The 961,231-nt window shown below is 41.9% G+C and overlaps 1 protein-coding gene across 1 annotated transcript; it reads left to right on the forward strand.

Moving 5' to 3' along the window:
* The first annotated feature begins 46,194 nt into the window (after positions 1–46,194).
* THSD7A (thrombospondin type 1 domain containing 7A) lies at positions 46,195–809,416 on the forward strand. The gene is made up of 31 exons (XM_033931006.1): positions 46,195–46,690; positions 170,990–171,062; positions 266,564–267,086; positions 462,920–463,751; positions 501,273–501,518; positions 519,930–520,111; positions 549,581–549,649; positions 570,032–570,187; positions 573,456–573,659; positions 622,103–622,294; positions 653,965–654,199; positions 662,807–662,922; positions 678,754–678,886; positions 682,004–682,107; positions 696,006–696,200; positions 704,552–704,815; positions 729,936–730,114; positions 737,083–737,088; positions 740,179–740,312; positions 747,417–747,570; positions 752,790–752,931; positions 764,143–764,258; positions 768,609–768,726; positions 770,618–770,763; positions 776,639–776,813; positions 779,456–779,629; positions 781,709–781,804; positions 782,852–782,934; positions 785,555–785,765; positions 801,524–801,611; positions 807,317–809,416. The coding sequence occupies exons 3-31, from the start codon at positions 266,927–266,929 to the stop codon at positions 807,399–807,401; spliced, it is 4,995 nt and encodes a 1,664-aa protein (XP_033786897.1). The 5' UTR covers positions 46,195–46,690; positions 170,990–171,062; positions 266,564–266,926; the 3' UTR covers positions 807,402–809,416.
* Positions 809,417–961,231: the final 151,815 nt, after the last annotated feature.

Consider the following 961,231-nt stretch of genomic DNA (forward strand, 5'->3'; position numbering starts at 1 on the left):
AGATGGAGCAAGATTTGGTGAGTAGGGTAGATCGGTGTTTCTCAACTTCTTCAAGCCAAGTACCCCCTAAGTCTAACAAATATCAACCAATTACCCCTGCCCAGGCTCCGCTCCTGACCCCACCCCATAATAATAGTACTAATAGTAATGCAGTTTCTTCCATCCATTTTTCATATACACACAATAGAATCTTATTAATATGTAATGGAAACCTCAAAAATATTTTTAAAAAAGTATACTTATTCAGAGAAAATGTTAATTATTTATATTTGAGGGTTTTTGTTCCCAAAGAAGTTGAGGCAGATGATTTTAAAATATGCAATGTCATCTCAGTAACAACTATAGAAAAACAGAAAAATATAGTGGAAAATATAGACAGCAGATATACATTTTCAAAATGGGCACATTTATTACTAAATTGAAAATAAAATCATTTTTCCTACCTTTGTTGGCTGATGATTTCACGAGTCTCTGGTTGCACTGACTGACTGTATCCAATATTTATTTCTGCATCCTGCATGCTTCCTCTCCTCTGGACCTCATTCCCTTCCCCAACCAACATCTCTCTGTCCCTCCATGAGTCCAACATTTCTCCCTCTCTCATCCCCTGGAGCATGTGAAACATTTTTCACCACAGGCCACCAGTCCCATACCCATTTCTTCTATCACCCCTCTCCAGCATCATGCCACATATCTCCCTCCATTACTATGTCCAGTATTCCTCCCCCTTCAATCTGTCTCTCTGTTCCCTCTCCACCACCATATCCAACATTTCTCCCTCTCATCTTCCCTATGCATTTCTACCTCTCTCACTATGCCCAATTTTCCTTTCTTCCTTTCCCCATGTGCCACCATCTCTTTCCCTCTCACACACTCATGGCCAACAATTCTCCCTTTCTATTCCCTCCCTCTTATGTCCCAAGTTAATGCCCCCTTCCTCCCTTCTGTGCTCATGTCCATGCCACCTCCCTTCTGAGTCAAGTTCGTGCTTCCTCCTTTCCTTGCCTTCTAGCCGTTGTCTTAGAATTGTGCCCTTCCAATGTCCCAACGCGCTCCTACTCTCCCTCCTTTCAGCCTTTGTCCCAGAAGATTGTGACCCCTTACTTTTTCGAGAAGCACTCGCTCCATCTGTCTTCAGTGGCTTGGGGGGGGGGGAGCGCAGGCAGCGATTCACACGCTGCACATGACTGACCCACAAGCCTTCCCTCCAATGTCAGCTCTGATGTAAGGTTTCCAGGTCAGCTACGTGCAGCGTGTGAAGTACTGCAGGATGCACGTCCCTCCAACAAGTCGCTGAAGGAGCGAGTGCAGCAAGGAGGTAACTGGGAACCTCCCCCCACCCCACTGACCCAAAAGGCTTTCCTCTGATGTCAGCTCTGACATCGGAGGGAAGCCCTTTGGGTCGGCTTCGGGAGGGAGACAGGGAACCCCAGCAGCAACTTCAGCAGGTGGGGTGGGCAACAAGGAGAGATGCTCAGCGGTTGCAGCGCGACGATGGATGGGTGGGAAGGGAATATTCACAGCAATCATGCTGCATTCCCCCAGGGGTACATGTACTGCGTGTTTAGAAACACGGGTAGATGGTCTATGCTAGGGTTCTCTTCAGTAATAAACATCCAATAATGCACCCAGCACTGCACACATCAATACAATGAAGCATAGATTATGCCAAAATATTGGAGAAAAGACCTTGGTGTCTAATAGGGGTACAAAGTTCCACAGCCACATAGACAAACCTACCTCAATATGCAATTATTGAGTCAGGAAGACACATCCTCGATCTAAAAAACTCCAAAGATAAGTGAAAATGCTTCTCATCTAATTCAATAACAGTTGCATAAATATCAGTGCCAAAACATAGTCGCACTTATCTGAAAAAAGTTGTCTTCATAGTATTGGGCTGTAGAAGCAGGAAAGACCCGCAAAGTGCAGCATAAGCTGAGTGCAAAGTGGTCACTCAATCTTCACTGCTTGCACACTTCACCACGATTTCCAACAGGGCCCCCTGTTTCGCTAAAGCTTTGTCAGGGAGCTGAGCGTTAATCATCCAGCTTCATTGCCTATTGTAAAATGCTAGGGTTACCAGACGTCTGGATTTCCACAAACATGTCCTCTTTTTCGAGGACATGTCCGGGGGTCCGGGCGACTTTTCAAAACCTGGGGGGTGGGGCCTTTGGGTCCGGATTTTTGTTCCTGAAAATCTGGTAACCCTAGTCTATTTACTCAAACCCCAACTGCATCAAAACATCCATCGTTTTACCAGCCTTATGAGCAGGTGCATTCTCTTGCAAAAAGAGAACTCCTTTTCGTAGCTTCCCTCTCCTTTTTTCTTTTAATGCCTCCTTTAATTGGCGCAGCAAGTTATAGTAGTATTCTGCATTAATGTTTGGCCCCTTGGAAGATAATAATAGATAAATAAACCTAAATGGAGGAAATGATCTCATAAACCACTAAGGGAACATGTAAGTTTTCTCCCTTAAATCATGTGGTTATAGGTTTCTTTCATCGATCAAAAAACCCCCATAATTTTTTTGTTTTTTTATTTATTTATGTTTATATTTTTGAATAAAATTTATAAAGTATGTGTTTCAATAAATATAATTAATATGCAGAAAAGAAAATATAACTTATCTGCAACTGAAGACAGGTTAAAGTGCTCAGGTGCTCCAATCCAAAAAGTGCAAAAGGCCAAAGCTGAAAAGATATTGCATACAAAGGGTTAAAGTGAGGAGGCAGAGGTCCAACTACCCCAGTTAGGGATCCTCTTGGCCTCCTGTTCAGGGGTTTTCAGACTTTTGTCAGTCTCTTATGGAAAGCCTATTTGACTTGCCCAGCGAGTGCTGTGCTGCCTATGAGCGTGCCGGTCTCAATTTAGGAAGAGTTACATCCCTGGCAGGCTTCTCCGCCTCAGAACAGGTCGTCTCCAAGTGGCATTCTGAGCAGGTCTGGGAGGACTCAGAAGGCACTTTACATGCCTTTATTATCTCAAGGATCTGCAGCATCCTTGGATAATTTAGGGTCCCTGTCAGAGACCAGAGGTTAGGAGGCTATGGCTGCTGTTGATCAGAGAGACAAAGCGACTGCGGTGGCCTCCTTCATGGCACAAGTCTTTCATACTAGATTATGGTGTGTAGTCCTTCGGAGCTGGAGGATATGTCCTCACTTGATTGTGAAAGGAGTGGATTATATGGCAGATGCTCTTCATTACATCATCAAAGTCATGAGTAAGGTATTGGTGATTGCCGTTTCTGCCTGCTGGATGCTCTGAATTAGGCAATGGGCAGCCGATTCAGCCTCCAAAGCTACTTTAATCAGATTGCCCTTTAAGGGACATGTTTTTTGGCAAAGGCTTGGATCACCGTCCTAAATCTCTACCTGACAGCAGAGTCCGATATTCCACCGGGGGTGGCAGAGGCAATTTTTGTTCCTCTCGGAGATCCTGCTAGTTCTCTTCCGGTTCCTTTTCCGAGAGACCCTCCCAAGGGTCCAGACAGAGATATGTCAATTTGAGACAACAACAACCCTCTGGGTCATGCGTTGGCTCAGCCACCAAAAAGCAGCAATAATTCCAGGTTGACTGCCATGCCTCCTCGCATTGGCGGGAGACTGTCAGCTTTCTGGAGAGAATGGGAACAGGTCTTAGACCACTGGATCCTGGATATTATTTGGATGGGGCACTAGATCAAATTTTTTTGCCCCCTCCAGATCTGTTTCTTGACTCCCTAGCCAGAAGGCCAGAAAAAGAAGCTACAGTCCGAACGACAGTGCAACGTCTCTTGGACAAACAAGCAAAAGAAGAACACCTCGCTTTGGAATGTAGAACAGTACAACAATAAAGGCAAGGGAGATGTCCTTTCAACCAAACAAAATCTTTATTAGTAAAATAGTCCCAACTAGGATCCTAGTTTCGGAGTTTACATACGCCTTCCTCAGGGGACACTATAAAAGCATAAGATTTGACCAAGGCAATGCACTTACCTGCTTAATTGTAGGTACTATTGTAGATCTTAATTGTAGGTACTTAATTGTAGGTAGCTTAATTGTAGGTACTTCTTAGATCTTGTGTAATTTTTCAGCGGCTTTCCTGTGAAACTCAGGTCTGGGTAGAGGGGTTTAAAGCAGCAAGTTTATCACACAGGTAACACAGGGTGTTTCACACAGATTTGTGCATTTGCAGAGCCACTGAAAAATTATACAAGATCTAAGAAGTTTTGCTGGGGTGCTATAGTACATGCAGCTAAGCAGATAAGTGCATTGCCCTGGTCAAATGTTATGCTCACTGTTTATGTGAGGGACTTGGAAATGTCATGATGGTCCCTAGTAACAACTAGCAGTATGTTTAAAAACACAAGGTTGTGCACAAAAATCTAAAATAAAATAATGTTTATTGAAAGTATAGCCTATAAAAATAAAATAATAATAATTTTATTCTTATATACCGCCAAAGCCATGATAGTTCGAGGCGGTTACAACGAAGGTGCTGGACAAACAACGAAGTGGTCACAATACGAAGTCATCGAATACAAGCTTACAGAATGGAAGAAGTGGAAAGCTATAAAATTCTTAGGTTACAAATCTTTGCTGTTAATAACCCAGTTTCTTTGCATAATCTGTATTACAGTATTATAATTTGTGTACAGTGCATGTTTCAGTGTTATTGTGTTCATTTAGGAATACTTACCTAGGCATTCATGCAACTAATCTGTGCCTTCCCTGTACTCAGGTGCAAGTGTGTTTTCTGTAGGGATAATCATATAATAAAGAATTGTTTTCAGGATAGTGTGGTCATTGCCTATAAACAAATTGGAAAGCAAAAAGTTGTTCTCTGGGATTTATTATTTATTGCCGTGCCCCCTAAACACCCAAGTGTTTTATTACAAGTAATTATTATAGCACTAGCAAAAATTTCAACAGTGTCATTCTGGACCCCCACCCTGTTGTTTATTTCCTGCACCTGCCTTCTGTCTCATTGAGAATATTCATCTCCAAGTTTGTTCCTTAGAGGCCAGTCAGCCCTTTGGGCCATGCAGAGTTCTTCATTACTAGTGTACTGTGGAGTGCTATTTGAGCTTATTTGATGCTTCTGCGAGCATGTTTGTTGCTCTGTTTGTATGGTCATAGTGCTTATGTTTCTGTATTTGAGCAGAACAGACTTGTTTAATTGGCGCAGCAAGTTATAATAGTATTCTGCATTAATGTTTGGCCCCTTGGAAGATAATAATAGATAAATAAACCTAAATGGAGGAAATGATCTCATAAACCACTAAGGGAACATGTAAGTTTTCTCCCTTAAATCATGTGGTTATAGGTTTCTTTCATCGATGCTTCTGCGAGCATGTTTGTTGCTCTGTTTGTATGGTCATAGTGCTTATGTTTCTGTATTTGAGCAGAACAGACTTGTTTAATTGGCGCAGCAAGTTATAGTAGTATTCTGCATTAATGTTTGGCCCCTTGGAAGATAATAATAGATAAATAAACCTAAATGGAGGAAATTATCTCATAAACCACTAAGGGAAGTTTTCCCATATCCCTACTTCACCTATTTCGGTAGAGCTCTTGCTTGCATGGGTACTAACTGTAGGTGGTAGTAGAGCTCTCAGTGAAATGCCATATATACTTGAATATAAGTCAATCTGAATATAAGTCGAAACCCCCATTTTCCCCCCAAAATGAGGAAAAATGGTTGGCTCAAATATAAGTCGGGTGGCTTAATATTCAAGTGTCCTGCCCTGCCAGGTTCTGCACTCAGCTCCCCTCTCTGCCAAGTTCTGCATCCAACACCTTTCCCTCCCTGCCCTGCACTCAGTCCCATTCCCTACCAGGCTGTGAACCAAGACCCCTCCCTGCCAGGCTCTGAACACTGTCCTACCTTCCTTCCCTGTACCCTCTTCCCCCTAAAAAGAGCCAACCTCATCAGTGATGTCACAATAGCTTGATTGTCCCATACTGCTCTCTAAACCAACCAGCATATCAACCCTTCCCCTTAACTTAAATCACCTAGAGGTAGGCCGGGACAGGAGGGATCATTCCCATCTCCTGCCCCGGCTGACACTAAAATTACCGCCCTCCCTCCTTCCCTCCCTCACGTACCTGTTCTCTGGTGGTCCAGCATGTATCCCGCGCTGAAATCCTCCTGGGCCGGCATGCAGGAGTGAGCTTTTCATGTTACTGGCCGGCCCTGCACCGCTCCTTGATAGGCTGCCGCGAGAACCACGAATCCCGCGAGAACTTGCGGCAGCCTATCAAGGAGCGGTGCAGGGCCGGCCAGTAGCACGAAAAGCTTGCTGCTGCGTGTCGACCTGGGTATGCCGCTGGCTACTACATTTACAATCTTTGGGAGGATTTCAGCGCGGGATACACGCTGGACCACCAGGGAACAGGTACGCGAGGGAGGGAAGGAGGGAGGGTGGTAATTATTAGTGTCGGCCAAGGCAGGAGACGGGAGGGATCCCTCCTGTCCTAGCCTAAGAGGCCTGCAGGAAGTCTGGGAGGGTTTCGGGTGGTCACTGGAGATGACCCAAATATAAACCAAGACCCTCATTTTTGGGCCAATTTTTTGGCCCCAAAATCCTGGTTTATATTCGAGTATATACGGTAGATGGGATACATAAAAAAAATAGAGTAGATTCCTTTTGCAAAGACTCGTGGCTATAGGGGGATAACCTGCTTGTTCAGAATGACACACCTATTTACTGGAAAAGATATTATCAAGGTAAGAACATAATCTCTTTTTGTTGCCATTATAAAACAGGCCAGGACAAAAGGTAAAGTGAGTCATTGGCACCTGCCTTTTTCCCAAACCCTTCTTATATTTTGTAGTTTCTTCATTCTCTGGTTGTCTGGAATTTGTTTTGATGGTCTTATATCTGTATTTCCCACTTCTCATGTTGCACTTAAGAATCTGAGACATTTTTAGTTAATTTTTATTATTTTTTTTACTGCTTTGGCTCCATCTAGTGATAGTTCTAACCCTTTATCAATATGCCACATTGTTAACTTGCAGCCTTGCAGAGTACACCTATTTTGCTATCTCAGCTGTTCCTCAACATTATTTTTCTATCATTTCCTAATCATCATGTTCTTCTCCTTTAATCTCTTTATGCACTTTGTAGTATCACCTAATTGTGATGTGGAAAATTTATATCGAAGTCATCCTTATCAACTACTAATTTCTGCTATCCCTTTCTCTCCGATAGAGATACTCTATGCTTGGCCTTTGCTTTCTTGAATGCAAGTATAGTCCTTGTCTCTACCACTTCCAAAAAGAGGTTGCTCTACACTCTTTCCTTATAAGATTAGATTTTTCCTAAATCTCTCCCTTTCGCCTTTGTCTATACTTCCTCATTCCAAAGCTTCCTGTGAATTGTAAAATATTTGCTTTCTTTGCATCTAGGCCATACAGATCTTTTAAATGTAAATCTTTTATTTTGTATGTTAATATGTAACTCGTCCTGGATAAGGGCAGGTGAGAAATAAACAAACGTCTCTATCTTATCTCCCCTCTCCCACCTTTCTTCTATATATGTAGAGAGATCTTTAAAATAGTCCCTATACATTTTATCACAGTGATACTGATCATTTTAGTGGCTACCGTTTAGACCAGTTCCATCCTGCTTATATCTTTTTTTAAGGTATACATTACATGTAAAATAGTAGAAATGTAGAAAACAGAATGCAATCTACTGTAAGGCCACAAGGTGGCATTTGTCTATTTTAAAATTGAAGGAAAATGTTTTCATGTGTTGCCTCTGCTTTATATTGTGCTTTAGTTTTATGGGTTTTTTTTGTTCAGTTACTAATCATTTTGAGATCAGATTTATTTCCCTTTCTCAGCCTTTAACAAGATAAAAAGCCCTATATACTTTATTAAGTTCTTTTTTAGATTGAAACTTTCACTTAAGTATTTTAGAACGTTTGGTTTATAACACAAACACTAAACTCTCTTAATAAAAGTAAGAATCCTTACTTAAACTCCTTAAATAGGCCAACGATAACTATAAGCAGAGAAAGATGCTCGACTAGAGATGAAGACTTTAATTCTCAAGAACCCAGAGGTTAACTCTGGGTTCTTGAGAATTAAAGTCTTCATCTCTAGTCGAGCATCTTTCTCTGCTTATAGTTATCGTTGGCCTATTTTAGGAGTTATAACACAAACACTTAGAAGTGCGCTTAAATATTACATTTAACGTTTCCTGTAATTAAGTAATTGATATTAAGCCCCCCTTTTACAAAGCCGCACTAGCATTTTTAGCACCGGCAATGGAATTCTATGAGCATCGGAGATGTTACTGCTGCGGCCGGCGCTAAAAATGCTAGTGCAGCTTTGTAAAAGAAGGGGGTAAGTTATTATTCTTGTCCAATAAGATTGGAAACTGGTTTCAACCTAATTTTAAAATCTGAAATGAGTAACCTTCAATTATCAAGGAATGCATCTCGATCTGGTTTGAAACTGATCTCAAATGCATCTGACATCTGTGTCTTGGAAAGCTGCTCTTTTGCTACCCTATGTGTGCAACCACAAAATGCAAGAATAAAAAAGCCTAATCAAATGTTACATCTTGATATTTGAGGCCTTTATTTATCAAGTGTTACCCTGTGGCGAGAAATTGAACAAATTAAAAAAAAACCTTAGTCAATTAGAGCTATTATTTTTCAAGACCAGACTGATTACATAACAGTGCTAGAAGTTATAGTTTAATTCTATTTTATTTTGTAAAGTTGCCAGATTATAATCTCAAATAAATGTACAAAGCACCATAGTTCATATGATACACATGTATTATATTATGCAGCAATTGATTGATGTTGCAGAGCCAAACCTCAAAGTCAGAGAGCTAATATTGTTTTTTAGATGCAAGGTGATCTTTTATGTTTAATTTTGCTGACTTAGCAAATGTCTTTTTTTATTATAACAGTGGATGTCCTTGGATGAAAGCCTTTAGATAAAGATTACAGCTAAAGCTATATCAGGTCAAGGATGCTCATTTATTGGAAGAACCAAAATCAGATTTCATTTGTGTTTGGAATTCCATTCCTTGTTTGTTTAGCCTGCACAGTTTCCAACATTTTGTTAACCAATATCCTCAGGTCAAGTTCCATGGCCCCTATCTATTCATGTTACTCTGCATTTAAAGTCATAAATCAGAAGCCAAAGATGACATTAACCTATATCATTTCAACAGAAATCCTAAGACACACATGGTTGCTATTATAAAGGGCAGGGTTTTCGCTGAAAGTGCCAAGCAGTGGAGGCACCAAACACTTAAAATGCAAGGTGAGCTGTGCATAGTCAACCCCTTGCTCCAGAACTATATACAGTGGAACCTTGGTTTACGAGCATAATTAGTTCCAGAAGCATGCTCGTAAACCAAATTACTCGTATATCAAAACGAGTTTCCCCATAGGAAGTAAGGGAAACTCGCTTGATTGTGCAACACAAAAAATGGAAGTCAAAGTGAAAAGTGACTTCCATTTTTTGCGTTGCACTGTCGGCTCGTGATTTTGTCTACACAGGCGTTTGTTTTATACCAATTTAAATTGCAGCTATCTTAAACCTTATCAACCATGAACCCTTGAAGAAGGCGTGTCGGGTCCCTTGGTTTGTAAAAAGGTGATATCAGTAACTGCATTAAATATTTGGTACAATAAACATAGCCTGCATCTTGTACATATCATTGTGCAGTTTTCTTTTGTTTTTGCACTGCATACCCTATTGGATTTCTTTTGTTGTTTGCCTAAGTCACAAAAACCCACCTAAAGTCACCAGATAAGCACTGCAGACACAAACTACAGACCCCCACACACTACCCCAGTGATCACCGACGCCCTCCCCCCTCCAATCCCATAAAAATCGTAATCACGCCTTTTAAAATTCAGCCTCCAGACCATCATCATCTGGCAGCCTGGCATATGAAAGCCTAGTCGACCTGCACAAAGGCAGCTTAAGTCGTCTTGTGGACCCATGGAGAGGAGGACCCATGCCCATAAGCCACTGTAATCACTGCATTGCTGGTTAAACACGTGTACTCCCCTAAAAAAAAAACCATAACCCTTTTGTACTGCCCTATAAGTGGCTTCTGCAGTCATAAGGGCTTTTGGGGTGGTAGATAGGTGGGTCTAGGTGATTTTGGAGGTGGTTTGGGGGCCTCACCATTATCTATAAGGGAGCTGTAGTGAGATGAAGACATAGCATCCTTTTTGTGAAGTTCACAGCAGTGCCCTGTAAGGTACCCCACTATTTAGATGCTATGTCTGGTTGTCCAGTCCATCACTTTGTAGGCCACTTCTACATCCAAAAGGTCTGTTTCTAGGCGTTTTTGCCTTGGGATGAAAATCTATAATAATAAAATGCTAAGCGTGCATGCGCACTCTTACCGTGTGTTCCCTGAGATCTGATCTGTCGGGCTGTGGCCGGTAGGAGTGCGCATGCACGCCAGACAAGCCTCCCTGCTCTCCACCTTGCGCCGCTGCAGTGGGTCCTCTCACGAGACACACCTGCGTCAGAGAAGGATTCCGACGAAGGCGGCGATCGTGAAGGGAGCCACCGTGGCACCTTCAAAATTAAAAATAAACTTAAGCCAGAAACGGCCCCACACTCGCGGCTCGGCTTGGAAGAGGCGCTTGCGCCAAGTAGAAGAGGCACTCGCAGGCGGCTGAGGCCCGCAGCCAGTCTGGGAGAAGGAGAATATGTGCACGATGAGCTCACTGGGCAGAGACGAGGCGCCCGCTGTCCCAGCATGAAAGGTTCCGTGGTATACAACCAGCATCCCCGGTCCCCAACAGACCACCACGTGCCTGCAACAAAATCTTCAGTGAAAAGACTGCAGGAAGGGGGCGGAGCTCCTCTGCCAAGTCTGTCCCGGCAGGAACCTACTACCTTGCCACGTGAAGAGGGGAGGTGTGCAAGCTCCTACAGAGCCAGTGAGAACTTTTGGGGAGGCCACGACCCCTGTGGGACCTCCTACACACACACACAAGTTCCGACTCCTTTGGTGAGCCCTTTAGGGTCAGGGAAATAAATCACTTTGAGCTAGCACTGGGAAAGGTGTGATTTTAAATTCAAATAAATAAATAAACAAGCTTTTAATTCTCCAGGTATATAGACAGGGCAGGATTAATTCTTCGGGGAGCAGGGAAGAGGGGCAGGGGGAGTATGGAAGAGGTGCTGCTGGACAGGGGGAGCAGGGAAGAGGTGCTGCTGGACCGGGGGAGCAGGGAAGAGGGACAGGGGGAGCACGGAAAAGGTGCTGCTGCACAGGGAAGTGGGTTGAGGGAAGGGTATGCTTCTGCTGCTACTGCACAGGGAAGTGGAGTGGGGAGGGAAATGCTGCTGATGAGAAAAGGGGGCTGGGGCTGATGGGAGAAGGGGGCTGTGGGGGAAAAATGGGTTTGGAGCTGGGGCTGAAAATAGGGGACATGTGAGGGAAGGAGGCTTTACTAGCACCTGTTAATGTAACGGGCTTAAACACTAGTGTGGTATAAAGATGGACAATGTAGCAGCTTGGACGATCATATCAGCAGGATGTATAGTTAGACGATTTTCAAAATGGAAAATAATTTGGACGTATTTTTAGAAAATGTGTCCTAAGCTGTTTTTTACTTTGTATGACTTGCGACTTGGACGAAAAGGGACTTAGACGTTCCTTTCAATTATGCCCCTCCACGTGCTACTTCTTATTCCTTATAGGAACCCATGACCTAATATAGATGGTACTTAGCTTGGAGTTTTCTCTGCCAAGCATGATAAGTGCGGTACGACGGAGCATCTCCATTTCGCTCTATAATTTTCAAAAGAGCTTCTTCGGGATATGGGTTATCTTATAATTTCAAACCAGACTCTGCTGATAGTGTTCACTGACAGTTGAAAAGGTTATTATAAAAACAGTTCTAAGTAAAAGTAAAAAAAAAAAGTGACCAGCTCGATCCTGCACTTATCCATATTTAGAGCTGGCCATATTTGGATACTGTTCCCTCCTTTCACATATTCGCCCCTCACATGACATGCTTAGACCATCTTTTTAAACAATAGTCCTTATGGAAAATTCTGCTGATACCTCGATACGATGTTCGTTTGACTGTAAGCATTGTATTCAGTGTCTCAGGAATGCCCCTCCCCCCATCCTTTGAGTCAGCAATACTTGTATGTGCACACAGTGTTTGATAAACTCCTTCTGGAATTTTACCAGTATTTCATTTAGTTTTCCATTTCCACTTTATTAATATTTTCTTTATAATGTTACTTCTTTAGTGACCCCTTTCTTATTAAAATTATATAAGTAATAACTTTATAGTTTCTCTGTTGTTATCTAACCATACCTGATTAAATGTATTATAGCCTATTCAAGTGTTATACTATTTAAGTGTTCACCTCCTCTGTGTTATTCTGCAATAATTAACACCATTAGAAAATATTAGTATTTTCATTTCTTACACCCCCACATTAAAATGTTTCATTGTATTTATTGTATGAACAGTGTTAATAGCTGTGTTGTTTGATTGTTCTAATGTGTGCCTACTAAGGTGTTTCATTTGGATTATGGTGACATTTTGAGTATCATATGAATATTCTTCCTTGCTGCTTCTTATGATGTCATTTGTATTCTCACTGCATTTATCATATCTGTTATATGATTGTTTTACAGTGCTGTTAGATAGTTATGTTGCTGATACTGTTTCAATGTTAGCCCTATTTCTAGGATTCCATTTCCACCCCACCACTAAAACTGTGTTCCTTGTAATTGTCCCACCACCCAAAGTTTCCATCCCTTCCCAAAGATTACTTGCCAAAATTGCCACAACACTTGATAAACTGCTCTATCCACAAAAACTACCTCTTGCAACTGCCCTACCCTATATCCAAGCAACTGCCTACCAACCTCTAAACTGTCCCACCCCTCAAATACTACCCCCTGCTGCCGCCTCAGAAACTACTCCATCCCTAAAAACTCTCTCTTCTAACTCCCTGAAAACGGCACCATATGCTCCCCCCCCCCCACCCACCCACACAAGTGACCTATAATCCATAAACTGCCCTCTCTTTCCCTAGATGAAAACCCTGTCTTCCTGAAAACCAGGGCTGTGGAGTCTGAGTCGAGGAGTTAGTCGGAGGAAATTTCAGGTACCTGGAGTCTGAGTCAGAAGTACAAAAAACTGAGGAGTCGGAGTCAGAACATTTATCTACCGACTCCATTTTTGAACTTGGCATACCAATCATGAGTGATTCTTTCAGCTATAGCACCACTATATACACAGCACAAATGTTGCGAGCAGCTTCTGCAGCCTTAGAACCTTGATTAAAAGCAAAAAGAAGGTGGTGTCGAAAATGCTCATTCTCTCAACTTGACATTCCATTTTAACGATCTGAAAATTAACCAGTGCTGTGTAGTCGAAGTCGGAGGAAATTTCGGGTACCTGGAGTCGGAGTCTGAAGCACAAAAAAATGAGGAGTCGGAACATTTATCTACCGATTCCACAGCCCTGCTGAAAATGACCCCACCACCAATCCTGAAAGTACATCCTAACAACTGCTCTACCACTCCACAAACTACCTCTGTAACTAGGGTTACCATATGGCTCCAGAGAAAGGAGGACAAATAGAAACATTTGGGTTTTACTTCCATCGTGGAAGTAAAACCCAAATGTCTCAATCCATACTCCTTTTTCTGGAGCCATATGGTAACCCTACCTGAAACTGCTCCAACACCCTGCAAATGGCCATTACCCCCAAAACTACCCCTATTATAGTCTTGCTATCCTGTAAACTGCCCCCCCCCCCAAGCTCTAGCCTATGAAGATGTCCTACCACCTCTAAATCTACCCCACTGCAAGTACCCCATCACCCTGAAAACACTCTTCCCCCCCACCCTACCACACACACCCTAAAATGAAACTATCCTTTATATCTGTCCTAGTACCCTGTAAACTGAAGTTTTCTAAATTTGGAAGGGGCAGAGGAGAAATAAAGCTCCCTCCAAATAGCAACACATCTTAAGTTACTTTTCTTGCCTGATGAGTTTGGAAACTGGGTTTGAACAGATATATATTCAGACAATGCAGATATAAACATTATGCGAGTACACATGCACATGTAGACAAGTTGGAAAGAACTCCATGGGCTATGCTCTGCATGCTTTCCCCACCTGCTGTCATTACATTTATAATAGCACATGCTGCTGTTAAAACACCATCTGGTAGTTGCCTCCCCCACCTCAACAAGAGTACTGTCATCACATACCAGAGCAGCAAACAACTATTCCTCCTCAATTAATTTTTAACAAGCTGGCCCAGACTCCAAACTGTGTCTGTTCTTTATGTTCCCTGCAGCATTGGCTGCTCTCTCTAACTCCTCCAGTAAGAGAAAAATGATAAGACATGCAACGACATCAACAGCTAGTGAGTGCATAGGTGTTTGTCACCTGGCTTTTCTACTTGGTGATCATTGGATTGTGGGATTTAATTCCTATGCACTGGGCATCGTGGGAACCAAATTTTCAAAAAGGTTGGAAATGCTAAACTCAACGCAAGTGAATGTTCCAAGGTTAGAGTATGCTCAATATTGGGGGTGCTGAAGCACCCACAGCACCAGCAGAGTTGGCACCTATGCTGGGCAAACCACTTCAGAGAATGGTAGCAGGGCACAGCATGGCATGTCAGCAGTCATTGGCAGAACTGCAGGGCAGCAAAGAAACAGGACATCATTGAATGATGTTGGTTGCTGGGCCAGTTCTTGCACTTTATTTGAATACTTGCTTCTTTTCTGTAGTCTTTCCATCTCTGTCTCTGGGTAGTTCCTATGTCATGGCAAATTTTTTTTTTTTAGAAATTCTTTATTCATTTTACATCTTACAACAAGTGTATTTGACAATATCATTTAAACTTATACAATATCACTTGATTAACTTTCATATACAACTTAAGTTATAATATTTAACCCCCCCATCCCCACTATTTCAAATGTGATTACATATATAACATCTAATATAATAAAACGCTAAGCCGCGCATGCGCACTCCCACCTGCGTGCGTCTGTTTTCCGTGAGATGTAGGGCACCTTAGGTAGGAGTACGCATGTGCGCTTACGTCACCAGCCGCCGATGCCTCCACAAGCCGGGACCGCAGCCAGCCGCCGATCTCTGTTCCTCCAGCGGGCGGGCGGGTGGGGGGGGGGTGTCTCGGAGGAGAGGGATCGCGGCCGCTCAGCGCCCCCACCGAGTAGCCCAGCAACTTTCCGCCCCGGCTCTTAAACTGACCTGAGTCCTTTGCCGCCCCCTCCTTCCCTTCTCGCGGGCCCGACTACCTACCGGGCGATTCAAGCAGCGTGTGCAGCAGTCTTCACATGCTGTTTCGGGTCCTTCTACTGCCCTGTTTGCTCTGCCACGTCTCTGATGATGTCATCAAGGACGTACCAGAGTAAATCAGGGCAGTAGAAGGGCCCGAAGCAGCATGTGAAGACTGCTGCACACGCTGCTTGAATCGCCATGTGTAGTCGGGCCCGCGGGAAGGGAAGGGGGGGGCGGCAAAGGACTCGGGACCGCATTTGTAGTCAGGAAGGGAAGGGGCAAAGGACTCGGTACCGCGTTTGTAGTCGGGAAGGGAAAGGGGGGGTAGAAGATACGCTAATGCTGCTGCACAGGGAACTGGTGTGGGGGGTGGGAAATGGAGGGGGAGGGAATGCTGCTTTGGACAGACAGACAGAGGGAGGAAGAGAGACAAAGAAAAGAAGAAAGACACAGGGACAGGGAGATACACAGAAAGACAGAAAGACAAAGGGGGCCAGGGACAGAGACAGACAGAAAGAAAGACAGCGGGAGTCGCGTCAGGAGGGGTGCGGGATGCGGCAGAGGGAACTTATCCAATGGGTGCAACTGGGCGGCTGTCGGGAACCTCTGATCAGGGGCAGAGCAAGGTAAGTGTATCATAGGGATAAGAAGGAGGAGGGGGGGAGAAAAAGGAAGGGACGCCTACTGCTGGACAGGGGGAGAAGGAAAGAGGTGCTGATGGACAGGGGGGGTGAAGAAAAAGGAACGGAGGCCTAATGTTGGACAGGGGGAGAAGGAAAGAGGTGCTGCTGGACAAGGGAGAGGTAAAACAAAGGGAGAAGGGCTGCTGCTGCATAAGGAGAGCAGTGAAGGGGTGGTGGTGGACACAGGGGAGGTAAAAGGAAGGGAGAATGGACAGGGAGAGCAGGCAAGGGGTGGTGATGGACAGCCAAGGAAAAAGAAAGAAAGAAAGCGGCTAAGGAGAGAGAGAGAAAGAAATAAAGACAGACACACACACACACACACATATATTCTAGTTAATGTAACGGGCTATAAGACTAGTATTATATAATCTTTTCTGTTTGCCTAAACGTTTAATAATAGATCCGAAATCCCCCCCCCCCCTCACTTTACAATTGTACCAATATGGAAAAAATGATATCTACTCATCACAAAATTCCATTAATGGATCCCAAACCTCCTGAAATTTATTAAAATTTCATTTTTGTGTGGCTAAAGTTCTTTCCATTTTAAATATGACACAGAGAGTTCCACCAGAAACTGTAATTAAGTCTGCTCTAATTTTTCCAATTAAATGTAATTTGTTGAATGGCTACTCCTGTCATAATAAGTAATAACATTATTATTTGAAGAAATTTGACTTTTTTCCCTCATTGACATTCCAAATAATATAGTATCATTTGATAAAGCCACAGGATTTTCTAGTAAACAGTTTATTTGGCCCCATATCGATTTCCAAAAAGCCGAAATGAATGGACAATAGAATAATAAATGATCTAGAGTCCCAGCTTCGAGATGACAATGCCATTAGACTTAGAGCTATCTAATTTTTGTAAACGAACAGGGGTCCAGAATTCTCTATGTAACAGAAAAAAACAAGTTTGTCTCATAGATGCTGACATTGTACATCTCATCTTCCAAGACTAAATTTGTGGCTATTGAGATGCAGTAATTTGATGCTTTATCTCAATGCGCCAAATGTCTCTCAGACCAGTTTTAGGTTTTTTATTCATAAATCCAGATATCAATTTATACCATTGTGCGGCCTGGTGTCCCAGAAAGTCTACCTGAAAGCATAAGAATTCAAAACTATATTGATTATTAAGATTTTTCCATTCAGGGAACCCCGCCTAAATAGCCTGCTTCAGTTGCAACCACTTATAACTTTGTGATTTCTCAAGACCAAATTTATGTTGCAACTGTGGAAAATCAAGCAGTTTACCATTAGATATAACATCATCTAGAATCTGTATACCGGCCATCATCCAATGCTTCCAGATGACTTTAACTCCGCCAATTTGAATCTTGGAGTTGAGCCATATAGTTTGAAACGGGTGGCCTGCTGTGTTTCAGGAACGAGCTGGAGGATTAGGTGAGTGCAGCTTAAAGAGGGGGCCGGGGCTTTGTGTGCACAGCCATCATCTGGGAGTGTGTGAGGGGGGCAGTGAATCTTGGAAACACCAGCTGGGCTAGGCTATTCACTCCCCATGGGGGCTTTATGCGATGGTGGAAGGAGTTTGTAGCATCAGTTGTCATCACCCCGCCAGGAGATACCTGCCCCACCCCCACCCCCTGGCTCTCATCACGGCCCTTGCTTTTAGGGTGGTCAACTTTCAAAGGCTATTTTGAGGGAGGGTTTTGTAGCGTGTGAGGTTTGAAAGGAGGGAACAACTGAAACGGATCCCTGTTAGTCTTTGATTTTTACAAATCATAAAAGGGCAGGACCGCCGGAGGAACTAAAATAAGGTTTGGGGGGGAGCCCTCTTCTTGCCTTGGGCTGTGGGGGCCTGCCTGCCTCAAGGTGGGGGCCCTGCCTGCCTGCCACTAGGACTGCCTGCCCTGTTACAGCCTGCCACTAAACCACCAAAGGAGGACAGGGTATAGAGCCTGGCAGCGAGTGGGGACAGGGTGCAGAGCCTGGCAAGGAGTGTGGGGTTGGGTGCAGAGCCTGGCAGGGAGAATATGGTTCAGAATATTTTTTTTCTTGTTTTCCTCCTCTAAATCTAGGGTGCGTCTTATGGTCAGGTATGTCTTATGGAGCAAAAAATACAGTATTTTTTCTGCAGCCCTCCAAGTACCTACAAATCCAAAATGTGGCCCTGTAAAGGGTTTGAGACCACTGATCTAGAAAATAGATTTTGAAAATAGCAAATTGGAAGAGTTTGTTGAGAAAAATGTTCATCTGCCCCTTTTTTTAACATTTTCCTTTTTTGAAAAAGCCTCTAGGGCTGCGGTAGAAACCTCTACTGTGCTTAGTAAAAAGGGGGGAGGGTTAGTTTGGAAATATGTATTCTTATGTCTGTTTGCTTTACTATGTATGTTCCCTTGTAAATTGCCAAGAACTTTTGATTGTGTGGTATATAAGTGTAAATAAATAAGGCCCCCTTTTATCAAGTTTTTTTCAATCACAAACCGCTGCGGTAAAAGCTGCAGTGCTCATAGGAATTCTTTGAGCGTCGGAGCTTTTACTGCAGCAGTCTGCAATAAACTCTTATGCAGCTTGATAAAATGGGGCCTAAATAATTTACCCCCTCTTTTACTAAGGTGAGCTATGCATTCAAGGTCTTAGCTCCATTTCCATGACCTTTTCTTCACTGGCTTTCCAGTCTTGTTCACCAGCTTCGGCTACCTCTATTTCCTCAGGCCGTAATGACTTCCAGGGTCTTTAAGCCTTTCCATAGCATCCTGGCTCTGCATTAACATGCCCTCAATTGGGTAGCCTATTGACACCTGTAGATTTGTTCTCTGCGAGGGGTCCTTTCTCTCCCTCCCTCTCCTTCCTTCCTGCTCCTCCTCCTCCTTTCTATAGGAGTCCTTCTCTTGGGCCCCTCTCACCTTTGAATGGCAGCTAGTAATTTAGGATATCTAGAACCTTCTCTTTGGTGTCTTCCCTGTTCGTAGCAGACACTAAAACACCTTTTGGCCCTGGAGATTCCACTTCTGATTTTCTTCCTTCCCTTCTGAGCTCTAACTCCCTCCTGAGGAGGTTCCCTTATTCTGCTCCAAATAGGAGGATGACCCTAAGTACTTCAGGTCTGCAGCTTAAGCACCACAGCATGCTAATTGATTGACTCATGGATGACATAAGAATCCTTACCCACCTACAAAATAGATGTCAGTAAGTGTTCTTGTGATAACTTAAAAAATTAGTCATGCATTAATGCAACATCGAAAATAAAGAAAATCAGGGGGTTTACATTTGATGGTGTTTAAAAAATGACCTTGGCGTGCAGGAAAGACCCCTATAAAGGCATACTAAAGCCAATTCTTTTTCTTTTTATTCATTTTCATATCCATATCCATACCACAGCTTAGTAAAAGGACCCCTAAGTTAATGATATATACAGCAAGTATATGAGAAAAGGGTCATGGGTAAAATGAGCCATGGGTCTTTTAACATGCTTATGCTGTTCACATCAAAATTATCCACAGTAATCATCTCAAAGTGCAAGGGCCATTTAGAATAGGGGATCCTCCCAAACCCCTAAAACTAATAAATTATGCCCTACTGGAAACCATAGGAGGGACCTATCTAGACACTACCAGGTCTACACACTGCACTCATACAAAGACCCACTCATTCACTTAACAGACAAAAAAACAACTTGTATGTGTGTGGATGTAAGCAGTTGGAGCACTTGGAGAGCTGGTGTGGTAGGCTGGAATCATTCCCTTGATGCAGCTCAGCGAAACGGAGGTTTCCCCGTCGGGAAAGAGTGGCTGCGGGGCTAGGCAGGCTTGCACTTTTTGGATGCATGGAAGACAGCCTGGACACCGTCTGCAGCTAAGTGTTTGTTTTTTTCCTGCTTACCATTGACTGTGTTTGAGACTCATATACCGTATTTTCACGCATATAACGCGCGCGTTATACGTGTTTTTACCTACCGCGCATACCCCTCGCGCGTTATACGCGTGAGCGCGGTATACAAAAGTTTTTTGTAGTTCCCACCCCGCCAGACGCCCGATTCACCCCCCCCAGCAGGACCGCTCGCACCCCCACCCCGAACGACCGCTCGCACGCGCTCCCACCCGCACCCGCATCCACGATCGGAGCAAGAGGGAGCCCAAGCCCTCTTGCCCGGCCGACTCCCCAACTCCCCGACAATATCGGGCCAGGAGGGAGCCCAAACCCTCCTGGCCACGGCGACCCCCTACCCCCACCCCGCACTACATTACGGGCAGGAGGGATCCCAGGCCCTCCTGCCCTCAACGCAAACCCCCCTCCCTCCAATGACCGCCCCCCCCCCCCAAGAACCTCCGACCGCCCCCCCAGCCGACCCGCGACCCCCCTGGCCGACACCCCCACCCCCCTTCCCCGTACCTTTGGTAGTTGGCCGGACAGACGGGAGCCAAACCCGCCTGTCCGGCAGGCAGCCAACGACGGAATGAGGCCGGATTGGCCCATCCGTCCCAAAGCTCCGCCTACTGGTGGGGCCTAAGGCGCGTGGGCCAATCAGAATAGGCCCTGGAGCCTTAGGTCCCACCTGGGGGCGCGGCCTGAGGCACATGGGCCCAACCCGACCATGTGCCTCAGGCCGCGCCCCCAGGTGGGACCTAAGGCTCCAGGGCCTATTCTGATTGGTCCATGCGCCTTAGGCCCCACCAGTAGGCGGAGCTTTGGGACGGATGGGCCAATCCGGCCTCATTCCGTCGTTGGCTGCCTGCCGGACAGGCGGGTTTGGCTCCCGTCTGTCCCAACTACACAAAGGTACGGGGAAGGCGGGTGGGGGTGTCGTGGGGGTCGGCCAGGGGGGTCGCGGGTCGGCTGGGGGGGCGGTCGGAGGTTCTTGGGGGGGGCGGTCGTTGGAGGGAGGGGGGTTTGCGTCGAGGGCAGGAGGGCCTGGGATCCCTCCTGCCCGTAATGTAGTGCAGGGTGGGGGTAGGGGGTCGCCGTGGCCAGGAGGGTTTGGGCTCCCTTCTGGCCCGATATTGTCGGGGAGTCGGCAGTCCTTCGGGGTGGGGGTGCGAGTGGTCCTGCCGGGGGGGGGATGTATCGGACGTCGGGGGGGGCATCAGGCTTTCACGGAAAGTCAGGGCGGGTGAACGGAGAGTCGGGACAGCGCACGGAGAGGCGGGGCAGTGCACGGAAAGTCAGGGAGGGTGAACGGTGAGTCGGGGCAACCAGAGGAGAGTCGGGGAGGGCGAAAGGAGAGTCGGGGTGGCCAGAGGAGAGTCGGGGCGGGCGAAAGGACAGTCGGGCAGCATGCGCGTTATACGCGTGAGCGCGGTATACAAAAGTTTTTGTACATAAAATCGTGGTTTCTGCGCGCTATACCCGTGTGCGCGTTTTACACGGGTGCGCGTTATCTGCGTGAAAATACGGTATATGCTGCTTGCTTTACTCACATCTTTTGAAGTTTTGTAATTTGGCGTGCTAGAGTTTTTTTGAGGTGGTTTTTTTGAGGTGGTTCCTACGAGGGCTACTATAGTGTTTCTCACTGTTGAGTGAACTGATACATTTTGGACCTTGTTTAATGGTTGTTTATAAGTGGAGTTTTTTTGCCATATGAAGATGAACTGAGGCTTTTTCTCCAGTTTTTTTTCTTGTTTTTTGTGTGTTAAGTGAATGAGTGGGTCTTTGTATGAGTGCAGTGGGTAGACCTGGTAGTGTCTAGGTCTCTCCTATGGTTTCCAATAGGGCATAATTTATTAGTTTTAGGAGTTTTGTATGTCCTTCCTGAGATTTTTTGGGGGTAGTTACACATGGATCCTCCCAAACCCTCTGTCCAACATAAAAGAAGCCACTCTGGAGGCTGGCTAAAACTTCTATACTACAAAGGATCCCTATAGATGCCACCCTGTCCCTAAGCACCCAGAGCAAGCATTCCAGTTTCCCTGGATTCTTATCCTCACATTTCATCCCCCCAGAACAGAATCAACCGTCAGCTGGATACTGATCCTTCCTCCTTGCCCCAGTCCATTGTAGAAGACCTTTCCATATTCTGATTTCCACCCTCCCTCCCCCACAATGAGAGTAGAACAGGTACAAGTGGATCGATTTTTCACTCTGTCAAAAACTACGAGGACAAAGACTAAAGGACACTCGATGTTACAGGGAAATACTTTTAAAACCAATAGGAAGAAATATTTTTTTTCACTCAGAGAATAGTTAAGCTCTGGAATACTTTGCCAGAGGTTATGGTAAGAGCAGATAACGCAGCTGGTTTTAAGAAGGGTTTGGACAATTTCCTGGAGGAAAAGTCCATAGTCTGCTATTGAAAACAAAATGGGGGAAGCCACTGCTTGCCCTGGATCGGTAGCATGAATCGGTCGGCCGGCATGCAAATGCTATCGGATCGCACACGGTTTGAAGGTTTAATGAATCTAGGCCATTGTCGATATCCCAAAAAATCTAATTAGCTGGGTGTGTCCAAAAAATTAAGTTGATAACCAAAGGACTAAGATAATAAAAGCTAATTAGCTCATTAACCTTTCTTTTTTACTTGTTGCATAATTTGCGTTCAGATATATGCAAATTGAAATGCATATGTATATACATAATTTGGCATGTTTTCACTAAATCCTAGGCTGCCATTTAGGATTCATGCTTGAATGCTGGATGATAGCAGGTTTTACTGACTTTTCCTCTATATTTTTCAAAATAAAGATGATGCATCTTTCATGCCTGTTACTGTAGATTATTCAGTATATCATGTTAACACCTTAATGAGATCTTCAGAGGTTTGCTTACTGGACAGGAAAATCATTTAAAACCCTGCTCTACAATTTCACGTAAAGATACTTTGGAGTGCTTTATTGAATTTAGATTTCCAAGAAAAGGGGAATCAATAATAGACACCTGTAACAGCAGTGATGAATTTAGCATGTTATAAGGTGTTCAAACAGCGAAGTAAGGCTGTTAGGGCTTCACTGTCTAGAGATTGTTCAGAGTATCAGATTGCCAGTTTTATGGTCCTAGTCTTAGGCTACTGTGTTTTGTTCTAATGTATTGTATATCTTATTTTTTTTCATAACCTTTTGGACTATAGAATAGAGATATGACCGAATAGGGTTTAACGATTGTAAACTTAAACTCAGTCAACAACTTGAGAAGTTTTTCAGTGGGCAGGACGTAGGCTTCAAATCATGCATGAAATCTACACTGCCAAACTCCTAGCCATTCCTTGGACTTTTTTTTTTTTTGTCTATCACTTATTTATTCTGCTTATTGTTTTTTTTCCTAGGAAAATAAAGTACACTTCCCCCTCCCCATTCGCGGTTTCCCTACTCGCGATTTCACATAATCGTGATTTTTTTTTGGGGGGGGGAGGAGGGAACCCCCCCTCCCATATTTTTGTCTTCCCCCCGGCATCCTGGCCTTACCTGGTGGTCTATCTGGTTTTTGGGGCAAGAGCGATCTTCCTACGCTCCTGCTCCGTGCAGCTAGCCATTAAGAAATGGCTGTGGACTCGTTTGGGTGAAGGAACCCGGATTCCTTGGGAACTCTCGGCGCGGGAAGCCGGGCGTCATTGAGCCCGGAGCAAAGGCTGATTCCTCCCCAACCCGGAAGCGAACTGGAGCAAGGGTCAGAGGTAGTCCTTCCTCCGAGACTGGGAAGTTTGGACACCTCTGGGAGAGGGGTACCTGCACGGGACTCTCTGGAGGAAAGAGCAGGAGAACAGGGCCATCTTAGTCCCTGCACCAGAGAAGAGGTGAGAGACGCTCCGGGAGGGAGAACTGTTTTGTTTGGGGAGTTGAGGAAGCCTGAAAAAATTGATATGGAGGCGCTCTGGCAGGCCATAACAATCATGGATTCCAACCTGAAACTTTCTTTGTCTGTTTTGAAAGTGGATTATGGATCTGTCCTTTCTAAGGTGGAGCAACAAGGGTCTATAGTAACTAATTTACAAGAAAAATTGGAGAAATATGAAGAAGATTTGGGACAAATGAAAAGAGTGGAATTGGAAAGGATTAAAGAGAGCTCCTATATTTCACGTAAAATGGAGAATTTTGAGAACCAACTACGGAGGAATAATTTGAGAATATTGAATTTTCTTAAATGTCCTATTATATCACCTGTGGAAATGGTAAAGAAATATTTTCAGGAGACCTTGGCCATTCCAACGGAGAATTTACCTCCAATTGTGAGAGCCTATTACCTAAATATTAGATGACCACTGGACGAGTCTACTCCTATTGGAAAGCAATTGGTTCAAAATGTGGATATGGATTTAACAAATTACTTGGAAAACTCCCTTGAGGTTGTGACTGATAGAACTACCTTGATGCTCACAGTAGCCCTGGAAAGTGACAGGGAATTTATTTTGCGTTTGTATTTCCGTTATATTAATGACAAGTTTTTGGGCTCTAATGTACGAATTTTTCCTGACTTAGCTCAGAAAACCCAGAGATGTAGGAAAGAATTCTTGGCCTTAAACCAAGAGTTCTTGCTCTGGGGGCTACATTTCTTGTTAAATTTCCATCAAAATGTTATGTACTATTTCAAAATAAGAATTTTTTTTATTTTTTGAGCCCAAACAGTTACTGGAATTTATTACCTCTAAAGAAGGTGTGGTACCATGAATAATTAGATATGGCCTTCCATATGATAGTGAAATGGGTTATCTTATGTTGTTACTCTAATAATTTAAAGTTGAATTGAATTTATTTCTTTTCTTGATCTCCAATATTGTGGGCTAAATAAGAGTCAATATTACTTGTTTATAATAATATTTGTGTTAATTTTATTTCTTCATCTCTGATCATTATCAGGTTATCATTGTATACTTGTACTATTATAAAATTGAATAAACAAATTAAATAATAATATTTTGTATGTTTTCTGTTAAGCGCCTAGGTTTAGGCGGTGTATAACATTTTAAATATATACATTTTCTTTTAAATGTGCATTTCAGTCCTCCTGAATCTCCTGTTTATTTCCCTTTCCAAAATGAAAATACAGATTGCAGCCTTTGTATTTAAATTAGCAGCATTGATACACATAGGGCTCCTTTTACAAAGGTGTGTTAGGGCCTTAATGCGCGGAAGAGAGCATGCTAAAATGCCACACACGCTAGCCACTACCGTCTCCTCTTGAGCAGGCGGTAGTGGCTAGTCATAATGCCGTAGTGGCAGGTCATAATGCCGTTGTACAGATCCATGGTGAGACCCCCATCTGGAATACTGTGTACAATTCTGGAGGCCGCATTATCAAAAAGATGTGCGGAGAGTTGAATTGGTTCAGCGAATGGCCACCAGGATGGTCTCAGGATCTCCCGTATGAGGAACGACTGGGTAAGTTGCAGCTGTACTCACTCGAGGAATGCAGAGAGAGAGGGGAGACATGATCGAGATGTTCAAATATGTCACAGGCCTTATCGAGGTGGAAGAGGATCTCTTTTTCCTTAAAGGATCCACGGCAACAAGAGGGCATCCGTTGAAAATCAGGGGTGGCAAATTTCATGGCGATACCAGAAAATATTTCTTCACCGAAAGGGTGGTTGATTGCTGGAATAATCTTCCACAACAGGTAATTGAGGCAAGCAGCGTGCCAGATTTTAAGAAAAGATGGGATTGGCATGTGGGATCTCTTCATGGAGGTAGTTAGGGGTGGGCCATTAGTGTGGGCAGACTAGATGAGCCGTGGCCCTTTTCTGCCATCATGTTCTATGTTTCTATGTCTATGTTTCATGTTCTAATCTGGTGCATGTGCTAAAAATGCTAGCACACCTTTGTAAAAGGAGCCCTTACTGTTATTGTTGTTAGATGCCATTGACTCGTGTTTGAGTCCTAGTGACTTCATGAATTGCAGATCCAAAAATAAATCAATTTTGGGCTAGTCCAGAAAGGTCCTCCAACATCATCCCCATGGTTGTTTTCAATGTGTCCAGCCATCTGATTGCAGGTCACTCTCTTTGCCTGGTTCCTTCGATCTTCCCAAACTTGATGTCCTTCTCCAATGATCTTTCTCTTCTGACGATGTGACCAAAATAAGTCAGTCGTAACTTCATCATTTGGGCTTTGAGTACCATAGCTGGTTTGATCTCTTCCAGAATTGATTTGTTAGTTCTTCTGGCAGTCCACAATATGCATAAAATCCTTCTCCAGCACCAAAGCTCAAATGAGTCAATCTTCTTTCTGTCTTATTTCCTTACTGTACACATACACATACTGTAGGTTGGCAAAATGGCTGACATACACACGTAAGTTATGACATACCAATTTATGCCTTATACTCACAAATGTCAGTACTTAGGAGGAAGTTATCAATATAGGCTGTGGTTAAAATGAGTTATTTCACTGTTTACCCCAGATAGACTCCTTAATCAGAAAGGGTTTTTTCACTCTCTGGAAACTTCGATCCATTAGACCATATTTTGATATGTCAGCATTTAGAATCCTAGTACAATCCCTCGTACTGAGTCAACTGGATTACTGTAATATCGCCTATTTAGCAATTTCCCAAAAGAATATGCGACGATTACAATTAATGCAAAATGAAGCAGTCAAACTGATTTTCGGGCTGAAGAAGTTTGATCATGTGACACCTTACTACCAACAGCTGCATTGGCTACTAATGGAGGCACGCGTAAAGTTTAAGTTCGCCTGTTTCTGCTTTAAAGTACTATACGGTCTAGCCCCTACATACATAACTGACCTTTTCTCCTTCTCAGCCAACAGACATAAGAGAAGCTCACATTTGAACTTCGTTTCCCCTCCAGTTAGAGGATGTAAACTCAAAAGACACCATCAACACCTTTTCTCACATCAGGCAGCATTATGGGGTAAAGATCTAGAACAATTGCTTACGCCTACTTATGGGGAATTCAGGAAACGCCTGAAGTACCTAGGCAGCTGACCCGTACAACTCTTTCTCTTCAATAACTGTTCCCTTGAGCTTTTAATCACTATCTTTCACCTCTATTAAGTTCAATCAATTTGTACCATCTTTTAATCTTTGTAAATCGCATACAACTTCACGGTCCTGTGGTATATAAACTGTTATTATTATTAGATTTCATTGCATAAAATAGGACCTGGACTAAAATAGCATGAGTAATAAAATAACTGTCTCACATTTATAACTATGCCCCTAAGATGTGTAAGTTGCTAGGTTTCCTTCCTTGATTTTTCCCACATGCATCTTGGTAAAATAGTGCACCCACTGCCAATATCAGCTAATGCATGTGCACTCCTGTAGGTATTTTGGAAAAAGCTCTACATCAGCAGGTCCTTTTCTAAAATCCCACCGATGTCTGGATGTCTCAGTTCTGATATCTATTTTTTTTTTTAAGTAAAATGGAGCTCCACATGTTCAACTAGGGATAGTTGAGAGTCTATTTGACAAATAATTGAATATGCAGCAAAGGTAGGAAAGGTAGCGTTCTGTATGCTGGATGGAGGAGTTTTCTTTCCCGGTAAGCCGTAGGCAAGAATTAAAAGTAGTATCAACAGTATGATAGTAGTTAATGCAACATTATGAGTTTGTGCGTTTTGTGAACATTGAGTGCTGTGGGTTATAATGGGTGGCTTCTAAAAACCCTTAAAGACTCTGTGACCAATACTGTCCGTACTTAATATCTAACAAAAATTGGTCCACAGTCAACGTTTATTCAAAACAGGAAGAAAGATTGAAAAGGACAGATTGCTAATAAATGAAAGATCTAAAAAAACAGTTATATGAATGTAACTATAATCCCCAACCCTTAAACCAGATAATGCTGTCAAGTTTATTGTGGATTTGTATATATTTTTGTTTTTTAACTGAGGTTTTTTTATATTTATATATATATTATTTGTTTTATGTTATTTATTTTTTATTTTTTATTTATTTAATGGACATCAGTATGAGCCATGTAAAAGGTGCCCGGTATAAGGCTCAGGCAGTAACTTTGCGATGACTAGCATCATCCAGATAATATCTGGATAAAGATTGCTGCCTCATACATCATATTTGTCCATGGCCAAAAAACAAATCCACAGAAATAGAAAAATAAATCACCAAACTGTCCCTTGCAATCTTAAATCCCCGAGATATGGCATATAACCTCCTAAGGGTGAGTTAAATAAGGTATCTGTGGCAAAAAAATGCTATTGCTGGAATAAGATGTTATTTAATATAAATAACTGGAAAAAGTGCTGATGAAAAGATTGAAATGTTCAAAACTTGAATAATGAAAAAAAGTGAACACGCCCAAAAAGAACAGAAAAGAAAAAATGAAAAAAGTGACAAAAGGTCCAAATATTCGAAATCACATCCTTAAAAGAGGGGACTAAAGATTCATGCAGTAGGATAAAAAATGACTGGCAGTCAATCCATTGGATCTGAGTAAAAAGCGCTGAACAAATCCAAATCAATATATTTCAAAGTCCAACAGTTCATATGAAAAATTCAAAGAGAACATAAATTCTATAGGTCATCACTTGAATGCACATATGTCCCAAATTAGAAAAAATGATGAATACTTAGCTTCCATTCACTCAATGTAGAAAAGCGAGTGTTTCTGAAATCAATCTCCACTCGCAGGAAATCTCCACTCGACAGAGCTCCGTTTCGTACACCTTCGTCAGGAGCAAAGATCCTTGGTGATCTAAATCAAACGGCAAGCCTACAATAAGGCTGTCGGATAGGCGATGGACATTTCAATCTTTTCATCAGCACTTTTTCCAGTTATTTATATTAAATAACATCTTATTCCAGCAATAGCATTTTTTTGCCACAGATACCTTATTTAACTCACCCTTAGGAGGTTATATGCCATATCTCGGGGATTTAAGATTGCAAGGGACAGTTTGGTGATTTATTTTTCTATTTCTGTGGATTTGTTTTTTGGCCATGGACAAATATGATGTATGAGGCAGCAATCTTTATCCAGATATTATCTGGATGATGCTAGTCATCGCAAAGTTACTGCCTGAGCCTTATACCGGGCACCTTTTACATGGCTCATACTGATGTCCATTAAATAAATAAAAAATAAAAAATAAATAACATAAAACAAATAATATATATATAAATATAAAAAAACCTCAGTTAAAAAACAAAAATATATACAAATCCACAATAAACTTGACAGCATTATCTGGTTTAAGGGTTGGGGATTATAGTTACATTCATATAACTGTTTTTTTAGATCTTTCATTTATTAGCAATCTGTCCTTTTCAATCTTTCTTCCTGTTTTGAATAAACGTTGACTGTGGACCAATTTTTGTTAGGTTATAATGGGTGGCATGATTAGGATTGTTTTGTCTTTGTAGTACTCCTCCTGAAGAAAAGGGAGGGGGGAGGGTTGGTGAAAATATATCATTTCAGTTATGGTGATTAAGGAAGTACCTGGAGCAGCTGTGAGGGCCATATTACCACCATATACCAAGATAAGTTGTCTCTGTTTCCTATTGAGGAGTTATTGGTGTTGTTAGAACAAATGTTCTATAGTTATTGGTGGGAGAGACTGTCAACACGCTATGATGGTCTCTATACACAGCTACTCTGTGAATTTTCACTGGGTTATAGTTGTGGGTCTGAGCGTTCACTATTAAGCACATATAATATTGTGAAGGGATTACCTATATATGTACATATTTTGGTATTTGATTAATGAAAGTAAAGATTATTCTGAACATGTCACCAATACGAACATTTGTCTTGTGTGACTTAAGCCTCTCTAAATATTGTATATATTTAATGTAAATGGGAGATGAGCTAATATTGGTGTGCTGATAGCTCTCCTGGGGTTAGTTGAATTAATTCAGATTGCTTTTCATTAAATAAGCTTAAGTCTTTTTTATTTTTGGGAAGTTTTACATATATGGCATGTTATAAAATTAACCCCATAAACAAAAACATACAAAATATACCAGACAAAAAGAAACTCCTGACGGCAAAACTGTAATCCGTTCTGAGCTCTTTGAGGAGGACGGGATATAAAACCAACTAAATAAATAAATAATTATAAGCTGAGAAATGCAGACATTATCATACCACCAAATAGTCAGTCTAATGATCATATGCACAAAGTACCAACCAAAAAAAAAAAAAAAAAAGGAACAACCAGTCAGAAACAACCCATTCAAAAAAAAAAACCTGGCCTGATCAGCTTCACACATTTGCTAATTAAAAAAAAAAATCATTAATGAAATACCATGATGCGCATTAATAAAATAAATGATTTATGTGCTGATTCATTTTTTAAGTCGAATGAGGGTTTAATTCACATAAACCACTACATAAGCTAGGAAATTTTAAAACTTTTTATTAACATTCCCCCTCCTTTACTAACGCATAGCGTGGGATTTAATGCCGGCAGTGGCGGAAACTGCTCTGATGCTCATAGGAATTCTATGAGCGTCAGAGCAATTACCGCCGCTAAAATCCGCACGTGTTAGTAAAGGAAGGGGATTATTTGGTTTTGTTTCTTTCCTAATTTGTAGTTGCTTTCCTTTCTTTTCTTTGCTACTTTTTGTAAAGGTGATATATTAAAACTAATAAGCCATAAACCACATTTTTGTTATGATGAAAAAAAAGGTATCTTTCAAGTGTGACTGGCAGTTCCAATCCTCCAAGGAATGCCTTGTCTCCTGGGCACTAGCACCCTGTTACAGACATGTTACATACACTTAAAAATCTCCCCTCAACTTGAGTTAACTTCATCAGGAGGTGATGCCCTCTATAATAATAAAACAAACAAAATATACAATGTGCATTAAAAAAAACTATGCATACATTTTACATGTATCCAAATCTGACACTATCAAACTTCATTAAATGCTCACAATATTACACTTTCAGATTCAACTAATACCTTTGGGGAAAACCCCCCCTCCAAATCCTTCTGAATAATATCACTGTTGGCGGTGTTTAAAACAACTGCTGGCCAGTGCCCTTATTTAAACACCCCAGAACAACTATGATGTGCTTAATTGCTCCCCCCACTCTCCAAATCAACCACTCACATTCACCACTGCAAATTATCAAAAAAATCATCAAAAAACTAAATACACAACCACTACTACCCACCTATTACATTCATACACCAACATCCCAAATCTCCATCAACCCCAAACAAATTGTCGGCAATGGCATCCTCCTGAACAACAAAAGTCAAACCACACCCCAGCTCCGGCCCCCCCCCCCCCAGCAGAAACCAGCTGATCCAGAATCATCACCCACTCACCTTTCTACCCAATCTATCACACACCAATACTACCCATCTAACACACTCATCCTGTCATCTCTCTAACATATATTTTCCCATAAAATCAAAACTCAACAGTGCCAGGAATAATATTGATGCAGACAAAGAAATCACTCTAGCTGGTGTTTATAAATGTGCTGTATCAATAGTATATACAGTGTTAGATGACTATATGCTCAGGATCATGGAGGTGGTAAACGGGGGAAAAACCCCGGCACTACCGCCTCACCGCCCAATCATCGCATAAGAGGACTATCATCAGTGAATTTATATGTTAACTTTGAATGCTCAAAAAAGCCAAGGGCTAAAGTTCTTAAACTGTGTACGTCGTATCTTAAAAAAAAGGAACACAGCAACTTATCTTTCAGCTTGCAGGTTCCGATGTGCCACGTTTCACTCCTGCTTCAGGGAACCCAAGGAATTTTGCAAAAGATTTTTCAATAGTGGGCGAAAAAGATTCAGAGTTGGATTCTTCTTGCCCCAGAAAAAAAGTTAAAATTTATTATGAAGTGTTTATTGGTGCTGATTAAGCCTTTTAATTGAGTCAGGTGCCTAGATTCGCTAGGTGTGCCGATCTAGGCGCCTAAATTTAGATGTCATTTATTGAATCTGGGCCTATTTGCATATAGGGCACACTTTTCTTAAAGAATGCATTCTATATTCACATGCACACTTTTTCCTGATAGTTAGCGCATGTGGAAACCATCAGGAAAGAGTGCTTTAAAAATGTAACCACCACTACTCGTATTTACAGACTGTTTTGAGTAAGTAGATTCCTTTGAGGGCAGATGTTCTGCTCTTTTCTCAGGTTGTTACTCAGGGTCTAGAGGGGGAAATTTGTTACTGCAAAAAGCCTTCTTACTGGCTAGGAAGTGTATTCTTTTCTTGTGGCGTCAAGCTGAGGTGCCCACCATTACTCTGTGGAGAAATGAAATGTTTACCTTGTTAAAATGTGAATATCTGGATGTCCGAAGGGGTGATCCTGGTCCATGGAGGAAATTTATGAGAATCTGGGCTCCTGTTTGAGAGGGATTGTCCCATAGAGCTAGAAGTTCTCTTTTGAACTTTTAACACTGGAGTGCTGGGGTGGGGGGATGAGGGTTAGGGAGGGGAGGGGAGGATCTTTTGGTGAGGGATTTGGATCCTTTAGGTCTTCATGAAGGATTAACACGGATGACCTTACTGGTTCTGCTATTGTTTGATTGTTTTGTTGTTGTGTTTTGTATGTAATTCAAAGAAAATTTCAATAAAATTATTATTAAAAAAAAAAAGTAACCACTACTAACAGGAATGATAAGGAACAAGATAACACCCTCCATGATACCCCAGAATGTGACTAAGGTTAAGAACTGGTGCACAGTGATTAACCCTTCTCTGTCCTTAACTAAGGCATTTTTAAAATAGAAATTGGTTATACCTTGTTAAAAGATGTAGCAGATGATGAATTGGTTTTTAAACAGCAGTTAGCTACCAAGATATAGACAAAGATGTAAGAAAATCTTTTGCTTAAACCGATTAATTAAATCACCACTAATGGGTAGATGCTCCTTTTCATCTAGCTATTGTTTAATGTTGGTTTTAATACAGGTTTCCTAAAGAAGAAATAGCTTTTTCATTATTAAATGACCAGGCTGTGTGTGTTTCCCATAATGAAAATTTATCCATTGAGGTTTCCATTTACCTACTCACTTATTCAGGAGATCAATACAAGTGTTGAAATCTGCTGCCCCAATCTATTGAAGGCACTGATTATTTGACTTTTAAATGTAAATGATTAATTATTAATGCTGTTTTTGTTATTCCAGAAGATTTTTCTATCCCTATTGTCTTTCAGCACAATCAGAACTAGGCTTCTACTAGGCTACAATCCTATGAACCTTAATTCAAACTACCTGGGGTGCCCCCTACCTCAACCACCTAGTTTATCACACTGACAGTCAGGGGCAAATTCTATAAATGGCGTCCCTATTGTAGATGGTGGTAGGCGTCCTACTTCTGTCTAACCAGCCAATTGGTGACGCACGTTTAAAAAAAAAAATAAAAAAACCCCAAGGCAGGCAGCCTATATTGTAGGTGTTTTCGCAAGCCTAGGGAGACACATAGGGCTGTCTAAGCTCACCCAAGGCTAGTGTGAGCATGGTTTCGCCCGGAAGTAGCCTTAGGTGAGCTTAGGCCACGTTAGGTGCCTGAAATGTAGGCCAGAAAAATACTGGTCTACATTTCAAATAGACACAGCCGCTAAGCCGATTGCGGCAAGAGAATCTCCTTGTGATCAGTTTAGCTGCCACAGCAGGGAACCCATTCCCCCCCCCCCCACAAAATTGGCCGGCAGGAGGGATGCCCACTCCCTTCTGCTGGAAGCCCCCCCCCCCCAAATGTCTGTGACAGGAGGAATGCCCAATTCCTCCTCTCACCACCAAGATGTCCCTCGTAGAGTATGACATGGGAACTCAATTTCCCTGTCCCGTCCCCGTGAGTTGTCACTGTCCCTGTCCTTGACCTATTCCTGTAAATTCTGCCTTAACCACATAAGCCTCAAACACTTATGATTTGAAACTGTTTGAGGCTTGTGCAGATGAGGACAGAGCTTGCAGGAATGGGACAGGGACAGGAAAAGAATTCGCTGGGATAGCATGGGAAAATGAGTTCCTGTGGGGATGGAGAAAATTTTAGCCCTGTGTCATTCTCTAATCCCTTGGCAGGAGGGATGCTCACTCCCTCCTGCCACCACTCCATGGGAGTTGCCAGAAGGGATCTGGCCAATCAGAATCTTAGGCTACTCCCAGTGTATCTCGCTTGGCTGGTTAGACACCAGTAGGACGTCTACTGCCGCCTACAATCGGGACGCTGTATATAGAATTTGCCCCTCACTATCCAGGAGCCAAAGCAGTAGGTATTCATCTTGGGTCTGACCTCTAGATGTCGCTGTTGTATGATGGCTGAACCTCCATTTCTCAGGAGATGTAAAGACAGCCTCTACAGCATCTCTGAGAAATTATTTCTTTCTGAATCCCTGTTTTCACTACTGTCTTATTAAAGGTATATATTGTATATACATTCTCAAGCGGATACATTTTCTATGTGCATTGGAAATTATGGGCTAGGTTTACTAACTTGTTTTAATGCATTAATATACACTATTGTTATTGAACATGAATTATTAACACAGACCCATTATTGTCAAAGGGGACTATTTACTTATAATGTACATTAAAATAGCAACAATGTATGTTAAAGTGCAATAATGCATTAATATAATTAGGAAATCCAATCCTGTGTTTCAATTGTATAATGCATTTAAAATGTGTTCTCTGTTCTGCTGACACATGTAAAACAATAAGAAAAAGAGCAACTTCTTTTTCTTCTTTTCTTTTTTTTAAGTTAGTACTATTTCTAAGTTACTATGGGGCCTTCCTGTTTATTGACATAACCTATTACCACAACATGCATTAAATGCTGAATTAAACTCTTGGAGGGTAATTTTATAAGAGGATGTCTAGGTTAGTAAGGCAGTGAGGCATCTTTTTTGCTTATTTTATAAAGACACATAGACATCTCTGTGTCTTATAAAAATATTAATATAAATTCTGCAGAAATCGTGCCTGGATTGAAGGTGCAGACATTATGACGCTCATTTTCAAAGCATATGGACATCTCAAAATTCTAAAATGGAAGTTCATGTGCTTGAAATGTCCAAAGTCCAATTTTGTAAAGGCAGAATAGGGATTCCAACACTACAGTACATCCAAACAGTAAGGGACTATGCTCTGGCGGGAATCTGGACATCCAATAGCGATAACCAAAAGGAAAGAAACATCCATGCAAAAAAGAGGACATCCTTATTTAGACTTATTTCAGGAACAACAGATATTCTCTAGAGGGATTAAGGCACGACTCCTCCTTAATCCCCCACTCTTTGCTGTCCACTTTCTCTTTCTCCTGAAAGTAAAACAGGAAGGGGATGCCAGATATTATAGGGATTCTTAAGAGAAAAAACAGGTCTGACTAGTCTAGTGTAGAGGTTCTCAACACGTGGTATTGTGTACCCTTAGGGGTAAGCACTATGCGGTCTCCTGCCTCCTTTTCTGCTTAATAGCCGCTTGGGATCCCATGCCCTCTTTCCTGCCCGCCAGCCTCTGCCACCACTGCCGCTATCTCTGCCACTGGGGATCCCATGCCCTCTTTCCTGCCCGCCAGCCTCTGCCACCACTGCCGCTATCTCTGCCACTGGGGATCCCATGCCCTTATTCCTGTCCACTCCCCTCCACCAAAGCCGACCCTGAAGGCTTCCCTCTGATGTCAAATATGACAGAGGGAAGCCTTCCAGGTCAGCGGGGGATCCCAGTTACCTCCTTCCAGGTGGGCTGCTGCTCCTTCCTGCCTTTGGCAGCAGTTGTTGCAGCTGCTGCAAGTGGCTGACCCAGAAGCCTGGGGTCCTTTGCTAGGCTGGGCCCAACCCTGATGATGCAACTTCCTCTGAGGTGGACCGGCCTAGTAAAAGCTCCAAGGCTGCTGTGGCAGGCAAGTTACAATAAGCAGTGCTGCTTCTAGTCGGAGGGAGGGGAGACAAAACTGCGGCATCTTAACTCTTTTTTAAAAAACTGTGAACATTCCAGAAACAGAAAAATGCCTACTATACTAAAATATATATGATACCTTCAAGCCTGATGGCTATTGAGCCAGTGCAGTAGGTAGTTCCTGGAGAGCTCACAATTACTAAAACAAAGAGTTAAAATGGGATTTGAATCTGGATCCCTTGGCTTACACTTCACTGTTCTAAACACCAGGCAGACCTTCCGCTCTGCATGAATGTCTGTGTAGCCATACAGGTTTATCTATGTTGTATATCCTAATTATTTTCCAAGGTTAATCTCATTGCAGATTCTGATCGCAAAGCCTGATTTGGTATATACTTTCTCTAAGCCTAGGTCAAACACCATGGTGCCTCTCCATAGAGTACATGATGTATGATGGTCAAAATTTTGTACTCAATTCAAAATTCAGTGGGCAACCAATGTAATTTTTTTTTAACTGGAGTAATATGATCATACCTTGATACTGCAGTAATTAATCTCACAGCTGTATTCTGTATCACCTGCAAGGCACGAACACTTGCTTTAGCAATGCCTAAAAACAATATATTACAAAAATCTATTTTGCTGATAACAAGACTTTGAACCACGATTTGGTCTGACTTTTGATAGAACCCTCATCTGCATGGATGCTCCCTTGATCAAATGCAGAATATGATTTTCCATTGACAGGTGACTATCTAAATAAACATCTAGTAATCTCATACATGAAATAACAACCAATTTTGTATTTTGTAATTCAACTTCTTTCACTCGCAATAAACCGTCATCATGCCCAACAAACATCTATTCTGTTTTCTCAGCACATTTTCATCCATTCTCCCAGCTGTTTCTTTTCTGTGCCGTTCTATGAATTTCCATTTGGACCCCCAGACTAGATTCCTTTTGAAACTACAATAACTAGTACACTTTCCCTAAAAGTGACCTTTGACTTTTCATGCCACTTCTGCTGTTTCCTGTAGTGACTAGTTACCTAAAATTCAGAAAAGTCACGTATGCTGTCTTATTTATTTATTTTATATCTAAAATTTCTTAACTGCCAATAACTAAGCGGTTTACAGTGTAAAAATATTCACAACGACTCAAAGAACAACATATAACGATACTTTCAGTACACACATTTCACCCACTAAAAATAGCAGGGAACTATAGTAGGATTACATATCATCGGTCGTTAATGACTCAAGAGCATTGTTCGTAGCTCAGATTCTTCTTTAAACATCTTACTTGAATATATTTGCAAAAAAAGAAAAAACTCAAACTACACAACCTTTACCAGCTAATAGTGAATGGAAAATTCTTTTATGCTTTAAGTCTATTAATTTAAAAAAATATGTGTGCAATACATTGTGTTGCATAGATAGCTAGTTGCTATTAAATAGATTTACATCAACTACAAAACTCATTAAATACCTCCTGAATAAAGTCTGGTGACAGAAATGAATATCAATGTGGCAGTCACTAACACCTTCCAAAGCTACATAGCTAATAACAGCTTTATTAAAATGGGAAGGGCACAATTTATCAATGATAGGCAAATGGTTAAATTGCACGAGATTACTTCATGCACTAATTTGCTTCTTAAACAGCATTTATCTTTCATGAAAAACTTAATTTAGGCCCTGCTGTGCTAGGGCACCCAAGGCAGAGTCCGCTGATAAATGGTGCAGCAAACTAATTACTATGGTGCAAAAAGTTCTAAGAAAAATGACTGTACCTTAAATAAAATTTGACAGATAGGCAAACGCTGGCCCTTATTTACTATTTGATTTCAATGCACATTAAATAAGGCAAATTCCATTATTCTTACTGGAACCTATTTGCTGTCCTCAATTTGTAAACTTGCACAAAACTATTCCTTTCATAGAAACATGATGGCAGATAAAGGCCAAACGATCCATCCAGTCTGCCCATCCATTCTCTCCTCCTCTCACTAAGAGATCCTACGTACCTGTCCCACGCCTTCTTGAATTCAGACTAGAGGTCTGCACGGGAACAGGGATCTTGGGAATCCCCCCTAACCCACGGGACTCCCATGGGGACCCCCCCTCTGGCCCACGGGACTCCCACAGGGACTCGCTTCTAGCCAACGGGACTCCCACGGGGATGGAAGGCTTTGAAAGCAGGGTTCGTCCATATAATATAATGGACACGTCAACCTTAATAAAAGAGGGGGTTTATAAGTTAATTACCTGAACAGAAAACAAAAGAAAGGGTTCCACAAAAGAGATTCCACAAGGAAAACAGCAGCGCAAATACAAAAGAAACTGGAATTGATGATCCTGGCAGAAGTAATTGCTGCTTTTTATGGGGACGGGCGGGGATGGAGATAATTCCTTGCGGGGATGGGTGGGGACGGAGAGGATCCTGATGGGGACGGGTGGGGATGGAGAGGATCCTGGCGGGGACGGGTGGGGATGGAGAGGATCCTGGCGGGGACGGGCGGGATTTCTGTCCCCGCGCAATTATCTAATTCAGACACAGTCATTGTCTCCACCACCTCTACCATGCATCTACCACCCTTTCTGTAAGAAAGTATTTCCTTAGATTACTCCTGAGCACATGACCTCTTAATTTCCTCCTATGCCCTCTCATTCTGGAATTTCCTTTCAAATGAAAAAGACTCACATCATACGCATTTATGCCATGTAGGTATTTAAACATCTCTATCATATCTTCCCTCTCCCTCCTTTCCAACAAAGTATACATATTGAGATCTTTAGTCTGTCCCCATACACCTTATGACGAAGACACTGACCATTTTAGTAGCCTTCCGCTGGACCAAACTCCATCCTCTTAATGTCTTTTAGAAAGTGTGGTCTCCAGAATTGTATACAATATTCTAAATGAGGTCTCACCAGAGTCTTATACAAGGGGCATCAATATCTCTGTTTTCCTACTAGCCATACCTCTCCCTATGCACCCTAGCAGCCTTCTACCTTTCGCTGTCATCTTTTCAAATTGTTTGACCACTTTAAGTTCATCACATACTATCACACCCAAGTTCCGCTCCTCTTTCATGCACAATAGTTATTCACCCACTAAACTGTACCGTTCCCTTGGATTTTTGCAGCCCAAATGTATGACCTTGCATTTCTTAGCATTAAATCTTAGCTGCCAAATTTCAGATCATTCTTCAAACTTAGATAGGTCCTTCCTCATGTTATTCACACCATCAGGGATGTCTACCTTATTGCAGATTTTGGTATCATCCGCAGAGACAAATCTTACCTGACAGCCCTTAAGCAATATCGCTTACAAAAATGTTAAAAAGAACAGGCCCAAGAACTGAACTTTGAGGCACACCACTGGTAACATCCCTTTTCTCAGAGTGATCTCGACTGAACACTACCCTCTGCCACCTTCCACTCAACCAGTTCCTGACCTAGTCCTTCACTTTGAGACCCATACTGACGGCATTTGTTTTATTTACTAGACACCTCTGTGAAACACTGTCAAAGGCTTTGCTAAAATCTACATGCATCACATCTAGCACTCTCCCTCTATTCAATTCTCTGGTCACCCAGTCAAAGAAATTGATCAGATTTGCCTGACAAGACCTGCCTATAGTGAATCCATGTTGCCTCACCTCCTATAATCCACTGCTTTCCAGAAACATCACTATTCTCTGTTTTAAATGTGTTTCTATCAATTTACTTGTCACAGAAGTCAGACTTACCGGCCTGTAGTTCTATACTTCTTCCTTACTTCTACTTTTGTTGACAGGGACCACTTCCACCCTTCTCCATTCCTCTGGTACCACTCCCGACTTTAGATAAGCATTGAAAAAGTTGAAAGTATTTGTGCTGGTATAAGTTGTCAATATGCAGCCACTAAATAATTACAAATTGTATTCAAGAAAAATTATATTTTTGGGGTAAGGCTAATGTTTTTTTACCCATTACCACTTTAATATTAGTCAGTAAAAGGCTTGGTAGACAACTAAGGGATAAAAGGGGTTCTCAGGGAAGACAAGGCCATAATGGAGAGATTGAATGAATTTTTTGCCTCAGTCTTCACGAAGGATGATGTGGGGGAGTTACTGGTGACAAAAATGGTATTCAATTCTGATGAATCAGAGAAATTCAATCAAATCTCTGTAACTGGATGATGTAAAGGGTGAATTTGACAAACTGAACAGTAGCAAATCACCTGGACCAGATGGTATACATCCCAGGATTCTAATAGAATTCAAAAATGAACTTACAAAGCTATTGTTAGTCGTTTGTAATTTTTCTTTAAAATCCAGCATAGCACCCGAAGACTGGAAGGTGGTCAATGTGATGCCGATTTTTACAAAAGGTTCCAAAAGTGATGAAGCTACTAAGTAGATTTAAAACAAACCAGAGAAAATATTTCTTCACACAGCGTATAATTAAACTCTGGAATTCATTGCCAGAGAATGTGGTGAAATCAGTTAGCTTAGCAGGGTTTGAAAAAGGTTTGCATAATTTCCATAGGCCATTATTGAGATGGTTTGGGGAAATCCACTTCTTATTCCTAGGATAAGCAGTTTAAAATATGTTTTACTACTTGAGATCTAGCTAGGTACTTGGGACCTGTGTTGGCCACTTTAGAAACAGGATAGTGTGCTTGATGGACCTTCAGTCTCTCCCAATATGGCAATTCTTATGTTCTTATATCTTTCTCCTTCCTTTCCACATTGTGCTTTTAAAGAATACTAGTGTAAAGTTGGCATTGATGTGCACCTATGCCATGTCTATGGCTGGCATAAATATGAGTGCCAAATAGGACATTTATACTTTTCAATTGCAATATTCTATAAGTTAAGTGCATGAATGTCAGCCCGACCTATGTATTGCCTGTTCCTCTCCCATGTTAACTCCCCCTTGCATGTGCATGCTAAGCTACTGTGTTTCCCCAAAAATAAGACACTGTCTTATATTCATTTTGGACCCAAAAAGGGCACTAGGTCTTATTTTCGGGGATTTCTAATTTTTTTCATGTACAATGATCATCTCCCCTTTCCTCTCCTCTATCTCAATTATTCCTATTTCCTTTCTCTCTCTGACATGTGCAGCATCTTTCCTCTCCTCCCTCCCATCCCCTTGTTCAGAACCCTTGCAGCTTCTATCCCTCCCTCCCATCCCTTGTGCAGCAGAATCCTTGCAGCTTCTATCCATCCCTCCGTGTAGCATCTATCCCTCACCCCCACTGCTGCCATGCACCCCTACCCCTTCACCTCCATCTCTCCCTCCCATCCGAACCGCAAGACAGAAATAAATGTACCTTAAAACAAACCAGCAGCATCGACAGCAATCTTGACATGCTGCCAGTATGTTATAAGGTACATTTATTTCTGTCTCACGGTTTGGATGGGAGGGAGAGATGGGTCCGGGGGGAGGGGGGAGAAGCGCTGCTGCTGGCAACTAGGGTTTATTTTCGGGGGTAGGGCTTATATTAAGACCTACCCCGAAAATCATGCTAGGGCTTATTTTCGGGGTAGGTCTTATTTTCGTGGAAACATGGTATTTGCATGCTAAGAGTAAAGACTAACACTAACAAGCCTTTTCACTAAGCTGTTTTAAGCAGCTAACACACCATTATCAGCATGGGAAACAGTAGTGCAGGACTGCATTGCTGTGTAGTGCACTAAAACAGGAGCTTTTGCAGTAAAAATGCTGTCATAGCTTAACGTGGGAATGGGCAGGGTATGAGCATAATAGGAGCAGGAAGAGGTGAGGCTGGCTGGCTGAGCTAGTGCACAGTTCTTTACTATGCTCTACCTGTCTCAAATGCTGATAGTCCAGTTGATCTTACCATCACTTCAAGAAGCAGCCAGTGCAGTAGCTCCCAGCAGCATATCACCTGACCCCACCCAACACCATCACAAATACTTATGCGGCACCCAACCCCTGACAAGTTCCTGAGCCCCCTCCATGACAGAATGAACCCCCAATCCAATAGTGCCAACAAAATTTGGCTATCCCCTTTCCCAAAGCCCATCCTTTACTCTTTACAACTCTACCCCCTGCCATAGCCCAACCTTCCTCTGGGACTTACCCAAGGGTCAGCATTGGTGTCAGTGATATCTTGGGTGGTAGTGATCCCTCTTGTTGCCTGAGTCAGTTTGCCATCCACAATGGTACTCATGACTCCTATCTGCAGTCCCATGGTACTACTACTAGAGGTCATCCTTCTGTAGCTGGTCCACTGGTGGATTTGGGGTTTGGTTCTTTGTTTTTTGGGGGGTCTCAAATGGTGGGTTGAGAGATATGTGAAGATATGACCTCTCACCTCTATTGTGCCTTCCATATTTGCTTTACACAGTTTACTCTCAAAGAGACAAATCATAGTACAATTAAAAATATATAGTTCACATTGAATGGAAGAAAAATTAGGAAGACCAAAATAAATGGCATTGTTCAACAGCTGGAAATTAAACTCACTGGTATCGACATTCAACACGTTTTAACTAGCTAGAAATGAATCCTGGCCAGTTAAATTGTCTATTCAGGGCTATATGGTCATTTTCAGTGACACTTAACCAGTTAGCATTGCTGAAAATAGACAGTTAGCGTTGAATTGCAAACCAGCAGACTTGACACCTGGTCAGTGCTGATATTCAGTATGTAACCCGCTAGGTTAACCACATAAATGGAACCACATATTTGGCTGTCTTATCTTTATATGGCAACCCTTAGCTAGTTAAGTGATGAATATCAGAAATAACCAGTTAGGCGTAAGCTGGATCCATAAAACTAGATATTCAATGCCAAGTCCAGACAGGGCCTGCAAAACACTCGCCAGCTGAATATCACTCCATTGTCTTCTGTTCTCCTCTCCTTATTTCTCATCTCATCGGTATGCTCCTCCTATCCATATCCTCTGTTTCAGTCAGTCACTCTTCTTATTCCTCTTGGGAGATTCATTAATTCCTTCCTCCTTCTTCTTGTATTTGTAAAGTATACTTTATGGTCTCTTTTACTTGTCTAGCTCTTGGGCGGTAGGAACTCAGGTGACTGGGAACAAGTTTTCTTCACTCTTGTCCTAGGCCGCAGCCAGCACCTGGACCTTACTCAGTAGGGAAAGCCCTGTACCCCTTTAGGCTAGCTTGACAGAAAGAAGGTAAAAGAAAAACACTTTTTGCTCTAAAAGTTTACTTCCTTGGGCTCTCTTTGGCTAGAAAAATTCTCAATAGTTATACTATTATACAAGGGCCTAGGAAAAGCAGTACCCGTGCCATTTTTGTGACAGAGTAAATCACTAAATATTTCTTAGCCAAAGGGCAGTTAGTTCTCTGCAGCAATTACTAAGATTATTAGGCCCAATTTGATATGTAGTAGTAGCATCAGCACCTTCCGGGGATCCACCAGTGGTTCCCATTTGATGTTGTTTCTCCCCACAGAGAACTGGGTCTGCTGTGGCCAGTCCCACCTTTGGCAGTGCGCTTTTGTGGACCAGCTGTCCCAAAGGCAGAGATAGCAGGGAAACTTGGAGACCCACTAGGAATGCCACCATTTTGAAGTCTCCAATGACCTCCCAGCCCTACTCGACATACTTCAAGGCACCTAGTAAGGTCTTTTTTAAAAAAACATATCTTTATTGAGGATGGCAAACAGCCCAAACAAGCATATACATCAGCGAAGGTCTTGATGCTGTTGTAATCCTCTTTGAGGTGCACTGGGTGAGCCAGTGGAAGAGACAGGTACGTGTTCCTGTTTGTGATCATGTGATCACTGAGCGATTATTACCCATCATTCTCCACTCCCCAGGTGCTTTTGGTATTCGCTAGGCTCTCCTAAAACAACAAAACTCAAAGACAGTTAAACACATCCTGCTAAACATTTCTAAACACGTGACCAAGTCCCTCTAGATCTTGTTTACTATGGGTCCTCCCTGGACTCCATTGTTCTTGTGGTCATTTCAGGTCCTCTCTGACCCTCATTGGCCCTCTGGGTCTGTAGTCCCGCCGGTCCCTCCACCAGTCACTTGCCAGATCTTTGGCCAATGATCTCCCAGGTCTATTGGGCTGCTTCCTCATGGGCTCCTCTGGCAGATTCTGGTGCCATTACTGGCCTCTCCGCCAGTCGCCACCAGTCCCGCTAGTCCCTCTACCAGCCAGTCTTTTTTAAGCACCAGTGTAGCTTATTGTATAAGGAACTCAGATGAGATGTTGGAGGGTTGATCAAGTTTCACTAAAGCATCTGCAAAAACTTCTGACGCTGCCTCCTGTAAGATATTTGTATATAGGGCAATTAAATCAAAGTAACAAACTGTGACAAAGCATTAACATTGGCTCTATTTTCCAAAAGACAACAGCATATGAGATGAATCCAGCTTAAATGATTTAATCTTCCTGACCTCACTTTGTAGAAAGACATCTATAAACTTGGATAGAGGCTCTAGAATGGAACTGCCTGCCCTGCCTCGCCCCACCCCGCCCTGAATATGCCCTCATGCAATTCACAGAAAAGTTCATGCCTTCTTGTCACCACTCATATCTGTACATGTGTGATCCCTGAAAGTAATTTTACAAAACCCCTTTCTTGTGCATAAAAAAGGAATTTATGTATGTGGTTGGGTAGTCAGCCTTGAAAAGAGCAAGTTGAACCCCTTGCAGTGGGCATAGAGTATTTTGGTTCAATGTAGACTGTGAAAGCCAGAGCCAGTTTCAAAAAGTGTCTTCAGTCAAGAAATATAGTGAAGGGCATGGACTTGGGAGCTCCTGATTGCAGGGAAGGATTAACCAATAGGCCAAGTAGGCACATGCCTAGGGCCTGAAGTGGTCAGGGGGGCACGATGAAGGAGGGCATCAACATTGTTTTTTCCAAATTGTGATGGGCCCCTCCAGCATCGATTGGCAACGTGGGCCCCACCCCGATTGGCAATGCGCCCCCCCCCCCAATTGACGGAAAGTAAGACAACCAAGCAACGCGGGTAAGAAAGGCATTGGGAACTGTAATTGTGCAAGTGGTGCTGCTTGCCCAAAGCTTCCCTCTGACGCAGCTTCCTGTTTCCACCTGGGTGCATGGTGGGGTGGGGTGGGGCAGGGGGCCCTCGACAAATTAATCCTGCCCTGCCTGATTGGTTGCTAGTGACAACAGACATGAGCCATCTTGGCTGAGAACATTTTTGAAATTAGTTGGCTCTACTATAGTGGACAGCAACCAAGGCATCTCGGTTTATTATCTGCTTGGAAATTCAGGCCATTCAAAAAGCACTTTAAGTATAGTATACCTTTAGCCTCTGGTTCAGGGCTTTGCCTAACCTGCAGGTTAAGCAAAGCTGTTTTGCTAAAAGCAATCTGTCAATATGTGTAACTGGGTAACTTGCGGGTGCTAATACATACAGTATGTAAATAAAATGAACTCAGTGGTTCAGAATTCAGAGATGTATATAACAGCTTGTACAGGACACAGAACAGCATAAATACAAGGGCAAATAAAAAATTAAAGGCAATTGTTAAATTACATGATAACTGGAACAGATCTAGCGAAATGCAACATATGTACTCGTGCATTGCCTGTTAGATACTTCATCCATGCGCAGTGAAAAACAGGGATGCTCCATTGCAAGATTGCACCATCAAAGAACAACGTGCAGTAGTGCGCTTTCTTTGGGCACCGGGAGTGAAACCTGTGGAAATTCAACTTTGGATATTGACTCAGTAGGGATGTAGCACCGTGAATCAACAAAAGGTTTACGAGTGGGTAAAAAGGTTTAAAGCGGGAAGAACATGTGTAACCGACAAAGGTCGTTCTGGTTGCCCATCAACACTGAACACACAAGAGCACATTGACAGGGCGGATGCCTTGATTAAAGAAGACTGATGGATAATTGTAACTTCCTGGGTAACTGACCCAACCTCTTGTAATGTAATCCGACCTTGAATAGGTAAGGGCAGAATAGAAAACCTGATTAACATAACATAAAATATCTGAGAAAACAGGCACTAATAAACTAGCTCAGATACACATCTTCTTTGGTTTAAGCATCCAAAAAGGATCTCCATTCCTTGGCCATCAATAACTATAGAGAAGAAAAGGTTCAGTTTTGCTTTTTTTTTTTCTTCTTTCTAGCTTGTGGAATACCAATGATGTGATGTCACTTTCTTGAAGGATCTACAGTATTTCTGAATAGTCTGTTATGTTAGTACTGTAAATGGTATGGTGTAAAAGCCATGTGGCTAGTTAGGACTGAAAATGGTAGAGAAATAACTATCATAAGGACTCTTGGAAGGATTTTTAGGATATCATGACCTGTTATTTCTTTTCCAGTTTGCAAGGTTTTTTGAAAAACGCAGTAAAAAGTTTTAAAAATGAAAAATGATATGAAACAATCTGGAATTCGATCTTTGACACACAGATCACATATTTAATTTTTCTAATTTTCTTGATTGATATAAGACGTGGGTGTATTAGCGTCATGCCCCTGATGACATGTAACCTGGCTATAAAAATGAAGCTTCAGCAGTGGGTTATTGTGGTCCTTCTTGGTGCCTGAACTTTGGGGAGCTGAATGAATACAACAGCGGGCAGGAGGAAGACACCTAACAAGTATAACAATTTGTATACTCTTTTTTTTTGTTCTGTATATTTCTTCCATTGCAAGAATAACGCAGGCAGATCATCCTTAAGGAGAGAGTGTGATGACCTAATTTTGGCATCAAGCCCAGCAAAGACACATCCATTCAGAGCAAGATACAGCCGCATCCAGCCTAGGAAGACTTTTATTTCCAAGTTATTTTCAGCATTTTGCGTAACTCCAATTTACTTGGAGGGTGAAGTTTCAAGTTCATTCTTCGGGAACTGGAATGTTACTACCCCTGAAGTCAGACAGGGAGGATCTGCCACCCTTGGGTTTGGTAGCCTCTAGTCGTGCCGCACCATAAACACGGATTTTGTCGTCCCCGGTGAAATCTGCGGGCTTCTGGATTCACTATGCCCCGGACATCGCATTGATCTTTTATCGTCCCGGCCTCCAGCTGCCAGGACTTTCAAGGTAAGGAGATAGAGCAGCCTAATAATTCCCACTACAGCGCCTGCAGCATCCCCTGGAGAAAGGTGGGTGGAAGAGCGTGTGCGTGTGTGGAGGGCGGGGGTGGGGGCAGCAGAGTGCATTTAGGACCAAGGAGACATGGCGGAAAACTAGCTCTCAGAACTCCAGCCCAACTTCCGGGTGCAGCTGGGTGCAGACTCCCCTTCCCGGGACTAGGGCTGCAGGGGGCGGGGACGTAGCTGCATTGCGGCGGGAGGGGGGGGGGAGCAGCAAAGAGACCTTGAGGCTGCACCGACCCCGGAGGATGGGGACGTGGTGGAGGAGGAGCTGTAGTGTCGCCCTCCCTGGTCGGTCTGGGCAGGATCCTAATCTAAGGGTTCCGCCCCTGCCTCAATCCCTCTCCCTGGCTTTTACCGGTGCCTGCGAGTTGGGACGCATTTTTATATTATTCCGTGGCTTTTTTTTTTTACCTTTGACCACTTTGCAGAGATTCATCTTGTGTTCTCATTGCAGTAGATGCAATAGGCATAGAAATGAGCACGGTTTAATCTTGAAACCAATTGTAAATGCATTTGTATTTCCATTTTCGTCCCAATGAACTCAAAGTTTCACACCGTGTAAGGTAGTTTCGTTTCCAGGTGCATTAAAACATGCGGTAAGTCCTTGCCTTTTTTTCTTGACAGTTCTATCCCTTGTCTCTTTGTAGTTCTTTCCCCTTTCTTGCAGGGATAACAGTGCTAAATTGTTCCTGAATCTTCTATTTTGGGGTGTATTTTCTGTGTTAAAGCTGTTCTAAGTGTTGACTATTGTGGCCAACATAATATTTCCTTGCCACTAGATGTGTGGTATTACCTATATATATATATATATATATATATATATATATATATATAGGTGTGTGTGTGTGTATATATATATATATATATACACACACACATATACTAGTGCTTAAGCCCGTTACATTAACGGGTGCTAGTAAACCTCCTTCCCTCACATGTCCCCTATTTTCAGCCCCAGCTCCAAACCCATTTTTACCCCCCCCCCCAAGCCCTTCTCCCATCTGTTCCCTTTCAGCCCGAGCCCCCTTTTATCACCAGCAGCATTTCCCTCCCCACTCCACTTCCCTGTCCAGCAGCACCTCGTCCCTGCTCCCCCTGTCCCTCTTTATTGCTCCCCCGGCCCAGTAGCACCTCTTCCCTGCTCCCCCTGTCCCTCTTCATTGCTCCCTCGGCCCAGTAGCAATTGCTCCCCCGGTCCAGTAGCACCTCTTCCCTGCTCCCCAGGTCCAGCAGCACCTCTTCCCTGCTCCCTCTGTCCAGTAGCACCTCTTCCCTGCTCCCCGTGTCCCTCTTCCCTACTCCCCCGGTCCAGCAGCACCTCTTCCCTGCTCCCCCTGTCCCTCTTCCCTGCTCCCCTGTCCAGTAGCACCTCTTCCCTGCTCCCCCTGTCCCTCTTCCCTACTCCCCCGGTCCAGCAGCACCTCTTCCCTGCTCCCCCTGTCCCTCTTCCCTGCTCCCCTGTCCAGTAGCACCTCTTCCCTGCTCCCCCTGTCCCTCTTCCCTGCTCCCCCCATCCAGTAGCAACTCTTCCCTGCTCCAGCAGCACCCCTTATCTGTTTCTCCGGTCCAGTATGCAGCGTTGTGAGCATCGCGGCTGGCTTTTGCTAACCTTGTAGGCCACCTTGCCCCTCGGAAGTACGTTCCCTCTGACACAATCGCATATGTTAGAGGAAACGTTCTACTGAGGTGCTGTGCGGCCTGCGAAGTTTGGTACAGCCGGCCGCGATCCTCATGGGAGCAGCGCCCGACCCTCCTCCTGGCAGCCGCCGCCAGCGCCGTTCCGCGAAGCCTTCCTCCTGGCAGCCGCTGCTCCGCACCGCCTTTCATGCGCCTCAAGCCGCCAAATACGACCAGGGAAGGCAATCGGGGCGGCGAAGACACGGGCAGGGAGAGAGCTTGCCAGCGCTTTCTCCAGCGGTTAGTGAGTGAGGGGAGTGGCCAGGGTGTTCCCTGCCGCCGGGTTCTAAAATAGAATCCGGCCACGGATCAGAAAACACGGCGACAGGGAACACGAAACCCTAAGTGTGCATGCACGTTTAGGGTTTTATTATATAGGAGATATTATATAGGAGATATATATATATATATATATATATATATATATATATATATATATATATATATATATATATATATATATATATATATATATATATATATAAACATTCTTTTTTTGTAACCAAAGAATAAGGAAGTCATATTGGTAGTGAGGAGAAGGGACCAATACAGACAGCACTGTAACCCATGTCCATCCAAACTACATCTACGATTGTAGCACAATTTTCCTGAAGGATTGATGTCTGCCAGCTAAAAACACATCCACATTGCCTTCAATAAAAAATAAATATAATTAATAAACTAAGTTAACATATGAAATGGAAATATGTAGGCAATAAAAGAACATAAGAGCTGCCTTACTGGGACAGACTACAGGTCCATGAAGCCCAGTATCCTGTTTCCAACAGTGGCCAACTTAGGTAACAAGTACCTGTCAAGATTCCAAAGAGTAAAACAGATTTTATGTTCCTTACCTTGGGAACAAGCTGTAGAATTCCCCACATCCATCTTAATAATGGCTTATGGACGTCTCTTATAGGAAGCTATCCAAGTCCTTTTTTAAACCCTGCCAATCTAACTGATTTTACCACACTCTGGCAACGAATTCCAGAATTTAATTACATGTTGAGTAAATAAATATTTTCACCTGTTTGTTTTAAATCTGCTACTCAGTAGCTTCATTACATCCCTCTCCCCCCCCCCCCAGTCCTAGTATTTTTTTGGAAAGCATAAACAATCAACTCATATCTACCTGCTCTACTTCACTCAGTATTTTATAGACCTCTTTCATATCTCCCCTCAGCCACCTCTCCTATAGGTTGAAGAACCCTAGCCGCTTTCATAGGAGCTAATTTTTCAAAATGATTGGGGGTGATGAACTCATAGCTCACAACAAATTCCCCCACAGAACAAAGAAAAAAAGGGGGGGAAAATACTGAATAATGAACAACTATCTTGTAGCTAAATATCAAGGGCCAGGTTCTGCCACTCTCTCCTCCCCCTTGTAGTTTGTCAGCATCATACTCTCTCTCCCTCCACTCAGGCCATTCATAGCATTTTTTACAACCAGTCCCTCTTCCCTCAGCCCATCATCTACACCACACTTTTTCCTCAATATTTTTCACTTTCTTTTTCTTCCTTGTTCCTCTTTGTCCTTTTCCCCCTTCCCTACTACATTTAGATACTACCTCTACACTTTTTTATTTTTTCTCCTTCTGCACAGGCATACTTTGATGTTTTATATTTGGGGACAAGGAGTGTAATATCTCTCTTCCTGCTCCACACCCTAAATCAGGGCTGCTCAATTCCGGTCCTCGAGATCTACTGGCAGGCCAGGTTTTCAAGATATCCACAATGAGCATGCATGAGAGAGATTTGCATACCAAGAAGGCAGTGCAAGCAAATCTCTCTCATGCATATTCATTGTGGATATCCTGAAAAACCTGGCCTGCCAGTAGATCAAGTTTCAAGTTTCTTTATTTTTGATATACCGTCTATCATAACAAATGTCTAGACGGGGTATAATATAAAAAGATTGTAAGGGATAATTAAAATGGGTAAATAAAAGCAATATTTTATCAAATATTAAAAATACTAGATGAATTTGGATTACCGTACATGAAACAGAAGGAAAGTAGGGGAGGGAAAGTTTGTTTAAAATACATCGAAGTAAAATTAATAAAAAAGGACGGTAAATGGGAGGGTGGTAAAAACATTAGGAGGTGAATCATTTCAAAAGAAGTATCAGATGTTTCAAAGCTTCACATGAATCAAGGAGTTAAGAGGCTGAATCTAGTACCAAATAATAAAGGCATTTTTAAAGAGGAAGGTTTTAAGTTTGGCTTTAAATTTTTCCAGGGAGTTCTCTAATCAGACGTCTAACGGGAGGGCATTCCACAGAGTGGAAAGATGGATTTGCGAGTAGTATCGTAAAATAGTTCCCGTATTGATGGTATGGAGAATAAATTTTGATTATTTGATCGGAGGGTCCTGGATGATGAATAAGGGATCAAGAGTTTTATCTATGAATGCTGGTTGGTTAGAGGTTTTTTTGTTTTAAAAGTGAGGAGGAGTATTTTATAGGAGAGACGATGAGTAATAGGTAGCCAATGTGCTTTGTGGAGGAGAGGAGTGACATGGTCAAATTTTTTTGCACGATAGATTAATTTAACAGCAGTGTTTTGCAATAGTTGTAGATGACGGATTTCTTTCTGGGTATACCTTGATAAAGGGCATTACAGTAATCTATATTTGAAATTACTAGGGAGTGAATCAGGATATTAATTGAAGAGGGATAAAGAAAAGAAGAAATAGAACGGATGAGCATAAGCTTATGAAAACTTGGCAGCCCTGCCCTAAATCTTTTAACCCTGTTCTGTTTCTCATTTCCCTTTGACCCAGCCTTCTATTTCCCTCCAATGTACTTTTCCCTAACCAGTTGCTTTTAGATGCAGGTTTAGCTCATCCATCCCTTCACTGCTTCCCACTTCTTACCCCTTCCTGTCCCAACGCGACCCTCCTCTTCCCTTCCATGTCCTAACACGCTCCTCATCATCCCCCTCTATTCCGCATCACAGATTTGTGCCTCCTGCGGGTGTTTACCTCCTCTGCCCGGCTCCTTCCTCCCAGCCGCACTTTTCTTGGCAAAACCACGATCAGCAGCTTCTGCACACAGTCTGCTGGTCTTTGAAAAGCCGCAATTGGCAGCTCCTGCACGTGGTTCACTGACCAGAAAGCCTTCCCTCTAATGTCTGCGTCAGCCTGCTGCTCGCACCAGCATCGGTTCTTTCTCTTACATTACTTCCTGGACCCACACTCATGAAGTGACATCAGAGGAGGAGCCAACGCTGGTGTGAGCAACAGGTTGGGGTTGCTGGGGGTGTACAAACCGGGAAGAAATCGGGTTTTTGATACCTTTAGAAAATTACAATTCTTATTTAGTGAGTTTGTACCTCCAGTCTTACTTTACATGTTGTGTCGGTTACCTGACGCAGATTCGAAACGTGGCACGTCGGAACCAGCTATTTTTTCAAAGATAAGTGAATAATTTCTTTGATTTTTGCTATTGCTATTAAGAATCAAGCATAGCTCTAGCAGCTAGCAACACAACAGTCTAGTATTCAAATCTGATAAATCAGTATGTACTGAACACTGCAATGATTGGTGGGTGAGGCGGAACACTATGCCTTCATATCTCTGAGCAGAGTTCTTTGTACAAGATTATATATAAAGGTTTATGATTACATTTTTATGAAGTGATCTTTTCAAGTAGTGACTTTTTTCTTTTTCAAATAGTTTCCTTCAGTCACTCTACTGCATCCATTTAGTGGTTGAGTTTGTTACCCTTCAGTGTATTTTTTGACTGAATCCACTAACAGAGGCTGTCCTTAGATTTGGACAAAGAAAATTCCTCTATATAGGAACAAGTTTTACCACTCATATTTTTGTTTACATTAATTTCTGAATATGCATAAACATATTATAACATACCCAATACCCTTTTTCTAATTCTCAAACCTTAAATCAAACCATTTATCTATTTCAAGAGAGCCTGCATTTGTTTTCAGCATCTGCTGAAAAGTTCATGTCCCTGTCAGCACAGAAAAAGAAGGAGGAGCTATTCCCCCCTGCTCTGAGTCTCTCAAAGACTGATACAGTGTTTCAGATTCTAACTATTTCCAGATGTTGTTCTCAGATTTCTCCTTAAAGGTTCTTCAGGTTTAAAATATATAAAATTATGTTTTTCAAAACCCACTCTCATGTTTAGTATACCTTCACACATCATTCATACCATCCATCATTCATTCAGGGCCCCTTTCACACACAACATGGTATACTGCATTCATACGAGACATATAACTATCTGTATTCAACAATGTGAAACCCTATATCTTCCACAAGCCAGGCTGAGAGGTCTGGTATTAATTAGAACCATGAGGCTCAAGGCTGGAAACTGAACAAAGACACAGAGAGGACAAAGAAAAGCAGAAAACCAAGATGGAGTTCTTTATCCCTCTAGAACAGTGGTCTCAAACTCGTGGCCCGTGGGCCACATGCGGCCCACCAGATACTATTTTGAGGCCCTTGGTATGTTTATCATAATCACAAAAATAAAATAAAACAGTTTTTTTATCATATGTCTCTTTAGCTATAAATTACTAAGACTTAGCCAAAAGGAAAGACTTATAAACTATAAAGTGTTTTACCTCATGCAAAATTGTCATGTCTTTAATAAGACATTAACTGGTTTTTTTTCTGAGGCCCTCCAAGTACCTACAAATCAAAAATGTGGCACTGCAAAGGATTTGAGTTTGAGACCACTGCTCTAGAAGTATGTTATGCATTGCCTGATTTCCTCTATGATTCTGCCCCACCTAACACCTCACCCAAATAGTGAATTCCCCTTTTCCTAGGCTATATATCGGTTTCCTGCTCTTTTGTTTATCATCCTGACTTTTTCAAAGTTTTAAATGTGTTTGCATATGTATAAGACCCTCTGATCAGGACTAGGAAGGTCTCTGTCATGCCCTGCTAACGCTTCTGCGTCGTGTGCGCCAAACCAGGCCTCTTCAAACTTTAGTTGCCTTAAATAGAATCCAGGGGATAATGGGCATTGCCAGAACTTGGAACACAGAAAGCTGAATGTAGCTGAATTAGTAAAGATACAGAGAAGGGCACCCAAAATGATTAAGGGGATGGAAAGACTAAAGAGGTTAAGGTTCTTCATGTATGAAAAGAGATGGCTGAAGAGAGAAATGACACATCTATGATATACTGATACTAATAAAATACTAAGGGCTCCTTTTACTAAGCTGCGTTAGGGCATTAACGTGCGGAATAGTGCACGCTTAATTTGCACACGCACTAGACTTTAACGCCAGCATTGAGCTGGCGTTAGTTCTAGCAGCGTAGCGCGCGGTAATATGCTGCATGCACTAAAAATGTGCACCTTAGTAAAAGGAGCCCTAAGTAGCACGTTTAAAACAAATTGGAGAAAATATATATATTTTTTTTTTCAGCCGATGTATAATTAAGATCTGGAATTTGTTGGTGAAGGAAGTAGTAAAAGCTTTTATTGCAGCTCATTTATAAAAAAAATTGGAGACATTACTACAGGAAAAGTCTGTAAAAAAAACAACAACCCCAAAATATTATTAAAGTGGACATGGTGAAATTAAATTATCCTTGGAATAAGGGGCATGGGATCTTGCTACTTTTTGAGATCCTGCCAGTTACTTGTGACCTGGACTGGCCACTGTTGATGGACTTTGCTCTGACCCAGTGCAGCAATTGTTTTTTTATGTTCTTATATTCTTAGTAAGTTATGAATCAACTCTGATTTAACAATAGATGCTATACAAGGTGCAAGATAAAATATTTCACATCTCTAACAAAAACCATTGCTAGGGAAGCTTGCAATGAGCAAGAATTTCAAAAAGACATTGATCAGGAGCCTGACAGCTTCATGAAAAATGTTCTAACAGAAGCAGTGAGCAAAGTTGAACTCTTGCAGCAAATGGCATTACAAGACAGCAGCTGTACCAGATGCACAGGAAACTGGACAAATCCATGCATTCAAACATATCTACTGCAAGTGAAGTGGCCACACGGGCTTGTTGAGTGGCTGTTTATCAGAGGAGGGTAGATAGGACCATGAAGGGGATGTGTGGAACAAATGGGTTTTGAGATTTAGGGGGTCATTTAATAAAGCTTTTTCCACAGTTGAAGCCTGTTTTATATGCAGAAAAGGGCTTTTATGAAAACGGGCAATCACATTTGCATATAGAATGTATGCACTTGGAAAGTATTCCCAGGATATAGTTTGGGCAGAACTGGGAAGGAGTTGTTCTTGATGAGGAAACTGACACTTGTCAAAGTATTTTGATGCATTCCATTTTCATTTACTGGTTCAGACACTGCGGTTACATCATTTGCATTATTGTAATATTATTTATTTGGACTGCCAAAGAATGATTTTAAGAAAACTTCAGACTGTACAAAATACTGCTATCAGGTTAATTTTCTCCTTTTCTAGGTCAGATCATATCTCTCAGTACTATATGAGGGGGTCACTGAAAAGTTCTCAACCCAACCAACAAAGTTCGGGTAGTGTCCATCGAGGGCTGTACACTTAGTCCAGTGATTTTTCCACTTTTTTTTGTTCTGTTGGGAAAATATGGAACAGAAAGAGTGGAAAATCGCTGAACTAAGTGTATAGCCCTCGATGGATATTCCCCCAACTTTGTTGGTTGGGTTGAGAACTTTTCAGTGGCCCCCCTCATAAAAGCCTGCACTGGCTTCCGAGAGGAAGATTTTATTCAAGTTTTATTGTTTTCTGTTTAAGATTCTGCATGGGGATGCCTTGTATGGTCTTGTGCTTTTTCCATCTGTCACAAGATATCACTCCCTGAGATCTGTTTGTTCTTTTTATTTTCTCCCATTGAAATTATTTAATTTTGTCCTTTGTTTTCAGGCAGCGCAAAGATGGAGATTATTACCACCCCATTTGATGGGTGGTTCGAATTATACAGTCTTTTAGAAGCTTTGGAAAACATTTTTATTTTCTAGGTTTGCGCTATGATTGTTTGATCATTGATTGCACATTTTGTAATTTTAGTATGTAGCTCATGGGTATGCAAATGTCTTGTACAGGGGCCATGGCCTCCCCCCCAAATTGCTGGTAGCGGTGTAACAGGGCCCGACAGGGATCCTGCAGGGAAAGAAACGCCTCTTGTGAGGCTGCAATGGCATCTTGCTACCTGCCAGGGCTCCTGCTGGTCAGCTCCCTCTGCCGCATCCTTTCCCCATCTACTCCTCCCATCCCAACCCCGCCACATGTCTACCTTAAATTTCTTGTAAAAGCACAGTGCCACCCTGACACAGGACCTGTTGTCTTATCTCCACTGTGGCCCACCATCTCTGACAACTTCCTGTTTCTGCTGGGGATGGCTGCAGTGGAGAGAAGATGCTGGGCCAGCGGCAGGGCGGTGCTGTGTATTTACACGAAATTTAAGGTAGACACGTGATGGAGGTGGGGTGGGTGAAGGAGTAGATGTCAGGGAAGGGATGCAACAGAGAGGCTGACCAGCAGGTACTCTGGCTTGTACAAGATGTCGCTTCCACCAGAGTGCCGCTTAGAAACAAGGCCTCACCCAAAACATTTCAGATTTGGGGGAGGGGTAGAAGGGAGCGAGGGAGCGATATAGGACTTGGGGAGGGAGTGGGGGAAGGGAGAGATGTTGGACTCAAATGACAGAAGGAAGGAGAGATGTGAGACTCAGGCATGGGGTAAGGGAGGGAGGGAAAGATGTCAGATTTGTGAGGGTCAGGGAGAAATGGACTTGGGGATGGCACAGGGGGTAGAAGGAGAACAGGGAGAGGTGGAAGAGGGACAGTGAGAGATGGATTTGAAAGAGGACAGAGGGAGCAAGAGAGGGAGAGATGGAAATGTGGAAGGAAGAAGGGATCATGGAGAGATGGTAGAAGGGAATGAAAGGGAGAGAGAGAGAAAGATGGCAGACGGGGAAAAGGGATAAATGGATGTGGAGGGGGCAAAATTGGGGAGAGAGAAATTATTTGGTGGAGAAGGCAAGTTGGGAAAATGGAAAGAGATTCAGGGGAAGGGCAGAAGGGGGAGGGATAAATGGACAACTCAGGGAGAGCAGAGGAGGGAGAGGACAGATGGACAGGGAAAGGCAGAGGGGATATGGACTCGGGGTCAGAAGGGTGGAGGGAAGAGAGACATCAGACTTGGGAGAAGGGAATGGAAGGGCAGAAAAAAGAGATGTTGGACTTGGAGGGAAAGAGAAAGAAAGACAGGAAGGAAATGCTAGGTTGCAAAGATGGAGTAAGCAACAAGGAGGGGAGATGCTAGAAATGGTGGATCCATGTGGGAAAGTTGTCAAGGAGATAAGTGAACAGAATAATGAATATATGAGGGTAGAAATGTGGTAATGGGAAGCAGATAAAAGGGAATAGGAGGATGAGAGAAAGCTAGGGGATGATAGAAGGAGATAGAAAGTTGATTAGATAAAAAGTGAAAAGGAATAAAGCAATGTTCCCTCTAAATTGTGTGGCTTCACACCTTTTGGTAGTAGGCTGGTCAGCCAGCACACCAGGACCTCTAGCCATACTCTGCTGCTGCTTTCGGTGGCTTTCTGAAGAAAAAAGTGCAGCTGGAAAGAAGGAGGGGGAAGCCTACTTGCATGTCTTAGAGCTGGCCAGAACAAAGGTACACACCCTTGGAGGGGGGAATAAACTTGGCACACAGAAGAGAGGGAGGGAGAGACGTACATTGGGTCACAGAAGGGAGGGAGAGAGAGGGGCATGTTAGACCATGGGAGGGGGGCACATTGAGACACAAGGAAGGAAGGAAAAGAGTGTGAACTTGGACAAAGGAATGAAAGAGGAAGGGGTCACAAACTTGGGACACAGAAGGGAGAGAGGTAGCACAAACTTGGGGCAAAGGATGAAGGAAGGAAGGAGGAAGGGGCACAAACTTGGGGCACAGAAGGGAGGGAGGGGTCATGAACTTGGGACATAGAATGGAGGGAGGTAGAGAAAGAGATGCTGAGATAGGAAAGGGAATAGAAAGGGAGAATTGTTCAGCATGGGTGTGAGTGAGAGGGAAATAAATGATAAACATGGGGAAAGGAAGAAAGAAGAGAATTGGGCATAGGGAGGAAGAAAATTGTTGGGCATGGTGGTGGGAGAGAAGTGAGGTAGAGAGAGATGAGAAGGAGAAATGTTGGATACGATGGTGGACAAGGAACAGTGGGAAAGACGGAAAGGGATGCAAGAGGGAGGAAGAGATGTATTATAGTGCTGGAAAGGGGTGATAGATGGAGAAATGTTGGGCATGGGGCTGGTGGGCAGGAGTGAAAGATGCTGCTTATAGTCTAGGGAATAAGAAAGGGAGAAATGTTAGATGTGGCAGTAGATGCACCCTCAATCTCGATCTTTCACTCACCACTCTCTTTGCAGCAAGGGAGGGAATGAGAGAGAGAGATGGTAGACAGTGAGAGAGAGGGAATCATTGCACATGGGGGTGGTGGAGAGAGCAAGAAATGCTGTGCAGGGGTGGGGAGGAAAAAAAGAGTGTGCTTTGTATAGTTTAATTTTGTGGTTACCATTATGTATTGTTAATAAGATTATATTGTGTGTATATGAAAAATGAATGGAAGAAATGACATTTATAATTAGTTCTATTTGTATGGGGGTGGGGTCTGATGAGCTTGGGTGGTTCTAGGGTGGAGATTGGGCAGGTCTGAGACAGGATCTAGGGTGGAGTTTTTGGGCCTACCCAAACAAAACAGTGTTCCGCTGCCTATGAGTTACATTGAACTTGGTTGTAGGTATTTGCGGAATAGAAAAATAAAATGTTATCTTACATAGACTCTTACCCCTGGATTCTGCCTATGGTGCCCAGATTTTTGCTCGCAAGTCTGAGCTACATGGGCAAATTAATTGCATGCAGAACTTCATGTCATCAATAACTGGGTGTTAACACCCATTTATTGATGTTAATTGGCACACAATAATACTTGCATGTGCATCTGGCTGTGAAGCAATACTCCTGACTCCCATAGCATATATCTCAAAGGGACTGACTCCCATAGCATATATCTCAAAGCAAATATTTAGCTTTTGCCTATGTGGTCTAAGTATTTGCTTTTAAACTACTCAATATGAATTAAATAAGCACAATATCTTAAGTACCGTAAATGTAAGAAAAATAATAAATAAGACCAAGTGACGATCCGACACATTAAGCCTGAGGCAGTGAGAGTATTCGAGTCCAAGGTGATATCGTTGAGGATCTGGGTGATAATAGACATATCAACGGCATTGGTGGTTGGTGTCTAGTAACACTGTCACGTATCAATGTATGATTAGATTCACCGTAGAAAAATATTAAGAGCCATATTTAAAGCTGACTCACTAAGGCAGAGACACTATCCAGATAAAGATAGTGCCTCTGAATATTGCATCAGAAAAGATGAGTGGCACTGATCTGCAGATACAGACACAAAGCAAATAGAGAGCAGACCAAGTGCACCAAGTGATGAAAGCAACAGGATATTTATTCAAAGCAAGATAGCACTGCTATATTCTATCTTGCTCTGAATTAATATCCTGTTGCCTTCATTGCTTGGTGCACTTGGTCTGCTCTCCATTTGCTCTATGTCTGAATATTACATTACAGTGAACATTTGTAACCAGCAAATATGTAAGGAGTGGAAATGTCCTATAAAGTCTGATAAATTAAATTTTTTTCTCATAAAAGTCCTTTTATTCATCCCAAAACTGAAAGACTCGACATGTACATGTTTCGGCCAAGACACTTTTTTACCTCGTATATGAATTTACCAAGAAGGTCCAACACTATATCATCGACTAGGAAGTCCTTCCGTTTGAGGGTAAATTAATTCATTTTCAAGACTCTCAAGACTCCAGAAGCAGGCCGAAACATGTACATGTCGAGTCATTGAGTTTTTGGATGAATAAAAGGACTTTTATGAGAAAAAATTGAATTTACCAGTCTTTATAGGACATTTCCACTCCTTACTTTGCGTCTTTGAGTTTTGTGGATTTGGTTCTCTTGTTCTTTGTTCTAACCAGCATATACTCCACGAGCAGTTTGGCTTACATCAGGATTCCCCAAAGTCCCTCCTTGAGTGCCGAATCCAGTCGGGTTTTCAGGATTTCCCCAATGAATATGCATTGAAAGCAGTGCATGCACATAGATCTCATGCATATTCATTGGGGAAATCTTGAAAACCTGACTGGATTCGGCCCTCAAGGAGGGACTTTGGAGACCCCTGGTTTACATACTAAGAAGTTGGGCATACTCAAGAATCCAATTCTTATGTGCTGTGTTGCATTTGCTGCTTTGTAAAATGTTGCACCTATGTTGCATCTATGATGCATTTATAAAATAGACTTTAAAAGGTGCTTTTTTTTTTAGACCTATTACATAGTTACCCTATTGCAGGGATCTTAAAGTCCCTCCTTGAGGGCTGCAATCCAGTCGGGTTTTCAGGATTTCCCCAATGAATATGCATTGAAAGCAGTGCATGCACATAGATTTCATGAATATTCTTTGGGGAAATCCTGAAAACCTGACTGGATTGCGGCCCAGAAGGAGGGACTTTGAGACCCCTGTTCTATTGTAACATCAAACCCTTCCAGTATGGGTGGTGTTGAGGGTGACAATAATGAATGATTAGGGAATAACATTTTTGCTTTTAATGTTTTATAATAAACCTTTTGTTTTATTTCAAGATATGCATATATAAGTAAGAAATTTAATTAAATGTGCTGAAGGACTGAAATACTCTTCCCATAGCAAAAGAGAGGCCTTAAAGTTAAAAGGAGCTAGTACCGAATGCGAAGAATAGAGAGCTCTCACATCTATTCTACTTCTGTTGTATATTGGAAAGCCAGCATAGAAACACTTCATTGGATGAAATGGCTGAAGAATAGAGAAGCATAGACTGGTCTAGTGACCTCAGAGGACCTTTTGTCCTGTCCAGGGTAATAGACCTCGAAGGCTGATTGAAAAGTAATGAGACTGCCCCTGTTTTCCTTTCCAGGAAGTAGACATGGCAGCACTGTGCTGGTTCTTGTGAAGCTCATGCATCGACAATTCTGAACTTGCGTACTCTCACATACATGTCTCCAATTAGAAAATGAATGGTAAAAATTAAAGAACTAAGGCTGGTACTGGACAGACTTGCATGGTCTGTGTCCCATATATGTTGATTCAGTGTAGGATATGCTGGGGAGGGTATCAATGGGAACTTCACTAACTTGAAACATGAGGATGTTACTGGCCAGACTTTACGGTAGGTATCCTGCAAATAATGGGCTTGGTTGGATAGGCTGGAATGAGCTTGGACGGCAACTCCAGCAGTTGGAACCTAGCACAGTACCGGGTGGGCTTTACAATCTTTGGCCCATAAATATCAAAGAAAAGAGACAAGTTAATCTAATCATGTAATTTTAACTGGACTATTTTTTTACTTTCCAGTTCAGTGTTGAAACATTTTATTAATTTGTCAATAAACAAAATGTCAAGTAAAGAACATGACACAACAAAGTAGAACATTCCCCCCCCCCAGTCCACCCACCCCAATTACCTCTCACCCAAAGGATGAATGAGTATAACTAATGGATGGACCATCCAGGTCTTATCTGCTGTCATTTATTATGTTACTGTGTTTATTGTGAGTTTGGCATTAGAGAGTTTGCCATGTTATTTGATGGCCATTCTAAAAACTCTACCAAATATTGGAATTTTACATTAAGGAACTCTATCATAAGAACATAAAAATAGCCTAATATCTTTCTTCATGGAGACCAATCCAAGTCACAAGTACCTGACAAAAACCATAATAGTAGCAGCATTCCATGCCACCGATCCAGGGCAAGCAGTGGCTTCCCTCATGTCTGTCTCAACAGCAGACTAAGAACTTTTCCTCCAGGAACTTGTCCAAACCTTTTTTAAAAACAGCTACATTAATTGTTCTTAACACATTCCAGAGCTTAACCAGTCTCTGAGTGAAAAAAATATTTCCTCCTATTGGTTTTAAAAGTATTACTCTGTAACTTCAGAGTGTCCCCTAGTCTTTGTAAATCTTGATGCAGTAAAAAAATCAATCCACATGTACCCATTCTATACCACTCAGGATTTTGTAGACTTCAATCGTATCTCCCCTCCCCTCCCCAGCCATCTCTTTTCCAAGCTGAAGAGCCTTAACCTCTTTAGTCTTTCCTCGAGAGGAGTTCCATCCCCTTGATCATCTTGGCTGCTCTTCTTTGAATTTTTCTAGTGCCACTATATCTTTTTTGAGATAAATAGAATGTGGCAGATTGAGGGATTTTTCCTCTCTGAGACTGCTGTTATACCTCTGGGCAGCAGAGGGCACCATGCATTTGAGAAGGACTACAGGTCCCAGAGGTTATATGAAATTGTATGTTTGTGTCTTGACTCTCCTAAAAATACAGGTCAGCCTGCCCCACCAGGTGGTCTGTTACAGAGACCAGAACTGAATGCAATACTCAAGGTGAGGTCATACTATTAAGTGATACAGAGGCATTATAACATTCTTAGTTTGGTTTACCATCCCTTTTCTAATATCGTAATTTTCATACTATGAGACGCATGTAACCATAAGATACACATAGGTTTAGAGGAAGAAAACCAAGAAAAAAATTCTGAACCAAATTGTGTACTAATATATTTAATAAAATATACCAGGCTCTGCACTCAGCTCACCCCCCCCCCCCCCCCCCCGTTCCCTACCCTCCTTGCCCTGCAAGGCTCTGAATCCAGCTCCCTTCCCTGCCAGGCTCTGAACCAAGCCCCCTTCCCTACCAAGCTCTGCACCCAGCCCTTTCCCTCCTTGCCCTACCAGGCTATGCAGCCAGCCCCTCTCCCTGCCAGGCTCTGCACCCTGTCCCACCACCCTGCCCTATACCCCTCTGTTGATCTAGTGGTAGGCTGTGACAGGAGGGATCCATTCCGGCTGATTAAATTTTTACACACACACCCTTGCTGGACGGCTGCCTCATCCTATCTTGCGGCTAGTGGCATACAATGCAGGAGCGAGCTTTTCATGTTCCAGCCTGACCCCGTGCTGCTCCCTGAATGGCTGCCGTCAGTTCTCATGGAAAGCTCGCTTCTGCCGATACACCGCTGGACCACCATAATTTAAAAAGGTACCGGGGTAAAAAATTGTTATATTCACTTCATAAGATGCACAGACATTACCACCCACTTTTTTTTGGGAAAAAAGTGCATCTTATGGAGTGAAAAATATAGTAATCCCTAGCATCTTGTTTGCTTTCTTGGCTGCCACTGCACATTGGGTAGAAGGTTTCAGCGTATTGTCTGCAATGACACCCACATCTTTTTCTTGACCGCTGACCCCCAAGGTGAACTCTAGCATCCAGTAACTATGATTTGGATTATTCTTCCCAATGTGCAATACTTTGCATTTGTCCACATTAAATTTCATCTGCCATTTGGATGCCCGTCTTCCTGCAGTTTTTCACAGTTTGCATGCGTTTTAACAACTTTGAATAGTTTAGTATCATCTGCAAATTTAATCACCTCACTCGTAGTTACAATTTCCAGATCATTTATAAATAAGTTAAATAGCACTGGTTCCAGTACAGATCCCTGCGGCACATCACTATTTACCCACCTCCATTGAGAAAAATGGCCTTTTAATCCTACCCTCTGTTTTCTGTCTGATAACCAATTCTTAATCCACAATTGAGCATGGCCTCCTATCCCACGACTCTTTAATTTTCTCAGGAGCCTCTCATGAGAAACTTAGTCAAAAGCTACATACATACATACACTACATCAACTGGCTTGCCTTTATCAACATGTTTATTCACACCTTCAAAGAAGTCAAGCAGATTGGTGAGGCAAGACCTCCCTTGGCTGAACCCATGTTGACTCTGTCTCATTAAATCATGTTTGTCTATATGTTCCATGATTTTATTTTTTCTAATTGTTTCCACCATTTTGCCCAGCACTGAAGTCAGGCTTACTGGTCTGTAATCTCCCGGAACCTTTTTTTAAAATTGATATAACATTAGCCACCCTCCAATCATCAGATACTACGGATGAGTTTAGCTACAGGTTACAGATCACTAACAACAGATCAACCAGATCAGAATCCTAGATACGAGAAACATGACCTATTGGCAAAATGGTTAATGAATGAGTCAAAAGCATGCAAAAAAAGTTCAGGGTAGTGTATGTAAATAATTATCTAATAAGATTTGAAACAATATACTATAGAAAAAGCTAGAGGAATATTACAGCATTCAGAGATGATCAAGAATCTACCTTTCAAAAGAACTGAAAAATGTCTTAAAATCTTGAACTTCTGGAAGTTGAATCAGCCAAGATGTATTCATATTTCCCAAATACTTGGATACTACTCATGGAATGAGCTTCATTCCAGAGATGATGACACATGACCTACAAGAGAAATGGATTTCACAGGATTCACATTGTCTTCTTTCCTTTGCTTTCTTCTCAAAGTTTATTTGTAACAGGGACAGAAAATGAGCCAACCTCCACTATACACATATGTGTAGCAAGTGCAAAGCCCTCTAAGAATGAGAACCCAACAAGATACGATAGCACAAGTCGGCCTATATTGGTGAATAAGACAGTTTTATCTTCCACGGTGTTATTCCTTGCCTTCCACTTTTCTTCTTAGAATGAACAGCAAAGTAGAAGATCCAGCAATCCAATTCCCTTTGAATTTAGAAAGAAATCTTGATTCTAGAGAGAAATCTGTCAGAGAACATAAACACTTTTTTTTTTAACTGTTATGGCATCTGCTTCAGAAGTTGCACTTCCACAAATCATCTTGCTAGAGATTGTAGAACAGCTGTTACAAACATAGAGTGTGACAGCAACAAACATATTACTGATTTACACCTAGACACTGCAAAATACAACTCAAAACATGGAAAGGAAAATGATAGAGAGGGCATTATCCCAGGACAAGCAGGCATGATATTCTCACATGTGGGGTGACGTCATCTACGGAGCCCCGATGCGGAAGCATTTTCAAGCAAACTTGATTGAAGATTTAAGTTTGCTCTGCTGCTCCACGCATGCGTGCCTTCCTGCTCCACTAGGGGGTGCATCCCCTCGTGGTCTCCAGTTCAAAATTTTCTGCGAGCCTAGAAGCCGTGTTTTTCAGGCTCTGCCCCAACTGCCTTCTAGCACCGCGATTTTTTCTTGTTTTTTCACGATTAAGTCGCTGTGCGCGAATTCCTTACCTTTTTACTTGATTCCTGCTTCGTTTTCAACGACCCGGAGGCTTCCGGGTCCCCATGGCCGCGTGGCTAATCGAGCTGCGGCTACTTTCGATTTAATGTCCCGGCCTTTGACCGGCTTTAAAAAGTGCACCCGGTGCGAGCGGCTCCTTTCTCTTACAGATCCGCATCGCCGGTGCATCCTCTGTCTGGGGGCGACTCATCCAACCGACTCCTGCCCCCAGTGCGCTATTTTCCAAAACCGGGCCCTCCGCCGAAGAAAAGCCCGCATGGCGGATCTCTTCAACCCGGACCAACCCTCCACCTCGGCCTCGAGGTCGGCCCCGGCCTTGACCTCGGCCCCGGATACCTCGGCATCGCCCCGAGACTCGACCCCGAAGTCCTCGGGACAACAGAAAACCTCGGCCCCGGGTAAGTCCCCTCTTCCCTCTTCAGGTTCTATAACAGCGAAGAAGCCATCCTCGGGGACAACGGCGACGCATGGCGGAAGCCCCATGCTTACAGCCCCGTCTAAGCCCTCCAAGCCTTCGGGCCGTGCCTCCACCACACGGGAATACTCTGATACGAGGTTGCCCCCGGTGGAGCGCACCGAGGCAGTGGACATGCCTTCGATGCTGTCCGTGCCCGTCTTCCAGGACCTACTCCGAGCGATGATCACGTCGGAGCTGTCCACTGCAATGGCCCAGTTTCAATCGGCCTCGACCTCGAATGTGCCAGACCAGCCTGGGCCTCACACCGAACAACCTCGAGGAAAGGTGCGCAATCCTCGCCGCATCCCATCCTCCTCGGACTCCTCGCCGAGACGCCCGAGACGTTCCCCCTCCGCGGACCGCCGAGGGGCAAAACGTCGGGCTAGAACGACAGAAACCTCGAACCGCCGTACCTCCAAGAAGGCCCGAGGTTCACCAACCCTTCGAGGCCGTTCTCCCACACCTCGTACGGGACCACTAAGGGTGGCTGAGTTATCACTCTCCAACCCGCGCATCCTCCGAACTCCCCCTCGGACGTATTCTCCGAGGGAGTCCGGATCGAGGTCACCAATCCGACATCGATCGGTACCCCTAACCCCGGCATCGTCTCCGAGGTGCTCCTCGAGACGCCGAAGATCGACAACCCCCGAACACTCTCACAGTGCTTCCCCAACCTCGGAGCATGGATCAGAGCATGAACCTCGATACTCGAGGGAAGCCTCCTTATCCTTCTCCACCCGACGAAGGTCTCGCTCCCCGACCCCGCACGGGGCCCCGGGGACATCTCGCCCATCCTTCACTCGCTTTGTCCAAGACATGGGCCACGCATTGGACTTAGACCTCCAGTCCGACTCCAGATACTCGAAGGAGTACCTGGCGGAGCTGGATATGCCATCACTGCCCAGAGAGTCCCTTCGCTTACCACCTAACCCGGTACTCCAACAGGCCTTCTTCAGGAACCTGGAGACCCCCTACATGGTCACGGCCGTACCCTCCAAAATGGAGGCCAAGTACCGCACAGTACCTTACCCGGGATTCGAGCAACCACAGCTCTCCCACCAATCGCTGCTAGTGGAATCCTCCTTGAAAAAGGCTCACCCGTCCCGGGTCTCAGCAGCGGTCCCCCCAGGCCGAGAAGGCCGAACCCTGGACAAGTTCGGCAGGAGACTATACCAAAACGCAATGATGGCCTCTAGGGTGCAAAGCTACACTTTCACCTTCACATCATACCTCAAACACCTCATTGGACTATTGAGAGCCTTTGAGACTGACCTACCGGCCTCCCGGCAGGGAACGTTCAGCCTGCTTTTAGAGTCCCTCTCCAACCTGCGCCTTCATCTATTCCACGCGGCCTACGATGGCTTCGAACTCTCCTCCAGAGAAGCAGCCTTCGCTATCGCCATGCGCCGACTAGCTTGGCTGCGCCTGGTCGACATGGACCCCAACTTACAGGACCGGTTGGCTAACCTCCCCTGCGTGGGAAAGGAATTGTTCGATGACACTATCGAGGCGGCGACAAAACGCCTCTCCGAACATGAACGCTCATTTGCCTCCCTTGTCCGGCAAAAGCCCAAACCGCCAGCACCCAGGCCATACAGGGCCCCTCCGCGCCGCTACCCACAAAAGTCCACCCCTGCTTTCTCGCGGCCCCCACCCAGACGTCCGCAAGCCCATCACAGGGCCATGCCCAAGTCTCAACCGCCCGCGACCACCAAACCATCCCCGTCCTTTTGACGGGACACGCGGAAGGGGGCGGGCCCCCTCCGCCATAGTCCCAGGCCGCCTTCCCATCGGAGGTCGACTCAAAGCCTTTTACCCTCGCTGGGAACAACTCACGTCGGACGCATGGGTCCTTGGCGTGATCTCATCAGGGTACTCTCTCAACTTTCGGGCCATTCCCCCGGACAATCCCCCAAGGAATTGCCCTCCCAACCGGACTCAGCTACCTCTACTCCTCTCCGAAGCTCGAGACCTGCTTCGCCTGAGAGCAGTGGAGAAGGTCCCCCCCGACCAACGGGGGAAGGGCTTCTACTCCCGTTACTTCCTGGTACCGAAAAAAACGGGAGACCTACGCCCAATACTAGACTTGAGACGCCTCAACAAATTCCTGGTACGGGAAAAGTTTCGGATGCTCTCACTACCAACACCCTACCCCCTGATCGACGAGGGCGACTGGCTCTGCTCCCTCGATCTCAAGGAGGCGTACACACATGTCCCAGTGCACCCCGCTCACCGCAAGTTTTTGCGTTTCCAAGTAGGGGACTGGCACCTACAATACCGAGTCCTCCCCTTCGGACTAGCATCATCACCTCGGGTCTTCACCAAGTGCCTCGTGGTGGTAGCAGCAACCTTACGTTCCCAGGGCCTCCAGGTATTACCCTACCTGGACGACTTGCTAATCAAAGCCCCGTCCAAGGAAGGGGTTATCTCAGCGACCCAACAGACTATTACCTACCTACAAAGTCTGGGGTTCGAAATAAACTTCCCAAAATCTCAACTACGCCCCTCGCAGTCCCTACAGTTCATCGGGGCCACGCTGGACACGGTTCGCCTCCGTTCCTTCCTCCCCCCTCCGCGCCTGGAGGCGTTAGTAAGTCTGAGCCGAAGGATCTCTCGGCTGACCTCAGTATCAGCTCGACAGATGATGACCCTTCTGGGCCACATGGCCTCCACCGTCCATGTCACACCATTCGCCCGCCTCCATCTGAGAATCCCTCAATGGACCCTGGCGTCCCAATGGCGTCAAGACCGGGACCCGATCGACCACTCCGTGACAGTGACTCCTTCATTGCAACGATCGCTCCGCTGGTGGGCCGACTCTTCAAATCTTTCCAAAGGTTTGCTCTTCCTCACCCCACCCCACAGCAAGGTACTCACCACGGACTCGTCGGAGTACGCTTGGGGAGCCCATCTGGACGGCCTACGCACCCAAGGAATGTGGTCAGCACAAGACCGTCGCTGCCACATCAACGTGCTAGAACTTCGGACCATCTACCTCGCAGCTGTAGCCTTCCAACATCTGCTCCGCGACCGAGTGGTTCTCATCCGAACCGACAACCAAGTAGCGATGTACTACGTAAACAAACAAGGGGGCACAGGGTCTTGGCCCCTTTGTCGGGAAGCCCTACGCCTCTGGAAATGGGCAATCTCCAACAACACCTTCCTTCGGGCAGTGTACATACAAGGAGAACAAAACTGCCTGGCGGACAGACTCAGCCGCCTCCTCCAGCCACACGAGTGGTCACTACACTCTCAGGCCCTACGAGTAGTGTTCGAACGGTGGGGGACGCCTCAAATAGACCTGTTCGCGTCCCCTCACAATCACAAGCTGCCTCTCTTCTGCTCCCGGATATACTCCCCGGACCGACTCGAGGCCGACGCCTTCCTCCTCGACTGGGAGGGAAGGTTCCTGTACGCGTTCCCACCGTTTCCTCTGATACTGCGGACCCTTGTCCACCTGAAAACAGTACAAGCCACCCTGATCCTGATTGCCCCTCGCTGGCCACGCCAGCCGTGGTTTTCCCTTCTACTTCAACTCAGTGTCAGAGATCCACTGCCTCTGCCTCTGTTTCCCTCTCTACTGTCACAGGGTCAGGGTTCACTGTTACATCCCAATCTTCAATCTCTTCACCTGAATGCTTGGTTTCTCTCCCCCTGACTGCTCTCCCCGTGTCTCAATCAGTCAAGGAGATATTGGAGGCCTCTAGAAAAACCTCGACGAGAACCTGCTACTCCCAAAAGTGGACCAGATTCTCAACCTGGTGCTCCTCCCACAGCCAGGACCTGGTGTCGGTCCCCGTCCCCCTGGTCCTTGACTATCTACTTCAACTATCTCATTCCGGCCTAAAGACCAACTCCATTCGAGTACACCTCAGTGCGATTGCGGCCTTTCATCAGCCCCTGGAAGGGAAAGCCCTCTCGCTCCATCCCTTAGTCACTCGCTTCATGAAGGGTCTGCTGAACATCCACCCCCTCTCAAACCTCCCCCGGTGGTTTGGGACCTTAACGTGGTTCTGGCTCAACTAATGAAACCTCCATTTGAGCCCCTAGACAAATGCCATCCAAAATTCCTCACTTGGAAGGTAATTTTCCTACTCGCGCTCACGTCCGCACGGCGGGTTAATGAGCTACAAGCTCTGGTAGCGGACCCACCCTTCACGGTATTCCATCACGACAAGGTGGTACTCCGCACCCATCCAAAGTTCCTACCTAAAGTAGTGTCTGATTTCCATCTCAATCAGTCCATTGTCTTACCTGTGTTTTTTCCCAAGCCCCACTCTCACCCCGGAGAAGTGGCGCTCCACACTCTTGACTGCAAAAGAGCGTTGGCCTTTTACCTCCAACGCACTCAGCCACACCGGAAAGTCCCACAACTGTTTTTGTCCTTCGACCCAAACCGGTTAGGTCACCCAGTTTCCAAACGCACCTTGTCCAACTGGTTGGCCGATTGCATCTCCTTTTGCTACGCTCAGGCTGGTCTCGCGCTGCATGGTCGAGTAACGGGACACAAAGTCCGAGCGATGGCAGCCTCCGTAGCCTTCCTCAGGTCCACACCTATTGAGGAAATCTGCAAGGCTGCCACGTGGTCTTCGATTCATACCTTCACCTCCCACTACTGTCTGGACTCCCTGTCCAGAAGCGATGGCCGGTTCGGCCAATCGGTGTTGCGAAATCTATTTGCTTAAATTGCCAACTTCCCTCCATCCCTCTTCAGTAAGCTTGGAGGTCACCCACATGTGAGAATATCATGCCTGCTTGTCCTGGGATAAAGCACAGTTACTTACCGTAACAGGTGTTATCCAGGGACAGCAGGCATATATTCTCACAACCCGCCCACCTCCCCGAGGTTGGCTTCTTGGCTAGTTAAGTGAACTGGAGACCACGAGGGGATGCACCCCCTAGTGGAGCAGGAAGGCACGCATGCGTGGAGCAGCAGAGCAAACTTAAATCTTCAATCAAGTTTGCTTGAAAATGCTTCCGCATCGGGGCTCCGTAGATGACGTCACCCCACATGTGAGAATATATGCCTGCTGTCCCTGGATAACACCTGTTACGGTAAGTAACTGTGCTTTATCACCTAAAGTCACTCCAAAGTGCACTGAAGGATATAAGTTTCCAAGTTTATTTAAATTTTGTTATTCTGCTTATCATACTTCTAAGCGGGGTATAAAAATATAAAAGCAGGGGTGATACATACTTGTTGTTCTAGACCAGGAGCAGGCAATTCCGGTCCTCGAGAGCTAAAGCCAGGTCAGGTTTTCAGGATATCCACAATAAATATGCATGAGATAGATTTGCATCTCAAAGAGGCAGTGCATGCAAATCCATTTCATACATATTCATTGTGGATATCCTGAAAACCTGACCTGGCTCCGACTCTCGAGGACCGGAATTGCCTACCCCTGTTCTAGACTGACTTACAAGGGACATGAGGTTTGGGAGGGAGAACTCCATCGGACAGTGAGACATTTAAGGCGAGTGCAGTATGGAGGAATTCTGTCTGAGAGAAACTTTAGAGAGAAGGGTTCATACATCAAAGGATGGAAGATCCTGCTCTAAATATGTGAACAAAATAGTTAAGCAGTGATGAGCCAGGGGCTATCCAGGTGGCTTAGTGTCAGTCATGCATGCTGCAATTTTGAAGGATCCAGGTTCAATTCCAGTTCGGGTCCTCTGCACACCGGGTCATCCAGGACCAGAAATATTGTGGAGGATGCATCACAGCCCCTTTGGTAAGGGAGTATAGGAATCATAGTTGTTTTTCAGGGGTGCTACTTAGTGGCCAGGTTTGAAACTCGTGATTTCAGGGCTTCAAAGGGATCCCTATTTCTGCAATGACTGGGCCTATAGCAAAATGGAAGGGATATAAATTGAAAAACAAAAAATATGACTGGGTAGTTAAGAAGGAAGGATCTTAGCTTTGTAGTAACACACTGGTGTGGTATAATTAATATGCAGGAAAAATTAGCATACCATGTCTAGGGGTGAGTTACCAAAATAAGAGTCCCATTGAATTTGTGAAAATGATTGGACTAATGCGAGCTCTGAAACTGATGGAAAATAAATCTTTTTGTGTGTGTGTGGGGGGGGGGGGGGGTAAATAATAATCAACATACAATGAAAGATAGCAAACAAAACTATTTCCCCGGCAATAAATAAATCTGATTTTTTAACTGCGCTAATAATCTCAGAAAGTTATACAACTGTGATTCCTAAGAAAATTTAGTTATTCAGTTATTTAGGTATTCAGATTTATTAACCACATTTACGAAGAGATTCAACCAAGGCAGTGTACAGCACAAGCGACAATAGGGAGCTCACACGTGCCAATTAGCCTAACTTCCCTGAGCCAGATATTACTACTGGCAGTACTGTGAAACGAGTAATCAAATAGTAAAATTGAGTGTCAAAGCGTTCCAGAACCAACAGCTTATCCAAATATTTACTAAATGGACCTCAAAATCAAAAGGATGCAGCTCCCTGAAGTACCAAGACTTGAGAAAGGGAGACTTAGGGACTATCACTGGTCTGCTCCAGACAAACAGACAGGGAGAAAACCCAGAATGGGGAAAAAAAAAACCTCCCTAGACTTCAAAAAAATCAGGCTTAAACTTCAAATATAAAAGGTTCAAGAACTCCCGCCATTAAGGGAAGTAATCATCAGGAGGTAAGTTGAAAAAAACCCAGGGAAGCAGCTTATAAATAAGTGTTCTGCCAATTCAAATTCAAAACAGCCAGATGATTATACTTAACTGGAAGAGTTATGACAGACGGAATTGCACATTTTGGTGCGGAGTGTTTGGGGTCTAGTATGACATTCAATAAGGTGTGGAGCCCATTGACTGCATATGTTTAATTGCAATAAATGTTAGGTATCTCCCTTTTTACAGATTCCTTACACATCCGGGGGGGGGGGGGGGGAGTGAGGGGAGGGGAAGGTATTTGGGTTTGCTAAACGTATTTATCTATAATATTGTAATAATATATGCATGCACAGTGTAATAGTTATGTGAGGAAGGGAGGAAGAAAAGGATTGGTAATGTATTAATTTTGTGTATTTTAAGTGCGTTATGTATAATGCTCATGTTTAATATATTTGTATTGCACTGTCAAAATTTGAAAATCAATAAAGAATTTAAAACAAAAAACAGCTAGTCAATGCAAAAAATGTGCACTTAGTTTTACTGCAGTCTTCACATCGCTGTCCTGTATGGTGTAACACACGGCTTTCTAACCACAGTTCAAAAAACGCCATAGGCTTCTAACCACAGTCCAGGCAGGAAGTTCAGAGAACGCTGTCAGCTGCTTACAGCCCGGGGCTGCTTAACTAATTCAACAAGAGAATCCTTGTTTTGCCATGTTTTTGCTGCGTCAGGAAAAAACTGACCTCTCTGCTAACAACTGCTCCTACCCCCCATTGCCTCGATTGGACCACTGGGAATCTGAGGTAGGCTCCGAGGGGCCTATCAAGATCAGGGTGGTTGAGGGACATTCCAGGGGAGATGTTCTGTTCCTGGAGTGGGAGGGTGTTCTTGATGTCATGGGCTGGGGAGAGGGGGAACTGAAGGAGGGAGCTGTTTGGGGGGTAGGAGGGGGGGAGTCGGAGGTCTCAAGGAGAAGTGCCAGTCAATATTTAGCTGGGGCCTGCATAACTGTCTTATGTGTACCTCAGCTGAATATTGGCTGGCCCTTGCATAAGCTCCAGTGGCTCTCAGTGGGAAAATTACCCTGGATATTCAGTGCTAGCACCTGCACATTGCTCAGCACTGAATATCGAGGGCTAATGTAGCTAGCAATAAGCAATGTTTAAAAAATAATACTGACTGCCACTGTCTGAATATTGGTCAGCCTTTTTTTTTTCCTTCAAAAGAAAGATTCCAAGCTAACCAAAACCATAGGAATGACCAAGGCTCACTCTGTGGGTTACTGATTAGAGAATGACTTAGGGACAAATTTTTCCCCGTCCCCGCCTGGAACTCATTTTCCCGTCTCATCCCAGCAAGTTCTTTTCCTGCCCCTGCCTCATTCCTGCAAGCTCCGTCCTCATCTGCACAAGCCTAAAACGTTTTTAAAATCATAAGTGTCTGAGGCTTGGGACAGGGACAGTGACAAAACTCACAGGGACAGGACGGGGAAACTGAGTTCCTGAGGGGACGGGGAAAAAAATTGTCCCCTTGTCATTCTCTATGAGTTCAAGGACTGTCCCCATTCTCAGGTAAGATGGATCTCTCTCTTTCCTCAGATCTAGCTGGTTTAAAAACTGCAAGCCAAGGTGATCAGGAATATGATTAATGCTTTTTTCCACTCAGCTAGAAAGGTCAGAGTTCGCCGGTATATGGGTCAAAGGTATAACTATAAATCTCCTTGTTCCTGTAGCACTTGCAATCACTTTTGCAGTATCATCTCTGTAATGGGACTAATATTCTTTACAGAGAGGCTAGAATCCTAATTATTCCTGATGATGACAGGATGTCTGTTGGGTGCAAACCCACTCATTCCTTAGGGTATTTGATGACAACTAGGTCAGGAGCAGCTTCTCTGACTAACTGAGGTTCTGGATCTTTTCATGCATTGTTCAGGAGTTTGCAATCCAGTTCAGTATGGTGGGTGGTCCAGACTTCTCTATTTAGGGTAGAACTGGAGTAGATACAATGTTGCCTCCTAAGGTTGTTCAAACTATTAACAGCGGTACCTGGAGTGGCCCGCCTCCTGTTACTTAACACCCCTTCCCCCGTCCTTGTATACCTCTAACTAACCCCAAGAAGACAAAACACACCTTAGTTGGTAAATACCTGGCCGCAGCCCTGTTTATTGAATAATAACATATTCAAGAATTCAAGATAATTAAATATACATAAGTTAACAGCCAAACCAAAACATTGACAAACCCCATAACAATGGTATCACCATTGTTACCTGATCCCGAGCTACCCTCCGAAGTAATTGGCCCCTGACCCCGCCATCCAAGCTAGGGTCTGAGGAGTGGCATGTCCCACACATGCCCCATTATCCAGGGTCAACCGACCCACCGGGCACGGCTCCCAGCCGGCCCACCGCTCATCCCTTGATGAGCCCCAGTAGCGAGTAGCTCGGGATACCGCACCCCATCCATCCCACGCACCCCAACCTAATGGGCGGGCGGGTGGGAACACAGCCTCGGAGGACCAAAAGGTTTAAGTCCTCCGAGCATGCTCCCTTTGTAACCCCTCCCACCCACAATCCCCCTCGGCTGCGACGCCCCGAGGGGCGGAAGGGGAAGAGATCCTGCGACCACGGACCGCCCCCCTTCCGCCCCCCCCCCGCTCTCTTTCTAACTAGCCCGACGGGCGACTCGGCGGGCCACCCAGCCCCGCGTTAGTGTCGCCCGTCGAGACTAGCTCTCGGGCTTGCTTATTGCGGCTGAGATCCTCACTCGCTCCAGGTCCACACAGTGAACAATAGACAAAGATGCTATTTGTGCTTAAGACAAGTAGTGCATCCTTGTTAGCTCAGCACATCTTTCACACAAAAACTACAAACAGGGAATTTTGCAGAAACCATGACAGTATAGCTCAGAGCATGAGCATAAGTTAGGCCTCAGGCCCATACAGGTACCCCAGAAAACACGTATCTCTAGATCCCAAACTTGATTCTGATTGAGTGGGAAGACCCAAAGGATCAACTGGAAATGACCAGGTGAAAAAAAAAAAAAAAGTAAAAAAGCTGGGAGCTTCACTTCCATTCACAAACCCAGCGGTTGACTTCCCAATAAAGACTCTCTCAGCTCGCTTCACTAAACGGAACCTGTAGAGAAAACCAGAGACAAAATGAAAGTGAAATGTACTGTAAATATGAAAGATACATTTGTTAATTATCATAAGAAGCCAGCTTCATCATTGAAGAAAAGGTTAAAAAAAAATGCTGTTATCCTTTAACCTTTGACTTATACCATCTGCAGAAAACTGACCAAATCAGTAATATTCAATTTATGCGGTCAGTTTCAGGATATATATCTCTAAAAGTCTTACTGAGTCAGACTTAACAAACAGTCTTCTAGGACTGCTAAGCCATTTCGGCAAAGAACCTCTTGCCATGACAGCTGATATCCATTAGATGTTTTACTGTTTCACCATCTGAGAGCTGAAACCCGTGAGTGCAGAAGACAAAGAGCTTCATACAAGACACTACAGACTTCCTGAACAAATTAAATAATATCAAGCAGTTACTACCCAGTGCACTTCTATTCACAATCCAAGTTTCCAAGTTTATTCATTGTTTGATATACCGACCATTGACAAGTATCTGGTCGGTTTACAATGCTAAAATTTAGGATAAAAATAAAAAGCCAAAGGGGGCAATATATAAATAACATAGGTAGTGGAGAAGACATAGGGCTCCTTTTATAAAGGTGCGCTAGAAGTTTTAGCGTGCGCTTAGCGTGTGCTAAAATGCTGCGTGCGCTAACCGCTACCGCCTCCTCTTGAGCAGGCGGTAGGTTTTCACGTAGCGCGCACTAATCCGGTGCGTGCGCTAAAAACGCTCGCGCACCTTTGTAAAAGGAGCCCATAGACTAGTTTGAAACAAAAGGAACTGGGGTGAGGGTAAAAGTTTAAATAACATCGAAGTTATATTTCTCTTATTATTTGACAAAACTCTTTCATTCAATATGGATTGCATAAAAATATTGCCATTATAATCAGTGTAGAGAATAAGTTTATGTGCATATGGTCTGCTTTTCTGTCGCAGTTCTTGAAGTTAGGTATGTTGCTTCAGGTTCACACTGTGCGTCCATGGCAGCCTGCAAATTTGCAAATCGGCAAGACTAAAAAATGGCACCATCATCTGATTTGGCACTTCACGGACCTTGCCTTAGTCCACAGCTGGCTAATCTACAGAAGAGTTGTCAAAACAAACAATATTTCAGCAGGTGAGGAGATGTCTCTGCTTCAGTTAAAACTAGATATTGCAGAGTGTCTACTAAATGCAGGCAAAACAGGATGCGCCCTTCACTCACTGTTGATGTGGCTCATCAAGCAAAGAAAGCAAGAGGACCAACAGCTGCAATTCCATCAACTGCAGCTTCACACACTGGCCTGTCTTTGACGACAAGAAGGGAAGATGCAAGTACCTACATACTAACCTAGTAGATGACGGCAGATAAAGACCCGAATGGGCCATCCAGTCTGCCCAACCTGATTCAATTTAAATTTTTTTAATTTTTTCTTCTTAGCTATTTCTGGGCAGGAATCCAAAGCTTTACCCTGTACTGTGCTTGGGTTCCAACTGCTGAAATCTCCGTTAAAACCTACTCCAGCCCATCTACACCCTCAAAGCCATTGAAGCCCTCTCCAGCCCATCCCCCACCAAACGGCCATACACAGACACAGACCGTGCAAGTCTGCCCAGTACTGGCCTTAGTTCAATATTTAATATTATTTTCTGATTCTAGATCCTCTGTGTTCATCCCACGCTTCTTTGAACTCAGTCACAGTTTTCCTCTCCACCACCTCTCTCGGGAGCGCATTCCAGGCATCCACCACCCTCTCCATAAAGTAGAATTTCCTAACATTGCCTTTGAATCTACCACCCCTCAACCTCAAATTATGTCCTCTGGTTTTACCATTTTCCTTTCTCTGGAAAAGATTTGTTCTATGTTAATACCCTTCAAGTATTTGAACGTCTGAATCATATCTCCCCTGTCCCTCCTTTCCTCTAGGGTATACCTGGGCTGTAAGGGCATCCCAAAAGTCAAGTGTGAGAAATGTGATGTCTACTTGTGCTTTACCCCAAAGTCTGTTTCCAGAGCTTCCATCAATAATACTGAACTAGCTTATGTGGCTGCACAAATATGTAGGTGTGGGGGGCATAGTTGTGCATTGTTGGCTTGAAGCAACACACCTAAAATTCTAAAAATTTACAAAAATTAAAACATTTTAGGAAACAGTTATTTCATGTTGCATTTTGAGTATATTTATGGGTTCAAAATTTTTTTTGTGCGTCAAACTATACATTTGTGCAATATAGGACTGGATCAGCTGATTGTGGCTCTGCTATCCCTATGCTGGCTCGGCTGATTGACAGCTCCAGTGAGTCCTGCTGGCTCAGCTGTTCAGGCTACCCCTTACTGGCTCAGCTGATCGCAGCTCGGGAGCCCTGATCAGAGGAGCCAGCAGGGCTGTCTGCAGAATTTTTTTAAAAAAAGCTGCTTTTGTGAGTGTGTTGTGTGAGTGTGTGTCCCGTGCTGGTGTTATGCGCAGGACATACACTCATACACTCACAAAGCTATGGCAGTTCCAGACCTACCATATAAAATTTCCCTGTAAGAGTACATTCCCTTCTCTTTCCTTTTGAACATTACAAGGAGTGGTTATTTAAATACTAATGAGCTCCTTGTAATACTTTTGCATAGGGTTCACAGTGGCTGCTATGGCTATTGGTAGAAGCCCCAAAGAATCCTTTTGAGCACAGGAAGTAGAGGTTCATTGCAAGTAAAACTAGTTTCAACCACTCTTATTTATTTAAAAAATTTGCTAACCGCCTGTTCCTAAGCGGCATTACAAAAGTAACATACATAAAGTAAAACAAGCATTTTTTAAAAAATTATTTATTCATTTTAATAACATACAAAAATATAACAATTGGCACCAAATAACGGCACTTATTACTAACAATAATAATATAAACATCTATTCTCCCCCCCCCCCCCCATCCCTCCCTCCCAATCCGGATGTGTGTAAAACTCAATAAAATGGAAGGCTTGGACTATTGATTGGTGGATACAAAATCTTCTAAAGGCCCCCAAATCTTTTTAAAATTTTTACCATAATCCTTTATTTCTGAATTCATACGTTCCTATCGATAAAATGCTGGCCTACATTGTAAGTCGATATGGCCGCTGAGCTTATTGCAGCAAGGGATCTCCCTGCTGTGAAAAGTTTAGCGGCCGCCCATCCTCCAAACGATCACCAGCAGGAGGGATGCCCAATCCCTCCTGCTGGAACCCCTCCCATAGATCATGGCAGGAGGGATGCCCAGTCCTTCTTGCCCGGCAAATACCCCTCCCCCTGTAGATTGCTGGCAGGAGGAATGCCCAATTCCTCCTGCCGGAACTCCACCCCCTAGATCATGGCAGGAGGAATGCCCAATCCCTCTTGCCAGAACCCCAAACCCCTGTAGATTGTGCCAGCCTCCCGGAACCCCTCAAATCACCCCACCCAGACCCCCACACACACTAGAACCCCTCCTAACCCTACCCGAACCCCCCCTCTAATCTTTTTTGAAGACTAGATGGATGGGTCTTCCCTCCGTCCATCTGGCAGGCTCGCCTCCGTCACCAGCATAAATATCCATCTAGAAAATAGGTTTCAAAAATAGTGAATTGGAAAGGTTTGACAAGAAAAACATCTCTCTGCCCCTTTTTGTCACTTTTTGGATGGTTTTCTTTTTTGAAAATGAGCCCCATATTTTTCAATGAAGACTACCATTAAAAATGTATTATTATAGCACTGGTCCCAATTTATGCAAGGAGATCTAGTTAATAATAACTGAGGTTAACAGTAAAATAAAACATCTTATTCCTAGTTGGTTAACTATCTTATTTTCTCCATTCACTTTCCATACTCTCTAGATACGTCTTCACAAGCACATGATACACACTTCACACTATTCCTACAAAATATCTTTATTTTTCCTAGAGCTATAATCAAAGTTCTCTTTCCTCACAAAAGACAGAACCAGAGTGAAAGATGTATAATGTCTCAGAGCAGGGGGTACGCTCCACTCCACTCCACTCCACTCCACTTCTAATTCCTTCAAGAACAGTTGGTGAAATAATAGCAGCACCAGTACAGAAACTGTGCTGTGTGGTCTTTTACACTCATAGGCTCTGGACACAGGCAGCCAAAACTAGGCTTCTCTCTGACTGAACTCCAAATACCTTGACGGAAAGAGGAGATTGACTTCCTTCACTCAAAAACATCTGACTAGAAGCTTCATTAGCAACATGAACCAGTAGCCTGGACCATACCATTCTGGCCACTCCTAGAGAGAAGTGTCATTCTAAATGGTTTAATTTTCCTGCTATATTTTCATCTTATATTCTCTACTGGGAGGAACATAGATCTAGTTAAAGGTTCTATAGGCTCCCTTACATTAATATTATATTAACAACTATAGTAATTATTATTCTTGATATAATTTCATTGTATAATTAATTTTCTAGTGTGTTGTGATTTATTCTATAATAATAGTTAGGAACAACCATATGGTTTTCAGTCTGTGTTGCCATATGGGACAAATTAATTTTAAGCTCCTGCTTTGTGCTAAAGTGAGAGGAGAACTGTTAAGATGTATTAGTAAGTATATGGAGAAAGAAAAACATATTGAACCACAGTGATTTTTCATGGCATATAAAGAACAGCAGTGAGGTAGCTATGGAAAGACAGCAAATTCTCTTAGGTTCTAGAGCCACTGACATATGAGACCTTTCATAAGAGATTGGATAGGAAATACTCATAATGAAGTACTAGACTACACGAATGGTGTTTTCTAAGTACCGTATTTTCACGCAGATAACGCGCACCCGTGTATAACGCGCACACGGGTATAGCGCGCAGAAACCACGATATTATGTATAAAAACGTTTGTATACCGCGCTCACGGGTATAACGCGCATGCTGCCCGACTGTCCTTTCGCCCGCCCCGACTCTCCTCTGGCCACCCCGACTCTCCTTTCGCCCGCCCCGACTCTCCTCTGGCCACCCCGACTCTCCTTTCGCCCTCCCCGACTCTCCGTGCGCTGTCCCGACTCTCCGTTTACCCGCCCTGCCCTGCCCCCCCCGGCAGGACCACTCGCACCCCCACCCCGAAGGACCGCCGACTCCCCGACAATATCGGGCCAGAAGGGAGCCCAAACCCTCCTGGCCACGGCGACCCCCTACCCCCACCCCGCACTACATTACGGGCAGGAGGGATCCCAGGCCCTCCTGCCCTCAACGCAAACCCCCCTCCCTCCAACGACCGCCCCTCCCCAAGAACCTCCGACCGCCCCCTCATAAATGCTTTTATTAGAAGCTTATGGCTTGCCCACTAAATATCCTCCCTTCTGGAAGACACAGCAGAGAGTCTAATAAGAGCCCACGAGATACAAAAGTTTTTCTACATAGTTCCCACCCCGCCCGACGCCCGATTCACCCCCCCAGCAGGACCGCTCGCACCCCCACCCCGAACGACCGCTCGCACGCGCTCCCACCCGCACCCGCGATCGGAGCAAGAGGGAGCCCAAGCCCTTTTGCCCGGCCGACTCGCCGACAATATCGGGCCAGGAGGGAGCCCAAACCCTCCTGGCCACGGCGACCCCCTACCCCCACCCCGCACTACATTACGGGCATGAGGGATCCCAGGCCCTCCTGCCCTCGACGCAAACCCCCCTCCCTCCAACGACCGCCCCCCCAAGACCCTCCGACCGCCCCCCCAGCCGACCCGCGACCCCCCTGGCCGACCCCCACGACATCCCCACCCCCCTTCCCCGTACCTTTGGTAGTTGGCCGGACAGACGGGAGCCAAACCCGCCTGTCCGGCAGGCAGCCAACGACGGAATGAAGCCGGATTGGCCCATCCGTCCCAAAGCTCCGCCTACTGGTGAGGCCTAAGGCGCGTGGGCCAATCAGAATAGGCCCTGGAGCCTTAGGTCCCACCTGGGGGCGCGGCCTGAGGCACATGGTCGGGTTGGGCCCATGTGCCTCAGGCCTGCGCCCCCAGGTGGGACCTAAGGCTCCAGGGCCTATTCTGATTGGCCCACGCGCCTTAGGCCCCACCAGTAGGCGGAGCTTTGGGACGGATGGGCCAATCCGGCCTCATTCCGTCGTTGGCTGCCTGCCGGACAGGCGGGTTTGGCTCCCGTCTGTCCGGCCAACTACCAAAGGTACGGGGAAGGGGGGTGGGGGTGTTGTGGGGGTCGGCCAGGGGGGTCGCGGGTCGGCTGGGGGGGCGGTCGGAGGTTCTTGGGGGGGGCGGTCGTTGGAGGGAGGGGGGTTTGCGTCGAGGGCAGGAGGGCCTGGGATCCCTCCTGCCCGTAATGTAGTGCGGGGTGGGGGTAGGGGGTCGCCGTGGCCAGGAGAGTTTGGGCTCCCTCCTGGCCCGATATTGTCAGGGAGTCGGCCGGGCAAGAGGGCTTGGGCTCCCTCTTGCTCCGATCGCGGGTGCGGGTGGGAGCGCGTGCGAGCGGTCGTTCGGGGTGGGGGTGCGAGCGGTCCTGCTGGGGGGGTGAATCGGGCGTCAGGCGGGGTGGGAACTATGTAGAAAAACTTTTGTATACCGCGCTCACGCGTATAACGCGCGAGGGGTATGCGCGGTAGGTAAAAACGCGTATAACGCGCACATTATATGCGTGAAAATACGGTAATAGCCAGCTGAAGTTCATTTTAAATTAACATTTTCAAAAAGGCATCCTGGTCAGAATTGGGTCATCCTGCTTATAATGTCCAAAAAAACAAACAAAACAACCCCTGTCCATTTTACAGCGAGTTTTAAGCAGGAAAAATGTTGAGGTTTCCTATTCATAAATGCAAGAAAATAAAAAATCAAACCTCCAACCCCCGCCCCCCCATTTACGAAGCCACATTAGGCTTTTTTATTGCCAACTGTGGCGGTATTAGCTCCAACACTCATAGAATTCCTATGAGCGTTGGAGCTAATACTGCCACGGCCAGCGATAAAAAAGTCTAACGTGACTTCGTAAAAAGGGGGGAGGGGGTAAGAGCCAGCCTAGAAGGAATAAATATGTGGCAGGGATGGGGGATGGGGGAAGGGATAGAGAAGGAGGGAGCATGGAACTCATAGAATTCTATTCAATCCCTGTATGCGCATGTGTCTCAGTGTGTGGCTGTGCATATGGCTGCATGTTTCTCGCCTCTCTATATGTCTGCAACTGGAAGAACAGAGAAAGAGAGAAGTCTGAAAGAAATAAATCCCTGTTATTTCAGTTTATCAATGTTTCCATGTTATAGAAGCTAGAACTGCTTCTCCTGTAGAAATTGATTTATCTATTTTAGGGGAGATTTTTTTTTTCCTCTGGCACCCCCTCCCCCATCTGATCTAGTCCATTATGAATGTGACATTTCTTTTCACTGCGTTTTTTTTCTCACTCTAAATTTGATCCTGTTCCATTATATTTTCAGTGTTATTTTTCCTCCAGTAGACAACTACAGAAACAGACATTATCAAACACTACCCTTCTCTACCACCACCAACAAAGACATTTCTCCCAGTAGAGGTGGTGGAGACAGAGACTGTATTTGAATTTAAGACAGCGTGGGACAAGCATGTGGGATCTCTTAGGGAGAGGAGGAGATAGTGGATGCTGGACAGACTGGAGGGGCCATGTGGCCTTTATGTGCCATTATGTTTCTATTTATTTATTTGTCTAGTCTGAGTATATGCTTCATCTAACACTTAAACCAAGTTAACAATGCAATAAAAAAGCCAATATTTAGTCAGCAGAAGTTAGCATTTATTTAAACACTGACCACTGAAAGCTAAATTAGCCCCAGATATTCAATGTAGAGCCATGTCTTGAATATTGTGACCAGGCAGACAAGAAGCATGCCAAAGTCGCAGATAAGCCCGGAGAAAAAGTTAAAAAGAAAACCCGGATGGGATTGTATAAAGGGTGTCCTAAGGGAAATAGGGATGATTCTCAGGTTGACCACAAAGGGGAGCCTGAAATCTCCAAGGATCTCCTGGATGAGCAGTATCTAGGTCACCACTGGAGGAGCCCAAGAGCCCCAGGCAGGTATGCTGACTCATGTAGAATAGGGCGTGCCCCTAGAGTACAAAAACCAGCAGCTGAGAGCAAACAGACAGACAGGCAGGCTAGGGAAAAGGTTCAAACCTTTCCTCCCTGAGAGTCTCCTCGGGCCAAGCAAGGGTGATACAGCCTCACCTATGGAGGTGCAGGAAGCCGGAGAAATGCTGGAGGAAGCCTTTTCTGATTCTGATCTCCCCATGGAACTGGACAACCTGCCTGAGGAAATAAGTTCTGGTAAAGAAGCCATGGAGGTTGGTCTTTCCACCAGCTGCAAGTCCCAACTGGATTGAAACAGTGAGTGTGTTTTCAGCTTGCTTTGTTTGAGAAAGACTGTTTGTGGAAGCTGAATCTTTTTGGGATTTTGCTTTTCTTTTCTTTACTGTTTTGCATTTTCTGTGAAGCTGATAGTATCTGTTTGGGAGAGGTTTGCTGTTACCTGGGAGGGCATTTTGTAGGCTATATTTTAGCTAAATGAAAGCAAACCTAAGGCACTCTCCATTGCCTGGCAGTTTAGTGAAAGACTGCCAGAGGCTTCACTTTGAAGCACTGAGAATAGGGTATCCAGTGCCTTAAACCCTATTGTTTGTTTGTTTTTTATGAACTGAATATCCTGCTTAGGAGCAGGCTGATTTAAATTCTGAGGTGAGCACAAACTTCAGAGGTGTGAAATAAGAAAAACACTTTGGACTCTATATTTGAACTGTTTATTGCTCTTACTTTTTGAGTTTGGACTGTTTGCAGTTTGATGGTCTACTTACCTGTTCTGTGGAACTCATAATTATCCTGACTTTTGTGTTTTGGAAAGAATAAATCTGAGACATTTTGATTTATTACCTTTTTGGAACATTGTGATTTTTGTTTTCTAATTGGTGTCAGTTCAGGCCTGCAAAGTGTTTATTGTAACCACTTGAGGTGCTGTGGAGTCCCGGGCGGACCACAGTGGTGGTCACAATATGCAGTGCTGATAGCAAAGCATGCACAGCAAGCTGCTTTTGGCCAGCCTTGGGTCTTCCCTCTGCTGTATCCTGCTAACAGGAAATTGCATCAGAGAGAGGTGGGATGTGTCAGAGAGAAGACCCATGACTGGCTAAAAGCAGCCTGCTATGCATGCTGTTGCTACCGGCAAGCAAGATCATGTTTAGAGGGCCATGGAGGAAGGAAGAGGGAGGGAGAGAGGAGAGGGAGCAATGCTGGACTAAGAGCTGGCGAGAGAAGGGGAGATATTTGGGACCAAGAGAATAGGGGGAAAAAGCTTTGGATCAGATGAAGCACTGGCGGTGAGCTCAGAGGCTGGGAATTTATCTCCAGCACCCTGGGTCATAGCTTCACCTGGTCCAATGCTTGAACTGGCCTTAGTGGGTATATGGCTAGGGCAGGACAGGACAGAAGTCTACAAATATATTCCCTATTTCGTTCAGAGAATCCATGTGAAGAATGTGTTGTAGTGGTTAGAGCTATAGCCTCAGCATCCAGGTTCAAACCCTGTGCTGCCCCCTGTGACTCTGGGCGAGTCACTTAATCTTCACTGCCCCAGGTATATTAGATAAATTAGCCCACCAGGACAGATAGGGAAAATGCTTGAAGTACCTGTATGTAAAACTGCTTCGAGTGTGGTTGTATAACTACAAAAAGGCAGTATACAAGTCCCAATCCCTCCCCCACCCATATATATCACAAAAGATAAATGGAGGGATTTTCCCTACATTTGTTCATGACAAAACAGCAGGTGTAAAAGCTGCCCCCTTACCACATTTTACTGGTTATCTCCCTTATCACGGCTTCTTCTCTGGGAATGTTCAACTCTCCTGATCATCATTCACAATCACACAACTCCTTCCCTTGACATCAACCTCCTGATTATATTTTCCCCCCATGAGGTTACATCCTAAACATATGTTCCTTTTGACCACAACCCTCATCCCAGAATCCACTGAGAAAAAAAAAATATCTGAAAAATGGAGTAACATGAGGTTTACCCCCTAATTTGATATATAGCATTCAAAATTGCACATGGCAATTTGGGCATGTGCCCAAACTGTATGCACAATTTAATTGCTTAATGCACCAATTAGTGATGAAAATAATTGGAATTTACACACGCATCTTATGCTCTTCTATAAAGATGTCACTTGTGGAATTGATTAATTTATTATTTCACTCGGAAAAATATTTATTACTAAAAGGGCCTGTTATAGAGTGACTTCTATAAAGATGTGCCATACATTTTTCCGACCTGGATCTGAAAAGGGGTGTGGCCATGGAAGCGGCATGGGCGGGACTTCAACATGCCTGACGCAGATTGGAACACATACTCAGCGACAACCAGCAGCAGCAGGAGGATGTTAACATCCATAAAGGGAGCACGACTCAAACAGATGGTATCGGAGCCCACTAGGGCCCAGGCGATCCTGGACCTGATACTCACCAACAGGGATAGCGTCTCGGAGGTCTCGGTAGGAGATACGCTAGCCTCCAGTGACCACAACATGGTGTGGTTCTACCTCAGGAAAGGCTTCCCTAGATCAAACATGAAAACAAAGGTACTCAACTTCCGAGGCACTGACTTTGAACGCATGGGAGATTTCGTCCATCGGACACTGCAGAACCAATCTACGACCGATAATGTGGAGGCTATGTGGTCATCCCTGAAATCTACCATACACGAAGCAACAAGCCTCTACATAAAATCAGTAAATAAACGACGGAGAAACAATAAACCCCAATGGTTTTCTGCAGAAATCTCGGACCTCGTCAAAGAGAAGAAAAAAAGCATTTATTTCCTACAAACGAATGGAGAAAAGGGAAGCTAAACTAGAACATATGGCCAGGTCTGCAGCGGTCAAAACGGCAGTTAGGAAGGCCAAACTTGACCGGGAGAGAATTGCAAGGCAAAAAGAATGAAAGTTCAAAAAATAAGAATGAAAGTTCAAAAAATATTTTTGTTGGTTTCCTATGTTTATGGGAATTTTCATTGTATTTTTTTCCATTTTGGGAGCAATATTGCTTTGAGTGGCTTATCCACTCATGTGCTAAGGGTCCAAAGAGTGTGAATTATTTATGGAACAGGAAAAAAAGGAAATTTCTAGGGTTTTTTTCCCGTCATTTTAGGCAAAAAAATGACACAAGGGAAATGTGATGTTTCCCATGTTTCAAATACATATCCCTAGAGGCAAATACACTTCTAACTTTTTTTGTGTGGGTGTGTTCAATAAATTTTTATTAGAATTTTCAAATAATAACAAATGATGGTAAGGCTAGTCTCAATTGGTGCACTGGTCTTTGACCTAAGGGCCGCCGCATGAGCGGACTGCTAGGCACGATGGACCACTGGTCTGACCCAGTAGCGGAAATTCTTATGTTCTTACACTGAAAGAGGCACTTCTAGCTAAGGACCCCTTTAACTAAACCATGTTAAGTGCTAGCATATGCTGAATCCAGGGATAGCACCTAAGCTGCATCTGTGCACAATTGCAATGAGGGCCCTCCCATGGGAGGGGCATGGGCAGGTCAGAGGCATTCTGGAAAATTGCACATAATATTACAAAATTCCACAAATAGTATAAGGCCTTGCCAGCGGTATAATAAAAGATGGTGGGCAGACCGCTCTGGGCGCCATCTTGGTGGGGGCGCCGGTATCTCTCCGTCCCTCCACATTCATTATTAACACTAGACGTCAATTTATTTTTTCTGTAACTGCTCCTCAAACTTGGAACGATCTTCCCATTTACCTGCGGAATGAGCAGAATTTAGGAAAATTTAAAAGCAATTTGAAAACATTTCTTTTTAAAGATGCTTTTAATATTTAATTAAATAGTTCTTAATTTGGTGATGTTACTGTGTTATGCTACGTGTTAATTGATTTCCCTAATGTATTTTTCCTTTGTTTTACTTTTCTTTATCAATTGTATTTCTAACCCTTATCTTACCCTATGTCATGAGTATAAAATATTATGTATTAGTTTTTACCCAATGTTATTATTTAAAGTTTGTTTTGTACTGTATTGTCCTTATTTGACTTTATTTAATATGTTCATCGCTTAGAATTTGATTAAGCGATTAATCAAGAAAAATAATAAACTTGAAACTTAAAACTTGAAACTTTACCTCTTTAAATCTTCGCCAGCATGAGCAACTTCATAAGAACATAAGAATAGCTTTGCTGGGTCAGACCAATGGTCCATCTAGACCAGTGTCCCGTCTTCGTGGAGGCCAATCTAAGTCACAAGTACCTGGCATAGACCCAAATAGTAGCAGCATTCCATGCTACTGTCCCATGTCTGTATCAACAGCAGACTATGGACACTTCCTCCAGTCTTGTCCTACTGCTTTCTATAGTTTTTGCCATTCAGACCCATTTTAATATAGCTAGTGGCTTTAAAATCGGTATATACTATGGGCTCCTTTTACTAAGGTGAGCTAGCGTTTTTAGCGCACGCAGCAGATTAGTGTGCGCTAATACCGTGCTACACGGCTAGAACTAACGCCAGCTCAATGCTGGTGTTGGCGTCTAGCGCGCGCGGCATTGTAGCGTGTGCTATTCCGCGCATTAATGCCCTAACGCAGCTTAGTAAAAGGAGCCCTATATCTTGGTGCTCCTTTGTAGCAAATTCATCTCTTTTACAATTGTGGTATATTTAGTTTTTCAATATACTAATCACATTTTTTTTTTTTGCCGTTTAGTATATGATCACTATCTTCTTTTTTCCATCTTCTTTTCACCTTTTTTTCCTTCGGTTTATGGTCAACTATGTTTGTAGAGCACATAGAACACAATCACTTATCACATGTTTCATGTGTTTTCCACTTATGCGCTTTTTTCATATATCACTCATTCATTTGCATCTTCTTTTATTCTTTCACATATTGCAGTTCACTATTCATTCACTTTTTTACTCATCTATTCATGTTTTTATATATTTTTTAGTATTCTACATTCAAACACATATATACTTTTATAAGACCCCCCCAAAGACAGCTTTCGTAGCCTAAACACAAACAGTGTTGGGTCCATATTATTGACAGATTTTACCTGCATCACCTGAAGAGCCTCTCATCTGTCGATCCCCTTACCTGCTGGACTTTTGCATCAAGAACCTCAAGAACATCCATTCCATAGTGTTTTTGTTTTAGTTTCCCTTTTGTTTCTGTAGAACCATTGGTTGTTTTCCTTGTTTTTGACAAATTCTTTTGGCCCATAGTCTTCACTCAGAGTCTGCCTAATTCCAGAATAGAAGGGATCTATCCTCTGTTGTGTCTCATAAGTTGATGTTTGACTTTCTTTCCTGGCACTGCTCACGTTGGCCTGACTCCCCTCTGAAATCCCTTCCTGGTCATGGGGCCAGGAAGTAACGTCAGAGGGAAAGCCAATGCGGGTGCAAGCAGCAGGCCAGAAAAGTTGCTAATGCTTGTGAAGATTTAAAGAGGTTCTGGGGGGGGGGGGAAGGAAGGTGTGAATATGGCATGGGGAGCACCACCATCCCAGGCGCCTCCTACCCTCGCTACACTATTGGTCCTCATGCCCAAAGTTGGGCTTGGAATTCTGCAACCAACGGTAATCCTTCAGCACCCTTTATAGAATAGCACATGATGCCATTTACTGAATCTGGTCCATCATGTCTCTACAATACACAACAGACATGAGAATATAATGAAGCAACAAAGGGGGAAATTTATATCAGATTAAAGGCCTTGATTCATAGTGCTTTGTTCCCTTAGACATGGAATGAGAGAAAGCCTGAGTGAATCTAGCCATAAAAGTGTTACTAGATATAGTGGTGTATAACAGCACATTGTAGACCTAACATAGGGGCCCTTTTACCAAATGGTGTTACGGTAAGCTTTTACCATGTGGTTAATGCATAAAAAAAGGCTACCACATGATTACATTAAAGGGTTTCACTGTGGTTTTTTTTCCTGTTTCTGTGCATTATGAACTCAGTTCTGTAAATGATGCCCACATTTGGGCACCCAAAAAATACATGCTACGTGCTATTTTGTAAATGACACTCAAAGCTGGTTTCCATTTATAGAATAGTGCTTACGGCCAAGATCCGCACCCATTTTGGAGCATGAGGATTTACACCATGCAGATCTCTATAACATTATGTGCAAATCCTAGAAGTGCACCTGACATAGAAACATAGAAAATGACGGCAGATAAGGGCCATAGCCCATCAGGTCTGCCCAAACTACTTACCCACCCCAAGTCTACTTTCCTAGAGATCCCACTACTAATGATTGATCTCCTTAACTTGACCCTCTGAGGGATCCCACTGGGCATCCCATTTGCTCTTAAAATCTGGCACGCTGTTGGCCTCAATTACCTGCACCGGGAGCTCATTCCAAGGATCAACCACTCTCTCGGTGAAGAAATACTTCTGGTGTCGCCATGAAATTTCCCGCCCCTGAGTTTGAGTGGATGCCCTCTTGTGGCCAAGGGTCCCTTGAGAAAGAGAATCTCCTCTTCCATCTCGATACGGCCGGTGATATACTTAAACATCTCGATCAGGTCTCCTCTCTCCCTACGTTCTTAGAGAGAGTAGAGCCGCAAATTTTTCAGCCTCTCTTCGTATGAGAGATCCTTGAGCCCCGAGACCATTCTGGTGGCCATCCGTTGAACCGACTCTATTTTCAGCACATTTTTACGGCAATGTGGCCTCCAGAATTGCACACAGTATTCCAAATGAGGTCTCACCATGGTTCTGTACAATGGCAATATGACTTCAGGCTTCCGGCTGACGAAACTTCTGCAGATGCAACCCAACATCTGTCTTGCCTTAGATGAAGCCTTCTTTATTTGATCGGCAGTTTTCATGTCTGCACTGATGATCACTCCTAAGTCTCGTTCTGCAGAAGTCCTAGCTAAGGTCTCGCCATTCAAGGTGTAAGTTCTGCACGGGTTTCTGTTGCCGAGGTGCATGATCTTGCATTTCTTAGTGTTGAAGCCTAGCTGCCAGGTCGAGGACCAATGCTCCATCAAATGCAGGTCCTGTGTCATACTATCGGGCAAATTGCCGTTGCTCACTATATTACATAGTTTGGCATAGTCAGCGAATAATTTTATCTTACCTTGAAGCCCCTGGGTTAAGTCCCCTATGAATATGTTGAAAAGTCATTGACCCATGCAGTTAGTGTTTCTCCTAACCCCATCGATTTCATTTTGGGCAAAAGCCTGTGATGTGGGACGCTATCAAAAGCTTTACTGAAGTCTAGGTACACGACGTCCAGGGATTCTCCCAAGTCCAGCTTTCTTGTTACCCAGTCAAAGAAGCTGATGAGATTGGATTGGCAGGACCTACCCTTGGTGAATCCATGCTGACTGAGATCCCGTAGGTTCTCCTCATCCAGGATTGCGTCTAATTTACATTTGATTAGTGTTTCCATGAGTTTACATACTATTGATGTGAGACTCACTGGTCTGTAATTTGCAGCCTCTGCCCTGCAACCCTTTTTGTGCAGTGGAACGACATTAGCTGTTTTCCAGTCTAAGGGGACTCTCCCCGTACTTAGGAAGAGATTGAAGTGCACTGATAACGGTTCTGCTAGGACATCACGCAGCACACGGAGCACCCTGGTGTGTAGATTGTCCGGTCCCATGGCTTTGTTCACCTTGAGTCTTGTCAGTTCGTAGTAGACCTCGCCGGGTGTGAACATGAAATTCCGAAACAGGTCTTCCATGCTTTGCCTTGACTGCAACTGCGGACCGTGCCCCCAGTGCCTCGCAGGTGAAGACCGAGCAGAACTATTCATTCAGTAATTCGGCTTTATCGGAATCTGATTCTGCGTAGTTCCCATCTGGTTTTCTAAGGTGTACTATCCCGTCCATGTTCCTTTTTCTGTCTCTAATATACCTGAAGAAGGATTTGTCCCCCTTCTTAATGTTTATTGCCAGAGTTTCTTCTACTCAAAGTTAAGTTAGGCACTTAGATCAGGGTCAAAGGGCCTGGCTAACTAAGCTCCCTTCTCTTTCTTCCCAGACACCAAAAAGCAATTTTGCAGAAATAAAATTCTCCGTTTTGACATTGCTTCAGATCATTGATTGAACCATATCCACGTCATTCTCTTCATGGTTGGGCTGAGAACTTCTCAGCACCTCCTCCTGGGTGCTCTCAGAGACTACATGCTTTATGCTTCAGGCAAATTATTTCAGAAATTATTTCAGAAATATTATTATTGTGGTACAGAAGAAACCATGAAAGACTGTGGGTGTTTGGGCTATTTTCCTGAAGGAGAATGGATTTTTCAATTTTCTTTATCAGTCACTGTAGTGTTTCTCTTAGCGTAATGTCTTTTGTCTGCACAGTGTGGTCAATGCTGTGTCTCACAGTTTTCAGTATTTCTAATGATCATCCATATACCATGTTTAATATATAGTCCTCAAGAAGATCTTGCTGATGACGCAGTGCAATGCTGTTTATAGATCTACCCCATAACAATGTCTGCTTCTGTCTATTGCTTTACTCAGAGTGAAATATTTACGTTTGCACTATGAACATGTCATTTCTATATTTATTATATATGACTAATGGGCAGTAAATCTAGCAATGTTTGAAACATAAGGGAATTTGAGTTTTGGTTTATCACGGTCCTGCCATACTTGGATGCTTTCTTCATCTCATGCTACAGGACACAAATGTGCCATCATTTCACTCACCTGCCCTGGGTATTGTATAATAGATGTTCAGATTTTCCATTCATTACAATTTCAGCATCCTCTGACCTCTGAGACCCTCTATTATAAGAGCATACAACTGGGAGAAACATCCTTCAAAGCAGCAGGATGTTGTCTGCCATGAAAGTTAATTATTCTTAAAAGAACATTCTGTGTTTCAGATCATTTCTCTTAGCTCTCGGACTGAATTCTTGAATGAGGAATCATGTTTTGAAGATGGTATATCATCACTGATGTAAGATCATAATGTAATTTAGTATGAAAGTATTCTGAATTTCTCTAACTCTCGATGTGTGTATGTATCCAAAATCGTGTATAGATAGATAGATATATTTATACACGATTTTGGATGTTTATACAAACATCCAAAATCATATATATACATATATGTGTGTACTATAGGCTCCTTTTACAAAGCTGCGCTAGTGGTTTTAGCGCATGCACTGGATTAGTACATGCTATAGGGCACACAAGCCAAAAATCTACCGCCTGCTCTAAAGGAGACAGTGGCGGCTAACATGTATGGCAATTTAGCATACGCTATTCCACGCATTAAGGCCCTAGCGCGGCTTTGTAAAAGGAGCCCTATGTGTGTGTATGTGTATATATAAATATATATATACAGTATATATTTTAGTCATATATACAAATCTAATCTTCAGAGTTTGGGGCCTCTGTCAGAAAGGTTTTCCATCCATTTGCTAGCTTTTTGGTGTCTGGGAAGAAAGAGAAGGGAGCTTAGTTAGCCAGGCCCTTTGACCCTGATCTAAGTGCCTAACTTAATTTTCTTAATTGGCCCTGATAATTGAAATAACCATTAAAATGAATTAAAAATCCATTTAAAAATTAATTCGCTGTAGGCACCTAATTCAATAGGTACTGTTCCTACTACTTCAAAGGTCGGCATCTACATCAAGGCGCCTACCAGCAAGTAGGCATGTTTAGGGGCAGATTTTAGTTGTGGTTTGACTTAGGCACCAATAGAAGTCTATCTTAAGTGTACTCATTTAAGCCTCACCATGTTGTAGCGGTTTTCTCACTTTTGGTCCAGAAGGGCTCAATCTCAGTTCATGGCTCAGAGACATAAACTTCAAGACATCATATATAAGGCTGACGAACTTAAACTAATGATCTTGAATGGCACAGAGAAGCAGTGCTAAAGTTATAGTACAAATAAGCATGAAACATTTGTCTGGATTTATTTTTAAATGATGTTACGTCATCCAGTCCTAAATTTCAAGGAAAGCAGTATTCATTAGTAGGGCCATTTCAGTAAAATCCACAGATATCGGAATAACAAAATGATGTCAACAGCATAAGAAAAGTACGTATCCCCCTTGGTTGCTACATATTGCCCGTTTTACTGATAAGCAAATTTAAAAGAATGGGTGATAAAGGTGAGCCCCGGGGAACACCCCGTCTTATACACCAAGCTTCTGATAATTCACCCTGCAGAGAACCTGTATTAAAAATCCACCAAACCATTGCAGGACACATGTCCTAACAGGGCTGCCATCAGAAATTTCTGGGCCCCTTACTGAGCAATCCTATTGGGCCCCCCAAGCACCCCTTCCCCCCCTCCGACCCCCCCCTTCTTCAATGGGACGAATACACACATACTTTTCTCTGTCGCCGTACTCTTTGACCAAAAGATTGACCAAAAGATTTGTAAGCCTGCAACCACGTCAAGGTAGACTCTTTCAGCAGGGCCCTAACTTAACCTAAACTAAACTAATCTATACCTATCTATTTTAAACTAACATATGTCTAATACTGAACTAATAACAAACTAACAAACATCTGCATAATAAATAACTAATAAATAATAGTGCTAGTAGCTATAATTCACTTTTGAATGTAAAATCTCAGTTAAGGATTTCTTTTGATCTTTGTAGGTCAGAAGTAGATCACAATTGCACAATATTTTTTGTAAAAAGTATTAAATGTGTTTTTATAAATACTGTAAGCTTAATAAATATATCAGAAAAAACTACACATCTGAGCGCATATCTGAACATACACATCTGTATGATCCCATCCTCCTCTGCTTGCCTATAGCTGCATCATGCATGTTAAAAATGTACGATATATTGATATGTGCACCTTCCTTCCTTCCTATCCATCCTCCTCAGCCTGTCCTTACACATCCACAGCTGCATGTTAATGATGATGTATATGTTAGGATGATAAATAAGTGCATATGAGCACATCATTAACATGCAGCTATGGATGAATATAAAAAAGAAACAATATTCTGTACAATTGTCAATTTATAAATCAGCGTCTTCTCCCCATTCTCTCTTCCCCATTTCCCTTCAGCGTCCTCAGCCCACTCTCTCTCCACTTTCCTTCAGCACACGCACATAAAAACAAGCAAGTAATTTATATCATTTTCATTCTATTCATTCATAGAAATTAAAGTCTAAATAATGCCAGTCACATAACAAAACATGATTTTACAAAAATAATTCCCTGCACAGTCAAGCCTTCAAGGAATACTAGATGTCTTTCAGCAGTTCCCCTCCCTCCCTCCCCCTTACCTTTGTGGCCAAGTCAAAATGATCTACCAACAATAAAATTTTAAAAACACAAAGCACGTTGTACGCAGAGAAAATGTTAATTATCATTTATATTCTGCGGGTTTTCAAAGAGGTCAAGGCAGATGACTTTATGCAATGTCACCTCAGTAACAACTATACAAAAATAGACAAATATTCCCCCTCCCTTTTTACTAAAACGCGATAGCGGTTTTTAGCGCAGGGAGCTGCGCTGAATGCCCCACGATACTCTCAATGCTCATAGGCTCCCTGCGCTAAAAAACGCTATTGCGGTTTAGTAAAAGGGGGCCATAGTGCAAAATATAGACAGCATATATAAATTCTCAAAGCAGACACATTTTGATCACTAAATTGAAAATAAAACCATTTTTCCTACCTTTGGTAATTTCATCAGTCTCTGGTTGCACTTTATTCTTCTGACTGTGTATCCAATATTTCTTCCCTTCTTTCAGCCTCCTGTATGCTTCCTCTCCTCCGGTCCTCATTCCCTCCCTCCCCAAACGTTTTCTTTGTTTCACCCTGCCCCTTCTTTCTTTTTCTCTCTCTCCATACCCCCTTTCTTTCTGTATGTCTGTTTTTCTCTCTCACCCTGCCCCCTTCTTTCTCTCTCCATACCCCCTTTCTTTCTGTATGTCTGTTTTTCTCTCTCACCCTGCCCCCTTCTTTCTCTCTCCACACCCTCTTTCGTTCTGTATGTCTGTCTTTCTCTCTCTCTCTTTCCGTGCCCCATTTTTCTTTGTTTCACCCTGCCCCCTTTCTTTCTTTCTGGCTTCCTGTCCCCCCTTTCTTTCTTTCTCCCTCCCCTCCTCTATGCCACCACCATTGGGAAAATGCTGCCACCGCCACTAGGGAATAGGCTGCCACTACCGCCATCGGGAACAGGCCGGCGCCGAGTTCGCCCTGCTTTTCCCTGTGGAGCCGGCCAACTCTCGCCACCCGACGTCAATTCTAACGTCGGAGAGGACGTTCTAGGCCAGCCAGGCAGCGATTGGGTGGCCCAGAACGTCCTCTCCAACGTCAGAATTGACGCGAGTGGCGAGAGTTGGCCGGCCCCACAGGGAAAAGCAGAGAGAACTTGGCGCCGGCCTGTTCCCGATGGCGGCGGTGGCACTCAAGTGGCTAAAGAGCCGCAGTTTGCCGGCCTAGGGAGAACACTGGAGGGTGGCCAGCTATGCACCCCCTTGGGACGTAAACCTGGAGCGGGGCGGATCGCGCCCCCCCACCCTGGTATGCCACTATCTGTACCTCACTCCCTCCCTATGACCAAAAATTCTCCTTTCTTCTATTCCCCGTGTACACAACCATCTCTTTCCCTCCCTTCCTCTCTCCCAAGTCTTCTGTGTCCAAAAACCCATTCCCTCCCCCACCTCAGCATCTCTTTCCCTCCCTTCCTCTCTCCCAAGTTCATGCCTTGTGTGCAAAACGCACTCCCTCCCCCCTTTTGTGTTCCGCGTTTGCCTCCCAGCCCATCTTTGCAACTTTCTCAGCAAAACGGAGCTCGAGCCGCGAGGCTTGTCTTCTGTTCCCGCCTGCCCTGCCGCGCACAAATAGCCGACTGGAAGTATTCTCCGACGTCAGCACTGACATCGGGGAACACTTGCGATCGGCTATATGTGAGCGGCAGGGCAGGCAGGAACAGAAGACGAGCCTCGCGGCTCAAGATGTATTGAATTCTGTGGGTCCCCCGTCCAGCTCTCTCCTATCCATGTGGGGCGGACCGCCCCTCCCTCTAGACTGTGGCCTAGGACCCTGGGGGAGCCCGGGCCCCCTGTCAGCTCCGGGCCCCTGAATGCAGGACTGGTGGTACTGCCCTGATGGCGGCCCTGTGTCCTAATGCCTATTGTACTTAATTTCCCCAATAAAATGCCATGAATAACTAAATCAAATACTGCTGATAGATCAAGTTGCAGAACAAAGACATGGATATCTTTGTCTAAATGACTTCTAACAGTACTGTTAGTATTGTCTTTGTACTATATAATATTTGAAAACCTGATTGCATGGGGTCTAATATATTACGATGGTTCAAATAATCCTGAAATTGACTCACAACTATAGCTTCAGTAATCTTAAGAAAACTGGAAAAAAGATTTACTCGTGCATCATAATTGGAGCCAAGTACAGCCCTTGTGAAGGGTAATTTTATGACAGCTCCTAGGCTAGCAGCATGTATAAAGAAACATATATTACATCTATATTATACAGGCCAATATATGCCTACTGTATGTGCTTCTGTAAAATTAACCCTCTGGAATTTACAACTGCTTGGAAGCTGGTGCAAATGGCCCTTCTGTTCCTGTATGAATTTATATATGTGTAGATCCAATTTAGAGAGAATGTAGAAATTGGAAATGAGAAATTCAGGTCAGGACTGTCAAATTCCAGTAGCATTTTAGAAAAGAATATGTCCATGTAGAGGCTTTTCTAAAACATAAGCAATAATGAAGGTGTACGTACCAGTTGCATGCATCAGGAGCAACCGTTTTAACAAATGTCGTCTAAAAATCAATGAGTGCAACTTATATACAGCAAACGGTTATGCATCTAAGGGTTGGCATGCATATCTATAAGCTGGTATTTCAGAACTTAGATATGGATATGTTGATACACAACACGACAAACAATCCAACAGATCTGCAGTAAAGAAGTCAAATGAACAAACCAAAAAAAAATACTGCAGAAACGATGTACAAGGAAGAAAAGTCTTATCTTTATTGTAGAAGATTCAATGTAGCATTTCAAACAAATGGTCCTCTTGTATGAGTACAGAACACTCCGTCAGGTATCCTAAGGGAAAATGGAGTGACAAAGGAGTGCTCCAAAACACAGACTGTGTTGGTTCCTGTGTACTCATACAAGAGGACCATTTGTTTGAAATGCTACATTAAATCTTCTACAATAAAGATAAGACTTGTATTCCTTGTACATCATTTCTGCACTGTTTTTCTTTGGTATGTCTACCATTTTGGCAACCTACATGTCTAAATGCTTGCAAGTACAGAGTCCGCAATCATTGTGATAAGGGTCATGCATTTGAAATACTGCCTTTCTGTGGTACAAGTAAAACAGTTTAGATATTATATGTAGGTACTTTCTCATCTCTAATTGACTCCAAATTATTATAAAAATAGAAACTCTTTATTTGCAAGCATATAAATAAAAGTAAAAGTAAAAACACGAATAGCTGAGAATGATGTGCAAATATGAAGTAGCTCAGGCTGAAGTAATAGACTGTTCTTATCAGAAAATTAGTCAGAATAAATGCACACAAGCTCTGGTTTAGGTCTTGCAATCAACCCTCCTGCTGTTACCCTTTAGCAATAACAAAGCTGGCATACAACCTGGATGTAGTTGAGGGTGACAGACGATGATGACAAGCTGTTCTTTATGTTCCACACTGAAGAATGAGTGGAGGAGCTGAGGTGCAGGTGCTGGTTATAGCTTGAGACCTGAAGATGGAATCAGCTCAATTTTAGAGCTGTCAGGGGACCTACATAACACCTATGGCCTCCTAATATGAATGGCCCCAATGATGTCAGCCCCCACTATACAATTCTGATAAAGACCCCCTGCTCTGCGCCTTCCGATATTCAAAACTATTTAACAGATGAATATTTGCAATTAGCAGCTAGCTGCTAAGAAGCTATATTGCGTGACATAGCTAACTAGGCACATATATTCAGTGTCAAACCAGTTATATTTAGCAGCTAAAAAATAAGCCGTATAAATAGCTGTTCTGTCTTTAGTTGCTAAGCAACTTAACTGGTTAATGCTGAATATCGGCATAACCAGTTAAGTTCCTGCAGCCAGAAACAAAACTGGATATTCAGTGCTGGTCACTGGAAATGACCCAGCACTGAATATATGAGCTTAATGCCAAAAGCGCTGCCCACCATTGGTTGAATATCAGGCTCTCTGACCTCAGAAACAATATTTACGTCACTGAGGATACAGTTCCTAGAATCCAGGAAAGTCTCCAGCAACAGGAACCACAATGTCTAGAGTAAGTCAATCTAGTCTCTGTACCAGAGATTCAGGGCATCAGCTAAGAAGTCCAGAAACAAGTTCTAGCAGACGAGTGAATTCAGGCTAAAGTTCACCCTGGATTATCGGGGCTCTATTCTTGCAGAAGCTTGTCAAGCCAAGCTCTGTTTTATAGCTATATTGGCAGGGGCCTATATTTTGTTCATACTGTCAGATGAAAAAGATCATTGGAGAAGGATATCATGTTTGGGATGATCAAAGGAACCAGGCGAAGATGGCTGGACACATTGAAAACAATCACTGGAGGATCTTTCCGGACTAGCACAAAACCGATTTCTTTTTAGATCTGCAATTCATCAAGTCCTTAGGACTCGAACATGAGTCAATGGCACCTAACTAGGCGGGGTCTAGACCCCCTACAAAGTCAACATTCAAAATTAGTTTCAAAGGCTTATGAGCTTTCTGATGGTTTCTGCTTTCACATAATTTGATTTATTAGTAGTGTTTATACACAGAATTAGTTGACATAAGAACATAAGAATTGCTGCTGCTGGGTCAGACCAGTGGTCCATCGTGCCCAGTCCACTCAAAGACCAGCGCCCTAACTGAGACTAGTCCTACCTGTGTACGTTTCGATTCAGCAGGAACTTGTCTAACTTTGTCTTGAATCCCTGGAGGGTGTTTTCCCCAATGACATACTCCGGAAGAGCGTTCCAATTTTCTACCACTCTCTGGGTGAAGAAGAACTTCCTTATGTTCGTATGGAATCTATCACCTTTATAACATCTTATGCATCTATATGCCTCCCTGAATAGCTAACCCTGTTATAAAATCTTCCTGTCAATTTCCAAGCAAAGAGAATTCCTAATAGCATCTACATTTCTTTTAAATAGAATTTATTTCAAAGAATCCACCCTACTAATGACTCTTATTAAGGTTTACATTAATACGTTATATTTATATGTTAATAAGGTTAATACGTTAAAACAATTATGCATAATTATTACTTCTATGGATGGTTAGCTATTTCAATGTAGGACAATATACGTTAATTTGCTTCCAACACTAAATAGGTGTTGTGTCACAGTAAAATATTTAATGATTTTTGTGAAAGTCAATTAAAAAGACTAATTTGAGAGATTAGTATTGATCAAGGGAAAACTTAAATCAATATGAAATTTTGAGGATCAGTAAATTTTGTAATTGATAGATACAGAGAAAGATACAGGGCTTCACTAGTGTATAAAAGTGTTCTGGAAATGGAAAAAGCCCCCACAAACAATACTAGTTTTTCTCTAAAAGCTATTTTAATCTTTTCATCGTTCGCCACAAGCACTGAACATTCCATTATTATTTTTTTCCAGATGCTGATATCATAGTTAATTTGGGACTCTGTGAAAGAGCAGAACAACAATGTATCCCGTTCCTAACTAAAAATAAAACTACCTCCCTTTTGTACGAGGTAGCACTTCAGAAATACCATACACATGAAAATAATAGAGCCTGGGTCTGTCATGAAACCTATTTTGGAGTCAAGAATTTAGGGCCCCTTTTACAAAGCCATGCTAGTGATTGCTGCACAGCAATTCCTATGGGCTGTGCCGCATTTTCTGCACCGGAACTCTACCGCGGCTTTGTAAAAGGGGCCTTTAATAATTTTTCTAGCAGCTCCCTCACATTCCCTTGCATGCTGGGGGCAAAAGTGCTTAAAAAAAACAAACCTGAAAATCGGAAATAATTTTGTGCTTGATGAATTTCTTTGGTTCATATGGGCTGACATATTGGAAACAATCTATATATATAAAATCGGAGGTATGTATGTGTGTATGTGCCGCGATCACGCAAAAACAGCTTGACCGATTTGAACGAAACTTGGTATCCAGATCCCTCACTACCTGGGATGATATGTTCTGGGGGTCTCGCGGCCCACCTGCACACGTGGGCGGAGCTACAAACATAAAATCAGATTTCACCCATTCATGTCAATGGAAAAAAATGTATAAAGCTGCCATTCTCACAGTAATTCAAAAACGGCTTGACCGATTTGAACGAACCTTGGTATGCAGATCCCTCACTACCTGGGGTGATATGTTCTGGGGGTCTCGCGGCCCACCTGCACACGTGGGCGGAGCTACAAACAGTAAATCAGATTTCACCCATTCATGTCAATGGAAAAAATGTAAAAAGCTGCCATTCTCACTGTAATTCAAAAACGGCTTGACCGGTTTGAACGAAACTTCGTATGCAGATCCCTCACTACCTGGGGTGATATGTTCTGGGGGTCTCGCGTCCCACCTGCACATGTGGGCGGAGCTACCAACAGAAAATCAGATTTCACCCATTCATGTCAATGGAAAAAATGTAAAAAGCTGCCATTCTCACAGTAATTCAAAAATGGCTTGACCGATTTGAACGACACTTGGTATGCAGATCCCTCACTACCTGGGGTGATATGTTCTGGGGGTCTCGTGGCCCACAACTCTATGTTGCTTGCTAAAGGGTGGGTTCACCCAAGAATTTATATGTTCTTGCTCCAGGAGGTGAAACTAAAAATGTTGTTTATAATCACGTTTTGCGTTAGTTGTATTGTATTCATTTTGTCAAATATTTCACATTATAATTTGAATATTGTACTTTTTATTAAGCTGTAAAAAAATAATTTCATTCACCACTATAAAGTATCTTTATTTGAATCCATTTACAGTGTTATTGCTATAATTAAATACCCGTGCAACGCCGGGGCATCATCTAGTATCACATATAGGTGCCAATTCACAAAAAGAAAAAGATTTTAAAAAAAGTAGGGCTTGATGTTCAAAGGATTTAGAGGGGAATTCATCAACAGGCGCTAACTGCATCAGCGTGTGCTAATCAAGTTAGCACATGCTAATAATTAGTGCAGGCTAAATGTTAAAGTTGCCATTATATTCCTATGGGTATCTTTAGCATTTAGCACACACTAATGCAGTAGCACCTAGATGAATTTCCCTCTTATGCTCCTGAAATTTAGGGTTATGCTCACAAATTGGCTTCTTTGAAAATTTTTCTTCAGCTGAGTACATAAATGTTTACTCAAAATTTCACTAAGGGGTAGATATTCAACGAGGGGCATTTTCGACAGGACATCTAAGCCCAATTCAAAATGTCCAGAGTTGGATGTCCAAAATATCAGGCCATAATCAAAAAGATCTCCAGGAACACAGGTGTTTGGAAAATGAACTAGGTAAAACATTTACAAAATTGCCGCCTGTATCCATATGTATTCCTTCCTTCCCCTTGCACCCCTAATGATTCTTTATCAGTAAGGGCCTACATTGCCAACCATTAGCATGACTCCCACACACAGACTCACTCTTTTTGTGGGCTCACTCTTTCAACACAAATGTAGTAGATAGAGGGGGATATAGGCATGGTTCCCCCTCTCTATGGTTCCCTACACCACCCACCAAGTAACTCAACACATCTGCTTGCTGCTGTACTAGGCTTCCCTTTAGCAGATGCTGCTGTTCTTGAGACAGTTATGTGCTGTTTTATTAAGATCTTTGGGGAGGGGGTGAGTGACCTCTGGGTGGGGCAAGTATGGGAGACATACCTTTATGCATCCAGTGGTCATCTGGTCAGTTTAGGTACCTTTGTGGTACTTGGACACTTCCAAAACAGGTCTAGCTCCGGTCGTCTAAGTTCCTTCTAGGATGTCCTATGAAAGGTTTGATTATTGCCACAAAACATCCAAGTTTAAGCAAGCTCAAAGCACACCCATAACATGGCTCCCAATATACCCCTGAACTCTAGATGCACAGCAGGTGGAACATTTTATTTTATTTATTTATTTACCACTTATATTCTTAGTGATTTACATTCAGGTACTTTATCATGTTTCCCTATCTGTCCCGGTGGGCTCAAACTCTATCTAGTGTACCTGGGGCAATGAGGGGATTAAGTGACTTGCCCAGGGTCACAAGGAGCAGCGAGGGATTTGAACCCACAGCCTCAGGGTGCTGAGGCTGTAGCTCTGATCCCTGCACCACACACTCCCAAGACTCCAAATATTGCTGACAGTATTAAACTTACCAGTCAAGATGCCTTTCCCTTCCCCCTAAGCTGCACAGCACCCCCACTCATAGCACCTGATAATAAAATGATTTAAAACACTGGAGATGTTGAATCTTCACCTATCTCTGGCCATTTTCAGGCCACAATTCGTAGAAGTCTCTCTAGCATTGGCCTCAGTTACCCAATGCTGGATTTGGCTAATCTTCTTTCAGTCTCTTGCCATTTGTGGGACACAGAAGTCTGTCCAGCATCGGTCTTAGTTCCCACTATTGTCTAAGGTAACACTCAACAGCCATATTGTGTTTCCATAAAGTGAATTATTCAGAGAGAAATATGGGTAACAACATTCATTTTTAGAACAGAGAGGTAGCATTTTGATGTTTCAGCTGACTGCCATGACAAATGTTTTTCCCCTCCTTTTTTTCTGTTAGTTGATCATTCTGAGATAGTAAAATTCCAGCTGATGGTTTTAATGTCTAAGATAAATGCTGCTGTTAGATCTGACCCCTTCCAATGGCTCATATAATCTTAGGGGTACAGTTTAAATAATGACTGCAGTCAATACAGTACATGCAATAAATTCCATTCTCCTCTGCGTGATTTTTGAAGCTGACTGGGAATGATATTGGAGCTGGTGCTCTCCCTATTCTCAAATTTGTTTTAATTTAGTGCCAGGACTGATAAGCCAATTTCCCTGTATTCACATCTAGCATTTCCTTTATAGAAAATTAGCTAGCCTGGAAGGCATAACCTTAGTAGGAACCTCTGCACAGTATGTTTAATTCACTTTAAAAGGTGGCTGTTAGTGGGTAAATTATTGCTTCAGTCTTTTGTCATTAACAATGATGTCCAGTTTACAGAACAATCAAGAGAAATGTTTAGGGATGCTGCAATTTAGTAAATAAGCAGCCAAAAAAAGCAAACAGGATGGTTAACAAGACTAAGGGCTAGATTCACAAGGCCTACCCTTTGCTGGCCGATCCGTGGCTGAGTCTTCTTGGGCGATTGATTCAGCAAGCCTCCTCATGCAAATTAATGCAATCGGAGGCACGCCCCACAGTCACTGAACGGATTGCTGCAAAGTGATCGGGACGCATGTGCGGACCATCATATTTTCCTTTAGATGGTCCACGCATGCGTTGGCTCTCTGCACAAGCTTGGGAGGGGGAGGGAGAGGGGGAATTGAGGAGGCTAGATCCAAGGCAAAAGGGACAAAGCTAGGGCAAGTCAACTTGGATGCAAGGCTGGGCCAGCAAAGAGCACAACCATGTAGATGCCCTAGCCAGAACACAAAACCCACCCTGAATCTCCTGCTCTCTGCTGCCCTTCCCCGCAGTGCAAGCCTGTGGTTTTAAAGTGCAGCTGCACTGCGGGAAAGGGTGGCAGAGAGCAGGAGAGTCGGGGTAGCACTTTTCTCCACAGAGAAGCAGGCTTGCTGCTTAAACACACGAGGCAGTCAGAGAGAAGGGTTTTTCTGGGCTGCAGGGCTGGTATTTCAGCTCGGGAGAGAACAGGAAAGGAGTGAGCGACTTGTCCTCACCAGTCGCTTGGTTTCAGATTGGCCAGCCCAGTCGGTGTGCCTGAAAAATGGTGGTTAATCGCTGCTTTCCTAGATTTACCTGCCATTTCCTTCATTTGCATGCGCGGATCGGGTGTGGACATGATCGGCCGGAAGGTTAGTGAATCGAGTCAGGGTCGCAAAGGGGTTGCAAACCGATTGGTACACGATCATTTTGCTTAGTGAATCTAGCCCTAAGAATGGTATAATGCCCCTGATTCACTCCATGGTGCGACCTCACCTGGAGTATTGTGTTCAATTCTGGTCTCCTTATCTCAAGAAAGTAGCACTAGAAAACGTTCAAAGAAGAGCGACCAAGATGATAAAGGGGATGGAACTCCTGTCATATAAGGAAAGACTAAAAAAGTTAGGGCTCTTCAGCTTGGAAAAGAGACGGCTGAGGGGAGATATGATTGAAGTCTACAAAATCCTGAGTGGAGTAGAATGGGTACAGACTATCGATTTTTCACTCCGTCAAAAATTACAAAGACTAGGGGGCATTTGATGAAGTTGCAGGGAAATACTTTTAAAACCAATAGGAGGAAATTTTTTTCACTCAGAGAATAGTTAAGCTCTGGAACACATTGCCAGAGGTTGTGATGAGTGGATAGCGTAGCTGGTTTTAAGAAAGGTTTGGACAATTTCTTGGAGGAAATGTCCATAGTATGTTATTGAGAAAGACATGGGGGAAGCCACTATTTACCCTGGATTGGTAGCATGGAATGTTGCTACTCCTTGGGTTTTGGCTAAGGTGAAAATGGGCTATCGGGCTTGATGGACTATTGGTCTGGCCCAGTAAGGCTATTTTTATGTTCTTAAGCCTGATTTTGTATCTAGTTAGAGAAAGGGACATTTAAGTCTGGATGTCCAAATTTGCTGAGTGTTTTACAAAGGAAGTAGCCCCTGAATTCTGTATATGGTGCCTTAAATTTGCATGCAAATCAGTGCACACAGCCAATTTGCATAGATAACATAATTGATTAATTGGCTTAATCAGCGCCAATTGGCAATTAATCTTGTAAATTATGCTAAGTGGTACTAATTAAAAATTATAGGCAGCAGAATGGGTTTGTTTTTTTTGGGGGGGGGGCCACATAAGCTCTGCCCAAGACCTGCCTAAGCTCCACTTCAGACCCTGCTCCCATAATAATACTAATTGTAATACTATTTTTTCCATTCATTTTTCATATATACACACAATATAATCTTATTAACAATACATAATGGTTAACCACAAAATTAAACTACGCAAAGTACACTGTATGTTTCTCAACATTCATTCCTACCAGAACACCTGGCCTTGGTCACACATGCAGAGCACAGATAACCCCTATTCAAATACAGAACCACAAACTAAAAGTACTAATATATATAAACAAAACCCTAAGATGTGTAGGAATGATGCTGGATACACAAGACTCAGAGTGGGATGAGGCGACAATAATGGATGGTCGCTCACCCTTTTATTGAAAATCTTAGCTCTCTTAATTACTTAGCTAATGCTTTACAAGGTTATAATTTCATCATGCATATACAGTGTGGATTATACCAAGGTATCTCCTTGTTTACATATTTAATGTGTTTCTCAAAGTTACTATCTCACATGACATCTGAATACATACATTTCTGATATGTCTAAAATCTTACTATAGCATATGACAGTCCAAAGGTTATAATGCATGCTCCTTAAGCTCTCTTGATTAGCCTTAAGCTCATGGCCTGCTTTGGCACGTAGGCATGCTGCCCATATAAGGAATACTAAACAAGATAAGGGTATGTGTGTGTCAGGTTAATATGTGGCAAGAGTCTTGTGACAAAAGGTAGGGGGGAATGCCTCAGCATTCGGTCTCAAGGTACAAACCTTTTTCCTTGCTTTGTCTACGTGGCAAGAGGGAATGAGAAAGGAATTATACTTCCTTCACAAAGCCTCAGATCCAAACCAAGGCTCAGAATTCAGTGTGCTGACCTGGCCTGTGTTTGGATCGTCATGCCCTAGTTCAGAAATGCATCCCTTCAAAGATGCAAGACTGCATGTAGTACAACTCCAGAGAAACAAATGCATTTCTTCCTGAGCAGTGCAAAATATAGACAGCAGATGTAATTTCTCAAAACTGACACAATTCAATCACTAAATTGAAAATAAAATCATTTCCCCTACCTTTGTTGCCTTGTGATTTTGGTTTTCAAACTATCTTTCCCAGTCGCTGGCTGCATTTCCTTCTGTCTGTGCTCTTAACTGTATATCCAGAGCAACCTTATCCTTTTGCTGTTTTTCTCTCCTTCATTTTTTGCCATGCATACGTCTTTAGCATTAACTTTTAACATTCAACTTTCTTCCATTTTTCTGCTTTCTTCTCAAAATCTACTTTTCCATGCCTTCCATTCCCATCTATCCAAGTGTACCATCTCCTCCATCTTTCTTCTTCCTATTCCCATCTGTCTCCGGAAGAAGCCTAGGGGCATTTTTGCACATACTGTATAGTATTATTTTCCTAAACCAAACAACTAGAGGTTTTACTTCAGGGACTAAACACAGGGGCTGCATGCCTCATATCCATTTTTTTGTTTTAATTATGATCATATGAAACTTTTTATATCATGACAAGCAGTTGTTTTTTTTAATGGCTATTACTGCTCGTTAATTAAAATAATTCCATATTACAAAAACACCATTCCAATTAAAAGAATGATTTTCACAATATATGCATATTGTAAAGCTTTAGGCATATTTAAGTGATAATGTTGAAGCTTCCATAAAGCACAACAGTGAAAAATCTTTCTCCATTGTTTATACACAGTATAATTGTACATTAACATCTATAGAATTACAGATCTTGTAGAAATGTGTTGCAGAAATGTTTGGACAAATATCAAAACCGTGGATGATTTTTTTTTTTTCATTTATCGTTTAAAAAATTTGTATAAGGAAATGTTTTTTTGCCAGCTGACTACACATCTGAAATTAGCTCTGTCTGAGAAAAATAAATCTTGGCACTTTTGCCAAGAGTCTGGTGCAGGCTACAACAAGAATTCATTTAAAGATTTTGAGTCATCAAGCTGCAATGAGCTTTGGCTAAACAAAACAAAAAGACAACAACCCAGAATCCTTTTAAAACAACAAGATCATTAGTGCGATGCTAGGCAGATAAGACATTTCTGGAGGGAAATATCTCCAAATTGTTTAATTTTGCATGTACCATGAGAGGAACAAATCTGACTTTAGACCGGAGTACTTCATATTGGAAATGATCCCAAGCTTTCAAATTTCTTTTATTAACGCTTGAACTGTGCCAATATTTACAGACAACATATTGATTATTTACAACATTTTGTAAGCACATTCCCCTCAAAAGAGGACACCCAAAATGGCGCATAACATATACCGTAAGGGTAAGAAAAACAGTTAACTTGTTGGCTCGATGTACTACATTGCATCACTGTATTAGCACAAGCTAACAAGCATCGGCACACATTAGGGGCTCCTTTTACAAAGGTGCGCTTAGTGCACGCTAAAATGCCGCATACACTAGCCGCTACGGCCTCCTTTTAAGCAGGCGGTAATTTTTCAGCTAGCGTGCGCTATAGTGCGTGCTAATCCAGTGCGGGCACTAAAAACGCTAGCGCACCTTTGTAAAAGGAGCCCCAAGTATCTCAGGGCGCATTTTATGCAATGGGAACTATTTACTAATAAAAAAAAGAACTGTGGTAGAGACGTTCCTGAAGCAGTCTTTTTTATTAGATTAATCAATTGTAGCAATATATTATTTGCGAGGCAAAATCCACATGTGGACCCAACACGGTCTGTGTTTTGGCTAGACCGCCTTTCTCGGGGACCAAGCGGTTAAGTGAATGGCGAACCTGCGCTGCTCTCGGACCGGTGGGTTCTATATTTTTTTCACCCTTCACTTAACCTCTTAGACTCCCGAGAAAGGCAGTCTAGTCAAAAGACGGACCGTGTTGGGTCCACACCCTCTTAAACACACGTGAGTAGAGCAGCCATTTAGGAAACGGCTTTTAACTCCATTCAAACACACAGACATTTTATTTCCCATTCCCTTGTCCTATCACTGAAATACTTTCATGTTTAAAGTTATAGTTTATAATTTATTAAAAATTTGATAAAATGCTTTTGTTTCCTATTTTAATTTCAAAGCGTTGTACAATTCAAATAAAAAATAAATAATGAACAAAAACAATACAGCAACAGACATACTAAGGGGGGGGGGAAGGAATAGAACAAAAAGGGAGGAGTGGGAAAAGTTTTAAAATTGATAAAAAATAAGAATGTATCAAGATTGTATAGGATACATCAAGATTGGATGGGATACATTAATCATATGTATCTTTAAAAAGGAAGCATTTTAAGCTGCTCTTAAATTTAACCAAATTTTGTTCTACTCTTAAATGTAATGGTAGTGAGTTCCAAATAGAGGGTGTTACAGAAAAAATGTATGAGCGACGAGTGCCGATTATTTTTAGAGATGGAACATTAAGGGTAAATTCTAGGGGGATCATATGGAATAAGAAGTCTGTCAATAAATGCTGGTGCGTTAGTCTGTCGGGTCTTAAAAGTAAGGAGGGCGATTTTATAAATGATCCGATGATGAATGGGAAGTAACAGAGTAACGTGATCATTTACTTTTTTTTCTGATGTGAAGAAGAAGGGTTACCTTTGACAGCTCATCATGAAATGCATTTGAGTTAGTCCAATAAAAAAGGTATCACCTTATTTCCTTTGTTTTTGTTTTATTTCTTTATATTACCTATTTTTATTTAAGATAAATGTAAAAACTTTGGTTTTGCTTCTAATCTCCACAACACAGATTTCTGACAGGTGCTAACATGAATTCTGTTGAAATCTAAATGTTTTAAGCCCCTGAAACTCCATAAAGGGGCCCAATTAATTCTCAGCAATTTGCATAAATTCAGGATCCATTTGAAACCTTAGCACAATTAAGCAGCTTCTTAAGTCTTCTGGGCATAAATTTATATAATTTTAGCATCAAAGGAAGATATTTTATAACTAATTTTGTGTAACTGATGTCAATACAGGTCTCTGTGAATGCCGCTTCTGGGATCCCTGCATCTCCTCTGTCTTCCTAGCATCGTCATGGGCACCTTCTCTCCCCTCCCACAGTTGCACATGCATGATTGCACCACCATGGGTATTACCACAGCACCCCTGTGCTGCTAACTCCAGGTCCCCCTCCTGCCCTGACAGTTTTTTAACTAAAATTTATTAAATCTGGGCTTTCCCAGTTCTGCTCTTCCCAGCCCAGAAGTGTTAGGGCTCACCACCCATCCACAGCTTGCGATGTCATCTCCATACATGTGCGATGATGTCATGCGTATGCATGGTGATGCCCTGTACGACTCCAATGCTGTCTGCCTCCTCGGTCCTCTCCTGCACTAATCTCCCGGCCTGCCCAACACCTTTCATGGCCCAAAATGGCCACGACCTACAGCCTCATGTGACTGCTGTGAGCAATGCAGCAGTCTCGCACAACTGCTCCCAATGGCTCCCAACAGCCTTAAGGTACTACAGGACCCTCATTCAGATAAAACAATTAACCCTGGTTACACTGGAACATGTAATGAAATTGCCAACACTATTTCTCATTTCTACCCTGGTTACACTGAGGTAACTCATGAAATCATTTCCAGCTGTATCGGCTTCATGCCTTCGCACCAGATGTGGACCAAATACCTACAGCAATTCTGGAAAGATTGTTGAGCTTCATTCAGGATGTCTGAGCTGTCTTCTGAGGTCTGCTTGGTGCCTATGGAAGTTCTACTGTATGGGCTAGGCTGGAAGCATTTTTTTTTTATTTTTTTATTTTAGAGTTTTTGTCTGAGGTGGATCTGATTCTTGATTTCATTGCTTTCACTTTTGTTGAGGGTTGGTCAATACATATTGTGCAGGGTGCTTTAACTAGTTTGTGCTTCTTATACAGATGAAGGACAGGCTGATTTTATTTCTGCCTTTCTGGTAAAGAAATCATTGACCTTTGGTGCATTCATCTGCCTTAAGTCGAATATGCACGGCCACCTGAAGCTTTTGTTTCCTATTTTAATGTCAATATGTTTGACCGAATATGAAGCTCTATTATTTCAAGTTTTGTGTTTTATGGAGTATTTCATGTCAATGAAATGATTGCAGCTAATAAATGGGATTTGGGTACACAGAGTTTGCTGTGTAACGATGTGCTGTTGTTGGCCTCGCATGTCTAGTTATGTATTAGGCAATCCAAAACTGACAATAGGGAAAACAATCTTGGGTGGTACTCTTATTAAAAGGATTTGTTACCTATCCTTCGCACCATGCATGCTCTTGGCTTTATTTTGGTTAACACATCAAGATTCCAGTTTTCAGTGTTATTCAGACAGTATCTTTTTTTTTAGGCCTTGTTTGCTGTGAAGGAATTTGGGACTCATTCCTTTTGGATCAGAGCTTCTACTACAGCACTGGTTTTGGGTGCTTCACCCATGCTGATTAAAGGGGTGGGTTGCTAGACTTCTGTCAGTATAAAGAGTATGTACAGGTTTGACACATTGCTGTATTTATAGCATGTATTTAACTAACTTTTTTAAAAAAAATTGTCAGTTTCTGTTCCAGGACTATTACCTCCAGAAATAGTGGTCTGACTGTGTAGACATTCTTTCATCTTATGGGCTCAAAGGACAGCTGAACAATCTAGGTGGGGTCCTCAGTTACACCTGTTGGAATGAAGATCTGTTGGCTTAGATTGCATTGCATGCTCTGGGAGCAGTTATTACGTTCTCTTCTGCCAGCCCATTGTTTCTCCATACTGACTTTCTTTTAATTCATTTAGGAGGCAATTATCTTTGTTCCATCATAGGTGATAAGGTTCAGCTCCTTCTGAATATTTTTCTCCTAATCCACGATCCCTGAAACAGGCTTGAACACTCTTTCTTTGTAAACTAACACTTCTTTATTGGAGTATTCAAAATAGTAAACACAGATTTAGCTTCAGGAGACAAGTTACCTTTGCAGGATTCCAACTATTTTTGGGTTTATCTCCTCAGTTTCAGGGCCATTCTTTGCCCACTTTTCCTCAAGTCTCACTTACTACCAGGGGCTTCAAGCTTTTCTCTGTGTCCTGGCTCTGCATTGACTTCATGGTCCTCCTTGCCCTTGGATGGGTAGCCCGTTTACTCCTGCAGCTAGTTTTCTGTGAGGATGCTCCCTTCTCTTACTCCTTCTTCTCTCTCTTGGCTGCCCTCTTATAGCCACTGTTCCTTTCTTCTCCAACCGCTCCCTTGGGGCCCCTTCCAACTTGAATGACAGTAGGACATTGACAGTATCTGGGATTTCTAACTTCCTTCAGAGGTTCCCTGATGCTACTACAAAGGGGAAAGAGAGCCATAAATATCTTAGGCCTGCAGATTAAGCACCACACCATGTTATCTGGTCACAAATCATTCCCAAACTTGTGTGGAGAATTATGTAAGGGGACATAGGCGTTGGAATGGGGGAGGCCACAGGGGCCGTGGCCTCCCCCCAAATTGCCACTTTCATCATCCCTGGACATCCAGAGGTGCAGCGAGCAGGAGCGAGTTTTCTGGCTCCTGTCCTGCTGCTAACCCGACCGTCATATATCCGTACTTTAATGTACATATGTTTTATTTAGGACTTCTAATCTTAGATGTTTATAAATTGTAAATTTAGGTATATATTTTCCAGTTAGAGGTTCTTTAAGGATACATCATTTTGGTACGTAGTGGTGTTTTCATATCACAGGTATTATTGCTAGGTTCTTTTTCTGGTGGAATCAAATATTTATGTTTCTATCACTTTGAAAACTTCAGTTCAGAAAGGGCACACACATTGAGCAGAGGATGCAAGACAAACAAGGGAAAGGGACTTGTAGACTGCCTTTTTGTAGTCCGACAACCACACTCAAAGCAGTTTTACATACAGGTACTTCAAACATTTTTCCCTATCGGTCCCAGTGGACTCGCAGTCTATCTGATGTACCTGAAGCAGTAGAGGATTAGGTGACTTGCCCAGGGGCGCAAGGAGCAGCATGGGATTTGAACCCACAACCTCAGGGTGCTGAGGTTGCAGCTCTAACCACTACACCACACTCTCCTTGAAGGAGTGAGAAGAGTGCAGGCAAGTGATGTTTTTCCAGTGTTTATCTAACAGCCGTCTATTTATTTTTGATTTGGGGCTGTTTTATTGGTGTTTATCAGTTCAAACCTAAAATAGGAAATACTAGTTAAATTGCATTCATTTATACAGCTGCTCAGTGAGGAAGCGACCTATTAAATGTGGTACAATGACCTTCATAATTGAGTTCTGTGATTGATCACAGTCATTCTCAACAGACAAAAAGAAAACCCACTGGTAGATATTACTGTTATTTCTCAAGATAATAATGTCAGGGATAATGAACTGCGGTGCTTCCCATTGGTCTGATGCCAGTGGTGAGATATCATCTGAATCGGTGCTTATTTCATTAATATGTCTAATTTGCTCTTTCTTAACTAGGTCCCTTTATTCTGTAAAGGAAAAAGCAAAGGGCGGGGGGAAGGGGGGGTTTGTTTACAGAGCATTTTACTGATAAATCTTAGAATCATAGGGCTCCTTTTACGAAGGTGCGCTAGGGCATTAATGCGCGGAATAGCGCACACTAAATTGACGTGCGTGCTAGCCGCTACCGCCTCCTTTTGAACAGGCAGTAGATTTTCAACTAGCGCGCGCTATAGCATGCGCTAATCCGGTGCATGCGCTAAAAACGCTAGCGCACCTTCGTAAAAGGTGCCCATAATTTCAAGCGATGATTGTAAACTTTACCTTGCCATTTTACCCCTCCTGAAATGTATCAGAAGGTTATCCTAGATTTTGATGATAATTGTTCTAGAATCGAAAGAGCAGATGGCAGCCCCACTTGTACATCTGATTATTCCATTTATTCACCACTTTTATAAAATTGATATCAATGTGTTCATAAATCTTGGCATGAAATGCAGGATTTACGATTGTGACTTTACAGCCCATTTCTATATGTGCATTATAAATATATATATATATTTTAAACATATTTTAAACATATTTTTATTGAGAATGGCAAACAGCTCAGTCAAGCAAGTACAATCAGCAAAATAACAAGAACATTACAGAAGGAACATGAAAAGCATCAATAATATCAAATTTATGAACTTATGAATTTAATAAGATTGAATCCAATTGATTGTTTCTTTTTCACTGATTTTTGAAGATTTTTTTGTGATTGAATTTTGTGGGGATTTCAAACATACCTTCCCCAGGAAGAGACTTGGGTGCTCTGGTCGACCGCAGCGAAAGGGCGAATAGGATGCTAGGAATGATTAATAAGGGGATCACGAACAGATCGGAGAAGGTTATCATGCCGCTGTACCAGCCCATGTTAAGCCCCACCTGAAATACTGCATCCAGCACTGGTCGCCGTACATGAAGAAGGACACAGTACTACTCAAAAGGGTCCAGAGAAGAGCGGCTAAGATGGTTAAGGGGCTGGAGGAGTTGCTGTACAGCGAGAGATTAGAGAAACTGGGCTTCTACTCCCTTGAAAAGAGGAGACTGAGAGGGGACATGATTGAAACATTCAAGATACTGAAGGGAATAGACTTAGTAGATAAAGACAGGTTGTTTACCCTCTGCAAGGTAGGGAGAACAAGAGGGCACTCTCTAAAGTTAAAAGGGGATAGATTCCGTACAAACGTAAGGAAGGTCTTCTTCACCCAGAGAGTGATGGAAAACTGGAATGCTCTTCCAGGGGCTGTTATAGGGGAAAACACCCATCAGGGATTCAAGACAAAGTTAGACAAGTTCCTGCTGAACCAGAATGTACGCAGGTAGAGCTGGTCTCAGTTAGGGCACTGGTCTTTGACCTAGGGGACTCCGCATGAGCGGACTGCTGGACACAATGGACCACTGGTCTGACTCAGCAGCGGCAATTCTTATGTTCTTAACTTATACCGGGACACCAGCCTAATTTTAGGCAGGAGCGTTTACACCAACTAAAACCTGGTGTAATTTCTCACTCCTAAATTAGGAGCGGATCCCTGTTATTCTATTAGGGGCCATGGAAATTGGAAGAATGTTCCTGCTCCACTCCTGATCCACCCATGACCCTCTCTTGGCTTTGCTCCCTTTGTGGAGCCATGTGTAAAATTTTTGCAGACCCTGATGCCCAAATTTACACACATGCATGTAAATTAAAGCAAATCTGCCCCGCAAATCAGATCCTCGAAGGACTCCAACTTTAGGAAAGCAATAAAAACATACCTCTTCCCTGCCCTAACCCACCTAATTTCCCTGCCCACGACCGATGGATTACAAAGAAATGTATATTGGTACTAGATCTCGGTATGTGTCGCTTTAGGATAAAAACTTGCATTGATAACCTTGCACTGTAACGATGGCAAATTGTAACCTGTTACCTGCATATTATGTATGTTTAACCCGTAACCCGTTCTGAGCTCTTAGGGGAAAACGGGATAGAAAACTAATTAAATAAATAAATAGTGCTAATAATTGACTGTTGGAACCTAATTATCTGTGCTAATTGACTAGTTATTCAACTAACTCCTGCATGTGCCCACATTTGCGCATGCAGGACCCGATACTATAAAGGACACATAAAGATTGTCATGCCTAGCCGATCTAGGTGCCTAACTTGATTATATAAAAAGCTTTAATCAGTGCCATTAATTGAAAATTGCAATTAAATCACAATTAATTAGTTAGTAGGCTTTAGGCACCTACCACTTTGAGGTAGGCGTCTACTCCAAGGTGCCTATCAGAAAGTAGGTGTGGTTAGGGGTGGATTGTGGTTGGATCTTGGGCGTGCTCTGACTTAGGCACCAGTTTGCTCCTAACTTAGGCACACTCATTTGGAACAAGGAAACCCTAGCATCAATAGAGCATGCCTAAGGTTTCGATGCCTACCGGTGTTTAAGATTGCTGTAGGCACAGCTAGGTGTAATTCCATAAACGGTGCCTAACTTGTGATTGATACTTTCACTCCTTTTTGACTCCCTGTTAGGTGTTATTTATAGAATCCAGGTCACAGTTCATAGTACCATATACTGAATAGAATCTGGGGGATTATGTACAGGTACCTATTTTGTACCTGGTGCAGTGAAGGGTTAAGTGACTTTCCCAGATTCATAAGAGGCTGCCGTGGGAATTGAACCCAGTTCCCCTGCTTCTTAGGTCAATGCACTAACCGTTAAGCTACGCCTCCTGTTAGAATCATTTATTTGTATATTTGAGGTGTCTCTTACAAATTACAGTCATTAGAGCATAATGACTGCCACTTTCAAAAGATAATCTCCAGAATTTCCTTGCCTTCAATGTCTCCTTAGGGGCAACGTGCAAGGAAGAATATTAATAATAAAAAAAATAATTCCCTCTGAGAGATTTTTCTGCTTCCTGTAAGCCTTGCACATAATAGCATGAAACCCAAGAGCTTTAGTAATCCAACAGTCCCACTAAAATTGATCTCAGAGAAATGGATAACAAGCAGAAGAATGAAGTGCATTATATTTATAACATTTACTGCTGTTATAGAAAAGAGAACATTAGCTAGGTAGCATGAAGCTCTGTAGAAGCCTGGGGAGACTGGTTGATTGCTTTCTTTCAGTATAAATCACATAAAGATGGGGTATGTGTAAAGCATGACAGTTGTGTCTGCCCGTATTTATTTAGTTAGATTTGGCTGACACTTTTTTCCAAAGGTAGCTCAAGGTGAGTTACATTCAGGTACAGTAGCTTGAGGACAGCAGGTCTCTTTAACTAAAGCGAAGAGCGGCCTAGCGGACATTTCAGCGTGTTAACTGCTGCACATTCTTATTTTACACCGACATGGGCCATGTTAATGCTTTACCAGGGATGACCAGCCAAAGACAACTGTAAAAGATTCTTTCTTATGGACCTGTATAAGATCTGATACTGAGATAAGCACCCTCTTTCAGAGAATTTGCTGAGTCAGCTTCTTTCAGGACTTGAAGCTGAAAATCCCAGCTACGTATTGCTAGGCAAACAAAAACTTTTGTCTTTCCCCCCCCCAGAACTATAAAATTTCTATACGGCTAAACATGAAAAATAAAACAAAGACTAAGGCCCTCTTTTACTAAGGTGCGCTAACTTATTAGCACGCGCTAAACGCTAATGCGTCCATAGACTAACATGGACGCGTTAGCATATAGCGCACACTAATTTGATTAGCGCGTGCTAATCGGTTAGCCCACCTTAGTAAAAGAGGGCCTAAATCCTTTGTCTCATTAATTCTTGCCTATATATACTGTATGTTCAGTATTTTTTTTATACTAGCCTCTACTATTTTACCTGGCACTGATGTCAAGCTCACCAGTCTATAATTTCCTTGATCACCTTTAGAACCCTTTAAAAAAATTGGTGTTACATTGCCCACCCTCCAATCTCCCAGTACCATACTTGATTTTAAATATGAATTACATATTACTAACCATAGCTCTGCACAGTAACGTAGCAAGGGTGGGAGGCACCCGGGGCAGTGGCACCCTCCTCACCCTCTTCTCCAACCCCCTGATCCTTCCACCCCACCCACCTTGTGTGCTCCCCTTCCCTTCCTATGTGCCTGTTTAGCTTCCCCCATGTGAGCAGTATCTTTAACCTGCTGCCCGTGCCGGTGTCGGCTCTCCCTCTGACGTCACTTCGTAGTCTTGGGACCCAGACATAACATCAGAGGGGAAACGCTGAGGTTGGTTTGAGCAGCAGGATGGAGCTGCCCCTCACGTGGGTGAAGAGCTAGAGGTATGGTGGCAGGGAGGAGTGGGAAGCAGCGGGGGGGGGGAGGGGAGAGGGCAGAGAGGAGGAGAAGTGCCAGTGCCCCCCCTCCAAGGTGTCACCCGGGATGGTCTAACCCCCCCCCTACTATGCCACTGGCTCTGCAAGTTCATTTTTCAACCCTATCAGTACTCTGGAATGTATACCATCAGGTAAAAGCTATTTGCTACTCTTTATTAAATTGTCCCATTACATTTTCTGTATCATTTTCTCTACCATAATCTCCCCAACCCCCAAATGTCCTGTCTAAATTAGATTGTAAGCTCTTCTGAGCAGGAACCATCTATTGTACGGCTGCGTACGCCTTTCAGCGCTTTAGAAATAATAAATAGTAGTAGTAGTAGATTTGCAGAGATTGGGGTGTTGATGGTGACTCCTCTCCTACATGATAAAGGGGATGGAACGTCTCTCGTGTGAGGAAAGACTAAAGAGGTTAGGGCTCTTCAGTTTGGAAAACAGATGGCTGAGGAGAGATGATTGAAGTCTACAAAATCCTGAGTGGTGTAGAATGGGTACAAGCGAAACAATTATTTTACTCCATCAAAAATTACAAAGACTGAGGGACAAAGTTGCAGAGAAATACTTTTAAAACCAATAGGAGGGCATATTTTTTTTCACTCAGAGAATAGTTTAGCTCTGGAACATGTTGCCAGAGGATGTGGTAAGTGCGGTCAACGTGCATTGGTTTAAAAAAGGTTTGGACAAGTTCCCAGAGGAAAAGTCCATAGTCTGCTATTGAGACAGCCATGGGGGAAGCCAACAGTTGCCCTGAGATCTATAGCATGGCATGTTGCTACTATTTGGGGTTTTGCCAGGTACTTGTGACCTGGATTGGCCACTGTGGAAACAGGATACTGGGCTAGATGGACTATTGGTCTGACCCAGTGTGGCTATTCTTATGTTCTTATAAACACAGAGGACCCAAAGAGGAACAGATATGGGGGTCAGGAGGAAATTGGTTTACAAGGGCTTACTCTCCAAGGGGCTCTTTTACTAAAGAGTGTTAAGCCCTAACATGTGGTTAGTGCACCAAAAAAGGCATACCACAAAGTATGTTGCAGTGTTTTGCCTGTGGGTGCACTAACCCCTAAATACTATAAATGGCATCTAAAAAAATGAGCACCAATCAGAACGGTGCTTAGTACAATCTATGAAAAGTACTCGCCATATATGGAATCACATTTAGCACCCATACACTTGACTAACATTTAGGCATACCCATTTAGGCCAATGAAAACCAGGCCTAACTACCTGGCCTAAGTTGTGTGTGCACTGGGCATATTCTATAACTTTTAGGAATGCCTAAGATCCTCCTGTGTTTCTCCCCTGGTCATGAGGTTTTCATCCTGGCTTGAATACAAGTACTCATCTGGTCATCTGTCCATGTGGGGACCTCCAGAGTAAATGGGCACAATTGACAGTTAAGAACATAAGAATATAAGAAGTTGCCTCCGCTGAGTCAGACCAGAGGTCCATCCTGCCCAGCGGTCCGCTCCCGCGGCGGCCCATCAGGCCTAATTGCCTGAACAGTGTCCATGACTAATTTTGTAACTGCCTCTAATCCTCTCCCTATTACCTACCTCTACTCCTATCTGTACCCCTCAATCCCTTTGTCCTCCAGGTACCTGTCCAGACCCTCTTTGAAGCCCTGTAGTGTGCTTCTGCTTATCACATCCTCCGGTAGCGCGTTCCATGTATCCACCACCCTCTGAGTGAAAAAGAACTTCCTGGCGTTTGTTCTAAACCTTTCCCCTTTCAGTTTCTCCAAGTGCCCCCTTGTGCTTGTGGTTCCCCGTAATTTGAAAAATCTGTCCCTGTCCACTCTTTCTATGCCCTTCATGATCTTGAAGGTTTCTATCATGTCTCCTCTAAGTCTCCGCTTTTCCAGGGAGAAAAGCCCCAACTTCTTCAGTCTGTCAGTATATGAGAGGTCTTCCATACCCTTTATTAGCTTAGTTGCTCTTCTCTGGACTCTCTCAAGTACCGCCATGTCCTTCTTGAGGTACGTCGACCAGTACTGGACACAGTACTCCAGGTGCGGGCGCACCATTGCACAATACAGTGGCAGGATTACTTCCTTCGTCCTGGTCATGATACCCTTCTTAATGATGCCCAACATTCTGTTCGCCTTCCTTGAGGCTGTGGCGCACTGTGCTGACGCCTTCAATGATGTGTCTACCATCACTCCCAGGTCTCTTTCAAGGTTACTCACCCCTAGTGGTGATCCCCCCATTTTGTAAGTGAACATCAGGTTCTTTTTCCCTACATGCATGACCTTGCATTTTCCTATGTTGAAGCTCATTTGCCACTTTTCGGCCCACTCTTCCAGCGTTGTCAGATCTTTTTGGAGGTCTTCGCAGTCCTCCATGGTTTTGACCCTGCTGTATAGTTTAGTGTCATCCGCAAATTTAATAACCTCACATTTTGTTCCCGCCTCCAGGTCGTTGATAAATATATTGAACAGGAGCGGTCCCAGCACCGACCCTTGCGGAACTCCGCTCGTGACCCATTGCCAGTGTGAGTAATGGCCTTTTATTCCAATCCTCTGTTTCCTGTCCGCCAGCCAGTTTTTGATCCATCGGTGGACCTCCCCTTGCACCCCGTGGTTCCATAGCTTCCTTAGCAGTCTTTCATGTGGTACCTTGTCGAAGGTTTTTTGGAAGTCAAGGTAAATGATGTCTATAGATTCCCCTTTATCCACCTGGCTGCTTACCCCCTCAAAGAAGTATAATAAGTTAGTGAGGCATGACCTGCCCTTGCAGAAGCCATGCTGGCTCGGCTTTAGCTGCCCAGTGTTTTCGATGTGTTCCCAGATGCAGTCTTTAATCAGCGCTTCCATCATCTTTCCCGGGACCGAGGTCAAGCTCACCGGCCTGTAGTTTCCTGGGTCTCCCCTTGAGTCTTTCTTGAAGATGGGCGTGACATTTGCTATTTTCCAGTCTTCCGGAATCTCTCCTGTTTTTAAGGATAAGTTGCATATTTGTCGAAGTGGCTCAGCTATTTCGTTCCTTAGTTCCTTGAGTACCCTTGGGTGAATGCCGTCTGGACCTGGCGATTTGTCGCTCTTTAGCCTGTCTATCTGTCTAAGGACATCCACTTTGCTCACCTCTAGTTGGACCAGATTTTCATCCTGATCTCCTTTTACGATCTCCTCGGGTTCCGGAATGTTGGTTGTGTCCTCTCTCGTGAAGACTGACGTGAAGAACTTGTTTAACCTGTCAACTATCTCCTTTTCCTCTTTTACCACTCCCTTTCTTTCTCCATCATCCAAGGGTCCCACTTCCTCTCTTGCTGGTTTCTTCCCCTTGACGTACCTGAAGAATGATTTGAAGTTTGTTGCTTCCCCCGCCAGTCTCTCTTCATATTCTCTTTTTGCTTTCCTAACCACTCAGTGACACTCCTTTTGGTGTTTTTTATGTTCCTTTTGGTTGTCCTCTGATCTATCCTTTTTCCATTTTTTGAAAGATGCCTTCTTGTCATTTATCGCCTTTTTCACTGCATTTGTTATCCACACTGGGTTTTTAGTTCTATTCTTCTTGCACCCTTTCCTGAACTTGGGGGTGCACAGGGTCTGTGCTTCGTGCACCGTGTCCTTAAGTAGGGTCCAGGCTTTTTCTACAGACTCCATCTTCCTTGAGGTGTTGTTGAGTTTCTTTCCCACCATTTTCCTCATGGCATCATAATTCCCTTTTTTGAAGTTGAGTGCTGTCGTTGTAGTTCTATTCACCTTTGTAGATCCAATTTCTAGCCTGTACTGGATAATGTTGTGGTCGCTGTTTCCTAGTGGGGCTAGTACCGCCACCTCCTTGGCGGGTCCCTCTAGTCCGTTGAAGATTAGGTCAAGAGTTGCATCCCCCCGTGTTGGTTCTGTGACCAGCTGTTCCATAAAACAGTCCCTTGTGACCTCCAGGAATGCGGTCTCCCTCATGCAGTTTGAGTGCTCGATACTCCAGTCTATTCCCGGGTAGTTGAAGTCCCCCATCACCACCACACTTCCGCTTTTGCATACTTGCCTCATTTCAGCCTCCAGATCCTGGTCGGTTTCTTCCTTTTGTCCAGGTGGGCGATAGTACAGACCTAATTTTATGTCTGCTCCAGAACCTCCGGATAGCTTAACCCATAGTGATTCCAAGTCATCCACCCTTACTGCTGTTTCCATCCTGGTTGAAGGTATGGAATCCTTTATATATATATATAGCGCTATTCCTCCACCCTTTTTGTGTGGCCTATCTCTCCTGTAGAGTTTGAACCCTGGCAAAGCCACATCCCATTCATTCTCATCGGTCCACCATGTTTCTGTGACTCCAATTATGTCTAGGCCCTTTTTGCTGGCTAAGACTTCCAGCTCTCCCATTTTAGCCCTTAGGCTCCTAGCATTAGTGTATAGGCAGTGTAAGTCATGGTTGTTCGCCTTTCTTGCTGGTTTTCCTTGTGGTTTGGCTCTCCTGGCGACCCCCTCATGAGTTGCCAGTCTCCAAGCCTCGTCCCGGACGTCCTCCTCCTGTGGGGTGTCTGTTTTGTCTTCAGCCTGTTTCCCCATTTTTGGTTCAACATCCTTGGCCCTGGTGCTCTGCATTGCGTCCTTAGCTCCTTTACCCAAAAATTCCCACTCAGTCCCGATCCCTTTTTTACAATCTCCTTGCCCAGTGTCCTTGGCCCCCTGTATTGTATCCTTAGGTCCTTCTTCAAAAAATTCCCACTCAGTCCCGAGCCCTCTTTTACAATGTCCTTGCTCAGTATCTTTATTTGATACTTTTGTCCGATGTGTCAGATCGACTGTCGGCTTTCCCCTCTTCCTCAGTTTAAAGCCAAGTCTATGACGCTCTGGACGTTGCGTGCCAGCATCCTCATCCCAGTCGTGCTCAGATGCAGTCCGTCTCTCCTGTAGAGCTTATTTTTTCCCAAGAAAGTTGTCCAGTTCCGAATAAAAAGGAAACCCTCCTCTTCGCACCATCTCCTGAGCCAACCGTTTATTGCTTATAGTTCACTCTGCCTCCTTGCATCCGCTCTCGGTACTGGCAGGATCTCCGAGAAGGCTATCTTCCTTGCTCTCAGTTTCAGTCTCCTCCCCAGGATCCTGAACTGATCAGTTAGCGCAGTCCTGTTGTAGTTTCTCCTGCTGACGTCGTTGGTTCCTACATGGATTACTACAGCTGTCTCCTCCGTCTCAGCCCCTTCCAGGATCCTCTCGATTCTGTCGATGACGTCCTTCGTTCTGGCCCCCGGGAGACATGTCACAAACTACATGACAGCACTCCTTATCATTCTGATTTTCCCTCTTCCAAGGGGCCGCTGAAAAGTTCTCAGCACAACCAACAAAGTTGGGGCAGTCTTCATCAAGAGCTATACGCTTAAAGGCAAATTCTATAAGAAGCGCCCAAAAGTTAGGTGCCTAATTTAGGCACTGTTCAGCGTGATTCAAGTAAAATTGGGTGCTGTTTAATGAATCACGCTAGCGGAACCTATTTTGGAGGCACCCATGAAATAGGCCTGCTCTAGGCACAACTAAAAGTTAGGTGCTTAGCTGAGCGCTTAAGCACGCTTAAGAGCAGTGATTCTGCAACAAGGCGCCTAACATGTAGCCTATTTTTTTTGAAGGCGGCCTAAACTTTTAGAGGCGCCTTGTTACAGAATCGCGCATTTTTGATAGGCACCTATGTTTCAATCAGTGCCGATTAAAAAGCTTAATTGAGCTTATTATTCAATTTAGATAGGCGCCTATTTAATTGGGCGCCTCCGAAATAGGTGCCTAACTTTAGGCGCTGGTTACAGAATTTGGGCCTTAGTCCAGTGATTTCCATTTTTTTTTTTTTTCTTCCTTTGGAAAAATATGGGGAAAAAAGTGGAAAATCACTGGACTAAGTGTATAGCCCTCGATGGAGTTTGTCCCAACTTTGTTGGTTGGGCTGAGAACGCCCCTCATATATCTCTGCCCAGGCTATCTCCAATCATTCTTCCATGATGATATGATATTGGGAAATCTTCAACACACGGCAGGTTAAAAATCACTACCATGAGGCGCCTCAGGCATTTCATGGTAGTTATGGATTTTATTTTGGAGGCAGAAAGTAGGTGTGCACTGTGCTAATCAGTTTGTGCGGTTACATTACTGTGCACTAACCAATTAGTGTGTGATTAGCACGCGAGCTCTTATTACCTAGAAAATAGGTGCTTGTAAGTGCTTATGCACTCATGGGAAATTTTTTTTTTTTTTTTTAATTATTGATTTTTAATCAAAAACAGTGTCATACAAATGAAAGAACAAAAGACATTCCACATATTACACTATTATCTATACAGGTAACATAAATATCATTCAATAATTTTATTTTCCTGCATATAATAATATCATAATATAACCTAATATGCAATACAAATAAAGAATAAAGTTACCCAAATATCACTATCAATATTTATTCCCCTCCCTCTAACCCCCACCCCCCTGGATGTGTAAAGATAAATAAACCAAAGAAAATAAGAGATATGATGAAAATATATTATTATGTTTTTACAAATTTAGTCAATGGGCTCCAAATTTTATTAAATACCTCACTGAAGCCCCTACATTCTGCGTTAATTTGTTTGTATCTGTATGTAGTACACACATTCACCCACCAAAATGTATAATTCATTCTATCATGGTTTTTCCAATTACTTGTAATCAATTGAATGGCTATACCTGTTAGGATCATAAACAGACGACTTATATTTATCTAGAGTGGGTTTCACATGTAAAATTGTTCCACAAATTATAGCCTCATGACATTGGAACATTAATACATGACAATTAATGGGAATAATGAAAATTCAGCTATTTTACTGTTGTGTTACAAGTGGCTTCAGCATGCAGGAAAGACCTATGATGGGAATAGCACTGGACACGTTATAGCGCAGCTTAGTAAAAGGGCCCCTAAGAGTACAATGTAATGCATATGAAAATGGTATATTTGCAAAAGCCAAAGCATGAGATTTTGTTTTGCAAATCAGGCTTCCTGTGAAAATAAAAATGCACATAACCCATTTGCACATTATTTGTTTATTAAAACCTTCTATACTGCTACTAATGACTGGGGAATCAATTCAGAGTGGTTTACATGAGCTTCAGTAATGGTGTGACAATATATAAGATATGATGAACATCTATAATGGCGTTACGATACATGAGCTTAAGTAACGGTGCCGAGTAATGAGCTTTAGTAGTGGCATTATGCAGAGTCAGAGTGTTTCTGTGATTGTTATCCATGCATGAGCTTCAGATGGTGTTCTTTGATAGTTTTGGTGCTTTGGGGCATCATGATATGGTGCATTTACATATCATTTCAGGGCATGTGACTTGTCCTTTTACCTAGAATCCCGGTTTGCAAAATAAACTTGTAATTTAGTAAACTGGGCTTTTCCATTGAGTAGGCTTAATTTTTTAGCAGTTGTACTGGTCATCTCCTCAGTAAATAAACCTTGCACCTCTTCAGTAGTGATCACTGATTCATTGCAACGTTTGCAACTCTAAACAATGAGTTACATATAATTTATTCACCTATCTATAATTCAGAGGGGTAATAGACCATCAAATACTCTGTTAGCTTTTTTATTATTATTATTGCTTCTATTTTCATTTCCTCTGGAAAAAAACCCACCAGATGCATATATTGCTTATATTTCTGTCATCATTATGGTATTATTCAAATTGCAAAATGTTCTTACAGAAGTGACTTATTTAGAGACTCCACTGTAGGCAGAAGAACACAGCGGCGATATTAGTCATTTTTTTGATGTACTTATCGCACTGATTATGCCAAGATTTCATATTGTACTATTAGTCATCGCATGCAGATGGTTTTATTTACCAGATATTGTTTCTAAATAAATAGAGCCTGCTTAGCTGCTCAACTTGTCTTTCCTTCATCAGCACCATATTTTCTAGATAAGGAACAGCATGGGATTAAATAATTGACAATAATGAGCAAGGAACTTAAACTATTTTTCTCCTCTCCCAAAAAACAAGACTATAAAATTGTTTTTGAGCTAGTTGCAGTGATTTATTTCTGACATTCAAATTTGCCATTTAGGATCCTGCTTTGGCTGACTGCTGCTTCTCTAATTAACCCCCCCCCCCCTTATTTTTTTTATTTTTTACAAAGCCGCGTTAGACTTTTTTTTTTTTTTTTTTAATCAATGGCAGTATGAGCTCCAGTGTTCATAGAATTCCTATGATCGTCGGAGCTAATACAGCTGTGGCTGGCAATAAAAAAAGCCTAACACGGCTTCATAAAAGGAAGGAAGAGGGTGAGTTTTTGAATTTTTTTGTTGGAGAATGTAGTAAAAGTAGTCAGCTTAGCAGAGTTTAGAAAGGCTTGGACAAAGCCCTGGAGGAAAAGCCCATAAACCATTACTAAGGCAGAGATAGGGAAACCGCTGCTTATTCTTGGAGATAGGAATCTATTTTTTAGATCCTGTCTGGTGCTTGTGATCTGACTTGGCCATGGTTTGACACAGGATACTGGGTGTGATGGACTTTGGTCTAACTTCCTTTGACAATTTATATGTTCCAATGTTTGTTTATAAATAATAAACAGAAGCCAGGATTTTTTTAAAAAAAATCTTGTGTAATAAGAATGTTAGAAAGCTGCTAGAACAGCAGCTTAAAAATTTGGAGATTGGGAACTGAAAAAAAAAAAAAAGGGCTGTGTCCAGCTAGAACCTGATCCACTGGACAGTGATTTATTCAGTCACATATCATAAGCATTATGATCATCTTTATAATTTTTAGTGATAATATTGCTTGTGTTAAGAAACAATTTGGGTGCATCTTGGAGAAAGTCATTTAAAAATAAAACCCAAAAGTGCAAGAATATGGAGGTGTGGTGTTTCAGGGAAGCCATGTTAAAGATTATTAAAGATGTTAAAGGTATTCGCTATGCAGGCAAACCGAGAAAATCCCTTCTCTTCAGAATCACAGGTCTTTGGAACGACCTTACTACCGCGCTGCGGAACCTGGCTCCCTCCAATTATTCCGCAAGCAACTGAAAACCTGGCTTTTCACTAAAATGTAATTCTATCCCCCCTTACTCTTCTCTTCTATATATAAGTTCATGTAAATCTTTTTTTTTCCTTCTCTTCCTATATTTTAAGTTCTTGTAAACCGTGCCAAGCTCCACAACATCCGTGGAGATGATGCGGTATATAAACTTAAGGTTTAGTTTAGTTTAGATTGCAATTTTATTTGCAGACAGTAGAGATCTGTTGACAGAAGGGGAGGACCACCTACAAATGCAATTGACAGAACGTATCAGGCTAGTCATAGGTGCCAACTTTTCACAATGAAGGAGTTTACTGAAAATTGAGACCGCTCAGAATCCACTGAAGTCACAGAGGCTGGTGAAGACTTGGATTTGAACTCAGCAAGGAAAGTAGGAAAGTGAACGTGATAGGTAATGACGATAGGGTACAGGTGTTCATAGAAGATGACATTTTGGAATATGTAGACCAATATCGCCTGGGAAGAGTGATAACTAAAGATAACAATTATAGCAAGGAAATACAAAGAAGAATCAGAATAGCAAGTAGTTCTAAACTAAACTAAACTAAACCTTAAGTTTATATGCCACATCATCTCCACGGATGTGGAGCTCAGCACGGTTTACAAGAACTTAAAATATAGGAAGAGAAGGAAAAAAAAAAAGGTTTACATGAACTTATATATAGAAGAGAAGAGTAAGGGGGGATAGAATTGCATTTTAGTGAAAAGCCGGGTTTTCAGTTGCTTGCGGAATAATTGGAGGGAGTCCAGGTTCAGCAGCGGGGTAGTAAGGTCGTTCCAAAGACCTGTGATTCTGAAGAGAAGGGATTTTCCCGGTTTGCCTGCATAGCGAATACCTTTAACATCTTTAATAATCTTTAACATGGCTTCCCTGAAACACCACACCTCCATATTCTTGCACTTTTGGGTTTTATTTTTAAATGACTTTCTCCAAGATGCACCCAAATTGTTTCTTAACACAAGCAATATTATCACTAAAAATTATAAAGATGATCATAATGCTTATGATATGTGACTGAATAAATCACTGTCCAGTGGATCAGGTTCTAGCTGGACACAGCCCTTTTTTTTTTTTTTTTCAGTTCCCAACTTCCAAATTTTTAAGCTGCTGTTCTAGCAGCTTTCTAACATTCTTATTACACAAGATTTTTTTTTTAAAAATCCTGGCTTCTGTTTATTATTTATAAACAAACATTGGAACATATAAATTGTCAAAGGAAGTTAGACATCCTGTGTCAAACCATGGCCAAGTCAGATCACAGAGAGGAAGGATAATTTATACCTTTGGGCGGGTCTGGTAGAGTCAGGACTCGAGGAGTTATAAGATAGTGGGATTAAGGGAGGAAGGATGCCGTGAATGATCTTAAAAGCCAGGCAGGAGCATTTGAAATGGATTCTGGAAATCACTGGGAGTTCTATTGCAAGCCTGACCATAATATGGAGGAGCAAAAACACTAACACATTAGCCAAACTGCACATGTCTACAATGCTATATACCTGCAAGTCTTGGATTCTAAAAATGGCTCCTGGCCAGTTAAATAGCATAAACTGGATAAGTGCTAATATTCACTGTGAAATGACTGCTAAATATTAGCGTTTATGCCCAAATTCTATAAAAGATGCTTTGGGAGGGGGAAGACCCATCATTCTGAGCACGCAGCCCTATAGGCAGGAGGAAGTGGACTTCCCTCCTGACGATTTGTCATCCGAAGGTGCGGGGGTGTTTGGGGATGTTGGGGGGAATCCAGGAATGTCAGGGGTCCAGGGATGGTGGGGGACATAGGGCTCAGTAGCTCTTTTTTTATTTGGTTAGTTGGAGGCGAACTGGAGGGGATTAGTGCCTGAGAGGGAGAGTGGAATCTCGCTGCCAGTTCAGCTGATCCTGATGTTCAAAGCAGATGGCTGTCTCAATAGGGGCCCCCCCAAAAAAAATATCCATCTGCTTAAAACGTCTAAATAGCTATTTTGGAAAGGCAGAATTTTGGTGTTTTATACTGCAGTGTATTTAAATAGTAAGGGGATATGTTGAAGGAATATTTTTGGTAAGACTAGATTCAGCCCAAAATTAGGATCTCTTACAGCAATAATGGAACGAGAAGAGACATCCAAGTCAAAGATGTTTTTATCTAGACCAGGGGTGGACAACTCTGGTCCTCAAGGGTCAGAATCCAGTCGGGTTTTCCCCAATGAATATGCATTGAAAGCAGTGCATGCAAAATTGATCTCATGCATATTCATTGGGGAAATCCTGAAAACCCGACTGGATTCCGACCCTCAAGAACCGGAGTTACCCACCCCTGATCTAGACCAACTGAAACAGGTTGGTCACATAAAAGGTGCTCTGATTGAACAGCTGACCACAGGATAGATTAATGAATGAATGTCCCAGTGGTTACTGTCCCTCTCCCTCTCCCCTGAAAATGAAACTGAAAGGTGATGTCAGTCTCTATACAATATCAGGTATTACAGCATTTTTGGCTGTTTGGCTGACATTGCTACTTGGATGTGTCAATACCATCTGAACCTAAACATGTACAAGACTTAGGGCTCCTTTTACTATAAGCTGCGATAGCATTTTTAGCGCACGCAGGATTTTAGCGCGCGCTAAACCTGCACTACACAGCTAGAACTAACGCCAGCTCAATGCTGGCATTAAAGTCTAGCGCAAGTGGCAATTCAGTGCACGCTAAGCGCGTGATAAAAACGCTATCGCAGCTTAGTAAAAGGAGCCCTTAGGGTTGGACTGGAGGCATTCAAAATTTTAAATGAAGTTCTAAATAAGCAAAAAATAAACTAGAAATAAATAAACATTGCTTATGTAGACCAGTAAAAAATAAACTTATTAAATAAATTCACATCATTTCAGTATTTTTTTTAAATACAGGACTTTAGAAGTGACACTCATTGGACCAAAATGGCTGAAGTGCTGTTCCACCATGTTTCGTCACTAGTCCCGTTTAAAAAAAAAAAAATTTTATATAGAAAATTTTCAATGTGCAGTAAAAGTGCTTAGATATTCTTGATGCAAAACGATTAACTTTTCATTTCTCTATAACTATATAGTTTTTCAAATATTTAGTTTAGTAGCAGAGAAAACTTAGCTTTGTGGTCGCGTCGGGGAGGGAATGAAATAGCTGACACGATAATGTTTCACCACTAGGGCTGTTTCAAGGCACACTTCCCCCTTTTTCTTTTACTGCATTACTCTCTAATTTAAATAGGCTGCAAATCACATATGTGCTACAGTAATCAATGGGAAAAGGAACATGAAGGAAAGTACAGATTTTTGCTTCCCTCTGGGAAAACTACAGTCATAATGCAAAAGAGGATAAAGAGACAATTATATAGATGTTAAGGAAGACTCAGGTGTGCAGAAAATAAAATAAATCACATCCCCTCTGTACATTTTGGCCCTGATTCTGCAAAGTGCGTCCCAATTGTAGGCAGCTGTAGGCATCCTATAGCTGTCTAATCAGCCAATCGGGAGGTATGTTTTCTAAAAAAATGCTCCCCAGGCAGGCTGCCTATATTGAAGGCGCCTCCAGGAGCCTAGGGAGGCCCACAACCTCACCTGCTAACTCAAAAAGATCTTAATGATCTGGTTAGAGACTTGTCACTGTCAAAGGAGAAAGCAGAATTGCTGGGTTCAAGGCTGAAGCAATGGAATCTTTTAAGACAGAACAACAAAATATCTCTTTTTCCGTGATTGTCACATCATCCTAGCTTTCTTGTTACCAAAAAGACAGAAACATTTGTTTCTGTACTGATATTAATGGTCTAATGCGTGAACTGGGATATGAACATGTTTCTGACGAATGGAGACTATTCATTGATTCAAGCAAAGCAAGCCTTAAAGCGGTACTTTTACACAATGGAAATCAGAAGCCATCTGTTCCTGTTGCTCATGCAGTTGGGTTGAAGGAAATGTACAAGTCAATGGAGACACTATTAAAACTCACACGCTATGCAGATCACCAGTGGAACCTCTGTGGTGATCTCAAAGTTGTGTAACTCCTTCTGGGTCTGCAACTGGGGTACACAAAATAGGTGTGCTTCTTGTGTCTTTGGAACAGTTGTGATGATGCCAACCACTACAGGCAGAAACAATGGCCAAACCGAGATGAATCTGTACCTGGCAGATACAATGTGAAGCACCTGCCGTTAGTACATCATGAGAAAATCTATCTTCCAGTACTTCATATAAAATGGTCTGCTGAAAAATTTTGTTAAGGCAATGGACAGAAATGGTGATGCATTTTAGCACCTAAGAGGTACATTTGGTTTTGCAAAAAGTGAAGCCAAAATCAAAGAAGGTGTTTTTTGTTGGACCCAAAATCGGTGAACTGATCCTTGATGATGTGTTCAAACAAAAGCTGAACCCAGCTGAATCAGCAGCTTGGGAAGCATTCATGCTGGTTGTTCAGAATTTTCTTAGTAATCGCAGATCAGAGAATTATGCTGAGCTTGTGCGAAAATGCTGACAACATATCAGCTAATGGGTGCCAGAATGTCACTTAAAATGCACTTCTTACATTCTCACCTCGATGTCTTCCTACCCAATCTTGATGATGTCAGCGATATGGGCTTTGAGTGACATAGCCAGTTTGATCTCTTCCAGAATTGGTTTGTTAGTTCTTCTGGCAGTCCACAGCATGCATAAAATCCTTCTCCAATATCAAAGCTCAAATGAGTCAATCTTCTTTCTGTCTTGTTTCCGTAGTAACCAGTTTTTGCAACCCTAATTCACCACTGAGAAAATGAGTGTGTGAACAAGTCTGATCTTCGTTTGGAGTGTTATTTCCTTATCTTTGAATATTTTGTCGAGAGCCTTCATTGAAGAGTAACCAAGTGATTTTCATGCAGAATATTTCTTCCCTGCTAGTTGCTTCTTTGTTTATGAAAAAGTCCAGGAAATTGAAAACCTTTACAACTTCTTTTCTATCTCCTTCAAACTCAAAATCTTCATCATTTTCTGTGTTCATGATTTTTGTTTATGTTCGTTTCTAATCCCATGCTATTACTTTTAGCTTTGACTTTTCTCCGTAGATTCAACATGCCTCCTTTGCTGCTGGTGATGTGCGTTGTATCTGCTTTGCGCAGGTTGTTTATATTTTGATCACCAACTTTGAAACCAATGCTCTCTTCTTCCAAATTTGCTTTTTATGAAGATGTCTACGCTGTAAGGGCCAAATTCTATAAATGGCGTCCTAACTGTAGGCAGCGGTAGGCGTCCTTCCGCTATCTAATCAGCCAATTGAGATGCATGTTTTTTTCTCAAATAAACACCCCAAGGCAAGCTGCCTACACTGTAGGCTGTCTCAGTTGAGGGAGATGCATAGGGACAAATAAGCTTGCCCACCCCTGAACCCCCCTACACTTATTGAACCACCCCTGAATCCCCACCCCCCACACACGCACTGTCCGCAGCAGGAGGGATGCCCACTCCCTCCTGCTGGCATCCCTCCTGAACCACCCACCCCCTGAAACATGACCCTCCCACCTCCCAAAGCCCACTTGGACCCCCCTCATCCCTTTGAAAGGAAGGCCGGCCAGAGGGATGCCTATTCCCAGCAGACTATGGACTTTTCCTCCAGGAATTTGTCCAAATCTTTTTTAAAACCAGCTACATTAACCACTCTTACCACATACTCTGGCAATGCGTTCCAGAGCTTAACTATTCTCTGTGTGGAAAAAAATATGTCCTCCTATTAGTTTTAAAAGTATCTCCCTGTACCTTTGAGTGTAACCTAGTCTTTGTAAATTTTGAAAGAGTAAAAAATCAATTCACTTTACTTCCATTTGGCTGCAGGGACTCATGATGCGGATCCTGAATATGCATTGTGGGTCGTGGCTGCTGGTCCAGTTGAGGCCTGGGTCGATGTGTGGATCAGGAGCAGGGAAGAGCCAGGGTAGGCCTTGAATTTCAGGTTGTGGTACTTTTCACGTGGTTTGCTAGCCCATAGAGGTAGAGGTGAGCTAATGTTAGGACCCAGACTTTGCACTGCGGCTTGGTGCCAGGAGTTGTGCTGATCTAGGGGCTTCAGTCCCCTGATGCGTTTTGTGGGGCTGCGGCACCTGGATGGAGTGGCTGTTTTGTGTTGTGTGGAGCATGGTGCTCTGGGGGTGGCCTCCATTTGTCTGCCTGTCGGTCTTGAGCCAGTGGAGATCCAGCTGGGAAATTTTGCATTGTTTTGTTTGAGACCATAGGGAACTTCAGCATAGAGTTTTGTTCAGTCCCCACAAGGAGGTTTTTAAAATGACAGCTCTTAACTCAATGATAATTATAGATTATTCCATAAATTGGGGGCAACAAAGAATAACATACTGTGTCACATGGATTCCCAATCTAAGGTTATTCAGTGAACAGAGGAGACATGTGGGGACATAAGGGATAGTGAGGAATGATAAAGAGCTTGGAGAGCTATCATGTATTGATTTAAATATCAATGTTAATATTTGCAGTGAATTCAAATTTATCTTATGCATATTCATTAAGAATCTACTGAAGACTGGATTGATTGAGAGGTTCCAAGGACGTGTTTGAGAGTTACAGTGAAGACTGAGGACTTTCCCTGCACATATAAATTATTGAAATTATTGAATTATTTTGTTATTGGTTTGAAGTGATTCCATAGTGGTTTCCACCCCTGCTGTGCCACCTAGAACTGGGTTGAGATATTTTTTCTTTTCTTTTTTAGTGAGAGTTACAGTAGACATAACCATATTTCTCTTGCATAAACATGACTCTTTAGATTGTATCTTCGAAATGTACTCCTTGGCTACTTGAATTAAATTAGAACTGTGAAATAACACTTGCAGGCAGCTCTGTTTAAGATGTAGGGCATTTTTGTGAAACAATCAATTCACTAATTTATAATTTGCTTCCTCAGGCATCACTGAACTAATTGCTGTGAATTGATTTAGAGTTGCTGAGGTGTTGTGAAGAGCTTTCCAGTCTGAATCTATTGTACTTGCTGGGGTATGTTTTCAATACTCTTGGCTCTGAAAAGCACCACACATGCAGTAATTCTCTGCCTTCCGGCATTTAAATTATTTGACAGATAAATGAAATCAAATAACCTTTAAGTTATTAAATAACCCAGGAAGTCCAAGGGTAAGAGTAGAAATATACACTACAAAACATTACAGGAATGGGCTGTTTGCAAGTGACAACGGACATACCAATGACAGTTTGGTGACATTTCATCACCTGACACATAATCACTGAGGTACTTCATCACAGAGTCTGTTCTTCATGTGACTCTTCACTGGATATTTCATCATGTATTTCAGCTAAACATATTCAAATTATATGCATGGAAAATTTGCAGCAGTTGTGGGGGGTGGGGATGCAGCACACCCTTTTTCTCCCACCTAAATATAAGCATCAGCAAAACTTCTTACATATAAAATTTTCACGAGGCTCATATTTACATACAGAAAATCAGTGTTTTCAACACCAAATGATTCATCATGTGCTGAAAGCTAATGTACTCAAATTACATGTGTGGAAAACTTACGCAGCCAATTGACCAAAGATATTTATATTTAAATAGCATATATCACATAATGCACAATGAATATGCATGGAAAATGCACACACAAGTGTGATGAAAGGTCAAAAGATCACCATCAGGCAATTGCATACCACATATCTAATCTAATCTTCTATTTGTGCATCGCTCATACCTATACAGACTCAAGGCGACTGTGAAGAGAGGCAAGAGGGGAGAGGATGGGGAGGGAGGAGAGGAGGGAGAGAGGGGAAGTGGATAGGTAGGAGGGAGAGGAAGGGGAGAGAAAAGAGGGGGAGTGGATCACAGTTGGATTGGGGAGGAAGCAAGGTAGTATCTTGAAGACCTGAGTAGATAAAAGAGGAAAGAGAATCAGAGGTTTCCGACTTCAGTATGTTTTTAATGAGGCTCATATTTAGGCATAAAATAAAAGGAGCCAATGTGTGCTGTCATTTCAGGTTTCCTTTGGACACGCACACAAAGAAGATGCAATAACCTGAATCCTCTCCCTATTTTGCTGCAAGTTTTCCACATATACCCTCAAAATTCTGTATATGGGGCTAGATTCACTAAGCAAACCGATTGTGTATTGATCGGTTTGCAATCACTTTCCGACTATAGCTCGATTCACTAACCTTCCTCCAGACCCCATCTGCATCCGATCTGATCTGCATATGCAAATGAGTAAAAAGGCATGTCAATTTCTTAAGGCATCGATTCATGAATCCATTTCGTCCAAACCGACTGGCCTTTCCGATCCAAAAAGTTTTGACTGCTGAGGACCAGTCGCTTTACATCCTCGCCGAATATTCCTGCCTAGCAACTGCCACATGTATGTTAAGAACTCCATTAATATATATATATGTATTCAGCAAAAAAAAACAAAATATATCTCAACTTTAAATATATGTAAACTTTCATGTACATAAGTGTTAGAAATATTTTTTTGATTTTTTTGGAATGTGCATAGCGAGCTCGGGAGTGAATCTTGGATCTGTAATGCACATGGCGAGAAAATCGTGGATTAACCCCCCCGCTCTCCTTGCACATTGTACATTTCATTTATCAATGCCAAATTTTTTTTAAAAAATCAAAAATATCTTTTAAGGGCCAGCTATTCCTCTCCCCCTTCCTTCCAACTAGATTGTCACGTGCATCTGACGTCACGGGGTCGCCTTTGGTTGCTTCGTGCTTCATGGCAGAAAGAGCCGCACAGCCTCCTGGGATTCGTAGGCTGTATATAACAGCGCGTGATCCCAGCGCACTCAGCTGCTATTAACTGAGAGGTTGGTAAAAACTACAGTTCTTATATTGCATTTTTTACGACAACAATGCTTTGAGGTAGGTGCATTCGGAGCCCGCCAGTGATGTCCGTGATTAAACCCCGCCCCATTTCTACACAGTGAATTCCTAAAGAGCTAGCGCTTGCATTATGTGCTTCAAAACCAACAAGGATACGGTGTGCATGCGCGTCGATCGATGGTAAAGCGAGACGTGTGCGCGAATGGGGGCGTGTTGATGATTTGATCTTTATGAGCTTTACTGAATTGATCGGCCAGAATAACTTGGAAACAGATAGAACATGAATGGGATCGATTTGTGGACTTTAGCAAGTGTAGCCCTTAGTGTCTTAAGTTGTACACACAAAAATTGGTGTGTACAGCTAATTTGTGTGCATAGCCTAATTGACTGACCTAATTGTCACCAATTGGAAATTAACACCTCATAATTGACACCATTGGCACTAATTAAAAGTTACACGTACATCTCAGAAAGTTCAATTCTATACATAAAGAATGCGCCAGTTGCAGTTTGTGGATTTGAAATGTGAATTTGAAATGGAGACCTGGCCAGGAGTGGATAATATGTGAATCATGGGCTTTCCTAAAAGTTATGCACATTGTAATAGAATATGCTTGATTTGCTCATTAGCTTCTTTGACTGGGTAACAAGAAAGTTGGACTTGGGAGAGTCTTTGGACGTCGTGTACCTGGACTTCAGGAAAGCTTTTGACAGTGTCCCACACTGCAGGCTGCTAAGCAAGATGGAATCGATGGGGTTAGGAGAGACACTAACTGCATGGGTCAATGATTGGCTGAGTGGCAGACTTCAGAGGGTGGTGGTTAATGGTACCCTCTCTAAAACATCGGAAGTGACCAGTGGAGTGCCGCAGGGCTCGGTCCTGGGTCTACTCCTTTTCAACATATTCATAGGGGATCTGACTCAAGGGCTTCAAGGTAAAATAACACTATTCGCCGATGACGCCAAACTATGTAATATAGTAAGTGAATACAGTTTACAGAATTATATGGCGCAGGACCTGCTTACATTGGAAAGTTGGTCCTCAACCTGGCAGCTAGGCTTCAATGCTAAGAAATGTAAGGTCATGCACCTCGGAAGTGGAAATCCATGCAGGATGTACTTCTTGAACGGAGAAACTTTAACTAGGACTTCAGCAGAATGAGATTTAGGAGTAATCATCAGTGCAGACATGAAAACTGCCAATCAAGTGGAGAAGGCTTCATCTAAGGCAAGGCAGATATTGGGTTGTATCAATAGAAGTTTCGTCAGCCGAAAGCCTGAAGTCATAATGCCATGGTGAGACCTCATCTGGAGTACTGTGTGCAATTCTGGAGGCCACATTACAGTAAAGATGTGCGCAGAATTGAATCGGTTCAACGGACGGCCACCAGGATGATCTCGGGGCTCAAGGGTCTCTCGTACGAAGAGAGACTGAACAAATTGCAGCTCTACACTCTCGAGGAACGTAGGGAGAGGGGAGACATGATCGAAACATTTAAGTACCTCACGGGACGTGTCGAAGTGGAAGATGATATTTTCTTTCTCAAGGGACCCTCGGCCACAAGAGGGCACCCGCTCAAACTCAGGGGTGGAAAATTTCATGGTGACACCAGAAAGTATTTCTTCACAGAGAGAGTGGTTGATCATTGGAACAAGCTTCCAGTGCAGGTGATCGAGGCAGACAGCGTGCCAGACTTTAAGAATAAATGGGATACCCATGTGGGATCCCTACGAGGGTCAAGATAAGGAAATTGGGTCATTAGGGCATAGACAGGGGGTGGGTAAGCAGAGTGGGCAGACTTGATGGGCTGTAGCCCTTTTCTGCCGTCATCTTCTATGTTTCTATGCTTCTATGTTCTAACTTGGACACACACATTTATGCCTCGTTTTAGCTAGCCTAAATGTGTGTGCCCAAGTTATGTGATGCACACAGGTGTTAAATATGATTCCATAAAAGGTAGATTTACGCTAAGCAGTATTATAGTCGGCACTGAATTTTGGGGCAATTAATATATAGAATTGGGGGGATGCTATATAATATGAATTTATTTTGCCTGAATATATGAAGAAGTGTCATATGATGAAATATCTGTGGTCGTGAGGTGTCATATAATAAAGGGGCAAATTAAGGTGATGGAAACACTTTTTCTTTGCCTAAGTATGCCACATTTTATGCATAAGAAGGTTTTAGCATGACTCATATTGAGGTACAAAAGAACAGGCACAGATGTGTTTTTCTTTGAACATTTTCTAATTCCACTATATATATAGTGTCCATAACTGTGTGCCAATAGTCAAGGTGAGGGCGTGTGTATCTTAAGGAATACTATCAGATGTGTGCATTGATTCACAGATCTTGGTGTACCTTCCTACACCTGCCATTGACTTGGTATAAGCAGGCACCTTCTTTTTGGCTCACCAATGCAGGATTGCGATAGCATTCTGTAACAGCATCAGGGTGCCCCGGTGTTGTTATAGATCTGGAGCTTCCCGCACTGCATCTGGGCATTGAAAAGGAGGCACCAGTTTACAGAATTTCCACCATATTCAGCACCACTGACAGCACCTGTATAGGAGCACTGAATAGATGTATTAAACACAACTAGCATTTATATTAACATGGTGACTATTGTTACTGAATATTGGCCCCAAGGTGATTTGTTACTAAATGCTTGATATTGAAATTAGAAATGCATTGATTTTTCTAAGCGACTTTCTTTGTGTCAGCACAAAGACTTCATGATTAATAAATGAAACCCAGAAAAAAAAAATCATAGCATGGTCTGACTTTTATAGTTTCAGATTTCCATTGATATTTCAGACTTGATACATGTTTATTTTATTTCCCTAAGAGCTAAAAGGCCCACAGTATTCTGCATATCATTAAAAGGCTGTTTTTGCGACATGAAATAATACAAAATTTAGAAAAAAATATTTTCAGGAATTGGATGGAAAATGATGGTTTTTATTCATAAAAAACAAACAAACAAAACATAAGATTGGCAAGCTGGTTGAGGCTGTGAATTATTGAGCGTGCTTAATGCACTGGGATTTCACCGTTGGGAGCAGTTTCTGAATCATTTCCAAGCTGCAGAACCTAAAAATTGTTCAAACCAGATGGTGGAACAAAGAACTTTTATAAATTCAGAGTTAGAAGATTGTGCTGTTTTCTGTTCATTTACTGAGCGAAATGAAAGATGTTATTCCACAAAGGATTTAACACTAATCGAATTAGTTACCTGAATCCTGCAGCCATGAAGAGAGGGATCCATATTGACAGCACAAGCATGCTTACATTGTAGTGCAAAATTCTGATTGTACTTTGAGGTTAAGGATGAAGACTTTGTTAACTAGATTAATTTTTCCCCACCATATACTATAATCCAATAATTGTTTTGTTTTCATTGGTGCAACTTTATAATTATAAAAATATAAACACAAAATCTTTGTTTTTCATAGCATAAATGTACTCCTTTTTAGCTCTGAAATTCCATGATAGAATAATAATAATAATAACTTTTATTTGTATACCGCAATACCACAAGCAGTTCAGAGTGGTTTACAGAGGAAGAGACTGTACATATACAGTGATGTTACAGAGAATATTGTCAAATACATTGGTAACAAATTTTAATTACATTAGTGAGCCGAAGGAGGTTGGGCATAACCGGAAATATGTCGGAGATACAGCAGGTAATGCAGTGATATAGCAGGGTAGGAAGGAGTCAGAGAAATTTATCAAAGAGATAGGTTTTGACTGATTTCCTGAAGGATTGGTAGGAGGGTGCACATGAAATGAGGGTAGACAGACAATTTGCCAGCTTGGAATGACAGTGTTCTATCAAGAAATCTCTTGTATACACAGCCCTTCAGGGAGGGGAAGGCAAATAGATGGGCATTATGTGTGCGAGTGATGCCAGGAAATACAAAGTGATGCGATAGGTAAATTGGGGATGAACCAGTTATGGTTTTGAAGCAAAGGCAGGCGAACTTGAAGATGACCCTTGCCTCCATTGGCAACTTTTTGAGACCATAAATGAGACGGATGGCGGTATTTTGGATGATTCTCAGACGTTTGATGGTTTTCTTGAAGGATCCCAAATATATGATATTGCAGTAATCCAAGGTGCTCAAGATTAGAGACTGAACCAGCAATTGAAAGGAGGTGAAGTCGAAGTAGTGCTTTATGGTACGGAGTTTCCAGAGGGTGCAAAAGCATTTTTTAACCTGAGCGTTGGTATGGTCTTCAAAAAAGTCAAGCATCGGTCCAGGATGACTTCAAGAATTTTAATGGTGGAATTGATTGGGTAAGTTAGTCCGTTTAGGTTCAGAGAGGTATTTATTAGTTTATGGTTGGGACTAGCGAGGAAAAGCTTAGTTTTTTCTGGGTTTAATTTTAGTTTGAACTGTGTAGTCCATTGTTCTACCATAGTGAGAACAGAGGAGGTGAGTTGTTCAGTTTCATGTGTCAGCGAGGTTATGGGGATGATAACTGTAATGTATGATTTCAAGTTTAAATCGGAAAGCATGTGTCCCAGAGATGCCATGTAGATGTTAAACAGAGAGGGGAGCAAGGAACAAGAAGAACAAAGATACCATGTAAAATCTTAAAAACAATACATAAACACATAAACTGAATTCTAAAATAAACCGGGAGCCAATGGAGAGAGAAAAGCAAAGGAGTCTCATGGTCGAATTTGCTCTTTCCATAGATCAACTTCGTGGTGGTATCCTGAAAACCTGATTGGATTCCGGCCCTCGAGGACCGGAGTTGCTCATGTCTGAGTTAGACACAGCTTGTGCGGATTAGTGCCTCCTTATTTAACAGCTGTGTGCCAAAATGCAGGACTCCATTGTTCTATAATGTAGCATTTAGAATACTGTGTACAATTCTGGAGACCACACCTTCAAACAGATATAAAAAGGATGGAGTCAGTCCAAATGAAGGCTATTAAAATGGTCAGTGGTCTTCATCATAGGGCGTATGTGGACAGACTTAAAAATCTCAATCTTTAGAGGAAAAGCGGGAGAGGGGAGATATGATAGAGACATGAGTCGAGTCTCTTTCATTTGAAAGGAAGCTCCGGAATGATAGCATGAAGTTAAGAGGTGAACGGCTCAGGAGTAATCTAATGAAATACTTTTTTACAGAAAGGGTGGTAGATGCATGGAACAGTCTCCTGGAAGACAGAGACTGTCTGAATTCAAGAAAGAATGGGATAGGCACGTGGGATCTCTTAGAGAGAGAGGAAGAGATAATGGTTACTGCAGATGGGTAGACTGGATGGGCCGTTTGGCCTTTATCTACCATCATGTTTCTATGTAACTGCCATGGACATGATGCTAAGCCATGGTCTAACCTTTTCCATAGAAAGGGCTGAGAGCTATCACAAGATTTTAGGCTAATTTTGATTCTACAAGCATACCGTCATCCAATAGTGCAACATTATGCAGGTAAGTGCACAAAACATAGCCACTACATTCCATTTCTGCCTGTCAGCACACCTTTTTGCAAAGTATCAGATCTTTTTTCTAATTTTCAAACCAATATAAAAATGGGAGGTGCATTTTCACCAGTAACATGCATTTCCAATGTGCCTAGATTTTCAGGGATGAGCTGGAGCAGAAATGTGCCATCTAGAGGTTTTGCCACCACTGAGTGTAGAAAAAAGCTCCACTGGGACAGACCGAAGATCCATCAAGCCCTGTATCCTGTTTCCAACAGTGCCCACTCAGGTCACAAGTGCCTGGCAAAATCCCAAGGAGAAAACAGATTTTAAGTTGCTTATCCTAGGAATAAGCAGGAGATTTTCCCATGCCATCTTAATAATGGCTTATGGACTTTGGTTTTAGTAATTTATCCAAACTTTTATGAAACCTTGCTAAGCTAACTCATTTCACCACATTCTCCAGCAATAAATTACAGAGTTTAATTACATGGGATGCATACTATCTGAAAAGTTGTGAAATGTTGAATATCGTTTGTTATGGACTATGTTGGCTATATATTTTGTCTTTCCTTCACAATAAAATCAGATTTGAACATAATAATTACATGTTGTGTGAAGAAATATTTTTTTCTGGTTTGTCTTAAATTTACTACTTAGTAGCTTCATCGTATGCCCCCTAGTCCTAGAATTTTTGGAAAGAGTAAACAAGTAATTTACATCTACTCTTTCTACTCCACTCAGTATTTTATAGTCCTCTATTATATCTCCCCTAAATCGTCTCTTCGCCAAGCTGAAGAGCCATAGCCACTTTAGACTTTCCTTATCCCATCCCTTTTATCAACCAATATTTGCATGCACGAGTGTGCGCACATGCGCATCAATGTGATCATGCAGGCACATGCATCACAGCAGAGTTCATGAGGCCTGAACACTCTCATCTGAGGGTATCTCCTGTGGGGCCCTCCATGACCATTCTGTTTCGCCTGCAACATAGCTTCCACCACCATCAGTGCATCAAGTGTATCCATCACCTACCACCATAGGTGGGTCCCACTATCCCCATAAACATCACTGTATACCTACAGCTACCACATGCATACCTCCTAAGACATATACGACATCAACAGTACTTTCTCAAGTCACCTCACACACACATGTTCCAGACACTCACAGGTGGCACAACCAGCACTCATTCTCCATCTCCTGACACACAGTGCAGACACACAAAGAAAGTGCAGTGACACTGAGCATAGTGACTGACTGCGGGTGGAGAAGGAGTGGTATGGTGGGCAGGGCTGGTGTTAGGAGAAGACAAACAGAGCAATTACCCTGGGCTTCCATGTCACTGGGAGGGCCAAAACTGCCTGAAGTTGAAAGAGGGATAATCTGCAAGCAAACTTTGGGGTCCCTTAGCATCTGTCCTGTGCCCCTTCATATCTAGCACCAGCTTTGACAGTGAGTGAGATACAAGAAGAAGGTAGGAGGTGTGAGGTCTGGCAAGTATGGGTGTGGGTGTGGGAGCGGTGGCAGGCAGAAGCAGTGGCGTACCAAGGGCTGGGCGGGGCAAGGTCCACCAATGGCTGAGAATGTTGTACGGTGGCATCACGAAGGGAGCGGGATATAGCCAGATTGGGAAGGTGTTCCTTAAAGGACGCTTTTGCCGCTCCCACCAGCTTCTTAGCCTTTTTTGAAACATAGCAGTGGCATACCAAGGGCGGGGGGAGTGTATATAAAAATTGATGGGCCCCGGGTATCACATACCCTAGGTACGCCACTGGGCAGAAGAGCAGGGCTGGTTAGGTGAACATTCAGACAAGGACACAGACAGGTAAAGCACTCGGCAACTCTCCATTGGTTCAAACAAATGCTCGCTTCTTGCTCTCCAATCTCCAACACAACCAAATTGTTAGTGGGTCAAAAGGCAATTTGTTTCTCACCTTATCCATTTTTAAAGCAGATCTAAATCGGTCTGTGCTTCGGGATGCCAAAAAAAAAATCATTTTGCTATCCATTGTGGCAGCAGAACGTGCATCCTCTATCGCCTCCCATGTCATCAGTGGCATAGCGAGGGTCAGAAGAGCCCGGGGGGAGGTGCCCCTCCCCCACCATCTTCTCTGCCCCCTGCCCTGCCCCCTCCTGCCGCTTGCCCCTTTCCACGTACCTCTTTAACATTCCCAGTGCGAGCAGCAACCCCAACCTGCTGCTTACGCCAGCGTCAGCTCTTCCGATGTCATTTCCTAGGCATGGGTCCAGGAAGTGAAGAAAGAGGATGTCTTGATTTCTGTGACTAGCATTGTGTAATGCTTTTTTTAAATTTTGTTGTGATTATATGCGCTGGATGTTGTGCTGGCAGATGTCCATCCATCTCTCTATTATGTTGCTTTTTGCACTTCGCTCTTTTTTGAAAATGGGCCCTATGACCTCTGTACTAGATGTTGTTAAATAACATTAAATTAACGGCATAAATGACATTTTAAAGGCAATTATATAGCTACAGATGTAGTTCAGAGTATTTGTACTCATATTACTTAATTTCTACATATTTCAACTCTGATTTGATTTAGGTAAGACTCACTTTAAGCAGTTTCTGGAGATAGCTTTAGATTCAGCATGCAAAACTGCATAATTTGGTCAGTAGCAGTTTGTAAAGTTTCAAAAAAATAAAAATCTATCCCTAAAATTGACTTGCCCTATTGCCCTAGAATAGCCTAAGAAATTTATTTTATCTGGCACTCCTGAAAAGAAGATAAGCCTGGAATTCCTTATAGTACTGAAATATTATTCACTTGACATTGTAAGAGTAGCTTCTAAGAAAACACTTTTTTTTTCTCTCATGAAGGCTCCATTGTATATGTCTTTTAAACAAAGACAGAGCTTATGAAGAAACATTCAACATCTTATTCAGTGTTAAATCTGGGTTTCACAGTCCCTCTATCAGAAGACAGGCATTACCCTCTGGACTTCTTTTCCTTTTCAGTATGACAAATGCCTCTGGTAACCCCCCAGGCTGTTTTCATACCTCTGGTTACTGTTGCAATGTGACTTTCCTATAGGGACTTCTTTAGGAACCAAAAGTTGATCACATCCTACTGAAACATGAATTATAGAAGTATACAATGCAGTATCCAGGAAGGATCAAATTATAGGGGGTCAAAATATCTTTCCAAGTATTGTGGTTTGAGTAAGAGTGAGTAAATTAGTGCTGGATGCAAAAAAAAAAAAAAAAAATCTGAATTGCTATGGTAGGAAAAATCAAGGTTAACCCTTTCTTTTATATTAAGATGATCAGGATCTTCCAGTTCAGTCCATGGGAGGAGATTTAATTTAACTTAGGGCTCCTTTTATCAAGCCGTGCTAGCATTAACCCCTGTGCTGGCCTGAAAACTACCGCCTGCTCAAGGGAGGCGGTAGCGACTAGCGCGGCCGGCAGTTTAGCGCGCGGTATTACGCACGTTAAACTGCTAGCGTGGCTTGATAAAAGGAGCCCTTAAATTTTCTGCTTTTTAAAAGAAAATACACAGTGAATAACAGTTACTAACAGTAACTTAAAACATCAAATACTTAAATAGACAATTACATTTACAATCAGCATACAACTAAAATCTTCTAAAATTAGGCAAAATCTGTATAAATTCCTGTAATAAATGCCCCCCCCGCCTCTACCATCCCACCCAACTGAGCACCCTTCCAAGCTTTTAGGCAAATGCCTGCTAGAAAAAAAAGTGCTTGCCAAAATTGTACAGAATCATTCTGCTCTCTCAGTTCATATAACAAATCATTCCACAATAAAGGGGCCAATCCACCTCAAAACTGTTTCCGTGTACCCAGCTATCAGTTGATGTACCCCAGGGTTCTGTCTTAGGTAGGATAAGGTTACCATATGGCTACAGAAAAAGGAGGATGGATTGAGACATCTGGGCTTTACTTCTATTGAAAGCAATGGAAGTACATTTCCCCCTCCGTATTTGCGGTTTTCGCATCTACGGATTCGCTTATTCGTGGTTTTAAATCAAAAAATGCATTTTCATTTTTTCAGGCTATTTTAAGCCCTGTAAGCCCCCCCTTAAGCCTTACCTGGTGGTCTAGTGGGTTTTCGGGGCAGGAGCGATCTTCCCACGCTCCTGCCCCATGCATATCGCTCACAGGAAATGGCTGCCTAGAGCTCCCGTCGTAGTTTCGAGAGACGATGGGAGCTCAAGGCAGCTATTTCCTGTGAGCGATATGTACGGGGCAGGAGTGTGGGAAGATCGCTCCTGCTCCGAAAACCCGCTAAACCACCAGGTAAGGCTTAAGGGGGGGCTTACAGGGCTTAAAATTGCTGGGGGAAAGCGGGGATTAGGGGCAGAACCGGCCCAAATTTTATTCATGGGCCAGCTCTACCCCTAACCACCGCAAATACGGAGGGGGAAGTGTAAAACCCGGAGTCTTGGTCTCTCCTCCTTTTTCTGGAGCCATATGGTCACCCTAGTCTTAGGACCTCTTCTCTCTCTACACCTCCCCTCAGTGCCCTGATCTCCTCCCATGGCTTCCAGTATCACTTATATGCTGATGACTCCTAGATCTATTTCTCTACACCTGAAATTTCACCTAAAGTCCAAGAAAGTCTCTGCCTGTTGGCTGACATTGCTGCCTGAATGATCTGCCATCATCTGAAACTAAATATGTCTAAGACCGAGCTGCTCCTTTTTCCTCATAAACCCTCTGCTCCTCCTCCTCTATTCTCCATTTCAGTAAATAAAACTGTCATCGTTCCAGTCTCCTCTGCTGACAACCTTGGAGTCTTTGATTCATACCTCTCATTTTCTACACACATCCAACAAACTGCTAAGGCCTGTTGCTTCTATCTCTATGACATTACCAAAATTCACCCCTTCCTCTAGGAGCACACTACCCTTGTCCACACTTTTGTTAACCTCACACTTAGAGTACTGCAATCTACTTCTAACTGGTCTCCCACAGTGCTGCCTCTACTCCATCTGTTCAAAACTCTGCTGCATGATTCATCTTCTACCAACCTCGCTACATTCATGTCACCCCCTCTCCTTAAATCACTTCACTGGCTCCCTATCTGCCTTCACATACAATTTAAACTCCTATTACTAACCTACAAGTGTGTTCATTCTGCTACCCCTCAATATCTCTCCTCTCTCCTTATACTGTACACCTCCCAGAGAACTCCATTCCTCAGATAAGCTGTTCTTAGCTGTATCCTTCTCCTTCGCTGCCAATTCCAGACTTTGTTCCTTTCATCTAGCTGCCCCCTGTGCCTGGAATAAATTACCCGAGTTTGTCTACCAAGTCCCTTTCCTTCTCTTGTTTAAAAGCAGCCTGAAAGCCCACCTTTTTGATATAGCCTTCAATCCATAACCCTACTCCCCACTGCCCTCTAACCTAGCCAGCAGATTAACCATTCTCCTAACTGAACATAAGAACATAAGAACATAAGAAGTTGCCTCCGCTAAGGCAGACCAGAGGTCCATCTCGCCCAGCGGTCCGCTCCCGCGGTGGCCCATCATGCCCATTGCCTGAGCAATGGTCCCAGACTATCCCTATAACCTACCGCTACTCTTATCTGTACCCTTCAATTCCTTTATCCTCTAGGAACCTATCCAAACCTTCTTTGAAGCCTTGTAACGTGCTCCGGCCTATCACAGCCTCCGGAAGCGCGTTCCATGTGTCCACCACCCTCTGGGTGAAAAAGAACTTTCTGGCATTTGTTTTAAACCTGTCTCCTTTTAATTTTTCCGAGTGCCCCCTTGTACTTGTGGTTCCCCGTAATCTGAAAAATCTGTCCCTGTCTACTTTTTCTATACCCTTCAGGATCTTGAAGGTTTCTATCATGTCTCCTCTAATCTCCGCTTTTCCAGGGAGAACAGCCCCAGCTTTTTCAGTCTGTCAGTATATGAGAGGTTTTCCATACCTCTTATCAGTTTAGTTGCTCTTCTCTGGACTCCCTCAAGTACCGCCATGTCCTTTTTGAGGTACGGCGACCAATATTGGACACAGTACTCCAGATGCGGTCGCACCATTGCACGATACAGTGGCAGGATGACCTCCTTTGTCCTGGTCGTGATACCCTTCTTAATGATACCCAACATTTTGTTTGCTTTTCTTGAGGCTGTGGCGCACTGTGCCGACGCCTTTAAAGACTTGTCCACCATCACTCCCAGGTCTCTTTCAAGGTTACTTACCCCTAGCAGTGATCCTCCCATTTTGTAGCTGAACATCAGGTTCTTTTTCCCTACATGCATGACCTTGCATTTCCCTACATTAAAGTTCATTTGCCATTTTTTGGCCCATTCTTCTAGCGTCGTTAGGTCCCTTTGCAGATCTTCGCAGTCTTCCACTGTATCCATGACATCCTGTTTGTCCGTCTTGTCACATTTAGATTGTAAGATCCTTTGAGCAGGGACCTTATTCTTTGTGACTCTGTACAGTGCTGCGTACGTCTGGTAGCACTATACAAATAATTAATAGTTGTAGTTGTAGTAGTAACTATAAAATGTGCATGTGCCAACCACGCGCTAAAATTTGTTTTTATCTTTTTTGAGAGGGTGTAACAAGGGGATGGAGACTGGACATGTGCTAAGTGATTAACACAGAAATACCACATGAGCCCTTACCACCTACAAAATAGGTGGTGGTAAGTGATCATGCGATAATTTTTACCATGCACTAATGGCAACATTAGAAAGTGGCCATTACCTGGTATTCTATTTTTGAAATGTAACTTATTTTCATTCTTCCTGGATACTTTGGGGTTCTCTGTTGCTAATATTATAATGAGGGGGGGTTTGCTTATTTTTTTTTTTGGGGGGGGGTTCTTCTTCTTTCTTTCCTCTTTTCAATTTATCTTTTTTATAAAAATGATGTTTTTTCCTTAAGCCCTTCAGTTTAGATTGTCAGCTCTTCTGGGACAGAGAGAGTAGTTCAATGAGCCTATTATATTATTAGTTTTGTAAACCACTTAATACTTATGTACAAGTGGTATATCAAATACAACACAATAAAGAATAGAAAATTGGCCATTTTACGGCTGCAGTAAAAATGGCCATGGCATGTAGGAAAAACCCTCATGCCACTTTTTACTGCAGCTTAATAAAGAGACTCCTAATTTCCTGGGATAGTCATTCATCCAGGTCAGAAATAGTCTCCATATTGTAAAGAGCATAAAGGTCAAATTGTATATTATCTTACCCACATACTCTATCCAGATGATCCTTTAACTGATCTCTGACCCATGTTTTAGAGACTTTAGACAAAATAACTTGTCAATAAATTTCCAATATATTTATATGAATTTTATCTTTCTTTAAGGTAGGGTCATCTTGTGCCTGCAACACTTCTGTGTATTCCCAAAAAGCCAAAAGACATTATATCAGATTTGTGTGAAACATTATTCTACTTTATAGGAGATGTTTGTATGCCTATACTGGACATTAGGGCTCAGGTGCTCTAAAATCACCATTAAAATCCTGTGGGTTGCTATGGTGCAGGTAAATTGTACGATTTGGAAACAGCGATCAATGTTCAAACAACTTTGCATGCAAATGAGTTTCATGGAGGTCCGCTGTAATCCCATCCGATCAGTCATAGGAGAAAGCAACAGACACATGCATAGAATAGCTATGTCAATTGATCTAACTAAACCTTCTTGACTCCCCAGATCCTAATGCTTTTTCCAACTATCAACCTTGTATTCTCTCTGGGAATGCCCAGGCCAATTCTTCTGTAAACCACCTAGAACTGAAAGGTATTGGTGGGATAGAAGACACCAATGCAATGTACTGTAATCTATGTTGCAGGGACACATGAGCATCAATCATAGACATGCCTATTTATAACGCTTCATTAGAACACATCATAAGAGGGGGGGCACAGAGAACTTAACAACAAACCGGTGCTTTTTTCTACACTGCTTCGGTGGGACATATGCAATTGGCAGCCCCAGACCAGTCAGTATACGCCTTTAATGGACTCACATGAGACACGTCGTTAACATACACGCATGAGAAGCATTCTGTATACAAGCATATATTATATGGTCCCCCAATCCCATAATAAGTATGTTTATGAACTTCCACATGCAATCAGTGGCCCAGAACTACCAGTATATGCTTCTAACACACGTGTTTCAATGCTACCGGCACCTCCTAACCTGTCATTAATATTGGATCATTAAAGGCCGGCGTTTCATTTTGGGCATCATCTGGCATTGGTCAGAGTGCTCATTGTAATACTGATGAGCTCATTGTAATCCATTTAAACCATGAAAAAGACCGTGATTAACAATTTTGGCATCGGTAGCTGAAATACTTTGATGCTAAAATGGTTGAAACTGGTTTAGCTTCAGTCGTTCAAATACAAGGTGAGTTGTGTGCATATTGGCCCAGGACTTTTTAGAGATGGGTTAGCAGGGCCTTCATTTGTAAAAAATATTTGTTTCATATACAGTATATATGTATATATATTATATTAACTGAACATGAAACAACTATGTAGAAGGTATTTGCTTTGCTTTTCAAGCATGCGTGACTTTTGTACCATAGTGAGTTCATTGAACTCAACTTGTTCAAGCAAAGTCAGGAAACTGAAGGAGTTATCAATATGAATGTTGTTAAGTGATATATAAGTTGCCCTATCAAGCCAACACATGAGCATCCTGAAACGTTTATTTATTTATTCAATTTTCTGTACCGTTTTCGCAGGGGAGCTCAGAAAAGTTTACATGAATTTATTCAGGAATCCTATGAGCGTCGGAACTGTTACCGCCTCAGCTGGCACTAAAAACATATTATGGTTTTGTAAAAAAAGGGAGGGGGGTAGATGGTTCCTTCATAAAATCTGCTTCAATGTTAAAAAAATTTAGCGTGGTGGAATGAAATTATGGAAGAATGGTTTGATCCTTTACCTGCTTCTAGCTTCCATGGCCCTTTGCTGCTCTTCATTTATTTAACAATCATTAACAAGTCCAACAAATGACATTTATTGTCTGCATTGTATGCTAGATCAGAATTTAACAAAATCAATTTGAGGGAAACCAGCATTCTACAAAAATGATTTACTTCTGAACATTTAAAATGGCTCTGAAGAAGATTAGAGTCTTCAATAATCATTCCACTAATAAATCAAAAAGTGTCTCACCTCTAATTGCACTACTCCCCGATGGGATGCACAGGATTAAAAATGAGAGCAACCAATTATTTCCTCCGGACAGCAGGTATTCCCACCCTCTTGCATCATTAGGTTGTTTCTGCAATTTAAATTGAGACTGAAAAATAATCACAACTCCTCTCCCTCCGAGCAATGCAGAATGTTGAAACCTGTAGAACATGGTAAGGACAGTGATAATCCTGCTCCCTCTTGGATCCATATTTCCTTAAGGAACAAGAACACAACTTCTCTGACACAGTAAAATCTCCATTTATCAAAGCCTTGTTTATTCTAGAATGGGTGTTAATATAAGTAGGGAAGTGAGATCAACTTCTCCCTCCTCCCCCTTCCTAGGGTTACCATATGGCTCCAGAAAAAGGAGGATGGATTGAGACATCCGGGTTTTACTTCCATTGCTTTCTACTGAAGTAAAACCCGGATGTCTCAATCCATCCTCCTTTTTCTGGAGTTATATGGTAACCCTACCCCTTCCTCATTATTCCCCCTCTGACTATCCCCTACCAAAAAGGGGTTTTTGTTGATTTCCTTTTCCACTTGTATTTCCCTTCTCCAGAACTCCTAGGACAGGGGTGTCAAAGTCCCTCCTTGAGGGCCGCAATCCAGTCGGGTTTTCAGGATTTCCCCAGTCTCCTTGAGGGCCGCAATCCAGTCGGGTTTTCAGGATTTCCCCAGTGAATATTCATGAGATCTATTAGCATACAATGAAAGCAGTGCGTGCAAATAGATCTCATGCATATTAGAAACATAGAAATAGACGGCAGATAAGGGCCACGGCCCATCTAGTCTGCCCACCCCAATGACCCTCCCCTACCTATCTACTTTGAATAGATCCCACATGTCTATCCCATTTGGCCTTAAAATCAGGCACGCTGCTGGCCTCAATAACCTGAAGTGGAAGACTATTCCAGCGATCAACCACCCTTTCAGTAAAAAAGAATTTCCTGGTGTCCCCGTGCAGTTTCCCGCCCCTGATTTTCCACGGATGCCCCCTTGTTGTCGCTGGACCCTTGAAAAAGAAGATATCTTCTTCCACCTCGATGCGGCCCGTGAGATACTTGAATGTCTCGATCATGTCACCCCTCTCTCTGTGTTCCTCGAGTGAGTATAGCTTTAATTTATCCAGCCGTTCCTCGTACGGGAGATCCTTGAGTCCCGAGACCATCCTGGTGGCCATTCTTTGGACCGACTCAAGTCTCTGCACATCCTTGCGGTAATGCGGCCTCCAGAACTGCACACAGTACTCCAGGTGGGGTCTCACCATGTATCTATACAATGGCATAATGACATCAGGCTTACGGCTGACGAAACTCCTGCGAATACAACCTATGATTTGCCTTGCCTTGGATGAAGCTTGCTCCACTTGATTGGCAGTCTTCATGTTCTCACTTACGATCACCCCTAAGTCTCGTTCTGCTTCAGTTTTTGTTAGGATCTCACCATTAAGGGTGTAAGTCCTGCATGGATTTTTGCTGCCCAGGTGCATGACTTTGCATTTTTTGGCATTGAAGTTGAGTTGCCAGGACCTAGACCAGCGCTCCAGTAGTAGTAGGTCGTGCATCATGTTGTTGGGCATTGAATCTATGTCCGTTGTGCTTTTGCCCACTACATTGCCCAGTTTGGCGTCATCGGCGAATAATGTCATTTTACCTCGCAGCCCTTCCGCTAAGTCTCTTATAAAGATGTTGAAAAGGATCGGGCCCAGGACCGAACCCTGCGGCACCCCACTGATCACCTCTGTCATTTTGGAGGGGGTGCCGTTCACCACCACCCTTTGAAGCCTACCTCCAAGCCAGTTCCCAACCATTTCGTCAAGGTATCGCCCAATCCCACAGAAATCTTGCTCAGCAACCTGCGGTGTGGTACGCTATCGAATGCTTTGCTGAAGTCCAGGTATACAATGTCCAGGAACTCCCCAACATCCAGCTTCCTCGTCACCCAGTCAAAAAAGCTGATCAGGTTGGATCCGTGTTGACGGGAATCCCGTAGATTCTCCTCGTTCAGAATCATATCCAAATGGCGTTTGATTAGAGTTTCCATTAGTTTGCTCACTATTGATGTTAGACTCACCGGTCTGTAGTTTGTCGTCTCCATCTTGGATCCTTTCTTGTGGAGTGGAATGACATTAGCCGTCTTCCAGTCCAACGGGACGTGACCAGTACTAAGGGATAGATTTAAGAGCGCGGATAGCGGTTCTGCCAAGACATCACACAACTCTTTGAGCACCCTGGGATGTAGGTTGTCAGGTCCCATTGCCTTGTTAACCTTAAGCTTGGACAGCTCGCAATAGACATCGCTCGGTGTAAACTTGAAATTACTAAACAGGTCAACTGCGTCAACCCTTGTCTGTAGCTGAGGGCCGAGTCCCAGCGCCTCGCGGGTGAATACTGAGCAGAAGTATTCATTTAGCAGTTGGGCTTTTTCCGAGTCCGTTTCTACAAAGTCTCCTTTTGGTCTCCTAAGACGTACTATCCCACCTGAGTTTCTATTTCTATCATTGATATACCTGAAGAAGGATATATCCCCTTTTTGGATGTTCTTCGCTAGAGACTCATCCATGCGGAATTTGGCCTCTCTAACTGCTGATTTGACGGCTTTTGACTTGGCCAGATAGACTTCCCTAGAGTCCTGTTTCCCTGATAGTTTGTAAGAGATGAATGCTTTTTTCTTCTCCTTGATGATGGCTGAAATCTCCGCAGAGAACCATTGGGGAAATCCTGAAACCCCGACTGGATTGCGGCCCTCGAGGAGGGACTTTGACACCCCTGTCCTAGGACAAATCCTGACTTACAGCAGAATGCTGCATCAGTTCACATTTCTTCAAGTAGGCATATTTCCCCTCCCTCATATTGCAGATTTATCCACTGACATACTTCCAGCCCTATAACAAAGATATATCCAGTAAAACTTTCCACTGATTATGCACAACCAGTGCAAGGCAATGCCCTTTAATTTCAATGTAGAATTGCTCTTCAACATTTTCAGAATATAAGGGTAATTCTAGTTTTAGGCAGCAAGGAGCCATATAAATGATGGTACCAAGTCATTTACATGTGAAACTGCCACTCACAAGTATAAATAACCTTTTATAGAATACAGAATGAGAAAAGTATGCACCATGGCAGAGCTTCACACTTGTATATGTGTAAATGACTAGAGTACTATAATTTATGCCCATTCTTCCAAACATCTAGGTTTGGACATTTATACTGGCAACAGTAGTAATTTTTACTATTTTCAAGGGGGGAGGGGAGGTTGTAGGTAAAAAAACAACAACAACAAAACACTTCAATGTAAGCGCCATGACCTATGATGGATAATGTAGATGGTGCCCAGAGTCTTGGTGATAAGGGGGATCCAATGATGTAGCTAGTCTATAAGCTACTATTAAGATGGACTTGGGGAAATCCATTTCATATTCCTAGGTAAGCAGTGTGAAATTTGTTTTTCTTCATAGGATCTTGCCAGGTACTTGAGAACTGGGTTGGCCACTGTTGGAAACAGGATACTGGGCTTTATGGACCTTCAGTCTGTCCCAGTATGGAAGCTCTTATGATCTTATGTTATGCTAGTCCAGCTGCTTGGGCACAGTGAAGCTTGCTGCTTCAGACCTTCCCCTTCAGCTCATCTTGCACCCTACAGTTCAAGATTTCCCCTAACCATTTTCTCTTCCTATACACACACTCTCACCAGCCTCTCCACTCAGTCAACCTGCCATCATTTTATCCGCAATACCTTTAAGTTGTTTCTCCCTCCTGATTTGTAAATACTTTCCTGACCCTTCCCAGACTTTTGCCACAGGCACGGCCTCTGGGACAGATGTTCAGCATCATGTGGCTCTTGGTAAGCTTGATCGGTGTGGCTCTTGGTAAGCACTGGAGTCGGTGCAAAGAATGGCCACCCAGATGGTCTCGGGACTCAAGGATCTACCATACGAAAAACGGCTTGACAAATTACAGCTATACTCGCTCAAGGAGCGCAGAGAGAGGGGGGACATGATCGAGACGTTCAAGTATCTTACGGGCCGCATCGAGGCGGAGGAAGATATCTTCTTTTTCAAGGGTCCCACGACAACAAGAGGGCATCCGTTGAAAATCAGGGGCGGGAAACTACGAGGTGACACCAGGAAATTCTTTTTCACTGAAAGAGTGGTTGATCGCTGGAATAGTCTTCCACTACAGGTGATTGAGGCCAGCAGCGTGCCTGATTTTAAGGCCAAATGGGATCGGCACATGGGATCTCTTCACAGGGCAAAGGTAGGGGAGGGACATTAAGGTGGGCAGACTAGATGGGCCGTGGGCTCTTATCTGCCGTCTATTTCTATGTTTCTATGATCCATGTGGTATCCAAACTTCTTCACAGTCTCGTAAGAATAGTATGTATGTTGTATAACTCAAGCTTACCAAGAGCCCAAAACACCCGGAAGGGTCCTGCTTCCCAATATGTGGCTGAAATGGAACTGCTGCACACCACAGAACCCACCAGGACATATTTTGGCCAAGTCATAAAAAATGTCCCAATATAGAAAACTGTTAGTTAAAAAGAGAGATATGTGATAGAGACTTATACATCAGCCAGTATAACCTATGATCCCTCTAGCCAGGACTACTCAATTCTGGTTGTTGAGGTACACAGTGTGACTAGGCATGGCTGGACTGATCCAGGGACCAAGTGCAGGTCACACAAACCTCATCCGAGTGAAGGCTAGATATTTGATATTTGGGTAGCTTGGGGTAACCACAAGAAAAGGTTCAAAATAGTCCAGAATTTATATCAGATAAAAATTAGCTTTTATTCAGTTTAACACATAAGCATATGTACCCTCCCCCCAAAAAAATAAACAAACAAAAAAACAACCTTCTGGGTTCTGTATATCCAAAACATAGGCAAATATCTTTCAATGCCAACCTAGAAAAGACTCAGCAAAATTTGTTCCAACTTCACAAAACACTTGCTTCTGTCCCTTAGCACACTTTGCTTCCTCTGAAGCTTCAGGCCAGAACTTAAGTGGTTGTGCTTGATCACCATTATACTTACACTTACACTTACACACACACACACACTTGCACATACACACACACCATCACACCTGAGACCCCAACTGGCTTTTAACTTTCACAGTGTCTTTTACTTGTAGTGCCTGTTTTTACATGCAAGCTTCTTTTTTTTAATATATTATTTATTTATATGCTTTTACAAATTGTTAAACAACAATGTAGTGGTAATAAAACAATTGAAAAGAAAAGAAAACAAGTGAATTTAAAAATTCCACAAAAATAACTAAATTCAAAGTCCACAACCTGAGGAAAGAGGATCCTTCACCTCCAAGGGAAGTTGGGTTTCAGGAAAAGTTCTATCACATTAAAGAGAACAGTTGGATTAAATTAATTAAGTATCATCCTGGTTAAGAAATTCCATGGGGGGATCTGAAGCTTTACCAGCTGCTTTACCCTCAAGAAAAAAGTTAAACTGATCAGGATCATAAAATATATATCTAGTATTCTGATGGGTAACACAGCATTTGCAAGGAAAACATAACTTAAAAGTTGCTCCCATACTCAAAATTGACTGGCGATAAGTCAGGAATTTCTTCTGTCTAGCTTGAGTCCATTTCGATACATCAGGAAAAATTGAGACTTTTGAACCATGAAATTCTGAATTATCAGTCCTATAGAATAAACGAAGAACTGCTTCCTTATCCTGGAGAAAGATGAAGGTTACCAATAAAATTGCTCTAACCATTACTTCTTCTTGTTGAGATGTTTCCAGGATAGCAGTGAGATCTAAGTCTCCTGCTATGGTTCTTTTACCTTTATCCTCTTTAGGAATATTCAAATAATATAATTTTTGTAACGGTGGCAAATTATTTTCAGGAAATTTTAGTACTGATCTTAAGAAGGAGTGAAACAGATCTCTTGCCGTTTGGAATTTGGAAATAGGAAAATTTGAAAGTCTAAGGTTCAGACTCCTATTTGCATTTTCCAAATATTCCAATTTTCTAATAAGTAAACTTTTATCCTTCAATCGTAAGTTAATTGAAGCCTTCACTTCTGTCATGGATTTTTCCAAATTGTCTATTCTATCGGATTGTTTTGAAAATTTCTCTTCAAAAGTCTTAAACTGAATATTGGTGTTCTGGACTGAAGTGACAAAATGAGAGCATACCTTATGCAATGATTCCAAGCCACTCCAAATAGCCTCCATGTCTATAACTTCAGGTCTTATTAAAGGAGTAAGCAAAGTTGTACTGGGAACTATTCCACTGGGTTCCACCTTCTCCTTCCCTGCTTCAATGCAGGCTTCCGTTCCTCCATCCTCTAGTGTCGGCTGTAAGAAAGTCGGCAAGCTGTATACCTCGTCCGGGGTCAGAGGGGAAATCTGCAGCGCTGCCGGAGACATCAGCTCCGGAGCCTCCTATGCTGCTAACGGTGTCCCCGACTTCATCCCAGGGCGAGGAGGAACACCAGGTCCCATCGGGCTGAGCGACATCTCGCCCTTCAAGACCAAGGTCTGCCCCCCTTGGTCTGCGGATACGCCCAATCCAACTGGGACGGCATAGGAGGTAATTGCCATCTGCCGTGACGGCAAAGAGACAGAAGAGACTGGGAGAATGCCCCTCTGTCTTCCCCTGCGCTTAGGCATAGCAGAGGTAAGAAAATAGAAACAAGTGGAAATTTTTGCCAATAGCGTACAGGAGCCTCTCGCCGACGCGACTTACTCCATCACCATCTTGGATCCTCCCCATTGCTCTCATGCAAGCTTCAATTGACAGGCATTTCTTCACAGCACAAAACAAAAACACCAAAAAGTAACAGTTTTGCCTGCTTCTAATCAATCTGGCTTACCATTAGATTTACTTCCTGCCTGGCTGCCTTATTTCACCAAAAACATCCATTTATAACCCTGGTTTGCATAGCATTGCCAGTTTTGGTTCAAACTCAAAACATTGCTTTTAAGAAGCCAATCAACACAGCAGGTTTTAGCACATTTCCATTTGTTCATAGCTTGGAGTAACTGCATAATCCTCCTCCATTTCACAGGAGCTCAAATTATCCTCCATTTCTATATCATTTTCATTAGCAAACAAAATATCCTCCAAATAATAGGCTCCTACCTGTCCCTGCTGTGGTAATGGAACCTGCTGTAGAGGTCATTATGACTTCCTCAGTCCTGTAAGTAGCTCTCCAAGTTTGTGACTGCCTCTTACTGTTGTGAACTCCACCCTTTTCTCTACCAGCAACTAAGTAATTACACTTGAGTGCAGGTATGCTCCTAGTTCTAACTGCTTCAGCATACTGGTGCTAGCTAGGCTGGTTTAAACCTGTTCTAGGTTTGATGGTGACTGCAGCTACTCCAGTTCAGGATTTGGATTTTACCCATCCCTGCCTTGCTGGTACTTGTAGTTCAGGGGTCTTAAAGTCCCTCCTTGAGGGCCGCAATCCAATCGGGTTTTCAGGATTTCCCCAATGAATATGCATGAGATCTATGTGCATGCACTGCTTTCAATGCATATTCATTGGGGAAATCCTGAAAACCCGACTGGATTGCGGCCTCAAGGAGGGACTTTGAGACCCCTGTTGTAGTTCTACCCCCCTTTCTGTAGCTTGCATTCTAGGAAAAGATAAACAGGATTGAGGAGTTTCTGACTTCATTTGTGGGCTGTTTCTCCAAGGGATTTTCTTTGCTTGCAGTGTTCTAGGTTGTGCAGTGGGTCTAACAGATGCAGGAACCTGGGCCACCTCATTGGGCTTGGCTTCTGTCACCTGACACTGCACATGTTCCTTTAATTTAACTTCATGGGGTCTTCCCTGTGACAACAGGCAGGCCAGGTTTTCAGGATATCCATAATGAATATGCCTGAGAGAGATCTGCATACTAAGGAGGCAGTGTATACAAATCTCTCTCATGCATATTCATAGTGGATATATTGACAACCTTGCCTGCTTGTGCACTTCAACAACCAGAATGGAGTAGTCCTTACCTAGAGGGATCATAGAGACATATAAAGCAAGTGGACCTCGATGACCAGAATTGATTATCTCTATTCTACGAAATAGAGGGTACTCCTGAGTAGAATATACCACATCCTGTTGTTGCCATCAGTTGTAACAAAACAAGTAGTTGAGATTATTTATCTGGACTGAGAGAGTCTGAATACAGTACCCATATACCAGCAATGATATTCAGATATGATGTAGTACTCAGACTCGTGTCTGGACAACCCAGATAAAGCTAGGACAGTCCTTTTGCTATCAAAATTTTATCAGGATAGTTATCTAGTTAGTGAACTGAATATTTCCGCTAACTGGATAACTCCTGGCTCTGCCCAGACTCTACCCCTGCCTGGATCATCCCAGCTATGCTTGAAAGTGTCAAGGCCACCTGGCTGTATTATCAGTGTCACTATGAGTGGTGTGCGGTCAGGACCTTCAGGGAATTCACTCCAGCTCCTAAAGGCCCTGAAAGGACTGCTCTGAATTTTATTGATTGAGCAGGCAACAGGCAGATGCTGCTCAGCCAATCAAATTCATATCAGTACTGTCAGGGCCTTCAGTGGGGTTTGGAAAATCCCCAGTCCAAGAGCCCTGCTTTTTTTTGTTTGTTTGTTTACTTTTTCTTTGATGCAGTTTGACTGGTTGAGCAGGCTACCTAATCAACAAATCAAACTGCATCAAGCAAAAAGTAAAAAAAAAAAAAAAAAAAAAAAGCAGGCTGTAGAGCTGGGGATTCACTGAATCCCCTGAAAGCCCTCACCACACATCACTTGTCACTATCCAGGTAAGTGCTGCTGCAAATCTGGGTGTGACTCAGTGAGTGGAACTTATCTGGGTAGGGGCTGCTGCGATGAGCCTTATTTCCAGATAAGTCCAACAGGCCCAATAATACTAAGGCATTCATTTTCAAAGCAGATGGACATCGCAAGATGCCTCCAAATAAACATCCATCTGCCACCCAAACATCCAAACCTTTATTTTCATAAGGCAGGATTTTGACGTCCTGCATTTCAGTTCATCCAAATAGCAAGGGCAGATGTTGTGGGTGTGTTTAGGGCAGGACTAGGGAAGGCCTAAATTTAGGATGTCCAGTCAAACATGAAGCAATGACCAAGTCAACAAGGAAGGGTATCCTAAGCTAGATCTGTTTCAATCGTGTCCAGGGTGCTCTGGTTCACCATTTGGCCACCAGAGGGACTAATGTGTGATCTCTTCTTGCACCTCCATGTATGCCTACTGTATTTTACTACTGTATTTTATATTTATTTTATTAATCCCCCCACCCTTTTTCCAAAACTGTAGAATGGTTTTTAGCGCCTGCCAAAGCGGTAACAGCTCCAACGGTCGTAGAATTCCTATCAGCATCGGAGCTGTTACTGTCGGGGCCGGCACTAAAAACAGCGCTACAGTTTTGGAAAAGGGAGGATGGGTGGTAAGTTTCTAAACTGTGAGTTTGCATAGACTTGGTCTTGACAGAAGGGGGCATGCCTTTGCAACATATGTGGAGATAAAACGGTGAAAGCTTATCATTTTTTGAAGGAGTCTCCTTTAGGCAACTGAAAACCAGCATAGAAATACATATTAATTTGTAAACAACACTTTCTAGCATTGCAATCCTTCCCAAAATGGAACAACCATTTTCTCAAGCATAAAAAATGACCCTTTTTAATGAATGAAGGTTTATAAATAAGGAAGTCTCACTATAAGAATTGTAATTTGGCATGAATCTGCCTTCTATGCAATTGAAAACAGGAATAAACTAGATTTGACCCCCTAAGTTTGTCATTGAATCAGGAGCAAGAAACCACACTAGCTTTCCAGTGTAAGTCTCCCATAATGAGCCTCTGTTATCAAAAACTGTTGCCAAAGGCTTTCATTTTGTCCTTATGATAATGATCGGATGTTTTAAAGTCTGACACACAAGCGCACACACACACAGTTATATAACTGGACCTGGGGCTATGTCATCTTTTAATATTCTTAATTGCCTTATCTGCCTCACTGTAATGATAAAGCCTTTAACATTTTCACTTTTCCTCTTAGCCACCAGGAAAATATTTAGCAGCCTTTTGGATTAGTACCGTCTGCTTTCTAAATAGTGAGACAAAGCACATTTGCAGTGAAGTCCTCATGGGACTGGCCTCAGCTGTCACTGGCTTTCCAATGCCATCCCTCAGGGAGCCTGCTGTCTCCTTGCATTTCTGTTTAATTTTTATATACTTATTTAGCTTCTTTCTGTGTTTCCTACTTTGTCTATATAATGCATGGAAATGTAACTAAAGCAAAGCCTGTATGCCTTTCTTTCAACAAAATCCTGGTTTCTTTATCTTGAACCTTTATTTTTCTTTTGTTTTACTGCAGTCAGTCCATGGGGCGGATTTAATTAAGTACAGGCAAATTTGTTCAGCTTAAATCCAAATGCCATCTGGACTGTAGGGGAGAGGGCTGAGATGATGTCAGATAATCAGAACTGATCTGGGACAGTTATAGCTGGTTGAGATGATATGTTCATATTTGCCTGGTTGAGATCTTTCTGATTGGATATAGAGTTTCATATATTATACTTAGAGGCAAAGCATTTGGATGTTTATGCTGTCTTAGGCAATTCAAACTAGTTTGTATTGGTAGATATTTTTGGACATTTTAGCCAACTAAACTCAATTCAGATTTAAAAGAAAAACTAGGTCTTTTACGATAACAGCTAGTGCACATTTTACAATGCAGTAGACAGTATGGGGCTCATAATTAAAACTTAAACACGTCTAAAAACCCGCTCAAGTCAGCACTTGGATGACCTAAAAGATAGGTCATCCAAGTGCCATAATTAAACTGATTTTCTGGACATGTCATGGGACTTGTTAGGCCTCTGAATCCCACTGTACACCCAGAGCTAAAAGGGGCATATCTGGAGGAGTGGTTCGGGCAGTATGTGGGCAGGATGGGGGCTGACCTAGACTTAATCATTCTGCAGGAATAATCAAATGTTTTACTAGACATCCTGGATGAAATTTAAACAATGTAAGTTAGATGATGTAAAAACAGGTAAACCGTATTTTTCACTACATAAGACGCACTTTTCCCCCCCCAAAAAAGTGGGTGGAAAAAGGATGCATCCTATGGAGCGAATACCCCAATTCCCTCCCCCCCCCCCTCCGTTACCTTATTTAAATCGCTGCCTGCCCCTCGCCCGCCGCTGCTGCTGGTCGCTTGCTGTCAACAAAAGTACAGGAAGGGAAAGGCCAGGTGGGTGCAGTGATTGCACGCCACTGGCCCAGAAGCCTTACCCTGACATCAATTCTGACATTGGTGAGAAGGTCCGGGCCAGCCATTGATGTTGGGGGTAAGGCTTCTGGGCCGGTGGCCTGCAATTGCTGCATCCTCCTGGCCCTTTCAAGCAATTTCTTCTGTTTCAGTGCCATGCTGCTGAGTCAGGAGTCCTATTCTCCTTCCTGGCTGCTGCTTCATCGATGTGTCCTCACAGCGGCAGCAGCAGGAGGTAATTAAATTGGGCGGGCAGACGGGCAGGTTTGGGGGGGAGGAAGAGGACAGAGGCTGGAAGGTAGTGATTGGAATATAGGAGAGAGGAAGGAAGGGACAATTGTTGGGCCTGAGTTGAGGGGGGGGGGGGGAGAGATGACAAAGGCTGGAAGGCAGTGAGGGGAACATAGGAGGGTGGGAGGAAGGGATAATTGTTGAGCCTGAAGAAGGCAAGAAATAAAGAAATCATCAGACAACAGGGGAAGGAAGAGGACAAATGCTGGAAGACATTGAGGGGGACATAGAAAGGAGGGAGGGAAGAAGGAACAATTGTTGGACCTGAGGAAGGAAGGAAGAAAGGAAAGAAAGAAAAAAAGAACCAATTTAGTGATCAAAATGTGTTAGTTTTGAGAATTTATATCTGCTGTCTATATTTTGTACTATATTTGTCTATTTTTCTATAGTTGTTACTGAGGTGACATTGCATATTTTAAAAAGTCATCTGCCTTGACATTTGTGCCCTGTCCATGCCTGCCCTATGTCCTGTCCCTGCCCACCCTACCATTAGACCATCAGAGGGGGGACAGGGTACAGAGCCTGGCAGGGGGGGGGAGGGACAGGGAACAGAGCCTGGCAAGAAGTGTGGGGTTGGGTGAAGAGCCTGGCAGGGAGAATTTGTTTCAGAATGGGGTTTTTTCTTATTTTCCTCCTCTAAATCTAGGGTGCGTCTTATGGTCAGGTGCGTGTTATGGAGAGAAAAATACGGTAAGTGCCTAAAAGGTATCCAAAGTGACCAGATAACCACTGCAGAGACAAAGTAAAGATATTGCCCCAGTGTTTACTGACCCCCTCACACCCCCACAAATATCAGAATAAAAAAGTACATACCTGTCTCCAAAACATCAGCACCTGATATAGGAAAGCCTAGTAGAGCTGCACACAGGTTTCTTAAATAGCCTGGGGGTGGGCTAGTGAACCACAGAGAGGAGGACCCAGGCCCATAAGCCACTCTAACCACAACATTTATGATGGAACATGTGTGCCCATCAACCCCCCCCCCCAAAAAAACCCACCCCAAAACACAAAACCTACTCTACTGCATATAGGTGCCACCTGCAGCTATAGGGCTACTGTAGACAGGTGGGTATAGTGGGTTTTGGGGGGCTCATCATAACCTATAAGGGAGTTATGGTGATATGTTTATGTGGCACCCTTTTTGAGAAGGTCACAGCAGAGCTTTCTAAGGTGCCCCACTGTTCTATGGCCATGTCTGGTTGGCCAGTCCATTACAAGATTGGCCCTTCTCATGTCCAAAAGGTCTTGTTCTAGGTGTTTTTAGACTTGGACAAAATTTTGGTCGAAAATGTGGTATAAAGATGGACCTTCTGGCGGTCTGGATGAATATTAGTCTGGATGTCTAGATAGACGATTTTTTGAAAAAAAACCTATTCTAGACGTATTTTTCGAAAATGGGCATTTTCCCACTGCTGACTTTGGGTGTCTAGTGCCATATGTCTGAATCAGACTTAGGTGTTTGTTTTGATTATGTCCCTCTATTGATCCTGTGCTAGCTGCTTAATCTGGATAAGGGGAGATAGTAGGTATGACTTGGTCATGGCCATTGGTGACAGCTACCTGCAGTGTTTGACTCAGTCTGCATGGATGTAAAATAATAGTATCTCTCTATATAGTGCACTGGGAGGAGGGGGCTGAAATGGCATGTGTCTGTCACTTTTGGGTACAGCATATGCATTCCACTAGTGGATGAACACACATGTGTAAGCCGGGGTTTTTTTAGAGCGTTTAGAGATCTCCTAGGTCAGTGTTTTTCAACCTTTTTTGGGCAAAGGCACACTTGTTTCATGAAAAAAAATCACGAGGCACACCACCATTAGAAAATGTTAAAAAATTTAACTCTGTGCCTATATTGACTATATATAAAGTAATTCTCTTGAATAGGAATCAAATAAACACAAAGAAAGTATTTTATAATGCTGCCACAGCCAACAACACCGTTGGCGGCGGTGGCACTCAAGTGGCTAAAGAGCCGCAGTTTGCCGGCCTAGAGACAACACTGGAGGGTGGCCAGCTGTGCACCCCCTTGGGACGTAAACCCGGGGTGGGGCAGACCGCCCCTCCCCCTGGTATGCCACTATCTGTACCTCACTCCCTCCCTATGACCAAAAATTCTCCTTTCTTCTTTTCCCCGTGTACACAACCATCTCTTTCCCTCCCTTCCTCTCTCCAAAGTCCATGCCTTCTGTGTCCAAACACTCATTCCCTCCCCTCAGCATCTCTTTCCCTCCCTTCCTCTCTCCCAAGTCCATTTCTTCTGTGTCCAAAAACGCATTCCCTCCCCCACCTCAGCATCTCTTTCCCTCCCTTCCTCTCTCCCAAGTCCATTTCTTCTGTGTCCAAAAACGCATTCCCTCCCCCACCTCAGCATCTCTTTCCCTCCCTTCCTCTCTCCCAAGTCCATTTCTTCTGTGTCCAAAAACGCATTCCCTCTCCCATCTCAGCATCTCTTTCCCTCCCTTCCTCTCTCCCAAGTCCATTTCTTCTGAGTCCAAAAACGCATTCCCTCCCCCATCTCAGCATCTCTTTCCCTCCCTTCCTCTCTCCCAAGTCCATGCCTTCTGTGTCCAAAAACGCACTCCCTCCCCCCTTTTGTGTTCCGTGTTTGCCTCCCAGCCCATCTTTGCAACTTTCTCAGCAAAACGAAGCTCAAGCCGCGAGGCTTGTCTTCTGCTTCCTGCCTGCCCTGCCGTGCACAAATAGCCGAACGGAAGTATTCTCCGACGTCAGCGCTGATGTCGGAGGGCAGGCTTTGCTTAAGCCCTCCCTCCGACGTCAGCGCTGACATCGGGGAACGCTTGCGATCGGCTATATGTTAGCTGCAAGGCAGGCAGGAACAGAAGACGAGCCTCGCGGCTCGAGATGTATTGAACTCCGCGGGTCCCCCGTCCAGCTCTCTCCTGTCCACGTGGGGCGGACCGCTCCTCTCCCTAGACTGGTGGTACTGCCCTGATGGCGGCCCTGACCGTACGGCACACCAGGCAACATCTCGCGGCACACTAGTGTGCCGCGGAACAGCGGTTGAAAAACACTGTCCTAGGTAGCTGTCTAGAATAAGCCTGGTTTCAGAGCTTTCCCCAGAATATAATACATTTAATCATCATTTGTATTCATTTTTTTTCCCAAAGAGGTCAAGGCAGATGACTTTAAAATATGCGAAGTCACCTCGGTAACAACTATAGAAAAATATACAAATATAGTGCAAATTAAAGACAGTAAATATAAATTCTCAAAACTGACACATTTCATTCACTAGCCACCCCCCCCCCCTTTTTTTTACTAAACCGTGATAGTGGTTATTAGCACAGGGAGCCGCGCTGAACACTCCGTGCAGCTCCTAATGCTCCCTGTGTCTAAAAGGTCTTGTTTTGGGTGTTTGGGACTTGGGTGGTGGTTTGGGCGATTAAACTTGTGAACTTAGAGGTAGGTCATAAAAATAAAAAATAAAAAAAACACCTCATTTTGGACATTTTTTTGAGAGTAGACATTTCTCTGCTGCCTAGTTTCTGCGTCTAGGGACATAGGCCAAAAGGGGACTTAGATGTATCTTTTGATTATGCCCCTCCACCTCATTATCTTGAGAATCGATTACTGCAATGCTCTTTATAAAGGTATAATCCAAAAGGAAGAAGACTACAAATAATACAAAACATGGCAATAAAACTTCTAACAAAATAAAAAAAATATGACCATGTAACCCCACTACTAATAAAATTTCACTGGTTACCTGTCTCCTATAGAATAACCTATATGATCCTATTATTAGCCAGAATTCATTAACAGATTGTTAATCCCATATACACCTTCAAGAACACTTATGGCTAGATTCACTAACCTGCCTGATCGGGACCGATCCGTGTCCGATCTGGGCAGGTCCGATGGATTCTTCAACCTCTAATATGCAGGTGGTGGAAGGGCAGGAGAGATTTGGGGCAGCAGACAGGAGAGATCCAGATACGAGCAGGGCGGTGATTCAGGAGAGAGCAAGGTGGTAATTCGAGGCAGAGAAGGCAGGAGAGATCGGGGAAGAGCAGGGCAGCGATTCAGGGTAGAGCAGGCAGGAGAGATCGGGGAAGAGCAGTGTGGCGATTCAGGGCAGAGCAGGCAGGAGAGATCCGGGGAAGCAGGCAGGAGAGATTTGGGGCAGCAGAGAGCAGGGCAAGCAGAGAGCAGGGCTTCAGTGGAGCTGGAGAGTCAGAAAGACGTTTGCGGCTGGTCCCCAGCAGTCACTTCTTGGGTTGATCAGCCAGCCCAGTCGGTTTTAAAAATTTTGTTGGTGAATCACGTCCCCGTCTACTTTGAATGTGCCGAGCTCTACGCTTGTGGAGATTGTGCGGTATACAAACCTAAGGTTTAGTTTAGTTTAGTTTAGTTTCCCCTCATTCGCATGCACGGATTGGAAGCGGATCACAGGAGAGGTTAGTGAATCGGGCCGGAGGGAAATCTGGTCACAAAAAAGGGGTTGCAAACCGATCGGTACATGATTGGTTTGCTTTGTGAATCTAGCCCTTAGATTGCAAAATCAGAATCTTTAAGTAATACCCTCACCACAACAAATAATTTATGATACTACATGCTCCTCCATATTCTCAGTCATAGCCCCACAATTATAGAACTCCATGTCTTCTCATCTCCATGAAGAATCTTATATGGACAGATTTAAATTGAATCTGAAGACCTTTCTATTCAAAGATGGGTTCGATTTATAAGCTTTATTTCTGGAATTCATGAAGGGTTTCAGTCCTGAGTTTCAGCAAACTGGACTTTCTGGCTAACCTGCCTTTGATGAATTGCTGTTTTAAAGAACTGCCAAGGAATGACTTTGCTATTTTATGTTGCTTCTTACTCTCTTAACATTAAAAGACTACTAATGTTCATATAACTGAGTTAAGTGCTTTTTATGAGTTTCTATGTAGAGAAATAGCATCCTTTCGATGCCATGAACTAGACCAGCTAACATAATTTTGTCTATATTGCTTTTATGATCTTCTGTAGAGATCATGGGGCTAATTTATGGAGTGTTATTACTGGCACTAATATGACTTATTAATATATGGATGAATGTATGGTAACTTTGCTAGTACCTTAATTAGCACTGGATGTTGCAGGAAACACTAATAAGGAGGAAGAAACACTGGCTTGAACTGCATCTTATTAGAACATTTAATGGAAGGCTGGACAAACTGTTAGTGAATACTAATGAACAAAAATAGAAAGAATAATTAAATAGGTTTTTTAAAGGTATTTATCAAGCAAAATATGGAGGAAGATTAGTAAAATATGGAGGAAGATTAGTAAAAAAAAATATGGAGGAAGATTAGTAAAAAAAACACAACAAAAAAACACATGATATTACAAGCATCTTGTAATAATATAATTTAAAACTGATTTTACTAAGACACAAATCCTGCAGAGTAGTAAATAGTACAAATAAATTGATGCAGCTGTGATTCTGCCATTGGTGACTGAAAAACCACCAGTGCAACATTACAGCCGTCAAAGGTTAGAGCTACAAATTTTTATCCTAACGTGACACATACCGAGATCTAGTACCAATGTACATTTCTTTGTAATCCTTTGGTCATGGGCAAGGAGTTAGGTGATGAGGTATGTTTTTATTGCTTTCCTAAAGTTGAGGAGTCCTCTAAGGGATCTGATCTGTGGGAGCAGTCGATTCCAGTGGCTTGGTATAAAGTTGGGGTAGGTCTTCGGTTTGCAGTTGAAGGGCATGACCAGGGAGCGTTTTGAGGCATATTTCATCCTGGGAGTAGAGGGACCTGTTTGGCACAAATGGAGGGAGCCATATGTGCCATGACGTGCAAAGATTTGAATACTAGCTTCAGGTCCTTGAAGACACAATGTTTGGCTATGGGCTGCCAGTGAGTCGCAAATAGAGCCTGGGAAACAGGGAAGCAGGCATGGAGGATTTTTAGAAGTCTGATTGCTGTGTTTTGTACATTCTGGAAACATTGTGCATTCTTCACCATGAGACCATCGAATAGCGCATTGTAATAATCCATGCAGGAGAGTACTAAAGTATAGAGTAGTTGGGTGAAGTCAGACTCTGAAAAGTAGTTCCTTATTTTTCAGAGTTGTCACAGGTAGTAAAATGAGGAAGATATTACCTGAGAGATATGGTTGAAGAGCGATAGGTTGGAGTCAAGAAGTATTCCTAAGCTGCATATTTGGTCTTTTACAGTTATGGTAGTCAAGTCCCAATGCAACGAGGGACGGACGTGGTTGCAGCATTCTTTGTGGATCCAAAGGAATTCTGTTTTGGAGGCATTTAGTTGCAATTTGTTAACGGATTTTGATTTACAAGAGGCAATTTAGGAGTTTTGTGATTTGGGTGTCCCAATTTTCTCCTAGCGGTAGGTATAGTTGGATGTCATCTACAAAGGAGTGAATCTGTATTTAGTATTTGTGGGCTATGTCTAGGACAGATCAAATGTAGAGATTGAATAATAGGGGAGATAACAGAGCCCCCGGTGGAACACCATATTTGATCAGTTTCAGTTTTGGTAGCTCGTTGTTGAGCAGTATGCTTTAGAATCTATTGTTCAGGATGGAGGCAAACCATCATAACACAGTGTCTCGGATTCCAATTTCAGAGAGCTGTGCAATGAGGAGGAGATGGTCAATAGTGTTGAATGCCGTGCTGAGATCCTGAAGCACCAGAAGGATATCATTACTCTTATCCATGAGTTTCAAGCAGTCGTCAATGATGGTTTCAGATGGTTGGTTTCAGAACTGTGGAATTTCCTGAATAGCCCTATTAGTAGGTGTATAGGGCTACTTGTTCATCGATGAAGGAGTGCAATTGGTTTAACACTGTTTATTCTAGGATCTTGGAGATGAAGGATAGGTTGGAAACAGGTCTAAAGTTGCTGAGCATGTTAGGGTCGAGCGAGGGTTTTTTCAAGATTGGTCTGATGACTGATGACTTTGCCTATTTGTAGAGAGGTATTGACGAGAGGAAGGATGGAATCTACATAGGCATCTTTCACAAACACTAGGAGGCATGGCGGACAGGGGTTCAGATTGGAGCTGAAAGGGCAAATAATGTCTAGTATCTGGGCGATATCATTGGTGGTCTAGTGGCGGTATTTAATAGTTGTTGGGAGCAGTATACTTTTTAAGCCTCTAGGGTAGACTTTTTATATTCTTCTTGCAGGTAATTCCATTTGGACCTGTTGCCATTAAGCCTGGATTTGTACCATTTCCTTTCTGCTTTCCTTAGTTCTTAAGTCATCAGTAAACTAGGGGGAGGAGTATTTGTGGGGATAGTATTTGATCTCTTTGACTGTTGGTAGCCCTTTATGTAGGGTTTTTACCTCAGTATGCCAGTCCACAGCAATCTTATCAACAGATTCAGAACTGGGTTTTGATGTTCCAACTAGGTTGGAAAGGCTTGTGGAGAGATTCTATAAACTGATATCATCGTTGTTGTATATCTTTTTATGTTGGGTTTGCTTCCTGGTTGACGGTTGATTCGTTGTGTAGGTGTGGTTGAATATGATCAGACGGTGGTTGAACTAGGTCACCGGTTTGGTGGTTACAGCCAGGAGTTCCTGTGGTGAGTGGAGTATCTTTTTGAATAAAAATTAGGTCCAGGATGTGGCCCACAGAGTGAATTGGCGAGTGGACCATTTATTGAAGGTCTAGGTCTGATAGTGAAGTGATAAAGTCTGCTGGGGATCCGGTCTCATTTGGGTAGCTTGCAAAGTTAAAGTCTCTAAGTATAATGACTTGGTTGTATGTGATGACCAGTTTGCTAAGGACAGATAGTAGGTCATCTAAGATGGCCTTTGGAGAGTATGGTGTTCTGTATATCAAGGCGAAAGTTAGGTCTCTGCTGTGACCCATTAGGAATGTAAGGCACTCTAGTGTGTCTCATGTTATGGTGTCTATCAGTCTTGGGTTGAGGCTGGACTTAATGATAGTGGCTATACCTCCACCTCTAATGTCACAGCATGAGCAAACTATCACTTGGTATCCTGGTGGGCAAAGTATACCCAAGGTAGCTCTGTCATTGTCTTTAAGCCAAGTTTCGATAATCAGAAAGATGTCCCAGTTATTACCTGTGTGGAGATAATTTAATATAGTGTCTTTGTTATTTACAGATCTTGCATTTGCCAGTGCAATTATGAGGTTGTTGGGTGTAGATAAGTGTGTGTGGGGTGGGGGGGGGAAAGGGGGGTAAGTGGAATAGGCCTAAGGTGGCAGGGTTTGTGTGTTAAGGATTTGCTGTGGGGGGAAGGTGACAGGTCATCATATCTACCTTGGCCTGTGATGACTGCGATGGAGAAATATCTACTGATAGGGAGAGTAATTGGCATGAAAGAGGAGAACAGAGATTGTGGCATCGAAGGTCAGTGTAATTGAAGACATTGGAGGCAGTGTAATTAACAATGAACATGGTGGCTAGGCTTGGGTTACAGAGCCTTTGAAGGATTTGGTTGGGTAACAGGTGGTTGGGTGTTGAAGGTGATTGGTGGGTGGGTGTATATATATTATGTGAGCCTAGGGGTGGGTGGGTTCAGTGTGGCTGTGGAGACTATCTCAAGAGGTTTTGGTTTGGTTTTCTTTTTTTTGTTGTTTATTTATTTATATCCCGCCCTTATCCAGGGCGGGTTACAAACTTACATACAAAAATATTAAATTACATATACAATACAAACCATATCCTAGGAGCTAGCATATACTTTGTCAAGGAAGCATTTTTCTAGAAGTAAATATCCCTGGTAGAAGAGGCATAATTAGGAGAGTTGGGGCCTAAACAGCATACCTTAGAAAACAATTTAGTACTAACAGTACTAACCTCCTATCCCATGACTCTCAAATTTCCCCAGATGTCTTTCATGAGGTACTTTGAAAATCCAAATACACAATATCAACTGGCTCACCTTTATCCACATGTTCATTCACCCCTTCAAAGAAATGCAGTAGATTGATGACGCAAGATTTCCCTTGACAAAATACACGTTGGCTTTCTCTCATTAATCCATGCTTAACATAAGAACATAAGGATAGACTTATTGGGTCAGACCAATGGTCCATCAATCTCAGTAGCCCATCCTCACAGTGGCCAATCCATGTCACCAGTACCTGACAAAAACCCAAAGAGCAGCAACATTCCATGCTACTGATCCAGGGCAATCAGTGGCTTCCCTCATGTCTTTCTCAATAAAAGACTATGGACTTCTCCTCCAGGAAATTGTCCCGTAGAGATATCTGGTATGGAAAGGTAGATCTAGGAGTCAAAGATCACCCTGAGGTTGTGAGCTGAGGGAGGAGGAGAGTGAGACAGGAGGGGAGGTGAGTTTAGGTAGAAATATAAGGAGTTCAGTTTTAGCCATATTCAGTTTGAGATGTTGGTGAGACATCCATGTGGTAATGGCAGGCAGGCTGAAATTTGGGCCTGAATTCCTGTAGAGATATGTGGTGTGGAGAGATAGATCTGGGAGTCATCAGCATAGAGGTGATATTGAGATACTGAGAGAGCGGGTATATATGGAGAAGAGGAGAGGGCCCAGTAGAGAGCCACTGATAAACAGTGGGATGGCAGTAGAGGAGGATCCACCGTAATATACACTGAAAGTATGATGGGAGAGATAGGAAGAAATCCAGGAGAGAATAGAACCCTATTTTGTGCTTCCTTAGATATGTTTATTTCTTTGAGTGTGTTTTCCCTTTTTTTCCCCCTATTATGCCATCTCACTGTATTTCTTAGTACAGTACAAGAGTTGTCTTGTAAATATACTGTATGTTAAAAGTATTTAAATTAAAAAAAAGAAAAGAAAAGCCATCTGAATGGTTTTGCACTTCTATTTTTGATACAATCAGAAGGCTTTTATGCTGATAATAGACAATTATGAGAGCACAAGTTTAAGTGCCTGATTTTCTCTGAGGCTTTTCTTTCTGATAAATCAAAATGTATCATTTGTAATGTGTTGATGATTTGCTTTTGGAGCACTATTTAGTGAAGCTGTGGCTTTACTTGTGCTTATGAGTCATTAATTACATATCAGTAGTCAAGTTAATTCATAAAGGGGCTAATATTCAGGCTTGCAGTAATCAGTGGTTTTTGAGCCACTGACAGCCATGGGCTGAATTAAGCCTGAATATTTAATACCATGCCATGCCCAGACACCAGGTCAGTGCACTCATGCAGAAGTTAACCAGGCAATAGTTGATCTTCATCAGCACATAAAGTTAGGAAAACCTTTCTCTTATTAATTGTTGTGGTAATGTGATTGAGGGTGTGTCTTAAATCTGTCACAAACAGTGATATATGCAGGGTTTCAAGCAAAAGTTAAAAAAAAAAAATTGCTATGACTCAACATGTACACCCTGGTTACTTCACAGGCTTTGGTATGGCTCTAGTTAAGTCTCTCTGATTCTTCATGTATCACTATCAACACTCTCTTTCTAGGGCTGGCTCCCATCCTAGCTGAATACAGTGACTACTAACAACATCTTGGGTTCTCTCTAGACACCCCCCAAAAGTAAGTACTTTTTGAATACGATTCAAGGTTATCTCCTGCCTTGAAAGTCCATTCCACATAAACTCTGGTTTTAAGCTTGAGCCACACTGCTTTCCTGATCCTCTCCTCAGCTACTATAGCTCAGCTTAGAAAGTAGTCCTCTTCCCTTGGGACCTCTACACTGTCTGAGGGCATTTAACTCCAGTCTGATTTGAGCCCTTCCCCCTTGACTTAGCATCTGACCTGTCATGTCAGTGCTACCTGCTGTAAGGTGGCTTAACTGTACCATCAGTGAGGGAGCGCTTTTAGAGGCACCTGTTGCTATGCTACTCTCTCCTTCACAATATCAGTTAAGTGCCAGCTTCATCTATGAACCTTCCTGATACAAAGTATGATCCTGCAGGCTTAAAACTAGGCTGAGTAGGCCTTCTGCTAATATTCAGCAGACAGAGCCAAAATTCAGTGGCAATGCCTGGTTAACTGTTGCTGAATATTGGCTCATGGCCTGCTCAACCTGGTTTAAACAGGTAGAGGCCATGTTGAATATTGAAGGTGTTTAAATTTTGGTCCCTTTTTTTTGTTTTGTTTTTGAATATCAACACTATACATATAAACGAAATTGGAGGAAGGATAAATAATTGCTCTATTATTAACATCTGGATAATTCAGAGCCTCATTCCCTCACTACTGTATAACTCTTCTTCAGTTCTCAGACAAATTTCCAGCTATGAATGCTTGCCTAGGAAACTATGGTTTTCTTGCAGTTTATACAGTTGCAGCATGTTCAACATTAGACCATAAAAAAAAAAAAAAAGTAGAAAACAGGAAACACATTAACAAGAAGGGGGAATTCTCACAACTGGAATTTACATAGGTTATTATGATGGTGTAGTTTGGACTGAATAGAGGCTTGAGATGTATATGCAATTCTTTGATATAAGAAATGCATATACACCGATATGAGACACATTTCCACCATCTTTAGAGCAAATTGACACTATAGAGGCTGGATCTGTATTCTATTTTCACTTCAGTTGTCTCCATTTCCTCCCATGCAATATGATGATTACAAAACCTTCACTTTATCCCTTAGGCCTGGATTCTCAAAATGGCGCCATTCAGAAGGTGCTGGTAGGCACCCAACAGCACCTAAGTTAAGTGTTTTAATTGACCATTAATAGGGCGATAACTGACCGTTAAAAAGCAATTAAAAACTAATCAAGAAAAAAAAAGTAGGTGCTATGAGGCATCTATAAAAAAAGGTGCCTGAATCGAATCTACACAGATGTTTACTAGTGCCAAACATCAAAAGAGACATGGTTATGGGCAGGGTTGACATTTGGCACCACTAACCTCCTCTTCTATTAAACTGCGCTAGTAGTTTTTAGCACAGAGAGTTGTGCTGAATGGCCCGCACTGCTCCCGATGCTCATAGGAACTCTATGAGCGTCGGGAGCAGCGCAGGCTATTCAGCGCAGCTCACCGCGCTACAAACTCTAGTGCAGTTTAATAGAAGATGCCCTAAGTTTGATTCTACGTCAAACACAGGCACCGGAAATGTAGGCTTGTAAAACCCTGGCCTACATTTCCAGCACCTATCTTCAACACAGGTTGTGATTTTCAAAATGGTGCTGTCGTTTGAGTGACGTACATCAATGCCATTTTTCCAGGCGTTGACCAATTCCAGCCCTGTTTTGAGAATCCGGGCCTTAATGCCCATGCCTCACAGGTACTTTCAAATAACCAACACTTTGAGGGGTGCAAATGAAACACTAGACTTTTAGAGTGTTTTTGGAAAAAAAAAGTCACAGAGCATACTTGAAAACTGCACATTTTTTGTTGAATGTTTTGTAGAATTCATACAATGTCAGACAAATATGTTTGTGATTTATAAAAAGTATCCAGCTTTAAAACTTTTTAGGCAATGAATGATTTTTGAAGAGTATCTAGTGTGTAAGTTTTAATGACCTGGCATCATTTTGCAAAGATTTTTGAGTTACAGCCCCGCTTTTATAGATTTGCCAATTATTCTTGGTTTTTGTGTTGGAATCAGAACTTTTTTTTTGCTAGAGAATACTAGCATAACTGTCGTCATAGCTTTTGCATTGATTCTATATAAGATGTCTAAAGTTAGGTGCCTAGTTCAGCATGCTTAGCTAATCTAGGGGCCTAACTTAATTTTCTTAAACCCCTCCCCCCCCCTTTTACAAAGTCACTCTAGTGGCTGCTGCTGTGGTAACTGCCCTAAAGCTCATAGTAATTTAAAGGTCTTTGGGGCATTTGCCACATGGCAGCCAGTAGCGTGACTTTGTAAAAAGGTGTGTGTGTGTGGGGGGGGGGGAATAATTATCTCAATTGGCACTATTAATTGAAAGTGCCATTAAAATGGTTAAAAACCAGCTAATTATCTGGTAGGTGCCTAACTTAAGAGCACAAGAATAGCCTTACTGGATCAGACCAATGGTCCATCTACTACTACTACTAATCGCTTATACACTTCTCTCTCGTCATTCGCGGGGTTACGTGCAGAGCCGGATCACGAACGCCGAAAAAACCACAATTATCTTGCTCTGACCCACCCCCACCTCCCTGCCGCCTTCCCGGCCTTACCTGGTGGTCTAGAGGGCTTTCGGGGCAGAAGCGATCTTCCTACGCTCCTGCCCCGTGTAGATCTCCATCAGGAAATGGCTGTAGGGAGTTCCCGACGTAGTCTCGAAAGACTACGGGAACTCCCAGCAGCCATTTCCTCATGGCAATCTGCACGGGGCAGGAGCGTAGGAAGATCGCTCCTGCCCCGAAAGCCCTCTAGACCACCAGGTAAGGCCGGGAAGGTGGCAGAGAGGAAAAAAAGATGGATTTTTGTTACATTTTTTTATTTTCCCCCTCCCCAGAAAAAATTGTGATTATATGAAACCGCGAGTGCAGGAACCGCGAATGGGGAAGGGGAAGTGTATAGCGCTGAAAGGTGTACGCAGCAATGTACATTTTGACATTTATAGACTGTCCCTGCTCATCTAGCCCAGTATCCCATCTTCATGGAGGCCAATCCAAGTCACAAGCACCTGGCAAACACCCAAATAGTAGTAGCATTCCATGCCACTCCAAGGTAGGCACCTATTCCAAGGTGCCTGCCAGAAAGTAGTCATGGTTAGAGGTGGATACCTGGTGGATTTGGGACATGATTTGACTTAGATGCCTAATGTAGGCCCACTAATTTAGGCCAAGAAAACCCTGGCCTAAATGGGAGTGCACCTAAAGTTTCAATGCCTACTGGCACCTAGGACTGCTTAGGCGCCTAGCGTATGATTGACAATTGCGCTCAATGGCGTCTACCAGGCTCCGTTATAGAATCAGGGCCTTAGTACATATCCTGGCACCTATATTTATCCCGTGTGCTTTAGTTTTAAAAATTAAACATATTGTTTTGAAGTGAAGACTGTTTATTTAAAAATTTGGACCCCGCTTACACCTAAGAGACTCGCATAATACATTCATAATTATTAGACATTTGAACAATAAATAGACCATACTTTAAAATGCACTCTAAAAAAGAAGCATAAACCATCTTTCATTTAAAAAAAAAAAAAAAAAGCCTCTACAAATAGGGTTGTTTTCAGCACCTTTTTAAATTTTTGAATATCAGAAGTGATCCTGGCAGGTTGTTCCACAAAGGCACCCCTGCCACTGAGATTACAGAAGATCATATTTTAGCATAATGCACTGTCATTAATTCCTCACCAGTGTCCCTTCTGATCGGAGACTATGATTTGGTTGATATATTCTTAGCAGCTGACTCAAAAACCAGGGAATACTCTTTGAAAATCAGCATATGTTTATAATATGTTTATACGTTTTTAGTTGCTGCATGTTTTCTCAGACTTTTTTTTGCTAGTGAGTGATTTTGGTGGATAGTATTTATGAAACGATTTAATTACAATCAAATACTTAATTTATGACTGGATATCTAGTGCACTGAGTTTCTTCCCAATGGAATACTACTGCTGCAATGTTCAGCTTGTGCAATTTGGTGACTAATTACATAATGAGCATGAGCAGAGATAGAGGGTTAAAAAGGTTAATAGAATATTATATGAAGCATATTGTGTGCAGTTGATGTACATTTAAGAAATAATGTATTTATGAAATGAAAAAAAATATCATGTCATATTTTATAGGTCTCTGCCACTGGTGCTCGTATCAGTGGATTGATATGCAATCTGCAAGTGCTATGATTTTTTATTAGCTTTTTGCATGGTGAAAGTAAATGAAAGAACTGCTTAGGGAAAAATGTTTGATATCGCTTGTATTGGATCCTTTTCATATGTAGCTTAAAGCACAGATTGATGATTACAGAGGTCTACTTTTATGGAAAAATGTCAGATAACTGTAGGTTAATTTAAGAACACAATGTTACGTAAATATAGAACTGCATGTCCAAAATATGAAGGAGCTTTACAGGGCTGCCATTCTTCCCTGCATGTTCATTCAGTAGGAGTCCTAAAGTATCGGTTTGCTAAAGGCAAATCACCACGCTCTAGTCACATGTCCTACGTTTACTGGCAGTTTTGTGGTATGAACGAATCATCGGAGCTCACATGAAACATGACAAATTCACACAAAATCTTGGCTCCTACCTTCTCAAGCAGCATCTCACAGATGGAACAAAGAGGCCTTTAACTCCTGTGGGCTTCTCAAAATTCCCCATCTTTGTTCAGAAATTGTGGCTGCATCACTGACTCACTACTGCGAATATTCCGATTCCATCTGACATACAAGGTTTGCTAGATTAAACTGATAGCTTTGTTTAAAATCTATTCAAGGACTGTTATTCACTAAGGCACAGCATATAATGAACTTCTGATATTTATCTGCCTTGTGATTGGATAATCTTATCTAAATTCAAAAAGCAATTTTTGTGAATGGAAATGTTTAATAGCAAATTTTTTTTTAAACGAGTGTAAACAGTTACACATTACAGTAGGGAAACATATTTATTACAGTTATCAACAGTGCCTATCTAATTAGAAAAACTAAACCATTCCCATTTCATGTCAATAATGGACATTGATGAAGGAAATCCATGAAGAGGTAGTCAAGTGAAAATAGAGGGTGATTTCTATTAAACAGAGAAATGCAAGTCAAAACAAATGAAAACCACTGTCAGAAATAGTGTCCATAAATAAATGGATGTCAAAATATAAATAAACTTGAAAAAATGTTTGCAATCTAAATTTTTGCACCTGGAGCAACAGAAAATTTTAACCCCCCTTTTATAAAACTGGGATAGCGGTTTTAAGCACAGGCCAGCACGCTGAATGCTCAGTGTTGCTTCTGTCGCTCATAGGAACTCTATGAGTGTCGGGAGTAGCGCAGAGCATTCGGCGTACCGGCCTGCCCTAAAAATCATTATCACTGTTTTGTAAAAGGGAGGTACTGACTTGCCCAGGGTCACAAAAAGCTACATTTTGAGAACTGAATCTAGTTTCCTAGGTTCTCAACCAAGTGTAGTAACCATTAATCTATGCCTCCACTTTAGTATTAGGGTATTCATCCACTAGGTTTCCCAGCACCATTTTGAAACTGGTTCTGGAAGGGGAATGAGTGACTCCTTTCCCAAACCCACTACTGCAAGTAATCGTATAGAATTTACATAGAAAAAGGCAGTTTTACAGGCATTTGCATGTTTTGCATCTCATTACTCTTACCCTGGCTCACCACTGGACCAGCAGGGATTAAGGTAGACCTAGGGAAGTGACTTACAGGCCATTCTCGTTATCTGTGCATTCCTTATGTGTAATTTCGCATATCCATAGTTGCATCTATTGTGACCAATATTCCTCATTCACACTGCTATGTTTGCATATTCACGGACCTGCTCTTAAAAAAAAATAAAACAGCTTTCTTTGCTTTCATTTTCACTTTGCGTCTGGTGTTTGCTTCTAGATATACTGCTACTACTAATCATTTTTGTAGCGCTACTAGACTTATGAACAATTTGAATTCATAAGTATTTGGAGCTTGTGCAGATGAGGACAGAACTTGCAGGGATGGGGCAAGGACAGGCCAGGGATGGAGATAGATCACGTGGGGATGGGGTCAAATTTGTTCCTGTGTCATTCTCTATTCCTGGTTCTACCTTGGAGATTAATATAATGACTCTTAGATTTATACCGTATATACTTGACTATAAACCCATCTGAATATAAACTGAGGTAACCTTCCCCCCCCCACAAAAAAGGAGAAAATAAGGTTGACTCAAATATAAACCAAACTTGCGTCAGTCTGGCAAGGTTACTGTGAGAGTGAGTGGCCTAGTGGTTAGAGCTGCTGCCTCAGCACTGTGAGGTTGTGAATTCAATTCCAGCCTGCGCCATGTGACTCTGGGCAAGACACTTAATCCCCCCATTGCTCCGGGTACCACAGTTAGATTGTGAGCCTGCGGGAAAAGATAGGGCAAGTACTTAACCTTTTCCTATCGTAATAAATTTTACGTTACGCTGGTTCCAATCGTAATTATTTTAGCAAAGTTTTGTATTATTCACCGTTATCATTTACGGCTATTGTAAACACAATGGCCCAATAGATGGGACAAATGATAGGTAGAAGGTGTACTGTATGTCCCATGCCAAGGGACATACGATGGCAACGACATTTTATGGAATGTCCAGTCATCCGGGACACACGATATGAAAAGGTTAAGAGTGCCCGATTACTATTTAATGTATTATAACCACTTTGGATGAATCTCTTCATGTAAAGGCATAGCAACCATTGTGAGAAATCACATCAGCTATTTTGAGTAGTGAGACTGCACAGGGCAAGAGCATAGGAGGATCATTCTTACCCTGGCTCACCACTGAACCAACAGGGATTAAGGTAGACCTGGGGAGAGGCCTATGATGGACCCGAGAGGGAGGAAACTCAAATATAAACCAAGACCCCTATTTTGGGGCCATTTTCATTTATATTTGAGTATATATAGTGATTTCCCTTCTATTAGATCAATACTTGTTCCCTTCCATAGCCACCAGCGGGACTAGGAAAAGAAAAGACAAACCAGAAGGAATAGGTGCTTGATCTTACTACCTAAGAACATAAGAATAGCCTTACTGCTTCAGCCCAATGGTCTATCAAGCCCAGAAGCCTATTCTCATGGTGGCCAATCCAGGTGCCTAGTACCTGGCCAAAACCCAAGATGTAGCAATATTCCATGCTACTGATCCAGGGCAAGCAGTGGCTTTCCCCATGTTTTTCTCAATACTAGACTATGGAATTTTCCTCCAGAAAATTGTCCAAACCCTTCTTAAAACCAGCTACACCATACGCTCTTACCACAACCTCTGACAATGCATTCCAAAGCATTGGAGCTAATACCACCATGAAAGGCAATAAAAAAAATACTAATGCGGCTTCATAAAAGCGGGCATAGTCCACTAAACACATTCATATTTAGCGACAAAACATAAAACAAAATATATCAAACTATAATGCCACCATAAATAAGTCAAAATTTTTAATTTCCACATCTTTATCATTCTGAGGAAGGAAAGCTTTACCAACCAGACAGAGGGAGGACCTGTTCGTCTGGCCATCTATTAAGGTTAGAGGGGGGTTGGAGAGGGTTAGGGGATCCGGGGGGTCCAGGGGGTTCTGGAGGGTGAATTTGGGGGTAGGGGTGTGCTTGGGGGGAAGGGGGTTTGGGGGGGGGTTGTCCGGCAGGAGGGATTGGGCACCCTCCTGCCAATGATCGCGGTGGTGGTAGAGGGTTTGTCCAGCAAGAGAGACTGGGCATATCTCCTGCCAATGATCGTGGGTTCGGGGGTTCGGGGGGGTTTCTGTCCGGCAGGAGGGATTGGGCATCTCTCCTGCCAGTAATTGTGTGGGTGTTGGGGTGGGGGTGGGGTGGTTTGAGTCTGGCAGGAGAGATTGGGCATCTCTCCTGCTGGGGAAGTTCGGAGGGATCTTGGCAGGAGAGATTAGGCATCTCTCCTGCTGCAATCATTACCGGTGCAGGGGGACGTGTTGCCTGTGCTACTGAGCTGATTGTGGCAGCCACGATCAGCTCAGCGGCCCAATTTGGAACTTATACCTGTTTTGACTTAGTCTAAGTCAAAACGTATAAGTTCCATCTGGGAACCTGTCAAACCTTTTTGGTTATGGCTGCCAGACGACTAAGTCTAGGTCAGCCCACCTCCCACCCTATCCACTCCTCCAAAAACGTCCCTTTTCACTCTGGGCGTACTGAGGCAGTGGAAAGACCTAAGCTGATTTTAGAAACGTCTAAAACCAGTTTTGATTATCGGTATTTGGACGATCTGTGTTTTTGATCGTCCAAGTACTGACTTAGGCAATTTTTTGTACTTTAAAAAAAAAATTATTATGAGCCCCAGAGGGTATAAAGGACAAGTCCACAACTGGGTGCATCCATTTAAGAATCCCTGAGGGAATATGATAGGGGCCAATTCTGTGATGGCATCTTGGTTCCCGGATTCCATTATAGAATATTAGGATAATGCAATAACAGCATGAGCAAGATTTGCGTGTCTGTAATGGATGCATGTGTGCTACATGCTTAAGTAGAAGCCCCATCCATGTTTCTCCCATGCTGCACACATGTGCATATTCCCTTGAATTTATGTACTATATAAATTAGGCAAGTACTCTAATACAGAATAGTTTTTAGGTGACTGGCTGGCACTTTTGTGGGTAAGAATATATTTGAATGCATAAATGCTAGTATACTGTAAATTTATGTACGCAAGGGGTGAATAAATGCAAGCATGTAGATTATCATGCTCATCAGGTAAAACCTTTTTTGTTTCTACATTTTATATGCCTCAATAACAATTATATTCTATATCTTGTGGGAAAAGATATAATTCTAGCTTTTCCTGTAGTTAGACAAGAGACCGGTATGCCAAATTACACACAATAAAAAGGCAGGTTTTGTGCGTTTCTGTCGCTGTTAACATACACTATTAATCCTTTTAGTGTATTTTCCCACAAATGATATTAGTGCATGTACTATTATTTTCTTGAATTTTCTTTCAAAATCATTGCTAATGAGTGATTGGAATGCGAAATTAGGCAACACAGCTCATTATTGGAATACAAAGTTAAATTATGTATGTTAAAAGCTTTCCAACAGCAGCATCATAAAAATTGGAGTTCACCTCAGGGAAGTGATAAAAAACCATTTTGTGATAAAAAAAAAAAAAAAAATCCATAGCAAGAGAACTTGTGTTATGTTTCTACACATCTCATTTGCATATAATGGTAGGGCAAAACATAACATGCAGTAAATTGAAATAAGACACCTACTTTTGTAGACTTTACCTTAGTACAATGCTTTTCAACACAACCAGCCGCATCAGGTTTTCAAGATATCCACAATGAATATGCATGAGATAGATTTTACATACTAAGGAGGCAGTGCATGCAAATTTATCTCATGCATATTCATTGTGGATATCCTGAAAACCTGATAGTACTACTGAAGGTGTGCCACAAGGACTGGGTTGAGAAGCATTACCTTAGTGCATTGGTTTTTAGGTGATCAGAGTCTTAATTCTCTCAAAAGGCTACTTCAGAAAATGATGGCAACTAGAATTGCTAAATGACTCCAGGTTTTTCCAACAGGTTTCATTGGGTCCTGGACTTATCTAGTTGCATATATGGACTTGGAGCCTTGTTTTTCTTATAAGTTGCGACAGGGAAATCAGAACTAGAGGTTTCTCTTTGGAATGGGTAAGCCTAGGAATGGATCAATCCTAGTGAGCACATTTGGAGGCAGCTGGTAGCCTAATACCTACTTACTGTAAATTGAACATAAAATTGCAACAGGATGTAGCTTTCCTGTCATAACCCCAAATAGAAATGAACACTAAGAAATAAGGGATTCAGGATTTGAAGCCGTTTATCTGGATAACAACAACCATTATGCATATATATGGCTCAGATGCTGCTCTCTATGGATATTTATTTATTTATTTTTTAAAAAGTTATATTCTGCTTATACCTAAGTGGATTACAACAAAAAATATAGGGCTCCTTTTACAAAGGTGCATTAGGGCCTTATCACGCGGAATAGCGTGCGCTAAATTGCCCTGCGCTAGCCGCTATCGCCTCCTCTTGAGAAGGCAGTAGTTTTTCGGTTAGTACGCGCTTATCCGGTGCGTGCTCTAAGAACACTAGCGCACCTTTGTAAAAGGAGCCCATAATAATCATAAGATAAAAACACCCCCCCCCCTAGTATAAAGCACAATAAAACAAAACAAAATAATATATAGATAACATTTCCATTAATCATTCCTTCAGTCACTGCTTCTTAACCACTTAAAAAGCTTCTATAAAAAGAGATGTTTTAAATAATTTTGTAAAACTCTGGGACTTCCATGCCACACATGCTGTAACTCATCAACAGATAAATGCATTGTGTTCTCCGATCTTAATGATCAACGGGGACTGATGTAATATCACAAATGAAAGATACCACGGTATTCCTCGGTGAATTGCTTGAAAACTTAGTACCAACACCTTAAAATCTACTTGAGATTTAAAAGGTAGCCAATGCAATTTTTGTGGTAAAAGTGTCACATGCTCAAATTTACTGCCACCAAAGATTAAGCCCCCTTTTAGAAAACTATAGAATTTCTATGAGCATCAGAGCTGTTACTGCCTTGGCTGGTGCTAAAAACCACAATGGGGGGGGGGGGTGTTAATGTGCTGCAGAATTCTCAACCACTTGCAAGGATCTACATTTGTATGATTTTATTTATTTATTTATTTAGATTTTTATCCCGTCCTCCCAGTAGCTTAGAACGGTCTACAAGTGAACATACACAATGGAGAGTAATTAGACATATAAGAAGTACAATAGGTTTAAATGTTTGGACATACAAGACTGTGTAGTCATTTAAATACAGGGAGTATACAGCAAATTAAGAGTAGAGTTTAAGTTTAAGTAGTTTAGTTTAAGTACAAGTTATTTGAGTTTAGATACAATTTGTCAGAGTACAGACTAAGAGAGGACTGCTGAAATTTAGGGAGAGTATAGACAGGGGAGAGAAGAAAGAGGTGGGGCTTAAGGGGGGAGTAGACTGAGGGTGATCTTTAGTTGAAGAGGAGGGTCTTTACCATTTTACGGAATGTCAATAATGAGTTCTGTTGTCTGAGTTGAGAGGGGAGTTGGTTCCAGAGATGATGCCATGCCCAAATACAGTGCATTACAATAATCCAGTCTTTGCAATACAACACTTTACACATGACAAAAATCATACAGGGACAGCATTGGTTCTAATCTACTCAAAACCACATCTGAAAAAAAGCAGATTTAATGACAGATAAAAATAAATAAATAAAATTACTAAAATATTTTTTTATAGAGGGGGGGTGTTAAAAAATTATCAGCCACGGGTGTCACATACCCTAGGTCCACCACTGAGTGACACTAGGTATTGAAAGGTAGTTGTCTGTAGTGTGTATGCTTTCAAAGAAGAGAGTTTTTAATTATTTTCAGAATCTGTTGTAGAATGTTTGAGGAAATGTTCTGATTACCTTTTGACAGTGTCTTGCTAACTAATTTGTATTGCCCTTGTTAATTTGCACTATTTTTCTCTACCAGGTTGGCAACTGTGCTCTCAGCACCCATATCTGCATCAATTGACTGATACAGTGAATCATGTGATCTTGTTGAAGCACTTAAGGGCCTTTTAAACAAACTGCAGTAAAAAGTGGCCTTAGCGGGTCATTCCTGCACGCTAAGACTGATTTTACCAGCAGGGTGAAATGGCTAATTTTTTTTTTTTTCTATTTTCACTATTAATGTCCATGTGCTAATTTTGCCATTAGGGCATGGCCATTAGCAGGTGAGCCCTTAGGGTCAAATTCTATAAAGGGTGTCTAACTTACCCCCCTTTTACAAAACCGTGGAAGCGGTTTTAGCACAGGCCAGCATGCTCTGTGTTACTCCCAACGCTCATAGGAACTCTATGTTTTAACTTAGGCGCAATTCTGTAGTAGTCGCCTAAGTGTGATTGACAAGAGAGATCGTGATGCTATTTACAAAATTTCCCCCTTACCGCCTATATAAGAACATAAGAATATAAGAAGCTGCCTCCGCTGGGTCAAACCAGAGGTCCATCCTGCCCAGCGGTCCGCTCCCGTGGTGGCCCATCAGGCCTATCACCTGTGCAGTGGTCCCTGACTATTCCTATAACCTACCTCTACTCCTATCTGTACCCCTCAATTCCCTTATCTTCTAGGAACCTATCCAAACCTTCTTTGAAGCCCTGTAACAACATGCTCTGGCCTATCACAGCCTTCGGAAGTGCATTCCATGTGTCCACCATGAACCCCATCCCTAGACAAGAACCATTGAACCTATACCGGCTGAGTTTATTGATGCACTATAGAGGTGAGGTGGTTAGTCAAAAGCCATGTTTCCCAGGCACTGGCCTAAGGGAGGATCTCAAGGAGCATCAGGCAACAGTGAAAACAGAAGCTAGCAAGGGTCTTATCAGCTACTTCTATGCTCAAGGTCCTGCTGCATCTTCATTTTTCCTGTCAGCAGTATTTTTCCTGGTATAGATTATACATAAATCTGTAGAACATCATGTTCGTCAAACAGCTGGTATGAGCTATGGATCACATGAGTAGGAGTGGCACTGGCAACAGCATGGGTAAATTAGAGAAGCACTAGGTCTGTTGCACTGTGAGCTGCACTTTTTTGCTATCAGCCCAGAACTGACTGCCTGGGTGGAGAGCAGAGGGGGCACAAATTTAAACACTGGCCTCTGGGTGCTGGAGGTCCAAGATATGCTACTGAATTATAGTATTCTATCAGCCTGCACAGGTTATACTCTCATTAAACAATTTTCTTAATCATTCATATTATTATGCTTATTATTTTGATGCAGATGTAGTTAATGACCTCATATATAGACTGTGTGACCCCTTTTATCCTACAAATGCATTCACTCAGCTGCCCCTCATTGTCTCTCTTCATTTTTCTTCCCCTTTATCCACTCCCCCCCCCCAACCCCCATGTTCTCTGCTCAACTTATAATTCCCTCCTATCTGTGCCCTTCTCTTCCTCTACTAACTCCAGACTCTATCCTTTCCGTCTTGCTGTGCTGTATGCCTGGAACAAACTGCCTGAAACCCTATGGCGGGCACCGTTTCTGGCAACATTCAAGTAAGAGCGGATAGCGTAGCTGGTTTTAAGAAAAGTTTGGCAAGTCCCCGGAGGAAAAGTCCATAGTCTGTTATTGAGAAAGACATGGGAGAAGCCACTGCTTGCCCTGTATCGGTAGCATGGAATATTGCTGCTCATTGGGTTTTGGCCAGGTACTAGTGACCTGGATTGGCAACCGTGAGAACGACTGGGCTTGATGGACCATGGGTCTGACCCAATAAGGCTATTCTTATATTCTAAGCTCACCTCTTTGAGACTGCTTTCAACTCCCAACTCTTCTCCTTGGGTTCTGCATCCCCAACCCTCAATGTCATGTCTGTCTGTCCAAGTCAGATTGTAAGCTCTTCCATGCAGGGACTGTCTGTTTAATGTCAAAATGTACAGTGCAGCGCACGCCCTTCAGCACTATAGAAGTGTTAAATAGTTGTACTAGTAATAGTATACTAGCTTTTGTCTTATATTTGTATGTCAAGGACAATGAAGTTGGGGGCTCATGAATAATTAGATGCATGTGGACACTATCTCAGGTAATCATAGCTAGTATGTTCTATAACAGCTGAAGTCCTCAGCTGCTGCTACACAAAGGAAATGTCGGATGTAACATACAGCAGTAGACTGGCCAGGAAGTAATAAATGCATGAATTACTGTCCTGGGGTGGACACCAGACAGGAAAGATTGCAATGTCAGTACAACCGTGATGGCAAAAGCGGCTATTCATCATTGCGTTCATCTGCTCATCTATAATTGACCATCAACGATGATTCCCTAAGTTACAAATCTTCTTACCTCTCTTTGTTTAGGGATCGCTAATCAATAGAATAATCTCTTAGGGCCTGAGCTCTCAAAGACATTTTCTTGACCAACCAGTAAAACTTCCCTCTTGCCACCATTAAATCTTATCTGGTTTTAATTTAAAGCATGGTAAGGAGTTATGGCAGTAGTAGGACTGACCTTTGCATGTTTTTGAATCGTGTAAACTGATTTCCACCATTATATTTATCACACGGTATGTAGGGCAACTTATAAACCTACTCAGAACAATATTTATATTCCTATAGCATTCTTTGCTTTATCTGCGAGCATTGCATTGGTTATTGTATTTTTGCTGTGCTGAGTGATTACACTTTTCAGTTTTGATTTTATTTGCAGTATTTCATGCACATTCAGAAATAATTTAGCATAGCCAGTGGCTTTATTTGCTATAAAATGCCCAAAAGTGCCTATTTAGAGGATATATTATAAAGACAGTTAGGGGTAGTTATCAAGCTGCTTTATAATTATCCCTTGTATTTGCTCCTTAATATCGGTTGAAAGGCTATAATGCAAGTTTCAGTAACATAACATAGTGTTTTTTGGGGGTCACCATGAGATGCGTACTAATGAGATGCACAGCATTCAAATGTGTGCATAATACCTCATAACTAAATAAAATCCATAACACCGCTGTTATAGCTACAAAAATAATTCTGTTTTCTTGTCCTTATAAGAAACCCAACTCTTAGTGGTAGTACCATGAGCTAGGGCTCACCAATACTATTTTAACCCAGTGCCAGCAAGGAAGCAATGAAAAGGGACCATTCCTACTCGGATCCCACTATATCCAAGGGAAACTTAAAAGGTTAGCCCCAGTGGCCTATGTATAGGTAGGGGGCCAAATTGGGGTGTGTATGTGTGTGTGCATATTTCTAGGGGGGAATGACTTCCTTAATAGGTTCCAAAGGGAGGGAGCTTTCAGGTAAGGGAATATTTGGGAAAGCCTCACATTGGAGATAGCTTTAGAAGAGCATCTTACATATAGGGGGAGAGGACCCTTTGAGAGGGAATTGATCAAATTTATTCATAGCAGTTCAAAATTTTAATCTAATGCTATATAATTCCAGTGTCTTCAGCTGAATGTGAGAGGCACTTCAGCGCATTCAATGCTCGGCACATAATTATGTCACAATGCAGCAGCATGTATCCTAAAACCGTTGAGGCTATTTTGATCGTGCTTGAGGGGTGCAAAAATAAGATGATCAAGTGATTCTGAAACAGTGACTGGCTCAGGCTGACAGTACATGTAACAGTCTTTGTTATTGCAGTCACAGTCGCACGACACCTGACTTGCACATAGTAGAACTGTGACCATTACAATTGTGATGCATTTCTTTCTGCTGTTTATGAATGAATGGAAATTGCAATAAGCTTCTAAAGTGTGTAATGAATCAACAACATTTTATGGACAATAGAATGTCATTGCAGTTATCCATTAAAATACATGTTCCTTTGTGGTTCAGTAGCATCTTTGATTCTCAAATTTTGTATGATATAAAAGCAGTTAGTCAATCAAAGAATATTTGGGCTCTTTTTCAATTAACTTTTGAGGGTAGATTATTGAGGGTAGAATGAGTTAGAGCATATTTTGGGCAATCCTGGCTTGGATATTAATTACTGCAGAGGGCTTCAGTACCTCTTAATTCTCTATTGTAATTATATAGGGAGCCTTTGGGTCTCTCCAATTTCTCTAAGTTTATTGGATCTCTAATGTTAGAAAAGAAAAAGCGTAAAAACTTTATAAAATTATAAGAGAAATCAATGGAGAGCAGGAAGTATCCTTTGATGATATTTGGTCAGCAGATCTGAATGTAAATCCCGGGAAAATTGACTAGGCATTTTCAGCAAGATATGTCGGTATCCATTTGTCAATCTACTTATTTTATCTTACATAGAGCTTATTAGGACCCTCTTGCACCTCCTTTATACATGTCCTAACCTACAAATTTAGTGGTCGAGTATTAGGTCCAGAATTCTCTCTATAATACATATGAATAATAACTTAACTCTGTCTTATAAATCCTTCGTACTCCTCAAACCCAGATATCTCATTACCACCATCATTCAAAAAAAAATTTTTGATTTTATGATTGCATTAGCTATTCACCATATTATATCTAACTGGAAGGATAACTCTAAGCTTAACTTTCATGAATGGTGGAATCACCTTTGCGTCATCAGGAAATATGAAGAAATAATAGCATTCAAACAAAATAATATAACTAGTTTCACTAGGATTTGGGCTCCTCTAGATGAGTTTTGTAAGGATTTAAATGTTAATCTCATATGATTCCATTATATTTGACTAGAGAGTATACAGCATATTGTATTGTATTATTGAATTACTAGCTGATGCCCCGGCATTGCACGGGTATTTAATTATAGCAATAACTCTGTAAATGGATTCAAATAAAGATACTTTATAGTGGTAAATGAAATTATTTTTTTACAGCTTAATAAAAAGTACAATATTCAAATTATAATGTGAAATATTTGACAAAATGAATACAATACAACTAACGCAAAACGTGATTATAAACAACATTTTTAGTTTCACCTCCTGGAGCAAGAACATATAAATTCTTGGGTGAACCCAACCTTGAGCAAGCAACATAGAGTTGTGGGCCGTGAGACCCCCAGAACATATCACCCCAGGTAGTGAGGGATCTGCATAGCAAGTTTCGTTCAAATCGGTCAAGCCGTTTTTGAATTACTGTGAGAATGGCAGCTTTTTACATTTTTTCCATTGACATGAATGGGTGAAATCTGAATTTATGTTTGTAGCTCTGCCCACGTGTGCAGGTGGGCCGCAAGACCCCCAGAACATATCATCCCAGGTAGTGAGGGATCTGCATACCAAGTTTCGTTCAAATCGGTCAAGCCGTTTTTGCGTGATCGCGGCACATACACACACACATACACACATACATATCTCCGATTTTATATATATAGATTTGTACATTTTTGTATTTGGTATGGAAATGAGAGCAAAAAGTCAGATTTCTGCTAACAACAATAAATTATTACTAATAATGACTGGTGTTGCCATTCAGCAAATTACATATAATTGGAAGGATTGGAGGAGATTAAACTATAACTTTTGGTGGAATTCTTTATGCCATATCTATAAAATGGAAAGATTTATTGCTTTACAAAGGGGATACTTTAAGAAATTTCAGGATGTGTGGAAACCATTAACAAAATATTGTAAGGATTAAGTAATATTATTTCCCTTTTATTTATCAGTTCAGGATGTAGGGAGGGGGGTATTTTATTATTACATATATTATATAATAATGGAATATATGGTTGGGAGGGATGGGAAAGGGATAAAAATTTATATAATGTACCAATGATTGTTTATAAGTGATGTATTTATTGTTAATGTGAATGAATATATTTTACACTTAATGTAATTTTGAAAATGAATAAAGAATTATAAAAAAAAAAAAGAAAAATTTCAATAAAATGTTGTTACAAAAAAAAATATACACAGGGTTAAGTTCATTAAAGCAGAATTGCAGAGATTATGCAAAGTAAACATACAGTTATATTTACAGTAATCATAAAAAAATAAAACAAGAGGAGAACTTGTACCATTGTTGTCACAATTAGAACTAGTTTGGCAGTTAAGAATGTATTGTCAGTTAGCAAGAAGTATATATTCGTCATTTGTAGCCTTATCTGCTGACGTTGCTTCCAGAGCTGGGAAAATACACCGCGGGTCACAGGTCAAAGGTGTGATGGGTCACATGGGTCATGAGTCACAAAAACTGATCCACTGTCAGTTCTGGTTGGGGATTCAAGTATTGTAGAACTGTTGCCCAAACCCTCCCCACCTGGTGTCGGCATTCCTTGTGCATGCTGAGTTCGCACTTTACTCAAAAAGAGTCTTGCATCGGCAGCTGAAAGCCCACCCTTCATGGCAAAAATAACACTAGTGGATGGGAGGGGTTGTTTTCAGGCAGCAGATCTCTTAGGTTGGCAGGGCTTGGGCATCACTTCCAGCAGTTAAGGGTGTTGCAGTACTAGATGGGGCCTGAGCTAAAAGTCAAGGGCAACCCAGGCCCTCAAGTCCCCCTGTGGCTTTGCCACGGTTCTCTTTTGTTGTTTTTCCAGCATGCAATGCAAAATTCTGTTTATCATACAAACCAACAGTATGTGCAGAAAACAGAGATGAATATTCCACTAGTCTGCTTGCATATCCTTTATGGGAATAACAAATTGAGTCTTGCGTTACAAGATAGTTCATCATGTACTCTACATTGCACAAGGATTTTGTTGAATTGAGACCTCTGTAAAAAGCAGCATAGGCTTGCTATCTGTGCTCAGCAGAAGACTGTGTTTCAGCGTGTTTTCTTCCCTTCTCTCCAGAGCATTGCAAATAATCAATCCAAGAAGCTGAATGGTCTTGTGCTAGTTTATTTAAAATGTGTTGGCTAGTTGTCATTGTAGAGTGTCTTGGCACATTGTTAACCCTCATAATTTAGATATGAGGCATGGCTTGATACCATCTCAGCATCTGAATAACGTTCTCTCACATCAGTCAATTACTATGTTGCCTTTATGTCTTTGTCTAGGAAACAGATATATTGTTTCATACTTTTATTGCGAATAAATAACTAATTATTTTAAAGTGTGAAGCACTGGGCTAAATGTACCACTAGGCTTGATCGAACAGGGTGAGTACACAATGCATGGCTTTTGATTGTTTAAGGAATAGGGTGGCTTAGCTCCCGAGGTGCAAATTATCCGGTACTACAATATTCCTTTCAGACATCCAAGATAAAATTTACATATCTAAATTGGATCAGGCTGAATAGGTTTCCCTGCTGCTGCCTCTTCCCCTCAGCTGCACTCTGGAAAGGTGGTTCCAAAGTGTTGTGTTTTTTTTTTTTCCCCCTTCCAGTGCTTCCTTGAGAGCTTTCTAGCAGAAACTGTCAGTTAAATTGTTCGCACATATCTCATGAAAAACTAATTAACTAAATGATTGGAAGTTTGAGTTTTATTTGGTGTTCTCCAGATTTTAGAAGTATATCATCCATAAACTCGGTAAATACTGTGCACGTTTTCTGAAGCAATGTTGGGTTTCTAAAGTTACAGTATCCCACATTAAGAACCTTGGGGTCGATATTCAACCGGCAGAAGGCAGCTCACATAAGTGTTGCAGTCGGCACTGACCTTGGATAGTCAACGTCGGGCATTGAATATTTGTGTTATTTTTTGGCCAGCTTTAACTCAACTGGCTAAGGGAATATTCAGCATTGGCTTATTAACCTCTCCTCCTCCCCTTTACAAAACCACAGAAGAGGTTTTTGGTGCTGGTCGGCATCCTGAATTCTCTGCGCTGCTCCAACTGCTAACTTTTTTAGAACTTTATCACTATTTTAATTTCCGCCAGACCGTTAGTGTCATCATTTCCCTCCCTCCCTATCATTTTTTCCCTTATTCGTCTTCCTTTACTGTCATATATTGTATTTCTTCCCCCATTCTCCTTTAGGGTCTGTTTTTGTCCATTGTTCGGTGTATGTCCCCCCCCCCCCGTAGTGAGAAATTTATTACATGTTTTTAGACTTGTACATCGCTTTGTATTAAGATTAAGCGATTCATCAAACTTTAATAAAAGTTGAAACTTGAACGCTCATAGGAACTCTGTGACTTACGGAGCACCGCAGAGCATTTAGTGCACCAGCTGGTGCTAAAAATCTCTTGTGTGGTTTTGTAAAAGAGGAGGGAGGGGGGAGTAAGTTAATAGCAGGCAAAGATGGGACTGCTGTTTTTGTAGTCCGATTTGCCCACTAAACTTAGCTGGTCAGCACTGAATATTAACCTAATACTTGTAAGGGTACAGTCGTATATGTGCAAAAAAATATATATATCTTAAACATACTGTATAATAAGTTTAGTAGCAGGACTTCATTCATATCACATCTAAAAGACACCACAGACAAAAAAGATAAATACAAAAACAAAGAAAAACAAACCTCATACACAGGCAGCCAGGACTATACAAGTGCCCTGAGCCACCTGTATCATCACTGGTTTGAAAAAACTCCGTACATAAATATATAAATATACTTTCATTCATTTCATTTCAACAGTTCAATAATTCATTTTCAAAGTTCAATTTGTCTCATGCATCAAAATATGAGAGTAGAAATCCAATCTCTCTAAAACTAGTTATAAGGGCAACAGCTTGGTATCAATAGAAGCAATTCATAGTAACGTGGAACAAAAAAAGGTAGAACATAGAGGAACTTATCTCATATTGCAGCAACAATCATTCTTTCATCCAATATCTCACTTCCCCTTCAGGGGAAAAACTTTTTTAATTCTTGTTTCTTCTCATTGCTCTCACATAGCAAACTGGTAGAACTAACTCCTCTGGCTGCGGGCACAGGTGGCTTAGGGCACTTGTATAGTCCCGGCTGCCTGTGTATGAGGTTTGTTTTTCTCCGTTTTTGTATTTATCTTTTTTGTCTGTGGTGTCTTTTAGATGTGATATGAATGAAGTCCTTCTACTAAACTTATTGTACAGTATGTTTAAGATATATATATTTTTTTGCACATATACGACTGTACCCTTACAAGTATTAGGTTAATATTCAGTGCTGACCAGCTAAGTTTAGTGGGCAAATCGGACTACAAAAACAGCAGTCCCATCTTTGCCTGCTATTAACTTACTCCCCCCTCCCTCCTCTTTTACAAAACCACACAAGAGATTTTTAGCACCAGCTGGTGCACTAAATGCTCTGCGGTGCTCCGTAAGTCACAGAGTTCCTATGAGCGTTCAAGTTTCAACTTTTATTAAAGTTTGATGAATCGCTTAATCTTAATACAAAGCGATGTACAAGTCTAAAAACATGTAATACATTTTTCACTACGGGGGGGGGGGAGGGGACATACACCGAACAATGGACAAAAACAGACCCCAAAGGAGAATGGGGGAAGAAATACAATATATGACAGTAAAGGAAGACGAATAAGGGAAAAAATGATAGGGAGGGAGGGAAATGATGACACTAACGGTCTGGCGGAAATTAAAATAGTGATAAAGTTCTAAAAAAGTTAGCAGTTGGAGCAGCGCAGAGAATTCAGTATGCCGACCAGCACCAAAAACCTCTTCTGTGGTTTTGTAAAGGGGAGGAGGAGAGGTTAATAAGCCAATGCTGAATATTCCCTTAGCCAGTTGAGTTAAAGCTGGCCAAAAAATAACACAAATATCACTGCACAACAATTTTTTGGTTAAGTCTTGATTCCTGAAAAGTTTTTGGTGATTATGACAGGTACCAACTTGGTATGCTCAAATATGGTTTTGGTTTTACTGCATCACGTAAGAACTATGAGAAATAGACATTTTTATGTTTACTGACAATAAAATATATAGTCAAGTTTACGTTTCGCACAAGCGACTAAATGAAACAGAATTAAAAGTGTTTTGCTCCCGAGTTTCTTTTATATTCAGTGTCTGGTGCATCACGTTGTAGCATCCAACAATAGTCGGCAAGCATTGACGGATTCCAATTGCCCTGGTATCGTTTCTCCATCGTAGCTATGTCTTGATGAAACCTTTCACCGTGCTCGTCACTCACAGCACCGAGATTTGCGGGGAAGAAGTCCAAGTGTGAATGGAGGAAATGAATCTTGAGTGACATATTGCACTTCATTCTCTTGTATGCTTTGAGAAGTTTGTCTACCAGCTGAATGTAGTTTGGGGCTCTGTAATTGCCCAGAAAATTGTCAACAACGTCTTTCAAGGCTTTCCAGCCAATTTTTTCCGGCCCAACTAACAGATCTTCAAATCGCTTGTCACTCATAACATGTCTGATCTGGGGGCCAACAAAAATACCCTCTTTGATCTTGGCATCAGTTATTCTTGGGAACATCTGTCTTAAATAACGAAAACCTTCCCCTTCCTTGTTCATTGCTTTCACAAAATTCTTCATGAGTCCCAGTTTAATGTGAAGAGGAGGCAAAAATATCTTTGTCGGGTCAACAAGCGATTCATGTGCTACATTTTTCTGTCCTGGAACTAACTTTTTACGGAGTGGCCAGTTCTTTCTAGAATAGTGCGACTCTCTGTCTCGGCTGTCCCATTCGCAGATGAAACAGCAGTACTTTGTATAGCCAAGCTGCAGTCCTAGTAACAGAGCAACGACTTTGAGGTCTCCACAGATATTCCAGTTATACCTGGTATACTGGACATACTTTAGTAACATTTCCATATTCTCATATGTTTCTTTCATATGTGCTGCATAGCCAACAGGTACTGAAGGATAAACGTTGCCATTGTGCAACAGAACAGCTTTCAGGCTTAACATTGACGAATCAATGAAAAGACGCCACTCTTCCGGGTTGTGATCACAACCAAAGACCGAGAACAATCCTTCAATGTCACAACAGAAACAGAGACTGTCGACTTGTGCAAAAAATTTGGTTATATCATGATGCCGGTCTCGAAACACAGAAATTTTCGTACCTGGTGATAGCAAACACCATTCCTGCAGTCTCGAACCTAGCAGCTCAGCTTTTGCTTTTGACAGACCCAAATCTCTGACCAAATCGTTCAATTCGGACTGTGTTATCAGATGTGGATCGCCTGATGAGGATGGTTCAAAATCCGGGTCAATGTCACTGTTAGAACCCTGCACTGCAGTTTCTTCATCTGGTTCGTCTAAGGTCCAATCCTCTGGTGGTTTCGGAACTGGAAGACTGTCATCATGTGGCATGGGTCTCATTGCTGAAGGCAGATTAGGATATTCAATTGACTTCTTGTTTTTGGCAGAGAAACCAGACACATTAGTCAAACAGAAATAACAGTCCGTCACATGGTCTTTCTGTTCTCGCCATATCATCGGAACAGCAAATGGCATCGTCTTTCGAGTACCTCTGAGCCAGGCTCTCAGACTAACAGCACATGTCGCACAGCAAATGTGAGGCGCCCATTGCTTGTCTTGATCACCTATTTTGCAGCCAAAATACAGATGATAGGCTTTCTTTACAAGGGCAGTCATCGAACGTCTCTGAGGCGTAAGTGTATATTCCCCACAGATATAGCAGAATGTGTCGCGGCTGTTACGACACCGACGAGACATATTGCCCGACACCAAAACGTCTATAGCATCAAGCTTACTTACTGTTATATTGCTACAGCTACTATACTACTATACTTTACTATACTGATACTATATACACACACGGACTATCTATATTAACCAAATGAGCAGGATCGGTGTATGGAAGCCACCATTATAGCATGGTGAGACAGCGCAAGCTCGTTCAGACCTGCCCAGACATGCCCAGGATGTCATCTTCCATAAAACAGCTTCCAACCTGGCTAGATTTTATGCATGGACATACCCAGGCGGCACAAACCGTTGTTGATAAGACACTTATGGGAGAAAAAATTGTTTGCATCCAAATATAAGAAAAAATCACGACAAAATTGAAGATTTCTCTGAAATGGTACGTGATGGGTAATTTTTGATGTAATATTCATGATCAGCACCCAAAATTCTATAAGAAACACCCAGCAGTGTTCAGGAAGCAAAAACTTTGTTGTGCAGTTATTCAATGCCCGACGTTGACTATCCAAGGTCAGTGCCGACTGCAACACTTATGTGAGCTGCCTTCTGCCGGTTGAATATCGACCCCAAGGTTCTTAATGTGGGATACTGTAACTTTAGAAACCAACATTGCTTCAGAAAACGTGCACAGTATTTACCGAGTTTATGGATGATATACTTCTAAAATCCCCTGCCCCCTTCCTCCTTCACCAGACCCTCCCTTCCACACTCTCTACTTCCCTTATCTAGTTCGACCAAACCTGCAATTTCTGTTATACTGATGTAAATCTTCCCCTCTTTGCAGACAGTTGTAAATCGCTGTAATTTCACTGCTGACTATTGTAAATCGTTGTAATTTATCGTAAATCTGCTTGTAATTTGTTGTAAATCTGCTTCAAATTTTGTTGTAAATCTGCTTGTCAATGCAGATCATTTGCTAATTGATGTAAACCGCCTAGAACTCACTGGGTATGGCGGTATATAAGAATAAAGAATAATAATAATAAGTATGTTTTAGATATATATTTTTCAGCACTGAATATTGCCATTATCTGATTATCTTTTCAGCACTGATCATAAATATTCAGCGGAGATAACCAGTTATGCTATTTAACTGGTCAACAACCATTTCTGAGAATATCAGGGGATTCTATCTTGGATTCCATCTATTTTATAAGATGTACAACTTATCACATTTTTAGAAAAGTTGTGTGTGCATAAGAGAGTGCTTCCTTATTTGGAAGCTTTTGCCCCCAGTGGTAAGGGTATGCAGTCAAAAACTATTTCATAATGTTTCCCAAATTTATGGGAATTTTCATTTTTTGCTGTTTAGATTTCCATATTTTTACAGAAGCAATATTGTTATGACCAGTGATTCTCAGCCCTGTTCTGGGGGACCCCCCAGTCAGTTTGGTTTTTCAGGATATCACTAATGAATATTCATGGGACATATTTGCAATCTCCTCCACTATGTCTTCCACTACAGGTGATTGAGGCCAGCAGCGTGCCTGATTTTAAGGCCAAATGGGATAGACACGTGGGATCTATTCACAGAGAAAGGTAGGGGAGGATCATTAGGGTGGGCAGACTAGATGGGCCGTGGCCCTTATCTGCCGTCTATTTCTATGTTTCTATGTTTCTATGTGTAAATCTCTCTCATAAATATTTATTAAAACTAAACAAAAACAGCTATAGCTACAAACTATTCATAATTTCATAAATATTTAATCATTTATTATAATTTTATATTGCACCATCACATTTAAAAAATATTTTCAATATCATCATTCTATATAGTCAACCTCCCCAAAAATGAAGCCCACCCAATCACCCAAATCACTTAAAATTCATGAAATGTTCATTCTATCAATAATGTGCTGTTTTAAATACTTAGTCTTCTTCACTGAATCAATTTTCAATTGCTTTGCTTCTTCAATCACTTGTTCATAATATCTCCTCTGTTCTTATCACATCAGTCCAACCTGATCATTGAAGACAAATAAGCTCGACACAGTTCTGTGTTTCACCCTAAGGCAGGTGTAGGGAACTCTGGTCCTCGAGAGCCATATTCCAGTCGGTTTTCAGGATTTCCACAATGAATATGCATGAAATCTATTTGCATGCACTGCTTTCAAGGCATAGTCATTGGGGAAATCCTGGAAACCTGACTGGAATATGGCTCTCGAGGACCGGAGTTCCCTATCCCTGCCTAAGGCGTCATCAGGAGCTTAAGACTGAAGCAGACTCCACTTTTGCAGTAAACAGGAACAAGACATCCAAACCAGGACCTCTCTGTAGCTCAACCAAAGGCCTTAAAACCCAACTGACAGTGAAAGGGTTGAGAACCACTAGTTAAGAGTATGCACTCTTCTGAAAGAGCTCTCTAAAATGCCTACTTCCATTATGACGGTTTAGAAGTTGAAATGCTACTATTTACTTGTATAAAAGTTGTACATGAGCTAAATATCATATAATTTTAAATCTGGCTCTTGAATCACCCCGGATCCCACTCCAGTTGAGAATGCATACATTCTCGTTGTTCAGTCATTTGAACAACTAGATTTTAAGGCTAGTTTTCAAAGCACAGACACATAAAGCACCTTAGACGTCTATGGTGCTTTGGGGCCTATTTTCCAAAAAAGATAAATGTCCAAAAAGCAGCATAAACCAGAACTTGGACGTCTTACTAGTCAAAACATCCAAGTTGGCATTCTCAAAACAGAATTTCTAGATGTCTTTCTGGTTGTTTTGTCTCCAGTGCATCAAAATCTTAAGGTGGCATGTTAGAGGCTTGTTATGGGCAGCTTAGGGCTTGGACGTTTGCCAGGCATAATCAAATCTTTAATGAAAGGTCATGGGCTTTTTATAGACGTTTAGAGCTAGACCTGTTTTAAAAAGCGTCTAAATACTAAAAAGGTGCCCAAACTGACCAGTTAATTAATAGACGGATTAAGGTATGACTCTCCCTCCCTTTACTCCCCCAGTGGTCACTGACACCTCCCATCATCCAAAAATGTTTTTTAAAAAAGTACATTATTGCCTATATTACGAGGGGGTGCTGAAAAGTTCTCAGATGTTAACAGAGACATTTGAGCCCAGCGCCTTAAAGACATTTTCCCAGAAATGCCATCAGAGTCTACGCACTTATGCCACCTACTCTCACCAGATGCTGCTTAGTGTATATATTTTACTGTCATGTCAATATTGTAAATTATGTCATCTCTGTTCTGTCTTGATTATATTGTGGATGTACTTTGTAACCCGTTCTGGGCTCCTTTGGGAGGATGGGCTAAATAATTGAATAAATAAATAAATAAATGAATAAGTACTTATGTGAATTTCACATTAAAAGTCCCAGGTACAGATGACACCATATCTTGCTTATATTGTATGTGAGCCCTCAAAAACCTACTGTACCTACCTTAAAATGACACCTTCAGGCATAAGGGCTATTGTTGTGGTGTACAGGTGGGTACAATAAGTTTAGGTGGATTTTGGAGGGCTCACCATACAATATAAGCAAGATATAGTGACATCCATACCTGGGACTTTTAATGTGAAATTCACTACAGTACTTCTTAGAAGAGCCCCTCTGCTATGGTCAGCTGTGTGAACAGTTTATTAAGAATGCAGGCCGCCTAGATGAAAACTTGCTTTTTTTCATGTGGACGTATTTATATTCGAGAATGGGCAAAAGATAGACGTACTAAGGACCAAAATGTCTACCTAGGTCATTTTTTTAAAAAAAGAAGATAGACGTCCTTCTGTTTTGAGAATGGACATTTTCTTTACTGGATTTCTGGATGTCTTTCCCATAACATCCACACTCAGACATAGATGTCCTATAGAAAATGCCTCTCTTTGTGTCTAAGTGCTTTGAAAATGAGCCTCTTTATGAGGGATCTAGGTAACACTAAAGCCCTTACAGTTGAGAGTGAAATTTCTCATGTCATGTCCTTTCAGGGGTAAAATTATCCTGGAAGCAGTATAAGGGACTATAAACATAGGATTTTTCTACTGAGACCCTCAACTGAGATGTGCTCATGGAGGAGCTAGGTGGATCCTTTAGTTTATTTATGGTCCTTGTTGTGGAAAGAAAGTGAAGAGGTCTTTTTCACTTATTTTTGTTTGCCTTTCTACAAGTAGATTGAGCTCTGATATGTGGAGATCCTCAGGCCCTGTAGAGGTTAAGCCCCTTAAGATTACCGCAGTCAAAGGGAAAAGTTTAAATAGGGATTACTCTGGGCAGTTGCCAGAACAGAGTAAAAGCTCCCAGAGGAAGGGGCTTGGGCTGTGTTGGCTTGGATAGGAAAGCTCAGGAACCAAGAATGTGATGTAGAATGCTTTTCCACAGGACCAAAGTCTCATTGCAAGTACAGTGCGGAGACCAGTGGTATGGGCCTGGATTCAAAATGGAAAGTGGCATCCATGTTGAGGTAAAGTAGCCAAGGGTATCATCTTTTCCTGGAAGACCACTCCCTCTCCCTTACCACTGACATAATCTATTGAGGGTATTAAGATTCATCTGAAAACCTCTGCTACATTTTAGTGGTTACTCTACATGAGACCCTGAACTTTGATCTCCAAATCTCTAAAATATGTACAGTATAATGAAGATTTATTTCATTTCCCTAAAGCAAGTTCATGATTCCAATTTCTGCTAAATAAACAGGCTTTATGGATGCTCATACTTTCCCTCATAGGCAATCATCTAGACCAGGGGTGTCCAACCTGCGGCCCGAGGGCCCCATGAAATATTTTGTGCGGCCCCGGTTGAGTGTTTTCCTCTGCTGCCCCCGGGTGTTTACTGTCTTTCCAGCTCCCTCCTCTGTCTTGCTTCAGCATTTGCGCGTTTGTGCCCAATGTGGCCCAGGGAAGCCAAAAGGTTGGACACCCCTGATCTAGACTAAAGGTCCTCTCATCTGTGAAAGCTACATACTTTCTAAAATGCTGCAACTAAACTACTCTTTGGTCAATGTAATGTAATTTATTTCTTATATACCGCTACATCCGTTAGGTCAAGTCACTCTTCTTCTCCAAGAAGAGCATGAGCTGCTGGTCTCCTACAGAGTTGCATTCCAGATCTTCATATTTACACACAGGTCTTCAATGCAAGGCTTATCTACCTTCTTGCCTATTCTATTTATCATGTATCTACACCACCAAATTCTGCTTGTATTATCTTGACTGCACTATAGCCTCCTGCTTCAGTGCACTAGCTCCTTCCCTGAAAAATAACTTATCGTGTATACCTAAGGTCCAAACCCTCTTCTTAAATTCCCTGTTTTATAATACCCTGCTATTGGTGTGGCTTGGTTTGAGCTGGCCTATGCATCTCCTTCCTTCCTTCCTTCCCTCAGGTGCCTCTTATTATGTACCTCATTGATTGCAATTTAGGCCTTAAGGACCAGATTGTGTAATTGGTGCTTAAAAAAGACAGGTACCTAAAGTTAGGTGCCTATTGCCTGCCAATCACACTTAGGTGTCCATTACAGAATCATACTTAGCGGTGCCTAACGTAAAACCTAGGCACCTGTAATATAGGCCAGGGTTTTAAAGAAATATGAAGGTTGGCCATTTATAGGCACTGTTAAAAGTGACCTTAGTGCATGGAAATGACTTGTGCTTGGGATAGCATAGGCCACTTTTTAGCACCATTTATTAAAAGGGTCACCAAGTGTGGGGAAATAGGGAGATTGTGTGCCTGGAATGAATGGAGAATTGTGGATAGGAAAGTATTTGAACAGCTATTCCTTTTGTATCAACTCCTTCATTACCGAGTCATCTTTGTCTAGTAGTTTACTTCCCTCCCCTATTTCTTTTTATTTTTTTATTATTCTTTTTAATTTTTAATTTTAGCTCTGTAAACCGACCAGATACTTGTTGATGGCCGGTCTATCAAATTATAAATAAACTTGGAAACTTGGAAGAACATTAAGAATAGTTTAAAGTTTTCAAGTTTTATTTAAAACTTGATAGATCGCTTAATCAAAATTCTAAGCGATTAAAATAATTTTAAAAAATTTACAACATTTAAGGGGAACCAGATGACGTACAGGATTTACTGTTCCCAAAGGGAGAAGAGGGTAGGAACTACAATAATGAATAGGAAAGAAGAACAGTAAAAGTCAGACCAATGGTGCATCTAGCCCAGTAGCTCGTCCTCACAGTGGCCAATCCTGGTCACTAGTACCTGGCAAAAACCCAAAGAATAGCAACATTGTCCAAACTTTTCTTAAAACCAGCTATGCTTGGTTGAAACATGGCTTACTGAAGGAGAAGAAGCATACCTTTCTTATGCTTGTCCACCTGGCTTTTCCTATCTATACAATCATCGCCTCTCTAAGCGTGGAGGAGGACTGGCAGTTATCTTTCAAAACTCACTAGCAATAGGAATAGACTATTCACCAATAAACTCGCTAATCAAACATTTACAATTTACAGTTAAAACAAATCCTAAACTTGATATACTTCTCATTTACCTCCCCCCACCAGTTAATAATACAAATTTAGCTCAGCTTCAATCACTTCTCTTTGACTTTGCATCGTCTACTACAAATTCTCTGATTTTAGGAGACTTCAATATTCATTTTGAAGATCAGAAAAATAATTATACTATGGATATGCTCTCTTTTCATAATGATTTAGACTTATACCCATTATTAAATTCTCCAACACATCAAGCCGGTCATACTATAGACATGATTATTACTCCTTTTAATGTTAAAAATCTTTATCAATTAGATTCCTGTCTTCCAATCCCATGGTCTGATCATTTTCTTATAACATTATCACATTTCATTTCTCAGACAAAAACAAATACTATACAACAAACCATTACATATAGAGATTACAACGTTCTATCATCAGACTTAATTATTGACAACTTAGACTTAACCAATCAAGACTTGCAAACTCACTCTATAGAAGAGCTTGTTCTTCAATGGGATTCATCTATCAAAAATCTGTTAGATTTTTTAGTACCAGTTTGGTTGAAAAGGTTCTCTTCTACCTTTGTTGACTCTGGTTTCTGCTTTCCTCATTTTCTCTTTACTCTCTTCCTTCCATATGGCATCTGCCCTCTTTCACTGACCCATCCATCCACTCTATGCCCTCTCCCCCCTTACATATAGTATCTGCCCTCTTTCTTTGTTCTTACTATAAACTGTCTACCCTCACTCCTTTCATCCAGCCTGTGCCCCCTCTATACTTTTTATATGATTCATTCCAGCTTCACCTCTTTGTCCATTTTTGTCTCTTACCTTTCTCTGTCTCCCCCCTCTTTCTATACTCTGGCATGTCTCTCCTCTCCTTCCTACCTTCCCCCACCCCACCCCATGGTCTGGAATCTCTGTCTCCTTCTCTTCCATCTCTCTCTCTCAATTCTTATTCTCACCCCCCAATGGTTTGGAATCTCTCTTCCTTTCCACTCCCCAGGTCTGGTATCTCAATCTTCCCTTTCATCTCTCTCTCTCCCACCCAACCCCACCCTATGGTCTGGCATCTCTGTCTCTTTCCCTTCCCTGCCCCCCATGGTTGCATTTCTTTCTCCTTCTCTTCCATATCTCCTCTCATCTCCCATGCACTAGCATCTCCTTTTCTCCTTTCCTTTATATCCCTCCCTTCTCCCCACAGTCTGGCGTCTCTCTCTCCTCACCCTTCTCTTCTCTTTTCTTCCCTGCACCTACCCCATGGTCTGGCATCCCTGTCTCCTTTCATCTCTCCCTCCTTCTTCCATCCCTCTCCATGCTCTGACATCTCTCTCCACTGCTTCTCTTCCTTCTTTCCTCCATAGTCTGGCATCTCTTTCTCCTCACTCTTCCCTTTTATTCTATCCCAGCTCTTACCCCATGGTCTGGCATCTCTGTCTCTTTCCCTTCCATCTCTCTCCTTTTCTCTGCTTCCTTTTCCTCCTTTCATCATGGTCTGACACCTGGTAGTCCTTCTTCCTTCCTTCCTCGCTTCCAATTTGGTGGCTTTCTCCTTTATTTCTCCCTCTCTCCCTACCTCCAACCAGGTGCAACATTTCTCATACCTCTCTCTCTGCCGCTTGTTAGCTTTGGGCAACCAGCAGCGTTAATGAGCTGAACATGCTGCCTCTGGTGGATCCAGAAGCTTTTGCTTTGCTTCAACTTCCTGTCCCCGCAGAGGCAGGATGTTGCAGCAGAGTGAAAGCTTCCGGGGGCCACCAGAGGCAGCGTGTTCAGCTCATTAACACAGCTGGCAGCCTGAAACTTGATATGCCCATGTGGAGTTAAAAGTTCTATTGCATCTAATGTTCCTAATAACTGCCTCCCTTGGTACGCCACTATAGTAGTAGTAGTGAGTCTGCGGTCATGTGAGGTCCAAAAAATTGAAAGGAAACTCTGGAATGAGGGAGCATAGGATAAAGGGGGACTCATAAGTAACCTCAGAAAATATGTTTTCACAGAAAAGATGGTGAATGCTTGGAATGGCATCCTGGTGAAGGTGGTGGAACCAAAATTGTATCTGATTTCAAGAAAGCTTGGGACAAATATGTTTGATATCTGAAAGGAAGGGATAGTATGAGATGACATGGGTAGGCAGATTAGACAGGCTCCTTATATGACTTCATTTTTCTGTTTTTCTATTTTTTTCTACTTCCCTATGACACATTTGCATTATTAAGAGAATTGTAAGGGGAGAAGTTATCAATATTGGTCTACCATTGAGATAGGTTATTGTATCACAGGCCTCATTTTGTGCAATGAGAACTAGTTACTAATAATCTGAGTTAATAGTGAAATAACCCTTCTTAATGGAAGCCCACGTTGATAACTTAAGGGCCTCATAAACAAAACTTAAACACGTCTAAAAATCTGCCCAAGTCGGCACTTGGACAACCTAAAAGACAGGTCATCCAAGTCTTGATAAACCGAGTTTCTGGATATGTCGCAGGACTTTTAAGGCCTCTGAATCCCGCTGTGCACCCAGATCTAAAATGGCCATATCTGGAGGAGTGGTGTGGGTGGGATGGGGCCGACCTAGACTTAGTCATCTTGTAGAGATAATTGAATGTTTTACCAGACATCCTGAACAAAACTTAAATGTTATGAGTTAGACGATGTAAATAATTATAAGTGCCAAAAAGTATCCAAAGTTACCAGATAACCACTGCGGAGACAAAGTAAAGACCCCCCATACAATCCCCCAGTGTTCACTGACCCTTTCACACATCCACAAAGATCAGAATAAAAAGTACATACTTGTCTCCAGAGCATCAGCACCTGGTATAGGAAAGCCTAGTAGAGCTGCACATAGGTGTCATAAATAGCCTGGGGGGGGGGGGGGTGTTTGTAAACCATAGAGAGGAGGACCCAGGCCCATAAACCATGCTAACCACTACATTTATGGTGGAACATGTGCGCCCAGCAAAAAATAACCCATATAGGTGCCACCTGCAGCCATAAGGACTATTGGGGTTATAGTCAGGTGGGTATAGTGGGTTTGGGGGTATTTTGGGGGGGCTCACCATAACCTATAGGGGAGCTTTGGTGAGATGTTTATCTAGCATCCTTTTTGTGAAGTTCATAGCAGTGTCCTGTAAGGTACCCCACTGCTCTGTTGCCATGTCTGGGTGGTCAATCAATTACAAAATTGACCTCTCCCACGCCTAAATGGTCTTGTTCTTGTTGTTCTTGGGTGTTTGGGACTTGGACAAAATTTTGGTCAAAAATGTGGTATAAAGATAGACATACTGGCAGTCTGGATGAACAATAGCCTAGATCAGTGGTTCCCAACCCTGTCCTGGAGGAACACCAGGCCAATTGGGTTTTCAGGCTTGCCCTAATGAATATGCATGAAGCAAATTTGCATGCCTATCACTTCCATCATATGCAAATCTCTCTCATGCATATTCATTAGGGCTAGCCTGAAAACCCGATTGGCCTGGTGTTCCTCCAGGACAGGGTTGGGAATCACTGGCCTAGATGTCCAGATAGATGATTTGTGAAAAAAAATTATATATATTCTAGAGATATTTTTCGAGCATGGGCATTTTCCTGCTGCCGACTTTAGGTGTCTAGCACCATATGACCAAATCGGACTTAGACATATGTTTTGATTATGCCTCTCTATGTGAGTTGCTGTCTTAGGCATGATGAAAGAGTTGACAGACCAACTGTGAAAAACAACAGACAGATCCGCACCTTTGCTTGGTTTTTATCTGAATTCTTTTTTAAAAAATTATTATTTATATATTTATAAGATTTTCCATTTTAATACAAGCATTACTTTATACAATGCAAAAGATCCAGTAACAATATTCAATAAAACTTATAAAGAAAATAATAATGTCTTATTTAGTCCACAATTTAAAGGTCAAGAAAAGAAATAAACTTCTAAATAGTAATAACAAATCAACTAATCAAGGTCACGGCATTAGATTCCCAAATTACAGCCAGCTGGCAGGTCATACATTACTAGACATGGTTACCAATTTCTCTTTTGATCCAATAAATTCCAAAAGTTGTTTGGGCTTAAAAAAAATAAAATTCTTATCTTGAAAAGATACATAACACTTTGCAGGAAACTTAACAAGAAATGTAGCCCCCAGAGCCAGGGTTCTTGACCTCAGGGACAAGAACTCCTTTCTACGTCTCTGGGTCCTCTGAGCTAAATCTGGAAAAACTCGAACATTGGAGCCCAAAAACTTATCATTTATATGACGAAAATACATACGAAGAATAAATTCCCTGTCACTCTCCAAGGCTAAGGTCAACAACATGGTAGTTCTTTGAGTGACAACCTCAAGGGAATTTTCCAGAAATGAGGACAAATTCATATCCACTACTTTATCCACTGGGGTTTCTATAGGTGTGGATTCCCCTTGTGTTGTCTTTATATTCAAGTAGTAAACTCTAACAATTGGAGGTAGATTTTCTGGTGGAATGGCTAAAGTCTTCCGGAAATATTTCCTAGCTATCTCAATTGGTGAAATAATAGGACACTTTGGAAAGTTCAAAAATCTTAAATTGTTTTTCCTCAGTTGATTTTCAAAGTTTTCCATCTTACGAGAAACATAAGATCTCTCCTTAACCAATTCCACTTGAATCTTCTTTACTTCATTCAAATTATTTTCCTGTTTCTCCAACCTTTCATTCACATTAGTAAGAAGTACCCCTTGTTGTTCCACCTTGGAGAAAACAGTTCCATAATCTGTTTTAATTGTAGATAAAGTCAATTTGAGATTGGAATCCATGGCTGATATGGCCTGCCATAGTGCCTCCATATCTATCTTATCTGGTTTCTTCATCTCCCCAAAACTGATAGTATTCCCTCCCGAGGCACCTCTCACCTCTTCTTCCAAAGTGCATGGGGATTCTTGATGATTCCCATCTCCTCCTTCCACTGAAAGGTTTGATAGAGATGTCCCTCCAATGCTGGAATCACTCTCTCCCTCTCGGGACTGTCGGCTTCCAAGCATTCCCTGCACTTGTGCACTTCCGGGCTGGGGAGGAACCAGCCTCTGGTCCGGACTCAAAGTAGTCCGACTCTCTGCGCTGAGGTTCGCCGAAGGATCCGGGTTCCCTCCCGAAGTAACTGGGGTCGCCTCACCCATGCGAGCAAAAGCGCTCATTAAAGTAGACTGAATCAGCCGTTGAGGGGGTTCAGCCGCCGGAGGGGCAAAGCGGGAAACTCCCTTCCTCTTCCCCATATCGCCATCGGGGAAGAGACACCAACGCGAAGTCAGGTACTAACGAGCACAGAGCACGCTCAGGCATCCGCTCCCGACGCCATCTTGATCTCCTCTTTCGGCAGTTTTCTTTTTATCTGAATTCTTAGTTGATAGTGGATGCAAAATTCAGTTTTGCAGCATCATGGTGGAGACATGCTTTTGGAAAAGGAAGTACAGTATTCTTTGTTGATAACAAACGTAGAGAAGACGTGGCATAGCTGATGAAATTATACTAGTTAGTCTGAGGAAAGTTCAGTCTCTGTCAGTTGCCACTTAGGTCATCATAACCATTAGGGAAATTAGTGCATGAAAAAGTTAATTACAATAAAATAACAGCTTTTACTGTAGGGCACCAAAATCTTGGCTGTTCTCCTGCAATCTTTGTTAAAAGAGGGAGCCTATGTTTGCAAAGAAATCATTTGTTCTGCCTTAGTGAAGATAATTATTCACAGCATGCACTAACTGAATCTAATTGCAATACGAAATATTCAAACATTGCTGTATGGTGCAGCAATCAAAACCGAATCAGCTGGATACAATGAACATGTGCTTATTTTTCAATGTCATAAAAGTAAAAAGAAGATTAAAAGAATTCAAAGAATTCTACACTATCATAAGGAATTATTACAATATCATAGTTTAGTGAGCATATGCGTTTAATCATGAAGAAGTGGAACCTGCACAGATGCAACTCTTGCCACCACGTGGGGAAGTGTGCGCAAAACAAAATGCCATTAAGGCAATTAAAAAATGTAGGTTTCACCTGGAAAATTGGCTAGGTGCCACTTGGTGATGCCAAACTAAGGCACCAATTATAGAATCAGGGTCTATATGTAGAAACTGAAGGTAACTTCTACTGAATAAACATGATAATTGCTTTTGCATTATTTTTACAATTATATCTTTTTGAAGGTGCAGCCCCCAGAAATGTATACAATATTCTAAATGAGGTCTCACCAGAGTCTTATACAGGGGCATCAATACCTCCTTCTTCCTACTGGCCATACTATCCTTCTAGCTTTCACCATCACCTTTTCAACCTGCTTGGCCACCTTAAGATCATCACATACAGTCACATCCAAGTCACGCTCTTCTGCCATGCACATAAGTTCTTTAATTAAGGAAGAAACTAAGGATTTTAACACTGATGTTGTTATCCATCTGGGAACAAATGACCTGGCCAACAACTCCACACTTGCAGCACAGAAAGCTTTTCAGGAGCTTGGTGAGGGCGTGAAACTTTTTGTAAAGACTTTAGCTTTTTCTGAAATACTGCCTGCATATGGAAAAGGAGAGCAAAGAGTGAAAAACACAGAGGACTTTAATAGATGGCTCAGAGCCTGGTGTCTTCAAGAAGGCTTCAGGTACATAGGAGGATGGGGAAATACATGGAAGGACAAGAAGCTATATTGCACTGATGGGCTACATATTACTACAGCAGGAAAAAGAAACCTTGCAGAGAAATTTAGACAATATTTTTCTAGGCATTTAAACTAGAAGGTGGGGGTGGTGTATGTACGAAGGACAATTATAGAGACCACCCCCGGCAAAAGAAAAGATGTGATAGTAGTAAAGGCTGCAACATAAGCAATATCAGCAACTCATTTCTTAGTATTGCAACGGAAAGTGAAACAACACAAAAATCCATACGAAAAAGGAGATTATCGCTGAAAAATAGCTGGAAAGCGATGACCACAAATGCTCGCAGTCTAAGCAACAAAGTTCATGATCTGCAAGCCCTGATGTTAGAGGCAGATCTAGATATTGTTGCTATCACAGAGACATGGTTCAGTGAATCACATGGATGGGATGCAAACATACCGGGATATAATCTTTTTAGGAAGGACAGAGATGGTCATAAAGGTGGAGGAGTAGCTCTCTATGTAAAGATCAATATCCAAGCGACCGAAATGCAAGGGACCTGGGGAGAGGAAGAAGCGATATGGATTGCTCTGAAAAGAGAAGATGGAACTTCTATCTACGTGGGTGTAGTCTACAGACCTCCGACTCAATCGCAGCAAATTGATAAGGATCTGATTGTGGATATCCAAAAGTTTGGAAGGAAAGAGGAGGTTCTGCTGTTGGGAAATTTCAACCTGCCGGATGCGGACTGGAATGTTCCGCCTGCGGAATCGGAAAGAAGTAGGGAGATTGTGGATGCCTTTCAAGAGGCTCTGCTCAGACAAATGGTGACTGAACCCACAAGGGAAAAAGCGATATTGGATCTGGTCCTCACAAATGGAGAGAGTATCTCTAATGTTCGAGTGGGTGCTCACCTGGGAAGTAGCGATCATCAAACGGTTTGGTTTGATATAACGGCTAAAGTGGAGAGCGGCCGCACGATACTTAAAGTCCTAGATTTCAAACATACGGACTTTAATGCAATGGGAAAGTACCTGAAGAAAGAGCTGTTAGGATGGGAGGACATAAGAGAAGTGGAAAGACAGTGGTCTAAACTGAAAGCAGCGATAAAAATGGCTACGGACCTTTATGTGAAGAAAATCAATAAAAACAAGAGAAAAAGGAAGCCGATATGGTTCTCCAACCTAGTGGCTGAGAAAATAAAGGTGAAAGAGTTGGCTTTCATGAAATATAAAAAAAACCAAGAAGAGGAGAGCAGAAAGGACTACAGGGTGAAACTGAAAGAAGCCAAGAGAGAGATATGTTTGGCGAAAGCACAGGCGGAAGAACAAATGGCTAAAAATGTAAAAAAGGGAGATAAAATTTTTTTCAGATATATTAGTGAAAGGAGGAAGATAAAAAATGGAATTGCTAGGCTAAAAGATGCTGGGAACAAATATGTGGAGAGTGATGAGGAGAAAGCAAATGTGCTAAACAAATACTTCTGTTCTGTGTTCACAGAAAAAAATCCTGGAGAAGGACCGAGATTGTCTGGCAAAGTTACACGAGAAAATGGAGTAGATTCTGCGCCGTTCACGGAGGAGGGTGTTTATGAGCAACTTGAAAAACTGAAGGTGGACAAAGTGATGGGACCAGACGGGATCCAACCCAGGATACTAAGGGAGCTCAGAGAGGTTCTGGCGAGTCCTATTAAAGACTTGTTCAACAAATCTCTGGAGATGGGAGTGATTCCTGGGGATTGGAGGAGAGCGGATGTGGTCCCTATTCATAAAAGTGGTCACAGGGATGAAGCAGGAAACTACAGGCCGGTGAGCCTCACTTCAGTTGTTGGAAAAATAATGGAAGTGTTACTGAAAGAAAAGATAGTGTACTTCCTTGAATCAAATGGGTTACAGGATCCGAGGCAACATGGCTTTACAAAAGGTAAATCGTGCCAAAGGAACCTGATTGAATTTTTTGATTGGGTGACCAGAGAGCTGGATCGAGGACATATGCTAGATGTAATTTACTTGGATTTCAGCAAAGCCTTTGATACAGTTCCTCATAGGAGGCTGTTGAACAAACTTGAAGGGCTGAAGTTGGGACCCAAAGTGGTGAACTGGGTCAGAAACTGGCTGTCAGACAGACACCAGAGGGTGGTGGTTAATGGAAGTCGCTCAAAGGAAGGAAAGGTGACTAGTGGAGTCCCTCAGGGTTCGGTGCTGGGGCCAATCCTGTTCAATATGTTTGTGAGTGACATTACTGAAGGGTTAGAAGGAAAAGTGTGCCTTTTTGCAGATGATACCAAGATTTGTAACAGAGTAGACACCAAAATATGAAAATGGATCTGCAAAAGATAGAGGAATGGTCTAATGACTGGCAACTAAAATTCAATGCAAAGAAATGCAGAGTAATGCATTTGGGGATTAATAATAGGAAGGAACCGTATATGCTGGGAGGAGAGAAGCTGATATGCATGGACAGGGAGAGGGACCTTGGGGTTATAGTGTCCGAAGATCTAAAGGCGAAAAAACAGTTTGACAAGGCAGTGGCTGCTGCCAGAAGGATGCTGGGCTGTATAAAGAGAGGCGTAGTCAGTAGTAGGAAGAAGGTGTTGATGCCCCTGTACAGGTCATTGGTGAGGCCCCACTTGGAGTATTGTGTTCAGTTTTGGAGACCGTATCTGGCGAAAGACGTAAGAAGACTTGAGGCGGTCCAGAGGAGGGCGATGAAAATGATAGGAGGCTTGCGCCAGAAGACGTATGAGGAGAGACTGGAAGCCCTGAATATGTATACCCTAGAGGAAAGGAGAGACAGGGGAGATATGATTCAGACGTTCAAATACTTGAAGGGTATTAACGTAGGGCAAAATCTTTTCCAGGAAAGGAAAATGGTAAAACCAGAGGATATAATTTGAGGTTGAGGGGTGGTAGATTCAGGGGCAATGTTAGGAAATTCTACTTTACGGAGAGGATAGTGGATGCCTGGAATGCGCTCCCGAGAGAGGTGGTGGAGAGTAAAACTGCGACTGAGTTCAAAGAAGCGTGGGATGAACACAGAAGATTTAGAATCAGAAAATAATATTAAATATTGAACTAGGCCAGTTACTGGGCAGACTTGCAGGTCTGTGTCTGTGTATGGCCATTTGGTGGAGGATGGGCAGGGGAGGACTTCAATGGCTGGGAGGGTGTAGATGGGCCGGAGTAAGTCTTAACAGAGATTTCGGCAGTTGGAACCCAAGCACAGTACCGGGTAAAGCTTTGGATTCTTGCCCAGAAATAGCTAAGAAGAAAAAAATTAAAAAAAAATAATAATTTAAATAGAATCAGGTTGGGCAGACTGGATGGACCATTCGGGTCTTTATCTATCGTCATCTACTATGTTACTATGTTACTATGCTAACCCCTAAACTGTACCGTTCCTCCGGGCTTTTGCAGCTCAAATGCATGACCTTGAATTTTTTAGCATTAAATTTTAGCTGCCAAATTTCATACCATTCTTCAAGCTTCGCTAGGTCTTTCTTCATATTATTCACACCATCCTGGGTATCTACTCTATTGCAAATTTTGGAATCATCCATAAAGAGACAAATCTTACCCGACAGACCTGCAACAAAATCATTTATAAAAAAGGACAGACCCAAGAAGAGTACCTTGAGGCACACCACTGGTAACATCCATTTCTTCAGACTGATCTCCATTGATCACTACCCTCTGTCATCTTCCACTCAACCAGTTCATGACCCAGCCCGTCACTTTGGGGCCCATTGTGAGGAAACTCAGTTTATTTATTAGACGTCTGTGTGGCCATTGTCAAAGGCTTTGCTAAAATCTAAATACATCACATCTAACGCACTCTCTCTGTCCAATTCGTTGGTCACCCAGTCAAAGAAATCGATCAGATTTGTCTGACAAGACCTACCTCTAGTGAATCCATGTTGCCTTCGGTCTTGTAATCCACAGGATTACAGAAACTTCACCATTCTCTGTTTTAAAAGTGTTTCCATTAATTTGCTTACTACAGGAGTCAGACTTACCAGCCTGTAATTCCCTATTTCTTCCTTACTTTCATTTTTTGTGGAGAGGGACCACATTCGCATTCTCCAGTCCTCCGGTACCAATCCCGACTCTAGAGACTCATTGAAAAGGTCAGTCAGCAGAGCCACCAGAACTTCCCTAAGTTCCATCAATACCCTCGGATGTACACCATCTGGCCCCATTGCTTTGTCTACTTTTATTTTAGCTAGCTCCTCACAAACACAAGCTCCTTTGAAAATCGATCAGGTCTACCACTCCTCCATCCCTATTCATATTTGTCTTCTGTGGTACTGCTCCCGGTACTTCAGCCGTGAACATAGAACAGAAATATTTGTTAAGCAATTCAGCTTTATCAGCTTCTACATATTTCTTCCCTTTACCTATGAGTCTCACAATGCCTCTTTTGCACTTCTTCCTATCATTAATATATCTTTAAAAAAATGTCTTGTCTCCCTGTTTTTTATCATTTCAGCTATTTTTTCTTCCATTTGCATCTTTGCTTTCCTGACTACACGACCAGCCTCTCGTAACTTTTCAGATATTTTTGCCTGATTTCCTCTTTCTGCGATCTTTTGTAGTTTATGAAAGCTAACCTCTTATTCCATACCTTCTCAGCTACTACTTTTGAGAACCAAAGTGGCCTTCTTTTCCTCTTACTTTTACTTACTTGCCTCACAAAAAGGTTTGTCGCTCTTACAATTACTCCTTTCAGTTTGGCCCACTGCATTTCCACTCCTTTCAGACGTTCCCATCCAGACAACAATTCCTTGACGTAATCTCGATCCAAACAAAGTTAAGTTTTTTAAAGTCTAGAACCTTTGCTTTTGAATGAGACCTCTCTATTCCCATCTTAATATTAAACCATACCATGCAGTGATCACTGGCTGCCAGATGATCACCTACTGTAACATCGGAAACACTTTCAAATTAATTGGGTAATAAGCCATTAAATGATTGTGTGCTAACAACTAAATTATTATTGACATTATTTGGCACCCATTAAAATTTGTATAAGGCATGGCCCCTAACTCTACTAAAACATAACTCAAAAGGGGGTGTGGCCATAGGTATGCCAGGGGCATTTTGTAATTGCACAATACTGCCTCAGCACACCTAACTTGGGTGCCAGCATTTATTTAGTTATTCATTTATTTAGCCCGTCCTCCCAAAGGAGCCCAGAACGGGTTACAAAAGTACATTCACAATATAGACAGAACATGACTTAAGTGAAAATACAGACTTGGTGGACATAGCATAGTTGGATATGGCGGTACTTGAGAGAGTCCAAAGGAGAGCAACGAAACTGGTAAAAGGGCTGGAACACTGCCCATACGCCGAGAGGTTGGATAGGCTGGGGCTCTTCTCTCTGGAAAAAAGGAGGCTCAGGGGAGATATGATAGAGACCTTCAAGATCATGAGGGGCATAGAGAGGGTGGATAGGGACAGATTCTTCAGACTGAAGGGGACAACAAGTACGAGGGGGCATTCGGAGAAACTGAAGGGAGATAGGTTCAAAACAAATGCAAGGAAGTTTTTTTTCACCCAAAGGGTCGTGGACACTTGGAATGCGCTACCGGAGGAAGTGATCAGGCAGAGTACGGTACAGGGATTGGACGGATTCCTGAGGGATAAAGGGATCGTGGGATTCTGAGGGAGGAGCTGGGATGTAACACAAGTATAGAAAGCTAACCAGGTAATAAGTATAGAAACCCAATGGGTCGTGCATGTGCAAGACCGGAGGGTTAGGACTTCGATGGGAAGATAGGACTTCAATGAGAAACCAAGGTGGCAAGGGAGCCCCTTCTGGTGATTCAGACAGGTCGTGACCTGTTTGGGCCGCCGCGGGAGCGGACTGCTGGGCAGGATGGACCTATGGTCTGACCCGGTGGAGGCACTGCTTATGTTCTTATGTTCTTGATAGTGCAGCATTCACAGTACATGTGACACACAAACCAAAAATGTGAGGTGTGGAAGAGGGTAACAACCACAAATTAAGCACCAACAGTTGAGCAGCAAACACTCCAGGAAGCAGAGTGTTTGCTTCTCGACTGTTGGCACTGATGTCAGGTTCAGTGGTCCTGAGGCAGTGGTAGAATGCCATAAAACAATCGTTGACCTATTTTAAATTAGAACCTTCGATTTTTGTCATATATCAGTGTCCTGTCGGTAGAAAACATTTTTCAAAAGACGTACTAAAGGACAGTTTTTCAGTGGGTTCATGAAAGTTTTTTACGCCAATGATGGGTAGGAGGTAGGGTCACAAGACTCACCCAGTACCGAGGCTTTTTCTTTCATGTGCACTGAAATTACTGGTGTTTAAATTTGACTATATTGTGTGGAGTGATTTTGCTTAATTTGTGGACTTTCACAGTACAGACATAACATAAGGTAATACAGCTTTTGTGTTGTAGGTCTGAACATGGTTGATAGTATAGTGTTTGAGTTCCAGTAGCACAGTTAAGTTTTACTAGAAATGACATTAGAATTGTAATATGCAGCACATATAAGTTGTGCTTGGAGAGTATAGTAGGTAAGGTAGCTAATTAAGTTATATTTGGGGTGGCATTTTCATGAGGTTTCAGCAGGTGAACAAAGTTAGATGTGGGAACTGGCGCTAAACACAATGCTTCAAAGGGCAATTTTTTTCTGGCACTGAATTTTGAGTAGAATATAGAGCATAGAGCACTACTTCAGAAAACATCAGGATTTGCTCTAAATATCAAAATAAGAATTTAATTCAGACTATTTTATCAGGATCGTTAGAGATGATGTTCTCAAGGAACCATCAACGAGAAACAATATTCACCACATAACTTCATCAGTCCATATTTTTCTAAATTTTGTCTTAATTGTAATGCTTTCAAAATTTCAAATACGGTTCTTATTTTAGATACTTTTAAAGTTCAAATAATTTTTCAAAAGGCACACTTATCTGCACTTGCAGCAGGGGAGCGGAAACTGCCAACATGAACTCGTGTTTTGCTAAAATAGTCTGATTTAAATTCTTTCTGTAGATATATGTATTTTGATTTTGATATTTTACTAATTTTTAGTGCCATTTATAGGCATACGTTAGGAAATTGGAAGAATGGGGGCCGGATTCTGTATAGGATGCCCAGTCTCAGAAGCCATCAAAGTCTGCCTAATAACCTGATTCTTTAACTAGCATCCATTTCACAGGCGCCAGTTAGAGAACTGGGTTACCGCTGAGCTTATCATGGCAAAAGATCACCCTGCTGTGTTAAGTTTAGCAGCAACCCATTTCCCCCCCCCCCCCCGTGAAGACTGCCAGCAGGAGGAATACCCAGTCCCTCCTGCCGGAACCCCCACTCTCACCCTGAAGGTCGCCTGCAGGAGGGATGCTCAGTCCCTCTTGCTGGAACCCCCTACCCCCATACATCGGAATCTTAGGCCACTCCCAGTGCATTCCACAATGCACTGCAAATGGGGCCTAAGATTCTGGTTAGCCCAGGTGCCTAAGGCCCCCTCCTATGGGAGGGACCTTAAGTGCCTGGGCCAACCAAGAAGGGGTAGGCTCTCCATTCATGAGAAGGTGGGCCAGCTGGCTGGAGGCAGGAAAGATGCTTCCGGCCAGCCAACATTTTAAGGTAGAGGGGGTTCTGGGGGGCTGGGATTCTGGGGGGGGGGGCTGATGGAGTCTGGAGGAGTGGAGAGGGGATCCAGTGGGGGGATGCCCGCGATGTTCAGGGGGGGTGAGTTCGGGGATGGGGGTTCCAGCAGGAGGGACTGGGCATCCAGCAGGGGGGACTGTGCATCCCTCCTGCCGGCGATGTTCGGGGGGGGGGGGGGGAACTGGTTGCCACAGCTGCTAAACTTATCACGGCAGGGAGATCCCTTGCCATGATAAGCTCAGTGGCCATGTCTGCTTATAATGTAGGCTAGTTCACTACTTTGGGTCCTAACTTCAGCCCATGGAGTTTATTTAAGAGCCTCCTATGAGGAACTGTGTCAAAGGCTTTGCTGAAATCTAACTAAATTACTTCTAACGCACATTCTTGATCCAATTCTCTGGTCACCCAGTCAAAGAATTCAATCAGATTTATTTGGTATGATTTTCCTTTAGTAAACTTACGTTGCCTTGGATCTTGTAATCCTTCAATGAAGTAGACATTCTTCATTTCTGTATTAAATGAAGGATATAACATTATGTCTTCAATGTTTCCTGTCAAAGTTTTGTTACCTTTACTCTTCTGGGATTTTTCCATTAGTGGAAAAGTCTTCCTTCAGAAACCTAGGTCTGGGAAATGCTCATATGGTTTTGAAATTGTTTGTGGGATATTGGAGGAGGATTTAGCTCTTGCCTTTTCAATATTAAGTGATTCAAGTTGTGTAACATTCAGGTTCATCAGAAGGCATCTATTTAGGACTAGATCATCCATTTAATAAGTTGCAGAAAGCCTACATTTCAGCCACCTATCTTTGCATGAATCAGGTGCGATTCTCTAACTGGCATTGTCATGTGATTGACATGTGATCAGTGACCGCTTTTAAGGCAGCCAATGACATAGGCACTGGTTAGAGAATCTGAGGGTCACTTGACCAAGATGAACATTTTTTCTTTCAAATGCCTCCATGTATTATCAACGGTTCAGGGACTTATATTTAGATTAGAGGCTTAATATGATATTGGTTCATCTGTTACTCTGCAAATGTATGTCACTTTGAGCTTGCAGAATAAACAAGATGTGAACAAATAATGCATTTAAAAAAAATTAGATTTCAAATGAAGGTGATATTTCTTTATTATTTCCTTAAGGAAATAATGAAGAGATATCACCTTCATTTGAAATCTGAATAATTTTTAATAAATATATTTATTTGTTCACATCTTGTTAATCTTAAGCATTGGTGAAGTATGACATCTAGAGGCTATTAATACATTACTGTATCTTTGAAAGAATAGTCTGTGTGCCTTTGTGAAACCTAAATCATTTGCATAGTTATAGTTTGTACATTATTATGCACGCTTAACTAGTTAATACTCAGGTTGAATAGCTTTATAAGTATTCTTATATTTTTATATATTCTTATATATAAGTTCATAAGTATTCTTATATTTTTAAATCCTTTCTAAATGGAAGCTCTGTTTAAGGAAAGAATAGTGAACTACCTGTAATCAAATGGACTACAAGACCCAAGATAGCACGGTTTCACCAAGGGGGAATTGTGCCAAACAAATCTGATTGACTTATTTGACTGGGTGACCAGAGAATTGAATAGATGAGGTCTACCTAGATTTTAGCAAAGCCTTTGACTCAGCCCATTATAGGAGACTCATCAATAAACTTAGCAGGCTGAAGTTAAGACCTAAACTAGTGACCTGGTTTAGAAATTGATTGACTGGCAGATATCAGAGTGGTGGTGAATGGAATTTGCTTGGAGGAAAGAAAGATGAGTAGTGCAGTGCCACAGGGATCAGTACTGGGGCCTATTCTGTTTAATATATTTGTGGGTGATATTTCTGAAGGTTTAAAAGGAAAAGTTTCTTTTTTTGCAGATGACACCAAGAAGACATTGTTAGAAGAATGGTCTGTCATTTGGCAATTAAAAATTTAACGTGAAGAAGTGCAGACATGTATTTGGGGAGTAAAAATCCAAAGGAGCTGTATATGCTAGTGGGTGAGAAGCTGCTAAGCACGGACCAGGAGAGACCTCGGTGTGACAGTGTCTGAGGCAACAAAACAATGTGAAAAAGCAGTAGCTGAAGCCACAAGGATGCTGGGCTGCATATAGAGAGGAATTGCCAGCAGAAAAAGAGAGGTGTTAATGTCCCTGTGCAAGATGTTGGTGACACTCCATCTGGAATATTATGTTCAGTTCTGGAGGTCATGTCTTACTAAGGATGTAAGGAGACAAAGCTGTCCAGATGAAGGCAATGGAAATGATATCTGAATTGTGCTGTATGAGAAGAGGCTTGAATACCTGATTACGTATACCTTAGAGCAGGGGTGGGCAACTCTGGTCCTCGAGGGCCGGAATCCAGTCAGGTTTTCATGATTTCCCCAATGAATATGCATTGAAAGCAGTGCAAGTAAATAGATCTCATGCATATTCATTGGGGAAATCCTGAAAACCCAACTGGATTCCGGCCCTCGAGGACCGGAGTTGCCGACCCCTGCCCTAGAGGAAAGAAGGGATAGAGAAGATATGATATATAGAAACATAGAAACATGATGGTAGATAAAGGCCAAATGGCCCATCTAGTCTGCCAATCCGCAGTAACCATTATTTCTTCCTCTCTCTAAGACAGGGGTCCCCAAAGTCCCTCCTTGAGGGCCGAATCCAGTCGGGTTTTCATGATTTCACCAATAAATATGCATTAAAAGCAGTGTATGCACATAGATCTCATGCATATTCATTGGGGAAATCCTGAAAACCCGACTGGATTCGGTCCTCAAGGAGGGACCCCTGCTCTAAGAGATCCCACGTGCCTATTCCATGCTTTCTTGAATTCAGACACAGTCTTTGTCCCTACCACTTTTCTGGGAGACTGTTCCATGCATCTACCACCCTTTCTGTAAAATAGTATTTCCCTAGATTACTCCTGAGCCTATCACCTTTTAACTTCATCCTATGCCCTCTCATTCCAGAGCTTCCTTTCAAATGAAAGAGATTTGACTCATGCACATTTACATTATGTAGGTATTTAAAATTGTCTATCATATCTTCCCTCTCCCATCTTTCCTCTAAAGTATACATATTGAGATCTTTAAGTCTGTCCCCAAATGCCTTATGACGAAGACCACACACCAATTTAGTAGCCTTCCTCTGGACCGACTCCATCCTTTTTTTATATCTTTTTGAAGGTGTAGACTCCAGAATTGTACACAATATTCTAAATGAGGTCTCACCAGAGTCTTATACATGGCCATCGATACCTCCTTTTTCCTATTGGCCATACCTCTTTCTATGCACCCTAGTATCCTTCTAGCTTTCACCATCACCTTTTCAACCTTTTTGGCCACCTTAAGATGATCGCAAACAATCACACCCAAATCCTGTTCCTTTGTTGTGCACATACCGTGTTTCCCCAATGATAAGGCAGGGCCATCAAATAAGACAGCCCCCCCTTTTTAGAAAAAATTGTAAAATAAGGCACCCCCCCCCCGCAAATAAGCCACCCACCGATACCTGCGCTTACCCGAATCGGGTAGTACGGTGGGTGACTCCGTGTGCTCCCTCCGTCTACCGCGGGGGTCGGCAACCCGCGGCTCCAGAGCCGCATGCGGCTCTTTTCCACCTTTGCCGTGGCTCCGGCAGTGTGTCACGCAGGCGTGCATCTTACAAGTGCGGCGTCGCGGCGGGAAATAGCCATGCTGAGCAGTGAGCTCAGCACTAGACAGATGAAAGCCTTGCTTGCTGATTGGTCCGGCGGCCGTGCCGCCGGACCATTCAGCAAGCAAGGCTTTCATCTGTGTAGTGCTGAGCTCACTGCTCAGCATGGCTATTTCCCGCCGCGACGCCGCACTTGTAAGATGCACGCCTGAAAAAGAAATCATCCTGGCCGGGGTCGGTGTCATGCTCCGGAGATCTACAGCCTTCCTATCTCCCTCTCCCTTCTACCTGCTTCCGGCCACATCCCCTGCTCCGCGGCTCTCTTCGGCAACTCAGCAGCAGCGATCGACACAAGCTTCTGACGTCGGGGCCTACCCTCTGCGAGTCCCGCTTGTTTCAACTTCCTTTTTCCACAAAGGCGGGACTCGTAGAGGGAAGGCCTCGATGTCGGTAGCTTGTCTTGATCACCACTGCTGACAAGTTGCTGAAGAGAGCCGCGGAGCAGGGGGGTGTTGCCAGGTGCAGGTAGAAGGGAGAGGGCCAGATGCAGGACTCGTGGGTGAGGGAGCAGAAGAGAGAGAGAAAGGATAGAGATACAGAGGGGACATGAAAGGGTAAATAAGGCATCCCCCGAAAATAAGCCCTAGAGCATATTTTGGCCTTCCAAAAAAAATAAGACAGTGTCTTACCATCGGGGAAACACGGTACGTTCTTCATAAGTTCTAAACTGTACCATTCCTTCGGGTTTTTGCAGCCCAAATGCATGGCCTTGCATTTTTTAGCATTACATTTTAGCTGCCAAATTTCAGACCATTCTTCAAGCTTCCCTAGGTCTTTCTTCATGTTATTCACACCATCCCTGGTGTGTACTCTATTGCAAATTTTGGTATCATACATAAAGAGGCGAATCTTACCTGACAGCCCTTCAGCAATATCGCTTATAAAAATGTTTAAAAGAACAGGCCAAAGAACAGAATATTGAGTTACACCACTGGTAACATCCCTTTCCTTAAAGCAATCTCCATTAACCATTACCCTCCGTTGTCTTCCACTCAACCAGTTATTGACCCAGCCCATCACTTTGGGGCCCATTCCAAGGGCACTCAGTTTATTTATTAGACTTCTATATGGAACACTGTCAAAGGCATTGCTAAAATCTAAATACACCACATCTAGCACATTCCCTCTACCCAATTCTCTGGTCACCAAGTCTAAAAAATTGATCAGATTTGTCTGACAAGACCTACCTCTAGTGAATTCATATTGCCTCTGGTCTTGTAATCCACTGGATTCCAGAAACTTCACCATTCTCTGTTTTAAAAGCATTTCCATTAATTTGCTTACCAGCCTGTATTTCCCTACTTCTTCCTTACTTTCACTTTTGTGTAGAGGGACCACAACTGCCCTGTACCACTCCTGACTCTAGAGAAGCATTGAAAAGGACAGTCAGCAGAGCTACCAGAACTTCCCTAAGTTTCTTCAGCCCCCTCGGATGTACACCATCCAGCCTCGTCACTTTGTCTACCTTTAATTTAGCTAGCTCCTCACGAACACCACCCTCTGAAAATTGATCAGAGTCTACCACTCCTCCATCCCTATTCACATTTGTCTTCTGTGGTCCCATTCTCGGCACTTCTGCTGTGAACACTGAACAGAAATATTTGTTAAGCAATTCAGCCTTTTCTTTATCAGCTTCTACATATTCCTCCCCTTCACTTTTTAGTCTCACAATGCCTCTTAAATGCATTTAAATACTTAAAGGTACTAATCAATCTCTTCAAGAGACAGAGAAACAGTAACACTAGAGGACATATGATGAGGTTGTAGGGTGGTATACTCAGGAGGAGCGTCAGAGGTGGTAGAGGCAAAAACAGTGACTGAGTTCAAAAATGTATGGGATAGCCACAAAGAATCCTTGAACAAAATGAGGATAGCAATGACACCAAACACTACAGAACTGGAACAATAATTTCATTTTGATGAACAGGAATACAGGAGTGGTGCTTAAATAGCAGCCCCAGCAGTGAAGTTGATGCCGGACGGACTTCTATGATCTAGGTCCAGTATGTGGCAAGATGGATCGAGATAGGCTAGAGTTAGCTTGTACAGTGACTCCAGTGGTCGGGCACTGTGGCCAAAGCCGGGTGGACTTCTATGACCTGTGTCCCGTGTGCGGCAATATGGATGATCAAGAGCAAAAAGCGCTTTTATACCTTTTACCACATTCATATAGTCTGAAAACAAGTCTTGCTTATCTCAGAGGAGAGGGGCAAAACATATTATAGTGCAACATAGCAAGTAAAATGAATAATTACTGGATTGTTTGTTTAACATTGCCTCAAAAATGAATGTGACTGTTGGGCAGACTGGATGGACCACACAGATCTCTATCTGTAATCATCTACTATGTTACTATTTTGCTAATTGTCTCTAATGATCTGGGATGAAAAAGCTCTTTAGCGAGTGTTAACATTTTCAGCTGTAAACACAAGAAAACTATTGGCCACTACTTCATGCTGTTAAAATAATGAGCATTTTACACTTGGTTAATTTTTTAGTGGGTTCCTTTAGAAAAGGAGCACAACCAAAATCTATAGTGGAGGACTAGCTGAGTGGTTACACAAGCAGGCTGAGAACTAAGGTGTAAATCCCACTGACACCTATTTAGCCACTCATTTTTAGGTGCCAAAAAGTGCCTATTTAGAACCTGTTCTATAAAGGAGCGTAGGTGTGTACTTTTCTTTATAGAATACTATTGTAGCAGAGTGAATGCACACATATATTTTAGGCTCTAAAGTTAAAAGGGGATAGATTACGTACAAACCAGAGAGTGGTAGAAATCTGGAATGCTCTTCCGGAGGCTGTTATAGGGGAAAGCACCCTCCAGGGATTCAAGAAAAGGTTAGATAAGTTCCTGCTGAACCAGAACGTACAAAGGTAAGGCTAGACTCAAATAGGGCACTGGTCTTTGACCTGGGGGCCGCTGTGTGAGCGAACTGCTGGGCACGATGGACCACTAATCTGACCCAGCAGCGGCAATTCTTATGTTCTTATGCTTGAACATTTACACTAGCCTTAGAGCTGGTATAAATAATTTGATATCCAAATTTCATATGTTTTAGATTTTATTCCAAGTGTTCATTGATATTTACTGTATGTTAGTACATGTGTTTGTCTTAAAATTGTTTTATTTATTTTCTGTGTGGTTTTTATGCCCCTGATATAGGCAAAGTACCAAATCACAGTCCATGCTGAGCTTACATTTTTTAAGTCCTTCTTATTTACCCAGTGATCTTTACTTTAATTTGTCCAAGGTCCACTCAAATACTTTTTTTGTGCCATAGTTCATTATTAAGATATGAATGCAAAAGGTTCATTTAAAAGTCCTTTGTCAAGATGGGGGCAATATCTCAAGGAGTCACTAGCTACATGGGAACATCTGAGGGGAAGTGGACAAGCAGCAGGAAAAACTGGAAGGAAATGTTTAAAGGACAATAAGGGGGTAATAATAAAATAAAATAAAAAAACATCTAAAAAGTGTCCTAAATGGCTACTTGGACGATCAAAAAGCCTGATCGTCCAAGTACCCATAACCAAAGCTGTTTTTTAGACTTATCTAAAAAGAGATTAGGTCTTTCCCCTGCCACTAAACGTACAAAGAGAAAAGAGGTGTGCTTAGAGGAGGGGAAAGGGCGGGCAGTGGGCGGGAGGTGAGCCGACCTACACCTAGCCGTACAACAGGTATAACCAAAACAGTTTAGTCGGCACTTACACCTTTTTCACTTAGACGAAATAAAACTAGGTCTAAGTGCCGAAAAAGGGGCCACTGAGCTGATGGCCACTGGCGCCATAAGTTCAGTGGCCCGGCAACCTAACCATCGTGGCAGGAGAGATGCCTCATCTCCCCTACCGCGATGCCATCACTCTTCTACCTGAACTGCCGTGACCCGCGGCAGTTCGGGTAGAGGAGTGATGCCATTGCGGTAGGGGAGATGAGGCATCTCTCCTGCGGCGATGCATCACTCCCCCACACACACACACAATATCGGGGCAAGAGGGAGCTCAAGCCCTCTTGCCCCAGCCAACTGCGGCACCCCTGACACGATCAGGGCAAGAGGGAGCTCAAGTCCTCTTGCCCCCCCCCCGACTCCCCGACATGATCGGGGCAAGAGGGAGCTCAAGTCCTCTTGCCCCCCCCAACTCCCCGACACGATCGGGGCAAGAGGGAGGCCAAGCCCTCTTGCCCCGCCGACTCCCTAACTCCCCGACAATATCGGGCCAGGAGGGAGCCCAAGTCCTCATGGCCCTGGCGACCCCCCCCCCGCTAGTTGTTCGGGCCAGAAGGGAGCCCAAGCCCTCCTGGCCACGGCGATCCCTACCCCCACCCTGCACTACATTACAGGCAGGAGGGATCCCAGGCCCTCCTGCCCTTGACGCAAACCCCCCTCCCCCCAACGACCGCCCCCCCCCAAGAACCTCCGACTGCTGACCCGCGACCCCCATGGATGACCCCCACGACACCCCCACCCCCCTTCCCCGTACCTTTGTTTAGTTGGCCAGACAGATGGGAGCCAAACCCGCCTGTCCGGCAGGCAGCCAATGACGGAATGAGGCCGGATTGGCCCATCCGTCCCAAAGCCCCGCCTACTGGTGGGGCCTATGGTGCCTGGGCCAATCAGAATAGGCCTGGGAGCCTTAGGCCCCTCCTGGGGGCGGGGCCTGAGGCACATGGGCCCAACCCGACCATGTGCCCAAAGTCCCACCCCCAGGAGGGGGCCTAAGGCTCCCGGGCTTATTCTGATTGGCCCAGACGCCTTAGGCCCCACCAGTAGGTGGGGCTTTGGGACGGATGGGCCAATCCAGCCTCATTCCGTCATTGGCTGCCTGCCGGACAGGCGGGTTTGACTCCCGTCTGTCCGGCCAACTAAACAAAGGTACAGGGAAGGGGGGGTGGGGGTGTCGTGGGGGTCGGCCATGGGGGTCGTGGTTCAACTGGGGGAGCGGTCGGAGGTTCTTGGGGGGCGGTCGTTGGGGGGAGGGGGGTTTGCTTCGAGGGCAGGAGGGCCTGGGATCCCTCCTGCCTGTAATGTAGTGCAGGGTGGGGGTAGGGGGTCGCTGTGGCCAGGAGGGCTTGGGCTCCCTCCTGGCCTGAACAACTAACCGGGGGGGGGGGTCGCCAGCGCCAGGAGGGCTTGGGCTCCCTCCTGGCCCGATAATGTTGGGGAGTTGGGAGTCGGCGGGGCAAGAGGGCTTGAGCTCCCTCTTGCCCTGATGTTGTCGGGAGGGGGGGTCGCGGTTTGACATGGCAGGAGGGCTTGGTCACCCACCTGCCTGGATCATTTTTTGGGGGGGGATTATGTAACCGGTGTTGTTTTTGACAGACACCGGTTACAGAATCCAGCTTTTAGGCGAAGGACTGGCTCCTCCTTCGCCTAAAAGCCCTTCTGTTGGACGTTTGTGGCCTAGGCGTGTTTTTGTTTCATTATGGCTAAAAAGTGTAGATGTGCTGTGGGGGTACTTGTAGACGTAGTGGAGATTGGGCGTTTAGGCAGAGGAAGGCCATAATCAAAACATGGACGTTTGTTTTGGTTATGGACACTTTCCCTGCTTCTGGGTTGAAAGTTTAGGGACTTAGGCCAAAAGGGGACTTAGACGCTTTTTTTGATTATTCCCCTCCACACCTTTTAGTTTTACCCTGGAGAGTGGTATATCAAACCCCAAACAAACTAAACTGAACTACTTTATGGTCAGACTCAAAGGTATTGAGGAGGAATATATACGAAAGCTTATGTGAATGAAGTAGAATTACTTAACAAATATTTCTATCGAAGGTCAAGAGTAAGAACATAAAAAGGAAAACATAAGAATAGAAGTGAGGTAGACTTTAATTTTCAGAAAAACCTCTATTTATGAGAACCTAGCTGAAATAAAAATAGACAAAGCTATGGGGATAAAAGGGATGGATGTGAAGATATTGAAGGAATTTGGGGAAATTTTGGTGGCTCCTCTGACTTTTTAATGCTTCTCTGGACTTGGGAGTACCGTATTTTCATGTAGATAACGCGCACCCGTGTAAAACGCGCACAACGGGTATAGGGCGTGGGGAACCGAAATATATGTAAAAAAAATTTTGTATACCGTGCACACCCGTATACCGCGCATGCTGCCCCGACTCTCCCGTCGCCGCCCGACTCTCCTTTTGCCCGCCCCGACTCTCTTCTGGCCACCCCGACTCTCCTCTCCCCCTTGAAGTTCTGTCCCCACCCTGAAAGCCTGATGCCCCCCGATGTCTGATTCACCCCCCCGCAGGACCGCTCGCACCCCCACCCCGAAGGACCTTTCTCTGACGTCAGAGAAAGGGCGGGACTGCCGGAAGAGGAAGCAGCGCAGGTGCAGGGCTCACAGAAGGGCCGGGACCGCCAAGAGGAAGCAGCAGGATACCGGTAGGAGTGTCTACATGATGGGGGGGGTCGGGAGGCTTTGGGGGTGCGAGCGGTCCTTCAGGGTGGGGGTGCGGGTGCGTGCGAGCGGTCCTTCGGGGTGGGGGTGTGAGCGGTCCTGCGGGGGAGGTGAATCAGAGGTTGGGGGGGGGAACTATGTAAAAAAAAATTTGTACAACGCGCAAGGTTATGCACGGTTTATAAAATCGTGTATAACGCGCGCGTTATATGCGTGAAAATACGGTAGTCTTGGAGGACTGGAAAAGGGCAGATGCAGTGGCATAGTAGGGGCAGGCGGGGTTGAACGGCCAAGGATGCCATCTTGGTGGGGGCGCTTGCACCTCTCCTCTCTGCCCTCCCCATACCTCTTTGATTTTTCACTGGCGCCAGTATCATCTGAAACCTGCTGGTTGCACCAGCCTTGGCTCTCCCTCTGAAGTCACTTCCTGGTTTCGAAAGGTTAGATAAATAAATCAATAAATAAAAGCAGAGATCATGCCATGTTAAAAATGAATGAGATGATAAGATCAATATTGACAAGACCATATCATTAACCAAAAGAAAATGGATAATTGCATGATAAATGACTTCAAAGATATGAACTGATTGTATGAAGAAATAAAAACATAGTTGGCAAAGAGATACCTATCAGACATAATAACATTTCTGTTTTCCACCTTCCCACTCACTAATTAGCACTTCTGTTCTGCCACCGCCCGACCAGCATGTCAGTCCTTCTACCTCCTAACTTGAACTTTTGTTCCTGCCCCCTCTTCACTTAAGTCCTAATACCTCCCCACCTGCTAATATACACTTCTGTTTCTCATCATGCCTGACTGGCACTTCAGTCCTACCATCTCCCCATACAATGACCAGCATATCTGTCCCTTTCCCTAGCCAACTGACACTGTTCTTTTCCTGCCTGAAGCTGACACCAATGCTGTGTGTTGGGCTGATGTGAGCATCCTCCTGGAAAGTGGCTAAAAGCTGAACCACAGTTCTCAGACATCATCTCAAGAACCACGGTACAATATGACTCCACTTTCATCATAGGAGACCTCAACCTCCACCTAGATTCTATCTCAAACTCTCAAACCCTGAAATTCCTTGACCTCTTAAATGAGCTAAACCTCAAATCCTTGTTTCAACAATCCACACACGAAAAGGGTCATAAGTTAGATCTACTTGCCTCCTCCATTTCAGCAAAAAGCACAAGCTACCTAGAATTTAATTCCCTATCCAAAGTACATTGGTCAAACAACCTACTCCTAGAATTCACCATATTATGGAAAGAGATATCAATAAGATATATCAATAACCAACCTTTGGAGTAGCTTCTTATTGTAGAAACAATGTAGCCCCTGAATCATACTGGAATGAACGGATAACTCATTATTATCACTCACCCATCCCTGACCAAGACTTCCTGGACCACTGGAAAATGACCAATGAACAAGTCCTAAACAAACTAGCACTATTCAAATGCAGCTAAACAATCTGAAGATCATCAGAGAAGTGGTTTGACTCAGCACTTATGTCCCTAAAAAGAGCTTGCTGGCAAGCCAAGCGCTACTGGCGTAAGCACCTCTCCCCAGAAAACAAAACTAAGTTGCACCAGAAAACCCTAGAATATAAATCAGTACTGATACAGAAGAAGAAAGAGTACCACTCTAAAAAAATGGTGACAACCCTTCCATTCCAACTCTAAACAAATGGTGACAACTCTCCATTCCAACAGCCCCAGAATTAGCTAAATATTTTAAAACAAAGATTCAATCCACATGAGACCAGCAACCCCCACCAGTCCAGCTAGACCCACTGCAACAAAAACATCTATGGAAATACCAGCAGACAGATTTTGGAGTGATTTTGAAGAAATTAAATTCAGAGACTCAAAACAGCTTCTCCTAAAATACTCTAAAGCATACTGCAACTTCAACATCTGCCCACCTTACCTGATCAAAACAGCCATTCCACCAACCATAGGAAAAATAATCCAATGGCTCAACTGTCACCTAAAAATTGATCTTTTCCCCAAATCAGGAGGAAGAATGATCTTACCGTATGCACTCGAATATAAACCGAGATTTTGGGGCCAAAAAAATGGCCCAAAAGTGGGGTTCTTGGTTATATTTGGGTCAGCGCTGACCCACCTCTCTCCTGAACCTGTTGCAGGCCTCTGCCAGGCCTGCCGTGAGACCTACCACTTACACTACAATCATGTGACCACTATCTCAGGTTCTGAAAACTTTTAAAAGCATTTCTGTACCAAGACAGGGAGCCAACCCAGAAATAACTGAAATGGTAATTCTAAAAACCCATTTTTAAACAGTCTAATGCAACGATGAGCCAATAATGACCTACTTGAACTTGCAACTATGTATTTGTAACTATGACCTAACTGTATTAATAACTGTACTGATCTACCTATACTAGCAACTCTATTGAATGTCCATGTCAAACTGTCCATTGTAACTTCCTGGTTAACTGACCCAACCTGTTGTAATGTAACCTGATTTTGAACTGACTAGATAAAGGCAGAATAGAAAACCGGATTAACTTAACATAACATAACAACACAATGGATTCTATAATATTGATTCATATTAGCAGGGTTATTTTACTAAACTACAAGCACACAACCGTGTTAAGGAGCTTTGTAGTATATTTATAGCAACTGTTCAGTAAAGGTACATTAAATGGGTTTTATTTCTTGCATTAGGGGACCTTTCATAGGCGGAGAATGGACATGGATAGCATATTTTGATTAGCATGCTGCAAATAATATGTGATAATCGGCACTTTTGTAGTTGCTGTGGGACAACTCTCTGTCTCCTAAATAGGAGGTACTAAATGCTTCTATGCTAACTCAAAGCACGTTACCATGTGATATCTGGAAGTTTAACAAGGCACGTCTATTGGCAAATGCTGGAAATACTGCCAATAGTTACCACATTAACCCCCCCCTTAGGCAATGGCATTGAAACCCATCAATTCCCAATGGGCTTTGTTGTGATTACCGCGGGCCACTATGGTAATAAGCTTTGTTAAAGAGGGTCTAATTTTTCATCTACCGCACAGTAAAATCTCACACTAAGCTGAAATAACTGCAAATTTTACCAGACCTTAGTAAAAGGACTTCAGTATCTTTTTCTATAACTGTTGCCAGCATTGCTTTATGAATCAGCTGACTGATGTTCACTACTAAAATGTAATTATTTTTGGATGCAGGAGAGTTCAACATGTCTTTGGTATGTCTAGCCCTGAACAGTGTAGGATTGCGGAATCCAGAGATTATTTACCAGGAACAATTTCTTGTTATATGCAAATTTTCTATCTCCCATGTTCATAAGTATCTTCTCTAAATAATTTGCCTAGTTAAACTGTACTGGAACTAATGACACATTAAAGAAAAAAAAAAAAAAAGTTGTTACTTTCAAAGATGATATGTTCACTCATCAATCATTCATTGGGTCTTTTTTTTTTTAATAGAGTTTGTCCATCTGGCAACCCTGCACAAATGAACACATCCTTCTGAATGTAGATCTATTCACTCTCTCCCCACTGGGACCTTTCAGATGGAGTCCTGAAGAGCAGTAATGAGATTGTTACACTCCAGATGTGTAACTCTGGCAGAGACTAATAATTGTACCGTTTGTTTTCTGTAATCTTGTCTTGGAATATTTTTCCATTTATCCTTGTTACATATATGCTGTGAAAAAGCTGAATTGAAAGAGGTAGTAAAGTATATGTCTAGGTATGTTCATGATAGCATCTTTGTTTAAGCTAGCTATTACAATATATACATATCATTTTACTTATGGTATTTATATGCAGTAATATCTCACACAAGTATACTGTGTGCATTATAGCTTATAGTACATAAGAACATAAGAATTGCCGCTGCTGGGTCAGACCAGTGGTCCATCGTGTCCAGCAGTCTGCTCTCGCGGTAGCCCCCAGATCAAAGACCAGTGCCCTAACTGAAACCAGCCCTACCTGCGTACATTCCGGTTCAGCAGGAACTTGTCTAATGTCTTGAATCCCTGGAGGGTGTTTTCCCCTATAACAACCTCTGGAAGAGCGTTCTAGTTTTCCACCACTCTCTGGGTGAAGAAGAACTTCCTTACGTTTGTACGGAATCTATCCCCTTTTAACTTTAGAGAGTGCCCTCTCGTACTCTCTACCTTGGAGAGGGTGAACAACCTGTTTTTATCTACTAAGTCATTACCTTGAATGTTTCGATCATGTCCCCTCTCAATCTCCTCTGTTCGAGGGAGAAGAGGCCCAGTTTCTCTAATCTCTCACTGTACAGCAACTTCTCCAGCCCATTAACCATTTTAGTCGCTCTTCTCTGGACCCTTTCGAGTAGTACCATGTCCTTCTTCATGTATGACGACCAGTGCTGGATGCAGTATTCCAGGTGAGGGTGTACCATGGTCCAGTACAGTGGCATGATAACCTCCGATCTGTTCGTGTTCCCCTTCTTAATCATTCCTAGCATTCTATTCACCCTTTTCACCACTGCCGCGCATTGCACAGACAGCTTCATCGACTTGTTGACCAGTATTCCCAAGTCTCTTTCCTGGTGGGTCTCTCCAAATACCACCCTGGACATCCTGTATTCGTATATAAGATTTTTGTTACCGACATGCATCACCTTACACTTATCCAGTAGAACCTCATTTGCCATGTTGCGGCCCATTTCTCGAGCATGTTTATGTCACATTGCAGATCTTCGCAATCCTCCTGCATCTTCACTACTCTGAATAACTTTGTATCATCTGCAAATTTAATCACCCCACTTGTCGTACCATTTTCCAGATCATTTATAAATATGTTGATAAGCACAGACCCAGGCATCGAACCCTGCGGCACTCAACTGGTGATGCTTTTCCAGTCCGAGTATTGTCCATTTACTCCCACTCTCTGTTTCCTATGCTCCAGCCAGTTTTTAATCCACATGAGTATTTCACCCTCGATTCCATGGCTCGCAATTTTTCAAAGTAGTCATTCATGCGTAACCTTGTCGAACGCCTTCTGAAAATCCAGCTATAAAATATCGACTGGGTCGCTTTTGCCTATCTGCCTGTTTACTCCCTCGAAGAAGTGCAGCAAGTTCGTCAAGCAAGATCTTCCTTTGCTGAAGCCTTGCTGGCTGGTCCTCATCAGATTGTGTCCATCAAGGTGCTCAATGATGCGGTCCTTTATCAGCGCCTCTACCATCTTTCCCGGTTGTATTGCCACATATCTATTTAACAAGGGTGTGCACAGTAACACTCAAAGAAAGCATCAGAGGAATATGATATTTTATTGCATAAACATCAGATAAAACAGATTATATATATATATATTGAACTGCCCTTCACAATCGGGGGAATCCTTTTGATTGATAGATTGGCACAGTCCATGGGCTTCCCTTTGTTGCAACTGGATTCTCCAGGGAAAAGTCCCAGAGTTGATTCTTATATACCTTTTTTTCACACTACCTTTGCCTTGTCTAACACACTGCTGTCTCCACAGTAAACAACAGGTATCTCCCAGCTAGAAGGTTAACCGCTGTTCAAACTCTCTCCCTTATTGCAGTATACACACCAAGATTCTGAAGTAAGTTGTTTTGCAAGTCTGCTCACACACAGATGGTCCGGTAAACAAGGTTGAAGACAGCATCCACAGTATGCTCTTGGTAACAAAGTTGAAGCCGAGTTAAAAACAGACATGAAGATTCATACAAGTCCATATGCCATGCCCTGGCCATAGGCATAACACTGGTACTGAGGTCAGACTCACCAGTCTGTAGTTTCCCGGATCATCCCTCAAATCTTTCTTGAAGATCGGCATAACATTCGCCACCTTCCAGTCTTCCGGAATCCTTCCCGATTTGATTGACAGATTGACTATTAATTGAAGCAGTTCAGCTATAGCTCCTTTCAGTTCCTTGATTATCCTCGGATGGATGCCATCCAGTCCCGGGGATTTATCATTTTTAAGCCTATCAATCTGCCTGCATACCTCTTCTAGACTGACCGTCAACCCTGCCAGTTTCCCGTCTTCGTTTCCCGCATATAGCCTGTCGGCATCCAGTATGTTGTGTATATCCTCTTCGGTAAACACAGATGCAAAAAGTGTGTTCAGTTTGACAGCGATGGCTTTGTCCTCCTTTAGCATTCCCTTTATTCCATGGTCATCCAACAGCCCCACCTCTTCCTTTGTGGGTCGTTTCCCCTTAATATATCGAATGAACGGCTTTGAGTTTTTCACCTCCTTGGCTATTTTTTCCTCGTAATCTCTTTTGGCCCCTTTTACCGCATTATGGCACCTGCTTTGATGCTGTTTATGCTTTTTCCAGTTTTTGTCCGTTTTCGACCTTTTCCATTCCTTAAACAAAGTCTTCTTGTCTCTGATCGCTTCCTTCACTGCTACAGTGAGTCATGCCAGTTCCTTGTTCTTTTTCCTCTTGGATCCCTTGTCGATACGTAGTATATATAGATTTTGCGCCTTGGTGATTGTGTCCTTAAAAAGGGACCATGCTTGTTCTAGCATTTTTACAATACTTATCCTCTTCTTATTCTTCTTCCCCACCATGAGTCTCATCCGTTCGTAATTCCCTTTTCGGAAGCTCAGCACTGTGCCTGTCATTCTGGATCGATGTTTCGCCCCTTTGTCCAAGTCAAAGCAGATCATATTGTGATCACTGGTTCCCAGCGAAATTGCATTTCCTCTCGTATTTTCCTTGACAAGTTGTTCCAGGAAGCAATTGCCTACAGCATCCAGGAACTTGGGCTCCCTACCGCAGCTGGAGGTGCCTAGGTTCCAGTCTATCCATGGATAATTGAAGTCACCCATGATAATTGCTTTGTCTCCCTTGCAGTTGCGTTTAATCTCGTCCATCATTTCTCCATCAATTTCTTCGGACTGCCCTGGGGGTCAGTAGTAGATGCCAATCTTCGTTTCCGTTCCATTTGTTCCCAGAATTTTGACCCATAGAGACTCTAACTTATTCTTCATATTCTCTCCGTTAGACTCAATTCCCTCTTTGACGTATAGGGCAATGCCCCCACCTTTTTGAGCCACTGTGTCTCTGCGGTATAGCTTGTACCCCGGTAGCACAGTGTCCCAGATGTTTTCCTCGTTCCAGTTGCAAAAATAAAGTTTTCTCTTCAAAATACTTAGAAAATTAGGTGATATTTGGGTTAAGAATTCATTATTTTACTGCCAATAATATCAGTAAACTCTAAGATATACATTTTCAAAGAAAAAAGAACTATGCAGATAAAATCAGGCTTATACAGGTAGACTAGATGAGCCTAATAAGACTTTGAGCTGGCCATGGTTCTTATTGTTGAAAACCTGATTTAGACATTCCTAAACTGGCCCTTAGACATACATATTGCATGGACATCTAAATTCTGATTTTTACAAAGCCACATTCTGCATGTCTGAAACTGAAGAATATACAAAAGTTCCCCCGCTGTATCCAATAAGTTAATCGAAAAAATTGTAAATCAGTGCATAAAATATCCTGTATTATAAAGAAAAAATAATTGGAGTGAAAAAAAACCGAGCCCTCGGTTCTCTGTGCTTTTGTTAAGAGCACATGCTCTTTAAGGATCAAATATTTGAGATCTTCCACTAAGGAATCTGGTCACTAGGAACATCAGTGGAGCATAAGAACATAAGAATAGCCTTACTGGGTCAGACTAATGGTCCATCAAGCCCAGTAGCACATTCTCACGGTGGCCAATCCAGATCACTACATTCTCACGGTGGCCAATCCAGGTCACTAGTACCTGGCCAAAACACAAGATGTAGCAATAGTCCATGCTACCGATACAGGGCAAGTAGTGGCATCCCCTATGTCTTTCTCAATAACAGACTATGGACTTTTCCTCCAGGAACTTGTCCAAACCTTTCTTAAAACTAGCTACGCTATCTGCTCTTACCACATCCTCTGGCAACGCATTCCAGAGCTTAACTATTCTCTGAGTTAAAAAAAATTGCCTCCTATTGGTTTTAAAAGTATTTCCCTGCAACTTCATCGAGTGTCCCCTAGTCTTTGTAATTCTTGACAAAGTGAAAAATTGATCCACTTGTACCCATTCTACTCCACACAGGATTTTTTAGACTTCAATCACATCTCCCCTCAGCCGCCTCGTTTCCAAGCTGAAGAGCCCTAACTGTTTTAGTCTTTCCTCATACGAGAGGAGTTCCATCCCCTTTACCATATTGGTCGCTCTTCTTTGAACCTTTTCTAGCACCACTATATCTTTCTAGAGATAAGGAGACCAGAACTGAACGCAATACTCCAAATGAGGTTGCACCATGGAGTGATACAGGGGCATTATGACATTCTTAGTCTTGTTAACCATTCTTTTTTTAATAATTCCCAGCATCCTGTTTGCTTTTTTGGCCACCGCCGCACATTGGGTAGAAGGTTTCATTGTATTGTCTACGCTGACATCCAGATCCTTCCTGGGTGCAAATCCCCAAGGTGGGCCCTAGCATCCGGTAACTGCGATTCAGGTTATTCTTCCCAATATGCATCACTTTGCATTTGTCCACATTAAATTTCATCTGCCATTTGGACGCCCAGTCTTCCAATTTCCTATGGTCCACCTGCAATTTTTCATAATCCACATGCATTTTAACAACTTTGAACAGTTTAGTGTCATCTGCAAATTTAATCACCTCACTCATCATTCCAATTTCCAGATCATTTATAAATAAGTTAAATAGCACCGGTCCCAGTGCAGACCCCTACGGCACTCCACTGTTTACTGTCCTCCATGGAAAAAAATTACCATTTAACCCTACCCTCTGTTTTCTATCCGAAAACCAATTCCTAATCCACAATTGAACTTTGCCACCTATCCTATGACACTTTAGTTTAGTTTTGTGAGGAACTTTATCAAAAGCTTTCTGAAAATCTAGATATACTATATGAACCGGCTCACCTTTATCCACATGTTTATTTGTACCTTCATAGAAGTCAAGCAAATTTGTGAGGCAAGATCTCACTTGGCTGAACCCATGCTGACACCGTCTCATTAAATCATGCTTGTCTACGTGTTCCACAATTTTATTTTTTACAATCGTTTCTACCATTTTGCCCGGCACCGAAGTGAGGCTTACCAGTCTGTAATTTTCTGGCTCGCCTCTGGAGCCCTTTTTAAAAATTGGCATAACATTGGCCACCCTCCAATCTTTAGGTACTACAGATGATTTTAGTGACAGGTAACAGATCACTAACAGCAGGTCAGAAATTTCATTTTTGAGTTCTTTTAATATCCTGGGATGTCTACCTTCAGGTCCTGGTGATTTATCATTTTTTAACTTGTCAATTTGGCTCAGTAAATCTTCCAGATTTACTGAGATTTATTTCAGTTCCTCCGCATCATTACCCTTGAAAACCATTTCCAGTTCAGGTAGATCTCTTGTGTGTGAAACAAAAACAAAACAAATAAATAAATTCTCAATCCTGTTGTCCCATTCAATGTGTATAGAACACAGTATTGTTATATATTGTTTCAATTGCTAAAATTCACAAAAATCTAAACAGAAGTTTCAAATCCATATTCAAAAATACTTATCTGAACAGTTCCTCCTATATGATTTTGGAGTGCAAAAGAGCTCCGTTTCAGAGATACAATCCTTCCTCAGGAACCCATAATAATAGGAGAAAAATATGCATTTGTGTGCTACAAAATGGCAGATAAAGAGGGGGGGGGGACTTCCCCACATCACTTTATAGCAAATCTGCCATACCAAGCCAACTCTGACACCCAGAACTCCAACAATATTACAAAGATTCACCAAGTCCTAGAATAGCCATAAACAATTACACAGACTGACCCTCACTCAGTAGAAAAAGGATAAGAAATGTGAAATGAACAGATAAAAACAAGCCAGAATCTGCATGCAATGCAAAACTAGAGAAACTGGAGAATATTTTCTTCTTCACTGACCACATTGCCAAAGACAACACATTCTAAACTTTAAAGTGAAAATAAAAAGCTTTTTCTATCTTTATATGTTATTTTTCTACTGACTTTGCTCCTTTGCTTCATTGATCATTTTAAGTCCCTTTCCAAGGTCTACTGTCCATTTTCAATTTTTTTCTCTCTTTTTCTCCACTACATCTGACATTGATCTTTCTCTTTTCAAGTTTTACTCCTTTTTTCTCTTCTTAGACTCTTTATCTATTCATACCCCATGATTCTCTCTCTCAAATCACCCCATTCACATTATTATCTCCTTACAGTCACCTCTTCTCCTCCAGTTGCCAGCTATTTATCTCTCCCTCTGCTGCATCTCTTTCTTGAACTTTTCTTCACTCCTTCCCATCTTTGATTTGATGCTTCCATCTCCTCCCATCCAACCTCATCATATCTTAACCTAATATTTTTCCATCACAGTCCATGAACATTCTCTTTTTATTCCTTTTCTACTGAGGACTCTCATTTTATTTTCTTTATAATACAAGATAGTTTATGCACTGATTTACAGGTTTTATGTTAGCATATTGGATACAGTGAGAAATTTTTTGCATTCTATTGTTTTCCCTCCTAACATTGATTCTATTCCTGTATAGTGAACATGAAGAATATGTATCTCGAAAGAGGGTCTGGTCTGGGCATGTTATGGATGGAACTTGAATGGGCTTAAAAATGGATGTCCATTCCCACTGTAGAGGTAGAAAGGTATATTGTTGCCTCCTCCTGGAAGCTTTCTATGAAGCCTTCTAATTCTTTATTGCATTGTACTGTATTTATTGTATTTGATATACTGCTTGTACATAAGTATTCAGCAGTTTACAAAAACTAGAACTTTAGGCACATTAACTTCCCTTACTGTCCCAAACAGACTCACAATCTAGCTAAATTGCCTAGGAGAAAACATTATTTGAATAAAAGATAAAGGAAAAAAACAACCCATCAGAATACTGGAACATTGAATCTAGTAAAATAAGTAAATGTATATGTTGCATTTACAAATAAAGGATTGAAAATAAAAGAAAGAAGCAGAAAATTAAACAAAATGCAGCAGAGTAAGAAGAAATATTATAAGATGACATAAAATAAGTTCCAGTCCAAACTTCATTTTGGTCCAATGGAGCATCATAACCGCCATAACTTTGCTGCTGGCAGAGCTCTGCCCCCCTTTTACAAACATCAGGAGCAGCGCAGGGCATTCAGTACACCAGCTGGTGTTAAAAAACCACTTCTGCAGTTTTGTGAAAGGGGACGGGGGTTTATGTGAGATATCTATTTGGAAATCTTTCTTAGAGTCTTTTTTGTGTGTGTGAAAAAGTTGAAGAATCTGTATTAGACCCATATGTGCAAGCTTTAATATGTAAGATTTTTTGTTTTAGCAGCCTCTCCATACAGTATATAGGAGAGATGTTATCCATTAATTTAGGTCTCTCTTTAGTCAATAATTTCAATGGGCTCAACTGTTAACTGGATTTATAGGATTCTTTGAAGAGGTGGCTTAAAAGCTGCACTCATTCAAAATACAAACAAACTACTTGGACTTGGAAGCATGATTTATCATTAAAGAGAAAAATTTCACCTGGAAGAACTGGGACACAGCCCTCAAGAAGGGAAAAAGATTCTTGAGTAACACCAGAATAGGGAATCTCACTAGGCACATCCAATTATTTGGAATCTGGAGCAAACGGGAACAAAAACATATTAAGTGGCACCCGAGGAAAATATTTTTTTTTTCACACTGCTAATATGGTTGAAATAATAAATGGTTAACACTGTTGCCAATTTTGGAATTAAAGACCTAGGGTGGACCTCACGTGAGGGAGAGTAATAAAGTCTGAATCTAATCTGGGCTCTAGTAGTATCAAATGTTTTTCTAGGAGCTTGGAGTTCTAGTGGAGTATTATCTTTAATAAAGTTGCCCAACAGTAGAATCTAAAATTGTGAACTTCGAGTCCCCCTTCAACTTTTCCCAGAACAAAAATCTTTTGGGAGTTCCATGGTTTCTTTTGATTCCATGGGGCAAAGACCTGGAAAAACTACTTAGGCATACAAACAACTATGGTGAATTTAGGAAACACCTAAAAACATATCTGTTCTTGAATTACCTAGGTCAGTGATTCCCAACCCTGTCCTGGAGGAACACCAGGCCAATCGGGTTTTCAGGCTAGCCCTAATGAATATGCATGAGAGAGATTTGCATATGATGGAAGTGATAGGCATGCAAATTTGCTTCATGCATATTCATTAGGGCTAGCCTGAAAACCCAATTGGCCTGGTGTTCCTCCAGGACAGGGTTGGGAACCACTGACCTAGGTAGCTGATCCGCATAATCTCTCCCACAACAACCGCTCTTATATTCTGTTAGTCACTAACCTCCAACTATGTAAGTTCTACTCAATTGTAGCATTCTTTTTAATCATTGTAAACCGCATAGAACTTCATGGTCCTGTGGTATATAAACTGCTATTATTATTATTATTATTATTATATAAACAGTCACTGAGTTTCTATAATCTTTTGAAGAACATAGCAATATATCATTTAGCAAGGGTTGTTAATGAGCCTAGTATTTCAAATCCATGCTAACTTGCCTCCAAAAAGGGGAAGGGAATTGAAATCATACAATTGTTTAGCATCAGCAGAAAACAAGCAAAAAACAAAAGGAATTGACTCCAAAATATCCACAAAGAAGAAAATCCAGAGAAAACAAAAAAAAACAACTGTGGAGTGACGATGTTTCCAAATGGACTTTATTTGAAAGTGTGAAAGTTCCAAAGGTACACTAAAATCATCCACATAAAATAATTCCATCCACATAAAAGTAAATTATCCACATAAGAGCCTTAAAGGACCTAGTCCGCTAGGGATACAGGACCCAGCAGAAATCAATGTGCCAAGATGTCTCAAGGAAGACCCATACCACCTAAATTGCATTTATAAGTGTGAGGTTCACCCATGCTCTTCCCTTGTGTATGCTCCCCTTGTAAATACAAGCTAGATATATTAAACAGGTATTTGAAGGTTAGCATTTAGGCAGAATTTTGGCATTTGTTTGCATATGAGAACATATAACTATATAATGCCATTTAGCCTAAACTTTATATATGTAAAGGCCTATAAATGTTAGCACCAATTGGCATGTTAATTGCATGCCAAGAGTTGAAAATTGGATGGATAAGGACTGCGAATTGGAATTCCCTGCTAAATGCTGTTTCTTTCTCTTTTTTCTTTCTTTATTGTAAATATCCATATTTATTTAGTGATTCATCAATCCAACAAGGCTAGTGCCAACAGTAGTCTGGGATATAACCAGGGTTGTAACGTAAAGAGTATGCTAGTGGCTATATTAATGCTTGGCCCTTGTATGGTACATATAGGCCCTTAGGGCTATGGAGCTGCAAGTTTGGGTTATGGACGGCACATAGGGTTGAAGTGGTGGGTCCCTGGCATCTATGTGAAGCACACTGTGGTGGAAGGTGAGGGTGTGTATCAGTTGAGGGCTACTCTAATGGAGCTTCCCTTATGTGCAGGTTCAGCACATTGACAGTTCTGAGTTTCTTTGGAGTTATGTGCTTCTACTATGCTAACAAGGCTAACAAGAGTCACATATATGAGGCTATCTGGGTGTGATTGGTTGATAGACATGCTATATCTCCATCCAGATGGCCATAAGGCCTTAGATTCTAGCACGATAGGAAGATAAGAAAGGGAAAAGAGAAAAGCCAGGAGAACTCAGGCCTAGGGAGATGCTTCCACATCAACTTAACCCCTAAGGGGCAGCAATTGAGTGGAAGGGGGGGGGGGGAGTAGTCACATTTACACTTTTAACCACCAACAATGCTTCTCCTGTAGTCTGTGCTTGTGGAGAAGGACAATGAACATAAAGGATATGCCTGGACTTGAGCATCTGAAAGGTGTGGAAGGAGAGGAAGGAGATTCCTTTACTCTAGCAGCTACAGGGGCTTCAGGCTGAGGGACAGGCTGACCATCCCCTACAGCTGCCCTGTACAACAGTTTAACTACAGGGGAGGCTGACCAGCAGAAGGACTTTCTGAGGTTCAAGAGGCAGACAACTTGGCTGAAGTTTTACTGCATCTGCAGGCCATTAGAAAAGAGAAGCAGCAGGGCTTCAGAGGGATCCTGCATGAATACTCAACTGCAGGGCCTAAGGCAGAGTTATGTGTCCTTAAAAATGCTAAGATATATCCAGGGGCACCATAGCTCTGTACATCTAGCCCTACACTAGCCCAGACTGTACTGTAGTCCCTGGGGCATAATGTGGGTAGGGGAAGGTAGAGGGAAATAATATGGAGAAAAGTATGAAAAATATTTTTATTTAAAATATATACAGTATTTGTAAAGTTGACAAACTGTCTCATGATTGACAGTATTACATGTGTAATGTTGCAATTGTCTTGCAATAACCATGATGGCAGGTGACATATCAGTCAGGGTTCCTATTGTATGTTTGCCTTAGCTCCCATAATTTCAGGGGTTGGGAAGATTTTACCCACATTAACACAGATACAGAATTGACTGAACTGTATTGATAGAATGTCACAAAGCTTTGCAGGAATCCATCTTTGAGACCATTCTTGGGGTTGACATGCATGCTAGTAGAGATCACAGTGCCACATTTAGCTTTCCACTTTGTTCTCCACTAGCTAGAGCTGGCAGCACAGGCAGAGTGATAGTAACAGAAAAATGAGAGCTGAGTAGGTAGGAAAAAGGGGCTGATGCAAGCAATAGGGTTGGGTGATGACAATGGGGTATATAAGAAACTTGGAGCTGTGGGTAGGAGAAGAGGGCAAAAGAAAAGAATATATGGAGCTTGTAAAGGGGTCTTATGCAGGGGCTGGGGTTGGGGGAAGGAGAAGGAGAAGGGAGCTGGGACTTGGAGATGAGTCTGCTGTATGAGCTGAGGCTGATAAAAGGGGGCTTAGGACTTATGCAAGACTGAGAGATGGCAAACGGAAGCTGATGCAGGCAGAAGAGACAGAGAAGGGGGGTTTGATGCAGAGACCATGTGTTAGAAAGAGATTGATTCACAGGCTGGGTAAAAGGTCTGGTGCTGGGATAGTACAAAGGGAGCTCAGAGGTAACACAAGGGAACACTGTGGAGATATGTGGACTAGGAATAGGAGAAGTAAGAAAAATTAAAAAAACTTGGCAGAAGATAAAAACAAGGGCATATACAGGAGTTGAAGATGGAAGAAGAGAAAAATAGATTCTGAGGTTAAGGTGGAGGAAAGATAGGCTCGATGACATTTTATGTGTTGAGATGTGAAAGCCATTATATTTCATTTTGAAAAGGCAAGAATGTATGCTGCATTGCAATGATTAAATGGATGTTGGAGAAAGAGGTAGGGATGGATGTTGGAGAAGGAAGCGTAGGAGAAGAAATAGGGGGAAAAGATGCTAGAGTAAGGGAGAAAAAGACAGAAGGCTATCAAAAGGGTTTTCCTCCACAATCGTTCATATTTTCTTACTTCCTGTCTCAACTCCTGTAAAATTTATGTGTGCCATGGACGAGATGTACTAACCGAGGAAACATTAACTATCCATTCAGGAGCAATATCATCCAGTGTCTTCTTTAACAACCTGTACCAATCATTGGCCATCACAGATACATCGTCATTTTCATTCAATTGCTCTAGTTCCAAAATTAAATTATTTTTTAACAATATCAATATCATATTTTGGGCGTACTATCCATTGTACAGTTGGTTTCAAAGGTTATAAAAGATTTTCTGATGTTTGCAATATGAGTTGTACTGAGTGATCTGACCGTACCATAGGTTGTATTTCCGAGGGTGCTTTTAATTTTCATATCATCCCTGCAGGTATAAATACAAAATTCAAGATATGACCGGCCTTATGAGTCACTACTTATACTGTCTGAACAAAAGCACAAGCTTCTAACACATTGATAAAATCACAATCAATCTTATCTTCCCCTTCCTTTTCTGCCTTGTGGAACATTAAAGTCACCTACTAAGCAAAGAGTTTCCATATCAATCTGTAATTTCACTAACATCTCCAAGTCCAGTGAACAATCAGTACCTAATCTAATCTAATCTAAACCTTAAGTTTATATACCTGAGTAGTGGCTCGTGGCCAGTGCTGGTTATGGGACGGAAATGGGAATGGATGTTAGGAGCATGATAGTGCAGTATTTTTGTGAAGTTTTTCTACAAAAGCGCCAGTTTTTCATATGATTCTGGGTAATTCTAGTTAGACAAACATCTGTGTTAGTTAAGGACCACGCCCAAATAGAAGCATACGAAAAACAGGTGAATAAAACATTTAAATATAATGTAGCTAAGGCCAGAAGAAAAAACACACTAAAGATTAATATAAGGGAAAGAATGGTGTTTTCTTGTGTACTTTGCTGTTGAGCCAAATCATGGTGGAAATCATGATTACATGATTACATGGAATCCAGTTTGGGTTCTCTGTTTGGACACCATCTTGTGCCAGTGATTAGTTTTCTGCCTTCTTTGTCCTCTCTGAGTTATGTAGCAGCGTGATGTTAAGTAATACCACATGTACTGTAGACTGGCTAGGAAGATCAAGTGTCCTAAACTAAGAGATAAAATGCATTAAGTATGAATGTGTGCAAGGGGCCCCGAATGAACGAAGGAATGATTGATATGAGAGATATATGAAAGAATGGTGTGTACTTAAATTCTAATATTTTATATATTTTAAACCTGAAGAAACACTAAGGAAAATCCTGAGGCAACATCTGGGAGTAATTAGTGTCAGAGACTGTTGCTTCAGTCTCCAGCATAGGAAGGGGGGGCATTGAAAGCCCATGCTTATCACTGTGTGTAACATGAAGCTGTCAGCTTTCCTCTTCCAGACTAAAGTTACTGTCAATTTAGGAAGAGAGTTTTCCTTTAGGGCTGAGCATTTCTCAGCACCCTGTTAATAATTGTAGAATTCTTTTGAATATGTTATAATATTAATTCAGAAATCAAATGTACTGTTCTAAACTTTTAAACATGGAAACATGGAGGGATTTATTTTCCTTTGTCAAAACTTTTAAGACCACCTCTTTGGTGAATTGTCATTCGTTAGTATACTGATGATGACACTGAGCTAAAAGTTATATAATAGAATGTAATGAGATAGAAAAACGAGACCGTTAGGAGAAGGCCAGCATTTTGGCCACTATTAACGATCTCCCATTAGCGCAATTGGTAAGCAATGATGCTGTTCTTTTGATCTAATAATGGAAAAATAGAAACAATAATTCAATAAATCTTGGTTATAATTTTTAAAACCTTGCGCTGGTGTCATTTTGCATGTAGAATTATTTTCAAACCTGAAGCTTTCACAAATGGCGTCAATGACCCTTGCTCAATACCGCATCATCTCCATGAGAATGGAGCTCGACACGTTTACAAGAACTTAAAATAGTGGGTAGAGAAGAAGAAAAAGGATTACATGAACCTAACCTTCCTGGCGGACTATAAACTGTACAAATCAACATTTTTTTAAATTTGTAATCACAACATATTCTATTTGAGAGGAAGTTTCAGAAACAGCTCAAAACCAAGATCCTTTTTGAAAAAAATAATAGCTCCTCTATCCCTTCTACAGCTCCATTCCCAAGTATAAGCTGAAGGGCCGCATTCCTGCACCACTACATCAGAGTTTTGTAACCAAGATTCAGTTAGTCATAAAACATCATACTGTTTATCGTCTAATAAATCATATAGTAACATAGTTTTGTTCTGAATGGAACATGTGTTGATGAGGCCAACACATAGGGATGATTGTAATCATTCCTATCCGCATCTACAGCTATTTCTCTCAAAGCGGTTGTTCATCCCAAAGTCAAACGTTTATAGGTGGAAACATGAGCTAAATCTCCATACCGTCTTCTCCCTAATACTAGTAGAATATGACCCATGGTTAAAACTAACAGACAATAAAAACACAATTATTTGTAGATGCATTTCTTTGAGAAATTGATTATATGTAAGGATTGAAACAATTTGTTTTGTTTTTATCTTGTTCTGAATTTTATAATATTTTATGTATGTAACTATTTGTAAACCATTTTGGAATAAAACAATATATAAATTTTTTTTTTTAAAAACCCACCTAACCTTTCGCACTGTAAAATCTCAAGGTCAAATCGCTTCACAAATGTGCTTCGCAAAGATGCACCTTCATCTTGTGCCTTAGATGATGCACCGAATGGCAGCATGCCATTAGGTGCCTCGAATGAGTCAAGGCGGGGCTTGCTCACACACAGAACAGCACTCCAGATTACCAGGATCCAGCTTTCAGGTTTGGCTTGCTCTATTCTCCAGACAGTCTCTACCTGTTTTCCTAAGTTAACTGTTATCATATGTTAGTTGCTGAATTACCAACTTATGGCCAGATTCTCTAATATCGCTGGTAAAATCTGATGGGTCGCTTTAGTGGCCATAAACCTAATGATTCAGAAAAGCCATGCGATTCTCAAAGAACTGCACATGCAAATGAGATTCTTGGAGGTTCGCAGAGGGTTGCAAAATTTGCATGAGATCAGTCGCTGGTGATAGCAATCGGCACATGTGTAAAACAGTCCACAGAAAAAGGTATAAATGTGTGCATGTGCAGGGAAAAGCTATTGCTGTAGGCACGCCTACGAACATCATATATGCACAAGTTTATTAAGTTTTAAGTTTATTAATTTTTAATATACCGACCATCAACTGATATCTAGCTGGTTTACAATAAAATGATAAAATAAGAATAGGAGAAATGCTTATAAAAAGTAATGCTTATGAGTACATAGAGGACATTTGACAGTAACAAACATGATGGTGAGGTTAGAAGAGAGGGGAGGGGAGTAAGAGTACATTATTAGTGGTTAAGAAGAAAAAAAGGGGGTTGAAGGGAAAAGGAAAGAATAAGGGAGAAAACATTAGGGATGGGGGTCGCTTCTTAAAAGCGGTTGGCTAACTTGATGATGAGGAGTTCAAGAGCAATGAAATGCATCTTGAAATAGGAATATTTTTAGTTTTGTCTTGAATTTATCAATTAGTTTTTCATGACGAAGATGGGAAGGCAGAGCATTCCATAGAGTTGGAGCAACTACAGAGAAGTTAGATTTTCTGGTATGGAAGAATTCCTTGATTGAAGGGATGGATAGTAGATTCTGATCAGCGGATTTGAGAGTCCGAGAAGGGCAAAAAGGGAGAAGAAGTTTGTCAAGGAAAGGTGGTTGACGGGAAGATTTGATTTTAAAGACCAACATGAGCGTTTTGTAGGTAATACGGTGTGTGATAGGTAGCCAATGGGCGGCATGGGTGGATAGAAGGGGCGGAAAACTACCAGCAAACACTACATCATCGTGTCATTCATAGGCGTGCCAGTGTTATTGGATGGAGAGGAAGGGAGGGGAGGTGTAATCACTGACTTTCAACAAGCGCATATAAGACTTTAAGACATGTGCTCGAGATGCGTGGTTTTGATATTTTTTATGTGAACAGTGTGTTTTAAAATTTTTTTTATCATGAACCACAGCCAGATATATGCGCCTAAGACACGCTTTTCAAAGTACCAGAATCCTTGGACCAGCCATTAATTTTGTGTCATTAAAAGCCGGTGCTTCACTTGAAGAATCACCTGGCAATAATAGAGAATCACCTGGAGTGCTTGTTTAAAAATTAATGACTCCATTTTACTACCATTTTAATAGTAATGACCTCATTGTACTACATTTGCATGGCAGAGATGGAGGCTGCTAGGAAGCTGGAAAAGACCACAGTGAGCCGGCTGCAACTGCTTTAGTGACCATCATTAAAGGCACGGTGAGTTTTGAGAATCTGGCCCTCAGTAAGTAAGCATCTTTAGAACTTAAAGAAGTAGCACAAGTTGAGGTATATCAATCGATGGATTACTCTGCCTTAGCTGTGATATCAGTCCCATTGACATTGCCTCACATTTTGTGAGGTTCATAGCTGTCTATGTATCTTTTATCAACGTATAATCTCTTGGCTGCAGCAGTTTTCCAGCTGCTGAGGAAGGGTAAGCCATACTTCCTTATCTCACATAATAATGGCCTCGCTGTGCTAGGGCTGCCTGTGCCTTTCATTTTATTTTTTAGAGGCATAACATAATAGGAAGTAAACAAAGACAAATTTGCAACCTTCAACATGGCTAATTTGCTCTGAAGTCAGAATATTTAAAGAGGCAAGGATTGGGAATTATTAGATCAAGGCTGTTTTTCATCTGATGCCTGCGAAAAGCCTGAATCTGGGCAGAGTGTGTGAAATGACAGGCTTCCCAAGGGAAGCATAGGGAGAGTTTCTTCTTTCAACAACGGTAGCTTTATCATTTTATAAACTCTCCACAACGGTGATTTGATAAAATGCTTTTCTATAGTTTTTTTTCCATGCTTTCCTTCCGGTTCACAATAGCACTTGTGAGAAGAATATTCCTCATTGCTTTCTTTGGCTTTGCGTGCAGTGCATTTGATAACAAATTGTCCATTAATGAAGGCTTTATTAAACCCCTTTTCTGACACAGTTTGTTTTCTATTGTTTGAAACATTCTGACGGAATGAAAAAAGCAGAGGAAGAGAGTGAATACATTTTCTTAATAGCATTTTTATACTCGTGTCAAAATTTATTTTCTAGAAAGCTGGGAATATTTCAGGATTTGAATATTTATTTATTTTTAAAATTTATAACCTGCAACATCCTACAATTATGCATAGGGTACAATAGAACATAATGTGACGGGGCCGGGGGTATGCCTAGAACCAGCAACCTGGCTTCCGTCCCAGGCACAAGAACCAGTGTTCCCTATGAAATGACAACAGTGGAGAACAGGAAAAGAAACTATCCATCAACAGTTCACAGTTCCAGACTTTATTATTCAGTTCAAATTGCACTGGTTCTATATGCAGCCACACAGGCTTACTCTGATTTGGGGGGATATACTTAATACAAACACAGTTCACTTTTACATCAACTTTTATCAGTCAAAAAGGAAAACAAAAATATTCCTCTTTAAACAAGATCTCTTTTCCACAGTCCAGCTGCCATTCTTTGCTCAGTCTCTGCAGATTTCTGGTTCTAAGAACCTATATCCAGGTGCCTCTGAGGCCCAGGGCTGGCTCTGGTGGCCTCCCTTGCTCTAACCCCTCTCTTCCCAAGCTTGGCACAACTACTGTGTTTTAGCTAAGTGTTTGTTCAGGGAGCTTTTACCACCTGACTCCCTGAATTACAGATTCCCCACTGATCCATCCTATACTCTGGGCAGTGGGGCTGGGAACCAAACCACCCTTTGATCTGATAGTCTAAGATCCCACCCAATTGTTCCCTCTATCAGGTATATAGAATGTCAGGTCACTGAACTAACTTAAGGCTTCTTCCTCTTTCACATTAGTCAGCTTTGCCTATCCCCCTATGCACTATGCTTTACTTGCACAGAGGGATTCTGACTTTATTTCTTTTACTAACAAAACCTCACATTCAAACCTCAAACATTCACTCATTAAGCACTCCTTCATAAGGACATAACTGTTTCTTTACAATACGTTAGACCATCAACTGTTATAAACTTACATTCCCTTTCCCCCACAGTACCTTATTGACTCATGCTCAATTCAGACATACACTCTAGTGCTTCTGGGCTCCACTCCATTTCATTCTCCATCTCATTTCTCTCAGAGGTATCTTCTTCTATCTCCTCACCCTCTAAAACAGGGTACATTCCTCCTGAGCAGCTTTTGGCCAGCTCTGCTCAAAGAGTCCCTTCCTCCCAGCTAGTTTCTGCCTGGGAAGTAAAGTTCTGTCAGCATTGCTGTGTTTTGGGGTAGAAGGTTTGCAAGGTGAAGGCAGTGAGGCTGAACTTCTAGCCTCATGCTTCCTGCCCTGTGCTTTTGCTTTTGTGAGTTCTTAATTGGGCTTGATTTATCTGGCTATGCAATCTTCAGTTGTGCTCTGAGTAAGTCCTGTCTTCCAGTCCCGTCCCCTTCCTTAACTCTTGCCGTGTCAGATTCTGCAACTTCTATTTTAACCTGAGAGCTATCAAGGGATTTATAAAACGAATTATAGGGAACTGCAAAAGGACTTCTGTTCTTCTCTGTTCTGCCATACCGGTCTGACCTTGGCTCTATAAACAGGGTTAATGGGCAGGTTCTTTGGCTTAGAAATAGGCATATTTTCATTAGTAGCTGAGTTTAGACCAGGCTTTGAGCTAGTGACAAAGGTTTCCCTGTAGCAATGCAGTTTAAATACATACACATATACTTTGACTGTGGGCACCTTAAATGGGCCTCACATGCAGGAGCAGGTGGTAGATAAGGCAGGAGGTGGGTAGGAAACTATAGTTGGAAAAAATTAAATACAAAATTAAATCTCAATTATAGACAACATCAAAAAGAATTGTCTTCAAAATTTGTCAAAACTATAAACTTCCAGGCATAGTTCTGACCTCTAAAGGTAAATCATTCCAGAGACATGCACGTTAATTTGAAAAGACAGTGGGCCTGATTCTGTATAGGATGCGGATATCGGCAGCTGCCTAAGAAGGATACCATTTTTTTATTTTCTTACAAAGAAGTGGGTTTTTAGTTGTGCTCTTTTTTCTGGCAACACCAGCCAATGATTGTTTTCTATGCTCCAGAAAACAATTTATTTGGACAGTTTTTCTGCTCTCTATGCTTATTGAGTCTTTGAGGCTGCTTCCTTATATTGTTGTAAGATTGTATGCCACACCCACAGCAGGAAAAGAAAAGAATAAAATAAAATACACACTAGTTGCTTAAAGTTACACGCCATTTAAAGAATGCACTGGGAACTGTGCCTAACTTTGTGCTTGGCTATTTACACCAATAGAAATGTGGTGCAAATCCTTAGGCCTAAATTAAGCATGGATCCTACCTTATTCTATAACTATGCACGTAACTTGGAGGAACACTCCTGATCCACCCATGAACCTCCCATTTCTGCACTTCCTACCAATTAATTTAATTAAAACCAATTAGCACCAATAATTGCTCATTAAGACCACTATTATTGATGCTAATTGATTCATTATTCAATGAAAATGTGCACAAATTGTGCGTGCACTATAATTTATGCGCACAACATTTTGCACTTTTTATAGAATTCAAGGGTTGGTGTTTACTAACGTGGTGATAGCATAGGGTGTTGTGGGTGGAGAATGCTTACTGTGAATACACCAAGGGGACATTACTATTTCATAGGTGATCAAATGTATGTACGTAACATGTAAATATTCCCTCTAGGTGCTATTCTATAAATATGTACATATCTTGGATAGCACCTATTTGCAAGGGGTGTGTTTAGGATGGGGTATACCCGGCCCATATGCCTAAGGCCCCGCCCACAGGAGGGGCCTAAGCCTACTGGGCCTATTCCGGTTGGCCCAGGCATCTCAGACCCCGCCTGTTGGCAGGATTTGAGCCGCCCGGGCCAATGGATGGCTGGCCTGTCGGACGGACGGGCTTGGCACCCGTCCGTCCGACCAATGATTTAAAGGTAGGAGGGGTTGGGGGGGACATGGGGTCAGCGGGGGGGTTCATATTTTAGTGGGGGTGAGAGGTAGGGGGTGTCACCAGGCCAGGAGGACTTGGGCTCCCTCCTGGCCCCATCAGAATCGGCCGGTGGGGGGGGGTCACCGATGTCAGCGGTGGGGGGGGGGGGGTCGCAGTTCACCAGGACAGGAGGGCTTGGGCACCCTCCTGCCATGATCGTGTCGGGGTTGGGGGGATTCTGTAACCGGTGTTGTTTTTGACAGACACCGGTTACAGAATCCAGCTTTTAGGTGAAGGACTGGCTCCTCCTTTGCCTAAAAACTCTTGTTTTGGGCGTTTGGGAGTTAGGCTATTTTTAGGTTGATTATATGGTGTTAGTGTAGACGTAGTGGTGGTCTGGGCGTTTAAACAGCTGAACATAGAGGCAGGCCATTATTTTTTAAAAAAACCTCCTTATGGACGGTTTTTTTAATAATAGACATTTTCCCTGCTTCTACTTTCAACGTGTAAGGCCTTAGGCCAAAATGGGACTTAGACTTTTTTTTATTATGCCCCTCTGTATGTTTATATACCTGGCTATGAAGAAAAGTAGAAGTCTACTTTTCTTTATGGAATAGACTGCTAGCAAGCATCCTGATAGAATTGCCTTGTTAATATATGATAAATACCTCTTCTGTATTGTAACTATAAAGTTAGAGGTTAGGAAGACCACCGTTAACTTTGCATTTAGGGCCTAATTCTAATAATGATGCTTAACTTCTAGGCGCTGAGGAGCACAATTGTCAATCATCCGCTAGGCTCTGTTTATAGAATCATGCCTAGCTGTGCCTAAGCAGTCTTAGGTGCCAGTAGCCATTGAAACTTTAGGTACACTGCCATTTATGCCAGGGTTTTCTTGGCCTGAATGAGTGTGCCTAAGTTAGACATCTACTGGCGCCTAAGTCAAACCACACCCCAAATCCACCTAGAATCCGCTCCTAACCTTGCCTACTTTCTGGTAGGCACTTTAGAGTAGATATCTACCTCAAAGTGGTAGGTACCTACCGAGTTAGGCACCTACCAGCTGATTATTATCTTTTATTATTATTTTTTCTAATTATTTTTTTATGGTGTTTTCAATTAACAATGCCAATTAAGTCAAATTAAATAAGTTAAGTGCCTATATCAGCTAGGCTCGCCAATCTAGGTGCCTAACTCCGAGCACCGTTTATAGAATCTGGGCCTTAGTGCATTGTAAATTTTGCATTTAATATGCGGTAAGTGAAAAACTTTAGTAAAAGTATGAGTATGGGTCATGCATTTGATATGCCACAATGAAATGTTTATTTTATTTTGATTAGCTTCCCTTTTAGCCCGTTCTATTTACAAATTGTACACATTGGGTCTTTTCTTTTTTTTTTTTTTTCTTTTATAATTCTTTATTGATTTTTAAACAAGAACAGTGTTATATAAATAAAAGAACAATATATTATTGCATTCAGTCATAACACTAATATCTATATAGATAACAGAACTATCCTTCAATAATTACATTATTTTGCATATAATAATAATAATAACTTTATTTTTGTATATCGCATTACCATGGAAGTTCTATGCGGTTAACAGATGAAGAGACTGTACATTTACAGTAAAGTTACAATTTTTTGTTTTTGTTTTGGTATAGCAACATTTACATTTTCAGCGATGCTACATTTACGGTGAAGTTATTTTTCAGCTAGGTTACAAATTGCAGAGAGGTTACATTTGCTGTAAGTTACATATATATAGCGGAGTTCATACAGTAGTGTTACGGCGGTGATACATACTGCGGTGTTCGATAAGGCACAGCAGAGGCATTTAGTATGGAAGGTAACGAAGAAGGGGTGATTAGTTGAATAGGGTGATCCATTTTGTTTAACCATTTGGTGGCTGGCAAGATTGGAGGAGTCGAGAGTCTGAGGTGAGTCAAGTTCCGAGGAGGAGGAAAGGAAGAGGGGGGAGAAGTTAGAGGAATTTATCAAAAAGGTAGGTTTTGATTGACTTCCTGAACATTTGGTAGGGGAGGGAATTGGGGATGAGTGAAGTGAGGCATTTGTTCCATTTGCCCGCTTGGAATGCTAGGGATCTGTCGAGGAATTTTTTGTAGAGGCAGCCTTTCAGGGAAGGAAAGGAAAACAGGTAGGTGTTTTGTGTACGAGAGGGGCCTGCAATTTCAAGGTGCTCAGATAGGTAGATTGGAGAAGAGCCTGCTAGGGTTTTGAAGCAGAGGCAGGCGAATTTAAAGATGATCCTTGCCTCTACCGGCAGCCAGTGGAGTTTAGTGTAATAGGGGCTAACGTGGTCATATTTTTTGAGGCCGAAGATGAGGCGGACGGCAGCATTTTGAACTATTCTTAAACGTTTGATGGTGTTTTTAAAGGATCCCAGGTATATGATGTTACAATAGTCCAGTATACTTAGGACTAGTGATTGGATCAGAAGACGGAAGGAGAGGTGGTCGAAGTGGCGTTTAATGGTGTGAAGTTTCCAGAGGGAGCAGAAACATTTTTTGACCTGGGCACTGGTATGATCTTTGAAGGTCAAGCATCTGTCTAGGAGGACTCCAAGGATTTTTATGGTGGGGTTGGTAGGATAGTCTAGGCCGTTCAATTTCAGGGAAGTGTTTGTAAGTTTATGGTTAGGACTTGCCAGGAAAATTTTGGTTTTTTCGGTGTTCAATTTTAATTTGAATTGTGAGGTCCATAGTTCTACCTTGGTGAGGATGGAGGAGGTGAGTTGTTCCATCTGTTATGTGAGTGAAGTTAGGGGAATGATAATGGTAATGTCATCTGCGTATATGAAAGATTTTAGGTTTAAGTCAGCAAGTGTCCATGCCAGGGGTGCCAAGTAAATGTTGAAAAGGGAGGGGGATAGAGGGGAGCCTTGTGGGACTCCGCAGGGGTTGCGCCAGTGATGGGAGAAGATTCTGTTGCTGTGGACCTGGTAAGTACGGTTAGTTAGGAAGCTTGAGAACCAGTTTAGTACTTGGCCGGTAATGCCAATGGAGTCAAGGCAGTTGAGCAGGATATTGTGGTAATAACATAAGAACCAAGTAAATAATATAAAATGAAACCAAGTTACCTAAAATATCATTATCAATAATTCCTCCCAACCACTCAACCCCCCACCCTCCCTGGATGTGTAAAGATAAATAAACCAAGAAAAAAGTAAGACAAAATACAATATTTACAAATTGTACACATTGGGTCTTTTCAATAAGCTGCAATATAAAATGGCCTTAGTGTTGCCCTAGCCCATGTTTTTCTCTTGTACTAAAGCCATTTTTATTGCAGCTGTAAAATGACTGACTTTCTATTTTTGTCATAAGCGCATGCTCATTAAAAAAATTACTGCATTAGCACTTATCAGTACCCATTTTGTAGGTAGCAAGAGTTCATGCGACACATGTGAAATGATTAAATTTTCAAAGTTGATAAAACACATGTAAACTGTGAAAAATTGCAGGCAGGCCTTAGGAAATTGGAAGACTGGGCATTCAAATAGCTGTTGAAATTTAATGTAGACAAATGCAAGTGATTTACATCGGGAAGAATAATCATAGTTACCAGATGCTATGGTCCAAATTAGGGGTCAGCGCCCATAAAAAGATCTAGGTGTCATCGCAGACAATACACTGAAACCTTTCACCCAATGTGTGGCAGCAACTACCCACTGTCCTGCAGGCATAAGGGATATTGGGGTGGTAGGTACATTAAATTTGGGGGGGAGATTTGAAGGGCTCACCATATAATATACAGGGGTTATGGTGAGATGTGTTCCTGGCACCCTTAATGTGAAGTTCACAGCAGTGCCCCCTAGAGTGCCCCACTGCTCTGCTGGCATGTTTGTTTAGCCAGTCCATTAAAAATGCTAGCCCCTCCTACATGCTAATGGATTGTTTTGGACATTTTAAATATGGATCTTTTTTCAATAATGGCAAAAAAAAATTTTTTTAGATGTCTAGCTGGACAAAGCATCTAGCAAGGCCATTTTCAAAAAAGACATCTTGAGGGTTCAAAATGTGCATTTTCTCCAACTGATTTTTGGATGTTTTTCTCAAAATGTCCAAAGTCAGACTTAGTATAACACAGGAGACTCAAATCCACAAGCACAAAAGCACACACCAAGGAGTGGAAATGTCCAAAAAAGACTGGTGGACTCAGAGGTATTTCATAAAAATCCTTTATTTCTTCAAAAAAATTTTTTATTTCTTCAAAACAGTGATTCAGTGACTTGACATGCACATGTTTCAGCCAAAATAGCCTGCCTCAGGAGTCTTGCAAATCATGCGATAAAGTAAAAAACAGGTTTGCATAAAAGCATTCATTCAATAATCCATAAAAAACTGAAAAAAGCGAAATCTCAGTGCTGGAACCTGTTATTTACTTCATCGCATGATTTGCAAGACTCCTGAGGCAGGCCATTTTGGCCGAAACATGTATATGTTGAGTCATTGAATCACTCTTTTGAAGAAATAAAAAGTTTTTTGAAGAAATAAAGGATCTTTATGAAATACATCTGAGTCTACCATTCTTCTTTGGACATTTCCACTCCTTGGTGTGCGCAAAGTCAGACTTAGACATCCTATCAAAAATGCCCTTCCATGTGTCATTGTGTGTAACTGTTTGGGTGGGTCAGGGGCATTACAGAAAACTGCATGCAGTTTTATAGAATAACACAGATATGCATCCAAGTACACCAGGATTTATACCAGTTTTCAACTGATGTAAGTCCTTATGCCCAAAGATGAGCACAGGATTTGTCACCCCCAGGGCAGGATTAATTCATTGAGGGCCCCCTGCCCTGCCCCACCCTACCATGCACCCAGGCGGAAAAAGGAATCTGTGTCAGAGGGAAGCTTTGGGCAAGCAGCACCGCTTGCACAATTACAGTTCCCGTTGTCTTTCTTACCCATGTTGCTTACTTTACATCGATGGGGGGTGGGGTGTGTTGCCGATCAGGGTGGAGCCCACATTGCCAACCGGGGGGGGGGGGGGAGGAGGCTGCGTTGCCAATTCATGCTGGAGGGGCCCATCGCCGTTTGGAAAAAACAATGTTGATGCCCTCCTTCATCGGGCCCCCCTGACCATTTTGGTCCCTAGGCATGTGCCTACTTGGCCTATTGGTTAATCCTGCCCTGGTCACCCCCTATAAATTAGATGTCTATCTGGATAAAACATCTAGCTGAACCATTTTTGAGAAGGAAAAAAAAAAAGACTTCTAGCTGAACAAAAAACAATTTTGGAAAAAAATTTAGATGTCTTGTAGGTTTGAAAATAAATATTTTCTCCACCCGATTTTTGGACATTTTTCTCAAAATGTTCAAAGTCAAACTTGAGGTCCTATCCTATCGAAAATACCCTTCACCAAGTAGAGGGTTTCAATATATCATCAACAATTAAACCTAAATCCTTTTCCTGGGGTTGTGTCTCCTAATGTGGAACTCTGTATCATGTAGCTACTGTATAGTTTGAATTACTCTTCCATACATGTATCACTCTGTACTTGTTCACATTAAATGTCATTTACCATTTGGATGCCCAGTCTCTTGTGATTTCTTACAATCTTCTTGTTATTTAACATCTTTGAATAAATTTGTGTCATCAAATTTAATCACCTCATTCGTTATTCCCATTTCCAGATCATTTATAAATATGATAAAATGAAGCATCCCAACACAGACCCCTGGGGAACCCCTCTAATCACCCTTTTCTGTTTAGAATATTGGCAATTTAACCCTACTCTCTGTTTTCTCTCTTTTCACCAGTTTTTAATCCACAGTAGAACACACTGTCCTCTTTCCCATAACTTTCAGGTTTTTTCAGGAGTCATTTATGAGATACTTTGTCAAATGTCTTCTGAAAATCCAGAAACACAATATCAGCCAATTCATTTATTCACCCCTTCAAAGAAATGAAGCAGTTTGGCGAGGAAAGATTTATCTTGGCTAAATCCATGCTGGTTTTGTCCTATTAATCTATGCTTAGTAATTTTGTTCTTTACAATAATTTCTATCATTTTGCCCAAAGCTAGTATCAGACTCACTGGTCTATAATTTGCCAGGTCACCTCTAGAATCCTTTTTAAAATATTGGCATTACATTGGCCACCCTTCAACCTTCTGGTAACACTCTTGATTGTAAAGATAAATTACATAGTACTAATGATATTGTAATATAATTTATTCTAGTATTTCTAAAGGACTTACAAAGAAATTTCAAACCCTCCAAAATTGTGCAATTCAATTGCTTTTTAAGGTCAATAGATACACACGCATAACCCCATTATTAAAAACATCATTGGCTTCCAAAACTGTGTTGTTTGAGCATTTTTGGGGTTTTTTGTGAATTTTGTGACAGCTTGAGCAATTGGATTTTTTAAAATCTTTGTTTATTTTGGCCTTTTTTTTTGGGGGGGGGGTGTCAAGGGTGTGGGAGGGTTTTCAGATGTTTTGTAAAGATATGTTATTCTTGTTTTGTTATATTTTAATTGTATGTATTATTTAATTTTATTTTCTATGTTGCTTTGTTCCCCGCTTAGATTTGTGGCTAGGCAGGCTATAAATACTCCCCCCCCCCAACACTTTAAAATTTCACTTGCTATCTAGGGTTAGGCAAGGTTTATATCATGATTATGGGAACCCCAATCATTACCCTAACACGAGGGCCCTGATTTGCTGACACTCCTCAGGCCCCATCCCTTTAGGAGGGGCTTGAGGCACTTGGTCGGTGTACCCCAAAATAAATTAGGATATTCTAGGAGATGTCCGGGACCGGCACCTGGATCAATGGTGCCTAGCATCACCTAGTGACCTCGAAGTCCAGAAGTGGGCATTTTTAGGGGTGGCGCTGGACTTCGGCATCAATAGGCAACACTAGCCATGATTCTGCAAGGACCCTAGGTGCTAGAAATGAAGGTCTATAATATTCTGGCCTATATTTCCGGTACCTTGGGTTCTTGCTAGGTGCCAGTATCCCTGATTGTGAAAGTGGCGCCTGGCCATTATTGACACCTGACAGGTGTCACTTACAGAATCAACCCCTCTGCCTTCCTTATTAACATTTTTCATTTGACTTGCCATTCCTTATGTTTCCTATTATCATCAGTCGGATGCTTCTTCCATTTTCTGAAGAATGTTCTTTTAGCTCTAACAACTTCCTTCACTTTTTTTTGGCCTTCCTTCTGCTTTTTCTAATGTGTGGAATATTTATTTATTTATTAGGATTTATTTATCACCTTTTTGAGGGAGTTCACTCAAGGTGGTGTGCTACTACTACTAGTACTATTTATCATTTCTATAGTGCTGAAAGGCATACCCAACACTATACATTTAACATTCAATAGATGGTCCCTGCTCAGAAGAACTTACAATCTAATTTGGACAGACAGACAGGACATCTCAGGGTTGGGGGTTTTCTAGCAGAAGGAATGATATGATGGGTAAAAGTGAACAGCAAGAATAAGTCAAACATAAATAATAAATAATTACAGCAGTATAAAAAAATATTAAGATTACTACTACTACTATATTAAATACCAATTAAACCCTTCTAAAATAAATTAGGATGCTCTAGATCAGTGTTCTTCAACCGCCAGTCCGTGGACTGGTGCCAGTCCACAGAAAATTCTTGCCGGTCCATGCAGGGCCGGCGAGATCATGGGGAGCCTCCGACAGTAGCTTTCTCCCATCCCAGCAGCTCTCGGTACTTGCCAGCGCAGCAATTCACTAATGCAGCCTTGGGGCTTTTGCTGAGTCGCGGCTGCCTCTGATGATGCAACTTCCTCTTTCCTCAGAGGCAGCACAACCCATCTAAGGCTGCCTTAGTGAATCGCTGCACTGGCAAGTACGAAGAGCTGCTGGGAGGGGAGAAAGCCACTGTTGAAGGCTGGGAAGCTGCTGGGCAAGGGAAAAAAAGGGACAGCTGCTACTGGACCTGGAGAGAAGGAGGAGAGATGCTGCTGGGAGGGAAGGAGGGAAAGGAGTCTGGGAAGCTGCTGGACAAGGGAAAATAAAGGGACAGCTGCTACTGGACCTGGAGGGAAGGAGAAGGAGAGATGCTGCTGGGAGGGGAGGAGGGAAAGGGAAGGGAATAGAGTTACTGCTGGACAGGAGGAGGAAGGAAGGGAGAAGGAAAAAAAGAAGGAAACAGCTGGCAGGGAGGATAGAGGAGAGGAAGGGGTGAGACAGGAATGAGAAACTAGAGAGATTGATGATGGGAAGGGTGCAGCAGAGAAATAAGCAGAGAGGACAAAGATGCTAGATCTGGTATTTGAGAGATAAAAATGAAGAGAGCATTAAAGCTGGAATGAATCATGTAAAAAGGAGAGAGGGGGCGCAGGCTAGATGGAAAGGGGAGAGGGGCATAGAAAGAAGACACATATCATATGGAAGAGGGAGAGGGCAGACAGTGGATGGAAGGGGCAGATGCTGGATTGAAGAAACAGAGAGGGCAGATGCTGGAAGGAAGAGAGTGAAAAGAAGATGAAAGCAGAAACCAGAGATAACAAAAGGTAGAAAAAAATAATTTTATTTCTATTTTGTGATTAGAATATATCAGATTTGAAATATATATATCCTGCTAGAGCTGGTGTTAGACATATCTGGGGACTGCAAAGCTCAGGTAGTGCTTCTTTAGCTTCCAGATGGCTTAGGGTTCTCTCTGACCAGGAGACAGTTGACCTAGTTGCACTCCTCTAACACTATTCCTGTCATGTGTGACTGCGGTATCCTGTTAGCATATTTCTGTGTAGCATTCTGTAATAATTTTACTTATTCAGTTTTTTTTATAGTAGAGGGGATATATGTGACGGGGAGGGGAAACAGGGATTTTGTTGATCCTTGCTCTGTATTATTTGTAACTGAGGCTTGTACGGATGGGATCAGATGGTTTTCGGGGACCAAGCTCACGGAGATGGGATGGAAATGGTGTTTTTTAAATTTCAGTCTTAGTAGTTTGCCAGTCCACAAAATAATTATTTTATTTTCGCTGGTCCATAAGTGTAAAAAAGGTTGTAGAACACTGATCTAGATCAGTGTTTCTCAACCTTTTCAAGCTAAGTACCCCCTAAGCCTAACAAATACCAACCAAGTACCCCTGCTTAAGCTTCACCCCAGACCTGTCCAACCTCCATCCCAGATCCACCCAAACTCCACCCCTGACTCCACCCCATAATAATAATACTAATGCAGCTTCTTCCATCCATTTTTCATATGCACACAATATAATCTTATTAATACATAATGGTAACCACAAAATTAAAAAAAACCCAAAACACACTGCACACAGAGAAAATGTTAATTATCATTTATATTTGGTTTTTTTCCAAGAGGTCAAGGTAGATGACTTTAAAATATGCAATGTCACCTCGGTAACAACTATAGAAAAATAGACAAATATAGTGCATAATATAGACAGCAGATATAAATTCTCAAAACTGACACATTTTGATCACTAAATTGAAAATAAAATCATTTTTCCTACCTTTGTTGTCTGGTGATTTCATAAGTCTCTGCACTTCCTTCTTTTGACTGTAAATCCAATATTTATTTATTTATTTCTGCCTCCTGCATGCTTTGCTTCCTCGCCTTCAGACCTGATTCCATTCCCCAACCAACATCTCTCTCTGTCCCTCCAGGAGTCCAACTTTTCTTCCTCTCTTATTCCCCAGATCATGTGCAGCATTTTTCACCATTGCCCACCCGCCTCATGCCCATTTCTCTTTCTATCACCCCTCTCAAATACCATGCCAGATCTCTCCCTCCTTCAATATGCCCAACATTCCTCCCTCTTGCATCCCTTCAATCTATCTCTCTATTCCCTCTCCACTACATATCAACATTTCTCCCTCTCATCTTTCTATTCCGCATGCGAGAGCGGACTGCTGGGCACGATGGACCTCAGGTCTGACCCAGCAGAGGCATTGCTTATGTTCTTATGTTCTTATGCATCTCTACCTCAGTCCTCTCTCTTTCTATGCCCAATTTTCCTCTTTCTTTCCCCATGTGCACCATCTCTTTCTCTCTCACTCACACACTCAGGCCCAATTGTTCCTTTCTATTCCCTTCCTCCCTCCTATATCCCAAAGTTAGTGCCCCCTTCCTCCCTCACTTATGTCCCACATTCATGCCCCCTCCTTCCCTTCCTTCTGTGTCCCGAGTTTGTGCCCCCTCCCCCTCCCTGCTTTCCAGCATTTGTCCCACCCCTCCCCCTCCCCCCGAAGCTGCGCCAAAGCCATTTTTTAAAAAATGGTTAGTTCACCAGCTATCTGGCTTTCCCTTCCAGGAGGTGGGAGGGGAATCCAAAGCATAATACCACACTCTGCTGTATTCGGGAGGGAAGGAGGGATACAGCCACTCCAGGTGTGACACCACTCAGAGTTGGCCTCGGAAAATCCCTCCTGTCCCCAGTGCAACATCTTGATAAAACAAAATCTCTTAGCTTTGTTTTTTTGCTAAGGGAAAACTCAAGCTCAGAGCAAAAAAAAATAATAAAAAATAAAGGAGAAACCTATAGAACCCCCCCATACTCCAATTTCCTGAGCTATGACCACCTCACACAAGCTAAGATGCTTAGGCACCTATCCTTTGCAGGAGACTGTAAAATATTGGCTGTCACTGGACTGTACAGAGTAGTTTAGGCTCATCCTGAGGCTAGTGTTTCTAAGACTCCATCTGCTGGTAGGAGCAGCCTGCTTGCCCCCTGCTGCCACCATCATAACCCGACAATTCCATTTAATCATCTCCCACCACCGCCGCAACTCCGGGCAAGGAAGGGCCAGGCACGTGCAGTGATTGCACGCTGCCGGCCCACAAGCCTTCCCTTCAACGTCAGTTCTGACGTCAGAGAGAAGGTCTGGGCCAGCCAAGCAGCTGAATCTCTGACCAAAAAAACCCCTGTTCAAATCTAAAGTTTCTACTGGTCATTTAACACAAAACTGGAATGACCAGTAGAAGCTTTAGATTTGAACAGGGTTTTTGGGGGTCAGAGACTTTTTTTCCCCCTGTAGTGTAAGGGAGTTTTTGTCTCTCTGTTCCGTTCCCAGTGGCCAATGATAGTACATAACAGAGAAGCAGCCATGAATAGTCAAGGCATGATTAATCTATCCAATTGTGACTATTCAAGGCTGCTTCTTTTTACATAAGTTAAGGAACCCTTGTTCCACTATGCAAACATTTTTTGATAGCTTAAAAGATTGTCACTTATCTTAAAACATGCAATGAACCTGATGAATCATTCACAGGTCCAGAAAAAGTTTTGAAGTTGCTCCATACGTAAAAAGTGCAAATCGTGCAAAAATTCCATGAATAAAATGAAATAGAATCAGTTTCCTTATGTCAATGATTTTTTCCCCAAGTGTTTCAGATTAGTTCTCCAATTGTTTACCTGTTCTAACACTATGTCAATATTCTTTGACAGAATATTAACATAGTAACATAGTAAATGGCAGCAGATAAAGATCTGAACGGTCCAGCCAGTCTGCCCATTATTGAAAAACTATGCGAATACGGATGGGAGGTGTTACCTCATGCTCCCTACATTCCAGATATTAGTCCACCAGACTTCGACCTTTCTCCAAAGTTGAAACAACCTATGCGTGGACATTGTTTTGCATCTGGAAGAGCTTTTTTCTGCCAGTACCTGAGCCATTCGGCAACTGAACAAAAATGGTGTCTTGGATGGAACAATGAAGCTTCCCAGACTTTGGGAGTCGGTCATTGCAAAGCAGGGAGACTATATTGAAAGATTGTAAAGAAATACTTGGAAAAAAAAATAAAACATGTAAATTTTAAAAAAGTAGTGTACATTATTTATGAAATGACCCTCGTATTAAACAGAATCGGTCCCAGCACCGATCCCTGAGGCACTCCACTAGTCGCCTTTCCCACCTCCAAGCAAATTCCATTAACCACCACCCTCTGGCATCTGTCCATCAACCAGCTTCTAATCCAGTTCATGACTTTGGGCCCTAACTTCAGCACATGGAGTTTGTTTAAGAGCCTCCTATGAGGTACCATGTCAAAGGCTATGCTGAAATCTAAGTAAATTACATCTAGTGCACATCCTTGATCCAATTCTCTGGTCACCCAGTCAAAGAATTCAATCAGATTTGTTTGGCACGATTTACCTTTAGTAAATCCATGTTGCCTCAGATTTTGTAATCCATTAGATTCTAAGAATTTCACTATCCTTTCCTTCAGCAACACTTCCATTATTATTCAGGCTTCTGGCTGACGAAACTCCTAGGTTGCATCCGCAGGAGTTTCGTCAGCCGGAAGCCTGAAGTCATAATGCCATTATACAGAACCATGGTGAGACCTCATTTGGAATACTGTGTGCAATTCTGGAGGCCACACTACCAAAAAGATGTGCTGAGAGTAGAGTCGGTGCAACGAATGGCCACCAGGATGGTCTTGGGGCTCAAGGATCTATCATACGAGGAAAGGCTGAAAAATTTGCAGCTGTACTCACTCGAGGAACGTAGGGAGAGAGGAGACATGATCGAGATGTTTAAGTATATTACCGGCCGTATCGAGATGGAAGAAGAGATTCTCTTTCTCAAAAGACCCTCAGTCACAAGAGGGCATTCACTCAAACTCAGGGGCGGGAAATTTCATGGCGACACCAGGAAATATTTCTTCACAGAGAGAGTGGTTGATCCTTGAAACGAGCTCCCGGTGCAGGTGATCGAGGCAAACAGCGTGCAAGAATTTAAGAGCAAATGGGATGCCCATGTGGGATCCCTTAGAGGGTTAAGCCAAGGGAACCTGTCACCAGGAGTGGGATCCCTAGGATAGTAGACTTGGGGGTGGGTCAGTAGAGTGAGCAGACCTGATGGGCTATGGCCCTTATCTGCCGTCATCTTCTATGTTTCTATGTTTCTATATTCTAATAACCGAAGTGAGGCTTACCGGTCTGTAATTTCCCGCTTCATCTCTACAACCACTTTTGTGAAGAGGGACCAAATCCGCTCTTCCTGTCTCTAAAGATTTATTGAACAAATCTTTAAGAGGACCCGCCAGAACCTCTCGGAGCTCCCTCAATATCCTGGGAAGGATCTCATCTGGTCCCATAGCTTTGTCCACCTTCAGTTTTTCAAGTTGTTCATAAACACTTTCTTCCATGAACGGTGTGGTATCCACTCCATTCTGAGGTGTAACTTTGCTATCCAGTCGAGATCCTTCTCCATGTTACTCTTCTGTGAATACTGAACAGAAGTATTTGTTTAGCATATTTGCTTTGTCCTCATCACTCTCCACGTAGCGGTTCATACCTTCTTTTAGTCTCGTAATTCCATTTTTTGTCTTTCTCCTTTCACTAATATACCAGAAAAAATTTTTGTCTCCCATTTTTATATTTATAGCCATTTGCTCTTCTGTTTGCACTTTTGCCAGATGTATCTCTCTCTCTTGACTTCTTTCAGTTTCATCCGATTCCTTTCTGTACTCCTCTTAATGAGTTTTTAAAAATATTTTACGAATGCCAATTCTTTTGCCTTTATTTTTTCCACCACTAGTTTGGAGAACCATATCAGTTTCCTTTTTCTCTTATTTTTATTTATTTTCTTCACTTCACATTGAAACATTCTATAAGTTACTTTTATATGTCAGACATGCCCATGACCCACCCTTACTCTACCCACATTTAGACCCTTTGCATTTATGTAATAAGCAATGTTGGCACACACTGTACATTGTAGAAGAGTGCCTAGCAATTAAGTGCATAATTACCAATTAGTGGCACCAATCAAGTTTCCAGCTGTATTAATTACACAAGGCAACAACAAAAAAAAAATTTCGGAATCATCTGACAACACAGTATATTTTCTAAATCAGTTTTTCACACTGATTTCAAATCTGTTATTAGTTTTTTTTTCAGTCACGTAAACTTTTAAAGTTATGACTAATGTTAATTTATACCGTTTTAGCATATAGGGTTTTAAGAGTTGCAGCATCAACTTAAAGAAATGTTGCATTATCTTCGGTCCAAAGTCAAATAAACACAGCATAGCATAATTATACTGAATTGTGTCACTTAGCAACCAATATTTCTTCAAAAAATGCTTAGAGTATGATTTCTTTTTGTGAGTTGTATCTAGATTGTCGCACAACATCCAGCAGTAGTCGGCCATCATACTCTCATTCCAGAAACCTTGGTAGTGATGCTCCATTAACTGAATGTCCTGGTAAAAACATTCTCCTTACTCCTCACTCACCATACCAAGATTTTCCAGAAAAAGTCAAGATGTGAGTGCAAAAAGTGTATTTTTAATGACATGCGACAGCCAAGTTTCTGATATGAGTCAAGGAGATTCTGAACTACTTTGTATGAAGGAAACTTATGCTTGCTCAGAAAATTTTCCACTAACCACTTGAATGCCTCCCAAGCTACAAGCTCAGTAGCTGAGAATGATTGCTTAAAATCTTCATCCTGCATAACAGACTTGATCTGTGGGCCTATAAATAGCCCTTCCTTCAGTTTTGCAGTGTTGATTTTTCTTAACAAGATATTGAAAACCTGGCGAGTTTGCTTTACCCATGGCCTTTACCAGCCTGATATGAAGAGGTGGAAGAAATATTTTATGCGGATCAACCAATGGCATAAATTTCACACTGCTTGTCCCTAGGGGGTTATAGGTATCTCTCAGCTGCCAGACACACTTGACATAATGTTCAGCTGTAGATCTGCTATCCCACAAGCACATGAAACAGCAGTATTTAGTAAATCCTCCTTGTATTCCCATTAGCATGTCAGTGACCTTCAGATCACCACAGATGTTCCACTGGTGTGTTTTATAACTGATTGCTTCTAGTAAATTCTTCATATTCTCATAAGACTCCTTTAGATGAGCAGAATGGACAATTGGTATACATGGTTTGGAATTTCCGTTGTGCAGTGACATTGCCTTCAAGCTTCTCTGTGAAGAATCAATGAAGAGACACCATTCATCTGGATAAAAGCACAATGAGCCATTTACAGTGAAGAATGTTGTTAAATTATGATTCCTTTTTCTATAATGAGTTATATTAGCATATTTTGCAAGCAAGTGCTTTTGCTTAAGCCTTGATGCAAGAAGTTCTGCTTTTTCTTTTGAAAGATTTAGATCACGAATAAGATCATTGAGCTCAGTTTGTGTAAAGGTCTCTGGATCTGAATCTTCATCATTCACATAATCAGGATCAGATAATTCTGGTTTGTGACCAGCTGCTGCATCATCATCACGTTCCTCATCATGTTCTACAGAAGCAAGTCCATCTTGTGGAGGTATAGGGACAGACAGTGAGTCATCATGAGGAACAGGTCTAATAGCAGAATCAAGAGTAGGATATATAATTTTGTGCTTAGTTTTAGCTTGTGTTCACAAGGCAAAAGTAGCAATCTTTAATATGGTCTTGTGATTCCCTCCATATCATTGGGATTGGAAATGGCATTGCTGCCTTTCATCAATTGAGCCAGTCACGAAGTCCGTTGGAATAACTGGTACAAATGATATGTGGAACCCAAGACTTATCCTGGTCACCCAATGGACAGCCAAAGTACAATATAAATACCATCTTCAGATCTATGGTAATTGGGCGACATTGTGCTTTCGTCGTGAATGAACCACAAACATAATGGAAATTTTCTGGATGATTAGTACAATGCCTTGGCATGATAAAGACTGATATTAATCACCGTCTATAGCATAAAAAAAGACAACTGTTGTTAACCCTCCTTATATGTTTATCGTCCAATTAACGTTTATAATCTATATATATAAAATCGGAGGTATGTATGTGTGTATGTATGTGTGTGTGTATGTGCCGCGATCACGCAAAAACGGCTTGACCGATTTGAACGAAACTTGGTATGCAGATCCCTCACTACCTGGGATGATATATTCTGGGGGTCTCACGGCCCACCTGCACACGTGGGCGGAGCTACAAACAGAAAATCAGATTTCACCCATTCATGTCAATGGAAAAAATGTAAAAAGCTGCCATTCTCACTGTAATTCAAAAACGGCTTGACCGATTTGAACGCAACTTGGTATGCAGCTCCCTCACTACCTGGGGTGATATGTTCTGGGGGTCTCGCGGCCCACCTGCACACGTGAGCGGAGCTACAAACAGAAAATCAGATTTCACCCATTCATGTCAATGGAAAAAATGTAAAAAGCTGCCATTCTCACAGTAATTCAAAAACGGCTTGACCGATTTGAACGAAACCTGGTATGCAGATCCCTCACTACCTGGGTTGATATGTTCTGGGGGTCTCGCGGCCCACAACTCTATGTTGCTTGCTCAAGGGTGGGTTCACCCAAGAATTTATATGTTCTTGCTCCAGGAGGTGAAACTAAAAATGTTGTTTATAATCACGTTTTGCGTTAGTTGTATTGTATTCATTTTGTCAAATATTTCACATTATAATTTGAATATTGTACTTTTTATTAAGCTGTAAAAAAATATTTTCATTCACCACTATAAAGTATCTTTATTTGAATCCATTTACAGTGTTATTGCTATAATTAAATACCCGTGCAACGCCGGGGCATCAGCTAGTTATATATAATGAGCCTCATTACAAAAATGTTAAGAGTACCTGATTAGTATTCAATGTATTGCAAACCACTTTGGGTGAATCACTTCATGAAAAAGGCAGTTAATAATTCCCAATAAATACGGTAAATAGAAAACTAAGTAGTTGTGCTTGCTGGCTATCCATCTACAGATTTTACCTAATGGTGGGAGGCATGTACTTCTGTGATTGACCACAAAGCTGGGATCTTCTAGGCAACCACTGCCATCATCCCCTCCCCCACCTGAGGGAGAAATTTATGGAGTAAAGGGAGTTCCAGTGTGTAGGAGCCATCATGGGGCCCCCAAGGTGGTAGCCATCATTTTTTTTTTTTTTTACTAGGAGGCCGTAGGCACTAATGTGTGCTTACTGTTGCTTATGGAGCTAGTAGTCCTTGCTCAGAAGCCACATACCAACTGCAGGCTTGGCACATGCAACCCATATACTAAAGAATAAATTTTATTTTTTTTAGTGCCAGGGCATGTTTGGGGGCAGGGAGTAGTTATGCCCTGCACTAATTGGCATCGGTGTGCACTGATGGATTAGCACAGAATTAGTGTGGGAGTTCTTACCATCTACAAAATATGAGGGGGGTGCTGAAAAGTTCTCGGCCCAACCAAGACGAGAACAATGTGGACGTGGTTCAATCAACGATCTGAAACAATGTCAAAGCACAAAATTTTGTTTCTGTAAACTGGCACTTAATGAAATAACACTCTTTTCAGCTACAGTGGCAAGATAACGCTCAGAATTTAGGACGTTGGTTGGCTGAGAATTTTTCAGCAACCCTTCCTCGTAGGTGACGGTAAGGGCTCCCATGCTAATGGCCACAAGCTAATTTTGAAATTAGTGCATTGCCGTAAAGAGGGAAAGCCAAACTGAGGCCATTTTAAAGCTGCACTAAAAAGTGGGTAATCCACAGGCTAAAAAATAGTGCAGGCCACTTTTTAGTGCTGCCATGTTTGGCTGCTATAGTAAGCAAGACAGCCTCAGACCTGCAACATTTTTGAACAGAGTAAATTAACATATTTAGCCTTTGAAATATTATTATTATTATTATTGTTATTGCTATTGTTATTGCGCAGCAGAAAAGATGTTCAGGCCAGCATGAGGGCATACATTGCTTTATCATTCAAAAATGCACTCCTATGCATAACTTCTGTGCTACATGCACAAGATTTGTGACTGTCATTCCAACTCTATTGACATTCAATGGAGACAGTGCACGCAGATCTCATGCATATTTGTTGGAGGAAATCCTGAAAACCCGACTGTATTGCAGCCCTGGAGGACCAGCATTGGATACCCCTGCAATATATGATCTTTGATAAAGTCAAGGTTGTGAAATATGTAAAATATTATCATCTGTGCATCTAACATCATACTAATCATTTGAAAGAATCTCAGTTGTACTTCTGTTAGTTTTTGTGAATGCCTGCTTTTTTTTTTTCCTGGATTTGAAACTATAAATGGGAAGCGCCTGATTTCTGTGCTGGAATTCTAACGTCTAATACATTTATCCCCCCCCCCCCTCTCTTTCTTTCTCTCTCTCCAGCTGGTGTAAATTACTGCTGCTACCTCCCAAAGCAAGATAACCTGCTCAGTCAGCTGGAGCCCCCTGCGGACAGCTGTCTCTCTCAGCTGATGGAAAACTGCCACTAACCACTGAATGGAAAGAGGGGAGCAACAATCATACTCGCTGTAGCTTTAACTGTAGCAGCGGCCACTGCCGCCGCCAAGGACTCTATTGTTCCCTGGTGTTAAACAGTTTTTCCTTCTGAGCTGGCATGCACAATAGCTGGAGAAAACAATTTCCAGCCTTTTCCACACGTGAAGAAGCGCTGAAGGAAAGGAATTACTTGAGCCAGGGCTATCCATTGTGTTGCTGACCGAGACACCAAAACGGACCGCTGAAGGCATGGGGCTAAGAGAGGCAGGCACAGCTTTATCTGGTGGTCCAGGGGGGTTTGCTGCTTCTGCCCGGTGCTTGGGGACGCTCATGGTTCTTCTTATTGGGATCGGGATAGCTAAGGCACAAAGTGAACTTGAAACAAAAATTGTGTATCTGTGGAAAACCGGTAAGCAAAACTGAGTTCCTCATTCCTATTTCTTCACATGGATATCTCTCGTCGTAAGATATTGTCATATGCTTGTCCAGATTTTATTTCTTTATTGTGAGAAAATTATTGAAAGTATTATAGTGTGTTTATAGTTATAGTTTCTGTTTTAAAAAATAAAATATGAAAGCATTTTTTTTTTTTAAATCAGATAATCACTGATATGTTTAGAAATGTAATTCCACATTAATATTAGTGCTCGTGCAGACATTTATGTGTGAATGCAAAGATGAAAATGTCATTGAAAACCACTTTGTTTCTCGTAAACAATGCCGATGTAGAGAAACGTTGTTTTAAATATATTATTTTCTGCAGATGACATTTGTAATTGTCCCCACGTCACATGCAAATTGGCGTGGCATTAGGTGTGCTGGGTTTTGATTTAGTTAATATATAGGATGTGGGAAGCTAATTCACAAATGATGTCAGATTTCATAAGCAAGGAGCCAAATGTATGTGGGTTATAAGGGTTCATTGTCACAAGATGGATTATTATACTCTGTCTTTAGTGAATTATGTGTGCAATTTAATGGTTGTGGCATATCTGCTTAACTGTTCATTTTCCACAAAAGAAGTCCATTTTGGGGATAATTACTGGTGAAATAACATATTAACTGCCTATCATTCTGGACTCTGTTCATCTGTAGGATGGTGGTGCATGGATTAAATATAACTAGTTAATGATAGATGAGTATAGTGGCTCATGCACACGTAGCAAGTGAAATCATAATGTATTATTGAACCAGAAGCACTGGCCACTGTGAATAAAGCGGCAGAGCATCTGTATGGCAGTACAATTTCCCACTTTCAAATGTAAAGCAGAAGAACCCAGAGTAGTCAGACAAGATCACGTGTTTCTGCACAGTACCATTCTTGCCATATGATGCCATTTGCCTATATTGACAGGTTACTTTGTGAACAACTTAGGGACACCCCCCCCCCCCACCACCCCAGGTATGAAGAGTATAGCAAGATTGAACTATTTGAAATATAGCATTTCAATAGGACAGAGATGAAATGGTTTCTTCCTTTTAATTTATTTTGGAAATTCTTCATTTAATTAATTTGAAATACATATTGAGATCATTTTTTTATTTATAGGTTAGGATACTGCTTTTAGCACAGTACCAGAAGCAGCTTTTTGATATAGTTGTAGCAGTTAGCACATTATCTAGACAGAATAGCTTATCTATCATATACATGAACATGGGCTAAGTCTATTCCATGCATACAGAGTGCCCCTGGCCCCCTGCCACAGAGAAAGATCAATTTACAATTACACTGATATCCTGAATTTTTTAAGAGGCTGCTGCATTTATCCAGCAACTCAAATAAGAGCTTAAACTATAGCAGGTAAGCTTGCATAGTCATAGCATTAGCGGAGGAAAAGAAATTTAGTGAAAGGGCATTTGCATTAATAGTGATATGATGCACCAGGGCTTTGACAAATCAAACTTCTAGAAGCTTTTAATGTTTGTTTGTTTTTAAATTAGCCCACTGACTCTCTACCTCCAAGTCAGAAAATTGTTTTCCTTATATATTTAAACTAAAGTTTGAGTATGTTGTTTAATATGCAGTGCAAATATGTCTATATTTTTAAAGTTAAAAAAAATGGTTGAGTGGAAATCAGCAAAGGCTAGTTGCAAATGGAGTTCATTATGAGGAAAAGGACATTACCAGTGGTGTTCCTTAAAGACTGGTTCCAGATCTGGCTCTTTTTAATATTTTTAAGTGATATTGCAGAAGGGCTGTTCCTTTTGGATGATTCCAAAATCTGAAATAGGGTAGATACTTCTGATGGTCTGGATAACATTTGGGTCATGCATTTGAGCTGCAAAACCCCAAGGCAACAGTACAATATAGGGGCTAAAGTACTTCTGAGCATGAAAGAAGAATGGGACCTTGAGGTGACTGCATTTGGTGATCTCAAGGTGGCTAAATAGGTAGAAGAGGCATTGGCAAAAGCAAGAAGAATGCCTTGGTGCATAGGGAGAGAGATGGCTAGAATTTGAGGTGATATCACCTCTATATAAGATTCTAGTGAAACTCCATAAAGACATTTAAATGCCTCTGTGGCATAAATGCACAGGAGGCAAGTCTCAACTGAAAGGAAGCTCTGGAACCAGGGGGCTTAGGATGAAGTTAAAGGGGATATACTCAGGAGTAATCTAAGGAAATACAGTACTTTTTAGTGGAAAGGGTGGTGGATGTATGGAACAACTTCCTAGTGAAGATGATAAAGACTAAGACTACTATACTGTATATCAGGGGTAGGGAACTCCGGTCCTCTAGAGCCGTTTTCTAGTTGGGTTTTCAGGATTTCCCCAATGAATATGCATGAGATCTATTTGCATGCACTGCTTTCAATGCATATTACATTGCATTACATTACATTACATTAGGGATTTCTATTCCGCCATTACCTTGCAGTTCAAGGCGAATTACAAAAGAATTATCCAAGATGTATTACAACAAGAACTTACAAAAAAAAAAATTGGTCATTTTCAAAAAGAGTAAGAAATGGGTAAGGTTATTTGTTTGGGGTAGTTGGCTTTAGTGAGAGGTGGAGTTTGAGACTTGCGGTATTATTTCTTTTTTCAGAGTTTTCTTGAAGAGTATGGTCTTTATTTCTTTTCTAAAAGTCTTGTAGTCGAGGGATGCCATCAGTAGATTGGTGATTTGGTTGTCTAGTTTGGCTGCTTGAATGGCCAGGAGGCCATCATATAGATTTTTCCGTTTGACCTCCTTAATTGGGGGGTATGAGAATGGGGTGTGAGTTTTCCTATGTCTGGTTGCGGTGTTGTGGATGAGGCGGTTATTCAGGTAGTTTGGACTGTCTCCGTATAAAGTCTTAAATAGTAGGCAGTAGAATTTAAATTGTATTCTTGCTGGGATTGGAAGCCAGTGCGATTGGAGATATGCTTCTGTAATGTGATCATGTTTCTTTAATGAGTAGATGAGTCTTAGTGCTGTGTTTTGGATAGCTTGTAGTTGTTTTGTTATGGTTGTAGGGCATGGGAGGTAGAGGATATTACAGTAGTCAAGTAGGCCTAGTATTAAAGACTGAACTATGAGCTGGAATTGAGTTTTCTTGAAGAATTTCCGAACTTGTCTTAAGTTTCTCATGACTAAGAATGACTTTTGTATTGTTTTATTGATTTGCGGTTGCATGGAGCATCTGTCGATAGTTATTCCTAGCAGTTTTAGGGTGGTTTGTATGGGGTAGTTGATTGCGTTGATTTCAATGTTGGTTATGGTTAGTATTTTTTTGTTTTCTAGGAGGATGAATTTTGTTTTATCTGGGTTCAATTTCAGTTTGTGATCTTTCATCCAGATTGCTATTGATTTTAGTGTTTGGTATATTGTGTTCGTCATGGAGAGTTCAGGTTGATCGAAGGGTATGAGAATGGTAATGTCATCGGCATAGCTGTAGGAGGTTATGCCTTGTTTGTCCAGGTGAGAGCTGAGGGAGGCTGTATAGAGATTGAAGAGAGTCAGGGATAGAGGGGATCCTTGGGGAACTCCGCAGGGGTTTGACCAAGGTTCAGATTTTTGTTTGTCTGATTTTACATATTCACTGGGGAAATCCTGAAAACCCGACTGGAATACGGCTCTCGAGGACCGGAGTTCCCTACTCCTGATGTATATCTAAATTCAAGAAAGTATGGGACAAGCACAATGAATCTCTATGGAAGAGGAAGAGATGGTATGGATAGGAGGACTAGATGGATCTCTAAGGAAGAGGATGATATGGATGGGAAGACTGAATGTGCCATATGTTCTTTATCTCTGTCATTCATATATCTATATCCAAACAGGCAATCATTAACCCCCTCCTTTACAAAGCCACACTAACGTTTTTATTGCCGGCTGTGGCGGTAACAGCTCAGATGCTCACAGGAATTCTATGAGCGTTAGAGTTGTTACCGTGGTGGCCAGAGCTAGAAACGCTAGAGCGGCTTTGTAAAGAAGGGGGGTAAATTAATATAATGTATTATATTTTTTAGTAAGGATCCTCAGATGGCCAAGCCGAGCTTTCAACTTTCTAGCTCAGTTCAACTAGGTTTTAGAAAGTTGCTCATTTTTTGGAGTACTCCACTGGGGGGATTGGGATGGTCTCCCCCTTATTCCCCCAGACCTATGAATTATGTTCCCTTACTAGCAGATAAAGGCAGAGGCTTGAAGATTATGATAACATCATCAATATAACTAGTGGTGCAGCCAAGAACATCTTAGTATTTCCCTGCCTCCAGAAATGGTACAGGTGGATTGGTACAGGAACTTATCTTTTGTTCTTTGTTTTTCTCAGCTTTTGGTTCACATTCCCTGAGCCTTGATACAAGCCAAAGGGCTTGTGGTTAAAGTCTCACCATGAAATCTCCTCCTAGGATCTGAACCACCTACAGGCCTTTGCTCTATGTGCCAAGCTGAGTCAGGGCCCATGAAGCCAAAAAGAAGGTGTAAGCCCCCCTCCCCCCCACCTTTCCCTCATCCTCCCCATTAGCTCTGGAAAAAAGCATTGGGGTTTGGTGCTGTTTATTTCCTGATGGTGAATAAAGTTAAACAAAAACAAAAGAAATGGATGCAAAATGGTAGGATGAGATAAAGCTGTCTTACCCAGCCTTGCACAGGCAGGTAGCAGACCTATTGTACCTATACCTTGGGCAGCTAATTCTGGCATTTTGGGGATCAAGGGAAGGTCTACCTGTGCAGCTACACAGGTGTGGTGCTGTCCAGAGATTCACTCATGCCTGCTGGCTGGTAACTATGGGGCCTTTGTGTAGCAGCATACAAGCTGGTTTATTTTGTACTAGCTGATGCCCCGGCGTTGCATGGGTATTTAATTATAGCAATAACACTGTAAATGGATTCAAATAAAGATACTGTATAGTGGTGAATGAAATTATTTTTTTACAGCTTAATAAAAAGTACAATATTCAAATTATAATGTGAAATATTTGACAAAATGAATACAATACAACTAACGCAAAACGTGATTATAAACAACATTTTTAGTTTCACCTCCTGGAGCAAGAACATATAAATTCTTGGGTGAACCCAGCCCTGAGCAAGCAACATAGAGTTGTGGGCCGCGAGACCCCCAGAACATATCATCCCAGGTAGTGAGGGATCTGCATACCAAGTTTCGTTCAAATCGGTCAAGCCGTTTTTGAATTACTGTGAGAATGGCAGCTTTTTACATTTTTTCCATTAACATGAATGGGTGAAATATGATTTTCTGTTTGTAGCTCCACCCACGTGTGCAGGTGGGCCGCGAGACCCCCAGAACATATCACCCCAGGTAGTGAGGGATCTGCATACCAAGTTTCGTTCAAATCGGTCAAGCCGTTTTTGAATTACTGTGAGAATGACAGCTTTTTACATTTTTTCCATTGACATGAATGGGTGAAATCTGATTTTCTGTTTGTAGCTCCGCCCACGTGTGCAGGTGGGCCGCGAGACCCCCAGAACATATCATCCCAGGTAGTGAGGGATCTGCAAACCAAGTCCGATTTTATATATATATAGATAGATTGTGTGAAACAGGGATGGCATTGTGTACATGAAGAAGCTGCAGTGAGTGCCCAGGCTTTTCCCAGGAGCAGGAGCACATACTTGGGGAAGTCTCTATTCCTGTTGTGGCTGATTTTAGCATTTTAGCCATATTGTTGTTGGATTGCATTTTACCCATACAAGGTATGAGATAAATTTCCTCTTCTGGGGAGTGTCAACTTTGGTTCCTCTTCCTCTTCTGGAAGTGGGGTCACAGAGAAGCCAAGGAGACTTATTGATCCCATTGTCCCATCAGGGCCCCGTTAATCAGCACCTGTGACCACTGTATCCTCTAAGCTGAGCAGGTGCTCATCAACTGCATTGCTGCCAGTGGAAGGGTGCTACTTCAGTATTGTGTTTTCAATTGCAAGAGAGAGGAGGATTCACTGGAGACCTGTAGAGCTTGACAGTCTTTCACTATTGAAAAATGTGATAGTGAAACAGCATCATCCACTGGCAAGACTGTAAGTGGAGGACTCCTGCTCAGCTTTGAAGGAGCAGTATTTGTGACTGAATGTTAAAGACCAGTAGAGAGTCATTCTAGGGGTTGGGTCCTAAGATCCACCAGGGACCTCTGAACGCCAGACAAATTAATCATAGACTCCAGAGGTGCTGAGAGCTGCTGGTACATCCATTGTTCCTCTCTTCCTTTGCAAAAGATGTTTAAGGGGTGAATGAGTTTTCCCAGGAGGGGTTCTCCTTAAGAATCTTCTATCAAAAAATGGGTATGATCTCTCATAACAAGGATTCTGCATCCCCAGTAATGCACTTATTTGGTTAAGAGAGGTTGCCTTCCCTCATAAACCAAAGTTTGACAGTCTTTACAATTCCTTATTTAATTTTCCGTCTGCTCAAGGTTGTAAGAGCAAGAAATTCTTGGAACCTACACTAGCATTTCAGGCTGCTTTCTATGACAGGGAATTTAGGCCACTGTTGCGTAGTGCTTGCTCTTACAAGCACTTTGGAACTCAATTGAAAACTCATCTTTTTTCAAAATATTTAGTGAACTAATTTAAATCATCCTTAGGTTATGTTATTTTTAATCTTTTGTTCACCGCATTGAACTTACGGTTATGTGTTAGTGTTATGTGTTGTGTGTTAGTGTTATGTGTCCTTCAGTGGTGTTAGAGTCCACATCAGAGGACCTAAAAGGGCTTCTAAAAGTCTTCCTTTCACAAGACTCTATCAAGATTGGCGCTGGCAGAGTGAGAGGTCTCAGACTTGATTTTCAATGGGATAAGATTGATCATGGGAAAAGGTTATTCTAGGTCCTTTGGTGATGGTGATCACCAAGAGGGCAGTAAAGCTTCTGAAATATCTCTTCACCTTCTCAGTACTGGGGATAGAGGCAGCCATCTCCAGTGGTTAGGTGACTTGTACAGTACCGTCTTGACTACGACAGCTTTCCTTGTTCCTGGATGTGGTCCTTCTGGAATAAGACACAGTCTTTGTTTGTTTATTTATTTTAGAAATTTATACAATAGGATCACTTTTTTAAAAATCCATGATGCAGCAAAATCATAAAAATAGAAGAAAAGCAAAAGCAATCAAAGAGAAATATTTTTTCAGTTATTGACCACAAATCATTAAAAGACAAATCAAAGAGTGGAAACATCACAAAGGAAAACAAAGAAGAAAAAAGGAGCGACATCACTCTAATGTCACCAGTTCAGCCCACGATAACGAAAACGCCAACATGTTCCACCGAACAACAAAAGAAAAACCAAGAACAAAAAAGAGCTGTGGAAACAATGCTCTTGATGTAAAAGTTTATTAAAATTGTTTGTAACAGGTAAAGCTGATCCAAGTAGTGCAGGTAATATAAAGATCGACACAAATTAGACGACATATAAAGTGTGGTGGGCTATTGTTCTTTATATTACCTGCAGTGGTGTAGCAAGGGTGAGAGGCGCCCAGGAAGGTGGCACCCCTCCCCCACCATCTTCTTCGCCCCGCCCCCATCCCCATCCTCTTCTTTCCTGCCCCTCCTGCCATGCGTGCGCACCCCTTCCCTTCCCCTGTACCTCTTTCATGATCCTGGCACGAGCAGCAACCCCAACCTGCTGCTCACGCCAGCATTGGCTTCTGGTCCATCTCAGGATCCACTTTATATGTGCAAGTATTACCTTCCAAATCCTATATGGTGTCTTCATCCCTCTTGTCCCTGTATTATGGAATGCTTATAGATTTTCTTATGCAAGAGACACCCAACAATTCAAACTCTCCCTTCCTTCAGTAAAAGGAATCAAAGGAATCAAAAATTATAGCCAATCTTTGGTTTTCAATTTATCTCTACTTTGGAAAGAACTTCTTCTTATCTTAAGGGCCCTGGTCCTTTTCAACTTTTTCACAAATCTTTAAAAACTACTTTAGTTGCTAAACACTTCGGTAATCAGTCACATTAATATATTCTGACTCTATTTAATTTTTAAAATTTTTGTATTTCTTTTAGTTACTGTTAACTGAGTCGAGCTCTATCTTGGTTGAAGACCTGGTACACAAAGCTAAGTTTTAATTTAGTTTAGTTTACCTGGCTTGGTAGAAGAAGCAATGACATCAGAAAACGCTGGAGCTCAAGAGTCATTAAAGCTCAGCCTACAAGTGACAGCACAGGACTGGGTCCCAAATGAGCTGCCTGGGTCTTGCCTTTCCTCTTGCCCATTGCACACAGACAAGACCAATCCACAATGAGGTTTAGACCACCAGACTGACAGCAGGCACAGCTTACTCCAGCACCATCTTGTATCCAGTGGCATAATAAGGGGGGAGGGGAGTCCGCCCTGAGTGCCATCTTGGTTGGGGCGTCAGCAACCATCCTCCTCTCCGTCCCCCTGCTCCTTCCCTACCTTCTCCCCCCCTCCCCCCCACTGCTGTGCATGTGTGCCCCTTCCCTTCCTCAGTACGTCTTAAACGTTCCCGGCGTGAGCTGTGACCCCCAACCTGCTGTCACGCCAGCATCGGCTCTCCGTCTGATGTCACTTCCTGGACCCGTGCCTAGGAAATGATTTCAGAAGGAGAGCCGATGCGGGCAGCAAGTTGGTGATGCTGTATGGGAGAAGGGAAGGGGGTGCACGTACAACAGGTGGGGCAGGGAAGAAGCATGTAGAGGTGAGGGGGGCAGCGAAGAGGGTAGGGAGGGGCACCTCTCACTCTTGTTACGCCACTGTTTGTATCCTTTGTGGCACATATATGTATGACCATGTTCACATTTGTTGGATCTTGTTTGCCTCAGCTGATGCTGCCTCTCCGAGTCATACATTACCAAACTCTCTTTCCATGTTTGGCTGCTCTTTGGTAAAGATTTAGAGCAGATTGTAATTTTTTGGGGGGATCAAGCCTGAATGATTCTCAAAGAACAGGGCACAAATAACTACAAAACACCCCTGATACAATAAATTAAGATAGTTGTTTATTGGAAAAACCTTGTTATGCTCCCTAGCTTGTCCATGAAATTAGTGACATCAGATTGAAAACAAATTATAGAAAGTCTCTCTTTGCATAGGTCATTGTTCTAGCTCTCATGACTGCTAATAGCATGTCTGCATTTACTGCCACCTCAACAGCAGTAAGTAGTAACACGGCTGCATAGCACCAATTCCATCTGCTCCTCCTCGAGTTAGCTTTGCATCTCTGATTCCCTACCATGGTCAGAGTCCCCTCCCAATCTCCTTTGTGGTGGTATGATCCTCCTCCAAGGCACCTCATTATTTTGATCCTCTTCCCAATCTCCTTTCTGATGGTCTGATTCCCCCCAAAACTGATCTGCCTCTTGATCCCCTCCCTAGATGTCAAATACCCCAAGGAAAAACAACCTTCTATCCAGATCCTGCAACTCCACCCCAGGATCTATTATGTTGCCAATGGCCTCTTTTTCCATTAGACTTTATTATTATATCCATAGGCCTTTGTCTGGGTCAATGTCAGCAGCCTGGAAGCATGCAGTGATTCATCCTGTAATGAAGAAGTTCTCTCTTGATCTTTCTGTTCCATCAAGTTACAGACCTATTTCCAATCTTCCTTTTTTTTCAAAACTAACAGTTGTTTTTCCCCCCCAGCTCTCTGCTTACATTGTGAATAAGTCTTAGTTTCTTATATCCTTGCCAGTCAAGGTTTCAGTTATGATCACAGCATTGGAACCATTCTTGCTGCTCCTTTTAGAAAAGTTCACTCAGTGCTTTGGCAATGGTTTTTTAGCTCTAATTATTGTTAATTTATTTCTGCCTTCTTTGGTCTAATTGATCATGGTACACTATTAAATAGTTTAATGGAGAATGGAATCTCCCACATTGCCCTGCAGTGGTTCCCATTTATCCAATTGCTCATTTACTATCTTTGCTAGCTCTATTACATCATCAACTTTTCCGCTGCAATGTGGTTGGCCAAAGTAAGAGGTTCCAGCCCCACTGCTGCTTAATGCACTTCTTAGTCCTCTGTTCTTGTTTATTCAGGATTATGGAATTGGTGTGTTCTGTTATGCAGCCAATAGTCTTTTGATGCCTTACATGTGTAACCCTGGTCTCACTCACACTCAGTCTTTGGGCATCAAATAGCTCTTTGGATCAGGGATCCTACTTCTCTGAATTTCACATCATAACATCATTGCTTTTATGCTGTGGTAACCTAGATATCTACACAGCATCATGTTCCAAACCCTGTTAAACCATAGTTGGATCTCAAGCAAATCCTCCTGCCTAACTCAGATTCCAGTCCTCCTTAGTTTTCAAGTCCCTGTTGTTGACTTATTTTATTTCTTGGAGTTTACTACTATCAATTGTCATTTGCTGCCCATATTTCTTCTATAGTTCACAAAAGATATTTTTGTACTTTGACAGCTCCATTGTATTCCATCAGTTGATGATTCTACCTTATACAGTATAATGTAATTCAAACTTTATTGTCCCTCAACTAGATTATTGTAATGTTATTTTTTATGGCAGTTGCAGTTCTCACTTGAAACACCTTCAGTCATTACAAAATACTGCTGCTGGGCTTCTTTGTCATGCTTGTAGATAGATTCAGTCATACCTTTGCTTAGCTGCTCTCACTGGCTTTCTCTTTCATATTATAGAATATAATCTAAGAGCCTCATTATGATACATAAGGTTGTTTCATGGATAGTCCTCTCTGTTTAGCTTCTCAGATTACTCTCTACATGTCTTCCAGATTGCTCTGCTCCATGCATAAGCATTGACTGGTAGTCCCTGGAGTAGTGCGTGCTAGAATAAATTAAATCACACATTGTGCTTTTTTCTTTATTGGCTCCAATCTTTAAAACTATCTTTCATTGTTCTTGTGGTCTTAAAAAGTGTTCAGAAAACTTAAGACAGCTCTAATGACTTTTGAGACTTCCTATAGCATGGATAACACTAGGTAACCTTGTGGCTGATTAGGTGTTTCTACATTTTTTTGGTATCCGAAAAAACTCCAAAAAGATGGGAAGAGGCCCAAACAACGGGAAAAAGAAAATCTTCCCTAACCCTGAAACAGGGGTGAGAGGAAGAGACAGCTCGAACCAACAAACTCCTGAAATAACTAATAAAAGGGTTAATAATTTTTGTGATAAATGGGGAACCCTCAGTCACACAGCTCACAATGGGGACAAAACCCCTAATGCGCCAGCTGTCACATACATACACCCACAAGGGTGTTATCTGTGTTACATCCCTGGTCTCACCCGTGTGTAATCAAACATGTACCTGGTGCACAAACCAGTGTGCTAATGGTGCAAAATGATAATCAACCAAAAAAAACATGCAAAAAGGGTTGGAGCTGTTTCTGCCTCACATCCGAGGGTACAGAAGTGATCAAAATCAGCCACAAGGCAAGGGCGTGAGGTACAAATAAGCAGTCTAAAAGGTACTTAGCTTCTCCGTAGTCAAAAGCACAAGGCAGCACAAAAGGCTTGTCTACACTGGTCCAACGGAACTCCGTTTCAGGGGGCCGAAGAGCCCCCTTCCTCAGGAACCAACTGCTGAATACTGAAACCAAATCACTCAAACACCCGCCAGAATGGAACAGTTAAAAATGGCGTGAGCCCGGCGGAATGCCACCGCTAATACCTGCAGAACGTGTGACGTCATCGCACGTGATGTGATCACCGGGAACAACCCGGGAAATTCAAAAGTATATACATCTGCTTGTAAACAAATGGATATATTCATGCCAGAAGGAAATAGAGAAAGTTCAATGGCAAAATGCCACTCAATGTAGTCACTGAGCCGTTTGAAGCTCAGAAATCCAATATTGTTCTCTCCATTGTAGACGAGTCAGTCTATCCCCCTCGAACTCGTCAGCAATCTGTTCAATAATGCTCCATCGTAGATCTGAAAAAGAATGGTAATGTTGAATACAATGGGGAACCATAGCGGAACTCATAGACTGGGTGTTTATCCTGCTTCTATGCTCAATGAGACGTGTCCTGATGGTTCTCTGAGTGTGCCCCACGTACACCAGCTGGCACGGACAGATAATGATGTAAATAACCCAAGAAGATTTACAATGGGTGTTAGACTTGAGGGGATAGACCTTATGAGTGTGAGGATGAACCCATACCTCACCTTCAATAGTGGTTTTACAGATGTCACATATCCCACTACATTTACTGAGTCTACCCCTGTGATTCAAACTACTCATAGATGTAAATTTTGAGTGGACTAGATAATCAGCCACATTCTTAGTATGAGAATAAGCAATGCAAGGGTGGTCTTGAAAGATAGAATATAATTGAAGCACATGCCAATGGCGTTTGATACTGTGAGCAATATTGGCTGCATGATCTGAAAATATTAATTCGCAAATAGTTTTGGTGTCCTCAGAAGCGCTTGATTTTTGCAGCAATAAATCTCTATTGGCATAGAGCACCTGAGTATAGGCACGTTTGTAAAACATTGTGGGGATAACCTCGAGATCTAAATCGATTATACAATATTCGCGCTAGGCTTTTAAATTCATGAATATTGGAACATAGCCTGCGAATCCCGAGGAACTGGCTAATCGGCAACGATTGCTTCAGATGTGTGGGATGACAACTAGAGTAACTAAGGTAATTGTTAACTTCCACAGGTTTCCTATAGACTACATTTTTTGGGCCATGGCGGCTGGCAGTCTGATGGGGGTGGGGTGGTGATATGCACCTGGAAACATGCTGGTATAGCTATTCTCCATGACTTTTGATTCATGGTCTGTTTGAAAGGTGGTGAATCCCATTTACGATAAACCATAAGTCATATATGAATAGTGCTTTAGGTACCCTGATAGCACTAACATGGGTTAGTAATGGTCTTCAAGATATTTATGTACACAAGGAGCACATAAATGCAGGTGCTTATAGATCATAGAATTGCCCTTATTTTCCCTTGCATAGATCCTCAATGATAACACTCCCCCCCCATCAAAAGTAACTTATAGAAGTGTCAGTACCAAGTGTCAGTCACTAACTATTATAAGTGAAGAAAAGAATGATCCTTCAATAATAACTAATTCATATAGAGACCAATAAAATGTGGTAGAAATAGTCCCACTTGATACTAGTCTACTTAAAAAAAATTTCAGAGCATACTGTGTTGTGTTGCATTTGCATATTATACCTTTTGAACTCCAAAAAGAATCTGTAAATGCAAATGCTATGATAAGCACTAGCAGTGAGTCTGATAAGATATGTAACCTCATCATGGCTCTTCTCAACTTACTTCTTCACCCATGTAAGCTTTGTTGATGTTTACAATAGAGAATGACATGGGGACAAATTTTTCCCCGACCCTGTGGGAACTTGTTTTCCCATCCCGTCCCGGCAAGTTCTTTTCCTGTCCCTGCTCCATTCCTGCAAGCTCTGTCCTCAACTGCACAAGCCTCAAACACTTTAAAATCGAGGCTTGTGTGGTTAAGGCAGAGCTTACAGGAATGGGGTAGGGACAAATTTGTCCCTATGTCATTCTCTAGTTTATATCTAACAATTTTATGTACAGTATACATGTCTCTTCTATTTAAAATGATCATTCCATATTGAAGTTGTTATAGGTTGAATATTAAATACAGCTGATTAAATATGGGCATTCTTGTCAACATCAAAATTCTAATGCAATGTTCTTCAACCGCCGGTCTGTGGACCGGTGCCGGTCTGTAGAATTTTCCTGCCGGTCCATAGGGCCGGCATGTGCATCGGGCCCAAGACAGTGTTCTTCAGCCACCGATCTGCGGTGAGATCAATGTGGCGTCACCTTAGGGCCTGCTCCCTCTTCCTCAGTGCTGCAGTGCACAAAGCCACGGGCAGCATCTCCTATGCGCATCCCTGCACCCGAACTGGAAGCCTTCTCTCTGACATGCGCTAAAAACGCTAGCACACCTTAGGGTTTCGTTGGTATATATTAGTACTTTTAGTATTGTAGCGTGCGCTAAGCGCGCACAAAAAATCACTAGCGCACCTTAGTAAAAGGAGCCCATAGAGTCCCAGGCCGCAGCAGAAACCTCTATTGCGGCTTAGTAAAAGAGGGTCTATAAGTTTAAGTGCCCAAAGTTATACTAGCCATAGACTTGCCCCCTAATTCAAGTTTCAAGTTTATCTAAAATATTTGATATGATCGCAAAATCCAAATCCAATGCGATTTACATTAGTTAAAACTTAAGTTAAAATAAAAAATCCAACAAACAGGACAGCAAAAACTAGTTATAAAAGACTAATACATTTGAAAAGGGAGGCAGGAAAAAAAAAGGCTTAAATACAATTCCCCCCCCCCAAAAAAAGGGATGGGTAAATGAAACAAAAGGTTGGGGAACGTTACCCGCTTAATTTGTACTTGACAGTGTTCTTTGTCCAATATAAAGGTGTAAAATTTTGAGTGAATCAGTTGAATGCGTCCTTGAACAGCCAACTTTTTAGGAAACTTTTAAACTTATTGAGTAATTTTTCTTCTCTTATGTTGAATGGAAGCGAGTTTCAAATTTGTGGGGCTGTAACAGAAAAGATCATATCCCTCCTTGAATAAATTAATTTTAACGAAGGGATTACTAAAAGAGATTTTTCTTCCGATCTTAAGGATTTCACAGGGGTGTATATAGAACACTCAAAATTGGGTGCACACCTAAATTGTGCGCAAAGTTTAACTGCTTAATTAGCACCGATTATTGGCACTAACAATTAATACTAATTAGAAATAATTGGAATGTATGCTCACACCTTTATAGTCACTATTCTATACAGATGTGCACATACATTTTTCAGGGTGGATCTGAAAAGAAAGCATGATCATGGGTGGGTCAGGGGCGTTTCTAGGATTTGCACTTAGTGTTATAGAATTGGGGGGGGGGGGATTTGCATCTAATTTAGGCATGGGGATTATAGCAGGATTCAGTTGGGGTAAATCCTTGAGACCAATATTGGACATAGATCCCAGCACCAGGGGCTATTCTATAAACAAATGAAAAATCCAACAAAGGAAAAAACCCATGAAAAAACAAACAAACAAAAAATGTGGGATTGGACAAGGGACCCCCAATAAAGAACCAGGAAAGTAGATGAGTTAATTGATTTATTATATGAAGTCCACAAAAATTCAGACCCGACATGGCACCAAGTTTCGGCATCACACACGCCTGCCTCAGGGGTCACTTACACACTAGCAGTAGCTGAATAAATAAATTGATAATAAATCTATTGATTCACCTGCCTTCCTGACTCTTTATTGGGGGTCCAATGTCCAATCCCACTTTTTTTATTTAGGTATTCTATAAACGGCACCCAACTTGTAACACTGTTTATAGAATACCACTTAGCGCACGTTTTTTGGCACCCAGATTTGACCACCATTTACAGAATTGAGTCTTGGTTTAAACTGAGGGCACCTAAATGCAGCGAGGGCGCATGTAACTTAAAATATTCTTCTATGCTTCCTACCTGGTCCATCCAAGTGTATGCCCCTCTTGAATTTGCACATTGTGGCACTTGTGGCTTTATAGAATAGTGCTTAGAGCACTAGCACACAAGTGCTACATATTTGTGTACATATGTGCTCAAAGAGGTCGCAACCTGCAGACATCTGGATTGCAAAAGATGATTTATTTACACAAAATGAGCTTTGTTCCCATGGTTATCAAGGCCTTTTCTCTCCCAAAAATTGCCGGAAAGGAGGAGGCCTGGCCCTTCTCTATAAATCATTTTTTGATGTACAGCTTCTCAAAACTACTTTGGCTTGGCCCAAAGTTAGATCAGCTACCTCCGTTCATTCCACTGCCTTCTGGACCTTCACTGCAGATTGAATTCTTAAGCTAAGGTTTAGGCGTAATTATAGACGCAACACTTTCATTTACTGATCATCTTAACTCTCTAGTAAAAAAATGCTTTTTTAGCCTCCATATGTGGAGGAAAGTGAGATCCTGTTTCCACCAACAAAATTTTGCTGTCCTTGTTCAATCAATCATTCTTTCGAGGCTGGACTACTGCAACTCAGTCTATTTAAGTCTGATCAAGAAAAGTCTTCAAAGAATTCAAAGGTACTCGCCGCAAGAAACTTTACGACAACCTTCTGGCGACACAGGCAGCGAAAATTGACCCAACCGTCTCCAAACTGCTGACCAAAACAACAGACATCAAAGTTTTCCGAAAAGAAATCAAAACCCTTCTATTCAAAAAACACCTCCCATCATTCTAACCTCCATCCTACTCGCACATACATACTCCATCATAAATACCACCCCTTTAGTATTTCCTAGCCAACGCTTCAAACCTTACCCCCAAAATCATGATCAGAAACATAAACAATCTACCTCCAAATGTAACCAGACTATTTCTCCCTTCAACGCTATGCAAGCAACCTCCATCTGTAACCAGAATGTTTCTTCCCTCAACGTTTTGTAATAATCTTCCTAACCTGAATGTATTGCTATTCTTACCAAATATGTAAACTTGATATGTAAACTTGTTATGTACCTGTTATGTAAACTTCCTGGAAATGTCCAGTTTTCTTCTAATTTGTAATCCGCTTAGAACCGCAAGGCACAGGCGGAATAGAAATCTCTAATGTAATGTAATGTAATTCAGCAGATCCAGAATACTGCAGCTAGGCTAATCTTTGCAAAGAACAAATTTGACCATGTTTCACCGCTCTTGCTACAACTCCACTGGCTCCCAGTAATTTCCAGGGTCTACTTTAAATGTACCTGCCTAACTTTCAAGATGCTACATGGCAAACTTCCCCCTTTAATTCCTCTATTTTGGAATGCTGCGAGACCTGACATCACCAGATCTATCCAAAAGCTCAAATTATCTTTCCCCTCAATCTCTTCACTTCAAAACTACAGAGCTTTGGAATAACTTCCCTGCCCAGCTGCGCAACCTGGGCTCTTTCCAACTATTTCGAAGACACCTGAAAACCTGGCTATTTTCAAAAATGTAAATTTCCGCCTCCACCTACCACCAACTCCCACTGTACTTTTAATTTTTGTAAACCGTGTCGAGCTCTATATTTATAGAGAAGATGCGGTATATAAGCGTTAAGGTTTAGTTTACACCTAGTTATAGAATTGCACTTTAAAAGGAAATTCTCTAAAGGACACCTAAAATTAGGCTCCCAGATAAAACGTGCTAAGTGGATTTTATATCTCAGCAATTGAATGAGCAATTATAAAATATTAGCATAAGCCCACATTTAAGTGCCTAAGTTTAGGCACAAGCAATGGCTGACTTATGTGTTCACACATAAGTCTATGGAGTGCCTTTCAATTTTAACTATAATTTTGTAAACCACTCTGTTAATCCCTAACAAAGGGTGATACCGTATTTTTCACTCCATAAGATACACTTTTTCCATCCCCAAAAAGAGGGTGGTAAAGTGAGTGCGTCTTATGGAGTGAACACACCTCCCCCCCTGAATATGCTTCCCCCCTCAGAACCTTTTTAAAAGTTGTGGTGCTCTCCTGCCGGATGGCTGTCTTTGTAAGCAGAGCAGCGCGATGCAGGAGCGTGACTTTGTGCTTCCTGCCTGGTCCCGTGCCAACTGAGTGATTGGTTGAGGTCAGTTCATTTTTATTATTATTTTAATCTTTTTTTATTTTAATTTTTACTTTGAACACTTTTTTGCTTTGTTTTTCACGGACTCACCATTAGCTCATTGTTCACGGTTACAAACAGCTGACACGGTTACAAAGGATTATCGTGTTTTAATTGGACCACATGGAATAAAAGTGAATAACCAGAAGAAAGTTAAGTAACATTCCAGCTTCTGTTCCTATAAGCATGCTAAAAGTACCACATAAGTAAAGTTACAAATAAGATCAGTATGTATACTAGGAACATCCCTCCCCTTTAGAACCACAGAACTCTGGAACAACCTCACATCCCCGCTCATAAATTCAAACTCCCTCCAATTCTTCCGTAAACACCTGAAAACTTGGCTCTTTTCAAAAATCTAACACCTCCTGTTCTCTAGGACCCTTGTCCCTCTCTTTCTTCTTGTTCCTTTCCTATAACCCTTCATTGGAGTTCCTTTCTTCCTAACTCTGTAAACCGTGCCGAGCTCTACGCTTGTGGAGATGGCGCGGTATACAAACCTAAAGTTTAGTTTAGTTTAGTTTATGTCGGTTAAAGCTGATGGTATAAGAACAGTGTTGAGCGATAATGGTTCCTCAGTGACCGTGGTCAGTGCATTTGCTATGATTTGGCCGGGTAGAGGTGACTGAGCACAACACAACTATTTAGGAAAATATGACTAAAATCTAAAAATATAATAAAAACATTTATTGAACAAGACATTTAAGTTTGCATGAGTAACAAGTGAATGTCTAGCACATATTTATTGTACCCAAAAGTGTTATAGTTTATAGAATACAGGCAAAAGTGCTTATCTCAATGTTCAAAATCTCTGTGCTCTGTGGTATTAAAAACCTTAGTAGTTGCTGTAAATGACTAGTAGTCAATAATGGAGCCAATGCCACTCACCGTGTTACAAAGGTTTCACTTCCAAAAATAGTAAAAGATCACTAAAGCCTTTGGAAGTAAAACCTGAGCACCGTGGTAGGTGGAATTGGACTCAATTATTGCAGCAACTACTAAAGTTCAGTGTTACGTTGTTTTTGATACCATAGAGCAGTTCCTCTCAAACTAAACAGAGCAAATGTCTTTTGTGGCACACTAGGGGCTCCTTTTACTAAGCTGCGTTGGGGCATTAATGCGCGGTGTTAGTTCTAATAATATACTAGAAAAAATTCCACTATCACTTATTCAGAGAAGTGCACTCACTTTTTAGCTATAACGGGAAAAGGCCTCAGAAATGGAGTTGTCACGCTCCTTGCTCCAGTCATCGGCCAACAAAAACCCGTTTATTTAACTTTATTTCTAGAATGCTTCAATCTTATTCCATCATAATAAATTATTAACTTTATATTGTTTAAAACTTAGCTTATGTTCTAAAGCATTTTTATGAGTTTTCTTTTTTATAAAGCATTTTTATAGGTTTTCTTTTTTATAAATTTTCATGCACAACTCTATATTCACTGAAAACAGTGCTGTAATTGTAACTTAGCTTCACAGTGGTACGGGTGCCTCCCACATATGCCGCGTCAGGGCCAGATTCAGGGCATTCCAACAAATATTTACTACACTGTGCTCTTCAATCAGCTATTTTCAGAAAATTTGATCAATTCAGTCTATGACCGTGCATAGGCTCCATTTCTGAGGCCTTTTCCCATAACATTAGCATTCGCATTCCCGTCACCTGCAACTGAAAGCTAATCACCATCAATCAATAATCACACAACTCAGTTTTATTGGAATAAATATTTGGCCGCAGCTTTATTATATATCTGAATATTATCTTCACTTACAATGCAATCTGTGTCCAAAAACCAACAAACCCCCAATGCATATTTCACACACCCCAAGGGAGCTATTCGGTGTCGAAACTAGCTCCAGTTAAGTCTTTAAATTTATAACATTCCCCCAAACGGCCCACGGTGACGCAAGGCCATGCTTCCCCTCCCCCCCCCCCCCAAACATGACCCACGGTGACGCAAGGTCATGCTTCCCCTCCCCCCAAACATGATCCACGGTGACGCAAGGTCATGCTTCCCCTCGCAGCGGTATCGCATACGAGTGTCACATTTATTTATTTATTAACTGCTCATCTCCCAGATCCAACTGGGCCAAACCCCATTTTCCGCCACAAGCGGTGACAGCCTCGAGCTTGTCACCGCTCCCCCCACCACATAAGCTGTGGCCAACAGCTTTAAAACAAGTTTCCAATAAAATAGGCCAAACCTATGCCTGAAAGGTTGACAGCATCAGGACAATAATGTCCATGGAAAATAGCTGCAACAAACTCATGAGAAACTACTCTAAACCCCCACATGCTATCCATAACTCCAAAAGCTTAGTATTAAACCCACTCAATAGCAACCATGTCCCAATCCTCCTTACACACTCAATAGAGGACCAAACAAAACAAAAAGGGGTGGGGGCATTAGGGAAAACACAGACAGCAGACAACAGATCCTGCCTCAGGGGCAGTATGAAATCCTCTCTCTTTGCTGAACAAATGTCACAACCCACCAAAAGAATCATAAGGGAAGCAGAATAGAAGATTAGGAAACTGTCTTTGCTGGAAAAGAATTAGCAAGGGTCACTCCCAACAAATGCTCCATATACCTAACCATAAAATCTATAGTCCATGCCCCACTGGACTCAGAAACAGCTAAGAAAATCCTCACCAGCCCAATAGAATGGTAAACAAGATATTGCACATTCCCGTTACTCCACACACACACGTATAAAAGAATCCAAATTCCTGATCCTTCCAAGAAAGTGACCGGGGAATAGGCAATTGCATTTAACCTGCAGTCAACCCAACATCTCCAGACAGCTACCCCGTGAACACAATAGCAGGTCGAGAAGGTGCCAGTTTACCCACTCGATAATCTGCCCAGTGCTGCAAAAAGGCTAATCGCCAGAGCACCACTACAAGTCATGAAGTGCACACATCAGGCAATACTGCAAACAAATGTCACTAAACCCTCATACAAAAAACAAACAAACAAGTAAACCCTGCACATGGACACCAGATCACACGCACCCACAACCAATTTCATAACTTCCATAAAATCCCCACACCAGCAAATGTCAAGTGAACCATCTTCTAAAATCATCCTACAAACAAACAATACAGTACTAATAGAACGTGCGGCTGCTCCATAAGAGAAAGGAGCAATGCACCTCTGGCACCCAAAATTGCAGAAAATGAGTCAAACAAAGCAGTTTGGCTCTCGGCACCTATCCAGCGCCTTGCAGTTCCTCCAGTCTGAGGACACAAACAAAGCCACTTAGAAAAAACATAAGGACAGATAAAGACCAAAATGCCCAGCCAGTATACCCCTCCACAGTAACAATTAACTCCTCTCTCCCAGAGAGTCCATGTGCCTATACAAAGCCGTCCTGAATTCAGAAACTATTTCATGCATCTACTACTCCTACACCTACTGGAATTCCAAAACTATTTCATGCATCTACCTCACCTTCTGTAACAATGTAGCGCCATACCGTACTGCAGAGCCCAGCACTGCTGCACTGCATCCCCTGCCCTCTTACTTTGGATTTGCTGTCAAATAAAAGGGGAGTCATCTCATGTATAGTTAGGCCACATAGGTATTTAAACATCACTATTATCTCCTTTCTCATGCTCCTCCTCAAAGTATACAGATGGAGATCATGAACTCAGTTCCCATATGCCTATAGGACATAGACCATCAACCCTTGTAGTAGCCTTCCTTTGAACTGAACTTAAATGTACACAAAATTCACAAGGAGGTCTCACCAAAATTTGTAGAGGGGCAGCAAACTTCCATTGTCCTGCTGGCCATACTGATTCCCATGCATCCAAACATCTGTCTAGCTTTTGCTAGCACTGTTACAACCTGGTTGCCTCCTGAAGCTCATCACATACAATCACACCAAACCCGCACTCCTCATTCATACACCAAGGTCTTCACCCTTTAATCGCACCATTCCCTTGTGGTTTAGCAATGCAAATGCATGACCTGGCATTTCTAAACATGAAATCTGAGCTGCACAATATGAAGCCATTCTACAACTTAAGCCCATCCTCGTTAGGCACACCATCAGGACTGTCTGGTCCATTACTGCTTTGGCCTCCTACAACAATCCCACTTACATAATTGTGAAAAGAACAAGCCCAATAACAAACCTTCAAACACACTACCGATAAGTTCCTCCCTTGGCATAACCATCTCCTGGGACCACAACCCACTGATACCTTACTGACCAACTAGTTCCTGCCCCAGACCACCAGTGGAGCCCTCCATACCGAGAACACTGAATACGATATGCCTATGAAAATGGTAAAATGACTAAAATCAAAATACACCATATTCACCACACTCCCCTTATCTAATGCCAAGATCACCCAAAGAAAGTAAGCAGATTTGTCGATCCAAATCTGTCTCTAGTGAATCCCCAAGCTCTGTTGTAAAAGTGTTTCTATTGAGATACTCACCAATAAGTCAAAGTTACCGGTCTGTATATCCCTAGTGCTGCCTTTTCTCCATTTGTTGTGGAGGGAAACCATATTCTCCCTGCTCTATTCATGCATTACCCACTCCCTACTCTACAGAAGCAGTGAGAAGGTAGTCAGCAGAGTCACCAGAACTACCCCCAAATTCTTGCAGTACCCTTGGATGTACCAGCCATTCCCCTCGTGGTATCCACCCGTAGTTCTAACGAACCCTCACAAACCCAAGCCACTGAAAACCAATCAGGGTTTTTTACACCTCCTGCCCCAGTCACATGAGGTGTTTGTACACCCTCCCCCCCAAACACTTCAGCTGTGAACCCAGAACAGAAAATATTAGTGAAGAAGTCATCTATCTCTTTACCATCTACTACTTGTTGGCCTCTTGTACCCTTGGGTTCCACAATGCCACTTTTGCATGTCTTCCTATCCCTAATAAATCCAAAAATGTCTTGTCCCCCATCATTATCGTGGCAGATATTTATCCTTCCATCTCTATCTTTACTTTCCAGACTACTCAACCAACCCCCTCCCCCCCTTAACTCTATCCAATAGTGCTTCTGATGCCTTGCACCTTATAAGAACAGAAGAACAGAAGAATTGTGATACTGGGACAGACCAAAAGTCCATCAAGAACAGTATCCTGTTTCCAACAGTGGCCAACCCAGGACCCAAGAACCTAGTGAGATCCTATAATCCAAATTCTATGCCCTAGTAATAAAACAGAAATTATGCTGCCTATCATAGGAATAAGCAGAGGATTTCCCCAAGCCATCTCAATAAGGCCTTCTCTGTTAGGAGAGTACCCAAACCTTTTTTAAACCCCGCTAAGCTAACTGATTTCACCTCATTCTCCAGCAATGAATTCCTTAGATTAATCACATGTTGTGTGAAGACATATTTATCTGGTTTGTTATAAATCTACTACTTAATAGATTCATTGCACACCCCCTAGTCCTAGTATTTTTGGAAAGAGTGAACAAGCGATTCACATCAACCTTTTTCACTGCACTCCACTCAGTATATCCTATACATGACATACACAATAGGTTGTTACCCTTACAATAACTTTGTTTAAGTTTGCTCACCACTTACCTAGATGATTCCCCACTAACACCATAAAAACCTTTACCCTTTAATTTATCCAGCACAAATAAACCAAACCCTCAACTTTACTACAATGAACCCTCTCCCTTTCCACAGAGACAGACACCAAGAAATCTATTTCCCCCTAACACACACACCACACACCCAGAAAAACACCACAAGTACTTAATATGAATGTACCTGAAACACCAAGAACAGGTCATCTCCAGCTGAGCTAACAAATCAGGACAGCTGACACCATGCTGAATCACCACAGAAAAAATGGCAGACACATGAAAATCCAAGAGACCCAGAAAGGCCACAGCACAAAAGGAAAATTAGGAAGATGGCCCCTATTGACACTCCAAACAAAATTTTAAATCACAATACTGTGAATGCTGATGCCATACAGTCATGCAGCCGCTGAGCACATAACTATTGCAATGGCAGCTGCCAGTGCTCCTAAGCTCCCAGACATTGGAACACCAAATCTGTGAAGGCCACAAATCCACAACTCTGCCTAGCTGTAAAAACAAACACCTGAATGCAGCATCGGCACCTCCCAACTCCCTCCCTCTAACACCAGAATTTAGAGTCAAAGCCTCAAACCTATCTAGAAGTGCCCTACCATGTGGCACACAGACCAGCCAGTCACTACCCTCGTGAACTAAAGACCAACCACCTGCCAGCTACCCTAAACTTGCCTACTAAGAAACAACCTGGCAAAATTACACCTCAACAGAAAGACCTCTCTGTGTCACACAAAATAACCCCAACAGGTAAGTCCCTCTCTCACACACCGTACATTAGCGAGCAAACACCTTTCACATCCCATCTCCCTCACAGCCAACCCACTCTGCTCACTGTCGTGCAGACAGCGCTAACTGCAACTCCACACAGGGGACTGTTGTGCTGCCAGGCTGTGAAACCTCCACAGAAGAGCCCAAACTGCCCCTCTCCATTGCAGTCTCTGCTTAATCAGGCAACAAATCCAGCACCTGACAGACAAAATATCCTGCTCTGACTAAAACACAGACACAGAGAAGGTTAACAAGGCAAAAAATTATCTTACTCAAAATAAACCAAACTTCCTAACATTAAAATCACAATGAAGAAGAATATTTTTAGTAAGAATTAATATACTCTGAAGAGAATAATCTTTTCCTGAACAGACTACTCTACTGTTCCCCTTCCTCACAGAATTCACTCCAGCCTGCCACAACATCCAACCAATCACGTGACTGCTCCACCCCATCACCTTAGAAACCTCCCTAATCATTTTTCTTTCTTACAAGCTCTGTCTATTAACCCTTTCTTACTTCCTCTTATAAAATTGTCAATCCTTATTCTACAGACCCTTGATAACACCTCATATATTCCCCTCACTATCTGTCCCCCCTCCCATTTTACCCACACCATCATTCAATAAATATTACCAGCTCAGCTAATGTTATATCACACCAGATGAATCTGGTGTTCTTCTTTATAGCTAAAAAGTGAGTGCACTTCTCTGAATAAGTGATAGTGGAATTTTTTCTAGTATATTATTGGATCATATACTCCACTAGGGTTGGTTTATTTCGGTTTTAGTTCTAGCCACGTAGCACACGGTGTAACAAGTGGTAATATTCTGCGTGCCCTAAAAATGCTAGCGCACCTTCGTAAAAGGAGCCCTAAGTGGAGCAGATTTTTTTTGCGGCACATTATAATTGAAATTATAAAATTTCAAAACCAGCAAATAATTAAATTTGTAAGTTATTATTTAAAGTTCTTTAAGCTACTTATGGGTAATTGTAACAACAGTAAAACTAAAGTCGATAGAATAGAATTGCTCATCAATGTGATGATGTGTTTGTTTTTGAGTGCAAATTAACTCACAACATGGCTCAACAGTCGACAAGCAAACACACTTTTCATCATCCACCATCAGCAGTCGTTCTCTATTGGGGGTTTTTATTTCGATTTAGTTTCTGAAAATCCAAGTTCGCAAAGATAAGATGATCCCAACAGTAACAAAGCCTTGATAGTTTGCTACTCGAGTTAGGATAACTACTGCATTAAAAAACAAAACAAAAAAAAAACCCTATAATTACTTGTCATTAGTTTTCAAGGACCAATCATGTCAAAGAATGTTTGTCTTGGAAGTTGTATCCTTACACACACAGACACTCATAATATTGGCAGACTCTTGCATAAGTGATGTATATGTCATCTATTTTTAAAAATAAAATAGAATTCTGGAATCACACCTGGAATCTCTTCAGGGCACACCACTGTGCCATGGCACACAGTTTGAGAGACACTGGCATAGAGCAATACATTTGTAGGGAAACTTCAAAACATATAAATCGCCAAGCTGCAATACTTCAGGTTTTAAAAGAAGAAAATATTTGCTCTTCTGTTGAGTTTCTTTTGACATATCAGAAGTCGCCAACATAATGTATGGCATTACATTTTCTTCCTCCAAATTTTTCAGTATATTTGAAACATCCAAAATGTCCATCTCAAATGCAGTTTGTTTACGTGGTTGCTTCACTTGTTTCTTAAAAGCAGCTAGATAATATATTTATTTATTTAGATTTTTATCCTGTCCTCCCAGTAGCTCAGAATGGTTACAAGTAAACATTCACAATGGAGTGAATTGGACATACAAGATTATACAGTAAATTTAAATACTTGGACATACGAGACTGTGCAGCAGTGTAAATATAGGGACTATACAGCAAATTAAGAACAGTAGTTTAAATATAAGTAGTTTAGTTTAGATACAAGTTATTTGAGTATAGGCTGAGAGTGGACTATACAGAAATTTAGGCAGAAGATTAGAATGGAGAAAGAAGGGTAGAGGTGGGGTTTAAGGGGTTGGGTGTACATTGAGGGTGACCTTTAGTTGAAGAGGAAGGTCTTTACCATTTTGTGGAATGTCATTAGTGAGTTCTGCAGTCTGAGTTGAGGGGGGGAGTTGGTTCCATTGTTGGGGAATGAAGTGGCTGTAGGAGCGTTTGCGGGCGGTTTCTGAGAGGAGGGACCTTCCGGGGGGAATGCATAGGCGTATCTTTGTTTCTGAGCGGAGGGTGCAGGTGGGGATGTAGATGGGTAGCTTGGATTTTATGTAGAAGGGGATAGTGGCATAAATTATTTTCTGGTGAACAACTAGAAATACAGGGGAAGGGGGGAGGTGCATGGCAGGGGGATCAGGGATGGAGTTAGGGGGGAGCAGAGGTAAGGACAAGGAGGGGTGCTACCGCTTCCAGCGCCTCTCACCCTCACTACACCACTATTTCAGCTCCCACCTGCATTGCTGACAGCCCTTCACATTACTTTTCCTGCCTCATGCAGAGAGCCCACAGCTATTCCTGTTTTGCTCTTATTTTATTCTCCCAGAGAAACCAAAACCCCTTCACTGGAGGGGATGGGGCTTGCATACCACTTTTTCTGTGTGTGGTTACAATCAAAACAGTTTATATATTTTTTTAAGCCAGGTATTTATTTTGTACCTGGGGCACTGAAGCGTTAAGTGATTTGGGCTAAAGTCTCAAGGAGCTGTCGTGGGACTCAAACTCGCAACCTTAGGGCTCTGAGGCAGCTGCTCTAACCACTAGGTCACTCCTCCACCCACTAGGTGATGCGGTCTCTTCAGTGGTTAATAGTGGCTGCATAGGAGAGTTCCCAGTCTTGTTTTCCAGTGCCACTCAAGTGGACCCACCACACTGGCTGCTGGAGGATCTGAGGCTCTCTGAACAAACTGGCCAATCGGTCCAGATGCTGAGGCATTCCTGGTCTCGGAGGGAAAGACTTGGGTCTTACACTTGTGCTTTACTATGTCAAAGAGTATAGGTAAACGCTTAGAGATCTACACATTGCACCTCTGCCATCTTGAGCGTTACTTACTTTTTAATAGAATGCTTGGGTCTTAGCAATACATTTAATAAAGTATGGAGCCCATTGACTGCATTTGTTAACATACAATAATAGAGATATATCTTTTATTTCTTAGATTTCCTTACACATCCAGGGTGGGGGAAGGGGAGGAGAAAGTATTTGGAAGAGTTTAAAAATATTTAAATATAATATTGTAATAAGTAATATGATTTAATATATTAATAATTGGAAGGAGGGGGAAAATGGATGTTTCTTTAATAATGTGTGCAATATGGTGTATTTTATGCAATCTGTTAAAGTTATATTAATTGTAATACACTGTCAAAGCTTGAAAATTAATAAAGAATTAAAAAAAAAAAAGATTGTTAATGTGTAAGATGCCATGCCATGCCTGGCCCACCTGCCCACCCCCTATAACCTTCCTACCTGCCCACGCATTGTAACCTTCATGTGCCAAGTTTCTAGAATAGTAAATACAATATGCATCTTTAAGCCGGCTTCGGGGCCTTTCCTCTAGTGTGTCCTTCGTATGTAAAAAACAAGAAGTTGCATCAGAGTAGGTGGGATGCACCAGAGGAAAGGCCCTGACGTTTTTCTTAATCATCGTTGCTGTCACTGATGATGAGGTATGGAGGAATACAGGGACAATGCAGAGCATGCTGATGGCTCTGCCGGTCTTGCCCCTTCTAATGTGAATTTTCTTTTTTTTAAGGCACAGAACCAGCAGAGCCAACATAGCATGGAATAGACAGCCGCTCTGAACCCTTATGGCACATCTGTTTGAGCAGGAAGTGGTTTGATTGTCAAGGGCTATGAAAGCTGCGCTGCAGGACCAGGGTGGGAGGGCCTTCCATAAAAGTTTGTCCAGGGCTCAATGGGTGATTAATAATAATAATAATAATAACAGTTTATATACCGCAGGACCGTGAAGTTCTATGCGGTTTACAATGATTAAGAATGCTACAAGTTGAGTAGAACTAACATAGTTAAAGACTAGTGACTGATAGCTCTAGAGATCAGTTATTGTGGGAAAGATTGTGCAAATCAGTACCTAAGTACTTCTGGAACAGATGTTTTAGGTGTCTCCTAAATTCCCCATAAGTATTAGCAAGCATAAGTAATTGTTCCAGATCTTTACCCCATAACGCTGCCTGATATGAGAAAAGTTGTTGATGATGTCTTTTAAATTTACATCCTCTAACCCAGTGGTTCCCAAACCTGTCCTGGGGGACCCCCAGCCAGTCAGGTTTTCAAGATATCCCTAATGAATATGCATGAGAGAGATTTGCATACCTGTCACTTCCAAATCTCTATCATGCATATTCATTAAGGATATCTTGAAAACCTGACTGACTGGGGGTCCCCAGGACAGGTTTGGGAACCACTGCTCTAACCGGTGGAGAAACAAGCACCCCTGAGCCTGAAGGCACCTAAATAAATGCTCACCATCTGTAACAGTTTATTGTTTTAAGATGATACTGAATGTAATAGTTTTCCCCATGTTTTAATAGCAGATTATGGACTGTTTACTCCACGAACTTGTCTAAAACTTTTCCAAACCTTTTTAACCCCAGATATACTAACTGCTGTTACCACATCTTCCAGCAAAGAGTTCCAGAGTTGAACTATTTGTTCAGTGAAAAAATATTTTCTCAAATTTGTTTTAAAAGTATTACCATGTAACTTCATGGAGTGTCCCCTAGTCTTTGTACTTTGAAAGAGTAAACAATTGATTCACTTATAGCTGTCCTACTCCACTCAAGATTTTGTAGAACTTAATTATATACCCTCTCAACTGTCACTTTTCCAAGTTGAAGAACCCTAACCTCTTAAGCCTTTCCATGTATAAGAGGAATTCCACACTCTTAACCATATTCATTCCCTCTGAACATTTTTTAATTCTGCTATATCATTTTTCAGATATGGTGATCGGAATTGCACACGATACTGAGTGTGAGGTTGCACCATGGACCAATTCAGAGGCATTATAATATTCTTTGTCTTATTTTCTATCCTTTTCCTAATTGGACATCACTTGCTAATTTAATTGAACAGACAGGCAGGGGGCTGACGGGGTCAGACCTGTGCTAGGCTCCCAGGCTGATTTCAATTTATAAGATTAATGGTCAAACCAGAGGAGATGCTGCCTTAGGCTGTGTTGCAGAGTGCCTTTTCTTCTTCCCACATGGTGACATAAAACTTTGTTACATCCTGGAGAAATCTAGTAGGATGATAAAAAAAAAGGAGAAATTTACCTTTACCTGATGATTTTCTTCCTTTGAGTTTGCTACACCAGTCTAGGACCCACCCAGGGAGTTAGCTGAGTCCTGTGAGTTCTGAATTTCAGGATGCTCTTTCCTGTTCATGATCATAGTTTTCTTTAAAATTCTGAGGTCTAAAGAGTTTACAATACATTCCATGTGCATATAGGTTCTTTTAGTTAATTCTGTGCTTTGATATTAACTTACTGGGTATGTATAATGTTCTGCACTTTTTATTAGCCTTGAAAACTTAAAAAAGATTTTAAAAAAACAAACCATACTGGGTATGTTTCTGGCTGCATTACCTATTATACTGATGATGTCATTGAAACTATAATGAGTTATGGACTGCTGTCAAATGAAGACAAGAAAGCATGGAATTCTATCTTGACCAAAGAGGTAAAAGACAAGAAACCGTGTCTGAACATGACAAGATACAGTATTTACAACAAAAGCAGTGATGCAAATACTTTAGACAGGAAAATGAAAAGTGAAAGGCTGAAAAAGAAAAGGCAAGGCTGCTTCTAAAGTATGTGACAGTGGTGAGATGGATATTGAAGCAGGAAGTATTCAAGGAAGTGATATGGAGGTTGATGACTTCATACTTTGAGAAAAGACCGAGGCAGCCGACTTCATAACAATTCAACAGCAAGTGGTGGACACCTGGAACACTCGCCCGGTGGAGATTGCTGTGGAAACCACTGTTCTAGGATTTAAGGGCAAGTTAGATGCACATCTCCTCGAAAGGCGCATAGAGGGCTACAGGTGACTAAGTTTTTGGCAGGTTACACCTGGCTGGGCCTCCGCGTGAGCGGATCACCGGACTTGATGGACCCAGGGTCTGTTCTGGAGATTGCAGTTGTTATGTTCTTATGTTCTTAAAATAATGCAGTGCGATGAAATAACTGCTGCAGGTGACAGACTGAAACTATCAGACCACTCTCATTGTCTTAGCAGTTATTAAGTCTGGCAATTGTGACCTCAGCGACTTTGACATCTCAGAACAAACTATGTGCCGTAGAAGAATGTCTAACAGACAAAAAAAATTGCTGAAGGTGTTTTTGGAACTGTAGAAGAGAATCATTCACATTACACTGCTCTTCACTGGGACAATGTGTTTAAATATCATCTCAGAGAGTCTCATGAATGACTTGCTGTGCTTGTTTCTGCTGCTCCAGAACAGAGGTTCTTAACACATGGTATGTGTACCCCAAGGGGTACATGAACCACTAGTGGGGAGTACGTGGGGACACATGAGTCTCTGACATTCTTTCTTCTTCAACTGCCTGGTGGAGCTAGAACTGTCATTGCCGCCACCCCTGTAATTAATTTTGCCCTGCATTATGAAGCAGGCTGAGATCCTGTGGTCCCTGCATTCCCAACTATTCTCTTTCTTGCTTCATTGGTTTAGTGGCAGCAATTCATACACAGTGCCTGGTGCTTACATGAAAGCCTCTCCTCTGCCACATTGCCTTCTGTCAGAACTTCATGTTTCTGCTCGTGTGGGAAATGACAGAGGATGAGGCTTCTGGGTTTGCAGCAGGCAGAGTGTATGAATCACTGCCACTAACCTGTTGAAGCAACAGAGAGCAATGCTTGCTAGTTGTGAGTATGATTGGAGTTGGGGAGGAGGGAAGGAAGGAAAATTGTTGCAGGAGGGATGTGCAGGGAGACATGGACATGGGCTGGAGGGGAGAGAGAGCTGTTGCATGGGGAGAGAGCATGTTAGTTGTGAGTGAAGTTGGTGTTGGAGATGAGGGAATGTAGGAAAATTGTTGCAGGAGAGATGAAAGTGGTGAGAGAGGAAGAAATGAGTATGGACTGGAGGGGTGGGAGAGAGCACATTGTAAGTGAGGTTGGTGGGGATGGAAGGAAGGAAAACTTGTAGGAGGGATGAGATTGGGGTGAGGGATAAATGGACATAGGGTTGTGGAGGGGAGGGAGAAAAGGAGAAATGGATATGAGGTGGAGGGGAGGAGAGGGATAGATGTTGATCATGGCAGAGAAAGGGAGAGAAATGTTGGACCTAGGGAACAAGAGAGGGAAAGAAGGAGAGAGAGATATACAGCAGCTGGAAAGGAGAAAAAGTGAAAGATGTTGGATGCAGGAGCAGAAGGGAGTTGTGGATAGATGCCAGATAATGGAAGTGAGGGAGGGGAAAAGGCAGGAGGTAAGAGAGAATGGACAGGGAGATATCGGGAGGGAAGAGAGAAGGCACAGGAAGATGCCAAGTTAGGAGGGCAGAGAAGGAAAGAAGGAGCTGATGCTGGGCTAGAAGGGTGGAGGAAGGAAGATGCTGGGAATGGTGGAATCCTATTGGAGAGGCCAGGAGAGGGAGGAGAGGAGTGATAAGGAAATAAATGAGAGGATAGTTATTACAGAGGGTAGAAATGTGGTAATGGGGAGTAAACTAAAGATCAAAAGGAATGGAGGGTTTCTCTAATATTGCTGTATATGCAGAGTCTGACTTCTTGAGGTTTCCAGTTAAGATTTTTGCCTTCATATCTTTATTACTGATCTGTGGTCCATTGTTTCTTGTGTCTTGCATGTGTGACTAGAGTGTGGTATTCTGTTAGTATGTACTGTAGTTTCTGAGTAGAAATCTTGCAGTAATCCCATTGTTCTGTTTTCTCACTAGGTGCTATATTAGTACAGTAAAACCTTGGATTGCAAGTAACTTGGTTTGCAAGTGTTTTGCAAGACAAGCAAAACATTTTATTCAATTTTAACTTGATATACAAGCAATGTCTTGCAATACAAGCTGATGGTTCTTCTCTCTCTGACACTTCAAGAGTATAGTGACTGTTCTAAACAAGTAAAGACTTGCAAAACGAGTACATACAGTATACACGTGTCACATCATCACAACTGAGCCAATGGTTCTTCTCTCTCGGATGCTGTAGTGTAGTTGACTGTTCTAAATGAGCGAGGTCTTGCAATACAAGTACGTATAGTATTTTGTATAAAAGGTTTTGGGTTGTGGATCGAATTGTCTGAGTTTCCATTATTTCCTATGGGGAAATCTGCTTTGATATACGAGTGCTTTGGATTACACGCATGCTTTTGGAACGAATTGTGTTCGTAAACCAAGGTTTTACTGTATTTTAAAACCTGGTGTAATATTTACAACTGTGCATAAGGTTACTGTTCTGAAAGTTAATGCTGTTATGATAAGGTCCTGGGTTGGTTTATTGGCCTTACTGAGTTGATATCAAAACTTTAATATAGTTTTAGTTTGCCATAACATTAGACAGGGCTTTAGACTTTTTGAAGTAGCTGATATGTGCTGAGGTGCAAGAAGAGCCTATTGATCTTATAACTCCCAAGCTCATGAGACAGCAAAATCAACCAGCTCTCAGAGAGAAAAGGCTAGAGTGGCTGAGAGCAGGTGGGACGTGTTTGAGAGAGGGGCAGAGAGCACATTGTGAGAGAAGGGCAGAGGGCACATGGGCATGTTTGTGTGTCTGAGAGAGAGCAGAGCAGAGGGCACAAGGGTGCGTTTGTGTGGCTGAAAGAGAGAAGGACAGATAGGGCACATGGGTGTGTTTGTGTGTCTGAGAGAGAAGGGCAGAGGACACATGTGTGTGTGTGTATTTGTGTGTGTGTGTGTGTGTGTGTGTGTGTGTGTGTGAGAGAGAGAGTGTGTGTGAGAGAAGGGCAGAGTGACTGAGGGCAGGTGGGATGTGTATGTGTGAGCACTTGTCCACAATGAACAATCAGATGTAATGTTTCATTTTCCCAGAGAAAAGATGAAACTGTATTGGTCACTAATGACAACTTTTGTTGAGGTCTGCTGCCCTTTTCTCATCTTCTTATAAACAGGCCCTATCTAAGTGTCATTCTTCGTTTGCACTCAGTTTGTAAGAATGGCGCACCACCTGACAAGGGGCCAGTTTGTATGAGAATGAAATATAACAGATCATGCCAAATATTCCTTGGTCTGTATGCTAGTTTCAGTGACCTAGATTTTTTTTACGTATGTTGTCTAGTTATTTACTATTTAACACTAAAATGTCCATTTCAAAATCTCTGCTCCCAGAGCTCAGGGGTACTCGGTTGAAAAATTTGTGATCTAGGGGATACTTAGCTTGAAGAAGTTGAGAAACACTGCTCTAGAATACACAGAAGGTAAACTCTTGGGTGTACCAAATCTCTCTCTATATATATATTTTTTAAATTTATTCAATTTTCTATACCATTCTCCCAGGAGAGCTCAGAATGGTTTACATGGGTTTATTCAGGTACTCGTGCATTTTTCCCTGTCTGTCCCGGTGGGCTCACAATCTATCTAGTGTACCTGGCGCAATGGGGGGATTAAGTGACTTGCCCAGGGTCACAACATGCTACAGGCATGTTATAAGCAGATGCATCTTATGAGTTACTTGATCTATGGCAGCTGATGATAATATAGTGGCATTGGTCTTTGATACTACTGCTAGCAACAGTGGCATTAAGAAAAGTGCTACAAAACTATTGGAAGACAAAACTGGTAAGAAGCTCTTCTATTTGGCCTGCAAACATCATATCTTTGAAGTAGTTATTGGGGCAGTATGGAAGGGTCGGTTTGGTAAAGCTACAAGGCAATGAGAAGAGGGTATCAAAGTACACACCAAACAATGGACTAAAAACAGCACTAAGGAGCAGTCTATAAATGGCATCCCAATTTTAGGCAGCCTACCGCTGCCTAAAAGCCAATCAGGAAGCACATTTTTGAAAAAAGTCTCCTGAGGCAGGCCGCCTACATTGTAGGCACCTTCGGGAACCTAGTGAGGTGCTTAGGGCTGCCTAACCTCGCCTAAGGCTAGGCTTGGCCATGGTTTCACCCAGAAGTGGCCTTAGGTGAGCTTCAGTGTCCCTAGGCAAACCTAGGTGCCTATCTAGGCCAGTGGAAGGCACCAGAAATATAGGCCAGCAAAATGCTGACCTACATTTCTGGCGCCTTCAAGTAAACACGGCCACTGAATGGATCGGCAAGGGAACCTCCCTGCCATGATCAATTTAGCAGACACGGCACGGCTCCCCACACACACACAAAGACTACAGGCAGGAAGGATACACAGTCCATCCTGGGTCGGGACCTCCGAAACTGGCCCCCGCACCCCAAATGTCTGCAACAAGAGGAGTGCCCAATTCCTTCTGCCACCACCCTGCTGACACATCCTCCAGCAGAAGGGATGCCCAGTCCCTCCTGATGGACACCCCCTACCTCCCCCCATAATAACTGCAGCAGGAGGGATGCCCAGTCTCTTCTACCAGACACCCCCACCCCCATAATGACCGTGCTCAGTAGGGCCCCCCCTGTGAAAGTAAGCCACCGACCTCCCAGCAGGAACCTTCAGAGCCCAGCTGGAACCTCCCTGCCAAGCCCAGCTGGACCAACCCCCCCCAGCCCCCCCAACCCCCACCCTACTTTAGTAGTTGGCCGGATGCTTCCTTCAGCCTGCCCCTTCCCGGTGCATTGTGGGATGCACCGGGGAGGGTTCTAAGGGCTTGATTGGCCCATGCATCTAAGGCCCCTCCCATAGGAGGGGCTTTAGGTGCTTTGACCAATCAGAATCTTAAGCCTGTCTCCCAGTGCACTGTGGAATGCGCTGGAAGTGATTCCGATTGGCTAGATCCCTTAGGCCCCTCCTATACAGTTTTTCAACTTTAGATTTTTCTAGACAACCCAATTCTAATCAGTGTTGCTGCCTTTGCTTCTTACATACTATAATGGGTTCAGATATGCATGTGCATAGCCAAAAAAGGAGGTTGTTTTGTATTTATTTAAAACAAAATATTCCCAATTTTGGATATTCATTTGGTTCATTCAGCACATTTGTTGTTTGCAAGCTAGAACTGTATTTTGCCTGATTGTATGCATACTAATTCATAGTTAGGTGCATGTAGAAATGATTTTGAACAGCCCTAGATTTCAGTTACCTCCAAACCTGAAAATTCTGAGCTAGAATATGTAACACAATCTTTTGGAAACATTATATTTTGATGTAAATACACAAAAATGTTTGCTATCTTTAAAAAAAACAACAAAAAAAGCCTTTCCAATCTGTTCTCACCATTAGGCTAATCATTTGCACAATCTGTCAGATTATAGTAATACTAACAGATGGCTTTAGACTCAATATTTAATAAGTAGACTAATGTTGAAGCCTCTTTCACTCTTATGTATTGAATGACAGAGGGACAGATGGGTAAACCCTTGTTGGTGAAAGTTACTTTACAGCCCTTTCTTCTCTTTTGTGCAGAAAGCAACACTATAAATTATTTCTTCTGCTATCTACCTAATTTCAGGCCTCAGATTAAAAGTCAACAATTGAGTTTAGGAGTTCACAATACTATGAAAAATCACCATGAAAAATTCATTTTCTATCATACTACATGCTAGTAATTCAGAACCACTTAATTGGCAGATCTTTAAAGCTAGACTCTATTAATCCTGTATTGACAAATTAGCCAAGACTCAGCAACTTCACAGAGTGAAAATCAAGAGATAATTGGAACATGTTTGTTGAAATGACTTTGATTCTGTAGCAGCATTTTTATATATTTTTCTCTTTCTACCAAAGACAGTATATTCTTGTTCCCTGTCTAATCTGCTGTAAGCCTAGTAAATGCTTATCCTCAAACTCCTATTTTTATTCTTGTTGCTTTTAAGTAATTTGGAAAATTCTCTGGTTTTAGAATTTTCTAGGTTTGTGTGTGTGCATACAATATTAAAGAAGGCAACAATAAAACTTAAGCCTTGAATATCAAGCATATTCACCTGCAGTCTTATGTTAAGTAATTAATAAAAGAAACAGATCTATGTGATAAGGCTGTCTATAAAAATCACTGTAACAGATTATCAGAACCCTTTCCAAACCATGAAATACATTTTATAAAGTTGTGAGCATTTGCATCTCATTTCCAGCCTGGGGTTTCTTTGTTACTTCTCACATTTGCCCGTGGAACTAATTTTCTTTCCATTCACTGAAAAAAAAATTGGTGCTGAATGGTATTTTATAACGAGTATTCCAGAATCAGCACTCTTTACAGAATAGCACATAGAGCCAGGATCCATATTCAGCTTTGAGAGTGAGGTTAAAACCTGAAACCAAGTGTACAGTAAATCCTGGCATGCAAGTTGAGTGTTGATCCCCCAAAGTCTATTACACTGTATGCATTTTAAGGGAATGGCCTGACCTGCCCCTTTGTAGATCCACATGGAAACACTTAGGGGCAGATTATATAATGGGCATCCTGATTGTGCCATCTGACAGCTAATCGTGATGCACGTAAAAAAAAAAAAAAAAAAGATGCAGGCCGCCTACACTGTAGGTGTTTGTCACAAGTGCAGGGAGATGCCTAGAGACACTTAAGCTCACCCAAGGCTGGGCGTGGGTGTGGTTTCACACAGAAGTGGCCTTGGGTGAGCTTAAGCAGCCCTAGGCATCTCCCTAGGGCCATGACAGACATGGCCGCTGAGCTGATCACACCAAGGGAATCTCCAATCAGCTGAGCGGCTTCGGGGAGGACTGCTAGCTCAGCTGATCATGGAGAAAATACCCCTGCCATGATTAGTTATGCAGCTGTGGCAAGTAACCCCCCCTCCCAACACATTTGGCGAAATTGACTGAAGGGATGCCTACTACCTCCTGCCACTGACCACCTGAACCCCTCACAAAACAGCCCAGTGAGAGGGATGCCCACTCTCTCCTATCACCACCTCCTGAACCTCTTCCCCTCCCAAAGCAGCCAATCAGAATTTTTTGGCCACTTCCAGTGTATCCTACCATGCACTGGGAAGAAAGCCTAAGACTCCGATTGGCCCAGGTGTCTTAGGCCGCTCCTATGAGAGGGGCATTAGGATCTGAGCCAATCAGGGCCTTAGACCCCTCCACAGTGCATCCCAGAATGGACTGGGAAGGGGATGGCCCATCATTTTAGAGTGGCAGGACTGTCAGCTGGAGGGAATAAGCATCCCTCTGGCTGGACTTTCTTCTAACAGGTATGGGGGGATGTCGGAGGTTTTGGGGAGGAAGTAGTAGGAAGCAGTGGGCATTCTATCCTACTGGACTGCTTTGGGAGGTCAGAGATTCTGGGGGAGGTGGTGGCAGGAGGCAATTCTCTTGCCAGACTGCTTCGGGGTGCGTTCAGGGGTTTGGGGGGGGGGGGGCAGCGTCAGGATGGAGTGAGCATCCCTCCTGCTGATTTCACCGAACATGTTGGGAGGGTCCCCTGCTAAAGCTGCTCAGCTGCTCATGGAAGGGATATTCCTCCCCCCTCCCCCAATCAGCTGAGCTGGCAGGCCTTTCCAAAGCTGTGGAATCAGAGAGCCCTACTGGCTTAGCTGATCGGGGATTCCCTTGCTGTGAGAAAAACGACCAAATATTAGTTGGAGAAAATGCCCAATTTCAAACTTGCAAGACATCTTTCTTTTTGTGTGTGTGTGTGTGCTGAAAATGGCCAGCTAGATGTTTTGTCCAGCTAGATGTCTAACTTTTTTGACATTATCGAAAAAACAAAACAAAACCATGTTCAAATTAAAAATATCCAAAACAAGCCATTTGCATGTAGGAGGGGCCAGCATTTTTAGTGTACTGACCACACAGACATGTCAGCAGAGCACCCTAGGGGGGCACAGTTGTGAACTTCACATTAAGGGTGCCAGGTACACATCTCACCATAACCCCTGTATATTATATAGTGAGCTCTCTAAAACTTTCCCTAAACCTAATATACCCATATGCCTGCAGGTTTCACCTATATGGCAGTACAGTAGGTTTTGGTTGTCTCAAACTTTCTACCTCAAGTGTACTAATTAGGGTAGCTTATAGGCTGGGACCCCTTCTGTGCAGTCCACTGTACTGCTCATTAGGTTACTGAAGAAGCCTGATTTGGCGCATATTACGCAGAAGCGTTAGCAGGGCGTGACAGAGACCTCCCTAGTTCTGATCAGAGGGTCTTATATACATGCAAACACATTTAAAACTTTGAAAAAGTCAGGATAATTAACAAAAGACCAGGAAATCGATGTGTAGCGTTGGAAAATGGGAATTTCATATTTATGTGAATTGTTTGGTGAAGCAAGACCATAAGGGAAATCTGGACACATTTCTAGAGGTATGAAACTGCCTCCATGTTTCTTTCTCTCGCTCTCTGTCTGTCTCTCTCTCTCTGTCTTTGTTCAGGGTTTTCCGCCTTGAGCTTCATGGGAAAATTGATAACAGATGTGCTTAGGCCGGTTAGGAAAAGCATATTAGACTCCATATTCCAAACTTATAACATGTATTAAGTATGAATGTAATATATTGTGTTGGATGCTGGGCATCATAAAGAGGGGCATAACAACCAGGACGCGGGAAGTCATCATGCCATTGTATCGAGCGATGGTGCGTCCGCATCTGGAATATTGCGTTCAATATTGGTCGCCGTACCTCAAGAAGGACATGGCGGTACTTGAGAGAGTCCAAAGGAGAGCAACGAAACTGGTAAGAGGGCTGGAACACTGCCCAAACGCCGAGAGGTTGGATAGGCTGGGGCTCTTCTCTCTGGAAAAGAGGAGGCTCAGGGGAGATATGATAGAGACCTTCAAGATCATGAGGGGCATAGAGAGGGTGGATAGGGACAGATTCTTCAGGCTGAAGGGGTCAACAGGCACGAGGGGGCATTCGGAGAAACTGAAGGGAGATAGGTTCAGAACAAATGCAAGGAAGTTTTTTTTCACCCAAAGGGTCGTGGACACTTGGAATGCGCTACCGGAGGAAGTGATAAGGCAGAGTACGGTACAAGGGTTCAAACAGGGATTGGACGGATTCCTGAGGGATAGGGGGATCGTGGGATACTGAGAGAGGTTCTGGGATGTAACACAGGTATAGAAAGCTAAACAGGAAATAAGTATAGAAATCCAACCAGGTCGTGGATGTGCAAGACCGGAGGGTTAGGACTTCGATGGGAAGATAGGACTCAATGGGAAACCAAGGTGGCAAGGGGGCCCCTTCTGGTGACTCAGACAGGCTGTGACCTGTTCGGGCCGCCGCGGGAGCGGACTGCTGGGCAGGATGGACCTATGGTCTGACCCGGCGGAGGCACTGCTTATGTTCTTATGTGTGAAAGGGGTCCCGAATGAATGATATATGAATGATGCGTGAAGGTATACCTTTTACACAGATGAAATGTCTGAAATAACGTTTGAGAGTGATAAAATGAATATTGGATATGTAGTAAAAAGGTTATGTATATTCAGAAATGAATATAAACAAAAAATATGATTTCTGAAACTTTTAATCCATGTTAAAAGAAAGTTATTTGTCCAAATTTAAGGACAGCTTCTGTTAATGGATTGGCTGACAAGTAGTGATGTCATGCAGGACAAAAGGTACAAAATGAGGAGCAACGAATTATTGGGTTGAGATCTTTGTCAGAAAGGCCAGCATTTTGGCATCTTGTAAAGACCTCCCAGATGATGCAATAACCTTTTGAGGTCCATTATGACAATTAATAAAACAAAATAACTATTTTAATAAAATTTGTGTCATGTGTTATTTTCCATGTACTTTTTGCACACCTAGAGCGAAAGCTAGCAGCTTAATTGGCAACTGCTGCTTAAAGCATGCGCTTGTGTACCCATGCTCAGCTACTCCAGAAACTGCTTGCAGCTCTACTAGGGCTGGTCATAGTATCTGCAGCTGACATAGAGTCATATATGTACTGGTTCATGCAGATATTTGGGGAGTTACAGGAATTTACTGACCACTGGGGGGAGTGTGTGGGGGCCATATTTCCATCTCTCCAGTGGTCATCTGGTCAGTTTGGATACCTTTTTGGCCCTTATTCATTTTAAAAACAGGTCTAGCCCAAAATGTCCAAATTGTGCCCTGGACGTTTTGTAAAATAACCAAGTATCACTGTAAAATATCCAAATAGACTACCTTAATCCCACCCAAAACATGCCTCTAACATACCCCCTTAAGATTTAGATGCACTGGAGACAAAACAACCAGAAAAATGCCTAAAAAGTCAGTTTCAAAAATGCCTATTTGGATGTTTTGACTAGTAAGTCCAAGTGCTGGCTTATGCCGTCTTTTGGATGTCTATGTTTTTTGAAAATGAGCCCCCTGAGTGCTGCCTATAACTGGGCAAGTTAGGGTATTTTTGTGTCAATCAGCAATTTCAGTGCTTTGAATCTGCTAGAATGTATTTCCATGCTAAAAGCTGGATGCCTAATTAATGCTTAACTTCAGACTCCATTTATAGAATTCCCCAGTCCAGATCATATACTCTGGTCAACCTTTATATCTGGCATATCATCTTATTCCATATATTCCATGTAAATACTCTATTCCTCCCAAGTGTTCTCACTGTCTATAATTATCAGCCTCAAAACTCAAATTAGAATGCCTTAGAGAATCCACTTTCATTTTTCTCACATCCTCTTTCTGGAATACTTTACTGCTTTATATTCAGTTGGAGAATTCTCACATTTAAGAAAAATCTAAAGAGTATGCTTCCAACAATTTTTTGGAATGGAGATCTTGAGAAATGGTTGAGACACATTGCAAATGTCCTGTTTATTAGTATGCAGATTTTTGTTTTATTTACTTATTAATTTCTTTGGTTTTTAAATGTATAGAGGGGCATAATAAAAAAAAAAAAAAAAACTAAGTCCCCTTTTGGCCTAAGGCCTTAAACGTTGAAAGTAGAAGCAGGGAAAATGTCCATTATCAAAAAAAACGTTCAAAAGGAGGTTTTTATTGATAATGGCCTGCCTCTACGTTCAGTTGTTTAAACGCCCAGACTACCACTACATCTAAACTTATACCATATAATCAACCTAAAAAAAGCCTAAGCCACAAACGTCCAACACAAGGGCTTTTAGGCGAAGGAGGAGCCAGTCCTTCGCCTAAAAGCTGGATTCTGTAACCGGTGTCTGTCAAAAACAACACCGGTTACAGAATCCAACCCCCCCATGACATCGGGGAAAAAGGGAGCCCAAGCCCTCTTGCCCCACGATCCCCAACCCCCACCGATGACATCGGGGCAAGAGGGAGCCCAAGCCCTCTTGCCCCGTGGCACCCCCCGAACCCCCGATTACATTTGGGGCAGGAGGGAACCCAAACCCTCCTGCCCCGTGATCCCAAACCCCCCCCCCCCCCCGCTGAGTCCGATCCAGCCAGGAGGGAGCCCAAGCCCTCCTGCCTAGGCAGACCCCCTACCCATACTAAAATAGGGGCAGGGGGTCCGCCTCGACACAACCCCTCCATGCAACCCCCCCACGTCCGCCCCCCCTGAACCCCCAATTGGCCCCCCCCCCCCGCTGACCAGCGACCCCCCCGCTGACCCCCCCCAGCCCCCGTACCTGGACATTGTTGGTCGGATGGACGGGTGCCAAGCCCGCCCGTCCGGCAGGCCAGCCAGCGCAGGAATAGGGATGGATTGGCCCAGGCGGCTCAAACCACACCCACAGGTGGGGCCTGAGGTGTCTGGGCCAACCAGAATAGTCCTGGGAGCCTTAGGTCCCTCCTGTGGCACATGGACCCAACCTGGGGCTAAGGGAAGATATGATTGAAGTCTACAAAATCCTGAGTGGTATAAAATGGGTGCAAGTGGATCAAATTTTTTTTTCCTGCATCAATATTTATAAAGACTAGGGGACACTTGATGAAGTTACACAGAAATACTTTTAAAACGAATAGGAGGAAATATTTTTTCACTTACAGAAAAGTTAAGCTCTGGAATGCATTGCTAGAGGATGTGGTAAGAGCAATTAATGTAGCTAGTTTTAAAAAAAGGTTTGGATAAGTTCTTGGAGGAAAAGTTCATAGTCTGCTGTTGAGACAGACATAGGATGGTAGCGTGGAATGCTGCTACTCTTTGGGTTTTTTTATCAGGTACTTGTGACTTAGATTGGCCTCTGCAAAGAAGGGATACTGGGCTAAATGGACCATTGGTCTGACCCAGTAATACAGTTCTTATGTTCATAAGTTCTTTGAATCGGAGATCTTTCCTAATATAAATCTTTTGATAAATTACAGATAAAAATAAGAAATAACAGCAAAAAAGTGCTGGTTAATTGATAGTGTGAGGATGAAGTTTAGTGCAACTGTGCTTCTCTGAGTGGTTTTGCAGAAGACGGTCATGTGCTTTTTTTTTACTGTGAAACTTTTTAACTGGGAGTCATTTATGAGTGCAATATTACTAAGACTGAAAACCTCTAAAAGCACATATATATCATATGCAGAATAAATGAGTAGAAAGACCAGAAACATCTAGTATAATGGTAGCCTTTCTTGATTAGGCAATGCTAATTTCTCTTAGAACAGACATCATAGATTTATGATAAAGTAATAATACATCCTCACTGAAAGCTTTGTAGTCTCCTAGTAAATTACAGTTGCACAGAGTTGTCAAATGATGACTATTTTATTTCACAAAGATTTGAAAGATGTTCTGCCTCTTCCTTCTGGGCATTTCACTCGAGGCAACAGAGTGCATGCAATTATTACTGCTGATTGTTCATGTAGAGATTCAATCCCCTGGGCCAGATTTTGTCTGCAAGGCTCCGCCGCAGCTTTTCCTGTCAGTTTGCCAGATTGCCTAAAGGAGAAATTGAAGCCTGAAATTTAACATATAGCTATCCTGTAAGGGTCAACCAAACAATCTTTTGAAACAGAACCAGCTCGAGTTTGCTGCAGCACTAGTGTGAGCTTCCGGGGTTAGGATGAGATGGGACAGATCTGTTTTCTTTGGTAAGACATTCCAGGAGCATGAAATCTTAAAGCATATTTATTTAAAAAATGTATCACTTGCTTAAAATCCTAAGCGGTTCACATAATCACATTCATAATAATTCATCACATCATGAAACATAAAAATAACATCAATAAAATTAACAAACCAATGTGCTTTCTGCTCAGAATGTTTTGTGCTTAGGGCCATATCTAATTATCTTCAACAAAGGCCTGTACAAAATCAGGGGGCATTTTACAAAGCTGTGTAAAAAGTAACCCGAGCATATGACTGCTGGGAACCAGTCGTTTGGTGGTTTCCGACTACATATCCTGCTCTCTGCCCCAACTCAAGCACAAATCTCCTGCTCTCTGCCTCGAAGTCCTGCCGCCCTGCACTGCTCCTAATCTCCTGCTCTCTGCCCCGAAGTCCTGCCGCCCTGCACTGCCCTTTCCCGCCCTGCGAGCCCATGGTTTTAACCTGCAGGTTTAAAGCGGGTTAAAACCATGGGCTCACAAAAAAGTTTTAAAACCAGTTTTTTTAAAAAAAGGTTTATAAAAAAAGGACGCTGCCGGTTGAAACATGGTTTTAGGACGTTTTGGAGCTCTAAGGAGGGGGCTGTCCTGCGCGAAGACTATAAAAAAGAAAAAATCCAAAAATGAGAGCCAGAGCTGAATGCCCTATATTCTATCCCAGGGAAGAGAGGAAAACCGCAGAACTCCATGCAAACTGGCTTTTCTTTTTTTGTGCTTGCAGTGGCGTACCTGGCATGTGTGACACCCATCATTTTTTGGCACCCCCCCATCTTTACGAAAAACATGATTTTTAGTAACAAGCCACACATCACACATGAGTATCTAGGAAAAGGCAGCATCTTACATACTGCAGTGAGAAGTACAACAGCAATACACCCATTGTAAAACTAAACAAGCCAGACGAGTACAGATCAATCCTGCAGTCAATCCTAACAGAAAACCATGTCTTTTGAACACACAGAACACAGAAAACACCTTCGCCTAGTATGGAATATGTCATCACAAACTAACCCCTCCCCCTTTTACACAACTGTAGTGTGGATTTTAGCCATGGTGGTAACAGCTCTGATGCTCATAGAATTCTGAGCATCAGAGCTGCTACCACCACGGCTGGCGCTAAAAAATGCTCCACAGTTTTGTAAAAGAGGGGATAAAATAGAAATACATAGACAAAGGTTAAATTGAACCAGCAAGAAGCTGGACTCTACATACAATGCAATATCACAGAAATAGTGACACATGTCTCCTAAAGCAATAAATAAATAGAAAATTTTTGTTCTACCTTTGTCTTCTCTGGTTTCTGCTTTCCTCATCTTCTTGTTACTCTCTTCCTTCCATCCACTGTCTGCCATCTCTCTGCCCCTATATGGCATCTTCTCTCCTTCTATGCCTCTTCTAGAAACTGTATGTCTCCCCCTTCCATCTCTCCTTTCACCCCCATTGGTCTGGTATTTGTCTCCTCTCCTTCCCCCCTGCTCTGGCATCTCTGTCTCTCCGCTCCCTTCCTCCTGTTCTTCCCTGGTCTTCCTTCTCAATTTATTTTCTGCCTTTGTCTAAATTCTTTTTTACTATTCAGTCCTCAATTTCCCTCTTTCACTTTGTCTACCTATAGCTTGCCACCTCTTTCCCTCACCCGTTCCAGTAACTAACTCTATCCTCTTCCCTCAATCCTGCATGTGCCCTTTTTTCTTTCTCCTCCCCACTTCCCTCCAGCATATGCTACCCCTTTCCCTCACTCTTCCATTCAGCAGCTGTCCTTCCTCTTCCCCACACTTCCATTCAGTGTCTATTTCCCTCTCTCTACCCCTTCCAACTACTGTTCACCCTCTATCTCGCCCCTTCCATTCACTGCCCTCTGTGCTCTTTCTATCCAGTGTGCACCCCCTCTCTCTCTCTTCCATATGACATTTTCCCTCTTTCTATGCTCCTTCCATAAACTATCTATCCCGTGCCCCTTCTCTCCTTTGTACATGATTGATTTCAACTCTGTCACCTCTCCGTTTTTCTCTCTCTGTCACCACCCCCTCCCCTATGCTCTGGCATCTTTCTCTTCTCCTTTCTTTCCTTCCCACCTCACAGTCTGGCATCATCCCTTCCCTGATTCCCGGCATCTCTCTCCTTTCCTTTTCTTCCATCTCTCCCTCCCCCTCCATGTTCTGACATTTCCTCCTTCCTTTCCCCCTTCCTTTTCCCTTGATCTGGCATACCTTCCTTCTTCCCTCCATGCCCTGGCATCTCTTCTTCCCTCCAAGCCCTGGCATCTCCTTTCATTCCCTCCATTTGGGTACAGCAACACTCTCCCCAATTCTCTCCCCCTCTACTCCCTTTCCTCCTTCTGTCACCCAAGGTCTGGTGTCCTGAACTTCATCGGGCAGCAGCAGCATTCACAATTCACTGCTGTTGCCGGCTTCAGGCGTTCCTCTCTGTGGGGTCCTGTCTTCATGAAAACAGGAAGTAGGCAGGACCTGGCAGAGAGGAAGGCCTGAAGCCGGCAACAGCAGCAAATTGTAAAAGCTGCTGCTGCCCAAAGAAGGTAATGGCGCCAGGCCTTGGAGCACCGAGGCAGACTGCTTCTCCCCCCTCCCACCCGAACCCCCCACTGACCCTCCTATCTCTCCCCCCAAGTGAACCTTTCCGACCATCCCAGCAAGAGCAGCAAACCTCCCTCCAGTAGCGTCGGCTGCTTCGCGGCTTTCTCCTGCCGGTGAAGCGTCACTGATGACATCATCAGTGACACAGCAGAGGGAGGAGAAAGCCGCGAAGCAGCTGACGCTACTGGAGGGAGGTTTGCTGCTCTCGCTGGGAGGGTGGGAGCACGATAGGGACTGGGCCACCTGGGCACCCCCCTAAGGCTGCACCCAGGGTGGACCGCCCCTCCCAGCCCCCCTTGGTAGGCCACTGTGTGCTTGTGCTTTGATCTCCAGAAAGATCCGGTACCTGGCTAGAATAACCCAAAGGTTGGGGAGGGCAGGCGGAGAGCTGGATCTCCTGAAAAAACTGGACTGGAGCTCTTAAGCATGTGCAGATCATCTACGATGGTCTGCACATGTGTCGGGATCGCTAGAGAGCAATCTCGACAGTCGGATGGGGGCGTGATTCCGATCGCCCTCATTTGCATGAGGGTGATGAATCAGCCTCCCGGACATGGATTGGATCCGATCCATGCCCTTGTGAATCTAGCCCTAGAGGTTAGTATTCTGTCATCCCTGTGCATAAGTGCTAGACATACCCTTGACCTGTCCATGCTCCTCCCACTTCCATGCCTCGCTTGCAGTTATGTTTTACCCAATTTGCAGAATCTGAACCAAGAGCAAATGTGTAAACTGCCTATCAGTGCCAATTAGCATCAATTAATACCAGTTATAACCAATAATTCGTTGTTAATGTCACTTAGTAGCTAATTACACTATGTAATTCAATTTTATTTATTTATTTTGTTCCTGGGTAATAAGTGTTCTTTCTTAACTGACTGCCATACAAGTATAGAAAATGGCTATCGTTCCCCTCAAACTTTGCTTTTGTGACTAGGACATTGATATAGTATTTTGAAATTTATACCTTTATTGCAGAACATTCCAGATTGATTCCAAGTTGAGTAAACTTAGGAGTCCTTTAACTAAGACACAATAGGGTTTTGCTGTGCAGCAAATAATATCGTAGAAGTGCCGTACTTGCTGCTGCAGTAAAAAAAAAAAGATTTACTGTGCGGCAAATCAGATGGTAAGACTTACCGTGGTTGTGGGCAGAGATTGGCAGAGGAAGGGCATGTTGTGGACATGTGTACCCACAATGCATTGGTGCACTGTGGTAAAGGCATGCGGTGCTTCTTTTATATATGCACACAGTAGTGATATAAGTAGGATTACCAGATTTTCCTTCTGGAAAATCTGGACCCCTTAGACCCACCCCCAGGCCAGCCAGTCCCACCCATTCCTGCCCCATCACGCCGTGGTTCTGCCCTGTCATGCCCCTGATCCCGCCCCTAAACCCACCCCAGCCTGGCCTCCAATCTCACCACAGCCCCGCCCCCCCCCCCACTGCCTTTTCTTATCGGGCAGCACATCCGCGCATGTTGCGTATGATGTCATTGCGTTATATCCACACATGCGTGGATGCCCTTCTGCATGAAGGAAAGCTTTTAAAAACCTGGACAAAGTGCCGGATTTTGAAAAGTCATCCAGATCCCCAGACATGTCCTCAAAAGGAGGACTTGTCTGAGGAAATCCAGACGTCTGGTAACATCTTTTTGCTTTAGGATAAAGTGTTATTGTAGCTGTGTTGATAAATGTTTATAAATAGAAAATGGAAATAAGGTGATCCTTTTCATTGGACTAATTTTAATGCATTTTTTACTAATTCAGAGACCAAATCCCCTTCCTCAGCACAGGGATACTGTAACAGCAGTATAGTTTACTGACCTGAAGAAAGAAGTTTTAACCTCTGAAAGCTAATTAAGAAATGTATTAATCCAATAAAATGGTGGGCACTAAATTTTCTTCCCACCATATTTCCTACCCAAATGCAAAATATAAATTGGTGGGCTTCCCAAAGCCCTATTGGATGAAGATCTCTTCCTCTAGAAAGGAAGGAATGAGGGATTTGGGGGTCGCATAGAAGAAAAACTGTACACTGGCACTGGTATGGTAATCTTTGTTTTTGATTTTTTAAAATAAAAGAAATAAAGTATAAATAAAGAAATAAATATGAAAACAGGTAAATAAATGGGGGTGGGGCAGGAGGCCCAGTATACTTGTGTGCCTAGGGGCCCTCGAAGAATTAATCCTGCCCTGTATATGATGCCTAAAATATTGCTGAACAAAGAATGGCACTTAGTGCGATTCTATAAGATGTCTCTGAAGTTAGGCACAATTTATAGAATCACACTTAGTGCCGATATGCATGAGTAACATTTAACTGCAACCATTTAAGCCTGTGAAAACCAGGCCTAAATACCTGCACCTAAGTTGTGCGTAGGCCATTATGTAGGCGCCTGCCACAGTTGATCGTGCGTAGATTAGGCATATTCTACAACAGTGCACCTAACTTTTTTATGAACTCCCATGACCCACCCATGCTCCTCCCCTGGCCACGCCCCCCTTTTGAGATTCATACGCTGGAATTTACATGAACCACTTTATAGAATACACTTAGAATGTTGTAGGCGTAACTTCTAATCTGATAAAGGGGATGGAAAACCTTTCATATGCTGAGAGATTGGAGAAACTGGGTCTCTTTTTCCTGGAGAAGAGGAGACTTAAGAGGGGATATGATAGAGACTTACAAGATCATGAAGGGCATAGAGAGAGTAGAGAGGGACAGATTCTTCAAACTTTCGGAAAATAAAAGAACAAGAGGGCATTCGGAAAAGTTGAAAGGGGACAGATTCAAAACAAATGCAAGGAAGTTTTTCTTCACTCAATGTGTGGTGGACACCTGGAATGCGCTTCCAGAGGATGTAATAGGGCAGAGTACGGTACTGGGGTTCAAGAAAGGATTGGACAATTTCCTGCTGGAAAAGGGGATAGAGGGGTATAGATAGAGGATTACTGCACAGGTCCTGGACCTGTTGGGCCGCCGCGTGAGCGGACTGCTGGGCTCGATGGACCTCAGGTCTGACCCAGCGGAGGCATTGCTTATCTTCTTATATTAGTGGCAAATATTTCTTGTTAGTGCCAAATATCGGGCATTCACCCATGGGGTTTTTGTATTATGTATTTCTCATGTTGGCCTTCTCTTTTATGCTGTTTCTGACTGTTGTCGATGGCTCTTTTTGGCTGTTTTGCCCGTGGATGTTTGTTCCTTCGCAATTGTTAATAAAGATATTGGAAAAAAAAAAAAATATCGGCACTGATTAAGATTGTTAAGCAATTAAGTTGCACGAACAAATCAGCAAAGCACACAGATTTGTGTGTGCAACTTTGGTTACCCTGTACAGAATCAGGCCTATATTGCACACTCAAATAATGTACATTCTTTTGAAAGCGTGTAGATTCTTACCAAAAGCTTGCATTCTTAATTCTGTTGCTCCCGCAATGACATAAGGAAAAATAAAACAAAATGAACATTCTCAGAAATGATATGGGAAATAGAGAATGACATGGGGACAAATTTGTCCCCATCCCCGCAGGAATTCAATTTCCCCATCCCGTCCCCATGAGTTTTGTCACTGTCCCTGCCCCATTCCTATAAGCTCTGCCTTAATGTAATGTAATGTAATTTATTTCTTATATACCGCTACATCCGTTAGGTTCTAAGCGGTTTACAGAAAATATACATTAAGATTAAAATAAGAAAGGTACTTGAAAAATTCCCTTACTGTCCCGAAGGCTCACAATCTAACTAAAGTACCTGGAGGGTAATAGAGAAGTGAAAAGTAGAGATAGAGGAAAAATAAAATAAATAATCATTTTAACAAGACAGCATTGATCTAGATACTTTGGAAGGTAGAAGAGAGGAGAGAAAGGAATAGATGTAGAAGGGAGAACTGTTGAACAGTAGAATTCTGGAGAAATTTAAATGATAGAAATAGAACAAAACAAAGATAAAAGGCAAAACAATAGATAAGATTAAAGATAGATCATAAGCTGGAAAGAAAAATAAAAATAAAACTTAACCGCACAAGCCTCAAACACTTATGATTTTAAAGTGTTTGGAATTGTGCAGATGAGAACAGAGCTTGCAGGAATGGGGCAGGGACAGGAAAAGAACTCGCGGGGATGGGATGGGAAAACGAGTTCCCGCGGGGAGAGGGAAAAATGTGTCCTCATGTCATTCTCTGAGAAACAACATGAAACAATTTATGTTCTGGCTGCCCACCCCTAAAAATTAGTGCCTTTCTGAACAGTTCACCTAGTTGCCCTATTTTAAAATTAATCCCATAAAATATAGCATGTAGCACATCATGAACATTTTGCATTTTAACTTAACTGATCATGTGTAACCAGCTAGTGTTGAATATCATAAGTAAAGCTCCCTCCCTTCATTTCCACCTTCAGAGCAGGTGAATAATTGTGTGCTCCTTTACAAATTAGCATGACACAGGTGCATTTATGGATATTTCATATAGTTGTACTATTAAGAAATTATTCCCGTAATGTTTACAGATCTTTAGCAATTTGGAATGGTAGGCTTCTCAAATTATTTGACTCTTATATTCCAATGGTATTCAAGTATGGTCTTTGACTGTTGTTAATGTTTTTGTCATGCTTGTGTGGTTTTAATATGCATGTTTTTTGTACCTCACCTTGAAATAAGGCAAATTATAAATTGCAATAACTGAAATGTTTCAAAATGATCAAATTGTTAGTCCTTACCTGCACATTCATCTTTTACATATTCATTACCAGTATGCTGGGAACCAGTGGCGTACCTAGCAGATGTGACACTCGGGGCCCATCATTTTTTGACACCCCCCATCTATATCAAAAATATGATTTTTAGTAACAATCCACATATCACACAAGAGTATACCTAGGAAAATACAGCATCTTAAACACTGCAATGAGCACTAGAACACCAACACATACATTGTAAAATTAAACAAGCCAGATCCCGCACAGTCAATTGATCCCCTAGTCAATGCCAACTGAAAACTATGTCCTTTTCATACACACAGAACAGAGATACACCCTCGCCCAATAAGGAATAATCACAAACTAAAAATAGAAATATGTAGACAAAAGTTAAACTGAACCGCCAAGAAACCAGACTCTGTAACACCACAACACCACAAAAACAGTGACACATGTCCCCTAATACTGTGCAAAATATAAAGACAATAGATATAAATTTGAAAAAACTGATACATAACAATCACCACTTTACAAATTAACAAATAAAAATAAAACAAATAATGAGAAATAAGAAAATACCATTTTATTGGACTAATCCATTTTCCAATTAGCTTTCAGAGGCCAGTCTTTCTTCAGAACAGTACAGTATACTGCTGTTATGGTATCTTGTCCTGAGGAAAGGAGTTTAGTCCAAAAAATTGCCTTATTTCCATTTCCTATTTATAAACTTTTATCTATACAGTTACAATACTACTTGAATCTAAGTAAAGCAACAAAAAAATCTTTATACCTTTTGTCGTTTCTGCTTTAATCATCTCTTTGCTCTTTTCTTTCTATACAGCGTTTGTCCTCTCACCTTTCCACGCAACATCTGCCCTCTCTTTGCCCCTTCCACCCAGCTTCTGCCCTCTCTCTCTACCCCTTCCATCTACTGCTCACACTCTCTCTTCCCCTTCCATCTACTGTCCACCATCTCTCTCTTCCATATGGCATCTTCCCTCTTTCTATGTCCCTTCAATAAACTGTATATCTGGGGTCCCTTCTCTCCTTTGCACATGATTCATTTCAGCTTCACCCTTTCTCCATTTTTCTGTCTCCACCCCCTCCCCTATGCTTTGGCATCTCTCTCATTCTCTTCTCCTTTCCTTACTTCCTTCCCACTCCACACCATGGTGTGGTATCTCTATCTCCTTCCCTTCCCTCATGCCATGGCATCTCTTTCTCCCCCTCCATGGTCTGGTATCTCCTTTCTGTTTTTCCTTTCCCTCCCCCCCTTGAACTTGGCATCTCTGGTTCCTCTCCCTTGTCTTCCTTCTCCCTCCTTCCTTCTCTCTCCCCAATTGGGTGCTGCAGTAGCAGCATTTCTCTCCCCCTTCCCTCTGCAGCAGCAGCATTTCTCCCTCCTTCTCTGTGCAGCAGCAGCATTTCTCCCCTTGCCTAAAAAGCATTTCTTCCCCCCTTGCCTTGCAGCAGTAACATTTCTCTCCCTCTTGCCTGTGAAGCATTTCTCCCCCCCCTTCCCTGTGCAGCATCAGCAGCATGTCCCCCCTTGCCTTTGCAGCATTTCTACCCTTCCCCTATTCCCTGTGCAGTATTTCTATCCTCCCCCATTCCCTGTACAGCAGCAGCAGCATTTCTCCCTCCTTCCCTGTGCAGCATTTCTACCCTCCCCCCTTCCCTGCCCAGCATTTCTACCCTCCCCCTTCCCTGCCCAGCATATCTGGCCAGTTCCCCTGCTGAAAGCCGCAGGCGTCTACACCTCACTGATCTGCGGCTGCGTCGGAAGCCTTCTCTCTGACATCGTGACATCAGAGAGAACGCTTCCGACGCAGCAGCAGATGGCGCGTGGAACAGACTCCTGTGGCTTTCAGCAGGGGAGCTGGCCAGAAGCTGAGCAATGCTGGTGAGCACCTGCGGACACCTCTGTTTACTGTCGCTGCTGCTGGTTAAGGAAAGGCAGCAGCGGCAGAATAGGGAGGGTGGTCGGCTGTGCACCCCCTTGGGGTGTGCACCCGGTGCGGCCTTCCCCCCTTTCCCCCCCCCCTTGGTACACCACTGCTGGGAACTGAACCTATTGGCAGGCCTCAAAGGCCATCACTGAGTACAATTGCTCTATTGCCTTGGGTGAATCTCTACATAAAGAGTTCAATTCAGGGTCATATCCATTGTACATCAGATTCTATACCATAAGTGCCCCTGATTGTTTTTAGGATATGTTGCAATTATATTGTCCTACAAGGCAATTAAAATCAGAATATGCTATGAGATTGGCCCAGGATAGGGTATGTATCATTTCTCATGCAAGTATTGGGATATCTATGTTTTCTGTAGCAGCTGTGAAGTCTTGGAAAGCTCTTGACAAGACAGTTGCACCTGTGTAAATCTAGAGATGTTTAAAAAAACTTTTGAAAACATACTTTAGATGTGTCAGCATTGACGTGAATCCATGAGAGAGGTATTATGTATAGATTTCAGCTTGATTGGGAGATTTTTGGAAACTTCTGAAACATACCTACTCATAGGTGTCAGCATTTAAAGTGCTTCTATGAGAAGGTTTTATGCCTCAAATTTTGCTTGAAATTAATGTTTGACGTGTTAAATTTTTTGCTCATTTTGTATGTTGTTTGTAGACTGCTTTGGTTTGAAGCAATATATACATTGTTAAGTAAATTAATAAATCCCAATAAATTAACTAAGGAAACTAACACCCCCCCCCCCTTTACTAAGTTCGGTAGACGTTTTTACCGTGGCCTGGAGTGCAAATGCTCTGATGCTCATAGAATTCCTATGAGTGTCAGAGCTGCTACCCAGGCTATGGTAGAAACCTCTACCATGGCTTAGTAAAAAAGGGCATAAGTGTTTAGTAATAAAAAGTTAAACCGTGTCAAAAATATGCACAGCAGAAGTGATAAGCTAAAAAATATATTGCTACAAATGTGTGAAGATTTAAACTGCTTTTGAAACTCTGTGCCCTGGGACACAAAACAAGTCCAACTAGAAAGATATTTAGAGTGTTAAAGACACTGATACCATCATGATAATCCCCCCCTCCCCCAAGTCTGCCACTGCTGGAAACCTGGAAAGATTTGGCAGATGTAGTAATGAACATTAGAAATAAGGTTCTATAAACTGCATGCCTGCTAATTCTTTTATTAGAAATGGCACTGCCAGAGTAAATTCACATGACATTTCACAATTAACCAGCAGATTTAATTATAAACATTACTTATATTTATGCCCTTATGGGATTGCAGACCAGCTTTGGCAATTTATAGCCTAAAGTTTTAGTTAGCATTTTCAATTTTGCTAACTCCTTTGCCTTATAAAAAGATAAAACTAACGTCTAGTCATCCTCATTAGTGTCAGCTTCATGGTTTGCTTGAATCGCTAATTTTAGCAGGTCTAAAAATCATAATGGAAATTATGCATAAAGAGTAAATAAGAAACGACCCTCAGTGCAGCAGATCCTCTGGTCAGCTTTCACCTGTGGGTTTTGCTCTAATACCGTGACCATAACTGTGATAGTTTTGTCATCATTATTGCCTATAGAAAAGAACCCAGAAAAATTTTTTTTTTTTTATGGGGGTGGTGCAGCATAGGGCATGTTTCTAAGCTATGTTAAGCAGTTAGTGAGATTTTACAGTGCATTAAATACTAGCATGAGCCCATGCTAATGGCTAGCATACGTTAAAACAGCCAGCAGTGAGCAAAGTAAAATTCCTGCACTAGCTAACACTGGTAGGGGAGGAGTAGGCTTTACACGAATGGAATAAAGAATGGCCATCAGTAACAGCTAGTGTGCAGCTCATAACTCACTCACTAACTGCCACAACTGCTCATAATGCTGCTGCAAATACCACCACCTCAAGAGGAGACAATAGATACTGCACATCTATCAGCACGCCTGCCTCAGGCCGCTTCTTTGTTTGACCCCACATCCATTCCCCTCCATTGATCTTCCCCATTCAACATCCCTCAACTTGATCCCATTCCATACATCAATCCCTGATTCACCCCAATAGTCAGGTCTCCTTCAATTCATCAAGATCCTGTTCCCAATCCCCCAATAGGCAAGACTCCCTTCTGAATCTCTTCATACATCAATATCTAAACTAAACTAAACTAAACTAAACCTTAAGTTTATATACCGCGTCATCTTCACAGAAGTGGAGCTCGACACGGTTTACAGGAATTAAAAGCAAAGAAAGGAGCTCCAATGGAAGGAAGGAGGGCTTGGTAAACAGGAAGGGGAGGGGGGAGGGAGGGGGAAGTTACATTTTGGAGAAAAGCCAGGTTTTCAGATGTTTTCTGAAGTGTTGTAGGGAGGTCGAACTCCGAAGATGGGCAGTAAAGCTGTTCCATAGTTCGGTGATCCTGAAGAGGAGGGACGTTCCAAGTTTTCCTGTGTGGGAAATGCCATTTAGAGAAGGGAAGGATAGTTTGAATTTCTGAGTGGATCTGGTGGAATGAGTACTCGAGAGCCAAGATAGAGGAAAGAGGGGAGGAAGGATGCCGTGAAGAGATTTGTAGCGCATTTGTAGCGAACCCTGAGGAAGACTGGGAGCCAGTGAAGCTTAGACAGAAGAGGGGAGACATGGTCGAATTTGTCTTTTGCAAAGATTAGTTTAGCTGCGGTGTTCTGAATCCGTTGAAGTCTGGTGAGGCTTTTCTTTGTTAGGCTTAGGTAGATGGAGTTGCAGTAATCCAGTCTGGAAAGGATGATGGACTGGACAAGGACAGCGAAATGTTGCTGGTGGAAGCAGGATCTGACTTTCCTCAGCATATGAAGATTGAAAAAGCATTTTTTTACTAGGGAGTTGATGTGTTCGTTAAATGTAGAGTCAATGATGATGCCCAGAACTTTGCTAGAGTGTTCAAGCTGCAGAGTGGTGCCAGAGGGAAGTGGGATGAGGGAGGGTAGCTGATCCAATTTCGGGCCAAGCCAAAGAAGTTTTGTTTTGGTCTCATTTAGTTTCATTTGAACGGTGAGAGCCCAGGATTGGAGATTTGTTATGCAAGTTGAGATGTTGTCAGAGAGGTTGGTGAGGTTAGAGTCAGTTTCGAGAAGGACAAGGATGTCGTCGGCGTAGGTGTAAAGTGTCTCAGAGGTAGAAAGGTGGAGGAGTTTCAGGGAGGACATATAAACATTGAAAAGAATCGGGGATAGAGGTGAACCCTGGGGGACTCCGCAGAGTGGTTTCCAAGGGAAGGATGAGGTACCATTCATGTTAACGGAGTAGGAGCGGGAACGTAAGAATTTTGAGAACCAATCTAGGACTGTGGAATTTATGCCAATTTCGGAGAGTTGGAGGATTAGTATGTCGTGGTGGACAATGTCGAAAGCTGCAGAGAGGTCGAATTGAAGAAGGACAGCGAACTTGTTGCAGGAATGGAGTTGTTGGACCTTTGAGATCAAAGAGGCTAAGAGAGATTCAGTGTTGTAGTTGGGTCTGAATCCGTGTTGGTAGGGAAGGAGAATGGAGAATCTCTCAAGATAGGATGAGAGTTGGGTGGCTATGATAGATTCCAGCATTTTGGTCAGGAGAGGAATGTTGGCTATTGGGTGATAGCTGGAAGGAGTGGAGGGGTCCAGATCAGCCTTTTTCAAGAGAGGGGATAAGGAGATGCGTCCCATTTCTGTCGAAAATAGGCCTGAGAGCAGGGCAGAGTTTAAGAGTTTGGTGAGAGATGAGATGGCCTGAGCTGGAATGTTCTCGTATAAGTAGGAGGGGAAAGGATCTAAGGTGCAGTTGCAAGATTTTAACTTGAGGCAGAGTTTAGAGACTTGGGAGTCGGAAACAGGCTCAAAGGCGGTCCAGGATCTATCGGCTGGGATATGGTTGGCCTCGGTTAGATTAGGTGTGGAGGTAGTGAGCACCAGAGAGTTGTAGGCGGGGGTTGGGGGAAAGGAGCATCGTAAGGTAGTCACTTTCTCATTGAAGAATTTTGCAAGATCGTTAGCAGATGGAGAGGAGGGGAGTGAGGAGGAATCGTGTTTAGAGGATATGGAACGCCAAATATTGAACAAAGTATTACTTTGGTTGTTGGAGCTGCAGATTTTGTTGCCATAGTAGTTCTTCCTTGATTTTTTTAATTCGGTGTTGTAGAACTTAATGGAAGTCCTCCAGGACTGTCTATCCGTGGGGGATTTGGATTTTTTTCCATTTTCGTTCTAGTGTACGACATTTCTGCTTTAGTTGTCTGTGGAGAGGAAGGTACCAGGGGGCCTTGCGGGTGTAGAAGACCATTTTAGTGGATAGTGGGGCAAGGGAGTGGTAGGTGGTCTCAGAGAGGGTGATCCAATTGTGCCAGTTGGATTCAGGGTTTGGAGGGTTGTGGATGGTGGGAGTTAGGTTGAGGAATTTGGCCCAGAACAAATCGCTCGCAATTTTTTTCCGGAAGGTAATAGGATTGGAAGAATGAGGGGGGAGGGGGGGGTTCGAGGTGGGACATGAAGATGGGGAGGCAGAAAGTCCCTAGGAAGTGGTCGGACCAGGGGACGGGGTCCCAGCGAGTGTCGTCGATCGAAGCTTTGTATTCGGAGAGGTCGATGAAGCTGATGATGTCTAACGCAGGTCCTTTTTCATGGGTTGGGGAAGGAGCCGGGGGGAAGCCTAAAGAGGTGAGGAAGTTGATGAGATCAGATGCATCCTTGTTGGTAGTATCGTTTAAGTGAAGATTAATATCCCCAATGATTAGTAATCTTTGGAATCTGAGGAAGGCGTTTGTAATGGTCTCAAGGATGAGGTCAGAGGATTTGTTCCAGGAGGATGAAGGTGGGCGGTATAAAAGCAAGATACCTAGTGGGTACGGGTGGAGCTCATCATTGACAGAGGCTAGCATGTATTCTAGGGAAGCCTGGCTACCCTTATCAAGAAGCTGGACGTTGAAGAATGATTTATGGAGGAGTGCAAGACCACCTCCTTTCCGGTTAATTCTGGGAGAAAAGAGGCCTTGATAACCGTGGGAGCAGAGTTCATTTTGAGAGAAGAAGTCGTCTTTTGCGATCCAAGTTTCAGTGATGAATAAGAAACCGGGATTGAGATCTTCAAGAAGATCCTTCAGAATTTGGGTTTTGTTGCATGCGGATCTGGCGTTGCAGTATAGAGATGGTACTGGGGTGAGAGAGTCTGAGGTGGGGTTGGGGGGGTTGGCAGGGTGAATGGGCTTTAGGGAGGCGTGATTGATTCTTCGGGGGGGTTTTTTGGAGGGGTAGCTTCTGGTGCACAAAAGCGTGGGGATTTTGGCACCAGGGTAGATAGGACTGACAGTGATGGGGTTCAGTAGGTTAGGGGAGGGAGGATTCAGGCAGAGGGAGATATTGGAGGATGAGCAGATAAGGAGAAGAAGGATCCATAGGTGAGGCTTCATGGTGGGGATTTGGAGGGCTTTTTAGGGGATGGGAGACAAGAGTGGCGGAGGTTTGCAATTGAGGAGAGCGGGACGATTGGGCAGGACTAAAACAGTTGAATAGAATCAGGTGGATCTTAGTAATTAGGCAAGGACAAAACAGAAGGGAGGAATCTGGAGGACCTAAGCAGGGGTTAGGCAGTTGAAATAAAATCTGGGGATCTATAGCATACTAAGCAATTAAGTATAATCAATTGAGAAACAGAGCATAAACAGTTGAAAGGAATCTGGTGATCCTTAGCAGATTTAAACAGTGTATAGAGTCAGAAGAATCTTAGCCGGGCTTGGGTAGGGATTGTTGACTAAGTCAGAATGGAACTTGACAATTATGAAGAGATTTGATAGGAATAAAGATAAAAGTTGAGCTGCAGGAGGCCTCGGGTGGCGGAGCTGGACTTCCACGCGGCCCGAGGTATTCTCTCTGCGGCTGAGGGTCAGTCCCACGATGGAGCAGCTTCTGGTATCGGTGGAGCTGCCCTGCCGAGTTACGCTGGGAAGAAGGATGTCTTTTAAAGTCGGGTCCTCTGTGTCAGGAGGGGGGCGGAGCAGGGCTCCCACGCTCCTCTCTCGATGCAGGGGGGGCTGGAGGAGAAGGAAGGCTCCTCCGGTGGAGAAAGTCTTTCAAAGTTGGGTCCTCTGTGTCGGGAGGGGGGCAGAGCAGGGCTCCCACACTCCTCTCTCGATGCAGGGGGGGCCGGAGGAGAAGGCAGGCTCCTCCAGTGAAGAAAAGTCTTCTAAAGTTGGGTCCTCTGTGTCGGGAGGGGGCGGAGCAGGGCTCCCACGCTCCTCTCTCGATGCAGGGGGGGCCGGAGGACCTCCCAGTGATCAGCTCTCCAATTGAGACCCCCTACCCAATTCCCTACCATGCATCAAGATCTCTCAACTTCTCAGAGCTCCTAGATCAAAACCTCCCACCTAATCTCTATCACACCATCCCTGGATCAGATAACCAGTCCATTCACTGGTGATTATCTCCAACTTGCTACCCTTCCATACATCAAGACTTTCGCTTAACCAGGAGCCATCCATGATGGATTAGTAGGCCTGGGTGGATGTGGTCCCCCTCTATTCCCACTCAGTCTAGCTCTGGGTCAAAATAGCAGTCATTGACTACTAGTGGTATATTGTCTCCTTAAACGGAAAGCTGACCCCTAGTGATAGTATTACAGCTAGTGATCAGAGACAGAAATAGAGGGGGAACCATGCCCACTTGAGCCCACTATCACACTATGTTGCCCCCAAGTAAGTACCAAGGGTTCTTAGATTGTTCAGTGGGTAGATGAGGATCTGGTAGGGAGCAAGTAGGGATCTTGATCAGGGGATCCTGGCTAGCTGTGGTAGTCTTGATGTATGGGAGGGGAATTGGGGTCTTCATATATGGAAAGGGATTGGGTGGGGGACTTGGGTAGGGGATCAGGATGGAGGGCTTGATATAAGGATAAGGAGCAGAGGGTGAGAGGGGTCATCATTGTAGGGAGAGACTGGTTATCCATACCACACTGCAGTTTCTATTTGCTAGCACTGCATTATGTACAGTGTCCTGTACTATTTGGCATTGCATGCAACACTGCCTGTGTGGTGAATGACTGCCCTTTGCAGTAAATGAAATGCAGTTACATGGCACACTTCCTGCATTTACTACACAGGCTTTCCACATACCACACCTTTAGTTTTGTAGTTAAGGTATGGTAAGTGCAAAAATATAATTCTTTAGTCCAAAAAGTTATTCAATATGTCCAACTGAAGGCCCGCTCATTAGTGGCTATGGAAACCATCTATTCAGTGGAGAAAAAAAGCTTCAAACTTCTTAACGGCAGCAGTTTAGAAACAGTAAAGTAAATCTGCCTCGCTATTATCTTAGGCAAAAAAAAATTCCACTTTTGATATCACCAATAGTCCACAACATGAACCAGATGCCGACCATGTGCACATGCAGGTAACTTATCTGAAGTTGCTGGAGATTGTTGCAGAGATCCTCAGTACACCATCCTCCACTGGCTCCACCAGGTACAATAACTCCCAAAAATTCCTGACAAGGAACTTTGTTTCACTGTAGAAAACAGCTGCTTCAGGGGAATAAAGACTTGCGGAGTTTGAGGCTTTTTTCTCAGCTGACTAGGGGATTCCCATAGCCACTAATCAGCAGGCCTTCTATTGGACATATTGAATAATTTTTTGGAATAGAGAATTATGAAATGGATTAGAGCAGTGGTTCCCAACTCTGTCCTGGAGGACCATCAGGCCAGTCGGGGTTTTCAGGATAGCCCTAATGAATATGCATGGAGCAGATTTGCATGCCTGGCACCTCCATTATATGCAGATCTCTCTCATGCATATTCATTAGGGGTATCCTGAAAACCCAACTGGCCTGGTGGTCCTCCAGGACAGGGTTGGGAACCACTGAATTAGAGTATCCTCTGTAGTTACGTGCAAAAATTTACCATGCTTTAGTAAATATGCATTCTTTCCTCTCAGTTGCCTTGTTCCAGGAATGCCTTCTCAACCCCATGGGTAAAAGTGATTGCTTAGAGGCAAAACATGCATGCATTTACCATGTACAGTGTGGACAATAATCCAAAATCTCTTTTCTGTGGGTAAAACCGCATTTTATATGAACAAAGGGCTCCCATAATTGCTGTCCTGATTATTACTTATAAAAATAACTCACTAAGGGATCTTTTTACTAAGCTGTGTTTAGTGCTAGCGTGTGTCTAATTCAGCAAAAAAAAAAATGGAATACTGCAGGATGCACTCAGGTGTCCTGTGGTAACTTTGAAATGAGAGTTCTCTAATCGCACACTAAAAATGTTTCTATTTTTTTGAGGGGGGCTGTCAGTGGCAGACAGTGGGCATTCTAGTGCTATCCAGTTAGTGTATCTACATTACCATGAGATAACTGGTTAGTGCATGGATACCATGGGAGCCCTTACCATCTACAAAATAGGTGGCAGTAAAAAATGCTAATTGTAAAAAAAAAAAAAAAAGGCTTAATTGGTGCTCAAATTTCCCTTTTAGCACCAATCAAAACCTTCTCCCACCCAAACTTGTGGTGCCTATTCTTTCTGCTAACCTATGGTTACCATATAGCTCCAAAAAAAAGAGGACTAATTGAGATATCCGGGTTTTACTTCCATTGCTTTCAATGGATTTAAGGAGGACAGAAAGAGACATCTGGGTTTTACTTCCGTTGAAAGCAATGGAAGTAAAACCTGAATGTCTCAATTCGTCCTCCTATTTCCAGAGCCAAATGGTAACCCTAGGCTAACCCCAACACCTTTCTTACACAACCCTGATGATCTACTCCTAGCTGAACTGGAAAATTATAAAAAGGGGCATGTAGGGCGATTAGGTGGCGAAGCCAAATTATGACACTTCAGCTTAAAATACCTGGATGTGTACTCAAATAATATTGCTTCCCAAACAAACAAAGAAGAACAGAACGAGCACTCCTCTAAATGACACACAAAACTAAAGTAAGCTAAATTTTGGGTCTGCTCAACTGTACAATTTTATGCATGTAACTACATTTTAAAATGCTCCCCCTCCCTTACCCCTTCCTCCCCCCCACACACACATAGACATACACAGGCACACCAGTATGTGCTGTGTTTTCAGTTTCCCTGCCTTATTTGTCTCAAATTATACCAGTGTTCCCCAATTTGCATGCAAAACTTAATTAATTGACCCAATTAGTGCCAATTGACAATTAACACCTCATAATTGATGCTAAATTTCAGTAATTAAAAGTTATGCATACAACTCGGCACAATTATCTAAAAAGTATGTGCCAGTTTTAGTTTGCAAATTTGAAAAGGGATCATAGCCAGTGGCAGATCAGGGGTGGCTCATGGGTGTTCTTAAATGTTATGTGCATTGTTATAGAACATGTCTGATCAATGCACATCTTAAGTGCAGGCCTTTAGGTCTGGTTTTAGCTGGCCTAAATGGGCATGCCTAACTTGTCAAATGCAAACAGGTGCAAAGCGTGATTCTGTAAAAGATATGTGCACCTTGTAGAATCGCACTAAGCACCATTCTAATCAGCGCCATTTTGGGGGGAGTCTTATATAGAATTTGGAGGTATGTGCATCAAGATTTGCAATAGAGGAGAAAATACTTTAGAGTTGGGGTGCACAACTTCGGCCCTCGCTAGGCCAGGTTTTCAGGATTTCCCAAATGAATATGCATGAGATCAATATGCATACAATGGAAGCAGTGCAGGCAAATAGATCTCATGCAAATTCACTGGGGAAATCCTGAAAACCCGACTGGGCACAAATCATGGAAGGGGGTCAAGATAATCTGGGTGCACAGGCATGTTAAGTGCATGGCTGCTAAGAGCGTGCTTTGATCAGGTGTTGAGGTCAGGACAAACAAGAAGGGAGAAGTCCTGATTGAGAAAAAAGAACAGTGGCGAAAGTGGAGGTAGCAGTAGAGCAGGGCTGCTCAAATCCGGTCCTCAAGATCTACAGGCAGGCCAGGTTTTCAGGATATTCACAATGAATAATGCATGAGAGAGATTTGCATACCAAGAAGGCAGTGCAGGCAAATCTCTCTCATGTATTATTCATTGCGAATATCCTGAAAACCTGGCCTGCCTGTAGATCTCGAGGACTGGAATTGAGCAGCCCTGCAAGTGGAGGAAGTGCAGCAACAAAGTAGCCAGAATGAAGGAAAAGAAGTAAGGAAGATTCCAGTGTTAAAACTCACGGGAAGGAAGACAGCAGGAAAAAAAAAAGCAGCAGGGAGATGACAGAGCAGAGAAGTCTACAGGAAGACCCAATAGGGAATCCCCCATAACACTAACCTGCAATGCAAGTACAGAATGAGGAACAGGCAGGATTGTTTGCCAGATGTAGGTCAAGGGCATGCTTATAAATGCTTAAGTGCAGCCAAGAGGAAAATGACAAGATACTGGAGCACATTCTAGATAATTATAGTACTCTGTTTGGCAAAGAGTCAGTGTAGAAGTCTTTAGCTGTAAAACAGTGCCTCAGGAAAACTGGCAGCTCAAGTCAGCAGTTTACAAATGTTGCCTAGTGCCATAAAGCACATCCTGCATCAACACTAAAGCTGCAGGCATTCCGTCAGGGAAAAAAGAAACGGTAGGTTATGGCAGCCTCAGAGCAACACAGGAGGCAAAAACCTCCACTTTTGGAGGCTGCAGATCCTCTCCCTATTGGATCAACAAACTGACCAGGATCCATTTGTAGCCTCTTAGAGATACCAGATACCACTACTGAAATGCATGAAAAGAAAGACGCTTAGAGAAGTAGCTTACAATGTCCAATGCAATCTCCAGTGCCCAAGGGACTGTGGGGTAGGTGGGTGTGGGGGGAGGAGAGGGGAAATTCAATAAATTGTGCCCAGTGTTAAGCACCAAAATGATACTTGCTTAGATATTATTCTGTAACATGTATTCTGGACCAGCATCTTACAATGAAAGCTGAGATAGATGCTGTAGTATGTAAATGCCATTTCACGTTATGGAAATTATGAACAATTAGATCTTATTTCAAATTCATTGCTTTTAGACTATTGGTTCAGTCGTTATTACTAAGTCTTCTCGATTACTGCAATATTATCTATCTGACAGTCACTAAGAAAGAATTAGCAAGACTTATACTAATACAGAATATAGCATGACTATGTCACACCCTTTTATTGTGAATTGCATTGGTTGCCTATGGAAGCTCGGGTATTGTTTAAGTTAGGCTGTTTCTGTTATAAGGCTATTTATGATATAGCTCCTTTTTACCCGGTCAACAGATTTTCTCTGGCTTCATACAAACACAGTAGAAGAACTCATCCTCTGTTCAAGTTTCCATCCATCCAGGGTTGTAGGAGTAAGAAACTTCTTAATCATACTTTGGCATCTCAGGCAGCTCTTCATGACAACGAATTTCGAATATTACTGCTCACAACCCGTTCTTACAGACATTTTAGAAAACAATTGAAGGCCTACCTTTTTTCTAAATATTTGACTGACTAACTAACCATCTTATTTTATGTAATATGCTTACTTTTATAATTTTTTGTAAACCGCGTTGAACTTCTGGTTATGCAGTTAATAAGCACAATATTATGTTATGTTATGTTTACAGAATACTAATGTAGCGCACATTTTCCCTCAAATTCTGTAAAGCCTATATTGGTGCGCCTAGCCGATGTGTAAGTGCCTAACTAAATTAATAGGTTTAATGGGTGCTGATAATTGGCAATTAATGTCTAGTGATTGGCATTAATTGAAAGTTAGACACACAGCTTGGTGGGTGCAAAGCACAAAATGGAATGCACTAAGTCCAAAGCACCTAAAAGTGGGCATGGTTAGGGGGCAGATCGTGAGCATGTTTTGGGGTTATGTGCCTGTTTTAGGGCTACACTTCTCCCTCAATATTTGCAGGGGTTAGGGGCAGAGCCAGCCCGCGAATATTAAAAAAACACAAATAATATTTGGGCCGGTACTGACCCCCCCCTTCCGCCTTCCCCCGGAATCCCGGACATTACCTTAAGCCCTCTGAGACTCCCCGGAACCGTACCTGGTGGTCTAGCAGACTTTCGGGGCAGGAGCGATCTTCCTAGGCTCCTGCCCCATGCAGATCATTCATAGGAAATGGCTGCCGTAAGCTCCCGTCATAGTCTTGAGAGACTACGGGAGCTCACGCAGCCATTTCCTATGAGTGATCTGCATGGGGCAGGAGCCTAGGAAGATCGCTCCTGCCCCGAAAGCCCGCTAGACTACCAGGTAAGGTTCTGAGGAGTCTCAGAGGGCTTAAAAATAGCCCCCAAATTTAAAATCGATGTTAAAAAAAAAAAAAAAAATCACGAATAACTGAAACCATGGATTTGGAGGGAGAAGTGTATACTATCACAATTTCATGTTTGGTGGTTATTTCCACCAACTCCATATCTGTATATGTATGAAGAGCCTAGATATAAGGGAATGACTGACCAAAGGCAGAAAACCTGGTGCTAGCCATTTGTTCTGTAGGGGCAAAAGTCACCTATTGCAATCCATTGTTGAAAAACCAGTGGAACATAAGAAAGCCTCATGGTGCTTAACTGATGAAGGACTATGCATTTTCTGATTTCCCATGAGTGGCAGGTACCCCAGTAATGTGGTTTTATTATGTAGTGACTTCTACTGAGCTAGAGCTATTCATGTTATGCTGTTATATACACACTCTCCCTTATCAAGTTTCAAGTTTATTTAAAATTTCTTATACCGCTCAATCGGGCTTCTGAGCGGTGTATAATTAAAAAAAACAGCTTTCAATGATAAAACAAGGTTAGAACTTGACAATAGAGGGAGGGTTAAAAGAACAAAAATACAGACTTAAAAACGAACGGGAAAAAAGGGAAGAACTACAATATTCTAAGAAAAAAGAACAAATAAGAAGTAAACAATAGGATTGGAGGTTTCTTTATAGAAGTCGGTAAGTATTTAGCCCTTAGAAGGGCAGTTAAATTTCAAAAGCATCTTGGAATAGAAATGTTTTAAGCTTTGTTTTGAAATGGAGCAGAGATGGTTCGTCGTGAAGGTAATTGGGAATAAAATTCCAAAGAGATGGAGCAGTCACTGTTTGATCTTATCGTATTAATATGTTTTAAGGATGGGATTGTAAGTAGGTTTTGAGTCATAGAATGGAGGGCTTTAGATGGACAATAGGGGATGAGAAGGCTATTGATAAATTTGGGTTGAGTACTTAGACGCGTTTTGAAGGTAAGTAGAAAGATTTTATAACTAATTCTTTGTTCAACTGGCAGCCAATGTGCTTTGCACAAGAGGGTAGAAACATAGTCATTTTTTAGCATTAAATATTATTTTTATTGCAGTGTTTTGCATGATTTGGAGTCGCCTTAATTCTTTTTTTGTTATGCCTTTATAAAGGGCGTTACAATAGTTAATACATGATATCACTAGAGACGGAATTAGGTTGTATAAAGAGGGAGGTTCTAACAGTTTGGCAAGAGATCTGATCATTCTTAGTCGATGAAAACAGCACTGAACTATGGTACTAATGTGCAAATGATAAGTACATTTGCTATCGAAGGTGACCCCTAACAATTTTAAGGAGTTTACAATTTTAATAGGCAAGGAATTGAATTTGAGAGGAACCTGTATAGATAAACCTTCTTTGTTGGGGAAGATCATTAATTTGAACTTTTTCACATTAAGGGCCAACATATTTGAATCTATCCATGATCTGACTTTCTTCAGTTTCTGATTTATGAATGTTACTTTGGGGTCCTTTTATCAAGGCACGGTAGGGGGTTTAACGCGTAGAATACCACGCATTAAACCGCTTGCTGCGCTAGTCGCTAACGCCTCCATTGACGAGGCGTTAGTTTTTTGGCTTATCGCGGGGGTTAGCGTGTGATGAAATGTCTGACACGCTAACCCCCGTAGCGTGCCTTGATAAAAGGAGCCCTTTGTCTGGGTTATTAAGTTTAATTGGATGAATTAGTTGAACATCGTCCGCGTATGCAAACCAATCGTAAAACCAATGGATTGGCCTAGGGTTAAGAGTGGTGCCATGAAAATGTTGAAAAGAAGGGGAGATAAAATGGAATCTTGAGGGATACCATGTTTGTTTTTAAAGAATTCATAGGGCGAGGTATTAAAAACTACCTTGGATAATCTTTCTGTAAAGAAAGAGGAAAACCACTCCATAATCTGGTTTGAGATTTCAATTTCCTAGAGGCAAATGCAGAAGAAAGATCCAGTGAGATGAGCAAGACTGATTGGTGGTGATTGAGGTGGTAAAGTATCTTTATGGTCAGGGTTATGAGTGAAAGTTCAGTAGAGTGATGCTGGTGAAATCCTGTTTGGTTAGGGTGTAGAACCTTGGTTTTGTCGATGAAGTTAGCGATTTGGTAGAAGACAATTTTTTCAGTGAGCTTAGCTAAGAAGAGGATATTGGCTATAGGCCGATAATTTTATATTTCATGAGCACTGGCTTTGTGGTATTTAATCGTAGGATAGATGATTTTTTTGGTAAGGATCCGGAGGCTAAGCTAGACTTGACCAGGTCTAGGATGTGCGGGCCAAAAATTGAAAAGAAATGTTTCAAGAGGAATGGTGAGATTATCTGTTTTACTGTTTCCTATTGCGCTTTTTAAAACAAGAAGTAGAATGAAGGATGAATAAAGGAGAACAGAGTGGATGAAATAGAAAAGAGGTAGATTAGAGTACAAAGACAAACGATAAGTACAGTTTTGAGTTTGAGAATATCTGTGGGGGAAAAAAGTGATTGGATTAAAATGTTGGTGAGAAGAGTGCAATAAAAAGAGAAATGAGTGAAAAATTAAACTTTAATAATTACTCAGATGCATATATGAAAAGCTGAAAATAACTGTAAAATAAAGGATTCTCAATATAATAGACGTGTTTCATTCATTTAGCCATTTAAAAATGAATTGAAATCTAAGAAATTATTCCAAAGGATATTGGAAATAGTGCTACTGAAATTTCTAATTCTTAACACAGTACAAAAGAATCTATCCTTGAGTTACTGCAGCTTTAATTGTTCAGAGTGACTCACAGTTCTAGGTACATTAAAGTATCACCATTTTTGCCAGCAGATTTCGTTACTAGCCTTTTCCTGACAGAATGGAAGAGTAGCATAACGGTTAGCACAGGAAACTGGGGAAACTGGGTTCAAGCCCCACTGTGGGTAGAACATATGCATCACCATATTGGGGCAGACTGAAGATCCATGGTATGGCCAATTCAGGTCCAAGTACCTTGTAAAATCTAAAAAGAGTGAAACGGATTTTATGCTGTTTATCCCAAGAATAAGTAGTGGATTTTCCCAAGTCCATCTTAGCAACGGCTTATGGATTTTTCTTTTAGAAACTTGCCCTAATCTTTTTAAAACTCTGCTAAGATAACTGATTTTACAACACCATCTGGCATGAATTTCAGAATTTAATTGCATATTGAGTGAAGAAATATTTTCTCTAATTTGTTTTAAATTTGCTACTTAGCGGCTTCGTTCTGTGCTCCCTATGCCATGTATTTTTGGAAAGAGTAAACAGGGATTTAAGTCTACCTGTTCCTCTCTACTTAGGGCTCCTTTTACGAAGCCACGTTAGCGTTTTTAGCGCACACAGCTTTTTAGCGGCCGCTAAACCTGCGCTACGTAGCTAGAACTAACGCCAGCTCAATGCTGGCTTTAGCATCTAGCACGGCCGGCAGTTTTACACATGTTAAACCGCTAACGCGGCTTCATAAAAGGAGCCCTTAGTATTTTATAGACCATTTCTCCCTTCGACTGTCTCTTCTCCAAGCTGAAGATCCCTAGCCTCTTCAACATTTCTTCAAAGGAAAGTCAATTCATCCATCTTTATCATTTTAATCACCTTTTTCTGTACCTTTTCTAATTCCACTATGGGCTCCTTTTACTAAGGTGCGGTAGCGGTTTTAGCCTGCGTTGTGCCACCATTGAGCTGGCGTTAGTTCATGGTGCGTAGCACGGGTTTAGCATACATGGCAATGCAGCATGCACTAAAAACACTAGCGCACCTTAGTAAAAGAGGGGGGGTATATCTTTTTTGGAGGTACTATGACCAAAATGGTTCACAATATTCGAGGTGCAATTCACCATGGAGTGATACAGAGGATTATAATATTCTTCATGGGCCCATAAGGGACTAGGTGAGAATTGGGCCCCCCCCCTCAGAAAATATATACTGTATATCAGGGGTAGGGAACTCCAGTCCTCGAGAGCCGTGTTTTCATGATTTCCCCAATGAATATGCATGAGATCTATTTGCATGCACTTCTTTCAATGCATATTCATTGGGGAAATCCTGAAAACCTGACTGGAATACGGCTCTCGAGGACCGGAGTTCCCTACCCCTACTGTATATGAAAGTTTTGTAAAAGCAGAATTTTGCATACATTGTGAAATGTTAAGTCATAAGAGCAGAGTTTTTGCTATAGAGTCATATTCCTGGGAATGTTTATGCTTATATCCTTGATGGCCCATGAGAATGAAATATTATGTTGATTTAATTTGTTTACAGTTTCATTGCTCTGTGCCCTGATAAAGAAGCAAGGAGAACTGCTGGTTTATGAAATACACATCCTTGGCATTTGTAGGAAATAATATGAACAAAGGTTATTAAGCAATGTAGAAGGAAACGGGGGCCATTCGAAACAGAACTGCCTTTACATGCAGAATGGGTGATGGGTAAACAGGATCAAATGTGCTCTATTTTGTAATGTACTAGTGATGACATTTATGGGACTACGTCATCACATCAGATCACATCTAGTTGTAGTGCCTATGTTTAGGTTTTTTCCCTACCTGTAATGGGCTTTTGTTGACATGAAAATGGCGTGATTGATAGCAATGAGATTAATGACGTATTGTATCAGATGATATAGAAACATAGAAAATGACGGCAGAAAAGGGCCACGGCCCATCTAGTCTGCCCACACTAATGGCCCACCCCCTAACTACCTCCATGAAGAGATCCCACATGCCAATCCCATCTTTTCTTAAAATCTGGCACACTGCTGGCCTCAATTACTTGTTGTGGAAGATTGTTCCAGCGGTCAACCACCCTTTTGGTGAAGAAATATTTTCTGGTGTCACCATGAAATTTCCCACCCCTGATTTTCAACGGATGCCCTCTTGTTGCTGTGGGTCCTTTAAGGAAAAAGAGTTCCTCTTCCACCTCGATACGGCCCGTGACATATTTGAACTTCTCGATCATGTCTCTCCTCTTTCTGTGTTCCTCGAGTGAGTACAGCTGCAACTTATGTTGATTGACCACTGCTTGTGCAATTTTGATCTGAATCCTAATAAAAGGCACGAGGCTGGCAGAAAGACTTTGAGACAAACCTGAGGATTCAGTTGCCTTTAAACCAGGGGTGTCAAAGTCCCTCCTCGAGGGCCACAATCCAGTCGGGTTTTCAGGATTTCCCCAATGAATATGCATGAGATCTATTAGCATACAATGAAAGCTGTGCATGCAAATAGATCTCATGCATATTCATTGTGGAAATCCTGAAAACCTGACTGGATTGTGGCCCTCGAGGAGGGACTTTGACACCCCTTATTTAAACTGACCAGGTTCTGCCTTCTGAAAGCTTTCGTGGTTAATTACATTGATCGGTCTGTGCGTATGTGAAGTTTTTTCCCTCCCTTATGTCTCTGGGTTGCTTGTGCTGCTGGGATCACAACGCTGACATTCTCAGTTTTATTTATTTATTTATTTTTAAAATTTATATACCGTTTTATTCTAAAACGGTTTACAAATAGTTCTCTTTTCATGTCCTAATAATTCCTAACATTCTATTTGCTTTCTTATCTACTGTTGCACACTGAGCAGAGGGTTTCAATGTACCATCAATGATGATTCCTAAATTATTTGGGGGGAGTTAATCCCTAATATGTCACTTTGGGCTCATTTTACTAAGGTGCACTAGCGTTTTTAGCGCATGCAGGATATTACCGCGCGCTACGGACAGAGAAAGTACCTGCATGTAATAAATGTAAACCTCCTTTGGTAGTATCAAAGAAAAGGAGTATATTAAGAATCTAACAATAATAAATGCATCTAGTGACACCTCATGTTCTATACAATGATATAGCAACACGTATACTGTATATCTGATACAATATTAGATGATTCAGAGATATAAAGTGATAATTTTGCCAGAAGAGAGGCTCACTATTTCATAATAATATGCATTTATTTTCTCAATGCCAAGACAGATCTACAAATCAGTTGGTGAGGGGAGCATTGCACTTGCTTTTATCAGTCTATCAGGAATCATATGATGTAATAAGAACATTTCTGTGCTGACTCTTGAAATTCATTCATCTTGAATTGTGCATAGAAAATATTGCATCATATGCCCACAACAATCCTCTATCTTATTTCTGAAGTGGTTTGATTGTATTTGGAGCTGGTCTTGGTGGACGGTTATTGATGCAACTACTGTTCCGAGCTGATGACAATTTAATACAGTATATGATAACGGGACTCAGTGACCTTTGCTGCAATTGATATTGGCCTTTCTCTGTGTTAAGTGACCACTCAATTTATCTAACTTATAGGAAATATTGTGATTGCTGAATGAGCTGTCATACACAATGATATTTGCCATTTGTCTTTTAAAGATCCAATAGGCAATAGTAATAAGGCAAGGTCAAAGAGCACGACTTTGAAGATTTCTTTTTATTTTAAAGTTCTTTATTGTGTCTACTCATGGGCCCTGTTTATTTTTTGCTGTTAGTCTTTGTTTCAACTATGGTAAAAAAAAACAACAACCCACATTTCTTTGTTCAGGCGTAATTTACATTCTTGCATACTTAGCAACAGATGGAATATTTCATTACCATCCTTTGGAGCATCTTATAGAATTGTTAGCTAACTAAATGTTGGTGTACTATTATTCTTTCATCCTTGCCAACTAATTAACAGCATAACTGTAGGGGGCAAGATACTATGGGGTATGTTTGCTTAGCTGTAACAGGTGTTTACAGTGTTTTTTTTTTTTTTTATATCTTTATTAGCAAATAGGTAAAATATATATCAACTATTGTTTTACATAGCTATTTCAGATCCAACATGAATAATATGTACTAACAATTATCAAAGAGGTTATAAACAGCTAGTATGCAGAGTTAACATTTAGCACATACTAAGTGATGCATTAATGGGGAAATGCTATAACTGACTGTCTCCTTTTAGGTACTTAGGGCCTAACCAGCCAATCAGGACACACGTGTTTTTGTTTTTTTTAAACCTCCCGAGGCAGGCCGCCTACATTGGAGGTGCCTTGGGGAGCCTAGGGAAGCACGTAAACCTGCCTAAGCTCGCCTAAGGCTAGGCGTAGGTGTGGCTTGGCCCGGAAGTAGCCATAGGCGGACCTAGGTGCCCATATGTGCCCATACGTGTGGTAGATGCGTACAATCTAGGCCAGCAAATAGATAGGTTTTAATTGATTTCCTGAAGGATTGGTAGGAGGGTGAGTTGGAAATGAGGGTGGTTAGATATTTGATGCTTGGGAAAGAGGGTAACAAGGATGGAGAAGGTGGCAGTTCTTTCATCCTTGTATCTTTAGTCAAAATTTGTGCCTACCCATTGTCACAAAAGGTCTGATTTACTTAGGCTTGCCTCCTGTTTTATCTATAGGAAAGAATCAGAACAACACTGGGAAAAAAAAAGCTTAAGTGTTTCTGGCCCCTTTTCTTTACATTTGAGCTTCATTGTACTTTTTCTTATCTTTTCTTGAAACATGTTTTTCACAAAAGCTGGCTATGGGGTGGCCAGAGTGAAATCATTTTCACCCAGAGCTTGTCGGGTGCCTCATTGCACAAACCCATAGTAAACAATGTAGTCATTGTTTCACATTTTGCAGGATGCATGGGGGCCTCATTGAACCACTTTGCTTCCTGAAAAGTGATTATTTTTTTCCACGATCTTAGATTCCATAAGGTTGAGTCATGTCTGCACATCACCCTGAGCTCCACTGCAGCAGTAGTTTCCTATATTTATAGCACTAGGTTCAGATAAAATAAAATGTGATCATATACTGTTGCAATATTTTTTTAAAAAACCCTAAAGTTTAAAGCAAAACTTACGTTGGTGGCTAGTGCAAGAGCAAGGGTAGATGTTGGGCTGAATGGTCAGCAGTATCTTTAAGCTGCCATCCTTGTGAGGAAGTTGGGGTGTAGGGAATGAGGGAGGATGGACTGTAATTGTGATTGGAGGTTCCTGCTGTAAAGGGAAAGTGGGTGGGACTTGTATGCCACCTTTTTGTGGTTACACGCTCAAAGCAGTTTACATGGTTCATAGACAACGTGGAAGACAAAGGCGCACGCCGACAACTGAGCGCAAGACAGAGGCGCGCGCCAAAGAAAATTACTATTTTTAGGGGCTCCGACGGGGGTTTTTGTTGGGGAGCACCCCCAGTTTACTTAATACAAATCGTGCCGGTGTTGTGGGGGGGCTTGGGGGGTTGTAACCCCCCACATTTTACTGTAAACTTAACTTTTTCCCTAAAAACAGGGAAAAAGTGAAGTTTTCAGTAAAATGTGGGGGGTTACAACCTCCCAAACCCCCCACAATGCCCCCACAACGCAGCGCGATCTGTATTAAGTAAAGTGGGGGGGTTCCCCCCCCACGTCCCCCTGTCGGAGCCCTAAAAACAGTAATTTTCTTCAGCGCGCGCCTCCGCGCTGCGCTCAATTGTCTGCTCGTGCCTTTGTCCTGGCGCGCTTTTGACCTGACACCCGGTTTACATACGTACAGGTACTTATTTTATACCTGGGGCAATGGAGGGTTAAGTGACTTCCCAGGGTCACGAGGAACAGCACTGGGATTGATCCCACAGCCTCAGGGTGCTGAGGTACTAGTTCTGCCCCCAACCCAGAAGTGTCAAGTTGCAACACCACCATGGGGAAGGATCAAGTCACATTGATGAAAGCGGCAAAGGTAGCAAAATCTGTCATGGGCCATCGAGGTTTTAAAAAAAATAAAAAAAAATAAATTTATGGAGTTGCGGCCCACAGGTGGAGGCTGAAGTCATGTGACATTAAAAAGGGATGGAGGAGTGAAAGAAGTAATGGACCAGTATGGATGTATAGATGCATAGACTGGGGAGTGAAGAGGGATCCCACTGCTAGAATAAGACCGGTCTATGTGAGCCTAACAGTGATGAGTCAAAACTGCATGAGACAATCACACATGGACAATGCCGGGCAGACAATTGCGTGCAGGACGTCAGCGTACTGGATTGAAACACTATTTTAAAGCGCTCCGAGGGTGTGTGTGTGGGGGGGGAACCTTCCCACTTTACTTAGAACTGTTGGCTCTCCCGTTGGGGGGTGGGTGGGGGGGAATCTCCCCCATTACAGAGGAAACTGTAAATTTCCCTCCCACACCCCCTCAGAGCGCTTTAAAATAGTGTTTCAATCATGCACGCGATTGTCTTCCCGACATTGTATGTGCGCAATTGAGTCTATGCACCGAGCTTAATGCTAGTACCTGGAAATACAAGGGCTGCATAAAAAGACAAAACCATTTACAGGGCTATGCAGGCAAAATAAAGAATTTCAGATGCAGTTTACAGGCTATCAGTGGCACTTAGGGTTACACTGCTACTACTATTTATCATTTCTATCGCACTGCTAGATGTACACAGTGCTGTACATTAAAACATTCAAGAGACAGGCCCTGCTCAGTAGAGCTTACAATCTAATCAAACAGACAAACAGAAAAAATAAGGGGTTAGGGAGTTTCTCAAGCATGGGTGCTTTACAAGCAGGTGGGGGTTAGGAATTAAAAGCAACCTCGAAACAGAGGGCTTTAAGCATGGATTTAAACACTAGCAAATTGAGTATAGTCAGAGTATAGACTATACTCTGTTCAGGAGTGGATGGTAACTCCTGAACAGAGATGACGAGGAAGAGCAATTTTTAAGCAAGACATTTTTATTCCTTCCCCACTTCCCGGTTCATGCTCTACCCATTCTGCTAATGCCTTACTCCTTCTCAAACACTTCTTTTCCAACAGTATCTGACACCCTTAACAGCTTTAAATCTAGTAGCTCGTGCTTTTCCCCTGTTTTTATCATAGGAGGGAGTGTCAGTTGTAAGATCTGAAGATGCTGGTACAGAAAGAAAAAACACTGACTGGTTGCTCCTGAGTCTCCCACATTTCAAGGGAGTTTCTTGACTTTGATCAGAGGCTATCCCTCCAAATTGTGAGTCTCCTACTCATTGTGATAGATTTAACAGCTCAGTGAGGCAGGTGCAAAACAACGTTTGTGGTGTTAGTGATTCGAACCTTCACCATGCTCTTTCCATGCACACAGAACATAGATATAAGGTCCCTGGTCTATGGCTTACAATTCATTGGACAGTCTCGAGGTATACAGAAGCAATTGATAGATTAGAGAGGCTTACCTCTTTTTGGGAGTGTGTGGTGCATTGGTTAGAGCTATAGCCTCAGCACCTTGAGGTTGTGGATTCAAATCTCGCACTGCTCCTTGTGACTCTGGGCAAGTCACTTAATCCCAAAATTTTGGGAATTTCTAGATTAATCTCTCTTTATCCTATATCCTTTTATATATATATATATATATATATTTTAACACTATCAAGAAATACACTTCTTGTACGGAAATGAATAAGATATACAATTCCTATCGAAGGAAATTAAGTTAAAGAAAGTAAAATTATTCACGTGTTAATCAATATTTAAAGACCCATATTGATAAGGTCCAAGATTCTAATGAGTGAAATTCAATAAAGAAAAAAGGGAAAACACATCCTATTCCACAAAGTAGGCGGTCAACTGTTTGTGAATACAGAAATAATTTCTTATTAAGTTGTTGTTACAATTCCCCCTTCAAGACGTTTCATGGTTAAGAATCCTGATAGCTGAGAAGGTTCAAAGAATATATAGTTACTAGACTTATATTTTATGACACATTTGCACGGATATCGTAGAAGAAAGACTGCACCCTTTGCAGTCACCCCTGGTTTTAACAACAAAAATTGTTTTCTACGTCTATGTTTCTTTTGTCACATCTGGAAACACTTGAATTTTTTGACCCAGAAATTCCTTATGTCTGTTTTTAAAGTGTAAACTAGTATTGATTTTCATAAAAAAAAAAATAAAAGAAAGCTTAATGAGCACTCCCCAGGTAAACAAAAATGTATAAGAACAGGACAATAAAAATAGTAAGACATAGTCCACAAGAATGAATTAAAATGATGAAAAATTTTCAAACTTTTGTATAGCTCTGGTTTCCTTTAGTTTCTTTCATTGCAGGTTGCCACTCCTGCTATCTTTCTTCTGTAACTCTCCTTAAGTAGATGGGTCCTGCACCCTCACTGGCCTCTCTGCTCCTTTCAAGTTGCTCTTAGTTGACTGTGATCTCCAGCAACCCTGTTATCATTCAGCTAGCAATGATACAGAACAGTGTCTGATTTAGGGATGTTTTGTTTTGTATCATTTCCTGGGTCATTTCTGCAATGTTTGATTTATTTGTTTTTGTTTGGTCATTGTTCCATCATGCAAGCAAAGTTGTTGAGTGCACACTCATTTGCAAAAGTGTTCACTAGCATTCACACACAATATTTTCCACACCCTCTCAAAAGAGATGTAAAAAATTTAGCACCTTCCTTCATTCATTTTCTTAATGATCTGGCCCCTTACTTCTACTGGCAGGTTGTACCCCATGGAATTAAGGTGAGGTTTTAGTTTAAGATCTTAATTCCTCGCTGTCCTCTAGCACAGATTGAAGATCCAAGAGGGAGGGCAGACCAAATATAACAGAGGAAGAAGAAATAGCAGAACAGGGTTGGAGAGATTGAAAAGAAAAGGTGGCAGAGTGGAAGGTGGGAAACATGGGGTGTAAAATGATTGTTGGGTTAAAGATATTGCTGTATATACGGTTTATAGATCTATAGTATTGTTATTAAGACTGAACTTAATTAACAAATTTGAATTTAAGAAAAATGGGGCTAGCATTTGGAAATATGTGTACAAAAAGTGGTAGGCCTCTCTAATCTATTCAATTGCTTATAAGATTTAGGAATTAATAAATTAAGTAAATGAAATTTGTATGACAGGATCTGAGATAAGGGTGAGTGTGGAGCCAAAAGTAAAACTTGGCACAAACTATGGCTTATCTCTATTTTAGTTGTTTGGGAAAGGATGTGTGATTTTAATCTAAGTTTAGATGTTTCCCATTGAAAAGAAATCTGTTGTTACTTAGTTTAAATGCATATGCAGCTAAAAAGACATTTCCAATTTAAGAAAACTTATCTTTTGGAAATTAATCTACACTAGGCTAGGGTTTTTAGCGTGGACCAGTGTATTTACAAAGACGCTTGGAAAGGTATTGAAGAAGAACTCCACAGTTTCTACGATACTTGACAAATTTAATAACAGTACTTATAGATAATGAAAATCAACAAATGTTTTTATAATGTTTACATTTCTGCTTGCTTATATCAAATTAAAGCAGGGCTTGAATTAATTTTGACTTGTGTTTCCTTGAATTATAGTCACTATAATCATATACATTTAAAAGTCATGTTAATAACAAAACCACTAATAAAGTATGGATATAGCATGTGTTGTCAAAATGACCCCAGTGGGACTCATTGGTTGCAAAAATATTTAGGCCTTTCAGGGTTAAGAGTCAAATATTATTTATTTAAAGCTTCTATTCTGCTATTAATAACTGGGAGTCAATTCAGAGCGGTTTATATAAGCTTCTGTATTGCAACACATGAGTTTCTATATTGCTGGCATAGGCGTCGGAACGGGTAGGCCACAGGGGCATGGCCTCCCCAAAAATTCTCGGTTGTTTTATGTTTGCTTCTTCTTCCATTTTTGCCCTCTCCTCCCGCCCTTCTCCTGGGTGACTTGTTTAAATCCTGTTGGGAGTCTTCTGCACAGCCGCTGCACAGCGTCAGGCAGCAGGCCTGCCCCAGAACCCTTCATTCTACTTCTGGGGGCAGGCATGCTTGTGGAAGCTGCATGATGCCGGGAGGAGGTGGGTGGGAGACTTGGGAGCTCCTGGGCCCCTCCAAACGAAGCAGCGTTCTGTTGCCTTTGACTGGTGGTACTATATTTACTCTCTATATACTGTATACTCATCCTATATTTTATACTGCAATGTTAGTATCATGTACTATGTTCATTCTAAAACATACTTGCTTACGCACTTATTGCTAGTGTCATGTATCTTGTTCATCCTAGCTTTACACACTTAGCTAATTCTAATTATCTGTACTTATTAATCTTCTTCTCTGCATTCTGGGTATATCTTTTGTGATCACTCTTCCATCTTTCCAGAGGGAAGTTGCTAGTTATTTCCTCTTTGTTGCTACTCTCCCTGTTTGATTGCATTATTAGCGAAAGTGGTAATTTTTTCTTATTTGGCAATTCCAGTTAACATTAATATATAGTAAACCCCTGCAAATTTGCGGTTCGCAAATCGTGGACTCGGTAATTTGTGCTATTTTATGACTGCCACTTCCTGGTACTAAAGTCATGGTTATACCAATCAGAAGCTGCTTTGACACGCTATCTGGCGTGTGGATATTTTTCAGAGTTTAGCCCACTTCAGCTCTCCAAGATCCCCCCCCCCTCTAGTGCTGAGACTCTGTGTGATGGGGAGTACATCCCATCATGGAGAGCCGAATATCCCCAGGAGAAAATTCTCAGGGAAAGACAATACTAGAAAACAACCTGGGTGTGAGGGTAGTCCCCTAAACCCTTTTGTAAAGTTAGGGTGAATAAGGGAGGCCCTGTCAGTGGAAGGTAGCAGGTGACAGGGAAGGTTACATGGGAGGTAGCAGGGGTGGGCTATCCCTCAAACCACAGGTGACAAAATTCTGCGAGAAGTACCTAGGCACAAAATGTGGAGTGAAACATCCTGGGGGCAAAAGGCGTGGGGCAAACATTCCAGGGGTAAAATGTACATGGGACAAAATGTGACCTCATCTGCATAAGCCTCAAACACTTTAAAATCATAAGTGATCATGGCTTATGTCATTTAGGACAGAGCTCATAGTGACAGATCTTGTGGTGATAAAGACAGACCCCACGTCCATTCTGTACCAGCTATTGATAAGAAGTCTCTTTCTGACAAATATAACCACATACTTGTCCTGTAGTTCAGTGCAAGGTAAATGAGGTAGAAAACATGAAATCATGGTGAGACTTCATAGTTAGTCATTCAATTTATCTCATATTAAACTATAGGAACACAAATTAGATAATTATCTGCTTTGCTCTATAAAAAATCTCTTGCTGTACTCTCGAGTTCATTAAGACCCATCATAGACCGCTGCACTAAAATTTTTCATACAGAAATCAAAAGATTTGTTTTCAGGCTACGTATTTACCTAGGTAGATGGGCTGTCTGAGAACTGCTATTTCTTTGTCTAGTTGAAAGTACATTATAAAGGGGGTTACACAGCATGGATACTTTAATATTTGGATTGAGGACATGTTTAAAAGCAGGAAAGAGCACACAGAGACTGGATTTTTCAAACTATGGGCACTATTTTCTGGCAAGATATCAGGTTCTGGGACTCACTCAACTTCATTCTCCCTGCATCCACTAAAACACACGAAAAAGGCCACCAGCTAGATTTGGTAGCTATGTCCTCAAAAGAAACCCTAAATCCCACTATTTCATTATCGAACGGAATCTGGAACCATGATATCTGGTCCGATCATTTCACCTACTACTTTAATTTAATCTGGAACCAACCAAAAGAAAAAACTCACCCAAAGACAAAAAAAAAAGAACATCTCACAAGGGGCCACATTAACCCAGAGGAATACTGGACCAACTATGAAGCGCGAGATGAGTCTAATGAGGAGGACGAATTCTGGGAACAGTGGTCAAAAATAAGCATAACCATCTTAGATAAAATAGCTCCTAAACAAAATAGAACGTACCGCTCAAATAAATACAATAACTGGTTTGACTCCGAGCTATTAAAAATGAAACAAACAACACGACGTCTAGAGAGGATCTGGAACAAATCAGGTGAAATATCTGATAGGAACAACTGGAGAACAAACATAAAGAAATACAAACAACTGATAAAAGTAAAAAGGAAAACATTCTACTCATCCAAAATATATATATCCAACACAAGTTCAAAAGGAGTCAACACTCATGAACTGTTCAATCTAGCAAATAATCTATTTGATACCACACGCCACAGTCAATCCACGCACGACGCAAAACTTCCATCAGCAGATGACCTGGCACTACTCTTCGACTCAAAAATTGTGAATTTAAGGAACAATTGCCCAACAAACAACTCAGACGAACAGCAAACAGCCAACACACATGAAAATGAAATACCAGCGGACATGTTCTGGAACTCCTTTCAGGACCTAGAATGGAGCAACTTCATAAAGCTCTACAACAAGTATACCAAATCAAATTGCATCCTAGACCCCTGCCCCCCCCCAACATAATGAAAGCAGCCCCATTAGACTTTAAAATAACACTATGGACTCATATGTCCAATAATTTCAAAAACGGAAAATTCCTATCAAAAAATGGTCACATAATAATCACCCCAATTCCAAAAAATCATAAACTAACCCTAACATCAGCAACCAATTATAGACCTGTAGCATCCATCCCATTTTTCGTAAAAATAATGGAAGGCCTGGTACAAACCCAATTGATGGATTACCTGAATCAGTTCTCACTATTACACGAAACCCAGTCTGGTTTCAGACCGTTGTTTAGTACTGAGACAGTGATTGCAGCGATTCTAGAATTCCTACGTTACTTATTCAGCAAAGGTCATAAAGCCTTAATCATGCAATTCGACATGAGCTCGGCCTTCGACTTGGTAGACCACGAAAAGTTACTACAATGCTTAGACGCAATTGGCATTGGAGGCGAGGTGCTGAACTGGTTCCGAGGATTCCTCACGACTCGCACCTATCAAGTTCGCTTCAACTGCAATCTCTCTAAAACATGGAGAAACCCATCAGGCGTACCACAGGGGTCCCCACTATCCCCACTACTCTTCAATGTCTATATAGCTTCACTAGGTACGCAGCTGTCCCAACGAGGTATCAAAGTATTCAGTTACGCAGATGACTTCACAATCATCATCCCATTCATTGCGTCTCCCTCCGAAATCACCCCCAAAGCAACTGAAGCGCTAAACATGATGGAACAATGGACCACAGATTACAAATTGAAGCTCGATTCGGATAAAACTAAATTCTTTATAGCCTCGCCACAAACGCATAACATGACAAAATCTCTACACATTAACAATCTTGACTACCCCATTCAATCAACGATGAAGGTCCTAGGAGTAATACTAGACCAAAGTCTAACCATGAAAGACCATATAAACTCCCTAATCAAAAGAGGGTTTTTCACTCTCTGGAAACTTAGGTCCATCAAGGCGTACTTCCACACTTCAGCTTTCAGAATTCTAGTACAATCCCTAATACTGAGCCATCTGGATTATTGTAACATCACCCATCTGACAATCCCCCAGAAGCAAAAGAAAAGACTACAACTGATACAAAATGCAGCAGTCAGGATGATTTTCGGGCTAAAAAAAATCCGACCACATAACCCCTTCCTACAGACTCCTACACTGGCTGCCGATGGAGGCACGCACGAAGTTCAAACTAGGATGTCTCTGCTTCAAAGTACTAAATGGGCTAACCCCTAAATACATCACAGACCTCTTCTCATTCCCAACCAACAGACACGAAAGAAAAACACACCTGAAATTTGTCTCCCCACCGGCCAGAGGATGCAAATATAAAAGATATCATCAACAACTGCTATCGTATCAAGCAGCAACATGGGGTAAAGACCTAGAAAAACTAATTGCACACACGAACAATTATGGAGAATTTAGGAAACACCTAAAAACTTACCTGTTCCTGAAATACCTAGACAACGAACCAGGCCATCAACCCCCCTTGTAACATCATCATATACCAGAACTTGTAAAATGTTAACCCTAACCCTACACACAAACTGTTGGTACTATTATTAATGATGACATTATCAGATGCACACTGTTATTCTCTTCAATTCGTTGTATGTACAGCTCTATTCATTGTATCTACAGCTATTATTTATTGTATTTACAGTTTCTATTTAATGTAAACCGCCTAGAAGTCGCAAGATTGCTGGCGGTATATAAAAATAAAGTTATTATTATTATTATCTTCAGACTTTCAGTAACTAAACCCCTCAAAACATCTGTTCCAGACCTATATAGAGACCCTGTCATGATCAGACAGTACTAACATCCAGAACTCAAAGAGCAAGATCCTACCTTTAAAAGCCAGCATCCTAGAATACCAATATACTTCCTACTGAAAAAAAAAAAGAACAAACCAGACTGCCAAAGATCTCTACACAGAAACTAAACACTCCTGCAGAAAACAGATAGAAGCCTCAAATACAGAATAAGCAGCTACAAATCAGAAATATGAACTCTGAGAAGTCTGAATGCAAAATATAAAGTTATCTGGGTTGCACATTTCCAAAGCTGACATATTCTATCTTTGTATCTGGACATTTTATTTTACTAATCCACTTGATCCCAGCCTCTCCTTTCAACTCTTCTTATATCACTTTCATCTATATTCTTTTCTAGGGTCTTTCTTGTTTCTTATTTTCCTTCTTCCATTCCTCACTACAGCTCACACTGATTGTTCCCCTTAATGTTTCCTTCTTTGTATCTTTATTCAGTTTCCCTCTTTTCACGTTATGAGCTTTCTATCTTACGTTCTCACCCCTCTCCAGCTCTCATTTATATTACTCCATATCTCAATTCCTCACCAATCCCAGTTATTATTTGTCTTCAATTCATCCTGATATCCAGCATCCTCCTTCGTTCACTACAATACAATGTAATACAACTTCTTATATCCTGCAATTTTCAACAGGGAATCATTGCGGCTTAAAGCAAGATGGGTTACATTTGTGGTAAGGTGTTATAGAGATGCAAGATTAATATTGCCAGTTTCCTCATCTCCTTCTCAGATCTGTCCCTTTATCCTCTACCTCCCTCTAGTCTTCCTTATTCTTATACTCTTCCTTACTTACCCTGTCTTCCTCCATTCTGATCCTTTCTCACTACTTAACTCCCTCACTCCTTCTATTCTAACTCCTTCCTCTGATTCATTCTATTCTCTCTCCTTTCCTCTGCACCATGAGCCCTTTTTAACCTTCTTTCTTCTCTCATTGCCTATCCCCAATCTCTGCATCAGCCCCTAGCCCCCTCATCCCAGCCCCAGTACTAGCCCCATCTCCAAGTCCCAGCACCATTCTCTTCTCTCACCTGCTTCCATGTCAGTGTCATTTTGTATGTCAGCCCCTTGCCTTCAGACCCCTTCTTCCAGCATTAGATACTTTCTCCTACACTCATCTCTTAACATCTGCCTTTTCTCCCATTTCCATCCTCTGAATTAGCTCCAAGCCCTCTTCTCCCAGCCCTAGCATCAGACCATTTTCCAGTCCTACTGAGTCCAAGAGGGTTCAAAAGGAGCAGAAGAAGAGCCTTGAGCAGAGGAGACACAGTGATTGTTTTCAATTTAGAAGGGAAATTTCCAGAGGAAAGTCTAGAGACAATCTTAGTGTGTAAACAGAAAATGAATGAAGTACTAATTTCTTTTAAGAAGTATTAGAGCAAGAAAATATACACTGTGATTCTAATGTTTCACTTCCAGTGACATTGGCATCATGGGTGGGGTCCTATCAGCATGTTCATAGCCTCTGGGATAGGAATACAACAAACACACGCAAGCACTTCTACAATTCAAAGCACAGCAAAGATATAGAATTAGGAGCAGGAAAATATATACAGTCATTCTGTTGTCATTCTGTTGTCTCATTTCCAATGATGTTGGTGTCGTAGGCGGGGCCTTATCACATTTGTGGCCTCTGAGACAGCAATACAAGAAGTGCATGCAGGTACTTCTAAGACACAAAGCACCACAAGATATACAGTATCAGCGGTTAGACAGATGGAGTAAGTCCATGAACTAGCATTTTTCCCTCCCCTCTCCTCCATGATCTGGCATGCCTTCCTACCCCTTTCTTTTAAACCCTCCCTCCCTATCTGCCTTATATGTCTCTCCTAAAAGTTATCACAGGGCTTCACATCTGCTGTCTGTGGTATGCCCTGGAGACTTTCTCTTTGACACATCCTACCCACAAGGAAACAGTAAGTTGTGTCAGAGGGGAGCAAGACACATCAGAGGGGAAGGTTCTAAGGCAGTTAATTTAGGGGGAGGGGTGTTGAGAGAAAGGAGAACGATTAGAGAATGACACGGTGACAAAATTCATCACCTTTCCCATCCCCGCGGATAACCGCGGGAAATAATCCGTCATTTTCTAGTGTCTATTTCAACCTCGGTCCTTCTACACCAGCATTCTTCAAAGCAAAGCTTGCGGGTCAGTGGTTGTGTCCAATTATACTCTGATTCTTCCCTCTCTCCTTAAAGAATGACATGAAGATGGTTTCCCACGGTTATCCGCGGAGACGGGAACGGTGATGGATTTTGTCACCGTGTCATTCTCTAAGAATGATGATGGGTTAGCCCTTAGATTAGGTGACCCTTACCAGTGGACGTACCTGGGATTTTTTTTTTCCAGTCTCACTCATTGATAGCTATGCCCTTGATATATAGGATGCATTGTAAAATACTAAGAGAGCACAAAGAAGATATATGGGCTTTATTGAACGACCTATTCAATAGATTTTTGGACTGAAAATGATTCAGCTAGACTGAAAAAAGGAAGATATTGTCTGTTTCAGGATGAGCATTCATTAGTATTCATTGGGTTCATTCAAGTGTCTCAAAAGGTTTAGTGCAGCAAAATCAATTAATGTGCATTAACTTAAAAATTAACATTCATGCAATCAATGTGAACACATTAAAACATTCTAGTGTGCTTAGAGAACATTGATCAAAATGAATGTGCTTACCAAACCGAAAACACACACACAAAAAAAAAAAAATCACAAAAAAAACCAAATTAACTAAAGGTGAAATTTTGCTCAGGGGAAGGTTGGAAACTATTTACTTATTTTATTTTATTCATTTATACCCCACCTACAACTAAGCAGCTTGCATTCATGTATGTATACAATACTGTAAAACAAACTCAATTAATAATAAATTATCCACATAATACGTCACAGTAAACCTAACCTCAACACTAAGAAAACTAATGGAAGTCCTAGTGCAGAAAAGAATAATGAACGATCTAGAATAGATTCACTCTCCATTGCTTCAAGTATAAAATTAGAACTAGATATACTAATATTTTAATGCATGTATGAAGGGCAAGTCTGCTGTTTAACTTAGGCACCCACATTGTACAGGGAAATGTTTAGAATACTAGCACTTATGCACATATATGTTCACAGACCCATGTAAGTGCCTAAGTGCTATTTTACAAACACCCGTATAACATATATAGTACATATTTGCAAGAGGAGAGTACAAAGGAGGGAAGAGCACGGATGGGATGTAGGTGTGGTTCCCAATTAAGTAAGGAGTTTGGGGCAGGATTCTCAAAAATGCTGCTGAAAACTAGGCACCAGCAGGCACCTAGATCGTGTCTGCTGACGCCTAACTTGAATATTTTAAGTGGCTTAAGTGGTATGATAATTGATTATGCCATTAATAAACAATTAAAAATTGTTTTTTTTAAAATTAGGCGCCACTAGGCACCCTCTAGAACCGGCACCCGAATCCATGGCGCCTAAGGTGCCTAGCGGTGCCAAAGCCCAGAAATGAGCATGTTTAGCAGCAGTGCCAGACTTCGGCATCACTAAGTGCTGTTGGCCATGATTCTACAAGGACCCTAGGCAGTGGAGTAGTAAGGAGGTTGAGGGGGCGGTCCGCCCCAGGCATCATCTTGGTAGGGGCACGGCACCCGTCCTCTCTGCCACCTGCTTCTTCCCACTTCTCCTCCGCCACGTATGTACCTTCACTCCTCCCTTTCACCGTACCTCTAACTTTTCACCGGCATGAGCACCAACTCCAAACTGCTGCTTGCGCCAGCATTGTCTCTCTCTCTCTGTCTCTTGCTCTCTGTCTCTCTGTCTGTCTCTCTATCTCTCTGTCTGTCTCTCTATCTCTCTCTCTCTGTCTCTCTCTCTCTTTGTCTGTCTGTCTCTCTGTCTCTGTGTCTCTCTCTCTGTCTGTCTCTCTCTATCTGTTTCTCTGTCTCTGTGTGTGTATCTCTCTCTCTCTGTCTGTCTCTGTCTGTCTGTCTCTCTCTTTCTGTCTCTGTCTCTGTGTGTGTCTCTGTCTCTGTGTATGTCTCTCTCTCTCTCTCTCTCTGTCTGTCTCTGTCTGTCTCTCTGTCTGTCTTTCTCTCTGTCTCTGTCTCTCACATCACTTTTGGGTCCTGTGCCTAGGAAGTGATGTCAGAGGTAGCACCGACACTGATGCGAGTAGCAAGTTCATGATGCTGCTCGCACTGTGAAAATTAAAGAAGGAAGGGGGCACATGCACACAGCATGGGGGGAAGGAGTGGGGGGAGCGGATAAGAGGACGGGGGAGGGGCACCACTCACCCTTGGTGCAACTGACCCTTGGTGCCAGAAATGTAGACCTGAAAAACTCTGGCCTACATTTCCAGTGCCTAGAGTCCTTGCTAGTCTTTGATGGAAGTGGCTGCTGTGCGTAATTGACATGTGGCAGGCGCCATATTTCTAGGTGCCTGCTTACAGAATCAGCCCCTTAGTGAATACTGTCAGTTATGCATGTTCACGTTTAGGTGAAAGGAAAAAAGGGATGGGATTTCATATGCCACCTTTCTGTGGTTACAATCAAAAAAGTTTACATATATTCAGGCACTTATTTTGTAGCTGGTTAAGTGACTTGCCAAGGGTCACAAGGAGCTACAGTGGGAATTGAATCCAGTTCCCCAGTTTTGCCAGCTCTAGGTTTGGTATAACTGTGGATGCCTAGATGCTGATTGTTACAAAACTATAAACCTTTACCATTACATATAGGAACATTCACTTGTAATAATAGTGATTATACATGAGTGAATGGGGGGGGGGGGGGTACTTTATATGAACCATTGCCACCATTGTCTTGATTTTAAGTACTTGGCTGGTATTTCAGATTCAAATAAAAGTGTCAATTAAAATACATCAGTGTAAATATATCCGCCAAAGTGACTAAAAGGACTTGTATAATAGGCATATTATTAGCAATGAACATCAGGAACCTGTGAATATGTTATATCACTCCATTTAACACCATTTGCCATTCAAACACTTAGGTCAATAGCTCTTTATTCACAGATGCTAAATATAAATCTTAATGCAAGAAAATAGGAATTACATGTAAATAAATTGACTGTATGGAAAAGCCGACCCAGGAACAGAAGTCTTAGTAGATGTGGAGCCTTGTTTTTCATAAAATAAAGAGATCAGAATTGAACACATGATAAATCCCCTCACACGGGACAAAAAATTCAAAGAATCAAGTGAAAAGGCCAGTGTCTGAGCCAACCAAAAAGGGGGACATTTTATTTTTCTAATATTATCACTCCTTCAAAAATCACAATATAAGAAATAATGATACTCAAATTGAAAATAATATGTGGAAATGGAGGAAACCGTCAGATCAAATTTTCATCAAATGTGACATTTTGAAAGATCTTATCAGCACTAAAATCACAGAACTGCACTAAAAATAGCAGTAAACAAATGTGCCTGGGTAAGGGCATCATACCTCAGACTGTGATATAATAATCAGTAATGAAGCATTCAAAACCAGAAGAACTTCATAATTTTTCATACACTAGGAAAGAAGATATGGACAGTGATAACCAAAGGGAAAGAAAAATCATGATTCTTAATTGCAGAGGTGCTTTTTTGCCCTTAAAAGCCGTGCCATTGAATAATTATGCCAGAGAGCAGCAATTTTTATTGTGAACCTCAATGAACAGGCTCATAATGTCACCTCAGACAGCCATTAATTAAGAATGAATTATTATTTTTCTTCAGTGCCATACTATGGAAGGAGAAATGCCACCTTGAATGAATAGTTTCCTCTTTGCAACCTGACCTCCTCCCTTCTAGATGTGGAGGTGATAAATCACAGGCTGCAGGAACAGCAGGGATCCTTATTAATATCAACCTTCAGCTCTCTTGGCAGTCACAACAAGCACAAATGACATACTCGGAGGTCCTCTTTCTTCCGCCATCCATCCATCTATCCATCCATCCAAAAAAAAAGCATCTGAATTGCTACTCAGATGTTCTTCGGAATTACTGATCACAGAAATTCAGAGACAAATGTGAAAGTCTCATTCGTCATACTTTCTAAAGTATCTTTTACTGTAACCTAGAAAATATTATTCATTATCATTCTGATGGACCAGTCCAGACCAAAGAGTTATAAATAATAATAATAACAGTTTATATACCGCAGGATCGTGAAGTTCTATGTGGTTTACATTGATTAAAAAGATGCTACAGATTGAATGGAATTAACAAAGTTAAGAGTTAGTGATTAACAGTTCTAAAGATCAGTTGTTGTGGACCAAGATTGTATAGGTCAGTTACCTAAGTACTTCAGGAGCAGACGTGTTTTTAGGTGTTTCCTGAATTGAGTTATGTACTCCTATCAGTCAGTAAAGACAGAAACTTGGGGCTCCTTTTACACAGGTGTGTTAGGGCCTTAATGCGCGGAATAGCGCACACTAAAATGCCGTGCATGCTAGCCGCTACCGCCTCCTTTAAGCAGACAGTAATTTTTCAGCTAGCGTGTGCTTTAGCACGCTCTAATCTTCTGCGCGCGCTAAAAACGCTAGCGCACCTTAGTAAAAGGAGCCCTTAGATTCTAATTGCACAATCAGTATAACAGATGATGCAGCCAGAAATATTCATAGTATTTCTCTGCCTCCAGCAGATGATGCAGGCTGGTGCAGCCTGGTACAGCAGGATTTCTTCTGAAGTTCAAGTTTAGTTTTATTTCCATATGCTGTGAAATCATAACAAGATATCTAAGTGGTTTACAAAGTCAATTTAAACTTGGAGGGTAATCCTAAATGAGAAACAAGCTATAAAAATATAGATTGAGAAACTGAGAGGCAAACAAAGGAAAGCACAGAAGGGGAGAGAATTACAATTTCATGGGGAATGTGGATAATAGGGTAAATGAAGGTTGGAAAAAATGGGAGGTGATATACTACACAGAATAAGGCCTAAAGCAGTCTTGGTAAAATTAAATCAGGATGTGGGAAAGCTTAAAAGAAAAAGAATCCCTGGTTCTTATTGAAAGGGCATTCCAAAGAGAGGGGTGATGATGCTAAAGCATGTATTTCAGAGGCTGAGCCTTGGCTTAGACATTGCTCCCAGGGACTAGTCAATAGATCTTTCTCCAGTCTAGCAAGCAGGTGTTTTGTTTTTTTTTCCTTCAGGACCCCAAACTCTAGTCCACAGGTTTTGATTGTGTGGCCAGTTAGTGATGACCCAACGTCCAGTGGGAGTATTTTTATTATTCTCCCTTCCCCCTACCTTGCTTTATCTCTGGGATCCATTTCTCACCAAAATCTTTAAAAAAAAAGGAGGCATGATGTACTTTTTTCTGCTTTGCCTGTGGTAAAATTTAGAAAAGAAAGAGAAAAAAAAGAAAAGTGCTGTTAGTTGGATGCCACTTTTTAATTTAATTGAACAAGGAGGTAAGGAGTTGACTGGGGCAGGCCAGTGCTAAGCTTCTAGACTCCTATTAATAATTTTCTCCTCAGCAGGGTTCTTAGCCAGCTGAGGCAGGGTTCATGCTGGGAGGCAGACATCGCAGGACTAGATCCTACTGCTTCCTCAGTGGGTATCCCCATGTTCCTCCCAGATATAGTGAGGCTGCTTGTGGAGGTCAAGCAACAGACTCCGATGGCTTCTTCAGAGGAGATTATGATAATCATTTTCTCACCTCACCATCAGAATCAGGCTCAATGTGGTTTCTCTCAGAGTTCCTTGGGACTGGGGAGTTTCAGGGGGAGGAACTTGTGAAAAGCTAAATTGGGGTCTGGGACCCCATAACCAATTGTTGTAGAAGGGCTCCAGATGAGTTTAAAGGTTTTGCTCCTAGGCCTTTATTGAATTACCCTGGAGGCCATAATTCATGGGAGGCCCTAGTCTTATCTGGGAGCTTGATCCAATTTTGCAAGTGGGCCAGACTCCTCAGTGATAACTTCGTAGGAGTTTGAAGCTACATCCGGCATGTGAAAATCTCTAGACCACCTCTCTAGAGGGATTGATGTGTACAACAAAAGTGAGTCTGGTGGGCTGGGTCATGTGGTATATGGGTATTGGTCTCTGCAGGAGGCCTCCTGGAATATCAGTGGTCTGGAGGCTAGGGCTATTCACTTACTGCTCCTACAAGAAAAGGTGGTCAGAGTAGTCTGTGTGTCAATGCGATACAATGGCATTCCTCAACAAACAAGGCAGGATCAGGAGTATAACAGAGATAGAAGCATATTAGGGAACCATATGAGACACAAAAACGGGATCACTTCAAGGCACTGGGGACTTTAAAAAAATGCAGGAAAACCTATATTCTAGGACTGAGGCAAAACAGAACCTACAATAACAAGAATATCCCGAAATACCAGAAGAGCAAAATTCTGTAGCTACAGTACACAAGAGGCATAAGAACAGCCTTACTGGGTCAGACCAATGGTCCATCAAGCCCTGTAGGCTGTTCTCACAGTGGCCAATCCAAGTCCCTAGTACCTGGCCAAAACCCAAGGAATAGCAAAATTCCATGCTACCGATCCAGGGCAAGTAGTGGCTTCCCCTATGTCTTTCTTAAAACCAGGTACACTATCCGCTCTTACCACAGCCTCCGACAATGAGTCTTCCTCAGTATCTGGACTCTGGTGGGAAATCAGGATAACCATGCCCAGCTTTTATTTGTTACCTCCCTTTTATACTCCTTCCTCCTGCCATCTAAGTCAGGGTCCTCCAACTGCTCCCATTTGAGGTCATTCAGCAAACTAACATGCTCAGTGATCACCCAAAGAATCTCCTACATCCTACTCTATAACAGAGGCATTTTTAGGGGGTCTCATAAACATAGCCAGAAAGATAGGGTTGGATATGCAGAATAGTCTAAACAGCCTTTTGGGGGCTAACGAGGAACTTTTAGGGGCACTTAACCAGATATGCTGCTGAAAATAGCACCCAAGCCGAAACCAGCTATTTTATGGATGTTCTGGAGGTAGTATCAGCAAATAGCCAATTAAGTACTGATTTTCAGCACTTCCCTCCCCCCCCCTTTTTTTTTTTAACAAAACCACAGAAGTGTTTTTTTTGTGCAGGCCGGTACGCTAAATGCTCTTTGCTGCTCCTGACACTCATCGGAACTCTATGAATGTTGGAAGCAGCGCAGAGCATTCAGCACGCTGGCCTGTGCTAAAAACCGCTATTGTGGCTTTGTAAAAAGGGGGGGGGGCATTATCTAGCTAGCATAACCACATAAATAGGATCACATAAAATGAAGTCTTAGCACAGTTAAGTGATGAATACTGTATATCGATTAACCGGCTATGTTTTTTGCCACCTCCATATATCCAGAAATTCAATCCTGAACCTAGACATTTCTGGAGATAACACTGTCAGCTGAATATAGAGCCCATTCATGTATTTTTGAGTTACATTAGCTAATCAATTGTATATTTCCAGGTTGTAATGTCCCTTTTCCATCTTTCTTTATAAGGCATTAAGAAAATAATTTTATAATTGGTCACGGACTGAAACAGATGCATGCCTATTTGCAGCCTACCTTATAACAACACATTGATGCCTGTGTGCCTTTAAAAACTACTAGCGCAAGTCTTATTTTATTTCATTTTTTTGTTTTATTAGGTATTTATATAGAGGGGCATAATTGAAAGGGACGTCTAAGTCATCCAAAATAAAAAAAAAACAGCTTAAGACACATTTTCGAAAGATAAGTCCAACTTTTCTTGTTTTGAAAATCGTCTAATTATACGTCCTGCCGATCTGATCGTCCAAGCCACTAAATCGTCTATCTTTATACCACATTTTCGTCCAACTTTCCGTCCAAGTCCAAAACGCCTAGAACAAGCCCTGTTGGATGTGGGAGGGGTCTACAAAATGATGAACAGAACATGGCACTTAAATAGTGGGGTACCAAACAGGCACTGCTGTGAACTTCACAAAAAGGGTGCCATGTCTTCTCCTCCCTACAGTTCCCTTATAGGTTATGGTGAGCCCCCCAAACCACCTCCAGAATCCCCTAGACCCACTTATCTACCACCCCAATAGCCCTTATGGCTGCATGAGCCACTTATATGCCAGTACAAAAGGGTTTTGGGGGTGTTTAGAGGAGTGCACATGTTTAAGTATCAATGCAGTGATTACAGGGGCTTATGGGCTGCAAAACTAGGCTTTCCTATGCCAGGGGGCCAGGTGATGATGGTCTGGAGGCTGAATTTTAAAGTTATGATTAAAATTTTTATGGGGGTAGGGGGGGGTCGGTGATCACTGGGGTAGTATGTGGGGGTCTGTTTTATGTATTTGCAGTGCTTATCTGGTGACTTTAGGTGGGTTTTTGTGACTTAGTCACAACATCCAAGTTCCGTCTAGGCTCTATTGTAAAACTTTTGGACATACATGCTGTACGACTAAGTCTAAGCTGGCCCATGTCCCGCCCAACTCCCGCCCTTGACACGCCTCCCGAAACGCCCCCTTTAGCTCTGGTCATTCAGCGGCACTAAGAAGGCCTAGGTCGTTTAGAAATACACGTATATCCAAAACCCGTTTTTATTATCGGCACTTGGACGTTTTTGAGAAATGTTCGTTCAAGTGCCGACTTAGGCTGGTTTTTGGACGTTTTTCTCTTTCGATTATGAGCCCCATACTGCTTATCAAGGTTATCTAAGCAGTTTATAATCAGGTACTCAAGCATTTTCCCTATCTGTCCCAGTGGGCTCACAATCTATCTCATGTACCTGCGGCAATGGAGGATTGAGTGAAACTGCAGGTAAAAAGCACCCACATACTTTTCCACCTGCTTGGTAAGAACATAAGAATAACTACTGGGTCAGACCAATAGTCCATCTAGCCCAGTATCCCTGTTTCCACAGTGGCCAATCCAGGTCACAAGTGCCTGGCAGAAATTCATGTTAACAGCAACAATCCATGCCCATATTTTTGCATTTTCTGAACTACAAGCTTTCTGGTAAACAGTTCCACTGTTATGAAGCTGTGGTGAAGAATTCTCTCTTTCTAGCCAACTCTTAAGCACAGAATGTACTTGTAGACCAGGTGCATAAAATATGTTTATCATGTAAAGATCTAAAAACATAGCCCATTTAGAGCACAATGACCTATAATTGCATTGAAGCTCAACTGAAAGCTAGTGCAGAGTATTTATAACAGGACACAATGGGACTCATTTTCAAAACACTTCGACAGGCACATGAGCCACAATGTTCCATGTTCAATTCTCTCACTATATTCCAGTGCTGATATTCTATAATAACTGTGGTGTTTTACATTGTGACTGTGATAAACCCATGTACACTGTGTTGTGGCAATCCAGCCTTGACCTGAAAACAGACTGGGTCACTGGCAATAAGATCGGTTTGTAACACCTACAGTTGCAGCTGTCAAATTATATGTAATTGGCCAAATACGACCTGAGAAATCATAAAAAGGCTCTATTTCTCGTCTTGCAGTTAAATGGCAACACAAAGCCATTTAGAACGATTGGAATTCCAAACAGAGCTCCCTTTTCACTAGCTCTGAACAGTTCTTTGCTTTCCTTAAGTCTAAAAGTCAGCATAATGCAGTGAAAAGTAAATTTACCATCTATAGTTAATCTTATGCAGACAATCCTATAAAGTGGTACCTATATGGAGGCATGACAAAGAAGCACACACCCCTGAATTTTATCAAAACCATTCAACTTTGCATACAATACAATTCAGTATTTATATTCCACGTTTAAACCTCTCAGCTCTATGCGGATTACAAATTTGGGCCCCGTTTTATGAAGCCGCATTAGGTTTGGGTTTTTTTAAAAACGTCGGCTGCAGTAGTATTAGCTCCGATGTTCATAGAATTCTTAAGAGCAATGAGCATCAAAGCTAATATCGCTGCAGACAGTGATAAAAAAAAAGCCTATCGTGGCTTCATAAAAAGGGGTGGGGGTGGGCGGGGGAGTTAATATACTGAACAACAAGAGACATCCAAGAATTACATTAAAAATCCTAAAACTTTTCATATATTTCTACCTTATACTTCTCAAATTCAAATGTTTAGATATTCTTCAAAAACTAGCAAGCCAATTAGCACCGATAATTGGGATCTTAACAAGCAACTATTGAAGTTAATTGGATTTAATTAAAATTTATGCATGTAAATTTAGGTGTGGGATTCGTGCCTAAATTGTACATGCAGTTTCCAAAATGGGGCTAAGCAATGGGAGGGTCATGGGTGGATCAGGGTTGTTTCTGCAATTTGCATGTGCAATTATAGAATAAGGGATGATCCGCACCTAATTTAGGCACAAGGATTTACAACACGTTTCAATTGGTATAAATGGCTACACCTCAAGATAGGTGCAGTTCCTGGTGCTATGTACTATTCTATAAATGGTGACGCACCATTTATAGAATCTAGCCCTTAGCGCCAATTCTATAATGGTCTTAAGGTATGCCTGACCCAACAGATATTCCACTAGAAATCTTTTCTACTTAAAATTTCCAGCATGCATCGGTATAAAGTCTACCAGTCTATCGAATATCAATTAGCAAAAAGCTGGAACCAACTACCACTTACACTACAATCTTGTGACCTCTATCTCTGGTCTAGAAAACTTTTAAAAGAATTTCTGTACCAAGACAGGAGCCAACCTGGAAGTAACTGAATTGGTAATTTGTAAAAGTCTATTTCTAATCTGTCCAATGCAACTCCTGGGACATAATGATGAACCAAACATGGCCTACTTAAACTTGTAACTATGACCTAACTGCATTAATAACTGTACTGATCTATCTGTACTAGCAACTCTATTGATTGTTCGTATCAAACTAAACTGTCCATTGTAACTTCCTGGGTAACTGACCCAACCTCTTGTAATGTAATCCGACCTTGAACTGAATAGGTAAAGGCAGAATAGAAACCTGATTAACATAATATAGCCCTCCTCATGTTCATCCCTTTTTTTATGTTTGCCTTTCCTGTAATTATTGTATTTCAACAAAACTTACTTCTTATTTTTGTTTTAAGTCCTTAATTTGTCTTGTTGATATGTCCTTGTAAGTCTTCCCCTTGTTTTTAACATTGTAAAACGGATTTATGATAGGCATTTCAACAAATTTTAATAAAGCTTGAAACTTGATTATAGAAAAATAATGCAAAGCTTGAAACTTTAATACAATAACTTACATCAAGTCAATGGCAGGCATAAGCTGACATGCTTAAGTGTGCTTTGCAATGTGCACATCTGTTACTATCCTATGTGATATTTGCATTGCTAGATGCCCATTACATGCTCATATAAACAGATAATATTAAGGAGCATGCAGCTCGCCTGATATGCTAAGTGTCAAAGTTTAATAGGGTAACTCCTTTAATTGTGAAACTCCATTGGTTACCAGTTGATGTTAGGGCAATATTTAAACTGCACCTTGATATTATTAATCTTATACAGTCATGCTCCTGCTTATGTTACAATTGATAAATGTAACAAAAAGAAATTTTGGTGAGTCTTCTAAATGTCATTTTAATTCACTATCCAATCATAAACAAAGTTAGATATAAAATAGCGTCCTCAACATTGTTTACTTATTAGGCAACAAGATGGTAGAATTCTCTACTATCTACCTTGAGATGTTTAACTGATTATACGAAGTTTCATAAGTCATTGAAGACTATATTATTTCAAAAACTTATTCTTGATCATTGATGAATATGAGTCATAGGTTGAATATGAGTGATTGACTTTTGTAAGTTTTCCATGTGATTATTCCTGAGAATACTCCGATGTTCTTGATATAAACTGCTATGAACTCTTCCTAGAAGTTTATATCAAGAGCATCTGAGTATTCTCAGGAATACTGGTGGGTTATAAACGACAATAGTAGTATGAACACAGTGTGTATAAGAAGGTATAATATGAATAAATATATGATATATTTTATATAGATATGTATAAGTAGGTAGGTTGATTATATTATAGGCGAAAATAAGAAAGAGAATTGATTATGGTTTAAGAGGGCTGTATTAAGAACCAACTCAGAAAATGCTAACTCGGTAATGTAACACCTTTACAAAAGCACAAGTACTGATTAAGATTTAATAATGTATTGATTATGGTTTAATAATGTCTATATTGAAACCATGACAAAATTAAGAATATGTTCAATTTGTATGCTCAATAAACTTAATATATAATAACATGCAATCAAGAAAGACTGTACTGTAGAGATATCACTGTGGTTTATTTCATTAGTGGAGAAAAAGACCTCAGTGTCTCATTAGATTTCTTGAAAAAAATCCTCCGGACATATCAGCTTCAAAAATCAGTTTGAAGATGAGTGACACATCCTTGGTCTCAGAAAAACTTCAGTTGCTACTTAAGTTCTTTAATTGAGTTAAAACATGTTTGCTTCACTTCATAACATGAATGCATAATATTCTGAAAGCACCTGAATATCTTAGCGAAAACTCAAAAAGAAAGAAAAAAAAGCAAAAACTTATCTGCCACAGGGGACACTTCCATACAGGTCTTCAGCAGGAAGAAACAAATTTTTATTGAAGAAAAGTCAAAAAAATGGCCTCAGCATTTGAATCTTCCTCAAATAATAAAAAAGTATGTTAAATATTTTTGATATACTAGAAATAAATGAAACCCTAGCATTCCAAACCACACCCAATGTTCTAACAAAATGCTTTTTAAAGATAGGATGAGATTAGATTATAGAGATAAATAGAGGAATCTGTGAAGTGTTTATCCACAATGCTTCACATTGAAATGTACACTTATGCCTAAATCTTGAATCAGTAAAGCTAAAGGAGACAGAAAATATTAAACAGGATTGGGGCTGGTACTGACCCTTGATGAACTCTGCTGTATATGACAGAGGATAAATAGCTAAAAAAAACAATTATTTATTGATACTTGAAAAGTACGACTAGAAAAATGAGATTGAAACCAGTTTATTACCATCCCAATGGCAATGAATGTATTTATTTACATTATTTATAGACAGCAAATCTACAAATTCTAAGCAGTTTACAAAACAAAAACACTCATATTAGAAAAGAGAAAAATAACAAGACATGAGGATATCAAAAGCTGCAGTTAAATCCAACTGTATTATCAGTACATCTCTACCAACATCTCCATGATAAATAATTTTATTTAAATCTTCATTAAAAAGCTTCTGTGCAAAAACCAGATTGAAATCCTGCTTGATGAGGATAAAATGCATTTGTTGAATTCCAGAACTGTGCTAACTGTTGTGCCACAGCTTATTCTAGTAATTTGGCCATAAAAGGTAGGTCAGAGGACCTGGCAGAGAGATTGTCCAGGGATTTACACTACAATTGGTGCTCCGCCATGGTCTGAGAATATCCAGTCCTTTATGGAAGCACTGAAAGATGCAACCAGGAGACAAGCCTTCAGACTGATTTCTCAGGCATATTCCTCAATTTCTGCAGATGATTTTGCAGCCTTTGTGGGGATTCCAGTAGAAGATGCTGTAATAGGAGTATTAGATCAAGGCTGGCAAGCAGGTTCAGCTACTCATATGGTAATGCCTAAAAAGCCAGAAAGTGCTCCAGTTGCATTAATTCCAAATGAGCAGCAGCTGGCCCGATTGACTGATTGCGTGATTTCTCTTGGAAACTGATGATGTCTTGTGTCTCCCTCCCCCGTTCCTAATTTTGTTCCTTCCTGCTGATGGAGTTCTAAACTCAGTAATCTTCTCGACTGAGAGTGTGTGTTCAACTAAAGGAAAATGTTTGAGATTGACCTGTAATTGGCAAGGTCTAATCTAAATTTGATTTCTTTCATAATGAGCGAATGATAGAGCATTTCCAACCATCATAGAAGTCTCCTTCCAAAATTAAATTTAATACGTTCAGAAAAAATTGTTGCAAATGAGGGCCAACCATCCTTAATCAACTTTAGTGTGGAATGTCATGAGCTAAGGGAGAGGTACTATGCATAAAGCTGAGTTTACCTAATGAAAAAAAAATGTTAGTTAAGAGAGATGACATAGAGAACTAGTTAAGACAGTATCATAAGAACATAAGAACATAAGCAGTGCCTCCGCCGGGTCAGACCATAGGTCCATCCTGCCCAGCAGTCCGCTCCCGCGGCGGCCCAAACAGGTCACAACCCGTCTGAATCACCAGAAGGGGCTCCCTTGCCACCTTGGTTCCTCATTGAAGTCATGTCTTCCTATCGAAGTCCTAACCCTCCGGTCTTGCACATGCACGACCTGGTTGGGTTTCTATACTTATTACCTGGTTAGCTTTCTATACTTGTGTTACATCCCAGCTCCTCCCTCAGTATCCCACGATCCCTTTATCCCTCAGGAATCCGTCCAATCCCCGTTTGAATCCCTGTACCGTACTTTGCCTGATCACTTCTTCCAGTAGCGCATTCCAAGTGTCCACGACCCTTTGGGTGAAAAAAAACTTCCTTGCATTTGTTTTGAACCTATCTCCCTTCAGTTTCTCCGAATGCCCCCTCGTACTTCTTGTCCCCTTCAGTCTGAAGAATCTGTCCCTATCCACCCTCTCTATGCCCCTCATAATCTTGAAGGTCTCTATCATATCTCCCCTGAGCCTCCTTTTCTCCAGAGAGAAGAGTCCCAGCCTATCCAACCTCTCGGCGTATGGGCAATGTTCCAGCCCTCTTACCATTTTCGTTGCTCTCCTTTGGACTCTCTCAAGTACCGCCATGTCCTTCTTGAGGTGCGGCGACCAATACTGAACGCAGTATTCCAGATGTGGACGCACCATCGCTCGATACAATGGAATGATGACTTCCCGCGTTCTGGTTGTTATGCCCCTCTTTATGATGCCCAGCATTCTGTTGGCTTTTTTCGAGGCTGCTGCGCACTGTGCAGATGGCTTCAGTGATGCATCCACCAGCACACCCAAGTCTCTCTCAAGTCTGCTGTCTCCCAACAATACCCCCCCCCCCAATTTGTAGTTGAACAACGGGTTCTTTTTCCCTATATGCATGACCTTGCATTTTTCCACGTTAAAGCGCATTTGCCATTTGTTTGCCCAGTCTTCCAGCTTGTCCAGGTCCCTTTGTAGGTCCTCACACTCCTCCCTGGTCCTAACTCTGCCGCACAGTTTGGTATCGTCTGTAAATTTTATAACCTCACACTTTGCCTCCTTTTCCAGGTCATTGATAAATATGTTAAAGAGTAACGGCCCCAGCACCGATCCCTTGGCACACCGCTTGTGACTCCCCGCCAGTCAGAATATTGACCCTTTACTCCGACCCTCTGCAGTCTACCCGACAACCAGTGCTTGATCCATCTGTGCACATCCCCTCCCACCCCGTGGTTCCACAGCTTCCTAAGCAGCCTTTCATGTGGCACCTTATCGAAAGCCTTTTGAAAATCGAGGTAAATGATGTCTATGGGTTCCCCATTGTCCACCCGACTGCTTATTCCCTCAAAGAAGTACAGAAGGTTCGTTAGGCACGACCTTCCCTTACAGAATCTGTGCTGGCTTGTTCTCAGTAGGCCATTCCTCTCGATGTGCTCGCAAATGCCGTCCTTGATCATAGCTTCCACCATCTTCCCTATAATGATATCTCTGAGAGAGGTAAAGATAAAAAATTATGAATAACCAAATTCATCTGTTTATGAAGGGAAGGCATTTTATTTCTCAAGAAGTTCCTGTATTGATTTGGTTCAATACCAACAAATGCAGTTGGACAGTTATTCTCTGGAAAAAGTTCACAAACTAAGCTGTAGAGTTCTGGTTAATTCATGCCAACATGGGTAAGGTTTGATATATAAACATCTTTAAGCTGTCCTGAGTTCCCATGTCATAACAGTCTATACTGTTAGAGACATAATTCTACATAGTGCAATCAAAGTTGCGCATGCAAATCTGTGCCCATTGCTGATTTGTGCATACAACTTAATTGTCTAATAAGCCAATCAGTGCCCACAACTGGCAATTAACAAGTAATAATTGGCCTTATTAGAATTTACGCGCAAAGCTTTCTGGGCATATTCTAGAAATTGGTGCATGTAAATTCTAGTGTGCGGATCTCAAAAGAGGATGTGGCCAGTGGAGGAGCATGGACAGGTCATGGGTGTTCCTAAAAGTTATATGTGTTGTAGAGTATGCCCAATCCAAGCACAACATAAGTGCAGATATTTAGGCCTGGTTTTCATTGGCCTAAATGATGTTAGTAACATGAATGGGCTTTAAGCATGATTTTATACAAAAGGGGGCTCATAATCGAAACGGAAATATGTCTAAAAATCGGCCTAAATTGGCACTTAAATGATCAGTGAGACAAGTCGTCTAAGTGCCAATAATCGAACTGAGTTTTAGACGTATCTAAAAATGACTTAGGCCTTCACAGTGCTGCATTATGCCCAGAGCTAAAAGGGGCATTTTAGGAGGAGTGGTGAGGGCGGGGTTTGGGCGGGACATGGGCCATCCTAGATGTAGTCGTACTGCATGTATAACTGAAAGTTTTACAATACTGCCTGGATGGAAGTTGTATTTTGTGACTTAGGCTATGTAAAAATAGGTCTAAGTGGCAAAAAAGGTATCCAAAGTGACCAGATAAGCACTGCAGACACAAAGTAAAGACCCCCCCACACCCTCCCCCAGTGATCACTGACCCCACCCCCACAAAAATTGTATTTGCCATTTAAGTGGCACCTGCAGCCATAAGGGCTATTGGGGTGGTAAATAGGTGGGTCTAGTAGGTTCTGAAGGTGGTTTTTTTTTTGGGGGGGACACTCACCATGACCTATAAGGGAGTTGTGGTGAGATGTGTATGGCATCTTTTTGTGAAGTTCACAGCAGTGCCCCCTGTAAGGTACCCCACTACTCTGATGCCATGTGTGCAGAGTAGATGGGCCGTGGCCCTTTTCTGCCATCATTTTCTATGTTTTTATGGGGGTGGGTCACAAGTGTGGGCAGACTAGATGGGCCGTGGCCCTTTTCTGCCGTCATTTCTATGTTTCTACGTTTCTATGTTTCTGGGTGTCCAGTCCATCACTTTTCTGGCCCCTCCCACACCCAAAAGTTCTTTTTCTAGGCGTTTTTGACTTGGACAAATTTTTGGTTGACAATGGGGTATAAAGATGGACTTAGCCATCTGGACAATTAGATGGCTGGACGTACAGTTAGATGATTTTTGAAAAAAAAATATGTTGGACGTATTTTTCGAAAATGGACCTTTTCCCATGTCTGACTTTGGGCGACTAGCGACTTAGGTCCAAAACAGACTTAGACGTTTCTTTTGATTATGCCCCTCTATGCCTGACTTCAGAGGTATTTTATAGAATTACACTAAACGCTGTTCTTTTCATCAATTTTTTAAGCATCATATATATAATATGACTCTTAACATATGAATTAGCACATGCTAAGTTGTCATGCCAGCACTGTAATGATTACTGTGGTTACGCTTAGCACACTTTAGTAAAAAGCTTCTATAACTACTGATCAAGTCAACATAGCAAGTGCTTACTACTATTATGTTTATTTTATTTATTTATTAGTTTTATAGCCTATTCTTTCAGAAGAGCTCAGAATGGGTTACACAGTCTTGAGTTTGAAGTCAGTGGTCAGTCACTTTCTACAAAGCTTCTAATCCTTTCTCTTCCAGGAAACACTGTCTCTAGGAAGGCTAAATGGCACATTTACTCTCTCGCCAGAGTAAATTTATATACCATCGAATATCTAGACGGTTTCCATATAAAACATACATAACATAAAATCAACATTATAAAAAACATAGTTTCCATGTGGTGAATTCCTATTAATCACTTATCTCAGACAGAATTTGTCAGACTTCTGAACTCGGGGCATAGAAATTTTGTCAGAACATTCTTGTCATGAACATATTCAACCTGCAGCTAGGGAGTAGTACCTAGAAATGAGTTACAAGGAAACATTTTAGTTATCATATATTGAAGGTATCAATTTCTCTTGGCTGAACATTATTTGGTTTTCCCCAGGTGACTGTATTTCCCTTTTAATAGTGATTAAAAAAAAAGCCAGTGGTGACATATGTTTTAGTGATAAAGAAGGTTGATGTGATAGGTGCATACTTTGAGGCTTTCTTGTGTTCCACTGAACTGATAGATTTTTATGGCTATCACTCCGGGAACTGTTAAACAAGAAAGAAACCTAGCACAATCATTTCAGATGAAAACAGAAAGTCAGCGTAGAAGAGCAACAGGGAACACTGACAGTATGATGGGTTGCAGAAGTGAAGGCGGCAGTAGGAAAATGGACATGATACATATCACTCCATTTTATTTGAAACTCCATTGGTTGCCGATAGAGTTGAGAATTCTGTTCAAATTTTCTTGTATTTGTTATAAATCAGTTCCGGGTTTGTTATTTTTCTTTGAGTCATGCTTTTTCACTGCCGCCTTGTGCTCTTGGACAACCTGTCTTTTTGACCATCCAAGTGCCGATTGAGGTGGGTTTTTAGACATATTTCCATTTCAATTATGAACCTCATAGTAAATCTTTCCAGAAATGTTTAAGATATGGTGTATATAGTAAACAGAATTAAAAATAAATTAGGATGAGTGTAACTAGAATTATCTAAGATGAAAGTAAGTAAGATGAATATAGTACACATTGCTAGAGCTATTTAGGATGCATGTAAATATAGATTACGTAGTTCTAACTATTAACCTAGTTAGGAGGTTGTAAATATAGCATATAGAATGGTTAACTGTAACTTGTGTAAACATCAATAACACTCCTATTGTGATATGTGTAAGAAGGAATTCTTTTCAAAAATCTTCTTAGTTATAAAAAATATATTTATTCAGTATATTAAAAAGCTAAGAAACCTCAAGTGTTCACGGCCGTCTGTCTTTGGAACCAGTCCTGTCAGAACAGCCCCTTGTGAACTATCATTAGTCCCATATGCCTTTCCTTTTATCTCTTTATTTTTTTGTCTCAATTAAATATTTTTTCAGTTAAATACTTTTTTCTTTTATAACTCATGAATACATGCCTATGAGCATGATGATATATCAAGTACTGAACCTGCAGTGATATTGCTCAATATTGAGGCTTATTGGCTTGTAAGGCTTTGTTTAGACCCCCAATATTGTAGCAGTACTGGCAGCTCCTGGCTGTGTAGAATAGCTGTTAAATAACGTCTCCGTTTCACTCTAATAAGAGCTTTCTCAAGAGATGTTGAATTGTTAACGTTAGTTGCTCATTCTTATCTGGCCATCATTGGGCCAACCGCTCTGCCTAGATACAACAGGGAAACAAGCTCCCTCGTAATGCCGTAATGAAAAAAGAAAAAACAATGGCTTGTGTATACATATATAATAGTGTAATAGGCTGACAACAATCACAGTGGAATCCATTTCAATCTGTATTTAAAATCCATTACAGATGTCTTTGAAAACCACTCTGAACTGACTCCCCAGTCATAGTAGCGGTATAGATATAGTCAGCAGAATTTCCAGGTCATACTTGTTTTGCCACCTTTTTTCTGCTTATCACCATCTCCTTGTCCTTGCCCTTGAGGGAGTAAAAAATGAGACTCGTGTAGTACTGCAGCACGTTTGAATATTTGCGTGTTTACATACCAACTCTGTTAGATTATTTCAAGCATCCACCAGCCTGTTAGCAAAAACTATTTTATTTTATTATTATATATTATTTTCTCTGATCTTTCCTTAACACCCATTTGCTGTGGAAAATTTCTTGTTGCTATGATTTACTGAAGTCTCTGTAATATCACTGTCTGTATGTATTCTTTTTTTGCTGTAAACTGCTTTGAACTGTTCCAGGTATTGCGGTATACAAAACTAAACCCCCTCTTTTACTAAGGCACGCTAGCTGATTTAGCATGCGCTAATCTATTTAGTGCGCACCAACAATTAGTGTGCGCTAAATGCTAACGCGCCCATTATATTCTATGGACGCATTAACATTTAGCGTGTGCTAATCATTAGAGCGCGCTAAATTGGTTAGTGTGCCTTAGTAAAAGGACCTCAAAGTTATTATTATTATTAAATAGTTCTATCATATCGCACATTCTTTTCTTTCTACCATTAAGTAAATTTTTGATTGTCTTGGGTCTTTTTTGTAAGCTCTGTCTGAATATTATTGAAAGGGATCAAGAAAAACGTAGAGAAAGAATATGGAGTTTTAGAGTGATTTTAGAGTGTTTATCTGTGTAACATGCCCTTGGGATGGGTCCCAAAGTGATGGGATGGGTCAAGAACTGGTTGAATGGAAGGCGACAGAGGGTAGTGATCAATGGAGATTGCTCTGAGGAAAGGGATGTTACCTGTGGTGTACCTCAAGGTTCTATTCTTTTTAACATTTTTATAAACTGAAGGGTTGTCGGGTAAGATTTGTCTCTTTTCGGATGATACCAAAATCTGCAATAGAGTAGACACACCGGATGGTCTGAATAACATGAAGAAAAATCTGACGAAGCTTGAAGAATGATTTGAAATTTGGCAGCTAAAATTTAATGCTAAGAAATGCAAGGTCATGCATTTGGGCTGAAAAAACCCGAGGGAACTGTACAGTTTAGGGGGTGAAGAAATTATGTGCATGACAGAAGAGCGGAACTTGGGTGTGATTGTATGTGATGATCTTAAAGTGGCCAACAGGTTGAAAAGATGATGACGAAAGCTAGAAGGATGCTAGGGTGCATAGGGAGAGGTATGACCAGTAGGAAAAAGGAGATATTGATGCCCCTCTATAAGATTTTGGTGAGACCTCATTTAGAATATTGTGTACAATTCTGGAGGCCTCTTCTTCAAAAAGATTAAAAGGATGGAATCAGTCCAGAGGAAGGCTACTAAAATGGTGTGTGGTCATCATCATAAGGCGTTTAGGGACAGACTTAAAGATCTCGATCTGTATACTTTGGAGGAAAGGTGGGAGAGGGGAGATATGATAGAGACATTTAAATGCCTACATAATGTAAATGCTCATGAGTTGAGTCTCTTTCATTTGAAAGGAAACTCTGCAATGAGAGGGCATAGGGTGAAGTTAAGAGGTGATAGGCTCCGGAGTAATCTAAGGAAATGCTTTTTTACAGAAAGGGTGGTAGATGCATGGAACAATCTCCCTGAAGAGGTGGTAGAGACAGAAACTGTGTTTGAATTCAAGAAGGCTTGTGATAGGCATGTGGGATCTCTCAGAGAGAGAAAGAGATAATGGTTACTGCGGAAAGGCAGACTAGATGGGCTATTTGGCCTTTATCTGCCATGTTTCTGTGTTTCCAGAAAGGGTGCTTGCTGGGGAATAGAAAATGACACAGGGAGAAATTTTTCCCCATCCCCGCTGGAACTCATTTTCCTGTCCCGTCCCAGCGAGGTCTTTTTCTGCCCCTGTCCCATTCCTGAAAGCTCCATGTTCATCTGCACAAACCTCAGACATTTTCAAATTATAAGTGTTCAAGGCTTGTGCAGTTAAGGTAGAATTTACAGAAATGGGACAGCGACAGCAACAAAACTCATGGGTTCGGGATGGGGAAAAGTTTGTCCCTGTGTCATTCTCTACTGGGGAGTGAGAAAGGGGAGGGAAAAACAAGTGTTCTGTGTGAGCACTGGGTTGCAAATCCGTGATGGACCACTCTACAACCAGGACAACTTTCCCTACCCCCTATATTTGGAATTGACATGTGTGGAGGTAAAATTATCATCCACATGAAATATTTCACTTCACCAACCTAAACTAGTGCACTGCGATACTCAGGAAAACAGAAGGGAGGTGGGACTGGAACCAATGAAGGTAACTCAAGAGAACAAGCGCACCCTAAGTACAAATAAAAAAGCCAAAAACAGAAAACTATTACTGTTGGGGGATTCCATCATCAGAGGCATTAACCTTGGAACACAGGGCGAGGAGACCAAAATAGTGAAATGTCTTCCAGGATCCTCAGCTACCAGGAGTTCCAGGCAAATACTGACTATAATTAAGGAAGAAACTAAGGATTTTAACACTGATGTTGTTATCCATCTGGGAACAAATGACCTGGCCAACAACTCCATACTTGCAGCACAGAAAGCTTTTCAGGAGCTTGGTGAGGGCGTGAAACCTTTTGTAAAGACTTTAGCTTTTTCTGAGATACTGCCTGCATATGGAAAAGGAGAGCAAATAGTGAAAAACGCAGAGGACTTTAATAGATGGCTCAGAGCCTGGTGTCATCAAGAAGGCTTCAGGTACATAGGAGGATGGGGAAATACATGGAAGGACAAGAAGCTATATTGCACTGATGGGCTACATATTACTACAGCAGGAAAAAGAAACCTTGCAGAGAAATTTAGACAATATTTTTCTAGGCATTTAAACTAGAAGGTGGGGGTGGTGTATGTACGAAGGACAATTATAGAGACCACCCCCGGCAAAAGAAAAGATGTGATAGTAGTAAAGGCTGCAACATAAGCAATATCAGCAACTCATTTCTTAGTATTGCAACGGAAAGTGAAACGACACAAAAATCCATACAAAAAAGGAGATTATCGCTGAAAAATAGCTGGAAAGCGATGACCACAAATGCTCGCAGTCTAAGCAACAAAGTTCATGATCTGCAAGCCCTGATATTAGAGGCAGATCTAGATATTGTTGCTATCACAGAGACATGGTTCAGTGAATCACATGGATGGGATGCAAATATACCGGGATATAATCTTTTTAGGAAGGACAGAGATGGTCATAAAGGTGGAGGAGTAGCTGTCTATGTAAAGATCAATATCCAAGCGACCGAAATGCAAGAGACCTGGGGAGAGGAAGAAGCGATATGGATTGCTCTGAAAAGAGAAGATGGAACTTCTATCTACGTGGGTGTAGTCTACAGACCTCCGACTCAATCGCAGCAAATTGATAAGGATCTGATTGTGGATATCCAAAAGTTTGGAAGGAAAGAGGAGGTTCTGCTGTTGGGAGATTTCAACCTGCCGGATGCGGACTGGAATGTTCCGTCTGCGGAATCGGAAAGAAGTAGGGAGATTGTGGATGCCTTTCAAGAGGCTCTGCTCAGAAAAATGGTGACTGAACCCACAAGGGAAAAAGCGATATTGGATCTGGTCCTCACAAATGGAGAGAGTATCTCTAATGTTCGAGTGGGTGCTCACCTGGGTAGTAGCGATCATCAAACGGTTTGGTTTGATATAACGGCTAAAGTGGAGAGCGGCCGCACGATACTTAAAGTCCTAGATTTCAAACGTACGGACTTTAATGCAATGGGAAAGTACCTGAAGAAAGAGCTGTTAGGATGGGAGGACATAAGAGAAGTGGAAAGACAGTGGTCTAAGCTGAAAGGAGCGATAAAAATGGCTACGGACCTTTATGTGAAGAAAATCAATAAAAACAAGAGAAAAAGGAAGCCGATATGGTTCTCCAACCTAGTGGCTGAGAAAATAAAGGCGAAAGAGTTGGCGTTCATGAAATATAAAAAAACCCAAGAAGAGGAGAGCAGAAAGGACTACAGGGTGAAACTGAAAGAAGCCAAGAGAGAGATACGTTTGGCGAAGGCACAGGCGGAAGAACAAATGGCTAAAAATGTAAAAAAGGGAGATAAAAATTTTTTCAGATATATTAGTGAAAGGAGGAAGATAAAAAATGGAATTGCTAGGCTAAAAGATGCTGGGAACAAATATGTGGAGAGTGATGAGGAGAAAGCAATTGTGCTAAACAAATACTTCTGTTCTGTGTTCACAGAAGAAAATCCTGGAGAAGGATCGAGATTGTCTGGCAAAGTTACACGAGAAAATGGAGTAGATTCTGTGCCGTTCACGGAGGAGGGTGTTTATGAGCAACTTGAAAAACTGAAGGTGGACAAAGCGATGGGACCAGACGGGATCCATCCCAGGATACTAAGGGAGCTCAGAGAGGTTCTGGCGAGTCCTAATAAAGACTTGTTCAACAAATCTCTGGAGACGGGAGTGATTCCTGGGGATTGGAGGAGAGCGGATGTGGTCCCTATTCATAAAAGTTGTCACAGGGATGAAGCAGGAAACTACAGGCCGGTGAGCCTCACTTCAGTTGTTGGAAAAATAATAGAAGTGTTGCTGAAAGAAAGGATAGTGTATTTCCTTGAATCTAAGGGGTTACAGGATCCGAGGCAACATGGCTTTACAAAAGGTAAATCGTGCCAAATGAACCTGATTGAATTTTTTGATTGGGTAACCAGAGAGCTGGATTGAGGACATATGCTAGATGTAATTTACTTGGATTTCAGCAAAGCCTTTGATACAGTTCCTCATAGGAGGCTGTTGAACAAACTTGAAGGGCTGAAGTTAGGACCCAAAGTGGTGAACTGGGTCAGAAACTGGCTGTCGGACAGACGCCAGAGGGTGGTGGCTAATGGAAGTCGCTCGAAGGAAGGAAAGGTGACTAGTGGAGTCCCTCAGGGTTCGGTGCTGGGGCCAATCCTGTTCAATATGTATGTAAGTGACATTGCTGAAGGATTAGAAGGAAAAGTGTGCCTTTTTGCAGATGATACCAAGATTTGTAACAGAGTAGACACCGAAGAGGGAGTGGAGAATATGAAAAAGGATCTGCAAAAGTTAGAGGAATAGTCTAATGCCTGGCAACTAAAATTCAATGCAAAGAAATGCAGAGTAATGCATTTGGGAATTAATAATAGGAAGGAACCGTATATGCTGGGAGGGGAGAAGCTGATATGCACGGACGGGGAGAGGGACCTTGGGGTGACAGTGTCCGAAGATCTAAAGGCGAAAAAACAGTGTGACAAGGCAGTGGCTGCTGCCAGAAGGATTCTGGGCTGTATAAAGAGAGGCGTAGTCAGTAGAAGGAAGAAGGTGTTGATGCCCCTGTACAGGTCATTGGTGAGGCCCCACTTGGAGTATTGTGTTCAGTTTTGGAGACCGTATCTGGCGAAAGACATAAGAAGACTTGAGGCGGTCCAGAGGAGGACGACGAAAATGATAGGAGGCTTGCGCCAGAAGATGTATGAGGAGAGACTGGAAGCCCTGAATATGTATACCCTAGAGGAAAGGAGAGACAGGGGAGATATGATTCAGACGTTCAAATACTTGAAGGGTATTAACGTAGAACAAAATCTTTGCACGGTCTGTGTCTGTGTATGGTCGCTTGGTGGAGGATGGGCAGGGGAGGGCTTCAATGGCTGGGAGGGTGTAGATGGGCTGGAGTAAGTCTTAACAGAGATTTCGGCAGGTGGAACCCAAGCATAGTACCGGGTAAAGCTTTGGATTCTTGCCCAGAAATAGCTAAGAAGAAAAAAAAAAAAAAAATTTTAAATTGAATCAGGTTGGGCAGACTGGATGGACCATTCAGGTCTTTATCTGCCGTCATCTACTATGTTATTATGTTACTATGTTAAATGTACCTTTAGAAACATCTCCAGACAATGCAGTTAAAATTACATTATGCATCTTTTTATCTTGTTTTATTTATTTAATTCATTTTATATCCCATTGGCCCCCAAAGATCTCAGAACGGGTTACAGGTTAACATACATAATTTCAGTACACGTTTTTATCCTAACTTGACACATACTAGGGGTCTAATATACATAATATGCAATTTACCAGTTACAATTTGCAGTGAAAGGTTTTCAGTGCAAGTTTTATCCTAATTTGACACACAGACAGTTTATAGGTTAGTTAGATTTGCTATTTAGAATACAAGTTTTCCTTACATAACACATACTGGTTCTGGTACCAATATACATGTCTTTATAGCCCATCAGTCAAGGGCAGGGGTTTAGGTGAAGAGGTATGGTTTTATTGTGGTCTTCGAGGTCCACAACCCAGTCGGGTTTTCAAGGTTTCCACTATAAATATGCATGAGATTAATTTGCATGGACTGCTTCCAATGTGTGTGTTCCTACCCTTGATGATATCACTTCCCATTTCTTCACTGGTGGGGACGAGGTAGAGGGAAGCCTGCAGGGTTGGCACAGGTTGCCTATAGGAATTGCTGCCAATCATGACTGAGGTAGACCAGGGCAGGGACGGACTCAGAGATGGAGATTGATAGATGCTGGGTACGAACAGAGAAGAGGAAGAAGGGGGATAAGGTGCCACCACTGAAGTATTTTGGGGGACCTCATGAGCTAGTAAGACTGGGTGGGTCTGAGGCAAAAATGGATAGGGCCCACCCATAACTATGTCACTGGGATTAGCTACTGCTTTAAACAGGATAGGCTTGATGGACTTTTGGCCTAACCCAGTATGGCTATTCTTATTCTTAAGTCATATTTTAATTGAAATTGAAATAGAAATCATGATTCCTATCAGGCCCAAAAAGAGCAATAAAGTTTTTAAAATGGCAGGAAAATTGTGTTTTCATTTCAAATTCTCTTCTTCCAATGTGAAAGCAGCCTGAAAAAAAATACATATATGTAACTCCTGTTTTCACAAGGAAATGAGATTAAAAGTCATTTCTAAGATGAATTAGGTGAACAATAACACATTAGACAGGAAGAGAGAATAAATAATCTGAGTCTTACAAAAATAATGAATTATGCAAGCATTTACCATTTGCTAACCTCATAGAGATATCATTTCTACACAGCTACTTTGCTGATTTTCTAATTTTATTTTTAGTAGACTAATAGTCCATTCCCTTTTCAGAAGGCATCCCATGTTAAAAAGCTCTCTGTGACATCAGAACCAGAGCCAATCTTTTGCAATTCATCTTTATAGGTGAAACGGAGGAGAGTGCAAAATGAATAGTTATTGTACAACACATTTTCCATCTAACTGATTGGAGTGAGCCACATGGGAATACTGCAAGTATGCAGAATACGTATCAGCAGGTTCAATGGCCATTTTGAACAATATGGAGTAAAAGGGATGGGGGGGGGGGGAGAAGGACCTCCATTAACACACAGGAATCAATTCTAGGCATCTGTCTGCAGGCAGGCCTGGGGCAAAGATAGATTGAGAACCAAAAGCAGTCAAAAGGGAAATCTTGCCTTTCATTACAAAATGCTTTAATGCAGCTTCTATTGTGCAGCTAATGAACCTTTCATTTAAACTCAGTTGTGTTTTGTCCTTGCAGGTAATTCAGTTTTTCCGAGGTTTAAGACAGTTGTCTGTAACTGCAGACGTGGAAGGCCATTTTCAATAGGACACCTAAGTCTGACTTAGGACGTTTCCCACAAGACGTCCAAAGTCGGAGGTGGACGACTAAGCATTTTTTAAACCGGCCAAACCGTAAGATGTCTAAAATTGATTTTTTTTTATTTTTTTTTTAATCGCCTGCTTAGACATCTTGGCCTACAGGACGTCCAGCTTTTCTCATCATTTTCAATAACAAAACCTTACAAGTTCAAAATATCCAAATCCAGACAATTTGGACATGAGAGGAGCCAGCATTGTAATGGACTTGCCATATAGACATAGCAACAGAGCAGTGAGGCACCTTAGAAGGCACTGCTGTGAACTTCACATAAAGAGTGGCAGAAGTATATCTCACCATAACCCCATTCTAATGTATGATGAGCCCTCCCAAACTCCCCCAAAGGCTACTATACCCACCTACCATCCTAATAGCTCTTATGTTTGCAGGTGGCACCTATGTAACAGTATAGTAGGATTTTGGTGGACTCACACTTTCCACAATAAATGTAGTGATTACAATGGCTTATTGGCCTGGGTCCTTCTCTCTATGGCTCACTAACCCACTCACCAGATTATTTAAGACACTTGTGTGCTGCTCTGCTAAGCTTTCCCATACCAGGTGCTCCGTTCTAGAGACTGGTATATATTGTTTCATTCAGATTCTTTTTGGGGGGTGGGAGGGGGGTCAGTGACCACTGGGTGTATATTGGAGGAATCATAACTTAATCCCTCTGTGGTAATCTGATCAGTTTGGGTACCCTTTTGGCACTTAGATGATTTTAAAACAGGTCTAGCTCACAACATTTAAGTTTCATTCAGGACCTCTTGGGAAACGTTTGATTAATACCACAAGATGTCCAAGTCTAAGCCTGCCCAAAAACCTCAAAAAGCCTGCCAATAGCATGCCTCCAACATGCCCCCTTTAGTTTTGGATGAACAGCTGCTAGGATACCTCACAAGATGTCTAGAAAAATGGTTTCAAAAATTGGCACTTGGATGACCCGGCGATTAGGATGTCCAAGTGCTGATTTATGTCAGTTTTTGGGATGTTTTAATGCTTTGAAAATTTCCCTAATAGCCTGTGTGGGCAAAAGCATTATATGCATTTGAGAAAATATGGAAATTATTTTTTACCTTGGTGAGATAGAGAGGCATTTTAGAAAGTAAGCCCAACTCAGAATATCGATGTCCAAGTCAAAGCATCATAAGTGGTCGCCTATCTCGCATGCATTTTAGAACAGGATACATCATGTTTTAAATACATGTGAGATGGACATCCATGTGCTGGAAACATCCAGAATGAACATCCATTATACAAACTGAAATGAACAGGGAAAACAAGGGACATGGACGCCAGTGTGGCAGCAAAGGAACATCCATCTTATAAAATGTGCACACAGACATTAATGTAAACCAGAGAGAGAGCCTAATGGTTAGAGCAGTGGGTTGAGAACTAGGGGGGCCAGGTTCAAATCCTATTTCAGCCAGTTGTGATTTTTTTTTTTTTTAATTGTAAGCCTTCCAGGGATAGAAAAATACCTACTCTCCTGAATGTACACTTCGATAACTTTCAGACTTACGGTGTCTTATATATTCAGGTACAGTCAGTATTTTTCTGTTCCTGGAGGGCTCATAATTAAAATTAAAACCCTGTGGAATTTGAACACTGGCCCCTTAGTTCACAGTCCACTTCACTGAACATTAGCCTACTTCTCAGATCAGCATGCTAGTTTCTTAAGAATGTCCATAGTACCCTGGTGCCCATAAAACCTGTTATCCCAGGTTTCACATTCAAGGGAGAGGGGGGGGGGTCAGTAACCATGTGTGTGTGTGTGTGGGGGGGGAGGAATAAGGAGGTGTTGTGCCTTAATACCTCCAGAGCACTGCTGCTCAGAGGACCTTTCTGTCACCTGGATCAGGGTTAAATATCAACATCCATATTTTTAAACATGGACATCACTTTCATATTTTGAGCTTTCCATAGTCTTGCCCAAAATATGCCTAGAGCATGCCCCCTTGCCATATAGAGATATTGCAATCTTAGGTCTTTATGTCTTCCCTTTATAAAATTGGGATTTGCACATCCAGGCAATATAGTTATCTAAATGCCAGGTTTCAGACATCCAAAACAACTACCAAAGTGTTCTAAATAATTTATTTTGAATCTAATGGAAAAACATGCGACCTTATTGTAAGGCTTTATCCTGACTATCTCAAGAAGGCCAGCCAGTTAAGGGCTGAATATTGGCACTTAGAAGTAATAAAAGGCACTTGACTGAAGTTAAGCTTTCATCAGGAGTCCTATTATGAAACAAACAGTTGATCAATTGATGATAGCAAGACATTAACATTTCCTCCTAGGCAGGAGTCATCTGGAGCCCAGCGATTGCATTCATAGTTGTCTACTTCTGTTTCACGTGTGAAACATTTAAATCCACCTGGATATGGTTTTGTTGAAGGGTGAAGGTAGATAATATCTTTCACATTGAAGTCTCTTGATTGACCTGTTTTAAGCAAATCAGTAACGATACTCGGGAGCAGGAGCATTTTATTTATAAATTGATGGGGAAATACACCAGGAAATCTTGTGATCTAGGAGTCCCTGGTACATTGGGTCGATGTGGACATCTCTCTGTCCTGTGTGATGTACATTCAACACGTGTTAGGTGGCAACACCTAGTCCCATCGAGTTTTCAAGATATCCACAATCAATATTTATGAGTTAGTTTTACATGCAAATGAGACAGTGCATGCAAACCTTTCTCATACATATTAATTCTCATGCAAACCTTTCTCATGCATATTAATTCTGAATATCCTGAAAACCCAATGGGATAGGTAGATTCCAAGGAATGGGTTGAAAATGGCTGTTCTAGAACATAGTTGCACTCGCTCCAGCTCTATGGCTGGTATTTAAGTATATATGCCTATGCACATACAGTATACGCTTGTATCTAATCTAAGTTTGACATTTTTTTTTACTCCTTATTCCTATCAGGGGTCCATAACAGTTCACAAAAAAGAGAGACAAGACCAACATTGGTAAAATTATAATTTCTCAAAATCAAATATTTGTCTTTTTATCTTTATGTTTTATTGAGGAATATAATGTAAAAATACTCTTTCCTTAGCAACAGCAGCAGATGAATCCAGAGACTAGTGGGCTAGCACACATCTACCACTAGTCTCTGGATTCATCTGCTGCATCTAAAGGAAAAAAAATTAGCAGGTAAGAACATAATTTTTCCTTAAACAATTATTACTTTTTGCTGCATAATATGCCTCAGCAAGCACAATGAACATAAATTTATAACATTTCAAATTTGAACAATTAAAAATCCCTTGTCCTCAGTCCCTTTCTAACCCCTACATTTGACCAATTTGAGCAGCCTCATTAATTTCCCTGTAGGTCTGGCACTCCCAATCCCCTTTACATGCAGGGTTTCAAAACAACTGCACATGCTATTCTAGGCTCACTATTACTCCACATAAATCTCCTTATTAAGCATTGTCAAGATTGTATTATTTTAGTACTCACTAAGATGGTCAATGCTTGAAATAGATATAAGAATCTTGGTAGTACGTTCATTTGAACTGAAGCCATTCTACCTAACCATAATGGGTCAACTTTACTCCATTTATTCAAATCTTCATTAATCTCCATGACCAGTGGGACACAGTTGGAAACATAGAAACATGATGGCAGATAAAGGCCAAATGGCCCATCTAGTCTACCCATCCATAGCATCTACTATCTCCTACTCTCCCTAAGAGATCCCACGTGCATGACCTATGCTTTCTTGAATTTAGACACATTTGTCTCCACCACTTCTTCCAGGAGACTTCCACACAACTACCATATTTTCTGTTAAAAAGTATCTCTTAAGCCTATCAACTCTTCATCTTATGCCCTCTCATTTAGGAGCTTCCTTTCAAATGAAAGACTCGCCTTATGTACATAAATGCCACACAAGTATTTATACATCTCTATCATATCTCTCCTCCCTTGCCTTTTCTCCAAAGTATACATATTGAGATCTTTAAGTCTGTCCCCATATATCTTATGATAAAGACCACCAACCATTTTAGTAGCTTTCCTCTGGACCAACTCCATCCTGTTTATATCTTTTTAAAGGTGTGGTCTCCAGAATTGTACACAATATTCTAAATGAGGTCTCACCAAAGTCTTATACAGGGGCATCAATACCTCCTTTTTCTTTCTGTCCATACTTTTCCTTATGCACTCTAGCTTCCTTCTAGTTTTCGCAGTCACCTTTTCAACCTATTTGGCCACTTTAAAATAATCAAATATTATCACAACCAAGCCCCGCTCCTCTTTTGTGCACAAAAGTTCTTCACCTCCTAAACTGTACCATTTCCTAGGTTTTTGCAGCCCAAATGCATGACCTTGCATTATAGTATTCAAGAATCCAAATGATTGGATATCTTTATTCTTAAGTACTTTAAGTGGCAACAACAAAATAAGGATCCAACAAAACTGCAGTAAAATGTCAAGTTAAAAGGCAAAGGAAAAAACTGCAGTGGTGATATACAAAGTACTAAGTCTTTATTAAACAATCATAAAAAATATAAAAATATAATCATAAGAATATAAGAATTTCTGCTGCTGGGTCAGACCAGTGGTCCAGCAGTCCGCTCCCATGGCAACCATTAGGTCAAAGACCAGTACCCTAATTGAGACTAGCCTTACCTGCATACGTTATGCTTTTACAGGAACTTGTCTAACATTGCCTTGAATCCCTGGAGGTGTTTTCCCCTATAACAGCCTCTGGAAGAGCGTTCCAGCTTTCTATCACTCTCTGGGTGAAGAAGAACTTCCTTACGTTTGTACGGAATCTATCCCTTTTTAACTTTAGAGAGTGCCCTCTTATTCTCTCTACCTTGGAGAGGGTGAACAACCTGTTTTTATCTACTAAGTCTATCCCCTTCATTATCATGAATGTTTCAATCATGTCCCCCCTCAGTCTCATCTTCTCAAAGGAGAAGAGGCCCAATTTCTCTAATCTCTCACTGTATGGCAACTCCTCCAGTCCCTTAACCATTTTAGTCACTCTTCTCTGGACCCTTTCGAGTAGTACAATGTCCTTCATGTACGGTGACCAGTTCTGGACGCAGTATTCCAGGTGGGGGCATACCATGGCCCGGTACAGTGGCATGATAACCTTCTCCGATCTGTTTGTGATTTCCTTCTTAATCATTCCTAGCATTCTGTTTGCCCTTTTTGCCGCCGCTGCACATTGCACGGACGGCTTCATTGACTTGTCCACAAGTGCTCCCAAGTCTCTTTCCTGGGGGGATCTCTCCGAGTACTGCACCGGACATCTTGTATTCATGTATAAGATTTTTGTTACCGACATGCATCACCTTACACTTATCCATGTTAAACCTCATTTGCCATGTCGCGGCCCATTTCTCGAGCGTGTTTATGTCACGTTGCAGGTCTTCACAATCCTTCTGTGTCTTCACTACTCTGAATAACTTTATATCATCTGCAAATTTAATCACCTCGCTCGTTGCACCAATTTCCAGGTCATTTATAAATATGTTGAAGAGCACGGGCTCAACCACCTAACCCTGCGGCACTCCACTCGTGATGATTTTCCAGTCCGAGTATTGTCCATTTACCCCCCACTCTCTGTTTCCTATCCACCAACCAGTTTTTGATCCACGTGAGTATATCACCCTCGCTTCCATGTCTCGCAATTTTTCAAAGTAGTCATTCATGCGGGACATTATCAAACGCCTTCTGGAAATACAGATATACAATGTCGACTGGGTCACCCTTGTCTATCAGCCTGTTTACTCCCTTGAAGAAGTGCAGTAAGTTCATCAAGCAAGATCTTCCTTTGCTGAAGCCGTGCTGGCTAGTCCTCATCAGATTGTGTCCGTCAAGGTGATCAATGATGCGGTCCTTTATCAGCGCTTCTACCATTTTTTCCGGTACCGAGGCCAGACTTAGTGGTCTGTAGTTTCCCAGATCACCCCTCGAACCTTTCTTGAAGATCGGCATAACATTTGCTACTTTCCAGTCTTCCAGAATCCTTCCTGATTTGATCGACAGATTGGCTATTAGTTGAAAGCAGGGCAAAAACGTAGGAACCTTCATGTCTGCACAGCTACACATTGGACCCCTGAGAAAGGCGTGTTTCTTTGAAACACGGTTTGTGTCGAGTCCTGGGTTCATCAATCCTTTTGGATACAAACTGTTTTATGATTATATTTTTATATTTTTTATGATTGTTTAATAAAGACTTGGTATCTTGTACATCACCACTGTAGTTTTTTCCTTTGCTTAAGTACTTTAAGTAACACTTTAAAAGGAAAATTTGCTTGCAATCTCTGCAGAACTTCCTATTGATATTTATATTAAGAGTCTTCAGTTTTATTGAGATGCATTTTGAAACTTGATACACTTTCATATGGCATTAACTCTTGTAGGATTATCAATGAAGTGTGTATGAGTTAAAAGTTAATATCACATAATCCATGAATAAGAACATTTTGTGGGAAACCTCTCAAATCTCCACTCATCATAATAACAATCAGCTCTTGAACCTTCCGAGACAGAGGCCTCATCATCATGGCAAATAAGTAGGGATAGAGTGGACAGCCCTGCCTCATCCCGTTAATTTTTACACAAGCCTCTGGTGAGCTAGATAATGCTGTTAGCCAATGACAGAAACCTGGTCCTATTCATATTTCATGCAAAACAGAGAACATAAAAGGCCAGTTCACTCTGTCATAGTTTTTTCAACATCAGTAGCAAGTGACATAGTATGCATCTTTTCCCTTTTTACTACTCAAATAATATTTTAAACTCACTTGATGTTATCTATGGTTTGTCTACCTGGCATAAACCCCCAACTGGTCAGGTGGACTAGTTGAGATAAAAATTTGGCAAGGCATTTGCCAGTATTTTGGCAAATATTTAAAAATCAGTATTGATTTAGAACAAATTGATCTGTAAGACCCATATCAAGTTTTGTGTCTACTAGCTTTACACAAGATTGTTGTCCAAACTATCCCCCTCTTTTATGAATGCATAGCATGGATTGTAGCGCTGGCAGCAGCGGTAACTGCTCCGACGCTCATAGAATTCCTATGAGCGTCAGAGCAGTTACAGCCGCTGCCAGCACTAAAACTTGCGCTACATGTTTATAAAAGAGGGGATATATTTATTACCTTGGGAATACACACCTTTGAACAGAAGGATATATTGTATATATCGTATTTCCCCACATATAGGCTGCCTCTTTGCATAGGCCACAAAACAAGGTGGCCTATGTTTAAAAAATGGAAGATAAGCTGCCCCATGGTATTAGCTGCAGCTTATCTTCCGGTACCTCCCCTGCCTTTTAACATCATTCCCCCCCACCCTCAGTACCTTTATCAGAGCCCCCTGGATGGTGGATGGTGAATCTCCAGCAGTGCAGGGCAGCCGTGATCTCTTCGGCATCCGGCCTGCCCCTGCACCGCGTGCTGAATGGCTGATGTCAGCTCTCGCGAAACTCGCGGGATTTGTGAGAACTGACGTCAGTCACTCAGCAAGTGGTACGGGGCAGGCCGGATGCTGAAAAGATTCACCGTCCGCCATCTAGTGGACTCTGATAAAGGTACCGGGGGTGGGGGGATGATGTAAAGTCCGTACATAGGCCACCCCATATAACTAGGCAGCGCCCCATACATGGGTTTGTAAAACCCATGTATAGGCCACGGCCTATATATGGGGAAATACGGTACCCTAGCTAGAAGTAGAGCTAGCTGATAATAGTCTTGCCTAATGGTAATATTTTTGTCACTGCTACTACCTCTGCCGATGTAATTTCTGCATCTAGGACCTCATGAGCCCCTCTGATAGTTGCAGTAAAAGATACTTGCTTCAAATAGTTTGCATTCACCTCCTCTTGAACTGCATCATTTTTTGCATACAATTTTTTAAATATCTTTATTAATTTTAAAGCCAAAAATAAGTGCACTTTAATAGCACTTAAATTCTATCAAATTATATTTTATGACAAATACATAATCATCCCCCTTTTCCACATATCCAACAATTGCACTCAAATTAAAAGTATCTCCCCACCTTTTTTTATAGAATTCAACAGATCTCCTATGTAAAGCTTCCCTTTTATAAACCACATCCCTTTTATCATCCCTAAAAATATGTTTTACTTGCTGCTGTTTAATTGTCCATGCTAGCACACTCCCTGATTTATTATTCATGTCATAATATTTCTGCTGAGTTAAACATAGCTTGTATTTTACCTCCCCTAATTACAAAGTCTGTAATTCAGATCATTTGCTTTCTAACTGCCTCCGTATCTCCTTTTGTCTGCTCCTCTATTTCCCTCCTCATAACCCGTAAGGTATTTTTTTTTTTATTAAGTCACTTTCATTTTCTCTGTATTCTCCACATAAAAACCTCTGATCACAGCTTTAACACTTTCCCACAAGCAATGGTCATGCTCTTCACCTGTATCATTAAAATGAACATACTCTAGTATTTTTTCTCATAAATCATCCACAATGTCTTTATCTTTTAAGAGGCTCTCATTTATCCTCAAGAGCTGTTTCTGTCGCCTCAGTGACTGGAAATTAAACTCACCCCTGACTGGTCCATGATCTGACCAGGAAGGAGATTATGTAACAACTAGTTTTTAAGCCCGTTATATTAACGGGTGCTAGAATATATGTCTGTCTGTCTGTCTTTTTATTTCTGTCTCTCTCTGCGGCTACTTTTCTTTATTTTTGTGTCTCTCTGCTCCTGTTTCTGTCTTGTTTTCTTTTTGTCTCACTCCCTACCACTATAGGTAAGAGTGCGCATACACACTTAGTGTTTTATTATAGTAGATTGTGGATGTTCAGACATGGAGTGTAAAACTGTGTATGTGTTGTTAAGGGTTTCATTTATCTATAAAATGTCCTTATACACAATATTTTTTGTGAAGATTCTGTTTGAATTAGGTAATAGTTTTCCTTAGTTAGGGCCATCTAAAATTGTCATCATAATATCTGAAAAACTTCTAACTCTAGAAAAATTTAGACATTTTTAAAAGATTTAAATTTATTTATTTTTGCAAGTATGCATTTTTTAATCTCTCCTTGCCTCCTTTGATTGTGTATGTGTGTGTCCCTGTTTTTTTTTTTTGGGGGGGGGTTTTCCCTCTGTGTCTCCTTGACCATTGTCTGTCTTTGTTTTGGTATGTGTCCCTGTCCTTCTGTGTGTGTATTTTTTTACCTGTTTGTTGTCTCTCTCTACTTATATTTTCTTTAAATGTCTCTTTAGACCCCTGGTTTTGTGTTGTTTTTTGACTTTCACTTTCTGTCTATATGTTTGTCTGATGTCTGTATTTGAATTTTTATTTGTAGCCCCCTTGTACTGCAGTGTGTGTATTTTGTGTGTGTGGAGATGTCTGTCACTTAAGTTGTTTGAAGTAAATCGGCACAGTAGAAATGTTCCAAAGTATGAAATAGGCACAGAGTGACTTATGTAGGTCAAACAGTCACTTGACACTCATTTAAATGCAAAAGTTAGCACGTGGAACGGGCCTATTAGTAACCAGATGCAACATTGTTATGGCAACCGTCTAACGTGTCTACTATTACCCGGATGTGAATTGTGATCTCAATAGTTTTAGAGGGAGAGGTGGGGAGGTGGCATGCAAATGAGATAGTTTAGTTTTTGAACAGCATTGGCATCGAGCATGACAGGTGGTGGCTGCGGATGACAAAGTTTATTGTTTAATTCAAAGTCGACGCCACGGCTCCTCTCTCGATCCCCGCCTGGTGCGGTTCGAGAGAGGAGCCGAGGCGGCGGTTTTGATTTTTAAAAATGAAATTAGTCATGTGGAGTCGGGAGTTGTGGGCTTAGATATCTTTCCTTCTCTGTCAGCGGGGACCGCCGGGGCCTATGTGCGGCAGGGAAGGCGGGTCTTACCTACCGGAGTCGAACAAATCCTGAGTGTACTCTCCTTCCCCTAAAAGAGAGTACTAACCGGCCATTGCCATGGCCATGGGTGTGTTTTCTAAAAATGTTTACGTTCCTGGCTATGAACACATTTAGCGTTGTAAGAATGATACACTATTCATGTCAGCGCCACAGCCTTCCTTCCGATGCAACTTCCTGTTTCTGCAGAGGTAGAATGTGTCAGAAGGAAGAATGTAGGGCTTGCGGTGAAGATTGAGGCTGTGAAAGAACGGCAGCGGAGAGAGCGATGGGATTAGCATGCATGACACAGCAGCCGCCCACCTACCAGTGTTGCGCTCCCCCAACCGGGCCTTCTGCCATGTTCCCGGGTGCATGTTCCTACATCTCTGCAGGGTGGGCTAATAGGAACCCGGGACCGTGACAGAGGCTCGTTGCACAGTGTAAACACAGTTACTCAGTGTGAGGCTTCCTTCACTCTTCCGGGTCTGCATTCTGACTCTTCAACGCGCCATCTAGCGCATGCGCACTCGTGCGGCCACATCCCGACAGAAAAGGGATCAGGGAACACAGTTCGCTACTGCGCATGCGCGGGCTAGCATTTTATTATTTAAGATATCTGTTAAGTGCTCCACTCAGCAAGAATTCTCCATCAAAACATAAATATGAGAATAACTATTATGGACCAGGGAGCAGAAAGAATTACCCTCTATAGGTCAATTACATATTTTTTAGACAACTTTTGGAAAATTAGTCTAATTCCCCTGAGGCAAATAATTCCCATAGGTTCGTGGAAGAGTATTTTCAAAAGGATGTCTAAGTCTTAGTTTGGACGTTTTGGAAAAGACGTCCAGAAATCCAGTAGAAAATGTTCATTTTCAAAACTGTAAGATGTCTATTTTTTAAAAATAACTTATCTAGATGTTTTGGCCCTTAGTACATCTATCTATTTTTATTGTAATCCCTGATTCCCTCTTTCCCCATGTTCTCAATTGTTTTTCTTTTTGTTTTGTCTTCCTTTTGTTCTTACCCTATTTAATTTGATTTGGGGTTTGTTTGGTTTTTTAATTTTAACTTTTTATTGTAAACCACTTATATTTGCCTTCTGGTTTTATATTTGTGTTATATTAAATAAATGGAACTTGAAATTGAACTTATCTTTGTTGGCCATTCTTGAATATAAAGACGTCCACATGAAAAATGCACAAAAGCAAGCTTTACAAACATCCAAATAGCCAGCATTCTTAGCAAACTGTTCACAGACAGTTGAACACAGCAGAGGGACTCTTAACAGGTACTGTAGTGAACGTCACATAAAAAGTCCAAGGTACATCTGTCACTATAACTTGCTCATATTGTATGGTGAGCCTTCCAGAACCCACCCAAAACTTACTGTATACACCACAACATGATTTATGCTGTCTTTTGGACATCTATCATTTTTGAAAATGGGCCCTTTGGATGCAAAGTTAGATTTTATTTATTACTAAGATTTATTTACCACCTTTTTGAAGGAATTTATTCAAGGTGGTGTTCAGCAAGAATAAGCCAAACATAAGTAATAGACAATTATATTAGTAAAAATATTCAAATAATAATGCAAGTTATAGCATAGTAAGCTACATTACAATGTTAGCACAATGTGCAATAAAACATTTTAATAAACAGCATAGAGTATAAGCAAAGATTGGACATATAGGGCCTCTTCTATCAAACTGCGATAGCAGTTTGTAACATGGGGAGTTGCGCTGAATGGCCCGCGCTGCTCCCAACGCTCAAAGGAACTCAATGAGCAGCGAGAGCAGTGCGGGCTATTCAGCGCGGCTCCCCATGCTAAAAACTGCTATCGCAGTTTGATAGAAGAGGCCCATAGACTGAATATATTTTTTTATAAAGGAGCTGCTCCGTCATTTTTTTTTATTCCACTTTAAGTATACTACTCTATTGCAGTATTCAAAAAATTGCAAAAATGTGTCTTTAAACACAGTTTTCATAGACATAATCCCATATCATTCACAACTCACAACCATAACAGTTGAAAAAAAGCAAAGTCCAGCTGTATTCTTTCTCACTTTCACAAAAAAAAGCCCAACAGCAGTCTGGTTTTACCTCCATCTGTATCAAGAGCTGTGACATTAATTCTCCATCAGCAGTCTTCACCAAACACAACATTCTTCACCCTAACTAACTCCCCCCTCCCCTTTTCCAAAACTGCAAAAGCAGGTTTTAGCACACGCTAACACGCTGACTACTCTGCGTTGCTCCGCACACTCATAGAGTTCCTATGAGCGTTAGGAGCAGTGCAGAGCATTCAGCGCACCAGCCTGTGCTCAAAACCACTTCCGCAGTTTTGTAAAAGGGAGGGTAAAGGTAGTATACTTAAAGTGGATTTGTTTTTTTTAACCAATGACTGGAGAAGCTCCTTTATAAAAAAAATATCTCCACTATTTGAAACTTGTGCAGTCTCTATTGATATAATTGCTGATGTGCTTAGCCTATTTTCTGGTTATATTCTCAATACTTTTTAGGCTTTGCTAGTAAGATGATATAGGGCTCCTTTTATCAAGGTGCGGTAGGGGTTTAACGCACGGAATACCGCGCATTAAACTGCCTGCCGCACTAGTCGCTAACACCATTGACGAGGCATTATTTTTTTGGCTTGCCGCAGGGGTTAGCACGTGATAAAATATCCGACGCGCTAACCCCCGTAGCGCACCTTGATAAAAGGAGCCCATAGTTTATTCCTCTCTATCCCCTCCTTTACAAAGCCATGCTAGCTTAGAAATCCTATTAGCATTGGAGTTCTTACCACCGCGGCAGGTGCTAAAAATGCTAGTAAGGCTTTGTAAAGGAAGGCCTATAACTTTAGATACACTTAAGGGCTCCTTTTACTAAGGTGCACTAGGGCTTGAACGCCCAGAATAACGCGCACTACTTTGCCGCGCGCTCTAGATCTTGACGCCAGCATTACACTGGCGTTAGTTCTAGAAGTGTAGCACGCGGTAATTTCCTGCGTGCACTAAAAACGCTAACACACCTTAGTAAAAGGAGCCCTAAGTCATGTTTTCTGTTTTTAAACTATTTATCTGACAGTAGATGGAAGGATGGTATCATAGATATTTACAAATCCTGTGCAGACAAATAAATATCAGTAATTCTTTTTTCATAGATTTTCTGAAATTTCATTTATGGTGAGAACCAACCTCAAACCTTTAGGACTTTTGCCCAAAGTTCTGCAGACTTATCCTCTAGGGTGGCTTACTTGTTACACAAGTATTTAAGCATCTGATAATTTAGCCAATTAATTATGCTAAGGAACCTGGAGGTTCACTTGTCAGTTCACTTATTGATTCTGAAACATTCCTGCTGTTTTGCCTGTGCATATTACCTGTGCCTCAAGAAATATGGAATTGTTTAGTTTATAGTGTTTTATTGAATAACTAGTGTTTAAGCCCGTTACATTAATGGGTGCTAGAATATATGCCTGTCTGTCTTTCTTTATTTATGTCTCTCTCCCTGCTCCTGTCTCTTTCTTCCTTTCTTTCTGTCTCTCTCCCTCCTGCTATTTTTTTCTCTCTCTCCCTGGCACCCTTTGTCTGTCTGTCTTTCTTTCTGTCTGTCTCTCTGGTCCCCTGTCTGTCTTTCTTTCTGTCTGTCTCTCTCCCTGGCCTCCTTTGTCTGTCTGTATTTCTTTCTGTCTCTCTCCCCCCCCCCCCACACACACACTTTCCTTTGCAGAAGCAGCAGCGGTATTTCCCTTCCCCTCCAGGTCCCTGTGAAGTAGTAGCAGCATTTTCCCCCACCCCCATTCCCTTTTCTCCCCCCCTCACTTTCCTTTGCAGAAGCAGCAGTGATATTTCCCTTCCCCTCCAGATCCCTGTGAAGTAGTAGCAGCATTTTCCCCCACCCCCCATTCCCTTCTCTCCCACCCCTCCCCCCCACTTTCCTTTGCAGAAGCAGCAGCGGTATTTCCCTTCCTCTCCAGGTCCCTGGGAAGTAGTAGCAGCATTTTCCCCTACCCCCCATTCCCTTTTCTCCCCCCCCCCCACTTTCCTTTGCAGAAGCAGCAGTGATATTTCCTTTCCCTCAAGGTCCCTGCTGAAGCAATTCCCTTCTCTTACCTGAGCTGTCCTGCTCCATTCAGCCCCTCCCCCTTCCCTTCCCGCGGGCTGGCCTGCTGCGGCCGAAGGTTTTTGTTTTAAGTTTTAAAAGTGCCAGCGGAGGCTCCTCTCACAGCTGCTGATCCTCCTGTAAAGAACAGCCTGCGATGGTGGCCGGCTTTAGCGAACCTCGCAGGCCGCTCTCCAACTCGGTAGCACGTTCCCTCTGACGCACGGGATCGTGTCAGAAGGAACATGCTACCGAGTTGGAAAGCGGCCTGCGAGGTTCGCTAAAGCCGGCCACCATCACAGGCTGCTCTTTACAGGAGGATCAGCAGTAGCAGCAGCGTCGAGTGAGGGCCGAGGTGTGTTCCCTGCAGAGGACGCGGGCAGGGAGAGAGCTTGCCTGGCTTCCAGGGTGAGTGAGGGCGGGAGGAGGGGAGTGGTCAGAATGTTCCCTGCCGCTGGGTTGGCTGCCATGGAACACACACCACAGCGGCAGGCAACACGAAATCCTAAGTGTGCATGTGCGCTTAGTCTTTTATTATATAGGATAAAAGACTGGTTTAAATTAAACAAGGATCACATTCTAAGAAGTTATCATAGTCATTATTATACTAGTACTAGCAGGATTCCATTTCCCACCAACTCATCAAGGATGAGGAGTGTTTTGGTCTAGATCAGATGAGGGTCTGCAAATCCTTAATCTTTATTCCAGCCTTAAAGCAGAAGCATGCAGGGGATATGATTAATTGGGGTTTCCATTCCCCTTTCATCTCAGTTATGGAGGGTTATAATAAGGTAACAATTCTTAACTAGGGTCCTTATTCTTAGCTGAAATTAAATATGTCAGCACACTTTTCAGACTGAAAATGAGTTATATTTTGTAATTGGGATAAGGTGGACTGGGGAGCTGAGGTTTAAAATTAAGAAGCTTTCTTTTTTAATTTCTTTATTCATTTTAAAGCCATAAGTAAGTGCAAAATAAAATACAATCATATAACTCTATAAAAGCACTTAAATACAATTACAATTATAATCTATGTGGGATCTCTTCTTAAAGGAAGTTAGAGGGTGGGTCATTAGTGTGGGCAGACTAGATGAGCCGTGGCCCTTTTCTGCCATCATTTTCTGTTTCTATGTTTCTAAAAGATTATCACCCCCCACTAATTATTTCCAAGTACTACACTCATATTGAGAACTGAAAGATACATTCCAACGCGCCCTCCCACCCACCCACCTTGGACGTGTATGACCATAGGGCATAATCAGCGATCACTCTTTGCAAAATTTTGTCAATGGCTCCCAAATCTTCAGAAACTTCTTATAATATCTCTGATGTATGGCCATATTACGTTCCATCTTAAAAACATGACAGAGACTCCCACCAAAAGGAATAGTTCAGTCTATCCCAGTTTTTCCAATTCCTTAGAATAAGCTGTATGGCAACCCCTGTCATAATAAAGAGAGGTTTATTGTTATGAGATAATATATGGCTTTTAGCTCTCATCATAGTACCAAATAGCACAGTGTTATATGTTAGTACCACTGGATTTTCCATTACTTTGTTTATCTGATCCCAAATGGATCTCCAAAATTGAAGTATCAAGAGACAATAAAATAATAAATGATCTAATGTCTTAGGTTTGAGATGACAGTGCCAACACCTATTAGGCTTGGAACTATCTAATTTCTGTAACCGAACTGGGGTCCAAACTGCTATATGTAACAAAAAAAGCCCAAGTTTGTCTCATAGATGCAGACACTGTACATCTCATCGTGCAAGTCCAAATTTGTTACCATTGAGACTCAGTAATCTGATGCTTTATCTCAATGCTCCAAATGTCATGAAGACCAGTTTTTGGTTTCTTATTCAAAAATCCAGATATTAAGTTATACAACTGCGTGGCCTGGTGACCCAGGAAATCCACCTGGAAGCACAGGAATGGCAAATTATACTGATTTTTAAGATTTTTCCAGTCAGGGAACTCCTCCTGAAGCTTTCATTTTTGAATTTCTTTTGCATTGCGTCATTTAAATTACAGAGTCCATTTTAGCATGCATCATATAATGAGATTTTCGTAGGTCTTAATTTTGGATCCAGTGGCACCACAGTAGCCCAAAGAAGCTTGTAAATTTCAATTTCAACTTCAACTTTTAGAATGGGTTTAGAATTCAGTGCTGTGTTTGGATTGCATTGCAACAGCAAATTGATTCCAAACATATCTCCCCCAAAAGTAAAAATAAAATATTTTTTCCACAGGATAATTGCTAAAAAATTACATGTTTAATCTTACACTTATTCATGCATTCATATTTATATTGCAGGGCATTTTATGAGCTCAATGAGCCATGCCTCGTAAGGCAGTTATTCCCTCACTCCCAGTCTGGGACTCACACAGTGAGCATGAGCCATAAAATTTGACTTCATGCATACCCACTTAACAGCTTTTTGCATACCTATTATTGCTTTTATGACATGCATAATGGCCTCAAAGCTAAAAAAAAACCCACAAAAAACAACAGATACCAAATTTTTATTCTATTTCATATATTATTTTAGTTTTCTGCCATACATTTTAAAGTAAAAGATCCTTCCACTGCTGACTTCACTTTATTATCTATTCAAATGCAAAAATATCAGCTTCATTCTGAGGTCAAGGCTGCTATTCCTTCTACTGACTGAATTGAATCTGTCGTCTCAGGAATTATCCACTGGCCTACTGTTCAGACGTGTTGTTTTACCACTAACTCAGGATCCCATTTTGTACATTGGGACCTAGGGCTAGATTCACTAACCTGCCTGATCATGGCCGATCTGCGGCAGGCTGACAAATTCATGAAGGGCCAGCATGCAAATGGGGGCGATTGGAGGAGCGCCCCCCCCCCCTCACCAACCGCATGGATCGCTGGAGAGCTATCCTTGAGCATGCGAAGACCATCTTTCTTGACTGTAGATGGTCTGCGCATGCACTGGCCCTTCGGGCCCGGCAGAGCTTTTTTTCTTTTTTTACTTTACTGTTTTTTGTTTTTTTTACTTTGTGAGCCCGTGGTTTTAACCCGCTTTAAATCCGTGGGTTAAAACCATGGGCTCGCTCTGCGGGGAAGGGCAGGTGAGTCGGGGCTGAGCAGAGCTGGAAAGCTGGGACTGAGCAGGGCGGCAAGAGGAGAGTTGGGGCAGAAAGCATAGCAGCAGAGAGCAGGGCAGTCGGAAAGGACCTGAGCGACTGGTCCCCACCAGTCGCTTCTTTTTGGATCGGCCAGTCCAGTCAGTGTTCCTGGAAAAGTTTAGTGAATCGCGTCCTTTCTATTTTGCATGCCTTTTACCCTCATTTGCATGCGCGGATCGGAATTGGATCGGCCACGAGGTTAGTGAATTGGGTCAAGGTCACAAACCGTTCGGTACACGATCGGTTTGCATAGTGAATCTAGCCCCTAGTTATTAGTAACTGGGGTTAGCAGTAAAATAGCACATCTAAACGGTAGCCCACGTTGATAGTGTTCCCCCTTAATACAATATTAACATTTTTAAGTAGTTTAGTCCTTAATTTTCAGATCATTAAGCAAACTAAATATTTAAATGACATGGGTGTTCTATTGGAAATTGTTCTGCTGTGCTCAGCACCTCTTTCCACTCTGGCATGCTTAACTAAGTGCTACTTACTATCAAATTAGCAATGCAAAAGATATTGCTTTGCATGAAATCCTTTGAGAAAGCCTCCGTAAATTGCCTAGGCCATCCTAGGACTGATGTGCTGTCAGATACCCAATTGGAATTTAAATATCATGTAATAGGATTTTACTATTATTATGGTGGTTTTTAAATTGTAATTATGGGCTGGTTTAATTTCTAGCAGGCTACAGATTAGCTTCTGACTTCCACAATAAAACTGGCATGTTTATTCTATTCCAGCTTGTATAGCTGTGAACACATTTGCCCTAAAATCCTACTATTATAATGCTAATTATTTTACTGATTTCAGAAGAGTTTCTCATATACACTTGTGGGATAATATCTTATCACTCAACTACAATGTTTGTTGTCTAACTCAGTGTTTCTCAACTTGGTCCTGGAGTACCCCCTTGCCAGTCAGTTTTGCAGGATATCTACAATGAATATGCATGAAATAAATGTGCATTTAATGGAGGCAGTGTATGCAAATCAAATTTATGCATATTCATTGTAGATATCCTGAAAACCTGACTGGCAAGGGATTGGTTACTCCAGGACCGAGTTGAGAAACACTAGTCTAACTCAATAAAAAATAAAATTAAGGAGGTGGTTCTGGTTAAATCCACGATGCCATGTGCTATACTAGTAATAATAACAACAAGAGACATCATGTTATATCACTATTGTCCAACATTTATAGGAACAGGTTAGGACTGGGAACACTTTGGAGGTTCTACACTTAGGATTGGAGAAGACGGTGAGGTGATTCTGCTTCGGTGGTGAACCCTGATTACTCTGTGGAGAATATGTCCAATGTTTCCTGCGAGCAGCTGGGCTTGGCACCCAGGAAAGAACATCAAAATAGTTACAAAGGATTAAAATAAGGATTACAGCAAGAATGCAATGCCTACACTGCTGTCCAGTTTCAATATCCGTGTAATATGTATATATCAATTGATCAAATTCTGTACAACCTTTTAAGTGGTCTCCTCTGTTCCTCAGTATTCCTAAACATAATGGACATGAAATAAAACCTTTGGAAATTGCTGTTTCTTCTTTGTTGGGGGTTTTCCCCCCAAGATGATAAAGGGGATGGCATTCCTCTTGTATGATAAAAGACTAAAAAGGTTAGGGCTCTTCAGCTTGGAAAAGAGAAGGCTGATGGGAGATATGATTGAACTCTATAAAATCCTGAGTGGTGTAGAATGGGTACAAGTGGATTAATTTTTTTACTCCATCAGAAATTATAAAGCCTGGGAGATACTTGATGAAGTTACAGGGAGATACTTTTTAAACCAATAGGAAGAAATATATATATTTTTTTCACTCAGAGAATAATTAAGCTCTGGAATGCATTGCCAGAGGTTGGGGTAAGAGCAGTTAATGTAGCTGATTTTAAGAAAGGTTTGGACAATTTCCTGGAGAAAAAGTCCAGAATCTGTTATTGAGACAGACATGGGGGAAACTACTGCTTGTCCTGGATCGGTAGCATGGAATGTTTCTACTATAATTGGCCAATGTGAAGACGAACTACTGGACTAGATGGACCATTAGTCTGACCCAGCAAGGTTGGGTAGCATTATCACGCACCCCTCTTCCTACCTAAGTTTCAGAAAACTTATAAAAACAAACTTGTTCAACCAATTTGTAACCAAGTCCTCTTAAGCTCTACCTCTCCATCTCCAACCAAATTGTTCCCAAGTTCTCTCATGCCTCACCTTTGTATCATGCTCTCCTATATTTTGATGATCTTCTTTGTTGTAAACCACCTCGAACTACCACGGCTTTGGCGGTATATAAGAATAAAATTATTATTATTATTATTATACTTATGTTTTTTACATAGAGAAAGATAGATAGATTTGTTTCTGTGTCACCAAAATTTCCTTATGCTTAAGTCCTGACCATAATCAGAAAGACCGCAAGCATTGTGCTCAGTTGTAAACAAGGAGAGATTATCTCAATCATTTTTGGAAATATTTTGGATCAAAATGAAGCTGCTTCTTGAAATATTGTATAAGAAAGACTCTGATACATAGAATTCAACTGCTGCTTTGCACACCAGTTGAGAATCTTCCATGGTTCCATGGTGCAGAGACCTCAAGAGTCTAGTCATCCAAGGAGCTAATCAGAAATGGTTATGGTAGATTGAGATTTCAAGAGAAAGCTGCTTTTGTCAACTCCAACCTTAGCACTAACAAAGTGCAAACATATCCACATAGACACTCCTATAACTAAAAGGAGGCACTTGGACTCACATTCCATGCAACACTAACAGTTCCACTACCTCTTCTGTAGAGCCTTTCAAAAGATATGTTCAGTGGAGACTGATCCATTTCTGTGTAATCCCTCGTACAGTGGTGGATGGGTTTTATCTTCCACACCTTTCCAGATTCCAGGCCATTTACACTCTTCTTTCCAGAAAATGTTTACTGTTTCTTCATCAACATTGCCTATAGAGCCATATCACTTCTCTGCTCTTACCTCTGTACAAAGAAACACACATATGTACGCATATGTTCTCATATGAAATTGCACATTTAGTTCCTTTATTCTCTACAGCCTACTAGCAGATGGCCTCCCAGACCGCTTTGACAATCAAATGCCGATCCAAGATGGCTGCTGACTAGACGTGTTTGGTAACACGTATCTAGATCGAGCTGTGCTCCGTTAACAATTTACCTTCTCTAGGCGGCTTGCGCTGCCAGGGGGAAATCTTTCTTTCTCTTGCGATGCCAAAAAGGAGAGGCAGGAGTGCTGCTGGCACCTCGCGGCGCTCTGGAATGCAAATTTTTGGCAATATTGAGGAGCTGGTTCACCGGATGCAGGGAGCTGCAGTGATCCCATTGGAGACAAGCCTGCTGAGGATGCCAGGTACTGGCGAAACTGGATCGATTTCTCTTGGGCCTGACACCACCTTGAGTCCCGAGGTTAAATATCCACCTCCGCAGCCCCAGACTGCCAGTTCTACCAGGGGTGAGGAAACCCCCAGAGGATGGAGCAGCCCTCTCTCCAGAGGCAAGCAATCTAACATTGGGGAGTCTGATAGGTGAGTTTCCTGTTCAGGGAAACTCTTAAGAGGAGTCTGGGGCAGTTCCAGCTTTGGGAGGTGGTTTAATCCAGAGGGAACAAGGCCAAGAAACTTCAACAGATGGTGAGAATCTTTGTCCTCAAATTCAAGCCTCCTTTTGGGAAAGGCCTCCTGAGGTGATATTAGAGCCCCTATGGGACTTGGTAGCTAACTTCGGCAGGCAATTAGTCCCAATTTTTAGAGAATAGAAAAAAAATTGTCCCAGCATTCAGAAAAGTTGGAAATAATAAAATTTGATTTTAACTGTCTCTAAAATCTCAGTTCAAAAAGTCGAAGAAGATATGAAGTCCGCTAAACAATTACAGAAGTCTTTAATTAAGGACAATTTTAATCTTAGAAGGAAGGTAGAGACACTTGAAAACTATTCTCGTAATAATAATCTGAGACTAATAAATTTTCCAAGAGTACAAATGGTGACCTCTAGAGAAATGCTTCGGAGATATTTCATGGAAATTTTGGAAGTCCCAAAAGAAAATTTGCCTCCATTTTCTCAGATGTACTACTTACCTACTAAATCCTTACCTCAACAACAAGTAAAATCCATTGATCGAGTGATGAACATTTCGGAGATTTTGGAGACATCAGATGCAAATGTTGCAACCCCTGCAACATTGATCCTAATACTATCTCTTCCTATAGATAAAGTGTGGATATTGAGACTTTTCTTTAAAAATAAACATAAATAATTTCTTGGATGTAAAATTCAAATGTTCCTTGATCTTTCAAGAGAAACACAGAAACGCCAACGTGAGTTTCTTCTTTTAAGACCAGGGATCATCTCATTAAGAGCTATGTTTTACTTAAGGTATCCTTGTTAATGTATAATTTATTACCATTATATTAAGTATGTTTTCTTCGAGGCTCAGCAAGTAACTGCATTCTTGGCTTTATCTCGTTTGGATGGAGATAAATCTTGAGCTCTGTAGAACAAAAATTTAAATTCCACTTCAAACAGTCTAGTCTATAGCACATCCTATGTTGTATAGAATTATACTTTTCCCTTTTTTTTTCACCTGTAAGAACGTCTTGGATTTATATGGAGAATTTGAGCTAATTTGACCATTATGCTATATTCATTGGTATGGGTTTTTTTTCTTTTCTAAAGTGATGATGTTTCACACTTTGATATTGTAAAGGTTTTTGGTTAAATACACTTTCTGTACAAGTTGTACTTGGTAAAAAATTTGAAAATCAATAAATTAAAAAAAAGGCAATCAAATGCCTTCTGCAGCCAATGAAAAGGAGAGGTCTACAGGAGTTCCATCTTACCTTTCTCCTCCACCATTCAGCAATGAGTCTCCATAAGAGGAGAATCAGCTTGAAAGAGACCTAGGTCTTTTAGATTTGGTCTTCTAAAATATATAGAGGTCTCTAAAATGACTATGGCTGAATATGTTCATATAATACTCAAGAGACATCAAGTCTGTCTGGGGCAGAATCAACTTACTTCTAAAAGAGTGAACATAAAGGGATCTATTCTATACAGGGTACAGAAAGCACAGTTACTTACCGTAACAGGTGTTATCCAGGGACAGCAGGCAGATATTCTTAACGTATGGGTGACGTCACCGACGGAGCCCCGGTACGGACACTTTTAACTAGAAAGTCCTAGTTGGCCACACCGCGCATGCGCGGGTGCCTTCCCACTCGACGGAGGAGAGCGTGGTCCCCAGTTAAGATAAGCCAGCTAAGAAGCCAACCAGGGGAGGTGGGTGGGTCGTAAGAATATCTGCCTGCTGTCCCTGGATAACACCTGTTACGGTAAGTAACTGTGCTTTATCCCAGGACAAGCAGGCAGCATATTCTTAACGTATGGGTGACCTCCAAGCTAACAGAGAGGGAGGAGGGATGGTTTGCCATTAGGAAAATAAATTTTGTAACACAGATTGGCCGAAGTGCCCATCCCGTCTGGAGAAGGCATCCAGACAGTAGTGAGTAGTGAATGTGTGAACTGAGGACCAAGTGGCAGCTTTGCAGATCTCCTCAATGGGCGTGGAGCGGAGGAAAGCCACAGAAGCAGCCATAGCTCTGACCCTGTGGGCCGAGACAGCAACTTCCAGTGAGAGACCGGCCCGAGTATAACAGAACGCAATGCAGGCAGCAAGCCAGTTGGAAAGCGTTCGTTTAGAGACAGGACGACCTAAACGGTTAGGGTCGAAGGACAGAAAGAGCTGAGGGGACGTGCGGTGAGTTCTGGTACGGCCAGGGCACGCTTACAGTCCAGCGTGTGTAACGCCTGTTCCCCAGGATGAGAGTGGGGTTTAGGGAAAAAGACAGGCAATACAATGGACTGGTTGAGGTGGAAGTCCGAGACCACCTTGGGAAGAAATTTAGGATGGGTACGCAGAACCACCTTGTCATGGTGAAAAACCGTGAAAGGTGGGTCAGCAACCAGTGCATGCAGCTCACTAACCCTCCTGGCAGAGGTGATGGCAATGAGGAAAAGCACCTTCCATGTAAGAAATTTGAGTGAAGTCGTGGCAAGAGGCTCAAATGGAGGTTTCATGAGGGCTGAGAGAACCACATTCATGTCCCAGACGACTGGAAGAGGCTTCAGAGGTGGTTTGACATTGAAAAGGCCTCTCATGAACCGGGAAACCAGGGGATGAGCCGTGAAAGGTTTTCCGAGGATAGGCTCATGAAACGCAGTGATGGCACTGAGGTGGACTCTGATTGAGGTAGACTTGAGGCCAGCGTCGGAGAGAGAAAGCAAATAGTCCAGTACGGTTTCCACCGGCAATGAGGTGGGATCGTGATGATGAAGTAGACACCAAGAGGAGAACCGGGTCCACTTCTGATGGTAACATTGGAGGGTGGCCGGTTTCCTGGAGGCATCCAAAATACGATGGACAGACTGAGACAGATCTCTGGAGAGGTCAGCCCGAGAGAAACCAAGCTGTCAGGTGGAGCGAGGACAGATTGGGATGTAGTAGAGACTGATGCTGCTGTGTAAGTAGAGTAGGAAATACAGGAAGAGGAATGGGCTCCCTGGAGCTGAGCTGGAGCAGGAGGGAGAACCAGTGTTGGCGAGGCCACCGAGGAGCGATGAGAATCATGGTGGCCTTGTCCCTGCGGAGTTTGGATAATGTCCGCAACATCAGAGGTAGTGGAGGAAAGGCATAGAGGAACCGATCCGTCCAGTCGAGCAGGAATGCATCCGGGGCCAGAAGGTGAGGAGAGAAGAGTCTGGAACAGAACTGGGGCAGCTGATGGTTGTGAGGAGCTGCAAAGAGGTCCACCTGCGGAGTGCCCCAGCGAGCAAAGATGGAGTGGAGCGTGGGAGGATCCAGAGTCCACTCGTGAGGTTGAAGGATGCGGCTGAGATTGTCGGCCAGGGAGTTCTGTTCGCCCTGGATATAGACAGCCTTGAGGAAGAGACTGTGGGCCGTGGCCCAGGTCCAGATGCGGATGGCCTCCTGACAGAGGAGGGGAGACCCGGTGCCGCCTTGCTTGTTTATGTAGTACATGGCGACCTGGTTGTCTGTGCACAGGAGAAGGACCTGAGGGTAGAGAAGGTGCTGGAAGGCTTTGAGAGCATAGAACATGGCTCTGAGTTCCAGGAAATTGATGTGATGTTGACGCTCCTGAGGGGTCCAGAGTCCCTGGGTGCGAAGATCTCCTAGGTGAGCTCCCCATGCATAAGGGGAGGCATCTGTGGTTATGATCATGGAGTGAGGGGGTAGATGAAAGAGTAGACCCCTGGAAAGATTGGAGGAGTTCAACCACCATTGAAGAGATTGCTGAAGAGACGATGTCACAGAGATGGGATGAGATAGAGGATCGGTGGCCTGTGACCATTGGTTGGCTAGAGTCCACTGAGGTGTCCTGAGGTGGAGTCACGCCAGAGGGAGTACATGGACCGTCGAGGCCATGTGGCCCAGGAGGGTCATCATCTGCCGAGCTGGAATGGAGTGATGAAGGAGCACCTGACGGCAGAGGTGGAGCAGAGTTCGATGGCGGTCGGAGGGGAGAAATGCCCTCATTAGAGTGGTGTCGAGAACTGCTCCAATGAACTGAAGTCGCTGTGTGGGAAGCAGATGCGACTTGGGGTAGTTGATCTCGAAACCCAGGAGATGGAGGAATGAGATGGTGTGTTGAGTGGCTTGTAGCACAAGTGGAGACGTAGGTGCTTTCACCAGCCAATCGTCCAAGTAGGGGAACACCTGAAGGTCGTGAAACCTGAGGAAGGCCGCCACCACAATAAGGCACTTGGTGAACACTCTGGGTGATGAGGCGAGGCCAAAGGGTAGCACTTTGTACTGATAGTGATGGTGCTGTATCTGGAACCGTAGATAGCGACGTGAAGTCGGATGGATTGGGATGTGAGTGTAGGCCTCCTTGAGGTCTAGGGAGCATAGCCAGTCGTGGTGAGAGAGAAGAGGGTAAAGCGTGGCCAGGGAGAGCATTCTGAACTTCTCTTTGACCAGACACTTGTTGAGGTCCCTGAGATCGAGGATGGGACGAAGGTCTCCTGTTTTTTTGGGAACCAGGAAGTAGCGGGAGTAGAATCCCTGACCCCTTTGGTCCGGAGGTACCTCTTCGATGGCATTGAGGAGAAGGAGGGATTGGGCCTCCCTCAGGAGGAGGGGGGTTTGGGAGGAGTGAGAAGCAGACTCTACGGGAGGATGGTCTGGTGGAAGAGTTTGGAAGTTGAGAGAGTAGCCGTGGCGAATGATGTTGAGGACCCATTGGTCTGATGTGATGACCTTCCAACGGCTGAGGAAGAGTTGAAGGCGTCCTCCGAACGGCTGAGGAAGAGGCAATGAAGGTGGGAGACTGGCTATGCTCTGGAGAAAGGAGTCAAAAGGGTTGAGACGGTTTTGATGAAGGGAGAGGCTTGGCAGGTTGAGTCTGTGGGCGAGCCTGAGGTTGATGCTGGTAGCGAGGACGGCAAGACTGTTGTGGAGGCGGGTTGAGAGGTCTGGCCGAGAACCTGCGTTGGTAAGAAGACTGTTGCCTGTAGGGGCGAGCAGGTGGAGTCTTCTTTTTAGGTTTGATCAGAGTGTCCCACCTGGTCTCGTGTGCTGAGAGCTTCTGGGTGGTCGAGTCCAGGGATTCTCCGAAGAGTTCATCACCCAGACAAGGTGCGTTAGCCAGGCGGTCCTGGTGGTTAATGTCTAGGTCAGAGACTCTCAGCCATGCCAAACGGCGCATAGCCACCGCCATGGCAGATGCGCGGGAGGTCAGCTCAAATGAGTCGTAGATGGAGCGAACCATGAATTTCCTGAGTTGGAGGAGGCTGGAAATTTGTTGCTGGAAGAGAGGGACCTTACGTTCAGGAAGATATTTCTGTAAGGAGGAGAGCTATTGCACCAGATGCTTCATATAGAAGGAGAAGTGGAAGGTGTAGTTGTTGGCTCTATTGGCTAGCATGGCATTTTGGAAAAGGCGCTTACCAAATTTATCCATAGTTTTTCCCTCTCTGCCAGGAGGGGTGGAGGCATATACACTGGAACCCTGAGATTTTTTCAAAGTAGATTCCACCAGGAGGGATTCGTGGGGCAATTGAGGTTTGTCAAACCCTGGGATTGGAATAACTCGGTACAAGCTATCCAATTTGTGAGGGGCCCCGGGAACAGTGAGGGGAGTCTCCCAGTTTTTATAGAAAGTTTCCCATAAGATGTCGTGGACGGGCAACTTTAGAAATTCCTTGGGAGGTTGCTCAAAGTCTAGGGCATCGAGGAAAGCCTGAGACTTTTTAGAGTCGGACTCTAAGGGGATGGAAAGAGCTGCTGCCATCTCCCTAAGGAATTTAGAAAAAGATGATTGTTCTGGTTTTGAGGTGGTATCGGTCATGGAGGGTTCTTCGTCGGTTGACGAAGCGTCCTCTTCGGTACCGTGCGGGGAGTCTTCCCACAAGTCTGGGTCTCTAACGTCAGGGTGTGCACGTTTGGACATCGGTGTGGAAGGCTCGGCATGGCGGGTCTTTGAGATAGATTTGCCCGAGCGCACCGAGGCGGTACCGGGAGAGGAAGACCGATGTCGTTCCTGGGACCGGGAAGGGTCGGCAGCAGTACGGGTATGCACTGTAGGTGTTTCAGCCAAGAGCACCGGCATGGAGGTATTAATCGGTACCGAGGGGGTTGACACCGATGGGACAGTGCGAGGCTCGGACCGGTCCCGTACCGGAAGGTGCGGTGCCAGCAACGCCGGCAACAGTTGTTGGAGTTGTTGCTGGAGCTGCTCCTGTAACTGGTTTTGGAGTATGGCCGCGATGCGGTCATCCAGGGGGGGCACCGGTACTGCTTTTTTCTTCTTCAGTACCATAGGTGCTGCTCTACGCTCCGGCGATGAGGAGGCCGATGATGAGGCACTCACCGATATCGGAGCGGAGCGTTTGCGGGGTCGGTGCAGTGCCAGGAGGGCCGGTGTCGCAACCATGGCAGGAGGGCGCTCAAGGGAAGTGGAAGGCTTCTTAGCCGGCTTACCTGGGCCCAACGACCCCGAAGAAGGGTCTGGTGGTGTCGACGTCGTGGGTGCCGACTTTTGTGGTGCCGTCGATGTCGTAGCAGATTCCATGGCAGATCCGGTACCGAATAAAAGATTTTGCTGGATCTGCCTGTTTTTTAATGTGCACTTTTTAAGCGTAGCACAGCGGGTGCAAGTGTCAGCCCGATGCTCTGGACCCAGGCACTGCAGGCACCAATTGTGCGGGTCGGTGAGAGAGATCGGGCGTGCACACCGCTGGCACTTCTTAAAGCCCGGTTGAGGGGGCATGAAGGGAAACACGGCCTCCGCAAAATCGAATCCGGAGGCCTGTATGGTGGCAACAGGCCCCGCCGGGGCCGGCCTGAAAAAATAAAGAAAACTGGACGAGTTTTTTTTTTTTGAAAGTGAAAATAAGAAATCCGAAAGGAAAAATTAGAAGAAAAACGAAAAATTACGCGAGCGGGAAGGCAGAAACTAGCTTTTCAACGGCCGTTGAAAGCACATGCGTCTTCTTCGCTCCGCGGAAACGAAGAAACTGGGGACCACGCTGTCCTCCGTCGAGCGGGAAGGCACCCGCACATGCGCGGTGCGGCTAACTAGGACTTTCTAGTTAAAAGTGTCCGTACCGGGGCTCCGTCGGTGACGTCACCCATACGTTAAGAATATGCTGCCTGCTTGTCCTGGGATAATGTTAGGTGCCAAAATCTAAGCGCTAAGCTAGTACTCTGTTGTAGCAAATTTGTGCACCTAGACCCAAATTATGTATATGGTGGCTTAACTTAGGTGCCTAAGTTAAGTCCAAAATGTTGTTTTAAAAGGTGCCTAAAAAAAACAGCTCCAGAATTGCGCCAAATACCACTGTAGGTGTAGTTAATGCCAGAAGTGGTATTAGGTACCATAAAGAACCTAATAGGCGTGATTCACGTCAAAGGTAGATGCTGGAAATGTAGGCCTTGAAAACTCTGGTGCCTACCTTTGTCAGAGGCACGATTCTTTAAACGGCACTGTCTCGTGATTGGCACATGATCAGTGGCTGCTTTTAATGCACCATTTAGAGAATCTGGGCCCTAATGTGTTATAGAGTGCTAGTGTAAGTCAGCAATTAGGTGCCTTAATTTAGGCATCACTTATACCTGATCTATGGCACCTAAATGACAGCATTTTATAAAGCGCACTGAGCCTATGACCTTCCCATGCCTCTTCCATGTGAAAGGCCCCTTTTCAGTTATTCACTAGACTGCATAGGTGCCCAGTTAGAGAATAGTACTTAGAGGAGCATTTTTGAAAGGATGTCCAAGTCAGATTTTGGATCTCTTGTTCATAATGTTCCCCCCCCTAAAAAAAACCAAAATGGTCCATCTCATATCTATTTTTGAACAGGCAATACATTGGGGTTTTCTGTTTGAAAATATGTGACAACATCCAAAATAAAATGTCCCAAAAACGAACACAAAAAAATCTCAAGGACAAATACATTTGCCTGGCAGTATTTTAACAGAAACAGCCACACGGACATCCTTGCAAAGCAGAGGGTCAGCGCAGTGGACTGTAAACCAGGTCACCCAAGTTCATATCTTTTTATAACTCTTATATTTTAAATGCTGAGCCCTCCAGGAACTGTAACTGACTCTGTACCACCTCAATAACCTTCAGGCTTGTAGGTGTCATATAAATGTTTAGGTATAGTAGGCATATGTCTGTGTCTGAAGGGCTCACAATTTAAAAGTGGTGGGGGGAGGGAAAAGAATGCTGAAGTTGGAATTGAACCTGGGTCCCTTTCTTTATAATCCACTGCACTGACCACTCGGCTACTGCTTAGACCTATTGTTTACTCTACTCAGAATGCCCATAATACCTGATGCTGTCATAAATCCTTGTATTCCTTTCTGGCTTCAGATTCAGGGGAGAGGGTAGGGGACAGCAATCACTGGGGGATTCATACAGGTTCATGCCTTAATCCCTCCAATAGTCAACTGCTGAATCAGATCACATTTTTATATTCTGGACGTGATATATATATAAAGGTCCTTCTTTTTAGATGTGGATGTTTCTTCCCATTTGATTGTAGCTTTTGGACATCCTAATTTTGGGCCCTCTCTAGTCTTGCTCACAATATACCTTCAACACGCCCCCTTTCTGTTTTGCCAACTACAGTATAGGACATCTAAAGTTTGCCATTCCAAAATCTCAAGTTGGAGATTTTGAACAGATGAACTTTTCTTTTTTTTTTTTAGATGTCCATGTGCATTGAAAACGAGTCCCTTAGGCACATTGGTGCATCTTGGTGCTTAATTACCATTAACCTCCGTTTGATTGCCAAAAGTTTGATGTCTAACTTTCATCACACTATCCCCACCCTCTCCTTTTTAGAAAACCGCAATAGTGGGTTTTAGCACAGGCCTTACATTAATGATTCCCTTTTTGTTTTTTTACCTCCCCTGTCTTTTATTTTATGCAATGTATCCTCCCCATTTGCCCATGTGTATCATGTTGTGTCAGTATGGTAACTGTGAATTTGTTCCCTTTTATTTTATTTTTTTTAACTTTGTATTAATTAGAAACTGCTTTGACTATAAAAGCGGTATATCAAGACTTAAATAAACTTGAAACTTGAATGCTCTGTGCTGCTCCCGACATTCATAGGAACTCTATGAGCGTCAGGAGCAGCAAAGAGCATTCAGTGCATCGGCCTGCGCTAAAAACCGCTATTGCGGTTTTGTAAAAAGGGGGGTGGGGGTGGTATATAGTACTAAGCAACACAATTCAGAACATTTTTGTTATCGCAAACCACACAGTCTCACAAATGGGGTTGTATATCTCAGTGCAGATGGAAGATAGGATAACAGTACCATTATACATAGTAACATAGTAGATGGCGGCAGATAAAGACTCAAATGGTCCATTCAGTCTGCCCAACCTGATTCAATTTAAATTTTTTTAATTTTTTCTTCTTACGATCTATCCTTGACAGAATTCATAACCATGAATATCCCTGTAAAAAGCCAATTTATAATAAAAGCATTAGAGATTTTATTTTGAAAATTGTATGTCTGTATCTCTCCAAGTTTATTGAGACATATTTTCTTATTTCAATTTGTTTAGTCACTAGTCCATCAGTAACAAAACTTGCATTCACATTTTTATTTTGAGCAGAATGATGGAGAAAAGCATGAAGTATGACTAAGGCCTCCTTTTACAAAGGTGCGCTTGTGGTTTTCGCGCACGCTTAGCGCACACTAAAATGCCCCGCGTGCTAAGCTGCTACCGCCTCCTTTAAAGCAGGTGGTAATTTTTTGGCTAGCGCGCGCTAATCTTGTGCGTGCGCTAAAAATACTAGCGTACCTTTGTAAAAGGAGCCCTAAATGCAGTTCATTCTTTTTCTGTAAATATGGTTTAAAAATCCATTCTGCAAGTTGCAATTATTCTTACACATTTTCAGCATCTTCTGTGAAATATCTGGAAAGGTTTTGCTCTACCTACAGTTAAAAAACAAACAAACAAAAAAAAACCTATTGGGGATATAAGTACTGTAACCTGCTTTGTACAGTGTAACCTTTTTTTTTAAAAAAAGCAACTTTTATGTTGGCTCAATTCTAGTTTCATTTGCCAATTTAAATCCATGTGGAGGTATTGCTTTTAATGAGCTAAAATAGCAGTGCCTGTTTAATAGCTTAATGACTGGAAACAGCTCCTTCAACCTTCCAGACATGTGGCAATGCAAATTTTCTTTATGGCTTGCCACCATATTGATGGCATGTGACTCTGGAAAATTTTGAAACCTCTGTGTGACCTTGCAATCTGTAAACTCCAAAACAAAGCAACATCTCCTAGAGCAACCAAATAAAGAATAACAGAGAGAAGATTTTCCTCTTTCTCCTCCTGGGATATAGTGGGCAGGATGCAAATAATGTAAAATTAAACACTGAAATATAGAGGAATCAAAGAGCTTAATCACAGAAATTGATGAGTTTTTTGTCTTCAGCTTTCCAAAATCCAACTATAATAATGTCATTTTGTGTTGAATAATACCTTTCTGCTGATAAAACCCAAATTTCAATGTTAGAGTTAAAAAGAGGATTTTTCCAAAATATGTACAAATATAACAATCTTTAAATACTATACAGAGCAAATTATAAATACTCATTATTGGTTGTTCCTTCTGTACGATCTATAGTTAAGGCAAATAGTTGTTCCCATGTTTTTGGCATGGTGAGTCCTCAACTCTTCATCAGATCTCCTCATTTTACTTTTTCGTAAGTGTTTGAAGTCTTATTTTTTTCAAAAAGTTTTTTTAGAATTTGTGATGGTGAATTGTTGGTTTTTTTATTGTTATTTATTAGTTTATAAAAGAATAATTTTTTTTTCTTTCAAGTTATGTAGATTGCTTATACTGAGAAATTTAAAGTGTGTTGTGTTAATGTTGGAATGTTAGGGTTTGTTTGTGCAATTGTTTGAGTGTTACTTTTTGTAACCTGCGTAGATTTTTTGATATGCGGGATTTAAGTATTTTTTTAAAATAATCATAACACTAAGGGTGGAGTTTATCAATGTGTGCAGCTGTTAAGATGTGTTATTTTTACCACAAGCTGTGCTATTTTTAGCACAAGGTCTCATTGGATAAAAGGGGACCCTCTATAAAAGAGCATGACGTGGTAAAATAACCCGTTTTAATAGTATCACATATTGATGAATTTTCCCTTCTAATGGGTCTTTTTACCAACTTGCAGTTAAAAAAACTCCCCGACTTTAGTGTGTCCTTACATGGGTCATTCCTATGCACTAAGGTTGTTTTTACCGATGAGGTAGAATGGCTGATTTTTCTATTTTCCCCATGTACTAATTTTCCCACTAGCATGTGGCCATTAGCATATGAACCCCTACCACCACTCATTATGTAGATGGTAAGAGTTCATGCACTAAGCACACGTTAATCAGTTAATCTGCAGCAATGTAACTGTACTAACCGATTAGCAAAGAACCCACCCACTGCACCCCAAGACCTGCCCCAGCACTAAAAAAAAAAATACATAAGTCTGATCATGTTATTCCTTTTTATCAACAACTGCATTGGCTAACAGTTGAGACTCGTGTAAAGTTCAAATTAGGATATATCGTTTTTCAAGGCATCAGGAGGTCTAATACCTAAGGCCCTCTTTTACTAAGGTGCGCTAACTGATTAGCGTGCGCTAATCAAATTAGTACATGCTAAACACTAACGCGTGCAAGTTAATCTATGGATGCGATAGCATTTAGCGCAAGCTAATTCGATTAGCGCACCTTAGTAAAAGAGGGGTTAATATCTCTTGATTTGTTTACCAGCTCAAAACATCTTAGAAAATCTCATGCATTATTTACTTTTCCGTCAGCGAAGGGTTGTAAATTTAAAAAGATTTCATCAGCGCCTTTTGTCCTTTCAAGCAGCATCATGGGACAAGGACTTGAATCATCTAATTATGTTCTCTAATACCTATCTCCAATTCCAATGTTCTTTAAAAACAGAGGGGATCTTTTACTAAGGCGCGCTGGCCGATTTAGCACACGCTAAATTCTAACGCATCCATATACTGTATGTCCATATAATGCATTTATCACGCGCTATATTGGCTAACGCACCTTAGTAAAAGACCCCCATATCTTTTTATCAAATCCTTTGGAAATTAGGAAACTTCTTCTCATTATATTCATTTTGTATACATTTTAGTCTTTCTGTGAACGGCATAAAACTTAACGGTTTTGCGGTATAAAAGCGAGTTTTATGTTATGTATTAAGTTATTTTAATTTTTAGCAAATGAGTATCACATGAATGAAGGCATTTTTTTGCTGTAGTAAGAGCTTAGTAAAAGGACCCCTAAATCTTTAAATATACACGATACTACTGTATATTATTATGCTAAATCAGCATTAAACAAATACTAAACTAAAATATAACTTAAAATCCGAGAAATATAATATAAAATCTGAGTCAGCTCCAAAATAATACAAAACTCTTTTACCAAATTCTCTTTCTACCCACTGAGTTATAATACTATGAAAAATGTATATTTTATGATTTGTAATATGTCAATAAAATTTAAACCACTAAATTTTATTTTAATTGTATCTCATCCATCAAAATTCCTGAACAGGTTACAGTTCAAAATTCTACATAAGATAAAGGTCAAACCTGAACAAATATAATAACTACAAAAAAAAAATGACTGCACTGTAAAATTATTCAGTGTGGTCAAAAGCCTCCCTGATCAAAAAAGTCTGCCCAATTGGTATGAAAGCTAATTTGTGAATGGCAGTGATTGATTTCCTTATAACACTGTTTCTGGAAACAAAGCAGCAGCATGCAGAGGTGAGGCTGAAAGTCTGCTTCATAGCACAGAAAGCAGCAGGAACAAAACAAGAAAAAAGGCAGCACGCAATGTGCAACTGTACTTTCTTTAAGGGGCATCTCTTCAACTTCAGAATAAACCTCAGGGATCGCATGTATATATGAATCCCTATCTGGCAAGCATAGATGACAAGACATTGGAGAGACCTTTACATGGTCTAGGTAGCCAAGGATAAAGAAAGACAATGAGCGGAACCTTAGAACAATTAGAGTAAGCAGCATGAACAAAGAATTTCAAAGAGAATACACAGAAGAGAGAAGATATACGGCCTATTTTGCAAAGCTGCGCTAGCGGCCCCGAAGCCCATAGAGATTTAAAGGGCTTTGGGGCTGTTGCTGTGCAGCTTTGTAAAAGAGAACGATACTATACATGCCCTAATTTTATATACGAGAAAATTGCATGCATAAATTGGGGCACACCCTCAATATGCGTATGCAATTTAATCGCTTATTGAGCCAATTAGCACCAGTAATTTGCCGCCAATAATTAATTATCAGCACTAGCTGGCATCAAGTTAAATTTATGCATGCATCTTTAGACATTGGGATCTGCTCGCAAATTTTTCACATGGATCTGAAAAGGGGGCACAGCCATGGTAGGGGCAAGGGTGGATCAGGGGCTTTCCTGTAATTTATATGCAGTGTTACAGCATAAACAGGATTGGTCCCTAATTTAAGTGTGATAATTCACATGCAAATCCTTGCATCTGAAATTGGGCATGAATATCGGGCTACACACTATTCTATAAACAGCGTTTAGAATAGATTTTAGTGCTAATTTTTATCTGCACCGGTTTTTCAGCACCATCTACAGAATTTAGCTGATAGTGTGTCCTAAAATCACAAAGAGAAATAACAAGATAGACACTAGTGAGAGAGCACACGCACACAAAAAAGAAACAGCAGAGGATGATATTCAAATTGCAGAGAACACAAGAAAGGCATAGCAGAGAGGAACAGAACTAATGAGCATGCTCTGTGGAAAAGCTGAACCAAATGGCACAGATAAGAAGGCAGAACAAAGCAATAAACCACCCAAAAGCAGACACATTGACACCAGCTGAAAAGACACTGGCAGACACACAGGCAAGGCCCGTTATGTGTCTCTCTTCCTTTACCTTGTTGACAGAAGGCTGCTTGCAATGGAATCAGTACTGTAACAGAAACTGTAATATGTAGAGTCTGCAATAGAAGGAAAACAAAGAAAAATGCATTTTAAACAAAAGTAGGGATGGATAGATGCCTCCGCCCAGTTCCACAGTTCGTAGTTCCACAGTTCGTAGTTCCACAGTAGCGTTTATTTATATGCATGTATTATGGCAAGAAAATGGACTCTACACAGCCAGTGTTTTGGCACTAAAAAGTGCCTTCTTTGGGAGTCTAATATTGCCCCATGGTGACTCAAAGGTTCAAACCAATGCCAATACTGAATTTAAAAAAATGAAAGATAGCTCTTCATGAAGGAATTGTGCCATCAGGAATTGTATCACCAAAAAACAACACAATTTTGGTCTCATTCATGAATCGGCAAAGAGCTATCATTCATTTTCCATATAGTACTGGCAATGGTTTGAACCTTTGAGTCACCATGGAGCAATATTATACTCCCGAAGAAGGCACTTGTTAGTGCCCACACACAAGCTGTGTAGAACCTATTTTCTTGCCATATACACATATAAATAACACTGGCATTCGCATCACTCCTTATATAAACATCACTAAATAAAGACACATAACACTTAGTAATGGCAAAGCATGGGCCGCAGCTTTATTAAACTTATCCATCAATGGATTCATATAAACATAACATTTTCATACATAAATAATTCAGTGTAGCTTAACAACCATAAACCTTGTACACATCTCCCTCGTTATTCGCGGGGGATAGGGGCAGAGCCAGACCGCGAATAGGGAAATACCGCGAATATCCAGCTCTGACCCACCCCCTCCTCCCTCCCGCCTTACCCCAGCATCCCAGCCTTACCTGGTGGTCTAGTGGGCTTTCAGGGCAGGAGTGATCTTCCTACGCTCCTGCCCCATGCAGATCGCCAATAGGAAATGGCTGCCGTGAGTTCCTCCTTCCTTGCTTTCCCCCTCCCTAGCCAGCAATAGTCACAACTCCCCCCCCCAAAAAAAAACCCTTCCCCTAACACCTCCAGTCTCAATAGGCCCCTCAGGCCTACTTGATGTCCATGGTGGTCCAGTCAGAGCTATAGGGGCTGGACCAAAGGCCACTTGCTTCTGTCCCTTATGGCTGCCTTCACAAAGATGGCTGCCATGACCTCTCACATCAGCTTGCCTGCTTAAATCGCTCTGAATATCAGCTGGATGGTTTTTATGTGCCCTCAGAGCAGGATCTGCATTAAACTATGAGTTACTTATATTACATTTATTGACTTCTATTCTGCCTTAACCTTTCAGTTCTGGGCAGATTACATGAGATAACTGGACATTTCCAGGGAATTACATTTCAAAGCTTATTATTAGACAGACATTGGATTAGCATTGCAAGACATATTTCCTAAATAACATAATTTTGATTTCTTTCCATAATATCCTATAATCTGACATGGCACCTAAGATTCTGACAACATCTTTATATAGTTTTGCTGCTTGGAATGACAGTCAATTTCCACTGCTTAAAAAATGTATAACACTAATGTATGAAATAAATTTTTAAAAATGGGAAAAGTCCACAAACAAGTTATCCTGAAAATAATTAAAAACAAGAACAACATTCATCAGTAGACAGTAAGGGAGACCACGTAGGGACATTTAAGCATGCCCTAGGTGCTGTGTGGGCGTGGTTTCACTCAGAAGTGGTCTTAGGCATGTTTAAGCATCCCTACACATCTCCGTAGGTGAGGGACAGATGCCTGAAATGTAGGCCTATATAATGCTAGCCTACATTTCCCAATCGTAAAAGTAGACACCTCAGCCATCTGAACTGATCATGGCACAGGAATCCCTGATCAGCTGAGCTGGCAGGACTCCCCGAAACTGAGGCCTTGGTTCAACCAATTTAGGGGAAATTCCCATGTCGCGATCAGCTCAGCCGGTTGCGATGGGCAGAAGATCCCCCGACACCACCTCCCTCAAGATCGGCAGAAGGGATGCCCACTCTCTCCTGCCATTGGGCCCCCTTGCATCCCTGATACCCCACCCTGAACCCCCGGCACTCCACCCTGATATCCCCAACACCCCCAACACACCACCCTAACATCTCACCATACCTGTTTAGGAAGACTGGCAAGAGGGATACCCACTCCCTCTTGCTGGTAGGCCTTTGGCATCTGGGCCAATTGGAGTCTTAGTCCCTCCCAATGCATCCCAGGATGCACTGGGAAAGTGGTCTAAGGCCCTGATTGACCCAGGTGCCTAAGGCCCACCATTTTGGAGAAGTGGGCCTACCTGCAGGAGGTAGTGGGCATCTAAGTACTTGTCCAATCCATCATCCTCTCCAAACTAGACCACTGCAATGCCATCTACCTAAGCCTATCAAAAAAAAAGTCTTCAAAGACTACAGCTAATCCAGAATACTGCAGCCAAGTTGATCTTTGCAAAACGCAAGTCTGACCATGTCTCCCCACTCCTAGCCAAACTTCACTGGCTCCCAGTGATTTCCAGAATCCATTTCAAATGCTCCTGCCTGGCTTTTAAGATCATTCACGGCATCGTTCCTCCCTTAACCCAACTAACTTATAACTCCTCGAGTCCTGACTCTACCAGACCCACCCAAAGGTATAAACTATCCTTCCTCTCTCTACACGGTATTCGCTGTGCAGGCAAACTGGGAAAATCCCTTCTCTTCAGAATCACAGGTATTTGGAACGACCTTACTACCCCGCTGCGGAACCTGGGCTCACTCCAATTATTCCGCAAGCAACTGAAAACCTGGCTTTTCACTAAAATGTAATTCTATCCTCCCTTACTCTTCTCTTCTATATATAAATTCATGTAAACCGTTTTTTTCCTTCTCTTCCTATATTTTAAGTTCTTGTAAACCATGCCGAGCTCCACATCCGTGGAGATGATGCGGTATATAAACTTAAGGTTTAGTTTAGTTTAGTTTAGGGGGTTCCAGTATATGAGTTATAAAGAGGAAGAATCTAGCTCTTCCCAGTTCTTAACATTAAAATTTGGGTTTAAATATCTTAAATTGGAATTAAACTGGTCTGACCTCTGAAACATTTAGGAGATACTAATCACTTGCAAAAATATAAATTGAAAGGATTCACATGCCAGCTGCTAGTTTTCTGTGGAAAATACCTAGAACTTTTTATCTGATGCCTAATCTACTAATGGCCTTCTCAGATGGTGATTAAGTCCTACTTGATTAGAGTGGCGCAATATGTGCCCTACATCTGGCACTTGGGATTGAATAAGATGAGATTGGTTCTGAAATAAAAAAATATCATTCATCTTTAGATTTCTCCTTGTTATTGTTTCAGGCAACAGCTGATGATATCTCATTTCTGAAAGTCTTGTCATGGGCTCAAAATGGGAGAAAGATCTTAGAAAAGGGGAGGGGATAATACCTGCGGAGTGCACATAATGTGCAAAGTTGACTGTACATGTATTAGTCTCTCGGTATCCTGAAATTCTCCTCAGCATTGTTAACACGGTGACATGGTATCGCAATACTCATCATTGCCTGAAAATGTTTGTGATATTCAGCACATGTTGATTTGAATAAAAGGCAAAATTTAGAGCTCAGTTGTACATCTATGCTGCACATATGTGAGTGCATCTATGTAATTTTTAAAATCTTTATCTAGTGAGTTAATACAATCACACTAATACATCATTGCCAATTTATAGCCCATACTTCGCTTAGATCATGTAGGGTCCCTTTTATTAAAGAGTGTTATGTTTAATGCACTGAAACTTAGCATAGGAAAAACAGGCTACCACAAAGCAAGCTAAAGCACAAACTTTTGAATCCATTATTCAGTGGTCGGTTACAGCGGCGGTAAGCTTTAGAAAGGGATATGAGCCTTGATAAAACCCCTTCGTGTGAAACATGTTAGCGGTATAAATCCCTGAAAGCATGACCACAATTTTAAAGCTAAGTATTTAAACTATCTAAGGTGGAAAAAAGTATTTATAAATTCAATAGTAAAAAGTTTTGAAGATCCGGTGAGGAAGTAGTACATAAAGCCTGACACCATGAATTTGTTTGAGTGCTATGTGGTACTTCTGAGGATCTATAAACATTGTAATATTTACTGTGAAAAGAGTTAGGAAGGGTTTAAAAGAGTATATATCCTTCCGGTTTGAAGTCTGAAGAAAGCACTAACTCCTGCATTAGCTATTTTCCCTAAATATATTTTGGAGGGGCCATGTCATGGGCGGAAAATGGATGTAGAAACATTAACCAGCTAGCACGTTCATTAACACACGCATACCGGGCTCCCGCGTTAACTTTATATAGGTATGACATGCTAATGCAAACTAGCGCATGACCTCAAATGATAAAAAATTAGAAAATGCCCTTAAAAAGTGCCACACTAAGGGGGAATTCTTCAATGGATGCTAATTGTGTGCGTTCTAATTGTGTTAGAGTATTATAATGATTAGCACATCCATAGGAATATAATGGGCATCTTACCATTTAGTGTGTGCGAATGCCGTTAGCACACACTAAATCACTTAGTGCCAATTGATGAATTCTCCCTCTAAATCTGGGCTTAGTGCAAGAGAAAGTCCCATATTAGAATGTGTTAAGCTCAGATTTCAGTGTACTTTAGTAAAAGAGCCCCATAATTTAAAAAGTGCAACTCATGAAAATGAGGTTAAACCTGATCCTCATGGTACAAAGAAATGGACTAATACAGGGTAACCTAGCTCTGTCCTGTAGGTGTACCTAACTGGATAGGTTTTTAGGATATACATTAAATATAAATAATTAAATTAAAAAATATATATATCTATATCTATATATCTGTGTGTGTGTGTGTGTGTGTATGAATGATAAAGATGTATACACTGGAGATCTGGTATATACAACTCCATCTTATGCATATTCACTGTGGTAATCCTGAAAATACAACTGGATCTGTATGCCTCCAGAAGAGGTTGGGCTGTTACTCTCACCCTCTTGTATATTTCAACCCCTTCCACCTCAATCTCACTACTTTTCCTCCTTCAAAGTCCATCTGCCTATATGCTCTGCTATCCCTCCATTTAGCAGTCGTTTACCACCCCCCTGATAAGTACCTTCCTTCCATTCTCATTGACATTGACTCCTGGCTTTCATTCTTTCTTGAATCTTCATCTTCTTCCCTCATTTGTGGTAATTTTAACATCCATGCTAATGATCCTTCTGATTCTTATGCTTCTAAGCTTCTAGCTTTATCATCCTCATTTAATCTTCAGCCATGCTCCACCATCCCTACACTCCACAAGGGTCACTGCCTTGATCTTGTCTTCTTTCTTCAACTGTCCATTACAAACTTCACTGCGGTTCTTTCACTTTCTGACCATCATCTGACAGCTTTCACAGTTCATCACCCACCCACCCCCCAGTCCTGGCCAATTTCCACCAATACATTCAGGAATCTTCGGGACATTGACTCCTGGACACTCTCCACTGCTGTCTCACCCCTCCTCTCAACAACTATGCTATACAAGTCCATAAACGAGGCTGTCTCTTCCTATGGTACCATTCACTTCTTTGTTCTAGATACCCTCACTTTCCTGCCCCATGTTCTGTAAGGCACGCTAAACCCTAGCCATTTCTGACCTCTAAAATCCACTACTTATATGCCTATGCCAGATCTGCTGAATATCTTTGGTTCAAAGTCCACATTCATGCTGACGTTATATATTTCAAATCCCTCCTGACCTCTTTCCAGTCTGCTCTTTTACTTGCCAAACAAGACTACTACAACCATTTGACTAACTCTCTTGGCTCCAATCCTTGCCAACTCTATGTCAGTTTGAATTCCCTACTTAAAGTGCTCTCACCTCCATCCTCTCCATCATTCTCCCCTCAGACTTTGGGAATTAGGCTACATTGGTCTAATCTCATCTCTACTTTTTTCAGCATATCTTAAATTATTTGCTCTTATAGTTATGATCATGGTAGCAATAAGTTTCTCTGTAATAATGTATGATGTTATGTCTGTCTATTTTAAAGAATTTTATGATTGTTTTGATATTGGAAACTGTCTAGACTTAAGGCGGTATATAAATGTATTAAATAAATAAATAAATAAATAAATAAATAATACAGAATTCCTTTTCTACAATGGAAAGGGTGTGCATTAAAGTGACAAAAACGGGTCATTTCGTTATAAAAATTAATCTCCACCAATAAAATATATCACTCTCATAGAGAGGAATATATTTTATAAAGAAATATTAATGGGGGGACGTTAGCTCAGTTGATTAACACTCAGTTCTGTAATAACAATTAAATATAGATGAATACTTAATCAAGAACTAAGATTCAGAACATTTAAAAGCAAATTGAAAATTTTTAATCAAGCAGGTAGGCAGTTGTTACAAATGGGACCTTTAAGCAAAGAATTGACATAAATATACAGGCAAATGTTGCTAAAGTAGAAGGAATAATTTATCTGGAAAAAGTTACTCACAATGTGAATAGTCCTTAAAATGGAGCAGAGGTTGCTTGGCCTAGTGAAGCAGCATGGTGATCCAGGGAAGAGAAGAATTGTAGCTTGATCCAGGCTGGTTCAAGAGGGAGAGTGAGCATCTTCCCTCCTGAGAAAGGATTTTGCTTCATTTTATAGAGTTGAGACCTGTTCTAAAAATCCATTCTCTATTCCTAGGTGGTTGATGATTGAATCACAATGGCTTGAAAGGATGCCCTAATACAGAGTATTGTTACTTGTCCTTGCTGAATGTGGTGTAAATCTATGGGGTCCTTTTATCAAGCTGCGGTAGGGGGTTTAATGCGCATAATACCACGCGTTAAACTGCCTGCCGCGCTAGCCACTAATGCCTGCATTGAGCAGGCGTTAGTTTTTTAGCCAGCCACGGGGGTTAGCGTGTGATGAAATGTCCGTCGCGCTAACCCCACTAGCGCAATTTGATAAAAGGACCCCTATGTCTGAGTGGTTCAACATAGAGTGATGAGCTTCTATTGTTCTTGCTGATTGGAGTAGCACAGAGATGAATTTGGTGTGAAGGGCTCTTGTTTGATCATGCAGTGCAGAGATGACTTTGGTGTGGAGGCTTCTATTGATCTTGCAGTCCAGAGATGAATTTGGTGTGAAAGGCTCTTGTTTGATCTAAAGTTCTGTTTTGCTCTGGTATCTGATTAGGTATACTTAACTCTTTCTGAAGGTGATGGCTCAGTCCTTTTCATTTGTAATAGGTGCATTTAACACAAAAATGATCTTCTATTGTTCAGACTGGGTTAGTTGAGAGATGAATTTGGTCTTCTGGCCTACATCCTTTTATCCATCCTGTCCAGGTACTTAACACTTTCTGAAGGCAGATGGCTCAGTCTTTCCTTTTGTGTTCTATTGAATGGGCATTTAACACCTGTCTGGACAGATGGCTGTACTGGCTCAAAGACCACATCAAAAATTCACTTTTAAATCTATCAAATTAATAATTATAAAACCATCTTAACTCCAAGCAGAATTATAAAAACATTTTAACTCCAAGCAGAATTATAAAACCATATCTTTTTTACTTTAAGTCCCTCTGAATAAATGATCTATTGGGTCAGGCAATAATTCAAAATTCATAACCCCAGCAACATTAACTATATCATGCTACATATTTTAACTCCAAGCAGAATTATAAATTCATTTCATGCTACAATTTGAATTTAACTTCTATAAAAAATGCTTAGTTCAGTTCATGTTCAGATAAGTCACACATGAGGTTCATTTTCATATGCTCAATAATTCATTTCCATTACAACCAATGGGGTAAGTGGGGAGTTTTCCATCCATTTCAATGAAATGTGCTTGAAACTGGAGTGAATGAAGAGCTTAGTGAAAGGCACAATGGCTCAGATTTCAATAAATCAAATCAAAATAAGGAAAAACTCCAGTTCATTCAAAGAACCACTATTGCCAACTGACAGAGAACAAACTGCCACAGAAACAAACTAATTTCATCACTAGACCACAAACACCCGACGGCTACCCAACCTAGCTAGAGACTTACAGCAGAAACCACATCCATAAGAACATAAGAAGTTGCCTCCGCTGGGTCAAAGCAGAGGTCTATCGTGCCCAGCAGTCCGCTCCCACGACGGCCCATCAGGTCCATGACCTGTAAGGTGATCCTTTGTCTAAAACCCTTCAATCCCCTTTATCCTTCTATCTATAACCTTTCATAATCCTATCTCTACCTCTATCTATCCCTCAATCCCCGTATCCTTCAGGAATTTATCCAATCCTTCTTTGAAATCCCATAATGTACTCTGTCCTATCACAACCTTCGGAAGCGCATTCCAGGTGCCAACCACCCTCTGAGAAAAAAAGAATTTCCTAGCATTGGTTCTAAACCTGTCCCCTTTCAATTTCTACCGTTCACACCTGCACTGTTAAAACTCAATGAGAGTTTAATAGTTTTTAATATTTAAATGAAATCTCTTACCCATTTATTTTTTTTAAACCACACTTCTAAAAAGAGGAGCAATAGGACTACAATCAAATAAAAATAATTTGTGCCAATTAGTGGATAATTACAGCAGAAGGGCTTGCAAATAAAGATGTATTCTTCGCTTTATGATCAGTTTTTATTTGTTGTGAACCATCTAGAACCATTCCTGGTTAGGCGGTATATAAAAAAATTATTATTATTAAACACCATAATAGAAATGAGATCAAAACACAAGTAGTTTTTTTAGTATTTAAGTAGAATTATCTCCGACACTTATGTTTCACTAGAATGTTAGGAATTATCAGGAAAGGAATGGAAAAGAAAGATGAAAATGTTATAATGCCCCTGTATTGCTCCATTGGACAGCCGCACCTCGAATACTGCGTGCAGTTCTGGTCACCGTATCTCGCAAAAGTTGTAGCGGAATTAGAAAAGAAGGGCGATAAAAGGGATGGGACAACTTTCCTAGGAGGAAACGCTAAAGCGTCTAGGGCTCTTCAATATCGTTAGCCTGAAATATGCAGCACTGTACAAACAAGCTGCGGGCCAGTAAATAAGTGCAATTTTGGCAAGACAAACCTGTGGCCAGGTTTCCAGGGCGAACAAGGATCGTATGTGAAATTGAAAATAAGCAAGTAAAAATGAAGGCCGGTGTGTGCATGATTGAAGAGGCACAGCTCCTCAGGAAACTGTAGAGTGAAACGGTTGGGTAGCCGTCAGGCAAAAGTTAAGTGCTCTTCTTTGTATAAGTTTATAAACACACTATTGGTTTAACTTTGAGCCTGTCAATAAGAATTAACTTCAAATTAGGCACTACCTAACAAGATCAATGATGAACACATCACCCCTGTATGGGCACAAAAAAATTTTCAATTAGTGCCTCGGGTGTTTGAGGTCTAGTGATGAAATTAGTTTGTTCTGTGGCAGTTTGTTCTCCGTCAGTTGGCAATCAGATTCTATAAAATGCACCGGAAGTTAGGTGCCTAGATTGGTGTGCCTAGCCAAGCTAAGCACCTTATTAGCTTAATTAGTACTGATAATTGAAAACACTACTAAAAGCCAATTAAAAAAAATAATTAAAGAAAAATTAATTAGCTGGTAGGTACCTAACTTGGTAAGCACCTACCACTTCAAGGAGGACATCTGTACTGAAGTACCTACTGGCAAGAAGGCATGGTTAGGGGCAGATTTGGGGTGTAGTTTCATTTAGGTGCCAGTAGGCGCCCGCCTTAAGCATACTTATTTAGGCCACGAAAACCCTAACCTAAATGGCAATGTGCCTGTTTTAATACCTACCAGCACCTAAGAACACTTAGGGCTCCTTTTTACAAAGGTGCGCTAGCGGTTTTAGTGTGCGCTACAATGCCGCACACGCTAGACGCTAACGCCTCCATAGAGCAGGTGTTAGTATTTTTGGCATTGTAGCACGCACTAAAAATGCTAGCGCACCTTCATAAAAGAAGCCCTTAGGCACTGCTAGGTGTGATTCTAAAATGGCACCTAGCAGATGATTGACAGCCATGCCTAATGGCGTCTATAAGGTAGGCACCATTTATATAATCAGGCCCAATGTGCTGAGAACAAGGGAAAGCATGGCTAAAGTTCCACTAATATTCTAGTCCTACAGGTAGAAACTCAGAATTTATTACACCTATTTGACACATTTTATCGTGCCAATTACTGACAGATCTAAGCAGTATTGCATAAAACATCAAGTGGAGATGTTATCAAGGGGTGATAATAAGCAAGCCTTTACTAAATATTCATTTTCTACAGGAGTCACCAGACTGCAGTATCTTTATATTACAGGCTGCTGACTCCTGTGGTAATGGACTAATATTGCTTGAGTTTTCTATAATCCACAATCAGTTCCTTGTTCCCTTGTACTGTATGTGCTCTTTGGTAGGAGGGGGTGCTGAAAAGTTCTCAGCCCACCCAAGAAGATAATGACATGGATATGTTTCAATCAATGATCTGAAATAATGTCAAACCAGAATTTTGTTTCTGCAAATTGGCACTTAACGAAATAAGATAACAATCTTTTCAGCTAGAGTGGCAAAATAATGCTCAGAATTTAGGAAACGGGTGGGTTGGGCTAAGAACTTTTCAGCAGCACCCTCATATTCTCCCTGTCTATGCCTGATCATTTTCAGTCCTTTGTCCTCAGAAACCTAGACCTTCCTAACATATTTCTCTCCTTTTGAAAACCAGGAAAAAATAGCAATAAAATGGTCATTGTCTTAGGTTCACGATGGCATCATCAGCCATGGGATTTGAAGTAAGTTTGGGATAGTTTGGCTGTTTATCATAAAATTTCAATCTGATTGGTCAAGTGGTACTCTATCTCACTTACAAGCTCAATGGGGATTATGCTTATGAACCTCGGGAAAAGAGGCCAAGAATGTACTGCTGAAGGCAAAGGAGCAGAATAGATAGATTAGAAAGCAAAGAATATTTATTCTCTGGTTAGCAGACAAGAATAATCCTCTCTCCCCCAGTGGAGTCCATATGACCAGCCTGAGATGTGTCCTTGGTTAGGAACAAAATTCTGAGTGAATTAGCTCATCCAAGGGTTTGTCTTCCCCAAATTGTCCTTATCTATTTACTGGCCCGCAGTTTGTTTGTACAGTGGCTGTGGTTTGTGCTGTAAGTCTCTAGTCTTTACTCCCAAGTATCCTGGGTTTGATTTCCACTGAATTTTACACTAATAAAGCCAAAATAAGTGCTGTTTTGCTGGACCCTATAGGCCATAAGAGGGGCCCAAAGCGAATGAATTTTCAGTTCATTTGGGACTCTTACCAATTGGTTTGTCAGGATGAATATGGACTGAAAATAGCTTAATTTATTTATTTTTTTCAGTATTTATATACCACGTATAACCTAAGTGATTTACATTCAGGTATTCAAGCATTTATCCCTATCTGTCCTGGTGGGCTCACACTCTGTCTAATGTATCTGGGGCAATGGGGGATTAAGTGACTTGCCCAGGGTCACTTAATCCCAGCATGGGATTTAAACCTACAACCTCAGGGTTCTGAGGCTGTAGCTCTAACCACTGTGCCACACACTCCCCATGTTGAGTTTGGCCATCCCTTCATTATTGAATGCACATCCCCATTCATTGTGGTGTATTTGGTTTATCATCATGCTTTAGAGCCTTTCAACACATGCAGGTTCAATTAGTGGGAGTAATTACATAAGAATCTGCCTAGTGGCAAAAGGCATGTAAATGGTGATATTATGGTTATTAACATTTCTAAGTGACTTTAAATAGGAATAACAACTAGTGAAAAAGTATGTGTCATGATTTGATGTCATGTTCCTTGCCAGCAGGGGTGCACATAGGTGGAGTTTGGGAAGAATGTGGGCATAAGGGAAGGTGAGGCTCCTCTAGCTATAGTTGTGAGAGGAGAACTTCAGAGTAGGGAGTATGTTATTGGTGGAATTTCAGGTTCAGGAGCATATCATTTGGGTTGTTTTGGGGTGGGAGGGAAGTACTTAGTGGGTCAGCTTCAGAGTGAAGAAGAAATAATGGTGGGGGAGCAATTAGGAGAAAAAGGGAGGGGCAACTCCTCGGTGCAAGCACTAGCCTGGGAGCATTGAGGCCCATTTTTCCTGAGGCAGTAAAATTGACTGAGTTTGGCAGGTTGGAAGAGAATGTGGTGTAGTGGTTAGAGCAACAGTCTCCACACCCTGAGGTTGTGAGTTCAAATTCCACATTGTTCCCTATGACTCATCCAATTCTTCACTGCTCCAGGTACATTAGGTAGATTGTGAGCCCACCAGGACAGATAGGGAAAACACTTGAAGTACCTGCATGTAAACCACTGTGAGTGCAGATGTTTGATTAAAAAAGGTGGATGCAAATCCCTTTTCCTTATTCTTGTACTATGGAAGTCAGGAATCTGAAATATTGATCTAACACTGGTTGATGACTCCCACAATAAATTAAAATACTGTAAAAGCTCAAATTTTTATGCACCTCAATCACACCCTAACTCCAAAAGATTGTTCAGTTGAATATGTAATTTTTGATAGTGCAACTCATGGCAAAAGCTGACACTGATGGCCTCTTTTACAAAGCTGCGCTAAAGGCCCCAAAGCCCATAGAAATTTAAAGGGCTTCGGGGCTATTAAAAGAGGCCGTGAGTCTGATTTCCATTAGCTGTTCATAAATCAAGACAGCTTCCTAACTATAAGTTTTATCTTTCAGAACCAATTTTATTTAAAAAAAAACCAACAACAAAAAAACCCAATATATTCTCAATTTTACTTTCTTTACAGAGATAGTTTCACAGTCAGGTTCTGCTTAATTTCTCTGTTATTGAATCTTGAAGAATTAAAAATAATTTTCAAGTAATTTTGTTTCTCCAAGGATTAATTCTGAAATGTCAAGAATAAAAAATATATTGCAAATGCCAGAGCATCAGGTTTTAACTATTTTAATAAACGCTATATGAATGAAGCCCTATTTTAGAAAGAATGTGAAGGAAATGCACACTCTTTTGTCTATTGGAAAAATGCCTTGCCTTTCATACATGAGGCTATTCCTCCCCATTTACTTCCCCTTCCTGTCCTGATCCTGGGTAGAGAGGCAGAGTAGTGGAAAATAATAAAACCCCAGAAAGATATTAGGGTCACCATTGGACCCTGGGCCTTGCATTGTATAACACTGCCTTAAGGCTTTATATTCTGAGGGTACTCAGTTGCTTTCCATTCTGTCACTTAAGCAACTGTTATGGCAAAAAAAAAATGTTTTTTTTTTTTAATTTTCTACTGTTGAACAGTAGAATAGGATATACTTCCTTTGTACCTCAAATTGGAGCAAGCATTGACTAAAAGAGATTGATGTCCTGTTTTGCAGGGGTGTAAAGAAATATACGTTTCCTCTTATATAAGCTATGATAGTTATACTGAGGTTGCTCTATGTACTCAAGAGGTCAGTGTATGTCCTAATGTGTCTTTTTATGTGTGCTATTTTTGCCACTGTTTTCATGTTTAAAGGATAGAAATGAAGCACGTTGAGGCTAACCTGCAGAGAATGGCAATTTCAGCCCAAAACAATGGTGGTATAGTTTGCTTCATAACAAAATAGCAAAGCAAGGATGACCCAAAAGGGAATGTCTGAGACCACTAGCATTCTAGTGAATTTGGCTCTATTTTATACCCAAAATAATTCCAGGGAACCAACATACACTTTTTTGGCAATAGTGCCTGCATCATTAAAAATTCTGATGGAATATAGCAAAGCAGTTGACAAGGTTTAGAGCAGTGGTCTCAAACTCAAACCCTTTGCAGGGCCACATTTTGGATTTATAGGTACTTGGAGGGCCTCAAAAAAATAGTTAGAGGGACATAATCGAAAGGAACGTCTAAGTCCATTTTCGTCTAAACTGCAAGTCGTCCAAACTAAAAAACAGCCTAGGACACATTTTCAAAAAATACATCAAAATTTTTTTTGTTTCGAACATCGTCTAACTATACATCCTGCTGATCTGATCATCCAAGCTGCTAAATCGTCTATCTTTATACCACATTTTGTCCAACTTTTCGTCCAAGTCAAAAACGCCTAGAACAAGCCCTGTTGGACGTAGGAGGGGGTCTGCAAAGTGATGGACTGAACACCCAGACATGGCACCTAAATAGCGGGGTACCTTATAAGGCACTGCTGTGAACTTAACAAAAAGGGTGCCATGTCTTCTCCTCACTACAGCTCCCTTATAGATCATGGTGAGCCCCCCCAAACCACCTCCAGAATCCCCTAGACTCACTTATCTACCACCCTAATAGCCCTTATGGCTGCAGGAGCCACTTATATGCTACTAAAAAAAGGTTTTGGGGTGTATAGATGAGTGCACATATTTAAGTATCAATGCAATGATTACAGGGGCTTATGGGCATGGGTCCTCCTCTCCATGAGTCTCTAACCCACCCCCAAGACGACTTAAGCTGCCTCTGGGCTGAACGACTAGGCTTTCCTATGCCAGGCTGCCAGGTGATGATGGTCTGGAGGCTGAATTTTAAAGGTGTGATTACGATTTTTATGGGGAGGGGTCGGTGATCACTGGGGTAGTATGTGTGTGGGGTCTGTATTATGTGTTTGCAGTGCTTATTTGATGACTTTAGGTGGGTTTTGTGACTTAGACCATGTTTTAAATGGTCTAAGTCACAACGTCCAAGTTCCGTCTATCCTGGGCTGTATAACTTTCAGTTAAACATGATGCACGAATAAGTCTAAGCCGGCCCACGTCCCGCCCAACCCCCTGCCCTCGACACTCCTCCTGAACCGCCCCATTTAGCAATGGTCATTCAGGGGCACTATGGAGGCTTAGGTCGTTTAGAAATACGTCCAAAACCCGTTTTTATTATCGGCACTTGGACGTCTTTTCGTTTGGACGTTTTTCTCTTTCGATTATAAGCCCTTTAATTTCTTATTAAAGAAATGGCAATTTTGCATGAGGTAAAACTCTTTATAGTTTATAAATCATTCCTTTGGCTAAATCTTAATAATAATACTATAATTTAAAGCTAAAGAGACATATGATCAAGAAATGTTTTAGTTTACTTTTCTGATTATGATAAACATGCCGAGGGCCTAAAAATAGTACCTGTTAGGCCACATGTGACCCCCTGGGCTGCGAATTTGAGACCACTGGTTTAGAGGATCTGGTTAGAAGCACATTTATATATTTATTTGGTTTTATATCCCATCTTCCCAGAAGACCTCAGAGCGGGGTTACAAGTTTATATACATAATAAAGAGTATTTTTAAAAAGTGATGGCAAACATAATGCCTTAGTATACCATGTTTTGTCATATTATGTTTTACCATGCTTTGTTAACTATGTTTTGTCATTTTTGTCAGACAATGTCTTGCTATGCTATGTTTGCCATCACATAGCATGGCAGGACATTGTCTGACAAAAATGACAAAAACATACCCCCTGTTTTATGAAGCCACGCTGCAATGGCCCCAAAGCCCTTTAAATCTCTATGGGCTTCAGGGCTGTTACCGCAGTGCAGCCCCTAGCACAGCTTCGTAAAACAGGCCCATAGTTAACAAAGCATGGTAAAACATAATATGACAAAACATGGTATGGTGAGACATTATATCGTGAGCATAGCGTGGCAAACATAAGAACATAAGAAGTGCCTCTGCTGGGTCAAACCAGAGGTCCATAGTGCCCAGCAGTCCGCTTGTGTGGCGGCCCATCAGGTCTAGGACCTGCGTAGTAGTCTTCTATATGTACCCCTCTATCCCTTCAATCCTTTTTTTTTTCCTACCTTATCTATATCCTTCTAACTGTACCCTTCTTCATCCTATATCTTCCCTATCTATATCCCTCAATAACTTCTTCTTTCAAGAATATATCCAATTTCTCTTTGAAACCCTGTAAAGTACTCTGTCTTATTACACCCTATAAGCATGACTAACCTAGTATGACATGACATGGCGAAAATAGCAAGGCCAGTGTAGCATGATAAAATCTAGCATGGTAGACATGGAACGGCAAACATTGTGTGGCAGACATAACATGAGAAATTGTAGCATGGTAGACATAGTATGGCAGACAGTGGCGTAGAGAGGAGGGGCAGGGGAGATATGATACAGACTTTTAAATACTTGAACGATATTAATATAGAAACCAATATTTTCTAGAGAAAGGAAAATGGTAAAACTAGAGGGCATGAATTGAAGTTGCTGGTCAGACAGATGGTGATACATTCCTATCACTATCCTTTTCCTCTTTACACATGGAATTTATACCTATTGTGGTTCCAAGGTGTGTTATGGTTCCTGTAGAATTTTTAGTCTATTCGATTCAAGGCCCTTTTTTAACATATAACACTACTCCTCCACCAATTCAATCCACTTTACCCACACTTATTGTCAACCAGTATATTTAAAGAAGACAGATGTTCGTTCTCTCATTTTGACTGAATAAAACTGATAGCAGCAAAGCATAATGTATAAGCAGCAAAGCATGTATTGAGACTTGGTTATCTATTTATGATTCTCATCACTATAACAGTAACATTTGTAATCTCTCACATTATTCTAACAGTGTTTAGCTGAAATGCAAATTAAGCGACAATCTAATGCATTCTGAAATGTGTTACCCTTTGCTTTGATGGTTGACAATTATGGTAGAATTAAGCTCAGTTTATTAATTGGAAAGAATAGTATTCAGTGCTGTTTCTACCCTGTGTTAAATGGAAAAGACAACACAAATTTAATTAAAATCCCAAGCAACTTAAATTGTTGTTCTCATTCATAAACCCAGGGGGGAAAATAAAAGGTTTTCATTGCATACATCTTAGTTTTTAATAAGATATTAACTCCAGGGCTATTGTGTGTGTTTATTTCTTTTTTGTTAATCTCTGATCTAATTCTGATGGGATACAAGTATGCCAGAGTTAATTCATTTGCACAGAAAAGGAAATAAATGAAAGGAAACAAACACATAGGGCTAAATTTTGTATATATCACTGAAAAATTGGCAACAATAAAAATTAGCACTAAGCCTAATCTATAAACAGTGCTCAGAGTTGGGCCCCATTTATAGAACTTAGCACCAGGATCTGCCCTGAATTTTGAGTGCAAGAATTTATAGCAGATACAACCTGGTATAAATTCTCACAACAAAATTAGGCATAAATCCCGCTCCTTAGTCTGTAATCCTGCACGCAAATTCCAGGAATGCCTGATCGGCCCATGCCCCTCCCATGGCCGCACGCTAAATATGGTGCTGCATGTGAAAATCATTTTCCATTCTGCCTCAATGTGTTTCTTAGGAGAGAGCCAAGCTTCTCTGCAGAGGAATCTAGCTCCTTATTAGGCACAGGAGGGAAATTTACAAGAGCCACCATTACTTGCCAACCCACAATGTCTCCACAAGGGTCTAGAGCAGGGGTGTCAAAGTCCCTCCTCGAGGGCCGTAATCCAGTCGGGTTTTCAGGATTTCCCCAATGAATATGCATTGAAAGCAGTGCATGCACATAGATCTCATGCATATTCATTGGGGAAATCCTGAAAACCCGACTGGATTACGGCCCTCGAGGACCGACTTTGACACCTGTGGTCTAGAGGCTCATCAGGAAGACTCTGGCCTTGTGAGTTTTCTGAAGTTAGGATCCCAGTATCAGCTATGTGCAAGCACCACACCTTACTATGATCATATTCATTGAGTCATCTGGCCAGCAGCAGATGAGCAGGGTTAGAGGTGGGGGATCATGTTTGATGTGACAACAATGACAACATCAAATTTATATGCACTGTGCAGAGGAAAGGCCTGACAATCTGGTTCTGTATTCTGCCAAGAAAACTTAGGGCTTCTTTTACAAAGCCACACTAGGGCCTTAATGCGCAGAATAGCACGTGCTAATTTGCCACGTATGCTAGCCACTACCGCCTCCTTTAGAGCATGCGTGCGTTAAAACCGCTAGCATGGCTTAGAAATAGGAGCCCTTAATGATGATGAGACATATGAAATCAACGTATAGTGCTGGAAGATGGTCCCCTAGATCGGAATGCACTAAGGAAGAGCTGATCACAATCCAGAGTAAGCCTAATATTTGTGAAGCTGATGGATCAAAGCCGCCAAGACATCCTGATGCTGATATTGCTGGACAGAAATGGGAGCTTGGCAGCTGTAAATATATTCTCAACATAGGAACATGGAACGTAAGAAGCATGAATCATGGAAAATTGGAAATTTTTAAAGATCAAATGGAAAAAAAACAACAACAACATTGAATTGATAGGGTTTAGTGAACTCAAATGGACAGGACAGGGACATTTTCAAGCAAAATGGACAGGACAGGGACATTTTCAAGCAAAGTGGATTGGATCTGCTACTCTGGTCATGAAACACACAGAAAAAATGGTGTAGCATTCATCCTCAACAATAAGCTTTCAAAGACGGTACTAAAGTACAGTGTTATCAGTGATAGAATTATGTCAATCCGTCTACAGGGAAAGCCAATCAGTATCATCTTGATTCAAGTATATACTTCAACAACAGATGCGGAAGATGAGAATGTAGAATTGTTCTATGAACAACTTCAAAATGTAGAAGATCAGATACCGAAACAAGATCTACTGATCATTATGGGGGACTTAAATGCAAAAGTAGGAAGTACATCTAAAGATGCAGTGGTTGGAAAGCATGGCAAGGGAGACTTAGTACAGTATTGCAAAACAAATCAACTGTCAATCATGAATATACATTTCCAATACCACAAACATTGCCAGTACACATGGACCTCTCCAGATGGCATATATTCAAATCAAATCAAATTGGCTACATTTACATAGGACCTCACTACTAGACAAAGAAGAACTCAGACCCCATTTACCTTACATTTACCCCCATTCAAAGGCACTCAGCGCAAGATGTTTGGCAACCTACTAGCGACGCAAGCAGCAAAACTTGACCATACCATCTCCAACTTGCTGTTAATGAGCGACTTCAAATCTTTTCAAAAAGAAATCAAAACCCTGCTATTCAAAAAATTTATCCAGATGTCTTAACTCTAACCCTGGTTTTTCCCTCCGTGTAATTCTCCCCCAAACCTCTCCTCATCTCCAGTTACTATTTCTCTTCAAAGCCTCAAGCATGTCAACTGCTTCCCAAATTGTATATTTACTGGAATTGCACTATCTCCTATTTGTACAGCTCCCCAAATTGTATATCTACTGGAATAGCCCAGTCATCTTTTCTGTATCCTAAACCCTAAATTGTAATTCTCCAATCTTCTTGTAATTCTCCTGAAAATGTCCAGCTGTTTCTTTTGTAATCCGCCCAGAATTGCAAGGTACGGGCGGAATAGAAGTCATTAATGTAATGTAAATCTGCAGTTTTAACTGCAAGGACTAAACCAGGAGTTGATTGTGACATGCAAGATCAAAGTAAAGCTTTGCAAGAAGATAATCATTAGAGACCTCCCAAAATATGATATTGAAAATATTCCATCAGACTATTGGATAAAACTAGACAACAGATTTGCCTTTGCTTTTCTTGATACAGGAGATAGAGAGCCCAAAGAGTTATGGAATGCCATCAAAACCATAATTAGTGATGAAGCTAAAACACTCCAGAAGAGAAAGAAAACCATGAAATTGCCTTGGATCTTAGAAGAAACCAGAAAAATAGCAGAAAAAAAGAAGACACACTAAACTTTATAGTGATAAAGAAAAAGTATCACAAATGAACCAAGTATTTCAACGTCAAGTTCAGCAAGATGAAGAATATCTCAAGGACATTTGTCAGAAAACTGAAATGGAACATAGAAATGGTAAAACCAGATTAGCATCAGGAGGTGAAAAGACTGTAGCAGGAATTGGGGATGCTTAAAGAAAAAAAACACATGTACTCAAGATAAAATTTAAACAGAGATCAAAAGCGACCCAAAACCCAACCACATTGGTTTACTGGAAAAAAATCTACTGCAGAGTAGTCAGAGACTCCTGAAGAAGGTACAGGTTTCTTTACCAAAATGCCTGCAGTGCTGAGTCTTTGCTTGTGTTTGAAAACATCTCTAGTTTCCCACTTATTTCGTCTCTGATCTACATCTTTATGGAAATATTGTGTTGCTTTGTATGCTTCCAAATCTTCTAGACATCATAAAAGAAGGGACTGAAACATGGGGAAGACTCTGAATTGATTTCCTTATTTGAAAACTTGATCCTTAGCAGTAGTACTTTGAAATACAGAAACATGATGGCAGATAAAGGCCAAATGGCCCATCTAGTTGGCCCATCTGCAGTAATCATTATCTCTTTCTCTCTCCAAGAGATCCCACGTGCCTATCCCAGGCCCTTTTGAATTCAGACACAGTCTCCTCTTCTGGCAGAATGTTCCATGTATCTACCACCCTTTCTGCAAAAAAGTATTTCCTTAGATTACTCTGGAACCTATCACCTCTTAACTTCATCCTATGCCTTCTTATTGCAGAGTTTCCTTTCATATTAGAGAGACTTGACTCGTGCGTTGGTATTTAAACATCTTTATCATATCTCCCCTCTCCTGCCTTCCCTCCAAAGTATACAGATTGAGATCTTTAAGTCTGTCCCCATATGCCTTTTGATGAAGACCACGCACCATTTTAGTAGCCTTTCTCTGGACCGATTCCATTCTATTTATATCTTTTTGAAGGTGCAACCTCCAGAATTTTATACAATATTCTAAATGAGGTCTAAACAATGTCTTAAACAGGGGCATCAATACCTCCTTTTCCCTACTAGCCATATCTCTTCTTATGCAACCTAGCATCTTTCTAGTTTCGCCGTCACCTTTTCAACCTGTTTGGCCACCTTAAGATCATCACATACAATCACACCCAAATCCCGCTCTTCTATCATGAACATAAGCTCTTCAATTTAGGTGTCAATGGTCAACATTTCAAAACCAGGCATTAACAGGATAAGACTATCAGGGAATCATTCTTAACCCTTTCCCCTATCCTATCAGCCACCATGAAGATCAATAAGACCAAGGGGGACTTCAGGGGATGAAGGCTTAAGGTATGACAATGGATGAATTGTTGGGGCTAGGAGTGGATTTGGAACTGGATACTTGAATTTTAACAGGATTTGTCCCTCTTTAACAGTTAGGGGGCCTGCTTTAGGGCCTATTGTGTTACTGCAGCCTGAGACCTATGATATTTCTTCTTTTATCAGTGTAAATGTATGAGGTCAAGAAGTCCTGATTTTATATCAGCATCTTTGAACAATTGCTAGATTTGCTAGCAAATACCTGTCTATTTGCTGGCACCTTTCTGCATGCTTTCTGAAAGGCTCCGTATTCTGCAGATCCTTTTGTAAAACACTGGGGTGATTGAGCAAATCATGACCTGAATGTCTCAATTCTGATTTCAAAGACCTATCTGAAATGAGTCTTGCATGTAATACATAAAATATTTACATGCCATATGCTGTTGCCTCATTATTAGAGGTTTGAAGACACTCAGAGCTTGAGAAAATAGATGTCAAATGATGCTTTCAACATTTGCTTATAAGATTAACAACCTCAATTATTAACATACCAAACAATATGAAACATTTATTTTATTCAGGTTAATAATTTTGATTCAAATTTTGTCACTGAAGCACAGCTTACTAAGGCCAAGATTCACTAAAGATAGGGACTCAGTCGCTGTTGGCCGAATGGCCAATTTTCAAATAGCGATTGATTCACTATCAAGTTTGCATGCAAATGATTTGTTTGGAGGTGCAAATCATTTGCATGCAAACTCACCAACTCAATTGCTCAGTGAGCAATTGAGACATGCACAGAGCCCTGACACTAGTGACAGGAGAAGCAGCCTCCTGTCACTGCTGTCAGGGTTTCTGCCCTTTTTTTTTCTTTCTTTTTTTTTTTTAATGGCACCGATATTTTGTGTGCCCAATAAAAAAAAATGAAAAAGCCCCCCCCCTGACAAAAGGTCCCCTCCATGAACTAAAAAAGTGGCAGGAGGGATGCCCACTCTCTCTTGACATCATACGCTCCCCCCCGCGCGTATATGGTAGGAGGGATGCTGCCATTGGCCCCCCTGCGCCGAACTGATATGGTAGGAGGGATGTCTACTGCCTCCTGCCATTGATCCCCCCCACCATCAGATCCCCCTCCACTGTTGGGAAACCCCCCGCCATCGCCCCCCCCTGTCATGTCCCTCCCCATACCTTTAAGTTGGGAGCAGCAGGGATGCTTTAGGCCCCTCCGAAGTGCATCATGTGATGTATGGGGAGGGGTCTAAGGCCCTGATTGGCTCAGGCACCTTGTACTCCTCCCTTGGAAGGGCCTGATGCATCTGAGCCATTCAGGGACTTCCTTAGGGAGGAGCCTAAGGAAGTCTCTGATTGGCCAGGCACCTCAGACATGTGATTCTCTAAATGGACATCCAAATCGAAGCCACTCCCACTTTATGGCATGCCCACACCTAATTTTTTAAATGCAGCTTTTCCCGATAAGCATCCACTAAATTTTGGATGTCTATTTATAGAATTACATCCAGTATTTAGATGTCTAAGTTCCAGAACATGGGGAAGAGGAGGAGGAGGACTAGCAATAATCTTCCGAGACCATCTCAATGCTTCCGTTCTTAACACAACCTCTTCACCTAATTCCGAAATTCTAACCATCGCCCTAGCATCAACATCTCTGCCCTCCTCACTAACCATCACTCTATTTTACATACCCCCCAAAAAATGGACCACGACCAAAGACGACTTCGCTGAATCACTTCTTACCAATTCTCTAACAAGCCCATACAACCTACTGTGTGGGGACATCAACATACACCTCGAGCAAACTGACCAACCTGAAACCGCGGACTTCTGGTCACTGCTCTCACAACTAGGCTTTGACAAACACCCCCCGATCAAAACCCACCAAAGAGGACATCAGTTAGACCTGGTAACTCTATCCTCCAAGGAACAGACCAATCCCACTTTTTATTGGAAACAAGGCAACTGGTCAGACTCCCTTTGGTCCGATCACCGCCTATGTAGCTTCACCATTGGATGCCAACTTAAACCTCCTAAAAGCGAAAAAACAAGAACCGTCAAAACCCACAATACCAGAGGAAAGATTGACCCAATGGAATTCTGGTCCCACTTCGAAATCAACACCAATCCAATAGAAGATACGGAACAAATCATGACCTCCTGGATACAAGATAGTACCAATATACTAAATGAGATTGCCCCCAAAAAAACCCGCAGAATAAGAACCCCCAACCAAGAGGGCTGGTTCGATTCTGAACTGCTGCAATGCAAGAAGGATCTCAGAAAAGCCGAAAGATCATGGCAAAAATCCGGAACGCTAGAACACAGACTGGCATGGAGACAAAAATTAAAACAGTACAAAACCCTCACTAGTGAAAAAAGAAAAAAATTCTACTCCCACAAAATCGGTAATCCTAAAACCAATAGCAATAACCTCTTCAGATTGGTCAACGATCTTTACAACATAGAAACCTACACAAACCTACACGAAGAAGCCACCTTAACCGCCAACACCCTTGCCGACTTCTTCAATACCAAGATCCAAAAAATAAGAACAACTCTACCAGCCAGCCCCAACCCCCTCGAGCTCTTCCCCATCCTCACAGACATGAATCCACCAAACCCAGACCCGGGAGCCAAAGTCGACCTTAGTTGGAAACAATTCGCAGTAACCGATTGGCAAACCTTCAATACTTACTACAACAAGTATAATCACTCCTACTGCCATCTGGACACATGCCCACCAAAAATCATGAGAACGGCCCCCCCCCCCCATTTTAAAGCAAAAATGATGACATGGGTTAATTACCTATTATCCAAAGGTAACTTCCCGTCGGAGCAGGGTCAAATAATGATCACCCCAATTTTAAAAAATGAGAAAGAACCACCAAACTCCCCATCTAATTATAGGCCGATCGCCAGCATCCCCCTATTTACCAAAATAGCGGAAGGGTTGGTAAAAGCGGAACTTTCCGCATACCTTGAAAAATTCAACATTCTAAGTGACAACCAATCAGGATTTCATGCGGACCACAGCACTGAAACCATCATAGCCTCCCTTCTCGACCACCTCCTCACACTCTTCAGTCAGGGCTCAAGTGCCCTGATCATACAACTCGACCTGAGCAGTGCTTTTGACCTGGTAGACCACACCATTCTCCTGGAATGCCTAGCGCACATAGGCATCTCAGACCAGGTCCTCAATTGGTTTCAGGGGTTCCTACAAAATAGATCATACAAGGTACTCAAGAATAACTCTTTCTCATACTGCTGGGACAACACCTGCGGGGTCCCACAGGGCTCCCCCCTATCCCCCATCCTATTCAACATATACCTAGCCTCACTAGGTAAACTCTTACACAACCTAAATCTCAAATTCTTCATTTATGCAGACGATATCACAATAACCATCCCATTAACCAACTTTTCACAAGAACTACTCGACCACATCTCAAACACTCTCAACCAGATAGAACTCTGGATGCTTTCATTCAGACTGAAATTAAACCCAGACAAAACAAAATTTTTCCTAGCCTCCCCCAAAGATAAAATTAAGGAAACCACAATTCAACTAAAAGGAAAGACCTTCCCCCTTGATCCGACCATAAAAATTCTGGGAGTCACGCTGGACAAAAACTTATCTCTAGATAACCATACCGACCTCATAATTAGGAAAAGCTTCTCGGTACTTTGGAAACTTCGCACCATAAAAAAACACTTCTATGACAATGCATTCCGCCTACTTGTACAATCCTCCATCCTCAGCATCCTCGACTACTGCAATATCATCTACCTTAACGCCACTAAGAAAACTACCAGGAGACTAAAAATAGTCCAAAATACCGCGGTGCGCCTCATCTTTGGCCTAAAGAAATGGGAACATGTCACCCCTTTCTATCACCAACTACACTGGCTACCATTTGAATCTAGAATTCTTTTTAAATTTGCATGCTTCTGCTACAAATCGGTTAACGGCTCCTCCCCAAGTTACATAAACACACACTTTAACCTTTACTGCAGCAACAGGACATCACGGAGAACTCAATTGTTCGCCTTCCCTTCGCCTAAACACTGTCCTCTCAAAAGATTCCTTGATAGAACTTTTGCCTTCCAAGCAGCCAAGTCGAACCCATGGCTAGCACAGATGATACTCGAGGCCCCCACTTACCTATCATTCAGAAAACTACTAAAAACGTACCTTTTCAGCAAACACGACCCTTAATAATCCATTCACCTCACATGACACTTACCCCACCCCTGCCCCCTTCCTCCTTCACCAGTCCCTCCCTCCCCCACTCTCTACCTCCCCTACCTAGCTCGATCAAACCTGCAATTTCTGTAATATTGTTGTAAACCTGCCCTCTTTGCAGACAGTTAAGAATCGCTGTAATTTCACGGCTGACTGCGGCAAATCACTGTAATTTATCGTAATTCAGCCTGCAATTTGCTGTTAAAAATACTTCTAATTATGCTGTAAATCTGCTTCTAATTTTGTAAACCTACTTCTAATTTTGTTGTAAATCTGCTATTCAATGCAGATCATTTGCTAATTGATGTAAACCGCCTAGAACTCACTGGGTATGGCGGTATATAAGAATAAAGAATAATAATAATAATAATAATTAAGGCTTGTTAAAGTCATTTATTGAGCTTATTATCCACTTTATTTGGATGCCTAAGTCGATGGACATCCACATTGTGGGCGCCTAAAGTTAAACATTCTTTACAAAATTTGCCCCAGTGTGTCTTGTCTGGGCAGGTACTCATCTGGACAACGGTGAGCATCATACAGTATGATTTGATATATAACTAAGGTAGAGTTTAATCATGTCAAGTTCAAGGTCCTAGATTTCAAGGATGTTTTAAAATGTGCCTATTGAAACTCTTCAAATAAAGCATCACATGAGAAAATTAAATCAGAGAACACAAACATTTTTTTACAACAAAAGAAAGGAGTCATCACTTCAGTCACTCTATTGGGGCTGCTAGCTATGTGTGAGCATTACAATGGCATAAGACTTCAGCACTGAGGGTCGTACAAATGCACTGCTGCCAGTGGGGGTGATACTTCAATACAGTACTCCCCCAATATTCACGGGGGTTCTGTTCCAGGAACCCCCGCGAATCTTGAAAAACTGTGAATATGGTTTTTCATGGGGGAGACTGGAGATGGCAACGGGAGAGGCAGGAGAGAGCAGCCAGAGCGCCGGCGAGTGCAGGAAATCACTCGCTGTATGCTGCGACCGCCTCTTCCTGCACTAAGTCGGGCCTTACCAATCAGGAGCTGCGTGTCAAAGCCCGCGAACCTGTAACATGAAAATATTCCTGATAAAACAGAAGCCATTTCTGTAGGGAGGGGGTTGGGGAGACAACTACTTAGTTATCCAAAATGCTTCCATTAAACTCATATTAAAAACTAGGAAATTTGATCATGTAACTCCCCTTCTTAGGAAGGCGCATTGGCTTCCTGTATCTCACCGGATAACATATAAATTATGCCTACTTACTTTCAAATCCCTACTTTATAAAACCCCAGCATTTATTTATAAATTATTAATCCCTTATACTTCCAATAGAACACTGAGATCTAATGAACAGCATTTATTGACGATTTCTTCTCTTAAGGTTATTAATACGAGACGGCAATTTATTTTTTTCTGTTACAGCACCTCAAATTTGGAATTCTCTTCCTATTTATTTAAGGGAAGAATGCAATCTGGAGAAATTTAAGAGTAATTTTAAAACTTTTCTTTTTAATTAACCAGTTTTCTGGCTAATTTTATTTCTGCTGTATAATATCATGGAAATTTTCTGTTTCCCCTGCCTTATGTATTTTCCTTGATTGTTCTGCTTTCTTTTAAATATTTTGTAGTTCACTTCCCTTTCCTTCCTTGTGTTTATGGGTTTGTTAAGTTTGTTAATAGTCCTGTCGGACTTAATTATTGTCAAGTATTGTATTGTTCCCCAAATATTGTAATTTTATTATGTTCATCGCTTAGAAATATGATTAAGCGATCAATCAAAAACCTTATTAAACTTGAAACTTAGATGTGAGTATATGCAAACTGATAAATCTAGCAACACTGATCTGCCATTAATAGAAAGCAAGTGTGAAATCATGAAACCATAGACTTTATTGAAAATATTAAATCAAGCTTGGTAGCTTGAAAAATTGTCAAAAATAAGGTACAGTTGTACTGGGCCCACTTATTGTATCCCGTTTTTAATATGTTAAGTATTGCTGAAGGCCTATCCTATTAAGTGCTTTCATTTTTGGCAAATTGTGCAATTTTAAGGGATATATATTTAGCATGAGATTTTAGCCAAGCTTCATAGTGATCGGTGGTAAAGACAATGATGATCAGTAATAAATGCATAAAGGATATGCTTGAGTGAGTGTTTCTCAGCAAGAAATTAATTCTGATTTCTGTCCAAAAGATTGATGGTTAGAAAAGATTATATGTAATGGCCTCATGCTTTACATAGTCACAGAACAAAAAGACCAACAGAGGCAGAACGCAGAAAATAAATGCATCTATATCTACAGTATATCTATAAGTATACTGTATACACAAACGCACACTATTGATAGATACATATTTTCTACTTTCTGCCTCTATGCAGTGGTCTAATAAAAAGGCAAATGAAAAACATAAAAAGAAAACTGACCAGGTACAAAACATTTAAAATCACAAAATAAAACAATACTAAGATATGTAGAGCAGAATCTCAGTTACTCAGCACCCACGGGATTGGTGAATACCTGATAACTGCTTTTCTGGTTAATTGAGCTCCTGCCCTAAAGCACCAGTGTAGCAGTGGTCCTGAGCCAGAAAGCCCTCCTCTCTCTTTCCCTTTCTCAAGCCCTGAAGTGGCAGAAGCAGGCAGCGATCCTGAGCCAAGAACCCCCTCCCTCTTTTTCTTTCTTACCTGAATCACAGTGGTCAGCAGGAGGCAGCCTCAAAACTAGGCTGTTCATGGCCAGCCCTGGCAGGGCCTTTCCTCTGTTGCATCGGAAGTACATCAGAGGAAAAGCCCTGCCGGGGCTGACCACAAGCAGCCTGTGCCTCCTGCTGACCGCTGCATTTCGGGTAAGGAAGAGAGACAGAGAGGGAGGGAGCGAGGGTGTTCATGGCTTAGGACCGATGCCTACTTCTGCCACTTTGGGGTTTGAGAGAGGGAGGGAGGAGGATTTTGTGGCTCCAGACTGCTTCTGCATTGATGCTTCAGGGCAGGAGGGAGGGAGGTTCGTAGCTGCATTGGGGTTTGGGGGCTTAAGGGAGGTAGGATTTGTGGCTCAGGACACTGCCACTGGTAGTTCGGGGGACTTTTTTTTCCACTGGCAATTTTTTTGTCAGTAGTGTGGGAATCCCAGTTAACTGAGACCTGGTTAACCAAGACTCTACTGTACTTAAAACTTGTATACCTATGCAAAAAGCATTAGAAATAGTCAAAATTAGGCCTGATTCTATAGAGGTCCCCAAAATAATTGGTGCCAACTGATATGGCACTAAGCACAATTCTATAAAAGTTAGGTACACTGTAACATTAGATGTCACCAAATGTCCTAACTTTAGAAGCTAGGTTCATAGAAATATTTCTTTGAACCTAGCATTTCTATGAACCTAGCATTTATGAGATAGCCGTTTGATATTTTTCATGCTACACATTTGATTCATTGAAGAAATGGCATCAGAAGAAAATGAGTTTGGCTAAGACACCCTGTTTACCATAGACATTTACTAAATGAAGAACAGCATATAAAGCTAAGTACATTATTCTAAGACTATTGAAAAATGATTTAAAGTTGTTGAATACTATTTAAATCTATAAATTAAGCTCTTTAAAAAATAACATAAAATAATACACAGATCCAGTGACGATTTGCCACGTAAAGCTCAGAACAATGATACGTTGAGTTCTGAGTGGTGACGCTGAGGATCTGTGAAGATTGTGAATGAGGCTGCTACTTGAAATTAGGAAGAAGTTCCTATTTCTATGAACCTAGCATTTATGAGGTAGCCGTTTGATATTTTTCATGCTACACATTTGATTCTAACTTTAGAAGCGCCATATTTATACTGTAGTTTTTTTTTGACCTAAATGTGTCTCATAGTAGTTCTGGGATTGACATGCTAAATAATAAATTTTATTTTGTAGCTGTGGGGGGCATGCCTGGAGGTGGAGAATAGGCAGAAACATAGAAACATGATGGCAGATAAAGGCCAAATGGCCCATCCAATCTGCCCATCCGCAACATCCACTCCCTATGGGATCCCATGTGCCTGTCCCACGCTGTATTGAATCCAGACACAGTTTTTTTCTCCACCACCTCTACCAAGAGAATATTCCACACATCTATCACCCTTACTATAAAAAAAGCATTTCCTTAGATTACTCCTGAGCTTATCACCTCTTATTCATCCTATGCCCTCTCATTCCAGAACTTCATTTCAAATAAAAGAGACTCATCTCATGCAGTTTTATGCCATGTAGGTATTTAAACTTCTCTATCATATCTCCCCTCTCCTGCCTTCTCTCCAAAGTATTAATAAGATTTTTTATTAATAATATTCAGACGCTGGTATTTATTCTCACAGGGAATTTAAAGCTTCTACCAATTGTTTTGGTTTAGTTATCTTTATTGGTAGCTGTTTTGGTTTTTTGTAGCCTAATTATTATAGAATCATGTTTTTTGAGTAGGTGTCTAACTTTCAATTAATTCCAATTAACGGCAGTTATGAGGTCTTAAGTGCCAATTATCAACACCAATTAAGCCTATTATCCATTTACGTTAGGAACCTACATCAGTTTGGTAAGCTGATGGTGACACCTAACTTTAGGTGGACTATATACAATTTGCCATTAAATGCTCTGGGATTGTATCCCTTTTTCTTTATTTTTCATTAATAATTTATTGAAATTTTAAACAAATAAACACTTAAATCCAAAGAAAACCAACACCACAAATAACAGCAAGCCTAAAAGCATACAAATGTAACAATATGAAGCATATGAAGCAGTCTTTAAATTAAAAGTTCACTTTGAGCTTTGATGCTGCATGGCCATGTGAGAAATCATCCCATAGTGACTCCATTCAATTGAGGCGGCAGAAGCCCTAGAGCAAGAAGACTCAGGTCCTATGTCTGGTGGTGTCAGCCTAATAGTGTGTTACTCTATAACAGCTGTAACCGTGATTCTCACTTCTTGATGTATCGCTGGCTTTTGAACGTCTGCCCATGGCTATGAAAACATACGAAGACAAAACTTGAACTATTAAACTGACACGAGTAATGTGAAGTTTGACTTGCACTGAATGATACGCCATGTTGTATCATAAACCCTACAGCTAGAAGTAATTTTTGCCGACACTATCAAAATTAACATCAGGAAATGCGAGGGACAACAACATGTACAAAGGCAAAACAACAAAAAAAAGGCTGGAAAGCACAGGTCATGATACAATATCAGTTTTAATATACTGAATTGCAATATATTTATATGCAATATTAAATGCACTTAGCTATTATAGGGCCACGTTTTCTAAATCAATCTCTCTCTTCAGCTTGAAAAAGAGATGGCTGAGGGGAGATATGATTGAAGGCTACAAAGTACTAAGTGGTGTAGAATGGGTGCAAGTGGATCCATTTTTTACGCCGTCAAAAATGACAAAGACTATGGGACACTCAATGAAGTTACAGGGAAATACTTTTAAAATCAATAGGAGAAATTATTTTATACTCAGAGAATCGTCTCTTATTGAGAAAGACATGGGGGAAGCCACTGCTTGCCCTGGATCGGTAGCATGGAATATTGCTACTCCTTGGGTTTTGAGCAGGTACTAGTGACCTGGATTAGCCACCGTGAGAATGGGCTATTGGGCTTGATGGACCATTGGTCTGACCCAGTAAGGCTATTCTTATGTTATGTTAAGCTCTAGAATATATTGCTAGAAGATATGGTAAGAAATGTTAATGTGACTGGTTTTTAAAAAGGTTTGGACAAGTTCCTGGAGGAAAAGTGTATAGTCTGCTGAGACAGACATGGGAGAAGCCACTGCTTGCCCTGAATTGGTAGCATAGAATTCTGCTACTATTTGGGTTTTTGCCAGGTACTTGTGACTTGGATTGGCCTCCGTGAAGATGGGATACTGGGCTAGATGGACCATTGGTCTGACCCATTAAGGCTATTCTTATGTTTGGATAGATAGGGGGAATATTCAGCCCCTGGCAGTAATTACCTTGCAAACTGCTTCTAGCTACAGGCTGATCTAATCTCTGGTATTCAATGCTGGGCATGCATGGTTGCCGGCATTGAAGTTAACTAGGCACTGGCCAAAATTCAGGGCAGTGCCCAGTTAACTCACTACATAAAGTTGGGACAGCTGCTTAACATAGAAATATGATGGCAGATAAAAGCCAAATGGCCCATCCAGAAATGGCCCATCCAGTCTTCTCACCTGTAGTAACCACTATCTCTTCCTCTCTAAGAGATCCCACATGCCTATCCCATGCTTTCTTGAATTCAGTCACAGTTTTTCTCTCCACCACCTCTTCCAGGAGACTGAAAATTGCTGATAACTTTCTAAGTTAGCACTTCACCCTGTGGTTAGTGGAAATATTCAGTGATATTAATTGTTTAATTGCTGCTGAATATTTATAGCCAGCTCACTCAGTATATTTTATCTGAATGTGGTAACATGAACCAGGGTTGAGGCTGGAGCCCAACTAAAACAGAGGCACTCAGTGGTGGAAAAAAAAATAACATTTATTAAAGCTGTAGGTCAAAGGTCCTTTTTCACTCACAGGTACATAAGAACATAAAAATAGCCTTACTGGGTCAGAAAAATCTAGCCTAGTAGCTCATCCTCACGGTGGCCAATCCAGGTCACTAGTACCTGACAAAAACCCAAAGAGTAGCAACATTCCATGCTACCGATCCAGGGCAAGCAGTGCTTCCCCCATGTCTTTCTCAATAACAGACTATGGACTTTCCCTCCAGGAAATTGATCCACTTGTACACGTTCTACACCACTTAGGAGTTTGTAGACTTCAATCATATCTCCCCTCTGCTGTCTCTTTTCCAAGCTGAAGAGTTCAAACTTTTTAGTCTTTCTTCATACGAGAGGAGTTCCATCCCATTTATCATCTTGGTTGCTCTTCTTTGAAACTTTTTTTAGTTCCAATATACTGTATCTTTCTTGAGATAAGGCAACCAGAATTGAATGTAATAGAAGAGAAGAGAAGAGAAGAGAAAAAGGCAACATAAAACTAGTCCATAATGCAATATTGTCCATGGGTGGCTTATTTTTTATTGTCTCTCAGCACAGTAGCACACTTTGCTTGTCCCTGGCCTTGTTCTTCAAGTACTCAGATCAAAGTACAAATTCTGCAAGGTTCTAAATGAGATTTGGCATACCTGACTGTAGCAGTGGCAATTCACACATAGATGGTGGAGGCCCGTGCCAAGGAGTGCCACTTTCTGCTTCCTTCTGGATTTCCTCAGCCTGAGGTTCTAGCTTTTATACTTCCTAGTTCTTTATTTTTCTGGCTCTACCCTTCCCATATCATTTTCCCCCTGCCCCAGGTGTAACTATGGATCTTAAGGTGATTCTGACACTATAAGGGACTATCTGAAGGGAGAGGGTGATGTCCTATAGATTCCCTCACACTGGATAGTACAAATATCTGTGGTAGCACCACCCATTCCCAGTCCCCTCTCCAAAGCCATGTTCAGAAATATCCACACCTCCAGACGACAAGTTTAGCACTGACACCCCTCAAATGACAAGACTGCCAAGCCTTTCCCACAAAGTAATTACTCCCCTACCTGCCTTTAATCCAAAAGTCACCTCCAAGATCCCCCCCCCTCCCAGAGGCAAAATCTGGTGGTCAGTTACAGGGTACTGTGACAAACCCAGCACCAGCTCTAGTTTTGCCCCTGGTAAGATCCGGTGCAGAAGAGCTGACCAGGTTGATTCTGGCGGTAAACTTGAAGCTGACCCCTCTTGCTCCTATATTCAGAATAATAGTGGTATGGGACAGAGGCAGGCAGACTGTCAACAGCAGCCGTCAGGCTATAGGGCAGCTAGAGAAGCTACAAGGAATTTAGCTGCACCAAGTAAACCCAGGCAGAGAAAGGCTGCTTTGGAACCAAAGCCCATCCCCCGCTACAGGCTGAAGGGGACTGGCTTTGAGCTGCTTAAGAGCAGGCTGAGGCAAGCAGGAGAAGGAGGAGGAGTGAGTGACCAGAGTGAGTCACTCCCACAGCCCAAGGCAGTACAGGAGACGTGGAGCCAGGCAGCAGAACCAGAAATAACAGATTGGCCTATGCATGAGGTGGAAGAGTTCCTCCCCACCTCAGGCTTCCAGTTTCCTAATGGTGTGGAAAGCATGGAGGTACAAACCGCTGGTCCTGTGATAGAAAGCCAGGCAGAATCCATGGACATTGAATGAGAAAGAGAGAGAGTGAGTAACTGTGAAACAGTTGGTGGGTTTTTTTCCCTCATGCTTTCTTTCTGTGGGAGAAAAAATCTGAAGCATTTCTATGTGTTTTAGGCTATATTATTTTTGATTTACGTACAATACTTACCTGAATGCTGCCACTGGATTTACTTAAAGTAAAGTTTGGGCTAGAGAGCCTGAGAGTGGAATGAATGAGTTTATTTTTGAATTGTGGAAATCCTGCTGTGGCTATCTAATCAGCTAATCTCTCACAGCTGTTTTTACCTGCCATGAGATAGCTGAAGAAACTGCTGGGATTTTTGCAAAGCTGTGCTGTGTAAGGCTGTGCTGAGGCTTACTGCCTGATAAGATACATGATATTGCCTGTAACAAGGTTTTGTTCTGAACTTTGCCTGACTGCTGAAAGTATCTGTTTCATGCCTCTGACAAATATTGCTGAGAAGAAATGTAAAGCATGTTTAGGATATCATTGAAAATGCAGGACTGTAACAAAGTACAAGATTCTTGACAAAACAAACCCATATAGGGATTTTTGACTTTTGTATTTTCTCATTTTCCTTTGACTTTATTTTTGGATGAAATACTACAGTGTCTGTGCTTTGTGTTACACTGTTTGGACCGCTAAGGTCAGAATAAACACCTTATTTTGCCTTGGAGCATTTTGTCTGAGTGGTGGTGTTTTAGGAGGTCATGCTTACCTTTCTCTCACCGGCCTAAGCAGTCGCCTAGAAAAGTCCTGAAGATACCCCTGGTTAAAGGGGACACACCAGAATTCCAGTGTTTGTCACAAGATAGCTCTGCGCTGAGGAGTGTTGGTGACAGTACACAGCAGTCCCTCTTTGCTCCCACTCTATCTGTTCAAAATGGTATACTAACCCCTAAGACTAAGGATCAGTGTTTCATATAAGGGTAATTTGCTTATATGGAAGGCTGATCCTAGGGGTTAGTGATGAAATTTTGAACCCAGAAACAGATAAAACAGTAATGGAGGGGGACTGCCTTTACACCTTGCCACTGGACCACCAGGCCTTCCATCTGGATAAGCCCTGGAAATTAATAAGAGTTCTGGTGAGGATCTGGTGGTGGGGGTAGGATTGCAGGTGGGAGAGGCTATACTTGACAAGGGATTCTGAACTTGTCATCAGAAATGTGAGAATTCCAAACTTATCATTGAGGAGGTGAAGTACCAAACTGGTCATCAATGAAGTGTGGAGTGCAGGCAGTTCCTAACATGTCAATGAGAAGTGGGGCTGGAAGGTTGTAGAACTTGTCGTTGAGGAAATGGGGGTACCAAACTTGTCATTGGGCGATCCAGGGAGAGGTGTTCTGAACTTCCAATTAGGGTTTGGGCCGTGGCCATATGATTGGATTATCAGTAGCATGATTGCTCTTTCTGCATTCTCTTGAGGTGGCAGTAGGGCAGGGCTTTGAGTCAGATGTCTGGGTGCTTGACCGGGAAGGGTTGGGATTCTAGACTGGGGGGGGGATCAGGGTGCTTGACTGGCTTGGGGTTCCCTGCTTGGGGTGAATCAGAGGTTGGGGTGCTTGAATGGCATTCAAATGCAAAAACTTTTTTCATAAAATTATTTGTTATGAGGCTGATTCTATAAAAGGGAGCCTATATTTAGGCAGCAAAAAAGAATCTCTTTGGAGCCTATTCTGTAAAGGTAAAATATGGGTTTATATTTTAGGGTACAGAGCTAGTGTAAATGTTCATGTCTAGAATGCTATACAATGTACATAATTTCTACTATTCTATCACTAATTTGCACAATTGTGTTCCTGTGCCATGTTCCATCCAGGTATATGCTCACCTTTAAATTATGTACCACTGAAGTGAAGACAAGAAACCGATGTCCTTGTCTTCACTTCAATGCTGGAAATGTGACTGCAGTAAGATCGTTGCGTCTTTGGATCGCGATCCTGGCATACATCAACAGCTGTGAAGATAAGTGTTACCTTCCTGAAGGTTCTTTTTCCTGTTCCCTGTGCACAGTGGTGAAATATTTCCTATTTTGAAAGATTTAATTTAGAGAAGTAGTGGAGGTTTTTTTTGCCTATGATACAGAGTAAGAACGGCTAAAAAACTCATTGGGTTGCCGTCTGCATATAAAATTAGTTGAGGCTTTTTTCTCCACTTTACTTAAATGGTTTTTCAAAGGATAGTTCCACCACTTGGCTTATAACATTTTTGCAACAATTTTTTTGCTGTAGTAATTTATTTTAAGATTGTTATTGTTAGTATTGTTTCTAGAGAGACGTTTAAATACCTACGTAATGTAAATGCGCATGAGTCGAGTCTCTTTCATTTGAAAGGAAGCTCTGGAATGAGATGGCATAGAATGAAGTTAAGAGGTGATAGGCTCAGGAGTAATCTAAGAAAATACTTTTTTACAGAAAGGGTGGTAGATGTATGGAACAGTCTCCCGGTAGAGGTGGTGGAGACAGAGAATGTGTCTGATTTCAAGAAAGCCTGAGATAGTCACATGGGATCTCTTAGAGAGAGGAAGAGATAATGGTTACTGCGGATGGGCAGCCTGTATGGGCCATTTGGCCTTTATCTGCCATCATCAATAATAATAAAACGCTAGAGTGCGCATGCATTCTCAAAAATTAGTGAGTCCTGGCGCCGTGAGGTGTGCTTCTGTGACAACATTCTAATTGACACCTCACGGCGCTTGCAGGGGCTGGAGGCACATGCGCGCGACTGTGCTCTCTCTCTCGCCAAACCTCCCGGCTCCAGCGGCGTAGACAGCACCAGTGGCAGCAACCAAGTGGTGGACAGCAGCCCCGCTCCGGCCGTTGACCCTCCACAAACCTCCCGGCTCCAGCGGCGTAGGCAGCACTATAAACACGCTGCTTCGCGCCCTTCTACTGCCGATTTCCTCTGCCGCGTCTGTCTCCGATGATGTCATCAGAGACGCGGCAGAGGAAATCGGCAGTAGAAGGCCGCGAAGCAGCGTGCTTAAAGTGCTGCCTACGCGGCTGGAGCCCCGAGGTTTGTCGGCGGTGGGAGGGTCAGGAGCAGGCCAGATCGAGCAGGACAACGGCAGTAAAAGAAGGGGGAGGGGCCAAACGGAGCAGGGAAGGGTAAGGGAAGTGAAGGGAAAGGGGGTGGGGGAAATTGCTGCTACTGCTACACAGGGAATTGGAGAGGAAGGGAAATACCCTGCTGCTTCTGCACAGGAAAGGGGGGGATAGGAGGGAAATGCTGTTGCTGCTGCATAGGGAAGTGGGATGGAAATACTGCTGCACAGGGAAATGGGGAAAAATGACAGACAGACAGCGGGAGGGAGGGAGGAAGACAGAAAGAAAGAAAGACACAGAGGCAGGGAGAGGGACAGAAAGACAGGCAGAGAAAGGGGGCCAGGGAGAGAGAGAGAGAGTCAGCGGGAGAGGGAAAGGGGGCTGCTTTGGGGGAGAGGTGTGCTGGGGACAGACAGCTTTGCTCTGGGGGGAAGACAGAGGGGGCACTGGAGAGACAGGGAGAGGGAAAGGGGGCTGCTTTGGGGGGAGGGGTGTGCTGGGGGGAGACAGAAGGGGCCATGAAGAGATAGGGAAAGGGGGCTGCTTTGGGGGGAGGTGTGCTGGGGATTGCTCTGGGGGGAAGACAGAAGAGGGCCATGGAGAGACATTTGGGGGGGAGGTGGGTGCTGTGGGCAGACAGCTTTGCTCGGAGGGGAGGGGAGGGGGAGACAGAAGGATACAGACAGCGGCCAAGGAGAGAGAGATAAAGAAACACAGACAGACAGACACATCTATTCTAGCACCCGTTAATGTAACGGGCTTAAAGACTAGTGTTTCTATAATTGTTTACTCTTTCCAAAAATATAAAGACAAGAGGACTCTCCATGAAATTGCATGGTTTTAAACAAGTAGAAAAAATATTGTTTTCACTCAATTAATAGTTAAGCTCTGGATGTGGTAAAAGCAGGTAGCGTATCTGGATTTAAAAAAAAAAAAGTTTAGACAAGTTCCTGGAGGAAAGGTCCATAAATTATTATTAAATTAGACACTTGAAAAGCCATGGCTTATCTCTGGGATTGGTAGCATGGAATATTGCTACTTTTTAGGATTCTGTCAGTTACTTGTGACCTGGATTGGCCATTGTGGCAAACAAGATACTGGGCTATATGGACCATTGGTCTAACTCATCATTAGCCCAGAGCTAAAAGCTGACACATCTTATTGTTATTCTGCTTCAAAATCCAGCTGCTTCACTAATACACACAATTAGATTATAAATTGCACCAAGCCCTTTCAACTCAATGCTGATGCTCTGTTAGCACTGGGTTATCAATGTTATTAAGCTGTTTGCAGTGGCATTATTTCTTTAATATATAATACTAGGCATTTTCAATTACTTTCGTGCCTTAGCCAAAAGCTATTGTGAATGACTCCCTGAGTCCTTTATACTCGTATTCTGACTTAACTATTATTATACTACCTCCAGATGTGGAGATATGTAGGCAAGAGATGGGGAGATTGACAAGGCATGCTTTTAAATTCCTTTTTTAGCTAACCTAGATATTATTTTCACTCAAGAAAAATCTAGTGTTTGATGCCAGCATGTTCGATCTGGGCATCTAAGCATCTAAGGCATTTATTACAGCATAGCTAAGAGCTCAAAGCACAAAATTGCTTTGCAGAATCTCTTTTTTCTCTCCTTGTTAAATTCTGTGCTTAGATGAAATATTCCCTGTTTGCTGTTTCACTGAGTGTTCGGGGTGAATCCTTGAAAATTAATTGAAGCTATATTTTTAGCATTCATTATGCCAGCTTGGCAGTTGTTACTGCTGTTGGGTGAAATTTTGTAATGATAAATTCAGCATGGAGTTTCAGGAAAAAAGAAAAGGGATAGATAGAATTAATTATCAGAAAACACGAGTGACAGCGTATTGTCTACTATTACAGCCTAGTTTAATAAGCTGGATGTTCACAATGCATGAATCATGCGTGCATGATGTATACTTTATATGTTAAGGATGTGGTGTTGTTTTTATGTTATACATGTCTTTAAAACAAAAAGCAATCATTTTTTTATTGAACTAAAAAGAGAAAAAAAAAATGAACCTAATAAGGTCTCACGACCTCAGCTCAGTTGTATTTTGCAAAAACACACACTAGCGCTGACATTTCAATATTAATGATCACACTTAAAAGGATCTTCAGAACGCCACCCAAGTAATATAGCTAGTGTGGCAGCATTCCTCATTCAAACATAGTTATAATAAGATAAAATCACGATAATAATGATAAAAATTATTTAAAAAAAAAATACATAAGAACATAAGAATAGCTTTACTGAGTCAGACCAATGGTCCATCAAGCCCAGTAACCCATTCTCACGGTGGTCAGTCCAGGTCACTAGTACCTGGTCAAAACCCAAAGAGTAGCAACATTCCATGCTACCGATACAGGGCAAGCAGAGGCTTCCCCCATGTCTTAATAACAAACTATGTACTTTTCCTCCAGGAATTTATCCAAACCTTCCTTAAAACCAGCTACGTTATCCGCTTTTACCACAACCTCTGGCAACGTGTTTTTAATTTTAGGTATTTATATACTGCCTATTAGGGATATCTAGGCAGTTTACAGTCAGGTACTTAAGCTTAACTATTCTCAGAGTAAAAAAAATATTTCCTCTTATTGGTTTTAAAAGTATTTCCCTGTAACTTTATCGAGCGTCCCCTAGTCTTTGTAATTTTTGACAGTGAAAAATTGATCCCCTTGTACCCGTTCTACTCCACTCAGGATTTTGTAGACTTCAATCATATCTCTCCTCAGGCGTCTCTTTTCCAAACTGAAGAGCCCCTAACCATTTTAGTCTTTCCTCATACGAGAGGAGTTCCACTTTATGCATGAGAATCAATGAGGAATGCTGCCACACTGAGCTATATTTTTGGGTTGCATTCTGAAGATCCTTTTAAGTGTGATCAATAATACTGAAATTTCAGAACTAGTGTGTGTGCTTTTGCACTTTGTGGAATTTTTTGTTAATGCCAAATACTGGTTTTTTGGACTCAGTTATATTTTGTAGCATATGCACTCATTTAAACTTCAAAGAGATCTGGCAGATGTGCACACAGGAAGATCATTTTGAAACTGCACACACTACTGCCATTGAGGTATGCTGTTTGCTACAGGGCACATTTTATCCATTAGGTGCAGCAAGAACAAAGGCACCATAGTGGTGATAGTGCTCTGTCTATTGAAAAACGATCCTAACAGTGATTTAAAGCAAACTAGAAAACCGAGATTTCAAAAAGAGAGTAGTGCGGAAAAGACCTTGTAAGATTGAGTAGAATTCTAAATTATTTCATCCTTCTTGGTGCCCACTTGAAGTTCCATTGTTTATATTTATTGAAAACTTTATATACTGCGTATTGTCACAAGCTCGAGTCCAATGCCCGCCTTGTGCCAGGGAAGAGTCATAAAAAACATCTCCTGAAACTAGTCCGGGCTAACCACGTTGTCCCTGTGAGGCAGGAACAAGAACAGAAAGCACAGGCTGTGTTCAGACCTAATGCAGAACACAGCCTGGTGAAATCTGGTAAGGCCCCTTTAAATCCTCCATTTTGTGGAAAGCTGGCTAAGCAGGGGAAAAGGTAACCACAGCTGAAGGAAGTTCAGCCCCGGAGTAGGGCTGGGTATGGTACAGCAGCTTGGCAGCATTTAGAGAGCTGGCTGACCAAGAGGAAGGGGGAGATAGGAGAAGTTCCCAGGTGGAAGGAACCTCCACCTTCTCCCGAGCCCACAGACGTGGAAATGTTTGACCCAGAGGCAGACCAGCAAGCACCGGAGACCCAGGTACCAGAGGACATGGATTGCAGTTCTCTTCCAGAGCTGGAATGTCCGGAAGGCATGGAAGTAAGCTGAACTGGCTAGGTGTGTGTTTTTCAAAATTGGGTTTTGTTATGGACTTTTTGTATGCTGGGTGGCTTGCTGCAGGAACTGGGCTTAAGGACAATTAAGCCACATGAGCGAAGCATTACTGAGGAGAACTGTGAAAACCCAGAAGGTGGGAATCAGTTTGCATGACTGCAGCATAGGATGTTTGGGGATTATATTGTTTTCATTTGTGCTTTGCTGTACCAAGGAGCTATATTGGTAAAGCTCATATCCTTTTGCTCTTGTATGCCTGAGGAGAAGGGAGAAGCACGGCTACATTTTGACTGTTCAGAGTTTTCTTTGTTTGAGAGTCAAGGACTGCCAGAGACTCTGCTACACCTGGGACATTGATAAAGAACTTTGAGACAAATTTCCAGACCAGGCTGGTTACTAGCATATTATGTTGTTCTACATGTTTTTGCCAAAGACCTTTTGGAATACATTTTCTTTTGATGCATTTTTTTTGGACTTGTCAGTTGAACAATAAATTTGATTTTTGTTTCATTACTTACCTGTGTGAGGCCATCCTGTTTATACACATAGGATAAGTTTATGCACAACAGGGACTTCCTCCATCTTGAGGAAGCACGCTGGGGAGAATATTGTAAGCGTGGGCCGGTTACTGCGAGCCTTGAGGACCGGCCGCGCTACAGTATATAGCCAAAAAGTATCCAAGCGGTTTACAATGCATAATGCAAAACAATTTTGAAAAGAACTCCATTCAAAATAGAAAAGAACAGAACAGGGGAAAATTTTTTAAAAAATACATAATATTCCATAACAATCAAAATATCAATAATAAAAATACAAACCCAAAATTTTATTAAAATAAATGAATAAGTACAGACTGCAGCCTCAAACTCATTTCTTCAATTTGAAAAAGCCAGTTGAAAAAAATGAGCTTTTATGGCCTCCTTTTACAAAACTGTGATAGCGGTTTCTAGCGCGGGGAGCCATGCTGAATGGCCCACACTGCTCCCAATGCTCATTGAATTCCTAAGCCATACTAATCCTCATCACTTCGTGCCTGAGCACTTCCCGTAGGACCCTAAAAATAATCTGAGTAATATTCAGCTAATATCAACAGCATTTATTTCAACATGGGCCTCCATGAGCTGAATTAGTCCCGGATAGTAAATGTCAGCCCATACCCTTGTATCAGCACTGAATATTATGGGCAGTGGAGACTCCTAGAAGTTATCCAGGTACCAAATATATTTAGTACCAGTACCTGGATACCTAGCCAGGAAATTTAAAACTGCCATTTATATTTATATTTTCTTTGAACGTAAATGGGCTCAACCATCCAGTTAAAAGGAGGAAAACCCTCAACTTCTTGAAACAGCAGGGAGCAGATATTTATTTTATACAGGAAACGCACCTGTCTGCTATTGAGTCGAAAAAGTTGGAAGGGGGTGGGTTAAATATTGCTTTTTCACTCCTGCTGTAGGAAAGAAGGCTGGGGTGGCTATCCTGGTAAATAGGAAATGCTCAGCTGCATTTAAAGTAATATCAGCAGATCCCATGGGATGTTGGATTCAGGTGCACATGAGCTCAGGGAAAGATATCCTAACGCTTTTTAATAAGTATGCCCCTAATTCGAACCAGGCTGATTTTTTTTTTTTAACCCTTCAACAGTTGATTCTACCACTGGTTTCTTCTAATTTAATAGTAGCTGGGGACTTCAATGCTGTTATGGACCCATTGTTGGACAAACAACCCAGTAAGTTAATAAAATCAATGGAATTAGATAATTTAGTGAAGTCCTGTGGTTTGAAAGATATATGGCGAATTATTCATTTTAATGCTCGGGAATTCTCTTTTTGTTTCCATGCACATGATTCATTTTCAAGAACAGATTATTAATTTTGTTTCAGATCAACTAACTCAGCAGGTTACAAAAGCCAGCATAGATTCACTTATTTCATCAGATCATGCTGGAGTTTGGATTGAACTCAAACTTGCTGAACAAAATTGTAATAGACCTGTTTGGAGATTTAATAATACATTGCTTGCAGATTCAAACTTTCTTGAGAAATTTCAATTAAAAATGAATGAATACTTTCAATTGAATTCCACAGGGGAAATCTCTTTAGAAACTTTGTGGGATGTTTTTAAAGCTACAATGAGGGGGCAAATTATATCATATTTTGCATACGTTAGGAAACAACTCAAAATGGAATTTTCTAATTTGAAACAAAATATTAAAGATTTGGAGTCACAATTGGCCTTGAAATGGGAACAAATTACTTTAAAGGCCCTCTTAAAAGCTTATATTATTGGTATGCACCAAACGGGTTTCATTGCTCAAAGACATTCCTCCAACACTAGATTAGCTTTTCATATGTTAAACTTAATAAAAGCCATGGATGATCCGGCCTGAGAAGGCCTTTGATTGTGTGGAATGGACCTTCATGTATCAAGCAATGCATTGTTTTGGTATTGGTTCAGGATCTATACAAATGATTCAAACCTTGTATAGTTCCCCTCTGCCAGATTATATATAAATAATACTTTTTCAAAATGTTTTCATCTGGAGAGGGGAGTTAGACAAGGGTGTCCATTATCTCCTTTGCTATTTGATATTGTTCTGGAACCCTTGCTATTGGCTATTCAACAGGTGGAGGAGATACAGGGTATTCCTTATACAGGTTGGGAATATAAGGTCTCTGCTTATGCAGATGATATTTTCCTTCATTTGAGGAATCCTGAATCTATCATTCCGCATTTACTAAATTTGATAGACCGATTTGGAAAATTTTCAAGATATAAAATAAATTGGAGTAAATCGGAGGTTCTTCTATTAAATGTACACTGTCCAAAAGGATTATTTTACACATTCCCTTTTCTTTGGAAGGAAGAGGGTATAAAATATTTAGGAATTTGGATTCAGATAACGTTGAAAGAGACGATGAAAGTAAATTAAAAATCCTTATTGCTAAAGGTCTCAGAAATGTGTGAGCAATGAAACCCACTACATCAGTGGTCTCAAACTCGTGGCCTGGGGGCCACATGCGGCCCGCCAGGTACTATTTTGAGGCCCTCAGTATGTTTATCATAATCACAAAAGCAAAATAAAAGTTTCTTGATCCTATGTCTCTAGCTATAAATTACAATATTATTATAGGACTTAGCCAAAAGGAAAGATTTATAAACTATAAACCTTGTAACCCATTCTGAGCTACTGGGAGGATGGGATAGAAATTGAATTAAATAAAATAAAGAGTTTTACCTCATGCAAAATTGTCATTTCTTTAATAAGACATTAACTATTTTTTTTTTTTTCTGAGGCCCTCCAAGTACCTACAAATCCAAAATGTGGCCCTGAAAAGGGTTTGAGTTTGAGACCACTGCACTACATCTATCTTGATGGGGGAGAGTCCAAATGGTTAAGATGATGATTTTGCCTGTGGTTTGATACCAAATGGGTACATTGCCAGTTTATTTTCAGGGGTCCTTTTACAAGAAATTGAATAGCATCCTTACTAAATTTATTTGGCTAGGTAAAACTGTTAGAATTGCTTTAGTATCTTTACAAAAAACAATTACGGCGGGTGGGGTAAATTTCTCAAACTTTTATAGGTATTATCAGGCCTATATACTGTGTCAGGGTATGTAATGGATCCTTCCTGAGCTCATAAAACATTTTCTTGATTGGCTCCACTTAGAGTGGCAAATTATGTCCCCACTACGGCTATCTCATGTGTTGAGTATCAAATTACCTAGTTACGTTAAGGACAATAGTATTATATTTGACACCTGGAAAACCTTGAAATTTATTAACAATTTAACAGAAATTCCAGTAGAGAAATCCATGTGTCAGTCCTTATGGCTAAACTCCAAGATTCAAATTGGTGAGTCTAAGATCGCCTGGAAGCACTGGATGTAGGCAGGCATACGTACATTAGATGATGTTTTATCAAATGGGAAAATGCTTGATTTTTCACAACTGCAAAATGTTTTGGTATTTCAAAGTCTCAAATTTATAAGTGTTTGCAGTTGAAACAAGCCATTCAGAAGGGGTTCTCTGAATGGCGAAATTAAAAAAATTATTATAGCTTGCAGGTTCTATGCTTCCAGACAGATTTGCTAGAACATCAGGCCGCCCGGTGGTATAAATTAATATCTGAATTCTTGAATAAAAAGCCAAAAACTTGTCTTAGAGACATTTGGAGCATTTAGATTAGGCAGCATATTTCTGCATCTCAATAGCCACAAATTTGGACTTGGAGGATGAGATGTACAGCATCAGCATCTATGAGACAAACATGGGTTTTTTTTTTTTGTTACATAGAAGTTTCTGGACCCCTGTTTGTTTACAAAATTTAGACAATTCTAAATCTAATAGATGCTGGCACTGTCATCTTGATGTAGGGACACTGGATCATCTGCTGTTCTATTGTCCTTTGATACTTAACTTTTGGAAGTCAATAAGGGGATAGATTAACACCATACTGGAGGCATCAATTCCATTGACGTATGAGGTAGTCCTATATGGAACATTATTGCATATTAAGCCCCCCATGGACCGCTATAAATGCTGGCTTTTCCTAATTATAACTGGAAAAGCCATGCAAATTATTACTCGCAATTGGAAGAACTGGGATCGCCTTAGTTTTCCTTTCTGGTGGGCGAGCTTATGCTTAACTTATAAGTATAAGAAAATGAATGCTGACTTGCTGGGGCATAATAAGATATTCAAATTGGTTTGGGGTCCATTGACGTCTTTTGTAGATTTGTTATAGTTGCCCTTTATCTTTATTTTCTGTTGTTTTGCACCCACATATCCGGAGGGGGGGGGGTGAGCGGGAAGGGGGTATATCTTTTATTTTGGTATTATTCCTGAGGGTAATGTTGGATGGGGGAGGGAATTTTATTTTTTGTATAGATTCCGATTGTTTATAAGTGTTTATTTTATTTGATTATTATTATTTGTATGTAAATTGTATTGCACTTTTTGTTGGCATTAAAAATTATATAAAGTTAAAAAAAACCAAAAAAACCTGCCATTTATACTGTTCTACTTGCCCAGAGTTATCCTGGTACTGGCAATGACATTTTTTACCAGCAGGGCTTGAGTAACTTCCAGCTCTTCCTCTGCTCCACCTACAAACTTCCCCAGCCACAGTGGCTACAAACTTCTTAATGCCATAGTGGTCACACATGATATTCAGCAGCATTATCTGGTTAAGTGCTGCTGGGGAGCAGGTCAGCATGATTTAACTGGGTAGGAGTCTTTCTACCCTTTTAAATGATGTTCCCCCTATATGTATTATTATTGTAGACTCTTGCAAATTGGAAATGATCGCCCCTCCACCTTTCATTCCTGTGTAATTGATCTTTCTCTGTTAAACTGGACCTCAGAAATATATAAAAATAAATAGGATCTCAGACAGAGGGCAAAGATTTTTACAGATGCGTTTTGCAGTTTGCAAGATTTTTCTTTAACATGAGTGAGATTTTTAGTTTCTGTGTTATAGAACATAACATTACTACTACTACTATTATTATTTAACACTTCTATAGTGCTGAAGGGTGTATGCAGCGCTGTACATTTTGACATTAAATAGACAGTCCCTGCTCGGAAGAGTTTACAGTCCAACTAGAGATGGTGTGGGAGATTGCTGTCAGGATCAGTTTTTAAAATCTGGTATATTACTAGGATTCTAGAGAGTCTCTCTAGAATATAGGAAGTGTCAGTCCTTCACACAGAGCAGAGTGAGAAAGGTTTGATCTCTGCATGAAGTTTAGTTAATTGGCACATGGTATATATTCTGTGTACAAGGTGCAACAGTGTGATAAGATAGGAGTATGCAGTCTGCAAGCTAGCTGAGTTACATTTATGATGAATTGTGATTATTATTTTTAACATTGCTTTCGTAAGTGAGATTAACTGTTTTCTCTCTCTCTTTTTAGTCTGATTTGGTGTTGTTTAAGTGATCTTTAATAAAATGGGAACTGAAATGCGCTTGCATTTTTCCATTTATTTAGGTTTCAGGGTGTTGGCAAATCCTTTGCCCAATGATTCATCTAATATTTGTTCACTTACAAAAAATAGCATTAGGGTTTTCTCAGGCAGCCTTTAGATTGATTTGAAATATTGTTCAAATATAGTACACACCTGTTTTTATGAAGTGCTATTTTTTTTTTTTTTAAATTAAAACACCGTCAGCTAGGGGAGTGCTCTGCTTTCCTCTTTCAAACCTTGGACAATTTTATTGTCTTCAGGCTTCCTTCATGTCCCAAATGACGTCATTGCCACTTCTGAGCAAATCTGTTTCCTTTTGACCAAATCTAAAAAGGTTTGGCAGGCCCCAGGCACTGAAGTTGGGCCTCCCCTCCATCCTGGCACTGAGGATTATGGCTGCCGATGCTTTGCTGTGCTAATCTTCAGCTGTCTGCTGCTCTTCTCAAATGCTTTGGGGCAGTCGTATAAGAACATAAGAACAGCTGCTGTTGGGTCAGACCAGTGGTCCATCGTGCCCAGCAGTCCACTCACGCGGCGGCCCTCTGGTCAAAGACCAGTATCCTAACTGAAACTAGCCCTACCTGCGTACGTTCTGGTTCAGCAGGAACTTGTCTAACTGTGTCTTGAATCCCTGGAGGGTGTTTTCCACTATGACAAACTCCGGAAGAGCGTTCCAGTTTTCTACTACTCTCTGGGTGAAGAAAAACTTCCTTATGTTCGCACGGAATCTATCCCCTTTCAATTTTAATAATAATAATAACTTTATTCTTCTATACCACCATAGTCGTGAGACTTCTAGGTGGTTTACATTGAAGAGAGCTGGACAATCAGTGAGTTACAATATGCAGAGTTAAGAGAAATACAGCATGCAGAATCTTAAAAAAAGGCAGCAAAATACAATATACAGATAGTTTACATTGAAGAGACCCGGACAGTCAGCGAGTTACAATATGCAGAAATAAGAGAAATACAGCATGTAGAATAATTTTTTGTCTCATACGCAGGAGTGGACATGTTTGAAATATTAGAAATTGATTTAGTGTTTTGTGTAGATACTTTTTAGGCGATATTTCTATCGAATAAGGCAGTTTTTATGGCTTTTCTAAAGGCGTCATAGGTCAGTCTTGCTCCATTAATGTAGTTGTCTAACCAGTGTTGTTTGTTTGCTTGGTACATAAAAGTTCTATCCAGGAAGGTTTTGTATTTGCAGCCGGTAATGCTTGGGTATGCAAATAGATTGCTGTTTTTGGTTTGTCTTGTAGGGCTGTATAGTACGAAGTGAGGTAGCAGGTAGGTAGGAGCTAGTCTCCAAACCAGCTTGAAACATATGCAAGAGAACTTGAATATTATTCGCGCCTCCATTGGCAGCCAGTGAAGCAGTTTGTAGTAGGGGCTAACATGGTCGCTTTTTTTCAATCCAAATATCAAACGGACCGCTGTGTTTTGAACAATTCTAAGTTTCCTCACTGTTTTTTTGGATATACCCATATAAACGATATTGCAATAGTCCAGTGTAGAAAGCACTAGCGATTGCACTAGTAGTCTAAATGATAATGGGTCAAAGTATTTTTTGATGGTCTTTAACTTCCATAATGTCAGGAACACTTTTTTACCACTATGTTCGTGTGTTCAACCATTGTCAAATGTGTGTCTAATGTGATTCCCAATATTTTTATTGTTTGGGTAATCGGGTAGTCACGATCTTTTACACGTAACGTTGTTTTGGTAATTTTGTCTGTTGGGCTTGCAAGGAAGATTCGGTTTTTCTGTGTTTAGTTTCAGTTTGAAATTTATTGTCCACTGTTCTATTTCGGTCATAATATGAGAAATGTATTCTGTACTCATTTGCACAAGCCTCAAACCTTAACACCTGCATTGAGATGACGTTAGTTTTTCTGCGTAGCACGCAGTGTAGCGTGCGGTAATTTCCTGCGTGCACTTAAAATGCTAGTGTACCTTAGTAAAAGGGGCCCTATTCTGTACAACTGTTTATAGAGTCTTCCATTTTGATCTGGTTTTGGTACAACCTTCCCAAAGATTCAGTTGCATATGTTTTTATATCATCTGGGAACCATCACTCTCAACCAACCAGAAAAAAAATTGTCTCACACACACAAAAAAAGTCTACCACGTTCCTCGGACAACATCCAAAGTCATGCAACTGACCCAGCACCCCCTTCCTCCCTTCTTTCAGCCCCAGAGGCATCAGTAGCAGAGGAAAGACCTGCTGGGTCTGGCCAGAAGTTGCCTGTTTACTGGTGATTCCTCTGCTCGCTGGCTGCCACTACTGCTTCAGGTGAGGGACAGAGGACCGGCTCTGCTGCTTCGGTAGCAGAGGGAGGGAGGGTCGTCAGAACCAGCTCTGCTGCTTTGGGTAAGGGAGGAGAGAAAATGGGAGAGAAAGTGACCCAGAAAGAAGGGAAGAACAGATGCTGGACCTACAAGTAGGGGTGGGGGGGATGATAGTTAGGTGGGTAGGGAGACAAAACTGTTTTTACAGTAACTCTCAAGCAACCAGAGACTACAGTTATCTGGCATCCACCAATCCCCACGGGTGCCGGATAGCTGAAAGTCTGCTTTAATTGGATTATCTTTAGGATATGGGTGTAGTAGAGAACCTAAACTGTAAAGTGAATGAACAGGAAAACGAATATCTATTAAATATTAGAAATGCTCCTTGATGTAACCAACAGTGGATGAATCTGTTGCAGTAACATTAAGATACTTGAACAGCTGGGCATGATGGAAGGACGTTGTAGATGGTAGGAGTCTGATTAGCAGACAAGACTCTTGTTGCCACATCAAAGACAGACAAGACACAAATTGTCTCATTTAACAGTAGTTCGTTTAAATCCAAAAGCAGCTTCTGCAGTTTTTTTTAAATCATGGAATTCAGTTGCCAATTGTCTAAGATGTGTTAAGTTTTTACATAGTCTCAAGTTTTTAGACAATGACACAAGGCTTTGTCCCTGTCCCCGTGCCATGGGTTCTGTCCCTGTCCCCACTCCACGCTTAACTGCAGGTTCCCATCCCCACATCATTGGCGGACAGCGAAGCTGTTCTATAAATATAGCTGATAGTCAAACTGCTATTCGGATAACTATCTGAATAATGTTAGCACAGCATATTTTACAGCTCAGATGACAGCTTGATTGATAGGTATCACTGGCATTATTTTGAACCCAGGGCGGGCCAGGGTAAGAGCAACTGGGAATCGCTTCTGCCCCATCCCAGGGACGTCTAAAGGTAACATAGAAACACAGTGTATGACGGCAGAAATGGGCCTGCGGCCCAACAAGTTTGCCCACTTCAGATCCCTCCCTCCCTCAAGCCAACCCACTTAAACAATACGAACCCTCCTCCCTGGGCTATCCATCTTTAGGCATAACTCTGTGGTACCCCTCAGCCTCCCGTTACTAACCCAGCACTCAACCCTTGAGCCAGCCAGGCTTTCACTAAGAATTACTCTAGTCCACCCAAGGACGGATGAAAACTTCTCCACTTCTGCTCTTCCTTATATTTTTCCTTCCTGATTTGGATTTAAAAATCAAACATCCTGGCACGGGAGTCGATCTCAGGACTCTTCGGTACAAGGTAACAAAGAATTCCTCTAGTCCACCTATGGACTGACTGGTTCCTCTAGTCCACCTATGGACTGACTGGGAGGTCCCTATGAAAAGATGGGAGGTCTTTTTTTGGAACGAGGGAGCTCTTCAGGAGAGGGTGTTGATGATGATGATGACATGAAGTGATTTATCATTGATTGCCTGACCCCTTTAAGATGTGACTTTGCAGTCTGATACGTCCAGGTAATATGAATAGCACTGCTTGCAAGTAAGTATAATTAGTAAAAGGACCTGTTAAGAAGTCATTTCATAAGAAATTTTATACAGCTAGGCTAGGCAAGCCCAAAATATGACATTAATTTAAAGTCAGAAATAAATGAAAACAAAACCAGGTTTCCTAAATAATGTAGTTATTACTATGGCATCTCAACACTGTTTAGATTAATTTTAAACTTTTTCATCCTGTCTGCCAATTTGAACAGTTCTGTACTTTATAGACCTGTGAATGGCGGATCTTGAGAAGTCTTGCATTTTTATAATGAATCTGCAAACAAGTATATATATTTTTAATGATTAGCAATTTTGTATCCTGTTTCTAGGTCCCTGGGGGAGATGTATGGGGGAGGAGTGTGGTCCAGGTGGCATCCAAACAAGAGCAGTCTGGTGTTCCCATGTAGAAGGATGGACAACACTACCCACAAATTGCAAGCAGGCAGAACGACCTGACAATCAACAGAACTGTTTCAGAGTTTGTGATTGGCACAAAGAACTGTATGACTGGCAATTGGGCAGTTGGAACCAGTGCCAACCAGTCATATCCAGAACCCTGGAAAAGCCTTTTGAGTGCACAAAGGGGGAAGAAGGAATTCAGACTAGAGTTGTAATTTGTCTTCAAAAATCAAGCGGAATGGCAGTTGAGGATGCCATTTGCGAATATTTTGAGCCCAAGCCGCGTCTGGAACAGGCATGCCTCATCCCTTGCCCTCAGGATTGTACCGTATCAGATTTTTCTACCTGGTCCGAATGCTCCAAAACCTGTGGCAACGGGCTACAGCATCGGACTCGTCATATAATAGCCACAGCTCAATTTGGAGGTTCTGCCTGTCCGAATCTAACTGAATTTCAGGTCTGCCAGTCTAACCCCTGTGAAATGGAAGAAACCGTGCACAGCCTAAACGTGGGACCATGGAGTGCATGCTCAATGCCGCATTCTAGGCAAATAAGGCAAGCCAGAAAACGAGGGAAGAATAAAGACAGAGAGAGGGATCGAGAGAAAGTGATAAAAGACCCCGAAACACATGAGCTAATAAAAAAAAAGAGAAATCGAAACAGACAAAACAGGCAAGAGAACCAACATTGGGACATACAAATCGGGTATCAAACAAGGCAAGTTACATGCGTTCACAAAAGTGGAAATCCTGCTGCATTGAGGTGAGTTTGCACTCTTATCGCTATACTTAAATATTTTGGTAGAATAGATATTTGATTTTTCTGCATGACATTTTTAAATAAACAAGACTAAGAGGGGGGCTTTCTTCTAAGAGAGGGTGTTAGCATGCATGAAAACATAACTGTTTAGTGTGCATTATGTACTTTCTTCTGATTGACTGATTTATTGGCATAGACAGGGAAGCATGTTTCTATGTTTCTATTGAATTCAAAAGGGCCTGGGATAGGCACATGGGATCTCTCGCAGAGAGAAAGAAATAATGGTAACTGTGGATGGGCAGACTAGATGGGCCATGTGGCCTTTATCTGCCATCATGTTTCTGTTAACCAGTTAATGCTGGCTTAATACCTGAGCCCTTACAGCCTCCTAAATAGAAGGTGGAAAGTGTTCCCTAATTAACTCCCCCCCCCCCTTTTTTTTTTTCTTTTACAAAAATGCATTAGGCTTTTTTTATCACTGGCTGCAGCGGTATTAGCTCCAATGCTCATAGGAATTCTATGAGCTTTGGAAGTAATTTGTGCTAATGCAAACAATAGCATACAACCTGAAAAACCAATAATTGAAAACTATCCTATATCCTACACACATTAGACATGGGTTTAGCACATGAGAAAATCCTGCATTAGCATGTGCTAAGTACATTTTCTATCACCTTTTAGTAGACATACCCCCATAACTTATCTGACCAGCTTTTTCTATGGCAATTTTCCGGTCTAGCGTTTTATTTCATTTTTTTTTCTAATCTGTTTTAAAATACAGTCTGACTCAAATATGTCCAAACTTAGAGGCCTGTGTGCTAAAGCAAAGTAAGCATTTAGGCCCTGATTCTATATAAAGCACCTACCATGAGGTGCCTAGATCGGCACACCTAGCTGAATTCCTATGAGCGTCGGAGAAGTTACCACCGTTGCCGGTGCTAATACCCAAGCTATGTGTTCATAAAAGAGGGAGTATATTACGCGTTGCCTAACATCCTGGAGCCTAACATTATTTATTTATTTTATTTTATTATTTTAAAATTTTCTATTCCGCTTATATCCTAAGAGGGTTACAATGTCCACATACATAAATGAATAAAAACAACAAATACTTAAAATTTACAATTCTACAAATCCAACAGAAAAACTAGACTTAAGGGAAGGTCGTGCCTAACGAACCTTCTGTACTTCTTTGAGGGAATAAGCAGTCGGGTGGACAATGGGGAACCCATAGACATCATTTACCTCAATTTTCAAAAGGCTTTCGACAAGGTGCCACATGAAAGGCTGCTTAGGAAGCTGTGGAACCACAGGGTGGGAGGGGATGTGCACAGATGGATCAAGCACTGGTTGTCGGGTAGATTGCAGAGGGTCAGAGTAAAGTGCCAATATTCTGACTGGGGCGGAGTCACGAGCGGTGTGCCACAGGGATCGGTGCTGGGGCCGTTGCTCTTCAACATATTTATCAATGACCTGGAAAAGGAGGCAAAGTGCGAGGTTATAAAATTTGCAGACGATACCAAACTGTGCAGCAGAGTTAGGTCCAGGGTGGAGTGTGAGGACCTGCAAAGGGACCTGGACAAGCTGGAAGACTGGGCAAACAAATGGCATATGCGCTTTAACGTGGAAAAATGCAAGGTCATGCATATAGGGAAAAAGAACCCGTTGTTCAACTACAAATTGGGGGGGGGGGCATTGTTGGGAGACAGCAGACTTGAGAGAGACTTGGGTGTGCTGGTGGATGCATCACTGAAGCCATCTGCACAGTGCGCAGCAGCCTCAAAAAAAGCCAACAGGATGCTGGGCATCATAAAGAGGGGCATAACAACCAGGACGCGGGAAGTCATCATGCCATTGTATCGAGCGATGGTGCGTCCACATCTGGAATACTGCGTTCAGTATTGGTCGCCGCACCTCAAGAAGGACATGGCGGTACTTGAGAGAGTCCAAAGGAGAGCAACGAAACTGGTAAGAGGGCTGGAACACTGCCCATACGCCGAGAGGTTGGATAGGCTGGGGCTCTTCTCTCTGGAAAAAAAGAGGCTCAGGGGAGATATGATAGAGACCTTCAAAATCATGAGGGGCATAGAGAGGGTGGATAGGGACAGATTCTTCAGACTGAAGGGGACAACAGGTACGAGGGGGCATTCGGAGAAACTGAAGGGAGATAGGTTCAAAACAAATGCAAGGAAGTTTTTCTTCACCCAAAGGGTCGTGGACACTTGGAATGCGCTACCGGAGGAAGTGATCAGGCAGAGTACGGTACAGGGATTCAAACAGGGTTTGGACGGATTCCTGAGGGATAAAGGGATCGTGGGATACTGAGGGAGGAGCTGGGATGTAACACAAGTATAGAAAGCTAACCAGGTAATAAGAATAGAAAGCTAACCAGGTCGTGCATGTGCAAGACTGGAGGGTTAGGACTTTGATGAGAAGATAGGACTTCAATGAGAAACCAAGGTGGCAAGGGGGCCCCTTCTGGTGATTCAGACAGGTCGTGACCTGTTTGGGCCGCCGCGGGAGCGGACTGCTGGGCAGGATGGACCTATGGTCTGACCCGGCGGAGGCACTGCTTATGTTCTTATGTTCTTAAAAGACATCAAACTTCCATTTCAAATTCAATCCTGAGAGTGAAAAAAGGATATTGACATCTCCACATTTATAAAATGCTCTTACAAATAGATGGGTCTTTAAAAATTATTTAAAGGATTTAAGGTCTGCACATAGGGCTCCTTTTCCGAAGCTGCGTTAGCGGTTTAACGCGTGTAATAGCGCACACTAATTTGCCAGCCGTGCTAACCGCTACCGCCTCCTTTTGAGCAGGTGGTAGCTTTTCGGCTAGCGTGGGGGTTAGCGTGTGCTAAAAAAGGCGCGTGCCATAAAGCCGCTAACGCGGCTTCGTAAAAGGAGCCCATAATCTTAACGAACCATTCATTGCATTCCACAGCCTTGGACCTGCCACAGAAATTGCTGGCATCCATGTTTTCCTGTAATGTGCATCATGGGTATTTTCAGGGGGTCAATCTCATTTCCGACTGTGAGAGTGAAGCATGATTTGGCATATACTTTCTCAAAGCTTGGATCAAATACTTGGATTATGATGCCTACTGGTGCCTAAGTCAACTTAGACATCACTAGGCACGATTCTAGAAATGGCGCCTAGCGATTGATTGATAACTGCACCTAGCGGTTATAGAATCAGGACCTTAATGTGTGAATTATCACATGCTGACAGTTAAGCATGCCATGCCCATTGCTGTGAAACTTATCATTGTAACTTCTTGCCACAGGTGGGGGGTTATAGACATGAACTGTGATTTCAGTCAGTGCAGGAACTCCATTTCCTCATCCCACCCCGTGAGTTTTCTCGCTGTCCTTGCCCCATTCCTATAAGCTCTACCCTAACCACATAAACCGCAAACACTTATGATTTTAAAGTGTTTGTGGCTTGTGCAGATGAGGACAGAGCTTGCAGGAATGGGACATGAACAGGGAAAAAAAAAATCTCCGGGATGGGATGGGAAAATGAGTTCCCGTGGGAACGGGAAAAATTAATCCCGGTGTCATTCTCTACCCCTGATGAGCGTCCTGTCTCAACCTCCAACACCAACTCTGCCCTGTTTGTTTCAAGTTTTATTACTGCTTGATACACCACCCTTTAGGTTCCTATCAGAGCAGTTTACAATAACTATATATTAAAAGAAAGAATGGAAATACAAGATAGGAGAGAGAGCAGACAGTCTGGCAGATCCTGAGAGTTTCACCGCTCCAGATCCTCTCTGGTGGGCTGAGGAAGAGGGATAGAATGTGTCTTTGTAAAGAAAGATGCTAATTATAAATTTAGTGTAAATGTATCCTTTTGAAAGTACTATCTCCAGAATTGTTCAAAGTATTCTAAATGAAGTATAGAAACCCGACCAGGTCGTGCATGTGCAAGACCGGAGGGCTAGGACTTTGATGGGAAGATAGGACTCAATAGGAAACCAAGGTGGCATGGGGGCCCCTTCTGGTGATTTGGACAGGCCGTGACCTGTTTGGGCCGCCGCGGGAGTGGACTGCTGGGCAGGATGGACCTATGGTCTGACCCGGCGGAGGCACTGCTTATGTTCTTATGTTCTTAAGTCTCACAAATGCAATATTTTCTCCTTTTACTGAAAGCCATTCCTGTCTTATGCACCTGAGCATCCTTCTTGCTTTCACGGTTCTTCAGTATGATTCATAAAGCCTCTTAAATCTTTAATGGAACAGTATTGTATTTATTTCTAACATAACTATAATTTTTCATATCATAATTACAATGCACGTCGTGTCCATTTCAGCTTAATTCCAGAAAACAGGTTCTGATAGCTCAGTAGACATAAGATATATGTCCAATTGTTTATTATCACTACTAATTATTATCACAGCTCTTATAAATAAATACAAATAAATATAATTATAATATTAATAGTGAAGTGTTCAGACCGATACCCGTGAATTCTGTGGTCTCACCGAACTGGGGTACTTTGGGACCATCATAACACTTCTCTTGTCCCTTTGCCAGCCTCCTTCATTTATATATCTCAATGAGTCTTATTGTGTATACTTGTAAATAATCAAAATACACTTATCTTGATGACTACTTCAATAGGCTTGGCCTCATTTTCCTTAATTTCCAGCTGCGGTGAGATTAAAGTGCTTAATTCTTAAAGTGCTTGTGCTAATAGTGCTTGCTATCATCATCCGTGCTTGTTAAAATTGAACTTAAGCCCGGCCCCCCGACTCGAGTTTCGGGTCCTTCGTCAGGCGTGCTCTTTTCGAAGGTTACCCAGCAGAAGTAAGCCGAGTAGGGACCCCTCCTGACGAAGGACCCGAAACTCGAGTCGGGGGGCCGGGCTTAAGTTCAATTTTAACAAGCACGGATGATGATAGCAAGCACTATTAGCACAAGCACTTTAAGAATTAAGCACTTTAATCTCACCGCAGCTGGAAATTAAGGAAAATGAGGCCAAGCCTATTGAAGTAGTCATCAAGATAAGTGTATTTTGATTATTTACAAATATACACAATAAGACTCATTGAGATATATAAATGAAGGAGGCTGGCAAAGGGACAAGAGAAGTGTTATGATGGTCCCAAAGTACCCCAGTTCGGTGAGACCACAGAATTCACGGGTATCGGTCTGAACACTTCACTATTAATATTATAATTATATTTATTTGTATTTATTTATAAGAGCTGTGATAATAATTAGTAGTGATACAATAATCATCACAGAATAATATTGTATATCTCCCCAGTAGTTGGTAAATCAATTGTTTATTATGCCACTGAACTTTTCTGAAATTTTTTTTTTCCTTCATTTGTTTACAGTATGTACTTTATCAGTCTTTAAAGTATGTGTGTGAGAGAGAGCGAGAGAGAGAGAGATCTAGCATCCGAGTGTTCTTATTCCATTCTTATGTCATATTCTCTACACATCATTTCTGGAGTTCTTTGTTGCTGACAAAGCAAATTCAAAATTGATACTGCCACTGAAAGCTATTTTTTTTCTGAAAAGTAGTTAGTGTAACAGTACAGTACTTCAATTGTTAAGGGGGGTGGGGGAAGAAATGTTGCATTGTGTTTGAATAAGTAGCAAGCCATTACACAGAGAGGCACCAAGAATGTTTGTGCAAAAATACCTACCCACACATTGCAGCTGCTATTAAAAAACATTTGACTGATTGTCTCACAACAAGAATACGGTATTATCTCTAGTGTGCATGTAAACATTTATCTGCAGTGTTGTCAGTTCCAAATATTGAGCAGAACTATTTAAATTTAGCTCATGCCTTTATATTAGAAGATAAGGACAAGTTATAATAGTATTACCCTGTCCCCAGAGTATTTATAGTCTAAGTAAGACACTAGACCAGGGGTAGGCAATTACAGTCCTCGAGAGCCACAGGCAGGTCAGGTTTCAGGATATCCACAATAAATATGCATGAGATAGATTTGCATCTCAAGGAGGCAGGGCATGCAAATCCATCTCATACATATTCATTATGGATATCCTGAAAACCTGACCTACCTGTGGCTCACGAGGACCGGAAATACTTACCCCTGCCCTAGAGCATGAAGTGACTTGCCTTTAGAGCAGGGGTGTCAAAGTCAGTCCTCAAGGGCTGCAATCCAGTCGGGTTTTTAGGATTTCCCCAATGAATATGCATGAGATCTATTTGTGTTCACTGCTTATTCATTGGGGAAATCCTGAAAACCTGGCTGGATTGCGGCCCTCGAGGACCCACTCTGACACCCGTGCTTTTCAGCACCAGAGGAAAAAGTGGGATTCGAACCCTGGTGTTATAAGAAATTAACTTGATGCTTTAACTACTATGGCCCAGATTCTGAAACCTGTGCTGTTGTTGGCGGCCACATTAAAAGCGGCTGCCGATCGCGTGTCAATCACGTGACGGTGCTGGGTACAGAATTGCGCCTCCGGCAAAGGTAGGCGCCGGAAATGTAGGTCAGGGTTTTCCAGGCCTACATTTCCAGTGCATATCTTTGATGTGAATCACACCTCCATAGATGCTTTAGGCCACATAACGCCACTTCTGGCGTTAGCCACACTCAGTGGCATTAGGCAGCCTAAAACGCCTACAGAGGCACAATTTCATTGCTGATTTTTTCAGTGCTGGTAGGTGCCTTGAAACTCTGTTAAAAACGTTGTCTAAATGGCATTTTTTTTACTGAGTTTAGGTGCCTACCAGGGCCTAAAAAATCGGCACCGATTAGAGAATCTAGGTCTATATTACAACTCCACTAACATCCAAGATTCCAAGTTTATTAAAATCTTGATACACCACCAGTCAAAGTCGTCAAGGTGGTTTACAATCAATAATAAAAGAGCTACATATATGAAATAGTAGTAGAAACATAAAACATGCATAGAAAAACAGGACTGAATGAGAAAGGGGGAAGGAGAGAGGGAAAGAACTACAATAGGAACGAGATGTGGGAAAGAACACTAACCATCTCTTCTATTAAACTGCGCTAGAAGATTTTAGCGCAGAGAGCTGTGCTGAATGGCCCGCGCTACTCCCGACGCTCATAGGAACTCTATGAGCATTGGGAGCAGTGCGGGCCATTCAGCGCGGCTCCCTGCGCTAGAAAACTGCTAGCGCAGTTTAATAGAAGAGGCCCTAGGAGAGGTGTTTGTATAAAGGTTTATCACCATAATTGTCTTCTGGCATCTTCTAAAGAGGAATTAGAATTAGATTCTCTGAGCAAAAGTAGGGGTGTGGTCAAAGGTGTCTGAGGTTAAGAAAGTCTTCAATAATATCTTGAATTTATCTAAGGAATCTTCCAATCTTGAAGAGGTTGGGAGCATGTTCCAAAAGGTAGGAGCTGTAATTGAAACAAGTGCAGTGGCGGGTTGTGTCATAGACAATGTAACGCATAGATGACACTCTTTAGTAAATTTTGTTGTAAGGACGGTAAGGTATGTGTAAGGGTATAAGAAACTAGTAATTTACCCAGAAAGGAAGGGGTTTGGGCCTTTCTGATTTTGAAAATTAACAAGATTTTATATGTAATACGATGAGCTACCAGAAGCCAGTGTACAGATTTTAAAAGAGGAATCCCCTCCCCCCCTTCCCAATAACTCACAGATACATTTGCAGTGGCACATTACTAATGTCTTATTCTCCATCTCTTTAAGCTCTGGTATATCCTTTTGTGCAACATAAGCAGTACCACTAGTCTGAAGCGGATTTCTTGCACTGCCACTTCCTATAGGTGGGACTTATTTCTTGCCTCTACAAGTCTGCACTGTTTACACAAGTCATAGTTTATTACCCAAAATGAACACATTAAAAATAAACTCCCTCTCCAGCTTTAGCATATTCAGTTCCTCCACACTGAAAATGGGGTTTTCGAAATGATTCTTCCACAACCTGTCTGATAGTGCTTGCATAGTGCTCCAGGGGATGTGGAAGAGAGAGCTCAGAGCCAAACGTGCATTGCAAGAGAAGCGTGAGATGCATTAATAAGAGCCTCTCCAGAGTCTAGACAGACCCTTGAGGATGGAGCTTTGAGGAGGAGGCTAAAGCAGTGTCTCTAAAACTGTGTGCCACGACACAGTGATGTGCCCTGAAGAGATTTCAGGTGTGCCTTGAGATATTCCAGAATTGTACTTTATTTTTAAAAATTCCCTTCATAAGCATGCACTAGAATAGATGACATGCACGTTGCATGCATAAGAGTCTGTCAATGTTATGAGCGTCTGGGTGCATAAGGATACAACCTACCGGAGAAGCATCATTCTTTGACATGATTGGTCTTTGAAAACTACCGGCAAGTAATTTTATTTTTATATTTTATGCAGTAGTTATCCTCACTTGAGCAACAAAGCAATCAAGGCGTTGTTACTGTTTGGATTTTCATATCTGTGCGAACTTGGATTTTCAGCTCTGACAAAAATTAAATTAAAAAAAAAAAAAAAAAGAGAATGACTGCAGATAGTGAATGATGAAATGCATGATTGCTTGTCGACTATCGAGCTACATTTTGAGTTAATTTGCACTCAAAAACAAGCATATCCATTGCATGGATTAGCTATTCTATTCTATCTTCTTTGATTTCACCGTTGTTACAATTACCCATATATGGCTTAAAGAACTTTAAATAAATAACTCTCAAAATTTTTTTTGTTGGTTTTGCAATTTATAATTTCAGTTGTAATGTGCCATGAAAAACATTTGCTCCGTTTAGTGTGCCGGTGCTAATAAAAAGTCTGAGAGACACTGGACTACAGTCTACCCAAGCCGCAGATGGAAATAGAAGTAAATTGCTGACAGAGATGTTTATCAGTTATTTGCTGAATGAAACTCACCTTGAACCACCGATGAACACATATAAAAGGCAAATAAAAATATCAAACAGGTAGATTGGAAATTTAAACTACAGATGCCTATGGAAGGAGTCACCCGGGGCAGTGGCACTTGGAATCACCAAGCTGTGCCCTTTCCCCTGCACTCTTCCTCAGCGTGTGCCCTCTGTACCTCTTCAAAGTCGTTGCCAGCAATGAGCAAATCTCCTAGCTACTGCTCACACCAGCCTCAGCTCTCCCTCTGTCACTTCCTGGTCCTGCTGAGGACGGAACAAGCAGCAGCTTGGAGATATGGTCACTGCCAGCAAAAGATTTTGAAGAGGTACTGGAGTCTGGAGGGACATAGAGGAGGAGAGATGCCAGTGGCCCTTCCAGATAGTGCTTGTCCCCCCTCATTAAGCCACTGACTGGAAGCCAGAAGAACCAAAGGATCAGAAAGCTAGGTGTGTACAAGCAAGAAAAATCCAAGCGTTACTGGAAGCCTGAGCTATATAGATATAGAAGAATAAAGAACATTCCCCTAAAGAACTCAGATACCCTTCACCCACCCCCATCAAAGGCATTCAGCGTAAAAAAATACACGACGGACTACTCGCCACGCAAGCAGCGAAACTAGATAGCCACATCTCCAATTTACTGATTTCAGCACCAAACTACAGAACTTTCAGGAGGGAAATATGTCAAGACAAATACCTGATACAACCAATAACCTCACTCCATCACCAGACTCATAGTAGACATAGTAGATGACGGCAGATAAAGACCCGAATGGTCCATCCAGTCTGCCCAACCTGATTCAATTTAAAATTTTTTTTTTTTTTTTTTTTTTTTCTTCTTAGCTATTTCTGGGCGAGAATCCAAAGCTTTACCCGGTACTGTGCTTGGGTTCCAACTGCCGAAATCTCTGTTAAGACTTACTCCAGCCCATCTACACCCTCCCAGCCATTGAAGCCCTCCCCTGCCCATCCTCCTCCAAACGGCCATACACAGACACAGACCGTACAAGTCTGCCCAGTAACTGGCCTAGTTCAATCTTTAATATTATTTTCTGATTCTAAATCTTCTGTGTTCATCCCATGCTTCTTTGAACTCAGTCACAGTTTTACTCTCCACCACCTCTCTCGGGAGCGCATTCCAGGCATCCACCACCCTCTCCGTAAAGTAGAATTTCCTAACATTGCCCCTGAATCTACCACCCCTCAACCTCAAATTATGTCCTCTGGTTTTACCATTTTCCTTTCTCTGGAAAAGATTTTGTTCTACGTTAATACCCTTTAAGTATTTGAACGTCTGAATCATATCTCCCCTGTCTCTCCTTTCCTCTAGGGTATACATATTCAGGGCTTCCAGTCTCTCCTCATATGTCTTCTGGTGCAAGCCTCCTATCATTTTTGTCGCCCTCCTCTGGACCGCCTCAAGTCTTCTTACGTCTTTCGCCAGATACGATCTCCAAAACTGAACACAATACTCCAAGTGGGGCCTCACCAATGACCTGTACAGGGGCATCAACACCTTCTTTCTTCTACTGACTACGCCTCTCTTTATACAGCCCAGAATCCTTCTGGCAGCAGCCACTGCCTTGTCACACTGTTTTTTCGCCTTTAGATCTTCGGACACTATCACCCCAAGGTCCCTCTCCCCGTCCGTGCATATCAGCTTCTCTCCTCCCAGCATATACGGTTCCTTCCTATTATTAATCCCCAAATGCATTACTCTGCATTTCTTTGCATTGAATTTTAGTTGCCAGGCATTAGACCATTCCTCTAACTTTTGCAGATCCTTTTTCATATTTTCCACTCCCTCTTCGGTGTCTACTCTGTTACAAATCTTGGTATCATCTGCAAAAAGGCACACTTTTCCTTCTAACCCTTCAGCAATGTCACTTACATACATATTGAACAGGATTGGCCCCAGCACTGAACCCTGAGGGACTCCACTAGTCACCTTTCCTTCCTTCGAGCGACTTCCATTAACCACCACCCTCTGGCGTCTGTCCGACAGCCAGTTTCTGACCCAGTTCACCACTTTGGGTCCTAACTTCAGCCCTTCAAGTTTGTTCAACAGCCTCCTATGAGGAACTGTATCAAAGGCTTTGCTGAAATCCAAATAAATTACGTCTAGCATATGTCCTCGATCCAGCTCTCTGGTCACCCAATCAAAAAATTCAATCAGGTTCGTTTGGCACGATTTACCTTTTGTAAAGCCATGTTGCCTCGGATCCTGTAACCCATTAGATTCAAGGAAATACACTATCCTTTCTTTCAGCAACACTTCCATTATTTTTCCAACAACTGAAGTGAGGCTCACCGGCCTGTAGTTTCCTGCTTCATCCCTGTGACCACTTTTATGAATAGGGACCACATCCGCTCTCCTCCAATCCCCAGGAATCACTCCCGTCTCCAGAGATTTGTTGAACAAGTCTTTAATAGGACTCGCCAGAACCTCTCTGAGTTCCCTTAGTATCCTGGGATGGATCCCGTCTGGTCCCATCGCTTTGTCCACCTTCAGTTTTTCAAGTTGCTCATAAACACCCTCCTCCGTGAACGGCGCAGAATCTACTCCATTTTCTCGTGTAACTTTGCCGGACAATCTCGGTCCTTCTCCAGGATTTTCTTCTGTGAACACAGAACAGAAGTATTTGTTTAGCACATTTGCTTTCTCCTCATCACTCTCCACATATTTGTTCCCAGCATCTTTTAGCCTAGCAATTCCATTTTTTATCTTCCTCCTTTCACTAATATATCTAGCCACTAATATATTTAGCCATTTGTTCTTCCGCCTGTGCCTTCGCCAAGCGTATCTCTCTCTTGGCTTCTTTCAGTTTCACCCTGTAGTCTTTTCTGCTCTCCTCTTCTTGGGTTTTTTTATATTTCATGAACGCCAACTCCAAATGTTCCAACCAAAAGCTTCCCTGTAATCTTCTAGAAATGACCAGAATCTCTTCCTTTTTGTAAACTGCCTAGAACCGCAAGGTATTGAAGGAATAAAAACAACATAATGTAATGTAAAGAGTGAGGATTGCCTTTCCCTAAAGGTATGTAGTCAACTGGAAATGCATAAAGCATGGAGAACTGTGGATCTTATTTCCTGTTAAAATTTAGGCTTGAGATTCAAGACAGTTTCCCAGCTAATACATGACTAAGTTACAATGGCTATAGAAATGATAAATGGTAATAGTAGTAAGTGAAATGGTTACGCCTCTACTTATGCTTCAGTGAGTAAAACTGTTGTCTTTCCCCTTAGAGATAAATTTCTTTCATGTTGCTTTTCTAATCCTGGGTTGTATTTGGCTTAAAATCTATCACAATTCAGAATCATTTGACAAAATCTCATTACTGTCCCCTGATGTCGTCAGCTGAAACATTTTGCACTGTTTGGTTGTCATTTTGACACTGAAACGATAGCACTAGGATAATTTCATTGTAGCACCATTAAAATCCAAGCCCATGATGGAAGTCTTACACAGGAGCTAATAATCTGAAACTCTGATATGCTAAAAGAGACTTACTGGCCAATATTCAGCTGGCAGCAGTCAACATTTTTATGTCCTCCGCTGGCTGTATTCCCAGATATTCAATACTTGGCTATGTCCAGGCGCCAGCATTGAATATTCAGTTATGGATTGGCTACTACAGCTTATGCAGTTAAGTGCAATATTCAGCTCTTCACTTCTTAAACTGAACTGCTTAAAGGTAGGATTGCTATTTATGCAGCCCAGGTTAAACAGCTATTTATGTGGTCAAGGACTGAATGTTGGCCCTTAACCACATAAGTGCCAGCTCTGCCTCGGAATACCCTCAAGCATGCTGGTTTCAGCGCGGGCACTAACTGCAAATAGTACCAAATGATGAGAGATAAAGACCTGAATGGTCAATTCAGTCTGCCTAACAAGCACACATTATCAGTTCATGATTATGAACCTAAGAACATAAGAGTTGCCATACTGGGATAGGCCGAGGGTCCCTCAAACCCAGTATCCTGCTTCCAAGAGTGGACAACCCAGGTCGCAAGTACTTGCCAAGATCCCAAAGAGTAAAACAGATTTTATGTTGATTAAACAAACAATAAGTGTGGTATAAAACAGTGTTTCTCTTCTAAGTCCTGGAATACCCCCTTGCCAGTCACGTTCTCAGGATATCCACAATGAATATGCCTGAAAGAAATTTGCATATAATGGAGGCAGGGTATGCAAATCAAGTAATATACATATTCATTGTGGATATCCTGAAAACCTGACTGGCAAGGGGACATTCCCCCTTACCAGTTGAGAAGCACTGATATAAAATACTTTGTCGTCATCTTTCTTTAGCATTTCTGGGACATAGACATTAGAAACATAGAAACATAGAAAGGTGACGGCAGAAAAGGGCTACAGCCCATCAAGTCTGCCCACTCTACTGACCCACCCCATTAAGTCTGAGTGCTGCTCGACCCACGTAGGGATCCCACGTGGATGTCCCATTTATTCTTAAAGTCGAGCACACTTGTGGCCTTGATTACCTGCACCGGAAGTTTGTTCCAGTGATCTACCACTCTTTCTGTGAAGAAATACTTCCTGGTGTCCCCACTAAATTTCCCTCCTCTGAGTTTGAGCGGGTGCCCCCTTGTGACTGAGGGTCCCTTGGGAAGGAATATATCGTTTTCCACCTCGACACGACCTGTGACGTACTTAAAAGTCTCAATCATGTCACCCCTTTCCCTGCGCTCCTCTAGAGAGTAGAGCTGCAATTTGCCCAGTCTTTCCTCGTATGAGAAACCCTTGAGTCCGGAGACCTTCCTAGTGGCCATTCTCTGAACCGACTCAGCTCGAAGCACGTCTTTACGGTAATGTGGTCTCCAGAATTGCACACAGTACTCCAGATGAGGTCTCACCATGGCTCTATACAGTGGCATTATGACTTCAGGTTTGCGGCTGACGAAGCTTCTATTGATACATCCCATCATTTGCCTTGCCTTGGATCAGGCCTTCTCCACTTGTTTGGCAGCCTTCATGTCTGCACTGATGATCACTCCCAAGTCCCGTTCTTCTGTAGTCCCAGCTAGTGTTTCTCCATTCAGGGTGTATGTTCTGCATGGATTTCTGCTGCCGAGATGCATGACCTTACACTTCTTAGCGTTGAAGCCAAGCTGCCATGTCGAGGACCAGTTTTCCAACTTGATCAGATCCTGCGTCATACCATCCGTGAGATTGCATCCTCCCACTATATTACACAGTTTGGCGTCGTCTGCGAACAGCGCTACTTTACCCTGAAGCCCTTGGGTCAAGTCCCCTATGAATATGTTGAAAAGGGATGATCCCAGGACTGAGCCCTGCGGCACTCCGCTAGTCACCTCCGATGTCTCAGAGAGGGTGCCATTGACCACCACTTTCTGAAGTCTTCCACTCAGCCAATCGTTGACCCATGCAGTTAGTTTCCCACCTAAACCCATCGATTCCATTTTGTTTAACAGTCTACGGTGTGGGACACTGTCAAAAGCTTTACTGAAATCCAAGTATACTATGTCCAGACACTCTCCCGAGTCTAGCTTTCCTGTCACCCAATCAAAGAAGCTGATGAGCTTGGACTGGCATGACCTGCCCCTAGTGAATCCATGTTGACAGGGATCCCTCAGATTCCCTTCATCCAATATCGTGTCTAATTTCCCTTTAAGTAGAGTTTCCATGAGTTTACACACTATTGATGTGAGACTTACCGGTCTGTAATTCGCTGCCTCCGCTCTGCAACCCTTTTTGTGCAGAGGAACGACGTTGGCAGTTTTCCAGTCCAGGGGGACTCTCCCCGTACTTAGGGAGAGATTGAAGAGTACTGCTAACGGTTCCGCCAAAACCTCACATAACTCTCTTAGCACTCTTGGGTGCAAATTGTCCGGTCCCATGGCTTTGTTCACCTTGAGTCTTGACAGTTCTCTGTAAACATCAGCTGGTGTGAACTCAAACTCCTGAAATGGGTCTTCCATGCTTTGCTTTGCTTCTAGTCGAGGCCCGTGCCCTGGTGCCTCGCAGGTAAAGACTGAACAGAAGTAATCATTCAGTAGTCTGGCTTTATCGGAGTCTGTTTTTACATAATTCCCGTCTGCTGTTCTAAGGCGTACTATCCCGTTTGCATTCTTTTTCCTGTCGCTAATGTATCTGAAGAAGGATTTGTCCCCTTTCTTAATGTTCTTCGCTAGAGTTTCTTTCATACGATTTTTGGCCTCCTTGACTGCTGTTTTGACCGCTGTAGACTTTTTCCTGTATTCAATGTTTGCTTCTTTTTCCCCCGGTGCGTTTATATGAGAGAAATGCTCTTTTCTTTTCCTTGACGAGGTATGATACCTCATCTGTGAACCATTGGGGTTTCTTTTTTCTTTGTTGTTTGGTTACCGATTTTATGTAGCGGATAGTTGCCTCATGAAGGATCGATTTCAAGGTTGACCACATAGCTTCCACATTATTAGTTACTTCTTGAACCTGCAGCGTCTGATAGACGAAATCTCCCATGCGTGTGAAGTCAGCACCCCTGAAATTGAGTACCCTTGTTTTTGTTTGTGATCTAGGGAAGCCTTTCTTATGGTTAAACCATACCATGTTATGGTCACTGGTGGCTAGCGTCTCTCCCACCGAGACCTCCGAGACGCTTTTCCCTTTTGTAAGTACCAGGTCCAGGATGGCCTGGGCCCTAGTGGGCTCTAGTACCATTTGTTTGAGCCGTACTCCCTTCATGGACGTTAATATCCTCCTGCTATCACAAGTTGTCGCTGATAGTGTGTTCCAGTCTACATCAGGCATGTTGAAGTCTCCTAATAGGACAGCCTCCCCCTGTAAGGTGATATTCTCAATGTCTTCAATTAATTCTGCGTCCTTGTCCTCCGATTGTCTTGGAGGTCTGTATATCACACCAAGGTACATGTATTTTTCTCCGCCTCTGGCCAGGTTTACCCAGATAGATTCCCCAGTATACTTGACATCTGTGATTCTGGTTGTTTTTATGTTCTCTTTGATGTAAAGTGCTACCCCACCTCCTAACTTACCCTCTCTGTCTTGTCGAATCAGGTTGTACCCTGGTATAGTTATATCCCACCCATGAGAGTCTGTGAACCATGTTTCGGATATTGCTACTATGTCTAGGTCTGCATTAACTATTTCTGTTTCTAGTTGTAGAAATTTATTCCCTAGGCTGTGTGCGTTAACATACATAGCTTTCCACTCTTTCTGTTTACTAACCCCCTGTAGTGAGCCCCCCGTATGAGTCAAGGTGTCTCCTAGCGATTCTTTTGCAATAAGGGTACTTACCTCAGACTTAGAAGCATAGTATTGGTTCTCCACATCAGGATTGTTACTTACTGCTCTGGTGTAAAAGTGGGTACCCACCCCCGACTTACCTAGTTTAAAGCCCTTCGAAGTAGGCGGGCTAGTCTGTGTCCAAAGACATTCTTACCTCTGTTGGTCAGGTGGAATCCGTCTGGTCCCTGTAGTCCCTGCAGTGTCTCTCCGTGATTCAGGAATCCGAAGTTCATCTCCTGGCACCATCGTTGTAGCCACTCATTCGTCTTCAGGATGCGTTCGTCCCTGTCTCTTCCTCTGCCCCTAACAGGAAGAATGGAAGAGAATACTACCTGTGCTCCTATCTGCTTCAGTCTCTTTCGCAGAGCTCTGAAGTCTCTAGCTATGTCCTCCAGGGTGTTCTTGGCAGTGTCATTCGTTCCGACGTGGATGAGCAGCATGGGGAAGTGGTCCTAGGGCTTAAGAAGTCTATCGAGACAGGTGGTCACATCTCTTATTCTGGCTCCGGGCAGACAGCAGACCTCCCTCGACTGCATATCCGGTCTGCATATTGGTCCTTCGGTGCCCCTCAACATGGAGTCCCCAATGGCTATTACTCTACGCTTCTTATGCAGGTGTCGATCCGTCGTCCCCGGAGATGGAGATATGCGTTGATCCTGGTCCATCTCCACGTCGGTAGTCTCTTCCTGCAAGACCTGGAATCTGTTCTTCAGGCTCAGCTGTGGAGTTGATGTGGAACTGCCCTGGTGAGAGAAAGAGTGAGAAGGTGAGTGTATTGTAAATGGGGGGGGGTCTCCTTCGTTTACCTGTGGATGAGGTCACTAACTACCAGGAGTCAGTGTCTCCATCCATCTCCTGAACTGCAACAGTGGGTTTCTTTGTCGGCGGCCCTGGGGCCTGATTCCATAAATGGTGCCTAGTCAAATTCCGTGTGCAACTCCAAATTTGTTAATTGACTTTAATTGGTGTTTTAATTGGAAATGCCATTAAAAGTCAATTAAAAATATTAATTTAACTTTAATTGAAGTTGCACATGGAATTCAGTGCAGCGCCTTCCAACACCTAAGTCAAGATACCTACCGGCACCTAACAATGCCTACTTGAAAAGTGAAAATCAAAATGTGCACCAAAGCAACAATATTAAAGTCCCACTAAGTATCAATTTGCCACCTGAGTTAAGAAATTTCAACACACAAGTTCCTCAGAATGCCACACTAGATATTCGTGTGGTAACCGTTCTCATAAGAACTCTTAAGTGTGTGAGTTTGTTATTTTTTAACGTTTCATAAAGTGCAAGTGCTTCAATAAATAATTATCATTTTTGTTGTATTTTTAAATCGTTATCATTTTTGTTATATTTTTAAAGAATTACTGCAAAAGCAAATACTTAGCTTTTATAAAACTGGGTCTGCCTCAATCCCCACCGACACGTTTCATAATTTCATCAAGGTCGGGGATAGGGAGAGCTATAAAGAATAGATAATAAAAAAAGTTGTTAATAATGAAAAACCCCAGTAAACTGAAAATTTAAGACTAAGCAATTGCTACATATCTTACCAGAGCAGTTTGCAATCTGAGCATATTGCTAGATCCCTGTTGAGAGTGCCGGGTTTGTTAAATGGCCGCGGCATAGAGGTGGACTTGATATACCAAATCCCCGGATCATGTGACCCCATGGTGGCCAATGAACAGCTGACAAGACATTTTAGACTAAATGAATAGGACTGAACCAAGGAACAAAACAGGGAGAGTCACAAGGCTGTTGTTAACCAATCACTGGTCAGATTTAGACCATGGGGATACATTGTATTGAGCTGATACATCCAGCTAAGCTCTTTGATGTTTAAGTTATGTTCAAGATTTCTTCCCTCCCACCCGACATGAACACTATCAATGATGCGCCATTTGAGGTAATTAATTTTATGTTTCAAAAGAGACCAATGGCGAACCAGAGGGGCCATTTCTACCCCAGTGTTGACACGAGACTTGTGTTCATTAAGTCTGACATTCATAGGTCTAGTAGTACGCCCGATGTACAGCTTTGGACAGGGGCACATGATCATGTAAATAACATGATCAGATTTACAGTTGGTCCTGGATCTGGCCGAATATATTTTACCAGTCTGCGGATGGCAGCAAGTTTCACCTGTCAGGGCATACTCACACCATTGGCAGTGGCCACATGTATAATGGCCATTTTGAACAGAAAGGTCCCTAAATTGATGAAAAGCAACAAGTTCCCCAAAATTTCTAGCTCTTTTAAAAGCAAAAATTGGGGGGGGCCATATTCAGGTCCTAAAATCAGCTGTACTATATGCCAGTGGTGTAGAATTATCTTTTTGATGTTATGTGCTAGATGGGAGAATTGTTGGACACATACTAAAGGCTTCTCTTCCTTTGACTGAGATTTATATTGGAGGAGTTGTTGTCTGTGGGCGTATTTAGCTCTAGTGTATGCCTGTTGGATTATATATTTAGGGTATCCTCTCTGTTTGAATCTCTTCTTTAATAAGCGTGATTGCATCTTATATTCAGCAGTGGAATAACACAGCCTTCGTAAACGTAAAAATTGGCTGTGAGGAAGGCTATCTTTAAGTTGGCGTGGATGGAAACTGTGATAGCGAAGAAGACTGTTCCTGTCAGTGGGTTTGCGGAATATTGTAGTCCGCAAGGACCCCTGAGTTTTAAAGATAGTTAGGTCCAAAAATGATATTTCCTGATGGTTGATTGTAGCTGAAAATTGGATGTTGGAATCAATCTGATTTAGCCATGTGAGGAAGAGATCAAACGTTTGAATATCAGCCTTCCAAACACAAAAGATGTCATCAAGAAAGCGTCTCCAAAGAGTAATATGTTGGAACCAATGTGACGTGTAGACATGCTCTTCTTCCAATTTGGCCATGTATAAAGAGGCCACAGAGGGAGCTAGAGATGCACCCATTGCAATGCCATGGGTTTGTAAATAGAACTTGCCATTACACCAAAAATAGCTCCTGGTCAAGACTAGAGTTGCTAGCTCCATCAAAAAAGTAGTGGAAATACGTTCCCAGTAGGTTTGATGAACAAATATGCTCTCTAGCAAAGTCAGGGCACCCTGAGTAGGAATCATTGTATATAGTGCTTTGACATCTAGAGTGATTAGTAGATCATCAGTATAGTTTTCTGATGCCGCATTCAAAATGTTGATCATGTGTGTACTATCCTTCACATGCGATTTAATCTTTAAAACCTCATTCTGTAAAAACAAATCCAGAAATTTTGATAAAGGTTCCAACACTGAATGAATCATGGACACAATGGGTCTGCCAGGGGGATTGTGTAAAGATTTATGAATTTTAGGTAGAAATTTTATTCTCGGAGTCGTGTGAAATGGAGGGCGAAGGAAAGCAGCTTCCCTTGTCGTGATCATCTTGTTCTTTAAAGCACATGAAACTATTTGAGATATATCCCTCTTCAGTTCCTCGATTGGATCATCCAGCAAGCATCTGTAAAAAGTGGTAACATCTACTTGCTTAGTTGCTTCTGCGTGATATTGGTCATGAGACTGAATCACGATGGCACCCCCTTTGTCGGCCCGGGAAATTATGATATCCTGATTATTACGCAATTCCCGTAAGGCTCGTCTTTGATTCTTAGTGAGGTTATCAGGGGGAGAATTATATCTCTCTTCTAATTCTTCAATATCATGAAGTACTAAGTCCATCCAAGTAGTCAAATTTGGATGGAGAGGAAGTGGCGGACACCAACCAGATTTTCTGAATATGAGTGAGGAATCAACAGCCAGCTCCTTATCCAGGAAGTATATCTGAGTATGTAGCTTGCGAACAAATCTATAAACAGCTACTCGAGTCTCAAAAGGGTCATAGAGCGTGGAAGGAACAAATCCCAAACCAAGTTCTAATAAAGATTGTTGGTCTTGGGTAATGCTATGACCTGATATATTAATTAAGGCTGAAGGTTCATCTGGGATCTGGTCTGTGGGCCCTGATATCCTTGCAGTTGAAATGCAACCCGTTTTCCTCGATTGCCCCGAAATTTCTGGCACCCCCGTGGGCCTTGTGGAAAGTAGTTTTTTGGCCCCGAGGTGTTCTGACCAGTGTAGGTATTTCTGGAAGTTGACCCAGAACTATCACTACCAGAAATGGAACTAGTAGATCCCTGGTCATCTACATATGGTGGTTGTTGGGGTCGTATGCCATTGTTGGTTTTAAACATCCAGAGATGTATCTTATTATTTATATAATCCCTCTCATCTCTTTTGTATTTTTTAATTTTGGTTTGTTTGATCTTATTCCTATATGTTTCTGAAGAATTGCGTAAATCCTCCTCTTGTTTGGTGAAATTATATAAATAATACGACATATTCTTTCCTAAGGGACCTTCAGTCACAAGGGGGCACCCGCTCAAACTCAGAGGAGGGAGATTTGGTGGTGACACCAGGAAGTATTTCTTTACAGAAAGGGTGGTGGATCACTGGAACAAACTACCGGTGCAAGTGATCAAGGCCACTAGCGTGCTCGACTTTAAGAATAAATGGGACATCCACATGGGATCTCTACTTGGGTCGAGAAGCACTCTGACTTAATGGGGTGGGGCAGTAGAGTGGGCAGACTTGATGGGCTATAGCCCTTTTCTGCCGTCATCTTTCTATGTTTCTATGGATTGCCATAAGCAAGAGCACAAACCATACAAATCTGTCTATCGTTCATCTATTTTCTAATTAGGGATCCTCTCTGTTCACCCCACCATTGTTTTTGTCTGCACCACCTTCCAAGTATCAACTGCCCTAGGAGAGTAGTGGCCTAGTGTTAGAGCTGCTGTCTTTGTACCCAGAGGTTGTGGGATCAAATCCTAGCACTGCTCCCTCTGACCCTTGATTAATCGCTTAATCCTTTTTTGCTCACTACCTTAGATGTGTAACCACAAAAAAGGCAGTATAAACTGTTAAGTCCCATTCCCACAATTTAAGCAGGCAGGAGCCTTTCCTGGTTAGTGCACACCAATGCCTAGGTGCTAACTAATTAGTGCAGGGCATACCAACTCTCCACCTGCAAACATGACCCCATGCTAGAAAAATAAACAGTATATTTTAATGTGTGAATAGAGCACACCAATCCTGAAACTGAGTGCCTCCTGCGGTAGTGTCTTTGGTAATCCCACACTAGTGCTTACTGCAGCTTAGTAAAAGGATCCCTGAATATGCTACATATTGCCAGCTCCTATATTTAGCTGCCTTAGCCAGGTATAAAATATTGCCCCATAAGTCTGTCTCAACATTTCATTTATACTTATAGGACTGGTACCTTTATTGATATGTTTGTTACATGTATGAATATCTACAAATAATGAATGTATAAAAATGAATACATTTGCTCCTGGGATGTTTATGAGTTATTTCTTTTGCTTCATGCATTTAGGAGGCTGCTTTGTTTGCAAATAACAAAGTCAGATGCTGAGTGTGTAAAGCTGTCACTGCACCCTGGTACATAAATCATGCTTAACACCCTAGAGAAAGTTATTTGTGTATTTCATGGTTTCCTACTTCACAACATTAAGCATGGTTGCAGTCACCGAGTTGCTGCTTTAAGAACCTTGTTGTAAGCGGATGATGCTTTGCTATAGGAAACAGAAAAAAATCCTTCCTTTTCAACTGTACTCAGAGCAATTCAATTCATCATCCAAGAGAAGTAATTCAAGGATATAATAATACCAAAAAAGCTATATAATTATTCTAAGAATCTAAGCACACTAGTTGAAGAAAATAGATAGCAATCTTTCAGTGCATGAAAATGGAGTATGGATTGGTGGTATCAGAGTCTTAGAGCAGTGTTTAACAAAGAATTTTAAAGTACTATAGAAATAAAGGAAATATGGCTTTTTTAAAATGCTTGCATAGAATATATGTCAGGAAACATTTCCATACTATAACAGGGATAGTTACTAAGCTCTGGTAGAATATGACATTTTATCCTAGGACAAGCAGGCAGCATATTTCCACATGTGGGTGATGTCATCCACGGAGCCCGATATGTTAAAAGTGAACTGTCACTTTATGTTTTAAGAAACTTTGCAGCTGCCCATACCGCGCACGCGTGAGTGCTTTCCTGCCCGATGTAGGCTTGCAATTTCTCAGGACTTCATTCTCCGCATAGCGAAGAAGTGTGTTTTTCTGAACTTCGTCCAGTCGGCATTATCTTCAACCTGTATCATAGTTTTTCTAGCCTTTGGTCATTGTTTTTCCTTTATTTTTTATTATTTGCTAAATAATAATAATAATTATTATTATATATTTCCTTTTTCCTTGCTTGGGCTCCTGCCTTCGCTTGGAGCTTTTCAGCCTTTGTTTATTTTGCGGCAGGTTTTTCTTCTCAAAATTTAATCATTGAGTTTAATCTTGCCGCTGCAATTTTTCCATCCATGTCAAAACTGTTGACGGGCTTTAAAAAGCACTGTTGGTGCAAACGGCCTATTTTTATCACTGACCCGCATAGCTGGTGTTTGCAACGTTTAGGCCCTGAGCATCGTGTTGATTCCTGCCTGCGCTGTTCCACCTTGCAGAAACGCTCACTGAAAACTTGTTGCATTCAACAAAAGAAGCTCTTCAGTTTGGCTATGGACACCGGGAAACATTCTGATCCTGCAGTACCAACATGGTATTGGACGAGATTCCAGCATTAGGAAAGCCAGCTAAGAAGCCATCCTCTTCCCAACCAGTGTTGCAAACCTCTACAGCATCAAGTCCCTCGACGCAGGCTAAACAGTAATGCTCTCCATTTCTGGAGGTTGTGTCTCCTTCAGAGCATGCATCCTCTTTGAGGTCACTCACCCCTAGACACCCTGTCACACTGATGGTACTGGCTGTTGAGCCAAGGGTACCGATGCAGCTCTTCAAAGAACAACTCAATGAGTTCTTCAGGAGGGAGATCGGTAATATGTTTAAGTTACATGTTATACCGGTGCTAACATCGACTCCCTCGGTACCGTACCAGCCTAAGCATAGCACCTCAAGGCCACAGGGTACCGATTCCAGATCCCCATCGAGGCGTTGGTCAATACCTCATTGATCTACTAGTAGACGACAAAGCTTTCCATCAAGATATTGATCTTCAACATTGCAGTGAAACTCCCCATCAAAGCATCGTCACTCTACATCGAGGTATAGATATCCTTCTTTAACGCATCAATGCTCTTCATAAGCTAGACTCTCTGCATCAAGGCACCGTCAGTGTAAATTATATCGTTCCCATGTTTCTGGGTATAAGAGAGCTTCCCAACGCTCCTCTTCAACATCCTCATCGGATCAGTACCGAAGATATTGGGGAGCATAGTTTCATCAGTCTCACCATTCCCCTTGACATTCTTCTTCTTACAGAGAGTCACCTGGGGTCCCTGCATTGATTCTGATCTCTCTTGATACCATACCAACTCTGAGTATGAGCCCACTTTATCTGCACCAGAATCATATGACATACCTTCGGATCCATCTCCTCCTCCCCCAAGAAGAAGATCACCACCTGAAGGACTGTCTTTTACTAAATACATTAGACAGCTGGGCAAGACTCTACCTGTCAAATTAGAGGCTCATACTGAGCCCAGGGCAGAGCTTCTGGATGCCTTAGACCAGTGTTTCTCAAATCAGTCCTGGCGTACCCCCTTGTTAGTCATGTTTTCAGGATATCCACAATGAATATGCATGAAATAAATTTGCATAAATGGAGGCAGTGTATGCAAATCAAATGTATGCATATTCATTGTGGATATCCTGAAAACCTGACTGGCAAGGGGGTTCTCCAGGACCGAGTTGAGAAACATTGCCTTAGATTGTGATGAACCTCCTAAGAAAATTCTCAAGTTACCATTACATAATCTTCTTAAGGAGGCCCTCTTTTGAAACTGGGAGAATACTTTTTTTGTCACTGCAGCTCCAAGGAAAATTGATTCACTCTACAGAAAAATTTCTTGCCCTGGATTTGACAAACTGCAGCTGAAACACCAATCACTACTTGTGGAGTTGACCCTCAAAAAATCCTGCAGTACCAGAGTTTATGTTTCTGTACCACCGGGTATGAGGGTTGTACCATGGACAAATTTGGTCACCATCTCTACAAAAACTCTATGTTGGCAAACTGAGTGTTAAATTACAACTTCTAAACTAAACTAAACTAAACTAAATCTTAGGTTTGTATACCGCGCCATCTCCGCAAGCGCAGAGCTTGGCACGGTTTACAGAAGTTAAGAGGAAAGGAACTACAATGAAGGGATAAAGGAGAGGGACTAAGAAGATAGAGAGGGACCGGATGCTAGAGAACTTCTACATGCCATTTTACTTTAAACACCCTGAAAATAAAATGGCAGACTGTAAGCAGTATAGTCCCCCAGAACATCATGAGGACTTTCAGCAGACTACTCAGTCTTTTGCAGACTAGAAAATATATGGCTCAAACAGCGTTTGATGCATTTGAAGTATCAAGAGCATCTGCCATGTCCGTAGCTATGCGGCGTCTTGCTTGGCTACTAGTTTCGGACATGGATATTAATCTTAAGGACCAACTAGTCAACATTCCATGTCTGGGGGAAGAGCTCTTCGGTGAGAGAGTAGAGGCTGCCACTCAGAAACTCACTCAACATGAGCAAAACTGGAGCTCTTTGAAAAGATAAAAAAATAAGAAGCAATCATCTAAATCAGCTTCAAGACCAGCTGCTCACTTTTACAAGAGACAATACCCTGCAACATCCTCTTCTTCCAAACCACCACCACAGAAGAGACAAAAACAACAGTGACCTCAAAAGTCCAGTGTCAGCCCCTGAAAAACCAGCTCAGTCTCTTTGACATGCTTTTAGGGAGCATGGCCAGCTATCACCTGCCCTGCCTCTTCCCCAGCCTATCGGAGGTTGACTACAGTTATATCATCGTCATTGAGCTCTCATCACAACAGATAATTGAGTCCTCAAAGTCATCAAAGAAGGTTACTCACTTCATTTCACAATATTACCTAGAAATCACCCTCCAAGACAGTCCTCTCTCACATCACAACAGACATCCTTTGCTTCAACTAAATGCCATAGAAGAAGTCCCTCTTTTTCAGAAAAATCAAGGGTTCTACGCCAGGTATTACATAAGAACATAAGTATAGCCTTACTGTGTCAGACCAATTGTCCATAAAGCCTAGTAGCTTTTCTCATAGTGGCTAATCCAGGTCCCTACTACCTGGCCAAAACCCAAGGAGTAGCAACATTCCATGCTACTGATTCCCACTCCCTCCTACCACCCAACGCTCCCCCACTGCCCCGCTCAAAAATATGGCAGGAGGGATGTCCAGTCCCTCCTGCCATCGGATCCCTCCTCCCCCACCTGCCTATGGCCAGTCAAACTCTCCATCCCCACCCACCCGCCAAACGCCCGCCTGCCGAACACCTGCGCTTAAACATATAGCAGCAGGAATGCCCACTTCCTCCTGCCATCGGACCCTCTCCCCCCCCCCACACACACACACAATCCGTGAGCATCCGATCCGTGTCTGGGGGGCTGAATTCACGAATCACCCTCATGCCGCAACTTTTTTTTAAACTTATACTAGCCCAGCAAGCCCATGGTTTTAACCCGTTTTAAACCCGTGGGTTAAAACCACAGGCTCACACTGCAGAGGAAGGCCAGGGCAGCACTTGGAGCAGGAGCAGGAGATTCGGGGCAGAGCAGGGCGGCAGGAGAGGAGATTCGGGGCAGGGCAGAGAAAAAGGCAGAGAGTCGGGGCTTAAGCAGCAGGAGAGCAGATTAGGGGGACTCTGAAGGAGCACTCTCAATTCACTTATTAAATTAACTTTTTTTTTTCATTTATGGTAGCAGTTCTTTGTGATTGAGCTTTAAGACTATATTCTTCTAAAGATACATTAGAAGGATGTCTTCTTCAATTTCTATGTCTGCCATGGGATTCTATGAATGTCGGGGCTTAAGGAGCAGGAGAGCAAATTTTGGGTAGAGCAGGGCGGCAGGAGAAAATCGCGGTAGAGAGTTGGGGCAGAGAGAGCAGGAGAGTCAGGGGCAGAAAGCTGGAAAGTCAGGGTAGACAGCAGGCAGAGCAGGAGATGGCAGTCGGAAAGCTCTGAACGACTAGTTCCCAGGAGTCACTTGTTTGTGATCGGCCAGCCCAGTCGATGTTGCAGGGTTTTTGTTTTTTATCGCTGCCTGCTAACTGCAGCAATCTCCACCTCCATTCACCAACACTAGCCTTTAATTCAGAATTTACAGATTTGCTGTTCTCGGCTGCTTTAGCATTAATCAGGTCATTGTTAATATGGAGATAGATAATGTATTTCAGCCCATCAGGTGCTTCTATGATATTACAGTACTTGGAACAATTTGCCGGTGGCTTTCCTGTTAATTGGGAAACAGCAGGTAGTTTCTCAATTATGCACCTTGGATCAGAGCAAGGAGCTGGTGCTACACCTGCAGACCTTAATTATTTTAGAATGACTTGCAGTTGCCATTATCAAAATAGTTCTGTACAGAAAACATACCTATCACACCAAAGATTTTGAAATAGAAAATTAAAATAAGGGCACTAGACTCCTGAGAGTGTTAATCTGCTTTGCTTTGCAACACCCTTTGCATGTTAGCACTGGTTATGCTTAACAACCTGTGTTGCAATAATGTAGAATGGGACCATTTGCATAACAGGCCACTAGCTGTAAGAAGTGATAAATGAGCTCCTGCATTCCATTCACTTTTCCATTTGCCCATTTTTTTTTTATTGTCCACTCTTTAATTTCTTTTCTCGGTGTGTGTGCATGCATGTATAAATAAAGATGAACTCTAGAAAGTTTATTGTCCATGCTTTTCAGACTCTGCAAATTATTTGTGCTATAGTATGCTTTGAAATAAAAGAAATTGACTTCACAAACAATTCATAAATTAAGAATAAAAATTTCTAAAGCAGAAGTAAATTGTACTTAGTTATTTCCATTGTATATGTGATTTCACATGCATATTTAAAATAGCTAGAAAACCACAACTACACCGATGAGTCATGAATTTAGTAGAAACAAACAGAGGTCTTGATCCACTAAGCTCTTTTCCTCTAGAGCAGTGGTTTTCGCTAATTTTTAATCGAGGGCCATTTTGGGTCCAAAATGAGTGAAGGAGAGTCAACAAATATGTTCCTACTTTGGGCCATAATTAATTACCACTTACTTAAACTTGTAAAACACACTATCCACCTAAACAAAAGCACTGTCGCACAAATCTCTGTTGCACTCTCACAGGATCCTTAGAGATTAACAGGGGTCTCAAGTGCTCACAGCCAAAGATCTGAGATATTTTTCAAAAACAATGGCCAATATCATGAGCTATCATCGGTCCCGTTTTTATTCTCTATACCTATGATTCGTGCATATTTATTTTATTCTTGATGTATTCTTTATAAAACTATATATTTTTTTCTCTAGTAATTTGCCATTCCCTCTTAGTCAGGAACGCTTGGCTTTTTATCATTCAGTTTCTTCCTTATAAATAGTTTATAAAATATATAATATATATAAATTGGTGTTTTGCTATTTCATCTACTTCAAGATTACTTAGCTTTTTTCTTTTTTCTTTATTCTTTCTCCTGCTATTTTTCAACTTCCTATATTTCTTCCTTTTTTCTTTATTCTTTCTCCTGCTATTTTTCAACTTCCTATATTTCTTCTACAGAAGATCTCAGTTTCGCACCCAAGCTTTAACGCGGGGCTTCATCAGGAACGCGCCAACATTCTCTCATTTATTTCCTGACACGATGATCCTAAAGACTGGATTCTATGAGAAATGCCCTTGCTCTCAGAGTGCCCATTACTCAAAAAGCAGTGAATCTACTTTGGGCCATGACACCAATAGCGCTTTACGACATACATTTCTACCAAAGCCAACTTGCCTTAGTCACACATGCAGAACACAGATCAATGCTATGCAAATACAAGACCACAAACTAAGCAGTAGCAGAGAGAAAGCTTCCGGCCCGCAGAAGGCAGCATATCTACTTCACTCACACTGCCAGCGACCTGAAGAGTGAAAGAGCGGCTGAAGCGATGGATCCCGTAGATGGGGGATGAAACCCTGGACTACTGCACAAGCCACCCAAAAGGTCTCTGTGGGCCACCATTGGCTCACGGGCCTTGCATTGAAGACCACTGCTGTAGAGGTAGAATAGGAGAAAAGCCTTAATAAACCTAGCCCAGAGTGGTGAATATTATTATCCACACCAAATAATTTAAAATTATTGAATAGTTGAGCATTAAGTACTTTAAAGGCCAACAACACACCTAGATTTTAGAATAGCACCACTTATGTACATGATTTGCGCCAGTGATTGTCAGTTATGTGTGTAAGTGCTAGGTGCTAGTCTATAAACAGTGAACCTGTATTACTCAGGGGGTATACACATGGATATAGCATGGGCATGTGATAGGGTTGTCACTAAAGCAACCCACACAACTTAAAGAATGCATTGAATGGTGCACTTATGCCAGTCATTGACCTATCATGAACAGACACGCTAGGGGCAGACTGATAACAATTTGGGCCCTTGGGCAATAAAGGTCATGGGCTTCTAAACACCTATCAAAAATGATTGCATTAGATGGAAGCTAGGGGAGAGTGGGTCCCCTATTGTGGGCCCTCGAGCACTGCCATGTTGTTGCAATGGTCAGTCGGCCTTGATGCATGCTTAACTTCGGTCCACCAATGCAGTTTTGTGCTAATATTCTATAATGTACTGTAGCTGTATTGCAGAAAAACATTAGCATCATATCTATGTTATCTGAATGTTCTTATGCTTGCGTATTAGATTTTCCATAGGTATTAATGCTGACATCGTATTATATGTATCTCTATTATTTGAATTTCAATGCTGTTATATATATATATACACACAACAGCATTGAAATATATACCGGTATATAAATTACTGTTTTCATGGTAGTCCTATTATTACATTTCAATTTGTTGTTTTCAAGTTTACTTCATTTATTGTATTAAAGTGTATGTTTCGTCATATTACTATTGTTATGTTGTTTTATGTTCAACTGTACCTGCTGCTTCAGGGGCATTATAAAATACTATAAATGCACACACAAATAATTGTTAGCATACTCATAAAAACATATTAAAAACTGGTTCTTAGATCCAATCATAAAACCATAATCAAAGAAGATTGACCAAGATGGTAAAGGGGATGGAACTCCTCTCGTATGAGGAAAGACTAAAATGGTTAGGGCTCTTCAGCTTAGAAATGAGACGGCTGAGGGGAGATATGATTGAAGTCTACAAAATCCTGAGTGGAGTAGAATGGGTACAAGTGGATCGATTGTTCAGTCTTTCAAAAATTACAAAGACTAAGGTAAACTCGATGAAGTTATAGGGAAATATTTTAAAAATTTAATAAGAGAAAATTTTTTTTCACTCAGAGAATAGTCAAGCTCTGGCACGCCAGAGGTTGTGATAAGAGCAGATAGCGTAGCTCGTTTTAAGAAAGGTTTGGACAACTTCCTGAATGAAAAGTCCATAGTCTGTTACTGAGAAAGACATGGGGGAAGCCCTGGATCGGTGGCATAGAATGTTGCTGGATTTTGGACAGGTACTAGGGTCCTGGATTGGCCACCGTGGGAATGGGTTACTGGGCTTGATGGACCATTGGTCTGACCCAGTAAGGCTGTTCTTATGTTCAAAGCCTTAAGTAAAATACCACTTCAGGTGGAGAAGTAGCCTAGTGGTTATAGCAGCTGCAACTCCTTGTGACTCTGGGCATATCACTTAGCACTTCATTGCCCCAGGTACAAAATAAGTACCTGTCTAAAATATGTAAACCACTTTGATCACAACTACACAGAGAAAGCAGTATATATCAAATTCCATCCCCTTTATAAGTTCTTGGCTCAGTGAAAACATACTGCAATCCAAGTTCATGAAGCTGGTAAATAATTCCAAAACTCTTGTTATTATTATTTCTTTGTTAAATTTTGTGTGAATTGTTCCTTTTGTGTGGTTTTCATTTGCTTTTTTTTTTTTTAATACTACCAGTTTGTCCAAACTATATTTTAACACCAGTTAAGTGAGTTTTTATTTTCCCTTTTTCTTGTTCCTTTTCTAAGGTTTCTAAGTATGACCATGTCCCTCCCCACTTTTAGGCACAAAAGAAGAACCCCTTGTCTTGGGATAAGGATGCACAAACAGGAGAAAGACAAGGTAGATGTCTCAATTAACCAAAAAGGTCTTTATTGAATTGTACAAACGTTAAAAGAGTCCCAACAAGGATCCCTGTTTCAGTGCTGCTAAAAAGCACCTTCTTCAGGGGACACTTGTTTGTAGACTATTGTACAAACATACCGTGTAGCAAAATAGCTGGACGGTCCGTGCGGAACACTGCAAAAACTATTTTGCTATAGGGTATGCTTGTCAGTGGCATACCTAGCATATGTGACACCCGGGGCCCATCATTTTTGGGCAACACCCCCCCCCCCCCATCTGTACGAAAAACATGATTTTTAGTAACAAGCCACACGTCACACATGAGTACCTAGGAAAAGGCAGCATCTTACATATGCAGTGAGCAGTACATCAATACACCCACTGTAAAACTAAACAAGCCAGACTAGTACAGATCAATCCTACACCGTCAATCCTAACAGAAAACCATGTCTTTCAAACACACAGAACACAGAAAACACCTTCGCCTATTATGGAATATGTCATCACAAACTAACCCCCTCCCCCTTTTAAAAAACTGTAGTGTGGATTTTAGCCACGGTGGTAACAGCTCTGAGCATCAGAGCTGCTACACCACGGCTGGCGCTAAAAAACACTCCACAGTTTTGTAAAAGGGGGGATAAAATAGAAATACATAGACAAAGGTTAAATTGAACCAGCAAGAAGCTGGACTCTGCATACAATGCAACACCACAGAAACAGTGACATATGTCTCCTAAAGCAATAAATAAATAGAAAATTTTTTTCTACCTTTGTCTTCTCTGGTTTCTGCTTTCCTCATCTTCTTGTTACTCTCTTCCTTCCATCCACTGTCTGCCATCTCTCTGCCCCTATATGGCATCTTCTCTCCTATGCCCCTTCAGAAACTGTATGCCTCCCCTTTCCATCTCTCCTTTCACCCCCATTGGTCTGGCATTTCTCTCCTCTCCTTCCCTCTCCCGCACCTCTCTTCTGCAATCCCTTTCTTCCCTCATTTTTCTTTTCAATTTATTTTCTGCATCCATCTAGATTACGTTCTTACTACCCTCTCATCTATTTCCTTTTTTACTGTTTAGCTATAGCTTGCCATCTCTTTCCCTCACCCCCTTCAGTATTTCCCTAACTCAATCCTTTCCCCTCATCACATGCCCTCCTTTTATTTATCCCCTCCTTCCATCATGTGCCCTCTTTCTCTACCCCTTCCATCTAGTACCTTCTCCTCTCTCTGTCCACTTCCATTGTCTGCTCCCCTCTTTCTCTCCTCCCATTTCCTTCCTGCATTTGCTCCCTTATCTTTCCCATCTGCACTTCCATCCATTATAGGTTCCCCCTTTACCCGCCACACAACCATCCAATGTCTGCCCTTTCTCTCTCCATCCACCCCTCTTCAATCAGCATCTGCCCCCTTTCTTTCCCTCCAGTCCAATTCCCTCCAGTATCCTTCCCCCTTATGTCTCTCTCCCCTTTCCCTGTACATCAATTCCATCAACACCACCCTTCCATTCCACCCTGCCCCCTTTCTCTTCCTGCACCACTCTTTCATTCGAGCAGTCCTGCTCCTTTCTCGCAACGACTGTAGCTGCCAGCTTCCGGTCCACCCCACTCCGAAGTACTAGCTCTGGAGCAGAGTCGGCAGCCGCGTGCTTGAAGGTCCCGCGATAACTCCAGGCTTTGCTCCGGAAGAAGTAAGTTACGTTGGAGGGGGTTGACCCGGCAGACACAGGGAGTTGTGGCAAGGACCTGCAATGACTGCGTCTGCGGATCCACCCCCTCCGACATAACATACTTCTTCCGGAGCAAAGCTGGCAGACGAGTCATCGGGGACCTTCCTGCACCTCAACACAGCTGCCGACTCTGTGTTTTTCAACCTTTTTACACCCGTGGACCGGCAGAAATAAAAGAATTATTTTGTGGACCGGCAAACTACTAAGACTGAAACTAAAAATTCACATTTCCGCCCCGTCTCTGCATGCTCAGTCCCCACAAACCATCTGATCCCATCCGCATAAGTCTCAGTTATGATTTTATATTGAACATATTTTATTAAAGTATAAAAAAAAACAATATTCTGTACAATTGTCATTTTATAAATATATAGAGCAAGGACCAACAAAATCCCTGTCTTTTCTCTCCCCACTTCCATCATCTGCCCCTTCGCCCCACTTCCATCATCTGCCCCTTCTCTCTCTTTCCTCCCACTTCTATCATCTGCCCTCTTCTCCTCCCCCTTTTCTCCACTAACATCATCTGCCCCTTCTCTCTCTTCCCCCCCACTTCCATCATCTGTCCCCTTCTCTCAATCTCTCCATCCACCACAGGCCCATCTTTCTCCCTTCCTCACCTTTCCGATTTTGGCAACAAGATCGGCAAGGCCCCCCCCCCAACGCAACAGCACTCAGCGGCATCGGCGCCCCCCCCCCCCCCCCCCCCGCGACAGCACTCAAGTTCAGCCTCCTTCTCCCGGCATCAACAGAACTTCAGATCAGCAACAGGTGCTCAGTCAAAAGTTTCCCTCTGACTGAACTGCCTGGGCGGAAACAAGAAGCTGAGTCAGGGAAGCTTTTGACTGAGCACCTGTTGCCGATCTGAAGTTCTGTTGATGCCGGGAGAAGGAGGTCGAACTTGAGTGCTGTCGCGGGGGGGGTGGCGCCGTCGCGGAGGGGGGCGCTGATGCCGCTGAGTGCCATCGCCGGGGGGAGGGCGCCGATGGTGCTGAGTGCCATCGCCATTGCAGCCCAGGAATTTTCCGGACCTGGCCGGCTGTGCACCCCCCCTAAGGCTGCACTGGGGGCGGACCTCCCTCGCCGCCCCTCCCCTTGATATGCCACTGATGCTTGTACAATAGTCTACAAACAAGTATCCTCTGAAGAAGGCACTTTTTAGCAGTGCCAAAACAGGGATCCTTGTTGGGACACTTTTAACGTTTGTACAATTCAATAAAGACCCATTTTGGTTGATTGAGACATCTACCTTGTCTTTTTCCTGTTTGTGCCTCCCCAATTTTATACATTTATTTATTTTATTGCTTTTAGTCTCGATGTCTTTTATTTTTCTAAACTAATGTACTCTGAATGTTTATTAAGCTGTGCTGTGTTTGTGTGTGAGACAAGTGGTATACTCTCTACATATAGAAAACTGCCTGCATGTATCTGAGAGACTGATTGAAAACAATAGCTATGAAGAGTGCCCTTCTAAATATAGGAAAAGAAAATCTAGATTAGGGTGAAACCAGGGAGCTATGTACATTACGGTGTTCTTTGTTTTATTCTCTATTTCTTTCCCAGTAACTCCTGTTATCTGCCATTTAGGTGTGTGGAGGGGCATAATCAAAAGAAACATCTAAGTCCGTTTTGGGCCTAAGTCGCAAGTCGCCCAAAGTCAGACGTGGGAAAAGGTCCATTTTAAAAAAATACATCCAAGATATTTTTTTTCAAAAATCGTCTAACAGTACGTCCAGCCGTCTGATCTTCCAGACCACTAAGTCATCTATCTTTATACCCCATTTTCAACCAAAAATTTGTCCAAGTCAAAAATGCCTAGAAAAAGACCTTTTGGACATGGGCGGGGTCAGCAAAGTGATGGACTGGACACCTAAACATTGCACCAGAATAGTGGGTTACCTTACAGGGCACTGCTGTGAACTTCACAAAAAGGGTGCCACATACACATCTCACCACAACAACCTTATAGGTCATGGTGAGCCCCCCTAAACACCCCCCAGAACTGACTAGACCCACCTGTCTACCACCACAATAGCCCTTATGGCTACAGGTATTACTTATATGACAGTACAAAAGGGTTTGGGGTTTTTGGGGGGTGCACATGTTTCACCATGAATGCTGTGATTAGAGTGGCTTATGGGCCTGGGTCCTCTTCTTCATGGTTCACTAACCCACCCCCAAGATCACTTAAGCCACTTCTGTGCAGCTCTACTAGGCTTTCCTATTCCAGGCTGCCAGGTGTTGGTGTTCTAGAGGCAGATATGTAAAGTTGTTATTATGATTTTTATGGGGGTGGGGGTTAGTGATCACTGGGACAGTGTGTGGGGGTCTGTACTTTGTGTCTGCAGTGCTTATCTGGTCACTTTGGATACCTTCTTGTGACTTAGCCCTGGTTTTAGATGGCCTAAGTCACAACATCCAATGTTCATCTAGACCAGGGGTGCCCACACTTTTTGGGCTTGCGAGCTACTTTTAAAATGACTAAGTCAAAATGATCTACCAACAATAAAATTAAAATTAAATAACAATACAAAGCACACTGAAAGGCAGAGAAAATGTTAATTATCATTTATATTCCTGGATTTTTTTCAGAGGTCCAGGCAGATGACAAATGTCACCTCTGTAACAACCATACAAAAATAGACAAATATACCCCCTCCCTTTTTACTAAACCACGATAGCAGTTTTTAGTGCAGGGAGCTGCGCTGAATGCCCTGCGCTGCTCTCGACGCTCGAAGGCTCCCTGCGCTAAAAACCGCTATTGTGGTTTAGTAAAAGGGAGCCATAGTGCAAAATATAGACAGCAGATATAAATTGTCAAAACGGACACATTTTGATCACTAAATCGAAAATAAAATAATTTGTCCTACCTTTGTTATCTGGTGATATCATGAGTCTCTGGTTGCACTTTCTTCTTCTGACTGTGTATCCAATATTTCTTCCCTTCTTTCAGCCTCCTGTATGCTTCCTCTCCTCCAGACCTCATTCTCTCCCCCAACTTTTTCTTTCTTCTCCTTGCCCCCTACTTTTTTCTGTCTCCCTGCCTTTCTTTCTTTCTCTCTCTCTCCATGCCCCCTTTCTTTCTGTCTCCCTGTTCCCACTTTATTTCTGTTTCCCTTCTTTCTTTGTCTCCCTGCCCCCCCTTCTTTCTGTCTCCCTGCCCTCCCCCAAGCCACTAGGTTTGCCGCTGCTGCCATCAGGGAACAGGCCCCCAAGCCACCGCCACCCCAAGCTCTCCTTGCAGAAGCATCGCACTGACCAGCATTCCGCTCCCTGATGTCAATTCTGGCATCGGAGATGAAGTTCTGGGCCAGCCAGGCAGCGATTGGCTGGCCCAGAACTTCCTCTCCGACGTCAGAATTGACATCATGGAGTGGAATGCTGGTGGTCCAACACTTCTGCAGGGAGAGCTTGGGGCGGCGGTGGGGGACGTCGGGGAGAGGAAGGCTGATTGGCCCATAGATCAGGACGGCAACACGAGTCTATCACGGAGCCCGGGATGGGCTCCACGATTGACTCGCGTTGCCTTCCTGATCTACCGGTCGATTGCAATTGACATATTAGGCACCCCTGATCTAGACAGTGTTGTAAAACTTTCGGTTATACATGCAGTACGACTAACTCTAGAACGGCCCACGTTCTGCCCAAATCTCGCCCTTGCTACTCCTCCTGAAACACCCCTTTTAGCTCTGGGCATATTGCAGCACTGTGAAGGCCTAAGTTGTTTTTAGATATGTCTAAAACCAGGTTCGATTATCGGCACTTGGACAACTTGTTTCACTGATCGTCTAAGTGCTGATTTAGGCCGGTTTTTAGACATATTTCTGTTTCGATTATGAGCCCCCTAGTCTTCTAGTCTTGTAAAAATATCCTGTAATTTCTCACTGTCCCAATGCAATTTAATGCATTTAAATAGTTTTGTGTCATATGAAAATTTGATTGTCTCACTTGTTCTTATTTCCAGATCATTTATAAATGTGCTGAAAAGCATTGGTCCCAGAATAGATCCCTGGGGCACTTTACTATTCACCTTCCTCCACCGAGTATTGGCCATTTGACTCTACTATTTGTTTTCTTTTAACCAGCTCCCCATTCAGAACAGGGCACTGCCTCCTATCCTGTGGCTTTTTAATTTCCTTGGAAGTCTCTTAAGGGACTTTGTCAAAAGCTATCTGAAAATCTAAGGCCCCCTTTTATCAAGCTGCTTTAGCGTTACCCCTGGTCACTATGGTAAAAGTTCTGACTCTCATAGGAATTTTATGAGCATCAGAGATTTTACCGCAACAGCTGGAGATAAAAAAAATCCTAATGCAGTTTGATAAAAGGGTGCTTAAATAAACTACCTTAACTTGGTCTCCTTTATCTACATGTTTATTCACACCTTCAAAAAATGTAGCAGATCAGTTAGGCAAAACATCCCTTTATCTTTGTTATGGTGTTTTCTTGTGTGCTAAGTGGAAGTTAAGACTTAACGCCCTTTAGTAAAAGGGTCACTTAAAAACTAAAGTTAATATGTAAGTTATAGTTCAAATGTGTACAAATACTTATAGCATATACATCTTTAAGGGTTTGATGCTAGCATACAAGTCCTTGTACAACATGGCACCCGAGTACATCTCAGCTAAACTTCCCTCATACATCCTGAACAGGCTGCTCCACTCCCAAGAGGAAACACATCTGAAAATGCCCCCTGGTCGTGCCTTCCAACTCCAAAATGCCAGAAAATGATCCTACTCCCATTTCATAGCAAGCTACTGGAATCAACTGCCCCAAAAGATCAGATCCCTTGAAGGACTTCTGAACTTTAGGAAAACAATAAAAACTTACCTTCTTCACCCAATCCTGGACCTGTATGATTTCAAAAGAAATGTAAAGAAATGTCTACTCTGTAAGTTAACCTGTATATTAAATGAGATCCTATAAGTATGTCAAATTAGGATAAACACACTGTATTATAAGTTTGGCAAATTGCAAACCATTCTGTCTATATATTATATATGTTAACCTGCTCTGTATGCTAACCTGTAACCGTTTGTCTTTATTTTATGTATGTTAACCTGTAACCCCTTCTGAGCTCATTGGGGAGAATGGGATATAAAATGAATTGAATAAATAAATAAACCCTATTAATACCACTATAACAAATGTTCCATATATCATCTCACTTTTAATAAGGATTAAAGTACTTAGCTTTGACAACTTCTGGTATATTTAACTATCAGCATATTGTAAGGTTCTTTGGAAATTTTCCAAGTGAAGGGTTGGGCCTAACTTCCCTCTTCCTAACTGGGACCATACACCCGTTATCACAAAATATGACTATGTATATTAACTACTGCCTTTCAATTAACTATTGCTGGCAGACTCATCATATGAATACTATTTATTGCTTTTATAATGCTGCAGGTGCCATATTTATGCTAAATTATTGTTTGCATGAAAATCTTCTGACAGTCTTACTACTCTCTTCTAGCTTTTGCCAACAAGACAAGTTGCCAATCACTTTTCAGTCCTGTGTTGTTACTAAGGAGTGCCAAGTGTCAGAGTGGTCAGAATGGAGTCCCTGCTTAAGAATATGTCACACGCTATCATTTCATGGAAAGCGCACAAGGACAAGATTTATCACACAGTTTCCAGTTGGCAGTGACAGCGAATGCCCAGATCTAGAGGAAACAGAAGAGTGTGTCCCACACGGAGATGGCATTCTACCTTGTCCTACGTAAGTATAAACTGTACTACATTAAAAAGGAAAATGGCAGTAGATTAAACAGCTGGTTTAGTTATTTCTGCTATTGGTTAGGCTGGATGTGATGGAGAACACCAGAAGCAAGTTAAAATTGATCCGGTCAATATTCAGCCAGGGATATTCAGCATTTTTTAAAAAATGATGACTGTCGCTGGCTAAGTTACACCTGGATAGTCAATGCTGGGTCATGTCCAGGTTCCGGAATTAAATATCCAGGTCTGACCAGGACTGCTTCTGGCTGCTCAAACATATGTGGCTTTATGCCAATATTTAACCAAGACCCACATAAGATAGATATGTGCATCCCGGCTAAATAACGTCTGAGACCCACATAAGTGCATCTGTCATTCTCCCTATTCCTCTCCACACACACATCTCAATTACTATCCCCCTTCTTGACCTCTTCCTTTGAACAGACACCCCCCCCCCCGGCGAATCCCCTGAGATCACCCTCCCTCCCGATAGCCTAGCTTACATCTCTAGTGGTCTCACAGTACTACCGCTAGAGCTTGAAGCAGTATTTGATTTGCATTATAGACATATTTGAAGCTTCAAATTCAGTGTGAACACTGGCAGTGATTATCATCTGGGATTTCTTTGCCTATGAAGAAGTCTGTTATGTGAGGGCGAATCAAAAATTAAAGACAATTGTTAAATTACACGATAACTGGAATAGAGCTAGCAAAATGCAACATATGTACTCATACATTGCCTGTTGGATATTTATTTATTTCAGTTTTATATTCCGTCCTACCCAGGAGTTCGGAACAGTTTACAGTAGTACACTCACAGTGTTTGAGATGCAGGGGAAGAGGTACATTCTATATCATGGGTAGAAACAACACAATCGTAGCGTTTTAGAGGTACATGGTTAATCATGCATAGAAAATACTGCTTGGTAGGGAGAGAACAGAGGGCATTTACAGTATAGGATAAAAGCATTAGGTACATACATCAAATGGTGTGGGGGAGGGTGGAATAAGCACATACTTGTGGCGGGGGATATTAGGTTTGCAATAAGGATATTCGATCGGTAGCGGTGATAGCCATGGTTTTTAATCCTGATTGGGTTTACATCATGTCATGTAATCGGTGTACTACAGCATCGAGGCCAGATCTATGAGTTTAGGTCAATGGCTATAGAGGAAGAGGGAATGTCCGTAATTGGACTGTTGATATGAGGAGGATAGAAGGCATTTGTAGCGATCAGCATCTTGTTACTAGTTGTGTGCTGTCGGGTTAGAGTGTCGTTACGGTTTATTCACTAAGGCTTCAGTGCAGGAGTGCTATGGTTTGGGAACAAGATGCTTTTTACTGCTTTTCAGAAAGGTAGTAGGTCTTCTATAGTACACGTGTCTGGAGGGAGTTGGTTCCATAGTTTTGCCACGGTGTGGGAAAAGGAATGTTTCTGGGGGTTTCCATGTGGAGATGATGCACTGATGAAATGCACAGTCGCCGTTCGTGGTATAATCTGAGTGGTCTGGTCGGTTGGTAGATGGGGAGTTTTTTAGATATATACTGGGGGGTCTTGTTGCAGAAGTGATTGAAGGTGATAGTTAATTGTTTGAAGATGATCCATTTCGCTATGGGTAGTTAATGTGCTTCTGTTAGTGCTGGGGTAGTGGGATCGAAGGGATCAAGGTATTTTAATAGCCAAATTGTGGTATTCTGGACTCTTTGTAGTTGATGTTCTTTCATAGGGAGGTCTATGTACAGGCTGTTACAGTAGTCCAAGCGTGAAAGCACGAAGGCGTATAGCAATTGAGAAAAGTCTGCTTCTGGGAAGTATTGGTGGATATGCTTTAGTTGGCGTAGGTGGTAAAAGGATGAAATCTGTGATGAAAATGAGAGGCTGGCATCTCTCTTTATGGATTCACAGTAGTTTGGTCTTGGATGGGTTTATTTGGAGTGTGTTTGATGTCATCCATGACTTTATCTCATCTAGGCAGATTGTAAGTTTTCCAAGTTGGGTATCTCATGTTGGACCCAACAGGATGTAAAGCTGAATTTCATCAGCGAACGAATGTATGTGGATCCCATGTCTTGCAGTAATCTCAATCACTGGTTTAATGTAGATGTTGAAGAGCAATGGAGATAGAAGAACTCCTTGGGATACTCCATATTTTGGCGAAGTTGGTGTTGACAAGTGGGAGTTAGTGAGAAGGCATTGTTGTCTGCTTGTCAGGAAGGACTTGAACCAGGATAGTGCTGTGTTGTTTATTCCAATTTCAGTGAGTCTGGAGAGTAGGATGTTGTGGTCAAGTGTGTCGAAGACCGCACTCAGGTCTAATAGAACAAAGAGCACATCCGTGCCTTTGTCCAAGTAATTCCAACAGTCATCTAAGATGTCGAGTAGGACTATCTCTGTGCTGTGGTGTTTCCTGAAGCCTGATTGTTTCGTGGCCAGGATGTTTTGATTCTCTGTGAAGGAGGTTAGTTGGTTCAAGACTGTTTTTTCCAAGAATTTTGATACAAATGGAAGGTTAGACACTTGTCTATAGCTGCTACGGTTAGATGGGTCAAGATTTGTTTTTTTAGAAGGGGTTTGATTGTTGATGATTTCTGGATGGTTTGTACCTCTCCTGTGCATAGTGAGATGCTGATAAGGAGCAGGATGGATTTAATGAAGGGACCTTTAACTAATTTCAGCAGTGAGGGGGGGGGGGGGCAGGGGTCATGGATGGAGGTGATAAGGTGTAGTTTGTCAAGAATTGCTGGTAAGGTATCAGGCGATGCTTCTTCGAAGTGGTTGAGGATCTTGGTTGGTGGATGTGTACGGGGGATTGTGGTTGGTGTTTGAACCCTTATTGGGGATTGTGTATTGTCAAGGTTTTCTTTTTTGAAAATATTTTTATTGAAGGATCAATGCATACGAGAAGATACAAAGTGTGACCAAACGAGAAAAACATCAAGTACAAAATTCAAGGGTTCATGTAAAGAACAGACAAAATAAACAGATCCCCAACCTATCATCTTCCATGCAGATCCAATTTTTGAGTGAAACCCTCCCCCCAACCCCTCCCCCCCCCTGTGCACCCCTGATCTCTAACCAGCATTAAAAGGAACTCCAATAATCCAAATAGGTCCTAGATTTCCAGCTCGCAACCCCCCGGCGGTGCTGCCTCTCCCATCCAGCCATCAAAGACATATTGGCCCGCCACTGTTGGACTGTTGGCCGCATGGTGCCAATCCAGTAGCGAAGAATTAGCTTCTTTGTGATTCCTAAAGCCACCAAAAGAAAGCGCCTCCCAGGTTCGCCAACACCCGCCTCCACCAGGGAACTTGTGACACCCAACAGCAACGTCTTGTAAGACCATTCTATTTGCAGTCCTATAACTTTCTCCAACTCCCGAAGCACAAAAATCCACAAGGGCCCTACATATGAGCATTCCAGAAAGTGATGTACCAAGGTGTCCCGACGAGCTGGACAACGGGGACAGCAGTCATCAGGCCACAACCCCATCTTTCGACCCTTACATCTCGTTAAGTAAGATTGGTGTAGAATCTGCAGATGTACTTCCCGCAAACTCACATTAGGGGAGGCAGAGGCACATTCCTGAAAGCACAGAACTAATTCATCAGCAGTGACCTGCTCTCCCAAAGCTAAAGTCCAATCTGTTGCCATGTCATCAAGAAATCTACTAGACCTTCTTTCCTTCCCCACTTTATACCACTCCGAGAGCGTATTAAATTCAGATGGGGCGTTCAGAAACTTATGATCCAAGGAAGTGAAAGTGGGCAAGCTATTTTCCGGTGATCGGAGCTCCAAACAATAACTACGCAGCTGCAGGTATGCAAACATAGACCCTGCAGTCCAACCCCAGCGGTCTCGACATGCCAAAAAAGAGGGAACCGAACCCGACCCCGCCTCAACAACCTGTCCCACAAAACGGCACCCAGACTTCCGAGCTGAGGCAAAAAAAACATGTAGCGATCCAGCAGTAAACTTAGGGTTTCCCACCAGTTCCGTAAAAGGCGAGGGACCCACCGCGCCCCCCAATGAAGACCGCCACCAGCACCAGGCCATTCGCAAGGGTCGAAGCATAGAAGGGCAGGGTCCCGCCCCATGCCACAGGAGGTTAAAAACGGACACCGGAGCTGACAGAAGGTGCCAGAATCCAACCGGGGCAAACCTGTCAATTCCCATATATAATTCATGCACCCATCTCAACAAAGCAGCGGCATTATAAAGACGCAAATCGGGCAAGTTCACCCCTCCGTGTTCGCGCCCCCTAATCAGTTTGTTGTAGCCAATTTTCACCTGGCGAGAGCGCCATATAAAGGACGAAATGAGCCCCCTATAGGCCTGCACATCTTTCTGTTTGGTCCACTCAGACCAGGCAGGTTTTGTGCCGGGCCGGTATCCCTCTGCCAACGTGCTGAGGGCGCTTTCGGTGCTTCAGAATCCTGGACTAGTTGGGCAACACCCAGGACAGAAGAACGCTCTTATAGTTAGCCTAGACGCGGAAAAAGCGTTCGATAAAGTGTTATGGGACTATCTTTTTTGGATTCTTCCTCAGTTCGGCATTATGGGAAGCTTTTTGAATGGGATTCGATCATTATACGCTCATCCTACGGCCCAGATCCTGATTAATGGGGAGCTTACTTCTTCTTTTGAACTCGAGAGGGGGACGCGCCAGGGCTGTCCCCTTTCCCCGATGCTCTTTGTCTTGGCTCTGGAGCCTCTTGCGGCTAAGCTTCGACAGAACCCTGATATGCAGGGTATTCATTTGGGTTCCCAGGAATTTAAAATTAATTTGTTTGCGGATGATATGCTCATCTTTCTGGGGGACGCTGCAGATGGGGTTCCTCGATTAATAGACCTTATACAGAGATTTGGTGCCTTTTCTGGGTTGCGAATTAACTTTGATAAGTCGGAAGCCTTGGCGGTACGCCCTCCGTGCGCTCTGTGTCATGATCCTTCCTTTCCGCTGCAGTGGTCTAAGGGTACGCTCAAATATCTGGGAATATATCTGCATGCAGATCCGGGGGTGGTTTATCGGAAGAACGTACTTGATAAATTGGAGGCAGTTCGAGCTTTGTGTAAGAGGTGGATGGAATTTCCTCTCTCGCTCTTGGGGCGCGTTGCCCTTATTAAAATGGTCCTCTTGCCGAAGCTCCTGTATCCATTACAAATGGTGCCCCTTTGGGTCAAGGTTTTCATAGATGTTGATGATCTTCTCATGGAAGAAGGTGGAGAGGGTCTCTGATAGCTCATTAATGTGCAGTGCAGTGCTCGAGTGCACTGCTCGACCTTTAGTTGAGTGGCAGCTGCGAGGTCAGAAACATGGATGCACCTTTGCAAGATTGCAGCATCGAAGAACAATGTGCAGTAGTGTGCTTTCTTTGGGCAGAGGGAGTGAAACCTGTGGTAATTCACTATCGGATATTGACTCAGTATGGACATAGCATCATGAATAAATGAAAGATTTATGAGTGAATGAAAAAGGTTTAAAGTGGGAAGAGCAGGTGTAACCGACGAAGGTCCAATACAAAGAAAACTGGAGTCCGATGTTACTGATGCAGGCTTTATTAAAACAAAAGGGTAATCCACAATCATAAAGGAATAAAGTTCATCCACAACTTTAGTGAATTGACTAACAAAGGTCATTCTGGTTGCCCATCAACATCATGCACACAAGAACCCATTGGCAGGGCAGATGCCTTGATTAGAGAAGACCAACAGATAACGGTGTCTCAATTGGCTGCTAATTTGGATATCAGCTGTGGATCTGCATTGCCATAATGAATGATGACTTGGGATACAAGAAAGTCTGCACAGCTTACTGATCTGCACAAGCAACAGTGTGTGGATGTTGCGACCCAGTTCCTGAGATGGTATGAAGAAAATACCAGTATGCTGAAGAGAATTGTCACCAGTGATGAGACTTGGGTGCATCACTCTGACCCAGAGAGCAAAAGATAAAGAATGATGAAGTAAAGGAAGCAGTGTTCACATGGCTTTGGGAGTAGCTGAAAAACTTCTTCTCTCCAGGAATGCAGAAGCTGGTTGAATGATACAATAATCGCTCACAGTTACTTCTATTAAAGCCATTAAATGTGCGTATTTTGCCTTTACTTTTTGATTTACCCATGTATCATATTATCAAACATAGTTGGATAATTTGACGTTGCTGAACAAAGCTTGGCATGTCTTTTATTATTTGTGTTGTTGTTGTTTTTTTAGAGACAAATCATTAATTTGTAGAACAATGTTTTGATCAGTTGTGGCATTTTGGGCAAGGTTTAAAGTACTGGTGGGCGATGATGACTTTTTTGAGATATGGACATTGGTGGCTCTGTGTGAGTCTAGATCTATTCAATCCTCACACTTTGGGCCCCTTTTACAAAGCTGTGGTATTGGTTCTCCCGTGGCAAATGCACTAAAGCCCATAGGAATTGAATGTGCTTTGGTGCATTTGCGATGGGAAAATCACTACTGCAGCTTTTTAAAAGGAGCCCTTTATTTAATATAAGATTTCTTAGATAGGCATTTCTGATTACATAATGTATTGCAATTGAAAAAACACTATAGGGAAAATTATACAAAGTAGAAATATAAAATTCTGGGTTCTATACTAGGAATTTCCAACCAGGAATGTGGTCTTGGAGTCATTGTGGGCAACACTTTTGAAATTCCCTATTCAATGTATAGCAGCAGTCAAAAAGCAAATAGAATGTTAAGAATAATTCACAAAGGAATAGAAGATAAAATAGAGGATATTTATAATACCTATCTATGGTGAATAAAGCTGAGGATAATGTATTATAATGACATAATAGCAATCCATGGTACAACTGTAAGTTCTGCAGTTCTGGTTCCCTCCTCACCGCGCTCTTATACACACACAAAGGCATAACTAGGTGGGGTGCAAGGGGAGCAGCCACTCCTCCAAGTGGATTATGAATAAAATAGTCTCTCTGCAGATCAGCCCTTCAGCTTCTCACTGCAACCCTATAGAAGGTCTGCTCCCCCTAACATCAGAACCTGGCTATACTGCTGCTACCCTCCTTTACCACCACACATACACATCTCAAAAAGGAGATAGTGATGCTAGAAATGTTGAGAGAAAGGCAACTAAAATAATAGAAGGTACGATGGATACTTTATGAAGAAAGGCTAAACAGATCAAGGCTGGGGAAAGTTGGCCTGCGAGGGAATATAATGTTATGTTATGTTGCTATGTGCAATCTTATATCCCACCAAATCCTCATAGTTTGGGGTTCTAGACGGGGTTACAAGCAGTATATTACTACACATAATTATGCATACAGTGTAAGATAAGATGTCTAAAACGTTCAATAGAGTAAACAATTGCTACAGTAATAGGGGGGTCTTTAAAATCACGAGTTATTTTAAATAGGTGAGCACTTGTATACCCTTATAAATAACAGGTGAATTTGAAAAAGGGTTTAGACAACGCCGTGAAGAAAAAATCTATAAATTGCTGTGAGCCTTGTAGACATGGGAAAGCTATTATTTATATCTCGATGTGAACATCAAGGAATAAATGTATTCTTGGCATATTTGGAGACAGGATATTAGGATAGATGGGCCTTTCATTTGACCTGAGATGACACACATTATCTTCCTATATAATCAATTCTATTGAGTCACTATTGATCACCAAAGGCTCTGCCTTTCCCAGTACATCCCAGCTTTATTGAATCTTGAATATATTAAAATGCAAAATACATTCCACACCAGACCATGATGCATATTTTGACAAATCTTGCCTCTCTCTCAAGAGGATAAAACATCTTTAAAAATAGGTTAAACATAAAAACATTCCCTTAATCTGCTATAGTAGGCCCATGATTACTCATACTTCAATAACCAGAATTCCCAGGCATACTCAGTCTACAGTAGATATGTTTTAAGCTTCCAAGGTTTCTCTCTTTCCATTTTGTGCTAGCAGAATATCAACTGATAACACTTGAAAGAAGAAACAGCTAGGAATAGCACCCACATTGATGGAGTATGCCTATGAATGTTGAACATTAAAGTGTAAAAATAAGTTTGTTTCTTCCCTATAGTAGGAATATTGATTAGAAAAAACAAATAAATATTCTTAATGCAGATAATGAGTAGTGCTGAAATGTACACTTGGAGATTTAGGCCCTGATTCTAGTAACAGCACTCTAACCCTACCTTTTACTAAGCCAAGGCAGAGGTTTCTACCATGGCCCGGAATGCTAAATGCTCCAATGCTGCTCCGACACTCATAGGAAGTCTATGAGTGTCGGAGTAATTAGTGCTCCGTGCCATGGTAGAAACCACTACTGCATCTTAGTAAAAGGTGGGAGGGGGTAAGTTAGGTGGCAGTAGGCATCCTACCGCCACCTAATTTAATTGTTTAAAACTAATTAAAAACCAATTTTAAAAATGGAAACAGCCACTGTTCTCCCATCTACAGAGGTGTTTTACAATGCCTAACACCACTGTAGGTGTGGTTAATGTTGAAAGTTGTGTTAGGTATCATAAAGCGCCTCCGTAGCTGTGATTCTAGTAAAAGATAGGTGCTGGAAAAGTGGATCTTGAAAACTCTGGCCTATATTTCCAGTGCCAACCTTTCAGAAAGCCATGGTTCTAGAAATGGCACTACTGCGTGATTGACAAGCGATCAGCAGCCTCCAACGGCGTAGTTTATAGAATCCAGCCGTTAGGGATTTGGTATGGTGAGGGTTTCCAAATATTTACTTCCTTTTTTTTCTCTTTAAAGTCACCAATATTAAATAATTATCCCAGGACAAGCAGGCAACCTATTCTCACATGTGGGTGACGTCATCCACGGTGCCCGGAAGCGGACAGCCTCGCAAGCAGACTTGCTTGGAGAAACGTAGAAGTTTAGAGTCTACCGCACCGCGCATGCGCGAGAGCATTCCTGCCCAGCACAGGGCGAGTCTCCTCAGTTCCCCGCGGAGCTGAGAAGTTTGTCTTCGTTGCTTCGTGCCTTCTCTTCACCGCGGTTTGTGTTAGTTCTTTCGCAAATCGCTGTGTTCATTTCTTTATTTTCTGCTTAAAAAAAAGACATTTTTTTTATCGACTGACTGACGGGCAGGCCGCTCGCCCGCAGCCTGCGGGCTTCTACTTCACAGCGGCTATCTTCCCTTCTATGTCCCAGCCAGTAACGGGCTTCAAGAAGTGTAGCCAGTGCCAGTGTGTAATTTCCCTCACGGACCCACCCCACTGGTGTCTTAAGTGTCTCGGACCTGACCATAGTCTGAAGTCGTGCCCGCTCTGTGCTACTCTTCAACCTCGAGCCCTTAAACATTGTCTAGTTCAAGTGGAAAAGCTGTTCAGGATGGACTCTTTGGCTACACTTTTGACCTCGGGCCCTGACTCGGTCCAGACTTCAGCCGGGGGTCCTCCTGCTTCCACGACTCTGACCTCAAGTCTCATCAGACCTTCCTCGTTTGGATCGTCTTTGGCCTCGAGTACACCTGCTTTATCTTCCCCTGAGCTTTCCTCAGGTCAGATACCTAAGCAGAAGATTCCTGCGGTGGTCCTCAAGTTATCCAAGCATCAGTCCAAGCCAGAGCATGCTTCTACTGCCACCTCGGAGCTTATAGCCTCAGCAATTGGTCCAGTTTCAGACTCGGATCCACAATTGCAGGCTTCTCTCCAGACCATGTTAGAGCAGAAATTTGTTCAGTTACTGATCAAATACATTCCTGCCTCAACTCTGTTTCCTGCAGTCCAACCTGGGCAATCAGCAGTCTCCCGCGAGGTCGATTCCCTGCCTGTGCCTCAAGCTGAGTCTACACACTCTATGCAAGGAGTTAAGTCTTTGTGAGTGTCTCGACAGGAATCCTCACACTCCATACAAGGAGCTGAGTCTTTGGGAGTGCTTCGAGATTCCTCGATCCTTTGATCTACAGCTTCTAGCCCTATTCATTCACCAGCGGCACTGCCCATCTCCAGGCTTAGGGCGACCTCTCCTCGATTTCTACCGAGACCTACTTCCAGGCAGCACTCTCATCATAGATCGAGGCATCCATCGAGGCGCAGGTCTTCTTCCGCAGAAAAGCCTTCCTCATCCAGGCCTCAATCCAGACCTTCAAGCTCTTCAAGCTGTTTTCTCCAGACGGGATGGCCATTTTGGCCAGAGAGTATTACAAAATTTATTCTCCTAAGTTGCCAACACTCCCACCATCCCATTCTGGTTAGCTTGGTGGTCACCCACATGTGAGAATAGGCTGCCTGCTTGTCCTGGGATAAAGCACAGTTACTTATCGTAACAGTTGTTATCCAGGGACAACAGACAGTTATTCTCACAACCCACCCACCTCCCCTGGTTGGCTTCTCTGCTAACTATCTGAACTGAAGAGACTCGCCCTGTGCTGGACGGGAAGCCTCTTGCGCATGTGCAGTGCGGCAGACTCGAAACTTCTACGTTTCTCCAAGCAAGTCTTCTTGCAAGGCTGTCCGCATCCGGGCTCCGGTAAGTAACTGTGCTATTTGATCTTCTTGAAAAGTCTATTAGCTCTCACAAACAATTTCATCTGATTAATTCCTATAAGCTTTGAGAGGACATGGATTTTCAGTTAAATCCAAGTAATTTAAGTTTTGTCCTGGTTCCCTGAGATAGGAAGAGTTCAAGCTGCATTAAACACAAGTTATTTGCTCCTTAACGTGACTTAAAGGGCACTAAAGCAGGTTGTCTTACCTAATGTAGCAATATTTATTCACATTGGCGAATGTGACCCAGACTCGGACCAGAGGTCATGGCCTGAAGCTGAGAGGGGACACGGCCAGGAAAAATGTCAGAAAGTTCTGCTTCACACAGCGAGTGGTGAATGCCTGGAACTCTCTCCCGAAAGAGATGGTGGAAGAAACTACCATTCTAGGATTTAAGGGAAAATTGGACGCACATCTTCTTGCAGGACACATTGAGGGATACGAGTGACTAATGTATGCGTCAGGGTACGCCTGGCTGAGCCTCTGCGTGTGCGGATCACCAGACTGGATGGACCTCAGGTCTGATCCGGTGCAGGCATTTCTTATGTTCTTATTTAAGTCACAGTGGACTACATAGTGATGAGATACAAAACAAGCAAATGCATACATAGCATCTCATTACTATGTAAATACTGTAATACATGTTGTACTGCATACTGGGTGTATACCGCGAGTCATGTTATAGCCCTAAAATGATGATAAAATAAACTGAGCCCAAAGCTGGCGTTATTTTATTGTCCCAGAACATCAGGCAACCAAAAGCAGTCTGATGCTTCTAACTGTGACCTCCAGGACTTCCTCTGAAGTAGTCCCCCACCCCTAAACAAGATGCCCCTCCGCACAAGGCTCCTCCCCTTAAAAGATCCCCCATCCTCAGCCTAAGGAAATTCCTGGGCAGGAGTAATCCCCAATTGCTCCTGCCCTTCCAGTGTTGTCCCTCAAAATGATGCCTCTAGCAGCAGTCTCACCTTACTATCACTAGGGGACATGTTTCTATATTAGGGATAGTTACCTCTTGATGTAGGCTTCAGGGAGCTATGGTATTTTTCAGGGGGATGCGGGCTATGGCCCTTGTTAGGGTTAAGGAGGGTATGCCTTTTGTCAGAAGGAGGGATTCTTTTAACCTTTTCTGTCCCTTTTATTTAGATCCCAGGTTTAAATGGGAAGCTGGCATTTGTATGTCATAAGGGGCAAAAGCAGACATAGGATTTATTTTTAATTTATATATGGCTTCTCCTTATAAAATGGGAAATATTTGTCTATCAAACCATGCTCAAACCATTCAACCCCACCATGCACCTTTTAAATACCTACCTGCAGGGTATTCTATATGGGAGCATAATGGCTTTTTAGATGAGCAAATAATAACTTCTGAGATATGCAAACAATGGCAATATAGATTTATTACATAGTAACATAGTAGATGACGGCAGATAAAGACCCGAATGGTCCATCCAGTCTGCCCAACCTGATTCAATTTAAATTTTTATTTTTATTTTTTTCTTCTTAGCTATTTCTGGGCAAAAATCCAAAGCTTTACCCGGTACTATGCTGGGGATTCAACTGCTGAAATCACTGTTAAGACTTACTCCAGCCCATCTACACCCTCCCAGTCATTTAAGCCCTCCCCTGCCCATCCTCCACCAAACGGCCATACACAGACACAGACCGTGCAAGTATGCCCAGTAACTGGCCTAGTTCAATATTTAATATTATTTTCCGATTCTAAATCTTCTGTGTTCATCCCACGCTTCTTTGAACTCAGTCACAGTTTTACTCTCCACCACCTCTCTCGGGAGCGCATTCCAGGCATCCACCACCCTCTCCGTAAAGTAGAATTTCCTAACATTGCCCCTGAATCTACCACCCCTCAACCTCAAATTATGTCCTCTGGTTTTACCATTTTCCTTTCTCTGGAAAAGATTTTGTTCTACGTTAATACCCTTTAAGTATTTGAACGTCTGAATCATATCTCCCCTGTCTCTCCTTTCCTCTAGGGTATACATATTCAGGGCTTCCAGTCTCTCCTCATACGTCTTCTGGCGCAAGCCTCCTATCATTTTCGTCGCCCTCCTCTGGACCACCTCAAGTCTTCTTACGTCTTTCGCCAGATACGGTCTCCAAAACTGAACACAATACTCCAAGTGGGGCCTCACCAATGACCTGTACAGGGGCATCAACACCTTCTTCCTTCTACTGACTACGCCTCTCTTTATACAGCCCAGAATCCTTCTGGCAGCAGCCACTGCCTTGTCACACTGTTTTTTCGCCTTTAGATCTTCGGACACTATCACCCCAAGGTCCCTCTCCCCGTCCGTGCATATCAGCTTCTCTGCTCCCAGCATATACGGTTCCTTCCTATTATTAATCCCTAAATGCATTACTCTGCATTTCTTTGCATTGAATTTTAGTTGCCAGGCATTAGACCATTCCTCTAACTTTTGCAGATCCTTTTTCATATTCTCCACTCCCTCTTCGGTGTCTACTCTGTTACAAATCTTGGTATCATCTGCAAAAAGGCACACTTTTCCTTCTAACCCTTCAGCAATGTCACTTACATACATATTGAACAGGATTGGCCCCAGCACCGAACCCTGAGGGACTCCACTAGTCACCTTTCCTTCCTTCGAGCGACTTCCATTAACCACCACCCTCTGGTGTCTGTCCGACAGCCAGTTTCTGACCCAGTTCACCACTTTGGGTCCTAACTTCAGCCCTTCAAGTTTGTTCAACAGCCTCCTATGAGGAACTGTATCAAAGGCTTTGCTGAAATCCAAGTAAATTACATCTAGCATATGTCCTCGATCCAGCTCTCTGGTCACCCAATCAAAAAATTCAATCAGGTTCGTTTGGCACGATTTACCTTTTGTAAAGCCATGTTGCCTCGGATCCTGTAACCCATTAGATTCAAGGAAATACACTATCCTTTCTTTCAGCAACACTTCCATTATTTTTCCAACAACTGAAGTGAGGCTCACCGGCCTGTAGTTTCCTGCTTCATCCCTGTGACCACTTTTATGAATAGGGACCACATCCGCTCTCCTCCAATCCCCAGGAATCACTCCCGTCTCCAGAGATTTGTTGAACAAGTCTTTAATAGGACTCGCCAGAACCTCTCTGAGCTCCCTTAGTATCCTGGGATGGATCCCGTCTGGTCCCATCGCTTTGTCCACCTTCAGTTTTTCAAGTTGCTCATAAACACCCTCCTCCGTGAATGGCGCAGAATCTACTCCATTTTCTCGTGTAACTTTGCCAGACAATCTCGGTCCTTCTCCAGGATTTTCTTCTGTGAACACATAACAGAAGTATTTGTTTAGCACATTTGCTTTCTCGTCATCACTCTCCACATATTTGTTCCCAGCATCTCTTAGCTTAGCAATTCCAGTTTTTATCTTCCTCCTTTCACTAATATATCTGAAAAAATTTTTATCTCCCTTTTTTACATTTTTAGCCATTTGTTCTTCCGCCTGTGCCTTCGCCAAACGTATCTCTCTCTTGGCTTCTTTCAGTTTCACCCTGTAGTCCTTTCTGCTCTCCTCTTCTTGGGTTTTTTTATATTTCATGAACGCCAACTCTTTCGCCTTTATTTTCTCAGCCACTAGGTTGGAGAACCATATCGGCTTCCTTTTTCTCTTGTTTTTATTGATTTTCTTCACATAAAGGTCCGTAGCCATTTTTATCGCTCCTTTCAGCTTAGACCACTGTCTTTCCACTTCTCTTATGTCCTCCCATCCTAACAGCTCTTTCTTCAGGTACTTTCCCATTGCATTAAAGTCCGTACGTTTGAAATCTAGGACTTTAAGTATCGTGCAGCCGCTCTCCACTTTAGCCGTTATATCAAACCAAACCGTTTAATGATCGCTACTACCCAGGTGAGCACCCACTCGAACATTAGAGATACTCTCTCCATTTGTGAGGACCAGATCCAATATCGCTTTTTCCCTTGTGGGTTCCGTCACCATTTGTCTGAGCAGAGCCTCTTGAAAGGCATCCACAATCTCCCTACTTCTTTCCGATTCCGCAGACAGAACATTCCAGTCCTCATCCGGCAGGTTGAAATCTCCCAACAGCAGAACCTCCTCTTTCCTTCCAAACTTTTGGATATCCAAAATCAGATCCTTATCAATTTGCTGCGATTGAGTCGGAGGTCTGTAGACTACACCCTCGTAGATAGAAGTTCCATCTTCTCTTTTCAGAGCAATCCATATTGCTTCTTCCTCTCCCCAGGTCCCTTGCATTTCGGTCGCTTGAATATTGATCTTTACATAGAGAGCTACTCCTCCACCTTTATGACCATTTCTGTCCTTCCTAAAAAGATTATATCCCGGTATGTTTGCATCCCATCCATGTGATTCACTGAACCATGTCTCTGTGATAGCAACAATATCTAGATCTGCCTCTAATATCAGGGCTTGCAGATCATGAACTTTGTTGCTTAGACTGCGAGCATTTGTGGTCATCGCTTTCCAGCTATTTTTCAGCGATAATCTCCTTTTTCGTATGGATTTTTGTGTCGTTTCACTTTCCGTTGCAATACTAAGAAATGAGTTGCTGATATTGCTTATGTTGCAGCCTTTACTACTATCACATCTTTTCTTTTGCCGGGGGTGGTCTCTATAATTGTCCTTCGTACATACACCACCCCCACCTTCTAGTTTAAATGCCTAGAAAAATATTGTCTAAATTTCTCTGCAAGGTTTCTTTTTCCTGCTGTAGTAATATGTAGCCAATCAGTGCAATATAGCTTCTTGTCCTTCCATGTATTTCCCCATCCTTCTATGTACCTGAAACCTTCTTGATGACACCAGGCTCTGAGCCATCTATTAAAGTCCTCTGTGTTTTTCACTCTTTGCTCTCATTTTCCATATGCAGGCAGTATTTCAGAAAAAGCTAAAGTCTTTACAAAAGGTTTCACACCCTCACCAATCTCCCGAAAAGCTTTCTGTGCTGCAAGTGTGGAGTTGTTGGCCAGGTCATTTGTTTTTGTCACCTATATTTCTAGATACTTCTAAAATAACCTCCATAATGTATGAGCAACTGATGGAACATTCCTGAAAATATTCTCACCCTTACTGAGTGAAGCTATATTAGCATTTCAAAATGTAATTTCAATCTTCAAAGAAATGAAGGATGTTAAGAAGATATATGATATCATGGCAGACTGCTTGATGTCATTATATAGTCAGGTACTATTCAGTAACTGCCAGGTCTCATTTGCCTGAATGAGATCATATTCTAGCAGCTCTTTCAATTTCTCTGCTAGCATTATGCAACAGTTGCCTTGATATGTGCTTGGAAAAAAGGCTTGCTAGAGACTCCTATGACATTTCTGTCACGTTGTAAACTTGATGGGGATTTTACATGGAGTCAGAAATCTTTCAGGTCTTAGCATTCACTGATTAGAAGCCTCAAGCTTCTCATTAATCATCAGGGCTCAGTGGGGGGACTTGTGCACTGCCAAGAAATAAACCCAACTGTACAAAAAAAAATACTCTCAATTTTTTGAAATGGAAAACAGACATAAATTTAGCTTGCTTTAGGTGGAAAAATACTTTCATGCTTTTCATCAAAGGAACCTTGGAAATATCCCCCACCCCCCTCTTTATTTCAGGGCTCATGATACTATTTCACAGCACATATATTTTAATATATTTCTCTTTTCAGTTATTCCCTGTAATCCTAAATCAATGTCAAGGACAATAAGCTTAGGCTTAACTTAATTGAACAGAGCACTTCAGCGCTTCCCAGGCAACAATATAATTCTTGCCTTGAAATAAAATATTTACACATAAGTCTGTCTGATAGAAATTCTGAATATTTAAATATTCTGTATTCATAATCAAGCAGTTTCTGGAGTGGGGTGAAAGTAAGAAAGTGCAGAATAAAGACTCTGGGATGCTTTTACTAAGCTGCGATAGCATTTTTAGCGCACGCAGGATTTTACCGCGCGCTATGCAGCTAGAACTAACACCAGCTCAATGCTGGCGTTAAGGTCCAACGCGCGCTAAAATCGCTATTGAAGCTTAGTAAAAGGAGCCCTATGTATTAACTTACTCATCTCTGAAAGAAAATGTATATCTAAAAGAATATTTGGAGAATATTTGGACATTAATCCCTGGTGAGTAGGAATGCCTTATATTAGTAAGAAAAAAATTGCAGCTTGAATTAAAAACATGGGCTGGCAGCTAGGAAAGAAAAGGTAAAAATGAATTTAGTTTAGGATGTGATTAGAAGCAACCAAACACTATAGCACGTCTCATAGACATTTATGGGTTTTATTTAGTTTTCACCAAGTAGGGAGTGTATTTAGAAATTCATTGAAAAGACTTTAATCATGTGTTCTATAGGTAAATATAGTTAATCCACATGAATCATGCCTACAGGTTGGCGGTTTTTCAGGCATCTTAATATGACCCCCTTTAAGCTAATGAATAAGTAGGCTAGGGGCAAATAATATAGCTGATCCCAAGCCTACTCATTTAAGGGGAGGGAGGGGTTGGCAGATAGCAGATGACATAAGATGAGTTAGGGTGGGGAAAAAGTAGGAGTAGGCATGGTAAAGACTTGTCAGGTACTGGAGGGTAGTAGAAGGGTCAGGTGATTGTCTGCATATGCAGCAAAGGTCTTCCTTTAGAATGTCAAGGCTTTGGGCCACCAGTGTCAGCTTTTGGTGGCGAACAGAGTGCTTAGCGTGGTTGTCAGTGGGGAGGTTAGTAGCAGCAGTGCCACTTGACGAAAAGGAGTAAGTTGTTTTCACGGGTACTACTTCAGGCAGTTTTGGGTGCTGGGTTGATCAGCAGTAGAGAATTGAACCCATCTATACTATTGCTGTATTTTATTTTTTTCCTTCATTAAAGAATATCCATTTGATTCATTCAGCTAAAGGGGATAGCGTTTGCTGTGTGAGTAGTAGGGAATAGTAGTTTGCTATGTGAGTAGTGAGCATTTGCTGTGTGAGTAGTGCATGAGTAGTACTGTGCTTGGGTTTCAACTGCCGAAGTCTCCGTCAAATCACACTCCAGCCCATCTATACGCTTCCAGACATTGAAGCCCTCCCCAGCCCATCCTCAACCAAAAGACCATATACAGACACATATTGTGCAAGTCTGCCCAGTACTGGCCTTAGTTCAATATTTACTATTGTTTTCGGATTCTTAATCCTCTGCGTTCATCCCACACTTCTTTGAACTCCGTCACCGTTTTCCTCCCCATCACATCTCTCGGGAGCACATTCCAGGCATCCATCACCCTCTGTAAAGTAGAATTTCCTAATATTGCTCCTGGATCTACCACTCCTCAACCTCAAATTATGTCCTTTGGTTTTACCATTTTCCTTTCTCTGGAAAAGATTTAATCGCTTTTGATAGGTGGTTAGAGATCCATGACCCTTATTGTCTGGGGGCCCAGACCACTGTCGGTCTGCTCCTGACCAACACTTCAGCACATTGCTGACCTAATGAGCATTCTAATGGCCTCGTGAGCATTCTATGGCTGCACAATCCCATTTAGAGGCAAAGCACAAAGAGCTACTTACTTTCTCTGTCTCCATCTGATAGTCGACAGGCACAACTTTCCCTTCTCTTTATTGGCCTGGTAGGACTAATGAAAAGAAAATTATCAGGGAAGACAATATTTCCTTTTCCCTTAGTGTATGTGGCTACCTTGTGTTTGAAAATCACCTTATTTCACATTTTGCTTTATTTATTATACCATAGTTAAAAAAACATGTAAGTGGTTTATAGTCTATTTTAGATTTATCTGTATTCAGATATGCTGAAAAGGGGAAGGAAATTACTTTAGATAGAATAATATCTACCATACATTGTAGTTGTGACTACTTCAGCATTTTATAAGACTGGTATGACATCATGATAGCTGAAGCACATGCATGCTTATTCTTCTTAATAACCTTCTTGCTACAGGTATATCTGGAGAACCACAGAATGGACTGAATGTCGTGTAGATCCTCTACTCAGTCAACAAGACAAAAGAAGAGGAAACCAAACAGCTCTGTGTGGAGGAGGAATTCAGACTCGTGATGTGTATTGTGTAGAAGCCAATGAGAACCTCCTCTCCTATGTGAACAGCGTAAAAGAAAAAGAAGGTAAATCTAAACTGTTTACTGTATCACTGAACATTAGTTCAGAAAAAATCTATTCAACACACGGAAGCTCTGAGTATCCTTTTCTCATCCATGTGACAATACATAGCTCTGCTGTTTCACATGTCTTTGAAATGAAAATGCAGAACTTCTCTGCATCAGCGCAGGAACAAATATAAATATTTGTGCATAAAGTACATGTGTATATATGGGCCTGCTATTCAAAGGATTTACTCTCCTAACTTTGAGAATTATGGGCTCCTTTATGAGCGTCGGAGCATTTACCTTGCAGGCCCATGGTAAAAAGCTCTACCGTGGTTTGATGAAAGGAGCCCTGTGCTCCTAAATTTACCATTTTGAAAATTTACTAGCAATGAGGGCCTAATTTGTACTCAAAATACAAATAGACACCTAACTTTAGAAAAATACAAAGCAGGAAACATAGAGGTGTGGAAAGTTAGGAGCTTAGCACTAATTTCAGCATGAAGCTCAAAAATTAGACTCAAAAAATTTAAACGAATGATAGGTCTAAATTTACAAACACAACTTTTAAGCTCCTAAATTAAGATGAATTTTCAGCTGAAAATTTAGGGTCCTAATTTAGGAGCCTATATTTAAGAGGTCAACATTTTGGTCCTGATTCTATATGGTCCATCTAAAGTTAGGCACCTATATCTGCATGCCTAGCCTATGTAGGTGCCTAACTTAATTGCTTAATAGACTTAATTGGTGCCAATAATTGACAATTACTATCTTGTAATTGATGTAAATTGCTCTTATTGGATGATAGGCAACTGAAGGGAGGCACATGCCACTTTGAGGTAAGTGCCTTGGACTAGGCACCTACCTCAAAATAGGCATGATTAGGGGACACATATATGTAGAAATACAGAAAACAATGCCCAACTGTCCTTTTGTAAATACATACATAGTACTGTATATAGTACTGTACATAGTACTGGATTTCCAAAAAGCTTTTGACAAGGTACCCCACGAGCGCCTACTAAAGAAGCTGTGGAGCCACAGGGTGGAAGGGGACGTGCACAGATGGGTCAAAAATTGGCTGGCGGACAGGAAGCAGAGGGTAGGAGTAAAGGGACACTACTCTGACTGGAAAGGGGTCACGAGTGGTGTACCACAGGGGTCAGTGCTGGGACCGTTGCTGTTCAATATATTCATTAATGACATGGAAACAGGGACGAAGTGTGAATTTATAAAATTCACGGATGACACAAAACTCTCCAGTACGGTCAGAACTGTTGAGGAATGCAAAGATCTACAAAGTGACCTGAACAAGCTGGGTGAGTGGGCAAAAAGATGGCAGATGAGCTTCAATGTAGAGAAATGTAAAGTCTTGCACATAGGGAAAGGGAACCCAATGTACAGCTATACGATGGGAAGGAGGGTATTCAGGGAAGGCAAACTTGAAAAAGACTTGGGGGTATTGGTGGATATAATGAAGAAGCCAGCGGCACAATGTGCAGCGGCCTCAAAAAAGGCGAACAGAATGTTGGGCATTATCAAAAAAGGTATCACTACCAGAACGAAGGAAGTTATCCTGCCGCTGTATAGAGCAATGGTGCGCCCGCATCTGGAGTACTGTGTCCAATACTGGTCGCCGCACCATAAGAAGGATATGGTGATGCTCGAGAAGGTCCAGAGAAGAGCAACAAAAATGATTAAGGGCATGGAAAACCTTGCATATACCGAAAGGCTGGAGAAGCTGGGGCTCTTTACCCTGGAAAAGCGGAGAATTAGAGGGGACATGACAGAGACCTATAAAATCATGAAAGGTATAGAGAAGGTGGAGAGGGACAGATTCTTCAGGCTAGTGGGGACATCAAAAACAAGAGGGCATTCGGAAAAACTGAAAGGAGACAGATTCAAGACGAATGCTAGGAAGTACTTCTTCACTCAGAGGGTGATAGATACCTGGAATGCGCTTCCAGGAGAGGTGATAGGACAGAGTACAATAACGGGTTTCAAAAAGGGATTGGATGACTTCTTGAAGGAGAAAGGGATTACAGGGTACAGATAGAGGGGTACTATACAGGGTACTTCATGATTAGGGCATAAACAATTCAGGTGGTGGGAACTTACAGGTCAAGGACCTGGAGGGCCGCCGCAGGAGCAGGCTGCTGGGCACGATGGACCCCTGGTCTGACCCGGCAGAGGCAATACTTATGTTCTTATACCGTATATAGGTAGAGTCTGAGAGTGTGCATTTACACACCTAATTTATGGAATATTATAATTTATACATGCATGTCCAGCATTTAGGCAGAAGCGTTTACGCCAACTTTATGGCTGAAATTAATGCTTATTCTCAACTGTATTTTGCATGTATAGACCTGGTTAAGCTAGCATTCTGAAAACAATGTAGACTCAGCTCATAGTAGACACAGACATGCTCTGCAATCATATGACAGATCTAGGGAAAGGCAGTTTAGCATCATTTGACAGTTTAGCATCATGTAGAAAAAAATTAGAATGCACCCCTGATTTACGTATTTTGAAAGAACCTAATGCTGCTTCATAGAAGATGGAATCATGTGATGTCTGAGCAATAACTTAATCGGGTTGCAGTCACATTAGGGTGAATCAGACTCCTACAGTATTCCTATCACAGGCTGTTTGACACAGAGCTACAGACAGCAGAATTATATATGCCAGACTTGGTATTCAAGAAAAGAGGACTCCTAAATTTAGGATGCAAAATTAGGTGCCTAAGACCCTCTTTTACTAAGCCGGGGTAGAGGTTTCTACAGTGGCCCAGGGTGCTAAATGTTCTGATGCTGGTCTGATGCTCATAGGAATTCTATGAGTATCGGAGCAACATTGAAGCGTTTAGTGCTTCAGGCTGCGGTACAAACCTCTACCATAGTTTAGTAAAACCCAGTATAAATTTGTCTCCTATTTTCACGGAAACATAAAAACCTAGGGGGCTCATAATCAAAATGGAAATACGTCTAAAAACCAGCCTAAATCGGCACTTAGATGATCAGTGAGACAGGTCGTCCAAGTGCCAATAATTATAATCGAAGCGGGTTTTAAACGTATTTAAAAATGATCTAGGTCTTCACAGTGCTGCTGAACGACCAGAGCTAAAAGGGGCATGTCAGGAGGAGTGTCGAAGGCGGGAATTGGGCGGGCCATGGGCCATCCTAGACTTAGTCGTACTGCATGTATAACCGAAAGTTTTACAACACTGCCTAGACGGAACCTGGACGTTGTGACTTAGGCCATCTAAAACCAGGTCTAAGTCCAAGAAGGTATCCAAAGTGACCAGAGCACTGCAGACACAAAGTACAGATCCACACACACTGTCCCAGTCATCACTAATTCCTCCCCCCCTAAAAATCGTAATAACAACTTTACATATCTGCCTAGAGAACATCAGCACCTGGCAGCCTGGCATAGGTAAACCTAGTAGAGCTGCACAGAGGTGGCTTAAGTGGTCTTGGGGTGGGTTAGTGAACCATGGAAAGAAGGACCCAAGCCCATAAACCACTCTAATCACTGCATGCATTGTGAAAAATGTGCACCCCCAAAAAAAACCCTAACCCTTTTGTACTGCCATATAAGTGGCTCTTTCAGCTATAAGGGCTATTGGGGTGGTACATAGGTGGGTTTAGTAGATTCTGGGGGTGTTTGGGGGGCTCACCATGACCTATAAGGGAGCTGTAGTGAGATGTTTATGTGGGACCCTTTTTGTGAAGTTCACAGCAGTGCCCTGTAAGGTACCCCACTACTCTGGTACCATGTCTAGGTAGACAGTCCATCACTTTTCTGGCCCCTCCTGTGCCCAAAAGGTCTTTTTGTAGGTGTTTGTGACTTGGACAAATTTTTGGAAGAAAATGGGGTATAAAGATGGACAACTTAGTGATCTGGACGATCAGACGGCAGGACATACAGTTGGATGATTTTCAAAAACAAAAAAATATGTTGGACGTATTTTTTGAAAATGGACCTTTCTTTTCCCATGTCCAACTTTGGGTGACTTGCGACTTAGGCCCAAAAATGGACTTAGACGTTTCTTTTGATTATGCCCCTCTAGTTGTCTGCTAAAAAAAAAATCACATACATACATTTGCTTCTAATTTAGGAGCCTAGAGGTGAGTATTAGGCAGGGGTAATTTTAATATGGCTCTGTTCATAGGCAGGACCAGAAAGCAGTTGTTTTGGTTTTTTTAAAAAAAATATTTTTATTAGCAATTGCAAAGGGACATACAACCAGAAGTGGAGAAAACAGAGATAGGCATAACAACCAGAGAGATCAATGAGTGAAAAAACATGACACCAGATGAGGCATAATACAGAAATCCGTCAGCTGGACGCCCTATACAATTGACATTTTTAAGTAGCAGAATACCCCCCAAGCAAACACACACAAACTCCTAACATGCGGCCTCAAGTCACAACAATCATGCAGCAAACACCCCACAGACATACCCCCCATACAACCAAACATGCTAGTGTAGCCACTCAGGAGCGAAAAGGAAAGAGCGACAGCCACTCCAAGAAGAGTCAGAGCATGGGGTCCACAGCCTCCGGCTCTGAACTGTGACATAAAGTCAAGGCCCGCCTCCAGAGAGCTAAGTAACTCCTGTGAGCAAGGTTCCCAGACTTGGGGGTACGTTGTAGTTCATAATGCCCCACCTCTGCGAAACGAGCAATCCAATGTGGAAAAGAGGCTACCGAGTCAGCGACCCAGTGTTGCAACAGAAGCTTTTTTTGCCACCAGAACAGCCATGTAAAGAACCTTGCGCTGGGGTAGCGTAAGTCCTCCCTCTATCAATTCGCGTTGATCTCCCAAGAGCAAGAAACCATAATTCCAGGGCACCGTACGCTGGACAAGGTTCTCCAAAAAAGGAAGGACCAGCAGCCATAAGCCGGTAGTGGGACATTCCAAGAAATGGTGAGTAAGGGTACCCAAAGAACGATTACATTTAGTGCAGACCTCTCCTTCCCAAAGCCCCATGCGAGCCCCCTGCGCCCTTGAAATGTAAGCGCGGTGCAAAATTTTAAATTGCATTTCCCGAAAATCCGTGGAGCCCCCCCAAGGCATGCACGTTAGCAAAATGGTCAAGAAATGCCCTGCTGTCTAGTGTAAGGTCAAAGTCAGATTGCCATTGTGAAACCAACCTATCAATAGTTCCCAGAGCCACAGCATTCTTCAATAGGCGATACCAGGTGGCCAATTTGTTGAAAAGAGGAGGCACCTGAAAAAACTGAACATCCAAGGGACCACAGAGCCAAGCAGCCCTCCATTTATGACCAAGGGACAAGTAGTAATGCGAGCTTGAAGGTAAGCCCAAAAGTGAGTCTGAGGCAGAAGCCAGTGGGATTGCAGTCCATACTCCGATGTCAGAAAGCAGTTTCTAGGGGAGGTTTCTCTTCCAGAGATCAGAAAGCATGGTCCTAAAGCAAATTAAATCAGGCTCCTGGTTAGCCCAGCTATTTGGTGTCTTCTAAACTTGACATCCCAAGTACTTCTGCTACCTGGACCTGGATTCTATAAAGGGTGCCTAACTTGGTTGGTGCCCAGGAAATTGGCACCTACCGCATGTCAATCAAAGTTAGGTGCTGTTTGTAGAATCACACCTAGCAGTGCCTAAATCAACTTAGGCACCAGTAGATGTCATAATCTCAGGCACTGATATATTAAGCCAGGATTTTCTTAGCCTAATGTACCAGTGCCTAACTCAATCCATGCCTACACTCTGACCCTAACCATGCCTACTTTCCAAGTAAGCGACTCAGTGTAGATGCCTATCGTGAGGTGGTAGGCGCCTACCAGCTATTTAATTTTTTTAAAAAATCAGTTTCTAATGGCACTTTCAGGGCAAGATTAATTTGTTGAGGGCCCCTAGGCACACAAGTGCACTGGGCCTCCCTGCCCCGCCCTACCATGCGCCCAGGCGGAAACAGGAAGCTGCGTCAGAGGGAAGCTTTGGGCAAGCAGCACCGCTTGCACAATTACAGTTCCCGTTGCCTTTCTTACCCACATTGCTAGCTTGTCTTACTTTCCATAGATGGGGGGGGGGGGTGCATTGCCAATCGGGGGGGGGGAGTCCGCATTGCCGATCAATGCTGGAGGGGCCTATCGCCGTTTGGAAAAAACAATGTTGATGCCCTCCTTCATCGGGCCCCCCTGACCATTTCGGGCCCTAGGCATGTGCCTACTTGGCCTATTAGTTAATCCTGCCCTGGACACTTTCAATTATCAGTGCCAATTTAAAAAAAAAAATAAGTTAGGCACCTAGGTACCTTTTATAGAAATCAGGGCCCCTGTACATAAATCTGGGCTTGTATCGGATATGAACTAAGAACCATGTCAAAGAAACTTAGATGCTCATCTAACACAGTGTGTCGCTCTCTTCAGAACATGATTTCTGTTGCACGTTCTTGACTCTTTCAGTGTGAAGTCCCTAATCTCTCTCATTAAACGAGTGAGGGATAATTTTCAGTGTGTAAAGCTTGTTGTACCTGTGGAAAAAGGCTTTTTATAAAACTGTGTGACCATACATGCACTTGAAAAATAGGTATACAGAATAAGAGTGCCTACTTTTATATGATCTGGCCACATTTCTGGGAATGGAGTTAGAGTGCAGTACTGATAGAAAATTCCGAATTTTTACTTCATCAACTTCCTCCTCTTCATTGTTTGATTTGGATTGTTGAGTTCTACAAGGGTCAATTCTATCCCCTTTACAAGTTACATAAGAACCGCCATCTCCAGATCAGACCTTCAGTCCATCAAGTTCGGCGATCCGCACATGCAGAGGCCCAGCCAGTTGTACACCTGGCATAATTTTAGTCACCCATATCACTCTATGCATCTCGTAAGGAGATGTGCATCTAGTTTGCTTTTAAATCCTAGGACAGTGGATTCCGCAATAACCTCCCCTGGGAGAGCATTCCAGGTGTCCACCACTTGCTGCGTGAAACAGAACTTCCTGATATTTGTCCTGGACTTGTCCCTCCCCAGCTTCAGTCCATGTCCTCTTGTCCGTGTCACATTGGACATTGTAAATAACTTATTTTCCTACTCTATTTTGTCGATTCCTTTCAGTATTTTGAAAGTCTCGATCATATCCCCTCACAGTCTCCTCTTCCCAAGGGAGAACATTCCAGTCTCCTAAGTCATTCCTCATATTCCAAGTTCTCCATACCTTTTACCAGCTTCGTAGCTCATCTCTGCACCCTCTCCAGCAGTTTTATATCCGCTTGCCACCCTGATTCAAGAGTTTCATATCAAGACATTTATTTATGCTGATGATATTTTGTCGACCTTTGCAGTTTCACCATTTAATATTGATCTTTCACCACTACAACGTTGTACTGATGCAATATCAGCTTGGCTCAAAGCTCATGGGATGATTCTTAACCCATCAAAAGCAGCTGTTTGTTGAGTTATTGGACTGTTGTCTCCTCCTAAGATTAATATTAAATTATTTGGAATGATTTGCAGCCAGTAAATTCATTTTGTTACTTAGGAGTAGTCTTTGATTTAGCACTTTTAAAAAAAAAATTCATCTCTCAGGTACTAAAAAAAGGTTATTATTGGTTATGTAGAATTAGATCTATAAGTTCTGTTCTAGATTTTGAAGCACAACTTACTTTCATCCATTCATTTGAAATGTCTAGAATAGATTATTGCAATTCTGCATTGTGGAATTTCCTTGTCTAATCTATGGCGTCTTCAAACTTCAGAATTCTGCAGCACGATTATTATGTAAAGCGAAACTATATAATCATGTTACTCCACTTTTGGGGCTCCTTTTACAAAGGTACATTAGGGCCTTAACGTGCGGAATAATGTGTACTAAATTGCCCTGCGCGCTAGCCGCTACCGCCTCCTTTTAAGTAGGCAGTAATTTTTTGCTAGTGTGCGCTAATCCGATGCATATGATAAAAACGTTAGCGCACCTTTGTAAAAGGAGCCCTTGGTATGTTTGCAGTGGCTTCCTGTACAATAAAGGTGTCAGTTTTAAATTTTGTGTTTAACATTTAAAGCACTTCATTTTTTATAATTGTCCTATTAAGCTTCTGTAACTGTGCCCTATCTACACATCTTCCCATACATTGAGGTCTCTTGATTCTAATAGACTTGTTTTTCCATCTCTAAAAATGGTTCACTATGAATCTACTCGATCATCAGCATATTTTTTTTTTTTATGCTCCTTTATTTTGGAATAATCTTTCAGCTTTTATTTGGGCTGAAAAATCTTTTCTCAAGTTTAAATCACTTTTGAAAACTTTTTTTTTTCAGAAACCATTTCCTATTATGGGACAGATTGAGTAAAATACTAGGCACTAGTATGTTTGTTTTTAGTTTTTTGTTGTTGTTGTTTAACCATTTATTTATTCTTTGTTTTAATTTAATTGAGTAGTTTTCTTGGTTGATTGTAATATCTTTTCTTTTAATATTGGCGTTCTTTACTATATATTTTTTAAATTTTGTAAGCCGCTTTGATCTTTTGCATTAAGCGGGATATCAAATGTACAATAAACATAAACATAGAGGTGAAGATGTCATGTACACACATATTTTATAAAACAAGCAGGTAAATGTGTAGAGTACATGTACACATACATACCTTTTTTCAAAGCAGATTTATTTGCTTATTTTAAAGAACATAAGAACATAAGAATTGCAGCTGCTGGGTTAGACCAGTGGTCCATCGTGCCCAGCAGTCCACTCATGCGGCGGCCCTTAGGTCAAAGACCAGTGCCCTAACTGAGACTAGCCCTACCTGCGTACGTTCTGGTTCATCAGGAACTTGTCTAACTTTGTCTTGAATCCCTGGAGGGTGTTTTCCTCCATAACAGCCTCTGGAAGAGCGTTCCAGTTTTCTACCACTCTATGAGTAGAACTTCTCAACTACTATATCACACAAGACTGTCAACAAAGCCATCCTCTCCTATAATACCATTATCTCCTTTGCTCTTGATAACCTTGCTCAACCAATTCATGTCCTGTTAGGCACGCCAGACCACAGTCTTGGCTGACCCCCGCATCCGCTACCTGCGTCCATTCTGCCGAACATTTCTGGCTTAAATCCTGTGCCCATGCCAACTTCATACACTTCCAAATTCATGCTGACATCACTCCAGTCTACCCTTGTGTTGGTCAAACAAGAATACTATACATATTTAAACACCTCTCTTACCTCCCACTCTCGCTGTCCCTTTTCCACACTAAACTCCCTACTCAAAGCACCCTCACCTCCTATCCCCACTTCAATTTCTCTCCAAACTATGGCAAAATGTTTCTACAATACCATCCTGAAGATTCACCACAAGCTCTCGATCAGGCTGCCTCCCCCTCCCCTCCCTCCATCTGTCCCTTCTGCTAACCTCCCATCAACACCTGCCATCCTCTCCCCCTTCTCCGTAATCACTGAGGAGGATACCACACATCTTCTCTCATCCTCCAAACCCACTACTCGCTCCTCTGATCCGATTCCCACTTACCTACTTGGCACGATCTTGCCTGCTGTCATCCCTATCTGTCACATCCTCAACCTATTGCTTTTCACTGCAACTGTCCATGATACCTTCAAACATGCTGTTGTCACACCCCTCCTCAAAAAACCTTCACTAGACCCCAAGTGCCCCTACAACTTTTGCTCCTTCTCCCTCCTCCCCTTTAATTCCAAAGGGTCTGATTCTACGTATATATATATATATATATATACACACACACACACACACACATATATATATATATATATATATATACACACACACACACACACACATATATACCGTATTTTCGCGGATATAACGCGCGCGTTATACGTGATTTTACGTACCGCGCATACCCCTCGCGCGTTATATGCCTGAGCGCGGTATAGAAAAGTTTTTAAACATAGTTCCCACCCCGCCCGACGCCCGATTCACCCCCCCAGCAGGACCGCTCGCACCCCCACCCCGAACGACCGCTCGCACGCGCTCCCACCCGCACCCGCATCCACGATCGGAGCAAGAGGGAGCCCAAGCCCTCTTGCCCGGCCGACTCCCCGACGTCCGATACATCCCCCCCCCGGCAGGACCACTCGCACCCTCACCCCGAAGGACCGCCGACTCCCCAACAATATCGGGCCAGGAGGGAGCCCAAACCCTCCTGGCCACGGCGACCCCCTAACCCCACCCCGCACTACATTACGGGCAGGAGGGATCCCAGGCCCTCCTGCCCTCGACGCAAACCCCCTCCCCCCAACGACCGCCCCCCCCCCAAGAACCTCCGCCCGTCCCCCAGCCGACCCGCGACCCCCCTGGCCGACCCCCACGACACCCCCACCCGCCTTCCCCGTACCTTTGTGTAGTTGGGCCAGAAGGGAGCCCAAACCCTCCTGGCCACGGCGACCCCCTAACCCCACCCCGCACTACATTACGGGCAGGAGGGATCCCAGGCCCTCCTGCCCTCGACGCAAACCCCCCTCCCCCCCAGCCGACCCGCGACCCCCCTGGCCGACCCCCACGACCCCCCCACCCCCCTTCCCCGTACCTTTGGAAGTTGGCCGGACAGACGGGAGCCAAACCCGCCTGTCCGGCAGGCAGCCAACGAAGGAATGAGGCCGGATTGGCCCATCCGTCCTAAAGCTCCGCCTACTGGTGGGGCCTAAGGCGCGTGGGCCAATCAGAATAGGCCCTGGAGCCTTAGGTCCCACCTGGGGGCGCGGCCTGAGGCACATGGGCCAAACCCGACCATGTGCCTCAGGCCGCGCCCCCAGGTGGGACCTAAGGCTCCAGGGCCTATTCTGATTGGCCCACGCGCCTTAGGCCCCACCAGTAGGCGGAGCTTTAGGACGGATGGGCCAATCCGGCCTCATTCCTTCGTTGGCTGCCTGCCGGACAGGCGGGTTTGGCTCCCGTCTGTCCGGCCAACTTCCAAAGGTACGGGGAAGGGGGGTGGGGGGGGTCGTGGGGGTCGGCCAGGGGGGTCGCGGGTCGGCTGGGGGGGAGGGGGGTTTGCGTCGAGGGCAGGAGGGCCTGGGATCCCTCCTGCCCGTAATGTAGTGCGGGGTGGGGTTAGGGGGTCGCCGTGGCCAGGAGGGTTTGGGCTCCCTTCTGGCCCAACTACACAAAGGTACGGGGAAGGCGGGTGGGGGTGTCGTGGGGGTCGGCCAGGGGGGTCGCGGGTCGGCTGGGGGACGGGCGGAGGTTCTTGGGGGGGGGCGGTCGTTGGGGGGAGGGGGTTTGCGTCGAGGGCAGGAGGGCCTGGGATCCCTCCTGCCCGTAATGTAGTGCGGGGTGGGGTTAGGGGGTCGCCGTGGCCAGGAGGGTTTGGGCTCCCTCCTGGCCCGATATTGTTGGGGAGTCGGCGGTCCTTCGGGGTGAGGGTGCGAGTGGTCCTGCCGGGGGGGGGATGTATCGGACGTCGGGGGGGGGGCATCAGGCTTTCAGGATGGGGACAGACCTTCAAGGGGGGACAGGACTTCAAGGGAGGACAGTGCACGGAAAGTCAGGGGGGGTGAACGGAGAGTCGGGACAGCGCACGGAAAGTCAGGGCAGTGCACGGAAGTCAGGGGGGGTGAACGGAGAGTCGGGACAGCGCACGGAAAGTCAGGGCAGTGCACGGAAAGTCAGGGCGGGCGAAAGGAGAGTCGGGCAGCATGCGCGTTATATGCCTGAGCGCGGTATAGAAAAGTTTTTGTACATATCATCGTGATTTCTGCGCGCTATACCCCTGTGCGCGTTTTACAATGGTGCGCGTTATATCCGCGAAAATACGGTATATATATATATATATATACACACATATACGTATATACATATATGTATACATATACATATACATACGTAGAATCAGACCCTTTGGAATTAAATATATATATATCACCTAAAAATATTTAACTGATTATAATATGTCACTGTGCCTTTTCTTCAGCCCAAGTAGACTTGCATAAAATAAAGGGTTTTCAAATTTGTATTTGGGTATTTTTGCACTGTTAGGGCTGGATCTGAAAAGCTTATTTTACAAAAACATATGGTACCTTGATGCTATATCCTGAGCACCAATTCTATAATATCTGTACCAAGATCCCATTATAGAATACTGGTGAAAGTTGGCATTAGAGAATGACATGGGGAAAAAATCTGTCCCTGTCACTGCCCCGTCCCTGGCCCACCGTCCCCTTCACTGCCCCATCACCGCCATTCCCTTAACCGTCCCATCACCATCACCGCCATCCCCTTCACCACCCCGTCACCATCACTGACATCCCATTTACCGCCCCATCACCATCCTCGCAGCATCCATATAAGCCTTAGTACTGCAATATTTAGCTTATTCCTTCCTTATAAATCAAAGTTCTGGCTGCTGAACTAGAGAAAGAGATGTTCAGCTGGCAGGGCTTTGTTTATAAATTTTTATCAACACAACTAATATACTACTTTATCCTAAAGCAAAAAAAAAAAAAAAAAGAAAAGAAATAGAATTTTTTTTTTCTACCTTTGTTGTCTGGTTTCTGCTTTCCTCATCTTCTCATTCAATTCCTTCCATCCACTGTGTGTCTTCTCTCTGCGTCCTCCATTTGCTGTTACTGTGCCTCTCCCTTCACCCCCCCCCCCCCCAATTGGTCTAGCACCCATCTTCTTCCCTCTGCTCCCCCATAGTCTGGCATCTGTCTTCTTCCCTTCCAACGTCTTCTCCCCACTCTGTCTGCCACATTTCCCTTCAGGGTCTGTTCATCTCTACCCTCCTTCAATGTTTGTTCTATTCTTTCCACCACCACCCTTCCCTCCCTCCTTTACCATCTTCTCCTTTCTACCACCCTTCAGCTACTCTCGCGCGGCCTGCCTATCTACCTACCTCCTTCCCTCTTACTTTCGTGGCACGTTACAATGTGCACGTGACAATTTGTGCAAGCTGCTGGAGCCTGCGAGCTTGGTCCCCAAGCTTCTGTGTTCCTATTTTCCCCATTTCTAATATCTCCCCTATGTATCTGGCATTGCCCCCCTCCCCCGTGTTCATACACCATCCCCATGGCATGTCCCCTTTATGTCTCTGTCCCTATGCCCCATGCACATAATTTCCCCTCTTTCTGTTACCTTCCCGTGTCCAGATTTCCCCTATCTTCCTCTTCCACACCAATGTGTCTCTTCTCTTCAACCCCATCTAGCTTCTTTCCCTCTTTCTTCCCCCCCTCCCCCTGCTTCCAGCATCTGGCTCACCTGCCTGTCCTCCCCTGTCTTTCCTGCTGTGGGTTTCTTTCTCTCCCTCTTCATCCCCTTGGCCCAGAATCTCTTTCCCTTTCACTCCATCCTTCCTAATGTGAGCCAGGAACACGCGCGATCGCGCGCTCAAGCAGCCCCCTCCCGCCCGATTGCAGCGTTTCATCAGCTCCCTCCCTCCACCTCACCTTATATGCAGAGTTTGCCGCTTTCTTTTTCACCCAGCCACACGCATTCAAAAAGCCGCACATGCGCAGCTGCTCAGTTGTTCAATCTTCTGCTGTGACGCAACCGTAAACAGGAAGTTGCAGCAGAGGAAAAGATTGAACAACTCGAGCAGCTGTGTGTACGCGGCTTTTTGAAAGCATGCGGCTGGGTGAAAAAGAAAGCCGGCAAACTCTGCATATAAGGTGAGGTGGAGGGAGGGAGCTGGCTGAACGTTGCGATCGGGCGGGTGGGGGCTGCTGGACCGCGCGATCCTTGATTGCTTCACTGCGGAGACAAGACCATTCACCGCTCCACGGGGCGGTGAATGGCCTTGTTCCCATCCCTGCAGCAACTACTATTTTTTCTTTCCCCATTTTGGCGGGTTATCCGTGGCTACTCGCGGCTAGCCGCGGGTAACAACCACCGTGTCATTCTCTAGTTGGCATCAAGGCATCTACATTTAGGTTCACCCACTTACACCAAGTCTATGACAATCATAAGTTGACATACACGGCTGATGCAAAGACTGTGCGGTAAATGTTAGAGGCATGGCCAACATATTTAGTGCTTTTACCGTTCAGAAAAGTTCCCTAACGTGTTTTAAGTTCATTCATATTTAACATGGATGCACTTGGGGGCAAATTAAACAAAGGGTGTCTGAATTTAGGTGCTGGGTTGATACGTGCTGAGCACAGATTCTATAAAGGCAGCTCCACATGGAACTGATGTTTCACTTATACCTGGTCAAAGACTGGTATTAAGTTCTCACACCTATCTGTTGGCAGCTAGGGGTGTAACCCTTAGGGCTCCTTTTATGAAGTCACGTTAACAGCTTTATCGCACGCGATGTTTTAGCGTGCGCTAACCCCCACGCTAGCCGAAAAACTACCACCTGCTTAAGAGGAGGTGGTAGCGGCTAACACAGCTGGCAAATTAGCACGCACTATTATGCGTGTTAATCACTAATGCGGCTTCGTAAAAGGAGCCATTAGTATTCTATAACTTTGCACACCCTTGACCTGCCTATGCTCCTTGAACAGCCATGCCCCCTAGAATTTGCATGTGACAGAAATTGTGTGTACAGCTTCTGAAATAGCAATGAAAGTCAGTTGCACGCGCCACTGCTAATTGGTGCCAATTAACATAATTTAACACAAATTTAAGCCAATAATTGGCTGTTAACTTCAATTAAAACCCAATTATTAAATTAAATTGCATGCACAACTAACCTTATTCTATAACTTGTGTGCCTGCTAAGCATAAAGTTGAGTACTCAATTTTATAGAATTGAGGGGAAAATGCCAGCTGACAAGCACCTACCTGAAATGCACCTATGCTACCTGCAGAAATGACAGCGTATGCTAATCTCCCTGCTTTAACCACAATATGTAAGCTATGCTCATCCTCCACCCTTACCAGTCCTTACCCCATCATACACTATGCCTTTATTTTGGGATTTTTTTGTAAGCTGTCTGTTTTCAGTGCATGGTAGCTGTTAGCCAGGCTGGTGCTAATGGTTAGCATCCACTAAATCCTGTACTAAGGGCCCGATTCTGGAAATGGTGTCCCAATTGTAGGTGGTGATAAGCGTCCTACCGCTATCTAATGGATCAATCAAGACACATATAGAAAAAAATTGGTGCGGTGAAGGACATCCGCAATGTAGACATCTGACTCACAGCTATGGAGGCATCTAAGTATACCTACAGATGCCTAAGGCTGGTGTAGGCATGGCTTGCACTGGAAGTGACCATAGGCATGCTTGGGTGCTTCCATAGGCACAAGTCAGACATCTTAAATGTAGGCTTATAAAACGCTGGTCTACATTTAAGGCATCTGTCCGAAAAATAGACGTGATTCTAGATGTGGCATCTACCGGTGATTGGCACACGGTAGGCATCAGTTTTGCAGGTGCCTACTGGGGCAGGTGCCTTTTCTAGAATCAGGCCCTAATTGCTTGGAGTACTTTAATAAACTTGCCCCATGTTTCATGTCATAAGTCTTTTGTTGCAAACAAGTAAATAATAAAAATAAACTTTTATCTAATAAACTATCAATGCATAATTTGTTTGTCCTCCATAAATTATATTTTGCTTAAAACTGTGATTGCTTGAAGATGTTCTAGTTAGACTGTAGTGGTCAGCATGCCTTTGTGATGTTTGTTGTTGAATATGAAAAAAGCTTATTCTGGCATCACTTGCAGCCAGCTGGCAAGAAATAGTGCATCATCATTGCTTCTAATTCTGTTAAAGCATTTCTAGTTCTAGAAGAAAATTAACAGTAAGTCATGATCCCCTGAAATGAGTATAATGGTTGAACAAAGAACAGTTATCTCATGATGGTTATTGAGGCTAGTTAGTTACTATGGAGGTTATTTTATAAAAGCATTTTCATGTGAATTTGACAATATACAAAATGCAAGTTATAAAAGTGCCCACTGTGTAAAATATTACATTTTTAAAAATCATTATGCATACTTTGATGTGACTCTAGTGTAGGCATTTTCAGGGAGGAGTTTGGTCTGAGCCTTCAAATTGATGTAAATGTCTGCAGCTTAATTTTAGCCATGATTTCTTTTTTAGTTTTAAGGGATAATTTAAAAAGTAACATAGGGGCCCCTTTACTAAAGTGCACTAAGTTGATAACATGCAGTTTAGTGCACGTTAAAAGCTAATGCACAAATGGGCTAACGACTGGGTTAGTATTTTTATGATTGGTATGCAATAAGTCATGCATTAGAGACATTTTTAAAGGGTTGGAAGTGGGTGGTGCAAGGGTAGAAAATAAATCTAGAGAGAGTTTGATAACGCGCTTATTTGCTCTGTGCTAACTGACAAAGTGCTAAGTGGTTCTGTATCAACTGCTACCTCAATACAGTGCACTAATGGATATTTTAATGTGGTATTGTTAAGTTACTTCCCATAGGACCAATTTTCAGACAGCATTGTGACCGCTTTAACTTAAATGCTAGTTGCAACATTATTATTATTTTTTTAATCTTTATTAATTTTCAAAGCTAATACAAAGTGCCATAAATTATACAGACATTAATAACAAAATAAGCACTTAAATTCCTTAATAACAATGCAGAAGATAAATATCCCTCCCCTCAATCAACTTAATCAAGAAATAATCCCAAAAGATATCCACCCTCCCCCCCACCCTCCCTGTCCTGGACATGTATAAAAATAAACAAAAAATTTAAACCAAGACAACTATGTTGAATTAACAAAGGATGTCAACGGGCCCCAAACCAAATTAAATAATTTGCTGTACCCCAACATATCCGCATTCATCTTTTCATATTTGTACCCTAAACATAAACTGGCCCACCAAAATGGAAAGTTGAGGCGATCGCAATTCTTCCAATTACGGGTTATATAGTAACATAGTAACATAGTAGATGACGGCAGATAAAGACCCGAATGGTCCATCCAGTTTGCCCAACCTGATTCAATTTAAATTTATCATCTGCATACCTATCCCTGTCATAATCAAGAAGAGCCTGCCTTTGTAGCGATCCATGGGATGCTTGATATGCAGCAATGTTCCACATATAATTGCCTCATACGTCAAAGGGATTGTTGATTCCAGTATGAGGTTAATCTGCTCCTATATTGACTTCCAGAAGTTGAGGACCAGCGGACAATAGAACAACAGAAGATCCAGTGTCCCAATGTCTAAATGACAGTGCCAGCATCTATTAGATTTAGAACTGTCTAACTTGTGTAACCTAACAGGGGTCCAAAAAGATAACAGAAAAAGCCATAAGAACATAAGAAACGCCTTCACCGGATCAGACCTAGGTCCATCTTGTCCGGCGATCCGCACACGCGGAGGCCCAGCCAGGTGCTCCTTGTTGGAGACCCGGGTTTCCCTATCCCCGGCTATGATTTGCAAGAAGGTGTGCATCCAACTTGCGCTTGAAACCCTGAACACTAGTCACCTCCACAAGCTCCTCTGGGAGAGCATTTAAAGCGCTCACCACTCGCTGTGTGAAAAAGAACTTCCTGATATTTGTCTTGAACCTGCTGCCACACAGATTCAGGCTATGACCTCTTGTCCATGTCACGTCTGAAAAAGTCAGTAATGCTTCTTTCTGGTCTATTATGTCAAATCCTTTTAATATTTTAAAAGTCTCTATCAAATCCCCTCTCAATCTTCTCTTTTCGAGGGTGAACAGTCCCAGTTTTCTGAGGCGTTCCTGGTAGCTCAAATTCTCCATACCTTTGACTAGTTTCGTGGCTCGCCTCTGCACCCTCTCCAGCAGAGTTATATCTTTCTTGAGGTATGGAGACCAGTACTGGACACAGTATTCTAAGTGTGGTCTGACCATTGCTCTGTAAAGTGGCATTATGACGTCCTCCGACCTACTCGTGATCCCCTTTTTAATCATACCCAACATCCTGTTAGCTTTCTTTGCTGCCGCCGCGCATTGAGCCAATGGTTTTAGGGTTCTGTCTATCAGGACTCCCAAGTCCCTTTCTTGTTCGCATTTGGTTAATGTCACTCCCAATAATCTATATTCATGTTCTTTGTTCTTCTTTCCCAGATGCATCACCTTGCATTTGTCTATATTGAAATTCATTTGCCACTTTATCGCCCATTTTTCCAGCTCATTCAGATCCTTCTGAAGATCCTCGCAGTCCCTTGGAGAGCCAACTCCCGACATAGCTTTGTATCATCTGCAAACTTGATTATATTGCACGTCGTTCCCTCCTCAAGGTCATTTATAAAAATGTTGAACAAGATGGTCCCAAGAACCCGCCACTAGTCACCTTCTCCCAATCCGAGAATTTCCCATTTATGATCACCCTCTGTTTTCTGTTCTCTAGCCATTTGCCGATCCATCTGTGCACTTCTCCTCCTATTCCATGACTTAGTAATTTACTCATAAGCCTTGCGTGCGGGACCTTGTCAAACGCCTTCTGGAAGTCCAAGTAAATTATGTCCACCGGGTCTCCACTGTCGATTTGCTTGTTCACCTTGTCAAAAAAATGAATTAAATTTGTCAAACATGACTTCCCTTTCCTGAAGCCGTGTTGACTAGCACTTATTAGATGCTGACGCTGTACATTTCATCCTCCCAAGTCCAAATTTGTGGCCATCGAGATGCAGAAATATACTGCTTTATCTCAATGCTCCAAATGTCCCTGAGTCTATTTTTGGGTTTTTTATTCAAGAATTCAGAAATTAATTTATACCACCAGGCAGCCTGATGCCCCAGCAAATCTGTCTGGAAACAGAATCTGCAAGCTATAATGATTTTTGAGATTCTGGCATTCAGGGAACTCAACTAGTTGCAACATTCAATTTAATCCATATACTAAGGTCTTCTATCTATATAGGTAGCAGCTCAAAGTTAAGAGCCAATTATAGAATAGCACTTAACACAAGGATCCACACATAATGTGGATTTACACAAACTAAATGCTATGTAAATCCTTGGCCTAGAATGCCCCAGAGCCACCCATGGCCATGCCCCCACCACCCTACGGAAACATGTGTAAAATTTGCATGTAGATTCTACCACCTAAAAATGCACATGTAAATTTTAATTAATGCCAATTAGCTCCAGTAATTCATTAGCACCTAATTATTGGAGCTAATTGGCTTGTTATTCAATTAAATTGCACTCTGAAATTGGGTGTGTGCCCCAATTTCTACATGCAAATTTTAGCACCATTTATAGAATCAGGTAATTTGTGTGGCTTTTCATTCAGTAGTGCAGATGTTAGTATTATAACACCTGGACCATTGTAGCATTCTTTATATTGGATCCAGGAAACAACGATGAAACCTCTTCAGTTGGCACAAAATACTGTGTTGCGGATTACTGCAGGGTATAAGAAAAATGGTTATATACTTCCTGTTTTATCTGAGCTCCATTGACTATATGTCAAATTTTGGGCACAGTTTAAATATTTATATTTGGTGTTTAAAATAATTTGATCACTCATATTAAACTTAATAAATACATTTAGCTCTATGAGCCAGAACTTGCACATAGATGGATAGTTACCCTTACAAGAAAATGATCGACCAACTCTTTAGTGAAAGGAGACAACAGTGAAACAGAACCAAAGCTCCTGGCCATCATCTATTCTGCTTTCTCATAGACTACTAAACCTGCTGGCATAAAATCTGTTCTTATCAGCATAGGACAGGAGTAGGCAGAGCTCAGCAGGAGGTAATCTCTAGGCTTCTTGAAAGCTGATTAAAATGTTACTAGTCTTTGGATGCATAAATATGAGAACACTTTTCAAGAGCTCAGAATAGAAGGAGAAAGGATAAAGAAGGCAGCTTAGGGTAACTAAAGCTCGGGGGATGTTTCCATGTAATGAAATCAATAGGAGGAATCTGTCAAAGCAGAAAAGAGCCATAGCATTTCAGAATATTGAGTCAATGCCTACTCAGAATGATACTGGATGAAATGCAGGGTAGTGTAAATGCAGTCATTCCCACATGATACGATAGTTATTGAGGCTATTTATTTGCGCTGGGCATTTGCATACAAATATGACACTATGGACCTGATTCTATAAATGGTGCCTAAATTGGTAGGTGCCTAGGAAAACAGTACCTACTGCATGTCATTCAAAGTTAGGCAACATTAATAGACTCATGCCTAGTGGTGTCTAACTCAAAATCGGCACCAGAAAACATGAAAAACATATGTACCGGTATAGTAGGCCAGGGAATTCTTGACCTAAAATAGCAGCGTCTAACAAAAGCCATACCCAAACTCCGTCCCTAATCACGCCTACTTTTCAGGTAGATGCTGGTAGGCACCTCAGTGTAGACGCCTACATGATGCTTATCAAGTTAGTAGCCTACCCCAAAATTAATTTTTTAAAATTGTTTTTAAATGATGCTGTTCAATTAACAGCACAGATTGAATCAATTAAAAAATTAAGTTAAGCACCTAGATTGGCTAGATGTACCAATCTAGGTAATTCCAGGTGCCTTTTATAAAATCAAGGCTTATATGCCTATAAAATTGCATTTATAAATTTATAAATTATACATTTATTAAAGTTTTTCTTGGGCCTAAATGAGTGCACCTTAGTTAGGCACCTGTTGGCACCTAAGTCAAACCACACCCAAGATCTACCCTGAATTCACCCCTAACCTTGCCTACTTCCTGACAGGCACCTTGATGTAGATGCCTACTTTGAAGTGGTAGACACCCTACCAGATAATTAATTTTTAAAAATTATTTATCATAATTTTTTTAATGGTGCTTTCAATTAATAGCACCGTTGAAGCCAATTAAGAAAATCTTAGGCGCCTAGATTGGCTTAGTATGCCAATCTAGGTACCTAACTTCAGGTGCTGTTTTTAATATCTGGGCCTATGTGGATAAATTCAGTGCTAACTACCTTATCCAGATATTTAGTAATGGCCACTATCCTTGTGCATATCTCAATACTAGATCCGTTAGGAATAAAGCTTTTTAATCAAAGATTGGATTATCAGCAAGCAAATAGCCTGTCTTTTTCTAACGGAAACATGGCTATTGTCTGAAGAAGATCCAATAATAAATGATCTTCTACCAGACAATTTTAAAATTCACATGCTAAATCATGATGGCAGAAGAGGGGGAGGATTAGCAGTTGTTTTTAAGGAAGGATTTGAATTTGAACTATTGGATTCCAAAATGACTAATCAGTTAGAAATATTAGCCTGTAAAATTAGCAATAAGGAACTAGAAGAATCCCTTTCTTGTATATTATTTTATGTCCCACCGAAAAGTTAAACAAAAGCTAGAGAGTATTTTTGCAAATATGTTCTACATAATTCAATTACTCCTGCATATAATATTATTGCAGGAGACATAAATTTACATTTAGATGAAGAGGATAATCCAGATGTGAAGGATTTAAAAAACTTTCTATCTTTACTTAATTATCTACACAAACACATGAAAAAGGCCATCATTTAGATGTAGTAGCTATGTCCACAAAGGAGATTTTAGATCCTTCCATCTCTCTATCTGATGGTGTCATGATATCTGGTCTGATCATTTTACTTATTATTTTAATTTAACCTGGACTCATTTAAAATCTAAAACACATCCAAGGATTAAAAAAGAACATCTCATAAGAGGTCATATTAATCCAGAGGAATATTGGTCACAATATGAATTGCGAGCGGAGGTAGGAGAAGGTGTTGATTTTTAGGATCATTGCTTGAAAACAAGTACATCCATTTTAGATAAAATTGCCCCTAAACAAAATAGTAAAAGCTGTTCAAATAAATATAATAAATGGTTTGACACTGAACTTTAAAAAATGAAACAATTAGTAAGACAATTGGAAAGGAACTGGAAAAAAACGGGAAAATTGTCAGACCGGAACAATTGGAGATCCAACATAAAAATCTACATACAATTGATAAAAGAAAAACGTAAAACATTTTACTCATCCAAAATTGACTCATCTAATACTAGCTCAAAAGGTATCAGTACAAAAGAACTGTTCAACTTGGTTATGAATTTATTTGACACCACACGTTACACTCAGTTTATGCATAATATTAAGCTACCTTCACCAAATGATTTAGCACAGCATTTTGATTCTAAAATTAAAAATTTAAGAAATAACTGTTCGACAAATGACATGTATGAACATCAAATATTTAACATATAAGGAAATGAAATACCAGCGAATATGATTTGGAGTTCCTTTCAAGATTTAGAATGGAATAATTATACCAAATTATATAACAAGTACACTAAATCATATTGTGTTTTGGACTCCTGTCCCCCAGAAATTATGAAAGCAGCTCCATTAGATTTTAAACTAAATTTGCTGAACTATTTGATTGATAATTTAAAAAAATAGAAAATTCCTTACTAATAATGGTCACATTATAATAACTACAATTCAAAAAAATCATAAAGAATCATTAGCATTATTAACTAACTATAGACCTGTAGCATCCATTCCATTTTTTGTAAAAAACGCCTTAATGTCCTGATTATGCAATTTGATATGAGTTCTGCCTTTGACTTAGTAGACCATGGGAAACTGTTACAATGCTTGGACATAATTGGTATCAGAGGAGAAGTGTTAGACTGGTTTTGAGGTTTCCTTATGTCCCGCACCTATCAAGTACGTTTTAACTACGATCTCTCTGATACTTGGAGCAATCTATCTGGCGTTCCACAGGGGTCACCATTATCCCCATTTCTTTTCAATGTTTATATGTCATCATTAGGTACGCAATTGTCCCAGCTGGGGATAAAATTATTTAGTTACGCAGATGACTTTACGATCATTATCTCATTCGCTACCTCTCTCTCTCTGAAGTTATTCCTAAGAACATAAGAACATAAGAAATGCCTTCACCGGATCAGACCGAGGACCATCTTGTCCGGCGATCCGCGCACACGGTGGCCCATTTAAGTACACCTTATAGGAGACCCGAATTTCCCGTATCTCTCAATATGGTTTCCAAAAAGATGTGCATCCAACTTGCGCTTGAAACTCGGAACAGTAGTCTCCGCCACAACCTCCTCCGGGAGAGCATTCCAAGCGCCAACCACTCGCTGTGTGAAATAGAATTTCCTAACATTTGTCCTAAACCTGCTGCCACTCAGTTTCAGGCTATGACCCCGTGTCCGTGTCACCTCCGAAAATGTTAGTAATGCTGTTTCCTGGTCTATTTTATCAAATCCTTTTAATATTTTAAAAGTCTCTATCAGATCCCCTCGCAATTTTCTCTTCTCGAGGGTGAACAGTCCCAGCTTTCTGAGTCGTTCTTTGTAGCTCAAATTTTCCATACCTTTTGACAAGTTTCGTGGCTCGCCTCTGCACCCTCTCCAGCAGAGTTATATCCTTCTTAAGGTATGGAGACCAGTGTTGGACACAGTATTTCAAGTGAGGTCTTACCATTGCTCTGTAAAGTGGCATTATGACCTCTTCCAATCTACTTGTGATCCCCTTCTTAATCATGCCCAACATCCTGTTTGCTTTCTTCGCCGCCGCCGCACATTGAGCCGAAGGCTTTAGGGTTCTGTCTATCAGTACTCCCAAATCCCTTTCTTGTTCGCATTTGGCTAATGTCACCCCCAACATATTATATTCATGTTCTTTGTTTTTCTTTCCTAGATGCATCACCTTGCATTTGTCTATGATAAAATTCATCTGCCACTTTTTCGCCCAAATTTCCAGTTGGTTTAGATCCTTCTGGAGATCCTCGCAGTCCCCTAGAGAGCCAACCACCCGACATAGTTTTGTATCATCTGCAAACTTTGTTATATTGCATGTTGTTTCCTCTTCAAGGTCATTTATAAAAATATTAAACAAAATAGGCCCAAGAACCGAACCCTGGGGCACGCCGCTAGTCACTCTCTCCCAGTCTGAGAATTGCCCATTTATGCTCATCCTTTGCCTTCTGTTCTCTAGCCATTTGCCAATCCATCTGTGCACTTCTCCTCTTATTCCATGGCTCAGTAGTTTTCTCATAAGCCTTTCATGCGGAACCTTGTCGAACGCTTTCTGGAAATCCAAGTAAACTATGTCCACTGGATCTCCACTATCCAATTGTTTGTTCACCTTCTCGAAGAATTGAAGCAAATTTGTCAGATATGACTTCCCTTTCCTAAAGCCGTGTTGACTAGCCCTTATTAAGTTGTGATCTTCCAAGTGTTGTACAATGTTGTCTTTAATTAGTGTTTCAATTATCTTCCCAGAAGTACTAAATTTGATGGAGCAATGGATGACTGAATTTAGACTGAAGCTTAATTCAGAAAAAAACAAAATTTTTTGTAGCTTCTTCACACTTGCTTGATATTAAAACATTACTGTGCATCAATAAACTTAGTTATCCTATTCCATCTACTATGAAGGTTTGTGGTGTAATACTGGACCAGGGCCAAACCATGAAACCAGGTGGACTTTGGTTAGGGTTTTTTTTTAACTCTCTGGAAGCTTCGGTCCATTATAGCATTCTTTGATGTTTCATCATTTAGAATTTTGGTACAATCCCTTATACTAAGGGCTCCTTTTACTAAGCTGCGATAGTGTTTTTAGCGCGTGCTAAACCCACGATACGTGGCTAGAACTAATGCCAGCTCAATGCTGGCAATTCTGCGCATGCTAAGCGTATGCTAAAACCGCTATCGCAGCTTAGTAAAAGGAGCCCTAAGTCAACTTGATTACTGTAATAGTGCCTATTTAGCAATTTCCCAGAAGAATGGAAGTGCTGCTGAAAGAAAGGATAGTGTACTCCTTGAATCTAATGGGTTACAGGATCCAAGGCAACATGGCTTTACAAAAGGTAAATCGTGCCAAATGAACTTGATTGAATTTTTTGATTGGGTGACCAGAGAGCTGGATCACATAGATTTCAGCAAAGCCTTTGATATAGTTCCTCTTAGGAGGCTGTTGAACAAACTTGAAGGGCTGAAGTTAGGACCCAAAGTGGTGAACTGGGTTAGAAACTGGCTGTCGGACAGATGCCAGAGGGTGGTGGTTAATGGAAGTCGCTCGGAGGAAGGAAAGGTGAGTAGTGGAGTCCCTCAGGATTCGGTGCTAGGGCCGATCCTGTTAGTGACATTGCTGAAGGGTTAGAAGGAAAAGTGTGCCTTTTTGCAGATGATACCAAGATTTGTAACAGAGTAGACACCAAAGAGGGAGTGGAAAATATGAAAAAGGATCTGCAAAAGTTAGAGGAATGGTCTAATGCCTGGCAACTAAAATACAATGCAAAGAAATGCAGAGTAATGCATTTGGGGATTAATAATCGGAAGGAACCGTATATGCTGGGAGGTGAGAAGCTGATATGCATGGACGGGTAGAGGGACCTTGGGGTGATAGTGTCCGAAGATCTAAAGGCGAAAAAACAGTGTGACAAGGCAGTGGCTGCTGCCAGAAGGATGCTGGGCTGTATAAATAGAGGCGTAGCCAGTAGAAGGAAGAAGGCGTTTATGCCCCTGAACAGGTCATTGGTAAGGCCCCACTCGGAGTATTGTGTTCAGTTTTGGAGACCGTATCTGGCGAAGGACGTAAGAAGACTTGAAGTGGTCCAGAGGAGGGCGACGAAAATGATAGGAGGCTTGTGACAGAAGACGTATGAGGAGAGACTGGAAGCCCTGAATATGTATACCCTAGAGGAAAGGAGGGACAGGGGAGATATGATTCAGATGTTCAAATACTTGAAGGGTATTAACGTAGAACAAAATCTTTTCCAGAGAAAGGAAAATGGTAAAACCAGAGGACATAATTTGAAGTTGAGGGGTGGTAGATTCAAAGGCAATGTTAGGAAATTCTACTTTACGGAGAGGGTGGTGGATGCCTGGAATGCACTCCCGAGAGAGGTGGTGGAGAGGAAAACGGTGACTGAGTTCAAAGAAGTGTGGGATGAACACAGAGGATCTAGAATCAGAAAATAATATTAAATATTGAACTAAGGCCAGTACTGGGCAGACTTGCACGGTCTGTGTCTGTGTATGGCCGTTTGGTGGGGGATGGGCTGGTGTCACACCCACGATCTCTGAGAACACCTTGAGCCGTTGGGTAGTGACATGAAGTTTGTTACTGGTGTGGTCCCTTTAGAATTAGGGTCACCTTTCAAGTTGGTAGTCCCTGGCAAATGCCCAACTAAGCTTATTCTCCAAGGGTTTTGAAAAATCACACTTTGTCAGAATGGCCTTGGTGAAAACATAAGCTTTTATTCGGCCACCGGCCGTGGAATTACTGTGCCGCTCCAGATTTTCCTGGTAGCATGAACATCATACAAAAACATACGAAAAAGTTCATTTCATTCCTGGTCACCAAGCAAGCAGCTCTGGACTTGATTGGTAAAACACATACAGTCCTTAATATGCCCTGAGGCTAGGCAGTGAAACAGTTAACACAAATAACTTTCTCCTGTAGCTTTGACAGAAGAGGCATTCCTGTTCGTGACTGAGGAATATGTTGTGCTGTCCCGCAGTGCATTCACTCTCTCTAGCTGGGTTGAACTTTCTCTCTAGTCCCGAGCAGGCTTTTCCCTGAGAGGGTTAATTTCCTTCTCCCTACGAGGCAGGCAGACTAATTGAATTAGTTAGTTGCTATGGCAATATCTTTACAGCTGGGCACTTTCACGGAGTGTGGAAGTCAGGAAATTCTGGGCTTTAAAACTAGCCAGCATTACAGCCTGGCGTTTGGTTCAGCTGTGCACATAACCTGCAGAGGAGATTACTGTATCCCTTCCAAACTCCAGCAAAACAGAATGTGAAATTGCAGTACAGGATTATTTCCCTTGTAACTCCCACAGTCATTAGTTCAAAGAGCCAACAGAGAAATACAGCCAAAACAAAACTCTGTTCACAGACCTTTTCAGGATATTCAGCTCTCCATCTCCTCTGGCCAGCTTTCCTGTATAGCCCCACTTTCCTCCAACACCATGGGTTCTGGGGGAAGGAATTCAGTGGCCAAATTACCAGCCTGTTCCTCAGTCATTTCCCAGTCAGTGCTGAGGAACTGCTCAGCCCCGTCCTGCCTCTGCTCTACTGCCAAGCCTCATTCTGCTCCTCCTCCTTCCTCCTCCTTCTGCTCTCTAACGAGCCTGGCTTTAAGCTGAGGGGAAGAACCACTCCCCCTTGGCTTTGGATGGGGGAAGGGAATTCCTTCCTCAGCCCATGCCGTTTCTCTGAGGGGAAACAGCTTGTGAGCTTTCTGCCTTACAGGCAATGGCCAATAGCAAGGCAGCTTTTTCCTGCCTGGCTTTGGGACTGCTTCAGGTAAGTCTAAGCCTTCCTGTTCTATTTCCATTTCATTGTCACTCACCAGGTAGTCAGCTAATTTATTGTCCTGGGCACTGACCTGGTCAGCCCTTCTGCACTGGGGTTTATATACTTTCCTTAATTTCCCTTTGGCAAACCTTGGGAAAGACGTCCGTTTGTCACACTGGGGAGGGCTTCAGTAGCTGGGAGGGTGTAGATTGGCTGGAGTAGGTTTTAACGGAGATTTCGGCAGTTGGAACCCAAGCACAGTACCGGTTAGAGCTTTGGATTCTTGCCCAGAAATAGCTAAGAAAAAAAATTTAAAAATTTAAATTGAATCAGGTTGGGCAGACTGGATGTTACTATGTTACTATGTAAGAATATGCAGCGATTACAACTGGTGCAAAATGCGGCAGTCAGGCTAATTTTTGGGTTGAAGAAATTCGATCACGTAACACCTTCCTACTGACTTCTGCACTGGTTGCCGATGGAGGCATGTGTGAAGTTTAAGTTTGGATGTTTTTGCTTTAAGGTACTATTTGGTTTAGCCCCTAAATATATAACTGACCTTTTTTCTTTCTCAACCAAGAGAAAGCTCACACTTGAATTTTGTTTCTCCACCGGTTAGCGAATGTAAATTTAAAAATCATCATCAACATCTTTTCTCATATCAGGCAGCATTATGGGGAAAAGATCTGGAACAATTACTTATGCTCACTAATACTTATGGGGAATTTAGGAGACACCTAAAAACATATCTGTTCCTGAAGTACTTAGCTAGCTGATTTGAACAATCTTATTCCACAATAACTAATCTCTAGAACTGTTAATCACTAGCTTTTTTTAATAGCATTTTTAACCATTATAAACCGCATAGAACTTCGCGGTCCTGCAGTATATAAACTGTTATTATTATTATTATTGCTTGCAGGATTTATAAAATGCTGACTGTGGTGGCTGAATATTGTAACAACAATCTATATATGCATGTATTTTTCTAACCTGAGTAGAGGCAGTGGTGGAATAAGTGGGGCGGACCATGCCGGGTGCCATGTCGGTGAGGGCACTGGCACCATTCTGCCCTGCCCTACCTGCGCATCCCAACCCCCACCCTGTGCCTCTGTAGATCTTCGCTAGCATGAATAAATTCTCCTGCCTGTTGCTCATGCCAGCCTAGTTCCCCTCTGAATCACTTCTGGGTCATGGGGCCAGGAAGTGACATCAGAGGGAAATCCAACGCTGGCACGAGGAGCATGCTGGAGAAAAGCCACATGCTGGAAAAGATTTAGAGGTAGGGGAAGGAGAACACAAGTGTGGAGTGGGGTGCAGAAGGAGCAGGGCACCACAGCCTCGGGCACCTCTTATCCTTACTATGCCACTGAGTGGAGGCATTCCTGCAGGGCAGGGATCTCAAAGTCCCTCCTTGAGGGCCGCAATCCAGTCAGGTTTTCAGGATTTCCCCAATGAATATGCATTGAAAGCAGTGCATGCACATAGATCTCATGCATATTCTTTGGGGAAATCCTGAAAACCCGACTGGATTGCAGCCCTCAAGGAGGGACTTTGAGACCCCTGCTTTAGGGGGTGGGGTTAAGGATTAGTGTTTATGTGCATAGATCATAAAATATTCATATAAATTACATTGGGATATTTTTGCAGTATAATAGGAGATGTAAAAATGGATTAATTTTCAAAGACAGACTTCAAAAATCTGTCCTGGGGTCTCTACAGTGACCAGATTTTTAGGATATCAACAATGCATATGATGAGATCATTTTGTATGCCTCATAGATTCAGTATATAGAAGTTGATCTCATGCATATTCATTGTGGATAACCTGAAAACACATCTGGCTATGGGCTTGGGACAGGCTTGGGAATAAGTTCAAAGGGAAGATATATACATCTTTCCCATAGAAAATTAGTTTGACCATGCTTGTCACATGTGTTAGGCTACATTTTGTAAAATTTGCTTGCCTTAATTTGTAGCACTGAATCCTGATCAATACTTTAATACAGAAGCCATTTCACCCTAATTTATTTGCTATAGACTTTTTTATTCAACAACAGGTAGGTGAGAAGGTGAATGATATAAGCATCACAATGCCAGGACCTGAGTAATGCACCCAATTTAAATCTACAGTATCTGGCTATGTTATACCAAGATAGATTAATTTAGGAAAAATGTTTATTGACCAACTGGATGGCTAGTTTGTGACTGAAAACTCACCTAAATGCATTGTACTAAATTTTAAATGGGAATATTTAAGCTGTTGATGCTTCTTAAAACTGTCCCTTTGTATTTAACCATCAGTGAGACTGTTTTGGAAATGCTTTCTCATGGTCATGTTTGCCTGTTATTTTCAGAAAATCAGTCTCCAAGAGTGTCGAAGTCTAGTGTTGCACCACATCTGTCAATCACATTTGAAATAACAGGTAGGTATTGCAAATAAAACTATTTACTTGAGGTGTAAGGCCTATAAACTGAACTGAAACATAAGGCTCCTTTTACTACGGTGCGCTAGCGTTTTTAGCGCCTGCTAATCACGTGCTAAATGAAAAATACTAACGCAAGCTCTATGGAGGCGTTAGCATTTAGCGCATTGCTGATTGATGCTGGAGGGGGCCATAGCCGTTTGGAAAAACAATGTTGATGCCCTCCTTCATTGGGCTCCCTGACCATTTTGGGCCCTAGGGACATGGTACTACTCAAAAGGGTCCAGCGAAGAGCGACTAAGATGGTTAAGGGGTTGGAGGAGCTGCTGTACAGCGAAAGATTAGAGAAACTGGGCCTTTTCCCCCTCGAACAGAGGAGATTGAGAGGGGACATGATCGAAACATTCAAGGTACTGAAGGGGATAGACTTAGTAGATAAGGACAGGTTGTTCACCCTCTCCAAGGTAGGGAGAACGAGAGTTCTAAAGTTGAAAGGGGATAGATTCTGTACAAACGTAAGGAAGTTCTTCTTCACCAGGAGAGTGATAAAAAGCTGGAACTCTCTTCCAGAGGCTGTTATAGGGGAAAACACCCTCCAGGGATTCGAGACAAAGTTAGACAAGTTTCTGCTGAACAAGAACATGCGCTGATAGGGCTAGTCTCGGTTAGGGTGCTGGTCTTTGACCAGAAGGCTGCCTCGTGAGCGGACTGCTGGGCATGATGGACCATTGGTCTGACCCAGCAGGGGCAATTCTTATGTTCTTATGTTCTTATTGGTTAATCTGGCCCTGATTTCATGAGTCTCTGGTTGCACTTCCTTCTAACTGTGCATCCAATATTTCTTTCTTTCTACCTCCTACATACTTTTTCTCCTACAGACCGCATTCCATTCCCCAACCAACATATCTCCATGAGTTCAACTATTCTTCCTCTCTACTCTGCTCCCATTAGCAACATGTTTCCCTCTCTCTCTTGTTCCCTCTCCTGCTGCAAAGGGAGTGGGGAAAGAAAGAGAGAGAGAGATCTAGGGTACATCTCTCCCACTCTCTCTAATGCTACATCCAACATTTCTCCCTTCTTTCCATAAGTCCAACATCTTTCTCTTTGCCTCATGCATGCTTCCTCTCTTCCGGGGTCAGCCGGGGGGTCGCGGGTCGGCTGGGAGGGGGGCCGATTGGGGGTTCTGGGGGGGGCGGACATTGGGGGGAGGGGGTTCATCGAGGGCAGGAGGGCCTGGGATCCCTCCTGCCCGTAATGTAGTGGGGGGGTGGGGAATAGAGGATTAGCTGGGCCAGGAGGGCTTGGGCTCCCTGCTGGCCCAAATGAGTCAAGGGGGGGGCAGGATCGGCTGGACCAGGAGGGCTTGGGCTCCCTCCTGAGCCGAACGAGTCGGGGGGGGGGGGCAGGATCGGCGGGGCAAGAGGGCTTGGGCTCCCTCTTGCCCCGATGTTGTCAGGAGGGGGGGGTCATTGTTTGACATGGCAGGAGGGCTTGGACACCCTCCTGCCTGGATCGTTGTGGGGGGGAGAATTCTGTAACTGGTGTTGTTTTTGACAGACACCGGTTATAGAATCCAGCTTTTAGGCGAAGGACTGGCTCCTCCTTCGCCTAAAAGCCCTTCTGTTGAACGTTTTTGGCTTAGGCGTTTTTTTGTTTCATTATGGCTAAAAAGTGTAGACGTGCTGTGGGGGTACTTTTAGATGTAGTGGAGATTGGGCGTTTAGGCAGAGGAAGGCCATAATCAAAACAGGGACGTTTGTTTTGGTTATGGACACTTTCCCTGCTTCTGGGTTGAATGTTTAGGGACTTAGGCCAAAAGGGGACTTAGACGCTTTTTTTGATTTTGCCCCTCCACGCTTTCAGAGCAGGGTGCATAAACATATCTGACTTTCTTGTGTTCTTATTTGATAAGAATAATTTTAGTTGGGTGGATAAGTATGATAGTAGTAGTCCGAAGAGTGCTTTATAACAAATGCAGCCAAATTTAAAAATAACTCTAGTTTTGAAAGGGAGCCAATGAAGTTGCATGTAGAAAGGGCTTACATAGTCAAACTTTTTAAATCCAAAGATCAGATGAACAACCGCATTTTGAACCAGGTGAAGTCTTAGCATTATTTTCATGGTTGACCCTAGGTATGTGATATTACAATAGTCTAAGGTAGATAGGATGGTGGATTGAACTAGTATCCAAAAGGACTCCATGTCAAAATATTTTTTAATGGTTCTTAGTTTCCATAAAATAGCGAAGCATTTTTTAGTCAGTTGGTCAGTGTGTTTCTTGAATGTTAAGTGTCGGTCTAGAGTAACTCCCAAGAATTTGATGTGACTTGCTATCTCAAAATTTTGACCATTGAGTTGAATGGAGGTTTCCCTGAGTTTGTCACTGGGGCTAGCAAGAAAGATCTTAGTTTTCTCAGGGTTGAGTTTCAATTTTGACTGCAATATCCATTGTTCTATTTTTCACAGAATATTTGAGATTAGGATACTTAGTTCTGTTGAGAATGATTGTGGTGGTATTAGTATAGTGATATCATCAGCGTAGATGTAGAATATCACATTGAGACTTTGTAGTAAATTAGCCAAAGGGACTAAATATATATTGAACAGTGTTGGCGATAGTGGAGAGCCTTGCAGGACTCCACAGGAATTTGTCCATAGGGGAGAGTATTTACCTTCACTGTATACTTGATAAGATCTGTTTTTCAGGAAACCCTGGAACCATTTGTGTACATTACCCATGATTCCAATTGAATTCAAGCAGCCCAACAGTAGATCATGATCTCTCCCCTGGATCATGTGCAGCATTTTTTACCACTGTCCACCAGCCCCATTCCCATTTCTCCTTCTATCACCCCTCTCCAACACAATGCCACATCTCTCCCTCCATCACTATGTCCAACATTCCTCTTCCTTGCATCCCCTTCAATCTGTCCCTCTAATCCCTCTCCAGGAGGGATGCCCACTCCTTCCTGCAGGCATCTTCCAGAACACATGACCCCCCCCCCACAAACCTCCCACCCCCCGAAACATACCCTGACTCCCCACAGACCTTTATCAGCAAGGCCAGCCAGAGGGATGCCTACTCCCTCTGGTCGGCAGGTCTGCCTCTTCAGAATGGTGAGCCTTCCCTGTGTATCCTGGGATGCACTGGGGAGGGGCTTAAGGCCCTGATTGGCCCAGGCATCTAAGACCCCTCCCATAGGAGGGGCTTTTGGCACCTGGGCCAACTGGAGTCTTAGGTCTCCTTCCCCATGCATTCTGGGATCCAGTGGGAGTGGTCTAAGACTCCAATTGTCCAGATCTCTAAGGCCATTCCTATGAGACACCCTAACCTTTGCCCCCTCCTAAATGAAATATTCAAACCATTCCCATGCATATTGGTTATCTTCTTCCTCCAGGTCTCTGAAACACATATTAAGACCATGTTTTAATTTAGTTCCATATGTTCTCTGTCTCTAAAGTTAATCCACTCAGATATTAGTTACATCGATCAAAGAATGACTCTAAAGGAGTTTCAGCTGTGATTCTTCTCAGCTGGGAGACAGGACTACTGTGACTGAGAAAAGCAGTACTTTGAGCACAAATTTTCTCCATCATCTATTAGCTAACCAAGGAACAGCAGTAGCAACAGTAATCAATTATTATAGTAGATTTTATGGACCATTAGTTTTTAGTCCAAGTTCAGTTCAGAATATTTCAGTGAATTATACTATATACAGAACTAGATGTATATAGCTCTGTATTCTGCTACTTGCCCTTGTCAAACAGGAATGCACAAGGCTGCATTTAAGCATCTAGCACCTATAGGCAAGCCATGAGAGTAGATCCCAGAGATTAGGAGAGTAGGAAGTGTCAAAGATCCCAATGATTACTGCTGGATTTTACTAAATGGTGCTAGAGGTTTTAGCATGGGCTGGCAAAGTAAATGCTCCAGCACTTATAGGAATTCTATGAGCATCAGATCATTTACCTTGCTAGCCCGCACTAAAAACCTCTAATGTCATTTAGTAAAAGGAGTCATAAGAACAACTATATTGGGTCAGACCAAACATCTATCTAGCCCAATCTCCTGTTTCCAGCAATGGCCAATCCAGGTGCCAGTACCCAGCAGAAACCCAAATAGTAGCAACATTACAGGCTACTTAATCCAGAGCAAGCAGTGGCTTCTCCCATGTCTGTCTCAATAGCAGTCTATGTACTTTTCCTCCGCTGTAATCACTTCCTTTAAGCAAGGAGTTCCAGAGCATAGCTATTGTTTGAGTAAAAAATAAAATGCCTCTTGTTTTAAAAGTATTCCCATGTAAGTTCATTGAGTGTCTCCTGGAAGGGTGAGAAATTGATACATTCTTACCCATTCTATACTACTCAGGATTTTGTAGCTCTCAAACATATCCCCACTTAATTGTCTCTTTTCCAAGCTGAAGAACCTCAACCTCGTTAGTCTTTCCTCATACAAGAGGAGTTCCATTCGCTTTATCATTTTGATCGTTCTTTGAACCTTTTCTAATCCCACTATATCTTTTTTGAGATACAACAAACAAAACTGCACACAATACTCAAGGTGAGACCCAGAAAAGTAAAGGGGAAGGTCATAGAACCACAGTTGTATTCCTAAGAAGCACACATATATGACCTTATAATTTAATTTTAAAAAAATTATATACCACCTAGAACTAAGCAGTTTCCAAGATACATTCATATCATTAAAACAGATACCATTACATAAAACAAGGACTTCCTCTTTCTTTACACCTTCAAAACTGTCTGCTTGCAACATATTGAATAAATGCACTAACAAATAACTGTGTTTTCAATAACTTTTTAAAATTCACCTGATCGGCACAAAGTGTCAAATACCCTGGTAATGTGTACTACATTTTCATACCAGCTATAGAAAACATTGTAGCCCTCATCACAGCATAATGTACTCCGACGTCCATGGTCACTGTCACTGTCAATCTCATCCCACCCTCGGACCTTAACAATCTTCCTGGTCGATATATTTCCGATAAAGTTTGAAAATACACGGGGACATCTAATATAAAACTTGATGAACTATGGACACCACTCTTTGTTGTAACGGAAGCAACGTAACTGTTTCAAAATAGGTGTAATGTGGGCCATCCTAGAAACACCAGTGATCAGCCTAGCTAGAAGGCTTATGTTTTCATATTATATACTAATTTTCTGTGTGTTTGTGCCAGTTTCATACAACATCATTCTGTATTTGAGCTGCATATTTATCTACATTCATATTTTAAGTTCATTCTGTATTCCTATGTTTAGGCTGATGCAAATGGTTCATTTTTTATGCAGTACATTTTATTTCATTGATTATTGATGCAAGTCCAAAATGTTCATTATGTATTTTGATTTCAACAATGTTCTTATGTTCATATTTTAATTGTGTTTTTTAGCTATTTTTCTTTTCTTTTTGCTATATTTTGAATGCTAATAATGGCTCTTTTCATATGTAAGACCTTTTTGTTTATCAACTATTTATGAATGAGTACTTTGTCTATTTTTAATTTTAATTTTAAGCATAGCTTTTCATGTTCATTTTTTAATTATGTTTTAAGGTTTGTTTGTTTTTTAATATTTGTTCATCCACATTTGTGTTTTTGTTTTTTTTTTTGTTTTTTTAGTTCAAAAATGTTTTATTAAGTTTCCAAAAACATAATACAAAAGACAACATAAATACATTAGAGAGTATATGGTCCATGTACAGGAAAACAACATTGAAGTCAAGTATCAAGTAGGCATACTATCAAAGTAAAGCAGGAGGTGACAAGAAATATCTCGTCTAAGGAAGTGCAGTTGAGAGGTATCAGATTCTAGCGGCGGAAGAGCTATATGAATTCAATAAGAATATACAATATCAATTCACTCATTCAAACAGTAATGGTGTATGGGAGACCAGACATTCTTATACTTTACTAGGGCATTATTTTTTTCTGCTATAACTCGTTCATATTTACTATGAAGACACAGTGTATTCCACCAAGTATAGTATTCAACATTTTCCAAATGTTTCCAACTAAAAAGAACATTTTGGATTGCTAACGACAGCATGATTGTCAGGAGAGAGCCTTTATGCTTGTCTAGTGGAGCGGTCAAACTATGAGACATTAAAATAAGGGTTCTGAGAGAGAGAGGTTCTGAAATGTCTAAGATAGAGCAAATTGTGCCCCACACTTTGTTCCAGTAGATCCCAAGGTGTTTACAGTTGAATAACATATGTTCTAAAGACCCATCATCATTGTCACAAGACCAGCATTTAGATGGAGTAGATGGATCTATTCGGTGTGATAATTGAGGGGTCCAGACAGCACGGTGTAACAAGAAGAATAGTGACTGTAGAACAGAAGCTGATCTTATGGATTTGTGGAATGTTTGCCAAATCTTAGGCCAGTCGATGGCATCCGAAGGTAAGTTTAATACATGTTGCCATTTAATTTCAAAAGACAAGGGGTCTTTGTCAGAGGCTGTTTGAATCAACTTATACCATACAGAGGCTTTGTAGTTGAACACAGAGGATTTATCCAAAAGCGTACTTAGGCTCGGTATATCAACTAGGACCTGAAGATCTGGAAGGGCGGCCCGTAGGCAGTGAGTGAGTTGGAGCCATGCATAGTATTGATTGTTGGGGATGTCTCTGGCAGCTACGAGTTCGTGAAAGGACATCCATCCTTTCGCATCAGTTAAGTCCTTGATCGTCTCAATACCCCTCTGCTGCCATATAGGCCAACAAAAAGGTTTAGCTTGGATCAAAAATCTTTGGTTGTTCCAAATCGGTATTAGAGAAGAAGTTTCCCAGCTATGAGGCAGTATGCTATCTAGGGTATGTATAGCGGATTTGTAGGACATAAGTATGTAATCCGCTTTATCTAGGCGAGATAGGTTGTGTCCAGGAAGGTATTTCATGCGTGACACCCCGTACAGGCACGTTTCCAAATCAATCCAGCCAGGTCTATCTGGAGATCTGTTAGCAGCATGACCTTGAGACCAATGTCTAATGAGAAATGCACTGTGGTATTTATAAAAATCTGGAAAATTCACCCCCCCCTCCATCTTCGCTAATTTGAGTTTACCTAGAGCAATTCGAGGCTGTCTCTTATTCCAGAGGTATTGCGTGAGAATAGAGTCTAGATTCTTGTAGAAGGAGCGAGGTAAATAGAATGGTAACATGTTCAGAACATAGTTGATTTTGGGAACAATCATCATGCGTATCGATTCCAGCCTGCCCCACCAAGAGAGGTTGAGAGGAGACCATTTAGATGTTGTATGTCGGGCTATGCGTAATAAGTAATCAGAATTGAGTTGTATAGTTTCTTCCAGAGTGGGTCCAAAGTAGACTCCCAAGTATTTCATTGTAGTAGCGGACCATTGGACTCCATATGATTCCACATCTGTCTTGACCTCTGGACAGTTGAGAGGCATAACCAGCGTTTTATTCATGTTTAACTTGTATCCAGACAACGCGGAGTATTGCGTGATTGTTGTGAGTAGGTGCGGAAAGGATGGAGGAGAGATATATAGAAGTATATCATCGGCATATGCCGAGATTTTGATTTCGGCTTCATTGGTTTTGAACCCTTCAATGAGACTATTGGTACGGATGGAGGTGAGCAGAGGTTCCAGCGCCAGATCGAACAGTAGTGGGGACAAGGGGCAGCCTTGTCGGGTACCACGTGTCGGGTGAAATGTGGAAGACAACGTTCCATTTATAAAAGTTCTGGTAGATGGAGATGAGTAAAGGATCTTAATCTTTTTGATGAAGTTCGCTGAGAATCCATACCAGGCTAGGACTCTGAATAGGAAAGCCCACTCCACACGATCAAAGGCCTTCTCTGCGTCCAGCCCCACCGCAATAAGATCTTGATGATGATTACGAGATTGTGCAATGATGTGTGAAAAGGTTCTGGAATTGTCAGAGGAAAACCTCCCAGTGATAAAACCACTCTGCTCCAGTTAGAAAGGAGTTTGGCATATATCTTCGCATCAACATTTATGAGAGATAAGGGTCTGTAATTCGTTATTGAGCGAGGATTTTTATCAGGTTTCGGGAGGACAATGATGTGAGCTTCAGTGAATGACCCATGCACTTGCCCTGACTCAATGACTGAGTTAAGAAATTGTAGATAATGGGGGTGAAGTACATCCTTAAATTCCTTGTAGAACTCGACTGTTAGACCATCAGGTCCGGGTGCCTTGTGGGAAGCCATGTCTTCAATCACGTGATCAAGTTCTGATACAGTCAAGGGTTCATCCAGTGGTATGTTGTCCTCTTGGGATAGGGTAGGGTGAGGTAAAGTATCCAAAAATTTTGAAGCGATCTCATTATTGTCCAATTCTGAAGTGTATAACTTCTCGTAAAATGACTTGAAGGCTTGAGAGATGTCCTGGTTGGTGGTTAAAGTGACCCCATTTTCCAGCTCAATAGCAACTATATTCTTTTTATCTGCTCTCTTCTTTAAATAAGAAGCTAACAAGTGTCCACACTTGTTATTGTCGGCAAAGTATGAGGCTGATTGTTGAAACACCGACTTAGCAGCTGATTTACTGAGCATTGAGTTGTATACATAACGAGCCTTAGCTAGTCGAGTGAGAGTGGGGACATCCAACGGATCCTGTTGATGAACTTTTTCCAGATCCGTAATGTCACGTTCCATCTGAAGGGTAGCTTCCGTCTGTGATTTACGTAAACGCGCTGTGAGAGAAATGATGACCCCTCTAATGTATGCTTTGAAAGCATCCCAACAGGTAATCCAGGAGGTATGTTCCGGGGTATTGAAGGAGAAGTATTCCTCAATAGCCTTGCGCACATCAATTTTAAATTGAGGGTCTTGGAGCAAGGAGGCATTAAAGCGCCATTGTCGGTGTGGTAATTGGGGCGTACTACACTGGAGTTGGAGTAAAATGGCTGCATGATCTGATACAGATATGGGTAAAATGTCAACTGCTTTAACAGAGTCGCACAAGGCTCTATCAAGTAGGAAATAATCTATACGAGAGTATGACATATGGGGATTGGAATAGAACGTATAGCCTCTATCAGAGCCATGATTAGTTCTCCAAATGTCCACTAAGTGTAGATCCGTAATCATGTGATGAAGAGCAAACCACGCTTTAGATTTTTTGTATTTGAATTGGGAGTTTCTGTCAATTTCAGGGTTCAAAACCAGATTAAAGTCGCCTCCCAATAACAGGTGGGAATCAGAGTCCTGTAAAATCGATGAAGAGATTCCATTAAAGAACTCGGGTGAATCTATGTTTGGTCCATATACATTAAACAGAGTTATTTTCCGACCTCCGTGTTCAATTAGAACTCTGACCCATCTGCCCTGGAGATCATGCGAGGAGGCGATAATTTTGATATTTTGATTGTTACGGATTAGAATCAACACCCCACCCTTTTTCTCTATGGCAGGGGAGTAAAATGCAGGCAAAGACCACCCGAATCTGACTTTATCAGAGGCCACACTGTCCAGATGGGTCTCTTGTAGCATAATAATATCAGGTGTTTGTTGTTCAAGGTATAGCAGTATTTTCTTTAGTTTAATCGAGTTATTAAGCCCCTTAGTATTTAAGGATATACATTTAAGGGTCATGTAAGTGTGTATATGGATTTACAGAAAATTGGAGACATACAAGCTTCATGGAGGCAGTAATATAAAATAATTGTAAATATCTGTTGCACAACCTATGGAAAAAAGACAAGTTAATATACTGCAGTGCCTGAGACAGTAAAGGACCAAAATATCTAAGAAATGACCTAAAGTCAAACATTGCGAAACACATGTGCACTGTGAGAGTGAAACAGCAGCTATGAAAGCGAAGCACCCATATGAATGAGACAGTACAATATATGCAGTGGAATAAACAAGAACAACATGATGTAATAAACAATGAGCAATGAGAGATAAATCAGAACAAGAGACAGAACAATTAATGAACTATTGCAATCAGCAAGATACCATAATACAGACAAGATGGCTCAGAAAACAGCCCCAGTGTAGTGGTTAAACCTGGTGAATGGGGGTAGGAGACTGCAATTCAATAAAAGCTGCTAAATCCTCTGGGTTAGTGTAATCTTTGGTTTGATTGAAGAGAGTGACTCTCATCCTAGCAGGGTATAACATGCCAAATTTAGCGTTGAGCTGCTTTAATTGAGGCCGATATGAGAGCAGTTTCTTTCTCCTTGCAGCCGTGGTTTTGCTCAGGTCAGGCAGGAAAAGAATGGTGGCTCCGTCGTGTTTAATAGGTGCTCTGATTTTAGCACGCTGCATAATGTCTAAGACATGCTGGTAACGGAGGAGTTTAATAACCACCGGTCGAGGGAAGCGGTCATTCGGATTTTTAGCAGAAGGTACTCTGTGTGCCCTTTCAATTTCAAACTCACGTGTGAAGGTAAGGTCCAGCAGTTTTGGAATTAAATCCTCCAGAAATGTAACCAAATTGTTGTCATGTGATCCTTCCTTAAGCCCAAGTAGACGAATATTACAGCGACGTGACCTGTTATTATTATCTTCCAGTTCTGACTCTAGGAAGGCAATTTTCCTTGTATGAGCTTTCAGCTCAGCCATGTGCTGTGATGTGGACTCCATTTTGTCTTCCAGAGTCTGAACTCGGGTCTGGAGCAGTGAAAAGTCAGTAGTCAGGGTAGTTAGCTTTTCATTTATTTCCTCCGTTGCAGCTTTAGTGTCAGAGACTAAATTTTTTAACTCCCGAAGTTCAGCTAGTATCTCTGAAGCACTTCCGGAATCGGGACCCGGCAACGGTACTTTAGAGGGCGACGGGGGGTCCGGTTTGTGGCGCTTATTTACCTTTTTGTCTGCCATTTCGCCGAGCAAAAAGTAGCGATTCTGAATGGGGACACCTGGAACTTGCCTGTTCTTAATTTTTAAAGCGGTTCTGAGCGCCGACGCAGCGCTGCAAATTGTGATTTTCCGTTCGGGTGCAGGAGCTCCACGTTCAAGCTGCCATCACACGTGGGCTCAACAGCGCCCCCCCCCACATTTGTGTTTTAATATCAATCTGGTATGTATATCCTTTATTCCATGGGCTCTTCATCTCTTTCTTCTTTTTTTTCTTATTTAACACCAGCAACTCCATACTACTTCCATACACCAGCATAGTTTCTTATATGCTTTGTCAGTCGGCACTAGATCACCATGTAGATCTCAAACGTCATTTGCAATATTGTTTTTGCACCTTAAGTCTCCTTCCTCACCAACTTGTATCATTTGCCACAATGAGTGTTTCTCACACTCCTTTTACTAAGCTGCGCTAGCGGTTTTAGCTTGCGTGCATAGCATGTGCTACAGTGCCGTGTGCGCTAGACACTAATGTCTCCATTGAGCTGGCGTTAGTTTTTCCGTGTAGCGCAGGAATTAGAGCGCGCTAATCTGCAGCACGCGCTAAAAACGCTACCGCAGCTTAGTTAAAGAAGCCTATAGTATCCACATTTTCTATTTCACATTTTGTAATAAACCTTTGGCATGTTTTCACCAACACCAACACCAATTAATATGGATGGATAACTTAGCCAAAAGTTTTCCATCCATATTAATTAAAGAAGTAGGCTTGTAGTTTGAAACCAACATGGCTTCAGCAAAACAATGGTTAAAGATACCACCATAGTACCTGAAATACAACTTTTAGTTAGTTGAGATTAATATAAATTTAGAAGATGAGGTAAAAGTGTAATTTGAAATGATTTGAAAAACTCCACAGTGAATCCATCACTTCCCGGAGCGGATCCAACTCTGCGGGATTTCAACACTGCCTTTTGGTGGGAATTTTTATGTTTATATTATAAATATGAGAAAATTAATTCGGAAACATCGTGCTATAATAAGCAGTTTAAATTAACATGGGGTCCATTGAGAAATTTTGTTTATTCTGATTAGTTGAAATATACCTTTATTTTCCCTTTTACATTGCATATCCAAGATGGGTGAGAGGGAGGAGGGGGTTATATACTTAACAAGTGTTGTCTGGGATTTTAATTTCATGTATAAGTGCTATATTTGATGATGATTGTATGTATAATTTGAAAGCACTATTCCAGATTTGAAAATCAATAAAGTTAAATATAAAAATGTAAGGCTACTTCTCTCATTACATATTTATAATTGTAGGACCCCTGAGGAAGGCGTGTCCACCAAAACACGGAGTGTGTTGGGTCCTGTTACACCGCACCATATGTGGATATATACTTTTATTTTTTTGGTCTTTGAACAATACACCAGTAAAGTAGCATCAAGAACATCATGCTCCACAGTTTCTTTTGGATTTTGTTCTCTGTGGCCTTAGTTATTTGGTACCTTTAAAATTTGGTACCCAAGAAAGTTGCCTATAGTAACATAGTACATGATGGCAAATACATACCTGTACGTTCCATCCAGTCTGCCCAAGATAAAACTCATAGCATAAGATTTATGCAATACTACATATGTATACTTGATCATGTTGCCTAAACCTTAATTTGGGCCTGTTTTATCATTTAGTTAAAAAGCTTATGGTCGGTTCTTCTGCAGAAGTTAGGGGAGATCAATGAATAAGACAGTAGAGAATTTTATGCTTTAAAGAAATCAAGTTGATTTTTTTCTGAAATGCTCTGTGCTTTTAGGAATGTAGAGCTGTACTTAGAAGCTGTATAAGACCAAGAACCTCTAGATGTGGCAGAGATGGAGAAAATACTTTAAATATAGACTTCTCTTTATTAAACAGTACAAAATCTGTCCTTCTCTCCATTATGCTAGCTCTCCATTATGCTAGTCGATGTCCATTTTGTTGTTCAAAAAGTTTTATTGATTTTATATATGAGAAGAATATAAAGCCAACAATATGGGTGTTCAAAAGAACACAGGATAACAATAGCATTAACAAATGTGAAGTGCATCCACAATTAAAGAATAATCACAAAGGAATAAATGCATAAAAAGGACAAAGACTTGATATTCATAATTAGTACATGCATCACTGAGAAAATGATCAAGATTTATGTTGTCTAAAAGGAATGAAGAAAAAAAGCAAACAAGCAGAAATATACAGAGATACTTATTATGGATTTGTCTGTAATTTACTGAGGTCAAAGCAGCAAATTTGAACATAATGATTATATGTCAGTTTAACAAACATATTTGACAGTTACATTCAACTGATTTACTGATTTATATAAATATTTTAGTATTCTGTAGCTGGAAACTAGAGATTTTATAGTTTACTTTTACCCTTTCCCTGAACTTGTATATATATATATATATATATATAAATATTGTAACAGGGACCTGCAGCCAACCGAATGAACGCCTGCGCAGTGTCACAAGATCAAAATGGCTACTTGGGCTTATTTCAGATTTCCTTTTCCCCCAGTATCTCCCATGGCACACCAGGACTCTTGGAAAGGAAACATGACTGGTTTATTAGCACAAAAAAACACCAACAATTTTTCCTTCTTCGGGATGTCAGATTGTCAGGATTTTCAAACATATAATCAACAGAGAAAAAAACCCAGCAAGAGCAATTTTCAACATGCATTCAAAGTATCCTACTTGGCTTTAAAAAAAAACAAAACACAGTTCTCTGGAATCTGAGCAAGACTCAGGCTTCCCAGTCCAATTCCCCTGTTCCGGCAAACAGAGTCAAACAAAAGAAAAAAAAAAAAAAGGTTCCGCTTTGGACTTCCTTTTTAGTTTCCTGGTATGGAGCACGATACAGGATTTAAATCAGTAAGTTCACTTTAGTGCTGTTCCTTTTCTTAAGTCATAACTTGAACCCACGGCTCTTTCCTTCTCTGGAGAAGCTCAGCTGCCAGCACCAAACAGTCAAATAAAATATTGCACACAAATACTTCTCTCTCTCTTCAGCTGTGACCTTAGCAAGGTCACAAGCCCTCTCAAGATGGTGGAGCTAATACCTGCTGGTCTTTCCACTCTCCCCCAAAAGTATGCAGTTTCCAGCCCTCCAAAGTCCTTGCTGGTAGCTTTCAAACAGAGCACAGTTCTCTTCAGAGAAGAACAAAAAACGCTTGGCAAAAGTACACAAGGAGCACACATTTTCCCTCCCTGGGCTTTATTACTAGCGATCAATTAGCTGTAAGTCCTTATTTACAATAATCAGGCAGAAAAAACCCCGTATCATCTTCAGTCTTTTCAGCAGGAAAAAAAACGTCCAAACACTTGTGCAGTTACTCACAGTTCCTCAATGTTCTCAGGACACTGTTCAAAGTCCATGCTTTCCTAGCATTTCAGGAGCAGGCTGCCAATCCATTACTTCCCCTTGGTCACAAACAGCCTCTTCTGAATCCAATTCCTACAGTTCAATATCAGGCCCTTCTACCTGCTCATGTTTTCTCTCACGCAGTTTTCTTAGCAGCTCTACGTTTGCCTTTCTAGACGGTTTCCTTCCTCCTTGGCCAGGTGCTGGGTTTCCCTCAGAGGAGGAAAGCTGCTCTCTAAAGTTCTGTGCTCCAAGGCCTTACCCCCCTCCCTCTAGCTGGGACAGGAGAAGATTTAAAGGGACCTGCACTTAAACTGGGACTCAGCTTTTGCTGACTTTAAAGTGGCAGCTTAAGAACTGGGACATTTAATTTGGTTCTGCCTTTCTCTCAGGGGTTCTAAACCTTTCCTTCCTGGGCTGCTGATAGGACTAGGTTCATATTCCTGAGGTTCAAGCTCAGAGTTTGAAGGATCTCTGTCACAATATATATATATATATATATGTATATATGTGTGTGTGTGTGTATGTGTGTGAGAGAGAAATGTGTATATATATTCAGGGCAGGATTAAAGGATAGGCAAAGTAGGTACATGCCTCAGGCCCGAAGGGTTCAGGGGAGCCCGGTGTGCTGATCCAATGATGTTATCACGTGTAGCCATGCTGATATACCGCTTTTGCAGCAACGTGTTGGGAGTGGACATTGTCAGCATCCATCATTTGTTTTCTCAAGATTTGCTGCATAGCAAAGAAGCCTAGCTGGTGGCTACTCTTGAAAGGAAGAGGAGGGTTTAGAGCAGGGGTCCCCAAAGTCCCTCCTTGAGGGCTGAATCCAGTCAGGTTTTCAGGATTTCCCCAATGAATATGCATTGAACGCAGTGCATGCACATAGATCTCATGCATATTCATTAGGGAAATCCTAAAAACCCGACTGGATTCGGCCCTCAAGGAGGGACTCTGGGGACCCCTGGTTTGGAGTCTTCTGCTGTGCATTCTGGTGCTGCAGCAATATGGAGGGATGCATGCTGCAAACTAGGCCCACGTCCAGCCTTGGGAGAGAGGAGGAGTAACAGCAGTCACTGTCGCTTGGGCCTGCACCTGTGGCTGCATCTGAACAAACAACCAAGTTGCCATATTCTACATAAACAAGCACAGAGGTACAGGGTTTAGCCTACTTGGTCAACAAGCCATTCACATCTAGACTACAGCAATTATTTGCATCATATTCCTCAAAACATTTAAACTAAAAGGAAATCAAACCATTTTAGTAGGCAAGTGGAGCAAACTCTTTCAGCCTCATGAGTGCTCACTTAACTCAACCACTCTCTTCTATTCCAGACTCTGTGCTACCAATTGTCTGGACTCAGATACCTTCTTCCTTGACTGGCAGAGCAAGTTTTCTTTATGCTTTCCATCCAATTCCTCTAGTCTAGAAGACTACTCACACTATCCTAAGCACAGACGACCATAGCACATTGGTGGCCACATTAACCATAGTTCCCTGTCTTCCTATTGTGCAGCTCAGTATACAGGAACCTGTCACATGTCAACTATTTTCCACTTTATTGACACATAATAAATCATTTCTTTTCCATCCCAATCTACTTCCATCATCACTCACAGCATATCTTTAGCCTAGAGCTTTTGCTCTTTGTACACCTATGTCAGTCATCATTATAGCTTCTAGAAAACTTTCCATGCAACATTGCTGCTATTTCAAGTGGACTTATTTCACAGTTTGATGTAATCTCCATTCTCTAGATCCGATCACTTCTCCACTCCCATCGGTTGAAAACTATCTCCTACAGCTTTCCATCTCTGGTCCCAAAATTACTTCACTCTGAGTCCATCTCGGTGATATTACTGCTCTTCATACCCCACTGGATAAAGAGCCATTATCTTTTTAACTTTTGCTTTCCAGATTCTCGAAAGACCTTTATCGTGCCAAGTCACTTCAAGCCTCCTCCTGTTACTTGGATCCTTAATGTTACACTTTCCATTCTGATAAAGCCTCCATTTGAACCACTCTCAACTTCATCGCTTAAGAATATCACTGGAAAAGTACTCTTCCTTATATCTCTCACATCTGTACACCGAGTCAGTGAACTTCAAACACTTGTATCAGATATACCCTATACAACATTCTACCATGGCAGGGTGGTTCTTCAATTGCCTCCCAAAGATCATCTCAAAGTTTAATCTAAACCAGTCTATAATTTTCCCTATCTTCTTTTCAAGACAACATTCTCACCCTAGTGAAGCAGCACTCCATAGCTTTTGACTGTAAATGTGTTCTTGCTTGCTACTTGGAGCAGACCAAACCTCACAAAAACTCCCACTCAATTGTTCTTGTTATGTGATCCTAATAGACTCAGAACTGCTGTCATCACGACAACAACCTGACGGGCTATATCTTCTTCTTATGCTTGGACTGGGCTGATGTGTCAGGCCTGTGTCACTGCATATAAAGTACGACCCCTGGTGATTTCAATAATCCAAATTTGTTCCACTCCTACTGAGTTTCAAAGAGCAGTTTTTATATCATTCAGTATAGTGTCATTAGATGTATATCCTTATACAAAATATTATACTTAACCTATGGCTTATATTACTCTTGGATCTCAGCGATGTAACTCCACTACAATCAAAACTCCATTGCTTTTGGGAGACATTTACATCAAATCTTCACCGAGCCACCTATATTTTTAAAAGAGATTTTCTATACAATATCTAAAGTTTTCTTTCTTTATATTGTGTTTATATTATTTGTATTATTTTACATCATTTATGTAAATAAATAAATGCTTAGGTTTAAAAACTTAACTTAATTTGTTTCAGTCGGCAAAGGGGGCTTTTTTCACCGACATGTCAACATGTTTCACTTTCACTGTCTCAAGGCAAACCTTCCCCTTATTTCTTAGTATCGTTTCACAGCAACCAAATTCTGGGGCTGGTAAATACCCTTGGCTGTGCACACACAAATCCTGTAAACAAGTCCTTAATGCTTCAGGAGAGAAAAGATGGCTCTTGGCCTAAGTTAGGCCTGAAGCCTCTAAAAGGTTCAACAAGGATAACCCCCTACAGACATATTTTATAGAATCTGGGTCTTTGTACTTAGCTTCATTGATTGTTCATGCTTTCCTTAAATGTATTTGCAAGCTATATGTCTCATTGGAATACTTTCAGTCCAAATTATCCTTAGACTATTCTGAACTAAAGTACTGTATATGTGAACCCATCAATATTTGAAAACATAGGTTTTAAAACAGCTAAGTTTATTATTCTGCTCACTATCACTATGTGAACCCTGTGCAAATAGCATCCAATTGGAAGATGGAAATACTGGCCATTTTCCAGCCACGGAAAAAAATGACCTTAGCTTATGGGGAAGACCTGCAGAAGAGTGCGCTATGGCCACTTCTTACTGCAGCTTTGTAAAAGGGTCCTTTATTTATTTATTAGGCACTTGACTGACAGTATTCTATAACCTGTGTGTGTAAGTGACAGAGACACCCCTGACCTGCTCATCCCCTCCCACAGATACACCTCCCTAGTCATTGTGTGCTAAAGGAATTTAACATGTAAGGAATTAACATGGCCAATCAGAAACTTCCTTAGACTCCTACCTAAAGAAGTCCCTGAATGGCTGAGGCACCCCAGGCCCCTCCCAAGGGAGGATCCCGAGGCGCCTCAGCTAATCGGGGCCTTAGGCCCCCTTCCCATGCATCACATGATGTACCGGGACGTGGCCTAAGGCCACATTTGGTGATGGAGGAGGCCTGGAGCAGGAGGAACTGAGCACCCCTCCTGTTCCCAAGGTATGGGGAGAGGGTGGGCCCAGCCCGGCCAGCCTATCTAAAGGTACAGGGAGGGTGGTGGGCCTGGCTGGGCCCGGCTAGGATGGGTTTGAGATGGCAGGAGGGAGTTGGCATCCCTCCTGCATTTTGTTCTTTGGTGGGGCATTGGGGGGCATCAGCACAGGGGGCATCAGTGCAGGGGGGTTAAAACCACAGGCTGGCAATGTGTTTTACAGAATATATAAAGGAAGAATTCCTTATTTATATATTCTGCAAAAGCGCATTGCCAGCCCGTGGTTTTAAAGGGCAGGAGAGTCGGTAAGAAGTAAAGTGACTAGTCCTCAGCAGTCACTTCACTTCGGATCGGCAAGCCCAATCAGTCTTCCTTCTTCTGTTTAGTGAATCGCGTCTCTGCCTATTATGCATGCTGTTTCCCCTCATTTGCATGCACGGTTAAAAATCGGATTAGCACAAAGGTTAGTGAATTGGGTTGGAGGGAAATCGAGTCACAAAGGGGTCACAACCGATCGGTACGAGATCGGTTTGCTTAGTAAATCTAGCCCATAGAATCCTATCTAAGGGCGAGATTCACTAACCCTCCTATTCGTATGCGATCTGTGTGCGATTGGAGGCAGGCCGACCGATTCGCCAACCATCTGCATGCAAATGAGGGCGATCGGAGGCACATCCCCAACCGACTGCACGGATCGCTAAAGCCCTGACAGTAGTGACAGGAGAAACAGCCTCCTGTCATTACTGTCATTAGGGCTTCTGCCGTCTTTTTTAATTTTTTTTTTTTAATTGGGAAGATATTTTGCGTGTATTACACATGCAAAATAACTGCTCGGTTAAAATTAAAAAATAATAAAGCCCCCCCAAAGTGTCTCCTCCCTCCCCAAATCCCTAAAAAATGCCCCCTGTGCCGATGCCCCGCCGAACACAAGGCAGGAGGGATGCCATCTTCCGCCTGCCATTGCAAACGCCACCTGGTCGGGCCCAACCCACCTCCCTCCTTGTAGTAGGTCGTCTTTCTGGCCGGGCCAGGCCCACCCACTCCCTGTACCTTTAGAAACGATGGGAGCAGGAGGGGTACCCAGTCTCTCCTGCTCCTCAGGCCTCTTGAGTCCCGTGGTCTTCGGGAGCAGAAGAAGGGCAAAAGTCCTTCTGCTGCTCCACCGCGATACTGGCCTTAGGCCACGCCCCGATAAATCATCTGATGCATGGGGAGGGCCTAAGGCCCTGATTGGCTGAGGCGCCTCGTGTTCCTTCCTTGGGAAAGTCCTGGGGCGCCTCAGTCAATCAGGGACTTCCTTAGGGAGGAGTCTAAGGAAGTACCTGATTGGCCATAAACATACATTGTTTATGGAGAGGGGGGTGGTGGGCCGGGGTGGTGGGAAATTTTTGATTCTCCTGCTCTCTGCTGCCTTTCCTCGCAGTGCAGCCCCGCTTTAAAACCACAGGCTCACACTGTGGGGAAGGGCGGCAGAGAGCAGGAGAGTCGGGGCAGGCAGAGAGCAGGTCTAGGCAGAGAGGAGTGGAGTTTTTTGATCGGCCAGCCAGTCGGTGTGTCAGGAGAAAGTTTAGTGAATTGCATCCCTGCCTACTTTGCATGCATAGATTTGAAGTGGATTGCAGGACAGGTATGTGAATCAGGCCAGAGGGAAATCTGCTCGCTAAGGGCTCACAAACTGATTGGTACACAATCGGTTTGCTTTGTGAATCTAGCTCTTAGTGCAGTTAAGCCAGTAACTGCAACTTAATGCCAGTTAGCACCAATTAGCTTCAATTATAGCCAAGGATTGATTAATATTAATTAGTGCCTAATAAAAATTAATACCCCCCTTTTACAAATCTGCAGAAGAGGTTTTTAGCACCAGCTGGCATATTGAATGCTTTGCGCAGCTATGACGCTCATAGAAACTCTATGACCATTGGAGCAGTGCAGAGCATTCAGCATGCTGGCCAGTGCTAAAACCTCTTACACAGTTTTATAAAGGAGGGGGGGGGGGCAACTTACATATTTGCATGCACAAAAGTGGGTACATAAGATTATAGAAATAGGGAATATTTTGACAAGTTAAAAGAGCTATTTCTGCAATCCAACTAGCCTGCAATCCAGGTACCAGCACTGAATATTGACATTTTCTTTGGAAAACTCCCACCCCAGCACTAACTAGGAAGCACCACAACAGTCAGAGCAGATATCCAATGATGAGGTACCACTGAATATTTGCTTCTGACCCACACAGCACTATTTAACTGGACAGGAGTCTTTCCTGCCCAGTTAAAAAGCCCTGAATATTGACCCCCTACGTTTCTTTGTAGCCTAAGCTCACCTAAATCTGTCTTTTGTTTTCAACAGCATCCAAGCCTGTAGATCAAATGCTTTGTACACAGCCAATATCCAGTACCACTCAGCTCTGTCAAATTCCTTGTCCAGTAGAATGTGACGTGTCTGCTTGGTCAGCTTGGGGACCCTGCACGTATGAGAGTTGTGATGACCAACAAGGAAAAAAGGGTAAGCAACATACCATTGGAGATCTAACAAGGTTAAAAAAGGATATTAGTTAAAAGAAGTTTAAGGTTAATTATGACAAATGTCCAAAGCAATTTGAAAGAGCATGAAAGGAGCATGTGAGCAGTAATTTCATAACAAAGTGTGACTATGTGAAATGTTCAAAAAGCACCATCATGTTATGTCCATTTCATAAAGGCCAAGTTATCATCGCTGAGCCCAATTAAGGAATTTGACCAAACCAGTATTTTGCATTAATTGAAGTTGTCTTTACTGAGTGACTACTAAACTCTGATACAGGGAGTTATAATGGTCCACAGGAGGAAATTACAAGGGCGTGAAAGAAAATCTAGAAAAGTTCAAATAAAGAGGATTTGTCTTAACACAAAATAACACTTAGAGACAATGTTGGAGATTTGGGCCCCTGATAAAAAAATAAATAAATAAACAACCCCAGTTATCTTCACTGACGCTCTGAGAGGGAGTTGTATTCCTTTAATACTAGGTATAGTTGGAATAAGTGAAGTTGGATGATGGGAAAAATAAAGGCATCTGATTTAGCCATTTTTGGCTTCAGTTCATTCTTATATAAACAATTAGCAATTTTGTCTATACTTTACTGGGTAATGTTCACCCTTCATATAGGTTCCCTTTTTTAAAAAAGTACATTAGGTATTTAAAAAGGCAATTCTATAAAATTATGTCTAAAGGTAGGGGCCAAATACTCACATATGTTACAGAATATTAGCATATATATATGGGTAAAGAGTAGCGCTAATTGGCATTCACCCATGTATATGATGGTGCTATTCTATGACAGATGCAGGCATCTCTGTTCCTGTGTATGTACCAGGGAGTATACATGAGTGCACAGCATGGGCAGGCACATCTGGCACACAGAATAAAGATACATGCAAAAGTGTTGCAAGATAGCAACACAAAAAATTCAAAAAGAAAGCATACTGTATGTTAGTTTAGCAGAAAATCCACATTCGTACCAAATCAAAAAGCAAAAGAGGCAGAAAAATAATAAATACCAAAAAAATGGAGAAAAATAGGCCTCATACATGGGCAGCTGGGACTACACAGTACCCTAAGCCACTCGTATCATCACTGGTCTGAAAAAAAACTCTGTACATGTATATTCAATCACTCTTTCATTTCACTTCATAAACTTATTTTTCAAAATTCATTTTCTGTCATCTTCATCACTATGTATGAACAAAGGTTTTTCTGCTTGAATTTTTGTGTGGCATATACGACTGTGCCCTTATATTTATCGGTTTTATTGCAAGATAGCAACAAACATTTACACTTGGCATCGATATGGCATAAGTGTTTTTGGTTGCATATTGATACGTACCTCCCTCCTTATTTCCCTATTCTACACTGTATGTAAAAAAAACCTCAAAAAAACTCAAAAACTACAAAGCTTGCCTTCTACATATCTCTGTCAACACTTGACCAATTTCAATAAAGTTTGGGATTATATCATCCTGAATAAGTTTGTAATAAGCCCGCAATCATGCTGGTCACCTCACCAAAAATGCCACTTCACTACTTGGTTCTTCAACTGTTATAATGTTTTCTTCCATGTGAACTGATCAGGCCCTGCCTCTTCTTGTACGGTGATCAGTTGAGCTAATTTCTCACATTTTCTTCAAAACATATTCTATGTATAGGGCCTGATTCTATATATTACACCTAAAAAATGGCGCTTAGAGCAATTCTACAAGGTGTGTGTGACACATAACTTGGGTACAGGCATTTAGGCCAGCTATAAACAGGCCTAAAAGACTGATCTTAAATTAAATGCGCATCAGGCATATTCTATAACAATGCACCTAACTTTTAGGAATGCCCTGATCCACCCACAGTCCATTACTGGCCATGCCCCTTTTCAAATTTGTGCACTGCAACTGGTGCATAATCTTTACAGAATCGTGTGCCAAATTAGTGTCAATTATGAGTTAATTGCCAATTATTGGCACTGATTAGGCCAATTAATCAATTAAGTTATGTACATATATCAGCGCACAACTTTAGGCACCATACACAGAATTTTGGGGCTACCCTCTTCCACCTCTTTTCTGGAAACTCTTGCACTAGTTTATAAATCTGTAATCTTTCTCCAAATATAAAGTTTCAATATGGATCAGATTCTTCTGACTGAAAATCATAGTAACTGTTAAAAAAAAATGACTTCGGCAATGTTTCTTAGGTGAGGTGGCCGATGTGAGTGTAGGCTTATTACACCTGTGTGTAGTTTTCTTCAAATCAGGCACTTGGCACCTGTCGCTCTTCTACTCCTATACTTACCTCAGATCATAACACACATAAACACATAAACTCGAATGCTCGTCAACAAGTGTGAATTTATTCTTGGTCGCAGCCATATATGCATATTACAATATATTTTCACTCACGTTCAACAATTCACGTTCAGCAATTTTTTTAACGTTAATATTGAACATTTGAGAAGAACTTATAGATGCCACTTACTACTTTACATCAATACCAGCCAACATGTTATCAAGTTACATAGCATATCCCGCTTTGTCAACTCTCATTTGTGAGTGCCGTACAAGCTGCCCACTCTTAACCATGACCCAAACCCGCTCAAGGATGAATCCCCGCTAACATTTCCATCAGGAGAGAAGCCCAATCCCTCCTGCCGCCACTCAGTTACAGAATCCAACCTTGAGTGCAGAAGTCAACAATGGGGACTAAGCAATTTAGCACATGCTAACTGTGTTAGCACACACTAGCATGCACTAAACACTAAGACGATCTTAGGAACATAATGGGTATCTTAGCATTTAGTAAACGTAATACAGTTAGCACATACTAAATTGCTTAGCGCCTCTTGATGAATATCTCCCTATGTGTATCTGTGCTAATTGCAACCTCAATACCACACATGAATGCACACTTTAATGTATAACCTACAATAAAAATGTTGGGCATTCTCCTAATAGGTACCACATTAAATTTACAGTTACCATATGTTAATTTCTTGTGCTAAGCCATTGTAATGACAAAATTTAATGCACTGTAATAAAATGACCCCATAGTTCTTTTATTGAATTTAGACCAGATTAAAAAAAAAAAAAAATAGGTGAGAATCCTTGCCAAAACAGATTATTGTAATATCTTTTTGAATGGACTACCTAAGAATCATCTGAATTGCATCCAACTGTCTCAGATTACAATTGTCCATGTTATTGGCTATCAGTAGACTCCCATACTTTTCCTTATTATCACACCTCAGGTTTTAAACTAAGAAAACGACAAATTACAAATGAGCCTACTGGGGGGATTGGAAACTGCCCTAATCTCCTTGAAGCCATTCCATGTGAAGAGCCATCCTGCTATGATTGGCGAGTAGTAAAAATGGAAGCATGTATACCTGACAATGGAAACCAGTGTGGCACTGGCACACAAGTTCCAGTTGTTACCTGCATCAATAGTGACGGTGAGATTCTTATATAAATAGTAATAAACAAATAACCCCACAAATTAGGGGTACATCTACTTTCTGTGACAGGATGTTGAAATTTTACCTTACAAGTTATCTTTATTTTTGAATTATCAAATAGTATTTTCCAATAATTATTTTTTAAACTGCATATAAAGTTGATTGAATATTATGGAAACAGATTTCTGTAGATGCTGCAAAAATATCCAGTGAGCAGAAAGATTCATCTGCCAGATGGTCAAAGTCAAGAATTCCCCACCCTTAATTCCATAAGTAGATCCAGAGTGAACTCATGGCTGAGAATTCTTTCTCTAGGTCATCGGAGAATGACAGTGGGTTGGTGGTAGTGCTGCGGGGGGCGGGGGGGGGGGAAGGGGCAGGCAGGTGAAGAAAAGGAATCTTTTCTTCTAGGACAAAGTATGATCTCAAGCACTTGTAATGTCCAGAACTTTAATCTTGGCACAATTTTGACAGGATGTCTCCTCTATTGATCTAAGCATCCTGCTATAAATTGACCTCTTTGTTGTATTAATATGAGAAAAACACCACTTCTCTCGCCCCTCTCCTGGCCTGTCTTAGATCGCCCACGTTGTGCATTTTCTCCATGGACTATGTCTAGGCTGCATAAATATTAGTATTTCAGTCAGTCAAAAAAGGTACCTAGCAATAGTACCTAAGCCACAGAACACCAATACCTATTATTTGTACCTTTCGAGAATCCCTTCTTAGCTGGAACATGTCCACCTGTTTTGACATATGATAAGCCTCTAAGAATAGAAGCCCTAGCTATAAACAAAACACAAAGAGAAAAAAATATTCAAAAGGATCGGAAATTTTGGAACAGACTCAGAAAGGATGTTAGAAAATATTTTTCTACAGAAAGAACTGTAGATTAATGAAATCATGTCCCAGTGAAGGTAATGATGGAAAGGACAGTAATAACTTTCACAGAGGTAGAGGTCAATCAATGAAGATACTTAATTGCAAAGAACTGAATGGTAGATGTTGAGATCAGAATACAACTTGGTTAGATAAATTGGGGTCTTATTGCCTTTATCTGCTCTCATAGGGAGTTTTTCCTGCATGCTAAAAATAGCATATTATGCAATAAAACTTAATCCTGCTTATTAAGACAGCTGTTCATATGGGCTCCCTTTTACTAAAGTGTGTTAGGCTGTTAAAACATGGTCCAGTATACAGTAACAACTAACACACAAACAGTCCAATCACTTATATAGTATTTTTGGATCACTGCATACTAAGTCACATGTTAAGGGAATTTTGTGTAAGAACTAAGGGGTCCTTTTACAAAGACGCGGAATACCGCGTGTTAAACCGCCTGCCGCGCTAGTACCTAACGCCTCCATTGACGAGGTGTTAGGATTGTAGGCTGCCGCGTGGGTTGTTAGCGCGTGATGAAATGTCCGACGCGCTAACCCCCGTAGCACGCCTTGATAAAAGGAGCCCTAAGTGAGGCAAGGGCAGAGAATGAGTATGGTTTAAGGTTTATTTTAGTGATTCATGGTAAACTTAGACACTTATATAGGTGCCTATCTTTAGGTGCCTCAAAGAATTCCCCCTAATTGATTAACATGGGGAAATTCTGTACAATGCACCTAAAGTTAGGCACTTAAGGGCAAATTCTATAAATGGCGTCCCGATTGTAGGTAGTGGTAGGAGTCCTACCACTGTCTAACAAGCCAATCAGGATGCATGTTTTCTAGAAAACAAACAAACACGAGGCAGGCCGCCTACACTGTAGGCATCTGTCGTGGTGCTGGGAGGTGACTAGGGATACTTAAGCTCACCCAAGGCTGGGCGTGGGCATGGTTTTACCCGGAAGTGGCCTTAGTTGAGCTTAAGCAACCTTAGGCATCTCCCTAGGGCCACAATAGGTGTCTATAATGTAGACCTTTAAAACCCTGGCCTACATTATAGGTGTGATTCTATAATAGGCACCTATCTTTTTAGATACCATTTACAGAATTCCCCCCTTATCGCCTCATAAATAGGAGGTACTAAGTTCCTGATTCTATAAAAGGCCCGTACAGTTAGGCGCCTACATCGGGACACCTATTGATCTGGGCACCTAACATTTTGTTAAATGAAAGATTGAATCCTAATAAACTGGATGATATTGTTTTAATCCCTAAACCAAGGAGTACTAGCTTGGATCTTACAATGGTAGAAAATTTCAGACCTATACCAGAATTTCTTTCAAGAGGAACTTGTCTTGGCAACAACTACAAGATGGCTAAAATATGGATGTTTTAGATATACTGAGTCTGTTGAAGAATTCACTTGTGGAAGCGGTGAGTCCAGCTATCATAATAGTAATTTAGCATTGCCTTATGATTGGGACAGTTTGTTGAGTTTATTCTTTAGATATTGTGAGAGTCCTTTTTTGAATTGAACAGTAAGGATATCTCCTGACCAGCAAGACACAAGGGTACAGGAGGAAATTTCTGTTGTTGAGGATCCATTTCCTAAAGCCAGGTGTTTACATTACTCGGAAATGCATGAATTGATGCATCTGTTTTTCATATAAAAGTATTGTGAATTACTATTCTATAAAATATAGATTATTTGAGCCTGGAATTAGTGTGTGCTAAATGCAGAACATCTTATTTTATAATCCAAGAACATAAGACAAGACTTACTGGATCAGACCTATGGTCCATCTAGCCCAGTAGCCCGTCCTCACAGTGGCTAATCCAGATCTCTAGTGCCTGGCCAAAACCCAAAGAGTAGCAACATTCCATGCTACCAAACCTGGGCAAGCAGTGACTTCCCCCATATCTGTCTCAATAACAAACTTTGGACTTTTCCTCCAGGAAATTGTCCAAACCTTTCTTAAAACCAGCTACGCTCTTACCACAACCTCTGGCAATGCATTCCAGAGCTTAACTATTCTCTGAGTGAACAAATATTTCTTCCTATTGGTTTTAAAAGTATTTCCCTGTAACTTCATAGTGTGTCCCCTAGTCTTTGTAATTTTTGACGGAGTAATAAATCGATCCACTTGTACCCTTTCTACTCCACTCAGGATTTTGTAAACTTCAATCATATCTCCCCTCAGCCATCGCTTTTCCAAGCTGAAGAGCCCTAACCTATGGGACATTTGGCACTTAACACACACTAAGGGCTCCTTTTACAAAGGTTTGCTAATGGTTTTAGCAAGCGCTAACCGCCACCGCCTACTTTGAAGCAGGCGGTAGTTTTATAGGCTAGCGCGTGCTATAGCGCGCGCTAATCTTGTGTGTGCACTAAAAACACTAGCGTACCTTTGTAAAAGGAGCTCTAAGCTTTAGAAAAAGGGCCCTACACAGGGTGCTATTGTTTCTGTATTTTTGCAAAATCTACATTGCTCCTACATAATTGTAATTCTTCTTTGCTGCAGAGATTTGTTCCACATCTACAAGACTTTACCTCTCCTAGTGTTCTGTTCCCCGTTTTTCTGCATGTCAGTCCCTCCTTGGTCATAACTATCAATTGTATTCACATATGTACCTGTATCATGACCTGTTATTTTTTCTTATGTTTGTATGGTTTTTTGATAAATTCAATAAAAAGTTTTAAAAAGTAAGTAGAAAAAGGGCCCTAAATTATTTATTTTGTGTTTCTTATTTTGAGTTATTACTGATGTATATTTCTGTACAAGCATGATAGTTTGGTTGTTCTAGAAGAAAGTCTAATGCTGAATTTTAATAAACGATGGTAGAGGTTTGTACAATGGGCCAGCAAGTTAAGTGCTCCAACACCCATAGAATTCCTATGAGTGTTGGAGCATTTAACTCGATGGCCCACAGTCAAAATCTCTACCGCCGTTTAGCAAAAGCCTGTGGGTTTCTCTCCTCGGGTTGTAGAGGAAGAGAAGCAGAACCAGGAGGAACCTCACTTCTTACCACTGTGAAATTGGTACATGTGAGTATGAATAAAGAATACTCTCTCCAGAACTCAGAGTGAGCAAGTGAACTCCAGGATTTTCTTCCCTGTCCCCAGCAGCAGATGGGTTATCATGTATTTCTTTCGAAGTGAGAAGAATGCCACCGCTATGGTTGTTGAGAATGCATCCTGGTTTGTTGACCTCCCTTTGAGCCACGTGAATTGAAAATATGTGACAATGGACAGTGATCTGTTATTTAAGTCGGAATATAGATCATTGTGGTGATCCGATAGTCTGCCCAGAACTTAATGCAAGAGGACGGAATAACCCAGGAGTCACCTGTAAAGAAGTTAGCTGCTGTACCGAATGTTGTTTTGTAATTAAATTGGACACAGGGAATTGGAATTCATTGTCTGCAAAGTCTGTTATAAGCTTCTGCTTGTTACTATAGATTTCTTTTTTGTAACTGAGAAAGGGCTCAGCTGGGAAAACTGTCTATTTGAATATGACCTTTTTTGTCTTTGTATGTCCACTGGGTAAATGAAATTAAGCATCAGCTTCTACTATTTTTACATTGCGCAACACAAAATGTCATGCTTATATTCTAAGAAAACGACCTTATATTTTTAGTCACTTTTCTATTGCTTTCTTCCATTATTAGCACTTGAAGTGGCATCTGCTCCTTTTAGTTAAGCTTTCTCACAGTGGAACAGATTATATTGGTCAGTGATTTTTGCTATAAATAGTGTCCTTCAAAAAGCAATCCAATTGCCACTAGAATGGTGATGCCTTAGGCTTTTTTGGTGTTGTTGTTTTTTGTTGTTGTTGTTGCAATTATGGTCCTAAATGCAAATTCACTATACATGCAAGTCTTCCATTTGTTGAAGTGTCCAGCTATTCTATTGCACTATGATGTTCTTTTTAAAAATCATTACAAAGTTCTCTTTCTCAATTTTTTTTTTAAGTTGATGAGCATTGTATAGTATTTCTCCTATTTTTGACTACTGCAACTCACTTTACCTGAGTTTGCCTAGGTATGTGATTCTAGCTCTATAAAATGCCAGGGTGCAAAATGCTGCCCTGCGAATGATTGTGAGTGCTTCAAAGTTTGACCGTGTCACGTCCATTTTGCGTGACCTTCATTGACTGCCAATTGCTTCTCAAATTGAGTTTAAAGTTTTATGTTTGATTTTTAAGCTAGTACTGAATGATAGGAGCCCAGCATTGTTGATTTCTTTGTTGCAATTCTATCAGCTATCTCAAGTTCTATGCTCGGAAAATAAGGTACCGTCTGTGAAACTTGTGAAGTTATCTAGTTTTCGCCATTCTTTGATTGACTGGACAGGGAGTGATATTATGGGATGCAAGGAAATTTCAAAAAATATGTGGCACCCAAAGCCATATATTTTTTTTTAATTTCCTGGTAAATGCATATTGAAGTATCAAGATAAAGATTTCCTTTTTATGGATCCATTACAGTTGCAGCAATTCTTAAATTACATGAAGGACGAAACCCCTGACTGTTTTTGCTTTAAGAGGTTAATTTTAAAAGAGCGCGGTGTATATTGAGATTATTTCCATTGTTTTCTCCGTAAAAATATATCCTCTATAATAAAACCCTAAGCACACATGCGCACTTAGGGTTTTGTAATCCCAGCCACCATGCTGTGTCCCTCTGTGCCGAATTCCATTTCCGGCGCATGGGGCGGCTTGCGGCACGTGGGGCAGCTTGTGACGGCAATTTCAGCGGGGTTTTGACTACTGCGCTGCTGGGACGTCTCTTCTCACCCCCTGACCAGCAAACACAGCAGCCCTCTGGGCATTTGTTAGGCCAGCCCACTTTGATAATGCAAGGTGGGCCGGCCTAGCAAAAGCCCCGAGGCTACCCGGGCTAGCGGATGCTGGATGGGGGGAGCAGGGAAAGGAGAAGGCCTACTGTTGGACAGGGGGATCAGGTAAGAGGTGCTGCTGGACGGGAGGGGGTAAAAGGAAGGGAGAAGGCCTACTGCTGGACAGGGGGAGCAGGGAAAAGGTGCTGCTGGATAGGTGGAGGTAAAAGGAAGGGAGAAGGCCTACTGCTGGACAGGGGGATCAGGTAAGAGGTGCTGCTGGACGAGGGGGTAAAAGGAAGGAAGAAGGCCTAGAAACATAGAAACATAGAAAGATGACGGCAGATAAGGGCTACAGCCCATCAAGTCTGCCCATACCATTGACCCCCTTTTAAGTCTACTGGCCCCCTTAACTCTACTGACCTGCTCTATTAAGTCTATATCCTAGCGACCCTATTGATTGGTTTGACTCTCGCAGTGATCCCACATAGGTATCCCATTTATTCTTGAAGTCTGGGATACTGCGGACCTCGATCACCTGTACTGGAAGCTTGTTCCAATGCTCTATCACTTGTTCCGTGAAGAAGTACTTCCTGACGTCTCCACGAAACTTCCCTCCCCTGAGTTTGAGCGGATGTCCTCTTGTGTTCGAGGGTCCTTTGAGAAGAAAGATATCATCTTCCACCTCGACCCGTCCCGTGATGTACTTAAATGTCTCAATCATGTCTCCCCTCTCCCTACGCTCCTCGAGAGTATAGAGCTGCAATTTGTTCAGTCTCTCTTCGTACGAGAGCCTACTGCTGGACAGGGGAGCAGGAAAGAGGTGCTGCTGGATAGGGGGAGATAAAAGGAAGGGAGAAGGCCTACTGCTGGACAGGGAGAGCAGGGAAGAGGTGCTGCTGGACAGGGGGAGGTAAAAGGAAGGGAAAAGGTCTACTGCTGGACAGGGGGCGCAGGGAAGTGGTGCTGCTGGACAGGGGTAAGATAAAACGAAGGTAGAAGGGCTGCTGCTAGACATGGGGAGCAGGGAAGGGGTGCTGCTGGACACAGGGGATGTAAAAGTAAGGGAGAAGGGCTGCTGCTGGACAGGGGGAGCAGGGAAGGGGTGCTTCTGGACACAGGGGAGGTAAAAGGAAGGGAGAAGGGCTACTGCTGGACAGGGGGAGCAGGCAAGGGGTGGTGGTGGACAGCCAAGGAAAGAGACAGAAAGAAAGAAAGACAGAAAGCGGTCAAGGAGAGAGAGAGAGAAAGAAAGAAAGACAGACACACATCTATTCTAGCACCCGTTAATGTAACGGACTTAAAGACTAGTTATGATATAATCGGTATCATCTCTCTAGATGTGGACTTGATGGAATATCGTATTATTTAGAGATGTTTTCTGCTAAATATATTTTCATTGTATTTTCATATCCTATATTCTGTAATGGAATGTAAATGTAAAATATGAAATAATAAAAAAAAAAGTGTCTACCCCCCCTCTTTTAAAAAACCATGATAGCCGTTTTTAACACAGGCTGGCATGCTGAATGTTCTGCGCTGCTCCCGATGCTCATAGTAACTCTAAAGGGTTCATAATCAAAAAAACAAATACAGTGGAACCTCATTTTGTGAGTAACGCGGTTTGCAAGTGTTTTGCAAGATGAGCAAAACACTCAGCAAACTTTTGTCTCGCAAACCGAGCACCACCCCGATAAACGAGCACTTACAGCTGCAGGCAGCGCCGCTTCAGGGGGATGCCTATTCCGTCCGCCGGTCAGCCTTCCATGCCGGGTGCCTTCCGCATGTTGGAGAGCCTCTGAGCCCACGCAGCTAAGTGCCGTCCCACCTGTGATCATACACAACGTGCAGGTGGGACGGCGCTTGGCTGCACGGGCTCAGAGGCTCTCCAACATCGTGCGGAAGGCACCCGGTATGGAAGGCTGGCTGGAGGACAGAAGAGGTATCCCCCTGAAGCAGTGCTGTGTGGGCTCAGGAGTTCTTCAGCGGCTGGCGGACGTAGGAGGCGTTTCCTTGAGACGGCGCTGCACCACCAAGCACCTTACAGGTACATACCCCTCGGCCACCCCTTGGTACTTCCTCCCAGTTCCTTGGCAGCTTTTGGGTTGTGGAACGAATTGTCAACGTTGCCATTATGGCCTATGGGGAAAGTTGCTTTGATATACGAGTACTTTGGATTAAGAGTATGCTTCTGGAACAAATTATGCTCGTAAACCAAGATACCACTGTATGTCTAAAAACCCACCCAAATTGGCACTTGGACGACCTTAAAGACAGGTCGTCCAAGTTCTGATAATCAAAATGAGATTTTGACATATCTAAAAACAGCTTAAGCCTTTTCAGTGCTTTTGTATGCCCAGAGCTAAAAGGGGCATTTTAGGAGCAGTGGTGATGGAGAGATTTCGTCAGGACATGGGCTGACCTAGACCTAGTCGTACTGTAAGTATAACCAAAAGTTTAACGAGACTGCCTAGACGGAACTTATACATAGTGACTTAGGCGATCTAAAAGCAGGTCTAAATGCCCAGAAGGTATCCAAAGTGACCAGATAACCACTGCAGACACAAAGTACAGATCCCCACACACTCCCCCAGTGATCACTGACCCCCCCATACTGCTATAAAAATCAGAATAAAAATGTACATACCTGCTACCAGAACATCAGTACCTAGCATAGGAAAGCCTAGTAGAGCTGCACAGAGGTAGCTTAAGTAGTCTGGGGGGATTGGCTAGTGAACCATGGAGAGGAGGATCCAGGCCCATAAACCACTCTAACCACTGCATTCATGGTGAAACATGTGCACCCACCAAACTCCCCAAAATCCTATTGTACTACCATATAGGTAGTACCTGCAGCCATAAGGTCTATTGGAGTGGTAGACAGGTGGGTCTAGTTGGTTTTGGGTGTGTTTTGGGGGGCTCACATGACCTGCACCCATTTTATGACATTCATAGCAGTGCCCTGTAAGGTGCCCCACTACTCTGTTGCCATGTCTGGGTATCCAGTTCATCACTTTGCTGATCCCTTCCATGTCCAAAAGGTCTTCTAGGCATTTTTGACTTTGACGAATATTTGGATGAGAATGGGATATAAAGATAGACAACTTTGCTATCTGGACGATCAAACGGCTGGATATACAAGTAGTTGATTTTCAGAAAAAAATATATTTTGGACATAGTTTTCGAGAATGGACTTTTAACATGTCCGACTTTGGGCGACTAGCGACTTAGGCCCAAAACGGACTTAGTCGTATTTTTTGATTATGCCCCTCCACATGTCAGAAGCAGCACAGAGCATTCAGCGTGCTGGCCTGCACTAAAATCCGCCATCATGGTTTTGTAAAAGGGGGGATTAGTTTGCTACAATTCAGGAAGATGGTAAAAACCATGCTATTCAAGAGATGTTTTTCCTGAATGACTGGCTTCTAATGTAAATTTTAGGTATGGGTGGTATTCTAAACCTCCCTTGAATGCCTTGTATCAGATAAATGATTGTTCTTTTTCTTCACGGCCCTCAGAGATGCCACCAAGGGTTCACATGATCATAACCCCTGGCTTTATGCACCTAATTGTCACCGGGTTGGTATTAGTGTAAAACTAGTATAAGTCTTAAGGTGAATTGCTTTAATTTACTTATGTTTTAGCTAAGAATAATAAATATTGATAAGTAATATTAACTCAATACTTAGCTTAACCGGGATGGTGGTTGACAAGGGATAAAAAAGCCAACATGTTTCACCCGTAAGGGGGGTTTTCCTCAGGGCTACTATCCCTTTCTAATATTGGCTACTCACGACGTGACCACCCGATCTAAGCTTCTAATGTAAGTCATCTAGGTAATTCAACGTATGATATGATGAAAGCTGATGTCATTTGTAAAGTAATTTTTTTAGTATGTACTGTTTCTGATTCTGTCTTTCAATTTATCCCCTCCCCCCTTTTACAAAAATGTAGCATGTTTTTTAGCGCCGGCTGTTGTGGTAACAGCTCCGACGCTCATAGAACTATGAGCATAGGAGCTGTTAGCACTGCAGCAGGTGCTTAAAACCACACTACACTTTTGTAAAGGGGGGATTTATTATGTATGTTTTATTTTGTACCTCGAACAGAATTGTGGGATGCCTGCGAGTAATAAATTTTTTAATTAAATAAATAATTCAAACAAATTGTTTTTAGTACAAAGAAGTTACCACACAGGGAAATATAATAAATATTTTACATTTTAAAGATAATTCTATAACTTTGCACTTTGAATTAGGTGCAATGATGGGGTGTGATGAGCACCAATATTATAAAAGCACTTATGTGAGAAAAAGACATTATAGAATAATGGTGTAAACTTGCCTTGGCACATCAAAAGTTAGGGGTGATCACTTACACCAGGTCAATGATTGGTTGAGCTGTGTGAGGATTGGATCAGGCTGCATTTGTGGATAAAGAAGGGAGGTTAGATTGAGCCACATGGAAGATAGAGGTGGTGTTGCCTTAGGCCAGGGATGGGCAACCACGGTCCTCAAGGACAACAACCCAGTTGAGTTTTCAAGATTTCCGCAATGAATGTGCACACAATGGAAACTGCCTCGCAGCTTTGCTAGACTTCATTCGACTAAGGTTGAGACTTATGTTCACTGGTCCTCAGCGGGCCACCACACACTCGAAAACTCTCATTGTGCATGGCTTTATGCTCCCACTCGTCATTGGAACCAGCACGTATTTTCAATTTGCTTTCAAATAATTAAGTATAAATACTAAAAGTACTTAGCTTTTAGTAAGACGCTGTGCAGGGGGGGGGGGTTTCTTTACACCGACATGTTTCGCCCGTGTGAATCGATGGGCTTTATCAAGGTTCCCACTCCCTCTTAGTAACATTCAGCCACCATTGCGTCAAAATGAAAATATTTTCGTTTTGACGCAATGGTGGCTGAATATTACTAAGAGGGAGTGGGAACCTTGATAAAGCCCATCGATTCACATGGGTGAAACATGTCGGTGTAAAGAAACCCCCCCCCTGCACAGCGTCTTACTAAAAGCTAAGTACTTTTAGTATTTATACTTAATTATTTGAAAGCAAATTGAAAATACGTGCTGGTTCCAATGACGAGTGGGAGCGTAAAGCCATGCACAATGAGAGTTTTCGAGTGTGTGGTGTCCCGCTGAGGACCAGTGAACATTAAGTCTCAACCTTAGTCGAATGAAGTCTAGCAAAGCTGCGAGATAACTTCCCTCAGCTGAGTTTGGTATTACATGGTATCTTCATTCTAATACACTTTATTAAACTAGTGCTGGTGTCCACACAATGGAAACTGTACATACAGTACATCTTAACTTCTTTATTGGACATGAAAATCAGATTTACTGCAGCTGGTGATGCATTTAATAGAAACATAGAAACATGATGGCAGATAAAGGCCAAATGTCCCATCCAGTCTGCCCATTCCTTCTACCAATACCAAGTGAGCTTTACTGGTGACTATAAATTTAGTCCAGATGGGAGTCTCACTATGCCCATGCCTTTCCACCCTTCGTTCTCCATGTAAATATTATTCTTTAATAACTTTCTAGTATAATCCCCACTTTGAATACTGTGCTCATTTCTAGAGGTTGTATACTTGTAAGGACATGAAGAGGATTAATATGTGCACATCTGAGAATATTAGAGAATCAAACATGGAATTAAATTCTGAGTGATAACCAATTTATTCACTAAGTTTTGAAATATCAATCACAATACATCCTCCACCCACCCCCACCCCCTCCCCAGTTCACCCACATCACACATGGTACTCTACTGAGATACAATTTTCCATGTCTCCTCACAAAGTCCCCCATATTACCTTGCAAAGGAAGAAAGGAAAAATATTATTTTTGACTAGTTTTTTTAAGAGGGTGGGGGACTGCTTTTACAGGTTGACATTCATTGCTGATTTCTGATATTCCTGCCTCTACAATTTAGATTGAAATTCCTAGTTTTTCAATATCGTATCATCTTTATGGGAGACATCTGTGCTTTTCTCCATGGATATCCTTAGACATTGTTTATTGATTCATCAATAGAGATTTTCCTCTTTTCAAGTTTCAAGTTTCAAGTTTATTCGGTTTTTGATGAATCGCCTATTATAAGTTCTAGGCGATGTACATAATACAATTTTAATATAAGAAACTTACACAATAGTTCAAAAATACAAGATATAAACGATACATACATGAATTAAGGAAAAGGGGGAAAAGTTACAATAATGGGGTGTTGTTAAAAAAAAAGGAAAGAACAATAGGGAAGGTATTGTAAAAAAACCAGAGCACAATATAAAAAAGAATTCAGAAATTGTGTTAAAAATCATAGGCATCATTAAATAAATAAGTCTTTAAAAGAGATTTGAATTTAACAGAATCAGGTTCGGAACGGATATACTGTGGTAACATATTCCACCACTGAGGGCCCATAACTGTAAAAATGTCTAGTCTTCTGGTTCCGATAACCTTTAAAGATGGAACTGAAAGGAGACTCTGTTCCGATGATCTTAATGATCGTTTTGGTTTGTATGGGATTAATAACTTTGATATGAATTGCGGTTCGTTAAAAGCTAAAGTTTTAAAAATAAGAAATATTATTTTAAACGTGATCCTATGGCCAATAGGTAGCCAATGCGCATCCTTCAAAAGAGGTGAGACATGGTCGTACTTTTTTGCGTTATAGATTAATTTTACTGCAGTGTTCTGTATAATCTGTAATCTCCGTTTCTCCTTATTTGTTATATTTAGAAATAAAGCGTTACAGTAATCGAGTTTTGATATTATAAAAGAATGGATTAAAATTTTCAGAGATGAAGTAGTAAGGAATTTAGAGATTGATCTGATTTGACGAAGTTTAAAGAAACAGGTTTTAATTATAAGAGAAATATGATCGTGGTATGACAGATTCGCGTCAAGTACTATTCCAAGGATTTTAACTGAGGGAACCAATTCAATTTGAATTTGCTTAAGATAAAAAGGATTACTAAGAGTTATTTCTTTTTTCCATGTAAACAGAATGGATTTAGTTTTATTAATATTTAATGCAAGTTTATTTGTATCCAACCAATTTTGAATTTTTTCCAATTTTTGATTTATGTCTAAGATTTCTGAATAATTTCCAGGATCCAAGGGGTGTATTAGTTGTATGTCATCGGCGTAAGAGAATGGTATGAAACCTAAGGCCTGACTGATTTCTAGTAACGGAGATAAAAAGATATTGAATAATAAGGGTGAAAGTATTGAACCTTGAGGTATACCGAAAGAAGTGGTAAATGAGTTCGAATTTTCATTGTTAAATCTAACTATTGAAGTTCTATTTGAGAGGTAAGATTTGAACCATTGTAGTACTTGATCATTTATTCCTATTTCCTCAAGTCTTATTAAGAGTAAATCATGATCAATGGTATCGAAAGCTGCCGAAATATCAAGGGAGAAAAGAATAACAGATCTGTGGTGGTCTAAATAATATTGAATATTGGTGGTCAGTCCTATTAAAGAGTATTCTGTATTATGAAATCTTCTAAAACCAGTTTGGTTCGGGTGTAATACATTTGTTTTCTCTATGAAATCGGAGAGCTGATTATAGATTAACTTTTCTGTTAATTTTGCTATGAATGGTATATTAGCGATCGGCCGGAAATTTGAAGCTTCATTTATACTAGTTTTATGATCTTTGATGATAGGTGTAATGGAAGCCATTTTCCAATGTGAAGGGACAGAAGATGTAAGCAAACTGTTCTGAATAAGAGATAGTATAAATGGTCCAAAATGTGAAAAATATTTTTTAAGGTAGAATGGGGGAATCAAATCGAATTGAGAACTTTTTAGATTCATATGCTGAAATAAGGATAGAATTTCTTGAAGAGATGGAACTTTGAAATTAGAACATTTTGATGTTGGAATTAATATGGAAGGAGAGTCTAAGTTATTTAAAACAGAGGGTGTAGAATGAGAAAATGTGTTTCGGATTTTGTTTATTTTTTGGGTAAATGCGTCTGCTAATTCTTGAGCTGTTAAAGTGGAATTTTGTATAGAATTAGTTTTATTGTTTCTTGGGTCCATTGATTTTAAGATTTTATATAGCATCGACGTGTTTTTTGCTTTTTCGATTTTTTTAGAATAAAAATGTTTTTTTACTGAATTAATCTTTATTTTATAATATGAAACCTGATCTCTATATATTTGAAGATTCTCAGTTGTTTTATTCTTTCTCCATTTTCTTTCTAGGGAACGCACTTGTTGTTTAATTAATTTTAGTTCTGAATTGTACCATGGATTGTTTTTGTGACTAAAGGAGAGTGATTTAATTTTTAACGGTGAAAATTTATCAAGGAGGTTAATCAGAGATGTGTTCCATGCCGACATCTGAGTTTCGATGGTATTTGAATGTATTGTTAATATATCTGGGTCTAGTAATGAGGTTATATCTATGTTTTCTAAGTTATCATAATCTCTATAAGATATAGTTTTAGTTTTGTTGCAAGACTAGACTTTCTTCCCAGTACCTTCTCTTACAGGAGCTTCTAATCACAGTGGATAAGAGTGGCTATAAAATCTATATGAATTTAATAATGTGTGCTATAGTCGAATTGTTTTACTATAATCTAATTTGTAATTGAAAGCAACAAGCCATTAGATTCTCCTCTATTATTCACTGCTGTTATTAAATCTGTTTAAGTGTAATTAGCAAGGGTATTATGTTTAAACCTCTGGTCACTTGCTTTACAATTAGGATCAGATAACAGTATTTATAGGAATGATACGTATAATTATGCTACACTTCTCTGTTCAATGTGGTTAAAATAAGAGTCATTATTTTTCAGTCATTCAAATAGTAGAAAATCCTCTGCTACTATCTCTGGGGCCTTTATCACTATCTTTCCACTGTGGCTGCTGCATTCAGAGTATAACTTCTGGTTGGGGATGAAATTTTATAGGTATGCCAATTAAATCTGGCCCATTTTATCAATGGTTGAAGATAATGTATCCAGTGGCGAAATGCTTTTTGTTTTAGTTTTGGCTATAGGTCCTTGATCAAACTTAGTAGTTGGGTAAACAGCATATTGCACTTTGAGTCACAGGGTCTGATATTCAAGGCTGGAGAGAGGACAAAAAGCCTCAGCATCAACCAGAGGCAGTGAAAATGAGACCTTAGCATGCTTGCTGGGTAATGGAAGATATTCAGAGTTGTGCTGAGCTGGACGAGGAGTAAGTGTTTGGTTCAACAGCAACCCGTAGAAAGCAGGTGGTTAGTGACCCCATTGATGCAGCCAATCACTAGTGACTCTCCAGGGGCAGGAGTGTGGGAAGGCTGCTCTTGCTCCGGTTCACTGCTGGACCACCAGGAATTGTAGATGGTATGCAGAAGTGGCAGAAGGTTGGTAAAGGACGACACAGTCAGCCAGGACAGGAAGTGGGAGGGATCCCTCCTGTACCAGCCAAACACTGGCCCACCAGGTCTTACAGCCGGCCTGGTGGAGGCCAGCAACAGGTCTGGGAGGGAGGCGGGTGGGCGCTCACCTGAATATAAGCCGAGACCCCCATTTTTTGGACCATTTTTTGACCCCCAAATCTCAACTTATATTCGAGTATATATGGTTCTTCTTTCTTTAAATGTCCAGACCTGCCAATAGAGGTTCTGGATTCCATCCTGATTTTTTCTGGCAGTCTTGGAAAGTTACCTCCTTCCCAGGGATCTTGCTCTGTAAGCTTCTGCTTCGTTTTGTTTATTTGTGTTTGGCTTTTGTGTCTTGGATAGGAAGATTCTACAATATGCCTGATACTTGACATACCCTCTCCTTCCCCAGGCTTCTCTTCTATAGGATTTTTAAGAAAAATGTAATTTAAGAAAAACATTTATATACTTCAAATCTACAGTTCTTTGCGTTTTACAACTTACATACATAAAACACATTCACAAACGTGTCATTTCTTAAAACATACAAATGTAAAATCAGTGATTCATGTCAATGAGCCCAAGCAATGTAATATCACAGAAAAGCTTGAGAAAACAGATATATTTTTAAAATATTTTCTAAAGTCGTTCAAAGACTTATTCAATCTTAAGTCTTTTAGAAGTGTGTTCCATAATTGAGGTCCCAGGACCATAAAAATTGAGGGCTCCTTTTACAAAGGTGCGTTAGGGCCTTAACGCATGGAATAGTAACATAGTAACATAGTAGATGACGGCAGATAAAGACCCGAATGGTCCATCCAGTCTGCCCAACCTGATTCAATTTAAATTTTTTTTTTTTTTCTTCTTAGCTATTTCTGGGCGAGAATCCAAAGCTTTACCCGGTACTGTGCTTGGGTTCCAACTGCCGAAATCTCTGTTAAGACTTACTCCAGCCCATCCTCCTCCAAACGGCCATGCACAGACACAGACCATACAAGTCTGCCCAGTAACTGGCCTAGTTCAATCTTTAATATTATTTTCTGATTCTAAATCTTCTGTGTTCATCCCACGCTTCTTTGAACTCAGTCACAGTTTTACTCTCCACCACCTCTCTCGGGAGCACATTCCAGGCATCCACCACCCTCTCCGTAAAGTAGAATTTCCTAACATTGCCCCTGAATCTACCACCCCTCAACCTCAAATTATGTCCTCTGGTTTTACCATTTTCCTTTCTCTGGAAAATGCGCACGCTATAATGCGCACGCTAGCCGCTGCCGCCTCCTCATGAGCAGGTGGTGGTTTTTCGGTGCCCTGAATCTCTATACATCTCTAACTTTATTTGCTCGAAATCCTGCACGTCAAGTAACACTTGGCTACTTGAATGCAAAGGACGTCCTGGAATGTGAACTTTTAAAGTTGCAACTAAACAAGAGGTTTCTTAAACATCAATGTCAAGATTTTAATTTTAATACTCCAATAAATGAGCAACCAATGTAATTGTTTAAGGATCAGTATAATATGACAATAATGAGGATATCCTAGCTGCAGCATTTTTGCACAATCTGTACAGCTTTTAATTCTTTCTTTGGCAAGCCTACTAACAATGAATTACAATAATCAAAAAGTGGATATATGTAGGCCAGCACTACAGTTCGAAAATTAGCTGGACTCAGCAATTCCTTCAAAGGTCATATCAACTTCAGTTTCAAGAAGCACTCAAAGATATTTCATTTCATCTACAATAGGGATTTCAGTATTATCAAATGAAAAAGATACAGGGAATTGAAAATTCAATCTATCTGAAAGCAATAGTATTTGCGTTTTTGCTGAATTCATCTGTAACTTATTAGCTGAAAGCCAAGATTTAATAGTATTCAAACATAAAGTAAGAAATGAAAAGGTGAAGGCTATTGGGACTCCCTAGACGCCTTCCTAGAGTTGCTAGATTTTCCAATTGGAAAATCCGGACCCCTAGACCCCAGGCCCACCCAGTTCTGCCCATCCCCACACTGTAACATCCTAATCCCACCCCAATCTCGTCCTAGCCCTCCCCTAGCTGCCTCCATCCGTCATAGGTAGAATTTTACCAACTTGCTGACCTTGAAGCTCTTTTGACTCAGTTCCGTAGCACCACACCCAAAGCCAACAGACAAACTCGAAGGTGTATTGTTATGTAGGTGTATTGTTATGCAGGGTCATTCAAAATCAGCTCACAGTTCTTTCACTTTCAGTCCACAGTTCTCAGTCATAAACATGATACAAAATCTCCAGTATTAACTCTCTTCTTCTATTATATGATCTCAACAAAGGCCATTTGTTTCACAGGACAGACCCGCTATGTCAGGAGAAAAAAATTAGAGACATGAAAAAATAATCCATTTGGAGAAATTGCTCTTACTAAACTAAACTAAACTAAACTAAGCCTTAGGTTTATATACCGCATCTTCTCCACTGAAGTGGAGCTCGACACGGTATACAGAATTTAAAAAATATGAGAAGAGAAAGAGTTTACAAAGCATAAAAAGAGGGGATGTAATCAGGAGAAGAGATTATTATATGCTAGAGAAAAGCCAGGTTTTCAGTTGTTTTCGGAATAGTTGGAGGGAGTCCAGGTTCCGCAGCGGGACAGTGAGGTCATTCCAGAGGCCGGTGATTTTGGAGAGGAGGGATCTACCCAGTTTACCTGCGTGGAGGATGCCGTGTAGAGAGGGGAAGGATAGTTTATGTCTGTGGGCAGATCTGGTGGTAGTTGGTGTCGGGGCGAGGAAGGATAGAGGGATTAGGGGCGGAAGGATGCCGTGAATGATCTTGAAAGCCAGGCAGGAGCATTTGAAATGAATTCTGGAAAGTACTGGGAGCCAGTGAAGATTGGTAAGTAGAGGGGAGACGTGGTCATATTTGCGTTTAGCAAAAATCAGCTTTGCCGCAGTGTTCTGGATAAGCTGGAGTCTGCGAAGACTTTTTTTCGTTAGGCCTAAGTAGATGGCGTTACAATAATCGAGTTTGGATAGGATGATGGATTGTACAAGGACGGTGAAATGCTTTTGGTGAAAATAGGATCTAACTTTTCTCAGCATGTGGAGGTTGAAAAAACAAGATTTTGCCAGGGAATTCAGGTGATCATTGAGGGAAAGGGAGGAGTCGATAGTGATGCCAAGGACCTTGCTTGAGAACTCAAGGTATAGAGCAGAGCCTGTGGGTAGGGTGAAGAGGGCGGGCAGGTGAGCTAATTTGGGGCCGAGCCAGAGTAATTTTGTTTTTGATTCATTTAATTTCATCTGTACTGAGAGGGACCAGGCATGAAGTCTCATTATGCATGATGTGATGTTCTCTTGGAGGTTTGTAAGGTTTGGATCTGTTTCGAGGAGGATGAGGATATCGTCTGCATATGTGTAAATTGTTTCAAGGGGGGATAGTTTAAGGAGCTTCAGGGAGGTCATATATATGTTGAAGAGAATAGGGGATAGGGGAGAGCCCTGTGGAACACAACAGGATGGTGTCCATGAAGCGGATTTGGAGCCGTTTGTGTTGACAATGTAGGAAGAATCGCAAAGGAAGTTTGAGAACCACTTTAGGACAGAAGAGTCTATCTCAATCTCGGAAAGTTGGTAGATTAGTATGTCGTGATGCACAACGTCGAAAGCCGCGGAGAGATCAAACTGTAGGAGAACAGCAAATTTGTTTTGGGCGTGTAGTTGTTGCACCTTTGAGATTAGGGAAACTAGGAGGGACTCGGTGCTGAAATTAGGCCTAAATCCGTATTGGTAGTGTTGGAGAATGGAGAATCTCTCTAGGTAAGAGGAGAGCTGAGTGGCGACTATGGTCTCTAGAAGTTTTGTTAAAAGAGGGATGTTTGCTTTGGGGCGATAGTTCGATGGTGAGGAAGGGTCAAGATCGGGTTTTTTCAGAAGAGGGGATAAGGCAATGTGTCCCATTTCGGTGGAGAACAGGCCCGATAGTAAAACTTTGTTTGTGAGGTTAGTAAGGGAAGAAATGGCCTGTGTAGGGATTTTTTCGTAAAGGTAGGATGGGAAGGGATCTAGGATGCACTTGCAGGATTTAAGTTTGAGGCAAAGTTTAGAGATCTGGGTCTCGGATACAAGTTCGAATGTAGTCCATGATCTGTCGGCAGGGATAGCGTCGGAGTCTTTCGGGGGGAGAGAGTTGTAGGAGATAGCTGAGGGAAACGAGTTCTTTATGGTAGTGATCTTCTCGTTGAAAAATTTGGCTAGGTCATTTGGAGATGGGAGGGGGGAGGGGGCGGACTCATTTTTAGAAGTAAGGTTCCGCCAGATGTGGAACAGTGTATTGTTTTGGTTTTTTGACCTGGAGATTTTGTCTCCATAGTAATTCTTCCTAGCTTTTTTTAGTACGGAGTTGTAGGATTTGATGTTTTCTCTCCAGGATTGCTTATCTAGGGGGGATTTTGATTTTTTCCATCTCCGTTCCAGGACCCGACATTTCTGTTTTAATTCTCTGTGGTAAGGGAGGTACCAGGGAGCCTTGTGAGAATAGGAGATGGGTTTAGTGGTTAGAGGGGCAAGGGCATGGTACGTGGATTCAGAAAGAGTCACCCAGTTGTGCCAGATTGAGTCAGGGTTCGTGTGAGTGGGAAGGGGAGGGAGTTTGTTGAGAAACTGGGACCAGAATAGTTCATTTGAGATCTTTTTGCGGTAGGTGATGGAGTTTGTGGCACGGGTTGGGGTATCAAGGGCTGACATGAAGACAGGGAGGGAGAAGGAGCCTAGGAGGTGATCCGACCAGGGGACATGTTCCCAACGGGTCATATCTGTGGAAGTTTTATGCTCAGTCAGGTCAAGAAAGCTAATGATGTCAATGGAGTGCCCCTTTTCATGGGTAGAGGTGGGCGGGGAAGCAGTGAAGCCTAAGGAGGTGAGGAAGTCTTTGAACTCAGTTGAGTCATTGTTGGTGTTGTCGTCTAAGTGAAGGTTTATGTCACCTATGATCAGTAGTCTTTGGAATTTTAGATAGGCCTTTGTTATGGTCTCAAGAACAAAGTCAGAGGATTTATTCCAGGGATTGGGTGGGCGGTAAAGTAGCAGGATGCCTAATGGGTGGGGGCGAAGTTCGTCGTTTATTGAGGCTAGCATGAATTCCAGGGAGGGGTGACTACCCTTTTCTAAGAGCTCAACATTAAAGAATGATTTGTAGAGAAGGGCTAGACCTCCTCCTTTTCGATTTAATCTAGGAGAGAAAAGACCGTGGTAGCCTGGGGGACAGAGTTCATTTTGTGTGAGTAAGTCATCTTTTTTGATCCATGATTCAGTGATGCACCAAAAACCCGGATCAAAATCCTCAAGTAAATTTTTTACTATTTGGGTCTTATTTCTGACGGACCTGGCATTACAATAGAGTGTAGGGACTGGGGTGAGAGAGTCAGAGGTAAGGATGGGCAGGTTTGCTGGGGGAACAGGTTTTAGGGAGGAGAGGTTTGCACCTCGGTGCTTTTTGAAATGATGGGGTCTGGAGGATACTAGCATGGGAATTCTGAGCCCAGGACAGGTAGCATCGGGTTTGGGAAGAGGTTTTTGGGAGTGGGAAGTGTTTGTGAGGGAGCAGAGAAGGAGGATAAGAGGCCAGAGTGAAGGAATTCAGGGGCGGAGCAGGGCTCCCACGCTGCCCGAAGTCACCGGGACGAAGAGAGGAGAAGCCCCGAAGGCAGGGAGCTGCTTCTGAGGAGAGCGATGAGAGTCTCTGGACTTCGGGGGCGGAGCAACGGCTCCCACGCAGCCCGAAGTGGCGGTTGGAGTGAGGAGCAGCACCCGATGGCAGAGGTGCTGCTCTCGAAGGAAACTCGGTCCAGCAGGGGAATTCGGGGGCGGAGCAGGGCTCCCACGCTGCCCGAAGTCACCAGGCCGAAGAGAGGAGCAGCCCCGAAGACAGGGAGCTGCTTCTGAGGAGAGCGATGAGAGTCTCTGGGCTTCGGGGCGGAGCAACGGCTCCCACGCGGCCTAAAGTGGCGGTTGGAGTGAGGAGCAGCACCCGATGGCAGAGGTGCTACTCTCGAAGAAAACTCGGTCCAGCAGGGGAATTCGGGGCGGAGCAGGGCTCTTACAGAATCATAAGAACATAAGAATAGTCACACTGGGTCAGACCAATGGTCCAGAAAGCCCAGAATCCTGTTTCCAACAGTGGCCAATCCAGGTTACAAGTACCTGGCAGAATTATATTAGTAGCAAGATTCAATGCTACCAATTCCAGGGACAGCAATGGCTTCCCCCATGTCTATCTCAATAGCAGACTATGGACTTTTCCTCCAGGAACTTCTTAAAAACCTTTTTAAACTCATACATGCTAAGGGCTATAACCACATCATCTGGCAATGAGTACCAGAGCTTAACTATTCATTGAGTGAAAAAAAAATATTTCATCCTATTCATTTTAAGTGTTACCATGTAACTTCATTGAGTGCTCCCTAGTCTTTGTACTTTTTTTCTGCTCTACACCACTCAGGATTTTGTAGACCTCTCTCATACCCCCCTCATCTTTCTCTTTTCTATGCTAAAGATCCCCTTTATTGTTTTGGTTGCCCTTCTTTGAACCTTTTCTAATTCTGCTGTATCTTTTTTTTGAGATATGGCAACCAGAATTGCAAACAATACTCAAGGTTGTAGTAAGATTTATGGTGCACTAATCAGTTACATAAACAAATACGTGCCTGTTAGTTTTCTAGGGAAGATCATAATATCTCATCCAGGTTCAGCTATCTTTGCTTACTTACACGACACCAGACCCAGGCTAATGAGAAATACTTGTATTATGAAAATAGAAAAATATAATTCATAAGGCAGCAGCAATAACTAATTATTGTTCACAAAATATCCGAATACTCAGTACATAATTATCACACAACACTTGTTAGATAAATGAGATAAACTAATTCTTACACTCTAAATAATTCCTTATAATAATAATAATTCCTGATTAGCAGCAAACTAAATATATCGCTTATCACCACAGGTGCTTTACAAATCCTTATCCTAAAGACGATAGGATTTTCTCTCTCTAACCCAGCTGAAAAGACATATAATTCCTTATCCTCACCATCCAATTAGGCCGTAGCACAGAATCAGGTGAAATGGAAGACGTCTTCCCTCAGCTCAGCAGATATGGAGATCCTTCTGTTTAGGAACAGTCCGTCAGCAACTGGAGAAGCTGTAACTTAGGTTGGGAGCAAAGGTTTCCTTTATGTGTTGGAATACAGATCTGTTTAAAGTCCGGTTCTCTCTCTCTCAGGCAGAGAGTCACAAGAGGTAACTTTTCAGGTCTTAATTATTGTAGAAAATGCAGAGTAACCTATGATAAGATGCGAGTTCCCTCACATCCTGGCACAGACTAAATTATAATTAGCACGTTTCACTTGGATCTCGTCAGATGACCTCTCCAGACCAATCCAGAAACAAAACTTAGATGAATAGCCTTTCTATATAGAGTCTCGTTCAGGCTGTGAGACAGAGGCGCCTTCGTTAGATAAGAAGTATAAGAGCAATTCCTCCCCCAAGATTCACACAGGCTAAGCATGGAGGCATAGCTGGATGTCCTTGACTAGAATACAATTCTGGTACATACCCAGAATGCATCAGGCAGAAACAGCAAAGATGTGTTCTTCTTTCTCTTCTTGCTAGGTTTAGGCTGGAATGATTTCTTGCAAACAATGGTTCAGGCTTGATGATGTCAGAGAGGCCTAACCTTCAGGTGCAAATAAGGGAACACCCCTACAAGGTGAGGTCACACCATCGAGTCATACAAGGCATTTTATTATTCTTATTATTATCTATCCTTTTCCTAATACTTCCTAACATCCTTTTTTGGCTGCCACCACACACTGGGCAGAAGATTTCAGTGTATTGTCTATGATGGCACCTGGATCTTTTTCTTGGCTGCTACTCCTAAGGTAGACCCTTGTATCAAGTGTGCATCACTTTGCATTTGTTAACATTCAGCTGCCATTTCAATGCCTGGTCTTCCAATTTCCTATGGCCTTAGTACAATTTTTGATAGTTCACATTGTTACTTGTATAGCTGCTGTCTCTGCACCTAGAAATTGTGGACTCAAATCCTAGGGCTGTTCATTGTGACCCTGGGCAAGTCACATAATCTTTCATTGCCCCAGATACACCCAGGGCCCATCATTTTTTGACATCCCCATCCCTCCCATCTGTATGAAAAACATGATTTTTTTTTTTTTAATCATTTTTATTAGAAAGGGTACAACAACAGGGCAACAGGCAGAACAGAAAAGCCAAAGGCTCAAATACAAATAAGCAGGAATAATACAATAAAATCACACACTCTGCTGCTAGGTACCGGAGCAAGACTAGTTGCATGGAGCCATGTATGGCTGGAGGGTTGATTGGGCTGTTTTTGTGCTTTATAAATCAAAAAACATGATTTTTAGTAACAATCCACAAGTCATACAAGAGTGTACCTAGGAAAAGGCAGCATCTTACATATTGTAGTGAGCAGTATATCACTACACCCATTGTAAAACTAAACAAGCCAGACTAGTACAGATCAATCCTACATAGTCAATCCTAACAGAAAACCATGTCTTTTCGAACACACAGAACACAGAAAAATACCTTCACCTAGTATGTAATCACAAACTAATGCCGCCCCCTTTTACAAAACTGTAGTGTAGTTTTTAGCCATGGTGGTAACAGCTCAGATGCCAACACTAAAAAACGCTCTACAGTTTTGTAAATGGGGAGATAGAATAAAAATATGTAGACAACGGTTAAACTGAAGCACCAAGAAGCTGGACTCTGCATATAATACAACACTACAGAAACAGCGATGCATCTCCCCTAAAGCAAAAAAAAATAAATAAATATAATTTTTTTCTACCTTATCTTTTCTGGTTTCTGCTTTCCTCATCTTCTTGTCACTCTCTTCCTTTCATCCACTATCTACCCTCTCTCTGCCCCTTCTATATGGTATCTTCTCTCCTTCTATTCCTCTTCCAGAAACTTTATGCCTCCCCTTCCTTCTCTCCCTTCACCTCCATTGGTCTGACATCCATCTTCTTTCCTTCCCTCCTCCAATGATCTCTCCTCCCCTTCCCTCTCTAACACCCCCATGGTCAGGCATTTCACTCTCTCCTCTCCCTTCTCCCACTTCCATCAGTATCTGCCCCCTTTCTCTCCCAGGAACCCAATTCCATGCAGTATCCTTCCCCCTTATATCTCTTTCCCCTTTCCCTGCAATTCCATCAGCATCTGCCCCTTTCTCTCCCTCCACCACTCTGCCATACCACCCTGACCCTCTTTCTCTCCTTTCACCACCCTGACCCCCTTTCTCTCCCTTCACCACCCTTCCATACCACCCTGACCCCCTTCTTCACCCTCCACACCCTTCCTTATCACCATGACCCCCTCTCTCTCCCTTCACCACCCTTCCTTACCACCCTGACCCCCTTTCTCATCCTCCACACCCTTCCATACCACCCTGACCCCCTTTTTCACCCTCCACACCCTTCCTTACCACCCTGACCCCCTTTCTCTCCCTTCACCACCCTTCCTTACCATCTTGACCCTCTTTCTCATCCTCCAAACCCTTCCATGCCACCCTGGCCCCCTTTCTCTCCCTTCACCACTCTTCCTTACCACCCTGACCCCTTTTCTCATCCTCCACACCCTTCTATACCACCCTGACCCCTTTTCTCTTCCTTCACCACCTTTCCATACCATCCTGACCCCCTTTTTCTCCTTCCACCATCCTGCTATGCTCCTTTCCATCCAAATTAGCAAGGTCCCGTGATGACTACTTCTGCTGCCTCTGCTCCAGAAGAGGTAAGTGACATCGGAGGGGGGCTGGGCCGGCAGATGCAGGGAGTTGCAGCAAGGTCCCGCGATGACTGCGGCTGCCGATCCACCCCCTCCGACATCACTTACCTCTTCCGGAGCAGAGGCAGACGTAGTCATCGCAGGACCTTGCTGCACTTCAGCGCAGTTGCCGACTCTAGTCTGAAATATGTACGGCAGCCATGCTTAAGTTCCATTTTGAGCAGCGCGGGAGGTTCCGTGTGCGTGCACCTAGGGAGGACTGACCCCCCTTGGTACGCCACTGCCCAGGTACAAAATAAGTGTCTGCATATATATAAATCACTTTGAGTGTGCTTGTGTAGCTACAAAAAAAAAGCAGTATATGTCCCAATCCCTTTCTCCTTTAACAACTTTGAATAGTTTTGTGCCATCTGCAAATTTAATCACCTCACTTGTTCTGATTTCCAGATCATTTATAAATATTATATAGAACTGGTCCCAGTACAGATCTTTACCACATTCTACTATTCACCTTTCTTCACAGGGAAAAATGGACATTTAATCCTACCCTCAGTTTTCTATCCATTAACCAGTTTCTAATCCACAACAAACATTGCCTCCTATCCTATAGCTTTTAATTTTCTCAGGAGTTTCTCATGAGAGACTTTGTTGAAAGCTTTATGAAAAGATAACACCAGCTTAAAAGCTAGCATTATTTTTTCTACCAGGAGCATCAGGCTACTAACACAGAGAGCAGAATAATACAGCTATAATATCAGGGCTTGATTATTATAAACTTCTTGCTCTTGGGTTTTCACAAAAGACATGAAATATGAAAATATGAAAGTGATCCAGAAGAGCGACAAAAATGGTTAAGGGACTGAGGGAGTTGCCGTACAATGAGACGCTAGAGAAACTGGGCCTCTTCTCCCTTGAGAAGAGGAGACTGAGAGGGGACATAATCAAAACATTCAAGATATTGAAGGGAATTGTCTTAGTAGAGAAAGAGGGATTGTTCACCCTCTCTAAGGTAAAGAGAACGAGAGGGCACTCGCTAAAGTTTGAAGGGAATAGATTCTGTACAAACGTAAGGAAGTTCTTTTTCACCCAGAGAGCGGTAGAAATATGGAACACTCTTCCCAGAATGCACTGCAAGAGGAGCCTAAGATTTCAGTTAGCCCAGGTGCCTAAGGCCCCTCCTATGCGAAAGCGGGTCAGCCAGTTGGAGGCAGGAAGGATGTCTCAGGCCGGCCAACATTATAAAGTAGGGGAGTTCCAGGGGGTCTGGGGGGATCCGGGGGTGAGCTGATATGGGTTTGGGGGGGTGGAGGAAGGGTGGGTTGGAGGGTCCAGCAGGGGGCAGTAACCTTACGGGCTGAGGGTTGGTAGGGTGGTTACAGCAGGAGGGATTGGGCATCCCTTCTGCTGGGAATGTTCGAAGGGGCTGCCGGCAGGAGGGATTGGGCATCCCTCTTGCTGGGGATGTTAGTGGGGGGGTAAGTGCGCTGGCAGGAGGGAGTGGGCATCTCTCCTGCCAGCTAATTTGAGGTCGGGTATGGGGATTCCTTGCCGCGGATGCTCTCAGCTGATCACAGTGGGGGAATTTCCTCCTCCAATATCAGCTGAGCAGCAGGGACTCCCTAAAGCCATGAATCTGTAACCAGCGCCCAGAACTTGGGCGCCAGTTACAGAATTGAGATTTTGGGAAATCCCTGCCGCTCAGCTGATAGGAGAGGGGGGAATCCCCCTGCCATAATCAACATCTGTGGTCTAGCGACAAAGATAAATGATTGAAATGTAGCCCTGGTCTATATTTCAGCCGCTTATCTTGGAGAGATTCTATAACCGGTGCCCTGGACTGATTGACAGGTGATTGGCGCTGCTTTTCAGGCAGCCACTGACTTGGGCACCGGATACAAAATCCGGGTCTCAGTGTTTGCTGAAAATATATATATAATAAAAAAAATTAATCTTTCACTCACATCCATTTCAGAATGAACACAGAATGTAATTAGAGCAGACTCTTTGTACAAGCATGTCCATTTAACACATTAACCTATACGTTAATACCAATTAAGTCGATTTATGTGCATTAAAATTTTCTAATGTGTGTTTAAAATATATATAAAGTAAAATGAATAAAAATATACCCCCACATGCAGAAAACCTCTGAAAATCTCCAATTATGGCCATTTTTCTCAGAAGTCTCATGGCCATGGCAATTTACTGTTTGGTGCTTTTTTCTTTCACAATATATAAAATTTAATCTGCTAGTATCTTCACCTTCCAAATACAACTTTGCAACAGCTTGAAGTCTGTCCTCTAGAATTATAAATGTTTCTATCTTGGTGTGATGATATAACTTCATTTGGTATGTTCATTTAAATACGCCGCAGTGCTTCACAAAATCCCCGAGGTGGGCCTGGAAGAGTGACATGTTGATTTCAATTAAAGGAATAAATAAACCAAAACTAAAGTTACATCTGGGGTGAGCCAGCATACCATTACCACTGATCACAAGCCAGTGAACCTTCTGTTCTAATTTGCTAAATGCATTTGGAGATGATGTATCTGCTGGATTAGAATACACTTGTTGCCAATAGAAAATGTTAATCATAAGAAAATGTATAATGATGCAAAGATCACTTCTTGGGAAAGTTGCCAGTATTCCCAGCATTCTACTAATAGGATCTCTAACATGGTGCTCCTGCTTTCAACAGGACTAAATGGAAAACAACTGTGTTCATGTAAGCAACGCATGCTGATACAACTGCCTTTTTTTGTCCAGTATTGATAAGCAGTGATGCTTATTCAGCAGTAAAACAGAACCCTGCCTGTCTGTGGGTACTGTTTTAAATTTTATTGCGGTTTAAAAAAAATCAAAATAGTGCTGAAGAAATGTAGTTTGTGTTTAATGCAGCTGCAGGGTAGTGCTTAATTTTTTTTTCCACTTATAAGAGGCACAGTTCATGATATTGGATTTAGCAAACATTTTCTCCTTTTTGATGTATATTGAGAATTAGCTATTGATTTGTTTGTAGAGCAGTTATAGTATACATATCATATAAAGTGGCCTGTGTAAGAACCCATGGAATTTTCCACAAGTTAACAGCCCATTTTGGGGAAAGCTTCCTATTGATACAACTAAACACTACAAATTTCACAAGAAATTTTATATGGAAGAGTCTGAAAAACATCATTACTTGGAATCTTGGTTATAACCATGTATCATCCCCATCATGTTTGGCTGCCTATAAGGTTGACATGGTGGATATTTGACAACCAGCATTTAAACATGGATGACTAGGGCCCACATGGAGTGATAGACATGGCTTTGTCTATCTGATTGGACACACTGGCTAGACCAGGGGTGCCCACACTTTTTTGACTACTTTTAAAATGACCAAGTCAAAATGATCTACCAACAATAAAATTAAAAAAAAACACAACGCACACTGTATGCATAGAATTGTTAATTATCATTCCTATTCCGGGTTTTTTTCAAAGAGGTCAAAGCAGATGACTCTATGCACTGTCACCTCAATAACAACCAAAGTATACAAAAATAGACAAATATCCACCCCCTCCCTTTTTACTAAACCACAACAGCATTTTTTAGCGCAGGGAGCTGCACTGAATGCCCAGCGCTGCTCTCGACGCTCAAAGGCTCCCTGCGCTAAAAACCACTATTGCGGTTTAGTAAAAGGGGACCATATTGTAAAATATAGACAGCAGATATAAATTCAGATACATTTTGATCACTAAATTTAAAATAAAATCATTTTTCCTACCTTGTCTGGTGATTTCATGAGTCTCTGGTTGCACTTCTTCTGACTGTGCATCCAATCTTTCTTTCAGCCTGCATGCTTCCTCTCCTCCAAACCTCATTCCATCCCCCAACTTTTCTTCCTCTCTCCCTGCCCTTTCTTTCTTTCTCTCTTTATGCCCCCTTTCTTTTTTTCCTGTTTCTCTTCTTTCCTTCTGTCTCCCTGTCTGCGCCCCTTTCTTTCTTTCTCCCTACCCTTCCCCAAGCCACTGCCACTGCCGCTGCCATCGGGGAACAGGACCCAAACACCACCAATGGATAACAGGCCCCAAAGCCGATGCCGCCCCATGCTCTCTCTGCTTTGGGCCGATCAATCTTCCTCTCCCCGATGTCAAATCTGCCGTCAGAGAGGAAGTTCCGCCCAGCCAGGCAGCAATTGGCTGGCCCGAACTTCCTCTCCGACGGCAGAATTGACGTCAGGGGGAGGAAGATTGATCAACCCGATAGATCGCCAAGGCAAAAGGAGTCCTGGATGATCAACTCACTTTGCCTTGGCGAGCTACCGGTCGATCGCGATTGACCTATTGGGCACCCCTGGGCTAGACTATGCAGGGGTTTTTCTGCCATCTTTTACTGTGTGTATTACTATTTGATTTTTGTAAAATATTTTTAAAGGGTCAGCCTTGTTAGTCTGTTGTAATAAAAATGAAAGGGAAATCTCTTCATAAAGGTGGTTAACAAATATCAATACATGAATGAATAAATAATTTATTGATGTATGAGCTTTCAAAGACCAACTAAAGTGGATTCTAGCCCATGCCTCAATAAATTGGCTGGTCTATGAAATATCAGCTGCCTCTCCCATATCTGGAATGTGAAAACTCACCCATCAATGATTTTATATGCAAGTTTTCAAAAAACCTCATGAGCAATGAGCTACTTTACAAGATTTTACAATGTGGTAACATTGTTTGTGAATTATTTATGAAGTTTTTATAACAAGCAAACTATATGTGAAAGTTTAGCATGAAGACAGGCCCAAATCTTTCTTCAAGATGTTATATCTATGTAAGAAAACATATAAAGAAGACAAATTGGAAAACCATTTTTATATTAAAATGATGATTTTACATATATACATGGACTCAGTAGGAAATTCTATAACATGGGCAATAAGCCTATGCACATAGGTGTCCTTATAGAGTATTAGTGTAAGTTGGTATCGTCAAACCTAAATGTAGGCATGCACATTTACAAGAAGTCTATATATATGATATTTATTTACTCAAATGATAGTATTCTGTAAGTTGAATGCATGTCGGCCCTGCCTATGCCTGTCTCCTGTGAAAGCCCCTCATATAATTATGTGCTAAGCAATTTTATTACATAATTACAACAGAGCACTTAAGCATGTCACTGGCATGTATAAAGTGTAAAGGGTCGATATTCAACACAATTTAATCAGCCAGAAATGGTTCCAGGCTGGTTAAATTGGCTTCTACTTCATTGCTAATGGAGGTGTGCAGTTATACAATGCTGACCTCATTGTGAGATCATCAAGGTGCACCTGCAAGGTAGAATGCCACAATTAAAATGTGTGCTGGGATTTGAACCAATAATCTCTGGAAGATAAGCATAGGGCTTTTACCTGGTGAGTCACAGCTGCTTCCTTTTGGTTATGGGGGTTCCTACCATGAGAGCTTAGTGATCCTAGCCATGTGAAGGTGAAAATACCTGAGAAAATCATAGCTTAGCAGATCCCTAAGCTATTATATCAGATGTGAGGAAGAACAATATTAGTGGAAGCTGTTGTGGCTCGAAGGGTAAAAAGCCCTGTTTCCATCTTCCAGAGGTCATGGGTTCAAATCCTAGCACACATTTTAATTGTGGCATTCTACCTTGCAGGTGCACCTTGATGATCTCACAATGAGGTCAGTATTGTGCAGCTGCACACCGCCATTTGCAATGAAGTAGAAGCCATGCTAAGGTCTGTATCTGGTTTTTTTCCATGTTTACCCTTTTGCAAATGAAGTTATGTATGCAGTCTATATATTTTTTTCATGTGCTTTCTTTGCTTTCAAGAATGAGCTGATTGGAGCACTTTATAGTCAGAAAAAAAGGGTAGTTTTTTAGCAGGAAACCTAAAGCTGTTTTTTTCATGTGCTGTGCTTCAGTTAATGGATGTTTTCCTCTAATTAGCAAATAGCATTGCAGTTTGTCCACAAAAATAGAAGGTTTTGCATGCAATATATGTTTTGATGTGTCCTGTTTATGTGGTGTCTTATTAAATGTATTTTGAGCTTAATAAAGCAAAAATAAAAACCCAGCAAGCTATTTAGCAGATCACATTAAGGACGTCCCAAGAGTACCTAAGTTCCATCCATAGAACTATTTGAAGCCCAAACTAAGCTCAAAAGTAGACCTGGTTTTCATTCGCCTACAATGTAGGCATGAGATGGATGCCCTAGGTCACTCAGCATTATGTAAATGAATCAGAGGAAGCCTATTGAACCTATTCCATGCCCATGCCTATTGAGTTAGGTGCTTGTTTTACAAATGGGCTTCCATGAAATTATGAACGCATCTACAAAGTGACGTCCACATCCTTTGGATGCCTAAGTGCCAATTATCGCTCGTTAAGGCTCTTAAATGGCTCATTATCCACTTAGTTTGGACGCCGAAGTCACGCTCAGCATTAGGCGTGATTTAGGCACCATTTATAGAATCAGGGCCTTAGTGTATAAAAATAGTGAAAATACCACAAAATGCTTTAACAAATTTTCAGTAGCCTGTGTTCCTTTGCCAAATCTATATAAAGGACTTAATGTCCTTGAGTAGAAGGGTCCTTAAATATCATAGACCAGTGGGGTACAAAGGTCTTCAGGAGTGCCCACAGGAGATCCTGCCTCCTACTGAAAAACAGTGCAAAAGGGATTAAATGTATGTAATGGAATCTATATATAGCACTCTGGATTATTATGCATATACTATACAGTATATTTATGTCCCTCTGTAATTGGATCTAAGTTCTAAGCTCTTAAACAAAATGGGCAAGCAATGAAATAGGCCCAAAATTATGGAAATAAATGCAATTTATTTAAACAGGTGGCAGCAACAACTGCTCATAACAATATGAGAATATAAGACTTTTGCATTAAACAATTATGATGCTCAGGAAAAATACAATATATCTTTTTGCTCTATTGCATAAAAAAATTATTTTAGAGTAAACCTTGTTATACTTGTTATACCTTGTTATACTTGTTATAATCTTGTTATACTTAATTTGTAAAACCTGTCCCCCGCCAGGATCAGGTTATCAGTTAGCTTCATTCTCAACTAACCTGCTGTACCTAGTTATATTTAACAGTTGGTATACCTTGCTATACTTAATCGGTTGGTTTTAACTTGTAATATTGTATATTACCTTGTAATATTACCTTGTAATATTGCTATACTTAATTTTGTTGGTTGTACCTTGTAATATTGTAATTGTTGTATTCATCTCACACTATCCTGTTTAAACATCTAAGAGCACTAAGAACAACTCTCACCACTCAGGCATAGGCAATCCAAAGAGACAGATAACACCAATAGAGCAAAGAACTCCAGAACCAACACCCCTTTTTACACACAAAAATGGCAACACGCACATTTAAACTCATCCTAGTCCTACTACTGCTCTCCCTACTCATAGAGAAATGGAAAACTGCAGGATACCACACACATTCTATACCCATCCTCACAACAACACACAGACTGGTTCAACCCAACAGGAAAGTCCAAACCCCCAGAACCCTGACACCTTGTCCATCATCCAACCACGAAAACATTCTCACAATCTGGGGAAAAAGACCCCCAACAAAACCTAAGACAAGATCACAAAAACTTCAAACACCTTCCAGAACACTAATCAACACACTAACTACTCACCCTCTCATAAAATTCACATCAATAGCATGCGCATATATGAATATACGATCTATCAACCCAAAGACAGAACTAATCAAAGACTGGTTGATCAAAGATAATCTAGGTTGCCTCTTCCTAGCCGAAACCTGGCTCACTTCTGACTCAGACCCTAGCATTACTGAATTCTGCCCAAACGGATACAAGCTAAAGCTAGTATGTAGAGAAAAGAGAAGAGGAGGAGGTCTAGCAATCATTGCAAAAAACAACTTCAACATTAAAGTCCTAGCCATGCACTCCACCCCCCACCTAGACCTTCTAGCCTGCCAACTTTCTGACAACACTCTCACAGGAACTCTGAACTGCCTTCTCTGCTATGTCACACCAGGAAAATGGAACACCTCTAAACAAGAACTCGAAGAATTTATCCTCCAGCATTCCCTCTCCTCCACACATAACCTGATCCTAGGAGACATCAATCTCCACTTAGAAGACCACACCTCCAAACAAGTAGCGGACATTCTTTCATACCTCAACACCCTATCTTACCAGATACTCAATCCCGAACCCACGCATGAAAAGGGCCATCAACTTGATATAGCCGCTTACACTTTCCCCAACCTTAACACACAAAACATCCACATCACCAACGGCTCATGGCATCCCACCTTATGGTCTGACCATTACAAGTACACCTTCACAATTAACTGGGTGCAGAATAACAACAAACCCACGCCACACACAACAAGCTTCAAGTCCAGAAAGAAAATCAATCCTACCACATTCTGGGACACAGTAGACCCAGAAATAGACCTAAACAATCCCAAAGGATTCATAAACACCTGGCGCTCCACAAGTGAATCCGCTTTAAACAAACTAGCACCACTAAAAACAAAAAATAAAATATGCAGACCATCAGACAAATGGTTTGACGCCGAACTCCTACACCTAAAAAGACAATGCAGACAATTAGAAAGGACATGGAAAAAACAGAAACAAGACCACACCAAAACAGAATGGAGACACCAAATCAAACAATACAAAATCAAACTGAAGGAAAAAAGAACAGACTACTACTCCAAACTCATTGGCACCAATAAACCGGACACAAAAAAACTTTTCAACCTTGTCAGAAATCTCACTGATACCAAACCCCACCTCGCCACCCTAGGAAACCAAACTCCAACAGCCTCCCAACTAGCGGACCATTTCAAACACAAAATCATCACAATCAGATCCACATTTAACAACTCTCGAAACATCTTAGAAGAGATACTAACAAAACCCACAAAAGACGAAGCCACCTCAGCAAATAGGATCTGGACCGACTTCCCAACGACACAATGGTCAGACCTAGACCGGCTGTATAAAAAATACAGCAAATCTTCATGTGATTTGAACAATTGTCCTCCTTATCTACTAGCTACAGCGTCCACTAAATTCACAGCTGGTCTCACGCTATGGCTGCAAACTACCCTAAGGGAAGATCAGTTCCCCCCGGAACTTGGCGAAATCATAATTACTCCCATACTAAAAGACCCCAAAGGCCCAATAGACAGCCCAACAAATTATAGACCAATCGCTTCTATACCTCTATACGTCAAACTCATAGAGGGTCTAGTAGCACAATATCTCGCCAATTACCTAGAAGACCACCACATCCTACACCCTACTCAATCCGGATTCAGAACCAATCACAGTACTGAAACACTTCTGGTTTCCCTACTAGACTTAGCCCGTCAGCACCTCAGCAAAGGAAATAAGTTACTAATCATCCAACTCGATCTTTCAGCAGCATTCGACTTAGTTGACCATTCCATACTACTCCAGATACTAGATGCCATAGGAATATCAAGTAATGTTCTCAACTGGTTCCAAGGATTCCTCAAAACAAGATCATACAGAGTCAAGTCAAATGATCTTCTATCCGACTCATGGTCAAACCCCTGCGGAGTTCCACAAGGATCCCCTCTATCGCCCATACTTTTCAACCTCTTCATAGCATCCCTAGGCACGGCCCTAGACGCCCTAAATATTACATCCTTCAGCTACGCGGATGATATTACCATCTTCCTCCCCTTCGACATCTAAGACCCCACCTCCAACGGATGCCTGAAAACAACATTAGAAACTAGAAAAATGGATGACGAACCATAAGTTAAAACTGAATGCGGAGAAAACCAAATTCCTACTACTAGAGAAGGAACAAAAACCATCCCTAACAGAATTAGATGTAAACACAATCAAATATCCAATACAGAATACTCTCAAAATTCTGGGAACACACCTAGACAGAGGCTGCACAATGCAAACACAAATACACAAAACCATAAAAAAAGCATTCTTCACCATGCGAAACCTAAGAAAAATAAGAAAATTCTTTTCCAAAGAACACTTCAAGATCATTGTACAATCCCTCATACTCAGCTCCTTAGATTACTGCAACAGCCTCTACCTACCTTGCCCAAATACTATGATAAAACAACTACAGACCGTTCAGAACACAGCTATCAGACTCATCTACTCACTCAGCAAATTCGACCACGTCACACCCGCCTATGTAGACTCTCACTGGCTTCCGATAAAAGCAAGAACTCAATTCAAACTCTATTGCTTACTTTTCAAAGTAACCCATGGTATGGCCCCAATTACCTGAACAACCGTCTTTGCCGCTACCGACTACCCAGATCAAGAAGAACTCAGAATCTTTTCACCTTCCCCCCTCATAATGGTACCCGACGTAAGAAACTTTACGACAGCCTTCTAGCAACTCAGGCAGCGAAAATTGACCCCACCATCACCAAACTGATGATCAAAACAACAGACATCAAAGTGTTTTGGAAAGAAATCAAAACATTTATTTTCAAAAAACACGTCCTTACTTAATATTCCCCTCCCCAATTGCACATGCACTCTCCCCAGCAAATAACACACTAGTCATCCCCTTGAACCTCATTTACGAAAAATATCCAAACTCCTAAATAAGCATCTCCCTTAGGTATCCATTTAACCTTCTCCTAAAAAAGCATCTCCCTTAGGTATCCACTTAACTGATTCCTTCAAAGTTAGGTATCTTTCTTCAGTTGCCTATATTGTTTTCCCCACTGAACCTTGTAACTACTTGAATCCTGTCAAGTTATTCTATCGATAAATCCAGATATCTTATACTTGTACTTCTATACCACAACATGTAATTTACTTAAATCGTTGTAATGTAATTCTCTCGATAATGTCCTGATCTCTTTTAACTGTAATCCGCTTAGAACCGCAAGGCACAGGCGGAATAGAAATCACAAATGTAATGTAATGTAATGTAATGTAAACCCACATTACCCTTTAGGCCATGAAATGTGCCTCTGAGATTCCCCGCTAAGTATATAAGAACATAAGAACATAAGCAGTGCCTCCGCTGGGTCAGACCAGAGGTCCATCGTACCCAGCAGTCCGCACACGCGGTGGCCCAACAGGTCCAGGACCTGGACTGTAATCCTCTATCTATACCCCTCTATCCCCTTTTCCAATAGGAAATTGTCCAATCCTTTCTTGAACCCCCAGTACCGTACTCTGCCCTATTACGTCCTCTGGAAGCGCATTCCAGGTGTCCACCACACGTTGGGTAAAGAAGAACTTCCTAGCATTCGTTCTGAATCTGTCCCCTTTCAACTTTTCCAAGTGCCCTCTTGTTCTTTTATTATTCGAAAGTTTGAAGAATCTGTCCCTCTCCACTCTCTCTATGCCCTTCATGATCTTGTAAGTCTCTATCATATCCCCTCTAAGTCTCCTCTTCTCCAGGGAAAAGAGTCCCAGTTTTTCTAATCTCTCAGCGTATGATAGATTTTCTATCCCTTTTATTAGACGTGTCACTCTTCTCTGAACCCTCTCGAGTAACGCCATATCTTTCTTAAGGTACGGTGACCAATATTGGACGCAGTACTCCAGATGAGGACGCACCATCGCCCGATACAACGGCAGGATAACTTCTTTTGTTCTGGTTGTAATACCCTTCTTGATTATGCCTAGCATTCTATTCGCCTTCTTAGCGGCCGCTGCGCACTGTGCCGTCGGCTTCATTGTCATGTCCACCATTACCCCCAAGTCCCTTTCTTGGGTACTCTCCTTCAATAATATCCCTCCCATCATATAGCTGCACCTTGGGTTTCTGCTACCCACATGTAGTACTTTACATTTCTTTACATTGTGACTTTACAGGTCACAATGTTTCTTGTCAACAGTAGCTTAAGAAACACCCAGGTATTGCTCACCGATATCGATGTGGGCTTTTGCCAACAGCAGCAGGAGTAAGGAATGTTTGCTTTATACATAGAGTGCTATATTTTTGTCTGAGGTAATTAAAATGGCATTAAAAAAAGCTCTAAGTCAGATTCTTACACAGCCCAATGGTACCACATCAACCCCACTATGCTTTATGTCAATCACATGGCAATTTGTGGCACAAGTGTGCAAGTATTTTCTCTTCACCTCCTTAACCAGCCTTTGTCTGACCTTCTTTTCATCTCGTATTTAGCATGCATACATGTAAATACCTTCATTTTTATTGTTTAGTTTAGTTGGGGTTTGTTTTTTGTTTTTAAGTAGAGTCATTGAACAAAAGCATTCAGCAGGTTTGTACAGGCACAAACACATATAAAGAAGAAGACAATTATATCTCGTAACTCAAATAACAGAGTTCTACTTTCTCCAAAGATGAGGCGAGAATAAAGAAAAATAGTGCTGCCAGTTTTTGGGGAGTGGGTTGTTAATCGCGCTCTTTTTTTTTCTGGCAACAGCAGCCAGTGATCATTTTCCGTGCTCCAGAAAAGAAGAGTTCATTTGGGCAGTTGCCCTGCTCTCTATGCTTGTTGAGTCTTTGAGGCTGTCTTTCTACCGTGTTTCCCCGAAAATAAGACAGTAGCTTATATTCATTTGGGGCCCAAAAAAGAGATGTATACCTTTCAGTGAATAGAGGTCTTTCAGAGGAGACAGGCTTCATAGGAATTCTGAAGATGCAGTGCAGAGTAGAGTCAACTGAGAGAGCCAGACAGTAGAGTATGAGCTGCAGAGGTCAGGAACTGGAACACCGGAGTTCTTCACAACTTAAGTCAAACCCCTGTCAATCAAAGGCCAACCCCTATGCTTTCTGGTCATGCTTCCTTTTGTACTCCTTGTCTCTGAAGATAAGATGTTTTCTCCATTTCTTGTCCTTGGTGTCCAGGAAAATTCCATTACATCACCTAAGGTTGCAGTCTTATGATCTCTTGCTCCTTTCCCAGGGAACTTGAGGTTTACCTGACTCATTAGTGGCTGAGGTTATCTTGCTCCTTGTAGCTGGAGGAACTTGAAAGCCATCTGGCTTTTTAGTGGCTGGAGACCATCAGGCCTCATTACCATATTTTTCGCTTCATAAGACGCACTTTTTTCCACCCAAAATTGGGTGGAAATTTCGGTGCATCTTATGAAGCGAAGGTAACTTTTTAAAAACTCCCCCACCCACCCCATTGTACCTTTTCAAAATGTCCCACTCGGGGGTATGTGAGCTGACTGCTGCCTGCCTGCCTGCCACCGCTGCTCTGTGCTGGTCGCCACTGCGCTGCAACTCCAGGAAGGGAAGGTAAGGGCCAGCGTGCCGTGCTGGACACTGCCTTCCTCCCTCCCTGCCATGCTGATGAAGCCTGCCTACCCTCCACCGATTCCTCCTCCTCTGGCCCGGGTCTGTCGCCGCTGCACCACCACTCAAAGAAGGGAAGGGAAGGGCCAGCGTGCAGTGATTGCACATTACCGGCCCACAAGCCTTCTCCCGACATCAGAACTGACATCAGTTTTGACGTCGGGAGAAGGCTTGTGAGCCGGAGATGTGCAATCGCTGCATGCTGGCCCTTCCCTTACCTTCTTTGAGTGGCAGTACCACGGCGGCATACCCGGGCCAGAGGAGGAGGAATCGGTGGAGGGTAGGCAGGCTTCATCAGTGCGGCAGGGAGGGAGGAAGACTGTTTGCTGTGGTAGGAAGGACAAAGGCTTGGAAAGCAGTTAGGGGGAGGAGGCATGAACTCGGGACATGGTAGGGAGGGAGAACGAAGGACAAAGGCTGGAAGGCAGTGAGGAGGCACGAACTTTTGACATGGGAGGGAGGAAATAGAAAGGGAAAATTGTTGGGCCTGAGTGAAGGAAGGAAGGAGACTCATGAAATCACCAGACAACAAAGGTAGGAAAAATGATTTTATTTTCAATTTAGTGATCAAAATGTGTCAGTTTTGATAATTTATATCTGCTGTGTGTTTTGTGTGTATATGAAAAATGAAAGAAACAGCCTGGCAGGGAATGGGAGACAGGGTGCAGAGCCTGGCAGGGAGTGTGGGGTTGGGTGCAGAACCTGGCAGGGAGTGAGGGGGGCTGGGTGCAGAGCCTGGTATATATTAGTACACAATTTGGTTCAGAATGTTTTTTTTCTAGTTTTCCTACTCTAAATCTAGGGTGCGTTTTATGGTCCAGTGCATCTTATGGAGCGAAAAAATATGGTACTTTTCCAAGCAAGGAGTTCATAATGCAACACCAGTCAAATGCTGCATCTTGCTAAAGCAGACAGGCTGAAATTCACTCACTCTAATGCACAATCTGTTGAATAGTGCAGGAGGTTGTTAAGTTCTATATGGGAACTATATGTCCTACAGAGCTGTCATAAGTTTGGGTTTCTAAAGGTGACAAAGATGCAAATTACTTTTAGTATTCTGAAAGTTATCTGAGTAAGTGGGACTCCCACCTATGCCCCATCCATGCTGTGCCCCTTTGCAAGTCCCCTTGCAAATATGGATATTTGCAGAATATTGATATTTACTCATGAATGTGCACACATACATGCATATGTCATTATGCTAAACATTTACACATGTAATATACTGTATAAATTTGAGTGCCTAATGTATAAATTATTATTTAAGAAGTGGATCCCTAATTTCAAATGAGGACAATTGCCATGATAATTCTAAAGTGTATGGATAACGCACACAAGATTCATATAAAACTCAGTGTCAAATTTAGTCTTAGGCCCTCTTTTACTAAGGTGCGCTAACCAGTTAGCGCGCGCTAAACGTTAACATGTGTATGTTAGTCTATGTACACATTAGCATTTAGCATGGGTCTCTTTTCCCTGGAGAAGAGGAGACTTAGAGGGGATATGATAGAGACTTACAAGATCATGAAGGGCATAGAGAGAGTAGAGAGGGACAGATTCTTCAAACTTTCGAAAAATAAAAGAACAAGAGGGCATTCGGAAAAGTTGAAAGAGGACAGATTCAGAACAAATGCTAGGAAGTTCTTCTTTACCCAACGTGTGGTGGACACCTGGAATGAGCTTCCAGAGGACGTAATAGGGAAGAGTACGGTACTGGGGTTCAAGAAAGGATTGGGCAATTTTCTGAAGGAAAAGCGGATAGAGGGGTATAGATAGAGGACTACTACACAGGTCCTGGACCTGTTGGGCCACCGCGTGAGCGGACTGCTGGGCACGATGGACCTCTGGAATGACCCAGCGGAGGCATTGCTTATCTTCTTACCTTAGTAAAAGAGGGAGGTTAGACTGGTTGATAAGATGCATCATTTGGAAATTGTAAGTTCTGACAGTATCTGAGCAGGAAAAGCAATCAACTGTGAGTTATATTTGCCAGATCAGAATGAAGAACATAAAAATGATGACAAATGTTGTCAAAAGTCATATGATATAGACCAGAAACCAAATCTAATCAATGTTCGATGTCATCAGTTTTCATAGCAAAGATGTATAAATAGCTGGTGTCAACAATTAGACATCATCACATAAAAAGAAAATATTTAGCAATACAATTACCAGTATTTAAATTTTGTTAATGGTGCTTTATTGTTCTTGTCTATATTTTGAATTGTTACCATTATTGTAAATGAAAAAATTAGCACTGCCTATAGTTCCCATATAGAACTATTCAGATCTGGTACAGATCAAAGCCAGCTGATTATCAGATTTATTTTTTATAGTCAAGATTTTTGATTTACAGAATGAAATATTTAAATGAATGTACTTTTCAAAGGTAATTCTAATTTCTTTTAAAGACTTGCCTCCTCTTTTACTGAGGTGTGCTAACCGATTAGCGCGCGCTGAACGCTAACGCGTCTATAGACTAACATGCACATGTTAGTGTTTAGCGCGCGCTAATCGGTTAGCGCACCTCAGTAAAAGAGGGCCTTAGCTTATTACTTTTCAATGGTAGTTTAATGAGATTTCTATTCTGTTACAGTAGGTAACTGATATTCAAAGAGACTTTTTCACAAAAAGTTATTAAATGTAATACATGTGTGTAAGCCTAACACAGACATGTTACAATTAATGCAGGTAGCATGATCCTTTAAACCAGTGGTCTCAAACTCAAACCCTTTGCAGGGCCACATTTTGGATTTGTAGGTACTTGGAGGGCCTCAGAAAAAATAGTTAATGTCTTATTAAAGAAATGACAATTTTGCATGAGGTAAAACTCTTTATAGTTTATAAATCTTTCCTTTTGGCTAAGTCAATAATAATATTGTAATTTATAGCTAAAGAGACATAGGATCAAGAAACTGTCTTATTTTACTTTTGTGATTATGATAAACATACCGAGGGCCTCAAAATACTACCTGGTGGGCCGCATGTGACCCCTGGGCCACGCTTATGAAACCATTGCTTTAAACGGTCTATCTTAAATAACAGATTTTGATAACAAAGTTACGATGATATCTGGATGACCCATCTGTAAACTCAGAAAAGCCTTTAATGATGGAATTTTAATAAAATTCTACTTTTGTTCCTGTTGGAGGTTTTGGGGGAACATGAGTGAGTAAGGCCAAAGGATGTGCTGTGTATGTAGAGCTGTTTAGTGCTAAGGGTCATACACAGGGGTGGAGCATTTGTGGTGTTTTCAGGAAATAGCATCTTGTGTGGATTGTCATGCCTAATTTGTATTTTAAGCCACTGGAGTGATTTTTATATGTAATTGATCCAGAAATCAGTTTGACAGTCAGACCACTATATTACCTGATGCAGACAATCTTGCTGAAACATGAGTTATGTGGAGTCCTTAAATATACAGTACCGGTATATTGTTTCCTCATCATTTATTTATTTAATTCCTCTTCTATCTCACACCAAACATTATTCTGGGAGGCTTACAAGAAGAATACACACTCTTTTAGCACAGCACAACAATAAAATGTACAATTGTATTTTATTATTGTAAACAAAGTTCTCCACTCCTTCAGATCAGTACTCATGAATATGCTTGCTAGAAAAGGAAAGCCTTCACTTGCTTCCAAAAAGTACTAATTACATCAATCTGTCTTAGTTGTTGTAGCAGATAATTCCAAAATACTGGACCAGCTATCATGAAAATTGTTTCTCTATATATACATCCAACTTCACTTCCCCAAAAGAAGACATGTCAAATAGGCCCTTCTCAGAAGATCTCAAACATCTCACAGGTTCTATAAATACTTGAAGGAGATGTTAAACATGACAGGGAATAAACATTCAATGCCTTAAAAAACAACACTTGCTTAAAATGGCTCCTGAAAACATTGGCAGTCAATGTAATTGTTTTAGAATTGGGGTAATGTGTTCATGGTGAAGCGAACCAGAAATTAACTGTGCCACCACATTTTGGGCTACTTGAATAGTTTTGATCAAATGCATAGGCTAACCCATCAACAAACTGTTACAATAACCAAATAAAAGAAAAATAAAAGCCTGAATTACCATACAAAAATTGATACTACTTTAAAAATCACGTACATTATGCTAACATGGTGATAATGTGGTGTCCAGAATCACTGCCGAAGTTTTGTACAATTATTGTCCCCTTCTTTCCTTCTTGTAGCTGACTAGAGTCCCTTTCATGTTCAGCTGTGTTGGCGTTTCTCTCTCATTTGAAGACATGGAGCATGAGCAAACATAGGGCAGGATTCACTAAATCTCCAAACCGTGTGTGATCCGATTCCATTTGCATGCCGGCTGACCAGTTCAGTAAAGGCCTGCATGCAAATTGGGACAATCGTTAACACGCCCCCCTACCCACGGCCAGAGTGATCCCCACTCATGCACACACCCTGACAGTAGTGACAGGAGAAGCAGCCTCCTGTCACTGCTGTCAGGGCTCAGCCCAGCCCAGATCTCTCTTGCCTGCTCCCGGACTCTCCTGCTCTTTGCCGCCATTCCCTGCAGTGCAAGCCCGTGGTTTTAAAGCGGGCCTGCACTGCGGGGAACGGTGGCAGAGAGCAGGAGAGTCTGGTGAGCAGGGAAGAGAGATTGGGCACCGATCCGACAAACCGGCCCTGCTCGACTCCCCCACCCCCCGCAGGCCCTGATCTCTCCTGCCTGCTCTGCCCAGATCTCTCTTGCCTGCTCCCGGACTCTCCTGCTCTCTGCCACCGTTCCCCACAGTGCAGGCCCGCTTTAAAACCACAGGTTTGCACTGCAGGGAACGGCGGCAGAGAGCAGGAGAGTCTGGGAGCAGGCAAGAGAGATCTGCCCGACATCCCCACACACATACAGGCCCTGATCTCTCCTGCCTGCCCTGCTCAGATCTCTCCCTTCCTCCCTCCCTGTGACCGGCATGGCACGGCCCTCCCAGGATGGCCCCTCAGCACCTAAAAGTTGGGAGCAGGAGGGGTTCTCAGTCCCTCCTGCTCCTAGGCCTCCCACCCTCAGGCCCACCCCTGGTAGGCCCAGGCAGTTGGGCCCGGACCACCCACCCCGGTACCTTTTAAATAGTTGGGATCAGGAGGGGTGCCCGGTTCCTCCTGCTCCTTCCGACAAGGATAGCCATCTTCGGGAGCAGGAGGGGTGCCTGGACCCTCCTGCTCCTATTTCGATCTTTGGGAGCAGAAGTAAAGTCTCCTGAACCTGCACCCCAGGCCGCCGCCGCCGCCCAATAGTGGCCTTATGCCCCACTCCGGTGCATCATCTGATGCACGGGGAGAGACCTAAGGCCCTGATTGGCTGAGGCACCTCAGGATCCTCCCTTTGGAGAGGCCTAGGGCACCTCAGCCAATTAGGGCAGAGTCTAGGGAAGTCCCTGATTGGCCATTGTAATTACCATTTGAACATTTGTCTTGCCAAAGGATCTGGCTCTGTGACCATGTCACATAGCAGATGGCTCACAACAGCTCTTGGGTTCATGAAAATATGGATTTCTAAGCATTATCTGAAAGGAAATCTGAAAAACGTAAGAATTATTGTAGAGTTCTGTGTTGAGGTTTAAATTGGTTCAATAAAAAAATAAATAACAATTGGACACAAGGTCCCAGGTATCTTCTCTTCCAGCTGCCACTGTTAAAAGAAGAATGTTCTTAAGAGGTGCTGAGTGAAGATCTGCTAAGGAGAAGAAAAACTCCATTGAAATATCTTATCTTCTGCATTCAAACTTCAAAAAAGGTGTGAGTACTTCTGGGTGGGAAACATTGTGTCACCAAAGCTGTTGCTCAGGTTACAGCTTCTGTCTCTGTGCAGAGGGAGTAGTTCCATGTGCAAGCTTGAATCCCTCATTCAGGAAGTAAAGGAACTGAGAGAGGAAGTGGCAAGGCTGAGAAGCATTCATGATAATGAGAGGTACATCAATTAAATGCTTTATGAGGCATCAAAGATTTCCAGCAGTGGGAAAGAAGAGTCTATGCTGAAGGAGAACAGCTGGAATCAGATTATGGGATCCATAGAGATTTAAAGGGCTTGTTGCAATTTTATAAAGATGCTTATGCAAATCTTTTATCCCACAACTGAAGAGGAGGCATGACCATGGGAGAGGTATAGAAAGGTCAAGGGCATTCACCAAAGATGCGTGCAATGTTACAAAATTTGGGGGCTCCATACCTCACTTGTGTGAGGGTTTACACTAGGTTTCAGCTCCCAAAGTCAGGTGTCAGAGCTACACTGTATTCTATAAACAGAACCTAACTTGGAGCACCATTTTAGCATGCTTTATTTTTTTCAGCACCCAAATTTGGCACCATTTACTGAATCTAGTCCAATATGCCTTAGATATTGGAGTGGATCAATCTCCCCCCTTCTGAAAGTCCATGCCAGATTTTTCCTGTAGTCCAAAAGAGTATTGTGAGTCCTTAGTATTAATTGAGTACCCAGAGAAAGGGATTTAGAATTGGATACCTCATTATGTACTTTTCTATTACAATCAAGCAGGACTCAGTTTGTGAAGCAGAGACAAAGTAAGGGGCAAAGGTTGTGTCAGTAGTTCACTCACTTGCATTTGATTAAAAGCATGTTATATCTTGTTTTATATACTACTAGCTGATGACCCGGCGTTGCACGGGTATTTAATTATAGCAATAACACAGTAAATGGATTGAAATAAAGATACTTTATAGTGGTGAATGAAATTATTTTTTTACAGCTTTATAAAAAGTACAATAATCAAATTATAATGTGAAATATTTGACAAAATGAATACAATACAACTAACACAAAACTTGATTATAAACAACAATTTTAGTTTCACCTCCAGGAGCAAGAACATATAAATTCTTGGGTTAACCCACCCTTGATCAAGCAACATAGAGTTATCCATGGGAAAAACAGGGGGATCTTAAATCCACTCCACAGTATGTAATAGTCTGTCCCTGTGATTTGTTGATTGTGATAGAGAATGCAAATCTCACTGGAATTTGCAATCTCTTAAACTGAAAAGGAAGATCTGTTGGAATAAGTGGCATCCAAAAGTTTCAGTATTGATTTAAACAACTCAATATGTGGAAACTCAGGTTGAAAAGAAACTCCATGTAGTTTGTTCCCGGTTCAGAATGGAACCTGTGTTCCTAGTTCAGGATATGTGAGTACTCATGTAATGTAATAACATTATGAACTGGGGTGCATGAAGGAAACAGTTGCAAACACAGTTAGAACACACAAACTCTATATGTATGGTGTCCGTGGTAGAATAGAAACGATGTCCCTAGTGGTTATAGTGTCATAGAAAGTGTTTTATAGTTGGAATTACAGTGAGAATGGCAGCTTTTTACATTTTTTCCATTGACATGAATGGGTGAAATCTGATTTTCTGTTTGTAGCTCCGCCCACGTGTGCAGGTGGGCAGCGAGACCCCCAGAACATATCACCCCAGGTAGTGAGGGATCTGCATACCAAGTTTTGTTCAAATCGGTCAAGCCATTTTTGAATTACTGTGAGAATGGCAGCTTTTTACATTTTTTCCATTGACATGAATGGGTGAAATCTGATGTTATGTTTGTAGCTCCGCCCATGTGTGCAGGTGGGCTGCGAGACCCCCAGAACATAGCACCCCAGGTAGTTGGAATTACTGTGAGAATGGCAGCTTTTTACAATTTTTCCATTGACATGAATGGGTGAAATACTATTTTCTGTTTGTAGCTCCGCCCACGTGTGCAGGTGGGCCGCGAGACCCCCAGAACATATCACCCCAGGTAGTGAGGGATCGGCATACCAAGTTTCGTTCAAATCGGTCAAGCCGTTTTTGCGTGATCGCGGCACATACACACACACACACATACATACATACATACATACCTCCGATTTTATATATATAGATGTTTGAGGTTTCTTTTTTTTCAGGTTGAGGGACAGAAAATGGTATAGTATACATAAATTGCATTAATAAGTTATACAAAAGGCGCAGAAGACCATTACTCTTTAATGTCTTCTGTGAAAGCACACACTTTCATAGACACATTCAAACTCAGTTAAATGGGTACATGATTTTTGGCTCTGAGATCCAAGATGGCGTTTGGTTCCTGTTGATCGAACAGACGCTGTGAGAGTCGTCGAGTGTTTGGACAAATTCTTACTTTGGTTTTTTGTGATGCCGAAGAGACAGGGTAGGGGCATTGCTGCAGCCTTGCGATGCTCCGTGAATCCCCCTCTCGCTTCAATCGAGCGGTTTTTGCAGCAACTGGAAAGGGAGACAGAGATGTTGGGGAGTCACCCGCTGGAGCCATCAACGCAGAGTGATGCCAACCCGGAACTCCTTGGGCTGGAAACTACCATGAGCCTCAACTTAAGGCAGCCACCTCCCCCGCCGCTGAGTGCTAACTCGTCAAGCAAAGGGAGTACTTTGGAAGGAGCAGCACTCCCTGACCGAGAGGCTGTGTCATCTGGGAGCCAGCAGATGGAGATCTCAATGGATTCGATGAGTCTAGAGACTGCACCAATGGAGAGACCAATGATGGGAAGGAAAATCCAGGACCAGCAGATTGAAAGTGGTCAAGGTGAGCCAAGATAAAGTTTGCATGAATTTTCCTCTCATTATTGTTAATCTGAGGACTTGGTTTCTAAGCTAGGAGACTCACTATCTAAACAGATAAAGGAGGAGAAAAGAATCTAAATACTCAGAAACAAGTAATAGAAGAAAATAAACAAGAAATTTCCAATGTTAAACTAAAAATAGGAGATATAGAGAAAGAAGTAACTGAGGTTAAACAAGTTCAATTGACAATAATTAAAGAAAATAAGATTATCAGAAGGAAATTGGAAACAATGAAAAATTGTTATCGAGTCAACAACCTGCGCTTGCTGAATTTTCCAGGAATTTCCACTATAACTCCAAGGGAAATGATAAAGAGGTACTTTATGGAAATTTTGAACATACCAGAGGACTCAATACCTCCTTTTACTCGGGCATATTATTTGCCGGGTAAATACCAGATCAGCAAGCAGAGAACCAGAATCAACTTGAGCAGGAATCCCAATTAAATTTGACTGCAATGTTGGAAATATCTGACAAGGAATTGGCTAAACCAGCAACTGTTCTATTGTCTGTGGCATTATTGCCAGATAAAGAATAGATATTAAAAATGTTTTTTAAAAATAAATTTAAGGAGTTCCTAGGTTTGAAAATCCAAGTTTTCCCAGATGTTAGTAAAGAAACTCAAAATCGTAGACGTCAATTTCTTCTATTGAAACCTGGTGTTCCTCAGCTAGGTGGTATTTTCTTCTTATGTTTCCCATGTAAATGTGTAATAAGGTATCGATATAATAAATATGTGTTTTTTGAACCTGCTCAACTCACAACTTTCCTGACACTGAAATGCCTGGAAAAGGAAGGAACAACAATGCCTAGTTAAAGTAGGAATATAAGCTCCCTTGAATCAGTCAACAGATACCTTTTTGCTTATTTTGTTTAAAGTTTATTCTTTTGAATCACTCGTAGAATCTTGGATCATTTGAGGATTTGAGAATGTGTGAATAGAGTGAATTTATTTGAAAATGAATTTTCTTTTAGTCCTTAAAAGGCGTTGTATTCATATAATCTTTCTGTACAAAATGTTTGATTTTGTTAAATGTAAAATTGATAAATAATTAAAATTAAAAAATGGGTATATGATTTTTAATCATCTGTTTCTGTTCTCCCTTCCATCATCCTAAGAAAAACAGTACATTTGCTTTCAAAATTGTTTTATGTCTCTTACATGTCACAATCACCCATTTCCACTAAATATGAAGAGATTTCTACTTTTCATGCTCCTCAAGGGAATATGGGTCAATGATCCTGCAGGACCAATGCACTATTTTCAATCTTTACATTTTGTTTGTTCGGCTGAGGAAAACACTCTTCCAGAGTGAAATGAGGCGATGATCCATAGGCAAATAAACTACTGTGGTAGATTTAAAAATTGTGCTACACAACTTGATTACTGATTGTCATTAAAATGTACCTCCTTTTAACATCTGACTTAGGAAGAAGGCCCCTTTGATTGATAATCAGTTTTTATTTTCTTTTTGGACAAGCGTAATCTAATTTGCTCATGTACCCATCTGTGCTTGATTGCTCATGCTGCATTAATTCAGTTGTGATACACTGTCGCTGACCTTTTCTTTTCCCAGGAGAAGAGGTTGACAGACAGCTGTGCAGAGATGCCATCTACCCAGTACCAACTGTATGTGAGGTTCCCTGCCCAAAAGATTGTGTTCTCAGCATGTGGTCTCAATGGTCCTCCTGCTCACACACCTGTTCAGGCAAAACTACAGAAGGGAGACAAGTGCGAGCGCGTTCCATTCTTACATATGCCGGTGAAGGTAAGGTCACATTGCACCCATAAGTCTTTACACTCTACCATGAAATATTTGTAATTAGTATACTGTTTTATAACTTCTCACTTGCAATAGAAGCATATAGCTTTTTTTCTTTTTAATCTACATGGAGATCAGAGGCTGTTATAAAATATCATAAGTTGACTAAAATGTGCTGGTTTTTGGGTAGTGGTGTACTATGACATGTCTACCTATCATTACAATGCGTGTTTGTTTTATATACTCTATAAACAAATCTCAAATTTTGATACGGTTTTAATGGAGATTCTTGCGTGTTCAGTTTTAAGGTTGTAGAACGTAATAGGAATGTAAAGTGGAAAAAGTTTCATTGCAATTTGTAATCATATTAGTTTTGTCTTTTTTTAAGAATTTGTACTAAATGAAAAAGCCCCTATTGTCTTTCTTTTTTTCTGTTTCTTCCTCTCTACGCAAGCTTAGGACAGAAAGAGAAAAGTTAATGGAGGGGAGGGGGGGTGGAGAGCTTCATGTTCTATGAAATGAAGCAAAAAGTGTGGAATAACTTGTAAGTTTCATGGCTTCACATCATTCTCTTCTTGGTTGAGCTGAGAACTTTTCAGCGGCCCTTCGTATATGTGTAACTCATAGTATTCTATAAATTATGCATGTAAGTATAAGCCCCGCCTACACTCCACCCAGATATTGCTCATGTGAACACCCCTCTGCAAACTACGTTATATTACATACATAACTACAGTATACTATGTAGTCAATTTATTGTCATTATAGACAGGCATGTGAACCCATATGTAGGTGAATAAATAGAATACTGACATTTACACAAATCGTGCACTCAGCACTGTCGCTCTTACCCTTCATGGACTAGCGTGGAACAATGATGACACTCAGGCATTTATCGACTCATGTGGAATTTATTTGGCCGCAGCCATGACAGCACAATTACATCAAACTGTTATCAACTGAACATAATAATCAAGCATGAACGGTGATGACCCGTACACTGTAACCACACTTCTGACAATGGCATAACACGCAAGGTACATCACCAGGCAACATATAACCAACCGATGATCAGGCGCACAGCATATGCCTCTCTATCCCCGCACAATGTGGGGTGCCGTACAAGCAACCCCGGCTCACCGGACCCTCCCGTTCAAGGAGGTGTCCCCTCGTCAGCGGTACGTAGCTGTGAAGATCATGGCCTGGCCTCCCTGCCGTCCAAGCAAGGCGACGTGCCCCATGTCTTAACCACTGTAAAGATGTATGCCTTCTATCCATATGCTGTGCTTACCTGCCACTACCCGTGATAGCGAAACCTCGCTAATCGCGGGTTCCCCCCAAGTGTCATGGCTGCGGCCCCTCAATGCCATCCTGTATTGAACTGGTGAATATATCCAGAGCGATGTCGGAGCGCTGTATCCCATCCGGGCGGTACCAACGCGGACCGCTGTCCTATAGCCAACGGGCAGAAATTTTGCCCTGCACTTATTGAGTTTCTTGCAAGTTATCTCCACGGCTGTGTGAGATCTAACCATGGTAAATGGCTCAGGAAAATTGGCTCAGGATAAACAATTGGGATGTTGCGAATTATCTCCACGGCTGTGTGAGATCTCACAGCTTTCCATACTAGCTTTCCATACAAAAACTGGGTATAATATGTGCCGGCTGTGGATAAACCATCGGACCAGATAAGGTAGCATGGGGATGCCAGCTGGCTGAGGATAAAACAATAAGGTAGCGTGGGTAAGCCTGCTGGCTGAGGATAAACCATCGGACCACATAAGGTAGCGTGGGTAAGCCTGCTGGCTGAGGATAAACCATCGGACCACATAAGGTAGCGTGGGTAAGCCTGCTGGCTGAGGATAAACAATCGGACTGCCTAAGGTAGCGTGAGGAAGCCTGCTGGCTGCGGATAAACCATCGGACCGCATAATAATAATAATAATAATAATAATTTTATTCTTATATACCACCATACCCCGTGAGTTCTAGGCGGTTTACATCAGTTAGATTAGGATCTGCATAGACAAGCATCAGAATTACAGCTGTAATCGAACTAGACAGAGGATGTGTAAGGTAGCGTGGGGAAGCCTGCTGGCTGAGGATAAACCATCGGACCAGATAAGGTAGTGTGGGGAAGCCAGCTGGCTGAGTATAAAGAATAAGGTAGCGTGGGGAAGCCTGCTGGCTGAGGATAAAACATCGGACCACATAAGGTAGCGTGGGGAAGCCAGTAGGCAGACAATCGGTCTGCCTTTTCTTGCCTAACTGCACACTGGTTGTTGGGGTGGACAGATGAGCATATTCCAAGTACTGATGAGCATATCCTGATGAAAGCATTCGGAGGAAACATAAGGAACTTCCGCAAGTAGCGTATGCAATAGCCTAATATACTGATAAGCATATAGTGATGAACTTCCCAAACCAAGCATTCTGATGAATATATCCAACATACTATAACCCTAATGTCGCCAGTCATCAGGGACTTGAGGTAATGTAAACCCTAATTGTGAAAGTCATTCAGCATCTCTTGTTGTGTTGTAAAACCTAAAGTAAACCCCGTTATGTAGGTCCTTCAGCGTTCCATGCGGTACTGTCGACCCAAAATCGAGGCAGCATCCTTCCTTATCCCTGATGTATAAACCGAATGTAGATCCCTGGTTTAGCACTAATAGTAACATCCATAAACCGGGTGTAAATCCCTGAATTTTGTTACAACTCTAAGGTAAGGACGCTCTTGAGGCCCAGGGCATGTCGTCCCTCGGGTACTATTTTGAGGCTCTGGGCATGTCCATCACAATCATAAAAGCAAAACAAAACAGCCTATTGACCAAATGTCTGTCTAGCTAGAAAGCACAACATTATCATCGAGGCTTAGCCAAAGGAAAGATGCATAAACTATGAAGTTTTACCTCATTCAAAATTGTCATTGCTTTAAGTAGACAATAACTACCACTGCTCTTGAGGTAATGTAACCTAATGATAAAGGTACTTCGGCCTGTAAACCATAAGGCAAACGATGTAAACCCGCATTGCAACATCCATGATCCGAATGTAGACCCAGACCGGTTTGTGCTCCCTCCATAAACTCAAGGTCTCATCCCTCAGAATCGTACTGTACCGCCTATGATATAACTCCATTCTGTATCGTGCTGTATCCGTAAATCCCAGATCTCGACTCTCCTTTTGAGTAAGGGAATCTTCACGTTCTTATCTCCTTGATGCTTGTGAGTGATGTTATCTGGTCGCAAGGCTAAGGTCTCCGGTAATAAGGTCGTCAGCGAGGTGGTAAGTGATGATAGCCTGGCCGTGTAGGTCATGAAGAGTGAGTGAGGCAAGAACACAGTTAATACACGAGGTGCTCCCACATATGTTGTCAATAGCATCCCCGTATAAGGGCCTGGTATGGTCGAGGAGAAACCTCATGGAAGGCAAATGTCTTACGTCCCATTCTGCACTGGCTACTAGCTAAGGAGGAAATTATACGCATGTAATAAGGTCGTAAGTAAGGTGGGAAATGATGATATCATGGCCGTGTGAATACATGAAGTACACATGAAGTGAGGTCAACACATCCTTCGTCCGTAGCATCAACCCGTCATAAGGGCCCGCCCTGGGCAAGGAGAAACCGCAACTGTAAGGTCTACGTCTTAATCCTGCTCACTGGCTAAGGAGGAATTCATACATGAATGGAGGAGAAAAAACATGATACACAGGATACGAAGTCTTGTTGAAGAGGGATTGATAATAAGACTCGTAAAGCGGGCGTGGTTACAGCACATGTGATATCATCCTTTCCTCTGCTAACCAGGAGGTCTGTTTAGACTAGGGGCCATGTGTTACTAGCTGCCGAAGGAGGTTGAGCCCTAGACTGTTCAAAGAGCGACAGTGCCTGCCGTCTACCTCGTGCTAGTGTAACCTGGTCCCCCGCTCGCCCAGGAGCAGAGGGCATGGTCTCCCACGTGAGACGTAAGGGCGTATTATGTGATGAGAGAGGGTCCCGTAGTGTAGCGGTAGCAATCTCAGGTGCTGGAGGTAGGTGTGTCGGTGTAGGAGCAGCTTGGCTCACCTGGGACGAACGTCGACCGCACCCTGTGCTGCTCTATCTGCCTCTGGAACTCAGCCATTAAGTCGGCCAGTTCTTGTTGAGGCTGTGTGGCCGTAGCAGCCGGTGCCGCTGTAGTGGCCATAGAAGCCACCGCTGATGTTGTGGCGCTTGTGGTACTCGTATTTCTTTGACTCCTAGCCGTGGGCTTTTCAGCACAGCTGGTTTTGATCGCGGCTTACGTTGAGCAGGCATGGCTATAATAAGTACTAAAAGAATAAAGACTGTCAGTACCGTCCTACGTGTATTGGAACCCGAGACAGGCCCTAGTATTAGTAAAGCACTCCTTCTGGGATCACGAATAAAATGCGATATAGGACTCAAGCCATCAGAAACTCCAGCTGGAGAAAGAGCGCAGTGCAGCTAAGTTGTAGGTATTGCATATGATGGGATCTGATTAGAATATAATGGCAGCCAATAGCAGATAATAGCCTTAAATAGCATATAAGAGCCTTTAAATCTCATACAATAGCCTTAAATAGCATATAAATAGCATATAATAGCCTTAAATAGCATATAAGAGCCTTTAAATAGCATATAAGAGCCTTAGAATAGCCTATAAGAGCCTTAAATAGTATATAAATAGCCTTTAAATAGCATATAAGAGCCTTTAAATAGCATATAAGAGTCTTTAAATAGCAGATAATAGCCTAAATAGCATATAATAGCCTTTAAATAGCATATAATAGCTTATTAGCAGGGCCTTTAAAAGCATATAATAGCCTGAAATAGCATAAATAGCCTTATATAGCCTATAATTGCCTAAGAGCATAGCAGCTAAAAGCATTTAATGAAATAGCATATAATTGCGTAATAGCATAGCATTTAATCAAATAGCATATAATAGCCGTGGATAGCATATAATTGCATAATAGCATAGCATGTAAACAAATAGAATATAATAGCCGTGGATAGCATATAATTGCGTAATAGTATAGCATTTAATCAAATAGCATATAATAGCCGTGGATAGCATCTAATTGCGTAATAGCATAGCATTTAATAGCATATAATCAAATAGCATATAATAACCGTAGATAGCATATCATTGCCTAATGGCATAGCAATCAATAGCATGTAATGTTATCTAAAAGCAAGGAAGGTTTTTTTTTTTTTTTTTACCCATCGAGAACTCCTCAGGCAGGCTCAAGCAGAGAGGGGCCACGTGGGTGGTCAACTCTCTCTCTGGTAGAGCCCCAGAAGCTGCCTGCCGGATCCATGGGGAGGACCAGGGCCTACCCAAAGTCTCCAAATGGCCATAGTCCTGCCGGGCCATGTGGGGGAGGGGCGCCAACCTCTCCCAGCAGCAGCGGCCCCCAACAGGACCGGTCGGCCGTGCGCCAAGACCCAGCCCCCAGACCCGATCCAAAGACCTTATCACCGTTAAGGAATGTTTTGCTTTTCCCCCCTTCTTGATCTGCAGGGGCAGGCGGCAGAGACTGACCTTGTTCTTATTATGGGGTGTTCCATTTGTATTGTAACTATGATTGTTGTTAATACAAAATATTTCTAATAAACATTTATTGAGAAAAAAAAAAATTTCAAATGAGCCAAATACATTATTCAGTTAGAAAGGCTGGGAAAAACTACTTAATATTATTATGCAAAGTAACTTTATAGAATTTATTATGCAAATTTGCTCTACAGGCCAGAAGTGCCCCTCCCAGCGAGCGAGCGGAGGCAAAGGCACGCCGCGACCAGGGCGGGAGGGCGGGCCGCCCCCCCTCTCCCTATTGGAAATTGGACGGAGGGACCGGGTGAGAGGGGCGGGACGCGGCGGCCAGGGCCGCAGAACACCACCGGGCCCGAACCGGCCACCGCAGCGCAGAAACCGGGGGAGCCCGCGTCCGCCGCTGGCCCCCCCCACCCAACAATGGAGACCATCCAAAACCCTCTCTCACCCGCAGCAGGAGGGCGGCGGCGGAGCTCCGGAGGCAGACATGCCAAATCGGCCAGTTGGCGGCAACGGAGGAGGACGAACTCCGGCCACGCGGGCGCCACCCAAACCACCCCCCCTGCCATCCACGTGGCCGTGTGCAGGGCGGCCCAAACGGCCACCAAGCTCCCAGCGTGCTGAACAGCCAGGGACGGCGGCGGCACCGCGAAGCCGCTGGAGATGGGCCCCCCCTTTTTTTTTTTCCAGACGAAATTCTCCAGCAGGCGCGACCCGAGCACGTTGGCCGATCCTGGCCGGCGACTCCCCGCCTGACCGCGTGTGCAGCGGCCCAACCCCCCCTGGATGCGATCCCCCCCCTCATGCAGGCACCGGCGTGCAACCGTCGGAGTGAGGACTCAGGAGATGTTCGCAAAGGTAACGGAACAGCAGTAAAGGGTGGGAGGAAGGGAAGCCGCGTCTCTCTCTCAGGATCGCTGTATCGAAAGGGCGACCTCCTTTCCGCTCACCCCTGTCCCCTACCCCCCCCCCCACCCACTTCATTGATTGGCCCTTCCTTCTCCTCCCTTCCCCCTCCCCCCCTCCCATCGTTTCGCTCCGGCTTCGGCCGATTTGGCCACACTCCTCCCTAGGCGGGATCGGAGCTTGTTCTTTGTATTTGCCACCTAATTTTCGGCCGCCGGGTGTTTATAAATAAAGGCTGGAAAACTATGCTTTGTCTAAAACAAAATAGGATCAAACCATTATTTTGTTTGGAAAAAAAAGAATCCTAACTTTAACAAAAAGATCAGATGAAATCTGATTTAATTAGAAGAAGGTTCAAATTGATTACTCGTTGTGCTCTGATTTGTTTGTGGTCTGAACTGCAAATGAAAGAACTTTAAGATGTTGCTTTTGTGCTTAGTTTAACAATGTGCTCATAATTAATGAAAACCTTCCCAAATTTTGCATCTCAGTGACTCAGTAACTCTGAATAGAAATATAATTTTACATGCATAAAAACACATGAAACAAATTTTCTTCTCGATTCTATAAATAGTGCACAAATTTTCATGTGGAACAATTGGGTCCGAACAATCAATTATTATCATTAATTGACAGCATTTTGGATTTGCGCCTGCATTTTGCTAAGCACTATTCTATAACAATATGCATGCAAATCTTATACCCCCTTTTACTAAATCGCGATAGCAGTAAAACCCCTGTCATCAAGGAAAAGGAGAGAGGACAGGTGGAGGAGTTAACTAGCTGGGATGTAAAGCTAAAAAAAAATCTCATAAATGAGCTCCATGGAATGCTAGACAGCAAAGGGTGAAAGGCAGAAGAAGATAAAGAACCAGCTGCCTATTGCTGGAGAAGAGCCTGATCTTGAGATCAGGGAGGATTGCTGCAGGAAACTATGAGCATAATCAAAATACTTCAAAGCTTTAGTCATAGACTGTAAAACTTGTTGAAATCTAACAGCTGGTGGAAAGAGGACAGGGCAGTAAGGTCAATGTAGAGTAGAGAATGACATGGGGACAAATGTGTTCCAATCTCCATCTATCTCCATCTATCTCCATCCCCCATCCTGCCCCTGCCCCATCCCTGCAAGCTCTGTCCTCATCTGTACAAGCCTCGAACACTTTAAAATCATAAGCATTTGAGGCTTGTGTAGATGAGGACAGAACTTGCATGGACAGGGACAGAACTCAAAGAGACGGAAGAGGGATGGCGATAGATCCCACAGAGATGGGGACAAATTTGTCCCTGTGTCATTCTTTAATGCAGAGTACTGTCCTCTGTCCTCCTTCTCACTACTTATTGGAAAGGGCTCAAAATCAAATTATTGCTATTTGGAAAAGAAGTGCTTTTGAACATAAGAACATAAGATTTGCCGCTGCTGGGTCAGACCAGTGGTCCATCGTGCCCAGCAGTCCGCTCACGCGGCGGCCCTTAGGTCAAAGACCAGTGCCCTATTTGAGTCTAGCCTTACTTGCGTATGTTCTGTTCCAGTGGGAACTTATCCAACCTTTTCTTGAATCCCTGAAGGGTGCTTTCCCCTATAATAGCCTCTGGAAGAGCGTTCCAGATTTCTACCACTCTCTGGGTGAAGAAGAACTTCCTTACGTTTGTACGGAATATTTTCCCTTCTAACTTTAGCGAGTGCCCTCTCATTCTCCTCACTTTGGAGAGTGGGGATGCATGAACAATACTCGGACTGGAAAAGCATCAAGAGTGGAGTGCCATAGGGTTTGGTGCTCGGGCCTGTGCTCTTCAACATATTTATAAATGACCTAGAAATTGGCACGACGAGTGAGGTGATTAAATTTGCAGACGATACAAAGTTATTCAGAGTAGTGAGGATAAAGAAGGATTGCAAAGACCTACAAAGAGACATAAATACGCTCGAGGAATGGGCCACGAAATGGCAAATGAGGTTCAATGTGGATAAGTGCAAGGTAATGCATGGTCAGTAACAAAAATCAAATGCATGAATACAGGATGTCCGGTGCTATACTCGGAGAGAGCCCCCATGAAAGAGTCTTCAGAGTACTTGTAGACAAATCAATGAAACCATTCACGCAATGTGCAGCGGCAAGAGGGCAAACAGAATCCTAGGAATGATTAAGAAGGGGATCACAAACAGATCTGAAAAGGTTATTGTGCCTTTATACCGGGCCATGGTACGCCCCCACCTGGAATACTGCATCCAACAATGGTCGCCTTACATGAAAAAGGACATAGTACTACTCAAAAGGGTCCATAGAACAGCAACAAAAATGGTTAAGGGACTGGGGGAGTTGCTGTATAATGAGAGGCTAGAGAAACTGGGCCTCTTCTCCCTTGAAAAGAGAAGACTTAGAGGAGACATGATTGAAGCATTCAAGATATTGAAGGGAATTGACTTAGTAGAGAAAGAGAGATTGTTCACCCTCTCCCAGGTGAAATAATAATTGTCCCCACAGAGCTGGTTATAAAATGCTACAAAATGGCTGATTTACATAAGACTGGATTATGGAGTGAGCCTGATTTGCAGATTGCCCAAATTATCTAACCAAATGTTTTTTCTTGTTGAAGAAGAAAAGCCATAAGGATCTGCAGTCCACAAGTACCAGAACTTGTGTTTTACCCAGGGAAAGTAACAGGAGATTTGAGAATTTACCCTAAGTGCAACAGGTTCCAGTATTTATTACAGTTAGATGCGAGCATCTGGTAGACTTTTCTGGTTAATGTCTGAATATTGTCCTTGATACCTTCAACTCTGAAGGACTGATGACTGTACCTGGGTATGGGAACTGGGTACCTAGCACCTACCCTTCATCCCTGAGAAGTTGGTCTAGGGTCATATCACACAGCACATGGTAAAACCCATATTAGACACCTCACACTGCCTAGTAAACAGTTCCTATGATACATAAGATAAGTTTGGAAGTTAACTAGCCTGAACCACCCAAATTTATTTGCATAGAATCCCCATAAAATGCCTCTGTGACTTCTTTCATGTAAATAGAAATACCACAGCTTTAAAGTCTAGAAGAAAAATACCACAAGAAAAATATTCCCAAATCTTCACTGTCAAGCACTGACAAAATAATATTCTGCTTATGAATCACATATCTAGTTTGCTGTCAGCTTTGTTAAGCCTTTGATCTCCATCACAGCTGAAGTAAATAACCTGCTTATAATGGTACAGGAAAGACTTTAGTTAGTTGAATATGCATTATTATTATTCTATGCTTTGCAATAAAGGTGTAGCTTATTATTTAAGTCTCTTTCAATTCAATAAGAATTCAAAGCCTCAGAGAGAGAGAAAGGGATTGTAGAGCTTAGTGCAGAAGATGTATGTATGGGCAGACTGGCTAGGCTGTATGGTCTTTGTTTTCTATGCTTCTTCCTTATTTATGTAATATCTCCTTTCTCTCAAAAGGAAAAATGTTCTTTAAAAGTGTCTCTGACAAATTTTCTGACAACACCCACTATGCTTTTTGAGTTTGTAGACCTTGCAGATTTGTCAAACCCATACATTTTAGAATTATGTTCAAATTTGATAAATATGGTTGCATATTTTAAAATGACTAAATATTTGCCAAATTTCAAGCAAATGCTATCTTTCCATATCAATGAGATACCTCAGAGAACTTGCATTTTCATGGGTTTCCTTTTGAAAATACAGCTAGCTCACAGAACACGGGTACAAAGTAAATGAGTGAAAATGAGATTTTCAAGCGCCCTCTTGCTCCCCCAACCTAACTCAACATATTTTTGCAGAAAAAAAGTATACAGTATACTCCTTAGACGTTCTTTGTAGCAGATGTAGTACATTCCAATATTCAAATTTCCCAATGAAGATGTTGGTTCCCTGTTTGAAATAAAGAATAATAATCATATGATTCAAAACTTATTGTAAATTAGATTTAGTAGAAGGGTCTCATTCATCCATACCACATAGTATTGATTTGTACTTCGGGTTCCATGCTGTTAGACCCTGTTTAAAGCCTGAATTGGAGTTGTTGCCTCCCTTCATATTTTAGATAGATTGGGCTCTCATTCACTTTTTTTGATATTTGAAAATCAACGGAACACTAAGAACATAAGGCTTGTTGCACATGAATGAAAATATTGCACATGAATGATTGAAAGTGAAATATAATTGTATGGAGTTTTTTTACAAACTGTGATGATACAAGCGGCTTAGGGTACTTGTGTAGTCCCGGCTGCTTGCAATTGAGGTTTGTTTTTCTCCGTTTTTTCTGTATTTATGATTTGTTTCACATAAAACTGTGTTACGCCCGTTTATTGATCTTTCTATGTGGTATGGATGAATGAGACTCTTCTACTAAATCTAATTTACAATACGTTTTGAATCATATGATTATCATTTTATACGATTGTATCCCTTGATACATTTAGTTGAAATAAAGAATAAACATTTGTATCGTTGTCTTGCCTCTCTATGCCCTCCCCACCCTCCCTTTCTCCCCTTTTCATCTAAATGTACTCGGCTTTCTCACATCTAAATGGCCCCTGGTTTAAGACTGTGGTCATTGAGAGTTAAATTACTCTAGTGGCGTTCTGAGGATTCTAGATACTTTTATAAGAAGACCACTGTATATGATTTAATCTGCCAATAAGAGCAAAATTCAGAGTGGCTGTGTTATTTTGCACCCTGTTTTATAATGGCATTTAAACATCTGAACCTCTCCAGTTGCTTAAATACTGCCATTTAAAAATAGGGGTACTTCCAAGATCTATCAGTGCCTTTATTTTGGCTGGTTCATTCTGTTAGAGTCCTTAGCCGGAGTGTGGAAGCTATTAGAAAAAGACTGTAAAGGCTTGAATACTAGACAATAACTAGGATTGCTCAAGCTAAGTTTTAATATCACTGTACCCCCAAGAAGTATGTCCAAAACAAAAAGGGAAATAAGGATTATTGAATGCAAATAGGTTAACAAGAAGCTGAAATCCTGAGGCATCAGGAAACAACTGTACGATGGGACAAGAAAACAAGACAAACATCAGAAATAAGCCAAGAGGTGAGGCAGAAATACCCAAGTCTGCCATGAATTAGTTCCTGCTAGGGCAAACAAGGAACAGGAATGAAGATTACGAGAAATACATTCAAAGTACAAGGTATGAGCTGACTATAGCCAGGCTCCAAAGAGGCAGTACTTCTGGGAGACAAGTACTCTCCTATCCAAGAGTCACAGATTTGAGATTGGCAGATACCTAAGAACACTGGGGAAAAACTAAAATTAGGAGGATTTTCCTGTTGAATCAGCTTATAAATTATATATTGTTTACATTTCCCATATCTTTTTTTTTAGCTCATAAAATTTTATTGAAAAAGTGGTGATACAAAATGGAAAAGAACATATCCAATGAACACAGAGGTTGATCGACATATACATCTCAACACATGAGTCAATCTGCAGCAATGGTTATACATGGAGCATAAGACATATACACGATCATACCCCCAAATAACAAACAGGAAACCTGGAGAGAGAAAAGCGAATGCATTATGCAGTGAACTATAGCATACAAAAAAAACCCCTAGGATCCAATAATAAAAGATAACCTATGGTGTACTCAACTAAAAAGCCAAATGAGAGAACTGTATCCAATTTAAAATAATAGAGGTATATCGTAGTAAATAAATGATGGAATGCCAATGGTCAACCCAAGAAGTTCAGAATAGGGGCCCAAATTTTGTCTATCACATTTTGCCTATTGGAGAAGGTGGTAGCTTTGGATTCATATAAGTGAATTAAGAGGATTGTATTCCACCAAAACATTGCATTAAGAAGGTCAACTGTTATGTAATATCATTTGAATTGTGAGTGCAATGAGGATGTTGAAGAGAGACTGTTGCCATTTATCCAGCTCATCAGGAAGAGTTAGGAATCTAAAAATAATAATGGCGGGCTTGAGTTGGGAACGAATAGGTAGGATCTTGATAATGGACTTCCATACCTGGGACCAGAATTGTTGAATAATAGGGAAGGAAAATATCATGTGTAATAAGTCTCCAAGATCAGCAGAACAATGCCAACAAGAATTATTATCTCTGAAGCTAGCTCAAAACATTTTACTAGGGGTCTAGAAAGCTTTATAATGAAGGAAAAAAAGTGACTGAGATAAACTGGTAGATGCTAGGATGAAGTATCCAACAGAAATATTGAGCCCACTCTGTATTAGAACCTAACCAGGAGATTTCAGAAGACCAGAAGTCCTTAGACCATTTGGTTATAGGATAGGAATTAGAATGTAGCTCTTTATAAAACAAAGACATAGTATGGCCCAGTGAGAAACCCAGTTGGGAGAGCCATATGAAATTGGATGAATTAGAGTAGCTGTAAATAGAAAGGGAACATTTTTTAAGGCAATGATAGAGTTGCATCCAATGGAAGAAATCCGAGGTGGGAAGGCCAAATCTTTCCATAAGTTCTGAAAAAGAAAGAAGTTCACGTTCAGCCATGATATGGTCTAGGGACTAAATGTTCTTGTTAATCCATATCTTTCAGTGAATAGGCCGTCCGCCCACTAATATCTGAGCATTATTCCATATGGGAGATTGAGTGGTCGCCCATTGATTATGGTTGGAGATGGAATCAAGATGCTGTATGGCATGAATGGTGGCAATAACTGTTGCAGACTTAACTGGTATGGTATTTAACAGGGTATATGGAAGGAATGGGATGAACTAAATCTGTTTCAACAGAGAGCCAAACTGAACATCTATCAATGGGAGCAAGTTCTTGGGTCCAAAAAATACTATAACGGAGCAGGGCAGCAACATGATATAGGGAAAAATCTGGGAACCCCCATCCTCCCCATCCTCCTTGGATTCCTTATAGATGGACAAAGCAATCGGGGGGGGGGGGGGGAGTTCGAAAGATATGATACTAGAGTTTTCTCAATCGATTTGTAAAAATCTCGAGGGGCCTAGTTTTGGTACCATAGACAAATAGTAGTTAATAATTGGCATAATTGTCATCTTGATCGCCTCTAGGCAACCCCACCATGAGAGGGACAGTTGAGACCATTGTTTCACATGAGCTTCAACCTTGGAGGTGATAGCCGATAAATTTAGATCCATCATATTGTTTTTGTCTCTATGAAATAAAACTCCCAGGTATTTGAGATGAGAGGAAGCCCATTTAAACTGGGTTGGGCCACAATATGCTAGGGTAGTCATATCATTCAGTGGTAGGAGTTTAGATTTGGACAAATTAATTTGATAACCAGAACAGTCTGAAAATCAGGAGACCAAGTGTAGTAATGCCGGAATAGAGGAACTGGGATCTGTAAGGAATATTAAAAGATCATCAGCATACGCAAGGACTTTGAGTTGCTGTGATGTAGAGGGACTTCCATGTATGAGAGGGTCGTGCCTAATGGCAATGAGGAGGGGTTCCAGTGCTACATTAAATAGGAGGGGATAGCAGACAGCCCTGACTGGTACCTTGATGAAGGGAAAAAGCCTGGGAGAGTGAGTTATTAATACATAATCTAGATGAAGGTTTGGTATACAACAGCTTTACTCAGTTAATGAAACCCTCCCCACATCTGAACCATTTTAGAGTGCTGATCAAATGGGGCCATTCCACCATATCAAACGCTTTTTCCACGTCGAGAGAAATGGCGATAGCAGGTTGATGAAGAGATCTGGCTAGATCAATTATAGAATGGAATGTACGAGCATTGTCACTTATAAACCTATTTCGCATGAAGCCTACTTGATCTGGATGAACAATATCACCCAGTACTTTATCCAGTCTAGAAGCTAATATTTTTGCTAAGATTTTGCAATCTATGTTCAAGAATGATATAGGTCTATAGTTAGCCACATTTGTAACATCCCTATCCGCTTTAGGTATAACGATAACATACACTTCGGTAAAATTACCTTGATCTTGTAGATGTTCAAGAAGATAATTAAAGAGAGTTTTCAACAGGGGAACAAGATCAGTTGCAAATATTTTATACATTTCCATGGGGAATCCATCTAGACCGGGAGCTTTATGATTGGCTAAAGATTTTATAGCCTCCAATATCTCATCACTTTCGATAGGAGCATCAAGCATATTCGACTAAGAGGAAGATAACAATGGATGAGGTAACCCTTGAGAAAAAGTCTCACTGGAAACAGTTAAGTCTGGAAGAGCTGATGAATACAGTTTCATAGAAAGAGGTAAATTCAGAGCATTTTTAAGCATGTAAAGTAAATGAGAATTTATGCAACAGAAGGAAAATATTTAAACTATAGTGCTTGAGCCATATTATGTCAGTATAAGGGTAAAAGATTTTCACATAGAAAAGGGAATATAAAGAAAATAGGAAGAGCAGCTCCTTAGCATGAAAGCAGAATATAGAGAATGAAATAAACAATATAGAAGCACATAAGAGAAAGAGGAAGAAAAATATCATAATTTGATCGTGATTCCAGTATCAGAATGACATGGTGGAAAAGCTAGTGGGAAATAACATAGAAAGCAAAGAGGTCATGAGATAAAGGCAGATGAAGATATAAAGAGTGGGATATCAGTGTAACTTACAGTGCATTCCGAAAATCAATTAAAACCGCCCTATTCAATAAATTCATCGACTAGAACAGTCCTCTCCCTCTCTCTAGGATTTCCCCTGCTGTAAACGCCTTTTCTTTTCTCTCAAGAAGCTCCTGTCATGTATTCTTTACCCATGGAACTCCAAGTAGTATGTAAGCTTTCTATTTAGACTTATTGTTATTCGCTGACTGTCCAGCCTTCTTTCAATGTGAACCGCCTAGAAGTCGCCTGACTATGGCGGAATAGAAAAATAAAGTTATTATTATTATTATTAGTTTCAGGCCTATCTTTCCCATTGGTGCAATTCTGAAACCAGTGCCAATACATGATTGACACATGATTGGTGACTTCTTTTAAGGCAGCTGCCGATATTGGCTCCGATTACAGAATGGGGTCCTAAAGGCTTTTCACTAACCTGTTTAGCATTAACAATCTATGTTATGCAGAACTTCCACATAGATTTACTATACAGTACTTAACATGTGCCTCGTTTGATGTGCTGCCAGATTTATGTTTTTGAGGCAACATTGGCCACTATGGCTTCCTTTCTCCTGCTGCCTCTTCTTCATACATACTGTCACTTCCTGATACCTGCCTGTCTGCTTATATCCCAAAAGACACCAATCTCTCCCTCCTAAGTTCCTCCCCCCCATTGTTTCTCTCCAGTCTCTATAATCTCCCTTTTCATAGACTCTGATGGGGCAATATTCAACATGATTTAATTGGCTAGAAATGGCTCCTGGGTTTTAAATAACTTGTTCAGGGCTAACCACTAATTTTCAGTGATACTTCAGTGGTTAGTGCCACTGAAGATAACTTTAACTTATTAATGCTGAACTAAAAACTGGCTATTATGGGAGCATTCCAGGGGAGATCCTATTTATGTGGTTAACCTGGCCTGATAAGTGCTGAACATTGGCATTAACCCGCCAACTCTACTTCTGGAACGCTTCCAAAATTGCCGGTTTCCACTAATTCATCAACTAACCTGAATTACTCCGGCTGACACTGCATGACATTGAAATGTCTTATTATCAGCTACCTTCTTAAAACGGATCAAATGAGCTACTCTGGTAGCTTAATTTGTCATAGCACTCCCGTTTTCCTGCCTATGTGATATTCATTCTATAGTTATTGTTATTACTTGTTATAGTGCAGAGGTAATAAACTAATGGCAATTGAGCTTGTCACCTTAGGGGAAAAAAGGCTATAGAAGGAAAGATGACATATTATTTTGTTCTATTGTACAAATGTCATCTCTGACACCAAGCACATTTTTTTGGTCTCAATGTGAAACTGCATGCTGCTGAAACAAAATGAATTTCTTTTCATGAGAATGCATGAAATTCTATGGCCATTGATGTGCTCTTTTCACTGGTTTTGAATAATAGATGTTAATCAGTAAAATAATGGTCATATTCAACTATATAATATATTGCATGATATATATCTATATTCATATATACAGATCTACACATATATGTATATATATATATATATATGCATGCAGTACTCCCCTGATATTCGCGGGGGTTCCTTTCTAGGAACCCCCACAAATGTTGAAAAACCACAAATACGGTTTTTAGTGAGGGAGACAGGAGAGGGCAGCTGGAGCACCGGCGAGTGAAGGAAATCACTTGCGGTATGCTCTGACCGCCTCTTCCTGTATTAAAGTCGGGCCTCACCAATCAGGAGCTGCATGTTGAAAACATTATTAATATCCCGTATCTATCAAGTTCATTGTTGTGATGAATTTTCTTGTGTTTGGAGATATTCATTTAGAATCACTCAGGGATCTCTGCTTTCTCCATTATTTTGTAACATCTATGTGGCCTCTTTAGGGAATAAATTATCTGGTCTTAGTATAAATTCTTACATTCATGTCGGTGACATCACCATTGTTATTCCAATTTTTTTCACATTATCTCTAGCTATGCAGACTATTAATATTGTAATACTCAATGTCAAACAATAGATGACAGAATTTAAGCTAAAGCTTAGACAAGACAAAAGTTTTCCTTGCTACTCCAACCAAATTATACAGAAGATAGCTTAATTTTTGTTGTAGATAACTAAGTCTTAGCTCAATAACTATGTTGCAATAGGAGTTGACCGGGCTCCAAATCTTAAAATAGGAACTCATGGACCTGTGTTTTTCCACTATAACGCTTTCATATTTCACTGTGAGGCATACTGTATTCCACTAAGTGGTATAATCTGTCTGGGATAGATCCTTCCAACAATGTAGGATATTTTTGAGGTTATACCAACAAATCAAAGTAATAAGGGAGTTAATAAATAAAAAATAGGATGCTCAACCAATCAAATAATCATTAAAGAGAATCCATTGTACAACACAATTTATATATATATATATTTTTTATAAATACTTATATATAGTACAAATAATAAATAAAATACACGTACATATACAAAATCCAGAGGACTAAACTGAAGATGTCATAAAAATTGGCACATCTGTCTCTACTAATCCACGCTTCTGAAATAAATAAATAGAGTTCAAAATTTATCTGGAGCAGGTCCCAGGATCAGCAATAGGTCCAATATTTGTTGAAGATTAATTATAATCCAATAGAGGTGGACGAAAAGTAGAACTCAGTCAATTACAGCAATTTAATCCAACTGGAAAACCAAATATCCACGTGTTCTCATATCCTAAGCAGTTGAAGATGAAACCATAAAGTGCAAGTGCTAGTGCAAATTCATCCTAAAAGTGGCAGGTGCAAGTTCATCATATCAAATATTACAAATTCATGCATCATCAATCCATAATACATTTGTCTCCCAGAAATAGGAGAATGTTAAGCAATTTCACATTATGATCCGACAACAGTTGTCGGAGGCCATGATGTCCCAATATAATAATGCATGGTTTTATGGGCTCCTGTATATTCAGGATTGAAGAGATGGTTGATTATATAACAAAAGATCTTATATTGGCCCCCTGGTCTAACCCCTGTGGAGTTCCTCAAGGGTCACCACTGTCGCCCATGCTCTTCAACCTTTTTTTATCCTCCCTTGGTACTATTCTAGACAACCTAGAAGTAACTTCATTCAGTTACGCAGATGACATAACCATACTCCTCCCCTTTGACTCACCAGACTCCACTTCAACAGACAACCTGAAAAAAATACTAGAAGCAGTGGAAAAATGGATGTTAGACCACAAATTGAAGCTCAACCTGGACAAAACAAAATTTCTATTGCTTGAAAGGACAAAACTCCATCCATAACCGAACTAGAAATAAATGCCACCAAATACCCCATACAGCCCGCTCTTAAACTCCTAGGAGTAACGATAGACAGATGCTGCACCCTGCAGATTCAAATCTACAAGATCACTCAAAAAGCATTCTTTACCATGCACAACCTATGAAAAATAAGAAAATTCTTCAAAAAAGAGCAATATAGACTCATAGTCCAATCCCTAATCCTAAATTTAGTGGACTACTGCAATATCCTCCACCTACCATGCCCCACAAATCTAATAAAACAATTACAGACTGTACAAAACACACCCTCAGATTGATCTATTCACTTGGAAAATTCGACCATATTACCAATGCCTACCTAGATTCTCACTGGCTACCTATACAAACTCGTATTCAATTCAAATTTTACTGCCTATTATTTAAAACATTAAATGGAACTGCACCCACCCATCTAGCCAACCGCCTAAATCGGAACCTCTCATCCAGACAAAGGAGAACCAAGTCCCCATTTTCCTACCCCTCTTTCAAAGGAACTCAACGCAAAAGGATGTATGACTACCTACTAGCAACTCAAGCAGCAAAACTGGACCCCCTAATCTCCAACCTGCTGACAGCAACAAGTGACTTTAAATCTTTCCGAAATGAAATCAAAACCCTGTTATTCAAAAAATTTATCCAGATATCTTAACCCCCTCTTCCTTCCCCCCCCCCGAGTTCTCTCCCCTCAACTCTCCTCTCTTCCCGTAATATTCCCCTATAACTCATCAAAGCTTCTAGCATCCACTACGTAACCTCTCTGAAACGTAATCCTTATTCTTCTACTTATCTTTTAATCCCCCCTCATGACTCTATTATGTAACCAGCTCTTTAAATTGTAATTTTTCCTGGAAATGTCCAGTCATCTTTTGATGTAATCCGCCTTGAACTGCAAGGTACAGGCGGAATAGAAGTCAGTAATGTAATATTCCTCTGGTCTCTCTGTACTTTGGATATTCTAGATGCTTATGGCTGCAAATTGTGTTGATATTCTTCTTCTAGATAGGCTTGGAACAGCTTGTTGTATTACATGGATATTATTGTATGACTCTTTTTCCTTTGTACAACTTGTCTGTATCTTGCCTCGTTAACATTTCTCTTCTTGTACTTCTTGTATATTAAAATCAATAAAATTTTTGAACTAAAAAAAGAAGATAGCTTAATTTTGAATGCAATTTCTTATCTAATCAACTCTACTATTAGCATTTGGAGGGAGTTCATTTGGATAGGAATTTGTCAATGAAATAATAATAATAATTTTATTCTTATGTACCGCCAAAGCCATAATAGTTTGAGGTGGTTTGCAAGAAGTGCTTGACAATCAGGGAATAAAACACAATATAAAATCATCAGTAGGTACATACAATGTGAAAGTAAAAAACAGTAAAACCTTAACTTACAAATCAATTAAATAATTTTGTTTTTACTAATTTTCTAAAACTGAAATAGGATGAGGATTGCGTAATGAGGAAATGGCTGCTGTGAGTTCCCGTAGTCTCTCGAGACTACGATGGGAACTCCCACAGCCATTTCCTAATGGCGATCTGCACGGGGCAGGAGCGTAGGAAGATTTCTCCTGCCCCGAAAGCCCTGGTATAAATCCTGGTACACAAATTGGGCATGGATCCCTGCTATTTTGAAACACTTTGAGCATCTTTTATGAATGCTCCCAATCTACCCATACCACTCCCTTGGACACACCTCCTTTTCAGTTGTATGCAATACAATTTAAATGCCCATTGTTACAGAAGAGCGCACAGCCAGTTAGGCATCTGGCATCCAAATCATTAGTGCCAAATAAGTGCTTGTTAGCTCCAATAATTAACCAATTTTGTGTGTCCAAATGTTGATGACCTGTATAGAATCTGGCTGCTTATTCCTAGTTGACTTATTGAAAATTAACAGAGAAACAGAGAATAAAGGCAAATAATGTCCATATGGCCTATCTAGTCTGCCTATCCATGCACACTATAATCCCTTTTTCTCTCTTAGAGATCCAATGTACATCTCCAAATCTTTCTTGAAGTCAGATACAGTCTTCATCTTCACAACCTTCACCGGGAGGCCATTCTACACGTTTGCCACCCTTTCCGTGAAAAAGTATTTTCTGAGGTTACTTCTGAGTCTATTCCCTGTACCTTCATCCTATGCCCCCTCATTCCAGAGTTTCCTTTCAATTGAAAGAGACTCACCTCATGTGCATTTATACCACATAGGTATTTAAGCATCTTTATCATTTCACCCCCCTATCCTGCCTTTCCTCCAAAGTATACCTATTATGATCTTTAAGTCTGTCCTACACTTTGTAATGAAGACCATTGACCATTTTAGTAGCCTTCCTCTGGACTGACTCCATCCTGTTTATATCTTTTTGAAGGTGTGGCCTCCAGAATTGTACACAATATTCTAAGGGCTCCTTTTACTAAATGGCACTAGAGATTTCTACCACGGGAAGGCAAGTTAAATGCTCCGATGCTCATAGGAATTTTATGAAAATATCAAAAAACTGGACTAGTGCACAACCATTTCACATGACAATACTTTCAGTTTTTCATGAGTATGCCTCAGCCCCACCACTCCACCGCTGTGCTATCTTGTGACTCCCAGACGTTGGCTGATAAGAGCTAAGTATTTATATCACCCTTTATATTAAGCAAAACATTTTTTAGAATATACATATGAAGGATTTTTCACGATTCTACAATAATATAAAAAACTATGATGATGAAGCGCCACATAAATCTCCACGCAGTCACAAGATAGCACAGCGGTGGAGTGGTGGGGCTGAGGCATACTCATGAAAAACTGAAAGTATTGTCATGTGAAATGGTTGTGCACTAGTCCAGTTTTTTGATATTTTCATTCATTTCTACATTTGGGACTGGTATAAACATTCATTACTTTGGCCATAGTAGAGGAAGCTCATAGGAATTTTATGAGCATCAGAGCATTTAACTTGCGGGCTTGTGAAAGAAACCTCTACTAACATTTAGTAAAACCCAGCGTAAATGAAGTCACATCAGAGTCTTATACAGGGGCATCATTACCTCCATTTTCCTACTGGCCATTACTCTCCCTATATGCCCACTGAAGGAAATTTTCCTTGCATTAAAAAAAAGTCAAGTAGCGAAAGGTCCATACAATACCATTTCATTGAAAACATTTTCTATATTCAAAGTCAAGATATTTTTACATGTCTGATGAATACTATACAAGTGCATGAAATACTATACACGTACATGAAAATTACATGCCATGTGAGATTCCAGAATTTAACTTTATTTTTAAAACTTCTTTTCATAAGTATATACTAGAATAGATGACATGTGCAACGTTTACACAAGAGTCTGTCAATCTTATGAGCGTCTGTGTGTGTAAGGATACAACCGCTCAGACAAGTATCATTCTTTGATGTGATTGGTCAAGTTTCAAGTTTATTTAAAATTTCTTATACTGCACAAATTTGTAAAAACAAAGGACAAACTTTAACTAAAATACAAGTTTGAAGTGACAATACGTCACCAAACTATAACTATAAAAACTTTAAAAAACAATTAAAAACACAGACAAACAAGAACATAAGGTAAAAGGCAAGAACTACATTAGGCAAAGTAAAAGAAAACAATTAAGGAAAAAACAAGAGGGAGGGCTGCTGTTAAACTCAATAGTATTTTCGCTCAAATGCCCTTAAAAGGACAGTTAGGCCTCAAAGGCATCAAGGAAGAAAAATGTCTTTAGCTTCGTCTTAAAGTTATTAAGATTTTATTCTTCGCGTAAATAATTTGGAATATGGAATACTATTCCAGAGAGAGGGGGCAGTGACAAAGAAAATGGTAGACCTCATCCTATATAATAAAACGCTAGCCGTGCATGCGCCTTCAGACCTGCGTGATCTGTAATCCCTGATCCGTGATCTGTAGGTCCGTGGCCAGAGTGCGTATTGTAACGGGGCTCTTATCCATATCCCCGCGCCATACAGCGCTACTCCGACGTGCTTCTTAAATGTAAGAAGTCCTGCTGGGTCTTTCTCAAAGTATGGAACAAAACAAAACAAAAGTCAATTTTCATAATCATTCAAACCCACTTTATTCAGTGGTACTGGTGTTGTTGCTTTACCGGAAGTCCAGGATCTGAGCAACCCAACACAATCCAATTCAAATAAACAAAAATAGAGTTGAACCGTAAGACAAGGTTCCCACTCTTACCTTCATTCAGGCAGTTCAGGTAAGTAAAGTTCAAACATGAAACAAAAACTGAAGTGCAGTTGCCTAAGCTTTCATCTAGGTAACAGAACCAATAATCACTTTGCTTCACTCTGTGTCCAAGCCCTACAGACTTCCAGGCTTGTCTCCAGCCAGCTCCAAGAGGAGTTGGTGGGGGAGGGGAGTAAATGAATTCACTAATTATCTTTCTGATTAACAGAATGCCAGTAGAGGCCCCACAAACCCAACCTAGTTGGTAAGTGAATTCTCCCCAATTACTTCCCTCAGATATTCATACCAATCCTGGCAAAAAAACTCCAGTCAGCCTTACTCTAGCTAACTGAAACATAAGCACAAAAAAAAAACGTTTTTTTTTCTTCACACAAGCAGAGCCAGCACAAGTCCTGCAAGGGCATTCAAAAACAAACCCTCTTTCTCACAGCTTGTGCATTTAAACTACAGAAGGATTAACCAACCTTCCCACCTCTCAGCCCTGCCACTTAGCTGATGTCCATTTCTGTGTCTTCAGACAGATTGGCAAGTTCTCCAAACTCCATAGGTTCTTCCCCAGGGTCTGTGTCAAGTTCCTGCATTTCCCAATCTGGCAGCTCTGAAGCACTTTGGTGAGGAGAGATCCTTCCACTGGCTGGTCCTGGGCAGACTGCCTTTTTCCTACTCAAAGCAGCTTCTAACATACTCAGGTGAACCTGCCCTGCCTTTTTAGTGGGAGGAGCTTTCAGCTTACTTTGCCTGCTTGGCTTGGGAAGCCTAATTATTCCCTCCAGCTGGGAGATCTCCAGGAAGAGGAAGGTTCTGCAGGGGCTGTTCTCCTGCCAACCCTCTCTTCCCTGAATATCAGCAAGGACTAATTTAAAGGGAAAAGACAGTTTTTCCCTAGTCTTAGTCACAATCCTATCCCCGTGATTTGCCCTCTGAATCACAGGACCAGGCTTGACAATAGCCTGCCCTGGCGAAAGCTGCATTTTAGGGATAGGATTGTGACATACCCTCACCTTTAAGGGCTGCCCCTCCTGGGACTCTCAATCCCCCTCAAAACCGTTTCCGGGGTTTATTTCCCCTTCTTTCCTGACTTAGGAGAGGAGGGTCTGGGTCTTCAAAATCTTGCGGCCATCGTAATAGGGCAACCTCCCGCTGCCCTCCTGCCGCTCCACCACTATGATCTTTAGGACCCTCTAGCCCCTCCACCCTCTGGGCTAATGCTGCGACCACCTGTGTTATTCCCCCCAAGTCCTCTTTTCCTAGCTGGGCAATTTGTTCCCTCAATTCATTCATATCCTGGTCCATACCTTTAAATGTAGCCAAGACTTTTTGGAAATGCTGGGCATGTTCTTCCAGTTGTTCCTCTTGTGCCTGCTGTTTCACCACCCAGCTTTCTGCCTTCCCCGTTCTATTAGTTAGTTCCCCGCACGTGTTTTTTATTTCTTTAACGCTGTGCTGCACAGCTTGTTGCTGGGCTTGCCCTTCTTTTACCTGCCCCTGAACTACCTTGAGCTGTGAGGAGACTTGTTCCATTAAACGGGTCAGTTTTTCGGACTCTTGTTGGCACTGGGTAAGCACCTGTTCCCTAGACCTTTTCTGTTCTGGGTCTATAGGAACTTTCCAGGACTGGAAACTGGCCTCTGTACATGACTTCAAACCTGTCTCCCAATCCTGGCGAGCAGAGGCTAGCTCTTCTTTTATCTTATGTACCTCCGCTTTAAGTTCGGCCAAGGAAGTGGCCTTCCTATCCCCCATTGGGTTATTAAGGGCTTCTATCTGGGGACTGCTTTCTGGTACCCCTACCCCTGTAGAGCCAAACCCCCGCTCTCCTCTATCTGTCTCCGGGAGACGGGACCATTGCATTATGTCTGGGTGCCAAATTCTCTCACATAACAACTGAGCTATTCGATCACCCATCTGTACCCGGTATTCTGAATTTCCCTGGTTTACGAGGAGAACCGCTACGTTTCCCCTGAAATCCGGGTCTATCACCCCAGCAGCTACATCAATCGATTGGTGAAGAGCTAACCCTGACCTCGGAGCCACCCGTAGATAAGCCCCTGGGGGGGGTGATACCTGGATATCGGTCTTTATTAATGCTCGCCCCCTAACAGGTATGACCTGATCTTGTGCTGCATACAAATCATATCCTGCGGCCTTACTGTAAGCCCGAGTGGGTGCCCTCGCCTTATCAGAGAGTGGAGCCCACCGAATAGTTGGCCTCCAACTCTTGGGTCTGGTAGCCCAGGATCCTCGTCTCCCCTCCGGTGTGGCGAGAGCCTTCCTACCTATGTGGCTCCCAAACACCCACTTCCCCGGGTACTGATTCCCTTTAGGCCTCTCTGCCTGAGCTAAAGCAAGCCAGTCCCTTCCTAAAATTAAGGGATATGGGGTGGAATTCAGCACGGCCACCTTCATGTGGATTTTCTTCCTACCGTGCTCTATGACCAGAGGACACACCGAGTATTCTTGGGCCTCCCCGTGAATGCAGGTGATGGGCACTTTGCTCAATCCAACCTTCTGGTCATCACCTACCTGCTCCCACAACTGTCTTGACACTACCGACATCTCAGCTCCTGTATCTACTAGGGCTGTGATCTTTTTCCCTCTCACCGATACCTTTATCTGATATTCTTTCGGAACTTTGGCCCCGGGGTCCTGGGCTATTACCAGGTCCCTGGTAACCCTACAATAACGCTGGGTATGTCCAGCTTTTCCACAGCGATAGCATCGGACAGCCTCCTTGTGTAAGGACCTTTCCTGCTTGGACCACCCTATCCTGGGGATCTGCCCCTGGGATCCCATACTCTTATCCCCCCGGGCCTGTTCCCCCCTTTCTTCAGGGTACTGTACGGAGATATCCTTCCCTGATCCGGCAAGGTCCAAATATGTTCCCCCTACTGGTCCCGGTGGCCCACCCGTGGTGCTTGTAGCTGAGCACTGTAGTAGCTGAGTTAGCAGCTTGGTCTGCTCACCCATCGCCCTGACCAGTTCGTCATGCTGTTGTTTGGCCTGTTTCTGGCTGCGGTCCCACAAGTCCCGGTTTGCTTTTAGAACCGCCTGCAGGTTCTCGCCTTGCTTCTGCCGCTCCTCCGCGAGGAACCTCAATAGCTGCTCCTGGTTCATCGTCCCGGAGACTGGAACAAAGTAAACACAAAAGACAAACCCAAGTGCGGCACCAAAATAACTGGGTAGCCAATCCCCTCACCCCCCCTGGTTTAGTAGCTTACCAGAGAGCAAGATGAGTCTCCGCCTTTGGTTTGTAGGCCTCCTTGGCCCCCAGTCGCTTACTGCGTTTCTGTCCTCTTATTCTGGTCTCCATGTGGGGGCGTGGGTTCAAATCCCACTTCTGACACCACTTGTAACGGGGCTCTTATCCATATCCCCGCGCCATACAGCGCTACTCCGACGTGCTTCTTAAATGTAAGAAGTCCTGCTGGGTCTTTCTCAAAGTATGGAACAAAACAAAACAAAAGTCAATTTTCATAATCATTCAAACCCACTTTATTCAGTGGTACTGGTGTTGTTGCTTTACCGGAAGTCCAGGATCTGAGCAACCCAACACAATCCAATTCAAATAAACAAAAATAGAGTTGAACCGTAAGACAAGGTTCCCACTCTTACCTTCATTCAGGCAGTTCAGGTAAGTAAAGTTCAAACATGAAACAAAAACTGAAGTGCAGTTGCCTAAGCTTTCATCTAGGTAACAGAACCAATAATCACTTTGCTTCACTCTGTGTCCAAGCCCTACAGACTTCCAGGCTTGTCTCCAGCCAGCTCCAAGAGGAGTTGGTGGGGGAGGGGAGTAAATGAATTCACTAATTATCTTTCTGATTAACAGAATGCCAGTAGAGGCCCCACAAACCCAACCTAGTTGGTAAGTGAATTCTCCCCAATTACTTCCCTCAGATATTCATACCAATCCTGGCAAAAAAACTCCAGTCAGCCTTACTCTAGCTAACTGAAACATAAGCACAAAAAAAAACGTTTTTTTTTCTTCACACAAGCAGAGCCAGCACAAGTCCTGCAAGGGCATTCAAAAACAAACCCTCTTTCTCACAGCTTGTGCATTTAAACTACAGAAGGATTAACCAACCTTCCCACCTCTCAGCCCTGCCACTTAGCTGATGTCCATTTCTGTGTCTTCAGACAGATTGGCAAGTTCTCCAAACTCCATAGGTTCTTCCCCAGGGTCTGTGTCAAGTTCCTGCATTTCCCAATCTGGCAGCTCTGAAGCACTTTGGTGAGGAGAGATCCTTCCACTGGCTGGTCCTGGGCAGACTGCCTTTTTCCTACTCAAAGCAGCTTCTAACATACTCAGGTGAACCTGCCCTGCCTTTTTAGTGGGAGGAGCTTTCAGCTTACTTTGCCTGCTTGGCTTGGGAAGCCTAATTATTCCCTCCAGCTGGGAGATCTCCAGGAAGAGGAAGGTTCTGCAGGGGCTGTTCTCCTGCCAACCCTCTCTTCCCTGAATATCAGCAAGGACTAATTTAAAGGGAAAAGACAGTTTTTCCCTAGTCTTAGTCACAATCCTATCCCCGTGATTTGCCCTCTGAATCACAGGACCAGGCTTGACAATAGCCTGCCCTGGCGAAAGCTGCATTTTAGGGATAGGATTGTGACAGTATGCGGCGGCTAGACAAAGCGGGAGAAACAGACTTGAGCGCTGTGGCCGACTCAGGATGGGAGGATGCGCCGCAGCAAAGTGCTGCACAGGTACTGGAGGGGGAGAGACATATCGCTTCTGCACATACCGGCACAAACCTCCCTCCAGCGTTGGCAGCCGCAGCACGTTAAACAGGCTGCTTCGCGACTTTCTCCTGCAGTTGAGTCCCTCTGCCGCGTCACTAATGATGTCATCAATGACGCGACAGAGAGACTCAACGGCAGAAGAAAGCCGCGAAGCAGCCTGTTTAGCGTGCTGCGGCTGCCAACGCTGGAGGGAGGTTTGATATTAAAGTTATCTTGCTGGGAGGGTCGCAGAGTCAGCGGGGGTTGGGCTGGAAGGGGAGAGAAGCATCTGCCTCGGGTGCTTCAGGCAGCCACAGCGTTTACAATTCGCTGCTGTTGCTGGCTTCAGGCCTTCCTCTCTGCCTACTTCCTGTTTTCATGAAGACAGGACCGGCCAGAGAGAAAGACCTGAAGCCAGCAACAGCAATGAATTGTGAATGCTGCTGCTGACCAATGAAGTAGTTAAATGAGGAAAGGGAGCAGAGGGGGAGAGAATGGCTTGCAGGGAAGGAGGAAGGTATGCCAGACCAAGGCAAAAGGAAGGAGGAGATGGAGAGAGGCCATATGGGACAGAGAGAGAGGGCGGACACTGGATGGAAAGAGAAGAGAGGGCAGTGAATGGAAGGGGCAACATAGAGGGTGAACAGTATTCTAGCACCCGTTAATGTAATGGGCTTAATGACTAGTTGTATATATAAACTTCAGTGACTGTATAGAGAAAAGGTTATTAGCTGTTGATCTTAGGGGTAAGAAGATTATTTATAAATTCCGGTTGATTGTTTTGTCTAGTCTTAAATGTTAACAAAATAATTTTGTAAGTGATTCTGTGTTCCACTGGCAACCAACAAGGGGGTGACATGGTCAGATTTCTTTGCATTGAATATGATTTTTACAGCGGTGTTTTGTATTATCTGAAGTCTTCGTATTTCTTTTTTGGTTATACCTTTATAAAGGGCATTACAATAGTCAATGCACGAGATCATGAGGGAGTGAATCAAAATGTTCAAGGATGCGGCATCTAGTAGTTTTGATAATGATCTGATCATACGTAGCCTATAAAAGCAACGTTGGACCACTATACTGATATGAAGATGGTAATTAAATTTGTGATCTAAAGTTACTCCAAGTCATTTAAGTGAAGGTACGGTTTGAATAGGTTGAGATTTGACTGTAAGAGGGGTCTCCAAAGAAAGTCCTTCCTTGTTGGGAAAAATCATTACTTTGGATTTTTCAATGTTCAATGAAAGCATATGTACGTCCAACCAAGAGTTAATCTTTTCCAATTTTTGGTTTATAAACATTATTTCTGAAGGATTATTTAGATCTATCGGGTGTATTAGTTGGACATCATCTGCATAGGCAAATATTATAAACCTGATAGATTGCCCTAATATTAAAAGGGGGGCCAGAAAAATATTGAAAAGTAAGGGAGATAAAATAGAACCCTGAGGAATCCCATAATCAGTTGTAAATGAGTCAGACGATGTAGAATTAAACACTACCTTGGAAGAACGATCTGTAAAAAAAGATGAAAACCAGTCCAAGACCTGTTCTTTAATACCAATTTCACTCAGACGAGACAAGAAGCTTATGATCTATCGTGTCAAATGCCGATGATAGATCTAAAGAAATAAGTAAAACAGACTGGTGGTGGTCGAGGTGATAGAGAATTTTAGTGGTCAACCCAATAAGCGAAAGTTCTGTGGAATGGTGTTGACGGAATCTGGTTTGATTTGGATAGAGCACTTTTGTTTGTTCTACAAAATCTGAAATTTGGTGGAAAACTATCTTTTCTGTAAGCTTTGCCAAGAATAGAATATTTGAAATAGGTCAATAATTTGAAACCTCTTGTGAACAGATTATATGGTCTTTGATAATAGGATGGATAATTGCTTCTTTCCATACTTTTGGAAGTGTACCTGTACTTAAACTACTACAGATAAGATTTAAAATATCGGGTCCAAAGGATGAAAAAAAAAAGTTTTAGAAAAATAGGTGGAATGATCTCTGAATTGGAACCCTTTATGTTTAATGTATTTAAGGTTCTCTGTAGTACTAGAAGAGTGGGTAGGGTACATTTTGAACATTTAGAGAGGGGGAAAAGTATAATTTCGGGTTTTTTAATGATGTCTACTGAAGAGGGGAAAGTAGGGTTTACACTGGCAATACTTGACTGAGAAATGGAGTCTCTAATTCTTTGGACTTTCTTGGTAAGGTAAGAGGCAATTGCTTGAGCTGAAGGAGGTGAAGCTGTCAATTTGGACGTTGTCCTCTATGTGGTTAATGATTTTGTTTTAGAAAATAATGCAGAAGTGTTTTTAGCTTTTTTGATTTGCTTGGAATAGTATTCTTTTTTTGATCTGTTGATCTCAGATTTATAAAAGTTGGCTTGTTCCTTGAATTTATTTAGGTTGTGTAGAGTTTTGTTTCTACGCCATTTTCTCTCAAGGGATCTCAGTTGTTTTTTTATAAGGATAGGATTAGAACTATACCAAGGATTCTTTTGTTTACGTGGAGAAATGGTATAGGGAACAGTGGGCACTAGTGTATCTAAAAGTTTAGTAAGCGAAGCCTTCCATGAGGCAACTTTCTCCTCAATAGATGATTCTGATAATTCTGCTAGTTTGGAATCAAAGTTTGATGAAATGGAAGCATCCTCCAGTTTTGTGAAATCATGAGAAGTTATTGTTTTAGGATGAAGGATTAGGGCATTGAACCTAGTAGACTGAGAGAAACTAATGAGAAAATGATCAGTCCAAGTAAGTTGTGTGCAAGCCGTAACTTGAAACCGATCTTTGAGTGGTGATGGAACAAGAACCATGTCTAGAGTGTGGCCTGCTATATGAGTGGGAGAGTTTACCAATGGGCTGAGGTTTACATCCTTTCAGAGAGTAAAAATATCTGAGGTAAAAGTATTATTAAGATCATCAAAATGAATATTAAAATCTCCTAAAATGATAGGGTTGAGAGTTGAAGTGCATAATTCAAAGATAACAGATTGAAGTAAGATTAATGATTGGTTATTCACCGGAGGGGGAAGATAAAGTAGTAAATAATCTAATGAAGAGTTAGATTTTATTTTAAATTGAATAGATTCTAGGATACTGCTAGGGGAAGATAATTCTATCTTAGAGAGCAAAGAATCTCGGTGAATTATTGCTAAGCCGCCTCCCTTTTTACCTTTTCGGTGATTAAACTGATAACAATAGCCCGAGGGGCAGGCATAGGCAAAATTACTTTCCTCACCTTCCGCTAGCCATGTTTCGGTGATAAAAGCATATCATAATTATTTTGGATCACCATATCATGAAGTAAGTGGTATTTAGATTTTAAAGAATGGACATTGATAAGTCCAACTTTAGATATCTTAACTTGCTCAGTAGATAAGTGACCAGAAGGAGTTTGAAAAATTAAATTACACTTCTGACAAGCAGAAAAACGGTTGTGTTTAGGAGGATTAGGGCGATGACCCCAATGAACTGGAGTTTGTGAGCTTGAAAGTATGTTAAAAGCAAGGGAATTCAATAATATTAAGACCAGAATAAAAAAGTTTATAAAACTTTGTATAGATATGAACCTCACAATAAGACTACTAATAGAGAAGCACTTAGGAGACGCACGAAAGAGTGCACTAAGGAGCAGGACCTGCTCCTTAAGCGCGCTCCTTTGGCGCACGCCGAAGGTGCACGCCTTTGCAGCGTGCGCCGCAAGCTGGCCCAAAATATAGTACCAGCACTTTGTGGGCGGGGGCGGGATGACAGAGCACAAGCGATGAGCTGTAGGAGAAAAATATAACAGTTGTCAACTGCTACAATACTCACAAGCACATGAAACCAATAGGACAAACAGAAAGGATTCAACATTAAGAGTGCATCAGTTAAGGTGCAGTAGTGCAGGGTAAGTGAAAAGGTCCTTGAAAACTAACAGCAAGTCATTTTATTTTTATTTTTTTATGCAGTAGTTATTCTAACTTGAGCAACAAAGCAATCAAGGCTTTCTTACCATTTAGATCTTCTTATCTTTGTGAACTTGAATTTTCAGCTCTGATAGAAATAAAATAAAATAAACAGAAAAACTGCAGATGGTGGATGAAGAAATATGTGTTTGCTTGTCAACTATCGAGCCACATTTTGAGTTAATTTGCACTCAAAAACAAGTACATCCATCACATTGATTAGTAATTCTGTTCTATCTACTTTAGTTTCACCGTTGTTACAATTACCCATACGTAGATTAAAGAACTTTAAATAAATAACTCTCAAATGTCATTTTTTGTTGGTTTTGCAATTTTATAATTTCAATTATAATGTGGCATGAAAAACATTTGCTCTGTTTAGTGTGCTGGAACTAAAAAAGTTTGAGAGACACTGTTATAAGTCATCTACTTCTACTGATCTGCTAATGTTCATGAATGCTTTGTTGCAGGAGGAGCTCAATGCCCCAACAGCAGTGCATTGCAGGAGGCACGCAGCTGTAATGAGCATCCTTGTACAGTGTATCACTGGCAAACTGGGCCCTGGGGTCAGTGTATAGAAGACGTCTCTGTGTCTCCTTTCAACTCATCTACTAACTGGAATGGAGAAGCAACCTGTGCAGTTGGAATGCAAACAAGAAAAGTAATCTGTGTCAGGGTCAACGTGGGACAAGTAGGACCAAAAAAGTAAAAATTAAAAATAAGTCAATTATTATTTTGCTATTAGATATTATTAGACTCTATTTAAAAAAGTCACAACATTTAAAATTGTTTTGTCAAAATATGAAAATGACTATATTTTTCAAAAAGCATGTACAGTTCAAAAGGGGTCCTGGCCATGGAAGGTGCATGGGTGGGTCAGGAGCATCCCCAGAAATTAGATGCCAAGTTATATAATACCTGCTTTTGTGTGCCTAACTGCCATCAATTGGGTGTGAATTTGTACACAGCACTGCATATAATATAGAAATGTTATATGAGAGAACAATTCATTAATTCACCACCTCAAAGATAGTCTCACTGAGTGAGACTATCTTTGAGGTGGTGAATCAATTGGGTGTGAGCATTTATACTTAGTTTCGGTATGGGAAAGAGCTTGTGCTCAAAGTACAAACCCCTGGGTTCCATATATGACGACTAAAGCTGTACCTGCAAATATGGTCACATGGTCAAACATATGTGTTTAACAAACCAATTGGTGCCAAAACCTGACCATTTACAATCAGCTATCAGCACTAATTAGAAGTTATACACAAGGGTATTCTGTAAAGTAAAGAAAGAGGTGTGGGCAGGATATGAGCACATGCATTCTTAAATATATGTGCACTTGTAGAATATGTAGATTTAGGCATGGGTATGTACACCAGGTTTTAGCTGGCGTAAATGGCCATGCCTAAATTTTAGTCGTGGGGCCAGCCATATATTCCGTAAACTGCACCTAACTTTAGGCATGGTTTAACAGACTATAAAGTGTACAGAGGCTAAGTGCATTTTTATTCTGTGCCAATTTTTCTGGCACCATATTTAGAATTTAGACCCTCTTTTACAAAGGCGCACTAAGCGGTTTAGCGCAGATTTAGCGTGCACTAAATCAACGTGTGCGCTAACTGCTAACGTGTCCATAGGATAATATGTACGTGTCAGCATTTAGCGCACACTAATATTTAGCACACGCTAAAAAGCTTAGCACACCTTTGTAAAAGAGGGGGTTAGACTATAATGTTCATTAAGCTAGTATTCCATAAAGGTTATGCCACACAGAGCACCCTAGACAGAATATTATCTTAGCACTTAATAGTGCATAACTTTGGGTATAATTTACTGAATCTGTGCCTAAGTGACTTAGACACACTTTTTATAGGATAGTGCCTAGTGCTTATGCATGTAAATGGCAATTAGTGATATCATTTATCTGACTTTGTGCTGGTATTCTTTAAAGTTGTAAAAATAATTGTTACACACATTTGTTTAATTAATTAATTATTTATTCATTCAATTCTTTAGCCTGTCCTCCCAAAAGAGCCCAGAATGGGTTACAGGAGAACATACACAGCATAGGTCAAAGACAAGACAGACATTACATAGATGGGTAGCAGGTGATAGAACATCTGAGTTTTAGTAGATATGACACCTGAGTTACAGTAGATACATGGTAGCAGGTAATACAACTTCTGAGTTATAGTAGAAACATGGTATAGGTCAGGGCCAGCAAGATAGGTATGTCTTTTGGCACTGGATATTCAAGGCATACTCATATTTCAGCTTTGATATGGATCTAGACATTTGGCAAAGCCGGAGGAGTCTATTTGGGATATTTAAGATGGGGTTTTTAAGGTGCTGGATTCATGAAGAGGAAGGTTTTGATGGCCTTCCTAAAGTTCTATAGACCTTCTTGTGCTCTAATAGATGGGGAGATGAAGTTCCATAGTTTAGGTATGAAGTGCGAGTAGGCATGCCTGTAGGCTGATTCTATTTTGAGGGAATGGCGGGTGTAAGGTCAGTCTTCTTTGTCTTTGGGACCTGGCAGGAGCATAGATTGGTAGTTTGGGGATCATATAACCTGGTATTAACTTTTGGAAGGTTTTGAAGGCCAGAACAAGGGCTTTGAAGACACAGCTTTTCTTGATAGGCAGCCAGTGAGCCTATGCTCGTGCTCAAGTTTTTAAATAGACGGACCACAGCATTTTGCAAACATTGCAGGCGGGATAGGTTTTTAGCAGATGCATTACAGTAGTCAATGTGGGACAACACAAAAGCATACAGTAACTGGGCAATTTATCATTCCGAGAAGTATATGCAGATGTTCCATAGCTGGCGGAGGTAGTAAAAAGAGATTATTTAGGAGATATAATCTGTGAGTGACAAACTTGAAACAAGGAGTACACCTAGGCTTTGGACACTATCTTTGGCTAAGGTGTTATTTCCCCAAGGGAGGGATAGACAGGGGTGGGTACAGTTTTCTTTGTGTATCCAGAGAAGTTATGAATAGATTTGCCCTTATTGTGACTGCAAAGCTTCCATATTAAATTTGGGGACATTCTCAGTGTTCATCCATTCGGTTTACACAAAGTAAATGTTTTTATCACATGTTAACTCAATGGCAGATAATGTGATGCAGCTAGAAACACCTGCTAAGGCAGTGTCCTGCAAACTTTCTCGAGCCACGGCACACTAAACTTAGTGGCTGCGGCTCCAGGCATCCAGAAGTGTGTGGTCGTTGCCATGATGCGTGTGATATCATCGCTTCAACGTCTGTGCATGCGTAAAGGCCCTACTAGTGGAGGGTGCCAGCAGGGAAGAGGGCCAGAGAGGAGAGGCACCAGCACCGGCTGATTGCCTACAGGACGTGCCTCTCGCAGTGAGAGGCATGTTCTGTAGGCAGTCAGATGGTGTCTCTCCTCCTCCCCAGTGTGCCGCGGCACACCTGAAATCTCAGGAGGCACACTAGTGTGTCGTGGCACACATTTTGCGATACACTGTGCTAAGGTGATGTTAACCGTGCCATACTGTCTTCCATGTCAACAGCTAATTCATGGTAACTATTTATACGTTAACTGTAAGGTGCAGTTCCCACCCGTTGTCTACCCGTTTCTCACACTGCATTAGTTAAAAGAGCAACTTCATCAGCCACCACAGTCATGTCCTTCAGTTCTTCAGAATGCTAGGCCTTGGTTCCTCAATACCCCATGGTTTCAGTGACCACTAACTCCTTATATTCTTTGGATGATGGAGCCTGGCTCCATCCTATCCCTTTTCCTCAGTAGTTGCTACAATATTTCCTCACATTCTTTCGCCCACTGCCATGAGACTTGCTGCTTATTTTTTTACAACATTTATATTCCACTCTATTTCTACAGTTCTAAGTGGATCACAAAGCAACATAGATAATCAGTACATGTACAGGCAGTCCCCAGGTTAAGAACAAGTTACATTTTTAAAGTTGTTCTTAAGTCGCATTTGTATGTAACTCAGAACTTGTAGATTTTAAGATTCTTTCTGCTTACCTCTACTCCCAGCTGACAAAAGAGCCAACTGTGCGCAACCAAATGCTTGCCAATAAATAAGTAGAAAAATATTTTTCTTCTAAAACCTCGAGGTCTTCAGTATGTCAGCAGAGTCAATGGACCCTAGCTGGATGAATTCTTCATTAGTCCCGTTGGTTGGTTTTACTTTTTATCTTATTTTTTTCAACTGTATTATAATTCATTATTTCTATCTTCTACTTCATTCTTCTTCCAATTCTTATATTCTCATAAATAATTCATAATTTAATGGAAATAATAATAATAATTTTTATTCTTATATACCACCAAAGCCATGAAAGTTCGAGGCGGTTTACAACAAGAAGTGCTGGACAATCAGCGAAGTGGTTACAGTATAAAGTCATCGAATGTAAGCCATGGTAGTTCAGGCAGTTAACAAGAGGAGCTGGAAAACATCACCATACAAAGACATTGGATAACAAGCTTACAGAATGAAAGAAGTGAAAACTAACAAATTTCTTAGGATACAAATCGGTTAAACAAATTCGTTTTTACTGATTTTCTAAAATTAAAGTAGGATGAGGAATGCGGGATGATGTTACCCAGCCAATCGCTCCATTTGCCTGCCTGGAAGGCGAGAGTTTTGTCCAGAAATCTTTTGTAGTGACAGTCCTTTATTGTCAGATAGGTGAACAGATGAATTTTATGTGTGGGCTTAATAGAACTAGCCAGATTAAATTGAGACACCAAGTATGTGGGGGCCAGGACAAATATTGATTTAAAACAGAGGCAAAAAAATTTAAACAAAACTCGTGCTTCCAGGGGAAGCCAGTGAAGTTTTTGATAATAGGGGCTTATATGTTCCCATTTCTTCAGCCCAAAAATCTGTCAAACTGCCGAGTTTTGGATAACTCGGAGTCTTTGAAGGTTTTTTTTGAAGGATCCCATGTAAATGATGTTGCAGTAATCGAGCATGCTCAAGATGGAAGATTGGACCAATAAACGGAATGATGCTGCATCAAAGTATTTTCTGATGGTTCTAAGTTTCCATAGTGTCGAGAAGCATTTTCTAACCAGTAAATCTGTGTGAGCATTTAGAGTAAGGTGATGGTCCAGAGTCACTCCCAGAATTTTTATGGAATAGACGATGGGGAAGACCTGACAATTCAAGAAAATCGATGAATCTTTAATTTTATCATTTGGGCTTGCCAAGAAAAATTTGGTTTTGTCAGAGTTGAGTTTCAATTTGAAGTCGGTCATCCATAATTCAATATGCTTTAATATGGATGATAGTTGATTCTTTGTCTCCGAAGACAGGGTGGTGAGGGGAATAACTATAGTGATATCATCAGCATAGATGTAAAATTTAACTTTTAAGCTTTGCAGTAGGTTCCCCAATGAGGCAAGGTAGATGTTGAATAATGTAGGAGATGGGGGAGAGCCCTGCGGAACTCAGCAAGAGTTTACCCAGCTGCGGGATTGTTTGTTATCACTATAGACTTGGTAAGAACGTTTGCTCAAAAAACCCTTTGAATAAATACTTAGTTTGCTTAGCAGCAACACTTCTCCAACGGAACATCCGTTTCAACCCTTTCTTCAGGGAGCAGGTGAGCTTTTAAAGCAAGATGCTGCAAAGCCAAGAAGAAACATATCAGCATCATGCTGGCAAACTGGTTGAAATACTGTTAACTTTTCTTCTGGGTAACTATATCAGCTCCACTCTCTTTCCCTCTAATATTTAGCATTTTGAATAGTGTCATACTATCTAAAGGATTACAATGGCTTAAGATCTATAAGTATGAAGATAGAGTTTGAGTCACTCACTGAGAGAACGCTGCCTGAAATATTTCATTAAAGTCTGCTTTAAACATGGCCACGGCGTCTCTCCCTATAAAAAATAGGGAACTGCCCGCCCGCCCACTATGTGAGATCAAGTACTACTACAGGATGATGTTTTATTAATCAGCTACTGTGAGCCAATTAGCTTCCTCATTTAAACCTGCTGGAGCTACACTGTTGACTTCGTATATCCATTTGAGTTCTCTACGTGCAAGTATTCTGTCTATATCACCACCCTCCCACTCTACATTGATGACCCTCCAGCGAATATCTTGCAAAGTATGTTGACTAAGTTGCCAGTGTCTTACTAAAGGGGCATTTTCTTTGAGAGTATGAACTCTAGATTTATGCTTTGGGAGCCTAATCTTAATGGATCTTTTGGTTCGTCCAATATAAATTTTATTGCAAGGACACTGTATCATATAAATTACTCCAGTGCTATTACAAGTGGTATTGTGGCTGGCATAATAGTTTTTACCAGTAATAGGGTGTGACCAGCTGTTGCCTGTCATAGCTGATGGACACCATTGGCATGTGACACATGGTGTTTGTCTGCCAGAATGACTATATGGATTTTGTTCATAAAGAGATGGTTTAATCAGTTCGCCAATGTTTTTAGTGCGGCGAAACGCCATCATTGGTGTCCATACCCAACTTAGCTACATGCCAATGCCTACATATGATTCAATTAATGTGATGGGAAAGGGGAGAAAACTTTTACACAAAAATTATCGCTTCTTGCTCCGAGGATTCTGGTTGGTATTGCAGTAACAGTTGGCGTTGAGCATATTTAGCTCTTCTATAAGCTTTGCTAATCACATGTTTTGGATACTCTTGATGTAAAAATCTTTTTTTCATCTTCTTTGCTTGACATCGAAAGTCATCCAATGAATGACAGATTCTTTGTAATCTTAAAAATTGGCTTATCGGGAGGCTTCTTCTTAAGCGTCCGGGATGAAAACTATGGAACCTTAAAATACTGTTCCTGTCTGTTCACTTTCTAAAGAGTGTTGTAAGTAAAACCTTTTCACTTTTTAAGATTTTGATATCCAAAAAAAGGAATTTCTGTATAGTTTGTAGTAGCTGTGATTGATACATGGGTCTATGTTGTTGAGCCATTGTAAAAAGATGTTAAACTCCTCTAGTGTAGAAGACCAGAGACAGAACACCTCATCTAGGAACCGCTTCTCTAAGATACAACATGCACAACCACACACTGTTCTTAATGTGGCCCTGCATCATTCCTGAATCTGCTGCAAGAGAAGTGTAGGAGTCTATGCTCAGTGAAATCAAATGAAGCCACGACTGCATTCTTAAGTACGACTCGAGGATTGCCAGTAAAACCAATCCTAATTTTAAAAGAAAAGACAAAACAAATTTTGCGTATTCACAGAGGCCTCCTTTTATGAAACTGCGATAGCAGTTTCTAGCGCAGGGAGCCACGCTGAATGGCCCGCGCTGCTCCCGACGCTCATTGAGTTCCTATGAGCATTAGGAGCAACGCTGGCTATTCAGCGCGGCTCCCTGCGCTAGAAACTGCTATCACAGTTTTGAAAAAGAGGGGGATAAAGTAATTTGCTGCCATTGTAAATACTGGTAATAATAATTAAATAATTGTGAATATCTGCTAAAACAATATCATATGGAGAGACAGATGGGCAATATGGAATGACCATCAACAACTGAAACTTGCATTTTGGGAAATATGCCTAGAAATTACAAGATTGCATATTATTTTAGTTCACACATCTTTATTTACAGTATTTTCATAACCCAAACAGAACAGAACCTAAAAAGCCAAGAAAATGCAAAAACCTTAACACACTGCGCTAAGACACACACACATCAATAACATTTTAATGCATGTTTTTAACCCTCACATTAGTTGTAACATAGGTTATTAATAGGCCCTCAGTAAGCCATCAAAAGCATTAATATATGTATCTCTATAGCATTCTCTTCTCCTGTGCTCTTTCTAACTGGTTTCTGCATTGTACAGAATGTTTTAAAGGAAATGCAGCCTTGAAAACATTATAGATCATTCATGATAGCATCCAAAATTGAACTAGATAGGAACACAATATAACATGTCACTATTTCATGACATGATAAGACAAAGATGGGCATCTTTTAAAATCACCTATTTAAATTCCTTTCAAGTAATGAAGTGTAAAAGAAGAGTAAATAGTTTATTAGGAAAGAGGAAAATGAAAAGTATGCAAAGAATCTGTGTCAGTTTTCAGCTGAGAGTTGCATGCTGAATAACTTGAAGCACAAATGATGTGTTGCTTGTAGCATGAGCTGACTGCATGCCCCTGTTTGGTTCTACCATTAAATTAGCTTCTTAATATGCTGAAATCAATACCCATAAAGAGAATGAGTGGTATAACATACTTACAGATTAACCATTGTGTACTTTACAGTCTGGTAAATTAAAGCATTAACCCTATTGCGTTATTATAAATAATAAATGATCAGGTCTTTGGGCTGCCCCATTTAGACATGGCATCTCATTTGGTAACCTTGCTTTGACCTTGTGGGATCAGGCAAAGAGCTACTGTATCAATCAAGTACAGAATTGTTTAAATCAATCCTCAGAAATGCCAAGTTGGATTCTTTAAATTGCCTGTAAACACTTACAATGCACATGTAAATAGGAACCTTGTTTTAAATTCTCTTTAATAAAAAGGATTACTGCGGGGTGATAGAATCAATATTATTGTTCTTTATCTACCTTCCAAGTAACAGACTTCACCTCATGTCACTTCAGTTTAATTTGACATTGACTAGTGTTTGAAAAAAGATCAATAATCTGCTCTCGTAACGCACAGATGCTTAAGACAAACACAATGAAGGGGAAAGAAGCTTTCTGATAAACAATTGACTTTCAAAGGTAACTATGGCTTAGTTCTGTTTCATGAAGATAAGATCTGTGTGGTCTCAAATGTTTATCAACCATACCATTTTTGGACGAGTCATGTTACTCCAATGAAAGTTCCTGCAAACAAAGGGATCCTTTTACTAAAGCTCTATACACAAATGGACATTAGCATACGCTAAATTGGCATATCCTATTTTATACCTACGCACTTTGTATCACTGTTTATACAATGCTGAGTGTGCTTGCACTGTGGTTTTCCTACAACTGCTAAGTGACCTGATGATACGTTATTAAGGACTCCTGAGGAAGGCTTTTTAGCTGAAACATGGTCTGTATCGAGTCTATTGAATGTTTGCGTCGTTGGTTGATAATAAAGTCCACTTGGTTTGAAGTCCTGGTCTTTCCTGCTCCTTTGGTTGCATTGTTAGTGATTTTTAGAACATATTAGAAGTCTACATTTTGAGTTTCTAATTACATATTCATCTTCAACTTCTGAAAATTGGGTTTAATGAGTTTAGTATAGAAATGCATTTATTAGTTATTCAATTGGCAATGCAATAAATAATTCAATACGTATTTTTCTTTTTGAAGGTGTCCTGAAAGCCTTCGACCAGAAACAATGAGGCCTTGTCTGCTTCCCTGTAGGAAAGACTGCATTGTGACCCCTTACAGTGACTGGACCCTATGCCTTTCCTCATGTCAAGAAGGTAGGGACAATCTGTGGCTTTGGTTTTCTAGTACACAACATAACATTTCAAAAGAATGCTTATAAGGACCCTAAAGTATAATATAATGTGAATCTAAGATTTTTTTTTGTAGTTGTTGGATTGGTTTGTGGGAAATATTAATGATGAATTATTCATTCTAAAAGGTTGTTTCCATTTTAAGAAAGATTGCTGACTGGAAAATGAATAATGCTTCTTGCAAACTATCTCACAGCCCAGTACTTCCAGGCAAAAGCATAAAGGGGCTGTTGCTGCCACCTTCCCCAATAAAGCGCCCCAGGATTACATGCCCTACCCCAATAACACATACACATATTTATCCTGACATTCTTCTCAATCATGCATATTCTTGGTGTTTAAAGATTGTCTCCACTTTACAGAATTATCCCCATGTTTTCTGAGCACTTGCTTCTGTGTAATTTTGTAAATGCCTAATTGGCCACTTAAAAATGGTTTCTACCATCTCAATTCACTTAGGGCTCCTTTTATCAAGCTGTGCTAGAGGTTTTTAGTGTGATGGCTCTTAAGATGGTGGAACTCCCTTCCAAAGGAATTAAAACTAGAAAAAGACACCGGAAAGTTCAAGAAAGGGATAAAGACCATCCTCTTTACAGACTACTTTAACTAATAATGCAACAGAGAGGAAACACGATAGGGTGAACACAGTAGAGATACCCAGAATTGCTGAGGATATGATAAGCAAAGTACAAATAACTAGAATTATCAGAATGTATGTAAATCTAAGATGAACATAGAATGCAATACAGGTATTATGTCTGCAAATAAGTAGGATATATGTGTATATATGTAGGATGATTGATTATGGTATAAATGTGTCTATATTGAAATGCATCTCAGAAAATGCTAACTCTGTACTGTAACTCCATACAGAAGCTCATGTAAACCGCTCTGAATTGTCTCCCCTGTCATTAGTAGCAGTATAGAAGCTTTCAATAAACAATAAATGCTCCAACACTCAGAATTCCTATGAGCATCGGTGGACTTCCCTCACCAACTCATGCTTAAAACCTGTAGCACAGCTTGATAAAAGGGGGCCCTTTTACTAAAAGGTGTGAAGGCCTAATGTTTAATTATTGCATGAGAAAAGGTTTACCACAAAATGGTTTAAAGCTTTTTATGATATTTTACATATCAGTGCACACTAAACCGTGCATTAACTTCTTTTTTAGAAAAATATTTTTTGGGACGGTGCATATTCCAATTAGCACATGCTAATTGGATAACAGGATTAATGTGGAAGTTGTTAGTGCCTCCTAGATAGGAGAGCAGCACACGCAAGTGCAAATGTTAGTACATGACTTGCAAAAAAAAAAAAAAAAAAAAAGGAGAGAAACAAATGTTTCCAAAATATGCTACTGGGCTTAGTGAAAAAAAGTCTCATATTAGAATGTGCTAAGTCCAGATTTTACTGCACTTTAATAACAGCCTCTTTCCGTGGGAACTTTATGTTGCTGCTAGAAAATGCAAAGCAACAAAACAAAAAGAAGAGTTCCAACCTAAACTGCAGTAAAAAAACAACCAAGAGCAAACAAAGACAAAACTGCAGATCTGTACAAGACGTAGGCAAAATTTATTTGTGACAAAAAAATTTTTTTAAAACCCTTTACCAATCAGGGGACCCGACATGGTCCATGTTTCGGACAAACCTTCGTCAGGGGTCCATGGAAAAAATAGAGGGAAAAAACAAAAAGTCACAAAAAAACTGTATAGTGGCAGCTCCCGCATGCATAGATTCAATCTAACCCCAATATCTTGTTTTTGTTCAATCTACAACTGTTTGGCTAGGTGCAAGCTGGTGTGCTGAGCTGCTTGTCTGGTCTCTCTCTGGCAAACACATAGGTGATGAGCAGAGTTAACCTAGAAGTAACAGGTTACTTCTAGGTTAACTCTGCTCATCACCTATGTGTTTGCCAGAGAGAGACCAGACGAGCAGCTCAGCACACCAGCTTGCACCTAGCTGCCACTATACAGTTTTTTTGTGACTTTTTATTTTTTCCCTCTATTTTTTCCATGGACCCCTGATGAAGGTTTGTCCGAAACACGGATCGTGTCGGGTCCCCTGATTGGTAAAGGGTTTAAAAAAAAATTTTTTGTCACAAATAAATTTTGCCTGCGTCTTGTACAGATCTGCAGTTTTGTCTTGTTTGCTGCTAGAAAATGATCAGGTAGAATACAATGGGCCTATGATACCATTTAACAAATTTTGAAAACAAATTCTGAACTAACTCTTGAGGTGTATTTCTCACTGTCAAACTTGTTCAAAATATGCAATGATTGGTCAAGAAAACTTTTTGTACCCCCACAGCATCAACATTTTCTAGACAAATGATTATTTATTTAACGTTGTAATCATTGTTATCTACTAGTTATCTATGTATACATGAAGATCCAAAAGGATGCACCAGTCAGCCGATAAAATACAAGAGTTACATTATGCATTCTTTTCAAACGTTGTTAGATTCTGTGGAGGGTCTTTTTGTACTATTATATGGTTTTTGATGACAGATCAATTTTTGTTTTGTTTTTATAGGCACAACATATGTCAGCCTAGGTACCCTAGGCTATTCTATAAAGATGTGCTTTTAGGGTTCCTTTTACAAAGCTGCGTTAGGGCTTTAACACGCGGAATAGCATGTGCTGAATTGCCCCGTGCGCTAGACCTTAATACCAGCATTGAACTAGTGTTAGTTCTAGCCGCGTAGTGTGGGTTTAGCGTGCGCTAAAATCCTGCGTGCATTAAAAACGCTAGTGCACCTTAGTAAAAGGAGCCCTTAGAGAATGCTAGCATGATTGGAAAAGTTTTCTAAAGAGTGATAAAAGGCACCAAAAATCTGACATTAATTAGAATTCTATAATGACAAATTTTCATGTCAAATCCAATATAAAAATGTATCATAAGAATTGCCGCTGCTGGGTCAGACTAGTGGTCCATCATGCCCAGCAGCAGATTCCAGGTGTGTCATGAGATGGCGGTGAGAAGGAGAGGCGCTGGCTGACTGCTTGCAGAAGGCGCCTCTCGCGGCAAGAGGCAAGTTCTGTAGTCAGTCAGCCGGCATCTGCACCTCTTTCCTTCGCTGGCGCCTCTGCTCCTTCTCTTTACATCTCCTTCTGCAGCACACCCCCAGCGGCAATTCTTATGATAATCGGAGGCTCAGGGCCGCGGCTAGAGGACATCCATACATGTGTGGACATCGATGTGACGACATCATGCATGCGGCCATGAGATTAGTGCGCTGCACCTTAAAAAGTTTGTGACACACAGCATTATAGACTACTAGAGCTAAGTCAGCAGTTACCGTATTTTCACGTCGATAACGCGCACCCTTGTAAAACGTGCACATGGGTATAGCGCGCGGGGAACACAAATCTATGTAAAAAAATTATTATATACTGCGCATACGGGTATACCGCGCATGCCACCCCAACTCTCAGTTCGCCGCCCCGACTCTCCGTTCGCCTGCCCCAATTCTCCTTTCACCCGCCCCGACTTTCTGTTCGCTGCCCCGACTCTCCTCTGGCTTCCCCAACTCTCCTTTCACCTGCCCCGACTTTACGTTCACTGCCCCGACTCTCCTCTGGCTGCCCCGACTCTCCTTTCACCTGCCCCGACTTTACGTTCGCTGCCCCGACTCTCCTCTGGCTGCCCCGACTCTCCTTTCACCCGCCCCGACTTTCCATTCACTGCCCCGACTCTCCGTTCGCTGCCCCGACTCTCCTCTGGCTGCCCTGACTCTCCTCTGGCTGCCCCAACTCTCCGTTCGCTGCCCCGACTCTCCTCTGGCTGCCCCGACTCTCCTCTGGCTGCCCCGACTCTCCTTTCACCCGCCCCGACTTTCCGTTCACTGCCCCGTCTCTCCATTCGCTGCCCCGACTCTCCTTTCGCCCGCCCTGCCCTGCTCCCAGCTCTGTAAGCATGCGCAATGGTCTGAGCATGCTTGCCGCTCAGTTTTCTGCGCCGGGTTGTGGGGGCGCGCTTTTGACCTGTCACCAAGGCGGTTTTTCTGGCAGTGTGCTTTACACCACGTGGCTGTGTCCCCCCTTTATCTGGCCTTGTAATTTGCCCAGTGAATACTATTTTGACTATACAACAGCATCTCAGCCTTTGGGTAAGCCTATAAAAGATTAATGCTGCATGTAGAGCCCACATTTTAATTTGATCTCTTCAGATTGGTATTCTGCATTTATCTACCCGGTAGTAGAGTTTATCAATTAAATTTAAATTTACCGCCATAATGGCAGGAATGAGACGAAAGTCATATACAGCAGACTTTAAGCTTAAACTCGTTGCGAAAGCTGAGGAAATAGGCAACCGGGCCGCAGCGAGAGGGTTCGATGTTGGAGAAACATCGGTGCGTGAATGGAGAAAAGATAAGAAGGAACTGGAGAAATGCAATCCGCGCAAACGGGCACGTCGTGGGGCCAAACCAAAATGGCCTCAGCTGGAGGATGACTTGAAGCAGTTGATTCTGGCGAGAAGGGAGCAAAATAATCAGTCTCTACTGTTGTGATTCAGATGAAAGCAAAACTACTTGCCAATGGAAGAGGAATACCCGACTTCAAAGCTGGCTTCACATGGATCTCAAAATTTATGAAAAGGAACGGACTATCAGTTCGAATGAGAACAACTGTTGGCCAGCGACTTCCGGATGACTGGCAGCAAAACTTGATTGATTTCCGTGACTTTGTCGCCAAAGAAATATCTGAACTTGCCATCACTGCAAAGGATGTCATTAACATGGATGAAATTCCAATGGCATTCGACATTCCAGCGACAAGAACCCACAGGTACTAAATCTGTTGCCATCACCACAACTGGGCATGAAAGAACATGTTTTACAGTAGTTCTTGGTTGCTCAGCTAGCGGGGTTAAGTTAAAGTCCATGCTCATTTTCAAAAGGGTCACTATGCCCCGTGAAAAGCTGCCCACCAGTGTGGTTGTGCACTGCAACAAGAAGGGATGGATGGACTGCGACGTAATGAGATTGTGGGTAGATAAATGCTTTAGGGCAAGATAGAGTGGATTCTTTGCAAAAAATCCTTGTTAATTTTTGATGCCATGGCTGCCCACAAAGAAAAAATGTTCAGGCCTACATTAATTCTACTGGTGCCCACATCGTTGTGATACCTGGAGGCCTGACGTGTAAGCTGCAGCCACTTGACATCGCAGTGAATCATCCATTCAAGACTTTTGTTAGAAAGGAGTGGGAGGAGTGGATGCAGAGCGGCATGCACGAGTACACACCCGCGGGGCGGCTGAAGCAGGCAACTTTCACAGAAGTCTGCAAGTGGGTGGTTTCAGCATGGGACAAAATAACACCAGATACTATTGTAAACGGATTTAGAAAAGCGGGCATTGTTTATGAGGCAACAACACGGATATCAGCGATGATGATGACGACGATGACGATATCACTTCGGAAATAAACGAGGATCGTCTGCAAGCCGTGCTCACTTTATTTAATGACGATGATGACAATTCAGATTTGATGGATTCAAGGATTCAGATGACTGTGATGATGATGACTGAATAAACCTGTAAACTTGTTTATTTACAACTTTACCGTAACTACGGTAACTGTATTTAGATTATTTTGTCCTCGATACTTCGTTTGATCTACCGGTTAATGTTATAGTTTATAAGAATGAACATGTGATTTCTGTTCTTGTTGCTGAATTCATACTCACTACGGTAACTCTAGATTAAAAGCTATACGGTTGTTTATAAGAATGAACAGTTTTTTTATTTTGACGTGTTTGGTTGGAGAGTGTGTGAATGGTGCATGAGTTCTCCTATGTCTGGTTGAGGTGGATTGACTTACCGGTATTTAGCTGAAGAAATTATGGTAGTTAACCCCCCCCCCCCCCCATTCCACACACATTACGGTAATTCTCTTCCATTTTTGTTCCCATTATAAAAAACATGTTCCCAGAAAAAAATACATTAAAATAAGAAGTGAAAACAAAGGCCCCTACAGATGAGAACATAACATAAGAATAGCCTAACTGGGTCAGTCCAATGGTCCATCATGCCCAGTAGCCCATTCTCATGATAGCCAATCCAGGTCACTAATACCTGGTCAAAACCCAAAGAATAGCAAACATTCCATGCTACGGATCCAGGGCAAGCAGACGCTTCCCCCATGTCTTAATAACAGACAATGGACTTTTCCTCCAGGAATTTGTCCAAACCTTTTTAAAACGCTATCTGCTTTTACCATAATTTAAATCTTTCCTTCCAAACAAAGACCTTGCTAGATGTCAAATACAGAAAGAACAAGGTAACTTCACAAGGACTTAGCTGTGCAGGAAATGTGAATCTCCTCATACACCCACCATATACCTAGTGCAAAAATGTGCAAAGGTCTGTTTTTTTCTTTCGATCTCTACATAGCCTAATGCCACACAAATATATTCTGAAGGTCAATGCTAAGGTTAACAAAGTTTCCTTCCTTGGACCACAAGGAGATACTGACAAACCACTAGAAGAGATCCCAAAACAACTACGCAGGCACAACACCACTCAGTGTGTGAACCAGTTCAGTGGAGTGGACTACGGTAACTGGGGGGTGGAAATGGACCCGGAGTTTTCTCAGCAGAATTTCCCAGAACATCTCTTCCTCTCAACACATTGACATGCTGGTGGGTTTATTTTATAGCTTTTTCACCCCCTTCGGTCTGCCTGTCCCCCCTTGAAGTCCTGTCCCCCCTTGAAGGTCTGCCTGTCCCCCCTTGAAGTCCTGTCCCCCCTTGAAGGTCTGTCTTTCCCCCTTGAAGTCCTGTCCCCCCTTGAAGTTCTGTCCCCCCTTGAAGTCCTGTCCTCCCTTGAAGGTCTGCCTGTTCCCCCTTGAAGTCCGGTCCCCCCTTGAAGTCCTGTCCCCCCTTGAAGGTCTGCCTGTCCCCCCTTGAAGGTCTGCCTATCCCCATCCTGAGAGCCTGATGCCCCCCCCCCCGACGCCCGATTAATCATCCGGAAGGACCGCTCGCACCCCCACCGCTTGCACTCCCACCCCGATGGACCGCTCGCACTCCCACCCGAAGGACCGCTTGCACCCCCACAGCCTCCCCCCCTCCCCCATGGAGAAGCTGTCTACCTTGTTTCCGGATGCCAGTGAGCTCATCTGCGTCCTCTGCCGGCGGTCCCGCCCCTTCTCTGAGCCCTGCGCTACGCTGCTTCCTCTTCTGGCGGTCCCGCCCTTTCTCTGACGTCAGAGAAAGGGCGGGACCGCCGGAAGAGGAAGCAGCGCAGCAGGGCTCAGAGAAGGGGCAGGACCGCCGGCAGAGGAAGCAGCTGGGCTCACTGGCATCCGGAAACAAGGTAGACAGCTTCTCCATGGGGGAGGGGGGAGGCTGTGGGGGTGCGAGCGGTTCTTCGGGTGGGAGTGCGAGCGGTCCATCGGGGTGGGAGTGCGAACGGTGGAGGTGCGAGCGGTCCTTCCGGATGATGAATCGGGCGTCGGGGGGGGGGTGAAATATGTAAAAAAAAATTTATATAGCGCGCTCACACGTATAATGCACAAGGTTATGCACGGTTTGTAAAATTGTGTATAACGCGCGCGTTATATGCGTGAAAATATTATATTCACCAACCTTTAAGCTCACTCAGGTGAAAATGCCCGTGCCTAAATATGGCATCCTGAACATGCAACTGACAGTACTTTATAAACTGAACATGTTGCTTGGCAATCTGCCCAAATTATGGAATAGTGTCTAAGTGCACTTACAAGTGTACCTATTATTTCACCCATTATGGTGGCATAACTGTCATAGTGAGGCAGTTGCATGTCAATTTGGTGCCTAACCTTTAGTACACTATACTGTATAGGATGAGGGGGATAAAATGCTTGCAATTTTAGGCAGAATAGAAGTTTGTTGTCATTGTTTTTTTGCTTGTTTTTTTTTAAATAAACACCTACAGAAAACCTTGTGTTCTATACAGTATTTACTGTAAATACAGGCATTTGTATGTAGCCAAGCAAATTTAGAAGGATTCCTTTCTGACATGGTAGACTTAGCACGCAGAATAGTCATTATTGTCAGTGAGCTTACACTCTTGATGGTTGGCATTTGTAAAACAGTGGTAGCCAGCAAAAAAAAAAAAAAAAAAATATAACCTGTGTGTGGAATGAAAGTTGAGCCTGGAGAGCACATCAGTTAAGGTAGACATTTTAGGTTAGAAGGTTATCAGATGTTCCATGTCTTAAAGAAAAGCAATTTTTATGAAGACACTTCACTGCACTAGTTCTGTCATTGGAGTAATCCTTCAAAGAAATAAAACATCTAGAAACACACATGTGATGTCCAATTGCTTCTGTGATTTTCACACGAGGTCAGCTCTGCATGCCCTGATATTTTGTGTTTCACTGAGCTTCCCTGGCATTAACGAATAGAACAGTGCAAAGAATTTCGAGTATAAGAATGAATATAGAGTCTATTGCATTATATAGATAGATATAGGTTTATAAACTTGTTTTAGAAACACTATTTGGACTTTAGACATGCATAAACCAGCATTTAGACATTTACCAACTCCCCTCCCCCTGAAACAAAACCACGCAACTGTTTTTTAGCGTTGACCAACGCGGTAAATGCTCTGCGCTGTTCCAATGCTCATAGCAACTCTATAAGTGTCGGAGCAGCGCAGAGCATTCAGCGTACTGGCCGGTGCTAAAAATCGCTTGCACGGTTTTGTAAAAGGGGGTTTATATATTTATACTGCATACTGTAAATATCTGAATCCCACTTTTACAAAACTGGGATATATATATTTAAAGCTGAAAAATGTATATCTGGCAGGAGGACATGGTCTGGGTGTCTTTTGGACAGAATTAGGACAGAAATGTAAAAAATAAACCTATAATCACCATTTCAGGTTCAGAATACACATCCATGTCCAAAAAGGTCAACTTTAGGTTTTACACCTGCTACCAGATATGCCTAGGTTTCAGAAAAACATACTGAGCAATGCTCCACTGGAAAAATTATGGGAGGTTACACCTTTAATTCCACAGTTCTGATGTCCTCCCCCACACCCCATCCCCCCAAAAAAAAATCAAAAAACTGGCAAGGGATACCAGCTGTTATAAAAGCTTCAGGAAAAAAAAATGTTTCTAAGTGGGATATTTATTAAGGTGTGGCAAATGTCAGGCATTTAATGCACCTTAATTTACCACAGTAGTGACTAATAATTCAGGGAGCTTCAGAGGAAGGGGAAGCAGGGCAACTTCTTGTTTTGAGTGCCAGTATAGTGGCCAGGAGCATTGGGTTGTGCCTTTACAGTGGCTTTTTTTGTGTGGATTTGAGAGACATTTGCATGTTTGTGTTTTAAGACACACTAGAAGATTTTGTTGCTATCAAGCTATCATGTATATCATTTAAAAATCATGTTGACCCTTGATACAGTATTTTCAAGAGACATGTGGCCATGTTGGGAGCTGTGTTTCCCAATAGAGAATGACATGGAGACAAATTTGATCCCATTCTTATGGGATCTCAATATCCCCATCCTGTCCCCGCAAGTTCTGTCCCTGTCTATGTCCCTGTCCCATTCCTGTAAGCTCTGCTTTAACTGCACAAGCCTCAAACACTTATGATTTTAAAGTGTTTGAGGCTTGTGCATATGAGGACAGAGCTTGCAGGAATGAGGCAGGGACAGGGACAGAGCTTGCTGGGATGGGACAGGGATAGAGGAATCCCCTGGGGATGGGGACAAATTTGTCCCATTTACTGAATAAACTTCAATTAGAATCCTTTGAATTCTTGGGGTCAGCTCTATAAAGAACACTAAAATTTAGATGTCAAAATGTAGTGCACTCAGTATGACATCGACAATGGCTTCTAGGCACCCAGATTCCATTACATAATAATAAACAATGCTGTCTGTAGCAGGTGCCAAGCTCTGGAATGCGCTGCCTGGTATTCTGCGATTCTGTGATGGGAGACTGAACTTTAAGAAAATGTTGAAAACACAATTATTTGTCAATGCCTTCATAAGCTAATGCTATTTGCTGTTAAAGCTTTACCGTCCTGTAAAGGTTTTTATGGGATTTTGTCTTTCCATCTTGTAGGATGAATTAAAAAAAAAAAAAAAAGTTTTAATAATGATACCATTAGTTAATGTTTTATTGGGTTTGTTCTGTCGAAACATGTTTTAGTATTTTTAATATGTATGCATGTAATTTTGTAATCCGCATAGAGGGGCATAATAAAAAAAAAGTCTCAGTCCCTTTTTGGCCTAAGGCCTTAAACGTTGAAAGCAGAAGCAGGGAAAGTGTCCATAACCAAAACAAACGTCCTTGTTTTGATTATGGCCTGCCTCTACCTTCAGCTGTTTAAACGCCCAGCCAACCACTACGTCTACAAGTACACCCCCACGACGTCTACACTTATACCCCATAATGAACCAAAAAACGCATAAGCCCAAAGCGTCCAACACAAGGGCTTTTAGGCAAAGGAGGAGCCAGTCCTTTGCCTAAAAGCTGGAGTCTGTCAAAAACAACACCGGTTACAGAATCCCCCCAACCACCTCCCCCCACCCCCCCACACACACAACATCGGGGCAGGAGGGAACCCAAGCCCCTCTGTCCCGGGCACCCACGGCACCCCCCGACGACATTGGGGCAAAAGGGAGCCCAAGCCCTCTTGCCCCGCAGCAGCCACGGCACCCCCGATGACATCGGGGCAAGAGGGAGCCCAAGCCCTCTTGCCCCGGCGATCCTGGCCCCCCCCCCGCCAAGTACGATCGGGCCAGGATGGAGTCCAAACCCTCCTGGCCCCGGCGACCCCCCCGACTGGATCTGGCCAGGAGGGAGCCCAAGCCCTGGCCCGGTGACCCCCTACCCCCCACCCCCCACTACAATAAGGGCAGGAGGGATCCTAGACCCTCCTGTCCTTGACAAAACCCCCCTCCCCCAACGACCGCCCCCCCGAAACCCCGATTGCCCACCCATCGACCCGCGACCCCCCCCCACCCCACCCCCCCTTCCCCGTACCTTTCAACGTTGGCCAGACGGACGGGTGCCAAGCCCACCCATCCGGCAGGCCAGCCGGCTCCAGAATGGGGCTGGATTGGCCCAGGCGGCTTAAACCCCACCCACAGGTGGGGCCTGAGGCACCTGGGCCAAGCAGAATAGGCCCGGGAGCCTTAGGCTCCTCCTAAGGGCGGGGCCTTAAGCACATGGGCCCATCCCGGCAAGATCGGGGCACTCACCGGCAGAGAGAGCAAGATCGGGACCCCCACCGGCAAAGACAGCAAGATCGGGATCCCCACCGGCAGAGTCAGCAATATCAGGACCGCACCACCGGCAAGGCAGTAAGATCGGCAATGGCAACTGCAAGCGGTGCGCATCCCAAAGCTTCCCTCCCAGGCAGAAACAGGAAGCTGCGTGAGAGGGGAAGCTTTGGGCTGAGCACCGTTTTCAGTTCGGATTCCAAAGCAGTGTTCAGATTCCAGGGCAAAATTTATTTTTAAAAAAAAGTTTGGATTCCAACTTAAGAACATAAGAATTTGGATATCGATCCAAGATGGCCGCAACTTATTAACAGCTGCTCAGACGCCTGGAATCTTGCTCTTACCTGCGATAAGAAATGCCGAAAAGGAGGGGGAAAAGTGCTGGTGCTGCCTCCCGACGCTCAGTACCCCCGTCGGCTACAATTGATGAATTTCTACGGCGATTGCAACGGGAACCAGGATCGCCAGGGACATCACCGCTGGGAACGCCGCTGGAGAGTATCGCAGCGACGAGTTCCCTAGGGCCCGACATCTCTCTGAGCCCTGACGAATGGACGCCACCCCACCAGCCACAACCACAGGCAGCCAGCTCACCGCGAGGGTCGAGTGTATCCGGTCAGGAAGTTCACTCCTCTCGAGAGGCAAGCATGCAGGAGGGCTCGTTGAATGGGACACCTTTGCCTGTAACCGGGACACCAAGTACTGGAGGAGGACAAGACTTCACGGAGGTAAATCAGATCCAAGAACAGACTCTAATTACACAACTACAATCATTTTCAGTGGTAAAACCCCCATAAGTCACATTAGAAGCTCTTTGGGATTTGGTAGTTAATTTGGGGAACACTTTAAATCCTCAAATAAAAAACTTGGACACAGAAATAAAAGTTCAGAAAGAAGAAATTAATACCTTAAAACAAGATGTATCTTTATTAAAGCAGGAAACCAATAAAGAACTAATAACTGTTAAACAAAATCAAGACCTATTGGTTAAAGATAATATAATCATGAGGAGGAAATTAGAAGCTTTGGAGAACAATACTCGGGCTAATAACCTGCGGATTGTAAATTTTCCTAAGATTTTATCAGTTTCCCCTCGAGATATGATAAAGCGATATTTTATAGAGATTCTCAAGATACCTGAAAATTCTCTACCTCCCCTTACAAGGGCTTATTATCTTCCTGTTAAAGCACAAACTCTTCAAAAAGAAAAAGATGAAAGACCTCAGGAACATCCATTGGATATTTCCGCTATATTGGAACAATCGGACAGAGAAGTGGCTACGCCAGCCACTTTTCTGCTGACTGTGGCTTTGGCTCCAGACAAGGACTGGATCCTGAATCTTTACTTCAAGAATAGATCCAAGGATTTCCTGGGTCTCCATATTCAAATTTTTCCAGATGTCTCAAGAGAGACTCAAAAAAGAAGAAGATAATTCCTAAATTTGAAGCCTGGAGTGACTTAAATTGAGGGGTTTTTCTTTTTAAGATACCCATGTAAATGTGTTATTAGATATGGTTCATTGAAATATGTATTTGTAGATCCTTCTCATTTGATAAGATTTATCTCAATGAAACGCCTTGAGAATGAAGTAACAACAGCTCCTATTGGAAATTAGTTCTCGTTATTAGTACCCTGTTTCCCCGATGGTAAGACACTGTCTTATTTTTTTTGGAAGCCCAAAATATGCTCTAGGGCTTATTTTCGGGGGGATGCCTTATTTACATTTTTTTCTAAAAAGGGGGGGCTGTCTTATTTGACGGCTGAAGAATCGGTCGGCCGAAAAATCGTACCGTGTATGGCCAGCTTTATCCATCATACCATATATTGTACCATTTAATGTCCCCAATGTTCTCCATCAGGGAAACACAGTAAAGAGATTATTCTGTAGTGCAGCATCAGAAGGGACTTGACAATGTGAAACCATTGTTTATATACCGTATGCATTTTAAACAGGCTTTATATACAGTAAGTGGTATTGCTCACAGCAAAAGAAACCTGTCTGCGTGTCTCACTTTTGGATGTTCTGGCCGTGAACAAACTCCTGCAGTCTCCGTTAGGGAGGGATGAGGGAAGCTGCCTGTGTTTCCTTGCGCGGAGTCACGTGCGCGCGCTGCAGTCCTGTCACTTCCTCCTCTTCACTTCATGACGAGGCGCGGCACGCAGCCATGGAGGCAAATACGGTAGACGGAGGGACCACACGGAGTCACCCACCGTACCACCCGATTCGGGTAAGCGCAGGTATCGGTGGGTGGCTTATTTGCGGGGGGGTGCCTTATTTTACATTTTTTTCTAAAAAGGGGGGGCTGTCTTATTTGATGGCCCTGCCTTATCATTGGGGAAACAGGGTAGTAGTTAAAGTGCTTCTTTATATTTGTTTGTATTTAATTAAGATACTCTTTAAATTTTGGATCTAGTTTAATTTAGAGGACTTGTGTGTGATCAGGGAAGCTGTATTTTCTTTTCCTATTATAATTTGAGTGAATTATTTTTCAGATTTGAAAACTAATTTTAACAGAGATGTCTTGATCATACTTTTCTGTACAAGATGTTTATGCTTGGAATTTTATAAAATTGCATAAATAAAAAATAAAAAAAAAGAACATAAGAATTTGCCACTGCTGGGTCAGAGCAGTGGTCCATCGTCATACCAGCAGTCTGTTCACGCGGCAGCCCCCAGGTCAAAGACCAGTGTCCTAACCGAGACCAGCCCTACATGTGTACATTCCAGTTCAGCAGGAACTTTTCTAACTTTGTCTTCAATCCCTGGAGGGTGTTTTCCCCTATAACAACCTCCGGAAGAGCATTCCAGTTTTCCACCTCTCTCTGGGTGAAGAAGAACTTTCTTACGTTCTCCCTACCTTGGAGAGAGTGAACAACCTGTCTTTATCTACTAAGTCTATTCCCTTCAGTATCTTGAATGTTTCTATCATGTCCCCTCTCAGTCTCCTCTTTTCAAGAGAGAAGAGGCCCAGTTTCTCTAATCTCTCGCTGTACGGCAACTCCTCCAGCCCCTTAACCATTTTAGTAGCTCTTCGCTGGACCCTTTCGAGTAGTATTGTGTCCTTCTCCATGTATGGCAACCAGTGCTGGACACAGTACTCCAGGTGAGGGCGCACCATGGCCCAGTACAGCGGCATGATAATCTTCTCTGATCTGTTCGTGATCCCCTTCATAATCATTCCTAATCTTCTCTGATCTATTCGTGATCCCCTTCTTAATCCCCCTTTTTGCTGCCATGCATTGCGTCTACGGCTTCATCGACTTGTCGACCAGTACTCCCAAGTCTCTTTCCTGGGGTGTATCTCCAAGTACCACCTTGAACATCCTGAATTCATGTATAAGATTTTTGTTACTTACATGCATCACCTTACACTTATCCACGTTGAACCTCATTTGCCATGTCGTGGCCCATTTATCGAGCGTGTTTATGTCACGTTGCAGGTCTTTGCAATCCTCCTGCATCTTCACTACTCTGCTCTGGGGCGTTTGGATTCTGAGGTACCACTGTACATTGTTTTAGACATTTGATCCCTGTCACCAATGTACTCTTTCCATTATTTGTGGATATTCATCACTCTTTTGACAAGTCTTCATAATCTCTTATAAGCCAGTAGGTCCTGCCTTTATACATCACATTGCCATTGTGTTGGTTTTTTTGTTTTGTTTTGTTTTCAAAGTCTTCCATAATGCACCTGGCAGACTAAGGATTTTTCTGAGACCCCAAATAGAAAATGTCTTTGATACACACTGGGCCTAATTCATGAAGAAATTTCTATGTCTGGTCAATATTTAACCATTTGGAAATGGCCACCGAATAGTTAAATCATCTGTTCACGGCTATCTGGCCATTTTCAGCAGCACTTAAGTGGTTATCTTTGCTGAAAATGACCAGTTAGCATCAAATTCAAAAGTGGCTAACTTGTGGGTGTTCCAGGGATGGAGTCAGGTTACGTGCTGATACTGAGCCTCTCACCGCATAAGTAAACCACTTAAATTTGGCCACAGAAATAGCAGACCTATCTTTAAGCAGTTTGGCTTATGCAGTCAAGGACTGAAATTCACTTGAGGCTCCTTTTACCAAGGTGCACTAGCGTTTTTAGCGTATGCACAAGATTAGCGCACGCTAGCCGAAAAATTACTGCCTGCTTAAAAGGAGGCGGTAGAGGCTAGCGCGTGGGGCATTTTAGCGTGTGCTAAGCGTGCGCTAAAACCTCTAGAGCGCCTTTGTAAAAGGAGCCCTTAGCCACTTAGCCAGCTATGTATTAGCTGACTCAAAAATAAAACACAACAACCACCTAGATAGTCAATGCCAAAGCCCACAGGGCCTAGCATTGAATATCTGAGAATAATGCCAGCGATGAGCAGCAGAATGCTCTATCACTCTTAACTGAATATTGAGGGGAGTCTATTGTCAGGCAGAAAGTACTGGGGTTTTTTTTTCTGTTTTGCAACCTTCCTCATGTAACACACCTGCAACTGTTTTAACTGTATTGCTATACTATTGCTTTTGTAATCTCCAAGGATTGGGTTAAGAAAATAAAACTCCTGACATTGCTCTCTGCAGGTGACAGTACAGTGAGAAAACAGACTCGTCACCGTGTCATCATTCAGTTCCCTTCCTATGGCGGCCGTGACTGTCCTGATACTTTATATGAAGAAAAGGAATGCGAGTCTCCTAAAATCTGCAATAGTTACAGGTGAAATCCTGTTTTCTTGAATGATTTTGTTTTCTTATCTATTTTTAGGGGGAAGTGAGGGGTTTCTAGCAAATGCTCATGAAATTTGACAGATCAATAACACTGAAAACAACATTATCTGTTCATCCACTGGGCTAGTGCTACACAGATAGAGTTGTGTAAGCTTTCCCCCTTCATTCATTCAATTTTTCTTAATCTTGAACTGAGAGAGCTTTCTGTATACGAAGGATGATCATTTGAAGCTAACATTAAAAAGCCATTTAAAAAGATTTGCCCAAGGCTATCCGGCGATAGTCAGCAACAGAGTAAAGTCTAACAAAGAAAAATTGGAACCTTGGTCTAACCCCTGCAGCATACGCCAAGGATCCCCACTATCCCCCACTCTCTTCAATCTCTATATTGGCCCCCTCAGTGCCTGCCTGGACAAACTAGGCCTAACCTCATATAGCTATGCAGGCGACATCACCATTCTCTTACCTTTTGATCAACCCAAGCCTTCTATGACAAACACACTACACCGAACACTAGAAACAGTAGTAACATGGATGAAAGATCATAAACTGAAGCTGAACACAGACAAAACAAAATTCATCCTCCTCGAAAATAACAAAGTCCCAACCATAACCAATATAGAAATTAACTCAATCAATTAACCCATTCAACCCACCCTAAAACTACTAGGAATGATGATAGATAGATGCTGCACCATGCAACCACAAATCAATAAAACAATACAGAAATCATTCGTAGTTATGAGAAAACTTAAGATAAGTTTGAAAATTCTTTGATAGAACACAATTCTGGCTCTTAGTACAATCCCTAGTCCTAGGTCTTTTACACTATTGCAACATTCTCTACCTCCCCTGCCCAGCAACAATGATAAAACAACTACAAACAATCCAAAACACAGCAATGAGACTTATTTTTTCATTGAGGAAACACGATCACATCACAGAGGCATACCTCAACTAACACTGGTTTCCAATTCCAGCAAGAATACTATTCAAATTCTACTGCCTACTATTTAAAACCATAAATGGTGACAGCCCAACCTACCTGAACAACTGCCTCATCCAAACTACATCAACTAGTCATAGGAAAACCCACACTCCATTCACGCACCCTCCTATCAAAGAAGTCAAACGGGAAAAAGTATATGATGGCCTCCTAGCCACACAAGCAGCAAAACTCGACAACCAAATCTCCAATCTATTGATTATGACACCTGACTACAAAACATTCAGAAAAGAAATAAAGACCCTACTTTTCAAGAAATTCCTGCAACGACTTAATACCGCTAGCTCCTTCCCACTCCCAATACCACTTCCCAATACCTTCCCAATTCCCAAAAGCAACCTCATCCACTATTTAGAAATTACCAGATATTTTCTTCTTGTAATACTTTTTTTGTAATTCTTTTGTAATCCGCCTTAAACCGCAAGGCAAATGGTAGAATAGAAATCTCTAATGTAATGTAATGAATATCGATCAACTAAAAAAGGTTTAATTTAGAGAAAATGTATATCAATTTTTAGTTATTACTTGTTAGTTTTTATATATTTACTTTTGAAGGAAAAAGGATCTTAGAAATCTACACTACAGACCACATTGATGTCCATTAGTTATTCACAAAGGACAAAGATCTTAGGTGGTATTACAAGAGATAAAAATGTTCTTTTATTAGGCTACTCCTAGTATAGATTAACAAAAATAAAGTTAAATAATTGTTCTAAATGTAATTTGGCACAACCAACTTCTCCGGGTCTCCATATCTATATCTGTACTGAGATTCAAATTCAGTTTATTTCTTGAATTCTCTTTATATCGCCTCAACTCTATTGTACTTGACTCAGACCTGCCATGTTATTTACATTCCTATGTTACTTGTACTTGTGCCTTCACCTCTTATGTACGATCCTCTATTTAACTCCTGTTAACCACATCAAACTTCATGGTGTATTGCGGTATTCAAATAACATTTTATATTATGTTATGCTATGTTATGTTATATGTTAAAAGCAAGTGGAATCAGACAGTGTTAATTAAATGTAAGACTTGTGTGCTGAACAAACTAGGATGCTCAGGAAAAATATAGTAAATCTTTTTGCACTATTGCTTAAACACTTTAAGTTAGAGTAAACACTCTATAGGCCTTACATTGTGCCTCTACCAATTATAACAGAGCTGTACTGTATATAGTGAAGAAAATTTTTGGAGTGATGAGACAGCCTGGCAGCCTGACAGAGGACCTCTAAAGTGATGCAGTGCAGGTTGAGATAACCAGCCAATGGAATACGAGCTGCAGGCAGGCACACTTGAACTCTTTGCAGTTCTGATCAGTCCACAGGTTCAGACCTCTGGGGATCAGGTATATTGACCCCTGTGCTCCTGAGGATGTTTTGCTTATACCTTTCAGCAGAGGGCTTATCTCTGGAGATAACATGCAGTCTCTGTCCCCTATCCTTGGTCAGTCCAAAAATATCCACATTATATCACCCAAGGTTGCAGTCCCACAACTCCTTATTCCTTTCCCAAGGAACTTGAAGGCCATCTGGCTCATTAGTGGCTGAAGACTACCATGCTCTCATTGTATTCCCAGGCACTTAGGTGGGCCATAAGCAGCTCTTGCTAAGGAAGGCAAAGGCAGGCTAAAGGTTTAAGGAACAGTCTGTTCAATCAATGTACTTTGTCTTGAACTAATACTGAAAAAGTATAAGCTACTGTACCCACCTACATTGGTGGGTATGTTTATATATTCTACTGATCCAGAGTTATTTTGGTGGATGGTAAGCTCTTATTGGGACATCCTTTCCAAACAAGAGGACAATAGGTCCCCAAAATCAGAGCTTATTCTATAGATTGGTAACCTTAATTACTAATAAACAAAATTGTTATCTTAGAAAACTTTGTGTGTTGCCGAGTATTCAAGTATGACATATTTCCTTGCCTAGATGAGACTTGTAAATAACATGCAATTCCAAAATTCCACGAAACTCTCTCTTTCAGAATAGTGATCAGCCCCAATAGGGATCTTTACAGAATTGTTCTTTGATGTGAACTCAACTACATCTAAACCTTGTAAGTATTCTGAGATATTGGTCCTTTCCTTCCATGCAGGTGGAAGACACATAAATGGCGAAGATGCCAGCTAGTACCTTGGTATGTTCGTCAGGACAGTCCTGGGGCACATGAAACTTGTGGCCCAGGGCTACAAGCCAGAGGTAAGTCTGATTCGATTCTTTTTATAAACTTATATTTTTATAACTGTTTTTTATTGCCTGTTTAACTAATCGAAGGTATTGCCCTAGGAGATGCATGTATTTTGCTCGAAAAAGACCTTAATCCATTCAAAACATTTCATGTGCAGGTGCAAATCATCTAAAAACTATTTTTCATAGAGTATTGAAGGGGTATCCATGTTGGGATACTCACTTTGCAGTATTTTGCAAAATATTCTGCAATTTAAATCCTTCTACTATAACATTAAAGGCTCCTTTTACTAAGCTGTGATAGCGTTTTTAGCACGCGCACTAAACCTGTGCTACGCGCCAAGAACTAACGTCAGCTCAATGCTGGCATTAGCGTCTAGTGGGCGTGGCAATGTAGTATGCGCTAAAACCGCTAGCGCAGCTTAGTAAAAGGAGCCCTAAGGGCCATAGCTACTAACATGTGTTAAGGGAGTAATTCATGTTTTATTGCTAAATCATATTTTATTTGTTCTTAACACACTTTTTTTAGACAGCTAGGTTAAGTAGTAATGAGAAACCACAAAAATGCATGCAAAGTAGCTCATTATTGTGCAAAATGAATAATGGAGCTTGTGTCTAACCTTTCAAGTTGTTATATTAATGTTTATGTTTATTTAAAAAGTTTACTATACCGCCTTTCCAATGATCAAGGTGGTTTATATACTAAAAATTCAGCAGATTAGATTGAAAGCATGGAACAAGAAAAAAGGAAATGAGAACCTGGAGGCTTAACACCTCTGAGAAAATGAAGAGTTCCCATGTTTGGAATATTTGTTTCATGCATTTAATTGCATGGGACTATGCATGATTTTAAATGTTCTTCAGAGAAGCTTTTTGATATTGAGAGGCATTTTCAAAACATTATGACGTCCAAAAATGGAATAAATTGGCACTTGGATATTTTTCTCACCAAAACATCTAAGTGCCAATTTTTGAAACTGTCTTTCTGGACATCTTGAGAGGTATTCTAGCAGCTGTCATCTACTACTAATGGACATGTTGGATGTTTTGGGTGGCCTTGGGTGGGTTGGATGTTTTGGGTTGCCCAAGACATCCAGGATGGAACTTAGATGTTCTGAGTTAGACCTGTTTTAAAAGCGTCTAAGGTATATTAAATATGTTTTTAGGTACATTGAAAGCAAGAAGCCAGAAAGTAAATCAGTTGGACCGCTAGATGACTAAGGGATAAAAGGAGCTATCAAGGAAAACTTGGCCATAGCGGAGAGATTATTATTATTATTTTTAATGTTATGATATTGTCTTTATTTAATATCTTTATTCATTTTAAAGCCAAAAATAAGTGCAACATAGTATACAGACATTTTACACTTTAACAGCACTTAAATTCTATCAAATTATATTTTATAACAAATACATATATCTACCCCCCATCCCATTTCTAAATATCCAACAATTGCACTCAAATTAAAGTATCTCCCCACCCACCCTGGACGTGTATGATCAAAGGGCAAAATCAATAATCACTCCTTACAGAATTTTGTCAATGGCTCCCAAATATCCATAAATTTCCTATAATGTCCCTGTTGTATGGCCATCATACTTTCGATTTTAAAAGTGTGGCATAGATATTCCCACCAGAAAGTATAATTAAACAGATCCCAGTTTTTCCAATTCCTCAAAAAAAGTTGTATGGCAACCCCTGCCATAATAAAGAGAAGCTTATTATTATGGGAAGATATTTGGCTTTTTGCCCTCATTAAAGTACCAAATAGCACTGTGTTGTACGTTAATGCCACTGGATTTTCCAATAATTCATTCATTTGACCCTAGATGGATCTCCAAAATTTAAGTATCAATGGACAATAAAACAATAAATGATCCAAAGTCCCTACATCAAGATGACAATGACAGCATCTATTAAACTTAGAACTATCCAATTTCTATAAACGAACAGGGAGAGATTAAATTAATTCTTTTCCTCGGTCTTCACCGAGAAAGATGTGGGGTAATTACCAGTGCCTGAAATGGTATTCAATTCTGCTGAAACAGAGAGACTAAAACAAATCTCTGTAATTCTGAAAGATTTAATGGGTCAATTTGACAAATTTAACAGTATCAAATTGCCTGGACCAGATGGTATACATCACAGAGTGCTGATAAAATTGAAAAATAAGCTTTCAGAGATATTGCTAGTAATTTATCATTTTTATTTAAAATCCAGTATAGTACTGGAAGACTGGGGGTGACCAATGTGACACTGATTTTTAAAAAGGGTTCCAGAGGTGATCCGGGAAATTATAGACCGGAGAGTCTGATGTTGGTGCCGAGCAAAATGGCAGTCTATTATAAAGAACAAAATGACAGAACATATACTTAAGCATGGATAAGAACATAAGAATAACCTTACTGGTTCAGACCAATGGTCCATCAAGCCCAGTAGCCCATTCTCACAGTGGCCAATCCAGGTCACTAGTACCTGGCTAAAACCCAAGTAGTAGCAATATTCCATGCAGCTGATCCAGGGCAAGCAGTGGCGTCCGCCATGTCTTTCTCAATGGACTTTTCCTCCAGGAAATTGTCCAAACTTTCATAAAAGCAGCTATTCTATTAATGAGAGAAAGCCAGCATGGATTTAGTCAAGGGAAATCTTTCCTCACCAATCTACTGCATTTCTTTGAAGGGGTGAATGAACACATGGATAGAGGTGAGCCGGTTCATATTTTGTATTTGGATTTTCAAAGGGCATTTAACAAAGTACCTCAGGAAAGACTTCTGAGGAAATTAGAAAGTCATGGGATAGGAGGTAATGTCCTATTATGGATTAAGAACTGGTTGAAAGACAGAAAGCAGATTGAAGATTTAAATGGTCAATATTCTGAATGGAGAAGGGTAAATAGTGGGGTTTCCCCAAGGGTCTGTGCTGGGACCATTGGTTTTTAACATATTTATCAGTGATCTAGAGATAGGACTAACTAATGAGAGAATTAAATTTGCTGATGACACGAAGTTGTTAAAAGTTGTTAAATCACAAGAGGACCTTGGAAGACTGGGCATCAGAATGGCAGATGGCATTTAATGTGAGCAAGTGCAAAGTGATGCATGTGAGAAAGAGGAACCCAAACTATAGCTAGGTTCTATGTTAGGAGTTAATCTAAGAATCTAAGAGCTCCTTTTATCAAGCCACGCTAGCGGGGTTAACGCGCACGACTTTTCATCACGCGTTAACCCCCGCGCTGGCCTACAAACTACCGCCTGCTAAAGAGGAGGCTGTAGCGGCTAGCGCGGCTGGCGGTTTAGCGTGTGGTATTACGTGCGTTAAACCGCTACCATGCCATTGTAAAAGGAGCCCTAGCTGTCATTATTGAGGATACTTTAAAACCCTCAGCTCAATGTGCAGTGGCGGCTAAGAAAGCATGTGGAGGGGCATAATCAAAAAAAGCGTCTAAGTCCCCTTTTGGCCTACATAGAAACATAGAAACATAGAAATAGACGGCAGATAAGGGCCACAGCCCATCTAGTCTGCCCACCCTAATGTCCCTCCCCTACCTTTGCCCTGTGAATAGATCCCATGTGCCGATCCCATTTGGCCTTAAAATCAGGCACGCTGCTGGCCTCAATCACCTGTAGTGGAAGACTATTCCAGTGATCAACCACTCTTTCAGTGAAAAAGAATTTCCTGGTGTCACCTCGTAGTTTCCCGCCCCTGATTTTCCATGGATGCCCTCTTGTTGTCGTGGGACCCTTGAAAAAGAAGATATCTTCCTCCGCCTCGATGCGGCCCGTAAGATACTTGAACGTCTCGATCATGTCTCCCCTCTCTCTGCGCTCCTTGAGCGAGTATAGCTGTAATTTGTCAAGCCGTTCTTCGTACGGAAAATCCTTTAGTCCCGAGACCATCCGGGTGGCCATTCTTTGCACCGACTCCAGTCTCAGCACATCCTTGCGATAATGCGGCCTCAAGAATTGCACACAGTATTCCAGGTGGGGCCTCACCATGGGTCTATACAATGGCATAATGACTTCCGCCTTACGACTGACGAAACCCCTTCGTATGCAGCCTATGATTTGTCTTGCCTTGGACGAAGCCTGCTCCACTTGATAGGCAGACTTCATGTCCTCACTGACGATTACCCCCAAGTCTTGTTCTGCTACCGTTTTTGCTAGGATCTCGCCATTAAGGGTATAAGACTTGCATGGATTTTGGCTGCCCAGGTACATAACTTTGCATTTTTTGGCATTGAAGTTGAGTTGCCATGTCCTAGACCATTGCTCCAGTAGGAGTAGGTCGTGCATCATGTTGTCGGGCATTGAATCTTCGTCTGTTGTGCATTTGCCCACTACATTACTCAGTTTGGCGTCATTGGCCTAAGTCCTTAAACGTTCAACCCAGAAGCAGGGAAAGTGCCCATAACCAAAACAAACATCCTTGTTTTGATTATGGCCTTCCTCTGCCTAAACGCCCAATCTCCACTACGTCTAAAAGTACACCCACACCACGTCTACCCTTTTCAGCCATAATGAAACAAAAAAATGCCTAAGCCACAAACGTCCAACAGAAGGGCTTTTAGGCAAAAGAGGAGCCAGTCCTTCACCTAAAAGCTGGATTCTGTAACCGGTGTCTCTCAAAAAAAACACCGGTTACAGAATCCCCCCCCACAACCATCCAGGCAGGAGGGTGCCCAAGCCCTCCTGCCATGTCAAACACGACCCCCCCCCTCCCGACAACAATGGGGCAAGAGGGAGCTCAAGCCCTCTTGCCCTGGCCAACCGCGGCACCCCCGCCGATATCGGGGCAAGAGGGAGCCCAAGCCCTCTTGCCCCGCCGACTCCCTGACTCCCCGCCGATATCGGGCCAGGAGGGAGCCCAAAACCTCCTGGCCCTGGCGACCCCCTCACCGCTATTCGATTGGGCCAGGAGGGAGCCCAAACCATCCTGGCCCCGGCGACCCCCTACCCCCACCCCCCACTACATTACGGGCAGGAGGGATCCCAGGCCCTCCTGCCCTCGATGAACCACCCTCCCCCAACATCCGCCCCCCCCCGAACCCCCAATCGGCCCCCCCGCCGACCCGTGACCCCCCGGCCGACCCCACGACCTCCCACCCCCACCCACTTCCCTGTACCTCTTTAACGTTGGCTGGACAGACGGGTGCCAAACCCGTCTGACCGGCAGGCAGCCCACAACAGAATGGGGCCGGATTGGCCCAGCCCTCCCAAAGCCCTGCCTACAGGTGGGGCCAAAGGCTCTCGGGCCTATTCTGATTGGCCCAGGCACCTTAGGCCCCACCTGTAGACGGGGCTTTGGGAGGGCTGGGCCAATCCGGCCCCATTCTGTTGTGGGCTGCCTGCCGGACGGACGGGTTTGGCACCCATCTGTCCGGCCAACGTTAAAGAGATATGGGGAAGGGGGGTGGGGGTGGGGGGTCGTGGGGTCGGCCGGGGGGGTCACGGGTCAGCTGGGGGGCATCTCTCCTGCCGCAGGTCGTGGCAGTTCGGGTAGAGGAGTGATGGCATCGCGGTAGGGGAGATTAGGCATCTCTCCTGCCGCGATTGTTGCGGTAGGTCGGTTGCCGGGCCGTTGAACTGATCGCGCCAGCGGCCATCAGCTCAGCGGCCCCTTTTTTGGCACTTAGACCTGGTTTGACTACGTTTAATTCAAAAAGGTCTAAGTGCCAACTAGGCAAGCTGTAACTGTTTTGGTTAAACCTGTTGTACGCCTAGGTGTAGGTCGGCCCACCTCCCGCCCACTGCCCGCCCTTTCCCCTCCTATAAACACACCTCTTTTCTCTCTGTGCGTCTAGAGGCAGGGGAAAGGCCTAAGCTGTTTTTAGATACATCTAAAAACCAGCTTTGGTTATGGGTACTTGGACGATCAGGCTTTTTGATCATCCAAGTAGCCATTTAGGATACTTTTTAGATGTTTGTTTGTTTTTTTGATAATTACCCCCATAGCATATTAGGAATTATCAGGAAATAAATGTAAAACAAAGATGAAAATGTTATAATGCCCTTGTATCACTCTATGGTATGGCCACACCTCGAATACTGTGTGTAATTCTGATCGCCATATCCTCAAAAAAGATATAACAGAATTAGAAAAGGTACAGAGAAGGGCGAGGAAAATGATAAAAGGGATGGGACGACTTCCCTATGAGGAGAGCCTAAAGCAGCTAGGTCTCTTCAGTGTGGAGAAGAGATGGCTCAGGGGTGATGTGATAGAGGTCTATAGAATACTGAGTGGAGTGGAAAAGGTAAATGTGAATTGTTTGTTTACTCTTTCTAAAAATACTAAGACTAGGGGGCATGTGATGAAGCTACTACTAGATTTAAAACAAAACAGAGAAAATATTTCTTCATAAAACATGTAATTAAACTCTGGAATTTGTTGCCAGAGAATGTGGTGAAATCAGTTAGCATAGTGAGATTTTAAAAAGGTTTGGATTAATTCCCAAAAGGGAAGTCCATAGGCCATTATTGAGATGGGTTGGGGAAATCCACTGCTTATTCTTAGGATAAGCAGCATAAGATCTGTTTTATTGTTTGGGGTCTAGCTAGGTACTTGGGGCCTGGGTTGACCCTGTTGAAAAGAGGATACTGGGCTTGATGGACCTTCGGTCTCCCCCAGTATGGCAATTCTTATGTTCTTAAGCTAAAAGGTACCGAAACTGACCAAATGACCACTGGAGGAATTAAGTTATGATCCCCCTACACTCCCCTAGTGGTCACTGATCCCCTCCCAATCTTCAAATATCTGAATGAAATAGTACATACCTATCTGTAGAACAGCAGCACCTGGTATGGGAATCCCTAGTAGAGCAGAACCCAGATGTCTTAAGTAGCCTGGTGAGTGAGATAGGGAGCCAGGCTCATATCCCACTCTAATCACTACAATTATGGTGGAAAGAGTGAGTCTACAAAAATCCTACTATACTGCCACATAGGTGCCACCTGCAACCATAAGGGCTATTGGGGTGGTAGGTGGGTATAGAAGGCTTTGGGTGAGTTTGGGAAGGCTCATGATACATTAGAAGGGGGTTATGTGAAGTTCACAGCAGTACCCTCTAAGGTTCCCTACTGCTCTATTGGTATATCTACGTGTATGTGGCAGTCCGTTACAATGCTGGCTCCTCTTATGCCCAAATGGTCTGGATATGAACGTTTTGAACTTGCAACGGTTTTGTGGTCAAAAATGGTGAATAAAATTGCATGTCCTAAAGGTTGGACATCCTGGCAAGCAAGATGTCTAAGTAGGCAATTTTTTAAAAAATAAATGTGGGCGTCTTGTGGTGGTGTTGGTTTCAAAAACATCTGTCTCTCCGCCTCTGACTTTGGACGTCTTGTGAGAAAAATCCAAAGTCGGACTTAGACATCCTATTGAAAATGGCTCTCATTGTAAGGTAGAATTTGTTGATAAAGTATTTACCTTACAAATATTCTTCTTACAAACTTTCAGAGTATCACAATGTTGGCATTGGTGGTGGTGGTGGATGTTAAACTGTCATTCAGTTCAGTTAGACTTTAATAACCCATGCTATTTGATTTAACATTTGATGGTTTACAGCAAGGAACTGAGCTGTAAGGCTCCTGTGTTTACATTTCGTCTTTTCTACTCAGCATGTAAATAATTCTGCGAAAGTTGCTTCACTTTCTTGTGGTTAAATCTATCCTGCTTTAATTGAGGTAATTAAAAAGACCTACAAGTCCTCTTTAAAAGTGTTTTACTGGTATGCTTGGCAATAACTATACTATGCATAGTTATATTGGACACTGTTTATGTACAATGGAATTATATTGGAAAAAATTATCGATATACAACTTTATTACTATCATCATTATTATCAATGTTCGTATTCTTTGGATTTGGGGCATTTTTTAAAAGAAAATACCTCTGGCTGTCGAGCTTAAAGTCTCTGGACCTTGAGAACAGCAAAAGTGCTAGCTTCAGACAGCCAGACGCATGAGTCTATGGAGAAATTGTGGAAGACGGTAAAAGGAAAATAAACCAATTGCGTTTTAGATGGATCTAGAAATGACAACTGAGATTTACAGTGCAATCAGCACTGGTAGATGCGTTTGGAAAAATACACCAAAAGTAAAATTAGCATTAAAGGATTTTACGGACTACTGTAGTGGATAATTGCATGCAGAGAAATGAATTCAATTAATAAAGATCAATAAAATTCATAGTTAACTCATGTAATGAGGAAATCTAAATTAATTATGAGTCAGAATGTTAGTGCCAGAAAATCTCAGACCTTATGAAAAATAAATCAATAAGTACTTGGATAAGAATGATATGTACAGTTTGGAAGTGTGTTATCTCAGTGCACCAGTTCCTTCATGATCCGTTTCCTTTATAATAACCATCTTAATAATCCTGTTTGTATGATCTTTGATAAGGCAAAATTAGAATACGACATTTCTTTTGTTTGTGTGTAATCTTTCTTAGTTTAATGCAAGGAAATACAATTTCCCTATGTAGTTTTCCTGCATTTCAAACATTTATATTTATAGTTTCCTGTCTCTGGCCAAGGCACTGTAGCTAACATGAGAACATTTTAATGGGATCACTTCAAGTTTTAGTTGAATAAAAAAAAAATTCTGAGCAAGAAAAAGAGTAGTTTTAACAAGTAATGATTCTAATTCCACTGCCCATGTATTATAACCAGACATAGTGCTCCTCACTGAAAATAATACCTATATCCTTTATAGCAACTGTAATTGATGTGGAGGGAAATTTTTTAACAAGGCAACTGAAATAAATTTCGGTGCAATGATTTACGCCAACTATAACATGGTGTAAATGCCCATGCCTAAATTCTGTGTGTATTGGTCATATTCTATAATAGCCAAATGCTGCACTTTCAAAGGCTTAGTACTTGCTTTCAAGTCCTTGCACAACATGGCGCCCAGCTGACCCACCTTATGTCCCAAACAGACCCCCTCCGCTCCCAGGAGGAAACATATCTTCAAATAGCCCCTGGTCGAAGCCTCCAACTAGAAAGTGCCAGACAAAGGTCATACTCTCACTTCTTACCAAAGTACTGGAATCAGCAGCCTCCTAACATCAGAACTTTACATTACATTACATTAGGGATTTCTATTCCGCCATTACCTTGCAGTTCAAGGCAGATCACAAAAGAATTATCAAGGATGTATTACAACAAGAACTTACCAAAAAAAAAAAGTTTGGTCATTTTCAAAGAGAGTAAGAAATGAGTTTGTTATTTATTTGGGGTAGTTGGCTTTAGTGAGAGGTGGTGATTGAAACTTGTGGCGTTATTTCTTTTTTCAGGGCTTTCTTGAAGAGTATGGTCTTTATTTCTTTTCTAAAAGTCTTGTAGTCAAGGGATGCCGTCAGTAGATTGGCGATTTGGTTGTCTAGTTTGGCTGCTTGAGTGGCCAAGAGGCCATCATATAGTTTTTTTCCGTTTGACCTCCTTAATTGGGGGGTATGAGAATGGGGTGTGAGTTTTCCTATGTCTGGTTGAGGTGTTGTGGATGAGGCGGTTATTCAGGTAGATTGGACTGTCTCAGTATAAAATCTTAAATAGTAGACAGTAGAATTTAAATTGTATTCTTGCTGGTATTAGAAAAGCAATAAAAACCTACCTCTTCACCTGAGTCCTCAGGACAAGCTAGCATTCAGACTGTTCCTCCCAAACCACTGTATTCTTAATAGATGTTCATCTGACTCCCTCCCTGTGCATGCTTCAGGTTCCAAGTGTCTGCTAATCCAGAACAATTGAACTAAACACGTCCCGCTGTACCCTATCGCCTTAGGGCTCCTTTTACAAAGGTGCGCTAGCATTTTTAGTGCCTGCACCGGATTAGCGCGTGCTACCCAAAAAACTACCGCCTGCTCAAGAGGAGGCGGTAGCAGCAAGCGCACACAGCACTTTAGCGTGCGCTATTCTGCGCATTGAGGCCCCAACGTACCTTTGTAAAAGGAGCCCTTAGTCTTCTGTTCCTTGTTAATTGTTATGTGTATTGTGTGCTAACTGTTATGTATGTTACCTTGTAACTCGTTCTGGGCTCCTCGGAGAGGATGGAATATAAATCAAATTAATTAAATAAATAGTATGTTTTTAAGAATGCCATGCCCACTTTGAGATCCACATATTAGAATTTATGCACACCGCTTTATAGAAAATGCTTAGATAGCTGCATGTGTAAATTCTAATCAGTGTCAGTTAGTGCCACTTGTTTCTTCTTAATGACCGATTATCAGCATCTATTGGCAACAATTAAGCTGCATCCGTAATTTGGCTGCATAGCCAAATTTGTGCATGCAAGTTTAGTCACCATATATAGAATCTGAGGATTTATGCTTATTTTATAAGAACAGACGATAGACAGTCCTTGCGCAGAAGAGTTTACAATCTAATCTAATCTTCCATTTGTGAGTCGCACAAACCTATACAAGCAAGAGGCGACAGGCAAGACATATAGGGATTAGGGAGTTTCTTGCAGAGAGAATGACAGGATGGACATAGGTAATTTTATGGTGAGTGGGAGTTAATCTGCCATCTTCTCCTCTTCCATTACCCCACTGACATATCTCCCTTCATCCTTTCTAACCCTCCACCACCAACTCCAACATCTTTCCCTTCTGCTTCTTATCCTCACTCACTCACTCACACACACACACACACACAAACTCTCTCTCCCCCTCTCACCCCCATATTTAAACAACAATTAAGCTCCTTTCCATTGTCTATAGACATTAGGGTGGTCCACGGTAGTATGCCAAAAAATCAACCTTGTCAAATCTTGTCTCCACAAAGCTTATTTTTGTCCACTTGGTATATCTTACTCGTGTGTCAAATTTCAGCTTGATTAGACAATATTTAGAGGTCACCTCAGCCTGTACTGTTTGCTTCTGTGTTGTGCATGTAGGTGGTTATGCAGAATTAGTTTGTATGGCATCATCTAGTTTGCGATCTGCTCCCGAAAACTGGCTCCTTGGGAAGTCAGTCTGTCAGTTGTCATCTGCTAGACTGCCATGTGAACTGGATGCTCTTCAACTGGTCAGTTTTCATTACTACAACAAAGGAAAACCTTTATCAGAAAGCTATAAGTTGGGATTTGAGTTAGCAATGGTGGTATGGGATCAAGCCAGGATTCCAACGCAATGTATACACTATTGCATTAGGAAGTTGAAGAAACTACACAAAGATCATTTGTCCCTAAAGAAACACAAAATTTGTCAGTGAGAAGGTGATGAACAGAATGAAGAAATCTTTATCGATTTTCAAATAGTAACAGTGCAATACATATGAATCTGAGTGTATAACAAATCAAGAAAATAATAATAATAAATAACAGCTGCAATACCGTGAATAATAATAACAGCTGCAATACCGTGAAGTTCTATGCGGTTTACAAAGATTAAGCAAAGGTACAAATTGATTGACTTTAAGAGGGGAGGAAGAAAGAGGGTTAATAGGACAGGAAATCCATTTTTGAGGAGAGAGTGATCAATAGAACAAGTTAATCGCTATAGAGGGGAGAGAGAAGAGAGGATCAGTTGTCTAGATACTTTAGGAACAAGTATGTTTTCAGACGTTTCCTAAATTCCTCATAAGTAGTGGGCGAAAGCAATTGTTCTAGGTCTTTACCCCATGATGCTGCTTGGTGCGAGAGAAGATGTTCATGGTATTTTTTCAGTTTACAATCTCTCACTGGGGGGGGAAACGAAGTTGGAATGTGAGCTTCTCTTGTGTCTGTTGGCTGAGAAGACGAAAAGGTCAGTTATATATTTAGGGGCAAGTCCGTGTGGTGCTTTGAAGCAGAAGCAGGCAAATTTAAACTTTACGCGCGCCTCCATTGGCAGCCAATGCAGCTGCCGGTAGTAGGGTGTCACATGGTCAAACTTCCTCAGCCCAAAGATCAGTTTGACCGCTGCATTTTGCATCAATTGTAAAGAAAAGCACTTTGAACTTACAAATAATTGAAAGTAATCTTTCCCCCACCCCCTTTACTTAATCAATAATATAAATGTAATTATCCTTCCAATAGCCCACTCTTATTTAAAGTAGTAATACATTCCCATCCCCCTCCCTCCCACAATAAAAAATGTTATGACTGAATTTAAAAATGAAGAAGATCGAGAATTTCTACAGAAGTAAAGGCAGAATGTGTTTTCTTGCTATATGAGTGACGCTGACCTTCAAACAACTGCAAAAGAATGCCGAAAGATGCTGCATGAGGAAATGAAAATCATGAAGAAACATACCACAGAGTGAACTGGTGATCCAGTTTTCCAGGAACTTTGGAATTGGGAATCCAAACTGACTGTTGTTAATGATGCAACAGAATGAGGGATAAGCCTCATTGAAAAATATGATATAAGATACATATACAGTATAATTTGCTGCTTTTAGTATTGAGCATTGGTTGGTAACTCCTACTCAGTGCTGGAACTGGTGCTATTTCTGATACGGGGAGTTTTGTGCATCTCCCCTCCAGATTCTTAGAAACATAGAAACATGACTGCAGATAAAGGCCAAATGGCCCATCTAGTCTGCCCATTCACAGTAACCATTATCTCTTTCTCTCTCTGAGAGATCCCACATACTTATCCCAGGCCCTCTTGAATTCAGGCATAGTCTCTGTTTCCACCACCTCTCTGGGAGACTGTTCTACGCATCTACCACCCTTTCCATAATAAAGTATTTCCTCAGATTACTCCAGAGCCTATCACCTCTTAACTTCATCCTATGCCCTCTTATTACAAAGTTTCCTTTCAAATGAAAGAGACTCGATTCATGCACATTTATATCACATAGGTATTTAAACAACTCTATCATATCTCCCCTCTCCTGCCTTTCCTCCAAAGTATACAGATTGATATCTTTAAGTCTGTCACAATACGCCTTATAATGAAGACCACATACCATTATAGTAGCCTTCCTCTGGACCAACTCCATCCTTTTTATATCTTTTTGAAGGTGTGACCTCCAGAATTGTACACAATATTCTAAATGAGGTCTCACCAGAGTCTTATACAGAGGCATCAATACCTCCAACCTGTGTCCTTCTTGCCCCTCTCATCTTCCTTGTTCCTCTTTATCCATCACACAGGGTCCCTGGGGGGGGGGGAATCCACTCTTCCCTCTGTCACAGTCCATACAGTCTCATTCTGTTCTCCAACTTAGTCCTTCTTTATTATACCCTCACCCCCAGTGGACATCCTTCCCTCACTCCCCCAGTCTTCCTCAATCCTACTCCGCCAGTCTTCCTTTTATGGATGATTGCAATGCTTGTAGCCTCTTCCAATTATTGGATAGTTCCAAAAGCTTCAAGGTTTTTGAATAATATAGGGGAGCCTTACATCTCATGTTATAATTATACATATTTTTCAATTATATGGGTTTTTCAAAATTGTTCTCTAAATTCATAATCGTGTAGTTTATTCTTCTGTCTTCAGTACTTGTTTCTTAATTTTTTGTGTGTTTTGTCTATAATAGTGCATTGCTCTTGCCACTTTGTATTTCAAATAGCAATGTATCATTTTTACCAAGTCTCAAGCTGCACTTGCTTCCAAGCCTTTTATTTTTTTATGGGCCTTTTATCATGGAATTCATTTTTGATTTCATGAAGGTTTCTTTAAAGTTAGCCAATTTTTACATCGGGACCAGTACATCCATTAATTTATGCATATTTTCTGCAACCATAGCGTTTGTAATGGATGGGAATTTTATGTGGTACTATTTGTTTTTGCTGCAGGATCTTACTAGAGATGAAACATTTGTCTTAGTTGAACAATATCCACACAAATCTCTAATAAGTCAAACGTGATATTTGTTGCATTGAAAATTAACAGTTTTGATTGAAGGGAACAATGATGTTGCTGCCTGACCCTTATTGACCGGTGAATTAAGTATATGTACTTTTTTTATTTACAGCAATCACCTGTCGCAGGCAAGATGGAGGACAGGCTGATGTTAATGAGTGCCTTAAGTATGCAGGTCCACTGCCCACTTTTACTCAGGCTTGCCAGATTCCATGCCAGGATGACTGTCAAGTCACACACTGGTCAAAGTTCTCTTCCTGCAATGGGGACTGTGGAGCAGTCAGAACAAGAAGACGTTCCCTCTTAGGTATGTGTTAAAGGGATATAGGCCACACAGAGGTTGATATTTGAAAGAGTATGACCGTAAGGAGCTGACCATCCAATGATATTCAGTGGTACTTAAACTAAACAGATGGTACTAATGACCATTGCCTGTAACTTCTCAAGCACTGACCAGTTAGTGTCAGGGTAGTCCAGGGGCAGAGCTTGGGAAGAGCCAGCACTTAACTAGTTAGTAGCAATATTCAGTCACTAACTGGTTAAATATGCAGATAAGGTTAGGACAGCAAAAAGGCTGTCCTAACTTTATCCACCAAGTTAACAGGGCACCGGTCTGAATACTAGACGGTGCCTTGCTAACTTCTGGGTGACCACATGCACACTGCCAGAGACCAGACGGTGGCCTAGCACTGAATATCTTAAAAATACTGACTGCTGTGGGATGAATATGACCCTCTCCCCACCCCCCTAATTTTATTTTATAGTTTTGTCTTTTTAAACATATTTTGAGGTAAGATGGCCTGGTAGTTATTGCAGCAGTTTTCAAATCTGTCCAGGGTGGACCATCAGCCAGTTGTATTTTAAGGTTTTTTTTTAATGAATATACATGAGATATATTTGCATGCAATGGAGGCAGTGAATGCAAATCTGTCTATTCATTATAAATATCTTGAAAACTTAATTGAATGATGCTCCTTCAGGATAGGTTTGAGAAGCACTGGGTTTGTGTTCAATGTTTTTATTGGTTTATATCAACACAAAACATAACAGCCATGAAAAGAACGGGGTCTTGGGCAAGTCACTTTAGGGCCTTTGTGTAGCCCTGAGGTACCTTAAATTCTGAGCATAAAGTCTGAGAAGGGACAGGGGCAACCATTGCCGCTGGAACCTTGCAAGTGGGGCCATCAAGAGGTGTTCCAGGATCCATAGAAAGCAAAGGGGTTAAAGGGATAGGACTTGATATATCACCTTTCTTTGGCTACAATCAAAGCAGTTTACATAATAAATAAAGATATTTATTTTGTACCTGGGGCAATGGAGAGTTAAGTGACTTGCCTAAAGTCACAAGGAGCTGCAGTGGAATTTGAACCCAGAACTCCCACTCCAAATGCAATCACAGGCATCCCTCCTGCTAATTGGATGTGGGGGGGAGGGTGTCAGGAGTATCAGAGGTTTGAGGGATCAATGGTGTTAGCGGCAGGAGGTAGTGGGCATTCCTCCTGCCACAGACAGTGTTGGGAGGTTCGGAGCTGGCAGTGGTTCCCTGCCACAGCCACTCAGCTGATCACAGCAGTGGGATTCCTGTGCCACAATCAGCTGATGGGAAGGGAGCAGACACGATTCTCTAATTGGCACCTGTGACATGGATGCCGGTTAAAGAATAGGACTGATTAGGCGGAGTTCGGCGTCTGTTCTTTAGGGCAGACGCGATTCTGTATTATTATTATTAAGTTCTTGTATACCGCCATACCCAAAGAGTTCTAGGCAGTTCACATCAATTAAATTAGGATCCGATCTGAACACGGATTTACAACATTTTGTCGGAATTACAAGCAACGAGGAAGGAAGTATTGGGGTTTTAGCAGAAGTTTATCATAGTTGGATTGGAAGAAACGAGGGAGAGAGAAGGGAACCAATGGAGGGGAGGGGGGAGAGAAAGGAGGGGGTGGGGCGGGAGTTGGTTTGTTGCAGGGGAATAAGGGTTAAGGGTCCTGTTCGTGGAAAAGGTATGTTTTGAGAAGTTTTCTGAAGTCGAGGTAGGTCGGGGCCTCGAGCATCATTTGGGCTAGCCAAGGGTTCAGCTTAGCCGCCTGGAAGGCGAAGGTTTTGTCGAGGAATCTTTTGAGCTGGCATAGTTTTATAGAGGGGAAGGCAAACAGCTGAATTCTGCGGGATTTCTTATTGGTGCTGGTGTGTGATTCTTAGCCACTTCTTAGGCGGCTGCAGAAACCAGCATCCTATACAGAATTTCCCCCTTAGCACTCCAATCTGTGGTAGAAACCTTTACCATGACTTAGTAAAAGAGGGCCTAAATTACATAAAATTTCAGTAGGAAGACTCAGGGTCCACAGGATACCATACTGTATTTGGATTCAAGTTCAAAATCAGGACTGGCCAAAATGTTTCTCTACTGGAATTGGATAATTCTGCTATGCTAAGCAGTCTCTCTGTAGGTCTGTGAAAATGTTTTCATGCCACCATATTTCAGACAGAAATACAGCCCCCACACCATGCTAACCCATAGGCACTACACACATCGTTTTCTACAAATTCTCCTTTGCTATGGTCCCAGGGTTACCTTTATAGTACCCTTTGATATTAATGGTAAATGTTCTCTGCATGATTTATAGAAAGCAATGTCCTATTGTGTGGCAACAAAAGAGAAAAAAAAAAACCTTTATAGATCAGGCCCTGTATGTACTAATTTATTCCCTAGTTATTTTATGTTTCTCTTCAGGGAAACAGAAGCACATTAGATTTGTCTGTGAATTCTAAAGCAGCTGTGACCCGCATAGTTTATTATTTCTATACTTAGGCCATTTCCTAGTAAATAACAAAAGTCTATATTACAGCATTATTTTATAACAAATAAATGCACATACACCTGACTGAGTATGAAGATCTCATTCTCTGCAGGAAAACGAGAAAAATAGCTTCTTCAGCCTATGACTGGAAATACGTCACTGGAGCAGTCCCAGACTGCTATTTCTTGCCCGAGTGTGGGCTGACAGGATACTCCACCATGAACCCTGGACTCTCTGAGACCTGTACTTTTTAGTTCATCTCTTTTCACTATTTTTATGGACATGCTAGAAAAATTAGCTTGTTTTACAAATGCTGCTTACTTTCTTTTACAGAGGGTATTTTAATAACAGGGCACCTATTTTATTTATGTATTTCAGTATTTATATTGTACACCACTTAAAAGGCTGAGTCCCTTCCTCGACTTCAGGCTCTACTAGGCCCTCCAGCTACTCTTAGCTCTTTCCTGCTGGTGTATAGGTCCACAAAGACCCTCCCACTACCACCAGACTTCAACAAGCTGGAATCGCTATGGGTTAAAATACCGGAAAGGAAAGGGTCTGAAATAAAGATGGGCCTATATTATCGTCCAAACCGGAGATATCCATGAAGAAATGGAAGCCGAGATGAAGCAAGAATGCAAAAGCGGTAACATGGTTATTATGGGAGACTTCAACTACCCTGGGATAGACTGGAGTCTTGGAAGCTCAAGATGCGCTAGGGAGACAGAATTCCTGGAGGCTACACAAAATTGTTTCATGGAGCAGCTTGTTAGAGAACCAACAAGAGGAAATGCCACTCTGGATCTAATCCTAAATAGGTTAAGGGGACCTGCAAAGGAAGTGAAAGTAGTGGGACCGTTAGGAAACAGCTATCATAATATGATCAAGTTCAAGGTTCAGGTTGGAATACCGAAAGGAAAGAGAACCATAGCGACAACTTTTAACTTCAGGAAAGGAAACTACGAAGCAATGAGGGAAATGGTAAGGAAGAAACTTAGGAACACTTCCAAAAAATGGCAAACGGTAGAACATGCCTGGTCTTTTTTCAGGGACACGGTGAGCGAGGCGCAAAATCCGTATTTCCCCAGATTCAGAAAGGGGTGCAAAAAAAGTCGAGCAAAAGACCCGGCGTGGATAACTAAAATAGTGAAGGAAGCTATAGGCAATAAGAAAAATTCATTCAGGAAATGGAAAAAGGACAAAACTGAGGGGAATTGGAAAAAGCACAGGAAGTATCAAAAAGAATGTCACCGATTGGTTCGAAAAGCCAAAAGAGAGTATGAAGAGAGGCTAACCAGGGAAGCACAAAATTTTAAACCGTTCTTTAAATATGTTAAAGGGAAGCAGCTGGCTAGGGAGGAGGTGGGACCACTGGACGATGGAGACAGGAAGGGAGTGGTGAAGGAGGAGAAAGAAGTGGCAGAAAGACTTAACATGTTCTTTTCATCTGTATTTACAAATGAAGACACAACCAACATACCGGAACCTGAGCAAATCTTCAATGGAGATTAAGCAGAAAAATTAACATCCATGGAAGTGAGTCTTGAAGACGTATGCAGGCAGATAGAAAAATTAAAATCTGACAAATCCCCGTGTCCGGATGGAAACCATCCAAGGGTTCTGAAGGAACTAAAGGAGGAAATAGTGGAACTACTGCAACAAATTTACAATCTATCCCTGAAAACAGGCGTGATCCCGAAGGATTGGAAGATAGCCAACGTTACGCCCATCTTTAAAAAGGGATCAAGAGGTGATCTGGGAAACTACAGACCGGTGAGTCTGACCTCTGTTCCAGGGAAAATGGCGGAAGCACTGATAAAAGAAAACATCGATGAACATTTTGAAAGAAATGAACTTCTGATAACCAGCCAAGGGAAGATTGTGCCTAACAAACTTATTGCACTTTTTCGAAGGAATTAACAAATGGATGGATAGAGGAGACCCCATAGACATCATATATCTAGATTTCCAAAATGCCTTTGACAAGGTACCCCATGAACGCCTACTTCCGAAACTGAAGAACCATGGGGTGGAAGGAGATGTACATAGATGGATCAGAAACTGGTTGGTGGGCAGGAAACAGAGGGTAGGAGTAAAGGGCCACTACTCAGACTGGAGGAGGGTCACGAATGGTGTCCCGCAGGGCTCGGTGCTTGGGCCGCTGCTATTTAATATATTCATAAATGATCTAGTAACAGGGACGAAGTGTGAGATAATAAAATTTGCGGACGACACCAAACTATTTAGTGGAGCTCGGACTAAAGAGGACTGCGAAGAATTGCAAAGGGACTTGAACAAACTAGGGGAATGGGCGATGAGATGGCAGATGAAGTTCAACATTGAGAAATGTAAAGTATTACATGTGGGAAGCAGAAAACCGAGGTACAATTATACGATGGGAGGGATGTTATTGAATGAAAGTACCCAAGAAAGGGACTTGGGGGTAATGGTGCACATGACAATGAAGCCGACGGCACAGTGCACAGCGGCCACTAAGAGAGTGAATAGAATGCTAGGTATAATCAAGAAGGGTATTACTACCGGAACGAAAGAAGTTCTCCTGCCATTGTATCGGGCGATGGTGCTTCCGCATCTGGAGTACTGCATCCAATATTGGTCGCCGTACCTTAAGAAGGATATGGCGTTACTCGAGAAGGTTCAGAGGAGAGCGACACGTCTGATAAAAGGTATGGAAAACCTTTCATACACTGAGAGATTGGAGAAACTGGGACTCTTTTCCCTGGAGAAGAGGAGACTTAGAGGGGATATGAAAGAGACTTACAAGATCATGAAAGGCATAGAGAGAGTAGAGAGGGACAGATTCTTCAAACTTTTGAAAAATAAAAGAACAAGAGAGCATTTTGAAAAGTTGAAAGGGGACAGATTCAAAACGAATGCTAGGAAGTTCTTCTTTACCCAACGTGTGGTGGACACCTGGAATGCGCTTCTAGAGGGTGTAATAGGGCAGAGTACAGTACTGGGGTTCAAGAAAGGATTGGACAATTTCCTGCTGGAAAAGGGGATAGAGGGGTATAGATAGAGGATTACTGCACAGGTCCTGGACCTGTTGGGCCGCCACATGAGCGGACTACTGGGCACAATGGACCTCAGGTCTGACCCAGCGGAGGCATTGCTTATGTTCATATGACAAAGCCAGATCTCCACTAGTGTATAGGTTTTTACAGACCCTCCCATCACCAGGCTTTCTACTACTGCACCATTCCCCCCTGTCAGGACTGGTCAGCCTAGCAACCCTACTCTGCTGCACCAGGCCCTCTGTGCCAGTCATCAGTGGCTTTCAAGACTTATCAGAAGTTAGGCCAGAGACCAACCTTCCTCCTCCCAAGGGTCACCCAGCTCCCAAAGGAGCTTCTTGCTTTCTGAGCTTTCTGTGCTGGGAGCTGTTTTTTTCAGCACTACAATCCACTCAGCTCCCAGCAGCACTTGCAGCTCTATGCAGATTAGCTCTTCACTCAAGCTCAATGAGCTCCACTGCTCCGGCTCCCTCTGCTGGCCTGGTAGAGGAACTTCACTTATCATAGCCATCCCCCCCAAAAAAGAGTAACAAAATTCAAAATTCACATTAAAAAACACGCAACAATGTGCCACACATCAAATAAAGAAACAATAAAAGTAATTATATTGGATTATCAAAAGTAAGAATAATACAATATATAACATAGCTAAGGTTATGGCCAATTCACTCCCATTTTCATCATGTGTCCAAATTAATTAAAGTTCACTCACGTAATTGTGAAAAAATATATATATATATATATATATCCAAGAAATATTCTCACAAAAAAATGCAGTTCTATAAACTAGGCTCCCACATTTATACGCCATTTGTACATATGTTAGCACTTATATATATATATATATATATATATATAAGTATACATTTACTGGCCAAAATGCCAGAATGGTGCCTAATGCTGTTTGCAATTGCATAGGTAAGTGGCAATGAATATAAATGCAAGGGTACAATATAAATCTTTGCACAGAGAATAGAATCTGTATTTATATTTTGAATATTCTGAGCTCTTCACAACCTCTAAATATTCAATTTTAAACTATTTTATGAGCCTCAGCCCCACCACTCACCGCCTCAAAATCCTTTCATCACGGCAAGCTTTACGTGATTATTTCCTCATCGGCTCCTTTTAATTTTAATTTTTTCTTTTCTTTTCAACTGTTTTAAAAATGCATGTGTGCCTAAGGCACATTTATTAAGCAATACTCTCCCACTATAGAAGTACTTCATAACTATATTCTATAGTGGGAGAGTATTGCTTAATAAATGAAGATCATTATATAAATTAAAATAAGACTTGTAAAGTATTTAAAACATTGAAAATATTTAAAATACTAAAAGAAAGATTTTTTGATAAAAACTGAAGAAAAGGAGAATATACAGGACCGATGATAGCTCACTTTGATGATAGCTTGAAAAATATATCAGGCTTATAGCTGTGAGCGCTTGAGATCCCTAGTATCTCTCCATAACATCCATTTTGGATATATTGACTTGTGGTTTAGCCGAGTCTCAAAGAGTTTAGTGTGTTTCACAAGAGTTTAATAGGATTATTGGTACCTAAAAGCCAGCACCAAAAAATGCACTATTCTATAAGCCAGGGCTCAACAAAGTTTCATGGAATCTAGGACCAGACTTGTAATGACTAGAATTTTGATTCAATTGCACACGTTCATAAATTGCAGATTCATAATGTGCCCAAGATGATGCACAGCAAGTTGTTTAACACAATAGCAGGGAAGAAGTAGTTAGGAGGCAACTGTTCTCCCCTTTGCCCACTCAACTACAGCCTACTATCTGGCAATGGAGAGAAGCTTTAGGCTGAGGTTGGTGAAACAATGGGAGAGAAGCCAAAGCTGTATCTACTAAGGGTGAGCGGGATGGTGCACCCACCTCTCAAAACAGGAACCTTAGTCTTAGAAGGGTTGTTTTCTTTTGATTTGTTTTATTCAGTTCTTTAATTGGCTTTTCCTGGACATCTAGGTTTGTAAAATCTAGCACTTAACATGTTCTGGTATTTCCATGCTGAAATCCCTGAGTTGATAGCACTGTTTTTACTATTTTTATACTAAAATGGATGTGCTGGCACTTGCATATCCCTTTTAAGTATTTTACAAAAAGGTCCACATTCAGCAAGCACGTACAAAACGTGGAGGAGATTGTGCACATCCCAACCTGGAATCTCCAATTCCCATTTAGACACAATGTGCAAAATCATGCTTCACGTCTGCTGCATTGATACAAGCACTTGAGATGTATTTTTTCATGCTCAATATTTTTATTGATTTCAATCAACAGTGATAAAAAAGGTACAACACTGAATCATGGGTATATCAAAGAGAACAAGTGTCATCTACATTCAAATAAGAAAGACAATGAAAGAAATAAAAGAACAATCCAGGAATTTAAGGATCCATTAAAAAAAAATATTAAAATTATTATTATTATTATTATTATACTCTTGTATAAACACAAATATTGATAAATGAGGAAAGTATGCCATCACCTAATGATGATATATAATATAATATAATATACAGATAGGTAAACCCAATGTTGCCATGAGAATTAAAGCCCACCAGAGCAAGTCATTCCAACACAGGAAATATACATAGTTACTTTTAACTAAATTATGACATTTCAATTCAGTTAACCAAAAAAAACAAAAGAAAGATAGAAAAAAACTTAGACTGCCTTGGTAGCTGATAATCTGAAATAAAGTGCTTTTGGACATCATTTGAATACAAAAGTGATTAGGTTAATGATAGCAGTCTGGCATATTATAGGCTACTAATATAATCTCTTGTTTTTCTAACCCAGGGAAAAGTAAAAAGAAGGACAAATGCAGAAATTCCCAGTTGTATCCTTTGATTGAGACCCAGTTCTGTCCTTGTGACAAATACAGTGCTCAGCCAGTGGGGAACTGGTCTGACTGCATTTTACCTGAAGGCAAGGTTGAAATATTGTTGGGCATGAAAGTCCAAGGAGATATCAAGGAATGTGGGCAGGGGTATCGCTACCAGGCGATGGCATGCTACGATCAGAACAACAGGCTGGTGGAAACATCAAGATGTAACAGCCACGGTAAGTGCAAGCATCACTTTCCCCAGCAATTCATTCCTTCTGTCTTTCATTGCAAAATCAGTGCTGTTAGAGTGGAGGAACAGGTGACTCTGGAAAACATTTCTTACTGTTTATGTGCAAATCAGGGGAGCATAAGCAATTCCACAAACAATACCAGTACAGTAGAACAGAGAAAACGAAAGAATGATTCTTCCATAAAGGTGATGAAACACATAAAATGATCAGTGTCCAGAGCTGGCTCAAGGGATTTTGGCCAGCATTGCTTACCCCTATGGTGCCCAGAATCTCTGTCCTTCCCTACCATCCCTCTCCAAGGAGCTCAGCGTCTCTCTCCTCTCCTCCCAGTGAAATGTTCAACAGCTTCCTTCCTTTTCCTACCACCACAACAGATTCATGGGGTCTTGAGCATACTCAAGGCCAGCTAGATTCTTCTTCCTCTGGTCTTCCTGTTTCACTGGGGGCAGAACCTTACACAGTCCATGAACAAGTGTGGTTGCTCAAGCCCCACTATCAGCCAGATGAGTCTTCTATAGATGCTATAACTGCCATGTTGGTGGCATCCTCCAAATTGTGCCACCCTAGGTAGATGAGCTGAACTCTGTGTTGTATGGTTTGCTCAGTGTATAATCTAATTTTACTTATGAAAAAACATAGACTATGATAACACAAATGCAAATACATTTGTATGGAAAATGAAACTGGAAATCAGCACTAACATCACAACTTCTAGATGCATTGTTATTAATGTCATACGCCTTTCCTGTATCCATTGTGAGACATCTGGGAAAATTTGAATCTTCTCTCCCAAATAACTCACTGAAGTCATCTTAAAGTGCTTCCAAGAGATGGTTGCACTCTGATAAGGTTTGCAGGATATTCATAGTGAGTATGCTTCAGGTAAATGGGCTCTCCAAATATGCAAATTTATTTCATTATACAGTTAAAAGAGACTAGACAAACACTTTTAAGTGCAAGAACAACAGGAATACAGATGTTGGAACACCCAACCAACAGAAACCAGTACAAACAATATGGTAATCCCAAATGTTATTAAAACACAAGGACCCAATATTAGTACTATTACAATATGGCCATGTTTTGTCAACTGTCTGTATCAGGAGTTCTAAATACTGGATTCACTTGGCTGGATGTTCCACCACCAGACTTTGATATTCTTGCAAATGTATCTCTTGCAGGTTCGCTGTGGCAATCATAAAGATTGAAATGGATAGGTCTGCCTTGAGGAAAAGACTGCAAACACTGATCTAGTCTGCCAAATCCCATTCCAGTTGCAGTTAGGGTTACCATATGGCTCAAGAAAAAGGAGGACAGATTGAGACATCTGAGTTTTACTTCCATTGGAAGCAATAGAAGTAAGAAGGACAGATACAGAACATAAGAACATAAGCATCGCCTCTGCTGAGTCAGACCACAGGTCCATTGCGCCCAGCAGTCCGCTCCCGCAGCGGCCCCCCAGGTCAGTGACCTGTAAGTGATCCTTTATTTAAGACATTTTGTCCTGTGTAGTACCCCTCTAACTATACCCTTCAATACCCTTTTCCTTCAGGAACTTGTCCAACCCCTTTTTGAAACCAAAATCGTACTCTGCTCTACAACCTCCTCTGGAAGCGCATTCCAGGTATTCACCACCCTCTGTGTGAAGAAGAATTTCCTAGCATTCGTTCTGAATCTGTCTTCCTTCAATTTTCTTGAGTGCCCTCTTGTTCTTGTTTCCCCCACCAGTCTGAAGAATCTGTCCCTCTCTACCTTCTCTATACCCTTTATGATCTTGTAAGTTTCTATCATGTCCCCTCTAAGTCTCCATTTTTCCAGGGAAAAGAGCCCCAGTTTCTCCAGCCTCTCAGCATATGGAAGGTTTTCCAAGCCCCTTATCATTTTTGTTGCTCTTCTCTGGACTCTCTCGAGTGTTGCCATATCCTTCTTAAGGTACGGTGACCAGTATTGAACGCAGTATTCCAGATGCAGGCGCACCATTGCCCGATATAGCAGCGGGATAACTTCTTTGGTTTTGGTAGTGATTCCTTTTTTGATAATGCCCAACATTTTGTTCGCCTTCTTGGAGGCTGCTGCGCATTGTGCCCCCGGCTTCATTGTTTGGTCCACCACAACTCCCAAGTCCCTTTCTAGGTTGCTTTTCCCCAATACCATTCCCCCCATCTTGTAGTTGTTCATCGGGTTTCCTTTCCCTATGTACAAGACTTTGCATTTCTCTACATTGAAGCACATTTGCCATTTATTTGCCCATTCACTCAGTTTGTTTAGGTCCCTTTGTAGTTCTTTACATTCCTCAACAGTTCTAACCCCGCTGGAGAGTTTTGTGTCATCCGCAAATTTTATAACTTCGCACTTCGTCCCTACTTCCAGGTCATTAATGAATATATTGAACAGCAGTAGTCCCAGCACTGACCCCTGTGGGACACCGCTCGTAACTGCTTCCCATTCAAAGTAGTGTCCCTTTACTCCTACCCTCTGCTTCCTGTCCGCCAGCCAATTACAGATTCATCTGTGCACGTCCCCTTCCACTCCGTGGTTCCACAGTTTTCTTAGCAGGCGCTCATGGGGTACCTTGTCAAAGGCTTTTTGGAAGTCCAGATATATGATGTCTATGGGGTCACCTTTGTCCAATTCTTCGTTTATCCCCTCGAAGAAGTGCAGTAGGTTCATTTGGCAAGATCTTCCTTTACAGAAACCATGCTGGCTGGTTCTCATCTGGGGTGAAGGTGGAGGAGGGTTCCATTTAAAGTAATGGAAGTAAAACCTGGATATCTCAATTCAACTTTCTTTTTCTGGACAGACCAAAATAATTGGGAAAAATGGAATCCACTTAAAGGTACAGTCAAACCTCAGTTTGCGAGTAATGCGGTTTGCGAGTGTTTTGCAAGACAAACAAAACACTCAAGCAAATCGTGTCTCGCAAACCGAGCATTGACTTGATTTTTGAGCCCCTCCCCCGAGAACCAGCATTGTCCCCTCGCCCATGAGCCCCCCACCGAGAACCGGCATCGCCTCCTGCCCTTGAATACCCCTCCCCCTGAGAACCAGAATCACCCGCCCGCCAAAACCCAAACCCTTACCCCGATCTGGCACAAGCACCCAGCACCAACCCACAAGACATGCCGGTGCCGGGGCATGAAGATCCTGCCTCTTGCTGCTGGGCTGGGCCTTGAGCATCTGCGCATGCTCAAGGCCTTCTGGCTCCTGCTCTCCCTGAGAATCTCGGAGAGAGCTAGAGCCAGGAGGCCTTGAGCAAGCGCAGATGCGCAAGACCCAGCCCAGCGGCAAGAGGCAGGATCTTCAGGCACCGGCATTTCCTGTGGGCTGTGTGCCGGTGCCAGATCAGGGTAAGGGTTTGGGTTTGGACAGGTGGGCGATACTGGTTCTCGGGGGGGGAGTTCATGGGTGGGGGGGCGATGCCGGTTCTGGGGGGGGGCTCGACTTATGGGCGGGGGGGTGATGCCAGTTCTCAGGAGTGGGGTGGAAGCGCGCCATTGGCCTCGAGGGTGGGGGGGTCTTTTTGGGATGGGGTGGGGTGGGGTGGAAGTGAGAAGCGGCGGTGGCCAGGGGGAGGGAACCAATCAAGCGAGTTTCCCTTACTTCCTATGGGGAAACTCGCTTTGATACATGAGTAATTTGGTTTACGAGCATGCTTCTGGAATTAATTATGCTCGCAAACCAAGGTTCCACTGTATATTGTTGATATGCACCATAAAGTGGAACCAGACCAACTTGACCAACCTTAACTATAGCAATTCAATAACAAAACCTCCTTGTAATCTTCTTAAATATACTATTGAAGGCATAAAGTGAAAACATAAATTACAGCACTTATCTTAGAAAATCCCAATAGAAAATCTAGCCTCTGATTATAATGTAAGACCCAATGAAAGCTTTTTTATCAATAATTTTTATTTCATTTTCACAGAAAGTTGTTGACATCAGTGCTATTACCTATACACAGCCTTTGATTTTTTTTTTTCTGAAGAAACCACTGGTGAAACGGGCGCTCCTTTGGGATTTTCTAAGATAAGTGCTGTAATTTATGTTTTCACTTTATGTTGTCAATAGTTTATTTAAGAATATTACATGGAGGTTTTGTTATTGAATTGCTATAGTTAAAGTTGGACAGGTTGGTCTGGTTCCACTTTGATGCATATCAACAATATGGGGCTCATAATAATAAAAAAAAACAACATTCAAAAAGTGGCCTACATCTAAAACCAGCTTAGGCCTTTATCCTGCCTCTGAACGCCTAAAGCGAAGAGACATTTTTAGAGGAGGGAAAAGGACGGGAGGTGAGCCGACCTAGACTTAGTCATACTGCAAATATAACCAAAGATCTAGGTCCAGGAGATCACCTAGTTGAAGCTTATACATTTTGACTTAGACCAAGTCAAATCAGGTATAAGTTTCGAATAGGGGCCGCTGAGCTGATCGCGGCTGCCAGGGAGGAGAGCATTCCATGTTCTGGAATAAAATGGTGTGGTAGACGTGTTAGTCCACTTTAAAGGTAAAATACGGGAAGGGAATGGGGACTTGTATACCACCTTTTTGTGGCTTTGGCATTTCAAGGCTTACATTCAAAGCGGTGGGCACTGGAGGATTGAGTGACTTGCCCAGGGTCACAAGGAGCAGCACTGGGATTTGATCTCACAATTTCTGGGTGCAGAGGCAGCAGCATATAGAAATAAAACAAAACATAAAGGAGGTAAGTTGGTACTTTTTTAAATTGGACTAACTGCATTTTTTTAAAATTAGCTTTCAAGGGTAGCCCTTCATAAATAATCAAATGTTGACAAATATAGTATCAGTATACGAGTGAAACACGAAAGCATTTCAATGGCAGTCTCACAGAAAAAGGGAGGGGTGAGCTAGGTGAAAGACAGAGAGAGATATTTTGTTTTATTTATATATATTCTGCTTATCCTAGGAATAAGCAGTGGTTATCCCCAAGCCGTCTCAATAATGGCTTATGGACTTTTGCACAACTGCAAGATCCTCAGGTAGTTTTTACCTGGAAATTTGCACTAATTTTCAAAGTAAAAGTGTGGCACATGTTTTTAAAATTCTATGTACCGTAAGTAATGTTCACACCCATTTGCACCTGTTTGTTGAGGGGGGGGGGGAAGGTTTCAAACTATGTTTAATAAGTGCAGCATGTAAGAAATACAAATCCAGTAGCCCTGCACCTGGTTTTTAATACTGCTCTTCAATATCTTACTCCCCAGTGCATATTAACTAGCAAGATAGGTTGAGTAGTGACTGAACGCAAAAAAAAAAAAAACCCAAAACTATTTATCTCAGATCACTTTTCACACTGTTTACTTTCTCAGGGGCCTCCACTTGGTTGCTGATCTTAGTCACATAGACTAAAACGTAAATTATTCCATCTGACCCCTCTGCAACATCAGTCACATAGGATTTAAACAGAAGTGGCACCTAAACAGCTCCTTAAGGCACTCTGCTAATCACCTTTCTTTCCTCAAATTGAATTCCATTTACTAGTACCCTCTGTTGCCTGTCACTCAACAAGTTTCTAATCCTGTCTACCACCTTGCAGTCTACCCACAGGCTGCTCTGTATATATAAATCTACTGTGAGAGACAGAATGAAATGTTGAAATCCCAGTATACCCTCTCTAGTGTATGTCCTTAATCTCGATTTTCAGATCTAAAGGAAACCATCAGATTTGTCTGCATATTCTCCCTTTGGTTAAGCCTTGATGGATCCAGCATCCTACTTCAGTATAATTTCATTTAATGTGTCCCTATTAGTAATGCATTTGTAATTTTCAGTACCTCGCTATTTCCATCTATGAAAAGGGACATCTGCCCTTTTGTAGTCCCACAAAATCATTCCTGTCTCCTATTGGAGGATCTCCCAGAACTTTTCTGAAATCCTTTAATATTATAAAATTGATTGGTTGATTGATTTATTGGGATTTATTAACCACCAGGTCAAAATCTGGCCAGTGGTAGTATGCATTTTGAGTAGGACTGAGTAGGGATTGCTCTTGCCCCAGTGACACCTTGGACCACCAGGGATTTAAAGGTAGGCCCAGAGGGAGCCTATGGAGGTTGTGGGAGGGTAGAAGGTCCTAGTTCACACAGCAATACTTTTTAGGAGAGGGAGGAAGACGGGGGGGGGGGGAGGGATTGGCATGGAGAGGCCCAAATGTTTTGGGTGGGGTCGAGAGGGTGAAGGGATCAGCATGGAGTGCCCAAATATTATGGGCAGAAGTCAGGAGGGAGCATGAGGGATGGGAATAGTCTTCAGGGGGAGTTAGGTGGGAGGAAAACCCCAGAGGATCTCAGATCACTACCAGGAAGTTATGTGGGCACCTAGTGCTAGTGCCCGAATAGCTAACCAGGTAGAGATAGGCCTGCTTTTTATGCAGCTGTATCTGTGGACATCAGCACTACATATCTCCGACACCCAAATAACTGCCAGCACTTCCAAACTCTGCTCCATAATTCCCCATTCCTGCCAGTTTCAGGTTGGCCTCTTAGTGCCACTTTGAATATTGACACCCCCTACCCCCACCACCACATTTATGAAGAGATAACCCCAAGGTAGTGTACAGCAGATACAGCTTGGCTAACAAACTGGGTAACAGTATTAATGGATGATTTCAATTACTCCGATATTGACTGGGTAAATGTAATATCAGGGCATATTAGGAAGGTCCGATTTTTAATGTTCATGCATTTGTTTTCAATCTGTTAAATATATTTAGAAACTAATTAACTTATCTTTAGCGCTTCAGAATTGATAGATTGGAGACGGTTTCACCCAACATGTATCCATGTTTTACTATCATAGCTGAACCATGAGGGTCTTCTTATAGCACATCATGAATTCATGTTGGGTAAAACTGTCTCTTACCTATGAATTCTACCTGTTCCACTCAGAATTTATATACCTCTATCATATCACTCCTGAGCCGTCTCTTCTCCAGGCTGAAGAGCCCTAGCTGCTTTAGCTTTTCCTGAACCAACCAGGGCCTTTGGCCCCTCCCCATGCATCACATGACACACCAGGGAGGGAAAGGCCCGTCATTTAGGCCTGGCAACCTGAAGCAGGAGCCTCAGAGAGGGCTTCCTGCTTCCAACTTTTTAGAAAGGTATGGGGGAGGATGGGGGGGCATCCAGTGGCAAGAGGGAGTGGGCATCCATCCTGCTTTTTTGGGGGGGGTTCAAGGGGACAGTGGCTTGTGGGTACCTGGCACAGGGGGGAAGATTTTCTCTCGTGCTGCATTTTGTCAGGGGTTATCGTGGAGGGCCGTCATCAGCGGTGGGGGATTTTTTTCTCTTTTTTTTATGGGACAGATATTTTGCTTGTGTAACACATGCAAAATATCTGTGCCATTGAAAAAAATGAAAAAACAAAACAGGCAGATCTGTCGGTAACACAATTACCTTCAAAAGGACAGAGATATTTTCAAGAACCATGGGGTAAATGCGGATGGTCAAAAAGCTTTTTCAATATTCTTAAATCCTTGACACAGAGCTGAAAAAGCTTCTTCTTCTAAGAAGTAACACTTAAGTTAAAAAAAATTTTAACTTAAATATGTATCCAATATATTCTCTCCAAACACATATCTAAATAGAGGGCAGGCGCTTCATAATTACAGAGGGTCAGATGACAGGACCTCTTATAATTTATATATTATTACAGGACCACATCCTGTAACCTTGTTTTAATCATATATACCTGTCCCTCCTTCCCCTCCCTTATAGTATTGCTTTTTGTAAAATGCAAAAATGTATACCTGTTCCAGTAAAGCAATGTGGCAGTTAAAGTAACAATGTTTCAACTTTTGTCACTTTTCAAAGGATTCACAGTGGTAACAATTACTTCTAGTGTTAACTCATTAGAGCTGAAGAAAGGCAACAATTATCTTGTGAGGATTAAACCTTTTACCGGCACTGGTTTAGAGTAGTGAACACAATTACCGTCAGGTCTAGACCAGTTGCTTTATCCAGTCACTAACCCCCCCCCCCCCCCCCCCCTTTTAAACATTTTTGGGAATAGCCAAGCAATGTTAGTGCATCAATCACTTGTCTACTTTGCTTGGGATTTTAGCTAATTTGCATGGCTGGACCGGAAAATGGGCGATCGAGGGGGAAAACACTCAGTAGGCATTTTGTGCATCAGGTCGATAAAAGCGATCGTCGCTAAAGCTATGAAAAAAGGTTTAGCAACAATCGCTGACTTTAGTGCATCTTGCAATGTCTTTAACTAGGAGCAAGTTCTTAGCTGGGAGGGGCCATCTCCTGAGGTGCTGCGTTTCCTGGGACACAGCTCTGGGAGAAAGAACACTACTAATCCAAATCATAGTTACTGGATCCTAGAGTCCACCTTGGGGGTCAGCACTCAAGAAAAAGATCTGAGCATCATCGTGGACAATACGCTGAAACCTTCCGCACAATATGCGGCGGTGGCCGAGAATGCAAATAAGATGCTAGGAATTATTAGAAAAGTGATGGAAAACAAGATTAAGAATGTTATGGTGCCTCTGTATCGCTCAATGATGCAACATCACCTTTAGTATTGCGTTCAGTTCTAGTCTCCTTATCTCAAAAAAGATATAGCAGCACTAGAAAAGGTTCAAAGAAGAGTGACCAATATGATAAAGGGGATGGAACTCCTCTCGTATGAGGAAAGACTAAAGAGGTTAGGCCTCTTCAGCTTGAAAAAGAGATGGCTAAAGGGAGATATGACTGAAGTCTACAAAATCCTGAGTGGAGTTTTCACTCCATCAAAAATTACAAAGACTAGGGGATACTCAATGAAGTTACAGGGAAATACTTTTAAAACCAATAGGAGGAAATATTTTTTTTACTCAGAGAATAGTTAAGAACATAAGAATAGCCTTACTGGGTCAGACCAAAGGTCCATCAAGCCCAGTAGCCCATTCTCACGGTGGTCAATCCAGGTCACTAGTGCCTGGCCAAAACCCAAGGTGTAGCAATATTCCATGCTATCAATCCAGGTCAAGCAGTGGCTTCCCCCATATCTTTCTCAATAACAGACTATGGGCTTTTCCTCCAGGAACTTGTCCAAACCTTTCTTAAAACCAGCTACGTTATCCGCTTTTACCACAACCTCTGGCAATGCATTACAGAGCTCTGAAATGTGTAGCCAGAGGATGTGGTAAGAGCTGTTAATGTAGCTGTTTTTTTAAAAAAAAGTTTGGACAAGTTCCTGGAGAAAAAATCCATAGTCTGCTTTTGAGATAGACATGGGAGAGGCCACTGCTTGCCCTGGATTGGTGGCGTGGAATGCTGCTACTATTTTGGTTTTTGCCAGGTACTTGTGACTTGGATTGATCTCAGTGAAGATGGGATGCTGGGCTAGATGGACCATTGGTCTGACCCATTAAGGCTATCCTTATGTTCTTATATTTAGAATTTCATATTTCTTTGACTAGATGACCAGAGAATTGGATAGAGGGAGTGCGCTAGATGTGATGTACAGTGGTACCTCGGTTTACGAGTGCACCAGTTTGCGAGTGTTTTGCAAGACGAGCAAAACATTCGCAAATTTGGTGCCTCGTAAACCGAGCTTGCCTCGCTGTACGAGCGCCCCCCCCCCCCGCGATCCAGCATCCCCCCCAGCGATCCGGCATCCCCCCCACTCATGTTGCCCCCCCCCTCCACCGCGATCCTACTTCCCCCGCCCGAGCAGTCAATGACACCCTTTACCCGACTTGGCACCAGTGCCGGTGCCCTAAGATCACCCCTCTTCTGGCGCAGCCTGGGCTGGGCGGTGCGTCGGAGATCCTCCTTCTTCTGGTCTGGGCTGGGCTGGACTGGCTTTGAGCATTTGCGCATGCTCAAAGCCTTCTGGTCTCACTCTCAATCTCGGAGAGAGTGAGACCAGAAGGCATTGAGCATGCGCAAATGCTCAAAGCCAGTCCAGCTCAGACCAGAAGAAGGAGGATCTCCGACGCACCTCCCAGCCGCGCCAGAAGAGGGAGGATCTTCGGGCACCGGCACTGGTGCCAAGTCGGGTAAAGGGTGTCATTGACTGCTCGGGAGGAGGGAAAGTAGGATCGCGGTGGAGAGGGGGCAATGTGAGCGGGGAGGGGGATGTCGGTTCGCAGGGGGGGAAAGCTGGATCGCGGGGAGGGGTTTGGAACAGCGTCAGATTCCTCAAGGGGGGGAGAATGGAGCAGCGCCGGTAGCCTCGTGGGGGAGTGGAGGAGGAGGTGGAGCCAATCAAAGCAGTTTCCCTTACTTCCTATGGGGAAACTTGCTTTGATATACGAGCAATTTGGTTTACGAGCATGCTTCTGGAACGAATTATGCTCGTAAACGAAGGTTCCACTGTATTTAGATTTCAGCAAAGCCTTTGACAGTGTTCTACACAGACATCTAATAAATAAACTGAGTGCTCTCGGGGTGGGCCCCAAAGTGACAGGCTTGGTCAAGAACTAGTTGAGTGGAAGATGACAGAGGGTAGTGATCAATAAAAATTGCTCTGAGGAAAGGGATGCTACCAGTGGTGTGCCTCAGGATTCTGTTCTGGGGCTTGTTCTTTTTAACATTTTTATAAGCGATATTGCTGAAGGGCTGTCAGTAAGATTTGCCTCTTTGCGGATGACACCAAAATCTGTAATACAGTAGACACTCCTGAATGGGGTGAATAACATGAAGAAAGACTTAGCAAAGCTTGAAGAATTGTCTGAAATTTGGCAGCTAAAATTTAATGCTAAGAAATGCAAGGTCATGCATTTGGGCTGCAGAAACCTGAAGGAATGGTACAGTTTAGGGGGTGAAGAACTTATGTACACAACAGAAGAGTGGAACTTGGGTGTAATTGTATGTGATGATCTTAATATGGCCAAACAGGTTGAAAAGGTGACAGGATGCTAGGGTGCATAGGAAGAGGTATTGCCAGTAGGAAAAAGGAGGTGCTGATATCCCTGTATAAGACTCTGTGTACAATTCTAGAGACCACACCTTCAAAAAGATATAAAAAAGGATAGAGTCGGTCCAGAGCAAGGCTACTAAAATGGTGCATGGTCTTCGTCATAAGATGTATGGGGACAGACTTAAAGATCTCAATATGTATACTTTGGAGGAAAAGGGAGATATGATAGAGATGTTTAAATACCTATGTAGCATAAATGCGCATGAGTCAAGTCTCTTTCATTTGAAAGGAAGCTCTGAAATGAGAGAAGTGGTAGATTCCTGGAATGTCCTCACGAGGAAGGTGGTGAAGAAGAAAACAGTGACTGAATTCAAAAGAGTGTGGGGTCAGCACAGAGGATCTCTAATCAGAAAATGAAGGGTATAATTTGAAGAACTAAGACCGGTACTGGGCAGACTCGAATGGTTTGTGTCCTGTATATGGCTTAGGATGGGCTGAAGTGAGCTTTGACGGCAACTCTAGTAGTTGGAACCTAAACACATTACTGGGCAGACTTCTATGGTCTATAATCCAGAAATATCAATAAACAAAGGGCTAGATTCACTAAACTCACCTATCCGATCCCCTTCCCAGGTGACTGATTCACTACGCCTCCTCATGCAAATTAATGCAATCAGAGGCACGCCCCACAGCGACCCCAGAGTGATCCTGCAGAGCAATCCTGATGCATGCGCAGACCATCTTCTTTGCCTGTAGATGGTCTACACATGCGCTTGCTCTCCACACAAGTTTGGTCAAAACAAGGAAGGAAGAGAGGGGGGCTTTATTAATGGAACAGAACATGCTTCTGTCCATCTGTCTTATCCCCAGTGCTGGATAGCATACGTAAAAGGCAATAAAAGAGGATGGTGAAACTGAATTTTAAGGTGCTGATGGAAAAGTTCAAATCCACCAACTCGGGAAGCTCAAGCACCTTTCTCAAAACGTACCAGCATTATGGCTTTGAGTCCTAATTCAATTTAGGAGCTGCACGGACACAGAGCTGGAAGGGTGATGGGGAGGGAGAGAGCATTAGTCCCTGGCTTTAGGAAAAGAGGTCACCTCATATGGAACAGAATACGCTGCAGCCAGGAACAAAACATGCTTTTAACCTGCGGGTTAAAACCACGGGCTCGCACTATAGGGAAAGGGCGGCAGAGAGCAGGAGAGTCAGCAGATAGCAGATGTGTTTTAAATGTTTTATTTTGGTTGGTTTTATTTTTTGATACTGGGATTGCAGGGCTGGGATTTCAGGGTGGCAGATAGCAGGACAGTCGGCAAGGACGTGACTGACTGGTCCTCAGCAGTCGCTTCTTTTTGGATCAGCCAGCCCAATCGGCGTTCCTTCTTTAGTGAATTGCTGCCTTCCTACTTTGCATGCCATTTCCCCTCATTTGCATGTGCAGATTGGATTGGATTGGGCAGAAGGTTAGTGAATTGCATGGGCACAGAAATTTCACCCATCCCTGCCTATCTCCAGTGGAATCCAACCCATGCTTACCAGTACCTGCTAAGATCCATTTCATCCCTACCCATCCCCACAATTAATCTCCTCTATCCCTATCCATACCCGCAAGAGTTGACACTGTTATTTACTTTTTCACAGCCCTCTGTTTCATCTCAACCCCAACATCCTCCCATATGTTTTGGGGTTGATATTCACTATTCAACCAATGGGTGTTCCAACGTCCAGTCTGGGTTCCGGCTGCTTCTCTGGGAATTCCAAGCCTCATTCTGCCACTCCAACTGCCTCTCTTCATACATTCCAAGCTTCATTCTAGTGCTCCAGTTGCCTCTCTCAGTGCATTCCAAGCCTCATTCTGGAATCACCAAACCATTTGACAACACTCCTACAGGAATCCTATGGCAATTTTTCCATCCCCATGACATTCTAACTCCCTATTCCTGTACAGCTCTTTGACCCACCTGTAATCATCCATGAGGCTTTTGCTTCCATCTCATGATTAGTTGACATCCATGCTAGCTGGACATCTGCATGGCCTTCTTATAAATTGCTATTTGCAAATGAACAGAGAGAAAACAGGTAAAATATTGGAGCTTATAAAAAAAATGAAGACATAAATGTGACAAAGAAAAAATTAAAATTTGCTTTAAGCTATACATTTCTTGATAATATATAATAATTGCTAATAATATCATATTCTACAAATTATCCCTCCCCCACCCCACCCCACCCCACACACACACTCATTACCCACCAATATAAACTACTAACAATCTGGCCAAGACCTGGAAGAGTTCTCTTCCAAGCTGTATCCTCACTATAACTCCTTGTCTGGAAAGGAACAGCATGGTAATGACAGATGTCCTTCCTACACCCTGAAGCCTTAATGTACTAGCTCTGCATGATACCTAAACTCAAGGATCCAGCACAGAGTATTATGCCAATTTTAGTCTTTTGCTCTTCTGTAGGCACTACTTGCCCATCTGCCACAGGCAGATTTCAATGTAATTTGTTTTCACAGTTTAATGTATATACCCCATTGTGTAAGATTTCAGTACGTGCCCCATTAAAGTAAAAAAAGCCAAAATAAAAGTAGCACAATAAATTAATAAAACTAAAGTTTGTAGTTGAAAAACATAATTGCATACAACAGTGTTCTTGCTCTCATCTTATTTACTACAACCTTTATGAATTACTTGGGCAAACAAAATGTTAGTGTAGTTGCATCATAATGGATAACTGTTTGCACGCACATTATGAGGCACATAAGCAAAATGAAAATACTTCTAAAAACCCGCCTAAATAGACACTTGGACGATCAAAAAGACAGGTCGTCCAAGTGCCGATAACCAAAACGGGTTTTAGACGTATCTAGAAGCAGCTTAGGCCTTTTCAGTGCTGCTGGACGCCCAGAGTGAAAAGGGGCATTTTTGAAGGATTGGTTAAGGCGGGATGTGGGCTGACCTAGACTTAGTTGTCCCACAGTGATAATTGAAAGTTCAATGAGACTTCCTAGACGGAACTTACGTATACGTTGTGACTTAGGCAATTTAAAAAAACAGGTATAAGTGCCCAGAAGGTATCAAAAGTGACCAGATAACCACTGTAGGGACAAAGTAAAGACCCACACACTGACCCCACCACCACCACAAAAATCAGAATAAAAAAGTACATACCTGCCTCCAGAACATCAGCACCTAGCATAGGAAAGCCTAGTAGAGCTGCACAGAGGTGTCTTGTATATTCGGGGGGGGGGGGGGGCTAGTGAACCATAGAGAGGAGGGCCCAGGCCTGTAAGACTCTTTAACTACTGCATTCATGGTGAAATGTGCACACCCCAAAACATGTGCACTCCCCAAACATTACTGTACTGCCATATAGGTGCCACCTGCAGCCATAAGGGCTATTGGGGTGGTAGACAGATGGGTATAGTAGGTTTTGGGGGTGTTTGGGGGGGGCTAACCATGACCTATAAGGGAGTTATGGTGAGATGTTTATGTGGCACCCTTTTTGTGACGTTCACAGCAGTGCCCTGTAAGGTGCCCCACTACTATGTTGCCATGTCTGAATGTCCAGTCCATCACTTTGTTGGTCCCTCCCATGTCCAAAAGGTCTTTTTCTAGATGTTTTTGACATGGACAATTTTTTGGACATGAATGAGGTATAAAGATAGACAACTTAATGGTCTGGATGATGAAATGGCTGGACATACAAGTAGACGATTCTTGAAAAAATATATATATATTTTGGGCTTATTTATCGAGAATGGACTCTGGACGTTTCTGACTTTGGGCGACTAGCGAGAGGTCCAAAACAGACTTAGACTTTTTTTTATTATGCCACTCCACGCTGCTCATTGTTGGAAAATGTTGATGAAATTCTAAGGACCCCTTTTATAAAGCTATGGTAGTGACTCCTACACAGCAAATGTGATACAGCTGATTTACCCCCCCCCCTCCACCCCCCTACCCTTTTACAAAACCGTACTACAGTTTTAGCACCGGCCGTAATGGTAACAGCTCAGACGCTCATAGAATGTGTGTGTGTGTGGGGGGGGAGGGTCAATTCCTATGGGCTGCATCACATTTGCTGCTACTGCAGCTTTGTAAAAGGGGTCCTAACACATCCAAAATATAAATATAGTAGAAACATATAGAGTTTCATTGGGACTAAGCCTGGATCCAATCATCTAGTCAAGTAAATCTTTACGCAACAAGATAGATCCCTTTGAAGACTAACTTCAAATTTATTCAGCCCCATGTTTAAGCATGGAGAGTCAACGGCAGAGCTGGGAATTTGAAAATGAAGCTTAAGACGATAAAGGTTACAGTTTTCAGAGCCACTGAAATGGGTAGATAGTGATTTATACACTTACAGAAGCTGTCTAAAATCTTCCCTCCTTCAATATAGCTTCAGTAAAAGGTTGTATATTGTTCCACAGAGAGCTGAAGTCATTTTCCCTCAAGGTCACACAAAGCCTGCAGCAGAGCAGGATTTGAACTCACTTCCTGCTGTAACCCCACTTATCCCACAGAACAGAAACCACTTACTTTCCTTCAACATTTTGCCTACGATTCTCGTGATTTCCAGCATCACAGCAGCCCCGCTGCTGGGGTCTATAGCACCATGGACCCAGCTGTCCCTGTGGTTGCCATACATAACATACCTGTCTGGAAAAAAGGCAGTCCATTATGTTAAGTTATAATTAAAATTGAAAATTTATCAGAAAGTTGAAAGTGTGTTTTTAAAAATCATTCCTCCTGTATACTCTGAAATACTTAAGGCAAAACAAGTTTCAAATTTATTTGAATTTGATACCCTGCCCTTCAGGCTAGTTTTCATAGCAGTTTACATTTTTGTACAAGGAGAAGGAAAGGGAACTATAATGTTAATAGGACAGGTAGATAGGAGTGAGAAGTTGCAGAACTGGCCTGGACACCTGACCCCACTGTTCCCTCTATGGTGAGCATGATTCTTCTATCTAAAGTGCTGCTATTGTGGGGTGCTGTTTCACTATCGCATTTTCAAAATAACATTTTGAAGAGTTGCCAAACTGGGACAGACCAAAAGTTCATCAACCACATAGAAACTTGATAATAATAATAATAATAATAACTTTATTCTTATATACCGCCAACAATCTTGCGACTTCTAGGCGGTTAACAATAAAGGGAAACTGTAAATACAATAAATAGAAGCTGTACATACAACGAATTAAGGAGTATTGCTGTGTACATCTGATAGTATCAACATTAATAGTAGTAACAACAGTTTGTGGGCTGCAAGGCCAAGAAGTGCCATGCTGCTTACAGAGAAGTAGAAATATTCCATGAATTGAATGGAGTGATCGTAGTTGGTGATTAGGGGTTAGGGTTAGCAGTTTACAAGTTCAGGTTTGTGATGGTGTTACAAGGGTTGATGTCCTGGTTCGTTATCTAGGTATTTTAAGAACAGGTAGGTTTTTAGGTGTTTCCTAAATTCTCCATAGTTGTTTGTGTGTGCAATTAGTTTTTCTAATTCTTTACCCCATGTGGCTGCTTGGTACGATAGCAGTTGTTGATGGTATTTCTTATATTTGCACCCTCTGGCCGGAGTGGAGACAAATTTCAGGTGTGTTTTTCTTTCATGTCTGTTGGTTGGGAATGAGAAGAGGTCTGTAATGTATTTGGGGGCTAGTCCATTTAATACCTTGAAGCAGAGACATCCTAGCTTGAACTTCGTGCGTGCCCCCATCGGCAGCCAGTGTAGGAGTTTGTAGGAAGGGGTTATGTGGTCGGACTTCTTCAGCCCGAAAATCATCCTGACTGCTGTATTTTGTATCAGTTGTAGTCTATGCATTTGCTTCTGGGTGATTGTCAGATGGGTGATGTTGCAGTAATCCAGATGGCTTAGTATTAGGGATTGTACTAGAATTCTGAAAGCTGAAGTGTGGAAGTACGCCTTGATGGACCTAAGTTTCCAGAGAGTGAAAAACTCTCTTTTGATTAGGGAGTCTATATGGTCTTTCATGGTTAGACCTTGGTCTAGTACTACTCCTAGGATCTTCATCATTGGTTGAATGGGGTAGTTGAGATTGTTTATGTGTAGTGATTTTGTCGTTTTATGTGCGTGTGGCGAGGCTATAAAGAGTTTAGTTTTATCCGGATTGAGCTTCAATTTGAACTCTGAGGTCCATTGTTCCATCGTGTTTAGCGCTTCAGTTGCTGTGGGGGTGATTTCAGAGGGAGATGAAATAAACGGGATAATGATTGTGAAGTCGTCTGCATAACTAAATACTTTTATGCCTCGCTGGGTCAGCTGCGTGCCTAGTGAAGCTATATAAACGTTGAAGAGTAGTGGGGATAGTGGGGACCCCTGTGGCACGCCTGATGGGTTTGTCCAGATTTTAGAGAGATTGCAATTGAAGCGAACTTGATAGGTGCGGGTTGTAAGGAATCCTCGGAACCAGTCCAGCACCTCGCCTCCAATGCCGATTGCGTCTAGGCATTGTAGTAACTTTTCGTGATCCACCAAGTCGAAGGCCGAGCTCATGTCAAATTGCATGACTAAGGCTTTATGGCCCTTGCTGAATAAGTTACGTAGGTATTCTAGGATCGCTGCAATCACCGTCTCAGTACTAAACAAAGGTCTGAAGCCAGACTGGGTTTCATGTAGTAGTGAGAACTGATCTAGGTAGTTCATCTAGGTCTAGGTAGTTGATGGCAGATAAAGGCCAAATGGCCCATCCAGTCTGCCCATCCGCAGAAACCATTATCTCTTCCTCACATCTTCAAAGAAATGCAGCAAATTGGTAAGACAAGAATTCCCTTGACTGAGCCCACACTGACTCTGACCCATTATACTATGTTTGTCTATGTGTTTCATAACTTTATTCTTTATAATGGTTTCCAGTATCTTGCCTGGAACTGAAGTCAGGCTTATCGGCCTGTATTTTCCCAGATCACCTATTGAACCCTTTTTAAAAATCAGCATTACATTAGCCTCCCTCTGTGTATTACTTTTCTAGAAATGTTACGATGTAATTGATTTGCAGGATAAATTATTAGGGATGCCTGGAATAAGAAAAGAGCTCCAAAAGTAACACAATCTGAAAGTTTTCAGTCAATGTAATGATGTAATAGGGAATGTTAATAACCAGCTGATATTCAGCCCGCAGAAGTTAGGCCGGCATTTTTTTAAAATGCTGACAGACGTAGGCAGAATTAGGTCTGGTTATTCAGTGCCGGGCTCTGTCCAGGCACTGACACTGAGTATCCGGGCCTAATTGAGATTGTTGTGGTTGCCAGAGTTTAGGCAGGTTCTGGCTGATATTCAACCAAGGCCCATATAAGACAGATATGTAGAAACTGGCCGATTATCAGCCGGTATGCACAAAAAAAAAAAAAAGATTTTCTATTTCCATTCAATCCCTGATTCCTCCTGGCCATATTAGCTGCCTTCACAAAATGCCTGCCACAACCTTTAGAGGCAGCATCATAGAACCATATGGACATTAAATATTTCTCTTCTAAACTTTAAGACAATTATTTGTGTTTCTAATTGACTTCAAGAATAATTTCAGTGGAATATATGACTGCATACTGATCCTGTTCACTTAATACTTCAAGGATTATTAATGACTTTGGAACTGAAGATGTTGGAAATTGTTGAAATGCTACTACCCATGGGTCTTTGAATAATAGGCAATGAAATATAAAAATAAGAGATGAAGTATTTACTGTGTTGCCCTTTTCTGTTGACTTAAATGTCTAATTTGCACCTTTCAGCTTGCTAATTTATTTGAAGTCTGAGTTACATTTTATAAGCAGATTCATAAAAGAATCATATGAATATGAATCATGTCAACTATGATCTTGGCCTGGGGAAAAAGCATCTCAGATATAAAAGATGCATGTGTAATTATCCCCCTTAAGAAATATGTAGCAAAGCTGCCCACAAACAGAATTTCTGTTTACCAAAAATAAACTCAGTTTTCACTAATGTTATCGGAAATACCATACATGTCATTATTTTGTCAAGAATCTGGGAGAATTCATCACTTCTTTAATATGAGGTTGTATCTTCTCTTATGCTATCAGAGCACGATAAGCAATGCAGAAAACACTGAATATGTGAGAGATAAGAAGACACACACAGAGACCTATAAAGTTACAGGAAAAATACACCATTTATCAGACTGTACAGTGGGAACTTTACAATATAAAATGTACAAAAAAATGCATCATGCGGGGCTTTGTGTATGGAACTACATTAAAATGCCGTCTTTTTTTTTTTTTTTTTTTTTTGCTTCGTATTTTTGGATCCAGAGAGATTTTTTTGAACCCCCCTTGAGATTTAGACATGTGGAGGGCCATTTTCAAAAGGGACATCTAAGCCCAACTTGAATGTTTCCTGCAAAACATTCAAATTCGAAGGTGGAGAAACATTCATTTTCAAAACCACTGGCCGTCCAATTTTTTTTTTTTTTAATCGTCTACTTCAGTGGTTCCCAAACCTGTCCTGGAGGACCCCTAGCCAGTCAGGTTTTCAAGATATCCCTAATGAGTATGCATGAGAGATATTTGCATATAATGGAAGTGACAGGTATGCAAATCTCTCTCATGCATATTCATTAGGGATATCTTGAAAACCTGACTGGCTGGGGGTCCCCCAGGACAGGTTTGGGAACCACTGGTCTACCTGGACATCTTGGCTGCCAGGATGTCTTTATTTTTTTTATTAAGAGCCCCATAACCTTCCCCCACTACCACCACCACCACCACCAGATCATTTTTCCAAACCCCAGGTCCAAATGAGTAGTTAGCTGATAGTTGTGTGATTCCATACGATACAAATGATAATATTTTCATTTTTGGAAGTAAATGAGTAGTTGTAAAATAGTAAATACACTTATACTTCTCTGGCATTAACTGCACCCAGGGCTCTTTTCAAATCTGTGCATTCTGCAGTAATATATGTAAGTAACGCCTTTTCCAAAACCACTACAATGGTTGCATTTGTAAGCCTATTTACACATAGGGGCAAATTCTCTAAACGGCACCTTAACTTAGGCATTGGTAGTCGCTCATCCGGCATCTAAGTTAAGAGGGAAACGCCATATGAAACACAACTTAAGGGGTAAATTCAAAGCACCTACTGGCACCTAAAACGGCACAGGAATCTCGCCTCAAGAGGTGCCTACCAGCGCCTAAAGCCTGTACAGGCATGGCTACATTTATGGTGCCTATCTTTGCTGGAGCCACAATTCTCTAAACGGCGCCATTGCGTGACTGACACATAATCAGCAGCCGCGTTTAAAGCGGCTGCTGACAGCAATTCCGTGCACTAATGGGAAAATTAGTGCATGGATATTAGTTTGAAAAATAGAAGTAGTAGCCATTTTGACCATATGCTAAAAGTGGCCTTAGCACATGGGAATGACTCATCTAGGCATATGCTATGGCCACTTTTTGCCACCGTTTGATAAAAGGGCCCCTAAATATGAAAATATTTCTTTCAAAATTCATCAGGCAGCTAATAACTTTGTGACTGAACGGCAAATAATTGAGGAATAGGATTCTATTAAGATTAATATTGTCTCATTCTGCCAATCACCCTAAGGCCTAGATTCAATAAATGGCGCCCAAAGTTAAGTCCTTGCATGAAACTAGAATTCTGTAAAGGGTTCTCTGCCTGGAGCATCCTTAAAGAATACTAGCTTGACACACATTTTGATACAGCTATGCATTGTACTGGGCCTGCGCAAAAGAGCAGTGCCTACCACTCAACTACTGTGCGCAGGGTAAGGGGTGGTCTGGGGGGTGGTCCGCCCTGGGCACAGTCTTCCTCGGGGTCCTGGCACCCTTCCTGTGCTCTGCCCTTCCCTTCCCACCCCTCCCCCTGCCACACACGCGCCCTTCCCTTCCCCCGTAACTTTTTATCTTTGGCACGAGCAGCCACAAGCATGCTGCTTGCATCGACTGCGGCACCCTCTCTGATGTCACTTCCAGGACCCGTGCCTAGGAATCGACGTCAGAGAGAGCGCAAGAAGCAAGTTCGTGACTGTTGGTCCATTGATAAAAAGGTACAGGGAAGGGGCGCGCACGCATGGTGGGGGGGGGCAGGGAAGAGGGCGGGAGAGGGGCACCACCTTCCCAGGCGCCGCTCACCCCTTCGACACCACTGTACACAGGCACAGTTCCTCCCCTTTTCACCGTGCTACTCTGCACAATCGTGTGCATATAATGCGCATGCTATTTGTGCCGAGTGTCGCTAGGAAAATGTAACTCACTCCCAACCTGGTGCGTCTGGCCCTGAGTCAGGTTTTCATTCCCTGGCTGTTGCAAGTGCTTTCTTTCAAGCACCCCTCGTGGGCCTGGGAGCAGAGACCCAGTCCAAGAACTGAACCCCCATCTGCATGGCAGGACACAGCATGTTCCACCTGAGGTAACAGGCTGGCCTTCGATAGCACCAAGACTACGGGACACACTATGATGTTACAAAGTAGGAAACTGAAAACAGAGATTTTTTTTTTTAATTTTATTTTTCACTTAATGCATAAGCTGTGGAACTGGGGGGGACAGAGGATGTGGCATAAACTGCTATTAAGGCAAATCTGGGGAAAGCCACTGCTGCTTGGAATCTTACTACCTTTTGGGGATTCTATCAGGTTCTCGTGACTGGAACCCACCACCAGTGGAAACAGGATATTAGGCCAGGGCAGTTCTTATGGATCGTGTATTTTAATATATTCTGAATTTCTTATTCAAGTAGGACTTATTTTCTCTGTCTCTTCACCACCCTCACATTTCCTGTTCCCCTCAATTTCTCAATTTATTTTTTATTCATTCCATGTAAACCCCCCCCCCACCCCCCACCCCAGCTCACTCTCATGAAAACTCTGTGCCCCTGTAACCTGCGTCTTCAACAAAGATCACAGGACTGAGCCAGCATCGTTTGCTGGAGCTTGAACAGGTCAGACTTTGGCTACTGTGAACAGTAGGGCCCTAAGCCCCAATCACCTCTTCCAGTTTCCCTTCTCTGTCTCTCATTGTTGCCTGTTTTTATATACACTGCTTTGGACAATTGTTAGGGAAGCATTTTATAAATCTTCTAAACGAACAAAAGTTATTTATTTCAAACGTTTAACGCTCCGCAAGTCCACCACACTGCTATCCTATGAGTACGCGGATTACATTAAAATAACACAAATACTTGGGCTGTTTGGCCTGAGCAAGAACTGCACACAGCATCCCAGAATAGGGTTACCAGATGTCAGGATTTACCCGGACATGTCCTTGTTTTAGAAGGCATGTCGGGGCATCCGGACGGCTTTTTAAAACCCAGCACTTTGGATTTTGGAAAGCTTCCACTTCAGAACCACGTTGTGAGGGCATCTGTGCAAGTGCCACACATGTGCATGATGTCATCATGTTGCATCCGTGCATGCGCAGATGCTCTCCCGACGCGGTCCCGAGGACGAGAACAGGATGAGTTGGCGAAGCTGGGGCAGAACAGTGCGTGACTTGGGTGTAATGGGGCGGGGCTGGTGGATTTGGGCGGGCATGGGAGCGGGCCTATGGGTCCAGATTTTACAGGAGTAGGCGACCCTCCTTGGGGTGTTGTTGTTTTTTTAAACGTGTGTCCCGATTGGCTGGTTAGACAGCGGTAGGACATCTACAATCGGGACACCGTTTATAGAATTTTCCCCTTAGGGCTAGATTCACGAACCTGCCCGATCGGGACAATCCATGTCCAATCCGGGCAGGTCCGATGGATTCTCCAAACTGAAATATGCAGATGAGAGCGATCGGAGGAATGCCCCCATCTGCCTGCCCAGATTGCTCTATAGTGATCCTAATGCATGTGCCTACTTACCTTTAAATCTCTGTTGTATAAAACTCCAGCTTTCATCTACAAATCATTGATTCCCTATACCCCAACCAGATTACTGAGGTCTATTGATCAACATTTATTAGTTATCCCTTCACTTAAAATTATTAATACACGGCGGCATTTTATTTTTTCTGTTACAGCTCTGCAAACATGGAACTCCTTCCCCATTTAATTAAGAGAAGAAAATAATTTTTTCTTTTCAAGGATGCTTTTGATACCTAAAAAAGCTTGATTGAGAGTTTCATTTCATCTTCATAACCTCTCTAAGGTTCACTGTTTATTCCCTCCCAATTGTTTTTTTACCATAATTGTCTTCTTTTCTATCAACGATATACATTTCTCACCCATTCTTTCCTCTCGTTTTAACATATTTGTACTGTTAGTCCTTATCACGTTACATATGTTTTAGTCTGTTTAGTCTGTTTGTTTTGCTGCCCTCTAAATTGTATATAATTTTAATGATATGTTCATCGCTTAGAAATTTGAATAAGTGATCAATCAAATTTACAATAAACTTGAAACTTGATGGTCTGCGCGTGTGCTGGACCTTCGGGCCCAGCAGAGATTTTTTTTTTCTATTTTTAACTTTTTGGAAGGCCGTGGTTTTAACATGCTTAAGCCCGCAGGTTAAAACCATGGGCTTGCACTGCAGGAAAGGATGGGAGAGTCGGGGCAGGCAGGAGATCAGAGCAGTGGGAGAGTCGAGCAGCGGGAGAGTCGGGCTGCAGGAGGCGTTTGGGGCAGCAGGGGATCAGGGCTCACAGGGCAGAGAGAAGGGTGGCAGAAGGCAGGGCAGTCGAAAAGGGCTTGAGCGACTGGTCCTCAGCAGTCACTGGTTTGTGATCGGCCAGCCCAGTCAGTGTTGCAGGGTTTTGTTTAGTGAATCGCGTCCCTGCCTACTTTGCCCTCATTTCCATGCGCGGATCGGAGGATGGTCAGCAGAGAGGTAAGTGAATCGGGCCGGAGGAAAATCAGGTCGCAAAGGGGTTGCAAACCGATCCGTACACGATCGGCTTGCTTTGTGAATCTAGCCCTTAGTGTCTGACTGCCAATTAGAACCAATTAGAACCTGTTATCCCAACAGTTGGTGGTTATTGGCCTTAAAGCCATCTAATTAAGCAATTTTGCTGATGAGTAACAAACCGTATGCTCAGTTTTGCCAGTTAACAATGATAATATTCACCTCTAAGTGTACATCAATACCTTTACCAGCTATGACAAATTTCTTCTGAGCCTCAGCGCCACCACTTCACCACTTCAAATAACTTTCATGGCAGTGAGCTTTATGTGGCAGATCGTCACTGGTTCGATCTAATATTTATATAATTTTTGTTTTGCATTGCTCAATGATCAACCTCATACATTTTTTTTCTTTTTTCAATATAAATAGATAAATACTTTTTGCTTTAAATTCCTTTAAATGAATGACTTATCTTAACATATTTTGTCTTTATTAATGCGCAACTTAGTAAAAGGAGCCCTTAGAGGTGAATATTATCGCTGTTGTGAAATTTCTCTAAGTGAAGAGTGAATATATATAAATAATAATCTATTTTTGAAGTGGAACAGTTTTGCAAGCTAAGCATGAAACTGAGTGCCCAGCTTTATATAGACTTTGGAGGCACTGTTCCCTTGAAGCTGAGCAGGAGTCCTCTAGCTGCCAGTGGGAGGCAAGTGATGTTTCAATATTGTGTTTTCAATTGATAGGGATAGGCAGGTTTTACGGAGTCCTGCAGAGCTTGCCTGTCCTTCGCTACTGAAAATGTGGTAGTGAAACAGCCCCCTTCCTCCCTACCCCCCAACAGCAGAACTGAAGGTGGAGGATTTTTTTTTTAAAACAAAGATAAGTTCTTATGGAGGCCCTGGCCTGATATTTAGCTTCGGCCCACAAAACTCTTATGTGGGCCTGGCTGGACATTGGCCAGGTCAACATAAGCTCCAGGTGGCCAGGCCTCCCAGATTTAGTTCCCAATATATGATGCCTATGCCCAACTTGACCTGTCACTGAATATTTGGGGCTTATTCAGCCAGCGACAGTAAAATTAAAAAAAACCAAAACATTGATTGCCACCAGCTGAATATCGAGGAGATAAGTGTATATGTCAAAATCAACTGATTGAATAAATCTTTGTGAATTATACAACCCATGCCTAGTAGCGCTATAGAAATGACTAGTAGTAATATATCCTAAAGATAAATAGAAATAAGTGGGAAACAGTCTCAAATACGTCCCTTTAATTAGAACTAGTGAATTGATTAAGTTGTATAAATTTACTAAAAATTTAAAAAATAAAAAAGGAATGATAATGTGCACAATTAATTTTTCTACATTTCTTGACATCTCAGGTTATATAGAGGAAGCGTGTATTATTCCATGCCCTTCTGACTGTAAACTCAGTGAATGGTCCAACTGGTCCCGCTGTAGTAAATCCTGTGGAAGTGGGGTGAAGGTTCGTTCTAAATGGCTTCGAGAAAAACCATATAATGGCGGAAGGCCCTGCCCAAAACTGGATCACGTCAATCAGGTATATGTATTTCACATTAATCAATATTTTTATAGATATTTTAGGATTTGTTGTATTAACAAGCAGGAGTGGACTGACAGTGATGTGAGCCACTGGTCACTAACCCCTTTCCTTTACAAAGGCGCACTAGCATTTTTAGCGCCAGCCACAGTGGTAAGAACTAAGATGCTCATAGAAATCCTTTGAGCATCGGAGATCTTACCACCGCAGCCGGCGCTGCTTTGTAAAGGAGGGCTTAAGGGTCATGGCTCCTAACCACCTATCAAAAATTATTTTAAAAAGATGGAAGCTAGGGGATAGCGGGCCACTGGGCACTGCCCTATTGTCCCAATGCTCTGTCTGCCCTTGTTAATAAACTACTTCAACCATAGGCGTCAGAACGGGAGGAGGGAACCACAGAGGCCTTGACCTCCACAAAAATGGTATTCCTGCCATGTCCTCTGATCCCTGGTGGTACAGTGGTGCAGCGGGTAGGAACAAGCTTTCCGTGATCCTGCCCCACTGCTAACCCGGTCGTCAGAGGCTGCTGGAGTTCTCTTCAGCCACTAAGCGGCCCTGAGCAACAGCGTGCTTTGGCGCTACTGCTCGGCGCTGAGCAGCTTCCTGATTGGCTCCCACGAATTCTCATGAATCGTGAGAATTCATGGGAGCCAATCAGGAAGCCTCTCAGCACCAAGCAGCAGTGCCAAAGCGTGCTTCTGCTCAGGGCCACTCAGCGGCTGAAGAGAACTCTGGCAGCCTCTGACGACCGGGTTAGCAGCGGGGCAGGAGCGCAGAAAGCTTGCTCCTGCCCGCTGCACCTCTGGACCACCAGGGATTGGAGGAGGTACACAGACAGGGCAGAAGAGCTGGATGCAGAGCCTGACAGGGGAGGGGGGGGCTGGGTACAGAGCCAGGCAGGGGAAGGAGGAGGGAAAGGGTCTGGGTGCAGAGCCAGGCAGGGGAGGGAAGGGGGCTGGGTGCAGAGCCTGAAAGGGGAGGGACTTGGTGCAGGGGGTAGGAAGGCAGGGAGGACAGATGCTCAGGGGTTGGGAATGACATATACTGCATGTACTGGGAGAGGGTTGGGAAGGACAAATTAATGGGCTGGGGGTAGGAAAGAAGGAAAAGAGTGATGCTGCACTGTTGGGATAATGGGAAAGGAGAGAAAGAAATGCTGCCGGTGGGGGAGGGAAAAGGAACAGAGAATTGTTGGACATAAATGTGTGATGTGAGAGGGAAAGAGAGATGATATATACGGGGAAAGGAAAAAAGAGGGAGAATTGTTGGACATGATAGTGGTGGAGAGGAGGGAGGGAGAAATGTTACACTGGAAGGGAGGAGAGATGACTCAAAGAAGGGAGAGATTTCAGACCACTGGAATGGGAAAAAGAGAGAGAGAGATGCCAGACCACAGAATGGAAGGGAAGGAGGGGAGAGAGAGAGATGCCAGACAGCAGAAAGGAGAGGAGAGAGATTCCAAGCTATGGGAAGGAGAAAGATGCCAGACCATATGAGGGGGTAAGACAGAAATGTCTGACCATGGGAGAGGGATGAGATGGTGCATAGGGATGAAATGCTTCCTATGGATAGATGGGAGTAGGGGAGAAAAAAGAGGAGATGGTACACATGGATAGATGGGAAGGGAAGGCATGGAAAAGTAGATTTTGAGAAGAAAGCAGAAAAATGGAAGAAAATTGAATGTTAAAAGTTAATGCTAAAGATGGGTGTATTCACTTGGAATAATCAGGGTACGGGTGTTCAAAACAAAGGAGATCAGTAAAGGATACAAGTTGAAAATAAAGTAAACTGACTCCGACAAAGCTATAGTCTCTGGAAAGTGATCAAATTTTGTATAATACGCTCAGAGATATGAAACTCCAATAGGGTGTAACTATCCCCACGGTAAGAATTCACCATCCAGTCAATGCGTTTTTTCATGTGATCAATCTCTGAGACTAAAATTTGTTTTCAGCTGTTACTTGATTATTAAATTTCTTTTTGGTATTATATTCATTCTTGTCCATTCTAGTCCATAATTCACTCAAAAGGTGTATATATATATGCAGATCACAAAAATCACTCATTCAATTTAATCTTTACTTAGCTCTAAATATAGTATGGGGGTCTCAATGGGTTTACGAGCTGCTGTGCTGTTGAGAGTGGATTGAGAAATATCCGAAGAACGATAGCAGCTAAGTGTTTTTTCTTTTTGGCCTAATGTTATGATTTCGGATCGTTGTGCCTTTGGGCCCTTTATTCACATTTTTTCACGTGTGGGGTTGTGTACCCCGGGTGCATTTGAACATTGACTTTGCAAGCTATTATAGTGCTTTTTCACTCTACAGTTTTGTTTGTGTGGGAGTGTTTGTGAAGTGGAGTTTTTTTGCCAAATGAAAGCAGAACTGAGGCTTCTTTCTCCACTTCTTTTGTTTTTTTGGTTTGTTTTGTTGTTCTGCTGTGGTTGGCTATATGAGTGTGTGTGTTAAGCCTTCTAGCGTTGCTGGGCATGTTCGATTGTTCTATGTGGGGTTGTGTTTGAGATAAATATAAGGTCTCAATGTGGCCCATTTCGGAATTTGCTTCAGGAGACCCAATGGAAACTTTCAATCACTCTCAACTCAAAAAGGATTAAAGAGCTTGTAGTTCACTGTAATTTTACGGTCATATCGAAATCCAAGACACCGTTGTGCAAGTATCAATACATTAAACAGCAACACGACCACAAAATTATGGGCTATATATAAAATGAATTATGGGCCATATATAAAAATAGTTTTTTAGCCCATTAGATTAACGGGTGCTAGAATAGATGTGTAGACTTAGGCATTTCTTTCTTTCTTTCTGTCTCTCTCCCTGCCCCCTTTCTTTCTTTCTGTCTGTCTTTCCTTCTGTCTCTTTCCCTGGCCCCCTGTCTGTCTTTCTTTCTTTCGGTCTCTCTTCCCCTGTCTGTCTTTCTTTCTGTCTCTCTCACTGGCCCCCTGTCTGTCTGTCTTCCCCCGGACAGCCACAGCGCCCGCCCACCTACCAGTCTCACGCTCTCAGCCAAGGCTTCTGAACGCCGTCGCCCCAGCCAATCGTCAGCCGCCTTGGTCTCGGCTGCTCCGCAGCGCTAGGCGGGCGCAGCCAATGCCGCTGTCATGCCAACCCGCCGCTGAGCCAGCCAATGGACATCACCCTTATGGCTGGCATTGTGAAGGGGCAGTGCGGTGTGGCCTGCTCTGAGGGGGGGGGTAAGTCCATTGTCTTTTACGCCTCCAGTTTCGCTCCGCTCTTGTTTCCGTTGTGCTACGGGCCCGAGACGCATCGTAACGGTAAGTAGCATGCTCAGGAAGTTGATGGCAGGACTCCGCATTCGCTCCCTCCGCCGCCTGTGGTGACGTAGTAAGCTCGCATGCGTACTCTTGCCGTCACAATCTGACAGATCAGGAATCAGGGAACACACAGCGAGAATGCACATGCGCGCTTAGCGTTTTATTATTATAGATTGCTCTGCTGACAAATATACAAAGGAAGCCTATTCCATTCCCTAGGACCCAGGCATGAAAAAATACTGTTATGGGACACCTGCAGCTTCAACTCTTTAATAGTTGGAATATATAGTTCCACACGATCGACAGATCGCAACTCCTGAGGCGGCACATGAACTGAGCATGTATAGGGCACCAGCATTGGCGGCTCCAATGGCTGACTGCTACAAGCTTTCAAAAGGGGTTCACATCTTTATTGAGTGGCTGATGTCTTCCACTGGCAGGGCTTGGAGATTCCTGCTATGGTCTTCGTCACTCTAACGGCCTCGCCTCCCATCCCCGGATAGCCACAGCGCCCACCCACCTACCAGTCTCGCGCTCCCAGCCGGGGCTTCTGAGCATCGTTGCCCCAGCCAATCGTCGGCCGCCTTGATCTGGGCCGCTCTGCGGCATTAGGCGGGTGCAGCCCATGCCGCTGTCACGACAACCCGCTGCTGAGCTGTCTTTTTGCCTCTGACGGCAAGGACCGCCGGGGCCTGGGTGCGGCGGGGAAGGGGGGTCTTGCCTGGCCAGGGCCAGCCGAATCCTGGGCCTGCTCTCCTTCCCCTAAGTCCCGGACCCTCACTCTGCACCATCTAGCGTATGCCGCTGTCACGCCAACCCACCGCTGAGTTGTCTTTCCGTCTCTGCCGGCGGGGACCGCCGGGGCCTGGGTTCGACGGGGAAGGGTGGTCTTGCGTGGCCGGGGCCGACTGAATCCCAGGCCTGCTCTCCTTCCCCTAAGTTCCGGCCCCTCACTCCGCGCCATCTAGCGCATGCGCACTCTTGCCGCCACATCCCGACAGATCAGGGATCAGGGAACACGCGACGAGAGTGCGCATGTGCACTTAGCATTTTATTATTATAGATGAAAATGAATATAATACAAAAAGAAATTTAATAATCAAGTAACAGCTGAAAACAAATTTTAGTCTCAGAGATTGATCACATGAAAAAATGCAATGACTGGATGGTGAACTCTTACCGTGGGGGTGGTTACACCCCATTGGAGTTTCATATCTCTGAGCGTATTATACAAAACTTGATCATTCTCCAGAGACTATAGCTTTGTTGGAGGCAGTTTACTTTATTTTCAAAGATGGATGAAAGTGAAGGAGAGAAAAACAACAAATGGATAAGGTGGCCCTGGATACACAGTTAAGAGCACAGACAGAGGAAATGCAGCCAGAGACTGGGAAAGATAGTTTGAAAAACAAAATCATCAGACAATAAAGGTAGGGGAAATGATTTTATTTTCAATTTAGTGATTGAATTGTGTCAATTTGGGGAATTTATATCTGCTGTCTATATTTTGCATTGTTAGGGCTCCTTTTACTAAGCTGCGTTAGTGTTTTTAGTGCACACAGCATTTTAGCGCATGCTAAGCCCGCGCTACGTGGCTAGAACTAACGCCAACTCAATTCTGCACATTAAAGCCCTTAAGGAAGAAATGTATTTGTTTCTATTTCTCTGGGGTTGTACTGCAGGCAGAGTCTTGAATCTTAGGGTTTCGTTTATATATATTAGTACTTTTAGTTTGTGGTTCCCGTATTTGCATAGGGGTTATCTGTGTTCTGGTAGGAATGAATGTTCAGAAGCACACGTACAGTGTGCTTTGTGTAGTTTAATTTTGTGGTTAACCATTATATAGTGTTAATAAGATTATTTTGTGTGTATATATGAAAAATGAATGGAAAAATGGTATTACAATTAATATTATCATGGGGGCGGGGTCTGGGGTAGAGATTGGGTGGGGTCTGGGGTGGAGCTTGTGCCCCCCCAAACAAAAAAGCATTCCGCTGCCCATGACTTCAACACCATCTAACCTTCCTGCATAACACATTCACTGGACAACTGCTAATTAGGGGTCCTTTTACTAAGGCGTGCTAACTGATTTAGCATGCGCTAACTGATTTAACGCACGCTAATCGATTTAGCGTACACTAAATGCTAAGGACCCCTACTCATCCCTGAAATCATGCCATTACAAGAAGTTCCTTGACAGAATGTTATCATTCCAGGCAGCCAAACTGAACACATGGCTCGTAAAACCCATACTTGAGGCCACTTCATACACCGACTTCAGAAAATCTCTGAAGGCCCGTCTGTTTAACAAATTCTAATCCCAATTCATGCCCAATCCCCCTCAGCTATCCTCTTCCCAATCCCCAAATCTCTAGACCTTAGACTAACTCATGTTTTTTCCCATTTTGTAATGATATTCCAACCCAAATTGTTTTCCCCTTGTATCTTAATCTTTGACTATATACATCCTTTAGATTCAAACCAACTTGGTTCTCTTACATTTATAATTGTATCCCAGTTCGACTTGTTTTTTCCTTACATCTCATTCTCTGACTGTAAGTATCTTGTTATAAACCGCTTTGAACTTATGGTATAGCGGTATATAAGAAATAAAATTATTATTATTATTATATGGGATAGTGATGTTTCAGTTTTTCCATGAATGAGAAGGGAGCACTTGTTTTCTGTGTGGTACACCCTTTATCTCAGAAATTTACAATTTATCTTGTTGATTTCTTATTACAGTTACAAGAGCAGTATACATGCATTTTTCCAATGTGTCTGTATAGAAGTGTATATATTGCATTGTCTTTGTATAATCTTGTATTGTGGCTTTTGTTTCTTGTGGTTTTGGCTGCTTTCTCAATAAAAATTATTTTTAAAAAACCCCACAAAAAACTGATAAACAGACAGTAAGCTGCTGCTAATGAATAAGCTGCAAATGATTTGCTTGCAGAGCCAGAACACGTAAGAAGTCATTAAATTTTGTTTCTTTTAAAGAGCTATCATAAACTCTGTAATTAGATTGCAATGGATACACACTACTATGTTTTATAAAAAAAAAAAAAAAAAAATAATAATAAATGGCTGGTGTTCAAAGCAAATATTTGATATTAATACGACCTGAATTTGACATATGGGGAATATAAATGAACAATATGGCTAATCTTTGTTCCAAATTAAACCCTTGCCTGTTCACTGTGAAAGAAGAATGCTTCCTGGACTGGTTTTCTGCTGCAAACAGCACCCCATTGAAGTATTTGTGTACTGCAACACTGCCCTCTAATGGCAACTAGGCTGACATTGTGTTGACTGGAGCATAAGCTTGAGAAAATGTTTGTGGTGTGATCATATATTGTTGGAATTATGTAGTGAGCTTTCTGTGCATCATTATGGTTATTAAAGTCTAGAATCAGTCAGGTCTCCAAAGCTCTACTTTTATGCTACTACGGTGCTCATTTTCAAAGCACTTAGACTTACGTAGTTCCAGAGGTTACTATGTAACTTTGTAAATCTAAGTGGGGGACACACATATCTAAAGTATGCTTACTTTTTTAGCCTACCCATTGAAAAATGAATGTGTAACATAAAGCTTGTATTTTGTTCTACAACTAAATGCTACTTTTTCTTTCTCTTTGCATGTTATCTCTGTGTCATGGATTACATGTGGAATAGGCTCAGGTAAGCTTAACTGAAGCTACAGAATATAAAATCTACTTCCTCTTCCTGTTTTACTTGCCCTCAGTGAAGACTACACTGTTTAATTTGCTTTTTTACCATACTTTTCAAACCACCCTCGTATATCCTGTTGTCGAAATGCGAAGCCATAATAAGCACAAAAAACCCCCGCCTGTGTGCATTCTGCTGATCAATTCCATTATTATTTTTAAATGCTTCTTTAATCTGTACTAAATATTTGCAATAGAAGTCACCACTTAAATAATCTTGTGCTAGGTCCAAATATGTTCCTATATGCTTGGCTCACGCCATAGAAAGACAGTATCTTCAATCATTCAATTACTTAATGATTAACTTGCATTGACTTACACTGATGACATATAAAAAGAGCGCCAATCAGTGTCATGCTACTGTCAAATGATGGTCTTAACAGCAAATTCAGTTTAATTTCCATCCTATAAGTTCACATAGAATTTTTCTTTTTTCAACCATCTTTATTTTCTCTTCTTTATTAATTTCAGGTACTTTAGTTAGATTGTGAGCCTTCGGGACAGTAAGGGAATTTTTTAAGTACCTTCTTACTTCTCATTTATAATCTTAATGTATATTTTCTTCAAACCGCTTAGAACCTAACGGATGTAGCGGTATATAAGAAATAAATTACATTACATTACATTACAAATGACCGTGGCATGAACTGAATCGAGTAAGCAATAAAATATGATATTTTATTGTTCAATTTACTTCCAACTGTGACATAAGAAATATAGAAACATATATTTATATATATATATATATATATATATATATATATATATATATATATATAATGTGCAAAACTCTACATACAAAATGGTGTTTTTCTCTTAATTTATTGTAGAACACATCTCAACAGCACACAAGGTTATTTAAGAACATATTTCAATTTTCTTGTCTACTGAGCATTGCTCAGTCCAAATCTAATATTTTTCCATGCTGGCTTCTTACCTTTACATCCTCAACCCCTCCCCCCACCCACCCACCCCCTTTTACAAAACCGTGATAGCGGGTTTTAGCACTGTTTTTAGCACAGTGTCAGGAGCAGTGCAAAGCATTCGGTGTGCCAGCCTGCACTAAAAACTGCTATGGCGGTTTTGTAAAAGGGGAGGGGAGAGAAAACTTTATTGGCTGAGAAGAAACAGCGGCAAATTAAGTACTATTGCTGGGCAGAAGCTTTTCCACTGACAGCTTATTTTCCTCAAAAATCTGAAGGTAACTTTTTCTTAATGTGTCAGTATGGATGTGTATGTTTATAAGTTGAATGTGCATTTTGCGCTTTATTCTTTGGTTGTCAATATGTATATTACACTGCTAAGTCATTTTTTATTGGAAAATTAATAAAATTTTCAGTGCCAATGTTCTTGGAGGGAGACCCAACAGTGATTGAACCATCACAAGTCTGAAACCCATGAGCGACAGAGCTAATCAAGGCGTCAGCCCTAACTACTGCTCAAGCATCTTTCATGTATATCCATAATTAAATTATCATAACGAAATGCAAAAGTAATTATTTTAAAGTGAGAGATGTTCAATTACCTACTCACCTCCTTCTGAGTTGGAAAGGATTGGGCATGCTTGCTGCAAACTCTGAAAGTTTCCTTGGTAAATATTAATATTGATGAACTTGTAGGAACTGAGATATTGACTTGAAAATTGAAGCTAAGTTCCCAAGTCAGTGTCCTAGTTATTTTATTTTAGATTTATTTCTTGTCTGCCTAATGTATTAAAACAATCCCATCCAGCCTCCAAAATTGCTTCTGCGATGATATATAAATTTTCTAAGGAAACTCCATAGAAATTTGCACCCAGGATTCCCAAACTAATATACTGTACATTTACAATGAAATTACTGTAAAATATATGCCAAGTCATTTTAAACTAGACTACATTTACTCACCTCATTAATGGATCAGTAATAAAGACTGCTTGGCATACTGTATATTTTATCAATAATATCATTATGAATTTATATTATGAAAGGACAGTGGCCAGGGTCAAAGCTTGACACCTGACAGGTTTCACATTTGTGTATAATATATGTAGCTCAGGCCAATATTCAAAATAACGTTTTATGTTTCCCAATGGCTGATAAACGTATAACTTTGCAATCTATATATTTTCAATGCCCCCCTCATTCCAGAGCTTGCTCTCAATTGAAATAGACTCAGCTCTTACTCAATTTAATTCATTCACTAGTAATCACCCAATTAGATTATTTGTAGAAGCATTTCAAATAAATGTCTTTTCTGGGTTATGAATGTTTCTATATTGATACGCTATCGAGTGTCGTAAAATATGGCTTATATGAAAGCACTGCTGTTATTGTTTGTATAATATATGCTGTATGTTGTTTTTATTTTTATATGATTGTTGTTGTTTTTTTTGTAAAACCGCCTAGTTATAGGCAGTTAAGAAATCTTTTAAAATAAATAAATTATTGCAATCATCAGACTTGCTTGGTCTGGGTTCTCCTTCCTTGGTTCAGTGTGCATCTTTGATCTAAGCCTAACCAGCTTATGCATGAACTGCCATCTTTATGACGTTACCAAATAAGTCACATCAGATGCAGCATTGCTCCCTAGATGACATGATGAACGAATGCCACAGCTCCGTTATGCAAAGTTCTCATTTATAGGTTCCTCCAGTTTGAAGCAGAGACTCTTTCATTTTTGGTAATTGGCAAGCAAGTTTGGCCTCCGCTATTTCATATTACAAGCTTGGCTTAATTTAGGAGCAGTGGCTCCAGATTATTCCATTTTGTGAACATAGAGGTGCCGCTCCTGAAGCTCCTGTTACATTTATTTTCCATTTTCTATAACACCCCTCCCCAAAAGGTTAGGGTGGTATACAATAAAACATAGAAATGTGATCAAAGAATGGATAATATGAAGCATTTTAAATTCAATCTGAAGTTATTAATTTTTATTAATTTGGCATTTAAGCTCTTGTGAGGATTTTTTGTGAGGAGTTACTGTGCAGGAATATATATATTTTTTTCTGTTGTAAATTGAATCATGCTCTTAAATATTCTTCTCACATTCTGATGTGCTTCAGGTTTATGAAGTAGTCCCATGTCACAGCGACTGCAATCAGTATATATGGATTACAGAACCATGGAGTGTTTGCAAAGTGACTAATGTGGACCTAAAAGAAAACTGTGGAGAAGGGGTACAAACCAGAAAAGTGAGGTTGGTACTTTTTAAGTTACGCAGGACTCAGATTTCCATACGTAGTCAGTTTACTGAAATGTTGGCTTAAGGCTATGCTCATTATGAAAATGCACACTTTTTCTAGTCTCCAGATGTTGTGAAATGCTTACATTGATCACACCTTTGAGCAAAGGGTTCATCCAAACTGTTTTTGTGTAGGCTGAGACTGATAATTGTGTTTCTAGTATATGTCAAAGAATGGGTTTCATACAGACAAAAGATGTAATAGATAGGAGAACAAGCACAATTTCTTATCAAACACATGACAAGAAGATAAAAACAGTGAAAACCTTTTTTTTTTTCCACAGTGTTTGCTTAAGTCCTTTACAATTTAGATTTAGACCCTTTCACATCATTGATGTGTTATTGTTTTATTTGGTGTCAGACACCAAACATTATTTGTCTTATTCTCTTCTCAAAGGTGCTCAACACAGTTGATTATAGAATCTTAGAGGTACATAATAATTTTTAAAAAATGTCTAAAAACCCACCTAGTGGGGTGGGGGTCCAGGTGAGGTTAGAATGGGTCCTTGTGGGGGTGGGGACAAACTTTCAGGGTGTGAGGGGGTGCCGGCAGGAGAGACTGGGCATCCCTCCTGCCACGATCAATGGAGGGGGTGGTCGTGGATGCCGGCAGGAGAGATTAGGTATCTCTCCTACCAGTAAAGATTTTGGGGATAGTTCGGGAGTGCCGGAACCATCCCTCCTGCCGCAATTGTTGGGGAGGATGGTTCCACAATTCTCCAGCCGGCACTTATGACAGACGCTGGTTAGAGAATGATGGTTTTAGGCAACAGACTGGTCCCTCCCACGCCTAAAATGTCTTGTTTTTGGTATATGGGACTCGGGCAATTTTTTTTTTTTTAGAATGTGGCTTAAAGGTAGACATAGTGGTGGTCTGAGTGATTAAACTCCTGAACGTACAGGTAGGCCATTCTAAAAAAAAAAAAAAACACATTTTGGATGTTTTATTCAAGAATGGACATTTCCCTGCTGCCTACTTTGCCTAGGGCCTTAGTCCAAAAGGGAATTTAGACTTTTTTTTAAATTGTGCCTTGCCACCTCTTCAGACTAAATAGCCTGGGTATTTCTGGACAATTGGTTTCAGAAATTTTAGTTTAATAGACATTACAAAGTGAAAATGAAAAACATCCTGTCACGTGCCGCAGGGCTCACCACTCTCCCCCATTTTGTTTAATATCTATGGTGTGCTATTACTAAAGCCTCAGCAAAAATGGCCATTAACGCACATGTTTTTCCCATGTGGCAAGTCCACTTTTGCCACAGAAATAATGGGAGATTTTTTCTATTTCCCGAATTAATTGTCATGCACTAATTGTGCACTTAAGCCCATAGGCCCTGATTCTCCAAAGTGCATCCCGATTTTAGGCGTCCTACAGCTGTCTAATCAGCCAATCGGGATGCACGTTTTTTTTAAAAAAAAATGCTCCCCAGGCAAGCCTGAAGGCACCTCCGGGAGCCTAGGGAGACCCGCAAGATGCCTAAGCTCGTCTAAGGGCCTTAGGCGGGCCTTAGGCTGAACCTAGGAGGCCCTACGCGTCTCCCTAGTAGAGGAGAAGCTTAAAATGTAAGCCAGCAAAATCAGACCTTAGACTTAGTGGGGATGGGCGGACCCGCTATGCCTAAGGCCTGATTGGTCCAGGCTTCTAGAGCCTGGGCCAATCAGGCCTTAGGCTTCGGCGGGATGGGCCGGGAAGGGGCGGGCCCTCTTCATTTCGACGAGGCGTGCCTGCCGGCTCAAGACGTGCAAGACCCATCTAAGAACAGGTTTGGTGGAATGGAGGTTTGGGGGTTGTTAGCGCCGGGGAGGGGGGTGCGTCTTCGGGCAGGAGGGATTGGGCACCCTCCTGCCAGCTATCGATATTGTCGGGGGGAGGGGGGAGATCGGTAATGTCGGGGGGGGGGCGGTCGGTAGTGGGGGGGGGTTGCGTCTTCGGGCAGAGGGTTTGGGCACCCTCCTGGTCAGGGGGCCGCGGCCCGCTATACTTATAGCGGCAGAGAGATCTCTTGCCGCGATAAGTGTAGCGGGCTGTGTCTAACCTAACCCGTTTCTCTAACCCGCGTCTGTAACATGGACGCCGGTTACAGAATCGGGGTTTAGTTTAGGCCGATTCTGAATAGGACGCCTCTCCCGGGCGTCCTATTCAGAATCAGGGCCTAGGTGTCTTGCGGGCCTCGCCTTCAATATAGGCAGCCTGCCTGGGGAGCATTTTTTTAAAAAAACATGCATCCCGATTGGCTGATTAGACAGCTGTAGGACGCCTACAGCTGCCTAAAATCGGGACGCACTTTTAGAGAATCAGGCCCATATTCTATATTGTGAACCGAAAAAAAACATACCAACATGTTTTTGTTGTATCTTCCACAGAACTTGATTGATTCTTATCAAATTTAGTGTGTCATGTCCAGAAAGAAGTTGACGTAAAATGTTGTAAATATTTCCCACTGCACCACAACACTACCTTGTGAAAATTAATTGTTGCTATGGGATACATGCAGAAGCAGTCAATAGTTTGTAAACAGTCTCTGTATCAAAATGGTTTTCACTGCAGAAGACCGAATTCTGATACAGAACTTGGTACTGCTAGAATGTTACAGCAGTCGATGATTGTTGAAAGAGTTCCCACAGAAGGTTTGGAACAAAAATGGCCTTGATGTTCTGCTGTGCAAGATCCAAGCAACAGGCACTGTGGACCGTAAGCCAGGCAGCGGATGACCGCACTCGATTCGCACATTGATGTTGTACGCAATCTTGTACTGAGCCAGGAGAATGCACTGCAAACTCAGCAAACAACTTGTCAAATAGCAAGAGAAACAGGATTAAGTCAGATGATTAGGATAATTCCTGGCCATCTGAAATTAAAGTGTCTTAAAAGGCATCATGCTCAAGAGTTAATTTGTACAACAAAAACACACATCTGAACAGTTTAAGCAGCTTTTGACCAAGTACTCAGAGCACAGCATCAGCTTCATATGATTTCAGATGAAAAGATATTTACAGTAGCTCCACCGATTAACATACAGAATGATTGCCTGTATGTGCGTCCAACCACACTGAAACATGAGGTTAATGCCAAACGCCTACTACGGACCCGCCTGACCTTCAGCCAATCAGTCATGGTCTCGGTCACAATCTCAAAACTTAGATTCACAGATCTGTTCTTCATCAATCCTGGGGTTCAGATCAATGGTGCATACTGCCAGGACATCTTCTTGATGCAGAAGCTGTTGCCAGCAATTCATGTCAAGAGACTACTTTATCTCCAACAGGACAATGCTACAGCACATATGGAGACCCTAGACTTCATTGGTCCAGTAGTAAAGTGGGGGGGGGCGGTCTGCCCCAGGCACCGTCTGCCCCAGGCACCTTCTTGGTAGGGGCACGGCACCCATCTTCCGTTCCACCCCCCTATTCCTTCGCCGCCCCCCCCCCACTACCATGCATGCAACTTCCCGCCTACCTCTGTAACGTTCGTGGTTCGAGTAGCAACCTGTGAAGCCTGTGCTGGTTCTTCTTCTGATGTCATTTCCTGGACCCATGCCTAGGAAGTGACATCAGAGGAAGAGCCCATGCAGGCTCGTACTTAAGGCAAATTTCAAAGCCAAAAAAAGGAGAACATGATAGCTTCCTCCATTAGGGATCAGCACCAGAAAAAAAAAGTTTGTGCTCAATACAAATAGCATGCAAATGAAGGCCCCCACCCTTTTACAAAAGTGTGGAAGAGGTTTTCAGTGCTGGCAGGCACGCTGACTGCTCTGCACTGCTCCAAAGCTCATAGGAACTCTATGACCTTCAGAACAGCACAGTCTAGACTTAGTCAAGACCCACTGGGCAGGATAAATGCCAGAAAACAGACTGAATTTGTGCACTTACTCTGTAAGTGTTGTGGCGTTGCCGGTGCTCATGTATGGATTTGGCTCCGGTCAACGCTCACGATAGCGCAACTCCGACGTGCTTCCCATAAAAGATGGAAGTCCTGCTGGTCACCGTCCAAAATATAAGGACAAAACATTCAAAAACAAGTCAATTCAAAGGTCATTCAAGTCCCCTTTTATTGTGGAGATAAGCTTGGAGTAGACTTCAAGTCAATCTTTTGCCAAACCATAAGTAAACAGGTAAAATAAAAAAAAAAAACAGAGCTGGAAACTAATCTGTGCCAGCTCTCACCTTCATGCAGGTCATCAAAGTCAATGAAAGCCAACAGTCTTGAATGCTGCTGCCCTTGAAAACAGGCAGTTGCTCAATATTGTACTGCCTCAATAGCTTTCATATAGTGTGGTGTCCAAGCCCAGCCAAAGTCAGGCTTGGCCCCAACCAACTTAATAGGAGTTGGTGGGGGAGGGGAGTAGCTGAATCCACAACTTTTTCTGTTTAACAGAATGCCACTAATGGCCCCACAATCCCAACCAGAATGGAAAGTGGATTCTCCCCAACTTGCACTACTCCCACACACACACACAATATCTCAGAACTCAAAATATAAACTTAAATAATCCAGAGCATTTAAGTTCTAAAAAAAAAAACGTGTTTTTTTTTTTCCATGCATCAACACAGCAGTACAGCACTAATCTCATTCTTTCCTCAGGGGAAAACATTATCCGAGACCCAAACATCAAAGGAAATTATCCTAGGCATTCAAACAAACTACACAGCCCTGCCACTTAGCTTTCCTCCATAGGCAAATCTTCAGGCATGCTGGCAGTCTCAAGGCAGTCCATCGGTTCTGACAGTGCTGGCTGGTTGGCAACAGGGTCAATGGCTGTATCCAACATCTCAATGTCTGAATAAGACTGAGATTCAGGAGAGCAGTCCTGTAGGTCCCCTTCCTGGGCTAGCCCAGGGTAAACTGACTGTCTCCTCAAAGCAGCCTCTAAAGCATTGAGGCGGACACGCCCTGTTCTCTGAGGGGGAGGGCCAGCCTGCATCTTCTGCCTAGCTTTCCTAGTACCTTTAATTATCTCCTGCAGCTGGGAGCTAGCAGGGGGAGTAGAATGCCTCAATGGCTGTTCCAGGCTGCTGTCTTTCTGGTGTTCTCCTCCCCAGAAATCAGCCACATGAGGATTAAAGGGAAATACAGGTTTTTCCTTGTCTTTAGTCACAACCCTATCCCCATGGTTAGCTCTTTGAATGGCTGGGCTAGATTTAGCCACAGCCATGCCTGGCACAAGCCGAGCTTTAGGGCTAGGATTGTGACAGTGTTCAATTTCATTAGGTTACTCTACTGTAGTTGTTAATACGTAGGCTAAAATCATTGTATAGATGAGAGGAGTCATGATCCTATAACTGAGTCCCTTCAATAGGTTTGAAAGTATCAGGTCAGTATCATCTGCAGCATGGATTAAGTACTAAGGGGCTGATATTCAGACTGCCGAAGGCAGCGTGCTAAGTCCTGCAGTCGTCGGTGAGCTTGAATTTTCAATGTTGGGCTATTTCTGGTGATTGGCATTGAATATCTGGGGTTTTTCTGGGCTGCTATTAACTTAGCCTACCCCTCCCTTTTACGAAGCCATGATAGAGGTTTCTTCCGCGGCCCTGAGCACTAAGGCCCTGATTCTGTATAGGACGCTCGGGAGAGGTGTCCTATACAGAATCGGGCCTACACTAACCCCGATTCTGTAACCGGCGTCCATGTTACAGACGCCAGTTAGAGAATCGGGTTAGAGTAGAGGCGGCCGCTACACTTATCGCGGCAAGGGATAAGTATAGCAACCGCCTGTCTGATCGCCGGCAGGAGGGTGCTGAACCCCTCCTGCCAAAAAGCCGTCCCCGCCCCCCAAAACTCTAGATCACCAGCAGGAGGGTGCCGAACCCCTCCTGCCGGAAAGCCGCCCCTTCCCCCCGAAACTCTAGATCGCCAGCAGGAGGGTGCCAAACCCCTCCTGCCGGAAAGGCAGACCCCCTCTGGACCCCCCATGCTAACGACCTCCCCCGATGACTCCCCTAACCTCCCCCCAACAAACCTCCCCCCGCCAACTAACCTTTAAATGTTGGCCAGCTGGACGGGTCTTGCTGCCGTCCAGCCGACAGGCCCGCCTCGTCGAAATGAGACGGGCCTGCCCCTTCCCAGCCCATCCCCGCTAAGTCTAAGGCCTGATTGGCCAAGGCTTTAGAAGCCTGGACCAATCAGGCCTTAGGCATAGCGGGTCCGCCCATCCCCACTAATCCTAAGGCCTGATTGGCATTTTGCTGGCCTACATTTTAAGCATCTCTTCCTCTACTAGGGAGATGCGTAAGCATTTAAAAAAAAAATGTGCATCCCGATTGGCTGATTAGACAGCTGTAGGACGTCTACAGCTGCCTAAAATCGGGATGGAACTTTGCAGAATCAGGGCCTAAATGCTCCAGCACTCATAAAATTCCTATGAGTGTCAGAGCAGCGTCGGAGCATTTAGTGCTCCAGGCTGTGGTAAAAACCTCTACCACAGTTTAGTAAAAGAGGGCCTTAACCAGCTAAGTCAATATTCAGCACTGGCCAATTAAATTAATAGTGGCCAAAGACAGGCCTGGTGTTTAAGTAGCCCATTTTGCCTGCTAAAGATAACCAGCCAGCACTTAAATAGTTGTGGCTAGCCAGATAAGCTGTATGACATAAATATGAGAAAATGAATGCTGATATGCTGGGGCATAATAAGATATTCAAATTAGTTTGGGGTTCATTGACGTCTTTTGTAGATTTGCTATAGTTGTCCTTTTGTCTTTATCTTTATTTTCTGTTGTTTTTCACCCACACATCCAGGGGTGGTGGGGTGGAGGGGGGTATATCTTTTGTTTTGGTATTATTCCTGATGGTAATGATGGATGGGGGAATTTTTATCTTTTGTATAGATACTGATTGATTATAAGTGCTTGGTTGATTATCATTATTTGTATATGAATTGTATTGCTCTTTTTGTTGGAACTAAAAACTAAATAAAATTTTTTTAAAAACATGGAAATCTGATGTTTAATCTGTTGTTGATTTTTTAAGTTAAGATATTGACTGTCTGTTTTCTAAATACATATTTTCTCCTTTTGTGTAACCACCGCTCTGTAGTTGTTACCTGCAATTTATTTCTTTATAGATGCATGCAGAACACAGTTGATGGTCCTTCTGATACGGTGGAAGACTACCTGTGTGATCCCGAAGAGATGCCTCATGGAGCTAGAAAGTGCAAGTTACCATGTCCCGAAGATTGCGTTATGTCTGAATGGGGGCAGTGGACTCAGTGCACCTTGGTAAGAATTTCTAAGCCTTACCAGATACAGATGTATAGTAGGTTTTCAAGGGAGAAATTAGGAGAGCTTTGGGTGAATCTTTTCACAATGGTGGTTAATAAATTCCAATTTTTAAAAAATAATTAAGAATTAAAAAGTGGTACAATAGAATATGTGGAACTTCCAACAATATGTAAATGAAGACAAAGGTCACCTCAGTAAAGAATGACTATTAAGTACTAGGCATGGGGAAACATGGGCGTGCAGTCTTGCATCATCTTATCCATATTTTACAGATCCCTTGTAAAATACAGGTTTGGAGGGGGAGAGGATTGTGTAGATTTGTGTCTTGGATATTCTCAATTCTCATTTCCATGTCCTTTCTAAACTTAGGGCTCCTTTTACAAAGGTGCGCTAGCGTTTTTAGCGCACGCTACAGCACACGCTAGCTGAAAAATTACCGCCTGCTTAAAAGGAGGCAGTAGCGACTAGCGCGTGCTAAGTGCGCGCTAAAACCGCTAGCGCACCTTTGTAAAAGCAGCCCTTAGATTTCACATGGCAAAACAAATAACACACTCCCAGGTGGCCCTTTTACTAAACTGTGTTAAGCAGTTAGGAGGTAGTTCTATAGAAATGGACACCTCCTTTTAGGAACTTGGATGCCATCCAGTGAGAGCCTGTTCTACTGTATAATGGCCTCCGGGTGCTCAGATATAAATATAACTGCAACCCAGCCTTGGTGCACCTTGTATTTAGGTTCCCACAGACAAGGTGAACAGAACCCACTGAGGGGCATTTTCAAAACATACATCTAAGTCTGATTTGGGCATATAGTGCTAGACATCCAAAGTCGACAGTAAAAAAATGCCTATTTTCAAAAGGCAAACCATCATACAGTTCCATTTTATATATATATATTCTTTTAAATCCTCTATCTGGATGTCCAGGCCATTGGGATGCCCAGACCGCCAGGACGTCTATCTTTATACCACATTTTCGACCAAAATTTTGTCCAAGTCCCAAATGCCCAGAACAAGACTATTTGGACATGGGAGGGGCCAGTCCTGTAAAGGACTGGCCACCTAGACATGGCAACAGAGCAATGGGGCACTGCTGTGAACTCCACAAAAGGGTGCCTGATAAACATCTCACCAGAACTCCCTTATAGGTTATGGTGAGCCCTCCAAGCTACTCCTCTCTATGGTTCACTAGCCCACCCACTAGGATACTTAAGACACCTGTGTGCAGCTCTACTAGGCTTTCCTATACCAGGTGCTGATGTTCTGGAGACATATATGTACATCTGTATTCTGATATTTAGGGATGTGAGGGGGTCAGTTCTGGGGAAGTGTGTGTGAGTCTTTACTTTATTTCTGAAGTGGTTATCTGATGACTTTGGGTACCTTTTTAACACTTATACCCTTTTAAATCAGGTCTAACTGAAAATGTATATGTTCCATCCAGGATATCTGCCAAATGTGTTGATTATCCCTAAAGAACACAAAACAAAAGACAAAAAAACCCACTAGAAAATCAAAAATGATAAACTACAAAAATGTGGGGTAAAATCATTAATATCAAAAATCATAATTAATTGTTTTAGCAGATACTGAAAAGGTGGTGAGACTGAACCTTCACTCCAGATCTGAATCCTCATTATGTAACTTGAAACCAACTACCTTACAATGTAATGTAATTTCCTGCAAATGTCCAGAAATCTTCCAATGTAATGTAACTTCCTGGAAATGTCCAGATATCCTCCAATGTAATGTAACTTCCTGGAAATGTCCAGCTATCTTCCAATGTAATCCGCTTAGAACCGCAAGATACAAGCGGAATAGAAGTCACTAATGTAATGTAATGTAATCTTTATGGTGGTGAGATCTCAGAAATTCATAACCCAGTTCACTATAGGACAGCCTAGGCTGGTCCACTCAGTGGATTTATTTTCAATCACAGATCAATCACCGCCTCCAACCTTATTCAAATTTTTATCTTATTAAAACAATAAATATCCTATAAACGTTACAAATGTGGAACTTAGCTTCAGATGGCAGTGAAGCTTTAATTCAATCATGATGCCAACGGGTCCTGTTTCATCCTTGGCTTCATCAAGAGATCAAGAAAACCGATTATGTCTAAATATGTTCCAACCACATTTAACCTGAAAAATAAGAAGGTAATCAGCCAACCATTTTCATACCCACATAAGCTTCCTTAGCACATGCATCTAAACTTAAATAAACATATACTAAACAAACTGAAAATTCTAAACAAAGCCTGCAACACTGGAGGATCAAGTCTGGACTAATTGTGAATCAAAACCCCTCATATTTGACTCTGCTTGTACTGCTATTTTACTGTTTGTTATATAAAACCAATAAACATTTCGAACTTAAAAAAAAACACCCTCATATTGAATCTTAACAGTTACAACAGAGCTTCCACCGAGCGGACCCATACTATCCGCCAATCATCTAATCTCACATAACTCAAAACATCAGTATCCATCAGCACTGTCAACGTTTATATGCACTCAACTTAACAATTGGCAGAACGTTCTAATTTGCCCGTGCTATTGCAAAATAGTTCTCTCTGGAACTTATACTCTCTGCGAGCCACGGGAACCTCTGCCTCTAATGGTGTTGGCATGCATAGACGCCGCGGCATAATTAAGATGCCGCCCATGCTAGAAACTCATCCTGACACTGCTCTTAAAGAGACTGCCCATACTAGAACCTCAATCAATCCTAGATCTCACAATCATTCAACTAATCGTCTATTTTTGTCCACAAACAATCACAACATACCAATCAACATCTTATTCCTCACACACCTAAAAAAATATATCTTCCATTCAACTGCCCGATTCAAACCTATCGGTGTTAAAGAATGTAAACGATAAATCCAGCGTTGTTCACACTGGATCAAATATCTGTCTGTGTCACCTCCTCTATTGCCCACTGTGACAGAATCAACAGCAAACTCCCTAAAACATTAGAAATTATGTCCGGTCTCCTGGAAGTGTTGGACAAGGGGAGCACCAAACTTCTTGGTCAAAACAGCTGATCTGTGCTCATTAACCCTATTCACAATAAGTCCAGACTTCAGGTTAAATGTAATTGGGAACATGTTTAGACATAATCGGTTTTCTTGATCTTTTGATGAAGCCAAGGGTGAAACGGGCCCCGTTGGGATCACGATTGAATTAAAGCTTCACTGCCATCTGAAGCTAAGTTCCACATTTGTAACGTTTATAGAATATTTAGGATATTTATTATTTTAATAAGATAAAAATTTGAAGTAGGTTGGAGGCGATGATTGACCTGTGATTGAAAAGAAACCCACTGAGTGGACCAGCCTAGGCTGTCCTATAGTGAACTGGGTTATAAATTTCTGAGGTCTCACCACCATAAAGATTATAGATTTGGAGTGGAGGTTCAGTCTCGCCTCCTTTTCAGTATCTGCTAAAACAATTAATTATGATTTTTTATATTAATGATTTTACCCCACATTTTTGAAGATTATCCCTGCAGGACATCCAAGTCTAAGCCTACCCAGAGTCCACTCAAATGCCTCCCAGAACACCCCTCTCAACATGCCCCTTTAAGCTGCACAGCAGCTTGGAAGTCCTGCTATACATCCAGAAGGTTGGTTTCAATCGGCACTTGGACGTCCCAGCTATTAGGACGTCCAAGTGCCAATTTAAGCAGGTTTTTGGACCTCTGGATGTTTTGATCATGAGCCTGATTGTATTATGTAAGTTGCATGTGTAACTGGGAGTCCTGCCCATATTCCACCCATGCCCAATCCGTGCTCTCTTGCAGTTGCATAAAGAATGACACAGGGATAAATTTGTCCCCGTCACCGCAGGATCTCAATATCCCAGTCCCGTCCCTGCGAGTTCTGTCCGTGTCCCATTCCTGAAAGCTCAGCCTTAACTATACAAGCCTTAGATACTTGATTTTAAAGTGTTCCAGACTTGTGTAGATGAGGACAGACCATGCAGGAATAGGACAGGAACAGAGCTTTCAGGGATGGGATGGGAAATTGAGATGCCGTGGGGAAGAGGACAAATTTGTTTCCATGTCACATGTCCTTATAGAATACTGCTTAGGATGCTTACATCATCAAGTGATACTTTTCTCTGCATTTATGCATGCAAAGTTGTGCATATCCATGAGCACTTAGTCATACAATTGCCCTTTGTATGTGGGAATTAGCATGCACTAAGAATAAATACGGCAGCTTGACACTTAGCATATGCTAATTCCCATGTTAATTGTTTGACACAAATTGATAAAACCTGGATGTCCCAATCCGTCTATTTTCTGGAGCCATATGGTAACCCTAACACAAATAACAAAGAGGACCCCACAGTTCCTTGACTTCATTCAGGTAAATGAAAAGAGCAAAATAAGATCTTTTGGTTACATTTGGGTTAAAAGATTCAACTGCAATTTTCAAAATCATTTATAGGATAAAGTTACCCATCTGAAAGTTGCCGTCCTTTGACTGCAAAAAGCTTGCATATGCTTTCTCATCATCTGCACTCAGCCCACAAATGCATTCCTGTGAGCATGTTTAAAATTAGGGGGAGGATCTTTGTACATTCGTTTTTCTGGTCTCTGAAAAAGAAATACTTGAATTAGCACAAGACGGGAACTAGTATTAATTCAACCATTTTTCTGTAGGTTGCTGCCTTCTAAGTCTTTATGTGTATAAAGAGAAAATTATCCTACAGTGATTATGTACTTGTATGAAAGTAAACACAGAGAAGCAAACTGAAGCCTTCAGCTACATAAAATTATGATCCCTGATCACAGTGCTAAAGTCAACCAATAAGATGTTTATGTTTTATTGGCAAAAACAAAAGAAAGGACTGCAGATACGATATACAGAGTGCAGGATCTTTATTGGAGTCAATACAATGCAGTGATCCAAAAGGTGGTTCTCTTTCATGAAGAGACGGGACCCGACACGGTCCATGTTTCGAAAAACACTCCTTCCTCAGGGGTCTGTAATGTTTAAATTCAATCTCATAGAGAGCTGTTTGTCATAAAACAATTAGCAAGTAATTTGGAATCAACCAGCGACATGAGGCTCCTGTCCTGCTACTGCTCAGTATACAAACTGATAGCAAAAGTATTTTTATTGGGAAATATTACTGCAGCTGACACTATGCCATCTTTCTGTACAGATTTGTTTCTCAAAGTTTGTGTTTTGGTTTACTTTTCAAGCCCTGCAGTGGCAGCAACCTTCGTGAAAGGTCGGCCTATCCCATAAGACAAACTGATGAAGGAAAAAATTGTCATGTTGACATTGAGACTGAGCCTTGCCATCTTAACAAAAATTGTTATCACTATGATTATAATGTTACAGGTACGTCTAGCACAGTCATATTTGAAATGTACTAGTATACTGTAGGGGCGGTGGAGAACAAAAATGATTATTGCTTTTTTTATTATTATTATTTTCTTATGCCAGTTACAAGGTTTTTCTGTTTGTTTGGGGTTATTTAGGGTTTGTTTGGGTTTGTTTTTTTCCATTTTGGGAGCTAAATAGTTAAAAGTGAACAGTAAGGGGAGAATTCATGAAAAGGCACTAAGGAGCAAATTCTATAAACGGCGCCCTGATTTTAGGTGGCCTACCACTGCCTAAAATCCAATCAGGACGCACGTTTATGAAAAATAACTCCCGAGGCAGGCCGCCTACATTGTAGGTGCCTCGAGGAACCTAGTGAGGTGAGTAGGGCCTCCTAACCACACCTAAGGCTAGGCGTGGGTGTGGTTTCACCCAGAAGTGGCCTTAGGTGAGCTTAGGCAAAGACTGCCAGCAGGAGGGATGCCCAGTCCCTCCTGCCGGGACCCCCGAAGCTAGTCCCACCCCACCTCCAAATGTCTGTGGCAGGAGGAGTGCCCAATTCCTCCTGCCACCACCCCATTGACACATCCCCTGGCAAGAGGGATGCCCAGTCCCATTCCAGTGAAGGCGGGCCTGTCGGCTAGACACAGGAAGGACCCATTGGCCAGCCATCTGAAAAAGTTTAGGATGGGCTTGGGGAGGTCTGGGTCCAGTGGAAGTGGGCTTTGGGGAGTACAGTTGGGCTACCTTTAGGGGGTGAGTGGCATCACTCCTGCTGGTGAACTTTCGGGAAGGTAGGGGGTGTATGGCAGGAGGGACTGGGCATCTCTTCTGCTGGTAGTCTTTGCCTAAGCTCACCTAAGGCCACTTCTGGGTGAAACCACACCCATGCCTAGCCTTAGGTGTGGTTAGGATATACGTTATAAGTGGCGATGGATATACGGTAGAATTTTATACATCATTTCAAAACAAATTGATACCCCCATCTACTAAATTTATATCAAGATCAACTGAAAAAAAGTTCTATAACAGGTACTATGGCAGAATCATTAACTATTGTTTTACCCAAGCCAAATAAAGATCCCATGTTGGTTTCTAATTATCGGCAGATTTCTTTGATCAATGTAGATGGGAAAATATTAGCTAAGTTATTAGCTTTACGTTTGGCAAAAGCTCTTCCTTATATTATTGGTATCCACCAAACAGGGTTTGTTGCTCATAGACATTCTTCAAACACTAGATTGGCCTTTCATATGCTAAATTTGACAAAAAATTTGGATGATCTGGCATTTTCTGTATCCTTAGATGCAGAGAAGGCTTTTGATCGAGTAGAATGGTCTTTCATGTATCAGACTATGGATTGGTTTGGTATTGGTTCTGGATTTATACAAATGATTCAAACCTTGTATAGCTCCCCTTCTGCTAGATTATATATTAATAATACTTTTTCAGAACGTTTTTACTTGAAAGGGGGAGTTAGGCAGGGATGTCCGTTATCTCCATTGTTATTTGATATTGTTTTGGAACCCTTGTTTTACAAGCAAAGGAGATACGTGGTATTCCTTATGCAGGTCAGGAATACAAAGTTTCTGCATATGCAGAAGGAATACCACGTATCTCTTTCGCTTGTTTGATAGCCAATAACAAGGGTTCCAAAACAATATCAAATAACAATGGAGATAACGGACATCCCTACCTAACTCCCCTTTTCAAGTAAAAACGTACTGGCCAAGAGTACAACAGACAAAAATTCAATGCCCAACAACATGATGCACGACCTACTACTACTGGAGCGCTGGTCTAGGTCCTGGCAACTCAGCTTCAATGCCAAAAAATGCAAAGTCATGCACCTGGGCAGCCAAAATCCATGCAAGACTTACACCCTAAATGGCGAGATCCTAACAAGAACTGAAGCAGAACGTGACCTAGGGGTGATCGTCAGTGAGGACATGAAGGCTGCCAATCAAGTGGAGCAAGCTTCCTCCAAAGCAAGGCAAATCATAGGTTGCATACGCAGGAGTTTCGTCAGCCGTAAGCCTGAAGTCATTATGCCATTGTATAGATCCATGGTGAGACCACACCTGGAGTACTGTGTGCAATTTTGGAGGCCGCATTACCGAAAAGATGTGCTGAGACTAGAGTTGGTCCAGAGAATGGCCACCCGGATGATCGCGGGTCTCAAGGATCTCCCGTACGAGGAAAGGCTGGATAAGTTACAGCTCTACTCACTCGAGGAACGCAGAGAGAGGGGAGACATGATCGAGACGTTCAAGTATCTCACAGGTCGCATCAAAGTGGAAGAAGATATCTTTCTTCTCAAGGGTCCTACGGCAACCAGAGGGCACCTGTGGAAAATCAGGGGAGGGAAACTGCACAGTGACACCAGGAAATTCGTTTTCACTGAAAGAGTGGTTGACCGCTGGGATAATCTTCCACTTCAGGTCACTGAGGCCAGCAGCGTGCCTGATTTTAAGGCCAAATGGGATAGACACGTGGGATCTATTCACTGAGTTAGGTGGGGAAGGGTCATTGCGGTGGGCAGACTAGATGGGCCTTGGCCCTTATCTGCCGTCTATTTCTATGTTTCTATGTTTTCTATGTTTCTATGTTCTGAAAAAGTATTATTTGAAAAATCCTGAAACTACCATTCCAAATTTATTGGATTTGATTAACAGATTTGGAAAGTTCTCTGGTTACAAAATAAACTGGAGTAAATCAGAGGTTCTTCCATTAAATGTACATTGTGTAAAAGGACTATTTGATGAATTTCCTTTTATCTGGAAGGATGATGGTATTAAATATTTAGGTATTTTGATTAAAAGTACATTGGAAGAAACGATGAAGATAAATGAAAAATCTCTATTATTAAAAATCACAAAGATGTGTGAGCAATGGAACCCTTTAGACTTGTCTTGGTGGGGGAGAGTTCAAACGGTCAAAATGATGATCTTGCCTGTAGTTTGTTACCAATTGGATATGTTACCAATTTATTTTCAGGGGTCATTTTACAAAAAGCTAAATGTTATTTTGACAAAATGTATTTGGCTTGGGAAAAAAGCAATAATTGCTTTAGTATCTCTACAAAAGCCAATTGCGGAGGGTGGGGTAAATTTTCCCAACTTTTATAGGTATCATCAAGCCTATATAATGGAACATCAACCAGATTGGTTATTTCTGGAGTGGAAAATCATGTCCCCGATGCAACTTTCTCATATATTAAATATCAGAATACCTAGTTATGGTAAGGAATATGTGATTTTATTCGACACGTGGAAAACAATCAAACTTATTGATAAATTAACGGAGGTTCCTATAATGAAATCTACTTTACAGTCCATATGGTTAAACTCTAAGATTCAAACAGGCGGTGTTGGGATCGCTTGGAAAAATTGGATGCAGGCGGGTATACGGACATTAGATGATTTATTGTCTAATGGAAATCTGCTTGATTTTTCACAACTGCAAGTCATTTGGAATTTTAAAATCTCAACAATATAGGTGGTTGCAGTTGAAGCAGGCTATTCAGAGTGGGTTCCCTGAATGGAAAAATTTAAAAACTTATTTCAGCCTGCAGATCCTTTGCTACCAAACCGATCTAGTAGGACATCAGGATGCCCAGTGGTACAAATTGATTTCTGGATTTTTGAATATCCTTAGAGACATCTGGAATATCGAGATAAAACAGTATATTTCTGTATCTCGTTGGCCACGAATTTGGACTTGGAGAATGAAGTGTACAGCGTCAGCATCTATGAGGCAAACATGGTTATTTTTGTTACATAAGATTTTCTGGACCCCAGTTCGATTAAATAAAATTGATAGTTCTAAGTCTAATAGATGCTGGCGTTGTCATATGGATATAGGGACTTTGGATCATCTGCTATTTTTTTGTCCGTTTATAAATATATTTTGGAAGTCAATTTGGGGACAAATAAATCTAGTTTTGGATTCAAATGTTCCACTATCACATGTAAAGTGATGTTTATCAATGATGTAATGTTTTCTAAATTGGTAAAATAAAGAAAAATAAATTATAAAAGAAAAGGGATGGTAAACAAAATTAAGAATGTTATAATTCTTCTGTATCGGGAGATCCAAGATGGCTGTTGACTGACTTAGCTGAGCGTCACGCGTCGGTGAGCTCGCTATATACTTAACCTATGCCGGAGTAAATTTACTTAAAGCTACGAGATGCCCAAACGGAGAGGAAGGAGCTCAGCTGGGGCCTCATGGAGCTCCAGAGCAGCCGGTTTGGGCAACATAGAGGAGCTTATCTAGCGCATGCAGGGCGCCCTTCAGTCGCCGGAGGCTGTCCTGCTAGAGATGCCCCAAATGGGCGGAACGGAGGCGATCTCTCTGGGACTGGAGACCATGCTAAGTCCCGACACGAAGGCTCTGCCCCCACACCCTCAGGATACCAGCTTCCTTCGGGCGGGGGAGTTCTCGGAAGAGGGAGCTTGTCCTGCTCTGGAGGCCGGTGAAATCTTTGAAGAGAGCTTGGAGCCAGACTCTCTACAATTGCAAGAGAGTCCAGGCGCAGGGATTGAGGAGTCGACGGACAAAAAGGGACTGAAGGGGACGGACAAACCCAGGAGAGCGATCAACGAGGAGAATCACCAGCTGGAGAGGAATTTGCAGTCCATTTTCCTCAACTTCAAAAACCCCAGGAGGTAACATTAGACTCTCTCTGGGACCTGGTATCTAGTATCCCCAATTTAATAAAACCTGAATTTTGTCAAATAGAAGAGAAAATAAAAGTTTATGCTAATAATATTCAGAACTTGAAATTAGAAGTATTAGAGTCTAAAAAAGCAATTGTCAGCATTAACCAGGAGATATCAAAGACCAAACAGCTTCATGAGACATTTATTAAAGATAACACCAATCTTAGGAGAAAGCTTGAGTTTTTGGAAAATTTCTCCCGTAGCAATAACTTAAGATTGGTGAATTTTCCCAAGGTCACAATAATTACTCCTCGGGAGATGTTGAAAAGATATATGTTGGAAATTTTGGAAATGTCTGAGGAAGCAATACCTCTGTTTACATAAGTTTATTTTCTTCCCAATAACCAGCAGAAACAACAGCAGAAAGATGTACAGGAAACTTTGGATGTGTCCACCTTATTGGAATCTTCTGATAGGGAAAGGGCAGTACCTGCAACCTTATTACTAACCCTGGCTTTGGCCCCAGATAAAAACTGGTTATTGAGACTTTTCTTCAGAAATAAGCAGAAACAATTTCTAGGAACGCAGATACAAATATACCCAGACCTTGCCAGAGACGTTGTAAAGAATTTTTACTTTTAAAGCCTAGAGTATTAGCCTTAGGGGCAACGTTTTATTTGTGTCATCCATGCAAATGTATTGTATATTATTCTTCACAAAAATATGTCTTTTTTTAACCTTTCCATCTGACGGCTTTCCTATCGTTATCACGACTGGACAAAGAAAAAGATAAGATCTAGCCCTAGATGGATTTACAGGTTGCCCTAAGTTTAGTTTAATTTAGCCATAGCATTCTTCTTTATATTTTCTTTATTAAATTCATTCTTGTTCCATCTTGGTTCTAAAGGAGGACTTGAGTTAAAATTTAAGTAAATTCTATATTCTTGATTTAATTCTTGATTAGTATGGATATCTACTTCTGACTTAAATTTTACTTTTTGTACAAGTTTATACTTGATAATAATTGTAAAATGATAAATAAAATAATTTAAAAAAATAATTCTTCTGTATCACTCAATTGTGCAACCTCACCTTGAGTATTGTGTTCAGTTCTGGTCTCCTTATCTCAAAAAGAATATAGCGGAACTAGAAAAGGTTCAAAGAAGAGCGACCAAGATGATAAAGGGGATGGAACTCCTCTCATATGAGGAAAAACTGAAAACGTTAGGACTCTTCAGCTTGGAAAAGAGACAGCCGAAGAGAGATATGACTGAAGTCTACAAAATCCTGAGTGGAGTAGAACGGGTATAAGTGGATCAATGTTTTTACTGCATTAAGATTTACAAACACTAGGGGACACTTGATGAAGTTACACAGTAATACTTTTAAAACCAATAGGAGGAAATATTTTTTTCACTCAGAGAACAGATTAAGCTCTAGCCAGATGATGTAGTAAGAGCAGTTAATGTAGCTGGTTTTTAAAAAGGTTTGGACAAGTTCCTGGAGGAAAAGTCTATAAACTGCTATTGAGACAGACATGGGAGAAACCACTGTTTGCCCTGAATCAGTGACAGGAAATGTTGCTGCTATTTGGGTTTTTGCTAGGTACTTCTGATTTGGCTTGGCCTTCATGAAGACGGGATACAGGGTTAGATGGACCATTAGTCTGATCCAGTAAGGCTATTCTTATGTTCCTATGACATTTCTGAGAATATACATTTCAATCATTTTCATTGGGCCTTTCCCTATAGCATGTACAAGCACATTATTTGGATATGTGTGATAGTTCATGCAGGTGCACACTTTCAGAAAAAGTGTGCCCTTTTTCCAAATAGTGCATTGTCTTTCAAAACTGTGTACTATTTTTGGCAAGTAACATCAAAAACATAGTGAAAATGGCATCCCATCCCTACAAAACAATATGGGAAATGTCATTTCAAATTCATATCCTTACTGTCTATTCACTTACTGACATAATAATTCTCCATAATGCAGTCTATTTGTACCATGAATTGCAGTCTTACACAATGATATGCACTTTTGATCATGTTGCCCCTGCAACAAAAGACATTTAAAAAATAATAGTAAAATGAAATATCTGCTAAAAAACTAAGCAGAATGAAAAATTTTGGCCTGCAAGTTCCTACAAGAAATGTGCATTTACTTAACCAAAACCTACTAATAGTATAGGTACAAGATCCTTTATCCGAAATCCTTAGGACCAGGTATATTTCATTTTTTGGTATTTTTTGGTTTTTGGAATAATAATGTTAAGTCAAAAAAAGACAGCCCTCCGACCTTTTCTTCTTCCCACTGCCACCCTGGAATCTGCAGTGCTCCACTTTTCATTCACTTTCCAGCCCTCCAACCTGATTTGCGTAGAGATCAAGATAAATGAATGCACTTGTGTTTGTTTCAGCATGTGTCATGTCAGGGAAATTAATTACTTCCGGTTCATGTCAAATTTCAGTTTTCAAAGCTTTTCAATTTTTGGAATTTCAGATAAAGGATCTTGTACCTGCACCTTCCTTTAAATTCATTAGATTGGATACATTTAGGCATGCCATTTTTAGTGTGGTTGAACATACACTATGAAATATATTACTATTATAGATTAGGCAGGACACTTCCATCACACACTGTAAGAGTAACCTAAAAACATGTCTCTTTTATCAGATGTTTGATACCTAAGATATCCCTCCTTTTGCACTTTACTGTAAAGTCACGCATTGGAGGACAGCTGGGATCAGGGAAAGCTCTGAATGGTATGACTTTTGTTAGTTCTTATATGCTTCTTTTATTTCTTATATACCAATTTTGTAATGTGAAAGGCTGAAGAGGTTACCAATTGGCAGTATACAAAATAATAATTGACTTTGAACTTGAACTTAATAGGCAAACACAGATCCCTTTTATATAATTCTTTCCAGCATTCTATATAGAATGTTAGGCAAAACATTACATTGGTTGTAGGACCTATTGACTTTTCACCATTAAAGGTGAAATAGATGGGGAAATACATGGAAGGACAAGAAGCTATATTGCACTGATGGGCTACATATTACTACAGCAGGAAAAAGAAACCTTGCAGAGAAATTTAGACAATATTTTTCTAGGCATTTAAACTAGAAGGTGGGGGTGGTGTATGTACGAAGGACAATTATAGAGACCACCCCCGGCAAAAGAAAAGATGTGATAGTAGTAAAGGCTGCAACATAAGCAATATCAGCAACTCATTTCTTAGTATTGCAACGGAAAGTGAAACGACACAAAAATCCATACGAAAAAGGAGATTATCGCTGAAAAATAGCTGGAAAGCGATGACCACAAATGCTCGCAGTCTAAGCAACAAAGTTCATGATCTGCAAGCCCTGATATTAGAGGCAGATCTAGATATTGTTGCTATCACAGAGACATGGTTCAGTGAATCACATGGATGGGATGCAAACATACCGGGATATAATCTTTTTAGGAAGGACAGAGATGGTCATAAAGGTGGAGGAGTAGCTCTCTATGTAAAGATCAATATCCAAGCGACCGAAATGCAAGGGACCTGGGGAGAGGAAGAAGCGATATAGATTGCTCTGAAAAGAGAAGATGGAACTTCTATCTATGTGGGTGTAGTCTATAGACCTCCGACTCAATCGCAGCAAATTGATAAGGATCTGATTGTGGATATCCAAAAGTTTGGAAGGAAAGAGGAGGTTCTGCTGTTGGGAGATTTCAACCTGCCGGATGCGGACTGGAATGTTCCCTCTGTGGAATCGGAAAGAAGTAGGGAGATTGTGGATGCCTTTCAAGAGGCTCTGCTCAGACAAATGGTGACGGAACCCACAAGGGAAAAAGCGATATTGGATCTGGTCCTCACAAATGGAGAGAGTATCTCTAATGTGGTGGGTGCTCACCTGGGTAGTAGCGATCATCAAACGGTTTGGTTTGATATAACGGCTAAAGTGGAGAGCGGCCGCACGATACTTAAAGTCCTAGATTTCAAACGTACGGACTTTAATGCAATGGGAAAGTACCTGAAGAAAGAGCTGTTAGGATGGGAGGACATAAGAGAAGTGGAAAGACAGTGGTCTAAGCTGAAAGGAGCGATAAAAATGGCTACGGACCTTTATGTGAAGAAAATCAATAAAAACAAGAGAAAAAGGAAGCCGATATGGTTCTCCAACCTAGTGGCTGAGAAAATAAAGGCGAAAGAGTTGGCGTTCATGAAATATAAAAATCCCAAGAAGAGGAGAGCAGAAAGGATTACAGGGTGAAACTGAAAGAAGCCAAGAGAGAGATACGTTTGGCGAAGGCACAGGCGGAAGAACAAATGGCTAAAAATGTAAAAAAGGGAGATAAAAATTTTTTCAGATATATTAGTGAAAGGAGGAAGATAAAAAATGGAATTGCTAGGCTAAAAGATGCTGGGAACAAATATGTGGAGAGTGATGAGGAGAAAGCAAATGTGCTAAACAAATACTTCTGTTCTGTGTTCACAGAAGAAAATCCTGGAGAAGGACCGAGATTGTCTGGCAAAGTTACACGAGAAAATGGAGTAGATTCTGCGCCGTTCACGGAGGAGGGTGTTTATGAGCAACTTGAAAAACTGAAGGTGGACAAAGCGATGGGACCAAACGGGATCCATCCCAGGATACTAAGGGAGCTCAGAGAGGTTCTGGCGAGTCCTATTAAAGATTTGTTCAACAAATCTCTGGAGACGGGAGTGATTCCTGGGGATTGGAGGAGAGCGGATGTGGTCCCTATTCATAAAAGTGGTCACAGGGATGAAGCAGGAAACTACAGGCCGGTGAGCCTCACTTCAGTTGTTGGAAAAATAATGGAAGTGTTGCTGAAAGAAAGGATAGTGTACTTCCTTGAATCTAATGGGTTACAGGATCCGAGGCAACATGGCTTTACAAAAGGTAAATCGTGCCAAACGAACCTGATTGAATTTTTTGATTGGGTGACCAGAGAGCTGGATCGAGGACATATGCTAGATGTAATGTCCCAGATATTTTCTATATTGTAATCCGCCTAGAACCGCAAGGCACAGGCGGAATAGAAATCCCTAATGTAATGTAATGTAATGTAATGTAATTTACTTGGATTTCAGCAAAGCCTTTGATACAGTTCCTCATAGGAGACTGTTGAACAAACTTGAAGGGCTGAAGTTAGGACCCAAAGTGGTGAACTGGGTCAGAAACTGGCTGTCGGACAGACGCCAGAGGGTGGTGGTTTATGGAAGTCGCTCGAAGGAAGGAAAGGTGACTAGTGGAGTCCCTCAGGGTTCGGTGCTGGGGCCAATCCTGTTCAATATGTATGTGAGTGACATTGCTGAAGGGTTAGAAGGAATAGTGTGCCTTTTTGCAGATGATACCAAGATTTGTAACAGAGTAGACACCGAAGAGGGAGTGGAAAATATGAAAAAGGATCTGCAAAAGTTAGAGGAATGGTCTAATGCCTGGCAACTAAAATTCAATGCAAAGAAATGCAGAGTAATGCATTTGGGGATTAATAATAGGAAGGAACCGTATATGCTGGGAGGAGAGAAGCTGATATGCACGGACGGGGAGAGGACCTTGGGGTGATAGTGTCCGAAGATCTAAAGGCAAAAAAACAGTGTGACAAGGCAGTGGCAGCTGCCAGAAGGATGCTGGGCTGTATAAAGAGAGGCGTAGTCAGAAGAAGGAAGAAGGTGTTGATGCCCCTGTACAGGTCATTGGTGAGGCCCCACTTGGAGTATTGTGTTCAGTTTTGGAGACCGTATCTGGCGAAACACGTAAGAAGACTTGAGGCGGTCCAGAGGAGGGCGACAAAAATGATAGGAGGCTTGCGCCAGAAGATGTATGAGGAGAGACTGGAAGCCCTGAATATGTATACCCTAGAGGAAAGGAGAGACAGGGGAGATATGATTCAGACGTTCAAATACTTGAAGGGTATTAACGTAGAACAAAATATTTTCCATAGAAAGGAAAATGGTAAAACCAGAGGACATAATTTGAGGTTGAGGGGTGGTAGATTCAGGGGCAATGTTAGGAAATTCTACTTTATGGAGAGGGTAGTGGATGCCTGGAATGCGCTCCCGAGAGAGGTGGTGGAGAGTAAAACTGTGACTGAGTTCAAAGAAGCGTGGGATGAACACAGAAGATTTAGAATCAGAAAATAATATTAAATATTGAACTAGGCCAGTTACTGGGCAGACTTGCACGGTCTGTGTCGGTGTATGGCCGTTTGGTGAAGGATGGGCAGGGGAGGGCTTCAATGGCTGGGAGGGTGTAGATGGGCTGGAGTAAGTCTTAACAGAGATTTTGGCAGTTGGGACCCAAGCACAGTACCGGGTAAAGCTTTGGATTCTTGCCCAGAAATAGCTAAGAAGAAAAATTAAAAAAAATAAAATAGAAAAATTTTTTAATTTAATCAGGTTGGGCAGACTGGATGGACCATTCGGGTCTTTATCTGCCGTCATCTACTATGTTACTATATAACTTTATCTGAGTATGAAACAGAGAGTTATGTAAAGTTAATCAGACACTGTTTTCACTGGATCCTTTCTTTACTACTTTCTCACTTGCAGACTGGAGTACATGTCAGCTGAGCGAGAAGGCTGTCTGTGGCAATGGCATCAAAACCAGGATGCTGGATTGCGTAAACAGTGATGGCAAATCAGTTGACCTAAAGTACTGTGAAGAGGTTGGTGCTATCATTCTGTCATTAAAGTATGTGTCTGTGTGGTGGGGTGGATGAGGGAGGGGGTATGTGAATAGGGCCAGATTTTGTCTCCTTAAAGATAAACCTTAACCTAGCATTTTTTTTCTCTTTTTAACTGATAGTGGAAAAGTTAAGTTGAATGTAACAATTTATTTGGATTTAGCTCACACCCTTTTTTCAATAACAACACAAAGTGGGTTACATTCAGACACACTGGATAGAGCCTGATTTCCTCTGTCATGGCACACATCACACTGAATAGTTTTAATCTTTAAACAAAAATTACTATTAGACAAAGGGAACATGAGTAAACACGTCAATTTTTAAATTATAATTTCATGTATTTAAGGAAATAGTTATCCAACACCAGTATAACTCATATGAAAAAGTAACTCCTTCCTTAGCTACTCAATCAACCTATCAGTGGCGTGTGGTCAGAGATTTCAGTGGAGGTCTTGACTGTGACTGATGGCTCCACAATGCTCCTGCTCCTTCTTACATCCTGGTTCCTCCTCCTGCCAGCCAATATAGTCCTGAGCATCATACCGGCATTTTACAGTCTTCTAGTCCATTCTCAGATATCCTGACATCGGAGAATTCTCTCCCAGACACACAATCCACACAGGCTGGCTTCTTGACCAATCAGAGGCCAGCATAGTATTAGGACTCCTCCTCCTGCCATCCTCCAGCACAGCAGCAGTGGGGATTCAAAGGCAGGAGTAAATCCTAAAGGCATTTTTGTTTACTTACTTGTTGTAATTTGATTAGTTGGACTGGCATCTGAGCCTGTCCAACCAATGAAATGAAACCAACCCCCCTACCCCCCCAAAAAAAACATCTTTGATATTCACTCCAGGTTCTGAATCCTCTAAGGCAGAATGTGCTCTTTGTGCCTGTTCGCATTTGCAAATGTCTGGCTTCCTCTTCCTTCATAGTCCAAGACTGTTTGGTGCTGCAGCAGCAGGCAGTTGAGGTATATATCTTTTTTTATATTTGTTCTTGACTTCTTGTAGAGGGGAATGAGGGGGTGCCATTAACTTCAGCTTCTCCTAGGTCCTCTAAATCCAGTAGGATGGGGTGGCTTCAATATATATTCAAAATAGCCATGGTCTCTTAACACCCCTTTTTTTCTCTCCTACCTTCTGTTCTCCCTTTCCACCTTCTTCATCAGATTTCGAGCTTCCTCCTGCCTCTACTTTATGATCCTTCTGCAGAGCTCTCTTGTCTCAGAGCTTTCCCACAGCACTGCCTCCTGGATTTTACTTCCCTTTCCCTAGAACTTTCTTCCTCCTTGCAACACCAGACACTTTCTCCTTCCTTCCTTACCCTTCCTCCAAGCCCTCTATTCTTCATTGCATATCCAGGTAATCTCCCTTTCCTACAGACACTTTTCCTTCCTTTGTCCTCCTTCAAGATACCACTTATTCCCCCTCCTTCCTGGTGCACTTATGAAAGAAGCCATACTGGTGACAGGCAATTTCTTACACCAACTTAGCTCTGTTTCAAACATCTGTATCAGCAACTTATCCCCGTTATTAGTTAAATCTCCTCTATCCAGCTTGTCATAGTAATCTTCCCTCTTGAATACAATTATCTGTCATTTCTTCTCCTCCTTGCCCTCTGGTAATCCTAGCAATCACAGCCAGGAATGAGAGAACAGTGTTTAGCTATAGTTGCTGCCACCTCCTCTATTGACAGAACCTTCTGGGTCCTGTCCTCTTGCAAGACTTGCTGGCTTCCTGCAGTTCAGATAATAAAAAGGAGGAAGTAAACAAAGATCTTGCTAACTTCAATTCCAGCTTTCTCCTGCTCTTTTTTTCTAGATTGGCAGTGCTTCTGTGTGGAAACCTCTGGTCTAGGTTACTCCAACAATCATCATTTCGTTTTCAAAACATGTTCCTCAACATCCCAAAAGTCAAAGCCTCTTCCATTACTTGGGCCAAAAGCGTAAGAATATAAGAATAGCCTTACTGGGTCAGACCAATGGTCCATCAAGCCTAGTAGCCTGTTCTCACGGTGGCCAATCCAGGTCACTAGTACCTGGTCAAAACCCAAGAAGTAGCAAATGTCATTTGGGTGATCGTTTTGCAAGACCCTTCTTGACCTGGTCTTGGGAATCTAGCATAGACTAGCAGTCGTATTTATACCTTTTTCTCAGATACACATGGAAAACCCACAATATAGAAAGCAGATATTTACACATGTACTCTATATGACCTGCAAATGGCAAGAAAATGTGGTTTGTGCAGAGCTTGGAAAGGAAATGTATACACCTGCATAAACATATCAATGTTGTGATTTGTAGCTGCTCTTGGACATAATATAGGCTTTGAAACGTGTTCCTTTAGAGCACTGGTTTTCAACCCAGTTCTCAGGGACCACTTGGCCAGTCAGGTTTTTAGGATATCCACAATGAATAGGCATGAGAGAAATTTGCATACAAAGAAGGCAGTGTGTGCAAATCTATCTCATAGTTATTCATTTTGAATAGACTGAAAATCTGACTATCCAGGTAATCCGTGAGAACTGGGTTGAAAACCACTACTTTAGGAGGAATCATGGGAGATCTCCTAAATCTGCCATTGTTTTCCCTCTCAGATTTGAAAGTAAAGAGAGTACAATTCTGAAGGAGGAAAAAACAATGTTGGATTCAGAACAATGACTGCAGCCTTTATATTTAACTAGTCATTAAGCCCGTTACATTAACGGGTGCTAGAATACTGTTCACCCTCTATGTTGCCTCTTTCATTCACTGCCCTCTCTTCTCTTTCCATCCAGTGTCTTCCCCCTCTCTCTGTATCTCATATGGCCTCTCTCCATCTCCTCTTTCCTTTTCCCTTGGTCTGGCATACCTTCCTCCTTCCCTCCATGCCTTGCCATTTGTTCTTCCCTCCAAGCCATTCTCTCCCCCTCTGCTCACTTTCTTCCTTCAACTACTTCATCGGGCAACAGCAGCATTCACAATTCATTGCTGTTGCTGGCTTCAGGTATTCCTCTCTGGCGGGTCCTGTGTTCATGAAAACAGGAAGTAGGCAGGACCGGCCAGAGAGGAAGGCCTGAAGCCGCAACAGCAGCGAATTGTAAACGCTGCTGCTGCCTGAAGCACCCGAGGCAGATGCTTCTCTCCCCTCCCAGCCCAACCCCCGCTGACTCTGCGACCCTCCCCTCCCAGCCCAACCCCCGCTGACTCTGCGACCTTCCCGGCGAGATGATTTTAATAACAAACCTCCCTCCAGCGTTGGCAGCCGCAGTACGCTAAACAGGCTGGTTCGCGGCTTTCTTCTGTCGTTGAGTCTCTCTGTTGCGTCATTGATGGCATCATTAGTAATGCGGCAGAGGGACTCAACTGCAGGAGAAAGTTGCGAAGCAGCCTGTTTAATGTGCTGTGGCTGCCAACGCTGGAGGAAGGTTTGTACCGGTATGTGCAGAAGCGATATGTCTCTCCCCCTCCAGTACCAGTGCAGCACTTTGCTGCGGTGCATCCTCCCATCCTGAGTCGGCCACAGCGCTCGAGTCTGTTTCTCCCGCTTTGTCTAGCCGCCGCATACGCACTCTGGCCATGAACCTACAGATCACGGATCAGGGATTACAGATCACGCAGGTCTGAGTGCGCATACGCGGCTAGCGTTTTATTATATAGGATTAACCAGGATCAGGATATATCAATTCCAATTTCTAAGTGTTATCTACAGTAGACATCGGTATCTACTTTCACCTCAGAGAAGGTTCAGAAATTGGGTAAAGAGCTTTCACAAAATCTGCTCAGTCATCTTTTGTTTTTGATAAAAATGATGATTCATTGGAAAACCTGGAGCAGCATGCTGCTAACATCTGAATAGCTTTGTCTGTCATAATGAGTGAATTTTAGGCAGTGTCACAGCTAGGAGGTACCCTGGTGTCTGTTCCCAGGTTCACTATCACTCCCTGCATTGGAGCCAGCATTAGGCACTGTTCTGAAAAAGGGAGCTCTGCTCTATACTTCACTCTGCCTTTTCTAGTGGTGGGCATCCTTCTTTTCATCTCCAGCTGCTATCCATCTTATACCTGGGGCAATGGGCAGATTAAGTACTTGCCCAGGATCACAAGGAGCAGCATGGATTTGAACCCACAACCTCAGGGTGCTGAGGCTGTAGCTTTAACCACTGCGCCATACATAGGCTACCATATGATGCTTTATATTTTTCTCAGTGTGTTTGTTTTTTGTTTTTTTTTACTATTTTACAAAAAAAGTTAAGGTGCTCAACGTCACTGCACCTTATTGTAGGCTTAATTTTTCTTGAGGGTAAGCAGATAGGTTTGGTATTGACTTGGGATCTTTTTGAACTTTCCTAGCTTGGCTTGGAGAAGACATGGCAGATGAACACTTCATGTGTGGTGGAATGCCCAGTAAACTGTCAGCTCTCAGACTGGTCTCCCTGGTCTGCTTGCTCTCAAACATGTGGCCTTACAGGTTAGTAGAATTGTCAGAGGAGCAATTAGGCAGATTCAGAATCTCGGAGAGAGCGAGACCAGAAGGCTTTGAGCCTGCGCAAATGCTCAAAGCCCAGTCCAGCCCAGCACAGGGAAGAGGGAGGATCTCCGTAGCACCGCCCAGCCCATCTTTATTATGATGGGAGTTGCCATACAACTTATTTTGAAGAATTGAAAAAACTGGGACCGGTTAAATTATAATTTCTGGTGGGAATCTTTATGCCACATTTTTAAAATGGAACGTACGATTACCATACAGCAGGGACATTATAGGAAATTTAAGGATGTTTGGGAGCCATTGACAAAATTCTGTAAGGAGTGATTGTTGATTTTGCCCTTTGAACATACACGTCCAGGATGAGGAAATACTTTTAATTTAATTATGGTTAAGTGCAATTGTTGGATATATAGAAGGGGGGGATGATACATGCATTTGTTATGAAATATAATTTGATAGAATTTAAGTGCTGTTAAAGTGTAAACAGTTTGAATATTATGTTGCACTTAATTTTTAGCTTTAAAATGAATAAAGTTATTAAAAAAAACAAAAAACATAACATACTGTAAATATGAACCATAGTAGGAAATATTTTTTCTATGGGGTTATTTTTATAAAGAGTTGGCTACAGTGGCATTGTAAGGGGAGAGTGAGGGGGTAGTCTGCCTCGGGTGCCATGTTTGTGGGAGCGGCGGCAGCCCTCCTCCTTTCTGCCCCCGACTCTTCCCATTCCTCCCCTCCACACGCACGCCCCCTTCCCTTCCCCCATACCTCTAGTTGAAGTTGTTGTTCGCAACAGTCAATAACGTGCTCTTCGCGACTCCGTTGGCTCTCCCACTGATGTCACTTCCAGGTGCATAAGAAGTGATGTCAGAGGGAGAGCCAGCAGGGTTGCAAGGAGCACATTGTTGACCGCTGTGAGGAAAAACTTCAACTAGAGGTACGGGGGAAGGGAAAGGGGTGCAAGCATGGCAAGCAAGATCAGGGAAGGAGCGGGGAAGCGCAGCAGGCAAGAGCGGGAAAGAAGTGAATGGGCTGAGATGAGGATGGGCGAGGGGCACCACCACCACAGGCACCTCTCACCCTCGCTACGCCACTGGTTGGTTACCCTATACTATAAAAGTGCCCATGTGTCTTTATAAAATACAAGAAATAAATTGGCAGAAATTGTGGCTAAACTGAATCCATAGACATTTGCATCAACCTTTATTTAGGATCTACTCTAAATGTACTGTATGCATAGGCGTTGGAACGAGGGGGACCACATGGGCTGTGGCCTCCCCAAAAATTGCACTTACTTTTATCCCTGGTGGTCCAGAGGTGCAGCGGGCAGGAGCGAGCTTTGCTTGCTCCTGCCCCGCTGCTAACCTGGTCATTCGTGGCTGGTTTCTTCTGCTGCTGAGCTGCAATGAGCAGGGGCGCATTTTGGTGCTCCTGCTCGGCGCTCAGCAACTTCTTTGACTGATTCCTGTGAATTCTCGTGAACCTCCCCCAAACAAAAAAGCGTTCCGCTGCTTATGACTGTATGTATCTGTGTAACCATGTAAAGAATATGAGTGCAGTATTTTGTGGTTATAGCTGTGCTCTTCCCAAACTTTTATAAACCTGGTATACTGTATCACTACTATTTACACTTAGAATGAAAGTATCACACACTCATGCGGGAAGATCCAAGTTTAAAGCACCCGTTTAAGAATATTTATAGTGACAATTTTATAGATTTATTTTTGAACCAAATATTATACTGTTAACAAACTGTAAGCAAAAGTTTCATAGGAAGCTGGACAGAATAATAGTGTCATGACCCGTCTTTTTTTTTTAATACAAATTCAAATTAATTGGCTTATATTTATCATCTTTTTTTGAAAAAAAGGAAAAATGTTAAGAAAGAGGACAGTAATTCAGCCATTCCAAGGAGATGGTAGACCTTGCCCTTCACAGATGGAGCAATCCAAGCCTTGTCCTGTGAAACCTTGTTATCAATGGAAATACGGTCAGTGGTCTGAATGCAAAGTTGAGGTATGTTCTGGTAGTATACACATATTTATGCATATATTTATTTATTTATTTATGTATACATGAAGAGGTTAATTTTATCATGAAAAACAGAAAATGCTACCTTCTCTAGGTAGAAAGATAAGAAACACAGTGAAGGCGATCTTAGGTGCTCAATTTCTTCATTATATCCATTTGGACTCGACATGTATGTGTTTTGGCCCTATGGCCTGCTTCATGAGCCTGAATGATACTGTTTTGAAAGAAATTGAAAAGTGTCAACTGAATATTGCCTTTTTAACAATGTCTTTGAGATTGAAACACTAAAGAGAAAAAGAGTGCATGCTCTTGCAAACCAAGTATGTCCGCTGCTGAATGTGCTATCGGGTCCAAATCCTATATAATAAAACCCTAAGCGCACATGCGCACTTAGGGTTTCGTAATCCCTGCCACTGTGTTTTCTGATCCGTGGCCGGATTCTATTTTAGAACGCGGCGGCAGGGATCACTCTGGCCTCTCCCCTCCTCCCGCCCTCACTCACCAACCACTGGAAGAAGCAGGCAAGCTCTCTCCCTGCCCACCTCTATGTCACTCCTCACACACGCACAGGGTTTTTTTTTGGGGGGGGCATACCTTCTTTACCTGAGCACAGCTCCACCCGTGCAAGCACTCCTCCCCTCACTCACTAAGCGGCAGCATCCTCACTCCGGGACCACTGACCATACAATCTCTCCCTCCCATGCGACCCTCCCAGCGAGATGACCTTAACAACTAACCTCCCTCCAGCGTTGGCAGCCGCAGCACGCTAAACAAGCTGCTTCGCGGCTTTCTCCTGCCGGACCCGACAGAGAGGAAGGCCTGAAGCCGGCAACAGCAATGAATTGTGAATGCTGCTGCCCTATGAAATTCAAGGAGGAAAAGGAGCAGAGGGGGAGAGAATGGCTTGGAGGGAAGAAGAGATGACAGGGCGTTCCTCCAATCGCCTCCATCTGTATATTAGAGTTTAGGGAATTCGTCGGACCTGCCCGGATCAGGCCCAATTGGGCAAGTTCGTGAATCTAGCCCTTAGATCCAGATTCTCTAAACAATTAAGTTAGGTGGCGGTAGGCATCTTATTGCCGCCTAACTTACCGTAATTGTTTTAATTGGTGATAAATGGCGTGATAATTGACCACATTGTTTAAAACCAATTAAAATCTAATTTTAAAAAATGTAGACGCTTACAAGCACCCACAAATGATGGCGTCCAACTCCCGTCCATAGAGGCACCTACTGATGCCTCCATCTAGGGTAAGCAAATTCAATTTGTTGTGCATACTGAGGACTCCTCTCATCACAAATTTAATTTATAATTAACTTTATCCTTTTGTAATTTTTTTGTGTATGAACCATCGTCTTTAGCTGCTGCTATTTTCACTTTAGCCTTGAAGAATTTTCTGATTGCTTCTTATTGTGACATTCTTCAAATCATTTCCATCTAGGGTAGGCATGGTTTACACCAGAAGTGGATGTAGGTGCCTCTATGGACATGATTCTCATTGAAAGTAGGTGCCGGAAATGTAGACGTGTAAAACCCTGGCCTACATTTCCAGCACCTAATTTCAATATGGCTGCAATTTTTTTAACAGCACCGTCATGTGACTGACACATAATCAGTTCCAGTTTTCTTTCTTTTTTTTTTAAGTCGTGCCACTTTTCTAAGCAAATGCCGTTTAGAGAATCCGGCCCTTAATGGATGCTACTGCCACATAATGGCAGATCTTACTGTTAGGTACTAACAGAATTAGAGGCAACCTGGACTGGAAGTCTCAGTTCTGATCTGTATGTCCTGTTTAAATGCCAGTCTATATCAGTCAGGTAATCTTTATCCACATGCAAGTGGTAGATTAGGTAGGGTTACCAGACATCCGGATTTACCCAGATATGTCCTCTTTTTAGAGGACTGTCTGGGGTCCGGACAGCTTTTCAAAACCCAGCACGTTGTCTGGGTTTTGAAAAGCTGTTGAGATTGGGGCCGAGTCTGGAGTGCAGCTGCGCATGTCACATGCATGCACGCATGTATGCGATGTCATCATGTCGCATCTGGGCATGTGCAGATGCACTCCAGATTCTGCCAGAATAAACGAGGTTTGCGTGGGGTTGGAAGAATGGGGCTGGGGCATGGACAGGGTGGGCCCGGGGTGGGACAGGGCGGAGCCACGCGTCCTCTTTTTCCAGATGCAAAATCTGGTAACCCTAAGATTAGGTTAGGTAAAACCTGGCATGATTTACCAGCACCTACTTCTAGGACACACAGCAACACCTAAGTCTGTTTAGTTGCCACTGGGTGTGATTCTATAAAGGATATCTAGTGGTTGATTGACAACCACGCAGACCGGTGACTTAAAGTTAGGTGTGGTTAAGCGCCTTTTTTAGACTCAGGCACTAAATGTATTTACAGATACAGAAGCTCCAACTCCTCAATGGAGACAAACTTTTTTTTTAACTCCACTGAGAACTGGTCTATAGTTTTGCAGATCACCACAGGCACTTTTTAATAACTGGTATTATGCTGGCTATCCTCCAGTGCTCAGGTAGCATAGCAATTTTAAAAGATATGTTACAGATTACTATTAACAATTAAACAAGTTATGATTGAGCTCTTTCATAACTCTGGGGTAAATGGCATTCATTTTTCATATGTTATACTTTAGTTTGCCAGATTGATTTATTGGGCTTGATATTCAGCCCACAGTGGTAAGCAGCTAGCAAGCCGAATCCATTCGCAGACTGAACTAACCCAAATATGCAGCATATGCAGCTCCCAGCATTGAATATATGGATATGACTGCCAACCTGGAAGTTAATCAGGCGTCGGCCAAAGTCAGACCAGTGGCTGGATAACTCACTGCATAAAGTTAAAACAATTGTTTTGCTATCCTAACTTTATGTGGTTACATAGCTGGTTAGTGAAATGCTAATGGAAACTAGGAAGGCTAAGAACATAAGAATTGTTAGGACAGACCGAAGGTCCATCAAGCCCAGCACCCTGTTTCTATCAGTGGTCAATCCAGATCCCAAAAGAGTAAAACAGATGTTTTGTTGCTTATCCTTGAAATAAGCAGTGGAATTTCCCAAGTTCATCTTAATAGTGGCTTATGGACTTTTCATCTAGGAAATTATCTAACCAGCTATGTAACCACATAAAGTTAGGATAGCAAAACAATTGTTTTAACTTTATGCAGTGAGTTATCCAGCCACTGGTCTGACTTTGGCCGACGCCTGATTAACTTCCAGGTTGGCAGTCATATCCATATATTCAATGCTGGGAGCTGCATATGCTGCATATTTGGAGCACTGGAGGACTGAACTAACCCAAATATGCAGCATATGCAGCTCCCAGCATTGAATATATGGATATGACTGCCAACCTGGAAGTTAATCAGGCGTCGGCCAAAGTCAGACCAGTGGCTGGATAACTCACTGCATAAAGTTAAAACAATTGTTTTGCTATCCTAACTTTATGTGGTTACATAGCTGGTTAGATAATTTCCTAGATGAAAAGTCCATAAGCCACTATTAAGATGAACTTGGGAAATTCCACTGCTTATTTCAAGGATAAGCAACAAAACATCTGTTTTACTCTTTTGGGATCTGGATTGACCACTGATAGAAACAGGGTGCTGGGCTTGATGGACCTTCGGTCTGTCCTAACAATTCTTATGTTCTTAGCCTTCCTAGTTTCCATTAGCATTTCACTGTCTCTTCAACCTGTCTTGATGAAAGGTTCTATATCCCTACCACTATACACTTCCCCATCAGCCATATAATTTATGTTCATAACAATACCACACAGTAATCTTTTCCGGGCAGTACTTTTATCCACTTTGCCATCCATAGCATATAAAGGCCTGCTCTATAAAAGGGTATCTGGTAGGAACCTATTCAATAAGACAAAATAGAATACTAGACTCAACAGATATATATGCACCCAGGCACCTAAAGGGGGGATTATAAATATATATAAATGTAAATATAAACATATAAATGTAATATAATGACTATGTTTTTATCATGTACATCGTTTAGAAGTTTTATAGGTGATATTATCAAATTTTAAATAAACCTGAACCTGTAAATGTGGGCTACTGTTAAAACCAAGCATTTTACCACAAGTCATGCTATGTTTGCATAGAATCTCATTGCATAAAATAGCACAACTTGTGTAAAATAGTCATCTTAACAGTAGTCCATGTTGATAACTTCCCCCTAAATGTCAAGCATATACATATATTTTATAATTTTCTATAAAGTGCATGTGTAAGCATGCATCCCACCCATTTTGTTCCCATGTTCCACCCACATGTATGCTTCCTATTGCAAATACACTTCAAGAAAGATGTGTGTATATTAGTAGAATAGCACTTAGGCAAAACATTGGCAGATGCACATATGTGTTATATGCTCATATTATAAACACGCAAATACAGTAATATTTGTACACATTTCTATACCAAGACAGGAGCCAGCACTGAAGTAACTGAAATTGTAATTGTAAAAGCCCATTTCCAAACTGTCTAATGCAACTCCTGGGACATAACGATGAGCCTGTGATGACCTATTTGAACTTAGGTAATAAACATAAAGGGAAAAAAAATACCTTTTTTATTGGACTAACTTAATGTAGTTTATGATTAGCTTTCAAAGGTGACCTCTTCTTCAGATCAGCTTCCTCAAAAGCTAATCATAAACTACATTAGGTTTTTCCAGGGGTAGGCAATTCCGGTCCTCGAGAGCCAGAGCCTGGTCAGGTTTTCAGGATATCCACAATAAATATTCATGAGATATATTTGCATCTCAAGGAGGCAGTGTATGCAAATTCATCTCATACATATTCATTGTGGATATCCTGAAAACCTGACCTGGCTCCAGCTCTCGAGGATCGGAATTGCCTACCCTGGGTTAGTCCAATAAAAAGGCTTTTTTTTCCTTTATGTTTTTGTTTTATTTCTACATATTACCCTAAAGAGTGGACTAACACAGCCACCATACCATTTCACTACTTGAACTTGTAACTATGTATTTTTAGCTATGACCTAACTGTACTCGGTGGCGTAGTAAGGATGAGAGGCACCCGGGATGGTGGTGCTCCTCCCACACTCTCTCTTCTGCCCCCTGCTCCTTCCCTGCCCCTCCCCCCTGCACATGCGCGACCCCTTCCCCCGTACCTTTTTAATTTTCCTGGCGCAAACAGCATCACCACCAAATTGCTGCCCGTGTCAGCATCAGCTCTCCTCTGATGTCACTTCCTAGGCGCCGGACCTAGAAGTGACGTTAGAAGGAGAGCATGTTGGAGTTGCTGCTCGCGCCAGCAAAGAGTTAGAGGGTGGGGAGGGGCGTTACCTCCCCAGGCACCTCTCACCCTTGCTACACCACTGGGTGCCAAATATAGAATTTGGTCCATTATGCCTAAATTTTCGTTTACCACTATACATTCCAATTCTTCAGTCTTATTTTTTAATCTTATGGCATTCACATACAAGCAATTTAAAGTGTTTTGGTTCTTGCAGCTGTCCAGGTGGTGCTGCATCCATGTTTCAGCTAACTCGCTGTGGCTTTCTTCACTCTAATATTAGTACTCCTGGGAGCAGAGAAGCTCTGTTGAGTATAGAAGATTAAAAAAATATGATATGACAAAAGCCCTACACGTAGTCCATATAATGCACCAACAAAACAATTCAATATTACCTTTACAATGCAGAACCATATTATAAATATAAGACAAACTAAAAGAAAAAATAACAAGTGTTCTCTAAACAAAGGCAATTTCATTCATGAAACATGATATTGCAACACAGTAAACAATGTTACTGATGTGTTTTCTAATTTAAGTTTTGTGTTGTTATACCCTTTCTTCTAGGATGCTCAATGTGGAGAAGGAACAAGAATCAGGAACATCTCCTGCATGGTTTATGATGGATCCAAAGAAGATCCTGGTAAAATAGTGGATGAAGAGTTCTGTGGAGAAATAGAAATGATTGTAAATGGTGATAAGAAAGTGCTGCTTGAGGAAACGTGTACTTTACCTTGCCCAGGTAAATTAAGAATCTACTTTGATAGCTTCCAGTTTCAGTGGCTGACCTGTCTTGGAGAACCTTGGGCTTAGGAAGTCTCAAATAATGAACTATAAACTTTTATTTTGGTAATCATTCTATCCTATCCTTATGTATGCTTAATGTATTCTGAAATTAAATGTCCATCAATATTCATTTCCAAATATATGGTGAAATACAATGAATGGGACTATTTTTGGTTCATTGACCAGAGACAGTGGATCCATTTTGGAGAGGGACCACAAAAAAGCAGAAGTTACTTCACTGATTATGTAGAAACATTTTGACAAGCAGTCAAACAAGCTTATTCTAGTCCCTCCTTGAGGGCTGCAATCCAGTCGGGTTTTCAGGATTTCCCCAAAGAATATGCATGAGATCTATGTGCATGCACTGCTTTCAATTCATATTCATTGGGGAAATCCAGAAAACCCAACTGGATTGTGGCCCTCAAGGAGGGACTTTGAGATCCCTGTTCTAGCCCCACTTCTTCCAAATTCCATGGTTGATGATGTGATTAGGAAACTGACAATAGAAAGCAACACCATTTTCTGTTCAGGTCTTCTCTGGCTTTGAGGGATAGGCTGACTAGCTAGGAGAGATAAAAACTGAAAAGCATCATCAACCTTAGACAGAAATAAAACAAATAATTACACATTCAGGACTCAGTTACTTAGGGGGAAATTCTACAAACGGCGCCTAAATTTAGGTGCCGGTAAGCGCCCTAAGGGTGCCTAAGTTAAGAAACAATATTTAAAATGTAAAAAATGCCTCCATAGATACTTTAGGCCACCTAATGCAACTGTGGGTGTGGCTAATGCCAGAAGTGGTGTTAGGCCTACATAGGCATGATTCACAACAAAGATAGGCACTGGAAATGTAGGTCTGGAAACCCTGGCCTATATTTCTGGCACCTATCATTCCCAGAGGTGTGATTGTATGGCGACATCGCGTGGTTGACATGCAGTTGGTGGCCACTTTATAGGTGACCACAGATATTGACGCCATATAGAGAATCCAGGCCTTAGGGCTCAGGTAGATAGATGCTGAACTGCCTGTTATGGCTGTTTATCAGGGGGAAAATATCTGAGACTGTGGTGGCTATTTGAGAAGTTTTATACTTGTTTGGGGCATCTGAAAAATAGCATTTAGGTGTCCATATTGCATGAACATCCAAATCCCAATTTTACAAAGGAAACATATGGATGTCTAACTCTGCTGTATGGTATCTAAAGGCTGTGTTTAACAATTTCTTCACAACAGAGGTGAAATTCAAATTGAAAGCTCTTTGCCAATTAATCACCACTGAGTACACACTCCACTTATTGCATCTTTTCTTAGATACTGGCCCATCAGAGGTGAATTCCCTTCACTTTTTGATGGGTTTTCATATCACGTTGTATCGCCATCAGTCCATATTAAGTTCTTATTTACTAATAATACTCTATAATAATAATAATAATAATAAAGTCCTCGGAGTACTGGCTTGAATAATCAGATGACAGAGGTCATCCCCCCTACCTTACCTGGTAGTCTAGTGGCCTCTTCAGGAGTAGGAAAGATCCTCGCCTTTCCTGCCTGCTGCCGACACAGGAAAACACCATCAATGCTTTTTCAAAATGATTGTCAAGACTTCATGTTGCAGCCTTGTGATACTTCCTGCTGTTGTCTAAAGGTCAATTTGTTTTTGAGAAGCTGATGAAATTTATATTTTGCAAAAACAGGTGTGTAACCTATAAACACTGAACAATTCACAATGGACTAAGTCCTCCACGTCCACAGACAAAATAAAAAATAGGACTTAATGATCTAATTGTCAGAGAATGCTCCTAAGCTCTCAGATGCCTGCACTGATTATTCAAGGTTTTGAAATCAGCTATTGCAGGAACATGGTATCTTTCATTGAGCTGCGAGCTGTTTTTGTAAACTTTTTTTTAAAGTGCTATATGCTGTGCCAAACAATAAAGTGCTGTATCGCATGCAACTTATTAAAATAAAAACGAACTATGAGCTGAATAACCGGCACTTATCTTTTTGTTTCTGCTCTTGCGCCGTTACTGCTCTTCGTTGTTCATTGCAGCTATTAACCCTACGGGCCCCATTTCACCTGCTTATCGGCTTCTTCAGGGGTCTTCCAATATATATGTGTTAACCTGCTTGCTTATGCCAGTGCCATTTTTTCACTGCATAAGAAAGCAGGTTAACACATATATATTGGAAGACCCCTGAAGAAGCCGATAAGAAGGGTTAATAGCTGCAATGAACAACGAAGAGCAGTAACAAAAAGATAAGTGCCGGTTATTCAGCTCATAGTTCGTTTTTATTTTAATAAGTTGCACGCGATACAGCACATTATTGTTTGGCACAGCATATAGCACTTTAAAAAAAGTTTCCAAAAACAGCTCGCAGCTTGATGAAAGATACCATGTTCCTGCAATAGCTGATTTCAAAACCTTGAATAATCAGTGCAGGCATCTGAGAGCTTAGGAGCATTCTCTGACGATTAGGTCATTAAGTCCTATTTTTTATTTTGTCTGTGTAACCTATAAAACCTGTGAAAATAGGATTCTATACAAGTAAAATAGTGTTTATTATTTCAGTTTGGTTCTGTAATTTGCTTTGGGCAGGTGACTGCTATTTGAAGGAGTGGTCTGAATGGAGCATGTGCCAATTGACATGTGTTAACAGTCAAGATCTTGGGTTTGGAGGCATCCAAGTTCGATCCAGAGCCGTAATAATTCAGGAACTAGAAAATCAGCATTTGTGCCCAGAGCAGTCCCTGGAATCTAGATCTTGTAATGGTGAGTAGACTGTAGTTAAGAAGCATTTTCTGCCGTGTTCCATAATGCAGTAAAATAAATGAAGCCAGTGAAAAATGCCATTAAAAATATAATCATTTGTATTAAAACAAACTGCATCATTAATTATAAATTCATCCATAAATTTCTAATCTACCAATCCAGTTAAAAAAATGTATTCTCTCAGTACTCTATAAATCACCATATATCTTAAAGTACTGCAATCAAACATTCACTTATTAGATATCATTAGGCATTAATGTGAATACAAATTGAAGAAAACACAGAAACCAATATTTAAAATCATTTATGTAGTTACCCCTGGACTCTATATATGCTGCTCAAAATTGCATATGGAAATTTAAGCATGTGCCCAATTTCTGCAGACAATTTAATTGAATAACGAACCAGTTATCATTGATAATTGGCATTAATAAGCAATTACTGATGGTAATTGGCAACAATTAAAATTTGCACTTGCATCTTGCTTGGCGTTATTCTATAAAGATGCGCGCAAAAATTCTTATGTGTGGATCTGAAAAGGGGAATGGCCGTGGGAGGAGCATGGGTAGGTCACGGGCATTCCAAGAACTTGTGCACACTGTTACAAAATATGCCTGATCCGTGGCTAACTTAGATGTGAGGATTTACGCCAGGTTTCAGTTGGTGCAAATCCTTGTGCATAAAAGGCCTGATTCTGTATAGAACGCCCAGTCTCAGCAGCCACCTAAGTGACTTTTGAGAATCGCACACGGGTGTCCTATATAGAATCGTGTCTTTCCATTATAGAATTGGGTCTTCCATCTAATCCTGCCTAAACCCACCTAATCACCCCAATTCTCTAACCGGTGTCTATGTCACAGGCACTGCTTAGAGAATCGCGTTGCCGCTGAGCTGATTGCAGCAAGGGAATCTGCCTGGGAGGGATTTTAGGTATTTGAAATGTAGGCCAGCATTTTGCTGCCCTACATTTCAGGTGTCTTTCGCAGCCCTAGGGAGATGCCTAGGGCCACCTAAGCTCACCTGTGGCAACTTCTGGATGAAACCACGCCCACGCCTTCCTTGGGCGAGTTTAGGTGATCCAACGCATCTCCCTAGGCTTGTGAAGACGTCTACAATGTAGGCAGCCTGCCTCGGAGTGTATTTTTTTTAAAAAAACATACATCCCAATTGGCTAGTTAGACAGCGGTAGGACACCTACCGCTCCCTACAATCAGGATACCATCTATAGAATTTGCCCCTTAGTGCATGAGTACATAACATTCATTTTATAACCTGATTGCAGAAATGGTTTGTACATTGGTCCTCACATTATAGATTGAGGGAAAAAGAGGTCAGTATTTATTGGGGAGGTCTCTACATAACAACAAATTGATAGCTAATCGGCCTAACTGGATGCAGCTTTTTAGCCACACTACCTTTTTAAGCAGGATTTCTGAATCTGCAGCCCTAAACTTAAATGGATGCTGTTGATATATGTTGGGCCAGCTTATATGATGTGGTCATGCTCAAATTCAACATTGCTCCATCAAGAATTACAAAGACTAGGGGGACACTTGATGAAGTTACAGGGAAATTACTTTTGAAACAAATAGGAGGAAATATTTTTTCACTCAGAGAATAGTTAAGCACTGGAATGTGTTGTCAGAGGATGTGATCACAGTGATTAATGTAGCTGGTTTTAAAAGAGTTTGGGACAAGTTCCTGGACGAAAAGTCCTTAGTCTGCCCTGGGATCAGTAATATGAAATGTTGCTGCTACTTGGTTTTCTGCCAGGTACTTGGATTGACCACTGTGGAAACAGGATAATGGGCTAGATGTACTACTGGTCTGACCCAGTATGGCTATTCTTATGTTCTTATGTTAACAAAATTATGTAAAGGTTAAATATGACAATTTCATAAAGGTTAAGCCATGCTGCTTGAATGCCTCTGTCACTATCTTTTAATGTCAATAACTTTTAAACCAATATCAAGATGTCCAGCCAAAAGTTATCCATTTTCCACCCTACATTTCTAAATAAAGGTTAACTACATAAAATATTTTGAATGGTGACCTCAAAGATGTCTTTTCTGTACACAGATGGTCAATGCTTTGAATACAAGTGGATGGCCAGTCCCTGGAAAGGATCTTCTCGAACAGTTTGGTGTCAAAGGTCAGATGGTTTAAATGTTACAGGTAATTATTTTTTCATCTTTCAGTGGCATAACGAGGAGAGTTTGCACCTAGGGAGGAGGCACCCAGCATCGTTAACTACAACATGATATATGTAAAAAGAGGAATGAATTATACAATAGGAATATGTTTTGTTATTACATTTAACCCTTTCACAAAAAAAATATATTTTTAGCCTCTATTCCCTTAGGAGTTATGTGGATATTTTTTAGGTAATAAAATGGTTAACATTTATGTGTGCTTTGATAAATGCTATATCTTTCTTCCTAAGTTCACTTGTGCTATAAAATATTTATAGATATCAGATAACATCTGTCCATAATCCTCTATATTTAGAGCAAATATGAAAAACAGTGGAATATTTTTAGAACAAACATTTTCATTCCAAGGGGATTATGGGCAGCAGATTATCTATCACAAGGTCATCAGTATATCCAGATCAGTTTAGAACTTAATTTGCGAGCTATTTTTCTCCCTGAGATTACATATTGCTGTGCTTTTGATAAAATCTTAGAGAGAATTTCAATCTAGAAAACTTCTTGAGTTTGACTTATGAACTATCAACATCAGTTGGAACCCTTTCTTGCATTTAGCTGCCTAATAAAGGGTCCTTTAGATAAGTTGCGGTGAAAAGTAGCCTTAGCATGCCCTTACATGGATTTTATTCCCCCAAACTAAGAACATTTTGGAAAATGGTCGATTTTCTATTTTTATTTTTTTTTGTACTGGCCATAAATGTGACCTTTAAGGTACCTTTTTGTTTTCAACCTTTTGTAAACCACTCTGAAGTATGTTCTCTGTGAAAGATGGTCAAGTAAATCCTTTTAATAAATACAATTAATATATAGGATTCTACCATCTGTTTGTTATATTTCATTGTAAATTTTCCTCAACTTTAAATTTGCATGAATCAAGGCCAGAGTTCATAGACATAAATAAATACAGGACAGCAAAATATTCCCATGTGATGTATAGTGTGATGATCTGTTTCATGACAACTAGCTCACTTGTGAGTAATATGTAATTAAAATATGATTTCCTCTCCTTTAGGAGGTTGTTTAGTGGGGCGGCAGCCAGAGTCTGATAGGTCGTGTAATCCACCATGTCGGCAAACACATGCCTATTGTACTGAGGTAAGCGCCACTCCAAAGCAACGTAAAGACAAATCACTATGTAACAGGTTCTCTGTATGTTTTTTTCAGATATTATACATAAAGTGAGACAATTCAGAAGTTATAATTGAGGTCCAGTTGAAATGAATAAAAGGAATACATTTTCTTTCTTTTTCTGTAAACATTTTAGGGCTCCTTTTATCATGTAGTGGTAGAGCTTTCCATCGTTGGCCAGTGAGATAAATGCTCTGACACTCATAGGAATTGAATGCATGTCAGATAATTTATATCATCGGCCTGCAGTAGAAAGCGCATTTTGGTAGGAACCATGCTGAGCTTTGCAATGCAATGGTTTACATCAACTAAGCCCTAGTTTAAATGCTCACGTCTAAATTAGATATGAATCCCCTTTATTCTATAACAGTGCTTATAAATTACAGGCCAAGGTTTTCTGGGCCTATATTTCTGGTGCCAATCTTTGTCATGAAATGCATGAAATGTAGGTAGGTGCTTTAGGCCACCTAATGGCACTTATGGTGCTTGTCATGTCCAATTCTGGTACATATGTAGGTGCCAGTAATTGCTTTTGCTGTCATTTTAAATGGCGTTTATTATTTAACTTAAGTGCCATTTCTAGAATTTCCCCCTATTTGGCTCAATATTCAATTAAATTGCACGCACAAATTGGGCACCTGCCCTCTTATGTGCATGCGGTTTTTAGCACCATTTATAGAATTGGGGGGAATGTGTTTGTCTAGCCTGGTTTCACACTCAGGGGATCAGTTTTCAAAGCCATTTACCCAGATAAATACCAAATTCCCAGTGTAAATTGGCCTGTTTGAAAACACTGCACAACAATTTTTTGGTTAAGTCTTGATTCCTGAAAAGTTTTTGGTGATTATGACAGGTACCAACTTGGTATGCTCAAATATGGTTTTGGTTTTACTGCATCACGTAAGAACTATGAGAAATAGACATTTTTATGTTTACTGACAATAAAATATATAGTCAAGTTTACGTTTCGCACAAGCGACTAAATGAAACAGAATTAAAAGTGTTTTGCTCCCGAGTTTCTTTTATATTCAGTGTCTGGTGCATCACGTTGTAGCATCCAACAATAGTCGGCAAGCATTGACGGATTCCAATTGCCCTGGTATCGTTTCTCCATCGTAGCTATGTCTTGATGAAACCTTTCACCGTGCTCGTCACTCACAGCACCGAGATTTGCGGGGAAGAAGTCCAAGTGTGAATGGAGGAAATGAATCTTGAGTGACATATTGCACTTCATTCTCTTGTATGCTTTGAGAAGTTTGTCTACCAGCTGAATGTAGTTTGGGGCTCTGTAATTGCCCAGAAAATTGTCAACAACGTCTTTCAAGGCTTTCCAGCCAATTTTTTCCGGCCCAACTAACAGATCTTCAAATCGCTTGTCACTCATAACATGTCTGATCTGGGGGCCAACAAAAATACCCTCTTTGATCTTGGCATCAGTTATTCTTGGGAACATCTGTCTTAAATAACGAAAACCTTCCCCTTCCTTGTTCATTGCTTTCACAAAATTCTTCATGAGTCCCAGTTTAATGTGAAGAGGAGGCAAAAATATCTTTGTCGGGTCAACAAGCGATTCATGTGCTACATTTTTCTGTCCTGGAACTAACTTTTTACGGAGTGGCCAGTTCTTTCTAGAATAGTGCGACTCTCTGTCTCGGCTGTCCCATTCGCAGATGAAACAGCAGTACTTTGTATAGCCAAGCTGCAGTCCTAGTAACAGAGCAACGACTTTGAGGTCTCCACAGATATTCCAGTTATACCTGGTTGATAAGACACTTATGGGAGAAAAAATTGTTTGCATCCAAATATAAGAAAAAATCACGACAAAATTGAAGATTTCTCTGAAATGGTACGTGATGGGTAATTTTTGATGTAATATTCATGATCAGCACCCAAAATTCTATAAGAAACACCCAGCAGTGTTCAGGAAGCAAAAACTTTGTTGTGCAGTGAAATTGCCCTACCTAAAGCATCTTAAAAGGGCATCTCAGTTGTCATCATCTTGAGAAAATGTCATATAGCTCACTGTTCATGCTTGTGCATATTTCTTTATTCATCTTTGAAAACAAAAAATGGAAGATACAATAAAATTCATTGAACTTAAAAAAGTACACTAAAGTGCATATTATTAACCAAATTTTTTAAAAAAGACATTGTCAAGGAGATTATTTTTAACTACAGAAGAGAAAAACAGAGTGCATTCATAGAATTTTCAAAAATAATCATGCTATTCCCTCCCCCATGCATCAAGTGTCTGTTCAAATAAAAGGTTCAGAACTTGCAAACTGTTTTTAATATTGTAAGTTTTAAAAATGACTAAAGATTTTTTTTAAAAAATATATACTTACTTTGTGCATGCATCCTATTTAGGTAGTTTCCCTTTAAAATTAGCAATATAGTAGCTATGTTAAAACTCTTTTTGAGCTTTCACTCCTTGTACTTAACCTTGTACTACTAGAAGTCGTAATTCATGTCAAAATCCAAACAGCTGTTTTACTGTTTTTGTGCCAGCATCAAGACAATTTTCTGCTCCAAATGTCTGAGTGTTTCTGGTCTAGTTCTAAACCCTTATTTCCTTTCTCTCATACAGATTGGAACATGTGGCTGTGAAGAAGGTTACACTGAAGTTACATCATCAGATGGCACGCTTGATCAGTGCACGCTCATCCCTGTTGTGATCCCCACAACAGTTGACAAAAAGGGAGATGTGAAAACAAGTCGAGCTATTAACCCCACTGAGCCATCCAATAGTCCGGCTGGTAGAGGTGGAACAACATGGTTTCTTCAGCCATTCGGGAAAGGTGAGTTCACGTGAACTCTCAGGCCTTGAGCATGCGCACATGCTCAAGGCCCAGCACAGGAAGCAGATCTTCGGGCACCGGCAGGACATGTTGGTGCCGGTGCCAGTGTGGAGGCTACACTGAAGTAAGAAGAGGGTTCGGGTGGGTTGGGGGACCTCAGGTCGCGGCGGGGGGGTGCCTGATGGTGGTGGGGGGTGCCCCATGGCGGCGGGGAGGGTGTCTGATGTCAGCGGGGGTGCCGGATTGCGGGGGGGGGCCTTCAGGGGGAGCAATGCCGGTTCTCGTGGCGGGGGGAGTAGCACTGCTGGCCTCGGGGGAGGGGGAGTGGAGGGTGGGAACCTATCAAAGCGAGTTTCCATTATTTCCTATGGGGAAACTCACTTTGATAAACGAGCATTTTGGATTACAAGCATGCTCCTGGAACGAATTATGCTCGTAATCCAAGATACCACTGTATTGCATTGTTGAAGTCCGATATACAAGAGGAAAACAAGGAACTTAAAACAATTAAAAGTAATCAAGATCTACTTGTCAAAGATAACCTAATTATGAAAACAAAATTGGAAGATCTTGAAAATAAGACTCGGGCTAATAACTTGCATCTAATTAACTTTCCAAAAATTTCATCAATTACTCCATGAGAAATGATAAAGCGCTACTTTCTGGAGATATTAACAATACCTGAGGATTCTTTACCACCTCTTACAAGGGTATATTATTTGCCTACAAAAAATCGGGATCCTCAAAAGAAAGAAGATGAAGGAATGTCACAGGAAGCACCCTTGGATGTTTTCACTTTATTGGAACAATCAGATAGAGAACTGGCTACTCCAGCCACTCTCTTACTTACTGTAGCTTTGGCTCCAGATAGGGACTGGATCCTTAAACTTTTCTTTAAAAATAGATCTAAGGACTTCCTTTGTCTCCATATTCAAATATTTCCAGATGTCTCAAGGGAGACTCAGAAGAGAAGGGAATTCCTAATGTTGAAGCCAGGCATGACTCAGATTGGAGCTTTTTTCTTTCTTAGATATCCATGTAAATGTGTCATTAGATACCGTTCTTTTAAATATGTGTTCGTAGAACTGGTTCACTTGATTTGCTTTTCTCTCTCTGAAGCGTCTTGAGTGTGGAATACCAACCGTATCTAAGTGATAACTTGCTCTGCGTCAGCACAGATTAAGTAATTTTTCTTGTAAAAATATTCTTCAAATTTAATTACTCTTTTCGTTAATCTTGGATCTAAATTGAGGACTAGTGTGTGATTGAGATAAGAAGTGTTTTCCTTTTTTTTTTTCCTTTATACTTTAATCCATTATTAGGATTGAAAGTAACCTAAATATTATATTTTCTTGATTACACTTTCTGTACAAGCAATGCTTGATAATAATGTAAAATCTTATAAATAAATAAATAAAAATTCTATCAAACAAAATTTAGGAGTATTAAATAGGGTTACATTCTAAATTTTACAAATCAAAAATTACTCTTGCTAAAACTAAATATTACTCGGCCCAAATTCTGAAAGCTACTAATTCTTCAGTACTATATCGTATTTTAAACTCAATCACATACTCTAACAAGTCGAAAAATCATGAAAAGGAATCTAATCTTACTGCCCAAGATCTCTCAACATATTTTATCAATAAAATTAATAAAATTAGATCAACTTTCACCACAAATCAATTATTTAAATCTGTTAAAGAACAAATTGAACCCAGTTCACTTTCTTCAAAATGTTCATACTTTAAAATACCTAATCTGACAGAGATTGAAATCCTCATTAAGTCTATTAACATAAAAGGCTCCTTAGCTGACTCTATACCACCATTTCTTCTTAAGCGCTATTTTAAAATATTCGGTCCAGCAATTCTCACACTTGTCAGTGAAAGTTTAAAACAAAGCTACATGCCAACACTCTGGAAAAATTCAACTATCCGTCCTATCATTAAAGATCAAAAAGTTAGTATTAATGACATGTCAAATTACAGACCAATATCCAATATTTCATTTCTGTCTAAAATAACTGAGAAAGTAGTTTTTAATCAATTATCAGACTTCATTGAAAATACTAACGTCTTACATCCAAACCAGACAGGTTTTAGGCAACACCACTCTACAGAACACTCATTAATAGGAATGACCACTTCCATACAATACTTCTTAGATCACCACCAATCAGTTCTATTAATTTCATTAGATCTGTCAGCTGCTTTTGATACGATCGATCATGAGCTCTTACTAAACAGGCTTCAGTCTATTGGAGTCACAGACCAGGTACTTTCTTGGTTCCAATCCTATCTATCCGATCGTACATCACATGTGTTATTCAACAATGAAACCTCTAATAATTTTTCTTCTACATTCGGTGTTCCGCAAGGTTCTATTTTGTCTCCACTTCTTTTTAACATTTTTCTTGCTCCACTCCTTACTCTATGTCAATCCATCGGCTTTAATGTTTTCGCCTACGCAGATGACATTCAATTATTACATCCTATTGATACCACTAATCCTGCGGATTCCTTAACAATTAACACGAAACTTGAAAAAATATCTCAATGGCTAAATAACAATTGCTTAGCATTGAATATTAACAAATCAAATATATTACTCTTCCCCTGGAAAGACAACTTCAATCTTAACTTTCCAATCACTATCAAAGGTCACTCACTGCAAGAAGTTAAAAACATAAAAATCTTAGGAATCATATTTGATCATAAGCTTACATTTCATGATCATATCAGCAGTATCGTTAAATTCTCTTTTTTTAGGCTCAGACAAATTCGTTCTATTTCCCAATTTCTCTGCGCTAAGTCTCTTAAAATCCTCATTCACTCTCTTGTTATATCTAAGATAGACTATTGTAACGCTCTGTATAATGGTATTGCTCAAAAGGAAATCAAACGACTTCAGATTATACAGAATACATCTATTAAATTAATTACTAAAGCAAAGAAGTTCGACCATGTTACACCACTACTTAGGGATGCTCATTGGCTACCAGTTACACATCGGGTAATTTATAAAATTTGTTTGCTTACATTTAAGACTCTTTTCTTCAAAACTCCTGCATTTATCTATAAATATTTGATTCCATACTCCACCAACCGAACATTAAGATCCACAGAACAACATTTATTATCAATTCCATCTCTAAAAATCATAAGCACCCGTCGGCAGGTAATTTTCTCTGTATCAGCTCCCCAACTTTGGAATTCTCTCCCTATCTATTTAAGGGAAGAATCCAATATAGAAAAATTCAAAGGTAAACTGAAGAGTTTTCTCTTTAACGATGTTTTTGCTAATTAACCATCTAATTTTTTATCACAGTATATTATTTACTCATAAGCTTCATTGAAGCTTTAATTCTTTCCCTTTCCCCTTTTGTGCTTCCTTTATTTGTTCCTTACTCTTTAAACATATTGTAACTCTTCCCCATATTTTTCCTCACGTATCTTGTTTTTAATGTATTGTCTGTCTTTTAATGTATTTTTCCCTCAAATTTGTAATTTTAGCAATTTGTAAATTGCTTAGAATTTGGATTAAGCGTTTAATCAAAATACAATAAACTTGAAACTTGAAACTTACCATATTTTGCATTCCCAAATCCCAGACACATGGCCACACCCTGTTCTGCCTCCAGCCCCACCTTGTTCTGCCCCCAGCCCCACCTTGTTCTGCCCCCAGCCCCACCCCCAGAACGCTTCTTTTAATTCCTGACATCCGGGTAGTGCCCAAGGGCCTCCGAGCATTACGCAGACACGTGTCATATCATCCACGCATGCTCAGAGGGCCTCCAGACACAGCCAGAGTTTTCCAAAACCCAGACAAACTGATGGTTTTAGAAAGTCTGTTCAGGCACCCTAAAAAGAGGGCATGTCTGGGTTTTCTCAGACGTCTGGTAACCCTAGTATTAAAAAGCAACTGGGGCAAATTTAGGGTGTGGAAATACATTAGTTGTTTAGCACTAGAGTCATGAATTAGAATCGTAAAAAAAAAAGGCAAATGAATGGTAGTCCTTTCTTGCCAGAAAAGTCACTATGGCTTTCTATTTCAGATTCTCTGCACTGATTATTTCTTGCATGGGGGAGGTAATGGAGAGTGAGGGGCTATGAGGCTATTAATTCCTTACAATCTTTTAAGTTTGCTACACAGTTCTTCAATGTATTACTTATTGTTGACAGCAATCACAGGAAGCAAACTGAAAAACAGCAGCATTAAATAAGCCGATCAGAAAGAAAATTTCATTGTCTTACACGCTGTTCAATCACACACAGATACAGGAAAACATCAACCCACTTTAATAGAGCAGTGCACCATGCCAGTTACTTAATCTAGCTGGTACTGATTTAGAATAGGCAGTAATTTAAAACAACATATGGTGGGAAAGGAAGAGGAAAGCAGCATGCCACGTCTTACACAATTAGGTTCACAAAAAATGACTGGCAGTACATCTATACTCAATTAAACGTAAACATGCTCATTTGAAATGTATAAAAATATATAAGATACCATAAATTAATCACAGAATTTAAAGTATATACTATAATTGAAAAAGTAAAGTGCTCCCAGGGGTGGGCAACTCCGGTCCTTGAGGGCCAGAATCCAGTCGGGTTTTCAGGATTTCCCCAATGAATACGCATGAGATCTATTTGCATACACTGCTTTCAATGCATATTCACTGGGGAAATCCTGAAAACCCGACTGGATTCCAGCCCTCGAGGACTGGAGTTGCCTACCGCTGGCTCAGACCCTTCAACCAAATCATTCAGTGTATTCAAGTTTCAAGTTTATTTAATTTTTGATGAATCGCCTATTACAATTTCTAGGCGATGTACATATTATAATTAAGATAGAAGAAACTTACAAAATAAATTCAAATATCAAATTTAAAACAATTCAGACATGAGTTTGAGGAATGGGGTTAAAAGTTACAATATTTGGGATTGGTTAGAGAAAGAGGAGAAAACAAAAGGAAGGGATTTATAAAACCAAAGCACAATGTAATAAAATGATCAAGTTTTTTAAATTAGTTAAAATAAACTAATGTTAAGAATCATAGGCATCTTTAAATAAGTAGGTTTTTAAGAGTATTTTAAATTTTACAATATCTTGTTCAGATCGAATATACTGAGGCAGAGTATTCCACCATTGTGGGCCCATAACTGTAAACATATCTGATCTTCTGGTCCCAATAATCTTCAATGACGGTACCGAGAGTAGATTTCACTAAGCTGTGGTTGCCATTGGGGCCATCATTGCCTTTACTGCCTCAACGCACTGTTATTAATTCTAAGGAACCTTATTCATCTAATAATGATTTTTTTTTTTTTTTTTAAAAGGACTTATCTAAATTCCTTGGCAGTCGACTGATAACTCTGTTCACAAGGCAGCCACAGTAGAAAAAGTGTTAGTGCATGATGCTAGCACTTTAAAGTGCTATATAGAAGCCGATTACAAAGATGGCCCCCCGACTCAAGTTTTACACTCTTCATCAGGAGGGGAGACGTGTAATTTTCTAGTCTGCTCACCGTTCTGCATGCAAGATTTCACCAAAAAATCCAAGAAAAAGTCTCAACCTGTTTGTCTAACATTGCTGCCTGGATGTCATGCCACCGCCTGAAAATAAACATATCCAAACTGAGCTGCTCCTCTTTTCTCCTAAACCTTGCATTCCTCTCCTTCAATTCTGTAAATAATATTATCATTCCTGTCTCCTCTGTTCGTAACCTTGGAGTCATCTTCGACTCTGACCTCTCATTTTCTACACACATCCAAGACACTGGTAAAGCTCGTCACCTCTATCCCTACAACATCACCGAAATTTACCCCTTCCTTCTATTAGCACACTATCTGGATTTACTTCTAAAGGGTATCCCACAGAACCACCTCTTTTTTCCTTCAATCTGCGCAAAACGCTGTTGCACGACTTATCTTCTGCCGATCTCACTGTACTCACATTACCCCTCTCCTTAAATCACTTCACTGGCTCCCTGGTCATCCTTGCATACAGTTCAAACTCCTATTACTAACCTATTAATGTGTTCATTCTGCAGCCCCTCAGTATCTCTCCTCATACACCACCCCAAGAACTCCATTCCTCAGATAAGTTGCTTTTATGTTTATTTGTTAAAATTTGATATCCCGGAATTTACAACCAATCAATGTGGCTTACAAAACACAATTAAATCAATTAAAACCAAGAAAAGAACGCCATGATCAATAGAAAAGACCCCACCACTGCCAATTCCCAGCCTTGTTCCTTTCCTCTTTCTGCCGTGTATGCTTGGAACAGAGTACCTGAGTCTATGCATCACACCCTTTCTCTTATCTTGTTCAAAAGTAGGCTGAAAAACCCCACCTTTTCGAGATTGCCTTCAACTCATAATCCTACTCCCCACCGCCCTCTGTTCATCACCTTAGCCAACGGTTTAACCAGCCCCTCTAACTGAGGGCTGGCATCCTGTCTGTCCTGATTGATTAGATTGCGAGCTCATTTGAGCAGGGACTTTCTCTTTTATGACCCTGTATAGTGCTGCGTACGTCTGGTAGCGCTCTAGAAATAATTAATAGTAATAGTAACAAAAGAGTTTATATAGTTATATCTCAAGTTTTCTGCAGTTTAAAGGGGAGTTTGTAAATCTGATATACTCATTTGGAATATGCCGGGCACTTGTGACTTGAATTGGTCACTGTTGGAAACCGGATACTGGGCTTAATGGACCTTTGGTCTGTCCCAATAAGGCATGTTCTTAAGTAAATCCCAAGAGACATGTTAAGCACCCACAGGAGCTCAGTTTTAGTTGGATTTGTGCCCAGTTTGTTATAGCCCATTCTTGAATTTATGTTAAAGGGAAAGAGGGAGGGAATGGGAACTTGTATGCTGCCTTTTTGTGGCTTTGGCATTTGAAACCTGACATTCAAAGTTGTGGGTCATGGAAGGATTAAGTGACTTGCCCAGGGTCACAAGGAGCAGCACTGGGGTTTGATCTCACAACCTCTGGGGGCAGAGGCAGTAGCTCAGCTAGTGAGCCACAGCCATTCCTCCACGGCTGAGAGCTGTATGAAAGACTATCCTTTTCTCAAACTACTTCAACTGAAATTATAAAGTTGACATTTCAGGGATGCATGTAAATAGATTATATTTCGTTGAGGCAGGAGAGGGCAGCTGGAGAGGCAGGATAGGGCAGCTGGAGCGCCGGCAAGTAAAGGAAACCACTCGTGGTATGCTTCGACCGCCTCTTCCTGCCCTAAACTCAGGCTTCAATCAGGACCTGCTTTGACATTCAGCTCCTGATTGGTGAAGCCTGACTTTAGCACAGGAAGTCCCGGTCGGAGAATACCATGAATGACCGGGACCGCAAACCACGAATGACTGGGGGAACACTGTAGTGTATTTAGTAAACCTAGTATTACATGTGTGCATACATAGGACAACTGATTTGGTATAAATATGTGCATATAAATAGGATGATGGATTATGGCATAATCATGCCGGTATTAATAATTCTGTAACACCACCACAGAGATACATGTATTTCAGTATAGAGCCCATGTATTGTAACACCTCATAACTCCTCATGGTATCATCTCTACAGAAGCTAATGTATCATGTCACCTTTACAGAAGCTCGTGTAGTGTTTCACCTTTGCAGAGGCTCACGAAGACCGCGCTGAATTGACTCCCCAGGCATTAGTAGCAGTATAGTTGCTCTCAATAATGATAATCATAGAAGTAAAATTGAATATCCATCTGCTGACAAGGAGGCATTTCTTAAATGCCTGCAGAGGTTCACATGTATTCGCTGGTATGTGCAGCAGGAGAATCCATTTTACAAATATACTGGTGGAAAATATCAATAAAGGAAACTCAGCAACTTACAGGTGCACATGCAACTTACATGAACATCAGCACTTACACATGTAAGACCATCTTTTTCATCGACTGCTTTAACTAATAATTCAAAAGGCAGAGGGATTATCACTATAGAGGAAAGCTGGCCACTCCCCATTAGAAACACAATAGGTATATTAAAGTACAGGAACATGACAGGATGAACAGGGTAAATATACCAGGAAGCAGAGGATATGTTAAATAAAGTACAGGAGACAAGATTACCAGTATGTAAGTAACTACATGATACTAGTAATTTTGTGGGATTAGGAGGAGGAATGTATTATACGTAGCATAAATGCGTAAGATGAGGTATATGTTGGGTGAATATAGTATACTCGAGTGTATACAGTTGTGAGCCTGCCGGTGCCGGGTTCTGCAAATGGCCACCGACCAGGACTCAGAAAACACCGAACTTGTCGTGCCTTCAAAGGAAGTTGAAGGTCCTGCTGGTTCTTATGAATATAATAAAAATAAACAAATGTCAGGAACAATAAAGCTTTTCCAAAAGCACTGGTGTCCAACTTTATTGCTTATCACAGTTCTCCAAATAGCAAAAGTGCCACAGTTCAAGTTTTGAACTCAAAAATCAAATATAAACAGAAAATTGGGACTTGTAAAAAAATACAGCCCACACCTTTCTTGCAGGTAAGTTCAAATGGTTCTAGTGTAGCCTTGCCCTGTCAGTCCCACAGTCACTAGGGCAAACTAAGGCTACAGGAATTACCCAGCCTTTACACTGGTCATTCGCCGTGTTTTAAACACTCTCAGAACGTGTTGCCTAGGCCTGGGTTTTAGCAGGCCTACCCCAGCCAACTTAACAGGTAGTTGGTGGGGGAGGGGAGTAGCTGATTCCACTTTATTTAAACTTGCCAAAATTGGCCCCACAATCCCTACCCGAGGATCTTACGTGGATTCTCCCCATGCTACTACCCCTTTCACACAGTCAGTCACAAAGTCCTCTCAAAATAGAAAAAGGCAAAAGGGGGAGGGACAACCTGTTGCTTCTGCTGGGTTTTCTGATTAGCCCTAATTGGGCCCAGCAGTTGTGCCTTAGCTGAGCTGTGAGCCTGCCTCTTAGGCTGTTCTTTTTTGTAAGGCACCTCCTATTGCTCCAGGCTGTTCTCCCTCTCATCTTCCCCTCCCCAGGGTTCTGTAACCTGATGGTTTGATAGGAACTCAGACCTTATCTGTTTGTCTGAGCTTAGCCTATCACCCTGGTTAGCCCTTTTCAGGGTAAGGCTTGTATTTGGAGGAGATAGACCTGGCACAACCCTAGTCTTGAGGCTGGGGTTGTGACACAGTATATAGGTCAAAGATTTAGTAAGTAATTACTGTAAAAGACTAAATGTAAAAGATAAGTAAATGCATTATAACAATACTACAGAAGCTCAGTATTGTAACACCATATGGAGGCTCAAGGATAGTAATAACATTACAGAAGCTCATGTAAATCGCTCTACATTGACTCCCCAGTCATTAGTAGTGGTACAGAATTGACTCCCCCAGACATTAGTAGCGCTATAGAAGCTTTCAATAAACAATAAACTATTTTGCAAACCTGTACGTGTGAGTGATATTAATTAAATTCAAAGAACACAATTTTGGGATTAAAAAGGGATACCTCCCTTAGGCCTAGATTCACTAAACTCACCTCACTGATCCGGTTCCAATCCGTGGCCAAGTCTTGCCGGGCAATCGATCCACTAAAGGCTCCCCATGCAAATTACTTAATCAGACACGCACCCACAAGCGATCACACGGATTGCTGAAGACCGATCGCGACACATGTGCAGATCATCATTGTTGGCTGTACCTACGATCCACGCATGTGCCTGTTCTCCTGCACAAGCGAGGTCAAAACAAAGGGGGAGGGGTGGTATAGGAGGTTGCAGCTCCTGAAAGGAATCGTGTATCTGGCCCCAAAATATTATATTTGCTACGGAACAGAATATAAAACCCGCCCCGACTTTCCTGCTCTCTGCCGCCCTTCCCTGCAGTTTGAGCCCATGGTTTTAACCCATGGATTTAAAGCAGGGCTTCACTGCAACGTAATCTAGAACTTAACCGAACATACATAGTGCAGCCCTGCTTTAAACCCACTGCAGGGAAGGGCGGCAGGAGCAGGAGAGTCAGGGAGGCAAGCAAGTTGGGACAGCAAGAGCCTTACTAGTAGCATCCAGAAGTCTTTATTTAAGCCTGATCTGAATTCAATGGGTGAGGAAGAAGAAATGCCTTCCAATAACCGTTCACTATATCGCTATTTCTTTTATTGTATGTGATTAGAGCAAGGAGAGAAACTACTTCTGAGGCCCTTCCTACTTTGCAAGCCGTTTAACCTCATTTGCATGCACAGATTGGATCAGGTGCGGATGCACTCAGAAGGAAGTTCGAAACTAGAAACAGTTAGAAACTGGTCAGGACACGATTGGTGTCCTTAGTGAATCTAGCCCTTAATCCTTCCATTACAGGGCTGGGAAAAACAAATACTTTTTAAAAACCTATAGATCACTGGCAGTACTTGTACTTTAGAACAGGATCTTCCACAATCCCCAACTAATCAGGTTTGACAAACCTGTAACCTGTAATTAATTAACCGAGAAGTAAGTCGTTTTGTGAAGTTCAACTCCCCGATGCGGAGCCCGCACATGAAATGTAATTGTGGGTTAAGAACTACTATAGTTAAAAGTTAGAAAACAAAGAGCAGGGTTCAATGGTTAGTATTCTGAACAGAGAAGGGTAGATGGTGGAGTTCTATCAATAGAAAACTATACAGGACTAAGAGAGAACAATCTAAATGCTCAAAAAATGCATCTCTTATCAAAATCTTATTTTTTCTTACAATAGAAACAGCGATGAGTGCTCTTTTCGATTAAACTTGTCTCATAGGATTTAAATGCTTTAAACTCTTTTCTAGGGGAAGGGGCCTCAGATCCCCGTGCATTGTCAGTAAGTTAACTAAACAACCATACTAGATAGGGAAGTAACCTCATTGGCCCCACTCCACCTCCTGCCTAGCAAATCTGTTCAGCAAAATCTGTTCAATGCTCTCATAGTTCTGTTATAGCAAACTTATTTGTCAAAAAATGTAAAACAGAGAACTTAGCTTAGGCAGGGCTTTAATTGAACGCTGCAGGTGTGGTAAATCTCCTGCTGTCTTTGCTGGCCCCTTCCCCTAAAAAAGCATTTAAACCATTTAAATCCTATTAGATGGCAGAGTTCCCCAGGGTCTATGCTGGGACCACTGCTTTTAAACATATTTATAAATGATCTAGAGATGTGAATAACTAATGAGGTAATCAGATTTGCTAATGATACAAGGTTATTCAAAGTTGTTAAACCTCAAGAGGATTGTGAAAAATGACATGAGGGCCTTGTGAGACAGAGAGACTGGGCATCAAAATATCAGATAACATTTCATGTGAGCAAATTCAAAGTGATGCATATGGGAAGGAGGAACCTGAACTATAGCTACATAATGCTGGGTTCTACATTAGGAGTCACTGCCCAGAAAGAGGATCTAGGTGTCATTGTTGATGATATGTCAAAGCACTCTGTTCAGAGTGCAGTGATGGTTAAGAAAGCAAATAGAATATTAGAAGGTTAGAATGCCTTTAACTTGTTCCATAGTGGAACCATACCTTGAATACTGCGTGCAGTTCTGGTCACCACATCACAAGAAAGATATAGCGGAATTAGAAAAGGTACAGAGAAGGGTGACAAAAATGATAAAAGGGATGGGACAGCTTCTATGTGAGGAAAGTATAAAGCAGCTAGTGTTCTTTAGCTTGGAGAAGAGATGGCTCAGGAGATATATAGAGGTCTATAAAATACTGAGGAGTGGCATGATAAGACGTGAATTGCTTGCTTACTCTTTCCAAAACTACTAGGACTAGGGGGATTGCCAGACGATCCAAGATGGCGTTTGCATGAGTTTGAGAGGACGCCAGGGAGTTCACCAATAATTTACCTTCCTTACATTCTCGTTGAGAAGTTTTACCTTTGGGTATGCTGAAGCGAAGAGGCAGGAGCGCAGCTGGTGCCTCACGGCGCTCTGGATCGGTGGCGGTCAGCAGCATTGACGAACTCCTGCGGCAGATGCAGGACATGACGGCGGCATTGGTAGTTTCCCCGCTGGAGGCACGGCAACGAAGCGAGATGCCGGCAGCCTCCTTGGGGTTGGAAACAATGCTCAGCCCCGACGCCAGAGCACCGCCCCTACAACCTCACACTACTAGCTCTCCGAGGGAGGGAGTGTTGCCAGCAGACGGTGGACATTCTATTCCCGAGGCCAGAGAAATCTATCCGGAGAGCAGAAGCTTAGGCTCTCAGTTCTCTCAACATAGCCTGAACTTAGAGAGTGAAGATTTAACACCTATTGGAGTAAGAATAGCCCAGACGTAACAGAGACAGGAAGAACCTGCAATTGGTGAGCAATTTGAAATAAACTTACAAGCTTTCTTACCTCAAAAACCCCATGAAGTCACATTAGAATCCCTTTGGGATCTGATTTCTAACTTGGGAAAGACTTTTAATTCTTAATTCCAACAATTAGAAGGGAAGATAAAAAATTATGATACCGAAATTGGGAACTTGAAAAAAGATCTAGAAGTCTCTAAATCCTTAACAAATAATTTGCAAGAAGATATAGGATTATCAAAGAAACTTCAAGAGACTTTGATTAAAGATAATATAAGTTTAAGAAGGAAAATTGAATCATTGGAGAACTTTTCTAGGAACAATAACTTAAGATTGATCAATTTTCCAAAAGTTCCTATGATAACACCCAGAGAAATGTTGAAACGATATCTTCAAGAAATTCTGGAAATACCTGAGTCTGTATTACCACCTAAGACTCGAGATACTCAACAAGTAATAAATCAAGATCCTATGAACATTTCAGCTGCATTAGAATTATCTGATAGAGAAATGTCTGTTCCAGCTACTTTACTTTTGACACTTGCACTTACCCCCGATAAGACTTGGTTAATGAGAATGTTCTATAAACACAGACAAAAAGAATTTCTCGATTATAAGATACAAATGTTTCCAGATTTAGCAAGGGAGACCCAAAAACGTAGAAGAGAATTTCTTTTGTTAAAACCTGGTGTTTTGGCTTTAGGGGCAACTTTTTTTCATAGACATCCTTGTAAATGTGTAATCCATTATAAAACTCAGAAGTATGTTTTCTTCGAACCTCCCCAACTGACGATCTTCCTGTCCTTGTCCCGATTGGAGAAGGAGAGTGCTAAATAGAATAAATGTTCTTACTCTCTGATAGCTTATGATTCCATAAAAATATTGTTTCTTTTTGATTTACCCACATTTGAATTACTCACATTTGAATTTGAGGACTTGAGAAGATTTAGGTTATTTTAATTGCTTCTTTAATTGTGTTGTGATAATCCAATTTTTCTTATCATGAATCCTCTTTCTGTACAAGTTTATATTGATTGTATAAATTGAAAACTTATAAATAAACTTATAAATAAATAATAAAAAAAGGATTAGGGGGCAAACAATGAAGCTACTAAGCAGTAGATTTAAAACAAACTGGAGAAAATATTTCTTCACACAACATATAATTAAACTTAGAAATTTGTTGCCAGAGAATGTGATGAAAACAGTTAGCTTAGCAGGTTTTAAAAAAGGTTTGGATAATTTCCTAAAAGAGAAGTCCATAGGTCATTATTGAGATGGCTTGGGGAAATCCATTGCTTATTCCTAGGATAAGCAGCATAAAATCTTTTTTACTACTTGGGATCTAGCTAGGTACTTGGAAGCTAGGTTGGCCACTGTTGGAAACAGGATACTGGGCTTGATGGACTTTCATTCTGTCCCAGTATGGCATCGCTTATGGTCTTATGATGTTTTTTGGCTACTGCAAAGTTAAATGCTTTATTCTTTAAAGGAAGAATTTCATTATAGCAGCTTTTCTATTTTAGAAACATGTATTTAATTACACATTAAAAAATTGACTAAAAGAGTAGAAAATTTAATATAAGATTGCTTTGCAACATATGGGGCTGATTAACTTAAACATAAGAATGAGAATTTGATAATAACAGCACTGAACTATAAGTCATTACACAGTACTACTACAACTATTAATTATTGGCATAGGGCTACCACATATATGCAGCGCTATACAGAGTCAAAAAGAAAGACAACAGGATGCTAGGGTGGGGATACAGTTAGGAGGAATGGTTAATATGATGGCTAGGATGGTGGGCAGTGGGGAGAAAGGTTATGGATTGAAGGCTATGAAGGCTATTGAAGGTGAGTTTTCAGTCTGCTTTTAAACAAGGGAAGGGGAGTGACAGACAAACTCAGGCAATTTATTCCAGGCATAGGGAGCAGCTAGATGAAAGCAACAAAGTTTGGAATTGGCAGTGGAGGAGAAGGGTACAGCTAAGAGCAGCTTATTTGAGGAACAGAGTTCTCTGGAAGGTGTGTAAGGAGAAAGAAGAGAGGAGAGATGCTGAGGGGCAGCAGAATGAACTCACTTGTAGGTCAGCAATAGGAGCTTGAACCGTATGCGAAGGCAGATAGGGAGCCAGTGAAATGATTTAAGGAGAGGGGTGACGTGAGTGTACCGAGGTTGGTCGAAGATGAATTGTGCAGCAGAGTTTTACACAGATTGCATGGGGGAGAGGCAGCACTGCGGGAGACCAGTTAGTAGATTGCAGTGATCTAAGTGTGAAGTTATAAAAGTGTGGACAGTAGAAGACTTGTATGCAGAAAGGCACCATATGGAAGTGCTTTTCATACCACTGGAAACTATGGGGTCCTTTTACTAAGCTGCGGTAATCACTAATACACACTTTCTCTCTCTCACACACACACACACAACACATCCACCATAAGCACACACACTCTCTCTTTCTCACACCTTTAGCTGGTTCACTCGGCGATGTTATTTACCCTCAGTAGAAAACTGAGGGAAACCAAAACCTAGATATTTGATAAGGTCTACTTGAGGTGGGACTGGCTTTGTTTATGTAGGAAAGCAAGTAGAATTGCAGAGTGATATCTCTGCAAGGGAGATTTTCAAATATTTCTTTGATTTTCTGTTCAATTTTATGTTTTTGATAGTAATAAGAATGTATTTTTCATTGTTGTGAATTGCACTGAGTAATACTGTTACTGGGGCTGTGATATACAGTATAACTAATACAATGAAAATAAATTAGTGGTAAGGAAATACTACAGAAAGAAAATCATGTAGACCAGGGGTGTCCAACCTTTTGGCTTCCCTGGGTCGCATTGGCCAAAAAAAATGTTTCTGGGGCTGCACAAATGCGCAAACGCTGCAGCAAGACAGAGGAGGGAGCTGGCAAGATGGTAAACATCTGGGGGCAGTAGAGGAAAACACTGCATCGCCCTCGACTGGGGCCGCACAAAATACTTTGCGGGGCCACAGGTTGGACACCCCTGATGTAGACAATGAATTTTAATTGCTTACTGTGTATGGAACTACAGTGTCATCTGTTCCTCAGTGTCATCTGTTCCTCTGTCCATATTTTAAAACAGTTGAATTGTTAACAGTGTCATTAAATTAATCTGGTTACAATATTCTATTAACAAGAGACTTTCAGCGGCAGCTATAGATTCTTAGACTATGCTCTGGAATTAAAATGCCTGATCCATAATGATGCACATTGACAGCTGTTCAAGGCACAACTAATAACATTGACAATTAACTTATGAATGTGGCAGGTATTTGGGCTTTATCATTATTTTCTAATAAAGCTGAAGTTGTATTTAACATTGCATATAGTACAGTAACTCATGTCAACATATTTTTTTTTTATGCAGCCATGACTAACTTAATTAAGCTAATGACTAACATTCATTCTTTTTAGATGGGAGGCTGAAGACTTGGGTTTATGGTGTAGCTGCAGGCGCCTTTGTTTTAATCATCTTTATTGTCTCTATGATCTATCTAGCCTGGTGAGTTACTCTGTTACTTCATACCCAGATTGGTCTATTTAAGGATGACTTGCTTGATTTCAGGGCAGATTTATCAAACATATGCAATTTATTGGCACAAACCCATACTGCTTGTCATAGGTTTTACCCCAGAAGAGAATGGCGAAAGCCAGAAATACATGCCTAAGTGAGATGGAAAGCCTGATGCTTAAAAATGCTGTCCTTGTAATTTTATGAATTGTGTCAGAACATCAGTCTCAGTGAGATGAATATAAGGCTGGAATGCTAATTTAAAAATATGTTTGGAGTCAGGACATAGTCCCACTAAACCTGTACACTGACAAAAACATTAAGGAGACATGTTCCGCATTATAACAAAGTGGTACAATTCTTTTTCTTGCATGACATAAGCTAAACATTGCACCTTTTTTCAGGATTTTTGTTTGTAAGATGTTCACAGTAAGCAACAGTGACATTGAATGGCAAAGTAGGCTAAAGTCAAAGGAATAAATATTAGCTCAATAATGGTTTATAGATGTTTCCTCCAGAGAAATCATCTAAACTGTATATTAACTGCTTTTAGTATTTACTCCAGCAATGAATTCCAGAATTTAACTCTATAAATAAAAAATACTGTATTTTCTCCTATTTATTTTAAATGTGCTATTGTGTAACTTCATGGAATATCCCCTAGCCTTTCTGCTTTTTGAAAATTGCAGGATATAGAAAACTGTATGGTATAGCATGGAAAACGCAAACGAAGAGGCAGGTGTTAAAAAAGAACCGTGCCAAGAATCCAGAGAACCAGAGGTAGCTTGAACAAATTATATTCAACTTAAAAACTGCAATTTCTAAGCTGAAGAAATTTTGCTCAAGCTACCCTTTTATGTTCTTTTACTTTATCTTATTGTCGTTCACTTTTACCCTTTTGTGCCATGTTAGTCTGTCTTGTCCTTGTCATTATGCATTTTTAATGATATGTATCCTATGATTTTGTTGGATTTTGTATAATCGCTTCGTATTATGATAAGCCAGGGGTCTCAAAGTCCCTCCTTGAGGGCCGCAATCCAGTCGGGTTTTTAGGATTTCCCCAATGAATATGCATGAGATCTGTGTGCATGCACTGCTTTCAATGCATATTCATTAGGGAAATCCTGAAAACCCGACTGGATTGCGGCCCTCAAGGAGGGACTTTGAGATCCCTGCGATAAGCGATACAGCAAATCATTATTAAACTTCTGGTTCTCAAGATTCTTGGTTGTTGCTCTTTCTTTTCTTTCTTTGCTGAAAAGTAAACAAAGACTTCAACAGATCCAGAATACTGTGACTAGGTTGATCTTTGCAAAAAGCAAATTTGATTGTTTCCCTGTTTTTGTTAAAACTTCACTGGCTCCCAGTAGTCTTTAGGGTTTACTTTAAATGTGCCTGCCCAATATTTAAGATCTTGCATGGCACTCTTCCTCCTTTAATTCCCCTATCTTGGAATTCTCCAAGACCTGATATTACCAGATCTATCCAAAAGCTTAAATTATCTTTCTCCTCGTTAAAAGGCGTTATCTATATTGGAAAATTAGGGAAATCTCTACTTTAAAATCACTGAGCTTTGGAATAATTTTCCTGTCCAGCTATGTAACTTAGGCTCTTTCCAATTATTTCAAAAACATCTGAAAATATGGCTATTCTCAAAAATGTAGATTATATTTTCCTTTCTTTAAAACTCTTGTAAACTGTGCCAAGCTCTATCTCTATAGAGAAGATGCGGTATATAAGCTTAAGGTTTAGTTTAGTTAGATTAAGGATTTTTTTATAATAACTACTACTAGTACTACTTATTTTTAGAGTGCTACAGGACCTTTATTATATCTCCCCTCAGGCTTCCTTTCCCTAAGCTGAAGATCTCGAACTGCTTTAGCATTTCTTCATATAAGAGTCATTCCGGCCCCTGAATTGTTTGGTCATCCTTCTCTGTCCCTTTTCCATTTCTACCATATCTTTTTTAAGATATGGGGACCAGAATTGCGCACTATGGATGCAGTTCTATAAATGGTGCCTAAAAAAAATTCAGTACCAAAGAGAATAGCACTGAGAGCTATTCTAGAAATGGTGCTCAAATTTAGTATCACAGAAAAGTTCTCAGCCCAACTAAGTTGGGACAGTCTCCATCAAGGGTTATGTGCATAGGGCTAGATGTACTAAAGTCAGTAATTGTTGCTAAACCTGTTTTTACAGCTTATACGGACCCGATGCACAAAACGGCCCACCACATGTTTTTCCCCTCGATCACTCATTTTCCAATCTGGCCATACAAATTAGCTAAAACCCTATGCAAAGTAGCCCAGCCATTGATGCACTAACATCGCATGGCTATTAATTTTTTTTTTTTTAATGGGGATTTAGCAGTCGGAAAAACCGACAGGTCTCCTGTGTTACTGACAGATTTGCCTGTTTTCATTCCTTTTTTTACACATGCAAAATATCTGTCTCATAAAAAATTTAAAAAAAGTCCTCCATCACCGATGACGGCTCTGTCCGACGAACACAGCACTGAGAATCCCCCACTCCCCAAAGAGACAGTAGAAAGAGAAAAAATTTGCAGGAGGGCTGCCTACTCCCTCCTGCTGATGGAGCCCACCCCCCCCCCCGAAATATCCCCTACCCCCCCTTGGGAGGGACCTTAGGCATCTGAGCTAATCAGGTCCTTAGGCTCCTCCCCCATGTATCACATGGTGCACTGGAGAGGGGAAGGCCTGTCATTTTTGATGTAAGAGACTTGGAGCTGAAGAGACCGTGCTTCCCTCCATTTAACAAAGGTATGGGAAGAGGGGGGACGGGAAGCATCTGATGTCAGGAGGCAGTAGGCATCCCTCCTGCCTTTTTTTCCAGGAGAAATGGGGGAGGGGAGGGGATGGTTGGAGGGGTCAGTGCTGCAGGGGGTCCGGGACTGGGTGGGGCTATGGTGCGGGGTATTCTGCCCGGCAGGAGGGAGTAGGCATCCCTTCTGCTATTTTCACTGTCATGGGAGGGTCGCGGTGCCAGTTTATGGGGGTTCATTGGGGAGGGCCATTAGAACAGGGGCTTTTTTCTCTTTTTTTAATGGGGCAGATTGTGCACGTGTAACACACGCACATCTGTGCCATTAAAAATAGAAGCCCTAACAGCAGTGACATGAGGTTGCTTCCCCTGTCACTGCTGTTAGGGCTCTGCACATGTGTCAATCGTTCACTGAGCGACTGATCTGTCAGGTTTGCATTCAAATGATTTGCATCGGTTGCTCGGCCAGAATCGGCCAGAGAATTGGCCAACTGCAAACCAATTGGTATCTTTAGTGCATCCAGGTGATTTTTCTACTGCATTATAATTCCCTCCATCTATAAGAGGGAGCATCAGTTTTAAAAGGCTGCACTTGGGGGGAAAATTTACATCCCCTCCTTCATATAAAGTACATACATAAAAATGGGAGCAACTTTCCAATATTATTGCTCCATCTGCTAAGGGCTCCAATCCCCACTGGCAAATTCCCCTAGAGGTCACCACATTTATGAGAGCTTTGCACCCATTAAAAGCCTCCTTCAGCATGTCATCAATGGCTACACATTCACGGAGGCCCAACCTGCCAGTGGAGGGATCCAGGAGGTGCGGGAAGAAGAGGAGAGACACCAGCCAAGAAGAGAGTCATTTGTGCCGGCTGACTTCCTACAGGATGTAGCTTTCACCGCGAGAGGCATAGCCTGTATGCAGGCAGCCAGCATGTCTCTTCCTCGTCAGTGTGTTGCGGCACACCAGAAATCTCAAGAGGCACACGGTTTGCGATACACTGCTCTAGAGCAATAGGAGCTTCCTCCTTTGGTTCTTCCACATCTCCCTGTTCCACTCCAAGCACAGATTTCTCCATCCTCTCTTGCTCTTTTGTTGTTCCTTGTTCACTCTTCATTCTCCACTTTTCTTCATCCTCCTTCCTTTTTGCCTGCCTTTTTCTTTTGCAGTTTTTTGTCTTATGGTCTCAGGGAGGTTGACTGGTCCAATTGGATGAGATACAACATTTCCAATTTTCCTTCTTTGACCTTTTATAAAGGCTAGCGCAATCACATTCTTTCACCAACTCATTTTAGTCTCATCACTTTATCACTCCACCAGTCTTTTTTTTTACCTTTTGCACTACGCTACTTTTGTGTATGATGTCACTCACATCCTTAGATTCACCATCACAGAGACTGCTTTAAGCTGTTTACATATCACTCCAATGTACCCTATTATTTATAGGACCCCTGAAGAAGACTATCTTGTCGAAACGCGGACCGTGTTGGACAAGATCCTTTAGGTTTTTATGTGGGTCATTTTATTTTCATGTGGATTGTTTAATTGTATCTTTGGAACTTTATATTTTTAATAAAGTCCATCTCAGGAACATCATCACTCCACAGTGGGTTTTGTTTGTTTTTTTCCACATGAAATTGTACCATTCTTTTTTTTTTTATTATTACTAATGCTTTTTAAAATTATGACATCGCCAAAATTGACACCCCCTAATATACTATGTCAAAATAAGCCCTATCCTCAAACCCCCAAATTCTACACATGGTGCCTAAATTTATGTGCATACATCATTATGCATAGCTAATGTATGTGCATAACTTTATTAAATAATAGGCCTAATTGGCACTAACGATTGACAATTAACACTTCATAATTGATGCTAATTAGAGTTAATTGAAACTTGCACGCACAACTTAGTAGGCGCTTAGCACAAAGTGTTATGCATCCTATCCAAAAGTGGGCATGGTTAGGGGACGGATCGTGAGTGGGGTTTTTTTTTCAGTTATGTATACGTTTTTAACTTATGCACCATGGTATCCACAACATAGGTGCAGACATTTAGGTCAAGAAAAACCTGGCCTAAATGAGTGCACCTAAAAGTTAAGACACATTGCAGCACTGAGGGCTCCTTTTACTAAGGTACGTTAGCGTTTTTAGCACGCGCTGCATAGCCGTGCGTGGTAACCCCGCGCTACACGCCAAGAACTAACGCCAGCTCAATGCTGGCGTTAGCGTCTAGTGTGCACGGCAATGCAGCATGCGCTAAAACCACTGTGCATCTTAGTAAAAGGAGCCCTGAGTATGATTGTGCACAGTGTGCATGGCTTTTATAGAATCACACTTAGCACTGCACTAGTCTTCACCGATATTTTAGGCAGCATATGTAAAATCAGGCCTATAACCTTTAAAGGTTCTGTAATTACTCTGCACATAAAAAAATACAATATAGTTTTGATGTGGGATGATAAAGAGAAATATTTGGGCCATGCTGATCTTAATTTGCCAACACATACCTGTACCACACTACTATTTTACTATGCTTCAGTTGGATAGAGAGTTGTGAATTGTAAATTCATTGTATCCATTTCCTGCTTCTGTGGTGTTAAGGTAAGCGGAACTCATTCAAGAATCCACCCCCAGCTCCCTCATGCCTTTCTGATCAATGTAAGCCTTTTAAGCTAATTATAGAACAGAATATACACATTTGTATTTACAGCACCTGAAGGATTTTGTCATTTAATTTCACTATATAAGGTGAAAGAGAATTTAAATGAAACAGAATCAGTATAATTTGACACATTTTTCTCCTAGGCAGGTAAATTTGCCGTTAGCATTAATGAAAATGAGTTACAGCGTCTTTCATTTGAAACCTTTTTTCATGACTTAACTATTTGTTTATTTTAATGTTACAGTAAAAAGCCAAAGAAACCTCCAAGAAGACAGAACAACCGACTGAAACCACTAACCTTGGCATACGATGGAGATGCAGATATGTAAAATGAAACCTTCTCTGGCAACAAATCATCTCTGTTTTATTTCTTTAGAAACTACTTATCCTCAGACCATCTGGTAATTAAATGAACAATACATTATGGCATTTTGAAATATCATCAACAAAACAAAAACTTAACAGTGGTTAAGGAACTGCTCAAGACATTTTGGCACGTTGATGACTATCAGCAAGGAACATTCTAGCAGTTTTTTCTTTGACGTAATCATTGATAGGAGGAATTTATATGGTCTTTCTCAAACTTCTGTGTCCCTGAAATCTTGATTTACTGGAAGATTCCAAGTGAAAGTCTTCATGTCAGATTTGTTCGACTGAAGCATTAGCGTAGTATAACCAAGAAGTATGAAGAGTTTGTTTCAAGCTCTCTCTTCATCTCTATATGAAGCATATCCTATATACTCAGTTCAACCATGTCTTCTACAAGAATGATAAACAGAACTTGTTTAGGAGTGTTTTAGCACTTAGTTAAAATCATAACTCATTAGCAAAATTAACCCACTGAGCAGTATTTTGATTGCTGATGGAAGCGTTTCTTCACCTACATTTTGATGCCAACATTTTAATTTGCAGGAATTGGTTTCTCATTTCCCTCCAAAATATCTATGCCGCAAATTGTATTTTAGCAAATGTCCTCCGATTCTGTATTTTATAATGATTATTCTCTGAAAATATCTAGTTGTAAATGTTAACAGTAGGTTTCTACGTTCTCTAACTGTCCAGCTGTTGCCTGCATCTTTTTGCTAAATGTGAGGCAATTACTTGCACTATATTAGTGCCGCATGATATGCACTTAACTAATATTGCCATAGAAACTGCCTCTTTTCAGAAAGGATGAAGTGTCTTGTGTTAGGAATGTCAACAATTACAAGTAAATTCCTAAATTCTGGAATGAGGACAAATTCATTGGGACTGCGACAGAACAACCTCAGCAGACGTTTGTAGATACAGAATATGGTTTCCTGTCACAACGGCCATCATTGTAACCTACACTGTGGCAGTATGTAAGTGTCTAGTCCATTACCCTATTAACTTCTAAAATGTAGTATTCTAGTTCCTTTCTAATTGTATATCAAAGGGGTATATGGCTAGAATTTCTTGGTATTTATTATATTTAAAGTAGTTGCCACTCATCTTGTATGGATTACTGTAACTACTCATGAAAGGAAATACTCTGTTCACTCATCCAGCTGAAGAAAAGCACAGCCATGGATGATTTCCCATATCCAAGGAAAAGATAACCTAAAATAAACTAAGGGCCCCTTTTATTAAGTAGTTAATGTAGGAATTAGCGTATTTTGTTAGTGCATACTCATGCTAACAATTGATACAACGGTTTGTCATCAAGGGAGAAATTCAACAAGAAACTGCCTAGATTTGGGTAGTAAGTATGTGCATAAGTACCAGTATTCTCACCATTTATGTGTGTATGTCAATACATCTGTGTGTAAATGAGTTGTTTTCGGCCACATGCTATAATGTAGCTACTTGCCAATATTTGTTGGCATGTATTCCGCGTGCAGCCATTCAGATGGGTAGAGTTTGGACAGAGCACTTACAAGGTTATATGTACAGATGATAAAATACTATACTTTGTGCATATACTTTCACAATGGCAGCTGTTAGTGCTCATACCTAAAATAGAGGCACATATCTGACTTGCTGTGCTAGTGGTCTAGGAAGAAAAGTAGGGGCATATTCATCTTTCTAAAACAGGCTCAAAATAGGTGTATTCGAAGTTGTAAAGGATTTCAATCTTCTGGGCTTTTTCGTAAACAAAGAAGCAAATAGCAGGGAAGAAATACTCCGCAAAATAGCATTCTGTCGCTCTTCAATGAAGGCTCTCAATAAAGTTTTCAAAGACAAGGAAACAACACTCCAAACAAAGATCAGATTTGTTCACACACCCATTTTCTAAATGGTCAATTATGAATGCAAAGTAAGACAGAAAGATTAATTCATTTGAACTTTGGTGCTGAAAAAGGATTTTATACGTGTCATGGACAGCCAGAAGAACTAACAAATCGATTCTGGAAGAGATCAAACCAGCTATGTCACTTGAAGCCTAAATGATGAAGTTACAACTTTCTTATTTTGGTCACACTTTCAGAAGATGGAAATCATGTTTGGGAAGATGAAAGGAACCAGGTGAAGAAGGCGATCTTCAATCAGATGGCTGGACATGTTGAAAACAACCATGGCGTTGACACTGGAGGACCTTACCGGACTAGCACAAACAAATTTTCTTTTTAGATCTGTAATTCATCAAGCCACTAGGACTCGAACATGAGTTGATGGCACCTAAACCAAAAATAGGTGCACTGTTATACGATTAACCCCCGTGCACATGCTTATCACTGTGCTTTCTGACAAAAATAGGTGATGACTGTGAATGGGTAGACATACTCTTTGTACTTAATATGAAAGACAGTACCACACATTAACCCTCAAATTCTATAAATAGTGCTTTGAATTGCATGCACAAATTTGGGCACACGCCCAATTTGCGCATGCTACTTAATTAAATAACAAGCTGATTAGTGCTAATATTTGCTTACTTAATAATTATTGGAGTTAATTTGTCTTAATTTCAATTTGTGTGTATAAATGTAGGCATGGAATCTGCACCTTTACGGGACTAGAAACGAGAGGGTCTTGGGCAAATGTGGGCATTTCTCAAAGTTCTACACATAATTATAGAGTAAGGGGCATCTGCGCCTAATTCTAGGCACAAGGTTTTGTACCACATTTTCATTGGTGCAACTGTTCACCTAAAGTTAGGTCCGGCTCCTGGGTGTATGGGTTCTTCTTAGGTGGAGGGGATGCGGGGATGTGGCATGATTTTTTTAGGTGCTATACTGTATATAGAATTCAGTCCTAAATGAAGCAGAGCAGATAATGCAGGACAGGTAACATCACCTCTATAGGTGGTGTTAACGCAGCCATTTTATCCATAATGCAGATGGAGGGCAATTCTATAACAGGATGCAGAAAATTAGGCATCCAGAGGGCATTTGGTAAGTGTTTATTCTGTTAAGAAACAGGCGCCCAATTTCCTTAATAAGGATACTAACCAAATTAGGCATATATTTGATTAATATTTAGACAGGTGGACTTCTGCCAACCAAAGAGCTGGCGTGTTAGCACCCAATTGTTGTAACAACATGTGTATCTCACAGTATTCTATGTTACAAACCCAACTGTGAGCCCAAACAAAGCTCTGCCCAAGTATACACCCCCTTGCCAGCACACGCTGTGTAAATTAAGTGGGTTCTGCAGAATAGCGCTGAGGTGGAGTTTGGGCATTTACATGCATATGTGCACATATAAAGTTGTATGCGCCATTAGTCTAAACATTTGTGCACATAATCCCCCGGATTCTGTATAGGTCACCCACATTTGGGCGCAGATCCTAGATCTGTGTGCAAACTAAGCAATCAATCAGGCATTATCAATAATTGGTGTTAACAAGCTCTTACTCGGCAGTAATTAGGAGTTATGTGTGGATCTGCCCAACCCCCATTCTATAACACGCATGCCTAAATTTCATAGCATGCAAACTCAAATGGGGGCGAGGCCTTAGGAGGGGCATGGGTGGGGTCATGGCATTCCCAGAAATGAGGTGCCATGTTATTGAATACCTGCATTTTTGCACTTAGGTACATTAGTTGGGTTGAAGTGTTTACACCAGCTTCTGGCAAGTGTAAGTGATCATGCCAAAAGTTACCCACTAAGGTAGTAGTCTATAAAGGGCACACTGTGCAGAGCGCCCTTTGAAGAATACTATCAGTGCAGATTAAAATGACAACCGACTTTCAGCTATATTTACTGAATCTGGCCCAGCGGGCATGTAAATATTCTTAAGTTACAGGATTGCCTCCTTACAAGCAGCAAGTGTGTGTTAACTGTATAGGACAGGGGTAGGCAATTCCGGTCCTCGAGAGCCGGAACCAGGTCAGGTTTTCAGGATATTCACAATAAATATGCATGAGATAGATTTGCATGCAAATCCATCTCATACATATTCATTGTGGATATCCTGAAAACCTGACCTGGCTCCTGCTCTCGAGGACCGGAAGTGCCTACCCCTGGTATAGGAGGATGTTCTCTTAGACTTCTGCGGTTGGCATCATGATTGTGGCAGGTTTCCGGGTCTCCCCGCATCTGTGTAGAAAGAACCGACAATTCAGCCATCATGCTTTGGCTTTCTTCAGGGTTAATCTGAAGAAAGCCACAGCATGATGGCTGAAATGTCAGTTCTTTCTGTAAAGGATGATGTTGGGCATACCCCCCAGAGCTCATGCAGAGGCTGTGCAGTTACCATTCTCATTGAATATGATCATTAGGTGGTAACTGCAAACCGGTAACATAGTTTAATAAAAGGGGGTCTAAATGTCTCGGCTTTTAAATGGTTAGAGTATTTTATTAACAGAGCTCAACACCACCAATACAACACAGGTCACAGGGGCAAATTATGGCCTATACCACACCCACTGTCTCACATGATGGCAAACACTTCGGAGTCCAGGGTTTCCTCCCCAGAATATTTATGCTCGTGGCTTCATGCATTACTTCACGAGCTGTACACCATCTGCATAACTTAACATTTGGGTGTGACCATTTATGCCAGTGAAAACCAGGCCTAAATGCCTGTGCCTAAGTTGTGCATGGATCAGACCTACATATTATATAACTTGTGTACCTAACTTTTAGGAAGGCCCACAGCCCACCTATGCACCTCCACTGGTCACACCCCCTTTTTGAGATCCAAGCACTAGAATTTATATACACCACTTCATAGAATATGCTTAGAAAATTGTGTGCATAAATTCAAATTAGTGCCACCTACTGGGGCTTATTTCACATGCAACTTAATTAACAAACCAATCAGCCATGTGCACATATTTGCACACGCAATTTTAGTCGCACTAAACAAAATCGGGCCCTTTGTGCCTAACTTTGGGCATGAGCATTTGTGCCTGCTAAAGGTTGGTGGAAATTATCACACCCAAATACAGATATTATATAACTCAGCACAAAGTTTGGGAATAACCCTGGCCCACCCATGCCCTTCCTATGGCCATACCCACTTTGGGGTTGCATGCTATGAAAATTAGGCATTTACGTTATAGCAGTGTCTCGCAAAGTTTGTGAAGCAACGGCACACTAAACATGGTGGCTGCGACTCAAAGCATCCGGAAATGCGTGTCTGTCGATATGATGACATATGCACGTGAGGGATATTATCACATCGACATCTGTGCATGCACAAAGGCCTTCCAGACAGGACCCTGTGCTGCCAGTGGGGGGTGCTGGAAGGGAAGAGGTGCATAGAGGAGGAGAAGGACTGGTGTCGGCTGACTGCCTACTGGATGGCACATCCTATAAGTCAGCCGGCACCCGCGCCTCTCCTCCTGGAATTTCGGGCAGCACACAGCTTGCGATACACTGTGTTATAGAAAAGGGGTAAGGAACATAAACTCCTAACGACTGCCAATTTAGTGTTGGTTAACACAAGTTAACACCAACGAAGGCATTACTTTGCACATGGATCTTGAATCCGCATGCAAAACTGAGGCCCAAATTCTTTAACCAGGGCCTAATTTTAGCCACCTATTTTGGAGGTGCCCATTTAGATAGGTGCCTATCTGAACTGAACAACAAGCCCAATTAAGCTTTTTAATCAGCAATAATTGAAACATGGGCATCTATCAAGAAAGAGTGATTCTGTAACAAGGCACCTCTAAAAATTTAGACGGCCTTCAAAAAAATAGGTGCTATGCATGTTAGGCACCTTGTTACAGAATTGCTGACGTACTTAAATGCTCTCATGGCCGCCTAACTTTTAGTTGTGCCTAGAGCTGGCCTATTTATTGGGCGCCTCCAAAATAGGTGCCCAAAAATGTGCCGCTCAGCGCGATTCACTGAACAACACCCAACTGTACTTGAATTGCATTGAACGGTGCCTATCTCAGTGCCCAACTTTGAGGCGCTTCTTATAGAATTTGCCCCTGAGTTCCCAACTTTGACAGCCTATGGAAAATTCCCCTGACAGTGACAAGATTCAGCTGGTGGAATAAGGTTTGGGTGTTTTTTTTGGTGCTATGATTATTAAAATATAATTAAAGTGAAAGCAAGTTTTATAGAGACCTTGAAACTTCTCCCCTCCCCCATCCCAATGTCTGTATGGCATTATCTTGCCAAATTCCATCAGAGGTGGCCTCTAATGCTTCTCAATCCAGTCCCTGGAGTACACCCAGCTAGTCAGGTTTTCAGGAAGTCCATACTGCATATTGTGAGAGAGATTTCTGTGTATTGCCTCCATGGTATGCTTACCTATATCGTGCATATACATTGTGGATATCCTGAAAACCAGACTAGCTGGGTGTACTCCAGGGACTGGATTGAGAAGCACTGCTCTAATGGAATATCACTTACTGTGCTAGTTCACTTTTCTAACAAGGCATCTCTTGGTTTCCTTATTGTAAACTTCTAGAAACCTGAGGTGGGTTAAGGTAGAAATCTATATAAATACACTGTTTAAATTCCTCTTGTGCAGACACTACTACAATAAACACAGTATGGGAAATGAATAGGGTGTGAGTCCTAAGCCCAATTTACTTACTTCATTGGATCTAGGTTCCAGTTTTGTTGTTGGGGGTTTTTTTTTTGGTTTTTTTTTTTGGGGGGGGGGTTATTTTAATGTCTCAGATTTTTATATATATTTAAGACTTTGCTATGTATGGTTGCTTTTCTAAACAAAAGTCTCATGGCTTTTAGTAAGGAATTATAAATAGGGGTGGGGGAGGGTTATTGTTCAAAGTAGTTGTGCATAGATGGATCAAATATTGGTTGGTAGGAAGAATGCAAAGGGTAGGAGTGAAGGGCCATTACTCTGACTGGAGGAGGGTCACGAGTGGTGTTCCGCAGGGGTCAGTACTCAGACTGCTGCTGTTCAATGTATTTATAAATGATCTAGAAACATGGACGAAGTGCGAGGTAATAAAATTCGCAGATGACACCAAACTATTTAGTGGAGTTAAGACTAAAGAGGACTGTGAAGATTTACAAAGGGACCTGAACAAACTGGGAGAGTGGGCGACGAGATGGCAGATGAGGTTTAATGTAGAGAAATGTAAAATCTTGCATGTAGGAAGCAGAAACCTGAAGTACAGCTATATGATGGGAAGGATGATAATGGGTGAAAGTACCCAAGAAAAGGACTTGGAGGTAATAGTGGACAAGACAATGAAGCCGACGGCGCAGTGTGCAGCAGCCTCTAAGAAAGCGAATAGAATGCTAGGTATTATCAAGAAAGGTATTACAATCAGAACGAAAGAAGTTATCCTGCTGTTGTATCGGGCGAAGGTGCGCCCGCATCTGGAGTATTGCGTCCAATATTGGTCACCGTACCTTAAGAAGGATATGGCGATACTAGAGAGGGTCCAGAAAAGAGCAACACGATTGATAAAAGGTATGGAAAACTTTTCATATGTTGAAAGATTAGAGAAATTGGGGCTCTTTCCACTGGAAAAGAGGAGACTTAGAGAGGACATGATAGAGACTTACAAGATCATGAAGGGCATAGAGAAAGTGGAGAGGGACAGATTCTTCAAACTTTCAAAAACTACAAGAACGAGAGGGCATTTGGAAAAGTTAAGAGGGGACAGATTCAGAACCAATGCCAGGAAGTTCTTCTTTACCCAGAGGGTGGTGGACATCTGGAATGCATTTCCGGAGGATGTGATAGGACAGAATACGATATTGGGGTTCAAGAAGGGATTAGACAATTTCCTGATGGAAAAGGGAATAGAAGGGTATAGATAGAGGATTACTATACAGGTCCCGGACCTGATGGGCCACCGCGTGAGTGGACTGCTGGGCACGATGGACCTCTGGTCTGACCCAGCAGAGGCACTGCTTATGTTCTTATGTATCTCTGCAGACCATGCTTCCTCTAAGGACTGGCCGGGTGTGTGCACATTTTTTCTCATGGGAGCTACAAGTTCTAATCTTTTTTATTTCCTATGAGCAACAAGTTTTAAAAGCCAACAATTTTCCAAATTTGCAAGTATTTCTGCGAGCAACCATGTAAAATCTATTACAGTCCTAGAATGTATGCACAATTGCTCGTGTGCTTAGCATAGAGGGAACTTAGCCCACAGACTCAAATTTTGGTTAGTAAAGTACAGGTTAGTTGTGTAGAAAGTATCATTTTAGAATGAAAACTAGGTTGCCTACAAATAATGTGAGTTTTTCAAAAACAGAAATAGTGGAGTATTATATATGTGAAATAAAGATTCCTGTGATCTAAAACCTCTGAGTGGTTGAGAAGAGCACTAAATAACATTGTTGTAGATATTATCTATAGTAGGAATTGCAATTTTCTGTTTTAGTCCTGTGGCCTTCTTCCTGTACTTTTCCAGTCCTTTTATTTATTAGCTTTAAAAATTCCCTTAAGGCTATCAAAAATATAGCAAAACCTATTTTACAATACCACCACAAGAATGCACACTTAGGTCAATATTCAAAAAAGTATATGTGACCAGGGACATTAATGATTTCACAAATGCGTTCTCGTTCGTTCAAGATTTCTGTGGATAACTTAGACCATTTCCTAAATAAACCCCCCTTTTGCAAAACCACGCTAGAGTTTGTGGCACCAGTTGCGGCGGTAACAGCTCTGACGCTCATAGAATTCCTATGAGCGTCAGAGCTGTTACCACTGCAGCCGGCGCTAAAAACTGCGCTACGTCTTGGGCACTGCTAGGGTGTTAAAATGCCTGGGTGTACTCCATTTCAGCCAGGGTTTTCTTGGCCTAAATGAGTGTGCCTAAAGAGGAGCTTAGGGGGGAACGGCACCTAAACTTCGGTGCACAGGGTTGGTAGATTTCCCCTGAAGCAGTCGGCTTGACCGGTGAAACAAGATTTCTTGTTGGGTTTTCATCTGAATGGAGCTGATCCTTGGGCACCATTTGGAAACTATATAGCTGTGAGAAGAAGCCCGAACTGTACCAGATAAGTGACCTCTAGTGCACCTTTTACCCAACTGTGAGTATTTCAACTATGCTGCAAGATTTGGTTATACAGGTTGGAGTATATATATATATATTTTTTTATTTTTTTTTTTTTTGCTAATGACTGATTTCATGATAGCACTATACCATCTATGTTTATGACTGTCACTTTATTCTTTTTTTTTTATTATTTATTTATAAAATTTTACAATATTTCCAAGCATATACATCTTATACAGTAAAGTGAGATCAAACAACATATTAAACTAAAATTCCATAATTAATATTACTACAAGGAAATACTAAATCTAGCTGATCTCACACTAGTCCTCAATATTATTGGATCCATAATTAAAGAGTAGAGCATATATAATTCAAATTAATTAAATAAAAAAATCCTTATCTGACTAAAGTGCAGGGAACTAACTTTCCATGGACGTTATTATGTTGTTATTCCTTTTTCTAGACGTTTCATTGAGAGAAAACTAATCAGTTGAGATGGCTCTGTGAATATATACTTCAATGATGAATATCTAACTACACATTTACATGGATATCTCAAAAAGAAAATACCCCCTAATTGAGGAACTCCGGGAGAGGTCACTTTATTCTAAGGCTTTTTCCTCCACCTGCTACCATTGCAGATAGATTGCTATTCGCTCTTTCTCTCTCTCTGTGGTTTAAATCTTTTCAACAGTACAGTAGAGTTAGTATTGTTATTCTGTAGAAACCCTTATTTTAGGTATACACTACCTGATGGCACCTGTTAATTAAGAAATGCTGCTTAAAATGGCAAAAACCATTAAAGTTATAGCACCTACCAGCACCTAAATAAAAGGCATCAGAATCACGCCTACATAGGCGCTTTACTACTATTACTATTAATTATTTCTATAGCGCTACCAGGCGTACGGAGCACTGTACAGAGTCACAAAGAAGAAGAAAACAGTCCCTGCTCGAAAGAGCTTACAATCTAGACAGACAAGCAGGATGTTATGGATACGGTTAAGGGAAATGGTTGGGTTGGTGGGCAGAGGAACAGGATTAAGGATTGAAGGCTATATCAAAAATGTGGGTTTCCAGTCTGCTTTTAAACAGGGGAAGGGGCTTGGTGGACAAACTCGGGTAATTTATTCCAGGCATAGGGGCAACTAGAAGAAAGGAACGAGATCTGGAATTGGCAGTGGAGGAGAAGGGTAGGAATTGGCAGTGGAGGAGAAGGGTAGCGCTAAGAGCAGTTTATCTGAAGAACAGAGTTCTCTGGGAGATGTATAAGGAGAGAGAAGAGAGGAGAGATATTGAGGGGCAGCAGAATGAACACCCTTGTAGGTCAGCAATAGGAGCTTGAACTATATGTGAAGGCGGATAGGGAGTCAGTGAAGTGATTTAAGGAGAGGGGTGACATGTGCGTAGCGAGGTTGGTAGAAGATGAGTCATGCAGCAGAGTTTTGTACAGATTGCAAGGGGGAGAGGCGACACTGCAGGGACCAGTTAGAAGTATATTGCAGTAATCTAAGCGTGGGCTATTAGAATGTGGGCAAGAGTCCAGGTAGAGTGCTCAGAGAGGAAGGGGTGAATTTTGGTGATGGTGTAGAAATAGAAGCGACAGGCCTCAGCAGTTTGTTGGATGTGCATAGAAAATGAGTCGGAATCGAAGACAACTCCAAGGTTGTGAGCAGAGGAAACTGGAACAATGGCAACATTATTTACTGAGATGGAGAAAGGAGGAGGAGGAGCAGAGGGTTTAGGAGGAAAGAGGAGCAGCTCAGTCTTGAACATAGTTAGTTTCGGATGATGGCAGGACATCCAGGCATCAACGTCAACCAAACAGGCAGAGACTTGACAGTGCTTACCAGCATCGCTGTGGGCATGACTAATGCCGGAAGTGGCGTTAGGCACCTACAGCACCTACATAGGTGTGATTCATGACAAAGATAGGCACCAGAAATATAGCCCTGGAAACCCCTGGCTCACATTTCCGGCACCTATCTTTCCTGGAGGCGTGATTCTCTATATCAGTGGTCTCAAACTCAAACCCTTTGCAGGGCCACATTTTGAATCTGTAGGTACTTGGGGGGCCTCAGAAAAAATAGTTAATGTCTTATTAAAGAATTGACAACTTTGTATGAAGTAAAATGCTTTATGATGTGGTATACAAACCTAAGGTTTAGATTAGATTAGATTAGATTATAGCTTATAAATCTTTCCTTTTGGCTAAGACTTAATAATAATATTGTAATTTATAGCTAAAGAGACATATGATCAAGAAACTGTTTTATTTTACTTTTGTGATTATGATAAACATACTGAGGGCCTCGAAATAGTACCTGGCGGCCGCACGTGGCCCCAGGCCATGAGTTTGAGACCACTGCTCTATATGGTGCTGTTGCTTAGTTAAAGAGAGCCTAAAATCGGCATCTAAATCGGCTAGGCGTAAACTCCTAACTGGAGGCGTCTTTTATAGAATCAAGGCCTGAATGAATAATTTATCCATTAAAGGGGCCCTTTTATTAATGGGCATAAAGTCCTTAATCCATGCTTATCCCTCCCCTTTCACAAAACCATAATGTGGTTTTTAGTGCCTCGACAGGCATTTAGTAAAAGGAGCCCTAAGTGATCTGTTATAAAATTACCCTTGCAGAAATACTTCTATAAGGTAGTGCATATCTGCAGCCTATTCTATGAAGGAAAGCATGCATCTACCGTATTTTCGCGGATATAACGCGCGCGTTATACGTGATTTTACGTACCGCGCATACCCCTCGCGCGTTATATGCCTGAGCGCGGTATACAAAAGTTTTTAAACATAGTTCCCACCCCGCCCGACGCCCGATTCACCCCCCCAGCAGGACCGCTCGCACCCCCACCCCGAACGACCGCTCGCACGCGCTCCCACCCGCACCCGCATCCACGATCGGAGCAAGAGGGAGCCCAAGCCCTCTTGCCCGGCCGACTCCCCGACGTCCGATACATCCCCCCCCCCGGCAGGACCACTCGCACCCTCACCCCGAAGGACCGCCGACTCCCCAACAATATCGGGCCAGGAGGGAGCCCAAACCCTCCTGGCCACGGCGACCCCCTAACCCCACCCCGCACTACATTACGGGCAGGAGGGATCCCAGGCCCTCCTGCCCTCGACGCAAACCCCCTCCCCCCAATGACCGCCCCCCCCCAAGAACCTCCGCCCGTCCCCCAGCCGACCCGCGACCCCCCTGGCCGACCCCCACGACACCCCCACCCGCCTTCCCCTTACTTTGTGTAGTTGGGCCAGAAGGGAGCCCAAACCCTCCTGGCCACGGCGACCCCCTAACCCCACCCCGCACTACATTACGGGCAGGAGGGATCCCAGGCCCTCCTGCCCTCGACGCAAACCCCCCTCCCTCCAATGACCGCCCCCCCCAAGAACCTCCGACCGCCCCCCCCAGCCGACCCGCGACCCCCCTGGCCGACCCCCACGACCCCCACAAACCCGACCATGTGTCTCAGGCCGCGCCCCCAGGTGGGACCTAAGACTCCAGGGCCTATTCTGATTGGCCCACGTGCCTTAGGCCCCACCAGTAGGCGGAGCTTTAGGACGGATGGGCCAATCCGGCCTCATTCCTTCGTTGGCTGCCTGCCGGACAGGCGGGTTTGGCTCCCGTCTGTCCGGCCAACTTCCAAAGGTACGGGGAAGGGGGGTGGGGGTCGGCCAGGGGGGTCGCGGGTCGGCTGGGGGGGGGGGGGGTTTGCGTCGAGGGCAGGAGGGCCTGGGATCCCTCCTGCCCGTAATGTAGTGCGGGGTGGGGTTAGGGGGTCGCCGTGGCCAGGAGGATTTGGGCTCCCTCCTGGCCCAATATTGTCGGGGAGTCGGCGGTCCTTCGGGGTGGGGGTGCGAGTGGTCCTGCCGAGGGGGGAGAAGAATCGGACGTCGAGGGGGGGCATCAGGCTTTCAGGATGGGGACAGGACTTCAAGGGGGGACAGGCAGATCTTCAAGGGGGACAAGCAGACCTTCAAGGGGGACAGGACTTCAAGGGGGGACAGGCAGACCTTCAAGGGGGGACAGGCAGACCTTCAAGGGGGGACAGGACTTCAAGGGGGACAGGCACGGAGAGGCGGGGCAGTGCACCGAAAGTCAGGGCGGGTGAACGGTGAGTCGGGGCAACCAGAGGAGAGTCGGGGCAGTGCACCGAAAGTCAGGGTGAGTCGGGGCAACCAGAGGAGAGTCGGGGCAGTGCACCGAAAGTCAGGGTGAGTCGGGGCAACCAGATGAGAGTCGGGGAGGGCGAAAGGAGAGTCGGGGTGGCCAGAGGAGAGTCGGAGAGAGCGAAAGGAGAGTCGGGGTGGCCAGAGGAGAGTCGGGCAGCATGCGCGTTATATGCCTGAGCGCGGTATAGAAAAGTTTTTGTACATATCATCGTGATTTCTGCGCGCTATACCCCTGTGCGCGTTTTACAATGGTGCGCGTTATATCCGCGAAAATACGGTACTTTCTTTTATAGGAGCAAATGCACACATATACGAGGGTTTGCTGAAAAGTTCTCAGCCCAACCAAGAAGAGAATGATGTGGAGCCATGAAACTTACATTGATATGAATGATATGAATGAAACGAAAAGCATCATGAAAAGTGTGGAATAACTTGTAAGTTTTATGGCTCCACATCATTCTCTCCTTGGTTGGGCTGAGAACTTTTCAGTGGCCCCTCGTATTATGATGTCATAATGCCTCATTCCACAAATGCCTAAGAGCCAACCTCTTCGGCGATGTCACAATGGCTTGTTTTTCCTATACAGTACTTGTGCCCATTTGCTAGGTGCATTTGCCTCATTGAAACGAAAAGTGTCAACAAAGTGTGGGATAATTTGTAAGTTTTATGGCGCCACATCATTCTCTTCTTGGTTGGGCTGAGAACTTTTCAGCGGCCCCTCATATATCAGGTGTGACCATTTAATACCAGCCATACAGCTGGTGTAAATGTCCACATTTATATTGCTAAAAGATAGTTCCACATAGTATAATGAATTATAATTTATGCATGGAACTATGTGCCCCACCAAGACTCTCACTATGTGAGTACCTACCTTCCAACTCTATGCTACCGCATTTAGGTACCATTTCACATAGCTGGAATACTGAAATTTATGTGCATATATGCACACATATGCGTGTACCTTTACATGTTTTCATGTTATCCAAATATTGATGGCCTCCTTATAAAATTCTCATATCTAAATTACATAAGGTTAAAGCAAAATGACAGGACACTGAATATTGACCTCACTATGCATAAATCAATAACAAAACAAGTTTTATCTTTCCTGTAAAATGTCTTTCCAAAGTTTCAATTGATTTACTTATTTATTTGTAGAATAAGGAGGCAGCTGTGTAAAAGGCTTTTTTTTATTTTTTGTTAATGTTTAATGTATTTTTTAAATTCTGTATATTTATTTTTTAAAAGTATAAAATGTTTATTACTGAAAATGTGTATATTGCCTAGGAACATCATTCTGTTTTTATAGATGATGTGAAAATGTAATGATAGAGGGCTTTGGGTTTTTTTTACTACATTTTCACATAGATTATTTATACTTAACTGGTCTACTGTTGCTAATAGGAATAAACCCCAAATCAATTTATTTGATGCATTATAGGGGTCATTTACTAGAAGCATGTGTGTTCGCAGATTTCATGCATTATCTATATTCTTTTCCTATGGACCCTGCGGCAGGGAACGGGTACTTTTCTTTAGTAAATGACCCTCTATGTCTCAGGTGTGAATCTATGTGCTTTTACTGCACAGGTTATATTAGTAAATGGACTTCTCAAGGTTCAGTGCTAAAATCTCTTTTGAAAAATGCAAGGTTTCATCATTACACCAATACTTTTTAACATTATGTTATGCTATGTTATAATACACATATATCCCATCTTCCTCCAACAAATGCTCTACACAGTGATTTACATTAATTGGGGAAAGTTATCAAGGTACAGTAAAAGGCAACTTGTTACTTCACCTTCATTTACCACAAAAGTTACCAACCTACAGCATAATAGCCCCGCAGGTTGCTTGACTGTAGTGTTAAATGAATAAGGTTGATTGTGAACCATCCCATAAACTGTAATATTGTAGCAGCCTGGACCATTAGACTTCAAGGGATTGTAGTGCTGTTCTCCCCCTCCCCAATCCACACCACCCCTCTGATAAAGCACTCTCAATCCTAAAATGCCCCCCCCCCCCAATTGGACAGAGATTTTGATTGGGGGAATTAGAATTGGAAATCTGGAATGGGGATCACCTGAAAGTTACAGTCGAGAACATTGGATCACAGCTTAGTGGCTTGTTGCTCCCGGGCGGTACAATAAACCTAGCTTTTAGTTAGGATTATTTTTCCTGCTATACCATGGCTTGTGATGTAGACAGGTGGCCTGATTTTATATGGAACACCTACATTAGGCACTGCTAGGTGCATTATTGCGGCCACCTAAGTTCAGGATCTATGTAGAACTTTTTTTTTATTGGCGTAACCAGTGTGGTAATTGACTGTGGTAATTTTCAACCAATCAATAAAAAAATGTTAAACAATTTAAAAGTTTGGTGCTGAGCGTTTAGCACGCCTAAGTGGAGATGCCCTCCCATGCCTAAGGAGACCTACTGATGTCTATCTGAAAAAGTAGGCATGGTTAGGGACTAAGAATAGGCGTGGTTGAGTTAGGCATCCAATGTAGGTGCCAGTAGATTAGGCCGGTGAAGACCTTGCCTAATGAAGCAGCGCCTATCTTTAGGATTCTTAGTGACACCTAAGTCATCTTAGGCTCCACTAAGCGTAATTCTATAAATGGCACCTAGTAGTTGATCGACAACCACACTGAATGGTGCTATTTATAGAACCAAGCCCAGGGTGCTCACTGCAAGCCATGGTATTGTATTAACATAGTAATGTGCTGCTTTACATACATTTGCATGTTTTGCAACTCATTATTATATAACCCGCAATGATTTAAATATCACCTCAGGGCAAGCTGCTTTAGAGCCCTTTAAGTTGCATTACGGGGCAAATAACACTGGTTATTGCACTAGTACAGCTTGATAACTTCCCCTACCTTTTAAAACAATAAAAGTCTTTTTTGTATATTAAAATCAGTAAAATCTTTGAACTTAGAAAAAAAAAGTCAATATATGAGTTCTGGTGACTAAATACAATTGCAACTGGCTTTTGAGATGCGTTCCCATCAGTTCAATGCAATAGCCTAGTCTGATCAAAAAAAATCATCTATACAGTAACTTATTGAAATGATAACTACACTACTTTATTACTGTACTAAATTCACATGCAAAATGCCCTGAAATCTCTCAGCATTGTTCACACAACACTTTTCTCACCATTATTTTCTCTTCATGCTCAGCAAATGTTTGGTTTTTTTTTAATCTTATTTATATTGTCTTGAGTTTGGGGGGACGTTTTTATGGTTTTATGTCTCAAAATTAAGCTGTTTTGTTATAATTATAATAAATGCCAACAAATGTGTTAAAAGATCACTTGTCAAAATTTCCAGTAATAAAAATATTTTCAGGATCCTGTTCCAGGCTTCTTACCCTTTAGTTTGTGTTAACTACTGCTATTGCTACTTATCATTTCTATAGCATCTCTAAATTAAACTTAAGGGGCTCATAATCAAAAAAATAAAACCCAAAACATCTAAAAAGTGGCCTAAATGGGTACTTGGATGATCAAAAAGCCTGATCGTCTAAGTACCCATAATCAAAGCTGGTTTTAGACGTATCTAAAACCAGCTTAGGCCTTTCCCTTGCCTCTAAACGCATAGAGCGAAAAGAGGCGTTTTTAGAGGAGGGGAAAGGGCGGGAGGTGGGCCAACCTACACATAGGCGTACAGCAGGTATAACCAAACCTTTTAACAGGTTGCCTAGTCAAAACGGGTATAAGTGCCGAAAAAGGGGCCGCTGAGCTGATGGCGGCTGGCGCGATCAGCTCAGCAGCACAGCAACCTACCCACCCCCACTGCAACCATAGGGTCAGGAGAGATGCCTCATCTCCCCTGCCGCAAAAGCGATACCACCAAGTGCCGCCAAATGCGGCACTTAGGATCGCTAAAGCGGCAGGAGAGATGACCCATCTCTCCTGCAGCGATCTAGCCCTCCCCTGATCCGATTGGGCCAGTAGAGAGCCCAAGCCCTCCTGGCCCCACCGACAATGATAAGGGCTCCCTCTTGCCCTGCGGCACCCCAAACCTTTCCCAACTCAATCAGGGGCAAGAGGGAGCCCAAGCCCTCTTGCCCCGCGGTACCCTGAACCTTCCCCGACTACAATCAGGGCAAGAGGGAGCCCAAGCCCTCTTGCCCCGCAAGCCCCAACTATGATCAGGGCAAGAGGGAGCCCAAACCCTCTTGCCCTGGCGATCCTCGAATGCTTCCCCGCCGATAACGATCGGGCAGGAGGTAGCCCAACCCCTCCTGCCTAGGCTAACCACATACCCTCCACCCCCACTAAAATACGGGCAGGAGGGATCCCAGGCCCTCCTGCCCTCGATGCACCACCCCACGCTTGCCCCCCCCCCCCAAACCCCTGATCAGCCCCCTGCCGACCCCTCTATTCCCCATCCCCAATCCCCCCCGTACCTTACAATCACTGGCCGGACAGACGGGTGTCAAGCCTGTCCATCTGGCAGGCCAGCCATCCCTTGAATGGCTGTCCTTAGGGCCTGATTGGCCCAGGCAGCTCAAACCCCGCCCACAGGTGGGGCCTGAGCCACCTGGGCCAACCGGAATAGGCCCTGTAGCTTTAGTCCCCTCCTGTGGGCCGATCGTAGTCGGGTAAGGTTCGGGGTGCTGCGGGGCAAGAGGGCTTGGGCTCCCTCTTGCCCCAATCGAGTCGGGGAAGGTTCAGGATGCCGCGGGTCAAGAGGGCTTGGGCTCTCTCCTGGCCCGATCGTTGTAGGGGGGGGGAGTGGATTCTGTAACCAGTATTGTTTTTGACAGACACCGGTTACAGAATCCAGCTTTTAGGCGAAGGACTGGCTCCTTCTTCGCCTAAAAGCTCTTGTGTTGGGTGTTTGGGACTTAGGCTTTTTTTAGGTTGATTATATGGTGTAAGTTTAGAAGTAGTGGTGGTCTGGGCGTTTAAACAGTTGAACGTAGAGGCAGACCATTATAAAAAAAAAAAACCTCCTTTTGGACATTTTTTTTGATAATGGACATTTTCCCTGCTTCTACTTTCAACATTTAAAGCCTTAGGCCAAAAGGGAACTTAGACATTTTTTTTTATTATGCCCCTCCACGCTTATATAACGTATCTTCTCTATAAGAATAGAGCTTGACACGGTTTACTGAAAATTAAAGAAAAAAATACAATAAGAATAGGGATAATATAGAAGGAAATGAAGATCACAATTTTGAAAAAAATCCAAGTTTTCAGATGTTTACGGAATAATTGAAGAGAGCCCAGATCACGCAACTGGACAGGAAAATTATTCCAAAGCTCAGTTCCTCCTCCCCGCATCTACCTTCAATTTGTTGTAAAAGTTGCCAGGCGGCAGTAGTGATTCACAGAACTACCCTGCTGTCAGTCCCGGTGTCATCTTTCCACTGCGGTCTGCCCTCTCTGACAACTTCCTGTTTCCACTGGGGCGAGCCACAGTGGAGAAAAGAAGACAGGGCTGACAACAGGGTAGCTCAGTAAATCGCTACCGCCCTCCAGCAACTATTACAACAAATTGAAGGTAGATGTGGTTGGGGAGGTGGAATGGAAAACATGCCAATTGTGGGGGAGAAGGGTGAAAGCATTAGATGCCAGGAAGGAAAGTGGCAGAGAGAGCCAACCAAGCAGGTAGGCTGGCGAGCAGCAAGATGCTGCTCCCTCAACAGTGCCGCCTGAGGCCGCCTCCTCAGTTGGCCTTATTATAGGGCTGCCCCTGGCCACAGCTATATTTTAATTGTTACCAGGCCAGGCAGTGGAAGGAACTTACAGAGTATCTAGCAGTCACAAACATGTGGAGAAAAAACCCTACAAACTTAAGTAGCAACATAAATACAGAAACTTCTAGCTGCCTTCAATCTTATCATTGGTATAAAAAAAAAACAACCTCCACAGAGAATTTGCTCCATATCTCAAAAAGGTCCAAACCACTGTCTGTGCACAGGAGGTTTAGAAAAACACTTATCATTAGCTGGAGAATCAAACACTGAGTTCATAGTTCCCAATTGTTCACAAAATCTTCAATGCCAGGGAAATATTTTGATTGTGATGGTGTTCTGGAACTAGTTCCCCCAGTGTTCTATTTAGGGCTTGCCATGCTGAGATCCAAGTGCACGGATCTGGATATTCAGCAGGTCTAGTCAATGTGCTGTTATAAACACTAGATAACATAAATAATAAAAATTCAGTGCTTCAATGCAGGTATCCAGATAGGGTAGTCAACAATGACATTACGAGGGGTCGCTGAAAAGTTCTCAGCCCAACCAAGAAAATAATGATGTGGAGCCGAAGTTATTCCACACTTGACACTGTTTGTTTCAAGAAAAGTGTGGAATAACTTATCAGTTTCACAGCTCCACATCATTCTCTTATTGGTTGGACTGAGAACTTTTCAGCGGTCCCTCGTATCCAACTAGTAACCATGTTCAGCCTACCGTGTACAAAGCTAGCCAGATAACGTTAGGACAGCTGTTTTACTGTCCAAACTTCATCCAGATAGTTATCTAGTTTGTGGACTGAATGTTGCAACTTCCTAGAGCACTCCTAGGGCCATCCCAGATGGCACCAAGGTAGTCTGCAATGATTTCAATGGCATTGCTCAGATCATGCTGCTGACAATCAAAGACCAGTCTCAGCCAGTAGCATTTATTTGAGTAGAAGATGCTTTTAGACAGGGATATAACTTTAATTCACCCTAACTTCAGATTTGGAGCAGAATCCAAATGCAATTATTTTAAATAGGTAAAGAGTTTACAAAGTTCCCTCATGTAAATGTCGCTTTCTACCACCTGGGACATCTAGATCTGGTTACTGATCTCAGCTTCTTCTCCCTGGTGCATCTGGGTTTGGGGATACCGCAAAGTCATTTTCACAGTTCCCGGAGGCAGCAAGCCTCAGCCCTGTCAGAAAAGTGATCGTTAATGTCCAAACTCAAGACACCCACCCACTAGTTCAATAAATTTTTATTGAGTATTTTGGAAAAATACAAGGAACAATTCAAATACATATAACATTTTGTATATATATGGTCTATAAATATGCAATTAACTATAAAGGACCATGGTATTAAGAAAAGCTCAGAGTAATGAAGTTATTTGTGAAGATTGTATGAGAAAAGAAAATGAGATAGAATAGAATAAAAATTAAAAGAGAAAGGAAATAAAGAGAAAAAGTGAAGAAAAGGTAGGGGAAGACAGGAGTGTCTACAAAGTAGAGCGTACATATGAATCTAAGAATGACCAGGGTGATTTTTTATTTTTCATATTCATGGATATTCGGAGCGAAATTCTATTTTCATATGCATATGATTCATATCTATGGTACATACATAGAGAGTTCCACCAAAACGTATAATTTAATAACGAAGATAGTTTCCAATTTTTTAAAATATGCATGAGAGCAGTCACAATCATGGTATCAATGAGTTTAGGAGGGCAATTTGATTGCGCGAAACAGGGATGTTGAGATCGAAGGATTATAATGTCCATAGAAATCTCTTCCGAGCAGTTAGTGATAGATTGTATGGTGTTCCAGACTTGGGTCCAAAAAGAGCGGACCAAAGTACAATGGAGAAACATATGATCAAGAGTTCCCTCCTCTTTCAAACAGTTCCAGCAAACAGAATCTTGTTTTAGTTTGGCTTTCCACATGCGAAATAGGGTCCATATTGCATTCCATATAACAAAGAGCATTGACTGTGAAACTCTAGAAGATAAAAGCGGGCGGTTTGTTGAAGACCAAAAGAGTTCCCAGTCAATGTCCGAGAGCGGAATGGTTAATATATTATCCCAGTGTTTCATAGCATGATATGAAAAAGTAAAGGATTGATCTCTTAGAATATTATAGAAAAAAGATATAGCTTTTCCTTTTGATAGAGACCACGAAGACCAATGGTATATAGTATTTTTGGAAGCCATAAAGTCATATTGTATATGCACAGAAGACAGCATTTCACTGAGTAAAATCCATTGTGAATAAGCAGAGGATGGTAGCAGGTATGTGGAACAAAGTATATATATATAACACCCACCCACTAGATTCCAGAAGAACGCTACAAAACCCTGGCTAGATAAAAGGATGCAGAAGACATAAAAATGAGGAAAACCAGGATGCAGATGCCATTTAGGCAGGGGAAAAAAATTACCAAGACAAGAAAGAAAAGTAGCATTTTGCATTTTGGTATTAATTGCTGGTGGACTGGGCAATTTGGAGAGATGTTGATAGAATGTTTGATGTAAAATGATAGAATACTTTTCCAAGTTTTGTGAAGTACTAAAAGATTAATAACATTTTTTGAAAATGTTACTTTGTTCTCACTAATGAACCATGAACATTATGGTTAATGAGAAATTTTCAAGATACTGATGGGCATCGTGCAGATGAAGCATGTTTCATAATAAAAGGGCAGCCCAATAAACATTAGTGCATTAAAAATGGATTATGGGGCTTATTCAGTGAAGATGTATCTGGGAGAGGAAATACTAAGAATTTAGAAAGTATTATGGAATAACATTTTACTGCAGGAGCAGCTGAATGGCACATTAAGAGCACTTTATGGATAATTAACTTTATATTAATTTAGGTTCCAGTTCATTTGGCTTATTTATGTAAGAGACATCAATGAATAGACAAGGAACATAATGAAAGGCCAGTAATTTATATGGTTTAATAAATACAAACACTAAAGATAATTTTTGTGAAATTCTACTTTTCTCTGTTGGGCTCATATTTTATTCACTTATGTAATTTTGCAAAAGGAGTGCAAATGTTTTTGAGTGGCTGACAGTAATCCTTTGAAAAGCAAAGCATTTATTTTCAAGCATTTATTTATTATATATTGTGCTCTTGTAAAACAAAAAAAGTGTGATAAATATCTTTTACAATAACAGGAGCAGATAGGATTGAGTCCCACTCTTCCCACCAACCTTCAACTACTGTAAACAGGAAAATAAAAAACATAGCTGCAATGATATAGAAATGCTACCTGAGCCAAACTCTTAGCCAACATAGTCAGTATTGTGTAACTGAGCTGCCCCAAAAGCCAATCAGCTTACCCACAAACCCTAGGCCCCTGTCATATTGCCTGCAGTTACTCCCACGAGATACCTTTCTTACCATTACATATTCTCCCCAGCAACTGGGCAATTCTCCCTCCCTCCCTCCCCTACCTACCTGCAAACCACAATATTTACATATTGCAAGAACTCCATCAATCATACAGCTTATATGTGAATCCCAGAACCTCATTGTATTATATGCTAGGATGCCTAGCTACCATCCAGTTTCATGGTGCATCTGTGTCCCCATCGTATATTCAGAGATCTGAAATACAGTGGTAGGATTGTCAGTCAGATGGAACTAAAGGTATGGGGAGAGAAGCAATGACAAAATATAATAGTGATACATACAATGTGATACATACAATTACGGAGCCATTTTACTCGAAAGCATTAAGAAATGGGATCATTCCAGATGATTTTCCGTCAGCACCAGGAAGCATCATGTCCGCCCTATGCTGGCGCTCAACCTGGATATTCAATGCCTGGTCATTTCCAGTATCAAATATCCAGGGGAGGGGGAGTTGGTCAGCTCTAACTTAACCGACTAAGAGAATATTAGGACGCTGGCCAGTTAAATTAATAGCATGCAAAGATAGGACTGCTATTTATGTGGTCCAATTTGCCCGCTAAACTTAGCCTGTCAGCACTGAATATTTGTGGTTAGCAGGCTAAGTGGTATGACATAGCCAGTTAGTGGCCAGCTACTAACCACACATATTCAGTGGAGAGAACTGGCTATCTCCCACTGAATACCAGCAGTTAGCCAGCTAAAAGCTATTTAACAGGCAAGGAGCCATTCTTGGCCGTTTAAATAGTGCTGAATATCGGGAGGAGTGTGTTTTAACATGGGACTTTCCCACATGCTAAGACTATTTTTTAAAGTATCCCTAAAATAAGGCTTTTTCCATTACCATGAGACAACTGAAAAAATGTGGGAGCATTACCTCCTCCAATTTAGGGGCTGCGTTGTCAGCATTACAATGTATTTTCATAGTTTTTTTTCTGATTCTTCAATTGTATACATTATAAAGTTTGAAATGTCAATAAAGATTTAAAAAATAAAAAGCATTATCCAATTAGTGCTCACAAACGCAAACATTCTAGTTGGATAACACTTTTCTGCCCATTCCCTGCCCATGACATGCTCACTCCCAAGAAAATAAAAGAATAAATAGTGCATGAATAGCGCATGCTGGCAGGCACATTACCACAAAACGTATCAAAGCATTTTGTAGTATGCCCTCTCATTCCAGTATTTTCAGAAGGGGCAGCTGGACTTAATATCAAATTGATTTGGCTAATGAATCTGCTGTGGGAGTCAGCAATGACTTATCATGATCTGTTTTGTTGGTTACAGAATGATAGAGCTTAAATAATTTTATTTATTTACTTAAAAATGTGTTACAACAACCAATAATTCTGTGCAAGGCACAGTATAACATACACAATAAAATTAAATTAACAAAGTCATAAAAACAATACATACATAAAAAATTTATCTCTTATAGAAATGAAACAAGAGGGAGGTGTTGATATCAAAAATACTTCTGGTAGTTTGGATCTTACTAATTTTCTAGAGAATACTCACGAACTTATAACAAAAAGATCCACTTTATTAGTTGCAATATCATCTGTGGAAAAGAAAAGGATAATTATGAAAGCCTATTTTTCCCAAAAATCAACTATCTTTTATGGTTAGACTGTTTCTATTTTCCCAGATGTGTCCAGACAAACTCAATCTCGTCATAGGGCCTTTCTCCAGCTGAGATCTACCCCCTCCTTTACGAAACTGCGATAGCAGTTTCTAGCACAGGGAGCCATGCTGAATGGCCCGCGCTGGTCCCGATGCTCATAGGAACCCAATGAGCGTCGGGAGCAGCGTGGGCCATTCAGCGCTTCTCCCCGCGCTATAAACTGCTATCGCAGTTTCGTAAAAGGAGGCCCCAGGGTCTTAGCTGGAGGAGGTACTTTCTTTTTAAAGTTTCCCTGCAAATGGCTGGTCACCTGGAAAACAAATTCATATGTCATTTTGGAACCAACACATTTAGAAACTTTTCTTTCTGCTAAAACTGAGCATTAAGAGAATGATTTAATTTCTTTCATTAGATTTAAATGGGATTATTACTCTTTTCTGCAGTGGAGGTGAACTCTCCCGCTCTCCATGATATGGGCTTGAAAATGTATTTTCTTTTATGATTTTTTTTTTTTTTCATAATGATGTTATTTTCTGCTGTTTCTTGTGATTTCCAAATATTGTATTATATGAAGAAATCTTAATAAAAATAAAAATAAAAAAATTCTCTCAAATAACATCATTTTACAAAGTTTCCAAAACTACAATACCTGACTAGAATACATTTAATCCTGAACATTTAATCCTAATTCTTTTGGTTTATTTTTACAAGTGTCCAATATCCTGGCTCCTCTTTCGCCTAAAAGCCCTTCTGTTGGACGTTTGGGGCTTAGGCGTTTTTTTGTTTCATTATGGCTAAAAAGTGTAAACGTCGTGTAGGTGTACTTGTAGATGTAGTGGAGATTGTGCGTTTAGGCAGAGGAAGGCCATAATCAAAACAAGGATTATGGCCTTCCTCTGCCTAAACGCCCAATCTCCACTACATCTACAAGTACACCTACACGACATCTACACTTTTGTTTGTTTTGGTTATGGACACTTTCCCTGATTCTGCGTTGAACGTTTAAGGACTTAGGCCAAAAGGGGACTTAGATGCTTTTTTTGATTATGCCCCTCCATCTATAAAACCCAATACAATAATCAATGGTGTCACATAGTCTCTAATAGGTGCAGATATCAAATAGTCTCTTTTGGTGATATTCTGAAAGTAGATATCACCTATATGTATGTATCTTAAAGCAGTCCTCAGTGTGGAGAAACACAGCAGCTGGCAGGTGATGTTAAAGACCGAAGATTCGGTGGACCCTACATGGTCCATGTTTTGGCCTGTCAGAATGCCTTTATCAGCAATGAGAAAATCCTGAGATTTACAATAGCATATGAAACACGGGCGGAGAATTTATCTGGACGCTAGTCTTTTATCTGTGAGTTTCACAAAAAGGTGTACAACAATTGCAAAAAGATGCGCAAGAAAATATGACAGTTCTGAGATGCCAACACTAAGCATAAAAAAACTGACCAAGCATCATGTGACCACCACCATCATGTGAACCATCCACTAACTTGATTCCCATGGATAACCCCCGGCTCCTCCCCTAAGTCACCCCCTATACCTCCTCTGACCTGCCCACTTTTCCTGGGACCACTCAGAATCGATATTTAGTGGCACTGCCCGGTGTAGTGCTGCTGAATTAAAGATGGTCAACATCATTTTAGAATGTGAAGCACTACCTAAAAGAAATGATGTTATTTTTTAATTGTATTTATTTATTTCAGTTTTATATCCCATCCTATCCAGGAACTCAGAACGAGTCACAGTAGTACATTCACAGTGTTTGGGACGCAGGGGTCTGATACATTTTATATTATAGGGTACAAACAATGTAATCATAACATTTTAGAGGTAGAGGTTTAATATTTAGAGGTAATCGTGTGTATACAGTATACTGCTGGGAGGGGAGAGGACAGAGGGCATTTACAGTATAAGGGAAAAGCATTGGGTATATACACCAAATGTTGTGGGGGAGGGTAGAATGAGCACACACTTGTGGCTGGGGCATTAGGTTTGAAGCAAGGATACTTGGTCTGTAGCGGTGGTAGCCATGATATTTAATCCTGATTGGTTCCATCTTAATTTTTCCTCCCGGGGTCCTCACTTCTTCCTCTCTTCCCTTCTCCCACGGTCCAGTTTCTACCCTCACTTTCATTTTCCTACACAGTTGCTGCTGCTGCCTCTGCTGCCGACCTCATGGATCTGTGGCAAAAAGAAAAGTGAAGAGTAGCAAGGGGCTTGGGAGTCTGTGCACTCATTCAGCACCTGTCAGTCCCACCCTCTCTGGTGCAGACATCCTCAGCCAATATTTAAAGGAGCTTAAAGTGGGCAAAAGAGGCTCCTGTCTGTTTAAATAGCCTGAGCCGTGCCACTGAATATTGATTCTGACCGCTCCCAGGAAAAGTGGGCAGGTGAGAGGAGGTATAGGGGGTGACTTAGGGGATGAGCCGGGGGGTTATATAGGTACCGGCAATATTCAGTGCCAACACCCATATACAATACATAAAAACATAACATAAGAACCTAAGCATTGCCTCTGCTGGGTCAGACCAGAAGTCCATCATGCCCAGCAGTCCACTCACTCGGCGGCCCATCAGGTCCAGAACCTGGATAGTATTCCTCTATCTATACCCTTCTATCTCCTTTACCTTCAGGAAAAGAATTACTATACAGGTCCTGGACCTGATGGGCCGCCGAGTGAGTGGACTGCTGGTCATGATGGACTTCTGGTCTGACCCAGCAGAGGCAATGCTTATGTTCTTATGTATTGTATATGGATGTTGGCACTGAATACTGTTGGTACCTATATAACCCCCTGGCTTATCCCCTAAGTCACCCCCCCCCATACCTCCTCTCGCCTGCCCACTTTTACTGGGACCGGTCAGAACCAATATTCAGTGGCACGGCTCAGGCTATTTAAACAGACAGGAGCCTCTTTATATACCGATTCATCTCTCTAAGAGGGCTCGACTCGGTTTACAAATATTACGAATCAAACAAAGAAGGGATCAAAGTTGATATTTGAAAAATCATTAATTAGGAACAAATGAATTTGTTAGAGATTTTTGAAATAAATGAGTTCTTAGCTCATTCCAAATCGTTGCAAATAAAAAGGTAAACGAACGGCAAAAAATTGGCTGCAGTTTTGATATTCTTTACGGTAGGAAAAGCAAGTTTATATTTCTGGGCCCTTCTGGAATTAGATGGTAAACAAGAATTGAAGAAGATAGGAGCAATAGGGGGGGGGGGGAAATCCCATGCAGAATTTTAAAGATCACACTGGTATACAATCCCCACCATGTACCACATGCACGGTCATGCAGCCTAACAGCCCTGCCACCCTTATGGGACTTTAACATGTTTCTCCCCCGTTCACTGGTCTGCCCAGAAATGCATGTCTGAAAATGAACAAAGGAGCAGTGCACCATTGTGTCATACCATACATTGGCACTTTTCAGCTTATTAAGATATTCTTGTGACTTATGGGTGTTAAATATGGCTTTCTCTTTTGTGCTAATTTACAAAGCAAAAGTCTATCAGCACTGACTCCCATCATTTGAAGAATCATTTCAGTTGAAAGCGTGTAAGCCTTCATTTTCCAGGAGCTAATGGCCAGACTTAATGGGGTGTAGTTAGCCAAGCACATCTTATGACTGAGGGATACTCTAAATTAATTTCTAACAGTTAAACAGGAGGTTAACATTGCTTCAGCTAGTGTCTGCCTATTACAGTAGTTAACAGTTACAGATGAGGATAACCTAGCCCCTTTAGTACTGAATATGCACTGGACATGTTTATAATGATGAACAGGTGCATTTCTTCATAGCTAAGGGACATGTAGAGGCTGTTGTTCGGCAACATTAAATCCAACCAGATAATTAATCTAGTTATCTTTGTGGATTTTCCGAAAAATCTTGGCACTGATAACTTCCAAAGTTGCTTGGACAAATGATTTTTTTTTAAGATTAAAATTTTTTTATTTTATTTGAAAAACATAAGAGCATAAGATTTGCCACTGCTGGGTCAGACCAGTGGTCCATCGTGCCCAGCAGTCCACTCCCGCGGCAGCCCTTAGGTTAAAGACCAATGCCCTATTTGAGTCTAGCCTTACCTGTGTACGTTCTGGTTCAGCAGGAACTTGTCTAACCTTTTCTTGAATCCCTGGAGGGTATTTTCCCCTATAACAGCCTCAGGAAGAGCGTTCCAGTTTTCTACCACTCTCTGGGTGAAGAAGAACTTCCTTATGTTTGTACAGAATCTATCCCCTTTTAACTTTAGAAAGTGCCCTCTCATTCTCTCTACCTTGGAGAGGGTGAACAATCTCTATTTCTCTACTAAGTCTATTCCCTTCATTATCTTGAATGTTTCGATCGTGTCCCCTCTCAGTATCCTCTTTTTAAGGGAGAAGAGGCCCAGTTTCTCTAGCCTCTCATTGTATGGCAAAATTAAAACAACAGTTGTACAACAACAACAACTACAATAACAATAACAAGGTATGGATGTGTTGTGATTGCTTTAAAAAACAAATAAGTTGAAATAGATAGCAAGTCACATGTATCAATTAGTAAATAGGGCAAAACAATCATAGCAAGTAGTAATTTCCAAGTTTTTTCAAAAGAGTTTATTGATCTTTTCTTGAGTGCTGCAGCTCTTTCATATTTAGCAGTAATACAAACAGCATTCCACCACATATTGTAGGTGGCATTAGAAGTATCTTTCCAATTTTGTAAAACCACTTTTATTGCTCATTGGCGTAATTATTTCAGGAATTTGTTTTCCTCAGAAGGTAAGGTGTTACGAAAATCATTACAACCAAACAAGGCAATGCCAATAGTTATAAGTTCCAATATATGAAAGATGGAGCTAATGGTTTTGTCATATTGCAATCCAAAATGGTTGAACTTGATTGCAATAAAATAACAAGTGAAAGTTCCTTTTTCTGATCTGCAAGACAAGAATAAATCAGTTTCAGGTTTGTTTGTTTTAATTTAGGAAGTTTATATGGTGTCCAAGTTGCTCTGTGATAGACAAAGAACAAGGTCTGATGTAAAGATGAAGACGTTGAGTTATTACATATAGGCAGCCAATTTTTTTTCCCAATTTCCATCGCTTAGCGTAATTTGTAAGTCATGCTCCCACGTGCTTTCAGTACATCTCAATTTTGATCTGTATGTTCTATGCAAAATTTGTACCAAATTTCAAGTTTCAAGTTTATTTAAACTATTTGATTTGATCACAAAATCCAAATCCAATGCGATTTACATTTAGTTAAAAATTAGGTTAAAATAAAAAATAAAAACAAGACAATTAGTACTAATTATAGTAAAATAATACGTTTGAAAAAGGGAGGAGAAAAAAGAGGATTAAAAACAATTCATAAACAAATAAAAAGGAATAGATAATGAAACAAGAGGTTGGGGAAGGTTACCCACTTAATTTTCATTTGGCAGTATTTCTAGTCCAGTGTAAAATAATAAAATTTAAATGAATCAGTTAAAAGCGTCCTTAAAAAAGCCAACTTTTTAGGAGACTTTTAAACTTGCTAAGTAATTTTTCTTCTCTTATGTTGATCGGGAACGAATTCCAAATTTGAGGGGCTGTAACAGAAAAAATCGCATCCCTCCTTGAATAAATGAATTTTAGCGAGGGGACTACTAGTAAAGATTTTTCTTCGGATCTTAAGGATTTTGTGGGAATATACGGTATTAAAAATCTTTCTAAGAATGCAGGAGTTTTGTTTATTAATATTTTATGTGTGAGTAATGCTATTTTATATGTGATTCTGTGATTTACGGGTAACCAATGCTTTTCCTTTAAAAGGGGAGTTACATGATCAAATTTTTTTTCTTTTAGTGATTATTTTTCTTGTGGTATTTTGAAGAATTTGCAGTCTACCTATTTATTTTTGGTTACTGTTAGTGAAAATCAAATACCATATCGATAATTCACAGCATATGACATCAAAATCAAGTGCTTCAGTCACCTTGGATATGAAATCTGTAATCTATAGATATCTCTTTGAACTCAGATTACAGTGCCATGTGGTAGCATAACTCACATCCTCACAGGTTCCTTTATTTTAAGTTTAGCCTAGTGAAAGTGCTTCTCATAAGGTGCTTGGCTGTTCTGATTATCATAACATTGTTTTAAATAAATTGAATTGATTACTTTAGTATACTTTGGTATACAACTTATCTTTTATTGCAGCATGTAAATACTGCCCCTTCCGACGTGTTTCAGAAGCTTTCTTCAGGGTCGGGGCATATTCGGTGATTAAACTGCAACACAAAGTTAAAAATTACTAATCTAAACATCCTTGCAAGTAAGGAGCGAATTATATTGTAATATACGAATCTTACCCATATTTAATTTGAACTGTTTAATCTCTAAGTTACTGCGTTGACTTTCTCGGACTAACAGCATGCCTGTCAAAATGGCCCTGGCGTGAGTTCAAATGCTGATTAAGAAGACAAACCCTGATGTCATTTATCATCTGATTGGAGGGAATTGAACCCAATCAGATTGCATACTTTTATGTATTGAATAGACCCCAGTAGGACTGATCATGCAGAGACTGCCAGCCATTCAGCGGTTTCATTTAAACTGAAAGGAATCACAGTATTGAGTTCAAAAATCCAATGGAACTCCTTCAGTAACTTAGAGATTAAACAGTTCAAAGTCATTATTAGCTCCTTAATTGCAAGGATGTTTAGATTAGTAATTTTTAACTTTGTATTGCAGTTTAATCATCGAACATGCCCCAACCTTGAAGAAAGCTTCTGATATGCGTCGGAAGGGATAGTATCTACATGCTGCAATAAAAGATAAGTTGTATACCAAATTGGTTATTCCCTCAGTCTTTCATTATAGATTAGAAACATAGAATGAAAATGAAAATATAGATATTAATTCTTCATATTAAAGATGTTTAATATTGTCAATATTAATAATTGATGGAAAGGGGTTGGGTATAGCTATGATTCTATAATATTATTGTTTGAGATAGTGTATTCTTTGTTATATTTTGTTATTTTCAATCTAAATGTATTACACTATTGTAACTAAATAAAATAATAAAAATGTGAAAAAAAAAAAGAAATATGATGGCAGATAGAGGCCAAATGGCCCATTCAGTCTGCCCATCCGCAGTAACCACTATCTCTTCCTCTCTCTAAGAGATCCCACATGCCTATCCCATGTTTTCTTGAATTCAGACACAGTCTCTGTCTCCATCACCTCTTCCGGGAGATTACTCCTGAGCCTATCACCTCTCTTATTCTGGAGCTTCCTTTCTCAAATGAAAGAGATTTGCCTCATGAGCTTTTATGCCACTTAGTGACGTGAAGATGAAACTACACCAGAGCGAACAGAGATCGATCTTCTTTTTGGATACCATCTGGCCTAAGGGCCTTAATCAGAAAATAGAATGGTGTGTGTTCTATTAATTGTGGTCTGGCTTTTTATTTTATGGTTTCTTGCTTAGTTTCCTGCGGAAGTGACGTCATGTAACTCGGAGCTTTAATTCAGGAGCCATTTTGATGCCAGTAGTGGACGGTGCAGGAATGAACGAGAGCTTGTCGTGGAATTTTCCCTGATGCAGCCACAGATTGGCGAAACAAGAGCCTTGTTGGAAGTACAGCCATTTATCTTCACTGGAAATTTCTAGGTGATTTAATAAGAACATCATGTCACTGGATGGAGCCGTGTAACATCTGTGAAGATAAGTGTGATTTTTAGCCTCTTGTTTGTTTTTCCTTTTCCCTGTGCACAGTGATGGGATGTTTCACGGTTTTTGAAAGTAACATTTTGAAATGAGTGGAGTTTTTTGCCTGGGATACAGAATAAAAACTGCTTAAAAACTCATTGGGTTGCTGTCTGCACATTATTGATAGTTGAGGCCTTTTCTCCACTTTTGAGTAAATGGTTTTCTGAGGGCACTTCCACCACTTGGCGAATAACATTTGTTCTAGATTTTGAATTTAAACGTCTCTACCATATCTCCCATTTCCCATCTTTCCTCCAAAATATACATATTGAGATCTTTAAGTCTGTCTCCATAAACCTTATGATGAAAACCACACACCATTTTAGTATCCTTCCTCTGGACCAATTTCATCCTTCTTATATCTTTTTGAAGGTGCAGTCTCCAGAATTGAACACAATATTCTAAATGAGGTCTCACCAGAGTCTTATACAGGAGCATTTATCCATTGTTCTGCCTTTTTATATCCATCCCCATCTTTGTAGAAAACATTGCCTAGCTTTCTATAAAGATATCCTCTTTACATGCAGTTTAAAAGTATCTTGAAGACCCATTTTATTTTAATTAGCTTTCAGTACTGTAATAGGATAGGGCTGTTGGGGCATGATTAGAGGCTGTTAAAGCATGGCTGGCAAATGAGATAGGTAAGATTTCAGTTCCCTACCAAGGGGTTAGTTCTTAGCCATTTTATTCTCTTCTGTCCCAATGATCCAGATGCAAATCTAAGGCATCTATGGGAGGGGCCTTGGGCATCTAGGCTAATCAGAGCCTTAGGTCGCTTCCCCGGTGCCTCCCAGAATATACCGGGAAGGCCCACCATTTTGGAGTGATGGGCCTACTGGCCGAAGGGTGAATGTATCCCTCTGGCCGTACTGTTGTCATAAAAAGTACAGGAGGAAGTGGGGGGGGGGGGCTGGGAGGTTCCAAGGGGCCTATCGGTTAGGGGGTGCTGGAGGGGTCTACAGGTTGGGGTGTTCTGAAGGAGGGCTGTCGCTAGGTAGTGGGCATCCCTCCTGCTGGGGGATTTATCGGGTGGGGGGAGGTTGGAGGTGGTGGTGGGAGGAAGTGGGGCAGTCAATTTTGCGGGGAAGTTCAGAGGTTCCCTGCCATGGCCACTCAGCTGATCACGACAGGGAGATTTTCTTACCAGGATCAACTGATGGCAAGAGATCAGGCACAATTCTTTAACCGGCACCTGTGACATGGACGCTGGTTAGAGAATCGGGATGGTTAGGTGGGGTTAGACATCTGTCCATTAGGGAAGACGCTATTCTGTATAGGTCACCAATCTGCAATTCTGAGCCACTTCTTAGACGGCTGCTGAGACTAGCGTCCTATACAGAATTTCCCCCTAAGTCCAGAAAGAGTGGTAAATTCTTGGAACAGCCTCCCAGTGGAGGTGGTGGGACAAAGAGTGTATCTGAATTCAAGACAGCTTGGGACAAGTACGTTGGATTTCTAAGGGAGAGGAGGAGATAGTAGATGGCATGGTTAGGCAGACTAGATACAGAAGGTCAAATGGTCTTCATTTTTCTCTGATTCCATTCTGCCTTTTTCTATTTTGTGATTGGAGCTCCTTAGCTTTGGTGTTTAAACATGAAAAGTGGTATAGCAACAAATATTAAGCATAAATGCACAAAATTGGTTTATTATAGTGAAAGGTGAAGCTACCTGGATGGAGCACTGCTCTTCTGGCTCCACAAGAGAGCAGCATCAGCTTAGGTATAGTAACTAAATATAATAAGCCAGTTCACTTCTCTGACTCTGCTTTCCTAAGGGGAAAATGTTGCTATTCTAGATCTCCCTTTATAAAATAAAATAGGCGTCATACAACTTGTTCCGTAGACATCCTTCCATTTTACCCTGTTTATTCAACAGAAGAAATGTGAGTTTCACTACTAGAAGGTCGTTCACATACATCCCATAGGCCACATTGTTGTGGGGTTGTGTTTGTCTTTTTATTATTTCTGGTTGGCTTAGGAAGGCAAAATAAGTACTCTAAAACCCCATCCACTGTATACACACAAAATGCATTTTAAAACTCAGAAGAAGTCACACATCTTAGTTCAACTGTGCTTTTGTTTGAATGACAACAGATGGCTACAGTTGATTTTCAAATATTAGCAGCATAATTCAACATACGTATTCGCTAGTCTATGCAGGGCCAACCCAACCTATTTAGTTACCTAGAGCAAGGGTCCCAAATCACTGCGGATCGGTACCGAGTCATAGTCTGTGCCAAACCAGGCCTCACAGAAAGAATACATTTTTTTAAATTATTATTATTATTTACATTAGTTTGCAAGGTATTTTATTTTGAAAAGTGACTGAGCCTCATTCCCTCACTTATCTCAGTTGCAGGTTTGGTCTTTGGTAAACCCACAAGCCCGGTGAATCGACTTTGTCTGTGCTTGAAGAGAATCAACTGCTTGAGATCACAAATGACGGTGGCTTAAAAGTATGTTTGAGACAACATCAAATCACAATATGCTTTGAATTAAAGTCAAGACTAAATATCCTGAGATCACCACAAAAGCACTAAAAACCCTGCTTCCTTTTCCAACATCCTATCTTTGTGAAGTGGGATTTTCTGCAGTGACAGCAACCAAGTTGAGATTGCAGAGTAGACTGGACGTAAGGAACACACTTCAAGTGTCACTGTCTCCCATCACCCCCAGATGGGACCATCTAGTTGCAGGGAAACAAACTCAGGGCTCCCATTGATTCTGCATTATAGTGAGTTAAAGTATTGTATACAGTATATTACAATTTAATAATGACAGAAATAAAATACGTGAATATATAGTGCAATAATTACATTTATATTATGTATGTAATAATTAAATTATATATTATGTTCTTTATTGATTATGTGCTTGAATTCCCCCTCCCCCCACAAAAAAAAACCCTGGAAAAATTGTCTTGCATGAAATTAACTGTGGTGCTAAAAAGGTTGGGGACCGCTGACCTAGGGCACGGAAAAGGACTCATTGGTATTGTTTATTGAAAGCTTCTATACTACTACTAATGACTGGGGAGTCAGTTCAGAGTGGTTTACATGAGCTTCTTTAAAGGTGCTACAATACAGAGTTAGTGTTTTCTGAGATGGTTTTCAATACTGACACATTGATACCATAATCAAGCATCCTGCATATATGCACACATTTACCGTATATACTTGAATATAGGATGAGATTTTGGGGCCAAAAAATGTCCCAAAAATGGGGGTCTCATCCTATATTCGGGTCAACCCGACCCCCCTCTCAGACGATATGGCAGGCCGGGACAGGAGGGATGCCTCCTGTCTCCCATCCCGGCCGACTAACTTTTTTTTTTTAAACCACACACACCCGCGCTTACCTTTTGCGCCGTTTTTAATCCCTGGTGGTCCAGCGGTGTACAGGGCAAGAGCGATCTTTCCACGCCATGCCCCATGCTGAGCCTCTCCATCCCTAGTTCCCATGCAGTGCCTGACAAAGCCGAGCTTTTCATGCTTTCTGCTCGGCCCCATGCTGCTCTCTGAATGGCCACCGCCAGTTCTCGTCCCAGTGATGTTCAATTGCTATCTATGGGCTCCTTTTACAAAACCACAGTAGAGGTTTCTACCATGGGCTAGCTAGGTAAATGCTCTGATGCCCATAGGAATTCTATGAGCATCAGGGCATTTACCTCGCCAACCTGCAGTGGAAACCTCTACCGAGTGGTATAGTGAGGGTGAGAGATGCCCAGGGTATTGATGCCACTTCCTGCCCTCTTCTCCACCCCACCTCCATCTGCTCCTTCCTTGCCCCTTCCTGTCGTGCATCTGTGCCCCTTCCCTTCCCCTGTACCTCTTTAACGTTTTCGGTGTGAGCAGAAACCTCAACCTGCTGCTCACACCAGCCGCAGCGCTTCCTCTGACATCACTTCCTAGGCGCGGGTCCAGGAAGTGATGTTAGAGGAAGAGCCGACGCTGGTGCGAGCAGTAGGTTGAGGTTGCTGCTCACGCCTGGAACGTTAAAGAGGCACTGGGGAAGGGAAGGGAAGGGACATGCGTGCGCGGTAGTGGGGGGGGGGCAGGGAAGGAGAGGGGACAGTGGAGAGGAGATGGGTGCTGGCCCCCCCCACCAAGATGGCACCCAGATGATGTGTTTTTTTGTGAGTCACTCTATAGACCATGGGCAGCCACATTGGTTCCTTATCTCCCATTTGGATTAGGAGGTAGTCTGACTTAGACAGATGGGAGATGGAAACTGTGCAGTTTGACTGTCTCTCGGATCAGGAATGCTGCTTGCCCCACCACCCTGCTTCCCTTGCATTGGTTGGTGAAGGAAAGTGAATCCTGTGGTGCACAATCCGTCCAACTAGGTCTCAGTTATTCCCAAACTGTCTAGATGTTGTGGGGATTACTTAATGGTAGTAGGCAGGTATCTGTGTGTGTGTATAGTTAGATAAGTGTTTGTCTCTTGAGTTTGTGTCCTCTAGGTGAATTGGGGAGTCTATTTTTTCTTCTTCCCCAGAATACTGGGATGTATGAAGATCTTTGGTTTACTAGACCAAAGCACATTCTTGTTTAAGTAAGATTACATATCATAGCATAACAGTACTCTGTGAAATGACTGCTTCCTAGGAAGTTGAGATTCTCTAGAGCAGTGTTTCCCAATCAGTCCTGGAGTATCTCCTTGCCAGTCAGATTTTCATGAAAGAGATTTGAATATAGTGGAGGCAGTACATGCAAATCAGCCTTATGTGTATTTATTATGGATATCTTGAAAACCTGACCGGCAAGGGGTACTCCAGGACCAACTTGGGAAACCCTGCTCTAGGAGATATGTAGTCAGTCAGGAATCAGTCTTGTAGAACTACTTGTTCTGTCTAAATTTTGTGCTTTTAAATTTTGAAATAAGGTAAAATAGTTTTTAAAGTCCACTATCTAATATCTAACAAGGCACTTCTGTTTGCTAGAGACATAAATCAAATGAATACTCCTGTGAAATTATTTGGAGCTTTTAATGCAGAGGGAGATTCCACGGGATATCAGAAATTTAGAGATAATATATAAAGATATGAACTTCAACTCACAGGCTATAGTAATGGTTTCATTTTGCAGTTTCTGATCCTGATGTCTTTTGATGATCCAATTGATAAAGCTCACTGGAGACTTTTTTTTTTTTTTGTATAGCCAGCTCAGATCACAAGCAAAGAGAAAGGGTGTTTGCTTGAATAGTGCAGAGAGGCAAAAAGTTGCCTTTATCCAAACAAAACAAATGATATTCAGTGAAGGAAAAAAAACGCAAATTAAAACTCAGGACTGGTACTCCCAATATAGACTGAGCAGAAGTATAGTATTCCCCCAAAATTTGCGGAGGTTCCGTTCTAGGAACCACTGCGAATTTTGAAAAACCACAAATACGGTTTTTCGCCTGTCAAAAGGCAGGAGAGGCAGGAGAGGGCAGCTGGAGCACCAGCGGGTAAAGAAAATCACTCGCGGTCTGCTCCGAACGCCTCTTCATATAGTAAAGTCGAGCTGCACCAGTCAGGAGCTGCTTTGACATGCAGCTCCTGATTGGTGTAGCCTGACTTTACTACAGGAAGAAGCGATCAGAGCAGACCGCGAACTCATGGAGGAACACTATAAGTAAAAATTTGAGAAGTAAATAAACAAATATCCCTAAGTTCTATAAAGTGCACCTAAAGTTAAGCACCTACATCGGTGCACCTTGCCAATGTAGGCATGTAACTTGAGTAATAGGCTAAAACGGCGCCACTACACATCTTAATTGGCACTAATTGGACTTAATTGAAAGTTATGTGCCTAGCTTGGTAGGCATGATTCTACAATAGTTAAGTGTCTAGTGCAAAGCGCAGTCAAAAGTAGTCATGAATGAAGGGCATGTTTTGAGTTAGGCACCTGTTTTTGAGTTAGAAGCCATTGGGCACCTAAACTAGGTGAAGGCATTTAGGACAAGAAAACCCTGGCATAAATAGGGTGCGTCTAAATGTCAGAAGGGCCTGATTCTCTAAAAGACGCCGGTCTCAGTGGCTGCCTAAGAAGTGACCGCCAATCGCAGGTCAATCACGCATTGGTGACCAGTAGAGAATCACACCGACTTTTACTAAGAGATACCTTAAATTTAGGCCAGCATGCTATAGGCCTATATATAAGGCATCTGTCTCATGCATAGGGACGCTTACTGATGTCCAAGGCCACTTCCGGTGTAGACCACCCCACACCTTGGATGTTTGTAAGCGTCTGTATGCATCTCCGTATGTACGTGACAAATGCCTACAATACAGGCAACCTTTCTCACCTGCATTTTTTTTTTTTTTTTTTTTTACAAACGTGCGTCCCGATTGACTGTGAGATGCCTACCGCCTACAATCAGAATGCCCATTTATAGAATCAACCCCTTAGAGCCTAACTTTTATAGAATCTTGCTTAGCGCCAATTTTGGGTGTATAGTGTATTATTTAACCTACATTGTAGGAGTCTAATGTGAACCTAGCTTGTCTTCCCCAGCCCCTTCTATCTTACAGTATACATCTAACAGAATACTGTAAGTTATGCATCTTGCTGCCATATTTAAGCTATCACGCTTACACAATCTCTGTGACTGGCATAAGTCCAGGAACCTAGATGTTAGGTGTGCCAATACTGGATTAGACTTGTATTCTACAATGGAACCTACCACTTTGGTTATGTTATAGAATAGGCTCTTACGGTCTAGCCTCGGAGTGCCTACATGAAGATGCTCATTATAGAATTACCTCCATACTAGCTGAGTTTTGATGCTACACATATACTGTAGTTTTAGTGTCCTGTCCATGATCTACCCTAACTCTGTCGAAGCACTATGAAGGTAATTTTATAAGAGAACGCCTAATCAAAGCATCTTTTCAAGTGCCTATGTTGAGCCTATTTTATAAAGACAAGAAAGCACTTACTTGCGTTCATAAAATACTACCACAATATAAGCACCAGAGCCAGATTCAATGAACAGCACACAAAAATTGGCGCTCAATGCTATTCTACATTATAGAATTAATATTGAGTGCCAATTTTGATGCCTAGATTTGCATCAAAACTTATACCTACTGAAACTTTGTTTAATTCCCAGGGCCCATCTCATGCGTGCCCCGGCTGAATATTGCCAGAGCCTGCTTAAGCCTCGGCTTTACCCCAGCACCACCCTATCCATCCCCTGACTGGCCCACTTTTTTGAGGCCGGTCAGAGCCAATATTCAGGAACACTGTCTGGTTAGTGCCGCTGAATATCAGTATTTAGCCACCAATCGGGCCAGAGCTTCTCTAGACCGCATAAATCACTCTGAATATAGGGCCCAAAGTTTAGGAACATCCCTGATCTGTCCAAGTGCCTCCAATGACCACATCCCCTCCTGTAACCACACTCCCATTTGAGTTGTAGACCATGGATTCGAGTGCACATTATTATAGAATAGGGTATAGCTAGATGTGTGTGCAAAGTGGTGTAGTAAGAGGGGCAGATCACCCAGGGCGCCATCTTGGTGGGGGTGCCAGCACCTCTCCACTTCCCAGTCCTTCCCTGTCATGCGGGCTCCTTCCCTTCTCTCCGTATCTCTAACTCTTCACCAGCTAAAGCAGCAACTCCGGCCTGTTAATTGCGCCAGCCTCGGCTCTCCCTCAAGTCATTTCCTGGTAGGACGTGATATCAGCGGGACAGCCAAGACTAGTGTGGGCAGCAGGTTGGAGATGCTGCCCACGCCAACAAAGTTAAAGAGGTACAGGGAATGGAAGGGGTGTGCATGTGGTGGGGTTGGGGAAGGAGTGAGGGGGCACAGAAGAGATAGGAAGGGTGATACCACCCTGGGCACTTCTCACCCTCACTACGCCACTGTATGCAAAATCAAATCGGCATAAATGTAACACCCTATTATTGGCACTAATTGGCTTCTGAGCCATTTAGTTGGTGTTCAACTTGGATCGGTGCCCAAATATCAACGGCCAATTTTTGGCACAATATATAGAATTCAGAGTTCAGGCGAATGTAGCATAAAATCCATTTTAGAAAAGTAAACATATTAAAAAAATTGACAGGTTCAAAGTCAACACATCACCACTTCTTATCTATATATATAAAATCGGAGGTATGTATGTATGTATGTATGTATGTGTGTGTGTGTGTGTGTGTGTGTGTATGTGCCGCGATCACACAAAAACGGCTTGACCGATTTGAACGAAACTTGGTATGCAGATCCCTCACTACCTGGGATGATATGTTCTGGGGGTCTCGCGGCCCACCTGCACACGTGGGCGGAGCTACAAACAGAAAATCAGATTTCACCCATTCATGTCAATGGAGAAAATGTAAAAAGCTGCCATTCTCACAGTAATTCAAAAACGGCTTGAACGATTTGAACGAAACTTGGTATGCAGATCCATCACTACCTGGGGTGATATGTTCTGGGGGTCTCGCGGCCCACCTGCACACGTGGGCGGAGCTACAAACAGAAAATCAGATTTCACCCATTCATGTCAATGGAGAAAATGTAAAAAGCTGCCATTCTCAAAGTAATTCAAAAACGGCTTGACCGATTTGAACGAAACTTGGTATGCAGATCCCTCACTACCTGGGGTGATATGTTCTGGGGGTCTCGTGGCCCACCTGCACACGTGGGCGGAGCTACAAACAGAAAATCTTATTTCACCCATTCATTTCAATGGAAAAAATGTAAAAACCTGCCATTCTCACTGTAATTCAAAACCGGCTTGACCGATTTGAACGAAACTTGGTATGCAGATCCCTCACTACCTGGGGTGATATGTTCTGGGGGTCTCGCGGCCCACCTGCACACGTGGGCGGAGCTACAAACATAAAATCAGATTTCACCCATTCATGTCAATGGAAAAAATGTAAAAAGCTGCCATTCTCACAGTAATTCAAATACGGCTTGAACGATTTGAACGAAACTTGGTATGCAGATCCCTCACTACCTGGGGTGATATGTTCTGGGGGTCTCGCGGCCCACCTACACACGTGGGCGGAGCTACAAACAGAAAATCACATTTCACCCATTCATGTCAATGGAAAAAATGTAAAAAGCTGCCATTCTCACAGTAATTCAAAAACGGCTTGACCGATTTGAACGAAACTTGGTATGCAGATCCCTCACTACCTGGGGTGATATGTTCTGGGGGTCTCGCGGCCCACCTGCACATGTGGGCGGAGCTACAAACATAAAATCAGATTTTAACCATTCATGGAAAGGATGTAAAAAGCAACCATTCTCACAGTAATTCCAACTATAAAACACTTTCTATGACACTATAACCACTAGGGACATCGTTTCTATTCTACCACGGACACCATACATATAGAGTTTGTATGTTCTAACTGTGTTTGTAACTGTTTCCTTAATGCACTCCAGTTCATAATGTTATTACATTACATGAGTACTCACATATGCTGAACTAGGAACACAGGTTCCATTCTGAACCGGGAAAAACTGCATGGAGTTTCTTTTCAACCTGAGTTTCCACATATTGAGTTGTTTAAATCAATACTGAAACTTTTGAATGCCACTTATTCCAACAGATCTTCCTTTTCAGTTTACGAGATTGCAAATTCCAGTGAGACTTGCATTCTCTATCACAATCAACAAATCACAGGGACAGACTATTACATACTGTGGAGTGGATTTAAGATCCCCCTGTTTTTCCCATGGACAACTCTATGTTGCTTGCTCAAGGGTGGGTTCACCCAAGAATTTATATGTTCTTGCTACTGGAGGTGAAACTAAAAATGTTGTTTATAATCAAGTTTTGTGTTAGTTGTATTGTATTCATTTTGTCAAATATTTCACACTAGCTGATGCCCCGGCGTTGCACGGGTATTTAATTATAGCAATAACACTGTAAATGGATTCAAATAAAGATACTTTATAGTGGTGAATGAAATTATTTTTTTACAGCTTTATAAAAAGTACAATATTCAAATTATAATGTGAAATATTTGACAAAATGAATACAATACAACTAACACAAAACTTGATTATAAACAACATTTTTAGTTTCACCTCCAGGAGCAAGAACATATAAATTCTTGGGTGAATCCACCCTTGAGCAAGCAACATTGATTTGTCCATGGGAAAAACAGGGGGATCTTAAATCCACTCCACAGTATGTAATAGTCTGTCCCTGTGATTTGTTGATTGTGATAGGGAATGCAAGTCTCACTGGAATTTGCAATCTCTTAAACTGAAAAGGAAGATGTGATGCAAGTTTCGTTCAAATCGGTCAAGCCGTTTTTGCGTAGGCAGCTTTTTACATTTTTTCCATTGACATGAATGGGTGAAATCTGATTTTCTGTTTGTAGCTCCGCCCACATGTGCAGTTGGGCCGCGAGACCCCCAGAACATATCACCCCAGGTAGTGAGGGATCTGCATACCAAGTTTCGTTCAAATCGGGCAAGCCGTTTTTGCGTTGGCAGCTATTTACATTTTTTCCATTGACATGAATGGGTGAAATTTGATTTTCTGTTTATAGCTCCGCCCACGTATGCAGTTGGGCCGCGAGACCCCCAGAACATATCACCCCAGGTAGTGAGGGATCTGCATACCAAGTTTCGTTCAAATTGGGCAAGCCGTTTTTGCGTTGGCAGCTTTTTACATTTTTTCCATTGACATGAATGGGTGAAATCTGATTTTCTGTTTGTAGCACCGCCCACGTGTGCAGGTGGGCCGCGAGACCCCCAGAACATATCACCCCAGGTAGTGAGGGATCTGCATACCAAGTTTTGTTCAAATCGGTCAAGCCAGTTTTGAATTACAGTGAGAATGGCAGGTTTTTACATTTTTTCCATTGACATGAATGGGTGAAATAAGATTTTCTGTTTGTAGCTCCGCCCACATGTACAAGTGGGCCACGAGACCCCCAGAACATATCACCCCAGGTAGTGAGGGATCTGCATACTAAGTTACGTTCAAATCGGTCAAGTCGTTTTTGAATTACTGTGAGAATGGCAGCTTTTTACATTTTTTCCATTGACATGAATGGGTGAAATCCGATTTTATGTTTGTAGCTCCGCCCACGTGTGCAGGTGGGCCACGAAACCCCCAGAACATATCACCCCAGGTAGTGAGGGATCTGCATACCAAGTTTCGTTCAAATCGGTCAAGCTGTTTTTGAATTACTGTGAGAATGGCAGCTTTTTACATTTTTTCCATTGACATGAATGGGTGAAATGTGAATTTCCGTTTGTAGCTCCGCCCACGTGTGCAGGTGGGCCGCGAGACCCCCAGAACATATCACCCCAGGTAGTGAGGGATCTGCATACCAAGTTTCGTTCAAATCGGTCAAGCCGTTTTTGAATTACTGTGAGAATGGCAGCTTTTTACATTTTTTCCATTGACATGAATGGGTGAAATCTGATTTTCTGTTTGTAGCTCCGCTCACGTGTGCAGGTGGGCCGCGAGACCCCCAGAACATATCATCCCAGGTAGTGAGGGATCAGCATACCATGTTTCGTTCAAATCGGTCAAGCCGTTTTTGCGTGATCGCGACACATACCCACACACATACATACATACACACATACATACCTCCGATTTTATATATATAGATTATAATTTGAATATTGTACTTTTTATAAAGCTGTTAAAAAATAATTTCATTCACCACTATAAAGTATCTTTATTTGAATCCATTTACAGTGTTATTGCTATAATTAAATACCCGTGCAACGCCGGACCATCAGCTAGTTGTGAATATAACTGGTTATTATTCCCAGCACTCTCACAGTGGTCAACCTTTATGACAGTTTGATCTCTGGGTGAAGAAAAACCACTGGGGCAACCCCCTCCCCATCCCACCAGTAAAATGCAGCTCAAGAGCAGCTGTTTCCCATATTCTTAGCATGCTTTGTAGCAGGTGGAAATCTGGGAATCAAACTTTTAGGACAAATTCATTTAGGCCCCGGAGAACGAGCACCTATGAACTTGCTACCCTCGCCCAGACCACACCTCTTTGCCATTTGCATGCACTTGGGTCTGATATGTGCATATCCCAGCTTTGTAAAATGGGGACATAGATGTTTATGCAAGATAAAGCATGAATTAGACATGTAAAATGAGGTCAATTACGAGCATTTAAATGTGTGTCTGATTTATAAAACTGTCCTTCATCTGTTTAGTGTGGTTTAATAAATGGGCCCCCCAAATGTCATAGAAACATAGAAACATAGAAGATGACGGCAGAAAAGGGCCACAGCCCATCAAGTCTGCCCACTCCAACAACCCCACCCCCTTGAATTTACCCCCCTAGAGATACCACATGTGTATCCCATTTCCTTTTAAAATCTGGCACGCTGCTGGCCTGAATCACCTGAAGTGGAAGTTCATTCTAGATGTTCAACAAGGGATTTAATACACATTAATGGAATTTCCTAAGCACTGACTTCCTAATTCTATACAAAGCTCCAAAAATTGTGCATGCGGTTTTAATCATTGGCATTATGGGTTACATGTGTAAATTTAGGCAAGAGTAAAAAAATAAAAAAAGGGTACAGAAATGGACATTCCTTCTAATTATGCACATATTTACAGAATTAGGGCCTAGGCATGGGCATTTGCATCACATTTTCACTGGTGCAAACGGACACACCTAATTTTAGTCACATTTCCGGGGCGTAAGTGCTATTCTATAATCCGTGACTTACTTTAAGCATGACTTATAGAATAGTATTTTTGTGCCAATTTATGGGGCACTATATGTAGAATTAATGTTTATTTAAGATTTGATATACCGCTCCTGCATTTTACTGACCTAAGCGGTTTACAATGTATCAAACCAAAATGAAATTAGGTACTTTTGAGAAAAACTACCCTATTTGTCCCGAAGGCTCACAATCTAGCTAAAGTGTCTGATTAAAATAAAAAATATGTAAAACATTTTTAAGATAAAAAAATCAAAGAAATAGAAAGTAGAAATAATGAAAGAAGATAAAAAATTAAAAATAAAATAAAACAAATTTAAGAGATAGAAAATTCCCTGAGGCGGCTTGATAGTAAGTTCAGTCTGCAGAACCAGGTCAACCAGCCGCCACCAAAGAAGCAGAATCCTCAGGAATTTAGCCCTATGAACAGGGTTACCAGGTTGGGGGGGGGGGGGGGTCACGTGATGCTGGAGACCTAAACGGACGTGCCTCTCTGCAGCTCCGGGCCACTCCATTTTGAAACTTTGTTTTTTGACCCCAAAAATCACTCGTGTACTTCGTACTTGTCTACGCCTCGGTGGCTTAGGGTGTGGAGTATACCTCAGTGTCACTCTACCTGGCATTTTGTTGCTATGTCGGCTAAATCCCAGCGGGGTGTAAAAGACAAGCCTAAAGCGCCGGAATCTAAGATGGTGAAGCCGCACGAGGTGCCTGTGTTTACTTTACAAGAGACGGGGGTCCAAGAGCTTACGAGATCTTTAACGCTGGTTATGGAAGACAAACTCACCAAAATTCAGTCTTTCGTGGAAGAAATGAGGGAGCGCTTGGAATCCCAATCGAATCGCTTTGCTCAGCAGAAGGAGCGTATGGACAACTTTGAGGAGCGACTCCGCACCCTAGAATCCTCCAATAAAATGCTAAAAGAGCGTGCCGAGGACCAGGGTTACCAGGTTTTATGTATTGTACCACCATTTAGAAGCTTATGTAAACCACTCTGAATTAACTCCCCGGCCATTAGTAGCAGTATAGAAGCTTTCAATAAATGAGGAAGCCTAGATTTAGAATTACCCTTTCAACCCATTTTAAATCCTATTGTTTAGCAAGTAAAAGTACCCACAGAAAACACAGGTGTGAATCTCCTAAGACAGTGGTCTCTAGCCAGCAGCACCTCCCCACCTCCCCACTACGTGCGCCCCCTCTTCCCTTTCCCCATACCTTTTCCATTTCTATGGCGTGAGCAGCATGCCCATGTCGGTGTCCATTCACACTTTGACGTCACTTCTTAGGCGCAGGTCCTGGAAGTGATATCAGAGAAAGCGCTGGTGCCGACGTGGCCATCAACCTCGTACCGGGGAAGTAAAACAGGTATGGGGGAAGGCAAGGGGTGCAAGCACGCGGCAAGGAGAGGAGCAGGGGTGCCATGCTCTTAGGAAGACCGCCACTGTTTCCAGGCTTTATCACATAAAGGGTCACATTGTGAATATGAGAAAGTTCTGAGGACCACTAAAAGATTTCAAGCTTAGACATACTTCTAATTTTGTAAACAACCTTGACCTGCTTGCTCAGACTAGATATTAGTAAACATTAAATATTAATGCTAATATTGATTCTACAACACTTCAAGGATATGTAACCCTGGTCCCTCCTCATGGATAGTCCATGGACTCCAGCTAGCTCTTTGGGTCAGGACACCCACAAACATGTTTCATAAAAAATATTTCTTAAGTGGGGCAGTTCTTTAAAAGTCACTCTCGAGCTTGAGTGTAGGCTGGGGCCGGACTTATTCCAGTAGGCCAAATCCCAGGGTTCAATCGCATTCACTCCTTCTTTCACTTAATTACTTGCCAAGAAATCAAGTTGAGACCAGGATGCAATTGGTAACTGGAACTTTTAATCGAACTTGATCTAAGATTCAATGAAGAACTATTTACAACTTCTTCAAGTAGCCAGCTTTTTTTTCTAATCCCACATAGACAGATGGTATAGTACTTTCACACATTCACACTCTCTGGCCTCTTCTGGTAATCACTTCTGAAAGAAAAATTATTTTTTCCTCTTTTTGTTGAACCTTCTAGGCTCCCTTTTCCTCCTCTCTACTGTCTACTCTGGCCAGGTACTAGTGACCTGGATTGGCTACCATGAGAACGGGCTACTGGGCTTGATGGACCATTGGTTGACCCAGAAAGGCTATTCTTATATTCTTAAATGTTTCTTTAGACTTTCTTCCCTTCCAAGCAATTAACCTCCAAGAGTCTCTTTTAGGATTCTGGCAAAAGATCAAGTTAACCTAAAGTCTTGCATTCACTTCTTCTCTTTTTATACCTCACCCCCTTCCACACAGACAAAGAGGCCTCCAACTCCACCCACTGCTCCTTACTATCCACATACTCACACCACTCAGTGACTCCCTAAAAAATCCTATACCCTTCACTCTAGCAAAGGCATTTTCAGGGGAGGGGGTGTCATCTGTTTACAAGTGGGCAAGATTGAAATTAACAAGTGTAAATGATTTGAAGAGCACCCAACTGTTTGATGGCTGCAGAGGAGGACTTTGGGAGCTGCGTGTGGCCTTGGGGCTGTGCATTGGAGAACACTGTCTTAAGACCGTCTTTCCTTCTGTAATGTTCACAAAAGAAAGTTTGCACACATGCTTCCCTTTAAGAACATCTGTGGGGTCCGTGGGTTAAAGTAACCAGGGACTTTCAACTACTCACAGACATTTTAAAACAAATAGGAGTAAATATTTTTTCAGTCAACAAATAGTTAAGCACTGGAACTCATTGCCAGAGGATGTGGTTGCAGCGGTTAGCATATCGGGGTTAAAAAAAAAGGTGTGGCTAAGCTCCTAGAAGAAACATCCTTAGTCTGCTATTGAGACAGACAAGGGGGAAGCCACTGCTTGCTCTGGGATCGGTAGTATGGAATGTTGCTACTATTTGGGATTCTACCAGGTACTTGTGACCTGGATTTGCCACTGTTGGAAGCAAGATACTGGACAAATGGACTGTCAGTCTGACCCAGTATGGATATTTGTTTGTTCTTATGAAAAATTTCCCAATATGGCATATCAGAACTGTTTCATTTCTATACACTCGTATATGCAATAAAATGATGGTTGCAACAGTCATGCGCTCTCTGCATATAAACACAATTTTATTTACTTTATTTGACAACTAAAAGGGGAGCGGTGAAACCAGAGGCTAGTTTCTTTTTAATCTTTGCATATACACAAATACTTGCAGTATTGGAGTCAGCTTTTGAAGCCCCAGTCTCCCTGATTCATCACTCTGGTACTAAAATTCTTTGGCATGCTTCTAACTGCTACCATCTGGTATTTGCTAAAGAATTATGCAATTTTCCATAGTCTTCATTAAATTATGTACAAGTTACCTGCTTGAAAATAAAATAGCCCATCTGGATATCTTGTTACTTATATTCTTCAAAGGTCATACACATTTTAAGACCTTTTTTTTCCCTACCGTCTGGGTTCTTTTGCTATGGATTTTGTTGTGTTGTGAGTTGCTTCTATATTTACCATCTACCAAAGGCAAAAAAACATGAGATACATAAACAGTGCATCTTTAATTTCAAACTGTTTTTATTGATGATATGGGAAGGTACAGAGATACACAGGAAAAAGAACGAGTGTACAATACAACCAAACTGTGCAACAGTGACTACAGTGCATCTTTATAAATTCTCTATAAGACTTGCACTTTATTATTCCAGAGTCTATGTTACTTATTCTTGTACTATCCTGGATGGTTCCCTTCTATGGGAAATACAATAAAAATTTCTCCTGCGATTGTATATTTCACCGCACCAAGCTTATGTGGCCTCATATAGGCATTGTGTCTCTTCTCCTAAATGTCAAGCACCATGGACAACACTGGGCCATATATTCTGGCATTGCTCAGCTGTTTGGACCTTTTGGTCAGCTATAATAGCATTCATCAAACAGCATTGGAAATGTAGATGGATGGAGTCCCCTGCTCTCCTGTTTGGGGCTCCTGGCAGGACACAGCTTTTCTCTAAAGACTTGCAAAGGTTCCTTCACAAAGCTGTGACAGTAGGGAAAAAAGTGATCCTATTCACCTGGTTGGCTCCTGAGGCACCATTGTGAAGTGTATGGTACATTTACATGATATCGCTGTTGCCACAGGATTGTCCTCTAAAGGACAAATGATTCAACAGACTTTGGAACCTTTCTGGGACTCCATGCCACATGCTCCACGAAGCAAGGTTCTGAACTTTCTTTAACCTTGGTCTTTGGTCATTGCTTTGTTGTGTATTTCCAGGGATATGTGCAGAGCTGGTCCTTGGGGGTAGGTTCAAGAGGCTGGGTATGGGTTGGACAGAGGTTTGAAAATTGTGGAATTGTCAGTCTTGACAATTAGAGCTGTAGCACACTTACTTCTCCTTGTTTTGTTACTGGAAGTTGTGGTCAGCCCTCTTGTTTATCTTTGAATGTTATTGTGACTTCTCAATTCAATATACATGATTGAAACAAATTATCTACAGGGAAAAATATTGTAGTTCTTATAAATGACCAATGCCATTTGTTTGATTTTCAGAGGATTGTGTTTGTGAGGAACTAACTAAACTAAAGGTAGACAAAGTGATGGAGCCAGAGGTATACATCTGAGGGTACTGAAGGAACTTAGGAAAGTTCTGGCAGCTCTGCTAGATGCTTTTCCAATGCTTCTCTAGAGTCTGGAGTGGTACCAGAGGACTGGAGAAGAGCGGATGTGGTCCCTCCACAAAAGTAGAAGTATGGAAGAAGTATGGAACTAAAGGCTAGTAAGTCTAACTTCTGTGGTAAGTAAATTAATGGAACACTTTTAAAACACAGAATAGTGATGTTTCTGGAAAGCAGTGGATTACAGGAGGTGAGGCAACATGGACTAACTACAGGCAGGTCATGTAATACAAATCTAATCAATTTCTCTGACCAGAAAATTGGATAGAGGGAATGTGCTAGATATGGTGTATTTAGATTTTACAAAGCAGGTAAAGAAAGAAGCAATTTGCCTCAAAATACATAAATGCAAACAAACACAATGAGGCAAAGGAGATGTCGTTAATCAACCCAACAGTTACTTTATTAATACAACATTAAAAAGTCAATGATTGACCAGTCTTTCTGTGAATGATCCAAGTTTATAATTAAGGACCTGTTTTTATAAGAGAGGTCTTCCTAAAATGTCCCAACAGGGATCCTGGGTTTTGGCATCAAAGGATGCCTTTTTCAGGGGATTGTAAAGTCACTGAAACGGCAAAATGGGTTGCATAGTCTCGTAGAATTAACAGCGGCTCAGCACTAATGGAAAAATTAGAATGGGGCCTGCAAAAAAAAAAAAAAAAGTTAATACTGCCATTTTGAATCTGAGCATAGTATGCAAGAAAGTCCCAAGTTAAGAAGTGCTATGCTCAGATTCGGAATGGCCTTTAAATTAGATCTAATCTAGGGCATATTACTTTTTAGCTGGTGTTGATGCCCCTTATTAGGTCATTGGTGAGGCCCCACTTGGAGAATTGTGTTCAATTTTGGAGATTGTATCTTACAAAGGCTATAAGAAGACTTGAAGCGAACCAGGGAAAGGTGACAAAAATGGTAGGAGGTTTGCGCCAAAAGACATATGAGAAGCGACTGGAAGATCTGAATAGGTAAACTCTAGAGGAGAGAAGGGACAGGGGAGAGGAAAATAATGATGGAATTTTAAAAAGCATAGGATGAATCCAGAGGATCTCTAATCAGAAAATGAATGGTAACAACTGAGGAACTAAGGCCAGTACTGGGCAGACTTGCATGGTCTGTCCTGTATATGACAATTTGATTTAGGATGGCCTTAAGGAGGGCTTCAACAGGAACTCCAGTAATTTGGAACCTAAGGACAGTACTCTGGTGGACTGTAGAGTTTATAGCCCAGAAATATCAAAGAAAAAAGATAATTTAATTTAATCATGAATGAACTATTCAGGTCTTTATCTGCTGCCATTTATTATGTTATTATGTTTATATTGAAGAACTTTAATATAGAGACAGATCAAATCTATACCAAAGCATTAATTATTTGTACTGTTTTCATTCTTTCATGTTTTGCATATCTGTGAGCTTTGAAGTAAGATGTTGTTAAAAGAGTCTCCAGGCCTGTGCTGGACCCCTGAGTGAGAAAGGAGCATGCCTCAAAAGAATAAGGATGTAGTGTGCGTGAGTTCATTGAAGTAGTTTCCATTAACTACCTGGTGAAGAATGATATGCACGAATTCTCTGAGAAGCAGTGGCTTGCAGGGTGCGCAGTACACAGGGAGAAACCTTGCCCCACAGAGGTAGTAGATCAGAGAAGACCCTTGTTATTGGCACTGTGCATCAAAATTAAACCTCAGAGGAGAAGAGATATGCCTGCATGTACATACATGTGCATACTGTACAGAGAAGCTGAAGTGACAACAAATGGCTTGCTGTTTCAGTAGATAAACTTAGCCCAATCTGGAAAGGTAAAAAAAAAACTTTGGATAGAAAACAGCAATTACTAAATGATGCTGGTTAGTGTATCCAAGCATTGATTTTTTTTCTGAAGGTGGGGGTGCAACATTTGACATGGCTGAGCACTAGGCATGAAGGTTTAATTAACAGGAGACAGCATCATATGACAACGCTGAAGCTGCCATCTTGACACACTCAAAACACAGTCTCTGATTGGTACAGTGTCCTGTCAATTAAGCTCCTGTGGTTTCAATATAGTGACAAGCTCCGCCTACTGGCTTCACGTCAGATAATGAACCAAGCCCGTTTCCACCATCTCATGTAAAAATTAAACTTCCTTGGCACTAGGCACCCATTTACTCTGCCTCTCCTTGCTTCCTTTTCCTTCTTTCCTAACACCAGTATTAAACTTACAAATACCTTAGTTGGTAGGGATCCACCAGTCCAGCCAACTGAAAAATCCAGAGCCTTCCCCGAGTCAGTTAAAGTACAAAAACCAGAGGCAGCACTTTGAGCTGCATAGATCTTAGCACAGATCTCAGCTCACAGTATAAAGAAGTGACAGGAAGTAGGCCATAGAGAGTTCCAATTTGCAGCTAAACAGAAGGCAAATCCATGCAGTACTGGCTACAAGTACATTGTTATATCTTGGGCCCTTTCTGAATACTATTCAATTACACCTCAGGTATCTGGGATGTCTAGAATTGTACTCCATTTTACAGGCAAGAACCATTACATCCATAGAAACATAGAAACATGATGGCAGATAAAGACCAAATGGCCCATCCAGTCTGCCCATCCACAGCATCCACTATCTTCTCCTCTCCCTAAGAGATCCCATGTGCCTGTTCCACTCTTCCTTGAATTCAGACTATTCCACGCATTTACCACCCTTTCAAAAAGGCATTACACATACAGTAGATATCTTTTTACAAAACTATCCCAATTAAGGGTAATTTCATAAAATAATCTCCCCCCTGTAAATTGCCCACCCTTCCTTTAGTTCATCATATGCACTTTTTTTTATTAACTTGATGTGACTGTCAAGACTTACACTTTTGACAGGAGCTGCTCTTTGTTGGCCACCAGAAGCTAGTACTCTAAGCAATTGCCTAATCTGTCTGGTGGTTCGGTTGACCCAACCCTCCAGCAAGGAGGAAGAGAAGGTGCACCTAAAAGAGAGGCAGCATCCCACCCACATCACAGCGGCAGGCCTAGAAACCAGACATGTCTGGCAGAAAATCAAACTGTGGTAGCTTCAACTGTAAAATATTTTAAGAAAATAGTACAGCATTTAGCATTTAAGACTACATAATGATGTTTGCTGCTTTTCTCCACCACTGAATTTATGTGTTGCTGTTATCTCTTTAGACCTGTCATATGTGGATCACTTCAGTGAGTAATGTACAGCACCTGTTTTAGTGCTTTGGTTTGTGTGGCAGTGAATTAAAATCCTTTACTGAATCAAAAAAATGTAATTGCATCAACCAGACCTTCATTCCTGAATATAGCAAGATTTTCCCTTAGGAGAGACTTAATTAAATTTCAGTCTCTGGTCTGAAAATGTAACTGGAGTTGCCGCTGTTATCTCTCAGGTGAATGAATTAGCAGTTGGCACTTTGGACTCCCCAACTCATGCTTTTATTATTCGGTTTGGACCTCCAGGGCCTGGGAGCAACACTAAGAATAAAACTGCTTTAAAAGGAGGCACCTACTATGGAAACAACAACTAGAATATATGAACATTTTAATGTAGCAAAAGTGAAACTGCAAAATTTACCTGGCATGCTTCCACAGAATTTTTGCCTTTCACTGAGAAAGCTGAAACACACTGCACAAAAAAGCACCCTACAAGACCCACATTAAGGGGCTTTGAGGTCATTTAGCAGTCATCACAAATTAAGTGCTTTGTATGTCATGAGCATGGAAGGCATTTGGCAGTTAATGCACTGCACATACTGCATGAAAACTGACAAACACAGGACATTCATACTACTAAAGGAATTACACTGGTTGCCAGTCAAGGACAGGGTTCATTTCAAAATTGCATGTATGGTCCATAAAGCCATATATGGAGAAAACTCAGCTGGACTCACTTCTGCTATCCAGGTCACACAGTCCTTCAGCGATTCGAGGACAATTTAACGCTGGAAGCTACCACTTCCCTCCCTGCACCAGGTCCAAATGAAAGCTCTTTTTGAGGCCACCTTTGAATTCGAAGGACCCAAAATCTGGATCAAACTCCCAAGCAGCTTACGCCAACTTCCCAAATACTTCCAATTCAAGAAGGAACTGAAGACACATCTATTTTCACCACACTGACTTACTTCAATGCATCCATCTGTGTAAAGTCTATCTGTATTAATTCTAATATAATGTGCGCTTAAGTTTATCTGAGGCTTTAGGTACCACACATTTGTGTCAACCAAATTAGAACCCCTGAGGAAGGCTGATTACACACTGAAACACGGACCGTGTAGGATCTGAGTCTTACTTTTGTGAGCAAGTGCTGATCCAGCGGTTGCTTTTATTATGATTTTAAACTGATTGTTTCAAATAAATCATAATTTTTCCTGGACATCCAGAGACTTGTGTTCTTCTTTGTGTTTTCGGATCATGATTTTGCCTGTGGAACACTGGTCCTTCTCCTTTGCCTGAATTTGATAATATACTGTACAGTATCTTTGGGAAATGGTATATATTCTAAAACTTTATCATCCATAGTATTGACACCCATAGCAAAAGTCTCATGATTAGATCTATCTAAGGTAGAGAATTATAGACCTGTAGCGGGAATACCTTGGCCTGTCAAATTATTAGATTTTTGTGTTAATTTACATTTTTCGGAGTTTCTGTTTTTAGCTGATGGTTTTCATAACTCTCAGCATGGATTCAGAGCTATTATTAGAATTAACATCAAAAATGAAATCTTTTTTAAGTAAGGGTAAACAGCCTATTTTATTGCAGATTGACATTTTGACTGCATTCAATACAGTGGATCATTCTTTGCTTCTCCTTAGGTTAAGTGAATAGGAACTTGAGAGTATAGTTTTGAAATGGTTTGCAGAGATTTGGGGACTATGAAGTCAGAAAGGTTTGCTGCAAGTCTCAAGTTTGGAGAGCATTTTATGGAGCGCCGCAGGGCTCTCCATTATCCCCTTCTTTATTTAGGCCCCCCTTTATCAAGCCATGTTAGGGTTTTTTATCACTGGCCACTGTAGCAAAAGCTCTGATGCTATGAGCATCGGAGCTTTTACCGCCGTGGCCTGCGATAAAAAACCTTAACGCAGCTTCATAAAAGGAGGGTTGTTCCCTCTAAGCTGAGCAGGTGTCCTCCAGCTGCATTGCTACCACTAGGGGGTGGAATATTTTCAGTCGCTAAGGACAGGTATGTTCCCTGGAGTCCTGCAGAACTTGCCTGTCCCTCACAATTGAAAAATGTGACAGTAAAACAGCACCCTCTATTGGTGAGACTGTGGGTGGAGGACTCCTGCTCAGCTTAGAGGGAACAGTGCCGGCTATAACATTTTCTCTTCCTCAAGTACAAATAGATAGAAGATCTGACATGTGGACACAGGAATTTCCTAAAGCTTAATAATTTGAAGACTAGTGGAGATTATAATTCACTTTCTTGTACAGAATTTGTGCAGATCACAGGACAGAAACTTAAGATTGAGAGAACACGAAAGGTGTTTGGTGTTATTATGGATTCTAATCTTACTTTTGTTTATCAGATTATCTGGTCAAGAAAGGTGGGTTTTTTTTAGATTAAGACAAATAAGGACAATAAGATCAGTATTAAGGCCCAGATTTGAAGAGATATATCTTTATAACTCTACATGGTTTCAGAATGTAATTGTGTAGCGTCAATTCATAGATTTTTTTTTCTTAATTTGGGATGACATGGACCAACATTTGGAATTGTTTCTACAGTGGTTAAATACTTTGAACATTCATTTAAAATTCACAATGCAGTTGCATGCTTAGTTTATTTCTTTCTTGGACACCAAAGTATTTAAAAAAGGATCTACTTAAAGTATGACTGTCTTTAAAAATTGAATGACTGGAATATTCTGTTAGAGTTTGGTGCTCATCATCTTTATAGATTAAAAAGCTCTTTACCTGTAGGACATGTTTCCATGGTATATGTTCTTCAGATGAGGAATTAAAAATCTATCAAGTTCTTTAACTAGTTGCCTTAAGGAAAGAGGTACCCACATAACATCAATAAGAGAGTGTGGTTTGCTCAGTGTCCATTATTATTATTAGGTTTGATTCCAGAACCTATGGAACATTCCTCCCCACCCTCTTTTATCAAGGTGAATTGTCGAGCAGCACAAATTATTTCTAAATCACCCATAGGAATAGATTGGGTGGCTTGGCATTTCGCTTGTGCCACATGACAGCGCAGCTTGATATAAGAGAGGGTTTATTTGCATGTTGAATTTTTCTACCTTGGCACCTCAGATATCTCAAATTTTGCAAGGCCACTAACATGTGCTGTCATTTCATTCTATTTTTCAGCAGCCTCCATGAAAATCTTATTCACAGAGCTACAATTTGCTTGATAAGATGGTTCATCCGAGTGAATACAAAGAAATTAATAATCAGATAATGTAGGACATCATGCATGCATTCAGTGGTGTTTTTACCAGCAATCTGTTGAATGTACAACATGGATAAATCCTGTAAATAAAAAACTTACCACGTATGGATGTCTACTTGTTAATCTACTACTTGGAAACTTCAATGTTTGTATGGTAGAATGTACATGGGGAGAACCACCAGGTAGATGGAGACCCAACTTGTTGAACACAAAAGTAGGCTACATTCTTCTATGATAATGACTCCCTTAGTACCACATTGTATAGATATAAAACATAGGTTTGAAGATCTTAATTAGTTTATAATTAGCAAGAAGGGAGCAATATTGGATACTAGCTGATGCCCCGGCGTTGCACGGGTATTTAATTATAGCAATAACACTGTAAATGGAATCAAATAAAGATACTTTATAGTGGTGAATGAAAATATTTAACAGCTTTATAAAAAGTACAATATTCAAATTATAATGTGAAATATTTGACAAAATGAATACAATACAACTAACACAAAACTTGATTATAAACAACATTTTTAGTTTCACCTCCAGGAGCAAGAACATATAAATTCTTGGGTGAACCCACCCTTGAGCAAGCAACATAGCGTTGTCCATGGGAAAAACAGGGAGATCTTAAATCCACTCCACAGTATGTAATAGTCTGTCCCTGTGAATTGTTGATTGTGATAGAGAATGCAAGTCTCACTGGAATTTGCAATCTCTTAAACTGAAAAGGAAGATCTGTTGGAATAAGTGGCATCCAAAAGTTCCAGTATTGATTAAAACAACTCAATATGTGGAAACTCAGGTTGAAAAGAAACTGCATGCAGTTGTTTCCCGGTTCAGAATGGAACCTGTGTTCCAAGTTCAGCATATGTGAGTACTCATGTAATGTAATAACATTATGAACTGGGGTGCATGAAGGAAATAGTTACAAACACAGTTAGAACATACAAACACTATATGTATGGTGTCCGTGGTAGAATGGAAACAATGTCCCTAGTGGTTATAGTGTCATAGAAAGTGTTTTATAGTTGGAATTATGGTGAGAATGGCAGCTTTTTATATCCTTTCCATTGACATGAATGGGTGAAATCTGATTGTCTGTTTGTAGTTCCGCCCACGTGTGCAGGTGGGCAGCGAGACCCCCAGAACATATCACCCCAGGTAGTGAGGGATCTGCATACCAAGTTGCGTTCAAATCGGTCAAGCCGTTTTTGAATTACTGAGAGAATGGCAGCTTTTTACATTTTTTCCATTGACATGAATGGGTGAAATCTGATGTTCTGTTTGTAGATCCGCCCACGTGTGCAGGTGGGCCGCGAGACCCCCAGAACATATCACCCCAGGTAGTTGGAATTACTGTGAGAATGGCAGCTTTTTACATTTTTTCCATTGACATGAATGGGTGAAATCTGATTTTCTGTTTGTAGCTCCACCCACTTGTGCAGGTGGGCCGCGAGACCCCCAGAACATATCACCCCAGGTAGTGAGGGATCTGCATACCAAGTTGCGTTCAAATCGGTCAAGCCGTTTTTGAATTACTGTGAGAATGGCATCTTTTTACATTTTTTCCATTGACATGAATGGGTGAAATATGATGTTATGTTTGTAGCTCCGGCCACGTGTGCTGGTGGGCCGCGAGGCCCCCAGAACATATCACCTCAGGTAGTTGGAATTACTGTGAGAAAGGCAGCTTTTTACATTTTTGCCATTGACATGAATGGGTGAAATCTGATTTTCTGTTTGTAGCTCCGCCCACGTGTGCAGGTGGGCCGCGAGACCCCCAGAACATATCACCCCAGGTAGTGAGGGATCTGCATACCAAGTTTCGTTCAAATCGGTCAAGCCGTTTTTGCGTGATCGCGGCACATACACACACACACACATACATACATACATACACACATACATATCTCCGATTTTATATATATAGATTTAAATTGAACAGTCACTCCATATGGATTAAATGAATTTATTGAATGGAATTTCATTATGTGACGATTTTTGAATTTGAATTGGTTTTACTTGTAATTTACACACACACACTTTTTTTTTTTTTTCCTAAGCTGCGGTAGAGATTTCTACTGCTGCCTGCATTAAATGCTCTGACACTCACAGAATTCCTATGAATGTCGGAGCAACATTGGAGCATGTAGTGCCCCCAGCCACAGTAGAAACCTCTACCCCGGCTTAGTAAAAGGGGGCCTTAATGATAACATATAAGTCAAAATAATCAAATATTGGAGAGAACAAGGACTTTTTCATGAAGTTTTCATTTTCTATTGTTTATTTATGCCTTGGGGGGGGGAAGTTTTTGCTGCCTTATGTTTAATCTCTAGACTATTTATGGGAGCTTATCAATGTTGTGTATCTCATGATAAATTTAAACCAGTTCAAAGATGTCTGTAGATTTGATTTAAATAAAATGACAATTGCAATGGCACCAATAAGAACATCATGCATGGAGCCTTCTGGGAGCTGATATAAAAACACTAGTGTGCCACTTTCTTGCAGGATCACGTTATTCTGTACACTGTGATTTTTAGAAGTTGGAAAAAACATGTGAGCTTTAAGATTGTCACCCGAATCCTTGAAAAAGTTATGTAAAATGGAACCCATTGTTGGGCGTTGGTGAAGAGTGAAGGGGCACCTACAGAAAGTCAAGAATTGGTTGGGCTTCACAACAGAGTATGGTCAATGTGACATGTTCTACAAAGCGATAAACAAGATAAGTGGTCAATTTTCATAATTTTAAGCTTTTATTTGTTCTTAAAAAAATCAAGAATCACAAGGGTGCATTGTTGAGTCTAGAATTATATTTAAAGTGTGTTTAGTGCACTAACCCCCGATTCTGTATACTGTGGCCAAAGTTCCATGCACAAATCTGTGTACATTGCCAATATGCACATGCAACTTAATTGTTTAATAAGCCAATCCATGCCAATAATTGCCAAATAACAAGCAATTATTGGTATTAATTAGCACTAATTAGAATTTACATAAAGAAATTTCTAAGCGTATTCTTTAAAGTACATAAGAACATAAGAAATGCCTTCACCAGATCAGACCTTAGGTCCATCTAGTCCGGCGACCCGCACATGCGGAGGCTAAGCTAGGTGTTCCCTGATGATTAACATGTTTACCCATATCCCTCAATGTGATTTGTAAGAAGGTGCGCATCCAACTTGCCCTTAAAACCTAGAATGGTGGTCTCCGTCACAACCTCCTCCGGGAGAGCATTCCAAGCATCCACCACTCGCTGTGTGAAGCAAAACTTCCTGACATTTGTCCTGGGCCTGCTGCCCCTCAGTTTCAGACCATGTCCTCTTGTCCAAGACATATTTGACAACGTGAATAACGATGATTCTTGCTCTATTTTGTCAAATTCTTTTAGTATTTTAAAAGTCTCTATCATATCCCCTCGCAGTCTTCTCTTCTCGAGGGTGAACCGTCCCAGTTTTCCGAGGTGTTCCTGGTAGCTCAAGTTCTCCAAGTTCTCTCTTACTAGCTGAAAAAACTGCCAGCCTTGGCAGTGATTCAGCTACATCGCCCACAGCTCCCCTTCCTGCTTTCCGTGTCTGCCTCTGCCGCAATCCACCAGGGCAGAAACAGGAAGTTGCATCATTGACAAATATGGAAAACAGGAAGGGGAGCTGCGGGCGACGTAGCAGAATCACTGCTGAGGCTGGCAGTTTTTTCAGCTTCACGGAAGGAAAAGGGCCATCGGACCGGAGAAGAGGCTGGGAACATGCTGGGCCACAGGGACTACCCAGAGCCTTGGCACCGGGCCATGAGAAGGGAAGTTCCCAGACCATGACTCCCAAGCCGGGAACACCCCCCTCATGGCTTGCACCTGGAGGAATATTACTAAAAATATTTTTTGACGGGGGGGGTCAAAAATAATGGCATGGGTGTCAAAAAACAATGGGCCCTGGGTGTCACATACCCTAGGAACGCCACTGGCTACAGCTATTAAATCCAATGCTGTATTAAAAACTTGTAGCAATAGCATTTAGTTAGCATTCAGTATTTGATAGAACTAGATTTTGAGGCAGCAGGAAGTATTATGTGTGAAATAATAACATAATGCCCATTCCCCCTTTTTCAAATCCGCAGTAGCGGCTGCCATGTGGCAAGTGCTCCGACGTCCAGTAAATCCCTATGGGCGTCGGAGAGATTACCGCAACAGCCCCTACCTTGGCTTTGTAAAAGAAGCCTTACGTTTGCTTAGGAGCACTGAACTGCATGACTGCTATTTTCTTTACATTTTTGATGAAACAGCAGTGGATTTTTGCACATGGCTGTATGCACATTAAAGTAAAGGACAAATTCAGGTATACATTGTCTCTGATGCACTGATTTCTTTTTTAAAGTGAGAGCAATTATTTTTAGAAGCTGTCTCACTCTGCTCTTAACCATGGCAGATGGTGTACAGGAATGGGTGGTGTGCAATTTATAGTAAACAAATTCTTTATCTCTGACGGGTCATGGGGAGAAGTATAATGGTCTCTAGTTAAGTAACTGAGCATTCTAAAAAAAAAAAAAAAAAAACAACCTAAAAAAAAAAAAAGCACTGCTAACATTCTCCAATTATAGTGAAATATCTTAAAAGCTTACATTATCTAAAACAAAAGGGCATTTTTAGGAAGACAGTCTTATGATCTAACAGCTTGACATAATTTCTAAATGTGCTACAGGTTCTCAAGCACCTGTTCTGAAGATGCCTTGTTTTCAGTTCAGAAGCCACAGTATCGACTTCGGAGCTTAATGGTCTCTATTTGTATTTTGGTTTGCTACAACAGTCATAAAGTGTTGACACTGACTAGATCTGGTGTTCTAGTATTCTAAAGAAAATAATGCTAAAACATATGGCCTCCTCAGCAAAAGAGGAGTAAAAGAGGCTTTCCTGCAGAATATAGGTGTAGGCAGGCGTAAGAGGTGCAGCCACACAGGGCCTCGTGCTCCCAGGGGACCCACAACCCAGCCATCCCCTTCCTGTTCTTGACCTGGCCCGGATCACTGAAATGATTACCCGACTCCCACCCCCGTGGGTCTGGTATCTTTCTCTCTCTTTCCACCCCCCCCCCCCCATGTGGATCCAGCATCTCCTTCCCTCCCCCCCTTTGGCCCTCCAAATGTGGCAGCAGCAGCTGGCTGGCAGAGGCAACACTCTGAACAGCATACTTGCAGCCCTTCACATCACTGTAGCCTTTCCAATAAGTATGTTTTCTTTGACCCTACCCACCTATTTAATTTCATAGCCTTTGAAACGTCTTGAGAAAGAGGGAACAACAGAGAAATAAATGTTTAACTCCCTGCCTCAGCTTACTAACTTTTCTTTTAGATTCATTTCTTAATTGTTTAAGTATCACTCATGTAAAGTCTTGGATCAAATAGTGGAGATTGCTAAATTGACGTATAGAGAATAGGATGATATTTTCTTTTGCTTCTGTTTAATGTATAAAGCTTTTTTCTTTATTTTAGCAATCTTTCTGTACAAGATGTATTATGCTTGTTAATAATATGTAAAATGATAAATATTTTTTTTTGTTTGTTTTTAAATTGAAGTGATCCAACACGGACCATGTTTCAGAAAAAACTAAAAATGCCTTCCTCAGGAATCCTCATGGGCCCTTGGCTGTCTTATGTATATACAATTAAAAAAAATATAAAAACCACATAAAATCCAAGCAGTTAAGAAGCTGCAAACAGGCAACACACGCATATAAACTTCCAATGTTGACTTATTAAACTACAAACTGGTACAGTACATTCATCTTCTGTTCTACAATTTTTGCTGTTTTTCTGCTTCATTTATCTTATGGTACCCTTTGGTGTCCTTTGCATTTTGTTGTTTTTAACATCAACAATGCACCATTTCTAGCATGCCCATCAAAAAAAGATTTTGTTTTATTACTGGCCATGTGCAAATGTTAGCATTAGCGTGTGAATTTTAAACAAGACAAGCCTCAGACTTGAGTGCATAGCAATTCAAAGGCTAATGCAACAGTATGAGAGCCACCATTATTATCACTGGATCAATATTATAAGCTGGGAAAAAAACAGAACAGTTAAAAACCTGTTCTGCAAAAACCCAACTTTTTAGAAAGCAGGTCAAAAAAAGCTCTAACATAAACAGCAATATAGGATTCGTAGTCAAAAAGTGAAATAACACCAGAACTCAAAGTTAAGTTTGTTCAGGCACTTATCCCAGTTGTTTTGTCGTTTTTTTTCCTGATGCAGCGGTTTGTGCGGTGAAACAAGGACTTTGAGAAATTTGTTTTTCAGCCACATAGCAGCACTGGCGTGAATGGATTGCGCCTTTTCATTTGTATCCGTGTATTTCTTTGAGAGGGAGCCAATGAATCGAGATAAATGATTAAACAAACTTAACATTGGAGCACAATATATGTACTTAACTGAGTTTTGATGTTATTTTACTTTTTGCCTACGAATCAAGAATTGCTGTTTATGCTAGAGCTTTCTTTGGCCTGCTTTCTAAAAAGTTGGGTTTTTTCAGAACAGGATTTTCTCAGATTTTTGGCTGAGCTTTTTACTGTTCTGTTTTTCCCAGCTTATAATGTTGAGCAAGTGATATTAACGGTGGCGTTCATATTGTTGCATTAGCCTTTGAATTGCTATGCACTCAAGTCTTTGAGGCTCGTCTTGTTTAAAATTCTTAAAGATATGACTCTTTCTGACATTGCAGTAATGAATAAATAAAGTAATTAAAAATAAATTAGAGTTTTGATTTTTGATTGATTTATTTTAAAAATTTCTTCACCACTTAAAGCCTATGCGGCTTACAACGTAATCTCACAAACCCTCGTACTTAACTCACTACTCTCACACTAACTCACAGACAGCCACCCCTTCATACACCCTCAGCTCCTAACTTCTTAATCTCTCAGACAATCCAAACCTTCACAACATCGCATTAATCTCTCAGATATCCTAATCTCTCAGACTCTCAGTTGGCTTTTTCTAACTTTCTCTCTCTTTTTCTTTCTCTAATTTTCTGACAGGCAGACCTAAATCACAACTTGGAAATGGCAGGGAGGACTAGAAGCGCCAAGGCTACAATCAATTCCAGCATTTCAGCCACCATGGGAATCCAGGAGGAGATCACGGATGGCGTGCAGAGGGAGGAGGATCCAGGACGATGGACAGAGGTCTCCGTGCAGACCGAGTCTATCCCTTGGCATTACACTACAGTCTCCACACAGACAGAGGAGGCCGCTCAGCTGGATGGGGCCCTCATGCAGGAACTGTGGAGCCTCAGGGAGGAGGTGGAACGCCTGAGGAGCATCCATGAGGATGAAGCCTACATCGACAGAGTCGTTCAGGAGTTGTCTCAAGTCACAGAACATGCCCACGACAAGTCCATTCTTGAGACGCCCAAATCATCAGCTTTCAAACCAACATTTGGGATACAGGCAATGGCCAGCGACAATGACACCTGGCAGCTGGTGACCTCTTCCACAGGCAAAAGCAAACAAAGGAGATCCCCCCTTTTTCAATCTCTTCATCCTCTTCTTTTTCTCCCCAACAGGCCAACCCTACATCAACCCCTCACCTCGTCCTGAGAAACAGATTCCAGATTCTCCAAGAAGAAGCTGCCGATGACGAACAAGAACAGACCCAACACGAAGAACAGGAGCAGACCCAACAAGCAGTTCCATCTGATGACAGACTCCCCCCCCCCCCACAACGAAAGAAGCGCAGACTAATAGTCAATGGGGACTCCATGTTGAGGGGCACCAAGGGACCAATCTGCAGACCGGATATACTCTCGAGAGAGGTTTGCTGTCTACCTGGAGCCAAGATACGGGACGTCACCACTAACCTGGGTAAACTACTCACACCTCATGACCATTTTCCTATGCTTCTTATCCACATAGGTACGAACGACACTGCAAGGAACACCCAGGAGACCGTCGCCAGAGACTTCGGTGTGAGGCTGAAGCAGACGGGTGCGCAGGTGGTCTTCTCTTCAATCCTCCCAGTCAGAGGCAAGGGAAGAGCCAGAGATGAATGTATCCTAAGAACCAACGAATGGCTACAAGGATGGTGTCGGGATATGAACTTTGGATTCCTGAATCATGGAGAGGCGTTACAAGGACTTCTGGGACCAGACGGACTCCACTTGACCAGCAGAGGTAAGAACATCTTCGGACACCGACTAGCCCACCTGCTTCGTAGGGCTTTAAACTAGGTAAGTTGGGGGAGGGTACCTACTCATGTACTGGTGCGGAAAGGAACTATCCTGATGGGATGAGTTGACACTCTGCTTCCAAGGTAAGGGCACACATAACAAACAGTTCTCTAGGAGCCACACAGACTCAGGTGGAAAACTTCTTACAGCGACCTAGCAAACACAATGTGTGGAGGGCCATGTATATTAATGCTCACAGTTTAGGCAATAAAATTCTAGAGCTGGAAACTGAAATAAGGGATGCCAACCTAGACGTGGTGGCAATAACCAAAACATGGTTTACGGACTCACATGGGTGGGATATGGCTATACCGGGGTACAATCTACTTCGTCGTGACAGAGAGGGCAGGTTAGGTGGTGGGGTAGCACTATACATTAAAGAAGACATCAAAACCACCAGGATCACAGATGACAAATACACCGGGGAGTCCCTCTGGGTTAACCTGGCAAGAGGTGGCAATAAATGCCTGTATCTTGGTGTGGTATACAGACCCCTAAGACAAATGGAAGACATGGACATGGAATTAATTGAGGACATAGAGAATATCACTCTACGGGGCGACACTGTACTGCTTGGGGACTTCAACATGCCTGATGCAGACTGGAACACATTTTCAGCAACCACCAGTAGCAGCAAGAGGCTTTTGGCCTCCATAAATGGTGCACAACTAAAACAGATGGTAACGGAGCCCACTAGGGCCCAGGCGATCCTTGACCTGGTACTCACCAATGGGGAAAGCGTCTCAGAGGTCTTGGTAGGAGATACGCTAGCCTCCAGCGACCATAACATGGTATGGTTCAACCTTAGGAAAGGATTCCCTAAATCAATCACAAAAACAAAGGTACTTAACTTCCGGGGCACTGACTTCACACACATGGGAGATTTCGTCCATCAGACGCTGCAGGACCAAGCAGAGACCGGTAATGTGGAAGCTATGTGGTCGTACCTGAAATCATCCATACACGAAGCTACTAATCGCTACATAAAATTGGTAGACAAACGGCAAAGAAACAATAAACCCCAATGGTTCACTGAGGAGATCTCGCACCTCATTAAGGAAAAGAAAACAGCATTTCTTTCCTACAAACGTACGCAGAGAAGGGAAACTAAAGTAGAATATAAGACCAGGTCTGCAGCGGTCAAAACAGCAGTTAGGGAGGCCAAACTTCGAGTGGAAGAAACTTTGGCAAAAAACATTAAAAAAGGGGACAAATCTTTCTTCAGGTATATTAGTGATAGGAAAAGGAACACAGACGGCATAGTACGCCTTAGAAGACCGGACGGAAACTACACAGTGGCGGATTCTGAGAAAGCCGAAATACTAAATGAATATTTCTGCTCAGTCTTCACCTGTGAGGCACCGGGACACGGGCCATAGTTGATGGCAAAACAAATTGCGGAAGACCCGTTTCAGAATTTTGAGTTCACACCTGAAGACGTATACAGCGAACTGACAAGGCTCAAGGAGAACAAGGCCATGGGACCGGACAATTTACACCCAAGAGTGCTTAGAGAATTGAGAGATGTTCTGGCGGAACCGTTGGCCGTGCTCTTCAATCTCTCACTAAGCACGTGGAAAGTTCCGTTGGACTGGAAAACAGCCAACGTCATTCCTCTGCATAAAAAGGGTTGCAAAGCTGAGGCTGCGAACTATAGACCGGTGAGTCTCACTTCAATAGTGTGTAAACTCATGGAAACACTAATTAAGCATAAATTAGATACGGTCTTGAAAGAAGGGAATCTCCGGGACCCCAGTCAACATGGATTCACCAAGGGTAGTTCCTGCCAGTCCAATCTTATCAGCTTCTTTGACTGGGTAACAAGAAGGCTGGACTCGGGAGAGTCCTTAGACGTCGTATATCTTGACTTCAGCAAGGCTTTTGACAGCGTCCCACACCGCAGACTGCTGAACAAGATGGAATCGATGGGGTTAGGAGTAACACTAACTGCATGGGTTAAAGATTGGCTAAGTGGCAGATTTCAGAGGGTGATGGTTAATGGTACCCTCTCCAAAACGTCGGAAGTGACCAGCGGAGTGCCACAGGGCTCAGTCCTGGGTCCACTCCTCTTCAACATATTCATTAGGGATTTGACTCAAGGGCTTCAAGGTAAGGTAACCTTATTCGCTGATGACGCCAAATTATGCAATATTATAAACGGCTACAATCTGAAGGATACTATGGAACAGGACCTCCGTACTTTAGAAAGTTGGTCCTCTGTCTGGCAGCTGGGCTTCAACGCCAAGAAATGTAAGGTCATGCATCTCAGACATGGAAATCCATGCAGAACTTACATCTTGAATGGAGAAACTTTAACCAAGACTACGGCAGAACGAGACTTGGGAGTGATCATCAGTGCAGACATGAAGACTGCTACTCAAGTGGAGAAGGCTTCATCTAAGGCACGGCAGATGATGGGTTGCATCAAGAGAAGTTTCGTCAACAGGAAGCCTGAGGTCATGATGCCATTGTACAGAGCCATGGTGAGACCTCATCTAGAATACTGTGTGCAATTTTGGAGGCCACATTACCGTAAAGATGTGCTCAGAATTGAGTCGGTACAGCGAATGGCCACCAGGATGGTCTCGGGGCTAAAGGGTCTCTCGTATGAAGAAAGACTGAACAAATTGCAGCTTTATACCCTCGAGGAGCGTAGGGAGAGGGGAGACATGATTGAGACATTTAAGTACATCAAGGGACGGGTCGAGGTGGAAGATGATATCTTTCTTCTCAAAGGACCCTCGAACACAAGAAGACATCCGCTCAAACTCAGGGGAGGGAAGTTTCATGGAGACGTTAGGAAGTACTTCTTCACAGAACGAGTGATAGAGCATTGGAACAAGCTTCCAGTACAGGTGATCGAAGCCCGCAGTATCCCAGACTTCAAGAATAAATGGGATACCTATGTGGGATCACTGCGAGAGTCATACCAATAAATAGGGTCGCTAGGATATAGACTTAATAGAGCAGGTCAGTAGAGTTAAGGGGGCCAGTAGACTTAAAAGGGGGTCAATGGTATGGGCAGACTTGATGGGCTGTAGCCCTTATCTGCCGTCATCTTTCTATGTTTCTATGTTTCTAAACATACACAGTCATGTACACACACGCAATCAATAAAACATTTTTTTACCTATTCCTCCCAACTCTTCTAACTGTTGCTAAAACTAGCACTTAGCTAATAAAACTTAGATTAAACAGATTATCAAAATCTAAAACATCGCTACCTAGTAAAAAGCTTTCACAAACAAATATGATTTTAGTTGCTTTCTATAGGACATCTTATCTTCACATAGTCTTAAATATCCCAGTAAAGCATTCCATTTCAGAGGACCCACCACAGAAATGGCTGCTGTTTGGGTCTTTTTGTAGTGAGTTTCACCAAGCACTTCTATTGATAACCTCATAGCAGACTCTGACCTTAATGTTCGAGAAGATATGTGAGGGATAAGGGTTTATGTATTGTACCAATGATAGTTTTTAAGTGATGTATTTATTGTTATTTTGATTGAACATATATAACACTTATTGTAATTTTGAAAATGAATAAAGAATTATTAAAAAAATAAATAAATAAATAAAATACATCAGATTGGCAGCCAATGGAGACTTTTCAATACTGGCATTATATGCTTATTCCATGCTACCCCTTAATCATTCTTGCTGCTGCATTTTGCACAATCTGGAGTGAATAGCAAAGATCCAGCCTGGACAGCACCATGCTCTGAACCACAATTTGGAAGTCTAACCTAGACATCATATTTCTCACTCTTGACAATAATCGTAATTGAAAGAAAGCTCCTTTAACGACATGCATGATTTGTGTCTGCATAGAAAGCTACGCATCCACAAGCACACTTAGCATCTTAATGTGTGATGTTATAGTGAAGATTCACATCTCGAATTTTCAGTTCTCCCAACCCTAACAGTGTTTCATCATTTCCAACAAACATCAATTATGTCTTTTTTTCATAATCAGAACCAATTTATTGTCATGCATCCACGATGTTATTCTCTCCATGCATTCGGTCAATTTCCTCTCTACTTAATGTACTCCTTCAGTTACTGGGAGGAAAAAAATGGATATCATCTGTATAAATACAGTAATGGACTCCAAGCTCCTGAAACACTTTTCCTAATATAACCCATATTAGTCATATTATAAGCATTACCGTGTGGCCATTTAGTTTCTTTGCTCGGATATCCATTTTGTGCTGTATCGTCAGCCCGTTGCACATAGAGGCGGTTGTTCTTTACCCATTTTAATTGCGGTTTGTTGTTTATCTTACTTGCCATGGACCCCTGAAGAAGGCGTGTTTTCCGAAACACGGACCGTGTTGGATCTTATGGTTTTTAAAAAGGTGGTATTAGTTATGGCATTTAACATTGGATAAAATAAACATAGCCTGCATCTTGCAGGTTTTTTTTCCTTTGTTTTTTGCTTGCTGTTGTTATACTGCAGACACTGTTGGGGTTTTTTTCTTTGTTTGATTTTGCCATTTAGTTCACATCATTTTTTTATTGATGACAAAAAAACCCATCAAAACCACACTACAGAGGACACACAACAGGTGCCCTACTTTAAACAGCGATATACATCATAGAGCCAGTCATCAAAAGTTTTCAAATGGTAGTTACTCCCCACCCATTCCCCCCACTTCCCCCTCCCCCCTCCACACAAACAGTTTGAAAATGCCGCTATGTATAGATCCCTAACCACCCCACCCCCCTCCCTGTTACCATAAAGGTGTGTAGGGAGCTTCAGTTTCTAGTGACAACCAAAAATAGCAGCAGTTAACAAACCCCCACTTAACACAACATACAAAATTAAATAAGTACTCCCAACTACCCCCAACTCCTAACCCCAAAAAGGTCATCTACCACCCTCCCCCCCAAAAAAAAGCAGTAGAAAGCATCTTCCCCTCCCAAATTCCACCTTCTGCCCTACTCCCCCCTCGTAGATCCATGCACACCCGTTTCCACACTCCACATACCACATCCACACCCCAACCAACAAACAAACCAAGATGAGTACCAGAAATCAAATAAGAAAAACCAAATTAGAATGAATTCAGAACTAAACTGCGAGCCCTAGGCAGACAAAAACTGAATATAAGCATCCAGGAACTGTGTGGCCATTTAAAAAATATTAACATAGGAGCAATTATCATCTCCTATTTAGGAGCGCTAAGGGCTCCTGCATTATGGACGTGCTAACCAGCAGTAATGTCATCACACTAGCTGATTAGGGCATCCACGCCCATTTTCTGGCCCTGACATGCCCCGTTCAAAATAAATAAAAACTGCATGCTTACCCTCAAATTCGATATACAACACCTTAATTGGTGCATGCAAATCGCTGCGATCCAGCTGATTTGCTCACACAACTTAATTGATTAATTAACCTAATTGGAACAGATAATTGGCAATTAACACCTCATAACTGACACTGGCACGAATTAAAAGTTAAGTGCACAACTCGGAAAGTACAGTTCTACTGTATAAAAAGTATACGCCAGTTGTCGTGCGCAAATTTGAAAAGGAGGCATGTACAGGGGCGGATAATGGGTGTTCCTACAAGTTATGTGTTTTGTTATAGAATACACCCAGTCCACGCACGGCTTAGGCACAGGCATTTCTAAATGGGTGCACCTAAGTTATACGATGAACACAGGCGCTAAGTATGATTCTATAACAGGTATATGTACCTTGGACACCACATACCATATTTGCCGGCGTATAGGATGCAGCAGCGTATAGGACGCACCCCCTTTTTATATACATTTTTAAGAAAAAAATAATTTTCTACATTTTTTCATGAATTTCCATAATGATTTACTGTACTAATTTTATAGTTATTTATGTCTACAAAAAATGTAACTAGGGAACACTGTAGTTAGGTACCTTTTAATCTTCATCCTCAAAACCCAGAAACAACCTGATGCGCGTGTACGGTGTGTACTTGTGAGAACTCACAGCATCCTAGAGAGAGCAGAAACAACGTGGCAGTATATTAATATAAACCAGTTTTAGACTGAAATTTCAACTCATAATTTTGATTACGGCGCATAAGACGTATCCCATATTTTAAGCGTATTTTGAAGAGAAAAAGTGTGTCCTATACGCTGGCAAATACGGTATATAGAATCAGAGCCTTAGTGTGCACACATGACAAAATTAACACAGAACATTTTAGCATGTCCTGTATTAGGCCATTTTTACAGCCTCAGGCACATGTTAGAGCTTAACGCCATAGTGAAAGGATCCCTCAAGAATCTTACTTGTCTTATTGCATAATCCTTTTGAAATAATATTAAATGAATTCAGATTTCTTACAGGAAAAAAGGAGCCTTCTGAGTTCTTGACATTGCCAAGTACTGTATCTTTGCAGATCCCACCCTGCTTGATTTGATACATTGCTATCAGAATGATCTGAAGTGGAGCTGCATTAATATCATCCGTGTATGACAGGCAGTTGTGCCTGCAGAGCATGTGGATTATTGATGTACTCTGTGTTAATGTCATTTTATGGTGTTGGACTGGCAGGGCTCTTTCATTAATCTGGGTTAAAATATGTGAGCTGTTTTATTGTTAGCGGCTTGCCTTACAGAATGCGTGTAAGAAATAGGCTATTTCCAAAGGAAAGAACATCCTAACCTTTTTGTATAAGGGCCTGGGTTTTATCCCTTAGAATTAACAATTTTCTGCCACTATTAGCATCAAAACTATCATGTTGGATTTACTGGCGCCTAAGTATGCCTATCTGAAAAGTGGACATAGTTAGGGGCAAAGAATGGGTGTGGTGTGTCTTAGGCATCAGTAAATTAGGCCAGGAAAACTCTGGTCTAATATAAAGGTACCTAACATTATGAGGTCTACCAGGACCTAAGTTGAGTTAAGTGCTAGTAGGTGTGATTCTGTAAATGGCACCAGCCTTGGCGCCATTTATAGAATTAGGCATCAAGCCAGTTTGTTTGGGGAATTCACTATTTACTCTTATAGACGGCTTTGGAAATGATCCCATCCACACACATAGCTTGTATTACAGGCGTATCTTATGCACATTTGCTGAAAGCCGACACTTGCACCTCCCCTCCCTTCCCTTCCCCTTCATCCAATAATGCTAGTTCATATGATTGACATGATGACATAGCGTTTGCTGGTAGGTCTCTGCCTCTCATATGGCATGTGCATATATTGTTCTCCAATAAGGCATGCACACAATATATGTGCCCATGGCGTAGCTTTTCCCGTCACAGGCATACATGTACGCCTCTTACTGTGGTCTATTCTGCACATGTGCCGATTGTTATCACCAGCGACTCATTTCATGTAAATTTGGCGACCCTCCATGAACCTCTGTGAACCTCATTTGCATGCGCAGTTTTTTGAGAAGGACTAGTCTTTTTGAAATCATTATATTTACAGCCGTGACAGCAGCCTGTAGGATTTTACCGCCAATATTAGAGAATCTTCCTCTTGGTCACAAATACTTGGCAGAAGCACAAATAGTAGCAACATTCCATGCTACCTGCTCCCAGGATTAGATCACTTACAATACAGTACAATTTAAATTTTATAAAAACATAAGAACTGCCATCTCCGGATCAGACCCTATGTCCATCAAGTCCGGTGATCCGCACATGCGGAGGTCCTGCCAGGTGTACCCTGGTATAGTTTTAGTCCCCATATCACTATATGCTTCTCAAGGGAGATGTGCATCTAATTTACCCTTATCCAGTGGCGTACCTAGGGGGGGGGGGGGGGGGCGGGCCGCCCCGGGTACCAGCCCTGAGGGGGTGTTCCCGGCCTTGCCGCTCAGTCCCCCCCACGCCCGAAGGACCGCTCGCCCCACTGACCTTCCAGCACACCTATGAAGCAGCCCGCAGCAGGATCGCGACGTCAGCAATCCCTCAGCTGCTTGGGCGCTGCTTCCTGCGCCGCGGTCCCGTCCCTCCTCTGACGTCAGAGGAGGGGGCGGGACCGCGGCGCAGGAAGCAGCGCCCAAGCAGCTGAGGGATTGCTGACGTCGCGATCCTGCTGCGGGCTGCTTCATAGGTGTGCTGGAAGGTCAGTGGGGCGAGCGGTCCTTCGGGCGTGGGGGGGGGGCAGTAGCTTAAGGTAGCCCGGCGCAGGAAGCAGCTCCTAAGCAGCGCAAAGATAGCTGACGTCGCGATCCTGCTGCGGCTGCTTCATAGGTAGTGCGGGGAGGCCAGGGGGGCGAATGGTCCTTCGGGGTGGGTCGGGGCATCAGGCCTTCAGGGTGGGGCGGGCGGGCGGGCAGGCAGGCAGACTTTCAAGGGGGAGGGGGGTGACAGGCAGGCAGGCAGGCCTTCAAGGGGGGGTGCGGGTCTTCGGGGGGGGGTGCAGACCTTCAAGGGGGTGCAGGCCTTCAAGGGGGGGACAGGCAGGCAGGCCTTCAAGGGGGGGACAGGCCTACAAGGGGGGGGGGGGACAGGCCGACAAGGGGGTGCAGGCCTACAAGGGGGGGGGACAGGCCGTCAAGGGGGGACAGGCCTTCAGGGGGGGTGCATGCCTTCAGGGGGGGTGCCGACCTTCAAGGGGGTGCAGGCCTTCAAGGGGGGGACAGGCAGGCAGGCCTTCAAGTGGGGGGACAGGCCTTCGGGGGGGTGCAGGCCTTCGGGGGGGGGTGCAGACCTTCAAGGGGGTGCAGGCCTTCAAGGGGGGGACAGGCAGGCAGGCCTTCAAGGGGGGGACAGGCCTACAAGGGGGTGGGACAGGCCTTCAAGGGGGTGCAGGCCTTTGGGGGGGGTGCCAACCTTCAAGGGGGGGTGCAGGCCTTCAAGGGGGGGGGACAGGCCTTCAAGGGGGGACAAGCAGGCAGGCCTTCAAGGGGGGGACAGGCCTACAAGGGGGGGGGACAGGCCTTCAAGGGGGTGCAGGCCGTTGGGGGGGGTGCCAACCTTCAAGGGGGGGACAGGCCTTCAAGGGGGGACAAGCAGGCAGGCCTTCAAGGGGGGGTCAGGCCTTCAAGGGGGGGACAGGCCTACAAGGGGGTGGGACAGGCAGACCTTTAAGGGGGGACAGGCCTACAAGGGGGTGGGACAGGCAGACCTTTAAGGGGGGATAGGCCTTCAAGGGGGGACAAGCAGGCAGGCCTTCAAGGGGGGGGTCAGGCCTTCAAGGGGGGGGGGACAGGCCTTCGGGGGTGCAGGCCTTCGGGGTGGGTGCAGGCCTTCGGGGTGGGTGCAGGCATTCGGGGTGGGTGCAGGCCTTCGGGATGGGTGCAGGCCTTCAGGGGGGGACAGACCTTCGGGTGGGGGGTACAATCCTTCGGGGAGGGTGCAGGCCTTCAGGGGTGGGGTTTAGGCGTTCAGAGGGGGACAGACCTTCGGGTGGGAGGTAAAGTCCTTCGGGGGGTGCAGGTCTTCAGGGGTGGGGTGTAGCCCTTCTGAGGGGGGACAGACCTTCGGGGGAGGGGGGTCCTGGTGTAAAAGTACACAGAGGGAGAGAGGGAAGGGGGGGTTCAAAGATACGTGCATATGCCAGACTTTGGGGGTTAGAAATAATGGGTCTAAAAACAGAGGAGTGGGAGAGAGATGGTGCATAATGGGATTTAGGGAGGGAAGGAACAGAAAGGGAGAGAACTTGGAAACAGGGGACGGTGTGGAGGGGGGATAGAGATACTGGATAGGAGGATAGTTGGGAACAGAAAGGGAGAGATGGTGGATCCTGGGGTGGTGGGGAGTTGAGAAAAGGTGAATCTGTGGATGGAGACAAAAAAAAGGAAAGATGCCAGATCTCCGGGAGAGGGAAGGGAAACGGAAGGGGAGAACAGAGATGGCAGACGGATGGTTAGCACGGAGAAAGGAGACCCTGGCAAGCAAGACAACAAGAGCCTGGGACCAACAAGATTTGAATATTGATCAGAGAACAAAAGGTAGTAAAAATAATTTTATTTTCTGTTTTGTGATTACAATATGTTAGATTTGAAAAGTGTACATGAGACAGCTTGAAATGGGAACTTTTCTATTTTTGTGAATGGCAAGGCTGAGTTCAGTTAAAATATATGCTTTATAAGAAAATATAATAATGTGTTTTATAAAGTTTATAAGCATTGCTGGCATACTCGGTGAGGTGTTCCTAGTGTTGGTGGTGGTGGTAGCATGTCAGTGTGTTGAGAGGAAGAGGTAGTCTGGGAAATTCTGCTGAGCAAACTCTGGGCCCATTTCCACCCCCAGTTAGTCCACTCCACTCAACTGGTTCACACACTGAGTGGGTCTTTGGGTGTTATTTCTGGGTAGTTGTTTTAGAATCTCTTCCAGTGGTTTGTCAGTATCTCCTTCTGGTCCAAGGAAGGAAACTTTGTCAACCTTAGCATTGACCTTCAGAATATGTTTGTAACAGCGCTGCTTGTGTGGCATTAGGCTATGTAGTGATCGAAAGAAAAAAACAGACCTTTGCACATTTTTGCACTATATGGTGGGTGTATGAGGAGATTCATTTCCTGCACAGTTAAGTCCATGTGAAGTTACCTTGTGCTGTATTTGACATCTAGCAAGGTCTCTGTTTGGAAGGAAAGATCTAAGCTTAAAAATGAAGTGGCCAGAAGTTATGTTAAAAGTAGATAGCGTAGCTGGTTTTAAGAAAGGTTTGGACAAATTCCTGGAGGAAAAGTCCATTGTCTGTTATTAAGACATGGGGGAAGCGTCTGCTTGCCCTGGATTGGTGCACTCAGCAGCAACAAATACTAGTTTTGGATGGCTCTTTCCCCGCATTTCTCCTCTCTTCCCCACGATTTAATATCCAGTTCAGGCAGTAAGTAAATGCATCGGCAGGGGGGGTCTGGTAAGTCTTGGGGGCTGGGGATGGAAGGTGAGAATCAGTTCTGTAGGCTATCAGAAATTTGCTTAATTATCTACTCACACAGAAAAGCAGTAAAGTCAATAGGTTCTCTGAGTGGGAACAACCTGTTTGATCTTGCACTCTTGTGATTGACCAATTGTTTATCACTGTTTAATTTATCACATTGATTAATTTGAGCACACCTGAGGTGTCCTATGATGGTGTGCACTGCAGGCAGAGGAGCCTTATTGTGTAAAGCACTGGAGAATTCTCTCCTCTCGCTTACCTCTCACGCTGAGGACACCCTGCTTCAGTATAATCATTTATATGATTTATCTTATAAACATTATTACGTGGTCTTTTCCTCAAGTGCTGAGACATCAGGTTGTTCCCACTTGGAGAACCTATTGACTTTTACTGCTTTTCTGTGTGGCTTTAACATTTTTGCTATTCAGTATACCTAAACTATTATTCAGTAGAAAAAATATGGTTTGTTCAATCAAATCCTGTGTGGACATTGGACTTCTATGAGTGAATGTTCTGCTTGATTGAACAAACTAAATTTTTTCTACTGAATAATAGTCTAGGTACAATGAAAGTAAATAGCAAAAATGTTTGAGTAGATAATTAAGGAAATCTTTTTCATATTGCTTGCTTATGGACTGGGAAAAAAGACTGTTCAAGCAAATGTCTCCAGAACTGCTTTAATGGAAAAATGTGATTTTTTTTTTTTAAGTACTTTGTGAAATTTATTGTTGTTGTGAAATTTATTGTTATACTTTGTTTAAACTTAAAAAGCGGTGTCATTAACAGTGAATCTAATCGAAAAATCGATTCAACAGGGTGAATCGAATCGAATGAAATATTTTTCTCTGAATCGGGCAGCACTATTGGCTACCATGAGAATGGGCTACTGGGCATGATGGACCATTGGTGTGACCCAGTTAGGCTATTCTTATGTTATGTTCTCATCTGTAGGGGCCTTTGTTTTCACTTCTTATTTTAATGTATTTTTTTCCTGGGAACTTATCAGTGTTTTTTTATAATGGGAACAAAAATGGAAGAGAATTAATGTGTGTGGAATGGGGGGGTAACTAATTTCTTCAGCTAAATAATTCAATCCACTTCAAACAGACATAGGAGAACTCACGCACCATTCACACACCCTCCAACCAAAAACGTCAAAAGAAAAAAACTGTTCGACAACCTCCTAGCCATTCGAGCTGCAACACTTGACCCCCAACTCTACAACCTATTGACCTCGACCACAAACTACAAAACCTTAAAAAAAGAAATAAAAACCCTTCTATTCAAAAAACACATAAAACCAAACTAACATAATCAGAACTGTCCCAAGCATCACCTGCAACTACTCCATATGTACTTCTGATGTCATGACAATTCCGACATAATTTATGTTATGTTATGTTTGGAATAATGGTTACATAAATGAGGTTCAATAAAAGAAAATTTTCACTGCCTGTTTCTATTCTGACCATTTATTCCATTTCATGGTTATTGCAAAAAAAAAAAAAAAAAAAAAAAATTTCCATGGGGGGGGGGGTGTCAAAAAATGATGGGCCCCGGGTGCCACATACCCTAGGTACGCCACTGCCCTTATCCATATCACTTTATGCCACTCTTAAGGAGATGTGCATCTAATTTACCCTTAAATCCTAGAACGGTGGATTCTGCAATTACTTTCTCTGGGAGAGCATTCCAGATGTCCACCACTCGCTGCGTGAAACAGAACTTCCTGATATTCGTCCTGGACTTGTCCCCCCTCAGCTTCAGTCTATGTCCTCTTGTCCGTGTCACATTGGACATTGTAAATAACTGCTTTCCCTACTCCAATTTGTCGAATCCTTTCAGTATTTTGAAAGTCTCGATCAGATCCCCTTGCAGTCTCCTTTTCTCAAGGGAGAACAACATAAATGTCGTTCCTCTAAGTCCATACCTTTCACTAGCTTCGTTGCTCATCCCTGCACCCTCTCTAGCAGTTTTATATCCTTCTTTAGGTATAGAGACCAATGCTGGATGCAGTATTCCAGGTGCGGTCTGACCATAGCTCTGTACAGCGGTATTATAACTTTCTCTGATCTACTCGTAATTCCCTTCTTTATCATGCCCAGCATTCTATTTGCTTTCTTCGCTGCCACCGCACATTGCGCTGACGGTTTCAGGGTCCTATCTATCAGTGCACCCAGGTCCTTTTCCTGTTCAGTCTTTCCCAGAGTTACACCTGACATACTATACTTGTGATCTTTATTTTTTCTGCCTAAATGCATCACTTATACTGCAATTACCCAACCCCTTCAGATATCTAAAGCATTAATAGGAAACTAGCACATTCCATTTCATACTAACTCCTCCTTGGCAAGTCAAACCTGTTAATTCTTTAAAATAAAAGTACATTCATTAAAATAGAACCTGACGTATCCACCTCCCTTTAAATGTAGTATCCCCATTCCTGTTCTTCTTCTCCATGATAAAAAAAAATGCTGAATCTATCATTTCTATATCCACAAAATATATGTTACCGTCCATAAAGATCTCCCAGTACAGAACATGCAAAAGTTTCAGGATGCAACCTTAACATATAATCTGAAAAGCATTTGCTAAATCAAAACTGAATCAATGGTGGTAACAGTAAATTATGGTTTTGTGTGTTGTAGGTTTCTGGGTCTCGCTGCGTCTTGTCAGACCTGGAAACCTGCAACAAACATGAAGCCAGTTGCAGAAACCCTGAAAGAACAAATTATGGTTTTTATTTCAAAAAGAATTGCATCTTTGCTAGCAAGCTTGGTAGTCGATGCAAATGATTTCATTATTCTTTGATTTTCCTGCAGAGGTGTACTTGAAATGGTGCAGCTAATTATTCTTTTTTGTTTATTTTATGTTACTTAGTTATTTATTTCTAAGGCAATAACATGCCTCACCAAATAACCCAAAGTGTGTTCAAACTCAATAAAGACATAATAACAACACTTCCCTTCTCCCACTCATCAAAAATTACAAGGACTAGGGGACACTCGATGAAGTTACAGGAAAATACTTTTAAAGCCAATAGGAGGAAATATTTTTCACTCGGAGAATAGTTAAGCTCTGGAACGCTTTGCCAGAGGTTGTGGTAAGAGCGGATAGTGTAGCTGCTTTTAAGAAAGGTCTAGACAATTTCCTGGAAGAAAAGTCCATAGTCTGTTATTGAGAAAGACATTGGGGAAGCCACTGCTTGCCCTGGATCGGTAGCATGGGATGTTGCTACTCTTTGAGTTTTGGCAAGGTACTGGTGACTTGAATTGGCCACCATGAGGATGGGCTACTAGGCTTGATGGACCATTGGTCTGACCCAGTAAGGCTATTCTTATGTTTTTATCTCATCACTAATCTATTCTCATAACCTGCCCCTCCCAATTTCCCATAACTTACTGCATTCCTATACCCACATAACCAAAACCCCAACTGAAAAATCATGGCATTTATCTAGGCAGGAGTGGCTCCTACCTGTATAAGTGCCACTCACCAAGGCCAGCCACTGATTTTCAGCATCTTTATCTGGATAATGCTGCAGAACATCTTTACTGACCATCCCAGTACTATCTGGACAATGCCAGTGTACTCCAAGGGTGAATAGAATAAAGAGATGAAAGTCATCTGGGTACCACCGATATTCAGTTCCAATACTCAAAAATAGTGACCCTAACTTAGCTATGTACCAGCATTAAACATTGGCACTGCCTGAATAACTTCCAGCCACCTAATACATAATTGACCTTTTGTGTTTCCACCCCTACACAAGGGATATTTTTCTAAAGTGAAGCAGACAGCTGTTCCTCTATGTGTCAGTGTACGTTGTGCTTTTTTTTTCTTTTTTTCTGACAGTGTGCATTTTTAACACTGCAGTAATTTTCATGCCATTATTTTACTGCATAAGAAGCAATTCAGTACTTCATCGAGGCCACAGTATGCATTTAATTATATTTACAGCATACAGTTTAAATATTTTGCTGTTTATTACGATCTCTGAATGATAATAGGGTAGTTGTCCCTCACATTTCAAAGGCACATCTTGCGTCAACTAGAGATTGTACATCCTTATCTTTAGTTCCGCGGTTATGGAATAACCTGCCCATAGACTTCAGAAAAGAAGAATCATATATAAACTTTAAAAGACATTTAAAAGCAGAATTTTTTCCAACTGGCCTTCTCAATTTAGAACAGAGTTTGGGACTGTGATCTGTGTTTGTGTAATGATTAATTCTGTATTTAAGTAATGATTAATTGTGTAATAGATAATTTTTAGCTGCAGGTATTAATAATGGCTCATTGAGATTTGATTGTTTTATTGTTTTATTATTAGAATTGTTATTGTTGAGATGTTTGCTATGATATTTTATGGAAAAAAAATTAACTTTTGCTCTTATCCCCTCTTCTACAAAGCCGCGCTAACGGCTACCGCGCAGCAACGGCCCCGAAGCCCTTTAAATCTCTACGGGCTTCGGGGCCATTACTGCTAGAATGGCTTTGTAGAAGAGGGGGTTAATCTTTCCTTTTCTATTTTTAATGGAGTTTTTTTCTTGATGAATATGAACTACGTATTGTCAACCGCTTGGATCCTGTTAGGCTGCTATGCGGTATATAAAGATCTTAAGAAACATAAACATAAACGCCCACTACTTGAAAATAACTATAGATCCTAATCACCGAGACTCAAAACCTTTCCATCAATCCGCAGTGAAGTGGTGTGGTGGCTGTGTTAGTCCTCTCTTCAAGGTAATATGTAGAAATAAAACAAAAACATAAAGGAAACACTAATACCTCTTTTATTGGACTAACAATGTAGTTTATGCTAGACTACATTAAGGCCCCCTTTTATCAAGCCGCGTTAGGGATTTTTATCGCTGCTGCGGTAAAAGCTACGATGCTCATAGAAGCTTTTACCGCAGGGGCAAGCAATTAAAAAAAAAAAAAATCCTAACGCGGCTTGATAAAAGGGGGCCTAAGTTAGTCCAATAAAAAAAGGTACCTTTTTTTTTCATTTATGTTTTATTTCTACATCAACCCGCAGTAAGAAGATGCTACAGTGAGACTGCTCATGTTTTCCGGTTTGGCTGCCCCTGTTCCTCTTATACTTCTGAAGCCTTCCTAGCTACAGTGAAAATATATAAATGATTCCTTTCATCAAAAACTGGCAGACCTAACAAAAAAAAAAAAAAAACTGCTGCTTGATTGCACAGACCTAAGATTTTCCTAATATGTAATTCTTGTACAAAAATGTAACTGGGAAGATCGTTCCTGCTGGGCTCTAATGTGCTTATTTTTAAAACTTTTTTTTTCAACTTTTTTTTTTCACAGCCATCATGCGGATGTACTAACATTATGAAAATTAATTCCAAAGCCAATTCTGTCTGTCAGCGCATCCTAGCTAAATGCTCAGACGGATGATGAGACACAGCATGTAGGCAACATAGATTGCCTATCAGAATGATGATATTAAAGGAAGGAGAGCATTTCTGACATCTATTTAAAGATCATATGGGTTGTATATGTAAAACCTTCAGGTCAGAAAAGGGCCCATGGACAAGGGAAGGGAGGTAGGAGTATTTCTAACAGTAGTTGCATGTTTTTCCAAAAGCATTTTGGCCCAGATTCTCTAAACGGCGCCGTTATCAGCAGCCACTGATCGCATGTCATTCACGCGAAGGAACCATTTAGAGAATTGCGTCTCCGGCAAAGATAGGTGCCAGAAATGTTGGCCAGGATTTTACAGGCCTACGTTTGATGTAAAGTATGATGAGGTTAAAGTATGGTAACATCATAAAATCCTCCTTTTCTGTTGCAGGACCACTTTTGTGGAATGGTATATCAGGAATAATTAGATTGGGCAAGAATGTGTTACAATTTAGGAAATTATTTAAAACCAATAGGAGGAAATATTTTTTCACTCAGAGAATAGTTAAGCTCTGGAACGCGTTGCCAGAGGATGTGGTAAGAGGGGATAGCATAGCTGATTTTAAGAAAGGTTTGGACAAGTTCCTGGAGGAAAAGTCCATAGTCTGTTATTGAGAAAGATATGGAGGGAAGCCACTGCTTGTCCTGGATCGGTAGCCTGGAATATTGCTACTCTGGGTTTTGGCCAGTCACTAGTGACCTGGATTGGCCACCATGAGAATGGGCTACTGGGCTTGATGGACCTTTGGTCTGACCCAGTAAGGCTAGTCTTATCATCTTATAACTTCATCAAGTGTCCCCTAGTCTTTGTCATTTTGATGGAGTGAAAAAAATCGATCCACATGTACCTTCTCAGGATTTTGTAGACTGCAATCATATCTCCCCTCAGCCATCTCTTTTCCAAGCTGAAGAGCCCTAACCATTATAGTCTTTCCTGATAAATCTAAATCCTTCCTTCCCTTCATGCATTGAGACTCGGGAACTCTGCTTGCCTCTTGGATCCTGCACATGGATCAAGGAACATTTCTGAAAATGCTACTCTGGATAAAATCTGAATTTGACTTATTCTGTTTCATGATACCCTACTATATTTATCAGTACTTTCAGATACTTATAGCAATATGCTGACTTAAGAGGCCAGGTCTTATGATTAATAAATAGATTCTCTCTAAAAATATGTATAATCTATCCAACTGTAATTATAGAGCAGTGGAGAGAACATATGCTGAAAATCTGGTAAAACAAAGAAAAGAGGATGAAGTCACATGTTTGAAACAGGGAGCGTAATTTATCATCAAGGATTGCAACTTTTTTCCTATCCAATCATTTACCTCCTGGAAGCGTTTTTCCTCTTCTATCAGCTGATAAACCTAAACAGGAGAAGGCCTGGATGAAGGAAGACTTTCATGGCAAAATGGAACAGCAGTTGAATTTCACATTTTTGTTCTTACTTAGAGAATTTGAATTGAGTGCTACATGCCTTCTGCAAAAGGGAGCCAGAAAGCTGGGAGGATCTGAGAATCAAAGCAATATGAACCCCAAACCCCCTGCACATTAACAAAAAGTTCAAATCTATTCCATACCTCTTTCTATAGCATCACAAGGAAACCTTGGTCTGTCAAGAGCCAATTTTCATTTTCACTCAGTTTTTGTCAGTTCCCTTAGGGCTCCTTTTACGAAGCTGCGTTAGGGCCTTAACGCGCAGAATAGCATGCACTAAAATGCCACGCGCGCTAGCCGCTACCGCCTCCTCTCGAGCAGGCGGTAGTTTTTGGCTAGCGTGCGCTAATCCGGTGCGTGTGCTAAAAATGCTAGTGCACCTTTGTAAAAGGAACCCTTTGTTTCAAGTTTAATTTAAATTTTATATACCACCAAATCAGAATACAAGGCGGTTTAGAAAGATAAAATAGAGTAACGTATACTAATACATAATCCAAAGGACAAAAGACGAATAACGATAGACAATAATAAATCACAAACAGGAATGAAACGGTAGGAAAAAGGGCAGAACTACAATTTTTAAAGAGAAAAGAAGGAGAAGGGCAGAACAAAAGGGGAGGGGAAAGAAAACAGCTAATAATAATGCGAGATTAAAATGCATCTAAAAAGAAACGCCCTTAAAAGGACAATTATAATCCAAAAGCATCTTTGAACAGAAAGATTTTTAAATTAATCTTGAAGGAGTTTAGAGATGTCTCCTCTCTTAGGTGATTAGGTGCAGAGTTCCAAAGAGTAGGGGCTGTTACTGAAAAAATACTAGATCACATTGTATTAATATATTTCACTGAGGGAATTGAGAGCAAGTTCTGGGTAACGAAACGAAGAGAGTGTTGAGGAGAGTAAGGAATTAAAAGCCTGTCAATGAAATCCAGTTGGCCACTGATTCTAGTTTTGAAAGTAAGTTAGGGTGGTGAATTTCCAGTTCTCCTCCACCTTGTTGGCATGCACAGTCTGCAGCAACATTTTCGTAGAATGGTCCATTAGTCAATTTTCTCAATGTGACAGACTGTCCCTAGGCCACACAGCTGTCATTTAGAATTCTCACTTGTGTTCGACAAATTAAACAAAGAAGTGAAGATTTTGTTTTGTTCTGCTTGAAACAGAAGTGAATGCAATGACGATTTGTCATGGGGGTCATGCTTTTGAAGAAAGTGCTGGCATTAAACCAAAACTAATTGAGCTGTATGTAGAGAATTTCCATATATTTTTCTTTGGAACAGAGAGTTCGAATTAGATATTAAACAGAAAGATCAGCGGAATCAGATCTAATTGCGGGGGAGAACAAACAGCCCCCCACACAGCACAAATCCCCAACCTTTTACTCAACAGTCGGAATGCTAAACTCGTTTTTAATTTGTCTACAGCCATTCATCTAAGTGCTACAATTTCTAGGAACTGGAAAGAAGAAAAGGTTGTAGCCCTCTGAAGTCTAGAAAATGAAAAGAACAACAGGCCTTTTTGCCCCTATCAGCAATATATAAATTGATAGACTGTGTATGAGTGCCATACATCTCACATACAAGTGAGAAAGTAGAAATTGAGCAAGCTGAATTTTGACAAGCAAGTAGTTGCTGTGAAAGAGTTTCTCATTCCTGCATTAATTTTAGCTGTCAGCAAAAATTTTGGATGCCATGGCAAATTTATCATCTGTAATCCAATTAAGGCTGTTACGTACTGAGGTAACATGCTGAGGTAACGTGTGGAGAGAAGTCCCGCATATTTGAAATTATGCTGGAGGATTAAAAGTTAATTCCCAGGTTGTTTTTTTTTTCCTTTTGTGTGCACCTGATTGGCGGTTTCTCATTGCTAAACTTTGCTGTTACCAAGTGGGAGTTTTTTTATGCCAATGATATTACTGCAGGGTTGCTTGCTGTTTATTGATTGAACTGTGCTGCTACATTACTATGAGGATTTTTTTTCTCCCCTTGTTTTGTGGTTTAGAGAGAGACTCCTATCAGTGACCACGTAACAGCCTTAATTGATTTGTATTTGCATTTAGCATTTTGGGCTGTTTTCCCTTTTGAGTATGTTTGAAACAAATTTATCATCTGTCAACGATAAAATCTGGAGAAATGGGCTTTTCCATTTTTAGGCATTCATCAATATTTACGTAGCAATTTTAGAAAGTTTGCATGGTATATGCATGTGTAAGCAGCAGACATACACATGTAAATGGCCCTATACATGCAAGCACCACTTATAGAACCAGTAATATATATACAAGGAAGCACAGTGACATATAAGTTACAACCACTATGGGTAATGCAAGTTTGGGATGCTTCTGTACAGGTAGATTATACGTGTTCAATATTCTATAAAACAATCACTCCATTTGGTCAGTACACACCAACATCAGAAAAAGTATTTTACGGCAAAAGAAAAGCCTCAGACATGGAGAGGTGTTCCCACTCTCTTCCATCCAAGCATCATTGGCAAAAACTTTTGCATATAACTTATTACTGGCAGGTGGGAGCCTGAAAATAGTCAAAACTAACTAGAAAAAATAAGCTAGTTGGAAAAGAGCCAGGCCGATGATTGTTTTGTGGCTTTTAAGCCACTGCTTCAGGGCCATGACACCAATGCTCCAGACTATCGATTCACAGTTTTACATTATTGGCAATCAAACAAGATCCTGTGATTGAAGGTATTCAGTATGACTCAAAAATGTATAAATTGAATGCATGTGTGGATGATATATTGTTATATCTTACGAATCCATCTACATCTATTCCAGAATTACAAGGGGGCCAGCCAGTTTAAGCTGGGTGGCTAATAACATTGGGCGAAGGCAAAGCCCACAAAAGAAAACTGAAAAGGGGAGGGGGGAGGTAGGAAAGAGCAAGGTTAGGATAGAGACAGGAGAAGATGAATTTGATTGGCCAAGGAGTAGGAGATTGGGGATTGGTTAGGAGTGAGGGGAGGAAGGAGAAAGAATAGGGATTGGTTGTGGCTTTTGGGCGGGTAGAATTTTCGGTGTGTGAAGAGGGTGGTGCGAGGGAGTCGGCGTTCGTGTCGGCTTCCATTAGTGAACGGCAATTAAAAAAAAAAAAAAAAATTTTTTTCGTCGACGCGGCTTCGGGGAAGAGGAGGGCTTCGGCGGTATTTTTCATCGGTAGTCAGTGGAGCAGTGAGGTCGCGGCGGCGTGCGAGGTAGGAGGGGCGGTCTGGTGCTGCAGAGTGTCGGTGCTGGCTGTATTGCAGGCAGCCTGTTAGTTGTGTCAGCGCGGTTTTAGTCTGCTGTTGGGAGCTTCGGGTGGGGGGGGGGAGAGAGAGAGAGTGAGCAGTGAGAGCACTGCTTGAACATTTTAATATTTGGCAGCAGGGAGTGGGTGGTTGGTGGCAAAATTTGTTGTGGAGGTAGGCTGGGGAGGACAGTTGTTTAGAAGTAGGGTGGAGTGGCGGGGAGTGGACAATTGATAGTCGGGGATGACATGGTAATGAACACTGCATAATTACATTCTTTATTTTGCACATAACTGTTGAGCTAATTACTTCTCTTGTTTCTTTTCCCCTGCTTATTATAGTGGAGTGTTGGTAGGGGAGGGTTATCTTTTGGTTCATTCAATTATAGGCCGGGGGGTAATTTGGTTGGGGAATTGAGATGGGGGGAGTAAAAAAAGGTGGGAGTGGGGGTAACAAAGCAGGGCAGAAGATTGGGGCAAAAGACAAGAGTGTGAAGAAGGGGTCAAGTGGGGGAGTCCGTAAAGGGGTTGGTAAAAAGCAGGGTACGGGGCGGAGTACGAGTGTTAGGGGAATGGGAGTGAAGAGGGCAAGTAAGAACACTAAGTTGGTGGCAGGGGCTGTTAGTGGGTCTATTGAGGCTTCCCAGGTTCCAGATTTGTCTTCGGCGGTAATGTCTGTCCCAGACACCAGCAGGACTCCGGTGAGAGAAGTTGCCAGTACCAGTGTTGCAGCGGCACCGCGGACATCTGGTGAGTTGGTACAATCTTTACTGGAGGTTTTGGGAGATGTGCGGGGTGATGGAGTTGGTGAGGGCACTATAGCGGGTCAGTCTTTGGGGGAGCAGAGATCGGGGTGCCAGGTCATTCGTAAGAGTTTAAAGGATAAAAAATTTTTGAAGCGTTTGAGGCACATAGTTAAGCGTATGGATTTGGAAAAGCGTAAACGGCGAGCAGTAGGGGGCGCTCCCCTAGCGGTCTGGGAGTCCTCTGATTCATCTGATTCCTCGCAGTCTTCCTCTTCCTCTTCCTCGGAAGGAGAGGATGGGGCTGGTTTGAGTAGGGGTGTTTCTGCAGGGCTGCCGGCGAGTGCAGAAGGAGCACCTGGAATTTCTAGAAAAGGTCATACATTATGTGCTATTGCACCTTTAGATTGTCACATTTCCCCTAAGTGGAAGCGGAAGATTTTGCGGGGCAAATATATTGATTTTTTTAGTTTGTTAGGTAGAGAACAGGAGGGACAGGGGCCTAAGGATGGTAATAAAGCGGATGGAAAAAAGATAAAAGGGCGTGTAGCCAAAAATATTTTTAATTGGTTGTTGGGTTTTAATGTTTTTGCCAGTGTATTAGGTGAGGTCAGGCCGGACCTTTATTCTGGTTTATTACGCTATGCGGATCTTATATTACGCGCTTACCGGACATATGGTGGCTGGTTTTGGCTCAATTATGACGAGCAATTTTGAAAAAGTTTAGCGCGGGATAAAGCTGATTGCTGGGGTGTGAGGGATGTGGATTTGTGGTTGGCAGAAATGACGCCATCTCGTGGGTCTACCTTTCGACCAATTCAATCCACAGTTGGAACCTTGACGGGTGGTTTTTCATCTGCGGGTGGAAGAGGTGTGGGGAGTCCCAGATGGTCTCACCCTGGTGTGGTATCGGGGGGAGATGTGGGTCTCGGCCGGGGGGCCAGTTTGCAGGGAGGATCATCTAGTGCAGCTTGTTTTCAATTTAATGCGGGGCGGTGTAATCGGACCAACTGTCGGTTTCGACACTGCTGCAGTCAATGTTCTGGGGGACATCCTGCCTTTCGTTGCCCCGGCGGAGGGCCTTTCGGTAGAGGCCAGTTTCCAGGTTCCGGGTTCTTCACGAATAGGATCCCTGGTCAAGGCGCCTTCCCCCATTAAGTTGCATGAGTTAAAAAAGTGGTTGTCTGGCTATCCACACCGGGGGGATGCTTATCTTTTAGACGTTGGGTTTTCTGAGGGTTTTCCTATACCATATGAAGGGCCACCATTGGTACATCGTTCTGTTAATGCTCGATCAGTGGGTTTGCATAGGGAGGTGGTTCTGAAAAAATTGGATAAGGAGCTAATTTTGGGGCGTATTGCTGGGCCTTTTGTGGTACCTCCTTTGGAGAATTTTGTTGTGTCTCCTTTGGGGGTTATTCCAAAAAAGGAGCCTGGTAGTTTCAGATTGATCCATAATCTGTCCTATCCATCTGGACTCAGTGTTAATACATTTATTGATCCTCAGTTCTGTAAGGTTCAGTATGCTTCACTTGATGCGGCAGTCACTCGGTTACGTGAATGTGGTTCGGGTGCTTTGATGGCAAAAGCAGACATTGAGGCTGCATTCCGTTTGTTACCTGTCCATCCGAGTGCATTTCACTTATTAGGTTTTCAGTTTGAGGGCCAATTTTATTTTGATAAGTGTATGCCTATGGGGTGCTCCATTTCTTGCACTTATTTTGAGGCTTTTTCTACCTTTGTACATTGGGTAGTGGTGCAAGTTAGTGGTCTGCATTCAGTTGTTCATTATTTGGACGATTTTTTGTTTGTTGGAGCATCAGGGTCTGGGGAGTGCGAGAGTTTGATGGCTGCTTTTCGCATCATGGCGAGACAATTGGGAATACCGTTGGCCTTGGACAAATGTGAGGGGCCATCTACTCAGTTGACCTTCTTGGGAATTGAGTTAGACTCTGTTCGCATGGAGTCTCGTCTGCCCGCAGTGAAGGTTCAGGCTTTGTTGGAGGCAATTGGGGCAGCTTGTCAGAAGCGAAAACTGAGCTTAAAGGAAATTCAATCATTGGTGGGTCATTTTAATTTCGCGGCACGGGTAATTCCAATGGGGCGAATATTTTCCAGGCGTTTGGCATTCTTGTCAGTAGGTTTACGCCGTCCGCATTTCATGGTTCGTTTGACAAAGACAGTACGAGAGGATTTGCAGTTATGGAGGTCATTTTTGATATCTTTTAATGGCATCTGTGTCTGGCAGCAACCTAGGGTGTCGAATGTTGATTTACATTTGTTTACGGATGCCTCTGGAGAGATTGGCTTTGGGATATATTTTGGGGGTGCTTGGTGTGCCCAGGGTTGGCCCGAATGGTGGAGGTTGCTGGGTTTGTGTTCCAATATTGCTCTTCAAGAATTGTTTCCTGTGTGGGTGGCTGTGGAGCTTTGGGGGGGTCAATTGGCAAATAGAAGAGTGGTTCTATTTTCGGATAATTTGGCAGTTGTGCATGCCATCAATAAACAGTCTGCTCACTGCCCATTGCTTGTGGAGTTGTTGCGTTTGATTGTGCTGGCGTGTTTACGGCTTAATCTGTTCCTGTCTGCTAGGCACGTACCTGGGGTCTTGAATGAGATCGCTGACTCTCTCTCTCGTTTACAGTGGTCTCGATTCCGGGCGTTAGCCCCAGAAGCAGATACCCTACAGAGATGAGGGAGGAATTATGGGCGCAGTTCCGCCGCATTGTCGATGGCTGGTACAACAATCGTTAGCTCTCAGCACGTGGAAAGCTTATGATGCGGGTTGGAGGCGTTTGATGCTATTTCTACAACAGCGTGGGGTGGATTCTTCTATCCCTATTTCTGAACAATTGCTCATCGATTTCATTGTGACTAGTACGCAACAAGGATGGTCTTTTGCCATGGTTTCACAAGTAGTTGCTAGTGTGAATTTTGTGTCACAATTGTTACGATGGAGTAATGTTACTGGGTCATTTCTGGTAAAAAGGCTTTTAAGGGGTTATGCCCGTGCGGGGCCGGTTTATCGACCTCGATTAAGACGTCGGCCTATATTTTATGACTCTTTGGTTGAGTTATGTGGTCGATTGCCAGAAGTTTGTTTTTCCTCTTTTGAGGTCATCTTGTTCCAGTTGGCATTTGTCATTGCCTTTTTTGCTGCTTGTCGGGTGGGTGAGCTGGTGGCACCATCCAGTCATGCCCAGGGTGAGTTGGGTTTACAGGCACAGGATGTGCACTTGGATGTGACCTCCTTGAGTATTTATTTCAGGCGGTCTAAGACGGACCAGGAAGGAAAAGGTGTGTGGTGTGTGTTGCGGGGTCAGGACATGCTTCCAGTTTGTCCAGTACGTTGTGCCCTGGTCTATAGAGACATTAGGCCCCGGGGAGGTATTTATTGGTTGGTACATCAAAATTGTATGCCCATGACTCGATATCAATTTGCAGCGATTTTGCAAAAAACTTTGGTGGCTGTTGGATATGACCCGGGTGAATATGGGACGCATTCTTTTAGGATTGGGGCCGCTTCCACAGCTTCGGCAGCTGGTGCGGCGCCTGCCTTAATTAAGAGGGTAGGTAGATGGCGTTCCAATTGTTATAAGAGATATGTGCGGGTATGATATTGTATGGCTTTTGAGTTTGTTATTGTCTTCAGTTTCTTTTCCAGATCCCAGGCATCCTGTTCATCTGCCTCCTGATATATGCGTCTGGGTTTGTGGACACTCGCTCATATTTTGGGCGCATAAGCATGCTCAAGAATCCCGTTGGGGGAATAATCTGGGACTGGTGGAACATGGGATTCGGCTATGCTGGTTGGGTATTCGAGGCATGTATTGGGACCAGCTGTTGCCTACTTTACATCAAGCTAGTTGTTTTTCTGCACCTGTCCTTATTTTGATTCATTTGGGAGGCAATGATTTATGCAAAGTAAAAGGGGTCCATTTAATACGACAGATGAAAAGTGATTTATTGTTTGTGGCCTGTACATTTCCTAGGGCCCGCATGGTTTGGTCTCATATACTCCCGCGGCGTTGCTGGAGGGATGCTCACAACCCGGCCGCCATAGAGCGGCTTCGCAAGAGGGTGAATGCTGAGATTTCAAAATTTGTTTCAATGTTGGGGGGGTTAGTTTTGGTGCATGATCTCATTTCCGTTGATTGTCCGGGTTTATTTCGCCCGGATGGGGTTCATTTATCTGTTATTGGGCTGAACATTTTCCTGAGTGTCCTTCAGGATTTGATTGGGAGTTGTTTTAAGAGATAGTTGGTCGCAGTTTCTTTTTTTGGGGGGGCAGTGACAAGAAAGAATCTGTCACTGCCAGTGGCCTACAGGGGAGCATTTGATTACAAATGATTTGAAAATTTATATAAATGAGATGAGTTGAATTATGTCCTCGTGGGCGGCACCGCCACGAGTTGAGGTGACTTGACGACACCGTGGGTCACCGGAGAATGTAAAGGAGAAGACGGGGAGACTGGGGCTAGATCGATACCGATTAGCTCCAGGAATTGATTCAAGGAATGTTGGAAAATTTGGTTGAGAATTGTTACATGTTAAAATGTTATAATCAAATTGATTTTTGAGAATGATGTTAATTAAAGCTGCGGCCAACTTTTGCCAATTAAAAAAGTGTATTGGAATTATTTGAAAAGAATGGGGAGTATGTGATATATGAGAAGTGTGGCTGAAGTACGAGTCCCAATGTTAAAGGGGGCCAGCCAGTTTAAGCTGGGTGGCTAATAACATTGGGCGAAGGCAAAGCCCACAAAAGAAAACTGAAAAGGGGAGGGGGGGGGGGGGTAGGAAAGAGCAAGGTTAGGATAGAGACAGGAGAAGATGAATTTGATTGGCCAAGGAGTAGGAGATTGGGGATTGGTTAGGAGTGAGGGGAGGAAGGAGAAAGAATAGGGATTGGTTGTGGCTTTTGGGCGGGTAGAATTTTCGGTGTGTGAAGAGGGTGGTGCGAGGGAGTCGGCGTTCCCCTCCCTCCCACCCAAGTTGGTAGGAGGTGGGGGGGTGTACAGGGTGGAGACGGGTGTATGGATTGGTGGGGGGTGGGGTCGCAGCTGGAAGAAGAGCCTACAGGGGAGCATTTGATTACAAATGATTTGAAAATTTATATAAATGAGATGAGTTGAATTATGTCCTCGTGGGCGGCACCGCCACGAGTTGAGGTGACTTGACGACACCGTGGGTCACCGGAGAATGTAAAGGAGAAGACGGGGAGACTGGGGCTAGATCGATACCGATTAGCTCCAGGAATTGATTCAAGGAATGTTGGAAAATTTGGTTGAGAATTGTTACATGTTAAAATGTTATAATCAAATTGATTTTTGAGAATGATGTTAATTAAAGCTGCGGCCAACTTTTGCCAATTAAAAAAGTGTATTGGAATTATTTGAAAAGAATGGGGAGTATGTGATATATGAGAAGTGTGGCTGAAGTACGAGTCCCAATGTTATGGAGGTTATAAATGAGTTTGGTGTATTCTCAGGATACAAAATAAATTGGTCCAAATCAGAGTTTATTCCTGACAATCTACTTAGGGCCTCTTCCATCAAACTGCACTAGCAATTTGTAGCGTAGAGAGCCGCGCTGAATGGCTCACGCTACTCCCGACACTCATAGGAACTCTATGAGCATTGGGAGCAGCGTGGGCCATTCAGCACAGCTCTCTGCACTACAAATTGCTAGCGCAGTTTGAAAGAAGAGGCCCTTAGTGTTAAAGATATCTTTACAGAATTTCCGTTTAAATGGAAATCTGATAGATTCAAATATCTGTGAATACAAATCCATTCTTCTTTGTATGAAGCCATCAAAGCAAATGAAAAGAAACTGCTGCTTACAGTTAAAGAGTTTATAAGAAAATTGACACCAAAATGGCTATCTTGGTGGGGAAGAGTTGAAACAGTAAGAATGACCATAGCTCCTACTATTATGTACTACTTGAACATGATTCTGATCTATATTTCATCATCTACATATAAGGAATTGGACAAGGAGATCAGCAAATTTATTTGGCAAAATAAACAACCTTGCAATTTACCAGAGATTATGGAGGCGTAAATTTACTATACTTTTACAAATACCACTGCGCTTTTATGTTGAGACAGGCCATATATTGGTTAATGCCAGAGCAATTCAATCTGCCAAGCTGGTATACTCATGAACAGGATATGCTTTATTTGCTTCGTCCACAGGATGCAATAGGAACTGAATTATCTGTGCATTTGAAATTAAATTCTATTATAAATTCAACTCAAAAGGTCCTCATCGATTTGGATAGACAAATGAATATTCCATTTGGAAACAAGCACAGATGCCCATTATGGGGAAACAAGAATATCCGTATTGATGGTGAACAACTCATGTGGAAAGAAAGAATGAATAAAGCTGGGCATCTACACAATTGAGGATGTTATTATATCGGATAAGCTCAAGTCCTTTTCAGAATTAAGAGACAGCCATCAAATTAAACTTGCACATAGCTTCAAATAGTTACAACTTCGACATGCAATTGATTCCATCAAAAATTCATTGAAATCATCTGGGCCAAATATCTGTCACAATGCAAAAGAATTATGGGCCTAGGACATGAAGCATCTAATTGGTATAAGGTCCTAGTCCTTAAAGAACAACAAAAGCGAAGAATAAATGGACTAAAAGATAAATGGGCTCATGAGCTGAATGTGGAAATATCTGATGGACAATGGGATCTTATACTACTCAAACGTATTAGATGCTGTCAATCTGCCTCCATGAAACAATCATTGTATTTTATTACGAGACGGGTTAATTGGACTCTGGTTAAGCTCAACAAAATCAATTCAGAAAACTCTCCTCTATATCTATGCTGGTCTTGCAAGAATGAAAAAGGAATGTTGGAACACATGCTTTTCCATTGTCCATTGGTACTGTCATTTTGGAAACAGATCTGGAGTCATGTTCAAATATTATTATCCACAAATATACCTTTAACATATGCAGGTGTTATATTTAATATCTTTGATTATTCAGGTGTTATATTTAATATCTTTGATGATATTTAATATCTTTGATGATTCGGTTGACATAAGCAAAAATAATATTAGATTAATAGCCATTTTGACAGCGGTAGCTATTCATTCAATTTTTAAAACGTGGAATGATTCAAATTTACTATCATTTGCTTTTTGGTGGAACAAAATATGCATGATTGGGAAATATGAAGCTCTGCTGCATAACTCATATTCTACCAAAGTCATTATGCTCATATCACACCTCTCTTTAAATCATTTCACCGGCTCCTCATTCATTTCCAAATACAGTTAAACTCTTCTTGCTCACCTACAAGTACTTCTACTCTATTCTGCAGCCCTCCAGTATCTTTCCTCATTTATCTCTCCCTATGTGTCCCCCTCCCCAAGAACTTCATTCATTGGGTAAGTCTCTTCTACCTTCACCCTTCCCCCTCCACCGCCAACTCCAGACTATGCCCCTTCTAGCTCCATTTCAGGCTGTATTCAAATCCAGGCTAAAAACCCACTTCTTCCATGATGCCTTCAACTGCTAGCACACATCTTAGCTTTAACTTCTTCCACCCCCTGTTGTATGTCTGTGTTTTTTTGGGGGGGGGAGGTTGTTTTGTTTGTTTTTGTTTTTTTGCTTAAATTGTAAGCTCCCCTGTTGTCTGATTTTGCTTAGATTGTAAGCTGTTCGAGCAGGGACCATGTCTTATATGTACTAATGCAGGACTGCCCAAGTCCGGTCCTCGAGATCTACTGGCAGGCTAGGTTTTCAGGATATCCACAATGAATATGCATGAGAGAGATTTGCCTGCACTGCCTTCTTGGTATGCAAATCTCTTTCTCATAAATATTTTTTCTGGATATCCTGAAAACCTGGCCTGCCAGTAGATCTCGAGGACCGGACTTGAGCAGCCCTGTACTAATGACTATTGTACAGCACTGTGTATGACCTGTAGTGCTTTATAAATGCTTAATAGTAGTAGTAAAGAAGTTAATGTAGCCACTTTGCCTAGTACAGTGATTCTCAGCCTCAGGGCACACCCAGCCATCTGGACTTTCAGGATATCTATCATGAACATGCATTAAGTAAATGTTCATACATTTATGTGGGAATCCTGAAAACCTGTCTAGTAAGGTGTGCCCTGAGAACAAGGCTGAAAAGCACTGCTCAAAATTTGATTTTGCTAACAATAGCAGGACTCTGTTCTATGATGCACACATTAACTAATTTTTTTCTAGTTTTACACATAGTAACATAGTAGATGATGGCAGATAAAGACCCGAATGGTCCATCCAGTCTGCCCAACCTGATTCAATTTTTTAAAATTTTCTTCTTCTTCTTATCTATTTCTGGGCAAGAATCCAAAGCTCTACCCAGTACTTTGATTGGGTTCCAACTATTCAAGTCTCCATCAAAGCTCACTCCAGCTTATCTACACCCTCCCAGTCATTGAAGCCCTCCCTACCCATCCTCATTCAAAAGGCCATATATAAACACAGACCATGCAAGTCTGCCCAGTACTGGCCTTAGTTCTTCAATATATACAATTATTATCTGATTAGCGATCCTCTGTATTCATCCCACACTTTTTTTTAACTCTGTCATCATTTTCCTCTCCACCACATCTCTCAGGAGCGCATTCCAGGCATCCACCACCCTCTCTGTACAGTAGAATTTCCTTACATTGCTCTTGAGTCTTCCACCCCTCAACCTCAAATTATGTCCTCTGGTTTTACCATTTTCCTTTCTCTGGAAAAGATTTTGTTCTACGTTAATACCTTTCAAGTATTTGAACATCTGAATCATATCTCCCTTGTCCCTCCTTTCCTCTAGGGTATACTGTATATATTCAGGGCTTCCAGTGTCTCCTCATACATCTTCTGGTGCAAACCTCCTATTATTTTCGTCACCTATCTCTGGACCACTTCAAGTCTTTTTATGTCCATCGCCAAATACGGTCTCCAAAACTGAACACAATACTCCAAGTGGGGCCTCACCAATGATCTGTACAGGGGCATTAACACCTTCTTTCTTCTACTGGCTACGCCTCTCTTTATACAGCCCAGCATCCTTCTGGCAGCAGCAACCGCCTTGTCACACTGTTTTTTTTGCCTTTAGATCTTCAAACACTACCCACGCAAAGTCCTTCTCCCCATCCGGGCATATCAGCTTCTCACTTCCCAGCATATACAGTTCCTTCCGATTATTAATCTCCAAATGCATTACGCTGCATTTCTTTGCATTGAATTTTAGTTGCCAGATATTAGATCATTCCTCTAACTTTTGCAGATCCTTTTTCATGTTTTCCACTCCCTCCTCAGTGTCTACTCTGTTATAAATCTTGGGATCATCCTCAAAAAGGAAAACTTTTCCTTCTAACCCTTCAGCAATGTCACTCACAAACATATTGAACAGGATCGGCCCCAGCACCGAACCCTCAGGGACTCCACTACTCATCTTTCCTTCCTCCGAGCGACTTCCATTAACCACCACCCTCTGGCATCTGTCCAACAGTCAGTTTCTAATCCAGTTCACTAACTTCAGCCTTGCAAGTTTGTTCAACAGCCTCCTATGAGGAACCGTATCAAAGGCTTTGCTGAAATCTAAGTAAATTACATCTAGCATATGTCTTTGATCCAGTTCTCTGGTCACCCAATCAAAAAATTCAATCAGATTCATTTGGCATGATTTACCTTTTGTAAAGCCATTTTGCCTCGGATCCTGTAACTCATTTGATTCTAGGAAGTTCACTATCCTTTCTTTCAGCAACACTTCCATTATTTTTTTCAACAACCGAAGTGAGGCTTACCAACCTGTAGTTTCCCACTTCATCTCTGTGACCACTTTTGTGAATAGGGACCACATCCGCTCTCCTCCGATCCCCATGAACCACTCCCATCTCCAGAGATTTGTTGAATAAGTCTTTAATAGGACCCGCCAGAACCTCTCTGAGCTCCCTCAGTATCCTGGGATGGATCCCATCCGGTCCCATCGCTTTGTCCACCAACAGTTTTTCAAGCTGTTCATAAACACTTTTCTCCGTAAATGGCACAGAATCTATTCCATTTTCTTGTGTTACTTTGCCATCAATCTCGGTCCTTCTCCAGGATTTTCTTCCATGAACACAGAACAGAAGTATTTGTTTAGCACGTTTGCTTTTTCTTCATCACTCTCCACATATCGGTTCCCAGCATCTTTTAGTTTAGCAGTTCAATTTTTCATCTTCCTCCTATCACTAATATATCTGAGAAAATTTTTGTCTCCCTTTTTTACATTTTTAGCCATTTATTCTTCTGCCTGCACTTTCGCCAGACGTATCTCTCTCTTGGCTTCTTTCAGTTTTATCTGGCAGTCCTTTCTGTATTCCTCTTCTTAGGATTTTTTATATTTCAGGAATGCCAACTCTTTTGCCTTTATTTTCTTTACCACTAGTTTGGAGAACCATATTGGTTTCCTTTTTCTCTTGTTTTTATTTATTTTCATCACATAGAGGTCTGTGACCATTTTTATTGCTCCTTTCAGCTTAGACCACTGTTTTTTTCACTTCTCTTATGTCCCCCCATCCTAACAGCTCTTTCTTCAGGTACTCTCCCATTTTATTAAAATCTGTACGTTTGAAATCTAGGACTTTGAGTATTGTGTGGCTGCTCTCCACTTTAGCTGTTATATCAAACCAAACCATTTGATGATCGACACTTCCCAAGTGAGCACCCACTCAAACATTAGAGATACTCTCTCCATTTTTGGGGACCAGATCCAATATCACTTTTCCCCTCGTGGGTTCCGTCACCATTTGTCTGAGCAGAGCCTCTTAAAAGGTATCCACAATCTCCCTACTTCTTTCCGATTCCGCAGATGGAACATTCCAGTCTGCATCCGGCAGGTTGAAATCTCCCAACAGCAGCACCTCCTCTTTCTTTCCAAACTTTTGGATATCCACAATCAGACCTTTATCAATTTGCTGCGATTGAGTCAGAGGTCTGTAGACTACACCCACGTAGATAGAAGTTCCATCTTCTCTTTTCAGAGCGATCTATATTGCTTCTTCCTCTCCCCAGGTCCCTTGCATTTCAGTCACTTGGATATTGATCTTTACATAGAGAGCTACTGCTCCACCTATTCAACCATCTCTGTCCTTCCTAAAAAGATTATATCCAGGTATGTTTACATCCCATCCATGGAATTCACTGAACCATATCTCTGTGATAGTGACAATATCCAGATCTGACTCTAACACCAGGGCTTGAAGATCATGAACTTTGTTGCTTAGACTGCGAGCATTTGTAGTCATTGCTTTCCAGGTATTTTTCAGTGGTAATCTCCTTTTTCATATAGTTTTTTGTTTCGTTTCACTTTCCGTTGCAATACTAAGAAGTGAGTTGCTGATACTGTTTATGTTGCAATCTTAACTACCATCATATCTTGTCTTTTGCTGGGGGTGGCCTCTATAAATGTCCTTCATACATACGCTACCACCACCCTCTCGTTTAAATGCCTAGAAACATATTGTCAAAATTTCTCTGCAAGGTTTATTTTTCCATCAGTGCAATTTAGCTTCTTGTCCTTCCATGTATTTCCCCATCCTCCTATGTACCTGAAGCCTTCTTGATGATACCAGGCTTTGAGCCATCTATTAAAGTCCTCTATGGTTTTTACTCTTTGCTCTCCCTTTCCATATGCAAGCAGTTCTTCTGAAAAAGCTACCGCATTTACAAAATGATTCAAGCCCTCACCTAGCTCTCAAAAAGCTCTCTGCACTGCAAGTGTGGAGTTGTTGGCCAGATCAATTGTTCCCAGATGGATAACAACATTGGTGTTAAAATCCTTAGTTTCTTCCTTAATTATAGCCATTATTTGCCTGGAACTCCTGGTGGCTGAGGATCCTGGAAGACATTTCACTATTTTGGTCTCCTCGCCTTGTGTTCCAAGGTTAATGCCTCTGATGTTGGAATCCTCCAACAGCAATAGTTTTCTGTTTTGGGCTTTTTTATTTGTGCTTAGTGTGCGCTTTTTCTCTCGAGTTACCTTCATTGGTTCCAGTCCCCCTCACTTCTGTTTCCTTGAGTATCTCAGTGAACTAGTGGAGCAAAGAAATTCTGTAGAGGTAATATTTGTGAAGGTGGATGTTTCTGTGTTACATGTCGCAGTCTTCCTGAGCCTACTGTGACCCATTTATTTCAATTAAATATATCAAGATGATCTGAATCTGGTGCAAAAAGGACATTTGGTACTGGTTCCTTGGCCTCCTTCCATGCTGATATCTAAACTGAAAAAGTGTGCAGTGGAAAGATGTCTGCGGCATGATATGAAAGGGGAGAGACCTTGACACAGCAACTTTATGGAAACTTGCATGTCGGTCAAGGTATCCCCGTAATGAAACTCTGAAGATATTTCAAGATGAGTGCAAATTATTGAAGATAAGTGGGTTTAGATTAAATATTAAGACAATGTAAATGAGATATATATGAATTTTGAAGATAAAGTGGGGCTGGTGACGATTTGATGTTTAAATCCCTACCAGTAATGAGAAATTGAACTGGTACGGGTGGCATCACTGAGGCTCCTGAATAAATTGAAGATTGTGTTGTTTAAATTTGGGATAAATATGGTATTAAGCAGTAATTTTGGTGATGAGTGAATACATTGAATATACTGCTTTTAATATTGATGAGCTGAATTTTTTGGTGGATATTAGAATGGAGGCATGCTTAGAGTGCTCCCTCTCCACTTCTTCCAGATATGCACAATGTCATCAGGGGGACATGCATGTCAGAGACAGGGTAACAAAGCCCACAAGATCTCTAATGTATTGTTTTATTTGTAGAAAGTGTCACCCCATAAGCCTTATAAAGGAGCTTTACACAACACTTTTCAGTCTAAAACATAGGATCCATTTTTTTATTCCTGAATTCAGACTGAATATCTCCTTGCCACAGATTTTTCCAAGTCCTGTGTGTGAGTGAATTGAGTTTCTATTCATATAGTATTAAAGAAATAAGTACATTATTTTAAAAAATCTAAGATATGCATTTAGCAGAATATAGCAGCCTAGGGCATATTCCTCTGCATGGTGACACTAATTACTGGCAGGGTTAAAAGAATTGTCAGCAATTCATCGCATGTCTTTCTACTTTTGGAAATAAAAAAATGCCAATATTATATAAGATAACACCATGATAAAGATGGAAAGAAAGAACTGCTTGAGACTAAATGAGAAATGTCCTTAAAAATCAGGGATGAGTGAAAGGCATGGCTTGGGGCTAAAGCAGCATTCAGAGCATCCCATTAATAAATGTTTTGTACCAGCACATTTCAACATACAGTAAGTCCTATTGCCTGGGGGGGAATAGCAGAATGAAAACCAATTGGGAAATCTCATTAAATGCTGCAAACAGTGACAAGTCATTATACATTTACCAATATAGAATCCAATAATCACATTATGTTTTGAACAATGCAGTTAACTGCTTTGCCAAAATTAACTGGGAAAGTGAATTAACTGCACTTAACTATTTTTATATAGTGACTACAGGAAAATCAGTTCACAAAGGAAGAAAAATGCTTTCGTCTTAAGTCACAAGATCCATGACTGTATTATGTTTCTCAAAATGTTTCCTGAGACATTTCAAAATATAAGTTAAAAAAAAAATCAGAAATATCACAAAGATACAAAACTGTGAGGTGTGAAGACAAAAATATTACAGTACAAAAGAAAAATCACCCCACAAAAAATTCAGAACAAAAAACACCACAGAAATTAATGCTAAATGAAAGACCCTACCATCTCCCCATCATAGTCATAAAAAACCTTTCATATATGCATAATTTCAAAATGATGTGAAAAAAGTCAGTGAAAATATATATACTGATAAAAATAATGCTAGTGTAGCATGCAGGATTCAATCACAGGGTGGGTCAATGATCGTTTCGTGGCATGCTGCCACTGCCTCAGGACTGCAAAAACCTGACACATATACCAACTTTTGAGCAGTAAACTCTCTGCCTTTCACTGACTTTTTTCCCCTTCATTTTGAAATTATGCATTTATGAAAGTTTTTTTATGCCTATGAGGGGGAGGTGGTAGGGTCTTGTGACTCACCTGATACTAAGGGCTCCTTTTATTAAGGTGCGCTAGCGTTTTTAGCGCATGCAGGAAATTACCGCATGCTACGCTTTTAGAACTAACACCAGCTCAATGCTGGCATTAAGGTCTAGCGCACGCGGCAATGTAGCTTGCGCTATTCTACACGTTAAAGCCCTGGCGCACTTTAGTAAATGGAGCCCTAAGGCTTTGTCTTTCATTTAGCATTAATTTCTGTGGTGTTTTTGTTCTGATTTTTTTGTGGAGTATTTTTTAATTTTGTACTGTGTTAAAAAAAATCAGATACATTTTTAAACATAGAATAAATATAAGTACCCACCATTCACACAAAAATCAAAGGGATGCATTTTCAGCAGGCCAGAACTAAATGGATAACTTACCTGTTTAGGAAGTGAATATCACATTACATTAGAGATTTCTATTCCGCCATTACCTTGCGGTTCAGGGAGGGTTACAAAAGATTTATGAATGGAGGTTACAATAGAAGAACATTTGTCATTTCTAGAGTTGTGAAGAGTAGATCTTTTGTCATTTCTTGAGTTGTAAAGAGTAAGTTCATTTGTCAGTTCTCGAGTGGTAAAAAGTGGTGAAGAGTAGGTAGATATTTATGAATGGAGGGTAACAAAGGAAGATCATTTGTCATTTCTCAGGTTTTACAGAGAAGGTCAGGTAGTTTCAGTGTGGCAGGAGGAGGGAGGGAGGAATGACGGAGTAAGTGAAGTTAGGACTGTTTCAGGAATTTCTTGAAGAGTATAGTTTTTATTTCTTTTCTGAATATCTTATAGTCTGGGGTGGTTATCAGAAGGTTGGAGATCTGGTTATCTAACTGACACTAACTGGTAGCAATTAGAAGTTACACATACAATTTGGTAGATGCATTGCACAAAGTTTTATAACTTAGGCGCAGGCATTTAGGCCTGGCTTTAGCTGGCCTAAATGGATGCGTCTAACAGTTAATACTGTATCCATGACATCCTGTTTGTCTGTCTTGCCTTTTTAGATTGTAAGCTCTTTTGAGCAGGGACTGTTTTCTTATTCTTTGTGACTCTTCAGCGTTGCGTGCTTCTGGTAGCGTTATAGAAATAATTAGTAGTAGTAGTACTTGCACGGGCACTAACTGTGCTTCCATAAGGTGCGTGTAACTTTTAGGGAATCACACTTACCACTGTACTAGTTGGTGCTGATTTTTTAGGTGCCATATACAGAATCAGGCCCTAAGGGCCGGATTCTGGAAATGGCACCTGCCGCGGTACACACTTGCAAAATGGATGGCTGCTGCGTGTCAAGCACAAGTAGGTGCCACATCCAGAATTGTGTCGATTTTTTGTACAGATGCCTTAAATATAGGCCAGTGTTTTACAGGCTTATATTTAAGATGTCTGACTCATGCCTACGGAAGCACCTAGGCATGCCTATGGATGCCTAAGGCCTCTTCTGGTGTAAGCCATGCCTACGCTGGCCTTAAGCATCTTTAGGCTTGCCTAGGTGCTTCTGTATCAGATGCCTACATTTTAGGTGTCATTCACCGCATCAATTTTTTTTTTTTTTTTAAAGTGCATCCTAATTCATACGTTAGATGGCAGTAGGATGCCTATCACTGCCTACAGTCGGGACGCCGTTTTGAGAATCAGGTCTTAAGTGCTTAACACACTTTAGTAAAAGGGCCCTTTTGTATATATATTCAGTGTTGCAGTCTGTACAGGTGACGGTGCTGAATATACGTGTAATGTCACTATGCTGGCACTAGTGGACTAGTGTGGGACATGGTAGAGCATCATATGGTAGTTTTTGATTGTGTGCGTGTTAACTGCGCACTAAATGTTTTGTATTTTTTGAGGGAATGCAACGGGCAGAGAGTGGCATTTCTACACTAACTAGATGGTGCATCTGCATTACCATGTGCAAAATGTCAACCAGAGCTACCTTTCAATTGAAAGAGACTCGCCTCATGTGCATTTATCCCACTTAGATATTTAAACATCTCTATCATATCACCCCTATCTTGCCTTTCTTCCATATTGAGATCTTTAAGTCTGTCATACGCTCTGTGATGAACACCAACCATTTTAGTAGCCTTCCTCTGGACCAATTCCATCCTGTTTATATCTTTTTGAAGGTATGGCCTCCAGAATTGTATACAATATTCTAAATGAGGTCTCACTACAGTCTTGTATGGGGCATCTTTACCTCCATTTTCCTACTGGCCATTCCTCTACCTACACACCCAAATATTCTTCTAGCTTTCACAGTTGCCTTTTCTACCTGCTTGGCCACCTTAAGATCTTCACATATGATCATACCCAACTCTTGTTCCTCTTTTGAGCTCAAAAGTTTTTCACCCCCTAAACTGTATCATTTCCTCAGGTTTTGTTGCCCAAATTCATCACCTTGCATTTCTTAGCATTAAATCTTAGCTGCCAAATTCAGGACCTTTTTTCAAGCTTCACTAGGTCCTTCCACGTGTATCCACACCATCAGGGATGTCTACCCTATTGCAAATTTAGGTATTGTCCACAAAAAGGCAAACCTTACCAGACATGTACAAAAATGTTAAAAAGAACTGGTCCAAGACCTGAACCTGGCGGTACACCAATGATAACATTCCTTTCTTCAGAGTGAACTCTACTGTCCTCTGCCACCTTCCATTCAATCAATTCATCACTTTGGGGCCCATAATGATGGCACTCAGTTTATTAGGTGCCTGTAAGTGTCAAAGGCTTTGCTAAAATCTAAATATACCCTATCTAGCACTCTCCCTCTATCCAATTCTCTGGTAACCCAGTCAAAAAAATCGATCAGATTTGGCTGATAAGACCTGCCTCTAATAAAACCATATTGCCTTGGATTCCAGAAACTTCACTATTCTCTATTTTAAAAGTTTTTCCATTAAATTGCTCACCCAAGAGTCAGACTTAAAGGCCTATGGTTGTCTACCTCTTCCGCTTTTTAGAGAGGGACCATATCTGCCCTTCTGATGTCCTCCAGTATCACTCCAAACTCACACCACTTTTGAACTTCCTGCTATCACTAACATAGCTAAAAAAATGTCTTGTACCCCCATTTTATCATGCCAGCTATATTTTCTTCCAGTTGCATCTTTGCTTTCCTAACTATTTTTCCAGCTTCTCTTAACTTTTCCTGATATTTTTGTCTTTCTTTCTCTCTCTTTCTGTGATTTTTTTGTTGCTTTTCAAGGCTAACCTCTTTTTTCCTTTCCTTTTCAGCTACTAATTCTGAGAATCAAAGCAGCCTTCTTTTCCTCTAACGTTTACTTACTTTCCTTACAAAATGGTTTGTTGCTCTTACAATAGCTCCTTTCAGTCTTGGCCACTGATTTCCTGCTTCTTCCAGATGCAGTGGCGCAGTAAGGGGGCAGCAGGGGGGAGGGGCAGACCACCTCGAGCATCGTCTTGATTGGGGCACCAGAACCTCTCCTCCTCTCCACTCCCTCATACCTCTAACTCTTCACTAGCGTAAGCAGCATCTCCAACCTGCTGCTCGCGCCAACCTCAGCTCTCCCTCTAAAGTCACTTCTGGGTCACAAAATCAGGAAGTAACCTCATAAGGCAAGCCAAGGCTGGCATGGGTAGCAGGTTGGAGATGCTGCTTGTTTATTGTTTATTGCCACTAATGCCTGGGGAGTCAAATCAGAGCGGTCTACATGAGCCTCTGCAAAGGAGCTACAATACATGAGCTTCTGTAGAGATGTTACCATAAGGAGTTGTGAGGTGTTACAATACATGGGCTCTATACTAAAATACACAGAGCTCTGTGGTGGTATTACAGAGTTATCAATACTGGCATGGTCATGCCAATAATTCATCATCCTACTTATATGCACATATTTATACCAAATCAGTTGTCCTATGTATATAAACATATAATACTAGGTTTACTATTGCCGCTAAATACACTATACACTTTTACATACCTCTTAAGGAGGTTAGCCATTTCAACGAAATATAATCTATTTACATGCATCCCTGAAAGTTCTAGTTTCCTCTCTCTGTCAACTTCATAATTTCAGTTGAAGTAGTTTGAGAAAAGGATAGTTTTTATCCCTTTCTTGAATTTTCTGGTGTTCTTTTCTAGCTTTAATTCCTTCGTTAGAGCATTCCACCACGTCGGAGCCAGCAAAGAGTTAGAGGTATAGGGGAGGGAAGGCATGTGTGCAGCAGGGGCCGCCACCACCCCGGGTGCCTCCTACTCTTGCTACACTACTATACAGATGTTTCCAGCCAATCCACAACTTGACATAATCCCCCATCTGAGTAAAGTTAGTTGTTGTTTTTTTTGAAGTATAGAACTATATAAGTATAGGTACTAAAAACGCTAGCGCAGCTTTGTAAAGGAGGGGGTAAGTTAGGCAACCCAATCTAGGAGCCTACTGGTAGATGCCTTTTATAGAACCAGATCCTACTGCCTCCATAATGGGAGGCAGTAACAGTCATATTTTATAAACAGCACCCTATTTAGGTGTGACTAGGTGCCCTAATTGCAGCCGCCTAGTGATGCCTAAGTTCGGGATCCAAGCCAAGCTTAATTTTTTAAATTGACAATCGGTGTGGTAATTGACCACACCAGTTTTCAGCCAATCAAACAATTAAGCAATTTAAGAATTTGGCGCCAAACTCTTAGGACGCCTAGTGATGCCTAAGTGGAGGCACCATCCAACGCCTAGGGATGCCTAACAATGCCAATGTTAAAAAGTAGGCGTGGTTATGGGTTGAGAATAGGCATTGGCATCCGACATAGACACTGTCAAATTAGGCGAGTGGAAAGTTGAGCTAATGAAGCAGCGCTTATGTCTAAGATACTTAAGTCTGCATAGGCTCCGCTAGGCATGATTCTATAAACGGCACACTTTTATTTTTTTAATTGACATCCATGTTGTTTATAGAATCTGGCTCTAAAGGCTCACAAGCTAATCTATTTTAATGGTTATATGCTAATGGTAAAAATGGCCTTAAAGCGCAAGAAAGACCCACATAAAGGCACACAAAGGCTACTTTTTACCACTGATTAGTAAAAGGGGCCCTATAAGAAGTATTCAACTGCCTCACAGCATATGCTTTTTACTGGTATGGTATTTGATTTTCTTGCATAACAATACCAATGATATTAATTACAAGCATGATAAAATACATATCTTCTTTTTTTAAAAAAAGTAACTTCACTTCTTAAAAACAAAGCAAGATAATCCAATCTGCAGAAATATTTCCAGATGGTGTTAAAATAAATAAATAAATAATAATAATCAACAACAAAAACTATTGTAAACAGCCTTAATAAAAGGAGAAATATTTTTAATTAATTGTGTAGTTCTTCCTGTAGAACCAAAAGAATTACACACTGTAGACCAGTGGTCTCAAACTTGTGGCCCACCAGGTACTATTTTGAGGCCCTCGGTATGTTTATCATAATCATAAAAGTAAAATAAAACAGTTTCTTGATCATATATCTCTTTAGCTGTAAATTACTATATTATTATTAAGAATTAGCCAAAAGGAAAGATTTATAAACTATAAAGAGTTTTACCTCATGCAAAATTGTCATTTCTTTAATAAGACATTAACTATTTTATCTGAGGCCTTCCAAGTACCTACAGATCCAAAAGGTGGCCCTGCAAAGGGTTTGAGTTCGAGACCACTGCTGTAGATAAATAGTGGAAACGGCTTTTCTTTCAATAGTATAAACTGCACAAGCCTATCTCTGGAGCAATTTGGCAATACAGCAGGTTTTCCTGGTAGCATGAAAGACAGGACATGCTATATGGGAACCTCTTCAGATTTATTTCTTCTTTTCAGGCCCCAGTGCTGCTGGAACAGATTGCCTCCGACAGTGCAAGTCCAATTGACATCTGATTCACCCACTGGCAGCCGTCCAAGCCTATCTGGACAAGCAGGCCTCATTGAACTAGGAACTTAAATTCCTTTTTCAGCTGTGTTTATCAGCAGTTTTCAAGCAGTTGAATTGATCTTGGCAGTACCATTCAATGTAATCCCTTGCTCTTTTTTTGCCACTGTTCTTCAAACCTGAGCTTTGGTTTCGGTCTTTGGTACGTTATCTTTCAGTGTATATGTCTTATGTATGGCAGCATGCATAAGTTAGAAAGATTTTACTTCTGATAAAAGAGAGGCGCTGCTTCCAACATGCAAATAGCAAGTACACACACACACACACAAAAAAAAAGCCACAGAAAACCTGAAAATTACTGGCAAATGCCTAAAGGAGTACTGAACAGAGAGAGCAACAGAAATCAACCTGTGTGAAAGGCGAACATTTTATAATTGATAACAACGGCGTCCTGGTGGCTCAGCAGGCAAGTGCTGGACCCTGTTATGTGAAATTTCCCTGGCATAACCTCTAGGATGAGTCTTCTGCTCCTCAGCTAAACTGGGGTTGCTGCAGTGTTCAAAGCACCTGGAGGTGGGGGGGGGGGGGCATTGTTTAAGAGTGGCTCTGGATTAAGTCCCGGTCCATGGTTGCCAACCCCAACGTTTTGGGTCCTAGATATTCCTTTTGTAGATTATTGGATTGAACTTTAAATAATACCTGCATCTTGAACATCATCTTCTCCACAGTGTTTTTGTTTTTATGAGATTTTTATTTCTGTGGAGCAATAAGGGTCAACCTTTTGTTTGTGACCATGCAATAACTAACAGCATCTACCTGAAAAGAAGCCTACCGTGACCAGGAAGTGATTTCAGAGGGGAGCCAGGCAGGCCGGAGAAGTTGCTCGTACTGGCAAAGATTTAAAGAGGTAGGGGAAAAGGGAGGTTGCAAGTGAGCGTGGCATGGGGGGGGCAGAGAAGTTCCAGCGCCCCCACCAAGATGGCGCCTGGGGTGATCCGCCCCCTCGTCCCCCCCTAAGCATGATTAACACATGATAGGTGCCTGTCTTTTTAGATACCTTTTACAGAATTTCCCCTTTACTGTCTACAAAATGGTGACTCGTCAAAAGCGAGCAGGACTTTAGCGCGCTGACAATCCTGCAGTGACATTTACAACCCCCCAATCTATATCAAAAATATGATTTTTAGTAACAATCCACATATCTTACAACAAGAGTGTACCTAGGAAAAGGCAGCATCTTAAACACTGCAGTGAGCACTAGAACAGTAACATAGGTACATTATAAAACTAAACAAGCCAGATCCTGCACAGTCAATTGATCCTGTAGTCAATGCTATCAGAAAGCCATGTCCCTTTCATACACACAGACAGATACACCCTTGCCCAATATGGAATAATCACAAACTAAAAATAGAAATATGTAGACAAAAGTTAAACTGAACCGCCAAGAAACCAGACTCTGCATACAATGCAACACCACAACACCACAAAAACAGTGACACATGTCCCCTAATACTGTGCAAAATATAAAGACAGTAGATGTAAATTTGAAAAAACCGATACATAACAATCACCACTTTACAAATTAACAAATAAAAATAAAACAAATAATGAGAAATAATGGACTAATCCATTTTTCAATTAGCTTTCAGAGGTCAAATCTTTCTTCAGAACAGTACAGTATACTGCTGTTATGGTATCCTGTCCTGAGAAAAGGGGTTTAGTCCAAAAAATTGCCTTATTTCCATTTCATATTTATAAACTTTTATCAATGCAGTTACAATACTACTTGACTCTAAGTAAAGCAACAAAAAAATCTTTCTACCTTTTGTCGTTTCTGCTTTAATCATCTTCTCTTTGCTCTCTTCTTTCTATACAGCATTTGTCCTCTCTCCCTTCCATGCAACATCTGCCCTCTCTTTGTCCCTTCCACCCAGCTTCTGCCCTCTCTCTCTCTACCCCTTCCATCTACTGCCCACACTCTCTCTGTCCCTTCCATCTACTGTCCACCCTCTCTCTCTTCCATATGGCATCTTCCCTCTTTCTATGTCCCTTCAATAAACTGTATATCTGGGGTCCCTTCTCTCCTTTGCACATGATTCATTTCAGCTTCACCCCTCTCCATGTTTCTGTCTCCAACCCCTCCCCTATGCTTTGTCATCTCTCTCTTTCTCTTCTCCTTTCCTTCCTTCCTTCCCACTCCTCACCATAGTGTGGTTTTTCTATCTCCTTCCCTTCCCTCATGCCATGGCATCTCTTCCTTCCCCTCCATGGTCTGCTATCTCCTTTGCTTTTTTCCTTTCCTTCCCTCCCATGGACTTGGCATCTCTGGTTCCACTCCCTTGTCTTCCTTCTCCCTCCTTCCCTCTCTCTTCCCAATTGGGTGCTGCAGCAGCAGCTTTTCTCTCCCCCTTCCCTGTGCAGCAGAAGCATATCTCCCCCCTTGCCTGTGCAGCATTTCTTCTCCCCCTTGCCTGTTTAGCATTTCTCCCCCCCTTCCCTGTGCAGCAGCAGCAGCAGCATGTCTCCCCCCTTGCCTTTGCAGCATTTCTACCCTCCCCCTCCCTGTGCAGTATTTCTACCCTCCCCCTACCCTGTGCAGCAGCAGCAGCATGTCTCCCCCCTTGCCTTTGTAGCATTTCTCCCCCCTTGCCTTTGCAGAATTTCTCCCCCCTTGCCTCTGCAGCATTTCTACCCTCCCCCCCTTCCATGCCCAGCATTTCTACCCTCCCCCCTTCCCTGCCCAGCATGTCTGGCCGGTTCCCCTGCTGAAAGTTGTGGGCGTCTACACCTCACCGATCTGCGGCTGCATTGGAAGCCTTCTCTCTCACGTCATGACATCGTGATGTCAGAGAGAACGCTTCTAATGCAGCCGCGGATCGCACGAGGAGCGGACACCCGCGGCTTTCAGCAGGGGAGCCAGCCAGAAGCTGAGCAATGCTGGTGAGCACCCGCAGACACCCTTGTTTACTGCCGCTGCTGCTAGTTAATGAAAGGCAGCAGCAGCAGAATAGGGAGGGTGGCTGGCTGTGCACCCCCTTGGGGCGTGCACCCGGGACGGAGCGGTCCACCCTCCCAGCCCTCCCCTTGGTACGTCACTGACTTTAGTATAAGAGGTCTGTCTGATTCTTGGCTGTCTATATGTGTAGATGGAAGTATCAAAGTGTAACTTGGTTTGAGCAAAAAGGTTGACAGGGTTCACACTAATGCAACTTCTGCCTAAAATAATAGATACCACCACCCATAAGGGCATGAAAAATCAATGTCCTAATGCTAACCTTACTAAGGTGTCCTGAACCGTCTCAAAATGAGGCTCACATAAGTCATTTCAGTAATCCAAATGAGTGTAATAAGTACTTGCATAGAAAGACCTCATATCCAAAAAGAGTGAAGCTTATGAACAAACCAAAAATTTAAGAAAAGTTGTCTTAATTATTTAAGCCTCCTGTTGTTCCTAAGAAAACAGATGGTCTAAGTAGTTTCCAAAATCTTTCAGTCTGCAACCCAAACAAATAATTTCAGAGCTCATCTTAACCTGAACTATATAAAGGTGCAAAGTTTGCAGGGCTGGTCCATCTACTAAGCAAAACAAGGTGATCACCTTGGGGCAGACATCTCTAGCAGGCAGAAAAAAGCAGCTGCACTCAGAACAAAGCAATATTCTTGACAGCCACACAAACTTAACACAACAAGATGCGCATAAAAATGTGCTTTTAGACTTCCACAGCTGGCATCATGATTGTTGCAGTTCTCTGGGTCTTTCCACATCTGGGTAGATACAAACTGGGTAGGCAGAGCCAACATTTCAGTCATCATGCTGTGGTTTTCTTATGGTATGCTGTGAGGTCTGCAGTTTGTCTGTATATATAGTGGGTCTTCAGTCCTGATTGGCTGGGGCTTGAGCGAGTGAGGCAGGAAAGTTTGTCGATCACTAATATGAAATTAGGTGGGAAAGTCCATTGGTCATAAATTTTGGCAGGAAATCAGTTGTTTTCTTTTCTAGTAGGGGTGGAAAATTCTCTGTTGAGTTAAAAATGTTCTCCCCATAAAGCTAGGTTACTTATACTGCATGTTTTCTTAGGCTTCCACGGCTGGCACCATGATAGCTGAAACATTAGTTGTACCTTCCTAGGTTCTACCTACTTAGATGCAGTGAGACCCAGAAAACTTCAAAAATCATGGGGCTGATGTGAGCAGTGGGGGAGGGGAAGGGTGACCCTGCTTACTGCTTACTGCCAATAACAAGTAGATGAGGTCCTGAAAAGGGGAGAATGCATTTTTAATAGACCTCCTCCCCCATATCAGGAGGGGGGGATAGAAGTGCCAGGGCCCTTGCCAAGTAAGCGCCCAGAGCGATCCACCTCTGCCGTCCCTTACTATACCACCAAGCATATTTTCAGAATAGCACTCAAGCATATATCTCGCATTTACAAGTTTCAAGTTTCAAGTTTATTAAATTTTGATTTTACGCAATATCCAATATTTCAATGCGTATTACATAATTGTAAAAGCCAGGGATGACAAATACAAATACAAATAAGACTATTATACAGACTAATCATTATATTCTATTATTACAAACTGAAACAAGTAGGTAAAAGGGAGAAATACAATTTATACAATTTATAAAATTAATTAAAAAAGAATAAAAAAGAAAAAAAATAAATAAAAAAAAAACATTTAAGGTTACATACATATGTGGAAAGGATACAGGCTTATTGCACTATTATTCCAGTATTCTAAATAAACAAGATGCTTATATTCAGCCTACAAATGTTTTCACCCACTCTACAGAATTATGCTCATCCTGTCCTGCCCACTGAAATATTCACAAATAGTAAATTTTCATGTTTAGTTCATTACATATGAAAGCTTACTACAAGTTTGAGATAACAAGCCTTTGTGATGCAATATTATGCAAAGCTGTTCATTATCTCAGGATTTTGCAGGGGCTTACAAAAATGTCTTCACATACAGGTTTTCAAATAGCATGACATCTGGTAAAATAACCCCATTGTTGTTAATAATATTAGCATTCACATTTTGTCATTTGCATATATATATATATATATATATATATAACAAAATCAACAAATAAGCAATAAACACACTCTCGCTAATTTGTGGAACAAGTATTTAGCCACAGCTTTATTAACTATTCACATGAGCTTTAATTCACAATTCAATCCAAATAAAACATCAAATCCCCCAAAGCGGCTTCATAATCCCAGAGAGCTATTCAGTGGCAAAAATTCAATAAACATGCCTCTGATATCATAGCAACAGGGAAACTGTCTGATATAGACTCCTCCCACTGCCAAGAGGAGAGAGCTACTATTGGCTGTTTAGAAAGATTTAGGAGTTTTTTCAGCCTGAAAAACAGTGTAGACTAGAGAAAAGACAGAAAGCAGCTGGAGTGACAAGGGGAACCAGCAGTTGGGAGCAGGGAGAAATAGTTTTTCTCTCTTTGGTTAATAGTTTTGTGGGAGCTGGCAGAAAATTTCTCTAACCAGCTGGTTACCTGGGAGGAATCTGAAGAGGTATCTGACACTGAAGTTTCATCTGTGTTATAATCTTTGCAGCCAATGAGATCCAGTGATGATCCATGCTCCCTCTCGCTAGTACAGGAATTGGGGATGATTGTCGATGATTATAAATAAATCCTTATCAATGAATATTATGCCAAAATTATTGAAAACCGCTATGGTTATACACTGTTTTAGCTTGAAAATCAATAAAGATTAAAAAAAAGAAAAGAAAAAAAAACCCGCTATGGTTAAACCCAAGTTTAAAAAAAAAAACATTTGGATGAATTAGTTTTGGGGAACTATAGGCCTATAGAAATCTTGCTTTTTCTGGGGAAAATTATAGAAAAGTTTGTTGTAGAGCAATTGGAGAAATTTGTGGAGAGGAAAAAATTACTTGATTGTCATCAGTTTGGATTTCAGATGGGGCATAGTGTTGAATCATTGTTGGTAACCACAGTTAATGAATTAAGGAAAGCTATGAATAAAAATATAATGTTATGTATGGTGTCTCTGGATGTATCATCAGTGTTTGATACTATAGATATTGGCATTCTGCCATAAAAAAGGATGAAGATGGGAATAGGAGATGTAGTATATGACAGGTTTGTCTCATATTTCCAGGATCGATCAATTCAAGTGCAGAGTAATGGAAATGTATCTAGTACAATGTCCATACACAAAGATGTTCCACAAGGATCAGCACTTTCAGCTTTACTTTTTAATCTTTACATACTGTAGCTTCTTTGGGAAATGTATTTCAGAGATTGAATATAAGTTATTGATTTCACGCTGATGATATTTAATTTTTCTTTCAAATGGATGATTGGAAAGTAAAGTTGCAAATGAACTTGTCCATGTGTTTGCAAGCTGTGGACACTTGGATGGAAGACCATAAATTGGTACTAACTCTTGCTAAAACAGATGTATGAAAGATCAGGTGTTGGCAGTAGTCAAGTTTGCGTTTTCCCACATGCGATTATTGAGTAGATTAAAACCTTTGGGGCTCATAATCGAAAGTGAAAAATATCCAAAAATCGGCCTAAGTCGGCACTTGGACTAACATTGTCAAAATACGTCCAAGTGCTGATAATAAAACCAGATTTTGGACGTATTTAAAAATTACCTAGGCCTTCACTGTGCTGCTGAACGACCAGAGCTAAACGGGGCATTTCAGGAGGATTGTCGATGGTGGGAATTAGGCGGGACATGGGCTGGCTTAAACTTAGTCGTACTGCATATATAACTGAACATTTTACAACACAGCATAGACGAAACTTGGACGTTGTAACTTAGACCATTTAAAACATGGTCTAAGTCACAAAAACCAACCTAAAGTGACCAGATAAGTACTGCAAACACATAGTACAGACCCCCACACACTACTCCAGTGATTACTGACCCCCCACCCCCATAAAAATCATAGTCACAACTTTTAAATTCTGCCTCCAGAACATCAGCACCTGGCAGCCTGGCATAGGAAAGCCTAGTCACACTGCACAGAGGCGTCTTAAGTGGTCTTGGGGGTGGGTTAGGGACCCATGGAGAAGAGGACCCATGCCCATAAGGCACTGTAATGACTGCATTGATGGTGAAACGTGCACTCCCCTAAAAAAAAAAAAACCCAAACCCTTTTCTACTGCCCTATAAGTGGCTCCTGCAGCCATAAGGACTATTGGGGGTGGTAGATAGGTGGGTCTAAGAGATTCTGGAGGTGGTTTGGTGGGCTCATCATTACCTATAAGGGAGCTGTAGTTAGATGATTATGTGGCACCCTTTTTGTGAAGTTCACAGCAGTGCCCTGTAAGGTAGCCCACTGTTTAGGTGCCCTGTGTGAGTGTCCTGTCCACACTGTAGACCCCTCCCACATCCAAAAGGTCTCTTTCTAGGCGTTTTGGACTTGGACGAAAAGTTGAACAAAAATGTGGTATAAAGATGGACAATTTAGCAATCTGGATGATCAGGCGGCTGGATGTATAGATAGACAATTTTCGAAAACAAATAATTTTGGGACATATTTTTCTAAAATGTGTCCTACGCTGTTTTTTTTACTTTGGACGACTTGCGACTTAGACGAAAACTGACTTAGACGTTCCTTTCGATTATGCCCTTCCACGTTATCAGGCTATTATTTTCATTTGGTGGTCCAAGCTATGATAATTTAAAGATTAGACTACTCTAACACCCTCTATCTAGAAATAGTGGTGTCATAGTGTAGAGCTTTACAAGTGATTAAAAATGCAGCAGCGCATTTGATATGCGGTGGGGTCAGATTTGAACACAATATACCATGATTAAAAAAACACTTCACTGGTTCCTAGTCAAATTTTACTTTGTTTTTAAAGTTCTTGTGTTAATTTTTAAAGTCATTCATTATATGATTCCTTGGTATTTGACACAAGTGATCAAACTCTACCAGCCTCTCAGATCTTTAAGTATGTTGCAATTGTCAACAGATGAGTTATCACATGTACACAAGATCATCTGTAATTTCGGTTGCAGGTGTATGGAATAATTTCACAGGACCATTGAGGTTACTATTTGATATCCAGAAATTTAAAACGGTTTTGAAAACAACTTTGGGCTCCTTCTACTAAGCTGCGCGCTAGACCTTAACGCCAGCATTGAGCTGGCATTAGTTCTAGTAGCATAGCGCGTGCTAATTTCCTGCGTGTGCTAAAAATGCAAGCGCACCTTAGTAAAAGGAGCCCTTTGTTTATGGAGGCTTTTGAGTAGGCTGGAATACTAATTATGTGCATTTTAGATGAGTTTGTTTTGTTTATTTGTATGTTATATGATAATTATGTTTGTATTTTCTAAACCACTTAGGTTTAAGCAGGTTAGAAATCTTTTAAATAAATAAATAAATATAGCTCTGGGGATCAGTGTCCCAGACAGTAGCGTACCTAGCATATGTGACACCCGGGGCCCATCATTTTTTGGCACCCCCCCAATCTGTACAAAAAACATGATTTTTAGTAACAAGCCACACGTCACACATGAGTACCTAGGAAAAGGCAGCATCTTACATACTGCAGTGAGCAGTACATCAATACACCCATTGTAAAACTAAACAAGCCAGACTAGTACAGATCAATCCTACACGTCAATCCTAACAGAAAACCATGTCTTTTGAACACACAGAACACAGAACACAGAAAACACCTTCACCTAATATGGAATATGTCATCACAAACGAACCCCTCCCCCTTTTACAAAACTGTAGTGTGGATTTTAGCCACGGTGTAACAGCTCTGATGCTCACAGAATTCTGAGCATCAGAGCTGCTACCACCACGTCTGGCACTAAAAAACACTCCACAGTTTTGTAAAAGGGGGGATAAAATAGAAATACATAGACAAAGGTTAAATTGAACCAACAAGAAGCTGGACTCTGCATACAATGAAACACCAGAGAAACAATGACATGTCTCCTAAAGCAATAAATAAATAGAAAATTTTTGTTCTACCTTTGTCTTCTCTGGTTTCTGCTTTCCTCATCTTCTCATTCAATTCCTTCCATCCACTGTCTCTCTTCTCTCTGTGTCTTCCATTTGCTCTGTTACTGTGCCTCTTCCTTTCTCCCCCCTTCCAAATTGGTCTGGCACTCATCTTCTTCCCTCTGCTCCCCCCATAGTCTGGCATCTTTGTCTTCTTCCCTGCCAGCAACTTCTCCCCACTCTCTCTTCCCCATGTCCTTTCAGCGTCCTCCCCACTCTGTCTTCCCCATGTGCTTTCAGTGTCCTTCTCCCCCCTCCGTCTTCCCCATGTCCTTTCAGCATCCTTCTCCCCCCTCTGTCTTCCCCATGTGCTTTCAGCGTCCTTCTCCCCACTCTGTCTTCCCCATGTGCTTTCAGCATCCTTCTCCCCCCCTCTGTCTTCCCCATGTGCTTTCAGCGTCCTTCTCCCCACTCTGTCTTCCCCATGTGCTTTCAGCATCCTTCTCCCCTTCTGTCTTCCCCATGTGCTTTCAGTGTCCTCCCCCCTCTGTCTTCCCCATGTGCTTTCAGCGTCCTTCTCCCCCTTCTGTCTTCCCCATGTACTTTCAGCGTCCTTCTCCCCCCGTCATCCCCATGTGCTTTCAGCATCCTTCTCCCCCCTCTGTCTTCCCCGTGTACTTTCAGCATCCTTCTTCCCCCCGTCATCCCCATGTGCTTTCAGCATCCTTCTCCCCCCGTCATCCCCATGTGCTTTCAGCATCCTTCTCCCCCCTCTGTCTTCCCCATGTGCTTTCAGCGTCCTTCTCCCCCTTCTGTCTTCCCCATGTACTTTCACCATCCTTCTCCCCTTCTGTCTTCCCCATGTGCTTTCAACGTCCTTCTCCCCCCTCTGTTTTACCCATTTCCCTTCAATGTCTTTTCCTCTCCATCCCACCTTTCCTCCCTTTCTGCCCCTTACCTTCATGGCACTTTCTCCCCCCCCCCCCCACCCCCCGGACAACAGGCCCGGTCCGACAAACGTCCCTGCCCTGTGGCCGGCGATGACTAAACTGCCTTCATACAGCAGCCGGCTGCTGTATGGCTGCCATAAAGGTCGTCTCTGATGCAACTTCCAGTTGCATCAGAGATGATCTTTACGGCAGCCACATGCAACTCCAGCTGCTGTAAGAAGGTAATTTAGACTCGCGGCCACGAGGTAAGGGCAGGGTGGGAGAAAGGGAGCAATTTCAAATTCACCGCTGAATTTTCCGGACCTGGCCAGCTGTGCACCCCCCCCTAAGCATGTACCCGGGGCAGATCACCCCCCCCCCCCTTGGTACGCCACTGGTCCCAGAACTCTGAATGTACCGGTAAAGGGGGAATTTCTATTTGCCCTATTTACCCTCTTTTTACCTGATAGTGTTCTTCTGGCCTGCCTCCAGTGCACATAACCAACCATAGGGTACCATAGGAAGCCAGGGGTTACAAATGTGTCCAATGGCATGAGCTAACCTTTAGTAGAAGACCCCCTCCCTATGTGTGCTCATCTTAGATTCAAGCACTCCAATTAATACCCTGTAGTCATATTGCTCTTAAATTTATAAACAGCAATGAGACTTTTTATCCTTTTATATAAAGAGATTAATTCCAACTGACTTAGTAATGAACAATGATGAGTCAATTTATCAGCATTTAAAACAAATTGGCATAGGTCATTAAACAGAACCAGTTTTGACAAGGAAGTAGCTCTCAGCATTATAAATAATTTCATCTTATTCTATTGCTGGAAAAATAACATTTTACATAATTTGAAGAATGTTCAATCTTATAAAAAAAATTTTGGGTTTTTTTATGAGCATTCCCCTGTGATCCTCAGCGAAAACCCATGGTAGTGGATTTTCCACTGTTTTCCAGTTTCCCTTTTACAAACCCATGGAAGTGATTCCTGCATGGCTTTTAAAAGGGGCCCTATGTCTTTGGGGAGGGGTACTTCAATTTATATATTTCTTTTTTGTTAACTGAAGGGTCCCTTTAACAAAGCAGCTGATTTTTGAATTTTTGTATTAATGATAACATGTTAATGTTGCCATTAGCACATGGCCGTTAAAAACAATTAGTACATGAGCCTTTACCACCACCCTTTCAACAGTAAGGCCCAGATTCACTAAGGGCAAGATCGGAACCGATCCATGAACGATCCGATCCAATCTGTGTCTAGGGGGCTGATTCATGAATCGCCCTCATGCAAATGAGGGCGATCAGAATCACGCCCTTCAACCGACCGCCTGGATTGCTCTATAGCGATCCCAGTGCATGCGCAGACCATCTGTAGATGGTTTGCGCATGCTTAATGAGCAGCAACCTTTTTTTAACTATTTTTTACTTTTAACGTTTTAGCGAGCTCAGCGAGCCCATGGTTTTAACCCGCTTTAAAAACCATAGGCTCACACTGCAGGGGAAGGCTGAAGCAGAAGCAGGGCAGCGCTCGGGGCAGAGAGCAGGAGAGTAGGGGGCAGAGAGCGCAGGAGAGTCACGGCAGAAGCAGGGTGGCGCTCAGGGAATAGAGAGCAGGAGAGTCGGGGGCAGCGAGCTGGAAAGTCGGGGCAGAGAGCGCAGGAGGGTCAGGGCAGAAGCAGGGTGGCACTCAGGGCAGAGATAGCAGGAGAGTCAGGGGCAGAGAGCTGGAAAGGCGGGGCAGAGAGCAGGAGATGCAATTGGAAATGACGTGAATGACTGGTCCCCAGCAGTCACTTGTTTGTTGATCAGCCAGCCCAGTCAGTGTTGCAGTTTTGGGTTTTTTTGTGAATCGCTGCCTGCCTACATTTGAATGCCGTTCCCCCTCATTTGCATGTATGGACCGGAGAATGATCGGGACAGATGGGTCGGAACTTGATCGGTGGGCTTAGTGAATCTAGTCCTAAGTCTTTGGAGTCCAAAGTTAAGGCCAGGGAATCAGCACTAAGCACAATTCTATAACGGGAGTATAGTGGCAATTTTTTTCCAGCACCCATTTTTTTGTACATTTATAGAATCCAGCCCCAGATATGTAACTACTGGCCAATAAAAGACCATAATGGTATGAGGTTACCATTCAATGGTGTTAAACACTAAGAACTCTCACAGGTAGTGAAATATGAGGCGGAGCATTTATTTTCTAGGCTTCCGTCAACTTTACACATAAATGACTAGAGTACTGGCATTTATGTCCATACTTGTCACCTAAATCTATGCAGCTCCTTATAGAATTACACCCTAAGTGCACCTGCATGTGTTAGCATGCGGTAAGTGCCATGTGCTAATTGTGATATGTTGTGCCTGCCCATTCACTTCCCAGTATGCAGTTAACACATAAAATTAACGCATGTCGTGCCAGCATGGTACAAGTTACTTTGCTACTGCATTAATAATTAGAGGTTGATTTGTTTTTGCATAATGGCATGACCACACTACCTACCCCCCCCCTTTTTTATTTTTTTACTAAACAGCGGTAGAGATTTCTACCGTGGCCCAAAGCGCTAAACGCTCTGACACTTAAAGAATTCTATGCGTGTCGGAGCATTTAGCACCACGGGCCACAGGAGAAACCTCTCCCACAGCTTAGTAAAAAAGGGGAGGGGGAAGGTATATTAGAAGTTCTATGAAAATGGGATCAGTTGTCATGTACTCGTTCTACTTTTCCATCTGATTGTTACTTTTTAGGATCACTTCTTTCTCTTGGAACTTTTGGTATTGACTCTTGAAAGGTGCTAATTCAATGCCTTGGTATAATGTCTTTTTGTTTTACCTGTAAGTGCTATAAATTTTAAATAAACCCCTTAAATGCACTCAGCCATAGTGCAGAGTGCTTCCATCATGCAATAATATGTTGACAGGTTCAGTGACAGCAGGCCAAGTTATCGTGTTAGCTGTAGAAAAGGAATTATGTTCTCTTATTTCATTTATTGACCTTTCTGTCACCTAAGTACTATATATGCTACCTTGGTAGCATATCATTCTGAAAATATATTTTACTCTTGCCAGCCAGTTATGCCATCTTTAGTTATTTTTTTCTCTTATGAAGAATCTTAACTGTCATTGTGGGAGGCAATGAAAAAGTACTCAGCAATTAAGTTACCCCTGTTTTCCAGTTTCCCAAGCCCCCAGTGGGGAAAGAAGTGGAGGTGGAGGCAAAGCAGGCTTGAAAAATAATTTTAACATACCTTTACCCACTTTTCTGGGATTTAACCTTGGGGAGAATCAATATTTGTGAGATAGGGCACTGGTCTTTGAGCAGACTGCTGGGCACGATGGACCACTGGTCTGACCCAGCAGCGGAAATTCTTATATTCTTATGGAAGAAAAGATCAGGGTTTTCTTGGGTGCCAACCAAAAGAGACAGGATAGTATATTTTGGAATTGTCTAGATTTACTCGCAGATTCCAGGATTATGCAAAAATTGATGGCTTTCCATGCAAAGATTTGTTGAATTAGCCAGCATGGGCTCTGAAGAAGGAAGCAGTGGGATATTAACCCACATCAGTTAGAAGGGTAAATCACATGAAAGAGGGATCACATTATTTTCTATTTAATTAGTTTCTTTCCATTACATTATTATTTTGGAACGTACGTTTTGTTTTTAACAGTATGGTATTGAGAGTTCAATGTATTCTTTTTAGGATGCTTCATATCTCATTTTTTCCTCTATCTTTATTTTCCTCTCTATTATTTTACTAATTTGTTTGTTCTTAGGTACTTTAGTTAGATTGTGAGCCTTCGGGACAGTAAGGGAATTTCAAAGTACCTATTCTTTATTTATTTATCTTATTTTATTGTATCCTTTAATGTATATTTCTCTGTAACCTATATTACTTATAATTTTAATGCACCCTATTGTCTATTTTCTGTAAACCGCTTAGAATCCTAACGGAGTTTAGCGGTATATAAGAAATAAATTACATTACATTACATCAGCCCATGTTGGCCTCAAGAAGGAGGAAGAGGTGTCACATTATCCTGTATAGACCAGAAGAAGTTTAAATCATATTGGTTCATGCGGGCCAGAAGGAAGAAGTAGTGTTGCATCAACCTGTGCAGGCCTAAAAGAAACAGAATATGATGTCAGTTCAAGCAAACTAAAAGACATTGGAAGGAATGAAGAGGAGATGGATACAAAAAAGAGTTGATGGAAAGTGAAAAAATGTGTACTGTATTTCTTCTTCCAAATAATCCACACAAATCACAGGGGGACCAGAAATGAAATATACACAAGAATATGGAGGCCCTTTTCTAGTCTCAGTTCAATAGGCTTATGTGTGTTTACATAGAAACATAGAAACTGACGGCAGAAAAGGGCCACGGCCCATCCAGTCTGCCCACACTAATGACCCACCCCTACCTTCCTCTATGAAGAGAGCCCACGTGCCAATCCCATTTTGTCTTAAAGTCTGGCACGCTGCTGGCCCCAATTACCTGTAGTGGAAGATTATTCCAGCGATCAACCACCCTTTCGGTGAAGAAGTACTTTCTGGTGTCGCCGTGAAATTTCCCAGCCCTGAGTTTCAGTGGATGCCCTCTCGTTGCCACGGGACCTTTGAGAAAGAAGATATCTTCTTCCACCTCGATACGGCCTATGACATATTGAACGTCTCGATCATGTCACCCCTCTCTCTGCGTTCCTCGAGTGAGTATAGCTGCAATTTATCCAGCCGTTCCTCATACGGTAGATCCCTGAGACCCGAGACCATTCGTTGAACCGACTCAACTCTCAGCACATCTTTGTGGTAATGTGGTCTCCAAAATTGTACACAGTATTCCAGATGGGGTCTCACCATGGATCTGTACAACAGCATTATGACCTCGGGCTTACGGCTGACGAAACTTCTTCGGATACAACCGATGATTTGTCTAGCCTTGGACGAAGCTTTCTCCACTTGGTTGGCCATCTTCATGTCTTCACTAATGATCACCCCCAAGTCACGTTCTGCTACAATCCTTGCTAGGGCCTCAACATTAAGGGTGTAAGTCCTGCATGGGTTTCTGCTACCAAGGTGCATGACCTTGCATTTTTTGGCATTGAAACTTAGTTGCCCTGTCCTGGACCAATGCTCCAGTAGGAGTAGGTCATGTGTTTGTGTTTTTTTGTGCACATCCCTAATAACTTTGAAACAGCTTAGCAAGTTTCCAATAATCTCTTTACACAGACGTTGTACACTTAAACCACTTGTATTGGTCTGTAATCCAGATTTTTTTCTGAACCAACAGTTTATAATCCTTTTACACCTTTCAAATTATTTCAGTCTTGATTGTCAAGGTAGTGGCTGTAAGCTCCTCCCAGCTCCATAGCTAAATGGCTGTATATCTAGGTTCCCCTGCTTCTTGCTATTCCACTCTCACCCAGTACCTAGATCTCACCCCTCCACTAGACATATTCCTGCTGTGGTCTCCTGAATACTTTCCCTGGGCTTTGGTTCTCCCATGAGCTATCCCCCTCCACTAGTAATCTCGAGGGAGCCTTCTTCGAGCTGGATCCCTAATGCCAATAGCACCCTGGAATATTTTCCCTCGCTGGGCCACTAGTGCATCCTAGAGGCCTTCTCCCTCACTCAGGGCAGGATTAATTCTTCGAAGGCCCCTAGGCACACAAGTACACTGGGCCCCCCTGGCCCTGCCCTGCCTACACCCCACACCCCGCCCCCATTCATTTACCTGTTTTCTTATTCACTTCTTTATTTCCACTTGTATTTCTTTTTTTTTTTAAATTCAAAACAAACAAAGATTACCATACAAGTGTCAGTGTAGTTTTAGTTCTATGTAAGCCCAAACATCTCTGAACAACCCCCCCCTTTCCTTCCCTTCCCTTTTACTTGCTCAGGATTTTAACTCTGAACCCTTTCCTAATGTATATAAAAGTGTTCAAATGCATTGTAAAGCAGTAAAACTATCCAAAACATAAGTCTATATTAAAAACCAAGTTTGCAACTCCTCTCAACTCCCTCACTCTGTCGTCCAACTTTAACCCATATGTATGTATAAACAACCAAATCTGGTACATTCTACTCCATGTATGTTAATTTGTAACAAAACAACCATGGCAAGGTCCACCAAAGAATCCAACGTGGAAGAAAAGAAGATCGGCAGACAATAAGGAGATTCAAATTAGGTTTATTTAAGGTGCTCCCAGGAACCATGCCTGATGAATTTTGTCAAACAAGGCTGGACAATGCTAACAAAAAATCATGTCTTCCATATACACAGGACACAGAACCACCCTCACCCAGTATGGAATAAGTAATTACAAACTAAACTCCCCCACTCCTTTTTAAAAAAGCACAGAAGAGGTTTTTAGCGCTGGTGGGCTGAATGTTCTGCTATGACCATCGGAGCAGTACAGAGCATTCAGCATGCAGGCTTGTGCTACAAACCGAAGGAACGGTACAGTTTAGGGGGTGAAGAAACAGTGGTGCATATCCCCCCAATACTGAACAAAATATAAAGATAGCAGATTTAAATTTGAAAAAAGAGAAATAATACATCACTTTACAAATTAATAACTAAAAATAAAATAATTACATTACATTACAGATTTCTATTCCGCCATTACCTTTCGGTTCAAAGCGGATTACAAAAAGAGTTGAGGAGGGAGGATTACAAAGTTAGAACAGAGATCGTTTCCGAGAAAGGGTTAGGTAGGATCAGGGGTTAGGAAGAGGGTAGTAAGAGAGAAGTATTCATGGTCTTAAGCTTTATTTAGGGATTTCTTGAAGAGTATAGTTTTTATTTCCTTTCTAAACATCTTGTAGTCTGGGGTTGATATCAATAGGTTATCTAGGTAGTTGATATCTAGGTTATCTAGTTTTGCTGCTTGAATGGCTAGTCGGCCGTCGTATAGTTTTTTCTGTTTTACTTCCTTGATTGGGGGGTATGTGAATGGGGTGTGTGTTTTTCTATGCCTGGTAGAGGTAGTTTGGATAAGGCGGTTGTTTAGGTAGATTGAGCTGTCCCCATTTATAGTTTTAAATAGTATACAGTAGAATTTAAATTGTATTCTTTCCTGGATTGGAAGCCAGTGTGAATCGATGTATGGCTCTGTGATGTGGTCATATTTTTTCAATGAGTAGACGAGTCTCAGAGCTGTATTTGAATTGTTTGTAGTTGTTTAATCATTATTGCCGGGCAGGGGAGGTAGAGGATGATGCAGTAGTCCAGTATACTAAGGATTAGTGATTGTACTAGGAGCTGAAATTGTGGTCTTTCGAAGAATTTTCGGACTTGTCTAAGGTTTCTCATAACTGCGAAAATTTCTGTATTGATTTGTTTATTTGTGGTTGCATGGTGCAGCCTCTGTCAATAGTCATACCTAGTAGTTTAAGGGTGGTTTGCATAGGGTAGTTGATAGAGTTGATTTCTAAATTGGTTGTGGTTGGGACTTTGTTATTTTCTAGGAGGATGAATTTAGTTTTGTCTGGGTTGAGTTTCAATTTGTGATCTTCCATCCAAATTGTAATTGTAACTAGTGTTCGGTGTAGTGTGTCTGTCATTGCAAGCTTTGGTTGGTCGAAAGGTATGAGGATGGTGATGTCATCAGCATAGCTATAAGAGGTTAGGCCTTGTTTGTTCAGGTAGACTTCGAGAGAGGCTGTTTATAGGTTGAAGAGAGTAGGGGATAGTGGAGATCCTTGCGGTACTCCGCAGGGGTTGGACCAAGGTTTGGATTTTTCTTTGTCTGCTTTTACTTTATATGTTCTGGATTTTAAGAAACCTTCAAACCATGAGTTCACTTTATCTGAAATGCCTATTGAGTCCAAAATTTGCAGTAGGATGTTATGGTCTACCAAGTCAAATGCCGCCGTCAGGTATAGCTGTATGAGCAGCATTTTTTTTCCAATGCTGAGGTGTTGTCTTGCTGTGTCAATAAGGGAGTCTAGTAATGACTCAGTGCTGAAGTTAGTTCTGAAGCCAGATTGCGTGGGGTTGAGTAAGTTGTGGTCTTCGAGATAGTTGGTGAGGAGTTTGGCTACTAGTCCTTCTGTTAGTTTGATGTATAGAGGTATTGAGGCGATTGGTCTGTAGTTGGATGGGTGGTCTGTTGGACCTTTTGGGTCTTTTAGGATTGGGGTGATGATGATTTCACTGAGGTCAGTTGGGAAAATACCGTCTGTGAGCATGGTTTGTATCCAATGTAGGAGTAGGGTACGGAACTTAGTGCTCGCTGATGTCAGGAGATATGGTAGCCATTGGTTGAGTTCACAGAGTGCATGGCTGTATTTATTGTAGAGTTTGTTGAATTTGGTCCAATGTATTTTAGGGAATTGGGACCAAGTTCTGTCTGCAGCACATGATTCATTTTCTGTGGGAAGTATAGTGACATAAATTAGGTGGGCTGGGTTACTCTTGAGGGTTGCTCTGGTGTTTGTAATTTTATTCTTGAAGTGTTCTGCTAGGAGGGAGGCTGAAGGTGAGGGGTTATTGTTAATGGTCATATAGGGTTTGATGTTAGTTAGATCTTTTAGTATTTGGAACAGTTTTTTGGTGTCTTGAGTTTCCGTGCCTATTAAGTTGGTGTAATGTTTTTTTTCTCTTTTCTTTTAATAGAAGTTTGTATAGTTTGTTAATTTTTTTCCAGGCGGTTTTCGTGTGATCTAGGTTGGTTTTTCTCCATTTTCTTTCCAGTCGTCTACATTGTCTCTTGAGTGTGAGTAATTCGTCATTGAGCCGTTGGTCTGATCATCTGCAGGTTCTGATTTTGGTTCGAAGTGGGGCTTGTTCATCAAGGATGTTATTGCTCAATTTGCCCCAGTGTGAAATGAAGTCTTTGGGGTTATCTTCTTGGATTGTTTCATCTACTTTTGACCAGAATAAGGTGGACTAATACATTTTTTAATTAGCTTTCAGAGGTCAAACCCTCTTTCCTTAGGTCAGTAAAGTATACTACTGTTACAGTATCCTGTCCTGACCTGAGGAAGGAGAATTTGGTCTCTGAAAGTTAGTCAAAAATGTATTAAAATTAGTCCAATAAAATGATCACCGTATTTCCATTTTCTATTTCTAAACATTTATCAACATAGCTATAATACTACTTTATGCTAAAGCAAAAAAAATAGAATTTTTTCTACCTTTGTCATGTGGTTTCTGTTTTCCTCATCTTATTGTCATTCTCTTTCTTCCATCCACTGTCGGCCTCTTCCAGAAACTGTCTGTCTCCCCCTGCCATCTCTCCTCTTGACCCCCTCCCCTTTTGGTCTGGCATCCATCATCTTCCCTCTGTTCCCTCAAAGTCTGACATTTCTCTGTTGTATAAGGAAAGACTAAAGAGGTTAGGGCTCTTCAGCTTTGAAAAGAGACAGCTGAAGGGAGATATGATTGAAGTCTACAAAATACTGAGTGGTGTAAAACAGGTACAAGTGAATCAATTCTTAACTCTATCAAAAATTACGAAGACTAGGGGTCACTTGATGAAGTTATAGGGAATTACTTTTAAAATCAATAGGAGGAAATATTTTTTTCACTCAGAGAATAGTTACGCTCTGGAACGCATTGCCAGAGGATGTGGTAACAGCAGTTAACATAGCTGGTTTAAAAAAAAAGGTTTGGACAAGTTCCTGGAGGAAAAGTCCACTGTCTGCTATTGAGACAGATATGAGGGAAGCCATTGCTTGCTCTCGATTGGTAGCATGGAATGTTGCTATTATTTGGGGGTTTGCCAGGTACTTGTGACCTGAATTGGCCACCGTGAAGATGGGATACTGAGCTAGATGGACCATTGGTCTGACCCAGTAAGGCTATTTTTATGTTCTTACTTTGCCTCTCTCTGGTGCCTTGGAATCTTCTTGCCAGTGATGGTGCTGCTTTGCTCATCTTTCGGATCTTTGGGGTCTTCATTCCACTCTTTGTACTATTTTGCTTCTCTCATAGTAGCTTGGATTCTTTATGCCACAGCTGGTTATCCAGTATCCTTATTTTGATTCAGTGAATTCTTCATACCACTCATCACATCTTTGAGTGCCGTTACCTGTGGTAAATATCTGTCAACAAGTTGTGAGTGTGCTTGATTAAACATAGAGGAAATCCTCCCTGTTGGAAAAATTATTAGCTTCATTGTTTTTGATATATTTGAATGATTCAAATACAGTGGTACCTTGGATTACGAGCATAATCCATTCCAGGAGCATGCTCGTAATCCAAAATGCTCGTTTATCAAAGCGAGTTTCCCCATAGAAAATAATGGAAACTCGCTTTGATACGTCCCCCCCCCCCGATAACCGGCATCGCTCCCCCCGCTCGCAAAGGCCCCCCCCTGCTTGAACCGGCACCCCCGCCCGAACAACTTGGCGAGAGGGAGAATTAGAAGTCCTTGAGCATGTGCAGATGCATGCTCAAGGCAGGCAGGCATTAGCCGGAAGCCGGAAGATCTTCTAGGCACACGATCTGTGCCTGCGCTAGACGGGGGAGGGGGGTAAGTTTAAGTTGTTCACACGGGGAGGCGGTTGGAGCGAGGGGGCCTTTGCGAGTGGGGGGGGAGTGATGCCGATTATCGGGGGGGGTGCTCGCAAATTGAGTTAACACTCGGTTTGCGAGTCAAAAGTTTGCTGAGTGTTTTGCTCGTCTTGCAAAACACTCGCAAACTGGGTTACTCGCAAACCGAGGTTTGACTGTAATTCAAACTCTGAAGACAAACTGGATGGGTGATAAAATGAATCAAAATGTTTCCCTAGTATCAGCTCTGTGAGATTTTTGCACCCCAGCCATTTCAAAGACATGGATCCTATGGTCATTGATACTGCATTTCACCAGCACATTCACCCAAAGGTTGTAAATGCAAATGGAGTTATTTCAAATTAACTGCTTACAAGATTAGAGTCTTTGTTGATGGCAGGTCATCCCTTACAGCAATATGAATGTTCTTGTTAATTAAAAGCCTTGGCATTTTTGTTCTTTCTTCACTTGCAGAAGGAAGAACAAATAATTGAATAGGCTTTATTGCCTCATAGCTAAAAGTGTTTTTCTTAGGTCATTTAGATTTTCTTGCAGTTCTTGTTTCACATCATCACCTGAGGAAAAGTCACATTAGAAATAATATTAAATAATTAACTTAAATAGGTAGAGAATGCTAAAAAAAAAAAAAAAAAGGTACTTAAGCTGTTAAAAACTCTATCAGCTCAGTAAGTTATTACTTGAGTCCTTGCAGCAAATTTGTACAGAAGTGTGATGATTAGATTTTATACCTACTATCAGTAGATTTACTGTCTCAGACTAACTCATAGATCCTACCATCCTTTGCTGTTCAGTCAAATTAAAGTGTGCCTTCTGTTTTGTTGGAAGAAGCTATGAAACACTGCTGTTCAGCTTTTGTATAACTTTTCCTTGTACTGTATTATTTGGATGTTGTATGGTAAAACATTTTAGATGATCAACATTCACAAGCTATTCATATCAAAGGGTTCCAAGTCAGTACTACATACACCCCTCTTATTGCTTATTATATGATCATGTTTCATTAAATCTAGCCTTTGGACGTTTAAGTGTCAATTATTGCTTGTTAAAGTGGTTAGTTGGGCTTATTATCCACTTTATTTGGATGCCTAAGTTGCTGGACGCCTAAAGTTAGACGACGACGTCCTTTACAGTATCTGCCCCTCAGTGCTCTGATGCTGCTACGACACTCATAGGGATTTCAAAGCCTACATTTCTGGCGCTCATCTTTGACATGAACCATGCCTCCATAAGTGCCTAGAAAGGCATTAGGCACCGTAAAGCACCTAGGAGGCACGATTCCTGCGCCTTGAAAATCAGTTTAAAACATCATTTAAATGGCATTTTTCACATAGCTTGGGCACTGTTTAGAGAATTTGGGCCTAAATGCTAAATCCATTAGTGTACCTTAGTAAAAAGACCCCTTAATTGGTGCTAATTGGCTCTAAGTACTTAGATGCTATTCTATAAACATACGGGTCCTTGCACACAGGTGCGCTGCTGAGCAGCCCATTCTATTCATATGCGCTGCTTAGTAGTGCACCTTTGTAAAAGCCTGCTATAGTGCCTAAGTAGCATATCATACAAGTGCAAAGGGGGCATGTACATGGGCCAGGCAGGGGTTTGTCCAGCAGTTACAGCTGCAAGTTGTACAATACCATCAGTTATGTACACAACTGCCAACATTTAGTTATGCACCTTTACACCAGCCACTGAACTAGTGAAAATGCGTGTGTCTAAAGTTAGGTGCAAGAATGCTGTCTCACGCTCGTATTCTACCATGACAATTACACACATAATTGGTGTTATAGAACTGGCTCCGAACTTTAGGCGACCTTTCTTGAACTGACCCCTAAAGGGAATAGTGTTTTAAATTTTTTTTCCATGTTTAAAACCCAAATTTACGAGTGTATAGGAACTTTTTATAAATTACCCAATGGGTTTTTACAGGTAAAAAATATGCCCAGTGCCAAGAACGCACATACTTTTAATGCAACCCATGTGTAGGCTTGATCCAGGGCAGAATGGCGGTGGAGCTGTGATTTATGCGCATATTTTTAATTTATGTAATTTCAAAATAATAGATCAAGCAACAGTAACAGTTGAGAAAATAAAGCATAAATTAATGACAACTATACAAAGCAAAAATCTATGAATAAAGTCCAAGGTTTCAAAGAAGAACAAGAAAGGAAAAAAGTTAATAAAGATCATTTTAAATTGTAGCATTAACAGAGCAATCCCCACACCCTCCAAAACCTAACTTTTTGATAGCCATACATGGCAAAACCTTAATAGGAGCAGAAAACATACTAGTCAATATTTATCTCACAGCGGAGACCATTTTTAAAAATTTTTAAACATAGAAACATAGAAAGTGACGGCAGAAAAGGGCCGAGGCCCATCGAGTCTGCCCACACCACTGACCCACCCCCCTATTTAATCGCTCTCTGATGACCTTTCCCTCGTAGAGATCCGACATGAATTGTACCCAGATATTCAATGTCAGGCTATATCTGGGCCCCAGCAATGAACATCTGTGGCCAAGTTGGCACATAATAGCCACTGGGTATTATGTAAGTCCCAATTGAATATCAACCAGGACCTGTTTAAGGGTATCTGGCTGGGTCTTGCCCTCCAACAATTTTGATTCCTACTTCTTCATCCCCCAAGATAATGTTCATGGCAGCCATTATAAAAGATCACCAAAATATAATCAAACTAATAGATAAATTATCATAGCAATAACAAAGTTGTTCTTTATAATCACTTATTACAAAATAACCCTCAGAAAAGATCCACACATAGGGCAAACTATCACCACTAATGGCGATTTCCACCACTAGCTTCCTCGTTGGTCCTATAACACGTCATGCATTCCTTTTATAATAAGAGTAAATAATCTTGTTCCTCCAAATATTAAAAAATTAATAACAACAAATATTCATATGCATATTCACAGCATTTCTTAATGATTCTGATTGGTAAAACATGCATGTCAGCAACAGATGGAACTTGGCAATAGTTAACATTGTGGCAGCTTTGAAATAACACTGCATCAGGGCAAAGCTCTTCATCATCACATCTCCACACACAGTCAAATAGTATTCAACTTTGATAATTTATGTATTGGTTTGATTAAATTTTGATGATCCTAATATTGAAAACCAGTTGAGAGATTTTTTGACCGTGTTTAATTGATTTACCAGTCATTGTGAAGTGTCAATCACAATAGGCAAGAGCAGAATTGCCGCATACGCTAACACCAGCATTGAGCTGGCATTAGTTCTATCCGTGCAGCGTGGGTTTAGCGTGCATTAAAATTCTGCGTGTGCTAAAAAGGCTATCGCAGCTTAGTAAAAGGAGTCCCTAATCATTTGGAAACTCCATTGGTGGATCACTGCAAACAACTTGGACATACTTTTGAACAATTAACAATAAGGTCCTGATTATGTAAGCGGAGCCTGCTGTGGCAGGTGCCTATAAAATGGGCACCAACAGGCGACGCTTCCAGAATCGTGGCTCCCAAGGACGCTAGATGCCAGAAATGTAGGCCATGGTTTTACAGGCCTACATTTCTAGTGCCTTGGGTCCTTGCTGAATCACGGCTAGAATCACCTAGTGACACTGAAGCCTAGTGCTACCCCTAAACATGCCCATTTCCGGGTTTCGACACCACTAGGTGCCATGAACCTAGATGCTGGTCATGGAGGCCACCTAGCATCACCTAATTTTTTTCTGATTGGGTTTTAATTGTTTTTTAATGGTGTGACCAATTATCATGCCATTTAGAAACAAAACCCTTGTTAGTAGCCAATAGGTGTGATCTAGGTGCCTGCCGGTGATTAACTTTCAGCGGCTTTTTGAGAACCTTGGCCTTTGCATTATACATCTGTTTAGTGGCAGACTGGCAACCTCAATCAAAAGTTATTAAAGAAGAACAAAAATGTATGATTAGTACAGTGGACTGTGAAGCAAGGGACCCAGGTTCATTCTTATTTTGTGTGTGTGAACTGTCTAGGGACCAAAAAATACATACCATATCTGAATATATAAGACACTTGCAAGCTTGAAGGCTATCATCAGATATAGTAGTGATTTTTTCTGTTCTTGGATTGCTCACAATTAAAAACAGCAGAAGTGGGATTTGAACCTAAATCCCTTGATTCACAGCCCTTTGCTCTTATCATTAGGCTACACCTCTGCTCTGTCTGAATGTCTGCGTGGCATCATAGGAATGTCCATCTTATATAATGGCTACACTGATATCCATGTCCCTTGTTTTCCCTGTTCATAATTAGGACATTTCAGCTTTTAAGATGGATGTCCATGCTGAACATTTCTAGTATTCCCATTTTAGAACATGTTTTCTAAAATACATATGAGATGGAGGCCCATTTCTGATCTATTGACTTGGACATTCATATTCATAGTTGGACATCCTTTCTACAGGTATAATCCTGCTTAAGCTTTTAAAAAAGTACCTTTATGTTTTGCAGAGTGCTGAAGGAACAACTGCTTCAGAATTCCAGAATGAGTATATCAGAATCTCACAAGATGAGATAGTTAGGAGTGATGGCCATAGAAAAGAGACAAGATAAATGTACTATGCAAGAGAAGCTATTTTTATTTATTGTGTGTTTGTATTTATCTACACCTCTGCATATTGAGCAAGCAAAGACACGTTGTTTTTCAGTTTGATTTATTGAGGTTCTAGGGCAATTACTACAAAAGTAATTCAGTCACTACAGAATTCATTAGCTATTGTTTGAATTATAGGCAGGCCATCCCTTCTAAAACAACCTATTACATTCTTGATATTATTTCACTTTTAAAATTTAAACTTTTTCTTGTGTACAAGTAAGTTGGGTTAAGGCTGGCACCTTGAAGCTCCTGATCACAAGTGTAATGAATTGTATGGCGAATCTTATATGTTGATGATATATTTCTCTTAATTCCGGTTGCTTTAATATGAATTTGATTATTTCTAGACTTACGGAAATGGTTGAGGTTAAACAATCGCCTCTGTCCTACCATTTAAAATTTAGGGGTCCTTTTACTAAGGCGCGCTAGTGCATCTTAGCGTGCGCTAAATGCTAATGTGTGGCAATGCATCCATTATATCCTGTGGACGCATTGCCACGCGTTAGCATTTAGCGCGCACTAAGATGCACTAGCACGTCTTTGTAAAAGGACCTCTTAATCCTGAAAAAAGCAAATTATTTATGTTTATGGACTAATAGGGGAATTCATCAAAGGGCAGTACATGTTAGCGTGCAGTAAATGCTAAAGACGACCATTATATTCCTAAAGGCATCTTTAGCATGTAGCGTGCGCCAACACGGTATTGCCCTTTGATGAATTCCTTCCTATTCAGTTCATCGATGGTATGAAGTTTAACATCGATACTACTTCTAAAGTATTGGGAGTTTATCTAGATTCTTCATTGAGTTTTGAAACATAAGTCAATTTTGTGGTTCAAAAATCATTTTTTAAACTTAGGCAGTTGCGTTTGGTTCAAATTTTTTTTTTTTTCCAACAGCATTTTAGTATCCTAGTCCATCTACTATTCTATCTGGATTGGACTATTATAAATCCTTATATTCTAGAATTTCTGGAAAATTAATGAAAAACCTTTTTCTGGTCCAGATAACAGCAGCAAAACGAATATACTTACTTCTTCCTCCGTATTCGCGGTTTTGATTATTCGCAGTTTTCAGTATGCTGGCTCCTCCCCCCAATTACATCACTGAACTCGCCAATTCACAACTTTTACAAAGAAAATTGCTGATTCCATATGGCATAGAGAATATCACTGATTACCAACGATTATAGAGTACAGAGAAAATCTCTGATTTCCAGCATTTAAAGATAAAATCGCTGATCCCCAGCATAAAATCAGTGATTCCAAGCACTGCACACTGAGCAATCTCTGTTTCCCAGCAATTTTCGATATGGTGTCTAAATCCAAGTTTAGACATTTTATGGAACATGCCCAAAAATCCAATACCAAACATGCCCATTTTCAAAACTGCAAAACGGCTATCTTGTTTTCACAAATGGATGTGTTTGTTCTCATTGTGTCTATCTTTTTGAACCATTAAAAAAAAAAAAGTCCAAATGACAAAATGCACAGAACAAGCCATTGTGTTGTAGGACAGGCCAGCAATAAACAAATCCCGGTGTGCAAGAAAACTGGAAAAGTAGAGAAACTGAACCAGCAAGTCCCAGGATTATTGATATAGAATGATAAAAACAAAACACAAAGTAATAACAAATGAAGGAAGGCACTGGCTCTAAAATATGAAACAAAAACTCTACTCTTCAAAAAATACATAAAACCTATATAACACAACCAGATCCGTCCCAAGCTTCACCTACAATCAGTGGTGTACCAAGGGGGGGGGGGGCGGTCCGCCCCGGGTGCAGCCTTAGGGAGGGTGTACTGCCGGCCAGGTCCGGAAAATGGTCGATCGCCAAGTCAAAGTGAGTCGATTGCGGAGCCCGTCTATTTCTATGTTTCTATGGGGAGGATCATTGGGGTGGGCAGATTAGATGGGCCGTGGCCCTTATCTGCCGTCTATTTCTATGTTTCTATGACCATTTTCCAGACCTGGCCAGCTGTGCACCTCCCTAAGGCTGCCGTCAGAGAGGAAGTTCGGGCCAGCATCGCTGCCAGGCTGGGCGGAACTTCCTCTCTGACGGTAGAATTGACGTCGGGGAAAGGAATGCTGGTCGGCCCAACGGTGGGAAGCAGAGAGAGCTTGAGGCAGCTGCAGCTTTGGGGCCTGTTCCCCGATGGTGGCAGCAGTGGCTTGGTGGAGGGCAGGGAGAAAGAAAGAAAGGGGGCAGGCAGGGAGACAGAAGGGAAACAGAAAAAAAGAAAGGGAGGTAGGGAGAAAGAAAGGGCAGGGAGAGAGGAAGAAAAAGTTGGGGGAGGGAATGAGGTCTGGAGGAGAGGAAGCATACAGGCTGAAAGAAGGGAACAAAGATTGGATGCACAGTCAGAAGAAGAACGTGCAACCAGAGACTCATGAAATCACCAGACAAGGTAGGAAAAATGATTTTATTTTTAAATTAGTGATCAAAATGTGTCTGAATTTATATCTGCTGTCTATATTTTGCACTATGGCTCCCTTTTACTAAACCGCAATAGCGGTTTTTAGCGCAGGGAGCCTATGAGCGTCAAGAGCAGCCCTGGGCATTCAGTGCAGCTTCCTGCACTAAAAACTGCTATTGTGGTTTAGTAAAAAGGGAGGGGGTATATTTGTCTATTTTTGTATGGTTCTTACTGAGGTGACAGTGCATAGAGTCATCTGCCTTGACCTCTTTGAAAAGAACCCAGAATAGGAATGATAATTAACATTTTCTCAGCATACAGTGGGCTTTGTGTTTTAAAAATTTTTTATTGTTGGTAGATCATTTTGACTTGGCCATTTTAAAAGTAGCTCGCAAGACCAAAAAGTGTGAACACCCCTGAGCTAGAGCGTTGAAGCTGCGTGTGGCTGCAGTAAAGGTCATCTCTGACACAACCGGAAGTTGCATCAGATACGACCTTTACGGCAGCCATATGCAACTACAATGCTCCGGCTGCTGTAAGAAGGCAGTTTAGACATTGACGGCCACAGGGCAGGGAGGTTTGTCGGACCGGGCCTGTTGTCCCGGGGGAGGGGGGGTGGCTTTGCAGATCTTGTTGCCAAAATTGGAAAGGTGAGGAAGGGAGAAAGATGGGCCTGTGGTGGATGGAGAGATTGAGGGAAGGGGGCAGATGATGGAATTGGGTAGAAAAGGGAGAGAGAAGAGGTCAGATGATGGAAGTGGGGAGAAGGGGAGCAAATGCTGAATGGAAGTAGAGAAAGACAACACATACTGGATGGAAGGAGGGATAAAGAAAAAGACATATGCTGGATGGGGGAAGAAGATAGAGTTAGTGAGATAGTGGAGGGGTGAAGGAAAGGGGTGGCATGCTGAAGGAAAGGGGTAGACATAGTGAAACGAGGGAAACTGAGGACTGCATAGTAAGAAAGAATTTAATTTAAATGGAGGCAGAAAATAAAGAAGGAAGACCAGAGAAGGAAAGGGAAGAGAGAGAGGAGAGAGAGATGCCAGAGAACGGGGAAGGAGACAGAGATATCAGATCTGAGTGGAGGAAATGAGAATAGAGAGATGCTAAGAACCACAGGGGGGGGGAGGGAAAGAGAGATGAAAGGAGAAAGATGCCAGACCATGAGGGAACAGAGGGAAGATGATGGATGCAAAACCAAAGGGGGGGAGAGATGGAAGGGGAGGCATACAGTTTCTGGAAGGGGCATAGAAGAGAGAAGATGCCATATAGGGAGGGGCAGAGAGATGGCAGACAGTGGATGGAAGGAAGACAGTAACAAGAAGATGAGGAAAGCAGAAACCAGAGAAGACAAAGGTAGAACAAAAAATTTCTATTTATTGCTTTAGGAGACATATGTCACTGTTTCTGTGGTGTTGCATTTTATGCAGAGTCCAGCTTCTTGCTGGTTCAATTTAACCTTTATCTATGTATTTCTATTTTATCCCCCCTTTTACAAAACTGTGGAGTGTTTTTTAGCACCAGCCATGGTGGTAGCAGCTCTGATGCTCAGAATTCTATGAGCGTCAGAGCTGTTACCACCGTGGCTAAAATCCACACTATAGTTTTGTAAAAGGGGTTAGTTTGTGATGACATATTCCATACTAGGCGAAGGTGTTTTCTGTGTTCTGTGTGTTCGAAAGACATGGTTTTCTGTTAGGATTGATGGTGTAGGATTGATCTGTGCTGGTCTGGCTTGTTTAGTTTTACAATGGGTGTATTGATGTACTGCTCACTGCAATATGTAAGATGCTGCCTTTTCCTAGGTACTCATGTGTGACGTGTGGCTTGTTACTAAAAATCATGTTTTTCGTACAGATGGGGGGGGGGGTTGCCAAAAAATGATGGGCCCCGGGTGTCACATATGCTAGGTGAAGCAGGGGCCCTACAAACTAATTTGCCTTCATCAGGAGTCCATTACTGAAACCAAACATCTGGATAAAGTGTGAATGAGTACATAAAAACTGGATCTAGTTAAACACTGCTTGAAGGATAAGCTGGGACTTGTTAGTTCAGTTACTCCACTTTTCTGGTTTCTTTACACAGGGTTTTAAAGACCTACATTATAGGAAAGAATTGTGACTAGGTCTTTCTCCACCCCTAAACATGCCTACTTTGGAGTTAGGCACCGACAGGCACCTAACTTGTGTAGAATTACGCCTAAGAAAATAGGTGCCTCTCTCCCAATTAAATTTTATTTTTTTTCAATTATGAGCTTGTTAAAGATCATATTGAAGCTAGTTTACGAATTAAGTTAGGCGCCCAACTTTGAGTGCCTAACTTTAAGCGCCTTTTATACAATTTCCCTCTTAGGCAGCAGTTTTAGTTTTGGCCAAAACTGAAAAAAGCAGCTTTGGTCAGTTTGTAATTTATTTTATTGAATAAGTTATGTGCGTAAGCAGGGCAGGATTAAAAGTCAAGTAGGCACGTGCCTCAGGCCCAAAGAGTTTGGGGGGGGGGGGGGGCTCGAAACACTGCCTGCTTCGATGATGTCAGTGTACTTGCCTCTGGGCCCAGCTCCAGATGTCCAAGTACTGCCTCCTCCTGCCCTCTTCATTATTCAGTGCAGCTGAACTCACTGCCTTCAAAAGGCCATGGGCAGTGGTTCCTACATGCTGCCTGAGGCTGACCCAGAAGCCTTTCCTCTGAGGCTGGGATTTTGCAGGGGGGGCAGAGGTAGGGACAGGGCAGGGCCATGGAGGGGCGGGTCCAAGGGGACAAGTGCATTTAGCTGCCTAAGGACCACTAAATAATTAATCCTGCTTTGTGCCTAAGTGTAGGCCTTGCCCATGTGTGTGCCCCCTTGCAAAGATGCACTCTAGTAAGTTAAGTGGATATTTGCAGAATAGAGCTTAAGCAGAATTTTGGCATATACAGTATGGTCCCGTTAGGCACCTTAATCAGCACCAGTTGGATGGTAGATGTCTAACTCAGTAGATGTTTATCGCTTTCAAGTAGGCCAGAAAGTAGGTGTGGTTAAGGGTGGATTGTGGGCGTATTTGGCATGTACTGTAGGTGCTGGTATTTAAGCCAAGAAAAACCTGGCATAAATAGGGTGCACCTAAGTTCACTTTAGGCACAGCTAGGCATGATTCTATAAATGGTGCCTAACTTAAGATTGACATGCGCTAAGTTCCATGTTCCTTGGTGCCTATGTTTTTACGAGTTGCACTGTTTATAGAATCAGGACCTATATGCGCATAAATGCCATTCTAAATATTTCTGCATACAATGGATTCATACATGTTAAAGCCCATATTATAGAATTGCCCACTTTGTGCACCTCGGAATGCCAGAGATGATGGCGGCTATTGACACCATTTTGAAAAGCAACCACTTTTTGTATTGGGTTCTGTTAAACTGTTTAATCACATCATCCTTTATTCTTTAACAAATAGATTAAATACTATTCTGTTACTCCTCCTATGCCCCTTTACCATACTACTACACTCTCTAAATACAAACAAAAATACCAATTTCAATTACTAGACGCTGCTGCTCAATAAAGATGTTTGACATCGTCGCATAGAAGGCACAAAAATGTGTATTGTGAAAAAAGGCCTTTGAGAGGGACTACATCTTCAGCCTTCACTGCTGCTGACCTACAAGCTGTTAAGTATATAATGTTAATTAATAGGCAGATATCATTAGGGAGAGAACTGGACTTGCATGGAGATGAGTCTGGCCTTAAGGTGTCAGGAGAAAAAGCTCCTGCAATTGCAAAGTGTGCTGAACTTAGAATTGTTTATAAAAGAGGTGGATAAAGGTCAGTTGTGTTTCCCTTTGCTGAAGATAAAGAGATGCTATTAAAAGCAATTGGGAAGTAATTCATAAGAGAACTCCAAGACACAGTTGTTAAATTAGTTTGTCTGTCTGATGGCTCCGAGCTCATGAAGGGAAAATAAATTTACTTAAAAATTGAGATGCTTTCAAAGTAGCAGTCTATCATGTCTTTCCAGCACACATACTTAAGCAGGCTGGAGGGCACATGGCCACTGCAATTGCCTCCTAATTGTCGTATACCAGCAACAATTCACTTTCCTTCTCTTCTCCCAGTAAACTTTCCATTCAGTTTGTTATTGTTGTTTTTTTGATGGTGGTGAGGGACCTAAAATATATGTAGAAGTGACATATTTGTTCCACATATATAGATAGAAAGCAAATAGAATGTTAGGAAGTATTAAGAAAGGAATGGAAAACAGAAATAAGAATGTTAAAATGTCTTTGTATCACGCCGTGGAGCAACTGCACCTCGAATACCATGTGCAATTCTGGTCACCACATCTCAAAAAAAATATAGTGGAATTAGAAAAGGTACAGAAAAGGGTGACAAAAATGATAAAAGGAATGGGACAACTTCTCTAGGAGGAAAGGCTAAAGGCACTAGCACTCTTCAATTTAGAGAAGAGATGGTTCAGGGGAGATAGGACACAGGTCTATAAACTACTGAGTGGACTGGAATGTGAATCGCTTGTTCATGCTTTCTAAAAATACTGTGACTAGTGGGCATGAAATGAAGCTACTAAGTAATAAATTTAAAACAAAATCAGAGAAAATATTTCTTTACTCAACATGTAATTAAACTCTGGAATTTGTTGCTAGAGAATGTAGTTTGGATAATTTCCTAAAAGAAAAACCATAAGCCATTACTTGGATGGACTTTGGAAAATCCACTACTTATTTCTAAGATAAGCAGCAAGAAGTCTGTTGTACTCTTTTGGAATCTTGCCATGTACTTCTGACCTGGATTGGCTGCTATTGGAAACAGGATACTGTGCTTGATGGACTTTCGGTCTGTCCCAGTATAGCAACTCTTATATTCTTAGATATAGATATAAATATAGATGTATATGTAGATATAGAGGAGTAGCCTAATGGTGGCATGAAGGAGCCTAAGGAAACCATCCTGAAGCGGTTTACAACAAAAGTACATACAGTTAATTTAAAATACAAACTGAAGAGAAGTTTACAATCTTAAGTGTAATAAAGTCTATAAAAATATATCTTTTAAAATCAAAAGTTAAGATAAGAACATAGTTTAAATGAAACAGTGGTAATTAAGGAAGGGCCACTGATAAAATCGTAGTAAATTAAGGCCATAGCAATTCAAGTAAGTTATGGCCATAGACATGATTATAGGATTGAAACTTGTCAAACAGATGTGTCTTCAATTGGGGTGGGTCGCTTCGCAAAGGCGCCTTTTATTGGCTCAGCGTAGTCCCGTCGGGTGGGGGGAGGGGCGGAGAGTGATCCCACGCCGGCAAGCCTCCCTGTCCGCTCCTCAATCCAGCGATGTTGGGCCAACAAAGCAGTTGATCTAGTTGCTCCAGAGGCGTGCAATGAGGGCTTTCAGGGGATTCAGTGCATCCCCAGCTCTAGAGCCCTACTTTTTAATTTTTCTGGTTTACTTTTTGCTTGATACAGTTTGATTTGTTGAGTAGGCAACCTGCTCAGTCAAGCTTCATCAAAAAGTAAACAAACAAACAAAAAAATCAGGGCTATTGGGCTGGGGATTCTCTAAACTTTCTGAAAGCCCTTACAGTGCTGATCTCAATTTGATTGGCTGAGCAGCATCTGCCTGTTGCCTGTTCAACCAATCAAATTCAGAGCAGTGCTTTCGGGGCCTTTAGGAGGTGGGGTGAATCTCCTGAAAGCCCTGATCATACACCACTGAGTTGATCATACTTTCACCATTGATACATACTTATTGCAAGACTTGCCATTAGTTAGGAAGGGCTCAAAGCATAGGCCAGGTGAGGTACTGGTTTAGGCTGTCAAGGGTGCCAAAAGCCTGACTCACCAGCTCAGTCATCACAGTGCCATGTTTTTTCTCTCACCTCTGTGCTCTTCCAACTCCTGTTCTGGTCCACAGCTAGGTATCTCCCCTTCTATACCCCTTCTCTCTAGCAACTCTCTCTCTCTCTCTCTCGCTCTCTCTCTAGCCCTCCCTGCCTGAGGTTCATCATTCCCCCTCTCACAAATATCCCATCTTTCTCTTTAGAGGTCACTGATGGCAGCAACAGTGGCATTTCACACGCTGCTTGTGGCCTGACCCAAACTCTTCCCATTGACACAACCTGTTCCCTCTGATGTAAATTCCTGTTTCTACTTGGGTGGGATGTGTAAGAGAAAAGGCTCCAGATTAGGCCACAGGCAACATGTGTGAAACATTGCTGCTGCCAGTGACCTCTAAAGAGAGGATTTTTTTAAAAGTAAAATGGAAAGAAGAGGGCTGAGAGAAACTAGACTGCCAGATGGTAGGTAGAGAAGTTGAGAGAGAGAGAGAGAGAGAGAGAGAGAGGGAAATGCAAGACTCAGAGGCAGAGAGGTGCTGGACCAAGTGAGGAAAAGAGGTTTGAAGGTTAAGCATTGCAGGACCCTGGGGTGAAGGTAAGGGTGAGAGATGCTGGACTTTGGGAAAGAGGGAGGGAAGAGATAGGGAGAGATATTGGACACTGTGGAAGGGATGGAGAGGGGACAATATGATAGAGGTCTATAAAGTCTTTAGTATAGTAGAACAGATAAACTTTGATTGCTTACTCTTTGAGAAAATTGAGATGCTATACAAAGAGAGAGAGAGAAAGAGAAGCTGGTCAAGGGAGAAAATGAAGAGAGAGGGAAAGATGCTGGACCATTAGGGGGCAGGATGATAGATAAATGGGACTGGGAATAACTGGAGGGAGAATGCAAAGGGACAGGGAGATTTTAAGCTACAAGAGTAGAAAGGGGAAAATGAAAGGGATAAGATGCTAGTCTACAAGAATGGATGGAGAGAGAGGAAAGGGAGATGCTGGGAATGGTGGAACCATGTGGGAAAGGAGGATACAGAGGGTAGAACTGGGATAATGGGAGAAGATGAAAGATAGGGAATGGGATTTTGGGGAAAAATGAGATGGGAAATAGAAGTAGGGCTGAGAGAAGATGAGTCCTGTGAGCAATGGCAACAGGAACAATCCCCACTCAGTTCTGCATCTGCTTTATATCGCAGCTTGAAACCACTAGCTGTAGAGCCATGAGACCACAGTTAGGGGTGACAGCTACTGGAGCAGGATTGGCAATCACTTCTGTTCCTGTCAACCCTGAATTAAGTTGGAATGTGTGATCGAACTCTAAGACTATTTCTTTAAAAAAACTATTATTTATCATGAAAAAGAAACTTCCAGATAACAACAAGGGGTGGACTGATTGGTAACTTCTGATGTGGACTTAACAGCTTTCTTAGAAGACTCACAGGATATTATTACCAGTCAGTCTTCCCTGTTGGTAACGTTTGTAAATGAATGTGATATGCCACTAGTGATTAAATCTTACTTTGGAAAAAGGAAGTTATATTTTATGGAGGTATGATTAATGTATTTCCAGATGTGCCCAGACCCACCCAACTATAGTGCAAGGCATTTTAAAGCCTGAAACCAAGGGTGGTGGCTTTGGATGCAAATATTTTTTCTTAATTTCCCATGTAAATGTTTTATTACCTTTCAAGGAAAAGAGTTTTCCTTTTGGGATTCTATTCAGCTAGAAAATTTTCTTAAAGGTTATAAGAAAACACAAATTTAAGTACTGTTAGGAGTACGTAAAATTTATATGCCAGTAAATTTGGTGGATTCTCCTTTATTTCTTTGTTGATACTAGCCTTAAAATAATGGTTTGTTGCTCTCTCATGATGTGGGCTTGCCTGAATTGGATGGTATTTTTTGTTTTGATTATTTCTTGTAAACTCAGCTTATTTCTATGTAGTAGAAATTTCTTGCAAAAATAGAATTTTTTTTTTAAAGTTGGAATGTGCGGCTGGGCAGCTGATGTGGGTGGGCATTTTAGCAGATGGGGGATGGCTTTGATATAAAGGTTGACTCAGGGCAGTAGCATTATAAGGGGGGGGGCGGACCTCTCCAAGTGCCATCTTGGTAGGAACACCAGCTCCTCTGCGCCCCCATGCCATGCTTGCGCCATCCCTTCAGTACCTCTTTAAAATCCTTGTCATTGTGAGCAACTACTCTAGCCTGTTGGTCACTGGCCTGGCTCCCTTTGAAATCGCTTCCAGGACACGAGGCCAAAAAGTGATATCAGAGGGAAAACCAGCATGAGCAGCAGACTGGAGAAGCTGCTTGCACTGGCAAAGATTTAAAGAGATACAAGGGTGGGAAGGGAGGGTGCGAGTGTGGTGTGGGGGTGCAGAAGGGAGGGGCAGAGAGGAAGGCGAAGGGGCACCTCCTACCCTTGCAAAGCCACTGACTCGGGGTGCCAAAATCTCTTGACCAGACTCTGCTTTTATTGTAAAATGAAACTTAACAGTTGTGGAATATCTAGATATGAAACTGTAGCAGAAATTATTGTTATTATGCCCATTTCTCCTCTTAATTCTTATGAAATTGGGGGTACAAAAATGTTTTTGAACATCTTTAAATAAGGCAATTTGTTATCAGTGTGGACAAAGGTTTATGACCTCCTGTACATTGTTCAATCTAATTTCATGGTGATAACATGCTTATTTCATTTTACTAACTCAGTTCCAGATGCCGGTGACATTGGGGCAGCCACTCTATACCAAGAAAATGATACTTGGAGTCATAAAGAGATGTTATTTAATTTACCTCATATATAGTTTCTTAACAATCTTTCTTTTTAAGCATGGAGGCCCAGATTCAGTACATAGCAATCAAAAATCAATGCAAAGCGCTATTCTATAAAGAGTGTTCCAGGTTGAGAATCTTTTTAAATTTGCCTGTATTAGTTATAAAATAGTCTTCGGGATGTTACCAGTCTACCTCGCCTCCCAATTCCTCCTGAACTGTTCCAACACAAACACTCGTAGAAAAACTTTATTTAACTATCCTTCCCTGAAATCATGCCAATATAAGAAGTTTCTTGATTCAAGGCAGCCAAACTAAATATATAGTTTGGTAAACTCATAGTTGAAGCTGCCTTTTATGCTGATTTCAGAAAACAATTGAAGACACATCTGTTTGACAAGTTTCAATCCTAAATCATGTCTATGACCATAACTTACTTGAATTTCTATGGCATTAATTTACTACGATTTTATCTGTGGCCCTTCCTTAATTACCACTGTTTCATTTAAACTATGTTCTTATCTTAACTTTTGATTTTAAAAGATGTATTTTTATAGACTTTACTACACTTAAGATTGTAAACTTCTCTTCAGTTTGTATTTTAAATTGACTGTATGTACTTTTGTTGTAAACCGCTTTGAACTTCTGGTATAGCGGTATATAAGAAATAAATTATTATTATTATTATTATTATTATAGAACAGTGCTTGGTGCCAATTCCCATCCCCAAAATTGGGTACTAACATTCATGCCATCTGAAACCTGGTATACATGCTGGTGTCTAAATGACATACGAGAATAAGCATTGTCTTGCTGGATCAGACCGAAGGTCCATCAACACCAGTATTTTGTTTCTGACAAGTGGTCAATAATGTACATACAAATTTTTAGAATGCCTCTAACCACTCATACCCCTCTGGAAGAAAGACGGAAGAGAGAGGGGATATGATAGAGATGTCTAAATATCTCCATGGTGTTAATGTACAGCAGGTGAGTCTTTTTCAAATGAAGGAAAACTCCAGAAGGAGAAGGCATAGAATGAAGCTAAGTGGTGACAGGCTCAGGAGAGATGCAAGAAAATACTTCTTTAGAGAAATGGTGGTAGATGCATGGAATAGACTCTCAGTGGAGGTGGTAGAGATGAAGACCGTTTCTGAATTTAAGATAGTGTGGAATAGGCATATGGGATCTCTTAGGGAGAAGAGAAGATAGTGGATGGTGTGGAAGGGCAGACTGGATGGGCCATCTGCCATCATGTTTCTATGGACATGCCCCCTTTTGGGTTTGATGTTGTGGGTCCATAGGGAATGATAAGATGACAAAATTTGTCACCTTCCCCGTGGGAAACAATCCTGTGTCATTCTTTAGTGTCTATCTCAACCTCAGTCCTTCTACATCAGCATTCTTCAATGCAAGGCTTGAGGGTCAGTGGTTGTGCTATAATTCAATGTGATATAGGATGAAGAGATATGCATATGACACATGACAAACTGGAAATATGATCTCACAATACCAGTCAAAGACTAATACTTTTCTATAGAGAAAAAAAGGTCTCAGTAATCCCGCAAACAATCCACAAGGGATAAAATTAGTCTGCACAAATGAGGGGTTCCGGTTTCTTTCATAGATATAAAAACCTCTCGGACACACCACTATGTGACTAATCATCAATCTTCTTTTAGTGGTTGGAACTAACTTTTTTTGGTTTTACAAAAATTTATTTATGTTTTCAAATTCTTAATTTTAAATATTAAATAATCAGTGCAAAATATCAATAAGTCAAATTGGGACTTATCTTAATCAGCGCCTGCCGGCGTCCATTGTTGAACAGATGAAATGACTAGGTGCTCAGGGTTATAGAATAGCATGCGCGTGCAAATCCAGGTTAGTGACAATTGATGCCAATAATGTTAACTAATCAAGGGCCCCTTTTGCAAAGCTGTGGTAGCGAGTCCCGGTGCAGCAAAAGCGACACGGTCCATAGGAATTGAAATGACTACGTCGCATTAGCCATGTGGGAATCACCGCCATAGCTTTGTAATAGGGGTTTTAAGTTGCAAGAATATCTTGGGAGAGTGCCCAAATCTGAGGGAGAATGCGATTATTGTTATGTGCTAAAATCAATGAATAATTTTTGTAGTCTAAATTTGGGTGGATCAGAGCATACCGTATTCCAGTCTTTCATATACAGCATAAAACATATAGGATCACTGATAATAAATATAACTAGGATTTGTATTTTGTGCAGAGATGTCTAACTCCCTCCATGCTCCCTATCAAAAAGAATCACATATCCAGGCCCAAGCACCTTGCTTTTGACTGATTTCCATAATTATAGAAACATACCACACTATAGGTTAGCACTGCTTTGCCCTCCTTATTTTGGGCTCTTTAGTATGCTGAAAGACTTAGACCAGGCAGGAAAAGAGAAACTTTCAGACATTAATGCGATGATAGCTGTGTTATTATGAGCCTAATGATATCAAATGCACACAAGAATACATAGATGTCGTGCTGAGAAACCAACGATCTGGTTCGCTTTAGACTGCAGGCAAAGAATATCTCATCAAGTCTATAAATTTCAATGAGTCTCTTCCCAAATTTAAAGTCCTTAAGGAAATGGCGTTCATGGTTCGATAGTTTTAAAGGGTTGCTCTTACTTGGGAATCTAACAAGAAAATTAATAGTTCTTTTAAAACAAATCAGAATTATGCGCCAGTTGTATGTATGGTCATGTATGTATGGCCTTTAGTCTTTAGCTTTGTCTCTAGATAACACAGCCCCCAAATCCACATTGAGCTCTCCATGGGGATATATTTATTACTTGTCATGATGGCTTATCTTGAATATGTGATCGAACATGCTCATTCATGGTTACGTAAAATGATTGTCTTTAGGTCATGTGAAAGAGAGTTGGTTTCTAATCAATTTTCACTCGAGTCGAGCCTATTCCATCTGATGTCAGTGAGAAAGAAGCTTTGTCAGAGACAGAATGAACAGTCAGTCAGCTGTGACTCTCACGTGATCCTTAAATCAAGGAACAGGAAAGGAAAAAAAAGCAGCTTTTTTTCACATTGCTGTGTTATCTTTCTCCAGATAAATTATATCTGCTGGAGATTAGGAAGATGGCTTTCTATATGAAATCTAAAAATATTGTAGCACATCATCAGCAACAATTCTTATGCCTTCTGAACTTTTTTTAGACTCAAAAACAGTAGAACAGCAGAAACAGCAATTAGCATCTGATTATAGCAATAATCTCATGCTCAGAAAAGCATTAATTGGCAACATTTTACATAGCTACACATGACTAATATAGAAACTTTAGATGCTTAAGCATTAGGGTATTTTACAAAGAGTAAACCTACTACTTCCACAGCTGGGATAGGAGAGCCTCAATATATTTTAACCCTCTTATGTTCTCTGTTGCCATTTGGCAACTGAAATAAATTAAGCATTTATGTGCATTCCTTCCTCGGTTTGAGTTCTCTATGTACAGGATAGCTTTCTGTCGACTTATAATGTTGATAATTTATTCTTTGGAGCTCCTCGTGGCATGAATGGGCTCTTGACATCGTAAATCACCTTGATTCTTTGTAGGTTAGAGTGATCAATAAATCCTAGATTAGATTTGATTCTTTAACTATAGCTGTAAAGCTGAGCCATACAGTAAAATGAATCAATATTATTTGTACTTATCTGAGACATTTTTTCTGGTCAGACCCCTTCCCTCCTGGATTTCTAGTCCTGTTAGTATCTGCAACAATCTTGCACACCACAATGTTGGAACGTGGAGGCCCAAAGTTGAGACACCACGGGCTAAAATGGGGCTTGCTGAAAACATACATTCTCAGCAGCCTACATATATTTGAGAATCGGATATACGTTTGTTTTGTTCTCCTGACATAAACGTGCCCATGGGAACATCTCTTGCTAACTCAACCAAAACTCAGCAAACAATGAAAGGCAGCCCATACCTTAGCTGAACAGAAAAGAAGTTTTCAGGCAGGTAGTCAGGCCCATTTACCTAGCACAGCTGGTGATTTAATTTTTCAAATTATGTTGTGGATTCAGTCTCTGGCTACTCTTTTTCTCCAAGTCTTTTCTAAATTATTTACGCCATCTTTCTATTTGCTAGGTCTTTTCTGTCCTCTTGTCATCTTCATTTCCTCTGCTACATCCACCTTGGACATCAATCTATCCCTTGGCCCCAATTATATATATGTCCCCTAAAAAATTATCATCAACATGTGCAGCACTAAACAAGATTCTGTAAGTTAGGCATACTATATAAGAATCATATTTAGCACTGCCTAAGCAACATTAGGCGTTGCTATGCATCCTATTTATGCCAGGACCATTTTACTACTATTATTTATCATTTCTATAGTGCTGAAAGGCATACACAGTTGTACACTCATCATGTAATAGACAGTCCCTTCTCAGAAGAGCTTACAATCTAACTAGGACAGACACACAGAATAAATGGAACAAAAGGGGTTAGAGAGAATAAGATGGATATAGGTGTCTTACAGTGAGTTGAAATATGGGCTAATATTCTATAATCGAGTGCATAAATGTGAGCTAGTGACCCTGTCCCCTGTGGAGGGAAGCCCCAAGGAAGAGGTTACCCAGAGGAGAAAAGGGAAAGATGATAAAGAAAATCTCCCCTTAAAAGAAGCCCCTCTCTGTTCCAAACAAAGAGGAGACTCAGATTGAGTCCCAGGTTACAGAGGGAGGAGCCTAAGGCCCCAATTGGCTCAATCAGGACCTTAGGCTCCTCCCTCTATACTCAAGGATGCCCACTCCCTCCTCCTTTGCCAACACCCCTTTGCATGAAAAAAAACAACAGGAGGGATGCCCACTCCCTCCTGCCTTGCTAACCCCCCCTTGCATGAGAAAAAATTAGCAGGAGGGATTCCCACTCCCTCCATCCAACAGAGGCCCTCTCCTGTGCCAGGCAGCCCACCTCCAAACCAGCCCCTCCCCTCTTATATATAAGGCAAGAAGGATGCCCACTCCCTTGTGCCACTAGATGCTCACCCGAGTCCTCCTCAACTCCCGAACCTACCCGGTACCTTTTTCACAAGTTGGGAGCAGGAGGAATGCGGTCCCCTGTTCCAAGGCCCCCCAGTCCAAATAGGCAGGTTTCTTATCCCTTGTGCCTATGAGCCAATCATGGCCTTAGGCCCCTCCCCGTACATCACATGAAGTACCAGGGAGGGGAAAGCCCACCATTTTGGACTGGTGGGCCTTGGAGCAAGTGGGAGCTATTTTGTGCATCGGGTTGGCAAATGTGATCATCACTAAATCAGTCAAAACTGGTTTAGCAACTATTGCTGACTTTAGTGCATCTGTGCCCTAGTACTGATTTTCAGCACTAACACCTAGACAAAAACAGGCCTATATTTAGATAAAAACATCTTTTTTGGAAATATAGTTCCTAAATTCATACCTGCACTTCCCTATTAAGAAATGGGAAGTCCCCTCCAGTTACTGCTAGGGTTCACCTTGGGGATTAGCACCCAAAAAAAGGATCTGGGTATCATCGTAGACAATACGATGAAACCTTCTGCCCAATGTGTGGCGGCAGCCAAGAAAACAAACAGGATGCTGGGAATTATTTAAAAAGGGATGGTTAATAAGACTAAGAATGTTATAATGCCTCTGTATCACTCCATGGTGCGACCTCATCTGGAGTATTGCATTCAATTCTGGTCTCCTTATCTCAAGAAAGATATAGTGGCACTAGAAAAGGTTTAAAGAAGAGCGACCAAGATGATAAAGGATATGGAACTCCTCTCATATGAGGAAAGACTAAAATGGTTAGGGCTCTTCAGCTTGGAAAAGAGAATGCTGAGGGGAGACATGATTGAAGTGGATCGATTTTTCACTCTGTCAAAATTTACAAAGATTAGGGGACAATCGATTAAGTTACAGGGAAATACTTTTAAAACCAATAGGAGGAAATTTTTTTACACTCAGAGAATAGTTAAGTTCTAGAACGCATTGCCAGAGGTTGTGGTAAGAGCGGATAGCACAGTGGCGTACCAAGGGGGGGGAGGTCCGCCCCGGGTGCCAAGCCCTGAGGGGGTGCTCCCGGTCCGGTCCAGTTCCCCCCCCCTGCGCCGGGTGTCGCGTCTGGAAACAGCTTGCAGCAAGATCGCGATGCCAGAGATCTTTGCCTACTTCGACTGTTTCCTCCGCCACGGTCCTGACCCCTCCTCTGATGTCAGAGGAGGGGCGGGACCGCGGCGGAGGAAACAGCCAAAGCAAGCAAAGATCGCTGGCATCGCGCGATCTTGTTGCAGGCTGTTTCCCCAGGGCAGTAGCGTACCAAGGGGGGGGGGTGGGGCGGGAGGTCCGTCCCGGGTGCCGCCTTAGGGGGGGGTGCACAGCTGGCCCGGTCCCTATCGCGCTCCTACCCTCCCAGCGAAAGCAGCATCGGCGCCATTACCGAAAAAGGTAATGGCGCCAGGCCTTGGAGCACCTTCTCCCCCCTTCCAGCCGAAACCCCGCTGACCATCCTATCTCTCCCCCCCCCCCAAGTGAACCTTTCCGACCCTCCCAGCGAAAGCAGCAAACCTCCCTCCAGTAGCGTCTGCTTTATTCTCCCTCTGCCGCATCACTGATGATGTCATAAGTGACGCGGCAGAGGGAGGAGAAAGCCGCGAAGGAGGTTTGCTGCTCTCGCTGGGAAGGTCGGAAAGGTTCACGGGGGGGGAGATAGGAGGGTCAGCGGGGGTTCGGCTTGGAGGGGGGAGAAGCGGACTGCCTCAGTGCTTCATTACCTTCTTCGGGCAGCAGCAGCGTTTACAATTCGATGCTGTTGCCGGCTTCAGGCCTTGTTCTCTGCCGGGTCCTGCCTACTTCCTGTTTTCATGAAGACAGGACCCGACAGAGAGGAAGGCCTGAAGCGGGCAACAGCAGTGAATTGTGAATGCTGCTGCTGCCCGATGAAGTTCAAGACATCGGGGAAGGAGCAGGGAGAAATCGGCTGCTGGCTTGGGGGTGAGGGTAGGGAAAGAATCGTGGAAGTGGAGAAATTGGCACGATGGCTTTGTGCGGGCTAGGGGGAGAGAGAAAGAAAGGAAAAAATAAAGAGGGGGGGGCCAGGGGGAGAGAGAAAGAAAGACAGAAATAAAGAGGGGTCAGGGGGAGAGAGAAAGAAAGGCAGAAAGAAAGAGGGGGACCAAGGGGAGAGAAAGAAAGGCATAAATAAAGAGGGGGTCAAGGGGGAGAGAAAGAAAGGCAGAAAGAAAGAGGAGGGCCGGGGGAGAGAGAAAGAAAGGCAGAAAGAAAGAAGGGGACCAAGGGGAGAGAAAGAAAGGCAGAAATAAAGAGGGGGGTCAAGGGGGAGAGAAAGAAAGGCAGAAAGAAAGAGGAGGGCCAGGGGGAGAGAGAAATAAAGAGGGAGGCCAGGGGGAGAGAGAAAGAAAGGGGGGGGGGGGCAGGAGAAGAAAGAAGAAGGACCAGAAGAAGGACCAGAGACTCATGAAATCACCAGACAAAAAAGTAGGAAAAATGATTATATTTTCAACTTAGTGATCAAAATGTGTCCGTTTTGAAAATTTATATCTGCTGTCTATATTTTGCACTATGGCCCCCTTTTACTAAACTGCAATAGAGTTTTTTAGCGCAGGGAGCCTATGAGCGTCGAGAGCAGCGTGGGGCATTCAGCGCAGCTCCCTACGCTAAAAACCGCTATCGCAGTTTAGTAAAAAGGGAGGGGGAATATTTGTCTATTTTTGTATAGTTGTTACTGAGGTGACATTGCATAAAGTCATCTGCCTTGACCTCTTTGAAAACCCGCGGAATATAAATGATAATTAACATTTTCTCTGCGTACAGCGTGCTTTGTGTTTTTAAAATTTTATTGTTGGTAGATCATTTTGACTTGGCCACAAAGGTAAGGGGGAGAGAGGGAGGGGAGCTGCTGAAAGACATCTAGTAATCCTTGCAGGCTTGACTGCAGGGAATTATTTTTGTAAAATCATGTTTTGTTATGTGACTGGCATTATCTAGACTTTAATTTCTATGAATGAATAGAATGAAAATGATATAAAATTACTTGCTTGTTTTTATGTGCGTGCGCTGAAGGAAAGTGGAGAGAGAGTGGGCTGAGGATGCTGAAGGGAAATGGGGAAGAGAGTGGGGGGAAGACGCTGATTTATAAATTGACAATTGTACAGAATATTGTTTCTTTTTATACTTTAATATAAACAATTCAAGGCTTGTGTGGATGGAATCAGGTGGTTTGCGGGAATGGGGACCGAGCTTACGGGGATTAGTCCAATAAAATGGTATTTTTTTATTTCTCATTATTTGTTTTATTTTTAGTTGTTAATTTATAAAGTGGTGATTGTTATGTATCAGTTTTTTCAAATTTACATCTACTGTCTTTATATTTTGCACTGTATTAGAGGACATGTGTTACTGTTTTTTGTGGTGTTGCATTGTATCCAGGGTCTGGTTTCTTGGTGGATCAGTTTAACTTTTGTCTACATATTTCTATTTTTAGTTTGTGATTATTCCATTTTGGGCGAGGGTGTATCTCTGTTCTGTGTGTATGAAAAAAACACAGTTTTCAGTTGGCATAGACTACAGGATCAATTGACTGTGCGGGATCTGGCTTGTTTAGTTTACAATGTATGTGTTGGTGTTCTAGTGCTCACTGCAGTGTTTAAGATGCAGCCTTTTCCTAGGTACACTCTTGTGGTGCGATATGTAGATTGTTACTAAAAATCATATTTTTCATATAGATGGGGGGTGTCAAAAAATGATGGGCCCCGGGTGCCACATACCCTAGGTACGCCACTGGGATAGCATAGCTGTTTTTAAGAAAGGTTTGGACAAGTTTCTGGAGGAAAAGTTCATAGTCTGTTATTGAGAAAGACATGGGGGAAGCCACTGCTTGCCCTAGATCTGTAACATGGAATATTGTTACTTCTTGGGTTTTGGCCAGGTACTAGTAACCTGGATTGGCCACCATGAGAACGGGCTACAGGGCTTGATAGACCATTGGTCTGACCTAGTAAGGCTATTCTTATGTTCTTATGATTTACCCCCTACTTCCTGCACTCTGATCCTTGAAAGTTCTAACTCTTCACCCCATACCCCTCTCCTTCAAAAGTTCTTAAAGTCCTAACCCACATTCCTGACCCCCTACAAGGATCTTCATAATAGACAGTGGAAGGCAAGAGTGATTTGCAGTTGCTACCTACCTATATACCCAGGTAGCTGTCACCTGACAAAAATAGCCACAGACACCTACTAGGGGTTAGGCTATCAATTAAAGCAGAGTTTCCCATGTTAGTCCTGGAGCACCCCCTTGCCAGTCAGGTTTTCAGTAAACCCACAATGAATATGCTTGAGATCGATTTGCATACACTGCCTCCATTGTATGCAAATCTCTTTCATGCATATTCACTGTGGATATCCTGAAAACCTGACTGGCAAGGGGTTACTCCGAGACTGATTGGAAAACGCTGAAATAAGGGAATGCATTCATTGATGTTCATCTCAATTTAGTGTAATAAAGTTTTTCAGGTATCACATTAATTGCTAAAATGAACACACAGTGACAGCAAAATATCTACATGAATTGTTTGCATTAACTATATGGGAGAATGTTCAGAATGTCCCAGAGACAACGCACTTACTGTACATTAACAGCAATATTGTAATGCAGCTAGATATACTGTACAGTAACTGCTGAGATGTCATTAGCTGCTCTAATGGTCAATGTACAAGAACTACAGTACTTCCGCATTAACTGCATGGCTCAGTTCTCTTCTGTTATCTGCCTATTTCTGGAAGTTTATGCAGGAATTAGTGTGCGCTTTTAGCACAGGCCTGTGCTATTAGTGCATGCTAATTCCTATATTAACTGAATAGTGCAGCTCATTAATAGGCTTCTTAGAGAAGGTCTTAAGGAGACACCTGGATCTGCTTACTTTGCATTCTTGTTTGAATTTTAAGACTGCATGGGCACTTCTGATTGGTCTCACAATATGAAGCTTGAAATAAGTGGCCCTATATAAATGTGGACATTATTCTGTAATATGATGCTGATCAGGACGTCTTTTAAAAAATCCAATTGATATGTGAATATGATATGAATACTTTATGAATTACACTACCAAATTACTGTATGTTGTTTTCATCATCATCCATCTGTGCATAAGTAGGATAAACCAATTGGAGTCTGAAAGTTTGTATAATAGAACATCAATGTTTGTTGAAGCACTGATGATTAAAGGATCTTTAGACAGCTCATTGCCTGCGTTTGTCTCACAGTTTTGATTTCTTGTCTAACGTGATTATAGACCAGATAATAGCATCACAGAAAGGAGACTGGACAAAATAATTATGATGTCTGAAACAGTGCAATGGATTTTTTTTGACTGCAGAGTTATGAACTAACAGGGTTTTAAATATAATAATTGAATCAATGTCTTATTTTATTTTAAAATCTATTATTTAATGTTTTATGAGGTCATTTTACACAATGAACTACAATCCCCTGGCATAAGTGGTCACGCCTAACTTTAGACACACCACTGAGGGTTCTGAATGCCCAGGTGCCACTGTAGAATAAGTGCTCCTTGTACAGCACTGGAGCGCCTAACAGAGGACCCTCAGCAATAGAACTATTCCCTATGTGTGCAACAGAAACTGGCAGGAAAGTTATATTGAAAAGCAACAAAATTCAGCTCAACATATAAGATAGGTGAAATGGCAGGCCTAACATGCTTATGAGCAGAAATGAGCTTTTCTACTTGTATACACATTGAGTGAAACCTGAAACTTAAATCGCTGGCACTGCTGTATACACTCATAAATGTATGTGCTGGAGCTTAACTTACCTCTTTTTTACTAAGCCACAGTAGAGGTTTCTACCACGGCCCGGAGCTGCTCTGACACTCATTGGAATTCTATGAGTGTCAGAGAAGTGTTGGAGCATTTAGCGCTCCAGCCCGTGGTAGAAACCTCTACCACGGTTTAGTAAAAGGAGGAGGAGGGCTGTGTGTCTTAATGTGGCACACATCTGAATTTAATGCCCACTGTTTCCATCTCTGCTATCTCTCTTATTCTTCTGGTATGTCTCAGAGCTACTCAGTACTGAAAGTGGATGGAGTAACATGTTACTGGATGTTTGGTTTCTGATGCAAAGCCCCATTTTGTACAGGGGTTGTAAAAAAAGAAATGGGGCTTCCTGGTGAGGATGATCACATTTGCCTGGTATTTTACAGGAAGCGCTACTAATTGTGAAGTCTTTTGGAAAGCACATATAAGGATGCTGGCACATACAAGTATGCTGGCACATACAAGAGCTGAACACTGAGAACTTTCTTAGAGATCAGACTCCACAGGTGACCCTTGAGGGAAGGAAGCTGGCCTAGTGCCTAACCATCAGTAAGCCTGGCTCTAACAGAGGTTGCAGAGGCTCAGCATTAAAGATAAAGTTTTCACAGCAACCTGTGAACTACATTTATAATTTGCATTTCATTACTTGCTAAGACTCACAAACTAAATAAAGCATACACAATCACTGTTTTATAAGTCTCTGGTGAGGCCCCATTTGGAATACTGTGTACAATTTTGGAGACCACACCTTCAAAAAATATAGATAGGATGGAGTCGGTCCAGAGGGCTGCTACAAAATTGGTTAGTGGTCTTTGTAATAAATTTTATGGGGACAGACTTAGAGAACTTACTATGTATACTCTGGAGGAAAGATGGGAGAAAGGGGATATGATAGAGTCATTTAACTATCTCTGTGGTATTAATGTACAGGAGGTGAGTCTTTTTCAAATGAAGGAAAACTCCGGAAGGAGAGGGCATAGGATGAAGTTAAGAGGTGAAAATACTTCTTTACAGAAAGGGTGGTAGATTCTTGGAATTGTTTCCCGATGGAGGTGGTGGAAATGAAGACTAGATCTGAATTCAAGATAGCATGGGACAGGCATGTGGGATCTCTTAGGGAGAGGGGGAGATAGCGGATGTTGTGGATGGGCCATTCGTCCTTTATCTGCTGTCATATTTCTATGTTTATAGAATCACAGTGGGTGATCATCTTGAATCCAATAATCACAGAAAGGTGTGGGATTCATTCTCAGAGCACTGGTAGTACTGGTTCATTCAAAGTCAAAGGTCTTAAACTTAAGAAAATTAATTTTGGGAAAAGTATCTAAAAGATGCGAGCTATGATATGGGAAAAGTTAGGAGAAGTAGAAGAGTAACAGGGAAATTTTAAAGGAGATATTGTAAAGGCAAAATACCTGTAAAGGTAAATTTACGAAAAAGTTCTCTGTGGTGTTCTGTAGAAAAAAGTTAGTGTTCATAAATTGCAAAGGGTTGTGGAAATAAGGCAGCAATATATGGAAAAGCTAAGAGAAGCTGGGAAAGTGGTCAGAAGATCAAGC

The sequence above is a fragment of the Geotrypetes seraphini genome, chromosome 2, assembly GCF_902459505.1.
Source record: "Geotrypetes seraphini chromosome 2, aGeoSer1.1, whole genome shotgun sequence".
Lineage (NCBI taxonomy): Eukaryota > Metazoa > Chordata > Amphibia > Gymnophiona > Dermophiidae > Geotrypetes > Geotrypetes seraphini.

Coding starts and splice junctions, on each gene's coding strand:
- THSD7A (XM_033931006.1), top strand. CDS start 266,927: ATGGGGCTAAGAGAGGCAGGCACAGCTTTATCTGGTGGTCCAGGGGGG. Junction 622,295..653,964: donor TCTTACATATGCCGGTGAAG/GTAAGGTCACAT, acceptor GCTTTGTTGCAG/GAGGAGCTCAATGCCCCAAC. Junction 696,201..704,551: donor AAGAAGACGTTCCCTCTTAG/GTATGTGTTAAA, acceptor TTTCTAACCCAG/GGAAAAGTAAAAAGAAGGAC.